This window comes from Anticarsia gemmatalis, chromosome 28, assembly GCF_050436995.1.
Source record: "Anticarsia gemmatalis isolate Benzon Research Colony breed Stoneville strain chromosome 28, ilAntGemm2 primary, whole genome shotgun sequence".
Lineage (NCBI taxonomy): Eukaryota > Metazoa > Arthropoda > Insecta > Lepidoptera > Erebidae > Anticarsia > Anticarsia gemmatalis.
In genome coordinates, this window is record NC_134772.1 from 1,769,726 (window position 1) to 2,629,575 (window position 859,850).

General features: G+C 36.0%; 27 protein-coding genes and 1 long non-coding RNA gene across 59 annotated transcripts; 17 read left to right on the forward strand and 11 right to left on the reverse strand.

The window, feature by feature from the left end:
• Nucleotides 1-1,763: 1,763 nt before the first annotated feature.
• LOC142984833 (uncharacterized) lies at nucleotides 1,764-18,618 on the reverse strand. Its single transcript, XM_076132681.1, has 3 exons — nucleotides 18,296-18,618; nucleotides 15,062-15,791; nucleotides 1,764-9,222 (listed from the first exon to the last, which is right to left on the reverse strand). Exons 1-3 carry the CDS (start codon nucleotides 18,362-18,364, stop codon nucleotides 8,051-8,053), a joined length of 1,971 nt encoding a protein of 656 aa, XP_075988796.1. The 5' UTR covers nucleotides 18,365-18,618; the 3' UTR covers nucleotides 1,764-8,050.
• Nucleotides 18,619-19,294: 676 nt separating this feature from the next.
• LOC142984914 (protein dj-1beta-like) lies at nucleotides 19,295-23,033 on the forward strand. Its single transcript, XM_076132796.1, has 6 exons — nucleotides 19,295-19,453; nucleotides 20,073-20,172; nucleotides 20,511-20,630; nucleotides 21,363-21,477; nucleotides 22,027-22,172; nucleotides 22,826-23,033. Exons 1-6 carry the CDS (start codon nucleotides 19,365-19,367, stop codon nucleotides 22,928-22,930), a joined length of 675 nt encoding a protein of 224 aa, XP_075988911.1. The 5' UTR covers nucleotides 19,295-19,364; the 3' UTR covers nucleotides 22,931-23,033.
• Nucleotides 23,034-23,716: 683 nt separating this feature from the next.
• Nucleotides 23,717-28,767, reverse strand: LOC142984888 (uncharacterized protein C1orf198 homolog). Its single transcript, XM_076132757.1, has 3 exons — nucleotides 28,522-28,767; nucleotides 26,866-27,454; nucleotides 23,717-25,257 (listed from the first exon to the last, which is right to left on the reverse strand). The coding sequence occupies exons 1-3, from the start codon at nucleotides 28,651-28,653 to the stop codon at nucleotides 25,127-25,129; spliced, it is 852 nt and encodes a 283-aa protein (XP_075988872.1). The 5' UTR covers nucleotides 28,654-28,767; the 3' UTR covers nucleotides 23,717-25,126.
• Nucleotides 28,768-29,271: 504 nt separating this feature from the next.
• On the forward strand, nucleotides 29,272-46,613 carry LOC142984764 (uncharacterized). Its single transcript, XM_076132552.1, has 7 exons — nucleotides 29,272-30,545; nucleotides 34,259-34,565; nucleotides 35,299-35,479; nucleotides 36,410-36,562; nucleotides 38,059-38,157; nucleotides 38,590-38,729; nucleotides 39,521-46,613. Exons 1-7 carry the CDS (start codon nucleotides 29,384-29,386, stop codon nucleotides 39,627-39,629), a joined length of 2,151 nt encoding a protein of 716 aa, XP_075988667.1. The 5' UTR covers nucleotides 29,272-29,383; the 3' UTR covers nucleotides 39,630-46,613.
• Nucleotides 46,614-47,776: 1,163 nt separating this feature from the next.
• Nucleotides 47,777-50,929, reverse strand: e(r) (enhancer of rudimentary). 2 transcript variants are annotated; one of them, XM_076132759.1, is made up of 4 exons: nucleotides 50,782-50,929; nucleotides 50,525-50,710; nucleotides 49,653-49,781; nucleotides 47,777-48,742 (listed from the first exon to the last, which is right to left on the reverse strand). In XM_076132759.1, exons 1-3 carry the CDS (start codon nucleotides 50,782-50,784, stop codon nucleotides 49,659-49,661), a joined length of 312 nt encoding a protein of 103 aa, XP_075988874.1. In that variant the 5' UTR covers nucleotides 50,785-50,929; the 3' UTR covers nucleotides 47,777-48,742; nucleotides 49,653-49,658. The 2 variants fall into 2 exon arrangements, with proteins under 2 accessions (XP_075988874.1, XP_075988873.1); XM_076132758.1 differs by having other exon boundaries at nucleotides 47,777-49,781.
• A 449-nt stretch (nucleotides 50,930-51,378) lies between these two features.
• Nucleotides 51,379-64,872, forward strand: Brca2 (BRCA2, DNA repair associated). The gene is made up of 9 exons (XM_076132695.1): nucleotides 51,379-51,809; nucleotides 52,318-58,247; nucleotides 59,283-59,460; nucleotides 59,770-59,977; nucleotides 60,724-60,833; nucleotides 61,217-61,324; nucleotides 61,705-61,888; nucleotides 62,190-62,286; nucleotides 62,653-64,872. Exons 1-9 carry the CDS (start codon nucleotides 51,552-51,554, stop codon nucleotides 63,749-63,751), a joined length of 8,172 nt encoding a protein of 2,723 aa, XP_075988810.1. The 5' UTR covers nucleotides 51,379-51,551; the 3' UTR covers nucleotides 63,752-64,872.
• A 632-nt stretch (nucleotides 64,873-65,504) lies between these two features.
• Nucleotides 65,505-97,946, forward strand: Glys (glycogen [starch] synthase). 2 transcript variants are annotated; one of them, XM_076132513.1, is made up of 18 exons: nucleotides 65,505-65,707; nucleotides 75,234-75,378; nucleotides 77,679-77,863; nucleotides 79,134-79,325; nucleotides 80,832-80,926; nucleotides 81,515-81,617; nucleotides 82,325-82,433; nucleotides 83,224-83,377; nucleotides 84,516-84,636; nucleotides 85,262-85,428; nucleotides 86,134-86,248; nucleotides 86,642-86,719; nucleotides 87,391-87,565; nucleotides 88,055-88,184; nucleotides 89,209-89,290; nucleotides 91,113-91,245; nucleotides 91,785-92,089; nucleotides 93,729-97,946. In XM_076132513.1, exons 2-17 carry the CDS (start codon nucleotides 75,240-75,242, stop codon nucleotides 92,087-92,089), a joined length of 2,283 nt encoding a protein of 760 aa, XP_075988628.1. In that variant the 5' UTR covers nucleotides 65,505-65,707; nucleotides 75,234-75,239; the 3' UTR covers nucleotides 93,729-97,946. The 2 variants fall into 2 exon arrangements, with proteins under 2 accessions (XP_075988628.1, XP_075988629.1); XM_076132514.1 differs by lacking the exon at nucleotides 91,785-92,089 and having other exon boundaries at nucleotides 65,507-65,707.
• A 19,239-nt stretch (nucleotides 97,947-117,185) lies between these two features.
• LOC142984797 (uncharacterized) lies at nucleotides 117,186-124,838 on the reverse strand. The gene is made up of 7 exons (XM_076132625.1): nucleotides 124,777-124,838; nucleotides 124,145-124,312; nucleotides 122,969-123,583; nucleotides 121,867-122,379; nucleotides 121,056-121,337; nucleotides 120,666-120,729; nucleotides 117,186-120,377 (listed from the first exon to the last, which is right to left on the reverse strand). The coding sequence occupies exons 2-7, from the start codon at nucleotides 124,275-124,277 to the stop codon at nucleotides 117,356-117,358; spliced, it is 4,629 nt and encodes a 1,542-aa protein (XP_075988740.1). The 5' UTR covers nucleotides 124,278-124,312; nucleotides 124,777-124,838; the 3' UTR covers nucleotides 117,186-117,355.
• Nucleotides 124,839-128,498: 3,660 nt separating this feature from the next.
• On the reverse strand, nucleotides 128,499-154,192 carry LOC142984747 (uncharacterized). 4 transcript variants are annotated; one of them, XM_076132511.1, is made up of 12 exons: nucleotides 154,053-154,192; nucleotides 143,007-143,139; nucleotides 142,254-142,341; nucleotides 141,613-141,718; nucleotides 140,291-140,467; nucleotides 139,732-139,920; nucleotides 137,171-137,341; nucleotides 132,088-132,207; nucleotides 131,149-131,298; nucleotides 129,946-130,131; nucleotides 129,449-129,564; nucleotides 128,499-129,095 (listed from the first exon to the last, which is right to left on the reverse strand). In XM_076132511.1, exons 1-12 carry the CDS (start codon nucleotides 154,147-154,149, stop codon nucleotides 128,685-128,687), a joined length of 1,944 nt encoding a protein of 647 aa, XP_075988626.1. In that variant the 5' UTR covers nucleotides 154,150-154,192; the 3' UTR covers nucleotides 128,499-128,684. The 4 variants fall into 4 exon arrangements, with proteins under 4 accessions (XP_075988626.1, XP_075988623.1, XP_075988624.1 ...); XM_076132508.1 differs by having other exon boundaries at nucleotides 129,946-130,287; XM_076132509.1 differs by lacking the exon at nucleotides 154,053-154,192 and adding an exon at nucleotides 147,189-147,251 and having other exon boundaries at nucleotides 129,946-130,287.
• Nucleotides 150,748-264,158, reverse strand: dsb (scavenger receptor class B member debris buster). Its single transcript, XM_076132512.1, has 13 exons — nucleotides 263,989-264,158; nucleotides 199,752-199,910; nucleotides 176,560-176,651; nucleotides 174,377-174,537; nucleotides 163,594-163,732; nucleotides 162,828-162,955; nucleotides 162,179-162,263; nucleotides 161,489-161,622; nucleotides 158,571-158,692; nucleotides 157,735-157,869; nucleotides 157,031-157,149; nucleotides 156,378-156,509; nucleotides 150,748-155,934 (listed from the first exon to the last, which is right to left on the reverse strand). The coding sequence occupies exons 2-13, from the start codon at nucleotides 199,876-199,878 to the stop codon at nucleotides 155,482-155,484; spliced, it is 1,827 nt and encodes a 608-aa protein (XP_075988627.1). The 5' UTR covers nucleotides 199,879-199,910; nucleotides 263,989-264,158; the 3' UTR covers nucleotides 150,748-155,481.
• A 20,206-nt stretch (nucleotides 264,159-284,364) lies between these two features.
• Nucleotides 284,365-285,272, forward strand: LOC142984922 (uncharacterized). Its single transcript, XR_012960171.1, has 3 exons — nucleotides 284,365-284,513; nucleotides 284,715-284,806; nucleotides 285,118-285,272. It is a non-coding gene; the product is annotated as an uncharacterized LOC142984922 (long non-coding RNA).
• A 34,163-nt stretch (nucleotides 285,273-319,435) lies between these two features.
• LOC142984783 (uncharacterized) lies at nucleotides 319,436-398,048 on the forward strand. The gene is made up of 11 exons (XM_076132598.1): nucleotides 319,436-321,344; nucleotides 362,249-362,548; nucleotides 387,501-387,612; nucleotides 388,105-388,547; nucleotides 389,298-389,440; nucleotides 389,838-389,934; nucleotides 390,429-390,628; nucleotides 391,159-391,308; nucleotides 392,000-392,183; nucleotides 393,095-393,370; nucleotides 393,948-398,048. Exons 1-11 carry the CDS (start codon nucleotides 319,818-319,820, stop codon nucleotides 394,263-394,265), a joined length of 3,750 nt encoding a protein of 1,249 aa, XP_075988713.1. The 5' UTR covers nucleotides 319,436-319,817; the 3' UTR covers nucleotides 394,266-398,048.
• On the forward strand, nucleotides 339,645-730,919 carry LOC142984784 (uncharacterized). The gene is made up of 2 exons (XM_076132599.1): nucleotides 339,645-339,979; nucleotides 727,013-730,919. Exon 2 carries the CDS (start codon nucleotides 728,365-728,367, stop codon nucleotides 729,778-729,780), a length of 1,416 nt encoding a protein of 471 aa, XP_075988714.1. The 5' UTR covers nucleotides 339,645-339,979; nucleotides 727,013-728,364; the 3' UTR covers nucleotides 729,781-730,919.
• Nucleotides 444,654-448,061, forward strand: LOC142984838 (uncharacterized). Its single transcript, XM_076132686.1, has 3 exons — nucleotides 444,654-444,794; nucleotides 445,160-445,364; nucleotides 445,986-448,061. The coding sequence occupies exons 1-3, from the start codon at nucleotides 444,746-444,748 to the stop codon at nucleotides 447,436-447,438; spliced, it is 1,707 nt and encodes a 568-aa protein (XP_075988801.1). The 5' UTR covers nucleotides 444,654-444,745; the 3' UTR covers nucleotides 447,439-448,061.
• On the forward strand, nucleotides 468,008-546,440 carry LOC142984921 (uncharacterized). Its single transcript, XM_076132804.1, has 13 exons — nucleotides 468,008-468,151; nucleotides 503,660-504,941; nucleotides 519,657-520,476; nucleotides 520,735-520,865; nucleotides 521,184-521,413; nucleotides 521,837-521,991; nucleotides 522,497-522,582; nucleotides 523,013-523,906; nucleotides 526,571-526,728; nucleotides 527,245-527,531; nucleotides 543,557-543,720; nucleotides 544,354-544,432; nucleotides 544,767-546,440. The coding sequence occupies exons 2-13, from the start codon at nucleotides 503,664-503,666 to the stop codon at nucleotides 545,558-545,560; spliced, it is 5,076 nt and encodes a 1,691-aa protein (XP_075988919.1). The 5' UTR covers nucleotides 468,008-468,151; nucleotides 503,660-503,663; the 3' UTR covers nucleotides 545,561-546,440.
• On the forward strand, nucleotides 492,186-492,719 carry LOC142984736 (uncharacterized). Its single transcript, XM_076132493.1, has one exon. It carries the CDS (start codon nucleotides 492,186-492,188, stop codon nucleotides 492,717-492,719), a length of 534 nt encoding a protein of 177 aa, XP_075988608.1.
• Nucleotides 554,383-556,548, forward strand: LOC142984896 (glucose-1-phosphatase-like). The gene has a single exon (XM_076132769.1). It carries the CDS (start codon nucleotides 554,542-554,544, stop codon nucleotides 555,730-555,732), a length of 1,191 nt encoding a protein of 396 aa, XP_075988884.1. The 5' UTR covers nucleotides 554,383-554,541; the 3' UTR covers nucleotides 555,733-556,548.
• Nucleotides 557,048-559,469, forward strand: LOC142984792 (glucose-1-phosphatase-like). Its single transcript, XM_076132611.1, has 2 exons — nucleotides 557,048-557,368; nucleotides 557,579-559,469. Exon 2 carries the CDS (start codon nucleotides 557,742-557,744, stop codon nucleotides 558,729-558,731), a length of 990 nt encoding a protein of 329 aa, XP_075988726.1. The 5' UTR covers nucleotides 557,048-557,368; nucleotides 557,579-557,741; the 3' UTR covers nucleotides 558,732-559,469.
• LOC142984876 (P protein-like) lies at nucleotides 563,765-582,407 on the forward strand. 2 transcript variants are annotated; one of them, XM_076132737.1, is made up of 17 exons: nucleotides 563,765-563,956; nucleotides 568,390-568,654; nucleotides 570,473-570,635; nucleotides 571,037-571,076; nucleotides 571,551-571,686; nucleotides 571,993-572,150; nucleotides 572,800-573,075; nucleotides 574,380-574,583; nucleotides 575,223-575,338; nucleotides 575,714-575,852; nucleotides 576,565-576,700; nucleotides 577,532-577,734; nucleotides 578,093-578,186; nucleotides 578,856-579,115; nucleotides 579,535-579,645; nucleotides 580,222-580,369; nucleotides 580,993-582,407. In XM_076132737.1, exons 2-17 carry the CDS (start codon nucleotides 568,459-568,461, stop codon nucleotides 581,169-581,171), a joined length of 2,559 nt encoding a protein of 852 aa, XP_075988852.1. In that variant the 5' UTR covers nucleotides 563,765-563,956; nucleotides 568,390-568,458; the 3' UTR covers nucleotides 581,172-582,407. The 2 variants fall into 2 exon arrangements, with proteins under 2 accessions (XP_075988852.1, XP_075988851.1); XM_076132736.1 differs by lacking the exons at nucleotides 563,765-563,956; nucleotides 568,390-568,654; nucleotides 570,473-570,635; ... (1 more) ...; nucleotides 571,551-571,686; nucleotides 571,993-572,150 and adding an exon at nucleotides 572,186-572,347 and having other exon boundaries at nucleotides 572,821-573,075; nucleotides 580,993-582,406.
• Nucleotides 584,912-676,145, reverse strand: LOC142984944 (P protein-like). 10 transcript variants are annotated; one of them, XM_076132842.1, is made up of 22 exons: nucleotides 676,000-676,145; nucleotides 675,421-675,568; nucleotides 674,514-674,683; nucleotides 674,223-674,325; nucleotides 673,467-673,571; nucleotides 672,887-672,971; nucleotides 672,066-672,138; nucleotides 671,449-671,574; nucleotides 670,479-670,593; nucleotides 669,715-669,863; nucleotides 668,931-669,081; nucleotides 668,370-668,537; nucleotides 667,676-667,833; nucleotides 666,859-667,012; nucleotides 666,326-666,435; nucleotides 665,826-665,989; nucleotides 665,075-665,223; nucleotides 664,518-664,617; nucleotides 663,835-663,961; nucleotides 663,321-663,440; nucleotides 662,113-662,188; nucleotides 648,052-648,222 (listed from the first exon to the last, which is right to left on the reverse strand). In XM_076132842.1, the coding sequence occupies exons 2-22, from the start codon at nucleotides 675,544-675,546 to the stop codon at nucleotides 648,196-648,198; spliced, it is 2,556 nt and encodes an 851-aa protein (XP_075988957.1). In that variant the 5' UTR covers nucleotides 675,547-675,568; nucleotides 676,000-676,145; the 3' UTR covers nucleotides 648,052-648,195. The 10 variants fall into 10 exon arrangements, with proteins under 10 accessions (XP_075988948.1, XP_075988949.1, XP_075988950.1 ...); XM_076132841.1 differs by lacking the exon at nucleotides 648,052-648,222 and adding an exon at nucleotides 661,110-661,612; XM_076132833.1 differs by lacking the exons at nucleotides 662,113-662,188; nucleotides 663,321-663,440; nucleotides 663,835-663,961; ... (16 more) ...; nucleotides 675,421-675,568; nucleotides 676,000-676,145 and adding exons at nucleotides 584,912-587,809; nucleotides 589,017-589,164; nucleotides 589,591-589,701; ... (13 more) ...; nucleotides 624,272-624,420; nucleotides 651,272-651,646 and having other exon boundaries at nucleotides 647,961-648,222.
• Nucleotides 677,246-745,063, reverse strand: plx (PTB_TBC1D1_like and TBC domain-containing protein plx). Of its 4 annotated transcripts, XM_076132594.1 has the most exons (25): nucleotides 744,835-745,063; nucleotides 743,991-744,120; nucleotides 743,600-743,688; nucleotides 742,426-742,531; nucleotides 707,344-707,528; nucleotides 706,658-706,760; nucleotides 704,911-705,051; nucleotides 702,483-703,052; nucleotides 701,669-701,870; nucleotides 701,183-701,305; nucleotides 689,662-689,777; nucleotides 689,204-689,295; nucleotides 688,593-688,731; nucleotides 688,020-688,140; nucleotides 687,417-687,522; nucleotides 686,827-686,942; nucleotides 686,209-686,352; nucleotides 685,113-685,277; nucleotides 684,186-684,350; nucleotides 683,688-683,839; nucleotides 683,096-683,194; nucleotides 682,283-682,436; nucleotides 681,452-681,621; nucleotides 680,910-681,056; nucleotides 677,246-680,190 (listed from the first exon to the last, which is right to left on the reverse strand). In XM_076132594.1, the coding sequence occupies exons 2-25, from the start codon at nucleotides 744,108-744,110 to the stop codon at nucleotides 679,345-679,347; spliced, it is 4,371 nt and encodes a 1,456-aa protein (XP_075988709.1). In that variant the 5' UTR covers nucleotides 744,111-744,120; nucleotides 744,835-745,063; the 3' UTR covers nucleotides 677,246-679,344. The 4 variants fall into 4 exon arrangements, with proteins under 4 accessions (XP_075988709.1, XP_075988710.1, XP_075988711.1 ...); XM_076132595.1 differs by lacking the exons at nucleotides 742,426-742,531; nucleotides 743,600-743,688; nucleotides 743,991-744,120; nucleotides 744,835-745,063 and adding exons at nucleotides 725,458-725,536; nucleotides 739,331-739,888; XM_076132596.1 differs by lacking the exons at nucleotides 742,426-742,531; nucleotides 743,600-743,688; nucleotides 743,991-744,120; nucleotides 744,835-745,063 and adding an exon at nucleotides 739,331-739,888.
• Nucleotides 745,064-746,932: 1,869 nt separating this feature from the next.
• On the forward strand, nucleotides 746,933-793,113 carry hoe1 (OCA2 melanosomal transmembrane protein hoepel1). 9 transcript variants are annotated; one of them, XM_076132570.1, is made up of 20 exons: nucleotides 746,933-747,107; nucleotides 748,054-748,228; nucleotides 775,391-775,494; nucleotides 776,170-776,284; nucleotides 777,238-777,298; nucleotides 777,479-777,611; nucleotides 778,158-778,306; nucleotides 779,751-779,952; nucleotides 780,717-780,865; nucleotides 781,312-781,515; nucleotides 782,021-782,136; nucleotides 782,683-782,821; nucleotides 783,922-784,057; nucleotides 784,755-784,852; nucleotides 785,686-785,787; nucleotides 786,738-786,831; nucleotides 787,512-787,654; nucleotides 788,347-788,457; nucleotides 789,255-789,402; nucleotides 789,815-793,113. In XM_076132570.1, exons 2-20 carry the CDS (start codon nucleotides 748,059-748,061, stop codon nucleotides 789,991-789,993), a joined length of 2,553 nt encoding a protein of 850 aa, XP_075988685.1. In that variant the 5' UTR covers nucleotides 746,933-747,107; nucleotides 748,054-748,058; the 3' UTR covers nucleotides 789,994-793,113. The 9 variants fall into 9 exon arrangements, with proteins under 9 accessions (XP_075988685.1, XP_075988686.1, XP_075988684.1 ...); XM_076132571.1 differs by having other exon boundaries at nucleotides 748,057-748,228; XM_076132569.1 differs by lacking the exon at nucleotides 746,933-747,107 and adding an exon at nucleotides 747,473-747,522.
• On the reverse strand, nucleotides 791,417-795,337 carry LOC142984775 (uncharacterized). 2 transcript variants are annotated; one of them, XM_076132577.1, is made up of 2 exons: nucleotides 795,064-795,337; nucleotides 791,417-794,667 (listed from the first exon to the last, which is right to left on the reverse strand). In XM_076132577.1, the coding sequence occupies exons 1-2, from the start codon at nucleotides 795,245-795,247 to the stop codon at nucleotides 793,535-793,537; spliced, it is 1,317 nt and encodes a 438-aa protein (XP_075988692.1). In that variant the 5' UTR covers nucleotides 795,248-795,337; the 3' UTR covers nucleotides 791,417-793,534. The 2 variants fall into 2 exon arrangements, with proteins under 2 accessions (XP_075988692.1, XP_075988693.1); XM_076132578.1 differs by having other exon boundaries at nucleotides 794,974-795,205.
• A 310-nt stretch (nucleotides 795,338-795,647) lies between these two features.
• Nucleotides 795,648-802,967, forward strand: LOC142984761 (uncharacterized). The gene is made up of 5 exons (XM_076132545.1): nucleotides 795,648-795,913; nucleotides 797,592-798,878; nucleotides 799,266-799,436; nucleotides 799,849-800,015; nucleotides 800,689-802,967. Exons 1-5 carry the CDS (start codon nucleotides 795,842-795,844, stop codon nucleotides 800,876-800,878), a joined length of 1,887 nt encoding a protein of 628 aa, XP_075988660.1. The 5' UTR covers nucleotides 795,648-795,841; the 3' UTR covers nucleotides 800,879-802,967.
• A 555-nt stretch (nucleotides 802,968-803,522) lies between these two features.
• LOC142984762 (uncharacterized) lies at nucleotides 803,523-839,688 on the forward strand. 4 transcript variants are annotated; one of them, XM_076132547.1, is made up of 20 exons: nucleotides 803,523-803,663; nucleotides 804,649-804,878; nucleotides 823,844-823,982; nucleotides 824,985-825,045; nucleotides 825,971-826,094; nucleotides 828,199-828,216; nucleotides 828,615-828,629; nucleotides 829,157-829,246; nucleotides 829,681-829,749; nucleotides 831,312-831,404; nucleotides 832,069-832,095; nucleotides 832,789-832,923; nucleotides 833,664-833,738; nucleotides 834,408-834,476; nucleotides 835,372-835,497; nucleotides 836,917-836,946; nucleotides 837,070-837,102; nucleotides 837,756-837,824; nucleotides 838,074-838,118; nucleotides 838,608-839,688. In XM_076132547.1, the coding sequence occupies exons 3-20, from the start codon at nucleotides 823,861-823,863 to the stop codon at nucleotides 838,700-838,702; spliced, it is 1,296 nt and encodes a 431-aa protein (XP_075988662.1). In that variant the 5' UTR covers nucleotides 803,523-803,663; nucleotides 804,649-804,878; nucleotides 823,844-823,860; the 3' UTR covers nucleotides 838,703-839,688. The 4 variants fall into 4 exon arrangements, with proteins under 4 accessions (XP_075988662.1, XP_075988663.1, XP_075988664.1 ...); XM_076132548.1 differs by having other exon boundaries at nucleotides 803,530-803,663; nucleotides 804,653-804,878; XM_076132549.1 differs by lacking the exon at nucleotides 803,523-803,663 and adding an exon at nucleotides 804,422-804,548.
• LOC142984760 (uncharacterized) lies at nucleotides 803,657-817,053 on the reverse strand. Of its 2 annotated transcripts, XM_076132543.1 has the most exons (13): nucleotides 816,890-817,053; nucleotides 814,960-815,140; nucleotides 812,766-812,823; nucleotides 811,998-812,148; nucleotides 810,934-811,134; nucleotides 810,506-810,667; nucleotides 809,335-809,508; nucleotides 808,631-808,762; nucleotides 808,147-808,323; nucleotides 807,195-807,395; nucleotides 806,196-806,249; nucleotides 804,900-805,009; nucleotides 803,657-804,454 (listed from the first exon to the last, which is right to left on the reverse strand). In XM_076132543.1, exons 1-13 carry the CDS (start codon nucleotides 816,948-816,950, stop codon nucleotides 804,020-804,022), a joined length of 2,097 nt encoding a protein of 698 aa, XP_075988658.1. In that variant the 5' UTR covers nucleotides 816,951-817,053; the 3' UTR covers nucleotides 803,657-804,019. The 2 variants fall into 2 exon arrangements, with proteins under 2 accessions (XP_075988658.1, XP_075988659.1); XM_076132544.1 differs by lacking the exon at nucleotides 806,196-806,249.
• A 930-nt stretch (nucleotides 839,689-840,618) lies between the features above and the next one.
• Nucleotides 840,619-844,839, reverse strand: LOC142984763 (arginine-hydroxylase NDUFAF5, mitochondrial). Its single transcript, XM_076132551.1, has 6 exons — nucleotides 844,435-844,839; nucleotides 843,970-844,121; nucleotides 843,468-843,575; nucleotides 842,925-843,070; nucleotides 841,947-842,130; nucleotides 840,619-841,446 (listed from the first exon to the last, which is right to left on the reverse strand). Exons 1-6 carry the CDS (start codon nucleotides 844,730-844,732, stop codon nucleotides 841,249-841,251), a joined length of 1,086 nt encoding a protein of 361 aa, XP_075988666.1. The 5' UTR covers nucleotides 844,733-844,839; the 3' UTR covers nucleotides 840,619-841,248.
• A 226-nt stretch (nucleotides 844,840-845,065) lies between these two features.
• On the forward strand, nucleotides 845,066-849,591 carry LOC142984822 (small integral membrane protein 12-A). The gene is made up of 3 exons (XM_076132662.1): nucleotides 845,066-845,209; nucleotides 846,265-846,394; nucleotides 848,198-849,591. The coding sequence occupies exons 2-3, from the start codon at nucleotides 846,265-846,267 to the stop codon at nucleotides 848,329-848,331; spliced, it is 264 nt and encodes an 87-aa protein (XP_075988777.1). The 5' UTR covers nucleotides 845,066-845,209; the 3' UTR covers nucleotides 848,332-849,591.
• The last annotated feature ends 10,259 nt before the right edge of the window (nucleotides 849,592-859,850 follow it).

The following is an 859,850-nucleotide window of genomic DNA, read 5'->3' on the forward strand; positions in this document are numbered from 1 at the left end:
ATCGATTGTCAACTATCGTGTTTATATATTTCAGCCTAACCTCTCTTCCAACTATGTTGGAGTCGGCTTCCAGTCTCACCGGATGCAGCTGAATACCAGTTTACATGGAGCGACTGTCTATCTGACCTCTACAACACAGTTACTTGGGTTATAACACGATAGTCCTCGATAAGACTAGTAGTTTGACTTTCAAGCTTGGATGTGAATGAAGCAAGGGAAGTTTGTAAGGATCGTACTAAGTTGTGGTCTCCGCCCAAATGTATGTATGTATAAATGTAATTCAAATTAATCGAGTGTTACAAGGCGCTCTACTAACTCGTCGGACTATAACGCAGGAATCCTCCCTTGTTTACCCTATAATAAACGATTAAAATCAGTCTAAAGAGAATAATCAACCGACGAGACTTATAACGCCATCTATAAGAGACATGTTGAAGCGTTAGTTCTTACGAATTCCGTCATTCGTGGCGCTGTTGTGTTGCAAATAAAATTACGAGTTTAAAAAAAATAAACTAATGTCCTACTGCTTGATCAAAATATAGTATTATTTAATATGGATTACAGATTTTGAGGCCATTGTGCTGTTAAATGTAGATTAAGAACTTTGGGCTCTTTCAAGTACAGTTCAAAGAACTTTTAGGCATGTGATATTTATGTATTGTGTAGGTTTTATTAGACATATATGCATTTCAATTACTATTAACAAAAATATTAGAAGTACCTACGCTGTGGAGTACATAATTTATCTTCATTTCCTTACAAAATGAATTCTTAAACGAAACTCGAGGCTACGGAATTCACATGCAAAGTTTGAAATTCCACTCGATAGATGGCGTTGTATGTCTTTTCTGAATCGCGCTATCGTTTGTTTCACCGGCCGGGTATAAATACCCGGGTGGCCTTTGACTGATTTATAGGCATAAGGCTAGGGTTAGGCTGTAAATAGTTAGTTTATAAGATGGAATTATTCCGTCCTTAGCACACAAGGACTGCCAGTTAGTCTTAAATTTACCGTCGAGGCCTTAAATAACTAACGAGCTTGGTAGTGTATATAGATATTCCAGCTGATCACAGCTTGGTAGTATTAACTCCATCTTGTTAAGCGTTCTACGGTTCTACTTTAAGACGACTAATAGATTAAGTACTGTGTGCTTTGGACGAAATTGTGCTACGTATTTTTTTGAAGTCCTGTTGAAAAACAGTGACGATAATTCCTGAGAGAATTCGGCCCAGATTCCGCCGCGAGCTGAACAGATCCATTGATGAGGAGGTTCAACTCTCAAGCCCAAACTGCATAGGTACTTGTATTTACACTAAAGTGGACTTTCCAAAAAATAACTAACACAATACTATTTCATTGAAGATGGTTGTCGTCAAATTCAGCCGATGACATTTAACGCACACTGAAATATGCAAAAGGATAAACAACTATTACAAATTGAAACAACCAGCCATATTTAAATGACACTATAGTCGTATTTTGCACTAATACTTTGTGCTTTATATCGGAATTCTCTCTACGTGCTTTTAGTGTCATCTCTTAGGTTAGTCTTAAGGTAGGTCTAGTTAATCATACTTACATAAGGCACGCGCGTCACGCCCACATGCCCCTTTCTCTTCCAAATATGTGAGCAGCAGAGCTGCGCGGGTCAGCTAGTTATATCTAATACACACTTGAAAAAATCATTACTTAGATTTGAACCCTCAACCACTATGGCTATCACTGCTTCACTCAAAATAGGGGTAAAATAAAAATAATCAAACACTTTGGTAAGCGGCATTTATTAAAAAGAACATACAAAAATTGATTAACATAAACATTTTGAACATAAAAACACATTTGACTATTTCAACAACTTAGTAGACAGTCTTGTTTGCAAGCAAGATAAAGAATAGAGACAGGAGTAAAGACGGGAGACCGAGACTTGTTTTTTAGACACCTCCCGCACTAAGAATTACTCTTGTGTCGCGGGGACTTTAACAAACATACAAACAACGGACACAAAGTACAACCAGACCCAAAACAATTATTTGTGGATCGCACAAATATGTATTCCGTGTGGGAATCGAGCTCTCCCGACGCAATAGTAGCGACAAAGTTTTTCGGTAACACAATCAACTACACAATTATTGATTTTAAACTAGATAAATCTTGCAAGGCCCTCTACTAAGTGACTGTAGGGAGCTAGGGTTTGAAAGGGTGGCTATATAAAAATAGCGATCAACGCTATATAAATGTTTTCAAATGTATTTCTATGTTCAGATATTGTAAGAATGTTTTACAAGAGCGAAAAACACGACGCAACGGGATTAAAACCATATTGTACCACTAGCTTTCAGCCCGCGGCTTTCCCGGAAAGGGGTGAAATTCACCCCTTTTGCAAGGCAATTTTCTTAAAATACTCTCTTAGTGCTCCTCTACACTTCCTAAGGAATCTTCATAGCAAAATTCAATTTTCTACTCTCAGTAGTTTCGACTGTTCTCGCAGCAACTTTCTGCTATATTTAAACGAGTAAACTTCTTTGCCGCGTATACAATCAGTTTATATAAAACTCTTTCGTTACTGACTAACTGATGGACAACGCACAGCCGAAACTACTGAGCGTAGAAACTTGACATTTGCTATGAAGATTCCTTAGGAAGTGTAGAGAAGCACTAACCCCCGGTTTCTGAGGTACATTTAACGTTAGTTTATCTATTCAATAGCGTTAAAACTCATATAAAAAAACGCTATTGAATAGATTAACTACCGCTAAATGTACTCAGAAAACGGGGGTAAGAGAGGATGTTGGGAAAGTCCACCACGAAACAGAGTGAAAGCTAGTATACGATATAACAAACTATATATTTTTTGAAGTTGTTTGACGGCATCTGTTTCTTGTACGTCGCGTTCATCGGTCATGTAAAACAATTAAATTATAAAATATACAAAATTGTGATGTACATTGTAGGTACAATACCTTGGTAACAATGTCAATGTAGCAACATTAGGAATTTAATCAGAAATATTCATTTGTAACTGTTTTTTTATGTGGCAACATTTAAACGCAGTCGATTATTAAGTTTATTTCTGGCAATACTCAATTTTACGGGACCCTTATATCTCGCGATTTCTTTATCATTAATGTGTTATTATGTGTTTGAAATTAAGTATTAACCTGCAATTTAAAAAGTGGAAATATTAAGCCATCATTTAGCACCATAGTCGAAAATAATTTTAGAGAAACCAAATCCTATCCCACGGCTGGGCAAGGATCTCCTTCCAAACGAGGAACGGATTAGGCCTTGAGTCCACCACGCTGGCCAAGTACGGGTTGGGGACTTTGCATGCTCTCAATAAAATGTATTAAACAAATTTCAGACATGCAAGACTTCACGTATAAATTAATAATCAAAATTTTACAAGCGTTAAAGTTACTTTGTGTCTTTGCTAGGCACTGAACTGAATAAGTTGAAACTTAAATAAATAATGTATTTCATAATTGAAATGGACATGGAAACATATTTTTGAAACTTGACTTTTCATTTTTCCATTCTTAGGCCAGTTTTTAAAACAGTTACAGTAGAAATATTTCTAAATAAATTCATATTTATAATTACAAAATATATAGTTGACGAGTCACAGCCTATTGGCATAAGCTATATTATACTAAATTATAAAACATGATTGTCTCGATGCCACAGTGTATAAACTTACAAGCAGTACGGAAAAGACGCAACAAATCTATACTAATATTATAAAGCTGAAGTTTGTTTGTTTGTTTGAACGCGCTAATCTCAGAAACTACTGGACTGATTTGAAAAATTCTATCAGTGTCAGATAGCCCATTTATCGAGGAAGGCTATAAGCTATATATCATCACGCTACGATCAATAGGAGCAGAGTACCAGTAAAAAATGTTACAAAAACGGGGAAAACTATGACCCATTCTCTCTATATGACGCAAGCGAAGTTGCGCGGGTCAGCTAGTGCACTTAGACAGATACGTACAACAACAAAATCAGTAGTTCTAGTAGTCAGTTGCGCTCATGAAATACTGCAATCAATTGAAAGACACTTTAACAAACATACAAACAACGTACAAAGTACAACCAGACCCGAAACAATTATTTGTGTATCGCACAAATAATTGTTCCGTGTGGGAATCGAACCAACGACCTACCGACGCAGTGGTAGCGGCGAGGCGTCACTAACTAATGCGCCATAGAGTACTTAATATATTGTCAATTTTTAATCTGCTTCTGTAGATGCATATAGATGTGTTTCCATACTGCATATAAACTTTTACACTGTGACCATACTGTCATATTATTATATCACTATATTTTCATATAAAATCATACAAATAGTTTCACTAGGACTATTGAGTTCCTTTTCAAAAGAGAATGACCAAAACAAAATGGTTTAAAAAACACCTATTTCTGAGGTATAATAAGACGGAATTTATGAAAAAATATATTCCTCAACTTTTTTCCTCTCACTGCCTGATGAGGGTCTCCTCTCAAAACGAGAGATGGTTCGGTCTTTAAATCCACCCTGGCCAAGTGCTGAATACATTTAATAAATATTATTCATATAAATATCATTGGACAACTCACACACAGTCATTTGATTCCAAACTAAGCACTTGTACTATGGTAACCAAATAACTGATAAACATACTTATATACTTGTAAATACATACTTATATAGATACATTAACAACCAGGCTCAGAACAAATACTCGTGCTCATCACACAAATACTTGTCTCGGGTGGGATTCGAACCCACCACACCCGGCAACGGTTATTGCGATGAGGTGACCACGTTAACTACTACGCCAAACGTACAGGTTACTTTTTACAAGTGAATAAAGTAATTCGAATGATTTTTTAGACTTTCTTTTTATTTTGGCCATTCTCCTTTGTGAAAACATGATTAACCCCCGGTCTCTGAGGTACATTTAGCGGTAGTTTATCTATTCAATAGCGTTTTTTTATATGAGTTTAAACGCTATTGAATAGATAAACTACCGTTAAATGTACTAAGAAACAGGGCATAAAAAGATCCTTTTAAAAGATTTCTCAAATGTTTATTAATGTAATCCTCCAAACAATTCAATCAGTGTCTATCTATAATAATTATTTAAAATATGTGCTTCATTTACGAAAAAATATTTTACTAAAAACACAAACATACAATTTTAATTGTAAGCGATTTAAGTCTTCTTACCTACTAATAATATTTAGTAAATATTTCAACGCCAAAACGGCCGAATCGATATCGATGAATTTTGCTGCATTGATAAATTATATCAGGAAGACAATCGAAGGCTACCACTGCAATTACAGAGCAATTTAATAGTAAATAGTTTTATAGTAAAATTGGAATTCACTCATGAAAGTTACACATCAAAACGGCTGAACTAATTATGATGAAATTTGACAATCTGATAGATTTATAAAAAAATATCAGGCTATTTTAATAAAAAAAATAGTAGCATAAGTAAAAATATTTTAAATCATAAATGAAGCAGATATTTTAAATGTTAATTCAACATTATACTAAATTATCAACATTTTTAGCAAAAGCATCACTCAACTCTATATTTACAATCAACAATCTATGAGAGAGCAAGAGTTTTATCATTTATTCATAAGCTATATCACAAATATGTATGAGACATGTCAAAGTAAAATTATATAATAAAATTTATCCCATTAATGTCCCACTGCTGGACAAGAGTCTCCTCCCGTAATGAGGGAGAGGTAAGGCTAGTCTACCACGCTGGCCGATTGCGGGTTGGGGACTTTTCACACCTTCAAGAACTGTTCTAAAGAACTCTCAGGTATGCAAGGTTGCGTGCAACGATGTTTCGTCGAACATCACAACTTCGCTTGCGTCACATAAGAGAGAATAGGTCATACTTTTCCCCGTTTTTGTAACATTTTTACTGGTACTCTGCTCCTATTGGTCGTAATGTTATATATTTTTAGCTTTTCTCAATGCATAGGCTATCCAACGGTAAAATATTTTTTCGATTCTCACCAGTAGTTCGTGAGATTAGCGAGTTCAACCAAACAAACAAACTGTACAATTTTACAATATTAGTATAGATTCGGTAAATGACAACTATTCGTCAAATAATGACTATTTGACAAATATCCGATGACTATTGGGTAATCAACGACTATTTCGCAACCAACGACTATTCGCCATATACCGACTATTAGTCAATAATCGACTTTTTAGCATTAAAAATAAATCCACTTTGACATGTCTTATTTACAATTGAAACCTTTAAAAAAATATATCTAAATTACACTAAAACTATTTCGATTTATTTTGACTTGATATCAATATCAGATTTTTGCAAAAAAAACATTATTTGCAAAATTATTGTTTGTCTGTATTTCAACAATATTTATTTCTAAAATACTATTCTTACATGTGAAATAATAATCATTTGTTCTAACGGTGAAGGAAAACATCGTGATGAAACCTTACATGCCAAAATATTGTTTAACACATTTCTTAAGAGCATGCATAGTCCCTAACCCGCACTTGGCCAGCGTGGTGGACTCAAAGCCTGATCCCTCCCTCTTTTCAGAGGAGACCTTTGTCCAGTAGTGAGTCTGTCCCACTGCTGGGCAAGGGTCTCCTCCTGGAATGAGAGAGGGGTTAGGCCTTGAACCCACCACGCTGGCGAAGTGCGGACTTAGTGACTGCTTAAATAAAAGATAGCAATTTTAATCCTGGGAAATTCCTTTTATTACAAAAATAATACGTGATAAGGTATTTCTCAGTAATTATCAATTGATAAGCAGTAATTAGTTAATCAAAAAATCATAATTATGAATGGCATTGCAAGGTTGCATCACGATGTTTTCCTTCACCGTTGGAACAAGTGATCATTATCTATATATATAAAACTTAAAGGTGACTGACTGACATAGTGATCTATCAACGCACAGCCCAAACCACTGGACGGATCGAGCTTAAATTTGACATGCAGATAGATGTTATGACGTAGGCAAGGATTTTCATAAATTCCACCCCTAAGGGGATAAAAGTTTGTATGAAACTTTGTAAATTTTAAACCGATTTAACTAAAATTAACCTAGACTCACACATAGGATACTTCTTACAACGGGAAACCTTTTCGCGGGCGAAAAAGAAAAGTATTTAATACACACATAACTTGGAAAAGTCATTGGTGTGTTGAAATTTTGACCACTTGTGTGGAATACGAATGCTTATACTATTCAGCTATCACTGTTTTAAATCATATTAAGGCATTATATTCAGAAAGCTAGTGACGTCAACCATAAACGGATGTTGGGTTAAGCAACCTTATCGAAGACATTCTATAGATGGGTGACCGCATAGTAGTATTTGAGCTGTGCTCTCCGTGCTTTGGAGGGCATGTGAAAATCGGTCACGGTTGTTGTCAATTAAGATAACAGTCGTTAAATCATGTCTAAGTGGCTTGAACAACTTTGACACTAGGTTGACCACTAGCCATACAATTAATGTATAATTGAAATATTTTATGTCATTTTATAGTATTTTAAATAAATATTGTTGAAAATACAGACATTATAATCTCAAAAAACAATTACTTACATACTTAATTATGTACAAATATAATTAAAAATAATAAAAAAGCAAAACTTGAGTTTTTTCGAAAGAATGTGTTCGGGTTCAGTGCTGTATCACGCTTTTATAACCTAATAGGGTAAGCCAAATATAGATGAAAAACTACTGAAAAATTTATAAAAAAAAATAAGCCTGTATTTTGAAGTGCGTAGGTACATAATGGTTTTGCCAGTAACTAAATCGAATTATCGACCTAGCAACTGTTTTTTTATATTTTTCTTCTAAAAACATATTTTTCAGTCACAGATTTGCACCTAACAAAACTAAAATGTGACAATATTAAGTCTTCAAATTCTTACCTACAATTTTAGCTAAAAGCCGTTCAACTATACGGCTTGCATCGGCTCAAAAGACACATCACTAAACCCGAAACAGCAATACAAAAAAGAACTTAAAAAAAACACTTAGCACTATGACTCGGCACCATCAACACTAGTCTTATCACTTTCATAGTCTTTTTTACTCAAATTCTCTATATAATCCGACCCCACACCACTTAATTGGTCATCAAAAACCTCACACTCTTGCCCATGTTTATATTGCATATGTTTTTCCATACTCGCTTTCTGAACACATCTATACGAACATTGGGTACATTTCACAGATTTCTGCCTAGGCCGGTACGGTTTTATTTGACTTTTCACATCCATTTTTTCTCCTTCCTTTTCGTTCAAATGTCTCAATTTATGTTTAGTTAAATTAGTCTTTTGAACACATCTATAATTGCACATGTCGCAACTAAACGGTTTCTGGTCAGTATGTAAGTACATATGTTTGACTAAATTCGGTTTCTGGACTGTTCTATAGTCGCAGAATGGGCAAGCGAAAGGTTTATAACCCGTGTGAGTTCTTTCATGAACAACTAAATTGTTCTTTTGGGCACATCTGTAGTCACAGTACTGACATCTAAAAGGTTTTTCTTTCATGTGAACAAGTATGTGCTTCGCGACATTATTCTTCTGACCAGATTTATAGTCGCAGAAGGTACAAGCAAAAGGTTTTTCGCCGGAATGTGTTCGTTCGTGTATTTTTAATATGGCGGGAGACTGACATCTATACGCGCATTGACTGCAGCTAAATTTCCCTATTTTTTCAACAGACTGGTCGTTGTCTATACAACTTTTTGAATGGTGCTTCAAACCCCTTTTCGAAGGGAATACTTCGTTGCATTTGTAACAGGCATATTGTCCTTTGATATTCATTGAAATGTCTTCAGTAATCTTATTGTGGCCGCTAGCGTCGTTCTCATTTTTCGCTTCAGAATAACTAGGATTATATTCAGCATAATAAATTTTATTCTGATCACTTGGCTTCAAATTCTCTTTTGGCTCTTCAAGTTTTTCTTTTGCAACATCTGCGCCATCTTGTCGTATTTTTTTATATTCTTCATAATTGGTATTGTCGAATTGTTTTTGCACTACTAAGTTTTGTGGATTTACTCTTATGTTTGAGTAGTTTTGGACGTAAGTAGGTCTGGAGTAGAGGTCTATGGAATTCAATGCGGGCCCGTTTATATGGCTTTCGTAGAAAAGCTGGTTATCTTGAGTGATTGGAGGTTGAGTATGCGCTTCTGCGGGTAGGCCTGAAATATAGAATAGAATAACTATTAGTAAAAGAATAAACGGTTTTTAAGCTACACATATCGTTATAATTTATTCGTTTAGGTCTAATGCTGACACTTATGATAGTCAATGATACAGAGAGTGAATTTACCGCCAGTTCGGAAGGTAGGGCCAATGAGAAGAGCTGACAAGAAACTCCTGGCCACTCTTTTTAGTTTTTTTGTATATAAGAATATGTTGCAATTGTTGGTTTGCATATTAAAGACTTGAATATATTTTTTTATCAGTCTAGCCTTTCTTCCAACTTTGTTAGAGTCGACTTCCAGTCTCATCGGATGCAGCTGAATATCAGTGTTTTACATGGTGCGACTGTCTATCGGACCTCCACAAACCAGTTACCTGGGTTATAACACGATACACTTTGCTAAGACTGTTTGTCAGACCTTCAATCTTCTGACTCCTGTACCGACTTCTATATATCATTGGGAACGTCATTTTTATTGGAAATTACATACATAAATCACGCCTTTATCCCATAGGGACAAGTAGAGACTAAAGATTGGTACGTATGTATATTTAATCAAGATAAATCATGCATGCCAAGGATTTCAGTTGTCGGACACTAGTCAAATACATATCAATGTCCAATGAAACAGCTAAGAGAATAGCGCGTTATCACCGTTTGATAATGTTATCTGTTGCTAAGTCGGTTGTAGGTTAACAACCTATCAGCGTTATCCAATTAATTGATTATATACGAAGATTTCCTCAAATTACTCATGTTATATAGATTACTTAGTGCTCTCGGATTTCTCGGCAATTTTTTTATCTGGTTGAAAATTTTCCATAAAAGTTGGTTGGTACTTTTCAATGACGAATTTGATAACGACTCCATAGCGCAGTGGTTCAGGTTACGCCACCACCATTGCGTCGGGAGGTCGCGTGTTAGATTCCCACACGGAAAAAAATCTAAAAATCTGTGCGACCCACAAATAGTTGTTTTGAGTCTGTTTGTAAAGTCCCCACGACACAAGAGCAATTCGATCTTAGTGCGGGAGCGGTCTTTTAAAGGAAAGAAATAGTTGTTGCAGTAATTTGTATGGAAATGTTGATATTTTTACTGCCTCTGTGGCGTAGTCGGTAGTGTATCCCACTGCTGATCATTAGGTCACAGGTTCTATTCTCGGGTCGTGCAAAGTGCTTTTGGTTATCCAATTTATTTTAGATTAATAATCCTGTATGACAAGATGTATAGATGTGAATGAGGCAAGGGAAGTTTGTAAGGATCGCGCCAAGTGGCGTTCTTTTGTTTCTGCCTACCTCTATGTTAAAAAGGCGTGATATTCTGTATGTATAGTTTATCGTTTTATTTAATAGATGGTTATATTGGGGTCAGAGTCGCCGTCGACCCAGTAACCTAAAACTTGCATTATCTTTATTATATCTAGATCGTAATTTAAATCATTCTTCTAAATATTATTTAACTATAATAAATTCACAGTACTGTCCCACTGCTGGGCAAGGCTCTCCTCCCGTAATGAAGGGTTAGGCCTCGAGTCCACCACGCTGGCCAAGAGCGGGTTGGGGACTTTGGATTTCTTCAAGAACAGTGTCAACAGTTCTGTGAGATTCGAGCTACAGTCTACATTCGTCAGAAGCTTGGAGTCTGAAAACCAGTCTTAGTGCACCTCTACACTTCTTAAGGAATCTTCATAGCAAATTTCAAGTTTCTACGCTAAGTAGTTTCGGCTGTGCGTTGTCCATCAGTCAGTCAGTAACGGAAGAGTTTTATATATAAAAACCTGATAATATAAATTATATTTAAGTAAAAACCCAGGAAACAATTTCAGTTTCACGTGACCAAATCCCTTATTAATAAATTTATTTAATTTCATCACGTTTTGCGGTTGTCCCATTAAGAATTTAATAGGACATCTTTTCCTCTTGCGTCTAACGATAAAATGGCTAAAATTGGGTTAATTTAATATTTCAAATCAATTTTGTATTTCCCTGTTACTACCTTATATTAATTACTAATTTTTGCTCGCAACTTCGTCTACGTAGTTAAGTTACAGTCAATCTGGGTAACTTTGAATCATTTGGGTAACATTGTCAGCAGGAATATGAACTAGTTTCGATTATTTTTTCATAAGAACCCATTGATAAAAGTTTGCAAAACTAAAATAAACTTTTATCAATACCCACTGTCAATATTACCCAAATGATTCAAAGTTACCCAGATTATGTTACTTAGGAAAGAATTTCCATACAAACATTCATTCCCTCTTCTGCAAGTGTCGTTTTTTCGCTAGAAACGTTAAATTTGAGGGTGCCAGCTGTCATTTCCAAAGATTGACTGTCGTTACAAGAAGTTAGAAGCTTGAAAGTCTGACGACCAGTCTAAACCGTGTGATTGCCCCGTTAACTGGGTTGTTGAGTTTATTGCTACCCGGTTTTCGGTGGTCGATAGTGGTAGAGATTCGAGCTACAGTCTACATTCGTCAGAAGCTTGGAATCTGAAAACCAGTCTTATTGACGGGTATCGTGTTATAACCCAGGTAACTGAGTTGTGGAGGTCCGATAGGCACTCGCTTCATGTAAAACACTGGTATTCAGCTGCAGCCGGTGAGACTGGAAGCCGACTCCAACATAGTTGGAAGAAAGGCTAGTCTGATGATGATACGGTCGGGTTTTGATTTAGAATATTTTATATTAAAGACGATTAACGATTTTATTAAAAAACTAGCTAACCCGCGCAACTTCGCTTGCCTCATACTAGAGATTTTTTTCCCGTTTTTATAACTTTTTTACTGGTACTCTGCTCCTATTGGTCGTAGCGTGATGATTTATAGCCTATAGTCGTCCTCGATAAATTGGCTATCTAACACTGAAAGAACTTTTCAAATTGGACCAGTAGTTCCTGAGATTAGCGCGTTCAAACAAACAAACAAACAAACTCTTCAGCTTTATAATTTTAATATTAGTATAGACTAGCTAAAACGACATATTTCTAAACCTAGACCAGAGCTAAAATCTAGCTTAAAAAAGTCCGTGAAAGCCACATCAAGTGATATTCGAAACCTGTAATATTGACCTTTCATTTCATATACATAAATAAAGGTTAAAAAGTCAACATTTATCTAATATAGATACTACTATCTGTCCGTCTGTAACTGTTGCTAAGAGATTCTGCTCGTATTTGGGTTATAAACTCGGAAACTGCTTGATCGGGAACGATTTGGAGTGACTGCGCAGATTTTTTGATACTTAAGATATACGGATGACGTATTTTTATGTTAAATGTATGTATGTAATTTATGTAAAAAAAATATTTATAAAATACTGCCTCTGGCGCTGTAAGTAGTGTATCTGCAGATCGTGAGGTCTCAAGTTCGATTCCCGGGTCGAGCAAAGTGTTTTTAATCTTTTATAATTCATTCGCTTTTAGCCGCGACTTCGTCCGCCACCTGAATTTTCCCATGGGAATGCGTCATTTTCCCGGAGTAAAAAGTAGCCTATATCCTTTCTCGGGTATCAAAATATCTCCATACCAAATTTCATGCAAATTGGTTCAGTAGTTTAGGCGTGATTGAGTAACAGACAGACAGAGTTACGCATTTATAATAATAGTATGGAAGTATGGATTTTAAAATAGTTCTCAATAGTAGCCCGGAGTTTGGTCTGTATCCCAAGATATATGTATGTGAATGAAGCAAGGAAAGTTTGTAAGGATCGTATCAAGTGGCGTTCTCTGGTTTCTGCGTACCAACTATTAAAAGAAATCGTGATTTTTTATATGTATGTTATATAATTTTCCGTGTTTAGGAAGGCACGTTCAATTGTGGATCCCGGCTGTTATTTTCAAAAGATCTATGACAGTCGTTAACAGTAGTCAGAACCTTGAAAGTCTCACAACCAGTCTTACAGATGGGTATCGTGTTATAACCCAGGTAACTGTCGTGGAAGTCAGATAGACAGTCGCTCCATGTAAAATACTGGTATTCAGCTACATCCGGTGAGACTGGAAGCCGACTACAACATAGTTGGAAGAAAGGCTAGGCTGACGCGTTATATAATTTTTAGACAAATCTGACCTGTTTCAGAGACTATCGCGACCAAAAAAAAAACTAGTTTTTAGTATAGTTTAGAAATGTTTAAAATATTCAGACCGGTTTAACCGAGTAGCGCCGCGGCATATCGTATATGTAATGCACTTTTTATACTAGTGAATATTTATGAAACTTAATGTATTGATGAAATATATTAAATATTTGCAGCCTTGAAGTTCTTTAGTTTGAAGATAATATTTTTAACTTGTTAAACCTCTTGTAGAACTAACTTAAATTATCCGTGATATTTTTCTAAACAACTAGCTTTCCCGGCACCAACCCTTGTTACTTAGGGGTATGAAAAATACTTAGATGTTGGCCGATTCTCAGACCTACTCAATATGCTCACAAAATTTCATGAGAATTGGTTAGCCATTTCGTAGGAGTACGGTAACTAACATTGTGGCATGGAAATTTTACATATAACGTTATCAATATATCACGTTTTTTTTAACATAGGGGTAGGCAGAGACCTAACGCCACTTGGTACGATCCTTACAAACTTCCGTTGCTTCATTCACATACATACATGTTGTCATACAGGACCGCCGGTTACGAGTACTACACACCTGACCTTTTTGCAATTATTAAAACACGAAATAATTAACAAGAAATTAATCGCTTTCCAATGTCTGTCCCTATGTATGATTATATCTTTAAAACTACGCAACAAATTTTGATAGTGTTTTTAATAGATAGAGTGATTCAAGAGGAAGGTTTGTGGGTAGAAATTTATTTTTTAAGACAATTCCCGCACTAAGAATTTCTCTTGTGTCGCGGGGACTTTAACAAACATACAAACAACGGACACAAAGTACAACTAGACCCGAAACAACTATTTGTAGTTCGAACAAATAATTGTTCCGTGTAGGACTCGAACCCACGACCTCCCTATGTAATCGTAGTGGCGTAGCGACCACTGCACCATGAAGGCAGTCATTTAAACCGGGCGAAGACGGGGCGGGCCGCTAGTTTATTATATAATATTTATGTAAATCTAGCTATGTTAGTCGTCCTTGATATTTCAAAACCTGTATCCTGCTAGTCTCTACTTGTACCGGGGGATGCTGTTATTTAAATTATATTGACATATAAACTTAAAATAAAGATATTTTTTGAAGTTCATGACCATGGACTGCATTGCTGTCTGTCGCAGAGGTCATGGGTTCAAATCTCGGGTCTAGCTAAAAGCTCTTCCTGAGTTTTGTCAGTAAAGAAGTACCTTATTAATGCTCAGGGTGCCTGAGATTTAGAATATCTTCAGTTATTAACGAAATTCTGCCCAAATAGTTTAGGTCGTCACGCCGCTACCATTGCGTCGGAAGGTCGTGCGTTCGATTTCCACTCGGAACAATTATTTGTGCGATCCACAAATAATTGTTTCGGGTCTGGTTGTACTTTGTGTCCGTTGTTTGTATGTTTGTAAAAGTCCTCGCGACACAAGAGCAAATCTTAATACGGGAGTTGTGTTTTGAAGAAAATAAATGTATAATGTAAAGTTTTCGCAGTCGCAGACAAAACATAAGTTATAATATTAGGTCGGGGTAAAAGTTTTTTCGCATAAAATCTTTTCTCTACACAAAAAAGCTCGATATTTGGGTACCTCACGAGCTCACTGAAAGAAACCTCATGAACCGCGTACTCATTTGTGATTCTTGAAGCCAAAGAGATTTTATTACAAGTTCATACATACTATAATGCGAAAAGACTTTTTCCCCGACCTAATACATTATTATAAATATAAACTTACCATTTAAACCAACATCACTGATCCCCTGATTCATATTATCATAGAAATATCCATCATCTTCCTGTTCCGACTTGATATGAAAAGACACCGGCATAACATGTTCTGGCTGTTCGATCCTTTCGACAGTCATGTTGGTCACCAACCTCTCCACATTCATCGAACTACCCACCAACCTTTGACCCAAACTTTGGTCCAACATATGAGGATCACATTGAACCATCGGAGTCCGTCTTTCCTCTATAACCTCATCCCTATTCAAATGATGAGACAAATCAATTTCATGACTCAAATCATGCGGTAACTCTCTCAATTCATTTATTCTATTCAAAACATCTGCACTCAAATTTTCATTTAAATTCTGCGCTAACTGATTCAAATTGTTCTGCAAGTCTAATTCGTTGCCCATACGTAAAGATAGGTTCAAATTTTGGGTCAACAAATCATCGTGTCGGTTTAAATTTTGGGGTAATTCGTTGGCCAAATTGTGGACCAAATCCATTTCGGTTTGGAAAGTCCTAGGTATATGTGCTGGGATGTCATTGAAATTTAAGTTTCGAGGTAAATGGTTGGTCTTGAGCATTAATGAAGACATTTGTCTGGGAGATAGTGGTAGCTGAAAGTTGTGGACTATGGAACTGGCTACAGTTGACTGCATCGCTTGGTGTAGCTGTTCCATTGATATTGCTGGGTGTTGATAATCTGTGGCTTCCAGTTGATGAGATTTTTGTATCTGTGGACAAGAATGTGAATATTAGTACTCGTTTAATGATTACTAGAGGCCGCCCGCGACTTCATCCGCGCGGAAACCCTTCCCGTGTAAAACCCGATCCCTCAGGAACTTTGGGATAAAAAGCCTATGTGTTATTCTGGGTCTTCAGCTATCTAACATACCAAATTTCATCGTAATCGGTTCAGTAGTATTTGCGTGAAAGAGTAAAATCCATACATACATTCACACAAACTTTCGCATTTATAATATTAGTAGGATATATTTGCTACCACATTATCTAAGCTGGCTATGGCTTATTGGCTTAGTAACTCCAATTTATGTAACTGCCAGTCAGTTTTGAAAATATCTCACGTCCTTGAGATAAACGATACTTATCCGAAAGTAGCGAAATCAGAGCTATCTCTAACAATCCAGGAAGACATCCTGGTGAAGTAAATGTTTATAAGATTTTGAAAACGAAATATTCAGAAAATGCCAGGTTTATATAAAGAACTAGCTGACCCGCGCAATTTCGCTTGCGTCACATAAGAGAGAATGGGTCATAATTTTCTCAGCTTTTGTAACATTTTTCGTAGCTACTCCGCTGCTAATAGCCGTAGTGTGATGTTATTTAGCCTATAGCATTCCTCGATAAATGGGCTATCTAACACTGAAAGATTTTTTCTAAATCGAACTAGTAGTTCCTGAGATTAGCAGGTTCAAACAAACAAACTCTTCAGCTTTATAATATTAGTCTTTTATATAACACAAACATCAAAGCAAGTAATAGGTCAATAATTCAAGAATAAAGTGTGCTGAATATTTAAAGTCGCTCAAACAAGTTTATCGTACATATGAACTTTTTAAATATGCATTTAAATATATAATTAGTATATAATATGTACTAATTATTTAATTATGCTGTAAGTAATTTAATTTTTTATGAACACATTTATATTGTAATTAGGTCATTGCTGTGTAGTGTTTGACGTAATTAGTTTAATTTAGAGAATAATGTTACATAAAATTATTTAATTTTAGATAACTATTTTGAATGGAAAATCCAGGAGAGGATGTCCTAGAAAGACATAAACAGATTATATTGGTAATGTCATGCAAAAAATTCGGGTGCATAGTAATTATAACTTGAGGTCCTGTATGAAAAGAGGTAAGGACATGAAAAGATTTCCCAGGGTCAAAAGTATCCTATGTGTTAATCCTGGTTATAAACTATATGTGTACCAAGTTTCATTAAAATCTGGGCAGTCATGTTTTCATGAAAGTATTACAAACATACACACATACATCCATCCATACTTATGACATATCTTTGTGTGATGAGCACGAGTATATGTTCTGAGCCTGGTTGTGAATTTATCTATATAAGTATGTATTTAGAAGTATATAAGTATGTTCATCAGTTATTTGGTTACCATAGTACAAGCTCTGCTTAGTTTGGAATCAAATGACCGTGTGTGAATTGTCCCACTATATTTGTTTATTATTTATACTAACAATTTTTCCATTAATAAATATTAGTAGGATTAAGTTTAAATTCGTAACTGTCCCACTACTGCAATTGTCTTCTCCCAGAATAAGGGAAGGGTTAGGTCTTGACTGGCCCACACTAAAAGGTGAGTTGGGAAATTTTGATAATGGATGTAACTTACATAGGAATGTTTGAATATAGCAACACTTACTTCCTACATTATATATAGAATTTATTTCAATATATTTGGAATATATTATGCATTACTTAGGTATAAAATTACAGACTAGATGGACCTAGAGTCTGTGCAAGAGCATTTATAAATAATATATTTAAAATTACAAGTTACAAATAAATTTTAATATATAGGCTATACCATAGGTAGTTGGTGAGCTGAAACTGAAGCAAAAATAGTTTCTAGATGTTACTGTATCTTTAAAATGTAAAACCATATCTTCAATAATATTTATTTTCTTATACTTAGTAATGTACATCAAAATGCTATAAACAGTTCTTAAAGAAATGCAATTTTTTCCATGATTATAGACTAAAAAAAGTAACCTTTTTGATAGTATAATTTTGAAAGAATTTGTATTTGTTTCATATTATTCAGTTAAATATATTTACCTATGATAAAACAAGTCACAAAGTTATCAAGTATGGCCATAGTCTTTAATTTGTTGAATAAAATAACTTATAAAGAGCTTTTAAGAAGAAGGACAAATTGATATTTAACTTTTAAACAGAATTTTGAAGATCATCAATTAAAATCATACAGCAAAAACTTTTTTTTTTCAATTATAAGTTTAAAAAATAAGAGAGAATATCAAAGACAATAAAAAAAATAAAAACCTGGTTAACTAAAGAATAATTTGCCACATGAGTCAACAGCTGATAATATGAAATAACAAAGAACCAACGGTTTCCAAACTTAAATACTACAACCAGGATTCGAACCCGGATACTTAGTCACATTACGATAAGTTTTTATGCAAAAAACGTTTGAAATTTGAATTACAATGAAAAAATGACTTACTGTCTCAACATAATACTTGTAGCTTTCGTCGTCCATGACATTTTGGTCTTCTCGTTTCACAAAATCCATGATAAATTAGGATTTTATAGTAAAAAAGTGTTAAAACAATGTTTTACTTCTTTCCCATAGTTCGGTCCTAACCTATCTTGTTTCACTCAAATAATATGACTTAAAGTATACACTAAACTAAAGAATAAATGCGAGAACTACACTATAAGTTTAATTACATGTCTTAAAAATTAATAAGCGAGAAAATGATCTAAAATTATTAAATAAAAAATGTTTTTTGTTCCTTTTTAGATTGTCCGAACGAAAGAAAGGAAGCTAAGTATAGACAAGTAGAGTTGCCGTCAACGAACATCTGTCGGGGATACCCGATGCTTACTTTAATTTACCTAGATGCATAAAGCTGTTAATAGTACCTACTTAAATAGTTTAATTACTCAAACTGAGAAAATCAAGCATTCCATTTATTTGCACTTAAAAAGGCTTTGTATAATTTTATATGCTCTCATTTCCTACAGATATTCTGGCTAATTATTTTATGCAATGATTTCTGGGTTAAGTATTTATGAGTCGTGAGATTTTTTTACACAGTTGCCAATTATATCAGCATATTTCAAAGATTTTAAGTTTTGCGTTTCGATTATAACAGCGCTGACAAATGACAATTTAAAGCTGCCATTGACTATTTTGAATACAGACACCGGTCTTCCATTTTATACCCATCAAAAATGGTAATCTTTTACAGTGGCAACATATTGGCAGAACCATAGAGAATATAGACATTGTTTATATTACGTTCGGAAACCAGGAATATCTTTAAATACAAAGTTAATAAAAATTGCAATAAAAACGCACATAGCAACAAGATGTTAATTTAAAGTGTTAACAGAAATTTAATTCAATTATATACCCAATAAAATAGCTACTAGTAAACGTTTTAAGGTCAAGGCCAACTTAAAACTTACATAATAGAATTTTCTCGAGTACTTACTGGTTTACCGGCCGGTATTTTTGTGATAAAAACATTTTGTTTGACCTTCATTCATCCAAAACTGTCAAACTGATGGTTCTTGTTGGAAGGTTAATAAAAACTGTTTTTTCATCAAAACAAACAGTTAATTTCCTTCCGAACTTAAGTTTAGCGTATAGCAGGTAAGTGCACACTAAATATTACAATAATATCTGCTCTTCAAGCCGGCAATTGAATATGGAAAGAGTAATTTGTGCGCATTAGTTAGCGTATTTTACGCTAGCCATATTTCATGGTAAAGAGACGATGAGACAAAAAAGATTTCGGTCTTTTTCTAATCTTATGGTCATTCCCGGTAATCAATACGAAATGTCTTGAAGGATATCACTATGTTAACTAGTATTTAGGTATGTAGTTAAATAAGTAGGTACAAATATTTCCGAGACATAGGTTAATCAAACAAGATTATGGATAAATGGATAGAATGCATTTTACCCAAATTTCCCAAGAATATATATAATACTTTTTTACCCCTTGGTTCTCAAACCAGGGAGGTGTTGGGCCTTGAGTAGGAAATCATTAGCCTAATTAATTAAGTAGCCCACCTTGACTGATGTAGAGCTTTCGTCCGATTCTGTATCCTTTAGTAATTATTTTCCACATTATTAAAAATATGATTTAGCAAATTGAAGCATGAATTTTTCACAGCAACAAATTGATAACTCACCTATATTCTAGTACCCATTACTTAAAAAATAATATTGTAACTTATACTCAGGTTATTTCTCAATTTATTTCCAGTGTGTGTGGAACCATGTCTAAGTCAGCTCTAGTGATTCTGGCGCAGGGTGCCGAGGAGATGGAGACTGTTATCACCGTAGATATGCTTCGAAGAGCAGGTGTAAGTTACCTTTGTTACTGTTGATAAGACAAGTAATATAAACATGCCAGTTAGAAACAATGTTAGTCCCATGTTGTAGGGGTCATTAGGAAACACATTACCAAACTCCGTGCTACTTTAAAAAAAAAACAAGCAAAGACATACTGCTACTACTAATTGGAAGACTTGTTGAGTAGTGAACTTTGCGTACCATCAAATATATTAACTTTCAGGCTATTATTATTCTGTTTTATTCACTTTTGAACAGATAATTTCTTATACACACATAACTTCGTCATTTGTAGGTTGCCTTAGGTTGAAATCATGAGCACTTGCATGATTTGTTGTTCTTATTTCAGGTGACAGTCACAATGGCAGGTCTTGATGGTGATGCTCCTGTGTTGTGCTCCAGACAAATCACTCTAGTGCCTGATAAGTCTTTGTCTGATGCACTCGCTGCCAGTCCACAGTATGATGCTGTAAGTATCTTGTGTTTATTTGTTACTTAAATCTTATCATTGTTAGTTACTTATATCTTTGTTATATATAAACTGCGTGGAGGTAAAAAATTAAAACGAAATTTTGGAGCAGAGTGCATTTGATGGAATAGAAATATGCCATCGTTTTATGTCTGTCTTTAACCTATCTATAATATAAAGGACTATGGACATGTCCCACAAAAAACTTGTTGCCAGTTGCGTTCACCGGTCGGTAAACGATCTGAGGGTTAAGCAACCGTTGGCGCGGTCATTCCATAGATGGGTGACCGCATAGTGGTATTTGAACTGGGCGTCTCCGTGCTTCGGAGGGCACGTAAAAAGTCGGTCCCGGTTGTTGTCGATTAAGATAACAGTCGTTAAGCCACGTCAAAGGCCTTCGGGCGGCCTGAACAACTTTGACACTAGGTTGACCACTAACCATACGACAACAACAACAACAAAAAACTTGATATCACATTAAATTTATACTATGGTGACATACACTAAATCCATGGTATTCTGGTATTTGACTATTCAATCATATTATATTGCCTAAAGGTCAGCAATTTGTTTGCATTCAATATTATTATCTAGTCTGTTAGTAAATGGACTTCAGGGATATATAAATTTCTGCCCATGGTCTTTTCATCAAAATCGATTTAGGGCTTTAGCGCCGAAAGCATGATATACAGATGTCGAATTATTTTATTAATGTGCATTACTTTGTTGCAGGTGATCTTGCCAGGAGGTCTGGAAGGTTCCGACCGTCTCTCCAAGTCGGAAGTGGTTGGTACATTGCTGAAGGAACATGAGAAATCTGGCAAAATTGTCGCTGCTATCTGTGCTGGTAATTATGTTATAAACTTATACTATGAAATGACAAAATATGACCTTTCAACTATTTTTATTGTACTCTTTCAGTACTCTTGTTTTGAAAATTAAGGAGTCAAAGAGTTAGCCTATTTTTTGATTAGAAAATGCTTGTTTTCCCTGGAGTCTTGTCTTGTCTTTTGGTAATATTTCCCTGAATTTGATTTGTTTTAAGACTATTATTGTAATGAAAGTTATTAGTGAAGAGAGGTTTACTTTTAAAGGCGTGAGTTTCTTCTTTCTTCTCGCGATCAACAGCTTTTCCGAAACGGTGGTAGATTTAACTACTATGACGATTTCAAATACTCGTTAAAAATATATATAAAATAAAACTTATTTAGCTTTTTCTTTAATTTTGAAACAAAGATGTAGTCTGTGTATTTACCTACATTTCATTTCAAAACGTAACGTTTTATTTTCAATAAACAGAAATACAATTTTCGCCTTTTTGTTTGTTGGAAAGAAATAATAAAGTAGACAAAATATTAAATTCTGTAGTATCATAAATTTTTCCTTAATTTTCCAGCGCCAACAGCTTTCGTAGCGCACGGCGTGGCCATAAACAAGAAAGTGACGTCATATCCCACTACCAAAGACAAGATACCGGCTGACAAGTACACTTATGTTGAAGGCGAGAGAGTCGTTGTCGATGGCAATATTGTTACTAGCAGGGTAAGTTGCTAATTATAGGGTAAAATATTGTATAGCAGAGAAAAACAGATTGGAAACTATTTATAGTAGTATTTGGTGGCAAACTGTTTGCAGCAAATTTTATGCCAGGCAAATCCTGTGCGGCTAACTATACAGGTTAAAAGGTATCAGGTAAAAACTTTAAGAAAAGCAATAATCCAGGCAAATGATTTGCGACCTGCTGTCCTTATGCTAGGCAAAAAGTTTGTAGCATGCTTATGCATGGTAAAACATTTACGTGGATATGTACGCTTAACATAGCGCAGCTGTAGAATTATCAATTAGTTAACAGCTAACAGTATGTCTAACAAATATTTTGTGGCAAACTGAATGCTCCAATAATCAAAATGTCAGGCAAATTATTATCGACAAACAGAACCTTTGCAAAACGAATTGTTTAAAAGTTCTTTATAGTCAAAAATTATTAGAAAACTACAACCCTTCCCGTGTAAACCCCGATTCCTCGGGAACTCCAGGATAAAAAATAGCCTATGTGTTATTCTAGGTCTTCAGCTTCAATCGGTTCAGTAGTATTTGCGTGAAAGAGTAACAAACATCCATACATACTCACAAACTTTCGCATTTATAATATTAGTAGGATATATATAAAATTTAGTTTCTTTTTGTCTTCCCAGGGCCCAGGAACAGCCTACTGGTTCGGCTTGACGCTGATCGAACTGCTAGCAGGCAAAGAGAAGTCTGACCAAGTGGAAAAAGGCATGATAATCTCCGGTTACTAAGGGCCTCTTGAACATATCTGAATATTAATGGCTAAGCCTACAGTCTGATTTAAATAAGCTTGCATATATAATATGTATATCAATAAAATTTGTGTATGTTGAATTTTTTAGTTTTTTCTCCACTACTACTACTAATCGTATGGTTAGTGGTCAACCTAGTGTCAAAGTTGTTCAAGCCGCTCGAAAGGCCTTTGACGTGACTTAACGACTGTTATCTGTCTATGTATGTATGCATTATGTATGTATGATTTGTTAGATTAGGGTCTCCTTCTAGAACGAGAGGCTCTGTACAAGTTTGAAGGTATATTCAAAAGCTTTGCCTCGCAAATGGTCTTTAACTATTTCTATGCCAAAGTTTCATGAAATTTGGATCAGCAGTTTAGCTGTTTACAACATTCGTACATATATTGTGTTCAACTGTTGTTGCCAGTAACCAAAGAATTTTCTTCACAAATCTTTAGTATGATCTCTCTTTTCTAATAAGAGTTCTGGACTACACAATATAGACAATATTTATGTAGTAAAAACTAAGAAATATACTGTTTCTTCGCTTTTAGTTAAATATAATAAACTAGCTGACCCGGCAAACGTTGGTTTGCCATAAAAATTTAATAAAAAACATTGTCCAGCGGACAAAATTGTGAATCTAAACCATTCTCAGATCCCCTTGAACACACGCAAAAAATTTCATCAAAATCGGTCCAGTCGTTTAAGAGAAGTTCAGTGACATACACACTTACAGAAGAATTATATATATAAAGATAGAAGCACAAATAAAACAAAATATTCCTTACATCATTATATTTGGATAAATACAACTACAATAGTATCTTAACACTAAGACAGTACAAAAAGTAAATAAATGCAGAATAAGCCTGAGAGCACGAGTCTTAAAATAAATTTACTAATAAATAAGAATTAAACGTATCTTGATAAAATGAGATTACAATTTTTATAAGAACAACGATAATAAATATAACCAATCGAAAGTTCTGACGCATCAAATAATACAGACCAATTGAGAATCACCTCTTTTTATGATGTCGGTTAACACAGCAGTTCAAAATGCTATGTAAGTATTGCCAGACAAAAAAAAGAAAAAAAATGTTGGCATTGCAAAAAAACATACATACCATTGCTTAAAAGTCTAACCCTCTTATTCATATAAATATATGAAGTTATGAAAGGCTTATAAAGTGTTTTGTTTCTTTCACTCCTCAGCGAAATGAAAGAGAGAAAACATATTTTAGTAGTTGTTTAAGTAAAATAGGTTTATAATGTGTTTATGAATAAGAGGGTTTATAATCGAGTATTTTAATACTTATCTGAGAGTTACACCACTTCTAGTTAGAATATCTGTTAGATAAATAATAAACGAAAACATATATATTGGTAAATTACTACCAGTCTATTTTTAATGAGATTCGTTTAGAAATGAACACTATTTGGTAAATTTTACTGAATAACAACTTTAATAAGTCCTAAAAACAACTTGGTAATCCTCTATGCCTATATTTCAAAAGATTTTGACTAAATCCGATTCCATATCATTCGGTTTTACTACTAAGAAAACATTTTATAAGTATTGAGACTCTTTAAATTAGTACTAACATCAAAAATCTGAAGTACAACTTATATAAAACATTTAAAACTCGAGTCCATTCCCAATAACATATCTTCAGATGCGGATAGATCTATCTAAGTTAAGAAGTTACAAGTCGTTATGCATAAGACGAAATTTGTTGCTGTTTAATGGGTACTATGCAAAGAGCCAATTTTAGAACTAATTAAAAGTGTTGAATAACCTAACTTACAGATATAGGCATTAAATGTATGAAATATCTATCAGATGTCCGTTTGATTAGCCAACTCATATCTATACTTATATTTTTTGTTTGGTTGAATGCGCTAATCTCAGGAACTAATGGTGCGAATTGAAAAAATATTTTACTATTAGATAGCCTATTTATTGAGGAAGGCTACAGGCTACTATATAACATCACGCTACGACCATTAGGAGCGGAGTAGCAACGAAAAATGTTACAAAAACGGAGAAAATTTCCATTCTCTTTTATATGACGCAAACGGGTCAGCTAGTTTATCCACAAATGGGCTCTCATAGTTACAAGTGGTGAAGTTAGGCCTCAACTATCCACATCTGAAGGTAGTTATTGAGAATGGTAGACTGACTAGTAATTACCAATTATCTAAGAAGTCATAACCAGTCTTTGGTAGAGCTGAGTCGGTGAGGGTCTCAGTGGATTGGAAGTCAGTACCTGATGATGCTTGGCTTGATGAGAGGAGACCACGATTTTCTTCTGAAAGATCTGAAACATAATAGACCATAGTTATAAAGGATACATGTAATATTCATGAGATTTTTGGGATGGCGATTCCAAAACATCCTTAAATATATCTTCTGTTAAAGCAGGTTTAAGCGACTATTTTATTTGCGCCGCTGGCTTGATGCACCCATAGCCAGTTGCGCTCACCGGTCGGTAAACGATCTGTGGGTAAAGCAACCCTTGGCGCGGTCACTCCATAGATGGGTGACCGCATAGTGGTTTTTGGCACGTAAAAAGTCGGTGGCGGTTGTTGTCAATCAAGAAAACAGTCGTTAGGCCCGTCAAAGGCCTTCGTGCGGCTTGAACAACTTTGACACTAGGTTGACCACTAACTATACGATAAGAAGAATACTTAATGGTTCATATTCATAAACATTGAGTAACAAAGACGTATAAAATGATAGCGCACGTAATTTTATTGTTGTTATAACATTTGGAGTTCATACATATTATAATTATACTACTACGCCTACGAGTTTCTGCCTGCGACTTCGTACAAAAGATTTTCTCGAGGTTAAAGGTATCCTATGTACTTAATCATCATCATCATCATGAAAAAGACAACTCCCGCATTAAGAATTGCTCTTGTGTCGCGGGGACTTTAACAAACATACAAACAACGGACACTTAGGGTTAAGTTTATATAATTTTAAATATCAAACTAAATATTACCGACTGTAGGAAACCGTGTTACAGGAAACTGGATAAACTTGTAATTAATGGTAATCAATATTAATTAAATGCACTACTTTTGTTCGTTACGTCCGCGTGAAAACGTTTTCCGTGTGAAGGAAATAAATTTCAGCTAATTGTAAGCCGGGTAAATAACTGAAATATAGGCTTACTGTACTAGTAGGAAAATACTCATAATATATAGAACTCTGTATGCTAAGTTAACTGTTTATGGGAAACTGTAATTTTGAATTAATTGAATTGAATTGTACACATGGCCAATTGTTTGCGGCTGACTATCATATGGCAAATAGATTGCGGCAAACTGTTTGCACGGCATATAGTGCGTTACACAAACACTTTCATACATGGCGCATAAGTAGTCAACTCTATAGGCGAGAGAAAATGTATAAACGCAAAGAGTTTATGGCAGACTGTATGCGTTCCAAATATTTCGTGATTCAACTGTAGTACTATATTTGTGTGTCTCAAAATGTTTGTTTTTATTGAGTCAGATATCAAACATCAAACTATGTCATGCTCAGCCAGACTGTTTAAGTACACAATGTGTACTTATAGATAATGTCATTATCTATGATCTAAGTGTTACTCAGCGTGAGTAATTACTTAAGAATGAGGAACTAAAGTAAGTTATTTATAAGACATCCTTAGCATTTTAATTACCTAATTGGTTCATTAAGTAGTACATGCCTTGCCTTGGACTAACAAAACATGCTATATGATGAAACCTTACATGCTTAAAAGTTCAACATATTTCTTGCGTGCTGCAAAATCTGTATCCTGCAGTTGGACAGGCAAGACAAGGCCTAACCCCTTCGACATGTCCCTTGCTCAGCAGTGGGACAGTCATGAATAAAAAATAAACTACAAACTAATAAAAATAAACAATGAACTCACCGCTACTAGACTTAATAACACTGCTTCTATAATCCTTCTCATACTTATTCTCTACGGGCGGACTCTTAAAATTAGTCCTGAAGAAATTCTCCGATGACGCAACAATCTGAGTTTGAGGAGCAGACACCAAGCACTCCCGTTCCTCATCTTTACTCTTAAAATTGCCAATAAACTTGCTTATAAACCCTGGAGACGTGACTTCTCTTTCTGTGTCTTTATATGTACTCCGTAAAACATCATGAGATTTTAACGCATTCTTCAATTCAGATACAACTTTTGAATGAGATAAGGCTAGCTCAGACATGACCGGAGGTGGGGACGTAGGCGGCTTCTCTTTCGGAGCCCTACAGTCACTCAATACACATAAATTCAACTGGCTTTTCGTTTGATATAGAAACGGTGCACTGTGTTCATCTCGGTATGATGTATGTTCGTCTTGGATTAGTCTTTGGCCATGGTCTCGGCCGAAGAAGGACATGAGATCATCTTTGCGGACCGGTGGGTCGTTTAAATCAAAGTCTAAGGTGTCTAGCAGTGCGTACTTCAGTGCGATGTCAGGTTTAATTATTGATTCGTTTATTATTTCAGTCTGGAAGAAAAATATAAGTAAATTTAGTGTTGTACATTATATAAAATTGTGCCTTGTTAATAAGTATTATGTAATAAATAAATATCTTATTACTGTCCTGAGTTAGGTGAGAAGTTTTATAAAATATTTTTTATTTATTAATTAAGTCTATAAATAAACTGTAAAATTAAAAAAGGAGAAGGAGAAATTTATATAACGAAGTAAGAATTTTTATCTAATGACTGTGTTTAAATGCATTGCTTATTCTTTTATTAAATTACTAGCTGACCCGCGCAACTTCGCTTGCGTCACCTAAGAGAATGGGTCAAAATTTTCCCTGTTTTTGTAACATTTTTCGTTGCTACTCCGCTCCTAATGACCATAGCGTGATGTTATATAGCCTATAACCTTCCTCGATAAACGGGCTATCTAACACTGAAAGAATTTTTCAAATCGGACCAGTAGTTCCTGAGATTAGCGCGTTCAAACAAACAAACAAACAAACTCTTCAGCTTTATAATATTAGTATAGATTATCTCGTATTGCAACTACACAGAGAAGTAGGTATCTCATAATTTAAAAACATTGCAGATCCTATACATAATTCTAAGTATTTCTAAGTTTTAGATAAGACTTTTATAGAGAAAGATATTTAAATACCATTATTCACAAAGAATAAACCAGTAACAAAGAAAGCTACAAAGTCTAAAGTCTCACAAAGCTTTGATAACATAAACAGGATACTCCTTGCTCTAATAATAGTCATAACAATCCAGGAAAATGGAATGACAACATGATTGTTAAATATTATAGCCCTGACGCCATTATCGTTCACGAAAATTGTTTACATTCTCGTATGTAATGTTATTATAGCGTACGGCAATGTGTATTACTTACAGCCAAAACTATAATTAGTCATTAGAAAACAACATGTGTCTACTACAAGCAATGAATCATCCATTAATTAACAATCGCACGCATACTGAATACTGATACGAAAATGCACAATTTAACCGTTTTAAACCACCAATTACCCAACAATATGGTAATTTAAACGTTATTTAATTTACAAGGAAGTTCCCAGTTACCTTTTCTTTTTCCGTTAACGTTTCCCAGATGTTTTCATATGAGTTTTTTGCTTCCTCTATGTCCTCGTGAATTTTCGAGGCCAAGGGATTCATTGTACGGAAATATTCCTCCGCTACGGCTCCCAGCGCCATGGCTAATGGTTTTATGTTAAAAATACACGCTAGAATTGTCTAATAACACTATTTTTAACATATATTTAGAGTCACTGAACGCACAACCATTTTCATTGAACGTCGGAAAATAAATAAAGCTAGAGCGAGAAAGATGTATTCTGTTACGTCATAATACAAAATGGCAGAGGTTGCTACAATACTATTCCAATTTGAACCTTGCGTAATAAGCAAAAGAGCCATTTTTTGTAAATGGATAAATGATTTGGATAATTACGGAGATACAGATCTTATGCAATGCACAAAAGGTTGAAAATCCGATTTTAGATTATGAAATGGAACGGCATCTAGCGGAAACTTTACGAACTCGGTACACGGTAGTTTTATAGATGCAAAACCGACAAAACGGAGGTTATCGGTTTTTCGGTAAAATATTTAACACTGGATTTCATTTGGTATGAGACATACAATATGATATTGTAACTACTGATATCATATGGTCCGATAAAGGGACCATCTGATATTAGTGTGTTGTTTAACGAGCTTCATATCTTGACAATAAAAATATAGTTATGGCGGTTTTTGGGGAACATTTATAATCTGTATTCACATAATTTATCGGTAAAAGGGTGGACAACGAAATGTCAAAAATACAAAATGGCTTACATTAGCTTTATTTGTTTTGTGTTTTCTACATTAAAATGTAGCGGCAATACGTGAATTGTTTAGAAAAGTGTGTTGTACAGTAACTATGTTGCATAACACGGGGCCTTACGGGCCGAATGAGACGCCAGTGAACATGGCAACTTCGGTTAATGTCACCCCAAGTGCACACATGAATATCGTCAGTAATATTAACCATTTGAGTAAATTAGGCCATCAGAATGCCCCAACGCCTAGTGGAACTTACGGTTTAGGGGACTACGGGGTGTACAACCACCCACATTTCAGTATGACGTCGCCAATACCACAGTTTCCAAATTATCAGCATTTGGGGTTTCAGCATAACTATACGAATAACAATCCAGGGTCTCCGAGTGATGGAAACTTTCAGAACGGTATGTTCCCTATGAATTTGAACGTAAATAACGAGCACAATGCCAATTTGTTGAATTATTCCTATGAGAAAAGATTGTTGGAGTCTCCAAGGCCTGATATTATAAAGGAACAGAATATAAGAAAGATACCATTGAATATACCTCAGATACCAAATAAATCGTTAGCCAAACACCATGTATACAACGACGATTATGTACATAACGATTCATTCCACAATCCAAACCACGATTTAGACTTAAGTATGAAATCTCATGACAGACTACCGTTGAACAACGTAAGGAGAAAAAAGATTGAAAACACAGTTAAACTTATTGAAGATATTTTGATAAATTCAGGAAATATATCTAAGGAAGTGTTTACGGAAACGATATATGATAATGAACCGCAATATCATAGCAAAAGAGATGTTGAAACGAACATAACTACGGTACCCACAACAAACGTCTTACGAAAAGCAACAAACACATCAAAAAGTTCCAAACAAGACGTACCTGAGGTTGACCCGTTATCGTTAACAGTAGAAGATACATCAAAAGTCATAGTTCAAGAACGGGAAAGTATTATTAAGAGTCCTATACGTATCAGTTATGAAAAACCGGACACGGAAGACCAGATATCAGATTCTGAGGATGTCAAACCGGTCGGTTTACCGGACAATGTGTCAGAAGCTCCTGTAACGTTGACGTCTGAGAAAAATGTAGAAATAAAGATAGAGAATGCCAGTTGGACGGACACGGATTATGCACAACCATTCTTCAGAGATAGTAATGCGTTTCAAAGGGAAGATGCGTTAGATTATAGAATTATTGACAGTGATAGTAGCGTACATGAAGCGTTATCTGCGATTAAGAATGGTAAATATGTATTTTATTTTATTTTTTAGGTTTTAATTTGTTGTCACATCTGTGCCATACAGTTTTATATGTGTAAACGGTAAATATTCCTCTCCCATTGGTTGTAGCGTGATGTTAAATAGTCTATAGCAGACTCCTTACGTATTTACATGAAAAAAAATATTCCCATTTCCCTCTCTAACAATACAGTTAACCATACTATTTTTTTTATTCTCAGACACTTATTATTTGTTTTCGAAACCCGCTTCTCTCCACTATGAAAAAATTTAGTATCCACTAAGGGATGGTATTATGGTATATCCCCAGTTGGGAACCCATGACCTATTTTCGTCTTTAGGAATGTACCTAAATGAACATAAAATTATTTTGCAACTATAGTAATCCATAGCTTGTATACAAAAGTTGTTTGTTTAAATTCGGTATATACCAGTCGTATTTGAAAACTTATTTTTGTGTACTATAGTCACCTAAATAAAGACTATAGGCTATAATATATAGCAGTCGAATTATCACAATAAACTCGAGTGAAACTACTCCGAGCCAGCAATATAACCTATTTTATAACATTATAAAACGTTGGTGCATGTGACGCATAGGTTTTGTGGTCGCCGCGCCACTGTCTGCGGTCGCAACACAATGTATTCCGTGTGAATGACTGCCGTGCGGTCGCGGGTTTGATTCCCACACGAATATTTATACGCAGTTGTTATGAATCGTGTTCCACTTTTGTGTCAGTGGATTGTATGTTTGTTAAATATGCTTTTTCGATGTTTTTGACGGTCGATGTATTTTGCCCGGTTTCTGAGTACATTTAGCGGTAGTTTATCTATTCAATAGCGTTTTTTTATATGAGTTTAAACGCTATTGAATAGATAAACTACCGCTAAATATACCTCAGAAACCGGGGATTAGTATCGCAGTGGTAAAGGTTGCTAATACCAATGCATCGGAAGGTCGTGGGTTCGATTCCCACACAGAAAAAGCATTAACAATATGCATCAATAGCTTTTTCGGTCTCTATGTCCCTTGTTTGTATGTTTGTAAAAGTCCCCGCGACACTAGAGCAAATTTTGGTGTCAATGTTTAGTACGGGAGTAGAGAAGTTGCCTTTCTTAGTAAATTCGTTAGCGTATATCCGCTAATATACGTAGCGGTAAGCCGCCTACATATTGGTAAAAATCACTTGAAAATACTTTCAGTCTAGTCAAAATATGTTTTATTTCATAAACTTTAACAAGTATTTGAAATCGTCATAGTATTTTTAAGGTTCCGTACCCAAAGGGTAAAACGGGACCCTATTACTAAGCCTCCGCTGTCTGTCTGTCTGTCTCCAGGCTGTATCTAATAAACCGTGATAGCTAGAAAGCTGAAATTTTCACAATTGATTTATTCCCTTTACCGCTATAACAACAAATACTAAATATTTGTTTTGTTTGTTTTTGTTTTTTTAAAAGACAACTCCCGCACTAAGAATTGCTCTTGTGTCGCGGGGACTTTTACAAACATACAAACAACGGACACAAAGCACAACCAGACCCGAAACAATTATTTGTGGATCGCACAAATAATTGTCCCGTGTGGGAATCGAACCCACGACCTCCCGTTGCAGTGGTATCGGCGTGGCGACCTAAACCACTGCGCCACAGAGGCAGTCAATATAAAAAAATATATATATTAAGGGGGGTTCCTATACAACAAACGTGTTTTCTTCTTATTATTTTGGTACGGAACCGTCCGTACGCGAGTCCGACTCGCACTTGGCCGGTTTTTTAATCTAGTAAGGTAATACGGTTTCGGAAAAGAAGTTGCTGAGTTTTTGAGTGGGTTTTGAGATCGTCACAGATAGATAATGATAAACTTAAATTACCTACGTAAAGTGCATGAGAAAGGTGCGTCGTCTAATTACTAATGCACGACGTGTCATGGGTTCAATGTCCGACCAAATAAAATACTGTGTGGGATCCACGAATTGCTGTTTGGGTTTTTTAAATGTATTTTATTTCGATAACTAGCGGACTGGCCCGACTTCGTCCGGATATAGTACAATTTTATCCCGTTGTTTACATTCCCGTGGGAATATTAGTCCCATCAATCCCATGTAAACTTTGTCCCGCCAGTTAAAAACATTAAAAAAGTACCTACTATGCGATTGTGTTAAGTTGTTCAAACGTTAAGCGCGTACATACATTTAACTAGTTACGTCATATTTTTGTTCTAAAAAGTTATTTTTTAACGTTTCATAAACAACATAATTATTTAGCAGTTAAATACCACTATTCTACCTAAATCCATTTACTACTCATCATATTTTTGTGTCCCTAGTAACTCCAAGTTTATAAACTATTTCATGTGCCCTTCAAAGCACGTTATATTATAAAACTTTCCCTCAATAAGGAAAAGGTCGTACAAATATTTGTCCCGGGTATCGATCGGACGACCCTTTTGGTCGGGTTTCCGCTTGGAAACTATTTGTGTGGTCGAAGTGCTCTCACGTGTGGTTTTCATACCAACGTATATATCTGTGCAATATAAAACACATATGAAACGAATTTTGTAGATTTTAACTCAAAACTTAAATCATATGGAGCAGTGATGCCCGAGTGGTATAAGTTGATACCTCCCACGCAAGTGGTTGCAGGTTTGAACCCAATGCACACACCAATGACTTTTAAAAGTTACTAGCTGACCCGGGCAACTTCGCTTGCGTTACTTAAGAGAGAATGGATCATAATTTTCCCCGTTTTTGTTACATTTTCGTTGCTACTCCACTCCTTATAGCGATAGTGTGATGTTATGTAGCCTATAGCCTTCCTCGATAAATGGGCTATCTAACACTGAAAGTCCAGTAGATCCTGAGATTAGCGCGTTCAAACAAACAAAGTCTTCACCTTTATAATATTAGTATAGATAGATGTGTGGATTAGAAATAATTATATTACTTGTTCCAACGGTGAAGGAAAACATGATGCAACCTTGCATGCCTGAGAGTTCTTTAGACAAGGCAAGGCACAAGTTCTGGACAAGGGTCTCCTCCCAAGAGGGAGGGGTTAGGCCTAGAGTCCACCACGCTGGCCAAGTGCAGGTTGGGGACTATGCATGCTCTCAAGAAATGTATTAAACAAATTTTAGGCATGCAAGGTTTCATCACGATGTTTTTCTTCACCTTTGGAACAAGTGTTAATTATTTCTAAAACAAAATATGAAAAGGAATAAACGACTATTACAAATTAAAATGACCAGCCATATTTCAATGACATTAAAGTCGTATTTTGCACTAATACTTTGTGCTTCATGTCGGAATTGTATCTACGTGTTTTTAGTGTCACCTCTTAGGTTAGTACTAGGGTATGTATAGCTGCACATACTTCATATGGCACGTCACGCCCACATGCCCTTCCTCCTGTATTAGTTACTAGCTGACCCGCGCAACTTCGCTTGCGTCACATAAGAGTAAATGGGTCATAATTTACCCCGTTTTTGTAACATTTTTCACTGGTACTCTGCTCCTACTGGTCGTAGCGTGATGATATATAACCTATAACCTTCCTCGATAAATGGACTATCTAACACTGAAAGAATTTTTCAAATCGGACCCGTAGTTCCTGAGATTAGCGCGTTCAAACAAACAATCAAACAAACAAACTCTTCAGCTTTATAATATTAGTATTAGTATAGATTTCATGAGCGCCTAAAATATGTTTTTGTACTTTCAGTTACAGACGAAAAGACAACAACATCAAACAACTGCTACGAATGTCCCCACTGCTGTATACTCCTGAAAGACCCAAAACGTTTCTTAATCCACACGAAATGGCACACCTTCGGCCTAACAGTGGAGAAAAGGACAGAGCTAATGAGGGAAAGAGAGGAACAGCGTAACCAGAGGAAGGAGGCGAAGATTATCGAAAGAATGAACGCTAAAGAGATCACAGATCAGAAGGTGGTGGGAAAGACCTGGCCGTGTAAGGACTGTGATAAGGTCTTCAGTGCTAAAGGAAGCTTGAAGAATCATAGGCAGAGGTGAGTGGTAGTTTTGAATTGTTTAAACTGTAAGATTATTGACAATATGTTCTTTAAGATGGTCTTGAGTATAGCTATATGGTGAATTTGACTGCCTTTGTGTGGTCAGTAGTGTATGCGACTGCGTCACAACGGGTTTCGGGTTCGAATCCCCAATTTTTGTTAAGAATTTCTCAGTAATAGGGTTAGGAAGTTGAGTCCGTAAACCTCAGTGCATCGTAGTTGGTACAGCCGTCCGTCGGTCTTGCCTTGTCTCTGGTCGTGCCGGTGTAGCCATCCCTACTGGACTATGACAGCGAGGGAATTCCTGCATTGGTGGCTGGTTTCAAATATCTGTATGTTAAGCAACCTTACCGCGGACATTCTATAGATGGGTGAACGCCGGACTGCACTGAGCGAATCTATACTAATATTATAAAGCTGAAGAGTTTGTTTGTTTGATTGTTTGTTTGTTTGTTTGAACGCGCTAATCTCAGGAACTACTGGTCCGATTTGAAAAATTATTTCAGTGTTAGATAGTCCATTTATCGAGGAAGGTTTTAGGCCATATATCATCACGCTACTACCAATAGGAACAGAGTACCAGAGAAAAATGTTACAAAAACGGGGAAAATTTTTAACGCTTATGTAACGCAAGCGAAGTTGCGCGGGTCAGCTAGTGGACGATAAGAGTGGACCAACGTAAACAATTTTAACACTAGGTTGACCACTAACGATAAATGTTCTTTTCCAGGACCCATCCAACTCGCGTCCGAGAATGCAAGATCTGTCACAAGAGTCTCGTAGGATGGATAGCGCTGCGCAACCATCTGTCGACGCATGCAGGTGAAGCCGGGGTCGGCTTCCAGTGCAGCGAGTGTCCGAAACGGTTCAAATACGCGCACTCGTTAGCTAAGCACTCTGATACTCATTTGGTGAGTAACAAACAATATATAATGTATAATAGAATACGGGAATTAACGCGAACACGCATTTTACCTTAATATGCCTAACTTTTCGGCGCAGGTTGCACTCGCCGTGGTCGCATTCTATTATATCTATTATATCCCGTATTCTATTATACATTAAACATGCAACGCGAGAGTTTAAAAGTTAAGAAACAATATTTTTAACCCCCGACACAATAAAAGGGGTGTTATAAGTTTGACGTGTTTGTCTGTCTGTCTGTGGCATCATAACTCCCGATTGCATGCAATGATTTCAATTTAGCTTATTTTGTATTAAAGGTGACTTATGTGCGAGTGTTTTTGGACATGTTTGATGAAAATCGGTTCAGCCGTTTAAAAGTTGTAGGGGGTGAAATGGGGAGATTAATGGAATGTCTGCAAATATATGTGATAATAAATAAATAAATAATAAACTTTTATTTTCACAAAGTAATTGTAGTACATAATTATTTGACACATAAGTAAAATATATTAGTGCATACAATCAGTGGCTAAAGCTCTGTCCTAGCTAGGTTACGGAATAACCTGTATTAAGGAGTAACAGTCCCGAACCCCATTTGGTGGTAGGTATTAAAATATAATTTCTTAGAATATTACATTTTTGTGTTTCTACAATTATTATTATACTCGGATGGGGTCTCAAATAACTTCGTATGATGTTCGTAAGAGAAATTCTTAGTGAGGAAGTTGTTCAATTCCGATTCCCGGGTCGGGTATATAGTGCTATTGAGATTTTCAGTTTTTGAAGTGCCTGGAAAAGTGTTTATAGAAATACGATTCTTAGCAAAAATAAAATCCTGCACAGCTGGCCAGTTTATATAAAATTGGCCACTGTAGCCGAATATCGGCTGCAAAGACGTTATTATTATATTAACCCAACCCTTGAAACTCTTTCAGGAAAAGGTCCACGCATGCGAGGAATGTCCAAAGAAGTTCGGCTCCCAGGCGCTGCTCAAGATGCATATGAAGAGTCACGAGCGACAGTCCAGGGGCGCCACCTTCCGCTGCACGTACTGCGCTAAAGGATTCTTCGAGTCATACAGTCTGACGGTATGGTCACCCATCCTTTTCTAGACCTTACCAAAGTTCGAAATGAAATGAAATGAAATTATGAAATGAAATTATTTATTCTGCGAAATATGGGTATTACAGATCTTAGAAACATATTACGTACCACCATATTCAACCTTAGTGGCAAGCAGAAGTTATACAAATTTAACAGAATTAAATCATTAACAGATAACTAGAAATCATAAATAATTATAATACGAATTATATCAGATTTAGATTGTATTATTATATCATTAACAAGTCAAAATATAAATCAGAATGTCAAATACTAATATTAATGCAGTATTATAATTAATTATTTATACAAAATGTCAAATTATCAAATAAATTATAGGTCCGATGAAAGATGTCACAGTACTTACTACATTAATCTATTTTTTTGTCATCAAGGTAATCACTGACAGAGTAATATGCTTTTCCAGTTAAAAATACAAACAATTTCCTCTTAAATAAGCTAATACTATCTGTTTGTCGAATATGTTTAGGCAAATTATTGAATATTTTGGGAGCCATTACGAATATACTATTATGAAAAAGTGTGGTTTTACTAGGTATTAAATGTAATTTATCTGCCCGCCGTTGACTACTAACCCTCGAGAACCTTTCAATATTACGCTTAGTAAAAACTGCAGTCTCATATATATATAGACAAGGCATAGTTAAAAGCTTGAGTTTTTGAAAATATGGCTTACAACTATCAGTTCTGTGCAGATTGCAAATGGCTCTTACACATCTTTTTTGTGCGATAAGTACTCGATCTACACCACTAGCGTTACCCCAGAAAATGATGCCATATCTGAGGATCGATGCAACTAATCCGTGATAGGCAGTGATTAAAACTGTCTGATTTACTGTTTTACTCAACATAAACAATGCATAGGACTGTTGATATAATTTATTGCATATATTTTCAATATGGTCGTTCCATTTTAAAGTACTATCTATATTTAATCCAAGAAATTTAGTAACAGTTCCTTTGAAATTATGGATTTCGATACATATAGCTTCATAAATCGTAAAGGAAATTTGTACCACAGACTTCTGTGGTCCGAACCACTACCTCCCGGGTTCAATACCCGGGTCGAAGAGACGCATAATGTTTTTAAAAATGTCAGTAGGTACAATATCAATAGTATACCGGAGTCTGGTTACATACCATAATAAAGGATGCGCAAAATGTACGGCGAAACATGGTGCTTTGATAGGCTAACACCATCGTGTAATCCATATATTCCATATACTATTATAAATGCGGAAGTAACTCTGTCTGTCTGTCTATCTGTCTGTTACTCAATCACGCCTAAACTACTAAACCAATTTACATGAAATTTGGTATGGAGATATTTTGATACCCGAGAAAGGACATAAGCTACTTTTTACCCCGGGAAAATGATGCATTCTCATGGAAAAATTCAGGTGGCGGATGAATTCGCGGGTAAAAGCTAGTGCTTAATAAAATATTTGTGTGTTTGTAGGTACACGAAAGAACACACAGGAACGAGCGTCCATATCAGTGCGAGATATGTAACACCAGCTTCGGAACCAACTCCAGTTTGAAGAGGCATTTGAAAGTTGTAAGTAAATACTAACTATAGTATGTTTATAATTAAAATATGAGGTTTTTAAATGTATTTATTTGTAAATTAATAACTGACAACTGGGTTGTGGAGGTCCGATAGACAGTCGCTTCTTGTAAAATAGTGAGATTGAAATCGCTATTGAATAGATAAACTACCGCCAAATGTACTCAGAAATCGGTGGTTAGTAAGGCTACACACATATTCGGTATTAAACGGCCAAGCCGGGCAGTAAAATCGAATATGTCATGTGCCAGATGAGCATTTGAGAAAAATGCTGCTCGACATCGCCACGCCTGAATAAAACGCATACAAAGTTGCAGGCAGTAACCAGTTTTCCCTAAATAGCCGATAGTTTTGACAACAAGATAACATTGTATCATAATTCAACACTCCGAAATCAAACCCTAACCTCTCTCCCCCCCACAGTCGCACAGCACATCCAAGCCCTGGGAATGTTCGGTGTGCCACCGCTCGTTCTCCACGGAGTCCATCCGCGACCGCCACGAGTTGAGACTGCACGGCAAACCTGAAGACTTCAAGTTTCCCTGCAAGGAGTGTGACTGCAAGTGAGTATATACTGAAAACACTTTGAGACGCCCGTGGCCAGTTGCGCTCACCGGTCGGTAAACGATCTGTGGGTTAAGCAAACCTTGGCGCGGTCATTCCATAAATGGGTGACCGCATAGTGGTATTTTAGCTGGGCGTCTCCATGCTTCGGAGAGCACTTAAAAAGTCGGTCCCGGTTGTTGTCAACTAAGATAACAGTCGTTAAGCCACGTTAAAGGCCTTCGGGCGGCTTGAACAACTTTAACACCAGGTTGACCACTAACCATACGATAAGATGAGAAGAATACCAATATTAAGGTCGATGCTCCCAATGAACTACCAACAAGTGTTTTTTGATGTTTGTCTAATAATTCGGTACGGTCAGCTCCATAAGTCACTGAAAATATTTAATCTATATTCTGAAGCACACATATTATTCCACGAAACCATATTTAATACCGATTGAAATGTTTAAGTATTTCCAATTAATTCTACCCGATTTAATTCAGGTACGTATTAAAATTTTTCATAATAAAGAGGTTTTAAAAAATAAGAAGTTGTTAAGCGACTTTTGAGGCTGGCTGTACCTTAATGTTTTCGATAATATTATTGATAGCCTTACACATCAATGGATTGTAGTAGCAAAATTGAAAAAAAAATTTGGCGATTTAAAAGAGTGGTCATTAGTTCATGCCATGAAACGTTGTGAAATCGGGAAAACTAAGACCACGCAGACGAAGTCGCGGGCGCCCGCTAGTCTAATATAAATTAATTCAAACATGCGATAACTTACCAATTTCTCTTCTCCCAGGTATTTAAAACTAAAAGACCTACAAAAGCACGTCTACAAAGCTCACCCTAAGGGCAAGAGGAAGAAAGCCGTAGCGAGTGATGCGGAACAGACCGAGGACACGGAATAGATGGGAGAGGTACAAACTTATTTACACACATTATAGGGCAAATTGCTGTCCCACTGCTGGGCATAAGTCCTTAGAGAGAAGTTATCTTTGTAATATTAGAGATTTGTTAAGGGTCCCTTCCGTAATGAAGGTTAGGTCTTTCCACCATGTTGGCCAAGTGATGACGAAGGAAAACATCGTGATACAACCTTGCATGCCTGAGAGTTTTTTAGAACAGTTCTTGAAGGTATGCAAAGTCCCCAACCCGCTATTGGACAGCGTGGTGGACTCAAGGTCTAACCCCTCCCTTATTACGGGAGGAGACCCTTGCCCAGCAGTGGGACAGTAATGGGTTAGTTACTAAACTTTGAATTTCTTTACATTTTCTATGTAATAAAATGGCCTCATTTGACAGTGTATAAGGTTTAAATTCGCGTGAATTGGCACAATTTATTGTTATACAACCATTACCAATAACACATCTTTAGGTAGAGATAGGCCTATCTGTAATCTTTGATAGAACTATGAAAATAGGGGTTTGTCAAATGCTTATAAACATTTGTGCTTCAAGTCGGTCCCGGTTGTTGTCAACTAAGATAACAGTTGTTAAGCCGTGTCAAAGGCCTTTCGGGCGGCTTGAACAACTTTGACACTAGGTTCACTATAGATAACAAAATAAGCCTATCCCTAACGAGAGATATGTTATTGCAACCGGTTAAAGTTGATTTGTACTGAAGTAATTCGAAATGTTAATTATTAATGTTTTAGATGAATATAAAATAAGTTTTCATAGATTATTACGTTTTTTTTTAATTATAAATAAATTTTATTTTAATGAGAAATGATAAAATGAATACCATCATATTCTAGTACGCGACATTTAACTTTGTGTGTCTGAGTATAGCAACAAGTCACTGTAGAAACATAAATACAGTAGACGTATACGCGGAGTGCGTGTGAGGGAACGGAAGCACGTCGTTGTTACGTCGCCGTCACACGCACTCTGCGTATACGTCATCAAAACATTTATTATTTGTCATTAAATAAAATTATTAAAAAAAATACACTATTATTTTTTGTAAATATTTTCCTCGTTATAGTATTAACTTTGTAAGGTTTAAATAGGAATGTAATATAAAAAATCTTTATTAAAATAAGTATAAGAAAATAAAATTATTATTGTCAAAGTATTTCATTAACTTTTAGACGAAACTACATACTTTTGTGTATAAAAATATACGGATATTTTTTGTCTCTATCACTCATTCCTTTAGCATTGGGACAAATATTGGGCAAAATATTCTTTCTCTCTTATTCATAAAAATATATGAAGTTATGAAAGGCTTATAAAGTGTTTTGTTTCTTTCACTCCTTAGCGAAATGAAAGAGAGAAAACATATTTTAGTAGTTGTTTAACTAAAATAGGTTTATAGTGTGTTTATGAATAAGAGGGTTTATACACTCAGCGGCAGAAAAAGTGGCCCAAAGCAAAACTACGATAAAACTTTTTAGAATATCAATATATGGTTATTATTTTGGCTATAACTATTAGTTAAACAGTTTATACACAAGTTTAGTTACAATTTACACTAAATAGTCGTAATTTTTAATCAAAAATGGGAAAAATGAAAAAATACAGCTTTTGTCGAAATCGCTTATTAAAAGTTTTTGCAAAAAACTAATTCTGCACCAAAGAAAAAATCTAGTTTATACCGCGTGTTAACTCCTCTAGCATTTATGGTGACCTGCATGCATTCTGGCATGCTTTGGAGGATGTTTTAATTACTTCTTGAAGAACTTTATCCCACACTCTGACTAGAGCGGTTCTTCGCTCACCAAGTGATTCTGGTGGGTTGGGCAGTGCACATACACTGTTTTTTAGCATGTGCCAGACATGTTCTATGGGGTTGATGTCTGGACTGCGAGCAGGCTAAGCCAGTTTTTGCATCCCGATATCAGCAAGGTGCGATTCCACAACGCGGGTGCTATGAGCGCGCGCATTAAACTGCATTAGAGTTAATCCTCCCGACCAATGAAATCCATAAGTGGTACAATATGGTCTTGGAAGCTTTTTTCAATGTATCCGGCTGTTGTTAAGCGCTGATCTACGATGACAAGCTCCGTACGTGTCTCCAAACATACACCTCTCCATACCATAACAGACCTACCTTTGTAACTAACCGTCTGACGTGTTGTGTTGGGAAAAAACCGTCCTTAATGGCGTCTTTACACTCTCTCACGACCATTTAGTGCTCTTAATGCTACTCAGCACTCATCGGTTAACAAGAACTTGCTCCATTGGTCGATAGCCAACTCACATGTTTACGAGCAAATCGTAATCGCGCAACTCGATGGTGTCTCTCGAGTTCTGGTACTCGGGTTGGTCTTCCTGCCCGTAAATTACGTTCTTTTATCCTTCGCCTCATGTTCCGTTCACTAAGAATGACTCCGCGTGCCACTTGAAGCCTCTAGTGAATCTCAAAAGCGGTTTCTCAGCACCTCGAGGTTAACAAATCGGTCATCTCTTGCGGATGTACATCGTGTTCGTCCAATTCCTGGTCGCCGCGTGTAGAGACCAGTCTCACGATACCTCCTAATCGCAGACCTTAAAGTGGTACGCGATACATTGAAAAATGCAGCCACCTCTCAATGGTAATGGCCCTGATCGTACAACAAGACCACCTAAGCCACTTGTTTAGCAGTAAGTGGCATCTTCAAATCTTTTCTAAAATCTAAATAGACCAATAATCAATAAAAATCATAAAGAAAATCGTTTCCGTGCAGCAATATTTCAAAATACAGAATTCAACTGACCTCTCGAATCAACACTGAATTCAGGTTTAACACACATTGTTAGAAAAAGTCATCCGTCACTTAAATTAATCTGAAATTCAACACTTCATAACACTAAACAGATCACTTCGCAACTACTTACAACAATATATCTTTCATATATTACTTAATTTGTTTACAAATTCACGATAAGCGCTTGGGCCACTTTTTCTGCCGCTGAGTGTATTATAGCCAATACACAAAGGCTCGATAGTTTAATGACACTACAATTACTTTTCCAAATTTTTAGTACGTTTGAAGGAAAACATCGTGATGAAATCTTGCCTGCTCAAAAAGTTGTTTAAACCACGTAATAACTAACACAAGAGGAAATGGCATGTCATACTATTTCATTGAAGATGGCTGTCGCCAAACTCAGCCGATGAAAACGCACACTGAAATATGAAAAGGAATAAACGACTATTACAAATTGAAACAACCAGCCATATTTCAATGACATTAGAGTCGTATTTTACACTACTGCCGTCCTAATGCCGTTATCTACAAAAACAATGTTTCGAGAAATTCGAGAAAAAGCGCGAGAAAAAAAATATGCAATGCTGTTTCCAGATGCTGCTAAAGATATTTCAAATCGCAGTTTCCAGATAGTTACGAAACAGCATTGCATATTTCTTTTCTCGCGCCTTTTTATCGAATATCTCGAAACATTGTTTTTTGTAGATAACGGCATTATAGTTAGAGGACGGCAGACTAATACTTTGTGCTTCATATCGGAATTGTATCTACGTGGTTTAGTGTCATCTCTTAGGTTAGTACTAGGGTAGGTATAGCTACACATACTTCATATGGCACGCGCGCCACGCCCACATGCCCCTTCCTATTGTGTTAGTTATTCCGTAGTTTAATACAGTTTTTGAAGGAATGTAGAATAAAAAAAGGGATATAAAATATAGTATGTTTTTATACATTTATTTAATAAACGGTTATAGAGTATCAATTCAATAATTAGTAAGATTTCTTGTAATTATTGGGAATTGTATTCTATGGCCTTTTAAATAAGGATTATTTTTCTGTGAAATTTATATATTTTAATAGTGTGATGAATACTTTAATTTTAGCGTTTCGTAACCAAAGGGTATAAATTGGACCCTATTTCTGAGACTTCGCTGTCTGTCTGTCACCAGGCTGTATCTCATGAACCGTGATAGTTAGACAGTTGAAATGTTCACGAATGATGTATTTCTGTTGCTGCTATAATAAAAATAAAAATCTGAATAGAATAAATATCTAAGGGGGCTCCTATACAACAAACGTAATTTTTTTTACTAAATAATTTTGAAACAACTTTATCTAAATATAATATTAGTATAGATATATAACTCAAAGGTGATTGACTGACTGACTGACATAGTGATCTATCAACGCACAGCACAAACCACTGGACAGATCGAGCTGAAATTTGGCATGCAGGTAGATGTCATGACGTAGACATCCGCTAAGAAAGGATTTTGATCAATTCTACCCCCTATGGAATGAAATAGGCGATGAAAATTTGTATGAAAATTCTCAAACCAAAACGTCACAAACCACGCGGTGTTTTGTATGCTACCTGAAATTTCTATAAGTGCTTATTTATATTGGTTATATAATAGCATAAGTGTTCATCAAATTATTCAAAAATATAGTTTCACAGTAAAATAATTCTTACAAAAATCATTTCATATTAGCCTAGATAATTTTGTCTCATGTAATATAAATTTAAAAACAAAATATATCATAGTATTTAGGTTTAATTAGGACATATAGATATAATATATCAAATAGGTTTTATTTAAGTTTTAAATGTCAAATATTTTGTTGTTAAAAATCGATTTTTGGATTAATTTTTACCAGTTAATTGTAGTTGCGACTATATAAATCAAAGAGAAAGGACACTTACCAATATGATTCTTGATTCTTCAAAAACCTTTTTTTTTTACGAAATTCATTTAACTTTTTCTGCTGAAATCGGTCAATAAATTGGGATCATTCTGCTTTCCTCCATGGCAACAAGGTATAATATTCCGCCATATTATTAGGTTGGGGAAAGTTTTTTTGCATTATAGTATGTACGAATTTGTAATAAAATATTTTCTCTACACAAAAAAGCTTGAAAATGGGGTACCTCACGAGCTCACTGAAAGAAACCTAATGAACCGTGTACTCATTTGTGATTGTTAAAGCCAAAGAGATTTTATTACAAGTTCATACATACTATAACGCGAAAAGACTTTTTCCCCCACCTAATATAATATTTGCCACCAAATCAAAATGATTTTAATGTTACTGCCTCACATTTCGATATCATTAATTTGTCCCGATTTTTTTAGAAACAAGCAACATATTAAGTACATATCATTTCTATTTTTAATTAATACAGTTAAAACTACTACTAACTGGTCAAAATTATAAATAAATATCTGTTTTTGACTACAAAATATATAAAAGATTTTTATTTAAATCATAACTGCCTAGTTTAATTTAAAAACCGACGTCAAACTAGCGACATCTATGTATAAGACTTTGTAACTAAACGGTTTTTTTTTGGGAGATTGTTTATAAACACATTAAAAGATGATTTTCACATTATAAGGTAATTTTATTTAAAAAATGATTTGGACAGATAAATGTGTCGAAATTATTTCTTAAATAAAGTTATGATATGAAAAAAATTCTCAAATACTTTTTGCTTTGTAAGTGAAATGTTCGAATAAAATTTTCTTTTTGTCAATTATTTTTGTTATACATTTATTCTATTTCTAGTGTCTACACTTGGTTATTTGAAGTTATTTCTTAGCCTGTATCTGAACTAGTATACTACTACTATAGTCCGACAACTTACTAGAGAGTCTTCCCATGTATTATTTATCTAGATTATTATTCATAATTTCCAAAAATACGGTACCGTACGGTAAAAGCTAAAAAGATTGGTCGTGAGTTTCTTGCAAGCTCTTCTCATAAGACTGTACACTTTCCGAGCTAGTAGTAGATTCAGTAATTGTAGCGACTATCATAAGTGTCAATATTTGACTTAAATGAATAAATGATTTGATTTTGTATCAAACAGGCCACTGTCAGCTGTATAGCCTACTGGCCACCGATGTCGAAAATCTATATAATAAACTAGACCCGCGCAACTTCGCTTGCGCCACATAAGAGAGAATGGGTCATAATTTTCCCCGTTTTTGTAACATTGCTACTCCGCTCCTAATTGCCGTAGCGTGGTGTTATATAGCCTAAAGCCTTCCTCGATAAATGATCACACGAACCAGTAGCTCCTGAGATTACCGCGTTCAAACAAACAAACTCTTCAGCTTTATAATATTAGTATAGATAATTGCATACAAGGCTCTCTACCAAGTTGTAGGACTATAAAACCCCGTTTTCAATAGTCTATCTTAGATAGGCGTTACTACAGTTGATTATGTTCTTGTTAAACCCCGTTAACTTTGGTGTTTGGTTAAACAGACAATGTTCTTTGTTTTAGACGTACTTTATGTAGAAATGGTGTGTAGGATATAATGTTATACTGAAAAGTGAAGATATTTTATAATAATTTGTCTTGTTAAGATGACTTTGCCAATTAAACTTTTATAAAAACTACTTTAATCCAAAACTAAGCTTGCCTACATTAAATAAACGTTTATAAAATAGCTTTTATCCGCAGCTCAGCTTGTCTAGATTAAAAAAAAGTTTTTAAGGTTCCGTACCCAAAAGGACCCTATTACCAAACCTCCGCTGTCTGTCTCCAGGCTGTATCTCATAAACCGTGATAGCTAGAAAGATGAAATTTTCACAAATGATGTATTTCTGTTGACGCTATAACAATTAAAACTAAAAATTAAAAATATTAAATATTAAGGGGGTCCACATACAATAAACGTGATTTTCTCGTATTTTTTGGGTACGGGACCCTTCGTGCGCGAGCCCAACTCGCACTTGGCCGGTTTTTTTTAAATCTAGGACATCTCAGTTGTGGACTAATCAGGCTAGGCTCTATTAAAGCAATGATAATAATCAAGTCTTCCCATTCAAATTCAGTTTTTTGATAAAATTATTTGTTTTTTTTTCGCTTTTCAGTATAATATTATTTTTGTTATAATATAGTTTTATTTGATTGTAAATAAGACATGATATGTAAATAAGTTTACTGAATAAATTAATATGTCGAAAGTTTGTGGTTTTAGTTGAAAATATCTTTTCTATTTTATCACTAGCTGACCCGCGCAACTTCGCTTGCGTCACATAAGAGAGAATGGGTCAGAATTTTCCATGTTTTTGTAACACTTCTTACTGTTACCTACTCTGCTCCTATTGGTCGTAGCGTGATGATATAAAATATATTATGCTTTTTTTTCACGAAAAATATTCTCAAAATTATTTATATCTCTTAGTAAAACGAAGTCGCGCTAAGGCATATCCGCCATTAAAACAGTTGCCATGGCAACGGAATTTTGTTAATTCAATGTCATTATAATATTGATTTTTCGCGACTTCGTTGAATTTTCTGAATTTTCCCGGGAAATGCGTCATTTTCCCGGGGTAAAAAGTAGCCTATGTCCTTTCTCGGGTATCAAAATATCTCCATACCAAATTTCATGCAAATTGGTTCAGTAGTTTAGACGTGATTGAGTAGCAGACAGACAGACAGACAGACAGACAGAGTTACTTTCGCATTTATAATATTAGTATGGATTATTAATAATTATGTATGTATATATTTATCTATATTTATGTACAGTCACATGACCACATTGTTATTTATTTAAACCTCTTTCTCAATTTAATTTTGCTCTTTTATTATTTAAGCACCTACTTCATTTAATCTCTGCATAACCCCAAGGTGGACTGGCAGAAAATGCCCTTGGCATTAAGGCCTTACTACCAAGAGACGTCTTCAAGTGAAGAAAAACTACCAAGAGACGTCTTCAAGTGAGGAAAAACTACCAAGAGACGTCTTCAAGTGAGGAAAAACTACCAAGAGACGTCTTCGAGTGAGGAAAAACTACCAAGAGACGTCTTCAAGTGAGGAAAAACTACCAATAGACGTCTTCAAGTGAGGAAAAACTACCAAGAGACGTCTTCATGTGTGGAATAACTACCAAGATACGTCTTCAAGTGAGGAAAAACTACCAAGAGACGTCTCCATCACGTCTTCAAGTGAGGAAAAACTACCAAGAGACAGCTTCATGAGAGGAAAAACTACCAAGAGTCGTCTTCAAGAGACGTTTTAGTAAAAGGTGAATAAATTTGAAAATGCGCGGTATTAAATATAAACAAGAAAGCGTGAGCGGAGCTGCGCGGGTCAGCTAGTGAAGGTATAAAATAAAATCATATTTAGTTATTACCAAATACTTTTACTCTTATAAGGTACTTACATAGTATCTTAATTTACTTAGAGAGTAACAAAACAAATCCTGGCTTGTACATTCTTAAATTAAACAAAAAAATAATTAATCACACTAAAACAGACAATAATTTGACTTAACCATACAAAAATACTATTGTAATTATTTGAAAGTTTCATCAAAATTGGTACAGCCGTTTATGAGGAGAATTATACTGAAATGAATAGACGAGTACACTAGTTAAAGAAACAATTCTGATCACTATTTCAGATATTATTCAGTTCAGTTAAGTAAAGGCAAACTATAGTTTAGATGCCTTAATATTTTTATTAATGAATAAAAGTTACAGTGAAAAATAACTATAGCAAGCCTAACTAAATGATGAAAAATTGTGATCAAAATTGTTAAACTGAAATTTCCTGAAAACTGTCTTACTAATACATTATTGCTTTTGATTTATACACTGAAAAACGTGAATTAACACCTAAACTTGTGAATACAACAATAAGTGCTTTAGTGATATAAAATTTTAAATTGGACATTTTTTATAGTAATTTTTTGGTATTGCAATACCAAACTTTAAGTGGCAACATTAAACAAGATGGCTGTGTACAGTGGGTATGAAAAGGTACAGTGTTGGCGGGAATTGAAAAATGACGACAATTTTTATACAAATCGTAGGAAACATTGACAATCTCTATTAAGAATTACTTTTTTAATCAGACATTGGTATATTTTTACCAATAGTTAAAAAAATCACTGTTAATTTTAGACAAAAATTAAGCCTAATACAAACAGTATTAAGATAAGAGCCAGTTACACAATTCAAGTGTCAGATAATGAATCTGCTAAATAAATTGACAGTATATAAAGACTGTCAAAATACCATCGGATAAGTTAACTGGCAGATACTTCGAAATGTTGAAATCTGGCCTAATTTTTAGAATGATTTTCCTAAAACAAAAATGGTTACTTAAAATATAATCAGAGATATTTTGATGTTTAAAATTCAACAAAAACTTAAAAAAGAATCATTTTTCGACATTATATTATACAGAGAAACGGTACTTGGTAACAGTATACTGTATAATGGACTCCATTTATCATAGCGTGCATAAAAGACAAATTAGCTTCGTGCCTGGTCTAAACATTTATTTTCCAAAAAAAGAACATTTTCAACTCCTATACATAAAACCTTCCTTTTGAATCACACTATCTATTAAAAAACCGCATGAAAATCCGTTACATAGTATGAAAGATTTATGCATACATACAGACATAGAAACAGACGTGGGAAGCGACTTTGCTTTATAAAGTAATTTTGCCAGTAACACAGTATTAAAATATATCGAAAAATATTTTGAAGTTCAATTTTTTCGAATGCTAAGCAACCATCAATTGTATGTTTAAATTATCTATGTTATACAGCTTACAGATAAGTGTTAGATAAGCTATCTAATAGATTCAGTGACTGCAAATGCATGAGAATAGCAGTAGAATTTCACTGGATTAACTAACTTATGGCATGGTGACCTTAGCCACTGTGCAATGGACACAGTCAATCAAAATTTGAATTCATATTATTGAATATAAGTTGTCTAAGAGCCCTGCCTCACTAGGACGACACTACGGCGTCGCTGGCTTCGTATCCAAGCAGTTAATATTGACATGTACGTCATGTAATTCACGTGGCGACGATGAGGCAAGGTGACATTTCAATATTACCTGCTTGGATACGTAGCCTGCGTCGCTGCCGTCGCATCCTAGTGAGGCAGGGCTTTAAGGACCTCTTTATTCTATATAATTTAGATATTCTTTTACCTTTATCTATATAATCTGTTACCAAGTACCGTTATAAACTTACATAAATCTATTCATTCTGTCCGGCCGCTTGGCGTAATAACACATAGATCTTTTCCTTTATCCAGTCTTTGTTGTACGGTGCGTATGTGTTCGTTGACTTTTGGTACACTAGGCAACTGAGATCTGCAAGCTGAAAGGTGAAATTACGTAAATGTATCGTTTGTTATTAATATTTAAGTGGAATAACTATCGCAGTATGACATCCCATTAGACATTAGCACCTTCACTGCGCAGTGTATTTTAGTGGCACCTAGTGTTGCATTACGAAACGCACAGACGCGTCAGGGGCAGTGAATGTGTTAACTATTATTAGAAAGTTATCAGAATTTGACAAAATCTTCAACTTCAAGTAATCATTGCTTGTATGCATTTACAAGGAGAAATCAACTCACATATGAAGAAACACAAAAATAGGTCAAGAAATTTGGTTCACCCTGATTTTGGTCCAGAATAGCTTTTAAAACTTATACTGAAGTGAATATTTCGCAACTGGGGTCTTTGCAAACATGTATACATAGATAAAAGCATAAAACAAGCCTTTATATCAAATAAACCTGAACCAGCTGCCTATTGATCAAACAAGAAGGTTGTGTAAGTATTTTTGGTGCAGTAAGTAGCTAATTTATATCAAAATTGATTAATGCAGGGTTCTATAGTGTTTATAAATGATTATTGTACTGATTATGAGTAGATTCTAATAAGAGTTCTTCAGTATTTTTTATAGCTAAAATGCAATGTTGGTATAACTCAGACCAAAACAGAATTATGAGATTATTGCATCATAAATAGCTTACATAAGAGTTTATAAGAAACAAAAAGGGTTTAAGACATACTGAAGTAAAATTATTATTAAATAGGACAGAAAAAGCTTACCTGATCAATGAAATCAAACAATTGAGAAATATCATAAGTGATCGTCGGCGTATTTGGATTTCGCCTCTTCAAATGCTCTTCATATATCTTGCAGACACCTTCCATACAATCGTTGACGCTCTCATAGTCTGAATACGTTCTCGTCTCCGGCCTAGGCCCCGGTTGCACCAACAAAATTGTGTGGGACTGAAAAAAATAACCTAGTTTTTACCGCCATTTTATTACAGGTTTAACGCTACAAATAAAAGATAACTTACCATATTTGAGAAGTTATAAACACTCGCTTTCGGTTAGGAGAAAGATTTGCACTGAAATAAACGATAAATAACTTTTATCGCTATTTTCGAGAAAGAAACGCCGCACCAATTCGAAGCTTCTAAAACGTTCTGAAATTATTCGCACAGATAAGCAATTCAATTTTGGTGCACACTTTGACTTTCACTGCAAATATGTTAACTGAGCTGAAATTATAATGTGATTATAAGCCATTAGATAAACATAGAAATTTTATTATAATACATCAAAATAAAAAGTTAAATCATATTAAATTGCCATTTAAGAGAATTTGAACTGTATGTGATTTCCAGACGTAACGCTTATAATGTTTCGATTTACGCAAAAATAGTGCAGTCCTGAGAGGAACTTATCTATATTATATGAGGAAATTGAAGTTGTTACAAAAATGACAACACTTTCATTTTTAAATTTCGTGCTTAAGAAAAAATAGTATTCTTTTGTACTCAATTATGCTTTAGCTTTGCATTAAGCAAGTTTTACCATAGTAGGAGTCAGCAGACCGGAACGTAAGATGATCTAATTCCTTGCTGTCAAACTAAATAAATGTCAATATTTATATCAGAAAATAAATAGAAATGTTTTCGAGGGAATTCGCGCTAAAACTATTTTTAAAATAATTGTGTAATACATTAATCCATACCCACCTAATTTAAAATAGTGTACATGATAAACAAGTGTTTTAAATTAGTTTAAGTTTATTAGTTTCGCAAGTCCAAAAAGTTTCACAACAATGACTGACCCTGTCAAAAGTTTTGAGTTGGTGTTGAAAGAAAAAAGTTCGAAAAGATCTTTAGCTTTGTACATTGATAATAAACTACAAAACAAACCTTTATTGAAGCCAAAAGATGTGATATCTAGTGTATCTTCGCAGTTAAAAGCATTTCAAGTTGCAGACTCCTTGAGATCTGAGAAAAAAAGTGTTAAAGATTTGAATAAGTATAAAAAATCTACGTTTTTAAGTGTAAACAAGTTACCTGTATACGATGAGGTAAGTGTTTTATCCATTTAAACTTTAGAAATCTACAAGAACTATATAAAAAATCAAGAATGCTTTAAGTTTGCATATGCAAATGCCTATGCTGAAACGAATAGCATATGATGAGTTGATATAACAGGATGTTACCGATAATCTATCAGTGGAGGCTATTAGTTAGGTTTATTTACTTCAAGAAGAACTATAACTACAACTTTGTATTTAATTAACCTGTTAGAGTTTCTATAACAGTCTTCTATTCATATTGTTTCATATACAATATGCCAAGCGTTTGTATGAAGCAATTTCCAGCCACATTATTAGCTGGATTTTTATTTTAACATGTTTCAAAAGTAATTTAACTGTTTTAGTATCTTTATTGAAAAATTTAAAACTTTTTACTCCAACTACTTCAATTTAATTATTTTTGTACTGCAATGCTGCTGTCATATTATTATGTACGTTTCCACAGTATTTTAAGGTAAGTACCTTATTTCTTATTTTTATCCTTATTTCTTTCTAGGCAATAAAACAAACGAAATTCGACACCCAATGTGTATCGGACACACAACTTATCGACATCATAGAAAATGTAGAATTACAAGACGCTCACAGAGGAATGACACAGGAATTTGAACAATCATTCACTCACATACATACAAACAAACAAAGGCTAGAAGAAAATCATACAAATATAGAAAGCAAAGAAATTATTGATCAGCAAATAGATAATTTATCTCATAAAGTTGGCCCTGTACCAGAAACACATAAAGAAGTGATTAATAATAAGAATAATAACATCAGTAATGTAAAAACAGAAATACTAAGCAGTATTATCAATGAACCAAAAAATATCATAGCAAAAGAAACAAATAATATTACTACAGAAAAGGACATTTTAATGGAAGTTGATGAAAATGTAAATTTTGAAGAAGAACCACAAATAGAAATATTCAGTCAAATATTAGTCAGTAAAGTATTAAAACCGAAAAATAAACCTGAAAATTTGAAACATGAAAGACCTGAAAATAACATACATACTGAAAAACCTAGCAAAAGGTTTGATAAAGGTATTTATAGTAATGTACAAAAACATCAACAGATACCTTTAAATTCTGAAGAAATTAATAAACACATTAATTCTCAGTTTGAAGACAATGAGATATTAAATCAATGCATTGATATAAATTTAGATGGGTATTCTGAAGAATGTTTTACAAATATTGAAGACAATACTGAAAGGCTAAATTTAGAGAAAAACAGTCAATATAAAAATTCAAAATTTGATGAATATGATGATTTAAACATATGTAGAGACACTGTAGATCAAAATGTTGAAATACCATCATCACATCTGCTGAAAAATCTTTCAGAAAGTGGTGGAAAGACTATCATAAGTCCAAATATGAACACTCAGGTACACGATTCTGGAAAACTTCCATTATCACACCTACCGAAAAATATTTCAGCAAGTAATAATATCAATGAATTTGAAAGAGATAGTCAACTACTAAATCAATGTATGGATAGTATTGAAGATCACATAGAAATACCTGTACCACAGAAAAATAATTGTAAAGACAAAGACATACTTAAAGGAGCAATAAGCACTAATATGAAAGAGAATACAGAACAACAAATAAATCTACATGAAGCAATCTTTCCTGAAAAAACAGATCACAGAGACACTGAAATACTAAATCAATGTATTGACATATACTTAGATGAAAATTCTGAACCCAACCAACAAGAAATAAATAGCCAAGATGATAATACGAAGATTCATGAATACGGACATATATTTGAGAAAAGTAAACATATTAATGTTGATATAAGAAAAGAAATAACTGCAAATTGTAATGAAAATAACAGTTTAGATAAAGACAATATACAATTTGAAGAAAACCATGAAATACTAAATCTAGATTTGAATACAGACAATATTGAAAGACCACTAAGTCCAATATTTATACACAAAAGTATAAAACCAAAATCAAAATCGGCCTCTCCTTTGATCGTTAGTTTAGACAAATTCGAACATTTTGAAAGTATTGCCATATCTTTACTAGATAGCAACGATTTTAACACAGCAAAACGCGTAATCAACTCACAGATATTAGATAAAGAACTACATTTTCATATTGGTAATATTGTACTTAACGAAAGAGCTTCAAGTCCTGTTTTAGAGAAGAAAAGAGACAACGATACAGTTGAACGTGAAACAGAAAGAGATGAAACTATAAACGTAGCTTCGTCTTTTAATCATATAGAAGGGAAACTATTCGAAATAGATAAAACAACTTCACAGAACATTATTAGAGAATTAACTTCGAAAGCAAAAGAAAATATCAAAGCTAATATAGAATTATCAAAAGATGTCTTTGAAGATGAAATTCTATTCAGTAGTGACGAAGAAGATCGTTATATACATAAAGAATACCAAGATTTACCATTTACTTGTGCCTTAGAGACGTCTTTCTACGATCAATCGGATGTTTTGGACAAAACTATGTATGTAGGGTTTCAAACGGCTAGTAATAGGTCTATACAAGTATGTACGGGATCGTTTGCTAAAGCCAAAAGTATATTAGGCGATGTAAATGATGTTACTGTAACAGATTTGGTTAAAAAATGTGATGAGTCTCAAGCGAAAATGGACCTTGGCAATGAATGCTTAAAAGTCAATTTAGATGAAGAGAAAGTACGTTGTGATAAGACTGTTTTTGGCAAAGATGTGGTTAAAAGTGGCAACGATACTGATGGGCAGAGGAATATGGACTGTGATGATGAAAACTTAAGGTCGAATTTGGAAAAGCAAAATGTAAATACATCTGAAGAATATGCGAAAATAGACTGTAATGATCAAGACATAGATGTCAATTTAGATAAAAAAGACACTAAATGTACTCCAGTTATTGATTCTAGCAAAGAAATGCAACTTGGTGAAAATAATTCAAATAATTTCAAAGGTTTTATGACGGCAAACAATAATAAAATAAGTCTATCTGAAAAAGCATTAGCTAGATGTAAAAAAGTATTCCAGGATATTGACTTAGAAGAAAATTTTGACTCTACCGAACATAAAGAAGAAAGTGCAAAGGAAATTGAACCTTCTGTTGATAAAAATAAAGTTGAAATCCCTATAGACGATGTATTACAAACTATAGATGAGGCTGTATTACAAGAGTTTGAAAATATCGAAATGTCTTTGGAAGAGGACAAACAGACGGACAAAGAAGTCTCTATTGGATTTAAAACTGCTAATAATAAGAATATTAAAATATCTGATGTCGCTTTAGATAAAATGAAAGACATATTTCAGGATATCGATTTTAATGAAGATTTAAATGAGAAAGAATTTTTTGAACATAAAAATATGGAAAGTAGTAAAGCTAAAACAGATACAAAAATAGCTGGTAAAGATGCTAAAGGTATTAAGGATAATGTTAAAATGAATCTTAATACTAAAGGCACAGAGTTCAATTTATATAACCACGATGCTATAAATGCAAAAATTGATCCTAATAAAATTGAAATAGGATTCAGAACAGCTGGTAAAAAGAATATTAAAATATCAGCTAAAGCTTTAGCTAAAACTAAGAACATATTTGATAATATCGACAAAGTTAAATTACCTGATAAAAGTAATAAATTTAATAAACATGATTCTGAATATCCTAGTACAAGTAGAGATAGTTTTACCAATATAGACTTTAGAATTCCTGATGATGCTATTACTATAAGTAAGATTACTTTAAATAATGGCGATTCTACGAATATTGGTATATCTAAATATACTGAAAATGAAGGTAAAGATATAGAATTACTAGATATTACGAAACCATCAACAAGTAAGTCTTTTGTAGGTTTCAAAACAGCTAATAATAAAAACATTAAAATATCAGAAAAAGCCTGGAGTAAGACTAAGAATATGTTCAATAATATTGACGATATTGAACTACCTAAAACTAAAATGAAAGATTATCCGAAAGAAGAAATAAACCCTGAAAAAACTAGTGATTTATCTCCTGAAATAGGTTTTGTAGGTTTCAAAACAGCTAACAATAAGAATATAGCAATTTCAAAAGAAGCCTTAGCTAAGACTAAAAGTCTTTTCAACGATATTGATTCACCTGAATTTGTATTTCCTAAAAAGATAAGCAAAGAGGCCGATAATGTTGAAGAAAACATACCTGACAAAGATACAAGTAAAAGTGAACCTTATACTAAAGGAATAGGTTCTAAATCTACTAACAAAGTTGAAAAAACAACGGAACAAATATTCATTGAAACGAAAAACATATTTACGGATATAGATGCTATAGAATCGGAATTCGCTGAAGAATTTGATAAAGAAATCATTAATAATGACAAAACACACAAAAACGAGCCTGAAATAAAACCTCCTACAGAACCATCTACTCCTGAAGCTGAAAAACAAAGTCCTAAAGTGTTTATAGGCTTTAAAACAGCAAATAACAGAAATATCAAAATTTCAAACGATGCTTTGATTAAATCTCGTAATATTTTCAAAGATATAGATTCAGAAATCAAACTACCCAGCAAAAGTAAGGCAGATTATCCTGATTTTGGCAAAGACATAACTACTCAAGATAATTGTAGTAAAAATGATGATATTCAGAAACCAGATGATGCAAGACTTGAAACTAAAGGCATTACAGAGGTCAATGAACCCAAATTTCAGGGTTTTAAAACAGCCAGCAACAAACAGGTAAAAATATCAACACAAGCATTAGCTAAAAGTAAAAATATATTCAAAGATCTTGAAGAAATGAATATAAAAGATTCATTTAAAAAAGACATATGTCCAAAAGAATTAATACAAGATGAGAATGAAAGACCTAAGAGTCCTGTATTTCAGGGCTTTCAAACTGGTAATAAGAATCCTGTAACTGTTTCGGCGAAAGCTTTGGAAAATAGCAAAAAGTTATTTAAAGATTTGGATAAAGAAAACACTGAACTGAATATTTCTAAAAAAGATACAATAAGTATTAAACCTAGGTTTACAGGAAGCCAAGTTTTAGCTTCAAATCTTGCTAAAACTACAGATTTACGTAAATCGGAATCAATTTCGAAATATAGTAATTTTGAAAAAGATGTAAAACCGTTTTCTGGTTTCCAAACGGCAAGTAATAAGCACGTGAAAATATCTAAAGAAGCTTTACTGAAAAGTCGAAATATATTCAAAGATCTTGACAATACTACTGAAAAGAAATATGTAAAACAAAAATCTTTGTATCCTGAAGAAATTTATCAAAATGAGGAATTTATTGAAGAAATTACGACTAATAATGAAGATAGTAATGTATTTAGAGGTTTTCAAACGGCTAGTGAAAAACCTGTTGCTATATCAAAAGAATCGTTAGAGAAAAGTAAAAAGTTATTTCAAGATATCGACGAAAAACTATATCAAAATCAAAATGATAAAAAACACATCTCTGAAAAAGCTATGACAGAAACGAAAGATTTTCCCTATATTGATAGACCAACAAGTTTCAAAGGCTTTCACACAGCTAATAACAATACAGTAAAGATATCAAAAGAATCTTTTGCAAAAAGTATGAAAATATTCGAAAATATTGACAAAGGAACTTCGAATTTTAATGTCGCTTTCCAAAATTGTAATAGCACACCAATTACTATATCAAATGAAGCTGTAACGGGTACAAAAAGGCGCATTTCTGATGTTGATAATGATGAAAATATACCGAACAACAAACGTTTGCATAAAGACAATTTACACGAAATTATAGATACTCAAGTGATGAATAATTTCGATGAAAGTTTACACACGGCCGATTTTCATGCAACACCTATAAAATCGAAAAGATCCGGCAGTCCTATTTTATCTTGTCCTAAAGCGAAAAGACGAAAGAAATTTGAGACTCCATACAATATCAAAAATGTATCCAAACCTATTGTTACTACTGAAAAAATGGAACAGAATGATAATAAAATAACATTCAGAAATGACTATAAAATTACTAAAAGGTATACATTAAAAGATTTGAATAATATGACAAAAGAATCCACTACAAAAATAGATCCATACCTTTCGAAATATGACTTCGATAGTTTACTAAATTTCGAATTTGATGGTGAAAGAAATGATTTAACAAAAACGTATTTAAATGTGACTGGAATCAAAGAATTGTTCCTAAATTCAGTTAATAAGAAACTTGTACCCGATGGATGGTTAGATAACCATTTAAGATTGATCATTTGGAAGTTAACTTCTTATGAAATTAAGTTTAAAATGACTGTCTGTACGGCACGGAATGTAGTCGACCAGTTAAAGTACAGGTATGATCGGGAGTTATATGAGGCGCAAAGACCGGCTCTAAGGAAGATCTTTGAGAAAGACGACGTGGCTGCTAAAACTATGGTGTTGTGTGTCGCTGGGATATATGCAGATGGGGTTAAAGTTAGCAGGTTAGTGGTATTTACTTCAAAGTTATGTGTTTAACCTTTTAAAGTGGGAGACTGTGTTTTTTTACTGGTGTTTTCCTTTACCAAAATCTTCTACTTGCAGTCTATCCCAGTTTGTTTTTTATTATGAACTAGCTGACCCGCGCAACTTCGCTTGCGTCACATAAGAGAGAATGGGTCAGAATTTTCCATGTTTTTGTAACACTTTTTACTGTTAGGTACTCTGCTCCTATTGGTCGTAGCGTGATGATATAAAATATGCTTTTTTTTTCACGAAAAATATTCTCAAAATTATTTACATCTCTTAGTATAACGAAGTCGCGCTAAGGCATATCCGCCATTAAAACAGTTGCCATGGCAACGGAATTTTGTTAATTCAATGTCATTATAATATTGATATTTCGCGACTTCGTTGAATTTTCTGAATTTTCCCGGGAAATGCGTCATTTTCCCGGGGTAAAAAGTAGCCTATGTCCTTTCTCGGGTATCAAAATATCTCCATACCAAATTTCATGCAAATTGGTTCAGTAGTTTAGACGTGATTGAGTAGCAGACAGACAGACAGACAGACAGAGTTACTTTCGCATTTATAATATTAGTATGGAGTATGGATGAAAGACTTTCTCCTGCTATTTCACTAGTATTATGTCTTAGTTAATTTTGACTTAAAGCATTACTCACGCTTATTACTACAAAGTCTTCAATACTCCGTAAATAGAGAGGCGAATAATCTCGTGCAGCGGTAGTCAATCGCTGAAAGTCTTACCAATAAAAATTAGGTTTCCTCTAGTTTTAAGTCTGATCAAGTTTACAAGTTGACCTCTGGTTTAGTGATTATAATGTTAGCTACACATATATTCGGTTCGGCATTGATCGGCCTAGCCGAGCGGCAAAATCCAATATGCGTAAATGAACCCGATCGGCACAAGCCGAACAAGTGAGTCGAGTCGGTTTTGTTGTGCGATAAATATTGCCGAAACGAATATGTTTCTAGCTTACCTGATTGTCCTAACTTGAATCTTTTTAAATTAATTACAGTGTAACTGATTCATCAAACATAGAGCTACTCCTCACAGATGGTTGGTACACCATTCGATGTGTGATAGACAATATGTTGTCACAATTAGTGCGCACGCGCAAGATTACTGTCGGCTGCAAGATTGTCACGAGCGGGGCTGAGTTGACTGGCTCTGAGCAAGCTGTGGCGCCTTGGGAGGTAAGGAAATGAATGTTATCTATTAATTTAGAAAAAGACAACTCCCACACTAAGAATTGCTCTTGTGTCCGAGATTTTTACAAACATACAAACAACGGACACAAAGTACGACCAGACCCGAAACAATTATTTGTGGGTCGCACAAATAATTGTTCTGTATGGGAATCGAACCCACGCCCGATGTAATGGTAACGACGTGGCGACCTAAACCACTGCGCCACGGAGGCAGTTAAATTAAAACGCAGTTTAAAAAAATGCTGGCAAGGAATTGTATTAACTAATTGTATTTATCACCAATATTTTAAACAGGACACTTCATCAATACGCCTGAAAATCTTCGGCAACTCGACCCGCCGGGCGCGCTGGGACGCCCGCCTCGGTTACCATGGCAACGGCGCCATCTTGTCTCAGCTGTCAACTGTCAACGTGCATGGCGGGAAAGTGTGTAAGCTACGAGTGTTCGTCACTAGGGTGTACCCTATGTTGTATGTTGAGAAATTTGAAGATGGCAGTACGGGTGAGTTTTAAGCTAAAACTAGCTGACCCGGCAAGTGTAGTTTTGCCATATAAATAAAAAAAAAATAGGGTCACTTAGGGGTATGAAAAATAGATGTTGGCCGATTCTCATAGATACCGGATAAGCACAAAAAATTTCATCAAAATCGGTCTTGAAATTTTGTGAGCATAGTGACTAGGTCTGAGAATCGGCCAACATCTATTTTTCATACACTTAAGTGACACAATTTTTTTTTATATGGCAAAGCAACGTTTGCCGGGTCAGCTAGTATTAGATAATATTTTAGTAGGCATTTCATGTAATATGATAAGATGACCTATCAACATTTGCGGGTCCATCGATGTATAACAGAACAAACAGATTTGGAAAGAAATGGGGGAGATCTTTGTCAATAAGTCGAAGCCGTAAAGGCAAATAAAAAAAAAATTGTTTTAGATCAGCGTCTATGAAAATAATTAGATTCAGCTCACACCGAGACACTTTTAAAGGGCGCTTCAAAATATAACTTTTCTACACGAAAATACGCACACTTTTAAAGGGCCGGGATTCAAAATATAACTTTATTTTCTACGCTAAAATACACATTTCGTTGTAATAATACAGTATATGCCGCGCGGTGTCACAAATCATAATATCTTGTCATGATCGCGATTCAGGATTTACTTGCTAGTTCACTATTACGCCAGTAGATGGCGCTTTCTTTATTTTTGCTGCTTTTGCAAATTAATTAAATTCTATTTCTGCAGTGACAAGATCAGAACGGTTGGAGAACCTACACCAGGTGAAGACAGAAGCTGAAAGACAAGTCTTCATGGAGAAACTGTATGAAGAGGTGCAGAGAGAATTTGATGACCAGGTTAGTACCTATTGTTTTAACTGCCCTTGTGACGCAATGGTTGTGTATGCGACTATAGATTATGAGTTCTCAGGTTTGACACCCGGTAAATTGCTTTTGGGATTTTTCCATGCATCCAGGATATTTCTCAATCGACCCTTAAAGTTAGGAAAAGTGCTTGGTATATGGCAATAAGCCTATTACATAGGATTAACATTGTTAATGGCGAAACGCAGGTTTATTTTATATACACTCAACCCAGAGTGCAGGTGTATGCTTAATGGATTAGCCACGTAAAAAAAAAAAAAGTTTATTTCATACACATCTGCCTAATTGCCTGCAGCTATTTAACATAATCATTTATAAAAGTCCCTTATAATTCCTGTTTCATGGTATTTTTACAGGAGTCCCAAGATTCTGAAGGTCTATCAGATAGTTACAGAAAAACTATGGATAGTGGTTCTCAAATAGCTAAGATGATGAAGAAAAGCAAAGACCCTGCTGAGTTTAGAGTAAGTGTATTCAACTAACTTCATTCGCGTAAAAGGATTTTTCGGGGTTTTTTACCCCGAAAAATCCTTTTTTGCGTCCTGTTTTGCAAAATTAATTTATAAGTTTTTGTGAACATCAATGCCATTAAATGAACGGAACGAAACTTTTCATGCCTGAAATTTGTTATATAAAACTTGAGTGCATGGAAAGCAGCCCTACCTGCTCTAGGCCAGCGTGGTGGACTCAAGGCCTGTCGTCCCTCGTTCGGGAGGAGAGCCTTTACCCAGCAGTGGGACAGGGAAACCGGTTATTTTTTTTTAATGTATAAAAGTCACAACCACACATTACTGTCATTACACATTTGAATATTTCACCATTAAAAGCATTTTTTCCATTTCAGGCTCATCTAACATCCTCACAAGCCAGTCTCCTAGAGTCCCATACACGTACTCATCAAGAGAAGCTCATACAAGCCATACAAACCAGGATGAGAGACAGAATGGACAAGATGTGTATCGACAGACATGTGGTGTCTTTAATGAAGTGTAGAGTCGCTGCTTTCTCAGACACGAGAGTCTCTAAAGGTATTGTATACAAGAGACATAATAGTAATAGGTCGCCATGCCGCTACCATTGCGTCGGCAGGTCGTGGGTTCGATTCCCACACGGAACAATTGTTTGTGTGATTCACAAATAGTTGTTTCGGGTCTGGTTGTACTTTGTGTCCGTTGTTTTGTTCATGATACAGAGAGTGAATTTACCGCCAGTTCGGAAGGTAGCGCCAATGAGAAGAGCTGGCAACAAACTCATGAACATTGCAAATGGCGATATTAGCTTGTATTTTCATATACCTCTGGCCTGGCAAATTTTTTTTATGTGTTTTAGGTATGCTGTCAATATGGAAGCCAAACGACGGTATTCGAGAAATTATTAAAGAAGGTGCTTGGATCGATATATTAAATGTTATTCCTACAGCAGTTAGGTAAGTTAAATAAATCTTTATATATATAGATTCTTCCTTAAGTGTGTATGTCACTGAACTTCTCTTAAACGACTGGACCGATTTTGATGAAATTTTTTGTGTGTGTTCAAGGAGATCTGAAAATGGTTTGGATTCACAATTTTGTCCGCTGGAAAATGTTTTTTTATTTAATTTTTATGGCAAAACAACGTTTGCCGGGTCAGCTAGTTATCCTATATAACGTTTTTTTTAATATCATAATTGATGCAGAAGTATTGGTGTGAAAGAGTAACAAACATACAAACATACGCACAAACTTTCGCATTTATAATATTAGTAGGATATGTATTATTATTACTGTAAAAAATATTTTGTATTATTTTTCAGATATTCCGAAATTCAACTATCAGCCGGCCGTCAATCAGTCTTCAGCGCTTCAAAATTCAAGCCGCCAGAAAAATTCAATCCTCACATCCACCTATTATTACGCAAGTGTTACACCATAAAAGATCTAGCTTCTAACCCTCTAATGTCTACAGAAAACAATGAAATCGATACTGCAGGGTTAATATTTTTAGTCGATCCACCGATTGAAAACTTTGACTCGACTAAAGACACTTTTCAAAACGTTTATTTAACTGATGCTGATAAAAATATGATCTGTGTCAATTTCTGGGGAGGCTTAAAAAAGTTCGGCTTCCAAAATGTTTTAGATACTGGCCAAATGGTCGTTTGTGTGAATTTACAAAAAAGAGCTGGTAACACTAGGAAAAGTATTCCCCAATATCGTGTGACTGAGTTTTCGTATTTTACACAAACTCCAAAAAATGAGAGTGCTAGGAAAGTTTTGAATGAGTTAAATTTGAAATTTGTTGGTTTTGATAAAAGAAAATTTTGCGAAGACTGTGTCGTTTTGAAAAATAATTATTCTGTGATCAAAAATAATAACGAAAATGTATCTCCTTATAGATTTGTTAATCACGATATTAATATGTCGAAAAATAAGGTATTTGTAAATTCCCCTTTAGCTAAACAAGATGAATTCAACCTTACAGGCTTAGATTTCGAGTCTAGTTTCAAACAAGACACTGAATTATCAGAAGAAGCTTTGCAACGAAAGAAAAAAGTTAATGAAAAGATAGCTCGATTAAAAATGTATGGAGAACCACCGCCATTATCCAAAATGCACATAATTAATAGATCAAAACAAGCTTCTAGTTCTTATAAAAGTCCATTACTATCAAATAGTAACGTTAAAAATATCCCGCCAAAATCTGACAGTTTGACAAATGTTGCCAGTGAAAAAAATACTCCCGAAAAACGGGGAGATTTGGATGATGTGAGCAGCAGTCCGGTGTTGAATAGGACTTATGTGAAAAGTGTTAATCCTGTTAAAATTAATTTTGATGTGAAAGATAATAATGATAGTAATGTGGATCATTTCGCTGAGGAATTTGATGGGAGTCCGCCTTTGAGTTTAGATTGAAACAAAACTCTCATATTTCAAGAGTAAATTCAAATGAACGCAACGTCTCGCGCTGTAATATTAAACCGCTGTCTTTATTTTAAAACACATCAAAAAATCGAAGGAAATTTTAAAGTTACCCGTCTTTTAGATATCCATAGCTTAAGTACTGGTCGATGTCCAAATTAATGTTTCGTGCCACTTTTGGTACGTTCTATTAAACCAGTGGTTCCCAACCAGTGGCCCGTGGAAGTCAGAATATGGTCTGCAAATGATTTTAAAACTTAAAATTTTCGGGACGATTATATAATTACACTTTATATTTAAGATACTTACATAGTGGCCCCTGCTAACAAGAATAATATAAAAGTGGTCCCGGACTAAGAAAAGGTTGGGAACCCCTGTATTAAACTGACAAGTTTCCGGTCCGAAGGTAAAAAGTATTATTTCTACTGCTACCAAAATAAAAAGGTTGAGAGACACTGCGCTTAGGATTTACATTACAATAAGTATTATTGAGAAAAAGGCGCCCATAGTCGATGGCGCTCACCGGTCGGTAAACGATCTGTGGGTTAAGCAACCGTTGGCGCGGTCATTCCATAGATGGGTGACCGCATAGTGGTATTTGAGCTGGGCGTCTCCGTGCTTCGGAGGGCACCTAAAAAGTCGGTCCCGGCTGTTGTCTACTAAGATAACAGTCGTTAATTAGTCATGTCCAAGGCCTCTCGGGCGGCTTGAACAACTTTGACACTAGGTTGACCACTAACCATACGATAAACAAACAACAAACATTGGAAAAAAATGTTGTCCATATACTACCACAACTTACTAATATATGTAATTCAAATTAAAAGTGAATACTAAATGTTTCGGCCAATTTACATAGGCATTATTTTCGGTTTACCAGAATAGTGAGACTCGTGCTATTATAACGGTTATTGTGTGATATATTTTGTACCAGTGAGTTTATATTGTCTTAAGTTTGTTAGTTATATCTTAAGAAAATGTTTGTAAAAAATTTTTTACCTATACCTAATATTATTATGCCTACTTTAAAAATGTGATAATCCACCGTTACTCAATTGTTATACGTTGTTGATTGTACATATGTAAATGATTCAATTAAAATTGTTTATTTTTAAGATTTGTTTTAATTTTTATACAATATCACAAAAGTACCTCTTATGGGATTTCATACTTCCTAATCTTTACTTTGCTTATATTTTTAGCTTTATTTTACATATTATAATCTTTACTTTAATTTTCATTTTCTAATACCTCTAGAAGTATTTATTAGATTTTTCTGATAGCAGTAAAATAAATAAAATGAACTGATTAGAATACAAATAGTACATCATTTACATGACTGAAGCATTTTAGAGTTTTTCGTGACCAATAGTCCCATTCTCTACTTTTCCATCCATCAGGTATCGGTACACAAAAATATGGCGCAGAGAACACCTTACACTATGAAACAACAAAGTTAACCTTGATAATGAATTTAAACAAACAATTTGGAAACCCATAAATCATACGAATGCTATATTCTCATATCCTGTTTCCAATACGTATTATTTTATCCAATAGGAAGATATAAGATACATCTTAGGTCTTCATTATTTTAAATGACAGCGCGCTACAAACCCTAATTGTATAAATTGGCTTAATTTAATGAACGACAACAAAACATTAATTCAATTTCATTATCTCTAAATTTATAATCTGACAACACAAACTGTCAGTTCAAGGTGACCTTCAAAGCTTGCGAGTTTGACGTTTTGTAACCTACAAAAAATATTTTCATTTGAATTCTCTACCCGCGTAGACATGTATTATGCGGTTTTATCGTCGTAAATAACTTCGCTGAACAGAAAACTGTGAGCAAACTATCATTAAAACAAGTTTTCAGTGTGATTTTAAGTGATAAAAGTGCATATTCCCGGTTTCGGCGTCCCGCAGCAACTTTTTTTTTAATCGGTGCGTATTTATTACTTTTTATTTTCATAGACACGTCGTTTCATTCTGCCGATCGGCGTGGTTAAAAATAGTACGATTTTAAATTAAGTCGCAAAACATCGTGTCAATTTTTACTAATCAATTTTATTATGAACATCAATCGGAGATTTTTATCAAAACTTTGCTACATTTCTCGATAAACTAGTTTTCTTATTAAATTGCGTATATAACATTAATAACATTTCATTTTAATTCTTAATAAGATTCTTATAGGCTTTAGACACATTTATTACTTGCGTTCATTACTATAAAAATAATAAACTTTTTTAATATAATCACTGGCTGATTAGTTAGCATCCCAATGCCTCTGACAAATTTTCTTTCTTCCACAATTCTGCCTACACTATTTCCCTTTCCGGAATTTCTCACGAATTACTATTATCTCAAAATTGTTTTGTTAAACTTTATAGATATTTAATCTGCAAAATGTAAAACTCATTAATCAGTTAGGTAATCCTAATCAGAAGATAATATAACAACTAGTAGTTGCTACTACACTACCCATACTATCAATACAATGTTGAATTAAATAATTTCCTTAATTTTGATTCATTCAGAAATGTACAAAATCAATGATATTAATACAGGAAACTGGTTTAAATGTATTTAATTTATAATTGGAATTTTGTATCCTACTAAGAGTGTATTAAAATTATTGCATTTTCAATAAATTTGTTCTTATTTTAACTGCACAGTGACTGTGCACCATCAATTTAACTACATATCAAAGGAATGTGTTTAAAAAAATCACATGAACATTATCAGATTTAAGGATTATTTTAACAGACTTTCTCTGCATCTATAACAATCCTCAGAATCCTCCACATTAAAGAAAAATGGCAGAGATTTAATTTTATTTACTCTATTGCCTAAAGATGACCTCTCTCAGCTTCAGAAGAAACATTATTCACACATTCCAAGATTTTATCAACAAAGATGACTTTAAAAGGCTTAAATAATACCTTAGCAAACTACACTTCACTACTAAAAAATAAAACACACAGGTTGGTCTTTAAACTACTTGATAATTTCACACAATATCTTATAAATAAATTCATTGAACTCTATTTGCAGATAATTGTTTCATGATTAACTTTTATCTTAAATAATGGACAATGCAATTATTTTGAGATAATTCACTGTATTTTAACTGCCTCTGTAGTGCAGTCAAGAGTGTATCCGATGGCTGATCATGAGGACCCAAGTTCAATTCCGGAGACAAACAAAATTTCTTTAGTTTTTCTAGTTTATATTAGAATATTTCTCAATAGTAACAAGCCTAGTATATATTACGACAATAGGCTTGCCCCCTTTTACACATACTAACATAATATATGACAAAACATGGGTGTATTTTAATCTGCCTATGTACACCTTTAGGTATCACAAATGTGATATTATGCATGTACCTATGTATAATTCACAGATTTTTTACCTTCATTGCTTCATAGGCTGTGTTTACTAGTAGATAAAGTATCAGTAAGTAAAGCAACCTGTAACTCAGTAATTTCATAGATGGATAGCTGTTTAATTGTTTAGAACTAGGAGTCTTCGTGCTTCAGAGGGCAAGTTAAAAGTCTATCCTGTTTGTTGCCAATTAAGATAACTGTTGTTAAGCCATGTCAAATACTTACTAGCTTGGATAATTTTGACTACTACCACTAAACAAACCAAGAAAAAATGATTGCTGTTTTTATTTACAAAAGACTAGACTTCACTCATGTACAAAATTTTATTCTAGCCACATAAATATTGATATCTAAAAAAAAATTCTCTATGTTTGATTCCAATGTTAGATGGTACCTATATCCATAATAAATTTTACTAAAATCAGTTGAGTGATTTAGTCGTGATGGCAAAGATGGATTTTTCCCGATCAAAAAAGTCGTAGGACTGGCAGACTCGTAAAAGTTAAAATTAAGTTAGTATTATAAAAAGTACCTATTTAATTCTACTTCCACACACGTTCAGTAACTGTTTAGATTATAAACATGGTCGAGCACGCGTGGTATCGTGAGAGATTATTATCTCTGTGTGATGGCAGAGTGAGGTTCATTTAAAATATATAACTGATATTGATAAGGATATGCCTACTGTGATGTTTAATAACTGGTTTGAAGATACCAGGAGTATTGTGACTGGTTATCACGGAATCCCGTTGTTAAATATTGCATGGGGCAAAATTAAGCTTTCTTTATTCAAGTACTGACTAAGAATTTATTAAAAACTAGCTGACCCGGCAGACGTTGTTCGGCCATATAAAAAAGTGTCACTTAGTTGTACGAAAAATAGATGTTGGCCGATTCTCATAGATACCGGATAAGCACAAAAAATTTCATCAAAATCGGTCAAGCCGTTTCGGAGGAGTATAGCAACGAAAACTGTAACGCGAGAGTTTTATATATTAGATATTTTTTTTAAGCTATAGCTATTCTGCTTTGGTTACCTTCCGCGCTAGAGCGATGATTTTTCGAAGATCTGTGTGTATTAGGAATACCTAATTAGGTCTATTATTACTTGTTCTAAGGGTGTAGAAAAATATCGTACATGCCTAAAAACAAAGTTTAAATTCACTTCTGTTTACACCTTCGGGTGTAACGAGTGTGATATTATATATGCCCGCTTCCTGCGGGCTTATCCCGTCTCTCAATTGACAACTAGTGTATGACAAATTGATGACCATTATTCAGTACATTGCTGCTTTGACGTAACGTGTTAATCACTGTAATCTAAGGCAGAAAACAATGTACAACATAGTGGCTTTTAAATCGTTGCCAACTGAGATACATGATAGCTCCCCTGGTTAGGCTAATATGAATTCCTTGTCCACATAGATGGCGCCCTAGTCCTGCAAGGTTGTGGTCAATGCTGTTATTATCTCTGATTATAATTATCACAGGTTATCAAAGGGTCAATAGGCGTTCAACGCGGGCCTATAGCTGTTGTCAACTTGTTTACAGATTTCTACAAACGTATGTTTGTATTTTCATGAAATACGGACCAAGATTATTCATACTTGTATGTTAATGAATTGAAAAGTCATCAGTTTCTTCCTAGCTCTTTTTATTGGGTAACCTTTGTTTTTAACAGGTTAGCGGAGAGAAGTTAGATCAAACGTTCTTGTAAGTTATAGTGGTGTAAAGCATAATTACCTGTTAAAATAGGTCTCTTCGCGCACATCTGGCTATTATGCTAATATCTTATGAAAACATAGCGTAATGATCTGCACCCCTTTCCCAATTATTGGAGATTCAGTTCATTCAGTAGGGATATGTTTCACGACTATCATAAGTGTCACTATTCTACTTCACATCAAGAATCAGTCTAGCCTTTCTTCCCACTAACTTGGAGTCGGCTTCCAGTCTCACCGGGTGCAGCTGGATACCAGTATTTTACATGGAGCGACTGTCTATCAGACCTCCACAATCTGGTTGCCTGGGTTATAAATAACACATGTAACATATCCGGTCCGTATTCTGTAGTTAACCCAATAACGGACATAATCTTACGTTATTTGTATGAACTGCTGTATGACAAGATGTATGGTCTGTATGGATGTGAATGAAGCAAAGGAAGTTTGTAAGGATCGTACCAAGTGGCGTTCTGTGGCCTCTATCTACCCCTATCGTAGGAAGACGGGATTTTATGTATGTATGAAATAAGTATACATGTTCTGTTCCCCTGTGTTAGGAAGGCGTGATTTTATGTATGTATGTATGAAATATCTCTCACGGAAACACGACATCGCCACAGATGAACACAAATTGTTTACATAGCGCTGAACTTGTATTATCATTGGCTGATAAGATAACACAACACGCCATAGTATTAGTATTTTTATCTCTATACTCAAAACACGTGGATTTTTGCTATTATTTCGCATAAGATTAGAGTAAAAATCCTTTTTTAATATTCTAGCGAACTTGGCAGGTATTTTTCTGCCATAACTCAAAATATTTTCATATTGTCATCACTCATCACACAAAGTATAAAGCAAAGTCGCTTCCCGCGTCTGTCTCTATGTCTGTCTGTATGTATGTATGCTTAGATCTTTGAAACTACACAACGGATTTTGATGCAGTTTTTTTGAATAGATAGAGTGATTCAAAAGGAAGATTCATATCTATATTAATCTATACTAATATTATAAAGCTGAAGAGTTTGTTTGATTGTTTGTTTGTTTGTCTGAACGCGCTAATCTCAGGAACTACTGATCCGATATGAAAAATTCTTTCAGTGTTAGATAGACCATTTATCGAGGAAGGCTATAGGCTATATAACATCACGCTACGGTCATTAGAAGCGGAGTGGCAACGAAAAATGTTACAAAAACGGGGAAAATTTTGACCCATATTCTTAGGCGACGCAAGCGAAGTTGCGCGGGTCAGCTAGTGTATGATAACATGCTTAATATATTAAAAAACCACTGATCATTTAAGATTTCTAATGCAAAGTCATGAATAAACACATTTTTTTCGCTTAAATTGCAAACGCTTTCTTAACTTTACAAGATAGATCAAAATTAATCATCTCCCAGAAGCTAGTGCTATGCCTTACGGGGAATCGAACCCGGGACCTCACATTTACCAGTAGGATACACTTTCGACCGAGCCACGGAGGCAGTCAGAGTTTCCACTGAATTAATGTGTTGATTTAAAACAGGTTAAAGACCGTATTCTTACATTCTTTGATCACGTTTCCTACAAAAATCATGCGTAAAATTATACCTAACAGTTGACTGATAAAATTATTTATATCTCCAAGTTATACTAAGCTGAAACTCATTGAATATCTTTCAATAGATAAGTATGTACCTAAAGAATTTATCTAAATTGTAGTGTAAACGTTTTATAATATATTTTAGATTATTTTTCTATTTTATCTGTTGTATCTTTATGGTTTAAAATTAGGGGGTCTATTTCTAAATTATGTAACTTGTGTTATATCGGGAAGAAATCTTGTATGTCTAAGAGTTCTGAAAGCCAGTTCTTCAATAGGGCTTATTCTTCCATCTGTGGTAGACACTAGACATCAATAAATAGCCTTTACCACATTATGGAACTTTACCCTTTCCCGGCAGTGGGGTAGTAAAGTCTGAAGCTCTCGAAAAAATAAAGAAATCTTACTTTAATAGGTATATATACATTACCTATGAGCTTTTTCCAACATTAACAAGTAAAATTTTTGAATACCGGATAGAATTAAGTATTTTCTTAATAGCTCAATTTTCCGCTACTGAGTAAAGGTTTCCAGCGGGCTTAACACTTATCTCAGTGGACTACTAGTGTACGTCAAATCGATGGTCACTACATTGCTGCTTTGATGTAACGTGTTAATCACTATAATCTAAGAGACAAAACAATGTACAGCATAGTGGCTTTCAAACAATTGTCAACTGAAACACGTGATAGCCCCCCAAGTTTTCATTAAAATGTTTTTTCTAATTAAAATACTCTACTTAACAAATTTTTACATTGTTTTAGCGATGTGTGGTGCAACTTTTGAATTGCATAAATACCCAATTTTCTTCAGTCATCGAAAAACTAATGATCGTTTTCAAATAATTCTTGTTTTAGTGTATTTTTAGTACAAACAGGTCTATTATCGACCTCTAAGTCGCAACAGGAAGACGCTGCATCGTATGTGTTGGAGGAGATCCAAGATTGAGCACGTGGTATGAATGACTGTGATGTGAGTGAATGATATTAGATTAGTTTGGGACAAGTAATTATGTGTACTTTTGAAAGAAAGCAGTTTTTCGGGGTTCCAAATTCAAAGGATAAAAAGTACACCCTATATTACTAAGACCTCGCCGTCCGTTCATCTCCTTCTGTTCGTCTGTCCGTCTGTCTGTCTGCACGTCTGCCCGTTTGTTACTCTGTTCGTCTGTTAGTCTGTACGTCTGCCCGTCTATCCGTCTGTCCGTCTTGTCCTATGCATTGCCCTAGAGAATTTTTAGTGACTATAAAGCTTAATTTTAAATCGTTCTCAATTTTTTTGTAAGAACGAGTAGTCCATACCCTTTTGTATTGTAGGATTAGTGTATTAAAATGTCTGCTCTACCTTCCGAACTGGCGGTAAATTCACTATCTGTATCATTGACTATCATTGATAATCAAATCATTTATTAATTTAGGTCAAATGCTGTCAGCATTTTGTACAGATTTGATTAGTCCATAAAAAATACAAGACTAATGTTATGTCTCTAGTCAGTGCTTTCGTGCGTTAGTTGATGTATTATCGGTAGTATTCAGTAGTTACGTAACTGTTATCGATAACAGCTGTTTTACGAACGTTTGTACGTTTAACTGATTATAAACTAACTGTAGTAGTTTAACCCCCGGTTTCTGAGGTACATTTAGCGGTAGTTTAAACATGACAGTTTGCATAGATATGACGATCTATAAACTCCAGATGGTTCATCTGGAGTTTATAGATCGGCTATCAAACCTTTCATATCTGAATAACGGCCAGTAATGGCACTTAAACATCACTCTTCCTCGGCCGATGTATAGTTAAAAATAACATTTTAATGCAGTCCAGAAATTAACTAATATAACAGCAATACGATTTATGACAAAGCTTTTGTGCAAGGGTCCCTTAAATCATTTTACTGTGAACAAAGGACAACAAAGGTTTTTAATTAAATTTTCTTTTGTAATTAAAAAAATATCATCCGAATCAGTTTAGCTGTTTTAACGAGAAAGAAAGACAAACTAACTTTTCGCGTTGACCATTTTATCTATAAAATTATTCAATTTTCTTATAAAACTTCTATATTTCCTGTACTATGTCTGGGGGCACGTACATCTACGTCATATGTTCATAGTCAACAAACAAGTTCACGCAAACATTTATATTATATGCTACATTATGTAGTCGTAAACGCGTAAACAGACACAGACAAAATAACATATTAATGTATTTTTTTGTCTACAAAACTTACTAAGTAATTAATGGATTGAGTACATCGCCCAGTACAAATACCACTAACCGGTCACCCATCTATAGCATGACCGAACCGACGGTTGCTTAACCCACGGGTCGCGATCAGTGAGCGCAATTTTTGCCATACCTAAACTATAAACTAAACATAAACTTTTTGCGCCATAGGTATATGTATACATTAAAGTTTTCACAGTCTGAAACAACATATAGTGTAGTAATAGTATATATTTACTATGTATAGAGTATACGTCATGTACACGTGCTGTTATAAAAATACATCGTTATATGCGCACGATTGGACGACGCGATTAAGAATCATAGCGAACACAGCTGAGCAGAGATTTAACTAGTATTTCCATGCTGTAAGATGCTGTATCTTTACTTATCTTTCTCAAACGATAACGGTTGCACTAATAGATTATTGCTGTAAAGACCTAGCTTATAAGGTTTTCGTGGCCTACTTCGCTTTTTACCGTACCCACAGGGTAAAACGGGACCCTAATACTAAGCTTCCGTTGTCTGTCTCCAGGCTGTATCTCATAAACCGTGATAGCTAGAAAGCTGACATTTTCACAAATCATGTATTTCCGTTGCCGCTATAACAACAAATGCTAAAAATAAAGAAAAGCTTATTAAGGGGGGTCCCCATAAACGTCTTTTTTTGTACTTTTGTGGTGCGGAACGATTCGCGCGCGAGTCCGACTCGCACTTGGCCGGTTTTTAATTTTGACGGCTTCCGTGGCGCAGTGGTTAAGATGGTCGCCACGCCACTACCAGTGGAATTAGCGCACACGGTACAAATGTGCGATCCACAAATAGTTGTTTCGTGTCTGGTTGTGCTTCGTTTCCGTTGTTTGTATGTTTGTAAAAGTCCCCGTGGCACAAGAGCAATTCTTGTGCCCTATTTACTATCGCCTCCTATTGCATGGGACTAACAACTAAACATGGGTGTATTTTTTACGTCTCTGCTTACATCTTTGGCTATAAAAGTCGTGAATTTTTAGTTTCTAGAAGTTCTTATCGTTATGTCCGTTGTTTGTATGTTTGTAAAGTCCCCGCGACACCAGACTCATTTTGTTCTCTCTTAAAACTATTATATGTCATGTCTGTCCACATCCACATAGCAAGGAATTAACATAATATAAAGATTTAAACGTTTATTAAACGACAGCTCACTCATTGAAGACAAGTTTTTACATAAATTAGTCTATTCTACCAGATTATTTGCAATTATAATACATCGGCACTTTACACATATTGACGACAAAAACCACGTGTTAAGTAAACAGAATAGAAGCAAAAATTTCGCGATTCTGTGTTAGTTTAAACGCAAGATTAGTCTGTTTTGAGGCGCTCATAGTCAGTTTCGCTTAATATAAATATGTTGTTGGACAACTCACACACGGTCATTTGATTCCAAACTAAGCAGAGCTTGTACTATGGTAACCAAATAACTGATAGACATACTTATATACTTCTAAATCCATGCTTATATATAAATTAACAACCAGGCTCAGAACAAATACTCGTGCTCATCACACAAATATTTGTCTCGGGGATGCGAACCCACCACACGTGACGCTACGGTTATTGCGGCGAGGTGACCACCTTAACCACGGCGCCAAACGTGCAGTTTATCTATTCAAACTGTCATGTTTATATGAGTTTAAACGCTATTGAATAGATAAACTACCGCTAAATGTACCTCAGAAACCGGGAGTTTGAGTGCTCAAAACTAGCTATGAGCGCTGTAAGTCTTACTTTTGCTTAAGAAATAAGCGTAATGTAATTTCGTCACTAAGGTATGATTGTTCATTGCAAAAGCAATTAAATGATTTTAATGACTAAACGATAAGAAATGACTGCAAGTGACGTTTTCTATTACATGTTCAAAGTTTTATGTATTACATAAATACATACATACATACTATCTCGCCTTTTTCCCATAGGGGTACGCAGATACCAAACCAAAGAACGTCACTTGGTACGATCCTTACCAACTTCCCTTGCCTCATTCACATACATACATGTTTTCATATAGGACCGACGGTTACGAGTACTACGCACCTGACTTTTTTATGATACACTTCGACATTTTTATACTAAGTAATCTGTCTTCAAGTGGGTTAACTTTAGCAAATAATACACTAAAACATTCCTTGGAAATTACTCTATCTAGAAAATGCAGTTCGTCGATTTTGACGTAGCTAGGGGACTTTATTTTTTAACTGGCGGCCGCAACTCTTTCTATGCGGACTTCAGATTTCAGCTCCATTCCTATCAGTCAAAGAGTTATGTTATACAATATCACTATGCCAGTCAGTCAGTGAGTACCTCTGAGTAAGGTCAATTTGGGTATTGGTAAAAAAGTTTGCAAAACTAAAATAAACCTTTATCAATTGTGTTGGTTTCATATGAAAAAATAATCGAAACTAGTTCATATTCCCACTGTCAATGTTACCCAAATGATTCAAAGTTACCCAGGTTGACTGTAATTGATATTAAGATTGAATTCTAAACCTTATGTTCATTGTTTCAGATCACAATGTCGCGCGACAGATCATCGAAGCGGTTCTACCGCGCGGAGTCCACCCACGACCTGTTGTCTTTCATGGACAAGGGTCAGGCAGCCAGCGATGAGAACAGGTGGACCTTTGAGACGGCTTGGGAGGTCGCTAATAAAGGTAAGACTGAGAATCACAAGGGTTTGATTGCTGAATAGTACATATACTCACAAAGACTAAATCAGCGTGCAATATGGCCCGCGTGGTGGACTTAAGACCTAACTCGTGGCTTATTTAACAACAGCCGGTTCGATCTCTGCGGTTAAGCTACGCTTGCCGAGGTTGTTCCGTGGATACGACCATCTTATACATATCGAGTTCCTTAGTGTTTCGGAAGGCTTGTTAAATTGTGAGTCCCGGCTGTCATTTTCAATGATCTGTGACAGTCGTTAACAGTAGACAGAAACTTGAAAGTCTAACAACCAGTTTAACCGAAGCTATCGTGTTATATATAACCCAGGTAACTGAGTTGTGGAGATCCGATAGGCAGTCGCTCCATGTAAAATTAACAGTAGTCAGAAGCTTGAACGTCTGACTCTCTTGCGGGTATTCTGTTGAAGATGCGTTAAATTACCTAGTCTTTTAAACCTACGTGTTTATTTTCGTATAATAAATATAAATTAGCATTAGTGTCTGCATGCGGGTTGCGAAAGATTTAGTAAACGCATGCCATAGAGCCTGCATGCAGGGAACTGTACCTCGATTCTCTACCACTATCGACTACCGACAACCGGCTAGCTATCGAAATTTTGACATTTAGAATGTACTGCCAAAACATTTCCTACGACACCCGTCAGAGGCGCTGATCAGATTTTCATACAAAATATCTCGATGACAGGTCGGTTGTCGGTAGTCGATAGTAGTAGAGAATCGAGCTACTGTTTGAGGAAACATTTGTCAAACGAGTCACCGTTAAAGCTAGTTTTATTTTTTGAATTATTCGCAAATAAGTGTGTTCTTGAAGAAAAAATGCGGACTTTGCCCGTTAAATTCAGAATTCTATCAAAAGTCTTATGAAAATATCTTATTCGTAAGGCCATATTCTTTCTTACATAATATCTTGTGTTAGTACCGTGAAGTAACAACGGCGCTAAGTAACGCAACACCCCATTATCTCTGCTCATCCCCTGTGACGGCTAGACTTGTAATACCAGTTGTCTGAAGTGGGACATGGCTAGCTAGTGCTTTGAATAAGACCTGCTTAGTGCTTACAATCTTTATATAGAAGAAGTAACCTTAATTAGTCTCTGCCTACCCCTATGTGAACAAGGTATAATTTTATGTATGTATGTATGTACATACATGTAATTTTGTTTTCTCTGGAGGCTATTATGTATTTCAGTTAACCACTATATTTGATGGGTAATTCATGTCAGTTGATAACTATATCAAAGCCACTATGCTGTACATTGTTTTCTCTCTATGATTATAGTGATTAACACGTTATGTCAAAGCAGCAATGTACTGAATAGTGACCCTTTGAAGTAGTACACTAGTTGTCGACTGAGATACGCGATACACTTAAATATATATCAGTCTAGCCTTTCTTCCAACTATGAGCGACTGTCTATCTGACCTCCACAACCCAGTTACCTGGATTATGACACGGTAAGACTGGTTGTCAGACTTTCAAGCTTCTGACTACTGTTAACGACTGTCAAAGATCTTTAAAAATGACAGCTAGGACCCACAATTTAACGTGTCTTCCGAAACTCGGAAGAGCTAGGAATGTATAAAATGGTCACTCTTCCACAGAACAACCTCGGTAAGCGTAGCTTAACCTCGGAGATCGATACGCGTGGCTATTGTTTACTAAGCCACGAGTCATTACACTTAACCGGTCGGTAAACGATCTGTGGGTTAAGCAACCGTTTACGCGGTCATTCCATAGATGGGTGACCGCAAGTGGTATTTGAACTGGGCGTCTCCGTGCTTCGGAGGGCACGTGAAAAGTCGGTCCCGGTTGTTATATACTACGATAACAGTCGTTAAGCCACGTCAAAGGCCTTCGGGCGGCTTGAACAACTTTGACACTAGGTTGACAACCATACGAGATAAATAGAACAGAATGTAATAATATGTCAACTGTTGGTGATCCAATAAATTTATAAATAAAATAGATCTATACTAATATTATAAAGCTGAAGAGTTTCTTTGTTTGTTTGTTTGTTTGTTTGAACGCGCTAATCTCAGGAACTACTGGTCCGATTTGAAAAATTCTTTTAGTGTTAGATAGTCCATTTATCGAGGAAGGCTATAGGCTATATAACATCACGCTACGACCAATAGGAGCAGAGTACCAGTAAAAAATGTTACAAAAACGGGGAAAATTATGACCCATTCCCTCTAATGTGACGCAAGCGAAGTTGCGCGGGTCAGCTAGTACATAATAAGAACTTAATTATTTTCTTTCTTTCCAGTGGGAGGTATTTACACAGTAATCAGATCTAAAGCTTACGTGTCTACTGAAGAGATGGGTGAGAACTACTGTCTTCTAGGACCGTACAAGGAACAGTGCGCGCGAACTGAGGTTGAAGAGGCTGACTTTCCTCCTAACTCGCCTCTGACGGCCGCTGTTAATGCTATGAGAAGCCAAGGGTATAAGGTAAGGACTGTGATTATCATAACTATCGACATAGCCAGTTGCGCTCACTGGTCGGTAAACGATCTGTGGGCTTAGCAAACCTTGGCGCGGTCATTCTATAGATTGATGACTGCATAGTGCCCAATGCCACTATGCAGTCATCAATCTATAGAATGACCGTGCCGTCTCCGTGCTTCGGAGGGCACGTAAAAACCAGTCGCGGTCGTTGTCAATTAGGATAACAGTCGTTAAGCAACGTCAAATGCCTTTCGGGCGGCTTGAACAACTGACACTACGTTGACCACTAACCATACGATAAGAAGAAGAAGATCGTGTCAAATTTTGTCCGTTTCAATAACTTATCCTTAGTAAGGCGCTGTCTCCACGGGCGAGAGAATCGCGACGAGTCCGCCCTTGTATCGTCGGACAATCACCACGAACGAGCGATAATTCCGCCGCGTATCGTCGCGACTCGTAACCCGCGTTTTCCTTGTTTAATAAGAGGCAACATTGAAAACAAATGACGCTGCATTTGACAGCGCGCTCGTCGCGATCGCGCGGCGGACTCGCTGCTTGTCGCGGCCGACTAGTGACGATGTATTGACGTTTCGCACGCTCGTTGACACTCGTCGTATCGCGGCGATATTATCGCCGTGTGGAGACGGTTCCATAGAGAGTGTATAGAAATACGTGGCACGACGATAATATCGCCGCGATTCTCTCGCTCGTGGAGACAGCGCCTAACAGATAAGCTTACAACAGATTAACAATTAAGTCGCCTAGTTACAAGTATACATTGAACAATTATTAAAGTTTCATTTTTACTTGTATTTCGTCAATCAAATATTTAGTTTTGTCTTGGTTGAAGTAATTATCACTTGTTCCAACGGTGAAGGAAAACATCGTGAGGAAACCTTGCATGCCTATTGTTTAATACATTTATTGAGGGCATGCAAAGTCCCTAATCAGCGCTTGGCCAGCGTGGTGACTCAGGGCCTACCGCTCCCAAATTGCGGGAGAGACCCTTGGCCAGCAGTGGGACATTTATGGGTTAAATTTAGTTGTTACTAGCTTTTACCTGCGACTTCGTCCGCCACCTGAGTTTTCCCATAGGAATGCGTCATTTTCCCGGGGTAAAAAGTAGCCTATGTCCTTTCTCAGGTATCAAAATTTCTCTATTCCAAATTTCATGCAAATTGGTTCCGTGGTTTAGGCGTGATGGAGTAACAGACAGACAGACAAAGTTACTTTCGCATTTATATTACTTACACATAATTTTGTCTCATTCTAGGTCCACACCGGCACTTGGTTGGTAGACGGCAACCCTCAGATCATCCTCTTCGACATCGGCTCAGGAGCGTGGCAGCTGGACAGCTACAAGCAGGAGTTGTGGAACACCTGCTCCATCGGGATCCCACACCTGGACGTAGAGGCTAATGATGCTGTTATATTGGGCTTTATGGTCGCGCAGCTTATTGCAGAGGTAATTTTACACCCCCTTCTACAACCTCTACTACACCCCCTACTACACACCCCCTACTATACCCCCTACTACACCCTCTACTACACCCCCTAACCCACACCCCCTATCACACACCCCCTAACCCACACCCCCTATCACACACCCCCTATCACCTTCCCTATCACGTACCCCCTATCAAACTCCCTACAACACCCCCTACATTACATGACCTGGTCCCCTAGTCTCGGTAGGTAAGTACATGTTATATAAGACATCGGTTCAGGAGCGTGGCAGCTGGACAGCTACAAGCAGGAGTTGTGGAACACCTGCTCCATCGGGATCCCACACCTGGACGTAGAGGCTAATGATGCTGTCATTCTAGGGTTTATGGTCGCGCAGCTCATTGCAGAGGTAATTTTACACCCCCTTACACCTTTAAATTGTCCCCTAAAACGCCCGTTTTCACCTTCTACTACACCCCCTACTACGCCCCCTACTACACCCTCTACTAAACCCTCTAACACCGCCCCCCTATAACACCGCCCCCCTATAACTTACCCCTACCACACCCCCCCTACCACACACCGCCTACAACCCCCCCCCCCCCCCCCATCGAACCCCCTACAACACACCCTACATTACATGGCCTGGTCCCCTAGTTACAGTAGGTAAGTACATGTTATATCAGACATCGGCTCAGGAGCGTGGCAGCTGGACAGCTACAAGCAGGAGTTGTGGAACACCTGCTCCATCGGGATCCCACACCTGGACGTAGAGGCTAATGATGCTGTTATATTGGGCTTTATTGTCGCGCAGCTTATTGCAGAGGTAATTTTATATCCTCTACTACACCCCCTACTACACCCCCTACTGCGCCTACTACTACATCCCCTACTACGCGCAGCTCATTGCAGAGGTAATTATACACTCCCTTCCACCTTACAGTTACCCCCTAAAACACTAGTCTTCACCTCCTACTACGCCTCTAAAACCCCTAATACATCCCCTATTACCTTAATACATCCCCTACTATACCCCCCACTACTACCCCATTACTGCCCCGGTACTAGCTCAGTACAACCCCACTACACGCCCACCATATTCCCATTACCCCCCCCCCCCCTTACGCTCCTATTACACCCCCACTAAACCCCCCTCTACACCCCATTACACTCCCATTAGACCCCTACTACACTCCTACTCTACCCCATAAACTCTCTACTACTCCCTTACTCTAACCCTTACTACACCCCTACTCCTACTTCTATTGTACTTACCTCATCCCCTAACAAACAACTTACCAACTCCCGCCTATTCCCCCTACCACCTCTTTTTCACCCCCCCCGCATCCCCTATATTACACGGCCCCTTCAATTACAAGGCCATTTGTTTCAGTAATTAATAAGTTATTCAAATAAATAATATATATTTCTTTCGTTTGTACATATAAAATTATTATTTAAAGTATTTATTTAATGTATAGTTTTAATTATTATATTAGAGATTGTAATTGTTGTTTTGTTTCAGTTCCGCAAAGCAGCTGAAAACTACAGCGATACTCCGCCGCGTGTGGTCGCACACTTCCACGAATGGCAGGCTGGCATCGGTCTTATTGTACTCAGGTATAATAACTAAATATTGTTTTTATTTGTGTTTTTAGCTATCGACTAATAATATGAATTTGAATAATAAATGACATCAAAACATTCTGTAAAAACCCCAAGTCTCGCAGCTCAGTCTCTCTGCCGTAAAAAGTTGTGAGATCTATGTAATACCAAGTCGATTAATCTGTTTAGTCTCTACTTAAAGGACCTTCTGTCTTAAGTTATTACATAAGTTACTAGCTGACCCGCGCAACTTCGCTTGCGTCATATAAAAGAGAATGGGTGAAATTTTCCCCCGTTTTTGTAACATTTTTTTTGGGTACTCTGCTCCTATTGGCCGTAGCATGATGATATATAGCCTTCTTCGATAAATGGGCTATCTAACACTGAAAGAATTTTTCAAAGCAGACCAGTAGATCCTGAGATTAGCGTGTTTAAACAAACAAACTCTTCAACTTTATAATATTAGTTCAGATACACATATTGCATCGAAATTAAGGTCGTGTTTGTCTAGTCTTTCACTATTTGCGTTGGAGGCGAATAAAATCAAATTGATGTTAGTTTTTTTATTGTATGTAATACATAATTGATATATTTTTATTTCAGGACCCGTCACGTAGACGTCGCTACTGTGTTCACAACACACGCTACCCTACTCGGTCGTTACCTCTGCGCTGGCAACACTGACTTCTACAATAATTTGGATAAGGTAAGCAATAAGCATTATATACTTCTAACCTAACCTAGCCGATATCTGGCTACGGCGGCCAGTTTCATTGAAACTAGTCAACTGTATAAGAGTTTGTTTATATTGACAAGTGTACAATACACAGGTACACTCTCTATTCCTTCACTCTTATAGTCCGGTGGGACGGTACACACGACCAGTGAGAGAGCCGGCTTTACGTGCTCTCCAAGGCAAGGTGTTCTACCAACATAAGTTTCTGAGAATTTTTTGACAAAATACTCAGGAAATTGAGGTTGAAAACCTCCGTGCCTTGGAGAGCACGTAAAGCCGTCGGTCCTGCGCCTGACCTCTCACTGGTCATGTCGGTTTAGCCGTCTCGGTTATGAGAGTGATGGAATAGAGAGTGTACCTGTGTATTGTACACACACTTAGACACTATAAACAAAGTCCTGCATCGTTGGCCGTTTTCAATAAAACTGACCGCCGTAGCCGGATCAGCAGGGACATTATTTTATTATTAAGGAAGTTTATAAGGACTCGTAGCAAGTGGCGTTCCCTGGTTCTTGCCTATGGGAAGAAGTCGTGACTTTAACACGTTCGCTGCCCCCGACGCGTATGTGCGTTTTACGAAACGCACATACGCGTCAGGGGCAGCGAACGTGTTAAGTATGTATGTATGTATGTGTGATGTTTGTATGTATGTATGTATAAATGTATGTTATTGTCAGTTCGCAGTGGACGAGGAGGCGGGCAAGCGTCAGATCTATCACCGCTACTGCATGGAGAGAGCCGCCGCGCATATGACGCATATATTTACAACCGTGTCTGATATTACTGGTAAGTTAAATTATTAATTATTAGCTGAAGCGGGCCAAGTTTTGTTGAATACGCTTTCAACCTGGGTTATTATATTTGAACCCGGGTTTTCAGTCAATCTATCGCCATGCCAAATTGCATTCAAATCGGTTCAGTTTAGCTGTGAAAACATAACACGAACGAACTCTTTTAATCTTTGATTTATAAGTAACTAGCTTTTACCCGCGACTTCGTCCGCCACCTGAATTATCCCATGGGATTGCGTCATTTTCCCGGGGTAAAAACTAGCTTATGTCCTTTCTCGGGTATCAAAATATCTTCTTACCAAATTTCATGCAAATTGGTTCAGTAGTTTAGGCGTGATTGAGTAACAGACAGACAGACAGACAGAGTTACTTCCACATTTATAATATTAGTATGGATATGGATAAAGAATAATATATAGGTTGGAAAATAATTGGGCCATATAGAAAAGTAAATAAACCGGTGCAGCATATTAGTATTTGAACAGGGCGTCTCCGTGCTTTGGAGAGCACGTAATATTCGGTCCCGGTTGTTCTCTATTAAGATAACAGTCGTTAAGCCATGTCAAAGGCCTTCGAGCGGTTTGAATAAGTTTGACACTAGGTTCACCACTAATCATACGATAAGAAGAAGACTATTGTAGATACAAATGCGATAAATATCATTGATTTATAAGTATTTAAACAATTTTTAAAATGTAAAGTTGATATTTCTTTCATACTAAAAGTATTTACGAAATTGGTCAAAACCGAATAATGGTACGAATTCACTTTTTTGCCTCACCCAGGATACGAAGCGGAACATCTGTTGAAACGCAAAGCGGACATCATCACGCCCAACGGTCTGAACGTGAAGAAGTTTTCAGCGTTACACGAGTTTCAGAACTTACACGCACTGGCTAAAGAGAAGATCAATGAATTCGCTAGAGGACACTTTTATGGGTAAGTTGACGTAATCAAAATTAATATAAAATAAATAAATACCATTCACATTTTTCCCGAACAGCGATGGTAGGCAACATACCATTGACTTTTCCAAGTTATGTGTGTACTAGCTGACCCGCGCAACTTCGCTTGCGTCACATAAGAGAGAATGGGTCATAATTTTCCCCGTTTTTGTAACACTTTTTACTGATACTCTGCTCCTATTAGTCGTAGCGTGATGATATATAGCCTTCCTCGATAAATGGGCTATCTAACACTGAAAGAATTTTTCAAATCGAACCAGTAGTTCCTGAGATAAGCGCGTTCAAACAAACTAACTCTTAAGCTTTATAATCTATACTAATATTATAAAGCTGAAGAGTTTGTTTGTTTGTTTGTTTGATTGTTTGTTTGTTTGTTTGTTTGAACGCGCTAATCTCAGGAACTACTGGTCCGATTTGAAAAAATCTTTCAGTGTTAGATAGCCCATTTATCGAGGAAGGCTATAGGCTATATATCATCACGCTACGACCAATAGGAGCAGAGTACCAATAAAAAATGTTACAAAAACGGGGAAAATTCTGACGCATCCTCTCTTATATGACGCAAGCGAAGTTGCGCGGGTCAGCTAGTATTAGTATATTAGTATACATTATAAATGAAACATAGTGATGCAACCTTGCATGTATGAGAGTTGTTTAGTAGTTTTTGATGGAATGCAAAGTCCCCACCTCGCACTTGGGCAGCGTGGTGAACTCGAGACCTAACCCCTCCCTCAATACGTGAAGAGACTCTGGTCCACCAGTGGGACATTAATGGATTAATCGTGTTTCATCTAGAAAATGCGCCCATAGCCAGTTGCGCTCACCGGTCGGTAAACGATCTGTGGGTTAAGCAACCGTTGGCGCGGTCATTCCATAGATGGGTGACCGCATAGTGGTATTTGAGCTGGGCGTCTCCGTGCTTCGGAGGGCACGTAAAAAGTCGGTCCCGGCTGTTGTCTACTAAGATAACAGTCATTAAGCCATGTCAAAGGCCCCTCGGGCGGCTTGAACAACTTTGACACTAGGTTGACCACTAACCATACGACAAACAAACAAACATCTAGAAAATATTCAGACTTATTCAATTATTACGATAATGTTCTTTATTACAGTCACTTCAACTTCGACTTAGACAAGACGTTGTATTTCTTCATCGCTGGTCGGTACGAGTTCGGTAACAAGGGCGCTGATATCTTCATCGAAGCACTCGCCAGACTTAACCATTATTTGAAGGTAAATACTAATTATTTATTTTTCTGGTTTTTTCGCATCGAATGATTTCTACAGTAAAATGATATAATATAAATGTATTCTGTGTTTTGAACTATATGTGTACCTAAATCTTTCAGTATTTTGTTTTAAAGATTAAGAAAGGTCCATACGACATTCTTGCCATCTTTCGTATTTTTAATATTACCGTAAGACTTCATTTACTATCTATCGTATGGTTAGTGATCAACCTAGTGTCAAAGTTGTGCCGCCCGAAAGGACTTTGACGTGGCTTAACGACTGTTATCTTGATTGACAACAACCGGGACCGACTTTTTACGTGCCCTCCGAAGCACGGTGAGGCTCAGTTCAAATACTACTATGCGGTCCCATCTATAGACTCACCGCGCCAAGACTTGCTAAACCGAGATTTTTTTCTGACCGGTAAGCGCAATTGGCTAAGAGCGCCTTACATTTATATTTTCCAAGATTTTTGTTTTGTTTACTATAACCCGTATCCGTATACGATTCTTTAGTAGTTTCGTAAATTTTAAATTTTCTTTACTTTTTTTGCTATTTATATCCTATCCACCAAATCTTCACAAAAACAAAATAAAACGGCTCTATTTCAACAATACTTTGTTTCCAGTCCTCAGGCTCGGACATGACGGTCGTCGCGTTCATGATCTTCCCGGCCAAGACGAACAACTTCAATGTGGAGAGCCTGCGCGGCCACGCCGTCACTAAAGCGCTGAGGGACACCATACAGGACATACAACAGAAAGTTGGCAAGAGAATGTATGATGTATGCCTCAGGTAAGTTCAGAAGAAATATTACGTCGGGCAAAAAGTCTTTTCGCATTATAGTCTGTATGAACTTTTAATAAAATCTCTTTGGCTTCAACAATCACAAACGAGTACACGGTTCATTAGGTTTCTTTCAGTGAGCGAGCTGAGGTACACAAATATCGAGCTTTTTTGTGTAGAGAAAAGATTTTATTACAAGTTCATACATATATAATATAATGCGAAAAGACTTTTTTCCCGTCCTAATATGTGGAAATTTCAGCTTCTTAGCTATTACGGTCTATGAAATACAGGCTGGTGACAGACGGACAAACAGACAGATTGACAAATGGACAGGTAGACAGACGGACAGACGGATAGACGAACAGACAGCGGAGGCTTAGTTAAATGATTAGATGGCTCCCGTGGAGCAGTGGTTTAGGTCGCCACGCCACTACCACTGCGTTGGAAAGTCGTGGGTTCGATTCCTACACGTAACACATATTTTAGCAATATAAAAATAGTTGTTTCGTGTCCGGTTGCACTTTGTCCGTTGTTTGTATGTTTGTAAAAGTCCCCGCGACACAAGAGCAATTCTTAGTGCGGGAGTTGTCTTTTTTTTAAATGAAGAGTTGTCTTTTTTAAAATAAAGGATTCATTTTTTACCCTTTGGGTACAGAACCCTAAAAATAAGGTTTATTATAATATACGAGCTAATAATATCAACTCTTACAGAGGACACTTGCCCGATACATCGGATCTGCTTCAAAAAGAGGACACCGTGCGGCTCAAACGTTGTATATACAGCTTGCACAGAGACAGCCTACCCCCCGTCACCACGCATAATGTCGTGAGTATATTAAATTATATGAAAAATATATTAAATTACCTATTTGACTGTGAAAGTTTCATTAAAATCGGTTCTGTAGTTTTCGAGATATTTGTAAGCAAACATTGACTCTTTGTCATAAATTTCATGTTGATAATTGATTCTTTGTTTATTCTGCAATCTCTTTTTTAATTTTTATAAATCTCTCTTTAATATTATTATTATATATCTCTTTGTTAATTAGGCATTAATAAAAAACAGTTCTTCGGTAACCTATATTCGTATCTCAAATGGTTTCTTTAACCCATTGATTATACTAGACTATGAAAAAGGATAAAAAGTAATGGTATTGTAATAAACTGTTAAAGGGACTAGTATGTTTTTATTATAATTAATTACTGTATTTTTTCCTAGGTGGACGATTGGAGCGACCCAGTACTCAATTCTATTAGACGATGTGAACTGTTTAATACTGTTAATGATAAAGTTAAGGTAAGAAAATGTATAAATAAAATATCTTCATTTACTTATTTATGCCTTATTCCTTATTTTATCCAGTTTACATAGTTAATCACATATTTGTGCGAATATAAATATAATTTTACCGATCGCTGTCTCACTGCTGGGTAAGAATGTTCAGTCATCGCTGAACTGACTGCGTTTTGAACCCACGAACGCCTTCCACGCAACTGTGGGAAGGGAATGCTTATACGTGTTGTTGAACTTTAGGTGTTGTTTTAAATAAAATCTTTAATAAACATATAAATGCTTGTATTTCATGCAAGGTACAAAAGTAGAAGCTAAAATCTAAGTTGGACGGTATACGCAAAAAAAAATGACGCACGAGCCATAAGACATAGTGATATGACGTGTATAGTATTAAAATAATAGTAGGCGCTTTGCATTAATCTTCCAAATATTAACAATACCACCATGGTCATGTCGGTTATTCGTCCCACCGGACTATAATAGTGAAGGAATAGAGAGTGTACCTGTGTATTGTATACACACTTGGACACTATAAACAAAGTCCTGCATAGTTTGCTAGTTTTAATAAAACTGACCGTAGCCGGATATCGGCTAGGGGATTATTATTACTGATTGCGGGAAAGGAATGCTTATACCAATCGGCTTATATCAAATTAATGTATTTTCTTTCTCAGGTAATCTTCCACCCAGAGTTTCTTACATCAACAAACCCGCTTTTCGGCTTAGACTATGAAGAATTCGTCCGTGGTTGTCATTTAGGCGTGTTTCCGTCTTACTATGAGCCGTGGGGTTATACCCCAGCTGAGTGTACCGTTATGGGTATACCTAGTATCACTACTAATCTGTCTGGTAAGTTTGCCCACTGCTGGCCTTGATTTAGAATTGTGTTTTAAGAATTTTGGGACTTTGCCCACTGTTTAAAGGTTTTGCCCACAGCTGGGATACAGTTGGGCAAAACCAAGGTGGTGTAGTTCATTATTTGTAGATAATTTATTTTTTCTGATGGGGATATTTGGTTGACAACAGAGGTAAGGAGTGGCCGTGAACCCACTTTTGGGCAACAATATAAGCATTGCTGGGCATAATTTGCACCCTCAAATATGTTTTATATTTTTTCTTAGAGGGACAGCACTCGTAAAATAATAAAAATTAAAGGTTAGGATACCTTATTTATAAACCCGACGTTCGAACAAATAAACAAATAAGGTATCCTAACCTTTAATTTTAAACCACGTTTAAGACATTATAATGTTATGTGTACAAATCACGAGAGTTTTAAATCACTCGGAAAATGTATATCCTTGATCAGAAACTTAATAGACTATACATTTTGTCCAGGGTTCGGTTGTTTCATGCAAGACCACATCGCCGACCCGATGTCCTACGGTATATATGTAGTGGACCGCCGGTATATATCACTAGAGGGCTCTGTGCAACAACTGGCGCAGTACATGTTTGATTTCACCAAGTAAGTAGCAACACCTTTGTTTATTTTATGAAACTACTTACTATCGATAGCGCCATCTATGCATATGATGTAGAAATACACTTTTAAATAGAGTCATTTATCTATTTAGTAGGTTAACTAACTAATACGATTGATACAAGTAGTGCCATCTATCACCGAGTTTGTAAAACTACTTTGATCCTAGTGGCTTCTATTGATGGAATTTTTTAAACGATTTGTAGTCACAAGATTTTCAGTCGATTTTTTGAACGAAGTCATGTCATTTTATCGGTGTCTCTCGCTTGGACTTACACATTGTCACATTCATATTTTCATTCTTGTGATTATGACGTAGTGAGCACGTTTGTTACGACCTGCTTATAGTGACATCGTCTATAGAAATCGGATAACTGACAAGTAAAAGCGTGTTTAGGTAACTATAGTACGGCCGCTGAGTAATTACCGATTTGACAGATTATTCTTTAAATTAATCGATATAACCTTGCACGAGCGACACATTTGCCGAATGATTTAGAATACCTTTTTAATATAAAACTTTATGTCAAAATATCAGAATTATGTATTTTTCCAATAAACACTGTTTCAAAACTTAAAATAGTTTGTAAATAATATGAGAACATTTATTTTTTGTTCTTTGGCGCGCTTGTATAAAGTTACATCGTGCGGATTCGTGCGTCTAGTTTTCATAGTGATGTGCTTAATAGTATTCGGTCTGATGGAATATAGGAATAAGGAATATGGATATTTATTTTATTTCATCAAGGATACTCCACCTAATGAAAAACTTGTGTCTTTAACTATTATTGGTTTTGATTTTATTTAATTACACTCTATACTAAAATATTTAGAAACAAACTGTTCCAAAATGATATTAGGGTTATTGTTAAAAACATAAACTGTTCCAAAATGATATTAGGGTTATTGGTTCAGTCACTTCACTAGTATTGTCAATTTGTCATGTGTCAAATCGGTAATAACTCAGCGGCCCTACTATAAATAAATACTTTGCTTTTCTTTTGTACAGACTGACACGGCGACAGCGTATCATTCAAAGAAACAGAACGGAGAGATTGTCTGATCTTCTTGATTGGAGGAATTTGGGCATTGTAAGTATTTTTAAAACTATCTTATTAAAATATTTGACTTAGAATATCTATTAAAGATTATTTAGATGATTACAAAGCTTGGGACTGTGCTGCTTCTACCAAGTCTATTTCAAAATACAATTTGATATTATGACATTGTTATTAATTTATTATGACATTGTTATTAATTTGTTATATTTCATTATATGACATTGTTATTAATTTGTTATATTTCTTTTTATGACATTGTTATTAATTTGGAAATATTGACATTTAAAAAGAGCAAGCCGTGAGTTTATTGCCGTTTCTTCTCACGAGCAACAGCTTTTCCGAAACGGTGGTAGATAAAAAATATTTTGAAGATTTCAAATACTTGTTAAAGTTTATGAAATAAAGAATATTTGACTTTGACTTATTCTCATATTAAAAGACTGAAAAGATTATTGTAATAATAATGTCCTCCTAGCCGATATACGGCTACGGCGGTCAGTTTAATTGAAACTGGCCATCTGTGCAGGACTTTGTTTATAGTGTCCAAGTGTGTGCACAATACACAGGTACACTCTCTATTCCGTCACTCCCATAGTTTGGTGGGACGGATAACCGACACGACCAGTGAGAGGTCAGGCGCAGGACCGACGGCTTTACGTGCTCTCCGAGGCACGGAGGTCTTCTACCTCAACTTCCCAACTCCGGGCAATCCCTAAGAAATTCTTAACAGAAAATCTCAGAAAAGACTTTTTGGCACGACCCAGGATTCGAACCCGAGACCTCTCGCACGGCAGCCGCATATACTACCGACCGCGCCACAGAGGCAGTCAGTTATTGTAATAGGACATAATACTATCTTAGAAGTGATTTTCTATTTGCTTTCTGATCAGTTTTCAAGTAACCAACCCGCTGCGTGTGGTAGACTTAAATCTCAGGACAAAATATTTATGATATGAGCACATATCAGTCTTAAGTTTGTATGTTATTCTTTCTATAGATAAATGTGTTTATTTAATCACAGTTCTTACTTCCTTTTTATATTTTTAACTAGCTGACCCGGCAAACGTCGTTTTGCCATAAAAATTAAATAAAAAAACATTGGCCAGCGGACAAAATTGCGAATCTAAACCATTCTCAGATCCCCTTGAACACACACAAAAAATTTCATCAAAATCGGTCCATTCGTTTAAGAGAAGTTCAGTGACATACACACTTACAGAAGAATCATATATATAAAGATGTGAGAGTATGTGAGGATGTTTGAAAAATCCATTCAGTAGTTTTTGCGTAAACAAATTGCTTTAAAAAACTATAGTACACAGATAGTTTATAACCTAGATTAGCATATAGAATAACTTTATCCTTGGGAAATGTTTCACGACGCGAAAAAAAACGTTGGAGCAGTGATAGCCGAGTGAGCAGTGATAGCCGAGTGAGCAGTGATAGCCGAGTGGTATAAGTTGATACCTCCCACGCAAGTGGTCGCAGGTTCGAACCCGAGGCAACACACCAATGACTTTTCGAAGTTATGTGTGTATTAGAAATAATTATCACATGCTCCAACGGTGCAGAAAAACATCGTGAGGGAACCTTGCATGCCCAAAATTTGTTTAATACATTTATTGAGGGCATGCAAAGTCCCCAACCCGCACTTGGCAAGCGTGGTGGACTCAAGGCCTAAACCCTCCCTCATTACGAGAGGAGACCCTTGCCCAGCAGTGGGACAGTAATGGGTTAAATTTATTTATTTTATGATCAGTAGCCTATTTACTTGTACAAGTTTTACTTAGTTTAGAATTAAATGACCGTGTGTGAGTTGTCCAATGGTATTAAATATCATATATTTATCCAGTACTACCGCCAAGCCCGTGCCGAAGCTCTGAAGATAGTGTACCCGGACTACGTGGACCACATGGACCAGGAGTTGGAGAAGAGGTTCAACTACCCCCGCCCTATCTCTGAACCACCCAGCCCTACTCATTCTAGTAAGTTTGCTTTATTCATTATTAATGATATAAGGTAGGGATTGGTTGTTCAAAATGTTTTAAAAAATTTAGTGATTTTGATATTGAAGCTTTTAAGACTTGATAATAACTATGAATAGTTTGTATGGAATAATTGTTTTTTTAAGGTTCCGTACCCAAAGTGTAAAACGGGATCCTATTACTAACCCTTACGAGTCTGACTCGCACTATGCCGGTTTTTTTTACTAACGTTTCACATTGAAATAATCAAAGATTGTTATTTGTAATGCGTAATTTTTGTGTAACATATTGATGACGACATACATAGATTGCAAAAATATTGATTTTGATCGACCAATTTCTCTCTAAATAGGTAAATAAGAATGAAACAGGGTGTCTAAATACAGAACTTCCAAATTCTTTCTTTTTTACACGTAAATTGCGACATCTATTCTAAAATACTCTAACTTGGACATTATTGCATTGTTTTTCTCTTAATTTTGTGTTTGGACACCCTATATCACACATACAGGTTGTTAAAAACTATATTTCAAACCCAGTCCACCGTTCCCGTTCACTGGAACGCGAGACAAAAGACGAACAAGTGCAAACAAGCGACTCCGAATCAATAGTACAAAAGAAAAATCAATTAAACATACAGAAATCTCTCGAAATATTAGAAATAAGTGATGGCGAAGACAACGATTTGGAAGTCAGCTTCGAAAAGCCGAACTTTACCGAATCAGAACACGAGAATTACCGAACGCCGAATGAGAATTTCTTGGAGCCGTTGAACGAAGCGGTTGCTGAACAAATTGATCAATTGATTGCTAAGCTAACTGACTGTGTTGATGCTGAAAATTAGGTGCGGGTTTGATGTACGAGTGGTTTCTTTTTTGAGGGTTTTTTTTCTGGTATATTGTGTTATAGAATTGGGAGTAGTGTTGTATAGTTTGTGTACAGACTTTAGTTGTAAATTATTCGAATTTATTGAAGTAAGTTTTTGTTGTCAGGATGAGAGAATTAGGTAAATATTTTGCTTGTTATAACGCCAAATTTGGCAGTATATTTGACTTAAGTTAAAAAGATAGTGCCTTCAGCAAAAAAAAAAACTTGAAAAGTACATTTTTGCATATTCAAATGAAAAAAAAGCTGTGATACAGTTGAGTATTCTTAAACCCAAAAAAACGGTTATTTTTGTTTATTATTCACCTTTTACACCTTCTCTGGACTTCCACAAATAATTCAAGACCAAAATTAGCTAAATCGGTCCAGCCGTTCACGAGTTTTAGCGAGACAAACGAACATCAATTCGTTTTTATATATATAGATAAAGCTGTCATATAATTAAGTAAAAGGAATTGACACGGTTAAAGGGTTTCGTATAGTTAATAAATAAAAAAAATAAAAAAAATATTTATTCATTTAGGTCAAATATTGACACTTATGATAGTCGTTACAATTACTGAATCTACCACTAGCTCGGAAAGGGGGTAGAGCCTTATGAGAAGAGCTAGCAACAAACTCACGGCCACTCTTTTCAATCGCCAAAAGTTTTACAATGTGGTTTATACAATAATTAAAAAAGAAATAGTCCCTACAATACTGGCAAGCATCTGTCATTAACCACAAACTATTATAGCTAACCAAAGACAATCACTATAATAGTCTGAACGGTGTTGACAGATGCGGTCAGTGTTGTCAGCATTAAATATACCACGAATCCGGGGAAAATGGAAACAATGGCGGCTCTCAATCTCGGTCTGACACGCTCAGGGTTTTGGTCACGATTCAGAAACGCGTTAGAAAGGTTTTTTAAAAGAAAAATAGTAGTTTATTGTAGAACTTTGTACGATTTTATCAATCTTTTGAACGTTGTCGCACTCACCGTTTATGTTAGTGTTTTACACTTTGCAGTGATGATTTTCTTGTTTACCACTGGGAGTTTGCACTTACTAAGCACATTTTTTTGTAGATTAAGGGAGCGTTATATATGTCAAATTATTAGTATAGATTTGGTAAAGGCTACAAAGAATATTTTTTTACCTATCAACTTTACAATGTACGATTCAGTAATTTAAAGGAGGCATTCTTTATTGCTGGTAACATCATTATTTTTTCATTAGAAATGACCTTTAGAAAAGATATATTAGCCACCTTTACACACACAGTCTATCGCACGTTCTTAAAAGCGTACAGGATTACGCGCGGGAAAGCAGCGCGCTCTTCAAGAGAAATTTTCTTTGCGGGCGCGGACAGATGAGCGCGGCGCGTGGTCTTTCCTTTCCCCTTACACGCGCGCTCTTTCACGCGCGATTGTTGTTTCTTGCGCGATAGAGTGTACAGTGTGTGTGTAAAAGGGGCAATTGACTTAAAATTTGGTATTTTTACAATACTAGTTTATTATTTATTATACTGAGAGACTTAAAGAAAAGTATTAATTTTAACATAAAAAAAATATAAGTTTAAAAAATGTGCCTAATCCATGTATGTTTGTATTCCAGGAGGTACAACCCCCGCGGCGTCGGTCCACGGCTCTGACGACGAGGACGAGGTCGATGAGGAGCAGGAGCTCGCAGAACTAAGGATTAACGATAATTAATATATTAATTAATAGGTCGGCTTCTGTAGGAACTTGGCTTTAACTTGGTGAAACTTGGCAGATTGTTTAAATACTTGGCAATACTTTTGTTGCCTCCATGGCGCAGTGGTTAAGGTCACCACGCCATTGCGTCGGAAGGTCGTGGGGTCGATTCCCACACGGGACAGTTATTTGTGCGATACACAAATAATTGCTCTATAGGTAGGGTTGTCTGTTGAAAACTTGGCAAGTTTTTGTTAAGAAGTTAAAATTATCTTGGTATAATTTTTAGTGTATTTTTGGGAAGTTAAATGTTAATCAAAGTAAAGTAAATGTTAATTAAAAACATAATCAATTTTACTGTATATTTTCGAAATCCAGATTTAGTAATATATAAAGATATTGCCTGAATATTGTGACAAATAAGAAAAAAAATGTTAATAAAGTAGTGGTCTATGTAAGCCAACTGCTATCTGGTTCATAACTCAAAATGTTATTAAAATATACCAGCTTTTTCTCACATTTACTCACAAAAGAAAAAGGCAGAATCTTACCAAGCAAAATTACTTTATGTAAAACAAAAATAAGCTCTATTTCAATAGACTTGAGGTTCAAATTCCTACTGAAGCCAGCTTTAACTTAAGTTATACATAATTTAAGGACTAATAGCTATATGTACGGGTTCCGAGCAATAAGTATAATAAATACATCCGACTTCCCCCGAAATAAGAGGAGATAGATATAGCGGGTCTAAAAAATATGTTTTTTCAAAATATTTTTACAAAAATTCATATTTTTATGTATTTTAAAAGAGTTTTGTGTGTATTTAGGGCTTTTATTGTTCAAAATCAAAATCAAATCATTTATTCATTTACGTCAAATGCTGACACTTATGATAGTCAATGATACAGAGAGTGAATTTACCGCCAGTTCGGAAGGTAGGGCCAATGAGAAGAGCTGGCAAGAAACTCCTGGCCACTCTTTTTAAAACAATACTATGTTTCATATACAAATAGTTGTTTCATGTCTGTATGCGTATCACGTATCTCAGTTGACAACTAGTGTACGTCAAATTGATGATCACTATTCAGTACATTACTGCTTTGACGTAACGTGTTAATAACTATAACCTAAGAGATAAAACAATGTACAGCATACTGGGGAATTGTATAAAAAATAATGGTAAATTTTGAACATTCAAAGCCCTGATTTATAACAAATATATTTTGCCGGAACAAAAATAATTTTATGAAAAACATTTTTAAACAAATCGAAGCAATAATATAGTTCTTCCATAAGCTATGTTCCTGTTATCTATAAGATAATAATATATTATTATAATTATTTAATAATAATATAAAATCGGCTCGAAATCTCTGGAGGTACCACGCCCTGCTGGTACTTAGGACCCGGTTCCCGATACCGGTAGCCAATTTTCATATTTTTATAAGAAGAGAATAAATAAATATCATGAGACAGCTCACACACGGTAATTTGATTCTAAACTAAGCCGAGCTTGTACTATGGTAACCAAACTGATAAACATACTTATATACTTCTAAATAGTAGGTCGGGGAAAAGTCTTTACGCGTTATAGTATGTATGTGTGGAGGAGGATATATAGTCAGTTGCAATGCAAACCTCGATAGCGCGATCCAGGACCTGTGACGTCAGTCACACCGCGCGCGGTGGCTGGCCGCGCGCTGGTCCCAGTAGATGTCGCTGTATGCAGCGAGCCGCCACATATGAACTTGTAATAAAATCTTATCTCTACACAAAGAAGCTCGATAATTGGGTACCACACGAGCTCACTGAAAGAAACTTAATCAACCATGTACTCATTTGTGATTCTTGAAGCCAAAGAGATTTTATTACAAGTTCATACATACTATAATGCGAAAAGACTTTTTCCCCGACCTAATAATAATTATAAAGATTACAAAAAATATTTCAACAATCAATTACTGTTTCATAGCTGGGCGTGGACCTCTTAAAGACAATACAAAATATGAATTTAATTCACTAAAATCTTGCCTCTAAAATTATATTATTATATTTTTATTATGTCTCGATAAAGTAAGGTTATAGAAAGAAAATTAAAATTGTTAACAATAGAATACAAATCTAATCTTGGATGAAATTTTCGTTTACATACATACATACAGACGTGATATTAAGTATATATGTTTACAAATTTTTTTCTACTTTCTTTAGCCTTACTTATAAAATATATTTTTATACTCATAAGAAGTATTTTATTCAAAGAAATATTTGTTTTATATTGTAGTATTTTTTATACGAATCATTTTAGTTATTATACCTGTAAATGCGGTTTCGGTTCATATTAGGATTAATATATAATATATTTCTACAAAATGTTATCAGAATCTGTTATAACAATAAAGATTTTTTATATAATAAATTTAACCCATTACTGTCTCACTGCTGGGCAAGGGTCTCCTTCCGTAATGAGGGAGGGGTTAGGCATTGAGTCCACCACACTGGCCAAGTGCAGTTGGGGACTATAAAAAAAATGCAATGAAAAACCGTCTTCATCAACAATATCGGTTTTCAAATTTGATTATACATTATAATAATAATTATTATATTATTTTCAAAGCGTGGTGACTTATTATTATATCACTATAATATAATACATTTTAGTTATATAAAACACGCTTTTAGACTATTATAATTTAATAATAGATGCATATCTATACTATATACTATAATATTATAAAGCTGAAGAGTTTGTTTGTTTGTTTGAACGCGCTAATCTCAGGAACTACTGGTCCTATTTGAAAAATTCTTTCAGTGTTAGATAGTCCATTTATCGAGGAAGGCTATAGGCTATATATCATTACGCTACGACCCATAGGAGCAGAGTAGCAATAAAAAAGGTTACAAAAACGGGTAAAATTTTGACCCATTCTCTCTTATGTGACGCAAGCGAAGTTGCGCGGGTCAGCTAGTTATTATATATTTTAATATAAGAGTAGATAAACGTTTTATGATATTATCCATTTTGTATAATTTTAAAGAAAAATTGTATAGAAACGCCGGGAGGGGACGCCCTAGAAAGACATACACAGATCATATCGGTGATGTCTTGCAAAAAGGTGCGTAGTACTCGTAACCGGCGGTCCTGTATGACAACATGTATGTATGTGAATGAAGCAAGGGAAGTTTGTAAGGATCGTACCAAGTGACGTTCTTTGGTCTCTGCCTATCCCTATGGGAAAAGGACGTGTTTTTATGTATGTATAATACGCGCAAAGATTTGCTAAATTCACTATAAAGGCCAATGAGAAGAGCTGACAACAAACTGCAATTTTTTCAGACACGAAATTTAGATTTTTATAAAATGGATAATATATTAAGATTTAATAAAAAAAGTAAATTTTAATATACCATATTTTAAAGAAATTTTATACACGGAACAGGCCAAAATGGAATTATTTTTATAAATGAATCAAATCAAAACAATATTTTTAGGTTAAAAATATGGTATTTTAAAACGTCAATAATATTATATTTTTGTAATAATTAAGAATATAATAATTTTCTTTACTGCCATTTCACAAGTTAATGTACATGCAATGTCTTTTGAAAATTAAATTTTGGAAAAATGTACAATTTCTTTAAGCAATATTTTTTTTCTGCGATTACTTGACGTTTATTAGTAAAGTCAACTTGGGTAACTTTGAATTATTTGGGTAACATTAAACGTGGGAATTTGAACTAGTTTCGATAATTTTTTTCATATGAAACTAACACAATTGACAAAGGTTTATTTTAGTTTTGCAAACTTTTATTAATTCTGTTGGTTTCATATATTATGAAAAAAATAATCGAAACTAGTTCAAATTCTCACGTTCAATGTTACCCAAATGATTCAAAGTTACCCAAGTTGACTGTAAGAAAGTTAATAATAAATTTATTTTGTATAAAAATATACCCTTTGCTATGTTTTTAATTGCAAAAAAAAATTTTTAAAGGAAAAAATATTTTTTGAGGTTATATTATGTGATATTGCATGTACTAAACGAATTTAGTCTAAAATAAGTCTGAATCGATTTCCATCTATTGTGCCATACAATCAGATTTTTTGTTATTTAGTAATAAAATAAGATAAAATGTTTTCTTTGATCTTTTATTCCTAATTTGACCCCTAGAAAATTGTTCTGTCCCAAAAAATGTCGTAAAAAATAATATAATAATATTTTTTACGACATTAAACAATTACTAATATCTTGCCGACTTCTAAAGATGATATAAAAAAGAAATACCATAAAATTCTACTTGATTTGTAAGTATATAAGTCTTCTTATCGTATGGTTAGTGGTCAACCTAGCGTCAAAGTTGTTCATGCCGCCCGAAGGCCTTTGACATGGCTTAACGACTGTTATCTTAGCAGACAACAACGGGGACCGACTTTTTACGTGCCCTCCGAAGCACGGAGACGCCCAGTTCAAATACTATGCGGTCACTCATCTATCGAATAATCGCGCCAACGTTTGCTTAACCCACAGATCGTTTACCGACCGGTGAGCGCAACTGGATATGGGCGCCTTGAACTTTTCTAGCGAAAAGAAATGGAAAGAAAAGCCGTTGAATATTTTAGTATTCTTTTTATTAAAATAACACTTACATCACTTATAATAAAAATTTTACTATTTATTTACAGTGCTTAAAATAAGGGAGTGATTAATAATAATTGTTTAAAATCTCATTAATTATTCAGGTGCGTAGTACTCGTAACCGGCGGTCCTGTATGACAACATGTATGTATGTGAATGAAACAATTTAGTAGGGATCGTAGCTACTGGGGTATAGTACTATTTTACCCGTTGATTCCATTCCCGTGGGATTTTGATCCCATCAATCCTATACAAATATTGTCCCGACAGTTACAAACATATTAAAAAATAATTATCCAATTTAGTTTATTTGTTCAAAAGTTATACGCGAAAATACATTTCGGTGATTCATTTATATTTATTCTAAATCCCGCTCCCTCTCGGGAACTCCGGGAAAAAAGTAGTCTATGTGTTATTCTGGATCTTCAGCTACCTATATACCAAATTTCATCGTTATCGGTTCAGTAGAATTTGCGTGAAAGAGAAACAAACATCCATACATACTCGCAAACTTTCGCATTTATAATATTAGTAGGATATAGGTACACATAGATAGCATATAAGCGCTTTGATAATTACTCATATATTATATTAAAGCTTCAAAACTAATCAGCTGAAATCTCATTTTCTAATGAATTTGCACTTTTATCCTCGGCAACAACTTTTTCACTAGAATCAGTCTTTTCACTCGACTGTCCAACAATCTTCTTTTCATTAGAACTTAAAGCAGAATGATTGTCTTCTTTCTGAGAAGAACCTGTTAGTTCTTTAGACACATCTTTTACATTCGATGTATTTTCAAGATCATTATTTTCGTTTAAATTATCATTAATTTCTACTGACTTTTCTATAGAGTTAACATTCGTTTCAGTGGAAGCCATTTCTTTACTTTTATTAATATTTTCGCTAGAAATTACGTCATTATTTTCGCTAGATTTTGCTTCAGAAGAACCAATTTTTTCACCTGATTCTTTCTTACTATTATTATTATCTAAAGGATTCTTTTCATTGGAATTATCGTCTACTTTATCAGTCTTTTCTTCAGAATTTATCGATTCTTGATCATCAATTTCAGGTATTTTATTCTCGCTAGAATTATTTGGTTCTACATTTGTTATATTATGTTTTTCTAGAATATTTTCTTTAGGCGCTTCCGTATTTATAACTAATTGGTCTTCATTCGATTCTGTAATATCTTTATCTGAAGAATCACTTTCATTATTGTTATTTTCTATAGAACTTACTGTATCTTGATCATCAGATTTTTCAGGAGTGATATCTACATTTTCATTAGAATTATTTAATTCATCAACTGTTTCAGTAGTGTCATGATTTTCAGTAATATTTTCTACCGGTGCTTCAGTATTTATATCCAGTTGATCGTCATTCGGTAATTCTTTAGAATTTAGATTTTCAGTAGTTTTATCATTTAAATTATTTGAATCTGGTATTAAATCGTCTTCATTAGTGATAGGATTTTCACCGCTATCTGTTCCTTCAGTGGATTCAGGACTTTCAGGTTTAGTTTCAACATCTGCTGTAACCTTTTCAGTAGTGTAAAAGTCAGGTGGGTATCCTGTAGTCGTTTCAGTATGCATAGTTTGTTCGGTGGACCCATTTTCTGTGTTATCAAATTCATCTTCGTTTTTAGAACTTTGATCATCACCTATATTTTCAGTAGTATAAAAGTCAGGTGGGTATCCTGTAGTCGTTTCAGTATGCCTAGTTTGTTCGGTGGACCCATTTTCTGTGTTATCAAATTCATCTTCGTTTTTAGTACTTTGATCACCACCTATATTTTCAGTAGTGTAAAAGCCGGGTGGGTATCCTGTAGTTGTTTCAGTATGACTAGTTAGTTCGGTCTTTTCAGTGGAATCGTTTTCAGTGGTATAAAAGTCCGGTGGATACGTTGTAATAGTTGTAGGAGGTACTGTATGTTTAGTCGTTTCTATACTATCATTATTGTCTTCGGCCACTGTAGTTATAATGTCTTGTGGTTCATCTGTAACTGAAATACCTGAATTATTTTCTGACGAATTTTCTTTGGGAGTATCATTACTTGTCCCTTCAGTAGAATCACTTTCAGTCGTGACTGTATTTTCAGCTTCGTGTTCTGTGGTCACAGTATTTTCAGTTACAGTTATATCTTGTGGTTCTTCCGTGGCTGTAATATGTCCTGTAGTCGTTTCAGTGGATAGATCATTTTCAGTAGTCGAGACATCTTGCGTTACAGCTTCAGTTGTTACAATATCTTCAGTAACTGTTTCAGTAGCTATCATACCATCTGTGGTTTGTGTTTCATTTTCAGTGGTCGTTTCAGTTGATTCAGTAGTTACTTTTTCTTCGAAGGGAACTACATTTTCTGTAATACCTGTATCAGCTTCAGTTTCAGCCTCTGTTGTCATTTCAGTACTTATTAAACTATCGGTAGTAATTTTACTGATATTTTCGCCTGCTGTAGTCTTTTCTGTGTCTTTATCTTCTGAGTCAATTTCTGAAGTCACACTAGAGTCAGTAGTTACAATTTCTTGTGAATCACCTTTCGTGGTCGCTTCGCTAATTATATCGCCTTCTGTAAAAACTTCCATAGTTGAACTATCTGATGTAGTTTCAGTAGTAATAATATCGTCTGTATTTCTTTCAGTGGCTTCAGAAGTTACACTACTATCAGTCGGGACAATATCTTCAGTAAATCTTTCAGTTGTTTCAGTGATACCATCTTCAATTTCAGTAGTGATTGCATTAGATGTAGTTTCAATATTTAATTCATCCGTTGTCTTTTCAGTGGATTGTGTATATTCCGGTTCAGTAGGTATATTACTTTCAGTTGAAATAACATTATCTGTAACGATTTCAGAAGGCTTTGACGTGCTTTCTTCTGTGGGTAAAACAGTGGTCACATCACCATCTATCTCAGAATCCGTTGATACAGTAGGTTCAGTTACAGTTTCAGTAGTAATAATACTATTATTCTCTTCTGTAGCTAAAGTTTCTTCTGTTATACTACCAGTCATTTCTGTGGCTATCGTGTCTTCTGTGGCATTATCAGTTTCTTCTGTAGCTAACGTCTGTTCCGTGGCACTGTCAGTCACTTCTATTGCTGATGTTTCTTCTGTGGCTAAAGTTTCTTCTGCGATACTATCAGTCACTTCTGTAGCTACAGGTTCTTCTGTGACAAAACTAGTTACTTCTGTGGCTAAAGTTTCTTCTGTGATACTATCAGTCACTTCTGTAGCTACAGGTTCTTCTGTGACAATACTAGTTACTTCTGTGGCTAAAGTCTCTTCTGTAGCACTGTCAGTCACTTCTACTGCTGATGTTTCTTCTGTAGCATTGTCAGTCACTTCAGTAACTATCGTCCCTTCCGTGGCATTATCAGTCTCTTCTGTGGCTATCGTTTCCTCTGTAGCACTTGTCACTTCTGTAGCTAACGTCTGTTCTGTGACACTACCAGTCTCTTCAGGAGCTACCGTCTCTTCTGTAGCTAAAGTTTCTTCTGTGGCTAACGTCTCTCCTGTGACACTACCAGTCTCTTCTGTAGTTACCGTCTCTTCTGTAGCTACCGCCTCTTCTGTGGCACTGTCAGTCACTTCTGTGGCTAAACTTCCTTCTGTAGCATTGTCAGTAGGTATATTTTCCGTAGTTACTATACCGTCATTAGTCGATTCGGTAACATCATTTGCTGAAGTAGTTAAACCTTCAGTTGTGTGTTTGTCTTCTCCTGAATCGTCACCTTCATGGAACTTGTCTATTCCAGTTCCTGTAGGTTCACTGACCTCTGGTGTAGTATCATCAATTTTGGGCGTAGAAAAGCCAAATTCATTTGGATTTTCAGTACTGAAATGCTCAGTGGTTACTGAAAAATCTGTATTAGTTTCAGTAGTAAAAGGATTTCTAGTTTCTTCACTAGGTTTTTTATCATCGTTAGCAAAAGTAAATACCATATTAGTGCCATTACTCTTATTAACAATTTGTTCGACTTGTTTCAAAATATCGCTGACATTTTGATTTGGGTAAAATATGTATATATTAGTCACTTTGTCATTACCAATTGAATTGCCGTACACGTTATCTGAAGTTACATGTACCGGGTCTTTGTTTTTAAAATCTATATCAATAGGGTTTTCAGTGACATCGGGTAGTTCAAATGTAAAGGTTGTTGGTTCTTCAGAAATCGAAGGGGTTGTTATGGTACTTTCAGAAGGTATTTCATTTACAATTGGTGGTTTTTGAGTAGGTTTCTTCTCGAGCTTTTCAAGCGCGTCAAGGAATTCTTTCATTTGATGTGTTATTTCGGCTTTTATGTATGCGCTTGTTCGCTGTAAAAGAAATTAGGTTTAGTAACGAGCAGGGTTTATAGCACAGAAGGGACTAGAAATGAAAATTAGTCATCCGTTTTTAAAAATTACTAGTCTTGTTAAGGGAACATTTGTTCGGAACAAAAACCTTTTTCGTAAATAGTCATGGATAATAGCTATAATAAATATTCGATTAATCGGAATGAAATAAAAAAACATTGAAGAATATTTGGGAAAAGTTCAATTTATCAGCAGATTTTTATTATAATTTATCAGTGTTAAGTTAAACTTACCGCCATCAAAGATTCCAGATATTTGCCAGCCAAATCTCCCATGAATTGCCAGAATCTCTCCTAAAAATCATAAAAAATACAGTTATATATTTGCTTAAATTCTAGAACTGTGGTTTCCAACCAGTGGTCCGTGAAAGTGAAAATAAGGTCCGCGCAAGATTTTATTTTTTTTAATTTTCAGAACAATTATTACACTTTATTTTTAATATACCTACATAGTGGTCCCTGCATGCAACAAGAATAATATAAAAGTGGCCCCGGACTAAGAAAATGTTGGGAACCCATAATCTAGAACCACTTAGAACTTCAATTTCTTTAAATTCTGGGGCATGTGTTTTGTTGAAAAGTGCAATACTTACATTGTTAACTAAATCTAGCATGTAGTCAATATTCTTGTCAATAGCAGGAGGTTTAGTTTGGTCTGGCTTCTGAAATGAAAATAGAATTAAATGCATTTTTATATTTTGGACACTTTACCTATAATACTTAGTTGCACAGCGTCTTATGTAACAGTCTGATCGTGACCATGATCGATGTGACTTGATCTAAACGTCAAGAAATAAATAAGGTTTAACAATATTTAAATACTTCAGCGCACATGCGACGTTGTGCGTTTTAGTTTTATGTGTACAAGTCGTTATATCTTGAAAACATAATCAAAATCAAAATCAAATCATTTATTCATATAGGTCAAATGCTGACACTTATGATAGTCAATGAAACAGAGAGTGAATTTACCGCCAGTTCGGAAGGTAGGGCCAGGGTCATATTAAATGTTATTAAATAAACATATAATCGTCTACTTTGTTTGTAAAGTCCCGGCCATGCAAAATGTCTTATTAAGCACTCTATAACAGTTAATTGTATAAAACTCCATTGTGTTTTTTGAATTCATAACAAGAGATGTATGCAAGCGATATTTATTGTTATAAAATTTAATATAATATAAGTATCTGTTTGTAAAGTGTTGGCAAATTATCTGTTTGTAAAATATTATAAATTGTTATAAAATTCATTAAAAGTCAAGGCAATTGAAATAATATACGATTAGATACTTAGTAATATAATACCTTACTAATATGAAAATGTTACCTTATCATCACCAGAATGATCAACTTTTTCTTTAGGCGACTCCGTTACTTTCGAAGGCTTTTCATTATCACCAGGCTTTTTTCCATCACCATCTGGTTTCTGTTCACCAGGAGTTGGAGTAACTTCAGGTACAATTTCATCAGGTTGACTTGGGTCTTTCGGTTCTATGACTTTGACAGGCGATTCTGTCCCACTCGTGGCTTCTACAGGCTTTTCAGTAGAAGTAAAGGGTAGTTTATTATGAGTCAAATCTATTAGATTTTTTATTGTTGTTGGTTCTGTTATTTCATCATCCGTTTTATTGTTATTTAATTCAGTAACTGTTGTGTATTGTTCCGTCGTTATATCTTTAAAACTTTCGGTAGTTATTTCATTATTAGTTGTAGTTTTTGTCGCTTCTGTACTTGTTTCGTGAATTATTTCAGTTGTAGGTTTATCTCCATTCGTGTTTACGTCTGACGGTTCTTTATGCGGTGCTACATCTACTGCAGGAGTTGTTCCTATATTATTGTTTATTATGATTTTATTCCTTATTATGTTAGTGAATAAACCTTCTAGGATGTTCAAAAAACCAGGTTTCTTTGGATCTTTTTGAATTATCACGCCAGGTGATGTATTTTTATCAATGTTCATATGATTAAATACATCGTGGAGGATATCCAGTATATTTAAATCTCCCGGTTTACGATCATCAGTTGTTAAAACTATTGAGGAGTTGTTCTTTATGAAAATGTTATGTAAATCGTCTATTATTTTGTCAAATTTATCTCCAAAACCTTCATCAGAATCTTGAGATTCATGACTATCTATTTCTTGAGTTTCTGTACTTGTAGAATCAAATGGAAGATAGCCAGGCTCTTCGGAAGATCCGCTGTCAGACCCTTCAATGCTACTGATAGATATATCAATAGAATTATTACCAGATTCACTTCCTTCAGAATCGCCTTCTTCTTCTGAAATACTCTCTGAAGAATTACTCTCTTCAGTGCTCCTACTTTCCACAGACACACTGACACTCTTAGATACATTTTCTTCTGGTTTTCCTGTTTCTTTTCTCCCATTATCTATTTCTTCAATAGAATGTGACTGTTCTTTAGAAGGTAATTCTACGGAATGAGTTATTTCATTAGAATGAGGCAGCTCTACAGATTTAGCTGCTTCTTCAGAATTATTTATTTCCTCAGAATGAACTCCTTCTTCAGAATGAACTCCTTCTCCTGAATGACTGTCAGGTTCTAAAGAATGTGCGTTTGATTCGTTACTTTCGAGAGGTTCTATGGAATTGGACTCTAAACTGCCTGAACCGATTTCGATGCTGTTTGAGTTGAGTTCAATGCTGTTCGAACCAAGTTCGATGCTGTTTAAACCAAGTTCGAGGCTGCCTGAAGTGGAATCGCTTGTGCTGTCCTGAAATTGAAATAGTTTAGTGTGAGCAACGTGGATTGTTTTCATTGCATCACCCTAAGGTAGACTGGCGAAAAATGCCTTTGGCTTAAGTCCACCTTTATACACATTTGTATAGGAAGTTTTAAATAAATAAAAACCTAGAAAGTACTCTCTTCAAAAGTGATAATAGTTCTACGTTTTTCGCAATTTAGTAGATTTGATTTCATGTTTTTATTGGGCTTGGCTTTCGCCTGTAACTTCAACTAGTGAAATTCTTTGCTATTACGTTTTTTAAGAAAATTCTCGGACGCAAACCGAAGATCTCTGTACCAAGTGAATAAATAAAAAATAAATAAATAAATATTATTGGACAACTCACACACGGTCATTTGATTCCAAACTAAGCAGAGTTTGTACTATGGTGACCAAATAACTAATAAATATACTTATATACTTCTAAATACATACTTATATAGATACATTAACATCCAGGCTCAGAACAAATACTAGTAGTAATAATTATAATAGTAGTAAAAGTTCGAAATAAAAGAATTGTTCGGACTTGTACCATTGACAGTTGAGTTCGGGCTTTTACAGTAACATATACACTACTCTGATGTGTATTGGATTGTATATATTACCTCATTACTTGTATCCGTTAATTGATTCAACAACTCTCCGACCAAGTAAGCATATTTTGGGTCATTCAATTGCTGTAAAAAGAAAAATAAGGTTTAAAACTCCGAAGCAATATATTCACTCGGTGTGTGGTATCAAGAAACTTAAGCAACTATTAAACAATTAATTCCAATTTTTGATATGACAACTTCCGCATTAAAAATTGCGCTTGCGTAGCGGGGACTTTTACAAACATACAAGTAACGGACACAAAGTACAACCAGACCCGAAACAAATATTTTTGTATCACATAAATATTTGATCGGTGAGGGAATCGAACCCACGACCTCCGGACGCACTGTTAGTGACGTGGCGACCACCATATTGTGCCACGGAGGCCGGTTAACATATTAATATGGCTTCTATGTGAAATAAATGATTAACAAAAAAAAAGCACCAAAATCGACCCAGTAAAAAAAATACAGACTACTTGAGAACATCCTCTCTTTTGAAGTAATGGTTAATAATACTTTTTATCCAATAACTTTACGAATAAAGACAAAGGCTTTAAGTCCAAAGTGCTACTTACGTTCCACACAATGCCATTATCTTCATTCAAGTTAAATCCATATTTCTTCTCATCTGGCGTCTCCGCTTCTAACTCCGACACTACTTCTTTAGCCAATTCTTCTATCGCCGTCTTAAGCTCTTCGCTTTCTTCTTCGTTGTCTAAATATTCTTTACTCGCTTCAGATAGGTTAGTACTTGACTGAAATTAGAAGAAAATTTCTGTTTTAGTTATTATTTGCATAAAATATACTTTCGTTGATCCGTTCATGTATGCTTCATTTAATAGAGGATTTATAAGCTACTAGCTGACCCGCGCAACTTCGCTTGCGTCACATAAGAGAGAATGCGTCAAAATTTTCCCCGTTTTTGTAACATTATATTCGTACTCTGCTCCTATTGGTCGTAGCTTGATGATATATAGCCTATAGCCCTTCCTCGATAATGGGCTATCTAACACTGAAAGAATTTATAAAATCGGACCAACAAACAAACAAACTCTTCAGCTTTATAATATTAGTATAGATTTGCTATAAACAAAGCACGTAACCAGAGCCTATAATGAAATAGATAAATATTCTAATGACCAATAGCACTTTGTCCTTCTGGGGAATTGAACCCGATACCTAGTGGTTAGCAGTGGCATATACTACTGCTTTAACCACAAAGGCTTAAATAAAATTTTCAGTTAAAAAGTCAACCGTTACTTATTATTTTTCTTTATTTTAAACTCATGACTGTCCCACTGCTGCAAAATGGTCTCCTCCGAAATTAGGAAGGGATTTTTCATTACTTACATACTTTTTTGGATTTTAATCGTATATTTCGGTTCAGATACTTACAGGAGCAGTTTCTGGGTGTGATAATAATTCTTTCACGAATTCCGGAAGACGGTCTACATCCAACTTTGATAGGACTGGCGCAGTTGGTAGGCGTTTCTGTAAAATTGGAAAAAAATATGATTAATTTACAATATTTCATTAGATTATAACATAAGAAACAATTTCAATTGTTATTTCTTCTACAGTAAAAGACGAATACATAAGGAAATAGTAATTAGGATCTAATTAATTTAGTAATTATGCATGTGTCTTTATGACATGTGTATTAAAATAACGATCACTTGTTCTAACGGTGAAGGAAAACATCGTGATGCAACCTTGCATGTCTGAGAGTTCTTTAAAACAGTTCTTGAAGGCATGCTAAGTGGTAGACTCAATGACTAACCCCTCCCTCCGGAAGGAGACCGTTGCCCAGACAGTAATGAATAAAATAATTAATAATACGTACCCTTAAATGTCTTCTCCTAGGTTTGTCCAGGAATAAATCCTGAAAAAGTTATGAAAATATTAATCATAGGCCTTTTCACACAAATTTCAGGTAAGTTGTTATTATTTATAGATATATTTACCCGCAAGCTAGCTCTTGCCACGCGTTTCCCGCTAGGTTTCTGTGAAAACAAAACATACATAAATAATTTTTTCATACATTCCAATAATAAAAGGAAACATCGTGATGAAACATTGCCTAAAAATTTACAAAAATTGCTTGCATAGTTTGACCCACTGCTCGGCGAGGGTCTTCTCCCGAACGATGGAAGAGGTCAAGCCTTGAGTCCACCACGCTGGCCAAGTGCGGGTTGGGGAATTTTCATGCCCTCAATAAATGTATTAAACACATTTTAGGCATGCAGAGTTTCATCATGATGTTTTCCTTCACCGTTAAAAACGATGATTATGTTTAAATTAAATAGTACCTCTGATGAAATCTCTCGTTTTCTTCTAGATTTGGGTGGTTTAACCTGAAAAACGAATACATTGTGTTGTTAGATAATATAGTCCACTTTTTGGTCTTCTTGTCGTATGGTTAGTGGTCAACCTAGTGTCAAAGTTGTTCAAGCCGCCCGATGGCCTTTGACGTAGTTTAACGACTGTTATCTTAACTGACAACAACCGGGACCGACGTTTACGTGCCTTCCGAAGCACGGAGACGCCCTGTTCAAATATCACTATGCGGTCACCCATCTATTGAATGACCGCGACAACGTTTGCTTAACCCACAGATCGTTTACCGATCGGTGAGCGCAACTGGCTACGGGCACCTCAAAACTACTTTTTGGTATGTATAGGTTTATGATTATGTAGATTATTAATTTGTACTTACATTTATTTGATCTTTAGTGGGTACTATGGCCTTAGCTCTCTGAAAAATGAAGATTTTTAAAAATACTTTCACTTAAAAAATGTTAGTAATATTGAAAAAAAATTATCAATACAATATTAAGTATTTTCAGGGATAATTTACATGGGAAGGTGTCATATAATCCTTAAAATCTGTTCACCCCTCGGAATAACTAACGCAAAAGACCATATTTAATAAACTATAAATTAAATCGAACCCGGGTCCTTTTGCAGTCGGATACACAACCACACCACAGAGGCGACCAAATTTTACCTTTTTTTTACCGTTATGTGTTCATTTAAGTTGTTCGTAAAGATTTCTGGGGGCCTTGCCATGTTACATTTCTCTCCTGGAGAAAGTAGAAAGAAATCTGTCAAAATGTATGAAAGTGTCATTTTTTAATTCTACACTGACGAAAAGTGATGTGACGAACGAAAACATTAGAGATGTGCTAGCCAAGTGTACAAACTATCGAGGATTGTCGCTCAATACGAAAAAACTTTTTGTCATGGTTTATGGCTTGCACATCTCATCCAGCCAGAGACACTCAAGTATAATAGCACTAGTTTGAATATTGAAGCTCCTTAAAAGTAGGGGTTCACTCTTTCCAGAGAGTATGTAGCTACTACATCGTTTCCTATGTCTCCTATATACAATGGTCAAGCACCGCCTAGCAAGGGGCTAATGAAGTAAATTAGGTTGATACTCAAACCTCAACCTCTTTAAAAAAAAACGTTTTTATATTCTATAAAGGTGACAGTTGTCAAAGGTGACAGTCTCAGTTTGGGCAGTCCAAAATATGTTTGAAATATTATTTTATTATCCTGGAATTGGCGTAATTCGACTAAATACCCGGATTGCCATTAAGTACCTGATAAAAGAAGTGATAAAGATATGGTTTATTGAAAAATTTTAAGTATTTGGGCTTGTTGCCCTTTCGAGTGCGGACTTGTAGAGCACAAATGAAATTGGAGCAGGCTACAAATGAGTACGTCGTTGTAGTTAAGCGCCGCCTTCTTTATGAAGAGGACACACGTGAGAAAAACACCTATGAGAAGAAGGTGGAACACCCTGCACTCATATTACGGAGGATCTATGTCAAAGGAAAAAATAACCAAGTTCTCGATCGTTTTGCAACGGTTTTAAGAAATCTCAGTGTAGCATTGTGGCAATTAAGATATTTATGCATCTCCAGACTCTCGTGGTTAATTATATCGTACTGGTAGCGTTTTGAATTCAAATGTCTACCATATGCAAGTTTGTATCCGTCTCAGGCTTGCCACACACATATTCAGAACAACAAAACCGATTCACTTACTTATTCGGCTTGTGCTGTTCGGGCTCATCTTACACATTTGTTCTGTTTTGCCGGCCGGCTAGGCCGATTAATACAGACCAATAGTCCGAATATGTGTGTAGGTAGCCTCAATTTTTCAGTATGCAAATCTATTTACTATGCGAAAATAATAAAAGATGTGAGAATTAATGAATTGATATTTTATTATCATTTGCAAACTTTTATCACTTCAACAATAAACTTGAATATTTCAGTTACCTATATTTATATAAAGTTTGGACATATTTTAACAAAAATTGCGCATACAGAGGAGTGTATAATTTAGCACACTCATAGTTTATGTGGAAGCAGGCTTATATTTTTCAACATTATAGTACTTATAATGTAATTAATGTACATTAAGTCAATAAAAACAATTTGCACACATTACCATATATTTGACATTTGCTTGTCATAGAGACTTAGGTATAGAGTAGGTACAGTTTTATATGTTTACTATGGTTTAACTTAATCTCAAACTAAAAAGTTTTACGTTCAAAAGAAAAGGTTTAATAGTAATTATACCTACTGACAGATAATTTTAGAAAACAGGGTTTCATAGATGGATCTGTGGCTCGGTCGTTAGTGTATGCGATCGCCGTGCGAGAGGTCTCGGGTTCGAATCCTAGGTCGGGCCAAGAAGATTTTTCTAAGATTTTCTGTTAGCAAAGTCTATCTCTTTACACCTATTTGTCGTTAAAACAACATTTCTGGACGAAATGCAGGCACCGCAACCTCACGAATATCCACGGAATCCAAGAGAAGAATATTACGAATACCGTATTTGAAGATTGAAAATTGGACGCGGTTAATAAAGTTCATATTTCAAGTATATATTATTATAAATAGTATGTAATAAGAAATTCAAGCAGTAAATACGTTGGTTACTCAAAATAAATTAAATCTTGTATTATAAAAGTCTTGTAACTTATAAAATATAAAAATATATATTCTAAGTGATGTCGCCAGTGTATAACTAAAGGGTTTTGTCATTCGTTAGCTTTCGTCCAACACTATTCGAAGGCATATGTCAAAAATACAATTTGATGACGCGTTTTATATGATTTTAGGATAAAATAAAAAAGTATGCAGCAAAAAGTATTTCATCACTATGTAACAAAATGTTTTCTGCATACAGCAACAAATAGGCAATGATAATCTTTATTTCCATGAATGTTTTATACTAACCTGTACATCATGAATAAATATAGCTCCTTTCTATAATTAATTAATGTCTTATTTAGTAAGTAACGGTAGGTAGCCTACCTCTTTGGTAGGACCTTTATCACAAATAATAATCAAATCTATTAGTTTTTTTTTTATCGAATGCTAGTGCTCCTCCCTAGGTTTCGTTTGGCGTTTCTACTTTCGACTGCAACATGGCAAAGCCCCCTGCTGTTTTGTTTTATTATTGTGTAATGAAGAATGTTACTAGGTATGCCAAATCGCTTTAAATTTTGACTCAGCTAAGCCTGTACATGTACATGCAAACTAGTTTTTGTTTGAGTTAGAAATACCAAGTAGTTTTGATTTAAAAGCATTCAAAGTTTCGAAAAATATTGTGTCCCGCTAACAGCGTTACGTCATATTACACCGCGCCGCGCGGGCCGCGTCCCGCTTAGTATCAAGTGTCCAGCCGTGGATGTAATAGCTTATGCAGTATTTTGTTCTATTTTCGTCCGATTATTACATTTATAGTGTTATAATAGTAAATATTATTTTTAAGGACTGTGTGAGCTAGACTTAGCGTAATGTACAATGACGTCACACCGTCATCGAGCGGTTACAACTTGTTTTACTTATAAATCGGAAACTAATTGACATATCGAAGTAATTCTTTCACCAGTATTATTTATTTTTAACAGATAATATGGAGTGCTAATAATCAAAATTTGTTAACATTCTCGTTATCGGTTAAAAAAATAATATAATTATTTATTTCTCCTTTTTTTGGATTAGATAAAAAACCACTACTACTTTGCGATAACTTATCAATATTGTCATATCTTACCGGTTCGGAGACTCGTTGTTCAGTAGCTCGGTCCTTTCTCTTGTCTATCGGTAAGTCTTCATCATCGTTTGAATTGCCAATCGTCGATTGTAGCGACTGAAAACAAAATAAGTTTATATATGTAAAATTATTAACGTGATTATCGGGTATCAGTTGACAACTATACTCGCCATTTCAAACGTGCAAACTAACTCATGTCATTATATCGGAGTCTCTCGCTCGCACTTACACGTTGTCACGTTCATTTTATTATTCTGTTTCAAACGTTTGTAATTAAACGTCAATTTGACAGTCACTATTCAGTAAACTGGTGCTTTGACGTATCATGTTAATCAGTATAATCTAAAGGAGAAGATAATGTTCAAGATAGTGGACAATAGACAATAGCCATCTTGGTAATACGTGGTATAAAGTAAAAGTTCGAAAATATATAAAAAGCGGGAAAATCCTGGTAAAGTGCGAAGATATGCGAGTGCAAATATGAGTACAAATAATATTATGTAATTCATATGACGATTTGAGAGAAAAGTAACGTAAATGGTACAAACAAGTTAAATGTTATATTGTGAGCACAAATGACATTATGGGACAATTAATGAGAGTTTGTCTGAAATAGCCTACATTCGGCAACAGCGGCCTTCGTTTTAAGTGTCCTAGTGTGTGCAAAATACACAGGTACACTCTCTATTTCTTCGGCGTGAGACGGCTAAACGGACACGACCAGTGATACCGCATTCTACTATTATAAATGTGAACGTTTGTAAAAATGTATGCATGTTAGTCGTTAATTTTCTCAAAAACGACTTAACAGATTTTCATTAAATTTGACACACAGATAGTCGAAAACCTAGATTAACACATAGTACTCTATTTACTCCGAAAAATCTTTTTGCGTTACCGAAGAAGTGTGCAGGAGCTGGTCAATTATAATGAAGAATTCGATTTGTGAGCATCATTGAAGTTGGTCAAAATGGTTTGTTTATTTAGTCATGTAACATGGTAGTTTAGATACATTTAAGTTATGACGTGCGTGATGATAATAAACATCTTACGTCAATATTTTCGTTTACAAACTGGTATCCTTGCCCGTTGGTGAAGGGACGCAGGGAAGGGTCAAAATCTGGCCCTTCTGCGGTGTCCTTAACAAATTCATACTAGTCAGTATTTTTGCTACATGTTATAAAACAGTCCCCAACCCGCACTTGGCCAGCGTGGTGGACTGGAGGCCTAACCCCTCCCAAACGAAGGAGGGGTTAGACCTTGCCCTACAATGGGACAGCAATGGGTTGATTAGAAAAAAATAATAGAGTTCCGCGTCAGTCTGTTCGTGATAACCTAGAAATTCATAAACAGGTTTCTATGTTGTGGTCACGAAAAGGCATTTTAATTCACGAGGACGTCTTATCGCGTTTAGAACCCTATTTTTAGCTGAAAAATCGGGAATATCAAAAGATTGAAATGGAAATCGAAAAATCAATCTTTCAGACAAAAACCTCGTAAAAAAACATAGAGTTTTCCCCTCTTTTCTTTAACGCCTAGGAGTGATTGCTTTTCATATGCTTAGAGCAGATATTTTCATTATTAACAAAATTAAATCATCGTTTACAATAATATAATAAAGATTGATTCATCGTTTAAAATTATAAAAAAATAATTGTGAACTGCGCCGAAACGTCGGACATACTCAAGTACAATGCGTGTTCGCTTTTATTTCCATATTATTATTATATTCCATCTTAAACATGCAAGACGAAAATTTTAAAGTTAGGGCCTTGTCTCACTAGGACGCCATGGCGGCGTAGCTGGCTACGTATCCAAGCAGTTAATATTGAAATTGTCACCTAACTCACGTGGCGACGGTGTGGCGACGTGACATTTCAATACTAACTGCTTGGATACGTAGCCAGCGACGCCGCCATGGCGTCCTAGTGAGGCAGGGCTCTTATAGTTTACATAGCTGGATTTCAGTGCTGAAAATCCTTACCGTATCTAAATCCAGTCCATCATAAGGTTTCTCAATAATGTGGTAGTAGATGATCTCCCTTAGGGTCGGCTTCTCCGGGTTAGGATTGGTGATCGTGAGGGTCTGACCATCTTTGTCTTCTTGAACCTTGTAGACTAGCTGTGTAGGGTGTTTCAGCTGAAATGAAGGGGCATTTTATTTATACTGATATTATGAAGCTGAAAAGTTAGTTTGAACGCGGCAATCTCAGGAATTGCAGATTCGAATTAAAAATGTATTTATTTGTTGAATAGTATTGAGGAAGACAAAGTAGCGAGAGGCTGCTAGTTTCTTTTTTACTTCTTCTTATAGTATGGTTAGTGGTCAACCTGGTGTCAAAGTTGTTCAAGCCGGTCGGAGGGACTTTGACGTGGCTTAACGACTGTTGTCTTAATGGACGAAGCACGGAGACGCCCAGTATACCTCTATGCGGTCACCCATCTAAGGAATGACCGCGCCAAGGTTTGCTTAACCCACAGATCGTTTTCCGACCGGTGAACGCAACTGGCTATGTATTGGCTTTTTACCAAATTCAGGTTTTTATAGTCGGTAGTGTAGAAGCACTTGGCCAGCGTGGTGGACTCAAGGCCTAAACCCTCCCTTATTCGTTCGTTCTTTATTTCGAGAACCGAACTCCAAACCTAATGATTGATGAAACTAATTAAGTCATATCAGAAAAACATTCTATTTGTTTGTTTGTCATTATTGCGTCAAAACCGCTAAACCGCTAATGGTGAAATTGTTATAAATGGGTAATTAATTAATGATGATTACTTACTTCTATTTTAGAGAGTGAGTGCCCGAGACTGCTACTTATCCCTACATACAGTAGGGATAAGTATATCTGTAAAAAAATATTTATTTACAACTATATTCTTCTATATGGTCAGCAGTCAAAAATTTCGTAGAGAGTCTTGCATGCGAGTTACGCGGGTGGCAGAAGTGTACAAACTTAAGAATTTAGAACATCAGTGACTCGCAGGCTTACGCAGCTGCTATCCTTTTTATAAAGATACTTCATTTTGGAAATACTCAGCAGTATTTATGATAATCTAGATAAATCATGCATACCAAGGCTCTCTACGAAATTTTTTACTGTTATCAAAATGTTTGTATTACAAAGTTAATAATCGTTAGTTTCCTATATATTAAACAATTACATATAAAGAAAATACGGATAATCATTACCTATTAACATTTCAATAAAAAAACAAAGACAATTATTTGAGTCGAACCAGGTATTGAACCAGAGACTTCTTGATGATGGAAGTAATATAAAATTAACTCAGCACTAGTTAAAACTAGTCCATAATTATAAATAAAAAATATGTGTCTATATGTCCTGTTTACCGGCAACAACGGCTAAACAGAATAAGATAAAATTATTCAGTGTGATAGATAATATCGTGGAGTAGGATATAGGCAGCAAATATAGAAAAAACTTTGGCGAAATTTTGAAATTTTAGTAAATTTTCAAATTCAAATCATTTATTGCGTAATAAGTTATAATTTGTAATTTTAAATATAAAGAATCTCTTACCAACAAATGCTTCATCGTCACTCACGGCTATCAAAGTGATAAATTTCTATCAATTAACACATTTATATAAAACTTAATCGTTATTTTATCAGTCGGTTAACTTATCAGTGACATTTCTCTAATTTTGAGGTTTTGCGTAACTGTATTATTAATGATGTTACAGGAAAAGATTTAATTGACATTTTTTATATTGAATGCCGTAATTAAACATGAGAAGCTCGTGGCTTAGTCAACAACAGCCGCGCAGATCGATCTCTGAGGTTAAACTACGCCTGCCGAGGTCGTTCTGAGGATGGGGGACCATCTTATACATATCGAGTTCCTCCGATTTGGAAGGCACGTTAAATTGTGGGTCCTGGCTGTCATTTTCAAAGATCTTTGACAATCGTTAACAGTAGTCAGAAGCTTGAAAATCTGACAACCAGTCTTACCGAAGGGCGCCCATAGTCAGTTGCGCTCACCGGTCGGTAAACGATCTGTGGGTTAAGTAACTGTTGGCACGGTCATTCTATAGATGGATGACCGCATAGTAGTCTGAACTAAGCGTCTCCATGCTTCGGAGGGCACGTAAAAAGTCGGTCCCGGTTGTTGTCAATTAAAATAACAGTCGTTAAGCCACGTGAAAGGCCATTCAGACTTGAACATCTTTGACACTAGGTTGACTACTAACCATACGATAAAATAAAATGAAAAAGCATGGGGTATATACAGGAAAAAGAAAACATGGCTAAACAATCCCAACTCCTTTTACTTTTAATAGAAACCCTTGCCCAGCAGTGGGACATTAATAGGTTAGCAACTAACATTGTTCATTCATATTATTATACAGTTATGATTTAACTGTTAAAAATGTCAATCGCTTACTAATCACTTTTGTAATTAACTAATTGTTTTGCAAAACTGGTTTTTAGATTCTATTAAAATTACTTCCGAATATATTAATTGCTTCATTAGTAACAGTAGGTACATGTAATTGTCGATCGTGAGGTCTCCAATTCGATTCCTGGGTAATCAGCATATACCTATGTATATTTATACCAGCTGACCCGCGCAACTTCGCTTGCGTCACATAAGAGAGAATGGGTCAAAATTTTCCCCGTTTTTGTAACATTTTTTACCGGTAATCTGCTCCTATTGGTCGTAGCGTGATGATAGGATAGGCCTATAGCCTTCCGCAATAAATGGGCTATCTAACACTGGAATAATTTTTCAAATCGCTCAAGTCGTTCCTGAGATTAGCGCGTTCAAACAACCAACAAACAAACAATCAAACAAACTCTTCAGCTCTATAATATTAGTATAGATTATGGTTGCACTTTGTTTACATTCTTTTATAGCTATAAAATTCCATTCAGGCTTAAATAGGGGAAATAATAATAAACAAACATTCTAAAATATCGTTTAATCATAAAATATACAAAAAAATAACCCTCTTATTCATAAAAATATAATAATATGAAGCTATTAAAGGCTTATAAAGAGTATTGTTTCTTTCACTCCTTAGCGAAATGAAAAAGAGAAACCATAATTCAGTAGTTGTTTAACTAAAATAGGTTTATAGTGTGTTTATGAATAAGAGGGTTAATCTATAAAGTAGCATTTTTACTATTCTCATGATGAACAGGTAAAATTTTGTAATCACTTTCTAAATCATCGATAAAAAATCTTGTCTGATTGACGTCCGCCATTTTGTTAACGTGTTTATGGCTGTTTGTTTCCAAAGAACTTTCGGGAATTACATTTGTATGTATGTGCCCATGAAAAGACATTTTACCCAGAGCAGCTAAACCATTTTTCTGCGTTGTAGACCCTTGATAAGTGTAAAGGAAAGGTATATGAGTATCATTATTACGAAATATAACGTTTGTAGCAAATTGTTGCAAACGTCTAGAATTTTCTATCAAACTATCTTGTGTTGTTGCATCTGTAGCTAACGTTTTTTCGTTTGTAGCTTCGGTTGCTACAACCGCGTCTTTTTTCTGATTTTCTATCTTATTGATCAGTTTTTTCAAAAATCGTTGCAACGTTTCTGTATTTTTGTCAATCTTTTTCAATATTTGATCGGTTAAATTCTCGTTTTTCTGTATTGTGTGTATTAATTTGTCTTTAATTGGGTGTGTTGTTGATGTTGCAGTTGTTGTAGTTGTAGCTACAGTTGTTGATGTTGTAGTTGTTGGTACTTCAGTTGTTGTTTCAGTAATTGGAACAGGCGTCGTAATTTCCGGTTCCGGAAATTTTATAGTAAAGTTATCACTACTTAATATAGTTTCTAAGTTTTCTTTCTCCATATTTAGTCTTATTAGTTGTTCGTTTATGTTTTTTTGATGTTGTCTTAATAATTCTTGCATTCTCTGATGCTGCTCTCTCAATAAATTTGCTAAATATGAATCTGGAGGTTTCTGGTTAGTTTTATTGATTTTAATAATGTTAGTCAATTCTGAAACATTGACTAAAGATGAATACATAAGTCCGTTTTTATTATATCTCTTATTTATACTTGTATGGACTTCTTTGTAACCAGTATTGCCACCAGTTCCGTTCTTAGGTGATATTTTCACCGTGACTTTGTAAGTATTTTTCGGTACTTGTAATGCATTGACTATTTCTTCAATATTAGTAGGATTATCCTGGTCTAGTAACTGCGCTTGTATCACAGGAAGCATGCTAGCGTTATGGTCAAACTGTTCTAATTCAGTGTTTCTAGGAATCGCTTTACTTAGCGGTTGAATTTTGCCGAACATTACAGCATCGTTTGGTAGAAATTCATCTCGAGTTTTGGATATCTCTTCCATGAAAATGTGAGGGTACTTTGACATTAAAGTATTATGTCTAGTACTGCCATCAAATATACTATACGTTGGTGCCTGGCTTTCCTCAGTTTGATTAGGAATATACTCCATAGGTTCTGGCTTATCAGCTTCTGCTTCTGAAGTCTCAACATCTTTTACTATTGCTCTATCAGCAAAGACATTTTCATCAGACACTACAAAAACATTTTCAGAACTTGTCTCGTCTTTATGTGGAATATCTGACGCTATTATTCTTATTTTATTTATCTGTCGTTTATTCCTTCGCTTGCTTAGAAATATCTTTCTTGTAGGCTTAGCGTTTGTATTCAGAAATCTATTTAATTTGATCTTGTTGCGCAAATTTGAGATTCTTTTTACATTCAACGATCTTTTCTTTCGCAATAAGTTTGCTAAGTTAAATATTTCTGCCGGTTTTAGTTTCTTTTCGAATATATTGTCGTCGACTTTTACTCGCGAATTGTGTATCCGTTTGTGTAGTTTTTTCTCGATTTTTTTCTTCACGGCTTTTGCATGAGGTCCTTCGACTATTTCTTTATAATCTTTGAAAGGCATAAACCGAGTATCATAGATCATTCTATATTCATTAGAATGGTAATCTTTCTTTCTATGAATCGATCGTTTGGAAATCATATGCTCATTAACCATTTCTTGCCTATCATCAGCTTCTAAATTGCCTTTATTATCTTGATCGTAATTTTGATGATACGTCCTTAGTATACTTTCTAAACCAGTGAATAGTTTCATACTTTCTGGGTCAGGCGTTTCGTCAACAAATTGATTGAAACCTACAGAAAACCCAGACCCGTCTATATCTTTGATGAAAAACTTCATATTGCCTAAATCGTAAGCGTTTTGAGGGGCATCATCTTCAACTTCAGAATTCAAAGGTTTTTGCAATCTTTGAGGGATTCCATTTACATCTACAACACGTTTATAATCGACATCAACTTCACCCATTTCTGCTGAATTGATAGCTTTAGTTTCAGTCAAGAATGTCGGTCCTGCGTATCGTTTCTTCCAAGCTTCTCCTGATCTATCTTGGACATTTGGTGAATTGTCTTGTATTTTAACAGTCTTAGGGTTAGTTATAGGATTCAACTGCCGATGAACGATGTTACTCATCGGCGAAGAATATTTGTTCAATAACACATCGTGTTTCTGCTTCAAAGGGTTCTGTAAACGTTTCTTTATATGCATGTCCTTAGATTTCTTCTTTTTTATTGTTATATTCTTCGCTGCGTCCACGTTTTTGACTTTAGGTAGTTTGACGTCGTCAGAATGTATTGCTTTCTCTATCTTTTCTATTAAACTTGTAATTAATTTCTTTTTTTTGTCTCCTTTCAACCCTTTGCTATCGAAATGTGTTTCTATTTCAACGTAAAGTTCGTCATCTTTTTTATCATCTTTGCTTTTCTTTTTCGCTTTAGTTTGTTGAGACATGTTAGATTCGTTTTTATCTTGTTCGAACTTGATACTGATTTGTCTTTTTAAACGTTTTGCTTTGAATCTGTTAAGTAATTCTCGCTTATCTTTTGGTAGATTTTTGAAATATTCTAATACAAAATCGTTTACGTATTCTCTTGAAATATTATTTGTATCTTTTGTGTCTTGTATAGTTGGTTTAGTAGTTGATTCTGTAGTTAATATTGTTATAGGTTTTGCAGTTATTGGCGTAACGTCTTTCAATGGTGCATTGTTTTGTATTGCTTGTTTTATCTCAACGTCTGGTCGTGTAAATTTGAAAGATTTCCCGTTGTAGATTAGTTCAATGATACCGTGTATGTTGTCTTTAGTTGTCCTGAAATTAAAGCATATATTTCAAGATTATGGACCCTGTAGCTTTTATAAGTGTTAGTGCAGCCTAAATAATTACATCTTCAAGAAATGACTATTTGTTAGAGAGCTCAATTTGTCAAATTAGCAAATATTTGTTCAAAAAATGTCTCTAAGGATATTTTCCAGCTACGGGTTCTCGAAAATTTGTTTATAGGTTATCTTGACCGAAGCCTTTGGTATAGTACTATGCCGGAGTCTTATGTATATTGGGGCTGGAAGTTTAAAGTTTTGAAAAAACTAGTTTACTTACGTTTCATTTCTATCATTGTTCATAGATTTGATGTCTATAACAGTCTTGATCAAAACTTTGCGACCTGCAAAATAACATATTTTACAATTATTGAGTTAACATTTGATACAACCTTATTCTCCATGATGTGTTTATATTTTCTATAATAATTAAGTCCACTTTTTTAACTTAAAGAAACATGTGTAGGGTTTAAGGCTAAACTCATTCCTCGTTTCGAAGGAAGACTCTATCTTGCCTAGCGGTTATGTAGGGCTTAAGGCTAAAGGCCCTTTCCTCATTTCGAAAGAAGACTTTTCAGCAGTGGGATAGAGTATTTTTATTTTTACTGTGTGAAATGAATTTAAGAATTCGAAATCTTAAATTCATTAATTCATTTCAAAATTAACTTACCAGATTTAGGATTAATAACAACGTCAGTTTTAGACATTTCTTTCGCTTCAACAGGCATACGTTCCACGTCTCTAGGTCTCACAGTTTCAGCTTCAACAAAACTAACTTTATCATAATTATTAGTCTTTTCTAGACTCTTCTTAACATTATTCTTTGCCGTTTCTTTGAAGATCTGGTCTTGGAGTTCGTTGCATTTCATTAGTTCTTCAACTAGACTGTCTTCAAGCGTCCATTTTTGAGGTTTCGCTTCTCCCGATTGAAGTTCTGTGTTTGATAGTCTGGCTGTAAATTGTCAAGGGAAGGTGACTTAAAATATACAAGGTTTCTTTCTAGGCATTTATGTCTTATTATTTAACGGGAACGCGTAACGGTTCTTATTAACTAAATTAAGCAAGCATGTGCTAGAAATGGACAAGGGTAGTATCGCTTTGGTTTTAGGAAAGCCTCAAGTAGGCAATAAAATTTAAAGTTACACTGTGGATTTTGTTTTATAAATGTGTAGTTTAACTAGTTTTTGCCCATTCCTTCTGCTATTTTGTACTAATGAGTGTTTTCTGTTTTTGGAGGAATTTTAAAATGGTTTTTAGTGCTTTACTACACTCCCTAAGAAACTAACAAGCCACTCCCAAGATTTTCGGCTGTGTGCTGTCTGTCAGTCATTCAGTAACGGAAGAGTTATAATTCTTATAATTTAATATGTGACTGACGATGATAAAAGTCAAAACACGTTAAATACAATTTGTTCGAAACGTCTTAAAAATAAGGTAACGTGCTACTTTTATTTCTTATTTAAAACATAGTGTATTCATACCTATCTCCTCCTTAGCGTAATTCAAATTTCTCATCAAAGTCTGCACCCTTTTATAGACTTTATCCACATCCATATGCCCAATGATCCCTTGCAATAATATATTATGCATTGTCATATGCATCAAGTCATCTCCTTTTATTAATCCATCTTTATTAATTAATTCATATTTATTCATTAATTCATCTTCATTTTTTAATCTATCTTTATTCGTTAAATCATCTGTTTTAATTCGTTCATCTTTAGTAATTAATTCATCTTTATTAATTGATCCATCTCCATTAATGAATGTATCTTTATTTATTAAGTCATCATTTTTATTAATTTTCTCATCATGTTCTATTTTCTTTTCTTTGTCTGCTATGTCTTTTTGTTCGTCTGTCTGTATGTTTTTAATAACTTTGATATTTTCAGGTATTTCTTCTGCGTCTAATGCTTCGAGCATTGATGTTAGTTTTTTAGTGAGTATGCTCTTTATTTTCGGGTTTTTTATATGGAGTAGTATGTTTTGGGATTCTGAAAAGAGAATGAATATTAAAAATATGTTATTTTTGTTTGGATTAATCAGGATTTATGTAGTTTGGTATAAGATTATTCTCATAGCAGCCCGGAGCTTAAGAATGAGCTAAGTATGTGGCAAGGTTCACTCTTTTAGCATGAGACCAGCACTGTAAGTACTTCGTAGAAAAAAGATAGGGTCGTAAGTTATATTATAAAGAGAAAGCGGAATTTGTGTGAATTTGTACGTATGTAATTGGTATTTTCCAGCATTACTGTACGTTTAATGTATAATAGAATACGAAAATTAACGCGAACACGCATTTTACCTTAAAATATTCTATAAATTCTATAAAGGTAAAATTCGTGTTCACGTTAATTTCCGTATTCTATTACACATTAAATATGCAACGCGAGAGTTTAAAAGTTATGATTACTGTACTTATAAAAGTACTAATAAAATATTTTCAAAATTTCAGCGGTATAACATAACAAATGGACATAGTTTTATTATGCCATTATGAGTAAATAATTTATAAAAATATTTGTTTAGCTAGAGCAAGTTGGGTTCTTCCATTCAGCTTGTGTAAAAATATATTTTCCTTACCTATAGCTCTTTTTGTTCTATAAGAGTCTTCATTGTCTCCCTCCTCATTGAATGTTGGTTCCGCAGTAAATACACCAGGAATAACATCATTATTCACTTCAATATTTGTCCTATAATCATTGTCCTTTGTAAATAAGACAGTATTGGCATCAAAGTTCCTGCTATTGTCTTCAGTTTGAGATTGTAAAACACCGTTATTCTTATCTTCAAGGATATTATTTGCATTGATGTAATTGTCTTTCGTAGTTAAGACAGTGTTAGAATCAAAATTCTTGCTGTTGTCCTGATTTTGTGATTGTAGACCGTTGTTTTTAATATTGTCTTTATCCGGGACAAATTTAGCATCGTTCCCGTTATTGTTTTTTGTTGTAAAGACAGTATTGTCCTTGTTAAAGACAGTATTAGAATCGTAGTTCTTTTCATTGTCATAATTACTCAAGACAGTATTTAGATCGTAGTTTTTCTCGCTGTCTTTGTTATTTAGGACAGTGTTAAGATCAAAGTTCTTGTAATGGTCCTTTTCAAGTACAATACTGGGATCGTAGTGGATGTGATGATAGTCTTCCGATATAAATGCTTCAGCGTTATCAGTTACAATATGTGTTTTGTGTTTTGCTGTAAAATTAATAAATTATTTAGAGAATAAAATTAAAAGAAAAATACACTTTTCTCATTAATATCCTACTGCTTATATATATATTTTTAGCCTAAATAAATATTTGAATTATATTTCTAGCCTTTATATGTATTTTTTTCTCTTCTCGTTTTAGGTTTTTTTCGTTTTGGTTAGGCCTTATTAAGATTATTAGAATGCTAACACCACTCAACTATCACAATTTTGACTTTTTTCAACGGTGAAGTAAAACATTGTGATGTTGATGAAACCTTACACATCTGAAAGTTCTTTTAACGGTTCTTCAAGGAATGCAGTCCTGTAATTAGCTGGTGTGATGGACTAACCCTGTACTTCGGGAGAAGACTTTTGCTGTTGCTGATTCTAGGCTTATTTTATCTTAGGGCGAGGGTGTAAACAAAGCCAGCTGATCACCTCCGACCCTTTGTGTCAGGATTCTCTAGACCCTGACTCTCGCTAGACTCTGGGCTCAATCTTTTTTTATAAGAAGAGACCACTGTCCTTCAGTGGGACAATAATATCCTATAAATCATAATAATTACCTTGCTTCCGTGACAGGATTCCATCAATATCGATAAAGACATTTGTGAGTATAAGCGTAAAAGTGAACGCTATACCAAGCAGTGTGATACAGAACACCCTGTAGAATAACGCGTCGTAGTCGCATCGTGTCATAGAGGGTGTTGCTTTTTTGTTGTTGTATTTATTTTCTGCAAATAATATTGTTTTACTAGCTTATGTATATGGCTATGCCCGACGAAAAGTGCATGTTAATCCAGGTTTAAACCATAGTTTAGTAGTTTTCATGTAAATCCCAAAAACGTCTAAAACTTGCGCATTGCCTAGTATTTGAAGGAATTTGAAACACCGTCTTAAATTGTTTCGTATCCTAGTTTCTCCGTTACCAAACCTAGCTGTGTATTTATAATATTAGTAAGATGAATTACGGAAGACCAAAACCCGAACGAAGCTAGGGTCAAAGCCAGGATAGATTGCTGATTTAAAAAGTACTTATTAAGTAGTAATTGATACAAAAAGCCGGACAAAGCCGAGTGTATAACTAAGTTAGTACTTAAAAAGTACTTATTAATGAGATGAGAAGATGTATTTAAATAATTCATACGAAAAGCCGGACGATGCCGAGTGTACTAGTTAATAATTAAAACCTACTTACCACTAACTAACACTTAGTCCAACGTTTAGAAATCAACTGATTGCCAACGCATAAACAAATGCTTATCGAATGTCAGTCAGTTTTTGTGTTATTTTCTCAAAAACTCGATAAGAAACGTGTCGGCTTTCAAAACGGCTTATCTCAACAAAATGTACAAATCAATGTATGTATATTTGTATGTGCGAAGACATTTTTTGTATGTTTTTTAATGTAGAAGTAAAGTTATTTTGGTCACTAAGCCGGTGGCATGGCTTAACAACTGTTATTTTAATTAAAGTGCTTAATGCAAATGCCGTTCACCGGTCGGTAAACGATCTTTTGGTTAAGCAACCCTCGGCGCGGACATTCCTTGGATGGGTTGACACGACTGTTATTCTAATTGAGATATACCAGTTGGGGTAGGCAAAACCATATAACACTACTTGGTACGATCGTTACAAACTTCCCTTGCCTCATTCACATCCATACATGTTGTCATACAGGACCGCCGGTTACGATTAGCACCTGACCTTTTTACAAGACATCACCGATATGATCTGTGTATATCTTTCTAGGGCGTCCCATTTAAGTCTATAGTAATTGTAATAATTTAACTTAATATTTAAATATTAACATACACATAACACAAATAAAACTAATAAAATCTCTACTAATATTTATTTCTAATACAACACTTTCAAAGACTTATTTAACACACCGACTCTCTTTCGCTTCACATTCCTAATTTTACGTTTTCCCATAAACCCAATAATCAATTCGCAGATAAATATCAAAATACTAGCGGCATACATTATACCTATAAGCATAAAAGCTCCCAGAAGATGTTGTATGCTCAAAGGCACTATAGTACTCGCCCCTTCTGCGCTGATAGCATGTATCAACAATTCAGCATTCCATTTATCAATCAAGCCATTTTCAGACACACTACGAATAATATTGTTGAACCTTTCTAACATAGGGAACCAACGCCTTGCGAGAAGAGCAACACTATATTTGTACATGTTGTTACTTTCCGGAAAACAGTATATCAAAGGTGCCCCTTTTCCTAACTTTTGGTCTTGGTATATCGCTTGCCTTCTTGAAGAAACTATAGCGAAATTTCTATCCAAAGCAGCCCTTCTCATGCCTTCAGAAAATGTTGTCGAATTATACTTTCGATATAGATAAAAAGAACTAGCGTTGTTGTTTTCGAAGTATGATTTGTACATCTCTCTTCCGCCTAAAGGTAGCCCGGACTGGATCAAATCTGATTCGGAACTGATTTGCTTTTCAAATCGAGGATGCATTAAAAAACTTCTCAAGAAAGATTCGTATGAGATCCCCATATTGACGCTAAAGCAAAGCCAAGCGAATATCAAGATTCTGAACGTGGAACTCTTAGGCTCGAAGCTAGCTCCCCATCCTAACAGCATGCTGAAAGTCATCAGCAAAGAATTTGTCGGCCATTTCGTCACTTGACCTTTCTGCTCACGATAATACAATATATGAAACATAAAACCCATGACGATGAGACTAAAAAACAGCGTAATCCAAGTAGACCATTGAAAGATAATAACCAAATTATCCCACGTTGCAGCTTGCCCGGCTTTCGGGACACAGAAAGTCATTTCATCTTGCAAATAATTGACTGTCGGATGAAACCATTTACGTAAAATTCTCGTCACTTCAACATTACCTACTACAAGATCTGTGGATTCATTTCTTAGGACTGCATAAGCCCCTGTTGCTGTACCATTTGGATAAACAACTCCCCAATTTTCCGCTACCTCTGAAGTTCTAACTATAAGCGTCATGTTTGTAAACTCACTTATAATTTTGACTAAATTAATCTCACCACCTTTTGCGAATTCGTATGCATCGGGAAATATTGAATTAGTTATTTTTCTGACCGGTGGCATGACATATGGTTCTGCTACAACAGCATAAGTTATTAAGGGACAGCCTTTCATATTGGAAGGAAACATTTCATGTTGCGGCTGCAATTCGTGAATAATATTATCTGTACAAATGTCTAAAATGTACACAGAATTGCATCTCCCTCCGCAGTTATTTTCGTCGTATGGTTTCCAAGTATACGAGATTACTTTTTCAGCGATTTCATCGTATATAAAAACAATAGTTTTGTATAATTTATATTCTCTTAATTGGTTAATTAGTTCAATAGAAGTTTCTTCGCCCGTTTCGTTGTTTTTCAATTGATAGTATACTATAGCTTTTGCTAAAGGGTTCCAAGTAGGTAGTTTGTTCAGCTGCAAAATATTTCGTTCCAGTTCCGATTTCTCTTCCAAAATTAACATGTAGTTTTTTGCTTTTTCGGGGAAATGTGACGCGTTTTTATGTGGATAGAAGGAGTCTTTCACCATTATAGAGTATTTAGTGCCACTGTGTATGGTTTTCAATAATAGACCTTGTGTTGTTGACGTATAAGAGTTAATATTGATTATCACGATACTGCCGCTTAGTGCCTTCTTTTCAACGAAGTATTTAGCTGATAGTTTTAACACACATTTTGCAGTTTTTTCTATTTGTTCCGAGTTGCCAGTTGTTGTTAGAAGAGAATTCTCGCACATAGCTAATGAAAAAAATTGCAATGAAAATAATACACGAACTGATAACATTTTGAATAGATTTTCAGTCAATATCATCACGATTTGTTCTCATGGATGTAAGTAAGTAGAGACATAGATATAATATAGTATAATTTTATTGTTTAAAAAAGTACTGCCGCGGTATATTTTACTATAACCGGACAGTTACAAAGGTTTCGCAAACAATATCATGGCATTCTATCAGTCGCTCACACTTACACATTCAAAAGATTTTTTTTATTAATCACCTTTGTATAATATTGTCTATGTCCCGAGTAGTAATGAGAATGGAAAGAATATTTTCTGCAAAAATATTGCTTTTATTATAAGTTGAATGTTACTAAGAATTCTGCTAAGCCCTGTTATAAGAAGCTTGTTAAAATAATGATGGTGATTGAAGCAAAGTTCAAATAAAATTGTTGTATTTAACATTGACTTTTGAAGTTCATAGTTCACACTGAAACATACTCATACTTTAACTGCACGTTTGGCGCAGTGGTTAAATTGGTCACTACTAATAACCTTAGAGTCGCGTGTGACGGGTTCGAATCCCGAACGACAAATCTTTGTGTGATGAGCACGAGTATCTGTGCCTCGATTCTCTTCTACTATCGACTACCGACAACCGAACTGTCATCGAGAAATTTTGTATGAAAATCTGATCAGCGCCTCTGACGGGTGTCGTAGATAACATTTTGGCAGTACATTCTAAATGTCAAATTTCGATAGCTAGCCGGTTGTCGGTAGTCGATAGTGGTACAGAATCGAGGTACTGTTCTGAGCCTAGTTGTTAATGTATCTATATAAGTATGTATTTAGAAGTATATAAATATTTTTATCACGCAAATGTTTGCAGGTTTGAAACCGAGACAACACACCAATGACTTTTCGAAGTTATGTATGTGTTAAAAATAATTATCACTTGCTCTAACGGTGAAGGAAAACATCGTTATGAAACCTTGCATGCCTGAAAAATTTGTGAAATACATTTATAGAGGGCTTGTAAAGTCCCCAACCCGCATTTGGCCAGCGTGGTGGACTCAAGGTCTTACCCCTGCCCCTCATTTGGGGGGGACCCTCACCCTGTAGTGGGACAGTAAAGGGTAAAAAAAGACTACAAATAATTATAAAACATTATAATTTGAATTTTGTATTAATCAATATTTTATTTGGTGACAATATAGTCAATGTATAATTAAAATTAATAATGTGCAAAAATATTTACAATGCAGCAATAAAATGTCCATATTACGATCGCCCGGCCGATATACGGGCACGATGGCCAGTTTTATTGAAACTGGCCTACTCTGGTCAAAAATTCTAAGAATTGCTATACGTAGGATTATTAATCACAAAATTACTATAATTAGGATTAATATTTTCTGAATTGCTATACAACACATCACTATTTACCATGTTACTATAATTCCCTTCTTTATTATCCGGATTGCTATATATCCCGGTTGATTTTTTAACCGGGACACTGTAGTTTTGGTCATCATAATTATTTTTCCCAGTATTTTCGGGGCCTTCTGCTCTCGTGTTAAGGTCAATTACTGGGTAAAAATATTCAGGTTCTTGGGCCTTATATGGTATTGCGTAAACAGGACCGTCTTTTGAATATAAGTCGTTTTCAACCATGATTTCTTCGCGACGTGGTCTTGTAACCCATTGGGCAGGGTACGGTGGAATGGGAGTCTCTGTCGTTTCATTAAAATTTTCGTATACGTCCTGAAAGTAGAATTGAATTGTTATTTTATTTTGATGTTCAAGTTTGTGGGGTCGTTGCCGTTGCCCCCTTTTTGTTGAGGCGCCCATAGCTAGTTGCGCTCACCGGACAGTATACTATCGTTGGGTTAAGCAAACCTTGGCGCGGTCTTTCCATAGATGGGTGAACGCATAGTGGTATTTGAACTGGGTGTCTCCGTGCTTCGGAGAGCACGTAAAAAGTCGGTCCTGGCTGTTGTCTACTAAGATAACAGTCGTCAAGCCATGTCAAAGGCCTCACGGGCGGCTTGAACAACTTTGACACTAGGTTGGCCACTAACCATACGACAAACAACAAACATTTTTTATCATCTCACCTGCTTCCTAGTCTTGACTCTGTTTTTATGTTTGTAAAGAATACAGCCTCCGATGATTAGAACTAAGAAGAATACAGGAAAGATTACTATTATTGTAATGTCGTCCGTTCCTGCCTCTGAAATGAACAAAAAATATTTATTTTTAATTGAACTGCTTCTGCACCGTCGGTAGTGAAGTCTCGGCTTCAACTCCTGGGTCGGGCCAAAAAGTATCTACTGAGTTTTTCTGTTATTAATAATTTCTTGATGATTGCCCGGTTTTAGGAAGTTGAGGTTGTAGTTTTCAATAAATAATACATACTTACATACACACATACATACATATATACATACACACATACATACATACATACATACATACACACACACACACACACACACACACACACACACACACACACACACATACATACACACATACATACATACATACATACACACACATACATACATACATTCATCCATTCTTACAAAACAATATTAATAGAATTTCTCACCGTTTTGTACAGATTCGACGGTTTCAGTCATAGAATTATTAACAATATCTTCTTTCCTGAATAATTTTAAATCCCTTTGCTTTATCAAAGAATTGATTTTCCCTTCACATATAAGTATTTGGCCGTCATGTTCTTTCGTAAAAGTTATAGTCGTTTTTCTAAAATTGTCTCCTTTTCTTGAGCCACCTGTTTTAGAGGTAATTGAATCGTAAATATATTGAATTCCTATAAATATTCCTTTAGATATTCCTTTAGATATTTCTTGAGATATTTCTTGAGACAAATGTTTGAATGTTTCTTTAAAATTCGATATATTAAAAGACGCAGTTTGTTTTGGAGAATCTGTTGACAATGTCAAAATAGGAATAATTTTAGAGAGCCTAAAATTTTGTAAATAATTGTTTATACTCCGCTGCGTTGTCTTTGTGGTGTACAGGTCCACGGCCTCGAGCATCACTTTGTTTTATTCAAAAGGACTTTTACAAACATACAAACAACGGACACAAAACACAACCAGATCCGAAACAACTATTTGTGGATAGCACAAATATTTGTTATGGGTGGAAATCGAACCCATGACCTCCCGAAACACTGGTAGTGGCGTGGCGACCACCTTAACCTTGTATGGAAATCTGGTCAGCGCCTCTAACGGGCACCGTAGATACTATTTTGGCAGTTCATTTTAAATGTAAAATTCTCGATACTCTAATTTGAGCTGTAGAGAATCGAGCTGAAGGTGGTATATCATTGCTGCCTTGGAAGATGGGTTATCCTAGCAACTTGTTAACAATAGTTGCGTACATTTTACGTGGAGCGACTGTCTATCGGACCTTGTATTATAAAATAAATTTAAATAAATTTTAACCCATTACTGTCCCACTGCTGGGCAAGGGTCTCCTCCCGTAATGAGGGAAGGGTTAGGCCTTGAGTCCACCATGCTGGGCAAGTGCGGGTTGGGGACTTTGCATGCCCTCAATAAATGTTTCAAACAAATTTTAGGCATGCAAGGTTTCCTCACGATGTTTTCCTTCACCGTTGGAGCATGTGATAATTATTTCTAATACACACATAACTTCGAAAAGTCATTGGTGTGTTGCCTCGGGTTCGAACCTGCAACCACTTGCGTGGGAGGTGTCAACTTATACCACTCGGCTATCACTGCTCTTCTTGTATTATAATTATATATTATTATTTTGTACATACCTTGCATCCATTGTGGTCTAGTATTTTTACCAACACATTGTAAGGTCAAAGTTTCGCCTTCCGTGAACCTGTAGTCTACTCTCACATGGTCTGGCGTAAGCGTGTATTCCTGTATTATGTCTGAAGAATTCAGTCCTAGAATAAACGGCTCTGAAATACACATATTACTTCTATTATATAAAAATTAAAGCCTGTTATAATCAATCAATTTAACCTTTCTTCCAACTATGTTGGAGTCGGCTTCCAGCCTCACCAGATGAAACTGAATATAAGTATTTACATGGAGCGACTGCCTATCTGACCTCCTCAACCCATTTACTTGCCTTATAACACGATACCTCGATAAGACTGGTTGTCAGACTTTCAAGCTTCTGACTACTGTAACTCGAACCTATCGACCACCGATAATCGGCTAGGGATCTAGAAATTTTGTATGAAAATCTGATCAGCGCCTCTAGCGGGCATCGCAAAAACTATTTTGGAAGGACATTTTAACTGTCAAAATTTTGATACTCGATAGTACCAACTGTAGAGAATCGCGCTACTGGTAACGACTGTCAAAAATCTTTGAAAATGACAGCTGAGACACAATTTAAAACACAGAGAAATTCAGTATGTATATGAGGTCGAGGTAAAAGTTTTTTCGCATTATAGTATGTATGAACTTGTAATAAAATCTTTTCTCTACCCAAAAAAGCTCGACATTTGGGTACCTCACGAGCTCACTGAAAGAAACCTAATGAACCGTTTACTCATTTGTGATTCTTGAAGCTAAAGAGATTTTATTACAAGTTAATACTCACTATAATGCGAAAAGACTTTTTCCCCCACCTAATATTACGGTCACCCATCCACAGAACAACCTCGGCAAGCGTAGTTTGCGCGGCTTGTGTCATATAGCCTGTCCTGAAAAAGCTTATGAAAATACATGTATCTTACCATTTTCATCCGGAATGAAAGTGATATTCGTCTTTTCGTTTCGAAAACCGCAAGTGAGAGTTCCGTGTAATTTATCTTTATTTATTTCCAATGTAATATTATTCGGAGAGTATTCTTTTTCTACAAATAAATAATGTGATGAATAACCAAAATCAAGATGAAGATAATTTAATGAATCATAACCTGATGTTGGCCAGTAGATTTTTTAACCCATTACAGTCCCACTGCTTACACACTGCACATAACTTGGAAAAGTCATTGGCGTGTTGCCTCGGATTCGAACCTGCAACCACTTGCGTAGAAGTTGGCAAAAGAATCCGTCCGACATAAACGACCACGACCAAATGATTCGCCACGGACCCAAGGCCTGTTTGATGATTTCAAAGAGGAACTTAAATTGGAGATTAAGGAGATGTTGTTGGCGTGGAAGACTGATCAAGACGCAAGCTTTTCAAACCAAATTGCTGAACAAACTGGGTTAATGACAAAGCTGGTCGCCGATATAGCCGAGCTGAAACTTCAAAATGTGCAAATCCAAACCACCAATATGGAAATTCAAAAGGCAAACACCGACATAAAGAAATCTATCACTTTTCTTAGTGAACAGTATGAAGAACTCCAAAAGGAAATTAAACACCTGCAGAAAGAGAATAAGATTCAAAAACAGTATACAGAATCACTAGAATTGGCGATCAAGGACCTGCAACATAAATCTCGGTCAGCCAGTATTGAAGTGCGCAACATACCTGTGCATGAAAATGAGACGCCTGTAGATCTGACCAAAGTGGTGACAAACATGGCTAATATAGTAAACTTACCACTAACAGCTTCCCACTTTCGCGACATATATCGGATTCCAGGAAACCGAGGCACAAACAGACCCATAGTTGCTGAATTTAATAACGTTCAGACAAAGTATGATCTAATCTCACGGGTGCGATCTTACAATAATAAGAAGGCAAATAAAGAGGACAAACTGAATACACAAATACTCGGGATATCGGGACAAAAACAAGCCGTCTATGTGGAAGAACATTTGTCAAACTCTAGCAAAAGGTTGTTTTATTTAGCCAGAGAGTTCGCACGACAGAGGAAATATCAATTTTGCTGGACTTCAAATGGCAACATTTTTCTTCGAAGGCAACCTGGTGATAAGCAAATTCTGATTAAATCTGAAACAACGCTCAAGGAACTACAAGACTGACTATTTAACGTATCAGTAAGCCGTTATTGTTTTTTCTTGACGAACATAATTATATTTTTTAATATTCACTTGCTTAACCACATATCACATACTACATTAACTCTAACTAAATACAAATGTGCGAAGAAAATATTTACAAATCTACACAATAAAACACATTACATACAACACATAAACCCTTACCCCAACACAATAACACTTTCCTTTTTACCACGCCTAACACACACTATAGCTTATATATATCTCACGCTGCATGCTAATTCTATAAATCCACAGTTGCTTACTTACATAACTTTAACGTTTAGTGACATTATAATGAGTTATAAATCATTAATTATAAATGGCTAATCATATCCAATCTTCTATTATTACTGATATAGATGAAATTGAAACTGCGCAGTCACATAAGTGTTCTCCGTCTGATTGCGCAAATTACTTGTTAGGATCCAGTGATATGCTCAATATCCTTCATGTAAACATACGAAGCATCAATAAAAACTTTGATGAACTAATGATTTTGATGACTTCACTTAAAATCAGTTGCGACGTTGTGATACTAACTGAGTGCTGGCTAAACACTGTCACCAACATACCCATGATGAATGGCTATAAATCATACTATACGAAACGCACAATGAATCAAAATGATGGGATAGTCTTATTCGTAAAAGAAAATATTAACTGCACAGTTAACGAACCTGATTTTCTAAACGGAAATTGCCTTACATGTGAAATTGCAAATACAATTTCAATTGTAAGTGTGTATCGTTCGCCGTCGTTTAACACTAGAGCTGAGTATGACAATTTTTTAAATAGCCTAGACAGTGTCCTAAATTCATTTAAAAATTACAAAAATATATGTCTAGTCGGAGACACCAACATAGACATTAAAACGGTAGGTATACAAGCACGTGCTAGTGAGTATTTATTACTAAACGCCACACACGGTTTACTTCCAGCACATCAAATACCCACCAGAAATGATAATTGTATTGATCATGCGCTACTGAAAACAGACAGAACAGCCATCTTACTCGTACTTGAGTCTCACATCACCGATCACCTCCCAATTCTGCTATCAGTCAGTAACACACGTCCGCCCGTGCTACCAGCCTATAAAACACCTAAAACTGATTACAGAAGTCTCAAAATAGAAATTGAAGGACAAGATTTCTCAGAAGTATTAAACACCAACAATCCTAATTTAGCAGCAGACAAATTAACTGAAATATTACAGAACGCAATAGTGAAACACACTAAATTTGTAACAGTTCCTAAAAAAGCACGTAATATCCGTCCCTGGATCACTCCAGGCTTATTGCGATGCATACGTAACCGTGATAAACTTCACAAAAATGCCCGAAAAGATCCCAACAATCCCATTATGCAAACTTCTTATAGACGGTATCGGAACTTCTGTAATGGTTTACTCAGGAAACTTAAAAGGATACACGAACAAAATGAATTGCGCAAATCCAAAAGTAACACAAAAACACTGTGGAACAAAATCAAAGAAATTACATACACTACCAGCACAAAATGTCCTCCGCACGAATTGTTAAAAATAGCTCCACATCCAGACGCAGCAGCTAACCAAGTCTGTAATTACTTTGCTAGTATAGGTCAAAAGCTGGCTTCTGCTATATTGACTTCAGGGCCGCTTAAGCCTCATAACCAGACAAGTAGGTCATATCTTAGCTCCCTAGTCCTTCTACCTGTGGATGATGAGGAGGTGGCTTACACTATCTCAAACCTAAGACAAGACTGTGCCACAGGCTGGGATGGGATCTCCATGAAAATAATAAAGCTATGTGAGGAAATACTCGTACCACTAATCACACACATTATAAATTGTTCCATCAACTTAGGCACATTCCCGAGGACTTTCAAAAAAGCAGTAATCCATCCTATACACAAGAGTGGTAACAGAGACTGTGTTGACAACTATAGACCTATTGCTGTCCTTCCGCTAATGTCTAAAATAATGGAAAAAATCATAAATAAACAACTGGTAAATTATCTAACAAAACATAACATCATTGAAGATAACCAATACGGGTTCAGGAAAGGTGTTTCTACGGAAAATGCAGTAACAGATCTAACAAATTTTATAGCAATGAAGTATGATAGTAAACAAAAATGCTTAGGTCTATTTCTAGACCTGACAAAGGCATTCGACACAGTCTCTGTTCCCACCCTTCTCTTGAAGCTACAAAGTATCGGTATACGAGGGATAGTATATAATCTCTTTAAGAGTTATCTAGAGAACAGGAAAATTTGTGTCAAAATAGGATCAAATATTAGTGCTGAGGAGACAATCACTTACGGCGTGCCACAGGGCAGTGTCATCGGCCCAACACTATTTTTAATTTACATAAATGACCTCTGCGCCCTGACTTTGCCAAATGCTAGAATCTTTACCTATGCTGATGACACTGCCATAGTGGTACATGGTAAAAACTGGTCCGAAGTAAAAACAAACGCAGAAACATCATTGCAAATAGTTAAAAAGTGGTTACACAGAAACCTTCTAACATTAAACCTCCAAAAGACAAACTATATTACTTTTTCGATAAACGCAAAAACAAAACCACCTAACACATATTCCATCATAGCCCATACTTGTCTGGACCCCTCAGTCTGTACCTGCTTATCACTGCCTCAAACAAAATCTGTAAAATACCTTGGTGTGATGGTTGACGATGGTCTGAAATGGAATAGTCAAATAGAAAATATCTCTAGTAAAATTAGGAAAACCATCCATGTCATGAAATCTTTGAAACACTGCGCAGATCCAGAGATTCTCAGAATGGTTTATACTGCTCTTTGTCAGTCCATCGCCAGCTATTGCATTTTGGCATGGGGTGGCTCCGCTAAAACCAAGTTCTTGGAAGTGGAACGGGCACAAAGAGCTGTCCTTAAAGTCATGTTAAATAAACCTTTTCGGTATCCCACGCACCTATTATACGCCGAGCACAAAATACTAACAGTGAGACAGCTCTTTGTGCTCAGAGCCACACTTTGGAAGCATCAGCAAATATTACCACCAGACCCTAGCAAACGGGGAAACAAAACAAACTGTCCAAGTGTGCCACATAAAACCGTTTTTGCTAGAAGACATTTGTATGTGTTGAGCTCAATAATCTATCGAAACATAAATAGAATCTCATTTATATGCAAGCTCAATAAACATGATGCAAAAAAGAAATTACAGGAATTACTTTACGTTCTCGACTATGAGCATACCGAGAAATTGTTGCTGCCTGTGGCTTGATCAAACAGGCATAACCCCACCAACTTCTTTCACATGCATTAAATCTACATCTAAAAACTGCACATGCATGCACACACACACTCACACATATAGACTACTTACACTCCCTCTCACACGCATATATACCACTTACACACCTCACACACACACACACATATACACACACCTCTTAAATACATACGCACATTCACAGTTTACCGTCCTTTAATAACCTCTTTGATTTCGTTGATTTCCTATTAAATTACCATGTATCTGTATTGAACATGTATAATCTGCTAAGTAGCTTACCTATGTTTGTAAGAGTAGAATAACGTCCAAGCGACAGTGGAACACTTCTAACTAGCTGACCCGCGCAACTTCGCTTGCGTCACAGAAGAGAGAATGGCTCATAATTTTCCCCGTTTTTGTAACATTTTTTACTGGTACTCTGCTCTTATTGGTCGTAGCGTGATAATAAATAGCCTATAACCTTTCTCGATAAATGGGCTATCTAACACTGAAAGAATTTTTCAAATCGGACCCGTAGTGCCTGGGATTAGCGCGTTCAAACAAACAAACAAACAAACAATCAAACAAACTCTTCAGCTTTATAATATTAAGTATACCTGCAGAAATATTTGAATCCATATCATTATAATTTGCAGTAACGGCATTATATTCTGGTTCTAAACAGGAAACTATTAAATGTTTCTCGTTTTCTATATATTTATATTGAAGATTATTTATATGACTATTTGTGGACAGTGTTTTACCATCGACAATAACCTTCGAAGTCCCTGAAAAAATACAATAGTTATTATAACAGTTACCAAATACTTAGGTATTAATTTTTCATGCATACATACGTAATAGGTGCCTTTACACATACGCTCTTTCGCGCGTGAAACAACAAAGGAAAGAGCGCGCGCCGCGGTCATCTGTCAAGCCCGCGAAGAAAATCGCGAACGAAGCGAATTTCTAGCGGGCTTGACAGATGAGCGCGGCGCGTGGTCTTTCCTTTTCCTTTACTCGCGAGCTCTTTCACGCGCGATTGTTGTTTCTTGCGCGATAGAGTGTGTGTGTAAAGGAGGCTATTGCCCCGGCAAATGCCGTGATTGCCGAGGCAACATTCATCCGAGCGAAGCCGGGTTTTTATTTATTTACTAGCTGACCCGCGCAACTTCGCTTGCGTCACCTAAGAGAATGAGTCAAAATTTTTCCCGTTTTTGTAACATTTTACACTGGTACTCTGCTCCTTTTGGTCGTAGCGTGATGTTATATAGCCTATAGCCTTCCTCAATAAATGAGCTATCTAACGCTGAAAGAATTTTTCAAATCGGACCAGTAGTTCCCGAGATTAGCGCGTTCAAACAAACAAATAAACAAACTCCTAGTCCCAAAAATTAAGGGATATAAAAAAAAATCCAAATTTTTGGGTGATTTTCAACAATCTGTAACTCCAAGGAAAATGGTCGTACAGAAAAAATAAAAAAAACAAATTGTAGCTCCAAGTGTCTAGTTTTTAGATATGACCATAAAATTTTTTTGTCATAGCCAGGTCTGGAGAAATCCTACGAAAATGACCAAAAAACATTTTTTCCCAATTTTTTCCCTCCTAAAAAAAGGTCCACGGGCTTCAAAAAATTTTTTTTGATTCTTTCGTTCTAAATTTCTTTTAGAAAATTTAATCCTCTTTAATTTGCCGTATTCAAAAAGCCTCTACGACGATTTGCCACGGAGTTATCGTCAATCAAAGCAAAAAAGTTATTTTTGACTTTGATATTCAATAACTCCGGAAATAATGATCGTACAGGAAATCAAAGGAAGGTTTTGAAAACTGCACAATATTCTCTATAAGAAAATGTAAACATCTTTTAAGAAAAAAAAATTTTTTGAATTGAAAACTCGGACTGAAAAAAAGACAAATATTCGCAAAATTAAGGATATTTGGATAACTTGGTATAACTTTGGATAAAATGGATGAACGAAGGATATCGTCGGTAATTTTTCAACCTCAAAGTGTCCCCTAAAATCCCTCAAAAATTCAAAGCGCTGCGATTTTTTTTTCATTGTGCCCCGAAGCTTCAAATTCTTTGTTGTTGCAAAAATCACCATTGTGAGCAATTTTGTGATTTTTATTCATTTTTTTAATAGAATTATTTTTTTCTCTCTAAAATCTTTATTTTTTCGATTAAAAAGCAAATCGCGTGCCTATGCTCACTCCACGACATCGTCGAGCCCGATTGGCTTATGCGCATGACCATCACGATTGGGGTCGTAGACAGTGGACCAGTGTCTTATGGACTGACGAATCTCGATTTTGTCTTTATGGCAGCGATAGACGATCTCTCGTTTTGCAATTTGCTTTTTAATCGAAAAAATAAAGATTTTAGACAGAAAAAAAAAAAAATATTAAAAAAATGAATAAAAATCTCAAAATTGCTCACAATGGCGATGTTTGCAACAACAAAGAATTTGAAGCTTCGGGGCACAATGAAAATAAAATCGCAGCGCTTTGAATTTTTGAGGGATTTTAGGGGACACTTTGAGGTTGAAAAATTACCGACGATATCCTTCGTTCATCCATTTGATCCAAAGTTATACCAAGTTATCCAAATATCCTTAATTTTGCGAATTTTTGTCTTTTTTTCAGTCCCAGTTTTCAATTCAAAAAAATTTTTTTTCTTAAAAAATGTTTACATTTTCTTATAGAGAATATTGTGCAGTTTTCAAAACCTTCCTTTGATTTCCTGTACGATCATTATTTCCGGAGTTATTGAATATCAAAGTCAAAAATAACTTTTTTGCTTTGATTGACGATAACTCCGTGGCAAATCGTTGTACAAGCTTTTTGAATACGGCAAATAAAAGAGGATTAAATTTTCTAAAAGAAATTTAGAATGAAAGAATAAAAAAAAAATTTTTGAAGCCCGTGGACCTTTTTTAAGAAGGGAAAAAATTTGGAAAAAAATGTTTTTGGTCATTTTCGTAGGATTTCTCCAGTCCTGGCTATGACAAAAATTGTTCATGGTCATATCTAAAAACTAGACACTTGGAGCTACAATTTGTTTTTTTTATTTTTTCTGTACGACCATTTTCCTTGGAGTTACAGCTTGTTGAAAATCGCCCAAAAATTTGGATTCTCTTTTATATCCCTTAATTTTTGGGTCTAGTTTAGATTACTTACTTTTTAACGGATTTTTGCGGAGTTGCAAATTAGTTTGATAATTATAATAGACGTTTTCTGGGAAACCAATATGTTTACAGACAATGTAATCATTGTCATTCGTCGCAGACAATGTTTTACGAAAATTTGCCTTAAAATGCTGTTTGTGATTTATATATTTGATTGGGTCTGTTTTAAACAGGATTTTGCCTGAAAAATGCAAAGTATAATTACAATGATCGTCTTTTAAATCGCATTTTTTGCTGCCTAAATATATCAGAAAAGACTTTTTGGCCCGACCCTGGATTCGAACCCTAGACCTCCCGCTTGGCAGTCGCATACACTACCGACCGCGACACAGAGGCAGTCAATTGTGCATAGATGACTGCCTAATTTTGTATAGAAATTAGTAAACGAGTGGCCAAAAACGAACCAATGTTATTCTTGATATAAAATGTTTAATATTACTACAACCCTCTTGTGATATTTCCTGATTTTATATAGACCCTTCCCTCGTTTTGAAGCTCACGTGATTAATGGACAGTCTTGAAATATGAAAAGCTAAAAAATAAGCCATTACCTTTAGAATCGTAATATTCCATTATAAGAACTCCTTCCCGATTGGGATCCGAACACAAGAAGTCAATTGTTTCACCTACTTCAAATTTGTACGTAGAATTTCCATCTAATTCAGCTAAATTTAAATTAGCGATCGTTGGCTTTATAGAAACTCTTCCAATAGACATATCCACTTGTTCTGTAAGGAAAAATAGTCTCAATCAGTCTAACTCAGGGGTTCCCAACCTTTTCTTAGATCGGGACCACTTTGAAATTATTCTTGTTAGCAAGGACCACTATGTAAGTATATTAAAAATAAAGTGTAATAATCATCCTGAAAATTAAAAATTTGAAATCGTTCGTGGACCCTATTTTGATTTCCACGGACCACTGGTTGGGAACCACTGCTCTAGCCTGTCTTCCAACTATGTTGGAGTCGGCTTCCAGTCTCACCGGATGCAGGTATCCTATTATTAGCTTTTAAATAGACAACTCTTGCACTAATAATTGTGTCGCGGAGACTTTTACAAACATGCAAACAACGGACACAAAGTACAACCAGACCCGTATTTTTTTTTGTGGATCACAAAAATAATTGTTCCATGTGGGAATCGAACCTACGCAATGGTAGCAGCGTGATGATCTTAACCACTGCACCACAGAGGCCACAACGCGAAATTTAAAAAATTGTGATTATACTAAATCAAAATCAAATCATTTATTCATTCAGGTCAAATGCTGACACTTATGATAGTCAATGATACAGAGAGTGAATTTACCGCCAGTTCGGAAGGTAGGGCCAATGAGAAGAGCTAGCAAGAAACTCCTGGCCACTCTTTTTAATCGCCAAATAGTTTTAACAATATTTCTATTATGTATAAATCACATACGAGTGGTATAAGTTGACACCTCCCACGCAAGTGGTCGCAGGTTCGAAGCCAAGGCAATACATCAATGACTTTTCGAAGTTATGTGTGTATTAGAAATAATAGTCATATGCTCCAACGGTGAAGGAAAATATCGTGAGGAAACCTTGCATGCCTAAAAATTTGTTTAATTCATTTATTGAGGGCATGCAAAGTCCCCAACCCGCACTTGGCCAGCGTGTTGGACTCAAGGCCTAACCCCTCCCTCATTACGGGAGGAGACTCTTGCCCAGCAGTGGGAAAGTAATGGGTTATTTTTTTATTTTATTTATTATAAATCATTGATGATGTAAGGAGCTGCTACCAACACTACCGAATACATATAATTCATAACTAATTAAATCAATATATTAAAGTGGTAGTAAAAAAGATGTCAAGGGTATTAGAAGCATGATGGGAGCATCTAACTTAAACTTACTTGCTCCTTTTATATGAAGTTTGAATAAAAAGTTTTTTTTCTGATTATCATTGGTTGTTAAAGAACATTTCCACCTCGTGCTCATGTCGTCTTCCAAATATGGTACCTGAAAATTTGAGAAGACTGAAAGAGTTGATATTTTCGAGATTCTATCGTATGGTTAGTAGTCAACCTAGTGTCAAAGTTGTTCAAGCCCGAAGGCCTTTGACATGGCTTAACGACTGTTATCATATTGACATCAACCAGAACCAACTGTATACATGCCATCCAAAGCACAGAGAGGCTTACTTCAAATACCAAATGCGGTCACCCATCTATGGAATGTCCGCGCCAAGGTTGCTTAACCCACTGATCGTTTTCTTGCCGATGAGCGCAACTAGCCGTGCGCGCCTCATCGATTTATTAATAGCCTTTACACACACACTCTATCGCGCATGAAACAACAATCGCGCGAGAAAGAGCGCGCGTGTAAGGGGAAAGGAAAGACCACGCGCCGCGCTCATCTGTCAAGCCCGCGAAGAAAATCGCTCTCTCAGAGCGCGCTGCTTTCCCGCGCGTAATCCTGTACGCTCCTAAGAACGTGCGATACAGTGCGTGTGTAAAGATGGCTTATGTAAATTTGTAAGATTTTTCTTTTTTACCTTAATCACATTTTCTTTTGTCTTGCGATCATAATCTACATTTTTAGTCACAACCTTTTGGGGTTTATCCGTCTTAATGATGTAGCAGCTGAAAAAACGTTATTGAAATCATTAGATAACTTATAATCACGCCTTTACCCCCGATTTTTGAGTACATTTAACGGTAGTTTATCTATTTAAGAGCGTTTTTTTTATATGAGCTTTGACACTATTGAATAGATAAACTACCGCTAAATGTACCTCAGAAACCGGGGGTTAGTGTACCTAATACAGCAATTCGCTATTAACAATGTTAGTCCCATGTGAAAGAAGGCGAGCCTGTCATTTGCATCAACAGTTTTTCTTCTCATCGTATGGTTAGTGGTCAACCTAGTGTCAAAGTTGTTCAAGCCGCCCGAAGACCTTTAACATGGCTTAACGACTGTTAACTTAATTGATAACAACCAGGACCGACTTATTACGTGCCCTCCGAAGCATGGAGATGCCCAGTTCAAATACCACTATGCGGTCACCCATCTATGGAAGGACCGCGCAAGGTTTGCTTCACTCAGAAATCGTTTAATGACCGGTGAGCGCAACTGGCTATGGGCGCTTTCAACGGTGAAGGATAACATAAGGTACAACCAGCACTTGGCCAGCGTGGTGGACTCAAGGCCTTGCCCTTACCCCTCCTTCGGCGGGCAAGAGACCCTTGCCCAGAGTAGGGCCATAATGGGTTTAAAAAGAGTATAAATGATTAAAAAAAATACTTACCTAGCTTTTTTTAGTTCAATTCCAGATATTTTAATATTTAGCGTGTCTTTGATTGCCACGTATATAGGTTCCGATTTTTCAGATACGTTTAAATCAGTGTATTTAATATTAATCTCTGAAGAGCTCACACTATCTGAAAAGAAAATGGTTTTAAAACTATCTAAATATTTAAAACTCAAAGGTGACTGACTGACATAGTGATCTATCAACGCACAGTCCAAACCACTGGACGGATCGCTCTGAAATTTGGCATGCAGGTAGATGTTATGACGTAAAATAAAATAAAATAAATATGATTAGACAACTCACACACGGTCTTTTGATTCCAAACTAAGCAAAGCTTGTACTATGGTAACCAAATAACTAATAAACATACTTATATACTTCTAAATACATACTTATTTAGATACTTTAACATCCAGGCTCAGAACAAATACTCGTGCTCATCACACAAAGATTTGTCCCGGGTAGGATTCGAACCCACCACACGCGGCGCTACGGTTGTTGCGGCGAGGTGACCGCTTAAACCGCTAAGAAAGGATTTTGATCAATTCTACCTCCAATATGGGATATGACTATTTGAATCCTTTCTACGAAGTTGAAGAAATATATGATATATATTTTGAATTTGAATTAAATTGTACCAATTCATGACAAGTACAGGAAAATATAATAAAAAACTTTAGCTCATATTATTATTATATGTCGATAACATTGAAACCATTTTTGGCCACCGCAATGTGGTTATAAGCCAGCAAAAAGGTTTCTAACCAAAATCGAATAGCTATCAAGTATTATTATTTATTTATTAAAAAATTTTGTTTAACTCACACACGGTCGTTTGATTCCAAACTAAGCAGAGCTTGTATTATGGTAATGGCCGCAATAACCGTCGCGCTGCGTGTGGTTGGTTCGAATTCTACCCGGGACAAATATTTGTGCGATGAACACGAGTATTTGTTCTGAGCCTGGTTGTTAATTTTTCTAAATAAGTATGTATTTAGAGCTATATATTACCAGATTTTTGGTTACCAGAGTACTAACTTTGCCTCGTGTGGAATTAAATGACTATGTGTGAGTTGTCTAATGATAAAATTTAACAATATATGAGCCTAGCATTTCTTTCGACCATGTTGAAGTCGGCTTCCAGTCTCACCGGATGCAGCTGAATGCCAGTTTTTTACATGGAACGACTGCTTATCGGACCTCTACAAACCCGGTACCCTAGGTAAAACGAAACCTCTCGGTAAGACTGGTTGTCAGATTTTCAATCTTCTGACTACTGTTAGAGATCTTTGAAAATAACGGCCGAGACCCACAAATCAACAAAAAGGAAAAGTCTAACATGTGATGTCCTCTACATGAAATCTACCAGGAAGAGTGTACCAAGTGAAATGAAAATTCTACTAATTGACATGAAAATTCTACCAATTGACATGAAAATTCTACCAATTAACATGAAAATTCGACCAATTGACATGAAAATTCTACCAATTGACGTCTACCACGTGACATCTATCAGGAAAATTCTACCAACTGACATGAGAATCCTACCAATTGACTTGAAAATTCTACCAATTGACGTCTTCCACATGAAATCTATCAGGAAAATTCTACCAACTGACATGAGAATCCTAACAATTGACATGAAAATTCTACCAATTGACGTCTTCCACATGAAATCTATCAGGAAAATTCTACCAACTGACATGAAAATTCTACCAACTGACATGAACATTCTACCAATTGTCGTCTACCACATGACATCTATAGGAAAATTCTTCCAATTGACGTCTTTTACCAGGAAAATTCTACCAATTGACGTCTTTTACCAGGAAAATTCTACCAATTGACGTCTTCTACCAGGAAAATTCTGCCATGAGACGTCTTCTACTAGGAAAATTCTACCAAATGACGTCCTCTACATGAAATCTACCAAGAAAGGACTACCATGTGAAATGAAAAGTCTACCATGTGACGTCATTTCCATAAAATCTACCAGGAAAAGTCTACCATGTGACGTCCCCGCATGAAATTTACCAGGAACATTCTACCATGAGACGACTTCCACCAGGAACATTCTACCATGTGACGTCGTCCACATGAAATCAACCAGGAAAAGTCTACCATGAGACGTCTTCTTCATGAAATCAACCAGGAAAAGACTCCCATGTGACGTTCTATACATGAAATCTAAAGGAAAATTCTACCATGTGACGTCGTCCACATGAAATCTACCAGGAAATGTCTACCATGTGATGATTTCTACATTCATATTATATAAAGAATCGCTCTTGTGTCACCAGGTCACCAGAATGTGATTATGCTAAATAGCAATTAGTAGTAAAATAATAGTTTGAAACCTAGAATTATAAGATGAAAAAGAAACTAGTATTTGTTTCATTCAAAAACACCCAAAATTCCGGGACAATCCCCTATATCCCGGCCATTTGGCTATCCTAGGCTAGAATACTTATATCTTTACTACTATGGTTCATGTGTGGTGATCTTCCCTGCGACCGCCGCCGCCGCTATCTAGAACGCTCAAATCTTTGTGTAACTGTTAGGTTAGATGAAATTATGAAATGCAAGTAAAATAAATATACTTGGACAACTCACACACGGTTATTTGATTCCAAACTAAGCAGAGCTTGTACTATGGTAACCAAATAACTGATAAACATACTTATATACTTATATACTTCTAAATACATACTTACATAGATACATTAACAATTAGGCTCAGAACCAATACTCATGCTCATCACAGAAATATTTGTCGCGCAAGGGTTTCGAACCCACGAAAAAACTACTAGACGGATTTTAATTAAATTTGGTACATTGGTAGCGTATAACGTGAATTAACACGTAGAATATTTTAATTACTTTGGTTCGTTACTGCGACCGCCGCCGCTGTCGCTATCTAGAACGCTCATATCTTTGTGTAACGGTTAGGTTACATGAAATGAAAGGTACAAACATATTACAGTTTAAAGCCTGAATTAAAACAAGATACTTTTTGTCCCAGGATGTTTTTCCACGGGAACGGAAGTCGTAGGGTCTAGTATAAAATCCTGCTAATATTATAAATACGACAGTTTGTAAGTACAGATGTTTGTTACTCTTACACGAAAAAACTACTGGACGGAATTTAATTAAAAACTCCGGGCAATCTCTAAAAAATTCTTAACAGAAAATCTCAGAAAATACTTTTTGGCCCGACCCAGGATTCGAACCCGAGACCTCTCGCACGGCAGCCGCCCATACTACCGACCGCGCCATAGAGGCAGTTATACGAATATGAATAATATATATGAAATTTGATACAATTATAGCGAATCACCTAAATTAACACGTAGAATATGGGCATTTGCTGCGTTAAGCGGGTGTCCGTCGCGGGCGCCCGCGTTTAAAAATATATCATACTAGCTGCGCAACTTCGCTTGCATCCAATAAGAGAGAATACGTGAAATTTTTCCTCGTTTTTGTAACATTTTTTACTAGTAGTCTGCTCCTTTTGGTCGTAGCGTGATGATATAAAGCCTAGGTCCTTTGTCGGATATCAAAATATCTCCATACCAAATTTCATGCAAATTGGTTCTGTAGTTTAGGCGTGATTGAGTAGCAGACAGACAGACAGAGTTACTTTCGCATTTATAATATTAGTATGGAAGTATGGATTTGTACATTTCTTCTCGTCATTTTATCTAACCTAACAGTTACACAAAGATATGAGCGTTCTAGATAGCGGCGGCGGCGGCGGTCGCAGTAACGAACCAAAGTAATTAAAGTATTCTACGTGTTTTTTTTACTTTATACGCTACCAGTGTACCTTTAATGTCTTTTTAAGGTTCCGTACCCAAAGGGTAAAACGGGACCCCGTTTCTAAGCCTCCGCTGTCTGTTTCCAGGTTATCTATACTAATATTATAAAGCCGAAGAGTTTGTTTGTTTGTTTGTTTGAACGCGCTAATCCCGGGAACTACTGGTCCGATTTGAAAAATTCTTTCAGTGTTAGATAGCCCATTTATCGAGGAAGGCTATCTAACACTGAAAGAATTTTTCAAATCGGACCAGTAGTTCCTGAGATTAGCGCGTTCAAACAAACAAACTCTTCAGCTTTATAATATTAGTATAGATAATATTAGTATAGATGTATGAATATTAAAATAATAGGACTTACTCAGTATTGAGCTTGTGAAAGCCAAAAACAAAACAATATTACAACTACACATGACAACTATTGTGTTTGAAAACCAATAACTAAATGATTGGGAATTAGTAATTAATGTAAATTATTCCTTGTAATGATTCATATTTAAAGCTATTTATTACCCGTTTGGATGTAATACTGTAATAATGTCCTTCTAGCCGATAGCCGGCTATGGCGACCAATTTCATTGAAACTGACAGTGCAACACTTTATAGTGTCCAAGTGTATGTACAATACACAGGTACAATTTTTTTTCTTTTCTTTTTTAAAAGACAACTCCCGTATAAAGAATTGATCTTGTGTCGTGAGGACTTTTACAAACATACAAACAACGGACACAAAGAACGACCATATTTATGGATCGCACAAATAATTGTTACGTATGGGAATCAAACCCACGACCTTCCGACGCAATGGTAGCGGCGTGGCAACCTTAACCAGAGCGCCACGGAGGCAGTCTGTTTTCCTTTACTTTCTTAGTCCGGTGGGATGGGTGACCGACACGACCAGTGACAGGTCAGGCATAGTACGGTTTTACGTGCTCTCCGAGGCACGAAGGTCTAAAACCACAACTTCCTAACTCGGGGTAATCACTAAGAAATTTTTAGCAAAGAAACTAAGAAAATACTTGTTTTTCCTACTCAGGATTTGAACCCGAGACCTCTTGCGCGGCAGTCGCATACACTACCGACCTCGCCATGGAGAGTCACTCCTATATCTATCCTACTAATTTTATAAATGCGAAAGTTTTTAAGTATGTACCGAAACACAGAGAAACTCGATATGTATAAGAGAGTCACCCATCCACAGGACAACCTCGGCAAGCGTGGCTTAACCTCAGTGTTTGATCCGCGATGGCTGTTATTACTTAGCCACGAGTTTCTCCAACATTTTTTTTTAATTTAATAATCAATGTTAATATACAGGGTGTCCCAAAACTCAACGATAATCCGAGACAGGATGAAAGGCCAAGTCATACCGGCTATAGGAAAAATAAAAAAAAAATTCCATATCACTTAGTTCAGCAATAATAGACACTTTTCAAAAAAGTTGAAATTCCACACCCTTGGTCGCATTTTCAAGTCCTGTGATCACCAATGTCACAATTTCGCTGTGATTTTTTGAATTTCGTGATCTTAATTAAATATGCTATTAATCGTATAACAAATTAATGCACAAAACATTGTTAATTTAATAAAAAAAGTTTAGTTTTAGTGAGTCATCTTTCTCAAAAATATCGTTAGTCAACTTTGACGCTTCATACTGAAAAAAAAAAGTACTACACTACTCTTGGCAAGTTATTTCAAAAGTTGGCGCATTTAATCAAGATTTCGAAATGGTATAACACTTGCCACTTTTCTTGCCATTAAAAATGTTATTTTTATTTGAACGAAGAGTATCCTCGCAAATGGATCGGACGCAGTGGTACAATTTTATGGCATCCTCGTTTCCCCGATCTAAATCCAGTAGATATTTTTTGCTGGGAATGCATAAAAGAAAAAGTTTATTCGAAATCAATACAAAATCTATCAGAACTTCGCCAGAAAATTGACACAGCGTCAGAAGAAATAAATGCAAGGAATTTTGCTTGACTGGTGAAAAAATCTTTTGTACGCCGTTGCTGAGCCTGTATTCATGCCAGAGGAAAGCAATTATTTTTAGTAAAGAGGTAATTGAGTCAGTCCATAACAAATATTTAATGTAATAAACATAATAGGTTATAATAATTAAAAAAAAAACAATGAACGAACCATCGATCTTATTTAATTATTCTCCTTAAACTAAAGTAATTCCGAATTGTTTTCCTCTAGCATGAATTCAGTGCCTCGATTCTCTACTACTATCGACTACCGACAACCGAACTGTCATCGAGAAATTTTGTATGAAAATCTGATCAGCGCCTCTGACAAAATTTTGACATTTAGAATGTACTGCCAAAATGTTTCCTACGACACCCGTCAGAGGCGCTGATCAGATTTTCATACAAAATTTCTCGATGACAGTTCGGTTGTCGGTAGTCGATAGTAGTAGAAAATCGAGCTACTGGCTCTGCAACGCCTTACAAAAGACCTTTGCACCAGTCAATCAAAATTCATTGCATTTATTTCCTCTGACGCTGTGTCAATTTTCTGGCGAAGTTCTGATAGATTTTGTATTGATTTCGAATAAACTTTTTCTTTTATGCATTCCCAGTAAAAAATATCTACTGGATTTAGATCGGGAGAACGAGGATGCCATAAAATTGTACCACTGCGTCCGATCCATTTGCGAGGATACTCTTCGTTCAAATAAAAATAACATTTTTAATGGCAAGAAAAGTGGCAAGTGTTATACCATTTCGAAATCTTGATTAAATGCGCCAACTTTTGAAATAACTTGCCAAGAGTAGTGTAGTACATTTTTTTTTCAGTATGAAGCGTCAAAGTTGACTAACGATATTTTTGAGAAAGATGACTCGCTAAAACTTAACTTTTTTTAGTAAATTAACAATGTTTTGTGCATTAATTTGTTATACGATTAATAGCATATTTAATTAAGATCACGAAATTCAAAAAAACATAGCGAAATTGTGACATTGGTCATCACAGGACTTGAAAATGAGACCAAGGGTGTGGAATTTCAACTTTTTTGAAAAGTGTCTATTATTGCTGAACTAAGTGATATGGATTTTTTTTTATTTTTCCTATAACAGGTATGACTTGGCCTTTCATCCTGTCTCGGATTATCGTTGAGTTTTGGGACACCCTGTATAACGAGTATTTGTTCTGAGCCTGGATGTCAATTTATCTATATAAGTATGTATTTAGAAATATATAAGTATGTTTATCAGTTATTTGGTTACCATAGTACAAGCTCTGCTTAGTTTGGAATCAAATGACCGTGTGTGAGTTGTCCAACAATATTTATTTTATTTTATAGGTGCATATAAATAAAATATATTTATCATGAAGTGTTATGTCATAATAAATTTTGTTTTTTTTCCTTTGAACTTATCAGTAATTTTATTTCAATATTTTCCTTTAGGGCAACTTAGAGAGCCTTTTATGCAAGGTTCGTGGTTGGCGGAGGTACGAAAAATTCTGTATTTAGAACATTAATGACGTATGTAGCTAACTGCACTTTCCAAAGAACTTAGTTCTACAACACGAAATTCCTATCTTCAGGTTATTTACTAACCATTTCTTGAAAGAAAATGTTCGATCCGACTCGGGTTCGAACCCGAAACCTCGCTGTAGGCAACCTGAGGCAGTTAGGAGAACGCTGTGACGAAAACTACGCCAAGTATTATTATCTTATATATAAAATTTCCATGTCACAATGTTAGTTACCGTACTCCTCCGAAACGACTTGACCGATTCTCATGAAATTTTGTGAGCATATTGAGTAGGTCTGAGATCGGCCAACATCTATTTTTCATACCCCTAAATGACATTTTTTTTTATTTACATGGCAAAACAACGTTTGCCGGGTCAGCTAGTCCTGTTATATAAACAAATCATATGAATAATTAATTATAATAAAAAAGACATTAAAATTTAAAAATAATGTTTTATTAAACAATACATTTAGATACAAAAAACTTAATTACTATTTACAATTAAAACTAATTTCATTATAAAAATATTTTTCATAGTACCACCGATAGTCCGTTTATAGTAATAAAAAATAAATTTATTTTTATTAAAAGAAGTCTTCGTATTAAAGCTTTACTAAACTCTAATTACACATAAGTTTGGTTGAAGTAGTCGTATTTACGACTAATTTGAGTTGAAACGACTAATGAGAGTCGAGAGCCTGAAATACATTTTTCATCCTATTATATCCGAAGGTATATTTCATGTACTTCTGTTCACACTTTCAGGTATAATATTATTTATGTATTTCAGGCTCATAAATTCAGTGTTTATATAATTCTGCATTTGTTAAAAGAATATAATGTACATACACCTTGTTTTTAGTCGTTCAAAAATACGACTATCTAAAGTAATATTGACTAAAGTCATAGTTGAGCACTTTTAGATATAGGAATGTTAATTTATTTGGAATGTATAATATACAAGATTGCTTAAAATACTGGATAATGTTTTTTTAGTTATCAATTCAAATATAGGATATTTATTTATTTTAAGAATCTACTATTCCAAGATGTATAGATGTGAATGAAGCAAGGGAAGTTTGTAAGGATCGTACCAAGTGGTGTTCTCTGACCTTTGCTTGCCTTTATGGGGAGTATTTACTCTTTAACTTAATTTATTCATCGTATAGTTAGTGGTCAACCTAGTGTCAAAGTGGTTCAAGTTGTCCGAAAGGCTTTTGACATGGTTTAACGACCGTTATCCTAAATTACTACTAGGACCGACTTTTTACGTGCCTTTCGAAGCACGGAGACAGAATAAAAAATATCCGCTACTTGTATTAACTTAATATATCTCCAGTCTTTTCAAGCAATCTTTTACTTTTAAAGAAATAATAAACACTTTTTAACACAGTATATAATCACATATAAAGCGATTGGTAACTGTACAATTTTAAAAGGCCATATATCTCTTAACCTTGTTTACCCGAAAACCATTTTAAAAGGTCAATAATTCTACGACCTGAATGAGGACCATACAACGACTTATAACATGCTGTTAGAAAAGGACAGAGCTATACAGTATATATAGTACCATCTCTTTCTCGGTTTAGCATGTTGAAGTTGTCTCCCAAACTGTTTAAAACAACAAAGATCCACACTACAATGTAATTTGAACCTTAATTTATAGTTTACAGTGTTGTAAATACATTTCTGAATTGATAAATCATTATAACGTAATTTAGATCAAAGAAAAATCGATGAAAAAGAGTTGTCGTAAGTTTGTTACTAGCTCTTCTCATAAGGCTTTAAACTTTCCAAGATAGTGGTAGATTCAGTAATAGTAACGACTATTTTAAGGGTCAATATTTGACCTAAATTACGATACAATAGTTAGGCAACTTTTGGCATAATCAAGGCAAATTCGTATTAAAATTTAATATATTTTGGCCGATATTATTATGATTTTTTCGACTATAATATAGAACTAATTGACTTAACATTCTAATTTTGATATATTTGTATATGTTTAAAATCATCTACAAATTACCAACTTTTAAGACATAATTATATTTTTTTATTAGACAAATATAATTCAGTATCCAGTCAAATTATCTAAAGATTATAAAAAATCAATTTTATTATTGTAGACAAGTCATGTCCTGTAAAGTTGCTTCAACCAGTCTAAATTATAGTCGAAAAATTACCGAAAAAAAAGTGAGCAAATATTCTTTTATAAACTAAACAGACCCCTTTAAAATCGGAGCCATTATCAATCAGTCATAAACACAACCTAATCATTAAGTATTATAGCCTAATTGTCCCCTTAGTTCATTAGTTACAACCCTGTTGCCATCTGTCATCCAACAACTTAGTAGAGAACCTTGAAATAGTCTATTCGGCAAGATTTATGTTAACCTGAAACTATCCCACTGCTGGGTAAAGGTCTCCTCCCGAATTTGGGAGCGGTTAGACTTTTAGTCCAATACGCTGGCTAAGTGCGAGTTGGGGACTTTTACAGAGAAATGTATTAGTAGCTGCATCAAACAGGCTACTACTATGCCCTCCAATAAGTTGTCGAACTATAAATGTGTTTGTCCAACTAGTTTGAGTCAAGAATAGTAAATATAGACTATAAAGACCTCCGACCCATAAGTATTTTACCGTGTCTGTCCAAGGTTCTGGAAAGAGTAGTGTATACACAGGTGGTAAATTTTTTAGAAACAAATGGAATTCTGCCGGATTTGCAGTCGGGCTTTAGACGGGGCAGGGGCACTGCAACCGCACTGGCAGATGTTGTTGACAACATACTAGAGGCAAGAGACCGGGGCGAAGGCTCGATATTAACATTATTAGATTTTTCCCGCGCTTTTGATAGTGTAAATATAAATTTGTTACTTTCAAAATTGTCGTTCTATGGTTTTGACTGCGACACGGTCAAGTGGTTTGAAAGTTATCTAACTAATAGACTCCAGCGGGTTGAGATTAAAAAGAAAGACGGTACTACTTTGTCTTCCACCCCTAAAGCAGTTCCTAGGGGAATTCCCCAAGGATCACTGTTGGGACCGCTGCTTTTTATTATATATAGTGCAGATATAACAACCTGTATACGAAACAGTAAATACCATATTTATGCCGATGATACACAATTGTATCACTCCATGACGGCAAACAACGTATCGACTGCTGTGCAAGCTATAAACTTGGATCTGGAAAGACTTGTATCTTGGAGCAATAAAAATTCGCTATCACTAAATCCACAGAAATCCAAGTTTATGATTATGGGCAGCAAGAAACAAATAAACTCATTATTATCATGTAGACCGGAAATAAAAATTATGGGGGTAAATATTGAAAGAGTTGATACAGCTAGAAACCTAGGCCTACTCTTTGACCCTGAACTACGCTTTGAGGGACACGTAAACAATCTGGTCAAAAGCTGTTTCTATAAATTAAAGGTTCTGTATAGGATCAGGAAATTCCTTATCATACCAATGAGAGAAATGCTAGTTGAATCCCTTGTTCTATCAAAGCTCAATTATTGTGATGTGGTTTACGGGCCTTGCCTGTTGTCACGTACAGTCCGACTGATTCAACGGGTACAGAACGCTTGCGCTCGATTCTGTTACAATATACCCCGAAGGAGCCACATCACTCCCTATCTGAATCAATATAATAAATTAAAAATGGAGGCAAGGAGAGAACTTCACCTGGCTACCTTATTGTTCGGGGTTCTAAGTAATAAATTACCGGAGTACCTCTATAACAGGCTGGTTTGGCGACGTGATCACTATTCGTACTCCACAAGATCGTCATCGAGGCCGCTTTCCGTACAAAATCACAAAACTGTGGCATTCAGGGGATGTTTTAGGTATGCCGCCACTCACTGTTGGAACAATATACCACCGCCTGTAAGATCCCTAAAATCAAAATTTAGTTTTAGAAGTAATATGAAAAAAATACTTCTCAACCAGCAAATAACACGTAGTAATATTTAGTATAGATAATCTAATATGTAATTGCTTACTACTTACACTATGTTTATGATCCATGCACATCATAATTTTGGCATAAGCTGGTTTTTCTTACTGCTCCTCATACAGTGGTGGCGGTGATTTGTTATCTTTGTTGTTGACGAAGTGTGGCTGCCATTTTTATTTTGCATCATTGTTAGTTTCCACGGAAATTTTTAAAATCAGGCTGTCGAAATTATGTTCAATATCGCGTGACTCGCGCGCTGCTGTCGCGCCGGCGCGTGTTTGTGAGTAATTCACGTGATGGGACCGGCGCGGCGGCGGCGAGCGAGACGGGTCTTGTGTGAGAGAGATAACTACAAGTATGTACGACAATAATTTGTGTACCTACATAATATTTATAATGATACAGTTTATTTGATGAATGATATTGTTTATTATTTATTTATTAGTATTTTTTTCAATTAATATGTGGGTATTTTTGTTGGTGATGGGTATACAAGTAAGTTTGTAAACAATGGTTTTTTGTTTTCTGTTTCTGCTGCTCCCGTAAATGGCGTCATTTAGGGTGGTCACTGAAAACCAGCGCTGTGTTGTGGTTTGTCACAACCAGCATAATGCTGAGTGACCTCCCTGTTGGCACACAGGACGCTGCTTATTTAATATTAATATTATTGTGTTTTGATATGGTTTCTGTGTGTTTCAATAAATACTATTTTCTTTCTTTCTTTCTTTTCTTTCTTTCTTTCTAATTAATTATGCGTAATTATCATAGGAAAAAGTAATTCTTTGTTTAGTTGTTGAATTAGTCTAAAGTACTCAAAATAGTCGTTTTTTGAACAACAGAATCGTAACCACGTTTATCACGCTAATATTTATAAAATTATATAATACCCTGATACACAATTTATGTTTGTCACTTTGTCAGAATTATGACTTTAATATTGTCAGTTGTCATTTCAATGACAATTATAAAGTTGTAACAAATTATTGACAGAAAAATTACAAGATTTTTGACCTAAAACTCATCATTTATTTCCATAAATCAATTGACACAAACAAACAATTCGTTTTCATCAATCAAATTGCAATTTTCGTCACTAAACAAACAAACAACAATCACATTTCTGACAAAGTCAAAGTCGTCAACATACATCTGACGAAATATGACAAAATTGTCACTGGAGACAAAAGGGAACACACAAAAACCCACTTATTCTTGAGCACACCTACTGTGTTCTGATAAAATAAAAGCATTATCTGACCTAATAAGTGATTCCCTTTCCACATCACTAAAACTAGATTTAACAAAATCAGCTTTTAATATATTTTTTAACTCTAAATTACATTCAGTTCTCACGTAACTGAGTTCTTGAATACGGTCGCTATTCAATGGAAGGTATACTGAATCCCTATTGGGAATGATCCTATGGGATCCGTTTATGATCAGAGTGGATCCTCTTCTCAAAGTCTGTCTTCCTAGCTCGAGAACTTCAATGGAATTTTGACCAATAACGAGGCTTTTGTATGCTTTTATAAAGACTATTGTAAGGAGAAGTAGTCCTAGAAGGATTAGGGAGTATGTTATGATGGGAGCCGCTACTGGTCCTACGGTGGTGGCCAGGAATATCCATCGCCAAATTGGTGTTGATAGCTCGTGGATGCCCTGGAAAATAAAAGGTTTACTATTAGTTCACAAGATGGATTATTGTGTCAATTGCAGTGTGAATTATTTGGTGATTGAAAATAGTGGCCGTGAGTTTCTTGGTAATTCTCTTTGTTTAACGTTTTCCAAGCTAGGGTAGATTCACTATTTGTACTTTCATAAGTGTCAACATTTGATTTGAGATTTAAACATTTACTAAACCTTAAAGTATATATTAATAAGTACTTTAAGCAAGTGGTCATGATTCTCTAAGTGTTCCACATTAGCTAAGTACTCAAAAACTGTGTTAAGGAACTGTCAGGTATATACAGGTATAACAAGTGACCATTATTTCTAATACACACATAACTTCAAAAATTCATTGTTCTTTTACGTTTTGAACCTTCGACTACTTCATAAAATACTAGATGATTATTGCAGAAAGTACTTGGCGTGGTACGTACCTCTTCAAGCCACATAACAGGAAAGATCATGTCTGGGAATTTGTTGATATTGTTGATCGGAATATTCGGTGCTCGGTCCACTTTTATGTTCAGTTGTACCCTTACGAAGCCTTCTAAAGGAACTCCAATTTTCTGAAACAAATAAGAAAAATATGTTACTTTCGTTAATTTGTTATATAATTTATTAATATTATTGAAAATGAACGGCCAGTTTCTTCATCAAAAGTAACAGCCAAAGTAAAAATGACATTAAAATTTTGCGAGCAAATTGCTAAACAAACTGGTCGTTTGAGTATTTTTATTATTATGTAAGTAAAGACATTTTGCCAACTATACGATTTTTTATGTTTTAGGGTAGGTTCTTTTGGTGTTTCTAACGTTTATGGTTCCCAAGATATGTATTTGTGGTGCTACGTTTAAAATTTTTTCCCTACAAATTGTTTCTGGATTTGAAACAGTTTGTAGGGAAAAAATTTGGGTGCAAAGGTGATTTCCAGGGGTTTTAGGTATCCGGAAATCATGGTTTTAGGGTTTCAGTTTCATAGGATCTGTCAGTTCTTGGGTTCTAAAATATGTAGAGTTCAAGGGTTTTATAATAGTTCTTTAGTTTTAAGGTGGGGTGTTTTGGGGTAACTGAAGTTTCATTTTCTTACCTGTTGTATCATGAAGTACGTTTCATGCTTCTTTTTATCGGGTTTCAGGCCTTTGAAGGGGACCAGCAATTCTGGATCGCCGTCGTAGAAATGTGGGAATGACAAGTAGACAGGTGCGTCTAAAAATAAAAACAAATATTTAGTCAGTTTCACTGTCTTCTTCTTATCGTATGGTTAGCGGTCAACCTAGTGTCAAAGTTACACTAAAGATGATTTATTTAGGAATACCCAATAGCAAGCTTAGCTAACAAAAGCCGCACGGATCAATCTCTGAGCTTAAGCTACGCTCGCCGAGGTTGTTTTATGAATGGGTGACTGTGTTAGACATATCGAGTTCTGCTGTGTTTCGAAAGGCACGTTAAATTGTGGGTCCCGGCTGTCATTATCAAAAATCTTTGACAGTCGTTAGCAGTCAGAAGCTTGACAGTCTGACAACCAGTCTTACCGAAGGGTATCGTGTTATAACCCAGGTAATTGGGTTCTGGAGGTCTGGTAGGTAGTTGCTCTATGTAAAATACTAGTATTCAGCTGCATCCGGTGAGACTGTTAGCTGACTGTTACATAGTTGGAAGAAAGGCGAGGCTGATACCCTGTAGCATTTAACCCGACTTGGGAATCAAACCCAGAACCTCAACAATCGTATACACTACCGTCCAGAGCTAGTTTTTTAGAATTTCGCCTTTTAGAATATAATGTTCACTTACTGTATTGACAAGGGCTGATGTTCTGCAACCCCTTGGGGGGGCACTTTTCTCCAGGATAGTAACATTTATTATCAGGATTGATATCAGCACTCTCGAAGGTCGAAGTAGGTGGAGTGTAGAGACCAGCTTGGATGCCTGAGGAGTAAAGAAGATGGGTTAGAAAGAGATGCAAGATGTTGCTGTTGCATTCTTCAAGCAGATTATGAAAGGATAGTTTCTACATTTATCGTATGGTTAGTGGTCAACCTTGTGTCAAAGTTGTTCAAGCCCGAAAGCCCTTTGACATGGCCTAACGACTGTTATCTTAATCGCAACAATCGGGACCGACTTTATACGTGCTTTCCGAAGCACGGCTACGCTCAAATTAAGTACCACTATGCGGTCACCCATCTAAGAAATGTCCGCGCCAAGGTTGCTTACTTGAATATAAATGGCTTTTCCAGAAAATAAAGTTTTTTTTTTCAGTTACCTTCATGATCTGTTTTTCCACTCTGGGTACATGCAGCATGGAAATTAAATATCAGTTCAATACTTTAGGCACATAAGAAGAACTCTACATTTAATTACAGTACTTTAACTAAATGACATGAAATCTGTCCATATTATATATAAAAGCGTATTGGACAGACAGATTTTCTCAATTCTATTAACTTACTAGTCTTATCGAAGGGTATCGTGTTATAACCTAGTTAACTGGGTTGTGGAGGTCAGATAGGCAGTCGCTCCATGTAAAATACTGGTATTCAGCTGCATCCAGTGAGACTGGAAGCCGACTCCAACATAGTTGGAAGAAAGGCTTGACTGATAATGATAATTATTAATCTGTATTATCTTACCATCTTTATATACATCCTTGCGGTACTGCAAAGGTAGGATTCTGCACAGATCTTTGTCATACACATGAACAATGTCGGACTTGGTCAGCGAGCGAGGGGGAAAGAACGACCCTTCAGATGCACTGGAAAGAAAGAGATAGACGATATTAATAACACTTCAATACATAAGCTGACTAACCCCCGGTTTCTGAGTACATTTAGCGGTAGTTTATCTATTCAATAGCGTTAAAACGCATACAAAAAACGGTATTGAATAGATAAACCACCGCTAAATGTACCTCAAAAATCGGGAGTAAGTCACTTTTTTATAGAGTAGTATAGTTTAAAAAATCCTTTTTAGCCTACAACGATCCCACGGTTTTCTGAACCCAATTTTTAGCCTATGATTGTCCCACTGCTGGGCAAGGGTTTCCTCTCAAAAAAGGGGAAGTTTAGGCCTTGAGTCCATAACGCTGGTCAAAAGCGGTTAAGAGTCTTTACATGCCCTCAAGAAATAAAATAAAAGTCGTGTGCTCTTGTAACTGCACGTTTGGTGCAGGTAACGTGGTCACCTCGCAATAAAGCACCCGGGACAAATATTATATCCTTCGGTAAGACTGGTTGTCAGACTTTCAAACTTCTGACTACTGTTAAAGAGCGCTAGAGATCTTTGAATATTAACGTGCCTTCCAGAACACGGAGGAACTCGGAATGTAAAATACGGTACCCATCCACAGAAACCATAGAAAAATTTACATAAATCTCCTCCAAATCGGGCTTACCGTTCAGGAGAAGGTGAGTGACAAACGCACGTACAGAAAAAACTTATTAAGTAAGGACAGTTGCTACGTGGGACTTAACCTTTTATGAAAAGGTGTCATAATTATATAGATATAAGCAGCAGATTACTCGGAACGCATTAACGTAATTGCAAACTTTGTTTGTATGTTTGTTAAACACATAAGACGGACGTGTGTACAAATATGAAGGCTTTATATAAAGACTTGCATACTTTTATATACGATTACATAATATCGTCGGGGGATTTTTTTACCGAGTATAAAACAAGAAGTCAAATTAGCTACTCTTTATGATATGTTAAGAAGAAATTTTACTAAATAAATACACCATAGTGACGTCACAGTTGCGTAATTTTGTTGGGATCAAATGAGTGCCTAAAATGTGCATCAAAAATGCTCATATTATATGCAAACTTAGTGGTTACAGGTTACGCTTAGTGGTTGCAGGTTCGAACCCGAGGCAACACACCAATGACTTTTCGTAGTTAAGTGTGTATTAATAATAATTATCACTTGTTCCAACGGTGAAAGAAAACATCGTGATAGAACCTTGCAAGCCTGAGAGTTCTTTAAAACAGTTCTTGAAGGTATGCAAAGTCCTCAACCCGCACTTGGTCAGCGTGGAAGACTCAAGGCCTAATCCCTCCCTCATTACGGGAGGAGACTCACGCCCAGCAGTGGGACATTAATGGGTTAAATTTATTTTATGGCATAATGTGTCATCGTCTTCCGATACAATATGACTAATTTCTTTATATCTGTCGGTAATATTTCACACGTTTTTATGTTTTTCCTTAAACCTTACAAATCACTGCATTTCATGGAAATGTCGTTGTTCTGTCAACAATGTCATTTTGTCAATAAATGACAGTTAATATTGACAGTGTGAATCAACGGGTATTTTCGCTGAAGAGAGTGTGCTGTGTCGGTACGTATCACGTATCTCAGTTGACAACTAGTATACGTCTAATTGATGGCCACTATTCAGTAACCCAAAGCCAGTTGCGCTCTCCAGTTGGTAAACGATCTTTGGGTTAAGCAACCCTTGGCACGGTTATTCCATAGTAATCAAGTTTTGCCGCGTCTAAAGTATAAAGTTAGGGTTATAAACTTGGCTCTACTATGAGATCTGGGGGCCTATCACGTATTTCAGTTGATAATTATTTGAAAGCCACTATGCTGTACATTGCTTTCTCTCTTAGATACTAGTGATTAACAGGTTACGTCAAACCAGCAATGTACTCAATAGTAACTATCAATTTGACGTACACTAGTTGTCAAATGAGATACGTGATAAGCCCACTGATTATATGGCTCTGTTTGATAACAATTTAACATGTTTCTTTGGTGGGATATATATTTATTTCCACACATTCGGGTACAATGGTGTGATGTAATAAAAAAATGCCTATATCCGCATATGGCTAGCATGTTGGAATGCTAGTTTGGGAATGATATACGTATAATGAGGATACGTATATCATTCCCAAAAGTGAAACTGTAAGAACAGGTATGAATGCAAATTAAGCAAAATAAGTTTGTAGAGATCGCACTAAGAGGTATTCTTTAATTTCTGCTTACATGGGAACAAGGCGTGATTTTATGTATGTATGTAAACGTTTTTTTATGTAATACAGCAATAAATGCTACAAATAGCAATAAAATGCAGTTAATTGCAGCCTCTTTATGTCCGCTAATTGAATAGCATAATAGCACTAAACAAATACTATACTGTTGAACAAGGAAAATGTACGAAAGAAATACAATTTTATATTCACATTCAGACATAATTGTATGGCTTCATACAATTTATTATACACCACGTTTATTCACGTAAAAATATAACGAAAACCTATAATTTTATTCATAACTAGCTGACCCGCGCAACTTCGCTTGCGTCACATTAGAGAGAATGGGTCACAATCCCTGTTTTTGTGACATTTTTCGTTGGTACTACGCTCTTAATAGCCGTAACGTGATGTTATATAGCCTAAACCTTCCTCAATAAATGGGCTATCTAACAGTAAAATAATTTTTACATTGGACCAGTAGTTCCTGAGATAAGCGCGTTCAAACAAACAAACTCTTCAGCTTTATAATATTAGTATAGATCATTTTCTTTCTTTCTTTCTAACTTACCGTATATCATTGCAAGGCTTATCTTTCCAGTGTGGAAGGTGGTCCAGTCCGTTGATTCGGTCCATGTACCCGAACCGGTCCATGTGTGTCTGTCCTGTGTACATCGTTGATACTTCGTCTAGGGTGCCGTTTCTCTGGAAATAACGCACAATATTATATAAGAGATACTCGAAACTGTAGAAGTTTATGTAATAGGGTGTATTTCACTGACTTTACTATAGAGCCACTGGGAAATTCTTGATAGAAAAACCTAAGGAATCTTTGGCTCGACCGGGGATTCAAACCTGAGGGTTATGAGACAGAAGTATATACTATCGACCGCGGCACAGAAGCAGTCAATATAACATTATATTAAGCTATTATATATTACATATCCGAAGATAAGCATTGTATGAAATATACCCACCTTTCGGCATTAACGCACACAAATAATTGTTCCGTGTGGGAATCGAACCCACGACCTCCCGGCGCAATAGTAGCGACGACGTGGCGACCTAAACCACTGGGCCACGGAGGCAGTCGAGCTGAACCGATTTTAACAAAATCTTGCATACAGCTGTGTAATAAAAAACACCTACCCCCAAAGGGCAAAAAGGGGATAAAATGGCCGTTTTGCTATTCTAATTGAAATTAAAACAATTCTGCGATTCTGCGACCTTTAAAATAAGGGTAGGTTTAAGGTCTACTTACAGCTAATAGAAGGCCCATCTGGCTGTTAGGTCTTTTTCCTTTAGGGTAGAAGTAATGAGCCAGCGTCACTAGGGGGTCGTTGTATCTGCAAATAAAATAATATAGTTAATTCGCTAGTTTTACGAAACAAATTCTATGCAACTAATTAACTAGATTATTTCATTAGATAGAATTATTGATGAAGAAGGTTTATTACAAGACAAATCAGCTTCTCTTTATGAAATGTCAAAAATACATTTTATTATAGGAATACGAAATAGTGGCGTCACAGCTTCGTATTTTCGTTGGTATCAAAATATGAGTGCCTAAAAATGTTTCAGTCTGTAGTATTTACAATTTTAGCACTATTTACCAGCAAAATTACATAGCCTGGGCATTTTATATGAACCTTTTACGAAAACAGGTTCAATAATTGTTCGTTAACCCACTCAACTACTCCATTTGCCGAGAAACTTGATTCTAAACATAGTACAAAATTCAAGAACCTAATAATCTTGAATTTACACAACCGTTTTTACGGTAGACTTAGAAGACTACGGTCTACTCACGAAAAGACCATTTATTTCCAACCCACATATTAAATCAATAGCAACTTTGAAAAGTGTCCGTTTTTAGTATTAATAGACTGAAAAGACCATGGTCTACTCACCCAAAGACCAATTCTTCTGCAGTTATGTGTACAAATGGTTTGGCTCGGTCTCGATACATGATCGAAAGACCTGACACTAGCAGATTGAACAGCACAGCACCCATGTTCGGTGAAAACGAGGTTACAGTCTGAAAAAAATAAATAGGATTACATTCCATAACATCATGAAACAAGTTTTTAAAATTGACGGCCTGAAAAATTTACTGCCTCCGTGGCGCAGTGGTAAAAGGTCGCCACGCCGCTACTATTGCATGGTGAAGTCGTGGGTTCGATTCCCACAATTTTGTGCGATCGCACAAATAGTTGTTTCGGGTCTGGTTGTACTTTGTGCCCGTTGTTTGTACGTTTGTAAAAGTCCCCGCGACACAAGAGCAATTCTTAGTGAGGGAGTTGTCAAAAAAGAAAACTCTCTTTTTGATATTAACAATGTTAGTACCATGTTATAGGGAAAGCCTATAGCACTATATCAGACTCGAACCGGGTCATGAACCCGAGACCTCAGCAGTCGTAAAAAGACGTCAACTAGTCACCCAGACCACAAAAGAAGTTGACGACTCCATAGCGCAGTGGTTAAAGTGATCGCCACTTCACTATCATCGCGTCGGAAGGTCGTGGATTCGATTCTGTGCCCAACAGTGGGACTCAAACAGGCTGAATTCACTAGCATTGCGTCAGGAGGTCGTGTGTTCGATTCTTTGCCCAGCAGTGGGACACTCAATCAGGATGAAAAAAAGCTTAATAAATATTTAGATATAAATATACTTACAAGTAAAGGAATATTCGGCACGACTAACTTCTGACTCTTGTCTACAGACAGCTCGGGAACAAATCTTAATATCTTGTTGTGTTGATAGGTAACCGTGTCGTTGTCATGAAACTTTATGTTCACTTTCTCCATATCTTCTCTGTGAAAAGAAGAAGATTATCATACGTACATACAAATATAAATAATTATTTTTTTAAATATTTTTTTGTTTAATGATTTTTGACTTTTACGAACATACAAACGACGGACACAAAGCACAACCGGACCCGAAACAATAATTTGTGGATCGCACAAATAATTGCTCCGTGTGGGAATTGAACCCACGACCTCCCGCCGCAGCGGTATCGGCGTGGCGACCTAAACCATTGCGCCACGGAGGCAGTCATATAACGCCTTTTAGTATATTATTAGTATTTGTTGTTACAGTGGCAACAGAAATACACCATCTATGAAAATTTAAACTGTCTAACATTTACAGTTGTTTGTTTGTCGTATGGTTAGTGGTCAACCTAGTGTCAAAGTTGTTCAAGCCGCCCGAGAGGCCTTTGACGTGGCTTAACGACTGTTATCTTAGTAGACAACAACCGGGACCGACTTTTTACGTGCCCCCTGAAGCACGGAGACGCCCAGTTCAAATACCACTATGCGGTCACCCATCTATGGAATGACCGCGCCAATGGTTGCTTAACCCACAGATCGTTTACCGACCGGTGAGCGCAACTGGCTATTTACAGTTACAGCCTGGAATGGTCATAAGATAGACTTAGTCTTAGTAGTGCCGTTTTTACGCTTTGGATGCGGACCCCTCCGAACTTGCGGTTTTAGCTTTGAGTTGGAAGAAAATTAGTCAGATTATATAAATTAGAAAAGACCAATAGTACTTCGCTCGAACCGATTCGAACCCAGGACTAGCAGTCGGATACACTACCCAACGAGCCACAGAGACAGTTTTCAACTAAAATTAGGCCAAAAACCAGATGGCCAAGCGGTTTACGAAAAACCAGAAATATATAAAATATAATAACATAATATTGAGTGAACATCCGTATTGCACAACTTAAACTGATCAAGAAAAATAAAAATTGATAAAAAGTCCCCAAAAACATTTTTATCACTATATAGTATAAAGCGAAGTCGCTTCCCGCGTCTGTCTCAATGTCTGTATGTATGTATGCTTACATCTTTAAAACTGCGCAACGGATTTTGATACGGTTTTCTTTAATATTAGGTCGAGGAAAAAGTCTTTTCGCATTATAGTATGTATGAACTTGTAAATCTAAATCTCTTTGGCTTCAAGAATCACAAATGAGTACACGGTTAGGTTTATTTCAGTGAGCTCGTGAGGTACCCAAATATCGAGCTTTTTTGTGTTGAGAAAGGATTTTATTACAAGTTCATACATACTATAATGCGAAAAGACTTTTTCCCCGACCTAAGAGATAGGGTGATTCAAGAGGAATGTTTATGTGTAAAAATTGTAAAGGTTTTTTTGGTAAAATAACCAAAAATACCGGGTAAATCCGGGGCGGGCCGCTAGTTTTATATAAATCTCAAAAATACAGGTTATCTCACGTTGTTCGACACGTGTATTGAAACAATTATCAGAGAATTTCAAACAAATTATTAAAACTAGATTTTTGCATATTATCTAGATAAAAAATAGAAATAATCTTTTCTACCGTTATTAAAGCAAAATGTTTGATCGTCATAACACAGTAATTTTTACTATAATTTTAACCCATTACTGTCCCACTGCTGGGCAAGGATCTCCTCTCGTGAGAGAGAAAGGTTGACCTTGAGTCCACCACGCTGTCTAAGTGCTGGTTGGGGACTTTGCATACCTTCAAGAACTGTTCTAAATATCAGTATATTTTTTTCCGGGGAATGTTTTCACGCGGACGATGCCGCGGGCGGAAACTAGTATCATATAAGCTGGATATATTATTAAATAAATATCATTGGACAACTCACACACTGTCATTTGATTCCAAACTAAGCAGAGCTTGTACTATGGTAACCAAATAACCGATAAACATACTTATATACTTCTAAATACATACTTATATAAATACATTAACAACCTCAGAACAAATACTCGTGCTCATTACACAAAGATTTGTCCCGGGTGGGATTCGAGCCCACCACACGCGGCGCTACGGTTATAGCGTAACCACTTTAACCACTGCGTCAAACGTGCAGTTAAGTTAGTTATTTAGCAACAAATATATACCAAGAACATCGTATACCTGTAAAATGAATTTAAAATGGTTGACAATTGACGGAAATGTATATATTCAGTCATTAAACATTATTATTTGTTTTGCAACTACAATCGCTATAATGATTGCAGCGAAATAATAAAAAATCTCATTAAAACAATATTACTATGTAATTGAAAACAATGCATGTATATTTATCTATACTTTTAACGACATAATATTAGTTTTTGAACATGTCTTTGTCTATATGAAATAACTAGCTTTCGTCCGCGACTTCGTCCGCGTGAAAAAGTTTCCCGTAGAGTAAAGTATCATATATGTGAATCTGGGTAAATTTCAGTTCAATTAGTCGAAAATATAAAAAGGTTTATACAAACATTCATCCCCTATTTTATCCCGCTGGGGGTAGAATTGATCAAAATCTTTTCTTAGCAGATGCCTACGTCATAACATCTACCTGCATGCCCAATTTCAGCCCGATCCGTCCAGTGGTTTTGGCTGTGCGTTGATAGATCACTATGTCAGTGACCCCCGGTTTCTGAGTACATTTAGCGGTAGTTTATCTATTCAGTAGCGTTTAAACTTATACAAAAAAAAAACGCTATTGAATAGATAAACTACCGCTTAATGTACTCAGACACTTAACCGGGGGTTAGTCAGTTACCTTTGAGTTATATATAATAGTTATTAGAAAAGACACATAACTTAATGAACTCGAATGCTTCCATCTACAGCTATGAAAAATATTGTCATTTTCTTGCAAAAATACGACAAAAATGTATCCCAAAATTAATTGAAATTCATCATGGTTACGCAGATTTTATCTCAACTTTGAGGTCAAATAAAACATTATTATTATAATTTAACGTTCTCCGGTTATTACAGAAATGCAAAATAATGAGATGACGTATGAAAAACTGTGGTTTATAACCAGTCATCGGTCGGGAAACGGACAAAGCAACCTTTAGCGCTGACATTTTATGGATGGGTGGCTGCTTGAACTGAGCGTCTCCGTGCTTTGAAGAACAAGTTGATTGTTTTCAATTATGATGACTGATGCAAAGCAATGTCAAAGGCTTTTAAGTTGTTTAATCAATTTTATAAAATTCAAGCCACGTCAGAGGCCTTCGGGCGGTTTAAACAACTTTTGCACTAGGTTGACCCCAAGCCATACGATAAGGAGACAATAAATTTTCACGTTAAGATTGTCCCAACCGATATTCAGCTTCGACAATCAGTTTCCTGAAACCAGCGACCGGAGCAGAACTTTGTTCATTGTACACTCCCTTTAACATCACTTTTATAGCCTAGCGAGACGCAAGACCAACGGCCCTACATGCTCTCCCTGGCATGGACGTCTCCGACCTAATTTTTTCTTATTCCAGTGACAGAATTACTCAGGAATGCCTTAGCCAGGATCCGGAGACCTCTGCGCATCAGTTGTATACCTATCGACCACGTCATTAAGTTTGACACTAACCGTCGTAAATTCATAAACACACTTTAAACCTATTTTAGTTAAACAGCTACTATAGTATGTTTTCTCTTTCTTTCAGGGTTAACTTCTAACCATACAATAATATAATAGTTAATGTAATCTCCACTAATCCTTACTACTTTCCCGTTGCAATAATAACGTGGCCACTTTCATGGTCCTGCCCTCCACCGTGACTCGATATCAATTAGGACTCATTTTAATTGCAATTTAATTTTAGGCAATAAAGTTTGAATAACTCATATTTTTTGCCGTAATGGCCACTATTTAATATCTAAGTAGGTATGACATGACCTGGGTGTCTTTGACCCTGGATTTGACCTTCACAAAGGTCAAGGTCACAAGGTCACAAAAGTTTATTTTAAATTTTTGACTCGACACACGTCGCCGCATCGGTCCTGCGCCTGACCTCTCACTGGTCGTGTGTACCGTCCTACTGGACTATGAGAGTGAAGGAATAGAGAGTATACCTGTGTATTGTGCACACACTTGGACACTATAAACAAAGTCCTGCACAGTTGGCTGGTTTCAGTGAAACTGGCCGCCGTAGCCGAATATAGGTTAGGAGGACATTATTATCAAGGACTTAAAATCATTGGTAATTTCCCGCCCGCTCTCGGCATTTGGGTAAAACATTTCCTGCCTTTAAGGCTGAATTTTATCATTCTAATTACTATTATTTGTTTATTTACTAATTCCGGGTTTAAAACTAGACCAATTTATGACCTAGACTGCCTAGAATATTTATATTATATAAATAAAATGTTTTTTAGAGAAATTAAAAAAAATGTATAGAAGTGACAATTTTAAAGTAACTTTTGTACCTATGAGATAAGCGAAAAAAGATCTTTACCGATTAAAACATATTTTTCAATATTAGTCCGGAATGTAGTAACGTGCCCGGTATATGGCGATAGGCTCGCCCCCTATTACATGGGTCTAACATTGTTAATGACGAAACGTGGGTGTATTTTATACACCTTTGCAAACACCTTCGGCTATAAAAGGCGTGATATTATGCTTATAATATGTGAGTAACTAACATAAAATTAATTTACGCGTATAAGTTTTTTAATAGAATGAAGTCACTAAAAGTTTTAAGATTTTTTTTGCTTGCCTTGCTACACATATTCGTTTTTTTTCAGTTTTCAGTAATTTTATACTCTTTGCCAAATTTTGACCTAATGCATCGCAAATAATATGTAGTCTGGTTTTAAAAAATGTTAATTACATTATGACTTGTTTTTTTAAATGTCAGCGAGGCTGGTTTTATTATATAATAATTATTATTGCATTGAATACATCCTGCAGTTGAAATTCAGGGTCGCATTAAATACATTAATAAAATCACGCATTTTTTTCATTGAAAGGCAAAGACTAAAGAACGTCACTTCGTACGATCCTTACAAACTTCCCTTGCCTCATTCACATACATACATGTTGTCATACAGGACCTTCTTATTCAGGAATCTTACATGGAATTCTATTCTACCTAGTCTTTTTAAAGAATGAACGGGTCCTCTCCCGGTATATAATAAAAAAACTGTCCCACTGCTGGGCATGGCTGCCCCAGAAATGCACTGAGTCTACCACAGAGGCAGTGGCCAAAAGCAAGTCCTCTAAGAACTGTTTAAACAATTCTCAGGCATGCAAGGTTGCATCACGATGTTTTCCTTCACCGTTAGAACAAGTAATAATTATTTCTAATACACACATAACTTTGAAAAGTCATTTATGTGCTTTCTTTTGGACCCCATACGTGCGTTTCCAGCAATATGTCATTGTTAAAAATCAACAAAATATTTATTTTGCGGCCCCACATTTTGACTGCAGTGCCTTGCTTTGAAAAATATATAATATATTTTATTTTTAGTAGTTTTATTTTCGTTTTGTTTCTCTATAGGAGGTCTATTTTAGTGTCTGTATATTATTAACGTTAATTCGTTGCCATAGCAACAGATTACGAAAATTTAGAATCTAGATTGGAATAATTAATTCACTGGACGGATCGGGCTGAAATTTAACATGCAGTTAGATGTTATGATGTAGACATCCTCTAAGAAAGGATTTTGATCAATTCTACCCCCAAGGGGATGAAAATTCTGTCCACCACGCAGACGAACTAGCGGGCTAAGGCAAGGTTTCATTTCAAAGTTTAAACAAACAGACAAAATCATTTAAATATATTTTGATTTTTACTGCACCAATTAAACTGGTTTCCTAAATATCTGAAATTAAAATCCAGTATTCCATTTTATTAGTTACTAGCTGATCCGCGCAACTTCGCTTGCGTCACATAAGAGAGAATGGGTCAAAATTCTCCCCATTTTTGTAACATTTTTTACGGGTACTCTGCTCCTATTGGTCGTAGCGTGATGATATATGTGCCTATAACCTTCCTCGATAAATGGACTATCTAACAATGAAAGAAATTTTTTTTTCAAATCGGACTCGTAGTTCCTGAGATTAGCGCCTTCAAACAAACAAACAAACAAACAAACTCTTCAGCTTTATTATATTAGTATAGATTAAAATCCAGTATTCCATTTTATTAGTTATTTGTTTTTAAGTCAATAAATAAGAAATATACGACGCTAATTATGTGTCATCTATACTAATACTACTAATGTTATATAATCAAAAACTAACGTTTTTGTCTGTTTGTTACTCACATCGAAAACTGCGATATCATGAAATTTAATATTTAGTTTTGTACCATCAAAAACAACGGGTAAAAAGTAAATAGTAGGAATATTACCGGATTTTCTATTACTATGGAAATCGCAAAATGTTGTAAGATGTATGTATGTATGTATGTATGTATGTATGTATGTATGTATGTATGTATTGTATGTATGCCAAATCATAGGTTTTCTATTCGAAGGTAAACCAGAATTAGGGCGTTTATTAAATTTCCATTTAAAAATGATATCAGCGCCCCTAGCGTATTTAGAAAGAACTAGTTTTTTAACGCAATTTTTTTACAACCTTGATAAATGGGCTATCTAACTATCTAACACTGAAATAATTTTTCAAATCGGACCAGTAGTTCCTGAGATTAGCGCGTTCAAACAAACAAACAAGCTCTTCAGCTTTAAAATATTAGTAAAGATTAGTATTGTACGTTTCCTGTAGTATTAATTTAGGGGTTTTTAAGATTCATACATAACATCACGCCATACTATATGGTGTAGGCAGAGGTGTACGAAATACACTCACATATCGCCGTTAATAATGTTAGTCTCATGTAATAGGGGGTGAATCTCATGCCATATACCGGGCACGTTATCATCAGCCTAGCCTTTCTTTCAACTATGTTGGAGTCGGCTTCCAGTCTCACTGCTGCAGCTGAATACCAGTATTTTACATGGAGCGACTGCCTATCTGACCTCCACAACCCAGTTACCTGGGTTATAACACGATACTCTTCGGTAAGACTATATACCGGGCACGTTGCGAAAATAAAACTATTGCACAATTCTAAAAATACACAGTAATATAAGATGAGCTATTAAAGAATAATTCTAGCATGCTAATTGACTTAGAAAGGTCAGAAAAGTTTTTTTTAGTAAAAATAATGTTCAAATGTTTTATGTGTTTCATTAAAAGTCCATTATTTTACAGACAGGTAGGGGTTAAAGATCATATAGCACAAAATGTAATACACTTAAATAATAGTTATGTATTAAAATATTTATCTGGATGTATTTATTTTCTCTTTTTAATGAGATAACTGTCGCACTAAGCTCTTGTGTCGCGGGGACTTTAAAAAACATACAAACAACGGACACAAATTACAACCAGACATGAAACAATTATTTGTCTGTGGATCGCATAAATAATTTTTCCGTGTGGGAATCGAACCCACAACCTCCCGCCGCAATGGTAGCGGCGTGGCGACCTTAACCACTGTGCCACGGAGGCGGTCAAGCTAGACCGATTTTAATTTACATTAAGACGTGTAATTAAAAAAATCTACCCTCAAGGGGCAAACAGGAGATGAAAGCCTACCCGTTCGGCTAGTCTTATCGAAATTAATCCAACACTTTACCCTTGAACACGATACATACATACTAAACATACTTTCGTATATAATACTAGCTTTTACCAGCGACTTCGTTCGCCACCTGAATTTTCCCATAGGAATGCGTCATTTTCCCGGGGTAAAAAGTAGCCTATGTCCTTTTTCGGGTATCAAAATATCTCCATACCAAATTTCATGCAAATTGGTTCAGTAGTTTAGGCGCGATTGTGTAACAGACAGACAGAGTTACTTTCGCATTTATAATATTAGTATGGATCAGTATATATGATAGTCTTCATTTCAGGTTTTCCCCACACTCATCTTACTTTATGTCTAAACAATCTAGGCGGAAACCACAAGATTATAATAATGTGTCTATTCAGTAGTTTTTCCTATAATTCGATAAAAAGTTACTGACGGTTTGAAAGACAGGGTTATAAGATTACACGTGGATCTTTTCATGTTAAAATGATATGGCACGTGGAGTGTTTCAGGTGTGAAAGTAAGAAAGATAGCTTGAAGGCGTTAGTATAATTCATTCCTTAATAATAAATTAGTAACGCAATTCTCTACGGTTTATACTGTCGGGTATCGAGAGTTTGACATTTAAAATTTGCTGCTAAAATAGTTCTTACGACGCCCGGTAGAGACAGAATTTCGTGTAAATTTTTCAATAGCTAGCCGTTGGTCGGTAGTCGATAGTAGTAGCGGATCGAACTACAGTTCTTACATAAATTTAACCCATTAATCTCCCACTGCTGGGCAAGGGTCTCCCTCCGTAATGAGGAAAGAAACCCTTTGACTGAAACTAAAACCAAAGACTTTCGAATTTATCTGTGTGAAATAATTATCACTGGTTCCAACTGTGAAGGAAAATATCGTAATGCAACATTGCCTGAGAGTTCTTTAGAACAGTTCTTGAAGGTATGCAAAGTCCTCAACCCGCACTTGGCCAGCGTGGTGGACTCAAGACCTAACCCCTCCATCATTACGGGAGGAGATATTTGCTCAGCAGTAGGACATAATTGGTCAAAGGAGAATGCTCAAAATGTATTCGAAAAAAACCCAGGCCGTACACAAACGGTGTGTAACTCAGAATTTTAGTGTTACTGAGTGATTCAATTCCAGATATTCGCCTCTATCAAATTCGATGGCTAAATACTATTTTTTGCTATTATCTACTATTTAAAAGGTGAATTTAAAAAATAAATATTTTTCAAACATTCATCACAATGATTGAAAGAAAGAGATGGCGAGGTGAGTTGGACTCTCATGCTAAAGATTGGCACCAAATAGCTTTAGACAGAGATAGATGGAAAGAGGGAAGAGAGGCCTTTGCCCTGCAGTGGGACAATATGGGCTGATAATAATAATAATAATCACAATGATTATTTTTTGAATAATATAACTGTATAAGTAAATATCTAATACTAATAAATAATTAATTTTAATGGAACTGTGATTTTTAAAAAATAATTTACAATAAAATAATTATATTCTATCACTACATAGTACATAGAAGGTGCCAGCAGCATTTCTTCCCGTGCATACTGCAATAGTCAGTAGAGGGATGGAAGGGTTTGGTGCTTCATAGGCTATAGGCTAGCAATCTACCACCATGACAACACTTTTCTACCTTATAATAGCCCTCCAATTGTCTGCCAAACCGCATTAGACCAGTGTGGTGGACTAAGGCCTGATCCCCCTCTTTCTTAAGAGGGGAGGCTCGTGCCCCTCGGTGGGGACATATATGACCTGGTGATGATGACTCATTTTTCAAAAATATATTTTTTAATATTTTTAATTTGTAACTCAGTTACATACCTATATTAAAAATGTGTGACTCAAAAAAGATTAAACATTTATATAGGTAACTTATTTAAAAAATATAAAAATATATTGAAAACCCCTACTGAAAAGTTATAGCAAAATAGTATGTTCAGCCATCGAATTTGATAGAGGTAAACATTGGGAATTCAATTACACAGTATAACTATTTTTTTGAGTAACATAACTTTTGTGTACAGCCTGGGTTTTTTTTGAGCATTCTCCTTTATAATAATAAAATAAGATAGACAAGAGGTATCGATAGAAAAATACATTTCTTTCTATACCTTTAGGTACAACTTACGTGATGTTATAATGTTTGTTCAAATGCAATGACGCACTTAAGCTCTTTAACCTTTCAAAACTCTACAGGTTATAGGAAGTCATAGACAAACAAAAAAACAAAGAACCATAGACAAAAACATAAAAACTTTATAGTTTTAAACGTAATTGGGAAAAACAACATTCCCATTGTGGTCTATGGTAAAAAATCCTATTCATTTTGATATCATTATGTCTTACAAAAACATATTTTGTAAATAATTTTCTATTATGCAAACAGAATGAAGGTTTTTTTTAACAAGAATTTAATAGTCGTTCGGGGAAAATGGTTTGTTTTTGTGTGAAAAGATTTTTTTAGGATTATTTGTAGGAAGTGTTTGTTAGTGATATTCCTATACTACCTTTAGCCTCCGGTTTCGTTCGCGAGAAAAGATTTCCTGGGGTAATAAGTTTCCTGAGTCGGATACATTCGGTTTGGCATGAATCGGTCTAGCCGGGCGGCGAAACCGAATATAAACCTGATCGGCTCAAGATGAACAAGTTAGTGAGTCGAGTCGGTTTTATTGTTCGATAAATATGCCAAACCGAATAATGTGTGTAGCTAGTCTTATGTTATGTATATATAGGGTTGCCATCTCCAAAATTTGGAAAACCGGACGAGACGCGTGAACATCTCGGATTTTAGAGTACGAAACCCATGTCAACAAGAAGAGCAACCGCGACGGGAGGAGTGGGGGAACGGTGAATATACTTGGTTCGTCGGTTGATCGTGGTGTGCAATTTTTTTTAGTTAATAATTTTTTAAAACCCGGTCTACAAATGAAACTTTCCCCGGACGCTCCCCGGATGCCCTCTAAACTAGGACTAATCCGGGGAAACCCGGACGGATGGCGACCCTTATACATATGTATATATGTATGTATTAATTCTACATACCTATATACAAATGGCCCGACTTCCACCAGCTTGGGTTTCTCCCCGTTCTCCAGGAAACCTTGAGGGTTGGTCACGTTGAAGATGTAGACCTTCGTGAGTCTGATGACCCCAGGCTTGTGCCAGTAGCTGTAGCTTAGTGATCCGTTCCACAGTTTCAGTTCCTGTAAACACAAAAAAAAAACTATTACCCTCTTATTCATAAACACATTATAAACCTATTTTAGTTAAAAGAATACTATAATATGTTTTCTCTTTTTCATTTCGCTAAGGAGTGAAAGGAACAAAACACTTTATCAGCCTTTCATAACTTCATATATTTTTATGAATTAGAGGGTTAGACTATACTTAACCCGTTTCAAAAGTGCGAACTACGTCATAATCAAGATAATCATACGAATGTGACAATGTGTAGTGAGCGAGAAACTCCGATATAATAACATGACTTAGTTCGCATGTTTGAAATGACCCGAGTATAGTACCGTGATATTTTATCACTATCGACTATCGACAGCTAACAAAAAAACAACCGTCTTATCTGATAAGCGCCCCTAGCGAGCACCGTAGGAACTATTTTTTCAGTAAATAAATGGTAACGCCAGGAGGGGACGCCCTGGAAAGATAGATCATATCAGCCGAATACTAGTATTTTACATGAAACGACTGCCCATCGGACCTCCACAACCCAGTTACCTGGGTTATAACACGATACTCAGTAAGACTGGTTGTCAAACTTTCAAGCTTCCGACTACTGGTAACGACTGTCAAATATCTTTGAAAATTACAGCTGGGAGCCATAATTTAACGTGCCTTCTGAAACTCAGAGTAACTCGGAATGTAAAACATGGTCACCCATGCACGGAAAAACCTCAGCAAGCGTTGCTTGACCTGTGACATCAATTTACGCGGCTGTTTGTAGATGAATTATGGTAACTAATACAATCAGACCATAAATAACTATCAATAGGTCAAGATGTATTTTTAAACCAAACCCGGAATCTTCCGTGCATAATATAACCATTTCCTGACTGCAACTGATTAAAATATGAATAAATAAGACTTCTATTTTCAGTCATTTTTTTCAGCCTTCTGAATATTTTTCGAAATAAAAAGTATGTCAAGTTACTCTTGAATAATGTAGCTATCTATTGGTGAAAGAATTTTGAAAATCGGTTCAGTAGTTTCTGAGATTGCATCGTACGAAATAGACTAGTTTATTATTAGTGTGCTATTTATACAAATTAGTGCTTAAACATTTTCTAGACTTAAAATAGTTCCTGTTATACTGCTTTTATTAAGAAAATAATAAAGTAGGAATAGTTTTTAAATATCACATGGTTAATTCATTAAAATAGATAAAATCAGACAAAAAGATGGTTATATAAGATGTAAGTCCTTATTATTTTAAACATACATGCTTATAAAAGGTTCCGTACAAGCGAATAAGTTTTAATTAACCCTAATTAAGTAGTTGACTATCAGTCAAATCAGCTACTCTTTATGAAATGTCAAAAACACATTTTAGTATACAAATACGGTGTAGTGACGTCACAGTTTCGTATTTTCGTTGGTATCAAATGAGTGTCTAATAAAATGTTTTAGTCTATAAAAATTACAATTTCAACGTTATTTACGAAAAAAACTAACATAGTCTGAGCATTTTAGATTAACCTTTTACGAGTACAAGTTAAAATTATTTTCGTTAACCCACTCAACTACCCAATTATGAAAAGTATAATAATATATTAAATTTACTTTGCGGACGTAAATGGAAACGCTGGGAGGCGAAATCCTAGAAAGACATACACAGATCATATCGGTGATGTCTTGTAAAAGGTCAGGTGCTATTCGTAACCGTCGGTCCTGTATGACAACATGTACATATGTATGTGAATAAAGCAGTAGCTCAATTCTCTACTACTATCGACTACCGACAACCGACCTGTCATCGAGAAATGTTGTATGAAAATCTGATCAGCGCCTCTGACGGGCGTCGTAGTAACTATTTTGGCAGTATATTATTATATAAGTCGATAGCTAGCCGGTTGTCGGTAGTCGATAGTGGTAGAGAATCGAGGTACAGGAGAAGTTTGTAAGGATGGCGTTTTTGGTTTCTGCCTTCCCCTATTTGAAACAGGCGTGATTTTATGTCTGTATGTATATATGTTTGTATGTTATGTACTTACTCTAAATATGATATAGTCCAGCCAGGGCACGAAAGACAGTATGATTCCAAGTACCACAGTACATATACTGAACATAATCACTGCCAAACGACCTGAAACAAACATACAAATTACATTAATATATTATTATTTACTTTCAGAGGAGCTCGTGGCTTAGTTAACAACAGCCGCGCGGATCTATCTCGGAGGTTAAGTTACGCTTGTCAAGGTTGTTCTGCAGATGGGTGACCATCTAATATATATCAAGTTCCTTTGTGTTTCGGAAGGCACGTTAAATTGTGGGTTCCGGCTGTCATTTTCAAAGATCTTTGGCAGTCGTTAACAGTAGACAGAAGCTTGAAAGTCTGACAACCAGTGTTACTGAGGGTATTGTCACCCAGGTGGGTTGTGGAGGTCAGATAGGCAGTCGCTCCATGTAAAATACTGTTATTCAGAATACTGTATGTACATATGTATGTATATAAGATTTTAGATTTATAAATACGAAATATGTGTTTCAAAATCTTTTTACACGAACAAAGTCGCGAGCGGAAGCTAAGTAATTATCATAAAAGCACGTATTTTTCCATACACAGCCTGTACAATATTCTAGGAAGTGCTTAGTGCTCTTTAACCTAAAATAATAGCTATATAATTGCCTCACTTGTTTACAAAGACCTGTTTCAGGTCAAACCAATTTGACCCCTATACTAAGAAATGGCTTTTATTTATTCACTTAATTACGTCACAATAAGAATCTAGATTCTCATCCCCGCGAGCTCAATAGTAACAACAACCTCTAACCTAAACTCTGAGGTTAAGCTACGGTGGCCGGGGTTGTTCTGTGGATGGGTGACCGTATTTTGCATTTCGAGTTCCTCTGTGTGTCGCAAGGCCGGTCGATTATCGTGTTATATCCCAGGTAACTGGGTTGTGGAAGTCCGATAGGTAGTCGCTCCATATAAAATATCAAACTCAGGTGAGACTGGAAGCCGACCCCAACATAGTTGGAAGAAAGGCTAAGTTACTTTTTACCTTAGGGAATATTTTCACGTCGCTCCATGTAAAATACTGAATTAGCTGCATCCGGGGAGACTGGAAGCCGACTTCAACATAGTTGAAAGAAAGGCTAAGCTACTTTTTACCCTAGAGAATCTTTTCACGTGAACGAAATCAGGGCCAGAAGTTAGTCGATCATAAAGAATGAAGTATGTGTAGATGCGATAGCGTTGAAATAAACGTGATTGTTAAGTACAGTGCTACGAGCAATTAGTTAAATTGTTAGGATATAGGTAATTCACCTGGGTTTGTGGTCTAAGTTATACACTTAAGCGTTAGCGTGAGAGGAAGCGATTTTAGAATCAGCTCTGAGGGTCATAAACTTAAGCGTGTGAGGAAGCGATTTTTTGCATGAAAAACGAGAATTTTGTAATATCTAATATTTTAAATTCTCGCGTCACAGTTTCGTTACCATACTCCTCCGAAACGGCTTGACTGATTCTCATGAAATTTTGTGAGTATATTGAGTAGGTCTGAGAATCGGCCAACATCTATTTTTCATGCCATTAAGTGACACTTTTTTTTTTAATTTTTATGGCAAAACAACGTTTGCCGGGTCAGCTAGTTTTACGTGTAAATCCATTTATTTTTGGCTTGTTTCTGCTCGCAATTACGTTAGCGTGAAAAGTTTTCTTGCGGTTAAAGTAATTTTAAACGTTAGTAACTATTTATAACAAAATTCACGAAATCGTCTAAATCGTATTAGCGTTATTGAGTTTCAAACGGCTATTTAAATATCCAAACTTTTTGCATTTACAATATTAGTTTAAATAAACCCGTCAATATCTATTCAGTAGTTTGCGTGAAATAGTAATTTACATACATATTCAAAGCAGTAATAATTCATGAAAGTACTTATCCTCTTCCTAGTACGATATATTCGACATTTATAATAAATTGAACCAATTATTGTCCCACTGCTGGGCAAGGGTCTCCTCGCGTAATGAGGGAGGGGTTAGGTTAGGTTGTCTATATGTATCATGTATCTATCGTATGGTTAGTGGTCAACCTAGTGTCATACTTATTCAAGCCCGAAGGCCTTTGACATGGCTTAACGACTGTTATCTTAATTGACAATAATCAAGACCGACTTTTTACGTGCCCTCCGAAGCACGGAGATGCTCAGTTCTAATACCACTATGCGGTCACCTATCTATAGAATGACCGTGCCAACGGTCGCTTAACCCACAGATCGTTTACCGACTGGTGAGCACAACTAGCTATGAGCGCCTGTAGAGCTAGTTAAAATGTATTATTATGTATATCGATAAATAAAAACGCTACGCGAAAGTGTAATAAATTAAAAATAGCTATAAGCTTATAACTTAAACACAATCGTATTATAATTCGCTACTTCCTTAATTCAATGCATCCGTTTCTACAAATCATGCTACGTACTAATAAAATAAAAGTCTCTCTTTAAACTGAGTTTAACCTTCGGTTTATTAGCTGGAGGTTAAATGCGGGTAAATAAAAATTTCAACCGGGTTCCAAAGGGTTCTTAGAAGGATAGTTTGAACCCGAGGCAATAGAACAACGATTTTTTCAAGGAGTATTGGAGCTAAAGATACCCATCTTTCTTGGGGGAAGAAAGACTGGGTTATGTGGTGTAACCACTAAAAAACCACCCCGCGAAAACCAACCATTTAATGCGTGGTTGAAGAGGAACGCTGGGACCTAAAAAACACACCAGTACACACTTGGACACTATAGTCATAGTCCTGCACAGTGAAAAAAAATCAGTGAAATTCGCCTCCGTAGTCCGGTTTCAGACATTTCTGAAGAAGAATTTTGCCCAGCAGTGGGACAGTGCAGATTAAATGTTATAAATAAATAAATAAATATTTTGAGACAATTCACACACGGTCATTTGATTCCAAACTAAGCAGAGCTTGTACTATGGTAACCAAATAACTGATAAACATACTTATATACTTCTAAATACATATTTATATAGATACATTAACATCCAGGCTCAGAACAAATACTCGTGTTCATCACACAGAGATTTGTCCCGGGTGGGATTCGATATGAAAGTTCCCTAACCCCTCTCTCATTACATCCCTTGCCCAGCAGTGGGATAATAACAGATTAAATGTTATTGTCATTTAGTTTCATATTCAAGGTAGTTACAGTTCCGTCATAGCGTGACTTAATTGCGTGCAGAACATAATGACATGTTTATCTCACGTGCGTCTTGACACGTTTTATAACTAGCTATTATATACTTAATATATACTTAAGGTTAAGAGGTCTGTTATAATTTTTTTAACCATTAGTATCCCAGTGGCGCCGCTGAAAATGATTAAAAGAACATTTTGCCCATTAATGTCCCACTGCTGGGCAAGGGTCTCCTCCCGTTATGAGGGAGGGGCTAGGCCTTGAGTCCACCACGCTGGCCAAATGCGGGTTGGGGACTGAAAATGATATTTCTGAAATTTTCTGTTAAATAAATTTCGGAGTTCACAAGTGGTCTATTCCTATGGGAAAAGGTGTGATTTTATGTATGTACTGTCCTACTACTGAAAAAGGCTGAGCCTAAATAGTTATTTGGCAGGTCGATCGATTATCTCAAATAAATAAATAAATATCGTGGGACAACTCACACACGGTAATTTGATTCCAAACTAAGCTGAGCTTGTACTACGGTAACCAAATAACTGATAAACGTACTTATATACTTATAATACATACTTATATAGACAAATTAACAACCAGACTCAGAACAAATACTCGTGCTCATCACACAAAGATATGTCCCGGGTGGGATTCGAACCCACTACACGTGGCGCTACAGTTGTTGCGGCGAGGTGACCACATAAACCACTGCGCCAAACGTGCAGTTAAAAGACAAACTTAAAAAAATATCACTAGTATAATACAACCGGCCCGGGAATTGAACCCAAGACTTAGATCGTTAAGACCATAGCGACACTATAATTATTATTCATATAGATATAAATAAAGATTCCATGTGATTATTACCTACATTGTAGTAAGAATTTATTGTAAAAACCATAATGGCATAATTTATAAAATTAATTAACATAAAACCACAACACGTGATGATTCTCATGTTTTTTACTATGGCTGGGAATAGGTATTCCCATAATGGGAATAGGTATTTCCACAGTGGGAACAGATATTTCCAAAGTGGGAATAGGTACTTCCATAGTGGGAATAGACTATAAGGGTCACGTGTGCCAATTGGGAACGTTTGTATCCTTTCAAGAACTGTTTAGTTATAATGAAAAGACAAGCCAATATTGGAATATTCAGCAATAGCCAGTTTATTTGAAACAAACTAATAATGCAGTACTTTGTTTATAGTGTCCAAGTGTGTGTACAATACACAGGTACACTCTCTATTCCTTTACTCTTATAGTCCGGTGGGATGGCAGGCTCGACCATAGATAGGTCCGGCGCAAGACTGAAGACTTCACGTGCTCTCTGAGGTCTACAACTTTAACTTCCTAACTCCGAAATCCGCGAGATATTTTTTTCAGAAAATCTAAAACATTACGTTTTGACCCAACCTGGGATTTGAACCTATACCTTCGCATATACTATCAATGGTGCTGCAGAGGTAGTCAGTTACTATATTGTCCTTCTATTATAACAAGTTCCGATATAAGGTTACCCATCTGTATCCTGACCTTGACGGCATAGCTTTACCTTACCGTAATCTCATCGTTTTATCTTTAATTATTTAATGCAAATGTGACTATAAACAGTTCAGAGTGACTGTATTGATAATTTATTTCAATACTTATCGATGCATAATAAAATCTATTATAACAAAAGTATGTGTCTTTGTTTGAGGAGTGTTATCTCGGAAACTACTGAACCGATTTAAAATATTCTTTTATTATTTTTTGCTATGATTTTGACTTCCCTGTGGTAAGAAGTGTATCTGACTGCTGATCATGGGGTTCAATTTCTGGGTCGGACAAAAGGACCATAACTTATATAATTTATGTATGAATCTAAATATCTGCCGGGCACTTACTTATTGTTATTATTTATTTATTTATTTATTATTCAGGTATTTTGGTACATACATACATTTACACATATTCCTACTAAACCATTATTATAATATATTGTTATTGCCTTTGTAGTAAAATAAATATGCCGTATTTAGCGGTAGGTAGCTGTTGCCGATCCCCGGTCTCCTTATCTTCGAAACGGCGGGACCGATTTTGATAGAACTTTGATTGACTGAAAGCTGATGTTAAAGAAAGTAGTTTATGTACTTATGAACAAGCTTAAAATTTGACGATAAAACAGAGTGGTCAGGAGTTTCTTGCCAGCTCTTCTCATTGGCCCTACCTTCCGAACTGGCGGTAAATTCACTCTCTGTATCATTGACTATCATAAGTGTCAGTATTTGCCCTAAATTAATAATTGATTTTGATTGTGATTTTTAAGCCAGTAAGTTTGTATTAATTAACTTAATTATATTTACATTTCGGTAAATTTACAAACTCAACTCAACTCACTTTTTGCCCCAGGATTCGAACCCCTCACATGGCTAACGCCGTGTAGATCACGTTTATAATCACACGTGCAATACTAACAAAACACGCGGGTCAACACGTGTCAATTATGTAAATACAATGATTCTAGTTTTTGATAATACCTAAATTGCCTACGATTATACATTCATATGTCATAAAGTTGTCTCTTTCTTGATTAAGAGTGCCGATTCGATACCCAGTTTACAGGTATTGGTTGAACATAACTTTTAAACTCTCGCGTTGCATGTTTAATGTATAACAGAATACGGGAATTAACGCGAACACGCATTTTACCTTAAAATGCTTAACGTTTCGGCGCAGGTTGCACTCGCCGTGGTCACAGGCTGCAGTCAGCCTGCAACCACGGCGAGTGCATTAATTCCCGTATTCTATAATACATTGGTTGAACAGTTCTTGAAGGTATGCAAGTCCCCAACCCGCAGTTGGCCAGCGTGGTGGACTCAAGGACTCAAGGTCGGGTTGAGAGGAGACTTGCTCAGTCGTGGGACTCACCGGTCGGTAAACGATCTGTGGGTTAAGCAACATTTGGGGCGGTCATTCCATAGATGGGTGACCGCTTAGTGGTATTTAAACTGGGCGTCTCCGTGCTTCGGAGGGCACGCAAAATGTCGGTCCCGGTTGTTGTCAATTAAGGTAACAGTCGTTAAGCCACGTCAAATTTCAGGCGACTTGAACAACTTTGACACTAGGTTGAACACTAACTATGCGACAGACAGACATACGGGTTAAATTTATGATATTTTTTTTATTATTATAATAAGTTTTTACAAATATTGATAACATTTAAAGCGGGAAAACCACAGGGAATCTTTCCATTAGTTCAGAAACATTTTTGGTATAAATAAAAGGAAATCTATAGTTATCTAAACCGCACCTGCGTATGACGTATTAAATTTAACATATTTATTATGTTTTGTGGTTACTGCAAGGATTTCGTCGTATTAGGCAGTGTTTGCTGCGCATAGTGTCACCTATGTTTAGGCGATCGAACTAAATTCTCTACCACTATCGACTACCGACAACCGGCTAGCTATCGAAATTTTGACGTTTAGAATGTACTGCTAAAATGTTTCCTACGACACCCGTCAGAGGCGCTGATCAGATTTTCATTCAAAATTTCTCGATGACAGGTCGGTTGTCGGTAGTCGATAGTAGTAGAGAATCGAGCTACTGAACAGCAGTCTTCGTTACTAACATCTCATGAAAATATTAACTTTATGATTTGTAAAGCGAGAAGAAATATAATTCTATAACAATTTTAGTATCTTTAAGTTAACGTTTGCTTTCTAACTAATAACATACGTGTATAAAATCACGCCTTTCCTCCAGGGGTAGGCAGAGACCAAAGAACTTGGTACGATCCATACAAACTTCCCTCGCTTCATTCACAAACATACATGTTGTCATACAGGACCGCCGGTTACGAGTACTACGCACCTGACTATTTTGCAAAACATACATATTATATGGAAAATAAAAGCTTAAAATCAGCGGCAAACAGTTAGCTCCACACAAACACAAACCTTAATTACATTATTAAGAATAATATCTAACATAAAGTGTCAAAACTACAATAAAACTAAAAAAAACAGGTTATTTAGACCAAAACAGAATTAGTCATAAATGTAATTTATGACTAGACTAACGCAAACGTGACTTATAACTAGTTCCTAGTTCGATTTCCACGTTGTGCAAAATATATATTTTTTATGATACATGTATGCTTAGTCCGGCGGCGTTGGTGACTTAGTAAACAACAGCCGCGCGGTTCGATCTCTGAGGTTGAGCCACGCTTGCCGAGGTTGTTCTGTGGATGGGTGACCATATTATACATTCCGAGTTCTTATCTGTTTCGGAAGGCACGTTAAATTGTTGGTCCCGGCTGTTATGTTCATAGATCTTTGACAGACGTTAATAGTAGTCAGAAGCTTAAAAGTCTGACAATCAGTCTCACCGAAGGGTAAAGTGTTATAACCCAGGTAACTGGGTTGTGGAGGTCCGATAGGCAGACAGACAGATGGACAGACGCTCGCTTTTAAATTAACAAAAAAGACCAACTAAAATAAAGTATTTTAGGTTTTAAGGAAATTTCCATTAAAATAAGCTTAGCAGTTTTTTCCTTATCGCTAAATATAGATTTTAACAAAATTATTTATAGCATTAAATATACGAATGTGGTTTTGTATGACATATTATTTTTTAGAAAAGGATAAGTCATTTGTGGTTCTTTTATTACCTAATTTAACCGCTTTGGAGGTCTAAAAAACTACAATACAATATGAGGCATAATATTAGTAATAATAGCTTTTACCCGTGACTTCGTCCGCCACTTGAATTTTCCCATGGGAATGCGTAATTTTCCCGGGGTAAAAAGTAGTCTCTGTCCTTTCTCGGGTATCAAATTAGGCGTGATTGAGTAACAGACAGACAGACAGAGTTACTTTCGCATTTATAATATTAAAAATAGTTAGAATTAAAATTGACTCACGATTATTATTTACTATCTATTTAATGTGACTTAGGACAGAATTTTTATACGAACTTTCATCAACAATTTTATCCCCTTGGGGGTAGAATTTATCAAAATCCTTTCTTAGCGGACACCTACGTCATAACATCTATCTGCATGACAAATTTCAACCCGATCCGTCCAGTGGTTTGAGCTGTGCGTTGATAAATCACTATGTCTGTCAGTCGCCTTTGAGTTATATATATTACGTCGGGGTAAAAGTCTTTTCGCATTATAGTATGTTTTTCGCATTATAGTATGTATGAACTCGTAATAAAATCTCTTTGGCTTCAAGAATCACAAATGAGTACGCGGTTCATCAGGTTTCTTTCAGTGAGCTCGTGAGGTACCCAAATATCGAACTTTTTTGTGTAGAGAAAAGATTTTATTACAAGTTCATACATACTATAATGCGAAAAGACTTTTTCCACGACCTAATAATACATATATTTAGATACAGCACGGTTCATTTACCGACCGGTGAATGCAGCTGACCAGCTGACCCTCTTTTAGGTAAGTATGCCTTCAAAACGCTTCGGGCATTCACAGAACGCCTAAGGCTTGACTTTCTAATAAAAAACAAATGTCTTCATTGTTATGTCTTATAAACATAGTGATAGATTTCTTTATCAAAACTTTTTTACTTATAAAATTATGACTGTTATACCTAAAAGTGCAAATAGTGTATAAAAAATATTATAAAGCTGAAGAGTTTGTTTGTTTGTTTGTTTGTTTGAACGCGCTAATCTCGGGAACTACTGGTCCGATTTGAAAAATTCTTTCAGTGTTAGATAGCCCATTTATCGAGGAAGGTTATAGGCTATATATCATCACGCTAAGACCAGTAGGAGCAGAGTACCAGTATAAAATGTTACAAAAACGGGGAAAATTATGATTCTCGTATGTGACGCAAGCGAAGTTGCGCGGGTCAGCTAGTAGTGTATAAAATACACCGAAATTTCGGTAGCTACATTGTTAATCCCAGTTAATAGGGAGCGAGAGTATTTCCATATACCGGGAACATTTTTTTCTTAGAAAGTATTTTGAAAATCTTATTATTGGGCTTAAAGCACATCTTAGGCGGGACAAATATTTGTGTGATGAGCACGAGTATTGGTTCTGAGTAAGGTTGTAGATTCATCTATGTAAGTATGTATTTAGAAGTATATAAGTATGTTTATCAGTTATCTGGTTACCATAGGACAAGCTCTGCATAGTTTGGAATCAAATGACCGTATGTGAGTTGTCCAATGATATTTATTTTTCCAAAACGGACATAAATTCTCCTTATATATAAATTTATATAGCAATATAGTAATAAATTTCTATATGACATATTAAATTATTGTATAGATCATAAAATTCGTGTGATTTTTATTTATTATCTTGTTTGAAGTAAAACGAGATTCCTTTGTGACGTTTAAAAAAACTGGATTTGTGTTTATGTCATTTTATTATATTTTTAACGTTTTTTGAACCACCCACTGCTGGGCAAAGGTCCTTTCTTAACTAAAGTATTTTTTTACCCATCACTGCCCCACCTCTGGGCAAAGGGGTTAAGCCTTGAATTGACCATGCGTGCTAAGCGCGAGGGGTTCTTGCATGCCCTCAAGAAATGTGCTATTTAAATTTTGCACAAACATTGCTTTTCTCAATATTATCCTAGTCTTTCTTCCAAACTATATTGTTGTCGGCCTCCAGTGTCACCGGATGCAGCTGAATACCAGTATTTTACATGGAGCGACTACCTATCTGAACAACCCAGATACCGGCCTTCTGCAAGACTGGTTGTCAGCATTCAAGCTTCTGACTACTGTTAACGACTGTCAAAGATCGAAAATAGTTTTTACTACATATTTGTATGTACGTATGTACGTATGTACGTATGTACGTATGTACGTATGTACGTATGTACGTATGTACGTATGTACGTATGTACGTATGTACGTATGTACGTATGTACGTATGTACGTATGTACGTATGTACGTATGTACGTATGTATGTATGTATGGATGTATGTATGTATGTATGTATGTATCTATACTAATATTATAAAGCTGAAGAGTTTGTTTGTTTGAACGCGCTAATCTCAGGAACTACTGTTCCGATTTGAAAAATTCTTTCAAAATCAAAGGAATCGAGGAAGGCTACAATTATAACATCACGCTATGACCAACAGGAGCAGAGTACCAGTAAAAAATGTTACAAAAACGGGAGAAATATGACCCATTCTCTCTTATGTGGCGCAAGCAAAGTTGCGCGGGTTAGCTAGTATATTGTAAATACTAAAGTTTTACTTTGACAAGAAGTCGCTTCAGTAATTAATAATTATAATTAATTCGAAATCTCTATACACTTGCATTTTCAACCGCTCGCTCGCTAAGCTTTTCTTAGAAGTCGTTAGCACATAGTTTTTACTACATATTTGTAAGTATGTATGTATGTATGTATGTATGTAGTTAACATAGTGTACTAACAACTCATCATATACTCTCTCTGGCTTTCAACTTTCACTCTCTTTAACATCAAGCTTTTATTGTAATAGGGATAGGCAGTGTGTACCAATTTTATGATACGATGTTTAAATTTTATTTGGTCGTTATGTACTTATACTGTATAATAATAATTACTATTGGAATTAATGCGAAATGAATAAAAGTATGTTTGTCAGTGACGTTTTCAAACTTCTTCGTTTCTAAACTGCTAAACCGATTTCGATAAAATTTTGCATGGAGATAGATACATTTTTAGATCTAACAATACAAATATGCCTGATCTTATTAATAATATTAAAACACTTTCATCTATGTGGTCATTCATCATAATCCTATGCTTACGAAAGTTGCTTAACCTAACCGGAAGATTCACATAACTCTAAAACATTATATTTTGTTTGATCTAGTTAATAATCTCAAAACAGCTTCATCTATGTGGTCATCCATCATAATCCTATCCTTACGAAAGTTGCTTAACCTAAAAGCAAGAATCACACGACTTTCAATTATTTAAATCTGAGTATCGCATGATGCCTTAATTAGAAATGCCTAAGTCATACTAGGTTTTATATAATCTAGATTCTAAAAATGTCTTTTTACGTAAAAATGAAAGTTTGCGTGTATAAAATAAATTATATTTAATTTTGGTGGTATTCTGAACGAAACGATTACGAGATCTCAGATTCGATTCCTGGGTTTCTTAAAGCGATTGCGATTTAATATTTCTAGAACATTCCAAAGTAGCTAACAAACATACAAACAACGGACACAAAGTACAACCAGACCCGAAACAATTTGTGGATCGCACAAATAATTGTCACGTGTGGGAATTGAACCCGACGCAATGGTAGCGGCGTGGCGACCTAAACCACTGCACCACGGAGGCAGTCAAAAATAATATTAAATCACATTTAGTTTCATAAGTCAGAATCGTAGCGCCGCTTGTGATGGGTTCGAATCCCACCCGAGACAAATCTTTGTGTGATGAGCACGAGTATTTGTTCTGAGCCTGGATGTAAATGTATCTTTATAAGTATGTATTTAGAAGAATATAAGTATGTTTATCAGTTATTTGGTTACCATAGTACAAGCTCTGCTTAGTTTGGAATCAAATAACCGTGTGTGAGTTGTCCAATAATATTTATTTATTTATTTATTCAGTAATAGGGGGCGAGTCTATTGCTTCAAATATATAAATCATGTGACAAATATCATCTAAGTGTTGTAAAAAGCCAATTAAGAATAATAAGGTATTTTTTATGGTCACAACTGCCATTGTTGTATGGGAAAATTGCAAATAAACGGTATTTATTATGGTGACGATGAAACAAAGGTCAAATCTTTGACCACTTATATACCGGACTTGGGAAAAAGCATTTTTTGAAGATATTTTTGATTTAACTGCAAGTAAAGTAGCCGAGTGGTTTAAACTGGCACCACCCACGCAAGTGGTCGCACGTTCGAATCCGAGGCAACACACCAATGACTTTTCGAAGTTATGTGTGTATTAGAAATAATTATCACATGCTCCAACGGTGAAGGAAAACATCGTGAGGAAACCTTGCATGCCTAAAAATTTGTTTAATACATTTATTGAGAGCATGCAAAGTCCCCAACCCGCACTTGGTGGTGGCACAACAGCGTGGTGGACTCAAGGCCTAACCCCTCCCTCATTACGGGGGAGACCCTTGCCCAGCAGTGGGACATTAATGGGTTATTTTTTTTATTATTTAAATTTAAAGTATTGCTAAGTAGTGTATGCGACTGAAGAGGCTTTGGGTTTGGATCCCGTGACGGGTAAAGTGGTATTTGGACGTTTTCCTTCAATATAGTCTAGAGCTACTCATAATATTAGGTCGTGGAAAAAGTCTTTTCGCGTTATAGTAGGTATGAACTTGTAATAAAATTTCTTTGGCTTCAAGAATCACAAATGAGTACACGGTTCATTAGGTTTCTTTCAGTGAGCTCGTGAAGTACCCAAATATCGAGCCTTTTTGTGTAGAGAAAAGATTTTATTCACATATCTATATTCATTCTCTCTACATGAAAAATGATTACCTTATTAGCGACTTATTATAAAAATTGCTATATTTTTAAACTCAGAAATAATACCCGGATGTATCACAGACGATATTGTCTAGTTTTTTATTATAATAAGATTATTATTTGTCGGTTATAATGACAATTACTTTAATATTGTGTAAGTTGACAAAAACATTAATTTTCACGGGGCTTTCCATGTTTTTTCGTAAATTGTATGGCGCTGTGTAAAAAGTCATAATAATTATATAATTGAAAATATATGCCTGTCTGACTGGTATATCGATTTTCATGAAATTTTGAATTGAAATGGTTAAAGATTCTAATTTAAAATTTGATTATTTTAATTTAAGTATACTAGCGACACCGTTTGGGAAAGCTAGAAGTTAAACTCATATAAGTATTATTAACCTAAAAGATATTATATAAATTGGTAATTGACGTCTGTAAAAGTCTCTGGTTTGAGTCCCGAGCATACCATACGTTTATGCTAATTATTTCAACATGCAAGTATTATAAAAGGTTTAATGCGGCATGAACAACTTTGACACTAGGTTGACCACTAACCATACGAATAATATTTTTTTGGTCAAGTCCGAACTTACACAAGTCTAACTATACAAGGAACTGCACCGTCCATTGTCTGTCTGTCTTTCTGTTTATCACTGGAAACTTGCCAATGCACTGAGTAACCGATTACACACAAAATATTTGAGTCTTTTGTCTCAATTTCCGGTTTTACGTTGAGGTTGGTCAGTTACCTTGGATAGAAAGATTTACAACCATGTCCCACTGCTGGGCAAGGGTCTAATCCCAAATTGTGTGAGGGGTTAGGTTTTGAGTCCATTATGTTGGCCAAACGCGGGTTGAGGACTTTGCATGCCCTCGAGAAATGCGTTTTTTTATCATTCGAAAGAAATATTTTAAACCCATTATTGTCCCACTGATGGGCAAGCGTTTTGAGTCCACCACGCTGGCTAAGTAGTTGTGGACTTTATATACCCTCAAGAAATGAGTTAAAAAAGAAAAACTTATTAATAATAAAAAATATATATAATACACGCTTTTTTATCCAAAAGTGTAACAGGGGTGTACCGAAATATAGTTATGTTTTCACGTTTGTAATATTAGACCCATGTAACATGGAATCTGCCTATTGCCATCTCGTGCCAGCACTTTGCTCAACCTGGAAGTCAAACCAGACATTGAGAGAAAAAAGAATAGTCGTAAAGTGACCTAGAAATTAAATTCACATTGTTTTTATAAAGCACATTTGTCATATAAGTATATGAACCTGAGACCTTTCGATCTTCAGTTGCATAGTCATTTTTTATTTAAAGATTTCCTATAAGGAAGAAAACATCTATAGATTTATTATATTCTGCTCTATTTTATTACAGCATTGTTGAACAAGATTAATAATACTTTTATCTTGTTTACAAAGCATATTATTATGTTAAATTATTAAAACTAGGTGTTGGTATGCCATTATTATTTATCTATAAATCATTTTGAGATATGATCTATCTTTTTATATACTAGTTTATGTCTCTGACTTTGTCTGTAGGAATAACAAGATGTATGTATGACAAGATGTATGGATGTGAATGAGGCAAGGAAAGTTTGTAAGGATCGTACCAAGTGGCGTTCTTTGGTCTCTGCCTACCTCTTTACTCCTATAGGAAAAAGGCGAATCGAAAAGCGACCACTTGTTCTAACGGTGAAGGAAAACATCGTGATGAAACTGAAAACTTGTTTACCGCATTTCTTGGGTGTAAAGTCCCCAACAGACACAATATAACCAGCGTGGTGGACTCAAGGACCCCCCCTCAATTCTGGAAGAGACCCTTGCCTAGCAGTACCTTAATAGTATAGGTTACCTATTTCACCATTTCAGTCATACTAGGTTTGCTAGACATAATAATATATTCAGCTCGGCATTAATCGGCTTAACCGGGCGGCAAAACCAAATATGTGTAGATGAACCCGATCGACACAAGCCGAACAAGTGAGTCGAGTCGGTTTTGTTGTTCGATAAATATTGCCTAACCGAATATGTGTATAACAAGCTCTATAAGCGAGTGGAGCCGCGCGCGACAACTAGTGGCTAATAAAGTTTATTGTTCAATTATCTATAACTTTAGATCTTTATTTAATCACATAAATATAGAGGTAAATCACTATAACAATGTAATTGCTACTATTGAGTGATTTTCCATTAAACAAATAGACTTAGGTTTACTACACACATATTTAGGTCGACACGATCGGTTCCGCAGCTTTTATCGAACAACTAAACCAAGGCTAAAGGCTGAAGGCCTAACCCCTCCCTCACTACTGGAGTAGATCCTTGCCCAGCGGTAGGACATTAATGGGAAATTTAAAACTGGCTTTTGAAAGTTACTGTGTTTTGGTTTGGCACGGCAGAGGCGTGATATTGAGTACTAGCTGACCCGCGCAACTTCGCTTGCGTCACATAAGAGACAATGGGACATAATTTTCCCCGTTTTTGTAACATTTTTCGTTGCTACTCTGCTCCTAATGGCCGTAGCGTGAAGTTATATAGCCTAAAGCCTTCCTCGATAAATGGGCTATCTAATACTGAAAGAATTTTTTAGCGTTCTGAGTTTAGCGCGTTCAAACAAACAAACAAACTCTTCAGCTTTATAATATGAGTATAGATGTGTGTATGTGCAGTGAGTATCTCACCCACTGCACTAGTTGGAATTCGAACCCAGGTCAACGCCTTATCAGGCCTTGAACAGAAATCAATTTACGGATACGTAACGATTATAAAAACGTCGTCCTGTGATAACACTCGACCGTTATTGAACCTGTTATCTATCATCCTGCTGTTATCACTTGCGTTGGCGTGAATATCCTTAAGATTTATACTCATCGTTCACATATGATACTAGTTTCAATCCGCGACTTTGTCTGCGAAAGATTTCCCGGGGTAGAAAGTATCCTATGTGTTTAATCTATACTAATATTATAAAGCTGAAGAGTTTGTTTGTTTGGTTTTTTGTTTGTTTGAACGCGCTAATCTCAGGAACTACTTACTGGTCCGATTTGCAAAACTCTTTCAGTGTTAGATAGTTCATTTAACGAGAAAGGTTATAGGCTACATACCATTACGCTACTACCAATAGGAGCAGAGTACCAGTGAAAAATGTTACATAAACGGGGAAAATTTTGACCCATTCTCTCTTATGTGACGCAAGCGAAGTTGCGCGGGTCAGCTAGTTTTACCATAAAATGCCTAACGTTTCGGCGCAGGTTGTCAGTCAGCCTGCGACAGGTAAAATGCGTGTTCGCGTTAATTCCCGTTTTCTATTGTACTTTAAACATGCAACGCGACAATTTAAAAATATATCCGATGTGTTAATCCAGGTTTTAAACTATTTCATAAAAATCCGTCTAGTAGTTTTTTTGTGAAGAGTAACAAACATACATACATGATATGTACATATATATACATTCCAAATGGCTTCGGTGATTATTCTTTATTTTAATAGATGATATTTATATTACGTGGCTACTAACCCATATTGCATACATCTATTTGGGAGTTAAAAGCGTGACTTTATATATAAAATTCGTTTTTTCTTTAGCCTGATTAAGTATCCCACTGCTGGGCAAAGGCCTTCCCCATTTTCTTCCAAAATCATCCTATAAAATAAATATAAAAAAATGTTATTTCTTAAATTAATTTACTATTACTGTCCCAATGCTGGGCAAGGGTCTTCTCTCGGAATGAGAGAGGGGTTAAGCCTTAAGTCCACCACGGTCAAGCGTAAGTTGTACATTGTATTAGCATACGCCTTGACTTAAATACAACTGCACTTTCTGAAATCACAATACACACATGTCTTGAAATGTCAGGAGTTTTTGCCGGGGAGTCAAACCTTGACCGGTGAGGTCAATGATAATATTTATCTTGAGTTTAATATACGAAGGTACATGTAGGTTAGTAATTGTTTGTAGAGGTTTACAAGATGTCCTAAGATAATAATATAGTAAATGATGAAACGAGGGTGTATTTCATACACCTCTGCTTATAAATTGGAGTATAACAGTCGTGATGTTACGTATTTATGTTCAAAAATCAGTCAGTTTTCGGTAAAATCTGAAACATACATTATTACTAGTTTCCGCCCGCCATTTCGTCTGCGTGAAAAGTTTTTCCGTGGTAAAAAGTATCCTATATGTTAATCTAAGTTATAAACTATCTGTAAATCTAATTTTACTAAAATCTGTCTTGTAGTTTTTACGTGAAAGAGTAACAAACATAAATCTATATTCACAAGCTATCGCCTTTATAATATAATAGCTTCTATCCGCGATACCTTCCGCGTGAAATGATCTCCCGTGGTAAAATGTGCCTATCATTGACTATCATAAGTGTCAGCATTTGACCTAAATGAATAAATGATTTGATGTTGATTTTGGTGTAAAGCCAAGCCAAGTTTATAATATTAGGTCGGTGAAAAAGTAAAGTAAAGTAATAAAATCTCTTCTCTACACAAAAAAGCTCGATATTTGGGTACCTCACGAGCTCGAAACTTAATGAACCGTGTACTCATTTGTGATTCTTGAAGCCAAAGAGATTTTAATTGGTTTAAGCGGTCACCTCGCCGCTACAACCGTAGCGCCGCCTGTGGTGGGTTTGAATCCCACCCGGGACAAATCTTTGTGTGATGAGCACGAGTATTTGTTCTGAGCCTGGATGTTAATGTATCTATATAAGTATGTATTTAGAAGTATATAAGTATGTTTAACAGTTATTTGGTTACCATAGTACAAGCTCTGCTTAGTTTGGAATCAAATGACCGTGTGTGAGTTGTCCAACAATATTTATTATTTATTCATACATACTATAATGCGAAAAGACTTTTTCTCCAACCTAATATGTAGTAGACGATGCCTTCAAAACCTTCATTAAGTTTTTGTCGTAACTTTTTATACTTGTACGTGACTTAGTATGACGAAGAAAATGTTGACATATCATTACGCTATTGCTAATTTGAGGTTAAACAGAGACCAAGGCTGCCTACTAAGAACATCTTAGTCACTTAATATAACTATTACATGACCTTAAGATAGAAACTAGGTTTTGTATGCGAGGTCACAGGTTCAATTCCTACACGTATTATTTGTGTGCTTATAGCCAGTTGTACTCACCGATCGGTAAACGATCTGTGGGTTAAGCAACCGTTGGCGCGGTCTGTAGATGGGTGACCGCATAGTGGTATTTAAAACTGAGCGTCTCCGTGCTTCGGAGGGCACGTAAAAAGTCGGTCCCGGTTGTTCCCGGTCAACTTAGTGTAGTCTTTGACATGGCTTAACGACTGTTGTCTTAATAGACAACAACCGGGACCGACTTTTTACGTGCGCTCCGATGGACGGAGACGCCCAGTTCAAATACCACTATGCGGTCACCCATCTATGGAATTGCCGCGCTAAGGGTTGTTTAGCCCACAGATCGTTTAAAGATAACAGGTGTGATATTATTTTTGTATGTATGTATGTTTTTCTTTACTATTCAAGCAAATCGGAAGTTTACAATTAACTACTTATATTCTATTAATATTTAACTATGTCAAGGGCAAAATAAACACAAGCCCTTCCGAGTTTGTTATATAAATAATAGTTCAAAAATGTCGTATAATTGCCTTTATAAGTAACGGAAAATCATGAATAATTCTTACAAAAAAGCAACTACAGTGTGGTTACCCATCTATGAAAAGTTCATGCTAAGATTGCTTAACCCAGATATTATATGAAGCAACTCTGACACTAGGTTGACCACTAACCATACGCTAATTGAAGTAATAATTCTTTTGTTTTCATCCATCGTCTTATTTTAAAGGTCAATTTTATATATATTTATTTTAGTATGACTAAATCTTATTTGTTTAGGATAAGATATTAATATTCAACTAATATTTGTCAATCAGACATCGAACCGAATACTATAGGAGATTTAATGCAAAATATTGACTGACTGCACTTTTGGTGCAGTGGTTTAGATGATCACCTCTAAACTGTCGTGGGTTTGAATCCCCTGAGATAAGGGTTTTTGTATGTAAGGGACAGAAATAGTTTTCTGAGCAGTTTTTATTGTATTAGTGAAAGTATATGCGTCTGCGGATCACGAGGTCTCTGGTTCGGTTCCTGGATTTGGCAAAGTGTTATTAGGTTTTGTTCAATTTCTATTTGAATATTCTTTATAGTGGTCGGGAGTCTGGTAACGTGCCGTTACATGATAGTATGGTGGGTTGGAATCCCACCCGGGATAAATCTTTGTGTGATGAGCACGAGTATTTGTTTTGAGCCTGGATATTAATGTATCTATTTAAGTATGTATTTAGAAGTATATAAGTATGTTTATCAGTTATTTTGGTTACTATAGCTGCTTATATACTAGCTCTGCTTAGTTTGGAATCAAATGACCGTGTGTGAGTTGTCCAATGACATTTATTTATTTTAATAGGCTCGCCCCCTATTACATGGGACTCGTTACTAAATACTAAAATGTGGATACATTTCATGCTTTCAAGCATAAAATATTAGCTAGCAATGCCCGCGACTTCGTCCGCGTTTCCCGGCGTAAAAAATATTGTTTGTGTTAATCCGTCCAGTAGTTTTTTCGTGAAAGATTTATAAGCATACATACATACATACATCCCTTCTCACAAACTTTCGCATTAACAATATTAGTTGAAAGTGATATTATAAAAAAAAAATCGTTAACCATTAGATTAACTGTCTGCAGTTAAAATTAAACCATTCGTTAGTCTAGTGCCATTGACCTTGCATCAGAAAGTAGTTGGACCACATTGCTCGAGAGAAGGCCCCGGATGAAATCGAAAATCACTTTTCCGTACGCGTAATAATCGAGTAACTGTCTCAGTTGGCGCTGTTGGTAGTGTATAAGAATGCCGCGTAAGAGGTCTCGGGTTTGAATCAAGTTCCTAAAATAGTCTTTTGTGCACGGGGAAAGGAAAGACCACGCGCCGCGCTCATCTGTCCGCGCCCGCGAATAAAATCGCTCTCTCAGAGCGCGCTGCTTTCCCGCGCGTAATCCTGTACGCTCCTAAGAACGTGCGATATAGTGTGTGTGTAAAGGCGGCTTATGCGACTGCCGCGAATTCAGGGCCAAAAAATCTTTTGGAAAGAGAAATTTGCCCGGAGTTAGGAAGTTGAGGTCGTAGACCTTCGTACCTCGGAGAGCACGTAAAATGTCGGTCCCGATTGTGGTCAATATAGATAACAGTTGTTAAGCCACGTCAAAGGCCTTCGGGCGGCTTGAACAACTTTGACACTAGGTTGACCACTAACCATACGATGAGAAAGAACGGGTTAAAAATGTCTATGAGAATTCTTTACACACAGACAGAGTCACAGACATTTGTATATATTTGTCAATTTGACGGTCAAAATATTTGACATTGATATAACAAACAAGTTGTGTTTTTTTCCTCGACAACCTTTTACACCGATCAGTCGTAAAATGTAATGTACTTTGCCGGGAATCGAACCAGTTACCGTCCTTGTGGTGTCGGATTAACTGTGACCTCTGAAAGGTCGACTAGATTTGACATCCTGATCTAAATAACTGTAGTTGTGGAGGTGATACTTTTAACCACTGCGCCATAGATTGCGCAATAGGAGTCGGTTGCCTTTATTGCCTGTTAGTACCGTTTACACCTGACCATAGGTCTCGGGTTCCAATTCTGGGTGAGACTATAGATAGTAAGGAGCTATTCTAAGGTTTTCTGTTAAGATATCTCAAAATCTCCACTAAAAAGAACTTGAGGTACTTAATTCAAATTTACCCGTTCTGGGAATCGAACCCAAGACTCTATTACACTGTTGTACCAGAACCATTTAAAAATAAACAACAAAATAGCAAAATCCCAACAATAATTTTACCCGATCCAGGAATCGAACCTAAGACAACACTATCAATTCAATTAGCTATTAAATGCAGACAGAGCCGGTCGTAAGCCCTAGTAATGTTAATACGAGTGGTTACAGAACGGAATCGAATTAACTACCGTCTGGTATTACAGTTTGCGTGTTGCACTTTGAAGTTTGAGTCATAGGCGCATAGCGATTAAAGTAATAATTAATTTTATGACCTAAGTTTTCAGTAATATTGATAGCAGCTATATACGGGACCAATAATAATAATAATAAATAAATATCATCGGACAACTCACACACGGTCATTTGATTCCAAACTAAGCAGAGCTTGTATTATGGTAACTAAATAACTGATAAACATACTTGTATATATTTCTGAAAACATAATTATAAAATTACAAAAGACCAATATTTTCTATTTCTATTTTCAGTGAGTAAACGGCAATAAGCTCGCCCCTACCATTATAATTATCTTATTAGACAACAACCAGAATCAACTTTTATCGCGTTCTCTGAAGTACGGAGATACCCAGTTCAAGTATAAGCAGTCGCCCACCTACGGAATGACCGCGACAAGTGTTGCTTAACCTACAGATTGTTAACAGACCGGCAAGCACAATTGACTATGGACACCTCAAACATGTAGCAGCCGTGATTATATGTATCTATTTAGTGATATAAAACATGTTATTTAAAAAAAATCCATGTCACAATGTTACCGTACTCCTCCGAAACGGCTTGACCGATTCTCATGAAATTTTGTGAGCATATTGAATAGGTCTGAAAATCGACCTACATCTATTGTTCATACCCCTTAGTGACACTATTTTTTTTTCAAATTTGTTTGGCAAAACAACGTTTGCCGGGTTAGCTGATTTTCTACAATTCTCTTATAACTTGCGTCGCAGTAAATATTACGAAAATCGGATGGTAATGTTGTAAATGTGTTGCACAAAACTGCGTTATGTGCGAGGTTATTGGGACGTTATCATGTCGCTACTGGAGGTAGGGCAGAGTGCCTAATGACTTTATACAAACATACATACATACATACATAAGTACATACAATAACATATAACATTCCGTAAGGTCGGGTTACTATGACAACGATTTTCGTATATGTTTTCAAATCTATCTGTTGTAAAGTATCTTGAGTTGTAGAGATTTAAGTGATTTTATTTGGTAAATATGGATACTAACTTTTTATACGAAACTGACTTTATTTGAAAAAATATTAAAGTATTTTGTTCTTAATTTGAGCCAATGTTGCCCCCTAGAGTTAAAATAACCCGTCCCTACGGTACATACATACACACATACATACACACATACATACACACATACATACACATTGTATGACATACAGACATACATACATACATACCTACACATAAACACATACAAACATACATACATAATATCACGCCTGTTATTACCAAAAGATGTAGGCAGAGGTGAATGACACCTACGTTTCGCCAATAACAATGTTAGTCCCATGTAATAGAGTCCACCACGCTGGCCAAGTAAAGACTTTTTGCCTACAGTCTCAAAGAGCTCTAGAAATGCAAAATTTCAGCACAATATTTTCTTCTACCGTTAGAGCAAGTGTTCATTGTATCAACACGTATCACGTGGAAAGTAATTAGGCTTTTTATAATTACAGTTTAAAATGCTAATTACTTGACAGATCACGTTTGTAGATCATGAGATTCGACGTGTCTTGCCGATTTTAGTACTTGAATGACATATTTGTTTCTCGTTCACAATCATATGATAATATATACAAACAGCTTAAGTTTTGATGCAACGGAAAATACGTTTCTTTTGCTGTATTTTTACGCATCTATACCTATACTAATCTCAGGAACTGCTGAGCCGATTTGAAAAATTCTTCCAGTGAACTTAGATAGCCCATTTAGCGAGGAAGGCTATATATCATCACGCTACGACCAATAGGAGTAGAGTACCAGTAAAAAATGATACAAAAACGGGGAAAATTATGACTTATTCTCTCTTATGTGACGCAAACGAAGTTGCGCGGGTCAGTTAGTATAACGTAACACCTGTTGTACACGAAGGTGTAGGAGAGGAGATATCTGAAATATACCCGTGAAGCCGACATAATATAGGACTTATTCAGATATAATCAGATTTTCATACAAAATTTGCCAAAGATAGCCAGCCGGTTGTCGATAGTGGTAGAAAATGGCGCTACTGAACGAAAGGAAACAGCAATGAATGTGGTAAATGGGAGGACGCTTAATCTTTGCAAACGATTAAATGGGTCTTTAATCAGTATGATGATGTAACATTGTCCCCCTAAAATTCCTCCACCTCGAACGTATTCGCTTAGGATTCTCTGCGAAAGTGCCCAATAATTAGTTTAACACAAACTACCTTCACTTCAAAATATTATCCCTCTACATTCGTCTAATAGAATAACTGTTCCCCTAAAATTCCACCGCCTCGAACGCATTTGCTAAGATTCTCTGCGTAAATCCCAAATAATTGGTTTAACACAATTTCCTTCGCTTCAAAACTGTCCCCCTAAATTCCTCTAACAAAATAATTGTCCCCCAAGATTCTTCCACCTAAAACTGTCCCCACAAAATCCCCGAACATAAATCAACACTTACCACTACTCAATCTCTTCTGCTGAGAGATAAGCATGCTGATCGGCACTCGTCGATCGCTGGGCCCCAGACCAAACAGTCTGTTCCGGGCCGATTGTCCCACTTGTGACAGATACGGTTTGTGCCCCATTCTGGCTGTTTTGACCGCATGTGGTGGGGGACCTGGAAGAAAAAAAAACATGTTGAAAAATTTTGACCTTAAAGTCTTCAGTTGCACTGTCAGACTGCCTGCGCAGTGGTTAAGGTAACCACGCCGCTACCAGTGTGTCGTGGGTTCCATTCCCACACGGAACAATTATTAGTGCGATCTACAAATAGTTGTTTCGGGTCTGGTTGTGCTTTGTGCCTGTTGTTTGTCAAGTATGTTTGTAAAAGTCCCCGCGACACAAGAGCATTGCGCTGTCTTTTAAGTTGTCTTTTGAAATGTAGTAAAAAAAGAGATTAGAGTTATATAGCCATGGAATACGCTAATAAGCTCGCCCCCTTTTACATGGGGCTAATATTGTAAATTACATATAATAATATACATAACTAGCTGACCCGCGCAACTTCGCTTGCGTCCCCTAAGATAATGGGTCAAAATTTTCCCCGTTTTTGTAACATTTTTCGTTGCTACTCCGCTCCTAATGACCGTAGCGTGATGTTATATAGCCTATAGCCTTCCTCGATAAATGGGCCATCTAACACTGAAAGAATTTTTCAAACCGGAACAGTAGTTCCTGAGATTAGCGCGTTCAAACAAACAAACTCTTCAGCTTTATTATATTAGTATAGATAAATATAAATTTAACCCATTACTGTCCCACTGCTGGGCAAGGGTCTCCTCCCGTAATGAGGGAGGGGTTAGGCCTTGAGTCCACCACGCTGGCCAAGTGCGGGTTGGGGACTTTGCATGCCCTCAATAAATGCATTAAACAAATTTTTAGGCATGCAAGGTTTCCTCACGATGTTTTCCTTCACCGTTGGAGCATGTGACAATTATTTCTAATACACACATAACTTCGAAAAGTCATTGGTGTGTTGCCTTAGGTTCGAACCTGCGACCACTTGCGTGGGAGGTGTCAACTTATACCACTAGGCTAAATTACATAACGTATTGAAAATGCGTAGTTTCATGATATACCTCCAGGGCGCGTCACCAGACTTTAGTTAACACTTTTCTTAATAGAAAAACCCAACAGACGTTTACCCGACCGCAATCGAACCCAGGACCTTGTAACAGTCACATAATAGTTAAATAACATGTTATGAAGTAATATATAATTTTTATATACATCACTATTTACTAGAAGAAAATAAAGTTGATGTGTCTGTCTGTCAGTGTCTGATAGACTCAAAAACTACTGAACGAATTTTCATAAGATTTTCACCACAGGTTTTATTTTAAAATACTATGTCTTATTTTTATTAAAAATGCGAATTTTTGATACTTAAAATACATTTATATGTATGTTTAACACAATAACAAAAAAAAATCTATATTGATTTTTTATGAAATTCGAGTCATAAATCATTTACAAACTTAATTTTCTTGTTAAAGAAAAACAATTATACTGTACTTACTGATTGGAAAAAAATAATTAAATAAATAAAGTAAAATCTTATTATGATAATATTATTTATACTACCAAGATACCATTTTGAAGGGCCAAGTCACAGGAAAAACTTATATTATAACATATATTATATAATAATAGTCAAGTTAACTAAAAATATATATGTTTATATTATTAGAAATAACGACATAAGTAAATAAGTACCATTATTATATTTCGTCAAGGTACAGCCAGTTTAACAACGGAATCGAACCTTGGACCTATTTACTGTGCTGTGGTATTTCCGTCACTTATCATAACGGCCTTGTCGTTAAGGGGTAAACAGAGAAACAGCTTAAAAAACTAGTTTTAAAAGGAAAATCTTTTATCATCAAAAGCTGATATTGTACGGTCTCCTCCTAGAATGAAGGAGAAATAAGTTTCTTAATTGAAATTGATAATGCGTTTTAAAAAAACTACTCCCGCACTTAGTTTTTTATACAAATAATGGCTTTAAAAATGTAGCTGAATTTATTATATCTTCATAAAAAAAAGAGGCAACTCCCACACTAAAAATTGCTCTTGTGTCGCGGGGACTTTTACAAACATAAATATAAACAACGGACACAAAGCACAACCAGACCCGAAACAATTATTTGTGGATCGCACAAACAATTGTTCCGTGTGGGAATCGAACCCACGATCTCTCGACGCAATGCTAGCGGCGTGGCGACCTAAACCGCTACGGAGGCAGTTATCATACAAATTGGCTAGTCTATACTAATATTATAAAGCTGAAGAGTTTGTTTGTTTGTTTGTTTTAACGTGCTAATCTCAGGAACTACTGATCCGATTTGAAAAATTCTTTCAGTGTTAGATAGACCATTTATCGAGGAAGGCTATAGGCTATATAACATCACGCTACGGCCATCAGGAGCGGAGTAGCAACTAAAAATGTTACAAAAGGGGGAAAATTATGACCGATTCTCTCTTCGGTGACGCAAGCGAAGTTGCGCGGGTCAGCTAGTGTAGGACATAGCTATAGTTTGAGATAACATTACAACACGTTTTAAAAGTATAAAAACTAAATCTTAGTCTGTTGGCAAACGGTAATAGTTTTTATAGCGGTGAGATAATTTTTATATAAGTGTTGCATACTATCGTTGCAGGCATTTAGGCAATAGCAATTTTATAAGACAAAGTTTTTGTAAAGTTTTCCTTTATAATTTCTTTAAACCTGTGTCCTACTGCTGGAAAAGAGTCTTCTCCCGAACGAGGGAGGGTATCAGCCTTAAGTCTTCCACATTTTTTGTTTTGTACCTTTTACAGTCAGAGGAGCTCGTGGCTTAGTTAACAACAGCCGCACGGGTCGATCTCTGAGGTTAAGCCATTCTTGCCGAGGTTGATTTGTGGATGGGTGACCATCTTATACATATCGAGTTCCTCCGTGTTTAGGAAGGCATGTTTAATTGCGGGTCGCGGCTGTCATAACGGCTAAGTGCGGGTTGGGGACTTTGCATGCCCTCGATAAATGTATTAAACAAATTTCAAGCAGGCAAGGTTTCTTCACGATTTATAACATTTTATGTTTAAGATTGCAAATGCTTTAAAATAAATATCAGCGATATATATTTTTCTATATATAAAGATTCAGCTATATATAAAGATTTCGTTACGATGCGATGTTTTAAAATGAAAGTGCAAATCCCAATATTTTCTACAAAGCACACCTATTAATTATTCTATCACTCGCCTGTCAAAAAATCTAAACACGTGTTTGTTATTAATTTCAGAAACGTGTCTTATCCAACTTTATAAACATAAAAATCTTAAATACAAATAATCTAATCCTATTTTTTGACAGTTATAAAAACGTGCCAACATAGCTTTAGGCTTAAATTAATGATTCAATGACACTTAAATATATTTTTTTTTCTAAAAAACAAACGACACTTTAGCATCTATAGACTGAGAACTTATTTCATTTTATTTATTTAATATCTATATATATAAAAATGAATTGCTGTTCGTAAGTCTCGCTAAAACTAGAGAATGGCTGGACTGATTTGGCTAATTTTGGTCTTGAATTATTTGTGGAAGTCCGGAGAAGGTGTAAAATTTGATAATGCGCAGTATTAAATAAAAACAAGAAAGCGTGAGCGGAGCTGCGCGGGTCAGCTAGTTTCTGATAATTTCTGTTAAGAATTTTTCAGAGATTGGAGCCAGGACGTTGAGGTCATAGACCTCCATGCTTCGGAGAGCACGTAAAGCCGTCGGTCCTGACATCTCACTGGTCGTGTCTACCGTCACACCGGACTATGAGAGTGATGGAATAGAGAGTGTACCTGTGTATTGTGCCCACACTTGGACACTATAAACAAAGTCCTGCACAGATGGCCAGTTTCAATGAAACTGACCGCCGTAGCCGGATATCGGCTAGGAGGACATTATTATAGTGTAACTTAGTAATCACACACGGTCATTTGATTCCATACTAAGTAGAGCTTGTACTCAGGTAACCAAATAACTGATAAACATACTTATATACTTCTAAATACATACTTTTTAAGATAAATTTACTATAGGCTCAGAACAAATACTCAAAATATATTTTTTTTTAATCTTGCATGCCCAGACTCTCTACTAAGTTATCGTACTATAAATGTCAAAGTATATAAAAAATAATAAATTATAGATATTAAATTTTTTTATATCCAGTTTGTTGATCTTTGATACTAAACGACTAAACCGCTTAACCGATTTTGATGGACTTTGGCATTAGACAAACACTATCAAAATGACGTTAGAAAATTCTGTTTGTTTATAGGTGTTAACCTCGGAAACTGCTAAACCGATTCTAAAATAATACTTCACTATTATAAAGCTACATTGTTTTAGAACATTAAATACTGTTACAGCTTTTTAGACTCGCAAGGTTTTACGTTCGATTCCCACGTCGGTCAAAGAGTTATTAGTCTTTTTATATATTAGGTTATTTTCAATATTAGACGGGGGTTTGGTAACATGTCCTTTATATGGCAATAGGCTATGCCCCCTATTACATGGGACTAACATTGTTAATGGCGAAACGTGGGTATATTTCATATACTGTCTACGCCTTCGTGGATAAAAGGCGTGATAATACGTACAGATAACGATTGCCTCCGTGGCTCAGTGGTTAATTTAGGTCGCCACGTCGCTACCATTGCGTCGGGAGGTCGTGGGTTCGATTCCCACACGGGACAATAATTTGTACGGTCCACAAATAATTGTTTCGGGTCTGGTTGTGCTTTGTGTCCGTTGTTTGTATGTTTGTAAAAGTCCCCGCGACACAAGAGCAATTCTTGATGCGTGAGTTGTCTTTTAAAAAAAAATCGGTTCCGGGTCTTAATCTATCTCGAAGTAAGCAAGACCGCAGTCAAAAGCTAGCTATAGAATAAAATGTTCCGGGTGTCATAATAGTAATAAATAGTATCGAAACTAGAATAATTTATTTATTTTGACATTGGTAACTTTGTATATTTTATTATTTACTTCGTGCAAATTAAACAGGTTTAGAGGCTATAAATTTTATTTTTTTCGCAAAATATTTTTGAATAATAATCATGGGAGTCCAAAGTCTTCCTATATCCTACTAATATTATAAATGCGAAAGTTTGTGAGTATGTATGTATGTATGTTTGTTACACTTTCACGCAAATACTACTATATAGATTACGATGAAATTTGGTACATAGGTAGCTGTAGACCCAGAATAAAACATAAGCTACCTTTTTATCCCGGAGTTTCCGAGGGATCGGGATTTACACGGGAAGGGTTTCCACGCGTACGAAGTCGCGGGCGGCCTCTAGTCTAATATTAATTAGAAAAAGACCAATCGCTCTGTCCGACCCGGAAATCGAATATATATACGGCCAAAAAGTACTTACTGAGTTTTTCTATTAAGAATTCTTCAGAAATTGCCCGGAGTTAGGAAGTTGTCATGTCATGTCATGTCCATGTCAAAGGCCTCTCGGGCGGCTCGAACAACTTTAATACTAGGTTGACCACTAACCATACGACAAACAAACGAACAAACTATTTACTCAGTATATATCCATCATAATAGGATGTCTCTATGCAATTATAACGAAGTGATTTAATGACCAATGTAAAGATTGATTACCGAAGGGCCTATTGAGAAATAAAGGCAATTATCCTAAGAAATAGTCATTAGATAAAAAGCAATTCAATTAAATTACCTCATTGTTTTTACTTCCTGAAGATTGCTATGGTTAATTAACCTTTTTCTGCAACTCTACAAATATTATAGTTGAACTAGCTTACTGCCCGCGGCTTTAAACGCTCTAGAGGGGGAAGAGGGGGGGATTTCCGAAAACCTTCTCTAAGTGCTCCTTTACACTTCCTAAGGAATCTTCATAGCAAATTTCAAGTTTCTACGCTCAGTAGTTTCGGTTGTGCGTTGTCCATCAGTCAGTCAGTAACGGAGAAGAGTTTTACATAAATAACTAGCTGACCCGGCAAACGATAATATATAAATAAACGAAATTATATAAAAAAACATTGTCCAGCGGACAAAATTGTGAATCTAAACCATTCTCAGATCCCCTTGAACACACACAAAAAAATTCATCAAATTCGGTCCAGTCGTTTAAGAGAAGTTCAGTGACATACACACTTACAGAAGAATTATACATATATATAAAGATAATATATAGAAGATTTCTATAGTTAACTAGCCTTTTTCTGCAGTTCTGTCTACAAATATTATTAGTTAATTGAATAGTGACATTTAAGGTCGCTATTTTCAGAAGACATTATTTAATTTTTTTACTTCAAGTGATAGCGGAGTGGTATAAGTTAGTACCTCCCACGCAAGTGGTCGACGGTTTAAACCCGAGGCAACACACCAATGACTTTTCAAACTTATATGTGTATTAGAAATAATGATCACTTGTTCTAACAGTGAAGGAAAACATCGTGATGAAACCTTGCATGCCTGAGAGTTCTTTAAAATAGACCCTAAGCCTTATAAGGCTTACAACCTCTCTCATATTCCGGGAAGAGACCCTTACCAGGTAATGGGTTAAATTAATTTATTCTATCGGTTCTCAATATGTAAACTATCAGAATTAACTCAGGTTTCTTAGTATAACCGCAGTAACATTGCAATAAAGGAAAAAATAATTGAATGGAATATTTATAAGTTAATCTTTGTGGTTTGATAGTAGTATATACGATTTCTGATCATCAGTTCTTGGGTTTTATTCCTATACTTAGTATTCCCTTGGCTTTGCTCGCATTTTGGATGAATTTCGTAGTATTGATCCTTCCCCAAGATTAAATCTATAACTCTGGTAAGTTTCATCAAAATTGGTTCAGTCGTTACGTAGAAAAAAGGACAAACGGACACACTTTGAAATTTTCAGTAATACTCTCAATTATGAATGATGTAAGCGAGTAAATATCATGAAAATCGGTTCAGTTTGGGCGTGGCGTTGTCATAGTACAAGCTCTGCTTAGTTTGGAATCAAATGACCGTGTGTGAATTATCCAATGATATTTTGTTACTTAATTATATTATCAATGGATTCTTAATACTCTTGCATAAATTTATAATACAAGTACATTTATTAATAAAAGTATTTTTTGTAACATATTAAATTAAACATATAATTGGACAACTCCATCTGATTTCAAACTAAGCAAAAGCTGGTACTATGAACTAAATAACTGACAAACATATTTATATACTTCTAAATACATACTTATATAGATAAAATAGGATTAAAACATAGCACCGTGCTCATCTCACAAATATTTCCCGGGTAGGATTAGAATTGGAACCCGTTACACGCGGCGCTACGGTTATTGCGGAGAGATGACCTTTAACCACTGCGCCAAATGTTCAATTGAAATGGTTTCTAGATACATACAAAAGTATACTATTTTGCCTATATCCAAGTAAATAAGTTCAAGAATTGAAAAGAAATATCCATCATGTACACGCAAGCGTTTGAGTAATCACCCGCGCATGCGCATTCTGGTCAAGGATCAATACGCGCTGCTCATTGGTCGACGCCGACGCACCATATTTGAACACTCGTAACGGATTTTCCAATTATTTGTAGTTTTATGTGATGTTTATCGGTTCTTTTTGTGTAGTCTTTTACATAACCATTGATTATAGGAGGTATTTAATTTGAGGGCTAGGCGCTCTCACTTAAGTTAAGCAAGGTTTAGTGAAGATGTTATGTAGATGGGTGGCCGTTTAGTGGCGTGTGAGTAAAGTTAACAGTAGTCAAATGGTTAAGCAACCTTAACGCGGATATTATTTGGATGGGTAGCCGCTTAGTGGAGTTTGAGTTGTGTTAGCTTACCAGTCAAACTGTCAGGTTAAGCAATCTTATCGCGGTTATTATTTAGATGGGTAGCCGCTTTGTGGTGTTTGAGTTAAGGTTAGCAGTTGCCAAATGGTTAAGCAACCTTATCGCGGTTATTATTTAGATGGGTGGTCGCTTAGTGGAGTTTGAGTTAAGGTTAGCAGTAGCCAAATGGTTAAGCAACCTTAACGCGGATATTATTTGGATGGATGGTCGCTTAGTGGAGTTGGAGTTAAGGTTGGCAGTAGCCAAATGGTTAAGCCAACCTTATCGCGGTTATTATTTAGATGGGTAGCCGCTTAGTGGTGTTTGAGTTAGGCTAGTTCATCGATCGGCAAACTGTTAGGTTAAGCAGCCCTATCGCGGATATTATTCAGATGAGTAGCTCTTCAATTTTTGAGCTTAGCTAATGACCATAGCCAAATTGTTAAAGCAACTTGATCCAAGATATTATTTAGATGGGTGGTCGCTTCGTGGTGATTAGCTAAGCTACTCAAATACGTTCACCGGTCTATAAACCGTCAGGTTAAGTAACTTCTATCTCGGACGTTATTCTGATGGGTGGACGTTTAGTGATATTAGAGGAGAGCGCCTCTGTGCTGCCAAGGGTACGTAAAATGTCGACGCGATTCATTATTCAATTACCACTATGCGGTCACCCATCTATGGAATGACCGCGCCAAGGGTTGCTTAACTCTCAAATCGTTTACCGACCGGTGAACGCAACTGGCTATGGGCGCCTGATATCTTAAGTTTTAAATTCTCAACCACTTACGCATTACAAATGCTAGTAACACAGTCTTTGGCATACTTTAAAACACTTTTTTACATGAAATATAACGGTTTTTATTGCCCAAAGTTTTTTGTCATTAGCCTTACGTGCTGCCACAATATTGGTAGTTAAAAAAGCAAAGAAAATTGTTGTTTTGACCTAGAAAATTTAGGTTTTTTACTTTTTATAAGAGCTGTAGTTGTGGCCTACAAATTCTCACGCATTTTTTGGGTAATTACAAGACTTGGCTTTGCGTGTAATTTGGGTAAAAAAAACCTTAATATTATTATTTCTACACTTTTATGTGCATATGTTTTATACCATTTAAACTTTTCTCTTGACTTTCACAGATATTTAAAACAATTTTGATTTGGAAAAAGGCGAACAGAATATGTCCAGCCATTTTTGAGTTTTAGCGAGACTAACTATCAAAATAGGTTATGGGCTATGGGCGTAAAATCTAAATATATAAAACTCAAAGGGTGACTGGCTGACATAGTGATCTATCAACGCACAGCTCAAACCACTGGACAGATCGGCCTGAAATTTGACATGCAGGCAGATGTTATGACGTAGGCACCTGCTAAGAAAGGATTTTGATCAATTCTACCTCAAAGGGTATAAAATAGGGGATGAAAGTTTGTATGAAAATTCTGTCCTAAGGCACAAACCACGCGGGCGAAGTCGCCGGCAAAAGCTAATTATTAATAATTATTTTATTTGATACAATAAAACTTAAATCTTGACCTCTCATAAGAGAAATTATCTGAATATAATTAACATGAATTACTTAATAAGCCCTAAATGTTAAGTTTGACCGAGATATCTGCTCACCCAGTTACGTATTAAGCGTGAATAATAGGTTAAATTAGTTACTGTTATATATATTAAGTTTTATTCATCAAAGATAGCATCATGGTGCAGTAAAAGCAAGTTCTTCTCATCGTATGGTTAGTGGTCAACCTAGTGTCAAAGTTGTTCAAGCCGCCCGAAGGCCTTTGACGTGGCCTAACGACTGTTATCTTTATTGTGAACAACCGGGACCGACTTTTTACATGCCCTCCGAAGTACGGAGACGCCCTGTTCAAATACCACTATGCGGTCACCCATTTATGTATTGACCGCGACAAGGTTTGCTTAACTCACAGACCGTTTACCAACCGGTGAGCGGAACGGGCTATTGGCGCCACAGTCAACGCAAGTGTGACTGATGTGCTTAAGTCTCGGGTTCAAGTCACGGGTCAGGTAAAATAATATTTTAAGATGCGATAGCGTGGTATCGAAAATCACGTCTTTATCCCCTTAGGGGTAGGAACAATTATTTGTACGATCCACAAATAATTGTTTCGGGCTTGGTTGAACTTTGTGTTTGTTATTTGTATGTTTGTTAAAGTCCTCGCAACACAAGAGCAATTCTTAGTGCGGGAGTTGTCTTTTTTATATACCTAAATCTAAAAACATTACGCCATTAAAATGAGGTAACAAGAATTCGTTTCCTATTACAAAGAAATTGCTCAATCGATATCGCGCGGTTTCAAATATCTGCAGATTTTAACAAAATGTTGCAATATCGAAAAAGAGCTGATTTTTCAAAAATATAACCCAGTTTTTATAAACATGTGTAGCTTATTATAATTAGATTTGCAGACGGGCGGTTCAAACGCTCGAAATAGCGGTAGACACGCCATATTGAACACTAGCTGACCCGCGCAACTTCGCTTGCGTTACATAAGAGATTCAAAATATTCCCCGTTTTTGTAAAAAACATACTGGTACTCGGCTCCTATTGGTCGTAGCGTGATGATATATAGCCTATAGCCTTCCTCGATAAATGGGCTATATAACACTGAAAGATTTTTTCAAATTCAAAGTCCTTTGACAGTCGTTAACAGTAGTCAGAAGCTTGAAGTCTGACAACTAGTCTTACCGAAGGGTGCTGTGTTATAACCCAGGTAGCTGGGTTGTGTATGTCAGATAGACAGTCGCTCCATGTAAAACACTGGTATTCAGCTGCATCCGGTGAGACTGGAAGCCGACTCCAACATAGTTGGAAGAAAGGCTAGACTGTTTGATATAAGTTAAACGGAATTCTGGAAACCAAAATTCAACCCCGAATTAGCTGAAATAGGGGATGAAAGTTTTGTGTACAAATCAAGATTTTAAATCGTAAAACTCTGATAGTAAGTTAAAAATCGCTCGTCTACCACTTAATATAGTAAAAGATGCATATCAAAGCGGATTGCTTGTTTTAACAGCACATCAATTTACTAGACCATACACTCATACATACATACATACATACATACATACAAACATACATACATACATACATGCATAAAACTATGTGTAATTACCATGCTTAAAATGAAAGTCGTTATCAAAGATCTACATTATAATAATAAGTAATTATATATTGAAGCGCTTCGGACCGCGCTCGCCGGACGGTAAACCAACAGGTTAAGCAATATAGCCGCGGTCATTCCATAGATGGGTGACCGTGAAGTGGTATTTGAGTTTCTGTGCTTCGGGAAGCATGTAAAAGTCGGTCCCGGTTGTTGTTAATTAAGATAACAGTCGTTAAGCCACGTCAAAGGCCTTAAGGCTTGAACAACTTTGACACTAGGTTAACCACTAACCATACGATGAATAAATAATTGACTGTCTCTATGGCGCAGCGGTTTAGGTCGCCACGACTATTGCGTCGGGAGGTCGTGTGTTCGATTCCCACACGGAACAATTATTTGTGCAATCCACAAATAATTGTTTCGGGTCTGGTTGTACTTTGTGTCCGTTGTTTGTATGTTTGTAAAAGTCCCCACCACACAAGAGCAAGTCTTAGTGCGGGAGTTGTATTTAAAAAAATACTCGTATTGCTTCATCCACATTCATACATTTCGTCATACATAAATGCACACCATAACTGTCAATTTATTACTTTAACGGGGAATCGAACCTGTGACAACTATTATCAATTTCACGGTTGTATAATAACTTAATATTCGTTTTTCCCATAGTTTCTTGTAAATTGACATCTTGCTGTATGTTAATAATGTCATAAAGATATATTATATATGCTAGCTTTTGCCCGCGACTTCGTCTGTGTTAAAAGATTGCCCAGGGTAAAAAGTATTCTATGTGTTCCAGGTTATAAACTATCTGTGTACTGAATTCATCTAAATTCGTTCAGTAGTTTTTTCGTAAAAAAGTAACGAACATAGGTCATTTACTTATATAATAGTAGTCACAGATCTTATTTCTTATGTAACAGCTAAATAGTTTTTATCTTATATAAATCTGTTTATTTAGGTATTTGTCCCAAAATACCTACAAATCTCAACAAAACTTTTGATCTTTCCGGGAATCGAACCCAAGACATCTTAAACAAGGGCTTATAAGTGCCTACATACATTTCTGACATAAAATTAAAATTAATTAAAAATCAGTTTAATAGTTTTCGAGAAATGACAGCAAAAACAATCTTACGAGTGTAATAAATTAATATTTCTGCATTTACAAGTAAAAACTTAATTAAATGTTATGTAATAAAACTCGAACATTATTGATACAACTTTTTTAACTGAAAGGTTAAAGGACGATTAACCTTCGTATATAAAGAACAACAAATAATTAAAACAGAGAAAAGTATTTTTTTTATTATTTAAACCCGCACTAAGAATTGCTCTTGTGTCGCGGGGATTTTTACAAACATACAAACAACGGACACAGAGTACAACCAGCATAAAGTTTTTGTGTAGAGAAAAAAAAAATTATAAGTTCATACATACTATAGTGCGAAAAGACTTTTTCCCCGACCTAATATGTATAAAATAAATGTAACCTGTGGAGGACTAATATTCTTCCAATAAGAACACCAATTAACGAAGTGATATATTTATATTTTTACTTTAATTTTCCAGTGGACTGTATTATAACTATTTACTATACACTGTTCATATACTTTACTAAGTACGCCTTCTTTCTTAACGACTAGAATTTTCTAATAATAACTTATTTCTGCAATGTTCTACATGAAACGTAACGAATGAAACGTAATATTTTATGCCTAAATACGAGTATGATTCGTCATCATGCACATAACCCATTAATGTCCCACTGCAGGACAAGGGTCTCCTTCCTTAATGAGGGAGTGGTCAGGCCTTGAGTCCACCACGTGGACCAATTGGGAACCTGCATACCTTCAAGAACTGTTCTAAAGAACTCTTGGGCGAAAAGGTTGCATCACCATGTTTCCCTTCACCGTTGGAACAAGTGATAATTAATTTCTAATACACACATAACTTTTTAAAGTCAATGGTGTGATGTCTCGGGTTCGAACCGTCGACCAATTACTTGGGAGGTGGTCAATTTAATTCAAAAGTTATATGCGTTAATTTCAGTGATTAATTTATAGGTTATATAGATACATAACCTTATTAACACATAGGATATTCACCCCGGGAAATCTTTTTAAACGGACGAAATGGTTGGCAGAAGCTAGTAGTATAAATACAGAAAATTATAATATTATGCAAAATTGCAATAAATATTACTCACAGTATCGTACGATGTTTTACGTAATACAAAACTAGACCAATCTATACTGACGCGAGAATAAAATTGCTGACGAAATATTTTTAGCTGTTCGTATGTGTACGAATATCTCTAGAACTGCTTGTCGTATTTGCAAGATACTTTTTGTGGATAATAGCTAGATTTATGAGGAAGGCTATAGGCTATTTGAAATCACGCTATGACCTATAAGATCGGAGTACTTACTATAAACTTGAGTAACTATAAGCTAAAAAACTTCCGAAAAACATTTTAACAATCATATTTCTTTCACTTTTTATGTTATAAACGTCTGTCTTTTTGTTGCTCCTATCCCGGCTAAATTGTTGTACCGATTTTGATAAAATTTTACATGTAGATAGTTAAAGACTCTGCGTCAAGTTAAAGTTACATTTGTTTTAAAGTAAGCTAAATTAGTATGATATCTGCTTATCCTTAAGGGAAGAAAGCGTGATTTTATGTATGTACTAGCTGACCCGGCAAACGTTGTATTGCCATATAATGTTTTTTTAATTATGACGTATGAAAAATAGATGTTGGCCGATTCTCAGTCTTACTCAATATACTCATAAAATTTCATGAGAATCGGTCAAGCCGTTTCCGAGGAGTATGGCAACTAAAACTGTGACGCGAGAATTTTATATATTAGACTAGCGGACCCGACAGACGTTGTCCTGTCTACACGTCTTTAATTTGAAAATTTTAAACACGTTTTCAATAATCTAAACCATTCTCAGATTCCCTTGAACACACATAAAAAAAATCATCAAAATCGGTCCAGTCGTTTAAGAGAAGTTCAGTGACATACACACTTACAGAAGAATTATATATATAAAGATGTTAAATAGAGAATGAAGGAACGTGTCCAGTAGATTTAAATGAAGCACCGAATTTCTACGGATCTCTAAAAGTTTTCACACTCAAGCTATCACCGTGAACGGCACTTGCCTCTCAACATTACCAATATTGACAAAAAGAAAGTGTGCGCTAATGGCACTGTGACTCTAAATAATGGCAATGACATACTTTCAGTTCAGTGCCTGGTTAATGCAGAGAATGTTGGTTTTGATTGTTACGGGTACTATTCCCTGGTCAGGTTAAAATTTAAGTTGAAAGTTCGTGACGCTATAAATGGTTACAGGTTATAATAAAATGTTGAATTATAGAGTTCAATCTTTGAGTTGGATGGAAATTTTGCTTGAAGTCGAAGGTTCGATTTCTGGGTGAGGTAAAAACATATTACTTAAGATTTTGAGTTCTTACAAACGTACAAACAACGGACACAAAGTACAACCAAACCAGAAACAACAATTTGATGATAGCACAAATAATAGTTCCGTATGGGAATCGAACCCACGACTCCTGACGCAATGGTAAATAATATGTGGCCACATCTTAACCACTGCGCCACGAAAGCTGTCTTTTAATTAAAATATTTAAATACTTCGAGAACATAATTATATGTTTAACTATAATTTTGAAACAAAAAATTAACAAAAAATTGTTATCGATACCTTGTTTCGAAATGATCAATCATAATTATAACTTGGGCAAAATATTTTAAGAATATTTTTTATCGGTAAACCTGTTTTATGAAGATATGTATAGGAAATAACGTTGACATGTGATAAGACTCTCCACCCCCGATTTCTGAGTACATTTAGCGGTAGTTTATCTATTCAATAGCGTTTAAACTGATACAAAAGAAAACGCTATTGAATAGATAAACTACCGCTAAATGTAAGTACTCAGAAATCGGGGGATATTAATTGAGTGGAAAAGTACAAAGTTCAAATCCCGACTCAAGAAAAGTGTTTTGCGAAAATATATTTTGTGTAGCGAGCCCGGTATATGGAAATAGGTTCACCCGTATTACATGAGACTTAATTTTATTTAAAAAAGAAAACAACTCCCGCCCTAAGAATTACTCTCGTGTCGCGGGGACTTTTACAAACATACAAACAACGGACACAAAGTACAACCAGACCCGAAACAGTGATTTGTGGATCGCACAGCTGATAATTATACCTTGTAGGAATGGAACTCACGACCTCCCGACGCAATGATAGTGGCGTGGCGCCCACCTTAACTACTGCGCCACGAAGGCAGACAAAACCTAACATTGTTAATGACGAAACGCATTGCATACACTTTCTGCCTACACCTTTGGGTATAACAGGCGTGATATTATGTATATATTATTACAATATACTGTTTTTTTATAAAAACCCTACTAATAGTTTGTGAATATGTATGGATGTTTGTTACTCTTTCAAGCAAATGCTACTGAACCGATTACGATGAAATTTGTTATGTAGGTAGCTGAAGACCCAGAATAACACATAGGCTACTTTTTATCTGGAAGTTCCCGAGGGATCGGGATTTACACGGGAAGAGTTTCTGCGCGGACGAAGTCGCGGGCGACCTCTGGTCTTAAATATATTATGCTTAAAATGGCTACAGTTTTTAAATATATAAACAGTTATGTCACGATTCCGTAATTATCTAAACTAGTACGAATATAATAATGAGTTTTAAACCTAAGTATTCTTAAAAGATTGTCCGAAAATTCAGTTAGCACACCGTTTGGTTAACTTTCTAACTCAGAGGCCACAAAATATATACGTACAGAAGGAAAACTCGAGTGGTCAAATTTGTTGAAGCCGCCTGATAAATCTCTGAAATTACATTTCTTATAATCTTTTTAGAAGGCATTTAGGGTTGATCGAACCTCTTTCACACAACCTAGTATAGAGCCTCGCTCCCCTCGGTTTAACTATACATAAGTTGGGAAAAAAGTCTTTTCGCATTATAGTACGTATGAACTTGTAATAAAATCTTTTCTCTACACAAAAAAGCTCGATGTTTGGGTACCTTACGAGCTCAATGAAAGAAACCTAATGAACCGTGTACTCATTTGTGATTCTTGAAGCCAAAGAGATTTTATTACAAGTTCATACATACTTTAATGCGAAAAGACTTTTTCCCCGACCTAATATTAACAATTCAAGCTTTTTCCGAAAAGAAGTATCTGTATCGAACAGGCTACCGCCAGCTACCCAAGAATACGGGTCACTGATGTTCTAAATTCCGAATATTGTATACCATCGCTAACTGCGTACTCGCTGTCTACAAAGTTGTCGGACTATAGTAGTCAACTTAGGGTCAAAGTTGTTCAAACAGCCTGAAATACTTTTGACATGGTTTCACGGCAATTATCTTAATTGTCGAATCGTACCAAGTTGCGTTCGTTAGTCTCTGCCTAGCCTTGTGAGAAAAAGGCGTGATATTAAGTATATAAACTATGTACATGTATATATGTATGTATGTATCTTAATTGACAACACCTAACCGACATTTAACATACCCTCCAAAGCACGGAAACGTAAATTCTGTTACTATACGCTCACCCATCTATAGAATGACCGCGTCAAGAGTTGCTTAACCCACAGATCGTTTACCAACCGTTAAGCGTTACGGACAAAATAGACATGTTCATTCAATTACTTTTCGGTCACCCATCTATAAATTGATCGTATCAAGGGTTGCTTAACCCACAGATCGTTAACCGACCGCTAAGTTTGACGGATAAATATTCTAAGATGTTAAATTTAGTTGCTGTTATAATCTGTACTTCTTAACTCTATGTTACCCATCAGTAAGTATGTAGGTCGACAACGGCATATAGTTTTGGTCGTTTTTTTTAGCCGGAATGAAAGTTTAGACGATTGTTACTTGCGTTCACATAGCTAGATGCATTCAATGATATTTTTAGGTGAAGTTAAGCAACCTTGGTAAGGTCTGGAAAAAGATGGGTGACCATAAGTAGAGTAACATGTTTTTTTTTAGCCGGAATGAAAGTTTAAACTATTGTTACTTATGTTCACATAGCTAGATACATTCACGGTTATTTTTAGATGAAGTTCAGCAACCGTGGTAAGGTTTGGAAAAAGATGAGTGATCATAAGGAAATTTACGTAGTGTAGAAAAACATGATATTTTTTTAGCCACAATGTAAGGTAAGATGATTGTTACTTGCGTTCAAATAGCTAGCTGCATTTACTAGTATTATTAGGAGAAGTTAAAGCAACTTTGGCGAGGTCGGGCAAAAGATGGGTGACCGTTAATGCTTACTTTGGAGGGGTCGTACTGCGTCCGGTCTTTTATCTATTAAGATAACAGTCGTTAAGCCGTGTCAAAGGCCGTTCAGGCTTGAAAATCATTGACACTAGGTTGACCACTTACCATACGACAACAAGAATCGTGTTAAACTCGGAAGATTATAGAAAATCATATAATTACCCTACTTAATTAACTCGATTACGTTTGAAACCTTTACCTGAATACATTAATTATTTCTTTCTTCTACAGTACCATAATTATCAGTCATTTTTCCCATAGCTGCCGACACAATAGTGAGAATCTCACTCAAATTGGTTTAGTAGTTGCATAATGTCGCTCATAGTCAGTTTCTCCAGCAGATTCTGATAAACTATTAAAGAATTTAATCTATTCAAATCAGCCTAGCCTTTCTTCCAACTATGTTGGAGTCGGCTTCCAGTCTCACCGGATACAGCAGAATACCAGTATTTTAGGCGGAGCGACTATCGGACCTCCACAACCTAGTTACCTGGGTTATAACACGATACCCTTCATCCCACGGTAAGACTGGTTGTTAAAATTTCAAGCTTCTGACTACTGTTAACGACTGAAAATATCTTTGAAAATGCCTGGACCCACACTTTAACGTGCCTTCCGAAGCACGGAGGAACTCGATATGTATTAGGTCGGGCATAAAGTCTTTTCGCATTATAGTATGTATGAACTTGAAATAAAATCTCATTGGCTTCAAGAATCACAAATGAGTACACGGTTCATTGGGTTTCTTTCAGTGAGCTCGTGAGGTACCCAAATATCGAGCTTTTTTGTGTAGAGAAAAGATTTTATTACAAGTTCAGACATACTATAATGCGAAATGATTTTTTCCTCGACCTTATAAAACATGGTCATCCATCTACGGACCAACCTCAGCAAGCGTAGCTTGACTAGTCACGAGTTCAGTATATACTCAATAAATATTCGTTTATAGACAAAGTCAAGTGATTATTAGCACCTTATAATAACAATCTCATACATAACTGTGTGAAAGTGTGTCAGTTTGTTTTATCAATCATGAATCACTTGTTTTCAAGTGCCAGATTCGATTCCTAATAATAAAGAGACACTTTTTATAGTTAAGTAACGGTTCCGGTAGACATGACATATTTTTTCGAATTCAGGCAAGTAAATTGTAATTTTTCGTTTCACAGAGGTGAACTACTAGAACATAGCCAGTTGTGCTCACCGGTCGGTAAAAGATCTGTGGGTTAAGCAAACCTTGGCGCGGTCATTCCATAGATGGGTGACCGCATAGTGGTATATTAACTGGGCGTCTCCGTGCTTCGGAGGGCACGTAAAATGCCGGTCCCGGTTGTTGTCTACAATGATAACAGTCGTTAAGCTACGTCAAAGGCCTCTCGGGTGGCTTGAGCAACTTTGACACTAGGTTGACCACTAACCATACGACAAAAACAAAACACTACTAGTTTCTGAAACTGCTGTAAATTTGATGCATAGACCTACCCACCCTTATTCTGGAAGGAGACTTTTGCTCAGTAACGAGTTGAAAAGATATAATTTTCACTACATAGTATTAAACAAAGTCGCTTCCCGCGTCTGTCTCTATGTCTGTATGTATGTATGCTTAGATCTTTAAAACTACACAACGGATTTTGATGCATTTTATTAAATAGATAGGGTGATTCAAGATAATGCTTTATGTTTTAACATTTCAAAGGATTTTTTGGAAAATAACTGTTTATACCGGACGAAGCCGGGCGGGCCGCTAGTGCAATATTGTAACACTGCATCTTAAACGTATGTAAATAATTGCATCAAAATTTAGCAACATTGCTTTAAGAAATCATAATTTATTAGATGCATCTACTAATAGTATATTAGGAAACCTATTCAACTAAATTATGGATTAAAATTTTGAAAATATTTCGTTGCAACATTTGTTTAACAGGAGACATTGTGAGCTATTCTGTAGTGCGACCACAGACTGTACTAAAGATTATCGATCTCTTAGAGCAGTGCTAGCCAGAAGGTTTAACTTGCAAGTGGTCGACGCAACGGTTCCAACCTGAGGCAACACACCAATGACGTTTTCAAGTTATGTGTATTAGAAATAATCATCACTTGTTCCAACGGTGAAGGAAAACATCGTGATGCAACCTTGCATGCCTGAGAGTTCTTTAAAAAAGAGTTCTTGATGGTATGTCAAGTCCTCAACCAACAATTGACCAGCGTGGTGGACTCAAGTCCTAACCCCTTCCTCTTAACGAGAGGAGACCCCTGCCCAGCAGTGGGGCATTAATGGGTTTAATTTGTTACCTTTTTTCCGAATTAAGAATGCAATCAAAACTTGCATAACTAAAGTACTATACTAATTACATACCCTCAATCTCCAAAAAGACCACCTAATACCACAAAACTACAGCTTTAAAGACAATTTTCTCGCACGGGATTCGAAGGCTTCAAGCCAGTATAACATCTTCTTTTACAACATTCTTGTCCGCTACTGATTGCCTAACAAACTGGTTCCACCGACCTTGGACACTCGGAAGCCCTTAACCAGGTCATATATTGTACCACTTATTTTTGAAAAAGACCCGTTATTCCAACTTCTTTTCTTTATCGTATGGTTAGTGGTCAACCTAGTGTCATTTCCTAGTCATAGCTAGTTGTGCTCACCGGTCGGTTAACGATCTCTGGGTTCAGCAACCGTTGGCGCGGTCATTCTATAGATGGGTGACCGCATAGTGGTATTTGAACTGAGCGTCTCCGTGCTTCGGAACGTAAAAAGTCGGTCCCGGTTGTTGTCAATTAAGATAACAGTCGTTAAGCCATGTCTTTCGGACGTCTTGAACAACTTTGACACTAGGTTGACCACTAACGACACAATATTTTTTCTAAACCACAGCTTTGCTCCATAATGATCGAAAATGAACATAATTCGAAGTGAAATTACTTTCACTTTTATATAGTATCATTAAATAAATATTCGTCATTATTATTTTGTCATAGGCTCGGCTTAAACTTTCGATAATCATCAGCCTTTCTTCCAACTATGTTGGAGTCGGCTTCCAGTCTCACCGGATGCAGCTGAATACCAGTATTTTACATGGAGCGACTACCTATCAGACCTCCACAACCCAGTTACCTGAGATATAACACGATACCCTTCGACTAAGACTGGTTGTCAGACTTTCAAGCTCCTAACTACTGTTAACGACTATCAAAGATTTTTGTGATGATTGTGATGATTCAAATGACAGCCGGGACTAACTTGACGTGCCTTTCAAAACATGGAGGAACTCGATATGTATAAGATGGTCACCCATCCACAAAACAACCTCGGCAAGCGTAGCTTAACCTCAGAGATCGATCCGCGCGGCTGTTGTTACCTAAGCCACGAGCTCTTCTATTAAGTATGTATGGACGAAATAAAAACTTTTTTTGTAACACAATTAGATCAAAAACTATGTAATAATAATACTGCTTTCTCTCTCCTTCCTATTGTAGAAAGTGAAACAACAATAGCGTCAGACGACTAAATAATTGCAGTGTATGAACACATAACGACTTGTTTCGAAATAATGGTCAGTAGGTAGGGTTTACACACGTCTTTAAAGAGAAAAACTGCGTTATAAAAAAAAATATATATAAATATTATTGGATAACTAACACACGGTCATTTGATTCCAAACTAAGCAGAGCTTGTACTATGGTAACCAAATAACTGATAAAATTACTTATATACTTCTAAATATATACTTATATAAATAAATTTACAACCAGGCTCAGAACAGATACTCGTGCTCTTCACACAAAGATTTGTCCCGGGTGGGATTCGAACAGGTGGCGCTATTATAATTGCGGCAAGAAAACACTTACCCTCTTATTCATAAAATATACTATTGTACAAGCTCTGCATAGTATGGAACCAAATAACCGTGTGCGAGTTGTTCAATAATATTTATTTATTTAAAAAGAGGCAAGTTTAACAATTTACAAATAAATAAGCTCCGGGTTTGCTACTATTTAACTGCCTGTCAAATCATCAAAACGTGGCCTTAATAACTTAATTTCTAATTTCACAAATAAAAGTAGGCGAGAGAAACCAATTAATTTTTATGATTGGTACATCATAAAAAGACTTACTTTTATATTTTTGAAAAATTAATCTTGTTTTTGTTACAAACATACAAACAACGGATATAAAGTATATCCGATCATTTTTTTTATTTATAAAAAGACAACTCCCGTACTAACAATTGCTTTTGTGTCGCGGGGACTTTTACAAACATACAAACAACGGACACAAAGTACAACCAGACCTGAAATTATTTGTGGATCGCACAAATAATTGTTTCGTGTGGGAATCAAACCCACGACCTCCCGCCTCAATGGTAGCGGCGTGGCGACCTTAACCACTGCGCCACGGAGGCAGTCATTATATTTTGACGTACAGTTAAAGATACATATTTTATTTTTTATCATTCCATAACTATCCTACTAATATTATTAATGCGAAAGTTTGTGAGTATGTATGGATGTTTGTTACTCTTTCACGCAAATACACCTCAACCGATTACGATGAAATTTGGTATAAAGGTAGCTGAAGACCCAGAATAACACATAGGCTACTTTTTATCCCGGTTTTCCCGAAAGATTGGGATTTATACGGTTTCCACGCGGATGATTCGCGGATGGCCTCTAGTTACAAATAAAATATTATGTTACTGTGCCTCGATTCTCTACTACTATCGACTACCGACAACCGAACTGTCATCGAGAAATTTTGTATGTAAATCTGATCAGCGCCTCTGACGGGTGTCGTAGGAAACATTTTGGCAGTTCATTCTAAATGTCAAATTTTCGATAGCTAGCCGGTTGTCGGTAGTCGATAGTGGTAGAGAATTAAGGTACTGAACTCGGAATCGAATTCAATACCAGTTTTTGAGTGACAATCTTAGACTGGTCTTAACGGTATATTTCGTAATAGACAATTATAGGCCACAAGGTGCATTCAACTCTCTTTGGTATATTTTTGACAATGATTTTGTACATCTATGGTTTGATTTTGATTTTGATTGGTGTATCGTGAAGTGTCGCGTTCGATTCCCGTACTAGGATTTTTTTTTATATAAGAATTGGATGTTGTTCGAATGGTAGTTTGTGATTTCCGATGATGAGGTTTCTGGTTGGATTTCCAGATAACCATTTTTTATGTTTTTTTTTTAATATATTATACGCCGAGTAGCTCTCTCGAAGAGTAGAATTAATATTTTCTTAGTATTTAATAGGACCCGATAGCTGCGACGTGATAGGCGGCACGCGTAAAAAGTGACTATCTTTATGCAAAATTTTATCGAAATCAGTTCAGCAGTTTAGTTACGAAAGCGAAAAAGACGGATAGAGGTATGCGTAGATAAAAAACTATATTTATCGAAGAAATATTTTTATGTACTATACATATCTGTATAGTGCATAAAGATATTCTTCTTCTTCTTATCGCATGGTTAGTGGTCAACCTAGTGTCAAAGTTGTTCAAGCCGCCAGAAGGCCTTTGACGTGGCTTAACGACTGTTATCTTAGTAGACAACAACCGGGACCGACTTTTTACATGCCCTCCGAAGCATGGAGGCGCCCAGTTCGAATATCACTATGCGGTCACCCATCTATGAAATGACCGCGCCAAGGTTTGCTTAACCCACAGATCGTTTACCGACCGGTGTGCGCAACTGGCTATGCAAAATTAAATTATACAAAAGCTTGTTACTAAAATAGAAACAATAACAATTTTGTCTAGAACGTAATAGTGATACTTAAGTCATAACATCACGCCATTATATAAACCTTTCTCTGGCAGTGAAACAAACCGCACACGAAACAATAAAAACATTTATCTAAATTACGAATTATGTTGGTTTAGTCACGGCAACTTAACATACATACATACTTACATACATACGTACATAGATGCTTTCATTCATACAACCATACATACATTTATTTATACATTCATAACATCGCGCCTATTATACCTGCGGGCGTATCACGTATCTCAGTTGACAACTAGTGTACGTCAAATCTATGGTCACTATTCAGTACATTGCTGCTTTGACGTAACGTATTAATTACTATAATCTAAGGGAGAAAACAATGGACAGCAAAGTGATTTTCAAATAGTTGTCAACTGAGATACGTGATAGTCCCCCAGAAGGAGATACATTTTAGTACAGAGCATGTACCATTTATTTACATCGATTAAAATTAATAATTATAACTGAAAAAAGGCCAACCAGCACTTGGCCAGCATGATGGACTCAAGGCCTAACCCCTCCCTTATTACTGGAGGAAAGCCTTGCCCAGCAGTGGGATACTAATGAGTTTTTATTATAATTCAAGTAAAGTAGATTATGTGCTGCTTGAATCTAACAGGTAACAACAACAACGCCAGCTTTTAAGGCCTACTGGTCACTGATGCTTTAAATTTGATTTAATTTAAGCTTTGTATACCTTCGCCAGCAGCAAACCTTATATACAAGACTCTCTATTAAGTTGTCGGACTATAGTCAGGTGTCAATTAAATACACTCTTGTTACGACTCAGGCGGCTAGTTTCTATGCAAGTACATGCAATACTATGCAGTACTTTGTTTATACATAGTGTGCAAGTGTGTGCACAATACACAGGTACACTCTCTATTCCTTCACTCTCATAACCCGGTGGGACGGTACACCAGTGAGAGGTCAGGCGCAGGACCGACGGCTTTACGTGCTCTCCGAGGCACGGAGGTCTACAGCCTAAACTACTCAATTGCGGGCAACATCTTTGTTTCTATTGGATTTGTCACTTACCAAACCTTTCAAAATATCATTCAACGCTGTTATAACTTTGATTCAAGATCTCCAATATTTACCTGTAACAAAAAGAAATACATAAATTAAACCAAAAATACTTAAAGAAATAAAATAGAGATTTAATTCGATTACTATCGACTACCGACAACCGGCTAGCTATCGAGAAATGTTGTTCAAATCAGCGCCTCTAGTGGACACTATAGGAACTATTTTTGAAGTACATTTTTACAAACTCTCGATACTCGATAGTACCTAATCAAATCAAATCAATTATTCATATAGATCAAATGCTGACACTTATGATAGTCAATGATACAGAGAGTGAATTTACCGCCAGTTCGGAAGGTAGGGCCAATGAGAAGAGCTGCCAACAAACTCCTGGCCACTCTTTTTAATCGTCTACCTACTGTAGAGAAGCGATATTAGAACAAGTTCTTTGCCCAGCAGTGGGACAGTAATCTATACTAATATCTATACTAATATTATAAAGCTGAAGAGTTTGTTTGTTTGTTTGTTTGAACGCGCTAATCTCAGGAACTACTGGTCCGATTTGAAAAATTCTTTCAATGTTAGATAGCCCATTTATCGAGGAAGGCTATAGGCTATATAATATCACGCTACGGTCATTAGGAGCGGAGTAGCAACGAAAAATGTTACAAAAACGGGGAAAATTTTGACCGATTCTCTTAGGTGATGCAAGCGAAGTTGTGCGGGTCAGCTAGTGGGTTATATTATTAGGTTAAATTGTTCATAATGGTTGTCATTTTAACTTATGCAATGAAACTCAGGAAACAATAAAAAATAATGTCGTGTTTATTGTCACGGAAACTAATTTTGTGACATTACGCTTGTTATAAACAAAGGGGAAGGTAGAGGTGAATAAAATAAAGTTTCGTTTTGTTATTTACTAGCTGACCCGCGCAACTTCGCTTGCGTCACATAAGAGAGAATAGGTCATAATTTTCCCCGTTTTTGTAACATTTTTTACTGGTACTCTGCTCCTATTTGTCGTAGCGTGATGATATATAGCCTATAGCCTTCCTCAATAAATGGGCTAACTAACACTGAAAGATTTTTTTTAATCGGACCGGTAGTTCCTGAGATTAGTGCGTTCAAACAAACAAACTCTTCAGCTTTATAATATTAGTATAGATAATGTTAGTCCCATGTAATAGGGGGCGAGTTTATTGTCATAAGGTCACGTTACTAAACTCCGGACTACTATTGAGAATATTCCAACAGAAATTACAAAAGTTTAATATAAATCTACGCGACCCCGAAATTAAACCTTAAACCTTTTAACCGATTCGTTGCGGATGGCACGACAGGCGTGCCATTCAATTCTTTTATATATGGCGTATGACACGAGAGGCGTGTCTTTTTTAAATATCATATAACTCACTCAAATTGAGATTTCATGTGGAGCTTTCAAATTAAAGATTTATTTGTTTTGAATATAGATTATTCCTATAGTCGCAAAAACAAAACGCAAGTCGCAACGAATCGGTTAATTAAGTCTTCTAAAAAACTTGTTGCATCAAAAATTTTCGACTCGAGCATCAAACCAGTTATCAACCCGCAGTGACTTACGCTATTTTATATTATAAATACGAAAGTCTATCTATCCGTTACGCTTTCACAGCTAAATTACTGAACCGATTTTGCTAAAATTAAGTATAAAGATAGCTGAAATCCGGGACCATACAAAAGTTACATTTCTAGCAAATTAACCTCAAAAAAGTTAAAATTTAACAACTTAACTAATTCAACATATAGGTAATTTACCAAAATTCACAAAAAAAAAATTTTACTTCAACCGGACATCGAACTCAAACCGCCACGTTCATCTCACTACACATAAGTGGTTTCAAGTAAAGATCGTTCACAGCTATGTAACACATTACATAAGTATTACATAACGATATGACACACAGACACAGAAGCCTACTTCCTACATATATTTATTGGGCAAACGCTAAGTTCTTGCGACATTTTTCATATTTATCGCTTTTTAGATATTATTTTAGGGCTATATACTATCACGCTTGTTATTTCTGAAGATTTAAGCAGAGATTAACACCCGCGTTTTGTTAGTCTTATATTATTATTATCATATTACATTATTATATGCCTAAAATTTGTTTAATACATTTATTGAGGGCATGCAAAGTCCCCAAGCCGCCCTTGGCCAGCGCGGTCACGGCTTAACCCCTCCCTCATTACGGGAGGAGACCCTTGCCCAGCAGTGGGACAATAATGGGTTAAATTTATATATTTACTTAGTATCCAATTGCTATTACGGATTCCATTCCGTTGCGCCGATGATAACCGGTTGCGCTCACCGGTAAGTTATAGATAAGTGGGTTAAGCAACCTCTGCGCAGACATTACGTAGATGGGTAGCCGCATAGTAGTATTTGCGAGTCCGTGCTTCGAAGGGTACGTTATTAGTCCCGATTGTGTTTAATTATATTAACGGTTATGAAACCTTTTCGAGTGAGTCATAGGAAATGAATCGCCAAATGTGCTTAGTTCTAAACTCAAGAACGGCTCAACTTATTCCAATAATTGGTCAGTTTTGTAAAATTGTCTTTAAAACACGGAAAAAGCTTTTATGCAGGTAAAAAATGCAAATAAAACTTGTGAGCGAAGCTGCGCGGGTCAGTTAGTCATAAAATTCTCGCGTCACAGTTTTCGTTGCCATACTCCTCCGAAACGGCTTGACCGATTCTCATGAAATTTTGTGAGCATATTGAGTAGGTCTGAGAATCGGCCAACATCTATTTTTCATACACCTAAGTCACACAATTTTTCTTTTATGTTGCAAAGTAACGTTTGCCGGGTCAGGAAGTAATAATATAATTTTCTTAATACGCAGTTAGACTCCAGGGTTTTCCTGCATATAAAATTAAGACGTATAAAATCTTAATTAGCGTTATAAAGATTGAATAACCTCTTAAGTTGGCCGGATGTTTATATTCCCACAGTTTTATTGTTTCAGTCATTATATCATAATATATTTGATACCTAAAGACTGCATTGTAACGCGATTCACAGTCAGTACTGTAGAGTATCGAGAGTTTGGCATTTAAAATATATCAGCTTAACCTTTCTTCCAACTATGTTGGAGTCGGCTTCCAGTCTCACCGGATGCAGCTCGATACCAGTGTTTTACATGGAGCGACTGCCTATCTGACCTCGACAACCCAGTTACTTTGTTCTATAACATGGTACCCTTCGGTAAGACTGGTTGTCAGACTTTCTAGCTTCTGATTACTGTTAACGACTGTCAAATCTTCGAAAATGACAGCCGGGGCCTATAGATTGGTGACCACATAGTACCTAGTATTTGAGCTGGGCGTCTCCGCGTACTGTGAGGGCACGTAAAAAGTCGGTCTTAGTCTACTAAGATAACAGTCGTTAAGCCACGTCAAAGGCCTTCGGGCCGCTTGAACAACTTTGACACTAGGTTGACCACTAACCATACGATAAGAACAAGAATAAATTATTGTTATTTTATAGTAATAAAACTCTCAGACATACAAGGTTTTCGAACTCAGTTTTTCATTAAATAATAAACAAATTATAATTAAGTATTGTCAAATTTTGACAGCTCGAGATGTCGATATTTTGACGGTTCATTGTTGGCTCATGTCAAAAGTCAATGCCTTTTTGACAAGGTCAGCTTTTAATTTTGGCTATATAATGACCTAGCTTGTAAATAAATCTAAACTTTCTATTATATATGTATTAGACGTACTAGAGGCCGCCCACGACTTCGTCCACGTGGAAACCCTTCCCGTGTAAATCCTCATCCCTTGGGAACTCCGGGATAAAAAGACTATGTGTTATTCTGGGTCTTCAGCTATCTATATACCAAATTTAATTAATTCAGTAGTATTTGTGTGAAAGAGTAACAAACATCCATACTCACAAACTTTCACATTTATAATATTAGTAGGATTTACTACGCGTATCGGTAGTTTGACTGCTAGAGGTCTTGGGTTTGAATCCCTGGTCAAATGAAAAAGTTATTTCTTGGTATTTTTTTCCAAGATTTTTATTTTGTTCATCGACTTAAATCTGCTTCATACAAAATTAATCATAATCTATTTAGCGGTTTTACCGTGAAAGCAGTATAGATATTTTTTTAAGTATGCATGGATTATACTATATGTTATGTCAGTCTGTTTGTTACGATTTGAACGTGAAAAACTGCTAATCTGAATTTGATTTAAACATTTTATTCTCATAGATTATTGTCCCTTTGCATTACGTTACGTAGATTGCAAACCTTAAGTCTAGTGACACACCTGCGCAATGTTCGGCACCAAACATCCCTTAAACACACTCACTCTGTTATTTAAGTCACCTATCACACACCAAAATCACGACGCGTTTGTTACAGCGAGACTTCCGTCGCCAAAGGTTGCGCAGGTGTGTCACTACACTAAGTGTATATAAGTCTATTTAACATCTATTAAATAGGTATATACTTAATAACAGTGCAATACAAGGCTTCTATCTAGTATTTTTCTAGGCTATGACCTCGACCTGAAAATCCTAGACCTACGTAGTGCTAAGTTAAATCATTTAATGCCTAACTTGTAGACTTGTTTTTGTATTTATCTCAAATTACTTATATTATGTAACTATAGATACTATTAATAATGTTAATGCAAAAATCTGTCTGTCGCACTTTTATTGATAAACTTGTTCTTTTTTAACCTAGCCTTTTTTCCAAACTATGTTGGAGTCGGCTTCCAGTCTCACCGGATGCAGCTAAATATCAGTATTTTACATGTAGCGACTGCCTATCGGACCTCCACAACCCAGTTACCTGGGTTATAACACGATACCTCTCGGTAAGACTGAATGTCAAACTTTCAAGCTTCTGTCTACTGTTAACAACTGTCAAAGATATCTGAAAATGACAGCCGGGACCCACAATTGAACGGTGCCTTCCGAAACACGGAGGAACTCGATATGTATAAGATGGTCACCCATCCACAGATCAACCTCGGCAAGCGTAGCTTATCCTGAGATCGATCCGCGCGGCTGTTGTTAACTAAGCCACGAGCGTGTCAAGATTTCAACTATATTTACACTAAATTACATTGAAATCGTTTTATCAGTATATCCTTGACATGACAGACAGACAGATTTTCGGACTCCAATAAAGCATAAATTAGATAATTTCTAGAATACTAAGTAATTAATATAATCTAAATAGCGTACCGAAATATTAAATAATTATTATCTATGTTGGTCAATGCACCTATAAGTAATGTAGCCTTGACATAATGATGTTTATAAACAGCGTGTCAAGGGCGTTATTAAGGTCATAGGCCTTAGGTGGAAGGGAGAGTTTTTAGCTCAGTTTGAGAGTAGTCTTAGATTGAGATTTAACTCTTATAGGCATACATACATAAGTATATATAACTAGCTGACCTGCGCAGCTCCGCTCACGCTTTCTTGTTTTTATTTAATACCGCGCATTTCAAATTTATTCACCTTTTACAACTTCTCTGAACTTCCACAAATAATTCAAGACCAAAATTAACCAAATCGGTCCAGCCGTTCACGAGTTTTAGCGAGACTAACGAACAGCAATTCATTTATATATATATAAATATATAACATTCGTACAAACATACAGACGAACAAACATACATACACACACACACATACATACATACATACAAATATATTTTAATTATTAAAAACTTTCATTTCTAGTCCTTTCAATTACCAAATTGATTAATTATTAGAAACTATGTAATTGCTTTAAATCTCCATTATCAATTTATCTAACAAATCCTGTTTTTTTAGTTATTTGACCAAATCGTAGTCTAATCTACGTCAATATCTATCTACTAGCTGACCCGTGCAACTTCGCTTGCGTCACATAAGAGAGAATAGGGCATAATTTTTACCGTTTTTGTAACATTTTTTACTGGTGCTCTGCTCCTATTGGTATTGACGTAGCTTGACAAACAAACAAAATCTTCAGCTTTATAATTTTATATATAAAATTCTCGCGTCACAGTTTTCGTTGCCATACTCCTCCGAAACGGCTTGACCGATTCTTATGAAATTTTGTGAGCATATTGAGTAGGTCTGAGAATCGGCCAACATCTATTTTTCATACCCCTAAGTGACACTATTTTTTTTAAATTTATATGGCAATACGTTTGCCGGGTCAGCTAGTATCAGTATAGAAAATAGTGATTAATCTATACTTACTAATATAATAAAGCTGAAGAGTTTGTTTGTTTGTTTGTTTGTTTGTTTGTTTGTTTGTTTGTTTGTTTGAACGCGCTAATCTCAGGAACTACTGGTCCGATTTGAAAAATTCTTTCAGTGTTAGATAGCCCATTTATCGAGGAAGGCTTTAGGCTATATAACATCACGCTACGGTCATTAGGAGCGGAGTAGCAACGAAAAATATTACAAAAACGGGGAAAATTTTTACCCGTTCTCTTAGGTGACGCAAGCGAAGTTGCGCGGGTCAGCTAGTACGCTATATAAAAGCAGCAATATACCTACTGAATAGTGACCATCAATTTGACGTACACTAGTTATCAACTGAGATACGTGATAAGCCATCTGTTATGATAAGTTTTTACTTAATCTGTATATAAAAGATTTCAAATGGCTAAGTTATTGACCTAGTTTCAAACCTGTTTCTTAGTACCAATAGACTTAATATAATACGTAATAGAAGCACTTTATAGTTAATTTGTGTGCGTAGTACTCGTAACCGGCGGTCCTGTATGACAACATGTATTATGTGAATGAGGCAAGGGAAGTTTGTAAGGAACCTTTTTTTTAATACTGCCACACAAAGAATTGCTCTTGTGTCGCGGGGACTTTTATAAACATACAAACAACGGACACAAAGTACAACCAGACCCGAAACAATTATTTGTGGATCGCACAAATATTTTTTCCGTGTGTAAATCGAACCTACGCCCTTCCAGCGGAATGGTAGTGGTGTGGTGGCCACTGTTGCCACTGACCGCACCCCCACACTCGAAACAACTATTTGTGGATCGCCAAAATCATTGTTCTGTATGTAAATAGAACCTACGAGCTCCCGACGCAATGGTAGTGGTGTGGCGACCACCTTAACCACTGCGCCACGGAGGTCGTGAATACTTACAAAAAAATGGTCAATTTCAATAAAACTAGCCGCCGATACCAAATATTGGCCAGAAGAACATAAAACGCACTCTCTAAACATCAAAAAGAGATTTAAATAGTATCTTTAACTAAGCAATTAAAATTAAATGAACTTTCTTCAGCAATTAATCAATTTTACGCTAAATGTTCGTGTTTCATCGACTTCACATATCTATACTTCTATACTAATATTATAAAGCTGATGAGTTTGTTTGTTTGTTTGTTTGAACGCGCTAATCTCAGGAACTACTGGTCCGATTTGAAAATTTTTTTCAGTATTAGATAGCCCATTTATCGAGGAAGGCTTTAGGCTATATATCATCACGCTACAACCAATAGGAGCAGAGTATGAGTAAAAAGTGTTATAAAAACGGGGAAAATTGTGACCCATTCTCACTTATGTGATGCAAGCGAAGTTGCGCGGGTCAGCTAGTAAGGTAATAAAAGGTGTGAATTGTAATTAATACTACTATAATAAATGCGAAAGTCTGTCTGTCTGTATCTATGTTTTAATAGCTAAACCGCTGTTTGTTTGTCGTATGGTTAGTGGTCAACCTAGTGTCAAAGTTGTTCAAGCCGCCCGAAGGCCTTTGACGTGGCTTAACGACTGTTTTCTTAGTAGACAACAACCGGGACCGACTTTTTTACGTGCCCTCCGAAGCAGGAAGACGCTCAGCTCATATACCACTATGCGGTCACCCGTCTTTAGAATGACCGCGCCAAGGGTTGCTTAACCCACAGATTGTTTACCGACCGGTGAGCGCAACTGGCTATGAGCTATACTTAAACTAAACCGCTGAACCGGTGATCATAAAAATCATAGGCTAAGATCCGATGTCAAATATAGGTAAATTTTAATTCAAAAATTATCCCCATATTTTTCATTTAAACATAATTGAGAGCTCTTTACATCACTTATTTAAGAGATTATTTTAGCCCTTCATAGTGTCCCACAGCTAAAAAAAGGTTTCTTATTAAACCATTACATTAAATTATTTTAATAACGATTACATTTTTTATAATTAAAATTATATAATTAAAAGAGGATTTTCGGGCGTAAAGGTCATTAAACTCCAGTGGCCAATGTCAATGAAACTGGTCACCCTGGTCAAATATAGGTCAATATGACATTATTATTATGGAAACCCATCATTCCGTTCTTTAATTGACCTGACGAAAATTATAGTTTTTTATAATGAAACCTTTTTGAGGGCGTACAAGGTTGATTAAATTCATAGTTTTTATGAAACTGTTAAACGTGGTTTAGTGTTTTTTGCATTTATTTTCTAGTGCTTATTTTTAGAGCTCCGTTCCAAAACGGTTAAAACAGAACCCTATTACTAAAACTTCGCTGTCTGTCTGTCACCATTTTATAAACAGTAATAGTTAGACACTTAAAACGTTCATAGATTATGAGTGCCAACAAAAAATACTAAATAATAGAATATTAAGAGACAATTTATATACTAATAATAATTACAAGATAAACTGTATAATTGTGGGTTTCTATACAAAAAACCTCATATTTTTGCCCATTTCATAAATAATTAAATTCATGCTACAGAACCCTTCAACCGCGAGTCCAACTCGCCCTTGGCCGCTCTTTATATTATTATGAAGCACGTGTATATTTTTTTATTGGGGTAATCTTCAATTAACCAATTTATCTTAAATCTAAATAAAAAATAGTTACACAGATTACACGCTTGATATTTAATAAAATATAAAATGTCCAATTTCAATTAAACTGGCCGCCTTATTATTACTGAAAAATTTGATTTATTTATAAAAAACAAAACAAAAATATTGTTAAAAGTGAATTAAATAGCCATTTCGTTTTTTAACTACATTTTTAACTATTACGGTTTGTATCTGAACATAATACTAAAATGCATAGTTTTATAGTTGATAGATGCTAAAAATTATGGAAATATGTCAGAATCTCTATTGGCCAGTGACCCAATATTATAAGCGGAATAAGATTTATTAACATGAACTTTATTTTTTAACATGAACGAAACCGCGTCGATTGAAAAAACCCATCTATAAGTTGACCTATGTAACATTGCTTAACTTTAATACACGTGAACAAATAAGACCTGACACGTTTCAGACCAATTAAGTTTTTGTTCTAAATTAAATTATATTGAATATCTAAGCTAGTTTTTGTCCAATTAGTATTTAAGTTCAACAAAAAATATACAAGATTTTTATCTTAGATATTAATTTCTCATGAATAAAGTGTCAGTTTTAAATATTTGAAAATGTCATTTTTTATGTGTCTATACTTTACACATGATTGCCTCTGTGGCGCATTAGATAGAGTATGCAACTGCCGCGAAGAGATGTTGGGTTCAAATCCTGGGTCGGGTTATAAAGTATTTTCTGAGTTTAGGATTTTCTCAAAGATTGCCTGGAGTTATGAAGTTGAAATTGTAGATATCCGTGCTTCGGAGAGCGCGTAAAGCCGTCGGTCCTGCAACTGACCTCTCTCTGGTTGGTTTAGCCGTCCCACCGGACAATGAAAATAAAGGAATAGAGAGTGTACCTGTGTATTGTACACACACTTGGACACTATAAACAAAGTCCTGCACAGTTGGCTGGTTTCAATGAAACTGGCTACCCCGTATCCAAATATCGGACATATATACTAGAAGGACATTATTTAGCCGATTTAAACAGATAGACTTCGCATTTATAATATTAGGTCGGGGAAAAAGTATTTTCGCATTATAGTACTGTAAGTACTAGTACGCACTGAAAGAAAACTAATGAATCGTGTAATCATTTGTGATCCTTGAAGCCAAAGATATTTTATTACAAGTTCATACATACTATAATGCGAAAAGACTTTTTCCCCGACCTAATATTAGTAGACATAGGTAGAGTCGCGTTTAATAGCTAGTGTTTTATAAAACAGGATTTCCCCGTATAATAGTTTTCATAGAATTAAGTATCATAATAGCATACTTAGTTCACAATGTAAAAATTACATGTTCTAAGATCCTCTTATTGTACACAATTTTATATAACATTCACTGCACATTTGGCGCAGTGGTTAACGCAGTCACTTCGGTGCAATAACCGTCACCGCGTGTGGTGGGTTCGAATCCCATCGGGGGTTTAGTTATGAGACATGTAACGATTCTCACCACTTCTTCTTCTTATCATATGGTTAGTGGTGAACCTGGTGTCAAAGTTGTTCAACCTGGAGGCCTTTGACGTGGCTTAGCGACTGTTATCTTAACTGACAACAACCGGGAACGACTTTTTGTGTGCTCTCCGAAGCACGGAGACGCCCAGTTCAAATACCACTTTACGGTCACCGATCTATGGAAAGACCGCGTCAAGGTTAGCTTATCGCACAGAAGGTTTACCGACCGGTGAGCGCTACTAGCTATCGTGAAATTTTCTATGAAAATCTGATCAGCGCCTCTAACGGGCGTCGTAGGAACTATTTTGGCAGTACATTCTAAATGTCAAACTTTCGATACTCGACAGTACCGATTGTATACATTACTGAGTAGACAACAAAGACAAATAATAAATTATTAAAAAACAAATACAAGAATAATTAATTACATTATTTAAAGATGAAAACGCGGAAATATTAACGTGACATTAAACATTAGTGATTAAAATAACTTTAAAAAAAATAATAAGATAAACTTCTTTATAAGTATGTATTTAGAAGTACATAAGTATGTTTATCAGTTACTAGCTGACCCACGCAACTTCGCTTGCGTCACATAAGAGAATGGGTCAAAATCTTTCCCGTTTTTTAAACATTTTTTACTGGTACTCTGCTCCTATTGGTCGTAGTGTGATGATAAATAGCGTATAGCCTTCCTCAATAAATTGGCTATCTATACCCGAAATATTTTTTCAAATCGGACCAGTAGTTCCTGAGATTAGCGCAAACAAACTTTTCAGCTTTATAATATTAGTATAGATTTGGTCAGTACAAGCTCTGCTTAGAACAAATTAAACATTGAAATTAATAAGTATAATTATTTAAACTTAAAAAGGAAGTCAGCTATACTTGTTATGACTTAAGTGATTTCCGCGATTTCGCGTGATTTTTCATGTTTTTCCAAATAATATGTTAGTCCCGTCACACTAGAAGGACGGAGGCTCGAGAAGCAGTCACTCCATGTAAAATACTGGTATTCAGCTGCATCCGGTGAGACTGGAAGCCGACACCAACATAGTTGGAAGAAAGGTTAGGCTGGTTGATTGTTATACTATGCTCAACTTGGGAATCAAACCCAAGTCTGCATGATGTCTACTACACAATTAAATACTAATTACATACTTACATAATAAAACAATTAATATTATTTAAACATATAATAACTTAATTACCTAATAATTATGTGCGTGTTATGCAGGCATTTCAATTAAAGCTATTTTTAGTTATTTAAGAAAGTCAAGCAAAAATGCATTTGTCTATTTAAAATCTTAATTAGCAGGAAATCTAGATTTTTTCGCAAATTAGACGGTAGAGATCCGGGTTTGATGCTTAGTTTAATCACTAGAAAGGTAATAAAAATATGATTTAAAATATCACACTTAAAATTTGCTAATAAGTGTAGAGTGTGTACAAAATACTCATTCAGCCCAGCCTTTCTTCCAAACTATATTGGAGTCGGCTTCCAGTCTCACCGGATGCAGCTGAATACCCGTATTTTACATGGAGCGACTACCTATCTGACTTCCACAACCCAGTTACCTGGGTTATAACACGATACCCTTCGGTAAGACTGGTTGTCAGACTTTCAAGCTTTTGACTACTGTTAATAATTATCAGCGATCCTTGAAATTAACAACTGGGACCGACAATTCAACGTGCCTTCCGAAACACGCTGGAACTTTAAATGAATAAAATGGTCACCCATCCACAGCACAACCTCGGCAAGTGTAGCTTAACTTGAGATATCGATCCGCGAGGCAGTTGTTATCTAAGCCACGAGCTCCTTAGAGGCAATTTGCGAATTTCATAATGATTTAATATACCTTTGCGTCAAAGGCTTTTTGAATGTATTAATATTATTTCAATAAAAGTTAAATTTAGATCTTTTAATGAGAATTATCGAATAGAATTTGTAGAGCAGTGATAGCCGAGTGGTATAAGTTGGCAGCTCCCACGCAAGTGGTTGCAGGTTCGAATCCGAGGCAACACACCAATGACTTAGCGAAACTATGTGTGTATTAAAAATAATTATCACTTGTTCTAACAGTGAAGGAAAACATCGTGATGCAACCTTACATGCCCGAGAGTTCTTTAGAACAGTTCTTGAAAGTATGCAAAGTCCCGATCCCGCATTTGGTCAGCGTGGTGGACTCAAGGCCTAACCTCTCCCTCATTACGAGAGGAGACTCTTGCCCAGCAGTGGGACATTAATGGGTTACTTTATATTATATATTAATGAGAATAATCTATTTTAACATACTTATGTTTAATTAAACTATGGCATTAGGTCTCGGTCGTTGCGAGGTCCTTTGTACTATGTCGTAATGATATAATGTAAAACGAATGTCACACGATCTCTTTGAATTTGATGATGAAATTTTAGAAATATTACGCATATATACATAACGCCTGTTATAATCTACGATGTAGGTAGAAGTGTACGTAACACACCCAATAGTCTAAGCTCCCAACGACCTTCACCGAGCTTAATAAATGAAGTAAATTTTATCTATACTAATATTATAAAGCTGAAGAGTTTGTTTGTTTGATTGTTTGATTGTTTGATTGTTTGTTTGTTTGTTTGTTTGAACGCGCTAATCTCAGGAACTACTGGTCCGATTTGAAAAATTCTTTCTGTTAGATAGTCCATTTATCGAGGAAGGTTATAGGCTATATAACATCACGCTACGGTCATTAGGAGCGGAGTAGCAACGAAAAATGTTACAAAAACGGGGAAAATTTTGACCCATTCTCTTAGGTGACGCAAGCGAAGTTGCGCGGGTCAGCTAGTACAATATATTGCAAATGGCTTGTCTAAAAAAATACAATCCTATACTACAAGTTTCGCTATTAACAATGTTAGTCCCATGTAATAGGGGGCGAGTCTATCGTAATTATACCGGGCACGTTACCAAACTCCGGACTATTTACACGCATACATCATATCACAACTGTTATAACCGAAGTTGTAGGCAGATATATTAGGTCGGGGAAAAAGTCTTTTCGCATTATAGTATGTATGAACTTGTAATAAAATCTCTTTGGCTTCAAGAATCACAAATGAGTACACGGTTCATTAGGTTTCTTTCAGTGGGCTCGTGAGGTACTCAAATATCGAGCTTTTTTGTGTAGAGAAAAGATTTTATTACAAGTTCATACATACTGTAATGCGAAAAGACTTTTTCCCCGACCTAATAGTTTCAGGTTTGGTTACGGTTTGTATGTTTGTAAAACTCAAAACATTAATTGACGACCGTCGAGAGGTTAAGGTGGCCACGCCTCTACCATTGCGTAAGGAGGTCGTGGGTTCGATTCCCACACGGAACAATTATTTGTCCGATCAACCAATAGTTGTTTCGGGTCTGCTTGTACTTTGTGTCCGTTGTTTGTATGTTTGTAAAAGTCCCCGTGACACAAGAGCAGTTCTCAATTCGAAAGTTTAATTGGTTAATACATACACCAACCTATTTTAGCTCTGGTTTTACTTTGCGTCCTTTGTTTGTATGTTTGTAAAACACATAACATTAATTACTAATCTACAAAAAGTATGCTAACTGTTCTTAATATAATATCAATACAAATATTTGTGTTACCGAGCCGGGTTTCGAATCCATTGACCGTTAACGAGATGAATCAATCAAGACGCTTTGCAATAATTGACCTTTCCAATCACGAGCGAGATTCAGTGCTACTTGTATTAAAGTTTTGAGTAGATACTGTTATTTGTGTGATGAGCACGAATATTTGTTCTGAGCCTTGTTAATTCATCTATATAAGTATGTATTTAGAAGTATATAAGTATGTTTATCAGTTATTTGGTTACCATAGTACAAGCTTTGCTTATTTTGGAATCAGATGACCGTGTGTGAGTTGTCCCTCAATATTTATTTATTTGCGACTAAAATACGCAATGTCTTACCCCCGGTTTCTGAGGTACATTTAGCGGTAGTTTATCTATTCAATAGCGTTTAAACTCATTTATAAAAACGCTACTATTACACTTCTAAATATTATTGATTTAATAATAATATTTTCTTCATACTGAAATTAAGTTTAGCAATATATTGAATATTGTTATTGTTTAAAATTAATAACAAGATTTTGTTAGCCAAAACTAACGAATTATCAAAATTGGTTTAACCGTTCCGACGGACAAACACACTCACATTTTTAAGTATTTGTAACCACGATAACGTCTGTAAAGTATACAATATGTGTTAAATGCGTTTTCATGAAATAATCGTGTCTCAAAATCGCAAGTGCGTATAAAACCTTATTATTAATAGGCACAATGACTCTTGGACATGTATGAAGATATTTCAAGCGCCGATTTAAGTACAGACACACAAAAATTTGTATGTCACATTTAACGGACCAGTAATCGAACTCCGGACTACTACTGAAAACCATTTTTTTTTTTTCAAAATGCCGCCCTCTGATCTGGCTGTTAGTGTATAAAACTGCTTATCACGATTTACCGGATTTGATACCGAGTTACCGAGTCGAGTATACTGCTACGTCGGATTTTCTAATCTTCTTCTTCTTATCGTATGGTTAGTGGTCAACCTAGTGTCAAAGTTGTTCAAGCCGCTCGAAGGCCTTTGACGTGGCTTAACGACTGTTATCTTAACTGACAACAACTGAAACCGACTTTTTACGTGCCCTCCGAAGCATGAAGACGCTCAGTTCAAATACCACTATGTGCTCACCCATCTATAGAATGACTTAACCTTATGACTTAAAACTTGCTTAATCCACAGATCGTTGACCGACCGTTGAGCACAACTGGCTGGGCGATAACTTAGAATTTATTGAAAAGCTGAAAATGTTTTATTATTTTGGTTCAAACCCGGGACTGGAACAATAGGAATACCGCATAATTTAGTATCACAAAAAATCAAAACTACAAAATCACATACAAATGTACAAAACTACAATTTAGCAGGTGTCTTATAAATCGGCAGTAGTGTTTGGAAAGTCGGCAGTGGAGCAAGTTCACCGAAGCCGTAGACCGGTGTGTTACGACACGAACTAGAACGTGGAGTGTAGCAACTAGGTGTGTGCGGCTAGTTTTATGAACTCAATTGTAAACACGAAAGGATTCAAGGAAAATAATACAAGTATAGGAGGAGCTTGCCGAGGTTGTTCTGTGGGTGGGTGACCATTATAAACATTCTAACTTCCTCCCTGTTTCGGAAGGCACAAAAAATTGGGGGTCTGTCATTTTCAAAGACCTTTGACAGTCGTTATCAGTAGCACTTTTTTAGTACCATTGAGTATCGAAAGTTTGACATTTCAAACGTACTGCAAAAATAGTTTCTACAACGTTACAATTTGGTAAGAAACATCTAAATATGTATAGTTCGAAGGTGACTGACTGACAAAGTGATCTTTCAACGCATAGTCCAAACCACTGGACGGACGAAACGACATTCAGGTTGATGTTATGACGTAGGCATCCAGCAGCATTCTGATCAATTTAACCCCCAAGGGGATAAAAATATAGGGGATGAAAATTTGGATGAAAATTCTGTCCTAAGTCACAAACCACGCGCACGATGTCGCGGGCAAAAGCTACTAATATATATTTGAAAAGACCAATAGCAGTTTTTCCGATCTGAAAATTTGTCTCAAGATTCTATGATTAATCGTATAACAATATACTACTGTTCAGACCGCAGACAGACTACGTCAACAATAAGTGTGACAGAATATCTAAAAATACTCTTCTGTTTACCCGCTATTCGGGAAAATACAATATCTAATCTAATTATAATACATTATAATATATTATCATAAGATTATTATTATAAGAACATATCGGTGATGTCTTGCAAAAATGTCAGGTGATACTCGTAACCGGCGGTCCTGTATGACAACATGTATGGATGTGAATGAGGCAAGGGAAGTTTGTAAGGATCGTACCAAGTGGCGTCCTCTAGTCTCTGCCTAACCCTATGGGAAGGTGTGAATTTATGTATGTATGTATGTATGTACATAATTATGTATGTATGAAAGAATGTATAATGGCCGCCCGCGACTTCGTCCGCGTGCAAACCCTTCCCGGGTAAATCCCGATCCCTCGGGAACTCCGAGTTTTTTAAAGTAGCCTATATGTTATTCGGGGTCTTCAGCTACCTATGTACCAAATTTCATTATAATCGGTTTTATAGTATTAGCGTGAAAGAGTAACAAACATACATACATGCTCACAAACTTTCGCATTTATAATATTAGTAGGATATATGTATGTAAAATATATTATTCTCAATGACGTAAATATATTAAAAATATCGTGATTCGTATTCACGAAAGCGAGTCTTATGACGTCAAAATAACAGCGATTTTCCTTTGAACAGAACATCAATGAAACATAGTATTTCATAGAATATAGTATAGTGGAAAATTAAATATATTATCTATACTAATATTATAAAGCTGAAGAGTTTGTTTGTTTGTTTGTTTGTTTGTTTGTTTGTTTGAACGCGCTAATCTCAGGAACTACTGGTCCGATTTGAAAAATTATTTCAGTGTTAGATAGCCTATTTATCTATACTAATATTATAAAGCTGAAGAGTTTGTTTGTTTGTTTGAACGCGCTAATCTCAGGAACTACTGGTCCGATTTGAAAAATTCTTTCAGTGTTGGATAGTCCATTTATCGACGAAGGCTTTAGGCTATATATCATCACGCTACAACCAATAGGAGCAGAGTAACAGTGAAAAATGTTACAAAAACGGGGAAAAATTTGACCCATTCTCTCTTATGTGACGCAAGCGAAGATGCGCGGGTCAGCTAGTTAAATATATTATGTTAAATAATTATGTATGTTTGTTGCCGTTATTTGTATGTAAAGTCCCAGTGAGTCATTGAAAATGAGTAGGCTTTTTTTATAAGTATGTATCAATAATATTAAACTCTTCCGTTATTGACTGATGGACAACGCACAGCCGAAACTACTGAGCGTAGAAACTTGGAATTTGCCATGAAGATTCCTTAGGAAGTGAAGAGGAATGCTATTTAATATAATATTTATTTATTTTCTATTAAAAGAGCTTGGAGAAAAGTAACAACAACCGCGCTGATCGATCTCTGAAGTTAGGCTACGCTTGCCGGGGTTGATAATATTATATTAGGTCGGTGAAAAAGTCTTTTCGCATTATAGTACGTATGAACATGTAACAAAATCTCTTTGGCTTCAAGAATCACAAATGAGTACACGGTTCATTAGGTTTTTTTCAGTGAGCTCGTGAGGTACCCAAATATCGAGCTTTTTTTTGAAGAGAAACGATTTTTTTACAAGTTCATACATACTATAATGCGAAAAGACTTTTTACCCGACCTAATATAATATTGTGTACATACATGCCTAGTTCCTCCGTGCTTCGGAAGGCACGTTCAATTGTGGGTCCCGGCCGTCATTTTCAAAGATCTTTGACAGTCGTTAACAGTAGTCAGAAGCTTGAAAGTCTGACAACCAGTCATACCGAGGGGTATCGTGTTATAACCACGTTAAATGGGTTGTGGAGGTCCGATAGGCAGTCGCTACATGTATGACGGTAGACGCTTGAATATCGAAGACTTACATAGTCTTGTGCGTGAAGGACCTTACACCCAAAAGGTACAGTAAAAGTCAGTCCTGGTGATGAATAAAAGCAACCGTAAAAGTGGTTTTCGGACTGGACCAACAGGTTTGCCCTTAAAATAAAATCTAAAATTAAATAACAGGTACGGTATCAACCCTAATAAATATTCCAAGTTCTCAAAAGTATTCAAAAAAACCTTTTTGATAATAAAATTTAAAGATATTTGCATATTTGGGATGTGTATCGGGTTTTCCCTTGGTATAAGTATTGAGAAAGAATTTTGTGTGGACATTTGTGTATGAAATGCATCCGGGTCTATCATGTATCTCAGTTGACAACTATTTGAAAGCCACTAAGCTATACATGGTTTTCTCCTTTAAATTCCAGTGATTAACACGTTACGTCAAAGCAGCAATGTATTGAATAGTGAACACGAATTTGATATACATTAGTTGTCAACTGAGATACGTGATAAGTCACATGATAATATAATGTCCTTTTAGCCGATATCCGACTACGGGGAGTTTCATTAAAACCAGCCAACTTTGCAGGACTTTGTAGTATTCAAGTGTGTACAATACACAGGTACACTCTCTATTCCTTCACTCTAATAGTCCGGTGGGCGGATAACTGACACAACCAGTGAGAGGTCAGGCGGAAGACCGACAGATTTACATGCTTTCCGAGGATACAAGTGAATCATTACGAATTACTAATATTATAAAGCTGAAGAGTTTGTTTGTTTGTTTGATTGTTTGTTTGTTTGAACGCGCTAATCTCAGGAACTTCTGGTCCGATTTGAAAAATTACGCTACGACCAATAGGAGCAGAGTAACGGTAAAAAATGTTACAAAAACGGGGAAAATTTGGACCCATTCTATCTTATGTTACGCAAGCGAAGTTGCGCGGGTCAGCTAGTATTTTCTAAAGTAAGTTCTCAATTACATGCAATTTCGGGTTGTTCGACTAGCTGACCCCCGCAACTTCGCTTGCGTCACATAACAGAATCATAATTTTCCCCGTTTTTGTAACATTGTTCACTGGTACTCTGCTCCTATTGGTCGTAGCGTGATGATATATAGCCTACTAGCTGACCCGCGCAACTTCGCTTGCGTCACATAAGAGAGAATGGGTCAGAATTTTCCACGTTTTTGTAACACTTTTTACTGTTACTCTGCTCCTATTGGTCGTAGCGTGATGATATATAATGCTTTTTTTCACGAAAAATATTCTCAAAATTAATTATATCTCTTAATATAACGAAATCGCGCTAAGGCATATCCGCCATGAAAACAGTTGCCATGACAACGGAATTTTGTTAATTCAGTGTCATTATAATATTGAATATTCGCGACTTCGTTCGCCACCTGAATTTTCCCGGGAAATGCGTCATTTTCCTGGGGTAAAAAGTAGCCTATGTCCTTTCTCGGGTATCAAAATATCTCCATACCAAATTTCATGCAAATTGGTTCAGTAGTTTAGGCGTGATTGAGTAGCAGACAGACAGACAGACAGACAGACAGACAGACAGACAGACAGACAGACAGAGTTACTTTCGCATTTATAATATTAGTATGGATAGCCTTCCTCGATAAATGGGCTATCTAACACTGAAATAATTTTTCAAATCGGACCAGTGGTTCCCGAGATTAGCGCGTTCAAACAAACAAACAAACCCTTCAGCTTTATAATATTAGTATAGATTACGAAGCGCTAGTAGCTAGTAGCGCTCATCGGTCGTTAAACGATCTGTGAGTTAGGCAATCCTTGGCGCAGTCATTATATAGATAGGTGACCGAATGTGCGTCTCCGCGCTTCGAAAGGCGCGTAAAAAATGGTTTATACAAAAATAATGTAACATTTTTAGCTTTTCAATAAATTCTAAGCTATCGCCCAGCCAGTTGTGCTTAACGGTCGCTAAACGATCTCTGGGTTAAGCAACCGTTGGCGCGGTCATTCTATAGATGGGTGACCGCACAGTGGTATTTGAATTGACCTTCTCCGTGATTCGAAAGGATCGTAAAAAGTCGGTCCCGGTTGTTGTCAATTAAGATAACAGTCGTTAAGCCATGTCAAAGGCCTTTGGGCGGATAACAACTTTGACACTAGGTTGACCACTAACCATACGATGAATTAAAAACACTCATATTTCAACCATCAGTTAAATTACATAAAGCTGTATTCTTGAGGTCAATAACATAAAAAATATTATGTTAATATTTTTTTTATATAATAATTTTTATGTCATATTTTAATGGTTTTCTTGTATGATGAATGAGATTGATTTCGTAAGGGCACGTAATATTTAATCCGAAATTTAAGGTCAGCTGTCAATATGTATTTATTTGAAGGCGTTAACCAATCAGCTGGTGGAGGTAAGCAACCTTTGACGCGGTCATTTCATAGATAGACGCGCCGTGCTTCGGAAGGTACGTTAAAATTCGGTGTTTGCTTTTAGTCTTTGAATTATTGTGGATCGCGCAAATAATTGTCCCGTATGGAAATCGAACCCATGACCTCCCGACGCAATACACCATTGCACCATGGGAGCAACTAGCTGTAATTTAGGAAATCAGAATTGTCGATGTTTATTTTCAATTTCTTAGTCTGAAAGTCTGGAAAAGGTAATATTCAGAAATTGGTAATGTAAATTTGTAAACTAGTTTTACATTTAAGGTTATTTATGAGGAAGGCGCCTGAGATAAAATATTTCTAGGAAATGCAAACATAACTGCTATTATAAGGTCAAATTTATATCTAATATTGCATTATAATGAGCTTTTTGCTACAATTTTAATAAAAAAATGACACATTGAACTGTCAAAAGTATAGTATTAATACTTGTTGTAATTTAAAGGTTGATAATTAATTAATTAAAACATGTAAGACTTTTGTTTTTACATGGTTGTTTAGCATTAGAAGTAATGCGACTTTAGAATATCTAAATTATTAATAACTAGCTTTTACTCGCGACTTCGTCCGCCACCTGAATTTTCCCATGGGAATGCGTCAATTTCCCGGGGTAAAAAGTAGCCTATGTCCTTTCTCGGGTTTCAAAATATCTCCATACCAAATTTCATGCAAATTGGCTCAGTAGTTTAGGCGTGATTAAGTAACAGACAGACAGACAGAGTTACTTTCGCATTTATAATACTAGTATGGATAATTAATTAATTAAAGCATGTAGGACTTTTATTTTAACATGGTTGCTAGAATGAATGCAAATTAATAATATTTTAATTATTAATAATAATGTCCTTCTTGCTTATTATTACCGATTAATGACGTCGTCCTAGCCCATTTCGGCTACGGCAGCCAGTTTTAATAAAACCGGCCAACGATGCAGGACTTTGTTTATAGTGTCCAAGTGTGTGTACAATACTCAGGTACACTCTCTATTCCTTCACTCTCAAAGTCCGGTGGGACGGTAGACACGACCAGTGAGAGGTCAGGCGCAGGACCGACGACTTCACGTGCTCTCCGAGGCACGGAGGTCTACGACCTCAACTTCCTAACTCCGGGTAACACAGGACAGACAGTCTTACGAACTCTCCAAGGCACGGAGGTCTACGACCGCAACTCAAGAAATTAATTTTGCCCAACCTGCGGGGCTTTCACATATCTCAGTTGACAACTATTTGAAAGTATGCTGTGCATTGCTTTATCTCTTAGACAATAGTGACTAACACATTACGTTTAAGCAGCAATGTACTGAATAGTGACCATCAATTTCACGTACACCAGTTGTCAACTGAGATACGTGATTAGCCCGCTGGGAATCGAACCCAAGACCTCTATGCGTTATTCGTATACACTGCGTCACAGAGGTAGTCAAAATACACACGAATTAATAACCTCCTCCTTTCTTGAAGTCAGTTATAATATTGTCTCAACACCCATATATAAAAAGATTCATAATCGATACTTAAATCTTGATTTATAACCAAGAATATTCTAACATGAACCAAAGTTATTTTTACAAAAAGAAGTTATGGGTTTTACCCCCTGTTGCAGTCTGATAAATTCATATGACTCTTAGTTTTAATTGGTGTATGGAAAAATTATCCAGAAAGTTCTATAACGGCTAAATCCAATTTGGGTTGGCCTTGAGTCCGAAACGGGCAGAAAAGAGACTTAAGGGTAGTGTATTAGACTACTGACTACGAGGGTTCGATTCTCAGATCGGACAAAGTGCTATTTGTCTTTTCTAATGTTGAATGTATAGCCATGCGATATTTCAACTCAATGTAGTAATTTGATTTTGTACAAAAAGAAAAAATACGTCTATGTAATTATTACATCATATTAATATTATTGGACAACCCACACACGGTAATTTTATTTCAAACTAAGCAGAGCTTGTACTACGGTAACCAAACTGATGAACACACTTATTATATACGTCTAAATACATACTTATATAGATAAATTAACAACCAGGCTCAGAACAGATACTCGTGCTCATCATACAAAATTTGTCCCGGGTGGGATTCGAAACCACCACACGCGGCGCTACGGTTATTGCGGCGAGGTGACCACGTTAACCACTGCGACAAACGTGCAGTTTAAAATTAATATTTATCAATCTACCAAATGGACTATAATATAAAAATTTGTCAACACGTCTATTTATTAATTATGAAAGATAAATAACAATATTTAGGAAGTAAAAATTATACTGAATTAAAATGAAGGCGAATTTATAAGCTGCATGTAGACTACCTTGAACAAAACATTATAGAACCACATCGTTAGAATGAGATGTTTGTATAAGTCTGATTTTTGTTGTATATCTTACTGCGTAGATAAATACTTAATTAGGAAAGTCTAGAACTAATAATTATTACCATAGATCTATGTCACTCCTTAACAGTTAAAGAAGCTTGAAAGTCTGACAACCAGTCTGAAGAGATCCGGTGATTTCAGGCTAGGAAGGATAATAATTAATTGATATATGAGCGCTTAGCTCGAAAATTGCCAAACAGATTTCCATGCGGTTAAATAGAATCGAATCTATTACAAGACTGACCTGCGTAGATATACACACTTTCAAAATTTCATCAACTATTTCGCCGGCTACAATGTAGCCTATGTTTGCTCCTCGTGTTCAGAAAATTAGTTCGGTCGACAGACAAACCGACTTTCGTATTTAAATACTAGTATACATGTGTATATATCGATTTAATTGTTTTTGCCTAATAATATAGATAATTTAATACTTAAACAACATTTTACACGTACCGGGAAAATAACCCCGGATGCTATGATCGCTATCACAAAATCTGCAGTTACATAATTCTAATTAATAATTTTCGTGTGAATTATTCCGAAATATTAAATTTAAAATGTCATATAAATATCCAAATTTAATTACTTAGTTCTTATCTTAATGAATGAATCCTGGGAAAATTTTCATTTAGCACTAGGAAATACCGAAAAATGACATTAAATTCAGTAATTATAAATATTGTTGCTATTTTTTTTAAATAAAATTTGTATGTTTCTACAAAACTAGTTTTACTGCGGAAGTTTTCCTATAGAAGCTTCGAGAGAGCTAGACGTTATTAAAAAACGTTAAAAAATATTCTGTTGCAAAAAATAGCTAAAAATAGCAGTTAATAAAATAGCGGATCATACATTATGTGATATGCTATAAAAAATATTTATGACATGTTATTTTAACGGATACTTAAAGGTCAGTACACATAAGATGCTAAAAAACCGCGCGGGTTTGCGATTGCAATTTTACTTTGGAATAGATGGCTAACTTTAACCATGTTTGTCTCTGAAAACAACTGTTAAGAGGAAATGAAATAGAGACCCCGCAAATTTTACATGCATTTCTGAAAATGTTGCGTTTAAAGAAAATCGACAGTACGGGTTGTTCATTGAAGCATAATTTAACAACTATTACCTTAACATTTTTTTCCCATGTAACCGAATCCAATTTTGGTATGAGAAACAAAGAGCGACTTTTCGCAAGATTCGAATGCATGTACTCAACTACAATCAGATTCAATTCTGCCATGAGCCAGCAGGAGCGACTTTTAAAATCCCTCTGAAGTGTGGACCCTAAACTCAAATACAATCTTAGTTTATTACATGTTCGCGTGAAAGAAATGCCGAACCTACTACTAACCTACTGTAACTAAAGTTAGCAAGCACATCAGAACATAGGTCAGACGCGTTTACATGCGATCTAATGTATAAAGCACCTTACACCATAATCATGTTTACCTATCATTTCTCATACAAAAACATGTAATCTACTAAATTATAATTTTAGTGAACAGAGTCCATTTTTTCTAGATCTTTTAATAGAAGTCTCATAGAGACGATTTTTTTAGCTAAACTTGTTAATTGACACTTTTAAAATGCTATTGGTATTATCTAATTTATATTAGAATTACATTATTTTTATTGAGGGCATGCAAAGTCCCCAACCCGCACTTGTCCAGCGTGGTGGACTCAATGCCTAACCCCTCTCCCTCGTTTGGGAGAAGACCCTTGCTATGCAGTGGGACAGTAAAGGGTTAAAAAAATTAGAATATTTCTCAATAGTGGCCAAAATTTTGGTTACGTGCGCAGGACAATAAGCTCGCTCCCTATTACATGGGACTTTTTTTTACCTCATTACAGTCCCACTGCTGGACAAGGGTCTCCTCCCTAACGAGGGAGGGGTTAGGCCTTGAGTCCACCACGCTGGCCAACTGTGGATTTGAAACATTGCATGCTTTCATGAACTTGTTCTAAAGAACTCTCAGGTATGCAAGGTTGCATCACGATGTTTTCCTTCACCGTTAGAGCAAGTGATAATTCACGTGGGAGGTATCAACATCAACCACTCGGCCATCATCGCTTTATTGGTAAAAGGAAAAAGCCATTTCCAGTAAAAAATATTACTAATCATTGACATTGAATTAAAGATTAATGAAGCCATAGAAGCCTTCATAATTGACAGCCATTTTGTACAAGAAAAGGTTCTATTTATATTTCTTGTTTGTCCGTTTTGCGTCATCATAAATTGCTCAACCGAAATTGATAGGTTTCTCCGGATAAACAAACTTTGTTTATAGAGTTTTCTATGGAAAAATACTGGGAAAATTGACGTATTCGATTTATGTATTGACGTTTGTTTTTTAAAAGTTTAGATTGATATAAAAAAATGTACTTATTGTATCCGGTTGAGCCTAGCAGTGGAGTAATTGGTGGTTGGTTCAAACCCTATTCAGAACACCAAAGATTTTTCGAAAACTTGTATATTAGAAATAATGATCACTTGTTCTAACGGTGAAGGAAAACATCGTGATGCAATCTTTTAAGCCTGAGAGTTGTTCAAACAGTTCTTGAAGGGATGCTAAGTCTCTAAACCAAAGTAAGCTTAGTGATTTCAAGGCCTAACCCTTTCCTCATTCCGGGAGAAGAGCTGTGCACGGAAAAAATATTTAAGTATGTGATAAGCACAAGTATTTGGTGTGAGTTTGGCTGTAATTTATTGTGTTTGGATGTTTGTTACCCAATTACGGCAAAACTTATAAACAGATTTGGATTAAATTAGGAACACAGATAGTTTATAACCTGTGTTAACATATATGATACTTTTTGCACTGGTAAATATTATCACGCAGCGAAGTCGCAGGCAAGAATGAATGCTACTAATATTATAAATGCGAAATTTTGGATGTTTAGATTTGTTTCTTACTTTATCACGCCAAAACTACTGAACAGATTTTAATGAAAGGAGAATGCTCAAAAAAAACCCAGGCTGTACACAAAAGTTATGTAACTCAAAAAATTAGTTATACTGTGTAATTGAATTCCCAATGTTTACCTCTATCAAATTCGATGGCTGAACATACTATTTTGCTATAACTTTTCAGTAGGGGTTTTCAATATATTTTTATATTTTTTAAATAAGTTACCTATAATAAATGTTTAATCTTTTTTGAGTCACACATTTTTAATATAGGTATGTAACTAAGTAACAAATTAAAAATATTAAAAAATATATTTTTGAAAAATGAGTCATCATCACCAGGTCATATATTATTATTATGTCCCCACCGAGGGGCACGAGCCTCCCCTCTTAACAAAGAGGGGGATCAGGCCTTAGTCCACCACACTGGTCTAATGCGGGTTGGCAGACAATTGGAGGGCTATTATAAGGTAGAAAAGTGTTGTCATGGTGGTAGATTGCTAGCCTATAGCCTATGAAGCACCAAACCCTTCCATCCCTATACTGACTTTTGCAGTATGCACGGGAAGATAATTATTATATAAAAAATTGTTTATATTGTAATTATTTTTTTTTAAATCACAGTTCCATTAAAATTAATTATTTATTACTATTAGATATTTACTTATACAATTATATTATTCAAAAAATAATCATTGTGATGAATGTTTGAAAAATATTTAGTTTTTAAATTCACCTTTTAAATAGTAGATAATAGCAAAAAATAGTATTTAGCCATCGAATTTGATAGAGGCGAATATCTGGAATTTAATCACTCAGTATCACTAAAATTCTGAGTTACACACCGTTAGTGTACGGCCTGGGTTTTTTTCCCATACATTTTGAGCATTCTCCTTTGGTACAGGAATAGTTTATAACCTAAATTAATAAATAGTATACTTATACCACAGTAAATAATTATATAAAAGCTATTTATACACATAATGAGTTACACCATCATTTACACAGTTATGTATATCTATGCGCCAATCACTTCATAGAAAAAAATACATATTTTTCATATCATTATTCCTTGTCAAGTAATTATATTGTAATTATCACGTGGCGATAATTATGTACATCGTTATATGCAGTTGACAACTGTTATGTATAAGGATTATTATGTACTGTCGATTACAGCCACAATAGCGCGGTCGGTAGTGCAGTTAACTGCTTAAAAGGAGGGCTCAGGTTCAATTCCCAGGTTCTTCTTCTTATCTTCTTAATGGTCAACCTAGTGTCAAAGTTGTTCAAGCCGCCCGAAGGCCTTTGACATGGCTTTACGACTGTTATCTTAGTAGACAAAGACCGTTACCGACTTTTTACGTGCCCTCCGAAGCACGGAGATGCCTAGCTCAAATACCACTATGCGGTCACCCATCTATAAAATGACCGCGCCAACGGTTGCTTCACCCACAGATCGTTGTCAGACCGGTGAGCGCAACTTGCTATGGGCGCCTCAATGTTGTTCCCAGGTTGGAAAGTGCTATTGGTCTTTTTGTAGATTAAATTAGATTAACCCGAAAGTATAGGCAGATGTGTACGAAATACCCGCATTTCGCCAATAAAAATGTTTGTCGAAACTAATAATTTTGAAATTTGGTATGAAGATTCCTTAGGAAGTGGAAAGGTTTTTTTTTAGACTACTCCCGAACGAAGAATTGCTCTTGTGTCGCGGGCACTTTTACAAACATACAAACAACGAACACAAAGTACAACCAGACCCGAAACAACTATTTGTGGATCGCACAAATATTTGTTCCGTGTACAAATCGAACCCACGACCTTTCTTTGCATGGTAGTGGTGACCACTTTAACCACTGCGCTAAGTGCTAAGTATAATAAATTTACATATTCTATCATGATTACGGCTTTTAAACAACCGGAACCAGATTTAACTTGAATACAAAAGTACAATAATATTATTTATTATAATGTAAATGAGTAGAATTCCTAATAGTACTCGCGGAAGTTAGTCATCTTGACGGCAATATAAATGGCCCTGTAAATTTTTATTATGAAACTCGATAAAACGATATTATAGTACTAAAAGTGAGTTACACTTGGACATTATAAGTAAAGACATGAATAGTTGACTGATTTTCTTGACTTTCTGACCAGCGCTGCTCCGCTCACGCTTTCTTGTTTTTATTTAATACCGCGCATTTCCACACTTATTCACCTTCTACTGTTCTGTTTTGTTCTGTGGAACTCCAGAGAAGGTTTTCTGGACTTCCACAAATAATTCAAGACCAAAATTAGTCAAATCGGTCCAGCCGTTCGCGAGTTTCAGCGAGACTAACGAACAGCAATTCATTTATGTGTACATATATCTGTATATAGATTTTATTTAATAATAAAAATCTTTCACCCCTTAAACAGCTCGGTAAAGATTCAGTTCAGTTCAGAGATCGAGCCGCGCTACTGTTGTTAACTAAGTCACGAACTCCTCAAGTAATTTGAAATACCTAATTACAAATCAAAAATGCGCCTATAGCCAGTTGCGCTCACCGGTCGGTAAACGATCTGTAGGTTAAGCAAACTTTGGCACGATCATTCGATAGATGGGTGACCACATAGTAGTATTTGGACTGGGCGTCTCCGTGCTTCGTAGGGCACGTAAAAAGTCGGTCCCGGTTGTTGTCACTAAGATAACAGTCGTTAAGCCACGTGAGGCCTTCGGGCGGCTTGAACAACTTCGACACTAGGTTGACCACTAACCATACGATAACAAGAAGAATAAAAAATAATAAGTATTTAATTTTTGTCGTTTTGTTACCTACAAAATCTAGATTTTACAAGTATGTGTTATTGGGCGACTTTTATAGCCATTCAATTAAATTAACACCTCAAAACTTTGGGACTGATTTATCTGGGGGTCTGGGGGCACGGAAGTGCCCCCGCAAGTCGAGCAAAAAAAAAGTGGCACGGCCGTAACATCCTTTTCTCGAAGCAATTCGGGCTATTTTTGACACCCCTATAATTTCGTTGTGGATAAAACAAGAAGCCTGGATTTTCAGCAAATAATCAGTCATTGTATAAACACGGTATATTTAAAATTTCAGTCAATTTGAACCACTAGTTTAAGAATGACAACTTGTTAAAATTTTGAATTTTGTCACTCACTGATTCACTGACTCACTGACTCACCGATCATCAAAAGTCTAAGGTACTTCTAGCAGACTTAGAAGCTTAAAATTTAGAATACAAATAGGGTTTAGTGTTTTAATCATGGGAAAAATTCTATATTTTCTAATTTCGGTCCAGTTTTCTAAATACACCAACTGCAACAATAACTTTGTAATCCCATATAAATGTATAAGATTACAAGGTTACATTTGCAGTTAATGAAATCAAAATCAAAATCAAATCATTTATTCATTTAGGTCAAGTGCTGGTGAATGAATGAATTATTACTGTAGAAAATAAAATAAATAGGTGTAAATAGGTACCTACTATATGAGGCATAACGGGAGGGGGTATAGGGTGGGTAAGGGTGTTTAGCCCATGAAACTGAACAACATTCCCATAGGAAAATATGTTGAATTATGAAAAAATAACGTCTTTCCATACAAATTGGACTTATGTTCGCTCTACAAAAAGAAGTGAGATGCCACCAAAAACATTCTGTAAAAACCTCAAGTCTCGCCGTAAAAAGTTGTGAGATCAATATAATACGAAGTCGATTAATCTATTTAGTCTCTACTTAAAGGACCTTCTGTCTTAAGTTATTACGTATGTTATTATCAGGCCAATTTAAAAAAAAATACCTATAAAACAAATAGATCGACTTGGTCATCGCGAGAAAACACAAATTCGCCAATAACATTTCAGAAGCATTAACTAATCAAATCATGCGATGACCAGGTCGGTCTATTTGTTTTAGAGGTATTTTTTTTTAAAATTGGCATGATAATAACATACGTAATAACTTAAGACAGAAGGTCCTTTAAGTAGAGACTAAATAGATTAATCGACTTCGTATTATATTGATCTCACAACTTTTTACGGCGAGACTTGAGGTTTTTACAGAATGTTTTTGGTGGCATCACACCTTTTTTTGTCAAATCTTGAGTAATAAAAAAGGGTCTAGCATTTTTTTATTTATAATTAACGCTTTGCACATATGTACAGACAGACCGGACTCATACTGTCATATGCATAAGTTGACATATGGCAGCCCGATTTCGTACAGTAGGTACTATGGAGTCCCGAAAATTTGACATTTAAAATACCATAGCCCGTAGCCAGTTGCGCTCACTGGTCGGTAAACGATCTGTGGGTTAAGCAACCCTTGCCGCGGTAATTCCATAGATGGGTGACCGCATAGTGGTATTTAAATTTGGTATTATTTATTTGGTACTTTTCCCGAGCTGGGAATCAAACCAAAGACCTCGTGTTCAGCAGTCGGATACACTACCGACTGCGCCACAGAGGCATACATCATACATAGTTTAAAATATATGTACACCCATCTAGTTAATGACCTTAGCATAACTTAACCTTTTCCTACAGTTTCCAAAATTATGATGGATTTAAAATTGCATTATAATTACTTACTTTCAAATACGTTTCAGTTGAATAGACAGTGAGTTGCCGTTATAACGGGACAAGTTATTGTGCTTTTAGAAACGTCTTCATAAACCGTAGTTATTATAAAGTAGAGTAAATTTAACAGCGATTGTGACACTAAAAAAGACAAGACAACTCCCGCACTAAGAATTGCTCTTGTGTTTGACGTTTACAAACATACAAACAACGGACACTAAGTACAACTAGCCACGAAACAATAATTAGTGGATCACACAAATTATTTGTGGATCGCACAAATAATTCTTCCGTGTGGGAATCGAACACACGACCTCCCGACGCAATGGTAAACTACTGAACTGATTATATAAAATCTTTCATTAGGTAATAAATAGCTACATTATCCCTTATTATTTTTGCCATTTGATCGTTTACCGACCGAGTATCATTTTGATCGTTTCTCGACCGATGAGCGCAACTGGCTATGGGCGCCATAAGTTTCGGTTGTTGTCAATTAAGATAGCAGTCGTTAAGCCAAGTCAAAGGCTTGAACAACGTTGACACTAGGTTGACCACTAACCATACGATAAGACGAAACAAGCACCCTACGTAACGTGGGACATGACAAAGAAGAGATTCCGAAAATCAAGGAAAATATTCATTTTTCATTCACCAGATAAAGTAATTAAGTATTTATTTTTAGAATTCCTCTCGAAGGCTCCATGTTAATATAAACAGATAACATGCAATAATATGTTATGAAGAAATAAAGCCTTGTAATCTACGAACCAGTCCACGTGTTGTAACGCATTGGTCAACCGAGTCTCGAACCCCGGCACTTCCGATTATTACATAATACAAAGTTATTTTTACCGACTTCAAAAAAGGAGGTTCAATTTAACGGTTTTTTTTCTGTTCCTGCGAGGTGGACTCTAGGCCTAACTCTTCCCTCATTACGGGAGGAGACTCTTGCCCAGCAGTGGGACATTTATGGGTTAATTTTATTTTTGTAGTTGAAAAACTTAATATTAGATTGGGGGAAAAGTTTTTTCGCATTTTAGTACGTATGAGCTTGTAATAAAATCTCTTTGGCTTCAAAAATCACAAATGAGTACACGGTTCATTAGGTTTCTTTCAGTGAGCTCGTGAGGTACACAAATATCGACCTTTTTTGTGTAGAGAAAAGATTTTATTACAAGTTCATACATACTATAATGCGAAAAGACTTTTTCCCCGACCTAATAAAACAGCTATTTTTACATATTGACGTCACCTATGGTGCAGTGGTTAACCGGTCGCTTTGTCACCAAAGTGACGACGGGTCGATTCCTGTTCTCTGTCTCTCTCTGTTCTCTGTCATAAGGACGAGTATTTGTTTTCAGTCTTAAAATAATTTTTAATATACTTAGTGATTTTTAAAATATATTTTACTGGATTCATCTGACTTTCAGTATTTTAAATGGAGCGACTGCCTATCGGAATCCACAACCCAGTTACTTAGATAACACGATACCCCTCGCTAAGACTGATTGTCAGACTTTCAAGCTTTTGACTACTACTCAACAAAGATCTTTAAAAATTACAACCGGGACCTATCTAACATACCATCCAAAACACGGAGGAACTCGGTTTGTAGGTATAATATGGTCACCCATCCAAAGACCAACCTCGGCAAGAGTAGCTTAACCTCAGATCGATTCGTGCAGCTGTTATTACTGAAACACAAGCTCTTCACGTATATTATGAGCCTCAAATGACTGTGATCTACAACCACTGCTGAGTCTTCCACGAAACGTCGTTATAATAGCCTAATGACATACTTGTATATGTCATTGAACGACCGCTAATGTATAAAACGTGACAATTTATACCGTATATGATTATATCTTTATTAAGTTTGAGGAAAAATGTAATGAATGCAACCTTAAAAATATTCCATAGTCTTTTATAAATGCGAAAGTTTGTAAGTATGGATGTATGTATTAGGCGGGGGAAAAAGTCTTTTTTCATTATAGTATGTATGAACTTGTAATAAAATCTCTTTGACTTCAAGAATCACAAATTAGTATATGGTTCATTAGGTTTTTTTTAGTGAGCTTCTCCGTGCTTCGGAGGGCACGTCAAACAACGGTCCTGGTTATTGTCAATTAGATAACAGTCGTTAAGCCACCTCAAAGGCTTTCGGGCGGCTTGAACAACTTTGACACTAGGTTGACCACTAACCATACGATAGATAGCAATTATAAGTATCGACGAATATAAATCCTTTACCCATATATGTGTAGGTATCCGTTATATTGCAACTAAAAACTAGTTACCAGTTCATTGCCTAACTGATTACTCCATAGAGGTCGCGGGTTCGAATCCGAGCGTTGAATTATAATGAAATAATATTGAGTTATAATTAGAATGTATTATTATACTTTGAGATGAATGAATGTGGATGAAAATGTCAGTTAGACGGCGACCACGGCGAGTGCAACCTGCGCCGAAACGTCAGGCATTTCAAGGTAAAATGCGTGTTCGCGTTAATTCCCATATTCTATTATATAATAAACATGCAATTTGAAAAAAGTTATGATCGTTTTAGTAGTTTCAGAGATGATTTCCCACAAAATTATTTACTTTTTCTTATAATCATGTATGCCGCCCGCGACTTCGTCCGCATGGAAACCCTTCCATGTAAATCCCGATCGCTCGGGAAATCCGGGATAAAAAGTACCCTATGTGTTATTCTGGATCTGCTATCTCTATACCAAATTTCATCGTAATCGGTTTCGTAGTATTTGCATGAAAGAGTAACAAACATCCATACATACATTCTCACAAACTTTCGCATTCATAATATTAGTAGGACTTATCAACGATAGTCCGTAGTTTGGTAACATGTCCGGTATATGGCAATAGACTTGCCCCCTATTACATGGGACTAACATTGTTAATGGCAAAACGTGGGTATATATATATTCATACATATATGTCTATACCTTCGGATATAACACGTGTGATGTTATATATGTATCTTAAAACGTGATATGATAATATTTACTTAAATAACTGAAAAGCAATCATAATTATCTCAAGATGGTTTTTATAAAAACTTAGATAAATACTTCGACTATTAGATATTAATTTATAAAGTATACAAATAAAGAACGGTTTTAAATCATCTTTACAAAAAACTGTTTATTTATTTTTCTAATTTCGTAATTTTGATTGCAGAAATATATGAAACATAATATTTGCCATTTAAAACTGACTGACTGCCAGTCTTACCGAAGAGTATCGTGTTATAACCCAGGTAACTGGGTTGTGGAGGTACGATAGATAGTCGCTCCATGGAAAATATTGGTATTCAGCTGCATCCGGTGAGACTGGAAGCCGACTCCAACATAGTTGGAAGAAATCTGATATATAATAACTGACTGACTCCCTTCGTGGCACAGTGGTTTATTAGTTCGCCACGCCGTTACCATTGCGTCGGGAGGTTGTGTGTTTGATTTTCACGTGGTAAAATTATTTGTGAGATTCACAAATAATTGTTTCGGGAATGGTTGTGCTTTGTGTCCATTGTTTGTATGTTTGTAAAAGTCCCCGCGACGTAAGAGCAATTCTTAGTGCGGGAGTTTGTAAACCAAAAAAGAATAAAAATAAAAATATGATTGATTCATTTAAACTACAAACAATCAAAACCTTTTAATCATACAAAAACTTATTTAAAGATTATAATATTTATAACTATTAGAAAAACATACATTTGATTCTAATGGATTCGCAAAAAATGGGTAATTATATCGTAAAATGGATTGGCAAATTATTAGTAAGGTTTTTTACGATATATGATATGTTTGGCGCTGTGGTTAAAGTGGTTACCTCGCCGCAATGACCGTAACGCCGTGTGTAATTTCGAATCCCATCCGGGACAAAACTTTATGTGTAGTTTTATGTTTTCCATCCTAAAAGATTATAACTAGAATATTATTATAACTAGCTGACACGCGCAACTTCGCTTGCGTCACATAAGGGAGAATGGGTCAAAATTTTCCCCGTTTTTGTAACATTTTTTGCTGGTACTCTGCTCCTGTTGGTCGTAGCGTGATGGTTTATAGCCTATAGCCTTCCTCGATAAATGGGCTATCTAACACTGAAATAATTTTTCAAATCTGACCAGAAGTTCTTGAGATTAGCGCGTTCAAACAAACAAACTCTTCAGCTTTATAATATTAGTATATTAGTATATTAGTATATAAGTATATATAATATTAGTATAGATAATTCAAATTACACGCTAAGTCTCATGGTTATTCTTGCAATAATTAGTCATGTCATCTAACCTTAAGTTACTATGAAAGGTAATTTCATAAAAAAACCACGGACACAGGAAAATATTTATATAATTGTCTTACGCGAGGTTGTAAGGCATCACGCGAAAGATTTCATCTTATAGTTCTATTTAAACTACATAGATCTGTTTATATAGGACCTCGTGGCTTAGTAACAAAAGACACGCAGATCTATCTGTGAGGATAAGCTAGTAAGCCGAGGTTGGTCTTTGGATGGGTGACCATATTATTCATAATTTCTCCGTGTTTCATAAGGCACGTTAAATTGTGGGTAATTTTCAAAGATTTTTGATGGTCGTTATCAGTAGTCTGAAACTTGAAAGTCTGACAACCAGTCTTACTGAGGGGCATCGTGTTATAACCCAGGTAACTGGGTTGTGGAGGTCCGATAGACGGTATCTCCAGTATTGTACAAATACTGAAACCGACTCCAACATAGTTGGAAGAAAGTCAAAAATATAGTTGGACAATGATATCGAAATCTGTTCAGTAGTTTTTTCGTGAAAGAGTAACTTTCGCATTTATAATATTAGTAAATAATAAATAAATAAATATTTTGGGACAACTCGTACACGGTCATTTGATTTCAAACTAAGCAGAGCTTGTACTATGTTAACAAAATAACTGATAAATATACTTATATACTTTCTAAATACAAACTTAAATAGATACATTAACATCCAGGCTCAGAACAAATACTCGTGCTCATCACACAAAGATTTGTCCCGGGTGGGATTCGAACCCACCACACGCGGCAACAGTTGTGGCGGCAAGGTGACCACTTAAACCACTGCGCCAAACGTGCAGATGGATTTGTGCTAAATTTTCCCAACTCTCAAAAGAGACTTTTCTCTCCAATATAACTAAGTAATTGCTACTTATGTGCGTTGTAACAATAGTTGTTAAATGTCAAACAAAACGTGTGAGAGACATAGACTTTCTTACAAAGTTCACTGACCTACTAGCTTTCATGTCAGAGATAATACTGTACGAGAGATTTAGGTTTGATTCACGATTAAGTTCTTTTTGACTTTTTTGTCTTTAAACCGAGCTAGGCAGAGGTGTATGTAATTCGCCCGTGTTTCTCCACGTTAGTCCTATATAGTAGTGGCGTAATTATTTGTGGATCGTACAAAAATTGTTGTTGGGAATCGAACCCGACGCTATGGTACCGGCGAGGCGAACTCCTTAATCAATGCGCCACTCAGGCCGCCTATAACGCCTTTTCCTGCCGATACTTTAAGTTACAACAGGCGTAGTGTATGAATAAAAAGATGTCTTGGATACTTTTTACTAGTTTTTGCTCCGGAAAATATTTTCACGCACACAAAGTCGCATAGAAACTAATCCTACTATCCTACTAATATTATAAATGCGAAAGTTCGAAAGTTTGTGAGTATGTATGGATGTTTGTTACTCTTTCACGCAAATGCTGCTGAACCGATTACTATGAAATTTGGTATGTAGGTAGCTGAAGACCCTTTTTATCCCGGAGTTGCCTAGGGATCGAGATTTACACGGGAAGAGATTCCACGCGGACGAAGTCGCTAGCGGCCTCTTCCAATATAAATTAGAAAAAGACTTAATATCATTTTGCTAGTTTGCAGTCTCAATATTTAGCTAGCATTTTAAAACAGTATACATGTACAAAGTATGTTATAACGTAGTTTACGTAAACATCTCAATAGCGGCGCTCGCGCTGTGAGGCGGGACGGCGCTTGTGTAATGCCGATGTATAACTAGTTGATTTTAACCTTAACCTAATGAGAAAAAGATGGTTTAACATGGTAAAAATATTGTTTATAACCATAGGTTGTGTTATAGAGAAAATCGTTTTTTATTTTATTTTTCCAAAAAAAAATTTTTTTTATTTATTAAGAAAAACATGTTAATATTCTTTGAAAAATGATTGTATATTAAAAAACAGGAAGAAAGGATGGATTAGATGTAGTACCTTACAGTCCCTTTAGTATCTTCTTCATGCGTACTGGACCAATTTGAATTATGCAGATAATAACCACTATAACTAATATAGTCCCGACGGAAAAAGTCGTGGGCAAGAGCTAGCAAGAATTTAAAAACTTTTTTTTAAAGAAAAGCAGTGATTCTTTTACTATATTTCTTTACGTACAATTTCTACAAATAAAATAAAAGAGCACAACTTTTTTATCAAAATCAAACCGCACTTTATATTCTGACCACTGATATAACAATCGTTAAAACTAACCTATGTTAAGGAAAACTACAATAAAATTTGAAGAAACTCTACCTCTATTGAATTACACATAATATCAAAACTCAAAATTTTTATTTCCAAAGTTTTCAAAACCAATTTTTTTATAAAAATTTTGAAAGCATGTCTCACTTTTTATTTGCTTAATTTATCATCGATGAGCTAATTTGCCAAAACCATATTTTTTGTACAACTCACACACGTTCATATGATTCCAAACTAAAGATAAATATAAATAAATATCATAATAAATACCACTGGACAACTCACACACGGTCATTTGATTCCAAACTAAGCAGAGCTTGTACTATGGTAACCAAATAACTGATAAACATACTTATATACTTCTAAATACATACTTATATAGATACATTAACAACCAGGCTCAGAACAGATACTCGTGTTCATAACACAAATATTTGTCTCGGGAGTCGAACCTTATACACAGCGCGATAATTATTGCGCAAAATATGCACTTAAATATATTTACTTAAATCATTTATACATGCATTAAAATAGTCCTTGACCATTACCCAAATGAAAGAATTTAAAATCAACAACAAATTAAATCATAATCAAAGTATTTATTTGTCTGTCGATTACTCGAAAACTACTGAACAAATTTTAATTTGGTTTTCACCAATAAATAGAGTAATTCATAAGGAATGTTTCAATATATAATAAAATATCGTGTTGTATAGATCAACTTAAATATGATGATAATTGTAAGATGTCTGAAATATTTTAGCAACGAGGTAAGTTCTTGTCATATTGTTAATATAACCAAATTAAACATATTATACTATATGCAAGTGTTAATTAATATTTAAATTAAAAAACGAGACGATTTGTAATGAATTATTTAGTAAAAGTTTATTTCCTGATTGTAAATAAATACACTTAAAATAACTGTTTTTTTTTCAAGCAGGGGACTCCTCCGGCAATGAGAGAGCGGTTAGGCCTTGAGTCCACCACGCTGGCTAAGTGGCGGGATAGGAACTTAGTTAAATCCTGATAACTGAATCAGATTTTTTTTACATATAAGTAAATTATTCAAAATAGGTTTAGTTTTTTTTACGCTTTTTTTAAACGAAGGTGTGTTCAGAGGTGTATGAAATATACCTACGTTTCGCTATTAACAATGTTAGTCCCATGTAATAGGGGGCGAGCCTATTGCCATACACCGGGCACGTTACCAAACTCCGGACTACTATTGAGAATCTATACTAATGTTATAAAACTGAAGAGTTTGTTTGTATGATCGCGCTAATCTCAGAAACTATTGGTGATACGTATAAAATATTTTACTGTTGGATAGCCTATTTATTGATAAAGGCTATAGGCTATAAAACATTACGCTACAACCATTAGGAGCGGAGTAGCAACGAAAAATGTTACAAAATCGGGGAAAATTTAGACCAATTCTCTAAGCTGATATGTGATGCAAGCGAAGTTGCGCGGGTCAGCTAGTATTCTAGTATAAATTAGAAAAGACCATATCTTTTTGCCCGAACCGGGAATCGATACCGCTTAGTCAGCAGTCATATACCCTACCACCCAGACCTCATAGGCACGTGTAAAAGACTAGAAAAAAATCTAGATTTTTTGTATTCAACCTTAACCTATGAGACTGATATAAAAATCTAGATAATTTAAATAAAAGATGTAGTTTAATGACTATGCGATTATTTATTATGTTTAATGTATTTGTATAAAATTATTTCATTATAATTTTTTTGAATAAAATAATTCGATGATGTCTTGCTAAAAGGTCAGGTGCTACTCGTAACCGGCGGTCCTTATGACAACATGTATGTATGTGAATGAGACAAGGGAAGTTTGTAAGGATCGAGATTTGGTCTTTCCCTATGAAAAGAAGACTTAATTTTATATAATAATGTATGTATAAAATAATCAAAGACTTTAACATTACTTTTTGTATTGTGGGAATTTTACAAACATACAAATCACGGAAACAAGTAATCATAACTCAAAAATATTTAATTTTAATGTATTAATGGATAACACAAAATTAAATATACTTTATGCATTTGTCAGGTGCGTAGTACTCGTAACCGGCGGTCCTGTATGACAACATGTATGTGTGAATGAGGCAAGGGAAGTTTGTTAGGATCGTACCAAGTGACGTTCTTTGGTCTTTGCCTACCCCTATAGGAAGAAGGCATGATTTTAAGTATGTATGTATGTACGTTATATAAGTATTATAGTTCTAGTTATATATTACTTTAGTTACTTGCCTTTTTAACAAATAAAAGGAAACTATAATTTTGTATATCCGACTAATTATATGAAATTACATAACACGTAATTATATGTATTTGAGAATTGTATAATAATGCTATTGAGTAATGAATTATAAGTATAATAATGGTTTACTAAAACATCTTATATTCCTTGATTTTAATAATTAATGTTAAGTTAAACTAAGTTTTTAATAATATTATTTTATGTTAAGTTTAATATTATTATCTCGATGTTCTTAAACACGTTTTTTTATCGTATATTTTCTTAAAATTATCTTGTGCATATTTTTATTGTCATATAATCATTTATTATTATACCGGATATTTATAATTACACTTTGTGCTTGTTTTACTATTATGAACAAAAAAATCATAATACCTACTCAACATTTGGGTAAAAATTTTTTTTACTAAAACACTTCTCTCTCCACAAAATATTTTACCAAAAAATATCCTAGCAAAAATTCTAACCATACGTAAAGCGATATAGTAGTAAAAAATGAAAGTATTTGGCGTAAAATACATCATAGCGATCATCTCGCAAGCACTTTCGTGACCGAGTGGCCTAAATACAGCAGTGAAAGCGTTTACAATGACATAACAACACATAATAATATTTATGCAAAATTATATTATTGTAAGAAAATATAAAAATGGTTATTTTCACGTATTTTTATGAATATGGAACGCGACCGCTATTTTGTGAGTTTAAACTGGTTTTTGTGTGATGCAACAATTATTTTTTTATTAATTTTCGTGTTTGAAAATTTTTAGACGTGATTTTAGAAAAATATTTTTTGGATTTTTTTTTGTTTTGATAATATTTTTTTTACGTGACCTAATTAATTATTACAATTAAATTTCTAGAATAAATACCTTACACAAAATCTAAAAAATATTTCACAATAATAATCCCAAAAAAAGCAAAAAAAAAATACAATACCTTAATAAAAAAAAATCCTTTTATGGATCACGTGTTACACAAAAAAAATCACTAAAAAACACTTGTTTTTTGCAAAAAATCACCAAAAAATTTTTTCACTAAAATATTATTCTTACGAAATCCACTTTGGCACATAGAGTCATTGACGTGCTCACTCAACGGGCATGAAAGCCCGACTGGTTCAAACCTGCGGCCATTCTCTTCAAACGTCACAATACTTCACGCTACATCATTTAAGAGTCAGCAGAACAGGTGATTTTAAATTTGTACACATTTTAGCTAATGTAGTGTTATTTTTGTATAATTAAGTGCAAAAATCTTTATATATATAATTCTTCTGTATGTCACTGAACTTCTCTTAAACGACTGGACCGATTTTGATGAATTTTTTTGTGTGTTCAAGGGGATCCGAGATTGGTTTAGATTCACAATTTTGTCCGCAGGTTAATGTTTTTCTAATTTATTAGCCAGGACAACGTCTGTTGAGTCCGCTAGTAATCTATATTTATATAAATAAAAATTACCGAAATGTATACGCGCATAACTTTTGAACAGCTAAAGTAAATTGGATGCTGCTTTTTAATGTTTCTAACTATCGGGACATGGTTTGGATGGGAAAAATTTTCAATGGAATGAAATTAACGGGGTAAAATTGCACTATACCTGGACGAAGTCAGGCCATCACTAGTATCTAATATATAAAATTCTCGCATCACAGTTTTCGTTGCCATACTCCTCCGAAACGGCTTGACCGATTTTTACCACATTTGAAATGCGTATTCAGTAGGTCTGAGAATCGGCCAACATCTGTTTTTCATACCCCTAAGTGACACCTTTTTTTTACATTCATATTACAAAACCACTTTTGCCGGGTCAGCCAGTATGTATATAAAAATATATCCCTATTTCCCTTAGTCACGCCATGACGCGTGAACGGCGAGAACGATTTCACTAATTCTTTTTTTATAATATTCCTTGAAGAACGGGGGTAGTTCTTACGCAGAAAAAATCTTCTTTGAGGCGATACGAAGTTTGCGGAGTTAGCCAGTGGATTTATAATTGACAATTGCAGGGTACATACAAAAAAATATTTTGATACTTTTGTCATGTTTATAAATGTGATTTTTTGCAGGTATTTAATACAATGTCATAGTCATAGGTCAGCATGGCGGACTTATAGTAATATTTTACGGGTTATAATCCCAGCAGTGGGATATTAAGTAGGTCAAATTAAACTACTGGAAAATTTAGCAGTTAGGTTTAGGATTAACGTGAAGTAGCGTGTATGTATAAAAGTAAGTTTTATAAACGAGTTCATTAATATCCCACTGCTGGGCAAGGGTCTCTCAATTGAGGGAGGGGTTAGGCCTCTCCACTATACAGGTCAAGATAGTGACTTGTACTTTTCCAGAACTGTGTGAAACAATTTCAGGCACGGATAAATTTATTTAAGATTTTATCATTCACTATGAAAGCAAGTGATAATTATTTTCTAATTCACACATAACTTTGAAAACGTATACCTCCACTTGCTTTAAATGGTTCCTGAAGCCAATGAAGCCTTCAAAATGTTTTAAAGAACTCTCAGACATGCAAGGTTTCATCACGATGTTTTCCTTCACCGTTAGAAAAGTGATCATTATTTTTAATACACAATTAACTTTGAAAAAGTATTCATGAGTTGCTTTGACTGATTAAATAAATATAATTGGACGACTCACACACGGTCATTTGATTCCAAACTAAGCAGAGCTTGTACTATGGTAACCAAAAAACTGACAAACATACTTATATACTTCTAAATATATATACAAACATACTTATATAGATAAATTGACATCCAGGCTCAGAACAAATAGTCGTGCTCATCACACAAAGATTTGTTCCGGGTGGGATTCGAACCCACCACACGCGGCGCTACGGTTTGCGCGGCGAGGTGTCCGCTTAAACCACTGCGCCAAACGTGCAGTTATATAAGCTTTAAAACTTTTTCTGAAGCCAAAACGGTTATCAATTGCGCATAAATTCAAGACTTGTTTTAAGAATTTTCAGGTATGCAAGGTTTCATCACGATGTTTTCCTTCACCGTTAGAACAAGTGATAATAAAATTATTTAAGTATACAAGATTTTTTACCTTATTTATTTTGAGACGACACAAAAAGCAGGTAAATTATTTTGAGTTCTTCTAAATTTATATTATAAGTTATATTTAGTACTTAGTACAGTTTTTTTACTGTAATATCAAATTAAGGTATGTTATTATGTCCTTTTAAGTTCTTTAACCCGGGAGCACACGCGCCTTTAAAACTTACACGACCACTCGCGTATAGAGCATTTTGCTCACGTTTTACAAATAACCAAAAAGTACACAATTTATAGTATTTTTATATATTTTACTGCTTAATTATAATAAAAAGAAAGTGATAAATCAAATCAAATATTTATTTTTAATATTAAACATTCGTTATGCTATAATATTTGAATTACAAAAACAGGAACTAAATTGGCATTTCTTAAATGCACTTTTGGTATAAACTAAAAAAAAATAACTTTTATAAAAAAAATTAAGGAGTTAACAACAAATCATTAATCTTCATCAAATGCACGAGCTTTACATATGTCACACAAAGTAAAAGCATGTTCAGTGCATATTTTTTTTTTACATGTAATACATGTCTTTTTCGTCTTGCTATTTTTACGCCTTGGACAGATCGCGCAGATCGCACACCGTCAGGTTTACATCCTCTGAAAAGCCAGGTTCATTTGTGAATCTTTTGATAATTTGTTGAAGAGGATGAGAAAGATAACTGCTCAGTATAAGTGTTGTAGTCGCTGTGCTCACTCTCTCCATCACTTTCAATAAATTTGTTGTTTTTGTCTATCCATCTGTAAAAAAACTATTATATTTGTATGTAAACTGCTTAATAAACTCATATTGCACCAGTATTCAACAATAAAATAAAAATAAAGACTTTAAATAAGGTATAATACTGTAAGAAAAAAAAATAACAATAAAAAATAATACTTACGCTGTTAGTCGCGCGATGAGCAAAATGCCGCGCGACGAGACTTGCCGAAACAAACCACCTCTACCAAGCGATGGATGCACAATATCATAAAAAAACAGTTATGTACGGGACAGGGGAAGTATAAAACTCAGCTATTGGGCAAATGACAACCGTAGACAAATAAATTAATAATTTGCGGAAATTTTAAATTCACCGTGAGGGAAATGCTCATAGCGCGTGTGCTCGCGGGTTAAACAGACATCTCAATTTAAGTTTTATGACCTTTTGTTTGTAAAACAGATACTAAACAAAAACTATGGAAAATCTGCTTTTTATAGACTTTGGGTTAATACATGCGTAATATCACGCCTGTTATACGAGACTCAATGGTTTAGGCAGAGGTGTATGAAATAGAGTATTTATAAAATACACAAATACATTTCCAGGTTTAGTTTAAATGAAATTAGAATTTGCTAAATCTACTATAATTTGCTGTAAACTCTATTCAGACACAATCTATACTAATATTATAAAGCTGAAGAGTTTGTTTTGACTATTCAGACACAATCTATACTAATATTATAAAGCTGAAGAGTTTGTTTTGACTATTCAGACACAATCTATACTAATATTATAAAGCTGAAGAGTTTGTTTTGACTATTCAGACACAATCTATACTAATATTATAAAGCTGAAGAGTTTGTTTGTTTGATTGTTTGTTTGTTTGAACGCGCTAATCTCAGGAACTACTGGGCCGATTTGAAAAAATCTTTCAGTGTTAGATAGTCCATTTATCGAGGAAGGTTATAGGCTATACATATATCATCACGCTACTACTAATAGGAGCAGAGTACCAGTGAAAAATGTTACAAAAACGGGGGAAATTTTGACCCATTCTCTCTTATGTGACGCAAGCAAAGTTGCGCGGGTCAGCTAGTATGATATATTAGGCCGGGGAAAAAGTCTTTTCGCATTGTAGTATGTATGAACTTGTAATAAAATATCTTTGGCTTCAAGAATCACAAATGAGTACACGGTACATTAGGTTTCTTTCAGTAAGCTCGTTAGGTACCCAAATATCGAGCTTTTTGTGTAGAGAAAAGATTTTAATACAAGTACATACATACTATAATGCGAAAAGACTTTTTCCCGACCTAATATTATTTTTAATGACCATGACTGTCCCACTGCAGGGCGAGGGTCTCCTCCCAAACGAGGGGGAGGGGCTAGGCCTTGAGTCCACCACGCTGGCCAAGTAGTCAATTACGTAATTTAAAAGAAATTGCTTCGTCATCTTCATTTGTATGTTTGTAAAGTCCCTTATCTATACTAATATTATAAAGCTGAAGAGTTCGTTTGTTTGTTTGTTTGAACGCGCTAATCGCAGGAACTGCTAGTCCGATTTGAAAAAATATTTTTAGTGTTGGATAGTCCATTTATCGAGGAAGGCTTTATTTAGGCTACATATTATCACGCTACGACTAATAGGAGCAGAGTACCAGTGAAAAATGTTACAAAAACGGGGAAAAAATCGACCCATTCTCTCTTATGTGACGCAAGCGAAGTTGCGCGGGTCAGCTAATGATTCATAAGTTACGTAGATTTGTATGTAATAAATATTTGATTTATTTCACATAGAATACATACATACATCAACTGACATCATTTTTAGAAAACAAGTGAATCATTGAACTATTTCTAGTACTATTACTATCACATCATGCTTGTTTTACTACAAAGATATACATATTATTATAGCAATAGTATATAGAGATAAAATAGGTAATAATATATTAACATAGTGCGAGCATTTCCTCATATACAGAACAATCAACAAATTGTTAATTGAATAGAAACATTATTTCACTAACCATTAATTTAATATAACATAAGTTGAATGGGTTAAGCGACATTTACGGTAAACATTCCAAAGATGGATGACCGTTTATTACTTGACTTTGATTTCACCCATCCGGTGACAAACCTTGCCAAACGTAACTTAACCTGAGTGATCGACGCGCTGCTTTTGTTATTTAGCCACGAGCTCTACGATACGAGTAATACGACACGATAAATAAATTTAGCCAATTATTATCCAACTGCTGGGCAAGGGTCTCCTCCTGAAGTGAGGACTTAGACGTTAAGTCCACCACGCTGGTCAAGTGCCGGTCGGGGATTTTGTATCCCTTCAAAGTTGTATCACGATGCTTTCTTTTACCGTTGGAACGACTGATAATTATTTCTAATTGGTTCTAATACACATAACTTCGAAAAGTCATTAGTGCTGCTTTGGCTACGAACCTTCGACCACTTATGTAGATGCTTAAACCACTCGGCTATCGTGACTCTACCATACAACAGATAGACTTAAAAAACAGTCTATTTCTTCAGTAATTATATCACTACAAGAACAATGCAGATAATTTACAATCAGTTATTGTGTTACTAAGTAAATTGTTAGATAAATTATACCTTTAATAGGTCTAACTTAAGATTTGTTAGGGAAGGTTGTGTTGTTAAGGAACTAATTAGTATTTTATTGTTTTTCAAAAGGTTTTGAGTTAGATTCACGGCCTTAAAGGTCATGCTACCAATGGGTCGGGAGGTCGTGGGTTCGATTTCCGCGTGGAACAAATATCTGTGCGATCCACAAATAGTTGATTCGGGTCTGGTTGTACTGTGTCCGTTGTTTGTATGTTTGTAAAGTTTGACACAAGAGCAATTCTTAATGCGGATGTAGTCTTTTATTAAAATGTTTTATATGTTCAATACCCTTGAAGTTAGATTGACGGCCTTTTAGGTCATGCTACCAAAGGGGCGGTCGTGGGTTCGATTCTAATTTCTAATCTAGGAAATTAAACCTAGTACCTCAAAGTCAGCAGTCGGATACATTACCGACAGCACCACAGAGGCAGTAAAACTATTTTAAAAATATCTAATTAAAATATAAATACAAAGTACTTAAAATCAGTTCCTGCGGGGATGTAGCGGATACAAAGTACAACCAGACCCGAAACAATTATATATAACTAGCTGACCCGGCAGACGTTGTTCTGCCATATAAAAAAAAGTGTCACTTAGGGGTATGAAAAATAGATGTCGGCCGATTCTCAGACCTACTCAATATGCTCACAAAATTTCGTGAGAAGCAAGTCAAGCCCTTTCGGAGGAGTACGGTAACGAAAACTGTGACGCGAGAATATTATAATTTTTTTTTTGTGAATCTAAACCATTCTCAGATCCCCTTGAACATACACAAAAAATTTCATCAAAATCGGTCCAGTCGTTTAAGAGAAGTTCAGTGACATACACACTTGCAGAAGAATTATATATATAAAGATTATAAATATAGGAACATATAGGATACTAACTGACCCGCGCAACTTCGTCACATAAGAGAGAATGCGTCATAACTATCTCCGTTTTTTGTAACATTTTTTACTGGTACTCTGCTCCTACTGGTCGTAGCGTAATGATATATAGCCTACAGCCTTCCTCAATAAATGGGCTATCTAACACTGAAAGATTTTTTCAAATCGGACCAGTAGTTCCTGAGATTAGCGCGTTCAAACAAACAAACAAACTTTTGAGCTTTATAATATTAGTATAGATTTTATACCCCGGGTAATATGTTCGAGCGGACAAAGTTGCGGGCCGAACTAGTGAATTAAATTTATTTATTTTCCCATAACAATTGTAAACATAGCTCTACAAAAAGTGACGGATGCATCAATAGGTTTTTCCGAGTGTACTCACGAACAAGTGACGATCATCATTGTAAATCATTCTACTTAAGGCTTGGATAATAAATAATGATTACGTATGCTGTAAGGTAATATTGTTATAAGGATATAGGGAAAATGACAAGAAAACCAAAAAAATATTTAGTTAAGTACTTTATAGACAGTAGTGAAAATTTACGAAAACCACCAATAGTATGACATATATAGGTAAAATGACAAGAAAACCAAAATAATATTTAACAAAAATTTTAGCCAGTGGTGAAAATTTACAAAAACCACCAATTTTGCGACAAAACCGAAAAATATTTAGTTAGTATTTTAGTCAGGTGGTGAAATTTACTAAAACTGATATTGGATAGTCACGAACAAAAATATGTTTAACATTTTCTATTGAACTTTTTTGTGTAAAAATATCTATTTAAATATAGCTATTAGTCATTAATTAGTACTTAGTGATATTATTAGTGCTGATAATTGTCTTTTCCTTTCTTTAAAAAAAGACAACTCCCGCACTAATAAATTGCTCTTACGTCGCGGGGACTTTTACAAGCATACAAACAATGGACAAAATACAACCAGACCCGAAACAACTTATTAGTAGTTCGCTCAAATATTTGTTCCGTGTGGGAATCGAACCTACGACCTCTCGAATCACTGGTAGTTGTGTGGCGACCACTTCAACCACTGCGCCATGGAAACCATCCGTCTGTAATACGATGTGAACCTAGTGTTTTAATAGAAATCCCTAACTTATAACTTGCTTGTAACTTAATAACTATTTATACTTTACTTTACAATAATTACTTCAAATTGTGAAATAAAGTAGATTTATTGCAACGTTAGATTGTACACATAACTGCACGTTTGACGCAGTGGTTAACGTGGTCACCTCGCCGTAATAACTGTAACCGCGTGTGGTGGGTTCGAATCCTACCCGGGACAAATATTTGTGTGATGAGCACGAGTATTTGTTCTGAGCCTGGTTGTCAATTTATCTGTATAAGTATACATTTAGAAGTATTTAAGTATGTTTATCAGTTATTTGGTTACCATAGTACAAGCTTTCATAGTTTGGTATGACCGTGTAAGCGATCTGCGCGGCTGTTGTTAACTAAGCCACGATAATGACTTATTACATTTTACAAATCAACCCCTAAAGGTCAAAAATAGCGAATAAACACGATATGAGTCACACAGGTCAGCTAATTAGAAATAATTACCAAAATACTGAAAAATTAATTAATGCGAATTTTCTTTCAACACCTACGATTTTATCTTAGAAGTCATTAAAAAGTCGCTACCTGCAGTTAGATAAAATAACAAATAATATAATAAACAAGTCCCTAATTAAATAAATAATTAATAGAAAAAACAGTAAAAACGTGTGAGAATTACTTTTTTAAAAACACAAAATACTTATTAAAAATGCTTACAAGAAAATGTATTAAACAAGTTTGTCTTGTACGTAGTACTCGTAACCGGCGGTCCCGTATGACAACATGTATGTATGTGAATGAAGCAAGGGAAGTTTGTAAGAATCGTACCAAGTGGTGTTCTCTGGTCTCTGCCTACCGGTTTGGGAAGAAGGCTTGATTTTATGTATGTATGTAGTTTGTCCTATATGGCAAGATAAAAAGAGTGTTCAGGAGTTTCTTGTCAGCTCTTCTCATTGGCCCTACCTTCCGAACTGGCGGTAAATTAACTCTCTATATCATTGACTATAATAAGTGTCGACATTTGATCAACATTACATGCATAATATTACATCTTCCATAGGTGTAGACAAAGACTAAAGAACGCCACTTGGTACGATCCTTACAAACTTCCCTTGCCTCATTCACATACATACATGTTGTCATACAGGACCGCCGGTTACGAGTAGCACCTGACCTTTTTTAAGACATCAACGATATAATCTAAATATGTTTTACCCCCGGTTTCTGAGTAAATTTAACGGTAGTTTATCTATTCAATAGCGTTTTTTTGTATGAGTTTTGACACTATTGAATAGATAAACTACCGCTAAATGTACCTCAGAAACCGGGGGTTACTAGGACATCCCCTACTGATGTTTCCGTCCAATACAAATCTTATGTAAGTGAATCCGCGGTTATAATTTAGTGTTAAATAAAGCTATTTTGTTTATAATTAATTCGAAAAAACGTACTAATGACACTAGTGACGCACGCGGCATTTGACCTAAAAATATTATGTTGCAACTTTTTACTTCCATCAGCATATATATATGTATATATATAGAGGTATATATATATAATATAAACCACTCATCTTGTTTATTTTAGAGTCAATTATAAGACCTCGGTGGCGTGGTTAGTGTATCCGACTGCTAACCACGAGTTTAAGGTTCGACCCCCAGGTAGGACAAAGTGTCTTTTTTTATTTGTCATAGATAAAAAAAGAAATGAATATCATTGGTCAACTAACACACGGTCATTTGATTTCAAACTAAGAAGAACTTGTACTATTGTCACCAAATGACTGATAAACCTACTTATATACTTCTAAATGCATACTTATATAGATACATTAACAACCAGGCTCAGATCAGATACTCGTGCTCATGACACAAATATTTGTTCCGGATGGGATTTGAAAATTTGAACCTCAAGCGGCGCAACCGTTATTTCGGCAAAATGATCACGTTAACCACAGCGCCAAAATTTAAAGTGCATGTTGTATATTGTAATAGGCTCGCTTCCTATTATATGGGACCTAATATTGTTAATAGTAAAACGCATATTTTATACAAATCTAATAACATTTTTTCGTGAAACGGACGTGAAAGAAAAATTGATCACATAGATTAATTCACGCCTTTTTCTCATAAACGTAGCAACGGGTATTCATGGTGTAGACACCCATATACTATAGTTTGTTATACAACTAAATCACCGCGGCAGTCTGCATCCAGACATCCCTTTATGAAGGGTTAGTCACCCTATTGCATCCTCGCACCTGCGCACTCTTAACTATCAATCAAATATGACTCTAAAACTGTCCAACATTCGAGCTAAAGTACTAAAATTACAGATTTATAAATCAATACAGGTCCTAGGGCGTCTGTAGTACCGGAGTCTGGGATGGAGCCGCCATTCTGTCTGTGAGCTCCCTCGAAGCTGCACGTACAATTCTATTTTTCAATTTTGATATTATAATAAAAAGTTGAATTCTTTGTGATTGAGCTACAGTAAATAAGGTATGTAAATTATGATTTATCTTTTAAATAACAATAAATGTTGAGTGTAAAAAGCATTCTTGGTTGGGATAAGGATAATTTAATTATCACTTGCTCTAACAGTTTTCAATTGTGAATAAGGCAGTTTTTCAGGAGCGGGAATGTCCTGTAATATTTATGTGAAATTAACATGTATTTGTGTGTATGTTTCAGACACTAGCACAACAAAATGGCGGCTGTAACTCCCGCCATGTTTGAATGCAGTCCTGAAGATGACCGCTGCAACGAGGCTCGTGGAATATATGGTATGTTTATTTTTATTTAACATCAAGTTTCAGGATACAATTGGAAACATTCCAATATGCATTAAAATTACAATAAAATTTTGCTCACCCTGGGATTCGATCCCAAAACCCTTCGTATTAGACGGCATAGTACCAACATTTTCTTTCAGCACTGAAAATATTTTAATCTGTGAAATCACATGTCTAATTCTGTTTTTAATTTCAGATGGTTCAAGAATACACGCGTCTGACGGCTTGAAGAATAACGCCTTGATAAACGAAAACGGTCTTTATTTAATTAATAATCAAACAAACAGGTCTTTGCATACTTTGCAGGAGTGACTGGACCATGATTTTGTAATAAAAATGTAAAATTCTATGTGTGTTTCATTATATCTGACCCCTGACTTATAACTCTGTGGAACGGTGGCACCGACACAGTCGAACAAAACAATACATTAGTAGCGCGATTCTGACCACTATCGAGTATCGAAAACCAGTAGTTATCGACGAATCTTGCATATAAACTTGATCATCGCCTCTGCCGGGTGTCATAGGAATTAAATTTAGGACATTTTTTTAAATGTCATAATCTTGATACTGACTGTAGAGAATCGAGCTAGAATTCCTTACATTTACAAGCTTCAATATAGATTGCACGTGGTTTTCTTTAATAATAATTATTATTTAAAAGTAGGATGAGCAGCGCCATCTATTGGCAACAAAGAGAACTAAATTCTAGTGTTGCTAGTATATTAAAATTAATATTCGGAATACTGAATCGTAACTTGTCTGGTCTCTACCTACCCCTATCGGAAGAAGGCATGATTTTATGTATGTATGAATTGGACCGTTAAGCATACTATAGGTACGTCAAATAACTAAAAAAATTACGTTCGATTGTAGTGAATAATCTTTAGGCCCATTCAGAAAAGGTTGCAGGTCACGACGGCGACGACTGTTGTGCTTCGAAATGTCTATTAGTGGATCTGACAAACTTGTGTCTTTTGCACTGGGTCTACGTTCTGTTTGCTATAACTTACATTTAAGTAATTGAGCAGTACCTATAATCGACTAGGCTACAACCCAGGTAACTGGGCTGTGGAGGTTCGATAGACGTTTGCTGCATGTAAAATACTGGTATTCAGCTGCATTCGGTGAGACTGGAAGCCGACTCTAACATAGTTGGAAGAAAGGCTAGGCTGATAATCGACTATATGTATTTTTCAAAGCTTGCAACACTAGTACTCCTATTGTCTATGTCACTTTGACTAAGTATTGAAATGAATACGTTTTTTGACAATAGATGGCGCACAGCTCAATTTCGATTAAACGTAACGTTTCATTAAAATGCTGTTTGCATTTAATAAATTATTTGTTATTACAACTATTGTTTATTTATGTAGTACAGTGTAATATTGTAGTGGTTTGAGCATACAATTGTTAGGATATGAAGACAATGGCGTTAAACGCATCTGTTCAAATTGAAAGTCAAAAATGGTCACACGTTTTTCAGTTAAAACATTTGCTAGGGCAGATTTTTTGATACTAATTAAAATAGGTGTGTTTTTATGCGATCCATATCTGAGGATATGTATATGCTTGCTGAGGTTGTTCTGTGGATGGGTGACCAGATTGGTCTGATCGACATATATGTATTAGATAGCCCAGGCCAGCCCATTGGAGCTCTTATTAATTAACATTAAAATCTCCCGCTAGTTAATTTAAATAGAACAGCAAAATTCCTATCAAAAATATTATTTGTACTATGTGTAAATGAAATTTTGTATGAGATTAAATGATACATCAATTATAGAAAGAAAGTTTATTAGCTCAGCTTATGATTAACGCATATTTTAGTGACTTAATTAATTAAGTTTAGCGTACAATAACTAGTGATACATCACACAATTACAGACACCGTTAAGGGCGAGAATAGACTGGAAATCAATATGGCGACCTGAACACGTTGTCTTGACAACACCCTTGTCAGCGGGAGACAATTCCTTTTATCCTCATGTGGTGTGTTGTGGATAGTGTGAGTACTGTAATAAGTATTAGGGTAGTTGACTACCAGTCAAATCAGTTACTCTTTATGAAAATGACAAAAACACATTTTAGTATAGAAAGACGATATAGAAATACAGGTTCGTATTTTCGTTGGTATCGAATGAATGCCTAATAGAATGTTTCAGTCTGTAAAAGAATACAAAAAGTACAATTTCAACCTTATTTTAAAAAAAACTACTTAGGCTGAGTATTTTAGATGAACCTTTTACGAGTACAAGTACAAGAACTTTTCGGTAAAAGAGTTAAAACACAATTACTGCTGTTCTAGCGAGTAATATCCACATGACTTAATACATAGCTGTGCGTTATCCTTACATCTGTAGTAGTACTACAAATTAAGCCGAGCGTTTTGACAGCAGCCTGGAACTGCTTCGACGTTGCCGGCTAGAGCTTCTCAGACTGCTGCGGTCACGTTCTCGAGAGAGCTTCTCAATCTTTTCTGAAAGTAATTCCACCTGGTTGACTAATGCTGATAAATCCGAGGCTGCTGAGGTTGAAGACACCTCAGAGACGACGGCATCGTAGATCTGGTCTGCACGGGTCAGCAGTTCTTCCAAGCTGGTGTCACCTGACGGGAGTTCCTCTCGCACATAACTCGGAAGACGGCTAATCCAAATATTTTGCAGCAGTTCATTGGAAAGGCGGAATTGAGCCATTATTCTGAGGTGTACGTAAAATTCCGACGGCTTCCGGTCTCCCATCTGCTCTTTATTGAGGAGTTCTGTAACTTTGATCTCCCGAGCCTCTCTAAGCAGATCTATAAGTTCCGTTTTTATTTTCTCGTACTTGCCTGTTGCGGGTGGATTCCGTATAACATGCTCTACTAGCGACGCGTACTCAAGGCCCAAGTTACCAGCTATGAAAGAGAACTTGCCTTCGTCAGAATTGATCCCGGCGAGGTAGAATTGAGCCTCCATTTGGGCAAACCATAGCTCTGCTCTTTCTAGATGCAATGCCGGTATATTGACACCGATACAACGATTTTCTGTAATCCATTTCAAGATATCGTTTCGATTGGCGCGTCGTTTTCTTCCAGGCATTCTGACGTTTGGGTCGCCGATGTGGTAAATGTATGAGTAAGATGAAGAAACGAAACAATGAAAGTTTATCAACACAGTTGTGACGTCATTCGCCGGTGACGTCACTCGCAGTGCTAGTTCGCTGCGACGAACAGAAGACAGCCGTAGCGAGTGTTCACACGTCTCTATTCCCACTACTCTGGCTTATCACTTAAGTGCACCGCGGGAGGTTGTTGAGATTATTGAAACGCACTCACCACCCTCTAACTATATTCACCAAGTCTTCATAAGTCATTTAACGTTTTAGTTCACTACAATATCCACACAAAACACAGTTTATAGTTAATACATTTATGTTAGTTTATTCGCGATAAATTGTGTCACTTTTACTAGATTTATTACCACATTTTATGAGCTCTCTTAGGAAGTGGGGAATCATATGTGTATTAGATGACGCACAACCAATTAATAATACGTGCATCTCTTTGTGAAGGGCAAGTCACCCCATTGCATCCCCGCACCTGCGCACTCTTAACTATCAATCAAATATGACTCTAAAACTGTCCAACATTCGAGCTAAAGTACTAAAATTACAGATTTATAAATCAATACAGGTCCTAGGGCGTCTGTAGTACCGGAGTCTGGGGTGAAGCCGCCATTCTGTCTGTGAGCTCCCTCGAAGCTGCACGTACAATCATATTTCTCAATTTTGATATTATAATTGATAGAATCGCAAAAGTAGATTTCTCTGAGATTGTGCCACAGTAAATAAGGTACGTAATTTGTGATTTATCTTTGAAATCATAATAAAAGCTGTGTGTAAAATGCATTTGTAGTTGGGATAAGGGAAATCTTCACTTGTTCTAACGGTGAAAAAATTTTATTTTATTAAATTACGAATGAGTTAATATTTCAGGAGCAGGAATGTCCTATAATATGTATGTGAATGTAACATATATTTGTTTGTATGTTTCAGACCCTAGCACAACAAGATGGCGGCTGTAACTCCCGCCATGTTTGAATGCAGTCCTGAAGATGACCGCTGTAACGAGGCTCGTGGAATATATGGTATGTTTATATTTATATAACATCACGCTTGTTATACAGTCATATATAATCGTTTGTAAAGTCAGATCAATTTAGTAAATGTAGAGTCTATTGTCTTATACCGGACACGTAAGCCACGAGATACTATTGGAAATATTCCGATATATATTAAAATCCCAACAAAAATTTGCGCAGCCTGGAATTCGATCCCAAGACCTTTTGTTCAGCAGTCGCATAGACAAACGACAAAGTTAATCATTTCTATGTTATCAGTCCGAAAAATATCTATATCTTTGATATCGTTTGCCTAATTCTGTTTTTAATTTCAGGTGGTTCAAGAATACTCGCGTCTGACGGCTTGAAGAATAATGCCTTGATAAACGAAAATGTGCCGCGTTCTGTGATACTTTCACCGCATTCTCCTGTCTTTGCATGCTCTGCAGCAGGGATTGTACCATGATTTTGTAATAAAAATGTAAAATTCTATGTGTGTATCATTATATCTGACCCCTGACTTATAACTCTGTGGAACGGTGGCACCGACACAGTCGAACAAAACAAAACATTAGTAGCGCGATTCTTTACCACTATCGACTATCGAAAATCAGTAACTATCGATAAATCTTCCATGAAAACTTCAGCGCCTCTGGTAAGTGTCATAGGAATAGATAATTAAGTTTTAAATATCAAATTCTTGATACTCGATAGTACTGACTGTAGAGAATCGCGCAAGAGTTGCTTACATGTACTAGCTGAAACACATTCTTCGGGTGAGTGAAGCTACGCGGCAATGCAAGTTTCTCTCAATAACGTTTTAAAGACACAATGAGCAGCGCCATCTATTGGCAACATAATAAATTAAATTCTAGTATCGGAACATCATACTTGCTATTGGTACAGACAAACTACTGATTTTCAGGTTCGTTTTGAAATAATAACAGAGTAGCAATCTAGTGTCCTCTGCACTGAATTTACATTATGTTTGCTTCTTACTAATGCAATTTATGTTCAAGTTATTTAGAGGCACCTAATATCGACTTGTGTGTATTTTTCAAAGCTTGCAACACTGGCTAGTCTATTATCAATGTCACTTCTGAATTCGTTTGTTGACGATAGATGGCGCATAGCTAAACTGTGATTAATCGTTACATTTTCACTAAATGCTGCATTTTATGAGTTCTCAGGGAATGCGATTTCATATTGTAATAATTGTAGCATAACCTCGTATAAATGAAAAGTAGCCATATTTGTTAATAATAACATTTGCTAAGGCAGGTTTTTTGACAACAATTATAATCAGCGTATTGTTAAGTGATGATAAAGCCCCTGGTAAGGTCCACCATTTGTTTTGTCACCTAAAAATGCTATGTACGCACTTAATGGTAGGTTTTCTATTTTGTCTGATAGAACCTTTGTCCACTTATACCTCCATTTATACATAAGTGCATCTCTTTATGAAGGGGTAGTCACGTCATTGCATCCCCGCACCTGCGCACTCTTAACTATCAATCAAATATGACTCTAAAACTGACCAACATTCGAGCTAAAGTACTAAAATTACAGATTTATAAATCAATACAGGTCCTAGGGCGTCTGTAGTACCGGAGTCTGGGATGGAGCCGCCATTCTGTCTGTGAGCTCCCTCGAAGCTGCACGTACAATCATATTTCTCAATTTTGATATTATATTTAATAGAATTTCAGAAGTAAATTCTTTTCTGTATGTGCTACAGTAAATAAGGTACGTAAATTATGATTTATCTTTCAAATCATAATGAAAACTGTGTGTATAATACATTTGTGGTTGGGATAAGGAAAATCTTCACTTGTTCTAACAGTGAAGGAATTTTATTTTATTTAAATGCGAATGATGATTTTTCAGGACCAGGAATGTCTTATAATATTTATGTGAAATGAACATGTATTTGTTTGTATGTTTCAGACACTAGCACAACAAGATGGCGGCTGTAACTCCCGCCATGTTTGAATGCAGTCCTGAAGATGACCGCTGTAACGAGGCTCGTGGAATATATGGTATGTTTATATTTATATAACATCACGCTTGTTATACAGTCATGTATAACCGTTTGTAATGTCAGTCCCATGTAGTAAGGGGCGAGCCTATTGTCTTATACCGGGCACGTAAGCCACGAGATACTATTGGAAATATTCCGATATACATTAAAATCCCAACAAAAATTTGCTTACCCTGGTATTCGATCCCGAGACCCTTTGTTCAGCAGTCGCATAGACAAACGACAGGTTTAATATTTTTTTATGTTTTTTCAGTCCTGAAAATATTGAAACCTTTGAAACACATGTCTAAATTTGTTTTTAATTTCAGGTGGTTCAAGAATACTCGCGTCTGACGGCTTGAAGAATAATGCCTTGATAAACGAAAATGTGCCGCGTTCTGTGATACTTTCACCGCATTCTCCTGACTTTGCATGCTCTGCAGCAGGGATTGTACCATGATTTTGTAATAAAAATGTAAAATTCTATGTGTGTATCATTATATCTGACCCCTGACTTATAACTCTGTGGAACGGTGGCACCGACACAGTCGATCAATACAAAACATTAGCTTCGACTACCAACAACCACTATCTATCTAATCGGCCAGTATCCACCCACTGTTGTGTATAGGCCTCCCCCTCAGCACACCACTTGATACGGTCCTCCGCTTGTCACATCCATTTCGGCCCTACACATTTAACAATGTCGTCCGACCATCTAGTTGCAGGCCTTCCTTGAGACCTTCGCCCATTCCATGGCCACCATTCAGTGATTGCTTTGGTCCACCTTCCGTCTTCACGTCTAGCCAAATGTCCTGCAAATTGCCACTTAAGTTTGGTTATCCGCGTACCCACATCTACGACTTTAGTTCTGCGGCGTATTTCGTCGTTGGGTACGCGGTCAACGAAAGAAATGCCAAGCATGGCACGCTCCATAGCTCTTTGCGCTACTTTAATTTTGTGGAGACATGCTTTATTGAGCGACCATGTCTCGGCTCCATAAGTGAGAATAGGCAGGATACATAATTGGTTGAATGTCTTGGTCAACAACAACCATTAACTATCGACAAATCTTACATGAAAACTTCGGCGGTGGGTGTCATAGGAACCAATTATTGAGTACATTTTAAGTATCAAATACTAGACACAAGAGCTAACCTAGTGACTACTAGACTACTGACTGTAGAGAATCGCGCAAGAGTTGCTTACATATACTAGCTGAAACACATTCTTTGGGTGAGTGAAGCTACGCGGCAATGCAAGTTTCTCTCAATAACATTTTAAAGACCCAATGAGCAGCGCCATCTATTGGTAACATAATTAATTAAATTCTAGTATCGGAACATCAAACTTGCTATTGGTACATCCAAACTACTGATTTTCAGGTCCGTTTAGAAATAATTACAGAGCAATCTAGCGTCCCCTGCACTGAATCCACATTATGTTTGCTTCTTACTAATGCAATTTATGTTCAGTTTATTTAGACGCACCAAATATCGATAAGAGTGTATTTTTCAATGCTTGCAACACTGGTACTCCCATAGTCAATGTCAGAGACGTGAAACGGAATAATAAAAAAAAAACATAGCCAATGTCACTTCGGCTAAGTATTGAAATGAATACATTTGTTGACGATAGATGGCGCACATATAAGAATCGACTAATGTAACTTACATTCAAGTTATTTAAAAGCACCTAATATCGACTAGAGTGTATTTTTTAAAGCTTGCAACACTGGCTAGGCTATTATCAATGTCAGTTCAGCTAAGTATTGAAATGAATACATTTGTTGACGATAGATGGCGCACAGATAAAATCCGATTAAACGTAACATTTTCACTTAATGCTGCTGCATTTAATGAGTTCTCAGTCTCAGGAAGTGTCGAAGTCGGAAAAACCGATGCAAATTAGAAGGTTTTTTATTTTGTCCGATAGCACCTTTGTTCACATACCTCTTCATTTATACATAAGTGCATATCTTCGTGAAGGCATACTCACCGCATTGCATCCCCGCACCTGCGCACTCTTAACTATCAATCAAATATGACTCTAAAACTGACCAACATTCGAGCTAAAGTACTAAAATTACAGATTTATAAATCAATACAGGTCCTAGGGCGTCTGTAGTACCGGAGTCTGGGATGGAGCCGCCATTCTGTCTGTGAGCTCCCTCGCAGCTGCACGTACAATCATATTTCTCAATTTTGATGCAATATTTAATAAAATGACATAAGTCAATTAATTCGTGATTGTGCTACATTAAAAAAGGTACGTAAATATTTGTTATTTTTTTAAAAATGATTATCAAAGATGTGTGTTAAAATCATTCGTGTTAAGGCTCAGGAAAATCTTCACTTGTTCTAACAGTGAAGGATATTTATTTTATTAAAATACGAATAAGATAATATTTCAGGAGCACGAATGTGCTATAATATTGATGTGAATTTAACATGTATTTGTTTGTATGTTTCAGACACTAGCACAACAAGATGGCGGCTGTAACTCCCGCCATGTTTGAATGCAGTCCTGAAGATGGCCGCTGTAACGAGGCTCGTGGAATATATGGTATGTTTATATTTAAATAACATTACGCTTGTTATACAGTCATGTATAACCGTTTGTAATGTCAGTCCCATGTAGTAAGGGGTGAGCCTATTGTCTTATACCGGGCGCGTAAGGCACGAGATACTATTGGAAATATTCCAATATGCATTAAAATCCCAACAAAAATTTGCTCTCCTTGGGATTCGATCCCGAGACCTTTTGTTCAGCAGTCGCATAGACAAAGGACGAGTTAATAATTTTTATGTTTTCAGTTCTGAAAATATGAATATCTCTGAAATCAAATGTCTAAATTTGTTTTTAATTTCAGGTGGTTCAAGAATACTCGCGTCTGACGGCTTGAAGAATAATGCCTTGATAAACGAAAATGTGCCGCGTTCTGTGATACTTTCACCGCATTCTCCTGTCTTTGCATGCTCTGCAGCAGGGATTGTACCATGATTTTGTAATAAAAATGTAAAATTCTATGTGTTTCATTATATCTGACCCCTGACTTATAACTCTGTGGAACGGTGGCACCGACACAGTCAAACAAAACAAAACATTAGTAGTGCAATTCTTAACCACTATCGAATATCAACAACCACTAACTATCGACAAATCTTCCATGAAAACTTCAACGTCTCTGGTAAGTGTCATAGGATAGGAATAGATAATTAAGTTTTAAATGACAAATTCTTGATACTCGATAGTACAGACTGTAGAGAATCGCGCAAGAGTTGCTTACATGTACTAGCTGAAACACAATTTTTGGGTGAGTGAAGCTACGCGGCAATGCAAGTTTCTCTCAATAACGTTTTAAAGACACAATAAGCAGCGCCGTCTATTGGCAACTTAAATAATTAAATTCTAGTATCGGAACATCAAACTTGCTATTGGTACAGCCAAACAACTGATTTTCAGGCCCGTTTAGAAATAATTACAGAGCGATTTAGTGTCCCCTGCACTGAATCTACATTATGTTTGTTTCTTACTAATGCAATTTATGTTCAAGTTATGTAGAGGCACCTAATATCGACTAGAGTGTATTTTTCAAAGCTTGCAACACTGGCACTCCCAAAGCCAATGTCACTTCCGCTAAGTTTTGAAATTAATACGTTTGTTGACGATAGATGGCGCACAGATAAAATTTGATTAAACGTAAAATTTTCACTTAATGCTGCTGCATTTAATGAGTTCTCAGTCTCAGGAAGTGTCGAAGTCGGAAAAACCGATGCAAATTAGAAGGTTTTTTATTTTGTCCGATAGCACCTTTGTTCACATACCTCTTCATTTATACATAAGTGCATATCTTCGTGAAGGCATACTCACCGCATTGCATCCCCGCACCTGCGCACTCTTAACTATCAATCAAATATGACTCTAAAACTGACCAACATTCGAGCTAAAGTACTAAAATTACAGATTTATAAATCAATACAGGTCCTAGGGCGTCTGTAGTACCGGAGTCTGGGATGGAGCCGCCATTCTGTCTGTGAGCTCCCTCAAAGCTGCACGTACAGTCATATTTCTGAATTTTGATATTAGAATTGATAAAATTGCAAAAGTAGATTTCTCTGTGATTGTGCCACATTAAATAAGGTACGTAATTTGTGATTTATCTTTGAAATCATAATAAAAGCTGTGTGTAAAAAGCATATGTAGTTGAGATAAGGGAAATCTTCACTTATTCTAACAGTGAAGGAATTTTATTTTATTAAAATACGAATGACGATTTTTCAGGAGCAGGAATGTCCTATGATATTTATGTGAATTTAACATGCATTTGTTTGTATGTTTCAGACACTAGCACAACAAGATAGCGGCTGTAACTCCCGCCATGTTTGAATGCAGTCCTGAAGATGGCCGCTGTAACGAGGCTCGTGGAATATATGGTATGTTTATATTTATATAACATCACTCTTTTTATACAGTCATGTATAACCGTTTGTAACGTCAGTACAATGTAGTAAGGGGCGAGCCTATTGTCTTATACCGGGCATGTAAGCCACGAGATAGGTACTATTGGAAATATTCCGATATACATTAAAATCCCAACAAAAATTTGCCCACCCTGGAATTCGATACCGAGACCCTTTGTTCAGCAGTCGCATAGACAAACGACAGAGTTAATAATTTCTATGTTGTTAGCCCTGAAAACATTCAACCTTTGAAATCACATGACTAAATTTATTTTTAATTTCAGGTGTTTCAAGAATACTCGCGTCTGACGGCTTGAAGAATAATGCCTTGATAAACGAAAATGTGCCGCGTTCTGTGATACTTTCACCGCATTCTCCTGTCTTTGCATGCCCTGCAGCAGGGATTGTACCATGATTTTGTAATAAAAATGTAAAATTCTATGTGTGTTTCATTGTATCTGACCCCTGACTTATAACTCTGTGGAACGGTGGCACCGACACAGTCGAACAATACGTTAGTTCCTTCCATGAACAAGCTTTAAGCCTGTCGATATAAAAATTGATAAATATTAACCAATTAGATTGAGAGGAGCTTGTGGTTGAATACCAATAGCCTAATGGATCGTTTACTGAGGTTAAGCTATACTTGCCGAGTTTGTACTGGGGATGAGAGACCATATTATATATGCCGAGTTTCTGCCTGTTTCGGAAGGCACGTTAAATCGGGAGCCCGGATATAATTTTTTAAGGTCTTTTGCAGTTGTTACTAGTCAGAAGTCTTGAAAGTCTGACAACCAGTCTTACCGAAGGGTATCGTGTTACAGTGTTACAACCCAGGTAACTGGATTCTGGAGGTCCACTAAGCAGTCGCTCTATTCAAACATTTGTTATTTATACAGCTGCATCCAGTGACACTGGAAGCACACTTCAACATAGTTGTAAGAAAAGCTATGATATAAATGGACCACTGAAGAGGTGCTGATTTTGTGCCCCACCATATACCTCACTCAGCATCTATAGAATAGCCTAAAAAAAGTCTGTAATTGAACGAAGCCACGTGGCATAGTTAGTTCCTCTTAAAAAAACATGAGCCTTGTACCGCCATCTATTGGTCACCGCAATAAATAGGTTAAACGATAAAATAATTATTTTAAAAACTAATCAGATATATCTTTACCATGGTATACTTGTTGCGAAACTTGGTAAAAAATTGTTACGAAACAACAAAAATATTACTTAATATGAGGCTAGTACACTTTTTACATCAATATCGCGATGCTAGCCGCAATTGAATATACCCAAGTCGATTAATCGACTACACAAACGAACACACAACACTAGAACATAATGAATTATGTTGCCGATAGATGGCGTTGTCATTTTTGCCTTATAATTTGTTATGAGGGACATGTTATGCAGCCTGCCTTTTTCTATTACTGACATTTCTTTTTAATCGGTAGGAAATACTGAAAAGGAACGGAAATATAGTGCACTTAAATTATTTGGGGATTGAAAGGGTAGCTGTAAATTTCTTGCTAGCTCTTCTCATAAGACTCCCTTTCCGAACAAAAGATAGATTCAGTAATTCTAACGACTATCATAAGTGACAATATTAACCTAAATAATTAAATTATTCAATTCGATTTTGATTTCTATTTGATAATACATTCCTGAGTCACTATCGTCAGTACATTGCCGCTTTGACGTAACGTGTTAATAACTAGAATCTAAGGGAGAAAACAATGTACAGCGTAGTGGCTTTCAAATAGTTGTCAACTGAGATAACTTTAAGAGGGTCACTTCGCTTCAAACATTCAGCATACAGCTCGTTAATGTAACGAACTACATGGTCACCCATCCATGGACCAATCTCGGCAAGTATAGCTTAACCTCAGAAATCGATCCGTGAGGCTGTTGGTACTTAACCACGGGGTACTCTCAATCTAATTGGTTAATATTTCTTTGCTTTTCAATGGACAGGCTTAGAGCTCGTTAATGTAAAGAACAAAGGTTTTGATCGACTGTGTCGGTGCCACCGTTCCACAGAGTTATAAGTCAGGGGTCAGATATAATGAAACACATAGAATTTTACATTTTTATTACAAAATCATGGTACAATCCCTGCTGCAGAGCATGCAAAGTCAGGAGAATGCGGTGAAAGTATCACAGAACGCGGCACATTTTCGTTTATCAAGGCATTATTCTTCAAGCCGTCAGACGCGAGTATTCTTGAACCACCTGAAATTAAAAACGAATTTAGACATGTGATTTCAAAGGTATCAATATTTTCAGCTCTGAAAACATAGGAATTATTAACTCTGTCGTTTGTCGATGCGACTGCTGAACAAAGGGTTTTGGGATCGAATCCCAGGATTAACAAAATTTGTTGGGATTTTAATGTATATAGGAATATTTCCGATAGTATCTCGTGGCTTACGTGCCCGGTATAAGACAATAGGCTCGCCCCTTACTACATGGGACTGACTTTATAAACGGTTATACATGACTGTATAACAAGCGTGATGTTATATAAATATAAACATACCATATATTCCACGAGCCTCGTTGCAGCGGTCATCTTCAGGACTGCATTCAAACATGGCGGGAGTTACAGCCGCCATCTTGTTGTGCTAGTGTCTGAAACATATAAGGAAATACATGTTCAATTCACATCAATATTATAGCACATTCGTGCTCCTGAAATATTATCTTATTCGTATTTTAATAAAATAAATATTATTCACTGTTAAAATAAGTGAAGATTTTCCTGATCCTAAATACGAATGATTATTACACACAGCTTTGATAATCATTTTCAAGAAAATTAACAATATTCACGTACCTTTTTTAATGTAGCACAATCACGAACTAATTTACTTATGTCATTTTATTAAATATAGCATCAAAATTGAGAAATATGATTGTACGTGCAGCTTCGAGGGAGCTCACAGACAGAATGGCGGCTCCATCCCAGACTCCGGTACTACAGACGCCCTAGGACCTGTATTGATTTATAAATCTGTAATTTTAGTACTTTAGCTCGAATGTTGGACAGTTTTAGAGTCATATTTGATTGATAGTTGAGAGTGCGCAGGTGCGGAGATGCAATACGGTGACTACCCCTTCATGAAGATATGCACTTATGTATAAATGGACAAAGGTTCTATCAGACAAAACAGAAAACCTACTTTTATGCGCGTACATAGCATTTTTAGATGATAAAAGGAATGGGGAATCTCACCAGGAGTTTTATAATCATATAACAAATACGCTAATTATAATTGTTGTCAAAAAACCTGCCCTAGCAAATGTTATTATTAACAAACATAGCTACATTTCAGTTATACGAGGTTATGCTACAACTATTACAATATGAAATCGCATTCCCTGAGAATTCATAAAATGCAGCATTTAGTGAAAATGTAACGTTTAATCTAAGTTTAGCTAGGCGCCATCTATCGTCAACAAACGAATTCTGAAGTGACATTGATAATAGCCTAGCCAGTGTTGCAAGCTTTAAAAAATACACTCTAGTCGATATTAGGTGCCGCTAAATAACTTGGACATAAATTGCATTAGTAAGAAACAAACATAATGTAGATTCAGTGCAGGGGACACTAGATTGCTCTGTAATTATTTCTAAACGAACCTGAAAATCAGTTGTTTGGCTGTACCAGTAGCCAGTATGATGTTCCGATACTAGAATTTAATTAATTATGTTGCCAATAGATGGCGCTGCTCATTGTGTCTTTAAAAAGTTATTGAGAGAAACATGCATTGCCGCGTAGCTTCACTCGCCCAAAAATTGTGTTTCAGCTAGTATATGCAAGCAACTCTTGCGCGATTCTCTACAGTCAGTAGTCTAGTAGTCACTGGTCTAGCTCTTGTGTCTTTTTTTTTTTTTAATGGGGGGGGAAAAATCCCTTCGGATACCCATCTTTCTTGGGGGAAGAAAGACTGGGTTATGTGGTGTGACCACTAAAAAACCACCCCGCGAAAACCAACCATTTGATGCGTAGTTGAAGAGGAACCCTGGGACCTAAAAAACAAACCAGCGCCCCTACATTTGCACCTTGCCTCATTGAGACCCTACCCCGGAGAACTTATCCTCCTGCATTCCCAGCAGGTAACGGATTAAAATTGCATCTCGGATCGCTTCTGATGTCAACAACCCCCATTGTAAGCATCTACGATCCAAATTTGGCACTAAAGCTGACGGTTACTACCGCCACTTCGACGCCGCCTCCTTCGCCTTGCGGTATCGGCCCTTTCCCGTTCCCGCTCGGCAGTCTCCTTTTGAAGCATGACAACTTCACAAAATGTGACCATAGCCTCCCAACTCTCGTTATCAACTAACATTGTCGCTATAACGACGGAAAGAGTTAAATCTGGCCCAACTTTCTCTACTAGAATACCGCGTTCGGTCACCCATGCTGGACATTCCTCAAGAGTATGGTTGTTGAGTTGAGTGTTCACTATCGCAATGATGGCATCGTGCCGTATCTTCCCGCCCGATTCGATTTAGGTATTCACCAAAGCATCCATGCCCGGTGAGCACCTGAGTTAAACGAAAAGTAATGTTGCCTCGCTTGCGATAAATCCAAGCTTCGAAATTGGGCAAAACTGCCCCAACAGCACGTTGGCGCATGCAACGTGGCTCACGAAGTCTGTCGCGCCAGGTTTCTAGAGCCTGTCGATGCGCTATTCGACGTAGAGTTTCAAGTGATCCGTCCAACAGTCCGCTCTCGCTTGCTTCCCTACCAGTCATGTGCCTCCGATTATAGACTGTCGCGTCCATATCTGCAAGAATATCGAAAGGTGGAAAGCTGGCTAAGAGTGTAGCTGCCTCGAATGATATTGTACGATAACCTCGTGCGATCCGAATGGCCATCACACGCTGCAGGCTATTAAGTAAGGCTCTGCAGCGGGAGGCGCCCACTAGGTCTTGTGACCAAATGGGCGCCCCGTAGAGTGCCATGGACCGCACAACACCAGCATACAGACGCCGGACCTCTTCCCGAGGACCGCCAAGGTTAGGCAGCAATCTGTGAAGAGCTCCGGTAACTCTACGCACGCGGGGTATCAATTTCTCAAAATGCTCTCCGAAACTCCAGCGACTATCCAAAACAAGACCAAGGTATTTCATGCATCGGCCTACTTGGATGTCTACCTCACCTACTCGAATGCACGAATTGGGTGGATCCACTCCCCCGCGAAGGTTGTGGAACCACATCGCCTCAGTCTTATGTGGTGCTACCTGTAAGCCCAGTGAGCGAATTTTAGCGATGACCTGCGCTACGCCGACTTCAGCTAGTATGACAGTGTCACGATAACTAGACCCCCGAGCCACAACTAGAGTGTCATCTTCATAGCAGATGACATTCACACCTGTGGGGAGACTGATCCTCAAAACTGCATCGTAAACGAGGTTCCACAATAAGGGTCCCAGCACAGATCCCTGAGGAACCCCACAAGTAATTTCTCTCCTAATCTCAACTCCGGTTAGCTCTTGTGTCTAGTATTTGATACTTAAAATGTACTCAATAATTGGTTCCTATGACACCCACCGCCGAAGTTTTCATGGAAGGTTTGTCGATAGTTAGTGGTTGTTGTTGACCAAGACATTCAACCAATGTATCCTGCCTATTCTCACTTATGGAGCCGAGACATGGTCGCTCAATAAAGTATGCCTCCACAAAATTAAAGTAGCGCAAAGAGCTATGGAGCGTGCCATGCTTGGCATTTCTCTCGTTGACCGCGTACCGAACGTCGAAACACGCCGTAGAACTAAAGTATTAGATGTGGGTACGCGGATAACCAAACTTAAGTGGCAATGGGCAGGACATTTGGCTAGACGTGAAGACGGAAAGTGGACCAAAGCTATCACTGGATGGCGGCCATGGAATGGGCGAAGGTCTCAAGGAAGGCCTGCAACTAGATGGTCGGACGACATTGTTAAATGTGTAGGGCCGAAATGGATGTGACAAGTGGAGGACCGTATCAAGTGGCGTGCTGAGGGGGAGGCCTATACACAACAGTGGGTGGATACTGGCCGATTAGATAGATAGTGGTTGTTGGTAGTCGAAGCTAATGTTCTGTTTTGTTCGACTGTGTCGGTGCCACCGTTCCACAGAGTTAGAAGTCAGGGGTCAGATATAATGAAACACATAGAATTTTACATTTTTATTACAAAATCATGGTCCAGTCACTGCTGCAGAGCATGCAAAGACAGGAGAATGCGGTGAAAGTATCACAGAACGCGGCACATTTTCGTTTATCAAGGCATTATTCTTCAAGCCGTCAGACGCGAGTATTCTTGAACCACCTGAAATTAAAAACAAATTTAGACATGTGATTTCAAAGGTATAAATATTTTTAGGGCTGAAAAAATATAAATGAATAATAACTCTGTCTTTTGTCTATGCGACTGCTGAACAAAAGGTCTTGGTATCGAATTCCAGGGTGAGCAAATTTTTTGTTGGGATTTTAATGTATTTCGGAATGTTTCCAATAGTATCTCGTGGCTTACGTGCCTGGTATAAGACAATGGACTCGCCCCTTACTACATGGGACTGACTTTACAAACGATTATACATGACTGTATAACAAGCGTAATGTTATATAAATATAAACATACCATATACTCCACGGGCCTCGTTACAGCGGTCATCTTCAGGACTGCATTCAAACATGGCGGGAGTTACAGCCGCCATCTTGTTGTGCTAGTGTCTGAAACATACAAACAAATACATGTTAAATTCACATTAATAATATAGGACATTCCCGCTCCTGAAATATTATCTTATACGTATTTTATTAAAATAAAATTCCTTCACTGTTAAAACAAGTGATGATTTCCCTGGTCCTAACCACGAATGGTTTTTAAACACAGCTTTGATAATTATTTTAAAGAAAATAAACTATATTTACGTACCTTATTTGCTGTGGCACAATCACAGAGAAATCTACTTTTGCAATTTTATCAATTATAATATCAGAATTGAGAAATATGATTGTACGTGCAGCTCCGAGGGAGCTCACAGACAGAATGGCGGCTCCATTCCAGACTCCGGTACTACAGACGCCCTAGGACCTGTATTGATTTATAAATCTGTAATTTAAGTACTTTAGCTCGAATGTTGGTCAGTTTTAGAGTCATATTTGAATGATAGTTAAGAGTGCGCAGGTGCGGGGATGCAATGCGGTGAGTATGCCTTCAAGAAGAGATGCACCTATGTATAAATGGAGGTATAAGTGGAAAAAGGTTCTATCAGACTAAAAAGAAAACCTAACATTACAAAACAAATGGTAGACCTTACAAGGCGTTTTATCATCACGTAAACAAACGTTGATTTTAATTGTTGTCATAAATCCTGCCCTAGCAAATGTTTTTATTAACAAACATGCCTACATTTCAGTAACGCGAAGTTAAAGTTCAACTATTACAATATGTCATCGCATTCCCTGAGACTGAGAGTTCATAAAATGCAACAGCATTAGGTGAAAATTTTAAATTTATTTGAATTTTATCTGTGCGCCATCTATCGTCAACAAACGTATTCCTTTCAATACTAAGCCGAACTGACATTGACTATGAGAGTGCCAGTGTTGCAAGCTTTGAAAAGTACACACTAGTTGATATTAGGTGCCTCTACATAACTTGAACATAAATTGCATTAGTAAGAAGCAAACATAATGTAGATTCAGTGCAGAGGACACTACATTGCTCTGTAATTATTTCTAAACGGACCTGAAAATCAGTTGTTTGCCTGTACCAGTAGCAAGTTTGATGTTCCAATACTAATTAAATTAATTATGTTGCCAATAGGTGGCGCTGCTCATTGTCTCTTTTAAATGTTATTGAGAGAAACTTGCATTGCCGAGTTGCTTCACTCACACAAAAATTGTGTTTCAGCTAGTATATGTAAGCAACACTTGCGCGATTATCTACAGTCAGTACTATTGAGTATCAAGAATTTGTCATTAAAAACTTAATAATCTATTCCTATGACACTTACCAGAGGCGCTGAGGTTTTCATGGAAGATTTATCGATAGTTACTGGTTTTCGATGGTCGATAGTGGTAAAGAATCACACTACTAATGTTTTGTTTTGTTCGACTGTGTCGGTGCCACCGTTCCACAGAGTTATAAGTCAGGGGTCAGATATAATGAAACACACATAGAATTTTACATTTTTATTACAAAATCTTCATGCTGTCAATAACAAAGCCTTGCAAAGACAGGAGAATGCGGTGAAAGTATCACAGAACACGGAGCATTTTCGTTTATCAAGGCATTATTCTTCAAGCCGTCAGACGCGAGTATTCTTGAACCACCTGAAATTAAAAATAAATTTAGACATGTGATTTCAAAGGTAAAAATATTTTCAGGGCTGAAAAAATATAAATGAATAATAACTCTGTCGTTTGTTTATCCGACTGCTGAACAAAAGGTCTTGGTATCGAATTCCAGGGTGAGCAAATTTTTTGTTGGGATTTTAATGTACATATATCGAAATATTTCCAATAGTATCTCGTGGCTTACATGCCCGGTATAAGACAATAGGCTCGCCCCTTACTACATGGGACTGACATTACAAACGGTTATACATGACTGTATAACAAGCGTGATGTTATATAAATATAAACATACCATATATTCCACGAGCCTCGTTACAGCGGTCATCTTCAGGACTGCATTCAAACATGGCGGGAGTCACAGCCGCCATCTTGTTGTGTAGTGCAGTCAATTAAGCTTAAATTAGGTAAGAATCTCGGAATTCGAGATACCCAGCTGTAAGTCTGTAAATACTTGTACATTGACACCCTAAAAGTTGTCTCAAAACCTACATATGGTAGGGTGTACGCAACTATAAAATTTCAAGGTCCAAAGTCCCAAAAACCGGTTTTTTGAGCTTTTTTTGTAAATATCTCATTTCCTATGGAATTTTTGCATTCGTATTCATTACCAATATTGTACAGTATAAAATTCTCTACAAATTTTGTTTGAATTTTTTTTTTTACGGTGAACCGTTTTCGAGATAGAGGGGGGAGAGCGCGCGGTCACAGGATCATTTCAAGTCAACCGGTGCCTCCGGTCGAAGATGCGCCATATATATTATAGTTGATGAACTATCAATAAATCAATGATTAATAAATATTTGTCAATTTCTATTAACTATTACATTATTTTTTATATTTTTTTTCATAACCTATCCACTTTTTATTCAGTATTAATTAACTTATCAACACTTACCTGCCCATGTAATTGCAGAATTTTTCATGAAAATATAGGCACTATATTTGAATTTTAACCTAAAAAATATTAATAACTTCTTACATGATGAAAAAAAAAACAAATAAATCAGTATTATTGAAAAGATATAGATTTAATATAATTATGAAGAAAATGATGACACCAATGACTTTTCGAAGTTATGTGTGTATTAGAAATAATTGTCACATGCTCCAACGGTGAAGGAAAACATCGTGAGGAAACCTTGCATGAATAAAATTTGTTAAATACATTTATTGAGGGCATGTAAAGTCCCCAACCCGCACTTGGCCAGCGTGGTGGACTCAAGGCCTAACCCCTCCCTCATTACGGGAGAAGACCCTTGCTCAGCAGTGGGACAGTAATGGGTTAAATTTATTTATTATTATAATAATCTAATAAGATTTATCGATAGTTCATCAACTATAATATATATGGCGCATCTTCGACCGGAGGCACCGGTTGACTTGAAATGATCCTGTGACCGCGCGCTCTCCGCCCTCTATCTCGAAAACGGTTCACCGTAAAAAAAAAAATTCAAACAAAATTTGTAGAGAATTTTATACTGTACAATATTGGTAATGAATACGAATGCAAAAATTCCATAGGAAATGAGATATTTACAAAAAAAGCTCAAAAAACCGGTTTTTGGGACTTTGGACCTTGAAATTTTATAGTTGCGTACACCCTACCATATGTAGGTTTTGAGACAACTTTTAGGGTGTCAATGTACAAGTATTTACAGACTTACAGCTGGGTATCTCGAATTCCGAGGTGAACTTACTATAATGACTGGACTAGTGCTAGTGTCTGAAACATACGAACAGATACATGTTCAATTCACATCAATATTATGGGACATTCCTGCTCCTGAAATATTATCTTGTTCGTATTTTAATAAAATAAAATTCCTTCACTGTTAGAACGAGTGATGATTTCCCTGATCCCAACTACAAATGCTTTTTACACACAGCTTTTATTATTATTTCAAAGATGAATCACAAATTACGTACCTTATTTACTGTGGCGCAATCACAGAGAAATCTACTTTTGCAATTTTATCAATTATAATATCAGAATTGAGAAATATGATTGTACGTGCAGCTTCGAGGGAGCTCACAGACAGAATGGCGGCTCCACCCCAGACTCCGGTACTACAGACGCCCTAGGACCTGTATTGATTTATAAATCTGTAATTTTAGTACTTTAGCTCGAATGTTGGACAGTTTTAGAGTCATATTTGATTGATAGTTAAGAGTGCGCAGGTGCGGGGATGCAATGGGGTGACTACCCTTCTCAAAGAGATGCACTTATGTATAAATGGAGAAGTAGGTGGACGAAGGTTCTATCAGGCAAAATAAAAAACCTACTAATTTGTATGTACATTGGTTTTTTATATGATAAAGCGCCCGGTGGAACTCACCAGGCGTTTTATCATCACTTAACAACACGCTGATTTAAATTTGTGTTAAAAATCCTGCAAATGTTTTTATTAACAAAAATGCCTACATTTCAGTTATGTGAGGTTATACTTCAACTATTACAATATGACATCGCACTCCCTGAGACCGAGAGTTCATAAAATGCAGCAAGATATAGAGAAAATATTAAGTTTAATCGAATTTTATTTGTGCGTCATCTATCGTCAACAAACGTATTCATTTCATGCCTGCATTTCAACTATGTGAGGTTATGCTTCTACTATTACAATGTGATCGCTCTCCCTGAGACTGAGACTCATTAAATGTACCAAATTTTAGTGAAAATATTCGAATTTTAGTAGTGCGCCATCTATTGTCAACAAACGTATTCATTTCAATACATAGCCGATTTGACATTGACAATAGAAGCTCTAGTGTTGCAAGCTTCGAAAAAACACTCTAATCGACATTTGGTGCCTCTAAATAAATTGAACATAAATTGTATTAGTAAGAAACAAACAGTGCAGGCTCAGTGCAGGTGACAGTGGCTCTGAAATTATTTCTAAACGGACCTGAAAATCAGTTGTTTCTCTGTACCAGTAGTAAGTTTGATGTTCCGATACAGTATTAAGAAAATTGTTTTGTAAACAAGCAACACTAGAATCCATTTATTGCCAATAGAGGGCTCTGCTTATTCTGCCTCTAAATATAACTAAAAATACTACCATTGCCGTGTTGCTTCACACACGTACAAACTGTATCGAAGCTTATAAAATTAAGGAAGTCAAGCGCGATTCTGTACAGTCAGTACTATCAAGTATCGAGAAACGGACATAAAAAAATGTCCTGAATTTAGTTCCTACGACACTCACCAGAGGCGTTGAAGTTTTCATGGAAGATTTATCGATAGTTACTGATTTTCGATAGTCGCTAGTGGTGAAAAATCGCGCTACTAATGTTTTGTTTTGATCGACTGTGTCGGTGCCACCGTTCCACAGAGTTATAAGTCAGGGGTCAGATATAATGAAACACACATAGAATTTTACATTTTTATTACAAAATCATGGTACAATCACTGCTGCAAAGCATGCAAAGACCTGTTTGTATGATTAATAATTGAATAAAGACCATTTTCGTTTATCAAGGCGTTATTCTTCAAGCCGTCAGACGCGTGTATTCTTGAACCACCTGAAATTGAAAACAGAATAAGACATGTGATTTTAAAGATATTAATATTTTCAGTGCTGAAAGAAAATGTTGAAACTGTACCGTTTAATACAAAAGGTCTCGGGATCGAATCCCAGGATGAGCAAATTTTTGTTTGAATTTTAATGCTTATTGGAATGTTTCCAATTGTATCCTTAAACTTGATGTTATATAGATATAAACATACCATGTATTCCACGAGCCTCGTTACAGCGGTCATCTTCAGGACTGCATTCAAACATGGCGGGAGTTACAGCCGCCATCTTGTTGTGCTAGTGTTTGAAACATACAAACAAATGCATGTTAATTTCACTTAAATATTACAGGACATACCCGCTCCTGAAAAACTGCCTTATTCACAATCGAAAACTGTTGGAGCAAGTGATAATTAAATTATCCTTATCCCAACCAAGAATGCTTTTTACACTCAACATTTATTGTTATTCATCAGAGTTATCACAAATTACGTACCTTATTTACTGTGGCACAATCACAAATGAATTAATTTTTGTATTTGTATTAAATATAGCATCAAAATTGGGAAATGATTGTACGTGCAGCTTCGAGGGAGCTCACAGACAGAATGGCGGCTCCATCCCAGACTCCGGTACTACAGACGCCCTAGGACCTGTATTGATTTATAAATCTGTAATTTTAGTACTTTAGCTCGAATATTGGACAGTTTTAGAGTCATATTTGATTGAAAGTTAAGAGTGCGCAGGTGCGATATGATTTATAGGGTGAATAGCCGTCTACAAAGAGACACACGGGTTCGAATTCAATGATTGGTTGTTGCTGTTTTGAATAGGGGAAAACCTGATGTGTTATAGAAGCGATGGGAAGGTAGTATACTTGTATTTTGTGCACACACGATACTATAAACAATAATATCCTTCACAACAGGGTAGTTAACGAAATATTACAACTTAATTTTCTACTCGTAAAACGTTTATTTAAAATCCTAATTTTTTCGTAAGTATTGAACAGTAGTCAGAAGCTTCAAAGTCTGACAACCATTAAGGTAACCAGTGTTAATGAAATTGTAATTGATTTCAACATCATTTAGGAAAATATTACACAGCCTGAGCAACTTAGATAAACCTTTAACGAGTACAAGTTTAAAAGAAATGCCCGGTTTCTGAGGCACGTTTAGCGGTAGTTTATCTATTCAATAGCATTGAAGCTCATGTAAACATGACAGTTTGAATAGATAAACTACCGCTAAATGTGCCGTAGAAACCGGGAGTAACCCTCGGTTTCTGAGTACATTAAGCGGTAGTTTATCTATTCAATAGCGTTTTTTTGTATGATTTTTAACGCTATGGAATAGATAAACTGCCGCTAAAGGTATCTCAGAAACCGGGGGTAAGTGACGCAGTCCGTGTGTGATAGTTAGTATTTTATTTATTTAGTCATTATAGTTTACACGTGGCTTAACAACATTCCCTTACTCAAAAAATAGCATTGAACGTGACCTTTGAATTAATATATTATTAAAGTAAGCTGTATTTTCCCTAACTAACTCAAGATCATTTTTAGGGTTCCGTACCCAAAGGATAAAAGCGTGACCCTATAACTGAGACCCCGCTGTCTGTCTGTCTGTCACCAGGCAGTTTCTCACGAACCATGATAGTTAAATAATTGAAATTTTCACAGATGATGTATTTCTGTTGCCGCTGTACCAACAAATTCGAAATAAAATATAATAATGATAAAATTTTCCTCGATTTTGAAACGTCGGGCAGCAAATAAGGTATCCTAATCTTTAAATTTTCAATCGCTTATAAGACCCGTTGCATTATAATATTAAATTTTCCTATCTAAAAACAGTTATTTTTTGCCCTTATTCATAAATATTAATTCTCATTATAATCTTTATTAGCTTAATCTAAGAGACATCGGTCCAACTCACGCTTGGCCAGTTTTTATCATAGACTTGTCAATCTGTCAAGAGAGAGGTCAGTCAAAAACTAGTATAAAACTAATTAAATTAAAAACAAGTTTTAATTATGATAGTAAAATAAAAGTTACAGCAATTAACTAATTAACAACTGGTCGTTTCCGTTTTGATTTTAAAACAGCTATAGCTAATTGAAAAGAGTGGCCGTGAATTTTAATCTTAGCAGAGATACGATTTTTTAGCACTATCGACTATCGACAACTGATTAGCTATCGAGATTTTTTTAAGAAAAAACTTGTCTGGTAGTGTATTCTGCACTTACTGTTTAGATCGCCACGCTGCTACCATTGCGTCGGGAGGTCGTGGGCTCGATTCCCACTTGAAACAATTAATTGTGCCATCCACAAATAATTGTTTCGGGTCTGGTCGTGCTTAGTATGTTTGTAAAAGTCCCAGCGACACAAGAGCAATTCTTAGTGCGGGAGTTGGCTTAAAAAACAGTTAAACGTTTTCTATGTTTTATTTTCTACAGTGGGATAATTTATAAATAAATTAAAAAAGAAAAAAATATATTTCTGTCCAGTAATTATTCATCCATAGTGTGTTAGTAATTAAAAATCTTATGTCTATGTTAGTATAACTTAATGTTTAGTGACTATTTTATTGTTCGAGATGCATCTACGAACAATATTACATATTAGCGGAGAATCGTACCTCCCTGCTACAGTCTTCAGGATGGAGTTGGAACTAGCCCTCACTCTGCAGAGCAACGAGGCTGATTTCTGACGAATGATAGCATGGAAATCATCAACTTGTGCATGGGCAAACATACCTGATGCACTGCAGAAGCGGGGCAAGCCCATCAACATTCTGAAGCCATTATTGTATTGTAAGCTCTCTGTATACAACTAAATCTAATCAGTACTTTACATGAAAGAGTAGCTAGTTTATAGCCACCGGCCGACGATGCGAAACTTTGTTTATAGTGTTCAAGTGTGTGCACAATTCAGGTGACTGGGTTGTGGAGGTCAGATAGGCAGTCGCTCCATGTAATATACTGACATTCAGCTGCATCCGGTGAGACTGTAAGCCGTCTCCAACATAGTTGTAAGAGAGGCTAGGCTAATGAGGATTATTCTAGGTTGTTTACAAACTTTAAGTGTGTAGTTATGGAAAAATTTCTCAACGCTGCAAATGTCAAAGATCTGACCTGTATCTTTATAATTTGTTTATGTTCGTAGTTTTTGTTAATGTATTACGTAGATAGTTTGTTAGTGAAGAAAATATTGTGACGAAACCTTGCATGCCTGAGAGTTCTTTAAACAGTTTTTGAAGGTTCGTAAAGTCCCCAACCTCACTAGTAGCGTGGATGATTATGGACGATTTTATTAGAATAGAATCAACTTCTAATGATTTGATGAACCAAATTGTATAAAAATACATAGATTCAGTAGCTCGATTCTCTACTAACGACTACCGACAACCGACCTGTCATCGAGAAATTTTGTATTAAAATCTGATCAGCGCGTCTAGCGGGCGTCGTAAAAACTATTTTGGCAGTACATTTTAAATGTCAAACTTTCGATTCAGTTGATATGAGAAAGAAGACTCAGGTACTTGAGTCTTTTTTCTGCTAGCTTAAGATCTGAATTACGGGAGGAGACACTAACCCAGCAGTCAGACAGAGTATAGCGATTCAGGTTCGATTCTCCGACAAAACAAAGTGCAATTATATTGCTGGATGTTATTTTACGCATACCTTGCTACAAATTGTGTAACAGGCAAGAAGGGTATTGTAAATAACAAAATGTTTTAAAAATGTTTCATTCAATGTTAATTTATAGTATAATTTAGAGTAGAGAAGACAAGTCGTTTGTATATCCATAATTTATACATCAACACAAGATTTTCGAAAAAAACTTGACTAAAGTACCAATAAAACAGAATTCCTTTAATACTGTTGTCATCATCATTAAGGGCCTTAATAAAACACAAAACAAATCAATTACGGTCCTGTCAAATTGTATCATGATAAAAAAATATGGCGACATTTTCGTCTAATGGATATAAGTGATTAAAATTCATCATAAATTAATTAAAACAACTTCTGGTTAACATTCTTTGGTTTCGTGTTAACCTTGATAATAACCTTTGGGAAAAACTGTTTGTTTGTTTGTCATTATATAGAAATACATGACTATCACTTGCTCTGACGGTGAAGGAAAACATCGTGATGAAACCTTGCATACCAAAAAAATACTTTAAAAATATATCTCACTAAGAATTGCTCTTGTGTCGCGAGGTCTTTTACAAACATACAAACAACGGACACAAAGTACAACCAGACCCAATACAATTATTTTGCACAAATATTTGTTTCGTGCAGGAATCGAATCCACCACTATTGGAAAATAATTTAAAAAATTTTTGGAGCGCATGCAAAGTCCCCAACCCTCAAATGGCCAGCGTGGTGGGTTCAAGGCCTTACCTCTCCCTTATCAAGATTATTTCACTTAATGACGTTGAAAAATATTTTTTCTGAGAGATAAGCAAACCGAGGTTAAATCATTATGTTCCAAAAAACAAGTATTCGATAACTAGAGCCATATATTATAATATAAGGGCATGTAAATAAGGGCCGGTATTTATATATTATATATAAAAAAATATAAATACATATTATATCGACCGATTAAAGTGTCTGCTGTTCAGGAAACCGTGACTCGATTAAATAAATAATAAATTTATTTTAAAAACTGTTAGAATAATAGTCAAGCGGGTGGATTTTATTAATTGGTAAGGGTTATCTCCCAAAATGAGAATAGAGAAGTTCTTCGCAAAAGGCATTTGGGCGGCTTGAACAACTTTGAAACTGGGTTGACCACTAACCATACGACGAACGAAATCAGAACTAATGATAATTATTACTTACATGCGTACAAAATATAGGTATCAATGCCTCCTTATTTGCATTTCATAAATATTTTTTATCCAAATATATTATGTAACAGCAACAGTAATTGTCAATAAAATCATTTTGATGGAGTACATTATTGTAGTCCAAAAAAACGCTACAAAAAATTTTTGGAAACGGATATTATTTGGGTAATTTTGTTCCGTATATTTTTAGTTAGATTTACATAATATCTTGCTCTGCCTATACCATTAAACGTGGGATAAGGACAAGATAATGAAGAAGACGCGTATTTTTTGTCGGGTAGTTAAAAATTTTAATAAGATTTTTTTTTAACTACCCTCCTGGCAGATATACGGCGGCCATTTTCATTAAAACCAGATAAATGAAAACGCCGAGAGGGGACACCCTAGAAAGATATACACAGATCATATCGGTGATGTCTTGCAAAAAAGTCAGGTGCTTCTCGTAACCGGCGCTCCTGTATGACACCATGTATGGACGTAAATCAGGCAAGGGAAGTTTGTAATGATCGCACGAAGTGGGGTTCCTCAGGTTCTACCTACCCTTATGGGTAAAAAACATGTTATTATGTATGTATGTCATTGTATGTATTGCATAACAAAAACTCCTTTTAGGGTATGCTTATATTGAGTTATTTACGATAATAACTATGGCAAGTATTTATTTATTCATACTTTAAATAATAAATGCGAAAATAACTCTGTGTGTCTGTCTTATACTCAATCACGCCTAAACTACTAAACTAATTGGCATGAAATTTGGTATGGAGATATTTTGATACCTCCGAAAGGACATAGGCTACTTTTTACCCCGGGAAAATGATGTATCCTCATGGGAAAATTCAGGTGGCGGACAAAGTCATAGGTAAAAGCTAGTAGTATATAATTGAATAGAAGGAAACACTTAATAAAGATTGATCGACATACGTCGTTATAGCCCTTTAACCACTTAAAGCCGTTGAAAACCCATAGTAATTATCTTTGACTAGCTGCTGCCCGTGATTTCGTCCGCCTGGAATTATTAAATTTTCACAACATTTTCTATTGCTGCTCCACTCCTATTTCACATAACGTGTAGATATATAGCCTATAGTATACATACATAGATAATATGATGAAATTACGCCTTTTTCCCATAAGCATATACTACAAAATTGGTGAGATCCTTATAAACTACCCTTGCTTCATTCATATTTAATCTTGTCATACAAGACCTTTTTCTCAAGACTTATATGTATATACAAAGATAAGAAACGAAGTATAACTTTCTTTAATAAATAAACTATTCAACACTAATATCTTTTCTCAAATCGGACCAGTAGTTTCTGAGAAAATTTCGTTCAAACAAACAAACTCGTCTGCTTTATATTATTAGTAAGTTTACTATAAAAAATAAGCATTGATTACACTCTTAGTTACTGTATTTATTTCAATACATAAATATATAATTTATAAACATTTATTTGCTTTGATATACCGGATATTGAAGTTGTTAAAAACTAATTGATCAATGAGTTAAGCGAGCTTTATCGCGGTCATTATATAGATGGGCGACCACATTGTAGTATTTGAACTGAGCATCTACGTGCTTCTTCTTATCGTATGGTTAGTGGTCAAACTAGTGTTAAAGTTGTTCAAGCCGCCCGAAGACCTTTGACGTAGCTTAACGACTGTTATCTTAATTGACAACAACCGGGTCCGACTGTTAAGCCATGTCAAAGGCCTTTCGGGCGGCTTGAACAACTTTGACACTAGGTTGCCCACTAACCATACGATAAGAAGAAGAAGAAGTACATTTTAAATATCAAACTCTTGATACTTGATAGTACCGACTGTAGAGAATTACGCTACAAATTTTAAGCCAATAAGCCTTTGTGCGGCTTGAACAACTTTGACACTAGGTTGTTAAAAAATGTTATGGAACCCGAAACCGGAATAGCTAAAATATTTTATTGCAAATCTTTGACGTCAGAGCGGAACAAAAAATATCAAAAGTAATTATATTTATATTACTATGAGAACTATGTAATTAGCTTTATATGAAAGAATGGGACTATTAAGTTTGTTAACACGTGTAAAAATCATACTCATCAAAAAATTGCGAATGTTTGCATGTATGTTGGTTTGTTACTGTTTAACGCAAAAACTACTGAACAGATTTTAATGCGGCGAGTTTCTTAACTTGTGTTATACATAGAGACACTTTTTCTGGGCCAAAATAGTGACAAAGTAGATCCCGCTAACTGGGAGACGGAGGCGAGGTAGACCCCGTAAAAGATGCAAAGACAAGCTTGACACCTTCAACCCAGCATGGAATCAGACCGCCGGAGATAAAGTACAGTGAAAAACTGGGAAGACCTTTGCCCCGCAGTAGGACAATACAGGCTGATCTATATATTAATTATTAATACGTGAGACAAAAACTTTGGACCCCTTTTTACAAAAAATGCGCTGACGCAGAAGTATGAAATTTAGCACGCTTACAGTTTATGTATAAGAGGAGGGCAGAAAGCTAATATTATTTAATAATAACGCTTATAAAGTACATGAAATCAATAAGTAAAACACTACACACACTACCACGCATTTGACATTTGTCTTTATTCATAGAGTAGTGACATAGACACTGTTTTATATGACATGTTTACTGAGGTCTTACTGAATGTCATAAATTTTTATATTAAATAGGTAACATATAATTTTAATTAATTATAGTCGAATTTCGACTACTGGGCGACCACTAATAATAATAATTTGTTCTTGCGTAATACGCTAGGGGCGCTGATCAGTTTTTCATACAATTTTCTCAGTTGTCGATAGTCGTTAGCAGGAGGAAATTACTCTATGTGTTATAATTCTAGCAATCTTCACTATATAGGGTAATTGTACATGTCCGTAACCAATTATACTTATAAATGTACTATAATTTATTATTATAGTTAAGTTATTACTACGACTTTACCTACGTTTAATTAGTTTTATGGTATGGTTAGTGGTCAACCTACAGTCCTACGAATTAGTATGGAGCCTTGTTTGCAAGGTCCGACGTTGGCAAAGGAACACAAAATGCAGGTTTGTAAACCAAAGGCTTATGCAGCCAACAGGGATCTGTTAGAGACAGCGATTTTATTTTTGAAATACAATCTCGATAAATGTGTATGCCAAGGCTCTCCATTAGATTGTACTATAGTGTCATGGATTTTCAAGACTTAAGGCTTTTGACATGACTTGTCGATTGTCTTTTTAATTGACAACAGCTAGGACTAACTTGAAGCACGAAGACACCTTGGTTCCTGGTGAATTCGTCTACTTTCTTGCTGAATTTCATCAAAATTGGTTGTCCTGTCGAATTCTGTTATCAGCAAGGGCAGCTGTCGACGACATAAAATAACGCGCCAGTGTAAAGACGTGGCTAGCAAATATCGTATCGTAACTTTTAAAATTCACGTTATGACTCGTTCAACAATTTCGTATTATGCATACAGACTGACAGACTTTCGCATTTATAATATTAGTATAGTATAAAATATTAATTGATTTAATTCAACGATTATTATGACAATTATGGCTATGAACTTTATTTCTTATCTATCATGAGTTACCGCTCACGTTTTTATGTGAAGAAGTATATAATGTGTAATTAACAATTTATTTGTGCGATCCACAAATAATTGTTTCGAGTCTGGTTGTACTTTGTGTCCATCGCACGGTCGGATCGCACAAATAATTGTTCCTTGTGGGAATCGAACCCACGACCTAAGCCACTGTGCCACGGAGGCAGTCTCAAAAGGCCACAAGTAAAATCAGCCCTATCGAAAACTTTTTATGAAAACTTATTCAGCGCCCCTAGCGTATTTTTCAGGAACTAATTTTTGACAGACATTTTGAAATTTTAAATTCAAAACACGAAAGCGATGCAATAATATCGAGTAAAGAAATCGCTCTATTAATTGTGAAGTCCGAGGTTCGAATCCCGTATGAAACAATAATTACATCTGTTGCACGCAGATGGTATTTATATGCATTTTAATATAATTAACCTTTAACGTTCACAATTAAGTATCATAAAGCCATTAGTAATAATACCAGAAATAATGATTATAATGACTTTTAATAATAAAACCTATGTACAATCAACCTGGTTAACTTTGAATCATTTGGGTAACATTGGCAGTGGGAATTGAACTAGTTTCGATTATTTTTGAAAACTAGAATAAACCTTTATCAATTGTGTTGGTTTCATATGAAAAATTAATCTAAATTAGTTCATATTCCCACTGTCAACGTTACCCAAATGATTCAAAGTTACCCAAATTGACCTTACATTAAACTGATTATTATTTACTAATAGTTCAGTCCTTTAGGGGTTGATTTTTACACCGGTTCTACCTGAAGGAAGGGGTGCACATTTCGCCATTAAAATTATTAGCCCACTGAAATAGGGGCCATATGCCTTCTGAAATATGGAAGTACTCGATATTTATAATATGATCTCTCGTCTCTCATCCATCCACAAAACAATATTGGCAAGCGTTGCTTAACCTCAGAGATCGATCCGCGCGGCAGTAGTTACCAGATAGACATATTATAAACTTTGATTATACGTTGGTTGAGTTACTTGATAAAATAAATCTGGATTATAACTAGCCCTTATACTATAACTTTATTATTGCTTTATTTCTCAGAATATTGCGGTTGAAACACTGCTTCCGCTTTAACAAGATCATTAATAATGAATCTCTTGGCTTTTTTCAATGATTAGAGTAGCTCGATTCTCTACTACTATCGACTACCGACAACCAGTCAGCTATCGAAAAATTTTGTAAATGTTATACAAAATAACTGCACGTTTGGCGCAGTAGTTTAAGCGGTCACCTCGCCGCAACAACCGTAGCTCCGCGACTGGTGGGTTCGAATCCCACCCGGGACAAATATTTAGGTGATGAGCACGAGTATTTGTTCTAAGCCTGGATGTCAATTTATCTATAAGTATGTATGTAGAAGTATATAAGTATGTTTATCAGTTATTTGGTTACCATAGTACAAGCTCTGCTTAGTTTGGAATCAAATGAGTGAATTGTCCAATGATATTTATTATTTATTTACCGGACACGTTATCAAATACTGGGCGACTATTGAGAAATTTTCTAGTATAAACTAGAAAATCCCAATTTAGAATAGTAAATTGCTCTACCCAGGAATCGAACCCGAGACCCTCATGATGAGCAGTTAGATAAACCACAGAAGCAATCCCTCATACCTTAAAAATACTTAATTTAGTACTAAAACGTGATAATACAAAGTAATTATAATACAAACGACATACTTCTTAATTATAATGATGAGAACCATTTGTTTAATTCATTTAATAATGAAGGCACGTGTTAATTATTATTATAATTATTAATATAATTAACACATTTAGTATTGCCCTAATGACCAATATCCAGCCACTATTTCCTACCAATTTCGATTGTTAAGTTAACAACAGCCGCACGGATCGATCTCTGAGGTTAAGCAACGCTTGCCGAGGTTGATCTGTGGATGGGTGACCATCTTATGCATATTGAGTTCCTCCTTGTTTCGGAGAGCACGTTAAATTGTGGGTCCCGGCTGTCATTTTCAGAAGCTTGATAGTCTGACCACCAGTCTTTCCAAAGGGTATAGTGTTAGAAGCCAGGTAACTGGGTTGTGGAGGTCAGATAGGCAGTCGCTCCATGTAAAACACTGGTATTCAGCTGCATCCGGTCAGACTGGAAGCCGACTCCGACATAGTTTGGAACAAAGGGTAAGCTTAATATACGTATACAATTTAGGGTGTTTCACTTACTAAGGCAAAAAAATAAATGTATTATTTTTCTAGACTTTGCTCGCCTTTCAGATCTCAGTCATGTAAAAGGTATGTATACCAAATTTCAAGCCGTTTGGATAATATTTAGGGGTTGCACACTTTGGTCACTTTTTAAAATGTATGAAAAAATACTCAACTATCAATATTCATCACATTTATTAATAAAACTAGAAATCAAAACTCTAAGTAATAATATTCTTTGAATACTAAAATAAATATACATTATGACTGACGATAAACAATACGTATCAAACAATTTTATAAGATGGTAGCTCAGCTTTAGTTTACTTGGTGACGGCTTTTCCGTGATTTTTGACTAACATCAACAAGGATTGCTATGTTGCTCGTTTTTAACCGTTTCATTAAACTTTTCTTATATTAGAACTATTACTCGTTCTGCAGTATTAATAACCAACTTCAGAGCATTTACTTAGATCCGTAGTAAATCACTGCAGTACTCTGTCAAATCGTGGATTCCAAACAACTCGAAAAAACTCTATGTTTTCTTTTGGTTACAAAATTGCTTACGAAAGTTTCTTTAAAGACCAGTCCTTTACCTTCCAACCACTTCAATTATTTTCGTTCTGCGGGTACCATTTCCAAATTTTGTAGCACCTTTTCCTTCACTTCTTCACGTAGACGTTCATCAATAGAAGCCAGTCACACGTTTGTTTCTGATAGATGTCAGACGTCTTTTGGCTGCTAAAATAGCACTTTTGTCTTCGTCTGGATAAGAATTTAATAAATGTAGTAAGTCAAGGCTTTGGAGCCCATCGGCTTACAGGTGCCTCGTGACACAAACGGACGTATATGAGACTGACGAAATCATCTATTCTCTTCATTCCTTTCGAATCGCGTTGAAATATGTTCAATTGTGAAGAGAAAAATACGATTTTAAGTGTATGATGTGTAATATTATGCTTTTGTCATCGATCTTGCCTGATGGAATTCTAAAACTGAAGTTTTTTCAGCTCAACCTTCTAAATAAAGGGAGTGAGAGTTGTAACAACTCTTTGTAGTCCTCTCTTGGATAGTTTTGTCCCTTAGAATACCTTGAATGTAAGTAACCATTATCACACGTTGTTTTTCTAATAATCCTTGAATAGGAGAGTCTTTGTCTAAAATTGTTGTGTATGAATTCTTTACAAGGGTGCTATTGGCTTTCGTCCACACATCTTGGAATATAGCACTGGTAAATTTCGCGGCATTTGAGAGTGTTTGTTTCATTTCCTTGCGATGATAATTTAACACTTTAGTACTTGCTTTTTTGAAGGAAGTCTAGCTCTTAAAAATTCATTAATAGGCACTTTTTCTAATAACCAAATACCTCTTTTAGTCCCTTTGTTTAAAATAGATTACTAACCTGCGACAAATATAGCCCTACGTAAGAATTATAGAATAAAAACCCACACTAGCACAATATGGTACAAAATTCGAAATTATGCTATATCAGGATAAAAGTCACCTATGTGTGCAACCTTTAAATATTGTCCAATCACAATGAAATTTGACTGAAATATTGTTTGTACCATTGAGACTCAGGGGCCGTACAAAGTCACATTAAAATCACAACTTCAGAAAAATGAAACACCCTAGTATACATCGATTGTCGAGTAGATTTTTTTTATTGGGCAAGGGTCTCCTCCTAAACAAGGCAAACGAGGGAGGGGTTAGGCCTTGAGTCCACCACGCTGGCCAAGTGCGGTTTGGGGACTTTGCATGCCCTGAAGAAATGTGTTAAACAACTTTTCACGATGTTTTCCTTCGACGTTAGAGCTAGTGATAATTATTTCTAATACACACATAATTTTAAGTTATTTGTGTGTTACCTCGGGTTTGAACCGTTGACCATTAGTTAGAGAAGTGCCAACTTATACCACTCAGCTACCACTGCCCAGCGATTTATTGAGATTAATTATAATAATATTGACGTAGTTATAAGGTGGTCGCCACGACACTGCAAGTGCCTCGAGAGGTTGTGGGTTCGATTCCCACACGAAACGCTTCGGGTCTGTTTGTACTTTGTGTCCGTCGTTTGTATGTTTGTAAAAGTCGCCGCGACACAAGGGCAATCCTACTAATCCTACTAATATTATAAATGCGAAAGTTTGTGAGAATGTACATAATTATGTAGGTATGTATGAATGTTTGTTACTCTTTCACGCAAATAGTACTGAACCGATTACAATGAAAGTTGGTATATAGGTAGCTGAAGACCCAGAATAACACATAAGCTTTTTATCCCGGAGTTCCCGAGGGATCGGGATTTACACAGGAAGGGTTTCCACGCGGACGAAGTCGCGGGCGGCATCTAGTTCTTAATAAGGGAGTTGTCTTTAAAAAATTAAAAATTAACGGTATATAAAGTCAGTACCCTTAAATATATAACTGATCACATACAGTTATATAAATGACAGCTTATAAACAGATAAATGTTAACCACAGATCGTTACGTAGATTGTGGTCGGAGTTTCAGGACTTTGACCTTTACCACAGTTGTGGTCTCATGATATATAACATCAAAACATCGTGAGGAAACTGTGTACGGCATAGTTATTTAAAGAAAGGAAACATCGTGAAAAGTGGTTTAGCACATTTCTTGACAACAAAGTCCCCAACACGTGGCCGGCGTGGTGGACTCAAGGCTGAACTCCTCTCTCGTTTGGTAGGAGACCCTTGCCCAGCAGAGGAATAATCATGGGTAAAAACCAGCCCAAATAGTACAAGCGGCGCAAACAGCTTTAAGCGCATTTTTATTAAAAATGCCCCACTCCTCATGCAGATTATAGTAGCCAAAGTATTTTTTTCTGACAACTCCCGCACTAATAATTGCTCTTGTGTCGCGGAGACTTTTACGATATACGAACAACGGACACAAAGTACAATCAGACCTGAAACAATTATTTGTAGATCGCACAAATAATTGTTCCGTGTGGGAATCGAACCCACGACCTCCCGACGCAGTGGTATTGACGTGGCGACCTAAACCACTGCGCCTCCATCTAAACTGCCCTAGATGAGACGATTTTTCTGGATTATAACTTAGAAATTAAACCTGTGGGTGTCCCACTGCTAGGCAAGGGTCTCCTCCCGGAATGATGGAGGGGATTAGGCCTTTTGTCCACCACGCTGGCCAAGTGGGGGTTGAGAACTTGTATGCCTTCAAGAACTTGATTAATTTAAACAGAGCTTGTACTATGGTAACCAAATAACTGATAAACATACTTATGTACTTCTAAATATATACTTACTAGAGGCAGCCCGCGACTACATCCGCGTGGACACCCTTCCCGTATAAATCCCCATTCCTCAGGAACTGCGGTATAAAAAAAACCTATAGGTATACCAAAATTCATAATCGGTTCAGTAGTATTTGCGTGAAAGAGTAACAAACATCCATACATTCTCACAAACTATCGCATTTCTAATATTAGTAGGATAAAGATACATTAACAACCAGGCTCAGAACATATACTCGTTCTCATAACATCAAACATTTGTTCTGGGTGGGATCCGAACCCACACGTGAGACTACGGTTCAAGAATCATTCAACTCTTTTACCGCTAACGTCTTAGTCAAAAAACAGAAGAGAATTCTAGAAATAAAGTTAATTTATATAGAACTGTCAACAGAATTGTAGATAATTAATAATTATGACGCGAGCTCTTTTCTTAGTAAACGATGTTTTGTTCAACAAAATGTTTTTTACTATTTTGTGGTGTAAAGTTCTATTTTTAATGATACTAAGAATCTATTTTAATAATGTTTTTAAATATGAATGCTATTAATAAAGAAAATAAAAGAAGTTTGTTTGTCTGTTTCTTAACTTAAAATATACTGAACCGGTATTAGACAAATTTGTAGCTAGAACGAACTCTCTGGTCACTGCCTACCCATATGAGAAGAAGTCGTGATTCTATTATGTATGCAGCTAAATAAATACATGTATGTATGTCCGTAGATAGAAACTAGTCTATAACAATTTTATAAATGCAATGTGTCTGTTATTCTTTCACGGTAAAACCACTAAACTGATTTTGATGAAATTTAGCATATACAGTTAAATCAAAAATATATAAATGCTGTCATACATCAGTTTTAAGGGTATCGTGTTATAACACAGGTAACTGTGTTGTGGAGGTCAGATAGGCAGTCGCTCCATGTAAAACACTGGTACTCAGCTGCATCCGGTGAGACTGGAAGCCGACTTTAACATAGTTGGAAGAAAGGCTAGGTTTATGTACCACGGATTTATGTGCGGAACCACGAAGCTTGGCTAGTATTTTAAATTATTAAAAACATAAGACAAAGTAAGAGAGTACAATATTATGTCATATCCACTGAAAAATAACTGTTAATTACGAAATATAATTAATTAAAAAGTTCTACAACATTCTAAAGTATATTAATCTTTTTAACACGTAAATAATTAATTATTACATAAGGTTTGTACATCATTATTTCTATCAAGGTAGCAGACAACTGAACTAGTATTTTTTTGTTTAAAATAAATACTATTTCTTGGTATTTTTCACGAGTAATATTGATCGAACGTTTCACATCTAAATATATTATTATCATTATATAACTCAAAGGTGACTGACTGACATAGTGATCTATCAACGCACAGCCCAAACCACTCGATGAAACGGGCTAAAATTTGCTCATAAAGGATTTTGATCAATTCTACCCCCAAAGGGATAAAATAGTGGATGAAAGTTTGTATGAAAATTGTGTCCTATGTCTAACCACGCGGACGAAGTCGCAGGTAGAAGCTAGCTTCTGCTTCTGCTCTAACTGCAAGCTTTCGAATGAACATGCAGTTAACTTGGATTTCCTGACGTTTCGGCGCAGGTTACACTTAGCCGTGGTCGTAGAAATACAAAAAAAAAATTAACTCATCTATGTCCTACTACTGGACAAGGGTCTCCTCCCGTAATAAGGGAGGGGTTATGCCACGAATCCACCACGCTGGCTAAGTGCGGGTTGGGGACTTTGCATGCCCTCAAGAACTGTTCTAAAAAACTCTCCGGCCTGAAAGGTTTTATCACGATGTTTTCCTTCACCATTGGAACCAGTGATAATTATTTCTAAAACACACGTAACATCAAAAAGTCATTTTGTTGCCTCGGGCTTGAGCCTGCAACTTGCGTGGGAGGTACCAACTTATACCATATGGCTGCTCCTGTCGCAGGCTGAATTTAAAGTCTATTATACTTTGGACCAAAGTACCATATTTAATTATAAATATAAATATTAATGGACAATTCACACACGGTCATTTGATTCCAAACTAAGCAGAGCTTGTACTATGGTAACCAAATAACTGATAAACATACTTATATACTTCTAAATACATACTTATATAGATACATTAACATCCAGGCTCAGAACAAATACTCGTGCTCATCACACAAAGATTTGTCCCGGGTGGGATTCGAACCCACCACACGCGGCGCCACGGTTGTTGCGGCGAGGTGACCGCTTAAACCACTGCGCCAAACGTGCAGTTAATTATGATTTAAAATCAAAGTAATACTGCTTTATGAACCTGTTTACCGATCGATGCAATTAATATAATAATTACTAGTAAAAACTTTAATGGTTAATCCGTTTCTGCGTCATATTACAAACTGGATACAGTTTTTGTTATGATTGAATAAATATTCCATCATATCTTTATGAAGGAATTAATTATATTGAAAAGTTCCGTATATCCAGCACGCATTTTGCTCGCGTGATGGACTCACGGTTAAACCCCTCCCCCAATTTGTGGGGGGGACCCGTGTCTAAGTGCCTGTTTGTATGACAGAACGGGGTAAACTCAAGAACTGCATGTTGAACAGATTTCGTTGAGAGTTTTGTTAATGGACGTTTCTATAAAGACCTGTATAAATAATATTTTTTTGCAGGTTTATTATTAAACTAATAATAAAATTGAAAATGTCTGTCTGTAACACCTTCATGGGTTGTCGCTGAACCGATCTTCATGACTAAGACCTGGGGCCAAATTCAAATTACTATTTTTCTAACATTCTTAGAAAAGTTTTTATTTGTCACCTATACTGCCAAATTCCTCCATCGGTCACGATCTTCGGCCAAACCCCCCAATTAATAAGAATTTTGAATAATTGTAAGTAGACAAATTAAAATAATTTCCCAACTCACTACATTTTACCAAAATATAAAACCTGAGACCTCTTGATCGACTGTCACATACACTACCTATTACACTAAAGTCACAACTTCAAAATTTCTAGAACCTTCGTTATTTTAAGGATCCCTAAATATCGTGTTGTTTTTTACCTATAAGTATATAATAAGAATGTTTACAAGATTATAGTCCAAACTCGGTCGCTAACCTAACTTAGATAAAAAACTATACTCGTGTTATAAATATATAATGTCATATATTCTATAGATAGAATTAATATACAGTTAACTGCTAAAATATATACTGATATATTTGGACAATATTGCGGACAAACTCGTGGCTCAGTAACAACAGGCGCACCGATTAATTTCTCAGGTTAAGTTATGCTTGACGAAGTTGATCAGTTGATGGGTGACCATATTATACATACCGAGTGCCCCCATGTTTTAGAATATACTTTAAATTGTGGGTCGTGGCTATCATTTTCAAAGAGTTTCAGGAGCTTGAAGGTCTAACAAACAGCCTTATCCTAGGTATCGTCTACACAGGTAACTGTGTTATAGAGGTCCGATAGGCAGTCGTTCTATGTAAAATAGTGGTACTCAGCAGCATATAATGTGACTGGAAGCCGATTCCAATATAGCGGGAAGAAAGGTCAGGCTATGATAAAAATATGGACAACTAGCTGACCTGCGCAACTTCGCTTGCGTCCAATAAGAGAAAATGGGTGAAATTTTTCCCCGTTTTTGTAACATTAATTACTGGTACTCTGCTCCTTTTGGTCGTAGCGTGATGATATATAGCCTATGTCCTTTCTCGGGTATCAAAATATCTCCCTACCAAATGTCATGCAAATTGGTTCAGTAGCTTAGGCGTGATTGAGTAGCAGACAGACAGACAGAGTTACTTTCGCATTTATAATATTAAGTATGGATTAACAAACATAGGTAGTTACTTTCATATTTTATTTACAAAAACCACGCTCAGATCAGATACTCGTGCTCATTACACAAATATTTATCCTAGGTCGGATTTGAACGTGCGGCATATAGTGGGGAGGCGGCCACGTTAACTACTGCGCCAAACGTGCAGTCATCTAAGAATATGCAATTACTGACAATGTTATAAAACATATCATGTTATCTTTACGCTTTTACTGAGACGCATAATAAATTAATTGCTAACTTAGTAATTAATACAATGTAATTAATATACACTGAATAAAGTAACTAAGATTATTCGTTGTTCGTAATATTCAGGTTTCGACAACATTTTTACTGCTGTTTTACTCCTATTAGGTACTCATAGCGTGATGATATATATAGCGTTAAGCCGTCCTCAAAAAATGAACTATCCAACACAAAAAGATTCTTTTAAATCGTAAAAGTAGTTTGTGATATACGCGCGTTTAACAAAAAAACATTTTATCAGCTATCTAAAAGTTTTTTTTTTTCACACAAAACCACAGGATCCTTAAACTCTTACTAAGTTTATGATAAAGAAAGAAAGTTCAGGAACAGTATTTGAGTTAAAATTGTATCCGTTTAACAACGTTTCAAGTCAAAATTGATTTAAAACTGTTATAAAATGTTTATATTTATATTTCTAACACGATCTTGTCACTACGCCATTAGCTGATGATAAAAGCGTTAAATTAATTTATTTACTTAAAAGAACTTGTTTTAACAAGATTCTGGGCAAGTTCGAGCCCTTTATAAGTTAAATTGAGCTCAGTATTACTATTTTCCGAGGAGATCGTGACTTAGCTACGCTTGCCGAGGTTGTTCTGTGGATGGGTGACCGCATCATACATATTATTATCGTGTTCCTTAGTGTTTTGGAGGCTCTTCGAAGAAGGCGTGATTTTATGTATGGACTTAACTACCTACTAAGTAACCTATCTATTCATTTAAACTTATATTTGAAAACTGTCTATATGTATGTCTGTAACATTATAAGACTGATATAAGGGATGAATGTCTACGCAAGCTCGTGGACTGCTACCTTATCATAATATACATATTATATAATAGGATAAGGGAATTAACGCGAACACGCATTTTACCTTAGAATGCCTAACGTTTCAGTCAGCCTGCGGCCACGGCGAGTACAACCTTAGGCATTTAAAGGTAAAATGCGTGTTCGCGTTAATTCCCGTATCCTATTATATATTAAACATACAACGCGAGAGTTTAAAAGTTCTGTTACCCTATCATATTTAAATTCAAATTCAATATATCCTTACTGTTCGGAGCTTTTGAAATAGTCCTTATATCGTAATATTATTAACCCTTTTGGAAAAGCTGGTTGTTCGTGAGCAGAAAAGGCAAGAAACTCAAGAACGAAAAGTAATAATTATCACTTGTTCTAACGGTGAAGGAAAACATCGTGAGGAAACCTAGCATGCCTGAAATCTTACTAACTTAGATAAAGGTCGCTAAGTAAGGAGGCCCTTTCTCTTTGCATGTTTACAAGTAGATAATGTTTTCTCTGTACTTAAATATTGTGCACAAGTGACACTATGAACAAAAAATGTCACAGTTGGCTTGCGTGAAGAAAACTTTGGGTTTTGAAAAAATCAGTCTCCTAGCTTGGAATAAAGCTAGGATTTTGAAAAAATCTGCCATCATTGTGATCTGAGTTGTACCATACATATATTACCTATACACAAGGTTTTGGGTCCGCCAAAAAGTCATTTCCTAATTTTTAAAATACTACATTTCCGCGTGTCATTCTCTGCCTTCTGGGGAATTCGAAATTTCCTAAAATCCTCTCTTAATGCTCCTTTACACTTCCTAAGAAATCTTCATACAAAATTTTTACTTTCTACGCTCAGTAGTTTCGGCTGTGCATTGTCCATTAGGGTGGGTCGAAAATTTTTTTTTTAGTAATCTATTTCTAATAGCGAAAATATGTGTTAGTTAGATATTGTTATAAACCCTTTAAAATATTATTGAAATATTTTAAGTGGAACAGCCCGCGCAACACCGTTGAAGTTTCGATAAAAAAAGTTCAAGTACCCACTTTTACACCTTAAGTTACATGTTTGACGTTGAGTTTATATTAATATTTCACTTATTATCGATTGAAACATACGTTATTTTTGCTGTATAAACTGTGTTGTTTGTTAAAAGAAGATTATTAATTAAGGTAAGTACATTTAGAGAATTCATGCATCAAAGTGGTTAGTTTCTTATGAAATTGTAAATTAAGTAATTTTTGTTTTAGAACCTGGAAGTGATTTTTTTCCATAATGTCTAATATTAGACAGTCATACAAATAGTTTAAGAACTGTTTATTAAAGAACCATGACATTTTGTAATACGTGTTTTTGTTCTAAAACTAAAAATTTCGAAGCGCATGCGCGGGCTCAAGATGTATGTTTAATTATCTGTTTTTCAGCTTAAACTACTTATAATACTATACTACAACATAATATTACTATTAGGATTCGATTCACAAACTTTTATTTTTTTCCATACTAAAGTGACCAACCCTATTGTCCATCACTCAGTCAGTCACCCAGTATCGAAAGAGTTCTATATATTATTATGTAGAATGTACATATTGTACATTTATATTGATTGTTCCCAATTTAGTAGCGTGGAGTTTGTTAACATGTCCGGAAAATGGCAATAGGCTCGCTCCCCTATTAGGATAAGTATTTGGAACTAACGTTGGTTAGAGGCGAATGTTTAAAATAAATAAATAAAGCTTAAATTGTCGGATACTATTACATAACCATCTCAGTTCAACTTTTAACCGCGGGTCCCTAAAACAATCAATAAATAAAAAAATAACCGAATCTTTCGGAACTTAAGTACCGATTATATTAATTTTATTAACTGTGTTAAAACACAAACTTGTTTTAATTCAATTTATTAAGTTTTAATTGACATTAGTCGACGTTATGTTAATAAAGGGCTTTGGAAATAATACTTTGCTATAAAGAAGTTTGACTTGTTCAATCAGGTTAGTAATAGCTAAAAATAAAACGAATGTAAGAATCTTTCTTTTTATTTATTTATTTATTAGGCCGGGAAAAAGGTCTTTTCGCATTATAGTATGTATGAACTTGTAATAAAATATTTTCTCTACACATAAATCTCGATATTTGGGTACTTCACGAGCTCACTGAAAGAAACTTAATTAACCGTGTACTCATTTGTAATTCTTGAAGCCAAAAAGATTTTATTACAAGTTCATACATACTATAATGCGAAAAGACTTTTTCCCCGACCTAATATTTTATGGTTAGTGGTCAAACTATAGTCCGACAAATTAGAACAGGAGTTTGGCTTTGACTGAGATCAAAAAATGCCAAGAAGGGCAGTTTGTAAGGATCGTATCAAGTGGCGTTCTCTGGTCTTTGCCAACTCTTATGTGAAGAAGGCGTGATGTTCTAAATGTATATTCCCTATTCCCTACTTATTATGATAGACAGTTCAATGTTTTAATTTCCTGGGAACTTAGAAGCCACTTTTTTAAATTACCAAAGTAAGATTCCGTTATTGCCGAATGAGGTATCAAGTATGTAGGCTTGACAAGTAACATAATAAATATTTTAGTACAATGTAACTGTATTTTAAATGTCATTGAACGAAATAAGCACAAAAAAAATAACATACGAAACAAAATTATGATGTTCATAGAGCCACAGCTAGTTGTAGTTTGTGGTCAGATAATGAGCGTTGAGGTTTGTGAAGCAATGCTAGTTGAAAGGTAACTTATCTTGCAGAATTATCCATCGTTAGCAAGCTATGAAATGAATATCTTGCAGTATTTCTAAGAGCAAATGCACTAAAGAATTCGCTTCAGAAGTACTTTTACTGCCATCTGTATTCCAAAATTACAACTAGTTACAACTTGTTACTTTAGTCATAAAGAATAATAAAAATCTAAGAGATGGCAGTGTCAGCGTTGTCACCTGCTACTCACCGCTAGGTGTCACTATTCTCAATGTGGGTCATGCAGGCGTTCGGATATTCCAACGGAATGTAAATTTTCAATTGTACGATGTAATTTTAGGCTTAATTTTTTTCTCCTCAGTATTTGTTATGTTATTTCTACAGTATATTAATGACAACTCATATTTATTAAATTTGTTTGTCGAAATTCTCGATTATAGTAGTGGCATATGAATTATGAATGAAAACAAGAAAAATCTAACAGATGTTATTTTATGTGAGTATCCGAACGATTGAATACAGTCAGCTGCCGATCAGAATTGAAAAAATATCCCATATTTCGGGGAGATTACAAACACAGATAGCAAAAAACGTTTGTGTTATGGTAAGTATTTAGTGATTTTCTTCTTTATTCAGAAAATGTATTCTTCTTTGTATATTGTCCTGAATATATATTATTATAAAAAATCAGTTTACTTGCAACCATCGTATCGACCTATTTAGATAGTTACAATCTTGTTTTACGATCGTACTATCTGAAAAATATGACGAGTTTCTATGTGCTTTAAGAGTTAATAATATTTTTTTACCTAACAAGGATGACTTTTGATCATCCTATTGTAAGAACCTACATCCTATATTTATAAATGTTAATACGTCATATTTTTAATACTGAATCATCAAATGAATCATAAAAAATAAATACCTACCGACATCAACATTTTCCGCTAGTTTATTTTAATGTATAAGGAAAATAGGACGTGAACTAAAAGGATATTAAATACTTTGACCACGATAAGAAAATAACTTTCAAAACACTCGTATGCATATGAGTAGGTATAATTATATTCTCAAAGTATTAAAATTCTTGTGTTGGTGTTAGAATTGGTGGAGAGATAATTATTATCACTTTCTCTGATCAACAAGGGAGATATGAAGTTGAGTGTGGTAACACCACAAGTGGCATGCCATGCCCCGTACGAGACTGCGCGAACAACTGTTTATGTAAACTTTCTGTCAAGTGCATTGTGTTTCAAAATACTTAACATCGGGTAAAATAACAATCGACGTTCCACTTTCGCAATAAAAAACTATTGTATCGTGCAACTTCCTTGTTCAGCGGTGTTCGATACAGCTTAATAGGATTAGTTCGTTAACGCCTGGTGCATAAAACAGTGTTTAGAAAAAAAAAACAAGTTTCGTGTTTACGAGTTTTTTTGTTCAAAATTAAAATGTGTCCCTGAAACGGATATTACATTTAAACTGTGTGAAAGTTAACTTAATGTGAGTGTAATTGACTAGTGAGAACAAAAATGTATTTAGCCGTATCGAAATGATATCGTCTTCTAAGAACAGAGTTCAAGAAATAAAAAGTAAGTTTGAAAATTTGACAACCGATCACATTCCTAAGCGGTTAGAGTCGCAATTGTACAAACAAAAACATGAATTTACTGTTAAACTTGGAAAGGAAAACGCTGAAAACCCAAACGATTACGATATATCGTCAAATAAGGACAATATCGGCAATGAATCGGAAAGCAGCGACGATTGGTCGCCGAGACCCAACAATAGTTATTTGTACAGCAAAAGCGAAGTAAAACGGAGTGCTAGTGATACGAAAAATACTTTAACTCGTCAATCAAGTGATCCGTGTAAGAAATTACATAGAAGTCATGCTTTTCGTTGTGATAAAAGTCAGAAAATAACACATAATAGTCCCAAAAGACACGGCAGTTGCAACGGTAGGTCTGAAACCAGTGATTTTGCTTTAAAAATGGAGAGAAAACTGAATAAAGAGAGGCTCAGAATGCTAGGCAATGTTCTAGAAGAGCATATGCGTAAAGAGAACTTTCCTCGTAAAGAGAATCTAGTACCGGATGTGGAGTATGCTGAAATTGTTGTGCCAAGTGACGAGCGGGCCCCAGACTCTATCCCCAACTCCGCTGTCCCCCCCCACATCTTAGAACAGTACGCTCAAATTGTAAAACCAAAGAAAAAGGATATTGAGAAACAAGACACCATGACGGACAGCGGAGTGAGCTCAGAGACTGAAAACGTAGAAGAGGAAAAAGCAGGCAGGTTCAAAAGACTCCGTTCCCAATTCGAAAAGTCTCCAGAAAAGACAAATCTTCAGGCAATGGATGAGTTCTGCGATTCCAGTGAAACTATAAGATTAGAACGTAAGAACCCACACTTAATACTAACAGACACTTTGAAAAAGGCTTTAAAGCAGCCTTTACCTCCCGGCCCACCTCCGAAAAAGCCTCCAAGACTGACTAAACCAACAATCTCTGAGGAAGACATCGAACAACAGAAAAAAGAAGCATTACGAAAGCTGGAAAAACTAGAAAATTATTATCAACAAAAACGTGAGGCGACGACTGAGAAACCGGAGAAGAAAGAAGTGTTGAAAAAGCCTAAAGAAATACACTATTTATGTACAGAAATTCTGGATATCACGAATAGGACTTTACTGCCTAATCAGACTTCAGATCCAATATCCCGCTGCCTGAATTCTCTCAACTGTGCCATAACTAACAACTCTACTTCAAGTCTTCCATACACCCGTTTGAAGCCTGAAAACCAAACGTTAGCATTATGCTGTGCCAGCAACGATAGCTTAGACCATTCAGGTCAACGGAAGTGTTTAAAATGTTCGTTAAACGAAGAGAAAGACGGTTTCAAATGTCATTTAAGCTGTAAGTGTAGTGTTAAAAACTCTGAGTTTTACGTTGAAAATGAACATATTTATGATGTGCCTTGTTCGGATGATGATGTTAATGTGAGAAGGAATACGTATGGAACGTTGAATTCTTTGAAAACCAGCAAGAGCTTGGAGGATTTGAGAGTGAAGTCTGAGGTGAGTGCTAGTTTTTATCTCTAACTTTTTAATATAATATCACCTAGATTTGTAATTTAGGTACCATTGTTATTGTGACTAATGTGTCAGATTTTATACAGATAATTGTCTGTTAGATAATATTATTTGATAAAAGAAAACCTTATTATCAATGGATATGAAATGAAATGAATAAGATTTTTTTAGGGAGGTTCTTTGCTGCTTGCAGTGGCATTTAGGCATTGAAAATCACATATAGTCCACCTACAAAATATATTTTTGGCTTGGGCAAATTAGCTGTTTATATAATTATAACAGTAAGTTTGGTTCAGTGGTCCACATGGTCACATCACCACATAACTGGTATGTGTAATGGGGTTAAATCCCACTCAAATAGATGGTTAGGTATTTATTTAACTATTATATATTTTTTAATTACCAGTGGGCGAAAGTTTGGAGTTTCAAACTATCTACACAGTTAGTTCATTGATTTTTTGACCATATTAAAATTATACCTTGTTTCTTGTATTTTCTTATTGTATTTTGCCCATAAACTAGCAGTTTTCAGTCATTAAAATTATAATATCTGTGGGTCAATATTTGACCTTTATAAAAAAGTAATTATTACTTTTAAATTTCAATATACTACATTGGGGTCTTATGAATACATAAATGACAATTATTACCATATTAAGTCAAGTCTTTCCTTTCCTTGCTTTTGTAATTGTAATTTGTGTACTTACCTAATTTTGCATAATTGGTATTGGCTTTTCCCTTTGTACTTAAAAGTAAAAACATACAGAACTATATTATTACACATAAAGCTTAAACCGACTGTGTGAATTAAATATATATTAGGTCGGGGAATAAGTCTTTTTGCATTATAGTATGTATGAAATTGTAATAAAATCTTTTCTCTACACAAAAAAGCTCGATATTTGGGTACCTCACGAGCTCACTGAAAGAAACCTAATTCATTCGTATCGTATGGTTAGTGGTCAACCTAGTGTCAAAGTTGTTCAAGCCGCCCGTAAGGCCTTTGACATGGCTTGACGACTGTTATCTTAGTAGACAACAACCGGGACCGACTTTTTACGTGCCCTCCGAAGCACGGAGACGCCCAGCTCAAATACCACTATGCGGTCACCCATCCATAGAATGACCGCGCCAACGGTTGTTTCACCCACAGATCTATGTCAGACCGGTGAGCGCAACTGGCTATGGGCGCCTCGAAACCTAATGAACCGTGTACTTGTTTGTGATTCTTGAAGCCAAAGAGATTTTATTTAATCAAATGTTTTTCCCATCAAATAATATGCATGCTTCTGAATATAAGGTTTCGAAAGATTAAATACATTCATCTACTATGAGGAGAGTAATGTATTAAATAAAATTTTACCAACACTATACAAGTTATCTATATACATACGTAGATATTGTTTATGTATTTAAGTACATACATACATAGTGACAATATTGATAAACAAACGGACAATTTATTATAACACAGTGCAATGCTCTTATGAGTCACAGTACTTAACAGTACTCTCAGAAATGAGTTGCTACTTAAAATAATTACTCCATTTTGAGATCTATTATGTCATGTAGAAAGATAATCCTACTATCCTACTATTATAAATGCGAAAGTTTGTGAGAATATATGTATGTATGTTTGTTACTCTTTCACGCAAATACTACTGAACCAATTACAACTTTGAAACTAGGTTGACCACTAACCCTACGATAATAAGAATTACAATGAAATTTGTTTTTATAAAGGTAACTTCTTCTTCTTATTCTTCTTCTTAACTTACTTAAGGTAACTGAAGACCCAGAATAACACATAGGCTATATTATATACTATATATATGTTACTGTAAAAGCCCGAACTGTGGTAAATCCTAAGATTTTCCGGTAAAACCTAAGATTTACCAACTCTCAATGGTAAAAGTCCGAACGTTCTTTTATTTCGAACTTTTACCACCATTTCATTGGCAAATCTTAGGATTTACATAATGACACGGTAAAAGTTGATAAAGTCATATTGTAATGTGTTTGAGCCGTAATATAATGATATTGCTAGGGATATAATTATATGCCGTAACATAATTATAATGAGAGTTTGAAAATGTCGCCGGAGCCCCGCTTCGCGGGGCTCCTCCTTCTGGGTGGTTTAAAAAAAATAACCACGAAGGCTGAGGTGGGAGCTTCGCTTCGCTCGCTCCCACCTCAGCCTTCTAACCTAACCTACCCATGTCGGTTTGCCGAAAACTCCTTCTTTATAACTATTAAATTATTTTATATTAGCTACATTTACCTGCCCCTGAGGTATATCCTAAGATTTACCAAGTGAATAGGGGTAAAAGTTCGAAATAATAGAGTTATTCGGACTTTTACCGTTGAGAGTTGGTAAATCTTAGGTTTAACCGGAAAATCTTAGGATTGACCACAGTCCGGGCTTTTACAGTAACATATATACTTTTTATACCAGAGTTCTCGAGGGATCGGGATTTACACGGGAAGGGTTTCCTCGTGGACAAAGTCGCGGGCGGCCTCTTGTATAATCTATATTTTAAAATATAATACTAAACTAGATTTTGTTATTTATTAGACTATGCACTTTCCTGGATTGTTGTCTATTATCCTGGTAAATTTTATCTTATTCGGTTTTGCTTTTTAACCATGTAAATCTGGCAAACAGAGTTACATACATGTACATATACCTATAATCATGCCTTTTCTCCATATGGGTAAGTAGGCAAATACCATATTTTAGCTTTCTATAATATTGAGATAGGTACATTCTTTGGTCTCAGCCTATCCCTATGAGAAGGAAGCGTGATTTTATGTATGCATGTATGAGAATAGATACCTACCTACCTAGTTACTTGACGGTGAATTATTTACTACTACCACTGCACTGGTTGTCGTGGGTTCGATTCCCTCTCAAACCAAATAGCTTTACAGACATTCACCTTATATATTCAAAACAAACATTATTCTTGTTCTAGGAATTTACTTATACCTACTTAAGTTTTTATATGTATGTACCTAAGTTTTCGCATAGGAATAGAACCTATATCTCTTGTGCAACAATAACGATAAGAACACCTGTTTTACAACTAAACAATGATTACTAATCACTTATAGTATATTTTTCTTGCAAAAATATTTTTTCAAATGATTCATAGATCTTAGTCATTCAAAATGCGTTACAGTTTTGTACTTAAATGGGTCTATAACTCTATTAGTTCATAATGACACATAGGTAGGTTTGATACCTTAGTTGGGTAAAGATGACTATGTTACAGTAGTAAGACCATATGCATCAGCCCTACTGGGTCGTAAATGGGTCTGAAGTTCGATTCTCGCGTCAAATTTCTTGGCGCAGTGGTAAAGTAGCTGCTTTGGTAGTCTCGGGTTTGATTCCTGGGTTAAGGTAGAAAAATGTGTCTTGAGTTTTTTGACGTGGAAATTTCATTGAATCATCAGCTAAGCCTTTCTTCCAACTATGATAGAGTCGGCTTCCAGTCTCACCGGATGCAGCTGACTACCAGTATTGTACATGGAGCGACTGCCTATCGTACATCCACAACCCATTTACCTGGGTTATAACACGATACCCCTCGATAAGACTGGTTGTCAGACTTTCAAGCTTTTGACTACTGTTAACGACTGTCAAAGATCTTCGAAAATTACAGCCGGGACCCACAATTTAACGTGCCTTTCGAAACACGGAGAATCTCGATATGTATAATATGGTCACCCATCCACAGAACGACCTCGGCAAGCGTAGCTTAACCTCAGAGATCGATCCGTGCGGCTGTTGTTTACTAAGCCACGAGCTTCTCATCAGGAATGTTTAAATGTACATGATGGTCACCCATCCACAGAACAACCTTGGGAAGCGTAGCTTAGCGTTATTAACTAAGCCGGCAGTTTCTCTCGAGGGACCTTTCTGTATTTCGCCATAATGTCTAATTTTATATTGTCTTTTCATTATACCCTTTAATTGTGTAACGAAATCAGTAGTGCGTTGAAGGACATCGATACGCTTCGCCAGTTGGGAAGCGAACCCACGATACTTGCGTCCAACCGTGACTGTTGAGTCATCGGGTTACTTGCTTCCTTTACACTTATAGATGTAATTGAGATGATAATAATACATACATAGATAAAATCACGCCTTTTTTCCCATAGAGGTAGGTAGAGACCAAAGAATATCTCTTTAGATGAACCTTCAAATTTCTTATATTCTGCTAGGTATATTATGGTAATCACGTAAACTAACTTTGGAAAATCCGCCTTTAGCGCAGTGCTTTAGGTCGCCTAGCCGCTACTATTGCGTCGGTAGGTCGTGGATTGGATTCCCATACGAAATATAATTATTTGTGCGATCCAAAAATATTTTTTCGGGTCTGGTTGTACTTAGTGTCCGTTGTTTGTAAAAGTCCTAGCGACACATGAGCAATTATTAGTGCGGGGGTTGTGTGTATGAATAAATAAATGAATTAAAAAAAAGTTCTCTAAAACAGTTCTTGAAGGGATGTAAAGTCTCTAACCCGTACTTTATCACTGAGGTAGACTCAAGGCCTAACCACTCCTCTTTCATATACTAGTAAATTTATAGTAACTACTAGCTGACCCGCGCAACTTCGCTTGCGTCACATAAGAGAGAATGGATCAAAATTCTCCCCGTTTTGGTAACATTTTTTATTGGTACTCTGCTCCTATTGGTCGTAGCGTGATGATATATAGCCTATAGCCTTCCTCGATAAATGGGCTATCTAACACTAAAATAATTTTTAAATCGAACCAGTAGTTCCTGAGATGAGCGCGTTCAAACAAACAAACAAACTCTTCAGCTTTTAAATAGCACAATCTGACAAAAACCATCATAATTTCTCGAATTGTGAAATCTAACATTGTTCAAAACAGTTCTCAGTGAGATTACAAAAGATTTTTACTCTAAAATATCCTTTAACACTCTACATTAGAGTTTTACACAGTATCGGTGTAGCAATCGCCTTGACTAACTGGTTTCATATCCTGTGGCAGTCAGCTTTCGTGCCGACTTATTGTGGATCATTAAAACTTGGTACAAGACAGGATATTAATAAGAAAAATAAAGATCTTTGGACTCATACATAGTTATATATGACTAGCTGACCCGCGCAACTTCGCTTGCGTCACAAAATACAGAATAGGTCTTAATTTTCCCCGTTTTTGAATCATTTTTACTGATTCGTAGCGTGATGTTATATAGTCTATAGCGTTCCACAATAAATAGGCTATCCAACAGTAAAATATTTTTTAAATTTGCACCAGTAGTTCTTGAGATTAACGCGTTCAAACAAACAAACTCTTCATATTTATAGTATCTGCTCAATAAGATAGGACAATCAAATGAAACGTCACTTTTCTTTTAAATATTGCACAATAAACCAATTATATTGTGCAATATTTTGATCGTCCACTGCTGTGCAAGGGTCTCCTCCCAAACGAGGGGGAGGGGATAGGCCTTGAGTCCACCACGCTGGCCAAGTGCGGGTTGGAGACTTTGCATGCCCTCAATAAATGTATTAAACAAATTTTTAGACATGCAAGGTTTCATCACGATGTTTTCCTTCACCGTAAGGGCAAGTGATAATTATTTATATTCTATAAAATGTTATTAATGTTTAAAAATTAACAATAAGGAAAATAAGTGACGTCATAGTCGTAGCAAGTAAGTTCGTGCGTTTGAGCAATGTTCAAAAAGTGCTGAACTAATTTTGATGCGACACACTATTAAAAGATAAGATAATGTGATAAAAGTTCTAGTTTATGACTTGATTGTACCTAATACTAATCGGTTATAGTCCTTTCCGGCGATTCTTAATGTGCCTTCAAAGATAACAGATATATTGCTAAGATTATTACGTCAAAATGATCTTTAATTGTTTTCAATAGGCATTACTATTCTATCCATGAATACGTAGGTAAGTTTTAAAGTTACCCAAAGGATAAAAACTTTGAAACTGAGGAGCTCGTTGCTTAGTTAACAACACTCGCAGATCGATCTCTGCGGTTAAGCTACACTTATCGAGGTTGTTCTTTCAATGGGTGACGGCTGCCTTTTTTAAAGATCTTTGACAGGTGTTAACAGTCAGAAGCTTGAAAGCCTGACCACCAGTCTTACCGAGGGTCTATCTATCAGCCTAGCCTTTCAAACTTGTGGAGGTCCGTTAGGCAGTCACTCCATGTAAATACTGGTATCCAGCTGCATCCGGTGAACTGGAAACCGAAACGATTTTTTTAGAAAGTGACGTAAAACTAAACTGATAGAAAATGCTTGTCTTTAGTTAGTAAATAGTGGATAGATAGGATATAGAAAACAGGCGTCAGAAGACTGCCCTACCTGTTTAGAAAACTCTATAGATCGGTGGCCGTCTAATGATATGGAAAGTGAGCGTCTTCGTACTTCGAAAACCACGTGAAACGTCGGTCCCGGCTGTTGTCTACTAAAATAACAGTCGTTAAGCCATGTCAAAGGCCTTCAACTTGAAAAACTTTGATACTAGGTTAACCACTAACCATACGATAAAACCAACCCTTCAAGAACTGTTTAAACAATTCTCAGGCATGCAAAGTTTCCTCAAAATGTTTTTTCCTTCCAATGTTTTGAATGATTAGTAAACATTATTTCTAAATTCTATTTGCTATCCGTGATTCTAAATATGTCCGAAGGAATGCGACGATTATTTAAAGTATTTTAGTGTGTATAAGAATCCTCTTGTATCGAATGTTTGGCATTGCATCAAATATTTGTCAACACTACCGAATTCTTCAATCTTATTTTGATTCGGTGAAAACGGATATGCATGTGCCAGTGAAAATTGCAATATGGATTAACAAGTTAGTAGAGCCTTGTTTAAAAGGTTTGTGGCTGACGGAATATACAAAATTTAGAATTTAGAAGGTTAGGGACCCGCATAATATATGTTCAATACAGCTCACGTTTCATTTTGAAAATACACAGAGTTAATTATTATAATCTAGATTAATTGCGCATAATGATATTTTCTAATAAATTGTCGGAATATAGATACTCCAATCAGGATAATAATGTTCTCCTATCTTATATTCGACTTACCCACTGTTTCTGAGGTACGTTTAGCGGTAGTTTATCTATTCAATAGTGTTAAAACTCATATAAAAAACGCTGTGGAATAGATAAACTACCGCTAAATGTACACAGAGACCGGGGGTAAAGCGATCATTTTCATAGAAACCTACTAATTCTGCAGGACTTTTATAGTCCTCCTAGTGTGTGCACAATACACAGATACACTCTCTATTCCTTCACTCACATAGATACGACCAGTGAGATGTTAGATATTGCCGGGAGTATGCCTGCTGAGCATGATTAAATGGTAATCTCTCTTAAATACCTAAATAAAATGAAGTATGATTTTCATTTTGTTATTGTCATCCCGTAGCTTTTCCTTCCGTGTTACATATCATGTGAATACGTTAGCAAAGCGGTTTCCTACAAATCTAGTCTAAATATAGATGTATGTATTTTTTCCTAGTACCCTCATATCCCAATTCGCACTATACTGCTAATTGACAAACTATGTCAACTGGCATTTGTTTATTGTTGAACAAATATATACTTTGTTCCTATGTGTTAGAGTTTATAATGAAATGGTATTGAGTGACGTGGGTATAGGTTGAGCTAATTTGGTCCTTATTTGGATGGGTGTCAGTTTAAAATGATTTGTCATGAATTTAGTGAGTAATTATGGGCCAGATCATAGGTAGGTATTTAATAGACCTTAGGTTTGAAATGAGCGTATTTGGGGTTAATTTTGTAATCATTAGGAATGTGTCCTCTGTAGTTGTTACTTTATCTATATAACTAAAACAATAAAAATATTTAATTTCCAAAAAAAAATATTCACCCTACTGAAGCAGCTTGGAAACGCACAGTCTGTCTCTTTAGCTTTCACAGCCAAAACTGCTGAACTGATTCTGAAGAAACTTCAAAACGTATAGTTAAAGATCATAAAGTCAAAAAATTATTTAATAAAATCAGCCATTAATTGGTTAAACTAGGGATGACAATTTTTTACGCGAGCTAAACCGCGCGAGTCAGCTAGTATTAGGATAAAAGATACTTTTTCTAAAAATATTCACGCATTGGAGCACAGTCCATATTATTTATATTCGGTTCCAAAATATTGGAAAGGAAACGTCTCTGCCTATTCTCAAAGTAAATAAAGGCGTTATATCAGACTTTCTTATCAAAAGTCCTGTCAATTGGTTTCCAATTCACAAGTAGGTTACTTGTAAAGATTATCAGTAGCTGTTATCGGTCATTGACCTTAATGAAAGCGAGTCTTAAGGATATTATTGCGGTCATCTGATTAATAAGTAGTAAAATGCATTATCATATCGCATTGTGCCAAATTAAAAAAACTGAAGGATCCTGTCAAGCGCAGTTGTTAAAATGGTCGTCGTATTAAGTGTCGTGAGTTTGATTTCCACACGAAACAGATATTTTTGCGATCTAAAGATATTTCGGTTCTGTTACTCATTTATTTTCGTTATTCTGCTGTTTGTATATTTGTAACTAGCTGACCCGCGCAACTTCGCTTGCGTCACATAAGAGAGAATGGGTCAAAATTTTCCCCGTTTTTGTAACATTTTTCGTTGCTACTTCGCTCCTATTGGTCGTAGCGTGATGAAATATAGCCTATAGCCTTCCTCGATAAATGGACTATCTAACACTGAAAGAATTTTTCAAATCGGACCAGTAGTTCCTGAGATTAGCGCGTTCAAACAAACAAACAAACAAACAAACAAACAAACTCTTCAGCTTTATAATATTAGTATAGATATAGCCTTCCTCGATAAATGGACTATCTAACACTGAAAGAATTTTTCAAATCGGACCAGTAGTTCCTGAGATTAACGCGTTCAAACAAACAAACAAACAAACTCTTCAGCTTTATAATATTAGTATAGATTCCCTGCAATAAGACCAATTCTTAAGATTCGTAAAGAAACAAAAAAAAGGTTAAAAATGTAAAACATCTGACATTTTTTCCTCTTACACACTACTCGGGTAAAACCCAAAGTACTGTATAATAGTACTTTTGCCTTAACGGGAATCGAACCCAAGACTTCGTAATTAGCAGCGGCATATACTACCGCTTGTACTATAGAGACAGTCTACATAATATAGAAAAAAACTCGGGTCATGTTATGTAGAGCTAGTTTCAAACACAATATTGCCCATCACTTCGATAAATGTACTTTTTAACTGTATAAAGGTCATTAAACTCACGGTAAATACATAAAAATAACACATATTGATGTATGTAATATATTTCGCAAGTCACCCATCCGGTTAACGGCCGTGTCGAATGCGCTTAACCTAGAATATCGTGGGAATTGTACACTGTATGTTGTTATTGTAGTGCCTAGTTTCACTTGCGTTTACTCAGCTCCTATTGGTCGTAGCGTGATGTTATATAGCCTATATTATATAGCCTTCTTTATGAATGGTTCATAAAAAAGGATGTTTAGAAACTAGAGTATTTTAATTTTTAATGTTGTTATAGTCCAACAACTTTGTAAAAAGGCATGCACGATTTATATAGATTATAATGATTAATTTGAGTATTTCCAGAATAAAGTACCTAACTGTATCAAACAGGCCATCGTCAGCTTCGTTAGCCAGCGGGTCATTAATGTTTATATATATAATTCTTCTGTAAGTGTGTATGTCACTGAACTTCTCCGACTGGACCGATTTTGATGAAATTTTTTGTGTGTGTTCAAGGGGATCTGAGAATGGTTTAGATTCACAATTTTGTCCGCCGGACAATGTTTTTCTTATTAATTTTTAATTTATTAGTAACGTGTAGACAGGACAACGTCTGTCGGGTCCGCTAGTGTTTATATATAATTCTTCTGTAAGAGTGTATGTCACTAAACTTCTCTTAAACGACTGGACCGATTTTGATGAAATTTTTTGTGTGTTTTCAAGGGGGGAGAGTGGTTTAGATTATTAAAAAAAGTTTAAAATTTTAAAATTAAAGACGTGTAGACAGGACACCGTCTGTCGGGTCCGCTAATTAATGTTTAAAATTCTAAAATTTGCATGCCTCAGTCAGCCGCAAACTTTGCGCTCCAAGTATACTACTCTACATTATATTAAAGAGTATTCTAAAATAAGGGCATCTATTAATACCTAGTTATTTTTAATGACTTAAAAATAGCACACGACAATATATTTGCAGCCAACTCCTACGCATGTTTTAAATTAGAACTAATTTGCGATCGTTTAAAATTCGTACGCTGTCAAATAATTCGGTCGGTCATTGATCTATAACCTATAATAAATAAAAAATTAGGTCCAGTTTCATGTCTGAAGGTAGTCTAAGATAACATATGAATAAGTGTGAGATACGCTGTCTGTTAAAGTGACAGCAAATGCAATTGTATTCCTAAAATTAAGTACCATAAAACCGAATAACTTTAGAAAAAATGAGGTTAATTTGATAATAGAAATAAATAAATTTCTCGCACGAAAAGCTAGCGACGAGTTGGATAGTCCGATACTTAATAGTAAACGTCACTGCGAATAAAATTGTATAGTAAATTGACCTTTAATATCCTCGTTTTATCCATTTTAAATTAAACCCTGAATTCAAGAGAAACTCTGTTTTACCGGTAGTATCTTAGAAATATACTGAATTATGAACTATCTCCTTACTTTTAAAATAAATAATTCTAAAGTAATTACATGTTCAGTGCGTTCAAACTTTGAACTGTACGTCACATTAAAATGTCATTTGTCAACCTGTCATGTTGACATGTCAAGAATTTGTCACTTTCTCCCGTGGGCAGGTTCAAAAGCATTATCTTAATAACTTACAAGTACTTATCATTATTATTATGTAGAGCTTTTGTGTTTGTTCATTGTTGCTATTTATAAAGAAATACCATATTGAGACTAAGTCAATTGAAAAGTTACATACAGTGTTGCATTTTGTAGAGGATGCAATTTTAGTTTTTTATCTCTACATGGTCTCTAAAACACGTAGGTCTACGACCTCAACCTAACTCTGGGCTATTTCCGATAAAATATCGTATTATAACCCAGGTAAGACGGTCGCTCCATGTAAGACACTGGTATCCAGCTGCATCCGGTGAGACTGGAAGCCGTTAGGGTTGGAAGAAAGTCTAGGCTGATAATTTGTCCTTCGAATTATTTTCGTTAGACAGCACGTTTGGTGCAGAAGTCAACAATGTCGCCTCGCCGCGATAACCGTAGCGTCGTGTGTAGCGGGCTCGAATCCTACCCGGGACAAATCATTGTGTGATGAGCACGAGTATTTGTTCTGAGCCTGGATGTCAATTTATCTACATAGGTATATATTTAGAAGTACATAAAACATAAGTGTGTTTATCAGTTATTTGGTTACCATAGTAGTTCTGATTAGTTTGGAATCAAATGACCGTGTGTGATTTGTCCAATCCAAAGTTTAAAGGTGCCCATAGCCAGTTGCGCTCACCGGTCGGTAAACGATCTGTGGGTTAAGCAACCATTGGCGCGGACATTCCATAGATGGGTGACCGCATAGTGGTATTTGAACTGGGCGTCTCCGTGCTTCGGAGGGCACGTTAAAAGTCGGTCCCGGTTGTTGTATACTAAGATAACAATCCTTAAGCCACGTCAAAGGCCTCTCGGGCGGCTTGAACAACTTTGACACTAGGTTGACCACTAACCATACGACAAACAACATTTATATATTAACCTTATATCGTCACACATTTAGTAAATATACTCCAATACTAAGGCGCCATCTTAGTCCTCCATTAAAATGTAGTTTGTCAACTGTCAGCTAACATGTCACTTGTCACTTTCTCTCTTTAAACTTTTACTTGATTTCTAACGGCGCATTGATGTGTAATTATAGTTCCCACGTACGGTAAGCGAGCGTTATTGGGGATTGGAAAATGATGGGCGCCGGAAGTGATTGCTCGCTAATTGGCACTTTCGAATCTGTTATTTATTATATATTGTTCTTATGTGTGATATACTGCTACAGTTAAAGACATACCTAGTAGTGGGGCTTACTGTAGATTACGTGGTACCGGGTTCGAATCCCGATTGGGGTGAAGTGATCTCATGAAATTATGGAAATCACAGTATTTTTGTGCTCGCTTCGCTCTTAGGTATTTACGGAAAAAAGACTTTGTCTTTTCTCTTGACATGATCTATCGTTTTACCAAATTATATCCAATTCGGTTCAGCCGTTTTGAACCAAAGAAAGGAAACACTTTCCCATTCATAACTTCACCATTGAGTAAAATACATACAATTCTATGTAAATTCTAAATAATATTTCTACGTATGCAGGAAAACTATTATCATTATCAGTTCTACCTTGAAATGTATGAAAAAGACCTTGTTTACTATTAAGGTTGCGTCCCACCTGTAAAAGATTAGCTTAGAATTAGCATAGCTAGTTTATTCCTGACTAGCTGACCCGCGCAACTTCGCTTGCGTCACAGAGAAAATGGGTGAAATTCTTCCCCGTTTTGGTAACATTTTTTACTGGTACTCTGCTCTTATTGGTCGTAGCGTGATGATATATAAACTATAGCCTTCCTCGATAAATGAGCTATCTAACACTGAAATAATTTTTCAAATCGGACCAGTAGTTCCTGAGATTGCGCGTTCAAACAAACAAACTCTTCAGCTTTATAATATCAGTATAGATAGAATCGAGTTTGATTCGAACTGATGACAAATCGTACTCTTATTTTTTTTAAAGACTACTCCCGCACTAAGAACATCTGCTCTTGTGTCGCGGGGACAAACATACAAACAACGGACACAAAGCACAACCGGTCCCGAAACAATTATTTGTGGATCACACAAATAATTTAGCATTTATAAGACTAACATAGTCAATATAATTATGGCTATTTTCTTCTTCTTTATCTTAAAGGACTTTGCCCTTTGTGGCGGATTGCTACATACAGCGACATCTACTGGGACCAGCGCACAACCAACCACCACGCGCAGTGTGACTGACGTCACAAGTCCTGAATCGCGCTATCGAAGTTTGCACTGCAATTGACTATATATACAAGTTCCCGACTACAACAGTTGGGCAGCCTAGGCTCAAAATAAAGAAGAAGAAAAAAAGAACCCCGACAATAAATCCACCGGTAGATAGCTTGGATGACAATGTTGTAAAAACTAGTTTTAGCATCACAAATGAGACAATCTTTAGTCAATTCTACCCAAGGTTCTTTGATTAAGTATGCCGAATTGTGGTAATGTACTTGAAATTGGAATAATGGGGACGATTTATAACTGTCAGTAGTCTTTAGTTAGCCAGGTAGTATTTTAGGTGAGCGTCTGCGAAGGCCATGTACACTTGGATTAAAAACTGTTTTACCATCGAAAGCGAGTTTTCTTTATCATATACATAATTGGCATTCAGTCTATATCTCTTATGGTTGTAGCGTAATGATATATAGCCTATAGCCTTCCTCGATAAATGGACTATCTAACACTGAAATAATTTTTCAAATCGGACCAGTAGTTCCTGAGATTAGCGCGTTCAAACAAACAAACAATCAAACAAACAAACTCTTCAGCTTTATAATATTAGTATGGATTATATTAGTATAGATTAAAGAAAGCTCTAAGCATGATCAATCTATATGAATAAAAATGAATCACCGAAATGCATGTACGACGTACGTGCTTTAACTTAACGTAACTTTTGAACAATTAAAATAAGTTGGATAATTATTTTTTTGATATGTCTGTTACTGTCGGGACAAGATTCGTATGGGATCAATGGGATCAAAATTCCTACGGGAATGGAATGAAATCGTACTATACCTGGACGAAGTCGGGCCAGTCCGCTAGTTGTTAATAATTTAGCGATTGAAAAGGATGGCTGTGAGTGTTTGCTAGCTCTTCTGATAAAACGACTATCCTGCACGGACTATTCCAAATACCGGACATGCAAGCAAACTCTGGATGTAAAACAATCTTACAAAAATTAGGTCTACTGATTAATGGCCTTTTTTTTCGTCAGGAAAATGTATTACTGTATGTCCCGCTCCGGGGAGGAAGGGGGTCTGTCGGGCTCTCCCGCCGCTTGGCTAGGCTTTCCGGCTGTCCCGGGAGGCCTTAATCCGTGGTCGATATACAACTTCCATTGCTCGAACAACAAAGACTATTCTACCACCCACATTATATGAATACTAGCTGCCCCGCGCAACTTCGCTTCCGTCACATAAGAGAGAACGCGTCAAAAGTTTCCCCGTTTTTGTAACATTTCTTTCTCGTACTCTGCTCATATTGGTCGTAGCGTGATAATATATAGTCTATAGCCTTCCTCGATAAATGGGCTATCTAACACTGAAATAATTTTTCAAATCGGACCAGTAGTTCTTGAGATAAGCGCGTTCAAACAAACAAACTCTTCAGCTTTATAATATTAGTATATATAAGAAGTGTTGAACATCAATAGTCTAATAATTGTTAATCATTGATGTGTGGTAGCGAAAGTCTATTGTAACGGGGAAAGTGGCGTGTGGGCATGCGGAATTGATACTTTTTGTATTTGCTAACACTGTGAAACGAGCTGTTAATAGGTTTAAACCTATTTGATTTGTAGTCTTCTTCTTGAGACGTGGTTCTTAATGGCGTGTTTTTTTGGGTTCCGTACCCAAAAGGTAAAACGGGACCCTATTACTAAGCCTCCGCTGTCTGTTTATCTGCCTCCAGGCATAAACCTCATAAACCGTGATAGCTAGAAAGTATAAAATTTTCACAAATTATGTATTCCCGTTGCCGCTTTAACTGCAAATTTAATAATAAACTTAGGATTAAAAAATAAAAATGAATAGGTGGGTCTCCGTACAAACGTGTTGTTTTTTCGTATTTTTTGGTACGAAACCCTCCGTGCGCAAGTCTGGCTCGCACTTGGCCGATTTTGATTATTTATTTTTGGATTATTACGAAGAAACGAACTGTTACTGAAATGTGACAATGGTTGATACGATTTTTTACCCCGAATTATTTTTGAATCCGTGACCTTTACGTGGGGGGGGGATTGCACTATCGTTTTTATCCAAGTGGAGTATGAGAGAGATCTATCCGATCATGGTGTGTTTTGAAAAGAAAAATATTAAGTATAGCTATGTAATTTGTTGTACCTCTACTTGATAAAACTAATTAAATTTTGAACACGAAACGAAACAAAACGTGTGATAGAAGTGAAATGGCAATCTCTTGAAAAATATTCCTACGTGACGAAAAGGGTTTCTTTATAATCTTTATGCCTAAAATCTAAAAAAAAACAACTTTTTCTGAGAAAATGTAAGAACTTAAGATTTCCGCAGATTTTATAATTTTTATTCGGTACGGCAACAAAACCGACTCGACTCACTTGTTCGGCTTGTGCCGATCGGGTTCATCTACACATATTCGGTTTTGCCGCCCGGCTTGACCAATTGATGCCGAACCGAATATGTATCTAGCAAGCCTAAATCTACCTTGTTGTCCCAAGCTTCTAGACTAGCGGTAACCTTCAAATCACATACATCTGCATAGATATTGATCGTCAAATCTGGATAGTATCCAATTGGGACGTGGCTAAGGAAATCCCAATTCAATGAGTCATGACATTCTCAATCCTTTTGTTTTATAATTGTTCAGTTAAATAGGTGTAATGAAACAATAACATACGCTATATAGGAGTTAATGATTGTTTAAATGACAGTTGGTGAATCGATTTGATTGCCTCTTGGACGTGGTGTGTTGAGTATCCGACAGCAGATCGTGTGATCTCAGACTCGAAAAAATTTAATCCATTAATGTCCCACTGCTGGGCAAGGGTCTCCTCCCGTAATGAGGGCCAGGTCTTTAGTCCACCACGCTGGCCAGGTGCGGGTTTGGGGCTTTGCATACCTTCAAGAACTGTTCTTAAAAACTTTCAGGCATGCAAGGTTGCATCACGATGTTTTCCTTCACTTTTGGAACAAGTGATCATTATTTCTAATACTCACTTTTGAGTCCACCACGTTGAAAAAAGTGGACTTAATTACGACAATAATGATTTTTTTTTAATGCTGCCTGCTCCCATGACAAAAAGACGTTATCTTGTCTTTGTATGTATGTACCATTTTGCGTGATTCTCTATCAAACAATGTCAAAGTACCTGCTTCTTTTATAATTTCTGAACGAATCGTGACCTGTCATATGCACTTGACACCTTGTCACACGCTTCATGTTCCAAGCGTTATACTGTGATTGTATTGTTTCTTATTGTTTTTATATTGATTTGTAAAACATGTCTTTATTGTAACATGATTGGCGTTAGGGAAGTTATTATGTACTAGACACGCGATTTTGTTCTTATTTAGGTGTAAGTCTAAGCGCCAAATCGCTCCTAGGATATTTTGTAAAAAGGTCCATTTGCGTATTTTTTTTTTGTCTAAATAAATTAAAAAAAAAATACGCAATTGTAATAAGCTATATTTTTTACTCATTTCCCTAGGAACAAATTATACCTTAAACCCACTGTGCTATCCAGCTCAGATGAGGATTAGTATTCCTTCAAGAGCTGTTTTAAAGAAATCTCAGGTATGCAAAGTTTCAACACGATGTTTCCCTTCACCGTTAGAACAAAAATCGCTACCATTGCGTCGGGAGGTCGCGGGTTTGATTCCCATACGGAACAATTATTTGTGCAATCCACAATAATTGTTTCGGGTCTGGTTGTGCTATTTGTGACACAATAGAGTCCGGGTGTTGGCTTTGAAAAAAAAAGAAGAAAAAAAGAAGCAGAGTAATCTACACAGCTGTACGAAGGCTGTACAGTAATTTCAATGTCTTTAAATAAGGGCTTTAATCACCATATCAGTTCCACACAGTTCCCGCGATAATATACCATACAAACAAAAAAGAACTTTCCATTTCGCGATACAGTACGATGTGTGTAATCAAAAACGCGTTTATTTTATGCAAGTAAAAGTACTCGAGCACATGCGTCGATTAATGCGTGTGTTTGTATGTGCGTGTATGTGTGTTTATCAATATACTCTCACTCTTATGTGATATACACTCAGCGGCAGAAAAAGTGGCCCAAGCGCTTATCGTGAATTTGTAAACAAATTAAGTAATATATGAAAGATATATTGTTGTAAGTGGTTGCGAAGTGATCTGTTTAGTGTTATGAAGTGTTGAATTTCAGATTAATTTAAGTGACGGATGACTTTTTCTAACAATGTGTGTTAGAACTGAATTCAGTGTTGATTCGAGAGGTCAGTTGAATTCTGTATTTTGAAATATTGCTGCACGGAAACGATTTTCTTTATGATTTTTATTGATTATTGGTCTATTTAGATTTTAGAAAAGATTTGAAGATGCCACTTACTGCTGAACAAGTGGCTTAGGTGGTCTTGTTGTCCGATCAGGGCCATTACCATTGAGAGGTGGCTGCATTTTTCAATGTATCGCGTACCACTTTAAGGTCTGCGATTAGGAGGTATCGTGAGACTGGTCTCTACACGCGGCGACCAGGAATTGGACGAACACGATGTACATCCGCAAGAGATGACCGATTTGTTAACCTCGAGGTGCTGAGAAACCGCTTTCTGACAGCGTTTGAGATTCACTAGAGGCTTCAAGCGGCACGCGGAGTCATTCTTAGTGAACGGAACATGAGGCGAAGGATAAAAGAACGTAATTTACAGGCAGGAAGACCAACCCGAGTACCAGAACTCGAGAGACACCATCGAGTTGCGCGATTACGATTTGCTCGTAAACATGTGAATTGGCTATTGACCAATGGAGCAAGTTCTTGTTAACCGATGAGTGCTGAGTAGCATTAACAGCACCAAATGGTCGTGAGAGAGTGTAAAGACGCCATTAAGGACGGTTTTTTCCCAACACAACACGTCAGACGGTCAGTTACAAAGGTAGGTCTGTTATGGTATGGAGAGGTGTATGTTTGGAGGCACGTACGGAGCTTGTCATCGTAGATCAGCGCCTAACAGCAGCCGAATACATTGAAGAAATCTTTCAAGACCATGTTGTACCACTTATGGATTTCATTGGTCGGGAGGATTAACTCTAATCAGTGATGGGCGTAACTAGTTATTTATGTAATCTAATTAATAATTGAATTACATAATAATTTGATTAAAATGTAATTTAATTACAATGCAATTCAATTACATTGTAATTAGATTACTTTGGATGTACCATGAAATTAATTACAATGTATTTCATTACCAAATAATTTGATTACAAAGTAACCTAATTACATAGTATTTAATTATATTATAATTGCTTTGAATATGAAATGTCGCATGCTTGCATCGCACAGTTGCGATATTAGCAAGTGCGGCCCGTACGACGTCATCGGGAAGTAGTAAGTATAATGTGCGGGGGAGCGGGAGGGGGTTCTATGCAGTGTACTCGTGCGTCGCCGCTCCTAGTCACCCCGCTTCACCCGCCCCCTTCAGCTACTTCTAATCTTTTGTGTTGTAAGCACGGACCATTTTCATAAGATTACAAGTCGTATGTATTTTGGTGATTAGTGCAAAAACTTTTGTGTTACGTACAATGAGTGAAAGTGCAAGACTACTTATAGAAGATGACAGTTCAGTGGACGAATCTGTGTCTGCAGGTCAATCGACATTACCGTCACCAAGCAATATTTCTGCAGTGCAACCCACTATACTTGACGGTAAATTCTTTGAGATACTCCGTGATTCTTCAGGAACTGATAAAATAGTCGCCATTTGCAAGAAATGTCTGCCTAATAAAGTAGAAATAAAAGGCTCGAGATTGTGTACATCCAATTTTAAAACACATTTAAAACGGAAACATGGACAAGAATCCATACAAGAATACCAAGAATATATTAAAACAAAAAGATCGAAAAACGTTCGTACTTCCAGTTCGTCAAACGAACTATCACCACGAAGGTTGTCAAATGTACCCTCATATTCTCAAGCTGAATTCGATCGAGATATTGTTAAGTATTTTGTCAACACAATGATTTCTTTAAAGTGCACTGAAGACCCTTACTTCAGACAAATTTTACGTAGATTAAATATAGGTGCCAATAATCTAAGAATCATGAGCCGGCGGACACTTGGAAGAATGATTACGGAATTCTTTGATGAAGAGTCTACTTTAGTGAAACAAGAACTAAATCAAGTGAAACACGTTTGTACCACAGTTGATATTTGGTCTGGACGTCGAAGAAGCTTTTTAGGTGTAACAGCACACTGGATTGATCCAGATAGTTCAAAGCGTGTCTCAAGGGCACTAGCATGTCAACGTTTTAAAGGCACTCATAGTTATGACAAAATATACGAATTGTTGCAAGAAATTAATTCAAGGTATGGCTTAACTAGCACAAACGTTGTGGCTTGTGTTACAGACAACGGCAGCAATTTTGTGAAAGCATTTAAAAGCTTTGGTGTACATCGTATCAATGTTTCAAACGAGCCAAATACTATTGATTCTTGCGATGAAGACTCCGATACTGATAGCACAGACGACGAATTAACGTATCTTAATGACCTTTCTTCAACAATTAGCCATTTAGAGACTCGTTTGCCATTACACCTAAGATGTGCTTCACATACTTTGAGTCTTTGTGCCACCGACGCTAACAAAATACTAGAAAACCAGGAAACGGAGCTATCGAAAATGCATGACCAAACAATCAAAAAATGTAACACATTATGGAAAGCAGCAAATAGGCCAAAATCAGCTGAAATTTTACAAAATATTCTTGGCCATACTTTAAATAGGCCAGTAGAGACAAGGTGGAATAGCCTTTATGATGCCTTGAAAAAAATCGCAACTATAAAAGAAAAATCTGCAACACTTCATAGAGCTTTAAACATAAAAAATCCACTTCGTGAATCTGAATTTACCTATATAAAAGAATACCTTTCATGTACTCAACCTGTCGCTGATGCGCTTGATATTCTTCAAGGTGAAAACGCAACCTATTACGGAATATTTTTGCCAACTATACTCTCGTTGAAGAAAAAGTTGAAAAATTTAACTGAAGTAAGAGACTATGAGTACTGCAACACTCTGACTGAATCTTACCTCAAAAGTGTTCAAACAAGGTTTAAAGATTTTTTGAAAATTTCGGGACCTGAAGCTGAAAATGCTGCTTTAGCTGCCGTTTCTCATCCGAAATATAAAAAATTGAAATGGACATCATTAATTGGCCAGGCAGAATATAATTTAATGAAAAATTTACTCATAAAAGAAGTCTTAAAGAATTTACCAAATCAATTATCTCAAGAAAGACCACCAACGAAGTCGAGGGAGGATGATTATTTTGAAATAGATTCAAGTTCGGATTCAGACAACCAGAGCAGTGAACCAAGATCCAAAGCTGAACTTATAGTCACTCATTTTCTGGCAGAAGATAGCAGAGAACTTCAAATATTAAATAGTCACAAGGAAATCAAAGAAATATTTTTAAAATTTAATACCCCTCTACCTTCTTCTGCACCTGTGGAACGTATGTTTTCGTACGCGACAATGATCAATTGTCCGAAAGCAAACCGTTTGTCAGACGAAATGTTTGAAAAGAGAGTTATATTAAAGGTTAATTTAAATTATAAATCAGAAAACTAATTTTTTTTTTCGCCAATGGTGAAAATTATTACTTATAAAAGATTTATAACTAAACAATGATTGACAGATGATTACATTTATTTTTGTATAATTTAAATTATAAATCAGAAAACTATTTTTTTTTTATCCACCAATGGTGAAAATTATTACTTAAAAAAGATTTATAACTAAACAATGATTGACAGATGATTACATTTTTTTTGTATAATTTAAATTATAAATCAAAAATACTATTTTTTTTTTATCAGCCAGTGGTGAAAATTATAACTAATAAAACATTTAAAACTAAACAATGATTGAGAGATGATTAAACTTTTGTTGTATAATTATGTGTTTTATTTTTGTATTTGTCAAAACTGTATTTAATAGGGCATTTTTGTAAGAGGTGTTCCAATACTTATACACGGTTATTTTTTAATTAGTACAAATATTTAAAGAGCTTATTAATAATGGTCTTGTTATTATATATGGAAAGTCTCAGTGAACAATATTCATAAACAGCTGAGTTATTAACGTTTGTTTATATCTTAAAATCTCACAAAATTTGTTGTAACCGAGTTTGCGGGACCTATTAATGGCCAAAAACACAAAAAAAATGGAAAAGCACTGCGCGTAGTAGTATTTTCTGGTTGCATATATGAATAAATTGATTCAGATAAGAATTTAAGAATTCAGAAATTTTGTTTTTTGGTCAATTTTGGGATTTCGATTTTTTGACTTTTTACTACAAAATTATGATCAGTAACGGGTACTGAAACAGCCCTATTTTTTTGTACTAATTAAAAAATAAGGGTGTATAAATGTGTAGGTAATTACATTTTATCAGATTACATAGGTAACCTATTATAATGTAATTAGATTAACTTGTAATTCAATTACTTTGTATTTAATTACAGTATGTACTCATTACAATTAGTTACTTAAGTAATTTGTTACAAAGTATTTCAATTACTAATTACAATGTAACTGTAATTTGTAATTGTTAATCTAAATACTTTTTGCCCATCACTGACTCTAATGCAGTTTAATGCGCGCGCTCATAGCGCCCGCGTTGTGGAATCGCACCTTGCTGATATCGGGATTCAAAAACTGGCTTAGCCTGCTCACAGTCCAGACATCAACCCCATAGAACATGTCTGGCACATGCTAAAAAACAGTGTATGCGCACTGCCCAACCCACCAGAATCACTTGGTGAGCGAAGAACCGCTCTAGTCAGAGTGTGGGATAAAGTTCTTCAAGAAGTAATTAAAACATCCTCCAAAGCATGCCAGAATGCATGCAGGTCACCATAAATGCTAGAGGAGTTAACACGCGGTATAAACTAGATTTTTTCTTTGGTGCAGAATTAGGTTTTTGCAAAAACTTTCAGTAAGCGATTTCGACAAAAGCTGTATTTTTTAATTTTTCCCATTTTTGATTAAAAATTACGACTATTTAGTGTAAATTGTAACTAAACTTGTGTATAAACTGTTTAACTAATAGTTATAGCCAAAATAGTAACCATATATTGCTATTCTAAAAAGTTTTATCGTAGTTTTGCTTTGGGCCACTTTTTCTGCCGCTGAGTGTATTAAGTGCACGTTTGGCGAAGTGGTTTATGTGGTCACATCGCCAGGAAAATCTACCATGTGACGTCTACGAAGTGGAGTCTACCATCTGTCGTCATGTACATGAAAACTACCATGGAACAACTATCACGTGACCTATTGTACATGATGTCTACCAGGGAAAAACTACCATGTAACGTTTTCTATCACGAAAATTCTACCATGTGACATATTGTGTTCTATATTAAAAATCTACCAGGAAAAGTCTACCATGTGTCAGTTTCAAAGATTCATCCTAACTAACATCTTTCCTCTTTCATAGATCTCAGATCCATCATCCTTCCTCTTTTCAGAATCAAAATAGAATTTGGTTAAATAATGCCTTTTCCCCATAAAAGTAGGCAGAGACCAAAGAACGCCACTTAGTACGATCCTTACAAACCCTTGTCTCATTCACATACATACATCTTGTCATACAAGACCGCCGGTTACGAGTACTACACATTTAGTATGTATTGCAAATTTAGCGTTTACTAGTCACGCTCAAACAGTTAAATTTAATCAATAACGGTGAAGGCGTGCGTGATACCGCGCGAACGCGTGAACATATAACATTTGCGCACTCGCATGCGTTTGTGCAAGACTGACGATTTATTGCCATATAGGTTTGTTATACAACTTATTACTGTTTTACTGGAGGCGCCCATAGCCAGTTGCGCTCACCGCTACACGGTTAAGCAAACCTTGGTGCGGTCATTCCATAGATGGGTGACCGCATAGTGGTATTTGAACTGGGCGTCTTCGTGCTTCGGAGGGCACGTAAAGCCGTCGGCCCTGCGCCTGACTCGTCTTAGTAGTCGACTGGTCGTGACAGTTATCCGTCCCACCGGGTTATGAGAGTGAAGGAATAGAGAGTGTATCTGTGTATTGTGCACACACTTGGACACTATAAACAAAGTCCTGCACAGATGGCCAGTTTCACTTTCAGTTTCAATGAAACCGATCTGTAGCTGGATATCGGCTAGGGGGACAATTATTATTATTAATTAAACAATTAATTTTGTCTAGTTTTTCCTCTGGAATAAATGTCGAGATATTCCCTACTATTATTACTAAAAAAGAACTAACAATCAGAGACATTTATTTCCTTTATTACGAAGAATGTATGAACGGGATACAAAGGAAACACTTCATACACACTCATACATCTATGAATAGTCCCCTTGTTCTATTAATAGTATAAGGAAACATATGGTTTTAATTGTTTGTTTATTTCGAGACGACCCTAACTGTAGGGCTGGCTAATGTTAGTTTCAAGGACTCTTTTTTTAAGAGATATTTCTATAGATGGGAGTTTTTTTTGGGGTATAGGTAGTTATTTTCCCCCAAAAAAAAGATCCTGAGTGTAGTTGAGACCTGAAACAAAACTTTCTGTTGACAAACAAATGGCAGCAGGTTAAATAGTGAAACGTTTATATTGGAACTGTACTTATTAAAAAGTCTTGATATGGATTTACGCACTAAAAAATCAACTTAGACTTTATTCCTACTATATTGGAGTCGACTTCCAATCTCACTGAATGCAGCTGAATATCAGTTTTTTACATGGAACGACTGCCTATCAGATCTTTACAACCCAGTTACCTGAGTTATAACGCGTGTGGTGCAGTGGTTAAGGTGGTCGCCATGCTACTGCGTCGGGAGGTCGTGGGTTGGATTCTCACACGGAGCAAATATTCGTGCGATACACAAATAGTTGTTTCGGGTCTGATTATACTGTGTCCCTGTTGTTTGTATGTTTGCAAAGTCCCCGCGACACAAGAGCAATTCTTAGTGCGAGAGTTGTCTTTTAAAACTAAATTTTAACTATGGTCACCCATCCACATACCACCCTCGACAAGTGCAGCTTAACCTGGCACATCGATCTACTCGAGCTCCCCTCGCCTCTGAATCACACCGTGACATATAAATAGAGTTACAATAGTTTTATTACTTGTTTCCCACAGTTTAACTTTATTACTCACTACACGAGTTCCGTTGTATTGTACGATTGTTTCCTTCCTCGTTTATTCGTTAGATCTTTGTATCGTTATGCTGGTATCTTCGAAAGATTGAATTACATTAACCCTCTATGGTTTTAGCGGCAATAAAAGTTGTTGTTTATGTCAATCCCACTGTTCGGCAAGGGACTCCTCCCGAAGGAGGGAGGGGTTGGGTCTTGGGTCCACTTGACAATTGTGGCTTGGAGAATTTGCGTGCTCTCAAGAAATATGTTATAGAATTTGTACGCAGGGAGCCTACAATGACTTGCAGGTATTCTAGTATGTACCACAATAAATAAATAAACTAAAATGTAAAAGCCGTTGTTAAAATGGATACTACCTTATGTAGTCTATAAGGTTGAAAACCTATGCCCTAGATGGTGAAGCATAATTTGAAGGACCACTCAATAGAAAAAGACACTATTGGATTTTACCGGGTGGTACAATTTACTTGATAATGTCGCGAGGCTAGCTAGTACAAAAATGCTTCCGTTAGGTTTCGAACCCTGAACTTCCGATCATAAGTTCAATTTGAGATATCACCACTTAACTTACTTTTTTTCCTCAATCCGTCATTTTTATAAATAGTTGACAGTAAATATTATGTTATCCTAGACCTTAGTTGATTCAAATCAATTAAACAACAAATATAAATGTAATAAATCTTACAATATAAACATTATTTGTTACTAATTATCTTATGTAATATATTTACTTGTGTTGACTCTGTCAGTGGCTCTCAAACTTTTCATATATATATATCAAAAGCCTTTTTCCAAACTATGTTTTAGTCGGCTTCCAGTCTCACCGGATGCAGCTGAATACCAGTGTTTTACATGGAGCGACTGCATATCTGACCTCCACAACCCAGTTACCTGGGATTTAACACGATACCCTTCGGTAAGACTGGTTGTCAGATTTTCAAGCTTCTGACTACTGGGAACGACTGTCAAAGATCTTCGAAAATGACAGCCGGGACCCACAATTTAAGGTGCCTTCCGAAACACTCCATAATTTGTCGATTTTCGGTTCCGCTGTCGGTTCCGCACCTAAAAGGTAAAAATGGAACCAAATTATTAAGCCTCAGCCGTCTCTCACCAAGCTGTATCTTAAAACTGTAATAGCTGGGGAGATACAATTTTCACAAATTATGTATTTCAGTTGCCGCTATAACAATAAATAATAAAAATTAAAAAAACACGCACGTTTGGCGCAGTGGTTTAAGCGGTCACCTCGCCGTAATAACCGTAGCGCCGCGCGTGGGTTCGATTCTCACCCGGAACAAATTTTTGTGTGTTGAGCACGAGTATTTGTTCTAAGCCAAGATATTAATGTATCTATATAAGTATATATTTAGAAGTATATAAGTATGTTTATCAGTTATTTGGTTACCATAGTACAAGCTCTGCTTAGTTTGGAATCAAATGACCGTGTGTGAGTTGTCCAATAATAAAAAAATAAAAGAAAGAATTGAATATCAGTAAAACTTTGACAGAAGCACGGTTCAAATTTTGAAACTCTCAGAATGACTTTAAAAACATTTTTCATTGTTATCCTCCATACCTTTTTCGATTATATTTAACTAGCTGACCCGCACAACTTCGCTTGCGTCCAATAAGAGAGAATGGCTGAGTTTTTCCCCCGTTTTTGTAACATTAATTACTGGTACTCTGCTCCTTTTGGTCGTAGCGTGTTGATATATAGCCTATAACCTTCCTCGATAAATGGACTATCTAACACTGGAAGAATTCTTCAAATCGGACCAGTGTTTCTGATATTAGCGCGTTCAAACAAAAAAACAAACAAACTTACTCTTCAGCTTTATAATATTAGTATAGATCTAGAGATCAGATACTAATTAGCGCTAATATTTTCAAGTCAACTAACAAAAGTTTGAGCATCACAGTGTTATTATCTTAAACTAATCCGTCAGTTATCTAAGTTGATGTATTTAATTAGCAGCTGATTGACACCATGACTTCTTGATTAGTAAATAAAATAATTAATACTTATCGTTTGTAATTATTTGTTAATGTAACCTTAGACTATATTGAGTTTTAACAATATGGAGGTTTGTCTGTATTAAACAATACTTCTATACTAATATTGTTAATGTGAACGTTTTGGATGTTTGTTACTCAATTGCGCAGAAACTATTAAACGGATTTTGATGAAATTTGGCACATAGAAAGTTTATACCCTAGATAAACTTAAGACATAAGATATTTTTTACCATGGGAAACTTTTCTTATGGTCGATATTTTTTTCCGCAAAAGCTAGTAAGATACTAGTAACATAATAAAAAACACCTGAATGCTAGTATTTTGCTCAAAATAAATTCTATTTATTTTCTTTCACTGCTGTTAAAAGTCTCCCGGCAGGAGTTACGTCTTGGGTCCATCTAGCCAAGTCCAGAAAGCACTTTACATCCCCTTCAGAACTGTTTCGCACCTAGACAAAATCATCACTCACCTTAAAGACAAAGGCAAGTATTATAAAGAAATCTTGCATCCCTTAAGAGTTCTTTAAAACAGTTCTTGAAGGAATGCAAAGCCCTTCATACTTCATAAGTTAGTGGACTAAAAGCCTTACCCTTCCCTAATTCCGGAAAAGAATTAACAGATAAGATAAGTGCTCTCTCATTTAAAACAGCGTAAGTTTTTAAAACGGTCACCCATCCAACTTTTGACCTCACCTACGTTGCTTAAAGTTTCAAACACGTTGTCACCACGTGTACCTAACACATGTATGTATTATAACTTAATTTTGCACATGTTAACCTTATCATTTCTTTACAATTGGACGTTCGCTCGTAAAATTAGTAAGATTGCATGTGCCGTGACCTTTCTTATCAGTTATCAGTGTCACTGCTAATTTTGCTGGTTTAATTAGGTATATCTTAGAAATTGTCATACGTCACTCAGTTACGTGATTGCTGAGTGAAAATCGTCACTGAAGTAATTAATGCTGTGATAATCAACTAAGTAATGCCTGGCTATTCATTGACAGTAGTGTACCTCGAATCTCTACCACTATCGACTACTGACAACCGGCTAGCTATCGAAATTGTGACTTTTAGAATGTACTTACTGTCAAAATATTTCCTACGACACCCATGAGAAGCGCTGATCAGATTTTCATACAAAATTTCTCGATGACAGGTCGGTTGTCGGTAGTCGATAGTAGTAGAGAATCGAGTTACGAGCTACTGAAACCATAATTTAACTGCGTTTCTTAACCTTTTTCAATCTGCAGTCCCTAGAAAATCACAAAATGCACAATTTAATTTCTTTTTTAATTGCGCTCTGGAAAAATTATAATCAGAAATTTCGTTTTAAATATGCCTTAAGTTACGACATTCGTTTATTGGTTAGAAGAGACAAATAAACTTCGGTCGAAATTTTGCAAAAACGCAGCTTGAACCCAATTTGCTAAGTAGCGAAAAATTGACAGCGCAATCTGGTTTTATAATTTCTGTAGTGTTTGAGCTAAGCGTCTTTGTATTAGCTATACTCGGGTCATTTCAAACGTGCGAACTAAGTCATGTTAATTTTTCGGAGCTTCTCGCACTTACACACCGTTACATTTTTTTTAAGACAACTCCCGCACTAAGAATTGCTCTTGTGTCGCGGGGACTATTACAAACATACAAACAACGGACACAAAGTACAACCAGACCCGAAACATATATTTGTGGATCGCACAAATAAGTGTCCCGTGCCGGAATCGAACCCACGACCTCCCGACACAATGGTAGCGGCGTGGTGACCTTAACCACTGCGCCACGGAGGCATTCCTATGATTATTTTGATTATGACGTAGTTTACACGTTCGTAACGGCCTGAGTATGGGCTGGGGTAGACTAGAAAGTCAGTGTTCTTTGTGGAGCCTGCAGGCGGCTTAAGATATTTTCTTTGATATATTTTTTCCTGAAAGTTTTAAATGCGAAATGCAGGCGAAGCCGCGTTATAATCTAGTTATGAAACAGTACCAATAGACTGTTTGGCACCGTGTTACCCTGGTCCTGTTGATAAGAAATAAAAACAAACATTAAACTAGGCCAAGAGCGGAACAATTAATTTGATAATAACTTGACTGAGGATTTGTATGTTCTAGAATACTAATAAAAGTGGAGATTTAATAGACTAACCAACAAAAACCGGGGCCTTTTTTGACCCAGAGGTCAGTGTTTTCAGTCGACTCGACACACATACATCTATAGGATTGTATAAGCGCGATTTCCTCAAAAACTGCTTATCCAATCTTAGTAACATTTAATCGCCCCTCAAAAAAAAAGGTCCTGAATCACGTATTTTAACTTATATTCATAAAATATAAAAAAAACTGGTTTTGTTAGACAAATGTTTTGTTTCGAAATGTGACTATTGAAATTATATTAAATATCGGATAATGCTTTTTCGGAGACAAAAAATAGAATTATTCAATGATTCCCTAAATCTTTTCACTATTCAGGTACTAAGCCAGTATTTGACAATACAATTATTCATTCGCTATATCAAAGATAGTGATTGTTATGATATAATCGTGTTGTATTGTTTTCGTTATTACGCAACATGGCATCATAAGGATTATGATGCAAAGAGATTCGTTGGCGATACATTTCTAATAGTCCAGTAATTTAAAAAAATATTTATATAAAAAGTTCTGGCAGGAAACCCCGCCCAAGCTTAGGGAAAATACTTTATTTCTAGTCCTATTTAACGTTATACATACCTTTACTTGTTTATTTATTAGACGTGAATGTTACAAAAATATTTTTGAATTAAAAAGTAACAGCCTTAAAAAAATATTTTTTTAATAATTTTGTTTACCTAAGTCATACCGGAAAATCTTCCGGAAAATTCACGGGGAAATGCTTATTAAAAAACAAGTTGTTATCAAAAATTTATGAAAAACAATGACAGGAATTCTGGCCAATTACAGTAAATCGCTAAATAAATCGTTTGTAAATGAACATACAAAAAAAAACACAACTTTAAGAGATATTTAGGAACAACTCTTTGACTTGCCCATAGCTTTCCATTCTCACTTGCTGCAAAATAATAATAAAAAATCGACCGCAAAAAACAATGAATTCTGGCCAATATTAGAAGATTATAAACCAACCGTTTATTTTATAAACATCAGAAAATAAAAACACAGCTTGAGGTGTGTTAATACTTTAATAGCAGCTGCAATTATTTCCCTTGAATCATTGTACCAGTTTGCTTAGACATACTGCAACAGGTTTCTTCGGTTTATCCCAGAACACCTGGGATTCATACACAACCTGGGCGGAATATATGGGGTCCTTATACTCCAGATTCCCATTTTTTCAAACCTTCTATACTGCAGAAAAAAAATCGACAGTAAAATTTAGGGAAAAAATTACTTGCAGGCTACCTGTTCCTCAGTCTGCCAATATTCAAAATTGGTAAAACTGTCAGAGTTACTGTGAACATGAGAAAATAAAAACACAATTTTATTAATAGCAGCTGCAATTATTTCCCTTGAATCATTGTACCAGTTTGTTTAGACATACTGCAACAGGTTTCTTCGGTTTATCCCAGAACACCTGGGTTTTCCGTTTACTCACGATTTATCCTCAAGATAATGAATGTACTGATGAGTAATCTTCTCAAAGATAAAGGAATATGGTAATTTTTGAAAAACTTCAGTCATCCGTACGTACGTCCATTGTTTGTTTGTTTGGACTTTTTACAAGAACTCGTTTACTAAGCCACATTTTTGCTCTTTTATCGGGCTTAAGAATGGACGAGGAGGTATTTTTTTCAAAAATTTATACATTTGATATCTCATTCCTTTTTATTGGATGAATCTTTTTTAATTATAAGTCGAACTCAATTAGGGAAATTATCACATCACTAAAAGTTGTTAAACACATTTCTTGAGGGCATGCAAAGTCCCCAACCAGCAGTTGACTAGCATGGTGGATTCAAGGCCTAACCCCTCTCTCTTTCGGGAGTAGACAAAAAAATGAATATGATCTAGATCTGCGAAGTAAGTTTTGAAATTCCGTTAAAAAATAATTTCTTTATTTACATTGATATTATAGTTGTTACATGGTGTAATTCAGTTTTTATTTTGCATGTTAGAATTATACTTACGTCTTAGCTTTTCATTATCTAGACGTCAGTCTTTTACAACAAAGTGCTAATGACCAGTAGGCCAACAAGTTCACTGACCCGCTGTTATCATTTCTTTGTGAAAGCCGATACGTTTGCGAGTTCTACGTAATATATTGACCCACTGAGATTTAGTAGATTATGTAAAATTATTGCAAAAAATTGTCCGTGTTAAGAAATGTATTCAATAATGTAGACGCCACATAAAAATATGCAAGTAATATTCTTACATGCTTACTGCCCAAAGAAAAAAGCCCGATGCAATTTCCTTAAGTAAATAAATATCATTGGACAACTCACACACGGTCATTTGATTCCAAACTAAGCAGAGCTTGTACTATGGTAACCAAATAACTGATAAACATACTTATATACTTCTAAATACATACTTATATAGATAAATTGACATCCAGGCTCAGAACAAATACTCGTACTCATCACACAAAGATTTTTCCCGGGTGGGATTCGAACCCACCACACGCGGCGCTACGGTTGTTGCGGCGAGGTGACCGCTTAAACCACTGCGCCAAACGTGCAGTTAACCTGCATCAGTCTGGTGGAATCAAAAGCCTTACACCTTCAACTATCTAGGAGTATCCAGCAGTAGGCAGAAATTAGTTGGTGGAAGGAAAGCACCGTGAGAAAACGCAACGAGAGTTCTTTAGAACAGTTCTTGAAGGTATGCAAAGTCTACAACCCGCACTTGGCCAGCGTGGTGGACTCAAGGCCTAACCTTTTCCTGATTACGAGAGGAGACCCTTGCCCAGCAGTGGGACATTAGTGTGTTAAAATTATTTGAGTATGTAGGAGTAGTTATATTAAAATTCGTACATGAGATAATTGAGAGTTTATATGTATTACAAGCCATGTCAAAGGCCTTTCAAGGCGGCTTGAACAACTTTGACACTAGGTTGACCATTAAGGATACGATAGATAGATAGATTATTTAAACAATTACCTCGAAATTACGCAGGACATTTGTCTGCATATTAAGGCACATAAAAAGCTAAGATTTTATTAATAAAATCTGCTCTAAAGCTAAATATTCGGAAGTGGTAGGAAGTTTGTTACATGAGTTGAGAGACGCCGTCCATCTTAACTAGCCGGTGTGAATAAGGCTTTAATTATAATACAATAGACTAATATTACGATAACTGGCACGGTGTAGGGCTGCCACTGAACAAAAATATGTGAGAGACTTTTAAAATTATCATATTGCTCTACGCTATATAGAGTGGTGAGACTAATCATTTTAATTTAGACTTATTTTGACTGGTGATAGTTTTTACACTATTTTTCCCTTCATAATTTTATTAAATTTCGAAAATGTATTTTCGGTTTGCGACTTTCTCAAACCAATTACCGTATACAACCAAATACCAAATTACAGAAATACACATAATAATAATAAAAGTCTATATTCCGTTTAACTGCAACATTTTGGTATATTTAGCGATAACAACGAAAATCTCGGAAAGCAAAATGACTTCGAAATTGCTGGACTAGCAAATTTTGTAGTCATGGGCATTTCTTCACAAACAAAAAAACTTCTTAAAAGTCTAATTACGAGTATATAGCATTATGGGAACAACAATACCTCAACTTTAGTTTAACTGTAGATGAACACGAAAAATTTTACATGCGACATATTAAAAAAAAATGACATGTGTCATATTTTTTTTAGTTTGGTGTTTCTCTGTCAACCCTAGCATTGTTACCTCCAGACGACTATCTTAGTAGGTCAAATAGCTTTGTCAGTGTAAGTAGAATGCTTATACCGTGTATTCTTACGTGTTTTTGAAAGAATTGAACTAATTTGGAGCGGTTTGAAAGAATTTCAAATATGTTCCCGTATTTAGCAATTCAATATGGCCGTTGTTGCAATATTTTGTGTATAAATTGCAATGCAAACCTTACATGTAAGGCTCTCTACTAAGTTATGGTACTAAACGGGAAAAAAATATTTCTACATTAAAAAAAAGGCTAAAATAGCATTTATTGTCCCTTAAATATGTCCTGCTTAATGTAATGTAATGTAAGTTCTTTTTTATTTAGTTAGTATTACGCATTTTTTAGTTATATTTACTTCAAGACGCCTACTGTCAAACCATAAAATGGTTTTGTAGGAATAATTAAATGTATATACCAAAATACTGAATAATAGATAAATAAACAATAATAAATAACTTTAGGCGCGAGTGGCTCAGTTTCCTTCATAATATCACGCCTGTCAACCGCGAAGAAATAGGCAGAGGTGTAAGAAATACTCCCTCGTTTTACTATTATTAATGTTAGTTAGTAGTGTTAGTTAGTATTCCTATGTATTAACGGGTACGTTACGAAACTCTGGGCTGCTATTATAAATAATCTTTAGACTTGGTCTGACCTGGGAATCGAATTCGGGACATCTTGGTTACCAGTCCGATACATTACCGACCGATCGATCGATCTCAGCTAGTTATGATATTAATCCTTAAATTTATACAGCTCTTAAAATGAGCTGATTTTCAATCTAGATTCATCTCGCATGCTGTTATTAAATAATACTCAAGGTCTACACAATCAGATACTATTATTACTATTAATTATTATCTCACGGCCAAAACAAAATCAGGTTTTGAACCTGAGTTGTTAAAATCTTCTCAAACTAGTTATTTTTATTATTGAACTAGCAGCCTGTCCTGGCTTCACGGGTGGATATTTGTTGTTTTCTTGCAATTAAAATATCCTATATTAATCAGTGATAATGTAGGTTTCGAAGGGTGAAAGAAATTTTTAAATCGGTTAGTACTTTTTGAGCTAATACAAACATACTGCCATACAAATCTTTCATCTTTATAATATTAGTATAGATTGGAAGCAAACCAGTTGAAAATAGTAGATGGGATTTTTTCTTAATAAGCTTTATTGGCCTTCTGCTATCATATATAGGGTTTCCACGAGCTAATCCTTCCTTGGAATATCCATACTAATATTATAAATGCGAAAGTAACTCTGTCTGTCTGTCTATCTATGGTATGGAGATATTTTGATACCCGAGAAAGGACATAGGCTATATATCATCACGCTACGACCAAAAGGAGCAGAGTACCTACCAGTAATTAATGTTACAAAAACGGGGAAAAATTTCACCCATTCTCTCTTATTGGACGCAAGCGAAGTTGCGCGGGTCAGCTAATAATTTTATACCTTCTCCTTCTTATCGTATGGTTAGTGATCAACCTACTGTCAAAGTTGTTCAAGCCGCCCGATATACCTTTGACATGGCTAAACGACTATTATCTTACTAGACCACAACCGGGACCGACGTTTTACGTGCCCTCCGAAGCACGGAGAGCGGTCACCATCTATAGAGAAACCGCGCTAAGGGTTGCTTAACCCACAGATCGTTTACAGAGTGTACGCAACTAAATGGGCGGCTCAGATTTTTCTAACAACAGAATAACAGCTAAGACGATGTGAACACTGTATCATAATGTTTTTAATAAAATATTGTACGGTTATAACAGCATAGGAGAGGGTTTATTAGGAAAAAATACGGAGGCTGTGTTTGATCCCATCTTTAACTACCGTGACCGACGTTTTACTATCCAAAGTACGAAGACACTCATCTATACTAATATTACGAAGCTGAATAGTTTGTTTGTTTGTTTGTTTGAACGCGCTAATCTCAAGAACTACTGGTCCGATTTGAAAATTTTTTTCAGTGTTAGATAGTCCATTTATCGAGGGAGGCTATAGGCTATATATCATCACACTCCGACCAATAGGAACAGAGCAGCAGTAAAAAATGTTACAAAAACGGGGAAAATTTTGACCCATTCTCTCTTATGTGACGCAAGCGAAATTGCGCGGGTCAGCTAGAATTCCAGAAAGCAGTCGACCATCTATGAAATAACCGCGCCAAGGATTTCTTAACCAATTCTAACCAGCTCAGATTTTTCTAGCAACTGAATAACAGCTAAGTCGATGTGAGCACTGTATCAAAGTGTTTATAAAATAATGTACGGTTATAACAGGATATTGTACAGATTATATTGTTACGGTTGGCTGGTTCATTATTTGATACAGTACTTGTATTTATGTGTAGCTGTATGTATTTTAGCATTTATTGGTATATAAAGACTTTAGTGTAGATAGAGGTATTTAGATTTTGACTTCCTCCGTGGCGCAGTGGTTTATGTCACCACGCTGCTACCATTGCGTCGGGAGGTCGTGGGTTCGATTCCCACACGGAACAATTATTTGTGCGATCCTCAAATAATTGTTTCGGGCCTGGTTGTCATTTATCTTCATTGTTTGTATGTTTGTAAAAGTCCCCGCGACACAAGAGCAATACTTAGTGCGGGAGTTGTCTTTAACCGATCGGTTTAAAATTGGCAGTTTCATACAAACTTTCGTCCCCTATTTTATCACTTTAGGGGTGGAATATATCAAAATCCTTTTTAGCCTACGTCATAACATCTACCTGTACGCAAAATTTCAGCCCGATCCATCCAGTGGTTTGGGCTGTGCGTGATCACTATGTCAGTCACCTTTGAGTTTTATATATATAGATATACTTACTATAGATTTCTGCCTACTTCAAAACACTGCCCACCACACAAAGGTTGGTAACCCGCAAATCTTAGAGGCGTTATTCATAAGATCTTGAAACAAAGTAGCGGAAGACGCGACCCCGATTCGGTGTCTGATCATTGCATCACTGTAATGAAGAATAACTTGCCAATTTTTTTTTGGCCGTTACATGCATAAATGTAGAGAAATATCCCTTGCTTTTTGGGCTGTTTTGAACACGTTATAGGGCCAATTTTTCTAGACAAAATTGGATTTCTAGGGACATTTTTAGATTAAAATTTGTGTAACTATTTATATTTATGAATCTTTTTCCTATAAAAGTAGAACTGTTGTGCCCTTTACATTGTTTTTTATTAACATTTTTGAGATTAGACCACACTAGAAATGAAAAAGCGAGAATTTTCGTCTGAGAAAAGAAAATAAAATCATAAATGTTTATTTAACAGACCGGTTTGGTCATATTATGAAAATAAATATAGTATAATAAAAAATTAAATATTATTTTTTCAAAAGTATTCCACTTCGAATTACCCCTTTAAAAAGTCAGAAGCACGATTCTCTACTACTATCGATTTAGGCAACCGGCTAGGTAACAAGAAATTTTAAAAGGATTATTTCGGAGCAGATTACTTTCGAACAGGTAATATTTTTACAAATCAGGGTAAAAAAGAATAAAATTGTAGCCAAACATAAAATATCAGTTTTAGTGAAGGCAGTAAATCAGTTATCTATATTTAAAACCTAAAATAAAAGAATGAGTCCAATTCCAACTCGATTTTAAGTTTTAACTCTTCAAAACGATTGGACGGTAAAACGTATCAAATTCGGTTTAATCTTTTCGAGGCTTTAAAAATGGGGAGATTTAATAGTTCAATTAAAAAGGATTTTTCCTATACCTTCAAAAGATTAAGGTATAATGTTTGTATGTAACAAGATAGTTGTAAATAAATCGCTCTCGATACAAACCAGTTGCGTGTGAAAGTATAAACGTTATTACTTGTTCTGTACACTTGTACTCTAGTACAAGTGTTTAACATAGCCAGTTGCGCTCACCGGTCGGTAAACGATCTGTGGGTTAAGCAACCCTTGGCGCGGACACTCCATAGATGGGTGACCGCATAGTGGTATTTGTACTGGGCGTCTCCGTGCTTCGGATGGCACGTTAAATGTCGGTCCCAGTTGTTATCTACTAAGATAACAGTCGTTAAGCCATGTCAAAGGCTTGCGGGCGGCTTGAACAACTTTGACACTAGGTTGACCACTAACCATACGATAAGAAGAAGCAGAGAAATTACGTTTCGTAGTTTATAACGCTAGTCCTATGTTATAACATGTCTATTACCATGCACAGAAACTTTTCCATGCTTCTTTTTGCTACAAAAAAATTGTTCGACCCAGGAATCGAACTCACAGAAGCAGAATATTATGTAAATACATTACAAGATGCTCATAATAGTATTACGTGTAACTTTCGTTCTCATAGGTTCATAGACGCCGGCTTAACCGCAAACCGCACAGTGCATTGACTTATTACTACACTAGCTAAGAGCCCGCGGCTTGGTTCGTATGTTTGTATTGAAAAAAGTCTTTGAGTACAGGTTAAAAAAATGTTTGGCCTTGGTTACAAAGAAAGACATTGTGACTAAATTACAACTGTCTCAAGCCACGTCAAAGGCCTTTAGGGCGGCTTGAACAACTTTAACACTAGGTTGACCACTAACCATACGATAAGAAGAAGAAGAATATTTATGGGGTCCTTTCGTGGATTCGGCTAGCTGCTATACGAACGAGTGCTCTAGATGACTGCCTCCGTGGCGCAGTGGTTTAGGTCACCACGCCGCAAACATTGCGTCGGGAGGTCATGGGTTCGATTCCCACACGGGACAATTATTTGTGCGATTCACAAATAATTGTTTCGGGTCTGGTTGTGCTTTGTGTCCGTTGTTTGTATGTTTGTAAAAGTCCCCGCGACACAAGAGCAATTCTTAGTGCGGGAGTTGTCTTTCTAAAAAAAGAAGAAAAAAGAGAAAAGAGATCCGGGGGACCACTTTTATATTATTCTTGTTAGTTGGGACCACTATGTAAGTATTAAAAATAAAGTGTAATAATCATCCTGAGAATTATAAACTTTAAAATCATTCGCGGACCATAATTTGATTTCCACGGACTACTGGTGGTTCGCGGACCACTGGTTGAGAGCCACTGCTCTAGATGGACTACCTTTAAATAACGATAGTTTAGCAACCGGAACTCCAAGGATAATTTAGTGAAAGTTCAATGGAAACGAGAACAGTAATTGTGTATTACATGAGCACGGGCGACAAGTTAATTATTAATATATTGTCAAGTTTATTATTTAGTTTAATTAGTACTTACTTTTAACAGCCTCTCGGAGAGTGCGACAATGTGTTGTGTACGAAGAGATTTTTTTTTAATGTAAAGACTGTATGTCTTTGTCGGTTTATTCAGAGTTACCTCCAGAATAGCTTAAAATAATTTCGCTTGGCTTTTACTAGCAAATAGATAATAGTACAATGTCACTGGTGTTAAACGCGATGAAAAATTAAATTAATAATATTACCTATGTATACTAATCGCGAGAGTTTGAAATCGGTAATCGCAAATATATGATGTTATGGAAGCCTTTAAAAGACACTTTAACGGCTCTTATGTCTACAATACTTCTTATATCAACTGGAGCCGATTTTAACATTCTTTCAAAAACTACATAGGTACTTTGATGGATCTAGTGTATTTTTGAGAGCCTGAAGTGTTTTCAGGGATCAGCTCAATATTTTAAAATACTTTTGCTTTCAAAAGGATACCGTGTATAAGTGAAAATCTATACCTTTTCCTGAGTACACACGGACTCTATCGTCCCTTTCCTAGAGCCCCCATCTCAATTTTATTTGCTACTTCCACCTCTATGCAAAGGTTGCTTAAAACCCACTGATCGTTTACCGACCGGTGAGTGCCTCCATTATGCTAAATTATTGTAGGTAGTGTAGGTACACGCAAGAACCAAGTTTATATCTCTTTAAACTGATACAGTACCGTTATAATAATATAGATTATTCTAGTTTAGGTTCAGTAAACTTTCAAGGACAATTTGAACAATCCATACTAATATTATAAATGCAAAAGTAACTCTGTCTGTCTGTCTGTTACTCAATCACGCCTAAACTGCTGGACCAATTTGCATGAAATTCGGTATGGAGATATTTTGATACCCGAGAATGGACATAGGCTACTTTTTACCCCGGAAAAATTACGGATTCCCATGGGAAAATTTAGATGGCGGACGAAGTCGCGGGTAAAGGCTAGTGTTTTATAAACTACGGAAAAAATAGGTGTCCTTTCCACGACTGGCTTTGGATCATTTGCATTTGGTATTGTTATTATTAGCCTATCTTCTGTACTGTACTGTCCTTTAAAAAAAGGTTCAACATTTTTCAAATACCTATAATTTGCATTCAGAAAACTCTAGGTAAGTCTATTATTCTAGTTTTTAGGTTCAGTAAACTTACAAGGACGATTTGAACAATGTTTTATGAACTTTGTGGAAAAAAATATGTAAATATGTGTCCTTTCTCCACCTAGTTGATCATTTGCATTTAGTTAACCCATATTAATTCAATACTGCATTCTTCAGGAAATTTAACATTTTTCCAACAGCCGCGCCGTCGCGGGTTCTAAACCCGGGTCAAGCCAAATAATGTTGTGTCTGAGCTTTCCTGTTAAGAATTTGTAGGAGTTAGGAAGTTGAGGTTGTAGTTCATTGGTCGTGTCGGCTATCTGTCCTACTGGGATATGAGAGTGAATGAAAAGAAACTGTTTTTTTTTTATTTATTAAAAGACACCTCCCGCACTAAGAATTGCTCTTGTGTCGCGGGGACTATTACAAACATACAAACAACGGACACAAAGCACAACCAGACCCGAAACAATTATTTATGGATCGCATAAATAATTGCTCCGTGTGGGAATCGAACCCACGACCTCCCGTTGCAGTGGTATCGGCGTGGCGACCTAAACCACTGCGCCACGGAGGCAGTCAACTGTCACTGTACCAGTGTATTGTGGACTGGACGCTATAAAAACTAGCCGCAGAAACTGACAGCCGTGGGTATCCTTTATACGGCGGCCAGTCGCCTTATGCAGGATTTTAATACATGAACTCACTATGAGGACGTTAATACACGAACTCACGAAATTTTCACTCGTCCTGTTTACTGGTAGAATATATCTAGAGACAGAAATTACTATAGTTTATTAAATATCAATATGAAAGTTCAATGAACCTTGAACAACAAATTTCATATTGCTCAACAATGGAGCAATATTTTATTTCTTATGAAACAATAAACTTTTTTATAGTTTATTTTGACGGAATGATTTTACCTTGAATATTAGAAATTTTGTTAATTGGAAGCCGGTGTCAATAATTTGTCTCCCTGTAAGCGATAGGCCTTCGAATCTTTAGTTATTAACCAACAATTGTTATTTCGGAGTAATTGAAAGGACTTTCCATGAAACCAAATAGTATTTTTTTTGGAGCCTTGCCTTTCTTCCAAACTATGTTGGAGTCGGCTTCCAGTCTCACCGGATGCAGCTGAACACCAGTATTTTACCTGGAGCGACTGTCTATCTGACCTCTACGACCCAGTTACCTGGGTTAAAATTCGATATCCTTTAGTAAGACTGGTCAGACTTTCAAGCTTCTGACTACTGTTAACGACTGTCTAAGACACCACAAATATCAAAGTTTTAGATTCAGTAATATTTTTTTTTTCGTAAACACCAAAATATTTTGTATTCTTAAGCTGTAGCCGATTTATCTGTAGATATATATTTTTTATTAATTAAAAACGTAGACTAAAGGCATTACGGCACTCGTAACTTACAAATCTTCTATACTATATTAATACTAATATACTAATATATATTTTATATTATATATATTATATATTTATGTTTATATATCTATACTATACTAATACTAATTACTAATTACTAATTACTAATATTACTAATTACTAATAATGTTATAAAGCTGAAGAGTTTGTTTGTTTGTTTGTTTGTTTGTTTGTTTGTTTGTTTGTTTGAACGCGCTAATCTCAGAAACTACTGGTCCGATTTGAAAAATTCTTTGTGTGTTAGATAGCCCATTTATCGAGGAAGGCTATAGGCTATATTACATCACGCTACGGTCATTAGGAGCGGAGTAGCAACGAAAAATGTTACAAAAACGGGGAAAAATTTGACTCATTTTCTTAGGTGACGCAAGCGAAGTTGCGCGGGTCAGCTATATCTACTAAAATGACATTTCAAAATATTTTTGGAAAGTGCAACTTTCACAATTTCTAAGACATTAGTATTTAGTAACCGTTGGAGAGTAACAATTACTGTTCGTGTATTAATATTGATGACTTTGTATGTTTGTATGTATGGGAACTGGGACGGCGCTGTGCCCTTAAGTAGCTCATACAAGACTTGTATGGAGATGTGAATTGTTTATGTGGCTTACTAATTTGTTTCTTTCTTTCGCATGTTTTGTTGTTAAATTAGTGAAAAAGTTGGTAAGCCACCTGAAAGCTTTTGTGGATCTTCGGCTGATATCAATAATAGTTAGAAATCTAATTGCAACTCACCTTGTCAAGGATGGAGACGCTCAGCTTGAATAAATATTAAACACTACACACATAAGATTAAACAGCCTCAATTTCACTGACCGGGATCACCGTACAGGGACATCTAAAAAAGAATTAAGCAATAATTACCTCTTCGATAAAATATTACATTACGTTTTGTCCGAAGTTTCCGCGGGAATAGAAAGAGAATTTCTACGCTCCCTAATTTTTTTTTTGTTCAACACTAACCAAACCTTTTCTACCATTTCAGGACCAAATAATCTACGACATCCCCTACGACGTACGACCACCAACCCCAGAAATACCCCTCACCACCCAGGACCCACCAAAAGTGGACTTTACAAAACTACGCCAGAACTTCGAAAACGGCTTCCCAGAGACTGAAGTCAAGAAGCCGATTTTATTAAAGCCGAAACCGATTTTGGTATCCAAGTTGAAGACTGGAGAGAAGTTTAATACTGAAGTTAAGAGGAATAGAAATAAAAATGAAGGAGTTATCAGCTTTACTTTGCCGAAGAGAGATACGCAGTTGGATATTGATAGAGAGAATGTGAGTAGCTTTTAGTTGTATGTTTTTCTTCTATTGTAGGGAAAGTATCCATTGCAGAGCCACGTATTTACCTACCACTATCGACTACCGACAACCGGCTAGCTATCAACATTTTGACATTTAGAATGTACTACCTAAAAAGTTTCAGCGCCACCCGTCAGAGGCGCTGATCAGATTTTCATACAAAATTTCTCGATGACAGGTCGGTTGTCGATAGTAGAAGAGAATCAAGCTACTGAACTCGATATGGGTGCCGTTTCGTTAATCTAACTGTCGATAGGTATAGTCGGTCTATTAGACTACAGATAGGTTAGGTACTCGAGAAATAATTACTATTAGTTGGAGTACACCGACTTTTTGGTCTAGCAAAAACTACATATTTATAAGTTAACAACAGCTAAAGTTCAACTAAACAACTAAAATTCACATTTCACTTACAACTATAGGTCGTACAATTACAATAAAATATAGTCCACTACTGGTCTGGACTGTAATTGAAATGAGATATTGAAACAAGTATTTTTCTCAGAATACAGTTAATCTGTTGACTAAATGACATTAAATTTATTTCTGTAGTTTATAAGAGCGAATAATATAGTTAAGGTACTTTCGCAATGTACAGAGTTTGGGCCTCTGCTACTGCCTACTTGCAAGTATCGGTTAGTATACGACTTATAAGGTAAGCAACCTGTCTGCTGCCATTGTTTGGGTGACCAATTAGCATTGAAGCGTCTAAATTAGCCTGTCAATTAAGATGACAATCATTAAGACAAGTCAAAGGCCAGCGGGCTTAAATCATTTTGACACCTGGTTGACCAGTTCGAGTAAGTTATTCGATTTTGACACTAACCCTCGGTTTCTGAGGTACATTTAGTTACCTATTCAATTGCGTTTTTTTAATGAGTTTAAACACTATTAAATAAATAAACTACCGCTAAATATACCTCAGAAACAAGGGCTAGTTCGCACGTTTGAAATGGCCCAACTATAGGTTGACCACTAGCCATACGAGGAATGAATGAATGAATGTAGCCACAAAAGACAATGTTATTTGTCCACTCTCATAGATATGTACAGAGAATGCAGTTATACAAACATACTGTACTGTTATGACGACACATTTCCACTGTTTCATTCATCGTGCGTTCGTCACGGAACACAACGGTATCTAGTGGTGAATAGTTAAAACTTTAGTGTGCATGGTGCGTTCGTAGTTCAAGGCTGTTAAGATAGATGGCAGTAGGTGTTGTTAAGGCTGTTCATTTTTTGTCTTGCTTGTATTTTATTTGTCCGTTTTTATGTATGTACTAAATTTACTTGTAAATAGTTAAGCTTAATATACTCTATATCATATTTTAGACACCACTTTTGTATGATTCAGAGGCATTTCGTTTGTGTTTATTTGCGAATATAGTTTTTTCTCGTGTAACATAAAATAAGTGTTTCAGAGAAGAGAAATTACAGATATTTTTTTGCAAAATAACAAAACTAATAAAATCTGGAATAAGAGCCATGTAAATTGTATCATCAGCCTAGCCTTTAGTTCCAACTATGTTGGAGTCGGCTCCCAGTCTTACCGGATGCAGAAAAATTTGTTTTTCTAAAATTACTTTACCGATTTAAAAACAGCGCTGCATTATTCCTTAGTAACATAGAATACTTTGATCCTTGGAACACCTAAATCTCGCTCTCTTCCTTTGCAGTAGAACGAAATAAGCAACTCAAAAGTAATTCTATCTATCGTACAACACTACTCACATCTCTGCCTACCCATTATGACTCAAATTATCTCACAACAGTTATCAGTAGTGTCTGAACAATTAGTCATCAATTAACTAGCAGAAACATACAAAAATACACCTTATACAAGCAATTATAAGCTTCAAAATCCCTTAACAAGTTTGTTAATTAGCATTTACGAAGAACAGTTCCAGACTTCTACTTAAAAACAAACATAAACATACCAAAATACACCTTATAACTAACAATATACGGTTCAAAATCCCTTAACAATTTTATTAATTTGCATTTACAAAGAGCTGTTAAAGTCTTCTACATACATAAATACACCTTATATACATTAGGTAGAGTTTAAAATCCTTTAGCAAATGTATTAATTATGGTTTACAAAGAGCTGTTAAAGTCTTCTACATACAGATACACCTTATGTTTATTACATAGAGTTTAAAATCCTTTAGCAAATATATTAATTAAAGTTTATAAAGACTGTTAGTTTTGTCTTGTTGTATTATGTGCTCTATGTGTAAAGAAATAAGGTGTAAAATGAAATGTTGATTGTTAGTATATAATTATGCGCATCTGTCTGTCTGTTCATGATAAGCTTGGAAACTACTGAACAGTTTTGAGTTTCGCTAATGGATAGTGCGATGTGTAAGAAATGTTTTTGTGTAGGTATAGCTTAAATCAGCTATTCACAAATATGTAACTTACTTACGAAATACTATATGTTGTGTTTAAAATAAATTACTAAATTAGGGTTATCTGATACTTGGTTGATACACATACGTTAGCCACTAAGTGTTATAACCAGCTAAGTCGTTTCATAGATTTACTAAGGACAATTACAACACAAGACGAGTAAAAAGGACTTTATAATTTAAATTTTTTATCCCACGACTGACCCACTCCTGGGTAAAGAGTTTTCTCCCGAACGAGCAAGGTATTAGGCCTTGAGTCCACCATGCTGGCCAAGTGCGGGTTTGGGGACTTGTAAGCCTTCAATAAATGTATGAAACAAATTTTACGGCATGCAAGGTGTCATCCCGATGTTTTCCTTCCGCGATAGAGCATGTGATAATTACTTCATTAAAGACATTTTAATTATATCTATATGTAGTATAGTAGTTTATGTAGTAGGTATACTAGTAAGTGTAGATTACAGTAGATTACAGAAATAGTACGTTACGCCATTGTTTTGTTTCGTAGGGCTGTCAAATATCACTCTATTCTCCATTACAGCTGAAATGAGCGCATGTTTGTGTTCACTATTAATAGAACCTACTACTAAACAGTCGAGCAATGGAACTTTGCTCTTATTACGAAATAGGTTTGTTTTGATAGTATTTGAGATGAACGTTATAATCGGACTTCCACAACCCAGTTACTTGATTTATAACACGATACCCCTCGGTAAGACTGGTTGTCAGACTTTCAAGCTTCTGACTACTGTTAACGACTGTCAAAGATCTTTGAAAATGACAGTGCTAAATGCTAGGATTCACAAATTAAAGTGCATTCCGAAACAGGGAGGAACTCTATTATTGTATGGTCACCCATCCATAAAATAACCTCGGCAAGCGTAGATTAACCTCAGAGATCGATCCGCACGGCTATTGTTATCTAAGCCACGAGCTTCTCGCAATCGTAGTTCAATCTAACTTTACCTAATTCTTCTTGCCTTCGCTTCTGAACTAGCATTAATTTCAGTGCGACATGTAATATTCCCAACCCGCATTTGGCCAGCGTGGTGGACTCAAGGCCTAACCCCTCCTCCTCGTTTGGGAGGAGACCCTTGCCTTGGTGGGACAGTATTAGGTTAAAAAATAATACCGTTCTCCTACTTAATGTTTGTAATATAAATACCGAGTGACTCCACAAGACACAGCTAGTCACACGTATGTACCCAAACAATGATACTACCATTATCTTCAACTCACGTGGTGCTACATTATTATATAAGAGTACGTTTACATGACGCTGCAGACCAGAGAGATTTTATCTTGTAATTATAACGTTATATTGTTATGACGGTTGTAGAAAAAAATACGGGCTATGAGCGAAATAGACTCGTTTACGAAAGGTTCTGTATCATTGTTAATGATAATTGGCAAAAAGAGTAAGGAAAGAAGACGGCTTCTGTATAGCTTTTCCTAAAAAAATTCGCTCGAAGCCGATATAAGCTTCCTTAAATATCTATTTTGTTCTATTTTTTAAGTATTTGTTGCTATAACTAAACTCGATTTCGAATTCGATCGTATCGGATTCTAGTTAATGTGAAATAATAACTTGAAAATTCGATCTAGTGGTAAGTTATTATTTAAGTGAAAGTAAGGGTATATTCCCAGTTGTCCCCTCTAACTGTGACCCCCGGGGTGACAACTGGGAAGACAAGTAGGAAGAAAATTTCGAGTGGCCACTCCGGGGGACAGTGTTAGTGTGGATAACTGGGAATATACCAAAGTAAATTAAACTCAAAAAATTTGCATTGAATTTTTAAGAGTATGGTTTCAAATTAAATTCAGATTCATTCTATATACGTATGATCGTATGTGTTTTGTAGCTCACGCACGTATGTACTTCAAAATACATCCAACTTACATAATGATACAACTTCCGATACCATAAACCTCTAACTGATCTATAGTAGAGTAGTATAAACAATACGCGTTCACTCGCGAGTGAATAACAAACGTGTGTTGTGTAACGATGCGTCATAGTATGGAATAGATTTATATGATGATATTCTATGACGGAAGGAGTTTGTAGGGATTGTAGCTCACTTATATTGATTTGTGTATACCTTCATGGGAAAAGGAGTTATTTTATTTCCCACTAGCTTTTACCCGCGACTTCGTCCGCCACCTGAATTTTCCCATGGGAATGCGTCATTTTCCCGGGGTAAAAAGTAGCCTATGTCCTTTCTCGGGTATCAAAACATCTCCATACCAAATTTCATACAAATTGGTTCAGTAGTTTAGGCGTGATTGAGTAGCAGACAGACAGACAGAGTTACTTTCGCATTTATAATATTAGTATGGATAGGGGTAGGCAGAGACAAAAGTACGCCACTTGGTACGATCCGTACATTTGCTTCTATCAAAACCATATAATCTTGTCATACAGGATTAATTAGATTCCTTAATCTTTACATTTAATTGTATTAATGAAAGTTAATTACGGTGACTTTCAAGCCTCTTCGCGGAATTGGCAAACGGGATTGTGCCAAAATTATCTCTGAGTGAAATTGTCTGACGATGGAAAACCAGTAGGCACATTTTGAGTCGTTGTCAACAACTGGGAAATTTTATCCTTATTATTTGTGTAATTGGCAAGCAATGCAAGAACGATTTTTTTTTATTTATTTGAGAAAACAAACAACTAGAGCAGTAGATACATACTATTTTGAAAAAAAAAACATTTATTTTTTAATTTAATTTATTGGTTTCAATTTTTAATATTGTTTCAATTACAAATATCAGTTCATCAATACTTATTTGAAATGTCCTTTTCAATAAGGGATCAAAAAACAAAGTAACCACCCACTAACTCACTAAAAAAAATAACAAAAAGTCAATCCAAAATCTTAAAATCACGATACCATCCCACCGTCATGTAAACCGACTCTAATTCACAGCACGCTGACCGCACTTCGCGCTCACGATCAGTCACCTTCGCACCGCTTCATACATTCATACACTCCATACAAAAAATATTTATTCAATTCAGTACAAGGCTGAACAATAAAAAACAAAGCTTATCGGACGTGAATTTAGTAAAAAAATATATTTATTGTCTGTGTTAAAAACAATGTGAGTTTAAAATTAAAAAATAAATAAAAACATTCGTGTGTGCGTTTTGAAAATCGAATGTTGTGAGTTAAAAAAATATTAAAAAAATTTAATTTCTTACTTCGTTCGGAAATTTAAAAATGTAGAAATTTGACTATGGAATCTCGTTTAGAAATGTTTAAAAAAATGTCGTGTTTATAGATTTTTTTTATAAAAAAGTGTGTAAGTGACAATGGTATTTAAGTTTTACAAAATATTGTACTACGAAATATTTAGAACATTCAACCACAGTTCGAAAGTATTCAAAACTAACTGTAAATTGTTAAAGTCAGTGACTGTAACTGAAATAATTCAACGCTAAGACACGTTTTGCAACAAATTTTGCAAGAAAAAGCGAGTAAACCTTAACGTTTACAGTGGATCAAAATCTGTGATCTAAAAAAATAATAGTGCACAGTGGACCATTGGATCACACAGTGGATCAGTGTTATTTCGACTCTAAAAACATTAAATTTATGTTAGCAATTAATGTATGTTAATTGTGTTTTTAGTGCAAGTGCATTTTGAGATATAATTAGCTAATTATTGTATTGATAATTAGTGTAATTGAAATCGTATGTTCCTCTTCACTTGGATGGATAATACAGGTATGACGTCACTTTGTAATATAAACATCACGCATATTATTTTAGAAGATGTAGGCAGATATATTTTAGACACCCACGTTTTGTCTTTTACAATGTTAGTCCCATGTTATAGGGAGCGAGTGTATAGCCATATACCGGGCACGTTACTAGACCCTAGGCAAGTTAATCTTATGTAATACTAGCTGACCCGCGCAACTTCGCTTGCGTCCAATAAGAGAGAATGGGTGAAATTTTTCCTCGTTTTTGTTACATTAATTACTGGTACTCTGCTCCTTTTAGTCGTAGCGTGATGATATATAGCCTATGTCCTTTCTCGGGTATCAAAATATCTCCATACCAAATTTCATGCGAATTGGTTCAGTAGTTTAGGCGTGATTGAGTAGAAGACAGACAGACAGAGTTACTTTCGCATTTATAGTATTAGTATGGATGAGGCAAGCCTATTGCTATATACCGGGCACTTTCCCAAACTCTAAGAAATTTAATTCTATGTCATAAGGAGCGAGGCTATTGCCATATATCGACCACGTTACAAAACTCCGGACTACTAGTGAAAGTGTTTAATAGAAATCATAAACTTTCTGGGATTTGAACCCAAACATTCACGACCAGAAGTCCAATATTCTACCTCTCAGACCATCATTACTCTAGCCTTTCTTCCAACTATATTGGAGTCGGCTTTCAGTCTCACCAGATGCAGCTGAATACCAGTATTTAACATGCAGCGACTGTCTATCTGACCTCCACAACCCAGTTCCCAGTGTTATAACACGATGCCCCTCGGTAAGACTGATTGTCAGACTTTCAAACTTCTAACAACAGTTAACGACTGTCAAAGATCTTTGAAAAATGACAGCCTACAATTTAACATGCCTTCCGAAACACGGAAGAACCCGTCATGTATAATATTCACCCATCCACAGTTCAACCTCAGTCTATCGGACCTCCACAACCCAGTTACCAGTGTTATAACATGATACGCTACTACTCAGACTACAAAAGCAATTGTAACCGTAGAGTTTTTGCGTAACTTTTTTATCGTATTTCCTACGTCGTAAGGCCGCTACTCGAATAATGTTTTGAAAGATAACGACTACCTAATTGCATTTTAAACTGTGTGTAATAACAGAATGAGTTGAACTGATTTAAACGCTTGGTTTAGTATTATTTGGTTGTTTTAAAACTCTTAAATCAGTGATACTATTAATATACTAGCTGACCCAGCAAACCTTGTTTTGCCATGTATTTATTTAATGCCTTTTATTATTAAACTGACCCGCGCAACTTCGCTTGCGTCACATAAGAGAGAATGGGTCAAAATTTCCCCGTTTTTGTAACATTTTTCACTGGTACTCTGTTCCTATTGGTAGTAGCGAAATGATATATAGCCTATAACCTTCCTCAATAAATGGACTTTCTAACACTGAAATAATTTTTCAAATCGTACCAGTAGTTCCTGAGATTAGCGCGTTCAAACAAACAATCAAACAAACAAACTCTTCAGCTTTATAATATTAGTATAGATAATAGTGGTGATAAAAGGGTAAAAAAGTATTAATTCTGAATAAATAAAACATGCCTAAAACATTGTTAAGGTTGGATAACCCTTATCATTATTATATAAATTAAAATAAATGTTGGCCGATTCTCAGACCTACTCAATATGCTCACAAAATTTCATTTGAATCGATCAAGCCGTTTCGGAGAAGTACGGGAACGAACGTTACGTTAAGGCCTGACCCCTTCGTACAGAAAAGATTCTAACCCAGTTTGAAATATTAAACTACATATATTATGTATGTTATAGCCTATTCTGTACCAATATTGTCCACAAGTTTACAGCAATGCGAGATGGGTTAGCCCTTGATGAATCATGATGACAAAATGCCTAAATAAATGATGATTAATAGTAATACACGGGCTTCGAAAAATCATCAAAGTAGAGACTTGCGTGGGAGACGATATTTCTTGGAATATAGTAAGAAATCTTCCGTTGTATTGTATTGTATAAGTACTTTATAAATTACTCATAGTTTGTATGTTTTAGGCTATTTTGTTAAATTACAAACCATGTGGTCTGGTTAATTCCTAACAGAATGAAGGCCTGAAATGCTTTGTGACAGAGAGATAATATGCTTAAAATATCACTTCAAAATAATATCTATATTTATGTATAGTTCTATACAAATATTATAGAGAGGATAATTAATCAATTTAACTATTTAAGTAAGAATGAATTTAGAAGTATGGTTATCAGTTATTTGGTTACCATAGTACAAGCTCTGCTTAGTTTGGAATCAGACGACCGTGTGTGAGTTGTCCAATGATATTTATTTATTTGTATCTTTGTAACAAATCGCTATAAAAGTACTAGACCGATTTTAAAAATTCTTCCACCATTTCAGTGCTATTTTATCATTGATTAATATAGACTATTTTTATTGAAAGAATAAAATAAATGTTCAATAAGCCGCTAGTTTTAAAATATAGTCCCTTCGCCGCATCTGACTTTCTGCCTTTGACAATTCAACGCTTTAAACAAATAATATGTATACACGTTCCATGGTATATTTTTCCCATAGCACAGATAAGTAGTGATTCAGCCATGGTATAAATAGCCCCATGAGTCACGACATTCCATCACAATAATGACTCGGGCTTGGCGGTCCCGTAAAGGTCGAAACACACCCTTATTCCGCGGTGTCTATAAAAAGAATTGATAACACCCCTTATTTTATTACTAGCTAATGTTGGCGACTTTCTTCACGTGAAAAAACAAATACCAGTATTTTACATGGAGGGACTGCCTATGGGACTTCCACAATCCAGTTACCTGAGTTATAACACGATACCCCTCGGTAAGACTGGTTGTCTGACTACTTTCAAACTTCTGGTAACGACTGTCAAAAATCATTGAAAATGACAGCCGAAACCCGCCATTTAATGTGCCTTTCGAAACACGGAAAAACTCGGAATGTATAATATGGTCACCCATCCATTGACCAACCTCGGCAAGCATAGCTTAACCTGAGAGATAGATCCGCGCAGCTGTTGTTCAAGCCAAGAGTTCCTCTTTAGTTTCTTTTATAGAAATAAAATACTTTAATGATTGTGTAGAGGTATTAATTCACTGAATTCAATTAATCATGCTTTATAGCAATTAATTATTGCAAATGATTTCTAATCTTGACCGAATTATTTTTTTATTGTGAGTAATTGTTTTTATGGTATTGTGAAACTTTGGTAGCCGATAAAAAAATTATACATATATTCCATTTATGTCCCACCGCTGGGCAAGGGTCTCCTTCTGGTCGAGGGAGGGGTTAGGCCTTGAGTCCACCACGCTGGCCAATTGCAAGTTGGGGACTTTCGATCAGATCGTGTAGGAGACGTAGTAAGCTTTATAAAGACCGTTATCTTTTTAAAGTCCTAATTCCCGACCGACAGAAGGCCATCTCTAGTCGTGCGGCTTGCGGTGCATGCTTCGGCAGTTATCCCGCTGCGCGCTGCCAAGCTGAAGCGAGGGCACACGTGGTGGTTTAGTGGGTATGCTTGCCCTTACGGCGGGAGAGTCCCACATAACAATGCACCCCACCCAGGGTGATAGCATAAAACATTCCCCACGTTAAAAAAAATAAAAAGGGTAGCCTTGACAAGGAAATTATTGGGTAGTCTTTATTTGGCAAATCCATGCCCCACAGTCACACAGTAATGTAACTTCTGTACATAAAACCTCCTACTAAAGTGTTGAAGTGATAATATAGTCACTGTCTCCAAGATTTATTCTCTTCGATATTAATTATCATAATTAGGACATTAATTGTTTGAGTTATATGTCCCTGCGACGCGCTGTCTCTTACAACAGAGTTATTGAGCGAAATATTCCTATTGGAAATGTACTTGATTTTGTAAGGGGTGAGATTGTAGGTCTGAAATATATGCATTTGAGGTTCCAAATTGAAGAATTTACCAAAGAATTGGCTAAAGTTTATAAATTGAAAGACTTTGCCGGTTTTCTTAGTACATTTAATGGTAGTTTATCTATTCAATAGCGTTTTTTATATGGGTTTAAACGTTATTGAATAGATAAACTACCGCTAAATGTACCTCAGAAACCGGGGGTAAGAGAACTATAGTTCTGGAAAGAAATAGTAAATTGAAATATTAGTTTTATTAAGTTCTATATGGTTTGGTTATATAATTAAACTCATAAAATCAAGCCCTACCCTCATAGAGTTAAGCATAGGCTAGAGAACGCCATTTGCCACAATTCCTTCAAACTTATTTTGCTTTATTCATATTCTTGTAATATTAAAATACTATTCTGAAATATAGGAATGTGGACCATAACTGGATTTCTTATGTGTTTAAAGGTTAAAGATAAAACAATGTTATCAGGCCCACCCAAAGTATGGAGAGGATCTTACATAAGAACTACTATCAGAAATTAAACAATACTTTATTAATTAATTACTTGACTGCCTCGGTGGCGTAGTGGTGGTTTAGGTCACCACGCCGCTACCACTGCATCATCATGGTCATGGGTTCGATTCCCACGCGAAACAATTATTAGGTTGGGGAAAAAGTCTTTTCGCATTATAGTGTGTATGAACTTGTAATAAAATCTCTTTGGCTTCAAGAATCACAAATGAGTACACGGTTCATTAGGTTTCTTTCAGTGAGCTCGTGAGGTACCCAAATATCGAGCTCTTTTGTGTAGAGTAAAGATTTTATTACAAGTTCATACATACTATAATGCGAAAAGACTTTTTCTCTGACCTAATATTCGTGCGATCCACAAATAATTGTTTCGGATCTGATTGTACTCTGTGTCCGTTGTTTGTATGTTTATACGTTTGTAAAAGTCCCCGCGACACAAGAGCAATTCTTAGTGCAGGAGTTGTCTTTTTGAAAATAAAACGGCTCTTCATAGTGTTATTGTGTTTATAGTGTGTTCAGTATACATTATACTTCTATTACATCACTCTCATAACCCTTTGAAACAAGTGGGTGGTCACTTAAAGAGAGTAATTATTTAATTTACGTACTATCTTAGTAACAGAGGTCTATGACCTATACTTTCATACTCTGTCGTGTGTCTGTCGAGTCTGTATAATCACAGTGAATTACTTAAAAGAAAAGTCGTTAAGATTTACTAACGTCAGACCATTAAAGAATTTTTACTTACAGATCATATATTTTTCAGTGAACAGTAACGCAATTCTACCTAAATTAATATGATTAATAACCTTAAAGTCTCCAGTGAATGACGGAAATCAGGATTATATTTTCTGAGGCAAAACCTTACATATATACAGGGTGTGACAACGTCTGCTGAGACAGGCTAACTGGATTGGAAGAATGAATGAAAATGAATGAAAGAAGAATTGTTCAAACTTCATAGTTCTCAAATTGCATGAGATATATATTTTTTTCAGATTTTTCTTATGATGGTTTCGATAAATCCTGGCACTCCGGTTTGGTTTGAGTTCTGGCACACCCTGTATATAATATCACGCCTGTTGTACCCGAAGGTGTATTAAATGAATGCCATGAAATGTTACTTACTGCGTCACATATACACCAAAAACTAAAATCATCGTATAACATTTATTATCTTATAACGACTCTTTAATATTATACCTAAGTGACATAATAAATTAGGTATAAAACACGATAGTGTTATCGCCCATTTATAATATAACAAAGACATGACATCATAATTAAAGATGCGTATTTAAGAATCTGCGACTGAGATAGTGAGTTTTACACGTATAAACTAGCGGTTTTCTACCAAGGAAGGGTCTTTAGAAAAAATAGGTATTTTTAGTATATTTTATTTTTAATTATTCAGTTATAGATCATTTTCCCACTGCAGGCCAAGGTAAGGTAAGGTAGGGGCATAAAATATTATTTGAATCTTTTTTATAACATGTATAATACCAGTTTCACGGTGTGCGAATTTAGCCCTTTCTCCCTTAAACAAACCGTGACTAAAAACACATCATTAGACTAAAATCTTAGGTACTTAATTTTTTTTTCTATGAAGAAAGCGGAATATTGAATTTTGAAGTAAGATTTTTATGTATGGGAAGATGTATGTATGTATATGAAAAAGGAAAGGGAAGTTTGTATACAAAGTACCAAGACGCCACTTTTTCTTTGGTCTCTACCTACCCCTGTGAGAAAGAGGCGTGATATTATGTATATGTATACGTCTATGTTTCACCTCAGATCTTCAACAACCTCTATACAAAATTTCATCAAAATCGGTTCAGCAGTTAATCCGCTAAAGCTTAACAGACAGACTGTCGCATTAGTAACAATTAGTTCTAAAATTATACGAACACACATGTATAGTCACGCCAAAAGTAAGGTCATTTAAAACGGTTACTGCCTACCAAAGACCTTCCAGATAAGCTTAATGTTAGTAAATAATATATTTGATAATATTATCTTGGCGGTGTAAAATAAAACGCATTCTTATCAGTCTATAATGGCGACCAACCGTCTCATTTTCAAATCATAATATTGACACGTGGTCATTTTGAAAAAAAAAATTCTTTTGAAAAAACAAAATGTCTCTTTATTTAGCACCAAGAAATAAATGGCGATTATTAATGCTATGTGTATTTTTTAAGGATATCTGAAAAAAATTGTCATAGTTATCTAGGTTTAGGTAGGACCCCATGGAAACGCTAACTTGAACATTAAGAGCTCCCCCCTTTTTGGGTGGGTTAATAATAAACTGCTTATTTGTTGTTTCGTACTTGGCTTAAAGGGTTTATAATTTCTTAAAATATTCTTAATAATAGCCCGGACTTTGTTACTATGCCCAGTATAGTTGTATATGGCAAGATGGTGGAGATAATACCTGCATTTTTTAAATGCTTTAGACTAATGTAGTAGACTTGGTGTACACTATGTTCACTGCTGGGCAAAATTCTTTTGCCTGCTGGGCTCCTTCCAGAATCGGAATAGGTTCAGCTTTAGGTCCATCACGCTGACCAACTGCAAATTAAAAGATTTATGGGAACCTAAAGTACTTTATCTCGAAATATATTTGCGTCTCTGATAAACCGACCTCTAAAAATGAGTGTGACATCATTTATAATTATGATTTTGATAATTACGTAAATATTTAGTCCGAGCGGTGTCTTTTGTATACATCAAAGTACTTTCTTATCATTCAAAGAAATACCGCTTCCTTCTTGATAAGGAAAGCTTTTTGAAGTCTTTGTCGGTAAAGAATTTGACTTTTGACTTAGATATTTAAGACTACTAGTCTAATTTAAATATACCTATGTATTGTACTACTTTTTAACTGTTATTTGTGTTAATTTGTATGTTTTTTAATTACTTTAAAGCCCTTCTCCCATTACGATACGCCCGCGCGACTCTAGTCTCGGAGACTAGTCGCCACGAAGTATCTCACATACATTTGTATGGAGACTCTCACATTACGATACTGGTATTCTACGCGTTCGCGACTAGTCTCGCGATACCCGCCGTGTTGGTCGCTTGTGCGTCGCGTCTCGCGTAGACATGCGCTTAACATGTTCGGGAGCGGATTGAACATGGAATCATTCATTTCCTAATTGGAACTATGTTCAGGAAGCATGTTCGCGGAACTATATAGTTCCACCACGTTTCAAGTTTGACAGAATCTAACATTTGATAATATAGGTAGTTCCTCAGTTCCTCACAGCTCCTAGGTGCTATAGAAACTGTGAGAAATTGAGAACTGCTTTATAGTTTATACATTATTTGTTACTGTATAAATGTAGACAAAAATATCCCTTGATTTACCTTCATACTTTACACAGGCTTAGGACTGTCAACCAAGAGATAAAATATAAAAAATATGCAATCTACAGTTTTGACTTTCCTACGATTTTATTACCTATAATAATATGTATAGATTGAAAACGGCTCAAGATGCAATTAGGACTCTTTAGACATTCGGTAAAAAGATAAAAATTTCTTATCATCGTGTAGTAGTTCTTGTGCGGCTACAAAAACTCTACAATTTATGTTTCTTTCAATATATGGATGAATCCAGTATTTTCTACTCTTGCGTTGACGTCTTCTATTTCTATAAAACAAAAAAACTGCAAGAGCTTCATCGTCACTGGAGTCGCTCGACATAACGTCAGTCTACAAAAAACGAGTTTGCACAAATGATGAATTTAGTAACTTTTAAGTTGCATAATATGCGAGCATCGGGTAGCGAACATGTATCCAACTAGTATTATTACTCGAGTATCGTACCCTACAAGTATCGTAATGGGAGAAGGGCCTAAGAGTCAGGAAATCTAAGTTACTATTGCGGAAGGGAAAACAATATCGTTATCGATTACCCAGTGAGCATAATAATAAGAAAAGTATGTTTGTGTCTTCCGTTTTTATGGCAAATCTGTGCTACCTATGTGCAACAAAAATTATAGGGTAAAAGGTCCTGTGATGTTTAGTTTTCATAAAAATAACGCGTCTGGCACTGAAGGCATAACTGTTTCCGCCATAAATATGCTAAGTTATAAATTTTGATTTCCCTAGACTAATAATATGGGCATTCTGAAGCACAGAGACTCTTAGCTCTCTTTATGTCCGCGTAAAAGTTTGCTTAACCCACAGTACTTATACCGACCGTTGAAAGCAATAAACTATAAGCTTTCTTTTTTTTAAAGAAAGATTATCTTCCTGAACAACGGAGGCATTAGAGCCGGTATTTATAAAAAAACCTTCACTTTTCCTTTTTTAGCTTTCAAAATTCCCACTACTAGGCAAGGGTCTTTTCACTATGGGAGTAATAAAATCAATCTAAGGTCAAATATTTCTGTTTACGTACATAAAGCGAATCCTGGGACATCATTTTATGTGTCCCACTGGGAGAAAGGGATTTCTTTCCTAATAAGGGAAGGGGAACCCGATATTAGTGAAAAATAAAATCAATGTAAGGTCAAATATTTCTGTTTACATACACTACGCATACTAGGTCATCATTTTATGATCTTACTGACACATTTCCGGGAACTACACGATAAAGACACGGAAAAATACTCTAGGACATTATTGTAGAAATATATCACATTATAAACCTTATTTTTATTCACATAAAGTCCAAAATCGATATAAAAATATAATAATCTAGGATGAAACTTCACGTAGAACTAATTTTGAATCGTATTAGCAAAGGAATTGGGTCGAAAATCGTTTGTTTTTGTATAAGTGCGTAAGAGCATCGGTTCGTAAGGTTAAGGATAATGGGTAACGGTTAACTTTTGAATGGGCGACTGTTGAGATTAATTCTTTTAAGTGTGAAATCATTAATTTGTTTGATAATGTTATCTTAGTAATTATACCACACAGGGTGGCTGATAAGACAACGTCTTTACAAAAATAGAGCGATTTGTCAGTTCGCATGTAGGGAATAATCTCAAGAACTACTAGCACGATTTTGAATTTATTTTGATTACACCTAGTTGTACTTACTTATCGTTGATCGATTAGAGTGTTAAGCAGCCTTTGGCACGGATGTTTTATAGATGGGTGCCCGCTTATCACGTTCAGCTTAGAGTTTGAGGGTCTATTTTGCGTCTGACCTTTCATTGGTCGCGTATACTGCTTCAACAAGTTAAGAAAGTATGTTTGACTATATAATTTCACTACAAAAATGCGGTACCCATTTCAATGAAATTTTTCAGAAACTTTAGAGACGTGTAAAAAATCTCATGATTAAGAATAAGACACCAAAGAACGCCACTTGGTACTACCCTCACAAACTTCTTTTGCTTCGTTCACATTTTTACATCTTGTATAACAAATAACACATATCTGCTTACCTATTCATGAAATAACGAGCGTTATGATACAATAAACTGTTATAACACGAAGAACTAATTACGAGAGCACATTTGATTGATTTGATAGCCTCTTCAAAGGTCTTTCAGATAACAAAGCAATTTATACAATTTGTAAACATTTCTATGTAATTACGTCTTGTGACATAGAAAGTATTGATTTTTAAATATTTATATAGCCATAGCCAGTTACGCTCACCGGTCGGTAAACGATCTGTGGGTTGAGCAACCCTTGGCGCGGTCACTCCATAGATGGGTGACCGCATAGTGGTATTTGAACTGGGCGTCTCCGTGCTTCGGAGGGCACGTTAAAAGTCGGTCCCGGTTGTTATCTACTACGTTAACAGTCGTTAAGCCATGTCAAAGGCCCTCGGGCGGCTTGAACAACTTTGATACTAGGTTGACCACTGACCATACGAGAAGAAGAAGAATATTTTTATAGCCGAGTTGTATAAACAGTCGTATCCTATTCATATGTACGTAGAAAACAGTTCAAAACCCAGGTAGCACTAAGCACACCAATGATTTTTGAAGTAATATCTGTCTACCCCCAAAACAAATGGACTTTGAGTCCACCACGTTGGCTAAATATGGGATGGGAAGTTTCCTTCAAGAACTGTGTTAATGAATTCGCAGGTATGCGGGGTTGCATCACGATGTTTTCTTTCACCATGCCAACCAGTGATTTTTTTTTCTAATACGCATATTTTTAAGCCGTCCGTAGTATCCCACTTCTGGGCATTTCGCTTCAAAAATGCCCACAATCGCTTGGACTTTGTTTTACTATTTTTTCTATGGCGCCGTCTACGATAGTCTTTGCGCAACACTCTCTATAACGTCATCATAACATATCATATGCTTACGTCACAATGATACAGAAAGTAATTTATTGTTTTTAATCATGAATTTGTTGAAGTTTATAATTCAATTCGAAACCCGTTCCGTTTTGATTCTTTCTTTATATAAGACTTAAACTTGCATTGTTAATTGCGACAAGTAGGTAAATATCATACAACTCTGCCTACACTTCTTGGTAAAACAAGCGTCAATAATACATTTGAATTTCCTATTTTATTACTTAAAAAAAAAATAATAAAAATCATTTATTACCTACCAGTCCCCGTATTACAAAATTATGCTTATAACTACGACAACCCCACTAGGCGTTTACCACTTAGATGTTTTTTCCCAATATCCGATACTTTTGCGTAATAGTCCCACGTCATCGTGACATATTGTATCTACTTAATATTACGTCGTAATGACACAGAAAGTAATTTAATAATAAAATAAAGTAAGCAGTGAAAGAATGATAATATAGCGATACGTTTGGCGTCGGCGCGTCTCATCTTAGCGTTTAAGTGGCTTGCACTAATTAGTGTCAGTAGGGATGTGGGTATATCGATAAAATGTGTCGATATACCGAATAAATAAGAATTTTTGGACCTATTAATTTAGATTTTTACTGCCAAAGGCTTTTCACACTTTTCGTAAGGTTTGCTTAAATTATTGATTTCCCATATTTGAGTCCCCAACCCGCTCTTGGCCAACGTGGACTCAGCGCTTCACCCCTCCCTCGTTTGGGAGGACACCCTTGCCCAGTAATGGGACAGCAAAGAGTTAGAAAAAAAGTCTAAAACTGTGAATACTTTTGTGAAGAACATTTCCAAGGCAATGAAGGTTTCTTCTTTCTTTCTTATTAGTTGACTATCAACCAAGTGTCAATATTGTACTCAAACCTGTGGCATGAAGTAACGGTTGTTACTGACAACATCTCGTAAGCAAGACAATGTCTAACCCAGTAACCACTATACTACCACCCCTCAAAGAAATAGCCTGGCTACAAATACCACCAACCGCTTTCCTACATATAAAAGGCAATAATCTCAAATCTAGGCTTTTTCAGTCGAGTCATATTACAGTTAAATAACTTACAAATAATCATTGATTGACATCACGTTTCAATATCACGTTTTGTTAAATAAGATGTTTTGTAATTGATCACGTGTGATCTTATTGATCTGCCTGTGTTTATTATATGGAGATTTATTTGTAGAGTGGTTGAGAAAGGAAATAGTCGATGGACAAATTAAATAACGAAAGAAAAATAGAGATTCTGGCTGAAACTGTTAACTTTGTTACAATCATAACTTTTAAACGAAACCGAGACTTTAGGCATTTTAAGGTAAAATGCGTGGCGTTATTCCCGTATTCTATTATACATTAACTTTGTTACAAGTTTGAAGATAAATATTAAAATAAAAACCTCGTACTAAGTAATAATGCTAAAACCCGTAAGTTGCATTAAAAACATATACATATGTATATATTCTGCGGCATCGAAAAAATCCCGGCTTATAATGTAAAAGTTTATGAGGAACTATATTTTAGCAGTTTCATAACTGTTGTACACAAAGCACATGAAAGGTTTGTTTCTACCCCGAAACGTCTTTCAACTCTCATAACTTTTAAACTCTCGCGTTGCATGTTTAATATATTTATAATAGAATACGGGAATTAACGCGAACACGCATTTTACCTTAAAATGCCTAACGTTTCGGCGCAGGTTGCACTCGCCGTGGTCGCAGGAGCTAGTTAATTATAATTTTATCGATACATTGCGTTACAACACTAGAGTAATAAATCATTATCGCCAACGTCATAATAATACTAGTAATGACCTAGCCTCATTTGTTGTTGGACCGCTCATGTAATAGTTAGGCAAGAACATTGTATTTTATATACGTACTGACTTTCTTGTAGTACTAAATCTATTTCCCCATATGTCGCAATTTTACTCATCTCTAAAGGACAAACAGACTGACGAACAAATAGGTCGGGGAAATATAATATTAACTAGCTGACCCGGCAAACGTTGTTTTGCCATAAAAATTAAATAAAAAAACATTTTGTCCAGCGGACAAAATTGTGAATCTAAACCATTCTCAGATCCTCTTGAACACACACAAAAAATTTCATCAAAATCGGTCCAGTCGTTTAAGAGAAATTCAGTGACATACACACTTACAGAAGAATTATATGTATAATAAAGATATGCATTGAACAATAAATAAACACCTACATGTTACATATCTCTAAAATCTTTTTGTTATACTGCATTTTGTATGTTGCCTGTCGATAAGTATTCGGTCAGGGAAAAGGTCTTTTCGCATTATAGTATGTATGAACTTGTAATAAAATCTCTTTGGCTTCAAGAATCACAAATGAGTACACGGTTCATTAGGTTTATTTTAGTGAGCTCGTGAGGTACCCAAATATCGAGCTTTTTTGTGTAGAGAAAAGATTTTATTACAAGTTCATACATACTGTAATACGAAAAGACTTTTTCACCGACCTTATATGATGTTGCTTGTTTTAAATACAAAGTAGGCACATTACAGCAATGTTTCTATGTAACTAAGATGATTATATACCACAATACGTAATATCTCATTTATGTATAGTTTTTCAGGTCAGTACATTGCATACTTCTATTATATAATAGTTAATTACAAGATCATTTAATATGTAAATTGTGCCGGTTAGTAAATCGTTTGTAATTTTAACATTAGGCTTACTACATGATGAAATGACTGTCTCCGTGGCGCAGTGGTTAAGGTCGCCACACCGCTACCATTGTGGAGGTAGTGGGATCGAATCCCACACGGAACAATTATTTGTACGATCCATGAATATTTCGACTGCCTTCATTGCGCCGTGGTTTAGGTCGCCACGCCGCTTCTTTTGCTGTGGGAGGTTCGATTCCCACACGGAACAATTATTTTTGCGATCCAGGAAAAATAGTTGTAGGTCTGGTTGTACCTTGTGTCCGTTGTTTGTATGTTTGTTTAAGTCCCCATCGGCTTTCGTCGCATATTATACACGTGCCCAGCTGTGGTTCTATAAGTAAATATAGAAATAATTTAAATTTATACATTTTATTATATAAATCATAATAATAATATTCCAATACGCTTAACTAAATAACAATTACAGTCTAGCAGAAAAACCTATTATTATGCCATATCACTATGTACTTATTTCTAAATATATACACAGGAAAAAAACATAGAAACCCTTGAATACAATGTCCAAATCCTGTGTTTCTGTCTCTTTTCCTCCTATTGAAGTGTAAGAGAGACGAAAATATGTAACCATAGGATGCTTGAATAGGGTAAAATACCACATTGATAAAATTTTATTCCATTGTAATATTTTACTATTCGTTTAGTCGGTTATAACTCAAAAACTATTGATCAGATTTTGATGAAACTTAAACTGTTGAAAAGTATAAAATCAACGCTTTGTGCTGATATAAGTATCATTAAAATCGGTTAAGTAATTTCAAAGTTATGCATATAAATGTGTTTTTAGTAATTTAATTATAATATTTCATTGTGCTTTAACTCATAATGTTGTGCATTCGGTATAGTACAGACGTTATCACTACGAGAAATATGTTTAAATGATTAAACAAATTAGATCACTACACTACACTCGCTCAAACACGCGCTTTTTACAATAAAAACAAATAAAAATTAAACTTTCGACTCGAAATAAGCGTTGCAGCGAAAATAGTGACTTTTTACGAGCGGAAAATCGAATTTCTATTGTGTTCTTATTATAAAATGTGTGGTGAAATTTAAAATTTATGGTGTTCTTATTTCAAATGGTTGTGAATTTAAGCGGATTTTATTGTGTTTGTGACTCGTATTAAGCGAAAAGTGACAATAATTGTGTTTTTAAGCAGAAACTATTCTGCTTGTTTTTATATTATTGCATAATGATGTACAAAATGGCGATTTTTGAAGGTAAATGAACTCGTGTATTTGCTATACTTGTATTTAAAGCGAATTTCGTTCGACCGATTGATTTCTTTTGTCAATTATATTTTTTTTCTTTCGTCGTTTGTATATTCGTGTGGGATAGTTATCGTAAATTGATTTCCGTGCCGTATAACTATTATCTTTTACACGGAAATTAATACAAACGTATGTTTTTCGTATTTTTTTAAGAGCTTGCGACTACGATTTGTGAATGTGCACACGGAATTAGACCGTATAATAACAAATTAACGTAAACTGCTGCTTTCCCACTGCTGCGCAAAGGTCTCTTTCGGGCGAAAGGCAAGGGTTAGGCCTTGAGTCCACCACGCTGTCCAAGTGCGAGTTGGGTACGTTTCCTGGGGACATACAAAATTGTATTACGATGTTTTCCTTCACTGTTAGAACAATTCATCATAATTCATATAACTTCGGAAAGTCATAGTGTTGCCCTTAGGCTGAAATACTCGCCCAATTTCATGGGAGTTAAATGCTTGGATTATTCCTTTTTATATTCAGCATTTCCTTGTTTTATATAGCTTAGATGCTGAAACCATAGGTACTGAAAGAAGAATACTTTGAATTACTTACCTCTCGGCTATTACTGCTATGTGCCATTTAATATTTGTACTGAATTAAAACATAAACTTAGTCCTAGGTCTTATTTACTGTGTGCTATTCTAGTTGCTTACTAAAAAAGCATTATAAAAATGACCTTCAGGGTTGAACACTTTTGAACAAAAGTATACAAAACAATATTAAAATAATTGCATATTTATTTTTATAGTTTCTGGTTAGCTCTTCTCATTGTTTCCTTTTCAAAATGCTTTACTACCGTTTTCAATTTCCTATCTATCCATTGTTTACTTACTAAAGATAAGTATTATATATCATTTAATCGTTACTTCGCTTTCTATAACTTATGGATGGGTAGCCATTACTACCGAAATCTATTTATAGAAGATCATTTTCTCGTAATAATCTTAGATAAGCGATCTGTCTGTAATCTTGGACTGGATATTTAAAATGACTCTAAGAAACTCGGTTGAAATGTATCAAATGTGTGAATTCTGGTTAAAACCCACACGTGTCTCAAAATTTCTTACAAATTTTATATAAGGGTACGATATTCTTCTTGTTAAGTTATCCGAAACTTATCCAAAGGTCTAACTGACCGCTAATATTAGATGACAAAAGCAAAACGAAGGTCGTAGATAAATATGTAAATAAATAAAATAAGATTGTTTTTATAAAGATAGGGTTAAGGTACATTTATCAGTGGGGAAAATCCAAATATTAAAATTGTTACAGTCCCACTGCTGGGCTGGCAAACTAATTACACAAATTCTGGGTAAGGGTCTTATTAAGGGCTTTTGTTTCTTTAAAATTACCTTGCTGGGCATGGGTCTTGTCTCAGTGTGAGCGAAATTAAGTCATCGTTCATCTCGCATTTGGCTATGTAAGATTGAAGATACATACATGTATAAAATCGCGCCTTTTTACCATAATGCTAGGCAGAAACAATATAAACTTGATGGTAGTATATCATACCCTCTCTCTTTCTGGCTATTTGTCCCATATGGTGTTGGAGTCAGCCTTCCTTATATTCTCCCTCCACTCCGCCCTATCCTTGACGTCGTCTTCCCCAACCTCACATGCCTTTATATCTCGCCGCAACACTTCTGTCCGTGGTCTTGGGTCTCCCTTTTGATCTTTGGAACCATACCGGAATTTAAGAATAGCAAATTTAATCCATTACTGTCGCACTGCTTGCAAGGGTTTCCTTCCAGAATGAGAGACTATGAAGGTGAGCTTCTATTTCCAAAATGAGTAAAGGTCTAGGCATTGAGTCCACCACTCTGGCCAAATGCACATTGGTAACTTTGCTTGCATCTAATTCAGAACGTGTTTTAAAGAACTCTCTCTAATTGCAAGAATTCTAGAGTAGTGAGTCTTCAAGTTTTGCAGCCTATTATTCTCTCTCTTCCATGCTATGAGTCCCATATGGTAGTGGGGTCAGCCTTCCTGGTCTTTCTCCTCCACTTCGCTCTGTCCTGGACATCGGTAACCTCACACTCACTCATGTCTTTCTGCACTACAGTTTCCCATATAGTTTGCAGCCTATTATTAATAAGACTTATTCATGATATTTTGTATGTATGTATGTTAGTTACAGTATGTTATTATTTTCCCTATTCCATGGGGATTTCCTCGGATACCATTCTTGATTTTATTACGTCATTACGGCGCTATCGTAATTGTTACGTGATATTCATAGTGTGTTATGTTTCATTCACGTCAATAAATCTAGCAGTCAAGGAAGCCTGCCCTTCGTTCTCCACAACCCAGTTACCTGGGTTATAACACGATACCTTCAGTAAGACTGGTTGGCAGACTTTCTAGCTTCTGTTTACGACTATCAAAAATCTTTGAAATACGACAGCCGGGACCCACAATTTAACTTGTTTTCCCAAACACGGAAGAACTCGATATGTATAAGATGGTCACCCATCCGCAGATCAACCTCGGCAAGCGTAGCTTAACCTCAGAAATTGATCCGCGCGGCTGTTGTTAACTAAGCCACGAGCTCCTCTCTTGTCATATTTACTGTACAAAATAAAGTACCGGGCCTATATTTCAAACAAAGTGAGCGTAGTCACCACGGTTAGTCACTCAACACTGCGAGTACAGGCTGACTCATTTATGACTATTTCTGTATCGTTCTAATTTGTTAGTTTGTTGCAAAATTCATGCTATCAGAGTAAGCGCCATCTTGCTTTTGTGAAGGTTGTTGTTTTTAATTCGTTGTTTAATAGCTTCTGTTATACAAAAGGTGTGAAAATATTTAAGTTCTTGGCAGATTAGGTGCCGTCCAATTAATCACGTGATGATGATTTTTACAACAAAATTGATTGGAAGTGACAAAACACTGTATATGCATACTAATCATAGCTTACTTTCACGACGTTTATTTCTAGGACAGCTAGAGTTTCCGAGTAGTCTGAAGTAGGTCCGTATTCCGACACAGCTGTTTGTAGGTTTGTAAGAATCATCTAAACATAATAATAAACAGCCATTTACCTATCGTCAAGTGACTTTGCAACATTTGACTTTTGAAAATCACATCATTATTTTACATATTTCTTTCACCAGTTACAATCCCACATCTGGGCAACGTTCTCTTCTCAAATTGTGGCGGGCTTAGGCCAAAAAAAGACGAAAGACTGATAAAAAAAATCGCCATAAATTTATTTATTTTTTTAACCAGCTACTGTACTGTACCCTTCTGGGCAAGAGTCTCCTGCCAAACTGCGAAACGGTTTTTTTTATCTAGCCTACTTCTGTGTCCCACTGCTGAGCAAAGGCCTCTCCTCTAGACTTCCACTCTAGACCAGTTCAAGACGACCAGTGGAAGAGTTAGGCGAAAAAAAATTAACGCATTAAAAAGTGAAATTCCATAACGACCGTCCTTGACATGTACAAAACATAAATATATGAAAGTTTATTATTTTGCAGAGAATACAGTAAATATAACGGTTTCATAAACAATGGAGTTTTCGACTGAATGGCTGTGAAAGTTTGTGTTTCGTACTAGTTTAGTTATTGTGTTTGAGTGTAGACGGTTCTTCAAAAAGGTTTCTTGATATTTCACTGCTGTGTAGAAAGTGTTTTAACCGACTTCAAAGAAAGAGGAGGTTCTAAATTTGTTTGTATGTCTTTTTATATATTTTATATTTGTTTATAGTTTGAAAAAAGATCAGTTGTGTAGTACTCGTAACCGGTCCTATATGACAACATGTATGTATTAGTATATAAGGGAAATTTGTAAGGATCGTATCAAGTGTCATTTTACTAAGTTAGCTAACCATGGCGTATTAAAGCTGGGCCTAGACCACATAACGAGTGTACCGTGTAATATAATCCACCGTGAAAATATATTGACTATATATTGACCATACCAAACAAAATCCCAAATATAGTATTTCTTTTTTATGATTTCTTTCTAATTCCAGACCCACTACACTGTCCATCTTCATCTCTTTCTTTCCTTTTACAGTTACAGTATTTTATTTCTCCTTCTCTTTCTATTGCAGCTCAACAGTCTTATGAACGAGCTCTTCGAGACGGTGACGGCTGTGTGCAATATGGACGAGAATAAGCCTGGCAGCTTCCCGACTGAACATTCCGACTCTAGTACTAGCGAAGGTAAGCTTATCATTATCTTTACCATCATCATCATCAACATTAACATCATCATTGTCTTAAACTTTTTTTTAAAAAAAATAACCCATTACTGTCCCACCTTGATCAAGTGTGGGTTGGGGATTTTGCATGCCCTTAGTAAATATGTTAAACAAATATTTGGCATGCAAGGCACGATGTTTTCCTTCACCGTTAGAGGAAGTGATAATTATTTCTAATACACACAAGACGAGCGTGTTCGTGTTTGAAAAAGATAAAAAGTCGATCCTAGTTGTTGTCCATTATGATAACAGTCGTAAAGTCATGCTTAAAACATTCTGGCGGCTTGAACCACTTTGGTATTAGGTTGACCACTAACCATACGGCAAAAAATAATTATAAAATACAAATGATCTTATATTTTACTTGTTATTGCACAAGCTTTGCTTAGGTTGGAATCAAGTGATCGTGAGTGACTTCTTCTTATTCATGTTATTTATATTTTTTTTTCCACAGAATCAGTAAAACTAACAAGAAGCTTAACAGAAAAGAGAAAAAACTACGTGCGTCGAGTCTCAACCAGGGTAGCGTACTTAGACCCGAAGAACATCAAACGTTTCCGCAACCAAACTTCAATTTGTTCATACAAATCAGAGATAATAGACAATCCGTACTCCACATTTCGATCTTGGAAATCATTTAGGACATCACAAGGAAACATTACAAAGATGGATACTGATTCAAAGTTTAATTTAACGGATTCTAAAGGGAATTTATTGACTATCAAAGATATGTTGGATAGTAGTGATAGTATGGATAATTTGAGTATTGATGAAAAGGCTGGGTGTGTGGATTTGCCGTTTGAGCCGAGAGAGAAGGGCTTGTTTAATCTGTGCTTGTTGGTTGGGTTGAATTATATGACGGGACAGGCGTATGTGAAGAGCACTTTTCCTAGTCAGGTGAGTTATATTTTAATATAATTTATTTAAAGCGTGTTAAAAAAACACTAGCTTTTAGAAATAGTCTTATGTCAAAGAGAATATACAAACGATGATTCAAAATTGTTTGATTGTAGGAGAAATATAAGGGATGATTCTTTGAAGTCTTAGTAAAGACTTAAGTTCGGATCCATGGCAAAAATTATAGTTTGGTGATCTGATCAGTTGATTAGATGGTTTTAAGTTTGGTACATATTAATGATATTTATTACTAAGGGACATTTTAGTAAGACCAGGGGCGTATGGTGAGGTCCTATGTGTGAAGAGGTTCCAAACAGTGGTTTTATCCTTAGTTCTATATTGGTAAAAATAAAAAAAACTATTAAATGGCCTTAGATGTGGTTTACCGTTCAATACTAAAGAAGTTGTGACTGCATCCAGTTATTGTGTATTCTAATCTCATACAAGATCTTTAACAAAAACTAGCTGACCCGCGCAACTTCGCTTGCGTCACATAAGAGAGAATAGGTCATAATTTTCCCCGTTGTTGTAACATTTTTTACTGGTACTCTGCTCCTATTGGTCGTAGCGTGATGATATATAGCCTTCCTCGATAAATGGGCTATATAGCATTGAAATAATTTTTCACATCGAACCAGTAATTCCTGAGATTAGCGCGTTCAAACAAACAAACAAACTCTTCAGCTTTATAATATTAGTATAGATATAAAAATCTTTCATCTAAACAAATTTTTAAACATTTTTTTTCAGGTTCAAGTGCCACCTCACATAGAGAACCTAGTCTTCCCGGAGACGATGAGCGCGGCTCCCAAGAGCGAGTGGTCGGTAGACGCTCGCAGTCTGCAGTGTTACTCACTAGTCCTCACTGATGAGAGAGGAGAACGTGCTTATGGGTGAGTCTGGTATTTTTAAAGACACGGTCTACTTAATAAGACTTAGTCTACTCGGAGATGCATGTAGTAAATTGAAGCAAGTGTGATCATATAAAATGCTGGTCTTCTCTGAGAAACCACCAGACCAGTTCTGCTCTAAAAGATAATTACTTAGCCACCGCAAAGAAACTTGTTTAGGACCTTGTGTTATTCAGCAATGTTGTAGTTAAAATATTTGAAGAACCTTAAGGGGCTTCTTGTTGTACATACATTAGGATGGTGGATGTAAAAATTATGACACAAGTCTTTAAATGTCATGTTTTCTCATGATGCTTTCATTCACAGAGAAATTTTAGATGCATTATATTTCAGATCATAATGTTCGTATCTTTAAACATAATATTATTGTATTTTCCAGTTATTGTCGCCGCGTGTTACCTGAGGGCGCCACCACCTGTCTACCACTATGCTACTGTCTTATTGGAAGGTACAGGGCTCCTGGCTTTTATTATAAGGTATGTACGAAAAACTTATATAAATAAAAATGAATCACCCAAATGTATGTACGCGTATAACCTTTGAACAACTAAACCGAATTAGATAAGTCTTTTTCAACGTTAGTCACTGTCAGGACAAGGTTTAGATGGGATCGATGGGATCAAAATTCCCACGGAAATGGAATCAACGGGATAAAATTCTACAATTTCTGGACGAAATCGGGCCAGTCCGCTAGTATTCAATATTACTATGTGCATACGTAAAATATTTGAGGTTTCTAAAGTTATGGATATGTGACATTGTAAATAAAAGCAGCAGTTTTTTTTGTACATCATTCTCACACTAAGAAATATCATAAAACCATATATATAAGTATGTATTTACATGTATATAAGTATGTTTATCAGTTATCTGGTTACCATAGTACAAGCTCTGCTTAGTTTGGAATCAAATGACCGTGTGTGAGTTGTCCAATAATAATATTTAATTATTTAATATTTTCTTCTTCCAGGTTCTAGAAGAAATAGAAGCCCACCACGGCCGTTCCGACGTGGAAATCCACTCGTTACTCCAGCAACTATATGACAACGACTTCCCCAACCCCGGCGAGGAGATCACAGTGGTGTACACGAACACACAAGACTACTGCAAGCACGTGGACGCTGATAATAATAATGTTAAAGGTGTCAGTCTGTGTGTCGACCTGCCTAGGTGAGAACTCCTAGCCGATATTCGGCTACGGTAGCCAGATTAATTACAACCATACAAATGTGCAGGACTTTGTTTATAATGTCCAAGTGTGTGCACAATACGCAGGTGTACAATACAATATCCCCAAAATTGTCTTGATTGAAATAACGTTTTATTGATATTTTCTGATATACCTATATTAGAATAATTCACGGTATATAATAAAAGGCTCGCCCCCTATTACATGGGATTAACATTATAAATGGCGAAAATGCGATGTATTTTATACACCTCCTTGTGCAACAGATATTATAACCGGAATGTTAATCCTGCTTCTACTTTATTTCGAAAGTAAATCCATATTATTTATGCATTAATATGTTATTAATTTGGAAATATTGTCATTTAAAAAAAGCAAAGTGAGTTTCTTGCCGTTTCTTCTCACGAGCAACAGCTTTTCCGAAACGGTGGTAGATAAAAAATATTTTGACGATTTCAAATACTTGTTAAAGTTTATGAAATAAAGAATATTTGACTTTGATTATTTGCAGGTTAAAAACCCTCAAGCGGCCCATAGAACCCCGGGTGGACGAAGACAATATGTCGTCGGTACTGGACGTGCTCGGCGCCGGTCTTCTCATTAAAGTGTTTGCCTCGCTGCTGCTGGAACGAAAGCTTATTATTATTGGAAACCATATGAGGTAGTTACTGTGAAATTACTGTTATTATTGTTAAAAAACGCTTTGTTATAGCTGATTTTGACATAATTGATTCAGTCAAACGCAAGATACACACAATTGATAAAGGTTTATTTTAGTTTTGCAAACTTTTATCAATTGTGTTGGTTTCATATGAAAAAAATATCGAAACTAGTTCAAAATCCCACTGTCAATGTTACCCAAATGATTCAAAGTTACCCAAATTGACCTTATATTATTTTAATATTTATAAAAAAGGTTTTTAGTTTGATCTGTCTACGACTATCTTACCCAGATTGACTGTACTTTAATTATATTACTACGTACATACTGATTTTGGAAGATGTGGCCATCTGTGGTCCAGTAGCGAAACTATTTTGGTGCCAAAAGTTTACAACGACTACTTAAATTTGAATGTGCTGTCATCTCTTGATTAGTAAAAGAATTAGTTACAACTTCAAACACAAGATGGCGTTGAAATTCACATTTGCAAGAGTATTAATTTTTCTTTTCACAATAATCCGAAAGTTACCAAAATTTTTATTTCATGACTTATTATGATACGATAATTTATTCAACAAGTATCTAAAAATCCGAACTGTATATGTCAAATGATTCTTATTTTAGTGTAGCACAAAAAAAAATACTTATATACTTACCGAATACATCTAAACCAATATTTTCCTCATTACAGGCTAGTATCATCCTGCATAGAAGCGCTCCAGTCGTCCCTGTACCCGTTCGTGTGGCAACAGCCGCTGATATCGTCCATACCTCACGAGATACAGCGCGAGGTGTTAGAGGCGCCTCTACCGATATTAGCTGGCATGCTGCATGCCGGCAACAGTGGGGATTTTAGTGATGTTATGTTTGATGAGGTAAGACACCTTTCTTGTTACTTGGAATTATAATATAAGTAAATGTTAAACGTAATAAAAAATTACAAAATATTGATAAATAATAATTTTCCCCGGTTTTGTTACATTTTTAATGGTACTCTGCTGCTATTGGTCGTAGCGTGATGTTATATAGCCTACTAGCTGACCCGCGCAACTTCGCTTGCGTCACATAAGAGAGAATGTGTCAAAATTTGACCCGTTTTTGTAACATTTTTAAATGGTACTCTGCTGCTGTTGGTCGTAGCGTGATGATATGTAGCCTATAGCCTTCCTCAATAAATAGGCTATCTAACACTGAAATAATTTTTCAAATCGGACCAGTAGATCCTGAGATTAGTGTGTTCAAACAAATAAACAAACAATCATAACTTTTAAACTCTCGCGCTGCATGTTTAATGTATAATAGAATACGGGAATTAACGTGAACACGCATTTTACCTTAAAATGCCTAACCACGGCGAGTGCAACCTGCGCCGAAACGTTAGGCATTTTAAGGTAAAATGCGTGTTCACGTTAATTCCCGTATTCTATTATACATTAAATAAACAAACAAACTCTAAAATTTTATAATATTGTATAGATAAATGCATTTTAAATCGAATTGAAATTTGATCTAACAGAAGTAAATATCGAGTTTAGAAACATAATTGTAATTAATTCATTAAGTAATAGGAATAAAAGCACGACCTTTATTCTTAGACTAAGTATCGAGAATTTACCGGGACCCACAATTTAACGTGCCTTCCGAAACACGGAGGAACTCGATATGTACAATACAGACACCCATCCAAAACAACCTTGGCAAGCGTTACTCAACCTCAGAGATTTAAACGCGGCTGTTGTTTGCTTGAAATACGAATAATATTAACACTAAATATTATTTTTTACAGGGCATGCTACTAGACCTCTCCCACCCATCAAAAGTCCTTATCTACCAAGGAGACGAGTCCACAATACTACCAACATCGTGCTACAAATCTTTGAAAACCTCACTACAAATGGAAACGTCCAAACACAGAGATGTACAAGACATTAAAACAAGAAATGTTATGATTTCCGAAGCCTTCTTGAGGTTTTTCGTAGAGATTTTGGGTGATTTTTGGCTGTTTTTCTCTGTGGGGGAGCTGAAAGACGGCGATCTGGGGAAGGGGGATGTGGTTTTTGATGTGAGTATTGTATTTTTACATTTGTTTTAACATAGACGGACAGAATTTAGCATTCATTTGTTTAATGACATACACAAATATAGTATATTTTAAGATTTTAAGATATCATAACGTAAATATTCTTGTTATTAATTTTTAATATTACTAGATTCTGAAAACATTTCTCGAGGTAAAAAGTTTTAAACTACTATGTGAATATTCAAAGACAATACCACAATATAGTTAACAAAATTCTATGTGTTATTCCAGGTTATAAGCTAGCCGTGTCATTTTATTAAAATCCTTTCAGTATCATTTTGGTGAAATAGTAACAAATTTTCACATTTATTATGTAATTGTGTTAGTATTATATATCTAAATTTGTATTAGTCATGCTTTATAAACTGAAATTTATTCACTATTTATATTCATTGTAGATTTGGTTTGAGTTGGTTTTTTTAATAACCATTTTTACCCCTAGAAAAATAAGTAAATACAATGCCTTAAAAAGGCATTTTCTGGATTCGATCCCTCAAATATTGCTTGAGACTAGTAACTAAAACGTATTTTAATAAACATCTTTCTTTTCAATTTACAGAAAGAAAACTTCATAAAAAGCGCGTCATCGAAACAGAACCAGTATTTCCTAGAATGGTTCACAGAGACGGCCATGTTCACCCATTTCATACAAAACATGGCCGCCACGTATCACCATAGACACGATGACGTCACATCCGCTCCGGACCTAGTCGACACGCCATTACCAAACTTCTACGAACTCTTCAACGAAAGGGTCAAAATAAGGTCAAATAAATCAATAAATAAAAGTTTAGATAATTCAAAATCGAATTATAAGAATGCTGTAAATAAAAAAGTGAAGTTTTTGAAAAGTAAGTTAAGAGATTTGGTCGCGTAAGTTCAGTTCAACAGCCGCGCGGATCTCTGAGGTTAAGCTACGCTTGCCGAGGTTGTGCTGTGGATGGACTATATTATATCGAGTTTCTCCGTGTTTCGGAAGGCACGTTAATTTGTCACGGCTGTCATTTTCAAAGATCTTTGAGAGTTACAGTAGTCAGAAGCTTGAAAGTCTGACAAACCAGTCTTGGTATCGTGTTATAACCCAGGTAACTGGGTTGTGGAGGTCAGATAGTCGCTCCATGTTAAATACTGGTATTCAGCTGTATCGTGTGAGACTGGAAGCCGACTCCAACATAGTTGGAAGAGGCTAGATGGTCGCGTATGTTTTTAAATTTGATTAGAAAAATGGATTTTGACTTCCACGTCCGTCCAACGATTGGAGTATACTTGGAGATAAAAAATAGTGAAAAAAAAATGGTTGTGATACCGCAACGTCAAATTGCCGGACGGTCATTAAAGACGTCACGTCAAAATGACGGATTGGAAAATTGTTGTTCTGTCAAATTGATCATCACTAACTAACACAAGAGGAAGGGGCATGTGGGCGTGGCGCGCGTGCCATATGAAGTATGTGTAGCTATACCTACCCTAGTACTACCCTAAGAGATGACACTAAAACCACGTAGATACAATTCCGATATAAAGCACAAAGTATTAGTGCAAAATACGACTCTAATGTCATTGAAATATGACTGGTCATTTTAATTTGTAATAGGCGCCTACAACCAGTTGCGGAGGCGCCCATAGCCAGTTGCGCTCACCGGTCGGTTAACGATCTGTAGGTTAAGTAACCATTGGCGCGGTCATTCCATAGATGGGTGACCGCATAGTGGTATTTGAACCGGGCGTCTCCGTGCTTCGGAGGGCACGTAAAAAGTTGGTCCCGGTTGTTGTCTACTAAGATAACAGTCGTTAAGCCACGTCAAAGACCTCTCGGGTGGCTTGAACAACGTTGACACTAGGTTGACCACTAACCATACGACAAACAAAAAAAGTCGTTTATTCCTTTTCATATTTCAGTGTGCGTTTTCATCGGCTGAGTTTGGCGACAGCCATCTTCAATGAATTAGTATGACATGCCCTTTCCTCTTGCGTTAGTTATTCTGTGGTCAAAATAATGTACTGATGAAATAAATTGATTGTCACGTTTATTTCATATACTACGATAAAATGTCACACTGAAAAAGACTATATTTTTTGTTGCTTCGAAGTGACTTGTTAAAAAAATTGCTTTTTAGTAAAAATGTATTGAAATTTAACTTGTAAATTTTATCTCTGGCTATAAATAAATAAATAAATAAATATTATTGGACAACTCACACACGGTCATTTGATTCCAAACTAAGCAGAGCTTGTACTATGGTAACCAAATAACTGATAAACATACTTATATACTTCTAAATATATACTTATATAGATAAATTGACAACCAGGCTCAGAACAAATACTCGTGCTCATCACACAAAGAATGAATTAAATACTATTATGCCTCTATAAGTGCTCTTAAAAAAATGAAATAATTACTTAAATATTTTGCCACTTATTGCTTTAATAAAGACCAGTGTGATAATAATTAAAAGATGATTTTAATTAAAAATTTAATGTGAAAAATAACCATTCCATTCAAATTTCGATACCCAGGTGATACATATTTATATCGAGTTAATTATTTATTTATTTTTATTTTTGATCAGTGGTTTAAAATGCTTTTATTAAAAAAAAAGTATATAATTCGATTTCCAATATACGTATCTCAGTTGACAACTAGTGTATGTCAAATTAATGGTCACTATTCATTACATTGCTGCTTTGACGTAACGTGTTAATCGCTATAATGTTAAAGAGAAAACAATGTACAGCATAGTGGCTTTCAAATAGTTGTCAACTTAGATACGTGATACGCATATTGGAAATCGAATAATAGACTTTTTTATATAGCCTGATAGCCTGAGCATACAATTAAAGCATTTTTAAACTCTGAAGAAACTCTGAGTTTAAAAATTAAATATAACTATCATAACTTTTAAAAACTGTCTCGTTTCATGTTTAATATATTATAGGATACAGGAATTAACGCGAACACGCATTTTACCTTAAAATGCCTAACGTTTCGGCGCAGGTTGCACTCGCCGTGGTCCCAGGCTGACTGGAGAAAGATTATGTGTTCGCGTTAATTCCCGTATTCTATTATATATTAGGTCGGGGAAAAAGTCTTTTCGCATAACTTGTAATAAAATATCTTTGGCTTCAAGAATCACAAATGAGTACACGGTTCATTAGGTTTCTTTCAGTGAGCCCTTGAGGTACCCAAATATCGAGCTTTTTTGTGTAGAGAAAAGATTTTATTACAAGTTCATACATACTATAATGCGAAAAAACTTTCCCCGACCCAATATTATTATCTCTTTATAATACCTTGCTTTAAAATACTACAAAAATCTAGAATTTGTTTAAAATTCCTAAGATTTTTCATTCAGTAGTAGCCCGGAGTTAGGAACTGTGCCTTTAAGACGGCATTAAGCCTATTTGAGACTTGAGGTGTCGCCTCTGCCTACCCAATAATGGTAAAAAGGCGTTTTATTTTAAGTTATTATAAATGTAATATAAATTATCATAATCTCCTGTAAAGATCTTTGTTTTAGTTTAATTTAAGCTTTTTTTATATGGAATTTAGAGGCATTTTTATAATAAAAATAATGAAGAATTTCTCCCTTGAAATACTAATCTACAACCTTTCCTGAATCCAGTAGATATACTGGATTCCGTGTTTCGGAAGGCACGTTAAATTGTGGGTCCCGGCTGTCATTTTCGAAGATCTTTGACAGTCGTTAACAGTAGTCAGAAGCTTGAAAGTCTGACAACCAGTCTTACCGAAGGGTATCGTGTTATAACCCAGATAACTGGGTTGTGGAGGTCAGATAGACTGTCGCTTCATGTAAAATACTGGTATCCAGCTGCATTCGGTGAGACTGGAAGCCGACTCCAACATAGTTTGGAAGAAAGGCTAGACTGATATATAGTGCCCGGTGTATGACAATAGGCTCGCCCCCTATTACATGGCACTAACATTGTTAATGGCGAAACGTGGGTGTATTTCTTACACCTTCGGGAATAACAAAAGTTACGGTATAATTAAACCCTCTTATTCATAAAAATATATGAAGTTATGAAAGTTTTATAAAGTTTTGTTTCTTGCACTCCTTAGAGAAATGAAAAAGAGAAAACATATTATAGTAGTTGTGTAACTAAAATAGGTTTATAGTGTGTTTATGAATAAGAGGGGAAAATGTTTATTACGGCATTATAGTTTGCAACTGAATAGAGAGCCTTGGCAATATTTATTAAGAATATAATTAATAATACTGTATATTTTCAAAATAAAGTATCTGTATCAAACAGGCCACCGTCAGCTGCATAAGGCAAGTCACTGATGTTTTATATTCTGTTGTTGTCTACCTCCAGCCGCGAACCTTGCATACAAGACGTCTCTACTTAGTTGTTAGACTATATTAGTCAACTGAAATACCCAACACGCTAATTGTATTTTGTGTCCGTTGTTTGTATGTTTGTAAAAGTCCCTTATATACAAAAATGTTTTTTATAGCAGAATATGACAATATTATAGTTAAGTTATAGTATCGCAGCTTTGATTCCCAGTTGATGTATTTGTTTGTATGTTTGTTATAAAAATGCCTGTAAAATTATTCTGTAATATTCGTATATACATGTTGTATAAGTAATACATCACATTTATCTCTTATTAAATGTATTAAGTTAATAACTTGGTATTATTTTAACCCTCTTTAACCGATTTCACAAAAGGAGGTTCAAAGTTTCCTGGAATAAAAATCACACATAAAACCGGATAGCTATCTAGAAATTTATTTTTTATTAATTTTTAATTAATATTATTGGTTCCCATAGCAGGTGACGCTCAAACTATTTTTGCAGTACATTTTAAACGTCAAACTTTCGATACTCCATAGTATCAAATGGCGTTCATAGTCAGTTTCGCTCACCGGTCGGTAAATAATCAGTGGGTTAAGCAACACTTGGCGCGGTCATTATATAGATGGGTGAGCACATAGTGGTTTATACTGAGCGTCGGAGGTTACGTAAAAAGTCGGTCCTGGTTGTTGTCAATTAAGATAACAATCGTTAAGCCATGTCAAAATATTTTCGTGGGGCTTGAACAACTTAGACACTAGGTTGATCACTAACCATATTATAATAAAACTAGCTTTTTCCCGTGACTTTTTCCCCTATTCTATCCCCTTGGGGGTAGAATAAGTAGAATTGATCTAAATCCTTTTTAGCATAAAATTTTCATTATCTATTCTTGAAACTAAAACAGGATATTATTCTCGTAACTGACCTTAGTCAAGTCACGTGAAATCTTTATATAATATTAGAATATAACACCTAGCAACAAAAAGCTTCAAAACTTGCCTTGTCATCTTAAAACTTGAATTCAAATCCGTTATTTTATATTATCGTATGGTTAGTGGTCAACCTAGTGTCAAAGTTATTCAAGCCAAGCAGACATGGTTTAACGACTGTTATCTTAATTGACAACAACCGGGACCGACTTTTTACGTGCCCTCCGAAGCACGGAGACGCTCAGTTCAAATACCACTATGCGGCCACCCATCTATGGAATGTCCGCGCCAAGGTTTCTTAACCCAATGGTCGTTTACCGATCGGTAAGCGCAACTGGCTATGGGCGCCTTGGATAAACGATAATAAATTCACTCAATCCAATTAGGTACATAATATCCTAATCTATACTAATATTATAAAGCTGAAGAGTTTGTTTGTTTGTTTGTTTGAACGCGCTAATCTCGGGAACTACTGGTCCGATCTGAAAAAATATTTCAGTGTGAGATAGCCCATTTATCGAGGAAGGCTATAGGCTATGTATCATTACACTACAACCAATAGGAGCAGAGTACCAGTGAAAAATGTTACAAAAGCGGGAAAAATTATGATTCTCTTATGTGACGCAAGCGAAGTTGCGCGGGTCAGCTACTGTCAGCTAGTAGATAATAAAGTTTGGATTCGAACCTGAGGCCTCTATGTGACAATCGCATATACCCTTAAACATACATTTAGATAACTATCATCATTGCACAAATAGCCAATATGTCAAAAGACTTGTTTAATTATTTCCCCAGTAATGATATCCGCCGGATAAATATGAAATAACTTGCTCAGTAAATAAATTACAAATAGCCAGTTATACTTACAACGCAACGCTATCCAAGTTTGTTAAGCCCATTAATGTCCCACTGCTGGGCAAGGGTCTCCTCCCGTAATGAGGGAAGGTTAAGTCTTGAGTCCACCACGCTGGCCAAGTGCGGGTTGGGGACTTTGCATACCTTCAAGAACTGTTCTAAAGAACTCTCAGGCATGCAAGGTTGCATCACGATGTTTTCCTTCAACGTTAGAACAAGTGATAATTATTTCTAATACACTTTTAAGTCATTGGTGTGTTGCCTCGAGTTCAAACTATTGAATTACAATAAGTTATATTATTTAAAATTCAACAATAATCAAATATTTGTAACCTCGAATTAAATAATTATATATCTAAGGATTAATTTAGGCATAAATATTTAAAATAATATATTAACTAACAAAATCGGGGGCGTATTTAATCAAAATATATGATTTATTCCGACACATTTCGTCAAAATTATTCAAGAAGTGATTCTTAATAAAATTCATTATTAAAATTGATATATTATTTTAAATATATAGATTTATCATTTTGATAAAAGGATTTTCATATAGTATCATTGATATATCTATATGTATAAATAAAATTGAAGTGTCTGTCTATAACTTCAAAATAACTACGCTTTTTATAGTGCTAATAACATAGTCTTTTAATAGTAACATAATTTCAGGGCAGAAACAACTATTAACACTTTTTGTCTGTCTTTCGCTACGTTCGGGGTGTAATCTACAGAACGGCAAAACAGATTTTAATAAAAATTCACTAGCAGATAGCACTAGTTTATACATAAGTAGACGTTATGACTATCAAACCTGAAGGTGTTAGGCAGGGGCGCCATTAACCTTAATTAACTTTTAAATTAATTTTAGTATCATATAAAAGGCGAGCCTTTAGCCATCTATTAGCTAAATCTAAATACCCTACAAAAATATGCAAAACGAGAGCAAAAATTGACGAGTGAATCTGCGGGTCAAAATTAGTTTAAAAATAATCAATTTGTCATCAAAAATAAAGGATTTTTTAACAATTCTCTTCATCAATAAAGTTTCACAACTCTGAATCGATAATTTACTTTAAAATCAGTTTGATGTTTCGAAATTGACATTGGAATTTGTTTTAAAACGATCATAATATTGTTTGGTAACTGTCATGGCGTCGTTTTATTACCACATTTCCTGTTAAAGTTTGTAGCACACGTATTTAAGCGTAACAACAGCCAAACAGATTGATCTCTCACGTTAAACTACGCTTGCCGAGGTTGGTCTGTAGATGGGTGACTATATTATATAGGGTGTCCGGTGGCAGAATTTGGATTTCAAAATCAGATAATAAGAAAACTACAAAATATTTATTTTTATTTCAATGATAATAATAAAGCAGGGAAGTGCGGGTTTTATTTCTTAAAAATTATGTCGTCCAAATGTTGACCGTTACGTCGGACACACTCTTGGAATCGTGCTTCAGTATTCCGCGCCACTCGCTGGAGAAGAGACGTCGGGATACCATTCACCTCGCGAACGATATTTTCTTTTAATGCTGAGATGGTCGGCGGGGCTAACCTTTACTTTTGAGGTACCCCCACAGAAAAAAGTCCATCGGAGTAAGATCTGGCGACCTGGTGGGGGGTGGGGTGGGGGTACCTCAAAAGTAAAGTTTATGAAACAGCCCCGCCGACCATCTCAGCATTAAAAGAAAATATCGTTCGCGAGGTGAATGGTATCCCGACGTCTCTTCTCCAGCGAGTGGCGCGGAATACTGAAGCACGATTCCAAGAGTGTGTCCGTCGTAACGGTCAACATTTGGACGACATAATTTTTAAGAAATAAAACCCGCACTTCCCTGCTTTATTATTATCATTGAAATAAAAATAAATATTTTGTAGTTTTCTTATTATCTGATTTTGAAATCCAAATTCTGCCACCGGACACCCTATATATACTTAGTTCCTCCGTGTTTCGGAAGGCACGTTAAATTGTGGGTCCCGGCTGTTATTTTCAAAGATATTTGACAGTCGTTACCTGTAGTCAGAAGCTTGAAAGTCTGACAACCAGTCTTACTGAGTATCGTGTTATAACCCAGGTAACTGGTTTGTGGAGGTCCGATGGTCGCTCCATGGAAAATACTGGTATTCAGCTGCATCCGGTGAGACTGGAAGCCGACTACAACATAGTTGGAAGAAAGGGTAGACTGATGACGATGTCGTAACACACACTCATGTGTTGTAGTTAATTCTAGTTGTAGTTTGTGTCCGTTGTTTGTATGTTTGTAAAAGTCCCCGCGACACAAGAACAATTCTTAGTGCGGGAGTCGACTTTTTTAAAAACAAATACACCTTTGCCTATATCTTAGTGTATAAGACGCTGTATTGTTGAATAAATATTAAATAAAATATTAATGGACAACTCACACACGGTCATTTGATTCCAAACTAAGCAGAGCTTGTACTATGGTAACCAAATAACTGATAAACATACTTATATACTTCTAAATACATACTTATATAGATACATTAACATCCAGGCTCAGAACAAATACTCGTGCTCATCACACAAAGATTTGTCCCGGGTGGGATTCGAACCCACCACACGCGGCGCCACGGTTGTTGCGGCGAGGTGACCGCTTAAACCACTGCGCCAAATGTGCAGTTAATATCACATATTTTTTCAATAATAACACATACATATTTTTTCATTCACATTTTCATTAAAATGAAAAAAGATATGTGTGCTGTTACTTTATAACGATGTCAAATAATCTAGAATCGTCTTTTTACGAAAATTCTTTATCTCGGTCACCATTTCCCTTAATAATGTTATTTTCTTTCGTAAGTTAAGATAGTTTATTATTATGTGTTAATTTAGAGTAATTAATTAAATAGATGTTTGGACAGTTTGTGCTTAAACCAGATAACTAATAAATATACTTATAGTTGTAGTTTAACTTTGGAAAATATTACTCCTGTTTTCTTCTTTCTTGACATAGTACCTAGTTAGGTAATATTCTTACCCTCTTATTCATAAAACACTATAAACTTATTTCACTTAAAAAACTACTACAATATGTTTTCTCTTTTGCATTTCGCTAAGGAGTGAAAGAAACAAAATTCTTTATAATTCTTTCATAATTTCGTATATTTAACGACTGTTATCTTAATTGACAACAACCGGGACCGACTTTTTACGTGCCCTCCGAAGCACGGAGACGCTCAATTCAAATACCACTATGCTGTCACCCATCTATAGAATGACCGCGCTAAGTGTTGCTTAACCCACAGATCGTTTACCGACCAGTGAGCGCACCTGGCTATGAGCGATGGTTTTTTGTATATAATACACTAAAATCACGTCTTTTCCAGCAGTAGGCAGAGAGCAGGAATGACTATTTGGTACTTGAAAAAAATATGATAACAAAATGGGCATCAATCTTTCCACTATTTAATTTTAATCTGCGTCTCTTATCCGACGTTGCTAAAATCTTACACAATGATACAAAGAATTCCTTTGTTACCCGTCCATAAGAGTATAAAGAATGATGGCAATATATACCAGACATATCGCGAGTTATTTATTAAAATTGAACGAGTATCGCCTGACCTTTGGGTTGTGGAATGTACAGGCACACACATCAGTGATATTGACGAAACGTCTATTGTATCTATACTAATCTATACTAATATTATAAAGCTGAAGAGTTTGTTTGTTTGTTTGAACGCGCTAATCTCAGGAACTATTGATCCGATTTCAAAAATTCTTTCAGTGTTGGATAGCCCATTTATTGAGAAAGGTTATAGGCTATATATCATCACGCTACGACCAATAGGAGCAGAGAAGCAATAAAAAATGTTACAAAAACGGGGGAAATTCTCTCTTATGTGACGCAAGCGAAGCTGCGCGGGTCAGCTAGTCAGTGATATTGACAAAACGTCTATTGTATAAGAAAATAAAATAAATTTAACCCGTTAATGTCCCACTGCTGGGCAAGGGTCTCCTCCCGTAATGAGGGAGGGGTTAGGCCTTGAGTCCACCACGCTGGCCAAGTGCGGGTTGGGGACTTTGCATGCCCTCAATAAATGTTTTAAACAAATTTTAGGCATGTAAGGTTATTGTATAAGACGCATTAATATTTTAATAATATTTTTAAGCTCGTGGCTTAGTTAACAACAGCCGCGCGGATCGATCTTTGAGGTTAAGCAAACCTTGTCGAGGTTGATTTGTGGATGGGTGACCATCTTATACATATCGACTTCCTCCGTGTTTTGGAAGGTGAGGAAGAATTGTGGTTCCCGGCTATCGTTTTCGAAGATCTTTGACAGTCGTTAACAGCAGTCAGAAGTACGAAAGTCTGACAACCAGTCTTACCGAAGGGTATCGTGTTATATCCCAGGTAACTGGGTTGTGGAGATCAGATAGGTAGTGGCTCCATGTAAAACACTGGTATTCAGCTGCATCCGGCGAGATTAGAAGCCTACTCTAACATAGCTTGGAAGAAAGGCTAAGCTGATATAGTATACCGAGAGCAGCAGGCAGCCTACCGAAAAAAAATTTTTGACATGATTCTGATGCTTATGGCGTTGAAATTTTTCATCGTCTTTTTCTTGATTTTTCCAACGTTTTTTATGCATTTTTTTACATTTTTGATATTATTTCTTTACTTCTACCTAAAATCCCTCGATTCCTTGTTTTTATCAAAAAAACAGCATTGGATTAAAGGTTTAACTCGTCACCGAATAGGCGTCGCGAGTGAGCGGAGCGGCGCCGGCGACTCTCTTTGATAGTTCGAGCAATTCGCTCGCGGAAGACGGAAGCTCTTCACCGGTATCGTTATATCGTGTTCGTCGTGTCGTGTGTGAACTGTTGTTTATTATTGTTTATTATTACTTGTCATTGTGTTGTTAGTACTTTTATTGTTATTATTCTTGTTAATGTTGTTTTGAAAGTGCAGTTGTGTTTGTGAATACGAAGAATAGTTGATGTGTTATGGTGAAGCACGTGGAAGTGCACGGCGTGCTCTGCATCTACGTCCAGAATCCAAAAGGTACCAAAACTCTCGCTATACACCGGGTAATTGCGTGTTCATTGACATTGATAACAATTTTTAGCACTTTCTTATTATTGGTTACATTTTGCTATTATTGTTTGATTTCACGTAAGCCAAGTAGGTAGGTACCTACCTACTTAGGACGCGGAGTATCCAATCGGAGGTACCGCGTCCTGGCCACTTTATGGTGACAGTTGAAGGAACACCGTCAGGTTTTTAGTCGGTATGCCCAAATTTAAAAGCCGGAACGCCTAGCCGGCGGGAGAGCCCGACAGACCCCCGCTACCTCCCTGGAGCGGGACATGCAGTAATGCATTTTCCTGACGAAAAAAAAAAAAAAAAAAAAAGGTACCTACCTACTTACAATTTAACAATGAGCTATTTTAACGGGCCTACTTACGATACAATAAGCGATACATAAGATTGTTATCGAATGATAGCGTTGCATACTTATAAGCGAGGGCATAGACGTGGTTGTACGCGTACGTACCTACGACGCGTCGCGACCTGTCGTCAGCGGTACAGTAGGTATGTGGGTAGTTCGCGCGCGGCGTGAACCGTGAACTACCCACATACATCAACAATACGATAAGCAATTTCATAGGCGTGCGCGGTGATAGATCGCGTTGTTCACTATACATTGAGCGCTCAAAAGTTACGAACTCGGGAACCCATCATTTCCGAGAAATATCGTTGGAGTAAAGTTCGCGCTTACAGAGTCACAATCTTACCTTTGAAGTTTTCGTTTTGCCGTCATTTATACCCTGTATGTATGACTAGCTGACCCGCGCAACTTTCCCCACATAAGAGAGAATGGGTCATAATTTTCCCCGTTTTTGTAACACTTTTCGTTGCTACTCCGCTCCTAATGGCCGTAACGTGAAGTTATAGAGCCTAATAGCCTATAGCTTTCCTCGATAAATGGTATATTCAACAGAAACATATGCTTTCAATTCTGACCAGTAGTTCTTGAGTTTCGGGTTCAAACAAACAAACTCTTCAGCTTAATAATATTAGTATAGATAATACTGTATAGTTAACATTCGAAAAAACACAAAATAAGTGAACACTTTTGTTGGCGACCGTCCCCGCATTCCTGAGAGTTGAAATATTAATGTTTTACTTAACCGTAACATCTCTATCTTATATTTACATAATGACGTACATATATACATAAATATATATACAAATATACGCAATAGTCCAACAGTTTATGAGGACGACTGTTTCATATACTTACGTCTGGTATCGTGTCTGTCATTGGTCCTAAGATTTTCAAGAAACAATATATTTTTTTAATCCATTTAATAGTTTAGTACATTTATTGAGGGCATGCAAAGTCCCCAACCCGCACTTGGCCATCGTGATGGACTCAAGGCCTTACCACTCCTTCTCGTTTGGAAGGAGACCCTTGCCCTGCAGTGGGGCAGTAATGAGTTAAAAAAAAAGCAGAATTAAATGATTAATTTATTTAGGAAAAGAAGTGGGAAAAGCCTTTGCCTTTGGAAAAGCAGTGGGAAGATAATGGGCAAATAAGTAAAAAATATTGACAATTATGATAGTTCTAACAATTAAGTGCAGTAGCTTAATTTTCTATAGTTGGAGCTATCGAGTCTTGACAGTATGACATTTAACATGTATGTACTTGAAATATTAGGTCGGGGAAAAAGTCTTTTTGCATTATGATATGTATGAACTTGTAATAAAATCTTTTCTCTACACAAAGAAGCTCGATATTTGGGTACCCCACGAGCTCCCTGAAAGAAACCTAATGAACCGTGTACATATTTGTGATTCTTGAAGCCAAAGAGATTTTATTACAAGTTCATACATACTATAAGAGCGCGTTCTCATTATGTCGTAACGATTAATTTATCGTTGGACGACTGTCGTCTCTAGCTGTTCCCGTATGCGAAAAGACTTTTTCCCCGACCTAATATTAGTTTCTACGGCATCCGCTAATTCTTACGCTGTCGTCACAACATTTGTCGATACCTAACAGGTTATCGTTAGTCGATAATGGTAGAAAATCGCTCTTCTGAACTAATTCACTTTCTTTTACATACATACATAAAATCACGCCCTTTTTACGTGGGGGTAAGCAAAGACTAGAGAACGCCACTTCCTTATCCTTACAAACTTTCCTTGCCTCATTCACATTCATACATCTTACCTGGGTAATACACTTACTTTACCTACTTGAAAAGGGTTTTATATATCAGGCGTGAAGGTTTATAGACATAATAAATTATGTTGAGATATAGTAGGTAAACTTCGCTATAAATCTTTATAGTTCTTCGAAATTGAAGCCTATTGGTAAATTTCTTAGGAAAAAAATATGTGATCAAAAATCCACATTTTTCCTTATACGGTCATAGTCATTGAATTATTGCCTCTGTGGTGCAGTAGGTAGTGTATCCGAATGCTGACTACGAGGTATCGGTTTCGATTCCCAGGTCGAACAAAAGTGCTGTTGCTCTTTTTCTAATTTATATTACGCTAGCTGACTTCGCAAACTTCGTATCGCCTAAAGGCCCATTTAGACGGGGAGAGTTTCTCGTACGGTTCCGAGCGAGAAACTATGCGCTACTATCACAAGCAATAATCGCCATAACACAATCGTATCAAAATGTTTACATACAGGCAAGAATTAAAATCTCGCCTACGATTATGTCATACGAGATTCGCTTATGACTTATCGCTAGGCGATAATTGCCTATGTCTGTTTACACAACGAAGGTATAGTAAGCAGATTGTTGCTTACGAGAATCTTAACTTGTATTAACACGATCTCGTGTGACATATTTTCAAGTTGATACGAGTATCGTACAAATCAGTTTGAATCGTTTTTAGTGCGAGATTTGTCATTCGAGTTTAGTGATCAGATGAACTCCGATGTGAACTCCGATGCCCGATTCTCCATTTTCGAGAACTGATAGCGACACACAGTGGTGGAATTCAAGCATGCAAGATGATTTTCCAAATGATTCAACCAATGCACAATAATAATTTTTTTCCAAATAATATCTCTATATTAAGTTGATTTATTATAAGCTAATTGGCATTTATTTGTTTTGTAATCTACCTTATTAAAGTAAGACTGATTTTGAATATATACTTAGGCAATCTTTTTTTTTTCTTTATTTATGATCTTTTGATGGCACTCTAAATATTTCTGATAATGTTTGAAATGAATCTCCTGTAGCCAAATATTTTAAAGTTATTTCCAATTTTGTACGAGCGGGTATAGCTTGACGCATATTTGTGTTACTTTTTTGTATAGATGGTCCAATTTCTTGAACTAAATAATTATATATGAGTTGAGTTTTCGTAAGCCGAAACATATTTTTGAATGTCTCTTCATCTTCCAATTGTAATTCAAGGCACAACGTGTTAGATGCTCCCAAATCATTTCTTCTAGCTATCCATTTTTAACCCAACACGTTTTCTTCTTTTTCCGTTTAACTAATTCTTGCCTTAGAAGAGCAGATATAATTAAAACACCCTCGCGCACTGCACTCATGGTAGCAAGTGGCATAAAATCTCGAAATACGATTATTGCTTTGAAATTATGTTTACACGGACATAACAATATTCCATTGCAAGGAAATTCTCGCCCAAAACAACGAGCGAGGAGAGCGAATGTTTAGACGAAAAAAATGATTTATATTCTTTCGACAATCGTATCTTCGAGACGACAAACTCTCCCCGTCTAAATGGGCCTTAACAGTACCTCGATTCTCTACCACTATCGACTACCGACAACCGGCTAGCTATCGAATTTGACATTTAGAATGTACTGCCAAAATGTTTCCTACGACACCCGTCAGAGGCGCTGATCAGATTTTTCATACAAAATTTCTCGATGACAGTTCGGTTGTCGGTAGTCGATAGTAGTAGAGAATCGAGGCACTGCTCATTCCTTTTCCTTTTTTTCTCCGTATGAACCATCCCCGTACTTCAAGGCAACTGACGTGGCGTAACGACTGTTATCTTAATTTACAATAACTGGGACCGACTTTTTACGTATCCTCTAAAGCACGGAGACCCCTGTTTACGCGGTCACCCATCTATGGAATGACTGCGCCAAGTTTGCTTAACCCACAGATCGTTTACAGAACGGTTAGCGCAACTAACTATGGGCGATATTTAAATAAACAAAAAGTTAGTTTTTATTGAGCTATAATAATGTACGTAGAATTAGTTCGTTTGATTGTGCAACCGCAACTCTGTCACGCGCATTGTGTAACGGTCATAGACAGAAATGTGACGTCAGATTTCATCGCGTCCTCGTGACGTAGAGAGCGGGTAAACATTCTATTAGGTCGGAGAAAAAGTCTTTTCGCACTATAGTATGTATGAACTTGTAATAAAATCTTTTCTCTACACAGAAAAGCTCGATATTTAGGTACCTCACGAGCTCACTGAAAGAAACCTAATGAACCGTGTACTCATCTGTGATTCTTGAAGCCAAAGAGATTTTATTACAAGTTCATACATACTATAATACGAAAAGACTTTTTCCCCGACCTAATATACCGTCTCTAGCCGCGGACATTGCATAGGCTCTCTACTAAGTTGTTGGACTATGTTACCCCGTACAATCTTTCCACGCGAACATAGTTACAGAAATGATTCAGTAAGTAAATAACTCTGTAATTTAATTGTCAATATCCCATTTTTTACCCCAATTACATTTACTACTTACTTCCTGGACGTTTGTTTCATTCATTCAATAATTACATAATAGGAATAATAAATGATTTAATAATATTTAATGGCGTGTCGAAGAAAAACGTTAATTAATGACCATTGTCAATAACTAGTATTTCACTATGTATTGTAGTAATGAGGCTATTAAAACAGCGGATGCATAAGCGGTAGCGGTAGCGATTTATTGTGTGAACATCCGGTTTAGTAGTTACCTTGTATGATGGGAAATAGTGTGGTACAAGGTTCGATTTTCGCCCTGACAAAAATGTAGTAGTGATTTGTTGGGCGTGAGAATGAATTATGAATGAGAATGAAGAATATTTTATAAATTTACTTTTAATTTATTTGTTTAATGTAATTGAGTATTAAGTCGACGGAGGGAACTGGAAACTCAGGGGAGAGGCCTTTGCTCAGCAGTGGGACATAGAAACAGGCAAATAAAAAAAAACTTTGAGTGTGTAAGTAGTTATAAGCATAATGTTCTCTTACTCTTTTTAAAGAAAATTAAGTTAAGCACTTGAACATTTTGTAATCTCCAAACTAAGCCAAAAATATTTAATTTCGAACATTACAATACGTCTGACTAAATTTTAAGAGCAAATCTAAAGTTTTATGTATTTGTTTTTCAAGAAACAGAAAACCATAAATATACAGAGCTAGGCAGCAAATTTTGTTTTTTATTGACAGGAATAGTTATATAACTTTGTCTTAACTGAGACTCGAACTTAATACCCTAATTGTCATATATCTTTAAAGCTTTTCAAGACTTTTATAGATTTCTATTTTATAACTCATGGCAAATCTTTTCACAAATAACGTCACATGCTTGTCGAGGCGCCTGTAGCCAGTTGCGCTCACCGGTCGGTAAACGATCTGTGGGTTAAACCTTGGCGCGGTCATTCCGTAGATGGGTGACCGCATAGTAGTATTTGAACAGGGCGTCTCCGTGCTTCGGAGGGCACGTACAATGTCGGTCCCGGTTGTTGTCAATAATTAACAGTCGTTGAGCCACGTCAAAGGCCTCTCGGGTGGCTTGAACAACTTTGACACTAGGTTGACTACTAACCACAAGAAGAACAAGACGTCACTGCTTCTAACCTTATATAATTAAACGCTATTTTCATGGCCTCATTTGATCAAGATTAGTTAATTAGTAGATAAACATAATTATAGCAATTATTCCTATAACCTGGTCATTGTTGTGATTACGACACCTTTCTGCCAGCCCTGCTATTGTTATTGCGTAATGATTGATCGGTTTCTAACCCGGGAACTATGACGCAGTGGTTAAGATGATCATGAGGTCTCTGGTCCGATTCCCAAATACTACCTATTGCCATTTCTTATTTGCTTAACAATAATTCTGAATCTATACTATACTAATATTATAAAGCTGAAGAGTTTGTTTGTTTGTTTGTTTGAACGCGCTAATCTCAGGAACTACTGGTCCGATTTGAAAAATTCTTTCAGTGTTAGATAGCCCATTTATCGAGGAAGGTTATAGGCTATATATCATCACGGTACGACCAATAGGAGCAGGGTAGCAATAAAAAACGTTACAAAAACGGGGAAAATTTTGACCCATTCTCTTATGTGACGCAAGCGAAGTTGCGCGGGTCAGCTAGTAATCTATATATATAAAAATGAAACCCGTTTTCTTTGGTCACGGCAACACGCGTGAATGGCTGGACCGATTTTACTAAATCTTTTTGTGTTGTATTTGTTATTGTTAATGTCCCACTGCTGGGCAAAGGTCTCCTCCCGTAATTAGGGAGAAGTTAGACATTGAGTCCACCACGCTGACCAAGTGCGGGTTGGGGAATTTGCATACCTTTAAGAACTGTTTTAAAGAACTGTCAGGCATGCGAGGTTGCATCATGACGTTTTTCTTCACCGTTAGAACAAGTGATAATTATTTCTAATACACACATAACTTCGAAAAGTCATTGATGTGTTGCCTCGGGTTCGAACTTGCAACCACTTACGTGGGAGGTAGTAATAGTTAGAATTAGATTTATTTTCTAATACAATAGTAACTAATAATTAGATTTCTTAAGTATTTGGTCCATATATCACTGATACATGAATATAAATTTCTTAATTTGATATACCATTATTTCGAAGTCGTAAATTCTGTTTTATAGCTCTCAATATGCCACTATCAATCTAATTTGGGCATTCAGCCTTCTGTATCAAAGCTTATAAGGATATGAAATCTGATAAACATTTAAATTTTAATACAAAATTGATTTGGCAAATATTTCTTACTATAGTTCCACAACTTAGTAGAGAGCCTTGGCATGCACTATACATCTCTCAGTTTCATTTTTTTTTAAGACAACTCCCGCACTAAGAATTGCTTTTGTGTCGCGGGGACTTTTACAAACATACAAACAACGGACACAAGTACAACTAGACCCGAAAATAATATTTGTGATTCGCACGAACAATTCGCTCCTTGAATACAAAAGGGCCACAAATCGAAATCTATAAATTTTACAGGAGAGCCAAAACAAATTTTTGAAACTGTTTTTTTATAACATTTCATATATTTATTTATTAAATATAAGATGTTAATATATCATTAGATGCGTATTTTTTAGCTCTATCTTTCTACAAAATAAACTTTGTAATAGCTGTTACCTATTAAGAGAAAAAAGCATATAAGTCCCTTTTGCATTCAAAATTTGAACCAATATTATGAGAAATATGTCAAAAATTAAACACAGTTTTACAAATAAAAATGGTTAATTGTACTTTTTTGGTAAAAAAACCGTATCAAAAAGTTTAATAATAATTACTAAGTAAAACCATAACTGAATAGACCAGGAAAACATTGTATTAAACAATCTAAATAAAAAAATCTTAACTTTTTATTAAGTAAGTAAAATTATTGAGATCAACTTTGTGCGTAACTTTCATTATTTAGTAAAATTAAACATCAATCATTATCATCAATCAATGGGTAACGTGACGAGTAGACTGAGTGCAGCAGGAGTATTAAAGAAATAAGATAATAGAAAAGGTTTTTGAGTTTTATAAGCCTTTATATTTAGCATTCGTAGATTATTCCAAAGCTTTTGACAGCATTACTCATTCCGCCATAGAAACTCATCACTCCATCCAAGTCCTACTTAAAGATACTATGTAGAATCGAACCTTCATACATCAAACTCATCAAAGCAATAGACAACAATATCATTCCAAATCCAAAGAAGCGTGTAACAGGGAGACCCGCTATCTCCCAAATTATTTACCAGCACCCTCAGAGAAATTTTCAGGAGCCTGGCGGTGTTATGGCAATCAAAAGCATAGTCTGTTGTAAGTGGTAAACAGTTAACAAACCATTGTTTTGTAGATGACATAGTCCTCTTCTCTTTTTCGGCATCGCAACTCGAATCAATGCTCAAAGATCTGAGCACGGCAAACCTTCAGATTGGACTGAGTAAGAACCGTACAAAAACCCAGGTTATGACCAACAACACAAAACGTAGGGTCGAGGTAGACGGGCACGTCATAGACTATGTCGACGAGTACACTTGCTAGGGCCAGATAACCTCTTTTAACAACCAACGGGACAAAGAGTTGGACAAACGTGTCACAAGTGCCTGAAAGAGATCCTGGTCCAGGAAAGAGCTAATGAAGGGTAACCTTCCATTGTCACTGACGTGAAAGCTCGTCGGCATGTTTATACCTACTACCCGTCCTTACCTACGCTGCCCAAACATGGTCCCTTACGGAAAACCAGAAAGAGCCAGAGAGCGATGGAGCATAGTATATTATGCGTCAAAAGAACAGATCACGTCCGAAATTCTATACTGCGCTCCCAAACTCGCATAGCCGATGTAAGGGAGAAGACCGCCTGGCTGAAATGGAACTGAGCCGGCCACATTATACATATGCATTCGGAAAGGTGGACCCGCATATCTACCAACTGGATGCCAGAAGATGGTCATAGCAGACGAGGGAGACTTAAATGGAGATGGCGGGATGACCTAGACGCATTTGAAAAGAACTGGTCGGATCTTGCCCCTGAAAGAGGAATTTGAAAGGAAAGGGTGCCTCTTTACTTTGCCTGCATCAAAATGTATTATTTTATTTTTAAAATTGTAACGAAATCCAAAATTATTATCATACCAAACGGTCATATTTCTGGCCTTCCCATTCTAGCACGCTAAAAATGATTATTTATTCCACAATAATTTAATGCAAAAAGGACGTATTTCAAAATATGCTACTGTTATATTACAAAATATAATAACAAATACTAGTGTTTGAATGCAAAACGGTCGTTTTCAGAAATATGGCACTTTTGTATTACAAAATATGGTAACAAATACTATAGTTAGAATGCAAAAAGGACGTTTTCCAAAATATGGCAGTTTTGTATTGTAAAATATAATCACATTAACTTGAAATTTTGCACCCAACACAGACATATTTTGGATTGTGGCACTTTTTCATGCAACTGACGAGCATTTGCGTTGAATCTCCGGGCGCAACTCACAAAGTGTCTGTTTTGCACTGACATTACCTGTCAAAGTGAGCTAATGCAAAAAGGGCAGTAAGTCAGTGCAGCCATAATATAAGGAAAAATGATGGGGGTTTTTTTTTCACTATAAAATATAGTCGGTTCAGGTGTCATTTTTGCAATAAAACGATTTTCTTTTTTTTTTGAGTTGTGGCCCTTTTGCATTGAAGGAGCGAATTGTTCTGTGTGGGAATCGAACCCACTCCCAACGCAGTGGTATCGGCGTGGTGACCTAAACTACTGCGCCACGGAGGCAATACTGTTCTGAAAATTGCATCAAATTGATTCAGTCGATCACGAGATAATACGAACAAATATGCATACTGATCAATGTCGTAACTTCCCTTTTTTCAAGTCAGTCTTCTTCTTCTTATCGTATGGTTAGTGGTCAACCTAGTGTCAAAGTTGTTTAAGCCGCTTGAAGGCCTTTGACGTGGCTTAACGACTGTTATCTTAGTAGACAACAATCGGGATCGACTTTTAACGTGCCCTCCGAAGCACTGAGACGTCCAGTTCAAATACCACTATACAGTCATCCATCTATGGAATGACCGCCTCAAGTTTGCTTAACTCACAGATCGTTTACCGACCGGTGAGCGCAACTGGCTATGGGCGTTCTCAAAGTCGGTTTATATTATAATCTTCCTTTGTATGGTTAAGATAATAATAAATAATATTAAAGCGAGACGGTCACGGTACATTGATTCGTCACGGGAGCACGCGAAATTTTAAATGACTCAGAGCATGTAAAGCAGTATGTACGGATATGTATATTTATAGTAATATAAAGATGAAGAGTCTGTTTGTAGTATTTACATACATAATATCATGCCTGTTATACCCGAAAGTGTTGGTATATATAAAATTACTGTCTACTAAACTCATCTGGAATTTGCCGTTGAGAAACGGTGTAATGAAAACTAAAATAGACAGTAAAATAGAGTATTTTGTCCGAATAGGGAATTGAACCCGTCTCGGGTTCAGCCACGATCAGCAGTCGGATACACTACCGACCGCGCGATAGCAGTAGTCTACCACTGTAGTCCGAAAACTTTAAATTATTAAAATAATATTTTATGTTAAAAAAAAACTAATAAAGAAAGTCATATAACATCACGCATCATATAAAAGGATTGGAGCAGCAATCAAAAATGTTGAAAAAACTAAAGACTACGCGGAGGAAGTCGCGTGCGGTCACTAGTGTTATAAAAATACTTTGTACAAAATATTTGCATATATATTTTTTATTGTTACAATTATAAATATTTGTTCCGTATGGGTACTGAACCTATGACCTCTGGATGTAATAATAGATCATGTATTTATTCCATTACGATTTAGTTATAATACGTCATGAGACTCAAGGCCTAACCCCTCCCTCTTTACGGGGGACCCTTGCCCAGCAGTGGGACATTAATGGGTTGAACTTTTCTTACCTATATTACGCCTGTTCTAACCGAAGGTGTAGGTGTATTATCGCGTTTCGCGATTAACAATGTTAGTCCCATGTTCCATGTTTTCAGGCGCCCATAGCCAGTTGCGCTCACCGTTCCGTAAACTACCAGTGAGTTAAGCAAACCTTCGCGCGGTCATTCCATAGATGAGTGACCGCATAGTGGTATTTGAACTGGGCGTCTTCGTGCTTCGGAGGGCGCGTAAAAAGTCGGTCCCGGTTGTTGTCAATTAAGATAACAGTCGTTAAGCCACGTCAAAGGTCTTCGGGCGGCTTGAACAACTTCGACACTAGGTTGACCACTAACCATACGATGAGAGAGTAAGAGAGTCCCATGTAATATACCAGATGTGTTACCAAACTCCTAGCTATAATTGAGACTGTTCTATTATAAATTACAAAAACCTAACAACACTTAACCTGCCTGGGAAATCAAATCCATTATGAAAAACTGATTAACTTAAAATGTCTTTCACAATTACTATCTTTTTCGTTAGTCGATACAAAAAAGCCCCCTCAAGCATTTTACAAATTTTGTACGTATGTATGCACAAACAAAGGAGTTTACTAATATTAAACTTGACATAAATTTTATGTGAGTAAATTAAACAATAGTTAATAATAATCTAGATGAAGTATATAAAAAATAATTTGAATTTTTTATGAGAGTATTAAGAAATGTACCGTTTATTTGGTATTGTCATTTTAATATAAAAATAGATTTGTAAATTCTGATTTTTGCAATATATTTTACGTTACATTAATGCAATATATTTTTGAAAACTTTTGTAATATGTATTTAAAGACTTTCAAAGATCTGTGGCGCGATTTTCTACCACTATCGACTATCGAATATCGAAAATTGGCCAGTTATCAAAAAAATGTGTACAAAAATCTGATCAGCGCCTCTAGCGGACGCCGTAGGAACGAACTAGCTCCAGAGACTTTTGCGTTGGAGAGAGAGACTTTTGCGTTAGATAGTCACGAACATTTATTTAAAAGACTACTCCCGCACTAATAATCGCTCTTGTGTCGCGGGGACTTTTACAATCATACAAACAACGGGCACAAAGTACAACGAGATTCAAAACGATTGTTTCTGAATCGCACAAATAATTGATCCGTGTAGGAATCGAACCCACGACCTCCCGACGCAATGGTATTGGCGTGGTGACCTAAACAACTGCGCCACGGAGGCAGTTAAAAATATTAGTATGAGTAACAACCGGAACTAAAACATTTATAAGCATAACAATGTAAATAAAACCAACATACAGAAACAAAAAATATGAATTATTATAACAAGTGATGTGGGTATTAGAAATATTCATCACTTGTTCCAACGGTGAAGGAAAACATCGTGATGCAACCTTGCATGCCTGACAGTTCCTTAGTACAGTTCTTGAAGTATGCAAAGTCCCAAACCCGCACTTGGCCAGCGTGGTGGACTCAAGACCTAACGCTTCCCTTATTCCGGGTGGAAACCCTTGCCCAGCAGTGGGACTTAATGGATTTTTTTAAAGACTTCATTGCTCTCATTACAATTGTTAAAAAAATGGCAAATCCCGGTTCTTATTCATTCACCACTGCTTACACTTTTGGCTATAACAACCGTGATATAAGTATGCAGAATGAAACAAAAAACTTGGTATTATTTAAATGGTGTGATTTCCCATAGCATTAGAATAAATATTCCATTAGTTAGACCATGAACTCGACGAGTGTTGAGCATTATAATTACCTATTGTTTAAGTAAACTAGTCTAGTTTGAATATAAACTTGAATATCTCTGAAACTACTGAACCGATTTTTATCAAACTTATAGTGGTGTATAGGTTAGATTGTAAACTTTATTAAGTGTTAGTTTTATTAAATTGTATGGAGTAGTTTTTGCGTTATATTGAAATAAATGACCACACAATGCCACAAATAATACAAATATAAGCAATCGTGTATCTGTCGACAACGATTTGAAAGATAACATACTGTTGTTTCTTTTCAAAAATGATAGTGAGTGATATAATAATATGTTTTGTCAAAGCACCAATACAAACATATTAAATCGAATTATATGTACATAACAAATATTTTATGAAATAATACTAAAAAAGCGAAAATTCATTAATATAGGTGGTAATCTTACCAATATTTTGGTAAAATTTTATAAACTTCTCCATACAGGTCTAAATCGGGCAACTCCTCCAAAACAATTCATTCAATCATTCTTTATTACTATAATCTTCTTTCCAACTAAATCGGCTTAGCAGTTTACACACAATAGCCTAACAAACCAACAATTAGTCATATTTAACTAAAACGCGGAATTTTTGTGGGTTTTTTTCTAAACAGTTACAAATACGTATGAATCATTATTTATTTCGGTAGTTGCTCTTCTATTTAAAAATAGCATTAATTAGTAATTCTACGTTTACGTAATTGGGACGTTCCGAGATCACGAAATTTCAGTTTTTATACTGAATTTCATTATTATGTAGGAATTAACGCAATTGTGAATTTTCCTGAAATCACGACTGTGAGTCATCTTTCAATTTTAAGTAGTTAAGGCAGGTCTCGGGTTTGTTTCCCGGGTTGGGCAAAGATGACGTTAATTTGTGGGTCCCGGCTGTGGTTTTCAAAGATCTTTGACAGTCGTTAACAGTAATCAGAAGCTTGAAAGTTTGACAACCAGTCTTACCGACGGGTATCGTGTTATAACCCATGCAACTTGTGTTGTGGAGGCCCCATAAATAGTCGCTACATGTAAAATACTGGTATTCAGCTGCATGTGATGAAACTGGAAGCCGACTCCAACATAGTTAGAAGAAAGGCTAGAATGATGATGACATAATTTCGAAAAGTCATTGGTGAGTTGCTTCGGATTCGAACTCTTGATCACTTGCATAGAAGCTTAGACAACTTCTTCTTCTTATCGTATGGTTAGTGGTCAACCTAGTGTTAAATTTGTTCAAGCCTTTGACGTGGCTAAACGACTGTTATCTTTATTGACAACAACCGGAACTGACTTTTTATGTTCCCTCCGAAACACGGACATGCCCAGTTCAAATACCACCATGCGGTCACCCATCAATGTAATGACCGCGCCGAGGTTTGCTTAACCTACAGATCGTTTACCGACCGGTGACCGCAACTGGCTACGAGCGCAAAAGACAACTAACTGCTTATAAAATGCTTATACAAAAATCGATTGAATTCCTTCACTGGCGTCATATAGTCGCCTCAAATGTTCTCAAACCACAAAATTAAGATTATTTCGTGATATTACTACATGGTACCATTTCTCACCCCTGCCCCCATTAAATAATATCGAAATGTCTTCACAATATTAAATAACAAAGGAAAGAATGTTGTTGGTCAAATAGTAAACACGACATTTTGTAATATGTCTGTCTCTCTCTCTCTAAAAAGGAAATAAAATAAATTTAACCCATTAATGGCCCACTGCTGGGTAAGGGTCTCTTTCTGAGGGAGGGGTTAGGCCTTGAGTCCACCACGCTGGTCAAGTGCGGGTTTGCATACCTTCTAAAAAAAAGAACTCTCAGGCATGCAAGGTTACATCTCGATGTTTATATGTTACTAGCTGACCCGCGCAACTTCGTTTGCGTCACATAAGAGAGAATGGGTCAAAATTGTCCCCGTTTTTGTAACATTTTTCACCCGTACTCTGCTCCTATTGGTAGTAGCGTGATGATATATAGCCTATAACCTTCCTCTATAAATGGACTATCTAACACTGAAAGAATTTTTCAAATCGGAACAGTAGTTCCTGAGATTAGCGCGTTCAAACAAACAAACAAACAAACAAACAAACAATCAAACAAACAAACAAACTCTTCAGCTTTATAATATTAGTATAGATGTATATGAATATTGATAAAAAATCTCAATAATTAGCAAAACGTCTATTTCATACACCTCTTAATAACAGGCGTAAAACAGTATATTATATAAGGTCGGGGAAAAAGTCTTTTCGAATTATAGTATGTATGAACTTGTAATAAAATCTTTTCTCTACACAAAAAAGCTCGATATTTGGGTACCTCACGAGCTCACTGAAAGAAACCTAATGAACCGTGTACTCATTTTTTATTCTTGAATCTAAAGAGATTTTATTACTAGTTCATACATACCATAATGCGAAATGACTTTTTCTCCGACCTAATATATTGTTTTACGCCTGTTATTAAGAGGTATATAAAATATGCCAGCGTTTGTATTTAAAAATAAACTATGAATATAAAAAAAGCGATGCCAAAAAAAGCCTAACAACAGTAATTATTCAAATAGACGTATTTCGAACATCACAGCAACACAGTTTTCACAACAAAAACGTGAATGACCCATGAATCATGTGGGTTTGTCCGAAATATATATTTTAAATACAACAATAATATTATGGTAATCTAGTTTTTTCACTAAATGGGTTAACAGTTGATGTTTAAAATATGATCCGGGATGAGTTTAGTTTTTAGGGTTCCTTATCACTTTATTGGTTAAAAATATTGGATGAAATAATCCGTGTTATGAACTATTTTACTATGGTATTCGAGACGCTCATAGCTGGAAGCGCTCACCGGTCGGTAAACGATCTGTAGGGTAAGCAAACTTTGGCGCGGCCATTCCAAAGATGGGTGGCCGCATAGTGGTATTTGAACTGCGTGTTACAGTGCTCAGGTCAACATCGAACATAGTATCAGTAGAAGTGATAAAAAATGTAAGCCCTGCTTTCATTTTCACAGTAATTGATGTATCGATACATAAAAATAGCGAACTGGACCGATTTTGTACGGGTATAGTACAATTTTATCCCGTTGATTCCATTCTCGTGGGAATTTTAATCCCATCGATCCCATACAAACCTTGTCCCGACAGTTACAAACAAACAAAAAAACATTATGTTGAAAAATTTATGCGTAGGTAGGTACATTTCAGTGATTCATTTTTATATATAGATACGGAACTGCGTTAAATATTCTGCTTGCTAAAGTTTTTTGTTTGAACATAATAGGCTATGTAAAAGGATATGGGTTTCCCCGCGCGAGGATGTAGAAAGAATGTGAAGTAGCATCCTTTTGTGGTTACCATTTGTTTATATAGTCAATCAGTTTTTATGTAGTTTATACATAAGATGAGAAATACGTCGTTTTTAAGTTTTAAGAAACTCGGATAGTAAAATTGAAAATGTGTTGAACAAACTGCGATATTTACCAGGCTATTTACTTGACTTGAGGTTTGACTGTCTCTTTGGCGCAGTGGTTTAGGTCGCCTCGCCGTGTATCTTTGTGCCGGAAGGTCGTGGGTTCGATTCCCACACGGAACAATTTTTGTGCGATCAAGAAATAATTGTTTCGGGTTTAGTTGTACTTTGTGTCCGTTGTTTGTATGTTTGTAAAAGTCCCCGCGACACAAGAGCAGCAGAGCAAAAAAAAAGATATCCTACTAATATTATAAATGCGAAAGTTTGTGAGAATGTATATATGTGTGTATGAATGTATGTTACTCTTTCACGCAAATACTACTGAACCGATTACAATGAAATTTGGTATATAGGAAGCTAAATACCAAGAATTACACACAGGGCTTCCACGCGGACGAAGTTGCGGGCGGCCTCTAGTATATAATATAAGTAGATGAATTGTGCCATTAATTGTGATAAAGACTCTTTACCAAGTTGTCGGACTATATTGTGGGAATAAATGATCGAACCACGTGACTTCTTACTAGCTATAAAATATTTAGATAAAAAGATATGCTTTAATATTGAAATAACGAAAGTCTGGCATTTATAAGCGAATGATTCAAGGTTATTACCTAAATAAATCATTTTTTGATACTACAGTAGCTAGAATTAAGATTTTGTATCATCACGACTATTATTGGGGCATGCCTGCTAGCAAGGTAACATTTGACATTTAATTAACCACGCTGTTGTTTGTTTGTTTGTTTGTCTGTCGTATGGTTAGTGGTCAACCTAGTGTCAACGTTGTTCAAGCCGCCCGGCCGCCCGGTCTTTGACGTGGCTTAACGACTGTTATCTTGATTGACAACAACCGGGACCGACTTTTTACGTGCCCTCCGAAGCACGGAGACGCCCAGTTCAAATACCACTATGCGGTCACCCATCCACGGAATAACCGCGCCAACGGTTGCTTAACCCACTGATCGTTTACTAACCGGTGAGCGCAACTGGCTATGGACGCCTCGCTGTTTACCCACGCTGCTAAATGTCTACGAAGTTCCATCCCCTATTTTAGCCACTTAGGGAATGATTTTTGGAAAGTGTTGTAGCTCATGTTAAGAAATGAGTATTCTAGTATCTTCATGATAAATTTCATCAAAATCGGTTTAGTTGTTTTGGCATAAAAGCGTAAGAAAGACAGGCTTTCGCATTTCTAGTACTAGATTTTGCCCGCATTTGCGTTCTTGTAGAAAGATTTATTGAAGTATAAATTATTAAATGTGTTAATCCAGGTTATAACCTATCTGCATACTAAATTTCATAAAAATCCGTTCAGTAGTTTTTGCGAAAAATAGTTACAAACTAACCATCGTTACAAATTTATATTTCTTATATTAAAGTAGTATATAGTAGGTTAACAAGATTTTCTGCTAATTTGTACAAATTCAACAGTTATAATAATATATTACACTCTTTTTTGTTTGTTTGTATGTACCGTTTCACCTTAGGAACTGCGCGACCGATAGTGAAAGATCACTAGTAATTCTAGGTGTTAGGTGATATTTAAGTTGAAAGGTCAGAAGGTATTATATTATCGTCATTAAGCTAATTAATAAATAAAGAAAATAAAATGGAAGTTTGTTTATTTTTTAAACAGGAAAATTTATAAATTGTCATCTAAAATTAGCAAATATCATACACAATAATCACGCTTTTTTCCCATAAGGAAAGGCAGAGACCAAAGAACGCCACTTGGTACGATCGCGATCCTACAAACGTTCCCTTGCTTCATTCACATCCATACATGTTGTCATACAGGACCGCCGGTTACGAGTAGCACCTGACCTTTTTGCAAGACATCACCGATATGATCTGTGTATGTCTTTCAAGGGCGCCCTTTCCGGCGTTTCTATTTACATCCGCACAGTAAATTTGATTCGTGAATCTTCATCTTCTTCTTATTCTTCTTATCGTATGGTCAGTGGTCAACCTAGCGTCAAAGTTGCTCAAGCCCGAAGGCCTTTGACGTGGCTTAACGACTGTTACCTTAGTAGATAACAGCCGGGACCGACTTTTTACGTGCCCTCCGAAGCACGGAGACGCCCAGTTCAAATACCACTATGCGGTCACCCATCTATGGAATGACCGCGCCAACGGCTGCTTAACCCACAGATCGTTTACCGACCGGTGAGTGCAACTGGTATCTTCATGCAAAATGTCATTCCGATCATAGAATAGAGACATTCGGGCCTGAGTTCCCGACCTACGGACCAACTGCAGCCTTTGCAAACTTCTCTGCAGCTGCAGCGTCCCACAGTCCCGCTCCACCTATGCTTGCCAGATCCAGGCTGACTAATTCCTGGACATTTTTAGAGCCACGAACGAAATCGATAAGGTTTGCTTAACCCACAGATTGTTTACCGACCGGTGAGCGCAACTGGCAAGTAATAATATCATGTTATGATCTTAACAGCTGAGTACTACTCAAATGTCAGGAGTAATAAATTGATAGTTTTTTTGCCTCATTTATTAGCGATGTCTGATTTAAAGGGTAAATATTAATCAACCGTTTAAATTGGCATGTTTACTGACAGATGGTACTCATAAACTACTTTGTTTTAACAAACATACATACCTTTTGTAATACATATTCTGATGCTACAAGGTCTTGTCTTCGATTCTTTGGCAAAACGATAACATCCTTGTTAATCTATCTGCTGTCTGTGATTTCATCATCAGCCTTTCTTCCAACTATGTTGGAGTCGACTTCCAGTCTCACCGGATGCAGCTGAATACCAGTGTTTTACATGGAGCGACTGCCTATCTAGCCTCCACAACCCAGTTACCTGGGTTATAACACGATACCCTTCGGTTCTGGTTGTCAGACTTTCAAAGCTTCTGACTACTGGTAACGACTGTCAAAGATCTTGGAAAATGGCAGCCGGGACCCACAATTAAACGTGCCTTCCGAAACACGGAGGAAATCCATATGTATAATATGGCCACCCATCCACAGACCAACCTTGGCACGCGTAGCCTAACCTCTGAGATCTATCCGCGCGGCCGTTGTTAGATAGTAACTGTCTTTTGATCTTAACCTCCAAAACTCTGAACTTATAATATTCTGAAGACTTTATAGAACTACTAGCTGACCCGCGCAACTTCGCTTGCGTCACAAAGAGAGAATGGGTGAAATTTTTCCCCGTTTTCGTAACATTTTTTACTGCTACTCTGCTTCTATTGGCCATAGCGTGATAATATATAGCTTATAACCTTCCTCGATAAATGGACTATCTAACACTGAAATAATTTTTCAAATCGGACCAGTAGTTTCTGAGATTAGCGCGTTCAAACAAACAAACTCTTCAGCTTTATAATATTAGTATAGATTTTCCATATTTTTTCGGTATTCGTATTTTAAAGAACTCTCAGGCATGCAAGGTTTTATCACAAAATATTATTTAATTTAGTATTTAACCTTTGTAACTACGAATTGGGAGCAAACATTATGTAGTCATTGAAATAAGTATTTTTAAAATATAATCAGGTTGCCGATCTAATTGGTAAATAAAAATGGCATGATATTAATTATCGATTCGGTGAAGGAAAACATCGTGAGAAACTTGTGTGTATAAGTGTTGTACAATGTACAGTCACGGGCATAAATATGAGTTCACTTTTAAAAGTATTTCCATAACTCGCGCTTGGTCAGCGTGTTGGGACAAAGGCCTATCCCCTCTCTCATTCTGGGAGGAGGTCCTTGCCCATAAGTGGGCATTAATTGGATTTTTTTTTTAAAGTACACTGTATATACCATTTACCAGACACGTTACAAGAACTCAGGACTACTATTAGAGAAATAGTGCATTAATTAGAAAATACTTAGATTTTGTCCTAACCCGGAATTAAACACGAGACCTTACGATCGGCAGTCACGAACACTACCACCCAGACTGAAGAAGTAGTCACGTTTTTTATATATCCTACAAAAAATCTTAAATTAATTAGAAAAAAAAACAACATTTTGCACAGCCCCGGAATCGAACTTAAGACCACATAATCAGTAGCCATACACACTATCACCAGACCAAAGAAGTAGTCACGTTATAAAATTTCGAAAAATATAAATTCACATATTTATGCCCATGACTGTACCACAAACTGTACTACAGTCTTACATACATATCTTCATACACATCCATACATCTTAGTAAGAAAGTAGTTCTATAACCTTCTAACCATGACCTATGGGGTCCTTATGTAATCCATACTAATATTATAAAGCTGAAGAGTTTGTTTGTTTGAACACGCTAATCTCAGGAACTACGGGTCCGATTTGAAAAATTCTTTCAGTGTTAGATAGCCCATTTATCGAGGAAGGCTATAGGCTATATATCATCACGCTACGACCAATAGGAGCAGAGTATCAGTTAAAAATGTTACAAAAACGGGGAAAATTTTGACCCTGATGTGACGCAAGCGAAGTTGCGCGGGTCAGCTAGTACATACAAATGTATTTCACCACATAACACGAGTAATGTATGGGGATCATTCGTTTTAGAATAGTTAAGTAATTTACTATGTATTTGATATTAATTTTTGAGGCGCCCATAGCCAGTTGCGCTCAGCGGTCGGTAAACGATCTGTGGGTTAAGTAACCCTTGGCGCGATCATTTCATAGATGGGTGACCGCGCAGTGGTATTTGTACTGGGCGTCTCCGTGCTTCGGAGGATAAAAAGTCGGTCCCAGTTGTTGTCTATTAAGATAACAGTCGTTAAGCCACGTCAAAGGCCTTCCGGGCGGCTTGAACAACTTTGACACTAGGTTGACCACTAACCATACGATCAACAGACAGACGGGTTGAATAGTTGCAAAATTTATTGAACTGCACATTATTATTAAGTAATAGTGAACTATTAAAGATGATTCGATATTACATATTTAAATAGTTGCTTAGGTCAAGATGTACTCCTTTTATATAAATTAAACTAGTAGCTAAATTATATGTTGAAAGTTTAGATATAATTATTTGATTAGTTCATACGAAACTTCTATATAATTACATACATCCAAACACACACACACACACACATGTATGTACATGCATACATACATACATAAAATCACGCCTTTTTCAATATTTATATAAATTTAACCCATTAATGTCCCACTACTGGGCAAGGGTCTCCTCCCGTAATGAGGGAGGGGTGAGGCCTTGAGTCCTCCACGCTGGCCAAGTGCGGGTTGGGGACTTAATATTTGCAATATATCATTATGAAGATGCTGATAGAAATTTATTTATTTACAGCACTACGCTAGTTTAGCCTGAAGGCGTAAACAAAGGTGTATGTTATATATCCACGTTTAGTCCCATGTGAGGGGGTGAGTCTATTGCCATATACCGGGCACGTTACCATACTCCGAGCTACTATTGAGAATAATGTATTACAAATTAGAAAATAGTAATAGAACTTGGCCCAACCCGTCAATCGAACCCAGGACCTCATAATCAACAGTCGTTAAAACTACCTATACTGCAGTACAAACCACAGAACCAGTAAAAAAAATATTTGACTTAAATATTATCAAACCAAAACAGCCTAATTTTCCAAGATAGCCCATCGTTTCCATAACCTTGAGATCATTGCTTAACTTCAATCGATTCACGCGACTAAGTGTACCGATTGCGTTATAATTAATTGCGAGCAAACCCATATGTTTTCATAGTGACTATTTGCACGATAACTCAATTATATTTTGCGAAATATTTATGCAAATTTCAAAGAAATCTAGATCTTTTAATAATTGATAATTATTATTTTTATTGAAATTTGGCTATTTATTGACCACTAGTTATCTCGCGAGCAATTTGGCTTGATTTCATCCTAGGTCTTAGAATATTTCCATGATTTTTACTAAAATCCTGGTTTAGATGAAAAGGCCTAATAGATGAACAGAATTTTGCATTTAAATTTTAAGTGTAGACTAACTTCTTGCAGGTAGTCAGTCAAAAGATTTTTCATAGTCAAAAGTAGTATTTTTTCCATTTATCTAAGTAAAAACGACTGGGGTAATATAAAAATTAATATATTTCCTTAGTTTTTGATTTTCGTGATTGTAAATTATTTACATATATTGTGTGTAAAGAGGCAATAATACTACTATTACGTATGTATGTGTCAAAATTTATAAGAAAACTAGCGGACCCGACAGACGTTGTCCTGTCTAATAAATTAAAAAAACATTGTCTAGCGGACAAAATTGTGAATCTAAACCATTCTCAGATCCCCTTGAACACACACAAAAAAATTCATCAAAATCGGTCCAGTCGTTTAAGAGCAGTTCAGTGACATACACACTTACAGGAGAATTATATATATAAAGATATTATAATATATAAATATTATTATGTTATAGAATTTACCCCCCGGTTTCTGAGGTACAATTAGTAGTAGTTTATTCAATAGCGTTTAAGCTAATATAAAAAAACATGCTATTGAATAGATAAACTACCTCTAAATGGGCCTCAGAAACCGGGCGTAAATTTTATAATATAATAATATTTATAATTTTTTTTTTATAAAACAACTAGCAAACATACTTAAATCTACTCAAATAAAATCTTTCTTTCATATAAGAACTATTCACGAGCTAGCTTAGAATCATATAGCACTTTACATTCCAAAAACTAAAATCAAACCTGTACCAAGTCAATGACAACCAGTAAAATATCATTTGACAATACGCAATAAAAAAATTCTTTCGCCAAACAACAAAGTTACAAACAGGTTTAAACCCACGACCTCTTGACCGTCAGCCGGCACTTGTAACCATTGTTCTATTGGGCAATACATTGACAATCTATAGTTTAATAGATATCTATACTTATAGTATAAAGCTGGGGAGTTTGTTTGTTTGAGCAGGCGTATCTCAGAAACTGCTATTTCGAATTGTGGAAAACCTTTTGTTTTAAATAGTCCAGTTACTTTGAAAGGCTTAAGGCTATATAACATTACACTATGACTATAAGTTAAAAATACCCAGAGTGATTCCCTAGAAACGTTAACTTTATCTCAGTATAATACCAGCAAAGGCGAGGCGGACTGCTAGTATTAGTTTTATTCAATGGTCTGAAGATGTAATGCGTATTTATGACTAAACTGCGTAACCGATTTTGATGAAATTCAGCATGGAGATAGTTAAAAGCCTGTGGTCAAATATAGGAAGTTTTTGAAAAAAATACCTTTACCCTGAAACAAAATTTTATAAGCATGTAAAGCCGCGTATTTAACTAGTTAAGTGTTAAGTGCACAATGTTAGAATATTTCCTAATGAGACATAATAAGCAGTAATTGACACGGTTCAAGCCCACTTTTGGGCGTGGGGTCAGTAACAAAGGTATTATAAACATATTGACAAAAGCCACCATAGAATCACGCTGTGTTTGTATATATGTAGGTAAGCAGAAACCAAAGAACGACACTTGCTAGATCTTTACAAACTTATTTTGGTAGTATCGTATTCATATACCTGACATTTTTGAAGAACATCAGCCAAATGACACAATGGAAAATGGCAAACGGACTCGCTATATGAATCAGAAGAACACACTTTAAGTATTTTTATTTTGTACTTAGACTGCAATTATTTCTAAAATACCATCTGTGTCACATAAGGACAAAGCTAAACTGTACATAAAAAAAAATCGTGCCGTTATGTAAGTTGGTTACAGAAATATACCGATAGACATCAAAAATGTTGTCTCTTTAAAACTACCCTTTTGTCGCGGGGACTTTTACAAACATACAAACAGCGGATACAAAGTACAACCAGACCCGAAACAATTATTTGTGGATCGCACAAATAATTGTCCCGTGTGGGAAATCTCCCGACGCAATGGTAGCGGCGTGGTGACCTAAACCACTGCACTATGGAGGCAATCAAACAACCACTAACCGTAAGATGAAAAGAAGACTCTTGTCATCGTCTCTTGAGTTTGTTAGTTCATTCACATAGCTTAATTGTGCGTACTATACTCGACAGCACAAAGTTTTGGGCTTTCCAGCTAGAACAACTGACCATTTGAAACAAGTTGAATAACAATTTGTTTAGTTGTTTAAAAAAAGACGACTCCCGCACTTAGAATTGCTCTTGTGTCGCGGGGACTTTTAAAAACATACAAACAACGGACACAAAGTACAACCAGAGTCGACACAATTATTTGTGGATCGCACCAATAAATTATCGTTTAGACTCGAAGCTAAATTGTGGGTATTATACTCGATAGTACAAAGAATTTGCGCTTATAGGTCACAGGCTTAGCAAGTTCAAACTTTGACACTACTGACCATTAGAAATAAGATTAATAACAGTAAACTTTCCCTTTCACGTTACAAAATAAAAAGTGTTACTTTTGAACCATATATTAGCCTAAATAGCTTTTGTTTTATTGACATTTACATTTGTCAAGGACAAATAGTAAATGGTAAAAGTTTGAAACTATATTACTAATGATTTCTAGCTTGTATGTTGTTGCACTTATTCTTTATTAACTGGACTCTACCATTTCATCTACGGGGTGATCGTTTTTGAGGCAACTTTAAAGGAGGAGGCTCTACCTTGTTTTTATTATGTATATATGTTATGTATTTTGTGGATGGTAGAAGCAGTGATAGCCGAGTGTTCAACGGTTTGAACCCGAGGCAACACACTAATGACTTTTCGAAGTTATATGTGTATTAGAAATAATTATCACTTGCTCTAACGGTGAAAAAAAACATTGTGATGCAACCTTGCATGCCTGAGAGTTCTTGAAGGTATGCAAAGTCCCCAACCCACACTTGGCCATCGAGGTGGACACAAGGCCTAACCCCTCTCCCTCGATTGGGAGGAGACCCTTGCCCTGCAGTGGGACAGTAATGGGTTTACACCCACGTTTCGCCATCAATAATGTTAATCCCATGTAATAGGTAGCGAGCACGTTATCAAAGTAAATTACACTTATTTCGACCTGAGAATTGAACCCGAGACCTCGTGGTCACCAGTCTGATACACAACCAACCGCGCCGTTATTTTAAAAGTAGTAAAGATTAATAACTTTCAACATGATATCACAATAGATATAGAAAGCAAACTAATTAGGTCGATGTCAATGCGAGTAGTAATTTATTGGTTCTAATATATAATATACTGAGAAGAGGTTACGTAAATATGGGAGAAATAAGCCCAAAGGCCAAAGGTATTGTCCTACGAACACGATGCGACGCTACGATCGCGGCAAACGTATATCAATGTACGATTGGTAAAACAATTAAGTAAAGAAGGGCTGAATTTGATTTTCTTGTAAATGGCGCAATATCTATAACTAGCTGACCCGCGCAACTTCGCTTGCGTCACATAAGAGAGAATGGGTCAAGATTTTCCCTGTGTTTGTTACTTTTTTTATTGCCACTCTGCTCCTATTGGTCGTAGCGTGATGATATATAGCCTATAGCCTTCCCCGATAAATGGACTATCTAACACTGACAGAATTTTTCAAATCGGACCAGTAGTTCCTGAGATTAGCGCGTTTGAAGAAACAAACTCTTCAGCTTTATAATATTAGTATAGATTTTATTATTTTGTTCTGGCATACCTACGAGTTGAAGGCATGCCAGAACAAAAGTTTAACTTTTAACACACTTGACCTTTTTTACTTTAACCAAATTTCTCAGCACCGCAAAGATGTTAATTATTTGCCTCATTTAGGAATTGAGTCAAAAATTTGTATGTATGTTTGTTAATCTTACTGCGAATAAACATTGTAATGCTCTGACTCATTAACAAATAATTTGTAAATCATGTAATATTTGACGTCATATTTCACCTTGTAGATAACCCTTTGTAACAATTAATATTAGATACATAAATAATATATTACATAGATAACACGGAACTGTATTTTTAGATTCTTTAAATGTGAGTTTTTGTTTATAATTACTCATTTATACTATCTATACTTATACGAATTATAAATATGATTACTGTCTGTACGTATGTTGCGTTTCTAACATTTAACTGATAGAGCCATTTAGTTGATACTTTACTTAACTTTACTTTATTCGATAACTGACAATCGTTGAAAGTTTTTTGTCAAAAATCAAGAATAACTTTGATCCCTAGTCCGGGAATCGAACTCGAGGCCTTTGAGCATCGTTTGCGTACACTTTGATTATATAGAATGTGACAAAAACTAGATGATTAACTTAAACCTTGCTTGTATTTATACATATTATATTCTTATGTTTGTTACTTTTACCCGCAAAAGTAACAGATTTTTAATGAAATGACACACAAATAGTTTATAACCTGAATATATAGGATACTTTTTAGCTCAGAAATACGGTTCACGCGGACAAAATCAGGGTATAAGCTAGTATTAACACATGAATGGCAAAAATTTTTATCTATCAAATATCAATCAATCATACTTACATCAGAAATGATACATCAATTTCAAATATGCGAACAAAAACTTAATGAAATCATTAATTACCTTATTTTTGTGGTTTTACTAGCTACTGGGCTTAATTACGTCATTTAAGATTAAGCTATTGTGTATCAGAACATTTGTCGGATGGGTCGGATAGGCTGTCGATCTTAAAACATCAGTTAAATCTCTTTATATTATACTAGCTGACTCGCACAACTTCGCTTGCGTCACATAAGAGAGAATGGGTCATAATTTTCCCCGTTTTTGTAACATTTTTTACCGGTACTCTACTCCTATTGCTATAGCCTTCCTCGATAAATGGGCTATCTAACACTGAAATATTTTTTTTCAAATCGAACCAGTAGTTCCTCAGATTAGCGCGTTCAAACAAACAAACTCTTTAGCTTTATAATATTAGTATAGATTCAAAGCAGTAAATACAAGAGCTAGTTTAAGTAAATATTACGTAAGGTATATGAACAATAGCGAGTAGGCGTAGTACATTGTTTAGTAACGCACTATATTTGCATGTTTGTATTGACATAATCGTGAGCATTTGGTTATATTTAGACGTATTTCGCATAGAAGTTTACCAGGTTTTGATCAGGAGTTCAATTTTGTCGATTTTTTCTTCAACATGAAGTAATTTTAAGTAGCTTTTGCCCAACATTCGTGTATTTTATACACCCCTGCTTATACCTTTGGGTAACACGCATGGTAGTTTAAACGTGATCATGAACAAAGAGATTACTTTATTTTAACCCATTAGCTGACCCGCGCAACTTCGCTTGCATCACATAAGAGAGAATGGATCAAAATTTTCCCCGTTTTTGTAACATTTTTAACCATTACTCTGCTCCTATTGGCCGTAGCGTGATGATATATAGCCTTCCTCGACAAATGGGCTATCTAATAATGAAAGAAATTTTCAAATTGGATCAGTTGTTCCTGAGATTCAAACAAACAAACAAACAAACAAACAAACAAACGAACAAACAATATTAATATAGATTAAGATTACTGTTCCACTGCAGGGCAAGGATCTCCTCCCAAACGAGGGGGAGGGGGGGGGGGTTAGGCCTTGAGTTGTTGGGGTTGGGGACGTTGCATGCCCTCAATAAATGTATTAAACAAATTTTAGGCATGCAAGGTTTCATCACGATGTTTTCTTTCACCGTTAGAGCAAATGATAATTATTTCTAATACACACATAACTTTGAAAAGTCATTGGTGTGTTGCCTCGGGTTCGAACCTGCGACCATTTGCGTGGGAGGTGCCAACTTAAACAACTCGGCTATCAATAACTACCATTTTGTACGAATACCAAATCGATGAAAAATGCTATAGGTTATCTAACATCACGCTACGACCTATTATAGCAAAGGCAAACATTTTCATCACTGCAAATAGTCACGCAGAAATCGAACCCCCAACACTACCACAACGAACACAACAAGGCGAGTATTACAACAATTGCGCCATAACTAAAACAATAACCAAAACACGCACAGACATCGAATCATGGACTTTAAGTGGGTTGACCATATTCGAACGAGTATTCGGGACAAGTGAAAGTGTAAAAAGTGGAAGTGTGTTCGTTTGTATCGTGCTATTCTCGGAAACTGCTGAGCTTATCATTTTGGAGGTTGTTCTCCGTCCTTGTTGTGTAATCTGTTGTTTGTTGATGGTTTTTTTTTATATTGCTTTTATAAGTGAAGGTAGTATGTATGGAATATATTTAGGTTTACCAGTTTGTTGTTAGTCCCATATAATAGGGGACGAGTCTATTGCCATTTACTGGGTAGGTTACCAAATTCCAGGCTATTTTGACAACTTAATTTAGGAAATACGTACACATAATTTTTTGACCATTTCGGAAAATCTTGTGTTGTAAGATGGAACGCCAAATATTATGCGTTATGAAGACATTATTTGTAATAATACTAGCGACCCGCCTCGACTTCGTCTAGATATATAGTACAATTTTATCCCGTTGATCCGACTCCTGAGGACAATTTGGGTCCTGTCAATCCTATACAAACCTTGTCGTAATAATTACAAATACATTATTAACACATTACACAAAGGAATTGTCCAATATGGTTTAGTTGTTTCAAAGTTATGCACGTACATACATTTCGAGATTCATTTTTATTTATATAGATATTTTATTCAATAGTATATTAAGATATAGTTCTATATCGTTTCCTCAATAGTATATTAAGATATCATTCTAATTATCGTTTCCGTCCAATGTTTGTTTTGGCGAATCAAAATCAACTTTAAATCTCTAAACAATAAACGTATAGTTACAATAGTATAAACATGAGTATACAAAATCAATTAGATAAAGGTCGAGCATTGTCTTGTTCCGTTTAACTAATATGACTTCATCTTTGTTGTAAAGGTTTGGATCTATTATAGCGTAACAGTGTTCTGTAATGTTCGCGCGAATGTTACAGAAATCTAATGTACCTATAACTTACTTGTGTAGGTGTTAGTGTAAGGTAAATAAAATACAACTATTACAATATTTACAATCAAATCATTTATTTCTTTAGACCAAATTCTGTCACATATATGTTTGTCAAAGTTACTATAAGTGAATTTACTGCAACGAGCTGCTTAAACAGTATTTTTCAATGTTAATTAGCTATTATAAATCGTTTGTACACGTTTTAAAGTTTATTCGTTATATTCTCTAGTCTCTGCTTATCCTAATGAGAAAAAGTGTGATTTTAATAAAGCCTATTTATCTATTTGAAGTAGAAGGCTTTCGGGCGGCTTGAATCACTTTAATATTAGCTACTGATCACACAATAGAGTGAAAGAATCGTTACGCCTTAGTTAGTGAATACCTTAAGATGATTTCATCTCAATACAATGTAGTATTTGAAACCAATTATTTGACTTTTGACTTCATCCATTATGTATGACTGTAGTTAATTCCGTGGCTTTGTTTGCATTTATTTTATACGTCTAATAAAGAGCGACTTCCTAGCACATTTTAACACTATAATAATATGTACAAGTTTATAAATACAGTCTTACTAATAAAGGTGGTGAAAGCTCTGATTAGTTATACTGTCTTTTGTCACTCTCAATTAATTTGAAACTGTGTAATGTATACGAGTTAAAAGACAAAATTCGGTTTTGTCTTTTATGAAAAATCGTTAGATGCAAAATTTAACACTTTTTTTATCCCCCGCTTTTAAGAATTGCTCTTGTGTCGCAGGGACTTTTACAAATATACAACAATGGACACAAAGTACAACCAGATTCGAAACAATCATTATTATTTGTGGATCGCACAAATACTTGTCTCCTGTGGGATTCGAACCCACGACCTTCTGACGCAATGGTAGTGGCGTGGCGACCTATACCACTGAGCCACGGTGGCAGTCAAATTCTGTCTTGCTAGTGTGGATGCAGCAGCATACGGACAGACAGAAGTAGATTCATATTACTACCAAATACCTACATATTTGTCGTATAATAATAATAGTATACACAAATATTTGAGTATTGATACATCAGTTGCAGCACAGAAGTCTGGTCTGACTGGAATCTATTGACTTATGACCTGAGTGGGCGGGACTACATAGCCGGAGGATAAGCTTATTAGAAACATATTAGAAACTAACCTTTACATACATAAATAGCCGTGCGTATCCATATCTGAGGTTAAGCTACGCTTGCCGAGGTTGTTCTGTGGATGAGTGGCCATCTTATACATATCGGGTTCCTCCGTGTTTCGGAAGGTACGTTAAATTGTGGGTCTCGGCTGTTATTTTCGAAGATCTTTGACAGTCTAAGTGTAGTCAGAAGCTTGAAAGTCTGACAACCAGTCTAATCGAAGGGTATCGTGTTATATCCCAGGTAACTGAGTTATGGAGATCCGATAGGCAGTCGCTCTATGTAAAATACTGGTACTCAGCTGCATCCGGTGAGACTGGAAGCTGACTCCAACATAGTTGGAAGAAGGCTAGGCTGATGCATGGTATGCTGGCTATGAAAGTTATGGAATGGGGAGTATTTTTTTGTATTGTGCAAACCCCTGCACAGTAAGTTGGTTTACTTCAAATCGTCACCGAATTTTGAGTAGGAGGATGTTATAAGCCTGTTCTCCATACAATAAACAAAGTCGCAAAATCTAGGTTATCTAAGGTTACAATTTGCTGAGGCTTCTGTCTACAAAACTACTTTAGATAGATATCTTTAAACCTAACTTAACTTAATGGGTAGGTAGAACTAGACTATGATGGTTTCAAAACTGGCTTTCAAAATGTGGTACCTATAATCTTTGACATTTTCATGTTGAAGGTCAGGATTTGAATCCAAGTTGAAAAGATTTTTGGGTTAAATTTTAAAAATGATGATTCTAGAAATGAAGTCTAAGATTCGATGCTCGAATTAGGAGAATGAAACTCGGTTTTTTTTTCGGTATGACCGGCCAGGTACGATCTTTATAATACACTAGCTGACCCGCGCAACTTTGCTTGCGTCACATAAGAAAGAATGAAAAAAATTTTCGCCGTTTTTGTAACATTTTTCGTTGCTACTCCGCTCCTAATAGCCGTAGCGTGATGTTATATAGCCTAAAGCCTTCCTCGATAAATGGTCTATCTAACACTGAAAGAATTTTTCAAATCGGACCAGTAGTTCCTGAGATTAGCGCGTTCAAACAAACAAACATACAAACAATCAAACAAACAAACAAACTCTTTAGCTTTATAATATTAGTATAGATATATAATTACAAACATCTTGTATGGATGTGAATGAGGCAATGGAAATTTGTAAGGATCGTACCAAATGACGTTTTGGTCTCTGCCTACCCCTATGGGAAAAACACGTGATATTATATGTGTATTATATCGAAAGACCCATCATGTAAATAAAAATGAATATTGTTCCTTAGTATATAGTAATTTTGCATATTTGATCGATTTTGAACAAAATCGGCTTAGCCGTTAATCCCCGGTTTCTGTGATACATTTAGCGGTAGTTTATCTAATCAATAGCTATTAAACTCATATGAAAAAAAACGCTATTGAATAGATAAACTACCGATAAATGTACACAGAAACCGGGCATTAGTCATACAAGTGTAAAAAACAAAATTTTCTTAAATCACGGTAAAGATTTTAACAAAATTAAATCAAATTTAAAAAATGCCACCTTCGATTCGAACCCGCGACCTCTCATCCGAAGGCTGACATCACACAGGTGTAATTAACACGTATTGTAGTTCTACCCACCTTCTATTGTTAACGTCGTGAAGTTACGCCCACTGACGGTTTAATATTGATCTTTGTACTAGTGAAAACGTGTGGTTTAGTCTACAATTATTAATAGGATTTAAAGAATTCGTAATATTACGTATAAAAGCGAACGTATGTTTGTAATGCTTTAAAGAAAAGACTGAACCGATTTAGATATTTTTTTGTAAGAAGAGAAGTAAAAAATATTTTACCCAAATTATAAGCAAGCGGAATTATTTCATCCATTTTCCGTACTAATATTTTTATGCACAAGTCTGTAGGATTCTGTCGGATTGGTATTATGTACATAGGATATATTATTGTTGGATATGTAGGATTTCATGGTTAAAACACTAAACCGATTTTGATGAACCTGTTTATAACGATAGTTAAAGATTTGGGATCAAGCACAGGTTACATTGTTTTCAAGCACCAACAGAAGCTGAAATGGAGGATTATATACTATGATAAGTTTCATCAAAAAACGTTAAGCAGTTTCGCCGCAAAAACGTAACAGACAGACAGACAATCACATTTATAATATTAATACGTAATGCGATCATAAATACAACTAACATTATTCTAATAGTCACATGAGTCACCTCAACTTAGAAACAGCCTCAAGGCTTTTAAGTGAAAACGAACTCAAAGGTTAAGGTGACATTAATGAGGCATAGAAATTGATGGGTCGATTTGTAATACACCATTAAGGTTAGTCATAGTTTAAAGGTTGCGAGTTGATTCCCGGAATGGGTAATTGCCAGGGTTTTTTTAGTTATTTATCTATAGTAACTAATTCGGTGGTTCAAGCAGTAGTGCGTATGACAAGGAATAACGAGGCACAGGTTTGATGTCTGAGTAGGGCAAAGTGCTATTAGTCTTTCTTATTATAGAGAGTAATCTATATAGCAAATTCCCCTAATTATTTAGAAGTATATAAGTATGTTTATCAGTTATTTGGTTACCATAGTACAAGCTCTGCTTAGTTTGGAATCGAATGACCGTGTGTGAGTTGTCCAATGATATTTATTCATAATAATAGGGCGTTTTTAGGTAATAATAAGAAATGAATTTAAGTAAAGTATAATAAAAAAATATACTTATGTAATTCCATATAATTTTCATAATAAACCCATTATTATTATAAAAACAGTCATTTATATGCTAAATAGTATAATTAATTTACTTAATAATTATAAAACTAACACCCTTTTTGTCCTTTCCGGTACATAGGATATAAGTTCAATGCTCGCAAGGTGAAAAATAACTACTTCAGTTAAAAACATAGTTAAGTCATGTCCCACTGCTGGGCAAGGGTCTTCCCCTGGAATAAGAGAGGGGTTAGACCTTTTGCCCAAAAAATATCTTAGCCTATTATTGTGCTACTGCTAGGCAAGGGTTCTTCTTGGAATTACAGAAGAGTTAGGCCTTGCGTCCTCCACGCTGACCAAGTGCGGGAAGAAGACTCCATTCCTGCAAAATAATTATCTACTGCTGGGCAAGGGTTTGTTCTTGGAATAAAAGAGGTGTTAGTCTATCATACTGACCAAGTGCGGTTGAGGACTAAACGTCTAAGCTGATTTTGTAAAAATTTATGAAATGATAGACCATGTCCTGGGGAAAATTTTCTTATACATTCATAGCGTCGAAAAGTTGCTAATGGTTTGAAACCCTCGACTTGTTTTTCCACAATTTAAATTGTGTTTTGTGTAATCTGAATACGCTGAAAAATGCACTATATGTTCATGACAAAACTGCTTGCTTAACTCGAGAACGAACCTACGACTTCTGCTCCGCATTCTCAACCACTGCCATTTAGACCATCCGGTTAAAATTCAACAGTTCCAAAAATAGATTTAATATTTAAAAACCAACAACGACAATTGAAAATACCAAATCATGGTGATTTGACGATAAGTTCACGGCACAGAATCGAACCTGAGACCTTGACATTATGACCAGATATGATCAGGCATGTCATCCGTATTTGAACTCTTCAAGTGTCAAAATATGAATAATGTTATAATCTACATTGAAGATAATAGTATGACTTTTAATATTATGTATTACATGACTAATATCATGATACTAATTCATAAATGCGAAGTCTATCATATCGGCGATGCCTTGCAAAAAGATCATTACTCGTAACCGGCAGTCCTGTATGACAACATGTATGTATGTGAATGAAGCAAGGAAAGTTTGTAAGGATCGTACCAAGTGGCATTCTTTGGTATCTGCCAACCCCTATGAGAACAAGGCATGATTTTATGTGTGTATATGTATTATTGTAGCAACCAATTAATTAAATATTAATTATTAAAATAATTAATTAATTATGTAAGTAAATGCGAAATTCTATTCTGTCTGTTACGCTTTCCTGCCTAAACTACTAAACGGATTTTGATAAAAAAAATATTGGAAAAATTTGAAGACCTGAGACATTTTTTTTGACATAACGGATGCAGTTGAATACTAACCCTTTTATTCATAAACACACTATAAACCTATTTTAGTTAAAAAACTACTACAACATGTTTTCTCTTTTTCATTTCGCTAAGGAGTGAAAGAAAACTCTTTATAAGCCTTTCATAACTTCATATATTTTTATGAATAAGAAGGCAATACTTTACATGGAGCGACTATTGACGCGATAGATTCCTTGTACCAATATATCATCATACTGACTACAACAGACTATGACCGTTTATTTGCGAATTAAACCAAATCTATGCGTCATTGCTAAACCATCCATACAAGACATAATTCCAAATCTTTTTTAGCTAGTTTTTGTGAAGCAAAAGATCACGTTTTTATGAAAAAAGGCATTGGGCGTTTAGAGTTCAGTCATCGTCTCCTTATAAAGACTTAATTAGTAGATATTTAAGTTCAATTTGTTCGAATCATAGAATATTTTGTATGAACTTTTTTGGATGAAAATGATATAATATTTGTTCCGTGTTTGTTTAAGGCTTTTGTTTGGAATTGAGAAGCCTTAAAATCAGTTTTAAGGCAGATTGAGGGTTAGTAAATAAACCTTAAAAAGCATTTGTTAATTATCAAAACTTGACCACATAGGGTGAAAGAAAAAGCTTTTTGAAGCATCCTATTTGTACTAAGTTATAAAATTGCTCAGAAATTTCTGAAAGCTACTCGAGTCTTTATTCATACTATGTTTTATTGAGATTAAAAAAATATATATAAATGATTATAAAAATTACATGGATGTGAATGAGGCAAGAGAAGTTTGTAAGGATCGTATCTAGTGTCGATTGGTCTCTACCCATACCTATAGAAAAAGGTGTGATATTATGTATGTATTTATGTATGTACGTATGTATGTATGGATGTAAAAAAACCCACAACACACACAATGACTCAAGAATCAAACCTTGTAAATATAGAAATACAAATAATCCTTATGACGAAACAGTGGCGCCAAATCTTTACATAACACATTTAATATATATATTTGACACATAACTAAAAAGTTTTTCAATATAGTTTTGACAAATTATCGTGGACTATAAACGGTATGTGATAATGAATGTAGGTGGTGCCCACTAGTGGCCGTGTGACCTACTAATGACCATGTTGTTAAAACGCTAAATTATTTTTGTAAATAGATGTTTTTTCGCATTTTTGTAATAATCTGTTTTTTAGGTTGTCTTTAGTATGATTCCCGAGTCGGGCAAAGTACAAAGTGGCTTCTAAAATTTGTATTAAAACATATTTCATAGTAAGCTCGTGGCTTAGTTAACGACATCCGCGCGGATCGATCTCTGAGGTCAAGCAAACCTTGCCGAGGTTGTTCTATGGATCGGAGTCGGCTTCCGGTCTCACTGGATGCAGCTGGATACCAGTGTTTTACATGGAGCGACTGCCTATCTGACCTCCACAACACTGTTACCTGTGTTATAACACGATACCCTTCCGTTAGACTGGTTGTCAGACTTTCAAGTTTCTGACTACTGTTAACGACTGTCAAAGATCTTCGAAAATGACAGCCGGTACCAACAATTTGACGTGCCTTCCGAAACACGGAGGAACTCGATATGTGTAAGATGTTCACCCATCCACAGAACAACCTCGGCAAGCCTGGGTTAACCTCAGAGATCGATCCGCGCGGCTGTCGTTAACTAAGCCACGAGCTCTACTTCTAAGAAATAAGCCACAATAACCAAATATCGGTCAAGAGGATAATATGCATTTCATTATAATAATATTTATGGATTAAACCTACATCCTATATGAATCAATGCACCTTGAAACAAATGATTCATTTCAAACAAAATCATCACAAGTTTCCTTTTTTTTAGCCTTGGGTAAGACTACCAAATATGTTTTAGTCTCGGTAATTAATATATTATTAAGAAGTCCGGTCTTGTGCTAAGATTTTAGGCAATATACCTATATCTTTTAGAATCTACCCTCGTCCTTCTCACTTCAATATATATTTACGGCCGCCACTTTTAAAATTATATGTTTATAATTTACTTTACATAATATATGTACATACATAACAAAGCGAACATATCACCAATTTATATAAAATTACATAGTTTTACAGAATATTCCAAAAGCAACTTGACTACTATTACAATTCAAATCTGACTTAAGCAGAAAACTATCAACCCTCAAAAAAAACATCACAACCAATTTACCCAAAAAAAGTTATGAGGATACAAAAAAATACTGATGAAAAAAAAAACCCTGTCCCCTTTTTTAGTCGGTTAAAAATAACTATCACTTGTTCTTACAGTGGATGAAAATATCGTGGTGAAACATTGCATGCCTGAGAGTTCTTTAAAACAGTTCTTGAAGGTATGCAAAGTCCCCAACCCGCAGTTGAATAGCGTGGTGGACTTAATGCCTAACCCCTCCCTCATTACGAGAGAAGACCCTTGCTTAGCAGTTAAGCTTAATTTAGCCAGCGTTGTAAATTATTGATCTATTCTTTCTCTCATTCCGAGAGGAGACTCATACCGAGCAGTGAGTCAGTAATAAGTTCAATTTATTACACAACTTGCGGGCTACTTCGCCTGGGTATATTACAAATTTTCGTTGATTTCATTCCCTCGGAAACTGATACCATCGATCCCATACAAACCTTGTCCCGACAGTTACAAACATAAAAAAAAGAATTATCGAATTTAGTTTAAAGTCCCCAACCCGCAACTGGCCAGCGTGGTGGACTCAAGGCCTAACCCCTCCCTCATTACGGGAGGAGACCCTTGCCCAGCAGTGAGACATTAATGTTTTTTTAAATATAGTTTATTGGTTTAAAAATTATGCGCGTATTTACATTTCGGTGATCTGGGGGCACGGAAGTGCCCCCGCAAGTCGAGCAAAAAAAAAGCGGCACGGCCGTAACATCCTTTTCTCGAAGCAATTCGGGCTATTTTTGACACCCCTATAATTTCGTTGTGGATAAAACTAGAAGCCTGGATTTTCAGCAACTAATCAGTCATTGTATAAACACGGTATATTTAAAATTTCAGTCAATTTGAACCAGTAGTTTAAGAATGACAACATGTTAAAATTTTGAATTTTGTCACTCACTGATTCACTGACTCACTGACTCACCGATCATCAAAAGTCTAAGGTACTTTTAGCAGACTTAGAAGCTTAAAATTTAGAATACCAATAGGGTTTAGTGTCTTAATCATGGGAAAAATTTAATATTTTCTAATTTCGGTCCAGTTCTCTAAATACACCAACTGCAACAATAACTTTGTAATCTCATATAAATGTATAAGATTACAAGGTTAAATTTGCAGTTAATAATGAATTATTATTACTGTAGAGAATAAAATAAATAGGTGTAATAGATACCTACTATATGAGGCATAACGGGAGAGGGTATAGGGTGGGTAAGGGTGTTTAGCCCATGAAACTGAACAACATTCCCATAGGAAAATATGTTGAATTATGAAAAAAATACGTCTTTCCATACAAACTGGACTTATGTTCGCTCTACAAAAAGAAGTGAGATGCCATCAAAAACATTCTGTAAAAACCTCAAGTCTCGCCGTAAAAAGTGGTGAGATCTATATAATACCAAGTCGATTAATCTATTTAGTCTCTACTTAAAGGACCTTCTGTCTTAAGTTATTACGTATGTTATTATCATGCCAATTTAAAAAAAAATACCTTTAAAACAAATAGATCGACTTGGTCATCGCAATAAAACACAAATTCGCCATTAACATTTCAGGAGCATTAACTTCTCGTCGTGCTGTGTAGTGTGATACATACTAATAATCAAATCATGCGATGGCCAGTTCGGTCTATTTGTTTAAGAGGTATTTTTTTTTTAATTGGCATGATAATAACATACGTAATAACTTAAGACAGAAGGTCCTTTAAGTAGAGACTAAATAGATTAATCGACTTGGTATTATATAGATCTCACCACTTTTTACGGCGAGACTTGAGGTTTTTACAGAATGTTTTTGATGGCATTCATTTTTATTTTAGGTAAAAACTACTTCTTTCACATGGTTTGATTCACTTCTGCCTACGTCACTGGGGTATTATCGTTAAATTAATTTCTCCCTTGAAACACTAATCTACATCCTTTTCTGAATAAATGTGAAGACTTACCTCATCTCAATACAAATCATATTTTCCTTCCTACCTTACTTTATCATGCAAAAGTTATAATATAATTATAAAGGCACTTATTTCTAGGTTAATTTCCTATGTAATGAAAAGTGCTATATTTTCAAAATAATCAGGGAGGCTTTTGTGAATTGTTATTAACCATTTGATAGTCACTATAATGTACATTTTTTAAGCAGAGCAACTCACACGTGGTCTTCTGATTCCAAACTAGGTAGAGCTTGTACTATGGTAATTAAATAACTGATAAACTTATATACTTCTAAATACACACTAATATAGATACATTAACAAGCAGGTTCAGAACAGATATTCGTGCTCATCACACAATTATTTATCCAAGGTGTGATTCAAACCCTCCACACGCGGCGCTACAGTTTTAACGGCGAGTTAACCACTGTAACCACTACGCCAAACGTGCTTAAAATTTTCACAATTTCTGCTTTAGTCACTGGGGTCTATCTATCTATCGTATGGTTAGTGGTCAACCTAGTGTCAAAGTTGTTCAAGCCGCCCGAGAGGCCTTTGGCTGGCTGAACATGGCTTATCGACTGTTATCTTATTTGAGAACAACCGGGACTGACTATTTACGTGCCTTCCGAAGCACGGAGACGTTCAGTTCAAATACCACCATGCGGTCACCCATCTATAGATTGACCGCACCAATGGTTGCTTTACTCACAAATTGTTTACCGACCGGTGAGTACAACTGGCTATGAGCGCCTCAGTCACTGGGGTAATATCGTTATATTAATTTCTCCCTTGAAACACTAATCTACATCCTCTTCTGAATCAATACACCTTGAACAATATGAATCATTTTAAACAAAACGATTTGTTTTCCTTTACACCTTGTGTGCGTTGCCAAAAACCTTGGATCGCATCTTACGTGATACAAATCGTGTAGTCATCAATAGAGGATCAATTTCTATAATAATAGGAATCCTGCATGATTTTGATTTATTTTAACTAGATAATGGAAAGTTTAGCAGTGATAGCCGAGTGGTATAAGTTGACACCTCCCACGCAAGTGGTTGCAGGTTCGAACTCGAGGCAACACACCAATGACTTTTCGAAGTTATGTGTGTATTAGAAATAAATATCACACGCTCCAACGGTGAAGGAAAACATCGTGAGTAAACCTTGCATGCCTAAAATTTGTTTAATACGTTTATTGAGGGCATGCAAAGTACCCAACCCGCACGTGACCAGCGTGGTGGACTCAAGGCCTACACCCTCCCTCATTACGGGAGTAGACCCTTGCCCAGCAGTGGGACAGTAATGGGTTAATTTTTTTTTTAAATTTAATGGAAAGTTTCGAATTGTTTCAAATTCTAAATTTACACGTTATGTGCCGTGTTTATTTGTTCCTATTTTTGCTCCCGGATCTTTTACTATCCGTGTTAAATCATCACAGTAGTTAGTGACCAATCTAGTGTCAAAGTTAATCAAGCCGTCCGAAAGCCTTTGGTACAGCTTAACGACGGTTGACTAAACTTGATCTTATTTGACAACCACTTTTCGAAATATGGAGAAGCTTTATTTTAATTAAATTAGCGAATATTAAATTTTTGGTTAATTACAATAGATTCCCCAATTTTCAAGCAAAATTGCTTGCATTCGACTACGGCCCGAGAACCATAAGCCGAAAAGACAGCAAATCAGCCTAAAAACATACATTGTATCTTTCAAAGAGTATTTTCGATTCCAGATGAACTGGAAATTAAACCTGGGATCTTACGTTTAGCAGTCATTCAAACTACACATCTAGACCGCCAAGGTCTTTTATATAAACTAAATAAATCACATTACTTAACCTTGGAATCGAACCTCATAGAATTCAAATCAGTATTACATAAACACTCGTAACATTTTTACAACGTAAAACAAACGTTTTATAGCTGAAGTTACAACACATATTTATTGAATTAAATGTATTTTTTAAAATATGGACGTGCGGTGGTTTATTTTATGTATACTTTTAATATATAGTACAGGTAAAGACAGTGTTTTTTTAACTCTTCCGTTACTGGGTGACTGACTGATGGACAACGCACAGCCGAAACTACTGAGAGTAGAAACTTGAAATTTGGTATGAAGATTCCTTAGGTAGCGTAGAAGAGCACTAAGAGAGGTTGGCTAGCTCCCTATCTATCTCTGAGATTTTTTTATCAGAAAACTCAAAAAATACTTTTTGGCCCGACCGCGGATTCGAACTTAGACCTATTGCGCGGTAGTCGTATACACTACTACCGACCGCGCCACGGAGACAGTGTGCAATTAGTATCTAAAAAAACAAACTCGCTATACATTTAGTTTTACCGAGTTTTACTGCAAAATATCTTCTTTTATTCATCCTTAGAGACTCAAGCCAAACCAAAGAGACCACCAATATGGCGCAGTGCAGACATCCCAGCCAAGATTCAGGAGGTGGAGACCAGCAGAGTGACCAGACGAAGGTCTGCACCAACACTAGCTGGTATACCGGTGGAATATATAACCACTGTAGATGATTTCCTGGATATTAGGAATATGAAACCTAAGGAGTACCACGAAGCTTTGATACAGTAAGTTAACCTTATTAATCTATATTAATATTATAAAGCTGAAGAGTTTGTTTGTTTGAACCCGCTAATCTCAGGAACTAATGGTTCGATTTGAAAAATTCTTTAGTCTTAGATAGCCCATTTATCGAGGAAAGCTTTAGGCTATATAACATCCCGCTACGGCCATTAGGAGCGGAGTAGCTGTGAAAAATATTACAAAAACGGGGATAATTATGAGTCATTCTTTCTTATGTGACTTATAAATAAAGTAAATTTTAGCCGGTACTGTTCCATCGCAAGCTAAAAAAAACCGGAGTGGGGTTTAAAATTTGAGTCTACCACACTGGTCGAGTACGGGTTGTACGTGATAACAGCTATACTTGTTTGGACGAAATATAGCAGAATAATAGTTTAGGACCCAGAAGAGGCCATATTTTTATTTAACTCCACTTATACGTGGCTGAAAGAGGGTATAAAAGTTTGCACGCAAATGCGGTTAGGTGCTATTAACTATTTTAGCAAGTTCTTTTTTCAGGGATCTCAGAGTTTACCATATTCAGTAAGACAAAAATCTAGTCCGAACCACTTTTAGTTAAAAATACTCTTTTATAATTGGGCTTAATTACTGGTATTTATTTACAGACCAACAGTAAAACCAGTAAAACATACACGAACCGAATCCACTACAAAAATTGTAAATACTCCTAAAGTCCCACCAGCATTGAAGATTGACAATCCAATAAAAGACTTAGTACAAGAAATGCCAAAAAGACGAATGCTAATACCTAGAAGAACGAAAAGACCGTCTTTTAGAAGACGTATGGAAGATATACCACAATACAATGATTATCCGGCAAGGAACCCCTATTTTAATGATAATAACCACTTGAATAGACGGTCTTATAAAAGACCAGGTATGAAACCAGATGAAAAGATGTATGAAATACCGGATGAAAGAATGGATGAAAGCTTGGATGAAAGGCCAAGAAGAATGAATAATAGACTAAACGGGAGATTAGGTAAAATGCCAGTTGGCAAAACGGGTGTAAGACCATTTAGGAGAATGAATCAAATGCCGGGTGAATTATTAGGTGTTTCAGATGGAAGGATTAATCAAATGCAAAATAAAAGACTAAATATACCGAAACCGGATGAAAGGATAAATAAACAGCTGGGTGAAAGACTGAGGGTTAAACTAGATGAAAAAATAAATAAAGTATTGGATGGAAAGTCGGTTAAGAAGGCACCGCATGAAATCTTAGGTGAAACTTTAGATGAAATAGCCAATGAACAGCCAAATGATATTCCGAATGAGATGCTTTACGAAATACCAGACGAACGACCGGATTTTGACGCATTTCAAAGACTAAGGAAAAGAAATAAACGAAATGAAACAAGACGCTCTATGAAAAATAACCCCGATTATGAATACCCAGAACCTAATTTTGAAGAAATACAAGAAACCCGTAATGAGAATTTAAACCCTTTAGTTGTAGTTGAACCGAAACATTTGAAAAAAGTCCCTTCTTTTCTCGAGTTCAAAGAAAAGAGAATTAAAGAAGAAAAAGATCTAGACCAATGGGCTCGGAGGCAATTGAATTTGGACGTTAATAACACGCAGGTAGAGCCCAAAATACATCGTTTACGACCTAGTAGACGCAGCGGTGGGGTGTTTAAGGGAAGCTTAGAAAAGATATATGAAGACATACCAGAATTATACAACAGATATCATGATAGTTTGAGACGAATGAATTATGTTAGAAGTCCGAAAATTGAGAAGAAAGATGAATTAGCAAACAAAACTTTTCCTTTCGTCACTTTTGCAGGAAGATGGTATACGGAAACGCCCAATAATATTAATTTAGATCCTGCTGCAAAGTTACATCAAGAGAAAATGCAAGATTATTTCGAATTTGGGACTAGAAACACTACTGATGTTAGTGTCCTGAAAAGCAAAGAGCAAGATAGACATATAGAATTCTTTAACGATTATTTAGATTTAAAATTAATGGGCGGGGATAGACGAGATGGGACTCTGAAAGCGATAAATGATTTGAAAAAAAGTATTGAAAATCCTCAATTGAAAAGACAATAAATTCGTTTAAAATATAGTTAAGTTATTAATTTTCAATACTGCAATACGTATCGCCAAATATAATTTGAATGCAAGTATCTAAGGATCTTAGGAAGCAGACTACAAAAAATAAATATTTTTATGCAACTCACACACTCATCTGATTCCAAACTAAGCAAAACTTGTATTATGGTAACCAAATAACTAATAAACATACTTATATACTTCTAAATACATAGTTATAAAGATACATTACAACCAGGCTCAGAACAGATACTCGTGTTCATCGCACAAATACTTGTCCCAGGTGGGATTCGAATCCATCACATGCGGTTATTGCATATTCAGTTGCACTCACCGGTCGGTAAACGATCTGTGGGTTAAAGCAACCATTGGCGCGGTCATTCCATAGATGGGTGACCGCATAGTGGTATTTGAACTGGGCGTCTCCGTGCTTCTGAGGTCACGTTAAAAGTCGGTCCCGGTTGTTGTCTACTAAGATAACAGTCGTTAAGCCATGTCAAAGGCCTCCCGGGCGGCTTGAACAACTTTGACACTAGGTTGACCACTAACCATACGACAAACAAACAACAATTGCGGCGATGTGACCACGTCAATCACTGCGCCAAATGTGTAGTTAATATGGTCAAAATCTTGTAAAATTCGTCCTAATTTTAACGTTGAGACATTATCATTGATCTTAAGAGGTCACGCTTTGTGTCAACCACTAGGTATGACCCTAGGGTCAGTGATTATATTAAAATTTATGGAAATACATTTGTTACAGTTATATAAACGTGATACAATAATTTTGAAAGTCTTCTGATTCATTTTGTTGAGAAACGTTGTCAACTAACTTTTGGCCATGGTTTTGTTTGCATTATATTTTTTGTATTGGATTTTTTCTAAATATTTTTATGACAAGTTAAGCTGCCTGCATCGATTATTTTTAAGTTTATCTATTGACCTCTATTACTCGGCGTTTAAATCCAAACTCATAGTAGTTAGATAATAAAATATTACGTATTGTTTTAAATTATTTAAACCAATAGGTGTATTGTTAAAAAATACGCTTAGTGGTTTAGAACTAATGTTTTCTTGGTGTATATACTCAATATTACTATTCTTAAGTTTAAACTGTAATACGTATGTCTCTAATTTAAAAATATTAGATACACTTGAAGGACGGCTAATGCAGTTTGGAATTCAAACCCGCGATATTGTGATCAAAAGACGCATACTGACAGCAAATAGCCTAAAGGGAATGTATTATAATATCCTACTTATATTATAAGTGCGATAGTTTGTGAGTATGTATGAATGTTTGTTACTCTTTCACGCAAAGACTACAGAACCGATTACGATGAAATTTGGTATATAGGTAGCTGAAAACTCAGAATAACACATAGGCTTCTATTTATCCCGGAGTTCCTAAGGGATCGGGATTTACACGGGAAGGATTTCCACGCGGACGAAGTCACGGGCGGCCTCTAGTTTTACATATGGTAAAAGTGCAAGATTTTTGGGTCAACAGTTTTAGAAGCGTTGATATATTGCTAAGCTAATTAGCCTGGTTGTCCCAGAATGTTAAACCTACAGAATAATATGTAAATTAGACTAAATAGTTTTGTCAAAATTGGTTTAGGAGTTTAGTTATAAAATTACCAGTCATACCGAGGGGTATCGTGTTATAACCCAGGTAACTAGGTTGTGGAGGTCAGATAGGCAGTCGCTTCATGTAAAACACTGGTATATAGCTGCATCCAGTGAGACTGGAAGTCGACTCCAACATAGTTGGAAGAAAAGCCAGGCTTATATTATATAGTTAAGTTGCAAGATTGTAACAGACTGACAGACAGATTTTTTATAACATTTATAATATTAGTATGATTTTATTTGTTCGCCATATTTGGCCTTCTGCATTCTTTTGTGTGTCAAAATATACAATTGTCGTTTTAAATGTCATCACGAATGAAATTATTATTCACTAGTTTTTAATCGCGGATCTGCTTACGTGGCCATCTTGGTGTAGATATAGATCTTTCTTCAGGATAAACGATATCGTTTTGTAATCATATCGTTATCTTTTTTACAGCAGTTTAGTTGCTAAAGTGAATCATACCGACAAAGCTAGTTTAGGATTTTTAATAAATAAATTTTACATTACTGTCCCACTGCTGGGCAAGGGTCTCCTCCCGTAATGTGGGAGGGGTTAGGCCTTGAGTCCACCACGCTGGCCAAGTGCGGGTTGGGGGACTTTGCATGCCCTCATAAATGTATTAAACTATTTTTTAGGCATACAAGGTTTCACGATGTTTTCCTTCACCGTTGGAGCAAGTGATAATTATTTCTAATACACACATAACTTGGAAAAGTTATTGGTGTGTTGGTTCGAATCTGCGACCACTTGCGTGAGAGGTATCAACTTATACAACTTTGTAATATCCTACTAATATTTATAAATGCGAAAATGTGAGGATGGATATGGAATAATATGAATATAAAGAGTTAGTACTTCATGAAATCATTTTCATGAAAAAACGACTGAACGGTTTTAAATGTCATTTTTAAACTTTCTTGTTGCATGTTTAATATAATAGAAAGGTAGGATAATTAACGCGAACACGCATTTTACCTTGAAATGCCTAACGTTTCGGCACAAGTTTCACTCGCCGTGGTCGCTGGCAAAGTGGCAAACATTGATGTGCTCGACTTCAGAATTGAACCCTAGACATCGTGATAAGTCATACATCTAGAACCATAAAAGGTCTTCCTTATACCCCTTAATTTAAAAATCGACCTTAAGGTCTTCTAAAAATTTTAATGAATCAGTCGTTTTCCTTCGCCACAATCAAATAAATGAATACATTTGCTCCTTATTGGTACAGCCGGCGTGAATATAGTCACGATAAACTATTATATAATATCTATTAATTTGCTTTATTTAAATCACAATAGAGGTATTTGTACAGTGTACTCAGTAAGTTAAAATATGTACTACCACTAGCCATATCCGAAATTTCTATGCTATTAACCCCACCACTGCCCTAATTCCCCCTCCCCCCGGCAAAATTTCCTTTTAAACGTAAGATTCCCAAGGTAAGACAAAGACTTAGAAAGTTAAAATAGTACAAACAATATGAAATTATTTTAACTTATAACTGTCCCACTGCTGGGCAAGAGTCTACTCACCGAATGCAAATACATTAAGGTATGTATAGTCAGTCTGTTCTGACTACTGTTAACGACTATCAAAGATCTTCGAAAATGACAGCCGGGACCCACAATTTAACGTGCCTTCCAAAACACGGAGGAACTCGAAATATATGATAATATGGTCACCCATCAACAAACCATCCTCCGCAAGCGTAGCTTAACCTAAGAGATTGATCCTCGCGGCTGTTGTTAACTTTTTAAAACCATGTAAATTACGCACTACACTGTACAATCTCACACTATGATATATACAATTTACATTGTTCTTCATTACAGTTTTTTGTTTGCAATTAATTAATTAATAACGTGTGGCTGTGTATCACGCAATTTCCTTGACGGGTATGCAGAAACATGATGTTTTCCTTCACCGTTATATGACAATTAATAACTTAGATAACCGAGCAGTTGACTTTGAGCTGCGATCACGAGGTATAAAGTTTGATTCCCGGATAGAGCATAAGGCTATTGGATACTATCTTAACTTAAGGATAGGGGTGGTAGCTTATATATCCTTCTTTTCTTTCTTTTTTGAAAGACTACTCCCGCACTATGAATTGCTCTTGTGTCGCGGGGACTTTTACAAACATACAAACAACAACACAAAGTACAATTGCCTTTGACGTGGCATAACGACTGTTATCTTAATTGACAGCAACCGGGACCGTTTTTTTATTTTTTCCGTGCCCTCCGAAGCACTGAGACGCCCTGTTCAAATACCACTATGCGGTCACCCATCTGTGGAATGACCGCGTCTAGGTTTGCTTAACTCACAGCTCGTTTACCGACCGGTGAGCGCAACAGGCTATTAGCCTGTATTTATACAGATTGATAATTAGTATAGATTATGTAAACAAGAGATCACGATGCACCCCACGCAGCTAAAACCGCGTGTTCTAACTAGTTACAAAGGAATCAATTCAAATCGCCAATCCATTGTTCAATTGCGTGTACATAATTGCATCAATTAAATGTCAATTATAATTGACAAGCCAATGTTATGGTACACTTCCTAAAGATTGTTTATTCTTGGTTATTTTAAACTCATCAAATTTGTAATAGCTATTCCGGCAGATCGTGGTTATATTGCAACAGCCGCACGGATAAATCTCTCAGGTTAAGCTACATTTGCCGTGGTTGGTTTGTGGATGGGTGACCATGTTTTACAAATCGTGTTCTTCCGTGTTTCGGAAGGCACGTTTAATTGTCCTGGATGTCATTTTAAAAGATCCTTGACAGTGGTTAACAGTAGTCAGAAACTTGAAAGCCTAACAACAAGTCTTACCGAAGGGTATCGTGTTATATCCCAGGTAACTGGGTTGTGGAGGCCCGATAGACAGTCGCTCCATGTAAAATACTATTATTCAGATGCATCCGGTGGGACTGGAAGCCGACTCCAACATAGTTGGAAGAAAGGCTAGGCTGAATCATGATCACGCCTATTTTGACTTACACCGGATGTAGGCGCTCCTAGATAGCTCTCATCGGTCGATATACGATCAATCGAAAATCGGGTTAAGCAACCTCGGCGCGGATTTTCTATAGATGGGTGGCCGCATAGTAGCATTAAAAATCTTTCCCAATTGTTGTCCATTAAGATAACAGTTGTTTAGCCATGTCAAAGGCTTTCGGGTGGCTTGAACAATTTTGACACTAGGTTGACCACTGACTATACGATGAATGAATACAACCGGATGTATATAGCCTTTTCACAAGAAACACACACAAGATGTTTTTCATAGCATTCATAGAACTATCAGCCGGACTTAAGTAAGGGAAAAACGTCGTTATAATGATTACGTAATTATTTTTTATTCATAACATGAATTAACGTCATGCAAACAATTCAATGACTTCGTGTGACTTTCATGATTTCCCGTTTTCTGTGATATAATGAAATGGAAATTAATTCGACTGCTGTACCTCGATTCTCTACCACTATCGACTACCGACAACCGGCTAGCTGTCGAAAAATTTAGCAAGACAATCGGTTCAGCGCCTCTAGCGGGTGTTGTAGAAACTTTTTTTGCAGTACATTTTAAATGTCAAACTCTCGATACTTGAAAGTACCGACTGTTCAGAATCGTGTTACTGATCACTAGGTTTCAGTAGCGCGTTTCTCTACGATTGGAAACATCAAGTATCAAAAGTTTGACATTTAAAATATACTGCAAAAATAGTTTCTACAACGCCCACAAGAGGCGCTGAACAGATTTTTATACAAAATTGTTCGATAGCTTGCTGGTTGTCGATACTCGATAGTAGTAGAATCGGGCTTCAAGTTTGATTTCCGGGTTGGGCAAAGAGCGGTCCTTTAAATTTGTTTTTCTGATAAGCTAAACGTATTTTCTTTCTATCTCAGTGACGGGAATATTTCTAAACAAAATGAGGTTAGGCCTTGAGTCCACCACGCTGACTAAGTGCAAGTAAAGACTTTGCATTTCTTCAAGAACTGTGTTAGTTAGCTAGTTTTCCTCGCGATGTTTTCCTTTACTATTAACGCAAGTGATCATTATTTTTAATTCATGTAACTTTGTAAAGTCATTATTATGTTGCTTGTGAAAAGATATATAACGTACATTATAACGCGTTAGTTATACTCGAAGGTGTAGACAGTTTCGCCATATCTATGTATCTATCGCATGATAAGTGGTCAACCTAGTGTCAAAGTTGTTCAAGCCGCCCGAAAGGCCTTTGACGTGGCTTAACGACTGTTATCTTAATTGACAACTTTTTACGTGCCGTCTGAAGCACGGAGACGCTCAGCTCAAATAACACTGTGCGGTCACCCATCTATAGAATGACCGCGCTAACGGTTGCTCAACCCACAGATCGTTTACCGACTACTTACGTACTTTTCCTCGAATCGAACCCAAGAGCTTATGATCAGCTGTCGGCTACACTACCAACTGCGCCACAGAAGCAATTAATGGCTAAATATTAACATTTTAATTATATCATATATTGCTCGGATCTTAATATCAAACTAATTAAAATAATATAAATATCACATTTAATTGCAAAACATCTTAATTAATCATAAAATGTAATTGCTTGCTATAAAAATTGTAGCTTCTGTGCTTTAACAGTTCAAAGAATTCCCGCGTTGGGAATTTATCAAATGTTGCTAATTATAAATTATACATACGTACACAAATCTATACTAATATTATAATTATATCTTGTATATCATCACGCTTCGACCAATAGGAGCAGAGTACCAGTAAAAATTGTAACAAAAACGGGGAACATTTTGACCCATTCTCTCTTATGTGACGCAAGCGAAGTTACGCGGGTTAGCTAGTAACGGATACCTAGTACACAGAATTCGCCAATAACAATGTTAGTCCTCCTATGTAATAGGGGGCGAGCTTACTGCCATTTACCGGATTATTACAAGTTCATACATACTATAATGCGAAAAGACGTTTTCCCCGACCTAATATAATTTGACGGCCTCCATAGTGGTATAGGTGGACGCCACGCCACTGTCAGTGCGTTTAGAGGTAGTGGGTTCGATTCCCATAAAAAAAACGTTGTGCGATCCACAAATACTTGTTTCGGGTCTGGTTGTACTTTGTGTCCGTTGTTTATATGTTTGTCAAAGTCCCCGCGACACAAAAGCAATTCTTGTAGGAATTGTCTTTAAAATACTTTGAAAATTTCGTTATATTTCAATTAGAATAGAAATTACTTGTAGATAAAAATATTAATTTGAATGGCGTATCAATTAAGACAGTATGGTTTTAAATATTAGACTGAAGACTAGATTATTTATTGCAATGTATAAATATTATCTAATAAAAACTAAGCACCGGTACGTTATATCTTTTTGTTCAATTAAAATTAATTTTATTGTGGTTCTTTATTGGCATTTATTAAATAGACGATTGATTTTTACTATTATTTTAGGTTAAAAATTCTTATAACATATCATAGCATCTGTTATACCCGAATTGTAAGCAGTAGCTCGATTCTCTACTGCTATCGACTACCGACAACCGACCTGTCATCGAGAAATTTTGTATGAAAATCTGATCAGCGCCTCTGGCGGGTATCGTAGGAAACATTTTGGCAGTACATTCTAAATGTCAAATGTCGATAGCTAGCCGGTTGTCGGTAGTCGATAGTGGTAGAGAATCGAGGTACAGCTGTCGCTATGAAATCGCATTATTTTATATCACTACATTAGCGTAAAACACTCCATTAAAATGCGTTTGGGGAAATACACGCATAAAACATAACAATAAAAGTATATTTGCTATGATTCATATATGTACTGATGACTACAGTATGTGGCCTTATGTGTACAAGGTTCAATTCCGTTTGATCATAATGACGTTCGAGGTTAGTGTCATCCGGTTAGAAAAAGAAAGAAAATATTTGTTATCAATCTTACTAAGTAGTCTTCTTATCGTATGGTTAGTGGTCAACCTAGTGTCAAAGATGTTCAAGCCCGAAGGCCTTTGACGTGGCTTAACGACTGTTATCTTAATTGACAACAACCGGGACCGACTTTTTACGTGCCCTTCGAAGCACGGAAACTAAGTAGTGATAGCCGAGTGGTTTCATGTTGCGCCTCGAGAGTGGTCCAGAGTTCGTACCCGAATCACTGATTCCCACGGTGAAGGAAGACATCGTGATGCAACCTTGCATGTCTGAGAGTTCTTTAGAACAGTTCTTGAAGGTATGCTAAGTCCCCAACCTGCACGTGACCAGTTGGCTTATTTCCGCTGTAGACTTCTCAATGTAAGCTCGGATTTAAGTAACGTGCCCGATGTATGGTAATAGACTCTCCCCCTATTACATGGACCTTACATTGTTAATAGCGAAATATGAGCGGTATTTTTTATTTATTTTAAACTTAATATACAACTCTGTATAAAGGCGAACTTAATGCCAGGGGCATTTTCTGCCAGTCTTAGGGTGATGCAGAGATTATTGTGGAGGTGTTTGAAAGAGGAAGGAAAGTGAGTTAAGATAGAGTGTACAAATAAATAATAATATAAATAAGTAATATGAGAAATATACAATAATAAATAAATATAAATATAAACTAAGATTGACTTGATAATTGTGACGATTCAGCAACTTTGTTCAACAAAAGATCCCGCACTTTGTTCTTGAACGTAAGACGGTTAGTGGACATCCTGATTTCAAGAGGGAGCGCATTCCATAACAGGACTGATTGGACAGGAAAGGATGGTCGGATTGGAAAGAAGAATTGACAAACCCAGAAGTGTGAGAGGGACAGAGAAGAATAAGATTGCTTGAAAAAGGTATTTACACCATTTCTGCCTACATCTTTTAGAATAACAAGCTTTATGCTACTAATTATAAATAAATAATAAAGATGATCTTCACTGACGTAAATGTGATAACAAGATTGTTTTGAGCGAGTTTTAAATTAATTGCACGCGGAACTTATAATAAAATAATTATCGACGTCTTGAAGTATCGCCTCAGGCGTTTTATTTATTTATTATATACCAATTTAGTTTTATATTAAAAGATGTGTGAGTAATAATATCTAAATCTAGACTTATTGATTTTTAAAATGACAACTACAACAGCCGCACAGATCGATCTCTGAGGTTAAGCTACGCTTGCCGAGGTTGTTCTGTGGATGGGTGACCATCTTATACATATCGAGTTCCTCCGTGTTTCGGAAGGCACGTTAGATTGTGGGTCCCGGCTGTCATTCTCGAAGATCTTTGAGCGTCGTTAACAGTAGTCAGAAGCTTGAAAGTCTGACAACCAGTCTTACCGAAAGGTATCGTGTTAATACCCAAGTAATGGGTTGTGGAGGTCAGATAGGCAGTCGCTCCATGTAAAACACTGGTATCCAGCTGCATTCGGTGACACTGGAAGCCGACTCCGACATAGTTTGAAACAAAGGCTAAGCTAATATATACCTATGTAGCCTAATTCCTCCCTTTCAAATGGGGTTACCTCCCTTGCATGGATTCTAACCCAAGGCAACGCAATAGTTTTTTTTACTTTTGACTGCCTCCGTCGTGCAGTGGTTAAGATTACCACGCCGCTACCATTACGTCGAGAGGTCGTGGGTTCGATTCCCTCACGAAACAATTATTTATGCGATCCACAAATAATTGCTTCAGCTCTGGTTGTACTTTGTGTCTATAGTTTGTATGTTTGTAAAAGTCCCCGAGACACAAGAGCAAATCTTAGTATAATGACTTATATATGACTTTTTCAAATGATGCGCGTATTAAAATTAATTATCACTTGTTCCAACGGTGAAGGAAAATATCGTGACGAATCTTTAACAAAAGCAACAGACACTAAATTACTTAACCCGGGAACCGAACCTTGCAAACCAAACATTACTTACATATTTAAATAGCAATAACTCTTAACACGTCTACAAATATATCTGCTTAACCTTTTATTAAAGAGCTGCCGTGATGATAGTTCAACATTTCATGATTGCGTATAGTTTATCATTAAATCTTTAATTATTACCATAAACATATCAATTTACTAAACGTTAGTTAATTTATTAACACTAAGTTATACACGTGGATTTGTCCGAGAAAATTTTGCATTTTTATCGCCATAGAAAAATGTCTCTAAACGCGTTTGTTTGTTAGTCTGTTTGTAACAAGATCAAAAACTACTGGACAGATTTTCATACAATTTTTCTTAATAGATAGATTGATCAATGACGAAGGAGAAGGAATTTGGGGTAAATTGACTTTAATATAATAGAAATAATAGCCCTGTAAGACATTGCCTAAGCTAAGAGTCAAACTGCAATCATATTTTACCTAAGCCAGGAATCAAAGTCGCGATCCCTTACAAACTAAAACGACTGAGACTGTCGGAACAATATAACATGACACACTCTTTAAAACTTTTCCCGACTTCGAATTCGAACCTGAGACCCTCAAGATACTTACTTCTACAAGAAATCTTCAAAATTTGTTCAACAGTTTAGTATCAAAAGCGTGACAGACAGACAGGCAAATATCTGTACGTATATAATATTTATGTGAATAGTTTGTAAGCATTTAACTATGTATTCAATTAATATGAAATTTATTCAATAAAGCATTATCTGTGAAAACTTTACGATTAAATAAATATACAATAATGTCAAACGTTTTAGATATATTGTAAATTATCACATACATACATAATACATTCATACGTACATACATACATACAAACATACATACATGCATACATACATAATATCACGCCTGTTATACCCGAAAGTGCAGGCACAGATGAAATACACCTACATTTCGTATTGTTTCCTATCTATACTAATATTATAAAACTGAAGAGTTTGTTTGTTTGATTGTTTGTTTGAACGCGCTAATCTCAGGAACTACTAGTCCGATTCGAATTCTTTAAGTGTTAGATAGACCATTTATCGAGGAAGGCTATAGGTTATATATCATCACGCTGTGGCCAATAGGAGCAGAGTACCAGTAAAAAATGTTTTAAAAACAGGGAAAAATTTCACCAATTCTCTCTAATGTGACGCAAGCGAAGTTGCGCGGGTCAGCTAGTAAATAATATTAGTCCTATGTGGTTACACGCGAACCTTTTGCCATATACTGGACAAGTTACGTTCTTGAAGAATTCAAACTCCCTAACTCACCCTTAACTCTCGTAACCCCGGTTTCTGAGGTACATTTAGCGGTAGTTTATCTATTCAATAGCGTTTAAACTCATATAAAAAAGGCTATCGAATAGATAAACTACCGCTAAATGTACCTCAGAAACCATGGGTAGAGAACGAGAAATTAGAAAACAGAATTTTCTAATTTCGGGAAAAAACCTGCTTAGAAGACTAAAAAAATTAAACAGTTTTATTGAACCTGTATATCTATCTGTGTCTTCATAACTACTAAATGTACTTACCAATTTTGATACGTTTGTTGTCATATTAAACACACATTACTTAAATTACATTTCTTAATTAATGTACAACTAAAAATAATCGAAATCAGTTCAGTAGTTTTTGAGGAAACGTGCAAAAAAACGAGTTTATTTTGGAAGTAAATGTCAGAAAGAATAATTGATTAGCATCTGATTTAATGATATGTGTTGTAAATCAATCATTTGAACATTTATTATTGATAACTAATCAGTATATAGAAGTGATGAGTTTGTTTATTTCCTTACTGTTCTTTATATTATATAATTATACTGGCGGACCCGACAGACGTTGTCCTGTCTACACGTTACTAATAAATTAAAAATTAATTTAAAGAACATTGTCCAGCGGACAAAACTGTGAATCTAAACCATTCTCAGATCCCCCTGAACACACACAAAAAATTTCATAAAAATCGGTCCAGTCGTTTATAAGAAGCGCAGTGACATACACACTTACAGAAGAATTATATATATAAAGATAATAACTAGAATACCGCCCGCGACTTCGTCCGCGTGGAAACCCTTCCCGTGTAAATCCCGATCTCCTAACTCCGGGATAAAAAGTAGCCTGTGTGTTATTCTGGATCTTCCGCTACCTATATACCAAATTACATCGTAATCGGTTCAGTAGTATTTGCGTGAAAGAGTAACATACATACATACATACATTCTCACAAACTTTTGCATTTAAATTATTAGTAGGAAATAGGATAACTACCTCTGTGGTGCAGTCGGTTATAAATATGTATATCCGACTGGTGATCATTAAACCTCGGGTTCGTTCCCCATATTACGCTGAGCAAGTTTTTTTTTCTTCTTAAAAAGAACACCTCCCGCACTAAGAATTACTTTTGTGTCGCGGGGATTTTTACAAACATACAAACAACGGACACAAAGTACTAACAGGCCCGAAGCAACTATAAGTATTTGTGGATTGCACAAACATTTGTTTCGTGTGGGAATCGAAACCACGACCTCCCGACGCAATGGTAGCGGCGTGGTGACCTAAACCACTGAGCCACCGAGGCAGTCAAAAGTTCTCATATTTAGTTCCGATGTTTATAAATAACTAGCTGACCCACGCAACTTCGCTTGCGTCACTTAAGATAATCATAATTTTCCCCGTTTTTGTAACATTTTTCACTGTTACTCTGCTCCTATTGGTCGTAGCGTGATGATATATAGCCTATAGCCTTTCTTGATAAATGGGCTATCTAACACTGAAAGAATTTTTCAAATCGGACCAGTAGTTCCCGAGATTAGCGCGTTCAAACAAACAAACAAACAAACAAACTCTTCAGCTTTATAATATTAGTATAGATTATTAGGTCGAGGAAAAAGTCTTTTCGCATTATAGTATGTATGAACTTGCAATAAAATCTTTTCTCTACACAAAAAAGCTTGATATTTGGGTACCTCACAAGCTCACTGAAAGAAACCTAATGAACCGTGTACTCATTTGTGATTCTTGAAGCCAAAGAGATATTATTACAAGTTCATACATACTATAATGCGAAAAGACTATTTCCCCGACCTAATAATTAGTTCCGATGTTTATAAATTAATATATTCATGTCATACGCCCTTTTGTTAGTACATTAATAATTCATTAAGACGGTCTGATGTCACTGGTGTGTCACCTCTTAGAGGCTGAATATATAACAAGATTTAACCACAGGTTTCGCTTGTATGCATGTCTAATACTATATTAGAATAATTTACCGATGTTCGGACGGCCAGATTTTGTCAAACTAGCTAACTTCTACTTATCGTATGGTTAGTGGTCAACCGAGTGGCAAAGTTGTTCAAGCCGCCCGAAGGCCTTTGACGTGGCTTAATGACTGTTATCTTAATTGACAATAACTGGGGCCGACTTTTTACGTGCCCTCCGAAGCATGGAGACGCCCTGTTCAAATACCACTATGCGGTCACCCGTCTATGGAATGACCGCGCCAAGGGTTGCTTAACCCACTGATCGTTTACCGACCGGTGAGCGCAACTAATAAAATCTTTTCTCTACACAAAAACGCTCGATATTTGGGTACCTCACGAGCTCACTGAAGCCAAAGAGATTTTATTACAAGTTCATACATACTATAATGCGAAAAGACTTTTTCCTCGACCTAATAATTAATTACGCAACAATCTATCTGTAATCTTTGATAGGAAATTGAAAATGGCTATGAGTCTTTTCACCTATACAAGTTTCCAACGCATCCAATGAATAAGTTAAACAACTTTTGTAAATAGTCCTTGGCTACACTATCCGAGAGATATTTCACACAAATAATGTACGTATTAACTTAATTCACTTTATTACATACAAGTAGCGTGTGGGACATGTCCAATTATTTATGGTGTAGCTTCTACCTGCGACTTTACTCGTGTAAAATGGCTTGGGCTCAAAAGGCGTAATATCACGCCTGTTATACGAGAAGGTATAAGCAGGAGTGTACACGCCGCGCCGCCCGGGTACGTTACCAAACTCCGGAAAAGGCTCTAATGAGAAATCTTGCAATGAAAATTCGATACGTCGAAGAGTACTCTGTCCGACCCGGGAATCGAAACTGAGTCCTCTCAGTGGGATACACTACCGACCGCACCACAGAGGCAATTGTGTTCGTTAAGTTAATACAGGTAATAAACTATCTGTGCATCCATCAAGACCTATTCAGTAGTTGAGAAATTCTTTTTTGTAGACCTCAGTATACTTTATAACTGGCTACAAAAAAGATCCGGCCTATTTAATTCTGAAATTTTTTCTCAGTCCTTTTTATTTAAATAAAAGCTGAAATAACTTTCTGGTCAACAATAATGTTACGAAAATAAGAAACAAAGTATACACTAGCAAACATAAAGGAAGAGAATTTATAAAGGAGTGGTTTATTCCATCATAAAAATACTTTCAATAATTATTCATGATTTTTATGAACATCTCATTATCGTCAATATAAATTATAATAAAAACAAAAAAGTTATCAGGTGATTCAGTAGTCGACTTAAACACAAAAGAATTTATCATTTAAGATGGTCACATACTCGTGCAACTGTTTCAGCAGACTAAAGATAATTATTACCGTTTTTAACTGACTTAAAAAAGGAGTATTTTTTGTACTTGTAACCTCTTAACTTGTTATTAGACGAACTGAATTTCGTTGATTTTCGTTTTTATTTTAAGGCTTATGCTTGTCTTGTGGTCTAAGTAGGTAATTGATAATTTGCAAAAATCTAATTACCAATTAGCAGAATAATTGGTAATTTAAATTTGGTCTGAATCTGATCAATTTTATATCATATAAAAACGCGTAACTTTTCGTGGGATTGGCTATTTTTTTTGTTTTTTACTCAAGCCGGCTCCGCTCAGGCAAAAAAGACGTTATCCTACACAGAACCTCAACCAATAATACACTTAAGTTATTTTAAGGAAGCGCTCTATACATAGGTGAAAACTACAAATCGGAATAAAACTTAGAACATTTGTACTGGATAAGAATCGAATCTAAATTTTCTTCGATAGAGAGAAATATCATTCACAAACTTGTATTTAACCGGTGCAGTAAAAGACCCTTGCTTTGCAACTGACCTCTCAACGTGTGTCTATCACCGTCTTTACAAAGTTGTGCATGTCAGAGGTCAAATACTTCGAAATAAACAGGTTTTGTTGCATTTAGAGAAATAAATACTATTATTATATTATTAGTCTCTTTAAAATAATAAATAAATATCATTGGACAATTAACACGGTCATTTGATTCTAAGCAGAGCTTGTACTATGGTAAATAAATAACTGATAAACATACTTATATACTTCTAAATACATACTTATATAGATAAATTGAAAACCGGGCTCAGAACAGATACTCGTGCTCTTCACACAAAGATTTATCCGGGTGGGATTCGAACCCACCACACGCGGCGCTACGGTTATTACGGCGAGGTTGATCACTTTAACCACTGCGCCAAACATGCAGTTACTTTCCTTTGTCATTTCTAAGAAATTAATGATAAAAAGCAGTGATAGCCGAGTGGCTTAAGTTGCACCTCCCATGCAAGTGATCGAGGATTCGTACCCGAGACAACACACCAATGACTTTCCAATTATGTGTGTATTAGAAATAATTATCACTTGTTCCAACGGTGAAGGAAAACATCGTGATGCAACCTTGCATGCCTGAGAGTTCTTTAGAACAGTTCTTGAAGGTATGCAAAGTCCCCAATTCGCAATTGGCCAGCGTGGTGGACTCAAGGCCTAACCCCACCCCTAATTCCGGGGGAGGGGGGGGAGTTAGCCATAGTCCACAATAATGGCCATGAGCGGGTTGGGGACTTTGCATGGTATCAAGAATATTTCAAACCTTGAGTGGAATAATTCAAATGAATTTATATCTAATATTTTCTATTATTAATTATATTATTATTATAAAAAAAGTTTGTCATTCAATATGTTAATATAAAAGGTATGCGCTTTTTGTGAAATTATTATAAATATTTATAGACTATACGTTTAACATGATAATAGTGATGTGATAGTTAATAATATTCGGCCTTCGTAGGATATAAATACTGTAACTATTTAGTAGGAATACGACCTTCCTTCTAACTTAAAATTATTATTAATCTGGATTTATGTGGCCTGGCTTTAAAATAAATTAATATCTATGTACTAAAATATTAATTCAACATTAACAATAACAACTGTCGACTTTAAGGGTCCAAATATTTGGCTTAACTTTTTACTCCCCAACGACTAACTTCGGTAGACTTAAAAGTAAATATTAAGTAATTTTGTTAAAGTGAAAATTAATTACTTGGTCCATATAGAATGGATTTTAAGGGTAATTTTAATTACTTTTTTTTGGTTTGTCGTATGGTTAGTGGCCAACCTATTGTGTCAAAGTTGTTCAAGCCCCCCGAAAGGCCTTTTACATTGCTTAACGACTGTTATCGTAGTAGATAACAGCTAGGACCGACTTTTTATGTGCCCTCCGAAGCACGGAGACGCTCAGCTCAAATACCACTATGCCCATCAATGGAATGACCGCGCCAACGGTTGCTTAACCCAAAGATCGTTTACAGATCGGCGAGAGCAACTGGCTACGGGTGCCTCGAATTTTACGTACTAAGATGTGTATTTTGTATCATGCATCCAAGTTGATACTAATAATATTAAAAAGGTCGGATATTTCAGAGGCCGAATTTTCTAAACGCCGAAAATTCTTAGCCGAATATTCAGCCACATCACTAGTGACAGTAGTCACAATAATATTATTTTACTTTTTTATATTGACATTAAAAATATCCTTTTTGTTTGATATTTTGATTATTGTGCATAAAATTCATGTTTATGTTTCATCAATGCAATTAATTAATAATTCTCGTTAGTAATAGGTGAAGCATTCATAGCCAGTTGTGCTCACCGGTCGGTAAACGATCTGTGGGTTAAGCAACTGTTAGCGCGGTGATTCTATAGATGGTTGACCGCATAGTGTTTGAACTGAGCGTCTCCGTGCTTCGGAGGGCACGTAAAAAGACGGTTCGGGTTGTTGTCGATTAAGATAACAGTCGTTAAGCCATGTCAAAGGCCTTTCGAGTTGCTTGAACAACTTTGACACTAGGTTGACCATATCTATACGATAGATAGATAAGTCATATTTTGTAGGATAAGGGGGGTTAAGGTCCAATGGTCAACAAAGAAATAACCCAGTACTATCCTTTGCGAGGGTCTCCTCCCTTGTTCGGGAGGAGGTCTTTGCCCAGCAGTGGGACATTTAAATTTATTTTAATTTAATATCCCACTACTGGGCAAGTATCTTTCCCCGAACGAGGGAGGGGTAAGGCCTTGAGTCCACCGCGTCAGCCAACTACGAGTTGGGGACTTTGCATGAATAATATGTTAAATAATTTTCATCACGATGTTTTCTCTATTTTACTTCACTTACTAAAAGTAATTAGTAACTAGCAGCCCATCCTAGCTTCGCACGGGCATAATATTATTATTCTATTATAATTATTTGTTAATTTTTTTACACCTTGGGTTACATTATTCAAATTTTAATAAGTATCCCTATTTTTTTTGAAAATGAAACATAGCCTATGTTATTCGGGAATAGCGAAGCTTGCCAACGGTGAAAGATTTTTAAATCGGTCCAGTAGTTTCGGAGCCTATTCAATGCAAACAAACAAATAAAAAATCAAACATTTCCTCTTTATAATATTAGTATAGATAACTCGGGAATAGTGTAGCTTGCCAACGGTGAAAGATTTTTTTAAATCGGCCCAGTAGTTTCGGAGCCTATTCAATGCAAACAAACAAACAAAAAATCAAAGATTTCCTCTTTATAATATTAGTATAGAAGTATAGATAGTATAGACAAGTGAACATTTCAAGACAGCTGATTAACTCGACCTCCGTCGCCCACGCGAGGATCCTGGTTCGAATCCCCAACAATGACTGTTATGTTAATGGCTGTCGTAAAATGTTATGTGTCATGATATGAGAAGATACTGCATCCGGAAGGAAAACTTGATCAATATAAATAACTATTATGAAGTAGTTAACCGTCGGTAAATTGTGCGAATATTTCGCAGTAGTCTCGGGTTCGAATTCCGGGTAGGACCATAGGTACCACAATGGTTACACGAGACTTTTTTAGTAGTTTGTGTTGTCTTTGTTAAAAACCGAAACAAAAATTGCCCCTTTGGTGCATTGGCAGTGTATGCGACTGTCATGCGTCTGAAACCGGTAGAAGCTGTTATCTTATTTTCTAATTGATTAATAAATAGATAAAAGGGTTTAAGTTCGACTATATTCAAGAAATCTTTTGTCGATGTCGCGGGCAGCAGCTGGCAATTTTAAGTGCTAATCTAGGTTATTAACTACCCGTGTGCCAATTTTCATCAAAATAAATTCTGTAGTTTTTGCATAAACTACTAGAGGCCGCCCGCGACTTCGTCCGTGTGGAAACCCTTCCCGTGTTAATCCCGATCCCTCAGGAACACCGGTATAGAAAGCATGAATTATTCTAGGTACCTAGCTTCAGCTACCTACATACCAAATTTCATCGTAATCGGTTGAGGAGTATTTGCGTGAAAGAGTAACAAACATCCACACATAAATATACTCACAAACTTTCGCATTTATAATATTAGTAAGATCTTGTTATATAACACTATATACAAATACATTGACTGTCACGTGCATATGTTTTGACTGCACGTGCAATGGAAAGCGACCACCCGGTGGGTTCGAATCCTGGTTGAAGCAACAATGTATGATTTACTGAGCTTTTAATGTGTATATGTTGTTTGTATGTTTGTAAAATTCTTTGTTATTCAAACTTTTTTAAGCCAAGTCTGTCCCACTGCTGGGCATGGGTTTTCTACTAAACAAGGGGACACTTAGACCAATATTTCGTTACGCTGGTCAAATGGTGGCTGGGGACTTTTTGTTGCATCAAAAAAACAAATAAATGTTTATCAGTGGATAACTCCACACGGTCATTTGATTCCAAACTAAGCAGAACCTGTGCTTTGGTAATCAAATAACTGATAAACATCTTATATACTTCTAAATACATACCTACTTATAAAGATACATTAACAACCAACCTCAGAAATCCTCATCCTATAAATATTTGTCCGGGTGGGATTCAAACCTACCACTACACGCGGTGCTATTACGGCGAGGCGACCACGTTAACTACTGCGCCAATCAAGCAGTTTTAAAACTCAAGTTTGTAATGCTTTCACTGATAAAAAGATACACCGACTTTCATGAAATCTAAATTATGACATTTTAAGTACAAATAAGAGAGACATTTTTCAAAATTTATTCCAAATAATCATTCCACATGGACGAAGTCGCGGGCCAAAGCTAGTATATAAAGGAGCTGTAAGCGGCAGATTACTATCTCCAAAGTCCTTTTGTCAAATGACACAAGTGATGCAATAGAGATGTAATACCTTGTCATATTATTATACTTGAACTGCTAGTCGTAGGTTTGATTCCCACACAAATATTGTGACCTACAGAAAGGTCTAAACTTACTTACTCAACTTAATTTCAAGTTGTACATTATCCTATGATAAGAAGTAATTGTCACTTGTTCTAACGGTAAAGGAAAACATCGCGATGAAACCTTGCATGCCTGAGAGTTCTTTAACATAGTTTTTAAAGGAATTAAAAGTCCCTGCACTTGGCCAGCGTGATTCACTCAAGGTCTGACCCTCCCCTCCTCCCTCTTTCCGAGAAGATACCCTTGCCCAGCAATGGGGCAATAATTAATTCTGTTATTTACAATATCATGATTATTTTCTATTTAAGTACATATCTTTTTTTGATGGAATGTTTGTACGGGATGTTAGTTATTGAAATACTATTATTGAGCAACATTGAACTTTTAGATTGGTCTAGAAAATATTAAACATGAATCTAAGATTCATATTATTATATTTAAATTAGGTTACGTTTTATTTTCTATTTAATAGGTCACTCTAATTATTAAGAAATCAAAATTATTCGTACATTACAAATCTATAATTGCATTAGAATCATTCTAAAATAATATCAAAGTATACAAAATAGTCCTTGCTAATATATTATGCAAAAGTAACTCTGACTGTTTGTCTGTTACTCTTTTATGACGAAACTAATAAACCAATTAATTGTTTAACAAATACATTAGTTCATGTTGTTAGAGTAATAAACATAGATCATAAGACTCCAGTTACCTATAAATATTTATACATACATAATATCACTTATTGCCCGACCAAGGAATAGCATAGATATTGATGCTTTATGGGAATCGAATCCGCGAACCCTCAGTGTAAAGCTAACCGTGACCGAAATTACAGCAAAAGCAAACTGGATCGATATCAATTAATATTGACAATATATCCTTAAACTTATTATCACTAATACAAATTATAATAACTAAATAAAGATTTCCTGTCCCACTGTTGGGCATCCCAGGTCATCTTTGTATGAGAATGATAGTCACTTACCCTGTTCAAACTGTTATAACAGCGTAAGTTAAGGACTTACACAAAAAATACAAAAAACAAACTAAAATCGTTATTATTTTCGCAAAAAATTGGCAACAATCACATAAAATGGTTAATTTTCTTTAATAAATCTACTAATTTTTAAAGAATAATTTAATTTCAAATACAAAATTTCACAACTATTTCAAACAAATACACAAAATAACACGAAACACAACACGAACTTTAAAACTATCATTTTCCACATAAAAAGTTAATCCACATAAAAATATTTTATTAATTTCACTATTGTAATACTAAATCACTACAAAAAAGTGGATAATCTATCCCAACAAAAAATAAAAAAACCCCTTTTAAAACTTAAAATTTTGAAAAGCCAATGATTCAGCCACGCGAGGTCATGCCTTATTTCATAAACTATTCTATATAAGAGTCGTTTCGACGAAGACAGCGGTTGTTACTGCCCATCGCATAGCCGTGACGTTTGCCTCAAGAAAAAGGCTTTAAAAAATCCAGTGTAGTATTTAGTTGGACATCTCTCGTGTACAGTTTCAGTGTGTAGTGACAGTCTGTGTAGAGTGGTTGGCGTGAATATATTCATGTGAGTCTTTTTTTTAATTAAAATAAAAATATTTTTTTTTTGAAACAGTCTTGTGTTCGGTGAGCGCGTTGATGTCTTTTGTTTGATTTTTTTGGTGCTTTTTCGTAAATTTAGGGTAGTTTAACAAAATATTTTTTGGAAATTTTAAAAGTGATTTTGATTGAAATTTTTAAATAATTTATATCATATGATAGTTTGTGCATTTAAAATATTAGTTTTTTTGTTTAAAATGATATGGATTCAGTGGTTTTCTATACATAATAAACGTATAACAATAATTTATGTTAAAAATAATCATAATAATGTCCAAGTGAATTATAAAATGCGTTTTTAATAAATTCATGAATTAAAATTTATTTTCACGCTCATTAGCAGTTGCACAATATTGAAATAAGACGTTGAATATTTAATAATTATTAAATAACAATATTAACATGAATTTGTTATGAAATTAAAAATAAATAAATAATGGAAAACAATATTAATAATACATTTATTTAAATACTTTTACGATATATGATGAAATGTAAAAATAATTAAGATTTACATTTTTATTGAAATACTATTGCTTTTAAAAGTCTTTAAAAAAATAATACTAGCAAATAATAACTATATTTTTTTATACGTTAAAGGTTAAAATAATATCCCGTTATCACGTCTCGAACAATTTAAAAAAGAAGGGTAGGCAGACATATTATTTTCAATACTAAATACAAAAATATTATAATTATTGAAATAAAAACCATTATTTTATACTCAACAATATAAATAAAATCGTTTCTTAAATATTTAAATATTTTTTAAACAAGTACTTAACCTATATCGTCCCCTTAAAGGACTAAGGTCATAAGTAACAAAAAATAAAAATAAAACTTAAAATACTAACACAATTCTACATAGTAAATAAGAACAAAGTTCTTTATAACATACATACAATTAAAACAAAATGAACTATTATGTAAATTGGGTATTTCCATGCGAAACTTAAGAAAAACGGACATTGTATATTTTACTTCATAATAATAGTATTATTTGCTTATTATTTACATACATACAAATTATTACGACTTGTATTTTAAGAGGTAGGCAGAAGTCCCTCCTATGTATTCCCCTCCCTCGTTTGGGAGGAGACCCTTGCCGTGCAGTGGGACAGTAATAAGTTTAACCCGGGAGCACTCGCGCCTTTAAAACTTACACGACCACTCGCGCATAGAGCATTTTGCTCACGTTTACAAATAACCAAAAAATACACAATTTATAGTATTTTTATATATTTTACTGCTTAATTATAATAAAAAGAAAGTGTTAATCAAATTAAATATTTATTTTTAATATTTAACATTAGTTATACTATAATATTTGAATTACAAAAACAGGAACTAAATTGGCATTTCTTAAGTGCACTTTGGGTATAAACTAAAAAAAATAAACTTTTATCCAAAAAATTAAGGAGTTAACAATAAATCATTTATGCTCATCAAATGCACGAGCTTTACACATGTCACACTAAGTAAAAGCATGTTCAGTGCATATTTTTTTTTACATGTAATGCATGTCTTTTTTCTCGAGCTATTTTTACGCCATGGACAGATCCCGCAGATCGCACACCGTCAGGTTTCATATCCTCCGAAAAGCCAGGTTCATTTGTGAATCTTTTGATAATTTGTTGAAGAGGATGAGAAAGATGACTGCTCAGTATCAGTGTTGTGATCGCTGTGCTCACTCTCTCCATCACTTTCAATAAATTAGTTGTTTTTCGATCTATCTGTAAAAAATATATGATATTTGTATGTAAACTGCTTAATAAACTCATTTTTCACCAGTATTTAACAATAAAATAAAAATAAAGACTTTAAATAAGGTATAATACTGTAAGGAAAAAAAAAAGGTACTAAAAATTAGTACTTACGCTGTTAAGGCCCATTTAGACGGGGAGAGTTTCTCGTACGGTTCCGAGCGAGAAACTATACGCTACTATCACAAGCAATAATCGCCATAACACAATCGTATCAAAATGTTTACATACAGGCAAGAACTAAAATCTCGCCTACGATAATGTCATACGAGATTCGCCTATGACTTATCGCTAGGCGATAATTGCCTATGTTGGTTTACACAACGAAGGTGTAGTAAGCAGATTGTTGCTTACGAGAATCTCAACTTGTATAAACACGATCTCGTGTGACATATTTTCAAGTTGATACGAGTATCGTACAAATCAGTTTGAATCGTTTTTAGTGCGAGATTTGTCATTCGAGTTTAGTGATCCGATGCATTTTCGAGAACTGATAGCGACACACAGTGGTGGAATTCAAGCATGCAAGATGACTTTCCAAATGATTCAACGAATGCACAATAATTATATTTATTCCAAATATCTCTATATTAAGTTGATTTATTATAAGCTAATTGCCATTTATTTGTTTTGTAATCTACCTTATTAAAGCAAGGCTGATTTTGAATAAATACTTAGATAATCTTTTGATAGTTAAGTGATTTTGAAATTAATCGTGTTTCATTCATACCTTAATGAAATCCTCCAATGCTATGTAAATAGCTTGCAGAACTTAACTTATGGTACACCTATATACTTACTATAAATATTCCTGATAATGTTTGAAATGAATCTTCTGTAGCCAAATATTTTAAAGTTATTTCCAATTTTGTACGAGCGGGTATAGCTTGACGCATATTTGTATCACTTTTTTGTATAGATGGTCCAATTTCTTGAAGTAGATATATGAGTTGAGTTTTCGTAACCCGAAATATATTTTTGAATGTCTCTTCATCTTTCAATTGTAATTCAAGGCACAACATGTTAGATGCTCCCAAATCATTTCTTCTAGCTATCCATTTTCTAACCCAACGCCTTTTCTTCTTTTTCCGTTAACCTTATTCTTGCCTTAGAAGAGCAGATATAATTAAAACACCATCGCGCACTGCACTCATAGTAGCAACTGGCATAAAATCTCGAAATACGATTATTGCTTTGAAATTATGTTTACACGGACATAACAATATTACATTGCAAGGCAATTCTCGCCCAAAGCAACGAGCGAGGAGAGCGAATGTTTAGACGAAAAAAATGTTTTATATTCTTTCGATAATCGTATCTTCGAGACGAGAAACTCTCTCCGTCTAAATGGGCCTTTAGTCGCGCGATGAGCAAAATGCCGCGCGACGAGACTCGCCGAGACAAACCACCTCTACTGACCGATGGATGCACACTAACATAAAAAAACCGTTATGCACGGGACGGGGGAAGTATAAAACTCAGCTATTGGGAAAATGACAATCGTAGACAAATAAATCAATAAATGTTGGGAATTTTAAATTCACCGTGAGGGAAATGCTCATAGCGCGTGTGCTCGCGGGTTAAAGAATCTTAAGTCACCCAACTCGCACTTGACTACTGTGTACTAACCCCTACCTCATTCTGGGAGAAGACACTTGCCCAGATGCCCAGCAGTGGGACAGCAGTTAAAATTATTTAGTTATCTTTTTCATAATTTGTCTGAGGATCTTTACAAACCTACAAATAACGAATACAGTCGGCAAACAAATCTAAAAGAATATTTTTTTATTTTTTGGTCGAGAATCGAACCTACATCCTTTACACATCACGACACAATTGACAACATCCTACAGATAAATTTGGTAACAAAACGGGATTCGAACCTAACACACCTTGACAAATAGCAACACAACCACATTCTTAAACATAATAAATTACCAAACTTAGTTAATTTACGGGAAAACCGGCTCATTAATTTTGTTAAGAAAACGGTATAAGTCTTAAAACTTGATTTTTGACGTCAATTCTTTTTGACTATAACCGATAATGATCTAACACATCGCTGGTTTAACATAATAAGTATATACATACATAATATCACGCCTTTAGAGTAGGCAGAGACCAAAGAACTTCACTTGGTACGATCCTTACAAACGTCCCTTGCTTCATTCACATCCATACATGTTGTCATACAGGACCGCCGGTTACGAGTACTAGCCACTTGTAACCATAATATATGTATTGATATAAAACCTTATTAGTTTTCCTCGTGGAGTAGAATTAAAAAGACTAGTCTATCCGGCTAACTGCGGGACTTTGCATCCCTACAAAAACGGTTTTAAAAAACCTTCAGGCATGCCAAAGAAATGGTGTTCTTTGGTCTCTGTCTATTCCTATGGAAAGAAGGCATGATTTTATGTATGTATGTATATATTCTATTATATATTTAATTCTTTCTGTATGACAAGATGTATGGATCTGAATGAAGCAAGGAAAGTTTGTAAGGATCGTACCAAGTGGCGTTTTCTAGTCCTCTGGAAGGTGTGATTTTATGTATGTATGTATGTATGTATGTTTGTATGTATGTATGGTCTAAAGCCTCGTGACTCAATACTACACGTGATGAATTTAAAACAGTTTTTTTTTGTTATATTATCTTGCAAATGAGCTTGTCCCGGATTTTGTGATTCTTTGATAAACAATCGAATTATTTCTGTGGTTTCTATTTACCTAACTTTTGATGGACGAAATGTTGATATTATTTGTTGTTTTTTTTATTTAGTAGGTAGCATTTTTGTAGAGAATAATATTTATTAAAATCGAACTATTTTAGATGATATTTTTTCTAATTAAATAATTTATGTTTTTGTTTTCTAAACTTGCTTTGATTTGTAAATTTTTTACGTCAAAAATACGCTATAAAAAGATAGAATTTTGTATATCTGAACAATCGTTTATTATATTTATTGCTTGCTATTGTACAAGCTTTGCTTAGTTTGGAATCAAATGACCGTGTGTGAGTTGTCCAATGATGTATTTTATTTTATTACTATCGCAATCAGAAAAATGTAATGAAATAGAAAATTTAGAAAGTTTACCACTTCTATTAACACGTAGGATTCTTTTTATTTAGAGAAATCTTTTCACACAGACGAAATCACGGACAGAAAAGTATAATAATTTCAAAGAAAATCTTGTCAACATTTTCAGTCTCAAATAGTGCTAAAACGCGTCAGGTTTTTTTAGAAAACTACGTCTAGATCCTAATTCATTCAAGGTCACTTACACAATGTATGGGCCCATACATTTCTCAAATATTTATCACTATACTTTTATAGTGAGTGATAATATGCAGTGAGGTTGTCGTTATGCAATTGAAATTCAGTATCAAATACCGGTAGGAAAATTGTTTGAATGAGATTTTAGTGAGAGTATTCTTAGATTACATACACACATGCCTGAAATACCGGAAGGTGTAAGTTGAGGTGCATGAAATACATCCAAGTTTTCCCATTATCGATGATAATCTCATGTAAAAGGAGGCGAGCTTATTGCCAAAGTTTTGACTACTAGTGGAAATAATTTCATTTATTTCTTTTTGTTTTCATTTATTATGGTAATTTTATTTAAGCCTGCCAGTAATTTTGTTTAAGCTAAGATTAAGTTTAAAATTCAATTCAGTAGTTTAACAACAAGTTCCCGGTTCCAAAACCGGGAACTTGTTGTTTTTAATTTTGATACTTTACCTTATCCCTACCTAATGCATTAGCAGACTACCCATCCATCTAGCATAACGTACCATTAATTAATTACCAAATACAGTCGTTCCTGAAATACCATCCCACATACAAACAAACTTAAACTCTTACTATAATACCAGTAAACAAACTATTGTTTATCAAATAAACCTGCAGGCTATATTGTAAATAATTACAAATCTGTACATATGACAGGTGAATAATCGAACCCACTAATCACGATGGCCGTGACATTCATCAACAAACCATCCCAGACTTATGAGACCTTGTTTATGTTTTGACAGATCATAGAGAAATAATAGATTTTTTTATTTTATTTGTATCTTTTGCCCGCTACTTTGTACTTGAAAAGATTTCCCGTGGAAGTATATGTGTTAATCTAGGATATAAATTATTTTTGTACTCATGTACTGGTAAAATGGGATACTTTAAAATGAAAAGAAACGGGCACGTTTGAGGTCAATTATTCTATTTGAAATGCTACAATTTTATTTATACTAAATGTACCAAGAACCAGAAAACTTAACTTGCCGCTTTCTTTTTATGCGAGCTATTCAGTTATTTCTAGCTATCAAATTGACCCAATTTTTTTCTAAAGATATCCTATTTTTAATTTTCATTTTAATTTCTTATGTAGTTATTGTGTAAGTAACTAACTTAAAACGCTTTTCGTCTCAGAAGACAGTTGAAAGAAAATAAAAATACTACTACTTATTTTAAGAATTAAAAGTCGTTACATGATATGATGTAAATTTAGATCATTAAAAAACAAGTTTTACTAAAAGAATATAAATAAAAATGCTTTCGTTTTTTATGCATTTTAGTAAATGCATACCTAGAAATTCATTTTTTATTTTTCTCTTTCAAAACATATATTTAATAATATTTATGTTTATCTTAATTATAATATATTAATTAAATATTATGCTACTACGCTGCAATATATGAGATTTCTTCTAGAAAAAGTATATATATTTTTTAAGTTAATGCAAATTCTGCCATTCAAGAAAGGTACGGTCTTCTCCCTAAAAATATTGTGTGTTATAGGCCTTAAATTCTAGTCCAAGGACTGTGCATACCTTCAAGAACTGTTTTAAAGAACTCTCAGGCATGCAAGGTTGCAGCACGATGTTTTCCTTCACCGTTAGAACAAGTGATAATTATTTCTAATACACACATCACTTGAATAAGTAACTTCAAACCTTCAGATAGCGAATGTTTATGCTATCCGGTAAATAGTGGAAGTGATAGATAAATAATGACAGTAATTAATTTAACTATTACATTAATAAATATCACACGTACTGTAGATAACTAAATCTTGTCCAACTTGTTATTCCTTGTAGTTAATTAAATACTATTTATACAAATCAAATAAAATTCTTTACATACTTGTGAGCTAAAAATAAATGTATTACTCATACTTTGTAGTGGTGTTTAAAACTTGGACATTAAAAAACAATAATAAAAAGCAAATAATAATTTAATGATCACTTGTTCTAACGGTGAAGGAAAACATCGTGATGAAACCTTGCATGCCTGAGAGTTCTTTAACACATTTCTCTTCACATTTGCCGAGACTCAGATCTTCTTTTTAGTAATATAAATTTACGTCCACCGAGCTGGGCAAATGGGCAATTTAATGTTAAATGTATGGAGACTTTGCATCTTTTCATGTTTTTATCTACTAGCTTAACCGTTCAAAGATTCATTACTTATTTTCACCACTTAAAGAATTATTTAAAAAATATGATCTACATTTGAACCCGGTTTTCTCGGTGAAGAGTGAAGCTAATTTCCATCAAAATCGGTACAGCGATTTAGCCATAAATTCGTGACAAGCAACGTTTATATATTTACTAGCTGACCCAGCAAACGTTGTTTTTCCATAAAAAAAAATAAAATAGTGTCACTGAGGGGTATGAAAAATAAATGTTGGCCGATTCTCAGACCTCTCAATATGCTCACAAAATTTCATGAGAATCGGTCAAGCCGTTTCGGAGTATGGCATCGAAAACTGTGACGCGAGAATTTTATATATTAGATAAAATCGTAGTTAAATAAAAGACTTAAGATTATTAATTAGCTAATCATGTTTGCGTATTCTCTGCTCATTCCCAAAGGCACGAGGCGCGGTGTTATGTTTGTATGATATCATACATTCAAATTTTAAGTCAATAGTAGTCTTGTAAAACAAGAAATGCAAATAATTTTTATATTTGCATTGATTTATTATTTAGTTAAATGAATTGACATTTTCCAATTTTATTTTTCGTGTTATGACATTTTGAAAGTTGCAGTTTTATAAAAGTGATAGTTTTGTTTTAAGATACAACATTTTATTAACCAGTCAAATTAGGCACTCTTTAAATTACTAAAATGATTTTTGGTAACGAAATGACGTCACTAGTTTAGTATTTTAGTCGGGATCTAATAAGAGATTAATAATTTGTTGCGTTCTTTAATATTTTTAATATTATAAAGATAATAAGATAGGATATAAGAAGACAAAGCCGCGATTAAAATCTAGTTATACTGAAAATTATAATTGCAAAAGTGTGTATGTATGTTTGTTACTCTGTCACGTAAAAACTACTGAACAGATTTCAATGAAACTTGGTACACAGGTAATTTATAACATAGTTTAACACAAAATTAGGCGCCCATAGCCAGTTGCGCTCACCGGTCGGTTAACGATCTGTGGGTTAAGCAACCCTTGGCACGGTCACTCCATAGATGGATGACCGCATAGTGGTATCTGAACTGGGCGTCTCCGAGCTTCGGAGGGTACGTAAAAAGTCGGTCCTGGTTGTTATCTACTACGATAACAGTCGTTAATCCATGTCAAACCCTCGGGCGGCTTGAACAACTTTGATACTAGGTTGACGACTAACCATACGATAAGAAGAAGAAACAAAATTTACTTTATATCTCAAGGAATAGCGAACAAAGCTCGATCAGAAGTTATTCTTACACTAGCTGACCTGTGCAACTTCGCTTGCGTCACATTAGAGGGAATGGGTGAATTTTTTCCCCGTTTTCGTAACATTTTTTACTGGTACTCTGCTCCTATTGGTCGTAGCGTAATGATATCTAACCTTCCTCGCCAAATGGGCTATCTAACACTGAAATAATTTTTCAAATTGTACCAGTAGTTCCTGAGATTAGCGCGTTCAAACAAACAAACAAACTCCTCAGCTTTATAATATTAGTATAGAAACATTATAAAGCTGAAGAGTTTGTTTGTTTGTTTGTTTGAACGCGCAAATCTCAGAAACTACCAGTCCGATTTGAAAAATTCTTTCAGTGTTAGTTAGTCTATTTATCGAGGAAGGCTATAGGCTATATATCATTACGCTACGACCAATAGGAGCAGAGTAGCAATAAAAAATGTCACAATAACGGGAAAAAAATTGGCCCATTCTCTCTTATGTAGCTACTAGTAGCTTCTACTACTACTACTAGCTGACCCGCGCAAGCGAAGTTGCGCGGGTCAGCTAGTATTTAATAAGTAGCGAACAAAGCCACGATCAGAAGCTATTCTTATATAAAATGATGGTATTTGTCACTTCGGAATGCGTATTACGTAACACCCGGATGTTCAAACTAATATGTTAATACGTACATCTTAGATTGTATTATGTATTTAGGATTCGACATACTTATTGATAGATATATACTAGATTTTTAGTGTTTATTATGTTTAATACTAAATTTTGGTGGTATATTGGTTTAAAATAAAGTTAAGAGTATTTTTTTTCTAGAGTTTTTAATCCCAATAAATATTTTTGTATGTTTGTTACTTTTGAACGCAAAAACCGCTGATTAGATTTTCATGAAATTTGGCAGACAGGTAGTTTTTTAACCTAAGTAACACACAAAATATTTTTTGACAGATACACCATTTACGAATAAGGTACACTGTCATTTTGCTAAAACATTATTTACATCGCTACAGTCACGCATACATACTATCACGCCCGTATACGCAAAGGAATAATCTATACTAATATTATAAAGCTGAAGAGTTTGTTTGTTTGTATGTTTGAACGCGTTAATCTTAGTAACTACTGGTCCGATTTGAAAAATTATTTCAGTGTTAGATAGTCCATTTATCGAGGAAGGCTATAGGCTATATTTCATCACGCTACGACCAATAGGAGCGAAGTAGCAACGAAAAATGATACAAAAATGGGGAAATTTTGACCCATTCTCTCTTATGTGACGCAAGCAAAGTTGCGCGTCTGTAATATACCCACTCTTCACCATTGATAAAGTTAGTCCCATAAAACATGGGACATACCTATCGCCATATACCGGGCACGTTACCAAACTCCAGGCTAAGTATTGAGACACATTATAATATAAATTACAAGAAAATACCGATAGCAGTTTGTCCAACCCGGGAATCGAACCCGAGACCTCATGTTCAACAGTCAGATACACTACCGACCACGCCACAAAGGCATTAATAATAATATCATTTAATTTTATATTTCCAAAGCAAAACTATTCAAGTATCAAAACACTTTAGAATAGCGTTCATAATATATATCTATCTCACTCTAACACACGATGTAGAAAAGGACAGAGTGCACGCACTTTGACCCGACCTTTACCTAAATTATTTGATACTTGGTCATCGTCACAATTTTAATATTATCAATACATAATGAGGAACTTTATATATTCTTAATATATTAATATTAAATTACCAATATTATATTAATCGTTAGCTCGTGGCGTTAACAACAGCCGCGCGGATCGATCTCTGAGGTTAAGCTACGCTTGCCAAAGTTGTTCTGTGGATGGATGACCATTTTATTCGTGTTTCGGAAGGCACGTTAAATTGTGGGTCCCGGCTGTCATTTTCGAAGATCTTTGACAGTCGTTAACAGAAGTCAGAAGCTTGGAAGTCTGATAACCAGTCTTACTGAGGGGTATCGTGTTATAACCCAGGTGACTGGGTTGTGGAGGTCCGATAGACAGTCGCTCCATGTAAAATACTGGTATTTAGCAGCATCCGGTGAGACTGGAAGCTGCCTTCAACATAGACCGGTAGATTAGCGACTAATCTCAAATATCAAAACGGCCACCCATCTTTATAAAACGCGTGGTAACCGTTGATTAAAGTTTCAACTTACACACCAAGTTAACTTTATTGATATTTAAAATATCGCACTTTAAAGCCAAGGATGTGCTTGTCTTTAAAACCGGTATTATTATCACATGACCGAAGCAACGCGTAACACTAGTGTCAATTTATACTTTCAAAATAAGTTGTGCAACGACCGGATCCGTGTGGATGGCTTGTATGCAATGTATTTTGTGATTTAAAACTTTTTATGGTGAATCTGTTGAACATTTTTATTTACCAACAAAAATGCAACAGGAATGAATAGATTCGAAGTAGCTAACTTTGTGTCTGAATCGAACCCACGACCAAATATGCAATTAATAAAAAAATAAACATTATAAATATGCAATATCTTTCTCTTTTCTCTTTTAAAAAGACAACTCCCACACTAAGAATTGCTCTTGTGTCGCGGGGACTTTTACAAACATACAAACAACGGACACAAAGCACAATCAGACCCGAAACAATTATTTGTGGATCGCACAAATAATTGTTCCGTGTGGGATTTGAACCCACGACGCAGTGGTGCTGGCGTGATGACCTAAACCACTGCGCCACGGAGGCAGTCAAAAATATCAGCCTATATTTATATACAGTAGTACACTCGCTTTTGTATATAACTGGCGGATTCGCAGGCTTATGCAGGCTTGCCTGAATGCTACAGAAACTTTCTTTTCTGGAAATAGGTACAACAAAAGTCAAAAATGCTTATCAAAAGCTTTCACGACAAATCTATTGGTCAACTTTTTTTTTTTTTTAATAACCCATATCTGTCCCACTGCAGGGCAAGGGTCTCCTCCCAAACGAGGGGGAGGGGTTAGGCCTTGAGTCCATCACACTGGCCAAGTGCGGGTTGGGGACTTTGCATGCCCTCAATAAATGTATTAAACAAATTTTAAGCATGCAAGGTTTCCTCACGATGTTTTCCTTCACCGTTAGAGCAAGTGATAATTATTTCTAATACACATATAACTTCGAAAAGTCATTGGTGTGTTGCCACGGATTCGAACCTGCGACCACTTGCGTGAAAGGTGCCAACTTAACTACCTATTGGTCAACTAAATACCTTTTAAATCAACTCGAACGACTTTCTACAAATTAATCTTTTAGTCTAATAGTAACTAATGCTTTGTATAGTTACAGTAGTCTTAAATAAGAACCATTGAGGATAGATTTTGGACTAGAGAAAGTAGTAAAAACCAAAGTCTATACTAATAAATCGTGGTTAAAATGGTCATTTTACGTCTAGACCTATGCTACAAGTTCGAGACTTGCATGAGACAAATATTTTGGGCATGAGTTCAATACCCACTTGATTTTTTTATTTACTTTTATCGTATGGTTAGTGGTCAACTTAGTGTCAAAGTCGTTCAAGCCGCCTGCCTTTGATAGGGCTTAACGACTGATATATTAACCAACAACAACTGGTACTGACTTTAAGTTTCCTCCGAAGCACGGAGACGCTATGATAAATACCACTATATGGTCACCCATCTATAGAATGACCGTGCCAGGGTCGCTTATCCTACTGATCATGTACCGACCGGTGAGGGCAACTGCCAAAAACTCCATAGCTCATTGCACTCTAAAAATGGCAAAGCCGATACATTTTCGTATATAACAGCGAGGGTTCGTATATACATATATATTATTATGTACAAAAATCCTTCTTATGAACACAGGGATTATATCCTTACACGTAAACAATATATTATACCACAAGACAATCTGACCTATATTAAAATTATTATTGTTTTTTCACCATTTTGGGCTTAGCAACCGTCCCACACGACCAGTGACCTCAAAATCCCACATAATAAATATTATAATAAACATATAATATAATATTATAAATCATAAAATTATTATCGATATGTCATCCGCCATATTTTATAAAATATTTTTATAAATTTATTGTTCTGTATATTTCCGTTATCATAAAAGGATGATGGTATTTTATAATTTAGTAGATCTTAGGATTTACCTTTTTGTGTTTAGTATAGCCCGACAACTTAGTAGTCAGCTCGTGACCACGGTCGTTGTAATGCGATCGAAACGTCGGGTGAACATATAAGGTATTCTAACCTTTAATGTTCAATCGCGATTAAGACCCGTTACATTATAATATTATGTGTACAAGTCGCGACAGTTTAAAATCGTTAACTTAGTAGAAAGCCTTGAATGCCCGATTCACGTAGATTATACTAAAAAATAAAAATACATAGGTACTTACTTTTGGAAGAATTTTTTAGGTTAATTGTACAATATTTCGTCCCCTTTTTAGTATTTAAAGACTGATTTTCAATGAAACAAGTAGTTTTAGTTTAAGCTTATGCCTAAAACTATCTTCACGTTAAATTTTATGAAAATCAGTTCAGCGGTTGAGTTGTGGTAGGGTTACTAACAAACAAACACTTTTCCTTTTGCGAGTAGTTAAGGAGTAAATCAAATCTTTTAGACTCATATCAGAAATTGCAATGCATCACGTATGTACCTATTTGAATTTCAAATATAAAAAACTACTATCTTTACATTGCTTTCTCTCTTAGATTATTGTGATTAACACGTTACGTCAAAGCAGCAATGTACTGAAAAGTGACCTTTAGTTTGCCATAGTTGTCAACTGAGATACGTGATAAGCCGCTGTACTTGTAAACATATTTTCACGTTATCTATACCATTCTATACTAATATTATAAAGCTGAAGAGTTTGTTTGTTTGAATGCGTTAATCTCAAGAACTACTTGTCCGATTTGAAAAATTCTTTCAGTGTTAGATAGCCCATTTATTAAGGAAGGCTATATATCATCACGCTGCGACCAATAGGAGCAGAGTACCAGTAAAAAATGTTACAAAAACGGGCAGAATTATGACCTATTCTCTCTTATGTGACGCAAGCGAAGTTGCGCGGGTCAGCTAGTGTATTACATATATTGTTTCAATATATGATTCATTAAGTTATTATTTAAACTAACAAAAATAGTATGACGATTATTGTTATCAAAAATTGCCGCGATCTTCTTTAAGCAAAACAATATCTACCGGGTTGGCAAGCAATAAAAAATCACGTGTTTTACAATGCGACTTAATATCATTAATCTTTCAAAAAGAAGGTGTTATGAACTAGTTATGTAAATAGTATCGTGATCATTTCAGAAACATGTCAAACCGGGCAATAATAAAAACATATAATAATACATATATATAAACGAAATTTATTATATATTGTCTGACTTTTGTAACCTTTTGCCATTAAACTTTCATTCCAAGTTGATATTTTAAATTCTAGTTGTTGCTACGGAATTATTATTGCATTTAAGATAATAAAATAGATTTTTAATATTGATTTTTATATTTAAGGTCTTTCTGACCTGCGCTTTTAACCTTAAATAAATGATTATTTATTTTATTTGATAAACAGTTAGTGGTCAACATAGTGTCAAAGTTGTTCAAAGGCCTTTGACACGGCTTAACGACTGTTATCTTAAACAACAACTGTAACTTGTAGCTCGATTCTCTACAACTATCGACTACCGACAACCGACCTGTCATCGAGAAATATTGTATGAAAATCTGATCAGCGCCTCTGACGGGCGTCGTAGGAAATATTTTGGCAGTACATTCTAATTGTCAAAATGTCGATACTTGACAGTACCGACTGTACAGAATGGCGCTATTTAAACACGGAGACGCTTATCTCAGTAGCGCGATTCTCTACAGTCAGCACTATCGAGTATCGAGGGTTTGACATTAAAATGTATTGCAAAAATAGTTCCTACGGCGTCTGCTAGAGGCGCTGATCAGATTTTCATACAAAATTTCTCGATGACGGGTTGGTTATCGGTAGTCGATAGTGGAAGAGAATTGCGTTACAGATACCACTAAGTGTCTATCTTTGTAAAGTCCGATTCAAAGGTTACTTAACTCACTGATCGTTTTCCGACCGGTGAACGCAACTGGCTATAAGACTCTTATACATGTGATACACGTGGAAAATGAATATAAAGAATATTAAATTAATGTTTTTCTTATTGCGTGTCTTATAGTGCATTCACACGGCGATTATTTTTTATGGAACAACTTAAATAAATATGCTAACATTTGATGACATTCTTCAAGGTTTGCGAACATGTTTTTGTCAATATCTCTCTGCTTTTCGGACCTCCACAACCCAGTTACCTGGGTTATAACACGATACTTAGTAAGACTGGTTGTCAGACTTTCAAGCTTCTGACTACTGTTAACGACTGTCAAAGATCTTTGAATATGACAGCTAGTACCCACAATTTAACGTGCCTTCCGAAACACGTACGCAAAATAAATGGCGTATACTCAAAAGCCTTGATTTTGCATCGTATTTGTCATTCATAGGACAATACCGACCTTATGACCATAAATTGGGCAACAGTCACACGTTTTAAAACATATTAGAGCAATAAAACTCCAATGCTTTTAGAAACATTTTATTATATTGTATAAATTATCATAATATGAAACTTGGAAACAATGATTTTATTTATATGGCGATTGCACAATATTAGAATAGTCTATTATTTTTTATATTAAATTATATTAGGCCTTGTGTATTTCACAAATTAGTAGACTATATTTTTCTCACAAAGATTGTCACTTGCTATAACGGTGAAGGAAAACATCGTGACGAAATCTTGTGAGCCTGAGAGTTGTTTAACACAGTTCTTGAGGTAATGTCTCCAATATATGTATATGTGGCTAGCGTGGTGGACTAATTACTAGTCCTCAAAATCTATTAAATCCAACGAGTTATTTTAAAAGAAATGCATAATCAGACTAAGAAACAAAAACATATTTTTCTACCCTTAATTATTTTCGTAGTAATATTACCTAGTGGGATTTTAAAATCTTATTATCCCACTAATATTTTTGAAATAAATTTGGCACACATGCAGCTCATAACCTGGATACTTGGATTGGACAGAACGTAGTAATTTTCATAATAATTAAAAATTAAATTTCAGTGGACAACTCACACACAGTCATTTAATTCCAAACTAAGCAGAGCTTGTACTATGGCAACTAAATAACTGATAAACATACTTATATACTTCTAAATACATACTTATATAGATAAATTAACTACCAAAAAAATACAATAATAATAATGAATTGTTTTACCACAAAAATAATAAATTTTGAACGAAATATAATACCATCAAAATCAAGTAGTTATACAATAACTCATCTCATAAACTTATAATCTATACTTTTTATGTTTAAAACTGATTATAATCATCGCTACCGAAATACCACGTTCTAGTAAAACGTGATACTTTATAAATTAACATAAATATGATATGATAGAGTTATTATAACACGCGTTAATGCATGAGGAACTTTTCATTACGCAGTGGTTTAGTAGTAAAAACTTAATTGTTTATTGAATTAAAGTGGCAGCTAAACTACTTTGAAACTTTCATGTTACATATCTATACTAATATTATAAAGCTGAAGAGTTTGTTTGTTTGAACGCGCTAAGCTCAGGAACTACGGGTCCGATTTGAGAAATTCTTTCAGTGTTAGATAGTCCGTTTAATGAGGAAGGTTATAGGCTATATATCATCACGCTTCGACTAATAGGAGCAGAGGACCAGTAAAAAATGTAAAAAACCTAAGTTGTGCGAGTCAGCTAGTTAATTATAAAAGGACTTATTGCCGCTACTTCATTCGCGTGGTTTGTTAAGGCAGAATTTTCATACAAAATGTCATCTCCTATTTTATCCCCTTGGGGGTAGAATTGATCAAAATCCTTTCTTAGCAGATGTCTATGTCATAACATCTACCTGCATGCCAAATTTTAGCCCGATCCGTCCGGTGGTTTGGGCTGTGCGTTGATAGATCACTATGATCATTTGCGGTCAAAAGATCAAACAAAGGTTTGACTCTAATTAAATTAAAGCTTGCTTCAAATTACCCATCTATACAATCTCCGCGCTAAGGTTGCTTAACCCTTCTCTTTATAAAAGTGGTATAATAAGGTAATTACTGAATAAACTATCTCTAATTAGAAAAGCCAGGAAGTTGGTATTAATTAAAGAAATTAATTTGAACTTGAACAATACAATGTACGGAAAGACTTCAATTATAACAATAATTAGCCAATTAATTACATGCGAATGTTGATTACTTTGTGTAGAGTTCGATTCCCGGTAAATAAATATTTGAAAAAAAGTATAAGAATATTAAATTTTTTAAACATTTGTTTGTGTAGATTATGGATTATGTTAATTTTTTGTAATTAAAAGTACTTGACTGTTCTTCAAAAAATTACTTTGCATGGAAATTGAACCTGCATTCAATGTCTTGACAACCATTATTGACTAACTTATGCCTAAACCTGCGGCTACATCAATCTTGTTTGCTTACAACAAAATAGCTTAAATTCTCCCTTATCTATCACTAGACAAGATTTATCAAAATTGGTCCAGCAATTTAGCATGATAACAAAACAAACATACCGTATTATACATTTAAAAATAATAGTTATCATCAATCAAAAAGCGATTTGGGGTCAAGATCCTCTCAGAAATTCTTTAAAATTGTGATCAATCCTTTTATCGTGTATCTTATGGTTCCATAAAATATACCACATTATGAGTCAAGGACCATATTACCATAGTAACACCATAGAAACTGGTTATAACTGAAATATTTATGGTGATCGATGACATTGAGGTACCATCGTTTGAATAAGTTAAATGTTACATTTATAAAAGGTATTACGAAAATTGTATTTAACCAGTTTAGTTTTGGAATGGTAGTTTGTAACAAAGATTTCGGAATCCAATTTAAATGTGAATAAAAGGAAAATTTTGCTTCTACAATAGAATCGGGTGTAAAGAGAAAATTATTTTGATTTAAACTCACTCATAAAAAAAAATCTACCAAAATACGACAAAGCAAAGAAAAAACAATTTGAGACTTCATTTTAGAAAAAAAAACCGTTTGCTATTTTACTTATTTAACGTAAAAACATAAAAAAAAGAAATGGTGTTTTGTCCATACTAAGATCAACTTGTAAAAAAAAATTCTTTGCCAATTTTTAATCTATTTAGTCTCTACTTAAAGGACCTTCTGTCTTAAGTTATTACGTATGTTATTATCATGCCAATTAAAAAAAAATACCTTTAAAACAAATAGATCGACTTGGCCATCGCATGATTTGATTATTAGTATGTATCACACTAGACAGCACGACGAGAAGTTAATGCTCCTGAAATGTTAATGGCGAATTTGTGTTTTCTTGCGATGACCAAGTCGATCTATTTGTTTTAAAGGTATTTTTTTTTAAATTGGCATGATAATAACATACGTAATAACTTAAGACAGAAGGTCCTTTAAGTAGAGACTAAATAGATTAATCGACTTGGTATTATACAGATCTCACAACTTTTTACGGCGAGACTTGAGGTTTTTACAGAATGTTTTTGATGGCATCTCACTTCTTTTTGTAGAGCGAACATAAGTCCAATTTGTATGGAAAGACGTTATATTTTTTCATAATTCAACATATTTTCCTATGGGAATGTTGTTCAGTTTCATGGGCTAAACACCCTTACCCACCCTTTACCCCCTCCCGTTATGCCTCATATAGTAGGTACCTATTAACACCTATTTATTTTATTTTCTACAGTAATAATAATTCTTTAACTGCAAATGTAACCTTGTAATCTTATACATTTATATGGGATTACAAAGTTATTGTTGCAGTTGGTGTATTTAGAAAACTGGACCGAAATTAGAAAATATTGGATTTTTCCCATGATTAAGACACTAAACCCTATTTGTATTCTAAATTTTAAGCTTCTAAGTCTGCTAGAAGTACCTTAGACTTTTGATGATCGGTGAGTCAGTGAGTCAGTGAATCAGTGAATCAGTGAGTGACAAAATTCAAAATTTTAACAAGTTGTCATTCTTAAACTACTGGTTCAAATTGACTGAAATTTTAAACATATCGTATTTATACAACGACTGATTAGTTGCTGAAAATCCAGGCTTCTTGTTTTATCCACAACGAAATTATAGGGGTGTCAAAAATAGCCCGAATTGCTTCGAGAAAAGGATGTTACGGCCGTGCCGCTTTTTTTTGCTCGACTTGCGGGGGCACTTCCGTGCCCCCAGATATAAATTGCATTCAAAAACAAAATAGTTATAGAAATTCAATAAAGATTTAATTTTCAAAAACCTTTTTGACGTCATCAATGTCACAATCTTCAATTTTTTTATTTTAAGTTAAAAATTTAATTTTATGTCGTGGTCGAACCTACTAGAATACAAGGCAATGACCTCCATGGTCACAGGTTCAAAGCCTGAGTCAATTATCATTAACCTATTGTCATTAATCCATTAAGAATTCGCAGTTTTCGCAAATGGTCTAAGGCCTTTAAAAGACCATTTATTTAAAGTCATTATAACTAATTGAATTTTGAAAACAGTGTGATGATGCAACTTTTAAAATATACCTAAAGATTTTTCCCTGGAAGACATTCACAAGAGCCACGCGGATCGATCTCTCAGGTTAAGCTACGCTTGCCTAGGTTGATCAGTGGATGGATGACCATACTATACATATCGAGCTTCTCCGTATTTCGGAAGGCACGTTAAATTGTGGGTCACGGCTGTCATTTTTAAAGATCTTTGACAGTTTTTAACAATAGTCAGAAGCTTGAAAGTTTGACAACCAGTCTTATTGAAGAGTATCGTGTTATAACCCAGGTAACTGTGTTGTGGAGGTCCGATAGGCAGACGCTCCATGTACATTACTGGTATTCAGCTGAATCCGGTGAGACTGGAAGCCGACTCCAACATAGTTGGAAGGAAGGCTAGACTGATGATGTATGTAATCCTTTGGCTATAACACAAAGAATGACAAATAAATAAATATTTTGACATTAAAATTATCATGCTTAATTAAAAGCCTTTAAAATCTTGACATTGAACCGTCAATGTCAGTAATAATTCACAATTATTAATTATTACTGTCTGATTATTGACAAATGTCATCATTATTACGTCATACGTAATTATGTACTTTAAATTTACATTTCATTTTAAGCATTCGGTAGTGCATCCGTTTGATAACAGAAAATGTAAGTAAATATGTATGAAATACTCCTTTGCTGTTACATTGGACAACTCACACACGGTTATTTGGTTCCAAACTAAGCAGAGCTTGTACTATGGTAACCAAATAACTGATAAACATACTTGTATACTTCTAAATACATACTTATATAGATAAATTGACATCCAGGCTCAGAATAAATACTCGTGCTCATCACACAAAGATTTGTCCCGGGTAGGATTTGAACCCACCACACGTGTCTCTTTGGTTGTTGCGGCGAGGTGACCGCTTAAACCACTGCGCCAAACGTGCAGTTAAATTAGAACAACAGAATTAAATTAATAACATTTTGTACGACCTGGAAATTGAACGCAGGATCTCGTGTTTAGCAGTCGGATACACTACCAACTGCGCCGCAAATGCAGTTGTAATAATGTTTCGTGATATTTTATTTATTGCAATATTTTATTCATACAACTAGCTTGACCCGCGCAACTTCGCTTGCGTCACATAAGAAAATCATATTTTTTTTTTTGTAACATTCTTCACTGGTACTCTGCACCTATTGGTCGTAGCGTGATGATATATAGCCTATAGCCTTCTTCGATAAATGGGCTATCTAACACTGAAATATTTTTTCAAATCGGACTAGTAGTTCCCGAGATTAGCGCGTTCAAACAAACAAACAAACAATCAAACAAACTTAGAACTTAGACTTAAAAATTAGTATAGATTTTTCCAAAGACCACTATTAAAATGAATATGTAAATTTAAGTAAAAGTTCGCGTGACTTTTTATTTATTTTGTTTTTTTAAAACTGTTAAGTGTGAGTAGGTAATATATTGATTCAATTTGTTTTATTTTTAAATAATTGACTTGAGTAATAAAAATGATTTTATAAAATCATGTTTATATATAAATTCTCGTAATAATAAGTTTCTGGTTTAATAATAATAGGTAAACAAATCGCTTTTAAGTTGTCAGATTTTTACTAATGCTAAGTCTTGATTTTTTGCATTAAAATAATAGATTATACTAATAAAATTATACAAAATATTATATTCTGCGACTATGTAAAAATATTGAAATAAATAAATTCAAATATTCTTGAGCTTAGTACAATTTTTGTCAATTTTTATGATATGGTTAGTGGTCAACCTAGTGTCAAAGTTGTTCAAGCCGCCCGAAGGCCTTTGACGTGGCTTAACGACTGTTATCTTATTTGATCGACTTTTTACGTGCCCTCTGAAGCACGGAGACGCCCAGTTCAATCACCACTATGCTCACCCATCTATGAAATGACCGCGGCAAGGTTTGCTTAACCTGACCGGTGAGCGCAACTGGCTATGGGTACATAAATGAATATTTTATTATCAACTAGCTGACCCGCGCAACTTCTCTTGCGTCACATAAGAGAGGATGAGCCAAAATTTTCCCCATTTTTGTAACAATTTTTTGCCGGTACTCTGCTCCTATTGGTCGTAGCGTGATGATATATAGCCTATAGCCTTCCTCGATAAATGGGCTATCTAACACTGAAAGAATTTTTCAAATCGGACCAGTAGTTCCTGAGATTAGCGAGTTCAAACAAACAAACTCTTCAGCTTTATAATATTAGTATAGATGATGGGTAAATTCCGCAGGGTGGGTGTTGTAACCACTGCGCAACGGTTACGTCAGTAAAGGTAAACAAGCGAACATCGAACCTGTTTGACGGGAGAAATACCGAAGATAATGAATCGTTGTATAAGTCATGTTTCAATATGTTGACAAAAGCCAAAATTTTATATTCAAGCTTGTAAGATGGTGTAAGTAATAACTGCATGTGATACTAGTGGCCGCTCGCGACTTCGTCTGCGAACGTAAACTGAATAACTAAGTCGCTTCCGCGAACTTCTTCTTCTTATCGTATGGTTAGTGGTCAACCTAGTGTCAAAGTTGTTCAGGCTGCCCGAAGGCCTTTGACGTGGCTTAACGACTGTTATCTTAATTGACAACAACCGGGACCGACTTTTTACGTGCCCTCCGAAGCACGGAGACGCCCAGTTCAAATACCACTATGCGGTCACCCATCTATGGAATGACCGCGCCAAGGGTTGCTTAACCCACAGATCGTTTACCGACCGGTGAGCGCAACTGGCTATAGGCGTCTTATACCACACTTATACCACAGGATAGCACCAAAGACACTGTGCTTAAGTGAAGTGCTACTAGCATAGTGATGATATACTTAATATATGTAGCTTGAAAATAAAATGATTTATTTATTATTTATTAAATTCCATTTTATAATATTTTATTGTTGATCTTTCATACAAAAGATTTCCTCCTTTTTACCCAAAACTACTGAACAGATTTTGATGAATTTGGTACACAGTTAGTTTATAGCCTGGATTAAAATGTAGGATACCTTAAACCCCGAGAAACCTTCGCACGTGGATAAAGTAACGGATAAAAACTAGCAGTTAACGATATAAACAAATTCTCTTTATTATTTTATTCAACATAGTAATTATTTTAAGTAAAGTCAATATTATACAAACTCAAAAATGACTAAACATTTTTTGGAAAAAAAATTACGTACGATCTCCGGTTAAAGGTTATTTTTGTGAGAAATCTAATAAACAAACGTTTATCTAATTAAACTAATTAAGTAATTAGCCGGGAATCGACCTTAGAACACTTATCAAGGCTGTCAAAATACGGGGATTCTCTTAAAACAAATATTTTTATTAAATACGGTTCAATGACCTTGACACACAAACCTTGTAAGCCTACATAAGTACATATTTACTTAGTACATAGAAAACGACAATACACACTTAGCCCTTTAGATAAGTATTTTTCAGTACCTCGATTCTCTACCACTATCGACTACCGACAACCGGCTAGCTATCGACATTTGACATTTAGAATGTACTGCCAAAATGTTTCCTACGACACCCGTCAAAGGCGCTGATCAATACCTCGATTCTCTACCACTATCGACTACCGACAACCGGCTAGCTATCGACATTTGACATTTAGAATGTACTGCCAAAATGTTTCCTACGACACCCATCAGAGGCGCTGATCAGACTTTCATACAAAATTTCTCGATGACAGTTCGGTTGTCGGTAGTCGATAGTAATAGAGAATCGAGGCACAGTTCATTAAATTCTACTAATATTATAAATGCGAAAGTCTGTGAGAATAGTTGGATATATGTTTGTTACTCTTTTACGAAAAAACGACTGGATGAAATTTGATAAAATTTGGTATACAAATAGTTTACTGAGCTGTAGTCCTTTGTTGCACATAAATGTACTGACTAGTTATAAAGTTCTGTATTTGTGATGTTTCTTTATGTGTAACAAAAATAAATGGTTTAAATGGCTTATAACCTGGATTAACATAAGGTATACTTTCACCCTGCGAATCTTTTCATGCGTACGAAGTCACGGGCAAAAGCTATACTTTTAATAATACTATAAATGCTAAAGTTTGTAAGTATAGGTGTATGTTTGTTACTCAATCACTTCAAAACTACTACCTTGATTTAAATGAAATTTGGCACACATATAGTTTACAACCTAGACTAACACATAGAATACTTTTTACCCCGGAAAAATAACGCGGACGGAGTCACAGACTGAAGTTAGTACTATACAAGGATGATATCACACATGTATTACAAACTTTCACTCATTGAAAATGAAAGTATTGTGATAAAGGCTTCATTACAATGTTGTAAGGTTTCAAGGCTCTTAAATTGTTACTTTCCAAAACTTTCTAAGGGACTGAATTAATTTCTTAAAACTGTAGTCTTTACTACTGTGTAGTCTCTGGTTTGGAATCCCAGATTAAAAAAATATCAATATATTAGATCGGGGAAAAAGTCTTTTCGCATTATAGTATGTATGAACTTGTAACAAAATCTTTTCTCTACACAAAATAGCTCGATATTTGAGCACCTCACGAGCTCACTGAAAAAAACCTATTAAAACGTGTATTAATTTGTGATTCTTGAAGCCAAAAAGATTTAACATGCTTTTTTAAACAAGGAGGAACTCAATATGTATAAGATGGCCACCCATCCACACATCAACCTCGGCAAGCATAATCGAAGGATCGAAACTTACGTCTGTTACTTACTTAGCCAATAGTTCCTCTACACTGATTTGTCATAACACCTATGAATAATGCAGGCCCATCTATAGTTAGGGGATGTCGCAAAGGTCTCCAGGCCTGTTAAGTCCGCAGAGATGCGGGTACTGGGCCTGGACGACTCAGCTTCCCCCGAGGAGGTTTCGGCAGCTGTAGCGCGTGCCGGGGGCTGTAGCGTGCAGGCAGTCTCCTGCGGGAAGGTCCAACGGGACCCGAGGGGCCTGGGTACGGCCTGGATCCGGTGCCCGGTCGCGGCTGCCAAAAAGGTGGCTGAGGCCGGCAGGTTGTTAGTGGGCTGGGTTTCGGCTCGAGTTAAGGTAGCCGAGCCCAAGCCTATCCGATGCTATAAGTGCCTTTGCACTGGCCACACAAGGGCCAAGTGCATTTCAGAGGTTGACCGCAGTGATGTCTGTTTCCGCTGCGGTCAGCTCGGCCACAAGGCGGCCATGTGCTCCGCAAAGCCTAACTGCGTCATCTGCGCTGCTGCCAAAAAGACAGCAGGGCATAAACTGGGAGGTCCGGCGTGCGCCAATCCTAAGCTCAAGTTGACCACGAAGCCCTCTTCTACAATTAACGGAAGGGGTCGAGATGAACCGTCTGGTGTGGAAGAAGTCGCAATGGTCGTGGCATAAATATGGCCACATTGTGCTTCCTCCAGGCGAATTTGAACCACTGCGCCGCTGCTCAGGACCTGTTTGTCCAAAGCATGGCGCAGTGGCAATTACATATAGGAGTAGTCGCTGAGCCGTATCGAATTCCTTCCCGCGACGACTGGGTTGGGGATATGGACGGCTTGGTGGCTCTTTACAGACAGACCTCCGCTGGCTCGCCTCCCTTCGAAAAGGTAGCGAAGGGTAGGGGGTGCGTGGCGGCGTCTGTAGGGACAATCGTTGTCGTCGCCTGCTACTGCACGCCCAACTGCCGCCTATCCGACTTCGAGGAGTTCCTCGTAGAGGTCAGCAGGCTGGTGAGGTGGGGCCAGCAGACTCAAGTGATAGTCGCTGGGGATTTCAACGCCAAGTCGGAGGTCTGGGGTTCCCCGGCAACATCCGTGCGGGGTAAAGCCCTTGAGGAGTGGGCTGCGGCATCCGGGCTGGTCTTCGCGAACCGGGGCTCGGTCAACACATGCATGCGACATAATGGTGGCTCGATCGTTGATCTGACGATAGTTAGTACTGCCCTTGCGCGACGTGTCCAGGGGTGGCAAGTGCTGGAAGGGGAGGAAACTCTATCAGATCACCGGTATATCCGATTTGAGGTTCTCTCCTCTCCAGCCACACTGAGTATTCCGGATCGAGCACCGCGTGAGGCTGGTCCGAGGTGGGTGCTGGGTCGACTCGATCGCGAGCGTCTGGTTGAGGCCGCCTTAGTGCAGGCGTGGAGCAGTGCGCCGGAGGGCCCGACTGATATAGAGTCGGAGGCCGCCGGACTGGTTTCCGCAATGTCGAGTGTCTGCGATGCGGCCATGCCGCGCGCTCGCCTAAACTCGCCGAGACGCCAGGCGTACTGGTGGTCACCGGAACTTGCGCAATTGCGAGCAGCCTGCGTGTCGGCACGACGCCGGTACGCCCGCAGCAGGCGTCGTCGCCGCGATGAAGCCCGCGAGGCGGTACTCTATGCCGCGTACGTAGAGTGCCGTAAGACTCTTACAGCGGCTATAAGGGATTCCAAGCGGACGGCCTGGGAGGAGTTCTTGCAAACGCTGGAACTCGATCCATGGGGGCGGCCTTACAGACTGGTGCGGGCGAAATTACGCCCCTGGGCTCCTCCCGTGACGGAAAGCCTCCAGCCGGAACTTCTCCAGCAAGTGGTGTCCACACTGTTCCCGGACCGCGGAGGGCACACTCCCCCATCCATGACAGCGGAGGGAGTAGTCCTTGAGGAGGAGGCGGTCATGCCAGAGTTGACCCTGACCGAGTTGCGTTTGGCGGTGGCCAAATTTAAAGGTCGTAATACTGCCCCGGGGCCTGACGGCATTCCAGGTCGCATCTGGGCGCTGGCCTTGCCTGACGCGCTTGAGACCCGTGCGCTGCAGCTGTTCTCCACGTGTCTGGAGCAGGGTTGTTTTCCGCGTCAATGGAAGTCCGGAAAATTGGTCCTTATTAGGAAGGAAGGGCGCCCTCACGATTCGCCTTCGGCGTACCGGCCTATTGTTCTGCTCGATGAGGTGGGTAAGCTTTTTGAGCGCCTTTTGGCAGCCCGCCTCACAGAACATTTAGAGGAGCATGGGCCGGACCTGAACGAACGTCAGTTCGGGTTTCGCCGGGGTCGATCAACCATTGACGCAGTCTCGCGGGTGCGCGCTCTGACCAAGGAGGCGGTAGAGGGGCGAGGTGTGGTGGTGGCGGTATCCTTGGACATCGCCAATGCGTTCAACACACTCCCTTGGGGTTGTATTGAAGAGGCATTAAAATACCACCGCGTGCCGGAGTACCTGCGGAGGGTGTTGTCTTCTTACCTCTCCGACAGGTACATAGTCTACCCGGCGCGCGATCGGTGGTACCGGACGGCAGTCACGTGCGGTGTTCCACAAGGGTCGGTTTTGGGGCCGACTCTGTGGAACATTGGCTATGACTGGGTGCTGCGGGCTCAGCTCGAGACAGGGATCGGCGTAACATGTTACGCTGACGACACCCTCGTCACAGCCCACGGCAATACCCATCGCGAGGCGGCTGTTTTGGCCACGGCGGGCGTCGCATCTATTGTCGGCCGTATCAGAGCTCTTGGCCTTAACGTTGCTCTGGACAAGTCTGAGGCTATCGTTTTCCACGGGCCCCGAAATGCGCCGCCAGACGGGGCGCATATAGTGGTCGGAGGGGTTACCATTGGCATTGGCAGGGCGATGCGGTATCTCGGCATCGTCCTGGATAGCCGGTGGAACTTTAAAGACCACTTTCGACGCTTAGCACCTCGAATAATTGGTGCTGCAGGGGCCCTGGGGCGCCTGCTTCCAAATATCGGGGGCCCAGGTGACGTTTGTCGTCGGCTCTACACGGGTGTGGTGAGATCCATGGCCCTTTATGGTGCTCCCATCTGGGCTGACGCGCTGCGCCGCGAGAACATCGCGGTTTTGCGAAGGCCACAGCGTGTACTCGCCATCAGGGCCGTGAGGGGCTACGCCACCGTGTCCTTTGAGGCAGCATGCGTCCTCGCGGGGACTCCCCCGTGGGATCTGGAAGCCAAAGTCTTGGCGGACGTTTACCGCCGGACAGCGGAGGCCAGGGCCCGGGGGACCGGTCTGGAGCTGGAGACCATTGCACGGTGGAGACAAGAGTCTCGCCGAGATGTTCTCCGGACCTGGACCGAGCGGCTGGAGGATCCGAGCGCCGGGGTGTTAACCATCGGCGCCATCCGGCCGGTCCTTTCTGAGTGGACAAGTAGGGGGCACGGTACGATCGCTTACTGCCTTACACAGGTCCTTAGCGGCCACGGCTGCTTCGGTCGATACCTGTGGAAGGTGGCACGGAGGGAGCCGACGGCAGAGTGCCATCATTGCGGCGCAGTGGAAGATACGGCAGCGCACACGCTTTCGGAGTGTGCGGCGTGGACTGAACAGAGGGCGCGTCTTGTTGCGGTGGTGGGCGCCGATTTGTCGCTGCCGGCCGTCGTCAGGGCCATGGCGTGCGACGCCTCGGCATGGAGGGCGATGTCGACCTTTAGCCAGGAGGTGATATCGCGGAAGGAGGAGGCCGAAAGGGCGCGCGAGGTTGATCCTCTTGCCGCCCAGATGCGTCGCCGCCGGGCAGGTCGCCGGCGGCTGGCGCACGATCGGCGCATCCCCCCTTAGTGAGGACCTTGGGCGGCGGCTATGGGGACGCCGCCGTCCAGTTAATAGGTCCTCTCGAGGGTTGCCGATACGCTGTTGTGTTCGGCCTATCGGCATGTGGAGTTAAAGGCTGGGCAGCCTCTGTGAGGAACCCCTAAATTGGGGTGTCCGCGAGGCGTGCGGCTTGTGGTACATGCTTCGGCAGTTATCCCGCCGCACGCCGCCACAAGCGGCCGTGAGGACACACGTGGCGGTTTAGTGGGTATGCCTGCCCTTCTGGCGGGAGAGCCCCACATAACCCTGCACTCCACCCAGGGTGCAGGTGTATGCTTAATGCATTAGCCACGTTAAAAAAAAAAAAAAAAAAGGCCCATCTATAGTGCTTAAACTACAGTACAGGGCGTCCTAGGTCGTCTTATACGCATTGAGTAGGCAGCGAGGACGAACGAAAGTACAATAGTGGGCAGGGCTTAACTACAGTCGCAGATATGATATGGAAACCGTATTTAATAACTCTTGTTAATAGACTTATATCAAATTGGAGACACCACCGTTCGGTTAACTGTGGGTTAAGCAAACGTTGGCGCGGTCATTCTATAGATGGGTGACCGCATAGTGGTATTTGAACTGGGCGTCTCAGTGTTGCGGAGGGCACGTAAAAAGTCGGTCCCGGTTGTTGTCAACTAAGATAACAGTTGTTAAGCCACGCCAAAGGCTTTGCGGGCGGCTTGAACAACTTTGACACTAGGTTGACCACTAACCATACGGTAGGTAGGTAGATAGATAGAGACATGAGGAGCTAGTGGCACAATAAAAGCCTGACAAATCGCCATCTGAGGTTAAGCTATGCTTGCCGAGGTTGTGTTGTGAATGGATGACGATCTTATTCATATCGAGTTCACCCGTGTTTCGAAAAGCACGTTTAATTGTGGGTCCTGGCTGTCGTTTTTAAAGATCTTTGAGAGTCGTTACTAGTAGTCAGAAGCTTTAAAGTCTGATAACCAGTCTTACCGAAGGGTATCGTGTTATATCCTAGATAACTGGGTTGTGGAGGTCCGATAGGCTGTTGCTACATGTAAAATACTGGTATTCAGCTGCATCCGGTGAGACTGGAAGCCGACTCCAACATAGTTGGAAGAAAGGCTAGACTAAAAGAATTTAGTAGTATTTGATAATATACTTTGAAGCAAGTAATTTAATAAATGAAACTTACATCAGAAAAATGACAAAATTGTCCTTCAAAATTAATTAAAATGATATCAAATTACTTGATTCCGTCTAATTAAATGAATTTCTCAACTGAAGATCTCTCGTATAGTTCATTAAGTTTGAATAATTTAAATTTATTTATTGCTAGTTAAGTAATACTAGGCTTCTAAGCTGTCAGCGCCTGATTGATTAGTTTAAAGGTTAAGCAATGTTACACAAGCATGAAATATGGATGCGTGTCAAAATATATAGGGGAGTTACTGATTGATAGGTTTTTACCGACTTTAAAAATTTGGCTCACAATTTAGTCTGTATGTGTGTTGTTATCTCGTGTTTGGCTGAACTGATTTTGATGCGGTTGTATGAAAAGTATACAATAGACTTTGTTTGTTTTAGAATTGTAACCGACTTTTAAAAAGTAGGTTCTAAGTTTGACCTCTATGTATATCATGGCGTACACTCTCTCTCAAATTTGAAGGAGACCCTAACCCAGCATTGGGATAGTAATGAGTTAAAAAAAAATTATTTGATACTTTTTACTGTATCTGTACATTTGGCGCAGTGGTTAAAATTATCACTCCGCCGTAATTATCGTAGAAGTCGCTTGTTGTGGGTTAGAATCCCACTCGGAGCAAATATTTGTGTGATGAGCACGAGTATTTTTCTGAGCCTGGTTGTTAATGTATCTATATAATTATGTATTTAGAAGTATATAAGTATGTTTTAGTTATTTGGTTACTACAGTACAAGCTTTGCTTAGTCCCATAATATTAATTTATTTTGTCTATTTTTTTTTCAACGAGTAGAAAAAAATGAATAACATACTTTATATTATATTATAGCTTTTTCTATGAAACACGGTTTTAGCCACACCTACACAGTTACATTACTATATTCAATGCTTATTTTCATTACTGTGTTATGCAAAACAGTGCTAATAATATAAGCATATAATGATTTCACTTTTTGTCAAAGAAATGGTCGTTATGACGTTATTCTTGTGGGATGATTGATCGATCATTGTGTATAGCGGTTAAAGTGATAAGTATGTTTAGTGCTGTGGTTGGTTGTCGTAAATTCGATTCTTGCAAGGAACAAATTGTTTTTCAAATTTACTCATGATCAATTTTATCAAAATCCGTATATTTTTTTTGGTAAAGCGCAACTAACATACATAACATACGCTCATTTATACAAACTTTTAGATCCAAAATTTATATTTTTAATAGGATTATCATCTAAATGAATACGAACGATTGTTTGTTATTCAATCACGCCCAAACTGCTGAACGAATTTTAATGAAATTTGGTACTTTAAGGTACGATTCAGACCAACCGGCTCGCGTCGGGCCGGGCCGGGCGGCATTTTACAATGCGGTAAAGAACATTGAAATGTATCAACAGTAAATACAGTTCATATTTGCAAGCAACTTACGCATAGCTATCTCCGTCGGCATCCCGCGACGCGTCGCGACCTGCCGCGACCTGTCGTAGAATGCGTTCGGCTGTCGCGACGGCCGACCGGCCCCGACCGGCTCCGAACGGCGCCGTCGGCATCCAATCGGCTGCCGTCGGGTCCGTTCGGAGCCGGTCAGCTGTGCGTCGTGAAATACGAACGGAGATTACGGTGCAGCAACTAGCGAATCATTGAAGTTGTGTTCTTCAAGCGACAGTTAACATATTAAAATCAAAAATGGATACGGAAGAAAAACTAATTTCTTTAGTCCAGACATATGATTGGATTCCAGCGGACGCTGTCGGCTGCCGCGGCACGCGTGCGGCTACCGCGGCAGCCGTACGCATACCGCAGTAGCGGTACAGCTCCGACGGACGCGTTCGGCTGCCGCGGCACACGTTCGGCTGCCGCGGCACGCGTACGGCTCCGTTCCGATGCGGGCCGACGCTAGCCGGTTGGTCTGAATCGTACCTAACTGATTTTTTTATCTCTATTATTCTGAATTAAGAAAATATAGATAAGGAACACATAGGATACTCTTTACCCGGACGAAGTCGCGTGCAAAACTGCTATTTTGATCGTGTAAAAAGTTTGTGTGATAAATATATTTAAGTTAAACTACACAACACCTTATTCTACAATTCCATAACAAGTTAGCGATAATAAAGTAATAATATAATCTGAATTTAAGAAGAACACCGAGAAACCGGCCCCATCTCACCCACGTACGAGCCAAGGTCGGCCAATATTGGTTCAAAGCTTTGGACAAATATTTGTCCGCTCAATGACATGCCTCCGGCTGTTTGGACAGTATTGTTCATCTTTTGAAGGATAATTAACATAATATCACGACTATGGGTGTAGGCAGAGGTATTTACATCCTACTTGCTATAAACTCTCTTTACTGCATAATTCTTAAGAAACAAAATTCTCTATAGTATTATTTTTAACACAACCCTCGCATTATAAATTGCTCTTTTGTTGCGGGGACTTTTACAAACATACAAACAACGATCACTAAGTACGACCAGATCCGAAACAATTATTTGTGGGTCGCACAAATAATTGTTCCGTGTGGGAATCGAACCCACGACCATCGACGCTTGGGTAACTGCGTGGCGATCTAATCCACTGCGCCACGAAGTGGTTTATCTATATTTACACCCTACTTGCTATCATCTACCTGTTGCACACATCATTTACTGCGTAACATCTACCTGCATGCCAAATTTCAGCTCGATCCGTCCAGTGGTTTGGACTGTGCGTTGATAGATCACTATGTCAGTCAGTCACCTTTGAGTTATATTATATACTAGCTGACCCGCGCAACTTCGCTTGCGTCACTTAAGAGAATGAGTCAATTTTTTCCCCGTTTTTGTAACATTTTTCGTTGCTACTCCGCTCCTAATGACCGTAGCGTGATGTTATATAGCCTATAGCCTTCCTCGATAAATGGGCTATCTAACACTGAAATATTTTTTCAAATCGGACCCGTAGTTCCTGAGATTAGCGTGTTCAAACAAACAAACTCTTCAGCTTTATAATATTAGTATAGATATTTTGATTGCACTTTTTGATCCGATGTGATTTTTTATAAAAAAAACTAGGTGACCCGGCAAAGGGGGCTTAGGGGTATGAAAAATAGATGCTGGCCTATTCTCAGACCTGCTTAATATGCTCACAAAATTTCATGAGAATCGGTCAAGCCGTTTCGGAGGAGCACGTTAACTAATATTGTGACATGGAAATTTTATATATAAGAAGTATAACGTAACGATTAAAACCTATTTTTTACAATACCACATATGGGCCAAACGGAAGAAGGTATTCTTTACCTACTTTGCCCAGCAGTGGGATGTATGTACGTAATATTGCAATATTATAAATGATCTTGACCTCTACAGGCTATGACTCAACAGACGTGCCACGCGTGGGCTTAGCGAGACGAATTGAGTAATAGGCTTAGAGAATACACTTTTTACAAGTATTAAGGTCGGGGAAAAAGTCTTTTCGCATTATAGTATGTATGAACTTGTAATAAAATCTCTTTGGCTTCAAGAATCACAAATAAGTACACGGTTCATTAGGTTTCTTTCAGTGAGCTCGTGAGGTACCCAAATATCGAGCTTTTTTGTGTAAAGAAAAGATTTTATTACAAGTTCATACATACTATAATGCGAAAAGACTTTTTCCCCGACCTAATACTTGTAAAAAGTGTATTCTCTCTCATGTTTGTATGTATGTGTCTATGTATAAATGTATGTATGGAAACCGGTGCTAAAAAGAGTGTCCAAAAATTCCTATGCACAAAATTATCCTTAAAAAATAATTAATTGTGTTACTAAGTTACTGTAAAAAAACGTTATCAAGCAAACATTTTTAATGTCATACTAAAATAAAAAGATTTTTACTTTAAAGCACCTCATTAAAGATTAGTCAGTTTTAATAATAATCTGCAGGTTTTAAATGTCAAAATACTGCATTTGTTATCTAAATGAGAAGCAAACTTGATTTTATTAATAGTATGTTGCGCTTTTAGGCTGAATCGATTTTGATAAAATTTATGAAATTGATAGGTTTCATTCTAGGAGAAAACACAGGTTACTTTTTACATTTTGCAAATAAAACAGAGATTATAAGCTAGTTTTGTAATATATTTTGGTTTCACGTCTAAACTGCTGAACCGATTATGATGAGATTTGAGTAAACGATAGATTATAATTTACAATTGTAATGTATTACAAGAACAATTAACTTATTAAAATAAAATCAAGTTAATTTTAACTAAAACATACTTAAAAAACTGTGTTTAATTTGTAAAAATAATACGTGTAACATTTCTGCTTACCTATTAACAAGAAACAGTCGTAATGTTTACTTAAAAGCCACAAAATATTACATATTTAAGAAGGCACTTGAGTTTTTTCTTAGTATTTGTGTAACACATAATTCTTGAACGCATAATATAACTTGTAAGTAAATATTGAGAAATTCAAGGTTACTTTATATTAATACAAGTTAATTTGTAATTTTACGTCTGTCCGTATGTTTGTATGTTTGTACTTTAACGGGAATATTTTTTCTTCTATCCCCTTTTTCGTAAATTTTTGGGGTAAATTTGGAAAACAAAAGGCCTATGTATGTGCCCAAACTTTTAACTACCTCAATTTTAAAAGTCATCAAAATCCGTTCATTAGTTTAGCAATAAAAGCGTTATAGACTAACAGACTTTCATCTTTTAAACCAGTTTTCAGAATTAACTTAATAAAGTGACTGACCCCCGGTTTCTAAGGTACATTTAGCGGTAGTTTATCTATTCAATAGCATGTTTTTATACAAGTTTTAACGCTATTGAATAGATAAACTACCATTAAATGTACCTCAGAAACCGGGCATTAATCAGCTAATTTTAATTAAAATAAATAAATAAATAAATATAAATATTTTTGGACAATTCATACACGGTCATCTGATTCAAAACTAAGCAGAACTTTAATTAACACTCAAAAGTACTCAACATATTTCGTTAACCAAAAACGCTACAAAATTTAAACGTTAACTTAAATTTGAGCGACGTCTTGACCGTGAACTGAGTTTAAATTCCCAATAATTCCATTTGCATGTGATTAGCATCACGTCTGCCTACCCACTTGTGAATCAAACCACGTATTATCGTTACATCTACGGAAATATACTAAAATATCAGGTCCCTTCACTTTTTGTGCATAGAGACTAAAAATAATCAATTTAGGTGACTATTTGTGCCGAGCAGAAAGCGGGAAGAAATGTTCTTGTTGAAAAGTTACTTAAAAAAATCTTTATATATATAATTCTTCCGTAAATGTGTATGTCACTGAACTTCTCTTAAACGACTGGACCGATTTTGATGAAATTTTTTGTGTGTGTTCAAGGGGATCTGAGAATGGTTTAGATTCACAATTTTGTCCGCTGGATAATGTTTTTTTATTAAATTTTTATGGCAAAGCAACGTTTGCCGGGTCAGCTAGTATAATATAATGACTTATCACCCACAGCTTTGCCATAGAATTTTACTCCCTTTAAAGTAGAATTTCTAAAAATCGTCTCTTATTACACCCTTGTACTCTCTAAGGAATATACTTGCAAATTTCAGCTTCAGCAGTAGTTTTGGCTTTGCATTGTTAGTTAGTCACGCGCTCAACAACTTTTTACTAGCATACATCATAACATTTTGTTATGCCCGTAGGTGTATGAAATGACCTGCGTTTCGCCATTTACACTGATAGCCCCATGTAATAAGGGGCGAGTCTATTGCCATATACCGGACACGATACCCCGGGTTTCGATTTAGAAATATTCTTATATAAATTAGGAAAAACCAATAGCAAAGCTTAACCCATTAATCGGTTTACAGACCGGTTAACGATTGAGTAAAAAAAAACGCTTTAAAAATCAAATCGCTAATCGCTCCGCTTGTACAAGCTCACACCTTTATAGTTTTTTGTAGTTAGACACACATAAATGCCAAATTATCATGCGATTGACTCGAGCATACGTTTTAAAAGATTATAGTTTTAAGATAAACGATTTGGGATCACTTCAAAGACTAGTCAATAAAAATAGATGATTTTGTTTTGTTATTGTATGTATCGAAAGAATTAGGTCCGGTTTCGAAACTACTGGATAACTATCAGATAGGTTATCAGCTGAAATTTAAACAGCTGTTTCTATAAGTTTCATGTAAATTTATCTTGTAGTTAAGTTGTCTACAAGGCTTGCCACACACATATTTGGTTCGGCACGTTTGGGCCGGCAATATTTATCGAATAACAAAACCGACTCGACTCACTTTTTCGGTTTGTGCCGAGTTCATCTATACATAGTCGGTCTTGCCGCCCGGCTAGGCTATTTAATGTCGAATCGAATATGTATTTAGCAAGCCACATTTATATCTAAACTGTGCAACTTATGCCCGATTTCTGAGGTACATATAGCGGCAGTTTATCTATTCAATAGCGTTTAAACTCAAAAATAAAAAAACGCTATTGAATAGATAAACTACCGCCACATGTTCTCAGAAACCGGGCATTACTCTGCCAAAAACATGATTTTTTAAATATTTTCTATTTCGTAATGTAATGTTTTCTTTTTCCTTGTTACAGAACCATGAAGCCACTATTTCCAATAGTGGTAGCCATTTTGGTGGTCGCTGCCAACGCTCACCCTGAACACACCGAAGAGGTGAAAGAACTGGCCAAAAGCAAGGAACCGGTGGTAGAAGCTGAACCATCAGACCCTCAGGAGAGGAAGGAAAGATGCACAGCATGCGCAGGGACTTTAAGCCTTAAGACCCATCAGAATGCCTTAGCAGCTCTCAAAAACCTGCCAAATGCCGAAGTACACACACAACAGTCTTTCGAAGGCTGCTCGTCAGACAAAGGCTGTGCTGGAGTCCAGCTTAAAGATGGTAAACTCGTCAAAAAGTTCGGAAACCTCGACGCCTTTAACGCCGCAGCTGCTGCGAACTCAGGCGGTGAATTCCAGTTCCATCCAGCTAGTGTCTTCGAAGGCAAAGTTGGCGCCGGCGGTCCTTTCTGGTGGATGAACGAAAACTCTCCCTTCAAGAATACTGGAGCCGCTGGTTCAGGGCATTCTGAGAAGTTCAGCAAATTCCAATCGTCTAGTTTTACGAGCTCAAGTAATGGAGGTGCTGGAGGTCTTGATTTGGCTGCCAATCCTTTCCTGAATGGAGAATTCTCGAAACTGTCCGGTGGTTTCACAAGCGGTGGTGCTAACTTTGCTGGTCAAGGTTTTGAAGCCGCTGGAGCTGGAGCGAGCCAAGGCGCTGGATTTGGAGCTGGTTTCGGTGGTAGTCAAGGCGCTGGATTTGGTGCTGCCCAAGGAGCTGGTTTCAGCGCTGGACAAGGCGCTGGATTCGGTGCAGCCCAAGGAGCTGGTTTCGCTGGACAAGGAGGATCATTCGGCAGCGGTTCTCAAAGCAGTTTTGGATCTAACTCGCAATCCAGTTTCGCTGGTGCTCAAAACGGATTCGGAGGCCAAAGTCTTGCTGGCCAAGGTCTTGCTGGCCAAGGAGCCGGTTTAGGAGGTGGTCAAAGCAACTTCAACTCTTTCAACTCAGCCAGCAAGTTCGCTTCAACTGGCTACACCGGTTCCTCACCAGCACCATTCGCGTCAACCGGTTCTAATGTTAACCTGATCCAGAATTCTCAAAAATCCGACTACGACTTCGAACAGCAGCAGCAAACGCAACAGAACATAGATGAGCTGTTCCAAGCTACTGGAAATGTCCAAGCTCATGAGAATACTGGTGGAGATTTGCAGCAGACCTGTTCTGGACAAGGATACATCTGTGTTCATAAGGCTCAGTGCAATAATGGAGTTGTCAATACTAATGGTGGAAGCTTGCTGCAGGCTAATACTCAGGTTAGTGAATATATATTAGATAGCTTTTTTACATAATTGATGTAAGCAAAACCTTATAAGCACTATTCTCGGGTAATTACAAACGTGCGAGATACGTCATAGTCAAAATTAGCGGTGTTAAAATGTTATGACGACCATGGCGCAGTAGTTAAAGTGGTCGCCACGCCGCTACCAGTGTGTCGGGAGGTCGTGTGTTCGATTGCTACACGGAACATATATTTGCGTGATCCATAGATAGTTGTTTTGGGTCTAGTTGTACTTTATGTCCGTTGTTAGCATTTCTTCAGGAACTATTTAAAAGACTTTCTTCAGTTGTCAAGATGTTTTACTCCATCGTTAGAACGACGTATAATAATCTCTAATACCCACATAACTTCGACTAGTGTCAGATTTTAACCCTAAATCATTTGAATAAAATTAAATAAATATTTATTGACTCTCTTAAATAAGTCCAATAATCCATCATCAATTGGTATTTCAAGGGAATTCTTCAAATTCCTATATTTGTGTGTAAAATCGTATTAAATGAAAGACCTTGTGCAGAGGTTTATAAATATTTGGTTGTGTTATAAGCGTTTACTAAGGTTACCATCACGACTGCTATTCTTTGAGTATGAATAGAAAAGGAAGTTTTTTGATATCAATGATTATAATAGAGGAAGGTCTAGGGTTTGAGTCCAAGGTAAATTCTAATGTTCTAAGTGTAAGTTTGTTATGCTATAACAGCTAAATTACTGAACCGATTTTAGTGGAATTTGTGTAAAGTGATATGTGATATCCCGGGGAAGGATATAGGCTACGTTTCCTTTATAAAAATCAACCCTTAGGAGAATTTGCGGGCATGCCTAGTTAGTTAGCTACTAAGGTTAAAATACTTAACCGATTTTAATGAAAATCTGTAAAAAATTGTCTACCGACCCGAGAAGGATATAGGCTACATTTATCCAAAGATAGTCCTGCACAAGCGAATCTGCGGGATAAAGTTAGTTTGTCTAAATTATAGCTTACAGACCCAGACCCAAAAAGGATATAGGCTATATTTTTTCTAAGGTAAAGTTCCACGCAAGTAAATCCGAGGGAAAATGCTAGTTCAATAAAAGACGGAAACATCAAAATTTTGCACATAAATAACTTTAATTATACATAAAAAAACGTATATCATAATATTTATAAAATCTAACAAAAGAATGCTATTAAAACGAATCCATCAATTTCCGATATGATTGTAACAAACAAGCAAACAATATAATTTATAATTGGGAAGATCCGGGTTTGATGCTCGTTTGAGGTTAAAATTGAAAAACCTTGACATTTCAAATAGTTTGTCGCGAATTATACGTTTGTTATAAATTTTGTTTGATAGTTATAGGTGTGGCGTAATAGTTAAAGTGGTTATTGCAATAGTAGTGTTAGGTTCGATTCCCACACGGAAATAATCTTGTGGATTGATTTTGGTTATATGATTTTTTACTTTTTTTTGTATTTTTGTCAACTCTTTATTTCGATATATTATAGTCTTAAAATAATACTTTAGACCGTTCATGCGTCTATTATATGGCTCAGACAAATTTACTGAAATCGGTTCAGCCGCTTTGACGTAAAAGCGAGCGTAAGAAAATATATACAAATTATTTTATTTTATTAAAAAACAAGTAATTTATTTGCCCGACCCGGTAATCGTACCCAAATACTCTACACAGCATACTCTCTACATCAACATTTAAAAGGAATTTAAACAAGTATTTGATATAACAATAATATCTAAGTATCAAATAGTTTTAATTTTGTAATACTACTATCGTGTCAAGGTGGACCGCGGTATTATATAATTAAATGGCCATAGGCTCTTAAATAAACATTATATACTGTCAATCGAATTAATAGGATTTTTGATAATATCATCTATTATTATTTTATTTAAAACTAGCGGGCCGACTTCGTCCGTATAAAGTATGACTCAATCCCATTGATCCCATTCCCGTGGGAATTTCGATCCCATGAATCCTATACGAACATTGTCCCGACAGTTACAAACATATTAAAAAAAGAATTATACATTTCGGTGATTCATTTTTGTTTACATAGACTAGCAGGCAGGCCCGACTTCGTCTGGGTATATTACGATTTTATCCCGTTGATCCCATTCCTGTGGGATATTTGATCCCATGGATCCCAATTAGTTTGGTAACTTGTCTATATTACATAGGACTAACATAACAAATAGCGAAACGTGGACAAAATTCATATATGTATCTTCTACCTACCTTATGCTACAATAAGCGTGATATGAATATTTAAAAAAATATAGCCTTTTTATCCAGAAAAGGGGTTGCTAAACAGTTTCCCATATCTACTTGTCTATCTGTGTGTCTGCCTGTGGCATTATAGCTCCTAAACGGCTGTTACATTGTAGGTAAATACAAAGCTATAGCTCAAATGACATCAATGTAATCCTTTATCATGAGGTGACCAAAAATGGTTGGTCGTTTGTTTCAATCATTAAAGTTTGTACATATATTATTTAATCGTGAGGTTTAAATCAATCTACGTTTGTAAAGACTAGCTTTTAACTGTGAATTTGTTCTTGAAAAGATCTTGGAGATATTTTCCGTGATATTCTTTTAATGATACTTAAAAATAAAGTATTTATTGGCAGTGACACAATTCTTTAAATTACATTTTGTCACTATAAATAAAGTTGACATATAGTCTATATAATGTTAACTGAAAAAGTGGTTCTACCATAACTTCTAGTATAGAAAGTAAGCTATTTTCTTCTCCAGTATGTAAACTATTGCATTGTTAAATTTACACTCAAATTAGTTCAGGTCTTTAACTTGAAAAGCTTAAAATACAAAAGGATTACTGTCACAATAACAATGATAGCCTTTTCCACTCGTATCCACATGAACGAACATGTTTTGTAGCATATATCCTTTCCCGAGATGATATCTATCACTCAGCCAAAATTCATCAAAATCGGTTCAGTAATTTTGCAATAAAAACGTGACAAACAAAACTACTTTAGTATTTACAACATTTATTATATGACTAAATCTTTTTAAATACATCTCTCCCCCTTTAGTCCTAGTGACATTTAAACAAAGTACATATAACAATAGCTACTTAGTCCTAGGTTCGAGACCCGAGTCGTGCATTTCAAATAAGATATATTTAACCCGCATGACCATTTGTTTTGCCATAAATGTGTGTTTGTTAGATTATTTTGAAATTTAAAGGTTTATTGTCTGTTTAGTTGTTTTAAACAGGTCGCAAATGTAAAGATGTTGGTTTGTTTGTGGGTGGTATTCTTTGAAACTGCAAAACCGATTTATTAAATGAATTTATTGTCAGAAAGTTACATTATCGGCTTTGTTTATTATCTTATTAGTTATAATCAAAAACTTAGCAAAGTATTTTTTTTAATATATTAGTTTCTTACTACGATGTTGTTCGTGTGAAAAGATTTCGCGAGGCCTGAAAGTATCCTATGTCTCAATACAGGATATAAATCATCTGTGTACCAAATTCAATCAAAATCCGTTTTATCGTTTTTGCGTAAATTAGTAACACACATACATACATACATAGAGACATCCTTGCAAACTTTCACTTTTATAACATTAATTGAATGTACCTATCTAAAACTGAAGGAATTTTCCAAACCCTCCCAGTAGTTTTTGAGATGCTACCACACAAACTTTTGTACATATTTCTAGAACATTCTTTCTTTATCTACCCTCTATTACGTGGGGTCAGCAGGTTTTCAAGTGACGCAAGCGATGTACGACAAACGCGTAAAGGACATCGAGATTCTTGTGTACGGTTAGCAAAAAGATACAGGCTTTAAACAGAAATATAAAATAAAAGCAAATAAAAACTAACCCACTGATGGTCTTTTCCCTGAATCAGGGAGGGGTAAGGCTCTAAATTAAATAAAAATTTAACCCATTAATGTCCACTGCCCTGCGGGCTTATCACGTATCTCAGTTGACAGCTAGCTAGCGTCAAATTTATGGTCACTTTTCAGTACATTGCTGCTTTGACATAACGTGTTCATCACTATAATCTAAGGGAGAAAACAATGTACAGCATAGTGGCTTTCAAATGCTTGACAACTGAGATACGTGATAGCCCCCCTGCACTGCCCACTGCTGGGCAAAGGTCTCCTCCCGTAATGAGGGAGGGGTTAGCCTCTGAACAATGTAAAAATGTAAAAATATGGCTCATAAATTGCCATTAGAACTTATTATTATATTCACTGAAAAGCAAGTTAAGATTTTAGCATTCTAAGTACACTACAAAATAATTGTGTTCGTTTATAATTCAGGAAATGGTGTTCACTAAAAAAGAAAATCGATGTTGCAAGTTTTTTTTTATTTTTACGTATTATTAATGCAGTGATATCCATTTAAAATAATGATATTAAATGCCTTTTATTATTTCCAATCTAAGTAACTGTATTATTTCTAAAGAAACGACTTACACCAAAATCAAAAACAAAACAACATCTTTTCACTGTACTAAAAAGATATTTTTAACCAAATTTGTTTTGCTATCGCTACACTTAAAACTGCATCAAAATGTTTTCCTTACAATTGGGCAATATGGAAGCTGTCCATTAGTTTGCTGACCCTATTCGTAACTTCACGCTTGTTAACATGCCGTGTGAGCAGTAATACAGTCATAAACATCTTTAACTTAAGTAGTTTCCTAACATGATCAGTAAAGTCGTAAAATTCACTCAAATCTGTTTAGCCGTTTTGGAGTGAAGGAGTGACAAACATACTTATATTTGACTGCCTCCGTGCAGCAGTGGTTTAGGTCACATGGTAGCACCGTGGCCATTGCGTCGGGATATCGTGGGTTCGATTCCCACATGGAACAATTATTTGTGCGATATACTAATAATTGTTCCGGGTCTGGTTGTACTTTGTATGTTTGTAAAAGTGCCCGCGCCACAAGAGCAACTCTTAGTGTCTTTAAAAAAAATAAAGAACTTTCGTGCAGCGTATAGTAAATACAGGATAAATCTTTTATCGTGTTTTTTGTTTATTTAAGGACTATTTTTGATATCACAGCCCTTGTTTCATAACATTTTTTCAGCAATATTAACACAAAATTTCATCATACTCGCTCAGTTCAGCGATTATACCGTTAAGACATAACAGACAGACAGACACTATCGTTATAATATTAGTATTTATGTTTCATACTAGCTGACCCGCGCCAAACGTGCAGTTAAGCATATTGCCATATAGATATACTTTTTAATATTTCACAAAATATCTTTGTTGATAATTTCAACGGATTCGACGATACTGAATGAAGTTGTCAATCATTCGACCTGTCTAATTATAAGTAAAATATTACAATGGCTGCACAACACTGTCTGTTTGTATGTTGCAATAGTATCTATTTCAAAACAGATCGATGTACACGTCAAACTAAACGTGAATGATATATTACTAAAGTTGTTTAGTTAGGGATGCCACTTACTAACTAACTAACACTTCTTATCGTATGGTTAGTGGTCAACCTAGTGTCAAAGTTGCTCAAGCCCGAAGTGCCTCGATTCTCTACTACTATCGACTACCGACAACCGACCTGTCATCGAGAAATTTTGTATGAAAATCTAATCAGCGCCTCTGACGGGTGTTGTAGGAAACATTTTGGCAGTACATTCTAAATGTCAAAATTTCGATAGCTAGCCGGTTGTCGGTAGTCGATAGTGGTAGAGAATCGAGGTACAGTTGCACTTCTTCTTATCGTATGGTTAGTGGTCAACCTTGTGTCAAAGTTGTTCAAGCCCGAAAGGCCTTTGACGCGGCTTAACGACTATTATCTTAATTGAGAACAACCAGGACCGATATTTTACGTGCCCTCCGAAGCACGGAGACGCCCAGTGGCAGTGGTCCACTGGCTATGGGCGCCTCAGTTGCGCTCACCGATCGATAAACAATCTGCGACTTAAGCAACCTTTGGCTCAGTTATTCCATTGATGGGTGACCGCCTAGTGGTATTTGAACTGGGTGGGCACGTAAAAAGTCGGTACCAGTTGTTGTGAATTAAATAACAATCGTTAAGCCAAAGGCCTTCGGGCAGCTTGAACAACTATGACACTAGATTGACCACTAAACATACGAAAAGAAAATAAATAACTAAATAACTAATTTTATTTTAAAACTGGGTAATGCACGTCAGTTTATTACTGTCTAACGGAATCAAACCCACGACCTCCCAACGCAATGGTAGCGGCATGGCAACCTAAACCACTGCGCCAAGTATGCATTTGCAAGATTTTAACTAGTAATGCATTGGTAATAATCTCAAATTACAAAATCCTGTCCGAGTCAGCCCTATCATAGCAAATATCTTTCGATAGGGATCTCAAAGGTATTGCGACAGTACATGTTACTGCGTTACTCCCGGTTGAAGCCGACAAAGTGACCTTTAGTGACCTTTAGTGACATTACTGACCTTTTCATACTTGCACCTTATTTGACATTATTTACGGCTTTACAACGGCTGTCGGTTGATTGGATGAAAATACATAGCGAATACAAAATGTTGGTTTGCAAATCTGATACGATTTCTTACTAGTATCGACTAGCGACTGTTGGCAACTCAGATAAGACGGAGTTTGTACAAAACATTGAACAGCGCCCCTAGCGTATTTTATAAGAACTATCATTTCTTTATTTTTTCAAGTATTTTTATATGTCTAGCACGCAGTAGTTTATTTTCCACAGTTTGATTTAAATAGCTATCGTGTAATATTATAATGTAACGGGTCTTAAACGCGATTTAAAATGAAAGGTTATTTGTTTACCCGACGTTTCGATCAAATTACATCTACCGTAGTCACGGGCGTAAAATAGTTATTAGCAAATACTGATCAGCGCCTCTAGCGTTTTTTATAAGAACTTTTATTTCTTCGGGTCTAGTTGTACTTTGTGTCCGTTGTTTGTATGTTTGTAAAAATCCCCACAACACAAGAGCAGTTCTTTGTGCGAGAGTTGTATTTTGAAGAAAAGAAAAATAAAGAAAAGAACTCATATAAAAATAAATTCACCAATAAACGGTTTTTTTTTTCTCAAGTAACAAAGCACATTTATAAATACACTAGCGGACCCGACAGACGTTGTCCTGTCTACACGTTACTAATAAATTAAAAATTAATTAAAAAAACATTGTCCAGCGGACAAAATTGTGAATCTAAACCATTCTCAGATCATAAAATTCATCAAAATCAGTCCAGTCGTTTAAGAGATGTTCAGTGACATACACACTTACAGAAGAATTATATATATAAAGATACTAAGAAAAATATTCTAAAAATGACGCCAATCAGAAAAAACAAGTTTCTAAAACTGCACTGCTTTATATGCTAATATCGTTTCGTAAACGTATCATCGTATCGAATTGCACAAAGACTAATATTATCTAAGAATTGGTGCAATATGTATTGTGTAACATCTGGCCGAATATCTATGATTAACATACAAAATATTTATTTGAAATCTAGATATTTTAAATGGTTGTTTATGTATCGATATGAGTATGTATTTACAAGTATATAAATATGTTTATCAGTTATTTGGTTACCATAGTACAAGCTCTGCTTAGTTTGGAATCAAATGACCGTGTGTGAGTTGTCCAATGATATTATTTTATTGTCGATTTTCCCTTACTCTTATAGTCCGGTTGGACGGATAACCGACACGACCAGTAGAGGTCAGGCGCAGGACTGTCGATTTTACGTGTTTTCTGAGGTTCGGAGGTATACAGCCTCAATTTCCTAGCTTCGGAGAAATTCTTAACAGAAAGACCTAGGATTCGAACCCGAGTCCCGATATCCGAGTTATTATACACCTCTGCTTCTATCATACTCTAGGTTACCATCGAAAGTATTCCACTGGAAATTAGACATTATAAATGAACACTTTGCCCAACCCGGGAATCGAACCACCCAGACCACAAAGGGTTACATTCATAGGTTAAACGGCTTTACCATGTAACTAACAATCATATTTAAGAAAAACTATATCATTATGTAATCACAATCTAATTAAAAAAGCAAATAAGTAAAGCCATTATATAAAATAGCTATTACGGACAGTGATTATAAAAAATAGGACAAAAACCCGTCTCAGGACACTAAGACAATGGACAATGGTTCGCATGGGACAGTAAAAACGTAATTGGTTTGTTTCCTTGGAACTAGTATAAGAAAAAAAGTTGCGCACCCGGAAATATAGATGGCGTTGTGTAGAAAACTTTCAGGATATGAATCCATACTAATATTATAAATGCGAAAGTAACTCTGTCTGTCTGACTGCTACTCAATCACGCCTAAACTAATGAACCAATTTGGATGAAATTTGGTATGGAGATAATTTGATACCCGAGAAAGGACATAGGCTTCTTTTTACACCGGGAAAATGACGCATTTCCATGGGAAAATTCAGGTGGCGGACGAAGTCGCGGGTAAAAGCTAATTTTATATAAATACTAGCTGACCCGGCAAACGTTGTTTTGCCATATAAATTAACAAAAAATAGTGTCATATAGGGGTAAAAAAAAATAGGTGTTGACCGATTCTCAGACCTACTCAATATGCTTACAAAATTGCATAAGCATCGGTCAAGCCGTTTCGGAAGAGTACGGCTACTTACATTATTACAGTATTTGTTACTTTATCACGTCAAAAATAGTGAACGGATTTTGGCAAAATGTTGGAGGTATTCAGATAATTTATAAGCTACATTAACACAGGTACGACGTTTTTACGCGGACGAAATCGCTGTCAGACGCTTGAATATTGTGAAAGGCATATGTTTATTTCGTTTGCAGGGATATACTTCTGTATATATTCTATGTACCTATGTCTATCGCTACACTTTACTCAAAACTACTTAATGTATTTTCATGTAGTTTCGTTAGTCGTATTTTACTTCTAAGCGGCTGAAATACTGTATAAAAGTTTGTTACAAATATATTTTAAAATAGTCAAGTCCGACAACTTAGTAAAGTATCTTATTATGCACTATTTATATTAGACTAGCTGACCCGCGCAACTTCGCTTGCGTCACTTAAGAGAGTCATAATTTTCCCCGTTTTTGTAACATTTTTCACTGGTACTCGGCTCCTATTGGTCGTAGCGTGATGATATATAGCCTATAACCTTCCTCAATAAATGAGCTATCTAACAGTGAAAGAATTTTTCAGATCGGACCAGTAGTTCCTGAGATTAGCGCGTTCAAACAAACAAACAAACAAACAAACAAACAAACAAACAAACAAACAAACAAACAAACTCTTCAGCTTTATAATATTAGTATAGATTTCTTTGTACTTTCAATAACTAATAATTTTTCTATGTATTTCCAATAAAGTAGATGTATTGAACAGGCAACTGTCAGCTGTGTCCGTGCCTCGGAAAGCACGTAAAGCCGTCGGTCCTGCGCCTGGCCTCTCTCTGGTCGTGTCAGTTTAGCCGTCGCACCAGACTATGAGAGTGAAGGAATAGAGAGTATACCTGTGTATTGTGCACACACTAGGACACTATAAACAAAGTCCTGCACAGTTGGCTGGTTTCAATGCAACTGGCCGCCGTAGCCGAAATCGGCCAGGACGACATCAATTTCATAAAAAGTACATAATAGGTCGTAAAATTACTACATTCATATTTTTATCTACCTCCGCTATTCGCGAAACTTGCACGATTCTTTACTAAGTCGTTGGTAGTATATTATCATTTTAAAACAGTCATCTAACAGCGCTGATATTTGAACTGTAATCACAGTAATTATGTGCTTCTTAAGTAGTTAAATGTTAGCTAGTTAAGGAAATAATTGACGCCTCGAGCGGCAAATGTTAATAGGATTTAATTTAATATTGTTGTAGGATACATACATTATAATCCAGTTGTAGGTCAAACGCCATTTTAGTTTGGGTCGTACTACCAAATAGGTAATTCAAAGTTTTGATATAAGTGTTAGATAAACAAACTGCTGGATAAGATATTGTATGAAAATAACCGTTATTTAATACTAGCTGACCCGCGCAACTTCGCTTGCGTCACATAAGAGAGAATGGGTCATCATTTTTCCCGTTCTGGTAATATTTCTTACTGGTACTCTGCTCCTATTGGTCGTAGCGTGATGATGTATAGCCTATAGCCTACCTCGATAAATGGGCTATCTAACAATGAAAGATATTTTTAAATCGGATCAGTAGTTCCTGAGATTAGCGCTTTCAAACAAGCAAACAATCAAACAAACGAACTCTTCAGCTTTATAATATTAGTATAGATACAAATTCCGCGGTAAAAAGTATCTCTGTAACTCTGAAATAGAAAATATTTTCTTTCAGAATCAATCGCAGACCGCTTCTCTTACTTACTTATTGTGGCTAAACCGCTCAACAAATATAGATAAAATTTAGCATGTGGATAGTTGAAGATCCGGGAGTAAACATATGCTATTTTATTTTTCAATAATCAACCTTTAAACGGATGAAATAGGGGATGAAACTTTGATAGCATTGAACGGACGGGTCAACTTATTTAAAATAACTTTTAACAACATTAATCCCTGTACATATGATATATTATTACCTATTTACATAATTACCTCTATATAAATACTTTAACAGTAATTTTACATGTACAACTCATGTTTGTATGAAATAATTTATAATATTTAATGACGTTTGTATGAATTACCGTTATAATAAAGTGTCATGGTGGGCTGATAAGAAATAAATATCTTTGGATAATTCATACACGGTCATTTGATTCCAAACTAAGCAGATCCCGTACTATGGTAACTAAATCTATACTAATATTATAAAGCTGAAAAGTTTGTTTGTTTATTTGATTGAAGGCGCTAATCTCAGGAACTACTTATCCGATATGAAAATTCTTTCACTGTTAGATAGCCCATTTATCGAGGAAGGTTATAGGCTATATATCATCACGCTACGACCATTAGGAGCGGAGTAGTAACGAAAAATGTTAAAAAAAGGGGAAAATTATGACCCATTCTCTCTTACGTAATGCAAGCGAAGTTGCGCGGGTCAGCTAGTAACTGATAAAAAGACTTTTATACTTCTAAATTCTTTTTTTTTTTAACCCTTTACTGTCCCACTGCAGGGCAAGGGTCTCCTCCCAAACGAGAGGGAGGGGTTAGGCTTTGAGTCCACCACGCTGGCCAAGTGCGGGTTAGGGATCGTTGCATACATATTTTAATTCTACTGAAAAAAATAAACATACTGAGTTACTGATTCATCTAAACTTTTACTTTTTGTAACCTAATTTAATCAAAATGGTATTCAAGCAATTATAGACTTTAGTACCAGGCATATAAGGTTTAAATTACGTTTTACTATGGAAACGATTAATAACATTTAAGATCACTTATATGGTCAGGTCTTAAATGAGTTAGACCATCCTTTTAAACAATAAAGATGGTCTTGTACTAAAAGCTATAATATATCTTACATCACGCTAGTTTTTCCCGAATCTGTAGGCAAAGGTGTATGAAACACACTCACGTTAAACGATATACGATCTATGGGCTAAGCAACCATTGGCGCGGTAATTCCGTAGATGGGTGACCGCATAGTGGTATTTGAGCTGGGCGTCTTCGTGCTTCGGAAGGCACGTTAAAAGTCGGTCCCGGCTATTGTCTACTAAGATAACAGTCGTTAAGCCACGTCAAAGGCCTCTCGGGCGGCTTGAACAACTTTGACACTAGGTTGACCACTTACCATACGACAAACAAACAAACAACTCACGTTTTATTATGTTAGGTCTTGTAATAAAGTTATCAAACCACGGACTACTATTGAAAAATATTCTGATTTTAATTTGAATATTCGCTATCTCCCCGACTACAGAGACAGTCGATCGTTATAATGTTTAGTCAGTTACGCTTTTATGAATAAACTGCTGAACCAATTTTGTCAACATTTTGCAAAGAGATACTGGGAAACTGGGAATCACATATGACCTTCCATCTTATCAAAAATAATCCCCAAATCCGTTTTCCGACACATAGCATATTACACATAGATACATTATTAGCAAATTCTACATATATTTTATCGCTTTATGTATAAAACTAGCTTAAAATGCTGTACCCAACAAGATAAATTCATGTGACATGTCGTAAGTCCGTCTGTACTGAGACGATCTCCTAAACAATAAATCTTTAGGAATTTTGCCAATTAACTTCTTAGTAGAAATGTTCATATATGAAGATGTGGGAGTGGTTTTTAATAGTTTAATACCACTATACAATACTACTAGCTTTTCCCTGTGACTTTGTCGGCACAGATTTAAAAAAACTATAAGAATAATTACATAAGTTACCTGGGCCATATTTTTTGCTTGTTCTTCTCATCGTATGGTTAGTGATCAATCTAGTGTCAAAGTTGTTCAAGCCGCCCGAATACATTTGACGTGGCTTAACGACTGTTATCTTAGTAGACAACAGCCGGGACCACCGGCTTTTTATCCTCCGAAACACTGAGACGCCCAGTTCAAATTCCACTATGCGGTCACCCATCTATCGAATGATCGCGCCAAAGTTTGCTTAACCCACTGATCGTTTACCTAACAGTGAGAGCAACTGGCTATTTTTCGGCTGACCATATTTGACCCAGGTACCTTATGTCCTACTAGAGGCCGCCCGCGACTTCGTCCGCGTGGAAACCCTTCCCGTGTAAATCCCGACCTCTCGGTAACTCCAGAATAATAACCTATGTGTTTTTCTGGGTCTTCAGCTACCTACATAACAAATTTCATCGTTATGCATTCAGTAGTATTTGCGTGAAAGAGTAACGAACATCCATACATACTCACAAACTTTCGCATTTATAATTTTAGTAGGATTGGCCGATATACGGCTTTGGTGGCCAGTTTAATTGAAACTAGCCAACTGTGCAGGACTTTGTTTATAGTGTCCAAGTGTGTGTACAATTCACTCAACACCCTAACTCCGGGAAATCTCTATCCCTCGGTTTCTGAGGTACATTTAGCGGTAGTTTATCTATTCAATAGTGTCAAAAATCATACAAAAAAACGCTATTGAATAGATAAACTACCGTTAAATTTACTCAGAAACCGGGGGTGAGAGATTCTTAACAAAAATCTCAGAAACCTCGGAGAGAGACCTCTGCTGAACCGATTTTGATGAAATTTGGTGAAACAATAGTTTGTGTAATACAATATATTAATATAATATTGAGATATGACAAGCCAATTTATTTCCTATTTATACTAAAATTACTTTATGTCATATTATGACCTCCACACAAAAGTTATCTTACTTGAATAAAAATGCACCTGGCTGACATTATTGAATACAAATTAAAATAATTATTTATTTATACTCTTTGTATAAAAAAACTAGTATTTATTATCTAATCCAACCGGTATTTAATGTTGATGACAAGGAAATATAAAAAGGTCCCAGGTTCAAATCAGATTATAAATTCAATTTAATGAATATGACTCAAATATAGTATTTGAATTTTGTGGTAAATTTTGTTTTGATAAATCCTGAATTGAGAATAATTATGAATTTCCACACTTTTTGAAGGAGATTGAAAATTACAGTAATAAAATTTTGGAACTTTTGAAAAGAGGATTCTGAAAAATCCCAAAATTTCGTTATTAAACCTTATATTTTTTCAGTATAAACATAAAAATAAATCAGTAAGAAGTCAAATTACAGAGAATTTTGTAATATATAGCCTATTTATCGAGGAAGGCTATCCATAGGCTATATATCATCAGTCTACGACCAAAAGGAGCAGAGCAGCAGTAAAAATGTTACAAAAACGGGGAAAATTGTGACCTATTCTCTCCTATGTGACGCAAGCGAAGTTGCGCGGGTCAGCTAGTTTTCGATAAGTTATATTACAAAACGACAAAAACAAGGAAGGACTTTACTCATTTTTCATCAAGCTTACAAAACGGAACCGCATTAAAAAGTTATTACTCATATAAAATTTAACAAACAAACATACATGATTATTAATGATACAAAACATCAAATATCTACGTCAAAGTTGATGTCATAGAATTCTAATGATTTATTGATGGAAGTATCGTTTTTGATGTATTTTTATTCATTAAAAGGTCAATGACGAAGGCGGGGCTTAGTGCTGCTTAATTTCTTAGGATTTGTTACTTGTTCGACCTTTATACATATTTACATAATATCACGCTTTTGCTTAACAAGGTAGGCAGAGACTACGTCACTGGTTACGATAGCATTAAAGTTATTTAATTAAATTCTATACTTAGCCGATAAATTCCGAAGGCCTGTGACGTGGCTTAACGACTGTTATCTTGCAACAACCAAGCTCGTTCAATATACAGTTCACTTATACAATACTAATAAACGGTCACCCATCTATAAAATATTTACGACAAAGGTTGCTTAACCTAATGATCGTTTCAAGACAGTGAACGCAACTGGCTATGAAGAGATTCAGGATATTTTGTGGTACAGTGGATTTTTATCGGACGACAAACTCAAATACCACTAAACGTTTACCCATCTATAAAATATCCGTTACATAGGATGCTTAACTTATTGATCGTTTACAAACGGATGAACACAACTGGCTATGGACACCTCAAAGTTGTTACATGAAATAAATCAAAACATCCTAACAGGTTTTTTCTTTTTGTTACAGAAGCAGTACTGCAACACAAGAACTGAGGTCTGTTGTCGTCTGGAAACCTCGTCTCTCGGACCAGTCAACCAGGGTTCCCTTGGAGTAGACTCCGCCACCTTCTCCGGTTCCAGTAGCCAAGGCTCTGGTCTTTTCTCACAATCTGGCTCCAACCAGAACAGCTTCGGAGCTTCAACTGGCTTCGGATCTGGTCAATCTACTTCCAACACCGGTTTTTCTGCTAACAGAGGCACTACAGCATCAGGATTCGGCTCCAACACCAACCAATTCACTGGTTCTGGTACCCAATCTCAATTCGGATCCAGTTTCGGTTCCAATACCAACAAATTCGCGGGATCTACCGTAGGAACCGGTTTCGGGTCTACCTTAGCCCCTACTCCGAATCGTTTCAACAACAATAACTTCAATAATGAAGTCTTCAAATCGACCAGCCAATCGAACTTCGTAGAAACGGATTCTTTCTCATCTGGTAGTGAGAACAATGGAGTATTCCGTCCAAGTTCTGGACCTGGTATTCCTTACTTGCCTCCTGTTGATGCTTCAACTAGTGGCTCCAATGTTATTTCTTCGACTGCTTTTGTGACTACTCCACGGCCTTTCACCACACCAAGACCTGTGTCCCCGCCAAGGCCATTCACGACTCCCAGGCCTACTTACTTGCCGCCCGTGTCATCGACCTCAGCGCCAGGATACTTGCCTCCTATAGAACAGAGTGGTTCGGAGTCTATTAGGAAAGACAACAGGGTGCCGATCGATAAAGATGGTTCACTATACTTGGATGAGACCATTCAGCCCCCAATTCAACGTGTACCGATAAACAGTAAGTTTTGAAGGAATATTTTTTTTTCTTGGGTAAGTTGTATGAAATGCACCTGCGTTTCACAGCTTACAATTTAGGACTTTGTGATTTACAGTCTATGATTCGTTCAATGGAGAATCTTAACTAATTTTGATTATCAGCATTCCATATTCTCTGTTAAAAATAAAAAAATACTAGTGAAAGAATTACTTCGATATGTCGATTAGTTTCTGATTTATAAGTAAAACAAGTTGTTCATCTTCCTATGTCTTTCAATAGCTGACGTCCCATCCGGTTGCGCCGCCGCTCTAAAATGCACACCCATCGAGTTCTGTACCGCGGAGGGTGTCATTTCCAACACCACGGTTGTTCTGACCAGGGATCAGGATGCCTACAGAGTACCACTTACTGTAAGTATACAAGTTCTATTCCTGTTTATGCTGTTTTAGTATTGCTTTTAAAAACCCGTTTATGTGCTGAACGGGATTGATAATAGATTAAAATTTCCGTTTTTGGGAGAGAAATCAATAAATCTTTGTTGAAAAAAATCTTTATACATATATTTATCATACCTATAACCATCCTCAATGAATGGGCTATCTAACACTGAAAGAATTTTTCAAATCGGACCAGTAGTTTCTGAGATTAGCGCGTTTAAACAAACAAACTCTTCAGCTTTATAATATTAGTATAGATTAGGAAATCTGTAATAAAATGTATTTTATCAGGACTGCAAAGACTTAGAAACCGGTCGTATCGGCAAGTGTTGCCGTGATCCGTTCTACACTGACCCCTGGCCCGTCAACCAGCTGGGTAAATGGAACTCTAATATCTTTGGCGATGGCAAATACGTGCCTGACAGCAGAGGAAGTCCAAACAACCCTCGTCCTGTTGTCACCGCCAGGCCTCCTGTGTCACCAGTCACTGGTGGAGTGCTTCTGAATACTAATAGCTTTGGGTAAGTCATCTTTGCTTCTTTTTCTTGTCGTATAGTTAGTCAACCTAGTGTCAAAGTTGTTTTTTAGTCGCCCGAAGGCCTTTGACGTGGCTTAACGACTGTTATCTTAATGGACAACAACCGGGACCGAATTTTTGCGTGCCCTGCGAAGCACGGAGACGATGACGACACGAAGGTTTCGACCGAGCGGTACAAGATCGAAGTAAACAGCTAGTATCGTCTACATTACCACTCATCATCAATACTCTACTCCTATTGGTTGTATCGTGATGATATATAGCCTATAGCCTTCCTCGATAAATGTGCTATCTAATACTTAAAGAATTTTTCAAATCGCATTACTAGTTCCTGAGATTAGCGCGTTCAAACAAACGAACAAACTCTTTGTTTAACTTTGTTTTGTAACTAGCTGTTCTTTTACAGACCAACACCAAAGCCAATCCTTCCTCAAGGACCTAACCAGGTCACTCCTGGATTCCCCTCAAGCACGCCACCAACGTCTTTCGTCCAGAAGAACCAGTTCGGACAAGGAAGCTACTCCAATACTGGACGTGGACAATTCGGAGTAGGAGGCCAAGGTGAGTAGACGTGGTCTTTTGAAGCAGTAGACGGAAAAGACTAAAGATTTTATGGAAGATTTTGTCATAGTAGGTTGGGGAAAAAGTCTTTTTGCATTATAGTATGTATGAACTTGTAATAAAATCTCTTTGGCTTCAAGAATCACAAATGAGTACACGGTTCATTAGGTTTCTTTCAGTGAGCTCGTGAGGTACCCAAATATCGAGCTTTTTTGTGTAGAAAAAAGATTTTAAATGCGAAAAGACTTTTTCCTCGACCTAATATTTTGAATGTAGGGATAACTTTAAAAGGTCTTATGGTCTGATTTATCACCTTTCGATAAGTATCGGTTAAAATTTTGACAGATAGTACTTACTATCAATTAATCTATCAAATAAATTATTCAAAAACACTGAAATAATTTTTTAAATCGGACCAGTAGTTCCTGAGATTAGCGCGTTCAAACAAACAAACTCTTCAGCTTTATAATATTACTATAGAAGATAATTTCCTCTTTTCTATCAGGTCAATATGGACAAGGGTCTTCATTCTCCCAGACCTCTCAATCATTTGGTCAAGGCAGTAACCAGGGACAAGGAAGCTTTGGACAGGTAAGAGCAACCAGAATTAAAAATGTCTACTCTTTTTAACTTATTAGCACTTCATAACTTTTGCATGTTTAATGTATAGTAGAATACGGGAATTAACGCGAAGACGCATTTTACCTTAAAATACCTGACTCAGCCTGCGACCACGGCGAGTGCAACCTGCGCCGAAACGTTAGGCATTTTAAGGTAAAATGCGTGTTCGCGTTAATTTCCGTATTCTATTATATATTATTAGCACTTAAATGAAGTGGAAGTTAGAAATGCGAGCATATGACGTCATTTGCTATGTATTTTTGTTGTTATCATAGTCTATGTTAATTACAAATTCCTACATAATAGAAGAAATTAACACTATTTAAGCATTTGCTACGTACATTTTAATTGAGAAAATTCTTCGTCCAGTTGTTCAAAAATATAATTTTGTTCCTATCAGGGTGTCCAGACTTCCCAAGGATCAGGTTTTGCCGTCAACCAAGGCGCTGGTCAGGTCATCAGACAAGGAGCTGGCGTTGGTATCAACAGAGGGCAAGGATTTGGAGTCACCCAGGGTGTAGGCCAAACAGTCTCCCAGGAGAGAGGAACAGCAGTCACACAAGGCTTCGGAACAAGACAAGACCAGGGTACTGCTGTCATTCAGGGACAAGGATTTGGCGTCCAGAGAGGACAAGGAGTTGGTGTGACCCAAGGATCTGGGTTCGCAGTTTCCCAGGGAGGTGGAATCGGAGTATCGCAAGGACAGGGTAGCGGTGTAAGGCAAGGACAAGGATTTGCCGTTACCCAGGGGCAAGGACAGTACGGAAGCCAGGGTCAATTTGGAGTTGGCCAAGGAACTAGAGTTGGCGAAGGTTTCGCTGTTACCCAAGGCGCTGGAAGTTTAGTATCGAGGGGTCAGGGAACCGCTGTTAGTCAAGGTTCTGGGTTCAGAGTGAACCAGGGAGGCGGCTCAGCTGTGTCTCAGGGAGCTGGCTTCGGTTTGACCCAGGGTGGTGGATCAGCTGTCAGCCAAGGCGCTGGATTCGGAGTCACGCAAGGAGGTGGTGCTGTCTCCCAGGGAGCTGGATTTGGAGTCCAACAAGGAGGAGGCTTCGGAGTCCAGCAAGGAGGAGGCTCCTTCATCAGACAGGGCCAAGGAACTGGTATTAGACAAGGAACTGGATTCGGTGTCACACAAGGAGGTGGTCTTGGTTTTGGCTTCGGACAAGGCCAGACTCTGCTGCAAGGGCAAGGCCAGGCGTTGGTGCAAGGCCAGGGAGAAGAAGTCAGTCAGACTGTCCAGAGGGTGTTCTTGACTAGATACAGTGGATCTGGACAATGTGGTGTTTTGAATGTGAGTATTTTTTCTTATTATTTTTTTATAAGATGTTTTTAATTTCATGTTGGCCTAAAGAATTCGATGTAGGACATTCGATTCCCATTGGTAAGAAATATTAGGTTTTAGTCATATGCTTTTGGTATCTATATAATAGGGGGCGAGCCCCATATACCCGGTACTTTGATATTGATTACAATTCTTGTAAAAATAATGTGGACTAAATCGATAGCAACTAAATAGTCTGCCTCCGTGGCGCAGTGGTTTAGGTCGCCACGCCGATACCACTGCAACGGGAGGTCGTGGGTTCGATTCCCACACGGAGCAATTATTTGTGCGATCCACAAATAATTGCTTCGGGTCTGGTTGTGCTTTGTGTCCGTTGTTTGTATGTTTGTAAGTTTGTAAAAGTCCCCGCGACACAAGAGCAATTCTTAGTGCGGGAGTTGTCTTTTAAATAAAGATAAATAAAGAAATAAACGGGACATCACTTTACCCGACTCGAGAATCAAACCTGGAGTCTCGTAATACGCTTGGATCTTAATAGATAATAATAATATTTTTTAGGATTTCTATAAATAGTGTCGTGTTGTTCGATCTCAGCTGCGGCGGCCAGTTTCATTGAAACCAGCCAAAAAAGACTTGGCCCGACCTGGGATTAGAATCCAAGACTTCTTGCGCGGTCTCATATACTATCGGCAGATTTATAAATAATTCATATTTAAATGATTGGTCGAGATAGGTCCAAGTAGTTATTACATAAGAATTATAAATTCATAACTTTTGCAAAACTGTCACCTGTCAAAAATTATTGACCATTATTTTTGTTTAAATGTCAGTTCCAATTTATTATTACAGTTTGTCATTTCTATTCATTAGATGTTGGTTCATATTACGATTAGAGCGGTCTCGGGTTCGAATCTCGAGTCGAGTAAAAAAGTAGTTTTTTTTGTTGTTTTCTATTCAGATGCTTTCGTTCATTTATCTAAAGTTAGTGGAGATACATACATACATAAAAAATTAAATCGCCTTTTTCTAAAAGAAATAGTACTGGAATATTTTCGAAGAAAACCTCAGTTTCTTAAAAAGGGTTAATTAATTATATATTACATAATTTACTGACAGTTAGGGTCAAATGACAACCTTTGAGGCTTATCACTGTTGGCTAAACATATAATGATGTAACAAGTAAGACAGCTCGTTTTATCTATACTGATAAATTAAGCAAGATTAGCAAAGGTCATAAGGTTATAGACCAGAGGTCATATTTGGGGACTTTATAAAGAACTCATGGACACTAATTATATGGTCCCTGTGACTCTACTTCTGTTGCACGAAAAAGTCTTGGGTTCGATTCCAATATAAAACTATTAAAATTCTACTTTTTCACAAACATGTTTAGGGAAGTCGGGAATCAAACCTAAGGCTTTAAACACAGGGCATGGCGAAACACATAGTTCAATTTGGAAATCAACGTTGATATCTAATCGACATTGTGACACTTACCGAACCGAGAATCGAACCTAGCACATCGTGAATGGCAGTCTAAACCAATGTCACCAAACTACTAAACCTAAAAATTGTTTGACCAACCCGGATATCAAACCTTACGTCTCCTAATCGACATTTACATACAATACTCAAAAAGTCTTGCTCGACTCGAGATTCGAACGTGAGACGCTCAACAGATCACAACATCATCTATCAATTTAATTAACGATTGCTTAACATAATCTATCATTAGTTAATTAAAGTTTCAAATGCTACAGTGTGTATAAAATTTTAAATGTCATCTTATATATGGTGTTGTGAAATGTTTCCGCAATTTAACCTTGTATCGTCACGTTATTTTAACTAAGTACAATTTTATAGACGTAGTGAATAGTGTCAAAAGATCTTTAGTTTGATTCCCAGCTGATTTTTTTAAGTTCTTTTATATTAGAATACTAGCTGACCCGCGCAACTTCGGTTGCGTCACATAAGAGAGAATGGGCCATAATTTTCCCCGTTTTTGTAACATTTTTTACTGGTACTTTGCTCCTATTGGTCGTAGCGTGATGATATATAGCCTATAGCCTTCCGCAATAAATGGGCTATCTAACACTGAAAGATTTTTTCAAATCGGACCAGTAGTTCCTGAGATTAGCGCGTTCAAACAAACAAACAAACTCTTCAGCTTTATAATATTAGCTTCAGCTTTATTAGTATTTATTTATATTAGTATTTATTTATAATATATAATATTAGTATAGAGTATAGATTTCTCCACTGTAGATCGGAGTTTGTTAGTGTCTGGTATATGGCTATAGGTTCGCCCCCTATTACATGGGACTAACATTGTTAATGGCGAAACGTGGATGTATTAATTAACTGCACTGCGTCACCTCGTCGCAATAACCGGAGCGCCACGTGTGGCGGGTTCGAATCCCACCCGGGACCAGTATTTGTATGATGAGCACGAGTATCTGTTCTGAGCCTGGTTGTTAATTCATCTATATAAGTATGTATTTAGAAATATGTTTATCAAATATCTGGTTACCAAGCAAGTTTACAAACTCTGCTTAGTTTGGAATCAAATGACCGTGTGTGAGATGTCCATTAATATTTATTTATTTCATACATGACATGCAAGATATTTTCATCACAAAAAAAACCACCTTCAAATCTGCATTTCCCTTCTAGCCTCAAAAGCCGTACGGTAACCGCAAGGACTTGGAAGTAGACTTCGCCGAGATCCCCTGGCAAGCCATGGTGCTGCTGCAGACAAACAGGAGCCTGTTGTGTGGAGGAGTCATCACTCGCCCTGATGTGGTCATCACTTCTGCCAGCTGCGTTGAAGGGTATGTAGTACAAGATCGATCGAGAGAGAAGAAAGAGAGAAGAAGAAGAAGAAGAGAGTTTATCATTGTATCTCAGTTGACGATGTACGTCAAATTGACTGCCTCCGTGGCGCAGTGGTTTAGGTCGCCAATCTGCTACGGAGATCGTGGGTTCGACTCCCACACGGAATAATTATTTTAGCGGTCCACAAATAATTGTTTCAGGTCTGGTTGCACTTTGTGTCCGTTGTTTATATGTTTGTGGAGTCCCCGCGAAATAAGAGCAATTCTTAGTGCGGAAGTTGTCAAGTAAAGGAAATACAGAAAAAGATTGTAAACCCGGAAAAAACTAAAATGAACTTTTTAGTGGCTCTGCACCACCTACAGACTAATATCGTTTATTTATTTTTAACTTTATATACAAAGCATCTCACAGGTGGACTTAAAACCAAAGTCATTTTTTCCCAGTCTACCTAGCAAAAAAGTACTTACAAAATCTTAAACCACTTAATTCTAAACCTACCCTTCTCTCTCCAGTCTCGAAGCCAAGAACGTCCTCATCAAGGGTGGAGAATGGAAGCTCGGAATCGACGAAGAGCCCCTACCATTTCAAATTGTCCAAGTGAAACACATCCTTCGTCATCCATTCTACAAAGCTGGTAGTTTGAAGAACGACGCCGCCATATTGGTCCTGAGTGAGAACCTTCGTCTGGCGAAGAACATCTGGCCTATTTGTCTACCTTCTGCTGAAGAAACCTTGGATGCTTACTACAATGGCGCTGGGGAGTGTATCGTTACTGGGTGGGGCAAGACTGTTCTTCAAGGTGAGTTCTTTGAAAATATTTTGACTTTTCTAAAGAGTGTATCTTTGCAATTTTTGTGTTTGGTATTTAGGTGAACGATAAAATAGGAAACTTTCTTCAATTCTTAGGACTTCTTGTGGTGTTGTCAGATAGGAAATTTAGTCCTGCTAGGAGTAAAAACGATTTTGAAAAAGACTTGTAACTATCGCATTTCATATCTATTGTATGAAATTACTCCGGAATTTGCGGGTAGTTGCATTTTTTATTTGGGACTTTGAAACTTTTGCGTTGAATGTGTACTGTCTAAAACAGGGGTTCCCAACCTTTTCTTAGTCCGGGACCACTTGTATATTATTCTGGTTAGCAGGGACCACTTTGTAAGTATATTAAAAATAAAGTATAATGATTGTCCTGAAACATTTTTAATTTTAAAACCATTCGCGGACCATATTTTGGCTTCCACGGACCACTGGTTGGGAACCACTGGTTTGAAATGACAAGGGACTTTAGGTTGTAATGCATTTTATTGATTTTTATTTTTTATTGATTGCTAAAGGTTTCGGCACAGGCTTCATTGGCCATCAACTAACGACCACGTAGTAGTCATTATTACTTCTCGTTATTATCTGTGTAAATAGTTTTTATCCAAAATGTGACAGTGCTTCTCTGTACAAATAAACCAAGCTTTAATACTAATTCCAATCAATTTAATTTACGCCGAAATTAATTCAAAAAGAAATTAAACTCCTAAAGGTCTAGGTTATTCAGTAATTCGACCTCAGTTACTTAACTTTAATTACATCCAATTATAAAAATACCAATAGATATACGTAATAAAATATCCAGTAGCTGAACAGAGTTAAGAACCGTGAGTGTGAAATTTACGCTTACGGCATTCGTTCGCGTTGATGTCTATATCTCCGATAATACTAGGCCGATTTTGATGAAATTTATATCTATTGAAACATTAAATTATGGGCTTTTAGACAATACAAGTTTTAATAAATTTATTTATTAGTTTTAACTAAATAATGGTCGCGAAAATATACAAGTTTTTTAGGGTTGTCATATTTTTACCATAGTTTCTTTTTGAGGCTCTTGTAGCTTTGCGCTAATAGACTTGTAAGCGATCAGTAGGTTAAGCAACCTTATCGCGAACAATTAACAGATGGGTTATCACTTAGTGTTAAACTGAGTCGTTCATCAAATCGGTCCTGATTGTTGTCAATTAAGATACCTAACAGTCGTTAAGTTATGCCAAAAGCTAATTTGAACAACTGATCCCCGGTTTCTGAGGACATTTTAGTTTATCTATTCAGTAAAGTTTTTTTTATATGAGTTTAAACGCTATTGAATAGATAAACTACCGCTAAATGTACCTCAGAAACCGGGGCTTAGACACTAGGCCCACTAACCATACGATAAATAACTTAAAATACGCACTTTCAACATTTTCTGTGAAAACTGCGAATTACGTAAGAATTCTTTGTCACTTCGATGTCACATGTGCCAATCTATTTGCGGTTACCCAAAAACCATTTGACACCTTAACGTTAATGAAATAAGATCTAATTTCCTGTGAAAACAACTGCAAAATTTAATTTGTTTGTAGGCCATTTAGCTTGACCTCTCGATACTATTGGCTGTAGAACTTTTTGTTTAGAGTTAACAGGTCAAGTTAACTGGTTATTGTATGTTTTTTAACAAATCGTAGCCAGTTTCACTAGGTCTGTTAAAGTGGTTATAAAATCTATACTTAGTATCATAAATGCGGACGTTTTGTATGTTTGTTACACAATCACTCTTAAACTACTGAACAGATTTTGATGAAATTTAGCAATGTTGTAGCTTATGTACCACAATATACAATAGAAATGCCCGTGGTTTTTTCCGTGACAGAACTAAAGCTTATTAAAAGGCCACCCGGAGTCATTGGCAAGAGCTTGTCTTATGTCTTACAAATTCATATTTTTTGATGGTTTAATGGATGTTTGTTACACTTTGACACAAAAACTACTGAACAGATTTTGATGAAATTTAGTTCACAGATAGTTTATAACCTGACCTAATATATAGGATACTTTTTACCCCGGGAAATTTCTAAAATCTGGTATAATCACGCGGGCAAAGTCGCAGGTAGAAACTAGTAACTTAGAAGTTGAGAGGTCAATTTATTTTTGTTAAATAACTGGTTTCATAAATTTTGTACACCAATATTATGGAATCAAAGATGGCTGCCGATTTGTTTTTTTTTACACAATCCGGGTTTTTAGAACTCAACTAATGTAAGGTCAAATTGTCATTGGGTCAATGAGACATAATAAAATCATGTGTGTATGAATTTGGATGAAGCTTATGCATGGATAAGTAACGATACATTTTATTTTATTTCATTGCACGAGTCGGGATTCGAACCTGAAGCATTGACGTTAGATGTATATATAACTATATCGTATGGTTAGTGGTCAACCTAGTGTCAAAGTTGTTCAAGCCGCCGAAAGCCTTAGACGTGGCTTACCGACTGTTATCTTAATTGAAAACAACTGGGACCGACTTTTTACGTGCCCTCCGAAGCACGAAGACACCTAGTTCAAATATCACTAAGCGGTCACCCATCTATGGAATGACCGCTCCAAGATTTGCTTAACCCACAGATCGTTTGCGTGTTTGTGTGTTTAAAATAGAACAACGAAAATAGAATAATATATTGTTATATTATGTTATAACACAACTTGAACCCTTGCCTAACATTGAGAGGTCGATTACTTAACCTGTTACATTTAGAAATTTATCGATTTCGGTCCAGCAATCTAGGGCATACTTTGTATTTTAAACAGATTGACCTCTGTGTCAAATATTTGACCTCACACCGAAGAGTTAAGGTCAATTCTGGCTCTTTGGGTCATTCTAACAAAAAAATATATTTACTGATCGTTTTTTGGGATTATTTGTTTGTTTGTTAAAAGTCCTATTTCCTAGCATGTAATTAGTTAAGAGTACTGCATAAATAATCCCCAACCCGCACTTGGCCAGCGTGGTGGACTCAAGGCCTAACTACTCCCTCATTACGGGAGGAGACCCTTGCCCAGCAGTGAGACATTAATGGGTTAGATTTATTTACTACATACATAATACTTGCCTGACCCGGGAATTGAACCCTTTGACCTTTGATTGACCTCATTTTTAGTAGTCTTATTTACTAATGGGTACCGGAACATCAAAAAATATCATTGATTTCCGAACTTTTTAGCAAAATTATCACACTCAGGTCTAAATTAGTGTTTTTGAGGTTGCAACCATCACGACTGCTATTTTAAGGAGCCGGATCTAACATATGTGGTAGCAGGAAATAGCTAAATGTGTGCAAGGACTTATTATATAAAGAATAAACTTCCTAACTTATGTACTAATAGGGAAAAATCAATCTATACTAATATTATACAGCTGAAGAGTTTGTTTGTTTGTTTGAACGTGCTAATCTTAGGAACTACTGGTTCGATTTAAAAAAAACTTTCAATGTTAGATAGCCCATTTATTGAGGAAGGCGCTCACATCACGCTACGACCAATAGGAGCAGAGCACCAGTAAAAAATGTTACAAAAACGGGGAAAATTTTGACCCATTCTCTCTTATGTGACTCAAGCGAAGTCAGCTAGTATTAGATATTTCAAATGAAATCAAGTGAAGTCATTTTCCACGCGTTTCCACGCGGACGAAGTCGCGGGCAGCCTCTAGTCCATACTTCCATACTTCCATACTAATATTATAAATGCGAAAGTAACTCTGTCGGTCTGTCTGTCTGTCTGTCTGCTACTCAATCACGCCTAAACTACTGAACCAATTTGCGTGAAATTTAGTATGTAGATATTTTGATTTCCGAGAAAGGGCATAGGCTATGTATCATCACGCTACGACCAAAAGGAGCAGAGAACCAGTACCAGTAATTAATGTTAGAAAAACGGGGAAAAATTTCACCCATTCTCTCTTATTGGACGCAAGCGAAGTTGCGCGGGTCAGCTAGCAAATTATATTATATGGTGAACCTCTTTTAAAAAGCAATGTTATTATATAATATATTAATATTAAAGCCAAGCGTAAAAGGATACATGTAGCATAAATGTCTGCTCATCCCACGGCGCAACGAAAAGGAAAGTGCGTGCATTGAGGTCATTGTCACTTGGTACCGTTGGCAAAATAACTAATAATTTTGTTATTGTAGATTTTAGTTTTGTTTGTCTTAAATAGAGAGAGTTCGATGAAAGAGGGTGGTGGCCCAGTGGTTAAGGTCGCCACACCACTGCTTTTGTGACGTGAGGTCGTGGGTTTGATTCCTTAGTAGTAAAAAAAACAAATTCGGAGTGGATAACATATGTTTTCTCATGAAACATTTTGTGCTAATATCATAAATGCGTAAGTTAGTCAGACTAGCTTTATGTTTGTTAATCTTCTACGCATCGAACTACCAAATTAATTTGATGAAATTAGCTTGACAGATAGCTTATAACGTGGATTAACACATAAGATACTTTTCAACCCTAAAAACCCTATGCAAGTGAACGCAGACCAAAAAAATCTATATCAATTTTCTAAAAATAACAGTACCTCTATCTATTTCACTGCTTAACGGCTGGACCGATTTTGATGAAATTTAACAAAGTGATAGTTTAAATCCCAGAGAAGGTTATAGGGTCTTTTTACGAAACATCGACTTAAGGCTAATCGATGTTAAACATATTTAAAATGCATTAAAAAAGGTATTGATTTTAATGTTATTTGACCATGAATTTGATTATATAAAGGGTCAAATATATACAATTTCAATAATCTTTATGTACTTAAGAACATTTTAACATAAAATATAAGTCCATGACATTATTATTTTGGAGATAATAAGAGCATCTATAGGGTCAAAAATGTTACAAAATTATGCCTTTCGAAATTAAAGGCTAAGTTTCAGTTTCAGTACTCCTGAACAACTTTCAGTTATCAGGTGGATATTTTAAGGGTTAAAAAGTGTTTAGCATTTTAACTAAGAACTAATAACGACTGATTTGTAATAAAATAAAATGATATTGACCAACTTGGAAATCAAACTTTAGAATACAATTAGTTTTAAACCTTAAATAATTAGATAAAATTTTGACTAAACAGAAATCGAATCTGAGACGACAATGTGCAACCCTCATACTTGACAATTTAGTTCAGACAGTTAAAAAAATCACTTTGTTTAACTAGCGAAACGTATTCGAAACTTTACGATACTAAATCCTAGCTATAGTTTTAAAAACTTTTAATAATCCCTTAACTCTGAAATCAAAACTAAAACCTCATAACCCATAACCCCCTCATAATTGTCAAATCTTCAAATCGAACTTGAGACCTCTAAACGGCCAGTCACGTGCATTTAATTATATAATCACCTCAAATACGCACTAACCCACAAAAACAAACTTATTGTTAACTCAGATTTGAATCTTAATTAAATCGGGCAAAAAGTTTAATTAAATATAATTATGGATAAGATTTTATACTAAATATTTATTATTTTTAGATTCTCGGGTATCTACTAATTGGGAACTAACTCACGATGCCAATATCTTATGTATACTAATATTAGGTCGGGGAAAAAGTCATTTCGCATTATAATATGTATGAACTTGTAATAAAATCTCTTCTCTACACAAAAAAGCTTGATATTTGGGTACCTCACGAGCTCACTGAAAGAAACCTAATGAACCGCGCAACTTCGCCTGCGTCACTGAGAGAATGGGTCACATTTTTTTCCCGATTTTGTAACATTTTTTACTGGTACTCTGCTCCTATTGGTCGTAGCGTGATGATATTTAGCCTATAGTCTCCTCGATAAATGGACTATCTAACTCTGAAAGATTTTTTTAAATCGGGAAAACAAACTCTTCAGCTTTATAATATTAGGATAATTGACGTAAAACTTTGAAAAGCCTAGATTTTTTGTATGTTTTCCAAAATATATCCGGCTGTTCGTAATTCTAGATAAATGATAAATATTCATTTACAAATAATAATTATATATGTATGTACATATACTTAGACAAAAAACATAGTTTGTTTTGCCAAGGTTAAAACAATTCCACGTGTTTTTCGTTTGCCTGTAAGTTAATGCGAAATTTGTGGTCACATTAAACTATTATACATACATAACTAGCTGACCCGCGCAGCTCCGTTCACGCTTTTTTTATCCCTAAAAAACCTTTACACAGTTACCAGGAGATCATGACAACTTGGTGTTGTTGTTTCCATGCTCTGTTCTTCCACCACACAAACACAGTCTCCTGGATCCAATCTACCTATCCACCAATTTTCAACCCAATCTGTTCAGCCGTTTTTGAGTTATAAATGTTATAACAAACACACTATCTTTTATATATAGAAGATATAACGCCTGTTATACCCGAAGGTGTAGGCAAAACTATATGAAATACACCTGCGTTTCAAATTTATACTAATATTATAAAGCTGAAGAGTTTGTTTGTTTGTTTAAACGCGCTTATCTCAGGAACTAAGTACGGGTCCGATTTGAAAAAATCTTTCAGTGTTAGATAGCCCAATTATCGCGGAAGGCTATAGGCTATATATCATCACGCTATGACCAATAGGAGCAGAGTAACAGTACAAATGTTACAAAAACGGGGAATCAAGTATAAATATGTATTAATTTTAATTTTTACCCGTACCTATGCGGTTTTATCGTCAATATTAGTTGAAGAACTTAAAAAATCATAGTTGCTATAATTAAAGCTTATATAAGCTTAAATTAAGCTCTTCAGATTACTGTCTGAAGACCATAACTCTCACTCTAACAATTTTCAGTAAACTCTATATGTATAAGATGGTCACCCATCCACAGAACAACCTCGGCAAGCGTAGCTTAACCTCAGAGATCGATCTGCGCGGCTGTTTTCCTAATACTGACATGAATCCGGCAACAAGTAATAAAATAATAATTCAACAGCCTACCTTGAAATTCTTATGCCATAAAGGGAAAACCACTTTTAAACTAATACATTAATATATTCATTTTTGATATTTACTCGCGAATTCCGTACGAAACCTTGAATTCTATGTTCATCTCTGTGTTATGTAATTTCCGCATATGCTTGTTTAAACCCTATACATACATACAAACATACAAAAAATCACACCTTCTTCCCATAGGGGAGGGATATAATCTATGGTCCATTGAAAAAAAAAATTTTGACAGTCGTTACCAGTAGTCAGAAGTATTATACCACTATCGTGTTATCCAGGTAACTGGGTTGTGGAGGTCAGATAGGCAGTCGCTTCATGTAAATTCTGGTATTCAACTGCATCCGGTGAGACTGGAAGCCGACTCCAACATAGTTGGACGAAAGGCTAGGACGGGACTTAGTCTTTTTCCATATGTGACAATTAACTCTTAAAAATACGTTTATTGGTAAAATGTAGGTGTTAAACTATTAAAAGTAACCTTCACCCAAATACAATCCAAAATTAGCCGTTATAGTTTTTTAATTATTCTAATTTGCATATAATAGCCGAGATAGCGAATATTAAAAATCAATTTTGAACAATAAACAACCGATTCGGGGCTATCTAATTGTCAATAAAACTAGCTGACCCTGATCCTGTACCACACATGTCTAAAACATCACCCCTATATGCTATCTTAGAAAAAATTAGTAGTCTATGTTTGTCAGGTAACTGGGTTGTGGAGATCAGACAGGCAGTCGCTCCATGTAAAACACTGGTATTCAGCTGTATTCGGTGAGACTGAAAGCCGACTCCAACATAGCTTGGAAGAAAGGCTAGGCTGATATATATATTTCTCAATAGTAGTCCGGAGTTTAGTAACGTGTCCGGTAAATGGCAATAAGCTCGCCCCCTATTACATGGGACTAACATTGTTAGGTATAACAGCCGTGATATTATGTATGTATGTATCTATGTATGTTTGAACCCGGATATTAAAGTATCTCTATGTTAAATTTACTCGCAATCGGTTTAGCGGTTTAGGAGTAAAAGCGTATTAGATAAACATACTTTTGTATTTATAATATTAGAACATAGTTCTTATTGAGAATTATATTTTAAATGTCAAAGATGACGTTTTGTTAGCTGTTTTGTATGTAAATTTAATAATAAATAATAATTTATTTAATTGTTTAAAAATAAACTTGACCGCGAGAACCGGAATGAAACATTTTTTAAATCAAATCAAATATTTTTTAATTCGACGTTATTTGGGTTGGGTTAAAGTTTAAATCAATTATTTCATTATTGTTTAACAACTGTTATTTGTTGAAAAAACGGCCAAGTGCGAGTCGGTCTTGCGCACAAAGAGTTCCGTACCCAAAAAAATACGAAAAATACACATTCATTGTACGGGTCCCCATACAATACGTGTTTAAAACACTACTATCTATATTTTCACTACTCTCTAATATTAATTTTATTTTTTTGTATTTATTGTTATAGCGGCAACGGAAATACATAATTTGAGAAATTTTCAGCTTTAAAACTATTATGGTTTATGAGATACCGCCTGGTGACGGACACACAGCGGAGGCTTAGTAATAGGTTTCCGTTATTGCCATTACAAAATCCCTAAAAACTACTCAGATGGAACCGCGTGCAAAAAACCTTATATATAAACTAGAGAAACCCTTGCCATTTAAATCCCGATCCCCCACGAACACCGGGATAAAAAGTTGCCTATGTGTTATTCTAGGTCTTCAGCTACCTATATACCAAATTTCACCGTAATCGTTTCACTAGTATTTGCGTGAAAGAGTAACAAACATCCATACATACATCCTCGCAAACTTTCGCATTTATAATATTATAGTAGGATTAAATGTTTGTCTGACGGTACGTAAACCGGTTCGTGTTCGGATGGGCGTTTGTACATTTTGTAATGTTTAATCATCTTCACGCGTGCGCCGTAGGTAGCTAAGTAGATATACTTACTTACTTATTTACTTAAGTTCGTATTCAAATTACTTTAGGAAAATTTAGAGTTAATCTAATATGTAAAATTCTCGCGTCACAGTTTTCGTTACCATACTCCTCCGAAACGGCTTGACCGATTCTCATGAAATTTTGTGAGCTTATTGATTAGGACTGAGAATCGGCCACAATCTATTTTTGTAATGCCATGCCCTTAAGTGGCACTTTTTTTTATTTTTTGTGGCAAAACAACGTTAGCCGGGTCTAGCTAGTTTGAATATAGAAATAATTAAATAGCTCGCATAAATAGCTATTTCAGTTACTAAATATCGCTAGTAATAAAATTGTAGCATTTTAAATAGTGTAATTGACCTTAAACACGCCCATTTCTTTTTATTTTAAAGTGATTCAAATGTAACCCGTTCTACTGGTATATGCTCAATTAGGTCAAATACGCGACTTCGTCCGCGTGGAAACCTTTTTCGTGTAAATCCCGATCCCTCAGAAACTCCGGGATAAAAAGTAGCCTTTTTGTTATTTTAGGTCTTCAGCTACCTATGTACCAAATTTTATCGTAATCGGTTTAGCAGTATTTGCGTGAAAGAGTAACAAACATCCATAAATACATACATTCTCACAATCTTTCGCATTTATAATATAAGTAGTATGTGTAAAAGATACTGTTAGTGTAAGGTGGTAATAAATAAATAAAATACTATAGTATTCGATCCCAAGCATTTACCAACTATTTAAAATCTCCAAGTATGTATAATTAATTGCAATCTAACATCCTCTTAAATTCTCAATGTAATCGAATACTAGCATTTTAACGGTCTAGGCATGCCCTATTCTAGACCTAAGTTGATGTAATAAAACCTAGGGTTTACAGCCATCATTAGGTTTAACGTTTAGACCTGAATACCTAAGACTGCTAACTAAAAGGTCAATTGTATAAGGATGGGAGAGCTATCGTAACACCGACTAATGTAATCCCGCGACTTCGTCTGAACAAAATACTTTTAACTAGCCGACTTCGAAAGGATCTCGTGGTTTAGTTAACAACAGCCACCCCGATCTCTGAGGTTAAGCTACGCTTGCCCAGGTCGTTTATTGGATGGGTGACCATTTTATACATATCGAGTTCCTTCGTGTTTTGGAATGCACGTTAACGTGTGGGTCCCGGATGTCATTTTCAAAGAATTTTGACAGTTGTTAACAGTAGTCTGAAACTTGAAAGTCAGACAACTAGTCTTATCAAAGGGTATCGTGTTATAACCCAGGTGGGTTGTGGAGGTCCGATAGGCAATCGCTCTATGTTAAACACTGGTATTCAGCTACATCCGGTGAGACTGAAAGCCGACTCCAACATAGTTGGAATAAAAGGCTAAGCTGATGATGGACTTTCCCGACTTCGGCCGGGTATAGCACAATTTTATTCCATTGATTCTATTCCCGTGGGATTTTTGATCCCATCGATCCTATACAAACCATGTCTCAACGGTTATCAACATTAAAAAAAGAAATGTTTAGAGGTTCAAAAGTTTTGCGTTTACTATAATCGCGGTCACGGTGGCCAATTTAAAAAAAAACTGGCCACCGTGACCATTAGGTCACGGTGGCCAGTTTTTTTTTAAATAATAATGTCTGGCCAATATTAATTGGCCAGACATTATTATTGATAGATTTCTTAATTCGTATATATGTAAAGTCCTTAACCACATAAGTATTATTTATTTCAAATATTTAAATAAATAAATCGATATTTTGAAATCAAGTTTGTTTATAATTTAATCATTACTATGTTAATGTTTGTATGTTTGTAAAATTACATGTAAATAACATACAAATGAGTCATTTTGTTACTTAACTCTGTCTGGATAATAGAAATACATTCTTATTGATTAGTCCACAAGATGTATGTATGTGAATGAAGCAAGGGAAGTTTGTGAGGATCGTACCAAGTGGCATTCTTTGGTCTCTGCCTACCCTTATGGGAAAGAGGCGTGGTATTATGTGTGTAGTAAACAAGTTCTTTATCATTCCCTCTTCAAACACCTAAAAATGTCTGTTTAACTCCATTTTCTTTCTATATCGTGCTTATAATGTTTTATCAAAATCGTTTAGCGATATTATTAAATATAGGCCTGTTAAAGGCAATTGAAAGGGTTTAACGACTGTTATCTTAAATGACAGCAACTGGGAATGACTTCTAACGTGACCTCTGAAGCACGAAGACGATAAAATACCACTAAGCGTTTACCCATCTTTAGAATATATGGAGTAAGGGTTGCTTAACCTACGTATAGTTTCAGACCTGTAAGTCAACTGTCTTCTTTGCCTCTATATACCCCCATAGAAACACGGCACGATATTATGTATGTATGTATATGAAAAACTAATATAATATACCCCTCAAAAAGCCAGCTAATTTCAAACACAAACATATTTTTTAAATAATGATTAATATATTTAAATTAGATAATTTAGTATGTTAACATGTATACTTATACACAATAATTATAATTTATATAATTATAATATTCCTAAAAATTAGCTTAAATCATAATTACTTGGAAAAACACCGCCTTAATTTTTTTTTATAATTAGCAAAAACAATTTAATCTTTGCACTTGGTTTATCAGCACAAAATAATGTTTATAATCCAAAATATAACTGCTAGAAATTACTACTAGTATTTATTAAGGTCACTAACGATAATTTTTAGTAATTATTTATCAAAAATACTACTAATTTTAGGTAATTTTCATAGTTCAAAGTTTAGTACTTACTAAAGGATAAAAAATAAACGGCACAAATAACGTTACTACGTCTGCATGTAAAGATTTCCCGTAGTAAAAAATATCCTTTATATTATTATAGCTTATAAGCTATCAGTGTACCAAATGTCATCAAAATTTGTGCAATGGCTTTTTCGTGGAAGAGTAACAAACATACATACATATATGATTTATCAACCCATCCTCGCAAATTTTCGCATTTATAATATTAGTAAGAATCAGTATGATAATAATAATATGATTCACCGTTACAGCAATAATCTATAAAATTTAGAAAAAAGCAACTTCTGCGTGATTTGAACCCAAAACTCCCAGTTAGAGGTCAACGATTTGAAATAATTATTCATAATTTAACCAAAAAATCAGTAAACATCTTAATTAACAATTCACATATTGATTTGTAATAAATTACTTGATTTAAAATATGGCTGTCGCCTTGGGCGTTCAATAAATTGATAAAAAAACTATAAATTATATTAATTTATTCAAATTATACTGTACGTTTGGCGCAGTGGTTAACGTGGTCACCTCGCCGCAATAACCGTAGCGCCGCATGTGTTGACTTCGAAACCCACCTGGGACAAATATTTGTGTGATGAGCACGAGTATTTGTTCTGAGCTTGTTAATGTATCTATATAAGTATGTATTTAGAAGTATATAAGTATGTTTATAAGTTATTTGGTTACCATAGTACAAGCTCTGCTTAGTTTGGAATCAAATGACCGTGTGTGAGTTGTCCAATGATATTTATTTATTTATTCATTCAAATTATTTATAAATGCGATCGTGATATTTGAGACAATGAATGTGAATATTTTTTGCAGTCACGAGTTGAATGATATATTATGGAATTTTTGTATGTATGCTAATTTTAAAGGAAGGAAACGCTATACCACTGATACCACATATGAAAGTACTAACACTATAAAGCAATAATTAGTAGTTAAAAACGGTGAAGAAAAACATCGTGACAAAACCTTGGATGCATGAGAGTTCTTTTACAGATCTTGATAGAATGCAATTTTTGACCTGCACTTGGTTAGCGTAGTAATTGATCGAATTTGTCAAATATTTTTGTTCTTTACCAATCAGAATTGTTTTGCTTCAATCTAAGTGTATTTCAAACACTTCTGTCTAAACCGCCGGGTACAACAAGCGTGATATTTTACTTCTATAATTCAAAATATTGCAATACTTTTTCTAGCTGTCAAATCAATAAAATGACATTGAATAAATAAATCAAAAATTGACATTAGAATGTGTGCAATCAAAACAAATTGATGATATATGATTTGATTTGATTATAAATTGATTAAGAACTACGGAATAAATACTACCAACACATCAATGACTTTTCAAAGTTATGTGAGTATTAGAAATAAAGAAATAACTAATAGATCTTTGATATAGATTGCCTTAAAAATTATCAGGTGCGTAATACTCGTAACCGGTGGTCCTGTATGACAACATGTATGGAAGTGAATGAGGCAAGGGAAGTTTGTAATGATCGTACCAAGTGGCGTTCTTTGGTATCTGCATACCCCTAGGGGAAAGGGTGTGATTTTATGTTTTTGTATGTATGTGAAATAATTATCACTTATTCTAACGGTGAAGGAAAACTTTGGAAACCTTTCAAGTCTAAGAATACTTTATCATAGTTCTTGAATGAATACAGCGTAACTGTTTTTTTTGTAACATTTGTCACTTTAAAACCACTAAATATATTTAAATGAAATTTAGTACACTTGTAGTTTATAACCTAGATTAACACATAGGACACTTTTTACTCCGATAAGTCTTCCAACATGGACGAAATCGCGGGCTAAACTTAGTCAAAAATTTGTAAAAATATTTTAATACTGATCAACATAATTAATCGCTCATTGATTGATTTATATATCATAACGTGATGAGATCAATAAAAAAACTAGTATTTTATATATTTTAAACCAGTTTTAGGTAATTTTTCAAACTATTATCATTTAAATAGGACTAAAACGGGTTTTTAATATGTTTATTATAATATTTTGCAGAATTATTTAGTAAGGATGTAGGATATTAAGTTTAATGCTAAAATTGCTATAATCTCTTGAAAAATATGTTCTTTAATTTGTATGAGTATTTATTTTATATGTTATTTTCTCAACAATAAATTATTTTATCGTATGGATAGTCAACCTAGTGTCAAAGTTGTTCAAGCCGCGCGAAGACCTTCGACGTGGCTTAACGACTGTTATCTTAATTGACAACAAGTGGAGCCGACTTTATATGTGCTCTCCGAATCACGCAGGTTAACTAACCTAACCTAACCTCATATATCACTATGCGGTCACCCGTCTATGAAATGTTCGCGGTATGGTTGCTTAACCTGTTGATCGTTTACCCATCAATAAGCTATGTGCGCTCAATTTGAATGGGTTTTTCGAATAATACAGTTTTTTTAGTTTTAGGGATGGTTTTCTAACGACAAAAAGATCAAGTAGATTTTTTTATTATTGCAAAATTGATGTATAGTTAGCCTTCAGGCTTTAACAACTTTGACACTAGGTTGACCACTAACCATACAAAAAAAAATCAATAACATTTGAGTAAATCATTTGTAAGAAAAACGGAAAGTAACACTATAATTGAATATTTACACAACATACTTAACCGGGGAATCGAACCCATGACCTCAAGTCAATACATATTAAAATAGCCTTGCGAACAAAATGCCAATATTAGCAAATTATTATTTCATAATAATAACCTTATGAAAAGATATTTATTATTATTTTATACAAAAGAATTATTATAATTTGTCCGTTTGTATGTAAATTAAACAATATATATTTATTTAGAACAATTTAACGATTAATTTTAGAAATACAGGCATTTATGTATTTGTATCAGAACCTTGAAATTTATGTTTTGCGTTTTGACGTAAAATACCTTATTTGGTGTATAATGTAATAATTTTATTTAACAGGGAAAGCACCTATTCATAGATTATTTAAATTATGTATTACTAGCTGACCCGCGCAACTTCGCTTGCGTTACATAAGAGAGAATAGGTCAAAATTTTACCTGTTTTAGTAACATTTTTCAATGGTACTTTGCTCCTTTGGGCTGTAGCGTGATGATATATAGCCTATAACCTTCCACGATAAATGGGCTATCTAACACTGAAAGAATTTTTCAAATCGGACCAGTAGTTCCTGAGATTAGCGCGTTCAAACAAACAAACAAACAAACAAACTCTTCAGCTTTATAATATTAGTATAGATGTTACATTTTAATGTAATATTGTCAAGGCTTTGATTAATTAACTGCTCGCTCTTTACGGAAGAGAATTACAGCAACCAGATAACAGACTTATTTACCTTACACATTTAAGTATACAGTAATAAAAATTTAACATTAAAATTACTTTTAAAAGTCTACTTCTTGCGAAATATGTTAGGGGCGCTGAATAAGAATTATTACATTCGTTAAAACATAAAGAATTGAGAGCGGTAAGACATTATTCCTCTGGTTTTGTGTCCACTGCGAGTAATCTTTTCAAAAGTCATACAATCCCGAAAGTTTCAATTCAAGGGTCGTCTCCCAAACGAGATAAGGTTTCGAACACGCTCGCCAAGTGCGGGTAAAATAAAAATATTTGCACATTTCCTTAATTTCCAACATAAGTTAGTTTACAAACAAAAAATAAGTCAATTTCAACAACCATCATCAATTAACGATTTCAAACTATCGCGACTTATACACACAATACTACAATGCAACTGGTCTTAAACGCGAATTATAGGTTAGGATAAATTTTTTGTCATCGTTTCTAACGCAACCCTATTAATAATTTGAAACTCTCCTGACTTGTACACACAAAACAATGCAACTGGTCTTAAACGCGATTGGAAATTAAAGGTTAGGTTATCTTATTATTTTGGTAGCAATGATAGCCGAGTGGTATAAGTTGACACCTCCCACCCAAGTGGTCGCAGGTTCGAACCCGAGGCCACACACCAATGACTTTTCGAAGTCATGTGTGTATTAGAAATAATTATCACATGCTCCAACGGTGAAGCAAAACATCGTGAGGAAACCAAGCATGCCTAAAATTTGTTTAATGCATTTATTGAGGGCATGCAAAGTCCCCAACCCGCACTTGGCCAGCGTGGTCAAGGCCTAAACCCTGCCTCATTACGGGAGGATACCCTTGCTCAGCAGTGGGACAGTAATGGGTTAATATATTTTTTTATTATGTTATTTGTCATCATTTCTAAAGAATTCTTCTTCTTCGCCAGCCCATCTCCTCGGCAGCGTGATGCACGGCCTCAACGTGTCTCTCATCAACCCCGGCTCCTGTCAGAGCAAGCTGAAGTCGGACTACCCTCACTTACTGGACAACTATGAACAGGACAGCTGCGTGTGTGGACAGCCTACTAACCCGGCTAATAATATCTGCAAGGTGAGTGTTTTAGATGGAGAATTTTATAGGTAAACGATCTGTGGGTTAAGCGACCCTTGGCGCGGTCATTCCATAGATGGGTGACCGCATAGTGGTATTTGAACTGGACGTCTCCGTGCTTCGGAGGGCACGTTAAAAGTAGGTCCCGGTTGTTGTCTACTAAGATAACAGTCGTTAAGCCACGTCAAAGGCCTCGAGGGCGGCTTGAACAACTTTGACACTAGGTTGACGACTAACCATACGACAAACAAACAAACAAACAGTAAAGACAGAGTAGTAGATGTATGTGACTAGCAAGTACGAGTCTCCGGATTCAATGCGGAAATCACACCTTTTCCCCAAAGAGGTAGGGCAGAGGACAAAGTGGTTTATCGAGATGTTTTTTCAACCTTTTTAGTATTGCCAAGTTTGATATTGGAGTTAGAATAATTAAAAGCTGTTGTTTACAACATAAGATCAATATATAAAAATGGTCGATGTGAAGTAATAATTCTACTCATCTATTACAATTGGCGTTTTATACCTATCGGATTTTAAACAAACAATATTCTGCGAAAAATTAATGTCGATTTTCACCTTACATTCAATAAATTTGAGACCACCAAATTTAATATTCCCATCACGCTATTTCAGGTGGACACTGGCAGCGCTCTCGCGTGTACTACTGGCGATGGTCACTACGTACTCCGTGGTGTCTACTCTTGGGAATCAGGTAAGCATCAGAACATTACATTATTAATTTCAAAGTCAAACTAATTCTCAACATATTATTATATGTTGTGACAAATCCTACTGCTTTAAGCAACTCTGTGGAATCCACCAGTAGATCTGTGATAACCAGATCACTAAAATGTCTAATTATATTATGGCTACTTACTACCCACTTACTATACACGCCGGCAAGGTTCATCCAATTTCCATTAAAATATTCTCCATGTGAACCCTGGTTGAGCATTAAACTAACACTAAACGTGAAATATGAATTTATTTATACACCTTTAATGACACCGAACGTGATTAAAATAACCAATTTGTTTTATTTCCAGGATGTCAAGTAGGCAATCAGCTCGCTGCCTTCTACAAATTCGACCTGGAATGGTACGAATGGGCCATCGGCCTCATCGAGAGCGTGCGCTTCTCCCAGTTCACCACAACGAAGGTCACCAAGGTCACTGGTTCCACCTACACGACCGGCACTAAGGGCGTCATCACTGGGGTGAAAGGACAGACTTCAGGAGTGAAAGGATTTGGAGTCAAGGGCCAAGGAATCCAGGGCATCCAAGGCTTTGGCATCCAAGGACAGGCGGGCCAGGGTCTTCAAGGCTTCGGCAAACAGAGCCAGACAGGAGAATTCTCCCAATTCGGAACGACGAAATTCACTGGCTCCAGCGGCAAATTCAGCGCTGAATCTGGAGAAAATGCTGGTCTGAACTTTGGTTCTGAAATCAACGGACCGCTGTCAAAGACTTTCAGCGCGACATTCACTGAAAAGAAATTCTTCCAAACTGAACCCAAATATGTAACTTACACGACGAAACCCGAAATTGTTACTTTTACGACCAAACCCGAGTTCTATACGTTTACTACTAAACCGAAATACGTCACTTATACTACTAAACCCGAAATAGTTACTTATACTACTAAACCCGAAATAGTGACATATACTACAAAACCTGAATTTGTGACTTATACTACTAAACCTCAAATTATTAGGTACGAAACTTCAGGTACAGTCACGAACCCGAAATATGTCTCGCCAGGTCTTTCTTTCTCCGAAGTAGTTGGAGCAAAACACACACACTCGGCGCAGTGCAAATGCCTCGAAAATGGAAAGAAATAAATCCCTTATCGCAATTCTAAATAATTGGTAACTAAAGTTATGGAGAAAAAGTGCCATAAATTACATAAATTTCGTGATTTTTTTTCGATTTTAAAATTATGATTTTTTTTCACAACGACAGTACAAAAAAAATACTCCAGTTCCTAAAAAAGTTACCATATTGTTTCTGGTCAAAATTTTTAATGTTTCGGAGCGAGAAAAAATAATTTTTCTTTTTGTCTATTTATAAATATATTAAATGTTCTGTAAATAGGTAGGTTATATTTAATATGTCACATTTTTTATACTGAACAAAAAAATATTTATCATGTGTTTTTTAAAAATGGCTTTAAATTTTAAAACTGCCAATTTGTTTAATCCTTAAAAGTATTAATTTTTATTTACACCCCGCCCTCTCGCTTTTTAATACATTATATGTTTATTATTAAGAGTAGATGATGATAAAAAATATTATAAGAAAAAGTTGTCAACAATTAGAAATTTGACCATATTGGTGATAATTCTGCCACTCTGGTCGACTATCTAATTTAATTGGTATTTAGTCTTAAAAAACAGAACCTTCTCATTTGAATTTTATTAATAACAAAAAATAAAATACAATAAATTATTTCCAATAATCAAATTCTCCAATTACGCGATCAAATTTGCAAATTTTCCAATTACAATATTTGAATTATCAAATTTTCAAATTACAAACGTATAATTCAAATGAGAAGGTTTCCTGTAAATATTGATAGGTACGTTTTTTATATACTTAAAATATTTCACAATACATAAGTATTTAGTCATGCCTATATATTATTATGTATTGATATAAAAACCATTTTATCTAATTACAAATTAAGATTAAAATAATTGAAATAAATGGAGTTTACAAATACTTACTATCTTTTTTTTTTATCTTGCCCTTTTTCATTCCCTGTAACAAAAGCTTATTATTACAACTCAAAACAGGAGTAACCTCCCAAATAAAATGGTATTGGGCCTTAACCTCCTGCCTACCAGGGTCCCTTTTCTTGGAATATGCTGTTGAAATTTTAGTATTGTGTTGACAATAGGATATGATATACAGGAAAAATTGTTTAAAAAATCCTTCATCGGGAAAATCGGTTTTTCACTATGTCCTTTATGTAGGACAAAGTGACTATATTACTATGTGATTTGTGTAGGACATAGACTAGTTTTAAGGTAAACAATGGGTTTTGGAAAGGAATATAACACAAATTAAACATTGTTTTAATAGTCAGAATTATATGTCCGTCTCACAAAGTTAAAAATAAAACAAAAGGAAAACTTCATTCAAACAAAACTATCAAAATTAAACTTTTCTCATCTTCAACAATTCTTGATAACCAATCAGTCGTTAATTAGGAACATAATTAAGGGATCAATCAAGTTTCATTAATACCTATACCTATAAACTACTCTATTTTTTGGTGGAAATCGAAAAAAACTATTCTTGTTTGGCGTAAAACAAAAATATCCGCACATATTTTGCTAAATACAGTGTTTTTTTATGACATTCACTCTTCTACATCGCGACTGTTTTGCTCCATGATCGGGTAAATGTGCAGCAACTTTTGGACGGCTTGCTCTCTCCCTCTTGTGCTTAGACTCTATTTCCTCGTACTCATCGTCCTCCTCATAGTCGTCATCTCTTCCTTCGTCATCCGAAATAAGCTAAATCCAACTTATATTTGCGCAGCTGCATGACTTAACTCTTATGTTTATCCTTTTCAACCTGAAAAATGCGATGATGCAGCCATGCATTTACCCCGGCAAGGTCAAAAAGCTATGGCATTGTCATATAATAGCCACAAATATGTTGAAATATGTACTTACGTACTGTATAAAGTACATCAGAAGTCTAAGTACTAAAACTTTTATTGTCTACATTTGTCCTCTGCAAAGGACATAAAACAAAAAATCATGGTGTATTCAATATTTTATAAAATTATATCAAACTAACAGTGCACATCATCATTTTATAGTCTTAATTTATTAATAATAGCATAAAATCCAATAAGAACCAACATTTTAATATGATTCAAATCGATTAACTTATCCCTGCATGCACGCACCGGCACACGTCCATCTTCTGTCGCCATTACGCAAAAAGGGAACCACACGGCAATTGACATTTACCTATATTTAGTAACCTAGATATTCGATAGATGCCACCATCTAAATGTTTTGGAACTACCAGTTTAAAAAGCGGCAAAATATTTTTTTGAAATTTATCCGGTCTAATGTCCTATTTGTAGTACAAATGTAGGCAGGAGGTTATGTCCACCACACTCGGTCAAATGTAGGTCGGGCACTTTACTTTTCTTCTCAGTTTAAGCTACATTTTATTCTAAAATGTTTTAATGCACACAAGATGTAGAAAGAAAAATAACAGGTAAATAAAATTAATGCCCACTATCTAGGCGTCTGAAATATTAATATTATAATGCAATTTCTTTATCATTATAGAAAATACTAGCAGCGTCATCTGTATGAGAGACGATGAACTGGAACAGCGCCATCTTGTATTTAATAGAAGTACTATTTTTGGCAACGCCATCTTGTGTGTAATAACATAACTAAGACATAACAGTGTTTCAAGGAAATTCAAATTTACTCAATAGATGGCAATAATTAACAAATGTTTTAATATAATTTCATATAAATTTTATCTTTGATTACAAATTATAATTTCAATAATTATATTTTTTTAATGTCTCTCAGATAACATCTCATTAATTATTTACGCTAACTAAAAAAAATACAATCAAATTAAACTATTATTTACTAATTAGCCACATTTCACGGTAATTTACGATTCTATTCACTCACTGAGATACAGTTGAATGAAAATGCGTCGTAAAAATCTATCGTTACGGTGAAAACCTCAATAACACAGTATTACAAAGAAAATAATATTATTTTTTTAAGTACCAACTGTCAAACGGTACAGTATGCGACTACCGCCAAAAAAAAAATTCTCAAGTTTGATTCGTGCTCCGGACAAAGTGCTATTAGTATTTTTAAAGTATATTAGAGTAAATTTGAATGTTTTATTCGGTATAGGGCAATAAGCTCGCCCCATATTAGACGGGGTTAAGATTGTTAGTTGTGAAAAGTGTTTTGTTTGTTTGTTTGTCGTATGGTTAGTGGTCAACCTAGTGTCAAAGTTGTTCAAGCCGCCCGAGAGGCCTTTGACCTGGCTTAACGACTGTTATCTTAGTAGACAAAAACCGGGACCGACTTTTTACGTGCCCTCCGAAGCACGGAGACGCCCAGCTCAAATACCACTATGCGGTCACCCATCTATGGAGTGACCGCGCCAACGGTTGCTTAACCCACAGATCGTTTACCGACCGCTGAGCGCAACTGGCTATGGGCGAAAAGTGAGCTCGCCCAATATTACATGGGACTATCATTGTTAATGGTGAAACGTGAGTGTGTTTCTGTCTCTGCCTGCACCTTCGAGTTTAACAGGCGTGATGTACGGCAAATATAACATTGCAGGTAAGCTTAATATTATTATTATAGCCTGATATCTGTCAAAATCTACAATAGTGATGTTTTGACTGCAATTTCGGATTTAGATATTTCAATAAAATGTCGGTTTTGGACAATTTCATTGTGGTAATCGAACTCACGACCAGGGAGGCTATCACATATCTCGGTTGACAACTATTTGAAAGCCCCTATGCTGTACATTGCTTTCTCCCTTAGATAATAGTGGTTAACACGTTTCGTCAAAGCAGCAATGTACTGAATAGTGATCATCAATTCAATGTACACTAGTTATCAACTGAGATACGTGATAAGCCCGCTAGAGACGCTGGAATATTATCAGGGGCATATTTGTGGCCTATTGTCGTGCCTATTTTGCACAACTCAAACTTACACATTAAAAAAAACAATAATATTTTACTGACAAAAAACAAAATACAGACGATTTTTTTTTTGACCAGTCTGCCTGGGACCACGGCGAGTGCAACCTGCGCCGAAACGTTAGGCATTTTAAGGTAAAATGCGTGTTCGCGTTAATTCCCGTATTCTATTATACATTAAAATACAGACGAATTAAGAACCTCCTCCTATTTTTTGAAGCCGGTTAATAAAATCTGTCAATATCAATACATTGTCCTGACATCGATGCTAGACGAAACTGTGTTACAGATGCCAGTGTCTTTACTCTTATTTAAAAACATGTATTGACATGAAACAAAAAAAGAGTAAGAAAATAAAACTAAACGTTTATATAAAAAATGACTGGCTCCATGTCGCAGTGGTTTAGGTCCCCACGTCGCTACCATTGCGACGGGAGGTCGTGGGTTCGATTCCCACACGATTTCGGGTCTGGTTGTACTTTGTGTCCGTTGTTTGTATGCTTGTAAAAGTCCCCGCGACACAAGAGCAATGATTAGTGCGGGAGTTGTCTAAAAAAAAAACAAAAAATATTAAGTACTTATGTGTGAGTGTTAAACTGTTTATAAAATTCGGCAAATAGTTTTTTAAAAACAGACTGTTTGTAATTTTAGTAGTCTTTTAAAACCATTGTTATTTCGCTTATTTACTATTTATATAATACATAAACATAATAAAAAGGATTCCGGTGTAATGAGCAATCAATGAGTACATAATTAATTATAAATATTGTCATTCATGCTATTAGGCTGACTGTCACACAGAATTTATCTATTTACTAACTTCTGGCCGCGATTTTGTCCGCATGAAAAGATTTTGCGTGGTAAAAAGTATCTTATGTGTTAATATACGTTATAAACTATATGTGTACCGAATTTAAGTAAAATTCGTTTAGTAATATAAACGTCACAGCGTAACAAACATATTAAGTCGGGTGAAAAGTCTTTTCACATTATAGTGCCTATGTATGAAATTGTAAAAAAATCTCTTTGACTTCAAGAATCACAAATGAGTACACGGTTCGTTAGGTTTCTTTCATTGAGCTCGTGAGGTACCCAAATATATATAAGTTCATACGAACTATAATGCGAAAAGACTTTTCCCCGACCTAATACATATATTAGTAAGATATCCTGCATCCACGCGCCACTACGTCCTCGTAAATAGATTTCCTGAGGTAAATAGCTCTCCCAAGGTTTTTATAACTTGACCCACGTCGCTTCATTTGGGTAGAACATTTCGGCACCTTTTTTTTGCGTCAGGAAAATACATTACTGCATGTTCCGCCCCAAGGAGGAAAGCGGGGGTCTGTCGGGCTGTAGACGTTCCGGCTAACTTGGGCATACCGTCTAAAAACCTGACGGTGTTCATTCAGCGGTCACCATAACGTGGCCAGGACGCGGTATCTCCAATCGGATACTCCGCGAGTCAGCTGTCGACAAAATTTATATGAAAAACTGATCAGCGCCTCTAGTGATTTTTCCAAGAACAATTATTTTATGTCAAACGTTGTTGACAGTACCGATTGTAAAAAATCGTGCGACTTTTTGTGTTATGTTTTCCTCAATGTGGAAGGCTCGTTTGAAAGAAATATGTTTACAGGGACACTATCTATCTATCGTATGGTTAATGGTCAACCTAGTGTCAAAGTTGTTCAAGCCGCCCGAAAGGCCTTTGACGTGGTTTAACGACTGTTATCTTAATTGACAACAGCCGGGACCGACTTTTTACGTGCCCTGCGAAGCACGAAAACGTGTAGATTAAATGCGGTCACCGATCAATAGAATGACCGCGCCAACGGTTGCTTAACTCACAGATCGTTTACCGACCGGTGAGCACAACTTGCTGGCCACAGGTGTACTATACTTGCCGTTAATTTATAATCTTACCTTATTTACAATCCATACTTAATTATAAATGCGAAAGTAACTCTGTCTGTCTGTCTGTTACTCAATCACGCCCAAACTACTGAACCAATTTGCATGAAATTTGGTATAGAGATATTTAGATACCCGAGAAAGGACATAGGCTACTTTTTACCCCGGGAAAATGACGCATTTCCCGGGAAAATTCAGAAAATTCAACGAAGTCGCGAAATATCAATATTATAATGACATTGAATTAACAAAATTCCGTTGCCATGGCAACTGTTTTAATGGCGGATATGCCTTAGCGCGACTTCGTTACACTAAGAGATGTAAATCATTTTGAGAATATTTTTCGTGAAAAAAAAAACATATTTTATATCATTACGCTACGACCAATAGGAGCAGAGTAACAGTAAAGTGTTACAAAAACGTGGAAAATTCTGACCCATTCTCTCTTATGTGACGCAAGCGAAGTTGCGCGGGTCAGCTAGTACTTAATATTACAAATGCGAAAGTAACTCTGTCTGTCTGTCTGTCTGTTACTCAATCACGCCTAAACTACTAAACCAATTTGCATGAAATTTGGTATAGAGATATTTTGATACCCGAGAAAGGACATAGGCTACTTTTTACCCCGGGAAAATGACGCATTCCCAAGGGAAAATGGCGGACGACGTCGCGGGTAAAAGCTAATGGTACCTACATAAAATAAAGTCTGTCTGTCGCAATTTTAACTAGGTTTAGAGCAACTCAGATTGAGCAACCAATTCTCAAATGTTGCGATAATTCTACCTAGAGTTTATTACTTAGTTTAGTACAAACAGATAGTTGTTTAGACATCTCTTAGGCCGTAATAGAACAATCAAAAAGATGAATAATCGTAGAAAACTAGTAAAATATATGAAATTTTGAGTAAATATGTAAAAATTGCTAATTTCGTCCGCCTAGCCTAGTTAGTACAAATAGGTTAATTTTTAAGTTTGATATCAGTGATAGTCATGTGGTAAGTTGGTACCTCCCACGCAAGTGGTCGCAGGTTCGAACCTGAGGCAACACACCAATGACTTTTCGAAGTAATGTGTATATTATTATTAGAAATAATTTTCACATGCTCCAACGGTGAAGGAAAACATCGTGAGGAAACCTTGCATGCCTAAAATTTGTTTACTACATTTATTGAGGGCATGCAAAGTCCCCAACCCGCACTTGGCCAGCGTGGTGGACTCAAGACCTAACCCCTCCCTCACTACGGGAGGAGACCCTTGCCCAGCAGTGGGACATTCATGGGTTAAACTTATTTAATTTAAAGATTATAAATGTCTTAAGTGCCCTAGTTGCATGAGTTCACGAATTCAATTCACGGGTCTGGCAAAGTGTCTACCCACTATTTTCTACTAGTAATTTTTGATATAAGTCCTCATTCTTCAACTTCAATGTTTTTGAATATTGGTCATTATTTTTGACATAAGGAAAAAATATTTGCCTTTTTTAATTTTTTTTATTACATGTCTAACTAGAATCTTATTTTTATTGCCTCGTCATCATCCCTATTACATACTTTCGTTAAGCTGGCAGTTGTTTAAAATAATAGCAAGATTTTCCATGACTTGACAAATTTAGGAAACTAGTTTATGGAGTTCAGTTTAGGTACAATTCTTAGTATTATAGAGTAGTAAACCTTTGTCTTATAAAATGACTTGAAATGATAGTTCTTTTGAAATACGCTAGAGGCGCCGTTCAGTTTTTTCATACTTTCTCGATAGCTACTTCATTGTCGATAGTCGATATTGGTCTTTATCCGATCCTCCCTTAGTACAGAAATAATAATTAAATGATACCTTTTGAGAGTTTAAAAAGCTCGTAAACCATATTATAGGTGCAATCTCGGTGCAATAGCAATCTCAAATTTTACAAGAAAAACTACGTCTTTTGACTTAGGTTTTGGGGTTATCGAGTATAGGAAAAATACTGAAAACATATGAAATATGTTAATTCAATTGTAATGTTTTATTTTCCACTTAAAAAACTGTATTATTATTTTAAGCATGTATCGTCCCTGCCCGGGCTAAGGCCTCCCCCATAGCTTTTAAACTCTCTCGTTGCATATTTAATGTATAATAGAATACGGGAATTAACGTGAACACGCATTTTACCTTAAAATGCCTAACGTTTCGGCGCAGGTTGCACTCGCCGTGGTCGCAGGCTGACTAATATGGCTCCCCATAGATTTCCACGGTACCCTATCTTTGGCGGTCCGATTCCATTTTGAGTTGTCACTGCCAAGCTTGTATAAGTATGTTTACCATAAAACCACAAACACGATACATAATTATTGAAAACGGGACAATGGATACTTCTGACCACTCTACTTTTTATAGTTTCGCTGTATCATAATCTTACATACTTAGTCAGTGGTAGACAGAATTGTACCTTTTTAACTTATGGATCTAAAATGTACTTCCTTACAAAGTATTCTCAGACAACTGCTTTGATAACTAATAGGTCTAGGTTTAGGTCACCACGCCGGTACCATTGTGGTACTTTGTGTCCGTTGTTTATATTATTATGTTTGTAAAAGTCCCCGCGACACGAGAGCAATTCTTAGTGCGGGAGTTGTCCTTTTAAAGAATAAAAAAATACTAAGCATAAATTTTTCTAGTCGTATTAGTAGTATTTGATGAGCAAACACCTCTCAGAAACCTACATTTAGCGGTAGTTTATCTATTCAATAGCGTTTAGGTTTATATAAGCCTCAGAAACCAGGCACTAGGCGTGCCCGACCTTAATCTGTAATAGGTAGGTACCAACATTTAGTTTTTGAACAAACCTTATCTCTTATAATGAGTAACAGTTTAAGTGTTTCTTTGATAAAAAGACAATTTTACTTTAAAGATAAATAAAATTCCGATAATATAGGTTAATAACCGAACAACGAAAATATCGTTTAAAGATAAATTAATCTCAAAATGCCTACGATTACGCGACGGTGTAAATAAATCCATTTTGTTTTATCATTTGTGTTGTATGATGAAACACGTTTATCGAGTCGGTTATGCGAATCCAACCAGTCTTGCTTTGCTTACAGACGCGAGTGCGCGAAACAATAAATAATGACAAATTGCAAAAACATAAAAGTGAAATAACAATACAAATAAACCAATTCATCAGTGCGTGAAAAAAAAACAAAAAAAAATGGCGCGTATTTTTTTCCTGTTCTGCCTCATCGCGTTCGGCAAAGACATTGAATCAAGCAGCCTGAAACTCGATCAAGTTTTAATGTTATCTCGGCATAATATCCGAACTCCTTTGACGTCAAACTTAGAAAAATATTCACCACAAATATGGCCGTCGTTTAATGGATCAGCTGGTTACTTAACTGCAAAGGGCGCTTTAGTTGAAAGTTATTTGGCTGAGTATATTTCTGAATGGTTAGCAAGTGTTCATTTTATTGAAGGCTGTCCGAAACAGGAAGATGTCCTTGTTTATTCGAATACCAAACCACGGACACGGGACACCGCAAAAGCATTCACGGACGCCGCATTTCGTTCGTGTAATATTACATATCATCATGACAAAAATATTGATGTTTTCGATCCAATTTTCTTTCCAATATTTCATAACAATTCCGAAGTATTAAAACAGCTAAGAATAGAAGAAATGCAAAGCAAAATTAACAATACGGACCTAACAGAATCATATTTAGAGTTGAATAAAATATTGGATTTGCAGAATTCGAATATTTGTAAACAGGAGTCCTTGTGTGATCTTACACAGATAAAGAATGAAGCAGTTTACGAAGAAGGCGAAGAACCGAACGTATCTGGCGCATTAACTATTGGAAATAATATAATCGATACGTTTATTATGAGTTATTATGAAGGATTTCCGAACGAAAACATCGCTTGGGGTAAAATAACAACTGAACACCAATGGGAATTGCTCGCAAAAATCATTCAATTAAGTCAAGACGTCCGCTTCAATTTAACAACAGGAGCAATAGATATTGCACAACCATTACTAAAATATATGTCTGATATTTTCCAAAATGGGAAACCAAAGTTTACAATGCTCGTAGGACATGATTCTAATTTAAATTCCGTTATAAGTGCAATGGGTTTCAAGCATTTTGAGTTAGAAAATCAATACGAAACTTTTCCGATTGGCGGGAAACTGGTTTTCCAAAAATGGTCGGATGGTACCACAGATTATTTAAAAGTTGAATATTTTTATCTTACGTTTCCTCAATTGAGGAACGCTGAAAAATTATCAGTTCAACATCCGCCTCAAAGAGTTTTATTGGAATTAAAAGATTGTAAGACAGACGATTATGGATATTGTCCGTGGAGTGATTTTATTAAATTTTTAGATAATATTGTAGCTTAGTTAAAACGGATGTCAGTTGTCGGTCTAATGCGATAATTTTTGCGTTTGATTGTAATGTAACTAGATTATAAGCTAAAATAAAAATGTTCAAATGATTGTAAGCAAGACTGGAGTACCTATTTAATCCCTTGATTTATTTACCCTTTTTATTGTTCGTATCCAATGTTATTGTCTATATTTACAACTGGCCGCCTGCCTGATATCAACCCTATTTGGGAATCATACGTAAAATTTTAAGGTTTGGCAAGGATGCGGGTTAGTGTTATACGAATCTGGGAAAGCGGGACTTTTGGGACCATACATACTGTATAAGAATATTACATGCTGATGATTTTTGTGTTACCGAATATAGCAACAAGCCTTAGTAAGCAGAAAGTGAAGTTTTTTTTTAAAGATAATTCCCGCATTAATTACTGCTCATGTGTCGCGAGGACTTTTACAAACATACAAACAACAATCGCACAAAATATAATTCTTCCGTTTAGGAATCAAACCCACGACCTCCAGACGCAATGGTAGCGGCGTAGCTACCTTAACCACTGCGTCACATAGGCACAACGAGGCTTGATGCTACATTTAGCCGGACAGAGCGAATGGCGCGTACGATATTTTCCGGCTATCTTTTACTGTATCATTATTATTGTTGTATAATTGGAGGTAAAAAGTTAAATTTAATGTAGGTATTGTATCTATAATTAAGTGAAGTGCCTACTTACGTACCTAATTATATTAATTGCTGATAGCCTTAAAAAAACAACTGATTGTGAGTCAATTAAAGAAATAAAGATAGAGTACATACACAATTACTTATTTCGTAATTAATTTTATGTTTTTTATTTTACCTACTATCTCTCTATAAGGTTAACTATGCCAACTATGTGTTAAATTAACCAGATGAAGTCCAAATCATTTAGGATACAAAGAAGGATTAGTCAAGCCCTTCTCCTTCCTAACCAAATCATATATTCATCCACCATAGGACCCTTACTTAAACAGCTAAAGTTAATCCAGAGATTTTTCTGGCATTTTTCCTGCTAGTATTTACAATCAAGATTGGCGTTCGGGAGCTGATAAGCACTGGCTTTTAGACTTTTACGGCATGTATAGATGCATGATTAGCCAAAAAACTAGAATGAAAATATAAGCCTAAAAAACACAATTTCTAATTAATTTAAAATGTCAGCTATCTAATTGTTTCCGGCGGTAAAAAGCTGTAAAGCGTTTTTTCTGTAGCTGTATTCATAAACGCACAACTGTAAATGTCAGTTGTCAAACGCCAGCTGAGAAATGTCAAATATTGACATTGAACTTTGACATTTATTTTTGAATGTTTACACTTTACATTGCCAAAACGATAATTTTGCGATTGTTTTGCGTGGAGAACAATTTAATTAACAATTTTCTTTCAGAATTTAGCATTAAAATAAAGTTCTAGGCATTTTAAAGACAGGTTATAAAGATCAAGTTGTGACGAAACTTATGCTAATCATTTAGGTACTAACTATCGACCAATTTAAAGACAATTTAGATAAAAAATGTATTACTATCTCGTTAGGATTTATCTGTATTACACGGATGAATGCAGAGAAAGGTCATTTATGCACGAAAACGGATGATTTTAGTGACTTTTCAAATCGTAAGTGTTATAACCTTATTCGACTTGTTATACCAATGCAGATTGCATTATATATTACATAAGACCACTTTCCCTTTGTTCTAATATTTATCTTGTGGCCATGACAAGTACCGATCAGCCTAATCATCATATTTCTTTCATTGTGTCGTGAATATCAGTGGCGATGTGTTTAAAAACAATAATTTTGTTTTCATTTACTCTTAATTTAAGTTGCTGTCAAAATTTGAAATTGGAACAAGTGTTGATATTGAGTAGGCATAATGTGAGGACTCCTTTGTCGAAAAACTTGTTTGAATTCACACCAAAAACATGGCCGATTTGGAAAGAGAAAAGTGGTTATTTGACTGCCAAAGGAGCTTTACTTGAAGGATATATGGGCGAATTCTTCTCTTCTTGGTTAATAAAAGAAGGTTTGTTGACCAAAAACTGTCCCGATGAAAACTCTTTTTATGTTTACGCTAACACTGCTCAGCGGACTATGGCATCAGCTCAATCATTTATAAGTAAAGCATTTCCTCAATGTAATATAACTATACATCATGCTTCTGACACTCAGAGAGACCCTATCTTCAATCCAGTTGTTCACAATTCTTCAAAAGCATTCAGAACTGAAGCTATCGAAGAAATGAAGACGTTATTAAAGTCTCTACATCTTAACAGCTCATACGAAGACCTACAAAACATATTAGACTACAAAGAGTCTAAATACTGTGTAATAAAGCACAAATGTGATTTTATAACAGATCCAAACAAAGTTTTTGTTAATACTGGTTTCAAACCAAACTTGGAAGGTCCGTTAAAAATCTGCAAGTCCGTTATAGATTCATTTATTATGGAGAATTATGAAGGATTTCCTATCAACGAAGTAGCTTGGGGTTCGTTACAGGACGTAGACCAATGGGACGCGATTTTAGGCCTGACAAGAGGCTACCATGATGTCATATTTAACACAACTTTAATAGCTCAAGACTTAGCTAAGCCGTTACTGAAATTTATCACTGAATTGCTTTTAAAAAGACAAGCTAAAGTGACTTTACTTATGGGTCATGATGCAAACATTTATACGGTACTAAAAAGTATGGGTTTTAAACCATATACACTTGAAAAACAGTATGAAATGACTCCGGCTGGAGGGAAAATTGTGATACAGAAGTGGGGGAATAATACGTCTGGAAACATGTATGCAAAGATTGATTATGTGTATCAAGGTACAGATCAAATGAGGGAAGGTAAAGCATTGTCTTTGAATAACCCGCCTGAAGTTACGATGTTAAAGTTGGAAGGTTGTGTAATGGATGACAATGGCTTTTGTTTGTGGGACGATTTTGTTAAGTTGTTGAATGGTTTGATTGGTAACGTTTAATGTTGTAGTCATACAGTCATGACTAGGTTTGCTAACCATACTCTAACATGGAGTATTGTTCTCTAAACATGTACATGTACTTATGGTCTGTAACACTAATAATATCCTTAAATTCTGTACTCTTTATTTACTTGCTCCAAATTACAGATACACTCTATTTCATAAAAAAAAGTTGGCTATTCTATGTTATCTAGTTATCCTAAGTATGGGTCATACTTAAATTATATATGTAAAATTACGTCTTTTATATTGAATTCCTTCCTATAATGGTAATTTAATGAATTCAATAGGGCACTATTGAATTCATTAAAAAATGAAACTCATTTTTATTCATGTAGGATATCATGAATTTGTGAAGATTAAGCTTAAATAGATAATAATTATCATATAATATAATAATCTATGGAATTAATCTTGCCAATCTTTAAACTTTAAAATATGCCCCAAAAAAGTACAAAATTGCAGGTAATATATTTATAAGAACAAAAATTATAATACTCTATGATTAATGGTGATATTTTTAAATGGGTATTTTAAGTAAAAAATTAAAAAAAGCTTTAATGTATATTTTTTTGTAGATATGACATAGTTTTTCTAACAATTTAATGTGTAAGTAAATGCATATATTATTATGTAGTCTATAAGTTTGGTAACATGCCTATTATATTTTTGGTTTGAAATTTCTAGTTTTTCTATTTTGTTATGTAAATAAAAATAATAAAACCAAACATTTATATTTTTTATATTTCTTTACTAAAAATGTGTTTTATTTTTACGAAGCAAGAAATGATCAGCGCAAATAGCCTGCTGATTTTCTTCCGAACAGTTAGCGCCAAGGGTTTCTCACTTAATCTCATAGAATATACGCATAATCTAGTAGGTTAACACATACATATATGTGTCTCGACTCCTTCCACGTAAAAGTCGGGAAAAAGTATTTAACAAAAATCATACAACAGAAACATAAAAAAAAGCATGATTTTATTGTTATTATCTTTACGCTCAACATAGAACACTAGCGACGCTTAACGCGAACCTTAAGTTCCATACTTGTACAAAAGATGTCGCTTTTCTCAATTTTCATGTTTGATAAAATATTATATCGGCCATGAAAATGTCCAGGTATTTTCGTGTTTCTTTAATAATATTTATATTTATTTTTAATCCATTATATGATGTTAACGTGCACTCGTTTTCGTCAGTCCTTCCTGCCGCCTTACATACTCTCGTCTTTTAAAAACAAGGTGGAACCGAATTACACTTTGACTTAACTGACTTAAACCAGAGATCACTGCAGTTACCTGCATTTAGTCGCTAAATAAAATTAAATTGGAATTAATTTCCTTAACTAATTAGTTACATCGAAAAATCGATTGCAATTATTCTCGACGCTTATTTTTTTTAACTGCCTGTTTATATATGAATAAGTCATAACAACAGAAACAGCTTTTGGATAGAAATTTTTAGTCTATCAAGTTATCAGATAATCATCTTATTATCTGATAACTTGATAGACTACACTAGCTGACCCGCGCAACTTCGCTTGCGTCACATAAGGGAGAATTGGTCAAAATTTTCCCCGTTTTTGTAACATTTTTTATTGCTCCTCTGGTCGCAGCGATGATATATAGCCTATAGCCTTCCTCGATAAATGGGCTATCTAATACTGAAAGAATTTTTCAAATCGAACCAGTAGTTCCTGAAATTAGCACGTTCAAACAAACTCTTCAGCTTTATAATATTAGTATAGATTTGTAGTCCGAGCGGTCATTAGTGTTGTTTTGAACCACGATGTCCTGGCTTTGAGTCCCGGGTAGAACAGTGTTATTGCTCTTTTTCTGATTTGAATGGACTAACATTGTTTGAAGCGAAACGCGAGTGTAGGTATAGCATAGGCTACACTTCTGTCTACACGTTTGGGTATAACAGGCGTGGTATTGTCTATGAACCTATGTATAGTTACGTTGTAATAAAGTTTAAATAGGTACTATTTCTTAAACGTTCAGTAGAAATTACAATAATGCTATTTTTATAAGTATCTACCTGAAATTATAATAATACAAGGTTACCTAGGTAATCTATGTACTCAGGTATAATGTTACAAGATGGCTTACTATTATGTCATTTGATAGCAATTAGCTGACATTGTATTATATAGGTATGTGATATTTGAGACAATACTATGTGTAGGTACATTATTCGTACCTACATATTTATATTTTTGTGTAAGTAATTTAAGTTTAGACAAAGAATTCTATTCGTCTTACTTAATGTAATTTTAGCTTAATTTTAATTTATAACAGCTAAACCTCTGAACTGATTTATCTAGATAAAATTTTTTGTAATGTTAAACCATAAACCAAACAAGTTGACGGCTACTTTTTTTTCAAAATAAAGCCACGCGTGCCGTCAAATTAAAAAAAAACTTACTGTTATAACTCGCTACGAGTTTTGCTGGGCTGATTAATATCAGCCCAGCAAAACTTTAAGCCCATAAAATTTAATTGATTATAATTAATCAATTAAATTTTTTGGTCAATTTTATACATCTACGGTTCGTTTAGGTATAACTTACAGGCGTAATACTATGTAAACGGTTCGCACTTTACCGGAATTTCTAAAATTATATAACCTTAGTGATAATGAAAATCTGCCTTATCAAGTTGCTTGACAAATTTTGGACTAGATATATTTGACATTACGTAAGTGTAAAAATCTAGGCTGAATAGTGTTTAAAAAAATATTTAATGATTAGATAAACACGTGTTTTGGCATATTTCTGCAAATTATTATTGTAAATAGATTTAAAAAATACTTATGGTTTTAGGTAGTGGCCATATTTCAAAACGTGTAGGTAGTTACCCAACTTACCTACCTATGTTTGAGGAAAACATCGTGATGAAACCTGGCACGCTTTAGAACTGTTTAAAATACATAGTTCTTGAAGGAATGCTAAATCTTCAGCCCACATTGGGTTAACGTGGTGGAATATGGCCTAACCTCTGTAATTATTCGGGAGAACTGTGATTAACCATGGAAGTAGTGGTAATGAGTTAGTACCTATCATTACTTCCATATGAATAACAGTAGGACAGATAATGTCCAAAAAAATATGCGTGAGTCTTTGAAATAATTCACTTTACTAACGGTGAAATATTTTTTGGATCCAATCCAGAAATTTCTGGGTTTTTGAAAAACCCAGCTGATTCACAGTCAGTTAAGAATTTAACTCTCAATTATTGTGATATTATGAGCGGGTGAGGGCATTGGTTTTTACGTTTTTATAATTATTTGGCTCTTGTCTTGGCCTGCGACTTCGTCCGCCTGAATTGACCTGATAAACTATCTGGGAGTTATCTAGAAGTAGTTAAACTGGGCTTAAAAATGCTAAATTAGTTTAACAACCTTGAGAATTTGAAAATCTTAGACCAAATTGGCAACAAATGTCATAAATTCTTGTTTGAAGATAACTATCGTTTTGTGATACTTTAAATTATGATAAAAGATTAAGTTTTAGATATAATTATACTTTTCTGCTATGTTATCTACAAAACCAAAGGAATAAAGACTTCAACAATTTAAATAATTTTACACGATTAAATTGCTTTAGCGATTGAAAAAAGTATCCCTGAGTTTCTTGTCACCCTTTTCATAAGGCTTTATGCCCTTTCCGAACCGGTGGTACATTCAGTAAGTGTTGCAACTATCATAAACGATTTGCAGTAAATTACTTAGTGAGGAAATAATTTTATTTAATCATATGATTTTCTAATTAAAAAAAAATATATAATTTACAATTTTAATTATAAAAACAATAGGTTCATCCGCGTAAATATGACTAGACCTGATAGTCCAATATAATAGTAGGTCTGTATGTATATTATATTGTCATTTTATAAAAATGTACCTACTAATGGAAGAAAGCTCACTGGCAGAATTTAGTAGGTAACGTGTAATCTGTATTTAACACGTGCATCCGTTAAAAAAGTGTATTTATTTGTCTATGACGTCAGCGTCTATGACTACCAATGTTATTAATTGCAAAGCAGACGGGCAAAGGAATGCAGTATTATGCCTTGTGTTTAGCTAGACTAGTATATTTCATACTTTTTGATGCATGTTTTCTTTCAAATTCCCGTTGTAGTCGTTTTCGTTAAGAATAAACGAACACAAATAACGTTTCAGTAGCTTTTGTCTGAAGGACATTAAAATGTGAAATTTTTAAGGTCTTCACTTGCGTGTTTCAGAGGACGAAATTTTTTTTTGTGTAGATGAGTCAATTATAGTTAAAGTTCAAGATTGTGGTAAATTTCTTAGTTACCTACATTATCTTTATTTTCTGTACCTATTTTTCTTTTTTCCACTGCTGGTCAAGGGTCTCTGGGACGAAGGAGGGATTAGGCCTTTAGTCCTCCGCTCTAGCCAAGTGCGGGTTGAATTGTCTTTAACCGTCCTGTCCATAAAACATAACATACTTAAGGCTTCATATCTTATGTGTAAACCTAGTTTTTTTATTGTAGTTGTTCTGAGCAACAAGCACAAAAATATTGTCTTTTGTAAATAACAATGGGGATAATTAAAATCTAGGTAGGTAAGTTAAGTCTGAGCCGGATGGGGATATTACTCATTAAATACTGTAACTTTAGTGCAGTATCCTGTTGTGAATTTGTAAACAAGAATTAATAAGGTAGGTAAAATATTTGATTGTCAATGGTTTATTTTGTATTTTCGTAATCGTAGAATGATTATTTTTTGGAGAGATTTTTTTTAAGTACGAGTTTGAGACTCAAATGAAGACCTCATAGCGGCCTTGAAAGCCAGACACAGAAAACAATTTTTTTTGTTTAACTAAATGACCTTGAAATATATCCAGATTTTTCTAAACTCAGATCAAATTAGATAAATAGATAATAATAACACCTAGTAACACAATTTAATAAAGTTCATTAGCATTATATTATAAATAAACAAACGACATAAATATTCATATGCAGTGACACTGTGCAATGCAAAACGCCAGTGTACCGCGAAACGCGGCCGAATGCGAACGTCTATTGCCGCAAAAAAAAAACAAACTTGCACATAGACATTACGCGCTATTTTCGTTTCGTGAACTGTCAAAATGATATCGTAATTATTTATGACTTACAAAACAGTGTGTTTTTTATCATTGTGTATGGTTTAAATACGTTTTATAGTGAAATAATAGCTGGGAATAATTATAGGTATGTTTCTATATTACATTTTGTAAACAAACCGGCGTATTGCATTGCGTTCGTATTTACGACAAAAGTGTTCAATTATGTCATTGTTATGGTTAAATACTTTACAATTACTGTATTTAAATGAAATTACACATATTATTTGCTAGATTTAATAAGTTTTAAGGCAAAATTAGATCGAAATAATTGATAAATATTGATATTTGTATTTTGCATCGATTGTTTTATCTTTGTATCAGCTGACGGTCAGTATTGCCAGTCCTGAAGGTCAATACACTGCAATATATTATAAATAGTAGATCTATATAACGTTGCCAACTCATTTACCTTATTTTTATCGCGAACAAATTGAATGTTTTTAATGTACGAAACAATTTCATTCATTATTTTTATAATGAGTCATTCATGGTTAATTAGTTTGAATTCGGAACACGGTGAAGTTATGTTTTTTTTTTGATATCGTAATTTTGTAAAAAGACGTTAACGCAAGTCCTTGGTGTTGTTGGTAGACTAGGGTCTTAGATTTGATTCCGGGGTTAGGAAAAATGATATTTTTTTTAGGTTAAGGATATTTTCTCCAAGTCGGGCCTTAGGCCTTGATTGCTTGCATAGGTAATAGGTATATAGGTAGATTTTTACAAACATTAGTAGGTACCTACTAGCAAAACTTTATAGCAAACATATTCCAGAAAAAAAAAGAATTCATATAGGTAGGTAGGTACCTACGTCAACTTTTTCAAAAACAGTTAAAAATATTTGATCGATTCAAAATCTGTCTTATTCGCGTAGCAACAAACAATAGACGAATGTCTATTTTGAACACATTATTATGTTAATTAGTTACTTAGCATTTTGCACGCGTTAAATACATTTTTGCGAAGGAAAAGACTACATTCATGAATGTTTTCCGAGACTTTATACTGACTGGAGTAGGTTATATACATAGGTACATATAGGTACTTACTGCCTTTCCTTGTACCCTCAGGGAAGTCCCTTTAAACCTACCAGGCTACCTTAAATTACTTTAAGGTCATGGATTTTGCGACTTATCCTTTTAAAAAACAGTAGTTACACAACAGTCGTGTTTACGTGATCGAATTGAATGATTTTTTGGCAAGAAAGTAATCAAGAAATCTTCGTTTCTTTAAGGACAACAGGTTTTAAAATATGAGTTGTCTATAATTGGTATTTTTCGCACGAAGTTCTTTCTGTGCACTTTTGGAAAACACCGCATTCAAAGTATTTAAAAGGGACTGAAAAGAAAAATCAAGTCTGGCATGGTCTGGCGATGATATTAATTAATTAGTTCCAACAAATTTCAGTTTTAAATGTAGTCTGTTCCGAATCTTTATGATCCTGACTATCTTCTGGATCATCACACTATCATTTGCAACGCCCACTCAGGCAGTCAATATTATATTACGAGATATTTTACAAAGCCTACCAGACAGACACTTAGGTACATTCTTATTGTAACAATATTAAGTAATAGTAGCAAATTTTTCAAGTATTTTCATGCTTCTTCCCTTCATTTGGGAATTGCCCGCAATAAAGTTTGGTGAGCTGCCATTTTAGTAATTCTAATTGGTGCTATAAAGATTGTTTTATCTGTTACGTGCAACGTTTGAGTTCTTAAAATACTTAGCTTCTATAGATGTCTGTTTTCGGCTAGATTTTTGTTTCGCGTGTAGTACACAATTTTGGTGCTGAAATGTGGTCTCCTTCTAAGCACTTGACTTCCTAGAGTGTGGTCGAAGGTCGGAGTTATGTTAGAAATGAATACATATTAGGTACTAATTCTAACGATGGAGGGAACATCGTGATAAAACCTTGCATGCCTTAGAGTTCTTTAAAACAATTCTTGAAGGGATGCGAAGTTCTTAACCCACACCCTATTAGCGTGGGATACTAAACCAGAAACAGTTTCTACCCTACAACCGGTTTTCGTGGTGGAATAAAGGCCCTTCCTTCCGGGAGAAGACCCTTTCCTGTGACCCAGTGATAGGTAACCCGAAGTACGCCTTGTTAGTGGGGTAGTGATAGGACGCAGAAACCATTGCGTCGGGAGGTCGTGGGTTCGAATCCCACACGGAGCAATTATTTATGCGATACACAAATAATTGTTTCGGGTCTGGTTGTGCTTTGCGTCTGTTGTTTCTATGTTTGTAAAAGTCCCCGCGACACAAGAGCAAATTTTAGTTAGGAAGTTGTCTTAAAAAAATCTACTTTTCTTCTAACCCATCGCTGAGCAGTAAATGCAACTGGCTATGACTGCTTTAAACTCATCGAAGTGTATCGATATAAAATGTTCTTGTTCTCATACGATTATACATGCGATAAGACTTAATTATCCTTCCAGTTACGTCCGGTTTTGAGGAGTAAGGCTTAGAAATCTTAGGAAATTTACGTTGACAGTCAATACATTATAGACGGTTATAGGAAATGGATTTCTAGATCCAGATCGGATAGATTCTGTAGATTAAGGGTTTTCTTTTGTTAGCTTTGAATTTTAAGGTCTTCTCATTCACCAGTATAGGTTGGAATTTTTTTTGTTCTCGCTGCAAGAATTGTAAAAAAAAACTGTCGGTAAATTAATATACCTAGTTGTAACTTTGACAATGATTTCTACCACTACGTATGGCATAAATAATGTCAATATCCATACTTCTGTTCCTATAAAAATGGGCGAGATGTCTTCAACGCATTATCGAATAAACCTCAGAACCAATTTTGATGAAATTTAGCAATGATTAACTGGTAGATCTGGGGATAAACAAAGCATGCATTTTTTATGCAATTGCTAAGCGTAACTCTACAGTCTTACCTAAGGGTATCGTGTTATACTTATAACCCAGGTAACATGTTTGTAGAGGTCCGATAGGACTTCATGTAAAATTGTGGTAGTCAACTGCATCCAGTGAGACTGGAAGCCGACTCCAACATAGTTGGAAGAAAGGCTAGGTTGCTAAGCGTAACTCTAGATTCAAAGACATCATATTTATCTTATTTCTTCATATAAATCGTGGCTATTGCACCTTGAAGATAACCAGGTTATACTCGTGACTAGTATATTTACACAGCATATAAAAGATATAATATGCAGATAAGATTGACAACTGCAAACATGTCGTAAACTATCATTGGTTGTCATGACTACTTTATATCCAGTCGAATTGAAAGATTTTTTATTAAATTGTCCGTAAATTGAGCTATTTATTTGGTGTTACATTTACTTTCGTATTATAGTATGCCTGGAATTTGTTAACATGCCCGGCATATGGCAATAGGCTGGCTTCATATTACTTGGGACTAAGATTGTTAATGGCGAAACGTCGGTGTATTTCAAACATCTCTGCTTTCTGGCTGTTATACCACGTGATATGATTATTATGTATGCGTGATCTTATTTTGGGCGTTGAGAAGGCTTTACAACGATTTCGTCCTTTCGTTCTGACTCACGAAGCCATTATCTATCTCGCTTATTAAGATAAAATACGAAAACGCTGCGGTCTCGACAGTCCAGAACTAGAGTTCGATTCAGCCAAAAGTTGTTACTGAGTTTTTCCGTTAAGAATTGCATAGTAAATAATTATCCGGCATTAAGAAGATGTCGTAGATCTCCGTACCTGGGAGAGGAGGTAAAGGCTATTGTTCCGCGCCTGACCTCTCCCTGGTTGTTGGTGTTTAATACACTGTTGATGTAATAGAGAGTGTGTAAAACAAACTATCCCATAAATGACCCAATAACATCGTTTTCCCGCCTTTCTCAGAAAGAATCTTGTCAAAGGACTAAATAAAAATATAACCCTGTTATGTATTACATAGTTTATATGTATACAGTCATAGTAACTGACCTCGTGGTCACAACGCGTAACACATCTGATATGTACTGCAATAACAGGAAGTATTATATACTTATGTACTTGCCAATTGACTATATTATGTTTGAACTGTTGCTATCCCACTGCTGGGCATAGGTCTTCTCAGAAAGAGAGGAGTATCTTAATTCTATAGAAACCTAGACTTTAGGGACTCCAAAATCAGAAGAACAATATAAAAAAAGTTATTAGTACATGTAATTAAAATCCATTATTGCTGGAGACGGAATTCTTTTAAGAAGAGCGTGATATCTATACTTTGAGATAAAAACGTTAAAAATAGCATTCCTGAGAATTTCTTCAATATAACTTGAAGAGGAGTGTCGTGAGGAGAGGTAAGCGTGCTAGACTTAAGGCCTACTCATCTCTTATTACGAGAAATATTCTGCGTGGCAGTGAAATGAAAAGATTTTTTTTTCTACAGTCATGAAAAAAGGAATGATGTAGGGCTTAAACCCTTGAAAACCTACACTCGTAGTCACTTAATTCAATCCTTAAATAGGTCAAAACAAGCATAAGACAAAATTCAAATAAACACGCATAAATTTCCATTTTTAGGACCTGCAATGCTGACGAACTCTTGAAGAAATTCTCACACAGCCCAGAATACCATGGACTAACTAAAACATGGATAAGCTACTCAACCATTTCAAGGCTCATCAAGAGCCTGATGGGCGTAAAGACTTGTCCAGGAGTGAGTATTCCCTGGTAGCGGCTGGGGAGCTGACCGAAGAAGCCTGTGAGATCTGGGTGAAATTACCTGATGAAGTCAAATTTGATCCACATTTGGGACAGTTTAAAGAGTTTTATGAGAAGGAACATGGTGAGTGGTTTGATGTTTTAGGTACCAGAATTGCTTTTCCTTCTAGCTTGATATTATTCGCCGAAGTTATTGATTTTTTTAAACTATCTAAACTGCGTTGCATTGCTCGAAATTTCTTTAAAGTGAGAAAGGATTTTGCCCGGTTTCTGTGGCATATTTAACGGTAGTTCATCCATTTAAACTGTCATGTTTATATGAGCCTAAATGCTATTTTAAAGATAAACTACCGCTAAATGTACTTGAGAAACCGGACATTAGGGAGTTTAATTAAGGAAACAAGAGTATTCTTTGTTTGATTTTGGTTTAGGCCAAAATAGTTAAATATGACCTATAATTATTATTTTAAATATGACCAATAATTGAAAAATCATCTTGTCTGAAATAGGAGATACAGTAGACCAGTTAGTGCACGAGCGGAACCGTGTTCGCTTGCGTCACATAAGAGAGAATGGGTCAAAATTTTCCCCATTTTCGTAACATTTTTACTGGTACTCTGCTCCCGTTGGTCGTAGCGTTATGATATATAGCCTATAGCCTTCCTCGATAAATGGGCTATCAAACACTGAAAGAATTTTTCAAATCGGACCAGCAGTTCCTGAGATTAGCGCGTTGAAACAAATAAACAAACTCTTCATCTTTATCATATTAGTATAGATTTTGTTGCTCCTCCTGAACAATGTAATCGCTTAATCTCAAATGCTTAACATCGTGTTATAAATATCCCAAGGCCCATATAAATAAGTCTAGGTCTTTTAGCAGTTCCTGTATACTTCTAGATTTTACTATTTGTCACGGATCCAAATACTACGCTATTTTTAGTTCATAAAACTTTAACGAGTATGCCCGTTTTACTCGATTAAGTACATTGTTATTATATTTTACTTCTCTAAGATATGATAATCTTGTGTCACAGTAATTGTGGTCGATTTCTCCGAAATGGATTGATCGATTTTTATGACTTTATATATTTTGAACAGCTCATAATTTTTGAACAGTTAAACTAAAGTGGATTTTTTTTTTTATATTTTTGAAACTGTAGAGACTAGGTGATTATGGGATCAAAATTGTACTATATCCAGACGAAGTCGGGCCCGTTCTCTAGTTATAAATAAAAAATGCTAGTTCTATCAACACGGATATCAAAGGCTTCAAGTTCATGATATTTGCTTCCGGTGTGTTACCAAGATAGTTTCATAGCAATATGGTATAATTCCATGGTGTTTAACCCGTGTGTTATCACACATTGTGACATTAATTAATACATTATGGTGTACAATCTGTTGTCAATCACCATAAAAGTTTCATGTAATTATCATGGAATATATTTCTTTGTTTTTGTAACGACAGTCCTGTCATAAGTTCAAAGTTTCACCTAAATGAATAAATTGATATAATTTTATTTGTTTTGACGGTTGTAGTAGAATACGACTTGTATTAAGACGAGTGTGATAATACGGTACTTGACTACCAGTCAAATCGACTAGTCTTTATGAAATGTCAAAAACACATTTTAGTGTAGAAATACGACATAGTGACGTCACAGTTCGTTGATATCAAATGAGGGTCTATTAAAATGTTGGGTTGTGGGGTCTCAAATAGCTTCGTATGATGAGAAAGTTGGTGGTGGGAAAATTAGAACGGCTTAACCTAACTAGCCACTATATGGAAAGTAAAAGTTAAAAAAAAAGTATAAAATCGGGAGTATGTAAAATTTTTTAATTATAGTTATTGAAGAAAGACACCTTTCGTATTCAACAATCTGGTGTCAATAGTGTTTCAGCTAGGGCGCTGAAGGTAACGATATTTTATTGTTTTCAGGACCAATAGACGAAATCCCTTTAAACTCAAAGAATAGTAGCAATAAACGTCTACCATCAGTCCATTCGGCTCCTCATTTACATGACAATGGACATCCGAGGGAAGATGTCAGCTTCCTCAACGGTACCAAAGTGGAACAGAAGGAAACTAAGCAGGAGAAATTGTAAGTTTAAAATGATGAAAAATTACTTTAAACTACTTAAAACTCATATTCCTAAATACTAAGATGCACAATTTCAAAGGTTACCTTATATATTAGGTCGGGGAAAAAGTATTTTCGCATTATAGTATGTATGAACTTGTAATAAAATCTTTTCTCTAAACAAAAAAGCTCGATATTTGGGTACCTCACGAGCTCACTGAAAAAAACCTAATGAACCGTGTACTCATTTGTGATTCTTGAAGCCAAAGAGATTTTATTACAAGTTCATACATACTATAAAGCGAAGACTTTTACCCCGACCTAATATTACCCGACTAAGTTACACATTTTTTCAGTAAAACTATATTTTATTTATTAACGGGTGCCGTTTCCGTTGGTTTTTATTTGTTATATTTTTGCAGCCTCGCGGAAGAACCGCCAAAAACGAAAAAGAAAACAAAGGTAAGATTTACGTTTTAAGATTTTATTGTTGTTTGTTTGTCGTATGGATATACAGGTTTGGTGGTCAACCTAGTGTCAAAGTTGTTCAAGCCGCCCGAGAGGCCTTTGACGTGGATTAACGACTGTTATCTTAGTAGACAACAACCGGGACCGACTTTTTACGTGCCGTACGAAGCACGGAGACGCTCAGTTCAAATACTACTATGCGGTTCCCCATCTATGGAATGACCGCGCCCATGGTTGCTTAACCCACAGATTGTTGACCGACCGGTGAGCGTAACTGACTATGGGCGCCTCAAGATTTTATTAACTAGCAGTTGTACAATTTACGTGTAGATTATCTCTTTTCATAGAAGAAGAAAATATCTGTCGTAATTACATTTGTCTTGTAAACCGATGCTTATTCGAGAGTAGTAAAAACAACGGTTACAGTGGACCTCTGGAAGTCTAACTCATTTACTTTTCTATTGACAGATGGCTCAAGCCAGACATACGGTAAAAATAACCATACTCGTTGGGTTATGGATGTTCTTCACCGTGGTGTTTTTAATGCATAGTGAAAAAGTGGAGATTACCAGGCATTCTTCGGTACATCCTGGAGAAATTAAAGGTACGTTATAATTTACGTGAAATATTCTCCCTTTTTTCTCAGAGATCCATAAATTTTATTATTATACAATGCAGGAATTTACGCGGACATGTATTTTATGACATGCGCATGTAACACTAGTCATGATTGCAAGCTGACTTGTTATAGTCAACTTGTGTCTGTGGTCAGTGGAAGCTACGCCAATGAAGACCCCGTATTGAATTACTTTAAATGCCAATTTGGTGGCTATGTATAATTTTAGGTTATCTCTTTTCTTACTCCAGGAAGAAGAATAATATTGTATATAGTTTATCGTATTTTTTCCAGACTATATCCTTAAAACGAACCAAGACAAGCTATCAATCTTAGTGAAGCTGACAGGACCCTTCATGTCGGAGCAGTACGAGAGGAAGCTGAACGACAGCTCTAGCTCGCAGCTGGCTGCGATGAGCGTGTGGCTCGAGAAGTGGCGCCTGAAGAGTCACGTGCAGGAGTATGTCGGTGCTGCTGATGTTGATACTGTTCAGGTGAGTGCAGTCCCTTCATGTCGGAGCAGTACGAGAGGAAGCTGAACGACAGCTCTAGCTCGCAGCTGGCTGCGATGAGCGTGTGGCTCGAGAAGTGGCGCCTGAAGAGTCACGTGCAGGAGTATGTCGGTGCTGCTGATGTTGATACTGTTCAGGTGAGTGCAGTCCCTTCATGTCGGAGCAGTACGAGAGGAAGCTGAACGACAGCTCTGGGAGGAAATTTGGACTAAAAGAAGGGCTATCCCTTTATTAACCTTAAATTCCAAACTTTCTGATTACTTTTTCTCTGCTCTCAGTCTCTTATTTGGTGTCTACCTACAATCACGGGCAAAAAGCATGATTTTATGTATATGTACATACAAACATATCATTTAATTTAAGTGACCAAATAAGCAAATGTGTGTATCATGTAATTTATGTAATCAAATAAGAATGTAACGACGTCAACCCTGCGCCTGATCTCTCACTAATCGTGTCGGTTACCCGTTCCACTGCTCTAATAAGAGTGATGGAATAAAGAGCATTGCATTCTGCACAAATTTGGACCTTACCAACAAAGTCCTTTGATGAAAAAGCTGCCGTAGAATATCACCTATCAAGACTTTAGTTAAAAACGACTTCTTTCCAGGTCTCCACAAACTGGACAATACTCCTAAACCACGAAGACCAGCTAGACTTCCAAGAGAGCGAGGTCCGTTCCTCCATCCTTTACCTAACATCGGCACACTCCAACCACAGCATCTACGCGGTCCGTATGAGAACTACTTCTAACGTGACCACGCCGTTCACAGTCAGTTATACAGTGGACCCATTGAATCCCACCGCTGGGATAGTTTATGCGTTGACGTTGCTTTGTGCGTTATACGTGCTGATCGTTTTTGAGGTGAGTTTCCCTTTTTATAATTGTAGTTTTTTAATATTAGTTTATTTGTGTTCTTTGAGCGAAGTGGAGGAGAAAGACCAGGAAGGCTGACCCCACTACCATATGGGACTCATAGCATAGAAGAGAGAGAGAGTTTATTTGTGTTATTTGAGCGAAGTGGAGGAGAAAGACCAGGAAGGCTGACCCCACTACCATATGGGACTCATAGCATAGAAGAGAGAGAGAGAGAGAGTTTATTTGTGTTCTTTGAGCGAAGTGGAGGAGAAAGACCAGGAAGGCTGACCCCACTACCATATGGGACTCATAGCATAGAAGAGAGAGAGAGTTTATTTGTGTTCTTTGAGCGAAGTGGAGGAGAAAGACCAGGAAGGCTGACCCCACTACCATATGGGACTCATAGCATAGAAGAGAGAGAGAGTTTATTTGTGTTATTTGAGCGAAGTGGAGGAGAAAGACCAGGAAGGCTGACCCCACTACCATATGGGACTCATAGCATAGAAGAGAGAGAGAGTTTATTTGTGTTATTTGAGCGAAGTGGAGGAGAAAGACCAGGAAGGCTGACCCCACTACCATATGGGACTCATAGCATAGAAGAGAGAGAGAGTTTATTTGTGTTATTTGAGCGAAGTGGAGGAGAAAGACCAGGAAGGCTGACCCCACTACCATATGGGACTCATAGCATAGAAGAGAGAGAGAGAGTTTATTTGTGTTCTTTAGCGACTTAGTCCGCGTGGTTTGTGACTTAGGACAGATTTTTTATATAAACATTCATCCCCAATTTTATCTCCTTTGGGGTAGAATTTATCAAAATCCTTTCTTAGCGGATGCCTACGTCATAACATCTACCTACTTGGCAAATTTCAGTCCAATCTGTTCAGTGGTTTGGTCTGTTAGTCCATTGAAATGTTACGATTTGAGGGCCGAGTATTGCATTTCTTAGAGGACGCAATTTTATTTTTGAAACATGTAGGGGGGGTCAATAGAAGCTTAACTTGAAGTTTGTGGGGTCGCCACCCTTGTCCCCCGGCCGCCATCTTGGGAAAGTGAATGGAAACACTTTTTTCGCTATATCTCGGAAACTATGCGTCTTACAATAAAATTGTAAAAGCATAATTTGAAGCAAATTATTTTGCCTCCTAACCGTTTTATTCATAAACACATTATAAACCTACTTTAGTTAAAAAAACTACTAAAATATGTAATCTCTTTTTCATTTCGCTAAGGAGTGAATGAAACAAAACTTTTTATAAGCCTTTCATAACTTCATATATTTTTATGAATAAGAGGGTAATTCTGTCTTTCAGATAATAAACAGAACAATGGCAGCTTTACTCCTATCCACTACATCATTAGCAGCTCTCTCGTTAGCCGGTGAACGTCCTACCCTCACAGAACTGGTGACCTGGGTGGATGTGGAGACCCTGCTGCTGCTGTTCAGCATGATGCTACTGGTGGCCATCATGACTGAGACTGGACTGTTTGATTATATCGCTGTTCTGACCTTTCAAGTAAGTGACCTTTGACTATTGACTAATGACTGGAGAAAGTGACTAATGACAATGACTAATGACAATGACTAATGACAATGACTAATGACAATGACTAATGGCAATGACTAATGACAATGACTAATGACAATGACTAATGACTAATGACAATGACTAATGACAATGACTAATGACAATGACAATGACTAATGACAATGACTAATGACAATGACTTATGACAATGACTTATGACAATGACTAATGACAATGACTAAGACAATGACTAATGACAATGACTAATGACAATGACTAATGACAATGACTAATGACAATGACTAATGACAATGACTAATGACAATGACTAATGACAATGACTAATGACAATGACTAATGACTAATGACTAATGACAATGACTAATGACAATGACTAATGACAATGGCTAATGACTATGACTAATGACTAACGTCTCCACTTATATGACAGACGTCTACTGATTAGTGACTATTGCAACTATTGCTACTATACCAATAACCGATGACTGATCATTGACTAATATTTACGTACAAGTGACTAATGACTAATAATTAATGACTACTAACCGATGACCAATGACTACTGCCGTAGTGAGACGTATAATTGATGATTGATTATTGTTTCAGTTGGCAAAAGGCAAGACATGGTCTTTGATCACACTACTGTGTATCATTACGACTATATTGTCATTGTTGTTTGACAATGTCACTACTGTGCTGTTTATGACACCTGTCACTATAAGGTGAGTTTATAAAATATACTGATACCTCCTTAGTATACTGAATCATCTAACTTTAGATATTTTATTATCTTATATATAAAATAGCTAATCCGCGCAACTTCACTTGCATCACATAAGAGAGAATGGGTCATAATTTTCCCCGTATTTGTAACATTTTTTACTGGTACTCTGCTCCTTTTGGTCGTACCGCGATGATGTAACCTATAGCCTTCCTCGATAAATTGGCTATCGAAAATTGAAACAATTATTCAAATCGGACCAGTAGTTTCTGATATTAGAGTGTTCAAACGAACAAACTCTTCAGCTTTATAATATTAGTATAGATTAAATTATTAATATTTTGAAATAATTTAAATTAGAATTTCTTTATTCCAGACTATGTGAAGTAATGGACCTGGACCCCATTCCAGTGTTGATGTCAATGGTATTGTTTTGTAATTTAGGGGGTACGGCCACCCCTGTTGGAGACCCACCTAATGTGATCATTGCTTCAAATAAAATTGTCGTTCAGGCTGTAAGTATTAAAAACTATTTTTTAAAATTTCACGCTCATAGCCAGTTGTGCTCACCAGTCGGTTAACGAACTTGGGTTAAGCATCCGTTGGCGCGGTCATTATATAGATGGGTGACTGCATAGTAGCATTTGAACTGCTTCGGAGGGCACGTAAAAAGTTGGTTTCGGTTGTCTCAATAAAGTTAACAGTCGTTAAGCCATGTCAAAGGCCTTCGGACGGCTTGAACACTTTTGATACAAGGTTGACCACTAACCATACGATGAAAAGAGAGACTCAATTTTAAGTGAAACTTAATCCTAAACCGTCTCTTTGTACTAAGACAAGTGTTGTAAGGGATAATAGCTTTTAGCTGCACTTATTGAGTGAGGTAACCGCGTAATAAAATACTAGTTTTCGCCAATCTATACTTATCTACATATACTAATATTATAAAGCTGAAGAGTTTGTTTGTTTGTTTGAACGCGCTAATCTCAGGAACTACAAGTCCGATTTGAAAAATTCTTTCAGTGTTAGATAGCCCATTTATCGAAGAAGGCTATACTCTATATACACATGCTACGACCAATAGGAGCAGGGAAAATTTTGACCCATTTTTGTAAAGCAAGCGAAGTTGCGCGAGTCAGCTAATTTTTGATTAAATATTATTAAATTTAAAAATAAATCATTTGTAGTGTAATATTACTAAAAAATATATGTTTTCCTATTTCCCAGGGTATAAACTTCACAAACTTCACTCTACACATGACTTGCGGTATTCTGTTCGTATGTGTACAGACATACTTGCATTTAAGGTTCATATTTAGAGATATTAGCAAATTGAAGCTTACGGAATCCAGGGAAATACAGGGTGAGTGACTTTTATCGTATTTTATTGGATTTTTGAACAGCCTGTATGTATTTTAATATTAAATTTGAGGCGCCCATAGCCAGTGGCGCTCACCGGTCTGACAACGATCTGTGGGTGAAGCAACCGTTGGTGCGGTCATTCTATAGATGGGTGACCGCATAGTGGTATTTGAAGTGGGTGTCTCCGCGCTTCGAAGGGCACGTAAAAAAGGCGGTTCCGGCTGTTGTCTACTTAGATGACAGTCGTTAAGCCATGTCAAAGGCCTTTCGGGCGGGTTGACCACTAACCATACGATAAGAAGAAGAATATTAAATGGCGACCTCCGGGGCGCAGTGGTTATAAATATAGTCACACGCCGCTACCTTTGCGTCGGGAGGTCGTGGGTTCGATTCCCACACGGAACTTTGTATCCGTTGTTTGTATGTTTGTAAAAGTCCCCACGACAAGAGCAATTCTTAGTGCGGGAGTTGTCTTATAGAACAAACAGAACAATCAAACAAAGCCTAATCCCTCCCTTATTCCGGGAGGAAACTGTGGAGGGGTCACCAATGTGGAGGGGTCACCAATGTGGAGGTTTGTGCTTCGGGGTAGTGGCGATAAATAACGTACTGCATTATACATGATACATATATTTTCTGGTACCAGACTATTACAATAAACTACTACATATTAATAACTAAATATATGTCCTAACTAAATGAGTGCGCGGAGACGACTGCCGCGTCGGACTATCGCAGGCGTGCGCCTGACTAGGCAATGCAGCATCAGCAGTGTCGCTACAAAACCTTTGCCTAGCAGTGGGACGATAAAAGATTTTTTTTTTATTCATAGATGTTCGTCAACAATTGCAAATATGGCGACGTACCATAGACTCTCTTCCCAACTTATCTCGCGACCAGCAGATCGTTCGAACTCAGTTGGACAAGAAGATACGCAAGCTGACTACCTGGTTCGATACCCTGGTGAAGCAAGCGAGGAAGTCTACCTGCTCTAAAGAGTGTTATGAAACTATGTTGGCTGATATGAGGAAAAAGGTAGGTAGTTTTTTGTTTTTTTATAATAAGGTTTTTTTCGTTGATAATAATTTTGGAAGAAATTATTTGGACGGATAATTTATATAAAACTATATGTATGCGCCGAGTAGGTTCATTGTAGTATAAATGATTTCTAAAAAAAGCATTTTTGATAATTATTATCACCATGGTGGATTTTGCACACAGAGTTTTGTATTTTTTCTATTTGTAAGCATGTATACTTTATTACAATATGATATGTGAAATGTTCTACTTTTTGTCTGTATAAAAGAAAAACCCTTTAAAATTACTTACTACACAAGACAATCTCAAAATACGACAAAACATTAATTTTATAATAATAATATGTTTGTTACAGTATAAGATTAAAGACAAAGTGCTATTGATCAAATGCTTCGTCACCATTTCATTCGTCGTCGTAGCATTCTTTCTACACTCCATACCAGAGTTTAGTAAGTATTGAAGTATGATTTATTATACAAGATTTATCTATACTTAATATTATAAAGCTGAAGAGTTTGTTTGTTTGTTTGAACGCGCTAATCTCGGGAACTACTGGTCCGATTTGAAAAATTCTTTTAGTGCTAGATAGCCCATTTATCGAGGAAGGCTATAGGCTATATATCATCACGCTACGACCAATAGGAGCAGAGTACCAGTGAAAAATGTTACAAAAACGGGGAAAATTATGATTCTCTAATGTGACGCAAGCGAAGTTGCGCGGGTCAGCTAGTTTAAAACATAATTCTTACTGACTGACAACGAAACCAAAACTATTGAACGCCAGAAACTGAATATTGGGATATTGTTTCGCGAAGAATGTAGAGAAGCACTGAGAGAACATTTTTAGATATTCCATCCCGAAGGGGGTGAAATTCCACTTGGGTGTGGTCTGAGTGGTTTTGTTTCCGTTTTCAAAAATGATCTAAAAATGAATTTAATTAAACAATTTAGAGTCTAGAGTTCATAAAGTTCATTCTAGTTATGAGCATGGGCCTAATATTGTCACTGGCGAAACGTGGGTGTTCCAGTACATATTTCATAGCCTCTACCTACACATTAGGGGTAAATCAGGCAAGTTATTTTTTTGGAAATTATATTCGTATGTATGTAATATCCAGATCGCGTGTCCCTGGGCTGGACAGCACTGCTGGGAGCGCTGCTGCTACTGACCCTTTCAGACCGAGATGACCTGGAGCCAATACTGCACAGGATCGAGTGGTCCACGCTACTGTTCTTTGCTGCACTCTTCGTACTCATGGAGGTACAGTATCCGACTACAGTACAGACACTAGCAGACCGAGATGACCTGGAGCCAATACTGCACAGGATCGAGTGGTCCACGCTACTGTTCTTTGCTGCACTCTTCGTACTCATGGAGGTACAGTATCCTACTACAGTACAGACACTAGCAGACCGAGATGACCTGGAGCCAATACTGCACAGGATTGACCCCCATCCCTCTCACAGGTCGCAACTTTACCCCGTCACCCACTACCGCCCCCTATACACTAAGCCAATCACACCATAAGCCTCATACCACACTTCAAATTTCTTCTACTTCTTTTCCTTCTTTAAACCTATCTTCTCTACACTACCCCCCACCTCAATGTTTTCTTGCTTTATGCCTCCTTCTTCCTCAACCTTTCTCCCCCCCCCCTTTCAAAACCTCCGCTTGAAGCCACCCTCCTCATTCCAATAAAATCTGATATATCTAGTCTTTATTTCACCTGGTAGACTAACCGGTACTTATTCAGTAGTAATAAAAACTTGAGTTTATTATTTTTTTCCTTTTTTCAGGCATTAGCAAAGCTAGGTCTGATAGACTACATAGGAGGTTGGACGGAAGCTCTCATCTTAAGAGTGGATGAAAGTGACAGACTGGCTGTAGCCCTCGTGCTTATGGTCTGGGTAAGTGTTTAATACATTTGTTCATTGTATGGTTAGTGGTCAACCTAGTGTCAAAGTTGTTCAAGCCGCCCGTAGGCCTTTGACGTGGCTTAACGACTGTTATCTTATTAATTTAAAAATTAATTAAAATCAGCCGAAAGTGACATTTACGTACCCTTCGAAGCACGGAGACGGTCAAATATCATTACGGTCACCCATCCATAGAATGACCGCGATAAAGTTGCTTACCCATATTTATTTGGGGATGTATAGGGGGAGTATTACATAGGGGACAGCGAAACCTCTCATTATCACTGTAAAATTTTACATTAGGCATTTATTTGAACCTAACTTAAATACGAAACTTTGACGTCACTATGTCGTAGTTCAATACAAAAGTGTGTTTTTGACATTTCATAAAGACTAGCTGATTTGATTGTTAGTCTATCTAAGTGACCTATCTAAATATATACATATCTGTCTATAGTCATGTCTCAGTAAATGTGTATAACAAAATTTAGACATGCAAGATTTCATCACCAAGTTTTCCTATACGTGTAGTTTTATGTATTTTATTATTAATTCATTTATTTCAAGGTATCGGGTATAACCTCAGCGTTCGTGGACAACGTGCCGCTAACGACCATGATGATCAGGGTTGTGACGTCACTGGGCACGAACCCGACCCTCAACTTGCCCATGGCGCCGCTTATATGGGCACTGTCTTTCGGAGTTTGTTTAGGAGGTAAGGAATAATATATAAAAATCTATACTAATATACTAATATACCAATAATACTATAAAGCTGAAGAGTTTGTTTGTTTGTTTGAACGCGCTAATCTCAGGAACTACTGGTCCGGTTCTAAAAATTATTTCAGTGTTAGATAGCCCATTTATCGAGGAAGGCTATAGGCTATATATCATCACGCTACAACCAAAAGGAGCAGAGTACCAGTAAAAAATATTACAAAAACGGTGAACATTTTGACCCATTCTCTATATAAATACATAGTATCACGCCTGTTATACCTGAAGGAAGAGGTGTCTGAAAATATACTCACGTTTCGCTATTGGCTGTTGCAAAACCAGTTTTCCGTTCATGCAGTCATGTAATCAAAATTGTTCTGTATTATTATACAACTATAAAGATGATTTCTTTTAATATTTTTCATTACACCTTTAAATGTCTTTCACCGTATCCATGCTATTCGAATTATTATTTGATTCAATAGTTCAGGTTGAAAGATTAACAAACAATAGTCCGAGAGATTAGCGCGTTCAAACAAACAACCTTTTTAGTATCGATGAAAAATTGGAAGGGAATATTCTATACTAAAATAATAATGCACTTTTGTAAACTTTTTCCAGGTAACGGCACTCTCATAGGAGCCAGCTCAAACGTGGTATGTGCCGGCGTGGCGGAGCAGCACGGCTACCGGTTCAGCTTCGTGCAGTTCTTCAAGATCGGCTTCCCCGTGATGCTGGGCCACCTGGTCGTCGCCACCGGCTACCTGCTGCTCTGTCACTGCGTCTTTACGTGGCATTAGACCATTTTATGTGTGTACCAATAAATTCAGGAATTTTACAGTTCAAAGCATTTTTGAACTCCAAGTCCACTTCACAAACATTTCAACGTTCCCCCAATGTCAATGCCCTTGACCGAGTTGGTGGACTCAAGGCCTAACCCCACCCTCATTACGTGAGGAGACACCTGCCCAGCAGTGGGACAGTAATAGGTTAAATTTATTCATGAATTTAAAAAAATATATATTTTTCAATACGATTTTTTTCTTGGGCAATGGTCCGTCCATATTTTATCTTAGATCTTTTGAGAATAAAAAGTACAATGTTATATCAAAGTTGTTAATAATAATTTAGGCGTAATTTATATTATTTTTAAGCAATTAAGTAAGTTTTATTTATAAATTAAATAATAATTAAATCAAGAATGTTAGAACATCATTTTATTTTATTAATTGTTGTATTTTTTATATGATAATGTTGATGTTTAAAATATAAGTTATTATTATATTTACTGTTGTAAATTAAGTACAATAATTGTTTTATATTTATACAAACATTGAATAAAATTGTTTTATATTTTATTAAACATTGTCTTACAAATAAACATGGTGTAAGCTCTTAGTTATACAGTTGTCACTTTCAATTAATTTTGAAACTATATATGAGTGAAGACAATACACTGTATAACTATATAATAGAATACGGGAATTAACGCGAACACGCATTTTACCTTAAAATGCCTTACGTTTCGGCGCAGGTTGCACTCGCCGTGCAGTCGGCCTGCGACCACGGCGAGTTCGGCGAGTTTCGCGTTAATTCCTGTATCCTATTATATTAGGTCGGGGAAATAGTCTTTTCGCATTATAGTATGTATGAACTTGTAATAAAATCTCTTTGGCTTCAAGAATCACAAATGAGTACACGGTTCATTAGGTTTTTTTCAGTGAGCTCGTGAGGTACCCAATTATCGAGATTTTTTGTGTAGAAAAAAGATTTTATTACAAGTTCATACATACTATAATGCGAAACGACTTTTTCCCCGACCTAATATATTAAACATGCAACGCGAGAGTTTAAAAGTTATGACTGTATAACTAATCAGAACTTACAACACGTTTATGTAAGACAATTAGTGTCATACTTTTTACTTAAGTAGGTACATGAAATTGTGATAGAATTAAATAAATTATTTCTATATAAAAATGATCTATTTTATTTATTAACATCAAACCATTTATAGTCTTAGCAATATTATAAATGCGAAAGTTTGTACATATTTTTTGTGATCGCAATAAAGATATAAGATATTTGTTCTTGGTTTTATTTGTGTACAAAAGTCCAATTTTCATACATTTTCAATTAAATAAATCCTCAAAAAACCGGCCTAGTGCGAGTCGGACTCGCGCACGAAGGGTTCCGTACCAAAAATAGGAAAAAACACGTTTATTGTATAAATAAAATATTAAGGGGTCCCCCCTGCCATGTTTTTTTTCTCATTTTTAGTATTTGTTGTTAAAGCGGCAACGGAAATATGCCGTTTGTGAAAATTTCAGCTTTCTAGCTATCACGGTTTATGAGATACAGCCTGGAGACAGACAGCGGAGGCTTAGTAATAGGGACCCGTTTTACCCTTTGGGTACGGAACCCTGAAATAGACTTCATAGGTATACTGGTAGTGTATAAAGTAAATTAACACTTAGAATACTTTAATTACTTTGGTTCGTCACTGCGACCGCCGCCGCCGCTATCTAGAACGCTCATATCTTTGTGGAACTGTTAGGTTACATGAAATGAAAAGTACAAACATATTATAGCATAAAACCTGAATTGAACGAGATATTTTTTGCTCCGGGATATCTTTCCACGTGAAGTTGAACGCAGGAGCTAGTCTAAATATAAGTATATGCAACTCAAAGGTGACTGACTGACTGATCTATCAACGTACAGCCCAAACCACTGGACCGATCGGGCCGAAATTTGGCATGCAGGTAGATGTTATAACGTAGGCATCCGCTAAGAAAGGGTTTTGATCAATTCTACCCCTAAGGGGATAAGGTAAGGGATGAAATTTTGTATGAAACTTTGTCAATTTTAAACCGATTGGACTGAAACTTTGCATGTAGATAGCTACTATGACGTATTAATAGCGTATAGAGTAAATTAACACGTAGAATATTTAATTACCTAACTTTGGTTCGTTACTGCGACCGCCGCCGCCGCCGCTATCTAGAACGCTCATATCTTTGTGTAACTGTTAGGTTACATGAAATTAAAGGTACAAACATATTAAAGTATAAAACCTGAATTGACCGAGATAATTTTTGTCCCGGGATGTTTTAAACGAAGTTGTAGGGTCTACTATTAAAATCCTACTAATATAATAAATGCGATGAAAAAAAAAACTGGTATTTTTTAATTCCGGGACAGCAAAGGAAGATTACTGGACACGGGACAACACGCAAAATTCCGGGACAATCATGATTCCCTGGGGCAAAAAGTATCCTATGATCCAATTCAGGTTTTAAAATATATCATACTTGTACCTTTCATGTCATCATTTCATGTAACCTAACAGTTACACAAAGATATGAGCGTTCTAGATAGCGGCGGCGGCGGCGGTCGCAGTGAAGTAGTTAAAGTTGAGCACGAACCAAAGTAATTAAAATATTCTACGTGTTAATTTACTTTATACGCTATCAGTTTACCAAATTCCGTAGAAATCTGTTTAGCAGTTTTTCGTGTAAAAGTAACAAACATCCATAATTTCAAACTTCCGCATTTATAATATTACTAGGATTTAAATACTAAACCCTCCCTATGACGTCATTTGTGTGGAAAGATGTCCCGGGACAAAGAGTATCCTTGCTTAATTCAGGTTTTAAACTTTAATATGTTTTTTACCTTTAATTTCTTGTAACCTAACAGTTCCACAAAGATATGAGCGTTCTAGATAGCGGCGGCGGCGGCGGTCGCAGTAACGAACCAAAGTATTGAAAATATTGAAGCATAGGATAGCCTGAAAGCTGGTATTTCCGATATTGTCCCGGAATTTCGCGCACTGTCCCGTGTCCCGTAATTTTCCTTTGCTATCCCGGAATGAAAAAATACTTGTATTTTTCATTGCATTTATTATATTAGTTAGATTTTAATACTAGGCCCTACGACTTCGTTCTCGTATAAAAACGTTCCGGGACAAAAAGTATGCCATGTTTTAATTCAGCTTTTAAACTTTAATAATGTTTGTACCTTTAATTTCATCTAACCTAACAGTTACACAAAGATATGAGCGTTCTAGATAGCGGCGGCGGCGGCGGTCGCAGGGAACATCACCACACACGAACCATAGTAGTGAAGATATAAGCATTCTAGCCTAGGATAGCCTGAAAGCCGGGATTTCCGGGAACGGCCCGGAATTTTCCTTTGAAAAAACATTTTTTTCATCACTTTAGTTCTAGGTTTCCTACTAGTATTTTACTACTAACTCCTACTTAGTATAATCTTGGACTGGTGACCAAAACTCTGATTCCGTTCGTGGGCTCCGAAATTTTCAGGAAATTATCAGCTTATCTGGCATTCTAGACATACACAGATCATATCGGTGATGTCTTGCAAAAAGGTCAGGTGCTACTCGTAACCGGCGGTCCTGTATGACAACATGTATGTATGTGAATGAGGCAAGGGAAGTTTGTAGGATCGTAGTAAGTGGCGTTTTTTGGTCTCTGCCTACCCCTATGGGTAAAGGTAATAAAGTTAAACAACAAAATATTCACTCAAAATATTTTATTAAGGCCCTGTTTTACCATTTTCAACAAAATTATACAGATTATAATATTATCTACAAAGCTGCATTTTAATTTTATCTGAATAATTTCATTTTGTATTATTAAACAGACCTGTTAACATTATTTACGTCATTTTCATATTTTATCTAAATACACTATTAAAACACTGTAAAACAGTTAAATAATAACTTAATATAATTATTTCATATTCTTAAAATATTATCACAAAATGAAATTAAGTATTTACAATTCATATTTCTTTCGTTTTTTATTTAAATTTGATTTTTATAAAAAAGTAAAACATTCATAATATGTAATTAGGAAAAAGAAAATTATGAACAAAAGAAAAAAAATACAATAAATATAGAAAAAACAAGTACATACAAATAAAAAAAATCAAAAGTAATTTACTTAAAGCCAGCATTTTCTGACCTCTGCTTATATTCTCCTCTCCTCTGCCTTATTGGAAAAAAGCTTGCATTTATGTATAAAAAATTGATTGACGATATAAAAATAATATAATAAATAATACTATTTCCTAAATTATTACATATAAATCTTTATTTTGGCAACATAAGTGTAATTTCACCAAAATAAAACATTTAACAATTAAAATTTTAACAATATCAATATAATTATTGATTATTCCATGTATTATTTTCCTTGTATTTATCACATATATGAATTCAAGGCCTAACCCCTCCCTTATTACGGGAGGAGACACTCGCCCAACAGTGGTAAAACCACGCTGGCCAATTGCGGGTTGGGGACTTTGCATACCTTCAAGAACTGTTCTAAAGAACTCTCAGGCATGCAAGGTTGCATCACGATGTTTTCCTTCACCGTTGGAACAAGTGATAATTATTTCTAATACACACATAACTTTGAATAGTCATTGGAGTTATAAATGTATTTATTTTTATTAACTTTTTTATTTTTTGTTCGAAAGATGTTAGGAACGAACATAACTTAAATACTAAAATTTATCATAAATTAATTCAAATTATTGTGATTTCTAAACTACAACACTACAAATATTATCATTTTAAAATAACCTATTCAAGTATATAAAAATAATTGCTAATTTATATTAAAAATATTTAAAATAGATTACCTATGTCAAAATTAAAATTTAGAAAAAAATAATTTCAGAATAATAAAAATATTGAAAAATAAGAATTTATTTGGGAAAATTTTATACCTTATAGTAACAATTTTATGAAACGCAAGAACGCAATTATTGTAATTAAATGATAAAAGTTAAAAGTACTGATTCTCAATATTTTTTTAATGTAATATCTTAAATTAAAATAAATTATTTTATTATTTTGATAAATATAGGTATTTAATTTAGCAATAATATCATTAATTTAACTTAAAACTATAAATTTGTTCTAGAAAATACTGTGATATCACTACAAAAGGCTAATAGCCGCTAGATTTGTACATGAAATCGGCTATTTTTAGCCAGAAATTATTAAAATATATTAAAACTACGACATTTTACAATCTCTCGAATAACATTTAGACGAAAATCTGGCGTAAAAGCGAAACCTGAAACATTGCTCAACTTTTAAGCACCACTCAAAAATATTTCGGTCTCCAAAACAATATTAAAGTGATAGAGACAACTCGAGATTTAATCATGACTTAAAATTGAGTAACGCTTCAGTTTCAGCCATTAATTTACCAGAAATATCAGGGCTTTGGGTGAAAAGTTACCTTTAGTTAATAAAAAAAAAACCCCGTGTGATACAAAATTTCAAATAATTTTCGACAGAAAATTGCAATCTTTAATAAAAAAGAACAATATTTTGTCAAAAATACACCACTTTGATCTCAAAATATTGCATTAAAAAGTTTATCTTTATATAGTTGCACGATTAAATACAAAAAACTAATAATTTATTATAAATGAATGTGTCTCTATTTACAGTAAGATGGACGGACACATAACAGGACGGAGCATCCCCTATCTTTCACCCTAATGCCACCCTTAAGTTTACAATAATATTGCACAATACATTTACACAATAAGTTCATATTTTTTCTTCACATAAGCCCCCTTTACACACACCCTCTTATTCATAAATACACTTTAAACCTATTTTAGTTAAAAAGCTACACAATATGTTTTCTCTTTTTCATTTCGCTAAGGAGTAAAAGAAACAAAACTCTTTATAACCTTTTTTTAACCTTTCATAACTTCATATATTTTTATGAATAAGAGACTCTATCGCGCATGAAACAACAATCGCGCGTGTAAGGGGAAACGAAAGACCACGCGCCGCGCTCATCTGTCGCCCGCGAAGTAAATCGCTCTCTCAGAGCGCGCTGCTTTCGCGCGCGTAATACTGTACGCTCCTAAGAACGTGCGATAGAGTGTGTGTGTAAAAGTGGCTATCTATCTACCAAAATAAACGTCATTTATATTAAAATTGTGAAAATCATTTGACAATCAAATATTGTGCAATTTTATTGATGGCTTTAAAAAAAATGGTGCTAGAATAACCTATTCTTTAAATAGACTTATTTTCCCCGGGAATTTCGAGACCAACGCTTGATTATTTCCCGGGACTTGAATTCCATCAAAGCCATAAAACCGACGAACAAATACATAGTTGTGGCCGTCTTTTCAATAGCAACAAAACACTACCCATAATATCTTCAGGGAGTCATTCTTTCTCATAGAACCATAGTCTAATGCCATGTGAAGACGCAGTGACAGAGCAGCAGGTAGCCGGTGGCGACGACCAGGTGGCCCAGCATCACGGGGAAGCCGATCTTGAAGAACTGCACGAAGCTGAACCGGTAGCCGTGCTGCTCCGCCACGCCCGCACATACTACATTTGCACTGGCCCCTATGAGAGTGCCGTTACCTGGAAACAAAATTTTACAAGGGACCTTTTAACAACTATTGCTACTGTTGAAGTGATGGAGAAAATTTAAAGCTTGTTTTGTAAACAATGTATAACAGACGTAGTGTCCAGTCCACTTTCGTTTTTCAGTTGCTAAAGTGCAGAGTCATTCTGCAGAGTGAGGGCTAGTTCCAACTCCATCCTGAAGACTGTAGCAGGGAGGTACGATTCTCCGCTAATATGTAATATTGTTCGTAGATGCATCTCGAACAAATAAAATAGTCACTAAATATTAAGTTATACTAACATAGACATAAGATTTTTAATTACTAACAAACTATGGATGAATAATTACTAGTCCGAAATAAAAATTATTTTAGTTTATTTTATTATTTTAAAACCTACGTTGGACAAACAAAATGAACAAAAATAATCTTTAATTTTACAAAAGACTTTTAAGGTAATCGTCAGAAATTCTCGAATAGGTATATTTTACATTTCTTGAGTCATTAGTCATTGTCATTAGTCATTGTCATTAGTCATTGTCATTAGTCATTGTCATTAGTCATTGTCATTAGTCATTGTCATTAGTCATTGTCATTAGTCATTGTCATTAGTCATTGTCATTAGTCATTGTCATTAGTCATTGTCATTAGTCATTGTCATTAGTCATTGTCATTAGTCATTGTCATTAGTCATTGTCATTAGTCATTGTCATTAGTCATTGTCATTAGTCATTGTCATTAGTCATTGTCATTAGTCATTGTCATTAGTCATTGTCATTAGTCATTGTCATTAGTCATTGTCATTAGTCATTGTCATTAGTCATTGTCAATAGTCATTGTCAATAGTCATTGTCGGTCGGTTTACGATCTATGGGTTAAGCAAACCTTGACGCGGTCATTCCAAAGATGGGTGACCGCAATGTGGTATTCGAACTGGGCGTCCGTGCTTCGGAGGGCACGTAAAAAATCGGTCCCGGTTGTTGTCAATTAAGATAACAGTCGTTAAGCCACGTCAAAGGCCTGAATAACTTTGTCACTAGGTTGACCACTAACCATACGATCAGAAGAAGAGGTAATTGTAATTATTCATTAGTCATTGTTATTAGTTACACTGTCTGTAGTGGTAGATAATCGTTCATAGCCTTTGAGGAAAAATCATTACCATATATTACTCCTCTCATTGTTAGAAAAGAGCCTTATCAGTAAAATAGTAGTTAACTTACCTCCTAGACAAGCTCCGAACGACAGTGCCCATATGAGCGGCGTCATGGGCAGGTTGAGGGTAGGGTTGTTGCCCAGTGACGTCACCACACGCACCATCATGGTTGTGAGGGGTATGTTGTCCACGAACGCTGAGGTTATACCTGATACCTGAAGGAGGAAAACGATCTATTAATTTTAACTTCCTCTTCAAATATATATTTTTTGCAAAAGAAGTTCAGATTTCTTATATTTCAAATTAAGTGCGTAGATATTAATAACCATTAGTTTTCATAATAGACAGCGAAATGTTCAGTTAAAACCAGTAAATGCAGCAATCATTGAGGAAGGCGATTCTTACGCCACGCAAAGATAAAAAACTTTATCAGAGCTTCACGCGGCTTTAATAACCTTTCCGTAATTTCGAAATTAAATTATAGTCCAAATAATTGACTTATTCCTGACAGTTGAATTCGAATTATATTGAGTGGGAGTCAATTGGCAAAATTGTAGATTATACATTTTATTTATATACTAGCGCAAGATCCTAAACCGACTGCAAACGAAAGAGAGAATGTCATAGGAAGATGTTCTTACCCATAACATTAGTAGAATAGCAACAGCCAGTCGTGCGCTCTCATCCACTTTCAATATGAGACCCTCCGTCACTCCACCGATAAACTCGATCAAACCGAGTTTGGACAGCGCCTGAAAATATAAAAAAATAAAAATATTAATTTAGCAGTAATAGCCGAGTGGTATAAGTTGGCACCTCCCACGCAAATCTCGGTCTGCTAGTGTCTGTACTGTAGTAGGATACTGTACCTCCATGAGTACGAAGAGTGCAGCAAAGAACAGTAGCGTGGACCACTCGATCCTGTGCAGTATTGGCTCCAGGTCATCTCGGTCTGCTAGTGTCTGTACTGTAGTAGGATATTGTACCTCCATGAGTACGAAGAGTGCAGCAAAGAACAGTAGCGTGGACCACTCGATCCTGTGCAGTATTGGCTCCAGGTCATCTCGGTCTGCTAGTGTCTGTACTGTAGTAGGATACTGTACCTCCATGAGTACGAAGAGTGCAGCAAAGAACAGTAGCGTGGACCACTCGATCCTGTGCAGTATTGGCTCCAGGTCATCTCGGTCTGCGAGGGTCAGAAGCAGCAGTGCTCCCAGCAGTGCTGTCCAGCCCAGGGATACGCGGTCTGGAGAAAAAAAAGACAACATCGTGAGAAAACCTTGAGAGTTCTTAAAGAGGTGCAAAATGGCTTCTTTGAAATGGAGTTTTTTTCTTTTAAGGGCTGCAGAATCTAACAACTTATTTAGAAATAAAGATTGTGTACTATTGCTGCTTGAGCACATAATGCTTACGGTCACGGGCTGACTGATAATGACCATTGTCAACGTATTCAATCAAAACCGCGGGCAAGAAATAAGATATTAACGTAACTTTAACAAAATTTGGTAAAGCAATTAAGTATTAGCTGATGACGAAAGTTGAAAAACTGAACAAACTATAGAATACTTACTGAATTCAGGTATGGAGTGCAGGAAAAACACGACGACCACAAAAGCGATGGCGACTGTCGCTTTTACTAAGAGGATCTTGTCTCTTATTTTGTACTGTAAATAGAAAATACAATTTTGTGATAGGAATAGTCAGTTTTTAATAAAATTACAAGCTTGGAGTAGTAGTTTTATATTCCTGTTGGAAACACAAGTATGTTATTCTAATTTTGAATGGGCCAAAGCCTAAGCCATTAGCAGATCAAGATTTTTTTGTAATATAGTAGAAATAATTATCACTTGCTCTTATAGTGACGAAAAAACCGTAATGAAACTTTGCATGCCCAAGATTTGCTTAATACATTTCTAACAAAGTCCCCAACCCCCATTCGGCCAGCGTGGTGGAATCAACCCCTTCACTATTCAGAATAAGACCCATGCCCAGCAATAGGCATATCTACGAATTTTTCCACCCACGTACAGTATAAAAATGATGGCAACCAAATATTTTTCGGACACATAAGTCTATAGCTAAAGGTATCATAAAAATTACTGATCAATTCCACTGTCCTATTTGGCTGAATACACAAAACAATATTACAGGAACCAATACAAAAGTCACAAATAAAACTCACCTTGCCCTTCATATCAGCGAGCATAGTTTCAAAACAATCCTTAGGACAGGCCCTCCTCCTGGTCTCAGACACCAGTTCATCAAGCTTCGCACTCAGCTTCCTCACTTTACGCTCCAATCGTTCTCTCACGACGAGCTCGTCTCGTGACAAGTGGGGCAGCGAGTCGGCTGCACGACGCCATATTGAAATCTGGTGACGAAGATCTGGAGACAACGAATATGGGTTAGATAATACTGATTATTATTGATCTTACTCTTCACTTATTCCAACAGAAAAGTTGTTTGGTGTTCAGTAATGGTAAAACTACAAGTAAAAACTCACTGATATAAAAAATGCGAGTAAAGGTTATTTAAGTTTATTTATAAGACTTAAAGAGAGATTGCACAAAAAATTGCTTCGAGTGGGAATCGAAACCGCGACCTCCTAACGCAGTGGTTTTGACTTGGTGACCTAAACCACAGCGCCACGGAGGTAGTCCGTTGTTTTTCATTTACTTTAAAATAGCAAAAATGGTTTAGTAAAATTTTGCAAGGTAATAGATTATATCCTGTGGTCGTCTCTGAACAAAATACATTATGGTTATACATACTTGTTTGAATATATAGTCATAATCGCTGAACAGATTTAGATAAAATTTTGGAATGACTATTAATTTTCAAAAATAAATCCGTTCTTGGCTAAAGTGGTTGATTCAAGGCCTTACTGCTTCCTCATTACGGGAGGAGACCCATACCAAGCAGTGGAAAACTTGACCGTTAGTAAAGCCAAATGGGTCAGCTTATTTCGAAATACGACAAAAGAACTCACCTTTTATCTCCCTAGGTTCATTAGTCCGTAGTTTGTCCGCGTCTCTAAATATAAACCTCAGTTGAAAGTAAGTTTGCACACACACTAGCAGTATACCGAACGTCATGTGTAGCGTGAAATTCGTGAAGTTAATACCCTGAAAGAGGAAAACAGTTTTAGTTTTGACATCGGTTTTCAACTCAAGTTAACTGAACTAAGTACAAGAATGACTTTAAGAAGATATTAAGGTTACATGAGAAAGTTCTTTAAAGAGATAATAAACAAAAAGTGAATGAAAATATCATGTGGAAACCATAGAGGTCTGAGAGATTGAGTGTGAAGTGGTCGCAGGTAAGAACCGGAGGCAGCACACCAATGACTTTTCCTAGTTATGTGTGTATTAGAAATAATTATCACTTGTTCCAACTGTGAAGGAAAACACAGTGGTGAAACCTTGCATGCCTGAGAGGTCTTTAAAACAGTTTTTGAAGGGATGTAAAAATGTTAAATTCTCGTACGTGACTATAGGTTTAAAATCTTTCAAATATCGTGTGGGATCCAGGTCTATCAAGTAAATATGTAGACGCTTAAATTATCAAAAAGAAAATCATACAAAATACTTACAGCTTGAACCACAGCCTTGTTAGACGCTATGATGACGTTAGGAGGGTCTCCGACGGGGGTCACAGTGCCCCCTATATTACTGTACAGTACCATCGACATCAGCACTGGAATGGGGTCCAGGTCCATTACTTCACATAGCCTGTGAAATAAAGAAAATTATTTTAGTCAGTATTTTTGGTAGTGATAGCCGAGTGGTATAAGTTGACACCTCCCACGCAAGTGGTCGCAGGTTCGAACCTGAGGCAATACATCAATGACTTTTCGAAGTTATGTTAAGTGTATTAGAAATAATTATCACATGCTCCAACGGTGAAGGAAAACATCGTGAGGAAACCTTGCATGCCTAACATTTGTTTAAAACATTTATTGAGGGCATGCAAAGTCCCCAACCCGCACTTGGCCAGCGTGGTGGACTCAAGGTCTAACCCCTCTCTCACTATGGGAGGAGACTCTTGCCCAGCAGTGGGACATTATTGGGTTAAATTTATTTTATTTTTATTTTGGGTAGTTGTACAGGGAGTACTTTCATGTAAATTTAAAAACTTAATTAATTTATAGGAATAGTACCGTTTTTTCCAGTCGCACTCGCAGAGTATGGTACTATATGTTTACAATAAAAGTAAAATTATTTACGTGAAGTACCTATGTTCGCCTCGAGATTGATTTTATAACTGTAGTATACATTGCAATAGGTATCATGGTAATAAAATAAAGAAGTCTTTAAAAGCATAACCTAAATTGCGCCTGTTCAAAATCAAACCTGGATCTAGCGATCAGTAATTACACAGACCATTTGCGTCTGTCAGATAAACTCACAGACTCTCTATTTCAAACTAATGAATTAAAATGAGTCAGAAATCCTCAAGCGGCTTGATTTACTTACCTTATAGTGACTGGTGTCATGAGCAGAACTGTAGTGACATTATCCAGAAAAGTCGATATGAACGCTGTGATTGCACTGAGTAGCGTTATTAATGGCCAAATCTTGCCTTTTGTTACCTGTGAACAAAAGAAAAATAAAAGTTAAGGATAGTTGTTGAGGTTTGGAAATGGATGGGTGAACATTTCTTAAACGTTGGGTTTGTGCTTACAAACAGTAGTTTGATTGAAAATTCATAAATATAATATAATTATGTTATACATTTCAATATATTATGATGTTAATCTAAATATATATCGACATCAAAATCCAGGATTATTGGGATGGAATTTGAAAAGATTCGGCTGGGTAAAGAATCCAGGTCAAAGCTGCACTGTCTTGTTAGACAGTATGAAATCATATACATCACGGAAGGCCAAGAACCATATACGTCCTGTCCCTTTGCCATTTTCCACCCTTCTAGGAGAATAATAATTGGTTTAATGAGGAATGAAAAAAAGTAGAAAAGCAATATACATTTTTAGTGCCAAAATGGTATTCCACAAGGAAAAACCTCCTACTTGCACATACTTATATATAAAATATATAAAGTATAAGTGTGCGTCACAAGTATATTATCTTATCATATGTTTATTAGTATTAACGCGAGAACTCACACGTGGAGATACCAGTGGTATTAGGTTTAGTACACACTGTTTGTACACGTTCCTAGGTTTTAAGACTAGATGGTATGAAGATCTAGACTCCTGTGGCTCAGGCAGTAGTGTATATGACTACTAATCAGGATCTTTCCGGTTAGATTGCCGGGTCTGGAAAAGTACTATTCCTTTTTACTAATCACACTAATATGTTTGTGAGAATGTATGTATCTATGTATGGATGTCTGTTACTCTTTCACGCAAATACTATTGAACCGATTACAATGAAATTTGGTATATAGGTAGGTGAAGGTCCGAAATAACACATAGGACTACCTTACAGAGAGGTGAACCTTAAAGAGTTTTGGGGTCTTGAAATTAATTTCAACGTCAATGACTTTTCGAATTTATGTACCGTGTGTATGCTCTAAACGGTGAAGGAAAACATCGTGAGGAAACCCTGCATGCCTGAAATTTGTTTAATACATTTATGAGGGCATACAAAGACCTCAACCCGCACTTGGCCAGCATGGTAGACTCATGGGCTAACCCCTCCCACTCGTTTGGGAGGAGACCCTTGCCCTGCCGTGGGACAGCAAAAGGGTTAAAAAAAACACCTTCCTACCAAAAATTCTAACTTAAGTAGGATCCAGAGTTTACGAATAATCAGTTTTTGAATTGAATAAAATCCAGGAACAGTAAAAATATTTTCAGGGAATGTTTAAATTGGAGTTCGAGACTTATACAAAGAAACATTAAAATAGACTTTATAGTGTAGTCTACGCGTTATATTTAATTACTTATAATGAGTTTTAGCAGACAGCCAGTCTGTGTGATCAAATAGCTTGTATTTTTCCCTATGTCTATTGTATATTTCATTGTTTTAGTTTTAGTACGTATTTAAACTAATTCTACAATCAAACATAGTTTGATTCGACATTTTTGCTATAAAATTCTTAGTGTGTTATTCAATATTATTCTAGAAAATCCTTTTTAGGACAATCTTTTTTTCTTTGTTTTTTTAGGTTGGCCAGCAAAATGCTCACCCGTATCTGATGGTACAGTCGAGTTCTATAATATGTGACCGTGTTGATGAATCAAAAATATATAGGCAATGTTAAGTTTCATAAAAATCTAAACAGCTTTGCCCAATGTTTACATTCTGTCACATCATAAATATGTAACTACTAACTATATAATATCAATAATATTGCTACAGACAATGACTTAAAGTATTGTGCTTAGATTTTTATGAAACTTAACATTGCCTATATATTTTTGATTCATTAACACGGTCACATATTATAGAACTCGACTGTACCATCCAACACACGGATAACTTTAGTTAAAATAATGCTAAACGGTCACCCATCTTTAACACGTTCTTGGCAAAGATTCCTTACTAATTGCTTACCAGTAGCTACAAAACATTAGCACCGGTTATAACTAATAATTACCAGACAGATTGCTATGTCCAATTACTATATAAACCAGGTAATACGATTATTTCCAGCTATTTTATAAACAAAATGTACTGAGGTATGTTAAAATGTGTAACTGTAATAATGATAAAACATACATACATAATACCATCACGCCTTATTCCCATATGGGTAGGTAGAGATCAAAAATCGCAACTTGGTACGATCCTTATAAATTTCCCTTGCCTCATTCACATCCATAGATTTTGTTCTTCAATCAAAATCCTTGCGGATGCCAACATTTTAACATCTACCTGTATGTCAAATTTCAGTCCGATCCGTCCAGTGTTTTGGGCTGTGAGTTGAAAGATCACTATGTCAGTCAGTCAACTTTGTGTTATATATATTTAGATGTCTTACAAAAAGGTCAAGTGCGTAGTACTCGTAACCGGTGGTCCTGTATGACAACATGTATGAAAGTGAATGAGACAAGGGAAGTTTGTAAGGATCGTACTAAGTCCCGTTCTTTGGTCTATCACTATGGGAAAAAGGCGTGATATTATTTATGTATGTATGTGAAAAGATTACTGAAAAATTCTACAAAAGGATTTTCAATACAAAAGCAGGCAAAGTCGGAGATTAAAGTAAGTATAATAAAACGATCTAATATAGAAATGAGTTATCGTTAAGGCGCGTTGATCACGTGCATAGCTAATAGCCCGCGCGACAAGTAATGGGCAATTACTGTTTGTTTATGTATCACGACGTGGCTACTAAACTTATGGGAAACGGATTTAAGTATTTTTTTAGTAAGTAGGGTAGATAGCGTAGTGGGCTCAAGGAATAAACCCTCCCTCATTACGGGAGGAGACCCTTGCCCAGCAGTGGGACGTCAATGGGTTTTTATTATTATAGGGTAGATACGCATTCATTTCCTTTTGTATATAGACCTATTTTTGTGGCGTGATTGGCGTGATTTTATGTATGTTTAGGTATATTTACGAGAGCAATTTTTACGGATTCAATTAAACTAGGTAGTTGGAAAGGTTTTTAAAAAGATTATTACTAAATATCGGTATACCGTTTGGAAATTAATTCTGGAATTAGATTATTATTTGTACGAAATTAGTTAAGGAAATACAGTTGCCGCCAAATAACTTGAACAATTTCGCTATATCATAGGGAACGTTTTCTAGGTCCGCTTTGAAAGAATAGCAGAGCGCGACGGCTAAGGCTATAGCGCTTCGATCGCTTGTTTGGTAGAACAGTCAACCGAGAGTCCTCTGCACTGGGTCTACGTTTAGTTTGCTTTCTAAAATAACTTCTTGTGTTCAAGTTGTTTGGCGTCACCTATACCTTCTTTGTTTTGTGTACACTAGAATTTATTTATTACAGTGGTAGCTTGCCAGATTCGGTAATCAATGACTAAACATTGTGATTGAGAAAAAAATAACGCAACTTTTTACGATCCCCTTAAAATTCTTCTGCTACCAAAATCAGTATCAAACTCACCTCAAAAGTAAAAACAGCAAGGAAATCAAATAGCCCAGTCTCAGCCATGATGGCCACCAGTAGCATCATGCTGAACAGCAGCAACAGAGTCTCCACATCCAGCCAGGAGACCAGCTCTTCCAGGGACGGTCGTTCACCAGCTAAGGCTAATGCTGCCAGTGATGTGGTGGAGACCAGGACTGCTGCCATTGTTCTGTTTATGAGCTGGAAGGAAAAATAACTCTTTTAAACACCTTCGTAATTATCTCTGCATCACCCTAATGTAGACTGGCAGAAAATGCACCTGCCATAGAGTCCGCCTTTATGCAGAGTTGTATATTAAGTTTAAAATAAATGAATATTTAAGATTTTATTTTGATTCTTCTTTTGGTGGTACATTTTGGTATATGTATATTATTATGTATTGTAAATTATTTGACGATTGAAAAGAGTGTGTGTGAGCTTTTTTGCTAGGTTTTCTCATAAGGCTCTACACTTTCCGAGCTATTGGTAGATTCAGTAAGTGTCATAAGTGTCAAATTTGACCTTCAAGTATAAACATTGTAAATCTTTTGCTGATTGAAAAAAGTGGCCGTGAGTTTTTTGCTAGCTCTTCTCATAAGGCTCTAACTCTCCGAGCTAGTGGTATATTCAGTAATTGTAGCGACTATCATAAGTGTCAGATTTTGACAAGTATAAATGATTTATTTTTATTTTTGATTGGAGTTTCAAGTGCTTCTGTGCATCATTGATAGTGTATACGACTGGCACATAGGGGTCTCAGATTTTAATCACGAGCCAACTAAAAATGTTCTTATTACTAGTCCAGAGCCTTTCTGTGAAAGACAACTTAGTGATTGCTTGGAATTAGCAAGTTGAGATCGACCTCCGTGTCTCGGACAGCAGGTAAGGAAGTCGGTACCGCCATTGACTTCTCGCCGGTCGTATCAGATACCGCTTTTGAGAGTGAAGTAATAGAGATAATAATTGTGCATTGTGAATCATTTTTATATGATTGGAAAACTAGCAACCTAATCGGGCTATAGCGAAACTATTTTAAATTTGAAGCTTGTCTTATTTCAGGAGAAAACCCTAACATCGCTGGGAAGGTTTATTAGCAACTAGCTGACCCGCGCAACTTCGCTTGCGTCACATAAGAGAGACATAATTTTCCCCGTTTTTGTAACATTTTTAACTGATTCTCTGCTCCTATTGGTCGTAGCGTGATGATATACAGGGTGTCCCAAAACTCAACGATAATCCGAGACAGGATGAAAGGCCAAGTCATACCGGTTCTAGGAAAAATAAGAAAAAAATTCCATATCACTTAGTTCAGCAATAATAGACATATTTCAAAAAAGTTGAAATTCCACACCCTTGGTCGCATTTTCAAGTCCTGTGATCACCAATGTCACAATTTCGCTGTGTTTTTTTGAATTTCGTGATCTTCGTTAAATATGCTATGAATCGTAAAACAAATTAATGCACAAAACATGTTAATTTAATAAAAAAAAGCTAAGTTTTAGTGAGTCATGGTTCACAAAAATATCGTTAGTTAACTTTGACGCTTCGTATTGAAAAAAAAATGTACTACACTACCCTTGGCAAGTTATTTCAAAAGTTGGCGCATTTAATCAAGATTTTAAAATGGTGCAACACTTGCCACTTTTCTTGCCATTAAAAATGTTATTTTTATTTGAACGAAGAGTATCCTCGCAGATGGATCGAATGCAGTGGTTCAATTTTGTGGCCTCCTCGTTCCCCCGATCTAAATCCAGTAGATTTTTTTTACTGGGAAGGCATAAAAGAAAAAGTCTATTCGAAATCAATACAAAATCTATCAGAACTTCGCCAGAAAATTGACATAGCGTCAAAGGAAATAAATGCAAGGAATTTTGCTTGACTGGTGCAAAGGTCTTTAGTAGAATCCGCAACCGTTCTCCTATGACCGGTTCGCCATTGGACTGTTCGTCGACAGGATGATTCATTTATTTCCTTTTCCCCAACAGAGTCTTTCACCTATGGACATTGCGTCGACAGAAACTTTCATGTATGTCAATTTCGACGACAGGTCTTTCCAGCTACAGAATATTCCACCGACACGACGATAAACCTATTACTCTGTTAACTACAGACCTTTTCATCTAAGGAGAATTGGCTGTCAATTTTAACACAGTGAAACAGGGTATAAAGAAAGAATCGAGCGGCATTTATCAGATAAAAATGGGATGGATTTAAAATCGTATCTAACTGGCTGGGCACATATTTGTCATTTAATCAAATAGGAGAAAGAGAAAAAGAACAAGAGTAGAATAATGAGTAAATACAATAATATTATTGGATTAGTGAAAGGAAAAATATACGTTTTTTGAGTTAATTTCATTGTTTATTTTATGTTTTGTTTTTTTTGTAATAATATGAATTTTAACTATGTATATTATATTTTTGTATTTGGTAATTTTCATTTTCTTTGCCTACGAAAGCTAATTTTAGATTGCTAACATCATCGTCACCTTAAAGTCACGCCTTCATTTTTCATTTTTGGACCTTAAAGCCTCTATGATAGTTCCGAGTTGTATTTGTGAACATTAGTGTTCTACTTAAGCTAAAAGGCTCTTAATAATGACTTCTCTAGGGCAAGTAAACAAACCTGTTCTCTTAGTAAAGATACAGTAAGCTGTAGCTGTTAGATATGTATATTTTTGTTTTATCGCTTGTGTTAAAATTGACAGCCTATTCTCCTTAGATGAAAAGGTCTGTAGTTAACAGAGTAATAGGTTTATCGTCGTGTCGGTGGAATATTCTGTAGCTGGAAAGACCTGTCGTCGAAATTGACATAGATGAAAGTTTCTGTCGACGCAATGTCCATAGGTGAAAGACTCTGTTGGGGAAAAGGAAATAAATGAATCTTCCTGTCGACGAACAGTCCAATGGCGAACCGGTCATAGGAGAACGGTTTCGGATTCTCTTTAGTAAGGCGTTGCAGAGCCTATATTCGTGCCGGAGGAAAACAATTCGGAATTACTATAGTTTAAGGAGAATAATTAAATGAGAATATGATTCGTTCATTGTTTTTTTTTTTAATTATTATTACATATTATGTTTATAACATTAAATATTGGTTATGGACTGACTCAATTACCTCTTTACTAAAAATAATTGCTTTCCTCCGGCACGAATATAGGCTCTGCAACGGCGTACAAAAGACCTTTGCACCAGTCAAGCAAAATTCCTTGCATTTATTTCCTTTGACGCTGTGTCAATTTTCTGGCGAAGTTCTGATAGATTTTGTATTGATTTCGAATAGACTTTTTCTTTTATGCATTCCCAGTAAAAAAATTCAACTGGATTTAGATCGGGGGAACGAGGAGGCTACAAAATTGAACCACTGCATTCGATCCATCTGCGAGGATACTCTTCGTTCAAATAAAAATAACATTTTTAATGGCAAGAAAAGTGGCAAGTGTTGCACCATTTTAAAATCTTGATTAAATGCGCCAACTTTTGAAATAACTTGCCAAGGGTAGTGTAGTACATTTTTTTTTCAATACGAAGCGTCAAAGTTAACTAACGATATTTTTGTGAACCATGACTCACTAAAACTTAGCTTTTTTTTATTAAATTAACATGTTTTGTGCATTAATTTGTTTTACGATTCATAGCATATTTAACTAAGATCACGAAATTCAAAAAAACACAGCGAAATTGTGACATTGGTGATCACAGGACTTGAAAATGCGACCAAGGGTGTGGAATTTCAACTTTTTTGAAATATGTCTATTATTGCTGAACTAAGTGATATGGAATTTTTTTCTTATTTTTCCTAGAACCGGTATGACTTGGCCTTTCATCCTGTCTCGGATTATCGTTGAGTTTTGGGACACCCTGTATAGCCTATAACCTTCCTCGATAAATGGGCTGTCCAACACTGAAAGAATTTTTCAAATCGGACCAGTAGTTCCTGAGATTAGCGCGTTCAAACAAACAAACAAACAAACAAACAATCAAACAAACAAACAAACTCTTCAGCTTTATAATATTAAGTATAGATTCTTAGTGTAGAAATTATATTCTTTTTTTAAATTTCTATTGACACATTTATATAAGTATGTTTATCAGTTGTCTGGTACAGTACAAGCTCTGCTTAGTTTTGAATCATGACTTGTCCAAAGATACAACAATAAAACTGGAATTTACCAGTAACACACATCCGGATCGAACTAGACAATTTTGTAAAAATATATCAATAATTATGACTAATTACATAAGGTCATGACTTTTAGAGTAAACAATATCAACATCACGTGTGCGGGTTCGAGACCCCGCTCGTACAAATCTTTATAGTCGTATTAAGATAAGAAAACAGCCCGGAAATATTATCTTGTGTATGATAATGGAAAATTTAATTGTTTTAGGTTTGAATCTCGTGTAAGAAACTTGTGACTGTCTCAGTTGCGCAGTGGATAAGGTCGCCGAGCTGAGTCGGGAGGTCGTAGATTCGATTCCCACTGGGAACAATAATTTATTCGTGCGATTTTGTGTTGGTTGTTTGTATGTGAAAATCCCTGCGATACAAGAGAAACTCTTAGTTCGGGAGTTGTTTTTTTTTTATTTATCTCATATCATCAATAATTTATACTAAACATAGAACCATATGGCGATTAAAAAGAGTGACCAGGAGTTTATTGCCAGCTCTTCTCATAAATCATTTGACCTAAATGAATAAATGATTTGATTTTGATTTTTTTTTAAACAACTACAATACAATCAAACTATATTGTGACTTTAATTATTTATTTATTTATTATTATTATAAAAGGGGCAAAAAGCTGCCTTAAAAACATTAAATAAGACTTTCAAAACGATATAAAATAAAAAATAAGTGACTAAATATGGTTTTCTAAAGTTATTACTAAATCTATGCAATATTTTCGCTTGTCAGATCAGGCTTGCTAATAGAGTAGTAAGCCGATAATATTTCACATAGAGACACGCTCGGGGTCGTTTTCTCCTGTTATCAAAAGAAAATATTGGTTAGTAATTATATTTTAAGGGAAATCTTACTTTGCTGCCTCTACACTAATATTTCTTTTTTTAGGGTTACGTATGCAAAGGGTAAAACGGGACCTAACTACTAAGCCTCCACTGTATAAATAAAAAAAATATTGAAATATTATTTCGTCCTGGCCGATTTTGGCTACGGCGGCCAGTTTTATTAAAACCAGTCTACGGTGCAGGATGTGCACAATACACAGGTACACTCTCTATTCCTTCACTCTCATAGTACGGTGGGACGGTACACACGACCAGTGAGAGGTCAGGTGCAGGACCGACGCTTTACGCGCTCTCCGAGGCACGCATATCTACAACTAACTGATTAACAAAGCATTATTTACAGAAAAACTCAGAATAATATTTTGACCCAACTCGGATTGGAACCGGGGACCTCTGCGTCATCAGTCATCGCATCACACACATCACATAAATAAGCGAGTGGACAGCCATGTTTCAATACACATGCTTTAAAACTATCACTACTTCAAATGCAAACTCAGCATCAACTTTACTACGGCTATAAATTCTAACCTTTGAGTAGCGATTGAACAGTATCAAATGCTTACATTATAGTAATACAAGCGAAAGTCCGTCTCCTATGTATCAACATTACATAGTTGTATTTATAACGGTTTAAAGTACATGTGATAAGAATTTCACTCATCGTTTCAGTAGAAATGATGAGTCGTTTTTAATCAATTGCTCTTACGGTGAAGGAAAACATCGTGATGAAACTTTATATACCTAAAAGTTCTTTACACATGTCTTGAAGGTGGACCCGCACTTGGCCAGCATGGTGGATATAAAACCTAACCCCTCCTTGGTTCCGAAGAATACCTTGACCAGCAGTGGGACAGTCATCGTTTAAAAAAAAACTATATTATGTGAAGGGGGAAGTTTTTTCTTTGTGACGGGACGGTTTTTGAAGACCTAAGTGCTGGTACTTAAAAGGTACCAAATATTTAACTCACAGTTATTAATATTAAATAAACTACTTATATCAGCATAGCCTTTCTTCCAACTATGTTAGTCGGTTTCCAGTCTCACTTGCAGCTGAATACCAGTATTTTACATGGAGCCACTGCCTATCGGGCCTCCACGACCCAGTGACCTGGGTTATTACACGATACCCTTCGGTAAGATTGATTGTTACTGTTAACGATTGTCAAAGTGCCTTCCGAAACCTCTGTGTTTCGACAGCCAGGACCCATAATTCAACCCGCCTTCCAAAACACGTAGGATCGATAAGTATGCGATGGTCACCCATCCACAGAATACCGTCGGCAAGTGTAGCTTAACCTCAGAGATCGATCCGCGTGGCTGTTGTTTAGTAAGCCATGGGCTCCCCTTTGATCAGATTTGATTAAAAAAAACTGCTTACTACGGCTAATAAAATCTACTAATATTACGAGTAGATCTGTAGATATTTAACGGTTTAAATAGATAAACCAAAGACATTAAGACTTAGTGCAGATAACCTGATGACTCAATAACAAACACTAATTACAAAACCGTATGAATGATCGTCATTATATACAGCATCTAGATCATTATTGTTTTATTACTAATACATCAAAACAAGTCGTGACCTTTCATTCTTATGGGGGTAAGCATAAAAGTAATTTAATCGGGTTATTCGCTAACTCGACACAAGAGACTGGACACACGTGTGTCTATTTGGTGAAATTTAAATTAATACTACTAATTATATACTATTTTATGAAATCATGGCGATTTCATAAAAAAAGGTCGCGACTTATAGGTATATCGCGTTTAATAATATAATTTAATGGACGAGACGATTATCAACCTAACTGTACCTTTTATTGCAAAAAAAAACTAAATGTGTCCAGCTGACGAAAACATAAAAGTGATTTAATATACATTTCACCATGTGGACACGCGTCAAAATTAAGGCGTGTCCACATGACGAAATAATTATTAGTATTAATTTAGAATTTCACCAACTGGTCACACGTGTGTCCAGTCTCTTGTGTCGAGTTGGTGAACAATCCATTAAATCAGCCGATCGAGTTATTCATTCATTTTTGTGTACATTATGAGTAGTATACACTTAATAAAAAGCTTGTTGGGAAAACGACAACTTGTGCACGGCATATATTATTTACTGTTCAGGATCGATACAGAAGGTGAAGGTTGTTAATTAAAATAAATAATACATATCATTGGACAACTCACACACGGTCATTTCATTCCAAATTATGCAGAGCTTGTACTATGGTAACCAGACAACTGATAAATATACTTATTTCAGAACTGATACTCGTGCTCATCACACAAATATTTATCCTACATGTAAAGTTCTTTCACTATATGAATGCTATAATAATTGCCAGAAAAATATATGTTTCCGGCCATGCGAATTCGGGACGGACCACTAATTTCAAGTTTCAGAATAGAGTCCTCTAGCCGCGTCTGTCTGTGTGTTTGTGGTGAACTCTAAATCTAATAAAATGATTTTCAAGCGGGTTTGACCAATAAATAGAATACGGTAGTTGCCTACCATTCAAATTAGCTACTCTTTGTGAAATGTCAAAAACACATTTGAGTACAGAAATACGACGTAGTGACGTCACATTTCAGATTTTCGTTGATATCAAATGAGTGTCTAATAAAATGTTTCAGTCTGTAATAATAACAATTTAGCTACATAGCCTGAGCATTTCAGATGAACCTTTTACGAGTACGAGTTTAATAATTTTTTGTTAACCCAGGCAACTACCCAATTATCATCGAGGAAGGTTTGAGAGTATAATTTTTAAGGTTAACTCAGGCAAAGTTGACCGATGTATAAAAAGTAATAAAGACGAAAAACTCACCTCAAAAATAATAAGTATATACAGCGCACATAGTAGCACACAGGAATAAATGACCCCAGTAGACATATCCAGTGGGTTAAGGGTATAATCCAAGGTAAACGGCGTGGTTGTATTAGACGTGGTCTTCATACGAACAGCGAAGACTGTTCTGTTGTCCCCACTCAAGTTTGTAGGGAACTTTAGGACGGAAGACCTGGTCTCACCTTCCGTGAAGTCTATTTGGTCTTCTGGGTTTAGGGTTATTGTCCAGGGGTCTGATGCCTGTGGAAGAAAGGAAGATTGTTAGTGAAAAATTTTCGCTCGGTGGTTGAAAGGTATTCCAACTCAAACGAAAATCTATTGCTACTGAACTTGGAATTGTTGTGAAGAAGCACGAAATACTGTTACTGCCAACATTAAAACAGGATTTTACGTTTCGAGATTTTAAAATGGTCTCATATTTTGGCCACATTTTATTACTTAGATATTTGTTTTGAAGAGCGGATGCCTCTTATGTTCCTTGTTTTACATTTCGTTTGTCATCGATATTAACTCTTTTTAGGACCTCTGCTTCCAGTTGCGATTTCTTGTTTCAGCTTCCTCTCGTACTGCTCCGACATGAAGGGACTGCACTCACCTGAACAGTATCAACATCAGCAGCACCGACATACTCCTGCACGTGACTCTTCAGGCGCCACTTCTCGAGCCACACGCTCATCGCAGCCAGCTGCGAGCTAGAGCTGTCGTTCAGTATCTTTTTTTCGTACTGCTCCGACATGAATGGACCCTTCAGTTTTACCAGGAGAGTCTGTTTGTCTTCGTTTGTTTGAAAAACGTAGCCTGAAAAAGAAATGGCAGTTAAGAATTGCTGTTTACTGTCCTGTTTTTTCCTGGTAAAGGTTTTTAAATACGATATTGTTTCGGTGTCGTAAATCGGAGCCAAAAATATTTAAGTAGGTTTTTATTTATTAGAATACGGGAGTTGAGGCTGGGAGGTTTGAGGCTGGAGTCAGTCTGCGATCTCGACCAGTGCAACCTGCGCCAAAACGTCAGGTATTCTAAGGTAAAATGCCTATTCGCGTTTATCCCGGTTTTTAATATAATATATTTAATAAACACGCAACGCAAAAGTTTAAAAATTATGATTTCCAAGCTACAATAAGTTCTTTTCAGGAAACGGTAAGAATTAATGGACCGTTTATATTTTTTATGGCTTTAAATTATCTACACTAATTAATAAAATAATAAAAACACTGCAAAGGTTTTTATTGTTTGTATGTCCCGTTTTTTAGCAAAAGACCAAAATAGTGCTCCGATAAGTTTCGTTAATTTTACTTCTGATTATGACGTAGTTCGCACGTTTGTAATAGCACGAGTAAAGTATCATGTCTTTCTAACAATATAATTACAGTGATTAAGTACATTATTTACCGCACCTTTTCTTAGTCAGGTGACTGTAAGAGCTGCCAATTAAATCTATACTAATACTATGAAGCTGAAGAGTTTGTTTGTTTGAACGCGCTAATCTCGGGAACTACTGGTCCGATTAGAAAAATTTCAGTGTTAGATAGCCCATTTATCGAGGAAGGCTTTAAGTTACATATCATCACGCTACGACCAATAGGAGCAGAGTACCAGTGAAAAATGTTTCAAAAACGGGGAAAATTATGATTCTCTTATGTGACGCAAGCGAAGATGCGCGGGTCAGCTAGTATTTTATATCACGAGGTAGATGGCTGATGGTGATTCATAAAGCATCTAGACTTTTGTACATTACGGTTTAGATTTTTATCTTTCCTTGGAAACGTTTTGCAGTCTACTTAACAGTTATCAAAACTCATTAATGATTCACTTATCAACACGAGGTTTTTTCGTGAACTATAAATGGAGAACCTAATTTCCAAATTTAGTTTCAAAAGTGCATGATTTTGCACGACGGTTAATTTCCCGTACATGAAGGAGTAATATTACTTTCTCATATACATACATAACTTTTAAAAGTAATTGGGTAACTAGCGTGTAAGAGGAAATTTGTGGAACTTTTACGAATACCTGAATTCTAGCTATTTTAAGCAAATTTTTGTCGGACTTTTGACTAGATAGGTTTACCCTTCCTTGCATTATTTAAAATAAATGACTATAAGTCATTTAAATCATTTTGAATTGACAAACTACTTTTAAACCTATAAGTAATAAAGTAATAGCAGTGATAGCCGAGTGGTATAAGTTGACACCTCCCACGCAAGTGGTCGCAGGTTCAAACCCGAAGCAACACACTAATGACTTTTCGAGGATGTGAAAATAAATTTAAAAAATAAACATGACGTATTAGAAATAATTGTCACGTGCTCCAACGGTGAAGGAAAACATAGTGAGGAAACCTTGAAAAATTAAAATTAAAAACCTTAAAATTTATTTAATAAATTTATTGAGGGCATGCAAAGTCCCCAACCCGCACTTGGCCAGCGTGGTGGACTCAAGGCCTAATCCCTCCCACATTACGGGAGGAGACCCTTGCCCAGCAGAGGGACATTAATGGGTTAAATTTATAAAACAAAGTACTTACTTTTAATTTCTCCCGGCGCGACGGAAGAGTACCTGGTGATGTGCTCCTTCTCACTGTACATGAGGAACACCACGGTGAAGAAAATCCAGCACGCGACCAGCAATGTCATCTTTATTAAGTGACTCGCTTGTGCCATCTGTTGGTGAAGGTGGGGAATTATAAAACATTTTGTTATACAGCGTGGTAACATTTTTGCGAAAAGTTAATTTTTATATGTATAAAATTAGGGTAAGTATATTTTTTGTAATAGCCTGAATGTAAAGTAAGATAGAAATTATTGAGAAACCTATGATTTTTTACAGATTATCCATACATTAGATGTCAAAAAATAAAAGTTACTAAATCTGATGATTGAAAATGAAAAACATGTTTTGACATATTAAAATGGGCAGCAGGTATTAAAAACATAATATATTTCGTTGATATTAAATACAGAATACACACCTTTGTCTTTTTTTCAGGGCCCGATTCTTCTTCGAGACTGAAACAAAATAAGAACACTTTAGTAAAACAGAAAAAAAGAGGGCAATAAGCTATTTGTATTTTTTCTTACTTAGATGGTATAACTGCTCATAAACAAGTATTATATAAAGCTGACTTGCGCAGCTCTTCTCACGAATTATCTAAGTATTTTTTTTTACTTTTCGCTCCATAATCAGCCTTCTTGTGTCTTAAAGACAATTTTACAAAAACAACAAGTCAAATTTTCCGAGCTGTTTATAGTTTTACATTTAGCAACAAATTTGGCGATTCATCTATAAAATTTCCATGTCACAATGTTAGTTATCGTACTCCTCCGACACGGCTTGACCGATTCTCATGAAATTTTGTGAGCATATTGAGTACGTCTTTTTTTTATATAACTCCCGCACTAGGAATTGCTCTTGTGTCGCAGACTTTTACAAACATACAAATAACGGACACAAAGCACAACCAGACCCGAAACAATTATTTGTGGATCGCACAAATAATTGCTCCGTATGGGAATCGAACCCACGACCTCCCGACGCAGTGGTCGCGGCGTAGCGACTTAAACCACTGCGCCACGGAGGCAGTCAACGTCGAAGAATCGGCCAACTATATTTCCTACCCCTAACAACCCCCTAACCGTACCTATTACTATTTTTTTATTTATATACGGCAAAACTACGTTTGCCGGGTCAGCTAGTTTTTATATAATAAGAACAAGATATAGTCCTAAAAATACTTACATTTTCTTCTGCTTCTCCTCAGCAATAGGGCCCTTATTTCCATTGAGTATAGCAAAGTCTTCCTTAAGCACGTGGACATTGTTGTTGAGGTGTGGAGCTGATGCCACGCAGGGTAGCCGCCGCTTTGCAGGTACGGAACCATTGGATCTGGCCTTGAGGGGGATGTTGTCTGTACCACCTGGGAATGAAAAATTTTATTAGAAATCTTCTTCTTATCGTGTGGTTAGTCAACCTAGTGTCAAAGTTGTTCAAGCCGAAGGCCTTTGACATGGCTTAACGACTGTTATCTTAATTGATAACAACCGAGACCGACTTTTTACGTGTTCTCCGAAGCACGGAGACGACAGCTCAAATACCACTATGCGGTCACCCATCTATGGAATGACCGCGCCAAGGTTTGCTTAACCCACAGATCGTTTACCGACTGGTGAGTACAACTGGCTTTGGGCGTCTCTTTATTAGAAATGCCACGGTATGATCAGGTACTGGGAAGCATTTGGCAAGGTAGCCGCTGTTTGGTAGGTACGGAACCATTGGACCTGGCCTTGAGAGGTATGTTGTCGGGTGGTTGGTTTTTTGCTCTGGCAACACTAGTGAGATGACATTGTAAAACAGTCGCTCCTCAATTTTAATTTTAATTTAATTATTAATAAGTGTTTATTTTTAAGAATTAGTATATAATATAGTAAATAAGTGATACCAGATGTGGTGTACAAAGTTTTAGCTCCGAATAATAACAGTAACCGGCAAACGGAGAATATTCAAATCGAGTGTGAAGTGACAACGAAGTTCAACGTACTAAATTCAAACAGCTGATCACCAAACTCAAGGGAGTATCGTTCCTTTTGTATTTTCTCTTATAAGATTATCAATAATATACTGCTTGATATCTAACTACGTCGTATATTAACAGCAGACGTCTGGTTAAAACTGTACATTGACAAATTGACAACAAGTGTTACAATTATTTTCCAATTGATAGTCGGTTTTCGAATTCTCTTTGAAGGAAAATAACATACTGATTAGGTTAGGCAGTAATTAGGTGATTTAGCTTATTAATTACACTATAGCTAGATAATTGTCTCTCTGATAGGTACCTGTCAATCTACCCACTATAGAAAAAAAAAAATACTCCAATTGTAATATTCTGCACTTTTGACAATAATATATCAGTAACTTAGTCCTCTTATCTTACTTAATTGTAAATAGATAACTCACACTACTAGTATTTAGCTTCTTTTCCCCCCTTTTTAATACTAGTATCTAATTCCAAACCTTACTCTATAACTTCCTTTGCTTATCTTCTTAGATATTTTCCTTAACTTTTCAGGACTTGCTGCTTTTCAAACACATTTTTCTACACAATGGCCACCACAATGATGACCCGTAAAGCTACACTTAAGGAAACTGAAGGAAAACTAAAGCTTGCCTTGCTCGAGCTAAAGTCATATAAAAAGGAGAATAGCCAACTGCTGGGGGAACGTGCTGACTGTGAGGACGCAATACAGAAGGTCAACCAGAAGGTCTTGGATCTTAAGGGTGAACTCGCTGAGCTCCATATAGACAATATGGATCTACTGGATCAGCGCAATCGGCTTCAAGAGGAAGTCAACTCCTTTAGCACCTGTCTGTGGTCCTTGGGGCGCATCACTGAACTCGAAACGGATCTAAATGAAGCACACATTAAGATAGTTTCGTTAGAGCATACTATTCAGTCTTACAATAGTAGTTCCACTCATAATCTTTACTCAGAGCTTATAGGTACTGGTCATCAGTCATTGATAGGTGTAAAACGCTCAAAAAATCTTCTTTTAAAGACTAGGAGCCATAATAAACTAAAGAAATATTCAAAAGTCTGTAGGTTGATTAAGAAAATTAAATTTAATCTCAGTAGGTACAACAATAAAATCAAATCATTGATCAATAATAACAATGAATTGACAAATGAACGTAGGGATTTATTATTAGAGTTAGACACCTGTAGCGAACAACTTATTTCAAGTAAAGTGTTGTATGAAAAACACACTCAGGACTTGAAGACATCAATCACCACCTTACAGGATAGGTTATCTCAAATGACACTAGACTATGAACAGGAGACTAGAGACTATATACTCAAATATGATGAGATTGCAAAGGTTGGCAAGGAAAACTTAGAACGTGTCTTGTCATTGTATAATAGTTCTCGCTGTTCACAATGTTCTCAGGCTACTTCACTTACTAGTGATTTAGAGTCACAGCCCTGTACTAAGCAGTCCCAACATATGACTAGTGGTGCAACACTAAAACATAAGTTGAGTTTTAGGCCAAACCAGAATAGTTTTAAGTCAAGCAGAGCATTAATGTTCTCAGATAGGATAGGTATTGGTTTTGGATCACTTTTAAATAACAATATTAACTATAAAGTGACCAACCACTGCTACCAAAACCTTAAGTTAGGCAGAATAGTGGAAAAAATCCAAACAATGAATTTAGATGTAGACACTCCAATCATTCTTATGATTGGTAATAGTTTAGGTTTAAGAAAGGCGGACATTATACATAGTATTAGTAGCTTATTAGAAATTAATTCAGGAAAAATAATAATATGTGCATTCCCCTACTCTGACTCACTATCTGAGAATGAGAACCGACAAATTCACAAGTTGAATGCTATCTTACATTTGATAACAAGTCATCATAGTGATAGACTATTGTTTTTTGATACTAATAAATTTATTAGTAATTTTTATTTAACTAAAGAAAGAATGTTTCTTTCTTGTAAAAATCGACATATAATTGCTAGTTTGTTAGCATATAATATTAACTTAGTTATAGGCAATATAACACAACCTAGGTTTAAGGACGAAACAGTATTGTCTAGTCGCTTTACTAACAATACTGTGATTAATATTATTGATAATTTAGTTTGTAAGGACACTGTTACGCATAATGTAACAAAGCACAACAATAATTTAAACGCTTAAGCAAGACAACGGATAAACAGGCAGGTTTTCTGAACGTAGTACACCAAAATATACAAGGTTTATCCGGCAAAGAATTAGAGATAGAATTATTTTTGAAAAAACATGACACACACGTATTTTGTGTCACCGAACATTGGTTGCTGTCGCACCAATTAATATTTAATAATCAATATTATTCTATAACAAGTGCATTCAGTAGGAAGAAGGCAATACATGGAGGGTCAATGATCTTAGTTAGCAACGACATAAAATGCAAAGAACGTAAGGATATAGTTAGCTTGTCAGTAGAACGCACTGCCGAAGTATCTTGTGTAGAACTCGAGCAGCATGTTATAGTATGCATATACCGTCCACCAATGAGTGACTTCAGTTTGTTTGAAACTATAGTTGAAGATATATTAAAGCGTTTAAGTGTTGGTAACAAGTATGTGGTTGTCTGTGGTGATTTTAATGTTAACATATTGGAGCAGTCCATCACTACCACCAGACTGATTACTCTTTTCAAATCATTTAACCTAAAACATCTTTTTAATAATCCAACTAGAATTACCGAACATTCGGCCACATGCTTGGACAATATGTTTAGCAACTGCGTATGTCTAGACAGGGTCATAGTTAACGATTTAACGTCAGACCACTGTGGGCTGAACGCAGTCTTCTCTAGGAAGAATGTTATCAAATCTAACACGATAACTTTTAGACCTATTACACACAACCGCTTGACATTGTTTAATCATGAGGTAGCCGCCAAGATTTCCAACATTGATATTACTCAGAATGACCCAGACGATCTCTATAAATCTTTGTTTAGCGTTATTGAATCTCAGTTTAATACGATTTTTAAAGAAAAAACGATCGCTAAGGAAAATACAAAACTGAAATTTTGCGATTGGGCGACTGTAGGAATTTACAAAAGTAGAGCTAGGATGTATGAGCTGTATGCCATGAAACAATATAATTTCAATCCAGGTTTTCTTGAATATGTTAGGAATTATTCAAAAATTTTTAAAAAATCTTGTGCTGCTGCTAAGTCTTTGTATTTAAGCAACAAGATTAAAAATTCCAACAACAAAATAAAAACAACTTGGAATATTATTAATAATGAAACAGGACGATCAACACCACCCGATCACAACTTCGAGTTAAATGTTAACAATCGGGTTATTACAGATAGCCTAGGCGTAGCTCAAACATTTAATAATTATTTTTCTGACATACCAGTCATTACGACTAGCTCCTTAAATTCCTCTACCGCTAAAGCAGAATCATTACTTAGGAGCAATGTGAGTCAGTGCAATGTCTCATTTTATTTTAAGTATATAAACCCCTCTGACGTAATCAGAGTATTCAAGTCGCTTAATTCCAAAAATACTGCGGACTTGTGGGGTATTTCTGTCAAGTTACTTGAGAGTATTATCGCTGAAATAGCACCTCATTTAGCTGCAACTTTTAATCGATGTGTAGATGTAGGTGTGTTTCCTAATTTAATGAAGCACAGTAAGATAATTCCCCTGTTTAAAAACGGATGTAAAACTGAGCCCAGTAACTTTAGGCCAATATCCATCTTGCCTGCTATTAGCAAAATATTTGAAAGGGCTATATTAGAGCAACTAGAAAGCCATTTCAGTTTGTATAATTTACTCCACAGCAAACAGTTTGGCTTTACAAAGGGTCGATCTACCATCGATGCAGGGGTCACACTTATTAGGCATATTTTCGATGCTTGGGAGATGTCGCAGGATGCTATTGGGGTATTTTGCGATCTCTCCAAAGCGTTTGATTGTGTTGACCACAATACTCTTTTATATAAACTTAAGTACTATGGAATTGGGGATGTGGCACTTGACTTACTTGCATCCTACTTGTCTGAGAGAGTGCATTATACAGACATAAATGGGTCAAGATCCACTGGATCTGCGGTTAGTCTCGGGGTACCACAGGGCTCTATCCTTGGTCCGTTCCTTTTTCTGGTTTATATTAATGATTTGCCACATCAGGTACAGGATCTGTGTGATATCGTACTATTTGCTGATGATACGTCGCTTATATTTAAAGTAGATCGTAAGAAAACTGATTTTGACGATGTAAATGGTGCTCTTACACAGGTTCTCAATTGGTTTACAGCCAACAATTTGTTGTTAAATTCAAGGAAAACCAAATGCATTAGATTTACCATGCCCAACGCTAGGAATCTAGGTACGAACGTAGTTCTAAATGGTGAGGTATTAGAAATGGTCAATTCCGCAACCTTCCTAGGTATAGATTTAGATAATAAGCTTCAATGGGGCACCCAAATAACAAAGCTCGCGGGCAGGCTCAGCTCCGCAGCCTATGCGATAAGAAAAGTAAGACAGTTTGCTGGTGTAGATGCGGCAAGACTGGTTTACTTTGGTTATTTTCACAGCGTTTTGTCCTACGGTATTCTACTTTGGGGCAGAGCTGCTGATATAGACACAATTTTCGTAATTCAAAAAAGAGCAATTCGCGCTATTTACGGCTTAGGAGCGCGGGACTCTCTGCGGGATGTATTTGGGAAAATAGGCATACTGACGGTGGCATCACAGTATATTTTTGCGAATTTGATGTTCATCAAACAAAACATAAATTCGTTTGCTAAGAATAGTGACATTCATAACATTAATACCAGAAATAAGCACAAATTAGTAGGTCCCTGCAATAGATTGCAAAAAGTACACAACTCATTTGCAGGTCTTGGTGTTCGGTTGTATAACAAACTCCCTAGCAGTGTTATGGATCTTCCCCAACAAAAATTCAAAGTAGTTGTTAAAGATCATCTTATTAAAAGGGGTTATTATAAGGTTGACGATTACTTAATGGATAAGAAAACATGGGATTAGTTAGTTACGCGTTCTACAGAAATCGAGATTAAATATCTATATATTTATATATACATCTTTGCATTGTATAAACATTAATCAGTCATTTCAACTCTGTAACAGAGAGGTATTGCACGAGTCTCAGTGGTATTCATTTTTCTTTTTTTTCATTGAAATGGTGGGCTCCCATGCCAAGGTTCGTCATGCTCACTAAAATGTCATTGCTTGCGGCGGCGTCGTGTGCCGGGTCACCCCCTTCCCTCTAATATGTGCGAAGGGGGTGATGGCTGGTCCACGCGTCAAACTCGTGAACGGGTGCTGCTTGGGGTGACTGGTCGTCCTGGGTGTGGTGACTGCCATAATTTTTTTTTAAGCAACTACGTTTCACTAACTCTACTTCCTTTACCACAGTATGCTCTTGAAATGCCTCTTATGATTTCATTTATATTATTATGTGGGTGGATGCTCCCATCATGCTTCCAATACTATTTATATCTTGTTTATTAGCACCTTAATATATCGATTTAATTTATGTTATGACCAAAGTGTGTTCGGTAGTGTTGGTAGGTAGCAGCTACTTACATCATCAATGTTTTATACCAGCATAAATATTGTTAAAATCATTTGGCGATTAAAAAGAGTGGCCAGGAGTTTCTTGCCAGCTCTTCTCATTGGCCCTACCTTCCGAACTGGCGGTAAATTCACTCTCTGTATCATTGACTATCATAAGCGTCAGCACTTGACCTAAATGAATAAATGATTTGATTTTTGATTTTGATTTTGGTACCGACCTGGGAATGTCCAGATTTTATTAGAAACTATCTAAGCTTGCGTCACAAAAGAAAGAATAGGTCATAATTTTCATCGTTTTTGTAACATTTTTCACTGGTACTCCTGTTGGTCGTAGCGTGATTTTATATAGCCTTTAGCCTTCCTCAATAAAAAGGCTATCCAAAACTAAAAGATTTTTTCAATTCGCACCAGCGCAGGAGCGGTTCCTGTGATTAGCACGTTCAAACAAACAAACTCTACAGTTTTATAATATTAGTATAGATGTGCAAATTTGAATACGTCGAACAGATGTCTGGCCATCGATTACTAGAAAACCGCTAAACAGATTTTGATAACATTTTTATCAATTTTGTAATAGTCTATTCGCTTGACTCGTCTAGGCGTTCAGATAACTTGAATTAACACTAAGAATACTTTTTACTCCTTGAAATGGTTTTTACACGAATTAAGTCTCGAAGAGAAGAGTTAAGATTTTTTTTTGTAACTTAGAGAGATTATAATTTTGTTTCCAAAAAGACATTCTGAAATGTCAATGACCTTATTTTTTACTGCATAACGAAATAAATAAACCAATTCAAAATAGATTTTGCTACCATTATTCACGCATGGACAAAAAGCGATCCAAAATGTCAAACTAACGACTATCATACACATAGTATATTTTGTAATTATACCGGACATAGCTCGTCATTAAACTACTAAGAATTACAAAATTGACCAATTTGTCTATAATACCTGTACTTATTTGTTTTTATTTATCTATATTATGCATTTTTAAATAGTCTACTAAATGTATTTTAAACTACTTTGTAATTGTTAACAAAATTTTAGCATCATTATGCTATTACAAATATCGACTTCTATACATAAATTGGCATTCAAATCACGCCTTTTTCCCATATAGGTAGATAGAGACCAAAAACCATCACTTGGTACGATCCTTACAAACTTCCCTTGCTTCTTTCACATACATACATGTTGTCATACAGGACCGCCGGTTACGAGAAGCACCTGACCTTTTTGCAAGACATCACCGATATGATCTGTATCTTTTGTAACGGGAAATATCATCTAATATTCGTATTAATATATGTATGTATTATTATAATATATTGTGTAGAAAACTGGCTTGCATAAAAAAATATTGTGACATGATTTGTCTGGATCGATAAGATTCGAAGAAAAATTGCTAAATTAAGCTACAGGCACTAACCCCCGATTTCTAAGTACATTTACAGTTTATCTATTCAATAGCGTTTTTTATATGAGTTTTGACATTATTGAATAGATAAACTACCGCTAAATGTACCTCAGAAACCGGGGGTGAGTCATTCTGCTCAATAATGATGTACAAATTATCCGAGCCCAAATGTGGCTGGGGCAAGACGTTAGTCACAAATAAATGCATCAGAGAAATAAATACGAGATTAGTTCCACAGTCAGGTAAAAGTCCGTTCATTCACAGACTCAATTCTGCACGTAGCTGTGCCAATGATAGGAATACCACCTCTTTAACTATCAATTCAGGACAAACTAAACACTTTAAAAACTGGGATTGTTTTTGCATTGCATGGACTCCTTCAAAGAAATAAGAAGTACAACTATAACAGATACAAAATACTAATGATCACACCATCATCAGCCTAGCCTTTCTTCCAACTATGTTGGAGTCGGCTTCCAGTCTCACCGGATGCAGCTTACCGAATACCAGTATTTTACGACAAAATTAAGAATGTCCGAAACATAAATAGAAACTACCCTAAAAGCACTTTGCCCGACCCTGGATTCGAATCTGAGACCTGGTGATCAGCAACTGAATACTTTACCAGCCAGAGGCAGCTACGGAATTTTGATATTTTTTTTTTGTTTTTTAGGTTTGAATAAATTCTAGAAAATCCTTCTCAAAAGTATCCTCAAATACCGATACAAGTGGTACCTCTACAGCCAGACATGCACACAACTATATAACTAGGTACAGCCAGCACCGGTTCGAACTGGTTCAAACCGGTTTCATGAGAGCTTAGTGCACTCGGTGACCTAAGTAATATCGTTTTATGCTCGCAAACGTTCTGGTTTTTATGATTCGTCGATCTTTGTGAATATTGAAGATTTGAATGATGATTTTGATTTGAGATTGCAGATTAGTGCAATAAAAAATCTCTAACGTTGAAGGAAAACATGGTGAGGAAACCTTGCATGCCTAAAATTTGTTTAATACATTTATTGAGGGCATGCAAAGTCCCCAACCCGCACTTGGTCAGCGTGGTGGACTCAAGGCCTAACCCTCGTTTGGGAGGAGACCCTTGCTCTGCAGTGGGACAGTAATGGGTTAAAAAACTGTTACACTGTGAGCTGGCAAATGAGGAAAGATTTTTAGGGATCGTAGCAATTGGCGTTCTTTGGTCTGTGCCTACCTCTATGAGAAAAAGGGGGGTTTTAGCATATAAAACTACAATAATAAAACTATCTTGTGTCTACATTATCGTTAACAATTATAAGGTCTGTCTGTCTGGTCGGTCTTTTCAAGCAGTCAAGGCTAAACGATTTTAATAAAATTTAGCTTAGAGATAGTTGAAGCTTCGGGTCTGACCATAGGCACAAATCTATGGTTTTTTATGAGTGCACGAGTCAGTCAGTAATTTATTATTATTTGCGTTTTTTGAAACCATGACTGCATTACTGAGAAAGGGTCTTCTCTCAAACGAGGGAGGGGTCAGGCAACACAATAGCGAAGTAAGACTATCAGTCAAATTAGCTACTCTTTATAAAATACCAAAAACGCATTTTAATATAGAACTACAACATAATGACGTCACTAGTACCGTATTTTTGCTGGGATTTAAATAATGCCTAATATAATGTTTCAGTTTGTAATAATCACAATTTAACATTATTAATGAAAAAATACATAGTTTGGGCATTTTGGATGAACCTTTTACGAGCACAAGTTTAATATTTTTTTTCCCTAACCAAGTCAGGTGCAAAATTCTACCAGTCTTTGGGGAAAAACAGTTTCAATAATCTAAAAAATATCAAATTAGCGTTTGCTGTTTAGATATAGCTGCATTCCATCAAACAGGACTGTCATTGGCCCAATTGTAATGAAAGAAAACATACTTATTTATCGCAGATGTGAGCGAAACAGACATACTGTTTATAGAATATACTAGTTGATGCATGCGATTTGGTCTGTCTGGGGCTCGAATTAAAGTGTAAAATGTTAAAAAATTTTTGGTTGAAGTTTTTTTTAATAATGATGATTTGGACAGGGTCCTTGATTTATAAGGATTGAATGCCCTAAAAAACTTTATAATACACAGAAAATTATTTGAAAAATGTATGTTTAGCCGAAACTTTATTCATCAAGGAAAAATATTGTCACGTTTTTGAAAAAAAAACTGTTGTATTTTTTTTAATAAAAATAAGACTAACTAAAGTATTATACATAGAAATCGTTAACAGAACTTAAGTACAATAAATATCCTACAAAACAATAAAAACTACATCAAAATCGATCAACAAATACAAAAGTTATGAGCTTACAAACAAACAGACAATTATCTCGATCGCACCAGTGCAAACTGGATCGGACCGGTTATAAAAATAGCCAGAGAGCTCGCGTCGTTTGGAACACTGACAAGAATTGCTAAATACTAAACCGTTTTATACTATTGTGTGTTTTTCAAACGGATATTCTGTTTACTGTCCGTTTTTTAGTGAAATACTAATCAATATTGACAATATTATGAAAATTTGCTAGTCATTTCTGTCTTATGATTAGAAACATCACACAAGTCATATAAATTAATATCCATTCTTTGAAAATTTATATTTTTTTGGAATTCTCCTTTATAATTTAAACACCTACTACACTTAATCTCTGCATTACCTCGGTAGACTGTTAAAAAATGCCTTTGGCATTAAGTCCGCCTTTATAAACCTTTGTATAAAAAGTTTAAATACATCAATAAATCCTAATATTTAAAATTCCAATGACTTTCTGTTTGTTCCGCATTTACGGCTATTCTACTGTACTGATTTTGATAAAATCAAACAGAGTTTTTTGATTGCTTAGTGTATCTACCATTTAGCGTCAAAATTGTTTCTGGTGAAATTTGACAAGACTGAAAGATTGTAATCTTTCTACATGTGAAAAGAAACGACGAGGAACTCACAACTTGCTCTATTATTTAAAAAAAATTGTATTTTAATTTAATTTTTTATGAAATTATTATACTTTTTATTAAATAAAATAGTTTTTTTCCTTGTATTTTTTTTATATTACTTTACTATTTTTTTTAAAACGTCAATATTAAAATTAAACTTCAAAGTTTCGTCAAAAATGTTGATGAGTTATCGCTAACTCTGGACTAGAAAAAACAACAAAAAACAAAAAAAAGTGCCAAAAACGGAATCGTCAATCGCTAGATTGGTGATAAAACAATATTATGTGGGAAATTAGCCAACAAATGGGGTGCTAGCAGCTATGAAAGGGTGTAGTCACAAATACACTATCTATAATGGTGACTAAGTGTTCAGTGAAACTACACGAGGTCTGTGCATCAACTGACCTTAATTTACTTACTTGGGTCACGTGGTATGGGACCTGTTGGCAAAAATATCTATTATTATGTACTCATCAATGCACGTGTACATAATTATGAAGACCATATGTACCTAGAAGAAGTCGTAATAAAAAATAATCGCTAAGTGTGTTGCTGAGCGCAGATCTCGCGAGCAGCGAAAATTTTCAAAATGTGACCATAACAATTTAACAAAACAATTAAAACCCGAGAGTTAGGCGGTACGAGATTCGCCGGGTCAGCTAGTACAAAATATAGTCCCGGATTTTAACTAGATAACTGATTTTAGCTGTGCTGAAAAACCATTAATTCAAAGAAATTACAAAAAGAGACTACATGAACAACATCTGGTCTGTAATACTCGAAGGTCAGGCAGAAGTGTATGAAATACATCCAGTCTATTAGTACTATCAGGGCCTGTTGTCATATACCAGACACGTTACCAAACTCCTGGTTACTATTGACAACTATTTTAATATAAATTACCCAACCCGGTAATCAAATTTAAGACCTCATATTCAGCAGCCGGATACACTATCGACCGCGCCACAGAAACAAGGCGTGTTAAAATAAATATTGATTAGTTTACCTTAAAATTAACAAAGCATGATGTAACACCAATTGTAGCGACCAAATAAAGGAAACAAAAATTACCTAATGTCAAAATAATGTTTGCTAAGTATTTACGCCCTTACAAGTGACTTTACCAACAACATTAGCATAAAGAGCTGGTCATGTGCGAGCCGGACACGTGATTTGAGGGTTCCCTAAGATCATAATACGAAAAAAAGTAATGCAATTACTAGTGTTGTTTGGGAGCCCCCTTAAATGTTTCTTTAAACCTAGCCTTTTTTCCAACTCTGTTGGAGTCGGCTTCCAGTTTCACAAGATACAGCATACAGGCTATTTGACCTCCACAGCCCAGTTACCTGGGTTATAATACGATACCCCTCAGTAAGACTGGTTGTCAGACTTTCAAGCTTCTGACTACTGTTAACGACTGTCAAAGATCTTTGAAAATGACAGCCTGGGACCCACAGTTTAAGGGGCCTTCCGAAACACGGACGAGTTCTTAATGTATATGATAGTCACCCACCCACAAAATAACCGTAGCTTAACCTCAGAGATCGATCCGCGCGGCTGTTGTTAATTAGAATAAATGAAGAGAAATACCTACATCATCTGTGAAAATTGATATCTAACTATTTCATAAGATATAGCCTGGAGATAGACGGGCAGCATTCTTAGTTAAACGGCACTGTTTTTACCATTCGCGCAAGGAACCCTAAACTACTACTGATTTGTACAAACAAACAAATTATTATGTACTCAAGTTATTTGATGTCCTTCGAAGATCCAAAATGAATGTAACTATTGTTGAATTATACCTAAAGGGTATTGTTGATGACATCATTATACTTAAAAATGTTAATTGCGTAATACATTTGTATGTATGACTGCCTCCGTGTCGCAGTGGTTTAAGTCGCCACGCCGCTACCATTGCGTGGGGAGGTCGTGGGTTCGATCCCGATAATTATCTGTGTGATCCACTAATACGAGTAGTTGATTCAGGTCTGTTTGTTCTTTATGTACGTTGTTTGTATGTTTGTAAAAGTCCCCGCGGCACAAGAGCAATCTCAGTACGGGAGATGTCTTTAAAGAAAATAAAGAAAAGAAATGAACGAATTATGATATCACACAACTGTGTAAGTGTCCTATAATGTTTTAAGAACAATATTTCTAATCTTCTTCTTATCGTATGGTTAGTGGTCAACCTAGTGTCAAAGTTGTTCAAGCCGCACGAGGGCCTTTGACATGGCTTAACGGCTGTTATCTTAGTAGATAACAACCGGGACCGACTTTTTACGTGTCCTTAGAATCACGGAGACGCCCAGTTCAAATACCACTATGCGGTCACCCATCTATGGAATGACCGCGCCAACGGTTGCTTAACCCACAGATCGTTTACCGACCGGTGAGCGCAACTGGCTATGGCTTAATATTGATAGTCTTGCTAATATTGACATGTCAAAATTCCATTTAAATACACAGTAGCGTTTAACAGCCGTGACACCATCAACAAACAACTGTTTATGGTGTTCGATCACATGATGGTGTCAATTCCCATAACATTATTCATACTCTAATTCAAAGAAAAAATGTATGTTCCACGAAATATTTCGTGTTTCCCAAAAAAAAATATGGAAACATATGACACAAATAATTCTGTGTGGGAATCGAATCCACGACCTTCCGACGAAGCGGGGTGGCACCCTAAACCACTACACCACGAAGGCAGCCAAATGCCTATATGTTTATTTACAACTGAGTATCACAAAATTGTGCTCGTGATTTAAATCTCCGCAGAGCTACTATGATAACAAGACAACACGATTATCAGTCTAAGTCCCTTCTTCCAACTATGTTAGTACTTCCAGTCTCACCGGATGCAGCTGAATACCAGTATTTTACATGGTGCGACTGACCCCTCGCTAAGACTGAATAACTAATATTATAAATGCTATGATTATATTATAAATGAAATAATAATTCAAATACTACTGAACCGATTACGATGAAATTTATGTAGTTGGATAGGTAGCTGAAGACATGCAATAACACATACTTTTTATCCCGGAGTTCCCGAGGGTTAGGGATTTACACAGGAAGGGTTTCTGCGCGGACGAAGTCGCGGGCGGCTTCTAGTATATAATAAAAGATACCTACATAGTATTCACTCTACGTTTCAAAGCGAATGAACTTACGTCAAATAATATTTTAGCTATTTTTAACACTCTCAATTGGACTTGTGACAAATGCATGCTGAATCTAGATAGACTGAAATTAATTTTAGACTAGAAATAATTCTTCGCGTTAGTCTTAGTAAAGTTTTTTTTACTTGTTTGTGGGAGACAATCTCTGAAATTACTTAGTCGAGTCTTATAAATGGATAGACTAGAGCAGAGAACAAATAATGTCACTTGGTATGGTATATTATTTGTTACCCGACGTTTCGACCGATTTGCATCGGCCTTCACACAGGTGGACTCAAATCCAGCCCGACTTATCAAATCCAATTTTCATTGCGTTCAAGACCCGTTTAGTAATTACATCATCATCAGCCTAGCCTTTCTTTTATGTTGGAGTCAGCTTACAATCTCACCGGATGCAGCTGAATACTAGTATTTTACATGGAGCGACTGCCTATCGGACCTCCGATATGGCTACGAAACGATACCCCTCGGTAAGACTGGTTGTCAAACTTTGGTAATAAAGTATTAAGATGAAAATCCTCTACAAGTAAAAAAACCTTGAATGACTAAACCCACTCGTGACTAGTCTTTACCTAGTCAAGCCGTCAAAAGACTTAAATATGTCTTTACAAAGTCTCTATGTACAAAAGACGAACGATCGTAACAAACTACATTGTTTTAAACAAGAAACTCACACGTCTTTTAGTAATTATGATAATCAGATTGTTTGAAATCTTCACGCATTATATTGTTATTATAATTTGTATTTATTTATGTGAAATATTGTGTTTCTGAAGACAGTGATTTGAACATTAAGGCTTAGTTAGTTAGAGATATTGGTAAGCATTCATACCTTACTAAAGTGGTCGCAGGTTCGAACCAGAGCTAACTTACTAAAGACTTTTCAAAGTTATGTGTGTATTAGATATAATTATCACTTGCTTTAACGTGAAGAAAAACATCGTCATGAAACTACCGATGTCTGAGAGTTCTTTAGCACAGTTCTAGAAGAGATGCTAAGTCTCCAACCCGTACTTTGCCAACATGGTGGATTCAATGCCTTTAACATGTAATGAGACACCTCCTTTTTACTTCCGTGATGAGAGACATGAAGGCACGTGAGGTTGAGGAAGGCGAGGTCAAGGATAGGGCAGAGTGGAGGAAGAGTGTAAGGAAGGCTGACCCCACTACCATATGGGACGAAAGAGAGAGAGAGAGACTACCGTAATGAGAGAGAAATAGAAGCTGAATCCTCCATACAGGAGAAGTTTGGGTTGAACACTGTACACATTCAAGCACTGTATCAATAACTCTCAAGGACGCAAAGAAGCATCACGATTTTTCCTTTACCATTAGAACAAGTAATAACTATTTCTAATACACACATAACTTCGAAAAATCATTGGTATTATTTCAGTTCGAACCATAAACCACTACCGCAGAAAGCGAATGTCTATACCACTTAGTCATCACTGTTTTCTGCACATAATATCATGCAAACATAACCTAAAACACATTTTACACATTATAAAAATAAATAAATAAATATCATTGGACAACTCACACACGGTCATTTGATTCCAAACTAAGCAGAGCTTGTACTATGGTAACCAAATAACTGATAAACATACTTATATACTTCTAAATACATACTTATATAGATAAATTGACAATATTTTGTATATATAATAGTAAATCTATAGCAAAAAGTAACTCACCATGCTCCTTCTCATAGAACTGCTTGAACTGCTCCAATGCTGGGTCATACTTGACTTCATCAGGTAACCCCAGCCACAGCTGCAGCGCTCCCGCCGTCAGATCACCACTTGACACGAGAGAGTACTGGCTCCGGGACAGATCCTCCCTCCTGTCAGACATACCACGCCATTCGCGGAATTTCTCAACTAGTTTCTCCATATTTTTATAAAGTTTTTTTCATATTATTACACTGAGAATTTTTGGTTGACAAAGGTTTTCTGAAGTTACTGTTTTGAAGTTTGGTTATTGTAGAGGTATGAAAACTATTTGGTTGGGAACTTTTTTAAGTTGTCAATGCAGTTTCGTTTGTCGTAGTATTAAATAGTGCTCGTTTATAAATTATAAGCAATTTATACAATAAAAAACGGTTTCGTAAGCGCCAAATAATTGTTTTTTCGGTATGATGAACCTAAATGGTATCTTATTGTCATCTATACTAAATAACTAACTATTAACTAATGTGGTAGTTGCTTTTCTTATTGCCAAATGCTATGCCATTTAAATAAAAATTCAGCAAGATGACATTTAAATCTGGGGTAAAAAAAAAATTTTGATAACTAAATATTAATATCACGCCTTTTTCCCCATAGAAGTAGGCACAGAGCAAATAACAATTCGATAATCCTATAATAATTCTAGTTAAAAACTGTGTTATTATATCTCCTTGTCATATTTATGATCAACTGAAGCGTTAAAATCTCTAGTCTAATACAAACTGATTTGTGGCATTCTGTTATGAGACGTGTTCAATGAATATATCACATTAAATTAATGTATGTTAAAGTGCAATGAATAATTAATATAACAGCTTCGAAGAGCTTCGTCTTTATAGGAACAGGGTTTGATTCTCGCATGAGACAAAATAATAAACGTTTTGAAAAAATATTTTGTAATTCTAATTAAGTTAGATATGGAGGCGAAATTTATGTTTTTTATAAATATTTATTAGCCTAGAAAGACATTCACAGATCATATCGGTGATGTCTTGTAAAAAGGTCAGGTGCTACTCGTAACCGGCGGTCCTGTATGACAACATGTATGTATGTGAATGAGGCAAGGGAAGTTTATAAGGATTGTACCAAGCGGTGTTCTTTGGTATCTGCCTACCCCTATGGGAAATAGGCGTAATATTATGTATGTGTGTATGTTATAAGTCATACATCAATTTGAAACTAAATAGATATCAAACTTTACATTTAAGGGGACAACTGAGTTAACAAATATTTTTATAACCTATGAAAACCCAACCTTCTCTTGCCTATAATAAAATATTAGTGCAGATTAGTTTCGTGACTAGCACGTGACAGACAAACAAACACAAACCTATAAAATGACTGGCATCACGTAAAAGTTTTACTAATAAAGATATGTGGGAATTGAACCCACGACCTCCCTACGCGATAGTTGTAGCGTGGCAACCACCATAACCTTATGTGTTACGGAGGCCGTCATTCAGGAGAATAAATGGTTTAAAATTTAGACATAAAAGGTCATAATGAAGTAACAGACCAAAGTTATCACAAAAATAACTAATTAAAATAACACTAACAATTTAGTTTACTAAAACCTTAATAAACAAATTCCCTATTTACTTAATAATTAAGATAATTAAGTTTTCATATCAAAAGTTATTTCAAGGTAAAGTATATACAAATATTTGATAAAAGATACTGTTAAGATGTTATCTTAACCTCTCAATGTCCGAAACGACTAAAACTAACAAATTATAGTACATACATTTCTAGAATAATATTATAATAGTGGAAAGATTGTTGGTTTGTAAGTACTTATCTCTGAAACTACTGATTCAATTTGGAAAATTCAATAATCCACTTTATAGAAGCGATTCCGACAGACATTGTATTGCTTTAATGCAAATAAATTTCTCTTCGAAATATACAAGGATCGCCATACTTTGTGAACCAATTAACACAAAACTCTAAAACCTTACTATTAAATCAATCTATCTATAACAAAAAAACGCTCAGTAGATATTGAATTCATTGCAAACAAACATACATACAGATACGCAAACACGAGAAGGACTTAATTTTAAATAACGTAGTAGGAAGTTACATTTCATACAAAAATTAGTCTTTAAATTAGTATTAATCTTATTTTCCGTATATTTCCAACTTCTACATAAAATCTAGAGTATTTTCTGCACGTGATATCACACTACACACAAAACAATTAGCCCGTTTACCGTGAGTTATAAAGAAACGATAAACTTACGGAGATGCGCTACAAATGGCGTCCAGTTCCGTCAGTTCGAACATGTTGTTTCTAAACACAACTAGTTATCACACGTGGCACTGTTTATTAATTATTATTTTAATGCTGGGATGCACGTTGCGTTAATATAAAAACGGTTATCGTATGGTTAGTGGTCAACCTAGCGTCAAAGTTGTTCAAGCCACCACAAAGGCCTTTGACGTGGCTTAACGACTGTTATCTTAATCGACAAGAACCGGGACCGACTTATTACGTGCCGTCCGAAACATGGAGACGCCCAGTTCAAATACCACTATGCGGTCACCCATCTATGGAATGATAGCGCCAGCATTTGCTTAACCCACAGATCGTTTACCGAACGGTGAGCGCAAATGGCTATGGGCTAGGGTCAAAGTTGTTCAAGCCGTCTTTGACATGGCTTAACGACTGTTATCTTAATTGACAATAACCGGAATAGTTTAACGTGATTTTCAAAGCAAGCAGATAGGCAGCAAAAATACAACTAAGTGGCCACCTATCTATGAAACGTTCGTGCCAAAGGTTGCTTAACCCACAGATCGTTTACCGACCGGTGAGTGACACATTAAGATGACCACTACAAAAGTAATTTACTATTACGATATATCGAATTTATAAAAAATTAACAACCTAATATGTAGTTTAATGATAGATACAAAGTTTTATAGGATATTTGAAGAATTAAACTAGATATTGTTCACATATATTACTTTACAGAAATGACCACAAAGCAGTGTATTTCCCAACGTTAAAATAAATAATGTTGGTCACTTGCGAGAGGGAAAGCTTTACTGCGTAAGGTGAAAGAAAGTGGTCAGGAAAATGTACAGTGGACCAAATAAATCTCTGTTACAAGCACGGAATATAGAGTAAATAAATATATTTCGTTTAAAAACCTTTATTCCGTGGTTAGTGGTTACAAGTATTTAAAGTAACAATTTTTGATACCTGTATTTCTTAAGCAAAGTGTATAATTTGGTATTCTTATTTTAATTGATAAGTAATTATTTATTATTTTACATTTTTATATTAGGAAACCCGTATTTGGTCAGCGGAGCGGACTTAGGGCTTAACCCCTCCCTTATACAGAAGAAAACCCTTGCCCAGCAGTGGAACAGCTTAGCCTTTCTTCCAAGCTATGTTGGAGTCGGCTTCCAGTCTCACCGGATGCAGCTGAATACCAGTGTTTTACATGGAGTGACTGTCTATCTGACCTCCATAACCAAGTTACCTGGGATAACACGATACCCTTCGGTAAGACTGGTTGTCAGACTTTCAAGCTTCTGACTACTGTTAACGACTGTCAAAGATCTTCGAAAGTGACAGCCGGGACCCACAATAAACATGCCTTTCGAAACACGGAGGAACTCGATATGTATAAGATCACCCATCCACTAATCAACCTCGGCTTTTTTTGTATGACTAGAGTGTTTATAAAAACGATTTAAATAAAATACTACCACTTTTTTCAGTCCGACTGTACACAATTTCTCCCGAGCCATGTCATACAAGATCAGATAAAATAAATAGTATGTCGCGACTGAATTATATCGCTAATGATTATAAAATACGTTTATAATTATATAGTACCTTTTAAAATAGTAGTAAAGTATCGCAAGGTCACTGGTTTGCTTCCAGGGACGGAATAGGAAAAACTTTTTAGTGAGATATGACAAAAAAGAATGAGAGAGTGATTTAAAACTTCTTAAAAAATTATATTACTTTTTATAATCTTGTAGTTCTTTATAAGATCAGCATTTCTAATCTGTAGCCCAAATTCGTAGTTGTTAGTTGATAAAAACTTTTGTAATTTACACTCTCCTGCCTATTTTGGTATTAAACCATAGCCTTTCCTAGATTATAATTTAAGTCCCTGCCAAATTTTTCCCAAATCTCAGCCATTTTGACGCAAAAATAAGTAATTATCTGTAAAAAAAATATTCTAGATTAAATTAATTAGTATTACTTTAAGTTTTTCACTGCTAAAAATCTATACTTTTCATCGTACTAAAGTATGTTGTTATAAAAATCTAGTAATAACAATTTCCCCTTGACTCACGGATCGGATTTGAACCTGAAGCCTTTCAAGTGTTGTACGGGAAGTAGGGCTTGTCGACCATGGCCGAGACCTAAGAAGAACTGGATAGCTCTAGTTCTAATTATAATAAAGAATACAGAAGTATGGAAAAGTTAAACTACTGTTTTATTTGTATTCCTACTGATATTATATATGTGTTTGCTTGTCCCTCTTTTACGGCAAAACGGCTGCTTAGGTTTTGATGAAAATTGGCAGACTGATAGATCACAAATTATCTTGTTGCTACTAAACTATTGTCTTAATATAATGAACATAATAAATGAAAGTAAGCATATATTGGTTACTTGAACTCATTTTAAAGTTATCCTGAAAAGGATAACTTAAAATACCACGAAACGGCTAAACCGATTTTGAAGAAATTTAACAAAATGTATAGCTCAACACCACACCAATCAAATAGACTATTTCATTCCATCAACGCAAGCAAAGTCCAGTCTCAAAGCAACTATTCCATAAAAAAAACCAGAAGTCTATTCATACAATTAAATTCCATACAAAATCACACACAATACTATATAATACATACATTTATACAAGCAACACGTTGTAAACAGACTCTCATTCATATTCATGAGGGACAACGCATGTTAAATGCATTAAGACAATGACATTACCTGCAGTGTTTAGTACTGTTGATTTTATAGGTATTTGCTGCTTTGGTGGTCTGCAAGCTGACCGCAATAATAAAAATATATACATAATATCTCGTATTTTTTACCAAAAAACGCTACTTTATACGATCCTTACAAACTTCCCTTACTTCATTCACATCCATACATGTTGTATCCATCATACAGGACCGCCGGTTACGAGTACTACGCACCTGACATTTTTGCCTCTCTCCTTCTGTATATAGATACTAATTATTTCATAATCATTCTTTGCAACCTATTTCCAAAGAGTACACTGCATTTTACGTCTATTTAACGACGTGTGATGACTAGTGTTAAAAAGGTAATAAAAACTTTGACTAACAAAGCAGTCTACTTTGTAAACATCGTAAAGAAAATCATAAAAACATTGTTAATACAATACTAAGACGTTATTTCAGCTGTTAATGAGGGGCACCGAGTCACCGGGTCAAATATTGGTATTTTAAAAAATATCAGATCCAAACGGCAGTCTTAGATTTAAGCCTCTTCAAATAGAATAATCGGCTAAATGATATTAGAACAAACTTATACAAACAGCTTCTCCTGCAAAAAAGAGCAATAATCATACGTTTTCGGGATATCAGCTTCGCCTTATCAATATCTAAATCGATTCAGCCGTTGTGACATGAAAAAAGGACAAACAAACAAACTTTCTCATTTATAATATTAGAATAGATAAATGCAAAGAGTATCGTGTTATAACCCAGGTAGCTGGGTTGTGGAGGTCCGATAGGCAGTCGCTCCATGTAAAATACTGTTATTCAGCTGCATCCGGTGAGACTGGAAGCCGACTCCAACATAGCTTGGAAGAAAGGCTAGACTGATGATGAGTATAAATAAGTATGAATAATACAAGGAAGGCTCTTACTATTCTGACTCAATCTCGTCAGGTCATAGGTTTTTGAATTAACGTTTAAAACGATTTTCCTCTAACCTTGCCGTTTTGAGGCATTTTGAGATCTAAATAAATATTTTGTATGTTTGTAACGCACATTATGAGGAAAAAGATGTGACGCGTGATGATAAAATCATGAGTATCTAATGTTAATTATCTAGTTCTTAATAAACATAGATCTATGATTTTTTTCAACGTGATTTCTTTTTGGGCCGTCACGTGTTTTTTAACAGGGCAATACTGATGAATTGAAAAAGGTCTGGTGGTACCTACTCGTAACCGGCGCGGCGGTCCTGTATGACAACATGTATGGATGTGAATGAAGCAAGGGAGGTTAGTAATAATTGTAACACATTCTTAATAGATCGAGCCTTTATAAGATAGATAGACACAAATAAACATAACTTTACTAACCCCTAACGTAGTTAACAGTTATTTATAAAACACTAGCTGACCCGGCAGACGTTGTTCTGCCATGTAAAAAAAAGTGTCACTTAGGGGTATGAAGAGATGTTGGCCGATTCTCAGACCTACTCAATATGCTCACAAAATTTCATCAGAATCAGTGAAGCCGTTTCGGAGGAGTACGGTAACGAAAACTATGACGCGAGAATTTTATATATTAGATATCGCCCGATTGGAAAAGTCTCTTCCTTTTTGTTCTCCTCCAAAACTAAACAAAACTATTTTCTAACCTACCCCTAAATTGCATAACAATTCAATCATATTTAATCTTAATTTCCCCTAAAACCAAGTTTCAAAAACTACCCCAAACCAACCCATAACGAGTCCCCTAAAACTGTTCCCTTTTAAATAAACAGTCAACCCATCCCCTAACCGGACTCCCAAATTATCCCCCCTCTTATATCATTACCAAGTTATGTTGACTACGTAACCCGAGTGCATATGACGAGTGCATGGTATCGTTTCCTGTCAGCGCAGCGGTGCATACGACACCCAACACGGTTCATGAACATTATATATCAACTGTCAGGTACTTTACAGTGTTAGGTATCTGTTTAGTACCTTAATCATGTAAATTAATCCTTAAGTACTATTGATAACTAAGAAGAAAAATAACTAGTTGCCAGTGACTATCGGTCGATGCAATTCGATCGAAACGTCGGGTAAACAAATAAGGTTTAATGTATAATAGAGTGCAACCTGCGCCGAAACGTTAGGCATTTTAAGGTAAAATGCGTGTTCGCGTTAATTCCCGTATTCTATTATACATTAAACATGCAACGCGAGAGTTTAAAAGTTATGAAAACAAATAAGGTATTCTGACCTTTAATTTTCAATCGTCGATTGCCGTCAAATTTAGGGCTCCCTCCTTTTTGGAGCCGGAAATCACACCCTTTAACCCTCAGATGTAGGTAGAGACCAAAGAACACTACAGGTAGAGATCTCTATAAATGCTTTCCGATCATGCACATCCATACATCTTGTCATACAGGACTTGTCATACGGTTTTCAAAGCCCCCTTTCCAAAATTTACAAAATTATTTGTGGACCGCACAAATAAATTGTTCAGAACGAATCGAACGCACGACCTTTGAAGGGCATAACGGTTTTTAGTGAACACACTAAATAACACGAAATCTCACTCTTATGACAATCGGAACGGTATCCGTAGGGTCTTTTATCCCAAAAAAATGACCTCACCTTCTATCGGACGCAGAGTCCTAACAGTTTGCCTGAACAGAGAATCAAGCCAGGGACCCTATGAACTGTAGACGAACACAGCGCGAACTATAAAATCATTTAATTAATAGTAAAACAAACGAGAATTACTAATGGTTTAGTTTATGTAAATAAATGTATTCACGTGACATAGATTAAGTATATAGTACACGTGTGCATAAGACGACGTTTTATTATACCTACTGTTATTATATAAAATACGTTTTATATAGAAGAAAAATTCTGACTCATCTTTAACCGACATTAAAAAAGGAGGAGGTTCTCAATACGACTGTACTTTTTTTCTGTTTGTTACCTCATAACTTTTAATTTTGATCACCCTTTTTTTTGTCAAAACTCAGATATTCTGAAAATGTCATCGGTATCCTACGATCCTATCCTACTAATATTATAAATGCGAAAATTTGTGAGTATGTTTGTATGGATGTTTGTTACTCTTCCACGCAAATATTACTGAATCGATTACGATGAAATTTGTTATGTAGGTAACTGAAGACCTAGAATAACACATAGGCTACTTTTTATCCCGGAGTTCCCGAGGGATTGCGATTTACACGGGAAGGGTTTCCATGCGGATGAACTCGCGGGCGGCCTTTAGTAAATTATGTTTTTGAAACCATTGACCTAAATAAACAGTGTATCTTTTATAAGATGGATCTCAGTACATCGTTAATTCTGCTTACCTAGTTTATAAACAATCGGTGCATTCATCACAGTTCAGTGGCTTTTCAGTGCGTCACTCATTATGATGTTTTACGTCAAAGATTGAATACTTTGCATATATACATACATACATACATACATATGTACATATCAAGTCTGTCATATCCAAAGATGTAGGCTACTTTGGAAAACAAAATTCAATCCTTAAGTGGTTTAAATAGTAGGGGATGAAGCTGCGAAAGCGAGTGAAGCCACTATAAATAATAACACTATACATATAAATAAAAATGAATCACCGAAATTTAAGTACGCGCATAACTTTTCAACAACTTAACTAAATTGGATAATTATTTTTCGACTAGCTGACCCGCGCAACTTCGCTTGCGTCACCTAAGAGAATGAGTCAAAAATTTCCCCGTTTTTGTAACATTTTTCGTTGCTACTCCGCTCCTAATGACCGTAGCGTGATGTTATATAGCCTATAGCCTTCCTCGACAAATAGGCTATTTAACACTGAAAGAATTTTACAAATCGGACCAGTAGCTCCCGAGATTAGCGCGTTCAAACAAACATACAAACAAACAAACTCTTCAGCTTTATAATATTAGTATAGATATGTTTGCAACTGTTGGGACAAGGTTTGTATGGGATTAACGGAATAAAAATTCCCCCGGGATTCACAATGGGTTCAACGGGATTAAATTGTACTAAACCGGGACGAAGATGGGTCAGTCCGCTTGTAATAAGTATATTTTTTAAACTACCAAGAATCTTGCATTAGCACCTATACATTTTAAACGACGTCGAAGAAGAGGACATTCTTAATTTAATAAACACACAAACAGGAAAAAGAAACCAAAACAAGTAAAAAAACAATATCAAAATATTACTTTGTTATTTTCCATACCTTGAACTACTAAAATATAAACAAAGGGCTTCCGGTCCCTACAATTATCTATTTACATAATAAATATACCATATGATTCACGCTTTGTGTAATTCATAATCTTGCTCTTGTATCTATACTAGTATTATAAAGCTGAAGTTTGTTTGCTTGTTTAAACGCGCTAATCTCAGGAACTACTGGGCCGATTTGAAAAATTCTTTCAGTGTTAGATAGCTCATTTATCGAGAAAGGCTATAGACTATATATCATCACGCTACCGCCAATAGGAGCAGAGTTACATTAAAAAATGTTACAAAAAGGGGGAAAATTTTAACCCATTCTATCTTATGTGACGCAAGCGAAGTTACGCGGGTCAGCTAGTAGCTTATCAAGACCAAAATAATTCGGGGTTCTCCGGGACGGGGGTCTCGGGGATCGGGGTACTTAGGAACTAACCCGCGCTACGGAAGCATAAAAAAAAAACAACTTTTTTCAAGATTAAATAATTTAACTCTTGAACGGTTAAATTATTCTGCCAGTTGTCTCAAGAAACCATAGCCCTTGGTAAATATTTTCCTTTAGTACTGATTGTTTGTGTCACATCTCCATGGTCAGCACATGTAACATAAGGTCAGTATATTTATAACCGGGGCCGCGATTCTTTTGATATTTTTGTTAATATTTAGAAGGACAAGGGCGTGGATTTAGTTCCGGAGATAGAGTAGTTACAATTTAAGTTTTTCAAGACTTTGCTGAATTGAATGGTATGTCAAATGTCTTTGTTCAAATTTTACGAAGGCCATTATTTCTCAATTATTTCTGGTCGATTAAATTTAAAAAAACATTTTTTGTTCGAGTACAGAATCGAATCCCAACACGGGCTTTGGTAGTTTGACTCTACACTACTGTGCCATCCGTATTTACTAATATAATAAAAAATATAAAAGTCTATTTGTTAGTTTTTTCGAATCACTCCCAAGTTCAATTTCATGGTCAAACAGCCGAAAATATTTATTGTTATTGATATAATTTGACACAAATATAGTAAAAGACCTGGGACTAAAATAAGCTTATTTTTTTAAAAATTAACCCTATCAATCCCTCTTTTTCTAACATCAAAATAAAACGCACGGTCTTGTAATTTTGGTAGTATATTTGTATATTGGTTCAAAAACTAAATTATCAGATGTATATATTTACAAAATGTCGCAATGTTTTTATTTCAACACATAAGTTGACACACATAACATGTTGTCATACAGCTCTTTGCGTTATCTTATCACGAAAACCAAACAATAATGTGATTTCAAATGCATTTTGTATTTTAAAATATATTTAAATGCGCCTAACAGATTTCTTTAACTTTTTCGTCAAGCCTCCTCCGTGGCGCAGTGGTTTAGGTCGCCACGCCGCTACCATTTGCGTCGGTTGGTCGTGGGTTCGATTCCCATAACATTACGGGTCAGATACTTTGTGTCCGTTGTTTGTATGTGTGTAAAAGTCCCCGCGGCACAAGAACAATTCTTAGTGTGGGAGTTGTCTATTAAAAACATAAAATCACGCCTTTTTCTAATAGGTGTAGGCAAAGACTAGAAAACAAAAAGATGCCCAGTTCAAACACGACTATTATGTCACCCATCTATGGAGTGACCGCGCCAAGGTTTGCCTAACCCATAGATTGTTTAAAGACCGGTGAGCGCAACTGGCTATAATATATACTGAATTGAATTAAATAACAAAATGTTTGATAAAACTAAAAATAGTTTATTTTCAATTTATATGCTAAGTAGGTTAAATATGTTGTTACAATGTAACGATAATATTGTCATGGCATATAAGTTTATCACTCAAACTATGTCAGTATTTGCGTTTGTCTGTACAATTATTGCTACAAAACTACTCAACTGAATTTGATAACATTTTTCCTATTTACGAGTATTTATCACTTGCTCTAATGGTGAAGGTAAAAATCGTGATGAAGTCTTTAAATTTTTTTACAAATTAATGGCCCACTGCTGGGCAAGGGTCTCCTCCCGTGATGAAGCCTTGCATGCCTAAAATTTGTTTAATACTTTTTTGAGGGCATGCAAAGTCCTCAACCCGCACTTGGCCAGTGTGGTAGACTCAAGGCCTAACCCCTCCCCCGTTTGAAAGGGGACCCTTGGAAAACCGGCCAAGTGCGAGTCGGATTCGCGGGCAAAGGGTTCCGTATCAAAAAATAGGAAAATATCACGTTTATTTTATGGGGACCTCCCTTAAAAAATTGTAATAGTGTATTTAAAATGTTATATATGTGTTTGTTGTTATAGCAGCAACGGAAACACATCATTTGTGAAAATTTCAGCTTTCTAGCTATCACGGTTTATGAGATACAGCCTGGAGACAGACAGTGGAGGCTTAGTAATAAGGTCCCGTTTTACCCTTTGGGTATGGAATCCTAAAAAACATATCTTAGCAGAATAAGTCGCAGGTAAAAACTAGCTAGCTTTTACATAATTTTCTATTGTGAGCGTTCGTGCAGACAGATCCGAGAGCAATAACTAGTGATAATTATAAAAATAATACCGTGAGAATTAACCGTAATTAGTTAAAATCACGCTCATAACACATACTTTTATTTTAATTAACATCAGCCTAGCCTTTCTTTCAACTATGTTGGAGTCGGCTTCCAGTCTCACCGGATTTAGCCGAATACTAATATTTTTCATGAAGCGACTGTCTATCTGACCTCCACAACCCAGTTACCTGGGTTATAGCACGATACCCCTCGGTAAGACTAGTTGTCAGACTTTCAAGCTTCTGACTTCTGATAACGACTGTCAAAGATTTATGAAAACGACAGCCGGGACTCACAATTTAACGTGCCTTCCGAAACACGGAGGAACTTAGTATTTATAATATGGTCACCCATCTACGGAACAACCTCGGCAAGCGTAGCTTAACCTGATAGATCGATCTGCGCGGCTGTTTTTACTTAGCCACGAGCTCCTATTTACTTTAATTAGCATAATATATAAATAGCTATGACGTCAGCAACTCATTATTTACAAGTAAATGAATTAATTTTACGAAAATTATCACGGTTTGATGTTTTTGAATATTGTTTGAGCATTTATGAAGGTTATTTTTCTGTGTCTGAGTAATTATGTATGCGGCTGCTGATCACGACGTCTGGGGTTCAATTCCCGGATTGGTAACTTTCTACGATACTTGTTTCAATTGTATGTTTGGATCTTCGGATATTGCAAAGATATTTTTTTACAGGCAAAGGACGTAAAGTGTATAAATCGAACCTATAACCCAACCATGCAATAGCCGACGGACATGCAATAACCAATAAAAATCATCGTATGCAAAATTGCGATAGTCTATTGCGTTTTACAGCTAAATTACTGAACCAGTTTTGACAAAATTTTGCAAAGGCGTAGTCAAATTCGAAGAAAATATTAGTTGATTCGCCTCTAAGGAGTTCCTTAGAGGGTAAAAATGGGGCTGAAATTTTTCTCGCAAGCGTAGACACGGGAATTCATTCGTATTCAATATTTAAAAGTCAAATCCCCGACCTATGCAGACTAATCGACTAATATATTAGTCTAATTTAGACTAAAGATAAACAAATTAAATGTCATTGTTAATTACTTAAGTGTATCTTATCATTTCAATGAATGATAATATTGATAATAATATATAACGTCAATGGCAAAGTCTATCGGCCACGTTTTGTGATAAATCTGCTGAATCGATTTTGGTGAATTCTGCATTACTTATTAATACCAATAACGGGATTTAGTGCCTTACCGTTCAGTGCCAGGGTCTAAAAAATTGTTTCATTCATTTATGATTATATTGAAGGCATACAAAAGCGTGGTGAACTCAAGGCCTAACCCTTTTTTCGTTTGGGAAGTGATCCTGGTCCAGCGGTGGCAGTATTGGGTTAAAAAAACATTTATTAAATCTACGGCGAGGCCAATTCTGTACACTAAATATATTTTTAAAAATTGGGGGATGTTAAGTAAAGGATACTGATACCGAATCTGCGATTTAAAATAAAAAAAATCTACCTGTCACACGGCAAGAAAAATGATCCTTCGGAAACGCAAGGGCACATTGTCGAAAACTATGGCATGCTAAAACGGTCACAGGAATGTCGTGAAGTTCTGAAGCGTGTCAAGGGAGAGTTTCCCTTGCATGCAAGCCGTCGGATCCCTTTCCTTACATATAATAATAATAAGCGCTTTATACGCTACACGCCCAGTCATATTGTGAAGCATCTCTCATTTATAAGTTAATTAAAAACTTGGCACACACCGGTTCTTTACTACCATAGCCCAGACAACGTTGAGTTATTAGTAGGTACTTTTATTATGTATGTTGCCAAATAAAAACTGTTTACTGTATTAATGAGTCAGAATAATCACGTGTTGTCCCTTTAAAAAGGTCTGGGAAGAAATGTAATAATATACGTAGATGTTGCCAATTTTACATGAGCGTAACAGTGAGTAAAACTAGTATCAAACATATAGATATAATCTTTGTTGGCATCGAAAGCATTGTGGAAGAATAAATAAATTTTGAAATAAAACAAATACCTTAGACGAAAATCGAACTGTAGACCTGGTAGTCGTCGCAAACAATACTAATTATTGGACACAGAAGCACCATCTATTACTATATTATTGTCTATCCGAGAATCGAAACTAAAACCTAACAATCATAATGAGAGGTAGACCTTTCAGACTACAGTTATAGCATCGTCTTGAAAATATTAACAACTAGAGACCGTCCGCAACTTCGCCGCGTGGAAACCCTTCCGGTGTAAATCCTGATCCCTCGGAAACGCCGGGATAAAAAGTAGCGTATGTGTTATTCTGGGTCTTCAGCTACCTATATACCAATAATATTAGAAGGATAAGAGTCCTCAACTGTCCCACTACTGGGCAAGGGTCTCCTTCCAAACGAGAGTGTTTTGGTTAGGCCTTGAGTCCACCATGCTGGCCAAGTGCGGGTTGGGGTACTTTGCACGCCCTCAATAAATGTATTAAACAAATTTTAGACATGCAAGGTTTCCTCACGATGCTTTCCTTCACAGTTAAAGCGAGTGTTAATTATTTCTAATACACACATAACTTGAAAAGGTCTAAGTAAAGAATTCACGTTTAGATACCACGTTATCAATCTAATTATCATTCTTATCATTAGTATTTAGATAGTGTTTAGAAATAAAGATAATTTCAAGAAGGAAAATAAACTAATTGTATTCGTGTTAGAAGTTTAGTGGAATTCTATGAAATTAGAAACACAGAAAACTATGCTTGCCTGAATTTCATGGGACTAACATTTTAAAGACAAAACATGGGTATATTTCATACATGTCTGCCTACACTTTTTGGTATAACAGGCGTGATAATAAATTATTATGTATCTCTTTATCTTATTAAAAAAAAGACAACTCGCGCACTAAGTATTGCTCTTGTGTCGCGGGGACTTTAACAAACATACAAACAACGGACACAAAGTACAACCAGACCCGAAACTACTATTTGTGTATCACACGAATAATTATTCCGTGTAAGAATCGAATCCACGTCTTCCCGGCGCAATGGAAGTGGCGACCACCTTAACTACTGCGCCACAGAGTTTATGTATGTAAGTAATTAGAATAATATTAAATAACGTTTTAAACTGGTTTTAACTATACGTGGATAAATCATAAATAACAGTTCCTATATAAGCATATTTAATCGCAGACTTATATACTGAAATTCGTCATGTATTGTATATTAGTTACACAGTTAGATAACATTGGTAATACTTTGAAATATGTGCTACTTATTTACTATATACATACATACTTCGACTGCCTTTGTGGCGTATTCGCATGTAACTGTTAAAAACACAAGGTTCCGGATTTGATTCTCAGGTTCTTTGTTGTTCTTTAATTGACGTTTAGTCTATATCGCTGATTGTTGGCAGCTCCTCGCATGATCAATTATTGTATCAACCACATTGTAAAACTTTTGGCGATTGAAAAGAGTGGCCGTGAGTTCCTTGCTAGCTCTTCTCATAAGGCTCTACCCCCTTTCCGAGCTAGTGGTAGATTCAGTAATTGTAACGACTATCATAAGTGTCAATATTTGACCTAAATTAATAAATGATTTGATTTTGAACAATACATTTTTAGGAGAAGAAAGGCGTAAGTCGCCACTAATTTAGGAACTCTTAGGCTCTTTTTCCACTAAGAGGTTAAGACACCTGTATTTATTACCTTAATATATCTATGTTAATATATTCTTAACACTTAAACGCATTGCAGCATTAAGGAAAATAATAAATACTAAAAATAACTTTGATTCATATTACGTATAGTTCATATAAGTACAATTCAGGACATTGTGTTGATTGAAATATATATATATGTACACAAAGATGTAAACATTGTCATCAAAACTACGAATACTTTTTTTTCAAACACAAAATATTAACCTTAACTAGTTGCGCTCTGTGAGTTAAGCAACCGTTGCCGTGGCACTAACCATACGATAAGAAAATAAGAAGAAGAAGTATAAAACCGCTCTACCCTACCCCACTAAATAAAAAAACGCAAAATTCAATTATTTTCCTACAAGAAAAAAATCCTGAATCCGTGAAAATATAATTAATTTCCTGTAAGATTATTATCACAATTTAAAACATGTAATTATTTAAATCAATGTAATTAAATCTCATGAATTATAAATAGGGCTCCGTTATCTATGAGACCTTGTCTACAAAAACAGTAGTTTATTCTATGTTAATTCATTCATACAACAATAGTTATAATCGTATCAAAATAAAATCAAAATCCATACTAATATTATAAATGCGAAAGTAACTCTGTCTGTCTGTCTGTCTGCTACTCAATCACGCCTAAACTACTAAACCAATTTCCATGAAATTTGATATGGAGATATTTTGATACCCGAGAAAGGACATAGGCTAATTTTTACCCCGGGAAAATGACGCATTCACATGGGAAAATTCAGATGGCGGACGAAGTCGCGGGTAAAAGCTAGAAATACTATAATTAATGAAAGAAAAATACGATAGAAATGCAGGAAGGAAACGCCCTAGAAAGACATACACAGATCATATCGGTGATGTCTTGTAAAAAGGTCAGGTGCTCGTAACCGGCGGTCCTGTATTATTTATTATTTATTTATTTATTATTATTAAAACAGTGTTTCTTACATGAAACTTATACTTATGGTCCACAAAACTGTTTGAACAGTTTGTCTGTGGACACGGTCGAGTCTCATTTAATTATAGCAGTACTTAAGATGTACATATATGTATATATTGTATAAGAGCTTTGATTATATATTATAAGTTTATGTATTATAATGTATTTATATTGTATGTATAAGAGTAATATTATATGGTTCAGTAGCTTGTGTTTTATACATGTATATTTGTATGTATGTTTATAGATATTTATAAACTACTAAGTAGATACTTTTTTAATTTTTTAGAAAACTTATTTTTATTTCTTTCTGTTGCGATGTCCACAGGTAAACTGTTCATTACATATGGTATGCGTTTCGATAAAGTTCTATCACCATAATAATTATTAACTCTAGGCACATTGTATCTACCACTGGTTTTGGTTCTTGTGCCAACATGTATGGATGTGAATGAAGCAAGGGATGTTTGTAAGGATCGTACCAAGTGGCGTTATATGGTCTCTGCCTACCCCTACGGGAAAAAGACGTAAAATTATGTATGCATGTAGTAACTTTTGCTCCAATAAAATATTTTCCGAGTCAAAAAGTATCATTTGATAACTTAGTAGATAGCCTTGGCATGCTCAATTTATCTAGATTATAATTAAAAATGTGTTTTTCCAAAATAAAGTACCTGTATCAAACGACAGCTGTAAATTTGACACTGATGTTCTAAATTCTATATTTTGTTTACCTCTATCAGCCGCGAACCTTGTATGCAAGACTCAACTTAGTTATAAGAATGTATGTATGTGTGCCGAATTTCATTATAAACCATTCAGTAGTTATTGCATGAAAGAGAGAGAAACATTCGTCCTTTTAGCTTGTGCATTTAATATATTAATATGAGTTAAGACAAAAATATAGTTAGTATTTAGGCGTTAGATTACTATTTATTCCTGAATAATAATAAAAACGTTATTTAACAATGCTTAGTAAGGATCTTCTCTCGGTAAGAGAAAGGAGCTAGGCCTTGAATGTACTAATTCTTTTCCTAAATACAGTTTAAATTTTATCGCGGTTTCATAAATAAATTACTTCAAAACAACGCTGTAAAATCACTTACTTAAAACGCACGTAAGAAAAGTAAAGTACTATATAATATAATAACACAATTTTCAACTAAAAACAATACGAATTATCCACGCAATTCGCTTATAAAAGTAAATGAAAATATCAAAGAATAATCTAGCAATTATTCCGGCGCGAAACTTGTCAACAACACTCTTTTATAAATACGACCAAAACTAAACTAAAAATAATCTTTAAAAGTATACAAACGATTAATTTTCAATTGTCAACTTCAGAAAACCTTTTTATCACACAAATATTTCACTTTGTCACAATAATATTTTGACAGTTCACAACAAAAATGGCGCGCGATGCAATTTTGTTTTTTTTTCGCGACGCACAAGTACGCGACTGCGTTCAGCCGCTAGTGTTTCCCGACTGAGGCGTTTGCATATTATCAGTTAAATTTATTATTATCTACTGATTTCGTTTTGTTTGTTTGTTTGTATATTGGAGTAATGAACTTTGGTATTTAGGCGTGTTGTAACGATGATTATAAATAAGTTTATTTGCGTATATTATTATTTGTGGGCTAGTTTTTTTTTCTGTTAATAGTGTGATATAATAGTAAAGAATAAAATAGTTTTTCGTACATTTTAAGTTAATTTTCGTTCTATTGTAGTGAATTTATAGAACAATAGTTTATTAAATCGCTTTGACTCTACCATTGCACTAAATTATGAGTTCGATAACACAAAAAATTGTTTTATTATAATGCATCTGCATATGCAAATGCATTAGGTGTTATTATTTATATTTTTGGTAAGGTTTCTTACACCAAACTTGGGACAAAGGTGACAAGCTCTCTGTAGAAAACTTAGAAATATTTAATAATATTTATTGTCACAAAACAATATTTTAGGTTTTCTGCAGCATCTAAAACTTATAAATAAACGTAAATTGTAATAAAGGTTTTTATTAACAGTTTTTTTATTGTGCACATTTTACCCCTTGTAGTGCACAGTTGAATGCATATACGTAGTGAATAGACGTATAATAAAAGCTTACGATGTAACTCTACTTTTACGATATTTTATTTTTAACTAGCTGACCCGCGCAACTTCGCTTGCGTCACCTAAGAGAATGGGTCAAAATTTTCCCCGTTTTTGTAACATTTTTCGTTGCTACTCCGCTCCTAATAACCGTAGCGTGATGTTATATAGCCTATAGCCTTCCTCGATAAATGGGCTATCTAACACTGAAAGAATTTTTCAAATCGGAACAGTAGTTCCTGAGATTAGCGCGTTCAAACAAACAAACAAACAAACAATCAAACAAACAAACAAACTCTTCAGCTTTATTATATTAGTATAGATAAACAAAATGTCAAATGTCTTTGAATAAAGTTTTAAGACTGTGAAAATACTCAGTCCTCAGTGCAGTAATTGTCTTTAAATGTAAATAAATATAGAAAAAGGATAATTAGAGAACACGTGGTTAGTTTTTCATAGAAGTAATTAAATAATTCTTTGTCTCACTGTTAAGTAATTACACACTACGCGTTAAACTATTAAGAATTGTTTACTTATAAATAATAAATTTAACCCATTAATGTCCCACTGCTGGGCAAGGGTCGCCTCCCGTAATGAGGGAGGGGTTAGGCCATGAGTCCACCACGCTGGCCAAGTGCGGGTTGGGGACTTTGCATGCCCTCAATAAATGTATAAAACAAATTTTAGGCATGCAAGGTTTCCTCACGATGTTTTCCTTCACCGTTGGAGCATGTGATAATTATTTTTATTGTTATTACGTCTTCATGCGAGGAAAAACTACCAAGAGACGTCTTCATGTGAGGAAAAACTACCAAGAGACGTCTTCATGTGAGGAAAAACTACCAAGAGACGTCTTCATCACGTCTTCATGTGAGGAAAAACTACCAAGAGACGTACCAAGCGACGAATATGTTTTTCACAATATTCTTTATGTAAATCACAGTCACAGTTATCCTAGAAGTTATCTTGAAAAATAATTATAAAAAAAAACTTCTTGAGTCATGACAGTTTATTAGGACCTCGAAACATATCATTAAATTTAAACAGACAAAATTAAGCATTTTTAAAGAGTTTTCTCAAAAGTACTAATAATAGCACTTATGTTGTTCAATATTAATGGCACTACAAGAAGAGCTCTTCTAATTAAAAAAAAAAAATTTTCAATAAAAAAGTTATGAGTTGACACAGATATTGAAAAATTGCAAACAATTGAGAACCATCTTTATTTTCTTCAGAAATCGGCTAAACTCAGAAAGCCAAACCAAACAAATTAAAAACATCCCCCTTTTTTAAGGTCTGTAAAAATTTAACTAAATTAAAATGTTCCTCCTTTTCTGGAAGTCCGTAAAATATTTGCCCAATGACCTAAATCCGTCACTGTTTTCATAATTCACCACGTGTACGATATGAGACAAGAGCACAGCAGTTCCATAGCTGTGTGCAAACATACAAACACACAGCGTACTTAGAATATTAGTTTATTTCATTGTTATAATGATAAGTTAAATTATTCAAACACCTGTGTCAATTTTGGGTTAAATAAGTGATGAAATAAATAAATAAAATACAGTTATGTTTCGCAATTAAAACATAAGTCTCGGAAGGGAAGAACGTAAGTCCTAACTGGGTATTTTACATATTAAATTGTAGTCTATCCATACTAATTATTATTTTATTGTTATTAATATTATAGATGCGAAAGCAACTCTGTCTATCTGTTACTCAATCACGCCTAAACAACTGAACCAATTTGCATGAAATTTGGTATGAAGATGTTTTGATACCCGAGAAAGGACTCATTTCCATGGGAAAATTTAGGTGGCGAACGAAGTCGCGAACAAAAGCTAGTATTATGTTGCTTAGACCTAATATATAATTTTTAGCTTAGACCTAATAATAGCTATACAGCAAATTAAATCATTAAAATCCGTCTAGTAGTTGCGGAGATTAACGCGTACAACCAGATATTTTTTTGTGTTCTATTACCGTTCCTGAACCCGGGAATCAAACCCTAAAACCCCAAACTCCGCATAGCAGTCTCATTCACTATCGTCCACGCAAAGGCAGTCATTTCACTATATGTACAAATGAACAATAAATCTCAAGTATTTATATATAATCGTCTCTAATTATAAATCATTTAACACACGTGCTGCTAAACAAACTACGTAGATGTAACGTGAATGATAGTAGTTATTGTAATCGTATTTTATACAACTAATATTATAAATGCAAAGGTTTGGATGTTTGTCACCTACTTAACTACCAGTCAAATCAGCTACTCTTTTTATAACGTCAAAAACTTTTTGTATAGAAAAGCTAATGTAATGGCGTCTTCAGTAATTTTAAAATTTGAAGATTATTAGATAAGACATAATTCAAATATAACCCAGTCACCCATTTTCGTTAACCATTAACCAAGTAAAAAATCCTAATACGTCAAAACTACAAAGTGTGGTAGCTTGTATACCTACCGGAATAACGCATATCTTTATATATATATATATATATATAATTCTTCTGTAAGTGTGTATGTCACTGAACTTCTCTTAAACGATTGGACAGATTTTGATGAAATTTTTTGTGTGTGTTCAAGGGGATCTGAGAATAGTTTAGATTCACAATTTTGTCCGCTGGACAATAATTCTTTTATTAATTTTTTATGGCAAATCAACGTTTGCCGGGTCAGCCAGGTCCAAGCTAGTCTTGAATAACAGTAGCGCGATTACAAATCTTCGATACCATCATGATATTATCGAGCGACGCGTATCGAGTTATTAATATCTACTTATTAAGTAGGTACTTAAGTATTTAACATTTATGCGATGTTTAATGATAATAAAATATCAATTGCAAAAAAAAATTGCAATTGTGTAAAGGTAAAAAAGGTATTTCCATATCGCAGTTGACAGCTGCAGATAATATAGATGTTAAAGTTTGTCTGTCTGTCACGTGTGGCTCACGACTAATATGAGCAGAGCACTTATTATAATTCAACAAAATCAGAGATTGATTTTGTTAAGCATGGAGACAGTTGAAGACTCGAAATCAAAATTAGGTTTATTACACTAGTTACTAATTGAAAAAAACTTTTCCTTGTCTCGCAAAGTCTGTAGACATCTAAATACAATTAACGACACCTTGAAAGCACGGAAACACTCAGACAATACAATCTATATCTATATATCTATATACTTATAATAAATCTGTAGAGAGGTCAAGGTCAGATTTTTTCCTGTCTGTATGTTACGCTGCCACGTAAAAACTACCAATTAGAATGCACTGAAATTTGGTATATGCATAGAATAAGTAGTGGAGCAACTTATAGGATACCTTTTATCGCATAACATTTCAAATATTTTTAGAAAATTGAAAAAAATACGTAGAAATCGTTTGAACCTACGTTTCCCTATAGAGACCTTAGATGGCGTTGCAATCCATTTCACAACATTCGCATAGTGAACGCGGCCCCGGCCGTATCCGATACCTGTTGTCGCACCAACCAATAGATGGCGTTATAGTCTGCGACAAAGCATGTTTTTCCTTATTAATTTATTTTTATGGCTTAATTGTAAAAAAAATACCTTTGAAACAGGCTATACATTTATAAGATTTTCAAACATAAATTTTGTATGATATATTACACAAAAATGTGGGTTTACGTGGGTCCGGTGCGGTCGGGATATCCTAGATGGCAAACAGAGTAATTTCGTTTGTTGCCGTTGTTCGCCGCAACTAACAGATGGCGTTGCAGTTCGTAACACATAACCAAATTTTAATTAATTGGTTGCATTAAGGAAATAAATTGGATAGCTATGAAACAGACTATGTGGTAAGTTTTAAAAAATAAACAACGGATGATATATAAAAAATAATTACGGATTACGCGGTTTCGGACCTATCATCGCAAGTATACATTATTGCGCATGTGAAGAGCTCCGGCGCAGATAGGTCTGTCTGTAGCTATAAAAATATTCTGAATCCAGACGGGTAAGCAATGGTCATTGGTCAGTCTATAATAAGGTATTATATTTTACACTGTAAACTGGTACGGATACAGACGAGAGAGGAAAATAAGGTAACCACAGGAAATCAGGCCTGCCTGAGCCTGTGTCACATTGTGTGTCCCTTTCGTAAATAACCATTAGATGACAAAGAGTTGTTAGCATTTTTATGTGTAGGTGTATCGAGTGCTTCGCAATTCGCGTGCTCAAACGAATAAGCAACAGTACGAAATTCACGCGAGCGGAGCCGCACGGGTCAGCTAGTCTATACTAATATTATAAAGCTGAAGAGTTTGTTTGTTTGTTTGAACGCCCTAATCTCAGGAACTACTGGTCCGATTTGATAAAAGCCCAGGTATTTCAGTGTTAGATAGCCCATTTATCGAGGAAGGCTATAGGCTATATATCATCACGCTACGACCAATAGGAGCAGAGTAATAGGAAAAAATGTTACAAAAACGGGGAAAAAAATCACCCATTCTCTTTTATGTGACGCAAGCGAAGTTGCGCGAGTCAGCTATACATAATATCTATAAATTACACAAATATTTGCTTAGAATTTGAACCCACGAACAAGACTGTAGTCTGTGAATTTATCAACAACATACATTAAAGGTCATACGAGTAACAAGTGCCAATAAGACTTTTATAGCTATAAACAAACTATTCAAGATTGATTGCCATAACAATAACATCAGGCGTTTAAGTAAACAAACTAATGCAATGTTTCGGTTTAATTTTTAGTCGTGGATTTATAAAATATTGATTTTATAATGTTAATATTGCGTAAATTAATAATTTTTATATCATAAAAAATATGAAGAAAATACCTATCCATAAATTATGCTGCATCTAACAAAATAAACTGATGTATTTATTATAATAGCGCCTACTGTTTTTCTTACAGCAAACAATTATATGAAAGCGCTATTATTTATTTGACAGGCGCTTAGATATTGTTTTGTAATAAAATAATGTTGGATAAATCTACTTAACTGTTGTTTTGTCCCATGCGAGAATTAAAAGCCCTTTTAACATTAAACACGTCTTTGAAGACAAATAAAACCGAGATTTTGATCAATACTGACAAAAATTTAGGCATAAACTAATAATATCGATACTAGTAGGTAAAAAAATTGTAAAAAATTCTATAAAAGTTAAAAATACTCACGTCAAATCCTCTTCATTATTCTTCTTTTCTCTCAAAGACCCTCTTCTCCAAAACTTCTTAGTTTTCTTCTCTCTGACACTAATAAACGCTGTTCCTTTTAACTTGTACACAAAGTCCGGAATATCTTCGGGACATTTCATTAATTTTCTCCGATTTTTAAAACTGTCACCTTTTTCTAAAGTGTCGTTGTTTTCTGTGTGTGTCTGTGTTTCTGTGTGTTCGTATGCTGGGTTTATTACTCCTGTTGACGCCATGATGGAATCTGGAATTAGAGAAAATGTTTTTAGATTTCGTAAGAGTAATTTACGCGAATCAATAAGAAAACTGCTCAATTAATATAAAAATACTGATTATCTCAGTGGTCAGGCGAATTTTACTAGTTTTTAGTTCGTGGGTTCGAATTCATGGTTGGCTCAAATTTTATTATGCTTCTCTTTTAAATATTTTCTAATTGCTACTAATTTAGCCGCTCTATAATCGGACTTATACATGGGACAAACAAGTAACTAACGTGATTTGGTTGCAAGCTCAGTTATATTCATTTTTTTTACTACTGCCATCTAGTGATACGTATAAAAACCGTATGTTAGTATTAACGCAATACATCACTAGATGGCGTTGTAACAAAATAAACAATGAAGGTTTTTGTCTTTTATAACCTTATTCATATAAAGAAAATTAAATATCGTGATGAATGCCAAGTGGTATAAGTTGGTACCTCCGACGCGAATGGTCGCAGGTTCGAACCCGAGGCAACACACCAATGACTTTTCGAAGGTATGTGTGTATTAGAAATAATTATCACTTGTTCTAACGGTAAAGGAAAACATCGGTATGCAACCTTGCATGCCTGACAGTTCTTTAAACTTCTTTAGAACAGTTCTTGCAGGTATGCAAAGTCCCCAACCCGCACTTGGCCAGCGTGGTGGACTCAAGGCCTAAACCCTCCCTCATTACGGGAGGAACCCCTTGCCCAGCAGTGGGACATAAATGGGTTAAATTTAATTATCTCCTTCCCAAGGAGGGTTGACGTCAGGCCGTTTGTTAAAACATAAGATTTTGAAACAAAAAAAGATGTTTTCACGCTCATAGACCAACCTTAACAATGACCACGTTAACCCAGCTGTTGTCAATTAAAATAACAGTTGTAAAGCTAATTCAAATTCAAATTCAAAATATCCTTTATTTCATAAACTTCGTACAAAGTATTTGAAATAGATTTTTTTTTTTAAAGTCAACTCCCGCACTAAGAATTGCTCTTGTGTCGCGGGGTCTTTTACAAACATACAAACAAACGGACTCAAAATACAACCAGACCCGAAACAATTATTTGTGGATCGCACTAATTATAATTGTTCCGTGTTGGTATCGAATCCCCGACGCCGTGATATTGGTGTGGTGACCTAAACCACTGTGCCACGGAGGCAGTTTTGTTTTGTTCAGTTTCAGTTCATTTGTATGGCCATTTCAAATTGCCAATCTAAGCAAGGAATAAGGAAAATTTTTAGTATATTGGCAGTCCAATGACCGTTGTAGAACGCAAAAATAGTTGACTACCATTCAGTACGGAATTTTCATGAATAGCGTGACAAAATAACGCATTTTTTTACATTTTAGGCTGTACAAGGTTATTTCAATGCTTTACATCACGTTTTCAACGGTTTTTAAGCAATTAGCAAATAGTAAAATAAGTTCAGACAATTTGTAGCACGTTTTTCTGCCACTATCGGCTACTATTTACAAATTTTGTATGAAAAAAGTCAGCGCCCCTAGCGGATGCCGTGGGAACAAATTTTAAAGAACATTTCAAAAATGACAAAATCTCAGTATAATACTAGACTTTCCAAAAGAGGCTTCCTAGCAAAGACCATAAACCTACGATTCGTATAAACCTTTTTTTGCTTCATTCACATTCATACTCTTATCACACAAAAGCATACTAACAATTACGTCAACATTAATATTTTTTAGTAAATAACGTTTCCACGAAATAAATTTTCATTTGGCCCAATTTTACAGGCTATTCGCGACGCGACGCGGACGGCAGGCAATTTTCATCCCAATTTTAAGAAAGCACCATTATGGTTAAAAAAACGAAGTCTTATTTATATATATTTACTACATTTGCCTCACGACGAATAAGGCAACATAAACATTATAATATTCCACAATCGCCCCACAAAAAACGACTCCTTGGATATATTCCACATTCGCCCCAAGACACGACGAATTTAGCCCGGATTGACATATTCTATAGACCCATATACTGTTCCTTTTTCTCCCCAACTTCAAAAAACACTCACCAATTAATCTTTGCTTCAAAATAACTTCATATTTATTAGATTTTCATTTACTTCGTACAATCAAGCAATCGTATTCGCGTTTCCAATTTGACTGCATTTATCAGTGCATTGCAGAAATTAATTAAAAACTATGACTAATTCAAATAGCTCACACTGGCTGCAAAACAAATCTGATTGGATTATAAGCCACAATACAATGTGTTTATTTCGAAAATGATTTTGACTGCCTATGTCTAAATCTATATTGTTTTTTTTTTTGGTTAGTAAATAGAATCAATACGATTACGTTGGCAACCAGGTATTAGAGCTGTCCGTCCCCGGAAAAAGACCAAAAGGGAGACCCAAGACCACGTGGACAGAAGTGTTGCGGCGAGACATGAAGACATGTGAGGTTGAGGAAGACGACGTCAAGGATAGGGCGAAGTGGAGGAAGAGTGTAAGGAAGGCTGACCCCACTACCATATGGGACAAATAGCCAGGAAGAGAGAGAGAGTGGTCAATTTAGTGTCAGAATTGTTCAAGCTTAACCACTGTTATCTTAATGGACATAAACCGACACTGACTATTTACGAAGACACTCAGTTTATATACCACTATGCGGTCACCCATCTATAGAATGACCGCGCCAACAATTGCTTAATCAACTGATCTTTTACCAACTAGATAATGCTACTGGCTATGAGCGCCTCTATTATAAGGCAATCATCATCAGCTTAGCCTTTCTTCTAACTATGTAAGAGTCGGCTTCCAGTCTCACCGGATGCAGCTGAATACCAGCATTTTACATAAAGCGATTGCCTATCGGACCTCCACAACCCAGTTACCCGAGCTATAACACGATACCCCTCGGTAAGACTGGTTGTCAGACTTTCAAGCTTCTGACTACTGATGACGACTGTCAAATATCTTCGAAAATGACAGCCAGGACCCACCTAATACGGCAAACCCTGAACATTCCCATACTTTTAAGCAGTTAAATTTTTTGTATTAATTACGTTTTTTACGTACCTTTCATATATCCTTTTGCGAAAACGTAGCAGTTCGCGCATACAGTTTATTTCAATAATAGATTATAGTTATTACTTTAAGAATATATTTTTAACTATGAAAGTAATCTTTATATAAAAATAAACCACTATATATTTACATAAACGCGAACACAATACTTTGAATTAAACACTTTTCACGGATTTTAACTCATGCTACCATAAACAATTGGAAAACGAGCGAAACGTAACTAAATAGTACGAAAATTTATGAAAAAGTTACAAAAAATACATAAAAATAATACAAAAGTATAAAAAATATTGTAATTTTTGCTAAAAATGTGTATTTTTTTACGAAACTTGGGTTTATTTTGTCTTTTTTTCACGTTTTTTCAGCACTTGATAGCCGTCGAAAAGCGCGAAGCAAACTGTTGTATGAAACGATTCGCTTGTTGTATTTATAATATCAAATTATTTAAGAATTCTTGCAACGCACACACTGATAATATTTTATACATTGGTAAAATACACAAAATGCTTGCAAATGTTTAAATTAATGACAATTTGTACATACATAAATTAAATCACGATGTTTTTCTTTTGGGGGTAAGTAAAGAATAACGACACTTACTACTTCTTCTAATAAACTTATAAAATTCTCGCGTCATAATTTTCGTTGCCATACTCTTCGGAAACGGCTTGACCGATTCTCATGAAATTTTGTGAGCATATTAAGTAAGACTGAGAATCGACCAACATCTATTTTTCATATGTAATAATTAAAAAAAATTATATGGCAATACAACGTTTGCCGGGTCAGCTAGTAATATCATAATCTTCTTTTTCTACATTAACACATTTAGGGGTAAACAATTTAGATCAAATAAATTAATAACTATAGCATAACGGTGAATAATAAAATCGGGATGAAACCTTGCATGCCTAACTTAAGAGTTATTTAAACATTTCAAGGGATGCAAAGTCGCTCTTGGTCGCAAACCCAAAATTTTAAATAGGTGCATAAAAAAAGACAAATCTGATAAACCGTTTTAAGCTAAAACTCTTTTATGGAGTAAATTATTAAATTTTTTTGCACTCACCCGTACATCAGTCGTCCAAAACACTCCGATAACGTTTAACTTTACTATATATTTATAACTAGCTGACTCGCGCAACTTCGCTTGCGTCACATAAGATAATGGGTCAAATTTGTCCCCGATTTCGTAACATTTTTTACTGGTACTCTGCTCCTATCGGTTGTAGCGTGATGATATATAGCCTATAGCCTTCCTCGATAAATGGGCGATCTAACACTGCAAGAATTTTTCAAATCGGACCAGTAGTTCCTGAGATTAGCGCGTTCAAACAAACAACCAAACTCTTCAGCTTTATAATATTAGTATAGATTTACTTTACCACTGCACTGACTACAACAATAACTTAGAACTTAAAGGAATCTAACGATCGTTTACAATTATATTTATGAATTAATCAAGGATAACAATTAGTGCAACTTTGTAACTAATCATTATAATTTTACGACTTACTTCGGCCTGCAAGGTTTTCCGCGATTTTACGACCATTTGTCATATAATTTTAGTTATTACAACTAATCATGGTCGAATTAGTGTCATAGTTATTCAAGCCCGAATGCCATTGTCCCTTAACGACTGGCAACAGCAACCAGAATCGACTTTATACGTGCCTTTCAAAGCACGAAAACGTTCACATCAAAGATGTAAAATGTAGTTTTAAAGTGAAATAATTTTGGGAACCAGTTCAGTAGTTTCAGAGAAAATGATTGCTAGATGCGCAGTGGCTTACGTCGCCACGCCGCTACTATTACGTCGGGAGGTCGTGGATTCGATTCCCACACAGGACAATTATTTGTGCGATCCACAAATTATTGTTTCGGGTCTGGTTGTACTTTGTGTCCGTTGTTTGTATGTTTGTAAAAGTCCCCGCGACTCAAAGATAGAGGTGGTAGGAGAAGGGTAGGGTCTCCTCGAATGCTTTGAACCGACCGAGTTAGTCCTGCGGGGAGTTCCCGTATTTGGGCTAACAACTCATCAACCAATGAAAATGCGCCCAAAGGCATATATAACATATTCAGTTATTTACCCGTGAAAGAGTAACAAACAGACAATCGTTCTATTTAATAGTAACATAGGTATAGATTATAAGATGCCTTACCGTGATCTACTGTAATAAAATCAAGGAAAACGTTTTGGAAAAACACCAGCCATAAGTTGTGACAAAAAAATACTACCCAGCTGTGCAATGAGAATTTTGAAAAAGATTTCGATTTTGTTGGATTAATATTTGAATACCTATGTAATAATGCTATTCAAACCTGTGTATGTGTGCGTGTGTGTGTGTATGTGTCTGTTTGTCTGTGTGTGTGTGTGTCTGTTTGTCTATGTGCGTGTGTGCGTGTGTGTGTGCAATAAGGTAACTTAAAAATTTATACATAATATATTGTCTGATTTCAATAATTATTGAACATTTGCACTTTGGATATAGGATATTTAGAACCGATTTTTCGACTTTTGATTCCTAAATAAGGATCAAAAATAGACTACGTTTTTTTTCAAAAATCAACCCTCTAATAGTTTAATGGTTAAAAATAGAGGAGGAAAATATGTACGTCAGCGAAACCACCCCTCTTAAAGGAACCACTTAGTGACTTTAATTAAAGTGAATAATTATACCACCTAGTTATAACAATGTTCTATAAATATAAAGTAATTATTCACAATGAAACATGCGTATTACCTATTACAATATTTATCGTATTAGTATTTACTAGTCGTAACTTTCTTACTAATATGACAAATACCGCTGTCTGTCTGTTCGTTTCTAGAACGATTTGAGTGATGAAATTAAGCAAAGAGATAGAAAAAAGATAGGATCAAAAATAGGCAACTTTTTCCAAAATCATCTCCCTTAGTGGCTGAAATATGGGATAAAGTCATGAACACGAATAAAGGTACGCTGTGATGGCTATACCATTGAACCTACTTCGATGAAATTTAGCATAGGTAAAGATAGTAACCTAGCAATTCGGAAAACACACGGCTAGGTTTTGCAAAAATCACCTCCTAATATACTGAAATAGAGTAATTATGAAACTTTTCAGATAGATTTTGAGACATTTAACAACTTGCGTAAAAGAAAAGTACTTACTTACCACTTGACTGCTTATCTTACTAATATTATAAAGACAAAAGTCTGTAAGTACGGATGTATGTTTATTACACTCACTAGAAAACTACCCAACCAATGTTAATTACATTTTGCACACATGTAGTTTATAAGACACACATTTAGTTTTAACAACGAAATATCCTTTCACGCGAAAGAAGTCACGTGCAGAAGCTAGTAAATTGAGACACATATAGTTTATAACCTAAATTAACATATTAGGTCGGGGAAAAAGTATTTACGCATTATAGTATGTATCTCCGCACAAAAAAGCTCGATATTTGGGTACCTACGAGCTCACCGAAAGAAACCTAATGAACCGTGTACTCATTTGTGATTCTTGAAGCCAAAGAGATTTTATTACAAGTTCATTCATACTATAATGCGAAAATACTTTTTCCCCGACCTAAAATAAGGCACTTTTTACTTCGAAAAATCTATTCATGTAAACGAAATAGCGGGTAGAAGCTAGCAAATAAATTTATACTACCACCCTGCTATAACAATGTTCTATAAATATATTGTAATTAATCTTATAGTAAATTAAACGTGCCTATTACAATCCAATCATGTAATTCGTACATGTTTAATCATGTACATTTCGTTTCGGTTTGATAACGACACGACGGCGTAACGATAACGAGAGTAACACGATATGAGAATATGGTGCAATTTTAATTATTTTTGTTATATAGCTAAGTGGTTTAAATTGGCACCTCCCACGCAAGTGGTCGCAGGTTCGAATCCGAGGCAACACACCAATGATTTTTTGAAGTTATGTGTGTATTAGAAATAATTATCACTTGCTCTAACGGTGAAGGAAAACAACGTGAGGAAACCTTGCATGCCTAAAATTTGTTTAATACTTTTATTGAGGGCATGCAAAGTCCCCAACCCGCACTTGGACAGCGTGGTGGACTCAAGGCCTAATCCCTTCCTCATTACGGGAGGAGACTTGTTTTCGCTCCAGGGAGGAAGCGGGGGTCTGTCGGGCTCTCCCGCCGGCTAGGCGTTCCGGCTGAATTGGGCATACCGACTAAAAACCTAACGTAGTTCCTTCAACAGTCACCATAAAGTGGCCAGGACGCGGGAGGAGACCCTTGCCCAGCAGTGAGGTGGCCCTTGCCCGCAGGTGTAGGTAGAGGTGTATGAAATACACCCACGTTTCGCCATTAACAATGTTAGTCCCATGTAATAGGGGGCGAGCCTATTGCCATATACCGGACACGTTACCAAACTCCTACTCCTACACTACTTATATTCCCTGCTTACGGTCAAAAGTGAATTAAGACCGTTATTCGCCCACGGTCTTCCCAAAGAATAAATAAGGGATCAGAACTAGAACCGACCATGGTGAAATATACGAGTTGGAGACTGTCAATTCTTTAAAAAACTTTATCAGGCTAGCCTGAAGCTGAAGCAGAATTCCAAACTATGCTGGAGTCGGCTTCGAGATCAGTATTTTACATGAAGCGACTGCCTATAATCTGACCTCCACAACCCAGTTACCTGGGTTATAACACGATACCCCTCGGTAAGACTGGTTGTCAGACTACAGTAATTAACGACTGTAAAATTTTTAAAGCAAGGAAAGCTTCTCGACCTTTATCCTTAGGAAAAAACTTATACTGCGTGATTTAAAAAATGTGATATAGGTAGTTATAATCATGGGGTGTTTTTAATTACTTTTTCGCGACAGAAACCGCTGCATTGCAAAAAATAAGTTAAATATATTTACCTTATTTGAATTTCAATTGTAGATTAAATACCATTTTCTGATTCTAAACAAACACTATTATTTAACTAAATTACTACAATAAAGTCCAAAAAACATTTACAATATTAGGTATGATCCAAAAAAAATTTCCTCTTCATCATAACACTATCACTTACGGCCAATTTCTTCATACATATATAAAGTAACTACTAAAGCTATTGTCTCTTTCTTTACACTACACATTTGTGTAATTATAATATCTTTGTTTCTTCACAAAACTATCAGTTAATTCGTGTTAAAATAAATTTGATTGTTATTTTTACTTTAGGCCTATACTTTGGCTATTACTTTTAATAAAGAAATTGACATTTAAAGTCCCACTGAACAGTATTCTTTCACTAACATCAAACGACACTAGCCAATATATTCTAACACTATAATGAGTTCGTGTTATGAAACATTGCTGAACAGAAACCGATGGGTATATTCTAAACATTCAACTTAAGTACAGATAAGTACGGAATCTTTATTGTCACTATTTAAACGCAATTTCGCGAAATTTATATTTCTTATAATATAACATCATATCCGTGATACCCCGACTAACAGCTTTACGGGTTCGAGGCGCCCATAGCCAATTGCGCTTACCGGTCGGTAAACGATCTATGGGTTAAGCAACCATTGGCGCGGTCATTCCATAGATGGGTGACCGCATAGTGGTGTATGAGCTGGGTGTCTCCGTGCTTCGGAGGGCACGTAAAAAGTCGGTCCCGGCTGTTGTCTACTAAGATAACAGTCGTTAAGCCATGTCAAATGCCTCCCGGGCGGCTTGAACAACTTTGACACTAGGTTGACCACTAACCATGCGACAAACAACAACAAACGAGACACGGAGGTCTGTAACCCTAATTTAAAATCAAAATAAATAAATTCTTAACGGCAAAATTAAGAGTCCTAATAAGGCAGGGCTCTCAGTGACAACATTTTGGCCCGATACTCATATCCTATAACGATAAATTTTCCAGTAATTGTTTAACAATTCTCTACTCGCAGAAGTTCCGAGTTTCCAACAAATAGCACTAATATTAATATGAGAAGCAAAACGCGAGCGTATTTCATAATCTCTGCTCACCTTCCGTCAAAGACGTCTATACTTTACGATTTAAACCATCGGTCCTCGAATAATAACTGTCGACAAATATTAGAACGATGGAATAGAGTGTACCGGTGTGTTATACATTTATCTATAAACAAACTGCGCAATTCGGTAGTTTCAACGAAAATATCAGATAACATAATATAATCATCCTGCTTTAGGTATAGCGATCGTCTTAATAAAATAACAAAAGCCCATTACTGTCATTACTCCCGGAATGAGAGAAGTTGGGTTAGTTAGTCCCACACCCGTTCAAAGTGCGCATTTGGTACATATTAGGTCGGGGAAAAAGTCTTTTCGCATTATAGTATGTATGAACTTGTAATAAAACCTTTTCTCTACACAAAAAAAGCTCGATATTTGGGTACCTCACGAGCTCACTGAAAGAAACCTAATGAACCGTGTACTCATTTGTGATTCTTGAAGTCAAAGAGATTTTATTACAAGTTTATACATACTATAATGCGAAAAGACTTTTTCCCCGACCTAATATTACCATGCCTCTTATATCCGAAAGTGTATGTAGAGGTGTATAAAATGCAGCCACGTTTCGCCATTTGCTATATAAGCCCCATTTAATAGGGGGCAAGCCTGTTGCTATATATAAATTAGAAAAGTTTCGTTCGTAGATAATAAAAATAAAATGTCCTTGATATTATTTCTTACTAACACTTTTCTCTTCGAAAGTACTCTATATAAATATATCCAAACTATTCAGTGTATATTATTTAAAAACTTTCATATGAAGCCGTAAAAATAACTTGTTTGATTTGCGATACATTTTTACTAGACAAGTCATATTTAAAGTTTCCTTTCTGAACTTAGACAACGTGGCTAAAGGTAATTCATTCTATTCCTCGTTCCAGGTGAAGAACTGAGCCCAGCAGTCGGAGCAGTGGGACAGTGATAAGTAGAATTGATTTCATAATATATTATAAAATAATGAAAAAAAAATAATCATTGGACAACTCACACACGGCCATTTGATTACAAACTAAGCAGAGCTACTATGGTAACCAAATAACTCAACATACTTATATACTTATTTATACATACTTATATGTTATAGATAAATTGATAACCTGGCTCAGAAGAAATTCTCGTGCTCATCACTCAGATTTGTCTCGGGTGGGATTATAAAAGTACATACAGAATATCACGCCTTTAATACCTAAAGGTGCAGGCAGAGATGTATGAAATACACTCACATTTCACCATTTACAGTGTTAATCTCATGTAAACGTGGTACATTACCAAGAATCGGGACTACTATCACGAATCGACTAATGTTAATGAGAAAAGACCAACCAGATAGAACTTGGCGCGTCCGGGATTCGAACTCGAGACCGCGTCACAGCGGCAGTCAAGTGTATAATATAAGTAGGACTTATAGTTTCAGATTATTTCATAAAATTCATTGGTAGTAAAACATTCTGTGAAGCGACTTATATAAACAGTCACGTGTAAACGCATGCTCGCTGAAAATACGTGAAAATATAAATATTATATTTCTTCACTGAAAACAATTAAGATTCTACCACGGCTGGTCAGATATTTTTTTTTGTTTTTAAAGACAACTCCCGCGTAAATATTGCTCTTATGTCGCGGGGACTTTTACAAACATACAAACAACGGACACAAAGTACAACCAGACTCGATACAATTATTTGTGGATCGCACAAATAATTGTTCCGTGTGGGAATCGAACCTACGACCTCCCGACGCAATAGTAGCGGCGTGGCGACCTAACAATTCCTAGCTGCAATTGTGAAAGATTAAGCACCGGTTTCTGAGGTACAGTTAGCGGTAGTTTAGCTATTCAATAGCGTTTCTTTTGTATGAGTTTTAACGCTATTGAATAGATAAACTACCGCTAAATGTACCTCAGAAACCGGGGGTTAGACACATATCTAAAGGTTCTACTTACCCAATTTTATTGTAAACTGCAATATTACGTACTGCGTGCTATTTTTATCATACAATACAAAGTTCTAATTTAAACCATGAATAAAATCCGTGAAAGGTAATCATTTTCTAATAAAAATCGCTACGGAGTTCATATTATGTATTAGTTGCTGTATTTTTAATATACTAGAGGCTGCCCGCGACTTCGTCCGCGTGGAAACCCATCCCGTGTAAGCCCCGATCCCTCGGGAACTCCGGGATAAAAAGTAGTTTGCGTGAAAGAGTTACAAACATACATGCATACATACTCACAAACTTTCGCATTTATAATATTAATAGGATAATATTATACTTTACTAAAATCTATGGTTTAATGGCTAGTCCCGCGGCTCCGCTCGTAAAAAGACATTTATTCAGTTGCGTTTACCGGTCGGTAAATGATCTGTGGGTTAAGCACCCCCTGGCGCGGTCATTCCATAGATGGGTGACCGCATAGTGGTATTTGAGTTTGGCGTCTCCGTGCTTCGGAAGGCACGTAAAAAGGCGGCTGTTATCTACTAAGAAAACAGTCGCTAAGCCATGTCAAATGCCTCTCCGGCGGCTTGTACAACTTTGACACTAGGTTGACACTAGGTTCAAACACCTCTATTTACACATCCAGGTATAACAGGCGTGATATTTTGTTTTTAAAGGGATAAAAAGAAAACAAAACGAATGAAAAAGAAAACTTAATTGGTATTTTAATACAAATATTAGATAAGGAATATAGTAATTACTTATTATCGAAATGACTTACTTGTTCAATGTAAGAAACAAATTAATCAATTAGCATTGTATTATTAATTTATTTATCAAAATTGAATTCAAATGATCAATGTTACCAAAAATGCTAGGAAGTACGAATGTTTAGACCCATCTCTGCTTAACCTATTATAATATTATGTAATAATCATGATACCTACTAAAATTCAAAAAAGAAGATTTCGAAATTAACATTTTTCAAAACGTTTAATTAGCGTTTATATAAGCAAATTAACAAACAGTTTACTAGGCATTTAACCAAAATTTTAACTGCCTATTAGTAATTAACATTTTGGTTACTAACTAAAGTAAATATTTCATTAAAATGTGCATTTTTCTCATAGTTAATATGTGCATAATTAAAATTTTGGTTCAGGGGCTACGACAATTGTAACTTTATGGTTTTTCAAAATACTAATCTCTGTTTTAATTACATAGTAATAGTTATTTTAAAGACCCAAGTATAACATTTGGATTGATATAAAGTTTTCTGGTCTCTACCTACCCTAATGGGAAGAAGACGTGATTTTATGTCTGTACATAGGTATAATTGTAAAGTTACTATATATGTATATAAGGTACTTACCATCACCGTAGCCTATCTTCCAACTATGTTGGAGTCGGCTTCCAGTCTCACCGGATGCAGCTGAATACCAGTATTTTACATGGAGCGAGTGCCTATCGGACCTCTATAGCGCAGTTACCTGGATTATAACACGATACCCTTCGGTAAGACTGATTGTCAGACTTTCAAGCTTCTGACTTCTGGTTAAGACTGTTAAAGATCTTTGAAAAAAAACAGCCGTAGACCCACAATTTAACGAGCCTTCCGAAACACGGAGGAACTCGGTATGTATAATCTGGTCACCCATCCACTGACCAAGCTCGGCATACGTCGACCTGAAAGATCGATCCTGGGAATCGCTTTTTTCTTAGCCACGAATTCCTATCATATCTCGAACCTGATAAAAATACTAGTCTTCCCTTTAATTTCAGATGAACGTGTACTTAAATATCATCCATAGTTAAAATACAGAAAGAAAATAAAACAAGGAGTATTCAGGTAAATTATTTTTAACATAAATCTTTACCATAACTAGTATAAGATTACAATACTAAACTTTATTAAACCACTAATTACTTACAATTCTAAAGATAAAATTACTAATAACTTGGCCAACTTATAAACCCGAGTTTTAGGATATTTAAACCGACTTCAATAAAGGAGAGTTTCTCAATTCCGATTTAAATATATTATATATATACAATTAAACAGGCGTAGCTCCGGTTCACAAGATTTACGGAATACTTTTTGGTAAAATGCGACCTGAATTTTACAGACAAACTAAGAAACTCGATAAAGGCATTTTAGAAATGATATCAATTAATTATTACAGCTATTTTTAAGGTAGATTTTTTGTAACACTTTGACTTTCTCTAGTTATTCACTTGGCTTCTTTCATCTTTTTCTCCATTTTCTTGTAAGCATCAGCTCTGCAAATATTTATTATATCGTACTCAGCTCTGTCCTGCTTGATCGGAGAGTTTTGTATAAAGAAATCTACGTATTTCTGAAATTCCTGAAAACAAATACATACATATGTATATAGAATCAGGCTCTGTTTGAATGAAGGTGTGAAAATGCCGTCTAATTTTTTTAACAATGACGTAAAAAGATATCTCTCAGGTTAAGCAACGCTTGTCGAGGTGGGTCAGTGGATGGGTGACCATATACATACTGAGTTTCTCCGTATTTCGGAATGCACGTTTATTCGTGGGTAACGGGTGTCATTTAAACAGTCTTACCGAAGGGTATCGCGCTATAAACCAGCTAACTGGGTTATGGAGGTCCGATGGAGGTCTCTATGTCAAATACTGGTATTCAGCTGCATCTGGAGAGACTGGAAGCCGACTGAAGACCAATTGATAGTAGCTCAAGGGCTATTGTGCTTCGATTGCTCGATTGGTAGATAAGATTAGATATCTACAACTATGAGCAAGTAGACCTCGAAATAGTTAAACGAAACTAGCGAAACTTTTCAAGCTATTTCACGGTACTTTTAAAATATCAAATACTTACATCAGGAGGAGTGACTTCTCCTCTCGCCAGCAATTCTTCTAAGAATTCATCCAGGCCGAATGGTGTGATGTTCATACTGAAATACAGACATTAAGATTACTGTCATAACGATTACTTCTGTTGTACTCGAGATGGGGAAACGTCGAGAAAATATAAAAATAACTAGCGGTCCCGACAGACGTTGTCCTGTCTACACGTTACTAATAAATTAAAAATTAATAAAAAAAACATTGTCCAGCGGACAAAATTGTGAATCTCTAAACCATTCTCAGATCCCCTTTAACACACACTTTTCATCAAAATCGGTCCAGTCGTTTAAGAGACGTTCAGTGACATACACACTTACATAAGAATTATATCATCATCATCATCATCATCATCTCAGCCGGGAATCGTCCACTGCTGGACAAAGGCCTCCCCCATCGAGCGCCAATAGGACCGGTCCTGGGCCGCCCTCATCCATTAGTGTTGGCAGGCCCCCCACAAGATGGACCGACGACCTGGTAAGGGTTGCCGGAGTCCGATGGATGAGGGCGGCCCAAGAATTATACATATTATAAAGATAATTTGTGTTGCACCTGAAAATGTAGGGACAAGGTCACAATATATATTCACGTTTCGCCATTGACAATGTAAGTCCCATGTAATAGGGGGCGAGCCTATTGTCATATATAAGACACGTTACCACTACTCTGAACCACTAAGAAGAATATTTCAACAAAAATTAGGAAACCAATATAATTTTGGCCGACCTGGGTATCAAACCAAAGATCTCTTGATTTACAGTGTCATAATACAATCTGCGGGTTATGAAGATGTAGTCCCGATTAAATCAAATATAAAGAAACGGTCCGAGACTAATTAAACTTATAAAATATATAATATATATTGTTAGTAATTAAAAAGAAATTAACCCTTTGACCGCCACGGTCGGTTATACTCGAGAAATCAGAACCTGTTCACTGTTTATTTTTGTCGACATTTGTCGACGAATCCGAGACTAATTAAACTTATAAAATATATAATATATATTGTTAGTAATTAAAAAGAAATTAACCCTTTGACCGCCACGGTCGGTTATACTCGAGAAATCAGAACCTGTTCACTGTTTATTTTTGTCGACATTTGTCGACGAAAGCGTCGTGAGCACTATCTGATTTTTTGTCGAGTATAGCCGACCATGGCGGTCAAAGGGTTAAGTCGCCCACCTGACAATTCTCTGAGGGTTCATAATAATATCATAAGTTTCACAAATGGTACCGAAACCAAACCCTCTGCACGTTTGAGCTAACGGTTGCACTGGGACGTCATCCCTCATGCTTGGTTGCCTGTGAAAAAAATAAGGGGTGAGAACAGAAGACTATAGACTTTATTTCGTGATTCAGAATTTCGGAAGAAATCTTGAGGGTGTACTCTTATGGGTCCACCAATCCGAGTTATTGACTTGTAAAATTCTGTGACTTTAAAGTATCGAAAAAAAAACTGAAAAAATTCACAATTCACAGTATTTTTTGAAACCCTTAGGGCAAATAATAATTATTTCAACCAACGACCACATACACGGGAGGCGAAGTTTTTACAACTCGGCTATCGCAGATATCCCAAACGTTTCTTAATATTTAAACTCAATTCCCTGGTTGAATCAAAATTCCCTGGCTGAAATACCTTACATCCTTTACCTGAAATAAAATACATTATTTACAAGACAGACGAAGACATTACCTTCGAAACTTTTCAGAGAAGAACAGCTGTAGAGACGCGTAGTCAGGTTGTGGTACTAGTATGATCTCATTGAACATTCCAGCCATGGGAGCCGCTTGTACCGTACCAAACGGATTGGAACAGGTAGCTGAAAAGTAATTTAGATGTTAACCTTTCGTATGCCGGACCCGCGCCGCGTCAAAAATGTCCCATCTGCCGCATCATTTTAAACGCGCGTTGCACATTATCGCGCAGATCTACGGTCCCGGCATAAGAAGCTTCAAAAATTGGCGCGCAGACCTGCGTTCTGGCATACGAAAGGTTAAAAGTAACATGCAGGATCATACAAACATAATGCCTCCTCTACACTACTCTCGAAGTTAAACGAGGTTAGACGAATAAAATAATGTAGAGAGGCACTTCGTCCAACTTTACCTCGCCTCGGCCGGTTTCCGTTTGTTGTCGGTTTTTGAGGCCGAGTCAAAGGGCACGAAGTTACCTACACGCTACACGAAAGACCTCCTCGGAAAGTTGAACGAATGTGTAGTGCATCTCTTCAGACATCAGTCAACTTCGGCCGAGTATTTCGCCGAGGAACTTCGCTAGTAGTGTAGAGGATGCATAAAATTCGGCTTTTACAGAAGTGGAGTGTAAAATTCACTTATATGTTTAGGGGTGGAGGTCAATGGAGGTATAATTCTTACCAATAAATATAATCTTGTCATTCTCTGATATTTGTTTTATTAATTTCGGCAACGGTGCTTTTAGTACTGTTGCTTGGAGATATTTGTCTTCTGGTAGTACCTGAAAATACAACAATTTAAAGAAAACACCGAGTTGTTGAAATCTTCACAGTGTTTGTAGCGCAGTGGTCTGAGTGATCATCACGGCATAACAACTGTGTTAAGAGATCGTAGATTCAAAACTTACACAAAAGAAAACATATTTGTATGACTAAGCAATGGTTATATTATGCGCCGTTTGTATGTTTATAAAATTATCATTGGCACAAAACTAGTTCTTAAGAGTTGACCTTAATAACAAACAATTTTCTACTAACTATATGCCACTTTATATACAATAGTTTACCGCAGACTGTACGGGTGGGGAATAAATACTAAAGTACATATAATTTGCCGCAAACTATTAGCCGCAGCTTATAATAAGCCACAAACTATCCGCTCTCAAAAATCAATGTAACAACTTAAAATGAACCATATTACGCAAATCCGTAACTTCTTAAAGTGTCAAGTACACCCACCTTCTTCTCAAACACTCGTTCAATGTTCTTCATATAAATCACAGCTGGCTGGAAGGTCCTCGCGGCGAGGAACACCTGGGTTAGTACCTTCGCTGGTGCGTCTATCACCGCGCTGAAGACTTCAGGAGTTATGTTGATTTTTACTGCGTCTGAAAATATGAAATTTATGACTGTTTCAAGTATCCAAATTTTAGAGGATGTTACTGTCGATCATGAATTTTGCTGTTCGATTTTGAGTAAAGCAAAAAATATTTGGGGTCCTTTTAAAGAAAATAATTGATTGCGTCGTCATAGACAGCAATGTCTAGAGCAATTAGCAAAGCTGTTGCGCATTCTGAAGTAGATCATCTCAATCTCAGTGGGATGTTCGAGAAAATTAAAAACGAAAAATTAGTTAATTTTCCTGTCTTAAAAAAGCCTATTTTTCCCAGCTATCGCCACGTCCATAGTTTTTTTTTAAAGACAACTCCCGATTTGAAAAATAGCTCTTGTGTAGCGGGGACTTTTACAAACTTACAAACAACGGACACAAAGCACAACCAGACCCGAAACAATTATTCGTAGATCGCACAAATAATTGCTCCGTGTGGGAATCGAACCCACGACCTCCCGACCCAATGGTTTCGGCGTGGCGACCTAAACCACTGCGCCACAGAGGCAGTCAATTTCAGTCATAGTCAGTTATATTGTTGTAATGAAAACTCCTACACTACCCTATCTTCAAGATAAAAATCAAGCAAAAGAATCTTACTCATTTCCCCAGCGACGACATCAACAAGAAACGACTTCCCGTTCCTAGGAGTTCCCAGCAGCATGACAGCTTTGTTCCTGACGGCTCCTGGCTGCATGCCGCTGCCCATGATGCAGGACAGGACGAGGCGACGCTTCACGTCCGCATACCCTGGAGGGGGGAACCTGGAAAGAAGAATAGGTTATAACATTGGTGTGGCAAATGGTGAATTTAGGTTATGCTGGTGATAACACATTGTTATAAAACTGTTTTACTAATATTATAAACGTTGTGGAAGCTTTGATTAGCTAAACAGTGTTTTGTCTCTTTCCATCAATTTAGAAACTGTATATGAGGTACAGCAGTAGCATCTACAAGCTGATAAGATGATGATGATAAAAGTGATAAAAGTCGAAACGCTGAATAACCAATTAGAGATTACACTACGCTTATTAGCGAGGCAGTTAGGGGTTAGGTTGTAAAAAATATATAGTGACTTAAATATACATATAGGTACTTACGTAGCATCAGGATCCTTAATGTTCAAGTCGTAAGCAGCGTAACTCATGTCTCCGTATATATCAGTCAGTTTGGCAGTTGGTTTAGTTATTAAACCGAGGTCGAATAGTTGCTAAAATCATATTACTTATCACTTAAGTTACAGTAAGACTTAGAGCAGTGATAGAGTGGTCTAAGCACGCGCCTCCCACGACTGGTTGATGGTTAAAACTTAAGGCAACACATCAATGACTTCAAGTTATGTGTGTATTAGAAATAATTATCACTTGTTCCAACGGTGAAGGAAAACATCGCGATGAAACCTTGCACGCCTGAGAGTTACTGTTCTCTTAAACACTTCTTAGAGACATGCAAAGTCCGTAAACCACACTTGGCTAGCCTGGTAGACTCAAGACCCCCCTTCCTCATACCGCCATATCCTTGCCCAGCAGAAGGTCTTGACCCTCACTCAAATGTCTTGAAAAACTGTTGCTTATTTGTAGGTCAGCTATGATTGTAAATAGTAGTAGTAATTGTTGTTTTTACAATGATTTACCTCGAAAGATTTCAACATCTTTTCATCCACGTTCAAAGGTTTAGGTACTGCAGGGACTTTGGGCTTCTTCCGCGGAGGGACTTTCGGAAACTTTCCCTTGCCCATCTGCTCATACATGATCTGGTGAGCTGCTATTAATACTTTGAGGTCTAACCTAAAAGATAAAAAGAAAGAAAACCTTTATTTTTCGAGTCGAATAACTATAATTAATTACAGGTAAAAAAATTGCATACAATCTCTGGCAAAATATTTGCATAGTATTTTTTACTTTGCAATCAAAATTCAAATTATCTTATTAACTATAAATTTCATCACGAACTCTTTGCTCAAGCTTAAAGTTTGCCACAAAGTATTAATTGTCATGGTACAAAGTTAGCCATTTTTGCACGATGACAAATACCTACTTTGTGGTAAGGTAATGTAAGCAATTATTTATCTCAATTAGTTAACTACATACAGTTTGGTACATACTAAACGCAATAGCAAATAGTCTGCTACAAACTTTTTGCTCTATGGGCAATATTTGACTATCGTTATAGCTCCTAACCCGTCCCATAGCCCTTTGCGCTCACCGGTCGGTAAACGGTTTGTGTGTTAAGCAACCCTAGGCGTGGTCATTCCATAGATGGGTGACCGCATAGTGGTATTTGAACTGGGCGTCTCCGTGCTTCGGAGGGCACGTAAAAAGTCGGTCCCGGTTGTTATCTACTACGATAACAGTCGTTAAGCCACGTCAAAGGCCTTCGGGCGGCTTGAACAACTTTGACTCTAGGTTGTCCACTAACCATACGAGAAAAGAAAGTTATAGCTCTCTTACCTCATCAATTCATCGACAATCTTCCTACATTCAATATGCATGTGACACATAAGTTCGGCAGTGAGCAGCGGCTTCATGTACCCGTAGACGGTCTCCTTCCATGTCTCAGGAGGCATGTTGTCGTAGAACGACCAGGAGACGCGGTATAGTCTTATAGACTGGGTGAAAGAAGAATTATGGTAGCTTAGAAGTCATTAAATAGTAAAGGAGAAATGATATAAGTGCTGTTTTCTGTGTACTTATGGAAAATCTTGGGACAAAACCGAAAAAATACATAAAATTAAAAATTCTTACGGGAAGATTTAAGTTTTACCTATGTATAGAAATCATTATAAGCGGAAGAAAATGAAGGCAAAGATACACAGAAGATTTTTTTTTGCGATAAAGCACTTACCAATTAATTTTCAAGTAGCTTCCTTCTATGACCCATATTTTTTCTACTGAGTATATTTATTTAGATCTTTACAAAATAGTAAATGATAATAATAAATATCTTTATTTTCAAAAAAAAGTAGACATGTATCATTAATTCTGACAATTATTCTATATCTTAGCTAGGCTACACAATAGCCTGTAGTATTAAGGAGACATTAATATATAAAATTGAAACATTTATATGATACTTTTGACTATGACAAAGTTAATACGTTTATAAAGGCTCTTTATTTAGTAAATAAAAACGAAAACTTCTCACCTCCATCAACTGTTCCATGACCGCAGACTTCTGGACCTCATACCCTGGGTCACTGAACGGGTTCATCTTGGCTTTAAACGCCGCTATCGCTTCTTTCTTCTTCGCTATCTTGTCCGCTTCCGCCTTTAACTTAGCGTCGGCTTTAGCTCGCTCTTTTTCCGCTTTTATCTGTAACATTTACTTGAAACTAATAATTTGTTGCTGCCAACTTTAAGTTCTAGTGATAGATTGAATTTGAGAATTGTTGCTAAAAATTTAACAACAACATATGCTTTAGCAATTACCAAATAATTTACTACCAACTGTTAGCTATTATATAAAACAAATAGTTTTCCAGTAACATATTACTCGAACTAATAGTCTAAGCTGTGGCTAACGGTAAACGATAATACTATATGCTGTAGCATTTAATTTTTCGCAAAACGTTTGCTGAAGCAAATCCGTATTATTACGTAAATAGTGATTTACCACAAAATTATTACCCGTATGCACTTTCAACTATTATTTAACCTAATTAACAATAAAGTAATTTTTAAGTTCAAAGATTCAATACTTTCTCACCATTTCTTTCGTCTTTCCTTTCGTCTGTGTTTCAAACAGTAAGTCCTCGTCTTGTTTCTCTTTAATGGTAGGGTATATACCCCTGGCCACCATTAGCGTTCCTCCTTCCACATCGTACGGGTATTCAGGGAAGAAGCCGTAGCCGTAGAACCTGAAATAAATTCGAAATCGATTCGCAAATCGAAGCGGAAACCTTTGCCCTGCAGTCGTATACATCGACCGTGCCACAGAGGCAGTCAACGAACAGTTGACAAACATATACTTTGCAATGAGAATGGCTATCACGATTGTAGTGTCAACAGTATTTTTCCACATAGTGATCTAACAACGCACAGCCCAAACTACTGGACGGATCGGACTGAAATTTGGCATGTAGGTAGATGTTATAACGTAGGCCTCCGCTAAGAAAGGATTTGATCAATTCTACCCCCAAGGGGATAAACTAGGGGATGAAAGATTGGATGAAAATCCTGTCTTAAGTCATAAACCACGCGGACGAAGTCCTGGGCAAATGCTAGTTCCAATACAAGGCTAAAATAGGACACTAAAGTGGATAAAAGTGGCGCAGTGGTTTAGGTCACCACGCAAACACCACTGCGCCGGTAGGTCGTGGGTTCGATTTCCACACGGAGCAATTATTTGTGCGATCCACAAATAATTGTTTCGGGTCTGGTTGTGCTTTGTGTCCGTCGTTTGTATGTTTGTAAAAGTCCCCGTGACACAAGAGCAATTCTTTGTGCAGGAGTTGTCTTTTAAAAAAAAAGAGAAAAGTATTCCTACTAACCATTCTTTGAACCACTCTTTAATCTCATCAGTGATGTCATCAATAACTCTATCTCTCTTAAACAGCAGCAGTCTTGTGTTTTCCTTCTCTAGTTCTGTTAGATATGTCGCTTTGATCTTAGCGCGAGTGCTGCGACATCTGTCGTAGTACTGGAAGAAGATAATATCATGAATAGTATTTTAAGTAAGTATCGGACCCAGTAGGCTTGTTTGGATCAAAATCAAAGAGCGGTCGCTATATATTTTGTAGAAAACTTTTAAATAAGAATGTTTGTAAGTCTGTATTTACGTTTGATTATTCCTTTTATGAATGGGTTGTAATAGAATTTGACACAGGCCTAATTTATAACTTGGATTAATACAAAAGAGTTTTACTGGGGGATTCTTTCTAAGGTAAAAATCTTGAGGTCAGAATCTAGGTTTCTATAATTTATTATGTATGTACATTAATCCGTACTAGCTAATAAAACAAAGCTGGAGAGTCGTGTTAATCTCAGGGACTACTGTTTTCAATTAAAAAATATACTTTTGTGTTGTCAGTCCATTTATTCAGGAATACCATATGATATCATGCTATGACTAATAGAATGGAGCAGCAATGATAATTGTGAAGACGGAAAATTACAAATTAAAGTCCACGCGGATAAAGTTGTGGGAAGCTGTTAGTTAATAGATAATAATTAAGTAGGTGAATCTTAAAAACATTAATAAAAGAGTAAGTAAAGAGAGTAAAATACACTTTATGTATGTGGTTCTAGATCTTACCTTATCACGTTCTTGTTTATAATCATACTTTTTCCCGCTGGGATTCGGCAACATGTCTACTAACACAGCCCGCTTTTTGTCTTGTAAACGTTGTCGCTTTATTTCCATTAATACTCTGTAAAATAAAGCATTTTAAGAAGATTATAATTCGGGCGAAAAATTTTAAAGCGGAAAGCGATTATTATAATTTTGGTTAATACTTCATTAAATCACTAAACTAAAATATTAATATAATAAAATTTGTTTTATCGCAAAAAATCTAAGTTTCATTATGAAAAATCTATAAAATAATGAACTTTGTCAAATAAACGGGAATTTCCGTTTTTAATCCGGACCTAAACAAGAGATGAACATACTTAAGTAACCAGAAACTATTTTTGTTAATACGACAATAATAATAAAAATACGACATCTCATCATTCATGCCCACAACGAACTCTTTCTCTTTCTTTTCTCTTTTGTAAAAAGACAACTCCCGCACTAAGAATTTCTCTTGTGTCGCAGAGACTTTTACAAACATACAAACAACGGACACTAAGCACAACTAGACCCGAAACAATTATTTGTGGATTGCAAAAAATAATTGTTCCCTGTCGAAATCAAACTCTCCCGACGCAGTGGTAGCGGCGTTGTGACTTTAACCACTGCGCCACGGAGGCAGTCTAACTATCTGTCCTTCAATAAAATAAAGGCGAGGCGTCCATAGCCAGTTGCGCTCATCGGTCTGACAACGATCTGTGGGTGATGCAATCGTTGTGCGCGGTCATTCTATAGGTGGGTGACCGCATAGTGGTATTTGACCTGGCCGTCTCAGTGCTTAGAAGGGCACGTAAAAAGTCGGTCCCGGTTATTGTCTACTAAGACAACAGTCGTTAAGCCATGTCAAAGGCCTTTCGGGCGGCTTGAACAACTTTGACACTAGGTTGACCGCTAACCATACGATAAGAAGATAATAAAATAAATATTTTACCTATAAACTCTTTGCACAAGTAAAGCAGCCTTTTCTCTCATCTCCAACGGTGCCGGTACTATTTTATCTGCAAAGTAAGTCTTGCGACGCGTGCATTTACCTCTGAAGTCTACCATGTACCATTGTCTAGAAAAAGGAAAATCATATTTAATAGTATAAAACCTTAATCCGCAAAAAAGTGTATCTTCAACATAAATACAAGTAAATAGGACCGCGGTACTCCCGCCCTATTCTGAGAGTATCGCTCATTAGTTTGTAGAGATCGTAGCAAATAGCGTTCTTTGGTCTCTGAATAACCCCATGGTCAAAAAGCGTGTCATTTTATCTATGTACTTATGTAAAATTTTAAAGAAATATTTGTATATAGGTCTGTTATTGCGGTTTAACGGCTCAATAGGCTAAGCTATGTAAGATAAAAGATAATGATGCATTTGGACAAATGGATAGCGTAGTTGCGTAATACGAGAGAAATTCTTTAAATATATCATAATATCGAGGAACGGCTTGATTACTACTAATTTCTGGAAAATAAACTAACCGTAACTTATGAAAGAAAGCGTAGGATAAATATAGTATATCTTAAGGCAAGGATAAAAACTACTATCGTGCGTTCATACCTGAATCTTTCATGTCGTTGTATAACCAAAGAATGAATAAACTCCGGTGGAATAAAAGTATGTTCGCTCGGCACTGCAACAAATTATAATTAAATTTCAACTTTATGTACTTTAGACGCGGACTTCCCATTGATGGGTGGCCGCTTAGTGGTATTTGAGCTGAGTATCTCGTAGTTAGTTAACAACAGTCGCGTGCATCGATCTCTTAGGTTAAGCTACCTTTGCCGAGGTTGTTCTGTGGATGGGTGACCATTTTATACATATCTAGTTACTCCGTGTTTCGGAAGGCACGTTGTTTGCACTCGCCGTGGTCGCAGGCTGACGGGAGCGATGACAGGACTTCGTGTATATGAGGCGGACGAATGTTCATCTACCCTCATATTTTGAAATTTTATGAGAAAATAATTCCCGTATCCTATCACATATTAAACTAGCTGCAAACGGTGCTTTGCCGTATGGATAATACTAAAATGGTTATTAAAAAGTTGGGGTTGGTAACAAAAGGGTAAAAATTTTGGGATACATGTAAATAAAAAGTACCTTAAAAAAATACGTGTGGACAACACTGGAACTAAAGGGTATGAAAATTGTATGTTGGCTGATTCTCAGACCTACTCAATATGCTTACAAAATTTAATGAGAATCGGTCAAGCCGCTTGGGAGGAGTGCGGGAACGAGAATTTTACAATTATAAGTTATGTAAAAGCCGTGTTTGTCGTATGGTTAGTGGCCAACCTAGTGTCAAAGTTGTTCAAGCCGCCCGAGAGGCCTTTGACGTGGCTTCGTAAAAGCCGTAAAGCAATATATGAAAGAATACATACCAGGTGTAATAAATTCATCCTCAGCATCTTGCACGTAAATCCTCGATCCAGTGATCGGATTAAATTCTGGTTGCCTAGGCTTTTTCTGTTAGCAAATAATAATAACGGAATAGAATAATAAAATTATATAAATAAATATTTTCTTTAAGCGTTTAAGCTGATACAAACTTGACAGTTTGAATAGATTAACTACCGCTAAATGAAATCAGAAACCGGGGGTTAGACATTTTAAGTAAACCCCCGCATCGTTTAGTTTCTCTCACGAAAGTTACTAAAAATCAAATATCGTTCGAGAAGGCACTATTGTAGCGGCTCGCTACATACATCGACATCTACTGCGACCAGCGCGCAACCAATCACCACGCGCAGTGTGACTGACGTCACAAGTCCTAGATCGCGCTATCGAAGTTTGCACTGCAACTGACTATATATACAAGTTCCCGACTACAACAGTCGGGCAGCCTAGGCCGACCAGGCATGATCACCTCGCCGGGTCGGAGGATCCTCCCTTTGGTTGGAGGAACATAATCACCTCGTTCCTCCACACTATTATCAATCAACACAAGTAGGAGTTACTTACCACTTTAGGCGTCATCCTCTTCTTAGATTCCGCCCACATCTTCTGCAAGAGCTGTTCGAAGTTGTCTGATCGAGACTCCAGCGGAAAATGGTATGGGACTACTATCTATAAGAAATAAATAGGTAGATAAACAAATTAATAAGCACTAGATATAGAATTCAGTGTCTATGACGAAGACAGTTTAGGTCTTTGAAGAAACCTTTACTGACACGGTATGTGTTGGACAACATAAAATAAAAAAAAAACCTGTATAATTGCGCCACACAAATCCAGTTTAGGGACTAGGGACATACATATATATTAGGTCGGGGAAAAATCCTTTTCGCATTATAGTATGTATGAACTTGTAATAAATTGTTTTCTCTACACAAAAAAGCTCGATATTTGGGTACCTCACGAGCTCACTGAAAGAAACCTAATGAACCGTGTACTCATTTGTGATTCTTGAAGCCAAAGAGATTTTATTACAAGTTCATACATACTATAATGCGAAAAGACTTTTTCCCCAACCTAATATGTCGGCAACGCGACAATGTTGACAATCGCTGAGTATCGAAGAATGGCGTAGCCTTGTGTACTAAAAGCTTAAATTTTTACAAATAGGCGTCCTAGATTAAGCGAATTAAATACCAATATGATGAAATTGTCGTAACATCGAATTGGCCTCAATTTTTGCGTCTGCCTTTTAGCGTCTATTACAGATTTTCTTTTACCCTATTTCTGAGGAACTATATTAAATATTTGAACAGGCATTACCTGTATATCTTGCGGCGTGAGTTTGAGTTGCGTTAACGCAGCGTCCACGTAGATGTAGTCGTTTACTATTAGATGTACCAACTCGTTACGGAGTTCATACATTCTAGAAAATAATAAAAAAATAAAATTAATCTGAACGGTTCAAATGTCCCGAAAGTATTGCCGTTGAAATTTCTTTCTTGAGTTGTAACTACAAATTATTACTAAACGATGTAGATATTTAATTAAGTAATAACAAATATTTTAACTCATTAAACTTTCAAGCTGAATCAACCAGTATAAATACGATACCTTTTAACAAAGACCGTGATAATCTCCAAGATATAAGGAGCTCGCTGCAGCTGTACATTCCTCAGGTATATGTCATACATCTTGTTGATGAGCTCGCAGTAACGTGCGTAGCTGCGGCCTAGGAGTTGAGGGGGGATGGCCCGACCTTGCAGGCGGAGGCCTTTGGCGTTCTGAGGACATTAACATGCATAAATTTACTAGTTTCGGTCGGCAAATTCGTCCGTATTAGAAATTTTTTCGAGTAAAAAGTACCCAATATGGTAATCTAAGTTTTGAGCAACAAAAGTTTAGTTTAGTTCAGTTTGAGAACAAAAAATACAATGTCTGACTATTCCAAATACTTTGTACGAAGTTTACGTATAAAGGATATTAAGAATTTGAATTTAGGCTATAATAATATGTGTGCTAAATTTCATCAAAATCCTTTGAGTAGTTTTAGACTGAGACTGAGTAGGTATTTTATAGAAATTTCGCATTATTTTATAAAATAATATAAGTACGAAGTAAGATAGATATAAGTAATCAACGATTTTAAATTACCTTTGTTTGAAGGAACTGTTTGACCCGCTCTCGTGAAAATAATAACTGTTTGAAGGAACTGTTTGACCCGCTCTCGTGAAAATATTCCGATACACAAAGTGTAAAATAAAAAAGCTATTTATTTTACACTTTGTGTATCGGAATATAGCCATAGCAAATGCAAAAATACGAAAAACAATAAATACATATTTTAGTGAGCTCCCCTACATCAAACTGTGATGTTTTTACCGTTTTTATAAATACTGGTAACACTTTATGCACGGCTAAAACTTGCATTTGGCGGGTGTCTTCTTATTTTCCTACATAGGCTTGCAGCTATACTCAAACACACAAAGTTATTTGGCACGTACCTGCCAGTAGAACAGACCTGTAAATCATAATCCTCTTCTACAGTAGTACTGGCTACTTCAAGAAGGTTCACCCATCGCCGCTGTGCCTCGGCTACGATGTTTACTTGCTGTGGTATCTTTAGTAAAGGCTTGATGTCTGACATGTTTCAAGAAAGCTAGGGAGAGCTAAAAAGATAGTTTTAGTACGCCTATGTAAGTAACGATATCGAAATATATATAACTCTAAGGTGATTGACTGACATAGTGATCTATCAACACACAACCCAAACCACTGGACGGATCGGACTGAAATTTGGCATGCAGGTAGATTGATTGATAAATTTTACCCCCTAGGAGATGAAATAGGGGATGAAACTTTGAATAAAAATCCTAAGTCACAAACCACGCAGACGAAGTCGCGGGCAAAAGCCACGTAAAGAGGGTACGTTCCACCGAAGGGGAAACGCTAAGAATTTACTGACAAAATGTTTGGAATAAGTTTTTAATCCAACACGGGATTTGAACCCGAAGTTGACTTAAAACTTTATATTCCAGTAAGCGAAAGGTGACCCATTCCCAGCAGCAAGATTCATAAATTCAGTTTTTGAGTCACTTACCTGAATAACTTACTAAATATTCTTGTAAATTTAGTTTAAAACACCTTTATCTTAACATTCACATTATAATTTAGTTACAAATTAATTAAGAATTTAGTTATAAATAATTAAACAATAATTTAGATTCATAACAGAAATTTTGACATTCTAACTGATACTTTTGACTTTTGAACTTTTCTTGACGGTAGGTAGGTAATAGATAATATAATAATTTGACAGAGTTATATTATTTATACATTAAGGTAGTAATAAAAAAATACATACAAATTGGGTAGTTGACTGGGTTAACGAAAAAATATTAAACTCGCACTCGTAAAAGGTTCATCTAAAATGCTTAGATTATGTAGCTTTTTTCGAAATAAATGTTGAAATTGTTATTATTACAGACTGAAATATTTTATTAGACACTCATTTGATACCAACGAAAATATGACATAGTGTCACTATGTCGTATTTATATACTAAAATGTGTTTTTGATATTTCATAAAGAGTAGCTGATTTGACTGGTAGGCAACTACCCTATTATCACGTGAGTTTTACCCAAAGGTGTTTAAAGAGATGTATGAAATACACCCACGTTTCGCCATTAACAATATTAGTCCCATGTTAGGTGGCGAGCGATTTGATGGGTAACATATACATACCATAATTTTCTCCGTGTTTCGGAAGGTACGGTAATTTGTGGGTCTCTTTCAAAGATCTTTGACAGTCGTTATCAGAAGCTTGAAAGTCTGACAACTAGTCTTACCGCGAGGTATCATGTAACCCAGGTAACTGTTGTGGAGGTCAGATAGACAGTCGCTCCATGTAAAACACTGGTATGCAGCTGCATCCGGTGAGACTGGAAGCCGACTCCAACATAGTTGGAAGAAAGGCTAGACTGATAATGATGTGTCTGTTTTGTATGTTTGCAACAGTCACGAAGACACTAGCAATTCATTGCAGGGTTTGTCTTTATGTTAAGTGGTAATCTCTTTCGGATAAGTCTCATTCATCATTCTTTTAAAAAAGACAACTCCCGCACTAAGAATTATCGCGGAGACTTTTAACAAACATACAAACAACGGACACAAAGCACAACCAGACCCGAAACAATTATTTGTGGATCGCACAAAAAATTGCTTCGTGTGGGAATCGAACCCACGACCTCTCGACGCAGTGGTGTCGGCGTGGTGACCTTAACCACTGCGCCACGGAGGCAGTCAACAACAAGTCCAAGGTTCATATTAAAATGAAACACAAAAATAAATCAACTATTACTTTAATTACATATTATATTAAATCACAATATTTATCTATAATTAAGCCGAAAATCTGTGACTTACGATAGAGTTAAAAAATAAACCATTTTTGAGCAAATATATTACATTTACATACATATTTCTCTAATTTGTTTTAAAAGACCGACTGTTGGCTGGTTATAATACATTTCTTTGGTTATAATTATATATTTATTTTAATATATGACAAATTTTACCTTCCCTTACTATAAGTGTAGCGACACACCTGCAAAACCTTCGGCGCCGAACGTTCGACGGATACTTCGGTGTTACGCTGAATGAGATGGCGCTATAGTTTCATAAGTGATTTAAAAAACACCGCGCTCGTATTGACCGGAATGTTAAGCGCCGAACGTTGCGCAGGTATTACACTAGACTTAGGTTTCTCCTTCTTAATTTGGATTGAGTTTAGAGACATTTACTTGTAATTACATTTTTTGGAATAAATTAACCATGTTTAACATTATCTCTACGTCAAAACTGAAGCAAAACGATACAGCAGTTTAGTGGACAAAGCATAATAGACAGACAAACACTTACTTATTCCAGTAGCGCGATTCTCTACCACTATCGACTTAAAAATCAAGCAATAATATCTTTCAAACTACGAAAATACCAACGACTATTTGAAAACCAATATGCTGTACATTGTTTCCTCTCTTAGATTATAGTGATTAACACGTCACGTTAAAGTAGCAATGTACTGAATAGTGACCATCAATTTGACGTACACTAGTTGTCAACTGAGATACGTATAAATAAACTACAGTATCTATCCATTACTGGCGTTAGCTTATTGAAAGGTAGTGACCAACAGTCGGTTATATTGTGCTATAAAATAAAATATACTCTTTATTCATTTATTTCTTAAATTATAGTTTTCTACAAGCAATGAGAAGCGACTAATGGGACATCTTATATATCAATGAAAAAGATAATTGTAAACATAATTTATACCAAAACGACACTTTAGTTAGTTTTTGAACTCATCTCTCTCATCGTATGGTTAGTGGTCAACCTAGTGTCAAAGTTGTTCAAGCCGCCCGAAGGCCTTTGACGTAGCTTAACGACTGTTATCTTAGTTGACAACAACCGAGACCGACATTTTACGTGCCCTCCGAAGCACGGAGACGCTCAGTTCAAATACCACTATGCGGTCACCCATCTACGGAATGACCGCGCCATAGTTTGCTTTACCCACAGATAGTTTACCGACCGGTGAGCACAACTGGCTACGGGCCATTATAGTCCCACTGCCCGGGCAAGGGTCTTCTCCCAAAAGAGGGAAGGGTTAAAGACTTAATTTTTTAATGAAAAATAATGTGTTACACTGAAATAAATAATATCTTAAGAGAGTTGAATATTTTAAAAGTTTACCTTATTACCCGACGTTTCGATCGAGTTGCATCGGTCGTGGTCAATGGCAGACCAAAAATTATATTTACAATTATCTTCCTATTGTTTACATAAATCTATATTTTTATATATTATAATACATTCTGTGCTACTGCCTAGTTTGCTAAGTAAAGGGACTTTTATAAACTCTTTGATAAGTTAAGCAACACTGACCGAGGACTACCTTTGGATGGGTGACCATTAACTTCCATTTTAGTAATAAAATTTTCTACCCAGAATCGAAGCCCATTTGCAGCTTTACTTATACTTTTTGTTATCTTTAGAAATTATTACTTAAGATTGACAACGGTGAAAATCATTTCAAAATCTGTTTAGTAGTTTTTGAGTTTCTAGAGAACAGACGAGCATAGGACTATGTTTCAGAACATGTAGTTAAGCAACACTGTCTGAGGTCACCCTTTGGATGGGTTACCAATAATACTATCATTAAACATACATTCATGACATCCAAAAGTGTGAGCCGAGGTATGGCGAAATATACTCGTATTTCGCCATTAACAATGTTAGTCCCATGTAATAGGGGGCAATGCTATTGCCCTTACTGGCTAAAACTTTCGTTTTAAATTAATTCAGGCAAAAAGCGTCTCTACACCATATATTTAAAGTCTAAAGTCCCTCAAAAACCAGGCAACTACATAAGGCATTTCACTACACTCTATCTGAACTCTTTATCGGTCTAATTTGTTTTAATTTAGTGGATTGTCCATCAAATTTTATTTCTACATCGACATCGCTCAATGGATGAGAAATAACCGAGCTACTGTCATCTTTTTTATCAATTTCTGGACTTAATGGCGTCACAAACCCACTGTCAATCTTCCCATCTTTATTAGTAGTTAAATTCAAAGACATACTCTTCTTACTCTGAAATATACTAATATCGTCAATATAAGATTTCGGTGTTAGTTTCTCGTTCAATTTTTCATCTAATTTTCTTAAATTTTCATCGAAATTATTCTTCAATTGATGTTCGAATAATCTCTCTTGGCGTATTTGTTCATGAGTACTGGCGAAAAAACCAGTACTTTTCTTACCGATTTCGTTTAAAGAATCCGTTATATTATCAATCTTGTGGCCTTCGTTCTTCTCTTCTAGAACTTTAAGTTGATAGTTCTTCATATTTGCTATCAATCCAGAATGAACGGATTGTGATTTCTTCATAAGAAACTGTCTTCTTTCATTCTCTATGTCTTTAGGGGAATCTTCTCTGTGCGTTTTAGCGAATAAATTTGGAGAGCTAAGACCTGTTTTGAAGTTCTTCCTAGGGTCTATTTTTTCTTCTTCTTCGTTATTGGAGAATTTTGTCGAAAATATTTTAAAAGAGAGTTTTTTGGAATGATTTTGGACTATTTTCTTTATTTCTGCTGGTACGTCTTGTTTGTGGTGGGCTGAAATGTATCGGCTTAGTAGTGTGAGCTGTTGTTCTAAAGTTTTGTTCGTCGCGTCCAAACGTGCTTGGTTTTTCTGATAGTTGTTTATTGCATCCATTGCTGACTGTAATAAAAAATAGGTTTATTATGCTTGGTTAACAAAGTTATTTTTATATAGATTTATGGATGTAAATAGAAGTCATATCTGCAATTAAATAAATTGTGTTTGAAAGACAATAAAATATACAAATCTATACTAATATTATAAAGCTGAAGAGTTTGTTTGTTTGTTTGAACGCGCTAATCTCAGGAACTACTGGTCCGATTTGAAAAATTCTTTCACTGTTAGATAGCCCATTTATCGAGGAAGGCTATAGGCTATATATCATCACGCTACGACCATTAGGAGCGGAGTAGTAACGAAAAATGTTACAAAAACGGGGAAAATGATGACTCATTCTCTCTTACGTGACGCAAGCGAAGTTGCGCGGGTCAGCTAGTAAATTATAAAATGTTAATACTATCAAGCCTGTTATATTCCGAAGGTTTAGGCAGGAGTATATGAAATATGCCCAAGTGTCGTTTTTCTAATATTAGTCTCGTATAATAGATCGCCTATTGCTATTTACAAGGCTACCCAACTTCGGGCTTAAACTGAGGAAAATTCCGATATATTTACCAACCCGGGCTTCAAACCCGTGACCTTCTTATCACCAGTTGTCTATGTATTTGTTGCAATCAAAACTCTTAACCCCAGGCTCTTAGGCCCAGACTACACAGACAGTGAAAAATAACGAAACTATATCTGAATCAACAAAAAAATCAAAATAAAGTATTTCTTACATCAAGTTCATCGCTCATCCGCGCCCGTTCTTCAGCCAGCAGTCGATTGTGTTCAGTCAATGAAGCGACCCGCGGCATCTCTTCACGTAGCACGCCGTACTCCACCGCGTAGTCACACAGCTGACGGGATATGTCTAGCGAGTGGACCTGGGGAGAAAAGAAATAGCAATTTTATTTTATATATTAATCGGTCATCGGTCATCGGTCACCAGTCATCGGTCATCGGTCATCGGTCATCGGTCATCGGTCATCGGTCATCGGTCACCGTTCATCGGTCATCGGTCATCGGTCATCGGTCATCATTCATCGTTCATCGTTCATCGTTCATCATTCATCGTTCATCGGTCACCGGTCGCCGGTCATCAGTCATCATTCATTTTTCATCAATCATCAATGGTGGTCATAGGTCATCATTCATCGTTCATCAATCATCAATAGTGGTCATCGGTCATCATTCATGGTTCATCGGTCATCATTAATCGTTCATCGTTCATCAATCATCAATAATGGTCATCAGTAATGAATCGTTATCAAATACAAACCTTCTTCATAACCTTCTCATAGACAGCTCGGTTCATATCAGGTAGTTTGTGTTTGAGGTACTCGGCGGCTTCCTCGCAACTCTCACACATCATCAGACCGTCGCGGTGAGCCGAGAGCAGTGCGAGCGAGACGGAGAATACTATGTCGAGAGATTGTAGGAAGATTAGGTCTGCGGACAAAGGAAATACATACAATTATTATAAATAGGTAATTTAACTTATTATTGTCCCGCTGCTGGGCAAATATGTCCCAATCCATAATCCACGAGTCCACAACGCTAGTAAAGAGCGGGTTGGGGACTTGTTTGATTGATGCAAAAGTGAAAATAACTAGATTTTTACGACTTGCCTAATAAAATTAGCAAAAAAGCTCTGTGATAATTAGACTATTTTGTAGCTTAGTTCCTTTCACTCTGAGAGCCATCGAAAGTCTAGTCTAACAATAGTTTACCTATTACTGTGTTCTTTTTAGATTCCTTGATTGAGCGTCCAGTACTACACAAGCATAGTATTTTAAGGCCTCCGATTCTGGAGCTTCCAAAAGTCTAACTAAAGTCTAGAATAGTTTAACTATAATTGCAGAGCATTTTTACCTCAATAAGTCTTTCCCGCTCTCAGATCACTTTAGTGAAGTTTGGACCTTTTTATCGTTTGGAAAATGCATTACTTCATTTCCCGCTTGAGGGAAGAAGCGGGGGTCTGTCAGTTTCTCCCGCCGGCTAAGCGTTCCGACTTTGAATTTGGGCATACCGACTAAAAACCTGACGACGGTGTTCCTTCAACAGTCACCTTAAAGTGGACGCGGTACCTCTTGGATACACCAACACTTACCGAACACCCTGACCACGAAGCCCAGCGGGAACTGGCTGGTGAAGAGCGTGAGCATCCAGGGCGCCGCGTACAGCGCCGGGCTGATGTCCAGCGCCTCCAGCTTGGCGTGCAGCTCCGGCTCGTGGTCGCGGAGCAGGCGGGACAGCTGGTACAACTGGTACAACACAAATTGAAATAACATCTATACTAATATTATAAAGCTGAAGAGTTTGTTTGTTTGTTTGAACGTGCTAATCTTAGGAACTACTGGTCCGATTTGAAAAATTCAGTGTTAGATAGCCCGTTTATTGAGGAAGGCTTCAGGCTATATAATTTCACGCTACGGCCATTAGGAGCAAAAAAAGGAAAATGTTAACCCATTCTCTCTTATGTGACGCAAGCGAAGTTGCGCGGATCAGCTAGTACATAATATCAGGCCTGTTATAACTGAGGTTGTATTCAGAGGTGTATAAAATATACCCTAGTTTTGCCATTAACAATGTCATTCCCATATAATAGGAGGACTTCTTCTTCTTGTATGGTTAGTGGTCAACTTAGGTCAAAGTTGTTCAAGTCGCCCGAAGGTCTTTTGCTTCATGGCTTAACGACTGTTATCTTATTGACAACAACCGGGACCGACTTTTAACGTGCCTTCCGAAGCACGGAGACAAGTTCAAATACCACTATGCGGTCACCCATCAATGGAATGACAGCGCTAAAGGTTGCTTAACTCACAGATTGTTTACCGACCGGTGAGCGCCACAGGCTATGGGTGGGCAGCCAGGTAAAGATAACAAAAGGCTATACAATGCCAAACATTTCGAATATATTTACCTGAACTTGCAAAGCGCTCATGTCAGGGAGGTACTGCTTGCGGAGACCTCGCCTGAACATCAAATGTCGAAGTAGCACGAAAGCCTCGGCTTCTTCCATCTGTCAACCGAAAGATTATCATGTAGCATGTTGCATGTTGGTCGTTACTACAGTTATTAAAACTTAGGACCACTTCTAAATATTATATTAATTTATCAGATATCAGAAATTCAGCTGTTTTGTGTGTTTGTGCAGTCACGTAATTTAGCAAACACTTAAATATAACATCGTGATGAAACCTTGCATGCCTAGAATTTGTTTAAAACATTTATTGAGGGCATGCAAAGTCTCCATCCGGCATTAAGCCAGCGTGGTGGACTTAAGGCCTAACCTCATTAGGGAGGAGACCCTTGCCCAGCAATGGCCCAGAAATGGGCAGAAAAAAAATTAAAAGATAGATTATATTATTTGACTCTTCTATAAAATCTACACTTTAAATTAGACTTCACGGCGACACAAAGCGACTAACACTGCCAGCAATAGTATCGGTGTGGTGACCTTGCCACAAAATGTGATATAATTTCAACCTAGGCATCAAACCTGTTAAACTTACATGTAACAACAGGACTCCGGCCACAAAGCTCAAACCCTGGCAGTACCCTACATCAGGGTCCAGCAGGGAGTATGCCTTCAGAATGTTGTATAACGCCAGCTGACCTGGCCCGAGAGCTGATGCGAAGTATCCGTGCTTTGGGAATGTACGACCTGCGAACAAAAATAGTTAATTTGATTATTTTAAACGTTTGGCGCAATGATAGACGTGGTTCATTATTATTATGTCGTATGGTCAGTGGTCAACCTAGTGTCAAAGTTGTTCAAGCCGCCCGAAGGCCTTTGACGTGGCTTAACGACTGTTATCTTATTGATAACAACCGGGACCGACTTTTTACGTACCCTCTGAAGCACGGAGACACCCAGTTCAAATACCACTAGGCGGTCACCCATCTATGAAATGACCGCGCCGATGTTTGCTTAACCCACAGATCGTTTACCGACCGTTAAGCGCGACTAGCAATGGGCGCCTCGACCTGCTAAAATGCAAATGACTTACCTAAATCAATAAGTATAGCATGTTGGTGTTTCGTGAGTCCGGCGAGGAGGGACCGGTACGGCGTGTGGTAGTGAGGACAGGCACTCGTGTCGGGAGGGGCCGAGCGGAGGCACGCCTGTTCCGCCAGGAAGTACCACACCCCGCCGCGGGACATGCGGGGGACGCCTAGGAAACAAATTACCATAGTCATGAATAATTAATGAAAAACTCTTTATTGAATAAAAATAATAACAAAATAGAATTAAAATGATAATACAAATGGTACAAAAAGTCATCATCATCATCGTCATCATCATCATCACCATCATTAACATTTTCATCATCGTCGTCGTCGTCATCATCATCATTAATATCGTTAACATCATCATCACTATCATATCATCATCATCACTATCATCATCATCACTATCATCATCATCACTATCATCACCATCACTATCACCATCACCACTATCATCATCATCATCACTATCAACATCATCACCATCAACATCATCACTATCATCATCATCATCACTATCATCATCATCATCACTATCATCATCATCACTACCATCATCATCACCACTATCAACATCATCACTATCAACATCATCACTATCAACATCATCACTATCAACATCATCACTATCATCATCATCACTATCATCATCATCACTATCAACATCATCACTATCATCATCATCACTATCAACATCATCACTATCAACATCATCACTACCATCATCATCACTATCACCATCATCACTATCATCAACATAATCACTATTAACATCATAACCTATCAACATCACTGTCATCATCATCACTATCAACATCATCACTATCAACATCGTCATCATCATCACTATCATCATTATCATCATCATCATCATCACTATCCATCATCATCAACCAGAAAAAGACCCATCATATAAAAATCCTCACCTTGAATCACAGCCTGTGTGAGCATATGTCTGTCGACTTTAGCCATGGGTTGTGAGGGGTCCCTGGACAGTAGGCTGTCCCACATGAGCGTGACCCCAGTGTCGCAGACCCCTAGCTCTGTGTACTCTAGCTTTATGCGACGGACTGCTGATGATTCTTCACTTTCTGAGGAGAAAATAATATTATGTTTCTGAGGACTAACTGATCCGGCAAACGTTGCTTTGCCGTATAGATTATACTTTAATGGCTTTTAAAAAACAGGGCTTGGTGATAAAAGGATGCAACATAATAATAAATAAAGATTTGAAAATATAAAAATATGTTAAGGGTGGACAACCCTTATCACTAAGGCGTATGAAAAATATATGTTGGCCGATTTTCAGACCTACTCAATATGCTTATAAAATTTCATGAGAATCGGTCAAGCCGTTTCGGAGGAGTACGGCAAGGAACATTGTGTCACGAGAATTTTATATGTAAGACTAGCTGACCCGCGCAACTTCGCTTGCGTCACATAAGAGAATCATAATTTTCCCCGTTTTTGTAACATTTTTCACTGGTACTCTGCTCCTATTGGTCGTAGCGTGATGATATATAGCCTATAGCCTTCCTCGTTAAATGGGCTATCTAACACTGAAAGAATTTTTCAAATCGGACCAGTAGTTCCGGAGATTAGCGCGTTCAAACAAACAAACAAACAAACAAACAATCAAACAAACAATCAAACAAACGAACTCTTCAGCTTTATAATATTAGTATAGGAGATGTATCAAAAAACTGCCAGTATATGATTTTTGATTTCGTATAATGATAATTTTTTGAGAGTATGCTAAGACACCAACCCGCATTATGCCAGAGCGTGGAGGACCCAAGGCCTAACATATATTTACAAAAATAGTGAAAATAGTAATTTTCGTCGCGAGTGTATTGAACTTTTTACGACTCGTGAATCGAACCAGGAACGAAGCTTACAGTGATCACCTTTCTACTTCAACTCGATATTACCCATTCTCATTGCGGGAAGACCCTAGCCTAGAGTAAAAAGTAGACTCATAATAATGGGTTAAAGTAACTTTAACTGAAATAGGTATAATACCTTTAAGTCTAGCATTTTCTCTCTCCATTCTGACGAGCAGTATGGTCTGGTCGATGGCCATCTTCCACAGCTGCCGGAGCTCCTCCCTGCTTCTCTTGCCTTTAGGAGTAGCAAGTTTACCGAGGAGGTTTGATGATAATTCACCTGGAAGCAAAGGAAAACGTTACTTTGACGTGTGATAGAGGAAAAATCAGGAGCTTTAGTGAAATAATGATTGACTTCGTATCAGTAGTTCTAGAGATTAGGGAGGGCTAACTAATAAAATAGATTAGGAGGCCTCCGTGGCGCAATGGTTAAGGTTACGCCTCGCTACGCCACTACCAGTGCGCCGAGGTTGTGAGTTCGATTCACACACTGAACAAATATTTGTGCAATACACAAATAGTCATTTCATATTTGTAAAAGTCCCCGCAACACAAGAGCAATTTTTTTTAAGTGCGGTAGTTGTCAGTTTGAAAGAAAAGTAAAGATACAATTTTGTGAGATGGGCGAGTGCCTTAAGCAAATGTTATGGATTGGACAGAGATGGAGAATCGTTTGCCCAGCTGTGGGACAAAAACGAAAACCCAAACTGTTACATATTCTTAAAATAACTTTACAAGTCTAAATAGTTTTTACCTTCTTGTACATCAGTGGGTTGTATAATCTTCTCATAGATAGACTGGCGCCACGTGGCGTCGTTTTCAGTGCCGCCCTCCGTCGTCGCGGGACGAGAGTCACTCACTTTTAGGAAACTGTGAATAAAATAGGGATATTTTAAGAAAAAATCTTTTTTCATGACATCGTAGCAGTAATGTTTATGCATCAATAAATAATACGAACAAAGGCCCATTGGCAAGGTTGATTACAAAATAGAGAAAAACGTACATTTGATGATTAAAAAGAGTAGCCAGTAGTTTCATGCCAAACTTATATAATAAGGTCTGAGCGTTTACATTTTTTTTGTCTTACCCTGATTGTTTGTCCCAATGCTGCTGATAGGGTGATTGGGAAGAAACGTTGGCCAAGTGCACAACCCATATTTGGCCAGCGTGGTTAACAAAATACCTCTTTCCTCATCCCGGGAGGAGACCCTTGCCCAGCAGTGGGACATTAGTCAATTTATTTATTTATTTATGCAAAATTAACATAGCCCCTCTTAAACAAAGAGGATCTGCGATCTCCTGAAACCTGAAAGGAAAGTCTCTGTAGCTGGTGACCATACTTACATGTCCATCATAGGAGAGTTGATAGGGGGGGTGCCGTCTTTCGTCTCCTCAGCTTCCTCAGGAGTGGGAGTCATGTTGGTGCGAGCTGGTGATGCCGCTACCTCCACTGTAACAAAATAATTATTTTGTTAATGTAATTGACCTCCAGTCAAATCAGCAACAACCGGGACCGACATTTTACGTGCCCTCCCAAGCACGGAGACGCTCAGTTCAAATACTACTATGCGGTCACCCATCTATAGAATATAAATATAAATGAAATATAAATATTAATGGACAACTCACACACGGTCATTTGATTCCAAACTAAGCAGAGCTTGTACTATGGTAACCAAATAACTGATTAACATACTTATATACTTCTAAATACATACTTATATAGATACATTAACATCCAGGCTCAGAACAAATACTCGTGCTCATCACACAAACATTTGTCCCGGGTGGGATTCGAACCCACCACACGCGGCTCCACGGTTGTTGCGGCGAGGTGACCGCTTAAACCACTGCGCCAAACGTGCAGTTTGTTGTTGTTGCTTAACCCACAGATCGTTTACCGACCGGTGAGCGCATCAGTATTCCACAAGGTAAAACAATACTGACCTGCATCAACAATAGCCGGTGACAAACTCTTGCTTCTGACCACATCAGGGGAGAGTAGGTCTGAGTTTGAAGGCTCTGACCCTGAGTCCAGGACTATTGTGGTGGGTATTGGCGAGGGCTCCTGCAATTAGATAAATTTTATATGTAGTGTAAAATATAATTAATAATAAAGCGAGGAGCTCGTGGCTTAGTTAACAACAGCCACGCGGGTCGATCTCTGAGGTTAAGCAACGCTTACCGAGGTTGATCTGTGGAGGGGTGACCATCTTATATATATGGAGTTCCTCCGTGTTTCGGAAGGCACGTTAATCACGATGTAATTTTCGAAGATCATTGCAGTCGTTAACAGTAGTCAGAAGCTTGAAAGTCTGACAAGCAGTCTTACCGAAGGGTATCGTGTTATAACCTATGTAACTGGGTTGTGGAGGTCAGATAGGCAGTCGCTCCATGTAAAACACTGGTATTCAGCTGTATCCGATGAGACTGGAAGCCGACTCCAACATAGTTTGGAAGAAAGGCTAGACTGGTGGATTAAAGGCTAGACTGATGGATTCGTTTTTAAACTAAATATACCTTCTTAATGTGTGGTGGTGCGACCAGGCCGTCATCTCTGCTTGCTTTCCTCTTGAGGAGATCAAAACTGCTGGATATTGAGCGTCGAGCTTTTGAGAATATAGTGCTGCCACCTAGGTACTGGTTTAGGAACTCCGATCTGAAAATGTTAAAGACAGTAATTATGGAGATGGTTTTTTTTTCTATTGTATTATTGTAAATATTTTGTTTTGTTAGTTATCTGAATGAATAAAGGGAACAAATCTTATAATGTTAAGGATAACTTTCAAATTCTGAGTTTTTCCAAAATGGTTTAGCCCAAACAAAAATATAAACGGAGAATACATTTTATAATGGTCCTCACAATACACAGGTACACTCTCTATTCCTTCACTTTCATAGTCCGGCGAGACGGTACACACGACCAGTGAGAGTTGAGGCGCAGGACTAACGTTTTCGACAACTCCCGAACTCCGTGAAATGTCAGGATAATGCTTAAATGAAAAACACAAAAAAGACTATATGGCTCGACCCAGGGTCCGAACCCGAGACCTCTATGCTGTAATACACACAACAAGACAAACAAATATTATAGTTTATAGTTCAGTTTAGGGTTGGTGATATCTGCTTACCTATTTTCTTGTGTGTCGTGAACATGTCGTTGCTGTTTCGCTTCACAATGAGCTCTTAGTAGCATCATTAAAAACGCATTGTGTTCACTTGTCTGAAAATAATTATTATTTTAATTACATGAATGCATATGTAAAGGTGAAATTTAGTTTTTCCTTACAAATAATTTGCGGCAGATTGATAGAGCAATACTGCCGTCACACATCAGAAAAAGCAAAACAGTTAATGTCAAATTAAAATCCTTGCGAGTATATAGCTTAAAAACGGTCGCGAACTATGCTAACAATCTGCAGCAAACTGTATGCTGGACAAGAATTTGCTGAAATATGCATAGTAACAACACTCTGCTTGAGTTTGCCACAAATTTTATGCTCAGCTAACAATTTATATTTTTGTTCTTGACCATTATTCCACACTAGGTGGGGTTGGCAGTTACACATGATAAGATTATACCACTCACTTCATACATATGGTTAGTTCCTCCTTGATATTTGGTGATGATGAGATCCTGTTCATCTTCAGCTAGCTGTTCTATGCGCCGGAGTATGAACGCGTGGGTCCGTTTATCATTCATACCTGAAGAACAAAAATATTATAGTTTATATTACTAATGCTCCATCAGGCTATGTTAAATCTGAAGGTGTAAGCAGAGATGTTTAATATACGCCCAAGTTTCATTATTCATAATATTTTATTATGTAATATTTAATTCCCATGTAATAAAAGGCTCCCCCTTTTACTATACATATACCGGGCAAATTGTTTGTTAAATTTTCACGCAAATACTACCAAATGCATTTAAACAAAAATGCATTATATTATATGAAGTGTATGTAAAGTGGGCTCCCCGAGAACTATTTTGGCAGTACATTAATAATAATAATAATAAAACTCTTTATTGTACACAGTGTATCAGTAAAATATAGGAGTAGATAAAAACTATAATCTAAGGCTGGATACAATTCCTATGCACAATCGGCGGCCTTATCGCACAAGGCAATCTCTTACAGGCAACCATGGGATGGAAAGAGATGTTTACCAGAAAAGAGGTAGTACTGCGTACAAGTCACGTTAACCTAAATGTGTGAGTTATGTAAAATAAAGAATAAATACAAATCGTATACATATAAAAAAAAAATAAAAAAAATAGAATAGAATAGACATCATCTATAAATAAATAACCACATATGTAAATAATACATAGAATATATATGTATATATATTGTTAGAGGAAGAAAAAGAAATGCCATATGTATTAGAGGAAGTAAAAGTGACGTTGGTCACGTGACCGAGTCCATAAAAGGGCTGCGAGCTCATTCTGAGCTCTCTTTTCCATAGGATTCACTAGCTAAGGGGTACCTCTGCCCGTTTGAATGGTCACGCTGTATTTTTCTCATTATTCATTAAATTTCATTTGTCTGTAATTGATTTTTGAAGTGATTCTGTTTGTATGTGTAAAGAGCTTGTTAATTTGCTAAAGATTGTGACTTATAGTAAAACTGTTCTATGTGTTTAGTATTTTCTTTTATTTGCTTCCACTTCTGGTTATCCTAAAATCAGAAGTGGGATACACCATACGCCTTCTATTCCGCTCTGACCATTGAATACGGCAGTTTGACATTTCTTTTGACATTTTCGTTTATGAGATTTTACAAAAGCGTATTTTATTGTTATAAATACGGATTACGTGAGTTATTGAGCTACATGTAAGTATCGTGTACTTCAGTGAGATCTGGTGAGTGTTCCAAACTTATTCTTGTGCACAACATCGCTATTGAAGCTAATTGTCCTAAACTTTCGCTTGCTTGGTTTATAAAGAAAAATGTTGTAAATATGCCCAATAGCGGTTGTGAAAGCAGGAGCCGCCCTGGAAGACTCGAGTTGCGTTGTCATTGGCGTGATTTACGCTCTGGAAATGGCGAGTTCTGTTTTAGAAGTCGCGATACGTGTTGCGGCTGTCATAATTCAATGGCAGACCATATGTTTCTCTAATCCACCTACTAATTCAACAAATTTAACATGTTCTAGATCGTTTGTCGATGTCTATGATGGTTGAGGAACAACAGCGTACGCCTTGCGAGCCGATGGCTGCCAATGTGTCACATGCAACTCATCGCTGCAATCAACGCGGCTGCGGCAGCGCGCGTGCATGACGCAAGCACGGTTGGGTGTGATGCGGTGCTTCTTCAGGTTCATGAAAACGGACTCAAGCGAGTGGTTGGCTATTTTAGTAAGCGAATTTAGGGAGCGGTGTCTTGATACCATTCGTGTGAGCTCGAGACTCTAGCAGCTGTTAAGATCTTGCAGCACTACAGACATTATTTAGGCTGTATTCTCTTCAAAGTGGTTACTGACTGTAAAGCACTTAAGTTCACGCAACAGAAAAATAAATCTATTGCTACGTGTTGCCGGATAGTGGATGTATTTACATGATTTTAACTCTACCCTGGAGTACCGTAAGGACATGAATGTCACGTGCAAACTATTTTAGTCGTAATCCAGTTAATGTTTAGTCTTCTTAGAATCTTCCACGATGAACATGGACTTTAGAGGTGTGCGTTCGCGCAGCGGAATGTTGTTGAATTTAAAGATATTAATTATGCAGATATTTAGTGTATGACGTCGTATAATTGTGTATGGTAAAAAAAAAATTGTGTACGCAGCCATTGTGGAGAAATTCACCAAAAACTGATTCCGCTGGGCGAACGTTGTCCTGGCGGAACTTATTTTAATCCATAGACTTTAGAAGAAAAGAGGTGTGTCCAAAAATTAGTGTGTATTTGTGTGTAATTGTGTATGTATGAATAAAATGAGTGCATGCATAAACTTCGGAGAAATTCAAGTTTCCGCTACGCGAACGTTTGGCCATTAGCTAGTTTTCATATAAAGCGCTTACATAGAGAGCTGTAGATTTTTACATACGTTGTTTTGAATTTGTTTATATTTGTTTAAAAAACAGATTTAGAAAAAATCGTAGGGCTTAAAAGATAAAAATATAAACGTAAAATACACTTAATAGGCCTTAGTTCTTAAAGTATGCACTTTGGGGTCTAGATTTTCACGTTTATACAAACCTTGTAAGCATCTGAAACATGTTGCCAAGTATCAATGGTGTGCGTTCGCGCAGCGGAATGTTGTTGAATTTAAAGATATTAATTATGCAGATATTTAGTGTATGACGTCGTATAATTGTGTATGGTAAAAAAAAAATTGTGTACGCAGCCATTGTGGAGAAATTCACCAAAAACTGATTCCGCTGGGCGAACGTTGTCCTGGCGGAACTTATTTTAATCCATAGACTTTAGAAGAAAAGAGGTGTGTCCAAAAATTAGTGTGTATTTGTGTGTAATTGTGTATGTATGAATAAAATGAGTGCATGCATAAACTTCGGAGAAATTCAAGTTTCCGCTACGCGAACGTTTGGCCATTAGCTAGTTTTCATATAAAGCGCTTACATAGAGAGCTGTAGATTTTTACATACGTTGTTTTGAATTTGTTTATATTTGTTTAAAAAACAGATTTAGAAAAAATCGTAGGGCTTAAAAGATAAAAATATAAACGTAAAATACACTTAATAGGTCTTAGTTCTTAAAGTATGCACTTTGGGGTCTAGATTTTCACGTTTATACAAACCTTGTAAGTATCTGAAACATGTTGCCAAGTATCAATGATGTTCCGTTAGTAATTAAAGAGTTAAAGGACAATTTTACCATGAATAGATCACTGTTTACAAAACAGTCAAATATCACGACGTTCTAAAGGAATTGCATGGTAAAATGTATGCCAAAAATTAGTTTATTCATTCAACTATTCACATGCAAAATTTCATGTCATTAAATTTAGTAATTCAAGAAATCAATTAAAATACTGACGAAGCATCGAAAACCTACATAACCCGACCAAGTTCGGATAGCTACAAAAAAGCGTCCATGCAATATATTTAGGTAACATCCCAAAATTTACCGTATAATACCGGTATTGAATTGGTATAGGTGATAACACAGTTGTTGTTTCGATATAATTTAAAGGTCATTTATTTTTGTACACCAAATTGTTGTTCAATTGTTCTGATTTTTCAGCTCCAGAATTGACTGGAATAATTCCGGAGTTCCGATAGGTATTCACATTTTTTAAAAGTTAATATTTTGATTTAATTATATTCTTGTGAACGCACGTAATTTAACGTCTGTGGAATATTCCACAAACTGCTAGTCGAACAGGACGCGCGCGGCTTCCCGCGTACTTCCATCCTTGAAGAAAAGAGAGGGCAATAATATGTAATATACTTAATAAAAAATTTTTTTGTACACGGATATTTAAATAGAAAAGTACTTGTTAATTGAAGATTTGTTTTTATCGTAGATAGTTGGGTTATTATTAAAAAAATATTTTTAATTCAAGAAATGCAATTGTTTTATTTTTTCCTAACGCTTGTGTACGGAACTGTACCATATTAGTAAATACTATATTGGAAGGTTAAGAACGTCTCTTAGATATATGGCTGGGCCGCTTTTTTGTAGCTATCCGAACTTGGTCGGGTTATGTAGGTTTTCGATGCTTCGTCAGTATTTTAATTGATTTCTTTAATTACTAAATTTAATGACATGAAATTTTGCATGTGAATAGTTGAATGAATAAACTAATTTTTGGCATACATTTTACCATGCAATTCCTTTAGAACGTCGTGATATTTGACTGTTTTGTAAACAGTGATCTATTCATGGTAAAATTGTCCTTTAACTCTTTAATTACTAACGGAACATCATTGATACTTGGCAACATGTTTCAGATACTTACAAGGTTTGTATAAACGTGAAAATCTAGACCCCAAAGTGCATACTTTAAGAACTAAGACCTATTAAGTGTATTTTACGTTTATATTTTTATCTTTTAAGCCCTACGATTTTTTCTAAATCTGTTTTTTAAACAAATATAAACAAATTCAAAACAACGTATGTAAAAATCTACAGCTCTCTATGTAAGCGCTTTATATGAAAACTAGCTAATGGCCAAACGTTCGCGTAGCGGAAACTTGAATTTCTCCGAAGTTTATGCAAGCACTCATTTTATTCATACATACACAATTACACACAAATACACACTAATTTTTGGACACACCTCTTTTCTTCTAAAGTCTATGGATTAAAATAAGTTCCGCCAGGACAACGTTCGCCCAGCGGAATCAGTTTTTGGTGAATTTCTCCACAATGGCTGCGTACACAATTTTTTTTTTACCATACACAATTATACGACGTCATACACTAAATATCTGCATAATTAATATCTTTAAATTCAACAACATTCCGCTGCGCGAACGCACACGTATCAATGATGTTCCGTTAGTAATTAAAGAGTTAAAGGACAATTTTACCATGAATAGATCACTGTTTACAAAACAGTCAAATATCACGACGTTCTAAAGAAATTGCATGGTAAAATGTATGCCAAAAATTAGTTTATTCATTCAACTATTCACATGCAAAATTTCATGTCATTAAATTTAGTAATTAAAGAAATCAATTAAAATACTGACGAAGCATCGAAAACCTACATAACCCGACCAAGCTCGGATAGCTACAAAAAAGCGGCCCAGCCATATATCTAAGAGACGTTCTTAACCTTCCAATATAGTATTTACTAATATGGTACAGTTCCGTACACAAGCGTTAGGAAAAATAAAACAATTGCATTTCTTGAATTAAAAATATTTTTTTAATAATAACCCAACTATCTACGATAAAAACAAATCTTCAATTAACAAGTACTTTTCTATTTAAATATCCGTGTACAAAAAAATTTTTTATTAAGTATATTACATATTATTGCCCTCTCTTTTCTTCAAGGATGGAAGTACCGTTTCAAGCGGGAAGCCGCGCGCGTCCTGTTCGACTAGCAGTTTGTGGAATATTCCACAGACGTTAAATTACGTGCGTTCACAAGAATATAATTAAATCAAAATATTAACTTTTAAAAAATGTGAATACCTATCGGAACTCCGGAATTATTCCAGTCAATTCTGGAGCTGAAAAATCAGAACAATTGAACAACAATTTGGTGTACAAAAATGAATGACCTTTAAATTATATCGAAACAACAATTGTGTTATCACCTATACCAATTCAATACCTGTATTATACGGTAAATTTTGGGATGTTACCTAAATATATTGCATGGACGCTTTTTTGTAGCTATCCGAACTTGGTCGGGTTATGTAGGTTTTCGATGCTTCGTCAGTATTTTAATTGATTTCTTTAATTACTAAATTTAATGACATGAAATTTTGCATGTGAATAGTTGAATGAATAAACTAATTTTTGGCATACATTTTACCATGCAATTTCTTTAGAACGTCGTGATATTTGACTGTTTTGTAAACAGTGATCTATTCATGGTAAAATTGTCCTTTAACTCTTTAATTACTAACGGAACATCATTGATACTTGGCAACATGTTTCAGATGCTTACAAGGTTTGTATAAACGTGAAAATCTAGACCCCAAAGTGCATACTTTAAGAACTAAGGCCTATTAAGTGTATTTTACGTTTATATTTTTATCTTTTAAGCCCTACGATTTTTTCTAAATCTGTTTTTTAAACAAATATAAACAAATTCAAAACAACGTATGTAAAAATCTACAGCTCTCTATGTAAGCGCTTTATATGAAAACTAGCTAATGGCCAAACGTTCGCGTAGCGGAAACTTGAATTTCTCCGAAGTTTATGCATGCACTCATTTTATTCATACATACACAATTACACACAAATACACACTAATTTTTGGACACACCTCTTTTCTTCTAAAGTCTATGGATTAAAATAAGTTCCGCCAGGACAACGTTCGCCCAGCGGAATCAGTTTTTGGTGAATTTCTCCACAATGGCTGCGTACACAATTTTTTTTTTACCATACACAATTATACGACGTCATACACTAAATATCTGCATAATTAATATCTTTAAATTCAACAACATTCCGCTGCGCGAACGCACACACTTTAGAGATTGTTAGAAATAATTTTTGATTCCCTTGCTTAAGATCATTTGTGCAGAAATACACAAATCATTGTCTTATTTGTTAAACGCATAGAAAGGTACCGAGTGCTCCACAACAACCAATACACTCTTGGTATAAACCTTATGCCTCTTAGACATACATAGTTCATGCAGATGTATTAGTTCCTCTACCTCAATCAAATGGTTATGTTCTGATTGTAATAGATGCTTTTTAGGGTTCTATATCCAAAGGGTAAAACGGGACCCTATTGCAAAGCCTGCGCTGTCTATTTGTCTCCAGGCAGTATCTCGTAATTAGATCAGTAGTATTTGTGTGAAAGAGTAACAAACATGCATACATACGTTCATACGTACATGCATACATACACGCATTCTCACAAACTTTCGCGTTTATAATGTTAGTAGGATGGTGGTATGGAACCCTCCTTGCGCGATTCTGACTTGTATATAGCCGGTTTTTAAAAAATATTATTCGCTGTGTCCTGTGCTTGGTCAAGGCACTAATGAGTTAAAGCGACTCTTTACAATTGTTGTTTCTTTATTCGGTACACCGGAATTAATAGTAAGACTGTGGTAGAATGTTTCAGAGTTCAGTGTTTTCGAAATTTGTATCAGAGTTAGGTAACGATTCATATGTCATTATACCGGAGATGCATCATTCAAACAGGCAGGTAGAACGTTGTCGTTGAACGTTACTGAACGTGATCGTAAACATTGTAATTATCGTCGAGATGAATGGGCAGACATGTTGATCCTTAGTTACTGCGACGATAGTAAGGAACCCTACAGCAATATCACATGACGCGACGGGCTCCATACCCGGCCTGTCGTGGGACGAGGGGCGGACGAGCCTTCTGTGCGATGGAGATCAACGCGGTTCGTTATGAGGTTTTGTTGACAAAAGACTTGAGCTAGCTGTCCACGGTCCATGATGAACGTTGGCTATGGATTGAGTTATTAGTGTTTAAGAAATAGGGCAGTATGTGTCATCGTTGGCCTGTGTTCATCTATTGCAGATGATTCAGGTGGCGTCAGATAGAGGAATGAATTAGTAATGAGGGAACATCTTCGTTCGTGACTTAAAAGATCTATGCGGGAGTGACAACCGAGGTCGACGGTGGGTTGGAGGCACATAAATGTCATAGTGTCCGTTTATGTGCTAACTTGTTGAGCCAGGTGCTGTCGTGAGTAGTGACGCCGTCAGCTAGTGTCCTTTTCCATGCATCACGTTCCTTAGCTTGGCTCTTCCAGGTCAAGTGATCAATGCCAAATGATGCCATGTCGCGCTTGGCGCTGTCCCTAAAACGTAATATGGTTAATATGAGACGGCCGACAGGTCTTTTAGCGTCAGCTATTTCACCGAGCGATAAGTTTTCGCCGTTTAAATAGATGGTAGGCTTTGTGGTAACGCCTTGTGCCATCACGACAGTCTTTTTTTGCGTTGATAGACATAGAGAAAATTTGGCATGCATTTGAAAATTTGTCCACAATGTTCTGTAGTTCTTCTGGTGTGGAAGAGGCAAACGCTGCATCATCAGCAAGAGAGTGTCAACAACTGTATGTGTATAGTAGCAGTTTTAACTGTCTCTGTGGCGCAGTGGCTATGGTCGCCACGCCGCTATCATTGTGACGAGAGATTGTGAGTTCAATCCCCACGCAGAACAATTATTTGTGCTTTGCACGATTAGTGGTTTTGAGTCCAGTTATACTTTGTGACCGTTGTTTGAATGATTGCAAAAATCCCCGTGACACAAGAGTAATTCTTAATGCGGGAATTGTCTTTTAAAAAAGAACTCAGTAGGATAACTAGTCCATCGCGTTCATATCCATCACGGACGGACGCGGACCAGCTCGCGCACGACATTCCATGGGAAGGGTCTTGTCCGTGGTAGCGCAGATCGTCTGTGGCTGTGCGCCGGTATCCGTCGCGAGGCAGTAACTTCAAAGATGTGGTGCGACGGGATCCGAGTGTGTCTCATATTATGATAAGATTTTCCGAACCCTTCTCCATGATCCCACTGGAAGGATCACAGAACAGAGAATGTTATCTACTGTGATCAAACAAGGTTTCGTTTTACTTTTGTTGGAACGCATAATAATTTAGTAATTGTTAATTGTTATTACAGCCGCAGTTGCTGCGACGATATGTACTTTCATTTTGGAATGAAGATGTACACAGGCCAACGCGTACCGTTGAAAGAGCCCTGTCTGTGTGCGTTGCCGTCCGTGGTCGTCGGCTGTGAGTGATCCAGAGAACCACGTACCGTGGCAATCCAGCGTAAGAAAGATGGGTGTCGGTGTGGCGACTGTCCTTGCGGCACCGTGTGGGCCGTGCGCCCCCTGCGGTCCTTGCAGGCCTTCTGGACCGTGCTGCCTGTATGGCCCAGGCGGTCGATGCAAACCGAGGTGGAGTGGCTAATTGCGGTTATGCGGCTTTGTCTTTGTTCGGAAGTTGTGTGAGTGTCGTCACTGTACACGATGATAGCCTGATTGAGCGGCTGATCGACGCTATACTTTTTGGTCAACACCACAGATGATAAAAGTCATGTTTTATCTGGTAAAGAGTCAATGCCATTTTCCTGCTTGTGTATTATTTTCTGGTAACGGAGGTAATGTAAGGTATGGTAAGGTATGAGGTATTCTGGTAATGATGGTAAATAATTATGGCTACAGCTTAGTTTGATACCTACTGTGTTACGAGTAGGATTTCATCATCTATAGAATGACTGCGCCAAGGTTTGTTTGATCTACAGATCGTTTGCCGACCAGTGAGCGCAACTGGCTCGCCTCGTGATGACTGGAGTGACAACGTGTTTGTCTTGCATTGGTGGTTGCGAGTGGCTGGCCGAAGCGGTTTCCCGGATGACACGGCATGTTGGCGTTTGGCTGCTGTCTACGTCTGCTGTTGTTGTGTGAAGCGAACGTGCCTCTGTCTATATCTTCCCTCGGTATGATGACCTGAGGTGGTAACCAGTGGTTGGTGTTGGTGAGAAATATGCGAGTGGCCTCTATTTCTCACACCGGAGATAGCGAACGCAGTGCTTCTTCTCTGTGGTTTGTTTTGACTTTATAGACTTTGTGTGTGACTTTATTGACTTTATTATGTATGACTTTATGACTTTGTATATGACTTTGTGTTTGGCTTTGTGTTTGGCTTTGTGTTTGGCTTTGTGTGGCTTTGTGTGGCTTTGTGTTTGGCTTTGTGTACGGCTTTGTGTACGGCTTTGTGTACGACTTTGTGTACGACTGTGTACGACTTTGTGTACGACTTTGTGTACGACTTTATTGTGTATAACTATATGTCTAAAACAAAATAGATTTTGTCTTCATTGTTTTACAACTGGTGTTATGTTCTCAGATGATGTCAAGGTGACCTGAAATCAACGTCTGGGCTAGCTGCCACGTACGAGAGATTGACTAGGCCTATGTTTAGCACCTCCGTAGCTGCGAAGCCCCTGCGGAGCCCCTGCGGAGCCCCTGCGGAGCCCCTGCGGAGCCCCTGCGGAGCCCCTGCGGAGCCCCTGCGGAGCCCCTGCGGTGCCCCTGCGGAATCTAAGAGGAGTCCGAGAACGTCCTCCTGTCAGGAGAGGCCGTGTTAGAGGAAGAAAAAGAAATGCCATATGTATTAGAGGAAGTAAAAGTGACGTTGGTCACGTGACCGAGTCCATAAAAGGGCTGCGAGCTCATTCTGAGCTCTCTTTTCCATAGGATTCACTAGCTAAGGGGTACCTCTGCCCGTTTGAATGGTCACGCTGTATTTTTCTCATTATTCATTAAATTTCATTTGTCTGTAATTGATTTTTGAAGTGATTCTGTTTGTATGTGTAAAGAGCTTGTTAATTTGCTAAAGATTGTGACTTATAGTAAAACTGTTCTATGTGTTTAGTATTTTCTTTTATTTGCTTCCACTTCTGGTTATCCTAAAAATATATAAATAAATAAATATATAAATATATATATTTTTAAATATACATGTAATTATATTCATACAGAAATAGCAAGAGGAGTTTAGACAGTCATGGGAAAGTAAAGAACTTAGGTTAGTGAAAGCAAAGAGTGAGAAGTATTCAAGTAAAATCGTTTTGCAGTGATAAGTAGTGCTCCTTCACCCGATTTTTAAAAATTGGCAAGCTCTGTGCTCGCCTAATGGGTAACGGTAGCGCATTCCACAACCGCACAGCTTGCACAGTAAATGATTTGTCTGCGAATTTAGTGGAATGCACAGGCATCTTAAGTCTTAAATTCTCTGATGATCGTAAAAACCTTGAATGTGTGTCATGTAAGAAAACAAAACGTTGTTTGAGATAGAAGGGAGACAAAGGATTAAACAAGATATTGTACAGAAGATAGAGAATGTGAGCATTCCGGCGTGAACGTATTGGTAACCACTTGAGCTTGTTTCGATACTCTGAGACGTGATCATATTTGCGTAATCCAAATATGAACCTGATAAAGAAATTTTGAAGGCGCTCAAGCTTGTTTAGTTGGTCCTCGGTTAGATCGGGATAGCTGACATCGGCATAATCATAACATTTTAAATGTCAACAGTATATTTTAAATGTCAAACTCTCGATATCCGATGGTATCGGCTTCATTGAACTACAGTTTTATTAAATAGGCTAAACATTATTATATAGCGTTCATTTGTGTTCTAATCGCTGTTTTGAAACTAGTTATCGCATCGTAGCCGTATAGCGGCTAAAAGTAATTATGAAAATTTGTCTGTCTGTTTGTCTGTTACGCTTTCAAGGCTAAACCGCTAAACATAATTTGATGAAATTAAGCATAGTAATAATTAAACATAAGCTTCTTTTTATTTGAAAAAAACATAGTTAGCGGTAGTTCTTCTATTCGATAGCGTTTTTTTGTATGAGTTTTAACTTCTAACGCTATTGAATAGATAAACTACCGCTAAATGTACCTCAGAAAACGGGTGTTAGTGCCTTAAATAGTAAATGAAAGTACGAACCATCAATATCATGACATAGTCGATGGTACCACAGCATGGGACAATGTTCACATGTCATGTTCGGCGACTTCTCTCGCGTTTTCTTTAATAATTCTGCGTGCGCTACGAAGGCTTGTCTGATTGCTGAAAAAAAAATGTTGAATACATTTAAAAACCAGTGATAGCCGAGTATTTTAAGTTGGCACCTCCTACGCAAGTGGTCGCAGGTTCGAATCCGAGGCAACACACCAATGACTTTTCGAAGTTACGTGTGTATTAAAAATTATTGTCACTTACTCTAACGGTGAAGGAAAACATCGTGAGGAAACCTTGCATGCCTAAAATTTGTTTAATACATCTATTGAGGGCATACAAAGTCCCCAACCCGCACTTGGCCAGCGTGGTGGACTCAAGGCCTAACCCCTCCCTCATTACGGGAGGAGACCCTTGCCCAGCAGTGGGACAGCAATGGGTTAAATTTTACTTCTTTTTTATAAGTCTACCAACCATTAATAACCTCCTGAGCCACAGAATCACTCTCGCACTTGAACACATAGCACGCGTATCCATCGTTAGTGTCTCGGCACACGAAGCCGAAGTGTTCTGTGTTGAGGCGGCCCAGCACGCAGGACGCCACGTCCTTGAACGCTCGGTGGAGTAGGATCTGCTTGCGGTCCGGACTTATTAGACGGAGTTCTGAACGACCGACCTGGGAAATAGAGAATGATCATAACTTTTAAACTCTCGCGTTGCATGTTTAATGTATAATAGAATACGGGAATTAACGCGAACACGCATTTTACCTTAAAAGAGAATAGAGAATGATATTATAAAATAAAAATACTCTCAATAAAAACACAGATCATATCGGTGATGTCTTTGAAAAAGTACTTGTGGCGGCTGTCCTGTATGACAAAATTTTTGAGTGTGAATGAAGTAACTAAGGGTCGTAGCAAGTGACCTCATTAAAATTGGATTTGCCTCTGCCCTCATAGGAAAAAGATGCGTTTTTAATAAAAATTATACTCAATTTCATTGAAACCAGTCAACTGTATAGGAATTTGTGTAAAACCGCAGTGGTTCGTTTACAATATACAGAAAAGCCAACCATAACCCATAACCCAAAAATTAAATAACCCATAATTCCATACCCCGGCGGAACCGATGCACGGGGATTTACAATCTCAACTTTTAAAACCTGAAGGTTGGAAGTAACTTCTACTGCAGCCTTACGAAAAAATCGTGGCTTCTATATTTTTATCAAAATCCATTTACCTTAGTGCACCTAAAAATAGTACAAAAAGCAGTAAAAGAAACGTACCTGAAACAGCATAGTCCTATTCTGTTCCCCAATCAACTGCGCAATCGGGGTCTTATGCGTAATAGTCCCAATCGAAGCCGACCTATCCCTCAAAAACGGCTTATTATCAACCCTTCTCTCATTACCAATCGGCTTCCTTGCAATCTCTTGGAAATTCATCGGGGCTGGACTGCCTTGTCTCTTTTCAACAACCGTTTCAACATTTTTTGTCCCTTTCTCACAATATTCTGTAATATTGGAAGCTGTTTCTGATATAACGGAATATATATCTTTATCTTCTTCGGTGACTGTATCTAAGTTGTTTTTAGGGACGTTTAGAATTAAAACATTCGGTTCTAAAGGGGTAGGGGTTGGTTTTTTCAATTGTGTTTCTACCCTCTCTTTGGTGAACATGTCGAATTCTTCATCTATTTTCTTAGGGTCTTTAGTTAGCAGTTCTGCGCTATTCCAAGCCTTATCCGGCTCTAAGGGAGTAGTGCTTGGTGTTAGAATCTTTTTACTAAACGTCTCTTTTGAATCCCGAGTCTCTTGTTCTAGGTTTTCTTTTGAATCGTTGCTGTAGACTTCGGTCTGGAAAAGAATAGAAATTGTTTGACTTTTGACCAAAACAATATGCTTGGTATGACAATTATTGCACTATATATTGTCATTAATACAATTACCAGACTAAATGGCTACGCATCTATATTATGTCTCCGTGTTTTATACGGCACGTAAAAGTCGGTCCTGGTTATTGTCAATAAGATAACAGTCGTTAAGCCACGTCAAAGGCCTTCGGGCGCACAGTGTCGCGTGCCTTTATCAAAAACCAGATTTTCTATTTTTCTAATGGGTAAATTTTTAATATAGCAATACAATCTTTACTAAATTCCTTAACGAATGTGGGTAGTTGTAATTTTGTAAAATAAATATAGAAGAAATGGTGAGTATTCAAAGCTCATGTTATTATTGATGCGCTAAAATCAGTAGCGTACACGAGTAAATTCATAGCTATATTTACAAGTGATAAACAGTATTTATTACTGCAAAAATAACTTTAAATTATCATATAACAGTTGTAATTGCTATATAATCATATAAAACTAAGTGAAATGTCCGACATTGGTAAGTTATTGAACATATTACTATTAATGGAAAATTATAAGTATGTTGAAAGTTTGACGAGAGTTTAAAAAAATATACATCAAAATACATTTTTAATTTTTTTATATGAGTAAGATAAATTATTGAACTTTATATTTGAAAACTGTCAACGTGCTCTTTCTTGCGATTTACGAGATATTTGGTTTTAGGTTCAACTACCCGTCAAATCAAAAATTCTGAATGCTTCGAAAAATGGCTTTCAGCGAAGCCCCAGGATGGATAAGGTCTTTTGAATTCTTGCTTCACGTTGCGTATAGATTACCTCTTAAGTGTTGGCAAGTCCGAGGTGAAGCACAAAAGACAATATTCAATGATAACAAGCACAGAATCCAACAGGAATTTAAGCAAAAGATGGGTCTTATAGTTGATAAGCCCAAACCTGGCTTTGGATCAACAAACGATGGCAACACTGCTAGGACGTTTTTCAAAAACAGTGCAGTGTCTAGTGAAATAACCGGCATTGATCAGAGTCTAATTGGAAAATTTTATACCATCAACAGACTGATTTCTAGTGGATTAAAAATTAATATGGATAAATACAGAGGACTTTTAAAGGAGACGAATGATTTGTATTTAAGTTTATACTCGTGGTATAGTATACCAACATCTATACATAAGGTACTTATACATTCGCCTGAACTGATGAAGTCTGTCTGAAGTTTACTTTGCCGATTGGTCAGCTCTCTGAAGATGTTCTAGAAGGAAGGCATAAAGATGCAGGAAATTACAGAGAATCGCATACTCGCAAAACATCTAGATCACATACTAATAAAGATTTAATAACCATCTTGTTGTTAACTTCTGATCCATTGATTTCAACAATAAGATCTAGAAATAAACAAAAAAAAGATATAATAGACCCATTTTAAATGAATATTTTAACCTGGAGTAAATTATTTTGATTAAAATCTATTATCTATTATTTACTTGTGCTTACGTACCCATTTTGTACATAAAACAACAACAAAAAAAATTGTATACCGAAAATCCGATTTATGATAAAACGTTCTATGGAGTCGCGACACTGTGGGGCGGCTTGAACAACTTTGAGACTAGGTTGACCACTAACCAAGCAGATAGTATTTTACATTACCTGTGACTTACCCCCGGTTTGTGAGGTACATTTAGCGGTAGTTTATCTATACAATAGTGTCAAAACTCATATAAAAAGACGCTATTGAATAGATAAACTACCGCTAAATGTACCTCAGAAACCGCGGGTTAGTCTATCAGATAAGTTATCCAACACATATCTATAAGCCGTTAAACTGGTATTTTTACTTACCCCAGTGGAAGACAACAAGCTGTGTCGTCGCTGTTTCAGCGCTTTTTCAGCTTCATGTTGAGCGAACTTATTGAGAGCATCGTCGATCAAAGACTCAGGGACTTTCCGCTGAGATATACGCACTTTGCCTATGTACAGGACCTGGAAATATGATGGGTTGAGTTAGATGAATGCTTTCTATATTAAAAAGCTGGGAATAGCACGTTAGCTGGTTATTTTAGTCTGATAACTTGGAAGAGAGTCTTGTATGCAAGATAATGACTGATAGGCAACGTAATCCAATTGGAGATACCGCGTCCTGGCCAGTTTATAGTGGTTTTTAGTCGGTATGCCCAAATTTAAAGCCGGAACGGGAGAGCCCGACAGACCCCCGCTACCTCCCTGGAGCGGGATGTGCAGTAATGCATTTTCCTGACGAAAAAAACGGCATCGTACAGCCGAAAATACTGAGAGTAGAAAGTTGTAAATTGGTAAGAAGAATCCTTAGAAAGTGTAGAGGAGCACTAACAGAGGATTTTTGAAAATTCTCCCCCGATGGGATGGAATTCAATAAGGGCGATCCCGTGGGACAAAAACTAGTTCTTTAATAATCTAGATAAATTCCCCTCCGAAGTTGTGAAATTCCACGCGGGTGAACCTGCGGTCGGAAGCTAGTTCTTTAATAATCTAGATAAATCGTGCATGCCAAGACTCCCTACTAAGTTGATGGACTTAGGGTATAGGTGAGGCCAAACCACTTGAACAATCACACTAGAATCTGAGGTCACTTGGAAAGAAGTACAGGGTGCGACGGCGAAGACTCTCCCTCTCCTCTCCCCCTACCTCTCCTCTTACAGTCCCATATGGTGGGGTCAGCCTTCCAGTACTTTCTCCTCCACTTCGCTCTGTCCTGGCGTTTTAAGCACTATATCCCTAGACAATGTCTAGGGCTATAGTGCTTAAAACGCCTGATTTGTTAATCAGTTAACTGAATACCCTCTATACTGAGTCTACATTCCTTTGCTCTCTGCTACAGGAATTTGTGTTCAAGTTGTTTAGCAGCACCTGTGTATGAGTCTCATCTCATAATGAAAGGCTAAGCTGGCAAAGTGCGTTGGGGTCTTTGCAAGCATTCAAGAACTCTTCAAAAACTCAGGCATGCAAGATTTTCTTAAAATATTTTCATTCGCCGTTGCAGCAAGCAAGCTTATTTTTGAAAAGGCACTGGTTGCGGACACTTGCGTGATGTTTCATGACCCACATCGCACAAATAATTGTTCTATGTGGGAAGCGAACCCACGACGTAATGGTTGGTGTGGCGAACACCTAAACTACTGTGCCATGAAGGTCATGTTATTTTAAATTAGGCCACGTCTCATCAAGCCTCTGAATTTAGTATCAAAACAGTGCCATACAAAAGCTTTTAGTGTGTTACTAGCTGACCCGCGCAACTTCGCTTGCGTCACATAAGATAGAATTGGTAAAAATTTTCCCCGATTTTGTAACATTTTTTATTGCTACTCTGCTTCTATTGGTGGTAGAGTGATGATATATAACCTATAGCCTTCCTCGATAAATGGAATATCTAACACTGAAAGATTTTTTCAAATCGGACTAGTAGTTCCTGAGATTAGCGCGTTCAAACAAACAAACTCTTCAGCTTTATAATATTAGTAAGTATAGATTTATTCAGAAAAACGGTAGCCAAGTCAAAATGCTCTTGCATTACAACAATAAATCATATTTTGGAAATAGAAAGTATATTTACCTCAAAGAAATGTGAGTCGGAAGCCGCGAGGTCCACGCAGAGGGAAGTGAGAGCTGATGCATTACTGCTGCTGCGAAACAACTGAGATTGGTTTTCACTCGCCCTGTAAAATAACAGAAATATAGGTTTAACAATGTCATGAACAGATATACATTCAAGCTAGGTTTAAAGCTCGGCTTGGTTAGCGTCAAGGGGGTTGAAGAACTTTGTCGTAAGGCTAAAAACTTCTTATTTATAATGTAATTTTTACGAAGGAAATAGAGACAAAGTTTTGCAATAAAAGCTGTCGGAAATATCTCTTGTGACTTCACCTGTCGCATACACTAAATTGTTAAGGGACGATAGGCAGTCGTTTCGTGTATTCAACTATATACGGTGAGACTGTAAGCCGACTCCAAAATAATTGGAAGATGGACTAGGCTAATGAATATGTAAGTTAGGGGGTTTATAAACTGAGCTCTTTCTTGCTTTCAATTATATTTTTGGAACACAGTAACTAGTCTGTTTCTGTGTCCCACTACTAAGGAAAGGATTGCCAGTCCCCTCACGTTCCCTCCCAGGAACGCGTCCCAGTCATCCCGCCATCTCCGTTAGGGCCTTTCCCGTCGCCGCCGACCATCTTGTGGCAATTAAGCGCATGTTTCAGGGTGTAAAGTCGAAAAATAATATTTCTAAATAAAACTTACAAGTTAGAATTACAGTTTCCTGGCAGACACACAGCAGGGCTGCTCCAAGGGAGATGTTCAGAGCTGTTCTGCTGCTGGAAGCCCACGTTCCTGGTGACGGCACCGTTCAGCAGCGAGCTGGATGAAGACCGAGGGCTGGGCGCCCCCGGGGACGGCTCACGCATTTGGGTGAAGAGATCTGTTACCTGGAGCAAAGAGATTGAGGAGTTAGTGACTTGATAGTTTGGTTGTCTTATGCCCAGTTTCTGAGGCACATTTAGCAGTAGTTTATCTATTCAAACTGTCATGTTTATATAAGTTTAAAAGTTATTGAATAGATAAACTACCACTAAATGTGCCTCAGAAACCGGGGGTTATTTATATTGTAAATACGAAAGTTTGAGATGTATGCTTGTTACTCTCGCATGCAAATATAGTGGTACAGATTTTTATAAATTGGTAAAAAGTTTTTATTACTTTGGAACTTTTTAACCCCAGGAAATCTTTTCAGGCTGTGGAGGTCGCGGGCAGAAGCGAATACGCAATTTTGTTAAAACTAACTGACTGACCTGCTCCCGCTCGCATGTAGTATGGGCAAACCCTAAGTTTTTTTAAGAAACGTACCTATATTCGACTCCATGCAAAATTTCATAAATATCTGTTCAGTGGTTTAGCCGAGAAAACTTGAGAGACTGAAATGCTTCGTAAATATAACATTGAATGACTCAATCCCTTCAAATTTACTATTCTTTGATTTAATGTTGTTGTCAATAAAATAACAGTCGTTAAGCCACGTCAAAGGCCGTACGGGCGGCTTGGACCACTTTGACACTAGGTTGACCACTAACCATACGACGAGTGAATGAATGCGCACAAAATACACCAGACATATTGTTATTACCTAGGTACATATCCACGTGACCTACAATGGTACATTATTGATTGTGCACTCAGTAAACTACAGCTAATTGTGAAGCAATTACATTTCATTGACAATGCCATATATAGCTGCTAGTCGCATTCGTTGTATAATTACGTGCAGTTACTCGTGACGACTTCAACAAGAAAAACTGTTTTTCCAGACTGGACTGCAAGTTTGGCGCAGCGGTTAATGTGTAACCTCGCCGCAATAACCATTGAGCCGCGCGTTAGAATCCCATCTGGGACAAATATTAGTTCGGGGAAAAAGTCTTTTAGCATTATAGTATGTTTGAACTTCTAATAAAATCTTTTCTCTACACAAAAACCTCGATATTTGGTACCTCACGAGCTCACTGAAAGAAACCTAATGTATCGTGTACTCATCTGTGATTCTTGAAGCCAAAGAGATTTTATTACAAGTTCATACATACGAAAAGACTTTTTCTCCGACCTAATATTTGTGTGATGGGCACGAGTATCCTGTTCTGTAGCGCGATTCTCTACAGTCGGTACTGTCGAGTATCGAGAGTTTGACATTTTAAATGTACTGCCAAAATAGGTTTACGAAGCCCGCTAGAGGCGCTGATCAGATTTTAGGCGGATATATTTCAAAGACTTCTATCTTCTGGTATAACAGGCATGATAATATATCTATACTAATATTATAAAGCCGATGAGTTTGTTTGTTTGTTTGAACGCGCTAATCTCAGGAACTACGGGTACGATTTGAAAAATTCTTTCAGTGTTAGATAGTCCACTTATCGGGAAAGGCTTTATATCATCACGCTATGACCAAAAGGAGCAGAGTACCCGTAAAAAATGTTACAAAAACGGGGTAAAATTTCACCCATTTTCTCTTATTGGACGCAAGCGAAGTTGCGCGGGTCAGCTAGTAATAATATAACAGGCGTGATATTATGTAAATAACAATTACCCTTAGTAACAAATCATGACATTAATACTACACAATGATTATGTCCGTATGTATGTTATTATCATCTACAAAACAAGTGAACAATTGAAGGTAATAAGTTAATTGAAGTTCATTACTGTATACGTCAATGATTGTTTACGGACGCAGGAAGAGGTTTCGAGGGCGTTGGTTCGATTCCTGTTTGGTGAAAGTGTCAATTCGTGTTAAAAGTTCCTTTTAATTTTTTACTAGCTGAGCTGCGCGGATTTACTCATATAAAAATTTGGTAAAATAAAATGCGATACATTTGTGGAACATAACACATAAATCAATATAGTATTAGATTAGCTTCTTGAAAAAAATCTTGTCTAGATAATACATACAACTAAAATAAGGTAAGTTTGTTATTTCTTAAATAATCTTCTATATATATATATATATATATATAAAATGAATTGCTGTTCGTTAGTCTCGCTAAAACTCGTGAACGGCTGGACCGATTTCGCTAATTTTGGTCTTGAATTATTTGTGGAAGTCCAGAGAAGGTGTAAGAGGTGAAAAAATTTGAAAATGGGCGGTATTAAAAAAAAAACAAGAAAGCGTGAGCGGAGTTGCGCGGGACAGCTAGTATTTAATAAATTATTACAGACAGAAACAACACGTCAAATATTCTAATATATAAATCAGAGAAGTAAAGGTACTTTGCGCGACCCGGGAATCGAATCCGAGCCCTCATGATCAGCAGTCAGAATGTATGTATTGTCTTTGACATAACGTAAGCCATATAACCATAGCTTAAGCGAACGCAGTCGCGGGCTAGAACTAGTATAATATAGAAGGTAAAAATAACAGATCTATTAAAATCACTTGAATAAATGTCGTCCATTAATTGACCATGTAAATTGTTATGTATGTATTATGTATGTATGTATGTATGTTTCCTCTACGGGTCAAGGTCACATTTGGTTACATTAACCTAACGTAAACAACTCATTACTTCCTTTGAATAGGGCTGGCACGCGATAGACATAGGGAAGAATCATGAGAATAAAAAATACGCTTATTTCGCAATTTTAAACGAATATTATTTGTGTGGTATGCTTTAGTGATTCTGTGGTCTGGGTGATAGTGCATACGACTGCTGATCACGAGGTCTCCCGTTTGGTTCCTGAGCTCACCAACATGCTATTAAGCGCGATATACAATTGTACGAAATACTGATAAATAAATTGGTAAAAATACTTGTTTCTACAATATCGAAAATATTTTATTGCCTTTGTGGTCTGGATAACGTCCATACGACTGCTGGTCACGTGTTTGGTTTCTAGATTTTGCAACGTGCTATTTCTATATGGACTTTTCTTTTTCTATAATGAGTTTTTTTTTACCTCTACTTATACTTTAAGGTAGAACAGGCATGAAGTTACAAACACATAAAATTATCTACAAAAATTTTGGTAACAATTGTACAAAAATGTAGCTCTTGCCAACCCTAACTAAAACAATACAAATTGATCAACCTTGACTGTAAACAATTTACGCTTTGGGTCAACAGATGGCGTTGTTTCATTGGACAACGATTCCCGATATATTATATCTAATGATTTGCGTCATGAAACCAATCAAAATAGCGCTTATAGCCAGTTGGAGGCACTAGTAAATGGTTTGCAAGGTTAAGCGATGCCTAACGCGGTTAATTATTAGATGGGTGACCACTATTATTTGAAATTTCAGTGATATGTTTATTAAGGCCTTTCATATTTCCCTTTCCAGCACGATTTTGAGAGAAAGCGTGCTGTGCCTGGGACGATATAGGACAAAGACGAGAAAAAGAAAAATTATAATGTGAATCTCAAACCTAATAAAAACTGGAGTCGGCTTTCAGTCTCACCGGATGCAGCAGAACACCAGTATTTTACATAGAGCGACTGTCTATCGGACCTCCACAACCCAGTAACCTGGGTTATAAACACGATACCTTTCGGTAAGACTGGTCGTGAGACTTTCAAGTTTTTGACTACTGGTAACGACTGTCAAAGATCTTCGAAAATGAAGTTCGAGACCCACAATTTATCGTTCCTTCCGAGACCCGAAGGAATTCGGTATGCATAATATGGTCACCCATCCAATAACTTAGCGACGACGAACCCCTTGAAAAAGTTGTCCAAACTATGACGTCATCAATAAAGACTGAATTCTATGTATTTGTATGTATACAGATGTATTGTATTTAAATTATTACCAAACAATAGTTTTCCTCACGAATACTGCTAATAATAATTAGGTTAAATTTCTGTGTTGTGACGGTCGGGGCCATATGTATTACACATTATATATGTACTTACAGATTTATAAGGAAAACTTCGCAGCGTGACTTTGTCTGCGTTTAAAAGAATTTTATAACCAACTAGCTGACCCGTGCAACTTCGCTTCCATCACATAAGACAGAATGGGTCAAAACTTTCCCCGTTTTTGTAACATTTCTTATTGCTACTCTGTTTCTATTGGTTGTAGCGTAATGATATATAGCCTATAGCCTTCCTCGATAAATGGACTATCTAACACTGAAAAATTTTTTTAAATCGCACCAGTAGTTCCTGAGATTAGCGTGTACAAACAAACAAACAAACTTTTCAGCTTTATAATATTAGTATAGATTTATATGTCAAGCTATCCTGACTGAGGTCTGATTTCGGATGGGCTTTTAATATGATCAACTTTAAGTGCCTTAATATAGCCACAAGTTGCTAAAAATGTACTAGGATAATGCTGGTGACGGAATGGATAAACGCCGGCGTCGTTGTTTAGTCTTCATCACCCACAAACCTTTCTTAAATTCTTTTTTTTATTTTACTTCCCTGTCCCAATTTGCGACTATATCCAAAGACACAAAGTTATTTGGCGCTAAACTATCCCACTTGTCTTACGCAATCGAGATGTTTTCTAAATCACAACAAAACTAAGCAATTCTATTTAAAGCTGCATGCATCGTTCACATGCAATAAACATCTATTCATTATTACAACTAGTAATTTAAGACGTATGTATGTACATATTACCAATCACGAATTATATACCACGACTGTCTTTAACTTTAGGGTTTACAACAAGATCAACCGTTGGCGCGGTCATTCTATAGATTAGTGACCGCATAGTGGTATTTGAACTGGACGTCTCCGTGCTTCGGAGGGCACGTAAAAAGTCGGTCCCTGTTGTCGTCTACTAAGATAACAGTCGTTAAGCCATGTCAAAGGCCTTTCGGGCGGCTTGAACAACTTTGACACTAGGTTGACCACTAACCATACGATAAGAAAAAGAAGGGTTCACAAGCATCAAATTTTTGCGAATAGGTCACTTTTCATCGAGTTCCTCCGTGTTTCGGAAGGCATATTAAATTGTTCCCGGTTATCATTTTCAAAGATCTTTGACAGTCGTTAAGAGTAGTCAGAAGCTTGAAAGTCTGACAACCAGTCTTACCCAAGAATATCGTGTTATAACCCAGGTAACTGGGATGTGGAAGTCCGACACAGAGTACAACCAGACCCGAAACACCTATTTGTTGATCGCACAAATAATTAAGGGAACAAACCCACAACCATTAGACGCAGTGGTAGCGGCGTGGCGACCTTAACCACTGCGCCACGGAGACAGTCTCTTTAAATACGTCTTTGCATAATTTATCCACGGTTTCTGAGAACATTTCACGGTAGTTTATCTATTCAATAGCATTTTTTTATATCAGTTTTAACGCTATTGAATAGATAAACTACCGCTAAATGTACCTTAGAAACCGGGGATTAATCGTGGTTTCGCTGTGAACTCGTAACTTACAGACAGACTTTTGCATATAAATATTAATGGGATAGGATTATAGGAAAAAATATATTGTAGTTTCTTATCAACCCTAGTAACTGAAGTAAATATTATGCAATTATGTGCATGCATAATGATATATGTATGTTTGTATATCACAATAATACCATGTCTGATTTTCTGTAACAATGATTTGTTTATTATATACTAATATGAAACTTAGATACAAGATTTAAAGTGATTTACCGGCTTTGAACTACACGTTAATGTCCTCCTAGCCGATATGCCAATACGGCGATCAGTTTCATTGAAACTGGCCATCTGCGCAGCACTTTGTTTATAGTGTCCACGTGTTTCGAAGATCTTTGACAGTCGTTAACAGTAGTCAGAAGCTTGAAAGTCTGACAACCAGTCTTACCGAAGGGTATCGTGTTAATACCCAAGTAACTGGGTTGTGGAGGTCCGATAGGCAGTCGCTCCTTGTAAAACACTGGTATCCAGCTGCATCCGGTGAGACTGGAAGCCGACTCTAACATAGTTGGAACAAAGGCTAAGCGTATATATATACTATCGATTAGACTCTCTCTTATTCTATTTGACTAATACCTAATGTTAATGGCGTCAATTAAGTGTACCTATTTTATGCATTTCTGCCTATACCTTCGAGTATAACAGTCGTGATGTTATAATAAAAATAATGATTACCTTAGCTATATAAGTAGATATCTTCGAAAATCACATTCGGGACCCACAATTTATCGTTCCCTCCGAAACACGAAGGAACTCGGTATGCATAATATGGTCACCCATCCAATAACTTAGCGACGACGAATCCCTTGAAAAAGTTGTCCAAACTATGACGTCATCAATATCGACTGAATTCTATCTATTTGTATGTATACAGATGTATTGTATTTAAATCATTACCAAACAATGGTTTTCCTTACGAATACTGCTAATAATAATTAGGTTAAATTTCTGTGTTGTGACGGTCGGGGCCATATGTATTACACATTATATACAGCCTTGGCCAGAAGTATTAGGCACCCCCAATAAAGTTACTACACACTTGTGCTATTTTAATAATGAATAAATATTCTATTGTAAATTGATCTTGGTGTCTTAAATCACTATAAAAAACAATGAGTAGCAAATTTTAGTGGTCGATTAACAACTGGTGCAACAATGACCAAATATCATTATTTCTTACAACTTTGTTTTTGATGTTTTGTCAGTCTGCATTTGAAAGTCTAAGCTTAAAGCTAGAACATTTGTGGTTTTGTGATTAAAGCGACAAGAAATCTATTTGAAAATGCCAAAAACAAACGAAATAAGTTTTAAAAATCGTGTGAATTTCAACTTTTCCATGAGCAAGGTAAGAATCAGAAAGATATCGCGCGGTTGGTGAAATGTTCGTGGTGTTCAGTGCAATCAGCTATTAAACGATTCGCTGAGACTAGCATTCGCACAAATAAACCAAGAACAGGCAGAAAACGAGTGCCTACTAGCCGTCAGAATAGGAAACTTATCTGTGGGTCTGTAAAATACAGAAAAAAAACTTCTTTGAAGCTCGCTGCCGCTTTAACTGAAGAGATTGGAAACCCGATAAGCACTTGACCTGCAAGACAGAGGCTGGTAGAAGAAGGCTTAAAAGGTTGCAAAGCCAGGAAACAGTCGTGGCTATCAGGAGGCGACAAAAGAAAACGACTTGAGTGGGCTCTGAGACACCAACATTTCACGGAGGAGGATTGGTCTAATGTGCTGTGGTGTGATGAATTCCAACTTGAGGTTAGTTTTACTAATTCAGTCTATAACACAATAACAACGATCAATGTAATGCTAGTCTGCAATCTTAAATGTTATAAGGGTTTGTAATGTGTGATTTTTTTTCCAATTTACAGGTGTTTTAAACACCAGGTGTGGCGTTCGTGAGGCGACGCAGAGGTGAAGATTATCACCTAGATTGCGTAGTCCCACGCATAAAACACGGCGCAGACAGTGTAATGATTTGGGGTTCAATGGCTGCTGATGGAGTCGGCCAAATGTTCAATTGCAAAACTCGCATAAAAAGTGAAAAGTACATTTATGTCCTGGAAACTGCTCTCGTACCTTCGTTTTGGGGTATTTTTTTGTGACACTAACCTAAATGGTGAAATTCCATCAAGGCAATGCTTTGTATCACAAGTCAGCCACCACATTGCGCTTGTTTACTGATAATTGTATTGATCCGTTGGAATTGCTTGTCCAGTCCCTGGACCTAAGCCCTATTAAGCATTTGTGACGTATTTTAAGAAGAAAAAATAACAGAACACTCGAAAACATCAAAAACTGCTTCAAAAAACGCGTTAGTGTAAAAATGGGATGCTTTATCAACAGAGGATTGTACGAAACTTGTACGTAGTATGACCACAGAGATGCTGCTGTCATAAAATCAAAGGATGACTCAACAAAGTATTGGTGTTTTTATAATGTTCTAATGGAAATAAAGTACTTTAATCATTACAATTAGTTTTATTTCTCTGTAATCTTGAAATATGCAGTAATTTATAGGGTGCCTAATACTTTTGGCCAAGGCTGTATGTCCTTACAGATTTATAAGGAAAACTTCTCACCGTGACTTCGTCTGCGTTTAAAAGAATTTCATAACCAACTAGCTGACCCGTGCAACTTCGCTTGCATCACATAAGACAGAATGGGTCAAAACTTTCCCCGTTTTTGTAACATTTCTTATTGCTACTCTGCTTCTATTGGGTGTAGCATAATGATATATAGCCTATAGCCTTCCTCGATAAATGGACTATCTAACACTGAAAGATTTTTTTAAATCGCACCAGTAGTTCCTGAGATTAGCGTGTACAAACAAACAAACAAACTTTTCAGCTTTATAATATTAGTATAGATTTACAAGTCAAGCTATCCTGACTGAGGTCTGATTTTGGATGGGCTTTTAATATGATCAACTTTAAGTGCCTTAATATAGCCACAATTAGCTAAAAAATTACTAGGATAATGCTGGTGACGGAATGGATAAGCGCCGGCGTCGTTGTTTAGTCTTCATCACCCACAAACCTTTCTTAAATCTCTTATTTTTTCGTAATTTTACTTTGGTGCTAAACTATCCCACTGGTCTTATGCGATCGAGATGTTTTCTAAACCAAAACAAAACCAAGCAATTCTATTTACAGCTCCATGCATCGTTCACATGCAATAAACATCTATTCATTATTACAACTAGTAATTTAAGACGTATGTATGTACATATTATCAGTCACGAATTATATAGCACGACTGTCACTTAGGTATTTAGGGTTCACAACAACAACAGTTGGCGCGGTCATTCTATAGATTGGTGACCACATAGTGGTATTTGAACTGGGCGTCTCCGTGCTTCGGAGGGCACGTAAAAAGTCGGACCCTGATGTTGTCTACTAAGATAACAGTCGTTAAGCCATGTCAAAGGCCTTTCGGGCGGCTTGAACTACTTTGACACTCGGTTGACCACTAACCATACGATAAGAAAAAGAAGGGTTCACAAGCATCTAATTTTTGCGAATAGATCACTTTTCATCGAGTTCCTCCGTGTTTCGGAAGGCACGTTAAATTGTTCCCGCTTGTCATTTTCAAAGATCTTTACAGCCGTTAACAGCAGTCAGAAGCTGAAAGGCTGACAACCAGTCTTACCCAAGAATATCGTGTTATAACCCAGGTAACTGGGTTGTGGAAGTCTGACACAAAGTAAAACCAGACCCGAAACACCAATTTGTTGATCGCACAAATAATTAAGGGAACAAACCCACGACCATTAGACGCAGTGGTAGCGGCGTGGCAACCTTAACCACTGCGCCACGGAGACAGTCTCTTTAAATACATCTTTGCATCATTTACCCACGGTTTCTGAGAGCATTTAACGGTAGTTTATCTATTCAATAGCGTTTTCTTATATGAGTTTTAACGCTATTGAATAGATAAACTACCGCTAAATGTACCTCAGAAACCGGGGGTTAATCGTGGTTTCGCGGTGAACTCGTAACTTACAGTCAGACTTTTGCATGTAAATATTAATGGGATAGGATTATGGGAAAAAATATGTTGCAGTTTCATATCAACCCTAGTAACTGAAGTAAACGTCATACAATTATGTGCATATATAATTATGTGTGTATGTTGGTATATCACAATAATACCATGTCTGATTTCCTGTATCAATGATTTGTTTATTATATACTAATATGAGACTTAGATACAAGATTTAAAGTGATTTACCGGCTTTGAACTACACGTTAATGTCCTCCTAGCCGATATGCCACTACGGCGGTCAGTTTCATTGAAACTGGCCATCTGCACAGGACTTTTTTATAGTGTCCAAGTGTTTCGAAGATCTTTGACAGTCGTTAACAGTAGTCAGAAGCTTGAAAGTCTGACAACCAGTCTTACCGAAGGGTATCGTGTTAATACCCAAGTAACTGGGTTGTGGAGGTCAGATAGGCAGTCGCTCCATGTAAAACACTGGTATTCAGCTGCATCCGGTGAGACTGGAAGCCGACTTCAACATAGTTGGAACAAAGGCTAAGCGTATATATGTATATACTATCGATTAGACTCTCTCTTATTCTATTTGACTAATACCTAATGTTAATGGCGTCAATTAAGTGTACCTATTTTATGCATTTCTGCCTACACATTCGAGTATAACAGTCGTGATATTATAATAAAAATAATGATTACCTTTGCTATATAAGAAGTTATCGGAAGGTTAAACTGCAATCAGGTAACATACTTGTTTATTAACAAACATACAAACAAAAAAACAAGTTTTTTCCTTAAGCTATTTATATCCTTAGTTTTTATATTAATAAAGATTTAATTAACTTTGCCTTGCGACTTCACTTATTGAAGAAATAAAAACTTAAGTTATGGTACCAGTAATTATTTCATCTATATGACAATTGAAGTTTTATTAAAATCGGTCCAGCCGTTCCGGAAGTTAGCTGGAACTGCCACAAAAACTACAATTTTAAAAAGTTAACCTTTATTTGTTTTTTATAAAATCGGCTATTTAACATAACAGTTTCATCAAAATCGGCCGAGCCTTTTCGAAATTGGCGAAAAAATTATTTATAATTTTAGCTACTTCTCATGACATTATTTAAAATGTCCCAACAATGTTCAGCCGTTTCTAAGAAAAGAACAAACAGACAGACAAACAATTTAATTTATTTGTGTATATACTAAAATACATAGTAAAGTAAGTAGGACAAACAAACAAAAACCACATTTTGTCCTTCATTAAGTTATTTATATCCTAAAGTTTTTTTTATTATTATGTTTATTCGTAAACAACTTAGCGATTAAAATAATGGCTCCGGACAAACTTATTTTTTGTTATTTAGTTTCAATTATAGTTGCAAACTCTGTCTGTCTGTCTAACTCTTCTTCATGTCGAAACTACTGAATCGATTTTGATACAATTCAACCTCCGCGGCGCAGTGGTTTAGGTCGCCATGCCGCTACCATTGCGTCGGGAGGTCGGGATTATATTCCCACACGAGACAATCATTTGTGCGATCCACAAATAATTGTTTCGGGTCTGGTTGTACTTTGTGCCTGTTGTCTGTACGTTTGTAAAAGTCCCCGCGACACAAGAGCAATTGGTAGGGCGGGGGAGGTATCATCAAAAAAGAATAAGGAAAAAATGCACAGCGTGAGCATATTTCAGTTAAACCTTTTAAAAATACAAGTTTAATATATTTTGGTTAACCCAATAGCACCTAAAACCTCGTGATCACTCATACACATATAACACTACTACCTATCACGGAAACAGTCCTTTCTTTCATTCAACCAAGAAACACCAAATACTAACAAAGATAAAGATATTTAGTGAAAACAAGGAAAAGTAAGAACACAGTATATTAAAAGATAATGTTCAGAATTGAGTACACATTTGGCAAGCAAGTCTCTGGCGTATTGCCAGGTGTCTTGTAAGGACGGCACACTTGTTAGTCATGCTGGACTTTGTAACGATAGGTACAGCTTCTTATCTCGGGTTGAGATGAATGACACTTCTGAATGCTATAATAGGGTAGTTGCCTACCAGTCAAAACAGCTACTCTTTATGAAATGTCAAAAACACATTTCAGTATAGAAATACTACGTCGTGACGTCACTATGTCGTATTTTCGTTGATATCAGATGAATGTGAAATGAAATGTTTCAGTCTGTAATGATAACAATTTCAAAATGATTTACGAAAAAGTTAATATTGATCTCTATTATGTTGTTAAGATCCGAAACTGTTTATTAATTATTGACTGGAAGAGTAACATTCTCACAGACTTGATTCTCTTAAACCCATGTTTTGCTATTAACAATGTCAGTTCCATGTAATAAAGAACAACTATAACCATTAATTGGATGTAACCACAACGTAACTAAACGCTAAGGTATTTATTTGGCTTATTGAGAATGAAATTTGGACTCTATTTTGATGATAGAGCCCGCAACCAGTAGAAAATTCACAGCAATTCTTTGAAAACCACAACCACTGCCGGAATAAGACCAATTTTTTTCATCTATCACTATTGGTAGCAACTCGTAATAACATAGGTTCTCTCTTATCCCGAAACAAATAGTCGGGAATCTAGGAATTTTCCAACTGCAGCATATTCACTGGTATGATCATGATAGATAGACAGACACGTGTGATGTAAACGTCATCACACTGTAATCCTACACCTTCGTATTGACGTACAAGGAAACTCCCTACGTATTTTGTGAGCACGCCAAATGTTTTACATGTTGGTTATTACTAGATTTTGCAGCTATAGATACTAGGCATGTCTAAGACAGTACAAATATAGGACTATCGCACGTGTGTCCGCTCATATGCCCTCTTTAAACTAAGACCAGGGTGGCATATTCCGTATCTAGGACCGTCTATTTGAAATAGAGTTGTTGCAGCAGTTGCAGCGTTTATAGAATTGCCGGTAAAACAGCTGACTTAGTACCTATTTACCTAAACCTACTTTTTTTTTTATTATAATATATTACTTATTTTCTCCTAACGACAACCGAGCGTAATAGTAGTTACTTTGCACATATATGCAAATCATTATGAGCGCCCCTAGCGTGTTCCGAAAGAATTATTATAATAATACCTTCATAATTTCATTTTAAAAACCAAACCGTTCGATACAGCTCCAAATGTAGGATGGGAATCACGATGGAAAAAACTCGCATCTCGGAAAAGACTACATAAGAACTCTAAAGGCCGTTGCCTTGCCTGACGAAGGTCTTCGTCATATTTACGGCGTCACGTCTCATAAACCAACTCACGGGATCGTAGATTATATTCCTGCATTCCTATCCAAAAATATTTAACAAGATCTTGTGGCCAATGATTTTGCATACCTATGGTTAGTGGTCAAGCCGCACGAAAGGCCTTTGACGTGGCTTATCGACTGTTATCTTAATTGACAACAACCGGGACCGACTTTTTACGTGCCCTCCGAAGCACGGAGAAGCCCAGTTCAAGTAACACTATGCGGTCACCCATCTATAGAATGACCGCGCCACGGTTGCTTAACCTATAGATCGTTTACCGACTGCTGAGCACAGCTGGCTATGCATAGAAACAGTGAATTTCAAAATCCTGCACCTGGACGCATCACCGAGTCAGAAATACAATAGCACGGGTCTCTCGCGTGCTCCCCGCGTCAGCTGTCACGACGTATGCACCGATCATTGTCAATGCTGACTGATTAGCTCTTGAATGAGATCCAAGAACTATCTACTAAATAGTTGTAGACTAGTTTTACTAATTACTGAATGTATTTAGCATAGTATAAAGCAAAGTCGTTTTCCACATCTCTGTCTCAGTCCCTAAGTCTGTATGTATGCTATAAATCCTTTAAATCTACACAACGGATTTTGATGCGATTTTAATTTTTTTTTTATGTATAGTGATTCAAGAAGGAGGTTTATGTGTAAAAGTTGTGAAGGATTTTTCGTAAAATAGCTTTTTTAAAATTGGTCGCAGCGGGGGCGGGCCCTAGAAATTACTAATTTAACAACGATGGTTTATATGTTTTTTAGTCTTATTCTTCACTAAATTATCAAAAGAAGTCCTTACGCCGAATCTGTCTGTTTGTCATAAACTGAAAATCTACAGAACGGATTTTCATGTGGTTTTCAACAGTACATAGAGTGATTTCCAACAAAGGTTTTCGTGGGTAATCTGTTAAAATTTTGTTAAAATTATTTTTAAGAGCAGTGATGGCCGAGTGGTATAAATTGACACCTCCCAGGCCAGTGGTCGCAGGTTCGAATCCGAGGCAACACACCAATGACTTTTCGAAGTTATGTGTGTATTAGAAATAATTATCACTTGCTCCAACGGTGAAGGAAAACATCGTGAGGAAACCTTGCATGCCTAAAATTTGTTTAATACATTTATTGAGGGCATGCAAAGTCCCCAACCCGCACTTGGCCAGCGTGGTGGACTCAAGGCCTAACCCCTCCCTCATTACGGGAGGAGACCCTTGCCCAGCAGTGGGACATTAATGGGTTAAATGTATTAATTATTTTTAAGAAGAGCAAAGCTCTCTCTAAAAAATAACTGTCTTTTTTGGCTTTCTGATCACTACTGCTTCCAGATTACTCCCTTTAAGTCACTCCATCACGGCTACTTTTACAAACATACAAACAAAGGATACAAAGGACAACCAGACTTGAAACAATATTTTGTGAACCAAAGTTCCGTGCGGAAATGGAGCACGACCTTAAAAGAAACTATTTTTATCTGCTTTATAAAAGCAAAAGTTTTATTAAAGTATGGATACATTGGAATGTTCTGAATAGTAGTACGAAGTTTGGTAACGTGCATGGTAAAATACAAGTATTGTACTTAAACATATGTAATGTTTGGACCCCCGGGCCCTTTAAGCATCTAGTGCCTGTATTAGGAGGATCCGCTCTTCTGATATATGGCAATAGGCTCGCCTTCTATTACATGGGACTAACATTGTTAATTATGGTGAATTTTGTGTGTATTTTTAAACACCTCTGCATATACCTTAGGGTATAACAGGCGTGATAAGTAAAGTATGTTTGTCATATTAATATTTTCTTTGAAATAATATCGCATGGTCGAGACAACAAGCCCAAAGTCACATCATTATTATTATATATACGTAGGCGATAGTAATTGTCTGTCTGTCTCTTTTTTATTCCTAAACTACTAAACCGATATGGATGAAACTTTGAACAAAAATAGTTAAAAGATCAAAAAAGGACATAGGATAGTTATTATCTAGAAAATCCCATGGGAATGGGAACTATGTGAGTACTGAGTAATAAGCCACATAACCATATTCCACGCGGACGAAGTCCCGGGAAAGAACTAGTAATAATTGATAGCTGAAACACTTAATATAAAAATAATTCATACAATTCTCAAGACCAAAGTACATTAATATAAAGCACTTTAAAAAAAGCGTATGCCAAAATTTCTCTATAAATTAACGAAAACGCGGAAAGAGTGTAACCTCGAGACGGTTTCTTTAAATAAACCACGTTTGTTAGTAAACAGACTTTACGAGTATATTTAAACCAAGGTTAGAGGTAGGAGAAGCAAAATCGAATGCCGCTTTGCCGCGGTCGCGAAAAGGTCTCTGGTTCATATCCTCGGTCGGACCAAAAGGTTGCTTTTCAGTTTTTAGTTAACCCTTTAACCGCCACTGTCGGCTATATTCGACAAATCAGAAAGTACTCACGATGCTTTCGTCGGCAAATGTTGTAAAAATATAGCGTCGCCAGTAGAGCACGTTCTAATTTGTCGAGTATAGCCGACCTTGGCGGTCAAAGGGTTAAGAATCTCTCACCCCGGTTTCTGAGGTACATTTAGCGATAGTTTATCTATTCAATAGCGTTTAAGCTCATATAAACATGACAGTTTGAATAGATAAACTACCGCTAAATGTGCCTCAGAAACCGGGCATGAACCAACATTTAGCGGTAGTTTATCTATTGAATAGCGTTTTATTATATGAGTTTAAACGCTATTGAATAGATAAACTACCGCTAAATGTCCCTAAGAAACCGGGCATGAACCAATTTTGATAAATTTATGGCACGGTTACATAAAATCTTTGAGTCAAATATATGATTGGTAAATTATTTGTTACACACATAACTTGGCAAATCTGATGTTTATCTTAGTTCTAGCAATTTTAAAGTGTTACTTTAAAATAGCAAGAACTTGCAATTTTCTGTGTAGGATGCTAAAAGAACTGTTTAGAGATCACCTAAATTGAGAAAACAATTTGGTATTTTAAATATTTATTTTGGAATAGCAAGGCTAGGCAGCTTTGAATGCTAGTTTATTTAGGCTAAGTTCATATGATCCGCGCGGAACTTTCGACCGAGCAGTACAAGATCGAAGTAAACAGCTAGTATCGATCGTCTACATCACCGCGCGGAAACAGAAAAGAGAAACCGCGCGGTTACTTGCGGTTCAAGAACTAGCGCGCGGGTCGGAGCGCGATGCGCAGTATGGCGCGGTGATGTACCGCGTGGTCGAAAGTTCCGCGCGGCTCCGCGCGGTCATATGGACTTAGCCTTATGCTTTAATAGTGATAAGACATCAACCTAGTTTTAGTTTAAACAATAAATTTATACGTGAATCGGCTTTCTGGTTACAGCCAAATTAAGTGCAATTCAAAATGGCAGAATTAATGAATGCTAATTCATTTTTTTTTATCCCACCCCACTGCTGAGCAAGGATCTCCTGAGCAAGGGAGGATTTTTGGTTTTGAATGTACTACGATGGCCAAGTGCGCGTTGGGGAAATGTTTTAAATAATGTGTAGGCATGTAAGGTTTTACAATGTTTTTCCTTCATCATCATAACTTCAAAAAGTCATTAGTGTGTTGCCTCGTCGATCACTTATGTTGAAGGTACAGTCAGCTCCAAAAGTAGCTGATCAAACTCAATCTTTTAAAACCCTATACTGAAGTGTGCACAATCACATTATTCCACAACAAAATCAAGTAGAATGAGTTAGAATTTAACATTTCAATGAATGGCAAATGTTTTTTCCTTGGAATATTGTGCACACTTCAGTAGGTATATAGGGTTTCAAAAGATTGAGTATGATCAGCTACTTTTGGAGCTGACTGTACCAACTTATACCACTCGGCTATCACGTCATAATGTATTAATTATTATTTATTAATTTGATGACGGGAAACGTATTGTAAAAAAGTTATGTAAAAACCATTTAATATTTGTTATCAAACTCCACAAAAGCCGGATTTTACTAAATACGTGTGTACAAGTTTTTGCTGGATCATCAATATTTTTTTCTACCTTTTTTTAGAACAACCAATAACAATTAAGTTCAAGGATGCAAGACGTCACTTTGTAGCGACGTCCTTTTTTTACTAAATAAGAAACATACTAATGAGTTACTTGGCATTGTAAATGTGGACTTTATATGGCTATTTTTCATTGAATTATATTGATATTTAAAACCTAATTGATTAAACGAAAGATCATTGGGTAAAATTAATTTATAGCGTTGAGGACAGACATTTATTACAAGAGAATTATTTTGTAATTTCTGCAAAAACCTGTATATTCTATACATCATTGCAAAACGTTGAATGACGGTTCTTCCAAACTGTTTTATAAGGATTTCGAATAGTGGTCATTTAGTTTTGATATTAGGCGCTGTGGGGGACTTAATGGATCGAAAAAATATTCTCATACTGAGAGGTAGCCGATGTTTAAAGTTACGGAAATAAGTTAAAAATTGCGTTAATAATATGAAGACTGAATTGAAATCAAACATTTAAGTTCATAGCAGAAACTGTACAGGACATTCACAGAAAGATGTATAAATGTTAAGGGAAGAAGGAATTGGAAAACACATCAACATGCACAATATGAATTACATTTTCTTATATTATTTCCCAATAGACATTTTTTTCTAATTAATAGCCAAAAATGAGAAATTTGGAAAAGACAAACGACCAAGGAATGTTTGTAATTAATTTAAACCTCTCTCCATACAAACGAATTCAAAATTTTGCCGCAAACATTTTATAAACAGTCATAACTTTTAAACTCTCGCGTTGCATGTTTAATGTATAATAGAATACGGGAATTAACGCGAACACGCATTTTACCTTAAAATGCCTAACGTTTCGGCGCAGGTTGCACTCGCCGTGGTCCCAGGCAGATATTCCCGTATTCTATTATATATTTTATAAACAGTGTTAATTTCTCACTTACACCATTATTAAATAACCATACATAAAATCAATGTATAGAAACAACTGTTTTATTATTTTCTTTCAGAAATACAATCGAAAATTTAGGTACGACACGTTACAAACAGCTGACGAAATGACACTAATGACAGGACAATATCCATGCTGCATGACGTAACTTTGTAAGAGCGGGGTTAAAACATCTATACATCTTACCATGTGCTTTATATTGATCACTGAAGTGTCCGAGTGCGAACCGAACAGTGGCCTGTTGGCTTTCGAATTCATTTCGAATCTGTTAAACATAAATATTGCTGTAGTATTTTATTTATTAGTTAAAATTCCTTTTCTTGTTCGTGATTCATGAAAATCATTGACTGTCTAAAAAGAAAAACCTATTGAAAATATTTTGATAATAACCTAAGACTAAATTAGTAAGGAAAATATATTTCACCAAATTATACTACTGAACAGGGGAAGAAGATAAACAGTCTAGGGCTCACGTACAGTATATATCAGCTTAGCCTTTCTTCCAAACTATATGTTGGAGACGGCTTCCAGTCTCACCGAATGCAGCTGAATACCAATGTTTTACATGGAGCAAAGCGAAGCGGTAAGACTGGTTGTCAGACTTTCAAGCGTCTGACTACTGTTAACGACTGTCAAATATCTTCCAAAATGACAGCCAGGACCCACATTTTAACGTGCCTTCCGAAACACCGAGGAACTCGATATGTATAAAATGGTCACCCATCCACAGAACAATCTCGGCAAGCGTGGCTTAACCTCAGAGATCGATCCACGCTGCTGTTGTTAACTAAGCCACGAGCTGCTCACTACAGGCTTCACGTACAGAGCTCATAATAACACTAAAGTCAAAATGACCACTATTTTGGACAGCTCACCTCTCAAGTGCTAACACGTACTCAAAATGCTACATCACTACAAGGTCATATGTGAGTAAATATTGATGTTGTTGCCATAACTTCTTACTAATGTTACATGATGTCACTTAAACTTTGCACCTACAGTTCCGTATTACATGTTTGTTTATTACATGTTAGCGATTATGTTCGTTTTTGAATTAAATAACCACACCTAGTTGAAGATTAACTTTTGAAAGAAACATAATTATATCAGCCTAGTCTTTCTTCCAACTATGTTGGAGTCGGCTTCCGGTCTCACAGGATGCAGCTGAATACCAGTGTTTTACATGGAGCGACTGCCTATCTGACCTCCACAACCCAGTTACTTGGGTTATAACACGATACCCTTCGGTTAGACTGTTTGACAACCAATTTTACCGAAGGGTATTTATTTTATTTACCCACTTTCAAGCTTCTGACTACTGTTAACGACTGACAAAGTTCTTTGAAAATGACAGCCGGGACCCACAATTTAACGTGTATTCCGATACACGGAGGAGCTGGGTACGTATAATATTGTGACCTATCGACTGACTAACCTCAGTAAGCGTAGCTTAACCTGATAGATCGATGCGAACGGCTGTTGTTTTTAGCCACGAGCTCATCAAACCTCTAAATCTCTACAAACTTTTGAATACTTCTCAAAGATTGTCCGGAAAATCGGATTTATCCCGTTTTTAATGTGACTTTGATTTACATTAAATTTGTTGCGGTTCGTATGGTAAATGTTTTAAATTCATGTGTTTTTCATATTATTGTTTAGCCATAAACAGACAATAGATTAGAACATTTTATCATATTGTATTCACTATTGCGTTACTAAAACGTAATTTAATACCTACTAGGGTAAGTTCGCCCTATCGCGTCCATCACCCAAATCGCGTCCATTTTTCGAACCTGCCTATAAAAATACTTGCAAATAAATGTAATATCACACTGAAGAACGTGAATTTTATAACTGTCAATAGCTCAATTTGTACGAAGCACGCACATATAGACAAAAGCTCCGAGTGCCTAATTAATCTCTGTAAAAAAAAAGTTAATTTTGGTTGTTCAACAACGGAGTGCGGACGTGTGGGATTTTAGTAAAAAAATAGTGTGCAACGGTGCGTTTGGCGGTAAGTCTCTTTATGTTTTATGTGAACTTGAGGACACATAGATGTTTCGAGACATGAATCATAACATAAACTAATTATATTAATTACTAATTTGCTTTTTTTTATCTATTAAATAGTTAAAACAGGGTGGACGCGAAGTGCTACACTGAATTTATTAAACTACCACTTTGCGTCCACGATGGACGCGAACTCATCCATTTACGTTTTAGTTAGTTGTTAATTTTTAAGTGATTAAAATATTAAAACAAATTGGGTTTTCGTTCATTTTGTCATTAAAGTTACACAATTGTAATACCCAATTTGCGTCCACATTATTACGATTGTAGAAAAAGTAACAAAGATAGATCGAAACGTGGACGCACACTATTCCTATAGGCTATAATCTTGTAACAAATCGCGTCCGTCTTTATTAAATAATCGCTTTATTTTTTGTAAAATACTGATAATAGGATGAATATTAATATTTTATTTTATTCAGTATTTTAAATCTAGTAGGTCCATTAAATGTTTTCTATAATTCTTTTTTCTGTTTAAGATGAGTTCTTTAGAGTCAAACAAGAAGAAGGAAAAGGAAACTTATACAGAAGAAGATTTGAAGAAAGCTCTAAGCGACATTCGAGAGAAAAAGAAATCTGTAAGTCAAGTATGTAAAGATTATGGAATTCCCAAGACCACAATATTGGATAAAATCAGTGGGCGCTGACCAGATGGAGTAAAGAAACCGGGACCAGAACCAACGCTAAGTGTAGATGGTGAAAAAAAGGTAGTTGAATGGCTTCTCAACACATCCAAATGTGGATTCCCAGTGAAAAAACAGGAATTATTGGATACTGTTCAGAAAATCATTCGAGACGGGGAGATTAAAAATAAATTCAAAGATGACCGTCCAGGTCAAAGTGGATTGAAATTTTTTTGGCCAGAAATAAAGAATAATCGCTTAAGAATGCGGAGCACATTCGTCTATGGTCCGTTGACGTAACGTTGTCTAAAATTTTCAATTTTATTTCCAAAATTATATTTTCGCAATATTTTGGATTTAATAAGCAGTAAATACATAATAATATACAATTGTCTTTGTTATGGAGGAGGGCGACCTCAGTGATGACGATAACAAGAATAAAAAGGGCAAGAGAGCCCGGGATAGTGGAGACAGCAGCGAGGATGGCTATATCACGGTTTGTAGGAGAAAGCAGAAGAAGCTGTTCAGAAGTTTTTCAGCTGAAAATAATATAAATTCATCTGAAACATTCGTGGATGCTGAGGAGAGTATGCGAGTTGGAGGCGAGTATGAAGTATCCTTGTCATCGGTACAAATTTTACCAAAGCAGATGGCTTTAGCTCGACTTATTCGTGATCAAGGTATTATGAACATCATTAAAATTAAATATAAAAGCCCATATAAAGTATTTGTCCGATTCAGTAATAAAATTCAAGCAGAAAAGCTCGCCAACTGTGAAAAATTAATTGAAAAGAAAATACGAGCTCAGTTTATTGATGAAATTAATTTGTCTTATGGTATCATTAGAGGAGTTGATCTGGATATTGATGAGAAGGAATTACTAGAAAATATTTTGGCGTCATGTGACATTCTGTCTGTGAAAAGATTGAAGAGATTGAACAGAGATCATGTATGGGTTGACAGCGAAACTTTGAGGTTATCTTTCAAGAGTATACATCCTCCCGTGTATATTTACGCATACGGGTGTAAATTTACCGTCGAGAAATATGTATTTCCAGTTACACAGTGCTCCGCGTGTTGGAAGTTTGGGCATATAAAGAAATATTGCTCGTCCAGTAAAATAGTTTGCCCCAAATGTGGCTTGGATCACGTTAACTGTGATATTGCTGTGTTTAAGTGTCCTAATTGTAAGGGATCGCACATGGCTCTCGACAAATGTTGCCCTCGATTTGTGCAAGAGAAGAAGATTCGTTTTATTATGAGTGACCAGAGCGTCACTTATAAAAAAGCTTTCGAAATGTATTTGAAAAATAAAGGTGATAAGTCAGTACCTCAGAGTATAGTTAAAAAGAAACCTATTGACTTGAGCAACGTTCTGCCAAGTGGAAATAGAACATACAGCAGTGTTGTTCAAGCAAATGTTGTGGTGCATAGTTCTTCAGATGGCCAGCAAGACATGAATTCTTCTTCCCCGATATTACCACATAAATACAGCGTCAAACGAAAAGAAAAGAGCACAAGGACAAAAAGCAGTCGGAGTGAAAATGTGGATTCGTTTGAGTCCATTCCCAGCTTTGTACAATCTGAACAATTTGAGAAAATGACTGGAGAACAACCTACTAGTACTAAACAGAAAAAATTTGACTTACTGAATTTAATTTGGAATTTAAAGAATATTTTTATATCAGAAAAAACTGTAGACGAAAAGATTCAGTTGGCATTTAGAGTTATTTGTGACGAATGTAAATATTTTCTTAGGAGTATGTTTAACAGTGGAGATGTCGTTGGACAGTTGTTTAATCTTTTTAATGGATAAGTTAGATATTTTACAGTAAAACTCTCAAAGTTTGAGGCCTAAATTAGTTGATTTTGAAACATTATTGTTTAGAGGCAAAAGTTTTATAATAATTTAAATTTGAATTGTTTAGACATAGGAATGTTTAGTATTTTTTTAGTTTATCCAGCCAGTGAGGTGAAATGTGTTTATAAATTTATATTTTGTAGTTTTAAGAAAATAACTGTGTCGATTTTTTGTTTTTGTTGTGATGGGGCTGACATAAGCTCATAGAGTTAAAAGCCCTCAATAAATAAAGATTATAAAAAAAAAAAAGAATGCGGAGGGCATTAATAAAGCTAGAGCCCTAGTAACAGAAGAATCAATCAGATTGTGGTTTAGAGAACTTGAATAATATTTGGAAAGTATGAATCAGAAAGATATTTTAAGTGATCCAAAATGAATTTTCAATGGAGACGAAAGCGGTTTTGCTTTCTGTCCAAAAACAGGAAAAGTTTTAGGTCCAAGAGATTTTTTTAATAATTAGGTATATTCTTAAATTAATAAATTAATAAGATCTAGTGTTTCTTTACATTTCTTTAATAATATCACCCCCTCATACCTTTTCTTAGCTGGTGGACGCGAAATAGTCCCAGGGTGGACGCAATTTGGATTTTGTGGACGCAAAGTAGGTGAAAAGCCTAATTCTGTGGTTTGCCTTTTCTTAAGAAAAACTCATGATGTTACAAACGAAATTGAAAGTTAATATTAAACTAGACTATATAGTCACCACATTACATAATTTTTTTAATTGAAACTAGTGCTGCAACATTTTTGTTTTCTCCCTCAAACTTGCTAACTGCACTAAATGGACGCGAACAGGCGAAATGACCCTATCTATATTTTTCACATCTGGTAAACGTCAACTGGGTTAGTTTGAAATGATATTTACATTTTACAGTATATACTAATCACTATCTATCTAAACGGCATGCATTCTATACTAATACTAGCTGACCCGCGCAACTTCGCTTGCGTCACGTAAGAGAGAATGGGTCAAAATTTTCCCCGTTTTTGTAACATTTTTTACTGGTACTCTGCTCCTTTTGGTCGTAGCGTGATGATATATAGCCTATAACCTTTCTCGATAAATGGGCTATCTAACACTGAAAGAATTTTTCCAATCGGATAAGTAGTTCCTGAGATTAGCGCGTTCAAACAAACAAACAAACAAACAAACAAACAAACAAACTCTTCAGCTTTATTATATTAGTATAGATCAGTATAGATTATAAAATTGTAGAGTTTGTTTGTTTGATTGTTTGTTTGTTTGTTTGATCGCGCTAATCTCAGGTACAACTCCGATTTGAAAAAATATTTCAGTGTTAGATAGTCCATTTATCGAGGAAGGTTATAGGCTATATATCATCACGCTACTACCAATAGAAGCAGAGTATCAGTGAAAAATCTTACAAAAACGGGGATAATTTTGACCCATCCTCTCTTATGTGACGCAAGCGAAGTTGCACGGGTCAGCTAGTATTATAGAATTGCAGAGTTTGTTTGTTTGTTTGGTTGATCATGCTACTATCAGGAACTACTGGAGCGAACTGCAACCATAATAATAATAAATTTAACCCATTAATGTCCCACTGCTGGGCAAGGGTCTCCTCCCGTAATGAGGGAGGGGTTAGGCCTTGAGTCCACCACGCTGGCCAAGTGCGGGTTGGGGACTTTGTATGCCCTCAATAAATGTATTAAACAAATTTTAGGCATGCCTAACCCTTCCCTCATTACGGGAGGAGACCCTTGCCCAGCAGTGGGACATTAATGGGTTAATTTATTAATTATTTATTAAAGTTGTCTTACAGTAATGTCAAGCGGAACCAGATTGTCGAACAAGTCTATAATGTTAAAACTTAAAGGACGATGTAATTAGGTGTAATCACAAGGAAATAAAGTATAATTATGTATTTTTATATGACCGGTTTTTGTATGCAAGACATAGTCGATTTAATTTAAAGTTTAGAGTATAAAAATCTAGCTAAACCTGCAGTTCGGGCTATGAGAGTGTACCTGTGTATTGTGCACACACTTGGACACTATAAACAAAGTCCTGCACAAATGGTGAGTTTCAATGAAACTAGCCAGTTGCGCTCCCGGTTGGTAACGATCTCTGGGTTAAGCAAACCTTGGCGCGGTCATTCCATAGATAGGTGATCGCATAGTGGTATTGTTTGAGTTGGGCATCTTCGGAGGGCAAGTAAAATTTCGGTGCCGGCTGTTGTCTACTAACATAACAGACGTTTAGCCACATCAAAGGCCTCTCGGGCGGCTTGAACAACTTTGACACTAGGTTGTCCATTAACCATACGACAAACAAACAGCTAGAAGAACATTATTTATACATATCACTCAATCAAGTTTTAACTCAATCGGTTCAGTAGTTTCATCATGAAAGCGTAACAGACTGACAGACAAGTACTTTCGCTTTCATCTTGTGCTAGAACAGTTTACAGATGCGTTGCCGTTAATGCCGCAATCAGTCTAAAAAACAATGTATTTTGAGGAATCCATGTTTTTAACTGTCGAAGCATAAAGGTGTTATTAGTTTGACCGATATTAGTAACCCCTAAACAGGTTGACTAATTTACATGTATTTTTTATGGTAAAGAGCATGTATTTCGCCTCTTATAACGTTTTCAGAAACTAGGAGCAGCCGATTTGCAATAACTCAGATCATAGAAGATTGGAGTAAAAAGTATCATATGCTTTAGTTAATCCATGCTATTCGCTATCAGTGTACCGAATTTCATCATATAACTAACAAACATACACCCTTACACACCATCAGGTATATAATAAAACGAATAACTATAATAGTTTTCATAAACTAAAGGGAAAACGCTTGCAAAATATGAATTTAAATGAAAAACTGACTAAACCGAACTTTGACCTATAACTTACAATAATAAATCAAATTGAAGGGACAATAAGGAAAATGACTTTTTAAGTAATTATAAAATAATTATTACAAAAACAATGTGTAATCATGTGAGTGCGGTTAGAAGTTGTCTTGTGTATTAAGTAATTTTATTATTTTGCTGGAGTTTATCGATACTAATATTATAAAGCTGAAGAGTTTGTTTGTTTGTTTGTTTGAACGCGCTAATCTCAGGAACTACTGGTCCGATTTGAAAAGGTCTTCCAGTGTTAGACAGCCCATTTATCGAGGAAGGCTTTAGGCTATATATCATCACGCTTCGACCAATAGGAGCAGAGTACCAGGAAAAAATGTTACAAAAAACGGGGAAAATCATATAAGTATCTGTCCGCGACTTTGTCCATAAAATCCCCAGGTCTAGTTCCACACTTAAGTGCGGATTCACTCAAAGAATCCTTTTCCTTGTCAATGCCGATAATGGGCCCCAGACATTATCAGATAATTACTGACTTTTAGAAAAAACCTTCTTGTTCAATATCAAACATTGGACTGTGAAGGAATTATAAATTTAGTAAGTTACTAATTTAATTTAAATACTGTCACTCGTGACAGCCATTACAATAACTAGACTTTTTAAACATTTTTATGATAAGAACTGGCAAGAAACTCTGGTCTACTTGTTAATAAATTAATTTGCAAACAAGTCCCACATATATACACAAATTAATTCCACTTTTAACACGGTGAACGCATTAAACAGATTATTCAGAACATGTTAATATAAATATTTACGTCGCTACAAAGTCATGTCTTGCAGAATCATGTGTCTGATCTAATGAGTGCACATGTCTGAATAATAATTGTTATGTATGAAAATTTCAACATATATGTATGGACGATTATGATAATAATGTTTATGAATAACAAATGGATAGGATGGTCTTAATTTGTATTGACGCGAGAGTCAAATCTATGAACATTTATAAGGTTAAAATAATTAATGTCAATTTTGTTCAATTTTTTTAACGTTTTCTAAAGCTTCAAACTAATTTTTGACTAATGGAAGGGTACTATTGAGAAAATTTTAAAATTCAAAAACTCTTTACCCGACTCTGTAATCGAACCCGAAGACTCATGATCAGCAGTCACATGTGCTTCGACTACCTAAAATTTCTAAACCCAATAGCATTTTGTTTTACCCGGTAATCGAATCGCATGCTTTACCACGCAAATCACATATTTCTCAAATAAAAAACAAATAAATAAATTCAACCCATTAATGTCCCACTGCTGAACAAGGCTCCCCTGCCGTAATAAGGAAGGGGTTAGGCCTTTTAGTCCACCACGCTGGCCAAGTGCGGTTTGGAGAATAAAAAAACAAATCTCATCAAAATTGTTCCAGCAGTTTAGTCACAACAGCCGACCAGACTAACAAACATAGGCAATTAGGCATATATTAATACTTGTCTCTAATTCAAGTCTTTATATGACCAGTTTTACATAACACACAAGGAAAACATATATAACCTCGAGATGTGAAGAAAAACCTGTTATATCTATATGGAAAGTTTATATGTCCAAGGTCAATTAAGGTCAAGCCGAGTTAGATCACCGTACTTTGATTATTATATAAGTTATTAAGTAAATAATCATATTTTAGTGAGTAACAGTTCCTTCATTAAAAGTTACAGCTAAAGTATAGGGGTAAAATAAAAATGACAGTCAAATGAGATCATCAATTTTGGGCCTTTTTTTAAAATGCCTCTCAGCAAAAAAATGGCATACATCAATAGAACTAGCCATTTGAAGCAATAGTTAGCACGGCACAAAACCTGTAGGATCGCTTTGAACCGGGTAATACAAGTTTGAAGATTCACCATTTTCAAACATTTTTAAATTTCGGAAAGTGCTGTAAAACATAAAAAAATGATTGATATTGCTAGAATGAACTATCTGAAGTTATTGTCATTGTAAAGCGACCACCCCGAAGCCAATATGCCATATTTTTTTGTTGACCGGCACTTTAAAAAAAGGCCCAAAAATGTATGGATCCTGGATGATCTCCCTTGTTTCTTCACGAATTTACTTGTATTTTGAATAAACAGATTTATTATTTACTACGCAAGTTTTAAGAAAAAGTCAATGGCTTTAGCGGTTACTTTAGATATTAGCACCCGACTATTTAAAAGAAAATCAATCAATATTATAACTACATCAGTCTAGCCATTCTTCCAACTATGTTGGAGTCGGCTTCCAGTCTCACCGGATGCAGCCTTTACCAGTACTTTACATGGAGAGCCCATGTATCGGACCTCCACAACCCAGTTACCTGGGTTATAACATAATACCCTTCGGTAAAACTGTATCTGTGTTGAGTGTATGTCTTTCTTTGCTTTATTTTGTAAGTAATTCAGTAGTTTTCCCGCTGGATCATTGATATACCAGAAATATTCCTAGAACAGTTGGACAATGTCCAATATTACCCACGTAACGTACTAGAGATGAAACACTGAACAACTATTGTTTGGCGATCCTTTTGTTGTGTTTGTTTGAAAATGCTAGTTCGTTTCAGAAGATTGATTGAGTGACAAGAAAAACTTGTGCTAATATGGTTTAGAATTATATAAATATATGTATAAATAGACACGGCTTTAAATACACGCTTTTTTTCCATCAGGTTAGGCACTTTCGGGCATAGACTAAAGTATGATTTCCCGTGCTTTATAAATAAGTAAAATCTGTTTAAATAGTAATATGTATATAGAAGTATATAAGTACAATTATCAGTTATCTGGTTACCATAGAACCAACTCTGCTTAGTTTGGAAGCAAATTACCGTGTGTGAGTTGTCCAATCACATGTTGTCATACAGGACCGCCGGTTACGATTACCATGCACCGGTAGAGCGATTCTCTACCACTATCGACAATCGACTAACTAGCTTTCGTCAAATTTAGTATGAAAATCTGATCAGTAGTGCAATTCTCTACGGTCGATATCGATACTGTTGAAAATCGAAAGTTTGTCATTTAAAATGTACTGCCAAAATAGTTCCTACGACGACCGTTAGAGGCGCTGCCGCTGATTAGATTGTCATATAAAATTTCTTGATGACTAGCCGGTTGTCGGTAGTCGATAGTAGTAGAGAATCGAGCTACAACTCTATTTTGCAAAAGCTATTGTTTTCAAGTAATTTTAAATGTCAAACGTTCGTTACTTTACTGTACCGACTGTAGAGAATCGCGCTACGAAACATAAAAAGATGTTCAAAAGTCACATTTATAGTTGACGTTGATTGATTTTCATATTATTATTATTATAGTGATGTAATATTGGCTTACTGATATATTGTATAGTTTATACACAAGTCATACCGCGTGATGTTTTTTTTCTCTGGTTTACGTAAGTAGAGGCATTTTTAGGTATAAATATGATCAATGAAGCAGAGAGAGATATCCTTTTAATTATCAGCCGCATGTACCCAGATAGATGGGCACGGATCAGCATGCAATGGGTGCCTACAGAGGGACGTCGACGTCGGGGCAGACCCAAGAAGCGCTGGCGTGACGATCTAGATGACTTTAATATTGATTGGACACGAATAGCAGGAGATAGAAGGGACTGGAAGATAATAGGGGAGGCCTTTGCCCAGCAGTGGGACAGTACGGGCTAACAAAAAAAAATAATAATACATATATTGAGGGCATGCAAAGTCCCTAATCAGTGCTTGGTTAGCGTGGTGGACGCAAGCCAGTTCTAATCCAGCCCTCAGTTCATTTTAACCCGTTAGGCTACCTTCAAACATATCCGGATTTCGGAGCAAATCTTACTGTCCTCTTGCTAAGCAAGCTAGCAGTGGGACAGTAGCGGGTTTGGTACCGTACCGGGTATACTGACAATAAGGTCTACTCCTATTATAGGTATAGGGCTTTGTAAATAGCGAAATGAGGATGTATTTCTATATTTTCAGGTAAAACAGGCGTGATATTATTAACGTATGTGTCCGAAACAAGGCAAGCAGCTCGCCCCCTATTACATGGGACTTACATTGTTAAAGGCGAAATACGGACAATATTTGCTACACCTCCAACTACAATATCCGTGATATTATGTATGTTTGTATGTATATTAATTACATAGAAACGCACGTCTGCATAACATCAAAACGATTACGTTATAACATGACCTTGACTCGGCACAAGGTCAAACATTAAAGTTTTATGCGCTAATAACTTTGAAAATATAAACAAACATGGTACCTATGCAGTTACCGGATTCAATTTCTGGTTAAGATTATGTGGTAATTTATCGAAGTTTATTACTCTGTTTTGGTCTACCTGTTACAGCTAAATTGCTGAACCGATTTGCGTGAGTTTTGGCAGAGACATAGCTTACTATCCTGGCATCAAAACCCGACAAACTTAAGGACACTATTAATATAGTATCAACAGAAATCGTTTTTTTTAACATTTTACCCGATCCAAGAATCGAACTTGAAAGCTCTGCAGTTGCTTTAACCAACGCTTAGATATCAAAGAAACTCAAATTATAATTTTAAAGAGGTAAAAATAACGAACTCTATCGTTATGCCCTATCAAACTGAATTAAATACCAAAACTGCCACCCATCCAAAGGAAGACCGCGATGCGAATCCTTAACCTCTTAATGAACTTGTCAGACGTCACTAACATAAGTATTTATAAGTTCTTTAGTATATAAGGAAGATTGAAACACGTGCACAATTTATGGACAATAACTAACCATATTGTTTATATACTATTTTATTTATAAATCACGTGGGGATTCGGAAGTCTTTATTAGTAACCTCTGCTAGATGTATCTAAAAAGGGCTTATGTGTTCATTCCGGTTTAAATCTGTACTATTCTGTACATAGAAGTTAAAATTTTGTTTATCATGAGATTAGCTCGTTCAAAACAAACAAACAAACTCTTCAGCTTTATAATCTATACTAATATTATAAAGCTGAAGAGTTTGTTTGTTTGTTTGTTTGTTTGAACGCGCTAATCTCAGGAACTACGGGTCCGATTTGATAAATTCTTTCAGTGTTAGATAGCCCATTTATCGAGGAAGGTTATAGGCTATATATCATCACGCTACGACCAATAGGAGCAGAGTACCAGTAAGAAATGTTACAAACACGGGGAAAAATTTTACCCATTCTCTCTTATGTGACGCAAGCGAAGTTGCGCGGGTCAGCTAGTCTAATATATAAAATTCTCGCGTCACAGATTTCGTTGCCATACTCCTCCGAAACGGCTTAACCGATGCTAATGAAATTTTGTGAATATATTAAGTAGGTCTGAGAATCGGCCAACATCTATTTTTCATACCCCTAAGTGACACTTTTTTTTTATATGGCAGAACAATGTCTGCCTGGTCAGCTAATATTAGTAATTTAGTATAGATTTTTAGCAGAGAATATGGAGTGCTAATTATCAAAATTAGTTAACATTCTTCATTCTGTATAGTCTGAATTGTCGAGTATCGAGACTTCGCCCGCGTGAAAGCATTTCCCGTGGTTAAAAATATCCTATGTGTTTATCAAGGTTATTTTACAAGATATTTGTTTCGGATTCGAATCCTATTTCTAGTCAGAAAGTTGCTTACTGTATTTATCAACCAATACACACAAAACTCTTCCGTTACTACGTGACTGACTGATGGACAATACACAGCCGAAACTACTGATCGTAGAAACTTGAAATTTAGTATGTATATTCCTCAGATAGTGTAGAGGAGCACTGAGGAAAGATTTTTGAAATTTTCCCCTCCTAGAGAGTGAAATTCCACAGGCAGGCAAAGCCGCGGGTGGGAAGCTACTTTATTTATAAGTTAGAACAAGTAATAACTTTAAAATCTTGTATTAATTCGTTTGTGAAACAGGACAATGTATTGGTAATCCCTATTTGTGCTTATTTCCTCATAATTGTACAACATAATATACATGAATTAATCAATTTAAGTACAGTACTAACTGAATACATAACATCACGCCTGTTATACCTAAAGGTTTAGACAGGTGTCTTACCCCCGGTTTTTGAGTACATATAACGGTAGTTTATCTATTCAATAGCGTTTTTTTAAGAGTTTTAAGGCTATTGAATAGATAAACTACCGTTTAATATACCTCAGAAACTGGGGGTTAATCCAGATATTATTAATTACCTGTGTACTAAATTTCATAGAAATTAATAAGAACGTTTTAGCGTAAAAGAGAGACAAACATCTAACCATATAAATACGGCATTTTTGTTTTCTTATTATGATAGCCACAGTCCGTGATTTTGTCATGATTTTTTGTGATTTTGCGACTAGTTTTCGTGATAAAAAGCACTATATATTATTCAGAAATGATGTAGCTTTTTACTAGTGAAATAATTTTCAAAATTAGTTCAGTAGTTTTCGAGATAAATGTTTATAAACAATCTGTCTATTTTATTAAACGCCTGACGTAAAGCAAACATAGACCGTACCTATATTAATTTCAGTAGCACTAAAATGATTTTTTGAGTCCTTTTTACACTATTTAAATTTAAGGTTAACGATATATAATAAAAAATATTTTACATAGGTACAAACATAATATCAAACAACAAAATAATAAAGTAAAATTCAAATATACTTACAATTAATTGACAATCCGATATTTGTTCAATATTCCTTATAACACGATACAGTAGCGATATATGACGTCATCAAAACGCACCATTATATACCCATTAGTCTCAATTAATAAACATTTAACACATAAAAACCTTGAAATACCACATTTTTCTAACACCAAAACACAAAATATTGATAATTGAAACAAAATAAATATTTCAAAAACACGAAATTCAAATTCGTAATTTCAAATCGATTCGACCGCGAATCGTATCATATGTTTTGTGTTTACAAATCCCGATGCGCCACGCTGTGAAGTTGGCACGCAACCAGCGTGCTATTTTGAAAACAGACAAGTGTTGCCCAAAACGGAATTTCAGTTATCACAAGGTTCTTTTTAACTAAAACACTTTATTAACACATATTTAGGTGTAAATGTCCATGGCGTTTAGTATGTGGAAGTATATTAGATCTAGTTCACACGCGAGCAAGATTAGTATGGCTCCGAACCAAAATTGTACGTCGGCGGGAGAAGCGTAGCATACAGCCGCTCGTCTCGTTAGCGGAATGATTACTGAACTCAGCATGATGTAGCGTCTGTCTTCAACACTGAATTATAGTATTATATCGCGGTGTTTACAAAAGGCGGTAATTTGAACGTTCTATTTCAATTTTATTATTTTTTGTATTTCAAATATATTTTTTTCCGTTTCAAGTTTAGTTTTCGCTGTGCGTTTATTTCCTGTTGTGTTTGTAGTGTTTATTTAATATGCGATATTAATAATTCAATCTATATTTTCTTGTTGACCTTTTATACACTTATAGATATTTTAAATCAGTTTTTAATTTAAAACACTTCACAATTATTGTTTTTTATTCACAAAAACATACACTCAAATTAATTACAAAATCACAATAACAATTTGATTAATAACCAAAATCTTTTTTCGATTACGTAATTTCCGAAATTTGTAATCCAAATATCGATTTCCACAAAAACGAATTCGTTTATTTCACTCAACATTTATTTCGCCAAATTATTTATTTGTTTGTTTTAGTTATTTTTTTATTGTTAATTAGTTTTAAATAATTATTGTTGCAGTATTGAGTGACAGGCGACTAATAAGTGCGATACTATTGAGTGCTTGTCTAAATATATACTATACGAAGGGCAAGCGTTTGTCATACAAAATATTTGACTATTGTTGTATATATAAATATTCATTTATGAATTGTTGTCTCGGTGTTAAGGGTAAATAGAGAGGACAGAAACAAGGCCTTCTTTCAAAAAGTCGGTTAAATAATATGCTCGATTTTTCTGATGTATGAAAGGCCGTTTAAAAGACAAGACGACTTGTTCTCGTCTTACGAAATGAGCTATACGTGTGGCAAAATTTATCGAATTTTGTTCAGTAGTTTTTGCTGTGTGTTTTTTTGTTTTGTTCTTCGTTATATACCTATTAATATGTATGTAGATTTAATGCAATAGAGTAATTGCATTATACACACAAATATGAATATAATTTATATTCATACATACATAATATCACGCCTGTTATACCTGAAGATGTAGGCAGTGGTTTGTGAAATACACCCTATTTTATAAACAATGTTAGTCCCATGTAATAGGGGGCGAGCATATTTTTATTTACCGGGCACATTACCTAACTTCGGACTACTATTAAGAAATATTCTAATATAAATAAGAAAGACCAATAGTATTATTCCCGGGAACCGAACTTGAGACCCTAATCAGTAGTCGGATATACTACCGACCACACCACAGAAGCAACGGTGCAATATAAAATGCCTTTTGTAATGCATGCATAAATAGGTACTGAGCTAGAAAGAGTGATTTTTACAAGAAACTTAGAATAATACCACTAAAAGCAAAATATAACTTTCTCTATATAACAGTGTTATCTTGTAAATATTGTCTTTATACGGATATAAGGTGCTGCCTCCCGTATCTGTTTGTTATACAACAGATGCGCTCAACCTTTTAATCGAGAAATAAATCAAAATTACATTTCATAATATAATTGATGTGATTAAAAGCAGGTAGGTATATCCAGTTATTAACAACAAAAGAAATATCTCCATTTGCAAAGTAAAAGGAGTTAAAAATAAAAATGCATATTTGGGCTGTTCAATTGGGACGTTTTAAAGGACCAATTAGGTCACCTTTATTCTAAAAACAAGATTTACGTTCACCAAATTGGGTACTTAAAGGGGTAAACTAGTAGAAGTTTCACCTAAAATGCTCAGGCCACGTTATTTCTTACGTAAATAATATTGAAATTGTAATTATTACAGACTGAAACATTATATTGTGCACTCATTTGATTCCAACGAAAATATTTTATCGTGATGTCACTACACTATATTTCTATACTAAAATGTTTTTTTGACATATAAAAAAGGAATAGCCTATTTTACTGTTGTCAAATACCCAATTCACGAGATCGAAGCCAAAATCCAAAGCAACTTTTCCAAATAGCTTTCAAATCGTTTTTAATCATTTAATTTTTAATCATAACCCACAACAGGTTGATCACTCCTGTTTAACGCAACAACTTGACAAAGATGTATGAGCGTCAACAAGTATTAAAATAACTTTACAAACAAACGTTAACTACTCATCTTAGATAGATAGAAAAGTGTTCTTAGGTAATAACTAGATCAACCCGTAGACATAAGCCCAACCCTAATAACTAAACGCTGACTTATTTCGTGACAAAAATCCGTATAAGAAATAGTGCACGATTTTTGGCGGTCCGCGGACTGGAAAAGATTAAGACGCAGTTCTAGCTATTTTCTTTTTTTTTTTCAAATTCGATAGTGTACCATTATACTGGACATCAAAATTATTGACCACTTTATGGCAAACTTGGCAATGTCCAGTATACTGTACATTCAATTTTGGAAAATGGGTATATACAAACCAGATTTTTTTATTATTTTCCGTTCCATTCTTAACTATTCCTAATGAAGCCGAAAATGCATCATTTATTTTCATATTTTTTGATCTTGCCAGATTAAGGGCTGTAATCGCCAGGGGTACAACAAATACAATAGGGGTGGACATCCTGGAAGAACCACATCTACATCTACTTACCTCATTCACCGTAGCAGCTCTGAAGAGGTAGCAGTTGAGAAGACCCTCCTTCTCATTGAGGAGTATGTAGAAGAGCTCCTCAGGTCTACCGGGAACTTGACTGGCGCTGGACAAAGCAAGAAAATGGGGGTAAATAACCCATCCATCTAGGCGACAGTAGTATCATAGCACTAGAACTAGTATCATGGCGACTGACGGACAAAACCGCTGAATCGATTTTGATTAAATTTTGCATGAAGGTAGTTAAATACCAAGGATCAAAAGTAATCATTGATTCTCAACTTTTTATGAACTTTAACTTTACACAATACTAATACTGTCTAATACAAATGATATATTTTTTTTTGGTATTTATTATTTGTCTTTAAACCCGCTACAGCCTCTACGAATACCCCAGCACCCACATAGCATTGGAAACTTAAATTAAATTATCGTTTTCCCATTACAGCAGTATTATGTTTCCCAGCAGTGGTACGTTATCGGGTTAAAATTTCAAATAATCATGTGAAATCTAAAGCGGAAAAAATCATGCGTAAAATTATAACCAACAACTGTTTTTTTGCACGCATTCCTACATAAATCACATTTTTTCTTCCACTGCGTCATATTTACCGTCATATACAGTGTTTACGAATAAATTATAAAAACAAAAAAACATTGATTCATTGATATTTTGCAAAAAAATATGACGTACGTCGTTTATTGAGTAAAATAACTTGTTTCTAAACTGGTTTGGGACTATGATTGCTGGCTTTTAGTATTTTTATTTAAAAGCTAATGTTTGTAGTAAGAATTTGATCTTGTATGTCTGAATATAGTCGAAACAACAATTTGTGGATAGTTGATTAAGTACAAGGCATTTATACGATACCAAAAATTATAAAAAATCTATTATATGTTATACTAGCTGACCCGGCAATCGTTGCTTTGCCATATAAATTTGAAAAAAATAGTGTCACTCAAGGGTATGAAAAATAGATGTTGGCCGATTCTCAAACCTACTCAATATGCTCACAAAATTCAATGAGGATCGGTCAAGCCGTTTCGGAGGAGTATGGCAACGAAAACTGTGACGTGAGAATTGTATATATTAGATTAAACTATTTAATTACCTAGGTATATTGATAAAAAAATATGTAAAAGATAATGTTGTGTAAAGTAGAGTACTGCTTACCGAATAATATCGACCAGTCTATGCACGATCACTGGTTCGAAATTCCCGTTGTAAGCCTTCAGGCAACCGTCTTCAATGGCCACGCTCAGCTGAAACAATACAATAATAATACTTACTTATTTAAAATATTCGAAAATGTTATTCTGTCTGTCGTATAGTTAGTGGTCAACCTAGTGTCAAAGTCGTTCAAGCCGCCCGAGAGGCCTTTGACGTGGCTTAACGACTGTTATCTTAGTAGACAACAGCCGGGACCGACTTTTTACGTGCCCTCCGGAGCACGGAGACGCCCAGTTCAAATACCACTATGCGGTCACCCATCTATGGAATGACCGCGCCAAGGCTTACCCGCGCGCAGTGGTCTTTTTATATATATTTAATTGCCACTTTATACCTTATCCCTGATGCCAGTAGCCCTGATCTCCCTGATGAGCCAGGGCAGCATGGCGTTGGAGAACCGCCGGTCCATGGCGGTGTAGCCCAGGTACGTCACCGAACTTAGCTTGGTCTTCATTGTGGAAGACCTGGGGACAAAAGTAGGATGATACAGTTTTCGGTCCTGGAAAAAATCCTATACAAGTTTCTTATTCTGTTATGCTTGTTATATTATGTAGGTAGGTACCGAGAATAAATGCCTACCAGGTTTTTTAATCCGGGATTGGCTAACTTGGTCATCTTAGTAGAATTTCGAGATGAAAAAGATAAAAAAATATTGATTTTTAGTTACACAATTATTCTTAACAATAAGGGCACTGTAATCTTAAAAAAACATAACACTAATACTTTTAAAATTAATTTTAAAAATCTGAATTAGTTAATATTAAATTAGGTTGGATAATATTCTTGCTTTGCATTACTTAAAATAATAAATATAAAAAAGTACAAATCACATTTACGCGGTAAATTTAAATTTAGATATTTACGTGTAAATAAAATACCTAATATTAAAATCCAAGAAAATATCTACACAATTACCTACCTAGATTTTAATCATTAGATGAAGTTAGTATTATTTATATATTTTACAAGCATAATCACAGCTGAATACTTATTTACTATAATTCGTAATTATATAAGTAGCTTAGTACAATAATCGTCAAAATTAACTAAAACTTCACTATTTGGATTTTCCAAACCTTTCTTAATAATCCATAGATACCAGCTCAATACATAAGAAGTAATTTCAACGTTACATAAACAGCTAAGGTGAGAAAATCAAAACAAATCTATTTGCTTACCTGTTCCAATTTACAATTGCCTTCAAACAAAACCTCGAATAAAATCAATAACACACAAACTTGCTTTTATTTCAACTAAACCGTGTAAATGGACGCAAATCACACCATATTTGAACACTTTACCACTACATAATGCATATTATGTCTTCATTTACAAAGATATAATGATTTTTAAACATATTTCGCGAACAATAGGCATTGCAAGGCACTGCTAGGCGGTAACAAAACATTCGCGAAGAAACTAACAGAAATCCTATAAATTCTGTCACTTTCTAATGACTGTGATTTTGTGAGATAGCAATATGTAGTGATGTCCAAACAAGTTTTGCGAAAGGATTTCGAATATTTTCAACTTAAGATCTTCGTTTGTGTTCAAGCACAGGGGTTTTTCGTCCCCTACAGTTATTGCAAACTTGTGGTGATGTCTGTACTATACTCTCTGTCCCTGTCCCACACCCTCTTCACTATTTTGTAATAGCGCCATCTATGTTCGAATAGTTGAACTACGGCCGACTTCCATCGTAATTTACTTTTAGGCCCAGCGCAGACAGACCGGAATAATCCTCGCGCGGTCTCGAGCATTTTCTTTACGGCTCGCAGATGCTCGAGCATGCTCGCGACTGCTCGAGCCTGCGCGAGGAAAACTTTCTAGGTTACCATTCTTCATTAAACAGGCCAGTTTTCGTGAAAATTCGTCAACGATGGTAGACTGGGCCATGATTATAATTGCTCTTTTGACTGAAGAAGAATAAAAATGACGTTCTCTCTCTTTAAACTCAGTAACAACATTGAAATTTTTCGTACGATGCTCGCGCGTCCTCGAGTATGCGCGGGGATACCCGCGCATCCTCGAGGACGCGCGAGCATTTTTTGTCAGGTTCAAGCAATTATGCACTTTATTTTAATTAATTTAAAGTTGATTTTCAAGTGCGTTAAAAAAATCCTCTCCGCTGCGCTCCTCTTGGTCTGCGCTGACCCTAATTTTACATTTTCTTTTTGTTTGTAATTGGTATTACTTTATTAACCGAAAACCATGTATAAAAATATTCTATTAATATTTTATTAACTATAAGCAGTGATAGCCGAGTGGTATAAGTTGACACCTCCCACGCCAGTGGTCGCAGGTTCGAATCCGAGGCAACACACCAATGACTTTTCGAAGTTATGTGTGTATTAGAAATAATTATCACATGCTCCAACGGTGAAGGAAAACATCGTGAGGAAACCTTGCATGCCTAAAATTTGTTTAATACATTTATTGAGGGCATGCAAAGTCCCCAACCCGCACTTGGCCAGCGTGGTGGACTTAAGGCCTAACCCCTCCCTCATTACGGGAGGAGACCCTTGCCCAGCAGTGGGACAGTAATGGGTTAAATTTATTTATTTATTTATTTATAAGGTGAAAATAAATCGATGCAGAATTATGAAATTAATTACTTGTAGTGACATCTAGTGAGCAGTAGTTGTAATAAGTACCATTGATGTATTGTCATTAGTATTCAACTTAGACACCAGATAGCAGTACACATGAAAACAATTTTAGAATTTTTGACAAAACATTTTAAAAAAATCTAGCAATAAATTTACTTTAATTGTTATTTTATAGCCAGGAAATACTAAAACAACTTAAATCTCATTTCATGAAATGTGATTATTTAAGTAATTTTGCGTAATAGTTAGATAATTCATTGATAAATTTACACACATTGTTCCTACAATTTAATAACAAGATTGTTACGTTTCATTAATTAATGCTTTACTAGCAGTAGTTAATACTACGGTTTTGTAAGACTTCAATGGCTGGATTTACGTCACGGTATTGATTCGGTGTCCGTTTTCATCTGTCTGTATTTCTCCCAAAGGCATCTCAGCTGAGTGTCCTTGCAAAATAATTGCAAATTTGACCTTCTTTATTATTATTTTCGCATAAATAACCGCTTATTTTCTTTTAAATAATATTATTGAGATTTTTAAAGACATGTAATAGAGATTTTATAGTAATTTTCTTTGTTTTTCGGTATAATAAATAATCAATTAAATAGTCCAAGATTTCGCCGCGCGACATCAGCGCCACCCAATATAAACAGATTACAAATGTCAGAGCTTAGGGTAAAATGAAGATTTTATTTTCGTAAAAATGCAGGTATTTTATCAAATATACATGGTTTCTAATGTGAAGTGAGAAATGTAATGTGAGTTTATATATTTTGTGAAGATTTTTATTCGGAAATGCGATACGTATTCATCTTATTCTAAAAATAACTCGAAATCAGGTAAGGGCTTTGATAAGTTCGCATTTTGATGATATCTTGAATGAAAAGTATTATAATATAATGTTTTCTGTAACAACATGAATATAGGTTATAATTTACGTGTATCTAAACAATTGACAATTACATTTTTGCAATTTTAACCTCAATAACTTTTGACCTTATGTCACGATTTTAATTATTTCTCAAAATGATAGCCAACTGTCTTTTCAAGGTGACGCTTAGAAATTATTGTCAAAAGTTCCCACGATAATCAATACTTAAATTATTAAGAGGTTTTTGAAGGTAGGTGTGTCATATTTTCACTATTTCGTTCACAATACGTTACGCGAGTTGTATTGTAAAATTACGATCAAAAGTAGGTATTTTAAAATGCATATTGTAATTTCGAAACTATTTGCGAGTTCTGCCAAAGTAGGTAAGTGTATATTTTAGTAGATTAAATAAGCAGGTAGAAAAACACAGCATTTTAAGTCATTTTACGTAAAAAACTGTGACCATAATTTCTATTTTAAATTTCTTCAAATTTTCGTGATGGGACTAAATCGTTCGCCCAGTGTTTTAGAGGAAAACCAATCAAATTTAAGTTTATTTCAAAAATGTTTTGAAGGGAACTCGTCAAGTAAGTAATTTATAAGTAATGTTAAAACTTAAAATAGGTACAAACTTACTTACACTGTAAGTAGGTACGTACACCTATTATTATAATATTAGTATTTGAGTTACTATCGCGTATCGTTAGATCTATCTATTACGTTTCGTAAATCCAAAGCTATTTTACAATTCTGTTATTTTAATCATGTGTCTAAAAAGTTTTTTGTTTTCTACTTTTCGAGATCAACAGAAAAGTGCAAAGTTACGTTTTCATTGAATCATAATTGCGTCAAATTTTGCATCAAAATCACTTCGTCAAAGCAAAAAAGCCGCTAAATCTTTCCATCTTTCACAGAAGACATGGAAAACCACAAAGAGTTCACCTCATCATCTACCATATCGTTCGTGGAGTCCAGCACCGAGGAGAAGTGCTCCCGAGCTCGGAGGAAGTCGTTCTTCAGGAGGAACGGACTGCTGAAGATCAATCATAGCTCCAGTGACGCTGATGTCTCCGCCATTGAATATGAACGGTAAGTCCTATTAGCAATTTTTTAACTGTACTATTTGCGTGATATTAGGTCGGGGAAAAAGTCTTTTCGCATTTAGTATGTATGAACTTGTAATAAAATCTTTTCTCTACACAAAAAAGCTCGATATTTGGGTACCTCACGAGCTCACTGAAAGAAACCTAATGAACCGTGTAGGTACTCATTTGTGATTCTTGAAGCCAAAGAAACTTAGGTAGGTACGGTTTTAAAATCCTTCAGAACAAAATTAAATATTTGTGTGATAAGCATGAACAGAATTTAGGATGTAAATCTTCTTGCGAATTTTTAGTATGGACTATTCAAGGCCAGAAGGAAGATACGTACTTTAATTGGTGATTTCTACGTAGGTATATAGCGTGATGTTATACAGCCTATAAGCCTTCCTCGATAAATGGGCTATCTAACACTGAAAGAATTTTTCAAATCGGACCAGTACTTCCTGAGATTAGCGCGTTCAAACAAACAAACAAACAATCAAACAAACAAACAAACAAACTCTTCAGCTTTATTATATTAGTATAGATTCTGATTTTAAATGGACTAAACACCATATTCTACGACAATCACCAACCACATATTTCCGTGTACTGTAAACATAAACAAGTAAAACCATAGTATTATCTAACACATAAAGTGTCGTATGCTATCATTAACATTCCACACACAGCGCTACTACGAAATCTTGTAAACAAACACCATGTGGACTGAATTACAAATATTATGACGATATCATGATGTCTATCATAGCCGAATAGCCACCAGGCTAAAATAGCCGGTTAATTCCATAGCTTATGAGTTATCATAAGGAACTTTTGTATTTGTCTATTGCTGCAATATATTTTTCATTTCCATTTATAACTCAACTCATTGATCTATCCAGAAGCTTGTGGCTAATTAACTATAGCCATGCGGATCGATCTCTCATGTTAAGCAACATATGCCGAGGTCGGTCAGTGAATGGGTGACCACATTTTAAATACCTAGTTTTTCCGTGTTTCGAAAAGCATGTTAAATTGTGAATCCCGACTGTAATTTTCAGATTCGATCTTTAACAGTCGTTAACAGTAGGCAGAAGCTTGAAAGTTGACAACCAGTCTCACAAAGGAAAGGTATCGTGATATAATATAACCCAGGTAACTGGGTTGTGGACGTCCGATAGGTAGTTGCTCCATATAAAATACTGGTATTCAGCTGCATCCGGTGGGACTGGAAGCCGACTCCAACATAGCGGGAAGAAAGGCTAGGCTGATTATATTTAAGACCCGTTGCATTATAATATTAAAAGTCCTGCACAGTTTCAGTCTAACTGGTCGTCGCCATAGCCGCATATCGTCTGGGAGAACATTATTATCGATATTTAGATATTATCAAAAACTCAGTTACCCTTGGACGTTGTTTTCGCTATAAAATTCGAGGTAACACGCCCCATTTCAGGTCGAGGTCAAATTTTACATAATAGCAATTGATCCGCTTCGATAGGTTGCTATTTTTTGCGAAAAATTATATAATAACAATAACAATTGACCTTTAAACTTTGAGTAACATGAGTTTATTATCCGACTTCAAATAAGGAGGACTACATTTATAATGTAGTTACAAATATAATTATTTTTGACTTTTTAAACCACTAGCTAACTACTAACTTTGCTTGCGTCACGTAAGAGAGAATAGGTCATAATTTTCCCCGTTTTTGTAACATTTTTTACTGGTAATCTGCTCCTATTGGTCGTAGCGTAATTATATATAGCCTATAACCTTCCTCGATAAACGGGCTATCTAACACTGAAAGGATTTTTCAAATCGGACCAGTAGTTCCTGAGATTAGCGCGTTCAAACAAACAAACAAACAAACTATCAAACAAACAAACTCTTCAGCTTAATAATATTAGTATAGAAATATAGATTTAAACCATTTGTTTTGTTACACATAAAGAAACATCACAAATACATAACTTAATAACTAGTCAGTACATTTATGTGCAACAAAGGGTTACAGCTCAGTATACGCTGTGCTAGGCACACCACTGTCTTTCAGTTGCCCTTAACAAAACCTTTAATATTATTTTTAGTCAGTTTTGGAATATTTTTTTTGTATAAAGTCTATTTTTCTTAAAAAAAATAGTTTTATTTCGCTTATTTACAATGGTTAATAGACAACCTCAGGCTCAATGTATGAATGTATGTATAAAAATAGTCACTTACATAATCAACTCTTACATGCTGTAACTTTTGAGGAAAATCGTGAGGATACAAGCCAGTTCTTGGTATGTCCAGTTAACGCTGACTCAGCAAATATTTGTGTTAGCCTTTATGAATGTAACGCTCCCGAACAAGGATGGAGTTAGGCCTTTTTTTTCGTCGTGGAAACCTTCGGGTTCGCTTGTAAAGAGTCGACCCATAGATTAGTATAGATAGTATAGATAATAATGTCCTAGCCGATATCCGTCATTTTCATTGAAACTGGCCAACGGTAGCAGGACTTTGTTTATAGTGTCCAAGTGTGTGCACAATACACAGGTACACTCTATTCCTTTACTCTCATAGTCCGGTGGGACAGGTAGCCCACACGACCAGAGAGAGATCAGGCGCAGGACCGCTTTACGTGCTCTCCAAGGCACGGAGGTCTACAACCTCAACTTCCTAACTCCTGGCAATCTCTGAGAGATGCTTAACAGAATATCTCAGGAAATACATATTGGCCCGACCCAGGATTCGAACCCGATACTTCTTGCGCGGCAGACGCATAAATTACAGAGATAGTCACAGTAGTTTAACTGATCGTTTACCGGTGAGCGCAACTAGCGATTTAGTAAAATAGGTGTGTAATGGTCGTAATTATAGTATAACGAGTGCATGACCATTATTATGTTGTTATAGTAAATAATAGCTTCTAGGGCTTAACGCTGTAAGGTACAATACCTTGTTGATCTAGGTTTAATACCTACTTGAATACTTGCTCAGTGAAACTTATCTTTATATATACTATACTTTGTAAATTAAAGAAGTATTTAAGTGTCCTGTATTTTTTTCAGTTGTTGTATTAAAGGGCCCTTAAGTAATATAATAATATAGGTATATTATATTCTGTATTTTACTATTTGTTGTTATAGCGGCAACAGAAATACATTATCTGTAACAGAAATACATTATCTGTGAAAATTTCAACAATTTAACTGTTACGGTTTGTTGAGATATAGTTTAGTGACAGACAGACAGACAGCGAAGTCTCAGAAATCGGGTCCCGTTTTTACTCTTTATGTACGGATCCCTAAAAACGATGAATTTATAAACTATATATCAGAAAAGAGGGGTAGTATAACATGTTAGTATATCTGCAGCATCGTAGCTACTAAAAAAACACCTATTTTAATGCAATTTAACACAAACATGTAAAATTCTAGCTCTATTCACATCATTCATATTTCAAAGACAAAATCTTATTGTTTTATACTCTACAAATATCTATGACATGTTACTATTATTTTTTCCTTATAGCGGTATAACTACTTATACTAAGAACAAAAGACTTCTAAGTAAATAGGAAATATACGGAAAAAAAGGTTCGCAATTAGTCATAAGTGTTGAATGACTAATTTCATTATGCAATTGTCATTCTTCAGAGATGTACAATTATCGAATTGTAAAAAATATAGTTTAATGTGCTAGTCTTTGCCCGTGACTGCTCTTGTATGGAGTTTATAGCCTTTTAAGATATTAAAATTTGTCGTTATTATTATATTATCGTATGGTTAGTGGTCAACCTAGTGTCAATGTTTTTTAAGCCGCCCGAAGGCCTTTGACGTGGCTTAACGACTGTTATCTTTATAAAAAAACCACCGGGACTGACATTTTCGTGCCTTCCGAAGCAGCCATCTATGGAATGACCGCGCCAAGGATTGCATAACCCACTGATCGTTTACCGACCGGTGTTTACGAATTCGGGAGCAGTAGCTAGTATTAAGTAAAGTGTTGAAAAAATACAAAATCCTTCTTGAAACTAAATAATGTATCATATTTTCTTGAAGTAATACTTATACTTATTAATCAAACTTAATTTCTCTTATTACTACTATTTTGTCTGAATGCAACTTTGATGAAGAAAGCATGCAAATTGGTTCAGTAGTTTTTAAGTTCATCACTAAAAGACAGACAGCCTTTATTTTTATTATATTTGTTACGATAGATACTTATAGGTAGATAACGCTGTCGGTCCGTTACGTACATTTTACAGATAAGCCGTTTCCTATACGTGGGTGTCAAAAACAAGTAGGGCATGAATATAGAACTATCTTAGTTAAACTTAAACAAATTTTGATAGAAGCGATGTTTTCTAACGAAATTTTAATAATTATATAGGTATCACTCGCTGACCCGCGCAACTTCGCTTGCGTCGCATAAGAGAGAATGGGTCATAATTTGCCCCGTTTTTGTAACATTTTTCACTGGTACTCTGCTCCTATTAGTCGTAGCGTGATGATATATAGCCTTTAGCCTTCCTCGATAAATGGACTATCTAACACTGAAATATTTTTGCAAATCGGATCAGTAGTTCCTGAGATTAGCGCGTTCAAACAGCTCTTCTCTTCAGCTTTATAATATTTGTATAGATTCGGACAACGCACATACGGTCATTTGATTCCAAACTAAGTAGAGCTTGTACCATGGTAACCAAATAACTGGTAAACATACTTATATACATTTAAATACATACTGTTATAGATAAATTTACAACCAGATTCAGAACATACGCGTGCTCATTACACAAATATTTGTCCCGGGTGGGATTTGAACACACGCAGCGCTACGGTTATTGCGACGAGGTGACCACTTTAACTATTGTGCCAAACTTGCAGTTATTAGCGAAAATGGCGTGTCAGGTTGATGTTTTTAATTATTCTGTGTTCCTTTTTGTTTTTTACTTACAAACTTTTGTATCCAGCTGCATCCAGTGAGACTGGGAGCCGACTCCAACATAGTTGGAAGAAAGGCAAGTCTGATGACTAGGCATAGGTTACACTTTAAAAATCCGCTTTAAAGGTTAAAAAGATATTGAAAATTAGTACGCGAGGAAAGAAGCGTGATTTTGCTAGTTACAATAATATTAAACAACTCAAGTCCACACTATACGATGTTAAATTCTTGCGGTTAACCTACTTGAACATAATAATAGTTAAAGTTATAATATGTAGGTAATTAATAAAGACGTCTGTCACGTGTTAGCGAACGAAGAACGGAAATAAGCATGACTCGATGCACAGATCTTATGACTAATTTAATTAACAATAGGTTTTCAGGAAAATAATATTTATTATGAATACCTTTATGTGGATTTTAGATTTATGAACTCTGAAACTATGATGAAACTAGCTTTTACCCGCGACTTTGTCCGCTACCTGAATTTTCCCATGGGAATGCGTCATTTGCCCGGGGTAAAAAGTAGCCTATGTGGAGATATTTTGACAATATTTTGAAAATATCTCCATACCAAATTTCATGCAAATTGGTTCAGTAGTTAGGGCGTGATTGAGTAACAGACAGACAGACAGAGTTAATTTCGCATTTGTAATATTAGTATGGATGTATTTCGAAAAAAAAAAGAAAAAATGTACTAAATGTCATGCGGTTAATATCTTTGTCAAAGTAAAGAAAAGTTTCCGTACCTCGGAGAGTATGTAAAGCCGTCGGTTCTGGGCTTGAACTCTAGTTACCAGGCTATGTAGACAGTAAAGAAATAGAGTGTACCGGTCTGTGTATTGTGCACACACTTGGACACTAATAAACTATCTATCTATCTATCTCATCCCGAGAGAAGGCCTTGTCCATATTGCCTGATGCCCAGCATTGAGATATTATATTTTATTATATATTTACTTAAAAAATCAAAATTAAATTACATAGATTTAAGTATATCCAATATTATTATACACATAATTTAATTACACCGTAACTACCATTCGCTAACTACACTAAAAATAGCGAAAACAATCGATTTCTATTCATAAAACGATTACTAATACACACGCAAGAACCGTTATCAGTACATAAACACCGTTTTTGTGGTTATCCTAGCATTTTTATCTGAGCTATGAAAACAAAACATCGTGAACGATTAGTCTTGGTTCAGTGTGGAAACTAACGCGCCGGTAAGCGCACGCGACTTCGCGCCAAAAGCCGCCATATTTAAATTTATTGACAGATCGATTTTTTAAAGTGAAAGTGTTGGGCAAAGGTATTTTTTTAAAGTGTGTGTTTTTATATGAGGAGTTATTTTTTTTATTTGATTTTTTTGGTTGATGATTTCGTTTGTAAGTTTTCGATGGTTGATAGTTTTTTTTAAGGATATGGCAGGGGCCGAAACAGGTCAGTAAAGTCAGTAAAAGTCAGTATTTTTGGACCTGGTCAGTAAAAGTCAGTATTTTAGAAAATCGGTCAGTATTGTCAGTATTTTTCCAAACTCACACACGTTTTTTTTTTGTTTTCCTTTGCTGTTGGCCAATCTTACATTCTCGATTTGCCCAGTAATTATATCAGAGGGCTGCTTTGGATGCTCGATATTATGTTGATGATCTGCGTAATATATATGTTACTGTAAAAGCCCGAACAGTGGTAAATACTAAGATTTTAAGGTAAAACCTAAGATTTACCAACTCTCAATGGTAAAAGTCCGAACAAGCCGGAATTTAAAAATTGTAACATATGCAGTATATACAAAACTCCTTCTTTATAACTATGTAACGGTATAATTATATACCGTAACATAGTTATAAAGAAGGAGTTTTGGGCAAAGCGACATGGGTAAGTTAGGTTAGAAGACTGAGGTGGCAGCTTCGCTTCGCTCGCTCCCACCTTAGCCTTTGTCGTTATTTTTTTTTTAAACCACCCAGCAGGAATGCAATGCAATGTAGGAAAGCACCCCGCGAAGCGGGGCTCCGGCGACGTCTCGACATCATCAAGTGAATAGAGGTAAAAGTTCGAAATAAAAGAATTTTCGAACTTTTACCATTGAGAGTTGGCAAATCTTAGGTTATACTGGAAAATCTTAGGATTTACCACAGTTCGGGCTTTTACAGTAAGATATACATGTATTGAAGCATCACATGACTTCAATAGAACAGCAAATTAAAATTTACTATTTTTTTGAAATCAATATTTTTGAAGTGAAAATTCTTTAGCGCCGTTGCGCACTTTTGCGAAACTTCGTAAGACCTGATTGAAAATTCGTAAGACCTGATTGAAAACTCGTAAGACCTGATTGAAAACTCGTAAGACCTGATTGAAAATTCGTAAGACCTGATTGAAAACTCGTAAGACCTGATTGAAAATTCGTAAGACCTGATTGAAAACTCGTAAGACCTGATTGAAAACTCGTAAGACCTGATTGAAAACTCGTAAGACCTGATTGAAAATTCGTAAGACCTGATTGAAAACTCGTAAGACCTGATTGAAAATTCGTAAGACCTGATTGAAAACTCGTAAGACCTGATTGAAAATTCGTAAGACCTGATTGAAAACTTTATTAACAAAGCTTTTTAACACACTAAAAAGGCGATGCTGGTTGACTACGGGGATGGTGGAGACCAATAACCGAAAATAAACTTTTTAACAGTCTTAAAAAAAGGATTTTGACTTCTCAATTCGACTGTATTTTTTGTTATTTCACACCATTCACCTGAAAAACGGTTTAGAAATGGTCTGTATTTGGTCAGTATTTTTGAATTTTTGGTCAGTAAAATGAATGAGGAGCTCGTGGCTTAGTTTACAACAGCCGCACGGATCGATCTCTGAGGTCAAGCTACGCTTGCCGAGGTTGTTCCGTGGATGGGTGACCATCTTATACATATCGAGTTTCTCCGTGTTTCGGAAGGCACGTTAAATTGTGGGTCCCGGCTGTCATTTTCGAAGATCTTTGACAGTCGTTAACAGTAGTCAGAAGCTTGAAAGTCTGACAACCAGTCTTACCGAAGGTATCGTGTTAATACCCAAGTAACTGGGTTGTGGAGGTCAGATAGGCAGTCGCTCCATGTAAAACACTGGTATCCAGCTGCATCCGGTGAGACTGGAAGCCGACTCCAACATAGTTTGGAACAAAGGCTAAGCGAATATATATAAAATCAGTATTTTCGACCTCGGAACTTGTTTCGGCCCCTGATATGGCAATGACCGGGAGTATTGTTTCCTAAATTAAGGTATTTTTTTTTTCGGTTTAATTAAATTAGAAGTTAGAAGACATAATGCCCAAAATAATTTTGAAAAACGGATGTTTTAACAAAATAGATCCTTGTTCTTTGTTTAATAGAGAACGAAATTCTGCGATGTGTTTCGGAAGTTTTTTTAGCAATTGTTCATATGAATACACATTAAAATTGGCGTAATAATATGTATAATAATAAAATTGAATCAAAATTCACAAGAAATACAAAGTCAGGTTCAAGTTAAGTCTAATAATAGTTTTTCACAAAGTTCACTGGATGTTAAAATAATTTTATGTATGTATGTATGGAGAGTGAATTTCAGATGTTTTTTTCTCACATATGTATGTATGTTTGCTAAAAGTCTTAAAATACATACTTACATACGTAAATAAAAAAAGTCACTTGCTACGATCCCTACAAATATACATACATACATACATCTTGTCACACATGTCTGTTCATTGTCTCTCTTCAACATTATCGTGCATGGAAAATATATTTAATTATTTATTTCCTCATACAAATGGGAAACCCAATTTCGATATTTCAATCAAAACATATTGAATTACTGCGTGTGTTCTCCTTATCTTTATGAAAAATCCTCAAAAATTACTGAACAGATTTGTATCAGTTTGTAACCTATAAATAAAGCGTCTTATGAGGAAAGATTTGTATATAAACCAATAGGGATTTTATGTAAATTTACTGAAATATTATAATTTTCGAGTTCGAAAAAGATAATTCATATAATAAGTTAACAGTAGTCCGGAGTTTGGTAACGTGCCCGGTATATGTCAATAGGCTCGCCCCCTATTACATGGGACTAACATTGTTAATGGCAAAACGTGGGTGTATTTCATACACCTCTGCCTACACCTTCGGGTATAACAGGCGTGATATTATGTATGTATAAGAATATTCTGTATAGTAGCTCCATAGTAATATATGCCGATGTGCGGGTATATAGCAATAGACTCGCCCCCTATTACATGGGACTAACATTGTTAATGGCGAAACGTGAGTGTATTTCATACACCTCTGCCTATACGGGTATAACAGACGAGATATTATGTATGTACATATGTATAAAAATATTCTGTATTAGCTCTATAGTAATATGTGCCCGGTATAGCTATAGCCTCGCCCCCTATTACATGGGACTAACATTGTTAATGGCGAAACGTGGGTGTATTTTGTACACAGTCTGCGACTTCTGATATAACAAGAGTAATATTACAAATGTTATTGTTATTTTTCAAATAGTTTAACAATTAAAATGTACAAATTATTAATAATTTTATCAATAGACTTGCTATATGTTACATAAAACTTGACTGATTCATGATATGAGTCATAGTAAAAATAGTGTTGCAATATTCCTTCAGCCTGCCTTTAAAACTAGTTCTATTTCTTTGAGATAATTAATGAACTAATTAATATTATACTAGTTTCTGTTCCGTATTATTAATTCTTAAACAAAAATAATTTTTGAGCTAAAGGAGAATGGGCACTCCTGGGCGGTCGGCGGCCATTAATGAAAGTAGTGTCAAATTAAAGTAATGGTAACTAGGAACAACTTTTACTAAGAACGTTTCGCTGCAATTCTTTTAGGAAACAATATATTGACATGTAAATATAATGGAATTTCATAGAACAAATATAATTATTTCGTGTCTGTAATGCATTTAACGATTGCAATGCCATCAACATGAACAACAATCGTACCTCGTATCTATCTATCATATGGTTAACCTAGTTTCAAAGTTGTTCAAGCCGCTCGAAAGAACATAGCTTAACGACTGTTATCTTAGTTCACAACAACCGGGACCGACTTTTTACGTGCCCTCGGAAGCACGGAGACGCTCAGTTCAAATACCACTATGCGGTCACCAATCTATAGAATGACCGCGCCAACGGTTGCTTAACCCGCAGATCGTTTACCGACCAGTGAACGCAACTGGCTATGAACGCCTTATTTTTTAAGCTGAGCATTCAAGACAGGGCTTATATAACATAGAAGTGTATCATAATCAACAGTTAATGACAACAACTTAATGTTTACTTGTTGCGATATTTATATATTTATTTGTTATGATTGTTCGAAAATTAATAATGTCTATATTTATATGCAATAATAGAAATAGTACTTTTTATTTAATCTCCGAATATAAGCCAAAGATATGTTTTTATAGTATTAAAAGTGCTCAAAAACCAAAATGTATTTTATTGTCGCGTGTAAGTGCGTCGCGGCAATAAAACTTCTACACAGTAATTACAGGACCAAGCTACATTAAAAAAACACAAAATCAAGTTTGGCCGCGGATCGCCCAGGCTCCATACTATTTTGCCCATTCTCCTTTCACTTTATTACCAACTATAAAATCAAAACAAATATGACTTAGAACCCCCTTTTTTTAAGTGGGTTGAAATATGTTTTCGTAGTCCTTAAACTGTCTTATTTACCTGAAAGTTTTTTTACACATTCATAAGGCCTACCCCCCCCCCCCTTCGAAAGGAGACCCTTGCCCAGCAGTGGGACCTAAGTAAAAAAAATACTATAAAATAAATTATAACAAATTGCGGGCGTAATAGTGCAATAAATTTTAATTAACCTTGCCGTCACAATTATTTAATGATATATTATTAACTAAGTTGTCAATTATGATTGATTTACTTAAACCGCTTATAAGCGGTTAATAGAAAGGACATCGTTACGTCTCCGTCACACGCAGTCCTTTTATACTTCCTCTCTTATTCATAAAAATGTATGAAGTTATGAAAGGCTTATAAAGTTTTTTTTTCTTTCACTCCTTAGCGAAATGAAAAGGAGAAAACATATTATAGTCGCTTTTTAACTAAAATAGGTTCATAGTGTGTTTATGAATAAGAGGGTTCTTCTTTATCTTGTCCTTATCCCACGTTAAGTGGGATCAGCAAATTCAAATTTAAAATAACCTTTAGTTCGTTAACTTCTTACAAAGTATTTGAATTAATCAATAAGTATATAGTATTTTTTGTCCGTTTCGGGAAAGCTTGCTCGTGAAAAGAAACGGCAAGAAACTCACGTCTCCCGAGTACAGCATGTATTCTTTTTCAAAAACAAGCTGTCAGTGGCTGATGCTTTTACAACCGGCCACTTGCTCAACGTCAACCCTATTTGGAGCCTTAGGTATATTGGGACTCAAGGCCTAACCCCTCCTTGTTCGTGAGTGCGGGAGGAGACTCTTGCCCAGCAGTGGGACAGTTACGAGGCGCCCATAGCCAGTTGCGCTCACCGATCGGTAAACGATCTGTGGGTAAAGCAAACCTTGGCGCGGTCATTCGATAGATGGGTGACCGCATAGTGGTATTTGAACTGGGCGTCTCCGTGCTTCGGAGGGCACGTAAAAAGTCGGACCCGGTTGTTGTCATATAAGATAACAGTCGTGAAGCCACGTCAAAGGCCTTCGGGCGGCTTGAACAACTTTGACACTAGGTTGACCACTCACCGCACGATAATAAGAATAATAAGTGGTACAGATATGGGTAAAAACATAAAATAAACAAAATTTTCAGGTACGATATGTATGTATGTTTTTACAATCGTTATTACACATCTCATCACGACAGAATGCGTATGGCCTTCTACGATACAAAATGATATAATAATGAACATAATTCAACCAATTTTTGTACTAAATTTAGTGTTGCGTGATCAAAATGGTTTCCGGAGCGAAATTGTTCGTTATTTTCCCATGGACTTTTCTCCTTTAGATAACTAGCGATTATTTCTGTGTTTACATTTTACTAAAGCAATAACTGCACATTTGTTATGAGCACGAGTATCTGTTCTGAGCCTGGTTGTTTATCTATACTAATATTATAAAGCTGAAGAATTTGCTTGTTTGAACGCGCTAATCTCAGGAACTACTGATCCGATTTGAAAAATTGTTTCAGTGTTAGATAGCCCATTTATCGAGAAAGGCTATAGGCTATATATCATCACGCTACGACCAATAGGAGCAGAGTACCATTAAAAAATATTACCAAAACGGGGAAAATTTTGACCCATTCTCTCTTATGTAACGCAAGCGAAGTTGTGCTAGTCAGCTATATCTATATAAGTATGTATTTAGAAGTATATAAGTTAGTTTATCAGTTATTTGGTTACCATAGTACAAGCTCTGCATATAAGTAAGTTTTGTGGTTATCGATCCTATATATATGAACTCGTGGCTTGGTTTACAACAGCCGCACGGATCGATCTCTTAGGTTAAGCTACGCTTGCCGAGGTTGTTCCGTGGATGGGTGACCATCTTATACATATCGAGTTCCTCCGTGTTTCGGAAGGCACGTTAAATTGTGGGTCCCGGCTGTCATTTTCGAAGATCTTTGACAGTCGTTAACAGTAGTCAGAAACTTGAAAGTCTGACAACCAGTCTTACCGAAGGGTATCGTGTTAATACCCAAGTAACTGGGTTGTGGAGGTCAGATAGGCAGTCGCTCCATGTAAAACACTGGTATCCAGCTGCATCCGGTGAGACTGGAAGCCGACTCCAACATAGTTTGGAACAAAAGGCTAAGCGAATATATATATGAACTCTTGCTAGTCGTGTCTGTCTGTCCATGACAATGATAAACCATAGTGTATTGTGCACGCGTGACTCTATAAATAATATCCCGCGCAGTTGGCTAGTTTTATTAACACTATGGCCAAATGTCTGCCGGGATGACATCCAAATTAATACGCATTTTTCGCTTTTAAATTTGCTTTTATTAGATCTAGTTGCATTGCACAATGGAGCTTTGTTAAGAATAGCGTTGCAACAATGTAAAGTAAACAGGAAAAATGGAAAGGATTGTGGGCCGATTTTCTACTAGGGTTTAGTTTTTCTACTACTATTCTATTGAGTGTCGATAAATCGTACTTCTTTACAACATTATAAATAAAGCAGAAGTTTGTTGTAGTTATTTGTTACGGAATCAGGCCAAATTGGCCATAGTTAAATGGAAAGGATCCAACCCACACTATGGGTAAAATGAGTTATGTATACCAAAACACTCCTTGAAGTTAAAATTTTAATATCACGAAAACAATCCAAGTAAAATTCAAACCCACCATGAAGTTATAGTCCTGAGTTAGTCCCAAAGTTAAAGTGATCTGAACTTAAAAGTTAAATATCTCGAAACTACGTCTGTGTGGGTTGGATCGTTTCCGTTTAACTATGGCCAATTTACTAATTGCATTTTTAAATAATTTAGTAAAATTAAGTTTAAACTTTTTATATCCCGAGAAATCTTTACACACGGACCAAGTGACGGTCAGAAACGGTCGTTTTGTAAAAATACCTTCTCAGCTCCCTTGGCGTATTTCACTAAAACTATTTTCTATAGGTAATTTTAATGTCAAACGCTTGTCTATTCTACATACATAAAATCAAGCCTGTTATACCCGGATTGGTCTATTTAATTAGCTGCAAAAATTCGGGCTATAGTACGAAAAATATAAAATTTTACTGTTAGTTCTGCATAAAGACTTGCTGCTATACTCCGAAACATAAAGTTAACTGACGCTTACTTCCGTGAACAATGTTTACATAAAAATAGTTTTATCACGATGACAAACATATTTGTTATTATGTCCTAAACTGTGACTCGTTTACTTTTCACTCGTCTAGTTTGGACGTTGAAATAAATATTAGATAACCCTTTGTGAAAAGATTGTAAATATACGGACAAAATAAAACCTTAATGACTGACTGCCTGACTTGACTGACTACCTGACTGACAACAAAGATTAAGTATTAAATATACCTAATTAAGCATTAAACATTCGTCAATTAGGCAATTTATTTTGTAAAAATAATTGATTAAGATGAGCTTTTATGATTAAAATAACATATCAGCATATTTTCGTTAATTTATTAGAAACTTCGAAAATTATTTGCTTATTATTTCGCTGCTTTTTTATTTAAAAAAGTTTGCATTTAAAACGACTCATGAGTGAACGAAATTGTAATTAATTATCGAATCTATTAACTAATAAGAAATTACATTAGATCTTTATTTGCTAAATGATAATTAACTAATATCCAACATTAAAATTCTACTTAGTAATACATTTTTAGCACATTTACTGGTCCTTGAAATTATACAGGGTGTTAGACGGTTGTCCAAACTATGTACATGCAACTAGTCTGCTATACGTTGGTACCATTCAACCTAGATTAGGACTCACCGTTTCGGAGATATGATACTTTGAAGCCTTAAAATAAGTTTTTTTTTACTAAATCAAGCAGTTTGGAGAGCATTTAGGAATTTTTATAAACAATTTTTTGTGTTTTGAGGAAAGGTGGAGAACTCGTGAACCTGTTAAATAAAACATACTTTTTATCACCTTTTCTTACCAGAATGAGAATCTATAGAATTTGATTTAGATGAAGACGCTCTCACTGAAATCCTGAAACTAAACAGAAACCTTTCTATTAAATGTCCGCACTAAAGGTTAATTAATCTAATCCTTTACCGCCCAGATTCGCTATGAATGAACGCATTTTTACCTAGTATATTGTAGTACTTTATAGATTGGTTATAAATCTGAAATCTAGGTAAATATCGTCTGCTTATGGTAAAGTAAAATAATGAACTCAGTATACAAACTGTAAGTAATCCCTATCAAGGTGAATGACGTCAATCTTTAACGAGAGATTTAAGGGACTTAAATACGTATTACTTTACAATAGATGTGATAGCCGAGTATTTACAAATTATATTTATAACTAGCCGACCCTCGCAACTTCGCTTGCGTCACATAAGAGAGAATGCGTCATAATTTTCCCCGTTTTTGTAACATTTCTCGTTGCTACTTCGCTCCTATTGGTCGTAGCGTGATGATATATAGCCTATAGCCTTCCTCGATATATAGGCTATCTAACACAAAAAAAATTAGTTACATTTTTTTTTCTTAGCCCTGAAAATGAACCCAAGAGCTTACCTTACAACATGCTGCCATAAGTTACACAACCTAGGCTCTCTAGCTAAATACACATTTTTTTCTAAGCTAAAAAAATCTCAAAAAAAAAATTGTTTCGACGCGGAAATCAAACCATTACCATTTACTATTAAAAGCTGCCCATCTAGATTAAAACATAAATCAAATCACAGCAAAACGACATTGATGGCATAGGTTCATAGTTTAAGATAATGTTGCTCGATAAATAGACAATGTTTGTCTATGATAACACTATAGACAAGCTCTGTGTACCATAGATAACGAAGAAATACTGTTATTTCTGAATTAATATGTGTATTTATCCGTGTTTGTGTGTAATTTTGTTTAAAAGAGCTCGTGGCTAAGTAACTACAGGTTAAGTTACGCTTGCCGAGGTTGTTTTATAGATGGGTGACCATGCTATACGTACCGAGTTCCTCCGTGTTTCGCAAGTCACGTTAAATTACCCCGGCTGACATTTTCAAAGATCTTTGACAGTCATTAACAGTAGTCAAAAGATTGAAAGTCTGACAACCAGTCTTACCGAAGGGTATCGTGTTATAACCCAGGTAACTAGGTTATGGAGGTCATCGTTAGGCTGATGATCTTTGTGTTTTTGTTTGTATGTTTGTTGTAATCGTGTGTTAGAACTCGGACAAAGTCGCAGGCAGAATCTATGTTATAAAACACTTAAGAAAAATGATGTGTAGATAAGATTTACAATGCTTGACACTTCCGTGATGATTTATATTTTTTTACATTCTAACATTCATATGAATAATCTAACTATCTTGCTATGTATCTGCTTATCAGTGAGTTTGATGTTCCGGTCAGGTAAAGTTTAAATTGATACTTATATTATTGGTACTGTACAAGGAAGTATATGTCTGGCAGTGTGTTACTGCTAAACGGCTGAACCAATTCAGATTATGTTTTGTGGGGTGATAAATTGTATAAGTACGAGCGGAAGAATGAAGGATATGTCTATATATTATGTCTGACTGATAAATAAAAATCGAACCTCCATAATCCAGTTACCTAGAATACGATACCATTCGGTAAGACTGGTTGTCAGACTTTCAAGCTTCTGACTACTGTTAACGACTGTCAAAGATCTTTGAAAATGACAGCCGGTACCCACAATTTAACGTACAATTTCATATGTCTTAGATGGTCACCCATCCACAGAACTTCCTCGGCCTGCGAAGCTTAACCTTACAGATTGATCCGCGCGGCTGCTGAACCTTGAAACTTTAAACATAGCTTAAAATGTGTTTTCTCATTAATTTGCTAAAACATTTAAAGTTTTAAATTGTATGTCCTTGAATCAGTATTTAATTACTTCTTTCTCTATAAATTATAACGAAAAAACTCGTTTTTCCAGTTGTATTTATCACGTGAATTTAAATCAATCTTGTATATCGCGAAATTGTAGATGTTTATTGCCAAAATTAATTAATTTGTATCAAACTAGCTTCTGAATAGACTTTGATCTCGTTCAAAGGTTTTTTGAGAGATTATTTTGTTTTTGTATATGCCAATAGTATTACAATCTTTCTGCATTAAGATGTTTGTACGTATTTGACTCTTTGGTTAACTTTTTACAAACGGCCTGTCTTTCGTCAACACTCCTTAAGAATCCTACGTTTATTAGAAACTAGCCGACCCACGCAACTTCGCTCGCGTCACATAAGCGAGAATCATAATTTTCCCCGTTTTTGTAACATTTTTATCTCCTCCCAATTATTTTTGTCTCCTCCCAAACGAGGAGTAGGGGTTAAGCCTTGAGTCCACCACGCTGGCCAAGTGCGGGTTGGGTTCTTTGTATACCTTCAATAAATGTATTAAACTTTTAGGCACGCAAGGTTTCAGCACGATGTTTTCCTTCACCGTTAGAGCAAGTGATAAATATTTCTAATACACACATGACTTCGAAAGTCATTGGTGTGTTGCCTCGGATTCGAACCTGCGACCACTTGCGTGGGATGTGCCAACTTAAACCATTCGGCTATCACTTAAGAATTACATAACTTAGTTTTAAAGTTCTAATTCAACATAGTTAGTCACGCAACACAATTATAAATAATGACAATAGATTTATTTAATTTACCTTGTTAAGTCTTTACTTGCGTTAATTACGTAGTCACGGTGCTATTTACAAACATACAAATCATGAACACCAATTACTTTGCAACTAAGTAAGGGAGTGCAATTTCGTTTACTTTAGTTTAATTTTTACTGAAACTGCTTTTGGCCAGTATATACAACTGCAGAGAGCTAATTTCCTAATTCCCTAGACCTGATAATAATATTTTCTATGAAAACAGCGCCTCTAGCGAGCGGTGTAGAAACTTTATTTTCATACATTTTAGATATCGATCGCTACTCGATAGTACCGAATGTAGAGATTACTGTATCGAAACAATTATTAGTGCGATCCACAAATAATATTATTTTTTCGGGTCTGGTTGTACTTTGTGCTCGTTGTTTGTAATTTGTAAAAGTCCCCATAAAAGACACAACACCAATTCTTAAAGCGGGAGTGGTCTTTTTAAATAAAGATGAATAATATGAAGACTAATATCGAGGTCTCTGGTTCGATTTCCGGGCCGGCAAAGTGCTATTCGACTATACTAAATTAAATTAAATTATTCTTTATAGTAGCTCGGAGTTTAGTAACGTGCCCACGAAATGGCAATAATTATAGGCTTGCCTCCTTTTACATGGAACGTCGTAATGTTAGAAATGTCTGTAATGTTACAAATAAAATAGAAAAATACACATTCTAACTTAATTAAATACTTCAAACCGATATTCGAACCCGTTATACAACATTTATATGAGACACGAGTAAAAAACCCCACACGTGACAAACCACAAGCTTCTATTATACAACTAGATAAGTTTATCTAGGTTTCCTTGTTGATGGAACATAAAAAACATCGCGTTATCTATGATAGCACAGGTACCAGAGGTAACTGGTTTTTAGGAGTTTCGTCTATGATTGTTCTATTATTGGCAACTGTTGTACGTATTGGAAACTAGATAAGTATTGCAGATGGAAAACTGATTGCGTATTGCAGATTTATTCGTTTCCGGCTGCATTATTAGTAGGGCCTGCTTGTTCTTCTGACTGTTATTGTTGCTTGATGTTTAATAGCCTATAGCCTTATTATTATTTTCGCAAATGAGGGTTGATACCCAAAGTGACATCAGGCCATCGTCAGGCTGACAGCCGGTCGTAAAACTTCAGCTAAATCCCCTTTTACAGTATGTTTTGAACGTCGAATCGTTTTCTGCTAATTCCACGTAACGTGGGATAAAGACAAGAAAAGGAAGGAGCTATCTTCATATTTTTTTCTGTCATTCGACTGATTTTTGAAACAAAGTAAGATAAAAAAAATATGTAAGTACCAAATGGCAAAACACCCTAGTCTCCAAATATTTTTAATGGACTACCGCCTTTTTCACGAGAAAAAAAAATCCTTCCTTCTGGCAATATTTGCTCGTGATTACCGCTGTGCAACCGTTCCCCCTTTCCTACCAAATCGTCCTATCGATGGCAAGATCCGACCAGTTCTTCTCAAATGCGTCTAGGTCATCCCATTTTCGTTTGGATCTCCAGCGTTTGCGATAACTGTCCTCTGGTACACAGTTGGTGGATATATACAAAATTATACCTGTCGAAACTCTATATAGCCACAATGAACTATGACATAAAAACTAAATGAGTGACAATTAACGTTTGTTTACAGTTTTACACTGTGTTGATGATACGTTATGGAAAATTCTGCAATTATTCGTGTACATCCATACTAATATTATAAATGCGAAAGTAACTCTGTCTGTCTGTCTGTCTGTCTGTCTGCTACTCAATCACGCCTAAACTACCGAACCAATTTGCATGAAATTTGGTATGGAGATATTTTGATATCCGAGAAAGGACATAGGCTACTTTTTACCCCGGGAAAATGACGCATTTCCCGGGCAAATTCAAGTGGCGAATGAAGTCGCGAATAATTAATATAATAATGACATTAAATTAACAAAAATACGTTGTCATGGCAACTGTTTTAATGGCGGATATACTTTAGCGCGACTTCGTTATAGAGATGTAAATAATTTAAAGAATATTTTTCGCGAAAAAAAAGCATATTTTATATCATCACGCTACGACCAATAGGAGCAGAGTAACAGTAAAAAAGTGTTACAAAAACGTGGAAAATTCTGACCCATTCTCTCTTATGTGACGCAAGCGAAGTTGCGCGGGTCAGCTAGTTTCACATAATTCTGTTTATTTGAAAAAGCACACACACAATCATTATCCTTAAAAACACTACTGTTATGAGTTTGGCATAACGTGACCTGAATGCGTGCCGCTATTCTCAGCGAAAGTAAAATAATTCAGATTTGGGTAACTATGTCCGACTTTAACCTCCCCAGCTAAAGTTTCAAGTCTGAAATAACCATCTCTAATCTTAGTTAGTAGTTTAGGGGTTAAATACGTACCTAATATTTGATGTTTTTTTACGCTTTGAAATAGGCCTGAGTAGGGAATGCAATCCCGACTCGAGATCGTCAACTCGAGATCCCTCGCGATCAGAAATATCAATCCCGCGGGATCCCGAGATTTTCGGGATCCCGTCTAGTTAGTAAAAATAATACAATTCGAACGGCTTGTTTAATGTAATATGCGTGTGATAGTGTGGTGAATGCAATAAATTATTATTTGAAAGAAAATAAAAGCCTTTATTTTTGAATATTACTAACAACGTAACATAATTAACAGGTGCAATATCATGAACATAATTCAAAAAGTAGGTGTAGCTCCAGGAGATCAAAATAAAAAGTAATCACATGGCATTTTGAAAGTAGCCTCTTAAAATACAAAGTGTATCAATAGTACGAGCTTCTAATCGGCATCTTAAGTCTATTGGAATGTAGCCAGCTGCTGAAAATGCCCTCTCCGACAATCCCGAACGGGATCTCGTCATGTTATGCTTCGGGATTGATCCCGAAAAAATACACGGGATCTCGCGAGATCGGGATCCCGCGAGATCGGGATTGCATTCACTAGGCCTGAGTGTAATCGTTCCAGAAAATGCCGTAGGCTTTATGGAAAGCACCTGAGCCAGTGACTGCGTGTAGCGCCTGGTTATAACTGCTTAATACCAGTTGGCAACCAGACAACCTTCAGAACAAGTGGCTTCTTGAAATACAAGTGCATTATGCGTGTAGGAAAGTGTTATCGAAACGATAAAGGATTATTATGTCTGCAACGGAATAAGAGTGCTCTTCCGCTTTAATAATATAAAGTTAGTAAATAACTATGCAATATTTCAGATTTTCAAAAAATTGACTCGAAAAATGACGTCAAGCCATCGCAGTTCATTGTCGTGTCTCGATGCGTAAGGCTACGTTCTACTAGTTCTACTTTCAGGAGTTTCTTTATATACTTTATTATATACTTCCATTCATTATCATGCCTGTTACACCCAAAGATGTGGGCAGAGGTGAATAATACACCCGCGTTTCTCCTTTTACTGTGTTAGTCCCATCCTATCGTCAAATCATGTTATCATCACAACATATTATAAATTAAAATACCCTCACCGAGTCTGTTAACGACGAAAATACACGAAATGGATTTTCATGTGGTTTTTCCGTAGAATAAGCGTTATTGGTATATTATGTGTATATGTATAAGGTTTTGTGTAAAATTACTTTTTATCTAGGGCGAAGTCGGGGCATTCAACTAGTCCTACATAACTTTCTTGTGAGCATAATATCTTGTTGAAGAATATTATGTACCTACCATAGTGGAATAATTTCTTGACTTACGACGCTTTGCTTCATACCTGCTCAAGGCTTTAAACCCCCTAGATCCACCTTTACCTGGATAAAACTGCCTAAAACCAGTTAGCAACGAGACAACCTTCATTGCAAGTGCAATCTCAAACTTTGAGTGCAATGCGTAGAAGGAAATGCGTGAACTCAAGTACTACACACTTAGTATAAGTATTGATAAGCCTTATCAATGGTGCAATGTATCGATTTGGCGTTATGAAGCAATCGTTTTGGTATCTTTTTATGACGCATTTAAGCGCCCATAGCCAGTTGCGTCCATCGGGAAAGCAACTTTGGCGCGGTCATTCTATAGGTGGGTCACCGTATAGTGATATTTGAACCAGGAGTACAAATGCTTCGGAAGGCACGTAAAAAGACGGTCCCGGTAGTTGTCTACTAAGATATCAGAGGCACTGTAAAAGGCCTCCGGGCTAGAACAACTTTGATACTAGGTTGACCACTAACCATACGATAAGAAGAACACGCATGATTAGACCTTGATACTATAGAAAAGTTTAGGAGGGCTTGTAGCGCAATTTTCGGAGCTGTAGAGTAGCCACCGTTTGACAATTAAAATTTCTTCGAAAAATTAATTGTTAGACGCTGAATCCGCTAGGAATGTTGATCAGTTTTAGCAATATGGTTCTCCTTATGATGGGGCGCTTTGTAAACCTTCGGGTATAACAGGCGTTATATTAGGTCGGGGAAAAAGTCTTTTCGCATTATAGTATGTATGAACTTGTAATTTGGATTTTGGATTTGGATAATGCGAAAAGACTTTCCCCGACCTAATATTATGTATGAATGGATAGAAACAGGATATCAATAACAATGACGACTAAAGGAAAATAATAATTTTGAAATCGAATTTCTGAAACATATCCCCCATCTTCAGTTACATAGCCGAGTTACTCAAACAATGGACGGAAACGTAGCGGCTAATTGTTTCAGTCGGTCTAGAATCAACACGTATTCATATGCTAAGAGCCGTGCAATATCATGGCTTTAGATAAAAGATTATTGTACATAATACAATTTTAAATGAATAGGCTTTGCACGGGTTTTGTTTGTTACATATGTATAGAAATACGCTTGTGGCTAAATATCATAAGGCACACGGATCGCATTCTGCGGTTAAGTGACGCTTGCCGAGGTTGTCTTATGGATGGGTGACGTCTTATACATGTCGTGTTTCGGAAGGCAAGTTAAATTGTGGGTCCCCTTTTTATGAAATATTTTGAAGTTTCACCATCAACGATCATTATTATTAAGTAGCTTTTAGACGCAATTTAAATTGTATGAAATTAAGTTATTTGAATAAATTATCCTATTATTATTATACACCGGGCACTTATCTAACCACAGGCTAGAATTTTTAATTTTTTTAAGTCCTTTTAATTATTCTAATACAATTTAAGAGTCGCTTTTGCACCCTCCAAGAAATGTTTTTGTTTAAAACAGACAATATTTTCCTTATTAATAAATATTACTTATAAAATTTTCGAGTAGGGATCGTTGCACGTGCCTCTGCTTACCTTCCAAGGGCACAGTTCCATTGTAATATTATTTATTTTAACAAGTTCTCGACAATTTTAGATATACCCAAAAATAGTATGCCCAATGTAACTACAATTAGAACTATATTTATTTTCACCTCTGTTGCAAAACAAATATAAACTTTAAACCCTTTAAATTTGATGATAATTAGATGAATAAATAAGACCCTTATTTATGACGTCATATCGCTACGCTACATTATAATGTACGTGTCTGTCTGTCTTGTTCGCGATAAACGCAAAAATTACTGAACGGATTCTGATATAGTTGTTAAAGGTTTTAGTAAGTGTATTATGATAAGGGGGTATGTGTGTATTGGCCAAAATATGATCATGATTTTAGATGATTGCGAAGCTACTACAAATTATTTTTAATTAATTAATTTTCTGCTACAGCTACGTACTTTAATTAACATGATTGTAAACACGCGGTAGACAAACAGCCGAGAATTTAGAATCTAAACGATGTTAACTTGTTCTATACTACTAAACTTCAGTCTTGCTTTAAAAAAATCGCGTATTACATAAAGGAAAAAAATATTCAAATACTAGCTGACCCAGCAAAAGTGGTTTTGTAATATGAATGGAAAAAAAAAGTGTCACTTAGGGGTATGAAAAATAGATGTTGGCCGATTCTCAGACCTACTGAATACGCATTTCAAATTTGGTAAAAATCGGTCAAGCCGTTTCGGAGGAGTGTGGCAACGAAAACTGTGACGCGAGAATTTTATATATTAGATATCGGCTTGGATGTAGAGCCCATTACCCCTGAGAAATGATAGCGATAGGGCGACTACTTTAACCACTGCGCCCTCTCTTCACGTGTGAACATTAGTATGGCTTAGTTTTTATAAAGGTTTATTTAGTTTAAATTATAACAATGACATAGTTGTTTGATGTTTACTATTACACTCATTATATTGTGTAATAAGGTGGTGCTGTACTATAAGATATACCATATCAATAATGTCTGTCTGTTGAACTTTATTCTTTCACATCTAAACTGCTTCGCCGATTTTAACAAAATTTAACATGAAGGTAGTTAAACCCCTTTATTAAATAGGCAACAATATTTTTTTTAAGTTAATTTTATTTTCAAAATTTACCCACGAGAGAAAGCTTTAAGGATCAACTGGCAATTTAAACGGTATATTAGGTCGGGAAAAAAGTCTTTTCACATTATAGTATGTATGAACTTGTAATAAAATATTTTCTCTACACAAAAAGCTCGATATTTGGGTACCTCACGAGCTCACTGAAAGAAACCTAATGAACCGTGTACTCATTTGTGATTCTTGAAGCCAAGGAGATTTTATTACAAGTTCATACATACTATAATGCGAAAATACTTTTTCTCCGACCTAATATAATAATTGATTTGGAAGAAAAAATAGCTATGCTTTAAAAATTATCTTTATAAAAAAGCCCTTTACATTATATCTTGTAATACACAACAATCATTACATAGACGGGTATTTACGCGATTTAGTTAACCTTGGCAAGGTGTTAACTGTTAATTAAACTGACAAGTAGTACTGTGATAATTATGTAGTTTGGATCGCGAAGGGCTCCTACCTTTTAGGGATAGGTACAGTTAGTACGTACATGCATACAAACATACATACGTGATATAATATTATAATGCAACGGGTCTTAAACGAGATTGAAAATTAAAAGTTAAGATACATTATTTGTTTCGATCGAAATATATAACATCACGCCTTACTCCCATAGGGGTAGGCAGAGACCAAAGAACGTCACTTGAATACTTGATACGATCTTTACGAACTTTCCATGCTTAATTCACAACTTATACATCTTGTCATATGATATTATGCTGTATCCATGATTATTGTGTTTTTTAATTTACTCTTAATATGTAACGTGCAAAAATAAATAGGTAAGTACTCAGGTATTACTTAAAATATTTGAAATCATAACAGACCCCCACCACCTTCCACCAAACGTAAACAAACAAATTTAAAAAGCAAATGCGAATTGGAAAGTCCATAAAAAAGTATAACAAAAACAATATGGCGCCTAGAAACGTAGTGACGTAATGGAACCGGTTCGAGGTGGTTCCAAGCGGTTCTCGCCGGCCGATACCGGATCACACCAGTTTTAAAAGGCCATTGAACTTGGCAAGTACTCTCTATTGTTTAAACTTTGTGTTAAATTTCAACGTTTTAGCGGATTTTAGTTCAGTGAAGTGGATAATAGATGTCGCTGTTGTGATTGTGTGGTATTTTTGAGTATTTTTTGGTTTTAGTTTTGGTTATTTGTTCGTGTTCTGTAATGGAGAGTTGAATACCTAAATTTAAATTTAAATGTAGGCTGAAAAGTGTCTTGAACTAAGCCTTATCGTACGAAATTTTACTGGCAATGGTTGCTGAAATGTAGTTCATTCATCGTGTACTAATTTCTCGTGGTGTCATAAACCCCCTCCTCCCCTCTACTAATACTTTGCAAGGTTTTTTATCCACAAATTTCATGCAACTTTTAGTGTCCATTTCGTGCCTCAATTCAAATAATTGTTAAATTATAAAAATTTCAATTAATAAGCTCAATTTAACCTGATTGACGAACAGTCTCTTACCTCCTGACAGTCGTTTTCAATAACCTATCTATTAGTATCTATCTACTGTTTAGTTAGCACACATACTTAACTATGTAAATGTTGTATTTTGATGATTACATCAGTTTCTACTTAAAATTGATGTCTATTGAAAAAACTGTTAATTGTACTAACAGTCGATCGCAAATTAAGTACGCATGAACGAATCGTTTCAGAAAGATTGAATTGTTGCTTAAAAATAGATATTTTTTAACCTTGGGCATTGAAATTAGTTTTTTTGAGTCCTATTTTAACCAATTAGACCTGCACTGCTCAATTTCGGTTGCTAAGTGGCCTGAGAATCCAGAATTTTCGGGGAATTCCCGCGTCTCGTTATTAGCCCTTATTCTCACAGATTTGATTACACTAATCGTCTTTGGTCTTTGTCTACCGATATGAAAAAATGGCACGATTTTATGTGTATGTAATTTTTTCAAAAAAAGTTACTATAGTTGCGAATCTATCGGCATTAGCCTCCCATGACGATAATTAGGTAAACTACCAGGAAATATAGCTTAGGGTCTATTAACTTAAAATTGTACCCAGAAATAAAGAATGAGGTGCCCAGCAATGAGAAAATTCTTAATGCCAAATACAAAATAATTTCTCGGGAGGAGGTACTTACCTATGGGACGGTTTAAAACAAAGAAATGTGTGTTTCTCGGGACCACCTGTAGTGTGTTTCGCTTTAACTCACGTAATAATTGTTTCCTAGAAAAAACAATGAGTTTTTTATATTCCAATCATAATTTATATACGTCATAAAGAGCACTATTAACTATTGCAATTATAATAATATTATGTGTAATGAGTATTATATAAAAACTAGATGTATCATGTTATATCTAACTATGTATGGGAAAACTGCAGCAGACACGTGTTACTGAAACTAGATTGAAACTTATTAATTAACTAGCTGACCCGCGCAACTTCGCTTGCGTCACCTAAGAGAATGAGTCAAAATTTTCCCCGTTTATGTAACATTTTTCGTTGCTACTCCGCTCCTAATGACCGTAGCGTGATGTTATATAGCCTATAGCCTTCCTCGATAAATAGGCTATCTAACACTGAAAGAATTTTTCAAATCGGACCAGTAGTTCCCGAGATTAGCGCGTTCAAACAAACAAACAAACAAACTCTTCTCTTTAGCTTTATAATATTAGTATAGATTATTATTAACAAAATAGGGGATAGAATAATTAATATGATGCGGTTTATAATTTAACAAGATTTTGCCCGCAACTTCGCCGGCGTGGTTTAGTGACTTAGTCCCGAATTTCCATACAAACATTTAAACCCTTTTTACCCATTGAAGAAAAGTGCTATCCCAAAGTCAGCTCTATCTTTGTACAAAATTTCATTAAAATCGGTACCTTAGTTTAGACGTGAAAGCATGACAGACAGACAGAGATACTTTCGCATTTACTAAATAACAATATATTAATGTAAATAACATGACCTATTTCTTATTACGAATCCGTTAAATAAAATATATTAAATATCGTCTTTAAGTCCTTACTCCTGTCATTGCCTTCTAATGCCAAAATTTAGGGCTACTGCTTACTTGATAGTTATTTGATCAATTGAAAGCAATCTCAGGATCAATTCTGAGTTTACTTGAAGGCTATTTAAAATTCTTCTTTAGTTCTATGTTTATACAAGCTTCAGATTCTTTTTTTTTCTGATGACTATCATCATCGATCTTATTTTTACTCTTAGGTACTGACATATTTTTATGAAAAGTAGTCCATTTTACTCTTAAATGCCATAACACAAATATTACTCAACCTTGCAAACGAAACCTCAACCAAAAATCAAATATTCCAACAATCAGATCTAAACATCACCTAACGTAAACCAATGTGACAAAATGGCGGAAATGTTGCAAAGAATCAAAGAGCTTGGTAGGGGTAAGGAGAAGAAGAGTAAATGGCAAGGCAGTATGTATTCTATGGTGTCCTGCAGTGACCTGACTCCGGGGAGCGTGGAGATCTGGCTGGATCTGCCCGATGAAATCAAGTATGATCCGCTGTTGGCGCCTTTCAAGCAACGGTACGAGCAGCAACATGGTGAGTCTATTTTAACTCTTTAGATTATTTTTTTGGGCTTGCTACCCTCATATTCAGTTGGACAATGGCCGCCTTTACACACACACTGTATCGCACGTTCTTAGGAGCGCACAGGATTACGCGCGGGAAAGCAGCGCGCTCTTCGAAAGCGATTTTCTTCGCGGGCGCGGACAGATGAGCGCGGCGCGTGGTCTTTCCTTTCCCCTTACACGCGCGATTGTTGTTTCATTCGCGATAGAGTGTGTGTGTAAAGGTGGCTATTATTTATCGAACAACAAAACCGACTCGACTCAGTTCGGCTTATGCCGATTGAGCTCACAAATGAATGGGTTGATATTCCAGACATATTTATGTGATGTATAGGGTCTACCATCTTACACGCTAACTACAAGTTTGCAGTCGACACCACTTGAGAACTGTTTAAAGAACTCTCAGCCTGCAGTAATGCTATTTTTAGCAGTCTATACTATCGAGTAACGAGAATTGAATTAGAAATCTGTCCTCAAATACTGCAAAAATAGTTCCTACGGCGCCCGTTATAGGCGCTGATCCATCTGAAACTTATGTGGCGGTTAGAATATCGCTCTATAGGTCTTCTCTCATTAATTTTCTTCACCGTTTCAAGCAGGTTACAGAACAATAAAATTGTATGAACATGATGCATATTTCTCACAGGTAAGATCGAGGCAGACATCGCAAATGAGGGAGATAAAACGATATTTGATAAGAAAACAGACGTGGAGGCGAGAAGGGATGAGGCCAATGATGTACTTAAGGATGCTACCAATAGGTGAGTAAATAACAATTTTTAATAATCATTTAATTTGCTTGTTTGTTTGTTTGTCGTATGGTAAGTGGTCAACCTAGAGTCAAAGTGGTTCAAGCCGCCCGAGAGGCCTTCGACGTGGCTTAACGACTGTTATTTTAGTAGACAACAACCGGGACCGACTTTTAACGTGCCCTCCGAAGCACGAAGACGCCCAGTTCAAATACCACTATGCGGTCACCCATCTATTAGTTATTAGTCGGTCAATGTTCATCGGCAGATACGATACAACTAATGAACAGAATAATTAAAAACCAATTAACTATCTACAAAGTAACCTGAGGCGAGATATCAGGCATGGAGCCGATTAAATATTACTAGCTTGCGTCACATAAGAAAATGGGTCAAAATGTTCCCCGTTTTTGTAACATTTTTCACTGGTACTCTGCTCCTATTGGTCGTAGCATGATGATATAGCCTTCCTCGATAAATGGGCTTTCTAACACTGAAAGAATTTTTCAAATCGGACCCGAAGTTCCTGAGATTAGCGTGTTCAAACAAACAAACTAATAAACAAACTCTTCAGATTTATTATATTAGTATACATACTAATATTATTAATGCGAAAGTAACTCTGTCTGTCTGTCTGCTATTCAATCACGCCTAAACTACTGAACCAATTTGCACGAAATTTGGTTTGGAGATACTTTGATACCCGAGTATCATCACGCTACGACCAAAAGGAGCAGAGTACCAGTAAAAAATGTTACAAAAACGGGGAAAAATTTCACCCGTTCTCTTTTTTTCGACGTAAGCGAAGTTGCGCGGGTCAGCTAGTATTAGTATAGATTTTATCGGCACTTCGATAAACCATGCATGGATAGCAATCGATGAGAGACCATTTGATATCAATCTACCTCCAAATGTGACCGTTATTTTAAAATTATAAGTCTAATGTTTGTCTGTTTGTTTTACAGGTTAATGGAGCCAATGCACGAAAATGATGATACGAAATTAAAGTCTGTCAAAAAGAAAAAGGTTTGTAGAAAATAATGTACCTAACTACAGATTTCTTAGGCAAAGGACTCTTCTTAGTAGCAAGGGTAACAGAAATTAGAAGAAGTAGATGTTAAAAATAATAAAGGAAGGAAATTAAGTAAAGAATTTTTTTTACAAATACATGAAAATAAGGTCATTAGTATATGATTTCTTTTACAGATAGACCATGTACTTCGTATGGTGAAGCTGTTCGCGCTGGTCTGCTGCTGGCTGCTGCTCACAGTGTCACTGCTCATGAACATGGAGCGATCTGAGGTGGTGCTGCATACTGCCGTCCAGGAAGATATTAAAGGTATAACAATATTTAGCCCATTACTGTTCTTTATGTTCTTGTAATGCTCGTGGCTTAGTTACCAACATCTTGAAAGTCTGATAACCAGTCTTACCAAAGGGAAACGTGTTGTAAGATAAATTGTAAAATACTGGTAATCAGCTGCAACCGGTGAGACAGGAAGCCGACTCCAACATAGTTTGAAAGAAAGGCTAGACTGATGAGATATTCCCTACTAAGCCTATAAAACAAAAAAATATGTTACAATTTTTTGAGGGCGTGCAAAGTCCCCAACCCGCACTTGGCCAGCGTGGTGGACTCAAGGCCTAACCCCTCCCTCATTACGGGAGGAGACCCTTGCCCAGCAGTGGGACAGTAATGGGTTAAATTTATTTATTTATTTATTTATTACAATTTTTTTACTCACATTTGTCGCGTCACATCGGATCGGACTTTTGTAGTTTTAGTATTAAAGACGCAAATAATTTTGCATATTGAACCTTATCTTCTATTACATACAATCTTATTTACATTGCACCTTCATAAACCTGTATTCTTTTCCTCCAGTATACGAGCTCCCTCCCAGCAACGAACGGGTGAAAGTGTTCATCACTCTGAAGGGTCCCTTCGCGCAGGCAGCTACCAACGACACTGTCTCCAGTCTGCAGCTGTGGTTACATCGAGCCGTGGCTGATGGCGACGTTGAGTTTCAACAGGTAAAGAACTATTAGACCTTCGCGTTACATGTTTAAAACAAAAGCCACCCGAATCGATCGAGGTTAAGCTATACTTGCTAAGGTCAGTGAGTGGATGGGTGACCATATATACATACCGAGTTCCTCCGTGTTTCGGAAGACACGTCTTCTTATCGTATGGTTAGTGGTCAACCTAGTGTCAAAGTTGTTCAAACCGCCCGAAAGTCATTGACGTGGCTTAACGACTGTTGACAACAATCGGGTCCGACTTTTTAAGTGTCCTCCAAACCACGGAGAAGCCCAGTTTAAACAACACTACCCGGTCACCCATCTATGAAATGACCGCGCCAAGGGTTGCTTAACCAACAGATCGTTTACCGATCAATAAGTGCAACTGACTACGGGTGCCTACCACTTTAAGTCTAAACCACTGAACCGATTTGAATGAAATTTTGTGCAAAGAAAGTTTGATACCTTAGAGAGGTCCTAAGGCGCAACTATGCAAGTAATCCATACTAATATTATAAATGCGAAAGTAACTCTGTCTGTCTGTCTGTCTGTCTGCTACTCAATCACGCCTTAACTACTGAACCAATTCGCATTAATTTGGTATGGAGATATTTTGATACCCGAGAAAGGACATAGGCTATATATCATCACGCTACGACCAAAAGGAGCAGAGTACCAGTAATTAATGTTACAAAAACGGGGAAAAATTTCACCCATTCTCTCTTATTGGACGCAAGCGAAGTTGCGCGGGTCAGCTAGTAAGCAATAAAGTCCACGTGGACAGGTCACAGGCAAGACTACAATTGTAAATAAAGTGACAATAATCATAACAGTTTTACGATCGCAAGAATAACATGCAACACTCATATCTACATTGTTATACAAACAGCTGTAATTGTGTCAATATTTACCTTTCACACTTATAGACGAGTAATCTAATATCAAATGGGAATTAACTCGATCATGCATTTTTACTACATACATATGCATATTATTAGGTCGGAGAAAGAGTCTTTTCGCAATAATAGTATGTATGAACTTGTAATAAAATCTCTTTGACTTCAAGAATCACAAATGAAAACACGGTTCATTAGGTTTCTTTCAGTGAGCTCGTGGGGTACCTAAATATCGGGCTTTTTTGTGTAGAGAAAAGATTTTATTAACACATTAATGACTTTACGAATAGTGAATTGCGCTCACCGGTCGGTAAACGATATCTAGGTTAAGCAACCCTTGGCGCGAATATTCCATAGATGGGTGACCACATAATGGTATTTAAACTGGGCGTCATCGTGCTTCGGAGAGCACGAAAAAGTCGTCACGGTTGTTGTCCACTAAGATAACAGTCGTTAAGCCACGTCAAAGGCCTTCGGGCGGCTTGAACAACTTTGACACTAGGTTGACCACTAACCATACGACAGAATAGAATAAATTAAATTCTTCTTCTTTCCTCCAGAACTCCTCAAAATGGAACATCCACCTGCAACCGGAGGACATTCTGGACTTCTCGCCGAGCTCCACTGAGAGTCGAACCTTGGTCCTCGAAGACAGCCTGCCCATCGTCCACAGTGACGCGAGGTACTACGTCAATGATACGGACGAGTATGATGCTGCGGTACATGAGGAGATCACGAGGTGGGACCAGATTGGAAGAAATGGTGAGTAGATATTTTTGTATGATGAACTTTTTCTGAAAAGTGTCTGTAAGAAGAGTAAAGGCTTATCTATACTAATATTATAAAGCTGAAGAGTTTGTTTGTTTGTTTGTTTGTTCGTTTGGACGCGCTAATCTTCGGAACTACTGGTCCAATTTGAAAAATTCTTTCAGTGTTAGATAGCCCATTTATCGAGGAAGGCTATAGCCTATATTTCATCACGCTACGGTCATAAGGAGCGGAGTAACAGTGAAAAATGTTACAAAAACGGGGAAAATTCTCTCTTATGTGACGCAAGCGAATTTGCGCGAGTCAGCTAGTGATAATATAATTCTTCAAAAAAAAAGTTAAGTGTGGGTTGGACTAGCGCACTTAAAATTCCATACTATCTATAAAACAACTAGCTGACCCGCACAACTTCGCTTGCGTCACATAAGAGAGATTCATAATTTTATCCCCATTTTGTAACATTTTTTACTGGTACTCTGCTCCTTTTGGTCATAGCGTGATGATACATAGCCTACAGCCTTCCTCGACAAATGGGCTATCTAACACTGAAAGAGTTTTTCAAATCGACCAAAAAACCAGTAGTTCCTGAGATTAGCGCGTTCAAACAAACAAATTCTTCAGCTTTAAAATATTAGAATAGATAATGAATCGCAAAAATGTATGTCTGTAGAAAAAATAAACTACTGGATCAGCAATTATTTTTTAATTCAAGCAAACTTGCTAGGATCAGCTAGTAAATAATATAAATAATCTTTCAGGTACAAAAGTGACTCTACGCATGAGTACAACCAGCAACAACACAGTCCCACTGACCATCAGTTACCAGCTCAACCCGTTAGACCCTGAGGAAGGCATCATATACGCCACTATACTACTGATCACTCTATATATGCTTATTATATTTGAGGTAAGTTGTGTTAAACTTTTGCGTTGTATGTTCATAACAAAAGCTGCGCGATTGTGTCTCTGAGGTTAAGCAACGCTTGCCAAGGTCGGTGACTGGATGGGTAACCATAATATATACGTATCGAGTACTTCCGTGTTTCAGAAGGCACGTTAAATTGTATGTCCCTGCGGTAATTTTGATAGATCTTTGACCGTCGTTCTTGAGTAGTCAGAAGCTTGAAAGTCTGACAAGTCGGCTTGTCGAAAGGTATCGTGTTATAATCCAGTTAGGGTTGTGGAGGTCAGATAGGCAGTCGCTCCATGTAAAATATATATATATGTATAATATTCAGCTGCATCCGGTGAGACTGGAAGCCGACTCCAACATAGTTTGGAAGAAAGGCTAGATTAATGATTAAGTCTAGTGTCTCAATTCATAATTTTAAAATTAAACTTTCTTAATTTCAGATAGTAAACCGTACAATAGCAGCCCTTCTCTCGTCGTCTCTCGCTGTAGCAGTCCTGGCACTAGCTGGTGAACGACCCTCCCTCCCCGAGCTGGTCTCCTGGCTGGATGTGGAGACGCTACTGCTGCTGTTCAGCATGATGCTACTGGTGGCCATCTTGGCTGAGACTGGGCTGTTTGATTACCTTGCTGTACTGGCTTTTGAGGTAAGAAGACCTAGTTGATGGCGTTAAAATTGTAGATGATGTGATACGCCCATAGCCAGTTGCACTCACCGGTCGGTTAACGATCTGTGGGTTAAGCAACCATTGGCGCGGTCATTCCATAGATGGGTGACTGCATAGTGGTATTTGAACTGGGCGTCTCCGTGCTTCGGAGGGCACGTTAAAAGTCGGTCCCGGTTGTTGTCAATTAAGATAACAGTCCTCTCAGGCGGCTTGAACAACTTTGACACTAGTTTTGACCACTAACCATACGAAAGTTCAAAGTTATTCAAGTTCTATATCTTAGTAGACAACAACCGGAACCGACTTATTACGTGCCCTCCGAAGCACGGAGACGCCCAGCTCAAATACCACTATGCGGTCACCCATCTATGGAATGACCGTGCCAAGGGTTGCTTAACCCACAGATCGTTTACCGACCGGTGAGCGCAACTGGCTATGGGCGCACCCGGTAATCAGGTACTAAATCAAAAATGTCTTCCCGCAGGTGACCGGTGGCAGGACTTGGCCTCTCATCAACTGCCTGTGTTTCTTCACGGCTGTGTTCTCAACATTCCTGGATAACGTCACTACTGTGCTGCTCATGACACCTGTTACCATCAGGTAAGGTCTTTGACCTTGAGGCTTGAGGCCCTTATTAAAATCATTTTCGTCTTAGCAGTGTTGACAAATAATTTAAGATGTTTTTATGAAATTTGCGTTTAATACTTATTAACTAAGTTTCCTATATTTATTTGAAAGAAATTGGTACCTCGATAGAATTTTTTTTTATATAAATTGCGATTTTAGTTGTGTTTTCGCTAATTTCAAAGCTAATTGACTTGGTCTTAGGAAAATTACAAAAGGAGTAGATTTTCTAAAAAGATTTATAATGATGAAATGATAGAATGATGAGATATAATACTTAGTAACTTAGACATCTTTAATATTAAATTTTAATTAAAAGCAATATGTAAATCTAAAGTTAAGCACAATTTGTAAATCAACGGATACCTACCGTAGGTATGCATTGCAAGTGTAACGTTAAAATAGCACACGCCACTATTATACTTAGGGCTTAGATTTGACTACAAAATCAAACAAGAAAATTATTCCTGTTCTTGTACAAGTAACTTTACTTTCCGTGAACACCTTTTTCGTATCCCCCAGGCTCTGTGAAGTGACGCAACTGAACCCAGTGCCAGTCCTGATGTCGATGGTGATCTTCAGTAACGTGGGGGGCGCCGCCACCCCCGTGGGGGACCCTCCTAATGTCATCATAGCTACACACCCGTCTATTATAAAAGCGGTAAGTAGTATTTAGACTACTATCCATACTAATATTATAGATGCGAAAGTAACTCTGTCTGTCTGTCTGCTACTCAATCACGCCTAAACTACTGAACCAATTTGCATGAAATTTGGTATGGAGATATTTTGATACCCGAGAAAAGACATAGGCTACTTTTTACCCCGGAAAAATGACGCATTTCCCGGGAAAATTCAGGTGGCGAACGAAGTCGCGAATAATCAACATTATAATGACATTGAATTATCAAAATTCCGTTGTCATGGCAACTGTTTAAATGGCGGATATGCCTTAGCGCGACGTCAATAATTAAGAGATATAAATAATTTTGAAGAATATTTTCCGTGAAAAAAAAGCATATTTTATATCATCACGCTACGACCAATAGGAGCAGAGTAACAGTAAAAAGTGTTACAAAACCGTGGAAAATTCTGACCCATTCTCTCTTATGTGACGCAAGCGAAGTTGCGCGGGTCAGCTAGTTTCCTTTATTTCAATTAATTTATTGATAATTCTGATCCGTTACTGAGTGACTGACAGATGGACAACACACAGCCCAAGCTACTGAGCGTAGAATGTTAAAATTTGTTATGAAAATTCCTTAGGAAGTGAAGAGGAGCACTAAGAGATAATTTTTGGAAATTCCACCCTGAAGGGGGTGAAATTTCACGCGGTTCCAACTTGAAAATCGGTGTTCCACGGACATCAGTCACATGGCCTAGGTTACAAATGGCTAACGTTTCGGAGAGAAGATCCTCATTAGGCTTCAATATTTTTTTTAATTGAGCAGTTTACGATAGTAACTCAAAGTAAACGGTCTGTAGCTCGATTCTCTACCACTATCGACTACCGACAACCGGCTAGCCATCTAGAAATTTTGTATGACAATCTGATCAGCGCCTTTAGCGGGTGTCGTAGTAACTATTTTGGCGGTACATTTTAAATGTCAAACTTTCGATACTCGAAAGTACAGAAGTAATTTTTTTTAAACCCTTTACTGTTCCACTGCTGGGCAATGGTCTTCTCCCAAACTAGGGAGGGGATATGCTTAGAGTAATTAATTCTTTCTTGTATTATATATATGTTTGTTTATTTTGCAGGACATAAACTTCACAAACTTCACCCTGCACATGGGCGTGGGCATTCTGGTGGTCGCCGTACAAACATACGTGCAACTCAGATATATGTTCAGAGACATCAACAAACTGCGGCATAGCGTGCCTAGAGATATATTAGGTACAGTATACTTATCTATACTAATATTATAAAGCTGAAGAGTTTATTTGTTTGTTTGTTTAAACGCGCTAATCTCGGAAACTACTGGTCCAATTTGAAAAATTCTTTCAGTGTTAGATAGCCCATTTATCGAGGAAGGCTATAGGCTATATATCATCACGCTACAACCAATAGGAGCAGAGTACCAGTGAAAAATGTTACAAAAACGGGGAAAATTATGATTCTCTTATGTGACGCAAGCGAAGTTGCGCGGGTCAGCTAGTATTATATAGCTCGTGGCTTAGTTAACGACAGCCGCGCGGATCGATCTCTGAAGTTAAGCTACGCTTACCGAGGATGTTCTGAGGATGGGTGACCATCTTATACATATCGAGTTCCTCCGTGTTTCGGAAGGCACGTTAAATTGTGTCGTTTTCGAAGATCGTTGACAGTCGTTAACTGTAGTCAGAAGCTTGAAAGTCTGACAACCAGTCTTACCGAAGGGTATCGTGTTATAATCCAGGTAACTGTGTTGTGGAAGTCAGATAGGCAGTCGCTTCATGTAAAGTACTGATATTCAGCTGCATCCGGGGAGGCTGGAAGCCGACTCCAACATAGTTTGGAAAAAGGCTAAGCTGATATTAATCGGAGCTACTTAGTAGATAAGTTATCTAATAAGTACTTAATCATAAACTGTATAATCTGTTGTCCACCACAGAACTCCGTCAAGAGATAGCAGTATGGCGGCGCGCGGCCGCGTCGCTGTCGTCGTACTCCCGGGACGAGGACATCGTGCGGCGCGCGCTAGAGAAAAAGGTAAAGGTATCACCCTTCATGTGCTATTAGTTATGCGCTACTCATCACTTATGGTACGGCTTTTTTATACATTATAACATGTTACATTCATACACACATCATAATATCACTCCATGTTATAGGCATAACCCATAGAACGCCACTTGATACGAATAGCATGCTTGCATACATACATAAAAGCACGCCATAATCGTCAGTTTTAACAATATTTCTATTAGGTATAAATCATTGATGATGCCTTAACCTTTGATTAATTCACATGCTTGCGTTTGTTATTAATTCAATTTCATTATTTTAATAGTGCTTCTAGTATTTTTTTCCATAGATGCTTTTATAATAATAATTTAAAAAACTGCATTGTGTGTTTTAATTTCGTTACAGAAAAAATCAGATTTTTATATGTTATAAAGAATATCAAGAGCTTAAGAATCATGAGTTCAATTCCCCACACAAAATAAATATTTATGCCTTCCACAAAATTACCTTTTTGTATTTTCTCCATTTTTTGTGACCCTAAATCTATATATGCAGCGAGACGGCCTCCGTGGCGCAATGCCGAGGTCGTCGCCACGCCACTACCAGTGCATCGGGAGGTCGTGGGTTCGATTCCACGGAACAAATATTTTTGCGATCCACAAATAGTTGTTTCGGGTCTGGTTGTACTTTGTGTCCGTTGTTTGTATGTTTGTAAACGTCACCGCGACACAAAAGAAGTTCTTAGTGCGGGAGTTGTCTTTTTACGAATAACAACTCTTTGCGTCATCTAGGATTCAAACCCGGGCCCTCACGCATCAATCTTAAGCCTGGTATATGAGTTATATTTTATCTTTCAGGTGGAAAAGCTGAACATTGCCCTATCAAGGCGGGAGGCTGGCGGCGGCGCCTCCAAAACTGATCCTATGTTTTGTTCAACACTCGCACAGATGAAACAAAAGGTATAAGTTATTGTGATATTAGATTATACTCGCAGCTCCGTTTGTCTTTATTTTTAGTTTTTTTTATAACTGCACGTTTGGCGCAGTGGTTTAAGCGGTCACCTCGCTGCAACAACCGTAGCGCCGCGTGTGGTGGGTTCGAATCCCACCCGGGACAAATCTTTGTGTGATGAGCACGAGTATTTGTTCTGAGCCTGGTTGGGAATTATCTATATAAGTATATAACAAGACAGAAAGTGTCACACACTATTTTAAGCTTTAATAATATACTATAATTTGTTTGCCATCGACACGCTAAGAAGAAGAAGTATGTATTTAGAAGTATATAAGTATGTTTATCAGTTATTTGGTTATCATAGTACAAGCTCTGCTTAGTTTGGAATCAAATGACCGTGTGTGAGCTGTCCAATGATATATTTATTTAATTTTATTGAAAGCAAAGTAGAAAGTAATTTGATTTGCCCGGGATATAAGCTATGATTGTTGCAAAATTTGTCAATATCATATGACACTTTTGCGTTTGTATTATTATAATACACTAGCTTGCGGTGACGCAGCTTAAAAAAGCATAAAAGAACTTTTCCGTATAATAATCTTTGACCTTTCCAAAATTTATAAAAATCGACTTACCCCCGGTTTCTGAGTACATTTAACGGTGGTTTATCTATTCAATAAGGTTTTTTTACATGAGTTTTGACACTATGGAATAGATAAACTACCGCTGAATGTACCTCAGATGCTGGGGGTTAGCCATTTGTAGCAACAAATTTATACTCTCATTACAATATCAAGTCTGATACCGTATCTAGTATATAAAAGGGACAACAAATACATGAATTATTTGTTTGAAAATATCTATTAGTTAGTATTCCCCAGGAAAACTAACCGAGACTTATCTAGAACTAGTAGAAGGATGTTAAGGTGAACTAAATTGCTGTGTTTATTTCCAGTATCGCATTCGGGACAAACAGTTGCTGATCAAGTCTGCTGTCTGTGTGTTGTTCGTCATTGTTGTGTTCTTCTTACACGCTATACCTGAGTTACGTGAGTATATTTCTATCTTTATTACTTTATATTATACTAAAGCACTGGTAGTTAACTGTAGAGAGTCATAATATTCTGTTGCCATTTCGGAGATTTTTGCAAACGCATGTCATGTGTTTAACAACAATATGAGAAATAATTAATTTTAAAGAAAACTTATGTAGTCAAACTACCTCCGTGGCTTAGAGGGGTTAAAGTCACCACGCCGCTACCAATGCGTCGGGTGGTCGTGGGTGCGACTCCCACACGGAACAATTATTTGTGCGATTTACTGATAGCTGTATTGAGTCTGGTTGTACTTTGTGTCCGTTGTTTCTATATTTGCAAAAGTCCTCGCGACACAAGAGCAATGTTTAGGGCGGGAGTTGCCTTAAAAAAAAAGTTTATTTATAAACTACATATTAATAATATGAGGGAATTTTTATAATAATATAATTGCTTGAGCTGTAGAAAGCTCGGCAACTTACGATAATGATAATAATAAATTTAACTCATTACTGTCCCACTATAGGGCAAGGGTCGCCTCCCGTAATGAAGGAGTGGTTAGGTCTTGAGTCCACCACCGTGCATACCTTCAAGAACTGTTCTAAAGATCTCATCATTCACCTGTTCTGATCTAAGATAAGAACTTACGATAACCTATGAATATGTTTAGTAATAATAATAATGCATGGTTTCAGAGCGCTTGTCCCTGGGCTGGACGGCATTGCTGGGAGCATTATTGCTACTGCTGCTGGCTGAGCGAGCTGATCTGGAGCCGGTGCTGGCCAGGGTCGAGTGGTCCACGCTACTGTTCTTTGCTGCACTCTTCGTACTTATGGAGGTATGTAAAAAGTGGTTTTAAAACCAATAAATAACTAATTTCTGTCCCGCTGTTGGGCAAGGGTCTTAAGGGAGAGTTTTGAATTCACAACGTTGGCGTAGTGCAGGTTAAAGACTTTGCATACTTTCAAGAATTGTTCTAAAGAACTCTCAGGCATGCAAGGTTGCATCACGATGTTTTCCTTCACCGTTGGAACAAATTATAAATATTTCTAACAAGAGGCCGCCCGCGACTTCGTCCGCGTGGAAACCCTTCCCGAGTAAATCCCGATCCCTCAGGAACTCCGGGATAAAAGTAGCCCATGTGTTATTCTGGGTCTTCAGCTACCTCCATACCAAAATTCATCGTATTCGATTCAGAAGTATTTGCGTGAAAGAGTAACAAACATCCATACATACTCACTAACTTTCGCATTTATAATGCATGCCTTGGCTTCAAACCTTCAACCACTTGCGTGGGAGGTACAGGTTAATGAACTGAATTTTAAGTGCCTCTCCTATATTTTTGAACGACTGTTGTGGGGTATTGCGGCGAGGTGACCACGTTAACCACTGCGCCAAATGTACTGTTGTAGATTAATGTATTTAAAACTATTTTGTGTGAAAACCGTGTGGTCTAACCACACGGCCATCACTGTTCTTTAATAGTAATATTACTCAATTTAACAATAATGTAATGTTGTTTAATTCCAGGCGTTATCAAAGCTAGGTCTCATATCATGGATCGGGAGCTTGACTGAAAACCTGATTCTGCAAGTCGGTGAGGAGTCCAGATTGGCTGTAGCCATCATGCTGGTTTTATGGGTAAGTGTACTTAGAGCACGTTAAATAAAAACCTGTGAGATTGAGATCTCTTTTAAATTATGATTTAAAAATATATTAACTGATAATAATTAGTATTAGTCAAGCAGAAGACTGTTTGTAGTGAGTGCACAATGTATAGATACAGTCAGTCAAAGCCCGGTTGAACAATGTCTGACAAGAGTGGTGAGAGATCAAGTTTAAGGACCGAAGGCTTTACGTACTCTTCGAGACACAAAGGTCTTCAACTTTTCCGTGATCTGGCCATTCATAGCGCGTGAGCAAACACTGGTTCAAAATGAAAATATTTTAGATCAAACAATACAATTATTAGTTTCACTTTAAATCAGCGTTCAATCATGCGCCAGTTTGAAATTGAAGAGTGCTATTTGATATTACCTTGAATCTGTTGAATTCGATTGTGTCTAGAGTAAGCCGGAAGGATTGCTATCTATCCGATTTCAAAAATGAAGGTTCTCAGATTGACCATTTATCTATACTAATATTATAAAACTGAAGAGTTTGTTTGTTTGATTGTTTGTTTGTTTGTTTGAACGCGCTAATCTCGGGAACTACTGATCCGATTTGAATAATTCTTTCAGTGTTAGATAGCCTATTTATCGAGGAAGGCTATAGGCTATATAGCCTTCCTCGATACGCATCACGCTACGCTACGGTCATTAGGAGCGGAGTAGCAACGAAAAATGTTACAAAAACGGGGAAAATTTTGACTCATTCTCTTAAGTGACGCAAGCGAAGTTGCGCGGGTCAGCTAGTTTCATATATTATGTATGTGTCAGGTGTCGGGCATCGCGTCCGCGTTCGTGGACAACATCCCGCTGTCCACCATGATGGTGCGCGTCACGGCGGCGCTGGCGGCCCCCGCGGGGCTGGGCCTGCCGCTGGCGCCGCTGGCCTGGGCACTCAGCTTCGGAGCCTGCCTCGGAGGTAGGGGACCTCTTTGAATCTAGTCAAATAGTACAGATATAATCGATTGATGATGACATAATTACATAAAAATGTTGCAAAGATAGGTGTTGAAAGGGAAGGTTTTTTAAAAGGGATTCAGTGATCATGAGACATTGAAAAATGGGGAGGAATTCAGTAAGTTTATCCGTGAGGGGAGAAGGGTGAGTTTTTAGAAAGAGCGGCTATTAATTGAAATTTAAAACGGTATTTAGAGTTAAATTACCTTTGAAAGGTCCGCTAATAATCACTTGATACTTAAAATATAATATTCATAATGGTCGTCAAAGGAAATCTTTTGCTGTCCGCATTTGAAATTTGTAATTCAATTCATATTCTACACCCAAATAAACATAATTTCTGTTTACATGTCTAAATAACTATACATTGTCAGGTAACGGCACCCTGATCGGCGCCAGCGCGAACGTGGTGTGCGCGGGCGTGGCGGAGCAGCACGGCTACCGGTTCACCTTCCTACAGTTCCTCAAGATCGGCTTCCCCATCATGATAGGAAACCTCATCGTTGCTTCGCTCTATTTGTTATTCTGCCATTGTTTCTTGCAGCTACATTGATATATAACTGTAGCAAGTGATTTTTAAGTTCCAATATGCTTCAGACCGGTAGAATCGGATTCGGTTGAATGAGCAGGCTTACTCCCTACACTCGATTTTGATTTCAACCACGTCTTTTTCGGGCTTATATTAAACGTATTAAATTCTAATTTAAGCATTATATTCCAATCGCGTTGAATTCGAAACTTCTCTTTAGTCTAATCGTATTATTAAATTCCAAAAGCGATGATCAATAGTTAAATTTCACTTTAATAGCGTCACACACTATTTTGGTATATTGAAGTTTGATTTTGACATGATAAACTCGAATCCGTCACGATTGGAATGGAATTCAAATGTCGGGAGTAAGCCAGATTCGAGCTTGTGTCTAATCGTACTTTTAAATTCCAAATTAGCATGTTATTGTGATCAAACACTGGTTTAAAATGAATGTAATTAAAATCTAATAATATAATCCAATTAGTTTCACTTTAAAACAGTGCTCCATTACGCTAGTTTGGAATTTAAGAGTTCGATTTGACATTAACTAGAATATGATTGAATGGAATTCGAATTCAATTGAATCTGTAGTAAGTAGTTATGAAACTGTACTAAAGACCCTATAGGCCCCGACTTCGCCCGGTCCAAAAGAGTAATTTTATAACCTTTACAAATTTATACATAAACTACGGAAATTGCTTTATTTATTCTCGAAACCTGTATGATAATAATCCGTTCAGTAGGTTTTGAGTTTATCACGAATAGAGGCGGCGAGAGGACTTTAATTTATAAGTGTAGTGATTCAAGAAATTGTATGAAGGGATTCGATCTCCTGACTTCATAGTTTCGCTTTCTGCTGTGCTATTATTAAACCCTTTATAAGAAAAGATCATCCCTGTATCATACGTAGAGTTACCAGTAGTTAAAAAAATCCGGTGGATATATGCATGGATTGTTTTTATACCAAGATTTTTGTTTGATACGTAAATACTGTAAAATAGTTGAAAGAATGTATTTTTATAAACAAATAACTATTTCTATTGAGTGTTGATTTTCTAGCAGTTACGACCGTCAGTTCAGTTGTTCTGACGGGCCAATATGAATGTCTTTTTTGGTACCATATTAATATTGTCACATTATTATTCATTTTCTTAATTAGGTTAGAAATGGGAAAATTATTTCCAAAATTGTGTCACTGTGTCTACATCAAAAATATTGTGTTTTAAAGAATAGTATATTTTTTACAAATGCTTTAAATTTTGTTGTTAAATTGTAAACAAATACGTAAAAAGTAATTTGATATGTGTAAGACGAAATAACGAACTTCAATACCAATTTTTCTTAAAAACTTTAGTGTTGCAATATTATTTTTTCTATTAGCAATATATTTTTCTTATAAAGTTGCTATATCAAAATTATAGTCTGTATCCAGCAGACTTTAAATTGGAAACAGGCCAAAATAAGCCAGTTTTAAAGTAATTTTGTTCGGTAGATATCAAACTGCCAAGTTATGAAGAGTAGAAAAAAAATGTGTATGTGTGTGTATGAAAAAGAGAAACAGAATTTTTTTTTGTTATGTAAACGTCTTTAGTGTCAAATAATATAAAAACTAGATTTTTCTAATGGCGCGCTTTTTCTGTGGTAAACGTTATTTAGAATTAAAATAATGCTTGTATGAATTTTATTTTCATTTTAGGATGTCATTTAGTCCATTGAAATGTTACAATTTGAGGGCCGAATATTGCATTTCTTAGAGGACGCAATTTTATTTTTGGAACATGTAGGGGGGGTCAATAGAAGCTTAACTTGAAGTTTGTGGGGTCGCCACTCTTGTCCCCCGGCCGCCATCTTGGAAAAGGGGGTAGAAACACTTTTTTCGCTATATCTCGGAAACTATGCATCTTACAATAAAATTGTAAATGCATAATTTGTAGCAAATTATTTTGCCTACAAATATGTCTTATAATTGTTTGTCCTAAATTAAGAATTAAAGAAGTTATAAGCAAAATAGTGAAATTTTTTTTACAAAAATTTTCTTTCCAAATCCGGTCTATTTCGGAGCGCTGTTACTGAGTTTCTAATTAATGAAATTAAAAAAATATATAAGGCAAAATTTTCCTCGAAAAATACTCTACAAGATTGGTCTCAGTTATTTTTTTTTTATTTATTCATATCAGCTTAGCCTTTTTTCCAAACTATGTTGGAGACGGCTTCCAGTCTCACCAGATGCAGCTGAATACCAGTGTTTTACATGGAGCCACTGCCTATCTGACCTCCACAACCCATTTACCTGGGATAAAAAACGATACCCCTGGTTAAGACTGATTGTCAGACTTTCAAGCTTCTGAGTACTGTTAACGACTGTCAAATATCTTCGAAAATGACAGCCGGGACCCACAATTTAACGTGCCTTCCGAAACAGGGAGGAACTCGATATGTGTAAGATGGTCACCCATCCACAAAACAACTTCGGCAAGCGTGGCTTAACCTCAGAGATCCATCCGCATCGCTGTCGCTAAAAAAAGTTATAGAGCAATAAAAAAATTGCACTTTTTTGCTTATAACTTTTTTAATTGTTAATTTAGGGCAAAAAGTTATGAAACATATTAGTAGACAAAATAATTTGCTACAAATTATGCTTTTACAATTTTATTTTAAGACGCATAGTTTCCGAGATATAGCGAAAAAAGTGTTTCCACCCCCTTTTCCAAGATGGCGGCCGGGGGACAAGAGTGGCGACCCCACAAACTTCAAGTTAAGCTTCTATTGACCCCCCCTACATGTTCCAAAAATAAAATTGCGTCCTCTAAGAAATGTAAATCTCATGTAACATTTCAATGGACTAATTGGCTGAATAGACATATTATCAGTATATCGTTACTTTAAAAAAAAAATGAATGTCTTCAAAATTTGGCGCTAAAGTGTTAAAAAAAATCTAGTTTTTCATTGTATCGTTTTCATTTTCTGTATATTATTGTGAATACAATTGAATGAATTATGTTTGAATTATATTTGAAAAACTATCCGTTACGAGGGTAGCTGTTATTAAATAAGGGTACAAATAAATGAATTGTGATCGTAAATAAGTATTATTGTGAATTAAATATTATATGATATAAACTATAATTTAATGTTATTTAATTTGTTGTTTTATTGATACATACTATTTCTTTCCTCAATGTTATAACATGTAAAATCAACTCCTGTATTGACTTCATTGGCGTAGCAAGTATCGTAAAAGAAAATATATGTATTTCAGGTTCCAAACTATGTACCCAATTCATCAAAGTACTTTTTGCGTGATTGACAAACCTTATCTATCCCTACAAACTATTATTATGAAGCCATTTTCACCACCAATTTTAATGACATCACATGAAATTTTGACAGTATATTCATTTACTTACCAATTGTCATTTTATCCAACACATAGCTTATCTGACAGTTATTCATTATCTGTGCAGGCCTCTAGTAAAAAAATAATGCAAATCTATTCGCAGTTGTCGCCAGCAGAGTTTAAAAAGAAATACAGACAAGACAATAAATATTTATTTTCACTTATTTATAAAGACTTATTATTTGTATCTCGCTGCACATTCCCTTCAATATAATTATACAGTGTTTGGCAAACGAAGCATATTTTTGTCATCAACTCCAAATATTTTATATTGATAGGTTGTTGTAGTAAACAGAATGTTTTTGTTGGGCCCGTTAATTGTTTTAAAGTAATCTGTTTCGGTGGCTTCTCATTACTGGCCACAGTAGCTGTAATTGGTTTATTCTTCCCTACGAAAAGAGCTGGTATGGTAATAGGTATTAATTTTGGTGATACAGTATTTTGGATGGTGAGTCGTTGGTCAGTAATTGGGCTGTCAGAGGCATGTTTCACTTTTATACTGCAGTTGTCAATTACTTTATTCTTACTCTCATCGGGTGGAGTTACAATACATTCTGATTGTGATGGTTCCTTAGGGATTTCTATTTTAATGGCAATATGTTTAGTAGTAGCCATTTTATCATTAAAGTTATTATGAATCTTTTTCTTACTCCATAAGGAGTACATAATATTGATCCACATCACAAACACAGTATATACAGCTGTTTGATGTATTTCAAAAAGTATTCCCAATTCAAAATCATGCGTATTCCGCCTCAATTTGATTAAAGTTAAAAATAAATTATCCTCAGTGCTCAAATTTAGAACTTCACTGCATTTATTGTTTATGGTTTCATAATTGGGGCATAGTGTGTTAAAAATCATTTGGAATTCTTCATATGAGTCTAGACCGGTGTAGAACTTGATGGCTTCATTGTCATTGCAAAATTGTTTGATTGTGAAGAATTTATTGCAATTTAGTGTCTGAGTGCCACAAGTCCTTGTTAAAATGGGTGGTTCAGGAGGCAGCGGAGACTCTGATATTATTTGTACAACTTCAACAAATTCTTGTTCCTTAGGGTCAATAAAATCTGGATCTTTGACTTCAATGAAATCTACTTCTTGCACATGGTTAGTAGTAGTATCATCCGAACAGCAAGATTCACTGGCCGGCTTTCTCTTAATTCTTTTTCGCCTATTTTGTTGTCTCTTGGCAATTTTTGTTATTTTGGAAGGATCCTTCAGGGCAGTTCTTTGACTCTGATCAAAGATGGATGGCACTGCGCCTTTCTTTAAAATTTTTCGATTCATTTTCGATCCTGAAAAGAAATTTATCTTAAGCGAACTAAACTTCTAAAATATTTAAAAAAAAGTGTATTTTAGCCGGCGGAGCCAGAGCCGACTGCTGGTACTAAGTTAACTACAAACATCGTAAGAAAAAATAAAAAAACTAAAGTCCAGTTACGCCGATTTTGGGTAAGCTTCAGTTATCATGTGAAATTTTGACATTTATTTATTTACATACACTGGCTGTCACTTTAATGTCTCAGAAAGGTTAACTGACACTTATCCACAACCTAAGAAACTGGCTCAAGATTACTCAAGAAAAATATAAGTCTACGTACAGATAACAGAAAACAGCGCTACGAGCGAGCAGAAACTTCAAGCGAAACAAAGTTTATAACTAGTTCGCTACAAGTAAACTTCACAATTACTTGTATTAGTTCCATCCGCAGCAAAATCCTCTGGTTTAAAGTGGTCAGAGCACAGTTGCGAATGTCTCGTAGCCACAAAGTTTAAGCGATTCACTGCTTTCTCCCATTCTCTACGGCGGCTAGCGTTTTTAGGGAATGTATGAACTCCCTGGTTGACACAGCCAGATGCACAACACTGCTTCATTGCTTATTTTTAGTATGATTGTTCTGATCTAAGCAAGTCTTTTTTCAGATAATCCTATTGATTATTGACAAAATTTGACATTTATGACAATGGCAGAACTGCATTATCGATTTACGCTCAGCTGCGCCTCTAGCGGGAGATAGTTGCAGCAGTAACCTATAGTTAGCGGCATCTAGTGGCCAGTAGCGTAAACACATTACCTAACAAAACTACATTTTTGAATTTTATCTTTTATATTTTTATACGCGTAAATATTTAATTTTATATATTATTGAATAAAAATATATGAAAATAAGTTTCTAGATTTAAATTATATTTTACTATTTGCGGCTAAAGTAGCCCTCCTGTTTTACATGTCAGTTGAACGTCACAGGAACGCGATCGATCAGGCGACCTAAAAAAAATGTTTTGATATTTTTTAAACATTACCGTCGGTTGACGCTCTGACCGTTTGGGTTTGTTTTTCAACCGCCATTTGCCGCTATTCACTTGCAGAAGCGACGCTGTTTTGTGCTTATTTATTAATATATTAGGAGCCTTCAGTTTCTAATAGAGTGTAATTTTAACGGACAACCGACAGTCAATATATATAAAATGGATGTTGTGGAGAGAATAAACAAATTACGTGAAGAAAGACTGGCCAGAGAAAAGGCGCGGATTGACCGGGTAAATAAGCATTTATCTTTAATATCGTATTAAAACTTTAATTATACGTTTACATAGTTCTTAAAACTTATTATTTAGATGTGCAAATAATTGTTTTTGATAGTTTGTTGACGACTTACAAATGGCATTACATTTTTAAAATTGTAACTGAACTCACTCTAATTAGAACGCGTTACAATTAATTTACTAGAAATCTTAGGCATGATTGTGATTTAATACATTAAAATATAAGTTTACACTAAGATTAGATTGGAACTCATTAGTCACACTTTTTTTAAGAGATTTGACTCGGTAGACATTGTTATTATAACAACATGTTCACTCTGTTACACCTTATTATACCAATGATACAGTTAAACCTAAAAAAATATGTAAAGCTCCTGGATCCCATGTAATGTAATGGAAATGACAAAACTTTACAAACTTTTACTAAGATTCATCATGCTCTAGGATACAACAACTGCAATATTCATCTTTAAAATATACTTTCCAAAGCATTGTGTCCTAATATGGTACAAAATTTACTTGTACCTATATGATTGTTTTTTCATACTTCAAAAATTCATAACTGTCCTACTGTTTTCAAGAGTCATTCCGAAGGAGGGTGGGTTAAATAATTATATCTCTTGCTCTCACAGTGGAAGAAATTGAATCTACTATACTTTACCTAAACAATAGTTTATACTATTTATATGTAGTTTTCTATAAGTGTTATTATTGAATTTCATATATCTTCACAAGTCATGTCTTGAAAGCTATGAAACTGGTTATAACCCCTTGTAACTGGTCAATTGTGCCCTAAAATTCCAGCCCCTTTTTATTGTTATATTGTTATTTATTAATAATACCTGATCCTTAGGGCTACCCCTGGATGATCAATATTATTCCACAATAAGATTTTGTGAAAAATATGACAATGTAATGTCATATTTTTCACAAAATCTTAGTTCATGTAGCCATTATATGGAGCAAATATTCTTGACAGTTTTACCCTCGGTTTCTGAGGTACATTTAGCAGTAGTTTATCTATTCAAAAGTGTCAAAACTCATACAAAAAAACGCTATTGAAAAGATAAACTACCATTAAATTTACTCAGAAATCAGGGGTTAGTAGAGTGATACTTAATTTAAATGTACAATAAAACTGCAAACTTATTGGTTGATATTATTGTAGGCCTTGGGTCAACCTGAGATGTGAATTTCAACCTGACCTACTAAACTTTTGCTATGTAGAAAACAGTTATCTGAGCAATTAACTTATATCACGCTAAAGTGTTGATATAAACAATATAATGTTTTTAATGGATTTTAAGCACAAAGCTAGCTGACTGATATGATTTGTTCTGCCCAAGAGACACATGTGATGATATGTCCTATCTTTCTTAATCAATGTTAAATTAAATATTCTAAAATACATAAAATCATGCCTATATCTCATTGGTTAAGCAGAGATCAAAAAATGCCTCTTAGTTTGATCTTAGCAATCATCCTGTACTTAGTTCACATCAATAAATGATCATATTGTTAATGTTTTGCAAAAAGGTCATGTGCATAGTACTAGTAACTAGCAGTCCTGTATGTTTAGAAAAAAGTTTTACAGCATTTGAGATCTGTTTTGCATAGATGTGTAAAAATCGCAATTAAAAAGTATTAAATGACTTCAACATTATAATTTCAGCTACGTCAAATGAACCTTCAAAAATACAGCAAGCCAGCCAACCCTGCTGCCATGAAAACTGTGCCTAAGAGACCACTCACAGCACCATCGGTCCCTAAGCCAACAACTAAGGATATTTCAAAACCAAAACTAACTAATTTGCCCCCAAAAGAAGGAGATAACAAGCCTAACGTAAGCAAAAATGTGACCGTTAATAAAGTCCCAACAATGACAAGAAAACCTTTGGTTAGTATGATACAGAAACCATCAAACGCATCTACTACATTGAAGAATGAAAAGAACCAACCCAATATGAGTCAAACTAACCAAATTAATAAAAAACCAACCAATGCTGTACCTGAGAAGAAACCTTCTAGTATACCAACAAACTTTAGCCGCAAAAGTATTGCTCCGAAGCCGAATTTGACAAGGAAATCTTTGGCACCTCCATCAAATTTGACTACTAAATCAGCACCACCATCAAATATGACAAGAAAGTCTTTAGCACCAATAAAACAGACTCTTTCCAAGCCAGCTGCAAATGATTCAGTATTTGACCGTCTTTACAAACCTAAACCAATACAAAATACCAACGCAACAGACATCGAAAAGCTGCAAACTGACCCTAATTACTTGAAAAAAGTAATTAAAACTACTGGACTGATTCTTAATAAGCGTCACACGGTCTTTGAAACCAAGCCTCAAATAGCCGTGCCTGTACGTAGATCCATTTCTGCTGTACATTTCAAACGTATAAGCAAGCAAGAACTCGGCAATTGTATACATAAATGGTCTTCAATTGGAGACAAGCTTAATAAAGTCCATCTAAAACATCTGAACGAAGATGAGTCTGTGAACCAAGACAAAGTTATATCAGCAGTCAAAAGTGAACGCAAGAAAGTCAAATTTATGACACCCGTTCCTAATATAAACACTCCCACACCGGAAGAATTAAAATCAAGACTTGTCTCATGGCTACAAAAACGAGGCAAATCTTTGGACTCGTACCATCATTTGCAGTGTTTCGGTTTACATCACTTACCGAATCCACGTTTCAATCCTAAGTTCTACGATGATGAGGATAAAGAGAATATTGCCGTTGAATCTGATTCAGACGATGATTCATATACAGAGAATATGAACGAAGAGCCAAAGAACTTGAAGGATGAATGGAGAACGGCCAGCGTTGTCAGTGACAGTGTAGATTTTAATGAAACTCAGAATTCTATGACTACTTGCAGTGATGTTATAAATACGGATGAAGTACTGGTCGGTGCTTTGAATGATCTTACTGAGTTATTGAAAGAGGTGAGTGTTAATTGTAATGTAAATTTTTTCTGTTATTACCCTGGTATTAATGAATAAACTTCTATTAATTATACATAAGTAACGCGTAACAGTCTACCGGATGATGAAAGGTTTAAAATTGCAGTGAAAACATGAGAACATAACTTTAAGTTAAATATCGCTCTCCCGAGAGGAATGTCGAGGTTCGTTTCATTTATGCTTGTGAATCTTGTGATACAGAATACTCAAATATCGAGGAAAAAAAGAGATATAAAATTCAGTACTTAATTATTTGTTAAGATAATCCCCAATCCTCGTAGATCTAGAGTACCATAGAATCTTAAAGAAAGGATTGGTAATATAATATTATTATTCCAAAAATGTCACAATAAATATGTCTAATTTCAGGGCTACGACTGGGAACAATGTGCTCGCTGGCTAAGGGCTATTAGAGAGAGGTTCCCGGCGGCGCCGCACGCGGCCGCGTACTGGGAGTGCCGCGCCGCGCTGGAGGAGAGGCGAGGAGACCTCCCGGCTTCCGTACAGTGCTGGGAAGAGGCTATAGCTAAGGGCACGGAGGTAAAAACGCAGTTTCTTAGATAAATTATTATAGTATATGTTTATGTAGACAAAAATATAAATCATAATAATAGACTAAAGGAAAATAAAAAAGATGTGACGGCGTCGTTCCGTTCTACTCGTAACTCGGCTCCCTAAGTGTGTTGCTTTTAAAATTATTGTTCTTTTAGATTTCTTTCCTGTATATTGTGGGTCCCACAAGGAACATTTTTTATTTTTATTTATTTACAATCAGTCGCCAGACTATGAGTAAATTTAACAAGGAACAATTTGTTGCGATTCACAAATAGTTGTTTCAAGTCTGCTTGTGTTTTGTGTCCCTGTTTTGTATGAAATAGTCCACACAACACAAGCTTGGTGCAGGAATTGCCTTTTAAAAATGTTGTCTTAAAAATACGCATTGTTCTTACAGCATTCGGTAGTGGAGGCAAACTTGGATCAGTTGCTGGACAAGTTTATGCAGCTGAAGATCAGTCCCAACAGTGGGAAATCAAGAAAACAGGTGGACCCGAAGCTTGTTGACGTGAAAAACGTGTTCAAAAGTACTATTATTAGGTTTGCTGTGCAACAAGCTAAGTTGTAAGTACCTTATATTTTCTTTAATCTATACTAATATTATAAGCTGAAGAGTTTGTTTGTTTGAACGCGCTAATATCAGGAACTTCTGGTGCGATTTGAAAATAAATACTTTCAGTTTTTGATAGCCCATTTATCGAGGAAGGCTATAGGGTATATATCATCACGCTACAACTAATAGGAGCAGAGTACCAGTAAAACAATGTTACAAAAACGGGAAAAAAATTCATCCATTCTGTTTAATGTGACGCAAGCGAAGTTGCGCGGGTCAGCTAGTAAGGCATAAAACATCATTAGTCTAGCCTTTCTTCCAACTATGTTGGAGTCACCTTCCAGTCTCACCGGATGCAGCTGAATACCAGTATTTTACATGGAGCGACTGTCTATCGAACCTATCGGGTTATAACTTGGTTGCTCGCCCTCTATTATATGGGATCAACATTGTGATTAACGAATCGAGAATGTGTAACACATCCACACTATCGGGTTTTACCGTTTTAACGTTTGGCTGCACCGATTTTGATGCAGTTTTCAGAAAAGTATTGGTTACACTTAAGAGTTTTTGGCTGAGAAAGGAGTTATTAATTTAGTAAGTAATTTTTAACCGACTTAAAAAAGAAGGCTGTCACTTAATTGTCCTTGATTATTCATCTATTTAATCTTTTTACACTTTCAGACGTCAATCTAACCAGTTTTCACCGGCGCCGAAGTACACGGTGACACCAGTTAGGCGCAGTGGACGTCTAAGCATGCACTGCGGTACGCGCACACCGCTTCAAATCTGCTCTTCAGTTAAGCAAGCTGACGAGATTATAGGACAGAAATTACTATTCGTACCAAATAATAATTTACATGGAACACCTTGATTTTACTAAAGGATTCAGGAAGAGTTCAGGTTTATGTAAATTGATATATTATTCTAACAGTCAAGGAAAACATCGCGATGAAACCTTGCATGCCTAAAAAATTGATTAATGCATTTTTTAGGGCATGCAAAGTCCCTAACCCGCATTTGGCCAACGTGGTGGACTCAAAGTCTTACTTTTCTCTTGTTCTCTTTCTTCCTTTGTTTCTCGTTACTGGCCCAGGGTCTCCTCCCGGAGTGAGTGAAGGAATAGGCCAATTAGCCAATTAGGCCAGCCCACCACGCTGGCCAACAACGGGTAGCAGACTTTCATACCTTCAAGAACTGTTCTAAAGAACTCTCAGGCAAGCAATGTTGCATCACGATGTTTTCCTTCACCATTGCAACAAGTGATAATTATTTCTAATACACACATAACTTCTAAAAGTCATTGGTGTGTTGTGGGTACGAACTCTCGACCACTTGCGTTGGAAGCGCAACTTAAACCACTCCGCTATCACAGCTCGTAATGACTTAAAACTGAATTGTATTTAAACATTCGCATGAGATATATTTCAATTATGTATTGTATGAAGATACTGTTTGTATATACGTAGGTTAATCTTTTGATAGACTTCTTTTCCTTTTACACTGACATCGGTCGCATATTAAAGGTTCTTCAGGCGGTGAGACAGGAGATTGAGACTTAAGACCACGGCATGAGACTGCAACCGTTACTAAACATTAGGTAACGCATATAACAGTTCAAGAAATGAGACAGACCGTAACAATATCCAGTTTCTTCAAAAATTTCTAAAGTTCCCGCTAAACTCTAAAGCCATTGACCAAATTCTTTTACTTGAAAATTTTAGTAGTTAAGCAAATCTGTTTCTTCATAAAAACTATCAGTCATTCCGTGAAGAAACCAATTTGACTGTCATTATTACTTTCCCCTTGTTAGGGCCCAGCCTCACTATTTCAATACTAATTGCTTGGATACACAGCCAGCGACGCCGCCATAGCGTCCTAGTGAGGCAGGGCTCTTACTTTGGATAAAGAAACTGGCCGTAAATAAAGTTACGGTCTATTGTCTCGGTCTCATACACAAAATCATGTTACGCGACCGATGTCAGCGTAGGAAGAAATCGAGCTTAATATTTGTTTGAAATAAAAATTATGTTATTCTTGTAAATAAATAGCTTCAGGTAAAGCTTTTATCCCCAGTTTTTGAGTTACATTTAGCGGTAGTTTATCTATTCAATAGGGTTTTGAACCCATAAAAAAAACGCTATTGAATAGATAAACTACCGCTAAATGTACTCAGAAACCGGGCATTAGAGATAGTTTGTTTTATGCCAAATATATCGAACAAGTAGTAAACTAGAATTACTTATGCATTTTCCATACGCGCTAAGGTTGCTTAAGTGGTGAGCTCAACTGGCTATGAGCATTGCATATTACAATATCTTACAAGATGGAAGACGAATGCCTATTTCAATATTCTGCCGTCTTCTAGCTAACAATAATAATAATAATGCCGTTATCTACAAAAACAATGTTTCGAGATATTCGCGAAAAGGCGCGAGAAAAGAAATATGCAATGCTGTTTCCAGATGCTGCTATAGATATTTCAAATCGCAGTTTTCAGATAGTTAAGAAACAGCATTGCATATTTCTTTTCTCGCTCCTTTTTATCGAATATCTCGAAACATTGTTTTTGTAGATAACGGCATCATAGTTAGAGGACGGCAGTATTAATAATTTGAAATATTAAAACAGTGGTTTGTCTTAAAACTATAATAGACCGATCGCTTACTAATGATAGATTATTGGTTTCGATTGTCAAATAAGAATTTAGTTAGTAGGACTTTTTTATTTAATGACAAATTACGTATTGTAAATATTTTTTTCTATGTTGGAACCATTACAAACGTGCGAAGTTTATCGTTCTCTCTCGCTCGCACTTTCAGTCACATTCCTATGATTATTTTGATTATGACGTAATTCGCCTGTTTGTAATGGCCCGAGTAGTAGTTTTGCCTATTGTCAAAATATTATAATTATGTAAAAATATACCTACTGAAACATAATAAAAATGCTATTTTTGTGAATTATTTGTTTTATTTTCGAAGTAATTAATATATTATCAGTATTTAAGTTAGATATTATCACCAACTCCAATCTTGATTGAAGTGCTAATATTTTTGTCACAAATACACGTAACATCACCCTTGTTATACCAGAAAGTCTAGGCAGAGGTGTGTAAATTCGCTTCACCTACATTTTGCCATTTACAATAACAGATTAAACATTCCATGTATTATGGACATAGTTGTTACCATAATATACCGGGCACGTTACCAAACTCCGGGCTACCAAGGAATCAAACCCTAGACTTCTTAGTCAGCAGTCGTATCCACTATAATTAAGTTCGACATATTCTACAATATTATATTACAGCCAAATATTACAAAATTTACAAATCTTTGATCCCAGGGATTGATTAAAACCACATTAATGTAATTTCGTAAATTGAGTTTATTACCACAGGTGACTTTTTATTTTATAATGCTGATGACACCCTTAACTTAGATTATAAAGAAACACACCAAATACCCTCTTATTAGCATAAAAACGAATCTATCTGTCATTTACCCGGGACAAATCTTTGTGCGATGAGCACGAGTATCTGTTCTGAGCCTGGTTGTTAATGTACCTATATAAATAATAAATATGTATTAAGAAGTATATGTGTGTTTATTAGTACAAGTACAAGCTCTGCTTAATTTGGAATCAAATTACCGTGTGTGAGTTGTTCAACTATATTTATTAATATTTTTTTAAAACATTGTAATGGCCGCTAATAACTAACTACATATTATCTAGGTACTTAACTTTAGAGACAAAGCTTAAAACAGAAAAGATACTATAAAAATACTTTATATTATACTTTAAATATTTTACATTTCATTACTTAATTAAATTAAATTATTAATTACTACTACGAACTTTGTACAATTGGAACAATACATACTGACCTAACCAAAACTAATTTCTTTTGACTACCTATTAAAAAAAAGTAATGTCATAATATTACGTAACAACATAAGGTGAGATAACTAGATGGCGTTGACATCGTTAACAAAGCGCGCGAAATCTTTTATCATTTGAGGTTATGTGGGACGCAGTAAGCAGGCTCAACATATTCAGTAGGGCCGCTATTAGCATACTGTGAGTCAGGAAACACATTGCCGTAAGCGTTGTGGTCACCTTGTCTCGCTGACTTCGGCACAACTTGAGAGTTCAGCTCTCCAACTGTCGCGTACTGTGATTGTGCATTAACGTAGTTACTTGGGGGACCTTTTTTAGTGAATTCTAAATCAGCATACGTAGGTTCAGTACTGGGTTTGTTCCTTTGGTTCTTGGGTATTGGCACCGCGTAAGTGTCAGGCATGCCAACTGGTTCAGAATATATGACAATGTCGTTTCTCTGATCGATAGGAACTTCGTACTTGGGCTCTTCAACGCCTGCCCATTGTGGAGGGTGCGCAGGTATTGTAGCATCGCGGAAATTCTCATACGGAGTAGGACCGGCTTTCTGAAATGACACAAGAACCTCGTTCAAAAATAATTCTGTATATTTTAAAAATAAAGTAGCTTTAACTTGATCGACTCTTAATAATTCTGTGTAGGTAGGTATTTTTAAAATAAAGTTACTGTTTCATACAACCCAGTCAGCTGGATAAGTTTGCGGGTCACCAATGTTCTAAATTCTTTATTTTGTATTCCCAGATAGTCAGAAGCTTGAAAGTCTGACAACCAGCCTTACCGAGGGGTATCGTGTTATAACCCAGGTAACTGTGTTGTGGAGGTCAGATAGGCAGTCGCTCCATGTAAAACACTGGTATTCAGCTGCATCCGGTGAGACTGGAAGCCGACTCTAACATAGTTGGAAGAAAGGCTAGACTGATGATGCATACCTCGTCAGCCGGGAATTTAGTACACAAGGCTTTCTACAAATTGTAAGTAAAATTTTTATTTACCTGTCTTTTCCTTTTATTCATTTTATAAATTGTAATGACAACGCATATAAGTACTATGCATAATGCAACGCCGGTCGCCGCTAGTGCCATGAGAGTCTTCTGATCAAGACCTGGAGAAATGAAATAAAAATGGGTACAGTGGTCTAAGAATGTGCCTCTCACACTAGTGGTCAACTTTTCAAACCGTAGGCAAGGCTTTTCGAAGTAATATGTGTATTAGAAATAGTTATCACTTGTTCTAACGGTGAAGGAAAACATCGTGATGCAACCTTGCATGCCTGAGAGTTCGTTAATACAGTCCTTGAAGGGATGCTGTTGTTTGTTGTATCTATAGTTAGTGGTCAACCTAGTGTCAAAGTTGTTCAAGCCGCCCGAGAGACTGTTATCTTAGTAGACAACAGCCGGGACCGACCTTTTTCGTGCCCTCCGAAGCACGGAGACGGCCAGCTCAAATACCACTATTCGGTCACCCATCTATGGAATGACCGCGCCAAGGGTTGCTTAACCCACAGATCGATTACCGACCGGTGAGCGTAACTGGCTATGGGCGCCTCAGGAAGGGATCTAATAAAATTATTCTAAAACGGCAAACACTCGTTTTGATAATCGCGTTATTAATATGCTTAATTTATTTATTTATGAACGTGTAGGTACGCGTATTGAAAATTAAATATCAATACAGCCCGGGAATATATCGGGCAAAAATATTGAGCTATGCAGACAACACCAGTAGTAATATTTTATTAGTTTTTCAAACATACATTAACAAAAACTTATTTGCGTGATAATCATGTGTCGTCAATAGATGGCGTTACTAGTTACAAAAATTATCAAAATTGGTTGTTTTTATTTATGTACTTATACTAATAATATACAAAAGTGAAAGTTTCGATTTACGGATGGATGTTTAATACTATATAAACTAAACATTACTTTATAAGGTAGTTTATAACCTGGATACGCGAACGAAGTTTTTTTTAACACTCCATTTATTGAGGAAGGTTTTAGGCTATGTAACATCACGCTGTGACTAATGGGAGTGGAGCAGCAATAAATATTAGGTCGGGGAAAAAGTCTTTTCCCATTATAGTATGTATGAACTTGTAATAAAATCTCTTTGGCTTCAAGAATCACAAATGAGTACACGGTTCATTAGGTTTCCTTCAGTGAGCTCGTGAGGTACCAAAATATCGAGCTTTTTTGTGTAGAGAAGAGATTTTATTACAAGTTCATACATACTGTAATACGAAAAGACTTTTCCCCGACCTAATATGAACAAACAATATTAAAACTTGCCTGAACCTTGCCCCTCTTTATCTCCATTAATCACCGGCGCTTCAGTTGTTGTTACTGCAACAATTTATTTTAATTATTTACTTGAAAGAAATATTCCGTATAAAAACTACTATTTATTTAAACAAGAACACTACGCTACATTACCTATAACTACCATAATTTAATTACTAAGTAAAAATTCACCCCACCTTACCTCACAATACTGGCTATAAGCGTCAGAGACGGCCAGCTCAAATACCACTGCAGTCACCCATCTATGGAATGACCGGGCTAAGGGTTACTTAACCCACAGATCGTTTACCGACCGCTGAGCGCAACTGGCTATAAGCGTCAGAGACGGCCAGCTCAAACACCACTATACGGTCACCCATCTATGTAATGACCGCGCCGAGGGTTGCTTAACCCACAGATCGTTTACCGACCGGTGAGCGCAACTGGCTATGGGCGCCAGAGACGGCCAGCTCAAATACCACTATGCGTTCACCCATCTATGGAATGACCGCGCCAAGGGTTGCTTAACCCACAGATCGTTTACCGACCGCTGAGGGCAACTGGCTATAAGCGTCAGAGACGGTCAATTCAACTACCACTATGCGGTCACCCATCTATGGAATGACCGCGCCAAGGGTTGCTTAACCCACAGATCGTTTACCGACCGGTGGGCGCAACTGGCTATAAGCGTCAGAGACGGCCAGCTCAAATACGACTATGCGGTCACCCATCTACGGAATGACCGCGCCAAGGGCTACTTAACTCAGTAAGGGTGAGCGCAACTGACTAGAAGCACGGAGATGCCCAGCTCAAATACGACTATGCGGTCACCCATCTACGGAATGACCGCGCCAAGGGCTACTTAACTCAGTAAGGGTGAGCGCAACTGGCTAGAAGCACGGAGATGCCCAGTTCAAATACCACTATGCGGTCACCCATCTATTGAATGACCGCGATAAGGGTTGCTTAACCTACAGATCGTTGAACGGTGACGTCACCCCAACTCACCTTCATCATATGCTAGTGTTGTACTCGTAGTTATAACAGTAGTTGTTACTGGTGGTCGTTTTTTTCTAAATACCACTACGATTCTGCCAAAAATCTCGTTTTCCGGTTCTACCGTCTCCTTCGTTTCATATGTAAGCTTCGTGTTATCGTCTTGCGAAGTTAAGTTTTTATTCAGAAATACATAGGTCCCACCCGATTGCTCTAAAATTAAATAATAAATAAATTACTGTATGTTCGTCGCAGTGGTTAACGTGGTCACCTCGCCCCAATGACTGTTCATATAAATTTAAATAAATATCAAACCAAACAACTGATAAACATACTTATATACTTCTAAATACATACTTATATAGGTAAATTGACAACCAGGCTCAGAACAAATACTCATGCTCATCAAGATTTGTCCCAGGTGGAATTCGAACCCACCACACGCGGCGCTAGGGTTATTGCAGCGAGGTAACCACTTTAACCATTGCGCTAAACAAACATTACAAAGTGGCATTATAACGAAAGGAACATTATAAATGGCAAAGTTAAAAAACCTAAAAAATACGAGGTGAGGGCTAATGACGTCACGTTTTTGTACATTTTCTACTCTACCGTGACGTCATGTGACTTATCAACTCAATGTATCGTCGTAATTATTTGATTTTGTGCAAAAATAATAAATATGTGCATGACATTCTTTTACTATATACCGGACAGGACAAAAAAAAGAATAATGTCGTCCTGGCCGATTTCGGTTACGGCGGCCAGTTTTCATTGAAACCAGCCAACTGTGCAGGACTTTGTTAAACGGAACTAGAGTCTATATGTGCTTTCTAGCTATCACGGTTTATGAGATACAGCCTGGAGACAGACAGACAGCGGAAGCTTAGTAATAGGGTTCCGTTTTGCCCTTTGGGTACGGAACCCTATAAACTAAAAAATTGTCTAAATCTTTGATACTTACTTTCACCGTCAATTAACATTTTTAAAATTGGACCTACTTTGTCCTTGATGTAAGAGCAAGTAATAGGGACCTCGTCTCCGTCTTCAAACTCATAATAAATTAGTTTCATCGCAGTGCCGTATATTATTTCCATCATGGTATTATTTTCAGGTAGATCCATATTCATAATTGAAGTGACTGTAAAAAACAAAGTTTTTCAAATCGATATTAATATTATAAAATTGTAGGGTTTGCTTGTTTGTTTGTTTGAACGCACTAATCTCAGAAAGTACTGAAGCAAATTGAAAAAATATTTTACTGTTGGATTGCCTACTTATTGAGGAAGGCGTGCGAAGTAGCGTGACGATACATAGCCTATAGCCTTCCTCGATAAATAGACTATCTGACACTGAATAATTTTTCAAATCGGACCAGTAGTTCCTGAGATTAGCGCGTTCAAACAAACAAACAAATTTTTCAGCTTTATAATATTAGTATAGATTACCTGTGAAATCCTTTGGTGCCGGTTGAAATATAATGTTATAAGAATCCTCTGCCGCACGGTTACTGAGCTTACATTGAAATGTGCATTCAGAGTTTATTTCTAAAGTTGTATTAAAAGCTTTCCCATCATCAACTGAAATAAAAAATATTTAACGCAATAAAAAATAAAAACCGGCCAAGTGCGAGTCGGACTCGCGCACGAAGGGTTCCGTACCAAAAGTTTGAAAAAAAAAACGTTTATTGTATGGGGATCCCCTTTAATATATATTTTTAACTCCCGACGCAAAAATAGGGGTGTTATTAAGTTTGACGTGTCTGTCTGTGTGTCTTCCAAACAGACTAAGGACGTGTTCCCACTATGTCGTAACGACAGGTAATCGTGTGTTTTAAGTGTCGTGGCTTTTAAGTTTAAATGGAGGTGTTCACATATAGAACGACACGACTTACTGTCGTCTACGACATTTTTTGCAGTGACGACAGATTATCGTGACAGTGGGGACGGCTAGATACGACAATCACTAAACGATAATTTTTTTTGACGACAAACAATCGTTTTAATGGGAACACCTAGAGACGACAGTCGTCCATAATAAATTTATCGTTACGGCATAGTGAGAACGCGCCCAGACACGTCAAACTTATAACTACCCTCCTTTTGCGTCGGGGGCTAAAAGAATAATTATGATAGAAGGAACTGACACTTACTTGCAAAGTGGTCGATTAGTGCATTGCAATTCCCATCTTTTTGCACTCCGACATCTTGCAAATTTGAACTACAAATTATATTTATTGCACTAGTTTCAAATTTATACGTCGATTCGTGTTCCGATTGCGATTGAAACCTTATTGCTACACCGTTTACAGCAACATTTATATCATCTGTAATATAAAAACTTATTAAAAGTGTGAAAATGGCAGGGATGGGATATGAAATTTCGGATACGGATATAGGAATGACTAGCTGACCGCGCGACCTCACTTGCGTCACATAAGAGAGAATGGGTCATATTTTTTTACGCTTTCGTAACATTTTTTACTGATACTCTACTCCCTGTTGGTCGTAGCGTGATCTTAATTGACAACAGCCGGGACCGACGTTTTACGTGCCCTCCGAAGCACGGAGACACCCAGTTTAAATAACACTATGCGGTCACCCATCTGTAGAATGACCGCGTCAAGGTTTGCTTAACCCACAGATCGTTTATCGACCGGTGAGCGCAACTGGCTATGTGCGTCATTAATATGAGTTAACTACTGTTTTCATAGTAGACAATAACGGGGACCGAAGTTTTACGAGCCCTCCGAAACACGAAAACACTCAGATCAAATCATTCATTTGTCACACATCTATTCAGGATTTTATTTGCAAAAAACGGATTAAAAAAAAAACCTTAATTTGTAATCACAGCATCAAAAATAACGAGCGTAAATCGCGTTCTTAAAAACACACACAAAATGGCCAAAATTTCAAAAATTATGATACTGTTGTTGTTTGTCGTATGGTTAGTGGTCAACCTAGTGTCAAAGTTGTTCAAGCCGCCCGAGAGGCCTTTGACGTGGCTTAACGACTCTTATCTTAGTAGACAACAACCGGGACCGACTTTTAACGTGCCCTCCGAAGCACGGAGACGTCCAGCTCAAATACCACTATGCGGTCACCCATCTATGGAATGACCGCGCCAATGGTTGCTTAACCCACAGATCGTATACCGACCGGTGAGCGCAACTGGCTATGGGCGCCTCAATTATGATACTTGTGCCAGAGATAAATTTTAATTTTTAGATCAGTCGGGTGGTCGCCCATCCGCTGGTAAAGGATTATCCATTATTTCGCCACACCCTGTATTGTATACTTACTAACCCCTTATATACTTACTATTGAAACTTGTAACTAATTGAAAAGTGATTTGAGTAGTAGTTTTGTCGTTCCTGGTGGTACATATACAAATCATCTTGCTATTGTCGTGTCCATGCTTTAATTTAGTGCGGAGATTGATGAATCCGGTATTGGAAGTGACTGGCTCGGTTTTGAGGGCATCTGAAAAATAATATTAAATTAAAAATACTTAATTTCCGTTTAAAATGTAAAAAATGACATATTTTTTAACCCCCGACGCATAAAGAGGGGTGTTATAAGTTTGACGTGTCTGTCTGTCTGTCTGTGGCGTCATAATTCCCGAACGGGTGCAGTGATTTCAATTTAGTTTTTTTTTTATTACATGTGACTTGGTATAATATGGTTATCCATCCACAGGCCAACCTCGGCAAGTATAGTTTGACATATAAATATAGATAGTTATTTACCGTCTTTCGGCACGACTTGTTCGTAATACATTTCAATAGATTGACATATATTTTGGTCCAACTGGATGGATGCACACGATACAGATACGCTGTCCCCGAGTAAATATCGGTACTGGGCAGAGTGGTCGATGACTCGCTCTTCAAGGGTCTTGCGATTGGTCGGCAGTACCACGTTGTTCACCAGTACCATCTGTGGAGAATCTGTCAACAAAATATTTTTTTTCTTAAAAATACAACTCCCGCACTAAGAATTGCTCTTGTGTCGCGGCCCGCGGGGACTTTTACAAACAACGTACAACCAGACCCGAAAGAATAATTTGTCGATCGTACAAATAATGGTTCGGTGTGAGAATCGAACACACGACCTCTCGATGCAGTGGCATCGGCGTGGCGACCTAAACCTAAACAGTCGGAGGCAGTCAAATAATAAGATAAAGATTACAGTTTAAAAATATTAAAGACCTTTTCAATGCATTTAATAAGTTCAATGTCATATTGGCCTATTTCGGCTGCGGCGGCCAGTTTCATTGAAACCAGCCAACTGTGCAGGACTTGAGTGGCCAAGTGTGTAGTGTCTACCGGACCTCCACAACCCAGTTACCTGGGTTACAACACGATACAAGCTTCATGTTGTCAGACTTTCAAGCTTATGGCTACTGTTAACGACTGTCAAAGATCTTTGAAAATGACAGCCGGGAGTCACAATTTGACGTGCCCTCCGCAAACCATCCGCAAAACAACCTCGGCAAGTATGACTTAAGCTAAGCTCTGTCAGCTGTCAACAATAGTACAGTCAACTTGGGTGACTTTGAACCATTTGGCTAACATTGAACGTGGGAATTTGTACTAGTTTTGATTATTTTTTCATATGAAACCAACACAATTGATAGAAGTTTGCAAAACTAAAATGAATCTTTATCAATTGTGTTGGTTTCATATGAAAAAATAATTGAAACTAGTTCAAATTCCCACGTTCAATGTTACCCAAACGATTCAAAGTTACCCAAGTTGACTGTATAATGTACATATATATTAGAAGTCAATAGTGTTAATAAGTTACTTACCGATTTCTCGAACCCGTATTCTAAAGGAACACGAAATGAATCCATATGTGTCTGTACCTATTTTTTTTGGATCTTTAAATACCGGTTTATTTTTATGTAAATATATATCGCACTCAAAATCTCCGGCCATATCTTTAGTCACGTTACGTATCTGTGGAAAAGACATGTTTTTGAATAAAACAATTAATAACCTTTGGATTAAATAATGAACATAGTTTAATAACCCAGTACCAGTGAAAAATGTTACAAAATCGGGGAATATTATGACCTATTCTCTCTTATGTGACGCAAGTGAAGTTGCGTGGGTCAACTTCTTCTTCTTAGCGTGTCGATAGCAAACAAATTATAGTATTGATACTGAAAATAGTGTATGACAATTTCTGTCTTGCTATACACTGCCAGCCCAGTATTCCGCTACGTGTACGGCGTTTTCTGTACAGCTCTTAAGGTATGACAACATGTGGGCCATGTCCTTCACGGATTAATCTATACTTCTATACTAATATTATAGAGCTGAAAAGTTTGTTTGTTTGTTTGTTTGAACGCGCTAATCTCGGGAACTACTGGTCCGATTTGAAAAATTCTTTCAGTGTTAGATAGCTCATTTATCGAGGAAGGCTATAGGCTGTATATCATCACGCTACGACCAATAGGAGCAGAGTACGAGTAAAAAATGTTACAAAATCGGGGAAAATTTTGACGCATTCTCTCTTATGTGACGCAAGCGAAGTTGCGCGGGTCAGCTAGTATAATAATATAGATACTTACAGATTTCTTGTCTGATTTGTTTGTCTCCTTAAATATAACTTTACCTCCATGTCTACACCTGCAAACAAACAAAGAAGTACCAAAGGAGATCATCCACGCTCCATACATTTTTGGGCCTTTTTTCAAAGTGCCGGCCAACAAAAAAAAGTGGCATGTATCGATAGAGCTAGCCATTTGAAGCAATAGTTAGTATGGCACGAAACCGGTAGCATCGCTTTGAACCGAGTTATACAGGTTTGAAGATTCATAATATTCAAACATTAATTCATTTCTGAAAGTGCTGTGAAACATAAAATAATGATTGATTTTGCTAGAATTAACTATCTAAAGCAAACGACCACTCTGAAGTTGATTTAAGGTCGTAAGCACACGTATCAACTCGGAAACGGGTCGTCACCGTATCAACTCGAGCTCATCAGTATTATTTGTATGTAATTCCCTACTGTAACACACTTATCGGAATCGTTATGTGATCGCCCCGGCTCACGACCATAGGAGTGGTTCGTATGCGCATTATGCATACACCAGCACCCAGGGTGGAGTGCAGGACTATGTGCAAATTCCGATAGAAGGGCGGGCAAACCTTCTAAACCGCAACATGGTTCCCTATAACAAGGGCCCTCATCACAAATCGTGCCCGAAGCACAAAATATTGTTCCACATGCCGATGAGTCGGACATAACAACCCAACGGCAACGCTCTAGATGACCTCTTACCTAGACGATGGTTTGTTAGTTGCACACAACCGAGGGTGCGGCCCCTTAGGTGCGAGTTTGATTCCCCCGGTGCCTCAATGCGTCGCCACTGGACTGGTCACTGGCGACTAGCGCAAGGTCAGCGCATCCTCCTTTAGCGAACCCAAGGGCCGCACCCTCGATTGTGTGCAACTAACAAACCATCGTCTAGGTAAGAGGTCACCTAGAGTGTTGCCGTTGGGTTGTTATGTCCGACTCATCGGCATGTGGAACAATATTTTGTGCTTCGGGCACCATTTGTGATGAGGGCTCTTGTTATGAGGACACATGTTGCGGTTTAGAAGGTATGCCCGCCCTTCTATCGGAATTTGCACATAGTCCTGCACTCCACCCTGGGTGCTGGTGTATGCATAATGCGCATACGAACCACTCCTATGGTCGTGAGCCGGGGCGATCACATAACGATTCCGATAAGTGTGTTACAGTAGGGAATTACATACAAATAATACTGATGAGCTCGAGTTGATACGGTGACGACCCGTTTCCGAGTTGATACGTGTGCTTACGACCTTAAATCAACTTCAGAGTGGTCGTTTGCTTTAGATAGTTAATTCTAGCAAAATCAATCATTATTTTATGTTTCACAGCACTTTCAGAAATGAATTATTGTTTGAATATTATGAATCTTCAAACCTGTATAACTCGGTTCAAAGCGATCCTACCGGTTTCGTGCCATACTAACTATTGCTTCAAATGGCTAGCTCTATCGATACATGCCACTTTTTTTTGTTGGCCGGCACTTTGAAAAAAGGCCCAAAATGGATGATCTCCTTTTAATCTAATATATAAAATTGCGTCACAGTTTTCGTTGCCATAGTCCTCCGAAACGGCTTGACCGATTCTCATGAAATTTGGTGAGCATATTGAGTAGGTCTGAGAATCGGCCAACATCTATTTTTCACACCTTAGGGGTGTGGAAGAGGGTGAATCTATTTTTTTTAATCTATATGGCAAAACAACGTTTGCCGGGTCAGCTAGTATTCTATAAAACTTACAACCGGGCGTAGTACTCGCTCACGACGAGTTCCATAACAATATTTATAAAAATTGCAAATAAATCACATTTGTTATAGCGAAATATTAGGTCGGGGAAAAAGTCTTTTCGCATTATAGTATGTATGAACTTGAAATAAAATCCTTTCTCTGCACTAAAAAGCTCGATATTTGGGTACCTCACGAGCTCACTGAAAGAAACCTAATGAACCGTGTACTCATTTGTGATTCTTGAAGCCAAAGAGATTTTATTACAGGTGTAATGCGAAAAGACTGTTTCCCCGACCTAATACTTCATTTTAATTAATTCTGTTTTTTGTAATATTGGTTGGTATAGCGGTTATAGAAATAAGAGAGACCTCTGGCGCGGCAGTCGCATATACTACAGACCGCGCCACAGAGGCAGTCAACAATAAAAGGAATCGAGTGAAGGAATTTATACTTACTCTATGATAAAGATCGATACAGTTTTATTAATACTGTTGAAAACCTCAACAAATAAGTCTTTTCCTTCAAGCACAGTGGTTTTAAATTCTTCCAAATTAGTTTTGTTTTGTGTACAAAATAAAACTTTACCTATATCAGTAGATTCTTCAATGTAATTCAGTGATAAATGGGCATTTTCAACTGAAAACAGATAAAAAACATTAATCTACAACTGTACCTACATTTGGCGCAGTGGTTAACGTGGTCACATCGCCGCAATGCCCCATAACAGTCGTTCAAAAAAGAGAGGCACATAAGTTTCATTTCATTAAGAAACAGTGAAAGCTGTGTGGTACAAATTGGTACCTCCCAAGCATGTGGTTGACGGTTTGAACCCGAGGCAATACACCAATGACTTTTCGAAGTTATAATGTGTGTATTCAATTAAATAATCATCAATTGTTCCAAAGGTGAAAGGAAACATCGTGATGCAACCTTATATGCTTGAGAGTTCTTTGGATCAGTTCTTGAAGGTATGCAAAGTCCACAACCCGCACTTGGCCAGCGTGGTGGACTCAAGGCCTAACCCTTCCTCATTACGGGAGGAGACCCTTGCTCAGCAGAGGGACAATAATGGGTATTTTTTTTATTATTACTTAAGTTTCTCCGTGTAGAACTTCAATGAGGTGCACAAATGGCAGACTCTGGACACGTTTCTTAGAACCCAGGGCCTTTCCATCCACCCACCAGATGGCCAGCTACCAGGGTACAAAAATCGGGTTTCCTTCCTTTCTAGGGAAATCGGGTATCCAAAAAGGATTTTTCGCTCCGCATTTTTCCAAAGTTATTGGACTATAGTATGAAGGCAAGGAATGAATCAAGCTTGCATTCCTTGCCTTTGGTGTGAGCGAGAGGAAAAATACGATCCATTAACGAGTGAAAGAGACAGATAAGGCACGTCATACTTCATTTATGAGTAGTATTATGACGTCATAATATTGTTATTAGTAATTATTGTTAAACTTTTACGTAATTCAGACAAATATGACGCATTTTGGAAACCAGATTACAAGTACAGTAAAAACCGGCCAATACAAAGTTCCCAACCCTCACTACTACCACCCCCCCTCCCTCCTCCTTGTTTGGAAGGAGACCCTTGCCGGGCAGTGGGACAGTAATGGGTTAAAAAAAAATGACAATATGAATCGCCAAATGTGTTACTTAGCGCAAAACTCAAGAACGGCTCAAAAAATTTTACTTATTGTTTTTGTAACACTGTTTCTAAGACACGGGAAAGGTTTTTATGGAGATAAAATACAAAAAATGCAAAGAAAATTCGTGAGCGGAGCTGCTCGCGTCAGCTAGTACCGTCAACTGTAGAATCTTCACTTTGCCATGCAAACTTTACAAACTGAAAAATATAGATATTTACAGTGGTATAGATCTATAAATAAGTGCCCAACCCCCACTTGGCCAGCGTGGGAGACTCAAGACTTAACCCCTCCCTCATTGCGGGAGGAGACCCTCGCCCAGCAGTGGGACAGCAATGGGTTTAATTTATTTTTATTATTTATTTATTTGCACTGGTATCTCTATTTGGTAAATGTATAATTAATCATAATTAATGAAAGTCTAGGTTTAGTAACACTTTATCATTCAACTTAAACATATTTTTAACTAGTTTTTACCTGCGACTTCGTCCGCCACCTGAATTTTCCCATGGGAATGCGTCATTTTCCCGGGGTAAAAAGTAGCCTATCCTTTCTCGGGTATCAAAATATCTCCATACCAAATTTCATGCAAATTGGTTCAGTAGTTTAGGCGTGATTGTGTAACAGACAGAGTTACTTTCGCATTTATAATATTAATTATGGATTAAATTATGTATAGGTTATTTACAATGACAAAGTAAAGATGCCACATTTAACTGTATATTAAAAAACAACTCACCATCGAACTTTTCAGCTGTAACCAAAGTAAAGTAACATAAAAGAACTATTTTATAACACATTTTCACTACTTTTCGATACTAATTACTTGGAATATGTACGTATATAATATAATTTTAATATATAACGTGATCGTCATTGTCCCGCTATGTACAGTGACTAACACTACTAATCCATACACAATTATAGTAACAATATGGAGTAGAAACAGGAAAAATCAATTAATAATTTAAATTTATTTTTTATCCTGTACAGACTTATTACTTGAAATCATTTTGATAAAGTTATAAATAAGTAAATGTAACCTATTTATGTCCCACTGCTGGGCAAGGGTCTCTTTCTGAGGGAGGTGTTAGGCCTTGAGTCCACCACGCTGGCCAAGTTCGGGACTCAGCATACCTTCAAGAACTGTTCTAAAGAACTCTCAGGCATGAAAGGTTGCATCACGATGTTTTCCTTCACCGTTGGAACAAGTGATAATTATTTCTAATACACACAGAACTAGCTAATAATATAAAGCGGAAAGATTTATTTTCTTAAATTCGCTAATGTCAGAAACTACTGATTCAAATTGAACAAATATTTTTGGATACCAAGTACAACCAGACCCGAAACAACTATTTGTGGATCGCACAAATAAATGTTCCGTTAAGGAATTGAACCCACGACCTCCCGACGTAATGGTAGTAGCGAGGTGACCACCGTAACCCTTGCACTACGGAGGAAAGACCTTATAAAGTCACCGGTACTTATAATTATTGATGGGAAATTTTATATTGTTAGGTTTTTCCGATTAAACAAATAAACCGATTTTCATATAGCATATTGTAACTTGTCCGGGATATTTTTTTCCTATGCGGTTAATGATCAATTTAACTATACAGTTATTGAAGCAAATAATAAAGACTGATGAAATAAATGAGTGTGTCTATCTTTCACAATTTTATGGGAAAACCACTGAACCGATTTTGACAAAACTTTGCATATAGTTGAAGACTTGGGGGCATAAAACAAATGCAAATATAGAGTCTTAAAAACTCTCTTTCAGGTAGCGATTGATTCACGGGTCAAGCAAAGTGCTATGGGACTTTTCTAATTTATGTAAGAACTAGAGGCCGCCCACGAATTTGTCCGCGTGGAATCCCTTCCCGTGTAAATCCCGACTTGGGAACTACGGGATAAAAAGTAGCCTATGTGTTATTTTAGGTCTTCAGCTATTCAGATTCAGTAGTATTTGCGTGAAAGAGTAACAAACATACATAGGTACATGCATACTCACAAACTTTCGCATCTGTGGTTATAAGAGGCGTAATATTATGTTTGTAATCCATATTTGGTTTATCATTTCTATTTTAATTACATATTTCATAAACGGTTGTTATCCTTATGAAATAAAATATTTTCCTTTATAAAGTTTTAGGTTAGCTAATAGTAAAATATATCCAGATTGAGCAGAAAAATACGTCATCAGTTTTTGTAGATTTAATCATTGATATAAATATTTTTTCCAAAAATAAGTTTGAAAGTCTGATTACCAGTCTTGCCGAGGGGTATCGTGTTATAACCCAGGTGACTGCTTTGTGGAGGTCCGATAGACAGTCGCTCCATGTAAAATACTGGTATACAGCTGAATCCGGTGAGACTTTGTTTATAGTGTGCTCAACACAAAGGTACACTATCATAGCCCGGTAGGATGGTTAACCGACACGACCAGTGATAGCTCAGGCGCAGGACCGACGGCTTTACTTGCTCTCCGATGCACGGTAGTCTGTAACCTCAACTTCCTAACTCCAGACAATCTATGAAGAATTCTGAACAGAAAATCTTAGGAAAGACTTTTTGTCCCGATTCAGGATTTGAACCCGAGACCTCTTGCGTGGCAGTCGCATACACTACCGACCGCACCATATGGGCAGTTACCATTAATAACGGGCATGACATTGTGTATCTTCTTCTTATCGTATGGTCAGTGGTCAACCTAGTGTCAAAGTTGTTCAAGCCGCCCTAAGGCCTTTGACGTGGCTTAACGACTGATATCATAATAGACAACAACCGGGACCGACTTTTTGCGAGCCCTCCGAATCACGGAGACGCCCAGCTCACATAGGCGGTCACCCATCTATCGAATGACCGCGCCAAAAATGCTTAACTCGCAGATCGTGTACTGACCGGTGAGCGCAACTGGCTATGGGCCATTATTTATGACGAATGGTTATAAACTTGGCTATCAGTTTATAGTACAATATTATTAATTATAAAACTGCGGTTATCCATGTCCTTTTATATAAGTTACAGAAATAAACGGGGACTTACTACAATAATATGAGTCATTCGCGTAATAAAGTAAGATAAGAAATTATAATTAATTTTAACCATTACTGTCCCACTGCTGGGCAAGGGTCTCCTTCTGTAATGAGGGAGTGGTTAGGCCTTGGCTCCACCACGCTGGCCAATTGCGGGTTGGGGACTTTGCATACCTTCAAGAACTGTTCTAAAAAACTCTCAGGCAGGCAAGGTTGCATCAAGATGTTTTCCTTCACCGTTGGAACAAGTGATAATTATTATTTCTAATACACACATAACTTCTAAAAGTCATTGGTGTATTGTCTTGGGTTTGAACCTGAAACCACTTACGTGGGAGCTATCAACTTATACCACTTGGCTATCACTACTAAAAAAATCCGTTATAAAAAGTATCCTATGTTTTAACCTAGGTTATAAACTATCTGCCTATCAAATTCCATTAAAATCCGTCTAGTTATTTCGTGAAAAAGTATACATCGAGCCGAACTTTCGCATTTATAATATTAATAGGATTATAATTTGTTATTGAAATATTGAAAATCAGTGTATATGACATAAGGACATTTATTATTCATTATTGTTCACTATTAGCAGGATATTGCAATTATTATCCTGTTTTCGTACTTACCCATAGATAGTTAGGAACACCATATTGTCTATTTACACTGAGACAATTCAGCCAATAGCCATCATCAACCTAGCTTTTCTTCCAACTATGTTGGAGTCGGCTTCCAGTCTCACCGGATGCAGCTGAATACCAGTATTTTACATGGAGCGCCTGCCTATCTGACCTCCACAATCCAATTACCTAGATTATAACACAATACCCCTCGGTAAGACTGGTTGTCAGACTTTCAGGCTTCTGATTCCTAGTAGTCGTTACCATTGCAGGAATCAGTAGCTTGAAAAGATTGTCGAAAATGATAACAGGGACCCACAATTTAACGCGCATTGCGAAACATGGAGACACTCGATTTGTTTAAGATGATCACTCATCCACAGAACAGCCTCGGCAAGCGTAGCTTAACCTCAGTCTTAGTTACAAGCTCTTTTCGGCCCATATTTTCCATGATTACTCGAAAACGCGTAGACCTATTTCGAAAAATATGTATTTATAGCAATAAAATAAAGCTTCTTAAATTTTACAAGTATATACAGGGTGTCCCAAAACTCAACGATAATCCGAGACAGGATGAAAGGCCAAGTCATACCGGTTATAGGAAAAATAAAAAAAAATTCCATATCACTTAGTTCAGCAATAATAGACACTTTTCAAAAAAGTTGAAATTCCACACCCTTGGTCGCATTTTCAAGTCCTGTGATCACCAATGTCACAATTTCGCTGTGTTTTTTAAATTTCGTGATCTTAATTAAATATGCTATTAATCGTATAACAAATTAATGCACAAAACATCGTTAATTTAATAAAAAAACTTAAGTTTTAGTGAGTCATCTTTCTCAAAAATATCGTTAGTCAACTTTGACGCTTCACACTGAAAAAAAATGTAGTACACTACCCTTGGCAAGTTATTTCAAAAGTTGGCGCATTTAATCAAGATTTCAAAATGGTATAACACTTGCCACTTTTCTTGCCATTAAAAATGTTATTTTTATTTGAACGAAGAGTATCCTCGCAATTGGATCGGACGCAGTGGTACAATTTTATGGCCTCCTCGTTCTCCCGATATAAATCCAGTAGATATTTTTTACTGGGAATGAATAAAAGAAAAAGTTTATTCGAAATCAATACAAAATCTATCAGAACTTAGCCAGAAAATTGACACAGCGTCAGAGGAAATAAATGCAAGGAATTTTGATTGGCTGATGCAAAGGTCTTTTGTAAGGCGTTGCAGAGCCTGAATTCATGCCAGAGGAAAACAATTCGGAATTACTTTAGTTTAAGGAGAATAATTAAATAAGATCGATGGTTTGTTCATTGTTTTTTTTTAATTGTTATAACCTTTTATGTTTATTACATAAAATATTTGTTATGGACTGACTCAATTACCTCTTTACTAAAAATAATTGCTTTCCTCTGGCACGAATACAGGCTCTGCAACTGCGTACAAAAGATTTTTTCACCAGTCAAGCGAAATTCCTTGCATTTAATTCTTCTGACGCTGTGTCAATTTTCTGGCGAAGTTCTGATAGATTTTGTATTGATTTTGAATATTTTTTTTCTTTTATGCATTCCCAGTAAAAAATATCTACTAGATTTAGATCGGGGGAACGAGGATGCTATAAAATTGTACCACTGCGTCCGATCCATCTGCGAGGATACTCTTCGTTCAAATAAAAATAACATTTTTAATGGCAAGAAAAGTGGCAAGTGTTATACCATTTTGAAATCTTGATTAAATGTGCCAACTTTTGAAATAACTTGCCAAGGGTAGTGTAGTACATTTTTTTTCAGTGTGAAGCGTCAAAGTTGACTAACGATATTTTTGAGAAAGATGACTCACTAAAACTTAAGTTTTTTTTATTAAATTAACGATGTTTTGTGCATTAATTTGTTATACGATTAATAGCATATTTAATTAAGATCACGAAATTTAAAAAACACAGCGAAATTGTGACATTGGTGATCACAGGACTTGAAAATGCGACCAAGGGTGTGGAATTTCAACTTTTTTGAAAAGTGTCTATTATTGCTGAACTAAGTGATATGGAATTTTTTTTTTATTTTTCCTATAACCGGTATGACTTGGCCTTTCATCCTGTCTCGGATTATCGTTGAGTTTTGGGACACCCTGTATAATCTGCGACCGGCCATAATGTCAATCAAAATGCTAATCTACTTTGACCCCGACACCAAATATAACCGTACCCTACAAACACGTTAAAACGGGACTCTATTACTAAGGTTTCGCTACACTAATCAATATTTCATACAAATTTTCTTAATATCTACTCTAATGTCGATAGCCGGTAGAAAATTGAATCATATTTGAAAACCGAAATTTGCTTGTCGTAAAAAACATGTCCGATAAACAAAAATTGGCCACCATTTTCATGTCTATAGAGACAATCCTAATATGTTAATAAACGGTTGGTCACATTACTAGTCGTTGTATTCAGTTATCCGCGCCACTGAGTATTAGTTATACAGTCTGGCCATGGGTGTGACACATCAAATTAAGTAAAATGTTGCTTTACACCATTATTTTTGTGCTATTTGTGACAAATTTCCATTTAATAAGATGCCATGGTAAGTCTTCTTGTTATAAATGTTATATTTAATTAGTTATTTCTGGATAATCATAAAAAATCTCTTCCGTTACTGACTGATGGACAACGCACAGCCGAAACTACTGGGCATAGAAACTTGAAATTTGCTATGAAGACTCTTTAGAAAGTGTAGAGGAGTACTAAGAGAGGATTTTTGGAAATCATCCCTTGCGGGTAAAGCCGTGGGCAGAAAGCTAGTTAAATTATAGTGACGTTTTCTTTGTCTGCAAATTACTCATACATGTTGTGATATTTGTGTTCATAACTCCGGAATTACTGAACCGATTTTGATGAAACTTACACTGTTTTGTTGTTTAAGAATTACGCTTTTGAATAGTGAAAGTTTTATACAATTATGTTCAGTGGTTTTTGTGTGCGAGTCAAACAAAGATACTTACTGAAAGTTAGTTAAACTAGAAAACCCAGTGTTGTTGAGACTTTTTCCGTTATATAGAGTTGTGTAGTGGGTATTTTAATCTATGGCTAATTTCTGTCCTGCGTTTGAATGTCGTTCGGACAAAATAGAAAAAATAATATGTGGTATATAAAAAATAGTATGACGATTCCAAACACTTGTTAAAATTTATGAAATAAAGCATATTTGACTTTGAAAATGCATTTTGCCCATTAGTGTCCCATTGCTGGGAAAAATATATTCCCGTTATGAGGGAGGGGTGAGGCCTCGAGTCCACCACGCGGGCCAAGTTCGGGGCTTTGCATTCCTTCAAGAACTATTCTAACGTACTCTCAGGCATACAAGGTTGCATCACGATGATTTCCTTGACCATTAGAGCAAGTGATAGTTATTTCTAATACATACATAACTTCGAAAAGTCATTGGTGTGTTGCCCCGGGTTCAAAACTGCGACCACATGCATGGGAGGTGCCAACTTAAACCACTCGGCTATCACTGCTTAATTGGCCATTAGACACTAAAAACAAATTCCTGTAGCTCGATTCTGTACAATCGGTACTGTCGAGTACCGAAAGTTTGACATTTAGAATGTACTGCCAAAATAGTTACTACGACGCCCGTCAGAGGCGCTGATCAGATTTTCATACAAAATTTCTCGATGACAAGCCGGTTATCGGTAGTCGATATGAGGCGCCCATAGCTAGTTGCGCTCGCCGTTCGATAAACGATTTGTGGGTTAAGCTAACCTTGGCGCGGTCATTCCATAGATGGGGGACCGCATAGTGGTATTTGAACTGGGCGTCTCCGTGCTTCGGAGGGCGCGTAAAAAGTCGGTCCCGGTTGTTGTCTATTAAGATAACAGTCGTTAAGCCATGTCAAAGGCCTTCGGGCGGCTTGAACAACTTTGACACTAGGTTGACCACTAACCATTCGATGAGAGAGAGGTAGTCGATAGTAGTAGAGAATCGAGCTACTGCATTTTAAACAATGTTTTATTTTTATTTTCAGAGTGCGACAAAGTGATAATGATCCACGTGACCAAAGTAGGAGCTAACTGCACCGTGACGCCCACCCATCAGTTCCAAGTCGGTGATGTGGTGACCTTCGAAATGAAGAATAAAATTAATTATACTATTCCACACTCATTGTAAGTAACACATAATAATTTAACGGCCTTTGACGGCCTCCGTGGCGCAGTGGCTGTCGCTACACTACTATTATAATATCGGGAGGTCGTGGGTTCGATTTCCACACGGAACAATTTGTTATGCGATCCACAACTTGTTGTTTCGGGTCTGGTTGTACTTTGTGTCCGTAGTTTGTATGTTTGTAAAAGTCCCCGCGACACAAGAGCAATTCTTAGTGCGGGAGTTGTCTTAAAATAGGTATATGTATATAAAATAAATAATCAAACGCTCTTATTCATAAAAATATATGAAGTTATAAAAGGCTTATAAAGAGTTTTGTTTCTTTCACTCCTTAGCGAAATGAAAAGAGAAAACATATTTTAGTAGTTTTTTAACTAAAATAGGTTTATAGTGTGTTTATGAATAAGAGGGTTAGTCTTTACTGCCTCTGTGGTGCGAGTGCAGAGGTCTTAGGTTCGACAGATATGAGAGTGAAGGTACGTATTGTGCACACACGCGCGAAACATCTTCTTATCGTATGGTTAGTGGTCAACCTAGTGTCAAAGTTGTTCAAGCCGCCCGAAGGCCTTTGACGTGGCTTAACGACTGTTGCCTTGACAACAACCGGGACTGACTTTTTACGTGCCATCCGAAGCACGGAGACGCCCAGTTCAAATACCGCTGCGGCCATCCATCTATGAAATGACCGCGCCAAAGTTAACTCACAGATCGTTAACCGACCGGTGAGCGCAACTGACTATGGGCGCCTGTTGTATTGGGTCGGGGAAAAAGTATTTTCACATTATACTATGTATGAACTTGTAAATAACATCTCTTTGGCTTCAAGAATCACAAATGAGTACACGGTTCATTAGGTTTCTTTCAGTGAGCTCGTGAGGTACCAAAATATCGAGCTTTTTTGTGTAGAGAAAAGATTTTATTACAAGTTCATACATACTGTAATGCGAAAAGACTCTTTCCCCGACCTAATATTTATGTTAATGTACTTTAATTATTTTCAGACTTCGCACAGATACTGCCAATGAGACGAGTATAAAATTCCCATATACATTTACCGTGACTGTAAGTATTCTCGCAATTACGATATCCATACTATCCATACTAATATTATAAATGCGAAAGTAATTCTGTCTGTCTGCTACTCAATCACGCCTAAACTACTGAACCAATTTGCATGAAATTTGGTATGGAGATATTTTGATACCCGAGAAAGGACATAGGGCACGTTTTACCCGGGAAAATGACGCATTTCCATGGGAAAACTCAGGTGGCGGACAAAGTTGCGAGTAAAAGCTAGTGAGCTATAATTTCTTCTTACCCCCGGTTTCTTAGGTACATTTAGCGGTAGTTTATACTACAGGCCACCTGCGACTTCGTCCGCATGGAAACCCTTCCCGTGTAAATCCCGATCGCTCTGGAACTCCGGGATAAAAAGTAGCCTATGTGTTATTCTGGGTCTTCAGCTACATACATACCAAATTTCATTGTAATCGATTCAGTAGTATTCGCGTGATAGAGTAACAAACATCCAGACATGCTCACATACTTTCGCATTTATAATATCAGTAGGATGTTCAATAGCGTTTAAACTCATAACGCTATTGAATGGATAAACTACCGCTAAATGTAGTCAGAAACCGGGGGTTTGCACGTTGGTCGCTCGGGTCACTTATTAGTCCTCACTCCATAACTTTTTATAGCTATTTAATTAAGTCATTTATTGGTTTTTAATGAAAAAAAAATACCGTGTGTAATATTTTTAAATTATCTGACTGGCGGACTAATTATAATTTCTGTCCTGTTACCTTGAAAACATCCGTATTTATACCACTCGGCTATCCATACTAATATTATAAATGTGAAAGTAACTCTGTCTGTCTGTTACTTAATCACGCCTAAACTACTGAACCAATTTGCATGAAATTCAGGTGGCGGACGAAGTCGCGGGTAAAAGCTAGTATTTCATAAATATTTATTTTTCATACAGAACAGTTCGCGCTCTCTGGTCTTCAGATTTTTATACTTAAAGGGCGTTGAAAGAGGTTACTTGCAAACAATTTACAAAGGTGGAGCCTATGTGACGTCTCAATGTCAGACTGTAATAATCCCTGGTGAGTTGTCTTATACTTACTTTTGTACTAAATTAAATTTATGTAATCTATACTAATATTATAAAGCTGAAGAGTTTGTTTGTTTGATTGTTTGTTTGTTTGTTTGAACGCGCTAATCTCAGGAACTACTGGTCCGATTTGAAAAATTCTTTCAGTGTTAGATAGTCCATTAATCGAGGAAGGTTATAGGCTATATATCATCACGCTACTACCAATAGGAACAGAGTACCAGTGCAAAATGTTACAAAAACGGGGAAAATTTTGACCCATTCTCTCTTATGTGACGCAAGCGAAGTTGCGCGGGTCAGCTAGTGTATTTAGAAGTATATAACTTGACTGACTCCGTGGAGCAGTGGTCAAGGTCACCACGCTGCCTCCATTGCGTCGGGAGGTCGTGGGTTCGATTCCCACACGGAACAATTAATTGTGCGATCCACAAATAATTGCTTTGGGTTTGGTTGTGCTTTGTGTCCGTTTTTTGTATGTTTGTAAAAGTCCCCGCGACACAAGAGCAATTCTTAGTGCGGGAGTTGTCTTTTATGCCATAAAATAAAAATAATAAGTATGTTTATCGGTTATTTGATTACCATAGTACAAGCTCTGCTTAGTTTGGAATCAAATGACCGTGTGAACGTTGCCCAATGAAGAATATTACATCGATCAGATCATTACATCATCCGCCTAGCCCTTCCTCGAAGCTATATAATTATTGGAGTCGGCTTCCAGTCTCACCGGATGCAGCTGAATACCAGTATTTTACATGGAGCAACTGCCTATCTGACCTCCACAACACTGTTACACGGGTTAACACGATTCCCTTCGGTAAGACTGGTTGTCAGACTTTCAAGCTTTTGACTACTGTTAACGACTGTCAAAGATCTTCGAAAATGACAGCCGGGACCCACAATTTTACGTGCCTTCCGAAACACGGAGGAACGACATTTATAATATGATGAAATGATAATAGAGAACCTTAGAATACATCATTGTATGCGACTGCCGCGCAAGAGGTCACGGTTTCTAATCCCGGGTCGGGCCAAAAAGTCCTTTTTTTATTGTTTTAAATCTATACTTCTATACTAATGTTATAAAGCTGAAGAGTTACGACCAGTAGGAGCAGAGTACCAGTAAAAAATGTTACAAAAACGGGGAAAAAAATCACTCTTTCTCTCTAATGTGACGCAAGCGAAGTTGCGCGGGTCAGCTAGTTTTTCATACGTACGAAATCGCAGGGAAGAACTGTTTTTACAAATATTAGTTTATCAGTTTAGTCGTAGAAGAAAACAGCGACTTACTCATAGTAAATTTGTATTTACGTTGGTATACCAAAAAATACCTAATATTTCCATATACAGTACTTAGGGAAAACAATTTGATTTATGAATGTTATTTTTCCCGTGGAATGACGCATGTTTATCGGAACAATTATTAGTGTAACTTTTCTTTGATTGTATTGTTGGAATATCACGCTTTTGTCTGTAAAACGTTGGCAGAAATATTAAAACCGCATAGTGATATTTGAACTGGGCGCCTCCATGCTTCAGAGAGCACATAAAACGTCCCGGCTGTTGTCAATTAAGATAACAGTAATTAAGCCACGTCAAAAGTCTTTAGGCGTCTTGAACAACTTTGACACTAGGTTGACCACTAACCATACGATAAGAATAAGGGATAAATCTTTTTTAACAATTACTTAATAACTCATCTTAAGGGATGCAAAATCCCTAACCCGCACTTGGCCAGCGTGGTGGAGTTAAGCACAGAATAATAAGTAACTTAAGGTCCCTCTCTTTTTCGGGAGAAACTTGCCCGTCAGTGTTTCGACGGCACGTTAAATTGTGGGTCCCGGCTGTCATTTTCAAAGATCTTTGACAGTCGTTAACAGTAGTCAGAAGCTTGAAAGTCTGACAAGCAGTCTTATCAAGTATCGTGTTATAACCCAGGTAACTGGCTTGTGGAGTTCCGATAGGCAGTCGCTCCATGTAAAATACTGGTATTCAGCTGCATCCGGTGAGACTGGAAGCCGACTCCAACATAGTTGGAAGAAAGGCTAGACTGATGATGATTAGTAAAAAGTATGATTTATCTTTCTTTATCTTTGCAGAAGAGCCGGTTTCTGGAGGTAAGTAAAAATATTATAAAATCTAGCTTATATAGCTAAAAGATATTAGGTCGGGGAAAAAGTCTTTTCGCATTATAGTATGTATGAACTCGTAATAAAATCTCTTCTCTACACAAAAAAGCTCGATATTTGGGTACCTCACGAGCTCACTGAAAGAAACCTAATGAACCGTGTACTCATTTGTGATTCTTGAAGCCAAAGAGATTTTATTACAAGTTCATACATAATATAATGCGAAAAGACTTTTTCCCCGACCTAATATATAAAAGTACTCGACTGTCTACTCTTTCGGGTATAACAGGCGTGATATGACGTATGTATGTAAAGATGCTTAACTTTGCTGAATTCTATTATTTAATAAATTTAAAATATTAATTATATTCTCTTTTCCGTTTCAGCGTTATCAGAAAAAAGTAAGTTGATAATTTTATTTTTACAAATATAGATTGTAGGTTAGAATTTCCGTTGCACTGTTCATTTAATACTTACTACCACAAGCTAAAGCCCTAAACTATAAAGAAGTAACAGGTTTGGTGCTGTTATTTAGTCCACAAACCCAATGACCTCTCAAAGGCTCGAAGGTCTACAACTTCCTAACTCCGGGAAATATTTCAGAATTTCTTGCCAGAAAAACTCAGAAATAACTTATTGGTACCATCCTGGGATTCGAACCCAGTATTAATAATAATAATGAATAAACCGGCTAGCTATTGATTAATTTTGTATGTAAATATCGGCACCTCCAGTAGCTAGCGCGATTCTCTACAGTCGGTACTGTCGAGTATCGAAATTTTGACATTTAAAATGTACTGCCAAACTAGTTCCTGCGACGCCCGCTAGAGGCGCTGATCAGATTTTCATACATTTCTCGACAGCTAGCCGGTTATCGGTAGTCGATAGTAGTAGAGTAATTATTAATGATATTTAATATTATTTTCAGATAAAGAGATAATTTTATACACACTGGGCACAATAGTGATTATTATTATGATGGCACAATCAGCTTGTATTTTGTACTACAGGTCCAAAGGTAAGATTTATTCTATACTAATTATATAAAGCTAAAGAGTTTGTTCAACTGAACGCGTAAATCTCTGAATGAAACTGCTAGATCTAAATAATTTGTGTAATACTAGAACATGCCCCTGGCTCTAACACGTGACTAGTTTTTTACAAAATACCCGCATTTGCCCGCAACTTTGTTCGCGTGAAAAGCATATTAATATAGATTAGCCAATGAATATTTTCCTGCCATATTTTGCATGTATTTACCCTGAACGTAATTAACAAAATACAATTTCGCATTTGAATATAAATTTGAACCTTTTTTTCTCGTTAACCGTTCCTTTACATAAAATCGCTATTTTTTAAACTGTATATTTATACTTAGTACGAAGTATAGGTACTAAATAAAGTATATTTCTAACTTACTCGTAAATTGGACTAACTTTTTCTTTGTTTTAGCAAAAGAATTGGACAGACATAGCAGTCTCATCAAACGATCTGATGACATGGTGGACACTACAGACCGTGGTGAGTAAAGAAAACATACTTATTAAGCACTTTTCTAAGATCTAAGGGTTCTTTTCCACCAGAGATGTGCTATGCAGCTATGCCACAAGGATATAATAGCTATGCTGTTGAACTATGTGACTGTTTTTACCAGTACTAAGCTATGCAGCGGTGCGGGAAAGATGTGCTATGAAGTTGCAACGCCGCAAAGTAGCTCTGCGAGGAAAATGCGATGTATCGATAGAAGGGAATTATTTGGCACGCATCCGTGATTGGTCGCTATCAAACGTATCCATAGCATCGTAACATAGCACATTACTGGTAGGAAAACACCCGAATAGCTACTACATACAACCACGCAGAGCTGTCAATACCGCTCGAATGCTAGACACAAATGACGTCGGGACACCCCGCGGTCATGCAGGCAATGTGTGTAGGAGCCCTTAGGGCGCGTTAACGCGTCGTAACGATTAATTTATCGTTGGACGACTGTCGTCTCTAGCTGTGCCCATTATAACGATTGTTTATCGTCAAAACATTGTATTGTATAGAGAGTGTCGTATCTAGCCGTCCCCACTGTCGCGATAATCTGTCTTCACTGCAAAAAATGTCGTAGACGACAGTAAGTCGTGTCGCTCTATATGTGAACACCTCCATTTAAACACATGAGCCACGACACTTAAAACTACACGATTATCTGTCGTCACGACATAGTGGGAACGCGCTCTTAGGCTTACTATGTAATAAGTACATAACCGATGGTTATAATAACATAAATAATATATGTACATACGTCACCGATTCGTCGCAGGAGAAAAGGAAGCCTCATTTAGAAGACCTACAACCAGATTCGAAACAATTATTGTTTACTTACTTATACATTTATTATTCTGTGACAGTTCTGTCCGTAAAAATCTTACGTCATTTCCCTGAATAATATCTGTCTACCCTGCCACATTTCATTCAAAGCTATTAACCCTTTCTTTAGTAAAAAGGACAAATAATCATAATCACTTATAATATTATTAGTAGTACATATTAGAATTTATAGATCTGTACCGAATTTATCTCAATTAAAATTGTTGTATGATTTGCTACATTTTTTACTATCATAACGCATATTTGTCATAACATGTAAACACTTGTATTATGTAAAAGAGAGCTAAAAACTTTCATTACAAATACTCTTATGGCACTAATTAAAATATGAAAATAAATACAAAGCAATGTTTTACAGAGCAATGTTTTAAGAGCAGTGATAGCCGAGTGGTATAAGTTGACACCTCCCACGCAAGTGGTCGCAGGTTCGAACCCGAGGCAACACACCAATGACTTTTCGAAGTTATGTGTGTATTAGAAATAATTATCACATGCTCCAACGGTGAAGGAAAACATCGTGAGGAAACCTTGCATGCCTAAAATTTGTTTAAAACATTTATTGAGGTCATGCAAAGTCCCCAACCCGCACTTGGCCAGCGTGGTGGACTCAAGGCCTAATCCCTCCCTCATTACGGGAGGAGACCCTTGCCCAGCAGTGGGACATTAATGGGTTAAATTTATTTTATTTATTTAATGTTTTACAGAGCGCTACAGCGCGAATCCTGTCGATAAAAAAGCGAAAATAAGCCAACCGATTGAGGAAGATATATACGAAGTGCCCGACATTACTAAATGTGGTAAGTTATCAAACACACATCCCATGATCCCACTGTTGGGCAAAGTTCTCCAGAAGTAAGGGTAACTTTTTACTAAAGTTACGCTCGGCAGAGCGGAGTGGATGTGATTAGCATAACGGTAGATGCTGTGCAACAATATTATTCCATGATAAGTGCATTCAGTAGGAAGAAGGCTATACATGGAGGGTCAATTATTTTAGTTAGCTAGTGGAGTAGAGATTTCGTGTACTGTGTCCGATTCCTGGTCTAAACCACTTTGATCTGCCGAGTTACGCTTCATTGAAAAAAAACTGAAAAAGGGCCTAAAGTTCACAATACTTATTTCTTTCTTATCGTATGGTTAGTGGTCAACCTAGTGTCAAAGTGGTTCAAGCCGCTCGAAGGCCTTTGACGTGGCTTAACGACTGTTATCTTAATCGACAACCACCGGGACCGACTTTTTACGTGCCCTCCGAAGCACGGAGATGCCCAGTTCAAATACTACTATGCGGTCACAATACTGATTGTACGGGTTGGAGAATGCCTTTAAGAACTTTGTGAGTCATGCAAGGTTTCATCACGATGTTTTCCTTCACCGTTAGAACAAGTGACAGTTAATATAAATACACACATAACTTCTTAGTGATTGAGTCAAAATTATATTCGTATTTTGTTATTTTTTCAGGTCTCCCAATGCCTCCGTCTGTTCCCTGTGAGTATTTATAAAATAATTTAATTTTTTGTAAAAATAAAAATATAATTCTATGAGCTCTAGATAACTTGGGATTTGTCCTTACGGGGAAAGATATTGTGCGATCCACAAATAGTTGTTTCGGGTCTGGTTGTACTTTGTGTCCGTTGTTTGTAATGCTCTTATGAAATGTTTACTAAATTAGGAACTTATGTACCTACTCATTTATTTAAAAACACGATACATATCCTTACTGTTATGTACCTACGTATACTTATAATAAAAACCTTCAGTCCACAGCGCTGGCTATAAATGACTTTTTAAAACCTTGAAACTTTTCTAAAGAACTCTCAGGCATGCAAGTTTTCATCACGATGTTTACCTTCACCGTTGGAACGAGTGATAAATATTTTTAATACTATTAAGGGGCTATCACCTATCTCAGTTGACAACTATTTGATAGCAACGATGCTGTACATTGTTTGCTCCCTTAGATAATAATGATTAACACGTTACGACAAAGCAGCAATGTACTGAATAGTAACCATCAATTTGAATATTAACGTGCCATGCGAAGCACGGAGGCACTCAGATTAAACATCACTTAGCGGCCACCCATCTATGGAGTTTCCTCGCCAAGGTTGTTTACCGCTTACCAACCGGTGAGCGCAACAAGCTGTTAGCATCTAATAATATGTTTTTATTGTATTTCAGCAACGCCTAGACCGAATCTAGCCCACCCAGGAAGCGTGTTCTCCACTCTTCGGAGCAACACTTCGACACTTAGAAGCAATGCTACTACCAATCATCCCACCTTCCCAAGACCTACCCAGAAGAGTAAACCATATGGTAAGATACCTAGATAAAACAGTAGCTCGATCCTCTACCACTATCGACTATCGACAACCGGCTCTCTTTCTCAAGGTGCTCCCAAACTGCAGTTATATAACGTCATACAACATTCTGTAACACGATAACATTTATAATAGCTTGAAACAATAACTCTATAACATGTTAAGAAATGTTATATGTTATAAACGCTTCCACATTGGTTGAACTCGTTGTATAACATCGTATAACATTGTGTTCAATCAGTTCCGTTTGTCTTTGGAAGAAGGTGGTAGTGACCCAATAATAGTGTTACACAACAAAAGTTATATTTTGTTATACCATATTGATAAAGTTGTATAACAACAATAACAATTTATAACTTTTGTTGTAAATTGTTTAAAAACAAATGTTATAAGTCAGTTTCTAACGTTATATAACTGCTGTGTGGGAGCACCTTCACTCTCCCATCGTATAGTTAGTGGTCAACCTAGTGTAGTCCGAAAGCCTTTGACGTGGCTTAACGACTATTATCTTAATTGATAACAACCGGGACTGACTTTTTACGTGCCCTCCGAAGCACGGAAACGCCCGGCTCAAATACCACTATGCGGTCACCCATCTATGGAATGACCGCGCCAATGTTTACTTAACCCGCAGATCGTTTATCTACCGATCGGTGAGCGCATAACATTGCTAACATTGTAAATGGCGAAATTTTATAATATTTTTTAGAAATTACAAAAATCTACTTTTTTCAGAACAAGATACTTTGCCAAAGATGTCGATTGCTAACCGACCTCCGTTGCCGCTACCTGATGCAGAAGTCTATACAGGTAAGTCCAGAACTCCAGACTAATAATGATCCTTATTCAATCAGTTCCACAGTAATTGCACAGGGGTTTATTTCATAGTAACTAAGGGAAGGTTCATATCTGACGGAACATACGTCGCGTATTGTCGCGCAACGCCAGAACAGACAAATGTATAGAAAAACACTCGACCGTTCACACTCAACCGATGATGCGTCGGTGCGAAGCCCATACTATTCAGACTACGCCCAACGCATCTTCCGTCAGATATGAACCTTCCTTATGTGTGTGTACAATACACAGGTACACTCTCTATTCCCTCACTCTCATAGTCCGGTGGGATAGACGATCGGCGAGAGGTCACGTGCAAACCGGTATACTTTAAGTTCTTTTCGAGGCGCGGAGGTCTAAGACCTCAACTACTTTACTCCGGGCTATCAATGAATTTTTTTTTGAAAAAATACTCTGGATTCATTTTTGGCCTAACCCGAGATTCCAAGCCGAGACCTCTCGGCGGCAGTCTTCTAAACCTTGCCTACAGCCATTTACAAATCATGCTTTGCTGCTGTAAAAATCTGTTAGGAAAATATTCCGTAATGACCGGCTTTACATAGGTACTCTACTAGGCCTGAAACCTTGAATGAACTCATTTTTCAACTATATAAGAGGCGTAATGATATAATTATTTTCCAGATCCTGACGACGACAATACGTACGAGCCGCCTCCGATCGTGGAGACACCTACAGTGAATATTGCCAAGCGTGAGTATAAATGCTACTAATATTATAAATCTTTGTTACTCTTTCACGCAAATGCTACTGATCCGATTATGATGAAATTTGGTATATAGGAAGCTGAAGACCCAGAATAACACATAGGCTACTTTTTATCCCGGAGTTCCCGAGGGATCGGGATTTACACGGGAAAGGTTTCCACGCGGACGAAGACGCGGGCGGCCTCTAGTACATAATAATTGAAAGCTTAAATATGAAATCATTCTTATACGATAGCTCAAAAAATCTTTTTTATTTTTTTAAAGACAACAAAGGAGTGGTCTTGAAACAAGATAAAAATAAATCCATACTAATATTATAAATGCGAAAGTAACTCTGTCTGTCTGTCTGTCTGTCTGCTACTCAATCACGCCTAAACTACTGAACCAATTTGCATAAAATTTGGTATGGAGATATTTTGATACCCGAGAAAGGACATAGGCTATATCATCACGCTACGACCAAAAGGAGCAGAGTAATGTTACAAAAACGGGGAAAAATTTCACCCATTCTCTCTTATTGGACGCAAACGAAGTTGCGCGAAAGTATAAAGATAAAGATGAAAAAAAGTGTTGTGCCTAACGCAGCGTTTATTGTGCTTTGTTGCACATTAATGTATTGATTAATTACCGAGTTCTGTATTATTTGTATTTTTGTTATTTCTATGTGATACAATGTAAATAATAAATAAATAAAATAAATAATAAATTTAACCCATTAATGTCCCACTGCTGGGCAAGGATCTCCTCCCGTAACGAGGGAGGGGTTAGGCCTTGAGTCCACCACGCTGGCCAACTGCGGGTTGGGCTGGCCAATGTAAATATTATGTAAAAATTATGATTGCTATTGCACCTTTACTATATTACTTTATCATTGTTTCCAGCGCGTCCCACGCCTCAGAAGCTGCCAGGAAAGCTGCCTAAATTCGACATACCCTTACAGCCCTTCAAGCCACAAACTACTCCACGTCCGACCGTCTCGGCTAAGCCATATAAGCCGCCTATTTCCCGTAAGTAAATCTACGAACAAAGCATCTAATACAGTGGTTCCCAACCAGTGGTCCGCGAATGTATGAAAAATTAAAAAAAATTAAGTATCTATACTATCTATACTAATATTATAAAGCTGAAGAGTTTGTTTGTTTGTTTGTTTGAACGCGCTAATCTCATGAACTACTGGTCCGATTTGAAAAATTCTTTCAGTGTTAGATAGCCCATTTATCGAGGAAGGCTATAGGCTATATATCATCACGCTACGACCAATAGGAGCAGAGTACCAGTAGAAAATGTTACAAAAACGGGGAAAATTTTTACCGATTCTCTTATGTGACGCAAGCGAAGTTGCGCGGGTCAGCTAGTGATTAATACATTTTACCTTTAATATACTAACATAGTGGTCCCTGCTAACAAGAATAATATAAAAGTGGTCCCGGACTAAGAAAAGGTTGGGAACCCCTGATCTAATTTGAATACGATTTTTGAAGGCATATAAAGTCCAGTGATAGCCGAGTGGTTTAAGTTGGCACCTCCCACGCAAGTGGTCGCAGGTTCGAATCCGGGCACCACACCAATGACTTTTCGAAGTTATGTGTGTATTAGAAATAATTATCACATGCTCTAACGGTGAAGGAAAAACATCGTGAGGAAACCTTGCATGCCTAAAAATTTGGTAAATACATTTATTGAGGGCATGCAAAGTCCCCCACCCGCACTTGGCCAGCGTGGTGGACTCAAGGCCTAACCCCTCCCTCATTCGGGAGAAGAGGACCCTTGCTTAACAGTGGGACAGCTATTTGATAGCCCATAGCCAGTTGCGCTCACCGGTCGGTAAACGATCGGTGAGCGTTAAGCACACTATGGCGCGGTCATTCCATAGATGGGTGACCGCGAAGTGATATTTGAGCTGGCCGTCTCTGTGCTTCGGAGGGCACGTAAAAAGTCGGTCCCGGCTATTGTCTACTAAAATAACAGTCGTTAAGCCACGTCAAAGGCCTCTCGGGCGGCTTGAACAACGTTGACACTAGGTTGACCACTAACCATACGATAAGAAAGAGAAAGAACAGCTATTTGATTATAGTAACCAAATGGCTGTCTCACTTCTCTTTTGTCGTAATCAATCATTCAGCCTTTAGAAATGACAGCCGGGACCCACAAAGATGACTTCTGAAACACGGAGAAACTCGGAATGTGTAATATGGTCCCCCATCCACATACCAACCTCGGCAAGCGTACCTTAACCTGGAAAATCGTCCTGCGCGGCTGTTGTGACTTAGCCACGATTGTTAATTTCATTTAATTAATAAACCGATGCTCATTTATATGAAAGAGTATGGTCATGTGTATATTTATGTATGCAGAAGTTTCAAGTAGAAAGCCTGATCATCGGTTGTAAGGTTGTATTTAATTAAAATATTAATTTGTTATTTCAGAAGCGAAACCTCCACCACCTCGAAATAATGGTAAGTCTACTTTTTTATTTAAAAGCTTGTGGTCTATAAAACAGCACATTTAAATACTGGTTATTCATAAATGTGGTTGTTTTTCTGTAAAAATAAATAATCATGATTTAATTTTCCTTTCAGAACCTAAGATAAGCCCTGCTCGAAAAAATCCTGGTGAGTTGAATTTAAACTACCTTAATACTAAATGTAATAAAAAAACTGCAAGGAAAATATGATATTTTGCCAAATCTAACTATCTTATAATATTTAAAAATGGAAACTATTCGAAGCCGGTCTCTATGGCAATGGCCCAAGGTTTTTTGTTTGTCCAAAATTATATAAAAAGTATGCAGATAATAAAAAAATATGTTTTTATGCAATAGCTTTCATGCCGGATTTATCAAGTCTTCAGTTATATCTGTAACTAGCTAACCCGCGCAACTTCGCTTGCGTCACATAAGAGAGAATGCGTCAAAATTTTCCCCGTTTTTGTAATATTTTTTATTCGTACTCTGCTCCTATTGGTTGTAGCGTGATGATATATAGCCTATAGCCTTCCTCAATAAATGGGCTATCTAACACTGAAAGAATTTTTCTAATCGGACCAGTAGTTCCTGAGATTAGCGCGTTCAAACAAACAAACAAACAAACAAACAAACTCTTCAGCTTTATAATATTAGTATAGATTTAATCTTAACCGTGATTGCATTTTTAAAACTTTTGCCGCATTTTGATAACCATAGAACCAATAGGTAGTTTATGTTTTAGTTGTTTCTTAAGTAGTTGAGTAACAAACGTACTTAATGACATTTTTTTATTTTTCACAGTAATTCAAGTGCCTGTACGACCAATAGGCCCGGCGATACCTGGTCCGAGCTCCTTAAGAAGAGTGCCACGTAAGTACATGCTATTATAATAATAATAATCATTTATTTCGACCAAACGATCTTATATGTATAATTGTATACTTACATGGAAAGAAAATTACAGCAAAATTAAATTGGAAATTAATTAAAATAATGTATTACAATATTATATCAACGTATTATAGTCACCGCGAGTAACACCTCTCTCACTCACCCCCGGTTTTTAAGGAACATTTAGCGGTAGTTTATCTATTCAAACTATTGTATTTGTTTTTACAGAACCTCCGATCTCAAAACCACAGCCCCCACCACCGCCGGAACCAGGTAACCTTGCCTTCAAATGATAATAAGCTCGCCTCCTGTTACTTGGGTCTAACTATTAGATTATAATATTAGGTCGGGGAAAAAGTATTTTCGCATTTTAGTATGTATGAACTTGTAATAAAATCTCTTTGTCTTCAGAATCACAAATGAGTACACGGTTCATTAGGTTTCTTTCAGTGAGCTCGTGAGGTACCCAAATATCGAGCTTTATTGTGTAGAGAAAAGATTTTATTACAAGTTCATACATACTATAATTCGAAAAGACTTTTTCCCCGACCTAATATATGAAGGTATATTTGAGTTGAGTAAGTTCTACAGGTTATTAATTAAAATAACAATCGTATAACCTAGTATTTGAGTAGCATGAATAATTAGGATACAAAATTCACTTAAAAGAAAATTTTAAGATGTTTATGCTAAAAATTTTAACAGTGACACACACACACAGGTATGATTTTGCAAAAAATAAACAAAATTATTTATTTCCAGAGCCCCCTCGTCACTACGATCACCATGGCAATGAAGATTCTGACGAGGAATGGACATACGAACCACTTCCACCATACAATATTTATAGCATGTAACCTTTGTGCAAAACGCCATCTAGTGGCGCAGATCTGAAACTAGCAACATTCTCTACATTAGTCAATATAAATATTGTTATAGGTTGTTTTAGGATATATTTAATTAAGTTATAAAATAAATAAAAATAATTAAGTTAAAAACAGATCTTCATAATTGTAATTTGTTTTGCTATTAAGCTGTAATTATAAGCTTTTTTAATTTAATTTAATGATTATTAATTATATTGACTTTATATCCTAGTCAAAGTATTATGAGAGAAACATCATTTTCTAGGTTTATCTCTACAAATAAAAGTATGTCTTTTCTTTAACGGCTAAAATATTTAAATATTAATCAAATCGTCTACTGTTTACTGAACATGCTTTTTAAGGTGAGACATGCATTTTAATGTTAAAATACTGACATGCTATGTCACAAAATAATATAGTAGTTTCATTGCAAGCAATGCTGTTTCGGGCGAAATGTGGATGTTTCAAACACCTCTGCCTATGCCTTCGGATATAACAGACGTTATAAGTATATATGTGTGTTCGATTTCATTAGAAGATCGATTTTATTAAATAAATAAATATTATTGGACAGCTCACACACGGCCATTTGATTCCAAACTATACAGAGCTTGTTTTATGGTAACCAGATAACTGATAAACATACTTATATACTTCTAAATACATACTCAAATAGATAAATTGACAACCAGGCTCAGAACAAATACTCTTGCTCATCACACAAATATTTGTCTCAAGGCCTATATGGTGTTCTTATTCTTTATTTATAAGAATTAGAATTCTTTATTAAAATGACTAACAATAATTATTGCGAACTTTGTGTTATTGCATTGTCTGTAATACCTAAAGTTTATTTGTAAATAGTGTCATGGATTATCAACAAACAGGAAATGCCTATACAATTGTTATTTTAAATTAACTAACCGCGAAAACCCCGAGTTATCAATAATATTTAATAATAAATATAACTACCCATTGTTTTAATTTTATTGTTATAAAAGAACTCCATTTTCCTTTATTAATGCTAAACGGGAGTTAAACGTTATGAAAAAAAATGGCATTCGCGCGCATTTTTTTTTGTTTAACTTTGTGACAACCCTCGTTTTATGCCTAATTTCGCCAATAACACAAAATTAAATTAAATAATCAAAAAATATTTTTAAGTCGTATTTTTTCCACTGCCAAGCAACGATGTCAACTTGTACAAGAAATATTAAACTAAATAATAAATAGTAAGTAAGTTGCTAAGCGATTAAACCCATTAAATAAATAAAAAAAAGAAAATTAAATGTCTAAAAATCCTTCGCGCTACATTTTAGATTTTTAAAATGTGACAAGGGACTGTTTGAGAAACAACTTGTGCTCCGTAATTTTGTCCTTACATTTAAAAAAGTACAATATAATTCTGAGAACAAATAAATAATTAATGTGTTTTTCGTAAGTAATCTGTAGAGAATAAAGTCGGCTACTGTAGGATACCTGATACAAATTTTGTTCCAGAATTGTGTTCAAAAAGTAAGTGAATATTTTTTATTTGAAACTCAATTTTTTCTTTAGACTTTTCGAATTAAATTTGTATTTCGCATTCAGGATTTGCCCAGGTAACTGGGTTGTGGAGGTCCGGTAGGCAGTCGCTCCATAAAAAAATGCTGGTATTCATCTGCATCTGGTGAGGCTGAAAGCCGACTCCAATATAGTTGGAAGAAAGGCTAGGTTGATGATGATGACGTATACACTGTGTCTGTACTGTCTAGTGAGCGTATCATGGCAAAATAAAGATGCTACAGTTAACGGTATCAAAAACCAATTAATTTTGTAATTTAGTATACAATTATATTGTAAATATTTTAGTGATAATAAAATTGCGGTTGTAAATGCTTTCTCGGATTAAAATAAAAACACGTAGAATATTTTATAGAATTTATTTACAAAAACCTTATTAATTTAATATATTTACATCTTGTCAACGAAAATCAGTCAGGCCGGTTTCGACGTTGACTGAATTACGTTTACTAATTATAACAATATAAATAAACTACTCTATATTTTAGTTGTAAAAGAAAAAAACTTTTTTAAAATATATCTTTAAAGCAGGGTTTGTTATTATTAAAATCATTTCAATGACAATTTTGTACTCCTTAATTTACTTGACATTTAAATCACCGCAAGAAATAAAAGTATAGATTTTTGTCATTAAAATAAATGTAAACAAAATTATAACGATAAGTTTTATATGACTTATGCGACATTACTATAACAAATTAATAAAAATACTAATTTCCACTTTGGACTCGAGGCCTACCTCCCACCCTTAATCCAGGAGCAGAGCCATCATTGCCCAGCAGTGGGACAGTAATAAATTAACCCTCTTATTCATAAATATATATGAAGTTATGACAGTTTATAAAGAGTTTTGTTTCTTTCACTCCTTAGCGAAATGAAAAAGAGAAAACATATTGTAGTAGCTTTTAACTAAAATAAGTTTACAATATGTTTATGAATAAGAGGTAAAATGTATTATTTATTTTACAAAACATTTATTTCATATCTTCCTCAGTAAGAGGTACTTTCTTAGTATCTTGTACAATTTCATCAATTCGGTGTAAGTCTTTCAGTGACAGTTGCCCGGACCCTCTCTCCATGGGTTTAGGCTGAGACGGGTCTGGTTTCCAGCCTAGGAAGTTTATTATCTGGTATGTGGCTGGTACTCCTCGCATACCACGGTCTGGCATGTCCTGAAAGAAAAATATAAGAATAAAATATATTTTCATGTTTCAGATTTTTGTCGAAGGCGTGGTAATTTATTTTAAGGATCAAAGGTATATGTTTATCTAAATTGTAAACTATTTGTGTACTTGTAACCGGCGGTCCTGAATGATAAGATGTATAGATGTGAATGAAGCAAGGGAAGTTTGTAAGGTTCGTAACAATTGACGTTCTCTGATCTCTGCCTACCCCTATGAGAAGGCGTGATTTTATTGTATGTTTGTAGTGTACACTTTGTTCATAACAAATTCTATCTAAATTTGATCAGTAGTTTCTGCTAAGCAGAGTAACAAATATTTATACACTGGCTGATCTGCGAAGCAAAGATCGTATGTAAAATTAAAAATGGCCAGCCTTGGATTGTTTTTTAAAGATGCCCATATTTCTTGCCTTCAAATATCTCTATGCGAAATTTCATCGCGATCAGTTTAGTAGTATAACCGTGAAACCAGCACAGAAAAACACAAACCTTCCCATACATATCATCATATATAGCAGCGGCTGCAAACTGCACATCTTTCTGTAATCGTAGCGGTCTATTGTGTGCCGCGTTAGACTCGCCGAGCGCTCGCACGTCCCTCATCACCTCCCAGAGCGATGGGTACCACACCGTAATGCTGTCTACATCCACTGTTTGAAGTGTGAAGCCACTCCTGAAATAAAAAAATAAGATTTAAGTGTTTTTGTCACTTGTTAAAACGGTGAAGAAAAACATTGTGATGCAACCTTGCAAGTTTGAGAGCTCTTTTTATATTAGTATCTTTATATTATTTTTAGTTTTTTATAGCTGCGCAAGAATCATCATCAAAATTAAATATTTAAAAGCGCGCCATTGATTTTATTTTACTACCCACAATTTTGACATTTAAGTATTTACTAAAAAAAGTCTCACAGAAACCTACTCGAACTGTGCCTTGTGTTAAAAAAGTGTCGACGAAAAATTAAGTTTTTCCGGGAGGAGACCCTTGACCAGCAGTGCTGCAGTGTCTCAGTCAAAGGTAAAAATCTAAATATATTATAACTTATATTATAACTCCAAGATGACTGACTGACATAGTGATCTATCAACGCACAGCCCAAACCACTTGACGGATCGGGCTGAAATTTAGCATGCAGGTAGATGTTAAGACTTAGGCATCCGCTAAGAAAGAACTTCGATCAATTCTACCCCTTAGGAGATAAAATAGGGGATGGAAGTTCTGTTTTAAGTCGCACGCAGACGGCAAAAGCTCTCTCTCTCTTCCATGCTATGAATCTCTTACAGTAGTGGGGTCAGCCTTCCTGATCTTTCTCCTCCACTTCGCTCTATCCTGGACATTGTCATCGGAAACCTCACAATCACTCATCTTTTTGCACTACAGTTTCCCATCTAGTTTTGGCCGTCCTCTGGATCTAAACATGTATCCGTCCCGCAGATGGCAAAAACTAGTAAACTTTTTTTACTAACGCAGTAAGTAATCCGCCCACATCGCGAACATGCGTGAACGGTGATATGTGTGGCGCTACGCCTCCACTTCGCTCTCCTTCCGCTAGTTGTAACGCTTGTCGTAACTCCATCAGCGTATCGCCACCGAACACACATGCCATGAACACCTGCAAACAAGAAAAGTAATATATAAGAATACTAAAGGCAGCCCGCCACTTGGTCCGCGTGGAAACCCTTCCCGTGTAAAACCCGATCGCGCGGAAACTCCAAGATAAAAAGTCTATGTGTTATTCTGGGTCTTCAGCTATCTACATACCAAATTTTATTGTAATCGGTTCGGTAGTATTCGCGTGATGGAGTAACAAATATTCACGAACTTTCACATTTATAATATTAGTAGGATAACTTCTTTTTCGTATGGTTAGTGGTCAACCTAGTGTCAAAGTTGTTCACGCCGCCTGAAGGCCTTTGACGTGGTTTATCGACTGTTATCTTAATTGACAACAACCGGGACTAGGACAAAAAAAACCTGTAAATATTTCAAGAAATTTATTGATTACTCACCCCATCAGGTTTTAAACATCTCATGACGTTATCAAAACAGCCAGGGAGGTCGTTTACCCAGTGCAGGACTAATGATGACACTACCAAGTCCACACTGTTGTCTGGAAACTAAAGAAAAACCAATGAGAAGTACCTTTAAAACCTTAGGTTCGAAAGTGTATTTGGTTCTAAAGCAATTCAATGAAGTAGCAAACAATGCGGTCAGCCAGTTAGTCCATGAATATGATCTTTGTAAAGCCCTGTATTTATGGTAAACATAACAAAATTGAATCAACATGTTGCAGAGTTACTGTCAACACTGTTACAGAGTTGATAACAGCATGTAAAAACAAAGTTTTCAGGCAATATTCTCACTGTTGATCAACAACATTGAACAACTGTTGCTAAACAAGTTTACCATGAATATAGGGCTTAACTTGAGGGAAAAGTTGGGCAACAAATAATGCAGGTGTACCTTAGAATAAGTGTGACATTTTTTTTAATTAAGTAAAAGGAAACCTACATCAATATTCTCTTCATCCATGATCCTCTTCTCAAACTGCACTCCATCACCGACTATGGCTTTATCTAAGTGAGTTTGTGATGTGTCACATAGTGTCACCTTCTCCACACTGTCAGGTAGGAAGTGACGGGAGACATAGCCTCGGCATGCACCTGAAATGAGGATTAAAGTGGATAACTAAAAAGAGAAGTATCTTGGTGGAAAGTCAGTAGTGTATCTGTGACTAGTAATTAGGTCTTAGGTTTGATTCCTGGTGAAGTGCTATTGGTATTTATAATTTATATCAGAATATTTCTTTATAGCAGCCTGATTTGGTATCTGACTATAGGCTTGCATCACAGGGGTGATGTGTTTATCATTATTCATTAAAATTAGTCAAACAATGGTCCCTATTCTAACAATTCAAAACAATAGAATAGCTCTTGATAATAGTCAATGAACAGTGATTTAATTTTTCCCACTTACCAAGCTCTACAGCATTTTTAAAAGTCCTTTTGATGTCAAACACACGATCAGCAGTTCGCCAACCAACCTCTTCCTTTATATACTCCGCTAAGTGATAATCGTCTCTCTGAGCACTTCTCTCTCTTTGTAAAGCCTTAGATTTCCTATCAAATATGTTCATAGTCCTATAAACAGAGCTAGCTGTCTTCTGTTTTGCGTTAGAAGCATAATTTCTAAATAAATTATTACGTAAATATTTTGGTTGATTTTTGACTATGTGAAGCCTGGAAAGGTATTGTATTAGCTGCGTTTGAGACATTTTTACCGTATTACTCTTTTTCTAGTGATAAAATTAGTTATAAACACATTTTTGAGGTATTTCGTTTATCTCGTTTAGGTTATGTTTTCAATTCCTATTTGACATCTCACTTTGATAAACTTTGATTAGAAATTGGAACTCGATATTTTAACATTTTCTGATTTTCAATTTATTTAATGAAACACTGGAAGTAAAATAACTTAAATATACCATTTGATATGAGCTTTGTATACTCTTATTTATAATTCACTATTATATAATTAAATTTTTACGACTTGAACGTTAACTTGGCTAACATTCCACTTCCGAACTTTATGTAAAAACGTCATCGACGTCAATGTCAGCTGTTTTGAATTGAACACTTCAAAGATTTGTTTTTCTGTAATACTGTCTTTACATTGTTATTGTAAACTAATTTACTTTATTAAAGTGGACTTCTAGACATATAATATATAGTGCTTAATATAATTTCTTAAGGTAAGTACTTCAAAATTAAATAATATGCAGTTACCGCGTACCGCTTACATAACCTTAAAATGTTTACATTGTTGATAAACTTATAGCTAACTGATTAGATTAGCTTTATAATGAATAGGTAATTTATAAAATATTATTTTAACTAACAAAATTAACAAAAATGATTAAATATAGCTACCAAAACCTGTGAATATAAAAACAAAACCAAAGTTTTTTGGATAATCTTTAGACGAAGCAAACAGAGGCTTCTTATCTTAGCTACCGTAAAACGGGGTGAATAGAAACAATTTTCAACTTTGTCCTAAAAATTTGTAGCGAATAACTTGTTATTTTTATTGTCAGGTTGTTTTATATCATGTCCGGCGCCATGAAGAAAGAGTTAAAACCATATTTGTCCAAAAATATGCATAGTTTTACGATATTTCATTAAAAAAATGGTCAATTTCTATTCACCCAGCGATAGGGGTGAATCGAAACGACCAAAGGGGTGAATGGAAAAATTGTGTTTTAAAACGTTTTTTCAGTTAACAATATTGTATCTTTATAGATAAATATACACCTAAAGAGATAAACACTCCAAACAACTCATTAGAAAAGAAATTCCACTTTAAATCCAAAGTTTTGAAAAAAATGTATGGACCATTAAGGCATTCGAGGACGGTTGACTTTGAAGCAATTTTTTGGGTATAAATATCAATTTAAACATTTAAACAATTATGACACCGCAGAGAAGTAATATCGACGTGTAATCATTTCAAATTTGAACAAAATTCTTAAACGAGGAGTACTCAAACATTGGGCTTGAAAACTTTCCTGATTTTTTTTCTATTCACCCCGCGAATTCTATTCACCCTGTTTTACGGTACTACTTATCGTCTGTAGACTTTTAACAACTGCATACCTACTTATTATTCCAAAAATAGTTTGTTGAAACTTATTTTTTGTTAAGAAAGTAATTATAGGACTTAAACTCGTTCTGTTCAACTATTATTTAATTATTTTATGCTAGGTCTTATTCTCGCAAGAACTTACTACAGTAATTTTAAAATTTTCAGATGTGGCCGATATTAATGCAATTTTTAAGGACTAATGCTCCTTACCTTACATTACCTGTAGCTGCTGTCGTTGGTGTCATAGGTTACAATATAGAAGGCCTTATCTCAGATAGATATACACCTTATACTCGTAAGTACTTTTATGTATAATTATTTCAATATACTGTATAGTGCAGTAGTATTGAATAGGTTTCAGGGGCCGAAACAGGTCAGTAAAGTCAGTAAAAGTCAGTATTTTTAGACCTGGTCAGTAAAAGTCAGTATTTTAGAAAATCGGTCAGTATTGTCAGTATTTTTCCAAACTCACACACGTTTTTTTTTGGTTTTCCTTTGCTGTTGGCCAATCTTACATTCTCGATTTGCCCAGTAATCATATCAGAGGGCTGCTTTGGATGCTCGATATTATGTTGATGATCTGCGTAATATATATGTTACTGTAAAAGCCCGAACAGTGGTAAATCCTAAGATTTTAAGGTAAAACCTAAGATTTACCAACTCTCAATGGTAAAAGTCCGAACAAGCCGGAGTTTAAAAACTGTAACATATACAGTATATACAAAACTCCTTCTTCATAACTATGTAAGGGTATAATTATATACCGTAACATAGTTATAAAGAAGGAGTTTTGGGCAAAGCGACATGGGTAAGTTAGGTTAGAAGGCTGAGGTGGGAGCTTCGCTTCGCTCGCTCCCACCTTAGCCTTTGTCGTTATTTTTTTTTTAAACCACCCAGCAGGAATGCAATGCAATGTAGGAAAGCACCCCGCGAAGCGGGGCTCCGGCGACATCTCGACATCATCAAGTGAATAGAGGTAAAAGTTCGAAATAAAAGAATTGTTCGGACTTTTACCATTGAGAGTTGGCAAATCTTAGGTTATACTGGAAAATCTTAGGATTTACCACAGTTCGGGCTTTTACAGTAACATATACATGTATTGAAGCATGAAGTCATGTGACTTCAATAGAACAGCAAATTAAAATTTACTATTTTTTGAAATCAATATTTTTGAAGTGAAAATTCTTTAGCGCCGTTGCGCACTTTTGCGAAACTTCGTAAGACCTGATTGAAAACTCGTAAGACCTGATTGAAAATTCGTAAGACCTGATTGAAAACTCGTAAGACCTGATTGAAAATTCGTAAGACCTGATTGAAAACTCGTAAGACCTGATTGAAAACTCGTAAGACCTGATTGAAAACTCGTAAGACCTGATTGAAAACTCGTAAGACCTGATTGAAAACTCGTAAGACCTGATTGAAAACTTTATTAACAAAGCTTTTTAACACACTAAAAAGGCGATGCTGGTTGACTACGGGGATGGTGGAGACCAATAGCCGAAAATAAGCTTTTTAACAGTCTTAAAAAAAGGATTTTGACTTCTCAATTCGACTGTATTTTTTGTTATTTCATACCATTCACCTGAAAAACGGTTTAGAAATGGTCTGTATTTGGTCAGTATTTTTGAATTTTTGGTCAGTAAAATCAGTATTTTCGACCTCGGAACTTGTTTCGGCCCCTGAGGTTTGTATCCTGGGTTGTGCTAGAACAAAAGTTGGTCCTGAGTTTCCACTCACAAAATCCTTAGTTTTCAGTAATCATATGAGATTATTGTCAGAAAATATACAGCTGAAATATTGATAACATACCTACATCTAATTTTCAATTATTGATGAACTAATGACACTGTTGTGCAATTGCTTTTTCATATATTATAAAACCTATGACTATGGCTAGTACAACCTGCGCTATCTAAAGCTATCTAAAGTAAAATTGTAATTAAATAAATTGAAAATTGTGTTATCTCTAAATAAATTAAATACAGGATCCAATTGACACCTAAAGTACTGGATTTATGGAAAAGGGCCTTAAAAAATCCATTTATAATAAGTTTTTTAGAGACTCTATGTATAAAATTCCCCTTTTATCTTCCTTCAGAGCCAGTCCAAGATCAGAGATTAGAGCGCTTAACGGATGAAGAGGTACTTAAAGACCCAACCAATGTGCAAAAGCTGAAATACAAGGAAAATGTCCTCGGCAAGAATGTCTCACCTTCATTACAGAAAAACTAGTCATTACTTAGTTATTATTTAGTATATAGCTTTATGTTTTGAATTAAACTATTTTTACAATTTATTTAATGATGTTGTTGAAAGAATTAATTTAAGATATGTTTAATAAATAGTAAATGTGGTTTAATTCGATTTTTGTTTTATTGAAACAAGTAAAATACAGAACAAATATATATTTATGTATGTTGTGCTTTCACAAAATATATTTATAAGTTAGCATATTTTTTATAATGTTCGTCATCCATATACTACTTACTCTAAATGTTGAACTATAAATTTACATAATATATTCAAACTCAAATTGCACGTAGATTTGTTAAATTAAATAATACAATCATAATTTAATTTTGATCTTTCCACATTTTTCGGAAACGGTAGAACTGTCAATAGTTAGGCCCGTGGCATTTTGCTCCAAGAAAATAATAGTCAATAATTTCCTTGATCTAAGAATATCGCTTTCTAATAAAGATCGCTTTTCCTATATATATTTTAAACTTTAAGATTATGAAATTTGCTTCCCTGTGCATTTGACAATCAAGCCACTTAAGCATTTTACCTACTCCACGTAATGCTAGAATCCAATTTTGTACTTAAAAATGTTTCTCTATCAAATCTATTAGGCACAATTCACACAAAGAAGGCAATGGCATGGCGAGCCCTTTCAGTGTAAAATTTTAAATTTTAAACTTCATGAACATAATTTAAAGACCAAAATCGTTTGAGAAAGTCTAGGTGAATGTCACTGACGGCCACTGCCGTCCCAGTGTGAATTGAGCCTAAAGATTTTTATTTAGTCCTTTTAATATCTTTGAGATATGTAGTCCAGGTACTAATTACTTAAATAGAGCTTAAATAAACCTAGTCGTTTACTTAAAATCGCCATGACAGTTTGCTTGTGCTGCCATCTACAAATCTGTGTGTATTTTAGATTGCAATTGTTTAAAAGCAAATCGATATTTTTACCCTCTTATTCAAAAAACATGAAGTTATGAAAGGCTTATAAGGAGTTTTGTTTATTTCACTCCTTAGCGAAATAAAAAAGAGAAAACATATTAAAGTAGTATTTAATTAAAATAGGTTTATAGTGTGTTTATGAATAAGAGGGTTAGATTTTATCTTACTAGTTTTTCGCGCGAACAAAAAGTGTCCTTTTTATGTAAAACTTCGGGTGCCATGAGCGTCTCAAAGTTTGAATTAGTCTTTAGCTACAATCCAATATTGTTATAAGTTGTACGTTTAGATTTACATTGTTAAATAAAATGCTTCAGAAAATATTGTGTATTATTTAATGTTGTATCTACATTAAATTAATTATTTTAAACTATTCTTTCTTCTTCTGATCTTGTATTACCTGGTCAAATATCTTGTAAATCGTTATCGCGTTGAGATTGTGCTTTATTAGATTGCGTCTGCTTCTAGATATAGCGAGTAACGACTGCGCAGAGGACAGGAGGAAATAGGTGACCCAGTTGCGGCCATCGATCCTTTTGTGACCATTTGGAACTTCAACTTACTGAACTAAGGTAAGGACACCATACTATAATGGTTAGTGGTCAACCTAGTGACAGTTGTTCAAGCCGTTCGAAGGCATATGACATGGTTTAACGATTTTATCATAATTAGACATCCAAGACCGACTTTTTGCGTGTCTTTCGAAGCATGGAGACGCTCTGTTCAGATACCACTATGCGGTCACCCATCTATAGGATGTCCGCGCTATAAATGCTTAACCTACTTATCGTTTACTTACCGGTGAGCGCAACTGGCTATAAGCGCTCGCGAATAGTGTTATATAGACATATTAATACTGAAGGAATGTATTTAGGAGAAAAATCAAACCCAAAAATAATCTCTACGATAGACCACAATCATTTATTCTTTGTTTCACTTAAACGTAACAATAATTGGAATTCTCTTAACAAAATATTTACAAAATCATATACATATAATATAAAACTTTTATAAAGTATAATACATCTATTTATGTACATCGTTTTAACAAAAACAGGCAAGATCACAATAAGGAAAAACGACTAAATTTTGATTTTCAAGGCGCCACTGTAACATATGGTTATAACTTTTAAACTCTCGCGTTGCATGTTTAATGTATAATAGAATAAGGGAATTAACGCGAACACGCATTTTACCTTAAAATGCCAAACGTTTCGTCGCAGTCAGCCTGTGACCACGGCGAGTGCAACCTGCGTCGAAACGTTAGGCATTATTATTAAAATGCGTGTTCACGTTAATTCCCGTATCCTATTATATATTCATATGGTTGGTTAATCTAGTGTCAAAGTTGTTCAATCTACCCACAGGATCTTAACATGACTAATGCCCGGTTTCTGAGGTACATTTAGTGGTAGTTTATCTATTCAATAGCGTTTTTTTATGAGTTTAAACGCGATTGAATAGATAAACTACCACTAAATGTACCTCAGAAACCGACTTACTCCTTAACTGATCGAATTCGATTTAATCAGGTACGAGATAATGTCAAATCGTACCCTTAGATTACAAACTAATGCATAATTGAAGTGCAGCCAAATAGATTTTTTGATTTATATTATTTTCACTTTAAACCAGTGCCCCCTGAAGCACATAGACGCTCAGTTCAAATGCAACTATGCGGTCACCCATCTATGGAATGTACCGCGTCAAGATTGCTTAACTCATTGATCGATTACCAACCTGTAAGCGCCTCATTTTTACATAAAAATGTCATATTCATATAATTTCCTTTAAAATACATATGTTGGTATATTTTTCTAGTTTCTTAACACAGTGGCGCCCTCTATATAACAACACTTATACGCTAAAGTCTAAAAATTTGACTAACCTTATATTAAAAAATCGTATTGACTCGACATATGTGTATAAAAATTCAAAGTTTGTAAAATCTAGATCTATTTTTATATTTCGTTGATGTCCCTATTTCATTATTTGTATAGAATCTACGCGTTTTTGCTCGAAAGAGTGCGTTTATGGAGATACGGTTTTATTGTCAACTAGGTGCGGCACGCGGTTTCGCTCTTGTTCAAAGTGTGCTTCCCTATTTCAGTCGCTGATTTTCGATAAATAAAAATTCTCTTCTTTCTTTATGTTTCCTTCTTTCTTCTTCTCTATGTACTTTCGAAATACATAGAGCCCTGCGCAATATAACGACAGACTTTCAACTTAACCACTAATGCGTAAGAAGGTTAAGACCCATTTAGCAATTTAATATTATGACAAAGATCTTGCTTTTCAATATCTTTTCCCGTAATCGTATTTCCATAACCTCGACTAAACCGCTTCGGCCGTGTATGATACCAGAGTTTGGTAACCAGTATCATACGAAGAAAAAATTATCGTTGTAGGATACTGGTATCCAAGTAATAGGGATTTTTCGTTTTATGTAACCGAGTATCAGCAAAGGAAAATATCAAAAAATTACAAGTGAATACTTAACATCTCCTCGTATGTACCTGATAAGCATGTCATGTGCATTGATATATTTTTGCGTTGCCTGTAGTCCAAAATGAGTAAAGAAATTGAATTTATCACTACGAAGAGAGGAGGAAGAGCACTAGTGATGGTCGCATGTACCACAGGAAAAAAACTTACTCAAACGAATCTACCTTTTAGCTTTGCCACAATATTAATTATATATGTACAGTGAGTGTTACTCTAAATTTTAAAAATGAAGTCGGAAAAATCTAAACTCATGAAGTATTTCCTTGTTTACTTGTATGTTTTCAATAAAGCGAGGGTTTACAATAAGCGTTGGTACAGAATGCGATCCGATTACTCGGATGAAAGAGGACAATAATATAACCAGAAGTGGATATAATGACATAACCAGTTAGAGTTCTCATCTCAGTATTCAGTTGGGAAAATACCCTTTTGCTTATCACAGTTTTGCTAAGTTGGTTTCATAGGCAGAATGTTATATTCCTTACTGGATACTGGTTACCAAATTTAATGAAGGGTATCAGAAAAATAATAAATCCTCTCACTTGGATACCAGTATCCTACAACGATCATTTTTTCTTCGTATGATACTGGTTACCAAACTCTGGTATCATACACGGCCGAAGCGGACTAAACGAGCAATAATTTCTACAAGATTAGGGACCTCGCACTATTTAGAAATTAATTTTCAAAATAGACTTATTGAAAATATGAGGATTGATTTAAAATGGAAGAGCGCCGTGAAGTCTGGTCTTTTCAATATGATTTTGGAGACAATATTAGAATTTCATAAAAAAAAAACGTAAAATAATAAAAAAAAGTGTAAAATAACTTATATGATTTTGATTTGAAAATTAACGCTTTCTTTCAAATTAAAACAACATGCGTAGACTCATAAACTCATTACCCTCTTTTGCGTAGCAGTCGGGTAAAAACGAAAAAAAATGATGTACTAATAAAAAAGTTACGACGTAACAAACATAAAAATATACAAATTAATTGATTACCTCCTCTTTTTCAGATCGGTCTGTTGATTAATAAAGCAATGTTAAGATTGCTTACTAAATACGAACACTAAAGAACATTGTTTTTATGACTATTTTAGTTTTTATTTAATTGGTGGTGGAAGGCATTTCAAAGTGCGAGGTCCAGAAACAATTCTCATACGTTTATCAATGTGAAATTGGCTTAAATTTAATATTTCACTGTAATATTAAGAAGGCTTATGTGTATAACAGTTTAATGGTGTTAAAATATTTATTTAAATACCATTGCTTATTAAAATAAAATAAGATCTTTAAAGAAAAAGTAAATCAAATTTATATAATAATTATTAATTATTATAATAATATTATTAAACGTAAGCAAAATGTAATATCGAGTTGTTTTTTTCATTATAAATATTTTTTAAAAAATACGATCCAGTAGAATGGACAATAGTAATAAAAACTATATATTAGGCCGGGGAAAAAGTATTTTCACATTACAGTATGTATGAAATTGTAATAAAATCTCTTTGGCTTCAAGAATCACAAATGAGTACACGGTTCATTAGGTTTCTTTCAGTGAGCTCGTGAGGTACCCAAATATCGAGCTTTTTTGTGTAGAGAAAAGATTTTATAACAAGTTCATACATACTATATTGTGATAAGACTTCTTCCCGACCTAATATTAAGATTTTTCTGATTATAAGCATTTGAAGTCTGGACACGCCAGCATTCATTAAAAATGCTTTATACAAAAGAACGATAATATAAGTATTTAATTTAAGCCGATTTCACATTGAATAATATACTGAGATCATAAACTTACCTAAGATAACCAGTTAAAAATATAATAATATATTCATGTAAATTTCAATTTAAAAAACTATAATAACTAACCAGTAAAAAATTAAAGAATATAATTCAAAACGAGAATTTAAAAAACCATCAATTAAAATATTTTTAACTGGCAACCTCATTGAATTTGTGAATTTATTTTATAAAATTGAATGACTTTTAAAAATCTTTATCTTTAAAAATTTAATTTAAACGTTGGATTATAATATGCTGTTATATTCAGAAAATCATCTTTAAGACTAGAAAATATCGTCAATTTAACTATATTCGGGCCATATCAACGTGCGAACTAAGTCATGTCATTATATCGGAGTCTCTCGTTCACTACACAATGTCACATTCCTATTCTTTTGATTATGACGTAGTGCGCACGTTTGTAATGGCTCGAATGTAGTATGCGTATAGCCCCTATGAGACTATATTATTATTTCAACATTCTCTCAAGGCAACTCAGGCTCTTTGTACACAAAGCTACGCAAATCTTCCATACTCAACGAAGTCTTCAAGTTACTACACACATACATAAAATCACTTTTACTTCTCATAAAGGGTAGGCAAAAACCAAAGAACGCCACTTGGTACGATCCTTACGCACTTCCCTTGCCTCATTCACATCCATACATGTTGTCATACAGGACCGCCGGTTCAAACGTGTACAAACCTCAATGGATTTGTATGGCGGTAGTCGCTTGAAAATCATATTGATGATGTCTTTCAAAAAAATCAGGTGCGTAGTACTCGTAACCGGTCCTGTATGACAACATGTATGTATGTGAATGAGGCAAGGGAAGTTTGTAAGGATCGTACCAAGTGGCGTTCTTAGGTCTCTGCCTACCCCTATGGGAACAAGGCGTGATTTGATGTATATCGCTAGAAGACTAAAATCGTAGAGTATCTAAGACTTGCGAAGTCTTGTTTAATGTCTAAATGGCAGTTATTTTAAGTATTTAAAACATTATTCTTTCTAATTACAACAGCACATATAAATCCCTACGCAATAACGATTGAAAACATCTTAATTTCTTTCATATAGTTATTTTACTATATGAAAGAAATAAAGACAGACTTATCTACCCGATGCCACAGTTATATAAATTTACAAGCAGTTTGGATACCATGTATAGTATGTGCAGGGACGAAAGTAGGCAGGTTTGGTTTTATAAATATCAACCAAATATCCTTTAATTTAAAACGTGATTTCAAGTCATGTTGTGCTGTCCCCACATGGGACAAGAAAAATAAAGTTTTGCGTAACGGCTTGTTGCTATGTTCATGGCCAAACGCTAAAACGACAATAGCTTCGCGAGGCAATATCTAAGTCTCTTTTCTTTCAAATCGAAATGAGCGGGACCGAGGTATCGCCTCGCGAGGCTGCTCGCTCAGTCAGTGCGCGACTAATGACTTTAAAGTTATACGAGTCTCAAACTATTAGTCTTGCTATACACATATTTAGCTCAGCATTAATCGGCCTAGCCGAACGGCAAAACCGAACAAGTGAGTGGAGTCGGTTTTGTTGCTCGCTAAATATTACCGAACGAAAAACGTGCGTTGCAAGCCTTATATAGCGCGTGTTAAACTGCTTGTAAACTTATATTATACTATGGCAACACTAACCTATAACAGTTTGCATAACAAACTTTTCTATCTCCATAAAACAGCAGTAAGTATCGTACGAAGTTGTATTCGATTGTAAATATTTCCTCACAATGTCCAAATCTTGTAACGCCCGAGATTTTTTCACTAACACCTCTTTCTCTTCCGTTTCCGGCTTGTCTGTGGCAAGAGGAAGTAGATCCTCTTTTTCTTTCTCTACATTACTCTGTGGTTCTGTTACTTTATGGTTCCCGCCAAAAACTGATCCATTTGTCCCTTGTCCGGTCACTAATTCCTCATCAACTGTCAAATATTGGTCCAAACTCGATATATTTGTATAATAAGATTCAACATCATAATCTTTAAGCATATTACATAGAATTTCTTCATCGTTTTCATATATTTTTGGCTTATCTATTACTTGAGTTTCTTCTGGAACGGTCACATCGTAACCTGTGTCTACAAAACTCTTTGTTATAGCATCTGGGGGCGTTCTTTCCCAAGCTTTTTCTAACATATTTAACGCTTCTAAACAAGTTATATTTCTATCGACCCCTCTTAGGACATTTATAGCTTTTTCTTCTAAAACTAACCTTCTAAATTCATCTCGAAATTTAGCTGAAACCCCATTTTTCATAGGTATCAAACCATTTGACGCTTTCCACGGTACAAAAACCAATTTCAAATGAGACAACTGCAGTTTAGAATGTATCGTCGCTCTGTCTAACACTAAAATGGCTTTTCGGTCTTTTATTTGTAGTTCTCTGTTCCAATATTTAACATATTCTTCAAACATTTGCGTTGTAAAATGGGCCTGAGAGTGTCTTATATAAGTAACTGGTAGCGTATCGGGGTCCCTATATGAATGTATCAAAGGGTCTTCAGTTCCACATACTAACAATTTCTTTTTATCTGTCCCAGGCATATTAGCACATAGAAAAACTGCTAATCTGTCTTTTACATGGCCTTGTATATATTTCTTTCCAGCTAATTTCTTTATTCTCCCTTTAGACGGGTTATAATAAAAGCCAAATTCGTCTGCTGTATAAATATCTTCGTCCGGTATACCCAATCTGGCATCGCTCCATTGCTCTCTGAAAAAATGGTTCTTCCATTTGGATTCCATATGGTTTCTATAGTCCCTTTTACAAGGAGTGCCTCTCAGAGATATGTTGTATCTCTTCTTGAATCGATCTAACCATTTCTTGCTACCGTTGAACGCTACAAAACCAGACTCTTTAGCAAACGCTTCAGCGACATCTTGCAACATTTTCCCTGATACTTGTATATCATTTGCTCTTTGAGAATGAAACCAGTCCACGATTCTTGAATCTAGTATACTATTCATGTATCTAGTAGTTCGTTTTCCTGCCTTCTTAGGTAACGCATACTTTTCTCTGTCTTCCCAAATTTCGTTGACAATTTCTGGTGTTAGATTATAAAGTCTACATACATCAGAAACTGACCTACCTTTATGCATTTTGCTTACAATGGCGCACTGTGTGGGGTGGCTGAGGTCTTCTCGTTTCAGGCAGGTATCGTATTCACTGAATAAAAATGGTTGTACTTTTGATGTCTCATCACCGGATACTTTAATGTCTTGGTCTGATTGTGTGTTGTCGCCGTGTTCTGTTTCTGAACTCTGGTTTAGGTCAGCTGGTTTTGGTTTTCTGAAAATAGATAGTTGGTAGGAGAATTAATTTTGAAACACACACACTTCCATAATATTTTTTTTATTTTTAAAGACAGCTACTGCACTAAGGATTGCTCTTGTTTTGGGATTTTTACAAACATACAAATAACTGACACATAGTACAAACAGATCTGGACCAACTGTATGTGGATCGCACAAATAAACGTCCCGTGTGGGAACCAAACCTACGACCTCCAGACACAATGGTAGTGGCGTGGCGACCAACTTAACCACTGGGCCACGGGGTTCGTTATTACTGTTGAAGTGTATAAATACATACGTGTAAGTATTATTAGGTTGGTTCCGCTTCGTATGAGCTTGTTTGTTGTGGTTAGCTAGTTGTTGCGGCGTGTGGAACTTGGCTGGACATTGCGTACAACACTCTGTGCGCTCGTGGGTACCCATGTGACGATTCTGTACACAAAATAACAAATAAAATATTATAAGTGTCTTTTATATAAAACTAGCTGACTCGCGCAACTTCGCTTGCGTCACGTAACCGAGAGTGGGTCAAAATTTACCCCGTTTTTGTAACAGTTTTTACTGGTAAGTACTCTGCTCCTATTGGTCGTAGCGTGATGACATATAGCCCAAAGCCTTCCTCGATAAATGGGCTATCTAACACTGAAAAAAAATCTCAAAAAGGACCAGTAGTTCCTGAGATTAGCGCGTTCAAACAAACAAACTCTTCAGCTTTATAATATTATAGTAAATAGTAAATAGTAATAGTAATATAGTAAAGATTAGTAAAGATATGTTAGGAAGGTAATAAGCGATATTTTTTGCTACACACATGTATGAGCCGGAACGTTGGTATAATTTATCAATCAATCAATCTGACTCAAAGCAATTACTGCACTTGTTCGGCTAGTGGCGATCGGATTATTATTTGGCTCAAGAAATTGTTCAATAAGGCGGTATTTGTAGACCGCAAGAATAGACATGTAACTGCTACTACTTTAGATTTCCTTTGGGTCCGATTGTCACAAATCGGTTTTTATTCAAACACGGCTATATCGTATAAGATACAAAAGACTGCGCCAAATAAAAAAAATTCTTTATGAATTATCATTTTAGTATAGAATCACGAGAAAGTGACGACACAATTTCGTAGCCTTTGGAAACAATCGAGTACCTATATTGGCAATACCTACCTGCTAAAACTTAAATTTATATCTTAAATTTTCATAGAATTTAAAGTAAATTTTAATATGTGTTAATTACCAAAGAGTTCTTAGTGCTATAATGTTGTCCGCACAGCAGACACTGTGGCGCCGCCTTCTCGACGTGCACCCGCGAGTGCATGCGCAGACTGAACGCTTTCTTGAAGTAACGGCCGCATATCTCGCATTTATGCCTGGAAATATATAGAAAAACCATTTTACTTCGTATAAATAAACAGTTATATGATGTAGGCTATGTTAAATAGATAAAGTGATCAATATAAATATACATTTCACAGTCAAACGCTGATGTTGAATGTAACAAAATTGGGTTGGTTGGTCAACACACAGAACAAACAAAGTTTAGATGAAGATGGACCATACACTATGAATGGTCTCAGGTGATTGACAGTATAAGGTATCGTAACAAAAATATCAGATTCAGCCATTTATGAAAGAAGTCTTATAAAATCTATCCTATCATATCGAAATTTATTCAGCTGTTTTAAGGTGAAAGAAATATGAATAAAAACATTTTCTCATTTATGAAATCAGTATGAATTGTTTGCAACATACATAGTCACAAATCCTGTGTTTTGGTAAATTACTTCTTTTTTATATTTACCTTGTTTTAACTTGATGCTCAAGTGAATGCTGCTTGAGCTCCGGTGATGTGTCAAACTCAGCATCACAGACTAAGCACTGAAATCTTCTCCCTTTCTTAATTTTTATACCTGGCTGACTTTGTTTCATACGCTTTCTTCGCTCGCTCTGAAAATGTAAAAAGTATATTTTTCGATTGGAATCTCCAATGCACAGTGGTTAAGGTGGCCCTACCACTACTAGTATGTCGTGGGGTTTAAATTCTGCACAGATCAAATATTAATATGATCTACACATAGTTGTTTTGGTATATAATTGGAATTTAAATGTTTTTTTTTTATAATATGTATAAGTAAATAAAAACTTTGATATAATAAAAAAAAATGTTATATAAATGATTAATAGAAGACAAAAGAAAAATGCATATTATCCTCAATCCATCATTAATTGAATTAATAATTTATTTAAGTAGGTACTTATTTACTGGATAAGTAATGTATAAACAGTATCCATTGTTTTCTGTGTCAAGGAAAAATAATGTTATTTATTTGCACATTGATAATACTCTTGTGTTTTGAACTTATTTATAAAAAAAAAAATATTAGGTACTAGTAATGCACAATAATAAATAATTGATATTGCAGAAACTTTTGATCTTAACAATTCATTGTATTTAGTAACTAAGCAGAGTGCTGATACTGAGTTTAATAACAATTTATAGGACAAGATCTAGATAGATAAATGTTATCAGTTCTCTGTTAATAACAAAATTATACACACATTATATACAAAGTACAGTGCCTAGTGATAAAGCCTATCAGAATCTATTGTGGACAAAGTTATGGAATATACATAAGACTTAAAAGATAGGTCATGCATTTTTAATTATTTCCGTCTATTTACTCTCATGGGAACATAGAGCATAGTGAATAAATATATTTTATCATTTTTTTTGGCGGGAAAGAGATAAAACAAAAATTTATGAATAAAAAAAGCTTAGTCTATCTCTATAGTACTAGAATAATTAAAAAAGAAATAGCGCCCACAAACTACAAAACCGCGGCACAACATAGGCGTTTTCTTGTTTACATACTTTATTAAAATTCAAGGGACTGGAGTCGTCCATTTCTTCCACTTCCACGGTAACCAGGACTCCGGCCATGATAGGATCAT

Coding starts and splice junctions, on each gene's coding strand:
- LOC142984833 (XM_076132681.1), bottom strand. CDS start 18,364: ATGGATTTTGTGAAACGAGAAGACCAAAATGTCATGGACGACGAAAGC. Junction 15,792..18,295: donor ACAAGTATTATGTTGAGACA/GTAAGTCATTTT, acceptor TCTTGTCCACAG/ATACAAAAATCTCATCAACT. Junction 9,223..15,061: donor CAGTGATGTTGGTTTAAATG/GTAAGTTTATAT, acceptor TCTATATTTCAG/GCCTACCCGCAGAAGCGCAT.
- hoe1 (XM_076132567.1), top strand. CDS start 747,639: ATGGGACTAAATCGTTCGCCCAGTGTTTTAGAGGAAAACCAATCAAAT. Junction 776,285..777,237: donor CTTAAGGATGCTACCAATAG/GTGAGTAAATAA, acceptor TTTGTTTTACAG/GTTAATGGAGCCAATGCACG. Junction 782,137..782,682: donor ATGACACCTGTTACCATCAG/GTAAGGTCTTTG, acceptor CGTATCCCCCAG/GCTCTGTGAAGTGACGCAAC.
- Glys (XM_076132513.1), top strand. CDS start 75,240: ATGTCGCGCGACAGATCATCGAAGCGGTTCTACCGCGCGGAGTCCACC. Junction 80,927..81,514: donor ATCGGTCTTATTGTACTCAG/GTATAATAACTA, acceptor TTTTTATTTCAG/GACCCGTCACGTAGACGTCG. Junction 91,246..91,784: donor ACCCAGCCCTACTCATTCTA/GTAAGTTTGCTT, acceptor TTTCAAACCCAG/TCCACCGTTCCCGTTCACTG.
- plx (XM_076132594.1), bottom strand. CDS start 744,110: ATGAAGACCAAGCTAAGTTCGGTGACGTACCTGGGCTACACCGCCATG. Junction 683,195..683,687: donor CCGGAGTCCTGTTGTTACAT/GTAAGTTTAACA, acceptor TTCGGTTGACAG/ATGGAAGAAGCCGAGGCTTT. Junction 682,437..683,095: donor TGAGCGCTTTGCAAGTTCAG/GTAAATATATTC, acceptor GTGTTGTACCAG/TTGTACCAGCTGTCCCGCCT.
- LOC142984876 (XM_076132737.1), top strand. CDS start 568,459: ATGGATAAGCTACTCAACCATTTCAAGGCTCATCAAGAGCCTGATGGG. Junction 575,339..575,713: donor ATGACACCTGTCACTATAAG/GTGAGTTTATAA, acceptor TCTTTATTCCAG/ACTATGTGAAGTAATGGACC. Junction 576,701..577,531: donor GGAATCCAGGGAAATACAGG/GTGAGTGACTTT, acceptor TTTTATTCATAG/ATGTTCGTCAACAATTGCAA.
- LOC142984896 (XM_076132769.1), top strand. CDS start 554,542: ATGGCGCGTATTTTTTTCCTGTTCTGCCTCATCGCGTTCGGCAAAGAC.
- LOC142984888 (XM_076132757.1), bottom strand. CDS start 28,653: ATGGCGCTGGGAGCCGTAGCGGAGGAATATTTCCGTACAATGAATCCC. Junction 27,455..28,521: donor CGTTAACGGAAAAAGAAAAG/GTAACTGGGAAC, acceptor TTTTTCTTCCAG/ACTGAAATAATAAACGAATC. Junction 25,258..26,865: donor TGTTATTAAGTCTAGTAGCG/GTGAGTTCATTG, acceptor ATTATGTTTCAG/ATCTTTCAGAAGAAAATCGT.
- LOC142984783 (XM_076132598.1), top strand. CDS start 319,818: ATGATATCGTCTTCTAAGAACAGAGTTCAAGAAATAAAAAGTAAGTTT. Junction 389,935..390,428: donor CTCCTGGCTTTTATTATAAG/GTATGTACGAAA, acceptor TTCTTCTTCCAG/GTTCTAGAAGAAATAGAAGC. Junction 392,184..393,094: donor GTGATGTTATGTTTGATGAG/GTAAGACACCTT, acceptor TATTTTTTACAG/GGCATGCTACTAGACCTCTC.
- LOC142984838 (XM_076132686.1), top strand. CDS start 444,746: ATGGACGTGCGGTGGTTTATTTTATGTATACTTTTAATATATAGTACA. Junction 444,795..445,159: donor ACTTTTAATATATAGTACAG/GTAAAGACAGTG, acceptor ATTCATCCTTAG/AGACTCAAGCCAAACCAAAG. Junction 445,365..445,985: donor TACCACGAAGCTTTGATACA/GTAAGTTAACCT, acceptor ATTTATTTACAG/ACCAACAGTAAAACCAGTAA.
- LOC142984797 (XM_076132625.1), bottom strand. CDS start 124,277: ATGACACGATGCGACTACGACGCGTTATTCTACAGGGTGTTCTGTATC. Junction 121,338..121,866: donor TTACGCTAAGGAGGAGATAG/GTATGAATACAC, acceptor GACAATTTACAG/CCAGACTATCAAACACAGAA. Junction 120,378..120,665: donor AACAATGATAGAAATGAAAC/GTAAGTAAACTA, acceptor CTTTAATTTCAG/GACAACTAAAGACAACATAC.
- LOC142984775 (XM_076132577.1), bottom strand. CDS start 795,247: ATGAAGCAGTGTTGTGCATCTGGCTGTGTCAACCAGGGAGTTCATACA. Junction 794,668..795,063: donor TGCGGATGGAACTAATACAA/GTAATTGTGAAG, acceptor ATTTCTTTTCAG/GATCGAAAATGAATCGAAAA.
- dsb (XM_076132512.1), bottom strand. CDS start 199,878: ATGGGGCACAAACCGTATCTGTCACAAGTGGGACAATCGGCCCGGAAC. Junction 162,956..163,593: donor TGCCGAATATTCCTTTACTT/GTAAGTATATTT, acceptor TATTTTTTTCAG/ACTGTAACCTCGTTTTCACC. Junction 162,264..162,827: donor GCAGAAGAATTGGTCTTTGG/GTGAGTAGACCA, acceptor TTTTATTTGCAG/ATACAACGACCCCCTAGTGA.
- LOC142984792 (XM_076132611.1), top strand. CDS start 557,742: ATGGGCGAATTCTTCTCTTCTTGGTTAATAAAAGAAGGTTTGTTGACC.
- LOC142984736 (XM_076132493.1), top strand. CDS start 492,186: ATGCGGGTACTGGGCCTGGACGACTCAGCTTCCCCCGAGGAGGTTTCG.
- LOC142984764 (XM_076132552.1), top strand. CDS start 29,384: ATGTTGCATAACACGGGGCCTTACGGGCCGAATGAGACGCCAGTGAAC. Junction 30,546..34,258: donor GTTATCTGCGATTAAGAATG/GTAAATATGTAT, acceptor TTGTACTTTCAG/TTACAGACGAAAAGACAACA. Junction 36,563..38,058: donor TCGAGTCATACAGTCTGACG/GTATGGTCACCC, acceptor GTGTGTTTGTAG/GTACACGAAAGAACACACAG.
- LOC142984914 (XM_076132796.1), top strand. CDS start 19,365: ATGGTTCTTGTTGGAAGGTTAATAAAAACTGTTTTTTCATCAAAACAA. Junction 20,631..21,362: donor CCAGTCCACAGTATGATGCT/GTAAGTATCTTG, acceptor ACTTTGTTGCAG/GTGATCTTGCCAGGAGGTCT. Junction 21,478..22,026: donor TGTCGCTGCTATCTGTGCTG/GTAATTATGTTA, acceptor TTAATTTTCCAG/CGCCAACAGCTTTCGTAGCG.
- Brca2 (XM_076132695.1), top strand. CDS start 51,552: ATGACTGACCCTGTCAAAAGTTTTGAGTTGGTGTTGAAAGAAAAAAGT. Junction 58,248..59,282: donor GATGGGGTTAAAGTTAGCAG/GTTAGTGGTATT, acceptor AATTAATTACAG/TGTAACTGATTCATCAAACA. Junction 61,889..62,189: donor AGACACGAGAGTCTCTAAAG/GTATTGTATACA, acceptor TATGTGTTTTAG/GTATGCTGTCAATATGGAAG.
- LOC142984747 (XM_076132508.1), bottom strand. CDS start 154,149: ATGCCACAGTTTTGTGATTTTGTACGGAAAGCGGCCTCGATGACGATC. Junction 131,299..132,087: donor TTTCATTCCGGATGAAAATG/GTAAGATACATG, acceptor TGTGTATTTCAG/AGCCGTTTATTCTAGGACTG. Junction 129,096..129,448: donor GAGTCAAGACTAGGAAGCAG/GTGAGATGATAA, acceptor TTCTACTTTCAG/GACGTATACGAAAATTTTAA.
- LOC142984761 (XM_076132545.1), top strand. CDS start 795,842: ATGGATGTTGTGGAGAGAATAAACAAATTACGTGAAGAAAGACTGGCC. Junction 795,914..797,591: donor AAAAGGCGCGGATTGACCGG/GTAAATAAGCAT, acceptor TTATAATTTCAG/CTACGTCAAATGAACCTTCA. Junction 799,437..799,848: donor CTATAGCTAAGGGCACGGAG/GTAAAAACGCAG, acceptor TTGTTCTTACAG/CATTCGGTAGTGGAGGCAAA.
- LOC142984760 (XM_076132543.1), bottom strand. CDS start 816,950: ATGTGTTATAAAATAGTTCTTTTATGTTACTTTACTTTGGTTACAGCT. Junction 812,824..814,959: donor GTATCGATCTTTATCATAGA/GTAAGTATAAAT, acceptor GTTTGTTTGCAG/GTGTAGACATGGAGGTAAAG. Junction 805,010..806,195: donor TAAAGAGGGGCAAGGTTCAG/GCAAGTTTTAAT, acceptor TCATTTCTCCAG/GTCTTGATCAGAAGACTCTC.
- LOC142984944 (XM_076132833.1), bottom strand. Junction 605,686..607,411: donor CGCGCCGGGAGAAATTAAAA/GTAAGTACTTTG, acceptor TTTCTTTTTCAG/GCTACGTTTTTCAAACAAAC. Junction 589,165..589,590: donor CTATTCTACTAATGTTATGG/GTAAGAACATCT, acceptor TTCCTCCTTCAG/GTATCAGGTATAACCTCAGC.
- LOC142984762 (XM_076132546.1), top strand. CDS start 822,337: ATGTTGCTTTACACCATTATTTTTGTGCTATTTGTGACAAATTTCCAT. Junction 831,405..832,068: donor GCCCGACATTACTAAATGTG/GTAAGTTATCAA, acceptor TTATTTTTTCAG/GTCTCCCAATGCCTCCGTCT. Junction 836,947..837,069: donor TCCACCACCTCGAAATAATG/GTAAGTCTACTT, acceptor TTTTCCTTTCAG/AACCTAAGATAAGCCCTGCT.
- LOC142984822 (XM_076132662.1), top strand. CDS start 846,265: ATGTGGCCGATATTAATGCAATTTTTAAGGACTAATGCTCCTTACCTT. Junction 846,395..848,197: donor TAGATATACACCTTATACTC/GTAAGTACTTTT, acceptor ATCTTCCTTCAG/AGCCAGTCCAAGATCAGAGA.
- LOC142984763 (XM_076132551.1), bottom strand. CDS start 844,732: ATGTCTCAAACGCAGCTAATACAATACCTTTCCAGGCTTCACATAGTC. Junction 843,071..843,467: donor GATGTTTAAAACCTGATGGG/GTGAGTAATCAA, acceptor TCTTGTTTGCAG/GTGTTCATGGCATGTGTGTT. Junction 842,131..842,924: donor GTGGGCGGATTACTTACTGC/GTTAGTAAAAAA, acceptor TTTTTATTTCAG/GAGTGGCTTCACACTTCAAA.
- LOC142984784 (XM_076132599.1), top strand. CDS start 728,365: ATGGAGGAGGGCGACCTCAGTGATGACGATAACAAGAATAAAAAGGGC.
- LOC142984921 (XM_076132804.1), top strand. CDS start 503,664: ATGAAGCCACTATTTCCAATAGTGGTAGCCATTTTGGTGGTCGCTGCC. Junction 520,866..521,183: donor CCTACAGAGTACCACTTACT/GTAAGTATACAA, acceptor GTATTTTATCAG/GACTGCAAAGACTTAGAAAC. Junction 544,433..544,766: donor TGTCTACTCTTGGGAATCAG/GTAAGCATCAGA, acceptor TTTTATTTCCAG/GATGTCAAGTAGGCAATCAG.